Source organism: Lepisma saccharinum, chromosome 3 (assembly GCF_977018435.1).
Source record: "Lepisma saccharinum chromosome 3, izLepSacc3.1, whole genome shotgun sequence".
NCBI lineage: Eukaryota > Metazoa > Arthropoda > Insecta > Zygentoma > Lepismatidae > Lepisma > Lepisma saccharinum.
Genome location: NC_139231.1, coordinates 12994029 through 14147461, shown reverse-complemented (window position 1 = coordinate 14147461; position 1153433 = coordinate 12994029). Strand labels below are relative to the sequence as shown.

Genomic DNA, 1153433 nt, shown 5'->3' with positions numbered 1-1153433 from the left:
TCTCTATACACCTGCCAAATTTCATGGAAATAGGAGGGGGACACAGGGGTCAGATCCCCACGTCAATTTCTCCTCATCTTGACATTTGAGGTGGGTTTTGCCCCCTAAAACCGTTTTTTTTAGCCGAAACAAAAAACACGTATTTCTTCCTTTGGGCCCCTCTATACACCTGCCAATTTTCATGGAAATCGGAGGGGGTCACTTAGATAACCTCCCTTGTAAGTGATTCTAAAAATAAATGCAAATTTTTCATAGGATTTAATGACCTAGGTTAGAACCAATGTTCTAAGATATTAAACTGTTAGGCAATAGCTTAGTTACTGCCTAGTAACATATACAAAATTGCACACTAAGAAAGAAAAACTACCACCCGAAATCACAAATACGCCACTGAGTGGGCATCCCCCTTAAACAAAAGTCTTAATTCACACAGTGCATAATACTGAATACCTTTATAATTTTAAATACATATGTACCCAATATACTCGTATATCCTAAATGTTACTTTCTTCGCTGCGACACCAAGGGTCCCGGGTTCGAATCCCGCTCGGGCTTGGTTGTTTGTGAATGTCCATTTATCACTCTCATCATTTCATCACTCATCCCCATCTTCGAAAATTAGCCAAGAGGCACAAAACGTGAAGTAATATAAACTAAATAAAAAAAAATTAAATGTTACTTTCTAACAAAATCTTCCCTTCACCCATGTTATTATTTGGAATTGGCTCTAATTTTCAGTTAATATACGGAAATGTTGCCTCATTTGAATGTTGCGATTATTTTTATCTTTCTGACTTTGTACACCATTAGAAACGATCGCAAACCTTAGTTACGCCATATTGGGTTCACGTACCTTATGTAGTACAACAACATAGTAACAATTATTCCATGACAATGTTTATAAAGAACACGCCAAGAATCACTTGCTCCATGGCAATGATAAAAAGTATAATGCTTCGTGAAATAAACTCATTTCCATGTGCCTTAGAAGTCCAAGGTGTTAATGTTGAGGTAAGTTTTTATATATTTTCCCCATTTTTGTAGAATTTTATCATTTTTTTTTTCTAGAGAGACTGCTATTACGCTTCATTTGCCTCTCTTTGTATTCATACTTTGTGATTGAAGAACCAAAATAGATATGAATAATTCGTGAAGTTTTTCTACCTAAGATTAGTATATTATGGGGATTCTACGCATTGTTCAGCCATTTATTTTATTAAAAAACATAAACTAACGTAACGTTTCAACCTTCTAGCAAGGTCTTCTTCAGACTCTGTATCAAATACAAAAGTAACCAGATACAACAAGAAGGGTAATATATATATACAAACATTACTCCCTCCAGACTATTTAGAAAGTTGTTTGGAACTTTCTAGCAGATGACTTTCACTTTCCAACTTTACTTTCACCTAAAAGGCTAAACACTTCCATATAGAATGTGGTTGGACTTTTTAATCTCACGCTCTTTTCCCTTCATTTTTCTTCCTTCTCCTCTCCTCTTTTTCTCTTGTCCTTTCCACTCTTTCCAACATCTTCTTCCATTCTTTGTTTAACTTCAGTCCCCCATTCCAGTTCTTGTGTCTTCTTCGCCTTTCTTCTCTATTTCCTTGGCTTCCTTCCATTTTCTCACTAGCATTCTCTTCTCCCTTCCTATCTGCTTAGCCTCATCCCACTCTATGTCATGTCCTGTTTCTCTCGTGTGTTTAAATATTGCATTTCTCTCTCTCTTAAGTCGTACATGTCCTCCTCCGTAGTCGAGCGGGTTAAGGCGTTCACTCGTCTTGAGATCGTTCGCTGCGGGACGGCGTAGGTTCGAATCCGGCTCTGGTCGGAATTTATTCGGCCTACGTATAGGGCCGGTGGCAACCCACCATCGTGAGGAAATTGGGGAGCTCCGAGTGAGTGAGCGTAATCCGGTCGAGAAGACCTACTATAACGGCTGGGGATACGTCGGGCTGACCCCCCGACTATTCCAATACTGGTTGAAGATCTCCACGCTTAGAGGTGACGAAGGAAAGCGTGGGAGGGAGATCGGCAGTCGGTAGGTATGCCTAGGCCCTTCATGGGCTGTTGCGCAACGGATTATTATTATTAAGTCGTACATCATCCCTGTGTTGTTTCAACCTGTCTTTCAGCCTTTTTTTCGTTTCTCCTATGTACACACTCTGACGTTCTTTACATTTTACTTCGTAGATAATCCCTTCTTCTTCCTCTTCTCTGTTTTCCTTTTTCTTGTTAGCATTCCTCGCTATTCCTAAGATGCTTCTTCCTCCCTTCCTGTAAGTTTTAATTCCTGCTGTCCTAAGCACTTTGCATATCTTTTCTGTGGTCTTCCCCATACTCCTTATTCCAAACCTTCTCTCCTCTTTTTCTTTCTCTTCCAATTCTCCCCTGCCCGTTTTCTTACTTCTTCTGTTTATGTCCAGTCTATCCTGCTTCTCATAGCACCTGTTCAAGTGGCTCCGGCGCCCACCCAGCGTCGTATAAAGTGTGTACCTGTAGGAAACTCGGGGGGGGGGGGGGTAAAGGCGGACAGGGACGTGGTGCTGATCACATTATCCCCACCTTCGGCCGTAACAAGAAAGTGTAGGGTCCTAACTCCACACCCCCTACACGCCTTCATGGCTTGGTGCAAAGCACAAGGTAGAACTTCGCTTTTTCATTTACTATACGTCAGATTTTGTCGGAACAGAACTTTCTAATCAACGTGGACTTTCTTCCAAGTTCCATAGGGATATTAATAGGCTCCAGTTTTTCTTGACACAATTCATCCATGTTATATTTCGTTACAAAAACCACGGACGATATGCTGTGCGTGTGTGTGTGGGGGGGGGGGTTATAATTCAAACATGTGAGGTGATCCTTTCCTATTACTCCATTGTCCGATCCTTCGTATCGAAAATAACTCTTAATTCCACACACTGAAAATTGATTGATTGATTGATTGATATGTTGTTTTAAGTCCACTTTATGCACAGTAAGGCTAATCGGGACTGGACCTACAGTTTAAAGTGGGATCCGTACAACTTGTGCCTCCACCGGGTATCGAACCCGGGACCCCTTGATTACAAGGCGAAGACGCTACCACTGTGCCATCGGGGAGGCCTGACACATTGAAAATGTATCACTTCCTACATCTTAGCATGCAAATATCTAGTAGCAAAGTAATGTGTAGGCACATATTGGTTCGGATCCCACTTAAAACTGTAGGTGCATTCCCGATTAGTCTTACTGTGCATAAAGTGGACTCAAGACACAAAATCAATTAACCAACACAATCCCGTTATTGTCCAGATTATTTAATCCAGAACCTTCGTCGCGAATAACATAAGCAGGAATACAATGTGAAATTACCGAACAGAAACAGAACCTAAAAACTACAACGGATAGAAATCGACGATACAGCACGCGTTCTGAAATGAAGAAGAATACGAAAGTGGAAAGACCTCCATACACACACACACACGTTTCCTTCCCTCAATGGTAAGATATTCGTCTTGCAGAGAAGCCTTTACGCAGGCCTTCAAGGCCACGACGAGAAAGTGTTCTGCATGTAATGACGGGACCAAAACATACGACTAAAAATGTATAGTTTGATACGAAAGCTGTTTTCCTCCTTATTTCGTACGACATTGATAACAGGAACACGTGGCCTCGTCTGTAACCCTAGTTTCGCAGAGCAGACGCCTCTTTGCCACACTTTGGTTCAGTTCGCTCGTAGTTAGCAAGAGTGAATGACTCACCAGATACCTGTTGCCTGTGAACTTATACAAGAATATATATTAGTAATTAATATAAAATAATAAAAGTAGAGGCGTTTAGGGTTCGAACCAAGGTTACTGCTAATTTTTAGGCATGGATGTTCTAATGTAAGGAGAAATTAAAATGTACCATTAAAATTTGTCACGGTCCAAGATACGGCCGATGGAAAAAGACGATGAAGTTCCCTTTTCATCGGTCTTCGTTTACAAGCCAAATTTACCATGAATTTATCTTGAATTTAAAAATCAGGAATCGGAAATCAGAAATCAGAATACTGGACACTGAAGTAAGTTACGACATATTATTTAATACATTTCTGTAGAAATACTTACAATTCCGCTCTCCTACTGAGGCACCATAAGAAAAACACACGGATACCGACCCACAATGCGCCGGATCTAAACAAGTGAGCAACGCAGACCGCTGATGGTCGGCGTTATACGTACATAAACGCTATGTTTCTAGCACCATGGCCTATCCAGTTACGTTAAAGAAGTTTGAAATCACAAAGCTAGGACTCGATGCATGGTCCAGAGAAGAGAAAACAATTTCTCTCTGGCCTATAAAGGTGCTGAAAGTTTGACTGTGAATGTTCTAAAACTGTCTCTCTAAAAAATGAATGTCGAACTGTGTATTTCCACTCTCACTTTGCACTGCCCCTGCTAAGTCCTTACTTCGTCTTTTCTTTTCGTTCTCCCAAGAATTGTCCTTCACTCTATTGGTCGTTGAACTTTTTGCTCCGCCCACACGTGGTCACTTCTGTATGTAGGGGCGATAATCGTAACACACGGGGGAGTTAAGGGTGAGAATTGCTTACTGAGAGGCGATAATCGCATAGCATGAAAACACAATAGCACCTTGTTTGAGAGCTGATCTCGAGGAATGAAAAGCATCTGTTCTAATTAATTTTAATGGCTCTCAGCTCAAATTTTATCGCACACAACTCGGACACTTCAGTAAAGTTATTCCTTCCTTTGCTGTCGAAATTGCATCGAAGCGAGGATATACGAAAAGAAATGTTCTGGCAGGGTTGGAGTTCAAAATTCTGTACTTATCCTTCTTGTCACTGAGCTGTCTATGAGCCAGACTAGCGGGCGGTGGTCTTGGAATTTATGCGTCTCGTGGAGAGCACCATGTGTAGGGCGATTGTCTAGATTCCGAGCCTGGCCACCTGCAAAATCTCACGAGGACAGAGGATCTTTGTTCAAAACAAGGGAGAAAGTCTTCTTGGGGTTTTAAATTTTAAATGCCTGAAGTTCCAGGTGATTAGCTCCTTCTCTGCCGAAATTATCTCGATAGGCTCCATCTGAGCTGAAATTATCTTGACGTGAGCCAGAGTTTAGGTGAATTTGTACGGAACAGATATGGGAGTTTATTGCCGGACACACTGTTTCCTTCACATTGAAGTAGGGGTGGTGATATAAATTTAGGCTTCATGGGAACTAACGCTCGGCGAGGCAGCTGGGTTTCTTCTCAGAGAGCAGAAAATAAGATCTTGGGGGAAAGCGTAGAAAGACCGATGGGGATATGTAATTGGCACATGGAAATGGTAATTGGCACATCGGTTATACATCCCCCTGCTCCCGAATAAAATTTGCTGAAATGTAGGGAAGCAAATTTTTTCAGTTCGCTGTTGCGTTGCCTCCTGCAGGACTTCTGATGGGTCTTGCCTACCGATGTGAACTTAGGTCAGACTGTAACCCTAGCACCCGTAGACTTAAGTGTTCGGGTCACATCTGCCTTGTATTGGCAAGTTTGCCTGCCTCTCTCTTTCTCCCATAGCTGTAGTCCTCTTCTGCTGCTTCTCCTCCTGCCTAGATTGGCTCCGGGCAAGTGAGTTGTGCCCTCACTGCTTCATTTGGTGTCCATGGCATCTTCTTCTCTCTTCTGACTGCTAACTCCGGTGTTGAGTGGCTCAGGAGCATGGTTGGTAATAATGGTGTGCTGCCCTCATTGCCTAGTCGTCTTGGAATGGTAGCCTGTCCTGGCTTCTCCTTCTGTCATCTGGTCTGTCTGACTGGAGTTCCCGTATCAGCTGGAGAAATGTGTCCGGAGTCTCCTTGGTACCTCTTCTCCTGCCATCTCTTTGGCTGTAGTATCTTATTCTGTGAAAGTTTTAAAGGCATTAGAATATGCTTAGTTGAAAGTCTTAATTTATCTTCATGCACTTTCTTCACACGTCACAACTTCAAGTCTCTTTACCACTTTAAGTTCCTTGTCTTCTTGTACTTGACCACTATGTCTCTTGATTACATTTTTACGAGCGAAGAAAATTACACAAAAATTTTGTAGCTTCTACATAGACAGTATAATTATGAAAATCAATACATGATTTAATAAGATATTATATAAAAATTGTTGGCTAGTTTAAAAATTAAAATTGAAAAATTTACCGATACACATATTAAAATAAGAAAATTCCCTTTATTTTATATTCTTCATGCACCCTTCTCTTCAATTTATCTCATTGTTTCTAGCTTATTTGATTTTTCATTACTGGGCTCAAGGCTTTACCAACACAAGTCTATTCCACTAACACACTTCATAGGTTAGACAGTATTTGCTGCACGGGCATTCAGCCCCTTACATGTGCATACTTAAAACTATAATGGCCACTATGGGCAAATCTTCTGCTCTATGGCAGGAATTATGTGTGCATCATAGGCACATTCTTTATGCTATGTAAAGCATAGGCCTCCTTGGGCAAATTAAAATTAACGCAACCCTCTTATAACACCAAAATCCTTGTTGTGTGTTGTCGGCAAGTGTATGTGGTAGATGTATTTATTCTGTGTCTTATACCTTACATTAAGTAAAATTATGCAACTTGAGCCAGTTAAAATGCCAAAATTTAAATACTCTCCTTATCAACATAAAAACCAACAGTGAATAATCATTATGGAGATCTAGCCTCCATTTTCTCCTGATCAAAGCTAAATGGTGCATGAATCTAGTTGTTATACAAACTTAATCCTTATTTTACTATACAGACCCAACTTATTTTCTTCATCATACATCACTGGCCGTTCAATGCCTTGGTTGGTCTGGCGCGTCTAGCCTATCAAATATTAACTATAATAGATCAGAATACATGTTTAGATAAAACATAGAAATAGATTAATCAATAATCAATTGATATTAATATTTTCTGTAAATGTTGACAAACAAATGAAAAAGAAAACAAAGAAAACTACTTCTTCTTCTAAGTAAATAAAGGATTACATGGCACTATGACTGTGCTAGATAAACAAAATTATAAGTTTCACCACTAACTAGACATTAATAAAATGATAAGGTGACTTACTGAGTCACGTGTGTGCATTTATAGAGTTGCACCTGATTACACAAGTTTACAAAAATTAGGATTACAAAATGATAAAACATAAAATTTAAACACATCAAAAATATTAAGATAATATTATTGTTTAGATATAATGAAGAAGTTAATATGAGCAAATGTATGAGATTATTACAAACAGATGACTTAACACCACCTTCTGTTAGTTACATCATAAAATCAAAAGATTAAAATACAAATATATTGCAAGTGTATGCATGTGTATGAGATTTTTCCTTTTTGGTCGAGTGTAATTGTTGTCTTACTTATTCTTAAGCAATTGTTGCAATGTTTTAGCCGCAAAGGGCAATTTTATGAGGACTACGTAGTTAGGCCCTAACTTCTAGCAGCCAAATGTCGACCTTTCACGTGGCTGATAGAATCCAGGAACCGAACACGTCCAAACCCAACCCGCATGTATATATAAAAGAGTCCCCCCCTTTGAATCCGACAGCAAGATAATATGTTGATAAAAAAAAAATCCCTTAAAGCCTAAAGAAGGCAAAGTGTAAAATAAAATATGCTCCGCGCATGAAAACTGTCGAATTCCGCAATGATTAAGTCAAATCCATATTTAAATCATGTTTAGCTCACGCTGCCATAGCGTCTTATGAGCTGTTGGGAGGACAGGTGACACGCGGTGTGCTCCAATCTTCCTCTTCCTAACTCCTTAACTTCCACACCAAAAAAAATCTTTTCAAGTTACCCGGGGTATACCAAAAGTATTCCAAAATGGTGGCAAAATAAATTTTGGGTTCTAGTCTCCTGTGAGAATAGAAATTTTGATCTTTGAGTTTCTCTATAGCAAGAAATTAACCCTAGGGAGATATATAAAACGAAGAAGTTGGTCTCCCTTTTCATTTTAAATTCTTATCTATCATCAGGTCATCCGTCGCATTCAGCATGTATAGGTAAGCACGCATGCTGAGAAAAATATTAAAGTTGATGGTTGCAAAACCATTTCTAATGAATTGTTACTTAGTAACTATTATACTGTATGATTACACAAGTCACAGGTATGCTGGTTTAATCAGTACATCGAAGAAAGGTGATTTCGGAAAATAATTCCTCGGAACGTCAAAAATTTTCTAAAAAATTAGTTGGCAACACTGATTTTCACTAACTTTAAATGGTAGTTGGTTGCAAAACTTCTATAACACTTATATTAAATAATTAAACAAGTTCGAAGTAAATATCCTGAAATAAAAGTAAAATTTTTACATAAATTCGAAGTTTCTCGGTTTACGAGCCTCCGATACGACACCTTCGTATAAAAACTGGATAATTAAAAATAAAATTATTCAAGTCCTGGTTGATATTTTGTAATTTCCTTCAAGGGTAGTCTATTTATGACTTCATTAATTAGTTTTCATAAAGATCCAACTGTAATTTAGCATGTTATGGCTGATTTAAAATTAGAGTTCTCCGCAAAAGTACTAGTTCAGACAAAATGTGGATTTTTATGTCATAGTAGTTCAATTTTATGAAGCAATACAAGCTTAACTCTTTATATTTAAGTAATTTATAGTTTAATTGTTATTATTAAGTTCTAAATGTAAGATTTTGTTACAAAAATTGTAGCTTTTATGCTGAAAATTCATTTTAAGTGCCTTATTTAACAGCGTAACGCTTTTAAGTTTGGAAAACGAAAGATAAGCCAAATATTGTTTTTAAGAACCAATTTTTACGTTGAAGGAGAAATAAAGAACAAGATTCTATTTACGCCATCCTGAGAATCAAGTGTAAAAGAGTCTCCCAGCCTCCAGTCCTTTAAGAGGACTTCCCTTATCAAAGTATGTGTGTTATGTAACATGTGTATCATTAACATCTTGTGGAAAAAGATCTGGTCTCTTACCCTTCAACATCCTGAGGTACAATGTCCTTTTACCTTCTGTACAGTGCCACAGCTTCATGTTTTCCACATGCTGATTGGTTACCATCTGGCCGGTACAGCAGTCCAACAGTGTGAACACGTCAACTCGCTCTTCTTGATAGCAGTAATAAGGTCCGGAGAAGGTATTGCAGTACTTCCTGGTTATGGCATCCAATAAACTACTAAGAAAGTGTGTTTTCAAAAAGATTAAGTTACCTACAGAGACATTTTGCCTTTGGGACAATTGTGCATTTATCCTGGTATTTCTTTTGTTCCTTTCACCCGTTGTATTAATATTAGCCATGTACAGCTTGTGTTCCCAGTTCATTTCTTCGCCAGCTGGCAAATCAAAGTGTGTTTTTACTGCATTGTCAATGGGATAATTTAATTGAAGCTCTATGGGTGCAAAACCAGTGGAATGGTTGACACTTCCATTCAACAAGTTAACAACTTTGGTGACATGCTCTGGCCAAGCATTATGCGCGCCTTCACAGACCACTCGCATAAGCCGGTTCAAATCTTTGTGTATCCTCTCTACTAGGTTACTGCTCGGTTTGTATACCGGGGTGTAAGCAACCTTTATGCCTAGAGAGGCTAATGACTGTACATATTTATTTGCCTTGAACTGGACTCCATTGTCACTTACTATTAAATTTGGGATCCCGAAATGTAAAAAATAGACATCAATTAGCTTCCGTAGTATGCTGTCGGTAGTACTGTTACGTAATGTGTAAGCGGTTAGAAACCTAGTTTTTGCATTTTGAATAGTTAGTAAGAATCTTTCACCTCTCTTACCCCTTGGTAATGGGCCCTGAATATCTATGAACAAAACAATATCTCTACCTTCCATACTGTGCAATAACAGTGTTTGTCTAGGTGGGTGTGTGTTATCTTTAGTACTTTGACATGTAATGCAGTCTGTAACATAAGATCTGACATCTTTCCTCATATTTCTCCAATTATACAGTTTTAAAATCCTTCTCATCATTTTATCTACCCCAAAATGTCCTAAATTGTCATGGTAAGCTCTAAGAACTACTGGTACAAATGATTCTGGTATGCAGAGCTTCCATTCATTCAAAAAATGATAATCCCTGGTAACTAGCAAGTTATTTGGCAAAATTTTGTAAAATTTAAACCAATTTCTAGACCTGGTTGAATTTTCTGTGTGCGTACCATCCAAAAACTGTATGATAGGGAGAAGTATGGGGTCTTTTCGTTGCTCCGCAGCTACGAAGTCAACGGAAAAGTCAAGTATCTCGTTACGGAACGGTTCACTTGTGGCATTTATATGTAAGTTTTCGGTTTCTTTACTTTCAAAAGTCCTGCTTAACAGGTCTGCCAGACCATTTTCTTTGCCCTTGCAGTAATGTACTTGAAACTGGTAGGCTTGCAACTGTAAAGACCACCTGGTCAGCCTAGCATTCCAGTTTTTTGAGCTGTTTAGCCACTGCAAAGCATGGTGGTCACAAATGACTGTAAATTCAGTACCAGCTACATGTTGCCTAAATTTGGAAATGCAAAAGATTATACTCAAACACTCTAGTTCAGTAATGGTGTACTTCTCTTCATATGGTCTCAATGTTCTACTTACATAATAGATGACACGAGGCTCCCCGTTATCAATTTGAAATAGATATCCCGCTATGCCAATTCCACTCGCATCTGTCTGTATGAAAAATTCCTTTTGCATGTCAGGGTGGTGTAATGTAGCATCCCTGGCTATGGCATCTTTCATAGATAAGAAACTATTTTCTTCTTTTCTACCCCACTCCCACTTTTTGTCTTTCTTAAGCAAGTCTGTTAGTGGTTTACAGATTTCTGAATAACTGGGAATGAATTTTCTCAACCAACCAAAAGCACCTAAAATTTTCTGTAGTTGTTTCCTAGTTCTAGGTCTAGGAAGTTCAACTATTGACTGTATCCTATCCTGATTTATGTGAATCCCTTTCTGATCTATTGTATGGCCTAAATAGTTTATTTTCTCTTTGCAAAAGAAACTTTTCTTCAGTTTGATGGTCATGTTAGCAGCCCTAATCTTTGAAAATACTTCTTTTAAGAGCTCTATGTGTTCTTCGAAAGTCTCTGTCCTAATACACAAATCATCTACATAGATCATAACCTTATCTGAAAGTGTATCCCCCAGTGTTCTATTCATAGCTTCAGTAAAAGCTTGCACTCCGTTCGAAGAACCAAAAACTAACCTTTTATACTGGTATAGTTTACCATCGAAACTGAATGCTGTAAGTGGTTTAGACTTTTCGGTAATCAAAATCTGGTAAAAACCTGAAAACATATCTATGGTGGTTATGTATTTCTTGCCTTGAAAACCTTGCAAAGCCTCATCTATCCTAATAGGCTTTGTTTGAATTAATTTCTGGTGCAAGTTGACATTACGCATGTCGGTGCAAATGCGTAGTGACCCATCAGATTTCGGTATTACCACCAGGGGGTTGAGGTGACAAGATTCACTAAATTCTATTATATCCCACTCTAAAAGTTTCTGTAAGTGTTCCCTGACTTGAGATTTATAGTTATACGGTATAGGATAAGTCTTCGCTACCAAAGGTTCTGCGGTATCTACCTCTATTTTATGCACATACTTATTGCAACACCCAGGCTTGTCATCAAAAAGATCATTAAATTCTAATAAAGTATCTAAAAGTATATCCTTTTCAGTAGGATTTAGGATTTCTGCATCTTGTGCTTTTTGAAAAAGTTCCTGGGATGTGGCCTGTGTATTACAATTAGTATTCCCAACTGGTACTGTATACCTAGTTTGCTTGTGTACCTGGTTACAAGGATTATCTAAATCCTGAGTGCCTTCAGCAAGTGGTAGGGGTAACAATGGTACTACTTTACCTCCTTGTTCTGTGTTTAATAACAATTCTCTTTCTTTCAGGTCTAGCTTAGCCTCTAGTGCAAAAAGTAAATCCAACCCAATCAAAATTCTAGCTGGTAGTTCTTTGACTATTAAAAATTGCACGGTTACTATTTTACCTCCAATATTCACATCTGTAATGAATTTCCCTAGTGACTTTTGTCTCTTTTTCCCACTGTAATCTATCAGCATTATATTATCAGTATTAAGCAAGGTAGGCCTTGAAATTTCACTTGTTATTTCTCTCCAAACACTCTCAGCCATTACAGAAATTTCTGCTCCAGAGTCTACAAGTGCCTTATATTCTTTATTATTGAAACTTACATTAACAAATGAACTACATTTTACTTTGTTCCTGATATTTACTGGCAATGAAAGGTTTTTAGCACTATAATATTCCTCATTATCTTCAAAATCCTCATAAAAATTCAAATCAACCCTACAAATTTCATATTTATTTTCATCATTCACCAGTTGCTTTACTTGTGTTTCCCTGTCATCAGTATCAATGGAGCTTCCCCCTTGCCTACCTTCTGTAAGAGGGGAGCCTAAGCATTTAAAGATCTGGTAGGCTGGTTACCAGTTCTAAATGGAGGGCTGTTAGGATTTAAGGTGGGGCCTTGTTCTGGTGCTCGGGTTCGATCTGCAGCCACCACTTGTGCATAAGTGGGACCCCTACCCTGGCTAGCCTGGTTGTTGTTCCTACGTACCGGGGAGTTTCTTCTCCCGTTACGATAGCTGAAACTACTACCTCCCCCGTTACGATTATCGGAGTATGTGTTCGATCTGCCCCGGTATGAGTTGTTGCGTCGCGGGTTGTTATCCCAAGTGCTACCCCGACGGAAGTTATTTTCAGTTCTTCGTGGGGGACTGGGTTCGAACCTAGGTCTTCGTACCCTGACCTGCCTAGCCTGAAAGTTTTCTTGTCTATTTTGGGGGTACCGGGGTTGGAACCTCCTTTGGTCCTCCCTTTGGCTGGATTGGGACACTATGTCTAACCTAGCCACAATCTCTGCTGCCATTTCTAGGCTAATGTAGGGGTGGATTAATAGTGCCTCCTTAACCTTGTTGGGGAGCTGGTTGGCTATGATGACCGTCTTTTGCTGGTCCGTCATGCCAGTTTGTATGTTATTGAGTAAGTTGACCTGTTGCCAAAAATAGGAAAGCATGGAGCCCTTGCTATGGTCGGTGTACTTACTGTTCATTACCTTAGCTAGGTACGTTGATTTCCATGTATCTGATTGATATGTGGACAGAAACAATGCCTTGAACCCCGAATATGTATCGAAGTTCCCCTTTACTTGGAGGTACCAGTTTTTGGCCACCCCTGTCAGTAACTTTGGCAGGTAGGATAAAATATCCTCCTCCTGCACACCCAGCAAGCAAAACGACTCTTCAATGTCTGCCAAGAACTGAGAGGCTAGGTACTCAGGTCTTGCAGCACTGAATTTGGGGAGTTTTTCTAGGTCCCCAAACCTGATGGCAGTCCGTTTCCTTGGCTTTGGCTTATGCTCTACCCCGGAATCACTGTCCGAGTCCGAGGAAGCATAAGGGGTGCTTTGGGATGGAACCTTAGGCTTAACCGCCTGTTTTTCCCTTTTTATCTTTAGCTGGCTAATCTCCCCCTGGTTGCTCTCATATTTTTTCTCTAGGTCTTCAATAGCCCGTTCTAATTTGGCAATTTCCCCACTATTATCTTTCTTCCCTTTTACATTTTTAGACAGGTTCTCTACTCTATCTAATCTGCTCTGTAACTTATTCAGTATTTTGCTATTTCCCTTTTCTAACTCACTCAACCTAGCATTCACTTGATCATTCCCTTCCTTATTAAGGTCTTCAATACCAGCTACCCTGCGCTTGATCACTTCGAGCTCTTTTTTACTTTTCGCTTCAAAGCTAATCTTGTAAGCATTGAACTCATGTTCCCTGGCATCCCTTAATGAATTCATGTAGCTAACAGCCTCCCTGTTAAGCCTACCTTCTGCCTGCTGCACTTCCCTAACAATTAGCTCTCTATTTTCTCCCTCTGACTTCTCTACTCTTTTCTCTAACTGGTCTACTTTCCCTCTTGTTGCTTCACATTTCTTTATTTGTGCCTCTATCCTAGCATTAGTGTCCTCCCTGTATTGCTCTATCCTGTTTCCTAATTCCTCATTTAATGAGTCTATTCTTCGACTCAAACCTGCGTTACTTGCATCTATCTTTTCATTAGTGGATTCTATTCTTAGATTTAATTGCCCTATTGCTTTTAACACTTCATTCATGGAATCCCTGAGCTCTTCCATTGAGGTTGCCATTTTTCTAGTTATAGGCATTCAAGTTTACAAAAGAGAGGAAAAAATATCAAACATGTGTTTGTTGTTAGTTTTAGCGGAGGTTAGTGCACTCGCGTGGCATGCAAAAGGAAAATATTTAGTGTCCTGATTTCTTTATGAAATTTATAAAATTTAGAGAAAATTTAGAATTTTAGAAACGGTACATTGAACTTGGCTTATAAACAAGTCCCTGTTCGGGAAAAGCCATTTATATTAGTAATTAATATAAAATAATAAAAGTAGAGGCGTTTAGGGTTCGAACCAAGGTTACTGCTAATTTTTAGGCATGGATGTTCTAATGTAAGGAGAAATTAAAATGTACCATTAAAATTTGTCACGGTCCAAGATACGGCCGATGGAAAAAGACGATGAAGTTCCCTTTTCATCGGTCTTCGTTTACAAGCCAAATTTACCATGAATTTATCTTGAATTTAAAAATCAGGAATCGGAAATCAGAAATCAGAATACTGGACACTGAAGTAAGTTACGACATATTATTTAATACATTTCTGTAGAAATACTTACAATTCCGCTCTCCTACTGAGGCACCATAAGAAAAACACACGGATACCGACCCACAATGCGCCGGATCTAAACAAGTGAGCAACGCAGACCGCTGATGGTCGGCGTTATACGTACATAAACGCTATGTTTCTAGCACCATGGCCTATCCAGTTACGTTAAAGAAGTTTGAAATCACAAAGCTAGGACTCGATGCATGGTCCAGAGAAGAGAAAACAATTTCTCTCTGGCCTATAAAGGTGCTGAAAGTTTGACTGTGAATGTTCTAAAACTGTCTCTCTAAAAAATGAATGTCGAACTGTGTATTTCCACTCTCACTTTGCACTGCCCCTGCTAAGTCCTTACTTCGTCTTTTCTTTTCGTTCTCCCAAGAATTGTCCTTCACTCTATTGGTCGTTGAACTTTTTGCTCCGCCCACACGTGGTCACTTCTGTATGTAGGGGCGATAATCGTAACACACGGGGGAGTTAAGGGTGAGAATTGCTTACTGAGAGGCGATAATCGCATAGCATGAAAACACAATAGCACCTTGTTTGAGAGCTGATCTCGAGGAATGAAAAGCATCTGTTCTAATTAATTTTAATGGCTCTCAGCTCAAATTTTATCGCACACAACTCGGACACTTCAGTAAAGTTATTCCTTCCTTTGCTGTCGAAATTGCATCGAAGCGAGGATATACGAAAAGAAATGTTCTGGCAGGGTTGGAGTTCAAAATTCTGTACTTATCCTTCTTGTCACTGAGCTGTCTATGAGCCAGACTAGCGGGCGGTGGTCTTGGAATTTATGCGTCTCGTGGAGAGCACCATGTGTAGGGCGATTGTCTAGATTCCGAGCCTGGCCACCTGCAAAATCTCACGAGGACAGAGGATCTTTGTTCAAAACAAGGGAGAAAGTCTTCTTGGGGTTTTAAATTTTAAATGCCTGAAGTTCCAGGTGATTAGCTCCTTCTCTGCCGAAATTATCTCGATAGGCTCCATCTGAGCTGAAATTATCTTGACGTGAGCCAGAGTTTAGGTGAATTTGTACGGAACAGATATGGGAGTTTATTGCCGGACACACTGTTTCCTTCACATTGAAGTAGGGGTGGTGATATAAATTTAGGCTTCATGGGAACTAACGCTCGGCGAGGCAGCTGGGTTTCTTCTCAGAGAGCAGAAAATAAGATCTTGGGGGAAAGCGTAGAAAGACCGATGGGGATATGTAATTGGCACATGGAAATGGTAATTGGCACATCGGTTATAAATAGATATTACGTTAGCGCCTGTAAGTATTGTTTCATCTGCAGTTATACCAGTTAACGTTCGAATAGTTTCCTAATGGTTACGTTATTTACAAATTAGTTCTCGAGAGTGAGCTTTCTATCTATTTGCACGGGTGTTTTTTATACAGCCTGCATGTATTATTTTTCTTTTCCTGAAACAAGAAGAAATTCCAAGACGCAAAAAGAGCCGTTTAAGATTAGTTAACAAAAAGAAAGAAGAAAAAGAAAACGAAAATGTAAATGTTGAAATAAATTATTGTAGAGATCGAGTGAATAACAGTTTGTCACGGAGCATCCTCGATGGCGTAATGATAACGTCGTCACCTTATAATCAAGGGATCCCGGGTTCGATACAAGGTGGAGGGACGTAGTGGTTCGTATCCCATGTTAAACTGAAGGCCCAGTCCCGATTAGCTTATCTGTGCACAAAACAAAAACTAAAATAATAAATTGTCACAGTGTAAGAAAATTTCATGTTCAACCACATACGAAACAAAAAATAATAATTTATTCCATGTTGGAGTTCACATCTGTAGCATCTAGCCAGCACAATTATGGATCGCAACATATTTTCTCAGATCCATTTTAATTATGCGTGTATGATAAAATAACAGAAGTAGAAAAAGAGAAATTCAAGTGAAACAGGGATGCCTTCTCCAGAATTTCAAATCTCGTTACGTAAGGTTCTGGGTTGAAGTCCCGGACAGGCATGACTTTCGTGTTCTTGCCCTTTTATCTGCTCTATTTCATCATAAATCGTCGTTATGGTTTACTTACAGGGGAAGAATAATGACAATAATTGCCAATACAAAGCCAATAACAAACAGAACAACTCAATTAGGGAGATGTCAAGAAAGAAACAAGACCTGACAGTGTGTCCGTCTCTCGGTTTCTCGAATTGAAAATTGTTCTCCCGTTCTCGGTCTCGACTAGTTAAATATAGAAATCGAAAAAGTATGTGAAGATACATATATTTCATATATATCTCGGTTTTGTAGGAGATTTCGTGAGATGAAATAAGTACCCTTCGATCATGTATATTTTTATTATTTTTGTTACGTAACTTCACTTTTCTTCCTAGTCGCGGACGAGTGACCATTACATGAAATTAATGACGAAATACTCAAACACCCGTGACAAGGACGGTACTCAAACCCGGGAACTTTGGTGACGAGATCGAATGTGGACCACTTAACGAGCTTGCTCACAGAGTCTGCTTAATGTTGCTTGTGTCAGGTAATTCGTAATAACTGTCAATATCCCACATTCATTATCATTTGTTTCATAATTTATCTTATTGATGTTATTAACCTGAAGAATTAGTTGAAAGGCAAAAATGCAAAATTGAATGTGTCTGATGTTACTTCGTGCTAAATAATATGACGTGATATTATGATATGAATATATTAATAATATAATATTCCTAGTCATTCCATTGATTGATCCCAATTGCGCACACAAAATATGGTATAATGTCCACTCCTAACCAACCTCCGTGGCGGAGTGGTTAGCACAGTGCGCTACGACAGCATAGGCCACTGGGTTGAATCTCGGCTTGGCCATGGGTGTTCTTGTTGAGTGTCCCTTAATCAATGTCATCATATCATCACTCATTACTCATCTTCATCGTCGCTATTTGCCAAAAGTGAAAGAATAGTCCACTAAATAATAAACATCCAATCAAATCGAACATCTTCACCGATTTAATTCTATACCGTACCAAAATTCCACTTTATTACTGCATCTTGCTTCATTTTACAGCATCTCAATTGTTTTCCGATTCGAAAACAATTGGAATGTTGTTTTGTGCAGTTGATTGTGCATCGTTTCGTTGTTTGGATTGTTTAATTAACGTCGCATTAATTAGTTTAGACCAATCGTGACAAAGGGAATCGAGAGCACAAAGGAAGGGGAAAAGACAAGTTAGAGACCACGGCATTCCGTCAATACGACTGAAGTGACTGCAGAATATTATGCATCAAATTTGTTTCGCTTCTTCCTTTTATTTCTGTTTCAGTTATTTTACTTAGCTTTTCTTCTACCACTCCTGTTAATCGTGTCGGTGAGGAAGAATTATAAACTCGTGAAATGGACGATGTCAGAAAAATCTATGCCTCTCCAACGGTTCGAACCTGTGACCACAAAATATTGTCTTATTTTTAAAATTTACGCCAAATATAGTTTCAGTCTCTTTCTCAAGGCGTTTCATTGCCTCTCCGTTGGCGTAGTGGTAAAGTCTTCGACATGTAATCAAAGGCTTTTGAATTGAATACCAGATAGAGGGACATTTGGTTCGGTTCCCACTTTAATCTGTTGGTCCAGTGCATAAACTTGACTTAAACAATTAACGTGTGGCATGTGGTCTGTGATGAGAACCATCATTTCAGTGAACCTTATTGACAATGACTATAATAATACAGGAAAGAATATTTCCTTACGAGAAGCTCATGTTAAGAAACCAGTTCCTGAAATTTTCTACTGGAGGCCTCGTAGCACCCAGCTGTTTGTTGTGGCTGGGGCATGAGTCATGTGATTCATGCTATCAATGCTCAATCCTTCCCGAGAACTCAGGTCCACCAGACAAACTTAAGTGAATATTTTGTTATTTGGGTTGCATAATCAACAGGCTTTAAAACGTTACGAAATTCTAGGTCCCGTGGCCCAGGTAATTCTTTCTCTGACTGTACATACATTGCAAATACGAAAACAGTTACTTTATACTTCTCGTCGTCGATTCATTGGCTGCACACTGGCGAACATAAGACAGGCACTGGACGTTGCAACTGCCCCACCCTCCAGTTGTCAGGAGTTATGGAATTAGAGGAAACTTTCTGGATTATTCCAGTAACCTCTGGATCGGGAGGGGTGTTATTATGAGCCGAACCTTATATGGTGCATGTATCTTATTTAGAAGCATATTTTAAAACTGACTAACCTACGCCCTTCTGCCCATGTATATATAAGGACTCTTGTATACACCTAATATATGTTGACAAATAGGGATTTAATCTAATATATGTTGACAAATAGGGATTTAATTGCATATACGAGACAAGAACCATACCGAGCAAATACAAGAAATTCTAAACTGCAACCTAGAGCTTTGATTCTACCCACCTTTCCTTTCACGTATAGGTTCGTCTTCTCGATCTAGTCCAGTCGTCCGCGGTCGGATGATACACCCACCAAACTGGCTTACAGCTACGAGTGAAACCTCTAACGATACACCCCAGAGCTCATGCATAGCATGTACGTGCATAGACTAACATATTTCTTTTCTACTTTGTCTACATCATTCTCTTTATTAAAAAAAATCTGTATTGATGCTCTTTCTACACTGATATTCCACATTTTCTAAAATATGATGCAATACGAAAAAGTATTCTGCGCCTGTTTCTTCCTTCGCTTCCTTTTACAGGTATGTAAACTGTTCAAAGACAATGCATTAGAGTCAGTAACCTTAAAAATTAAACAATAGAGTAACGCATAAAGTTTGCCCTCTGATGCTGAAGGCAACTGCAACAATACGGTTTGTGATCATAACAGCGAGGAACATTCTTGTGAGGAGCTCCTAGCTTTCTTCCTAGGATCGAGTTACTTCCTTTGTGACAAGCTTGGTAATGTCGAGGATTAGAAGATTCACAAATTCGCCTGATACTTTTGTTATGTGTGTTCATCGTTTGTCCCTAAGTACAGAAAATGCCTGTTGGAAATACAATGAAAACAACGTACAAGCTGCTTTACTTTGGTTGAGCGGTTGGCGACAAGGACTGGGCATCCCATGATTGCTCTGGGACCTGTGAGGTATCTTTATGAATCTGGTAGAAAAGTTTAAAGCTGATTAACTTTTACAGAGAAAAGTTAAAATTTGTTGACTAGTGATATCACACCACGGAAGAATATACTGGAATTGAGACCCAGGTGCCAGAGCCTCTCTAGTCTGAAATATGCAGTTCAGACTGTACTACATGGAAGGGAGTTTGACATTTGGGTGTCTTAAAGGGTCACCCTCTCCTCCCCGGTTGAATTTGAGTGTCTTTGGAATAAGTAACTTCTTATACCTCGTAAGGTGAGATAAAGAAAATAGCTTTCTACGAATGACATCACCTGAGGCATCTAAAGTCATTGCTGTAGTTTTGGAGACATACTTATCCTTCACAACACTCACAATACAGACAACTTGCTGTTTGACCTTTAATACTTCCAAAGTGCTCCACCAAAAGATATTGATTTTCTAAACAAAAATAACTTTAAATGCGAATTGCACAAGGTTAAAAATAACAGAAAATATAATTATATTAATGCTTTTACATAAAATTTACACCGAAGTCAAAAAACGCAAAATCTGAATTAAAAATTGAAAAATATTCAAAGACAAATTTTCAGTAATTAATATAAAATATATTATCTTGTCACAGATCGATTGTCTCTTTGGCAGAAACGAACACATCAAATTGCACAAGAAACCTAAGACAGCCATTGTGGGATAAGAATTATTTAGGCTATGTGTGAACAATTATAGAAGAAAGAAAGACAGATTGCATGAAAACGCTCCAAGATGAAAAAAGGCACAATTTAATGGATAAACTAACTGCAAACAAGGACCGGGGAATTCAAGTCCGAAACGGAACGAAGCTGACTGTATTAAACGACGGAGGGATACACGCCGGAATACGTCATGAAACTGGTTGCAAGCGATGGCTAAGGGATACACGCCCGAAAATATAATGATGCTGGGTGCAAGCGAGGGTGGAGGTATACACACCCGATTACGTCATCATCCTGGCTGAAAGCGAGAAAGGAGGGATACACACCCGAATACATCATGAAGCTGGCTGCAAGCGATGGCGGAGGGATACACGCTCGAATACGTCATCAAGCTGGCTGCAAGCGAGGACGGAAGGATTTACACCCGAATACGTCATCAAGCTGGCTGCAAGCGTGGACGGAGGGATATACGCCCGAATACATCATGAAGCTGGCTGCAAGTGAGGGCGGAGGGATACACGCCCGAATACGTCATCAGGTTGGCTGCAAGTTAGAGCGGAGGATACTCACCCGAATACATCATGAAGCTGGCTGCAAGCGATGGCGGAGGGATACACGCTCGAATACGTCATCAAGCTGGCTGCAAGCGTATGTGGAGGGATATACGCTAGAATACATCATGAAGCTGGCTGCATACGATGGCGGAGGGATACATGCCCGAACACGTCATCAGGCTGGCTGCAAACGAGGGCGGAAGGATACATGCCCGAATACGTCATCAAGCTGGCTGCAAGTGAGGGCGGAGGGATATACGCCCGAATACAACATGAAGCTGCCTGGAAGCAGAGTGAAGGGACCACGCCTATAACTCGATGCAACGGATGAATGGGATGTCGTAACCCATCGGATTAGGTAGAAAGTCCAAAAGTTAAAATTTCCTTCGAATTTAAATTTTGTAGGAATCTGTATTTTCTGCAAGCGTTGAACAAATATAGTTGAAACTTTGGAATACTTTATTTTAAAAGTTTTGCGACGAAATATTAATTCTCTAATGATAGATATATGTCTATTATATTGGCACAGAAATTTTTCAGTGCTAAAAATGTTGTGTAATATGGAACTGTGTAATTGTTTAATATTATCGAAATTTGACAATAATTTTTCTTGAATATGTTATCAATCTGGCTGCATTTGCTTATGTATAGATGTTGTTTTGTATGATCTCTTGAAAGCGAATTTTTGTTTCATTAGTTCTTCAAGATCTTTTCATTTTTCTGTAGGTTTTTGAGTTTTTTGTTTCTAAATGCTCCATTTTTTAGAATGCAGTCTAGATACCAATTTTGTCTTAATTCCCCTTTTGGAAATATTTGTTTCTCTAAGTATTACCTTTTCCATAAATTAGTTGATTAGATTATGTGACTTTCTGCCATCTCTCGGCCTTATTTGTATGTATTTTAACAATGCATACTTAACGTTTGGAAGAGGAAAGCATTACTGCTATCTTTATAAGAATAGTTTTGGCGTTGTCACTGAATATAGTATATCTACGATATACATAAAGGGACCGAGTTGGTTAATTTTTGCCAGTATTATATTTTACCATATTTCAACACAGAGTACCCAATGATTTCAATGTTTCAGAGAAGATAGCATTTTCTTTGTGAAACAGCTGGATGCAGATTTTCGATTGCGTTCCTCTCCAGTCGTTTAATCATAAATTAGTGATGAAATTGTGGCTCGACACTGTACGCTGCAACAACTTATTCATGATTGATGGAATTTTTATACGCGTCGTATCTTCAAACAGACATGGTGACAAACAGTTTTCACTATATTTGATTTGGCTCATTTCGTTCATCTCCACTCGATGATGAGATAGGCTGATCGTGACTTGCCCTGCTGTTTAATGTAGGAATCGAATCCAGGACCCTAGATTACAAGGCAACCGCGGGAGGGCTGGACGTGATGCTTCGCGAAGAGGGTTATAATGGTGAACGGACCGACCGCTTGAATACTGTCCATCTAAAGATGAATTTCCATGAGCTGTTCCAGTAGACCCTACCATTACGGTGTTGGCATAATCAGATGGTACCCATGGAAAGCGCATTGATCTAGTGCAATGAACAAAAGATTCAAAGGTATCAAAAGTACCACCCGATAATGGTGGTATTTCCTTAATTCTAATCGATGTCAACTAATTGGTGATATATTTTCTACTGATACCAATCAAAATTTCATGTGTATTTGCAGGAAAAATCCAATACTGGAAACAGAACCTGAATAGTCCCTACAACACAACCTAACCATTATAATATTTAAAAATGGAATACAACCCAACCAAGCACTTCCAGTTCAATATCACTTTTAAAATGGCAATAGGATAGAGACATCATGAACTAAATGCTTGCAATTAATGCCGAAATATCTGACCTGTTGAATTAAAGGAAGTTCAGAAACCAAAATCATTAATTCACTGTCGAATACATACTCAAAACTTGACAAAAATTAATTACAGAAACCTGTTGTCAGTGCTGTCAGTGCTGTAGCCAAAGGTGGTACCACTGAGGAAAAAAACGTAAAATAGAATATAATCACCAGCCGACATAACTTGGACTAAAAGTTGTAACTGATATCGAGAGGGAAGGGGGGAGGCGGTTGGTCAACAACTATAAGTTAATCTGAGAACATCTGTTTCATACATACATACATACATGTATTTGTGTGCATATGCTTTCACTGGTTTCAATAGCATAAACTACGGGTATCGTGATTGTGAACGCTTCGGGGTCAGATGTCAGAGCAAGGTTACGTTTTATGGTCCCCATACAATCTCGCCGACAGGCTTCTGGCAGAGAGTGGAAAGATTGATACGTTCAATCCTGTATTATTTATTTATTAAACGTATTATTATATTTATGAATAATAACTTAATAATAATCAGCGGTGAACGATGAGACGGTGAAGTACACAGATTCCTCTCAGGTACAGGGATAGTGTTAGGCAAAGACAATATTCACAGCACAGAGAAATAAAACCACATTGCTGCAGTAGATAAACTAAAAGGTTTTATTCTTTATTTATGGCAATTATAATGCGAATATACTTGAGACGAAGGCGAGGATTTCGCTTTGTCGATGAATTGACAACTAAAAACGCATAAACTCAATGCGTGGCTATCGGCATGCTTATGATCACATAACCTAGCTTGCGCCCCGAACTACCACACCAAGAGATATGCAATAATAACCGAGCCAATATTTGCTCTTTAGCCTTTTATTCCAAATTAATCATTAGGCTAGCTTTATTTCTTAACGAATAATGGTTGCAGTATTGTTCATAGCATCAATGCATGGCCACCGGCATACCTATGACCACATAGGCTTAGCTTGCGCCCCGAACTACCATACCGAGATGTATGCACAACACCGAGGAGTTCTTTTTAAGTTTAAAATCTTTGTCGATCCGTGGCGAAAGTGTGATATTTCTTACGCGATATCCTCGCTTTTACACTATTTTCGAGAAAAACAGATTCAAGTAGAGATGAATCACTTCACTATCTACAAAAGGATACTATCAACAAAACTGACATCTATACATGTTTAGAAATACAAATTCACATAGTGCACTCTCGCAAACATGAAGATGCATTAAACTACTCATAATAGAGCATAAAATACCATAAACATTAAACAAAAGATGTACATTACAAACAAGGTGCACTATTACATATAATAACACGGAAATTAAGCTTATATTAGTGACATGTTTAAAGTTGTGACGTCACATAAAAATATGGATCATATCAGGATTTCAAGGGATATCGACGATGTACAGTGGGATCCATGAGTATTACCGTGCAAATTGTCCATCACCATGTTCGTGCACTTTATTTGACCCAATAAGAGCTTCAAGAATTAAAAGAAAATTCAAAACATGCTGTTGACAGCTTCTGCACCAGCATACTTAAAAATCCATCCCTTAAAAACCTATAGGATGCAAGAGAAAAGTTAATGAAAATAGTCATGGACAATTTGCACGGTAATACTCATGGATCCCACTGTACATCTTACCTCTCGGCCAAGCGGTTGAGTGTAGACGTCAGGTGACAGAGCACGGAGTCCTGAGTTCGACGGCCCACGTCTTCTTGCCGTGGCTGGCGACGAAGCACAAGCTGGTCTCGGGGAGATAGCCCTTGAGAAGGCTATTCGAGCGGCGGCTGATCTACGGCTGTGACTTACAAGCCGTGGTACAGAAGATGGTCAACTTGCATATGAACTGTGCGGTTGCCTTTGGCGAAAGCTACGTCTCGGTTTCCCGAGCCAAGCTTGAGACCTGAAAAGTGCAGAAGGTCTTCGCCTGGTAGCTGATATTCTCTTAGAGCTTCTACTGAATACTTAGGTGTAACTAACTAACGAATTCTAGTGCCTAGCTATTTTAAGCTGCTGGCAAATACTTCCTAGCTGCATGCTCAGCTCTTCCGTATTTGCCAGCCGATGACGGGTTTGAACCAGGGTTTTGGAGCGGAGCGGATCAACGCTCCGGCTGTTGCCCACGCTCCGGAGCGAGGAGCGAGATTCTAAGAAATGGTTCGCTCCGCTCCGGAGCGGAGCAGCGGGAATCGGAAACTTTCTCGCTCCGTTCCGGAGCGAGGAGCGAAATTTTGGAAAATGGTTCACTCCGCTCCGGAGCGGAGCGCTACCTTGTTACGAAACCAAGTGATAGCAGCCGGGTGGATATGAAGGTACGACACAGGCAATGTAAAAGGAAAAACGATTGGAAAATGGCAACATGGAATGTGAGAACACTTAATAAAGCAGGAGGATTGAATAACCTCAAACAAATAATGGAGCAATATAAGATCGAAGTTATTGCACTACAAGAAATGAGATGGAAAGCAAGAGGTATCATTGATACGGGAGACTACACAATATTCTATAGTGGACATGATCAAAATACCTTTGGAACTGGTTTTTTAGTGACAAAAATAATTAAACAGATTGTCATTGATTTTGAACCAATCAGTGAACATATATGCAAATTAAGAATAAAAGCAAAACTCTTCAATATCACACTTATCACTGTACATGCACCAACTGAGGAAGCAGAAGAAAAAGACAAAGACCACTTTTATGAGCAGGTGGAAAGCGTATATAATAAACAGCCAAAACATGATGTTATAATACTTCTTGGAGACTTCAACGCCAAGATAGGAAGAGAGGATGTATATAAGCCAACTATTGGGAAGCATAGCTTACACGTAAACTGTAATGAAAATAGAGAAAAACTAGTAGATTTTGCTACCAGTAAAAATATGATTGTGAGTAGCACGACATTCCCACACAAAAACATACACAAAGCTACCTGGCAGTCTCCAGATGGTATGACAAACAATCAGATAGACCATATATTAATAGACAGAAGACATGGCAGTGATATATTAGACGTACGAAACTACAGAGGAGCAGATGTGGACTCCGATCATTACCTAGTAACCATCAGATATAGACAGCGGATCTCAAACACAAAGAAAGAACAAGGGATTAGACAGACTAAATATAATGTGAAACTGTTGATAAAAAATCCAGAAAAATGAAGAGAATATAGAGCCAGATTGAAAGAAAATTTTGAAAATATACAAAATCCCGTAACGATAGAAGAAAAATGGAAATGAATAAAGGAAAACATTCAGAAAACAGCAGAAGAGACAATAGGATGGGAAGAGAAAACTAAAAGAAAGGAATGTTTTGACGAGAGTTGCCAGAAAGCATTAGATGAAAGAAACATAGCTAGAAATAAAGTTCTCCAAAGAAAGACCAAAGCAAGTGTAGAGATTTGGATAGTGAAAAGAAGAGAAGCCAAAGGAGAATGTAGAAGAAAGAAACGGCAGTGGGAGAAAGAAAACCTAATAAACTAAATGAACTACATAATAAGAAAGAAATAAGGAATATGTATCAAATAATAGCAAACTATAAGAAAGGATTTCAACCGCGAACAAATTTGTGCAGAGATAAAGAAGGAAATCTTATTGGAAATAAAAATAAAATAATAAGTAGATTGGCAGAATATTTTAAAAAATTATTAGTCTTCGATGAAAATGAAAATAGGATATTAGAAGTAAGAAATGACCAACAATGGGATGAAGAACAAGACTTGCCTGAACTAATGGATGTCACAAGAGCCATACAAAGCTTTAATAATAACAAAGCACCAGGAGAAGATCAAATTACTGCTGAAATGCTCAAATATGGAGGAGCAGAACTAAAGAAACAAATCTTTGAGCTGATCAAACAGATCTGGAAGAAAGCTGAAATGCCAAAGGAGTGGACGGTAGCAATAATATGTCCGATACACAAAAAGAATGACAAGACATGTTGTGAGAATTATAGGGGCATTTCTCTCCTTAACGTGACATACAAAATATTTACAAAAATTCTGGCAAAGAGACTAGAACCATACGTAGAAACACTGACAGGGGACTACCAGTGCGGATTCAGAAGTAATAGATCAACAATAGACCAAATCTTTGTATTAAGAATGATATTAGAGAAAAGTTTTGAACACAATATTAACATACATCAATTATATGTTGCCTTTCAACAAGCATTTGACTGTATACAAAGAGACAAACTCTATAAAGATAATGAGAGATATGGATATCCCAGAAAAATTAGTAAAATTGACAGAAATGAACTTAAGAAATTCAAAATGCAAAATTAGAATCCAAAACCAACTATCCGAAGAAATTCAAATTGGAAAAGGACTACGACAAGGGGATAGCCTCTCCACACTGCTGTTTAACATAAGTTTGGAACATGTAATTAGAAAGATTGAAATAAATCCTGGAGGAACCCTCTTAAATAGGACAATACAATACCTTGCATTTGCTGATGACGTTGCCTTACTAAGCAGATCATCAAAAGCACTAGAAGATGCCCTGAAACAATTACAACAAGGTGGACATGAGATTGGACTGGAAATAAATCAAGATAAGACAAAATACATGATAACAACAAGAAACAAGATCAGATATCAAACTATAAATGAGTTCGAAACACACAGCAAAAAGTTTGAACGAGTTGGAAATTTCAAATATCTAGGTTCAACAATAACAGACGATAATAACATTGCCGAAGAGGTAAAAACAAGAATAACAGCAGGGAACAGATGCTACTATGCATTTCGAAATGTTTTAAAATCATCACAAGTGAACCGAAAGCTGAAACTAAGACTGTATAGAACCATAATGAGACCAATAGTGATGTATGGGTCGGAAACCTAGTGTCTGACAAGAAAGGAAGAAGAAAGGCTAGATATATGGGAGAGGAAGGTTTTACGTAAGATATTTGGACCAATCAATGAACATGGCATCTGGAGTATTAGGACAAACGAAGAACTAGCAACACTTTACCAGAACCCAAGTATAACAAGTGAAATAAGATCCAAACACCTTAGCTGGCTGGGACACGTAGAAAGGATGCAACCAGACAGAGCGGTACATAAGATCTACCAAGGGAAACAGGAAGGCAAGAGAAGTGTTGGCAGACCCAGGAAGAGATGGCTCGACCAGGCAGAAGAAGTAGAGAAGTAGAGCGAAGAACCGAGATGAGTGGGCAGCTATCACCAAGGAGGCCAAGGTCCTGCATGGGCTGTAGAGCCGCGGAGTAAGTAAGTAGTACAGTTAGGGAAGAACTCGAAAATTTCAAATGGCAAGGGGGGGTCGAGTAATACCTCGTTTTAAAGGTCACAGAAAACGTGAAATAGGTGCGAACATGATTTTGTAATCCACTGACCGGTTTCAAAATGGCGACATCACTTCTTTTGTGGCAGAATACCCCTGCTGCACACTTCTTCTGATGCCAAGCAGTTTCAATTTCTTGTCCTCTCTTCCTTTTCATCAATATATCTAGGTAGCTTAACTTGTCTTCTTAAGTTAAATGAGATGAAGACGACAATGTTTTGCTTAGACGTGAAAATTATGTTCTCGAGCATCAAGAGGGGACACGTTTTGGACATTATTAAAAAGAGAATGATGAAAAGGAAGAAGGACAGGAAATTGAAACCGCTTGGCATCAGAAGAAGTGTGCAGCAGGGTATTCTGCCACAAAAGAAGTGGTGTAAGTGAGGTGACAAAAATAAATTTTATAAAGAATATGGACGACAGAATAAAGAAAATATGCATGAAAGAATGTGAAAAAGAAGGCAAAATAAATAGCCTATGGAAACAGCTGGAAAAGAATGGCTATGAGAAGCAGGATAGCTAACTAACTCCCTAGCCTTCTTAAACCCGAAGGTTCGCAGTAGCGTACGCAGGATTTCATCAAGGGGGGGTTATATCTAAAACTTTCTCCAAATTCACATTACCATTGTTTTATTATACTTTAATTAAATAATAATACTCATAATTAATTAATAATACTTATAATTAATTAATTAGTTGCATTACTGCGAATAATACTACTAATACCGCTACTACTACTAAGTAGTAGAGATCTACATAAATATAGTATTTATGAAAGTAATAAAACGAAATTAATTTCTAGTAATTCGATTTTTAACAAATTCTAGAGCATTTTTTCTTTCTTACGAAATAATTATCTACTTAACGAGATGAGACATTTTAAGTGTGAAGAAAATCCATAAAAACAAGAAAATATATTAAAATAAATTGAAATAATCAAAGTACGGAACTTATCCAAGAAGCTGCGGGGGTCTGGTCAGTAGGGCATCTGACAACCATGCGGGAGATCCGGATTCGATTCCCGAAATTGGTTGGATTTTTTCCGGCTTTGTCGCCGCATAAATATCCCCGATAATTCACATCTGGATTGTCTCACTGTTATTACCAACAAAACATTTTACAATAATTAAGCTTATTGTCGTTTGAATTCAGAAATTCAAACGTGCCGAGGGAAGACGGACTGGTGACCAGTGATGTGCGTCTACGCGTAAACAACGATAGTCTACATTCTACACGTAGACAATTTTATATACCTAGATGACGTAATCGATGTAAACAACATGGCGAAAGGTGATACCTTAGCAAAGGGCGCCGTGGAAGTAAAAGAAAATTATACTGCGTATCAGTTGCTGTTGTGTGAGAACTTTTCATACACTCCCTTCCAAATTCGAACAATTTCTCACCTAGGAAGAAACCTAAGATAGGAAATATTCTAGTGTTTTATGGGAAAAAGACCACTCTTGCCTCACGACTGCCATCTGTTGTTTTTCTTGCATACTATTTATCTTCTTCCTTAGTTGATAATACTAGAAGAGAAGAGAAATTTTGTTGTAAATAGGATTCTTTTCAGTTCGTTAGGAACCAATATAGTTGAAAATGTCGCTTTCTTTTCATGAAACCCTTGAAAATTAATTTTAATGCACTTTAGATTGTCTACGTAGTCTATGTAAACTACAACCCAATGTAATCTACGCGTAGATTACGTGTAGACAACGCATGTAGACGTAAACTTATAGTCTACGGTACATCACTGCTGCGTATAGACAACGCATGTAGACGTAAACTTATAGTCTACGGTACATCACTGCTGGTGACTGAGTTATTCTTGTCGGCCTAGCCTTTGTCTATACATTAGCCGCTTTCAACGAACCAAGAACTTTCTTTAGTTAATGCTCATTGTTCACACAAAAAAAAAAAAAAATTATCATTGAACATTGTTGCAGCAGAGATACAAAACAACTTTTTTGCTCTTTAAAATCATAGTTGCCCTTACATATTATTTTCAAGGCATTCACTCTTAAAGACGCGTGTTTGGAATGCTGTGCTTTTCTTCGTGCTGCATGGGAATAATAATTCAAATTATATTATTATTATTATTATTATTAGTAGTAGTAGTAGTAGTAGTAGTCGTAGTACTGTCGCAGGTCCTTGACAGTGATAAATTGGTCATTTTTATTTTTTCCACAGCATTTTTCATAATACTTCAAAAGCTCAAGGGGGGGGTTTAAACCCCGTAACCCCCCCCCCCTTGCGTACGCCACTGGGTTCATGGCTGCAGCAACACAGGCCTTCCATCTGTCCCTATCTTGAGCAAGTTCTATATACTCTTTTCCATCCCTACCGATTTCCCTTAGGTCCATCTCAACGTTGTCCCTCCATCTTCGTCTTGGCCTTCCTACAGGTCTCTTACCATCAGGTTTCCCAACAAGAATTCAAAGTAGTCCCCACCCGGAGATCCGAACGGCTCTACGACTATTTTATTTTAACCTCCGGAATATTTTACCTTGGGAACATCCATGGCCTTATATTGCTGTTTCTTGACATTATTTTCTTACAGTGCAGAGTTGTCAGCTCTACGCCTAACCCCAAATATGAATGCAGGAACTACTACACAAGACAAACACAAACACATTAGACAGCACAATTACTACACAAGACGAACACAAACACATTAGACAGCACAACTACTACACAAGACACACACAAACACATCACAACTATAACACAATATAAACACAAACACACCACAACTACTACACAATATAAACATAAATAAACTACACACCACAACTACTACACAAGACAAACACAAACAAATTAGTCAGGACAACTACTACGCAAGATAAAACAAACATACTATACAGCACAACTACTACACAAACAGAACTTATAATTTGACCGCTAGATGGCAGAGTTTAAAATTCATGTACTTGTAAACGAAAAAGTTACAGAATATTTACTTCAAGTAGAGACTATATGTTTTTTAAATACTTTCTTTATAATAATGTTTAATGTATAAAACCAAAAGGCTGTGTGAACTTTTATAAGTACGTAATAATGTATATCAAATAATTTCTACATTCTCACTTGTGATTAATTTAGAAGATATAGATAAATATAATTTTTTTGTTTAGAAAATCAAGGTATAGGTAATCGTAAGTCGGTCTCTCTTGTGTCACGCATCGTGGGCCAATTATTCCAGGTGGAAGCCGTAAGTCTGGAACGGACAAACGGTGGTTAGGTGATTGCGAGGAACCTTTTTGGTTGAACACGTTGAGTGGAGCAGACATACGACTTGCACTATTTTTTTGAAACTCTTTTCCCTTACTACCTTCATCCTTCCTCTTCTTTTGTCTTGGGCTCTACAATTAGTTTGGAATTTGGATTCGCTTCTTTGGATTGAGTTGTCAGTTGGTTTGAGTTTGTGCCTCTTTTCCCATAGGATTTGTGTTTGTTCTATTGGATCATATAAACAACTCACGGTTGTGGTCTTCTGATATGCATCATGGTCTTCCTGCAACGCTGCTACGACAGCGAGAAGGGGTGAAAACCTTCACCGGAGGTACTAAACGGACGGACGGTCCAAACTCCGAGACGATGCTCGATTCACGAAGTACCAATGATCCAATGCAAACGTCCAGCTATTCCACAAAACACCGACGTCGCAATTCCTATGAAGGATTACCTCTACCTCAACGTCAACGATCTAGATCACCAATTAAACGAGATACAGGAAATACAGCTCATGCAACCCAACTAAAATCCAAACAACAGGATAACAGCTTATACAACTTCCTGCTCACCAATTACGACACCAAATTCAATACAGCAAAACATGTGTTCCAACAAACATCTAAGTAAGTACCAAGGGCACAAATTGCACAAATACTGTTCACCCGTAATGGCATCATATTGAAATCACCAGTTCCAGACTTTGCAAAACTAATTAGAAACAAAGCTTCTTTTGAAATTTATGGAGCCAAAGCAAACATCCAAACACTGAATGCTTCCACTCAAAAACAACCACCACCACCACATAAATCCCCACTACTATCAGTAGTCATCAGGGGTGTAGAACCTGTCTTAACAGACGAGGAGATCTTTGAGGAACTGCAATGCGAAGGTGTACAAATCCGCAAATGTATCCGTATTCGCAATAACAACGGACCCACATACATGGTGCGGGTCCTAACAGACTCACAAAATGCTGTAGACACACTACTACACAGTGGAGCATACATATACAGACGCAGGTACAAAGTTGAACCATCCCGTTCTCAACAACCTCTTCCATTGCGGTGCGAAAAATGCCAACAGTATAACAAGCACACTACCGCTGCATGTCCAAACCGAGATAAATGCGGATACTGTTCAGGACCCCATTCAACCAAAGAATGTCAAAACCAAACTGCTCCACCAAAATGTGTCACATGTACGGAAAACCATCCTACATACAGCTACAAATGCAAAGCCAAGCCAGAAGCAATACCTGAACACCCCGACCTAACAGTCCCCCTGCGCACCAATGACACTGCTACGGAACCTGACAACTCACTACGACATCCTGTAACAGTGAAAGATCTAATACGTTTCTTCACACTGACTCTCCAAAATGTGCACCCATTTTTAAGAACGCACATATTAACCCAAGTAACGGCATCGGCAAAAACCATTTTCAACTTGCAACTCCATGCAACATACTCTGGTCCTCACGTGCATTTCCACATATCCCACTTGGAAACTGCGGTTTAAGGTTTTGAATATGGCAGTACGAAATATGTATAATTTTCTATTTTTAAATATCCGATCCGTTTCTAAACGAAAAGCTTTATTGCAACACCTGCTCTTGGAAGAATCTGTTCACTGCTTTGCGCTAAACGAAACCTATCTTGCTCCAAAAATGATCTGTCATATTCCACCATACAACATCTTACGCCACGATGGCCCGCCGGGCTTAAGAGTAAACGGCGGCACAGCAATTGGAGTAGATAGAAAATTACCATATCGAACAGTTACCTTCCCACCACACTTCCACTTGCCAGAACATACTGCTAGTACAATCTACTTTCCATCCCGGGTCGTTACATTTGCTACCATCTATGTAAGACCAGGGGAGACTATTCCATACCAATTCTTTCAACATATCCAAACCCTTAGCAAACATTATATCATAGCAGCGGACATCAATTATCATAGTCGAACCATGCAAGACAAAACAAACTTTTTACAATTTCTGGACCAAAACACTACAGCAGAATTCCATGTACTGCCCAGAGCCACACGTCCCATAAGTAACACTACCCCTGACGTTGTTATAACATCAACATCTCTAAGTGCCTGCTTGAACATATCTGTGCTGGATTCCATCGGCAGTGACCATGACCCAGTGAAAATTACCTTAAATCTTGGTAACCGCAATACGAGCAGTACAATACAACCTCGAAAAATCTGGTGTTACAACAAAGCGAACTGGGAGGCATATAGTGAAAAGCTACAGAATGCTTTTTCTCACCCGCATCCAGAACCAAACAATTCAGAGGAACTCGATACGGCGGTGGAACATCTTACTGCTCAGATTACCAGTGCGGCAACCACTAACATACCTACGACCACTCTCAATAGTTACAAACCAAAGCTACCTCCGCAATATCTTCACCTAGTCACAGCATCACGACGAGCATACAGGGACTATCTCCAGACCAGAAATCCTGAATCCCTTAACTTACACCGTCAATGGCTGCGTACAGTTCATAACTATATAAAAGCTTATAAACAACGTCGATGGATTGAAACGTGCAACCAATTGAGTGACGAAAGCCATCCCACAAAATACTGGAAACGTTTCAAGGTGCTCACTGGACAATCCAGTAGTACTCCTTATCCGATAACAATCAAGGACGCAGCTCTAAACACAGACACTGAAAAAGCTTATGCCTTCGCAAATGCCTTGCAAGACACTTTCACTCCGACACCGCAACTAGCTCCAAATCTCCGCCTCCAGACCAAAATTGACAGAGTGTCAAACCCCAATAACAGGCAACTGCAACCCAGTAATACGCACACTATTGATCCTACAAATGCTCTAACTGTTCCTATCACAACAGACGATATTATCAATACTGTGCGTAGGAAGAGAAACACTGCTCCCGGATTGGACAATATCACATACGTATTGATTAAACAGGCCCCGCTTGCATTGCTGTCCTTTCTGGCCATTATCTACAATTTTATCCTCCGCACAGGACACTACCCGACAGACTGGAAGATTTCAAAGGTTCTAATGTTCCCAAAACCAAACAAAGATAGTACCAACCCAACAAACTATCGACCTATTCAGCTCACATCAACCTTTAGCAAAATATTCGAACGCATCATTGTTCGACGCATACACATGCACTTACAAGCACACAGTTTACTTCCGTCGCACCAAGCAGGCTTTAGACCTCAACACAGTGTCCTTGATAATTTATTAAAACTAACGACTCGCATCACAAATCATTTCAACACATCCAAACCATCCTGCCTAGTACTATTCGACCTGGAGAAAGCATTTGACAAAGTATGGCATACTGGGCTCATCTACAAGCTCCATAAATTCCACCTACCGCTTTCCTATGTCAGATTAGTACACAGCTTCCTAACAAATAGGGTCGCCTATGTCACTGTAAATGGAGCAATGTCATACCCCATTTTCCCTTACTCTGGCGTTCCACAGGGTGCTGCTTTATCACCATTACTCTACATACTATACGTTGCCGATATGCCAAAACCCCCACAAGTTTCTATCTACCAATTCGCTGACGACACCGCATTTCTCGCCTGTTGTTCAACCATCCAAGCTATAAACAAAACTCTCCAACCAGCTATAAACTCCTTCCAAAGATGGTGTGACACATGGCGTCTCACAATTAATGCTCTCAAAACACAAGCATTGGTGTTTCTGCAGACAGGCTGTCGCTCGAAGATCCAAAGGAACCCAACATTATTAAACATCAAAATACGGGGAACTCCAATTCTGCCTGCCACCACTGCAAAATACCTGGGAGTCATATTTGACTCCAAGCTAACCTGGAAACCTCAATTGCTCAACATCGTCCAAAAAGCTACAAATCGTCTGAGCTTGCTCAAACGGCTAATTGGAACATCCTGGGGACTCAACTCCCAGGTTGTCCTACATACCTACAAGGCTTTCCTTCGACCAGCAATTACTTACGGCCACACTGCATGGATAGCAGCCCCAGACTCATTCTATCACAAACTACAAGTTCTGGAAAGACATGCTCTTCGTTTGGCCTTCAGAGTAGTCCTACCAAGTCCTACACGACTACTGTACGAGCGAATAACCTTTCCCGAAATCACAACCCACATCGAAGCCATCCGTCACAAATATATAACTGGTCGAATGAACTCGCACCATCCACAACTTCTTAGCACAATGTACGAAGATGCTCTACACGACTGCCTTCCCACATACCACTGCACACCATTACAGCATCTCTTAACCATGTACACCTTCCTGATAGATCCACAGCATCCTGACTACCAGCTGTATAATATCCATCATCCTCCGGAACTACGGCACGTGATATATCCAACACATGCCGCACCATAGCAAATTATTACTTTCCTAACTGAAGTAATTTTCCCACTACTGCATAAATAAGATCTAAGTGAACTACCCTCAGAATAAGTAAATATGTACCACTTCATTACTGAAAACACTTAGACCATCACCTTGCAAGGGAAAACATTTATGGAAACAATTCACTTACCAAAGGGAAGGTGTACCCTTCTAAATGGAAAACGAGGACAAAAAAAAAAAAAAAAAAAAATATTAGAAAATCACATCAAGGTATAGGTAATCGTAAGTCGGTCTCTCTTGTGTCACGCATCGTGGGCCAATTATTCCAGGTGGAACGGACAAACGGTACCAATTGTGCCTATACGGTGGTTAGGTGATTGCGAGGAACCTTTTTGGTTGAACACGTTGAGTGGAGCAGACATACGACTTGCACTATTTTTTGAAACTGTTTTCCCTTACTACCTTCATCCTTCCTCTTCTTTTGTCTTGGGCTCTACAATTAGTTTGGAATTTGGATTCGCTTCTTTGGATTGAGTTGTCAGTTGGTTTGAGTTTGTGCCTCTTTTCCCATAGGATTTGCGTTTGTTCTATTGGATCATATAAACAACTCACGGTTGTGGTCTTCTGATATGCATCATGGTCTTCCTGCAACGCTGCTACGACAGCGAGAAGGGGTGAAAACCTTCACCGGAGGTACTAAACGGACGGACGGTCCAAACTCCGAGACGATGCTCGATTCACGAAGTACCAATGATCCAATGCAAACGTCCAGCTATTCCACAAAACACCGACGTCGCAATTCCTATGAAGGATTACCTCTACCTCAACGTCAACGATCTAGATCACCAATTAAACGAGATACAGGAAATACAGCTCATGCAACCCAACTAAAATCCAAACAACAGGATAACAGCTTATACAACTTCCTGCTCACCAATTACGACACCAAATTCAATACAGCAAAACATGTGTTCCAACAAACATCTAAGTATGTACCAAGGGCACAAATTGCACAAATACTGTTCACCCGTAATGGCATCATATTGAAATCACCAGATCCAGACTTTGCAAAACTAATTAGAAACAAAGCTTCTTTTGAAATCTATGGAGCCAAAGCAAACATCCAAACACTGAATGCTTCCACTCAAAAACAACCACCACCACCACATAAATCCCCACTACTATCGGTAGTCATCAGGGGTGTAGAACCTGTCTTAACAGACGAGGAGATCTTTGAGGAACTGCAATGCGAAGGTGTACAAATCCGCAAATGTATCCGTATTCGCAATAACAACGGACCCACATACATGGTGCGGGTCCTAACAGACTCACAAAATGCTGTAGACACACTACTACACAGTGGAGCATACATATACAGACGCAGGTACAAAGTTGAACCATCCCGTTCTCAACAACCTCTTCCATTGCGGTGCGAAAAATGCCAACAGTATAACAAGCACACTACTGCTGCATGTCCAAACCGAGATAAATGCGGATACTGTTCAGGACCCCATTCAACCAAAGAATGTCAAAACCAAACTGCTCCACCAAAATGTGTCACATGTACGGAAAACCATCCTACATACAGCTACAAATGCAAAGCCAAGCCTGAAGCAATACCTGAACACCCCGACCTAACAGTCCCCCTGCGCACCAATGACACTGCTACGGAACCTGACAACTCACTACGACATCCTGTAACAGTGGAAGATCTAATACGTTTCTTCACACTGACTCTCCAAAATGTGCACCCATTTTTAAGAACGCACATATTAACCCAAGTAACGGCATCGGCAAAAACCATTTTCAACTTGCAACTCCATGCAACATACTCTGGTCCTCACGTGCATTTCCACATATCCCACTTGGAAACTGCGGTTTAAGGTTTTGAATATGGCAGTACGGAATATGTATAATTTTCTATTTTTAAATATCCGATCCGTTTCTAAACGAAAAGCTTTATTGCAACACCTGCTCTTGGAAGAATCTGTTCACTGCTTTGCGCTAAACGAAACCTATCTTGCTCCAAAAATGATCTGTCATATTCCACCATACAACATCTTACGCCACGATGGCCCGCCGGGCTTAAGAGTAAACGGCGGCACAGCAATTGGAGTAGATAGAAAATTACCATATCGAACAGTTACCTTCCCACCACACTTCCACTTGCCAGAACATACTGCTAGTACAATCTACTTTCCATCCCGGGTCGTTACATTTGCTACCATCTATGTAAGACCAGGGGAAACTATTCCATACCAATTCTTTCAACATATCCAAACCCTTAGCAAACATTATATCATAGCAGCGGACATCAATTATCATAGTCGAACCATGCAAGACAAAACAAACTTTTTACAATTTCTGGACCAAAACACTACAGCAGAATTCCATGTACTGCCTAGAGCCACACGTCCCATAAGTAACACTACCCCTGACGTTGTTATAACATCAACATCTCTAAGTGCCTGCTTGAACATATCTGTGCTGGATTCCATCGGCAGTGACCATGACCCAGTGAAAATTACCTTAAATCTTGGTAACCGCAATACGAGCAGTACAATACAACCTCGAAAAATCTGGTGTTACAACAAAGCGAACTGGGAGGCATATAGTGAAAAGCTACAGAATGCTTTTTCTCACCCGCATCCAGAACCAAACAATTCAGAGGAACTCGATACGGCGGTGGAACATCTTACTGCTCAGATTACCAGTGCGGCAACCACTAACATACCTACGACCACTCTCAATAGTTACAAACCAAAGCTACCTCCGCAATATCTTCACCTAATCACAGCATCACGACGAGCATACAGGGACTATCTCCAGACCAGAAATCCTGAATCCCTTAACTTACACCGTCAATGGCTGCGTACAGTTCATAACTATATAAAAGCTTATAAACAACGTCGATGGATTGAAACGTGCAACCAATTGAGTGACGAAAGCCATCCCACAAAATACTGGAAACGTTTCAAGGTGCTCACTGGACAATCCAGTAGTACTCCTTATCCCATAACAATCAAGGACGCAGCTCTAAACACAGACACTGAAAAAGCTTATGCCTTCGCAAATGCCTTGCAAGACACTTTCACTCCGACACCGCAACTAGCTCCAAATCTCCGCCTCCAGACCAAAATTGACAGAGTCACAAACCCCAATAACAGGCAACTGCAACCCAGTAATACTCACACTATTGATCCTACAAATGCTCTAACTGTTCCTATCACAACAGACGATATTATCAATACTGTGCGTAGGAAGAGAAACACTGCTCCCGGATTGGACAATATCACATACGTATTGATTAAACAGGCCCCGCTTGCATTGCTGTCCTTTCTGGCCATTATCTACAATTTTATCCTCCGCACAGGACACTACCCGACAGACTGGAAGATTTCAAAGGTTCTAATGTTCCCAAAACCAAACAAAGATAGTACCAACCCAACAAACTATCGACCTATTCAGCTCACATCAACCTTTAGCAAAATATTCGAACGCATCATTGTTCGACGCATACACATGCACTTACAAGCACACAGTTTACTTCCGTCGCACCAAGCAGGCTTTAGACCTCAACACAGTGTCCTTGATAATTTATTAAAACTAACGACTCGCATCACAAATCATTTCAACACATCCAAACCATCCTGCCTAGTACTATTCGACCTGGAGAAAGCATTTGACAAAGTATGGCATAATGGGCTCATCTACAAGCTCCATAAATTCCACCTACCGCTTTCCTATGTCAGATTAGTACACAGCTTCCGAACAAATAGGGTCGCCTATGTCACTGTAAATGGAGCAATGTCATACCCCATTTTCCCTTACTCTGGCGTTCCACAGGGTGCTGCTTTATCACCATTACTCTACATACTATACGTTGCCGATATGCCAAAACCCCCACAAGTTTCTATCTACCAATTCGCTGACGACACCGCATTTCTCGCCTGTTGTTCAACCATCCAAGCTATAAACAAAACTCTCCAACCAGCTATAAACTCCTTCCAAAGATGGTGTGACACATGGCGTCTCACAATTAATGCTCTCAAAACACAAGCATTGGTGTTTCTGCAGACAGGCTGTCGCTCGAAGATCCAAAGGAACCCAACATTATTAAACATCAAAATACGGGGAACTCCAATTCTGCCTGCCACCACTGCAAAATACCTGGGAGTCATATTTGACTCCAAGCTAACCTGGAAACCTCAATTGCTCAACATCGTCCAAAAAGCTACAAATCGTCTGAGCTTGCTCAAACGGCTAATTGGAACATCCTGGGGACTCAACTCCCAGGTTGTCCTACATACCTACAAGGCTTTCCTTCGACCAGCAATTACTTACGGCCACACTGCATGGATAGCAGCCCCAGACTCATTCTATCACAAACTACAAGTTCTGGAAAGACATGCTCTTCGTTTGGCCTTCAGAGTAGTCCTACCAAGTCCTACACGACTACTGTACGAGCGAATAACCTTTCCCGAAATCACAACCCACATCGAAGCCATCCGTCACAAATATATAACTGGTCGAATGAACTCGCACCATCCACAACTTCTTAGCACAATGTACGAAGATGCTCTACACGACTGCCTTCCCACATACCACTGCACACCATTACAGCATCTCTTAACCATGTACACCTTCCTGATAGATCCACAGCATCCTGACTACCAGCTGTATAATATCCATCATCCTCCGGAACTACGGCACGTGATATATCCAACACATGCCGCACCATAGCAAATTATTACTTTCCTAACTGAAGTAATTTTCCCACTACTGCATAAATAAGATCTAAGTGAACTACCCTCAGAATAAGTAAATATGTACCACTTCATTACTGAAAACACTTAGACCATCACCTTGCAAGGGAAAACATTTATGGAAACAATTCACTTACCAAAGAGAAGGTGTACCCTTCTAAATGGAAAACGAGGACAAAAAAAAAAAAAAAAAAATATTAGAAAATCACATCAAGGTATAGGTAATCGTAAGTCGGTCTCTCTTGTGTCACGCATCGTGGGCCAATTATTCCAGGTGGAACGGACAAACGGTACCAATTGTGCCTATACGGTGGTTAGGTGATTGCGAGGAACCTTTTTGGTTGAACACGTTGAGTGGAGCAGACATACGACTTGCACTATTTTTTGAAACTGTTTTCCCTTACTACCTTCATCCTTCCTCTTCTTTTGTCTTGGGCTCTACAATTAGTTTGGAATTTGGATTCGCTTCTTTGGATTGAGTTGTCAGTTGGTTTGAGTTTGTGCCTCTTTTCCCATAGGATTTGTGTTTGTTCTATTGGATCATATAAACAACTCACGGTTGTGGTCTTCTGATATGCATCATGGTCTTCCTGCAACGCTGCTACGACAGCGAGAAGGGGTGAAAACCTTCACCGGAGGTACTAAACGGACGGACGGTCCAAACTCCGAGACGATGCTCGATTCACGAAGTACCAATGATCCAATGCAAACGTCCAGCTATTCCACAAAACACCGACGTCGCAATTCCTATGAAGGATTACCTCTACCTCAACGTCAACGATCTAGATCACCAATTAAACGAGATACAGGAAATACAGCTCATGCAACCCAACTAAAATCCAAACAACAGGATAACAGCTTATACAACTTCCTGCTCACCAATTACGACACCAAATTCAATACAGCAAAACATGTGTTCCAACAAACATCTAAGTATGTACCAAGGGCACAAATTGCACAAATACTGTTCACCCGTAATGGCATCATATTGAAATCACCAGATCCAGACTTTGCAAAACTAATTAGAAACAAAGCTTCTTTTGAAATCTATGGAGCCAAAGCAAACATCCAAACACTGAATGCTTCCACTCAAAAACAACCACCACCACCACATAAATCCCCACTACTATCAGTAGTCATCAGGGGTGTAGAACCTGTCTTAACAGACGAGGAGATCTTTGAGGAACTGCAATGCGAAGGTGTACAAATCCGCAAATGTATCCGTATTCGCAATAACAACGGACCCACATACATGGTGCGGGTCCTAACAGACTCACAAAATGCTGTAGACACACTACTACACAGTGGAGCATACATATACAGACGCAGGTACAAAGTTGAACCATCCCGTTCTCAACAACCTCTTCCATTGCGGTGCGAAAAATGCCAACAGTATAACAAGCACACTACTGCTGCATGTCCAAACCGAGATAAATGCGGATACTGTTCAGGACCCCATTCAACCAAAGAATGTCAAAACCAAACTGCTCCACCAAAATGTGTCACATGTACGGAAAACCATCCTACATACAGCTACAAATGCAAAGCCAAGCCTGAAGCAATACCTGAACACCCCGACCTAACAGTCCCCCTGCGCACCAATGACACTGCTACGGAACCTGACAACTCACTACGACATCCTGTAACAGTGGAAGATCTAATACGTTTCTTCACACTGACTCTCCAAAATGTGCACCCATTTTTAAGAACGCACATATTAACCCAAGTAACGGCATCGGCAAAAACCATTTTCAACTTGCAACTCCATGCAACATACTCTGGTCCTCACGTGCATTTCCACATATCCCACTTGGAAACTGCGGTTTAAGGTTTTGAATATGGCAGTACGGAATATGTATAATTTTCTATTTTTAAATATCCGATCCGTTTCTAAACGAAAAGCTTTATTGCAACACCTGCTCTTGGAAGAATCTGTTCACTGCTTTGCGCTAAACGAAACCTATTTTGCTCCAAAAATGATCTGTCATATTCCACCATACAACATCTTACGCCACGATGGCCCGCCGGGCTTAAGAGTAAACGGCGGCACAGCAATTGGAGTAGATAGAAAATTACCATATCGAACAGTTACCTTCCCACCACACTTCCACTTGCCAGAACATACTGCTAGTACAATCTACTTTCCATCCCGGGTCGTTACATTTGCTACCATCTATGTAAGACCAGGGGAAACTATTCCATACCAATTCTTTCAACATATCCAAACCCTTAGCAAACATTATATCATAGCAGCGGACATCAATTATCATAGTCGAACCATGCAAGACAAAACAAACTTTTTACAATTTCTGGACCAAAACACTACAGCAGAATTCCATGTACTGCCTAGAGCCACACGTCCCATAAGTAACACTACCCCTGACGTTGTTATAACATCAACATCTCTAAGTGCCTGCTTGAACATATCTGTGCTGGATTCCATCGGCAGTGACCATGACCCAGTGAAAATTACCTTAAATCTTGGTAACCGCAATACGAGCAGTACAATACAACCTCGAAAAATCTGGTGTTACAACAAAGCGAACTGGGAGGCATATAGTGAAAAGCTACAGAATGCTTTTTCTCACCCGCATCCAGAACCAAACAATTCAGAGGAACTCGATACGGCGGTGGAACATCTTACTGCTCAGATTACCAGTGCGGCAACCACTAACATACCTACGACCACTCTCAATAGTTACAAACCAAAGCTACCTCCGCAATATCTTCACCTAATCATAGCATCACGACGAGCATACAGGGACTATCTCCAGACCAGAAATCCTGAATCCCTTAACTTACACCGTCAATGGCTGCGTACAGTTCATAACTATATAAAAGCTTATAAACAACGTCGATGGATTGAAACGTGCAACCAATTGAGTGACGAAAGCCATCCCACAAAATACTGGAAACGTTTCAAGGTGCTCACTGGACAATCCAGTAGTACTCCTTATCCCATAACAATCAAGGACGCAGCTCTAAACACAGACACTGAAAAAGCTTATGCCTTCGCAAATGCCTTGCAAGACACTTTCACTCCGACACCGCAACTAGCTCCAAATCTCCGCCTCCAGACCAAAATTGACAGAGTCACAAACCCCAATAACAGGCAACTGCAACCCAGTAATACTCACACTATTGATCCTACAAATGCTCTAACTGTTCCTATCACAACAGACGATATTATCAATACTGTGCGTAGGAAGAGAAACACTGCTCCCGGATTGGACAATATCACATACGTATTGATTAAACAGGCCCCGCTTGCATTGCTGTCCTTTCTGGCCATTATCTACAATTTTATCCTCCGCACAGGACACTACCCGACAGACTGGAAGATTTCAAAGGTTCTAATGTTCCCAAAACCAAACAAAGATAGTACCAACCCAACAAACTATCGACCTATTCAGCTCACATCAACCTTTAGCAAAATATTCGAACGCATCATTGTTCGACGCATACACATGCACTTACAAGCACACAGTTTACTTCCGTCGCACCAAGCAGGCTTTAGACCTCAACACAGTGTCCTTGATAATTTATTAAAACTAACGACTCGCATCACAAATCATTTCAACACATCCAAACCATCCTGCCTAGTACTATTCGACCTGGAGAAAGCATTTGACAAAGTATGGCATACTGGGCTCATCTACAAGCTCCATAAATTTCACCTACCGCTTTCCTATGTCAGATTAGTACACAGCTTCCTAACAAATAGGGTCGCCTATGTCACTGTAAATGGAGCAATGTCATACCCCATTTTCCCTTACTCTGGCGTTCCACAGGGTGCTGCTTTATCACCATTACTCTACATACTATACGTTGCCGATATGCCAAAACCCCCACAAGTTTCTATCTACCAATTCGCTGACGACACCGCATTTCTCGCCTGTTGTTCAACCATCCAAGCTATAAACAAAACTCTCCAACCAGCTATAAACTCCTTCCAAAGATGGTGTGACACATGGCGTCTCACAATTAATGCTCTCAAAACACAAGCATTGGTGTTTCTGCAGACAGGCTGTCGCTCGAAGATCCAAAGGAACCCAACATTATTAAACATCAAAATACGGGGAACTCCAATTCTGCCTGCCACCACTGCAAAATACCTGGGAGTCATATTTGACTCCAAGCTAACCTGGAAACCTCAATTGCTCAACATCGTCCAAAAAGCTACAAATCGTCTGAGCTTGCTCAAACGGCTAATTGGAACATCCTGGGGACTCAACTCCCAGGTTGTCCTACATACCTACAAGGCTTTCCTTCGACCAGCAATTACTTACGGCCACACTGCATGGATAGCAGCCCCAGACTCATTCTATCACAAACTACAAGTTCTGGAAAGACATGCTCTTCGTTTGGCCTTCAGAGTAGTCCTACCAAGTCCTACACGACTACTGTACGAGCGAATAACCTTTCCCGAAATCACAACCCACATCGAAGCCATCCGTCACAAATATATAACTGGTCGAATGAACTCGCACCATCCACAACTTCTTAGCACAATGTACGAAGATGCTCTACACGACTGCCTTCCCACATACCACTGCACACCATTACAGCATCTCTTAACCAAGTACACCTTCCTGATAGATCCACAGCATCCTGACTACCAGCTGTATAATATCCATCATCCTCCGGAACTACGGCACGTGATATATCCAACACATGCCGCACCATAGCAAATTATTACTTTCCTAACTGAAGTAATTTTCCCACTACTGCATAAATAAGATCTAAGTGAACTACCCTCAGAATAAGTAAATATGTACCACTTCATTACTGAAAACACTTAGACCATCACCTTGCAAGGGAAAACATTTATGGAAACAATTCACTTACCAAAGAGAAGGTGTACCCTTCTAAATGGAAAACGAGGACAAAAAAAAAAAAAAAAAAAATATTAGAAAATCACATCAAGGTATAGGTAATCGTAAGTCGGTCTCTCTTGTGTCACGCATCGTGGGCCAATTATTCCAGGTGGAACGGACAAACGGTACCAATTGTGCCTATACGGTGGTTAGGTGATTGCGAGGAACCTTTTTGGTTGAACACGTTGAGTGGAGCAGACATACGACTTGCACTATTTTTTGAAACTGTTTTCCCTTACTACCTTCATCCTTCCTCTTCTTTTGTCTTGGGCTCTACAATTAGTTTGGAATTTGGATTCGCTTCTTTGGATTGAGTTGTCAGTTGGTTTGAGTTTGTGCCTCTTTTCCCATAGGATTTGTGTTTGTTCTATTGGATCATATAAACAACTCACGGTTGTGGTCTTCTGATATGCATCATGGTCTTCCTGCAACGCTGCTACGACAGCGAGAAGGGGTGAAAACCTTCACCGGAGGTACTAAACGGACGGACGGTCCAAACTCCGAGACGATGCTCGATTCACGAAGTACCAATGATCCAATGCAAACGTCCAGCTATTCCACAAAACACCGACGTCGCAATTCCTATGAAGGATTACCTCTACCTCAACGTCAACGATCTAGATCACCAATTAAACGAGATACAGGAAATACAGCTCATGCAACCCAACTAAAATCCAAACAACAGGATAACAGCTTATACAACTTCCTGCTCACCAATTACGACACCAAATTCAATACAGCAAAACATGTGTTCCAACAAACATCTAAGTATGTACCAAGGGCACAAATTGCACAAATACTGTTCACCCGTAATGGCATCATATTGAAATCACCAGATCCAGACTTTGCAAAACTAATTAGAAACAAAGCTTCTTTTGAAATCTATGGAGCCAAAGCAAACATCCAAACACTGAATGCTTCCACTCAAAAACAACCACCACCACCACATAAATCCCCACTACTATCAGTAGTCATCAGGGGTGTAGAACCTGTCTTAACAGACGAGGAGATCTTTGAGGAACTGCAATGCGGAGGTGTACAAATCCGCAAATGTATCCGTATTCGCAATAACAACGGACCCACATACATGGTGCGGGTCCTAACAGACTCACAAAATGCTGTAGACACACTACTACACAGTGGAGCATACATATACAGACGCAGGTACAAAGTTGAACCATCCCGTTCTCAACAACCTCTTCCATTGCGGTGCGAAAAATGCCAACAGTATAACAAGCACACTACTGCTGCATGTCCAAACCGAGATAAATGCGGATACTGTTCAGGACCCCATTCAACCAAAGAATGTCAAAACCAAACTGCTCCACCAAAATGTGTCACATGTACGGAAAACCATCCTACATACAGCTACAAATGCAAAGCCAAGCCTGAAGCAATACCTGAACACCCCGACCTAACAGTCCCCCTGCGCACCAATGACACTGCTACGGAACCTGACAACTCACTACGACATCCTGTAACAGTGGAAGATCTAATACGTTTCTTCACACTGACTCTCCAAAATGTGCACCCATTTTTAAGAACGCACATATTAACCCAAGTAACGGCATCGGCAAAAACCATTTTCAACTTGCAACTCCATGCAACATACTCTGGTCCTCACGTGCATTTCCACATATCCCACTTGGAAACTGCGGTTTAAGGTTTTGAATATGGCAGTACGGAATATGTATAATTTTCTATTTTTAAATATCCGATCCGTTTCTAAACGAAAAGCTTTATTGCAACACCTGCTCTTGGAAGAATCTGTTCACTGCTTTGCGCTAAACGAAACCTATCTTGCTCCAAAAATGATCTGTCATATTCCACCATACAACATCTTACGCCACGATGGCCCGCCGGGCTTAAGAGTAAACGGCGGCACAGCAATTGGAGTAGATAGAAAATTACCATATCGAACAGTTACCTTCCCACCACACTTCCACTTGCCAGAACATACTGCTAGTACAATCTACTTTCCATCCCGGGTCGTTACATTTGCTACCATCTATGTAAGACCAGGGGAAACTATTCCATACCAATTCTTTCAACATATCCAAACCCTTAGCAAACATTATATCATAGCAGCGGACATCAATTATCATAGTCGAACCATGCAAGACAAAACAAACTTTTTACAATTTCTGGACCAAAACACTACAGCAGAATTCCATGTACTGCCTAGAGCCACACGTCCCATAAGTAACACTACCCCTGACGTTGTTATAACATCAACATCTCTAAGTGCCTGCTTGAACATATCTGTGCTGGATTCCATCGGCAGTGACCATGACCCAGTGAAAATTACCTTAAATCTTGGTAACCGCAATACGAGCAGTACAATACAACCTCGAAAAATCTGGTGTTACAACAAAGCGAACTGGGAGGCATATAGTGAAAAGCTACAGAATGCTTTTTCTCACCCGCATCCAGAACCAAACAATTCAGAGGAACTCGATACGGCGGTGGAACATCTTACTGCTCAGATTACCAGTGCGGCAACCACTAACATACCTACGACCACTCTCAATAGTTACAAACCAAAGCTACCTCCGCAATATCTTCACCTAATCACAGCATCACGACGAGCATACAGGGACTATCTCCAGACCAGAAATCCTGAATCCCTTAACTTACACCGTCAATGGCTGCGTACAGTTCATAACTATATAAAAGCTTATAAACAACGTCGATGGATTGAAACGTGCAACCAATTGAGTGACGAAAGCCATCCCACAAAATACTGGAAACGTTTCAAGGTGCTCACTGGACAATCCAGTAGTACTCCTTATCCCATAACAATCAAGGACGCAGCTCTAAACACAGACACTGAAAAAGCTTATGCCTTCGCAAATGCCTTGCAAGACACTTTCACTCCGACACCGCAACTAGCTCCAAATCTCCGCCTCCAGACCAAAATTGACAGAGTCACAAACCCCAATAACAGGCAACTGCAACCCAGTAATACTCACACTATTGATCCTACAAATGCTCTAACTGTTCCTATCGCAACAGACGATATTATCAATACTGTGCGTAGGAAGAGAAACACTGCTCCCGGATTGGACAATATCACATACGTATTGATTAAACAGGCCCCGCTTGCATTGCTGTCCTTTCTGGCCATTATCTACAATTTTATCCTCCGCACAGGACACTACCCGACAGACTGGAAGATTTCAAAGGTTCTAATGTTCCCAAAACCAAACAAAGATAGTACCAACCCAACAAACTATCGACCTATTCAGCTCACATCAACCTTTAGCAAAATATTCGAACGCATCATTGTTCGACGCATACACATGCACTTACAAGCACACAGTTTACTTCCGTCGCACCAAGCAGGCTTTAGACCTCAACACAGTGTCCTTGATAATTTATTAAAACTAACGACTCGCATCACAAATCATTTCAACACATCCAAACCATCCTGCCTAGTACTATTCGACCTGGAGAAAGCATTTGACAAAGTATGGCATACTGGGCTCATCTACAAGCTCCATAAATTTCACCTACCGCTTTCCTATGTCAGATTAGTACACAGCTTCCTAACAAATAGGGTCGCCTATGTCACTGTAAATGGAGCAATGTCATACCCCATTTTCCCTTACTCTGGCGTTCCACAGGGTGCTGCTTTATCACCATTACTCTACATACTATACGTTGCCGATATGCCAAAACCCCCACAAGTTTCTATCTACCAATTCGCTGACGACACCGCATTTCTCGCCTGTTGTTCAACCATCCAAGCTATAAACAAAACTCTCCAACCAGCTATAAACTCCTTCCAAAGATGGTGTGACACATGGCGTCTCACAATTAATGCTCTCAAAACACAAGCATTGGTGTTTCTGCAGACAGGCTGTCGCTCGAAGATCCAAAGGAACCCAACATTATTAAACATCAAAATACGGGGAACTCCAATTCTGCCTGCCACCACTGCAAAATACCTGGGAGTCATATTTGACTCCAAGCTAACCTGGAAACCTCAATTGCTCAACATCGTCCAAAAAGCTACAAATCGTCTGAGCTTGCTCAAACGGCTAATTGGAACATCCTGGGGACTCAACTCCCAGGTTGTCCTACATACCTACAAGGCTTTCCTTCGACCAGCAATTACTTACGGCCACACTGCATGGATAGCAGCCCCAGACTCATTCTATCACAAACTACAAGTTCTGGAAAGACATGCTCTTCGTTTGGCCTTCAGAGTAGTCCTACCAAGTCCTACACGACTACTGTACGAGCGAATAACCTTTCCCGAAATCACAACCCACATCGAAGCCATCCGTCACAAATATATAACTGGTCGAATGAACTCGCACCATCCACAACTTCTTAGCACAATGTACGAAGATGCTCTACACGACTGCCTTCCCACATACCACTGCACACCATTACAGCATCTCTTAACCATGTACACCTTCCTGATAGATCCACAGCATCCTGACTACCAGCTGTATAATATCCATCATCCTCCGGAACTACGGCACGTGATATATCCAACACATGCCGCACCATAGCAAATTATTACTTTCCTAACTGAAGTAATTTTCCCACTACTGCATAAATAAGATCTAAGTGAACTACCCTCAGAATAAGTAAATATGTACCACTTCATTACTGAAAACACTTAGACCATCACCTTGCAAGGGAAAACATTTATGGAAACAATTCACTTACCAAAGAGAAGGTGTACCCTTCTAAATGGAAAACGAGGACAAAAAAAAAAAAAAAAAGAAATTAGAAAATCACCCCCTCAAGTTTCTATCTACCAATTCGCTGACGACACCGCATTTCTCGCCTGTTGTTCAACCATCCAAGCTATAAACAAAACTCTCCAACCAGCTATAAACTCCTTCCAAAGATGGTGTGACACATGGCGTCTCACAATTAATGCTCTCAAAACACAAGCATTGGTGTTTCTACAGACAGGCTGTCGCTCGAAGATCCAAAGGAACCCAACATTATTAAACATCAAAATACGGGGAACTCCAATTCTGCCTGCCACCACTGCAAAATACCTGGGAGTCATATTTGACTCCAAGCTAACCTGGAAACCTCAATTGCTCAACATCGTCCAAAAAGCTACAAATCGTCTGAGCTTGCTCAAACGGCTAATTGGAACATCCTGGGGACTCAACTCCCAGGTTGTCCTACATACCTGCAAGGCTTTCCTTCGACCAGCAATTACTTACGACCACACTGCATGGATATCAGCCACAGACTCATTCTATCACAAACTACAAGTTCTGGAAAGACATGCTCTTCGTTTGGCCTTCAGAGTAGTCCTACCAAGTCCTACACGACTACTGTACGAGCGAATAACCTTTCCCGAAATCACAACCCACATCGAAGCCATCCGTCACAAATATATAACTGGTCGAATGAACTCGCACCATCCACAACTTCTTAGCACAATGTACGAAGATGCTCTACACGACTGCCTTCCCACATACCACTGCACACCATTACAGCATCTCTTAACCATGTACACCTTCCTGATAGATCCACAGCATCCTGACTACCAGCTGTATAATATCCATCATCCTCCGGAACTACGGCACGTGATATATCCAACACATGCCGCACCATAGCAAATTATTACTTTCCTAACTGAAGTAATTTTCCCACTACTGCATAAATAAGATCTAAGTGAACTACCCTCAGAATAAGTAAATATGTACCACTTCATTACTGAAAACACTTAGACCATCACCTTGCAAGAGAAAACATTTATGGAAACAATTCACTTACCAAAGAGAAGGTGTACCCTTCTAAATGGAAAACGAGGACAAAAAAAAAATTAGAAAATCACGTCAGTGCGTCGAGAGAAAACCCCCTTGGAACATTCTCTGTGACTGCAATTTCAGTACGTTTGGAACGGACGACTGGAGGTAATTGCAGTCTACACAGTGGTTTGGTGTTCCCGAGGTACGTTGTTGAACGCCTTGCTGCGAAGGGATATCTGACTCGAACGACACTTTTCAGGTGGCCGCAACTAGGTTGTAGCCCCAAACATTCACCTGTGGAGCTCTGGTCACAGTACCAGTCCTTTCTTTCTTTCGTTGGCTCTGGTTTCTGTCCTCGTTTCTCATTGGCTGTTTGGTTCTAAAATCTTGTTTGGTAAGTGTCTGTTCCGAGACTTTGACTCTGACTCTCTCCATCACGTGCAAAGTGCAGCTTCCACACTCACTCGCCGATTGCAAAGTAGTGCAAGGGAAGCGATGCATAAAGGGCTCCCCCAACAAGTTGGGGGTACTGTCCCTAGAGATGTCAGAGCCAGAGACCGGAACAAGCTAGAAAACCCAAATTCCCGAAGCTCTTCCATGGATTCCCGCGATCGATCTAGGTCACCACTTGCCAACAAAAAGCAGAAACTTCCAGAGGGAACAGACTCCAGACAGAACAAGACCGAAGTAAACACACAGACACCAGTGCTGTACAATTTCCTTCTTTCGAACTACGACACCAAATACAAGACGCCAAAATATATCCTAAATCAAATCCTAAAATATGTGCCTAGAGCTTCAGTGAATGAAATAGTCTTCACCAGAAACGGAATACTTATAAAATCTACTGACCCACATTTCTCCACCATTATCAGAGACAAGGCCTCCTACCAAATTTTTGGTACAAATGCCAATATGAAGCCACTAACCTCTACACGTCCAAAGCAACCTCCTCCGCCTAAACGAGCACCAATGCTATCAGTGGTGATTCGGGGTGTTCCCCCTGAATACACCGACACAGAAATCGCTGAAGAAATTCAGGCAGAAGGTCACACCATCCACAAGTGCATGAGAATCCGAAATGACAACGGACCAACCTATATGGTTCGAATACTGACAGTAGATAAAGATACCGTGGACGAACTATTGCACAATGGAGCCTATATATATTGTCGAAAGCACAGAGTCGAACCTTCCAGGACGTCAACACCACTGCCAGTGCGTTGTGAACGTTGCCAAACATACAATCAGCACACTACAACCAACTGTCCAAATTCAGCCATCTGTGGATACTGTTCTGGGCCACATTCTACCAACACTTGTACAAACATCCAGAACCCGCCTAAATGCAACACATGCTCTGAAGGACATCCTACTTACAGCTATAAATGCCAAGCCAGACCTAACCCAGAACCAAATCACCCTGAGCTTGTTGTTCCCATTAGAACTATAGATAGCTCAACCAAACCGGCAAATTCACTAATGGACCCAATCACTGTGGAAGATCTGCTACGATTCTTTACTATTACAACTCAAAACATCCAGCCATTCCTACGCACACATATTCTGGACCAAGTCATACTCGCTGCAAAAACACTTTTCAAACTGCAGTTACACGCTACGTATACGGGTCCACATGTCCATTTCAATATCAACCCTCTTGAAAACACAAGTACATCCTAAAACAGTTTTCAGACTCTTCATAACAATCATGGGTTATTCTTTTCTCTTCTTAAATATTCGCTCTTTAACAAAACGCAAAAGCTTATTTGAGACTATCTTGCAGGAAAAGAATATATCAGCTTTTGCCCTCAACGAAACATTCCTAACGCCAAAATTCAAACCCAAGATCAGCGGATATAATATGATTCGACATGATGGGCCAACGGAAGCTCAACGTGCAAATGGAGGAACTGCAATTGGCTTTCGAAAATCATATCCGCACAGAGAACACACATTACCACCGCATTTCAACCTGCCGGAATACAGCATAGCAACAATATATCTGAGACACAGAAGCATTACACTAGCAACCATCTATGTTCGGCCTGGACATCCTATACCATACAACTTTATCAATTACATTGAAAACAGCTACAAGCATTACATAATCATGGCCGACATAAATCTCCATAGTCGACCACAAGCCGAAAAGCGACAATTTCACCAAACTATAGACAGCTGCCAAAATTGCCATTTCCACCAACTTCCGAAACCATCTAGACCAATCAGCAGTACTTCTCCAGATGTTGTACTTACATCGACTTCCCTCCTTACAAATAGCAACGTGGATGTACTTGAACCCATTGGTAGCGATCACGCACCTATAATCTTTACAGTTGACGCACCTGCACCAACTCCTCACAAACCCTTTCTCATAACAAGGTACTCCTACGATCAAGCAGACTGGGAACAATATCGTAATGCAATCGAAAACGCCGTGCAAAACACAGATACGCCAACAAACGATAGGGATCTGGATGATGTAGTCCCATTACTCACTTCCGCCTTAACTGAAGCTGCGAAAAGTACCATCCCACTTCAAACCATCAATCTATATAAACCAAAATTACCGCCGAACTATCTAAAACTGATTTCAGCCTCCAGGCGTGCCTTCCGAGAGTATGTTGTAACAAGAAATCCTGAAGCGTTACGGCATCATAGACAACTCCTCCGCACGGTACAAAACTATATTATTGCATATAAAAGAAGGAATTGGATAAAAACGTGCAATACACTGGCTGATACATCACATCCATCAAAATACTGGCAGCAATTTAACAAACTCACAGGGAAAAGGTCAAGAACTACATTTCCCATTTTAGTCGATGGGAAATCCATAGACGACGACCAAGAGAAAGCAAACGCCTTTGCACACCACTTTCAAGGTATCTTCACACCACAAACTGAACCATTACACAAAACAACCCTATCACGTACAGTACAACGTGTCTCAAACCCAAATAACCGAGCTCTCAAACCTAACAATGACCATAGCATGGATGAAAATGAACCTCTAACCTCACCTATAACACCAGAAGACATAGCATGCGCCATATCTCGGAAAAGAAACACTGCTCCAGGCTTCGACTCGGTAACCTACCGACTCGTCAAAGAGGCTCCACGAACCTTTCTGCTAATCCTAGCCACCATATATACCTATATACTACGAACAGGTTACTTCCCGACAGAATGGAAAGTTTCCAAAATGCTGCTGTTCGCCAAACCCGGGAAACCTGTTCGCGAAGTATCCTCTTACAGACCAATACAGCTCACATCGACCCTCAGCAAAATCTTTGAAAAAGTACTTGTACGCAGATTGCACCAACACCTTTCATCCAAGAAGCTCCTACCTGCACATCAAGCAGGCTTCCGACCATCCATCAGCCTCAACGACCAACATCTGAGATTGATAACAACTATAACAAACCACTATAACAAGTCCTTGCCATCGTGTCTTCTTTTATTCGATCTCGAAAAGGCGTTTGACAAAGTATGACATTCGGGATTAATATATAAACTCCACAAATTCCAACTTCCTCAATGCTACATTCGCCTTATCCATTCGTTCCTGGCAGGCCGCATGGCATACATCTCTCTGAACTCGGCAACATCCTATCCCATCTTCTTGCACACAGGAGTCCCGCAGGGGTCTGTTTTGTCACCGCTGTTATATTTAATGTATGTAACAGATATGCCGACCATGGATACCAGCACACACGTATTCCAATTTGCAGATGACACTGCTTTCCTAACTCTTGGGAAAACAGTTCAATCCATTAATAAAACACTCCAAAAGGCCGTAGACTCCTTTATTCGCTGGTGCAACCAATGGAAACTATCAATAAACTCTTCAAAAACTCAGGCAGTAGTTTTCCTACCTCCCCACTGTCGCTCCAAAGTACACCGAAACCCCAAACTCTTGGAGATTAAAATAGAGGGGAGACGCATCTTACCTTCAAATCACGTAACATACCTTGGGGTTACCATAGATGAAAAACTGACCTGGCGTCCACACTTAGAAAGGATAAAGAAGGTAAAGAACCGCCTAAACTTATTATGGAAACTGGTGGGTACATCTTGGGGATTACACCCGACAACAGTCCTAACCACCTACAAAATGTTCTTGCGCCCAGCCATCACTCACGGGCATATTGCTTGGATTGACGCTTCTGCCTCCTTCTACGACCAACTGGAAATCTTTGAACGGCACGCATTTAGATTAGCTTTCCGGATTAAATTACCTTATCCCACAGCACTACTGTATGACAGAATTTCCTTCCCGACCATTTTGTATCACGTCGAGAGCCTTCGCCAACGATACATAACCAAAGCCATGATATCCGAAAACCCAGTATTCTGGAATACCATTCATCTTGATATCCGACATGATGCAGCACCTACACATATTTATACGCCATTACAACACCTGCTCACCATGTATTCATGTTATCTAGATGATCTAGACCCACAGAAACACGAATACGATATATATCATCCATCGCAGTTATCACGCCATATTTATCCCACCACTACAGCCTAAAGAGTACCAACAATACTCCGACTCCAAATATCGAAATCCATATTTACAATCTTCTAAACCACGCCCAAAAGTAAGTTAACACATACGAATCACCAATCTTGATAAGAAAAAGATTCCGCAATATACAAAAGCACTTAGACCATCCAAAATGATGAAAGACACATAACTTACAATGAAATCACTTACCGAAGTGAGGGCATAACCCTCTCAACGGGTTAACACTAGCAAAAAAAAAAAAAAAAAAAAAAATTAGAAAATAATCAAGGTATAGGTAATCGTAAGTCGGTCTCTCTTGTGTCACGCATCGTGGGCCAATTATTCCAGGTGGAAGCCGTAAGTCTGGAACGGACAAACGGTACCAATTGTGCCTATACGGTGGTTAGGTGATTGCGAGGAACCCTTTTGGTTGAACACGTTGAGTGGAGCAGACATACGATTGCACTATTTTTTGAAACTGTTTTCCCTTACTACCTTCATCCTTCCTCTTCTTTTGTCTTGGGCTCTACAATTAGTTTGGAATTTGGATTCGCTTCTTTGGATTGAGTTGTCAGTTGGTTTGAGTTTGTGCCTCTTTTCCCATAGGATTTGCGTTTGTTCTATTGGATCATATAAACAACTCACGGTTGTGGTCTTCTGATATGCATCATGGTCTTCCTGCAACGCTGCTACGACAGCGAGAAGGGGTGAAAACCTTCACCGGAGGTACTAAACGGACGGACGGTCCAAACTCCGAGACGATGCTCGATTCACGAAGTACCAATGATCCAATGCAAACGTCCAGCTATTCCACAAAACACCGACGTCGCAATTCCTATGAAGGATTACCTCTACCTCAACGTCAACGATCTAGATCACCAATTAAACGAGATACAGGAAATACAGCTCATGCAACCCAACTAAAATCCAAACAACAGGATAACAGCTTATACAACTTCCTGCTCACCAATTACGACACCAAATTCAATACAGCAAAACATGTGTTCCAACAAACATCTAAGTATGTACCAAGGGCACAAATTGCACAAATACTGTTCACCCGTAATGGCATCATATTGAAATCACCAGATCCAGACTTTGCAAAACTAATTAGAAACAAAGCTTCTTTTGAAATCTATGGAGCCAAAGCAAACATCCAAACACTGAATGCTTCCACTCAAAAACAACCACCACCACCACATAAATCCCCACTACTATCAGTAGTCATCAGGGGTGTAGAACCTGTCTTAACAGACGAGGAGATCTTTGAGGAACTGCAATGCGAAGGTGTACAAATCCGCAAATGTATCCGTATTCGCAATAACAACGGACCCACATACATGGTGCGGGTCCTAACAGACTCACAAAATGCTGTAGACACACTACTACACAGTGGAGCATACATATACAGACGCAGGTACAAAGTTGAACCATCCCGTTCTCAACAACCTCTTCCATTGCGGTGCGAAAAATGCCAACAGTATAACAAGCACACTACCGCTGCATGTCCAAACCAAGATAAATGCGGATACTGTTCAGGACCCCATTCAACCAGAGAATGTCAAAACCAAACTGCTGCACCAAAATGTGTCACATGTACGGAAAACCATCCTACATACAGTTACAAATGCAAAGCCAAGCCAGATGCAATACCTGAACACCCTGATCTAACAGTTCCCCTGCGCACCAATGACACTGCTACGGAACCTGACAATTCACTACGACATCCAGTAACAGTGGAAGATCTAATACGTTTCTTCACCCTGACTCTCCAAAATGTGCACCCATTTTTAAGAACGCACATATTAACCCAAGTAACGGCATCTGCAAAAACAATTTTCAACTTGCAACTCCATGCAACATACTCTGGTCCTCATGTGCATTTCCACATATCCCACTTGGAAACTGCGGTTTAAGGTTTTGAATATGGCAGTACGGAATATGTATAATTTTCTATTTTTAAATATCCGATCTGTTTCTAAACGAAAAGCTTTATTGCAAGACCTGCTTTTGGAAGAATCTGTTCACTGCTTTGCGCTAAACGAAACCTATCTTGCTCCAAAAATGATCTGTCATATTCCACCATACAACATCTTACGCCACTATGGTCCGCCGGGCTTAAGAGTAAACGGCGGCACAGCAATTGGAGTAGATAGAAAATTACCATATCAAACAGTTACCTTCCCACCACACTTCCAGTTGCCAGAACATACTGCTAGTACCATCTACTTTCCATCCCGGGTCGTTACATTTGCTACCATCTATGTAAGACCAGGGGAAACTATTCCATACCAATTCTTTCAACATATCCAAACCCTTAGCAAACATTATATCATAGCAGCGGACATCAATTATCATAGTCGAACCATGCAAGACAAAACAAACTTTTTACAATTTCTGGACCAAAACACTACAGCAGAATTCCATGTACTGCCCAGAGCCACACGTCCCATAAGTAACACTACCCCTGACGTTGTTATAACATCAACATCTCTAAGTGCCTGCTTGAACATATCTGTGCTGGATTCCATCGGCAGTGACCATGACCCAGTGAAAATTACCTTAAATCTTGGTAACCGCAATACGAGCAGTACAATACAACCTCGAAAAATCTGGTGTTACAACAAAGCGAACTGGGAGGCATATAGTGAAAAGCTACAGAATGCTTTTTCTCACCCGCATCCAGAACCAAACAATTCAGAGGAACTCGATACGGCGGTGGAACATCTTACTGCTCAGATTACCAGTGCGGCAACCACTAACATACCTACGACCACTCTCAATAGTTACAAACCAAAGCTACCTCCGCAATATCTTCACCTAATCACAGCATCACGACGAGCATACAGGGACTATCTCCAGACCAGAAATCCTGAATCCCTTAACTTACACCGTCAATGGCTGCGTACAGTTCATAACTATATAAAAGCTTATAAACAACGTCGATGGATTGAAACGTGCAACCAATTGAGTGACGAAAGCCATCCCACAAAATACTGGAAACGTTTCAAGGTGCTCACTGGACAATCCAGTAGTACTCCTTATCCGATAACAATCAAGGACGCAGCTCTAAACACAGACACTGAAAAAGCTTATGCCTTCGCAAATGCCTTGCAAGACACTTTCACTCCGACACCGCAACTAGCTCCAAATCTCCGCCTCCAGACCAAAATTGACAGAGTCACAAACCCCAATTACAGGCAACTGCAACCCAGTAATACGCACACTATTGATCCTACAAATTCTCTAACTGTTCCTATCACAACAGACGATATTATCAATACTGTGCGTAGGAAGAGAAACACTGCTCCCGGATTGGACAATATCACATACGTATTGATTAAACAGGCCCCGCTTGCATTGCTGTCCTTTCTGGCCATTATCTACAATTTTATCCTCCGCACAGGACACTACCCGACAGACTGGAAGATTTCAAAGGTTCTAATGTTCCCAAAACCAAACAAAGATAGTACCAACCCAACAAACTATCGACCTATTCAGCTCACATCAACCTTTAGCAAAATATTCGAACGCATCATTGTTCGACGCATACACATGCACTTACAAGCACACAGTTTACTTCCGTCGCACCAAGCAGGCTTTAGACCTCAACACAGTGTCCTTGATAATTTATTAAAACTAACGACCCGCATCACAAATCATTTCAACACATCCAAACCATCCTGTCTAGTACTATTCGACCTGGAGAAAGCATTTGACAAAGTATGGCATACTGGGCTCATCTACAAGCTCCATAAATTCCACCTACCGCTTTCCTATGTCAGATTAGTACACAGCTTCCTAACAAATAGGGTCGCCTATGTCACTGTAAATGGAGCAATGTCATACCCCATTTTCCTTTACTCTGGCGTTCCACAGGGTGCTGCTTTATCACCATTACTCTACATACTATACGTTGCCGATATGCCAAAACCCCCACAAGTTTCTATCTACCAATTCGCTGACGACACCGCATTTCTCGCCTGTTGTTCAACCATCCAAGCTATAAACAAAACTCTCCAACCAGCTATAAACTCCTTCCAAAGATGGTGTGACACATGGCGTCTCACAATTAATGCTCTCAAAACACAAGCATTGGTGTTTCTGCAGACAGGCTGTCGCTCGAAGATCCAAAGGAACCCAACATTATTAAACATCAAAATACGGGGAACTCCAATTCTGCCTGCCACCACTGCAAAATACCTGGGAGTCATATTTGACTCCAAGCTAACCTGGAAACCTCAATTGCTCAACATCGTCCAAAAAGCTACAAATCGTCTGAGCTTGCTCAAACGGCTAATTGGAACATCCTGGGGACTCAACTCCCAGGTTGTCCTACATACCTACAAGGCTTTCCTTCGACCAGCAATTACTTACGGCCACACTGCATGGATAGCAGCCCCAGACTCATTCTATCACAAACTACAAGTTCTGGAAAGACATGCTCTTCGTTTGGCCTTCAGAGTAGTCCTACCAAGTCCTACACGACTACTGTACGAGCGAATAACCTTTCCCGAAATCACAACCCACATCGAAGCCATCCGTCACAAATATATAACTGGTCGAATGAACTCGCACCATCCACAACTTCTTAGCACAATGTACGAAGATGCTCTACACGACTGCCTTCCCACATACCACTGCACACCATTACAGCATCTCTTAACCATGTACACCTTCCTGATAGATCCACAGCATCCTGACTACCAGCTGTATAATATCCATCATCCTCCGGAACTACGGCACGTGATATATCCAACACATGCCGCACCATAGCAAATTATTACTTTCCTAACTGAAGTAATATTCCCACTACTGAATAAATAAGATCTAAGTGAACTACCCTCAGAATAAGTAAATATGTACCACTTCATTACTGAAAACACTTAGACCATCACCTTGGAAGGGAAAACATTTATGAAAACAATTCACTTACCAAAGAGAAGGTGTACCCTTCTAAATGGAAAACGAGGGGAAAAAAAAAAAAAAAAAAAAAAAATTAGAAAATCCAAGATCATACTTCACAGGATCATTTCTGTAGTATGATTCGTTTACGTTGATCCCGAAACACGGAATCGACTCAACCACGATGAAGAATCAAAGCGCCTTCCTTTGAGCGTGAAGCGGATGAGGAGGTTGCTTGTGCTTTTTCCTGATCATTGATGATCGCACCCGCCCTCTTCGGAGGGTGGGAGGAGGATGGTGCAATCTGAGTGGTTTTCTAAATAAATAAACAAAATTTTAACTCAAAATATCTGCAAGGGAATATCGTATTTGCTAAATAAAGTTGAATGAAAAGCAGGTGTACTTTACTCTAAAACATCGGAAAATAAAGCAACTACCAGCCGTCCCCCGCCCATAAAATTCACGGGCTTGTCTACACTTTTAGAGTGGGATTGGTGAATATTACCGGCCAAATTCCTTCCTGCTATTCAGCCCCGGCCCGAGGAATTTTGCCGCCCCCACCCCCAAAATACGTACAAAGAGAACGTAATGTATGAACAACTGAGCTCTCCTGTTTTGTTTCACTATTTCTTCATGACTATTTACACTGTACATAATCATGTACATTTTCCAGAACGTTGTACATGAAGTAACATATCTTCACTTCATCACTATTTACAATAAACTATGTATATACAATTATGTACGCCTAGTAAACCACGATTTCTTCATGATTACACTATTCACTTTGTACCTTTCCCTCCTTAAGTTGGAAAGCTTACAAATGAACTTTTCTAGCTTTTCTATTTGCAAAGTTGCGAAAAACAGAACCATAGTCTAAATTTTTAAGGTAGTGTATGCTGCCACGTTCTCTTTCTGCTGGAACCTCAAAAGAGATGCGCGTGGCAGCAGACTCGGTCTTTGTTTTGTCGAGATTTCAGCATGCTATGTATGCAATTACGTCTGTAACACATACTGTGAAATTGTAGCGATTACTTTGACAAAAATGTTTTAAGATTAGGTCCCTTAGCATTCTTCTAATAATAAACGTAAATGCTCTCGTAGTTAGATTAGGTTCTGTTAGCATTAAAATAATATCGCTAAATGCTTTCTAAAGAAAAAGGTTCTAAATTAGCTGTACATTCATTGCCACTAATCATAAACTTGCATTTTCCTCGTCTTCACCTGTTCTTAAGATTTGTAACATCCTTTTAGCAGACGAATTACGTGGCAGAAAATTTGACGCTCATTCTTACTGCTGACACGTGCGTGGCAGCAGACTCGGGCAATTTTTAAACGATCTCCACTCTTTCAGCGACACTCAAATGTGAATTCCAATCTGCTGGATCTGTATATTCTTCATACAGTTCCACTACATCCTGAGCACCGACAAAAGAAGATTCTATTTCGAAGCAGGATAGACTGGACATAAACAGAAGAAGGAAGAAAACGGGCAGGGGAGAATTGGAAGAGAAAGAAAAAGAGGAAGAGAAAGAAAAAGAGAGAAGGTTTGGAATAAGGAGTATGAGTAGTATAATTGATACTACTATAAACCCGAGAAAGTACGAACCCCCCTCAAGCAGCTTTGCTACACTTAAAACAGGCTCAACATGCCCATATGAGCTTTTTGTTCAAGTGTGGAACCCTTGCCTAATCCAAGATTTTTGTAAAAATGCCCTCGGGAATTTTTCAGAAAGTACGAGATCTTCAGATTGATTTGCACATACTTACAAAAGGCACTTCTGAGAGATTGTTGTCCATAAATTTGTTAAAAATATGCCCCTCTTGGGCCATACTTAAAACTAGGCTACACACCTACCCACACACACATACACACACATATTTACTTCTGGTTTAAGTTTAATTGGATACCAGCTTCACTAATATTAAAACAATGTATTGTGCAGAGCTCTTCTAGAATTGCTCCGTGACAACAGGGCCATCTATGTGCAAATGTCTGAACTCGGTGAACACTTGGGAACAAGTCAATTTTTTTTATTATGTCAATATTTTTAACTTTTTTTGCCAGTAATAGGGAAATGGTAGCAAGTGTTAAACAAAGTACTTTGGAGCTGAATATGCCTTTTCTTAAGACGTCGTATATTACTAAAATATCTTTAATTCACATATTTCTCATACCGCTGTATCTTGTTCTATTAGGCCTCTTCAAGAACATTGCCTATTAGGACTCTTCAAGAACATTGCCTATTAGTGAAATAATAGGGCAAGCATACAATGATATGGGGATATGTGAATTGTTGGTTTCTTCAATTCAGATAAATGGATTGAATTGAAACTGGGATATTTTGTATTTGTTATATTCAGTTTCTTTGTTGTAATCTGTTCATATATAAAATCAAGCACCGAGAGGGTATAAGATCAATACTTGAACAATATGTGCGCATGACGGCCCCAAAGCGGTGGGATCGATACTTTCCGCACGGTGCACAGTTCTATCGCACGGTGCATAGTTCTATTAACATCCGGCAATTCTTATTAGCAAAAGTTCCTGCAGTCTTATTGACATCGATTAGTTCCAGAGTTGTCCACCGCCGCGCCGGGAGGCATGGCGCTGCGGTATGGATTGCATGTACGCTCAGCAGAAAAACGGGATACACTCAGAAGAAAGTACTTCGGCAAAAATGTTAGAGAATAGCTCATGTTTCTGAATGCACCCCCAACATACCCCCATACCCACCCACCCACATCCATACATATTTACTTCCCGGTCCACTTCTATTGCATCATGTTGTACAATATTAATTGATTAAATGGTTATGACATAATGTGATTATGTGGTGTTTTCTGATTGGTTGCTTATGACATAATGTGATTATGTGTTACGTTTAAATAAGCAGTGTTTCTATTGGCTCTGTAAATCTATATAAGCCAGGGCACAGTGCAGATTCTTCACCATTGCTGGATCGGCAGTGGAACCCACATCGCGGGGGATAGAACCTGAACAGGCTCCACCAAAGTATAGGAGACTTGAAGCATATAATTTGGCGGAATAACCCAAGTAAGGTCATAGAGACAATATACACTGATGCAATAAAAGCCAATTTTTGGCAGGGGGGCCAAAGTGGTTCCTAAATACAAAACTCAAGAACTAATTGACATAGAGCTATGCAGTTTTTTTGTCTGCACTGAACTCAACTGATCCAGCATAGAGTTTTGATTTGAACCCCAAGAAATTGTATATAAATACCAAAGCCAAAAATATTAATACACACATACACACACACACAAAAAAATATACAAATCACACTGCTGAACCCAACTGATATTTTTTATTAAGCATAGAATTTTTGATTTGAACCCCAAGAAATTTTATATATTATTTCATGGCAATCACCTATCCATAATAGTTCTAAGCCCAGCAAAAATCTGTTTCTGTGTAGGATTTGAATCTTGTTCCCAATAACAGCATCACCGCACAGCTGTCAGGTATAGGGATATTGAGTATAGATTTATAGTTCTGTATGCATCTAGATATTATATCTGTGTCTGTGTAATTGAATTTTCTACCTAATAACAGCAGAAATATTGAGTATCTTCCATGACAATCACCTATTAAGCTCAGCAAGAATCTGTATCTGTGTAGGATTTGAATCCTGTTCCCAATAACAGCATTATTGCACAGGGATCTAGATATAATTTCATAGCAAAAATTAATTCTTCCATAAATCTGTGTAGGATTTGAATCCTGTTCCCAATAACAACATCACTGCACAGCTCTGTTAGGTTTAGGGACTAGATATTCATCATCACAACATGCAGCAGAGCTGTTCATAATTGATAAGATTCATAACAAACCTCTATACCAACAAATATTATAAACACATCACCTCTTGCTCAAATATATCATGCAGAAGCTGAGATAGACCAGCTTGTAGAATGGCTTCACTTTTATGAACTTCCAGACAGTTTGGATTCTGTTTCAAATTTAAGAAACCTGAAATACATAAGCTTTGGGAGTTTTGTTTGCAACCCGTACAATCCTACATTTGTAGACAATATATTGCACAGTCCCGAACTGCTGAAGCTCCAATTGCAGTATGTATGATGTGGAATCCATGCCATCGCTTGGAATTATGATTTTATGCGGTGCATGCCTTGTAATAGTACTTGTGATATTAATTGTATTAGAATAGGTGTGACAGAATCTTATAATCTGGTGGAGGTTCCATCTACAAAAAAAAATATTTTGTGTAATTATTTAAGTCCATCTTGTATTGAATGAGCCAGAATTGATATTGTTTTTAAGCAGGTACATAATCAACTCATTAAAATATAAACCAGAATTTACATCCAATTTTCCTGCCTCATCAAGTATGGAAATTGTTGTGTCCCATGATATGTCATCAACAGGCCACCTGCTGTTTGTATAAATTCTATGATCATGGAAAAATTTGTAAAACCTAAATTTTTCTAAACTTGAAGTACTTTTTGTAAAAAAAGCAACATATTTTCCCCAACAACAATGCAACAGGTATGCATCAATTCTATGCCAGTATGTATTGGATTCAAAATCATCATATTCAGAACCCAATTCTATGCTTACATACCCAAACCCAACATCACTGTCAAGTACCCATCTTGCCTCTGTTTCATTTTGCACTTTAAAAAAATCATACTCTGATAAATTTTCAAATTTTTTCCTAAAACAATCCAACAGGTGATCTGATTTTATATATCTTGCAATGTTTCTTCTTTCAAAATATGTTTGCATGTTCAGGTATCTATATTATATAAAATTTCTTGGGGTTCAAATCAAAAATTCTATGCTTAATAAAAAATATCAGTTGGGTTCAGCAGTGTGATTTGTATATTTTTTTGTGTGTGTGTGTATGTGTGTATTAATATTTTTGGCTTTGGTATTTATATACAATTTCTTGGGGTTCAAATCAAAACTCTATGCTGGATCAGTTGAGTTCAGTGCAGACAAAAAAACTGCATAGCTCTATGTCAATTAGTTCTTGAGTTTTGTATTTAGGAACCACTTTGGCCCCCCTGCCAAAAATTGGCTTTTATTGCATCAGTGTATATTGTCTCTATGACCTTACTTGGGTTATTCCGCCAAATTATATGCTTCAAGTCTCCTATACTTTGGTGGAGCCTGTTCAGGTTCTATCCCCCGCGATGTGGGTTCCACTGCCGATCCAGCAATGGTGAAGAATCTGCACTGTGCCCTGGCTTATATAGATTTACAGAGCCAATAGAAACACTGCTTATTTAAACGTAACACATAATCACATTATGTCATAAGCAACCAATCAGAAAACACCACATAATCACATTATGTCATAACCATTTAATCAATTAATATTGTACAACATGATGCAATAGAAGTGGACCGGGAAGTAAATATGTATGGATGTGGGTGGGTGGGTATGGGGGTATGTTGGGGGTGCATTCAGAAACATGAGCTATTCTCTAACATTTTTGCCGAAGTACTTTCTTCTGAGTGTATCCCGTTTTTCTGCTGAGCGTACATGCAATCCATACCGCAGCGCCATGCCTCCCGGCGCGGCGGTGGACAACTCTGGAACTAATCGATGTCAATAAGACTGCAGGAACTTTTGCTAATAAGAATTGCCGGATGTTAATAGAACTATGCACCGTGCGATAGAACTGTGCACCGTGCGGAAAGTATCGATCCCACCGCTTTGGGGCCGTCATGCGCACATATTGTTCAAGTATTGATCTTATACCCTCTCGGTGCTTGATTTTATATATGAACAGATTACAACAAAGAAACTGAATATAACAAATACAAAATATCCCAGTTTCAATTCAATCCATTTATCTGAATTGAAGAAACCAACAATTCACATATCCCCATATCATTGTATGCTTGCCCTATTATTTCACTAATAGGCAATGTTCTTGAAGAGTCCTAATAGGCAATGTTCTTGAAGAGGCCTAATAGAACAAGATACAGCGGTATGAGAAATATGTGAATTAAAGATATTTTAGTAATATACGACGTCTTAAGAAAAGGCATATTCAGCTCCAAAGTACTTTGTTTAACACTTGCTACCATTTCCCTATTACTGGCAAAAAAAGTTAAAAATATTGACATAATAAAAAAAATTGACTTGTTCCCAAGTGTTCACCGAGTTCAGACATTTGCACATAGATGGCCCTGTTGTCACGGAGCAATTCTAGAAGAGCTCTGCACAATACATTGTTTTAATATTAGTGAAGCTGGTATCCAATTAAACTTAAACCAGAAGTAAATATGTGTGTGTATGTGTGTGTGGGTAGGTGTGTAGCCTAGTTTTAAGTATGGCCCAAGAGGGGCATATTTTTAACAAATTTATGGACAACAATCTCTCAGAAGTGCCTTTTGTAAGTATGTGCAAATCAATCTGAAGAGCTCGTACTTTCTGAAAAATTCCCGAGGGCATTTTTTACAAAAATCTTGAATTAGACAAGATTCCACACTTGAGCAAAAAGCTCATATGGGCATGTTGAGCAAGTTTTAAGTGTAGCAAATCTGCTTGAGGGGGGCTCGTACTTTCTCGGGTTTATAGTAGTATCAATTATACTACTAGTATGGGGAAGACCACAGAAAAGATATGCAAAGTGCTTAGGAAAGCGGGAATTAAAACTTACAGGAAGGGAGGGAGAAGCATCTTAGGAATAGGGAAGAATGCAAACAAGAAAAAGGAAAACAGAGAAGAGGAAGGGATTATCTACGAAGTGAAATGTAAAGAATGTCAGAGTGTGTACATAGGAGAAACGAAAAAATGGCTGAAAGACAGGTTGAAACAACATAGGGATGATGTACGACTTGAGCGAGAGAAATGCAATATTTAAACACACGAGAGAAACAGGACATGACATAGAGTGGGATGAGGCTAAGCAGATAGGAATGGAGAAGAGAATGCTAGTGAGAAAATGGAAGGAAATAGAGAAGAAAGGTGAAGAAGACACAATGAACTGGAATGGGGGACTGAAGTTAAAGAAAGAATGGAAGAAGGTGTTAGAAAGAGTGGAAAGGACAAAAGAGAAAGAGGAGAGGAGAAGGGAGAAAAATTAAGGAAAAAGAGGGTGAGATAAAATGTCCAACCACATTCTATATGGAAGTAATTATGTTTAGCCTTTTAGGTGAAAGCACAGTTGGCAAGTGAAAGCCACCTGCTAGAAAGTTCCTAACAACTTTCTAATAGTCTGGAGGGAGTAATGTTTGTGTATATATAATGCCCTGTTTTTGTATCTTGTTATTTTTGTACTTGATACAGAGTCTGATGAAGACCTTGCTAGAAGGTTACGTTTTGTTTATGTTTTTAATAAAATAAATTACTACCTTGGTCAGCATATTTAGTTTTTCATAATCATGAAAACAAGGCTTAATGGTGTTATAACTGAGAATAAATATGTTGAAAACGTAACTTATCCATTGCCCAGGATAGACGAAGTATTTCCAAAAGTTAATGCTTGGATCTCAGAAGTGCTTACCTTCAAATAAAACTTGATGATCAAGCTAAACAGTTACTAGTAATGAATAACCCATGGGGATAAGTACAACATACTACGAGATTGCCATTTGGTGTACGGATCACAAATATTTTAAAGAACTATTGAAGGAATACTACAGGGATTAAATTTTCTCTTTCCATACCAAGATGACTTACTTATTGTTAGCAAGGGTTTAGAACAAGCAGTTACCAGAACACTTGAAGTTTTAAACCGTTTGAATGAGTACAATGTTAAGGTTATTTGGAGCAAGTGTTCATTCTTCAAAAACAAAATTGATTACACTGATAAACAATGAAATACTCCTTTAAATAAAACTAAGTGATCTTTATATATTCAGATGTGCTGATAACGAACATCGCATCCGTTTTCCTGTATCACCTAAATGTTTTGCAGAACACCCACATTTTATAGTCTTATGGTTTCAGGTCTCCGCACTCTGCTCCGCATTCGGCTTAACGTTTGGTTCCTAGCAAATGGCTAAGAACCATTTAGCGACCTTGTGTCTTTATGACTGGCACTTAATATTTCGTGGAGGAAACATCTGGCAGTAGAGTAATTTCCTGTTTCTCTGTTAAAATTTGTTCTTTTGTGGGCGCGAGTAGCCTTCGCGAGTAGCCGTATTTTATGTTTGTGTATGTTCGTGAAATTGTGAATGTAATATCGTGTATAGTGAAGTGAAGTGTAAGTTGTATTTTAACAAAACGATAAGAGCATTCATAATTGTTTTTTTAAAGAAATATATTATAACTCAATTAATGAGTTCGCCATGTCACGCAAATGTGTGAATAACCCGAACTTGTTTTGTTATGTTTGAGGGGAATTTACTCCGAAGTCACAGAGAAGTACTATCACTCCTATAGTGAAAAAAAGCATATGAGTTGTATTTTGGAGTAAAGTAGACGAGGGAAAAAGCTGGGCACCAGGTAAAATTTGTTGTAATTGTTCGCGAACTTTACGTGGTTGGCTTAATGGCACTCACAAATCAATGTCCTTCGGAAACCCTGTAATATGGACAGAACAGAAAGATCATACTACGGATTGCTACTTCTGTTTAACAAACATAGTGGGATATATTTCTAAATCAAAACATTCTATATTTTATCCTGATGTTCCTTCAGCTAAGAAACCTATGAGTCATGATTTTATACCAATTCCTAAACCTCCTAAAGACAGTGGATGAAACAGAACCAAGCAGTTTTTCTCCAGATGACGAACCTGGACCCTCATATTCAAACACCGATCTAAATTTTCCTGATCCAAATATACCTCACTTTATTTCCCAATCCGAACTAAATGATCTAGTCAGAGACCTCAACCTTTCTAAAGTTCAAGCGGAATTATCAGGTTCTCGTCTCCGAGGGTGGAATTTATTACAAGATGGTGTTAAGGTGTCATATCGGAAACGCCAACAATCACTGACACATTTTTTTTCTGTTAGTAATGAGTTAACTTACTGCAATGACGTAGAAGGCCTTCTGCAAGAACTTGGAAGGAGTCACAGCCAGTGGCGAAGCTAAGGCGTAAATACTGGGTAGGCTGAAAAATCTGCTTATATTTTTTTTATACAGCAGGTCCATGCGTCGATTCTTGTTGGTTGCAAAAGTATCAATTACTCTTCCTTGAAGCCTTGATCAATAGAAAGTTCTTTAACCAGTTTTTTTTCAATGGCTATTGTACTGAGAGAACTTAATCTTTCATTTCTCATTGAATTACGGAGATAATTTTTTACTCTCTTGAGGGTGCTCATACTTGTTTCGGAGGAAGCTGTTGTAACAGGGAATATCAAGTCCAGCTTGATAAGTTGTGTTACTTCTTTGTAGATTGTTTGAAGATCATTGCTAACTATGAATTTTAGATGGTCTGCAGGAGGTAAATGCTTTTCTTCATCAGCATAGATTTTTTAAAAATCATTTTCTAATCGTTCTTTGTTGAAAAATGGATATGTGGACAGAAGGTTATTTAATTTCATCACTGGAAAATGTAGTTTATTTCGCCCAAAGCTATTTTGGTCTAGCAATTCAACAAATTTTATCTTTTCAAGATCTCCAAAACGTATTTCCATTTGTACAGTCAGTGTGTCCAAGATTTCGTAGGTTAAGCATCTGAGAGCCACGAAGTCTTGTTCACTTGCATTTATTTCACTGCAAATCCTCTTAGAGTTTTCAACACATAATTTCACAGTATTATATTTTTATAACATAAATACACTATGTGACACACACACGCGCGCGCGCGCGCATGCACTTGAAGTAAATTAACATTCAACAATGCAGCGCGTGAACAACGCACTTTGCACAAGAAGACTAGAAGCACAACAGGTTGGTTCTGAGGCTAGCCGCTTTCACCCAGTGAATCGGCAGTCCCCTCCCCTCCCACCTACACAGAGCTCACGCTGTAGCTGCGTTTTAAACGCGAGGCTTTTCGTCAAAAGCCTCACAGTTCGGACCGAACCGAACGCGCTCTTCTCTTTCTGGCCTGACTGACGAGATATGTGGAAGGATCGGCGGAACCAAACGTTCGGATTACATAGTTTAATTCGTTTTAACGAACTTTGATTGTTACAGGGTACAAGAACATTTTAATTTCAACATTTTTGGGGTAGGCTAAGCCTCAAAAGCCTCATAGGAGCTTCGCCAGTGGTCTCAACCCAAACGAGTGGAGACTATTCTTAGATTCATCTAGGAATAGTTTAAAAGTAGTATTGTTGCATAATGGGAATACATACCCATCAGTACCCTTGCCTATTCTTCCACCATGATGGAAACATATGAAAATATGGATACAATATTAAAAGTGATAAATTATGAAAAATATGGTTGCCAGATATGCGGAGACCTCAAAATGATTGGTATAGTGTTAGGCATGCAGTCTGGTTTTACAAAATGTTGTTGCTTTCTTTGCGAATGGGACAGCCGGGCAAAAGATAAACATTACAACATTGTGGATTGGCCCATACGAAAAAACTGAATTCCTGGAGAGAAGAGTGTTTAGAATCACCCTCTACTTGAGAAAGACGAGATTTTGTTACCACCGTTGCATATAAAGTTAGGGCTGTTAAAAAAAATTCTTAAGGCTTTGGATAAACACAGTGAGGGTTTTGGGTACTTGAGAAAAACATTTCCTAAACTCAGTGATAGTAAGTTAAAAGAAGGCATATTTATTGGGCCGCAAATCCGTGAGATCATTCATGATGACAACTTTGTGGAATTGCTAACAGAACAAGAGAAATGCGCATTGTTAGTTTTCAGACAAGTATGCTGTAATTTTCTTGGAAATGTGAAAGCTGACAACTACAAGGAACTTGTTAAGAACTTGTTGAAGTGTTATCAGCGCATGGGGTGCAATATGTCCTTGAAAATTCACATTTGGACTTTTTCCCCCTTAACTTTGCCGCGGTTAGTGACGAATGCGGCGAGAGATTTCACCAGGATATTTCTGTCATGGAGAAACGATATGCAGGGAAATCGGTACAGAACATTTTAGCAGACTACTGTTGGAACCTCAAGGAAGAGGTTTCTGGTGGCAGTTACAAACGGCAGAGTTCAAGAAAGAAATTTTGAAAATGTGAGTAAAAATGTGTCTTTTTCCTTTTTTTGCATGGAATTTCTTCATTGAACAGTCAAAATTGGTCCTATATATTTTTTTATTTTTTTTATTTCATAGTTATTCACTTCAATATTTAAATCTTATTTCATGAGCAAACAAACAAAAATAATTTCAAATTTCGATATATTATTACAAAAGGAATTAATTTTTTATTAAAAACAAAAAATGAAAATCCAGGGAAAACGATAGGTGATACAGCATTTCTACTTTCAGATTTGGATTCAGCAGAGTCGAATTATAAATAATCACCTATTTGCGTTCAAAGGAGCAAAAAAAAGTTTGAATTTATTCATCAGTGTTATTTAGGATATACTTTAAGTAAAGAATGAATACATCCTTCTGAAAATAAGCTGTATGCATTGATACAATGTCCAAAGCCTTGCAACACCAAACAATTAAGGCTTTCCTTGGAGGTATTAATTTGTACAGAAGATGTGTGCCTGATCTGTCAGTTATCTTGTCAGATCTTTACAATTTATTGAAGAAAAATGTGCGGTGGCAATGGACAAATTATTGTCAGCGGCAATTCGAGGCAGCTAAACTGGCTTTGCAAAATACCAAGGTCCTTGTTCCATACGACCAGAATAAAGAAGTTATTATACAGTGTAACGCATCTCAAAATGGATTAGGTTTGCAATTATGCCATAAAGTACAAGGGTAATTGCGTACGATTGAATGTATTTCATGTACAGTCACGGACACTGCCGGCTTGTAACGATTCCATTGAAAGTCAATGTATTCATTACAAACCAGCAGTGTCCGTGACTGCACGTTAAATAAGCATGAGGTTAAGTATCCTATGCATGAAAAAGAAGCTTTTTGTATCATATATGCAGTGAGGAAATTCCAAAAATACGTACAAGGTAGATCGTTTGAAATTTGGACAGATTCAATACCATCTAAGCAATTGTTAGCTATGGAAAAACCAATTCATATTATGGCGTCGCCACGCATTCAAAAGTGGTGCTTATTTTTGGCTTCTTTCACATATAAACTAATATGTACTAAAAAGGTTGAACTTGCAGACATGTTATCAAGGTTGCCACTTCCTGACGTACATGATGATGATCCTAGGCAAGAAGAATTTGTGTACCAGGTTACGCTTACGCCGAATGCAAAGCAGGCGATTTTGACGTATTGTAAACGAGATGACATTCTTAAGCTAACGAAATCTTATTGCAAGAATGGATGGCTACAAGATGTGAAAGGGTTCAAAGGAGGTGAATTGAATGAACTGTTGGCGTACAAGAGAAGACAGGCAGAATTGAGCATTACGGATGAGTTACTGTATTGGGGTCGGAGACTGGTTGTTCCCAAAGGAGTGCGAAATTACGTTATTCAGAAAGCCCATGAAGATTATTGTGGTATTGTAAAAATGAAAGTATTGCTCAGAGAGAGATATTGGTGGCCAGGAATAGATAAGGCTATAGAAGAGTATGTAAATAAATGTGAAGTTTGTGCGGTAGTCAAGCCAAATACAAGTGCTAAGAACTATAGTGCATGGACTGAATGCATTTCATTTTCTTTTTTTCCTGTTTCCAGTATTTCCATGTCATAGACCATCACTAAACACACCTTTTGTTGCCTTCAAACATCAACAGTGTTGCCACTGTACCTCATATTTTTTTCTAAAACACCCATTTGGACCGGTACGCCTTTACGAGGCATTTCAGGATTGGCTATACGCGAAAACGATCGGTTTTCTTCTCTGAACTATAGATGGCGAAATAGTCCACCTACCCAAGGTGGAAATTGACGTCCAAATTTCCGTACGAATGTTTGACAAGCAATTTTCCATGCTTTGTGGAAAAATAAATTTACACTTTCACTTACATTTGGCAACACTGCATGAACAACACTGCACCCCGTTTGTTGTTTCTATGTTTAAAAATATCTACTTGGACAGGGCTAACATTTGGTGTATGACTTATGTATGTACAGGTTTCGGTTACAAAGTAACGCCACTCTTAATTCCCAGTTGCGCCGTTCGTGGGACACCCTGTAGTAGTGCAAAATCCCAAATGTCGCCGCCCCTCCTCGCGGTGCTTCCCCAAACATCAATTTCGCAGACTCTCGGCTACTGACGTATATCTCCGTAACCAATCGTCGTAGGCAGATAATCTTTTCTTAGTGTTAATCTTCATTAGATGGGCTACAAAAAAAGATTATGTTTAATGTTTCGATTACTTTCCATGCTACTTCTTTGTGTAATTGCAGTGTGTGTATGTGTGTGTGTTGTGTGTAAGTGAGGCAATTGAAATGCCAGCCGCAAAGTTCACGTTAGAACAAAGAATTTTTATGTATGACAGTTACATGAAAACAGACTCGCGTCGAGACGTGTGTAGGCAATTTGCACAGAAATTCCCTGGCATTTCACCTCCAGGTAGAGAGACGGTTAGACGCCTTGTCCTTACATTACGTGAAACTGGATTGTTAAATTTTAGAACCCCTAAGCAAAAACGAAGGATTCTAACCGAAGAAAAACTCGACGAAATTAGGGCAGCTTTAGAACGCTCTCTAAATAAACCTCTACGCCATGTTTCACTGGAGGTGGGCATGTCAAGATCATCAGCGCATACAGCCACTAAGCTACTAAAATTTAAAACGTACAGAGTCTCTATAGTGCAAGAATTACGGCCCCCTGACAACGTAAGTCGAGTAAATTTCTGTAATTGGGTTTTACAGAATATTGTTGATGGTATTTGTGGGGAACCTTAAAAAATAGAGTCTACCGCAATAACCCTCATAGTATCGATGAACTAAAAGACATAAGGGCAGAACTTGCAAGAATTACGGAAGAAGAACTTTTGCGTGTGAATCAAAATTTCATCAAACGATGCCAGGAATGAATGAATGTAGGTGGACATCACTTTGAACAACTCTTATTACACAGGTCAGTGCTCGTGTTGCAATATTGATATAAATATCTGCATGCTAAAGATATGTCCATAAAGATAAGCGAGAAGTTACTGGTCGAAAATGTCGGCATCCCCGCTAGCGCCGCTCGCCACACTTTTCCCGATCTATCGGCCTCGCAAGGAATTGGACGCACGGTATTTCGTTTGTTTCTTGTTTTAGTCGTAGCCGACCTTCGTGCCGTAGTGGTTATTACAGCGCTCTTCGACGCCAGGTGTCCTGCGCTCGAATCCAGGCTTGTGCACGAGCGTTCTTGTCGAGTGTCTCTTCATTAATTTCATCACATCAACGATCATCCTCATCGCTGCGAATAACCAAAAGTGGAAGAAAAGCGACCATAACAAAATAAATTTAAATTAAATTATTTAAGTCCCTTTGGTGCCTTCTTAATCTGATCAAGACCATGAGGATCTATGGTGTTCATTTGAAAATGAAGAAGGAATGCTCAAATACAAACACCCACGCAAGAAGCCAGAACTTTAGCTAGGGACCTTTGTTTGTGACTATATTTCTTGTTCTCACTATCAGGTATGTATGCTTACAGGAGCACCGCGAAATGTTCCAATATTTTCACTAAAATGGCACTTACTTGTTAGCCTGCACAGGGTTTTAGAATCGGACCATCCCATCAATTCAAATATGTGCTTATTTAGTACATTTGCATGTAAAATGTTTCTGAATTTGAAATATGTTTATTTTTTATCTTAAGGCAAGCAACCTAACCACATTAACTGAGCATTGCAAGTGTTAGATAGGCCTACATTGTGACGTGGACGTCGTAAAATCTTGAAACACCAAGGGCGCCGTGAAACGATGAAGTTTGGAAACCCCTGGGCTAAATCATCAAAGTTGATGTATGAACTCTCGTCCAGTGGCGAAGCATAGAGTTGCTAGCAGGGTAGGCACAAAAGTGCGATAATTTCCAATAGTTGCTTGAATCTGTAAAAAATTAAGGGGGCATATCATAGAGAGTGGTTCAATGTCTCTCCAGGCCGATTCTTGACTTGTCAGTGGGGGACATTTTCAAAAGCGTTGTTACCGGCCATCAGTATGATAATTATGTCTTAGACGTTCTCCTCATGCCCACCAGATGTCATCGATCTAGATTTTTATTTTTTTGTTTGTATTTTCTCAACCCCTGAGTAATTTATGCACACACCTCCAGAAAGAACTAGCAATTATGAGACATCTCGAAAATCCAACGAATAGTGGTCGAGCCCTGTTGTCAATTTTTCAAATGTATTTATTTATTTTGCAATTGAGGTGAAAAGGGGAAGAAGAACCCTATAATTTTCGGGTCAGTATGACGTTTGTACCTTCAGCAGACGACAGAATCCTACTCTTTCAGCGACTGTCAGTTTGGTACGAACTACTGTTGCCAATTTAATTTTTTCTTGAGCAAGACTTCCTCGCACCGAGGAAAACACTATTGTTATCTGTTGTCTAACCAAAGGAATGGTTGTAGTTAATTCCAGTCTTGGCTTTCCAGATAAATGAATTTCTGACACCTGTATGTGCAAGTAAATATACGTAATTTAAATTTTTAATATTTTCGTCTCATTTGTTCTGATCTGTTATTCGTGACGATGAGAATGTATGAAGAATGAATTAAAGATCAAGAAACATTGGCATGCCCACAATCATGTCAACAGGCTTCGTAACGTGTTAGGATGACCACTACAGGGCTGAAGCTTTAAAGAAAAAACAAAGGTAAAGGTGACCTCTCTCATTCAGTCTGAATACTTTGCATTGTAGTTTGTTCTGCCGCTCGTGTGAGTAGACACCTTTACGTGATAATAGGATACATAGGATAGGATCCTTGTTTGGGACCCTTCTATGATGGCAACACGACAGGTTACTTGTAACATATAAACAGGTTATATATATAATAAATGTAGTTGCTTGAGATAATAGAATCCCAATTTTAGGCGCGATTTAGCTCTTTTCTGCCAATCCAATGTGACATCACTGGCCTGTTCCGCCAGACTTGAACCGGAATAATTCCATAGCATTCTTTATCCTAAACCCCAAAAAAATCTTCCCTTGAATTGTACTCTCAAAGCCCCTCTCCTCTTGTTATCTCTTCAGGCTAAACGAAACGGCCTACCTCTTCGCTTGTGTCGGCTGCATAAAAAAATCTCTGCTTGCAATATCTATTCGACGACAGTGTTAACGCATTAAATAACGTTTCAACAACTTTCAATTTTTTCATATTTTGCTGTCATACTTGCAAAGAAAAATAGAGTTGAAAACATTTCAGAAATTATTGTTATAAGAAGGAAACATGATAGAACAAAAGTGGGTTTTACCTTACCAATAATTACATCTTCACTCAATTAAGAACTCAATTGTTCTTGCATTTTAGTCCAGCACTTTCTTGCATAAATCTGATCGCTGCACACGACACGACTCACAAACAAAGCTCTACCGCCACGAACTTCGCGCTCCGAGCCCCGCTGCCTTGTAGCGTTGTGAGCAGAGGCAAGTTTTCACAGGCAGGGAACAAGCGAGGGAATCCCCGTTCACGATAAAAATAAATAATTCTATTTCCAGTGAAAGTAAAACTACTTTGTAAATATAAGGCGTAACTAGAATTTTAATTTACATAATTTGGCATGAAGACTTACTTTACAAATATAAGTTTTTTACACTTTCTGTTTATGCTACGGTGTTGGGTGAATCGACAAGACCATCAGCACTCTGACCAGAAAACGAAGTCAGAACCACAGTACTCCGTAATTTTCAATTTCCCTTACTCTTGTCGATGAAAGGAAGGAAAACTTAAGTTTCGTACAAAATGTGGAGAATGTACAATTGAAATAGAAATTTCTCTGCACGAACACAGGCTAATGTTTATATAAAATGCTGGTACATCACAAATTTCCAACCCTGGCGGAAATGCAGTGTTGCTGATATTCTGTTCCTCCTAGTGGGTAACACCGCGAGGCCTGCCTCACGAGCACGTTATAAGCATACGTACAGTACTCGTAAGATTAGGCTTTCCACATATATAACCGTACGTCAGAATGTGAAGAGACGAGGCCCCAGCAAATTTGCCTCACTCCGTGGAAAGTTCTTATACTGGACAGGGTTAGAATTATTTTGTAATTATCATAAATTAAAATTCCAAACTCTTGCATTGCATTACATATGTTTTGAAGATATAAGTAAATACGCCTTTAAAAGCGTAATGGTGTGGGTAGGCCCGGCCTCCAGGCCTCATAGGACGCTTCGCCACTGCTCTCGTCAAAATGCTTGGAAATCACTGATAAAAAGGAAGAAAATTTGTGCCCTTGTTTGGGATCGAACCTAGGTCTCTACGCTAACTCTCACTCTATCAATACCACTACTTTCAAGTATGTCTATTTCCTTCATCAATAAATCTTCAATTACCTGAAGAACAAATATATTTTAATTTCCCTCATAAATATTTCACCTCATCGGCTACGCCTATTAACACACTTCACGTATATAAAAAACAGGTGTCTCCTTACTTTCAAAACTGTTTTACGTGTTGTGTTTTCCATTTCAAGGTTTTGGTAATTTTCTTTGTAAATTAGAACTATGTTTTGTGTTTATTTGAGTGTGGGTCAGGGTTGGCATGTTTAAAACAAAAGTGTTTAAAACAACTTGTTTTAAATGTTTAAAACACGCGTCTTTTTTTTACAAATATTTAGAACATTTAAAACAATGTGTCTAACATCTCTTTTTCAGGCTTGTTTAAAACACATTTTGATAGTAGTTATGGTACCTCCTTGAGTCCGATAAATCAATTGATTGGTTGGAGATCGATCAAAGATCAAGTGACGATGTAGGTGTGGGGGCATGCAAGGTTTTTTTGTGACGTCATAAAATGGGCGGGGTTGATATTGTAAGGAGGATTTTGATTGGTGTGACGTCATAAAATGAGCGTGGCTTATTTTGTAAGGAGGATTCTGATTCGTTATTTTGGAGGAGGAAAAGTAGGCGACGGTTTTTCGGCGACTGTTGGTTTTCTCGGAATTGGAGTACGTGTTTCCGGTTTCTGAAAACGGATGGCGTTGATGAGTCTGAAATTCTGGGAATTGGGGTACGTGTTTCCGTTGTTTGAGGAGAGATGGCGTTGATGAGTCATTCTGGGAAGGAGGTAACTGTTCTTCTAGGATGTTTCCGGTTTGAGCCTGTCAGATGGCGTTGATGAGTCCGAAATTCTGGGAATTGGGGTACGTGTTTCCGTTGTTTGAGGAGAGATGGCGTTGATGAGTCATTCTGGAGAGGAGGTAACTGTTTTTCTCGGACGTTTCCGGTTTGAGCCTGTTGATGAGTTTGAAATTCCAAAAATTGAGCGTGACTGTTCTCTGTTTGAAAGGAACATGCTCGAACATGTTTTAGGCTTGGTCTTCTAGGGTGACTTTTTGAAGTGTGTTTAACGGAATTCGTGACGTAGGAAAAAAAAGGTATACATAGAAGGGATACAAGATAATAGTATCATGCGAGGATGGATGTGTGCGGTACAAGACTGTCTGATAATCGTGTGAATTTCTACGAGGTTAGCTACGAGGAGTTCTGGGAACTTGTTCGATCTTGCGGCGACATGGACAACGATCGAACGGCCCTGCATCGGGTGCAGAGTTATTTTCCGTTTATGTATGTAGCGATACCTGAATCTCCCTGGTGTGGATGTTACCTGTTCAAGAGAGTAGGAAAAGGAGTTCACCATCACTGCGAGACGTTGAAGGAGATAGAAGAGAGAAAAAGAAGAGCGAACGAGAGAACAGGATTTCCTAATCACGGGTGTATGTGCGAACTGCGTCGCAGGAAGGAAGAGGATAAGATCGGCGACGCTTTAAAGGAGAGAGTGAAAGAGTGGCTTTCTTTGTTGGCAGACAGAAATTCCTTGTGGTGTTCTAGCTGTGATCGTCCTTTGTTACGTAAATTAGAAGGACATCCCTGTTTCCCTGTGGTTCCTCCAGAAGGTTTTGGTGTTCGCAGACGGCTGTTCCCCGACGACCTTGAGGATATTCTGGCTGCACCTTTATCGCCGATACCAGGGACGCCATCACCTACAGTATCCGGTTACTTTACCTTGTATGACTTATGAGAGTGTTTACTTACCACGATTGCTGGACTCGCGCTGAGCCGTATGGTATCAATTACGTATCAGTGAATTCGAGATACAGAACGTACAGAAAATGGCCTATAGGACTACGTCAGACTCCGGAAGAATTAGTGAGTGCAGGATTTTACTATTCAGGTTTTAGCGACAGGGTAATGTGTCTTCATTGTTCGTACTTACTTTGCGATTGGACATCCGAATATTGCCCGATTATAGGACATTACATGTTGATACCTGAGTGTCCTTTTATAAAGAGTGTTGCGGCGTTACATCGTAACTCCAAGAGCTGCAAGTATTGTGACAGTATAGAGACTCCTGAAAAACGTCTGATAAACCTAGTATCGATTCTATGTCACTTTGTATAATATGTTTTGAGAATCCAAGCAGTGTTGTAATTCTTCCGTGTCGACATTTTGTTTCCTGCGGATCCTGTGCTTCCCAATTGGACAAGTGTGCTGTATGCCGGGGTAGCATTGAAGATACATTGACTGTTTACACCTGTTGAACAAAATGGATGTCTGCTTTTTAGACGTCCAAGGTCTTCGAGGAGCAGGAGGAGAATTTGTGTGGAAAGAAGTTGGGATTTTAAAATTTCATTTCGACAGTGCATTCGACTGTTTAGTGAAATCTTCATATCGTTGACACTTTTTGAGTGAAAAGTATCGCCGAGTGAATTACTGGCTCTGTACCAACAATCACGGTCTCAACTGGGAAGATGGGTGGCTACCGTATGAGAAATTAGGAGATCTTTTATATTGTGTGCTTGTGAATCAGGAAGTGTACGTCAAAGATACGGAAAAAGTAAAATGGTTGGAGAAATTACTTGGAGAAAAACGTATGGGTAAAATATCTGTACGCAATATCGAAGAACTTGAATGTCCAAAATTGAATAGTGTGCAAAAGACTGCAGGCAGATGCAGAGAACATAGCAAATGTGAAAATGTAAAAAAAAAATGTGCAGTTGAAAATGTCTGGAAGATGTACAGTTTCTATTGTAATAAGTACAAGAAATAAAAGCGTTTTTTGAAAATTTACAAATGTTTTATTTACAATTGATAATCTGGATATAGGTTTACAATACATAATACAAATTTGTCATTTACAATACCTGAAGGGTTATAGTGATAATAAAAAGAACAATGGTTGATGTACATAAAATAACAAGAATTTCTTTACGATGGATAATTTACAACATCAAATACATAAAAGTAAAAGAACTTATTTACAATGCCACTATGTGTCCAAGATTGTTCTCAAGATATATTTCAATCATCAGTTCGTTGTACCAAAGTACATAAAAATAGTTCACTAAATTGGGCACTTCTTTTCTTTCTGAAACCATATTTTTTGATACAATATACAAAAGCCTCCATTTCTGGTTGCAATTTATGATAAAGTTCGTTCTTCAATTTCTGCAGAGACCAAAAAAAGGTTTCACAAAAATAACTGTAGTTCAGAGGCTGTGAAAATACAAGCATCTGGTGAATGATATTCATACATTGCGATACAACGTTTCCCGAGACAATTTACACCACTGACGGTGATATTTCCTGTAACCAAGTAATTGAATCGTCGACCTGTTTCGACGTAATTTAGTAAGTCAGATTTCAAAGCCCACAGTTCTCTAATCTGCTTAGAATCGATGCGTATGGGTGATCTCCCCTGTTGCGAAAACTCCCACACCAAATTGAAAGGGGATTGCTTTTCGAATCCTATTGCTGCGAACTTGCTTTTCGCCTTGTTGAGAAAATATATGTTTGCAAGATAGAGATCTAAACATGCCTCTACGTTGTGTAGTTCAGGACTTTCGGTTGTATCTGTGGAAAAGTCGATCTCCCTACGCCGTTTTATGAAATCAACGTCCGTAGTCACATCTATTACCTCGTCCATCGTTTCGTTCTTGATAGGGACAGTTTCGATTTTGAGGGGCTGCACACGTTTCCGAGATTTACGTTTGGAAGCATCATCCTGATGAGACATACGTTTCACCAGTTTATTGTGTTTTTCCATTGTAGAATCTCCAGTAGGTTCCATGATGTTTTCACTAGAGCTGTCTCGACGGCAATGAGAGAAAGATACAGCAGCACACATTTATAGACCTTTTTCATAACACGACACCTCATCGCGTGGATAGAGCAACAAGCTTGATCCCCTCTGGGGCACTTGGAATGTGGTAAACATTTGAAGATCTGACGAAAACGGTGTAGGATATATCCATCTTTACTGAGACCGGGTGGAAATGTTTGAATGAAATCCTTGGTCGTATCATCGTGTGCTCTGTAATAAGCATACACGCAACAGTAATGTCCGCAAGTCGTGGCCAATACTCCCTGTAAGGGAATGTTATTATAAGTCCAAACCAAGGAATGACGGTTCAGGAAAGTTACGAATTCTTGATAGAAAGGATGAAATTCGTATGAATCGAAATATTCAGCCACATTGTTTTCTCAAAATAGAAGGCCACCCAGTGTGTACCCTAGAAGTTGGAAGTGTCAGTGTTCGCGATTATCAAGGCGGGGGTAGGAAACGTCCGAGGTAAAAGATCTCTCGGGTAAACACAGTAGAAAATGTTTTTGGTGGAACAGTTTCGAGATAGAATCTGTCTGATCTGCGACGTGTTCATGTTGCATATGTTTCGCTAATGTATAATGATATGGCGATCTTTGGTCATTTCTATGGTCCCGGGGTCAAATCTGGAGTGTGGCAGTAGGGGAGACGATTGCGTGTTAACGGTTGAGATTTCTATAATCCCGTGGTAACATTCGGCGTCTAGCAGTAGGGGGTGCAATCGTGAGTCAACAGGTTTGGAAGTTTTCACTTTCGAAGAAACACTATTACAATTGATATCACAGGTTTTCCGTTCGCTAGGTTTGTCCATCACAGGTAGTATAATGTTTACATTATACGAGTCAGAAACACAAGTACACATATTTATAGTATCACTGATGGACGATAACACCTCTGTCTTTTGTTATATCTACTGCACATTCGAATTCAGCATACCAAAGGCATGTTATATTTTCCGACAACTGGGGAGAAAATTGCATCTCGGCTCCGATGATACCTTGTTCCTGGAGACTGGTGTGCGTGTCGTTTACTGAAGAGTCTGGCGTTATGTCGTAAATCAGGAAAAAGGATCCGTTTTCGAACATTTTCCGTGTGATTTGGTGTCCGTAATTGGCGTGGTGAATGCCTGTACCGGAAAATAGAGTTTGATAGGCACGTGTTATCAACCCACTGTTTCCTCCTGTGGTGATACGCAAGGGTTGAGAAAGTACTAGTACTCCATTTTTCACAAGATGGAAAGAAGATAGGTTATAACTTCTTAAGTCGAACGGATTTTTCTTACTGTCTCCGAGAAAGCTGGCGGTGGATACCATAGCAAAAAGAACAACATTCGGAAAAGGACCTTGAAAAGCATTATCGATCGAAATCTGCTGCGTTCCGGCAACGTAAGAATAAGCTTTGATGACGCTTCTGGTGAACGGATAATGAGCAGGAGCGTAAGAAAGTGCTCTGTCTATGGCCAAACTGGTGGTAGGAGTAGGAATAATGTGATTGATTTCGAGAACAGCATCTAAAATTTTTATTCTGGTCGTTGGTGAGGACTGATCTCCCCAGATGTAAAAAGCATCACGTCACCTAGCTAGATCGATACGTACTTCAACGCCGTTGATCAGGTATTTAGACTGGTGTAAAAAATCTATGTGGAGTTTTCCCATAAGTTCGACTACGGCTGACACTTCCGTAGGATTTCCGGTTGCCGGAACGTACTGGAAAAAGTCTTTTCTGGTGGTGAAACCTTTGTTGTCGGCAGTGATTTTATCTTTATGTTCAGGGGTGTCCAAGTACCACAAGGCGTTTGTGAGATGTGTGTTCGCAGCATCGCTACCGTAATTGATATTTGCTTCGAAGATTGATTTATATGCGTAATTATTATCGGCGACTGTTACGGCGATACCGTTGAGAGACACTGTACATTGAGAAAAAAGTGAATGGAGAAGATAATTTACGACCCCACAGTTTTTTGTGAGTGCGTTGGAGGGTTCGACAGCACTCATAGGACTCCCATCTTGATTGACCATCTGTGTCTGCAGACGGAGATAGGCAGATGAAAGATCGAGAAAATCTGTTCGTGCCGGTATGGCATACTGAAGTACGTTCTGATTATCGATGGAAGTGAGGTTTGTAGGCGACCATGTAAGTTTTTTCGACATTTTGCTGAATAGGTTTTTTCCGGAAAAGATCAAACTGGGAGATTATGCAACTGTTATCCTCCATCATTATCCGACAATATCTTTCCTGCGGCCTTCTGTTTTATTTTCCTTTTGCGCGTTTTCCTAGATTTTGCGGATGTTTTTCTTCGGTTTTTGGATGCGCGTTTTTTACGGATCGCAGATGTTCTAATACGTGTGGATGAACGTTTTAAAATCAACTGAGCAATTTTTGTTGCTGGTTTCGTTCTTATACCGGTCCCTACCAGAGAGTAGATTTTCCGTTGTGCTTTACTTTGAAGATTTTGACCCGCTTCACGTACATGTTGACGAACGATAGTTCTCGGAGTTTGTTGGCTTGTTGCAATGTCGGTGATAATGTTAGCACCTGTTTTCAAAGCTTCTTTTTCGATCGCTTTTGCACCACTCCAGAGTAGAGGTTTCACCATTCTAAAGAGTCCTGCGAAGAGAGAGCCAAATCCTCTCCCTTTTTGAATTCTAGTTGAACGGTAGATGGGTCCAATTCCCCCACGGATTTGATTACTGTTATATTCTGTCTGCGAATTCATGGTGATTCATCCGCTTTTCGACATAGACTGAGAAAAATAATGGCTTACTGTTTTTTAAAAGGACTTTGCTTTTCTACGAAAATGTAAAACAGCAATTGTGGGTACGGAGCCGTTTCTCAAAGGCAGGAAATTTCCTTTTCTATCGAACATCGCAATTTCTGTTGTTTCGAAAGAACCTTTATCCAGAGAAACGTAATGAATCGGGTTAAATGTATGATGGGTTACGGGTACTGTGCAAGATGAATCTGTTTCCGAAAACCGTTTTCGGGTAAGACGTAATAGACGTAGCATTTCTCCACCGACCAATTGCTGTTTCACGAGATCGGACTAAATGAATATATAGGGTTTTTTTATCCACGACGTTATTGGACATTGCGTGCGTAGAATAAATAGATTTCAATATGTCATATCGAAATTTAGCGAGTCATCAGTTTCATCTATGTGTGTAACAGTATTTGTTGGAACACCTTCAGATTCAGGCTCGGGTCAGTTTGTTGGGTCAGCGTGTTGTTCGGAAAATATTTCTCCGATGCAGATGACGGAAGGTAAACATAGAAATTATCGTCCATACTCGCCGAACACGAAGAACTCACTGGGTCGTAGTAACGATATATTTTGATATAAATATGTTTTGGAGATTATTTTTCTGATAACTGTTTTACGGAAGATGCCTTGATCCACGAATCGAAACTAGGTGGATATCAGAGCCAGCGAACCAGGGATTCCAAATTTTTACCTTTCCCCCGGCTGTTCAAAATCTTATCAATTTTATACTCTTCGTCAGGATCCGAATAAACTTTTTGCAGTTCATGTTTGTAAAATGTACCTTTTACAGGTTCTCCATTTAAATCGTCTAATATGTATACAGGTACAGGTGATCGCTGAACAAGGGAGTGGATTTTGAAAAGTTCTCGTGACCACGATTGTTCGTGTCCCTTCTAGAAACGTCCTTTGACGACAGAGATTCGTACGATATCACCGAATTTCAGATATGAAGACGTTTGTGAAATATGTTTGTCAGGTTTGTTGAGACGTTTCCACACAATTTAAACGTTTGTTTCGTTCACATCTCGAGGTGCCATTCCTATGGAACTGTGGATTGCTGTATTGTAACCTTCGAGAAGTTGCGGTAAAATGTCTACGTAACGTCTTGTTTGCTTCGATGCGAAATATTTCACACATTCGTTCTTTCAATGTTCTGTTGAAACGTTCCACTACACTCGCTTTCACAGGATAATTTGAAGCGATCGAAAAATGTACATTTCCATTTTTAAAAAACTTCTGGAATGTAGAATTTGTGAATTCCGTTCCTTGGTCGGTCTGTAGTGTAACAGGTTTTCTTCTGCTCTGTCCGAAAATAGTTTTGAAAGCTTCGGTTACCGAATTGCTTGTTATATTTCTTAGCGGCAATGCAAAGGCATATTTTGAGAATACATCGATTACTGTCAGAAGATACTGTATCCGTCGTTAAGTTTTTATATCGATGTCATGTCGTTGAGATCAGCTTCCCAAAGCATGTCTATGTTCCACACATTGTAGATTTCGAGGGAACCTTTTCCTCGCAGGTTTGTGGCGATTGTACGTTTCCTGGTGCATCAGCCAATTTTTCACCGTATTGCGGGATATAATTTTATCCCGTACTGCGTTCCATAAACGATCTACAGATGAGAATGAAGTATGGTCGGGGATCATAATATGTTTTGGTGAGAATTCTATCGTGTTTTAACTTAGGGACTACCATGAGCGATCTCTCTGTCTACGGCTTTTTCTCAGAGGAACCAGCTTGTATGCATCAGGTGTTCTCAGAATAGGTGTAGTTTTTCTAGGAACACGGTCAGCGACTTTCATCTTCTTTGTATTCTTGTTTCTGTCGATGAGACGGTCCAGGACTTCCCGTTGACGACGATGAGAAGATCAACGTCTTTGGATCCGGAAGTGTATTTTCCTGACGTCCGTTTATCAAATGTTGTGCCGTAGATTGGTACTCGTCGATGATACAGGGTAAGTCAAAATGATGGACCCGATTACAGAAATTTATTCTGTGAAATCTAATAAACATATGTTATTGTGAGACATGCGCTTCGAAAGATTAACTTTCAAAGTTTAGTTTCCATGCAGTGTTTCCACTTTCTACCGCTAGGAGTCAGCAGCAAGCAGCGAGCAGGAAAATGGCGTTGACCGGAGAACAGAGATCTTTCTGTGTGCTTGATTATCATGTGAACAAGTCTGTGATTAGTGTTCAACGGCATTTCCGTACCAAATATCGGAGAGAACCACCTACGGGGAAGGCCATTCGTAAGTGGTATGAACATTTTAAAGATTCGGGCTGCATCTGTAAAGAAAATCGACTGGCCGTCCGTCGACTGAGGAAGAGACAGTTGAACGAGTGCGCACATGTTTCGTGCGAAGTCCACGGAAGTCCACCTACCGGGCAGCGAGAGAACTTCAACTTCCACAGAAAACTGTCTGGCGGGTTCTGCGGAAACGTTTACAAATGAAACCCTGCCGCTTGCAACTAGTTCAAGCCTTAAAAGACACTGATTATGCTTTGCGCGCGTCCTTCTGTGCTGATTTCCTCACATTAATGAAAACGGATGGGTTCTCTGAGAGGTTAATTTACAGTGATGAAGCAACTTTTCACCTTTCAGGGAAAGTGAATAGACACAACGTAAGGATTTGGGGAACTGCTAACCCCCATGAATTTGTGGAACACGAATGCGATTCTCCCAAAGTGAATGCCTTTTGTGCCATTTCCCATGAAAAGATTTATGGGCCCTTTTTCTTCCATGAACGTACTGTGACAGAACTTGTTTTCCTTGATATGCTGCAACTATGGCTCCTTCCACAGCTTGCAGAGGATAGCGCAGATTTCATTCTCCAATTGGATGGTGCCCCTGCGCATTACCGTGGCAGCGTTCGGGACCATCTCAATGGGGCATTGGAACAACGTTGGATAGGCCATGCATCTCCGGAGGATCGACCTCTCCTTCATTGGCCACCTCGTTCCCCCGACTTGACCCCATGTGATTTCTTCATGTGAGGTTTTGTCAAGGATCTAGTTTACGTACCACAACTTCCAACAACATTGGATGACTTGTGTGCCCGCATCACAGCAGCCATTGCTGATATTGACCGCAACATGCTACACAAGGTTTGGCAGGAGATAGACTATCGGCTTGATGTGTGCCGTGTTACGCGAGGTGCTCACATAGAACACTTGTGATTTGTTTGAAAAAAAAACTTTGACAGTTTACCTTTCTTAGCACATGTCTCACATTAACATTTGTTTATTATATTTCACAGAATAAATGTCTGAAATCGGGTCCATCATTTTGACTTACCCTGTATTTTGTAACTGATGACGTGTATTACGGGGTAATGTCTCTGCCAGGTTCGGAGGAAAATAGGTCGATCATGGTGAAATAGTAGAAGAACCGTCGTTATTTTGAACAATAGGAATCTGTAATGGTTCTTTAGATTTTCGACTCAGCCATAAATACTCGTCCAGTTCTTTTCTGTCAAACCGCCATTTTTGATCGTCTGTTATATTTTTCATTTTTAGAATATCATTCATTTTCTTATCTAGAACGGATAATTTTTGAGTTACAGACGAGTCGGAACCGCGAATACGTCCTAGCTGTTCCAGTGAAAGGACGATCATCTTTTTGTAAGACGATGCCATTTTTCAATGAGGAATGAGAGTACCAAGAAGACCCGATAACAAAGAACCTAGAAGTAAGGGTAGAAATCCTCCTTTCTGCACAAGAAGTTTTCTTCGTTTTTCGATGTTCACTTTCGGTTTCACGAGATTGCGTAAGACCGTCTTGTAAGGTGTCAGACGACGTTTTGTGGACGGTTTAATTTTCACGTTTCCTTTTAAAACGTTCAGGCAGCATTCGCTGATGAAACGAATTGTCTTTTTCGGAGCACTTTTCAATAATGATTTACGGAGTTTGGTCGGTGAATTTTTCAACACGTGCAAGAAAGGAGAATGTTTCTTGAAAGAAGTCGAATGTCTATTCCTGTTAGAACGTGATTTGATACGTGTCTTTTTCGTTTTCCTCATCTCGATGTTTTAAACATTCCTGAGGAAGATATGCAGTTGAGTAATTCTGGTTAAAAATGTCTGTCTGATAACGTAAAGGATCTGGTGTTGACTGTGAAAGATCAATATACAAATAACTGAAAGGTTGCGTGGTAGCACATATATATACTTTTTCGAGTTCCTTCATGCGGTGAGGATGAAGTTGCCGTGCAAAGACGGTGAATTGGTTCATATCTCGAGGATTTTTAAAAATAACGAAATGCTTCACGTTCAGCGAAGTGTCTCTGCAATTTTTGTCTTGATCAAATAGATTCTGTGTTATGAACACCACCGAAATGTTTTTGGGATGACTGCCTTTCGTGAAAACGTTAGCGACTTTTTCTTCTTGAGCAACCATCATAAGATGATCCAAGATTATGAGAGTGGGTTTTTTTTCGTTCCACGACTGCTAATCGACGATACCTTTATGATATTGCACATCTCGAATATTTTGCGGAATACTGTTTTCCTGATCGTGACACCATATGATTTTCTTGACGGGTCCTTCGACAAGATGAACGATGGAGTCGACCATATTTGTCACAAAAGTAGTTTTCCCACTTCCTGATGCTCCGCAGACCATCATGGTGAAAGGATGGGAAAGTTTAGGAATCATGTTGAAGTAACGCCTTACAGATTCTGAAAAAAAATGACGATCTGTCAGTCTGCAGATACATTTTATATCCTATCAGCCCGCAGAAGGGTTAGAACTCTGGACCGTTACAGGCATACTTTAGTCTGCACAGTATCCGAAAGGAAACGATAAATGTTCATGATCGAATCGTCGTTTCAACAATACTGGCTGAAACATCTTTTTTTTCCATTCTTACTGATAACTTGGAACTGTTTTGTTCTTCTGATTCTGAAAATATTTTCGACCAAAACTTCAGGTTTTTCATTGTTTATCCTGTCGCACACAGTATCGAAATTGACCAATTCAGATGTGGAGGTGTTCAACGTGATCCCTTTCACTTTACAGATATATTGTGATTCGGAGAATGGCTTCGCTATTTTCATGCTGTAACTTTTCGGTCTCGTTGAGACAAACTGTTCACAGACTGCATCGGAACCGAAATCGGTTAATTCATCAGTGAGTTCTCCTAGTGCGTCACCTGTCTACGGATGATACTCCATTTCAGGACTATCTATGTAAATTACAGAATCTGTATCACAATAACATATCCTGTCACCCAACTTTTCGAGGAGTTCGTACAGTTTTAGACGAGCATGGCATGTTGTGAAGGGTGCGATAGGAACGTTTACTTTCCTGTTCAGACTGACGGCCTCTTCAACATATTTCCAGTTCACTAAAACAGTGTCCTGATTGATGAACACGACTCCTCCGATCACTATATTAGGGTCAGTCATTTTATCGAGAAAATCTTTCGATTACTTGATTATGGTTGTTTGGGAAAGCTTGTCCCTTTGGTAGAACTTGCCCATAGGGAATTAAGACAGATATTAGCCAGAGTACGATTACCAGGATTGACTTCGATACTGTTTTCTTCCAACAGAATACCCTCCTTATCGAAATATTCCTGTGTGTACTTCTTCTTATCCCCTTCGTTCTGACACCATGAAGGCCATCCGCTTGCTACCTGTTTTATTTTCAAGAAGGTGTTGACATATCCTGCAAAGAATCCTCCAGTTTTTGTGGCAGGGTCGTACATGGATGTTTCATATTTCCACACTTCCGACACCGCCAGTACTCTGTAGCCTAAACTGCAAGCTTTACGCACCTCGGCGATGGCCCAATTCCCTGAAAGTGCGCGTTGTTCATCGAAATGGCAACATGTACCTTTACATTTTAATCCGATAGAACATTCCTTACACAATACAAACATCAGTTTTTCATGCATTTTTGTAGGTAAAACAGGATGTAAAAGGGCTTTTGGTGGCAGAATAGTACATTTTATGAGTCCCTCCATGTTTAAAACCTCATTTACCGAAGGAATAGAAGTTCCTTGAAATATGGTAGGATGTCCGACAAGATAGGCGCAATATTTCTTCACATAAGGGTACAAACTTGTAAAATCGTTGTACTGTAATTTCTCATTTTCCTTGATCATGTAATAAGTCCTGACTGTTTCAACTCATCCTCCATATAAGGCGTCTCGTGGCTTTAAAGGAATGCAGCAAACGATAGGATGTGTCCATAGATATCTATCGAGTTCAGGATCAGCTTTCAATACTGTACGGCATGCTGTCTCGTATCTGAAGGTTGCAGAGTTCAACATATCACTATGTTTTTGATTGCTACTATCCTGATCGGTTTCATCTTCTTTGCCACCTTTCGGATACATATCCCTGTTAATTGATATGCAGCGTTGACAAAAATGCCAGTAGCATCCAAGCGCCTCGTACACCGTCTGCATCTCCTCGTGAGAGCCGTCCACTCTGTAACGCCCTCCTATGACATATTTTTCACGAGTACGTCCGCCGTGAAGAAGTATTACATCATTTTGTTCTTCCACATAGGTTAACCATTTCAATGCAAACTTGGACATCTGTTCTGCATGATGGTAACCTCCTTTAGGTATTATTCCTATAGTGTTAGCCGGCATAAATTTATGCCTGTAAATTAGTAAACAAGCAGATGCTATTGTGAGGCAATCCTAGAAAATGTCTACCTTGGATATGCCTAGGAAATTCTGTTTCAGCTTCAAACATCCTTGTCTCAACAGGGTAACATCCTTGATGCAGTATTGGAGAAGTTATTTTTTGTTGTTGAAAGGTATATTTTTGTTGCATTCAATGTCATACCAAGACATAAAACGGTACTGATCTGATCTTTAACTGTTTTCATATATTCATAGCCGTATGCAGAAGTAGGAGGCATCGCTCCTATGTAATTTCTGTTTTTGTAGGTGTTCCACAAATGCGGATAATATCCTTTCTGCACCGACAAACCGAAAGGTTTTGAAAATCCGGCAAGATTTGTCTGAACGTAGTTGAGACTGTCCACAAAATGAAGATTTTGGTATGTCATACTAATGATTTTGGTACCGTCTAAGATGACACGAGGTTTAATTTCTCTTTCCAACATTCTCCGTAGTAGAAATGTGCAATCGTAACCTGCTTGCATTGTGTGCACAGATGGTTATGTTCGAAAACTTGTGCTGCAATTCAAGATAGGATAGAAATGTGTCTACAGGGTCATCCCATAATATAAACTCTCTTGTTCCACAAACAGAACAGGGAACTGTTAAATCCTTCTACTTGTAACATGAGTGACAAGCTGTCTGTACTACAATAAGATTCGGAACATGAAAAAACGTTTTTTCTTTCTCAGAGTAAGGAATGTCTGTATAACATTCAAAATCGTAGAATATATATAGAAATTTTGAATTCAGTTTAGGTTTCGGTATAGCCATGTGACAGAAATTATTTATAGGTTTCACGCAGTTACATACAGTACAGTACTTCATATTACATTTATGCACTTTTTCATATGTATTGTTTGTTAGAATAATTCTGAAGCATCTGGGACACTGTTGGATTTCACTACAGACTGTACCGTTTCGGAATGGTGTAGAAACGTGATTCGTGAAGCAGTTTTCATTTTTGAAAATTCTGTGACATGTCTGACATATTCTGCGAACACCCTGTTCAGGCACAAACGGTGGAGTTGAACGACACATAAACACAATTGTTTACACAGATAATTATGAGGTCTATGAAAAATGAGTTTGTTACACCCGCGGCATTCTTGTTTTGCTGAAAATGCTCCAACACGGTTCACTATCACATCATAATGCTGTCGGGTGTTATCATAGAGAAGGTATATATATTTGGAAGCATTTTCAACCTGTCCTTCGAACAAAACATCTTTAACATCACGAAGATTGTTGTATACAATAACTTTGTATTCTGCAAGAACTTGCTGAAATTTTCTCAGTTCAGGAATTCCTCTTCCTGCACACGCATTGTCTGTCAGATCTACATTTGCTTTCCGCATAAGTTAGAAAACAGGTTTGAGAAGATTTCTATTTTTTCGATACTGTGAATAGGACGGATCCTTATCAGCATGGGATTTTCCTATGACCAAAGCTTCAGCTAGACAGAGTGTTTTTTTTTCTATTCGGCACACCGACGTTACTTCTTTTTTGCGTGCTTAACATATAATTAGGTAAACAATATGTTCGCTTACCTCCACCACCTCCGACAGGTATATTGACATGGTCGGCTCGCAAAATTAAACCGTCTGTAGCCGTGAATGTTTTTTGCACTCTGCAATATTTTATACATAATGTTCCACGCCATATCACTGTGTAACTGGTCACATCTGTGCCACCCGATGTAAATATATTTCACAGTCGGGTCAGATATGTTAGACAGAGTTAAACCGATATTGTCTTCATCTTTGGTGTTTTTCTTAATATAGGTGAGGAGATTTTCAACACCTTCACGGATCCAAGTGTGAGGATCGACATTTTCTGGAGGGTGGAAGAAACTGAATTCCACACGACGTCGTTTGGAACGGAATTTGGGGTATTCACGTTCTTGAATGTTATGTCATATTATATTCCCTATCTGTTAACGAGACACTGTAATACGTTTTATTTTCTTACCTCTTCCATCTGATACAGAAGCACTCTGGGATCACTGTTCTGCAGGGGGTAAGGGATCCGGTCTCCATGACGGTCCTGGTAAAGGTTTCGGGTCTGATCCGGATGTGACGTTTCTGGAGGTTCCTGGTGATGCGACGGCTATCTGCTTCTCCTCGGCAACTCTGGATACAGGATCGGGTGTCGATGACGGGCCTGGGGACTCCTCGGAAATATTTCTCCATCCTTCTCCTGTAAGATCGGGTACGAATGATGTCACGGTCCGTAGTAAACGGTCATACTCCTCTACTAAGGAGATACTTTCTCCCGCGATGATTTTTTGCGCGATGTATACCAACACTTCCCGTAACTGTCTATGTGTTGTGTAATACCCATCACGATAACGTGCTAACAGATCATCAGCGGATAACTGTGCATCCATGATCGTACGATGACTGTTTCACGAAGACTGTCTTGTGGAGAGAACACCATTCTTTATATACGCATGCATGACAAAGCAGTTATTTGGAAGCATTTTCAACCTGTCCTTCGAACAAAACATCTTTAACATCACGAAGATTGTTGTATACAATAACTTTGTATTCTGCAAGAACTTGCTGAAATTTTCTCAGTTCAGGAATTCCTCTTCCTGCACACGCATTGTCTGTCAGATCTACATTTGCTTTCCGCATAAGTTAGAAAACAGGTTTGAGAAGATTTCTATTTTTTCGATACTGTGAATAGGACGGATCCTTATCAGCATGGGATTTTCCTATGACCAAAGCTTCAGCTAGACAGAGTGTTTTTTTTTCTATTCGGCACACCGACGTTACTTCTTTTTTGCGTGCTTAACATATAATTAGGTAAACAATATGTTCGCTTACCTCCACCACCTCCGACAGGTATATTGACATGGTCGGCTCGCAAAATTAAACCGTCTGTAGCCGTGAATGTTTTTTGCACTCTGCAATATTTTATACATAATGTTCCACGCCATATCACTGTGTAACTGGTCACATCTGTGCCACCCGATGTAAATATATTTCACAGTCGGGTCAGATATGTTAGACAGAGTTAAACCGATATTGTCTTCATCTTTGGTGTTTTTCTTAATATAGGTGAGGAGATTTTCAACACCTTCACGGATCCAAGTGTGAGGATCGACATTTTCTGGAGGGTGGAAGAAACTGAATTCCACACGACGTCGTTTGGAACGGAATTTGGGGTATTCACGTTCTTGAATGTTATGTCATATTATATTCCCTATCTGTTAACGAGACACTGTAATACGTTTTATTTTCTTACATCTTCCATCTGATACAGAAGCACTCTGGGATCACTGTTCTGCAGGGGGTAAGGGATCCGGTCTCCATGACGGTCCTGGTAAAGGTTTCGGGTCTGATCCGGATGTGACGTTTCTGGAGGTTCCTGGTGATGCGACGGCTATCTGCTTCTCCTCGGCAACTCTGGATACAGGATCGGGTGTCGATGACGGGCCTGGGGACTCCTCGGAAATATTTCTCCATCCTTCTCCTGTAAGATCGGGTACGAATGATGTCACGGTCCGTAGTAAACGGTCATACTCCTCTACTAAGGAGATACTTTCTCCCGCGATGATTTTTTGCGCGATGTATACCAACACTTCCCGTAACTGTCTATGTGTTGTGTAATACCCATCACGATAACGTGCTAACAGATCATCAGCGGATAACTGTGCATCCATGATCGTACGATGACTGTTTCACGAAGACTGTCTTGTGGAGAGAACACCATTCTTTATATACGCATGCATGACAAAGCAGTTATTTCCGTTCCTAACGGTTCTACTGTGCCTATTTAATAGTTAACCGTCTTCACCAGATGTTTTCCTGACGGATATGGCAGCTCATATAAATTCTCAGAAATCGTCAACCGTCTTTAGCAGATGTTTTTCTGGCTGATATGATACCTTGTCAGATTCTCGGAACAGGTTGACTGTGTTTAACAGAAATTTTTAAATAGCTGTATCTCCTCTCCTAATTGACGTAGGGCGAATCTAATTATAGATTCGGAATCTGCGCGCTGGACCTAGAACAATGAAACCTACTTCATCGGAAAGAGGACTTCCTTCCGAGTCCAACAAATTATCAACCATCCTCCTAGCTCAATTAGGAGCGGAGATACGGCGATTTTAATTTTCAAAAAAACAAAAACGGACAGGAACCGGACCGGACCCTGACAGGAACCTGACTGGACCCGTGCCGGCCTGACATGGGTGTCGATACTCATTTAACACTGTAGGTCCTATCCCATTGCTAATATTGTACAACCGGATTTCTACCATGCCCTCGTATATTTCTGTACCGATCACCTTCGGTTCATAAACGGATTTCAAACATCATTTTAATCAGTCACTCCATCAATAGATCGGACAACTTATACCATGCCCTAGTATATTTCTGTATCGATCAGCCTCGGTGCATAACACAGATTACAAACATCAGTTCAACTCGTCATTCGATCATCGGACCCTAAGAAGTTTCCACATTTTCTACCATACCGTCGTATATTTCTGTACCAATTACCCTCGGTGCATAAACGGATTTCAAACATCAGTTCAATCCGTCGGACATTTCATATTTTACGTTATATTCATTTAAGAGGCATCACTTGCTCCTCGTTGAAGAACATGCACCGACACGGAACAAGCAACTCTTGTGAAAATCAGACAAGGAACTGTTGTGCCTCACACAAAAACGTCGTGATATCAATTGCAGACTTCTAAAGTACGTTGCAAAAAATGATTGCAGATGTGCGTCTCTATAAGGAAGTGGATAGAATCCTTTTGCAGCACCCTTCCCTCCAGTTCATCTTCTCTTCATCTGTGCACCAAAATGGATGGTCAAGAGTTCTTCCGTATTGTAAGTACCCTTTTGCATTTTACTCTGTATTCTATGTCCTTTGACTGATTTGCAAAGATGGAATAAGTGCTAAATAGACATTCACAACCAGGCCTCCCCGATGGCGCAGTGTTAGCGTAGTCCCCTTGTAATCAAGGGGTCCCGGGTTCGATACCCTGTGGAGACATAAGTTGTTCGGATCCCACTTTAAACTGTAGGTCCGGTCCCGATTAGCCTTACTGTGCATAGAGTGGACTTAAAACATCAAATCAATGGACAACAATGACATTCACAACCATACCTGAGTAGAATCAGGGATCTCTTTTAGGGAACATTGCTTAATTCCAGGATTCGAACCCAGGGTCACCGGCAGCATTCGCACCCATCCCTGAGTGAGATTCGAATCCGGGTTTTCTTTATGCAGACATAGGCAATTCCGGGATTCAAACCAGGGTAACAACCATGCCTGGGTGGGTTTCGAATCCGGTACCTTTTTCATCCTGACAGTTAATTTCAGGATTCGTGGTACTTTTTCATTAAAATTTTAGGATTTGTATCCTATGTCTTCGGCATTCTAATACAATACTATTTATATACAAAAACAACATTGTTCTGTACAAAATATTTTATTAACACACCGAAATTCTATAGAAACATTACAAACTGTTGTTTTTATTTCAACTCATACTACAGGTTATCAGATATTTTACACATTTTGTTACACTACTGGTATGTACAGTCACGGATCCGGGATTTGAACCAGAGGCCTCAGGCAGAAGTAGCAACCATACCTGGGCGGGTTTCGAATCCGGTACCTCTTCCATCACAACATAGTTCATTTCAGGATTTATGCCCTCTACAGAAACATCGCAGGTTATATTTTACAAAAATGGTTACATACAGATGTCTGTTTATCAACACAATGTACATCTATAGAATTATTACAAGATGCTTTTACAAAAATGTCCGCAATATGTCCTACATAAATTTCTATAGATATAACATATACAAATCTTTCTAGCATGGATTCCGTCCTCAGCTTCTTTACTGCCATTGTTCGTCATAGAATTCCTTCTTTGCGGCATCTTCAGAAACCTGACATCCTGACTACTTTGAACATTCAGTTACTGCAGACTCGACGCGATATGGCCGATATGATTTTTTTCTATAAAATTATCAATGGGAAATTAAGATCTGAATTTCTTCTTACAGAATTCAACTTCAGAGTTCCCTCTCGATCGACCCGAAACACTGAATTGTTCCACACTTCCACAGCTAGGCTCTCCCTTATACAGCGCGCTCTATTCCACAGGCTGCCCCAGTTCTACAATAAACTACTCACAAACATAGACATTTTTGCCCCTGAAAGCATTTTCCGATCTTCCCTAAAAATGAATATGTAAATCTTTGTTTGTTTCCTTGTTTATGCCTTATGTTTATATTTAACTTTTCTTGTTTTTACCTTAAACCATCTTGACTTGTTCTTGTTATTTGTTAGAGTTTTCAGTGTAAAATGGCCTTAAAAGTGCTGTATCTGAAACTTTGAATAAATAAATAAATAGTCAGTGTTAGATGTCAGTGTATTAGTATGTGTTAGTTACTCGTTCAGTTTTCTTTTCTTCAACATCTCCATCATTCGTTCATGCATATTTTTCTCTGTTTCTCCTGTCTTCTTATTTTCACCCTTCGCATTTCTCACACCTTTAAACACCTCCATCAATTCGAAACATATTCTTCAAGATAGATGGGAAGGTTCATATTGCGCTCTCTGTATATTTTCTATAAAATCGCCAAACACTGGCGCATCTCGTTTTTTTGTCAACAATATAAGTAAATATTTTAACCAAACAGTCCACCGATACCTCGATATCTTTACATGTCTCTTCTAATTTTGCCAATAACTCTTCCGCCAGTCCATTTTCTTCACAGAAATTCACATAATGTGTTTTTCAACCTGTCTTCCATGTGTTTTACTCCATAATTTCCTTAGTTCTGTCGGACCTGCTGTCGTCTCCTTAATATCGCCATACACCAAACTGAATCCTAGGGGAAGTGTCGACATCTGAAAATATATACAGATTATGTTAGATTTATATTGCACGCAAACCGTGATTACAGTTATACATTTTTGTTTCAGAACCGGAGCCTAGATCTTTATGAGGCATACGTCAACTATATGGGTAGTGCAGGAATGCGGGACGAATGTGAAAGGCTGCAGGCAGCACTCCGTCGTTTCCGCGAAATGGAGGGGGTTGACGCGGAGCACAGGGTCGCAAACAATCGCATGATGACTGAGGTTGCGGAACGCATGACTGAGGTATTCACCCGGATGTTCGCCGAACATAATGAATTCCTGACCCGGCAAAGTCAGGCGGAGCGGGATTTGGATGCGGAGGTTGTCGCAATCCTGGGAAGGTGATTATTTTTTTTCTCAATGTTATCTGTTCTGTACTAATTGTGTAGATTTTCAGATGAAAACCATTTGTACTAATTCCTTAATTTTCAGACCTATATATATATATATATACCTATACTATATTATTTTTTCTACATTGTTTTTGCAGTTTCCGTCATACCAATGATGCGCGACTGCGCAGTTTTTTAGGGTACTGCCGGAGCCCCTCCTGACTCTTGTCAGGGAGGGCAATGCTGCGCTGTTCCCTCCGGCCCCTGCTGCTGCACCTCCACCGGCCCCTGCTGCTGCACCTCCGCCGGGCCCTGTCGCTACACCTCCGCCGGCCCCTGCTGCCGCTGATCCACCGCCCCCTCAAGGTTCACCTCCCGTCATCGATATCGATGCGGAAGCCCCTGCTTTGGTTGCTGGTCTTTCACCGACTCCCGTCATCGATATCGCTGGCGAGGAGGTTGATGTAGATCAACAATAAACATCTAAATACAGGTAATATTTTCCTTTTCTCACCTTTTACTTTGCTTCTTCCATTTCCGAAGTATCTGTTTCGGCAAGTATTTCAGGAAACTCTCGATGGGGTCCGCGACTCTCAAATTGGTCCTCTAGCTTACCGATACTGGAAAGAAATAGATATTTCCGTCTGAGATCCAGTTGGCTTTAAGGATGGTCGGAAAATTCCGCCATCTGTTTAACATCTAATGCAGAACCTTTTATATCTAGCGTCTCACCAAATTTATCATCCAACCTTATATCGCACCTGAACCACTGCAAGACTTCGGTCATCTTCTGCACAGATTCCGTATATGTTTTACGAAATTCGTGCATCAGTGCCGCGACGTCATTGTTCTCAACAACCATATATTTCATATGACAACCTACCCGGTACAACTCGGGAATTTCCAAATCCAACAACTCGTCCAGATTCTCACATCTACATGTTCGGAATTTAATTCCGATTCCGTCTCCATACACAGACATTCTAGTGGGGCGATTCCCGACGCAACAATAAAAGGTCCTGCACGATATCCTTTTGCAGCTATATCACCTGCTACCCTGTTACTCCAGGCACGAAAAGGTACATTGCTGTAAACAGGTGTTCTCTCAAACCGGAAACGTGTCTCGCATAATCCGCTTTTCCGTTCGTTGATGCAATGATCGGAAACCCGTGATCATCGCACTGCATCGCACACTCATCAGGCAAATTTCTACTATAAAATGTGATCAAAAGCGATTCCCTGTATCTAACAGGGATATCGAAAATCAGCAATTTAGAATTTAGGTACTATTATCGTATGAGGGAAACACCTACGAATCATATATTTCGGACTTCTTTACATTGCTAACGTGTTATTTTCGAATGTGGAACATTTTCTAAAGTGAAATAATGCATATCAATGTCTATTTCTTAGATTTACGAGTACTTACTCTTACTAGTTGTTTCGAATCTGTAACACATTATGGCCGTGATAGCGTACTGGTTTAGGGGGCGTTCTGAGTGTGTTTTGTCGATTTATGCAGGGTTGCAACCTCGTTCACCGGAAAATATCTACTTTCGTGTCCGGATTTGAAATTATGCTAATACGTCGCAAACCATTGACGTTAGCCTCACAAACCATTCACGTTAGCCCCATAAATCATTCACGTTCGCCCCAAAAACCATTTTCCGTAAGGTTAGGTTAGGTTAAGTTAGGTTAGGCAAGCATAGTTAAAAAAAATTAAAAATACTCGACACGTCATGTTCTAGTGAAAACACGGTGAGGCTGAAACACTGGCTACGGGGTTGCATCATCTTAACACACGGAACATTGCACTCTCGTGCAGAAAGCAAATGGCGGGAGCAGAAACAGCGTGTCGGACAGAGATTCTTGCAGAAAACAACACGCATTCACATTAAAATGGATCAAATCTACATTCAGGAACTTCCACAACGCTAAAGAAAATGATTTCCGTAAGTACTTTCTCCTGTAAATTTGAAGGAATCCGTTTCCCTCATACGATAATGTTACCAGAATTTATACCAGCCGAAATTCTTTTTTTGTGACCTATTGGTTTTTTCAATGCGGAAACTGTTACCGGATATGCAAGACACGTTGTCGGGCCGGGAAAGCGCTCCGTATACTCGTACATAGGATTAAAGTTAACACTACGTTGCTCTTTCCTCGCACCGCCACCGATATTGTCTATCCCGCCATCTTTAATATCATCATACTGATGCTGTTCATCGTTTTTTGCTCCCCACCTTGCCCGAACTTGCTGTTCCGTCAGATATTCCGGAACGTCTACATTAGCTTTTTCTTCTCTTGTCTCCTCTCCCGTCGGCGATCCTGACATTATCGGTGATTGTGGAGGCGTCGGTAACGGGCCGGAACTATCTGCTGGGCCCATCTGCGGTGGCTGATCGGAGGACTTCCTACAGATCATCACACTCACAAGTTTCGCCAGCAACGATATTACACCCATACACACCTTTCAGTTGCTTCACCTCGATACCTGCTCGGACAATGGTGATGCTGACAGTCTTTTGCGTCGGCACGAATTGCTGCTAATCCTTGTGCAAGGTAAGTCAGCAAACAACAAAGATTCCGATATTCGCTGTTCCTGTTCCTGGTGATAGAAAGCTCTTCTGCTTCGACAACCGAGATGCTGATTCTGGTAACTTCGCAATCCGCTAATCCTTTATATACCTCCCTTCGGATCTACGTCATCGATACATATTGCTCGCATTCGTTCCCGCAAAGCGTCCAACGCCCACGTGCCTCTCCTATCTTCTTCCTGTCCTGGTACACTATACACAGTCACTTCTTCCGCGAAACCTACTCTTCTTGCTCTCTTTATTTTCTTTACATCTAGACTCTCCGACTCCTTTTTCTCCTTTTGCTGTTCTTCCTCCATCATATGCTAACTGGCACACATTTTTTATTCTCCTTTTCTTCAACAGTCTGAGAATTTCATAACCTCTTCTAATCACCAGGCACATTACCATTCCAGCCACTTTATCTCCATCCCAACAAACACGCCACACATATCACTCAACAGTTCCAAAAATTCCATAAAACACACACACACACACCATCTGCTCTCATCCATTAACAACCCGGAAAACCTATCACCATCCCGACAAAGACGCCACACACTTAACTGTTCCACTCATTTCGTAACAGACAAACACCATCCGTTATCATCCATTAGCAGTCTGCAAACTTTATCTCCGTTCCGACAGACACATCACACTCCCCGTTCCAAGAATTCGATAACAGTCACACCATCTGTTCTGACAATTCCGAGAAAAACATCACGCTCTCAACCGTCGCTACGGATACCGTCACCCTCTCTTCCTCCTCCTCAACCACCAATCAAAATGCTCCTCGCAAACTATAGCCCCGTCCATTTTATGACTTCACACCAATCAAAATCCTCCTTACAAATTCCCCCCACCACATTTCGTGACGTCATCACACCCTTGCTTGCCCCCACACCTACATCATCAATTGATCTTTGATCGATCTCCAACCAATTAATTGATTTATCGGACTCAAGGAGGTACCATAACTACTTTGATATTTGATGTTTGATACTTTGTGGTTATTTGCGTGTTTTGTAACTTTGTATTTTCATCCATTCGGAGTCATTTTGTTTATTCTGCACAAAAATCTGTTGAGTGGCTGAAAATGTATAATCATTAATCAGTTAACAAAGAAATATATCGTGATGAGTACCCGTGGACCTCTTTAAAATGCCAGGGTATGTCTTTTTACAAGTGTTTAAAAAAATTGAATACTGTATGGATGAAACAGTTTTGTGCCTCAATTAATACACTGCACACAGTTGTTAATATCAACATTTTGTTGCATTCACGAAAAAAGTGTTCTGAAAACCAGTGTGCTACCTCGTGGATAGAGTGTCGCCTGGCAACTGTGCATTAGTTGAAGCTTCTTGAACAGCCTACATGCAACATTTAAGATTAACAAAAATAAGTATATTAAGAAGTCAGTCAATCGTTTACTTTATAACTAGGCACATAGTCCTTCCTTGGATTATTAACAGAATCCTTATTAATCACTATTCTTAGAAAATAACTCTTCTTGGCATTATGTTTTAAACGTTTTATTTGTCTAAAACAAAAAAACGGTTGTTTTTTTCGAGAAAAAAACAACAAATTTTGCCAACCCTGGTGAGCGTGCGTGGGAAGAGCGGCTTTCTTGCGTATTGAAAATTGTTTTGGGGTTTATTTTCCTCCAATACGTGAATATAACTGAACAATATAGAGTTGGTCCTATTACACAGTGTGAAAGTAAAGTAAGTTCGTCAGGTTAGTTTCAAAGCAACGTAAACCGAGATTTATTCTATTTCGAAAAGATGAGACATTATGTTCGACAATCTTCATCTCTTATTTTTCTGGAATAACTGGACAAATGAATCAATATCGCAAATGGATCCTGAAAAGGGATGTTCGCCTGATGCTATGTTTACGAGAGTAATAATGAACTTTGGGTTTAAATCAGAGAGATATTTAATTATTTAAAACCGTAAATAATAAAAAAGTAACAATAACACCCAGTTTTTCCGAAATCCCCACGACACGGAAATAAAATTTGAGAGATAGAGAACAGTAGAATGTAAAAAAGAAAGCAATAGATGAGTTAAAAGAAAGAAGAGGAAAATATATAAAAGGATAAGAGAGAAAGTATTACATATCATAACAAGATATTTCCAATATGTTGTTACTATTATGTATGGTGCACTGGCAGCTATGGCGAATTGTAATAGTCTGTGCATAACATTTATTATGGACTTTGTTTATATTTGAGCGTATCACAATGTAAATCACATACTGCATTTAGCAAAAAATTGTACCACGGCAAGAACAGGCAAATGATATAAAATCTGTGATATAAATGTAAGAGCTATGCAAGGTTAGGTTGCATATGTAAAGAGAACTGTCGTGCATCCAATGCTATTTGCAGCTTATGTATGAGAAAAGTACTTTTCTCGTCTGCATGCTTCGAAATAAATAAACAACTAAAAGTGGCCTTCAGTTAATTTATCCAGTATGTATCGTATCAATCCCTAAGGAAATATTTATTATTTGGAATTTATTACTAACATCAGTATTAGGGTATTATATTTATAAGCACCGTCAACTTGCAAGACAGGTTCATTCAGAGCAGCACAGTAATAATTAATAAGTTAAGGCAACACATCAATCATGGACATTAATATTTTAATTACGGTTGTATATTTTATTTAAATTTTCCTTATTTATTTTTTTAAAGAGTTATGGCAATTATTTAATCAATTTATTTTAATTTTATTTTATCTTGATGAGGCAATTTAATTTAACTTAATTTTAAGAAAAGGCAATGGAATAAGTTTGGTTTTGAGTGCATAACCATGAATTAAATAAACCTCTCCTACGCAGTTTCCTTTCATTTTTATAATTTTCCTTTTATTCAACCTAATCTGTCTATACGGAACAACGTGGACAAGCAATGCCTACACCAATCATGGGCATTTTGTATGAAGGACCTCTGCAAAAGCTACCATGCAGAAAGACTCTTCACCTTACTACAAGGAAGCATGCAGGCATTTTTTTACTACAAGAGGACTACATTTTTCCCGGCAAGCCTGTATTCAACCAGGAATTTTCCAGTTTAGTGTTACAGACTATCAACGACACCTAGTAAAGGAACCAAACAAAATTTCCCTCCACACTGTTTCCAGTTGGAACAATTTTCCCCATCTCCCAAGTTTTACGGGTAATTTGTTACACATTTTACATTGCCCCAAATTAAGTCAAGACGAAAAGCAATACAAAGAAGAGGAGAAGTAGAGAGAACATATATTCTACAAGCAGCAGTTTCGGTCACAACATTAAGTACAGAATTATTGTTCAAATTGTGCTACAGTGTTTTCCCACACATACACATGCAAGCTTATATCATGTGTATTCATGTGGATATTTACCGTGCATTATGGAAACAATACTTTTCCATAGCCCTCCTACACATCTTCAGTTCCGTACCATGCATGCTAGCTAGTTTTTACATGCATTATAGTTTACGTTACACTACAAGGAGGCGACAAGCGCCAGTTGTGTCAATTATCCAGCGATAGTAAGAATTAGTGTAATTTTTTTTTTAAGAAGACATTTTTCGCAACGGATAATCAACCGTACATGCAAGCAATAACAAGCATAATTACAACACTTTCGAACATTTCCAGAAGTATACTTTAGTGCCAATGTTTTGTGCAAATGTTTCTTCTAAGCAGTTAATTTTGTTTCACCAATATGGAACATAGTAAGCAAGACATTTTGACACCGGACATTTTCTGATGTTTACAATCAGAGCAGACAGTTGGTGGATACTTGCAAGATTTGTGTGTGCAGTTATACACCAGTATGTACCAGGCTATATAAATACAAGGCTAGATATACACTGCAGTGTACATAACATAGGCAAGGAAATCGAACATTATATTTAGGTTTTTTGCCTGCGACAGTTATTCAGTGTTAATGCTTATGTGTATCGAACATTTCATACTCATATATAGGAATAACCAGGCTAGCCATTTAAAGTTCATATTTTAACGAGAATGGCAGATTTGCGATAAACAGTGCATACCAATATTTTTCTTTCATCTTGTTATAAGTGAAGTGGCTATACGTTTAGCAAACATATTACATTTTGGTTTACTCAGGCTTTTACAATGAGATGTGTCTACCCTACGAATTCAATGCTACGTATTATGTCCATTTCTTCATATATGTTTTACATGCCTATTTACGATTTCACTCATATATGGGACAATTTACGTTTTGTGTACTTACTTATAAACCTTTTTAGTTATTTGAAGGGTCCACGTAGGGCTCCAATATACAGAAACATTGTGAACTACGTTTCGAAAACACTTCAGCCATTTGCAGGTCTGGTTTTACATGGGAAGCCAAGCCTGGCACAGACTAACGATGAAGTGCTCATGACTCATAGAAAACGAGCAATTCTACATCAACAGACTTACGCACGCACATTTTTATTACATCACGAGTTATATCATTTAATGACATGAACTTTTGTAATTACTAGTCATATAATGATACATAATATTGTTTTTATATCATATCGACGTGCGTATTTGTTATTACCACTTGTAATGTTTTAGGGAATGGAATAGATTTTTTGGGGGGGTTAGGAAAACAAGAGAAAGCTATGTTTTGTTGGTTTTATATTTTTATGTTTGGTTTTTCTAAGAAAATACATGGAATTGGCGAACCTGGGTCATGTCAAGCTTTGCGCTTTGACTTTTAAATTTTCAACAGGGAATTTTTTTTCCGCCAAGGCAGAACGTATCAATCCCTAAGATTATATGTTTATTTTATTAAGTCTCTCTGAACGCTTCACGTTGACCAGGGCATTCACTTGTTTTTCTCAGTTGTCTCAGGCCTCTGAGGCATGTTTATAATGCACAGTGTTGCGCTATGCAAACCTCCTGAGCATTCAGGAAAACAGGTATTTCCTTCTGTTTATGGAGTCAGCGGTTTGCATAGTGGCAATTAATAACACGATTCGGCATAGAGGAAGAGCTCGATGGCCTAGTGATATAGAGGTGAGACAAGCTGAGAGGGGACTGACTTTTGGGATTGAGTTGAGAGAGAAGAGGTGGTCAGCAGAGCAGTAGGTCAGAAGTGGAACGACGCTTTGGTCGACGAATTGGAGAAGCTAACAGAGGACTTCGCATATTTTATTCAGCTTAATACTTCAGATAGACAGGTAATTATCCTAAAACCCAGCCATGATTCAGGTTCAACGGTTCACAAAACCCAACGAGTGACCATTGTCTTTTCTGTAGTTTAGTTCCTTAGTGTGATTTTGTACCTTTCGCATTGCCAAGCGTTAACTCGTCATGCCAATGACGAGTGGTCTCATCAGAGGATGAATGATGAGTAACTTACATCACCCATTGATTAATTGTTTAACATTCTAGGTACTCATAAGATCCCACGAACTTTAAGGTTCGTTACGGTATAAGGGAAATTGTGCAAGGAGGAACAGTAATTAAGATATCAATAGTATTGGTTATGAAAAATACAATTCTCTGTGGAACACGCAACAAATGTCGCGCAACAAAAATGCTAACTAATCTATACTTTGCAGCATCACGCACCTGACCAAGTTTCTTCGAAAATTTTCGAAATTACCTTTTACACTTGTACATTAATATTACAATACAAGACAAGTCTTTAGAAGCTATTTTCGATTCCTGTAGCTTTGCTAATTTCATTTCCAATTATTTGTTAACAAATATTATTGGCAACTTCACACTAAGTACGTTATTAAATTCATACATGTCAATTTCAAGTGAAAAGTGGTATTTATTGGGTCAATTAATCTTACAACTCTACTATCATGTCAATATGTATACATGAAGCAAAAAAAATACTGCTTTACCTTTTGAAAATCTAGTATCAGATCTCTTTACATGTAATTTTATGTTCAGTAAAATATATATTTGTATTCTGGCTTTCCAGTGCATCATGTATAATTTGGTTCAATGACCGCTAAACCTGGTCATGGAGCAACTAGTGATGCATTTTGGCTGCTTGGTGTAGTTGTTCTCAACCTTTGTGAGACCACAGCCCAGTAAATTTATTTCTTACAAGTCAGGTGCCTGACCCCAATTTTTTCACTCATAAATATATTTCTGATCTTTAAACTTTATATGGAAATTAATATTAACATATCAAGTATGGCATAATCATAGTTCAATTATATATAGACTTGCTGTCAAATAAAAAATTAGATTTTAAAAATTAGTCGGCAACCCCTGAGTGCAACGGACTTTTTGCGCCACTCCGGTTGAGAAACACTGACACTAATACTGAAATATATAGAAGCAGATGAGACTGGCCCCAAATCTGGACTGGGCCTACAGTTTGAAATGAGATCCAAAACACTATGCCTCCACTGAGGATTGAACCCCAGACCCCTTCTTATTACAAGGCAACAGCACTACTTTATACCACCCCAGAGGGTCATTCATGATTATGAAAGGAACCTTATTTAAAAAAAATCTGGCCTTTTTCCATCAACAGTACTTGCAAATTATTCTCTGTGATTTACAGGCTAAATCAAATCTTAATCTCTTATGAAGTAGCTAACAATCTTGTCAAGTATAGAGAACATTCAGACCGAAGCAACACATTACAGTTAGGGGGTCACATTGAAGTGACAGGTGACAAGGACCCCTTAAGTCTTTATGCAAGCATCCACCAAGCTCGCACAAAAACCGAGGCTACTTCATACGCACCAATGAAGGAGCTTTCAGACTGAAGTCACAGATGACAAGCGACAGTCTCCTTCAGTATAAAGCAAAACGTTCACCGTGCATGCAAGAACAACGGACCGAAGCGGCACGATGCACGCCATTCAGAAAACAGTGTAGTCCGAGCAACATACAAGTGACATGTTTAGCTCGTTGTCGCATTTCGATTCAATAGGTTGAATGAATTACTGAGGGTCACTTGTTGCTTCGGTCTGAAAGTTCCCTGAGAAAACGGTAAAGGCCAAGTGACAAGGTACACCTGCAGCTTATGTTGCTTCGGTTCGAAAGGTTGCATTTACTTCTAAGGGTTGGTTTCCAAGAGCCACGTGTCGCTTCCATCTCAAAGTTCTGTTAAACAGGATATATACACAAATTCACATACCTATACTTCTGCATATTAAATGTTGTGAACAGTAAAAAATTTTAATTGTCCCAAAACATCGAATACTTTGATATTAACATTTGTTTCATATTTTATGGCATCAACATTTAAATTGAGACACAAACATGTAAAAGCTTGTTTTAAGTCCATTTCATGGTCAGATGTGCTCATCAGGACTACATGTTTAGTTTTAACCCTAGCTTACCCATGTCATACGAGAAACATACATACCGGGAAGCGGTTCACAAGCCCATACCTTTTTTAATCACTAAAATTCAAGAAATCATTTTATTATTGAAGCACTGATTCTTTTTCTTATTATATATGTGCAGTTATTTATTAATTATAATAATTACAAAAATTAATATCTTTAAAAAATATATTAACCAATTATTGCATGAGTGTCTCAGATATATTTTTTCATTCACTAAAACTCACAAAATTCATAATATTTTATTAATGCTTTTTAGTTTGTAGAAGTGCGGTTGTTTATTAAATATAATAATTATAATAATTACCATCATTACCAACCAATTGTACGCTGTCACTGGCATGAGTGTCTCGAGTGAGATGCATTCAAAGATAGCGCCTGATATACCCATTAAGTGCATTTGCCTCCTAATTACATTACATTTATGTTTTTAAGAACAAAAGTAATAAAAAAATATTGGGAACACCCTAGGGAATAATGTAATTTATTTTCAAACAGTTGAAATATCTAAAAAATAGAGGTGGTGGACCTGCAAGCTACCCCACCTTCGGTAAGCTAGGGTTAAAATTGTATCTGAACCACTATGCAACATGTGTCCACTGGGATTGGCCAATATCTGTCTCTTGGCTGCTACATCATGTATTTTCTTTTCAGCTAGTTGTAAAATATGTCACTACAAACCTGTAAACTCATAACAGTAACTTCAAGTGAAATAGGTTAGCTGTAATTGGTAAGAAGCCAGAAAAGCCAAAATTTCTGTTTTTTTCCCTAAAAAGCAGGATTTTTATCAGAAAACAACCATCCATTCAAAAAAGCTCTATTCAGACATAAAATTCGTGTTTGAACGACTGAAAATTGAAAAATTCTAGACGATATTTTCTCTGAGATCAAAAAATATCCAGAGTCCAAACTCACTTGCTAGTTATACAGTTATGCAAAACGTGCCAGGACCACACGGAGCATGCGCTTCATCAGGGATGCGAAGGGACCTCGCAAAGTTACAAAAGGTTCTCTGCAGTTCTGACGGTTGGCCACGGATTCACGAGATATCTGCTTATCAGTCAAACATAACCTTGTGCATACAGACCAGCACACTGAAGCGAGCGAAGGTATTTCATGTGATTTGTAAGCTGGAACAAAAAATTCCACGAGTTACAACCGAGAGAGGTTTGTCTTCAGCTTACTATTTTGGGAGAGGCAAACCACACTAGGTCCTCCTCCGTAGCCGAGCGGGTTAAGGCGTTCACTCGTCTTGAGATCGATCGCTGCGGGACGGCGTAGGTTCGAATCCGGTCGGAATTTATTCGGCCTACGTATAGGGCCGGTGGCAGGAAATTGGGGAGCTCCGCGTGAGTGAGCGTATTCCGGTCGCGAAGTCCTACAACGGCTGGGGGTCGGTCGGGCTGACCACCCGTCCCCCTAGTCTGACTGCAGATCTCCACGCCCCCTTGGTGGCTCGCGTGGCAGGGAGGCCAGCAGTCGGTAGGAAAGCCTTGGTCCGATATTGGGCTGTTGAGCTATTGGATTATAAACCACACTAGACATACAGAGTATAAAGCATACGAGCACATACCAAAAATATGTAAGAGAAATATTTGTTAATTTGATAATTGTTTGCAATTGAATTTCTACCATGAACAGCTACAAAGAAACAAAGCCTTTCCTTTTTATAGATTACAATGAATCATTTTTATTTGATTAGGAAACTAAAAATGACATCAGTATTTTCATGCAGTACACACTCTCCAAAACATACTGCTGTTCGTTGCAACACATTATTTCCACAATCAAGAAACAAAATTAAGGGCATTCTCAAGTAAAATTATATTTCTGTAATTGTCAAGCGCTTTACGGACTCAACGTCAATTTTGGATTTGTCGGTTATCCAAATATTATTAAATTTGGAAATACTCTTTCAGTTGGTGGAATGTGCCTGAAATTGAATGCCATATTTTAAATCGTGAACGTGTCTTCTTTCTTTAATTGAAACTTTTAGTTTACAATTTAGTTCATGAAACCAACCTGCGTTCTTCTCCCTTGTTTACTTATAGTAATAACTAAAAGCCCATTGAAGCATAGAAAAACCTTTCACTGTCCATAAGTCAGTCATTGTTCTCTGCAGTTTTCAATTCAACACTTAGGCTTTCTTATCGTGCATCTTAGGCTTCACATCAGGATATGATCATTTTAAAGATGGTTTAAGCGAAATTATCCATTTTTTATTCTTTCAATATATGATATTAATATCACATTGCAAAAACAGTTATTAATGGTTTCAATGTCATTTGCTGGGGAAAAAATTGTATTACTTTGAATTCGAACATGCAAACACAAGTATCAAATACTTACTTTAGAGAGCACTCACGATTTTGAAACGTGGAAAGGTAATAATTTTACGGAGAACAGTAAAGTTGGTGCGTTGACAGTATGTAACTACTGCCATATTAGCACTGACAACTAGGAAGCGATCTCAATGATAACATGGCTGCATGCTTTTCGATAATAACTGCGATTTTTCAATTTATACACAAATACATCGGTGCTTCGGAACAATAAATGCTTCCATGTAAAGTACTGTCTGCAGCAAGTTTTTTGAGAGCATTTACATGACCATTTATGCTAGCAAAAATGTTAAAGAAAATTCTCCCATCTAAAGCGAGTCTAACGACGCACCCAGAAGCATGTAGGTACAGCGGTAATTCTCCGGGCTATTCACCTGACACACCGACAGCAGCGAGTAGCCACTTCCAGGACCAAACGAAGTGATATGTAAACAGTAGCAGAACTGAAAAGAAACTCCGATCAGCAACTCGCCATGCCAAGGAAAAGAGGAAATGAAATAGGAGTCAATGAAGCAATAGACGTCCGTAGGATTTTTTTCAGGGAGAGGCAAGCAAGGTGATTGTTTTCCATAATTGGGGGGGGCAAAAGAGGCATATTTTCTCCCATAATAGCGATAACTCCTCAAAAAAACTCAATCAGTAATGAGATATAACGTCATTTCTAGATTTGCACACATGAACATCCGAAATTTATCTATCAAAAATGAAATACGTGTTGCTAAAAACATAAAATATATTTGTTAAAAAAGTAGATAAAAAATTAAAAATATAATTTCTAAAGAGAAAAATCATCGTTCTCCTGCGGTGGACTCGAACTCGTAGACCCGACTTACCTTAAGTCCACCTGCTCTAACCAACTGAGCTACCCAGGAGAACTAACAAAGAAAGCTTAAATGTTATTGTTAAAGTGACACATGGTATTTGCACATGGAAAACATTGTGGGCCCATTCTGGCATTTCAATTCCCGTGTTATACAGCAGTTCCCCTTTGGAAATAACATGCGAAAAACTTTTATTTTCACTATATCAAGGAATAAATGCAAAGGTTCAGTTTCCAGTCCTAAGAAATCTTTCTCAAAATTGGTGCAATACCGAGACAACAGCAAGCAAGCATCTTAAACAATACACCTTAACATTAACAATGATTCAAGCTTTCTCGGATAGATGGCACTACATTAGCTCCTGCAAATAAGACATTAAAATATGTTGACAACCGAGCAATGGAATTACGTTAAGAAAACTTTAGAGCGACAAAATTGAAGTTATATAATGTACATTAAAGATAAGTTTATTACTACTGTACAAAATCAAGTGTTTTTACGAACTTTTAGAGAGCTTCAGGAAGTTACGGAATATTTTTGAGAAGAGACTTTGTACAACTATGACAATACTAAAATTGCAACACTTTAGAGTTTAACCAAGGAATAAAAGAGACGTCACTCTACAAGGAAAAATATGACAAGTCGAAAATCAAGTCAGTCAGTAGTTTGCAGTGTTCAGAAATTCTGAGTGCAAATTACTCTCATACTTTAAACGTGTATAATGTTATATAGAGCTACTACAACAAACACAGCGGAACTTTTGTAGTCATATAGTTCAAGGTCCGTTAACTTGTTTGCCGCCTGCTTTGGAAGGTCTGTTCATAACGGTCCTTTTGAGCAAGCCGAGGTGGTTGTGAAACTGTGACGTCATATTTTTGGCCATCCTTAGTGTGAAGCAGAGGCGAAGATATAGTACAAGCAATGCAAGCACTGCTTGCATAATTCGAATATCATTTAATGTACTTAATGTTCTAACCGTATTTAGTTTCCATCGCACTAGATTTCGCGAAAAAATGCGGCCGCAAACTCCCCCAGCAGCTCTGTAGCAAGCACCAACCTCAATGCTTGCAGCAGTTCTGCGGGAAAATAAGGCCTCCGAAGGAGTCACATGGCGAAGCGTGAAATTCTGGTGGAACCCGTCCACAAAGCTTCTACAAAAAGCTGTGCTTTCCGAGCTTGCGTGATTCCCGAAAATAGCCGAGTTCAACCGAAAGCAGAAGGATTCATCTATGGGTACGTTGCCAGCAAAAACTAGTAACGAATATTTGTCTTCATGAACACGTAAACAAGATCGCAAATATAATAATAATTGTTAGTCATAAAATAACTAAAAGAAGTTATTATCACTGTTCTAAATTCCATATATATCATATTATATTACAAATTATTTTAGATTTCGCGAAATGTAAAACGCGTAAAAAAAAGTTGACATTGGGAGTTGGGGCAGTGGAATTTCTGCACCCCCGTGAAGAGTTTTCTCAGGGAGGGAGGGAAGATTGGACGGACCTTGGTCCTGCACCCTGCTTCCTGGTCGGTCCAGCTCAAATTACGCCAGAAGTGTTGACCGCTACCAGTGTTTGCATCTGCCAAATTATTTACGCAGTAATTCAAGTGAGCTCTTTCACAAATTTTACAATCAATAAATTGACTGCTTTTGAATGAAACTTGGGGTGAAAATAAAGCTATCTGAGAAAGAACTATCTACTGATATTTGTACATGGCATAGAAGTAAATCGTATACATTCTGCATATTATGAGCACAAGAATATGGTTTAATGATTGATTTGTTGTTTTAAGTCCACTTTATGCACAGTAAGGCTAATCGGGACTGGACCTACAGTTTAAAATGGGATCTGAAACACTTGTGCCTCCACCGGGTATCGAACCCGGAACCCCTTGATTACAAGGCGACGACACTACCACTGCGCCATCGGGGAGGCCCGAATATGTTTTAAGTTCTATTATTATGACGCAAGTGGTGTTCCCAGGGTCTTTTTACGGTCCCCATTTTGTCATCTTTTCCTTCCTTTGACGTTTTTCTTAGATATACTGGGCCAAAAGGGGGTTATGTCTACCATCCACCCCCCCCCCTTCGCCCCGGGCACGCCATTGAATGACACTTTATTACTTAAATATTAATGTACATACTCGTTCTGCTGAAATGATTCTGATTCCTCCGCGTAATTTTTATCTCCAAACTGATATATCTTTCCTTTGTGACGGATAAAATTAAGGAAATAGGTTGTGTGACGGTTGATATACATTATATAAATATCATCCCGCCACAGTCACTCTCTTCTCTTGACATACGAGAGTGAAATATGCCACGCGCCAAATAAGTCACTGATGGTTACGTAATGTATCAAGTTGCGCAGCTTCTCGATAGAGGCCGTTCGCTGCCTCGGCACGTCACTCGCGCATGCGTAAAATAGACTCGTCTGAACAGCGGTGGGAACTGGGTGAACGAAACAGACACAGTACAGTTCCCATACACTCGATACCAAGGACAGACCAGGATTTAGACGCCAGCCGGAGCGGAGAGACTACAGGTATATCAAGTAGTTCGCGTAACAGGTGCCCGACCTTTTACCTCCCCTTCGTTGCGTATTTGGCATGGCACTATGTTTTATCTATAATCTAATTTTATCGACACAAACCTTTCCTGATCAATGGAAAATTAGTAAAATTACGCCTATTTTGAAGAAAGGAAATATTAATAACATTGAAAATTATAGACCTATTGCGCTAATCTCAACCCCAGCGAAGATATTTGAACAGATCCTGTATAGTAAAATTTTATTTCATGTTCAGCCTTATATCTCTGATGTTCAACATGGTTTTTTATCCAAAAAGATCCACTTTCACTAATTTAATGTATTTTACTCAATATATTTCGGATTCTTTTAATGAGATCATTCAGGTAGACGTTATATACACTGATTTTATTAAAGCGTTTGATAAGATTGATCATACGTTATTATTAAATAAACTTTCTTCATTTGGTTTATCTGATGTTTTATTAAAAATAATTATCTCTTATTTGAAAAACAGAAAATACAAAGTGGTTTATAACTATGCTACATCGACAGTATATACAGCATATTCAGGTGTCCCTCAGGGATCAAATCTTGGTCCCCTTCTTCTTTTTGCGTTATATATAAATGATCTTCCATCTGTTATAAAGTTTTCACGCTGCTTATTGTATGCAGATGATTTAAAGATTTTTAAAGGCATTATACTTCCAGAAGATGCTATCTTATTACAAAAAGATAGAGATGCTTGTTATCAATGGAGCGTTCAGAATAAATTATATTTTAATATTAGTGTGGCCGCGGTGGCTCAGTCGGTAACGCGTCTGACTACCATGCTAAAGGTCCCGGGTTCGATCCCCGGCCGGTTCAAATCCGGGAACTTTTCTAACGGTGGAAGCGGCCCCGGCGCCTACCCAGCGTCGAATAACATGGGTACCTGGGGGAAACCCTGGGGGGTAAAGGCGGTCAGGGGCGTGATGCTGATCACATCACCCCCACTCACGACCGGATCAAGAAAGTGTGGGGCGTTACCCCCACACCCCCTATACGCCTTCATGGCGTGGTGCTAAGCACAGGGGAACACTTTTTTATCTTTATTAGTAAATGCTCAACAATAACGTTTACAAATAAAACAAAAGTCGTACTTCCTAATTATATTCTTAATGGAAGTGTACTTACATCTACTTACGCGTAGATGTAATCAATGATTTAGGATTAATATTGGATAAGAATTTAAACTATAAACATCATTATTCTTACATCTGCTCGGATTCATATAAACGTCTTGGATTTATAATTAGGTCAACTAAAGATTTTAAGAATACGCAAGTTTTAATGAACCTATATAAAGCAATCGTTCGTTCAAGACTTGAATACTTAAGTGAAATTTGGGATCCATTTTATCAAGTACATTCAGATAATATTGAACGAATTCAGTTTTAATTTTTACGATATTTGTATTTTAAAAAGTATAATCGTTCAGCAGTATTAAATAGAATTTCTTATAATTTTTTACTTGTAGATTTTCAGGTGACACCTTTGCAATCTAGAAGATTAATAGCTCAATATTTTATACTTTATAAGATTATGAATTACTTAATAGATTCTCCTGAAGTGTTGCAATATTTTAAACTTAATTTTAAGCCAATAAATTTTAGGTGTTTGCTTCCTTTTTTTATTGATAAATCGAGAAACAATATACATAAATCTTCAGTTATTATCAGACTATGCACAAATTATAACAACCTTGTTCAAAAGGGAATTAAAGTAGACTTCGCGCTTCCTTTTATAACGTATAGCTCAATAATAAAAAGACATATATTGTCATTGCCTAATCATTTAAATTTACAGTAAATTTGATTGAAGCTGTGTTTATATTATATTATTTTTATTGATACTATGTATTTAAAGTCATACCTTATTTATTATTATATGGGTTTGATATTTGTACAAATTGTATAATTAATCTTAGTGTTCATCGTCTATTGTGCGATGCATAATATGTTTGTATCTGAAAGTATTTAGCAGTACTCTGTTGTGATTGTACTATATTGTGTTTGTATTTTGTTCTGTTATTTTGTGTAACATACCTACTGCCATTTTTATCCTTTTGTCTTTTTTTATCTTTTGCTTTGTATTTTGTAATATTGTAATTCTCTTGTTTTGTATTTTTGTAATTTTTAAAATGTATATTTAATCTTTATTGTAAATATTTTTAATAAGATTCTTTATAATTGGAACTATTGGTTCTGTTAAGGATCTTTTGCTAAATAAATAAATAAATTTTAGCTAACGTTATACGTTTGAGCTGCCATATCGTCCTAGCCATCTGGATTCTGCCATGTTGCGTAACGGGGAAGGAAAGAGGTCAGTATGGGGCTTTTGTCAAATTCATTTTTTGTAACTCGGGTACACGACTTGTTTAGTAACAGAGATTAATACTTCTAAATTGACGAGCAACTTGTATTGAATTCCTTATTACAAAAAAGAAATTAAGTAGTGTTAATTTTTTTTTTTTTGTCTCTCCACTCCGCAAACCGGCTGGATTTTTACGTGTACCTTTTTTTTAAAAAAAAAATTATTCTATCAGTGACTTGTTTCGGCACCACCTCAAATAGTGTATGCACGATTGTTGGGACGTGTTTCAAATGGATGTATCTATTTATATTCGATTGTTTTAATATTTGAATGAAGAATTGGGAAGGGGATTGAATGCGTGTATATATTAATTAAATTTGGGGAGAGTTCATTGTTTATTGTAGGTTGTTTAAATGGGATCTAAAAATAAGTAAAGGACAAAGTAAGGGATAAGTGAATGTAAAAGTAGTATTTGAGGTCCGCTTTACTTTAAATTGCGAACATTATCGACTCCGTATATTTTCATTGAATTGTTATATTCCGGGAAATTAAGATACTGAACGTATTGTACTGATCAAGTCCCTGTTCTTATATTTTTTTTTCACAAAGTTAAACTGTTCTTGAATAAAACCTTGTTAAAATCGAGTACAATTTTTGATCAATCCAAGAATAGACTAAGTTATTATTGTTTTGCAAATAGGAGTTGCCGTAGTATAATCTAGGGTGAAAGTGATAATTTATCTGGGTTGTTTTGGGGCGTACGTAATTTTCTTGGGAGGGGGAACTAGACGATTCCCCCACTTCTCAATAAGATTGCGTTAACCCGGATTGGTGCACTCGGCGATTTGAATTCTTTGTCTCCTGGAGCAAGCAAAAATTTGATCCACGTAGTTTCAGGGTAGTTCATTGGGCTGGGCGAAATAATAATACTATGGTTGCAGCTTCCAAAACTTCGTGCGCTTCAATATTGTATTTAGAGAATTTTGCTATCTGGTAGCAGTAGTATATGCAAAATTGAAGCGTAACAAATAATAAGATAGTATTCGCCACAAAAAGATGGTAGCAGGCATGGAGAACTTACATTGCGGAGTGTAATCTTTCTTTAGTTGTTTTTTTCAGCTCCTTTTGACACTTATAAAATTGATTGTTATTTGTAACCGTACTACGTCATGTCTCAGTTTAAGGGTTTTGTTCAATTAGATCCTACAACTACTCCTAAGCGGCCAGATTATGTTAAAATGCCAAAAGTACTTTTTACCCCACCCGCTGAAACAGGTGCAGATAAATCAGACAGTGAGGACCCCAAAGAATCGGGATTCAATTCATCATTGTCAAATAAAGTAATGTTACGCAATTTGGATGCCGATATTGATGCATTATCGTTATGTAACGGAGAAGATAGTAATAATTTATTCTTCTTCGTCTTATGAGTTCAGCTGATTGTCAGCGTAAATATGTACCCGGAATCATTAATTTTGACGAATGTCCTCAGGAAGACGGGGGGAAATCTCAAAATGTTGTGGCGTGAGGCTTTGGCTGCAAATGCATCGTGGTTTGCATTAAAATGTCAAATTTGGAAAATGTTAGTAACTTCTAATATCCTTACCCTTCTCATAAATTCTAATGTTTGTAGATTTCAAAAACCATCCGAAACGCTATATTCATTTGCTTCAGCTATAGTTGACTGTGCTAATGCATTAAATATTATATGGGAGGAGTCTGTTTTGATTCAGACCATTTTACAAAATCTACACCCCACCACTCGTGGATTTTTGTTGTTTAAACCAACACCAACTACCCTTTCTGAATTACTTGCATTATGATGAAAGGATGAATTATGAGAATCATAGGTTAATGGCGACAACTTTAAATCAGGTCACAGGCAATATACCTACTTCTAGTGTTTCTAGACTCAATAAGCAGTGCTATAGATGTTTAAAATGGGGCCATGTTAAGGCTAACTGCCATGTTAAATTACCGGCCAATGTACGGTCCGGAGGCAGATTTAATCAGACCATTAATAATGATCGCAGACAATCTAATTATAATGTAAACAACTAATAACTTTATGCATTAGACGTATAATGTCACCTCCTGGTAGCAATTTGCATCTGTATGTTATTCATATGGTATTATCCTTCTTCTTTCCTATAATTCTTGTTTTTTCCTTCTTTTCTCTTCTTATTAGTAATTTTTAGTTTGTATTTACTTTCATATTATCGTTTCATGGAGAATTGTACCGTGATGACCTACTTCACCTATTGAGCATATCGACATCTTCATTGAAGTGCCCTGCTATCAGATTCTGCTTTTGCCTGCAGTCATACGTCACCTTCGTTTATCTGGAGATCTTCGCTCATCAACTGCACTAGACAAAATGGATTTAAAATTCTTCTACAGAGATCGTCACCTCTGCATTTCTTTGACCCCTGATGGATAAGGATTCTAGTACGGATACTTGGGATTAGTACCGATTGACTCTGGTGTTCCTCAGGTATGTTTTGCAGATAGTGTTTTACGACGAAGAAGAAATTACGATACGTAATGTGCAGATTGTGACCAAAATTTAAGGAAATAGGCCGCATCGTGACCTTAGTGTACTGTTTGAAATGCCTCTAGTGATGATACTTCCCTTGATGAAAATGTATTGAGGTATGTCATTTGTTATAAAAAGAAATTACCTTGTTCTAGAAGATGGAATAGATTAAGGATTCCTTCGGATTGGATTATATACACGTCTTGCCTTGTAAATGCATGAACTGTATTGGATGTTCCCGATTACAGGATTAAGCATCCCCTTTTCTTCTATGGAAATTTTCGTCGAGTATTTCTCTTCTTTATGTACCTTGTGCAGGAAGCATAGGGATTCTTAGAAGATGATTGTAATTATACATGAACATTTATGAGGATTTTCTGTCACCAGGAACTTGTATTGTGTAAAATCATATGATATATTGGGTAAAATGTATTTCAACACCATGGAATTAATGGGATTTTATATACTTGAATAATATTCGTAGTGCAGAAACTTTGTTAAAAGCAGGACACCTTCTTTAATTTTTTTCAGTGATATATTGAAATTGTGTGGTGCTATATAGGTGTTCCTCATTGAAATATATATTTGGTATATATATGTATAAATATAGGCTCATAATCCCTCTTATTATTGCCAGTCTTTCATCATCAGTGTATTATAATATATTCATTGTCATTTATATCTTGAGATACATTCTCCTAATATTTATTCAGATTAACCATATGATATTATTTTTAATCTTGTCTTATAGACTTTTAGACATATTTATTAAAATGAGTTACTTGCTATATTTGCGGAGTGGATCTCCTCTAATGCATTGTTGACTGGTTGCCACAAGGTTGTGTATATTTCTGTATTATTAGTAGCTTGTATCTAATCATGATTTGGATCTCATTTGTATATATATAATTAATTCACTATTTATGGGTATCAAAAATTTTTTGGGTTTTGTAGTTTATTATAGGAGTAATTAGAGAAAATTTGCAAAAAAAACCAAACAAAACAAAAAAAAACAAAAAGAGTATATACATATATATAAAAATTTACTTCCTGCATTTTCAAGAATACGTATTTAGTGATTTTAGGGGTATAATTTTATGGTTGTCTATTGTTAAATTTATGCCTGTCTGACCTGGATTTTTCGGAGCAGAGGGAGGTTGTGACGGTTGATATACATTATATAAATATCATCCCGCCACAGTCACTCTCTTCTCTTGACATACGAGAGTGAAATATGCCACGCGCCAAATAAGTCACTGATGGTTACGTAATGTATCAAGTTGCGCAGCTTCTCGATAGAGGCCGTTCGCTGCCTCGGCACGTCACTCGCGCATGCGTAAAATAGACTCATCTGAACAGCGGTGGGAACTGGGTGAACGAAACAGACACAGTACAGTTCCCATACACTCGATACCAAGGACAGACCAGGATTTAGACGCCAGCCGGAGCGGAGAGACTACAGGTATATCAAGTAGTTCGCGTAACAGGTGCCCGACCTTTTACCTCCCCTTCGTTGCGTATTTGGCATGGCATTTTAGCTAACGTTATACGTTTGAGCTGCCATATCGTCCTAGCCATCTGGATTCTGCCATGTTGCGTAACGGGGAAGGAAGGAGGTCAGTATGGGGCTTTTGTCAAATTCATTTTTTGTAACTCGGGTACACGACTTGTTTAGTAACAGAGATTAATACTTCTAAATTGACGAGCAACTTGTATTGAATTCCTTATTACAAAAAAGAAATTAAGTAGTGTTAAATTATTTTTTTTTGTCTCTCCACTCCGCAAACCGGCTGGATTATTACGTGTACCTTTTTTTTTAAAAAAAATTATTCTATCAGTGACTTGTTTCGGCACCACCTCAAATAGTGTATGCACGATTGTTGGGACGTGTTTCAAATGGGTGTATCTATTTATATTCGATTGTTTTAATATTTGAATGAAGAATTGGGAAGGGGATTGAATGCGTGTATATATTAATTAAATTTGGGGAGAGTTCATTGTTTATTGTAGGTTGTTTAAATGGGATCTAAAAATAAGTAAAGGACAAAGTAAGGGATAAGTGAATGTAAAAGTAGTATTTGAGGTCCGCTTTACTTTAAATTGCGAACATTATCGACTCCGTATATTTTCATTGAATTGTTATATTCCGGGAAATTAAGATACTGAACGTATTGTACTGATCAAGTCCCTGTTCTTATATTTTTTTTTCACAAAGTTAAACTGTTCTTGAATGAAACCTTGTTAAAATCGAGTACAATTTTTGATCAATCCAAGAATATACTAAGTTATTATTGTTTTGCAAATAGGAGTTGACGTAGTATAATCTAGGGTGAAAGTGATAATTTATCTGGGTTGTTTTGGGGCGTACGTAATTTTCTTGGGAGGGGGAACTAGACGATTCCCCCACTTCTCAATAAGATTGCGTTAACCCGGATTGGTGCACTCGGCGATTTGAATTCTTTGTCTCCTGGAGCAAGCAAAAATTTGATCCACGTAGTTTCAGGGTAGTTCATTGGGCTGGGCGAAATAATAATACTATGGTTGCAGCTTCCAAAACTTCGTGCGCTTCAATATTGTATTTAGAGAATTTTGCTATCTGGTAGCAGTAGTATATGCAAAATTGAAGCGTAACAAATAATAAGATAGTATTCGCCACAAAAAGATGGTAGCAGGCATGGAGAACTTACATTGCGGAGTGTAATCTTTCTTTAGTTGTTTTTTTCAGCTCCTTTTGACACTTATAAAATTGATTGTTATTTGTAACCGTACTACGTCATGTCTCAGTTTAAGGGTTTTGTTCAATTAGATCCTACAACTACTCCTAAGCGGCCAGATTATGTTAAAATGCCAAAAGTACTTTTTACCCCACCCGCTGAAACAGGTGCAGATAAATCAGACAGTGAGGACCCCAAAGAATCGGGATTCAATTCATCATTGTCAAATAAAGTAATGTTACGCAATTTGGATGCCGATATTGATGCATTATCGTTATGTAACGGAGAAGATAGTAATAATTTATTCTTCTTCGTCTTATGAGTTCAGCTGATTGTCAGCGTAAATATGTACCCGGAATCATTAATTTTGACGAATGTCCTCAGGAAGACGGGGGGAAATCTCAAAATGTTGTGGCGTGAGGCTTTGGCTGCAAATGCATCGTGGTTTGCATTAAAATGTCAAATTTGGAAAATGTTAGTAACTTCTAATATCCTTACCCTTCTCATAAATTCTAATGTTTGTAGATTTCAAAAACCATCCGAAACGCTATATTCATTTGCTTCAGCTATAGTTGACTGTGCTAATGCATTAAATATTATATGGGAGGAGTCTGTTTTGATTCAGACCATTTTACAAAATCTACACCCCACCACTCGTGGATTTTTGTTGTTTAAACCAACACCAACTACCCTTTCTGAATTACTTGCATTATGATGAAAGGATGAATTATGAGAATCATAGGTTAATGGCGACAACTTTAAATCAGGTCACAGGCAATATACCTACTTCTAGTGTTTCTAGACTCAATAAGCAGTGCTATAGATGTTTAAAATGGGGCCATGTTAAGGCTAACTGCCATGTTAAATTACCGGCCAATGTACGGTCCGGAGGCAGATTTAATCAGACCATTAATAATGATCGCAGACAATCTAATTATAATGTAAACAACTAATAACTTTATGCATTAGACGTATAATGTCACCTCCTGGTAGCAATTTGCATCTGTATGTTATTCATATGGTATTATCCTTCTTCTTTCCTATAATTCTTGTTTTTTCCTTCTTTTCTCTTCTTATTAGTAATTTTTAGTTTGTATTTACTTTCATATTATCGTTTCATGGAGAATTGTACCGTGATGACCTACTTCACCTATTGAGCATATCGACATCTTCATTGAAGTGCCCTGCTATCAGATTCTGCTTTTGCCTGCAGTCATACGTCACCTTCGTTTATCTGGAGATCTTCGCTCATCAACTGCACTAGACAAAATGGATTTAAAATTCTTCTACAGAGATCGTCACCTCTGCATTTCTTTGACCCCTGATGGATAAGGATTCTAGTACGGATACTTGGGATTAGTACCGATTGACTCTGGTGTTCCTCAGGTATGTTTTGCAGATAGTGTTTTACGACGAAGAAGAAATTACGATACGTAATGTGCAGATTGTGACCAAAATTTAAGGAAATAGGCCGCATCGTGACCTTAGTGTACTGTTTGAAATGCCTCTAGTGATGATACTTCCCTTGATGAAAATGTATTGAGGTATGTCATTTGTTATAAAAAGAAATTACCTTGTTCTAGAAGATGGAATAGATTAAGGATTCCTTCGGATTGGATTATATACACGTCTTGCCTTGTAAATGCATGAACTGTATTGGATGTTCCCGATTACAGGATTAAGCATCCCCTTTTCTTCTATGGAAATTTTCGTCGAGTATTTCTCTTCTTTATGTACCTTGTGCAGGAAGCATAGGGATTCTTAGAAGATGATTGTAATTATACATGAACATTTATGAGGATTTTCTGTCACCAGGAACTTGTATTGTGTAAAATCATATGATATATTGGGTAAAATGTATTTCAACACCATGGAATTAATGGGATTTTATATACTTGAATAATATTCGTAGTGCAGAAACTTTGTTAAAAGCAGGACACCTTCTTTAATTTTTTTCAGTGATATATTGAAATTGTGTGGTGCTATATAGGTGTTCCTCATTGAAATATATATTTGGTATATATATGTATAAATATAGGCTCATAATCCCTCTTATTATTGCCAGTCTTTCATCATCAGTGTATTATAATATATTCATTGTCATTTATATCTTGAGATACATTCTCCTAATATTTATTCAGATTAACCATATGATATTATTTTTAATCTTGTCTTATAGACTTTTAGACATATTTATTAAAATGAGTTACTTGCTATATTTGCGGAGTGGATCTCCTCTAATGCATTGTTGACTGGTTGCCACAAGGTTGTGTATATTTCTGTATTATTAGTAGCTTGTATCTAATCATGATTTGGATCTCATTTGTATATATATAATTAATTCACTATTTATGGGTATCAAAAATTTTTTGGGTTTTGTAGTTCATTATAGGAGTAATTAGAGAAAATTTGCAAAAAAAACCAAACAAAACAAAAAAAACAAAAAGAGTATATACATATATATAAAAATTTACTTCCTGCATTTTCAAGAATACGTATTTAGTGATTTTAGGGGTATAATTTTATGGTTGTCTATTGTTAAATTTATACCTGTCTGACCTGGATTTTTCGGAGCAGAGGGAGGTTGTGACGGTTGATATACATTATATAAATATCATCCCGCCACAGTCACTCTCTTCTCTTGACATACGAGAGTGAAATATGCCACGCGCCAAATAAGTCACTGATGGTTACGTAATGTATCAAGTTGCGCAGCTTCTCGATAGAGGCCGTTCGCTGCCTCGGCACGTCACTCGCGCATGCGTAAAATAGACTCATCTGAACAGCGGTGGGAACTGGGTGAACGAAACAGACACAGTACAGTTCCCATACACTCGATACCAAGGACAGACCAGGATTTAGACGCCAGCCGGAGCGGAGAGACTACAGGTATATCAAGTAGTTCGCGTAACAGGTGCCCGACCTTTTACCTCCCCTTCGTTGCGTATTTGGCATGGCATTTTAGCTAACGTTATACGTTTGAGCTGCCATATCGTCCTAGCCATCTGGATTCTGCCATGTTGCGTAACGGGGAAGGAAGGAGGTCAGTATGGGGCTTTTGTCAAATTCATTTTTTGTAACTCGGGTACACGACTTGTTTAGTAACAGAGATTAATACTTCTAAATTGACGAGCAACTTGTATTGAATTCCTTATTACAAAAAAGAAATTAAGTAGTGTTAAATTATTTTTTTTTGTCTCTCCACTCCGCAAACCGGCTGGATTATTACGTGTACCTTTTTTTTTTTAAAAAAATTATTCTATCAGTGACTTGTTTCGGCACCACTTCAAATAGTGTATGCACGATTGTTGGGACGTGTTGGGAAGGGGATTGAATGCGTGTATATATTAATTAAATTTGGGGAGAGTTCATTGTTTATTGTAGGTTGTTTAAATGGGATCTAAAAATAAGTAAAGGACAAAGTAAGGGATAAGTGAATGTAAAAGTAGTATTTGAGGTCCGCTTTACTTTAAATTGCGAACATTATCGACTCCGTATATTTTCATTGAATTGTTATATTCCGGGAAATTAAGATACTGAACGTATTGTACTGATCAAGTCCCTGTTCTTATATTTTTTTTTCACAAAGTTAAACTGTTCTTGAATAAAACCTTGTTAAAATCGAGTACAATTTTTGATCAATCCAAGAATATACTAAGTTATTATTGTTTTGCAAATAGGAGTTGACGTAGTATAATCTAGGGTGAAAGTGATAATTTATCTGGGTTGTTTTGGGGCGTACGTAATTTTCTTGGGAGGGGGAACTAGACGATTCCCCCACTTCTCAATAAGATTGCGTTAACCCGGATTGGTGCACTCGGCGATTTGAGTTCTTTGTCTCCTGGAGCAAGCAAAAATTTGATACACGTAGTTTCAGGGTAGTTCATTGGGCTGGGCGAAATAATAATACTATGGTTGCAGCTTCCAAAACTTCGTGCGCTTCAATATTGTATTTAGAGAATTTTGCTATCTGGTAGCAGTAGTATATGCAAAATTGAAGCGTAACAAATAATAAGATAGTATTCGCCACAGTTGGTATCACTTTCTGTTGTTTCAGAGATTTTCAAAGTGATCTTGTGTGGATGCTTGCATTTGCAGTTGTGGAAAGCGCGTGGGATAGTGTGAGTGTTTGTTGCTTCGTGTTTTGTGCTGTGAATTTATCGGAATGAACGCGTATTTAGGAACGGTTGATGTGAAGTGCGGGTGTATTATTGAGCAATTGAAAATTGCTTCGTTTAGCTCGAGAGAGATAAGTGTTAAAATGAAAATCGTGGAAGGGGGTCGACCAACACCGCATTTACCGGACTTAAAACAAGTTAGCCCAAGGGGCTTTGTGCGACATTTCCAAAGCAATTTGTACCACAAGTTTATTTGGCTAGCAGGTTGTGAAGCACGCAGTAGGTTGTACTGTTGGCCATGCGTATTGTTCGCCGTGCACAAGACGAACTCCGTGTGGTCAAGTGAGGGATACTGTGATCTGAATAACGTGCACAATGCATTACAGAGACATGAAAAAGCAGAATCTCACATAAGGGCATTTTTAACTCTGAAGGAATTCGGAAAATCTCGTGTGGATTTTGCTCTGGATCACCACAGACTAGTAACAATAGAGCGCCATAACAAAGTTGTTTGTCAAAATCGCGATATTTTAAAGCGTCTTGCAAGTGTAACAACCTTTCTTGGTAGTCAAGAATTATCATTCTCGGGATTGTTTCCGCAATAAGAGTGTAAAGGACATCTTGAAGTACATTGTAAACAACGAATTACAACAAGTGATGCCCGAACTCCACAAACTGTGTCTTCTAGTACTGACTATACCAGCCACAACAGCGTCAGTTGAAAGATCGTTTTCAACGCTGAAACGTATCAAGACATTCGCCAGGAACAGCATGGGTCAGGAAAGGTTGTCAGCCCTTGCTCATTTGTCCATTGAGAAGGAACTATTAAAGGAACTCAAAATGGATGAAACTAAATTTTACGATTGTGTGCTTAAACATTTTCTAGAGAAGAAAAGAAGAATGGAGTATGAATATCGTCACTAAGGGTGGCATCCAATGGACCAAGAGTTTGAAATTTATTGTGGTGAGTACATCGTCTATGCATGTGTTTCTTTGATTTGAAATGAATTTTTTATTGTTTGTGTTTAACTTTTTATTTAGTGTTTAAGTTACTCCAATGCGGTTTTTAGGGTGCCCAAAAATACTAAATTACATCATGCAGCGTAAAATAAACAAATGATTCCCATTTTTTTTATCTAAATCGGTTTGGTCACCGTTTGACCATATTAAATAATAATGAACAAATAAAGGTACTAATAAGTAAGTAAGAAATTCCGTCTCCCTTTAGTCGTATGCTGAAAGTTCGCATATGCAAAACGTTTAATATCATATGAGTAACGTTACCTGGATTTTTTTAAAAAAGTAAATGTGACGTTTGCGGATCATATGGTTTCCTTTTAGTACAGTCACTTTATTACGATATTTTGACAAATCCAGCGACTGGGTAAATGAGGCTATAAACCTTGAATCTTTCCCCTCGGCATGTCGTTGTACTACATGTTTTGTTGTACTGAAACATTGCTTGCCTCCTTCGTAAGACTACGCATCGCTACTGGTGTGAAGGCAAGATGTGCTAGGAAAAATGTTCTGAGTAAGTGTGTGTGTAACCTCGAGAACAAAAATCTTGATCAATCTTATCATTTGTTTGTTCAATACAAAGCGAAGAATTGTAAAAGCAAAACAACAGAAAGTACTTCGTGTTTTGTCAATATTGTCGATATTTGAACCGCAGGATCCAAAAAAATTAAAGGGACAAATACCATAAAGCAAATGCAATGTATCCAGAGCTGCTCTTTTTTCAATTCTTTCCAGAACTAACCGTGGATAAATTTGTGTTTTTGCTTACTTATATTTTTTTCTATGGACCATTACATTCCTGTATTCTGTGTAAGTTGTGTTGCGATGCTATCAATATGAGCTTTTTCTATTAAAAACAAGACCGTTGTATGCTTTACAGTGCTGAAAATAGCAGACACTCGGAGAAGTCTCATCTTGATGACGTCACAGAAAGGCTGCCGGGTTGTAAACATCGGGGCTGGAAAAAAGGCGAGTTATGACCAGACCTTCAAGAGCGGGGGAAACTAGCGGTCTACGGACCTTGTAGTAGAACCACATGGAAAAGAGCCTGCAGTCCTGTTTCCACGTACTCTAGTTGTTTGTCTGTATGATCGCCCCGCTTGGAGGGGAGGGACAGAGTGGATCATGCTTCCTTATGCCCCTAGTCGAACGGGTGAATGGGGAGGTGTGTGGGGACTTTTGGCCGAAGCTTTTTTTGTTTGTGGTCGCTCTACAGCACAGCACCCTATGACGTCAGGGATCCGTGGGGTGGTTCAAATCCCGACATGGGCTTGTACAGGGTCAACGAAGTTAGTAAAAAGTTTGTTTTATTGAGCTTACATTGATACACTTGTGTGTTGAATTGTATCTTCTGCAAATATGCTGTATAAAGAAACAAACTGCCGGAGTACTAAGTGAGGCGAGTGTACAATCTTTGTGTGTATCGTTCATCAATTTAATCATAACATCGATCAACCCCATCTTCGCGATTAGCCAAAAGCGACGAAGAAGAGAAATAAAATGAACTAAATCAATCAATGAATCATGCACATTAAACATTGGTAAAACAATACAAGAATGTTGTTTTGGCTTAATAGAGAGAGAGAGAGAGGGGGAGAGAGCTATAGTACGTAAATTGTTCATTTGATGTAAGTTGAAATTTGAATTACGTAAATAGTATTTCTGTATTGAGATGTGCTATTTTTTATTGTGACTCTTAGATATAAGAGTTTGAATGTCATGTGTTGAATGGGTTACGAATAATTTCAAGCAATCAGATTTTCTGCTTTGCGGATTTGTCCGACCCACCTCCACCATACAGGAGACAGCTTCGTTTTCTGCCGTATTCCGTGTTCCTTGCAGGTGACTCAGTGCAATCGGCTAGCGCATTGGTCTTGTGCCCGTTTCAAGAGGGGAGGAGGGTGAAACTGGTACATAGCTTGTTTGTGTGTGCTTTCGGGGTTGAGAATTTCGTTCGACTTATCCGTACATGGTAGAGACATCGCCTTTGCCAGACAGATCCAGTGTTCCCAGTTGTATTAGAATTATGCTACACCAATTCTGGTTAGATTGTTCCTTTTTAAAAGTATTACTTGCTCGTGTTGTTCTTCTCTTCACTGTCATAAAAAGAAGCCTTAAAAAGCTGTGTTTTCTTGTATCATTACATGCATATTATAGGTGCTTGTCAACTGTGATATATGGACATTTAATGAAATTTTTAACACCGCTGATACATGGACGTTTCAAAGATTTTTTCCAGGAAGGGACAAGCAAGGTATTTTTCCAAGGGAGGAGGGACGACGACAATGAGGCAGAATTTCCCCAAAATAGTATTACTCCCTTTAAAAAAAACTGTTCAGTTTCAAGTTATCATGTTCCTGCAACGCCCTTGCAATTTTTCAATTTATACACAAATACATCGTCGCTTCGGAACAATAAATTTTCATCTTTGCTGCTTTCAGATTACCGATATACGAAGTGGCATGTAATTCAAAAAGGTTTTGAAGAAACCTCAGTTTCATAAATAAGGTTGGATGAAATTTGACAAAAAAAATTACCTTCCGCTGTGCTCGAACTCAGGTTACCCGCATGCTAGTCCGACACAATAGCCAACACTCCAAACGAGACAACACGAAACGTTTTTGCAAGTAGTCGACTAAACCGAAAATTTATTTTCCGATTGCTAATTCCCAAAGTATAACATCGCCTGGCAGGTGTGTCTTGCATTTTCTGTACTTTTGTTATTTGAGTAGCTTTGGTCTCTCCCTAAGTTAATCACGGGAATAGTGAGGATTTTTTTTAGACGAGGATGATGAATAGACACTCAGAAATAATCACCCTCGCAAAAATCCAGAACTCAAGCCTGAAACCTTCGATGAGAGGTGTGTATCTTGTTCTAACTATAACTGTGTATTTTCGTTAGATTCATGGTATTTCGTGAGTAGATATGAAGAATCGTAGCTACAGAACCATTGAGAAGATATCCTTCACTAAGATAGAGAATCTCTATATCCCTTGTGATAGAGAACCTATTAGAAGAATGAAAGGACAGATTAAAATATTAAATTTGATGTTTATCATTTCGTCAAAATGCCTAGAAAACAATATAATATACTTGTTCACTGCTAGAAAAAATAAAAAAAGTTGCCCATGGTGGTGATCGAACCCAGGCCTCGCTGATGAAAACTCTAAACGCTAACCAACACACTATCAATAACACTTCATTTTCTTTTCTCCAGTCAGTCTGTTTCTTCCTCAACACCTGAAAAAGCAAATCCATCTTAATTTTACTGATAATTGCTTCATTGTCTATTGATAGAAACCACGTATGTCAAAAATAGACGCATTCTTTCTGTGAAATAGCCCATGCTTCTCCGTTTATTGTTATTTGAACATTCACTTGGAAGTTAAAATTTACCTTTGTCTGTGTGTTTTCACGTGCATGTGTGTGACAAGAGTGGTGTGAACGTCTGGTTGATCTTGTTCTAGGTACTATTTTCGTACAAAGAATTAATATAATTGTAAAATATAGAACTTAGTGTAATGCAAGGAGCGATAATATAAACCCAGTCCGTCAGGTTCGTTCCCAAACAACATTAAATAAAGAAACGTAACGTAGACCGAGTATTATTCCATGTCGAGAACACGAGACATTAATTCCGACAATCTTCATCTCGTATATCTCTTTGGCATCACTGCTCAATTTCCCAAGATGTATACCCTTGACTGGTATACAAGCCGCAGAATTGCAATGCTGTTTGGGTTGTCTACCCACAAGGCGCTTGGTGGTCAGACACCGAGGGCTTGCTTCAGTGCTTCTTGAATAGGGTCGTTACAACCCAGCAGTGTCCAATACTGTACAATCCTAGTGCTGATTTTAGTAGTTGCCATATAGTTATTTATTTTAGTTAAAACTGCTAAAATTTCAGAAGAAAAAACATCTGAGTGCGTGTTTGTGCACATTAATGTACACTTACGCCAATCGCGACAGAACCTGTTGTTTAAAGTACGATCCAAACCACTTGTGCGTTTACCGGTATCAAACCCGTGGCGTCTTCCTTACTAGCCGACCACGTTATTATTACAACATCGAAGTGCTAATATTTTAAATTTAGTTTAAACATAGCTATGAAATGAATATAAGATTATTACTTTACATTTCCCGACTACTATTGACTATTAACAAATCAACCTTTTTCGGTTGCAGTAAAGAAAAATACATAATTCCTACACAATTTTGCTTACCATTAGTAAACATTACGTTCCTATAGTTTGAATTTTTTCATCTGGGACTTTTTCTTTTTTTCTAAATAAAATTGCCTGCGTGAATATTACAAATATAAAATCAGTTTCCTTTTACTTCGGCTTTATGCACATTTGGTTAATCGCGACCAAACGTACAGTTAAAAATTGGAATCCGAATCCCTGTGCAATATGCTTCCGCCGGGACTCAAACCCGGAACATTTTCATAAAATTCTATCCGAATCATATATAGAAAAATGTAATCAAAATCTAACCACTAGCAGTTTGAAACTCACTCGTAACATGTATACCGTATGTACATAAGTTTTTAGAAAAATTCCTCATAACATCTATGTTGAATAAAAGATACAACTATTTCTCTATCGGCTGGCTGCTACATTGCCTCTGGCATTTTATTCCCCCCATTTATTGAAGTATCAATTTGATTGTTAAATACATTTGATTCTTGCTTGCGTGGAAGGTTAATACAGCGCTGTCTATGGGTAGTTCATTCGACACCGAATCGTATAAGCCTAAATCCGAGCTCGGGGGTGAGACTTCGCTCGGGGATGACTGTACGATATAAATTCCCCCCCCTCTCTCTCTCTCTCTCTCTTCACCCAAATTATTGCCGAAAGTTACATTTTCGTAGACATGCAGCTGTTGGGTAGTTTTTCCGCCTTTGGATGTCTCGAGTTCTGATTGACATTGAAAACGCTTGCAACATTTACTAAGAAAAAGAAAGAAAAGTTCTTTAATATTACTATTATTATAGTTGTTGTTGGAATTAATGTCGGGTATTGAAATGCCTTTTTCCAATTTTCGAAGTGCGGTAGTGCATGTACTTTGGGATTATGTAACATAATTAGAACCAGACCACACTTACCATTTACTCGTAAAACTATTATTAAAATTATGTTAGAAAAATTTTCCATGCATTGGACTAAGAGTATGGGTAAAATAAGGTTGGAGACGGAAATAATTATTAGAAAGCTGATTCCTTTTGAAATACGTTCTTTAGGTGCCCCTGTACTTCCCCAGAAAAATCCCAAAGAATCCTGCATGGGGAACACCCTTAAATTTTGAATAAACGGCCGCCATCTTGGATTTTTCAAAAATGCAATAACTCAGTAATGGACAATCATAGGGACCGCTGTTGGTGCCAAACGTTTCAGTTTTGGAAGAAGGAACTTACTACTGCAAAACAAAGTGTAAAATAGAGAGTTGAAATAAATCTATTAACATATTATTGCATAAAACAGGTTTGAAAACATACAAAAACATCATTCTTTCAGTAAAGAATTGTAGAATTTGTTTGGAAACATTTCAAAATGAAAAATGAACATGTATACATAAACAGGTAGTGTTTAATATGTCTGACAAATTTCCGTCTTTCATTAAACTCGTCTTCGTTTTGCATAATCTTCTCTGGTGGAGGCGCTGGTACGTTTGGCTTCGACATGATTCTCGGTATCGCAGTTGCCTTCGATATCGTCTTCATCCTCGGAATCCAGAATATTCCGATTGAAGCAGGACTCTCTCGCACATTCGCTGCACATAGTGGTGCATGTCAGCCCACTTCGCTTGCACTCACAATTTCGGAAGCAATCTCCTTTGCACCCACAAAGCACGAGATGCAGCAGGTTGTCTGGCGCCGGGGGTAAAGTGGATGTGACAGGCTTATGGTGTCCCTGTTCGATGGTCCAGCCCCAATATTTAGCTGAAAAGACCTTACCTTTCCACGCGTGGACTTGGTTATATACACTCAGACTATGCTGGCGGGCGGCAGCTGAAGTAGGAGGAAGGCTCGCAAGATCCATAACGTAGTTTGGAGTTTTTTTTACCAACGGTCTGGACATATTTCTTGTATCTGGTTTTGTCAAGTCCCTCTGAACGTTTACCTCCGTACAAATGGACGAAGAATTGCTCTCCTGCAGCTTTAACACAATCCTGCGACTCGTTTGGGGTGTTAAATATTTCCACAACTTTCTGTAGTTCACGGTTATTTTGCAGCTTGTTGAAGCCTGAAATTGGACCTCTTCTGTACAAAGCAGAGGTGGTGTCGCATCCTATAAAAGCCTGTAGGAAAAGTAGATGTTTCGTCATGTTACCAAGGCCTTCGTGCAATTCTCTGCTGCAGTAAACTTTTCTAGCGGTTGTAGAATTTCCCGGAACTAACATGTACACGACACCTTGGGGTTGCGTCAAGGCAGCAATGAGTACAAGTAGATCTGAATCCGCGCCAACTACAACAGCTGATCGTCCTGACTCCGCTTTTTTTTTTCGCCGTTTCAACAACCAAAACATCTGCTTCACTAGGGGCCTGGAAAACTGGGAACTTTACGTTCTGAAATTCTGTTCTAAGGAGTTTAAAAAAAAACTTCTTTTATTCTCAACGTTTGACAAGAAATTTTCTTGTGCAATTGTCACGGGGTTGGATGGAGTTGCATCAACCCTCGCAGCTGATTTCCCTACAGCTCGTCGCATATGCACTGCATCTTTCGTACTTGGTTCATATCCGTCAAATAATACGATGACATTTGTTCCCTAATTTCGGTTGACGTAATCTAAGTAGGCATTGCACACATCGCCATAAGTTGCTGGACGGGGGCAATGTACTCTGTGCAAAAGATCCCCACCGTCGAGAACATAACTTCGGTTTTCCGGCAATTCATTGCTAATCGTACACATCTTGTCGATGATTTTAATAATGGTCGATTTTGTTCCCGCGCGAAGACCAACGTCGTCGAACAAAGACTGAGGGTAAGGTGACAATTCATACTGTAGACAGTCTTCAAGGTCGTCCGCACTTCTTACAACGCACGCGATGCGGTGGAACAGTTGGTTAGGGTTGACAACTACAGGATCCTTATCAATTGTTATAGTCTTTCCCATAGCAGCCAGTGTGAACACTTGCTCCTTCCTCTTCAAAGTCACATTTGCAAATATTTTTCACACGATTCCTTTGACAGCATTTTCGCCTAGCTCCTCGGCTGAGTCACAATTAACTCTATCATCGGTAACAATTCCTGAAGACAGGGAAATGAGCTCTTCGGATTTGTTGAAAGGCGAATGTTGATTCAGTCAAACTAAAAATTTCCTCAAATCACTGGTATCTCGATTCTGCCACGATCTTGATAAAGAAATGTGCTGGTCGGAGGATTCACCTGTCACTCCTGCGAAAGCTTCCACTGCTTCCATCACCTGGAGACTTCCTGGCATGGTGCAAATCCAATGCGCTACAACGCTATCAGACATATTTCGGCCTTGTGTCAAGCCACCGCTAATCTTCATAGATCGCATTACGACCTGCTCTATGGTCATGTCCGTCCAAATGCCGCACCAAAACTTATCCGATCGCCGAACTGTAAATAACCGTGACTGACAAAAGTAGAATTGGAATGAGATAAAAGCAATTAATCATCATTTTAGTTGACATTAATGGGGTTTTTATTCATTTTCGAGGGGTGACGCTATTGTTATTTAATCTAGCGCCACGTGTCGTGGGTGGAGGAGGAGATGAGTCATCGATGACTCATGCACACGTGTGAGTTTGAAATTAATGGTTTTCCATTAGTGCACAAAAGACACTATTATGTATTCCGTTTTCGGCCTAAGCTAACCTATTGTTGTATTTTATTAATGCGTTTCTGCCGGATATGAGTCATGGGTGCTTTATGCACACGTGGGAACTTGGAATTAATGGTTTTTCCATTAAGGTACAAAAGACACTATTATGGAGTTCGTTTTCGGACTATTCTAACACTATTGTTGTATTTTATTAATGCGTTTCTGCCGGATATGAGTCATGGGTGCTTTATACAGACGTGGGAACTTGGAATTAATGGTTTTTCCATTAATGTACAAAATACATTTTCGACCTATTCTAAGGCGTCACGTCCGGCCATTTTGGCGTCGGTGGTGAGTCATATTAGCTATAATTAACGATCTGGATTTACCCGAATTCAACCGGTGTCGACGCGTTCGATCGGAGGTAGAAGATATTATAACACATGTTCGCTTTAAAGGCGAAGAAATTGAACGATGTAGCCTATATGCAAACGAAGTATGCGGGCAGAAGATATGTTATTAATATTAACCTGTTACGGAAGAACCTGTTATGTGGTTGCATTCATCGGCACCCCCAATCCGCGCGCGTTCATGGACACGTGAGGGGGAAGAAAGGTTCTCTATTGTTACGGCCCCCATCGCTTGGTCTTCTTCCGAAGTTGAATGGAAGTCAAGTGTCGCCAAATTTTTACACACGAGTATTGATTTTCTTTGAGGTTCCAATTTTATTTGGTGGAAGTAATCTACGCGGTATTTCTGCCGCCTTTCGTAACATTGCAAAGACTATTTGACCAAAACCGTAAGGAATTTGGCTGAACTAGGAACATTCAGTTCCAGTATCTACAAGTTAAAGTGGATGGCATCCACTATTTGCCCTTATTTCGTGGTTGCGAACCACAGACCATTTGATTATTGCCTTATAAACATCAGGATTCACGTAAAATTGACCAGATGTTTTTACTGTTAGAGACAATATTTCGCATTTTTTGTGTATTTTTACTCAGAAAACGCTATTTGAACGATTCAAGCAAGAGTTCGCATGGGAATTTAGACACACAAACTGTGTTTCTTCAACTTTAGCTGAAATTTAGGTTTATTTTTTTACTCTAATATCACAATTTCTTCTATTCAGGCAACATTTTTTAATAAATTTTGGACTCACAAAGACATTTTTCAACTTTTAACTTGATATTTTAAAAGTTTATTTCCATTTTTACTCTAATATCACAATTTCTTCTATTCAGGCAACATTTTTTATTAAATTTTGGACTCACAAAGACATTTTTCAACTTTTAACTTGCTATTTTAAAAGTTTATTTCCATTTTTTACTCTAATATCACAATTTCATCTATTCTTGCAGAAGTGTTTATTGCAATTTTGACTTGCAAAGATAATTTTTTCAACTTCTTTTATTATTTTTTCTATTTATTGCCTTTTGTATCTTATATTTTTAATTCTTAACTTTGAGTTTTGTTCTTTATTTAAAAAAAATTCTCTAATCACTAAGGAAGAAGTACTTTTAAGTAAAACTGTACCCACAAACTTTATTATTACTATTATTATTAGTATTATTATTATTATTGTTGTTGTTTTTGTTTTGATGTAGTTGTTGAATCTTGTTGTTGTTGTTAGGGTTTATTGACTTCCACTACGCTATTTTTGGTTTGCTTCGTAGGAAAGTTTGTTTATTTTAGAGTTTCCTCGGTATTTTCTTACTGTTAGGGTAGGTAAAGTTTCTTAAATATATGAGTAGGGTTCCATATATTTTTGTTCTTGCATGTTTTTCATATGATGTGATCACAACAACTCTCCAAGTGCTTTTACTGCATGTTTCCATTTTTATTGAGGCTTAGTGATTCCTAGAGCCACTTTATGCATGAGAGAAAGCTTGAAAATTTCGATCTCAGATAGCCGTCAACCTTATGTCAGAGTATTTTCGAGTATATTTTAGACTTATTATGGGGCAGTAGAATATCACGGCTTGCTTATTTTTTAAGTATGTTGCGCAGTTATTGTATTTTTGCTTTTGCTTTCTAGATAAACTGTATGAAATGTTTAATATTTGTACTTTTTTTTGCACTTATAAGAGGCCAAACTTTTACTGTAACTAAAATTATTATGTCTCTAAGCACTGAAACCCCTTTACCAAGAGTACTATAACTGAATGTTTATTAATATTGTTTCTTTCATCCCTTAAATATAACTACTTAACAATATAATGACAAATCACAGGACAAGACGATGTTAGCAGATGACTACGTGGCTCTTAAGTCAACCTGCCAAACTTTTCTTACCATGCTATTTACCCTTATAGTCTTTTATTCGGGGTACGTTTCAAGTACTATTGAATTTTTGAGTGTTTGATTAACACCAGGGGTTATTTGTATCTGTTATGCTGTATTATTTGAGGCTTCTTTTTTTATTCTACAATCACTATATGTCCCTGAAAACTAAATTTCCACTGACTGAAGCTTAAAGCTTACGCTCTACAGCATGTTGAATGGTTAAGCACTGGTCAATATGAATTTTACAGAGGCTAGTAGGAGGCATAGGAACACACGCCAGAGCCTTATTAGCATGCAAGAAGCATTTTCAGGGAGTACTACGAGGAAACGAAGTTGATTTTTTGAGTGATTTACCAGTTACACAGCCAATATTTGCTATTTCAAGTAACTACAGGTACCAAAACATTTTACAGCCCAACACTAACTAGACTTCAATTTATATTTTATTAGGTGCTAAATGTAGCAAGAACACTGATTGTACATACTTTTGAGAATCCAACTATTTCAGGATTTTTTCTATGTAAGCATATTTTTATTGATTACTAACTTTAACAGACCAATCAGGAAGACGCCAAAATTCACTAAACTTAGTACTATAGTGTAGGTGATTGCATGAAAAGTAGAAATTATAACAACCACAAGATTTCGCTTTTTTGCTTTTGTGACTAATTGTGACGCTGAGGATGAATGGATGGCCAAAAATCTTAAGGACTGGATGTATTTTACCACTACAGACGCCTATGTAGAAACACTAGAGTACTGTTAGCTTTCAAAATTGAGGTTATACTGTACTGTTTTTTAAATATTTCGTATTTGGCACGCTTAACAAGTTACATTTATATCCATTTCAGGACAAATATTGCTAAAACTCTCAAATTAATGTGTACAACTTTATATTTCTGCTATCAAAGGAACTAACAACCCTATTTTACAAACAAAGGGTATTGTTTACACTTTATTTACTTCAATCTGAGACTAATATTTTACAGTAATTGAATTATTCAGCCCTAGTCAATATTTTACTGCATCAGAAAGTTTGTTATTAATCTAATAAGTATGCTATTTTGTGCTAGTCTAACGCAAACGTTGTTTAATTGACTGGTTATAATGCAAACTTTTGCACAAATTCGATATATTCACTACCTTCAAACCAAACAATTGTACTTATTTAGCGCATTTCATTTATATTTTATATAATTTAATATATAAATTCCTAAATATGTTAGTTGATATAAAATTACAGTAAATTTTCAGGAATTTATATATTAAATTTCAAAATAGTGTTACTTGCTAAAGATAGCGGACAAAATAAATTAAACTTTGACAAATACTGAACAAAAAATATACAAGTATGTTGATAAATATCAATTTTTAAAAATAATTTTGTTACTATAGTAAATAATATTACAAGACACAAAACAAATAGATTCAGTAAACAAATAAAAAAAAATAAGGAAATAAACAAAAAAGTAATCAACAATAAAGTTAAAAGGGATAGTCCTGAAGTCAAACAACCTAACTCAGATAACAAGCAGCAACAAGGATAAACAGAAACCAACATGGAATTCAGAAAGGGACATCAATAGCCACAGCCATAGCAAAAATAATAGATAGTCAAGCAAGCTAACTCAGATATGAACCAGCAACATACCTCAGATATCTAGCAGCAACAAGGCATAGAATAGAGTAAAACAGGACATGCTTATGGAGAAACTCAACAACATAGGAATAAAAGGGACAGCCAACACAAATACGCTACATCATACATAGCCCCTGCGAATAGAAAATTAACAACATCACCAGTAACTACTTATACCTGCTAGAACAACTAAGCGACTATAGTTAATCAGAAAAATACATATTTTCACCAACTAATTTACCTCTACGATAATAATGCTGTACTAGCAGAATGCCAAGGCTTCAAAAGATAGCTCCCAGAACAAAGTACAGCATGGAGTATAGGGTCACATGCAAATGATTATTCAAAGGAGCTTCGTAGATCAATAAAACAATAGCGAATATTCTAAGTACTGCAACTTGACCGAAAATAGGAAACCTACACAAGAACATCAACACAAAACGGAAAGATACTTACTACCATTACAGCACCCACTCAATATCACAAAAGACCATGCAAAATATTCTACAACAATCTGCTTCATAACATAAAAAACTGCTAAGTTCCCTACTGCAACTTGACCGAAAATAGGAAACCTACACGAGAACATCAACACAAGAAGGAAAGATACTTACTACCGTTACAGCAGCCACTCAATATCACAAAAGACCATGCAAAATATTCTACAACAATCTGCTTCATAACATAAAAAACTGCTAAGTTCCCAAAAAGTATCCAATCAATGAAAGAAAACTGGTTGAAAAGGGAGAACTCTCTACAGTCTCGCAGAATTATAGGAAAATAACAGCAAAACTTGGAAGCATACACACTCAATAATGCTCAATATGCATACACTTCACATGCAATCCCCTGCAAAAGGCACATAGCAGACTCTCATCTGAACTTGGACACCAAAAACACCACTTTTGGATTACTAATACTCATAAATACTACATTGCCTGCCCTTGTTTGAATAGCGTGGATGCAAACTTCATAGCAAAATATTGAAAAACGTCAGATGTATGTTCGTATAAATGTGTAAATGTGTGTGTGTGAGTGTGTGTGTGTAGCGTGCGTGCGTGTGTATAAAAAAGAATATATAGGCATTTACCAGAGTGTGGTCTTACATAAATTGATAAAAACAGCAATATAGAACCTGATAGAATAGGAAATAGTAAAAAATAAGGTTTTTAACATGCCAAAGTAATTAGTTTAGATTGTTAATTATAAGAAACATAAGTTAATTACAAGAAATATAAATGAAATGCGCTAAATAAGTACAATTGTTTGGTTTGAAGGTAGTGAATATATCGAATTTGTGCAAAAGTTTGCATTATAACCAGTCAATTAAACAACGTTTGCGTTAGAATAGCACAAAATAGCATACTTATTAGATTAATAACAAACTTTCTGATGCAGTAAAATATTGACTAGGGCTGAATAATTCAATTACTGTAAAATATTAGTCTCAGATTGAAGTAAATAAAGTGTAAACAATACCCTTTGTTTGTAAAATAGGGTTGTTAGTTCCTTTGATAGCAGAAATATAAAGTTGTACACATTAATTTGAGAGTTTTAGCAATATTTGTCCTGAAATGGATATAAATGTAACTTGTTAAGCGTGCCAAATACGAAATATTTAAAAAACAGTACAGTATAACCTCAATTTTGAAAGCTAACAGTACTCTAGTGTTTCTACATAGGCGTCTGTAGTGGTAAAATACATCCAGTTCTTAAGATTTTTGGCCATCCATTCATCCTCAGCGTCACAATTAGTCACAAAAGCAAAAAAGCGAAATCTTGTGGTTGTTATAATTTCTACTTTTCATGCAATCACCTACACTATAGTACTAAGTTTAGTGAATTTTGGCGTCTTCCTGATTGGTCTGTTAAAGTTAGTAATCAATAAAAATATGCTTACATAGAAAAAATCCTGAAATAGTTGGATTCTCAAAAGTATGTACAATCAGTGTTCTTGCTACATTTAGCACCTAATAAAATATAAATTGAAGTCTAGTTAGTGTTGGGCTGTAAAATGTTTTGGTACCTGTAGTTACTTGAAATAGCAAATATTGGCTGTGTAACTGGTAAATCACTCAAAAAATCAACTTCGTTTCCTCGTAGTACTCCCTGAAAATGCTTCTTGCATGCTAATAAGGCTCTGGCGTGTGTTCCTATGCCTCCTACTAGCCTCTGTAAAATTCATATTGACCAGTGCTTAACCATTCAACATGCTGTAGAGCGTAAGCTTTAAGCTTCAGTCAGTGGAAATTTAGTTTTCAGGGACATATAGTGATTGTAGAATAAAAAAAGAAGCCTCAAATAATACAGCATAACAGATACAAATAACCCCTGGTGTTAATCAAACACTCAAAAATTCAATAGTACTTGAAACGTACCCCGAATAAAAGACTATAAGGGTAAATAGCATGGTAAGAAAAGTTTGGCAGGTTGACTTAAGAGCCACGTAGTCATCTGCTAACATCGTCTTGTCCTGTGATTTGTCATTATATTGTTAAGTAGTTATATTTAAGGGATGAAAGAAACAATATTAATAAACATTCAGTTATAGTACTCTTGGTAAAGGGGTTTCAGTGCTTAGAGACATAATAATTTTAGTTACAGTAAAAGTTTGGCCTCTTATAAGTGCAAAAAAAAGTACAAATATTAAACATTTCATACAGTTTATCTAGAAAGCAAAAGCAAAAATACAATAACTGCGCAACATACTTAAAAAATAAGCAAGCCGTGATATTCTACTGCCCCATAATAAGTCTAAAATATACTCGAAAATACTCTGACATAAGGTTGACGGCTATCTGAGATCGAAATTTTCAAGCTTTCTCTCATGCATAAAGTGGCTCTAGGAATCACTAAGCCTCAATAAAAATGGAAACATGCAGTAAAAGCACTTGGAGAGTTGTTGTGATCACATCATATGAAAAACATGCAAGAACAAAAATATATGGAACCCTACTCATATATTTAAGAAACTTTACCTACCCTAACAGTAAGAAAATACCGAGGAAACTCTAAAATAAACAAACTTTCCTACGAAGCAAACCAAAAATAGCGTAGTGGAAGTCAATAAACCCTAACAACAACAACAAGATTCAACAACTACATCAAAACAAAAACAACAACAATAATAATAATAATACTAATAATAATAGTAATAATAAAGTTTGTGGGTACAGTTTTACTTAAAAGTACTTCTTCCTTAGTGATTAGAGAATTTTTTTTAAATAAAGAACAAAACTCAAAGTTAAGAATTAAAAATATAAGATACAAAAGGCAATAAATAGAAAAAATAATAAAAGAAGTTGAAAAAATTATCTTTGCAAGTCAAAATTGCAATAAACACTTCTGCAAGAATAGATGAAATTGTGATATTAGAGTAAAAAATGGAAATAAACTTTTAAAATAGCAAGTTAAAAGTTGAAAAATGTCTTTGTGAGTCCAAAATTTAATAAAAAATGTTGCCTGAATAGAAGAAATTGTGATATTAGAGTAAAAATGGAAATAAACTTTTAAAATATCAAGTTAAAAGTTGAAAAATGTCTTTGTGAGTCCAAAATTTAATAAAAAATGTTGCCTGAATAGAAGAAATTGTGATATTAGAGTAAAAAAATAAACCTAAATTTCAGCTAAAGTTGAAGAAACACAGTTTGTGTGTCTAAATTCCCATGCGAACTCTTGCTTGAATCGTTCAAATAGCGTTTTCTGAGTAAAAATACACAAAAAATGCGAAATATTGTCTCTAACAGTAAAAACATCTGGTCAATTTTACGTGAATCCTGATGTTTATAAGGCAATAATCAAATGGTCTGTGGTTCGCAACCACGAAATAAGGGCAAATAGTGGATGCCATCCACTTTAACTTGTAGATACTGGAACTGAATGTTCCTAGTTCAGCCAAATTCCTTACGGTTTTGGTCAAATAGTCTTTGCAATGTTACGAAAGGCGGCAGAAATACCGCGTAGATTACTTCCACCAAATAAAATTGGAACCTCAAAGAAAATCAATACTCGTGTGTAAAAATTTGGCGACACTTGACTTCCATTCAACTTCGGAAGAAGACCAAGCGATGGGGGCCGTAACAATAGAGAACCTTTCTTCCCCCTCACGTGTCCATGAACGCGCGCGGATTGGGGGTGCCGATGAATGCAACCACATAACAGGTTCTTCCGTAACAGGTTAATATTAATAACATATCTTCTGCCCGCATACTTCGTTTGCATATAGGCTACATCGTTCAATTTCTTCGCCTTTAAAGCGAACATGTGTTATAATATCTTCTACCTCCGATCGAACGCGTCGACACCGGTTGAATTCGGGTAAATCCAGATCGTTAATTATAGCTAATATGACTCACCACCGACGCCAAAATGGCCGGACGTGACGCCTTAGAATAGGTCGAAAATGTATTTTGTACATTAATGGAAAAACCATTAATTCCAAGTTCCCACGTCTGTATAAAGCACCCATGACTCATATCCGGCAGAAACGCATTAATAAAATACAACAATAGTGTTAGAATAGTCCGAAAACGAACTCCATAATAGTGTCTTTTGTACCTTAATGGAAAAACCATTAATTCCAAGTTCCCACGTGTGCATAAAGCACCCATGACTCATATCCGGCAGAAACGCATTAATAAAATACAACAATAGGTTAGCTTAGGCCGAAAACGGAATACATAATAGTGTCTTTTGTGCACTAATGGAAAACCATTAATTTCAAACTCACACGTGTGCATGAGTCATCGATGACTCATCTCCTCCTCCACCCACGACACGTGGCGCTAGATTAAATAACAATAGCGTCACCCCTCGAAAATGAATAAAAACCCCATTAATGTCAACTAAAATGATGATTAATTGCTTTTATCTCATTCCAATTCTACTTTTGTCAGTCACGGTTATTTACAGTTCGGCGATCGGATAAGTTTTGGTGCGGCATTTGGACGGACATGACCATAGAGCAGGTCGTAATGCGATCTATGAAGATTAGCGGTGGCTTGACACAAGGCCGAAATATGTCTGATAGCGTTGTAGCGCATTGGATTTGCACCATGCCAGGAAGTCTCCAGGTGATGGAAGCAGTGGAAGCTTTCGCAGGAGTGACAGGTGAATCCTCCGACCAGCACATTTCTTTATCAAGATCGTGGCAGAATCGAGATACCAGTGATTTGAGGAAATTTTTAGTTTGACTGAATCAACATTCGCCTTTCAACAAATCCGAAGAGCTCATTTCCCTGTCTTCAGGAATTGTTACCGATGATAGAGTTAATTGTGACTCAGCCGAGGAGCTAGGCGAAAATGCTGTCAAAGGAATCGTGTGAAAAATATTTGCAAATGTGACTTTGAAGAGGAAGGAGCAAGTGTTCACACTGGCTGCTATGGGAAAGACTATAACAATTGATAAGGATCCTGTAGTTGTCAACCCTAACCAACTGTTCCACCGCATCGCGTGCGTTGTAAGAAGTGCGGACGACCTTGAAGACTGTCTACAGTATGAATTGTCACCTTACCCTCAGTCTTTGTTCGACGACGTTGGTCTTCGCGCGGGAACAAAATCGACCATTATTAAAATCATCGACAAGATGTGTACGATTAGCAATGAATTGCCGGAAAACCGAAGTTATGTTCTCGACGGTGGGGATCTTTTGCACAGAGTACATTGCCCCCGTCCAGCAACTTATGGCGATGTGTGCAATGCCTACTTAGATTACGTCAACCGAAATTAGGGAACAAATGTCATCGTATTATTTGACGGATATGAACCAAGTACGAAAGATGCAGTGCATATGCGACGAGCTGTAGGGAAATCAGCTGCGAGGGTTGATGCAACTCCATCCAACCCCGTGACAATTGCACAAGAAAATTTCTTGTCAAACGTTGAGAATAAAAGAAGTTTTTTTTTAAACTCCTTAGAACAGAATTTCAGAACGTAAAGTTCCCAGTTTTCCAGGCCCCTAGTGAAGCAGATGTTTTGGTTGTTGAAACGGCGAAAAAAAAAAGCGGAGTCAGGACGATCAGCTGTTGTAGTTGGCGCGGATTCAGATCTACTTGTACTCATTGCTGCCTTGACGCAACCCCAAGGTGTCGTGTACATGTTAGTTCCGGGAAATTCTACAACCGCTAGAAAAGTTTACTGCAGCAGAGAATTGCACGAAGGCCTTGGTAACATGACGAAACATCTACTTTTCCTACAGGCTTTTATAGGATGCGACACCACCTCTGCTTTGTACAGAAGAGGTCCAATTTCAGGCTTCAACAAGCTGCAAAATAACCGTGAACTACAGAAAGTTGTGGAAATATTTAACACCCCAAACGAGTCGCAGGATTGTGTTAAAGCTGCAGGAGAGCAATTCTTCGTCCATTTGTACGGAGGTAAACGTTCAGAGGGACTTGACAAAACCAGATACAAGAAATATGTCCAGACCGTTGGTAAAAAAAACTCCAAACTACGTTATGGATCTTGCGAGCCTTCCTCCTACTTCAGCTGCCGCCCGCCAGCATAGTCTGAGTGTATATAACCAAGTCCACGCGTGGAAAGGTAAGGTCTTTTCAGCTAAATATTGGGGCTGGACCATCGAACAGGGACACCATAAGCCTGTCACATCCACTTTACCCCCGGCGCCAGACAACCTGCTGCATCTCGTGCTTTGTGGGTGCAAAGGAGATTGCTTCCGAAATTGTGAGTGCAAGCGAAGTGGGCTGACATGCACCACTATGTGCAGCGAATGTGCGAGAGAGTCCTGCTTCAATCGGAATATTCTGGATTCCGAGGATGAAGACGATATCGAAGGCAACTGCGATACCGAGAATCATGTCGAAGCCAAACGTACCAGCGCCTCCACCAGAGAAGATTATGCAAAACGAAGACGAGTTTAATGAAAGACGGAAATTTGTCAGACATATTAAACACTACCTGTTTATGTATACATGTTCATTTTTCATTTTGAAATGTTTCCAAACAAATTCTACAATTCTTTACTGAAAGAATGATGTTTTTGTATGTTTTCAAACCTGTTTTATGCAATAATATGTTAATAGATTTATTTCAACTCTCTATTTTACACTTTGTTTTGCAGTAGTAAGTTCCTTCTTCCAAAACTGAAACGTTTGGCACCAACAGCGGTCCCTATGATTGTCCATTACTGAGTTATTGCATTTTTGAAAAATCCAAGATGGCGGCCGTTTATTCAAAATTTAAGGGTGTTCCCCATGCAGGATTCTTTGGGATTTTTCTGGGGAAGTACAGGGGCACCTAAAGAACGTATTTCAAAAGGAATCAGCTTTCTAATAATTATTTCCGTCTCCAACCTTATTTTACCCATACTCTTAGTCCAATGCATGGAAAATTTTTCTAACATAATTTTAATAATAGTTTTACGAGTAAATGGTAAGTGTGGTCTGGTTCTAATTATGTTACATAATCCCAAAGTACATGCACTACCGCACTTCGAAAATTGGAAAAAGGCATTTCAATACCCGACATTAATTCCAACAACAACTATAATAATAGTAATATTAAAGAACTTTTCTTTCTTTTTCTTAGTAAATGTTGCAAGCGTTTTCAATGTCAATCAGAACTCGAGACATCCAAAGGCGGAAAAACTACCCAACAGCTGCATGTCTACGAAAATGTAACTTTCGGCAATAATTTGGGTGAAGAGAGAGAGAGAGAGAGGGGGGGGGGAATTTATATCGTACAGTCATCCCCGAGCGAAGTCTCACCCCCGAGCTCGGATTTAGGCTTATACGATTCGGTGTCGAATGAACTACCCATAGACAGCGCTGTATTAACCTTCCACGCAAGCAAGAATCAAATGTATTTAACAATCAAATTGATACTTCAATAAATGGGGGGAATAAAATGCCAGAGGCAATGTAGCAGCCAGCCGATAGAGAAATAGTTGTATCTTTTATTCAACATAGATGTTATGAGGAATTTTTCTAAAAACTTATGTACATACGGTATACATGTTACGAGTGAGTTTCAAACTGCTAGTGGTTAGATTTTGATTACATTTTTCTATATATGATTCGGATAGAATTTTATGAAAATGTTCCGGGTTTGAGTCCCGGCGGAAGCATATTGCACAGGGATTCGGATTCCAATTTTTAACTGTACGTTTGGTCGCGATTAACCAAATGTGCATAAAGCCGAAGTAAAAGGAAACTGATTTTATATTTGTAATATTCACGCAGGCAATTTTATTTAGAAAAAAAGGAAAAGTCCCAGATGAAAAAATTCAAACTATAGGAACGTAATGTTTACTAATGGTAAGCAAAATTGTGTAGGAATTATGTATTTTTCTTTACTGCAACCGAAAAAGGTTGATTTGTTAATAGTCAATAGTAGTCGGGAAATGTAAAGTAATAATCTTATATTCATTTCATAGCTATGTTTAAACTAAATTTAAAATATTAGCACTTCGATGTTGTAATAATAACGTGGTCGGCTAGTAAGGAAGACGCCACGGGTTTGATACCGGTAAACGCACAAGTGGTTTGGATCGCACTTTAAACAACAGGTTCTGTCGCGATTGGCGTAAGTGTACATTAATGTGCACAAACACGCACTCAGATGTTTTTTCTTCTGAAATTTTAGCAGTTTTAACTAAAATAAATAACTATATGGCAACTACTAAAATCAGCACTAGGATTGTACAGTATTGGACACTGCTGGGTTGTAACGACCCTATTCAAGAAGCACTGAAGCAAGCCCTCGGTGTCTGACCACCAAGCGCCTTGTGGGTAGACAACCCAAACAGCATTGCAATTCTGCGGCTTGTATACCAGTCAAGGGTATACATCTTGGGAAATTGAGCAGTGATGCCAAAGAGATATACGAGATGAAGATTGTCGGAATTAATGTCTCGTGTTCTCGACATGGAATAATACTCGGTCTACGTTACGTTTCTTTATTTAATGTTGTTTGGGAACGAACCTGACGGACTGGGTTTATATTATCGCTCCTTGCATTACACTAAGTTCTATATTTTACAATTATATTAATTCTTTGTACGAAAATAGTACCTAGAACAAGATCAACCAGACGTTCACACCACTCTTGTCACACACATGCACGTGAAAACACACAGACAAAGGTAAATTTTAACTTCCAAGTGAATGTTCAAATAACAATAAACGGAGAAGCATGGGCTATTTCACAGAAAGAATGCGTCTATTTTTGACATACGTGGTTTCTATCAATAGACAATGAAGCAATTATCAGTAAAATTAAGATGGATTTGCTTTTTCAGGTGTTGAGGAAGAAACAGACTGACTGGAGAAAAGAAAATGAAGTGTTATTGATAGTGTGTTGGTTAGCGTTTAGAGTTTTCATCAGCGAGGCCTGGGTTCGATCACCACCATGGGCAACTTTTTTTATTTTTTCTAGCAGTGAACAAGTATATTATATTGTTTTCTAGGCATTTTGACGAAAGGATAAACATCAAATTTAATATTTTAATCTGTCCTTTCATTCTTCTAATAGGTTCTCTATCACAAGGGATATAGAGATTCTCTATCTTGGTGAAGGATATCTTCTCAATGGTTCTGTAGCTACGATTCTTCATATCTACTCACGAAATACCATGAATCTAACGAAAATACACAGTTATAGTTAGAACAAGATACACACCTCTCATCGAAGGTTTCAGGCTTGAGTTCTGGATTTTTTGCGAGGGTGATTATTTCTGAGTGTCTATTCATCATCCTCGTCTAAAAAAAATCCTCACTATTCCCGTGATTAACTTAGGGAGAGACCAAAGCTACTCAAATAACAAAAGTACAGAAAATGCAAGACACACCTGCCAGGCGATGTTATACTTTGGGAATTAGCAATCGGAAAATAAATTTTCGGTTTAGTCGACTACTTGCAAAAACGTTTCGTGTTGTCTCGTTTGGAGTGTTGGCTATTGTGTCGGACTAGCATGCGGGTAACCTGAGTTCGAGCACAGCGGAAGGTAATTTTTTTTGTCAAATTTCATCCAACCTTATTTATAAAACTGAGGTTTCTTCAAAACCTTTTTGAATTACATGCCACTTCGTATATCGGTAATCTGAAAGCAGCAAAGATGAAAATTTATTGTTCCGAAGCGACGATGTATTTGTGTATAAATTGAAAAATTGCAAGGGCTTTGCAGGAACATGATAACTTGAAACTGAACAGTTTTTTTTAAAGGGAGTAATACTATTTTGGGGAAATTCTGCCTCATTGTCGTCGTCCCTCCTAAAATGAGCGATAGCTCCCCGAGACAGCAAATGAGCTCGTAATGCTCTTGCATAATCATGCCCATTAGCCATGTGGACAACAGCGTTCTTGGCAAATACCTCACCCCACATTTCTTCCATACCACTGCCACCTATGATTTTGCCCACCGCACCCATGTAACTCATGAGCAGACGAAATCCACCTAATCTCACGATTACCTTGGACAGCTCATCAGTTTCGTCTGCCTGATAGACTATATCCATGCCTTTAATGAAAAGTGGCAGATCAAATGTCACAATGCACCTTTGTTGCCGCTTCCTGCATTCTTCTACCGCGAAACGAAGACAGGTGTTAATTGAGGTGGAGTTAGAAGGTTGAAGATTGACGAAGGGCAAGGGTATCACTTCTGACTTTTCGCAGGATCTTTTTCCTGCGGCAATCTCCATGAAACCACTCCATCCCGTATGAGATTCTTCAGCTGACTTGGGACCCGCCATCCAAATCCATTGGTATGAGGTTCCGATTTCTGCATCCATCGGCCGCAATTCTAGGGAGAGGACGTCTTCCATTACCAGGCGATTCAATCTATGGTTCTTGGGCCGGTCGTGAGTGACGATTGGGATGAAGCCAAACTTTCCAACAACAGTTGCCGTTGGTATAATCTTCGGTCGTGGAACACGAAAACTCGTCTGAACAGCTGAAGAAGGCGTCACACACTGAACTCCTCCCATCACATGAAAGGTTCCATGTCCATCCACAGTTCGAGTGTTATGATCAGCATTATCTAAGACAAACGGCACAAATCCATGTTTCTGAAGTTCACTTGAAGTGTTCATTGTCACGGAAGTTTCATACTTACAGATTTCACTGTAGGAAACAGAGCAGCCTAAATTATGCAGAAGGTTAATTAGATGTTTTGATCGGAAACGCCTATGAAGGAACACTCCAATTCCAACCTGCACAGCTGACACAAATGAACGTGGACGCACCGAAGAAATGATAGAGTGCAGAGTGCGCAACACTCAACACCTTCTGGTTGCAAGGTGGACCTTTTACTGGTTTCATTAGACCAGAAAGCAGATGAGTGAGCATCTCACCTACTTGATTTTCTCCACCTTTCGATATTTCTTCGTAGGTTGAATATGTCGACCAATCATAAACTTTAGATCTTATCTCTTCTTGGAGGATGGTAATAGCCGCGTCTATAATCCTCTTCTTTTCTTCCACAGCGTCTTTTTTCTGTCTCTGTACCACTTCCCCGTTAAAATCCTCGATGCAACGGGCCTAAAAGAAACAACAGTCCCCCGAAACATTTTTTTGCTGGATGACGCAACAGTATTGCTGTAGCGTGCTGATAAAAGTTCCCGCAGACACTTTTCACTGTATAACTTGTCACTCTCGGTACTGAACTTTAAGAGCATCTCCATAAGGTCAGACAGCAGGTACTGGCAGTCATCGTTGTCATCCAGGAAGTTGCATAATTTATTGAAAGCCTCTAACTTGGGACTCGTCAACAGGTCTTCCGACCACACCTTCAGATGGCTCGCTTGGCATACTTGAACCAACGATTGAAAATTGGGCATCACAGTTTTTATGATATTGCGCTTCGGCCGCAATCAGGTCACATTCGCTATTAATGCGATTTAGAACTATTTTCCCCCGCTTGTCGCACCTATTTGCGCAGATACTCCGAATACTTGACATTTTTTGTAAAGTGTCCACTTGGCATATTTTTAGGCGGCGATGTGGGTGCTTGTTGCAAGCTTCCTTATCAACCGTCTCCCCGCAATAAAGACAGCACGTTTTAAAGTCGAAGGGATGTAGGTCACTTCTGAGGAGGGGTTTTGTTGCATTTGTTCCTACAGGTAGAGACACTGGAACGTAATTTCCATGTCTGGTATAACGTTTTCTGCACTGTAAATACACTCGCACATGACTAACGCCCTCAATTTTTTCCCCAATCCCATCTCTTCTCTTTATACTGAGATTCCTCAAAGTCTCTAACCCTCTTGTCACATTGACACTGTCACTGTCCACCATCCCGCCTTCACGGCAGAAAATGCACTTCTCCTCCATCTTCTGTTCAGCTTTCCAACAACCGCATACAATCACTAATACCTGAAAAGAAAAAAAACTATTAATAATAATGGTAATACCGTTTGTTTTTTAACATTCAGTTTTTTTGTCAAAATTCTTATTGATTTCATTAAATTTTTACCGTAAACTGGACTTTCTTTAGAAAAGACGTGTTTTAATCGATTATACTACACAAACCATGCATTTTAGCGCAATACAGCACCTCCCTATGATTGTCCATTACTGAGTTATCGCATTTTTCTAAAACTCCAAGATGGCGGCTTTTTATTCAAAATTTAAGGGTGTTCCCCCATGCAGGATTTTTCGGGATTTTTCTGGGGAAGTAAAGGTCCCCCCTTAAGAACGCATTTCAGAACGAATTAGCTTTCTAATAATTATTTCCGTTTCTAGCCAAATTTAGGTCTAAATGTACTATACTATAAAACTGACCAGTTAAAATCTAGAACAAAATCATTTGTCTGATCCATTTTTACGCTGCACATACCTGTTGTTCAAGTTTAGTCGCGTAAAGATACGCAGAAACAACATGTTTATGTCTAATTTCTTGGTCTGAAACCCCTTTCTTATTTTACGAGGAATAATGCTAATACCGGATGGAAGGTATGATTAGGAATGGGATAATTGCCAATTTCGCTAATCCTGCAAAAATAAAAGGTAATCCTATATGCAAAATTTCTCATTGTATGGACATGTTACGTTGCTCTTTCACTACATAAAATTATGTTCATTCACTTAAAAAAATTATGAACGTCATTTAAAGTTAAATTGACAAATGAATTTTCGTAAAAGTTCTAATAGATACATTAAATAACTGTTGAGTGTATAAACCTTCATTTTCACATGTTACTGATCCTGCCTTTTTCTGTACTTAAATGTACTACTCATTATTTCGATTGCTTACGCAACCCTTTGGTCTTTTTATATCTAACAAACTTCACGTTTGTGCATCTGGTAATTGACTTGATTTCAAGTCAATGCAATATTGATGCCTTCTACATTTCTTTATTATTCTTTATGACTTTATTAGTATGTATGCATGTATATTCCCTTGTTAACATTATAGTCACTCACTACTTTATCTTATACTTATATCTTCGTGGCTTCATGGCCATAAATCTTTTTTACGTTCTCTATTTCAGGGCATATTTGATCAACATTTTGCATTCCTCTTCTTCTATTATAGCATCATAAGGCGCAGATCAGTAAATGTGGCGTACTGCAATAATAACACACCCAAAAGGTCCAGGTAAAATTTTCATGCAACTAAAAATTTATCCTGAATGATTTTGTGCACAATTTTGAAAATTAATTTTAACGTTCGCTCGGAAAGTATGTATCAAATTTTGACAAATAGAGCCTAATGTCCTCGTCGTTATACAGACGAAGTATGACTCTTTAGATTTCAGTGTAAATTACCAGCATTTCTCGCGTCGTGTTTAATGCTACTTTACATGCTAAATGTCGCGGGAAGTTGAAGGCACCTGTACCAAGACATGGTATAGCTACCTCCACCAAACCGTTTTCATGCATTAACTCGTAGAATAGTTTCAGCATTTCGGGGTTCCTCTCTCGGAGCCGTTGCATGTATGACAAACAAACTCGCCAATTTGAAAGCTTTTGTGAGATATGCTGTTCCTACTTGACATTTTGGTAACTCCTGACATGCTTTGCTGAGTTGTGTACCAGCTTTGTCAAAAATTGCTTTCGCTACACCGCCTATTGGATCATAATTCTCGTTGGACGCGCTGACCACTGATTGCAAGGGGAGGGGGCTGTGAATTTTTTAAAAAAGGGGTCTCGCTTATCGCACAACCCTTGAGCAACCTTGTGTTCGGACGTCACGGGAGAAGGATTTCTAATTTTAGGCTAAATGCCTACGTTGTTAGGTTAGACTATCTAAGTCTACTTCTCTTAGCCTAAATAATAATTTTTCATTGTATTCATGCTAATGGAAACTAACCTAACCTCGTAGGCATTCCTCGTCTGTCAGAAGCCGGACCCTGTGACCGATTGCTTAGCACATCGCGCTGCGCTGTGAATGTCCATTCATAAATTTCATCATTTCATCACTCATCCCCATCTTCGCAAATTAGCCAAGAGTCACAATAAACTAAATCAATCAATCCATCAATCGTCTATCAGAAAACAAGGTAGCAAAACTGTTGTGCGAAGATAAAGACCAGTTAAAATAGAGCCCCTAGTAAATAAAATATAACATATTGCCTGAATCTCATCTACTGCTGTTTAAAAAAATTCGGGATAGGGATTGAAATGGATAATGTAGTGATTAACGCTCTCTCCTTATAATCAAGATGTAGAAGGTTCAATTATCCCCTGGAGGCATTGGTTCAGATTCTACTTTAATCTAGTCTCGATTAGATATCTGAGAATAAAGGCGCTTCTGTCTCGAAGGTCAGAAAACAGTGACGATGGGACTCGATGTTCTAACCATGCGTGACCAAATGAAAAGGTCGTGCTGTCAGGCCCTAGCCCTCTTACATTTGTTATATTAAAGCTCTTGTAAAAATAAGAATCGCTACTTCAATAACAGTCTCGTAAATGTTTCTCGCATTAAAGAAATGGATCACTTGATAGTCATTTAGTATTTGTTTCCTTTTATATAACAGCTTGCTACGACAAGGGCTTCAGGTTCGAATTCCCGCCTAGGCATAGGTGTTCTTTGTGAGTGTCCCTTCGTCAATGTCATCATATCATCGCTCATCCCAATTAGCCAAAAATGGTAGAAACCCAAGAAAAATAAACTAAATATATCAATCAATTATTTCTTTTTAACTCTTTTATGCAAATAATTCTTCTTCAACACGCGACCTTTATTTAAAATTATGATACAATTTAGAAAATGATGAAATGCTAAATGAGAACATGGACACCTTTCTGTGTAACACACCGACCAGATAATTTCAGAAGCATGGATTCTCTCAATCCATTTGCACTGTAGTTTGCCCTATTAAAAGTAGCGCGTTTTCAGTTATGTCATTAATCATGAAATAATATTTCGCTTCAATATCCCTTTCCTCAAAGTAATAATTTTAAAATAATTTCCCCCTCTGAATCGAGATTGGTGTGGGGTCCATCCAGCAGCTAATACTTCGCGAAAAGCGGTTCGTCAAGAAAGCTGAAAGCATCAAACTTAACAGTGGTAATCAACTTACATGCATAATTTGCAGTTAGAATTCTAATAATGCTTACGTTGATAGGTTAGGAGGCCAGGTTTAGAGGTGTTAGCAACACATTTTCGCGACGTGTTAGCAGCTGAGTGTGCCTTCTCCCGGCACACTTTGAATCTTCCATGGAAACGCTGTTTCAACGAGCTCTGTGCATCCACTGCCTGCTTCGTCACGCGCTCGTACACGATCGGCAGTATTCGGATATCACATGCCGGCCTCGCCGTTTACGTTACAAACGAACGCGCCTCTGAAATTATGTTTTCCCGCACGAATCACTTAGGTTGTTATGGGACCAGCTGAGGCACTCTCAGGCGAGCCTCGCTGAATACGTAGATCAAGTTCCAGCTTCCAGGCCGGGTGGAAAACCTGCGGTAATTATTGAAAGACCTAGAATTTCAGTTTTCTTTTATTAAGCGTCGTTTAATGAAATTATAACCAATAAAATAATCCGTGATAGACACTTATATTAGAGTAAGCTCGGCCTCCTGGCCTCTTAGGACGCTTCGCCACTGCTTGCACTGGCAGATCAGATATACCGCCGTCAACTAAACTTATTTTTTCGTTCATGCTACGATCAATTACTAGTCATTCCACATTACTTAACAAAACATTGTCAGTTTCATCGGTACTATCCGGACATTGCTGGTCAGAAGAATGATATGGCTTTAATCGTTGCACTGCCACCGAATCTTGGACTACCTGTCCTCTCTTATTCAGATATTCTACCTTGTACAATTTTTTTTCTTAATTACCGTTGCAGGTCCATTATATACTCCACTAAAGCATTTAGCGGTTCGAATTCCCTGCGTTGGGTCATATATTAAAATGAGAACCCCTTCCTTGAACTCTGTCGCCTTGTGGCGCCTGTCGTAGTTTTTGCTGCTTGAATCTTTTCTGCAAATTTTGTTTGCGTGATCTTTCCATAGTTTGCAGGCTCGACTCGTTACTTACATCTACGCAGGTACTTGTATTAATCATGGCTTCCCAAGGTAGTCGTGCCTCGAAGCCGTGCAGAAGATAGAACGGAGAAAAACGCATTGATTTGCTGGTTCCACTTGAAGATAGCTGGTTGCAAATAACTTGTCCAATTTGAATTAGAACTAATTACATAGTTTCTGATGATTTGTTGAATGACTCCATGTGATCGTTCTACGATTCGTATCGCGTTGTGATGGAAACAAGGAGCAAATTTTAATTTCACTCCTAAATTCTTCTTCAGTTCTTTGAACATCTTCTATGTCAAAGCAGCAACAAATATAAATTTCATCCGGAGTCCCAGAGCTCAGAATTATTCTCTCATAGACAAAATCCGCTGCTGTTCTAGCGGTCATGTCGGTCATGGACGTGGCTATCATATACCTTGTGACAAAGTCTATATTTGTGTCGAAACGTTCAACTCACTGGATATGATCCACTAAAATCCATGGATATCCTTTGGAAAGGACGGTATCCAGGGAAAGTTTGCAGCTCTCGAGGAAGAGACCTGTAGGTATTTTATTCCTTTGACATAAGAGACATTCCTTGCACTTATTTCTAATAAAGTTCTTCATCTGGGGAAAGTATATTCGTTTCAGGGGCGCTTGGTAAGTTTTTGTGAAACCGAAATGACCACATCCTATTGGATTACTATGAATACTGTCAAATTTAATTTCTCTAAGATACTTAGGGATACATAGTAATTTAGTAACACCAGATGTCATTTTGTGGTTTTTATATAAAATTCCATCTTCGAGAGTATAATAATAAGCTTGCCTTTGGTACTGAGAGTTAGCGGAGGAATACTGAGTAATTACCTTAATTTACTCAGAAAAGAAAGAATCGCCGCTCTGGTGTTTCTTAATGTCAATTAATTCATCCTCCAGGAGGAAAACCCTTGGAACCGGTATTTCATCATTTTCATCCTCGGGAGGAATAGTTCTCTCCCTGGACAATGCATCTGCGATGTTCTTATCAGTTCTACAGTGAACTACAGAGAAAGTATACTCTTCTAGTGCTACGGACCATCTTACCAATTTAGAAGTTAAATCCTCTGTTGTTTTAATGTAGGTTATTGCCTTATTATCAGTGTAGAGATCGAAATGCCTGCCTACTAAGTATTATCAGAAACTCCTGAACGTAGACAATACAGCGGTTAATTCTAATTCCATAATGCTTAATATCTCTTCTCCTTTTCTCAGCGTTCTACTGCAATATCCAACTGGCATGAAATCGCCATTCGCGTTAGTCTTCATCATCACTCCAACAATTCCAGAGGTACTTGCGTCTGTGTAGATGCGAAGTTCTTTCTATGGAACATACACCTGTAGCACAGGTGCATTCATGATTGCTGTCTTGAGATTCTCGAAAACCGAATTTTGTTCTCTCCACCATATGAATTTATTTCCTTTACGTAAAAGCTTGCTGTAAAGGTTGAGCAGTTTCGGCAAACTTTGCTATGTACATCCTGGCGTAAGAGCTTAAACCTAACAACCCTTTAATTTGTTTTGTGGTTTTTGGAACCTTGTAATGTCGAATGAGAAAACTATGGGTTCATTATTTTGTAACCACAACGACCAACACAGTGTCCTAAAGCCAAATTTTTACTGTAACCAATATAAAATTTTTGGGCTAAGTTTCAATCCAGAGTTTTCTAGACAATGGAATAGGCACTCTAAAGCTTGTAACATTTCGGTGAAAATGTATGTCACTGTACGTAAACAAATCGTCCACACAATATGAAAAATGTTGATAACTTAGTCCTGCTGATGCTAGCTGGATGGTTCTATTCATAGCTGCAAGAGAAGTCGCGTGTCCCTGTGGTAATACAGCATACTCGTAAGCCCCAACTCCATGAATATAAAATGTTGTGTATTGGTAGATTTCCTCACTTAGGGGTATTTGAAAAAAAACATGTTTCAAATCAGCTACTGAGTAATACTTTTTTCCGCCCATGTTATGTAATATATCATTAATATTGTCCATAACAAAACAATCGAACATGCTAATCGAGTTTAGAGCCCTATACTATTCTCCAACTTCGGTCCTTTTCCTAACCAGAATTACAGGAGAGTTGTACGGACTCTTACTCTCGCAAATAATACCTTGCTCTTTAAGATTTTTTATTTGCTTCTTGACTTCTGGCTTTCAATGGACGGGGATATTGGGGTTTGTGGAAAGGAATGTCGTCAGTGAGTTTAATTTGGTGTTCGCAATTAGTGGCTCTGCCCAAATCAGTATCCGACCAAACGAAAACAACTCTATATTTATTTAGCAGATCTACAAGCTGACGTTTATCGCTAGGTTCAAGTTCAGGGTTGATGTTAAACTCAGCGATATCACATTCCTTCTCACGTACTTCATACGCCTTCTTTGTAACATTTACTCTACAGTTATTCTTGATATTGTCATTTTCTAGAATTTCACAACTTTCAGCTGAACCTATTTTTGTACCCCTTGGATTAGAAACGCGATATTTAAACGGATTCGAGATCCATACCAAGTTTGTTTCTGTATTGGCTAGAATTCTGGGTACTAATAGACCGGTTTGTTGTTGGAATTTGCTATCTTGCTCTAAAAAATTGAAAGATTTGTCGGATGAATTGGCCACTTTCAAAGGTACACATACATGTGACCTGGGCTTTAGCCTTATCTTTTTTGATGTAATGAATTCTGCGTTTGCTGAGCTCTGTATTAAATTTGATAATCTAATGGAAACATCAAAGGTTTGATTGGATTGCTCTTTAATGTTGTTTCTAGATGGAGCTCCAAATCTGCGAATTATTAGTCTGTTTTCCTTGTAATCTAATTGTGCTTGTTCGGATTTTAAAAAATCATTTCTACGCAGGGTTTCATGAGTAAAATTTTGTATGACTCGAAAATGGTGCCTACGGGTATATCCATTTACTGTAAAGTCCAAAATTGCAATATCTTTAATAGAGGGTACATTGTCTGTAACTCCCCTCACAACAGTATTGACTCAAACCTTTTGGCATGTGCCCGTATGTTCTGTTCTGTTGTTACAGAGATCTACTAAAAACAGTTGAAGTTTATCATTAGCCTTAACATTTATATAAGTAAGGTCTTCAATAGGGAAAGTAGAGACTGTTACTTGTCTACATTCTACGGGTACATCTGTGTTACTCGCAGTTAACGTGAGTTTAAAGTCCGTTGTTTTTGTGAACACTGCTCGTTCGTGTGGTTCGGGTATCCAGAAAAGGAACAAATTACCTGAACTGTAACCCGAGTTACTCTGCTGCTGATAGTTTGAGGGGTTCTGATGTGAGTAATTTTCTCGGTAGTACCTCCTAAAATGACCTCTACCGTTTCCTTGAAATTTACCTCTACTATTTCCTGTGAAATTACCACCGCCATAACCTACATAACCTCGTTGTAATCTAACATTAAACCTCTGACCTCTAAAATTTCCTCTGTTGTTACCCCTTGAATAGAACTTGTAATTTGATCTGTTACTACCAATGTCCCTTAAGTGCACACAAAGAGCGTATAAAACAAGAGTCCTCATTTGTCGGAAAACCCATATATCAAAGCGTACCACATATCAGTCCTGCCACCTTCGGTAAAGTGCCAAACTACTTCCAGTAGTACGCGGAAGGCTGCTTCTGATTGGCTCTAAACTTTCAACTGTGATTGGCTGATTTCCTTTTCTTCAAAACGGCGCCTGCCGGAGTATCAGGTCACGATCAGCGGCGAATGGTGGTTCTGAATTAGGTGTAGGGCTAGTAGGTTAAAATTAGAACAATAGTTATACATAGTACTTCATAGAAAATGGTTATAGTGGTTTATTTTGTTAGAAAACCCAATTTTCTAATACAGGTGTATACCTATTGATTTAATTTTCTCTATTATCCCAATTTATTCCTACTAGCCCTTCATCTAATTCAAAACCACCAACCGCCGCTGGTCACAATCGTTGCTACTACAAAACGACAGCTACACTTGCGTCGTTTATGTAGCTGGCGCGGCAGATTAACAATTTACGTTTTTTGTGCACAAAACTTGTTTCACTACAGCTCGAAACATGTATCGTACTCGTATACCCGACGATAAAAGAAGCAGTAGACGAATTCAATCACTATTTTTATTCTCTTTGTCTTCCACACGAGGATAATTAATTGAAATCGAAACATCCATAAACACAGTTTACCACCTCCTTCGAATCAACACAGCAGAATTCCATTCCTTTAAACAACACACAACATTAGAAAATTCATAATCTACATTCACTTTTGAAATTAGGAATTGAAAAAAAAGGCGATACAGGTAAATTGTTATTCTACATTTAAAACTTACTCTAAATTCGTAAAGAATTATAATCTTTCGTATACTGGGTGATTTTTTTAACCTGAATCATTTGAATATCTTGAAAAAAATCATCCTACAAAAAAATGTTCCAAATAAAAAGTTGATAGTTTGGAGGGGGAAGTTTAGTGGTGCAACAAATGAACACCCCCTCCCCCTCTTATAGGTGGGGCGGGGGGCAACTTTGAAATTTCAAATAGAAATCCCTATTTTTTATTACAGATTCGGATTTTACGGGGAAAAAATACATGTTTTGTCTGAAACATTTTTTTCGATTCGACAAATTTTCATTTCTTGAATGTTTACACTTTAAAACCAATGTATATCATTTCGCAATTCATTTAAATTAAAAAAATAAAACATTCTCGTGCATGAACTTTGTACTAATTCTTGACAAATCTTTTGAGATTTCATTAAGCTGGTAATTCGCCTATTTACAACATTTAAAAGTTAGATTCGATATTTGTTTAATTTTTTTATTGTTGTGTCAAAGATGATTAACAAAGCTACAACAGAAAGAGAAAAAAAGAAAAAACAATGTCAAGAAACAGTTCCTTTTTAGACTTTTCCTGTTAAATCATTGTTTGTTTATCGTTGTTTGTTTTTCATTGTTTTTTAGATCACAAGAATGCTCCGAGCGATTAATTTGACTAAGCTGTTGATACTTTTTAATATCAATGGATGTATTAACTGTAGAAGAGAAAATTGAAATGGTTCTCGTGTATGGAGAATCTGGCAGGAATCTCAAGCTTTCGTTGTTTATGCTCAGCGTTTTCCAGACAGGGTGCTTTCTTTCGCTTCGTTTCAACGTACAGTCAATCAATTTACTACTGAAGGAAGTATTAAACCTAAACAAAGGACCCGTCGAAGAACAGTTACTGGAGAAGAAAATTAAATTAATGTGTTAGCTGCTGTGGTCCATGATCCTCATGTCAGCTCGCGAGAAGTAGCTCGAAATTCCGGATTGTCCCAGAGCAGTGTTTTCAAGATTTTACAGCGTCATAAATATCATCCATATCATGTGTCATTGCATCAAGAACTTCATGGCGATGATTTTGAAAATCGAGTGACGTTTTGTCAGTGGGCACGTGAACAAATACAAATAAACCCAAATTTCTTTCGTCTGTATTTTTCTCTGATGAATCATCTTTTACAAACCACGGAACGGTCAATCGGCATAATATGCATTACTAGAGTGTCGAAAATCCGCACTGACTGCGCGAAGTTGAGCATCAGCGTCCATGGACTGTAAACGTGTGGTGTGGAATTATTGATGACAAACTCATCGGTCCCTACTTCATTGATGTAAATTTGAATGGTCAACAGTACCGCGAGGGGTCTCCCTCATGGCGCAGTGGGAGCGTCGTCGCCTTGTAATCAAGAGGTCCCGGGTTCGATACCCGGTGGAGGCACAAGTGGTTCGGATTCCACTTTAAACTGTAGGTCTAGTCCCGATTAGCCTTACTGTGCATAAAGTGGATTTAAAACACCAAATCGATCGATCGAACAGTAACGCGACATTCTTCAAAATAAACTGCCAATATTACTTGAAGATCTTAACCTGGAACTGAGACAGAACATATGGTTTCAGCAGGATGGATGTCCAGCGCACTATTCGAGAGCAGCACGTGAAGTACTCGACCGTGACTTCAATGGCCGATGGATCGGCAGAGCTGGTCCTGTATATTGGCCTGCCAGATCACCAGATCTTACTTCACTAGATTTCGTTTTGTGGGGAGTAGTGTGATTGGTGCTATTACTGGCTCGATAAAGTATGAACCCCCCTCAGGCAGATTTGCCTACACTTAAAACTTGCTCAACATGCCCATATGAGCTTTTTGCTCAAGTGTGGAACTCAGTCTAATCCAAGATTTTTGTAAAAATGCCCTCGGGAATTTCCCGGGAAAGTATGACCCCCCTCAGATTGATTTGCCTACACTTATAAAAGGCACTTCTGTGAGATTGTTGTCCATAAATTTGTTAAAAATATGCCCCTCTTGATATTTTTTTTGGCTACACTTAAAACTAGGCCAAACGTATTAACACCCACACCCACCCCCACACACACCCACACCCACACATATTTACTTCCGGTCCACTTCCGGTTTGCCTACTTCCGGTCCACTTGTGGCCTATTTCTGGTTTATTTATATTGCATCATGTTTTGCAACAAATTATTACCCAATATTAAGCAATAAATTATTAGACATGTGTTGTTTTCTGATTGGCTTATTGTTTCAGATGCTTTCAATGCGGTCTGTGCTTAGGCTATATAAAGAGATTTTGCATTGCATATCAGCCAGTATTGTGAGAGTTGTTGAAGAGTAAGGGTGTGTTGTTGCAGTGCTGCTCATATTTTTTTAAACACAAAAATATTGCAAATTTATATAAATTGAATTACAAATCTATTTGATTTAATAGACAGAATTTTTGACAACCTGTCATAGGTTTATTAAGTATAGAGTTTTGATTTGAACCCCAAGAAATTTTATATAAATACCAAAGCCAAAAATATTAACACACATACACACATACACACACTAAATATACAAAACACACTGCTGAACCCAACTGATATTTTTTTATTAAGCATAGAATTTTGATTTGAACCCCAGGAAATCTTATATAATAAACAACAACAAAAATGCCTAATCAGAAATATTGTAATCAATGCAATAAGAATATATCCAGCCCCAATTGGGTTAAGCACCAAAAGAATTGTAATCCAGATAAAAGCAGAATTCTCACAAAAATATGCCCAAAATGCTATAAAAAATATAACATGAAATATTTCACTTATACTTGTTCTGCACAGTCATCAACATTTCCAAACAAAATTGATTGGAAATATTTGTGTGATTGCCCTGTATAACTTAGATTGCAAGGCCATATTTTGTAATTTTCTAGACCAGGAGCTAGACCCTGTGCACCAGAAACAGGCCATAAAATGCCTCTCCACAAATTATATGAACATCATGGAACACACAATACACTTTACAATTTTGAAAATCTCAATTTAAATTCAGGAACAAGAGATTTGGATTTGATATATCTGGAAATATCTCTTCTTTCAAAAAATGTTTGCATCTTGAATCAACCTGCAAACAATATTACATGTTAGGCTGGGCTATCTCAACAGCAGAGGCATGCAGCTTAGTGGTTTCCCGCACTCACACTCTGTAAATACATTCCATGATTTTATTATCCTATTAAAGCACCCAATGCTGCAATTTTTAAATTTTTGCTGAAGAAGATACATGATTATCTCAGTCATGTTCAACATCTGAGAATTGTTTGCATCAAAATATTGCAGGTGATGATTAAAATCTGCACCACTATACAACATTCCACTATCTGTTGTAACAAATTCTGCCTTTTGGAACCTATCCAGATGCATCATCAAAAATCTAAAATGTTTCCAGTTTGAGCTCTGATTGGGAAGAATCTCAAAATCATAGAATCTCCCCACACTTGCATGATTTGAAAACCATCCTCCATAATAGGAAAAATCAATATAATAATAAAAAAACAACAAACTGTCCCACAATTCTCCTTCAAGAATTATACTTGTGGCACTCAAAATCAGTGATGTATCTCAAGTTTAGATATTTGAAGCTTTGTGTGCTGTGCAGTGCCCAGTTGAACTCTGTTTCATTATTGATTGAAAATAAATCATACTCTGAGAGTGTTGAGAATCTAATTTTGAAATCAGGAAGAAGAGATTCAGATCTAATATATTTTGCAACATCTCTTCTGTCAAAAAATGACATGAGCATTGATCCTATTGTGCACCTACACAATTGTGGAGAGCAGTCATCTAGATATAAACAGAAATTGTACATGGCTCTGTGTACCTCCCGATCAGAATTTGAGGTTGAGATTTGAAGATTGCAAAAAATTGCAGTTTAAAGGTTCAAAATATCTCAAATCATGAAATTTTATCTTCAAACTCAGCAAATACAGAATAATCTCATTTGCATTTATGACCCCTGAGATATATTTTTCCCTTCTAACAAAATCCGCACCAGAAAACACCAAGCCTGTATCTGTGGTTACAAATTCAAAATCATCATAGGATTTCAAATAAGTATCATAATTTAAATGTTTCCAGTTCTCAGATATGTCAAATGGGATATGAAAACAATACATTGATTCAAAATATTTTGTTGTGAACCAATAATTTTTTTCTGTAACAATCATAAAAACCTACAAACAGCCCAACAATTCTCCTGTGCAACAGATATATGTATTTTTCCTTCTTGCCCAACAATCCCAGATGTATGCATCCAAATTCATGGTCACTGTCAAGCACCCACCTAAATTCTGTCCCATTTCTAACTGCAAACACATCATATTCACATAAATCGGAAAATGCAAGCTTGAACCTTTCCAACAGTGATTCCGATTGTATATATTGTGACAAATTCCTTCTCTCAAAAAACATTGCAACAAGTGCTGTGTGTTATCCTTCTAAAACAATGACACATTCAAAAATGCAATGCTGTAATTTTTTAAGAGCATGCCCAACACTATGCTTAATAATATTGTTCCTTTGTTGCTGATAATCCCGATTTATTTCCAAATCACACTGCCCGGGATACATGTTTGCTGAACAATATTGCAAAATTGGAACTGTAGCAACTATGTATGTATTATTGGGAGCTTAGATAATTGTTCCCCACACCTGCATGTTTCATTCCAAGAGGTTTTGTCTAGGCACAGTGCAAGGCACTTACTGCTGCAATTTCTGAATTTTTGCCTCAGAAAATACAGAACAAGCTCATTCAGGCATTTGTGCTTTATATACCCAACAAGATCCGGGTGGAAATCATCTGCACTGAACAAGTGCCCATCATCTGTGGTCACAAATCTCACTGAAATTTGTATATTTTGAAAATTTGTTCATGCCTGGCTTAAAATCTTCAAGTCGATACAAATTGCCCTCATCTGTGGTGACATATTCAATATGATTCAGGGGTAGAGGTACAGAAATTCTGTTGGTGATATTATAGTGGATCCAGTTTAGACTCTGTGGCATAATTATGTCCATTCTGTACACAAAACAATTCTCATTGCAATTGTTGTACCAGTAATCATCATACATTGCAAATCCACAATGCCAATAATAATACTCTACAGAATAATGCACAAAAAATCCAACAATTCTTTTGCATGTATTGAACATGGATATTTCAAATCTTATTAGGGATTTCAGGGACAGGTAGTGAAAGGCAAAATCACTTGAAAGCACCTATTGCATTTCAGTTTCATTCCCAACAGAGAACAGGTCATGCTCGGACAGATTCAAGAACCTAAGCCTGAAATCCCCAATAAGTGATTGTGATTTGATGTATTTTGAAATTGCTCTTCTGTCAAAAAAAATTCTGCATATTTAATAATTATACACTGGCATGAATATGCAAGGAACAGAATCATGAAAACCCATTACTCAATGCATTCCGATACAGCCTCATTGTTTATGATTGTTGCAAATTTTGAGATGAAACTGTTTTTATGTGATTCAAGGCCCATCAAAGATATTACACAGTGAACAATTACAGTGTCACTTGTTTCATCCAAAACAATATTGTATATGAGATGGGGTAACTTTTTCAATTTAATATATTCCAATCTGTCAAGTTGCATGAAGCACTCAACTGCAAGAACCCTCTCGGTGTTATTTTTTGCTGTTCTGAAAAGGAGGTAACATGAAACAATGGCATTTACAGATTCTGAATTGTATATAATTTTTGTAGAGAAACAATCAACATAGTTGATAGAGCTCATATAATTAGATTTTTCTGCTGAGGTCTTGGAATTTTTGATGAATGCATATCCTATATTCTCTATGTATTCATATGTGATGATATTATCAGGTGCTTTGTGCTGAAATTCTACAAAATATATTTTTGTTGTTCCTACAAGGGCCATAACATAAAAATCATCATAGTAACCAACCTCAGAGTATACATACCTGAGCAACTGATTGTATTTGTGGGTATTGAGCTTGAACAGATTGGTCTTATTTTCAGGGGGGCTCACAATGTTGTCACAGAACCTGAGGATCCCATCACTGCTCAGGGATGTGCTTAGCTCAGGTCTGAAAATCTTGTTGACATAACATTTTGTGCCTTTATTTGAAATTTTAACAACAATTTTGAAATCTACAAGCTTATCTCTGTGACATAATTCCCCAGGATGCTGACAAGTTGTTGATTTGTATTCAATGCATCTATGATGCTCACTTGCATAATTTGTGTGGGGACATATGGGTTCTCTTCAAAACAAACAGTTCTGTGATTAAAATTATCTGAAAAATCTCTTGCATTTGTTTCATATATATTGTAGACAAGATACTGATTGTTTATATATTTTACAATATAATCTTCAGACATCTTGCAAGTGGGGGCAACAGAATATCTATGGGTTATATTTATATCTAGGCTTTCACTATTCTGTACAGTCAATATGTTGGGAACAAAAAAATCATTCTATACCATCAATCCTGTTTCTGCTCTATTTCTGCACTCCCTGCTGTCCCTGCTGTGTCTGTTGTTTCTGCTGTGTCTGAAAATATTTTTAATTTAAATAATTGTTTCCCACAATTGTTTCCCACAATTGCATCTTCTGCAAAGATTATTTCCACCTAGAATTTTTGCAATACAATCAGAATCACAATCTTTGAATTTTTGTCTTATAAAATACATTATAATCTCATTCAGGTATATATGTTTAGAGTAATCTACAGTATATATGAAACAAATGCAAGAGATTTTTCAGATAATTTTAATCACAGAACTGTTTGTTTTGAAGAGAACCCATATGTCCCCACACAAATTATGCAAGTGAGCATCATAGATGCATTGAATACAAATCAACAACTTGTCAGCATCCTGGGGAATTATGTCACAGAGATAAGCTTGTAGATTTCAAAATTGTTGTTAAAATTTCAAATAAAGGCACAAAATGTTATGTCAACAAGATTTTCAGACCTGAGCTAAGCACATCCCTGAGCAGTGATGGGATCCTCAGATTCTGTGACAACATTGTGAGCCCCCCTGAAAATAAGACCAATCTGTTCAAGCTCAATACCCACAAATACAATCAGTTGCTCAGGTATGTATACTCTGAGGTTGGTTACTATGATGATTTTTATGTTATGGCCCTTGTAGGAACAACAAAAATATATTTTGTAGAATTTCAGCACAAAGCACCTGATAATATCATCACATATGAATACATAGAGAATATAGGATATGCATTCATCAAAAATTCCAAGACCTCAGCAGAAAAATCTAATTATATGAGCTCTATCAACTATGTTGATTGTTTCTCTACAAAAATTATATACAATTCAGAATCTGTAAATGCCATTGTTTCATGTTACCTCCTTTTCAGAACAGCAAAAAATAACACCGAGAGGGTTCTTGCAGTTGAGTGCTTCATGCAACTTGACAGATTGGAATATATTAAATTGAAAAAGTTACCCCATCTCATATACAATATTGTTTTGGATGAAACAAGTGACACTGTAATTGTTCACTGTGTAATATCTTTGATGGGCCTTGAATCACATAAAAACAGTTTCATCTCAAAATTTGCAACAATCATAAACAATGAGGCTGTATCGGAATGCATTGAGTAATGGGTTTTCATGATTCTGTTCCTTGCATATTCATGCCAGTGTGTAATTATTAAATATGCAGAATTTTTTTTGACAGAAGAGCAATTTCAAAATACATCAAATCACAATCACTTATTGGGGATTTCAGGCTTAGGTTCTTGAATCTGTCCGAGCATGACCTGTTCTCTGTTGGGAATGAAACTGAAATGCAATAGGTGCTTTCAAGTGATTTTGCCTTTCACTACCTGTCCCTGAAATCCCTAATAAGATTTGAAATATCCATGTTCAATACATGCAAAAGAATTGTTGGATTTTTTGTGCATTATTCTGTAGAGTATTATTATTGGCATTGTGGATTTGCAATGTATGATGATTACTGGTACAACAATTGCAATGAGAATTGTTTTGTGTACAGAATGGACATAATTATGCCACAGAGTCTAAACTGGATCCACTATAATATCACCAACAGAATTTCTGTACCTCTACCCCTGAATCATATTGAATATGTCACCACAGATGAGGGCAATTTGTATCGACTTGAAGATTTTAAGCCAGGCATGAACAAATTTTCAAAATATACAAATTTCAGTGAGATTTGTGACCACAGATGATGGGCACTTGTTCAGTGCAGATGATTTCCACCCGGATCTTGTTGGGTATATAAAGCACAAATGCCTGAATGAGCTTGTTCTGTATTTTCTGAGGCAAAAATTCAGAAATTGCAGCAGTAAGTGCCTTGCACTGTGCCTAGACAAAACCTCTTGGAATGAAACATGCAGGTGTGGGGAACAATTATCTAAGCTCCCAATAATACATACATAGTTGCTACAGTTCCAATTTTGCAATATTGTTCAGCAAACATGTATCCCGGGCAGTGTGATTTGGAAATAAATCGGGATTATCAGCAACAAAGGAACAATATTATTAAGCATAGTGTTGGGCATGCTCTTAAAAAATTACAGCATTGCATTTTTGAATGTGTCATTGTTTTAGAAGGATAACACACAGCACTTGTTGCAATGTTTTTTGAGAGAAGGAATTTGTCACAATATATACAATCGGAATCACTGTTGGAAAGGTTCAAGCTTGCATTTTCCGATTTATGTGAATATGATGTGTTTGCAGTTAGAAATGGGACAGAATTTAGGTGGGTGCTTGACAGTGACCATGAATTTGGATGCATACATCTGGGATTGTTGGGCAAGAAGGAAAAATACATATATCTGTTGCACAGGAGAATTGTTGGGCTGTTTGTAGGTTTTTATGATTGTTACAGAAAAAAATTATTGGTTCACAACAAAATATTTTGAATCAATGTATTGTTTTCATATCCCATTTGACATATCTGAGAACTGGAAACATTTAAATTATGATACTTATTTGAAATCCTATGATGATTTTGAATTTGTAACCACAGATACAGGCTTGGTGTTTTCTGGTGCGGATTTTGTTAGAAGGGAAAAATATATCTCAGGGGTCATAAATGCAAATGAGATTATTCTGTATTTGCTGAGTTTGAAGATAAAATTTCATGATTTGAGATATTTTGAACCTTTAAACTGCAATTTTTTGCAATCTTCAAATCTCAACCTCAAATTCTGATCGGGAGGTACACAGAGCCATGTACAATTTCTGTTTATATCTAGATGACTGCTCTCCACAATTGTGTAGGTGCACAATAGGATCAATGCTCATGTCATTTTTTGACAGAAGAGATGTTGCAAAATATATTAGATCTGAATCTCTTCTTCCTGATTTCAAAATTAGATTCTCAACACTCTCAGAGTATGATTTATTTTCAATCAATAATGAAACAGAGTTCAACTGGGCACTGCACAGCACACAAAGCTTCAAATATCTAAACTTGAGATACATCACTGATTTTGAGTGCCACAAGTATAATTCTTGAAGGAGAATTGTGGGACAGTTTGTTGTTTTTTTATTATTATATTGATTTTTCCTATTATGGAGGATGGTTTTCAAATCATGCAAGTGTGGGGAGATTCTATGATTTTGAGATTCTTCCCAATCAGAGCTCAAACTGGAAACATTTTAGATTTTTGATGATGCATCTGGATAGGTTCCAAAAGGCAGAATTTGTTACAACAGATAGTGGAATGTTGTATAGTGGTGCAGATTTTAATCATCACCTGCAATATTTTGATGCAAACAATTCTCAGATGTTGAACATGACTGAGATAATCATGTATCTTCTTCAGCAAAAATTTAAAAATTGCAGCATTGGGTGCTTTAATAGGATAATAAAATCATGGAATGTATTTACAGAGTGTGAGTGCGGGAAACCACTAAGCTGCATGCCTCTGCTGTTGAGATAGCCCAGCCTAACATGTAATATTGTTTGCAGGTTGATTCAAGATGCAAACATTTTTTGAAAGAAGAGATATTTCCAGATATATCAAATCCAAATCTCTTGTTCCTGAATTTAAATTGAGATTTTCAAAATTGTAAAGTGTATTGTGTGTTCCATGATGTTCATATAATTTGTGGAGAGGCATTTTATGGCCTGTTTCTGGTGCACAGGGTCTAGCTCCTGGTCTAGAAAATTACAAAATATGGCCTTGCAATCTAAGTTATACAGGGCAATCACACAAATATTTCCAATCAATTTTGTTTGGAAATGTTGATGACTGTGCAGAACAAGTATAAGTGAAATATTTCATGTTATATTTTTTATAGCATTTTGGGCATATTTTTGTGAGAATTCTGCTTTTATCTGGATTACAATTCTTTTGGTGCTTAACCCAATTGGGGCTGGATATATTCTTATTGCATTGATTACAATATTTCTGATTAGGCATTTTTGTTGTTGTTTATTATATAAGATTTCCTGGGGTTCAAATCAAAATTCTATGCTTAATAAAAAAATATCAGTTGGGTTCAGCAGTGTGTTTTGTATATTTAGTGTGTGTATGTGTGTATGTGTGTTAATATTTTTGGCTTTGGTATTTATATAAAATTTCTTGGGGTTCAAATCAAAACTCTATACTTAATAAACCTATGACAGGTTGTCAAAAATTCTGTCTATTAAATCAAATAGATTTGTAATTCAATTTATATAAATTTGCAATATTTTTGTGTTTAAAAAAATATGAGCAGCACTGCAACAACACACCCTTACTCTTCAACAACTCTCACAATACTGGCTGATATGCAATGCAAAATCTCTTTATATAGCCTAAGCACAGACCGCATTGAAAGCATCTGAAACAATAAGCCAATCAGAAAACAACACATGTCTAATAATTTATTGCTTAATATTGGGTAATAATTTGTTGCAAAACATGATGCAATATAAATAAACCAGAAATAGGCCACAAGTGGACCGGAAGTAGGCAAACCGGAAGTGGACCGGAAGTAAATATGTGTGGGTGTGGGTGTGTGTGGGGGTGGGTGTGGGTGTTAATACGTTTGGCCTAGTTTTAAGTGTAGCCAAAAAAAATATCAAGAGGGGCATATTTTTAACAAATTTATGGACAACAATCTCACAGAAGTGCCTTTTATAAGTGTAGGCAAATCAATCTGAGGGGGGTCATACTTTCCCGGGAAATTCCCGAGGGCATTTTTACAAAAATCTTGGATTAGACTGAGTTCCACACTTGAGCAAAAAGCTCATATGGGCATGTTGAGCAAGTTTTAAGTGTAGGCAAATCTGCCTGAGGGGGGTTCATACTTTATCGAGATATCTAGAGCTAAGAATTGTCGAGTAATTTTGTATTTTCTAAATAAATTTATTTGTTTTACAACAATTTCAAGTCCTGGAACAAAAATGTTTTATTTTTTTAATTTAAATGAATTGCGAAATGAAAAGTTGTTGGTTATAGCGCCATCTATCACGAATCGAAAAAAAATGTTTCAGACAAAACATGTATTTTTTCCGTAAAATCCGAATCTGTAATAAAAAATAGGGGTTTCTATTTGAAATTTCAAAGTTGCACCCCGCCCCACCTACAAGAGAGGGAGGGGGTGTTCTTTTGTTGCACCACTAAACTTCCCCCTCCAAACTATCAACTTTTTATTTGGAACACTTTTTTGTAGGATGATTTTCTTTCAAGATATTCAAATGATTCAGGTTAAAAAAAATCACCCGTTATAATTGGTATTTAATTGCTGCATAATAACAATTTACGGTCCGAGATCCATATGCATAGTAATTTTGTAAATGTTTACGTACAGGAGGATGAGGAAAGAACTTGTAGCATGGCCGCATATAAGGGAAGGGTTTAATAGGTCCAAATCCCTCCCATTGCTTTAATAAACATTTTGCGTTAATCGAATAATCGCATTCACAGTTGATCAAAGCAATTTAACATCTGAAATCATTTTGAAAATATAACTGTGAATGGTGTACAATAATTTTATTTTATTCATATCTTCAAAATAACTAGAACAGTATTCATTACGTTCAAAATAAACAGTAAAATAGCAAAAAAATTTCGAAAAACTATTGAAAACGCACGTAGATATTTTAATATTTTGAATTTGATTTTAAAATTTTGGGTGTGTCAGTACTTAGGCTATTTTTCACCCGTCACATTATAGGGGGGGCGTTTCCTTACCGTTACAAATAACAACTCTAACGTTGCATAATTAACTTAAAATATTTTGACTTCCGTTAAAACCTGAGGCTGTAAACGGGCACTCAGTACACATAGGAACAAAAAACAGGACAACATAGAGAATTTTGCTGACCATCGGGCGAGTCGCCAGAGCCTCGTTTGTGTGCAAAATACAGTCCAGGGTGTACTACGTGGAAGTGAGGTTGACAGTTGGGTGTACTACGTGGAAGATCACTCCTTACACCCCAGATATTATGATTTGAAAATTTTGTAAATAAAAATCTCAATGTACATAATGAAAAATATTGTAAACTTTAATATAATTAATGCACATCTATATTTACAGTGAAATGTTTAGAAATATTCATTGAAAACTGTTTAAATTCAATAATAATGTATTTATTAACCAGTTTACGATTAGTGAATAACATTCATGATCAATAGTTATTAGTTATACTTCAGGTATCCTCGAACTACTGAAAGCTGAACTCTTCCCATTATTTTCCCATAAATACGACCGTGCTTGTAAGATTGGACTTTCGTATTAAATTAACTTTTCAACTTTGGAAACGCAATACCCGTGTGTGCTTTGAATTAATTTCCAATTTTCGAGAAATTTGGTATACACACATGTTCGGACGAAGAGAGAAAGTATAGAACTCCTAGCTCATTCAATTGGTGTATTTTCCCAAAACATAGTACCAGTCGTTTGATGTTATCACTTATCAGCCTCTTTACCATGGCAAATTGATGCCCGTTTCGGAGGTCATGCTCAGCAAGGTTCTTTTGCCTAATAGAGAGACATGTGATGTGAAAATGCCAAACTACTAGGGATTTACGTACGATGCTTCTCGAGCAAGATTGAGGCTTCTTGTTATGTAAGCTCTTTGGGTGCCCACGAGCCCTGCCTGTGTCTTGTGGATATCTATCATTGAAATTTTGGGTTGTTGTTACCCCAAATTTTAACGTTAGCTGATCCATCTGTTGCTGTAGTGAAGAAATCGCATTTTCACTGGCAACCTGTGTTCTGTCTTTATCTTTATCTTTTAGCAATTTGAGATCCTCTTGAATGACTTCCAGCTTGCTTTGAAAGTCAGCTGACAAGCCATTCCGGAGGGTACACTTACCAGAATCCATGTAGACACCCACATGGCCCGAGGGTGAGGTTCAGAACTATTGAAGGTCTCTTTATGTGCGTTTCTCAAAGATTCTTGCATGGATCTCCTGCGCATTAGAATTTTTAGTTTTTCGTACTTTTTTAATTCCTTCCATAGATCGTGGACAGAAGTGTATTTATTGTTTGTTATACACCTCCTTCATGAAATCAGGCTGAAGGCCTGAACATATCAACTTAATTTCTTTTGCTATTGGCATGGTGGGGTCGAATTTTAGCATAAGGGTTTGTTTATCCCTAACGTAAGACGAAACTGGTTCGTCTTCATTCTGTAGTCTAAATCGTACCTTATCCTCAATTTGGAGGACATCCAATGAACCCGTAATTTCCTGCATAAAGACGAAACTGCTTCGTCCTCATTCTGTAGTCTAATTCGTACCTTATCCTCAATTTGGAGGACATCCAATGGACCCATGATTTCCTGCATAAATTCATCTTTCAAATGTGTGTATGTAACAGGGTTGTCTCCCCTGGTTTGTACAAACGCCTGGTACCATTTGAGGGCTGCTCCATACAACAGGACTGGTAACATTTGCCGTTTCTTATTTTCCTCCCAGCTGTTGATGATGGCTGCACTTTCAAACATTTCAATGAAAGTTTCGGGATCTTCGGAGGATGTCCCGTAGAACTGTATTGAATCAAACATTGACGGATGAATAAAATGTGGCTACGCCATTGTTTGCGATTCAGTTGCCCCCCCTTGCTGGCGTGCCTGGGCAAGTTTAGACTGTCTGCGTGTTACCACTGTGGACTGGAGTGGAAGTAGCTACAGGGGTTGGTATAAATTCCCCCTGTGGAATAGCCCTTACTGGTAAATTTCTAATTAAACTTAGGAACCTATCTAATTCATCGCTATCACTAGTCGACATGTAAGTATAAATGTACTACCCACAAAGCAAATCTGTCTATAAGGTATTCATACGTACGCTTTTATAAGTACACAAATCGAGGAAAGCCGGAAAATTCCACATCATCATTACTTGGGTTATGTATGGCTTGCATTTACTAATTAACTACTAAATCATTCGTTTCAGAATGAGGGGTCGTCGTTATTTTAGAATAAAAAGGTAGACACTTGTATTCTAACGGACGTGAAACCACATTGTATGTTGGGGAACGCAAAATTCGATTTTTATTTATTTATTACGTCTTGTTTATCATGGCGAAGTTAAGGCTTTGTAGCCTTTTCTACCACTTAACCATGTTTACATCAAAATTTGATCATATGGAAATTAGAAAACAACATTTAAACCATTACATAGAAAGGTAAATATTGACAATAAACAAAGAGGAATATAAAATTAGAAAGAAAAATTACAAAAAGAGGATAAGAAAAATACACACGGGAATAAAAATCTAAGCTATACTCACGAGCATACAACAAAACACACACACACACACACACAATCACATATTCATGGTAGTCAGGGATTTGAAATATTAAGGTGAATAAGGGTTTTCACTGTTCTTCTGCACTTAACTGTATTCAATTGATCACTAACATATAAGCTTGAACTAATGTGCTAACTATTTGTGCCCAATAAGAAATGTCTTAATTGTGTGTTAAAGACATATGCTGAAGATGAGTTTCGGATTTCGAGGGGCAGTGAGTTCCAAAGACGAGAAGTGGAAACAGTGAAAGATTTCGAATAAAAATATGAGTTATAAAGGGGGATGGGTAGTTGAGTTCTCCCTCGTGATCTGGTGTCAAGGCTGTGTGATTCGGAAAGCATTGAGAATCTACTTGAGAGATAAGCCGGTTCTTTTGAACTGATTACCCTATAGAGAAGGGTGAGGTTGTGTACCTTTCGCCGATCAATTAATTTGAGCCAATTTAGTTTTGTAAAGAAAACGGATAAATGGTCCCTATATTTCAGATCAAAAATAAAGCGGACGCAAGCGTTTTGTACTCCTTGAAGATGCTGAGCGAGATCATCTGGTAGGTCGGAATTGACAGAATCACAGTAATCGAAGTGTGGAAAAACAAGTGCTTACGCCAGTTTTATTTTAATGCTAACGGGTAGAAAATGTTTAAGCCGAACAAGAGCGAATTAAAAACATGCATTTTGACATCATTAATTTGCTGCAAAAGGTCTTGCTGGCCATGCGGAGTGAATGTAGTACAACGACGGTGTTGTATTACCAACCACAGTAATATGATATAATAAATCATGTGGGTTCGATTTTATACAAAATAATAATTTAATCCATAACTAAGAATAACACCATTAAGCCTTGATTCCATGATTATGAAAAAATAAATATGCTGACCAAGGCAGTAATTTACCTTATTAAAAACATAAACCAAACGCAACGTTTCAACCTTCTAGCAAGGTCTTCATCAGACTCTGTATCAAGTACAAAAGTAACAAGATACACAAAAAGGGCATTATATATACACAAACATTACTCCCTCCAGACTATTAGAAAGTTGTTAGGAACTTTCTAGCAGGTGGCTTTCACTTGCCAACTGTACTTTCACCTAAAAGGCTAAACATAATTATTTTCATATAGAATGTGGTTGGACTTTTTATGTCACACTCTTTTCCTTCATTTTTCTCCCTTCTCCTCTCCTCTTTCTCTCTTGTCCTTTCCACTCTTTCTAACACCTTCTCCCATTCTTTGTTTAACTTAAGTCCCCCATTAAAGTTCATTGTGTTTTCTTCACATTTCTTTTCTATTTCCTTGGCTTCCTTCCATTTTCTCACTAACATTCTCTTCGCCCTTCCTATCTGCTTAGCCTCATACGACTCTATGTCATGTCCTGTTTCTCTCGTGTGTTTAAATATTGCATTTCTCTCTCTCTCTTAAGTCGTACATCATCCCTATTTTGTTTTAACCTGTCTTTCGGCATTTTTTTCGTTTCTCCTATGTACAACTCTGACATTCTTTACATTTCACTTCATAGATAATCCCTTCCTCTTCCTCTTCTCTGTTTTCCTTTTTCTTGCTTGCATTCTTCGCTATTCCTAAGATGCTTCTCCCTCCCTTCCTGTAAGTTTTAATTCCCGCTTTCCTAAGCACTTTGCATATCTTTTCTGTGGTCTTCCCCATAGTTCTTATTCCAAACCTTCTCTCCTCTTTTTCTTTCTCTTCCAATTCTCCCCTGCCCATTTTCTTACTTCTTCTGTTTATGTCCAGTCTATCCTGCTTCTCATAGCCATTCTTTTCCAGCTGTTTCCATAGGCTATTTATTTTGCCTTCTTTTTTCACATTCTTTCATGCATATTTTCTTGATTCTGTCCTCCATATTCTTTATAAAATTTATTTTTGTCACCTCACTTACATCACTTCTTTTGTGGCAGAATACCGCTGCTGCACACTTCTTCTAATGCCAAGCGGTTTCGATTTCTTGTCCTCTCTTCCTTTTCATCAATATATCTAGGTAGCTTAATTTGTCCTCCTCTTCTATTTCAAATTCCAATAATATCCCTCTTTCTTCATCTGGTATTTCTTTGGCAAAAATGTTGAGCTGCCTCTTCGTTCCCTTCCATATACCAAAACAATCGTCCACATATCTGCAAAACAGAATTATTTTGTCACCTCCTTTTTCTATCACTTTCTTTTCCCATTCATTCATAACCAATTCAGCCAATGCTGGGCTTAGGCTAGAACCTATATTTAGTCCTTCACTCATTAACATTATTTTATCTCCCATTATACTGTAACCGTTATTCCAAATGGTTTCCAGTGCCTTCACTACCCTTTCACTATCCCATTCTCCTATAATTTCTTGTCTCATTCTCTTTGTAATAATGTCCAAAACGTGCCCCCTATTGATGCTCGGGAACATACTTTTCACATCTAAGCTAAACATTGTCGTCTTCGTCTCATTTAACTTAAGTCCTTTTATGAGGTGTACTACTTGTTCACTGTTCTTAACTGCTCTGCCTTCTTGCTGTGTTACTAACACTTCAATAACTTTCTTTAATTTCTTTTCCAAGGGTTCCAAAATATTGTTTCTGCAGTTCATTACTGGTCTTAACTTTATCTCCTCTTTGTGTATCTTTGGAAAGCATTTCAAACTTTTTTACATAACTAAGAATATACAACATCGCTAACTCCATGCTTGACAATCCAAATCAACACAACAATTGAACATCTATATTCAAAGATATAATAACATCATAGATGTTTCACAATCTAGCTACTGCAACTTTCCCCTTCTTCCAAATGACAGCTGCAGCCTGTCAGGTGCTTTTCTCCTTCTGAAAGGTCGTCGTGGACTGTTCACTGTCTGCGGTCTCTCCTCACACACCCTGTCCTGCGCTGACAGGGAACCATCAAAGATCCAAAAGTTATCTTCTCCACTGTCGGTATCCGACCTGTTAGATTTAAACTTCACTTCATGCAAGTGTACCATTCTCGTTGTTCCACCAGCATTGACCAATAACAAGCATCTTCCTAAATGACCCGTAACTGTGGCTCGTACATATTTCGGAAATCTGGATGTATAATTTCTTGTCCACACTGTACTTCCGATTTATGGTAATTCTTCGTTCTCATTGGTCTCATTTCTCACCACTTCCTTATTAGAACAACTCTGAACTCCTATCTGCTGTAACATGAAATTTTGCCTCCAATTGGGCCATAAAATATCCAGCCAAGTTCTTCCTACAATTGGTTGTGGCAGATTTTGTTTACAAACAAAAACATTCATATTATATTTGTTATCTCTCCACAATACATCCAACATAACCTGACCTTCTAATGCTAATGGTCTTCCATCAGCATTTTTCAGATTGATATTTGCAGGTTGAATCTTTAAATATGGAAAAGATTGATCGAGAAATCTTTTATCAAACACACTTACAGAAGCTCCAGTATCAATCTCAAAATTAACTAATTTACCACCACAATTCAGATCAATTGTGCATTTGCCAGTATTGTGCAAAGTTCCAACTACAGAGTTAAATTCAAATTGCCGTTCTTTAGTAGAACCTACTTGTACAACGGTAACTGGAAAGTGTGCAACAGCTTGCGTGAAATTAACAATTCTTCATGTTCCTTTTCTGCATTCAACTTAATAGAATCTTTACATTCTTTTGAAATTACATCAAGAGACACATTACTTAAGCAACTGTTAGATTCAGCGGATTTACTTCGTAAACTTGATAAGTTTTTTATCTGTCGGTTTATTACGAAATCTACAAAATTTCTGAATATGTCCAAAGAATCCACAATAATTACATCTAATTTGCTTTAAATAACATTTACCTTTTTTATGCGTCTTTCCACACTTATAACAAATCCATTGTCTTGAAGTTCCAGGTTTCTCATTAACTCTGCTCTTCTCAAACTGATTATTAAAGTTAGTTTTCCTATTGGAGAAAGCTTGGAAAGGTTTAGTCTTGCTTTCATGAAGCTTATGTACATTACAATCAGTAGCAAAACCTTCTTTTTGATGGAATAGTCGTACATCTTTCTCAACCATTTCCATATTCACGGCAATGTCGAAAGTTTTAAGAAAGGAAACGTCGCCTTCTGATAACAATTTATTTCTTGTAACTTCACTGCTAACTCCAAACACCAGCTGATCTCTTAGCATATCATTTAAGAATGCTCCAAAGTTACACTTAGTAGCTGCATGTTTAAGAGAAACTATATATTCAGACACAGGTTCAGAAGATGAAAACGTTGTCTTTCTGCAACAACATTATGCTTTGGTTCAAAATGATTCAACAATACATCTTTTATTACTTTGTATGTTTTACTAGCAACAGAATCTGAAGTAACTAAATCCCTTAAAACATCATATAAATTTCCTCCACAGAATGCAATAAAATGACTAATTTGCTTTTCCTTTGGAATGCCATTAGCAACACAAATCTGTTCAAACCGTTCCAAATACGAATCAATGTTACCTTTATCCACATCGAAAGGTTCCAGAATATGTCCTTGAATCCCATACATAGTCGCCAAATTGTTGTATTACCAACCACGGTAATATGATATAATAAATCATGTGGGTTCGTTTTTATACAAAATAATAATTTAATCCATAACTAAGAATATACATCATCGCTAACTCCATGCTTGACAATCCAAATCAACAAAACAATTGAACATCTATATTCAAAGATATAATAACATCATAGATGTTTCACAATCTAGCTACTGCAGATGGGTAAATCTCCGCAGCAAGTTATATTTTCGTATACGCCGGTAAATACATTTGATGTGAATATGGAGAAGATATCTAAAGAGGATTATGAACAGATGAAGGAAGCTCAGAAGAAGGACAATGATAATTTAGGAAGTAATGTAGTGTGGGTGAAATTACCATTCAAAGACAAAAGTAACGCAATGAGATATGTTCAGGGCAGAATACTGAGAAGAAACAGAGATGTCACTTGGATGGTAGAAGTGGACGGGAAGAGCCGAATGGTGCACGAATACCAGCTGAAGTGGCCGATAGAAGAAAAGGTACTGAGGTGTTTCCTGGAACTTCTACTGGATCAACGTTTCCAAGATTTTATGATGATGAACTTTTGATGGATTTCCCAGATCCAGGTTATATAAATGACACCCCAATTTTGGATAATGGGGCAGGTTGTAGTTCAGCGTCATCCTCGGAGAGACCAGAGCAACATCAGGGAAGCAAAGAAGACACCATTAGGAGATCAATCAGGGAGAGAAGACCTCCTGATAGACTTCAATATGTTAAGGACTGAAAATTTTAAAGGAAGATAGGGGAATGTTAGGTGTGAAATATCGTTAGACTTCTGTTTATGTTTTGTTAAAATATGGGGGTGTCCATTGTGGGAGTTGTATGTTAAGCTGTCTGTCAGTAAATCTATTGTTAAATGTTAATTAGTGGTCTGTTTATATCTCAAGTTTAAGTATGTATAAAACACGTGTGTATTAGCCTGTGTGCATACACGACAGTGGTCAACCTGATGGACAAAGTTTTCAATGAAGCCACTATCTCCACTCTCTTCAAGGGTACTTTGCTGCTGTACTGAGGAAAGACATCTTTAGCAGCATCGAGATCTCCAAGATGGACTTGCCCAAGACATGTGCAAATATAGCTTAATATAGCCATTCCACAAAATCCTAATATCACAGAACAGGATGTTATCATAATGACAGCAGATAAAGGAAATGCTTTGGTTATACTCCAATTCACCAACTGTGACAATTCTAACTGACTGCACACACCGGCCACCCTACAGTGGTAATAGGATGACAGGCCAGAGAATCACTGAAGAAACTTTCATTGCTGTTAGAATCTCAGGACAGATTAACATGAAATGGAAACAGTAGCACCAGAATTGTATGGCCTTCCCAAAATACTGAACCAGGCCGCCTGCCTGGCAATAGTTGATTGAATGTGTGGACATGGGACACACAACATGCGATTGGCCTATCACCTGTACCAGACTTCACCCACACCAAATACATAAAACTAGATCACATATACATATCTACACTGCAATCCCTACAAATCAGAGCTCTTGAAAGTCTGGAAGCCTATACCGTGTACCAGCTAACTGCAGACCAGGCAAATGAGAACAAATCTCTGATCAAGTAGTGATGCAAGATGGCTCCATCAATAAACAGTGAGAGAAATGGGATTGCATAATGCACGACTGGAGTTACCATATTTTTCTGCTTCGCTCTGGAAACGTTGCAAACTTTTGAAAGTGACAATACCGTACGCACATGGCAAATGGACCATATTTTTGTCTCCAGGTCCGTACTCTTGGTTTAAGAATTTCTTAGGGAAATATTAGGGATAAAACAGCAAGGGCAAATTTTGGTAAGCTGTACATTTAGCGTACGGACTAAGGTCTGAACTGTATGTCTGTACATGTACAGGCAGGACCTTATGGTTGGCAATGCTGCACTTTCACCACTCAATTTCCTTCCTCCTCCTCTGCTGCTATGTGCGGTCCTGCTCTATAGTTAGCTGGGACAGGGTATACATGGAACTGGCCTGACTGATATCCCAAGTAAATCTCTTCACAAATCACTGAAAATTTGAAAAGTGTATATTTGAAAACTTCCTACATCATGAAGCCTACAGACATGGTGATTCTCTCTGTTAAGGTGAATTACTAGATAATATATTATTCAATAAGAGCTAAAATGGCCATTGTTATATTAACCATGCAGGAGAACCAAATGAAAACCTTAAAGGTCAAACAAAATTTATATGACAGACCACATGCAGCTCATAGTTACATGAGGTGTCAACTGGTATTTGCAAAACGACCTCAAGGCAGCAACACTGATCCAGTGAGCTTCAAGATATTATTTCAAACATGTGTTTCTTCCTCCACACACTTGCACCAGTAAAGAGAAGTGGTGTCTTGCCCCGTGGAAGAAATTATATTATAGAAATTATCCGGCAAATGAAAATTCAATATCTCTATGCACAATAACCACACCAGCAAGTTTACAAATGGAGGATGAAGTTCAACAATGGTCTCAGATGGGTGAAAAGACCTTCACAGTGGCTCATAAGTGACTGCACATGCATCTCAAAGATTATTCTTTGTGAGGTATACTGGCACTAACTCAAACTCAAAAATATACGTAGATCAGCTATGGGATCTGTGCTAAAATACAGTAAACTTATGTAACCTTATGTGTAGAAATCTAAGAAACAAAAACAAATTAAGGTTTTCATTTAAGTCATTTAAGTCCCTCGGGTACTTTAATGTATATTAAACAAAACATATTAGTGAAAAATGTTTTATAAGAATACGAGTATTACTCAGTTGAACGTTACTGGATTCTTATCCCCTCAATGTAAACAATTAACTTGTTGTTATGTAGTGCATACCAGGAAAAGGCACTAAATTGGTATATATTTCACTAATATCAACATTAACTGATCCAGGAAATCTTGCTGAGCTGTGGAAACACAGAAAATTAACCTTGTTGAATCAACTTATGGAAAATAAATATAATGAACAGGCTACTTGAACATATATGATAAGAATGAAGTCAATTATAGCTACAAAGGCTTGCTTAACATGTCTCTTGCGTCAAAATTGGTGATTCGAATCAATTTTCATAAAAGTATATCAAAGTTAGTATTTGTATACAGTTCAACTTTTAATAAAATGTTCACTTCCTGTAATTGTTGTATCCTTGTGGATCAATGAACCTTCATATAACGTATCCATTAAAAAAAAACACACATACATAGATAAATGCTCTCATAGTGCTGTCAGTGTAAGAAAAAGGTAACTAAAAACAGTGTAATACAGTAAAACTCATATGAGTGGTAAAATCAGATGTGTCTTAGCTTTCTGCCAGGATGTGGGAATGTTTGAAGACACCAAGTTCAACATATGAAAAACAACATGTATTGCTGCATTCACTATATGGCAGGCAGTGGTAAAGTGTCATTTCTTAGGAAGGACAATGGATGGTGTTTTTACATTGGAATGGGCCCAGTATTGCAATTTGTACAATAAAAAATATTAATGAATAATGAAAATATGATGAAGGGGGGGGGAAATAAACTTGTTTAAAAAGGTATAGTAGTACCATTTTTATGAACATCATGAAAATTACGAATATGGCCTTTAGGGTGGAAATTTTACTTTGTGTGAAAAGCATGAAGTTAAAACAAATCGATTTTGAAATTTTATCCACTTAACATCAAAATGTAATTTTATGTAGCAAATTTGAATGTGAATTTCAGTCCACTTTTATGTAGAAATGTTGGTTTTATATTTACCACAATAATATCTCATGTAGATCATTCCACTTGAAAATCAGTTTAATATGTAGAACAGTATATTATCAGGAAGGATAAAAAGATGTGGGTCTCCATTAGCTAGCCGTTTCTTTTGTTTTTCTCCAACATGTCGTATCTCTACACTATAAATATGGAGTGGTATAAGAAGGCATAAAATACTTTAATATTATTGCATGAAATAATGGCTACCTTGTCGGTAACATATTGACTACAATGCAGTTCATGTCTTCATAAGGCTGATGTAAAGCAGGGGTTACCCCTGGAACCAAATTCTCGGCTGAATCCAATTTCTTCATCAGGAGGTGCTTGTACATCCATGTGCAGATATCCGAGAGAGCCTAGAAAGGATTGTTTAAGTTAGCAAACATGGAAAAGTTACAAAATATACATTTTATTTACTTTTCTAAAGATACAGATACCACTGTTGATTTATGAATATCTATTTTTGTCAAGCATATATTGTAAAACATTAAAATGCCACTATGCTAAATAGGAACACACAAAAATGCCATTGTTAGTTCAGAATTTCTTCATGGATTCATTCATTCACTTTTTGCTGACCTTAGCATTTCAACTTCTTTATCTACTTCTTTTTGTTCGATTTTTGCTTCATTTTAAAGTACATAACACATTCTCCTTTTCCTTTCGTTTATTTATAATTTATTTTCTCTTGCAAATATAAATAATTCACTTTACTTTCAGCTTAGGCTTTCATAAAATTATTAAAGATAAAATAAATGAATTCTTGATTGTTTGTTTTAAGTCTCTTTATGCACAGATAGGCTAATCTGAACTGGACTTACAGTTTAAAGTGGGATCAAAGCCACTGGATATCGAACCCCAGACTCCTTGATTACAAGGCAATGATGTTACAAATGAGATTTTTATTTTTTCAAAAGCAGGAAACGTTTTTCTGCTACTTGTGAAATTAGGGCATGTAAGGAATAAATATAAACAAGTCTCATCTTGTAATTCTGCTCTGAATTAACATTTACTTCAGTTAATGACTATTTTTATGTTTGAAATGTGGAAATTACTTTGTGTATAAAAATCAAGGTCTTTATTAAAATATTAATACTAGCCTGGGTAAATTATATTTAAAATAAGGTGGCCTATTTTTTCCTACTTTAGCATACTAACAATATGAATTTCCTTTTTTATTGTTAATGCATGTGTAAACCACTCATTTCCTTAAATATTTATTGTTTGGTTTCAACAATAAAGTTGGACATTATTTATTGCTAGGATATCTAATAAGTAATTTGTATCTCCAATGTATAAGTTAGTTACATCATAAGCAAGAAGAGAAAAAAATATACAGGTTTTTTTAAAAAAAATCTTAATTTTTGCTGCATGGTTACAGCATAATAGAACTTAATCAATAATGTTTATGTTTCAATGTTATCTCTAGTATGCATAAAATATATATTGTACTTGAGAGTTCTTTGTGCGGCATGAAACATGTTCCTGATGAGTGAGACTAATGCAGATGCATGCACAACCTAAGCAGGACCGGACCTACAGTTTGAAGTGGGTTATAAAGCAATGAAATATACCCCCTCTGTGATATGAACACAGAATCCCATTACTACAATGTCCTAGTATTAACTAGCCTGTCTACAATTTCTTGAAAAACTAAATTCCCTGATTATTCCATGTTTTCCAGTCCAAGAACCAAAATTTTTCAGACCACTTAATAGAGGCATGCATATTTTGTTTTTGACAGAAAAACGAAATGTGAAACAGCACACTATAATATGTATTCATTTTTCATGTTTTTGAGAGATGTGAGGTACATTTTCCCACCATATTTTGTCACGAAATTATGCAGAATGAATTGCAAAATGCGGAATACACTCATAAACATGAAATTTAGAAATTTATTTACTTACTCGATACTTTCTGAAGTCTGAATTTTCCTGCAATGTATGCAAATCATGGAAAATTGATTAATTCTGCTGTAAATATTTGAGAAGCAAAAATGGACTCCTTTACGATGGAATACATTTATTTCTCTTATAACTACATAAATGTACAATTAGAAGGGAAATTTTTAATTTGTGTAACAAAGGTAGATTTTAAAATTAAATTTAGGGTCATATTCACAAATGTAAAACCAAAATGCCATTTTGATCCAGAAATGTACGCACTTTTTGTACCAAATCTTGAACTTTTATTCACCATAAATTTGTGGTTCTAGCAGTGAATGTACATGAACTTACATTTACGATCACTAACATTTTGGTTATACACTCACCATCGGAATCTCACATCCTTCTATTTATAGTAATATAAGTTTTTCATCTTTCACAAACAAATGATTAACAAAAAAATATATTTTTTAAAAATACATAATTATAAAGGAAGAAGGGCCTAATTCTTAATATATTACTCCAGTTACTAATATATCAAAAGCCCTAAAAAATTTCGAATTTTCCCAGAAGAAATAAAATTTCCTTGTCTTTTCCAAGAGGCCTCGGTGCCCACCCAGCATCGAATAACATGGGTACCTGGGGGAAACCCTGGGGGGTAAAGGTGGTCAGGGGTGTGATGCTGATCACATCACCCCCACTCACGACCGGATCAAGAAAGTGTGAGGCGTTACCCCCACACCCCCTATATGCCTTCATGGCATGGTGCTATGCACAGGGGAACGCTTTACCTTTTTTTTTTACTTTTCCATGATTTTTCCAGAAAAATAAAATCCCTGAGTTTTCCAGGTTGGTCAACACCCTGGTAACTGAAATGCTATCGATGGTACCCACAAAATGTTCCAACTGGGCATTTAATGTACTACTATTTAGAAAACCGAGAACACTAAAGCAGATTATGCAAATTTCTATTTTGGGCTGACAACTTTGTAACTTCTGGAACCAAGTTTACATTTTTTTACACATGACAAGGTAGGGGGCCCATATTTCATCTCCGTGCCTAATTTCGTGCCCTAAGACTCAGCTCTAATGGTTGGTATGTGGAATACAACTGCTGGAGCATGCGCCCTAGTTGTGTATAAGTCACTGGGGAGAGATCAGTGTATGATGGCACACATCTGTGATTGCTGCGTCACGTTTTCGTTATTTCTGCATAGTGAGTTGTTGCAAAGGTCAGTGTAGTTGCCATTTATGTGTGGAATAAGCATGTGAAATGCAAATAACCAGCATTATGTTAGACAAATGTTGTAATTTGTGGTAAAACAGAAGTTTGAAGTTGTTTGTTACTGTAGCAGTACTCACGTTATTTTTACATGTGTTCCAAATTCCGTCCCCCAGCATGTTCCAAATTTCATCCAGGAGGACAAAATTGGGAACATACATTATTTTCTTATTATTCAGCAGACAAGGATGGCGAGAAGTGGATCAGGTGTACAACATGCTTAATGTGGTACCACGAACTATGCTGCTCCTCAACTGATGCAATAAAGTTCATTTGCAATATGTGCTTAGCAGGTTGAACTCAATTTGTTGTGTTGCAAATCTTCAAATGATCATTGCTATGTTTCTTGTCATTCAGAACTGTTGTATTCAGTAATACAATAAATAATTTCTTTCCATTTTTAATTAGAATAGGTATCCTTCCATTTATTTGTCAATTTTTGACTAATCTTATTTGGGGACGAAATTATGAACACTTTTTTTAGTTTTAAGAAGTTGTAAAGTTTCAGTGTTTCTTCAGTTTCACTCTTATTATAGCACGCTTGCATTTCACTGATATACTGCCAAGTACCACAATAATTTAACTATCCATTCTCCAGGTTCAAATATCTGACTGGGGGACGAAATTTGGGCCGTTTACCTTATACAAATACAGTGGAACCTCGATTATTCGTTTTCCAGGTGGACCAAGCTGAAAAACAACTTAAAATGCAGGATAATGTCAAATATAGGGAAATTTTATAACATTCTGCTCTGTTGGGATCATCAAGATAATATAATGCAGGAAAATGCCGGATTCCACTGTATCTCTACAGAAAGATGTCCATAAAGGTCTTGTCAAAAATAGTGGTTTGCAGATAAGATTGAATGCAGTTTTGAAGATTCATGTGGGACTAAAAAGGGAACAGAATTCTGGAAAGAATGCAAAATTGTTGGGAGAGCTTGTTCTAGAGAAATTACACAAATTTGATTGATTGATTGATTGATTGACTGATTTGGTTTATTTTACTTCACTTTTCTGCCAGTTTTGGCTAATCACAATGATGAAGATGAAACTGATTGACACTCATGAAAAACACACCCAAGAGACCTGGCATGGTAGCAAGCTGTGCTAACCACTCTGCCATGGAGGTTAGCTAGAACCGATATTAATCATAGAGTTTAGAGCTCATTTTAGGTATAAATTCCAGACGTCCAAATACATATGAAAACTTTATCTAGATTCAAGATATTTTGATAGTGGATATTTGGTTATCTATGTTATGTGCAGCATATATCGATTATGCATCTTCCAAATGCCTGAATATTTAGATAATGTGAGTAATCCAAATATCCAGATTATTTGTTGCCTTGAAAATGGATACTGGAAAATTTTATACCAGATACCTGTCATCTAGACTTTGGACCACCTGTAGTATTTCTATCCAAGGATCTGTGCATATTTTTACAATTCATGAATTGGATTTCTTCTTCCAATTCATAGTAATATGGTAGAACATTTATAATATAAGGATAATATGATAGAAATTTGCAAAAATACATGCTACAATTATCTCTTCTTTAAATATGCTTCTATATTTCAGGAGCAGAACATCCAGTATTCAAGCCATGTGTTGTCTGTTTGCGGAGTTTTTCCAGTTTTCAAGTTTGACTGACATTATGTTTATTACACATTTGCCTTACTAATATTATTTTAAGAAATGTTTACCTTTGTATTTAGTCTACAAAGGGATGATGCTATGAATGTGATAGGTCGTAACAAAGAAAAACATATCAGTTAAACTTGCAGGTGGATATGAAATTTTGCTTTCAAAGTAAAGAAAGTAAAAAAAAAAATGTAAAATGTTGTTGAATGTGATCTTCTCATATAATATTAATTTGGTGCTAAGTAAGGAAAAAGGTTAAAACTAGTTTAAATGTACAGTGCAAAATTTCCAACATTCATACCACCAAAATATTGTATTCTACCATTAAACTTGGTGTCTAAGAAGCTGTAAATTTTGCTTTTCACTTTCATGTCTTGTTAAGTATAAATATGCTCTAAAATTCATGGGAACTAAATATTTACTCTTACACAATATAAACTGCTTTATATAGTAACAAGAGCATTATTGAATTTATATGCCAGCTACACAGCACACATTGGAACATGCCATGTAATCATATTGGGGAAGGGGGTGCAGAGGTAAGGCACCACACATTCACAATCTTGATCAATTATGAAGGCAATGTGATCAGCAGTTCAGCACCATGCATCTTTCAATACAATCGTTACATGTAACTGTGAGAAAATAGAACACTTGATAATTCCATCTGTCTATTTATCTTAGATGGGTTTACATGCAGCCAAATGATTAGCACACTCAACCTTTGGTGCAAGCGGTCCTAGGTTTATATCCTGGTGAGAACCCAAAAGTTTTGATTTTACGCCAGCATTGAGAGGACAATGGGGGCAGCTCCCTGTAGCAGACTCGGGTTCAGATGACTGGGAATGAAACTCAACATGTTGGTCGTACGACACCCAATAAACAGTCACTTAGAATGTCTCGGTCAATTTAGATACTGTAGTTCCTCAAATGCCAATTCCTTCTCACAGTAGACATTGGCAAAGTGACAGAATCACAACTGATGATAAGGTAATATGAATATAAATACCACAGACAAAATAGTGAATATCTGTGAATCTAACAGCTTCAGAGATTGGCTTAGGGAGATATCTTGATATTACACTGTTCTAATACTTCATCAGTTTGGTTCTCTTCTGTGATTCCTAGAAACATATTAAGTACAAAATACTATACGAGGGGTGTTCAAGTCAAACCGGGACTTTAGTAAGTGGCTAGTGTGTCCTATTTCTGATAGGCGGTGCACATGTCATGGGCCAGTCCATAGACTGTTAATCAAGATGGCAGAAAACAATATTAGTGTGTGCATGAAACAGTGGGTCATGATGAAGTTTCTTGTGAACAAAAGCATAAAATCTGTGGAGATCTACAGAAGACTTCAAGCTCAGTAGGGTGATGAATAAATAAAATCAATATTAAAAAAAAAATTAAAAAATACTAAAAATACACAAATTAATATCACAACAAAAACACAACAACCCAACATCACTACACTTAACATTAATCCCAAACTACAACCTAAAAAAAAAACAATTATTACAATTACTACACAAATATAAACAATTTTTTCATAATCCAAAAATAATATAAATAAAACAACAAATTATATACACAAAATCAAACTAAAAAAATAATTCAATTTTTCATTTGCCACCTTATCAAATACTAATTCATCTTCATACACAACTTTATAATCAAATTAATACTTTATTACAACAAAACATAATTCATCCAAACACCTCACCCTTCAATTCTCCTATATTTTTAATTCATAAAAAAAATAATTACAAATTACTCCAAAATATAAAATTTCTCAACTCGCATACTATATTTAACACACTTTCAATAAATAATCTCCAAAAAACACTCTACAACATAAATAACAAACAATACTATACTTCATATAATCTCCACAGCAATTTTTCAAATACCATTATCAAAAAATTCAAAACAATACACAACATTCACAACTCCAAAAAAAAATCACTATAAAATACAATATACTATACAAAACCATATTACATCTCCAGCAGCGTTAACTCGCTGCCTTCAATTAGCTTGCTCTAACTTAAATAACAATCATTTTTCATCCTACATAAATAATCTCTTCTTCTATTTAAACAAATTTTCAAATATATTAACAACACTTAAACAACTATTTCAATACCTAATTGCTGCAAAATTACACCTAGCCCCACACAAATATCATTTTCCATATTTTCAAGTATATCGCAGTATGCCATTTCAATGGTGTAAACGATTTAAAGATAGGCGTACATTCATCAGTGACGATCCCAGTCATGGTGGTTCCCAGCTCACAGCTCTCCTTGGATGGTTCAGGTGTATTGACAAATCTTTCTATGTTGAATCTTTCCAGGCATTAGGTAAATGCTGAGATAAGTGTGTAAATGAAGCAGAGGAGTATGTAGAAAAATAAGTGCAATTTCCTTCCTCGATATTAGCTCTTTTATTTAATAAACGCAAAAGTCCCGCTTTGACTTTAACACCCCTCGTATTTTTTGCTGTACTTCATGAGTATAGTGAAGCATATTCACAGAAGAACATCACTCCATTCCAGGTTCTAAGAGGAGGGGAATTAAAGATGATTACGATGATTACAAGAAGGACCCAGCTGTGCCATTCTACTTTCAAGAAAGGATTTGTACAAAAGATAAGTAATGATGTTCTCTTTAATATTTTACGTTTAGTTTAATCCACTTTTTGTTGTTGTTATTTTAGGATGTCTGTCTGAAAAAAAAGACAGGGTGTTGGCCTGCGAGCTGTTAACGTCTCGGATCATCCAGCGCTCACCTTCAGAGCAGGTTCTACTCCAGGGATTGGTGGGTAGGGAGAGAGTAGCCGATCTCCAGATGAACACTAGAAGCGATTCTGGAGGTTGGCAGTGTTGCAGGAATATGCATTCTGTCTTTGTTTCAGGTAGACATATTAGCATATTTCGGTTTATATTGTTTACTACAAGTTTCTTCTCTTTTTCAGGCTAAATTCCATCACAGGATGTACCAGGAGAATTCTGGTGAGTTTTCTTTAATATTCCATTCTCCTTTTTTTGTTATTTTAGGATGTCTGTCTGAAAAAAAGACAGGGTGTTGGCCTGCGAGCTGTTAACGTCTCGGAACATCCAGCGCTCACCTTCAGAGCAGGTTCTACTCCAGGGATTGGTGGGTAGGGAGAGAGTAGCCGATCTCCAGATGAACACTAGAAGCGATTCTGGAGGTTGGCAGTGTTGCAGGAATATGCATTCTGTCTTTGTTTCAGGTAGACATATTAGCATATTTCGGTTTATATTGTTTACTACAAGTTTCTTCTCTTTTTCAGGCTAAATTCCATCACAGGATGTACCAGGAGAATTCTGGTGAGTTTTCTTTAATATTCCATTCTCCTTTTTTTGTTATTTTAGGATGTCTGTCTGAAAAAAAGACAGGGTGTTGGCCTGCGAGCTGTTAACGTCTCGGAACATCCAGCGCTCACCTTCAGAGCGGGTTCTACTCCAGGGATTGGTGGGTAGGGAGAGAGTAGCCGATCTCCAGATGAACACTAGAAGCGATTCTGGAGGTTGGCAGTGTTGCAGGAATATGCATTCTGTCTTTGTTTCAGGTAGACATATTAGCATATTTCGGTTTATATTGTTTACTACAAGTTTCTTCTCTTTTTCAGGCTAAATTCCATCACAGGATGTACCAGGAGAATTCTGGTGAGTTTTCTTTAATATTCCATTCTCCTTTTTTTGTTATTTTAGGATGTCTGTCTGAAAAAAAGACAGGGTGCTGGCCTGCGAGCTGTTAACGTCTCGGAACATCCAGCGCTCACCTTCAGAGCGGGTTCTACTCCAGGGATTGGTGGGTAGGGAGAGAGTAGCCGATCTCCAGATGAACACTAGAAGCGATTCTGGAGGTTGGCAGTGTTGCAGGAATATGCATTCTGTCTTTGTTTCAGGTAGACATATTAGCATATTTCGGTTTATATTGTTTACTACAAGTTTCTTCTCTTTTTCAGGCTAAATTCCATCACAGGATGTACCAGGAGAATTCTGGTGAGTTTTCTTTAATATTCCATTCTCCTTTTTTTGTTATTTTAGGATGTCTGTCTGAAAAAAAGACAGGGTGTTGGCCTGCGAGCTGTTAACGTCTCGGAACATCCAGCGCTCACCTTCAGAGCGGGTTCTACTCCAGGGATTGGTGGGTAGGGAGAGAGTAGCCGATCTCCAGATGAACACTAGAAGCGATTCTGGAGGTTGGCAGTGTTGCAGGAATATGCATTCTGTCTTTGTTTCAGGTAGACATATTAGCATATTTCGGTTTATATTGTTTACTACAAGTTTCTTCTCTTTTTCAGGCTAAATTCCATCACAGGATGTACCAGGAGAATTCTGGTGAGTTTTCTTTAATATTCCATTCTCCTTTTTTTGTTATTTTAGGATGTCTGTCTGAAAAAAAGACAGGGTGTTGGCCTGCGAGCTGTTAACGTCTCGGAACATCCAGCGCTCACCTTCAGAGCGGGTTCTACTCCAGGGATTGGTGGGTAGGGAGAGAGTAGCCGATCTCCAGATGAACACTAGAAGCGATTCTGGAGGTTGGCAGTGTTGCAGGAATATGCATTCTGTCTTTGTTTCAGGTAGACATATTAGCATATTTCGGTTTATATTGTTTACTACAAGTTTCTTCTCTTTTTCAGGCTAAATTCCATCACAGGATGTACCAGGAGAATTCTGGTGAGTTTTCTTTAATATTCCATTCTCCTTTTTTTGTTATTTTAGGATGTCTGTCTGAAAAAAAGACAGGGTGTTGGCCTGCGAGCTGTTAACGTCTCGGAACATCCAGCGCTCACCTTCAGAGCGGGTTCTACTCCAGGGATTGGTGGGTAGGGAGAGAGTAGCCGATCTCCAGATGAACACTAGAAGCGATTCTGGAGGTTGGCAGTGTTGCAGGAATATGCATTCTGTCTTTGTTTCAGGTAGACATATTAGCATATTTCGGTTTATATTGTTTACTACAAGTTTCTTCTCTTTTTCAGGCTAAATTCCATCACAGGATGTACCAGGAGAATTCTGGTGAGTTTTCTTTAATATTCCATTCTCCTTTTTTTGTTATTTTAGGATGTCTGTCTGAAAAAAAGACAGGGTGTTGGCCTGCGAGCTGTTAACGTCTCGGAACATCCAGCGCTCACCTTCAGAGCGGGTTCTACTCCAGGGATTGGTGGGTAGGGAGAGAGTAGCCGATCTCCAGATGAACACTAGAAGCGATTCTGGAGGTTGGCAGTGTTGCAGAATTATGCATTTTGTCTTTGTTTCAGGTAGACATATTAGCATATTTCGGTTTATTCTGTTTACTACAAGTATATCTCTTTTCAGGTCAATTCATATCCACTGGATTGAGTGCCCTGAAGAAAATTACAGGTAATAAATTATGAGGTGTTATGTACATTTATATAGATTGTTTTCTAGCAGGTTAAATATATATTTTAAGGAACCTTAAACACTATCTGCAAACAGACAACTCACAACCACCCTATTCTGAAAATGGAATTCAGGTAAATAAGATAGTCTTAGTTTTTTCTTTAGTGTCAGTTGCATAATGAAATATTCATGTAAGTTAGTTGTAAATATATAAATATTATAATACATTTGTGCATACTGTTTGTGTTAAGTTGAAATTTTACTGTTGTGTTCTAACATTTTTGTTTCTAATACAGGTTCTTTGTATTTTTGGGCAAATATAAAATTGCAATTGCAAATGCATACAATCATATTTCCATGATTATTTCTAACGTTTTTAAATTAAGTACATTTCTAATTAACTTTTTTACATTTTCATACACAGTAGTAAGTCTTGAAGCTTTCCTGGTGATGAAAATGAGAGTGACGTTAGCTTTCCAAAGATTGGAATATTTTCCACAACTCACTTGGTCGATAGCCCAAGAGAATCTTTTCATCATTTTCATAATCAGTTTTTAATTGAACTTCTAATGATATGGGATTTTTACAATTTTAACTTTTCTAATAAATTTTGTGATTTTTGAGTTTTTTTATACAATGAAATCATAATTTTTAACCACACCAGATGGTACTTGCAAGAAATATAACAAATTATATATATAAAGTATTGAAAAATATAGTTGTTGACAGAAAGCATTACAAGGGGCCTTCCTGATGGTGCAGTGGTAGCGTTGTTGCCTTGTAATCAAGGTATCCTGGGTTCGATACCCAGTGGAGGCACATAGTGATTCGGATCCCACTTTAAACTGTAGGTCCAGTCCCAATTAGCAATTAGCCTTACTGTGCATAAAGTGGACTTAAAACACCAACTCAAACATAAAAACAAACAAGAAAGCATTACACAGAAATTTGTGTACCTCTTCCACTTTTGGGCCTCTCTGATGGCGCAGTGGTTGCATCATTGCCTTGTAATCAAGGGGTCCTGGGTTCGATACTGGGTGGAGGCATATAGTGGTTCGGATCCCACTTTATCCTGGAGGTCCAGTCCCAATTAGCCTTACTGTGCATAAAGTGGACTTAAAACACCAACTCAAATGTTCCACTTTTGAGGTTGTTCACAAGTTATCAGGACTTGCAAGTACCATCTGGCAGTCCTAAGTCTGTTGAAGTGGGAAGGGAGATTATGATTTCAAATTCATTTCATCTGCCAAGACAGACACACTTCCATTCACTTACTGGCTTGCCAATGGCGAAACTAGCCTGTGACGAAGCTACTCCTGTATCCATGGCTGTGCTGTAGTTCGCAGAGTGCATTGGAATACCAAACCGAAGTGCCAATGAGGCTGGGCGACAGCCCCTAAAAGTATGGAGGAAAAAAAAAGAAAAAGAAAAAAAGAAGATACATGCAATTTGTTGGCAAGTACATTAATAACATAGACACCTTTCAATAACAAACACATTTGTTTAGAATCACTCATGCAGTTCAAAAGTTATGGTCAACTGGTTATAAAAAAATATCAAACAACAAAAATGTATTAGTGATAACAATTCGGAAGAGTGCTGTCTGTGAAATTTCTGAGAAAGGCAAGTAAAATAAATAAATAAAACAAACAAATTTCATCACCCCTGTTGGTTGATACTTTTCCAGAGTCCAGATTTTTCATATGTAGAGCAACACTTTTATTGGGTGTAAATTATCCTGTGAGTGAGGAAAAATTCAAAATTATAATGTATTTTTCACCAATATAATATTAAAAACGGATCTTATGTTTAAATGACAGTTATAATTAACGCTGAGGAGATACCACTTTGAACCAATAAACCAATACTGATGCTTGAATGCTGTATCAATTAAAAGATCTTCAAAATATTAATAATAATATGTAAGTATCCCACTCCAATTGTATCATTACAGGCACATATTATTGGTAAATAAAAAAGCAAAATTTCGGTACAAAAACAGTCAATTTCGGGTTCAAAAGTGATAAATAAAATAAAATTTCGGTGTTACGGCAGTGAAAAATCGGATCAAAAACAGTATGTAAAAATGAGATTTTGGTTTGAAAATTGTGAATATAATCCTAAATTTGATTTAATATTGCACTTATTACACAAAATAAACATATCCCTTTTAATAGTACATTTACGTAGTTAACAGAGTATTAAGTTTATTCCTGGATAAATGGTCCATTTTTGCTTCTCAAATATTTACAGCAAAATTAATCAACTTTCCATGAATTGCACATCTTGCAGAATAATTCAAACTCCAGAAAGTGTCGCATTGGTAAATAAACACTAACTTTCGTTTTTAAGTCTATTTCACATTTTGCAGTTCATTTCGCAGAATTTCATGACAAAACATGGTAACAAAATGCACCTCACACCTTTCTGAAATAATGAAAACTAAACATTACAATGTGTTATCCATATTTGGTTTTTTTGTCATAAACGAAATATGCATACCTATATGTATCATCAATTTACCAGAGTGTTTAAGGCGATCTCCTACCCCGGTGAAGGTTTGAGTATTTTCCATGTAAGGTTATGGGGTTTTGGGGGTAATTTGGTCACAATTATCTCGAGAATCAGTCAACAAAAAAAATAAAATTTTACCTGAACACTGAGAAATGTTGTTTCTTTCCCCAGTATTTCAGATGTTAAGAAGAGAGATGAATTACATAATGTCCATTTCAAAAATATTTCGGCAATGGAATAAAATATTGATATTTTGTGATGAAAAGAAAGTAAAATATTTGTCTCATCACTGGCGTACGCAGGGGGGGAGCTCAAGGGCTACAGACCCTCCAGAAATTTTGAGAAAGTCAAATAAACTGCAGCTTAAATAGTTCATTAGCCTGGATAATGAATTTCTAACAATTGTTCAGATCAGCCCCCCCCCTTACCCATGGCTAATAGCTCATCCCCCAGATCATGCCACAATTCTCGTAAAGTATTTTATTGCGACTGCCTGTCTATTACTATCCTATTAATGCAAGTCATCTTTTTAGCTTTACTGAACAATTTACTTGATCTGCCAAATTTTTCCTTTTCTTCATCTAGCGGAATAAATATGCTGCACCTAGTAGCAAAAGGGACTTGGAACCAATTAGAGTGAATTAATTACTAATCAATAGGAAGACAAATTTATGGTAAATGAAAACTGAGGAGAGTGGTAAATAAAATGTTTGATCAGCAGTATATACCAGCGGAGGAAAAAAAAATTGGGAGACACTATTTCATCATGAGAGGAAACAACATACAAAAGAGCTATAAATTGATAAACTACTTCATTTTTATATATTGTACACATACACAAGTACTTAGATTTCAACTGTAATTGCCAGTAGCAATGACTGGGTGGGGCAAGGATAGTTTACTTTTCTTGCTAGACAAGAAAAGTAAACTATCTTGCTAGTATTTAGAGGCCATAGTGCAGGGGCAAAGGAAGTGGGGAAATCCCAATTTGCAGCATCTTCCTGATGTGATCGAAGATAAAACGTTCTTCAGCTGCAAGTGGTAGCAAACTTTAGGCAAACATTTCATTACAAATTGACAGTTACGTGCGCACAACCTCGATTGCTGCTTTTGCATGTTTTCTACTTAATTTGATGATATTTCACGGTTATTTTGCGAAAAAGCGTTCATTTCGTGGAAAAGCACACATTTCGCATTACTTCGTGAATAAAACTCATGCATATTTCATCATTGGGGGTGTAGTTACGTGCAGAATGTTCAAAATTGCATCTTTTTTTCACATTTTGCGATTTCGTGCATCGCGAAAATTCAATGTCCCTACTAGTCAAATGTGTTTCTCTCTGCCTCATCGCACACATTGCAGAAGGATTTCATTTTTATACACATATTTTAGAAAAATATGTTGAATTTTATGATATTGAAAGGAAAAATACCCCTCCCCCAAGAATTTTGATGGTGTGGTCTGAGTCTGGCACCCCTGGTCCAGATTGATGCTCCATAAGATGCAAAAATCCGTACATCCTAGTTAATGTTACAGTGTGAAGTGAAATGAACAACTATTTTGAGTGATCCCTTTATGTCTGTTGTATGTGCCCGGTGTGTGCGTTTTGTGTAACTATATCATGGTGGCCTGTTCCGAACTCTTCTGCTGGACATGTCAAGTAATTTGTTTTACTTTCATTTTATATTGTGGCTGGTAGCAGCAGGGGTGGCGCCAGAAATTTTCGACCGGGTGGGCAGAAGCTCCGTAATGATAGATTAGGGAGGGCAGTATAAACTTAAGACCATATATATGTGCATGTAAGACGTATATGTATCCCCCTCTCTCTTAAACTCCCGATATTCTTCTTGCTTCTTTTCCCTTTCCTTTTCTTGTTTTCCTCTTTATTATTTTCTAATCTATTCTCGCAACTTGTTCCATTTCCTTTCACGTTGTCTCTGATGGACACAATTATTTCAACAAAGTGTTTATCCATGCGCAGCCATACATTCACAGTCACATTCTTTCATGCATGTTAATAAACTCCTCACAAAAAGTTTGGAATATCATGAAAATGATGAGGAAATACGTACCTACAACCTTTATTCTACCACACAATAATTCAGCCTGAGTACATACAGTGATAGAAACTGAAAACAGGTGCGGGCGTCCACTAGCAAACCGAAATAAGCACAAATAATGCAAACAAAAAAGTGTACATGTGTCCGGGTGGAAACGACTGATTATGTTTCCCAACAAAGGTGTGTTCCAACTCACTGGTTCACAGTGACTTAGTAACGTGTATGACCTCCACGTGCATTGTGAAGTACCCTGACACGTTGAGGCATCCCTGCTACAAGTACATCAATGGCATCCTGGGAAAGAAGGTACCATGCCATCTGGGCAATGTGAATGAGGTCCTGCAGTCTTTCGGGAGGCTGTGATGACGACAAATGGCAGTTTTCAACAACAATAAAGACGGGTGTATTTCATAAGTCACTGGCAGGTGATTTATATATAAACAGGAGATCTGAACATTCATGTAGAGTCAAATCTAACGTTTATCTCAATTTCTTTATTAGAGCCGAAAGATTGTGTAATGACAAGAATGAAAAGAAGAAAGACATAACATGGATTAGAGTGGGGTTGAAGAACGGGTATTCGATCTTGGAGATGAATAGAATTGCTAGGAAAGCTGAGAGGGTTGTTAGGAATGAACTAAATAACAATGCCAATGGGGGAATTGAAAAAGAAATACAGGGCAAAAGAATTTGCTATGTTTGTATTCCCTATCGTAAAGGAATTTCGGAAAAAGTGATGAAAGGGTACAGTGTTAAATGTGGAGCAAAAGCTCCCCGTAATATTGAAAAGCATTTTACGGGATATAAGAAGGGGGGGGGACAAAGAAGACCTTGAAGGACAAAAAGGTGTTTACAGGATTGTGTGTGAATGCGGGAGAGAATATGTTGGACAAACTGGTAGGAGCATGCGAATCCGATGGGGGTGAGCATGATAAAGATATTAAGGAAGAATTTCCTAAAACCAGTCTCACGGAACACATTAAAAAAGTAAAGTGCTCCCCTGTGCTTAGCACCATGCCATGAAGGCATATAGGGGGTGTGGGGGTAATGCCCCACACTTTCTTGATCCGGTCGTGAGTGGGGGTGATGTGATCAGCATCACGCCCCTGACTGCCTTTACCCCCCAAGGTTCCCCCCAGGTACCCATGTTATTCGACGCTGGGTGGGCGCCGGGGCCGCACGGAACACATTATTGAAAGTAAACATAGAATCGTAAAAAGGGAAGTTATTAAGAAAAGTAATAATAAATTGGACTGGAATGTATATGAAGCTGCACATATATGCACTGGAAATGATAATATGCTCAATAGAGACGACGGCAATTTGGAGGAGGGGTGGATCCATTTCCTGTAAAAATGGGATAAAGCCGGTAAAGATTATGCCGAGTTAGGTTTTCATCTCACCACCGAAGTTTCGGGAGCGGCAGGGGAAGAATGTGAGTTTTAATTGAATTGGTGACGTAAGAGTTGAGGGGAATCAGTCCAACAGAGGGGAGGTAACCTTCAACTCTGCCTTTGAAGACCGTTACCCACACGCTTTTCCTCAGTGCCGGATAGGGGTTCCTCGGCAGCTGCAGTGGACCTGTTTTTAACCTTTTAGTTTTTATATGGGCTATTTAGAAACACAGGAACTTTTACTTTGTTATAGCTGGAAACTTTTATAAGTGTTTTTTACCCTTGCCTTCAACCTATATTAATATATAACACTTTTTTACGTGACACCATGCTTGGTGTCTAGATATTCATGTGGACCTGAAGAAGGAGGAAGTATTGACCTCCGAAACATCGTTTGGATAAATTTATACTCACTCACGTAAGTTGTGAATTTCTGATAATACCTAGCGCATTTATATTTTTATCTTTGACGTCATATCTTCATTATGCATTATGCATTTTGCGTTTATGATATACGTAAATATCTGTATCATCAAAAGTTGTATGGAATGTGTAGTAAGGGACGATGTCAGTAGCAGTAAATTAACACTTCAAGAGATGTTTTAGAAGATGTAGATAAAAACGGTAGTATTTGTATGATATTTCTAAATGTTATATTTTATATTAACTTAACACCTCCCCCCCAAACACACACACATAATATACTTTACCTTCATTACTGTTAAACTTTTGAAAATGGTCTTGCTTTACAAAGCCTCTCTAATAACCCATCAGCCCCCCCCCCCCCCCCGCCAGGTCAATTCTAGCCTTGAGCCCTTATAAGTGGAAATAAATCGGCAGGTATGTTTTAGATAAGGGATTCTTGGCACACCCCTCGAAAAAAATCTGTCTACTACCTTGCCTTCCGAAGGTAAAAATGTCCAAATGTGAAGATAGAAAGCTGTGGCCTCCCCACCCCGTTGTAGCATATTTTCTCTCTCGTTTCCACTTTTCCTGTTTATTCGATAGATGGTTTACCTTACAATAACGCTCGTCATTAACACAGTAAACTATAAATTATGGTATATACATATATACCATATATACACCAGAATATTCATGATATTTTTAAAAGTTTTATTTGCCAAATGCAGAAGAAATGAGAATTTCTTTTCTGTGCCTGATTCTCGAGATGTCCCGTGGCAGTCACCCGTTGGTTTACAAATGGTTACGAATTTGTCCGAACGCCAGACCACCCCCTGAGACTTACAAACGTTTGGACAGCACTCTGCGAAACATGATATTTCGGGGATGATTCTTGGAATTTGACCACAGCTGCAGGCCCAACCCACTTCCTTTCTCCAATGCTGGAAACCGGCCTAGCAGTCCGGTGGCACGAGGGAAAATGTCTTTCAGAAATAAACAATAATAGCTGCAGAAAACTGATGGATGGTTGATACTGGATTTATAATTTTTTAGTGTTTGCAAGAGCCATGGTGATCTAGTTTGTCGACCACCGTGGCAAGTGGTGAGTGCAGCGTGCGAAGGTGCCAAGGATCTTGGGTTCGAATCCCGGTTTGGACATGGATTTTTGTGATTGTCTGTCCTCAGTAAACACGTCGAGATTTGAGATTAATTGAGATGAGTTTTTTGTGGGGAAAGATGCTGCTTAGGGGATTCCCTTTGAAAAAAATAGTCGATAGGGCATTTGACTGCTACGTGGGAGACCCAGGTTTGATTCCCGTGGTGGGTGCTCTAAGATCAGAATTTTCACGGTTTTGTCCCCACATAAAGTAGCTCTGGGGCTAACCCAGCCTCAAATCAATGGGCACCTGGGGGGTAAAGGCAGCCAGAGAGTGGTACTCATCATGTCACCTCCAAAAGGGGCCCAGAGATCAAAAATGTGTTGGGCCCTACCCTCAAATCCTCTAACTGTGACTTCATGGCATGGTGCTACATGGACGAGGAACTTTACCTTTTTATAGTGTTTGCAATGGAATTGAAATATTATATTGGCATAAATACTTGTATTTTGCAACTGAAATGTTTCATTGCATTAGTATAGAATATAACAGAATTGCCTTTATTGAGTGGGTATGTTTCGGCCTCGGGGGCCGCTCTTACTTCAAACCCTTGTTAAATACATATTGCAATTGATATTTTACACAACACTTTCTGAAAATCAGTCTCACAGTAGAAAAGTTAATATATTGAAAAATAATAGACACATACATATAAGAGCTGTCGAAATAATTGGTTCAATAGTTAATTCGTGTAAAATTCATATATCCACTACCTGAAATCCAGACACTTGGGCAGACCTGCGTGCGAAGTGGTTATCAAAGCGTGATAAAATGCCGAGTGCCATGGATTCGAAACCAGGCCAGGCATGCCCCAGGATTTTTTTGAAGGAGGGGCCAGATCCGAAAATATATGTGTGTGTGGGGGGGGGGAGGGGGGTGTTGCACGTGTGTGTGTGTGTATATATACAACCTGTGTTCAATACATACGGTGAAAGATTGAATGAATGATTTCATGATTTATTTGCAGGAAAGGTGGTACATGTATGCAGGAATACAGCTTATTATCCTTCAAAATAATCACCTCCAATGGTAATGCACTTCTGAGAACGCGTGTAGAGGTCTCGCATACTTTGGGCGAAGGCAGCCTGTGGGATGCTGTTGAGTTCAGCGTTCACATTGCGTTGGATGTCGGCAAATGTCCGAAACCCGTTGTTTTTTTTTAAGTGTTTCTTCAAGCGAGGGAAAAGGAAATAATCGGCAGGGGCCAGATATGATGAATAAGGGGGTGATAGAATACAACCTCCTTACGTGCCAGGAACTGCTGCATGGTATGGAGGCGTGCGCTATCGTGTAGCAGATACCAGGATCCATTTTCGGTATACTGAGGGCGCACACGTCTGATTATCTTCAGGAGGTGATCCAAAATGTTCACGTATGTGGCCGTATTCAATGTCGTGCCTTCTGGCAGGTATTGTTTATGAATCATCCCTCCAGCATCAAAAAGGTAATCCTAACCTGTTTGGATTTCGGTGACCCTGACAGAAGTGCTTGTACCACTCGTACACACACTTTTTCCATAAAGCACTGTTTCCATACACCTGGCGCAGCATTTCATGATATTCCCTTGGCATTTTCCCAAGTTTGATGCAGAATTTCACGTTCGTACGTTGCTTCATTTCACCCATAACAGCGTCGCTGCACTGCACCTTACTTCCACAACGCGTACACACAAACTACACGTCTGGACAACCACACAGCTTCGCGAATGATGACTGACAGACCTAGGGGTTCACTGACCTGACCGTCAACCAGTAGTACCAACTACACTTCATGCCAGCAATTCATTCACCGTATTTATTGAACAAAGGTTGTTTGTGTATAACTTACCACAATTGAAGAAAACTCTGATAATTCGAGGTTATAGCCTCATTGTCACATGTAGGTAGAAAGTATGGAAGTAAACAAAAGTGTAGAGGCATGTAGGTTTACATTCTGTGTTTACTTCCATACTTCTACCTACATGTGACAATGAGGCTATCACCTCGAAATATAAAACTTTTCTTCAATCGTGGTGAGTGTTTACTGTCTCCTATTGGCAGTTGAGAAGAAAGAGGCCTGTCCTGAAGGCCTATCCAACTCCACCATCTCCTCACTCATACCTGACAAACCCCGCACACCCACTTTCTACCTCCTCCCCAAAATTCACAAACCGAACAATCCCGGGAGACCCATTGTGTCCAGCTACAATTCGCATATCAGCCTTTCTAGACTGTTGACTAGAAGTATGTGAGTCTCAAACAAATGTATATAAGTTTAGTTCATGTTATTATTTCTCTTATTTTATACTATTATTTTTGTTGTTATTTTCTGCTGTTAGTACGTTCCAATGTAAAATGGCTAACACTATATTTGGAATATTTTATTAAACAAATAAAAATAAATAAAAACCCTCGACCAAGCCTTGCCCTCCTACCTCCGTGCCACCAACCACTTCCTTGACATCATCCATAACTTACCACCTCTAACTTCACACCATCCTCACCACACTTGATGTCACCTCCCTTTACACCAACATTCTCCCATGCCCATGGCCTCCGTGCCACGGAATTATTCCTTAACAGCCGACCCAAACCCCACACCGAACTTCCTGATACAACCAGCCAACCTGGCCCTTACCTGCAACAACTTCTGCTTTGGAGACCAGCATTACCTGCATATGTGGCACAGCTATGGGCACCCGAATGGCTCCCTCTTATGCAAACCTGTTCACAGGCAGGCTGGAACAGGAATTCCTTGACTCCCAACAACTGAAACCACTCCTCTGGCTGAGATTGACTGATGACACTTTCCTTCTCTGACACATGGCGAACCCTCCCTCACGACATTCCTAAACCAACTGAATGACTACACCACCCTCAAATTCACCTGGTTCCACTCTAAAGACCAAGTGACCTTCCTAGATGTGGACATCCACATTGTGGGAGACCACTTGGAAACATCCATACACATCAAACAGACCAACCACCTCCAGTATTTCCACTATTCCAGCTCACACCCCTACTACACCAAAAAAGCCATCCCATTTTCCCTAGCCCTCAGAGAGCCTTCTGAGGCCAGGGCATAGGAGTTATTTGTGAATGGCTGTTCAACAATTTCATCTAATCCCCATTCTTCATCATTGTTGCAATTATCCAAATGTAGCAGAAAGCGGCGAATAATAAGCAAATTAATCAGTCAATCAATGGGCACTCAGTTCTAGGCTCCAGGTCCAGGTACCCAGTTCTGGTAACCCCGAATTTTACATTGTTGGCCATCCCTAGTATACAGGGTGTCCCATATAACTTAGATTCAAATTCGACATCTGAAAATATGTAGGTTTTGTCCAACACATTTTGTTCCATTCATGATAGGATGGCGCCGTCCGTTCGCCTCTCACCATCGGGGTGCTTGTCTTGGGTGAGTTCCCGTGCCTCTCCCCATCGGGGTGCTAGATGCAATTATTCCATGCAATGCTCGAATTGATGTCCTCGAAATTCAATGCATTTGTTGATCTGTTGTTCAAATGATTGAACACAATGCAGAAGTGCATCTCCATCAATGTGTGCGCAAGCATTTCTTATTCGTTCGATCATGTTTGCATGGGTTGTAGGCACATCTTGATAAACACATTCTTTCAGATATCCCCAGAAAAAGAAATCTGGCGATATAAAGTCAGGCAATCTAGCAGGCCAATACGCTGGACTGCCTCTTCCCATCCAATGACCATTATACATGCAGTTTAATTCCTCCCATGCTACTATTCCATTATGTGCTGTACAACCGTCTTGTTGGAACCACATGTGCTGTCGCAGTGCAAGGTTTACATCGTCAAGCAATGTCAGTAATTCCTCACGCAAGAACGTTCGATATTTGTGCCCGTCCAAAGAACTGTCAATAACATGGGACCAATCAGTTTGTTGCCTATGATTCCACACCACACGTTAACCAACCAAGGATGTTGACATTCAACTTCACGCAACCAATGTGGGTTTCCCACGCTCCAATAATGCATATAGTGACGATTAAACTGACTGTGGTTTGTGAAGGTTGACTAGTCAGGAAAAAGTACTCTACGAAAGAACTGCTGGTCGACTAGTATATGTTCATGTGCCATTCACAAAACACCACTAGATTGTGAAAATCGTCGCCATGAAGTTCCTGATTCATGGACACATGATAGGGATGAAATTTGTGATGTTTCAATATTCTCCAAACACTATTGCGAGAATTTCTGACTGCAATGATATTACTCACGTACTCGCCTGGGGATTATGAGCCACCGCGGCTAGGACTGCAATTTGATTATGCTCTCCAGTGGAAGTTGCTCTACGAACTCTTTTTTAGGTTGTACACTTCCTTCGGCACAAAACTGTTTTGACAACTCAAACAAACAAAGAACGCGATAGTAGCCTGCCAGGAAAATGTTCCGCATAAAGGATCACAGCATCGTTGATGTTCCTTCTGCATTCACCATAAACAAGGATCATTTCAATTTTCTCTTCTACGGTGATGTTGAATACCTCACTTGACTGTGTCGTTCGACTCTTTGCGATCACACTGCACTACACTGACCATACAATCACAGACTACTGAGAGAGCACGAGCACAATACTTCTAGGCCACAATATCCCTCCTCATACACTTGCCAGTCATTGCATTTGCGAGACACAACCAACATGTTGCGTTTACGGTGCCATCTATCACGAATGGAACAAAATGTGTCTGACAAAACCTACATATTTTCGCACGTCGAATTCGAATCTGCAATAATAAATAGGGGTTCCCTTTTAACATTTCAAGGTTGCCCTCCTGCCCCAACCCCCCAGGGTGGGTACTTTGTAGCATAGGTGACTTGCCCCTACAAAACTATTATACTTTCATATGGAATTTTTTTCGTTCGATGCAAATTTCTCGCGATATTTCAATTTGTCAACTTACATGGGACACCCTGTATATGTATTAAGGAAACTTTGAATACGTACACAATTTAGTGTTAACATGTTGCATATGTATTTTCTTATTTTTTACGACACTCCATGTTGCATATGTGTAAAACATATGTTGTACATGAAAATTATACATGTCATATGTACAAAAAGAATTATACAGGGACCTGCAGAAAAAGCTGATGGTTTTGAGTCAGAATGCTTTGGGTCAAAACTTTTTGAGAGACAGGGTCAAGTCTGAAAAAGAAAAAAACAGGCCATCCGCGTACTGTTCTTACACCAGAAAATGTGGACGCTTTATCAGGAGTCCACGTAACCCTGCCTCACAACATGCCGCTGCTTTGGGCATGTCAGACTGTAGTGTTAGAAGGATGCTGCACTTGAATCTTCATTTCCACGCATACAAAATGGTAACAGTGCAAGAGTTGAGTTGAGTAAACTTGACTTCCAAACCCGAGGGGAGTGTGCACAGTTCATTTTGAACATCCTGAATGATGACACAATCATCCTAATGTCCATAATTTAATGGACACAATTTTCAAAACAAAGAAAAATTAATGTAAGCACTAAAAATGGGAATTATTTTTGTAGCAATGTTGATTATTAAAGCTTGCATTACATTGTTTCATTTATATACACACTAACTGATTGCCTAGCATTGCCCGGGAATTTATCTATCCCAATCTTCTATTAGACAGGAATATAATGAAAAATGAACTTGGGAGTTGAACGGCATTGGGAGTGGCACTATTCTTCTTAGTGGCTCCAAAAACTGGAATCCACACTAATATCGGTCATCTTACATGCACCCCCTTCCCACACCCAGGGGTGTCTTGGAGTTGAATGGCATTGGGAGTGTCACTATTCATCTTATCCACCCCGAAAACTATGGATTCCACACTAATTTTGGTCATTTTATACATGTCACCCCCTTCCCAACCCCAGCCTAGGGGTATCTTGGAGTTGAACGGCATTGAGAGAGTCACTATTCATCTTAACGACTCCGAAAACTATGGATTCCACACTAATATCTGTTGTTTTTGATTATTTTTGCATGTCACCCCCTTTCCACCCCCACCCCTAGGGGTGTCTTATCCTCCACAGTGTTTCTTTACAGACTGTAAGTCATATGTGTACCAAGTTTGGTCATCGTGATTGTCACCAATTAGCTTAGACACTCCGACAACTATGGATTCGACACTAACCTAGGTCATTTTTGACATTTTATTTTTCACACCCTCTCACTTTCCATCCCGATAGGTGGTGAACTTTGAGTTGAACGGCATTGGGAGTGTCACTATTCATCTTAGCGACCCCGAAAACTATGGATTCCACACTAATATCGGGTGTTTTCGATTATTTTTACATGTCACCCCCTCCCCTAGGAGTGCCAGGGGTGTCTTACCCCCACAGTATTTCTTTCGAGATTGCAAGTGATACGTGTACCAAGTTTGGTTGAAATCACCCCAGGTATTTGCGAGTTACGCTGGAACAAACACACACACACACACACATACATCCATTTTTATATATATAGAAGACTAGCTGATTGCCCGGGGTTGCCCGAGTATTTATTTATCCCAATCTTCTATTAGACAGGAATATAATGAATTCTAACTATAGTGTAAAATGAACTTGAGTTGAAGGGCATTGGGAGTGTCATTATTTTCCTATAGTTTATGGTTATTACAAGCTTAAGAAAACAGTTTTTCGTTGCGACTTTTCAGGAGAACACACGCTCTCTTCATCAGACATTTACTTTCATTTTGACTAAAGATACAGTTATAACAATGGTTAGCAATTTTTTAAACAAAAAGAATCCATTATATAATGGATGTTGTCAATGTTACATTGTTGTAATATAGCAACTTAACTATGAATTGTTTTTTATATAAAATTATGAATCCCAAATATCATCAGGTAATTTAAATTTATCATTGTTTCCACAAAGTCTCTTGATGTTTTCGGTTACATTAAATTTTAAAGATGGTGGCTTACTCCATTTGTGAAAAAGGAAACTCCATACTGGATCTATGTTACCATTTTCATTATTTAATTTATTCCAGTGTTCTTCTGCAATGAACGAAGCTTCCCAGACATTCAACTCTATGTTTCCAGTCAATCTTTTTAAAACCCTTCTTTTTTTTAATCAAATGCTTATCTTCGATGATGAGCTGACAAACATGTTCTTGGGTTTAGATTTATAATGTCTAAATCGTGTTCATGCCATCTTATTGCCATTTTCCTTGCTGTTTGTCCTACATAATCCTTTGAACATGAACAACTTATATTATATATTCCTGTGGTTTCCACATCTGGTAGTGTTTCTCATTTTGTACATTCCAAACTTTTTGGTGATCTAAAAACAATTTTGAAATTAAAACTTCTAAAAATGTTGGCAATTTTATGTGAGAATCTCTTGTGGAATGGAATGCACACAAATTTATTTTTAACAGAATTTTCATCTTTGTCTGTATTTCTCTTTTCCTTTAGTTTTCTTGCAACTTGTTTTTTTATTTGGTTTATTCTGTTTGTGTTAGAGCCATTTTCTTTTGCTATATTAAAAAGCCTTTCTTCTTCATTTTTGATACTTATTATTAGAACATAATTTTTGTGCTCTCAGGAAAAAAATTAAAAATATATTACCCATTGTTATATGCGAATGTTCTGAATTGGCATGGATGTATTTTTCCCCTGCTAATTTTTTCCTATGGACTGATGTTTGAATTGTTGAGTCAGTTGTCTTAATTTGCAGTTACATTGTAGTAATATAGCAACTTAACTGTGAATTCTTTTTTATATAAAATTATGAATCCCAACTATCATCAGGTAATTCAAATTCATCATTGTTTTCACAAAGACTTCACAAGGAAAATGGCAATAAGATGGCACAAACATGATTTAGACATTATAAATCTAAACCCAAGAACAGGTTTGTCAGCTCACATCATCGAAGAGAAGCATTTGATTAAAAAAAGAAGGGTTATAAAAAGATTGACGGGAAACAGAGTTGAATGTCTGGGAAGCTTCGTTCATTGCAGAAGAACACTGGAATAAATTAAATAATGAAAATGATAACATAGATCTAGTATGGAGTTTTCTTTTTCACAAATGGAGTAAGCCACCATCTTTAAAATTTAATGTAACCGAAAACATCAAGAGACTTTGTGAAAACAATGATGAATTTAAATTACCTGATGATATTTGGGATTCATAATTTTATATAAAAAACAATTCTCAGTTAAGTTGCTATATTACAACAATGTAACATTGACAACATCCATTATATAATGGATTCTTTTTGTTTAAAATATTGCTAACCATTGTTATAACTGTATCTTTAGTCAAAATGAAAATAAATGTCTGATGAAGGGAGCGAGTGTTCTCCTGAAAAGTCGCAACGAAAAACTGTTTTCTTATGCTTGTAATAACCGTAAACTATATGAAAATAATAATTCTACAATGCAATGCGTACATACAAGAAAAACTATTGGGAGTGTCACTATTCTCAGCAGCCACAAAAACTATGGATTCTACACTAATATCGGTCATTTTACATGTCACCCCTTCCCTTCCCGCCCCGACCCTAGGGGTGTCTTTGAGTTGAACGGCTTTGGGAGTGTCACTATTCATTTTAGCAACCCCAAAAACTATGGATTCCACACTAATATCGGTCGGTTTATTTTTACATCACCCCCTCCCACCCCTAGGGGTGCCAGGGTGTCTTACCCCCACAGTGTTTCTTTTCAGACTAAGTCATATGTGTACCAAGTTTGGTCATCGTGAAAGTCACCACTTAGCTTAGACACTCCGGAAACTATGGATTCGACACTAATCTAGGTCATTTTTTACATTTTTATTTTTCACCCCCCCCCCCCCCCCAAGTCTCCATCCCGATAGAAGAAGAACTTGGAGTTGAACAGCATTGGGAGTGTCACTATTCATCTTAGCAACCCCGAAAACTATGGATTCCACACTAATATCGGTCGTTTTCTATTATTTTTACATTATTCTGACCCCCACCCTTAGGGTTGCCAGGGTTGTCTTACCCCCAAAGTATTTCTTTCTGGTTGCAAGTGATACCTGCACCAAGTTTGGTTGAAATCGCTCCAGGCGTCCCGAGAGTTATGCCGGAACAAACACACACCCACACACACACTTATATACACCCATTTTTATATATTAAGATGATTTCAAAACAGTCAGCTTTTTCTGCCCATCCCTGTATTTCTCATGCATTTTCTCTTTTAAAAATACAGTTTGTGTGTTTGTTTTCAATTATTAGCTAATGTGAAACTGAACGTGTTGAAAAAATATTTCAAACAGTTTGTCCAACAAAATATTATTTTTATTATTATTATTGACACGTTCATCCTACAGCTCCCCCCCCCTTCCCCAGACATTTTTTTTTGTTTTGCCTGTGCTAAAATGCATGCTTTGTTTATTTTGTAAATCGCACCCCCTGATGATTAAACCTGGTGCCGCCACTGGTTTATCCAGTTCATCTGTTCATCGTTATCATCCACAAGGTAGAAGATGGACATAAAATAAACACATTAGAAAGACACATTAGATGAGACAAAATAATGATGCATCCATGCCTGAGCAAGGTTTGAATCTGGGACATTTAAGTTGTACTTGATTTAGAAAATACACTTTTCAATATTTTTTATTGTTTATTTCCACCTTTACAAAACAACAAACCTGATACAACAATTACATTTTACCAGTGTGTATTTGAATATAAAACTTCAATATGGAACAAGGTGAGTGACCCTTCTGACACAGAACACAACAAATTCTTCCCCCCTCACCACACAGTTCCTAGATACAGTCATATAACCAGCAGTCTTCATTAGAATTGTAATAATACTTGATACAAAAAGGTTCATTCAGTAACATTTCTTTCATAGCCAGAATGAATACCAAATGTATGAGTGCATAATGTGACACATGGACTTCATTCATAACTTTCTCTACAGAACGAATACAGGTGACTCCCAGCAGAATCTATGTGCAAGGTTGTTTTTTTTTTTAAAAAAAAATATATATTTTTAAATGGAATCACTTAGCACAGTGTTTTATTTTAATGCAAATGCTTCGAAATACATTTTCTCTCCACTTTTCACTTTGTCTTCTTTTCAGCCAGTAAGCTGTCATGCAATTTGCTTATTTCTGGCTCCAAGAGATTGAGTAATAAGTTTCCATTCTCGTCAAAGAAATTTGCAACTGATTTTGCCATTGTTGCATCTCTAATTTCACCTGTTTGTTCATCTTTAACATTTAAAATTAAATTATATTTGTCGTCATACCTGTAATTAGATAACAAAATAAACAAATGAGTATCTAGTATAGCATTTCTAAGACAGGGTGGCCACTCTCTAGGACCATGATAAAATTCAAGTGTAATTCCCGGTTTTCAAGATGAACTTTCCAAAAATTCAAGGGTACAAGCAGTTTGTCTTTTTCAACCTTATGAATTACCGCCTTTCACTAAGCAGCCTACCTTGCTCTCCAATTATTGAATTTTTATATATATAATGGATAAAAGCAAGGAGGGCCAAAAGGGCTAAGTAAAAATCAAATAAGGTAAAAGGAAACACTCACCGGACAGTAGGAAAATTCAAAATTTTCGCTAATTTATAGCATCATCGGTGTGAGAAGAAACAGAAGACGGAACCGGAACCGCTCCGGTTCCGTCTTCTGTTTCTTCTCACACCGATGATGCTATAAATTAGCGAAAATTTTGAATTTTCCTACTGTCCGGTGAGTGTTTCCTTTTACCTTATTTGATTTTTACTTAGCCCTTTTGGCCCTCCTTGCTTTTATCCATTATATATATATATATATATAGTTTAAGGTACGGAGTTACATTTGCCAATTTGCATGCTCACGACTCGAAATACGTCTACAAACACAAGTCAGAAATGTTACAGGAAATAACAATCTGAGAAAAATTGTTAAGTGTATAATAATTTCAAATTCAATTTACCTAAACAACTTCAAGACGTCTTGTTTGCAATACTCTTTCATTTGTCAGATAGACTACAAAGAACATTTAAGAATGTAAACGGATTGAGAGAAGTCTGTTTTATTTTCCACAAAGCTTTCATTTCCTTCCTTGATAAAAATAAAAGCGAAACTGTGAAAAATTTGCCTTAGGGCATTTATAAATACTAAGTATAAATTCAATGGGAATTGGATTCATAAAAGTTGCAATTTTTCACATCTACGGAGAGGAATTCACACAGAATTCCCGGAGCAAATAATTCACACAGAAAACCCAGAATTCCTGGTGAGTAGCCACCCTGTAAGACATGACACAACATATAGGAAAAACTTTTGATGCTGATAAACTACCAATCATCAGCTATTCATTGATTTAAAAAAAAAGGATATGATTCAGTCAAAAGAGATAAATTATATAATATATTAGTAGAGTTTGGAATACCTAAGAAGCTTGTTCATATGATAAAAGCATGAACCAGTGAAACAGAAAGTAAAATTCGTTTGGATATTAATATGTCTGACTAACTTACAATTCATGATGGGTTACAACAAGGAGATGCATTATCTTCATCTCTCTTTAATTTTGCCTTAGAATACGCTGTTAGGAAAGTAAAAGAAACTAACGAAGAACTAAAATTAAACTGTGTGACTCAGCTGTTAGCATATGCAGATGATGTAGACTTCGTGGGGGATGATGTAAATACAATTAACAAAAAAAGGTAAAAAAAAGATAAAGTGTTCCCCTGTGCATAGCACCACGCCATGAAGGCGTATAGGGGGTGTGAGGGTAACGCCCCACACTTTCTTGATCCGGTCGTGAATAACAATAATGTTAAAATATTTTTCAAAGCAGCTAAAGAGATAGGTTTGGAAGTTAGCAAAGAGAAAATTAAATATATGCTTACAGGCCGAAATCAAGTGTTAGGTAATAATAATCAAAATCTAATTATTGATAACAACTCATTTGAACCAGTTTCCAAATTCAAGTACTTAGGAGTAATACTAACAAATGAAAATGATATTAAAGAGGAAATAAAAAGCAGGCTTAATTCAGTATAATATCTAAGAAACTAAAAGTTAAAATATACAAAACAGTAATTTTGTCTGTAATATTGTATGGATGTGAAACTTGGTCCCTTACATTGAAAGAGAAACATAAATTGAGTGTGTTTGAAAATAAGATCCTTAGGAAAATATTTGGGCCTAAAAGGGGATGAGGAGACAGCTGAGTGGAGAAGGTTACATAATTTAGGAGTACATAATTTGTATTCATGTCCAGATATTATTCGAATGATTAAATCAAGATGACTTAGATGGGCAGACCATGTGGCATGAATGGGAGAGGAAAGAAGAGTTTACAGGATTCTTGTTGGGAAACCTGATGGTAAGAAACCAGTAGGAAGACCAAGACGAAGATGGAGGGATAACGTTGAGATGGACCTAAAGGAAATTGGTAGGGATGAAAAAGAGTATATTGATCTTGCTCAGGATAGGGACAGATGGAAGGCCTGTGTTGCTGCAACCATAAACCTTTGGATTTAAGAAGGCTAGAGATAGTTAGATAAACTACTAATATGAATTTTATTTTACCAATCCAATAAAATTTTCTAAATGTTCAAATCTTCATTGAAGAACATGAAATGTTCATCAACCTCCTTAATTGATGTCTGCGGCAAGGTCATTGCAACAGATTTGACTTTCAAAATCATAAAATACCTGCATGTTTAGATATTTTACAAACCCAGAGGATACATCAGGGTTAGACAGAACTAAAAATAATTCATGTGCCAGCCCCCCACCTTTTTTCCCCTTCAAATCCAGCATATTCAGTGGAACACAGATTTTACATTTTCCTGCATTATACATCCAATCTTCATTGTCCCAACATAGAAAATGTTATAAAATTTTCCTGCATTTACAATTTCCCTGCATTTAAAGTTTTCCTTTCATCTTGGTACCCTGAAAAATGTAAAATTGAAGTTCCACTATATGGGCTTAGCCATACATGAATCCAACTAAGATAAAGCTACACATTTTCAAGTGTGATCTTAAAACATGTAATTTATTAATTAATACAAGACTGCATTAACAGTAATTTAATTTTGCGCTGAAGTGGGCTTCCTAAAGGGTAACAGCATGAATAACTATCCAATACATTCTAATATATGGCTGACTCCACCATATTGTTGCAGATTTTAAAATTTGGCTAGCAACATGAAAAAAATTATAATGACATGTTTATTATTTTGATTTAATGACACACGTGATACAGAAAAACACACACTGGACTTGTTATGTTTTAAAGAAAGCAAACTCAAAATATTAATCTGGTGCCAGATAAAAATTTTCACGCTCCATGAAAAGAAAGAAAAAGAGAGAGAGAGGAAAACTCCTAATACATGAAATGACAAGGTAGATCCAGAAAGTCGTCCCCATTTGCTAATAAAAAAAAAAAGTTAACAAAATCATCTTACCCTGATGAAAGTACATTGCTTGAGCTATTTTTAAACACAGAAGACAAGTTTTGTCATACACATCTGTTGCCTCCTGCCATTGGCAGAAGGATACAGGCAGCATCGAAGGTCAGCTGGTAAAAGTGTTGTGTACGAGCTTTCATGCAAGTTGCATCAAAAAATACATTTAATGCATGGAAATGAATGTACAGAGTATGCATGATTGAAATGCATTAACTATGGCACTTACATGTCACTTCTTGAAGATGACATTGGAAAGATGTGTTCCATCTTGGCATACATATTCTGATGGTCTGCTGTGGAAACTCTGGAATGCTCGGTGTATCATGTCTCAAGGAATGCCAGTGATTTCTTCTTCAACTTTCTGTTTCAGTTCAGCAATGGTTGCAGGACATGTGCTGAACACTTTGCTTTCGAGATGTCCCCACAGAAAAAAATCGCAAACACTGAGATCAGGGGAATTCTGAGGCCATGGAATATCACTGTCTACGTGAAATGACTCGCCTTGCAAACAATTTGCGAATGGCCTCCATCGACTGCCGGGCAGTATGTGATGCAGCTCCATCCTGCTGAAATCACATGTTTTTGATGTCTAGATGTGTGTTGTGCAACTACGGTGCAAAGAATGTTTCAAGCATAGCAACATACCGAGCCGATTTCACTGTCGCTGCAATGCCCTCCTCACTTTCAAAAAAATAAGGTCAGATGACATGATAGGACACTGCACACCATACTGTAACCTTGGTGCTATGTAATGGATGCTCGTGATGCTGACAAGGATTTTTCTTTGCCCAGTAACGGAAATTCTGCTTGTTAACGTAGCCGCTAAGGTGGAAATGGGCTTTGTCTGACATCCACAAATTGTTAAGGAAAGTGGAACCTAGTTAATCTTAGCCAACACCAGTTCGCAAACACTCTTATGCAACACAGGGTTGTGAGGATGTAATTGCTGCACAATCTGTAACTTATAGGGGTGGAACTGTAATTCATGCATGATTCTTTGTACGCTTCTTCAACTCAACTGTAGCGCTAACATATGTTGTCGAATGGAGCGGCAAGGGCTCCTCCGAATGGTAACTCAAACTGATTCCATATTCTCTGGAGGATGTACTGTTCGAATGCCACCTGGGGGTTTCTTCTTCAAGGATGAACCAGTTTCCCAAAATACCCTTTGCGCTGTGGTCACACTATCACTGTTCTTATAAAACGCTTTCACAGTGAGGGCACGTTCCGTGCCACTCTAATGCACCATCATGCAAAGCCATATCAATGATGTCGCATAGGTCCCGAACAAATGCCGGCGCTACAGTGTTGCCAATCCTAGATTCAAAATTTCCTGTTTCCCTGCGCTGTGGACAGTCAAGATGAATCTTGCCAAGTGTAAAGTGAGAGCTGTCATTCGGTTGTTGCATGCTAGAAAAACTCAACCTTCTGAAATTCATCAACAAATCACGGAGATTTATGGTGATGCAGTGATGGACGAATCAACAGTGAGATGATGGTGTAGGAAGGGGACGAGCCAACATATATTTGGCCGCATGTCACTGCACAAACCCAACAACTGCTTCAGAAGTATTGGTGGAAGATTTGGAAGCACCCAGTCTACAGCCCTGATCTTCTTTTACAAATTTAAAGGAGTTTTGGGGAGGAAAGCACTTTGATGACAGCAAAGAGCTCCAGCTAAGGGTAACTGAATTTCTCACTGGACTGGTGGCAGAAGTGTGATGAGGGTATACAAAAATTTGACTCCTGGTACAGTGGGATTCACTAGTATTGCTTGGCAAATTGTCCATGACTATTTTCATTAATTTTTCTCTTACATCCTGTGTGTTTTTGTGATGGATTTTTATGTATGCTGGTGCAGAAGTTGTCAACAGCTTGTTTTGAGTTTTCTTTTAAATCTTGAAGCTCTTATTGGGTCAAATAAAGTGCACAAACACAGTGATAGACTATTTGCACGGTAATACTCACGGATCCCACTGTATAATAAGTACATATGCAGAAAAACAGCTCAAGCTATGTACTTTCAGAGTAAAAATGTTTTGTTCAACTAACTTCTTTCATTCCTTCTTTTAATTACCATACGAGTTACTACTTTCTGGGTATGCACGTTAAACTGGAATAGGCATTAACCTGTCAAAAGGACATTAATTTATCTGTACAATACAACTTCACCAGAGTAGTCCATACCAGGCAAAGTGAATCAATCTGTTGAAAGCATATGAATTCTCTCCAACAACAAAAACATGCCAATTAACAAAAATCCACTAATAATCATAAATGCTAATTACTAAAATAGGATAACCAATTAGAAAAGTAATTAAAACTAGATCAACAACTCACTTCTTTAAAAATGAACTTGCTTCCCAAGTGTTATCAGCATAATAGCCTGCTGGGTCTCTCTGCACAGCTACAACAAAAATCCCTTTCTCTTTGTACGTTGTATACAGCGTAAGAAGTCCCATCATCACAAAGTATGTTGATACACAACCAATTAAAACAGGCCTGTTAAGAAGAAAAAAAAAGTTTTACCAATCCGACTTCACTTTTAGTGTTTTATGATTGAGGTTTCGTATTGTACCTCAACTTCAACTTCATATGCATTGACATTTCACGAGCATGTACTTACTTTCTTAAGGATTTCTTGTGATTTGTCAATCCATACAGTTTAAATACAAAATACTTTTATAATGTACTATTAAAACACAAACAGAAAACAAAATCTGATCAGTTCGTCGGTGGCCAATAGATGGCGCGGCCATCTTCTTTTGCTGTTTCCAGCACAAATTGGGGGAAGAGCTCTTTCGGTGACAGTCACATGGGTTTCAAACGTCCTTGAAAGCTTGTTGATATTGTGACATTTTATACAGCAACAAGGTTGAGGGAATGCACATTTCAATTTCTGGGAAGCTATGTGGTGAAAACTGGTTAATGGGTGAAGATGACTGGCTCGTAGTGAAGTTCAGTTGATAGACCCTCAATCCCAGATTTCAGTAGTCCTCTTGTACAATCAATAGAGCTGTTGAGTAACGCATGCGCAGAAACACCATTAGACTTTTTTGAATTGGGCTTCGTTAAAGATGTTGTATACAAGAGAATAGTTCATGATTTGGGTGATTTGAAACAGCATATCATTGCACTAATAATGCCTCAAATGCTGGTCAACACTTGGCATGAGCTTGAGTATCATTTGGATATTTGTCGAGCCACAAATGGTCCCCACCAGAGTACATAAAATTTTTGCAAGTTACTTTCTACAAAACCTGGACAATAAAGTTAATAACCTTTAAAATGCTTAAATATATGTGTGTATTTTCATCTACCTCTAGCCTGGATACCCTCTATTTATTATCTAGCATATAATAATCATGACATTTATTTTTATTGAAAAAAATATCTTTCATTTCATACTAAAAAAAACAAAATAATGCATTGCAAACAAAGTTAACACAGTGAACAGCGTAACAGATAGCAGAGATGAAAACGTGGCACGAAAGTGTAATGCAATTTAATATTTTTAGTATTTATGAAAAGCCATTGCTCATAACTCAACTTCTATGTCAGTACATAGTACTATTTTTGGAAAATGATAAAAATAACATCTACATGTACCTGAATTGAAAAATTTTACATCCCACTGGAAAGTCATAATGTATCTCCCCAAATACAATAACTAAAAAAAAATCATAAATTACCATCATAAACACAAAAAAATACTGACCAATACCTCCAGACCAATTTCTTAAAAAACTGACTTTTATTGACTGACCATTTTCCACCGTATGTGATCCACTGCTGCATGCTGCATGAATTTCCCAAGGTTTGAGGAAAGTTGAGGAAAATATTTCAGTTTGTGGTTAGTGCAAATCAATGTCTGAAGTTCCAGGAAGTAGTAATTGTGCAGAAATTTCATTCATCTCATCACACTTTATCAATTAGCTACTATGTATATATTACAACATCTTACTCACCTGGAATTGGGAAATGGGTAAAGATAGTCCCACAACAAAGCAAACATGGCTACCCCAACAGCTATGCCACACATAATTAATCTCCCATCCATCAGGGCAAAATTTTCTGCATAGTTGAATTTCTTTGTTAATACCTGAAAAAAAAATCAATATGAAATACATAAATTTCATTTAAAATAATGAACAGACATCTCTCAACTAATTACACAATGAAACTACAACATGGAAAGCACCAATAACAAAATTAAAGTGTGTCTGACCTTCTTTGTCAGTTTCAAACTGACTGATGGAAAACACTAAAGAGGCTAAAATAATAATCATAATAATAATAATGCAGGAATTAAGTGTTTGAATGCATTTCCTGAACAATTCTAATGTAATGCTTTATTTTCTAAATATATGTGAAAAATTTCATAAAAAAGACACGGCTTCACTCACCCCAGTAGCAGTAAATAAAAAATTGGCACAACTACTGTCAGTATGTGACAAGACAAGCAGATAACTAATTTTCATTCACAGCAACATTAAAGCATAACATGGCAAAATTAAAAAATGAGTATCATTATTATAACAGAGAACAGTTAATCAACCTACCTCACCATGTTAATTTCTAGCAGATAACTTTTTAGACACACATGGAACTTAACTAACTTATCAAGCAGCACTAAACAACAAACAAAACAAATAAGAAAAAATGTCTGTTTTACACAATAAATTCCCACATAATGACAAATCATGACACAATATTCAATCTTTGCACTGATAAACTCCAGCTAAGCTGAGCTAGCTCTTCCCACTTCCGGCTCTGATGTATCCAGCTTATTTGACTTGTACGATTTGAAAGTCATTCTCAATGCGGCTGAGTTGGCTGACTGCATATGAAAACTGGCAGAAAACGTGATGCAACAACTTTCTTTCAATGAGCAGGCCAACAATAATTTATTTTATGCTTTCGTAAGGCAGGAGACAACTGAAGGAAAAGATGCAGCTAATATTTTTTTTTATAATTCTTTCATGGATGTATGTATGGAAAAGAATATGTAAAATATGAAAAAAAAGTATAAAACAATAAAAAGAAAAGAAGTTTTGATCTCAACTGCAATAGTGGTGTCACTGAATTATTTTTTAGGCTACTTCATTTACCTTAATTCAACGTTATTATTTGGTGTTAATACATAGTACTAAACTAAATTCACCATACAATAAAAGAACACAAAAATAATTAAAGTAAGACTTGAACCTTTCCTGGCGACGAATCCCCTGAATGATGAAAAGATGCTCTCAGGCTATCAACCAGGGATCTGTGGAAAAGATTCCAAGCTTTCAAGAGCTAACATCACTCTCAACTTCTACCCTGAAGATGAGAGTGACGTTAGCTCTCGAAAGTTTGGAATCCTTTCCACAACTTACCTGGTCGATAGCCCGAGAGAATCTATTCCAAGAAAAATAATTATTTTCGATATGTATTACGGATGGCATAAAGTTATTTGTTGATTGTTTCGGTTACTTTCTGCAGCAATTTCTAAAACTCATCAAAATTTTAATTTTCTATTAATTTCTATTAATGTAAGCCCTGCGACAAGCAACTTTTCACATATACAGACTGATACGTCACATATAACTCGAACCTTCCTGAAAGTAATTAGCACTGTTTGCATTTCTGGAAACAGGTATTTATTGTTGAAAAAGAAACTTTAAAATTACTTTACGCAAGCATACACGCTTCCCATGGACAAGGCATTCTACATTCATAGAAGAAAAAGTATTGTAGACTAGTAGGAATGTTTGTGGAAGTAAATTGGAAGCTTCCTGACAGTAATTGGAAGAGTTTGCTGTTCGAAAAAGTCAAATTTATAGGTGAAACGAAGATGTAAGAGGTACCTTGCGCAAATATCTCCATTTAGCACCAATGAGGCATTCCACAGACTACTACCCTTATTCACTTGTTCCTGGGGGAGGGGGTTTCTCACTTTATCACATGTAAGACAAACACCTTCTTAGTCAAGTGCCATATTTAGTCTTCTGACGTCAGGTTAAATGCTTTTGTTGTTAGGCTAGCTATAGTGTACATATGATAAGAGATTTAAACCTAACAAGCCTAACCTAAGCACAAAAGCATTTCGTCAAAAAATGAAATTGGAATTTGACCGAGAAGGTGTTTGACTTACGTGCGATGAATCATACCCATAAGTAAGACAACAGTAAACGAATAGCTGGTGGTAAGTAAAGAATTATATAGGAGTATATGGAAGTGAAAAACCATTCTCAAGGAAATACGCAGTAAGTAATCGCCAAAACTCTGCAGCAAGTGTTAACAGACAAATCAAAATCAAACCACGTAAAAAAGGCATGCATAGCATATTGGAATTAAACAAAAAAAACTTGGGCCAGATTTAGTGCCATTTACACCTAATACTATTTCCAAAAGCAGGTACACTGCTGTTTAACATGCATCAGCTCAGGAGTGAAGCAAACGCACAAACAACCATGCTGTTTGCAAACTACAGCTTGGAACAGCTTAGATAGTGCCGTCAACATGAAGTTTCTTGTAATGTATGCCTAAGTCACTTGGCTGAAGTTTGAGAACACACCAAATGCAACTACTTTTGCTCCAGATCCTTACCATACTGCTCCTGACAATATATGTATATCAAGGATGTATTTATGGTGGGGGGGCTCCAGGGGGTTCAGACCCCCTCCCCCCCAAAGACTTAGCAAGTACTAAAATTATGTAATCAAAATATACTTGTTTATCATTTGTTATATAATCGATGGCTATTTATCTCTGCCGAACGTATTGCAAGGCAAGGAATTGGGATCATAGGTTTTGAGGGACAGTTCCAAAGATTTATGCACATTTCTACTTAACTTATGATAATGTGCAAAAATATATTAATCACAAACTTTACTTTTCATCAATTGGATCCAACTCCTTTTGTTGTTATTCAATTAATATACAATTCTTAATCTATTTGACATTAATTTCCTAGCCAGGGCAGTTGTTTTTACACAAATTTTGGCAATCTTACCTACATGTAAGATAAACAATGAATATATGATGTTATATCTCTATTATTTTACCATCTTTTAACCTATTAATGTAATAATAACAATACAATATTAATTAATTTACATATTCAATTAATAATTTAATTATAATTATTCTAATTATAGTATTATTATTATTGAGACATTTGGTCCAACCTCCAAAATGTATTTCTAGATATGTGCCTGATGTACATGTATGATAAATTCATGGAGAACCAAAAAGTAGTATCCATGTATTAGAAATAAAACATACTATGTACATAAGTGTATTATAAAATATCACAAACCTCCTTTACTGCATCATCCAAAGCATTTTTTACAGCTGATCCATCCCATTTATTGATCTTGACAGGTTTTTCTGGCTGCAAGAAGAAAAAAAAATGGTATTAAATATACATTTGCTGCTAGAATAATTCAAAGCAAGGGCAGTGCCTGAAGTGGAAAATGTTAGTTGGATGAACCTTGCGGTTAGCTGGGGGAATGCCATCCCTCTTTACTTTGAGCACTGAGTAATGGAACATTCAATAAGGTTTTCAAATTAGATGTAAGGTAGACAATGAATATGTGCTGTCCAGTCCAGTAATGTTGATACAATTTCCCTTTTCTTATTATAATACATTTTAAATATGGGTATCAGTTAAATGCCATGTTTTCACTTTACGTGTGCTACAGATGGCATGCATGTAAAAAAAACAACACACATATTTATATTAGGGTGACCATGAAGGCATGTCCTGGCGATATTCTAAAAAAATACTATATGTCCCATTTTAGGAGTTAGTTTGAAAACCAAATATAAATTTAAGAGACATTTCACGCTAAAAAAAAATTTTTGCAATTTTTTAATGGTACCACTTTACTGTAGGGGTGACACCTATAAATAATTTATTTCACACTTTTTTACATTGCTAACGTACTATTCTGCATTGCGGAACATTTCTTTAGGTGAAATAATGAATTTCTAACGAAAATAATGTCTTATTTCTTACATTTAAGAGTACTTACTGTTACTCATTATTTCGATTCTGTAACAGACATTATGGTGATAGCATACTGGTTCATCGTGCGTTGTGAGAGTGCTTTGTCAATTTATGCAGTGTTGCAACCTTGTTCACCGGAAAATATCTACTCTCGTGCCTTGATTTGAAATCATGCTAATAACTCGCAAACCATTGATGTTAGCCCCACAAACCATTTTCCGTAAGGTTAGGTTAGGCAACGATTGTTAAAAAAAAAATTTAAAAAAATTAAAAATACTCGACACGTCATGTTATAGTGAAAACACTGAAAGTTTGAAATATTGACTACGGGGTTTACGTCAACTACCACACAGAACATTGTGCTCTCTTGCAGAAAGCAAATGGCGGCAGCAGAAACAGCGTGTCGGACAGAGATTTTCGCAGAAAACAACATGCATTCCCATTAAAATGGATCAAAACTACATTTACGAACTTCCACAACGCTACAGAAAATGATTTCCGTAAGTACTTTCTCCTGTAAAAAGTAAGAAATCAGTCACCCCTATATGAAAGTGTTACCGAAAAAAATAAGCATGGCTAAAAAATGTACTTGTAGATTCAATACGGACCTGCAACAAGAATTTAAATTCCTGCATCTTGACACAAACTCAAAAGACAAATCTCACGTTGTGTGTCAGTTTTTGAAGAATAAAATTGTTCTGAAGAAGGTTCGTTCTTGTTCTCATAAATACTTCTGGCACTCTTCAACTTCAGCGTAGGTCTAACATCTATGTAAGTCATATCTAGATTATAATTGACCTTTTTACATATTTCATTTATTGTTTATGATATATTACTTATGTGATCCATATTTTCGGTACTAATCTGATATTCCCCGGACAGATTTTTACAGAAGAAACTACTTATGGTAATAAGTTCCTGTAGCATTGTCTAACATCTGGAAGGTTTTTTTTTGTGTGATGTGGGAATGTTTCATAGCGGAAATTCATGTTCTTTGTTGAAAATCAATTCTCTGTTGAAAATCAATTCTCCGACAGATATCATCATGCGTCGTGATTGAGTTTTGTTCATGTTCATTGGGTATTCAGTGTTTTGAACTGTCTGTGTTTGCAATGAAAGTTAGAAACATGACGTGTCACGGTGAAATTCGTACCGGGTGTGGAAGATCCAGTGGATTTCTTTAATTTAATTGAACACGGGATCGTGAAGGAAAGGAATGTTGAAAATGTGGCAGTCAATGTAATCTACTCGTTAGAAGGAACGGGGTGTGGGTATATACCTAATATGATGTGTCGTGGATGCATGGTGAAATTCAGGTAAGTTTTCTGTATCCTGGAAACGGATTTCTTCAAATTTAAAAGTTTGGGGCTCATTTGGGGGCAGGTGACTCCAGCCAATTTCTAACATGCCTTTAACAGGGACTCTATAGAAAAAGCCGTGTACCCGGAGCGAAGGAGGAGCCGCAGTAGGGGGCGGCAGGTCAATTACCCCAGGGGCGGAGCCCAGAATATATGCACTCAAAAATTTCAAACAACAATAATTGGCATGAGTTTACAATACCGGACCACCCTCAAATTTCTATAAAATTTCGCCTACTTACTAATTTCGGTGTCCTGATGACATATCTGTAGTTCATATTTGGTGGTCACTTGTTAAAACTGTACATTTACGTGTAGAACTTGTAAAATAACCTTGCGATTTACCACGGTGATTGTGCATACACAGCAATTCGGAATCATCTTTCTTTCGCAATTCGGAACCATCTTTCTTTCGCAATTCGTTAATGGTCTTCCTTTAAGCACAACAATCTTGCTGACGTCAGACGAGGAATGCCTACGAGGTTAGGTTAGGTTCCATTAGCATAAATACAAAGAAAAATTTATATTTTAGCTAAGAGAACTAAGGTAAACGTCCCTAAGTTCGACAGGTTAAGGAAAATTTTTACAGTTAATTGCTTGTAGTGGCTTTCGTATTTCATAAATGCGAGTAATTTTTTTTTTGTCTGAAAGTTTAAAGATTCTACTTTAACCAAAAGTATTTTGCATTCCAACAGTTATGTTACATAATTATTAAAAAATCAAAAAGTGAATCCTACAATATGTCCCTAAGTTCGACACCCTGTCCTTAATGCTTAAAGATGCTATTAAAAGGCTAAAGAATAACAAAGCACCTGGCATTGATTTAATACCAGCTGAGTTAATTAAATATGGTGGAAATTCATTAATTTGCCAAATTCATAAATTAATTTGTTTAATATGGAATAAAGAAGAAATCCCTCAACAGTGGAAAGAATCCATAATTTTTCCTGTGTTTAAAAAAGGTGATAAAATGAACTGCAATAATTACCGTGGAATTTCTCTACTCTCAACAACATATAAAATATTATCTAACATTCTTTTAACAAGACTAACACCATATGCTAATGAAATTATAGGTGATTATCAATGTGGATTTAAACGCAACAGATCAACTACAGATCAAATTTTTCACATCAGACAGACACTTGAAAAAAAGTGGGAATATAATCAAAATGTCCATCAGCTATTCATTGATTTCAAAAAAGCATATGATTCGGTCAAAAGAGATAAATTATATAATATATTAGTAGAGTTTGGAATACCTAAGAAGCTTGTTAGTATGATAAAAATATGCACCAGTGAAACAGAAAGTAAAATTCGTGTGGGTATTAATATGTCTGACAAATTTACAATTCATGATGGGTTAAAACAAGGAGATGCATTATCTCCATTGCTCTTTAATTTTGCCTTAGAATATGCTGTTAGGAAGGTAAACGAAACTAAAGAAGGACTAAAATTAAATGGTGTGACTCAGTTGTTAGCATATGCAGATGATGTAGACTTACTGGGGGATGATGTGAATACAATTAAGAATAATGCTAAAATATTTTTCAAAACTGCTAAAGAGATAGGTTTGGAAGTTAACAAAGAGAAAACTAAATATATGCTTACAGGCCGAAACCAAGTGTTAGGTAATAATCAAAATCTAATTATTGATAACAACTCGTTTGAAACAGTTTCCAAATTCAAATACTTAGGAGTAATATTAACAAATGAAAATTATATTAAAGAGGAAATAAAAAGTAGGCTTAATTCAGGAAATGCATGTTACTTCTCTCTTCATAAACTTTTGTCTTCTCGTTTAATATCTAAGAATCTAAAAGTTAAAATATACAAAACCGTAATTTTGCCTGTAGTATTATATGGGTGCGAAACTTGGTCCCTTACATTGAAAGAGGAACATAAATTGAGAGTATTTGAAAATAGGATCCTTAGGAAAATATTTGGACCTAAAAGGGATGAGGAGACAGGAGAGTGGAGAAGGTTACATAATTTAGAACTACATAATTTGTATTCATGTCCAGACATTATTAGAATAATTAAATCAAGAAGACTTAGGTGGGCAGGCCATGTGGCACGAATGGGAGAGGAAAGAGGAGTTTTCAGGATTCTTGTTGGGAAACCTGATGGTAAGAGACCAGTAGGAAGGCCAAGACGAAGATGGAGGGACAACGTCGAGATGGACCTAAGGGAAATCGGTAGGGATGGAAAAGAGTATATAGATCTTGCTCAAGATAGGGACAGATGGAAGGCCTGTGTTGCTGCAGCCATGAACCTTCGGGTTTAAGAAGGCTAGAGAGTTAGTTAGTTAGTTAGTCCTTAATTTCGACAGTTTGTGTACCGAAATTCGACACCCCCTTATATCTCAACATCAGACACTAAATATGCAGATGTTAATAATACCAATAACTGCACATGTCCTCCTATTGGCATTTCATTATATTCAACTAAATTTACAGATTTATCAGGGCATGAACTGAACAAAAAAAGATTTGTTGTTAACCCCCCTCTTTTATGCTCAACAAAATTTAAAATATTAACATGAATTACTTACCATGCCAAAGGCTAGGTAGGCTACATCAAAGCAAATAAAACACTGAAAATGTTGATTGTGTTTATATTACAACTTTGAAACATAGTTTTACAGGGTGATTCCCAATGGTGTATCAAAATCAAGGAAAAAATTTTGAGGACTAACTATAACATTTACTTAGCCAAGCCTAGATGCTAAGGAACAATTGCTGTTGGTATCTGTGATATTGATAACATTATACCTAGTCTTACCATAAATACTGTCCCAACGTTTGAGGGTGGCTGTACTTCCACCCGTACAAGCGAGAGACGGCAAGAGCGGCTGCGTGAAGCGTGAGTCATTGCTTGTTGAGATGGTCAAGTGGAAAGGTGTCTGTTGTAAGTGTTGAAGATGGAATGGGGTGAGTACAAAAATCGTGTGACCGTGGTAGCGTTGCACAAGGTAGGCAAATTACCAGGGGAGATTTTCAAAACCCTCCAGAAGCTGAAAATCTCCAAGAAATTTGTGTACTGCACTATCCAGCGCTTTGTTGAGACTGTTACAGATCGCCCACGGCAAGGAAGACCACGCACAGTACGAACACCAGAACTTGTGATAGCAGTGGCAGCATGAGTGCGACAAAATCCTGTACGGAAACAGTCAGTGATGGCTCGTGAGCTAAAGATTTCAAGAATGTCGATGTCTCGTACGTTATGCAGTGACCTGGGACTCCATGCTTACAAACGACGCAAAGGACATCTCTTGACAAGTGAAGTCAAGCTCCAGAGGCTCCGGAAATCAAAGCGGTTACTTCAGCGTTACGCGGCAAATGGGCACCGTCAAACCCTTTTCACTGATGAAAAAATGTTCAGTGTTGAGGAGACTTTCAATGCCCAAAATGGCAGGGTGTATGCCACATACTCTCGGGAAGCTGCTGACAAGGACCCCAGGATCCAGAGGGGTCACCATCTTGCATCAGTCATGGTGTGGTGGAGTGTGAGCTACGTGGGCACAACGGATCTCCATTTTTGTGAAAAGGGGGGTCAAAACTTCAGCCAAAGTGTACCAGCAGACAGTGCTTGAGAAACTATGCAAGAGTCTTACCGACATCATCTTCCATGGAGAGAACTGGAGCTTCCAGCAGGACTCAGCCCCAGCACACAAAGCACGCACCACCCAGCAGTGGTTGGAGGCAAATGTTCCTAACTTCATTTTCACGTCAGATTGGCCCTCTGCCAGTCCAGACTTAAACCCTTTGGACTACAAATTGTGGCCCAAGCTTCAGGAGATGGCTTGCAAGAAGAGACATCCCAATATTGACAGTTTAAAGTGGTCTCTTTAGAAGGCAGCTGCGGAGTTTCCACTTGATGTGTTGCGTAATTCCATTGATGAGTGGCCACGAAGATTTCAGAAGTGTGTCAGTGCTAAAGGTGGCCATTTCGAATAATTATTTGTGATTTTGGTTCATAATGCATCCATGCACCTCATGTTATTCTGATATTAAAATATCTCTCACCATTTTGTGTCTATTTACTTACAACTTTGGGACAGTATTTATGGTAAGACTAGGTATATAACACTAATAAGTAATTAACATAAATTTTAAACAAATGCAAAACAACTTTCTGTCTGAAGTTAGGTGTGAGTCCTCAAAATCAAAGACCTAAATCTTAGACATTTACTTTTTTTCTTGAAAACATATCTGACCCTTTCCCCCCTTCATTACCAAATCTGGCAACTCAACAGGACCAATAATTTGAGGGTCTGATATGAATGAAACATTACTTTCATTGGTGACAAATTCCTTCTTGGTCACATCAACACTCTTAAGTCCAATCACTTTTATTACATCTTCCAGGATCTCCTGAACAACACAGAGGTAAGTAAATTTTGATGCATTTCTTTTCCCCCCTAAAAAATCCACAAAAATGAAATCACCTTTTACATCACTTTCATTGACAATCTCTAATGTCATTTCATCTGACTCCTCCTCTTGCCAGTGAGTATCACTTTTTTTCCAATGACAGTGCACTTTCATCTGAAGATTCTGAGTCACTCACATCAAGCCATTTCTCTCTCTTTTTGCCTAAACTCTTTGTCTTCTAGTTCTGTGCAGCAAGTTTTTTCAGCTCTCTAGTTCTTTTGTCTCATCTGCTTGATGCTCTTTCTCCTCCTTTGTTAGCAGTGGTAGCGTCATCGGCTTGTAATCAAAGGGTCCCGGGTTCGATCCCCGATGCAGGCACATAGTGGTTTGGATCCCACTTTAAGCTGTAGATCCAGTCCCGATTAGCCTTACTGTGCATAAAGTGGACTTAAAACACAAAATCAATCCTCCTCCTTTGTATAGTATTTGATCATTTAAGGAGATGTAATCACAGCAGGCAGTCTTTTTCTCTTTGCTTTCTTGGAAATTTTTTGGACTTGGCCAAATGAAGCTAAAGTAAGGAACAAATTAGGCTGAGTTTAATGTAAATTAATTATCAAGCGGCTCCGGTGTACATCCTTTGTTCCTCAATGTTTCTGCATTGTAAATGGCTAGAACTTATCGAAAATTGTTCATTTTTGTACCAGAAATGCAAAAACAATCACGTAAAGTGAAAATGACGTGTAGAATTTGAGATTTCCAGAACTTTGGGAAATTTTGAACGTTTCCCACCCCGACTCAAAAAATTCTGTCCCACACACTCCTACATTTTTCACAAAATCGTAGAACAAGGAAAATCGTGTACTGTAAGAGGCCAAATTTAAGTTCTGTGTAATATTTATCATTAATCAGGCAAATTTTGCAACATTTTCACAGAATTATTAAGAACATTAAAAAATCGTACACAAGACAAAATTTTCATCATTCGGCTATTTAATTTGCATGGAGTTTTAGTTCAGTTTATCACATTAAGCCAATATAAACACTTAATTATAACGTGACATTTTTTGGTATTATTATTGCAATTTTGTATAGTTCAGGTCCCTAACATTAAGTGACGCAGGAAGAACGAGTGATTTCATGGAAATAGCAATGACACAAGAGAGAAAAAGTGTGCAAAAAGCCCAGAAATGACGTTTCAGGGAATGTCCCAAAATTCGACATGCACGGCACCAAACTTCGACACCCCCCTGTCGGATTAATGTTGCAATTGCCGTAGGGCAATGAAACTGGTATTTTCATGAATGGTAAACAACATGCCTTTCAATGCACATCAAAACCCAACATTGTGTATTTTCGAATAAATTTCGACACTTGTCGAAATTTGGTGCACCATCCATTTTTGTGCTCATATGTTCGACACCCCCTTATTTTGTTACATGAACAACCTTTGTCTGCCACAACAGATTAGGAAGCTCAGAAAACAGCTCTAAAACAATAATAAAGTATTGAAATTTGTTTTGAAACAACACAAAACTGGTAAAAACCTTACGTAGAAAATTTACCTTCTTATGAAATCCACTAAAAATCAGTCGATTTTTCGCAGTTAGCAAATAGTGCCGTCATAATTTCTCCCGCGCTGCTGCTATGTCTCATCTGGTGCAACTGCCCTTTTCACGACTTGGGGTAAACCTGTACACTGTCGCATGATACATGCACGATTTTCTGCATTGCATAGTTTTCTTATCTTTTACGATTTTTCAAATACCCTGTCGAATTTAGGCACATTGTCGAAATTAGGGACATTTACCTTATACCTTGTCTTGCCTGTTGTTTTCTTCATGTTGGGAAAATGGCATCTTCTTTGGAGCTATTGTTCTTATGGTAGGGTTACGTTATGTTAAGAAAACATAGTTTATTTAGTTTTTTTCTCGATTTCCATACTTGACCGCCAATTATTACATGCAGATTCGTGATTAGGAGTTCACAATTAGTGAGTAGGTGAAATTTCATAGAAGTTGGAGAGTGGTCCAGTATTGTAAACTCGTTCCAAATAATTTTTTAGTTTAAATCTCGCACCGATTCCTGGATGGATAGTCCCAAAAACCATTCCCGGATAGCACGAAACATTACAATTTCTTCGTAAAAGAATGCGAAAAAGTTAAAACAAAAAAAATTAGACCTTGGGTTTCGAAGGTTGAAACACTGCATAACAAATGAAAATCGACAAAACACAAGCACGATGCGCGATTATGTAGGAAGGTGTACACACCATATTGTGTCTCAGGCAAGCGAGGAGACTACGAGAAAGAAGTACTCATAATGTGAAAAATTGCAATTACTTTGATAAAAAAAAACGTGAATACGCCTTAAAGAATGCTCCGCGAAGCAGATAGGTAAGTACAAATGTCAAAAATTGGCAAATAGTAGATTTTTACCATATTTCATTATTAATAATATTAGCCTTATAACAATGATTGGAGCAAATTGACAATATAGATAAAGTCTTCAATTTTGTTAATTTTCGGTATACTAACTAATTTTGGCCTCCTAATCACGAATCAGTTGTAAAAAAACAGGGGTCACATCTGGTCACCCTAATTTATGTGTGTGTGTGGGTGTATGTAAGTCTGAAAAAAGGAAAACGTTAGCCGAATTTGTTCAACATGGTTGTTAGGAGAATGTTTTTCCTGATATACAAAGGCTGATCAGTACAGGATCTACAGTTTGTAGTGCAATTCGATCGAACACGTCCTATCTGGGATTGAGCCGGAGACCATTCATAACAAGAACCACACTGATAAAATTTTGCGCTTGCTTTACCATGTTCTATAAAATAGGGGCATAGACCATAAGACTACGAGGAAGGGTGATAGAAATTTGCAAAATATATAATAATGTGGAAAATACGAAAATAAGGGAATTAGAGACGTTTGGTGGTTACTGAAATTTTAATGATATGGATAACAACATAGGCCTAAAAATAAACTTCAGTCTGCTGACGTCAGAACACAAGGTAGCAAGAGTGTTGTGCAATAAGTGATTGAAATAAAACAAAGCAACTGAAACCATTGGCACGTGGATAGGTTAGTAGGGCCACGCAAAGGTTTCAATAGTGAAAAAGATAGCCCCACGAACCATTGGCGCTAGCCCCACGAACCATTGGCGCGTGGATAGGTTAGTAGGGCCACGCAAAGGTTTCAATAGTTAAAAATTGGTTTCAAAAAAAATATTCGTAGCCCCACACACCATTCTCGGATAGCCCCACGAACCATTGGCGCTAGCCCCACGAGCGATTCACGGATAGCCCCACGAACCATTCATAAATAGCCCCACAAACCATTCACGGATAGCCCCACGAACCATTCATGGATAGCCCCACGAACCATTCACGGATAGCCCCATGAACCATTCCCAGATAGCCCCACGAACCATTCACGGATAGCCCCACGAACCATTCACGGATAGCCCCACGAACCATACATAAATAGCCCACGAACCATTCATAAATAGCCTTAGAGATACTGGGCGAAAGGGGGGGGTTATCACCCCCATCAACCTCACATTGAGCACGCCACTGATCCTGTGCACGTCATGTTGTCGCAAGTTCGTAATCAGAAATGATGAACAGTAACTCACATTTATTTACGTTCTAGAACTGTTACACAGTTACAAAACCGCGCATTTGGAAACACTGACCGGTTGTTACGTCATGAAACGCTCGCAAATATTTGGTTCACGTAGTAGACGGACATCAAGGGAACAGCTTTCATGCATCGGAACGACATTAATGTCGAAAATTACATGATTTATCGGCAAAAAAATTTCAACGAGTTGAAAGCAAACTTCCAAGACCTTCCTAAAGTATAAATAAACCCATTTCGGTAAGTACTTTCTCCTGTAAAATTGAAGAAATACGTTTTGGGGATACGAAAATTTTACCAAATATATTTTAAAAAAGTAATCACTTTACCATATTTATCAGAGATGACAGATGTAGAAAAAAAGTTGAAAAAAGTTCATCTACTGTACACGAATTCAGATAACTATTAATTCTTACTAATGCGTTTTAAGGTTTACTGCAATATATAACGTAATTTAGAAAGCAATATATTCCTACCAAGACCTTTTCTTTCAAAAATATTGTCATTACCTGAGCATTCTTTGCACTCTTTGACGCCATCGTTACACAGAGACAGATTGTCTACAACCAACATGCAACTACGTGGACAAATGATATCAACGGGGGTATCCCTTATTGCCCAACACTTCGGCTACCTTTTGTTCTGACGTCAAGCGAGAAATGTCTACGAGGTTAGGTTAGGTCTGTTACGTTAGGTTCCATTAGCATAAATACAATGAAAAATTACTATTTAGGCTAATAGAACTAAACCTAGCTAGCCTAACCTGACAACGTAGGCATCTAGCCTAAAATTAAAAAGCTAATTCCGTGACGTCAGAACACAAGGTTGCTCAAGTTTTGTACAATAAGTGAGACACTATAACGGAATGGAAAGAGAGAGTGAGAAACCCAGGTTGAACCGAAGTTACTTGATATTACTCTTAGTGATTAAGGAAACGCATCCTTTTGGCGTCTGCTGTTCTGTCTGTTTACATTCTTCTTTTCAATATTGCCGGAGAGTAGATATGTGTGAGATTTTCAAAAAATAGGATATTAATGCGACACATATTGATGCCATTTGGTAAATACAGGAGTCGAATGACAGGATAATTACAAATAACAATAATTCGTCCAATTAAATGTAGAAGAAGTGTTTTTTTCACTCATTTAACATGAGTAGTAGTTGTATGAAACGAACCATTTTTCTTCTATTATTATATTTTATTAGGCAATGCAACTTAAGGAGTACTTATTTGTGCTGTAATATTATATTCGTATTGTTATAAACCTATATTCAAAGTGCACAACTTAGAGATAGTTTTACACACACACGTATGTATGTATATGCAATAACGAGAAGACACTGTCGCCAGTGCTTTATTATTCCAGTTGATTACTGTGTCATAGAATTACTAGTTTTGCTATAGGCGGTGAAGTGTAGAAATTTTTCATTAGAAAAATAATTGGTAAAAATTTACTATCCTTCGGAAACCTCTAATTTTTTCGTTTCATCAATTTTTGACATTCGAACTTACGTATCTGCTTCGCGGAACATTCCTGAAGGTGTATCAACGTTGTTTTGATGAAATTTGAACTATGTTTCCTAACCTAACAGAACTAACCTAACCATGCGCCAATGGTTCGCAATTATTTCCAATTTCTAGATCCTGATACTAACATGACACCAAATTTTAACTATGTTTCCTAACCTAACAGAACTAACCTATCCACGCGCCAATGGTTCGTGGGGCTAGCTATTCTCCGTCGGAGAATTAATTTTCAAGAAACAACATGAATTTCAGCTATGAAACATTGCCACATCACACAAAACACTTTCCCGATGTTCGACAATGCTACAGGAACTTATTACGGTAAGTAGTTTCTTCTGTAAAAATAAATAAATGTGTCCGAAGGATAGTAAACTAGTACCATAGTAACAAATCAGACTGTATATTATATATAAATGTCGATAGTAGTTTCACATAGCTATAATATTCTTTCTTCATTTTACAGTAATTTATCCCGAATATACGCTATTCATATTGGAAATGAAATATTCAACATGCTAATCTTACGTAAGGTTGTTATAAGTGGTGCTGCTAATATATCACGTGACATAATTATGGAGAGGTATTCTGCTTCTTATTGCTTTCGTTGTTAGGTTAGGCAGGTTTAGGACTATTAGCAGTCAAAGTTCATTTTGTTTTATTGCGATTTCATCATGCTATAAAAGCAATTGGTACTTGTCTAGTAAAGCCCGAACGGTACTACTTTACTATACCGGAGACACCTATCAATGATTTATTTCAAAATTTTTTACATTGCTAATATACTATTCTGCATTGCGGAACATTTCTTTAGGTGAAATAATGGATTTCTAACGAAAATAATGTCTATTTCTTACATACAATATCCCCACGAACCATCACGGGGACGAGGTATGCCTACTAGGTTAGGTTCCATTAGCACTCCTTTCGTTCAATTTAGCATATACGGACAACATCGGAATTACAAATTCCATGGCATCTTCACACCCGGCAACAATTTCACGACGCATCCTCGACACGTCATCTTGTAGCAGCAGCAATAGCGCGTATTGTGCTCTCGTGCAGAAAGCAAATGGCGACAGCAGCAATAGCGCGTCAGAAATAGATTTTCGTAGAAAACCACGTGCATTCGCATTAAAATGGATCAAAACTACATTCCCGAACATCAACAACGCTACAGAAAATGATTTGCGTAAGTACTTTCTCCTGTAAATTTCAAGAAATCCGTCTCCGGTATAGTAAAGTGTTACCGCCCGAACATCTGTCACTCGTTTATTTCCTTACTTTTAGCATTGATTCTTACCTATTCTGCATCGCGGAAGATTCTTCAAGGTGAGGTTTTTCCATAAAATAGTGTCAACTTTTCATATTACAAGTCATTATTTGTCTTCCTTGTTATGCTTGGGTAACAGACAATATGGCATGCACTCGTCATGGATCATCGCATGTCATGCGATTTGGAGTGGGTATGCAGTGTTTCAAACTTCTTAACCGAAAAATACCTACTTTCGTGTTTATTATGTCATCATAAACCATTGACGGATAGCCCAAAAAACCATTCACTATAGCCCCAAAAAGTTAGGTAAGCATAGTTAAAAAAAAAAAATTGTAAAAAAAAAAAGGCACGTTTGTAAACACTGCCGAGACCGTGTGACTTTCGATGCTCGCTCCATCTGCACGTACATAATGGAAACAATGGCCTAATGTTACAGAAGATACAAGTTCCTTACGTAACAACTGATTATTTATTGTTCTGCAGCATTCTATGGTGAAGTTTTTAGTTTCCGTGAAAGAAAATACCTTCAAGATCGTCGACAATGATACAGAAGGTGATTTCACTTTCTCCTGTAAATTTGAAGAAATCCGTTTGGGCTATAATAGACAGTTACCAAGCAATTTTAACATGGTTCAATTTCGATTTACTTCTGTTAACACATACTGTCGAGTTTTATGGAGTACTTAAGATTTTGTTTAATATATGCTTTCGTGGTTAGGTTAGGCAGGCCAGATTTGGTTCCATTAGCATTAAAATAAAGTCCCTAAATGCATTTTACTAATGTTCCAATTTAATTCTACATTAATTCCCACTAGTCTACGATACTTACAGTAGCTTGTCAATGGAAAATACATTGTCTATTGGAAGCTTGCATGTTTGACACCTTCATCAGGTGGTTACAGCTATTTTGTCTTCTGAAAACATTTAATAATTTTTTTTCATGTTTAGCATTCACCTAAAGGTACAACATGGAACATTCATTTGTTCACATTTGTTGTTGTTGTTACGGTTGTGACGCGATTAACTAACTAACTAAATCTGTTGTGACGCGATTGGTGACACATTTATTTTATCTTGGTGATCACTTTACATTTTGTGCCCCTTAAAGAAAAATACCAAAATGAAAAAATGTAAAATGTCACAACAGATATACAGTTAATATTTAGAGTTGAATTCATAAATTTTTCTCTGTAGGTCCCTTAGAAAAATAAACATTCAGCATTTATCCTACAGTTTATGTAAACCTGCAAGTGAGACACTGTTAAGCAAGAAAAAAAACAATGAATTGGCATTATTTTTATTATATCCAAAATTATATATAGCTAATTACAATACTGTTATGATTACTATGCTATGAAAGCACTAAATTTAAAAACTCGTTATCTTTGAAATACAATTTCTCACGAACTTCTGTGGGGGTAGGCAAATAGTCTTAATGTCTTCACATTGAACTTTCTCTTGTTTGTCCTGTTCAGATTCCTTAATGGTGATCTCATTTTACTAAATACAGGGTGATTATAAAGTTTCGATAAATTTCTGTGAAAAACAGATATTGGAATCAAACCAATAATGAGAATGGAAAATTAACACTTAGTAACACATAATCTATCAAAACTTCTAGAGACAATGTAAACCCAACCTCAGAGTAACACATAATCCATCACAGGTTGCACTTAGCCTTATTTCATATCACCACCCTGCATGTCCACACAAACTTGCTGCACGAAAAACCTTTTCTATAATTGTAGAAGAATTATATTTATACAATTGAAGAAAAGGTTTTTCGTGCAGCGGTGCGTTGCTGGGAGTTTTGTGTGGACGTGCAGGGTGGTCATATGAAATAAGGCTAAGTACAACCTGTGATGGATTATGTGTTACTCTGAAGTTAGGTTTACATTATCTGTAGAAGTTTTGATAGATTATGTGTTACTAAGTGTTAAGTTTTCCATTCTCATTATTGGTTTGATTCTAATATCAGTTTTTCACAGAAATTTATCGAAACTTTATAATCACCCTGTATATTGTTGTTTTCGATGTGTACATTGTGTGTATTGTGTTGTGTACATTGTGTGTATGTTCTTTATAGTGTAAACTGTCTTTTACACTGTTTACGGTGTAAACAACAGCAACAAAAATATCATGTCACAACCGAAACACTTTGTGTCACAACTGTAACACTATGTGTGTCACAACCGTAACGCTAATTTTAAATAGTAACAACTGGACAAAATAGCATTTTTGTTTATATTATATTTGCATACATGGCCACTATTACTTTTGATTATATTACACATGTTGCAAAACAATACTGAGTACAGAATCTGTTCTATTCTAATTGAAAGGTTAATTTTTGTTACGGTTGTGACATGCTAATTAGTTTTTTCAAAATGAATGTTATTTACCGTGAAAGTTGAGGCTTTGCAATTCCTTTGATAAAAAACACACCACCTATGTCCCTACCAACTTGGAAGATCAAGTCGCCCATTTTGGATTTGCATTACTTGCAGAAAAAAACATGTTCCCAGATCTGCATCTAATATGACAATTTAAAAATGTCAAACAAGCTTTCACACATATGGCCATAGTATTAACATTTCTTGATTTAATTATTTTTTTTTTTGCTATATTATTGAAGTAGAGATGCCATGCTTTAATTTGATACATGACATGTGCATAGTGAAAATAATTTAATTTTTTGTTTGGTATCAAACACCAGTTCTCAGGATTTGCCCTTAAGGTAATTTTTAAGTTGTTCCTTTCAAAAAAAAATTTTTTTTTTCTGAAATCCAAACCATGCTCATTACTTTAAGGACGGTTCAAATTTCTTGTGACAATGATTGCCAAAATTCTACAATAATTAGTCTTCCTGGTAAGACAATTTTGAAAAAAAAAAAATCATAAAACAATCGGAACCGTTACCCTAATAGCATTAGAATTACTTTGGTAAATACTGATCACATAATCTTTGGTCTTCAGCACTTTCTGCTATTCTCACTACCTGGTAACAGTGGTAGTCACACCCATTTTTAATTTAAAATAATTTCTTAGCAGTAAGTTTAGCAACACTGCCAATGAATGAGACAATGTTATGGTATGATTTAGGTAATTATTTGCTGGTGAAAATAGCCCTACATGCTATTCTCACCACCTGGTGAAAATAGTTCTCTATGCTATTCTCACCACCTAGTGAAAATAGTCCGGGCCATAATTTAAAATGGTGTGAAATTGTTTCCTTTCCATGTGATTTAAGTGAATCCTACAGTCAATGAAGCATAAGGTGCAAGGTTGGAAAGCGTAGGTGTTACAGTAAAATAAAAACTTGCCTAATAAGACAGGGAATGCTGTATTTAGTATGATGAATGAATGAATGAAAACTATACAGTTTCAAGTAAATACATGCTTAGATGTAGATTGTAGGAAAAAAAAACACATTTAAAGTGGTAAGTTGATACAACTGAACATAGTTATAACCATATGACATGCATGCACCTAATGTTAATCTGTCAAAATAAGTTTTAATATTTTTTGCAAAGGGGAAGAAATGCAATATTTCCAAAATCTCTTCTTTAGGAGACTCATGATATGCTAATGATGTTTGTACTCTTAACAGGTTTTTCATCTAGAGAACAATGAGTGACCAGTTGAAATTTATCGTGGGTGAGCTAAGTAAGCCCCCATTCAAGAGGAAATACAATCTGATTTCATTTGATTCACTCAGTCCAGAAAATTTGCTGCAGGTAAGGGTTAAGTAGTGTACTACATGATTGTGTAGACATACATACAGTATATACAGTGGCGAAGCGTGACATTTTTACCTAGTCATTGCAAGACTTGTCAAACATCAGGGTCGATGTTTCACAATATTTCTCCTCATTAAACGACAAGAATATTCCAAGCTTTCGATAGCTAACGTCACTCTCACTTCTACCCTGAAGATGAGAGTGACATTAGCTCTCGAAAGCTTGGAATCTTCTCCACAACTCACCTGGTCGATAACCCGAGAGAAACTTTTCAGAGAAATGTTTTCAGTAAAAATATTGTTTGAAAGCATTGCAAAAAGTGCACAAATCCATATGCTGTGCACACCTGCCCGGTCCATTTTAGTTGTCATCAAATATTAGATAAAAAGTCAATTATTGGCTCCCTGTACTGTTCAACTGTGTTAATTAATTAACTAAACGTGATTTATAACACCACCTGGGTTGTGAAAAGGATGGTATGGTTTTCTTTTAATGTTTTTGTGTGGCAAAGTGGATGAGAATACGTGGTATTTCATTCATTCCCTGGGACAGCACTAAATCTATACTTGGGCTTCTCGTCCTGGACCTTCTTGTGCAAATCTGCTAAATGCCCCTACCCGTCATAAGTTTGGGCAATAATAAATTTATCCTCCAGTTTCTACTTTTTGACAATTTTTACATGAACAAATAACCTGTCGGTACAAACATCAGTAAAATCAATAAACCCTCCTCCTTATGCACAGATCTCAAGACAGTTGACAATTGAGACCTGCTGTTAACATTAGATGGTTCGTCTAACATAATTGAAAGAAAGTCTGATTTTGCAGTTTATTTAAAACATTTTTCACTCACGACATCACTAATTGCATGTATTAGATCATTGCATTGCATGCTTTACAATGATGGAAATAGCTCTCGGAAAAAATTTAATCGTGATGATGTCAGGGAACTGTAAAACATGGGAGCTGAAAAAAAGGCCTTTTACGACCAGACCTTCAAGTGGTCGTCGGGTGTCTTCCGAGCAGGTAGAGAGATTCGCACATTTTCTGCGATGACCTGGGCCAGCGAACACCGTTGCCTTCAATAGGAAACGTAGTGTGAGTGTTGGCCATGGGGAATAGTACTGGGCTCTCATTCCGATGCGCTAAACTTAGCAAATCCCTTGTGTATTTCTAGCCATTTCATGGTGTCGCTTGGCTTATTTCACACAAATATGAGAATATTCTGACTTATTTTTTACTTCTTCTCTAAAATATTTAAAATGCAGTATTTTTATTATTTTAAGTCATCGCCTCATCTGTCGGTGACCGGATGAGTATATAGTTGTCTCGCTGGCCACATATATAGAATGTATTCAAGTTATGTGGTATTTAAGGGGAACATTTTATGACACAAGTTAAAAAAAAAATTATCGAATAGTCACAAGAGTAATGGCTGAATATTTACAACCAAGCATGGGGATGTGATAACCAGTGGAAAATTCCCCATCATCCATCTTGAACTACCTCCCTGGACAGAGGTGTTTCTTTGTGAATGTCTGTTTTTCCATTTCATCATTCATTCTCATCATCATGCCTAAAGAGACAGAAAAGGATTGTAAAATATCAAAATTTAAATATATACCATGTACGTTATGGATGTATGCTAATGAGAATTTTTCTTAATATCTAAGGTTTTGAACATTGTATGACATTAAAGATGTGGAAATGAAAAACTTTTACATGAGATAGAAACTCATACATTGTCTATAACCAGAAACATAAAAAAATTAAACCTTGGTGGCTGATTGGTTATAACAGCATACTACAATGCCAGGGTTTCCATCCTGGGCATGGGTATCCTTTGTGAGTGTCCCTTCATCAATTTCATCAAGCGATGCTAAAAAAAATCAAACAAAAAATTCACACACATTCATTAGGAAAAAGTTGAAATTATCATTGTAATTATTATGTATTTGGCTATTGCATGTGTAAACCTATGTGCTAATGTGAAAAAATTGTTTGAAAATCAGAGAAGTAGTCACATGACAGAAAACCAGTAATGACTTGTCTATTACAGTTGTGAACTAACAGATATCAAATTTTTGCATAAAATCATCAATGGTAGAATTGAATTCGTAATCAATCATTTTAATATACGAGTATCCACATGACCATTCTGAACGTAAAGCTTTTTCACAATCCCATACAAGGCTCTCCCATCTACAGTGGTCTCTTTTCTATAGCCCTCCCTGTTTATACAGGGTGTCATTTGAATGGCACCCACACACCACAGAAACTTATAGATAACGTCAAAACAAACAAATTTTCTCAGTAACATTTTTATTGATGACGTGTCATTGTGACGTTGTTCATTTGGTGCCTGACTGCTGACAACCCAACACAACATTTTATTGCATCTGTGACATCATTTCTTGTCTTGAAGCGGTGCGTGCCAGGATTGCCAGTAACACACATATTCTGTGAAAAATGATATAGGTACAAACAGCCATATTATGTACTGTATAACAAAGCAAGGGAAGGCCTCCGGTACACCAACGAGAAGTGAACCAACTATGCGAAAAATGCTAGAAAAACCACGTATTTAAAAGGGATTTATCTCTTAGCATTACATGTCAAATCTCTTTGCCAAGTTGACATCTACAGCTTAGTTTATCCACTTCGTCCTTCTGATACATGTTGTTTGTGACACACTGAATACTTAACAAAATAAAAAAGGAAAGAACTCAAACATTCAATGAAAAGTAACACATAACTGTAATGTATAATCAGGGCATTATGCAGCAAGGGACAAAAATGGTTGAAAATACAGGGATATAAGTAGTAGTAAAACAAGCTCTCCGACGACTGTGTTTATCTACGCACCGGATGCACATGGAATAGTTTGGAACTGTGAACATGGCAGTATATTTGCTGCTGATTCATCATTGGGTTGTTACTGTGGTTGTATGCATTTTAGCCATAATGTGACAACATTAGGGATACCAGATGTCAGTTTTTTTCCAGACATGTCCTACATTTTAGCCTTATGTCTGGCTCTCGGGTGGAATTTGAAAAATATCATAAATGCCCTACATTTTGAGCATCATAATATTAATTGAAGGGCTCGGGTGTAAAATATGGTAAGTGACAAAATGCAGGTTTCGAGATATTGAAAGTTGATGTTTCAAAAAAATCTAATTTACAAATTGGAACAAATTTCTAAATTATTTACAGCAAATATGATTCACTTGTATGTTTACTATCATACAAACATGATATTTCATCAGAATTATTTCTTTCGGTGGTTCTACATGTGATTTGTTTGAGGGTTGTTCAAGGAATTGTTGTACATGCTTTACATGCAACGATATTATCAAAATGAGTGATCAGATACCGCTTTATTCAAGCTGATTTGTAATGCAAGTTCAATAATAATATTTTGACATTAGACTTTTTATAGTAACCATAACAAGTTGTAACACAAAAATGAAAGCCTTTAATAATAATAATTTTATTCAAAAAACAATGTGGCCACGGTGTCTCAGTCAGTAACACGTCTGACTACCATGCTCAAGGTCCCGGGTTCAATCCCTGGCCTGTTCAAATCTGGGAACTTTTCTAACGTTGGAAGCGACCCTGGCACCCACCCAGCGTCAAATGACATGGGTACCTGGGGGAAACCCTGGGGGGTAAAGGTGGTCAGGGGCGTGATGCTGATCACATCACCCCCACTCATAGCCGGAACAAGAAAGTGTGGGGCGTTACCCCCACACCCCTATATGCCTTCATGGCATGGTGCTATGCACAGGGGAGCACTTTACCTTTTTTTATTCAATAAACAATAACCTGAGCTAGTTTTTCGAAAAATTAAAAAAAAATATTTTTTTTTAAAAAAAAAACTATATTTTTTCTTCGAAAAACCGATAAACGAAAAATTTAATTTTCAAAAATCGAACAACAATTTTTTTCGAAAATGCCATCCCTAGTTTACATCTCTATCTTCAAGATAACAATTACCGGCCCTTGTGGCGGAGTGGTTAGGAAATCGCGGGTTCGAATCTCAGCCTGGGCATGTATGTTTTTGAGTGCTTATTCATCAATTTCTTCATATCATCACTCATCTCCATCTTCGCAAATAAGCCAAAAGTGACACAAGGCGTGAAGTAAAATAAAGCAAATCCATGAAGACACAATTGTGACCTTGTAACTTTCTGTTGTATTTTTCATTAACTTGACATGTTTGTAAACAGTGATTTTAAATGTTCACAGGGCTTAAGTTTTTAATAGTTTTCACTGATATTTAGCTCTGATGGATTAAAATAGTTATAATTTCGAACCAAGAAGAAGACATATTTGCAATATCAACAATAAAATAATTTGCTTTCATCAAAGTCACACATATCATAAATACAAAAGTTAATTAAATTACAAATACATTATTAGGTCCACCATAAAAAAAATATTATAACTTTTGAAATGCACATTACAGATTTATGAAAGAAATATTTTATAAAAAGAACTAAACTGTTCCAAATAATTGTTATGATTCAGATCAAATTACATATCCCCTAAGTGTAATACATTTTTTGACGTTGCTTGTAAGGCATGGTGTCTTAAAGCAGCCTTAAATGTGCATACCCAATTAAAAATCAAACAAATTTTTATGTGACTACAGTTATTTATATCTAGTAGAAGAAAAGTATCTGCTTCTCTACTAGATCGCTGTTCACATTCAGGTACGAGAGTAAAATTTAATTCGAAACTGCCATTATGAGCACTACTGCATGTAAACAATGATATCTATAGTAGATACCACGTTTTACATGAAATAGAATGTACGTGGCCATACACAGTTTTAGTCGCATTTTTGATAGGCAACCTCTTCATTCTCCTCATTCTTTGTCGGTGGTACATATTCCGGGTCATTATGGGAATCATATACACTTTCTAACTCTAGGTGGCCACGGTGGCTCAGTTGGTAATGCGTCTGACTACCATGCTAAAGGTCCCGGGTTCGATCCCCGGCCGGTTCAAATCCGGGAACTTTTCTAACGATGGAAGCGGCGCCGCGCCCATCCAGTGTCGAATAACATTTGTACCTGGGGGAAACCCTGGGGGGTAAAGGCGGTCAGGGGCGTGATGCTGATCACCACCCCCACTCACGACCGGATCAAGAAAGTGTGGGGCGTTACCCCACACCCCCTATATGCCTTCATGGCATGGTGCTATGCACAGGGAGGCACTTTACCTTTTTTTTTCTAACTCGTTCTCATCTTTGCTGTTGCCTCAATACTCGCGAACTTTCTAAGACACGTTGCAATTCAGTAACATCCGTTTCACTGCCATCTTTGCTACTTACCATACTTTACATGAAACAACTGGTAAATACCATAACTTTCAACATGTCTAGCTCCGTCATCTGTTGACGAAACGAAACACTTTGAGTATGATTCGACTATATTTACGATGGACTACACGATGCACATTGCAACTCCAAAATGACCAAAATGTCACTTTACATGTTTTACACCCGAGCCCTTCATTTAAGAAAATACATGTTTCAGTTCAAAAAAGAGAAATCAATACAAGTTACAAGTCTATGGACTGTGCTGCCAACTCAATGGTGAAATTTATTTTGGTTTAGTCGTTTCCCAAAAAGAAAACAAAAGTTTGTCTTGCTAGAAGGAAAGAACTGAAACAATTAATTAACAAGGTGTTGGGCTACATTCTAATGATGTCAGTGTTCAGTGCCTGAGTGGAATTTCTTGCCTGTGGTTTATACTGATGGAACAAGGTGTTTGACATTCTTATCAGGCCCGTAGCCAGAATTGATCTCCAAGGTGGGGTGGGGGTTGACAGCTTATTGGGGGGGGGGGGCTTTGTAAACAAAATCCATTTTTCAAAAGTTTAACAGTGTTAAATGAAGGTAAATTATGTGTGTGGTGGGAGGGGGTCATTAAGTTACATAAAGTTTAGAAATATCACACAAATTACTACTTTTTTCTATATCAATTAAAATATCACTTGAAGTGTTAATTGACTGCTACTGAAATCATCCCTTACTATACATTCCATACTATGTTTGATGATACAGATATTTATATTATACAAGAAAAGATGGACAATGTTCAATCATAGGGCCTACAGTACATTCCACTCCCCGGCCGAAACAATAAAACTCCTCTTCGTTCCCAAAACTTGGGACCTGTTAACCTTTGAGGCAGATGGGGAGGGAATTTGCTTAATAATATGAAAGTCACAGATATCTGTATAAATGGCAGATCCCAACAGGAGCAACGAAGGTAGATATAAAGAAGCTCCCCTGTGAAGAAACTTTCTTAAGTCTAGAGAAGAGAATCTCCTAAATGCGATACTTGCCGCTACTTAAGACTTCTTATTATAAATAAGATGAACGGATGTAATAGCTGCTGTTCATACCCCCTGAATTTATCCTTCATCAAAGTTGTGAGGAACATACGAGGGTCATTCGGAAAGTAACCGCTGTTTGGCTGTGAATAAAAAACCCGCATAGATACAACAAATTTTTACTTTACATGTGAATGGTACAACTGTCCTCCATTTTTTAACATTGTTGCCATGTAAATTCAAGCACATGTCATAGCGTTTCACCAACTTACAAATCCCTTCTGCATAAAACTTGGCCGCCTGGGAATTCAACCAAGCTGTCACAGCATTTTAAAGATCCTCATCGTCAGTGAAGTGCTGTGCCCCAAGCCACTTCTTCATGTGAGTGAACAGATGAAAATCAGAAGGAGCCAAGTCCGGGTTGTACAGGGGATGATCAAAAAACATCCCATTTGAATTGGTGCAAAGGGTCTTGTGTTCCCCGAGCAGTGTGAGGATGTGCATTGTCATGCACGAACACAACCCCAGATGTCAGCAGACCATGACGTTTTTTTTCTGGATGGCTCTTCTCAGTTTCTGCAAAGTGTTACAGTAAACTTCAGAAGTGATTGTCATAGCACATTCACAGTGAATGTCTGCCGCTTACAGATTTTGTGCCCAAAGAAATCTTATCACTCCGCGTACCTCGCATTTGGTGGGATTTTCGATGGCAACACACATTTTGTGACGTTATAACTAGCACACACGCGGCACTACTGTATTCTCACGAGCACAGCTAGAAGCTTACTGAATCACAAATTGTGTGATGTAAGAACGGTTGCGCTCTGCCAACTACTAGAGATGATAGACAGATGATAAGAGGAAGAAGAAGAATTTGTATTGTATAGCATGTTATTGATTGGTTGTCATAGTAACCGTGTGTAATATGGACGTGAATGGCTTCCATGCATTAAAGTTATATTGTTTAATTTGAACCTACGTATTTTGTATGTCTTGTGCATGTATAGATAAGAAATCACACACACAAACAACAAGGCTTACATCTATGGTGCAGTCGTACAGGATATTCTTTGTGTGTCTTCGTGAGAAGAAGTATGGATGAAGATGTCACGAAGAGTATGCGACGATCATCATTCCAGCATAGATTTATGCAAGGAGAAATTGTGTCGGCTTGATCAATTTCTACGGTAAGAACCAAGATTACACGGTTTGTGTATTGTTTGCAATAATTGTACAAGGGCAAATTCAATTCAGTGCGATCCAAATTGTGTCTACGGCATAGATTTCAATAATTGTACAAGAATAAAGTTCAAATCATGTGATACGCATTGTGTCTACGATATTGTGATATTGTGATATTTAGTTGTTCACAATTATAAATATGTTCAGTTTGAATTTATTCTCCGAGTTCTAGCCAGATTCGGAAGAAATAGAAGATTATTTAACGAGGTTTCAGTCTTGTTTGGCTCATGATGTTAATGAAGCCAGGAAGATACCCATACTGATTGCAGTTATAGGGTCTGAAACTTTCAATGTGCTGAAGACTATCCTAGCACCTGAACCAGTTGAACGGCAAACGTATTTGACCCTCAGGGATAATCTACTTAAGCATTATGGCCAGAGAATAAACAAATATGTTGAACGTTTTAGGTTCAGGCAATGCATACAAGAAAGTGGTGAGAATGGAACACGATTTATGGTACGTGTTAAGCAACAAGCACTTAAATGTAGTTTTGGCCAGTACTTACAGGAAGCCATTGTAGAGCAAATAATTGTAGGCATTCGGTCTGATGCCATTAGAAAGAAATTACTATCTGAACCTACATTGACTCCAGCAAAATGTCAAGATGATGTGCTTCCAATGGAATTAATTGAACGGGAAACACAAATATTCGTACATCGTGAAAAGGAATGTAGTCCTAATCTAGTTGCATTTGCTGGGACACAGAAATTTAAACCATGTTTCCAGTTCTCGCAAGCACACAAAAATAACTTTGTTACTCCTCAGGATAAGAGTAATAAAAGCTACATTAGAAGACCCACTGTTAAAACAAGGTAATTTTGTTTGCCAAGCATGGTTGGCCAAATAGATTATCTGTAGAAGATATTCAATCCGGATTGCGTGTTTTCTTTGAGCGACGACGTCTTCTATCTGTGGAGAATGATTACCTTAGCTGGATGGGAAAGATTGTTGTGCCACCCACCTTACGTCAAAAGGTAATGAAATTACTACATTCCAATCATGCAGCATCCCGTGTTATAAAAGATGCAGTTTCGTCCATATACTGGTGGCCAGAGATGCTCAAGGACATAGACAAATGTTGATAATTGCAATATTTGTCAATCGGAATGGAGGAAAGTAAGAAAAGGCCCTATAAATGAGTGGCCAGAAGCTTCACGCATAGCAGAGAGAATACACGTAGACCACTTTTTCTTCAGAGGAAAGAAATTTCTTATTCAAGTCGATGCATTCAGTAAATGGGTTGACATATGGCCAGTTCATTCTCTGGATTCTGCGGAAACCATACGTTGGATATTACAGTCTTGTTCTTACTTAGGTCTACCAGACAACATTGTGTCAGGTAATGGTCCTGCGTTCAGTAGCCTAACTTTCCAGAACTTCTGTTCACAATACGGATTAAAGCACTTAACCATACCTCCGTACCATAGTCCGAGTAACGGAATGCCCGAGAGAGATATTTGCACCGTTAAAGACCATTTGAGAAAATTTGTATTGGAACACCCCATTTTAAGTTCATTACAAAAGGACGCGAGGATCGCAGAAGTTCTTCTGTTTTTGAGAAATTCCAGATTAGAAGAAACTCAAAGTTTGCCTTCTGCTTCCGTTTTGGGATTTCAACCAAGACTCTGGTGGATGGTAACAGATATGACTGAGCAGGAAAGGCAAGTGGATCACTCACCATTTCTTGGATCACGGCGGGACCGAGTAGAGAGCAGGAGACTTGACAAAACTTTTCTTACATATCTTCTGAATGATCCAGTCTGGGTGCAGACCCCAAAGGTAAATTCGCCGAAGCATGTACCGGGAATGGTATTGTCTAGAGTTGGCAACAGTCTAATATATAAAGTGCAGTTGTTCGACGGATCGACACGAACGGTACACGTCAGGTGGCTACGAAAACGTGAGTGTGAACAAAATCCCTCATCAACAGATCTACCTGATCCAAACATCTCGACACCAGCAGGACAGCCTAAGGAAGCAGAGGGAAGAGATAACTAAAACCAACCAAATACAGATGCAGGGACAGACTTAGGAGACCTCCTGATAGATATGGTGAGACCAGCACTTGAAACAAAAAGAGACTCCAGGAGGAGATGATAGATGCATGATAAGAGGAATTGTATAGCATGTTATTGATTGGTTGTCATAGTAACCGTGTGTAATATGGACGTGAATGGCTTCCATGCATTAAAGTTATATTGTGTAATTTGAACCTACGTATTTTGTATGTCTTGTGCATGTATAGATAAGAAATCACACACACACACAAACAACAAGCTTACAAGCTCCACGCATCAACAGCGGTTACTTTCCGAATGACCCTCGTAATATGTGCCGTCTACATTTTCACTGCAAACAAATTTTACAAAATAGTTTTACCTAATGTCAAGGGGGCTGACCTCAGTGCCAGGGGGCTCAGCCCCCCTGGCCCCTGCTTGGCTACAGGCCTGAATTCTTATTCAATATTATTATTGTGAAGCAGGGGGTAAAGGGAACAAAGTTATTGAACCCAAGATGAAACTGTATGTTGAGAAAGTACTCTTATTACCATCTGCACAACTGACTCATGACAGAAATATTTTTTCATAAAGTTTGTAAAAATTTGGTACTGGTCCCTATAATTTCAAAGAGTTTGACTGTTTAGTCTCTCATAAATGCATTTTGACTAAATCTGAAATTTTGAAAAAAATTGGCTCCTGTGAGAAGTACCACGGGTTATATTATTATGTACGTTTCTGTGGTCTGTGACACCCTGTATAATAACCTGCCTCGAAATGTTGACATTTTCTTGCCAGTATAGAGTTTCTGACAATCATTAAAATGTATGTGTAATTTCTTAATTTTTTCTATGTCATCTTGTATTATTTTTGTTTTGTTTTTGGGCTGTTACAGTTACAGTACAAAATGGTCATTCAGTACTTTATCTGAAACTTTAAGTAATGAAATAAATGTAATGTACAGGCTGCTTCAAAATGATGTGAACGATTTCAACTTCTTATATTTTTTTATTTTTCGTCCAAATTGCATTAAATTTTACATGTAATTCCTAAAACTGTCCAAGTTTTTTTGATAAAATTTTGAACACAGTATCTCACAAATGTTCTATGTGAGCCCCCTTTGTTACCCTGCATACATCAATTCGGTAATCCAATTCTGCCCAGACCCGTTTCAACATGTCTGCATCAACAGTTTGCACTGCAGCAGTAATGCGCTCTTTCAGTTCATTGACATCTGCGTGTAGAGGAGGTTTGTACACAATGTCTTTTAGATGTCCCCAGAGAAAAAAAAAATCACAGGGGGTTATATCCGGGCATCTTGGTGGCCAACGTAGTAACTGTTGATCATTTTGAGTAGATCGCCCAATCCAGCGGTCTGGCAGTCTGTTATTAAGGTAATTTCGAACATGGCGATGAAAGTGGCATGGGGCTCCATCCAGTTGATAGATGAAATTTGCACTGGCACGTTCAAGCTACGGCATAAGCAATGTAGTAAGCATGTGTAGGAATGTTTGTCCAGTCACAGTTTCTTCGTGAAAGAAGTACGGACCGAACACTTTGGTTGATGAAATGGCGCAGAACACATTAGTCTTCGGTGAATCACGCACAACTTCAACGATTTGATGCGGATTCTCAGTCCCCCAGATGCGAACATTTTTCGTGTTCACTCTTCCTGTCACATGGAACGTAGCCTCATCACTGAAACAAAGTTTGTCAATAAAATCATCATCACCACTGTATAACTAGAAATGACTCACAATAATTTTTGCGGGACGTGTGATCATTAGGTGTTAAATGTTGTAACAACTGCACTCGATAGGGATACATCTTTAAACGCCTACGCACGTGCCAAACAGTTGCTCGAGGCATTGTTAGCTCTCGACTCACTTTCCTTGTAGACTTTTGGGGGCTACGTTGAAAACTAGCTCGAACACTCTCGACATCTGCCTCAGACGTGGACGGTCTACCGGACGATTTTCCTTTGCAAATGCATCCGTTGTCATGAATTTATCATACCACTTACGTATGGAGTTCTTGGATGGTGGTTCTTTACGAAATTTTGTATGAAACTCACGCTGAACACTAACAACAGACCGACAAACATGAAACTGTAGGACGCAAAAAGCTTTCTCTGCACCACAGGCAGCCATTTTGGAACTTATCACTCTGCCACCTAGTGGAGAAATTTGGAACTACTACGACCGTTGCAAACAAAACTCGAGGATATAGTTGAAAGTATTTTCATAGAACTTTAATTGTTGATAAAGTTTTATCGCTCCTGGAACGGTTTCTTATCGTTCAAACCATTTTGAAGCACGCTGTATTATACATGTACTGTGATGAAATGTCAAGATGCTTAATTGTAATAAACATGTGACATGAACAATATTTCCCATTTGCTCACAGTGGACATTTCCAGAAATATATATATTGATATAAATTTGAATTTTATGATATCAATTGATTTGTTATAAACTTGTTGTTCCATGGAGGCATGTAAGGGAAGTGTGAAGGCAGGGCTCAACACATTCTTGATCTTGTTCATACTGGAGGTGAAGTGATCAGCACCCTCCTTTGGCCAACTTTACACCCATGTACCCATTGAAGCTGGGTGAACTGCAAACCTGTTTTATGCACAGACATTGTTGGAAAAATGAATTATGGGATTGGAATGAATTGCATAGAACTCAATGGAACAGCATAACAGTACTACACAAAGAACCAAATTGGAAACAGAAAAATATAGCAGTAGCCCAAAATCCTATAAGCCATCCCGGTGTACAATTCAAGCAAATATCCCCATCTCCTCAGAAAATAGAAATAGTAATTTAAATGTATAGATTTTCAGGGTATAGTTAATTAATGCACAAGGTTTGCCGTAGGTTCTGTCCCCACCACCAGCAAAAAGACACTATACACCTGAAGATGAGAGAAGAGGTGCTCTCTTGAACCGTAGTGTAAAGGTGAAGTTCTCTGTGTATATAGCACCTTGCCATGAAGGCATATTTAGGGGATGTTGGTGTAAGTCCCCTCACATTCCCCATTTTGGAGGTGATGTGATAAACATTATTCTCTAACCACCTTTACCCCCCCCCTTTTTCAGGTACTTATTGATTTGAGGCTGGGTGAGCCCCAAAGCTGATTTTATGCAGGGGACAAGGCCAGAAAAATTCCGACCTTAGATCACCCACCTCAGGAATCGAACCTGGGTCTCCCATGTGGCAGTCAGACGTAGTGTTAGAATACACCATGTCCAATTAATTGCATGGTAATAAAGAACCATTTTCAGTAACATTCAGAGACTTTTGTACAATTGTAAGAGCTGTTTTCCTTGAAATTTTGTGATAATTATACAGGCTAACATATCTTCAAGGCTTTGCAGATCCCCACCCCCACCCCCACATCCAGGAGGTCACGATGGCAGTTAAGAACCAATGTTCTACACTTTTGCATGTTTCTAATTGTAAACTACAGTTCCAAACATTATGATGTTTATGATAATAAATATCAATGAAGTAAGTTGTTAGAAAATATTTTCAACATAAATCTGGAATTCTTACCACCACCCACTGTTTGTCGAGGATTTATGACCCTCTGGTTGGGAATTACTGGATTAATATACTGATATTTCATAAGCTGTATATTTCTTTGCAGGTTTTGACAGATGTCCTTGCTGAAATTGACACAAGGAACAAAGTGGATATACGGGAAGAGGAGCCTGAACAGACTGCTGTTAGGATTCTTGCAATGTTGAGGGTTTTGAAATATAAGCCACAACTGGAAACAGCGTAAGTAAACTGTTTGAATTTATTTGTAATTCTGTACATAATGGAGAAAGTGTTATTTACCGAACAAGAAGAATTTTTATTGTTTTCTCTATTTTTGTATTTTGAGATGTATGTCAGTTCTCTCTGATTTGCGACCCTGAGGACGAATAGTGAAATGAATGAGAACAAGCACAAGCAGAACACTCATGGCTTATCTAGGGCTCAAGATTCAGGACCCTTGTCTCAGCAGCAAGTCATGCTAACCACAACACCATGGAAGCTCTCAGTTATTTATAATGGTTCTTTATTCCACTCATTTATTTGTTCACTCAGCACAGTACTGAAGTTCCACTTATGTTGAACATATAATATGTTAAAATACATAGGACCGGAGTTCCACTTATGTTGAACATATATTGTGTTAAAATATATTTTAAAAAGTATTAGAGGTACGACATATAAATATAATTCAAACATAGTTTATAGTGTGATTAACTAACTAAGACTAAGAGTAACCCCATATGCTAATGAAATTATAGGTGATTATCAATGTGGATTTAAACGTAACAGATCGACTACAGATCAAATTTTTCACATCAGACAGACACTTGAAAAAAAGTGGGAATATAATCAAAATGTCCATCAGCTATTCATTGATTTCAAAAAAGCATATGATTCGGTCAAAAGAGATAAATTATATAATATATTAGTAGAGTTTGGAATACCTAAGAAGCTTGTTAGTATGATAAAAATATGCACCAGTGAAACAGAAAGTAAAATTCGTGTGGGTAATAATATGTCTGACAAATTTACAATTCATGATGGGTTAAAACAAGGAGATGCATTATCTCCATTGCTCTTTAATTTTGCCTTAGAATATGCTGTAAGGAAGGTAAAAGAAACTAAAGAAGGACTAAAATTAAATGGTGTGACTCAGTTGTGAGCATATGCAGATGATGTAGACTTACTGGGGGATGATGTGAATACAATTAAGAATAATGCTAAAATATTTTTCAAAACTGCTAAAGAGATAGGTTTGGAAGTTAACAAAGAGAAAACTAAATATATGCTTACAGGCCGAAACCAAGTGTTAGGTAATAATCAAAATCTAATTATTGATAACAACTCGTTTGAACCAGTTTCCAAATTCAAATACTTAGGAGTAATATTAACAAATGAAAATTATATTAAAGAGGAAATAAAAAGTAGGCTTAATTCAGGAAATGCATGTTACTTCTCTCTTCATAAACTTTTGTCTTCTCGTTTAATATCTAAGAAACTAAAGGTTAAAATATACAAAACAGTAATTTTGCCTGTAGTATTATATGGGTGGGAAACTTGGTCCCTTACATTGAAAGAGGAACATAAATTGAGAGTATTTGAAAATAAAATCCTTAGGAAAATCTTTGGACCTAAAAGGGATGAGGAGACAGGTGAGTGGAGAAGGTTACATAATTTAGAACTACATAATTTGTACTCATGTCCAGATATTATTAGAATAATTAAATCAAGAAGACTTAGGTGGGCAGGACATGTGGCACGAATGGGAGAGGAAAGAGGAGTTTACAGGATTCTTGTTGGGAAACCAGATGGTAAGAGACCTGTAGGAAGGCCAAGACGAAGATGGAGGGACAACGTTGAGATGGACCTAAAGGAAATCGGTAGGGATGGAAAAGAGTATATAGAACTTGCTCAAGATAGGAACAGATGGAAGGCCTGTGTTGCTGCAGCCATGAACCTTCGGGTTTAAGAAGGCTAGAGAGTTAGTTAGTTAGTTAGTTTATAGTGTGATTCAATATGAAATTTAAAAACTGTATTTACGCATGTACAATGCACATGCATTTACATTCTGTCAAATAAATACTGGGAATTGTTCAATAAAACTCAAAATATTGGTTTAATCATCCAAATTCATTTTGTCGCCTTCAAAATAGGCCCCATTTGATGCAACGAATAATCCAGTCATTAAACACTTCTCATAGACACTTTCTAGTATGGGCTTCAGGCGAATTTATTTTTGTACCTTCAATGGACTCAAAACGTTTCCACGAATTGGTAATTTGAGTTTGGGGAACAAAAAAAGTCACATGGGGCCATATCTCGCAAATATGGTGCTTGATTGATGACGTTTGTTGAGTTTTTGGTCAAAAATTCATGTACAAGGATCGGTGTGTAGGATGGTGCATTATCGTGGTGCACAACCAAGAGTTCTTCTTTCTTTTCCAGTGAACATTCTCTCTCAAGCACCTCATAATGTCTAGATAATAATGTTGTTGACTGTTTGCCCCTCCGGAAGGAATTCCAAGTGGATAACACCGTGATAGTCAAAGAAAACAGTCAACGTGACTTTGACATGTTTTTTTTCTGTTTTGGCTCATTATTGAAGCACCATTTCGAAGCTTGTTGGCTGGTTTGCATGTCAAACTCATAAACCCACGTCTCGTCACCTGTTATGATGCGTTTTATGTAGGGTCGATTCCTCCATGTAGGAAGTGAGGAACTTCCTACAGTTCATTTATACTTGCTTCCAGTTCTCTACTTTTTAGGAGTTAATGCATGTTATAAAATTATGAGCGCAATGTACGTACAATTGCTTAGGTTAGCTATTGTCAAGAGTTGACTGCTCTCACTCACTCCAGTAGCAGTCAAAAGACGATGGACACGGGCTTTTCTGTTGCTTGTTGAGGAATCTCGGCAGTCATCCTACAGACAGATGGGTGGGGGTGGAAGGGGTAGTGCAAGGGAGTGGGGAAAGGTTACGAAGATTGGCGAGGATCGAGGAACCAGCAAGACTTTCCTCAATCAGCGATGCCAACCCCAACAAAATGTTACTAAACCAAGCACAATTTGATCTTTGTTGGCACTTGGCACCATTTCTAGCATAATCTGCAAACCCCAATCCCTAGGAGAGGGAAATCAAATTCAAACGAATATGTTTTCAGGAAATAAAAATTAAAATTATGTCCAAATCTTATTTTTACTTCACCAGCGGACATGTTTCAAACGAAAGAGAGTATGCCGATCCACCGGAAAGCTTTTATACAACCATGTCACAATCCATCCTCTATCTTTTCTTCATCCTGCCCGATTTAGTTCGTCAGGAGATTTTATGGTAGGAAATCTGTAGAAAGTTGGGGGTAAAACAATTTTCTCAAACCATTTTATGTTCGATGTTGAACTCATGTCGTTTGTTGCACCATTTTAAACAATTTTGGGGGGAAAATTTACACTATTACATAACTGTTAAAAATAAGTAACGCAAGTTCAAAACTCTAGAAAGAAAGAAATAATTAATAATAAATCCAACCACAATTTAGAAGCATTTAGCACAGTTTCGAAGTTTAAGCAATATATTTTATTATCGTCAATCCACACGACAGGGAGGGGGAAGAATATATAAATTCTTGCAAAATCTCGTCAATGTTATTTTCATTAAATTTTATAGGTTCGCATTTAAATATTTTGTAGTTCAAAGTGAGGAGCAAGGACCCCTTGCCACACCTTGAGCAGGGCCTGCAGCTAACATTCTAAATGCAATGGGTAGTACAAGCAAGACGTGTGAATGTAATTGAACCCATTTTTCAAACCTTCCTCGGTTTACCATAACTTTTTCCTAAACTCCGAAAAAGCCACGATTCGCCACTGGTTGTATGAATGTAGGGTCCTAATTGGCTCGTTCAAGCATGCCTTCAGCAACCTATTTGCAGTGCTCTGTTTCAAGAAAATTGAGCTCCTTCGGAACAAGCCATGCCACGATGTGTCTCATGCCCAAAACATCAACTAAATGGTGCAAACGGTTTCGTGAGTTATATCCAGATCCTGAGCCTTCTCCCTTAAGCTTGAATGACGATTTTCCATCACCATTTCCTTCACTTCGTTGATGTTTTTGTCAGTCGAAGACGTTTGATGTTTTTGTCAGTCGAAGACGTTTGATGTTTTCATCAGTCGAAGACGTTGAAGGTTGATCAGATCGATGCAAGTCTTAACCACTTCTCGTCCTTCTTTGAATGCTTTGTTCCACTCGTATGCTCATGTTTTCAACAAAGTTGACTCAACGTAGACCTTCTGCAACATTTTCAATGATTCAGCACAAGATATTCCATTGGCAACACAAAATCTGAGGCAAACTCTTTGTTCGATATTTTTATTCATAGTGGAGCACACTTGAGGTCGACTAACTTAATCAACAGCTGTAGCCGTGTCACGTGCCAGTTTCGATGACACAATGAGAGTTGCAAGGAGGAATAGTTTCTCGGAATCGAAGAGAGGTAGCAGCACGCTATATACAGAGGAGTGAAGAAAATTATAAAAAACTTAAAGCGGAGAAGAGGGATGATATATATTATAGTAAATTGAGAAATATATAAAAGAAGAGTTCAAATACTATAATAGAAGTAAATAGAATGATGTATGTAGTAATTTAAAAGAATTAAGAATATGGCCGCATACGAAACGTTTAGGAAAGTCATTAAGCGAGCAAATGAATTCAGAAATGTATCTCAATTTCTTTTTGATTCTCTGACGAGGAGAACATCGTCAGCTTTTGCATTTGTCCGTTCCCCGGTGGCGCTGTGTCAAATTAGACGCCCCGAAGCACTTTTCGGTTGCGCTTTTTATTAGTCGCACTGGGCCATTGGCAGCGCTCGTTATTAGCGATCCTGGTTATTCCCCTTTGGTCGTCAAATAGGAGGTGGCGCTATTGTCAGTTTAGTCGACCCTACTCTTTCTACAAGTATAGCTTGTATTGTTTGACAAAGAAGCGGGGGGAAAGCGAGCACATAAATAAGATTATGCTTTAATAAAAGAAGAAGAAATTCAAAGAAAAAGAAGAAGAAGCCATTTCCATATTAAAAGAAGAAGAAGCTGTTTTCATAATAAAAGAAGAAGAAGCCTTTTAGAAGAAGAAGAAGCCTTTTAAAAGAAGAAGAAGCCTTTTAAAAGAAGAAGAAGCCATTTCCATAAGAAAAGAAGAAGCTTTTTCCATATTAAAAGAAGAAGAAGCCATTTAAAAGAAGAAGAAGCCTTTTCGATTATACATATACATATATTTTCTCTGTATGTTGTCAAGTTCTCAGAATATAGATCCGCATTTTACTATATCCTCTTGGCTATAAAACGCTTTCTTATTTGGAATTCTCAAACAAAGAACCTATCCCCCTGAGATTAAGATATCTGTAGCCGTGGTAAATAACATTTAAGTACGTACCCACAAGGGGCGTAGCATTGTGCTGGTGTGCTCGCCACTAATGCTACGCCCCTTGTGGGTACGTACTTAAATGTTATTTACCAATGTTAATGACCAATTTAGAAGCATTTAGCACAGTTTCGAAGTTTTAGCAATATATTTTATTATCATCAATCCACACGACAGGGAGGGGGAAGAATATATAAATTCTTGCAAAATCTCGTCAATGTTATTTTCATTAAATTTTATAGGTTCGCATTTAAATATTTTGTAGTTCAAAGTGAGGAGCAAGGACCCCTTGCCACACCTTGAGCAGGGCCTGCAGCTAACATTCTAAATGCAATGGGTAGTACAAGCAAGACGTGTGAATGTAATTGAACCCATTTTTCAAACCTTCCTCGGTTTACCATAACTTTTTCCTAAACTCCGAAAAAGCCACGATTCGCCACTGGTTGTATGAATGTAGGGTCCTAATTGGCTCGTTCAAGCATGCCTTCAGCAACCTATTTGCAGTGCTCTGTTTCAAGAAAATTGAGCTCCTTCGGAACAAGCCATGCCACGATGTGTCTCATGCCCAAAACATCAACTAAATGGTGCAAACGGTTTCGTGAGTTATATCCAGATCCTGAGCCTTCTCCCTTAAGCTTGAATGACGATTTTCCATCACCATTTCCTTCACTTCGTTGATGTTTTTGTCAGTCGAAGACGTTTGATGTTTTTGTCAGTCGAAGACGTTTGATGTTTTCATCAGTCGAAGACGTTGAAGGTTGATCAGATCGATGCAAGTCTTAACCACTTCTCGTCCTTCTTTGAATGCTTTGTTCCACTCGTATGCTCATGTTTTCAACAAAGTTGACTCAACGTAGACCTTCTGCAACATTTTCAATGATTCAGCACAAGATATTCCATTGGCAACACAAAATCTGAGGCAAACTCTTTGTTCGATATTTTTATTCATAGTGGAGCACACTTGAGGTCGACTAACTTAATCAACAGCTGTAGCCGCGTCACGTGCCAGTTTCGATGACACAATGAGAGTTGCAAGGAGGAATAGTTTCTCGGAATCGAAGAGAGGTAGCAGCACGCTATATACAGAGGAGTGAAGAAAATTATAAAAAACTTAAAGCGAAGAGGGATGATATATATTATAGTAAATTGAGAAATATATAAAAGAAGAGTTCAAATACTATAATAGAAGTAAATAGAATGATGTATGTAGTAATTTAAAAGAATTAAGAATATGGCCGCATACGAAACGTTTAGGAAAGTCATTAAGCGAGCAAATGAATTCAGAAATGTATCTCAATTTCTTTTTGATTCTCTGACGAGGAGAACATCGTCAGCTTTTGCATTTGTCCGTTCCCCGGTGGCGCTGTGTCAAATTAGACGCCCCGAAGCACTTTTCGGTTGCGCTTTTTATTAGTCGCACTGGGCCATTGGCAGCGCTCGTTATTAGCGATCCTGGTTATTCCCCTTTGGTTGTCAAATAGGAGGTGGCGCTATTGTCAGTTTAGTCGACCCTACTCTTTCTACAAGTATAGCTTGTATTGTTTGACAAAGAAGCGGGGGGAAAGCGAGCACATAAATAAGATTATGCTTTAATAAAAGAAGAAGAAATTCAAAGAAAAAGAAGAAGAAGCCATTTCCATATTAAAAGAAGAAGAAGCTGTTTTCATAATAAAAGAAGAAGAAGCCTTTTAGAAGAAGAAGAAGCCTTTTAAAAGAAGAAGAAGCCTTTTAAAAGAAGAAGAAGCCTTTTAAAAGAAGAAGAAGCCGTTTCCATAAGAAAAGAAGAAGCTTTTTCCATATTAAAAGAAGAAGAAGCCATTTAAAAGAAGAAGAAGCCTTTTCGATTATACATATACATATATTTTCTCTGTATTTTGTCAAGTTCTCAGAATATAGATCCGCATTTTACTATATCCTTTTATACATATGTATATGTATAATCGAAAAGGCTTCTTCTTCTTTTAAATGGCTTCTTCTTCTTTTAATATGGAAAAAGCTTCTTCTTTTCTTATGGAAACGGCTTCTTCTTCTTTTAAAAGGCTTCTTCTTCTTTTAAAAGGCTTCTTCTTCTTCTAAAAGGCTTCTTCTTCTTTTATTATGAAAACAGCTTCTTCTTCTTTTAATATGGAAATGGCTTCTTCTTCTTTTTCTTTGAATTTCTTCTTCTTTTATTAAAGCATAATCTTATTTATGTGCTCGCTTTCCCCCCGCTTCTTTGTCAAACAATACAAGCTATACTTGTAGAAAGAGTAGGGTCAACTAAACTGACAATAGCGCCACCTCCTATTTGACGACCAAAGGGGAATAACCAGGATCGCTAATAACGAGCGCTGCCAATGGCCCAGTGCGACTAATAAAAAGCGCAACCGAAAAGTGCTTCGGGGCGTCTTATTTGACACAGCGCCACCGGGGAACGGACAAATGCAAAAGCTGACGATGTTCTCCTCGTCAGAGAATCAAAAAGAAATTGAGATACATTTCTGAATTCATTTGCTCGCTTAATGACTTTCCTAAACGTTTCGTATGCGGCCATATTCTTAATTCTTTTAAATTACTACATACATCATTCTATTTACTTCTATTATAGTATTTGAACTCTTCTTTTATATATTTCTCAATTTACTATAATATATATCATCCCTCTTCTCCGCTTTAAGTTTTTTATAATTTTCTTCACTCCTCTGTATATAGCGTGCTGCTACCTCTCTTCGATTCCGAGAAACCATTCCTCCTTGCAACTCTCATTGTGTCATCGAAACTGGCACGTGACACAATATCCCCCTCCTTGAGGATGAAAAAATTCTCTATTCGAAGAAATATTTTGGAAATAGATAAATTTTTCCACTTTCACTACATCTTATTTGACTCTTCTCATTGGCTCTCATTTATACTGCTTACATTCCTTTTCACTTTCTCTGTGTAATTATATCTCCTGTCATACAGCATTTTTCCTTATCTCCCTATTTCAATCTCTTCTTTCTATTTTCGTTTCTAGATATCTTATCACCACGTTCCGGAATTATTCATGACCTCTCAAGTTATTTTAAATACCAAATATAATTCTTCAATAATTCATCTCCTGCAAGTCTACTCGTCTAATTTCTCCAATATAGTCTTTGCCTGACGATGTCATGCCAAAAAGTAATTTTCGTTTCACTTTTCTTCTTTCAGCAATCTCTCTACAGATTATCAGTTAGCTCAGATTTTTCCGTTTCAAAGAACTCTCTCTTTTCTCTAAGTTGACCATCTAAATTTTCCATCAGCTACAATAATTCTTCACATCAGCCTTAGTTTCATATCAGCATGTATCTAGATATATTTATTTTCTGGGATTACAACCCATTCTCGGAATACAACCGATTCTTCTTTAACTTCTGGGATTACAACCCATTTCTCGGAATACAACCGATTTTCATTATCTTCTGGGATTACAACCCATTTCTTTTGCACTTTTCTAAATACACGATGACTTTTAATCGTCTAAGCTTACATAGAATATATTTTACTGATATTGTTCGATCTTCTTTCATATCGTCTTCTCCTTTTTCCTGAGAGTTTTCTTCGTGATTAACTTCCTTCTGTGCCTAACTGTTCTCTTCTTCCTCTTCTGTTCGTACAATTGAAAAGTTTACATCCATTTTCCATATTACTTTCTTTGGCATCTTTCCTTTTACAGATTTGATCTTTCACTATCATATGGGGTGGTGATTTAGATTAGCACTCATTATTCTTTTTTAGATATAACTTGCAGAATAGATTTTCCTCCAACGATGACTATCATATCTATATATCTTCTTACAGGAACTAACATTAAAGAACTAAAATTTTCTTCCTTCAAATAGATCACTAATAAATCCACGAATTTTTCTTCTGGTAAACTGGAACTTTCTCAGACAACTTTAATTATTACAGAAACGTGCGCTTGCCAGTCTATAAATCATAACATCTCCTTCCTTTTCACTAGTCAGTCCTATTTGTTTCTTCCAATTCTTTCAAATACTCGATGCTTGTCACTATCTTGTTTTCTTTCTCTTCCTCTTTTTCTTCTCTTTCTTTTATTTTCTTTTCTATTCTTCTCAAGATTCTTCTTCCTCCTCTTCCAACTTTCTTCCCGTAAAGAAATTACTTTCATTTCTCTCTTCTTCCAATCTTGTTTCTGCCAAGACTTCTTCTGTTCTAAATCTTCATCAAATGCATGCTCTCCTTGTCTTTTCCGTCTCGTCTTCTTCTTCCTTCTCTTTGGCGAAGTAGCATCAAAATCCATTTCATCTATGTCGATCCTTTTTAGCATATTATTAACTTTCTTCAAGTTCTTTTCAATTTTTAATTTCTTTCTCTTCTTCTTCTTCCATGTCTGTACGTGAATATATCTAAATTTCATTTTACTTTTCTTTTTTCTTTGTTTACATCTTCTGCTCGGCTTATGCTTATTTTCTTCCTGTCAGAGACTCGTCACTAGAACTTTCTTCTATCATCTTCATTTCGACATTGATCTCTTCATCATTACGTTGACAACTAAATTTTTCATCTCTTTCTATTCCTCTTTCATCTTCTTCTATTTTCTCATCTTCCTCTTTTTTGACCTCTTTAAGTTCCTGCGTGGTTTCTTCTCTTAACTTTATAGCTTCTTCTATCTTGCTGTCATGCTCGTCATTGGCACTTTCTTCTTTTATCTTCATTTTGACATGGATTCCTTCATCGTTACATTGACAACTAAATTTTTTCTCACTTTCTATTCCTCTTTCATCTTCTTCTATTTTCTTATCTTCCTCTTCTTTGTTTACTTTGCTTAACTTTATAACTTCTTCTTCTATCTTGCTGTCATTCTCGTCATTGGAACTTTCCTTTTTCATCTTCCAACTTCTATCTTCTATAAGGACCTTCGCTTCCTCTATCTTGCTTTCGTTTTCTTTTATTCTTGAAACTGCTAATTCTATTTGAGATTTACTTTCAACCAGCTTTCTCTCCAAATTTTCATTTCTTTGTTTATTTTCCTCTCTGAGATTCGAAACCTCCTCTTCTATTCTTCTATTTATATCAAAACTTGTACTTTCGATTAACAACGTTGTTTCTTCTATCTTGCTTTCCAGCGACTTTCTATTTCCTTCACACGTTTCATTCAATTTCAAGAACATCTCGTGGGTTTCGGACCTCGAAGCTTCCAATTTCCTGCTATTTTCCTCGAGCCTTTCTTCCACCTTTTTATTACTTTCTTCTAACTTTCTACTATTCTCTTTTAATTCTCTACTATTTTCATCTATCTTTTCTTCGAACTTTCTTTCTAATCTTCTGCTATTTTCTTCCATCTGTGTTTTTAATTCTCTATTATTCTCTTTTGCTTCTCTGTTATTCTTTTTTGCTTCTCTGTTATTCTCTTCCACTTGCATCAATAACTTCTGGAGCATTTCTATTATGTTCACCTCTTCCATCTTCTTTGGTTTTTCCTTCATTTTCTCTTTTTCCTTTTCCCTTTTCTTCTCTTCTTTATCATTTATCCTTTCTTCCTTGTAATTTTTGCATACGTAATCTCCTCTTTCACTTATTCCTATGTACTTTTCTCTTCTTATCTTCTCACATAGCCAATGTTTCATTTCTTCGCATGAGCTGCATAGGATAGTTTCTTCCTTATTTCCCTCTTCTCCACAGCAGTTTAATATTTCCTTTCTGTCTTCCATTTCCTCCATTATAGTTTCTCTGTTCTCGCCTTCAATTTTATTTTCTTCCTCCATTTTGGCTTTCTCTCTCTTTGCTTTCTCAGTCACAATTCTGCTAGCCGCAACGTTGGTCGCCACTAATGCTACGCCCCTTGTGGGTACGTACTGAAATGTTATTTACCACGGCTACAGATATCTTAATCTCAGGGGGATAGGTTCTTTGTTTGAGAATTCCAAATAAGAAAGCATTTTATAGCCAAGAGGATATAGTAAAATGCGGATCTATATTCTGAGAACTTGACAAAATACAGAGAAAATATATGTATATGTATAATCGAAAAGGCTGCTTCTTCTTTTAAATGGCTTCTTCTTCTTTTAATATGGAAAAAGCTTCTTCTTTTCTTATGGAAACGGCTTCTTCTTCTTTTAAAAGGCTTCTTCTTCTTTTAAAAGGCTTCTTCTTCTTCTAAAAGGCTTCTTCTTCTTTTATTATGAAAACAGCTTCTTCTTTTAATATGGAAATGGCTTCTTCTTCTTTTTCTTTGAATTTCTTCTTCTTTTATTAAAGCATAATCTTATTTATGTGCTCGCTTTCCCCCCGCTTCTTTGTCAAACAATACAAGCTATACTTGTAGAAAGAGTAGGGTCGACTAAACTGACAATAGCGCCACCTCCTATTTGACGACCAAAGGGGAATAACCAGGATCGCTAATAACGAGCGCTGCCAATGGCCCAGTGCGACTAATAAAAAGCGCAACCGAAAAGTGCTTCGGGGCATCTAATTTGACACAGCGCCACCGGGGAACGGACAAATGCAAAAGCTGACGATGTTCTCCTCGTCAGAGAATCAAAAAGAAATTGAGATACATTTCTGAATTCATTTGCTCGCTTAATGACTTTCCTAAACGTTTCGTATGCGGCCATATTCTTAATTCTTTTAAATTACTACATACATCATTCTATTTACTTCTATTATAGTATTTGAACTCTTCTTTTATATATTTCTCAATTTACTATAATATATATCATCCCTCTTCTCCGCTTTAAGTTTTTTATAATTTTCTTCACTCCTCTGTATATAGCGTGCTGCTACCTCTCTTCGATTCCGAGAAACCATTCCTCCTTGCAACTCTCATTGTGTCATCGAAACTGGCACGTGACAGCTGGTCCCCGTAGCAGAGTGGTAAGCACATCTTGCTACGATGCCAGGGTTCCCGGGTTTGAATTCTGGCCTCGGCATGAATATTTTTGAGTGTCCATTCATCAATTTCATCATATCATTACTCATCCTCATCTTCGCAAATTAGTCAAAAGTTGCACAAGAAGTAAAATAAAGCAAGACATCCAATAGCTGTAAGCAAACTGGTCGACAGATTGCACCAAAACTCTACGTTACAATTAGGTACATTGGTAGCAACTTACAGCAAAAACATAATTTTCATACCTTTTACATGGGCTTTTTAAATGAACAATTCCTGGTATTTATTTGACATAATGTATATTGATGGGGAAAATTGACAAACAATTCTATCTGGTATATAATGCATAGTACAATTCAGGTTCAAGAAATGGCTTTCTTAGTTGTAGGTGGTAAAGCTGATGCAATGCCGATCTAGAGCAAATAACATCATACTTATTCAATACCGGTTGCTATGTGGACCAAGGGGACAATATTGTCTTGTGTATACAATGCGTCACCAACCTTCACCCCCTTCTCCCTCCACTGTGTTTAGTATTCAAAAGTTTTCACTTCTGGAACCACCTTGTTTATTCTGTAGTAGATGAAAGCAAGATTAATATTATGTTACGGACTTGCAGCTCGGGAAGTTATTTGCTATTGCTTCTCATCCAATAAATACCACTGATACACATCCTGTGTGATAGGAGGTGCATGCTTGAATTCTGCAGAACAGCATGGTGCCGTTTTTCTCGGTGTTGAAAACTGTTCCGTTACAAAGTTAAAAAATCATGGAAATGAGGATTACACTTTTATAGTGTTTCTTTTAAAAAAAATATTACTAAAGAAATCCAACCTGGTAATTTGTATTTGTGTCTGTTGATACATACATATTATATGCATGACATAGTGAAAACGTGTGGTTTTAATGTTGGCTGTCTGAATTATTCCGTGCATAATAAGCACCACAGTTTTTGGCATCAAAAATTTTGGAAAAAATTGAGCATTATACATGAGTAAATACGAAAAATATAAATATGCTGACCAAGGCAGTAATTTTTTTTATTAAAAACATAAACTAAGCGTAACGTTTCAACCTTCTAGCAAGGTCTTCATCAGACTCTGTATCAAGTACAAAAGTAACAAGATACAAAAACAGGGCATTATATATATACACAAAACATTACTCCCTCCAGACTATTAGAAAGTTGTTTTGGAACTTTCTAGCAGGTGGCTTTCACTTGTGAACTGAACTTTCACCTAAAATACTAAACATATATACTTCCATATAGAATGTGGTTGGGCTTTATATCTCACGCTCTTTTTCCTTCATTTTCTTCCTTCTCCTCTCCTCTTTCTCTCTTGTCCTTTCCACTCTTTCTAACACCATTTCTAACTTCCATTCTTTGTTTAACTTCAGTCCCCCATTCCAGTTCATTGTGTCTTCTTCACCTTTCTTCTCTATTTCCTTGGCTTCCTTCCATTTTCTCACTAGCATTCTCTTCTCCCTTCCTATCTGCTTAGCCTCATCCCACTCTATGTCATGTCCTGTTTCTCTCATGTGTTTAAATATCGCATTTCTCTCTCTCTTAAGTCGTACATCATCCCTATGTTGTTTCAATCTATCTTTCAGTCTCTTTTTCGTTTCTCCTATGTTCACACTCTGACATTCTTTACATTTTACTTCGTAGATAATCCCTTCCTCTTCCTCTTCTCTGTTTTCCTTTTTCTTGTTTGCTTTCTTCGCTATTCCTAAGATGCTTCTCCCTCCCTTCCTGTAAGTTTTAATGCCCGCTTTTCTAAGCACTTTGCATATCTTTTCTGTGGTCTTCCCCATACTCCTTATTCCAAACCTTCTCTCTTTCTCTTTCTCTTTTTCTTTCTCTTCCAATTCTCCCCTTCCTCTATTCTTCTTTCTTCTGTTTATGTCCAGTCTATCCTGCTTCTCATAGCCATTCTTTTCCAGCTATTTCCATAGGCTATTTATTTTGCCTTCTTTTTCACATTCCTTTGTGCATATTTTCGCTATTCTGTCCTCCATATTCTTTATGAAATTTCTTTTTGTCACCTCACTTACATCACTTCTTTTGTGGCAGAATACCCCTGCTGCACACTTCTTCTGATGCCAAGTGGTTTCAATTTCTTCTCCTCTCTTCCTTTTCATCAATATATCAAGGTATCTTAACTTGCCTTCGTCTTCTATTTCAAGTTCCAATAATATCCCTCTTTCTTCATCTTGTATTTCTTTGGCAAAAATGTCGAGCTGCCTCTTCGTTCCCTTCCATATGCCAAAACAATCGTCCACATATCTGCAAAACAGAATTATTTTGTCACCTCCTTTTTCTATCACTTTCTTTTCCCATTCATTCATAACCAATTCAGCCAATGCTGGGCTTAGGCTAGAACCAATATTAAGTCCTTCACTCATTAACATTATTTTATCTCCCATTATACTGTAACCGTTATTCCAAATGGTTTCCAGCGCCTTCACTACCCTTTCACTATCCCATTCTCCTATATTTTCCTGTCCCATTCTCTTTTTAATAATGTCCAAAACGTGTCCCCTCTTGATGCTTGGGAACATACTTTTTACATCTAAGCTAAACATTGTCGTCTTCATTTCATTTAACTTAAGTCCTTTCATGAGGTCTACTACTTGCTCACTGTTCTTAACTGTTCTGCTTTCTTGCTGTGTTACTAACACTTCAATAACTTTCTTTAATTTCTTTTCCAAGGGTTCCAAAATATTGTTTCTGCAATTCATTACTGGTCTTAACTTTATCTCCTCTTTGTGTATCTTTGGAAAGCCCTTCAAACTTGGTAGTCTTCCTGTCTCCTTTATGCATTTCTTGAATCCACTCCTCCTACAGTCTTGTATGGCCCTTTCTTTTAGAGTTTGTTCTTCTTCTGTTCCACAAATCTCCTTATATCCGTTTTCTTTTAGGTCTTCAAACTTCCTCTCGTACCATTCTCTTTCCATCACCACAATTGCTCCTCCTTTATCTGCCTGCTCTATCACCACATCATTTCTTGTTTTGATTTTCTTCATCCCTTCCCTTTCTTTTTGACTCAAATTATCTACTTTTCCTTTTTTTCCCATTTCTTACTTCAGTATGGCTGCTGTTCTTCTTCTAATCCTGTCTCTAGCTGGTTCTCCTCTTATATGGAGTACTGCTTCTTCAATGTCATATATAACTTCCTCATAATCTACATTTCTTTCTTTAACTTTGAAACCTCTTCCTAGTTTTAAAAAAGCTTCCTCTTCTTTTGATAGGTCTACATTCCCTATTACCACAACTCTTCTTCTGGTATCCTTTTCTCCCCTTTTTTCTTTCCATCCTAGTCCCTCTCCTTTCTTCTTCAACTTTATTTTTATTTTCTCTCTAAATTTCTCCTGCCAGCTTTTCATTTCGTAAAATGTATATTCTCTCGTAAAAATGGTACAGGAAGGGAGGGAGAAGCATCTTAGGAATAGCGAAGAATGCAAACAAGAAAAAGGAAAACAGAGAAGAGGAAGAGGAAGGGATTATCTACGAAGTAAAATGTAAAGAATGTCAGAGTGTGAACATAGGAGAAACGAAAAAGAGACTGAAAGATAGATTGAAACAACATAGGGATGATGTACGACTTAAGAGAGAGAGAAATGCGATATTTAAACACATGAGAGAAACAGGACATGACATAGAGTGGGATGAGGCTAAGCAGATAGGAAGGGAGAAGAGAATGCTAGTGAGAAAATGGAAGGAAGCCAAGGAAATAGAGAAGAAAGGTGAAGAAGACACAATGAACTGGAATGGGGGACTGAAGTTAAACAAAGAATGGAAGTTAGAAATGGTGTTAGAAAGAGTGGAAAGGACAAGAGAGAAAGAGGAGAGGAGAAGGAAGAAAATGAAGGAAAAAGAGCGTGAGATATAAAGCCCAACCACATTCTATATGGAAGTATATATGTTTAGTATTTTAGGTGAAAGTTCAGTTCACAAGTGAAAGCCACCTGCTAGAAAGTTCCAAAACAACTTTCTAATAGTCTGGAGAGAGTAATGTTTTGTGTATATATAATGCCCTGTTTTTGTATCTTGTTACTTTTGTACTTGATACAGAGTCTGATGAAGACCTTGCTAGAAGGTTGAAACGTTACGTTTAGTTTATGTTTTTAATAAAATAAATTACTGCCTTGGTCAGCATATTTATATTTTTCATAATCATGGAAACAAGGCTTAATGGTGCTATAATGAGTAAATACGGTAAAGAAATAGTCAGAGTATACTTAGATGTGATTTTACTTCCTCCTAACCATGCCTGTAATTTTTATTCAGGGTGATCAGGCTATTTGTATGAAAGAGGCTAAAGAAATGATAATTATTATAAACTAATGAATTGTTTTAGCCAATTTATTGTTATGATCAGGGCTCGAAAAATTCTGGTCGCCTGGTCGCCATGAAAATTTCAGCCTGGCGACTCTGGTGTTTTGCTGTACTTTCATTAGCCGTTGATATTTTTTCCCTGGAGCCTGATTTTCAGAGCTGGCACCTGGCTCTGAAGAAGATTTTTCGAGCACTGGTAATGATGTCCTTGAAGATACACTGAATGTCATGAAATTCTTTTCAAACTTATTAATATACTGAATGGATAGTCATACTATTTTGTTCAAGTTACTTTTTTTTTTTTTTTTTTTTTTTTTTTTTTTTTTTTTGAGTGGAACTTTAGTCATAAAGTTCACATTCTGTGACCTCACTCATGGAACCATTTGTTGGAGAATGTGGAACGTTAAGTTCTGACCTGGTCCTTACATTTTTCACTGAACTAAACATTAAACATTATTGCTGTTACTGACACTCAAAACAATAAGTTTTTTTTGCTAGGGGGGGGGGGCTAATTTGGAATGCAATGTTAACTTCCAGGTGGGGATTTGATAGGCCAGTTTAATCCCACTTTACAATGTCCATAGTCCTAAGGGAAACCATGGAATACATCTTCAGAACCTAAGCTTTAAAACTGTTCTTTATTTCTTGGTATGTCAGTACATGCATTAAGGTATATAAATATGGAGTGACAACTTTGCCTTTCCTTGCAGGTCAAACTTTCGACAAAATCTTGTTCAAGGACATAAGCAGGTGATCCACCCGATTCTTGAATGGATACTTCAGCGTATGCCGGAGCTGAAAAAGAGGGCTTACCTTGCCAAATATCTGGTCAAAATTGAAGTTCCACCTGAAATATTAGGAGACATGAATGTGTCTGATCTCTACGAACAGGTACTTATTCCAAGAATTGGGAGACATTTAACTTTTACAGTATTTTTCTTTTTATCCTATGCTTCATATTTATTTACAGTATTATTTGGAGATGGACCTTTTTTTATGGAAAGTTACGGAGTGGCCTTGTTCAGGCCAGTGGATGTGGCTGCACTCATAACTGATATATACACACTGTGCACCCCTCTTCCATCTTTTCTGAACTGAGGTGTTGGTGGATGGGGTTAGTGATTTCTACACAGGAGTTGTTGAAAGGGGAATTGTGGCTGTTGGTATGGATGGCGACAGTGAAGTCCAGATGGAGAAAAAAAACTTAATTATGCCGTGCTCTTCCCCAAAAATGGTACTTAAATCAGTGGTTGTTCAGTCATGAGGAGGGCTGTTGATGTTTCCTCAGGTTAAAAACATCAGGGTTGCTGCACATCTGAAAACCTGGAAATGTGAGGGAATTTTGCAGATCGTCTGGAATTTACGTGCATTTTGGAGTCTGCAAGAGAAAAAGTTGCAAAATGAACAAGCAATTCACTTCCACTTCTGGATTTGGTTCTTGTGATTTCACTCCCGAAAAAGATTCAGTTTAGAAACTTGTTTCTTTAGTTCTTATGATTCTAAGTTTTGTGCAAAATCAGTGTTCCTTCGAATTTCTGTAATAAATTTTCACTTTTATAGTACTAGATATTAGAAAGAATATCGAAGTAAAACTAGGAGTCCAGATATCTGATTGATAACTAAAGTACATTGACAATATGATCAGAATTATCGGAAGGGATTATCGTCTATTATTTTATAGATCTTAGTCTTGTTGGCATTTACTATATAATTCCTATATGCTACAAAATTTCTCCAGATGCTGTGTACTTATTAATGTACGACACTATAAATCCACCAGAAAATGAAAAATTGTGTATGGTTTATGAACTTTTTCTGTTGTTCTTTTATTGTGGAGATCTTTTGTGGTGAAATAATGTGCCTCTGTTACCTTAGCCTGAAGGCTAGATACACGTGATTGTAGCACCCAATACATTTGATGCTGATTGTAATTTTACAATTTACTTTTTGAATTTTCGCATGTTCTTGTGTGTGTAGAATGAGACTTGCTAAAAAAAATATTGTGAAAGTGAATATTCATAATAATTAATGGATTATATATTTAATTGAAAAACACGAGGTTCAAAAGCAAAAATCATGATGATAAACATGTCTGGAAAAAAAAATATTTTTGGACCGGAAAACCTGGAAATGTCAAAGAATTTCATAATCAAAAAATCGTAGCAACCCTGCATCACAGATGTTGCAGATGAGTAAGGTGAAGGGGTATTGTAAACCAGGATATTTAGGAGGTGGGGGTTGAAAACAACTCCGAACTTGTCTGGAAAGATGTTTGGTGTCGGATCACTATGGAGAATGGGGAGGAGGGAATGTAAGGTGTGTGTGATTTTGTTTAGGTAGGAATGGTATTGGCTGACAGCAGTGGCGGCTTGTGGTCTGACTTTATGGGTGTGCACTTCAGCATCGCGTCCAGAACAAGTGTTTTATAACCCTCTCAAATACTCGCTCTTTTTTTTTTTTTTTTTTTTTGCATCCATAATGATGCTAAATGTATTGGTAACGGAAGTTATGAACACGTTTTACTGAAAAATAAGGCTATAGTATAATTTTATTTCATAAAAAATATTAATTTTTACAAATTTGAAATACTGCTGCAAATTTTCCGTCGATCACGAAAAAAGTGATGCTATTGGATATATAGATAATTTAACATTCGATAACCTGACAAAATCACTATAAACATAGAAATGCCGATCTACAATATTCAATATTATTGTCGATTTGCAAAATATTTAGTAAAAACTTTCCCCCTCACTCCACTGATAAATGTGAACAAGAATAATTACATTTGCATACATGAAACAAGCAGGATCAGGCAACTACCCAGGGTGCAAAACCTGGGCATCCTCCTTGTTTAGAGCCAAATCCTAAGCGCGAGTTTATTTTTTAGTCCACTTTATGCACAGAAAAGCAAACAGAGACAGACGATCTACAATTTAGAGTGGTCCGAACCACTATGTGCCTCTACCGGCTGCGTGGCTATTTTTTAAAAAGAGTTGAATTCATTGTTGACAAGAATTAATTGTAGCTACTGCTGAATAACTTAATACAAGTATATTCAGTGTGGTATTTAAGAAATTTCCAGTGGCGGGGGAATTCTACTGACTGTCTAGGGACAGCATGAGATAATGACTTTATGCCATATAACATTTCCCCCCATGGATAAAATTTATCAAGGAGAGGGGGGACACAAGTACCCAGAAGGGGGAAAATCCCCCTCCCCCCTACAAATGCAACTCTGAGTATATTGCAAAATCATCTAAACTAGGAGATTATTGTTGTTTTGATGTCATTATGTAGGTATAAAATAAACACATACGTACAATACATGTGTTCTTTAACAGAATTATAGTATTTTTAAAATAAGGCTGTTATTCTTCGTCATTAAAACCATAAATATATAACATGGTTGTGATTTATATTGGAGAAATGTGGAAAGTAGGAGGAGCCAAAATTTCTCGCCCAGGTGAAAATTTTACCTTGAGCCACTCCTGCAAACAAGGTAGCCGATCCAACGACCAAATGCAGAAAATCAGTTGTAATCTATCTAGCAGTTGTTCATTTCTAGAACGACCGACTGACCAAACCAACAAACTCAAGCAAAATCAAGAGAATAAATATAAAAAAATATTTAAAAAATTACAGTTTGTCCACACTACCCTTCTTCGTACTTCATAATTTGTCTTTCCCTTCTGCCTTATCTGTCTTATTACTGCAGTCGCTGGCGCGATTTGTACGAATATAGCTAACTTCCCTCCAAATATTCAACAATGTTAAATATTACATATCTGCTTTCGCTATGTACAGTTTCCCCTCTCATCATGCTCACTTTGCAATGAAAGGGGAACGATCTGTTGATAGCATAACAATTTTGCCACACAAAGGAAAGCGCTGACTGATCCACGTCTCCCCTCTCCCCACTGCCTGAGCGGGTGGATAATTCTACTGCAGCGCCACAAGGACAGTTTATTTTGGCCAAGCAAAGGCAATGCAAGACATTGTTTAAAGCACGCGTTTCACTTTCAGTTGTCCTCCCCTTCCTCCTGTCTTCTTCCTTGCCTTTGTCATGCTCGGAACAGGGTGGGCGAAGATACCATAGAAATGACCCTTTTTTTAAAAAAACAACCTCAATTTACGGTGATGTGTGTGCTGCCTCTACTCCACCATACAATCTCGAATGGAATGGGATTGCAACACTGCTCTATCGTGAACACAGCACTAGCAGTGCGAGTTTAGTCCATAATACCGCGATGTAGAAGAGCAAATCCCTTCTTTTCTTGCGTTCTGCAAACAGCGGCAGGCACTGGTAATGGGAAGCCGATGGGGCGATTGGGCTTCGAAACACTTGATGTTTTGAAGGAGATAGTGTTCAGTGAATAAGTTTAATAGTTTCTGGGTGTGCACGTACAAATGTGCGAATAGGCTGAAGCTGCTAGTGGCTGACAGGTATTTTGGGTTGGTGTCAGGTTTATAGGTTGGGGTGTATGAGGCAGCTCAGGATATTTATTTTGTAAGCAGAGTTGCCCAGGGCTTAGTGTAGGTGGGGGTTATAGTTTTGCTGGGAGCATAGATCATGACTGAAATTCATTTCAGTTTGAATTCTGGTTCGGGTCTGACTGAAATCACTCCTTGCATTATTAGTTCTAGTTCAGCACTGTGGATAGGTAATTCAGAGTTGAACTCGAATTGATACTGGAAGTCTCTACTCCAGTTCAGACGAACCAAAACTTGAAGCTCCTCATGCAAAAACATTCTACTTCGCTCCACTTCAGAAACCAGTTTTGGTAAAAGCAGTTCAACATTCCTGTCCAAGATTACAGTCCACACCATGGCGGAGGTGAGTTTTGGTCCGGAATGTTAGTTCGAGCATACTGAAATTTGCCCAACTACTGCAGAGAATCAGTTTGATCTTAATGCTAGAAATGTGTGGTGTGCTGTGTGCAAAGGAAAATCGATGCAATGTGCACAGAGGACAAAAGATGAAACGGGCTCACTTATGCAAGACAGAAACATCCCTCTGCAGTTTTAGTTCAGGTTCAGGAAGACTGAAAGTATGTCGGAATCAATTTTTTTCATTTCGGTTCCTCTTATCCCTGCTCGGGAGATGAGTGAAGTTTTGAGACAATGTCCTCTAAAAGGCCAAGGACAATGGGATTGCTTTTTTGGTGTGAAATGAGTGAGAACATACAGTGTTCTTTTTTTTTCCCCGAATAAAATATTATTTCATTTGTCACACTGTTTAGTTCTTTTAGGATGTCTGGGCTTTAGGTTAGGACTGAAGATTGAATCTCTCAGTGTCTCAGCAAGTTATCCTGCCTGCTGGTGTGGCATGGAATTTTTACAAAGTACAACTTTTTGAAAGGAGAAAAAACTTCAAATTGAAATTAAGTATTTTATTATCTTATCTTCTTCCTTGGTGCAGATTCTAATACTTTGGACCTCCCTGATTAGACTATGCCAGAGCGTAACAGCTTAACTAGGAATTATGAGCAAATTAGTGGGCTCAGAGAAACAGGCCCATTAAGGTAATAGGAAGGTCTTCTCAGGTTAATGTCCTTTGACAACTGAGAAATATCTGTGCACATGAAGGACATTTTATATCATCTGAGTTGTTTACTAAAACTATGAAATGGCCTTGCTGTTGGGTGTTACCATGTTACTATGGATTTTTTCATATATTCAGGGTGGCTGCTCACCGGGGATTCCTTGAATTCTGGGAATTCTACGTGAATTTTTCTCTGTAGACTTGAAAAATTGCAACTTTTATTAATCCAAGTGCCATTGCATTTATATATGTATTTATAAATGCTCTGAGGCAAGTATTTCACAGTTTAGCTTTTATTTTTATCGAGGAAGGAAAAGAAAGCTGCGTGGAAAATAAAACAGAATTCTCTTTGTTAGTGTTCTTTGCAGAACAATTATCTGGTAGACGGAAGATTATTGCAAGATAAGATATCCTAAAGTTGAATAGACAAATTTTAGTTTGAAGTTCTTGTACAATTAACAAATGTTCGTAGATTAGTATATCCCATAACATCCGTCACTTATGTTTGAAGATGTTTTTCGAGTATGAATATGTGGAATTGCAAATGTAAACTCGGTATCTTAAATTAAATATTTTAAATATGTGTAATTGAATTTGAAAATAAGATCCATAGGATAATATGTGGACCTAAAAGGGATGAGGAGACAGGTTACATATTTTAGAACTACATAATTTGTATTCATGTCCAGATATTATTAGAATAATTAAATCAAGAAGACTTAGGTGGGCAGGCCATGTGGCACGAATGGGAGAGGAAAGAGGAGTTTACAGGATTCTTGTTGGGAAACCTGATTGTAAGAGACCTGTAGGAAGGCCAAGACGAAGATGGAGGGACAACGTTGAGATGGACCTAAAGGAAATCGCTAGGGATGGAAAAGAGTATATAGATCTTTGCTCAGGATAGGGACAGATGTTAGGCCTGTGTTGCTGCAGCTATGAACCTTCGGGTTTAAGAAGGCTAGAGAGTTAGTTAGTTAGTTATGTGTAATTGAATTGATTTAGAATTATTGGATACATTGGAATCACACACACAGACCCTTTATATTGTTAATATATTTGTGTGTGCATATGTGTTAATAGTGAGATTCGTAATACGTTGATGTAGAGAAAACATTCTGCTTATATGCCCTTTAATTTTGGAAAGTTCACCTTGAAAACCGGGAATTATACTTGGATTTTATCATTGTCCTAGAGTGGCCACCCTGTATATTACAACTTGTGCACAAAGCACACAAATACAAATATCTTATTTAAAATTTAAAATTATAGAACTGATAAAAGAATACCCTTTTATTATAACATAGAACATCATTGCTTTCACACAGAACGTACATATGTTTTTATTTTGTCAACTCTTCCTTTGAGTGATAAAATGACATGGAAATGATCAAGCTCAGACCATGTAAACTGGAGTCCTGGCAACAGTCTCAAATTTTTCTCAGCAAGTAGTGTACGCTAACAATCAAGACGTGCGTTTTGGAAGACATAAGTCTTGATGTGACCACAAGATCAGCCAAAGTGTTTGCGTTTCCAATGAAGAATACTTAGATTGGGATAACCCCTGGTATTTTACATCTGTGTTGTTTAAGGCTTGTTGGTCCTTTACAAGGGAACAAAGTTGCCCTTTAACATGTTTACATATTACATAATTTACATAAACTCTAAAAGTCAAATAACAATTATTAGACTTGAATTAGCATTGAATTCACTATAAAAAACTCTTTAACATAAAAAAATAGCCTTAATGTAGAATTTTGCTGTACAAGATAACAGATGATTATATAAATGTTTTGATTCGTAAAAAGAAACACATGGGGCAGTCATGACATGATGGAGCAATATGAAAGTTATTGAATGTATTTGAAAATCCTGAATACAGAATAAATTAATCTTATTTTTTAAGCTTACCAATTAAAATTTTCTGACCGTTCTGATATCCTACTGATTTAATATAAAATTGCAAATAATCCTTGTAAAACAAACATTGCATTAACTTCCTGCAAGAGTTTTGCCTTTAGAAAAGAAACAGCATATATAAATATTTGCTTTACAAATATAGTCCAAATGAATTATAATAACAAAATATTAAGAGTTTTGCAGTAAGTTGCACGCTGTTTACAGATACTGATACTTTGGTAATTTTACCAATATGGCAATAGTACTGATTAATTTGTTCCTAAGGTACTTGTGTTTAATTAAATGTATTAGCACGACAGAACCTTATAAATGTTTACTGGAGTTATTTATCAGATAAATGGAGCTATGAAAGATACTCGTCTTCCTGTTAGTTAGCTACACTAAACAACAAAGGCAGCTGATTGGCTTATTTCACTGTGGTGATATTTTCAATGATGACACCTTGCGGACTAAGCATGTGCTTTCCCTTCCGTGTCTGAACTGAGAGGACATGCATATTGCAGAGGAAAGAGCAGATGCAGCAACTACAGCCGGGAAGGAATAACCTGGCAGTAACGTCACTCCCTGCTACGTCAGCGTTGCCAACTACTATGAAAAGAACCATGGCACGAGTAAGAGTACGAGCAGTAAGGATCTCGGTGCAACTACCCATCTTCAATTTAAAGTTAGCACTGCTAGATGTTTATTTTATGTCTGTTTATTTTAATTATTTCATATAATTCGGCTTTCAGCAAACCTTCTGCATGCGGAGTATTGTGAGATGATAGCCACGACTTCATTTCAGCCTTCTGCTGTTTGATGTTGGAATTGTTTTCAGTAACTTGTTGTGGTATGGAGGATTGTCACACACAATAACAAGTTTGGGGGCAGATTGGGAATAAGCTGTTCTTCGAACCACAACATAAAATTGTTAGTGTTCATCTCCCCATGATAGTCACCTGAAGTTGTTTTTGAAAGGAACACTAACTACACCCCCTCCACAAATCCACTTTCACCACCGGCATGCACAATAATAAACTTGGGACCCTTTCCTGTTGGCACTTGTAACCCCCCACCCCCCCGAATCTTTGGAATCCAGCCAAACTTTGGGGACAGTGTGGTGTGTGTTCTTTCATCCATGTAAATGAAAGACCGCCGGTTTGCTCTCTACGCAGTTCTTTAACTTCACGCAAAAATGATCGCCGCCCGCAACGCAACGATGCTGTTTCGTTCAAGGAGCAGCTTCCTGCTGCCTACGCTGTGCTTTTTAAAGCTGAATCGTAATTTACTTATGATCATACGCAATGACCAACGCGAAACCTTAAAATTAACATTTTCTTGCAGTTCCTTCATCAGTTTATGTACGGTAACAAAAATGCCTTTCGTGTATAAATCATGGATTGTTCGGCGCACGACTGTTTCATCAAAAGAATCCAGATTTGTGACACGTTGCTGGGCGTTCGGTCGGTTTTTGCCCGCCGTTGAAAAAGGTTTCCCGCTCGCAATACTAACACTTTTGTCTTTCTCCTTCAAAATTCTCCACACAGATCTTTCACTGACACCTGTCGCCACGGGCGTTCTGTGAACAGCTGCGGTTTTGTTTTCATCGCAATCAAAGTACTTATACACATTGAAAACTATTTCTCTTGTATCGCTGTGCAGGGGCTTACCTTTCTTTACTCCACTGCTCATTGTACAACAATGACAAAACCAGCCAAAATAACCTTTCTAACAAAGAAACAAAATAGCCTGCAATCCCTCGCTCGTAGCTGCGGTTTGTTAGACCAATGTAGCAGTGTGGGGGTTTGCACGCCTGTATCACCCCTCTCGGAATGATTTCGATTGGTTTGCACGTCACCTTGTCGTCCGCTCTAGCGAATGAGCCTTCGCTTTTGGAAGGAGAGGTGAAGGTGGGAGATGACGTCACTGCCAAGCTATTTCTTCTGCGCTGTAGACACAAGACACAGGCCTGAACACAGTTTTACAATGCTGTTTTTTATGAACTCACACTAGTTATATCCGAGACCATCCCCATAGATTTTAATATTTGGTCTATCGAATAGTAAAAAAGTTCAAAACTATTTATAAAGCAGCTCCAACCTCTGATAAGTATAATTTACCAAGCAAAAATAATGAAGGTAAAGTTCCCGGTGCATATAGCTCCGTGCCATAAAGGCACATTTTCGGGGATGTGGGGGTAGGGCCCACACATTCTCGATCTTGGACATTTCAGCAGCACCATGCTCCGGCTGCCTTTACCCTGCCAGGTACCCATTGATTTGAGGCTGTGTGATCCCCAAAGCCACTTAATGCGGGGACAAGGATGGACGAATTCTGACCTTAGATCACCCACCCCAGTGAATCAAACCCGGGTCTCCCGCATGGCAGTCAAATGCCCTACCAACTAGACCACCGTGCCTCTAAAAGTAGACTGAAGAGCTAAATTTTTATTGTTTCCTTTATTTCTGTATTTTGAGGTATTTCCTTGATTTGTGACCTTGTGTATGAGTAGTGAAATGAATGAGAACAAGCACAAACAAAGCACTAATGCCTTGCACATAGGTGCCTTGATTTTTTTTGCAAATGTGAAAAATGTTAATTGTTGCAAAGAGTATTTATGTACGTGCAAATTAGTGGGATCAGAGAAACTTGTGAAATAATGGAAATGTATAATACATATTGTGGCCTTTTTTGCAAATTCGAACACATTTTGTGCTTAAAAAATGAAAAGTTCAATAAAATTAAACATTTCTTGTATTTCAGGGTTAAAAAATAAAAATGTACCATATTTATGTGTGTAAAACATTCACATTTTCCAAAATTTTATCCCCCAACAAAGATAAACTGTGGTGTATATTATTTGTGTAATAATAACCCCATATAAAAAGGTTATTTCCATGAATTTTCACCTTCTATCAGAATGTTTTGCATCACAGAGCAAAGCAGTGGTGGTGTGGTGGGAGATTGAGTGTGCATCTACCATTACACAGGAGCCATAACTTGATATTTGTCATGTGAGAAATGGAAAATAAATTCCTCAAATATCATTTCCAACATATGAATCCGGAACAGGTGTAGGCCATGTGACTTACAAATTAAAATACTAATTTAAAAAGGAAAATAACAAGTATAAATGTTAGTTATATTTAGCAGAAAAGTGTGCCAAAGTAAAACATGAATTTCAGACAGGATATATATAGTTTTGGGTGGAGGCTCTGTGGTTATTGATGCGGAGGTTCAGGGGGGTAGAAATTTCATCCAGATTTGATAGATGAGGGTGTATATTAGGTTGGAGAGTGGCAGGTGCACCTAAAACTCCGACTTCACCATCACCACCCACACCAACAGCCACAATACCACGTTCAACAGCTGTTTCCATGTAGCCATAATACATCTGAATGGCTTATTGCAGAAAGGGACCTAAGTCACTTTTGCACAATTCTGAGAAAAACAAGAAAAATCGTATAATATTGAGAGTGTAAGAAAGAAATGTGCTGTTGTTGCCTCAAATTTTTAGCACAATGAATAGTTAATTTTGCAACCCTAAATGCGCCCTCCTGCAGTATGCTGCTAGAGACAGAGGAGATGAAAAAGTTGTGACTCCGATACCTCAAAAATGTGACTCAGGTCCCTTTCTGCAATAAGCCATTCATCTATTACCCAAGCACACTGACACCTTCACCCGCAGGAGATGGAGGGCCTATATTTCAGGAATGCATGCCACCATACCCCCCGGACTTAACCTAGCCACCCAATAAGTATCTTCCCATTCCCCCCCTAACCACAACCCACCCACCATCCATCCCGCAGTAAACACTAGTGAAAGGATCTTCTCGTAAAACCCATGTTCTATCACTTGTTTCTGACACCACTGTGCAGATGGACGCTGGCATCAGTATTCTGTGCATCTACGCTTTTGTACTCCATACTTTCTACCTATTGTGACAATGAGGACATAAGCTCGAAATATCAAACTTTTCTTCAATCGTGGTGTTTACTGTCTCCTACGCAATATATGTGTAGTGTGTGTGTGTGTGTGTGAAATCCCAGGATCAATAATCACCATTCCTCCACCCAAAACTCGGATTTCACAGTTGCCATCCGTACCAACAGCCATAACACCACCTTTAATAACTGTTTCCTTGTTGCCATCATCCATTTTTACCCCCTCCCCCCACTCTGACACGTCTTTCCGCAGGCAATGGGAAAGGGCCTATATAGCAGGCATGCACACCACTATACCCCCGGACTCAACCTAGCCAACCAGTAACCCTTTCCTCTCCTCCCCGAAACTATCCACCCACCTTGCAGTAAACACTGGTGAAAGTACTTTTGTTTCCTATCGACTATTTCTGGCAACACTGACCATAGAAAATAACAGTGATTTTATAAAAAATTACATCGGGAAAATTGAGTTCCCTACTTATACAGGATGCTGATTCAGGCTCCCTGGGTCTGCAGTTAATCATGCTAACCACCACCACATCATGGAAGCTTTCATTTTTTGTAGTGCCTGGGTTTCCTCTGGAGGGTGGCAAAGGCAACTGGATAATGGTTCTGATCACATTCCCTCCAAAAAAAAAATGGCTGAGGTCATGATTGTGTGAAGCTCTACCTGCTGAAACACAGTGCAGTTTTCACAGGGAACTTTACCTTTACTGTAAGGAGTGCAAGACATTGAAGGAGAGTGCTTTCATAGATGCTTTTTTTTTATTTCAGTATGATCGGATGATAGAAGAGTTCAAAACTATTCATAAAGATTGCGAGACAATGAAGAAGAGTGGATTTTCGACTTCTGAACTTCGAGCGGATATTGAAGCCATGGAGAAAGAGAAGGATATCGTTACCAAGAGGATAGAGCAGATGCAAAGAAAGGTATATCTATGAGTGTGAAATGTTGTAAATTTAAGCATGCTCATGCAATAGGTGTTTTCACCAGGATAAGGGTGTAAAAAATAGTTTGTTTGGAGGTCTTCAGGCCCACTTTAGCCGGCCTCTATGGCGGAGTGGTTAGCACATTGTGCTACAATGCTATTGATCCTGGGTTTGAATCCCAGCCTGGGCATTGATGTTTGTGAGTGTCCGTTCATCATATCATCCCTCATCCCCATCTTTGCAAATTAACCAAAAGTGGCACAAGAAGCGAAGTAAAATAAAGCATATCGATCAATCAATTAGGCCCACTTTAGATGAAAGCCTTTCATTTAACATTTTTGCTAGCATAAATGCTTCCAAAAATTTCATAGCATGTTTTATAGCAGACAGTACTTTACAGGGAAGCATTTCACATAACAGTACAGTTAACATGCATTAGGATGCAAAGCATGCAGAGCATGTTACATAATATATATACACAACAGAAAAGGTATACGAGTTACATGGTTTTCATTTAATAACTAATAAATTTAAAGAGTAAGAGATGTAATTTAAAAGAGGAAATCATTTTTCAATTAACGAGATATCTTGTAAATTCAGCGGTTCCCAACCTGTGCTCCTTGGAGCCCTAAGGGCTCCACGTGCACTTCCCAGGGCCTCCATGGCTGCACCAGGAAAATAAATAAAAATTGAAAGAAATTGAAGATTAAAAAACAAATATTGAATCAAAATAAGAAAACTAGAAATTACATTCTGAATGGAAATTTGCCAAGTTGAATTTCACGCTTCCTGTAGCAGACGACGCTTAATTATTCTGCTGCCATTAGCTCAAAAATTGTTGTAGCTGGAGAGCGATATTGACAGACAACGAGAGTGAGCAGGCTGCTAGCCATTAGACACGCACTAGCCTCGAGGAAAATGTCGTCTGAGCTTATGATAGTGTTGAATGATGCCATAAAAATAATAAACTATATAAAATCACGACCTCTTAAAAGCAGGCTCTTCAAACTAATGTGTGAAGATATGGGAAGCCACCACCAGTCCCTCCTGCTGCACACTGAAGTAAGGTGGTTGTCTTGGGAAAAAGTGTTGACATGTTTGATGGAACTGCGTGCAGAGGTGGCAGCATTTTTGATCGACCTTAATGCTCTATTGGCGACAGTTTTAAATGATGAAGACTGGGTGTGCAAACTGGCGTATGTGGCCGTCATTTTTAGCAAAATGAACAAAATGAATCTATCATTCCAAGGAAAAATTGCCACAGTTTTTGATGCAAACCCCAAAGTGTCTTCTTTTAAGAGGAAACTTACATTGGTTGGAATGCGTGGAAAAAGAAAATATCGATTGTTTCACCCTTACAGAAAGCTTCTTGAATGAAAATAACATCAAGGTTCAAGGAAAAATACAGAAAAATATTCAGGCGCATCTCGAAGCTTTGAAAGACTCGTTAGGACATTATTTTCCAACAGCTCAAGAGAAGGTGCTTTATGACTTTAAATGGGTACTGAATGTGTTCAGCATGAACAAAAAAACACCCAGCTTAAACTCAGCGGAATACTAGGTCCTCATAGGTTTGACATCTCACTAAAAATTGTGTTTCAAAACCAAAGTCTACCGAAGTTTTGGCTGCATTTACAAGATGAATTTAAAATCTTGTCTGAGAAAGCAAAATTAGTACAGTAAAACCTCATTAATCTGGATCCTGATAAGCTGGACTCTGCTTAATCCAGACAGGCAAAAGGCGGAGAGAGAAAAAAACAAAACAGAATGCAAGGTTTTAAATGTGGCTAGAAGTCAACAATCGCATTCGTCATATTGCTCCGTAAGAATACGTACATCCAACGTCCATGGGAGAACTTCCCAAAAAAAAAAGGGCAGTCAACCACTGATGAAATTCTGTTTCCTGCAGACTTGTATTTAGGCCTATGTCCTTCAAATACACCATAATAAACATGTTTTGTTGCTATAAATGGAGTTTTATTGCACTTTGTACTGTTCTTTTGGGTAATTTCAGTTAATCCAGACTTTCGTTAAATCTGTTAACTTATCCCCCCCATTAGTCTGGATTTACGAGGTTTTACTGTATTGCTATCTTTCTCAACTACATGTCTCTGTGAAGCGGGACTCTCCGCTTATACAGCTACCAAAACAAAATACAGAAGCTGCTTAAAAGCTCAAATTTTTTAAAATATAATTTCATTGCATGGACATTGTGCAACTGTTTAGATATCTCCTTACATTGCATTCCCTTATTATCTACCCCCTCTTCCTCCACTTTGTAACATTACTAGGAAATAGGGTATGGTAGGCCTAAAGGGCTCCATCATAGAAATTGATTCTAAAAAGGGCTCCGCAAGTCAAAAAGGTTGGGAACCACTGCTGTAAACAAACCTAAAATCTATTTTTCTTGTATGTACTCATTGCTTGCATTGTAGAATTACTTCTCTTGTAGTCTACGGTTGTTACAAACGTAAAAACACAGATTTTTGTTGTGACGTTTCAGGAGAACACACGCTCCCTTCATCAGATATTTATTTTTAGTTTGATTGAAGATACAGTTACAACAATGGTTGAAAATGAAACTCTTGCACATTTTTTTGTAACGTTAAATCTCACCTACAATTGAAATAATTAATTTATACTTCCATACATGTATTGTATGTATTGTATGCACTATAAAGTATGTATTTAAGCAGCGCCATTGATTTGTACCTAACACATTTTTGTAGGAAATGTTATTCCTCTCGGTTGAATACTTGTCGGCTTTAAAAAATGTGATGTGATATATTGTTTACATCGCACTCAGCCGCCATTACATCTGCACTCGTGACCTAAATGCTCGCTTCTGATTGGTTATGCTACGAAAATAAGACCGATTCTATCCTTGAGAAATGCCATGAAATATGCCATAAGATTTTTTCACTTTACATGGTAGCATTTTGGTCATGGAGTAAATGTTAAGAAATATGCTATGGAAAATGCTTTCATCTAAATTGGGTCTTACAGTATCCATGTTGGGAGCAATATGCACATTTAGCCAATTTTACCACAATGGATGTTTGTACTTGTACCTGCTTTTGTCCTGAAATGTTCACTATTTTGGAGCAAATAGGATGGGAATAATTATCATATTTCAAGAAAGGGCATGTCTTAATAAGGAAGAAGGTTTCTTTCAAGGTGCGCTCTAGTTCATTGATGACTGCCCACTTTCAACCAATACCATTTTTATTACACTTATTAAAGAAAGAAATCCATTTTTGGCAGTTAATTTTAACCTAGAATTAATAAAAGTTTCCAGTTAGCATATGTCACTCATTATCTGGAACCCATAACACCCAGTAATATAATCGGGTTTTTAACGTGTTCTCTGCCACGTCATTCATAATGACCAAAACTGGCCCACACCATCTTGGTCATTATGACCAAAACATGTGGCTTACACTTTGTTGCTCCTAGCGTGCAGTCGGTCACGAGAATAACAATGATGCCCATAAGGCATGAGGAGTCGAGTGCACCTAAAAGTGTTGTGGCTGTTCTATTTTTTACAGGAAAAAAAGCAAAATTTGCGAATTTGCAAAATTCCAATCACCACATAGGCGCAGGAGGAAATAAATTGGTGAAACCACCCTGGCAGGAAAGTGACGAAGACAAATATGAATTTGATCGGCAGGTCAAGAGGGTAGGCTCCAATTTTTTCCTAAGACCATTTTATGCTTGGATAGGCTAATCACTACAACACCTACAGTTTAAAGTGTGATCTGATCCACTTCACGATGTGTCCCCACCCACCAGGAAACAATCTCAGGACCCCTTGATTACCAGGTAATGGCACAGCCACTGCACTATTGGGGAGGCCTCTGTATATCGGCCATGACAATGAGAAAGATTTTATGGCATAGTGAACACAATGAAAGCCTTGTACCCTGGCTGAGTCTTAACTCGGAACATTTAAAAAGTGATTTCAGGTTAAACATTCTCAATGTGCTCATCCACTGATATAGCTAGGGTTGCCAAGTATCCTGATTTATGTGCAATTCTCCCGATTTTCCTTGTGAAATTCTGACTCCTGATTAAATCCCTTTTTGATGTGGTAAAAGTCCTAATTTCTTTGTGGTTAGTGATGCTGATGAATTGACAATTGATTTAAATGAAAACTGAAGTGTGTTTACTTTTAATTTAAGTTGATTGACTTATTGTACTCATATTTATTCTTTACATAATAACCAACTAGGTACACCTTAGTACCCTTCTTGCATGGGCACCCAGCTGACTGCGAGATGGAAATGCTCCTCTGTATAGTACTTTCCCATCCAAATTCTGCTGTAGTTTTTATCCGTCTCATTAGTAGTTCCTCTCACGGTCAGCCTCAGCCTACTGGGTAGAGTGCATTGTAACAAAAATTGTAACATGTGTGATTTTGTACATTCAACTGTTAATTGGTATTGTGTATATTTGTTTTACAGTTTCATGAAGCCTTTTTAAAATTGGATTCATTATTAGGTAATGAAACTAGTAAAGTACCTGAGGTCCTCAAAAAGAACTAAGTTGAACACTAAATTTAATACTGAATGGGCAAGACTCATTCATGGCACAGACACTGCATGATAGATAGTTGATAATTAGTAGTAGTTAAAATCTATAGTTATAAATAAGGTATACTTACACTTCTGAAATCCCTATTTCATTCCAAAAGAGAAACTGACAACACTGGATATGGCTCATGTTGAGATGTGTATTATTAGAACCTTCTTTAAAGTAGTTTATTCCACTATGTTCTTAAAGGTTCGCATAACTACTTTTTGTATTTTCTTAAAGGTTCGCATAACTACTTTTTGTAGATACAAAATAATATTATACAGTTATTTTTAGTGGTTTATATTTTTTCCTGCAACGTTTCGTCCTGGTTTTCTCAGAAGTATGGAGTGACTAGCCATGCAAAGTTGTGTGTTGGGTGTGTTTATCTTGGTGTAAGCTTGAAAAAGTTCTGGAAAACCAAGACGAAACATCAAAGGAAAAATAAAAAACACTAAATATAACTATAATATTATTTTGTAATTATTCCACTATGCACGCTAAATCCCATAGAGCATGCAAAAGACAGATATGTTACAAATGTGTGTATGTAACACTGTAACGTAACAGAGACATTATAACACAGCTGAAATACAGATGAGACATTGTGTGCTGTATGGGATCCTAGCACCTCTTTCCATTCCGCCGGCTTCTGAGGAACCATCCGTTGCATTGTTTTGAGATGAATGATCTTTCAGGTGGAGAACCTTCCTAATAGAGAAGCCATGCTATCTGTGGCCCGGAACCTACGTTTGGAGCATGAGAAGGAAAAGGAGTTGGGCAACCAGAAGCAGGAGCAGAGATCCGCTCTGGCTCACACTGAGCAGCACCTTCAGCGGCTCCAGCAACAATTGAAGGAGCTAAGAACTGCAGCCATGGGAGCTACTCCAGAAGGTGAGTTCAAACTCTGATTTCTAGGCACAAAATGAGGAAAATGCAAATTTGGAAGGGCACTAAAAGAGAAGAAATTGCCACAGAAATACTTAAAACAGGGTAAATTCATGATGAAAGTTGTGCGAAATACTCACAATTATGATAAAAATATATTAATAACTTGCGTTTTGCGAGTATCTATTCCAACATAGATACTTGCAAAATGAAAGTTATTAACTCTTTCGCTGTGGAATTCTCTGGCACACAATATCCCTTGGCTGCGTAATTAAATTTGAAAATATATATTTTTTTATAAAAAAATAGTCTTCACAATTACATTGCATTATATATGAGAGAGAACTTACAAAAGTCATTCCTTGCACTGGAAAACCATTCTGTAGTCCCTGGTGGTATGATATTTTGAAAAATTTTGAAATTTTAAAATTTTGAAAAAAAACATTTTTTTAGAAACAATAATTTTACAAACATTTTTTTAGAAACAATAATTTTACAAACATTTTTTTAGAAACAATAATTTTACACAATTACATTGCAAAATATGTTATAGAGAACTTACAAAAGTCATTCCTTGCACTGGAAAACCATTCTGTAGTCCCTGGTGGTATGATATTTTGAAAAGTTTTGAAATTTTTTTTTAAAAAAAAACAATTTTTTAGAAAGAATAATTTTACAAAATTACATTGCAAAATATGTTATAGAGAACTTGCAAAAGTCATTCCTTGCACTGGCAAACCATTCTGTAGTCCCTGGTGGTATGATATTTTGAAAAAATTTGAAATTCCCGCACCTAGATCAATGCTGTTTTGGACTCTACTCCATCACGTTACGGATGGCGGTACAAATTCTTCATCAGATACTACACAATCACTGTCACCACTTGAAGTCTCATAAAAACTGTCGCTATTATCGTCACAACTTAATTCACCTTCTGATTCTGATTCGGCAAATAACAGTTGAGTAACATCATTATCAGACAAGTGTTGACGACTTGACGAAGCCATGTTGTTTACATTCGAACATGCATTTGAAACTGACATTTCAGAGCACTCAACGCTAAGAATGTCAAAGAATTCTAAACGGAGGCATAATTAGCGACATCATAGGGATAAAAACAAAACTACAAGTTCAAATAGTTCAAAATACTATCAACAGATGTCAGAAGGCTACTAAAAGAGACGTACTTCGGAAATGCGACACCCGCAGCGAGTGGAAGTATGAACTCCCAATAATGCGACTTCCGCGGAGCAAGGCACCTGGCATGCTGTGCATAAAAGTGACGACCGCAGCGAAAGAGTTAATATATTTTTATCAGGGTAAATTGCCATAGAAAATACTAAATGAGGGTAAATAATCTAGGAAAGAGCTAAAGCAGGGTAAATTACCTTACAAAGGTACACAATAAGGATAAATTGTCTTAGATAGGTGCTAAGAGAGGTTAAATTGTCTTACAAAAGTGCTACAAGAGGTTAAATTGCCTTACTGAGGTTTTAAATATGATTGATTGATTTGCTTTATTTTACTTCATTTTTTGTGCCACTTTGGCTAATTTGCAAAGATGGGGATGAGTGATGATATGATGAAATTGATGAATGGACACTCACAAATATCCATGCCCAGGCCGGGATTCGAACCCGGGACCCCTGGCATTGTAGCGTGATGTGCTAACCACTCTTCCACAGGGACCGGCTTTTAAATAAGAGTACATTGCATTAAAAAAGTATTAAAAGAAGGTAACATGCCTCAGTGACGTGCTAAATAAGTTTAAATATTCTTACAAAGCTGCTAAAAAAGGGTAAATTGCCTTACTGTGGTGCTAAATAAGGTTAAGTTGTCTTACTAAAGTGCTAGAAAAGGGTAAATTGCCTTACTGGGGTGCTAAATAAGGTTAAATTGCCTTTCAAATGTACTAAAAGAGTGCAAATTGACTTACTGAGGTGCTAAATAAGGGTGCATTGTCTTACAAAAGTACTGAAAGATGGTAAAATGTCTTACTGGGGTTCTGAATAAGGTTAAATTGTCTTACTATGGTGCTAAAAAAGGGTAAATTGATGTACTGAGGTGTTTATTAAGGGTACATTTTCTTTCAATAGTGCTTAAAGAGGAAAAATTGCATTACAAAAGGTACTAAATAAGGGTTAGTTGTTTTACAAATGTGCTTGAAGAGGGTAAATTGCCTTACTGAAGTGCTAAGTAAGGTTAAATTACAAAATTTCCTAAAAGCTGTCGAATTGTCTTAGAAAGGTGTTAAAAGAGGGTAAATTGCTTTATAAAGGTGCTAATTAAAGGTAGAATAGACCTAGAAGGAAGATGACATGGAAAGGTTCTAAACAGAGAGAAGGAGAGAGATTGCCTTGGCTGGCTTTTTCATTATTCCATATTTTACTGTCTGTAGACCCTCAGCTACCATTCTTGAAAGATTGGTATATAATATGACAGATTCCTAAACATTCTATTTTTAGATGTTCCAATGGGTTCTTATTTGGTTTGCAGGACTCTTGCAGCGCTTGGAAGAAGAGACAAATGTAAACACGTACATCGTTAAGCAGAAACTGCCGAAGGAAATTGAAGGACTCCAGAAAGAGATACAGATCTTTCGGACGGTACTTTCCGAGTCAGCAATGGGACGAAGCGAACTGGACAAGCTAAATAAGCAGGTACATTTGACTCAAGTGACAGCAGGTACATTTGACTCCTAACAAAATATGATGGTTTCGTAGTGAGAATTTGTTTCGAATTTGCTTACCAATGAGAATGATGATGTATTCACATCAGAGTGTCTACCAGTCTGGAAATCCTGGAAAAGTCGGGGAATTTATTTTTTCTGGACAAGTCATGGAAATGTCGGTGAAATTTACTGTGTTTCTGGAAAAATCAACATTTTTGTAGTAGTGCACTAAAAGTAGGTTTTTGAACAGGAAAATAGGACAGGTTGTGGACAAGGTATACTTCAATTTGATATACTGAGTATTGCCTGCAGCTACAGTAGAAATTGCATATTAAATACTCTAAGAAAAGGGGAAATGTTTTGAACTATTTTCAAGTAGAAATCTACTACAGTAAGTGGCTGTTTGGTATTTACCACTTTTGTGTTGCAATTTTTGCATTGTGTTTGGTTGTTATTAGGATTGATATACAGAGTGTTTCGTTCAAATCTCCCTAATTTCAATTAATTACTGTGAACGAAGTACGATGAATTGTGAAATAACTGCAACACCAAATGAAAGGCCAGCTCTTCAAGTTTTGTTTTCATGACTTGAAGTTGTCCGTTTGCTCACTACGCAGCTCCACGGTCGCATAAATAGAAATGGCGACAGTTGAACAACGCGCACAGGCAGTGGTGTGATATGCTGAGACAAATTCTGTGATTGCAATGCAACGAAATTTCAGACGAGTGTACGGAGGAGTTGCACCTGATGCTAAATCAATTAGGCTGCGGTTTAGTAAGTTTCTAATAACCGGCAGTGTGCTAAAACAATCTGGTGGAGCTCGCCGTCTTGTGTCAGAGGAAAAGGTGGAAGAAATTCGAGCGGAGTTTCCATACCAAATTCTTTGCGACGCGGCTTATCATCTGACTTCAATTGTTGCACAATCTGCACTTTATACGGATACAACCGAAGCCGCTTGTGCAGAACTCCATGCATTGTTGTTGGAGGCACATTGAATTGCCTAGATGCCTGGAGGGTGCATTTACTTGGGTTTCTCTAAAACCCCGCTCGAATTTCTTCCACTTTTTCCTCTGACACACGATGGCGAGCTCCACCAGATTGTTTTAGCACACTGCCGGTTATTAGAAACTTACTAAACTGCAGCCTAATTGATTTAGCATCAGGTGCAACTCCTCCGTACACTCGTCTGAAATTTCGTTGTGTTGCAATCACAGATTTTGTCTCAGCATACCACCCCACTGCCTGCGCGCGTTGTTCAACAGTCGCCATTTCTATTTATGCGACCGTGGCGCTGCGTAGTGAGCAAACGGACAACTTAGAGTCATGAAAACAAAACTTGAAGATCTGGCCTTTCATTTGGTGTTACAGCTATTTCACAATTCATCGTACTTCGTTCACAGTAATTTATTGAAATTAGGGAGATTTGAACGGAACACCCGGTACTATATATTACTAAATTTTACTATATGTGTGTATTATTTATGCTATAATTGCTATGTTTTTTTTACTAAAAAATAATTATTTCTTTACCATTAATCAGTATGTGACAAGTATTACATAAAAAGCTTGCCCCTAATAACCCTATCCAACAGTCAATTTCTGTTCAGTCTCTTCTTGTTTTTACTTTTAACATGTGAAGTGAATGTTCTGAAAACTTGGTTACATGAGATTCTGAGTGTTGTGATTAGTTAAAATATAATAACCTTCCTAGACACAGGTTTAAATACAGGAATTGCCTTAATGACTTCTTCTTCTTCCTCCTCTTTCCCCTTTTGCCTCATAGCTTCGGGGTTGCCTCTATCCACTCCTTCCATCTCTCTCGTTCCTTTGCCATCCTCTTCTATTCTCTTATTCCTTTTCCTTTCTTTTGTCCTATTTCTTCTATTCCTTTGTCGAATGTCTTCCGGGGTCTACCTCTTGTTCTCCTTCCCTCTGTTCTAACTTCCATAAATTGTTTTGCTTTTCTATCTTCGTCCATTCTTACCACATGCCCGAACCATTTTAATTGTCTTTGTGTCAGTTTTTCTTCTATTGGCTTCTGATTTAATTCTTCTCTGATTCTTTCATTACGTATTCTGTCTCTTCTTGCTTCACCAACTATTCTACGGAAGCATTTCATCTCAACTGTTGTTATTTGTCTTACTTCTTTTCCTCTTACTGGCCAGCTTTCACTTCCGTATAGAGAATTGGTTCCACTACTGACTTATACACTTGTAGTTTAGTTTTGGTGTTTATTTCCCTTTTTCCAAAAATGGTCTGGCTTAGTTGGTAGTATGCATTGTTAGATTTCCTTACCCTATTCATCATTTGCTCTTCTATTCTCCCTGTCTGGTTTATGATTGTTCCCAGGTACTCATATCTTTCTGTCTGCTCCAGTTCTATTCCATCGCATATTATGTGCATTCTTTCTATTACCTCTAACCCTGGAAATGTCACGGAATTTTGTTCTTGCAAATTTCTAGACACCCTGATGCACATACTTGTTTACAGCAGAAAATTCTGTTTTGTATTTTTAATAGGGCTGAACTAATACCCGTGTATCGGGATTGGAATTTAGTCGCCGATTGGTGTACCAGCCGATACTTTCAGGAGTCTACGGTTATTACAAGCATAAAAACACAGTTTTTCATTGTAGACTAACCATGGACCACAAGAGAAGTAATTCTACAATGCAAGGAATGCGTACATACAAGAAAAATTACTTTCAGGAGTCTGGATGTTTTGTAAATTCGAAAGAAATGATGGAGTCTTAAATATTCTGGAAATTATGCATATTTCCCATATTTTTTAAACAATATTGTGGGGAGGAATGCATTTTATGATTAAATAACTATCTCATGTGAACTTATGAATATTTTTGTGTTTGATTAATATGGTATAGATCCAACGGAAAACTCAAGTGTATTAAATTTATGAATACCGTGAATTGCTTAGAATTGTTATAATTTTCAGGCATTGGAATTAGTCCGAAACAATACAGTATTGGAACTGTTATCAGTGTCAGTTGTATTGGCTTGACCCTAATTATTAGTTATTTTATATATATTTTTCTACTTCGTTGGATTAATGAGGAATGATGTAAGAACTACTGCAAAGAAACATAAATGCCTTGTTTTTAATTCTAAACCTAGGCCTGGAAATTTACAGTTAGAGAATTGTTAGTGGTGTTTTATATTATCATCTGTCAAACACACTGGAACACACATTTCTGGCTGGAACTCCGTGCACAACCTTGACATGCAAGATCATGAACTAAACGTTAAATGCAAGGGTGAAATATTTGAATAATTGAAGAATGAATCTCAGGGCCACCATCAGGGTGTGGGACTCATGCCACCCCACAGGGCCTCACACTTTAAGGGGGCTTGCGCTTCCGAGAAATTTAATTAATATTATTGCATCGCTTATGCACATTCATTTCTTGTGCAAACGTGATCACGTTAGAACAGACGAAAGAAAAGAAAATGTATGTACATTGATGATACAATTCTAATTGTAATCAGCTTACGTAGTATAGAAAAAGGAAAGAGAAGTTTCAAACTGGAACTGCATACCTGCTGCGAAAAGATGTTGTGAAAGGAAAATTTCCGCCATCCATAGCACACTTGAATTACTTGTTTGTGGTCCACCCGAACCTTCTACCTATTTCTTCCTGTCGTAAACTTGATTGTTCGAGAGAGTATAACACTGTCATTATTCTTTGTGTGGAGGCCAAGGTACACCCAATTTGAGGGTGCGCCACCTCCCACTCTCTTGGCTAAACTGGAAAAAGATGACAAGAAGGTAGACCCAGGCAGCAAACACAAGTCAAGGGACCTTGGGGTAGACCATGGCAGAGACACTTGTCCCAGTCGGCATCTTCTTATTGGAGTGGAACAAAATTGAAACTTTTATTTTCATTTCCTCAAAACCCAGAGAAGGGACATTTGCAGATTTTGTTGGATTTTACCACTATGCCAGTGTGCCAACAATTTTCAAGTCATAATGGTTTGAACCAGTTGGGTTTGCAGCTTCCATCCAGTATTATATTTGCAGGTTATGTTAAAAAAATACAATAAAAAACTAATGGTCGAATGCCGAAATAAACATCTCTCATTTTAAATTATTCAAGACATATTTGAGAACTAACGTCTTTTTTTTCCTAGTAAAAATGCTCCCCCCCATGATGGTATTTAAAAGGGGGACTGATAAGGAATCCTCCTCTATTTTTTCACCCCCTCTCTGATTGCTAATTCTTATCTCAGGTAGTCGGAAGTAGCATGCTATTTCTAGTGTCACTACTGTAGCTAACAACAAAACTTGTAGCTGAAGCGAAGCTACAAAATTCCTGTAGTTGTAGCGAATATTTCGCTACAACTACATTTCTTCTCAGTATTTTGAGGTAAATTTTGAATGTCGTAAGAGCGTAAAAAATCGACAATAACACTTACTTTTGCAGGAGGTTCATAAAGACAAAGTCTATTACATGGAAATATGGATAATATAGATTATAAATATCTTGACATCGCAGATTATAGATATCCTCCAAGTAATTTATTTCATTTGCATTGAATAATTCTAATATCCAGATAACTAACTGACATATATGAATATATTCCAGCTAATAACTAAGTTTGTTTGAGCTACATCGCTATTTTGAGGATAAACATGCCTCGTCTGCGTCAACCTCGGACAAAATCCTGTGAATATCCAAGGTGTAAGACACAGCAAAATGTCATTAATTCGTAACGCAATGCTAATACTGCGTTGGGATCGAACTAGAGATCTTTAGATTGTATTGGGTGGTTTAGTTATTCATCATTCATCTTTCAGATGGTAATCACTCGCTTGGCCTAAATGTTATATATGAGAGAGGTTACATTCAAAGTTATGGCAAAAGAACTTACATGTACAATAATTGGATGTCAGTACTCTCCATGCCTGAACCGATATTACTTGCCTCACAATTAGATGAAGGTTATTTCCACACTTGTCCTCTCGATTATCACATGTCTGACCTCTCTGTCAGAATTCACTCTGTTCAATCACCATTGTCCAATAATCGTTCCACACTTCCATTCTCTCTTCCTTCCAACTCTCATGCCACATACGCCTCCCAAGTCAATAACCTAACCTTTGCCTGATTACTTATTCAGCATTACTTTCTCTGCTATGTGAAGACTTGACACTTCTACCCAATACCTTGAGTACGATACGAATTACTGTGTAAAACACAACTTGCAGTGCAAAAATGAACGATCCATTTTCCACTACAATGACAACGCAATAGTACCAGCAGTCAATGGCTCTGTATGTTAACAGCAATGATCATTGTCAGTGTATAGGATTCACCAGCAAGAAAGAACCATAGAATTACATTTATTTTCGTCATAATATTTGTACATAAATTTTAAAATTACAATAAGTTTAGAATACTCTTGTTTACATGTCAGTCTCCTCAATATATTTTAAGATATTGTAAAAAATATGTACAAGTTATTAACTTTCCTGCAAAAAACCATTTTCTTTAGCTAATATATAGTTTCCAAAGTTATGTATTTTTCCAAGTTTTACATTGCTTTTCTGTAACTTTCGCTAATTTTGACAATGAGGATGAATGGTTTACTTAGTAATTCTCTTATCTATAGTCCATTTCTGCCACTTTTGGCTAATTGTGAGAAAGATGATGAATGATGATGAGCAGTGTGGGGAATGGAGGAACAGGATGATCCCAACTAAGCATCTTCCTAGTTTTTGTTTTGAGTCCAATTTTTGCACAGATAAGCTAATCAAGACTGTATTCGAACCACTATGTGCCTCTGCTGGGTACCTTTGATTACAAGGTGACAAAGTTTTCGCTGTGTCATCCAGTTTAAAATGGGACTTGAACCGTTACTGGCATTGTTCCCGGAACCCTTGATTACAAGGCAACAACGTTACCACTACGCCATTGGAATGTACGAAAGGTAAGGGAGGTTGATTAAAATTTTGTTGGTTGTAGTGTAGAATTTTTACATATTTTTAATTTGCTTAATTTTATGGCCTCATGAGTATAGTTCACACAGAGCCTCGTGTTTGCTAACGGTGGGTCTGATGGATCTTACAATCTCCTGAAAAGTTTTAAAATCCATGGTTATGTTATGTGTAGGGACCTTAATTTTTCGCAAACATGATAACACTGAAAAATGTTAAATGTTGTATGTGCAGTGACATGCTCTAAACACAATGCAAATTGTGACTTTTTTCACGAATTTCAACACATTTTGTGAAAACCAACATTCTTATGTTATAGGTTCAAGAAATAAAATGTACCGTATTTTTGCATGTGTAATGCACACATTTTTCAAAATCTTGTCCCCCAAAAAGTATAGTGCATGCAATACACGGAATAATTCCAACAGCTACATGAAACTACATGTAAATGGATGTTTCCCATGATTTTTCACCTTAATCAGAATGTTTTGCATCACCGAGCAAAGTGGCGGAATTTTGCTGGTAGATCACCTACTGTCACACTGGAGCCCTACATCAATTTTTGTTGTGTGTGAACTAATGGAAAATAACTTCTCAAAAATTGCTTCCAATGTCTGTTCACGAACAGACATAGGCAATGTAATATACTAAAGTTCAAATCACAAACCCTGAGACCTTCTGTAAACAAAACCACCTGCATGCAGAAAGCATTGCAAACTCATAGAAGTAAAATAATCCACATGAAAATTTAGCGTTGTTACAGGATTCATTACGTAAGGTAAAACAATGGCCAATTTGTAGTATGGGATACGCTGCCGCAAATGACATCTCACTTTAAACCCAATGCTCTTTCTTTTTTTACTTATTGCTTCACCTTTATGGTTAACTCTTTGCACCAGTAATCATTTCCCATAAATTTGGCTTCTTTCTTTCATGTGAATTGAATATATTTTACTTGTATTTTTTTAGACAAAATGATATAACATGGTAATGTATATTTCTAAGGATGATATAGATAGGAGTGTATTTGAAATTTGTTTGTAGATTTTATGTAAATTGTATCATATGTAAATAAAATATATAATGGGCATAAACAACCATATGCATTGCTGTAAGTCCAATAAATATATTGATGATGATGATCAAAACAAGGCAAAGAAAGTTCGTAAATTTATTGCGGTTGGAAACTTTGACAAGCATCCTAATAACGATTTTTGTTCCGCCAAATATAGTGCACTTCGTAAAATAACTTGGTGACATGGCAAGGCAAGATAAGTGTGAACATTTTGTAGTAATATGCATTGTAACTTTCAATGAGCTTAGAGATTTGTGTACATAATTATATTTTATAACATTGGTTATTTTCTAAAAATAATCATGTGAACAGCAAGGAAGTAGTGCAACTTAGTAATATTGCCTGACTTATCCTTAGAAAAATAACATGCCGAGTTCTATGCGTGCGGGAAGGTCTCCGTGTTCTCCGAGCTTGTTTTCAAAACACCAGCAAGGACAGCCTTTGAAAAGGGAGTGAGAAACAGATTCTACTCAACATTCATGTAACGTTCTGTCAGTGGTATCCTGAGAAACCAGTAAATGAAGTGGTTAAGTTAGTATCCCAGTGCAATGGTGTGTCAGTGTCTGCAGTTTTAAGGGTTATGAAAGAGAGAATGACCGGGAGAGTAACAATGTATGCGGCTGCATATTCGTCTGATGTTTTGAGAGTGGGTTCTCACATTCAGAGGCTGGTATATAAAATGATTAGGTGCTGCGAACTATGGGTGTAACAGCAGATGATTGCAATCATGAATCAGCTGACGCAGAGTGATACATCGAATTGCTGAGACGTTTGTTTACAGAAGGTCTCAGGGTTGGTGATTTACACTTTAGTTTAAAAGGACAGTGAAGGTATAATTTTAGGTATATTTTTCAGAAAAGTGTGCTAAAATAATAACTCAAATTTTGGGTGAAAATAACACACAAAAAAAAAAGAAAATTGAAAAAAATATCGAAAAATCAAGGTCCCTAGATATGTAGTAACCACAAGTAGGTTAATAGAAGGTATATTAATGTTGTGTTATGCTACGTTATTTATTGAACAGCCCTTGTATAATGCAGGACAAACTCCACAAATAGCAGAAATACCTTACACAAAAACATACACAGTTGATTTTTAGTTCTGTTTTAATAGCTGATTTCTTAGTCTTTCAGTGCCATTCTTATTATGTTATAGATTCAAAGTTTAAATGCGGAAGTAAATCAGATCAGAGAGAGGCGATTGGCCAGCATGAATCCTGCCGAAGACAAACTGGAGCCCTTCCGGAAGCAAGCTGCCATTATTGCTGGCAGGAAGGAGACCACAGCTGAAAAGCTTTCAGATTTCAGGAGGGAACTTGCCAGCCTTGAAGAAGATTTGCAGGTGAGGATGGGATTACAGTAGATATGAACTCATTTCTTGTTTTTTCGTTACATTTTTCGTATACCAGGAAAATTGTAGTCATCTCTCAGCAATATCACACAAAATGTTGTTAGTTGAGTTGTTGTTTAAATTTCACTTTATGCACAGATAGGCTAATCGGGACTGAACCTACAGTTTTAGTGGAATCCAAACCACTATGTGCCTCCAACAAGCATCAAACCTCGGACCCCTTGATTTTGTCCACCTTCTGCCAGCTGGCGACCTGCAGAATGTGTTCCATTGTTTCCTTCTTGACATTCAGCAGGAAGGGTGGGATGCGGTGACTGGGAACAAACTCCAAGCTATTAAACCCACCATAGCTGCATGACATTCCTTATCCCGTCCCTCTTGTCGGGAAGAAGTTCTTCTCACTTGACTGCGAATTGGACACAGCCGTTTAACCCATGCTCACTTGATGCAAGGACTGGACCCTCCAATGTGCCGTGTTTGTAATGTCATTTTTAAGTATTCAACATATTCTTGTTGAATGTGCCGATTTAGCTTCCCTCAGGCGGACTTTTAACCTTTTCAGTCCCAAGCATCTCGATCGAGATACCCAAAAGTAAGCCTCACGGTCTCAAGCATCTCGATCGAGACACTGTGTCAAGGTCGTAGTTTTTACGTTATAACGTTTCTATTTTTGGCTATAATTTCGATTATTTTTTTTTATATATATTGTTCCTAACACATGTATTTAACAGAAATGTTTTTTTTTTTTCATTTTTTTTTTTGTCTTCATGAAAATGGAGGGGAAAAGGTGGGAAAAGGGACTTCTCTTTTGCGTCTCTTTTCAAGGGAAAATTTTTGCCGACAAAGGAAGACCGGCTTTGTTGTTCTAAAGCAATGCTTTTCACTCCCGCCTGTGAACTGCATTCGAAGGAAGCTTGTTTATCAGTATCCGATGTCAAAATGAAAGTTTTCCGTGAGGGCGCAAGCAGGGGGTGGAGGGTGGGGGGAGGGGGAAGACTGGTTGTTGAATCTGCGTTGTGAGAATGGAATTTCGAAGCGTGCTGAAGGAAACCTTTGTTTTTTTAGCACAAGTGTCCACAAGTTGCGACAGGGGTTACCCTGCATTGTCTAAAAATAGAATTTCAAGCAGCTGCAAGAATCGGCGCTCATTTTCCACTGCATTCTAGCTTTTCGTCCATGACTGTTGTGCGTAGATGTCGTTTTGTGCCCAAGTGTGAGGACATTTTTTGGGTGGTGAAAATTTTTTAAAATAATTTTTGGGGGTTTCCTCCCTTCCCCCTCCATATATACGGCAAATTTGCATAAATTTTGCATTTTGTGCATTTTGACTTTTTTTTCGGGGGGACACCATTTTTTTTTTTTAAGAAAAGTATTTTTGAGGGGATTTCCCCCTTTCCCCCTCCATATGTATGCCGAATGTGCATAAATTATATATCGTCTGAATCTGTGATTCATTCTGCATACAACGGTATATCTTTCATATCTCTAGGGCATTTAGTTTCTGAGGTATAGTCATTTCAAGGTACCGCTACATTTTGAAGCTTGAATCAGTGGCATGCAGACCATTCCTTTTGGGGATACAACTCAAGTTACATTGGTCATACGACAATGATGCAAATATTTTTCTGTTTCTTACATGCCAGCGATAATTTCTATGTGCATTTTGAACTTTTCATATCCTTTTTTTTCGGGGGGGGGGGGGGGCATTTTTTAAAAAAAAAGTATTTTCAGGGGATTTCCCCCCTTTCCCCCTCCATATATACGCCGAATGTGCATAAATTATATATCGTCTGAATCTGTGATTCATTCTGCGTACAACAGTATATCATTCATATCTCCAGGGCAAATAGTCTCTGAGCTAAAGTCATTTCAAGGTACCGCTGCATTTTGAAGCTTGAATCAGTGGCGTGTTACATTGGTCATATGATAATAATGCAAATTTTTTTGTGTTCCTTACATGTCAGCGATCATTTCCATGTGCATGTTGGCACTGTCATGTACTTTTTTCTTGGGGGGAGGGTGGGGGAACCAAATTTTTTTTCCGAAATTTTGGAATTTTGAGAATTGCCCCCTCCCCCCACCACATATACGCCGAATTTGCATAAATTTCATGTAGTCTGAATCTCTAGTTAATTCTGCATACAACGGTATATCACTCATCTCTCTAGGGCAATTAGTCTCCGATCTACACTCTTTTAATTGAAACTCTGCATTTTGCTCAAAATCGGCTCGGGACAGAGAGGCTTACATGTGAAAATGGCCTTGGGACTGAAAAGGTTAATGTTCCCAACGGTTTGTCATTGCTGTTGGGAGATGACAACAGTGTTTTATCAAATGTTTTTAGCTTTTTGCAAAGAACTGGACTCTTCCACTGTCTTTTAGTTTATTTTTACTTTTTAATGTGTTATGTTTGTCTTGTGCAGGTCCTTTTACAACTTTGCCCTTTTAACTTTTCTCAAGGACCTTCTTACAATCCTTCTTTTAACCTTTAAGTAAGAATTTTTAGTTAAGGGGATATATTGAAGGGTGCAAAATGGTCATATGTTCCGATGCACCCAACAATTTTAATTCAATGAATCACTACACCACTTGAGAGGCACAAGATGTTGTGAATGGTATATTATAAGACTTGGTGAGGTTCAAGGTAAGAGGGCATAAAAAGAGCCCAGCTGAGCAAATTGGTCAAATAATTTTGCTGTCAAACATTTATTATGGACAAATGTTCACAGTAACTAGTCAACAAGGCCTGACTGCCACATGGGGAACCTGGCATTTGTGGTTTCAGGTGGAAATTTTTCCAGTAATTTCACTGGATTCTCTGTGGGATTATCCCAGCCTGTAATAAATGGGTTCCTATAGGTAACACTGGGAAGTAAAGGCAGCAGGAGCATGGTGCTCATCATGTCATTCCTCAAACGACTGATATTGTGAATGTGTGGGATCTTATCTCCACATCGCTCCATATGTCATCACAGTATGCCGCAATGTGTAGGGCGTGGTTTAACCTTTTCTACCTGTAACAGGGGCATGTCAATTCAGAGTGTCACTGCAGATCCATTAAGGCTACAAGGGACAGTTTCGCACCAGGTGGACATTTCTTTCAATAATGTCGAAATGTGAACTTCTACTGAAAAAAGTTACGTAGCCAAAGAGAGCATGAATTTACCCCCATGTTGGAAATGGAAGCAGTTTTTTCAGTTGATATTAAGCCAGATCTGTGAAAAATATGACGAATAAGTATTTACAGAATCCCATATGTTCCTTATGGAGAGGCAACTTTTAGTTACGTCTAATCAATTGGACATTTCGAATTTTCCAACCGGTGACAACATTTTGAGCCTGCTCTCTTTCCATAAATATGTTTTTCTATGCAATCGGAAATTTGATATTCCCCAGAGAACAAATAAAATAATACTCCCATAAGCGTAATATATTTCTCCAATGCACGACTCCTCTCTGTAGCAGTGTTGCCAAACTTGATGCATATAAAAGAGCCAAATTTCACCTTAAATGGAGTTAAAACTGACTTAAGGAGCTAGATTTTTGAAGGCTCGATAAAGTGCCTCTTAGGATAATGTTAAGTATGGGGGGGGGGGTTGCTGCTGTTACCATTAACTTTAAAGTGATGCCAATTTATTCTTAGTTTTCACAGTCTAGATCTGGTGGCATCACTCATCTTAGTAATCCACTGATTGTCATATGAAATCAAAAGTAAAGTATTCTCGGATAACAATATTATGTCATCTTCATGTCAGCCATGGTGCTATAAAAAGTAGCTGGGGTGACGCAGCCAATATAACAATATCACATGCAAAATGTATATTTATGGCAAAAGTTGGTTTATGTGTGCCAGAGCCAACGAGTGCACGAAAGAGCTAGATCTGGTTCCAAAAGAGCTGAGTTGGCAACAGTGCTCACAGCACTATGAACCATTGTGCACGTGGAGCCATCATTTTGTTTATCTTGCTTTCATTTGTGGCAGTTTCATGGCATTATGTTTATTATTGCTACCAGAGGTCAATAAAATCAGTTATGCAATGATGTAAGAAGGAAGCCTCTGTGCAACCTTGGAGCCTTCAGGCAGCGCATTTTAAACTGTAACCCAGGGAGAGGAAGTGGTATTTCCTCCAGTTAGACACTTTGTTAAGACGTCCAAGCAACCACGATATGGAGGAGAAGGTTAAGTACATTCCATAATGATTTTAAGTTCCAAACTTGCACTCTTGCATTATTATATTTATTTTATGAACTTTCTCTTCCATACTACGTGGAGTAGTTTTGATTATCTTTAAAGAGGCAAGAGACCAATTTAGTTCATTTTTAGTTCAGTTGAATGAATATCCATCAAACTGACCAAAGTGATAAGAGACAATTTTTTTTCTTTCAACTAGTTTATCTAACAAACTATATTTATGTAGTCTTATGGTGCTTGCATGTTATGTAAATAAACTTGCTTCAACTGGACCAGTTTTATATCTGTGCATTTGTATAGCATAGCTGCTTCATAGCAAATAAGTAGACCTTTCAGGCATCAATCTTCCACTGCGCTCTCAATTCAAGGTTTGTATGCATTAAACGAACCAGTTTAACATGCATAGCCCGCAGATAGGAGAGCCTCATGGAAACCCTCCCTCATGCCCTTAATGATGGAGACTCGAGGGCACATCAGCGGCGTATACTCTGGGTCACCTAGGTAATCTGAGATGACCCGGCTATAATTTTTTAAAAAGTTGTTTTTTATTTCTTCGCAATATTCTTCCGAACCAATCTTTGAATCACATATTTCTTTGCTTCCAGCGCGCGAATGTTTTCAACCGTTTGCCGCGGAATGTCCGTGAGGCTTTTTCTCCAGCTGGTGGAATCTGGTGACGTCAGGGTGAGATTCCACCGGCTCCCTTTAAAACCCTTGACGGGAGGGGAAGGAAACACTGCTTCTCAGGCGCGGTTATTCCGTGGCAAGGGTAAGCTCCTTCTGGAAAGAGTCCATCGGTCGCACTCTCCACCCCAGAGCCTTTGCCGTTCCCTTGGCTGGCACCCTCTTCTGCCATTCTTCCCCGATGGCCTTTGTATCGTAGGAGCTGTGTTGTTTACGACAGGGAAATTTATCAGGAAACAGGTTTTGGGTTCACAAATTACGTACTGAAAAGGAAAGAAGAGAAAATACATCTGAAAATGCGCGAGAAACAGAGAAATCTGAACAACATTTGCGAACCAATTCTATGAAAATTCTCATTTTACGTTTGCTTCTGTCTTCCTGATCTCTGCTATTTCAACAGATATTGTCAAAGGAAAAAAAAAACTATTACACCGACCTCCATTGCGGAGTGTTAGCACAGCTCCCTACGACACCAGAGCTCCAGGGTTCGAATACCGGTCTAGGCATGGGTGTTCTTTGTAAATGTCCCTTCATCAATTTCATATCATCACTCGTAGTGATTAGCCAAAAGTGGCAGAAAAGCGACGTCAAATAACAGTTTAATCAATCGATTAATGAAGTAATTAAACTATTTATATGCTTACTTTTTCATTTTTGTATTTTAAAATGCGTGATTACTTTCTTTGTAGCCTTCAAAACCAGTGAGAGTACTTCTTTCACAGAAATGAATAATTTTTAAAAGGGAAAGCTAAAAAAAAAAAGGTAAAGTGTTCCCCTGTGCTTAGCACCACGCCATGAAGGCGTATAGGGGATGTGGGGGTAACGCCCCACACTTTCTTGATCCGGTCATGAGTGGGGGTGATGTGATCAGCATCACGCCCCTGACCGCCTTTACCCCCCAGGGTTTCCCCCAGGTACCCATGTTATTCGACGCTGGGTGGCTATCAGAAATAAATTATATATATATATGTACACATATATTAGGTAATTTAAGTTGCTTTCCCCCCCCTTTAGATTAACAATGATCATAATGATAAAAGATGTTTGAATGTAAAATATATAAACAAAAAACGCAATGATTCCAACTTATAGAACCTCGCGCATCGCAGGGAATATAAAGCTGGGAAAGGGAATTTTTCAACATCCATAGGGAATTTAATTCTGTGTCAAGCAGGAAGGAACCACAATAGAAGATTGGCGCAGGGAATTGAAAGCGTGTTGTAACGATTCGAGAATTTAATATTTGTTTAGCTGTTAGTGGTTTAGTATTTGTGCTAGTGCTGTGTTCACTGAAGTTAAAGGCAATGAATGGATATAATACAATATTTGCGTGCGAAAATATTTGGAACGGGATCTTTTCCGGAGAAATTTCAAATAGTTAATGTAGGTAGGTCAGTAGCATCTCTTGTACCATAGATCTTGAACTTAAACTTCCGTATATAGAAACAAAAATCGGGAATGCACGAGTGACTGGGTACTGGGGTAACTTGAATTTTACACTTAAATTAATATTGAGGGTTTTTATTTCACTACCGCATTCCTTTCATATTCTTTGTTACAGGTTTTTTCTTGTAGATTTATTATATTCTCTTGTTTTATCATTTGAAATTCTAAACGTAGATTAACTGCAAGTGCAATCACAACAATTATTCGACAGTGGTCGCAACAATAAGGTAAAATTTTTCACACATATATTCATAAATCCTGTATGGATGTTGAGGTAAATTTGCAGGGAGACTTCAGGAGTGGGTGGATGAATTAAGTGTCGGAGATTACCCACTAGTTAAAACCAGCATACGCCACTGGGGCACATCCTTGGGCAATATAAGATTCTAAGACACACTAGAAGTTAATACATGTAGTGTCAAGACATGAAACATAATGTGAATTGTATTTGTTTCACAACATGTCAGAAAAACAAACAACTTCACAAAATACTGCAAATGCAATATGGAAAAATTAACTTCTAAATAACTGTTATTTAAGCTAGGAAATTTGTTAACATGAAGAATAATAGTCTTATCAATTTTCCATTTAACCACACTTGCCATGTTTAATTAGCAGAAAAACAAAATACTTACCATGGGAAAGTACCATCAATCATGATTTAAAAAGTTGGAACATTGGTGTTTTATAACATTTAGCCATAGCAGATACATTCGTCTTGTGTTTATTCATAATAAATTAGCAGGAAAATATGGTTCAAGGATTTGAACCTTTGAGCATTTACAAAAACAAAGGAATGGCCAAATCTACAAAAAATTGTATTTTGTGGTCATCACCAATTCAGAGTAATAGTTATTATAAAAGTTTATTTCTGACATGTGATTAATTATTTTCAGGAAAAGCAGGCGCAGCTGAATGAATTTGCAGGCGAAACGGTCCTACGGGGAGAAGAATTCAAGAGATATGTGAACAAGCTCCGTGGAAGAAGCACATTGTACAAAAGGAAGAAGGCAGAGCTGTCGGCACTGAAAGCAGAAACAGGGGTTCTACAACGCACCATCGAGTTGCTGGAGAGCAGAAACGATGCTGTTAGCAACATGCTGGTAGGCATTCTTTTTGCAAATATGATAGCTGTGATGATGAAAGTGTTGAAATGTTAAGAGAAATTATTTGAGTAGTGTGACTGCTGCTACAATAGCTAGATCATTTCTGTTAGCTGAACTTCACTGGAACATCTTTTATCCTGTCATTTTATACCAATGGATGTTATGAAATGTTCAGTTTAGTTTTGATTTTTACTTTTGCATTGTATTTCGTACCACATGCTAGTAGCAAGTAAATTTGTGTCAAAAAAGTTAAAATTAAAGAATAATATGGAAAATACCTTCTACCTTCTAACTAAATTGTATATAATACTTGAATTTTTATGGAAATGGCAATGTAAACATATGTGGCATTCCATGTCAAAAGTGTCCCTGAATCTCAATTTTTAAAATTAAATGCAGTGCTGTAACTTGTGTGAACAATATAAATTGTCATTTGCATAAAATTTCAAGTATTATATACAATTTAGTTAGAAGGTAGAAGGCATTTTACATATTGTTTGTTTATTTTAACTTTTTGATTTACTTTTGTTTTCTGGGCAAAAAGAAACCTTCCTCCAGACAACAACCAATGAAACCCACCCAAGCCTCCTCCAATTTTGCCCTCCTACCTACCAACCACTCCCTGGAAAGGTGCACCACCTCTGACAGCTCATTCCGAGATGACTTTCACAACAAACCAAACCTCAGCCCCTCCCAAAAAAATGCTCTTTTAGACTATCACATCAAAATCCTCCCGGTCCACCACAGTGATCTTGATCTAGATTACCTGGCAGAAGCCACTCGCCAGATGGCTGACCTTTCTACCTACAAAACCACCATGGTTGACCTATCAACCACACACCTCAACAAAATCCAGGACTTCATCCATACCCGAGGCTGCCGTGAGGGCCTGACAGCCTCTACCACAGTCATGCTCATCCCAGACAAGTCCCACACTCCCATTTTTACCTGCTGCCGAAAATTCACAAACCTGGCAACCGTGACAGTCTCATCGTGTCCAGCTACAACTCACCCACTGAAAGAATTTCAGCCTTTGTCGACTTCCACCTCCAGCCTCTTGTAAAATCTCTGCCCTCCTACATCTGTGATACTAACAACTTCCTTCAGAAAAGCAACATCCTCCCACCATTGCCCTTAACACCATCCTTGCCACGTAACTTCCCTCTCCATCAACATACCTCACTCCCATGGCCCCCACTCCATGGAATCGTACCTCAACAATAGACCATAAGCCTACAACCCCAGTACTACTTTCCTGAGCCACCTAGCCCACCTTGTCCTCATATGCAACAACTTTACCTTCGAGGAAAAGCATTACCTTGAAATCCCATGCACAGCCTTGTGCACCAGAATGCCCCTATCCTGTGCCAACCTGTTCATGTGCAAATTCAAACAAGACACCCAACCCTGAAACCTCTCTGGCTCTGTTTCATCTATGGCATCTTCATGCTCTGGATACATGGAGAACCATCCCTGTCCACCTTGCTAGACCAACTAAACCATTTCTGCTCCGTCAAGTTCACCTTGACCCACTCCACCTACTAAATCACCTTCCTGGATGTAGATGTGCACATTAAGGAAGGCCATTTAGAAACTTCTATCCACATCAAACCCACCAACCGTATGTAATATTTACACTTCTCCATCTTCCATCCATTTCACACCAAGAAAGCCATCTCATTCTCGTTGGCCCTTGGGGGACAATGCCTCAACACTTCACCCACCTCCCTACAGAACTACAACCTTCACCTACACCAAGCCTTGGTCAACCATGGATACCCTTCCACCATGGTCACCAAACAAATATCCCAAGCTGCTTCATACACCTCCATCAAGAAACCTGCCACCAACCCTCCTGTACTTGTCACCCGATATCACCCCCACCTCAACAAAATCAGACACACTTTACGTTCCCTCCTTCCCATCCTCCACACTGTGATCCTGACACCACAAACATGTTCCCCGACAAGCCCAGAGTTGTTTTCAACTCCCCCCCCCCAACCTCCAAAACAACCTGATCCACCATAACCACCCAAGGTGCAAAACCTGTCCCATTTTTGTCACCCTCCAGATCCACACTGCCAGTGTGAAATTCACCCTAAGGAACCTGTCATACCTCTAATCTAATTTATATCCTCATCTGCAACATCTGTGGTGGCTTCTAACTGGGGAAACATCCACACCCCTCAACCTCCGAATCAACAATCACCCAAAACTCGGACTTCGCTGTTGCCATGCATACCAACTACCATAATATCCCCTTCAATGGCTGCTTCTAGATAGCATTCATCCACCCTTACTCTAATCCACAAACACCTCAGTTCGTAACAGAGGGGAGAGGAGGGCCTACATATTAGCCATGAGTGCAACCCCCCCCCCAGCCCTCATGCCCCATCCTCACTCGTCACCTCCATCACCACCCTTCGCCTCCTCCTACATTGCACCCTCTCCCACACCCACAAAACACACAGACAAATGACCCCTTCTGTCCGGCTATCTGCTCCCCTCTGAACTTGTTTCTGAGAGGGTGAAGGTCACGTTCCTACAAACAAAAGCTCTGGGGATTCCCGCTGCCCTCTCTAATCTGCCGTCGGCACATCTGTTAACCACAAAAACAATATTTTCAAGAAGAAAATGGGGACGAGTCATCTTTTGGAATTTCTTATGTAGCAACCACTTTGGTCTTTCTTGGAAAGATTTATGTTAAATTTTTGGAAACCTGACTTCGAATTATCCAAATTTAACCTTCAAAATTCAAACTAAGTAGTCATTTTTAACATTGTTTTAGATAGGGGTTTCAAGGGGAATGTGCTTTTGTTCGAATTATCCAAGTTTGAATTAAAGAGAGTGCACTGTATCTCATACCATAAACAAAAGCCATGCCAGAAAATGTAAGTACATAGAAAATTTAAGCACATATAGGTACATACACATACACAACACAGGTGCCTACCTCTCCCCCTTCTTGTACTCATCTATTTTTGTTTCCTCTAATCCCCTCTCTCTTTTACCCCCCCCCTCTCATTTGTTCTGCTTCTCCTCACTCATTTCTACTTAACTCAGGTTTTTTTTTACCAGATTCTCTTTATTTCTAAATAATTCCCATAACTCTTCCTTCCAATCTCCTTCTCTTCTACTTCCATATTCTTCTTATACTTTTCGTGTCACTATTTATTTATTAATACCAATGATTTTGGAATGAGGATGGGACAGCATTTACAGGAAGGAAACCCCATACAGTGCACAACAAAATATGGCATCAATCTTTCAAAAAGCATAAATATATATATTTTTTTTAAATTTCTGGGGTTTGGGCAAGTAATTTTTAGGTAGTTAATTGCTCACTTTTGATGCCACCATGGAAATTTGATATTGTATGCCACATTTGAATGTAGTCTTTATTGCTTATGCTCTGCAAAATAAGACTAAGGAACACCATTGGTTGTTTTCAGTCTGCTATGGAGGCTCAGCATGGGGTCTCAGGATTCCGGGACACAGAGGACCTCTTGGAGAAAATTTCAGGGGACAAGGCAAACATAGATCAGGAAAAGGGGAAGACTCTTGAAGAGATGTCCACGCTAGTTCTCCAATTGTCGCAGAACATTGCCAGCCGGAAAGCTCAGTTGGCACCTTTGATTAAAGGTTAGACATGTCTTTTAGTACCCCTGTACTCCTGCATTTTAGCTAAGGTTATTCATACAGCAGTAGTAGCATACTGCTGAAATTTTGCTATTGGTAATTAAATGTGGATTTTCTTTCCAAATGTTAGGGAGATTTCACCCTGAAACTACAAGCAACATGTGACACATGTCACTTGAGGATTTCACCAATTAAACTTGGTCTCGTGCCTCTACAGTCTGAAATGTTGCTGTTGATTGGCTTGTTCCCAAGGAACATGTATCGCTTGTTGCTAAACGTTGCTGTTGATTTGCTTGTTCCCAATGAACATGTGTCGCTTGTTACTTTAGATTTTGCAACAAGCAACACATGACATGAGAATTTCACGCTGAAGTGACATGTGGCAAGCGACACATGATTATCTGCTATTTCATGTGATGCTGTCATCAGGTGATGATACAGGTAAGAGTAACTCATGGCAGAACAGCCCTTGAGTGCCAGGACCTACCTACTGACTGCCGGCCTCAACCCCACCTGCCGAGGTGGTAGATCATCCAACCAGTTATGGGGTGACGTGTGGTCAGCATGACAAACCCCCAGTCGTTGTTGTAGGTTTTCAGGTTTCCGGGTTACGCTACTCATTCGTAGCTCCCCAATTTCCTCACAATGCCAGGTGGCCACCTGTCTCATACTCCGGCCGAAACTCTGGAGAAAAGTTATTACGCTCTTCCCAGGAGAGTCAAACCTGCGTGTGTCCCATAGCCAGAGCTCAAACACGATGCGTTAGATTGCACGGCCACGATCCGGGACCATGATACCGATATAATTACACTAATCAGTTTATTAGTCACCAGAAGAAAACGTAAGAAGAGGCATTGCTATTTGTAGAATTTGTGCAAGTTATTGGAAGTCGGGAGAGGCATGTTGTCCATGAGAAAAGGAAGAAATCATGTGCAGTAACCTCAAACTGTATACGCTACACTTTTTGCTTTCCTTTCCAGCCTGGATAAAGCAAAGACCTAAACACAAGTGCAGTGCTTCTCAACCTTCATGAGACCATGGCCTGTTAAATTATTTTTTCAAAAGTCGATGCCTCGATCCCAAGAATTTTCCTCGTAAATACATTTCCAGTATTTAAAATGAATTAACCCTTGAAATTAAAGAATGATAAATAAACTCTTCAGGATGGCTACTCACTGGGATTTCCTTGAATTCCGGAAATTATGCGTGAAAATTAGTTCCGGGAATTATTCTCTCTGTAGACGTGAAAAATTGCAACTTTTATTAATCCAAATCCCATTCAATTTATACATATTTATTAATGCCCTGAAGCAAGTTTTTCACAGTTTAGCTTATACTTTTATCGAGTAAGGAAAAGAAAGCTGCGTAAAAATAAATCAGAATTTTCTCAATGTTTATTTTGTAGAACAATATATCTGACAAGCGGAAGATTATCGCAAGATAAGATATCTTGAAGTTGATTAGGTAAATTTGAAATTCTTATACAATTAACATTTTTTCATAGATTACTATATCCTGTAACATTTTGTGACTTGTGTTTGTAGATGCATTTCGAGTCTGAGTGTGCAAAATGGCAAATGGGACTCCCCGACGGCGCAGTGGTTGCATCGTTGCCTTGTAATCAAGGGGTCCCAGGTTCAATACCTGGTGAAGGCACAAAGTGGTTCGGATCCCACTTTAAACTGTAGGTCCAGTCCCGATTAGCCTTACTGTGCATAAAGTGGACTTAAAACACTAACTCAATCAATCAAGCAAAATTGCAAATGTAAACTCCGCACCTTAAATTAAATATATATACTGCTCAATTGATTTGAATTAGAATTTTTGGATACATTGGAAACGCACAAACCTTTACATTGTTAATATGCTAGTTTTGTGTGTTTGGGAGGGGGGGAGGCTGGGGTGGTAATACATAAAGTTGAAATAGAGAAAGCATCTGCTTGTACCCTTGAATTTTTGGGAAGTTCGGCTTGAAAACTGGGAATTATACTTGAATTTTATCATGGTGCTAGAGTGGCCACCCTGTTCTTGCATAATCATAAGGAGTAATAGTTCGATTACTTGTTGACATATTAAAATATGGATGGCGTAACGGTAATGTCATCGCATTATAATCAATTGATCCAAGGTTTGGTACCCGCCGGATGCACATGGTAACGTGGGTTTCACTTTAAAACTATATGTCCAGTCTCGATTAGTCTATTTGTGCATAAAGTGGACTTTAAAAAAGAAAGACTCTCAACTCATATGAAATTTGGATAAAGTTATTTGTCAATCACTTTCAGCAGAACCTCTCGCAACCCAGTATAATTGATACCAGTACCAGGCTGCGGCCTGGCGGTTGAGAAACTGCACATGAATACCCTACCATATTGGCTGATCTACTTTGGACTGACTTGCCTCTAGGCATTGGCTGTTTCAAAGAAAAACGGTCATGTCCTAAATGGCCAAAACATGATGATGAAGGTAAATTACGTTCGATAACTGCACCAACAAACTTGACAAAGCCATAAGAACATTGTATTTAAATCTTGACATATTGTACGTATTGATACTTTTATTTTATCAAGGAACTAGAGGTTTAAAAATGTTGTAAGGCCTCCGGTTGGTTTCTCTTCTAGAGTTTAAATATATAGCTTGTTGGGGTGAAGCATTCATTGTGCATGTGCAAGTAACAAACTGAGGCTATATGATGTGCGGTATTGAGAAAACGGCCCAGTCCAAGTGACATGCGAGCGACACATGACATGTGCAGCTTGTTGTGTCACTTCAGTTCCAAAGCTTCAATTGATTACTGAGGGTTAGCTCCCAAGTGACATGTGTCGCTTGTCGTGTCAATGCGAAATCTCCCTTATGCCATTTCTGATGTATGAATGTCAGTCCAACCAGAACCAGTGAACCGGTAAGTAATCTGATGTTTAAAATCATTCCAATACTAATTGCATTCTATTATTGCTGAAATGAGTGACTGGAACTGTCTTACGTATCATTTATATTTAATACAGTAAAATCCTGTATTTCTCACATGTAAGGCAATAACATAGAAATTGAAAGTTTTACATTATATTTTCTTGTAATGTTCTGAAAACTCTCGCATTTTATTCTTATCTTGTGTGTATGAATAACAGCTTCTCTACCAATACAAAAATCTGTCAGAATATGTAAAACTATCTAGTAGATTTCTGTATTTACGGTTGCATAAGTTGGCTGCATTTTAGCACATACCTATTGCTGATCTACATATATTTTCAACTTTGGGTTAGTGCATGTATAACCTTAAGAAGAATGAGTCTTTGGGGTCCACGTGCAGTCACTTATGAGCCACTGCGAAGGCCTTTCCCCCATCTGCCTGCGAACTGAGGCCATTGTCAAACTTTCTCCTCCATTAGTAATCTTGCTTGTGTGGTAAGCATGCACAGAGATATTGAATTTTCATTTGCCGAGAAATTTCTGTAAGTTTTAGGCTGACAGAGGGCAGTAAACCGCTCCGCTTCACTGGTGCTAGTGTGTATAGGAGGCGCCATCTTTAAAATTAAACAAATGGCATTTTGAAGCTCACTTGATCAGGTTGCAACCTTGAGGTCGTTTTGTAAATAACAGTTGATACCTCATGTGAATTTGAGCTGTTTATAGTCTGTCCTGTAATTTTTGTCAGACTTCAAGGTTTTCATTTGATCCTCGCTCATAATTTTATAATTGGAATTCTAGAAGTGCAATTATTTGATGTGATTCGATTTTTTTGGCTTTTATGCCACTTTCGTGATGATGAGGGTGAATGATAATGTGATGAATGATGATTGGACACTCACTAAGAACACATATGCTAAGGCTAGGATTCAAACCCAGGATCCCTGTCATGGTAGCATGCTGTGCTAACCACTCTGCCACTGGAGTGCACTTCGGGTTCTATTAAATGATATATCAGAATCACTGGTTGGAAATATCGAATTACTTTTAACAAAGCATAACAGGTATTTTTGTTTTGAGGAACTGTAACTACAGAGAGGCCCCAAAAAATGTATACACACTTCAGTGATCAACAAGACTCAGACAAAATGGCAGAAGCATGATTGTGGCTACAGCACAAGATCATTTTGAAGTGATGTTTTAAATTTGAGAATGTGTACAAAGTATGATGACACAGGAGGCATGGGTTTGCAACAGAAAGATATGGTACGTGGCAGAAAACCAATTGCATTGGCAGTGCTTCTGGAAGTAATTGAAATCATGAGCAGCAATCATCAAATATTTTTTCCAAAGTTGCTTCAGCAGTAGTTTGTCAAAATCAGAAGTGTCTGGATGCTAATAGTGACCATTTTGAGCACCTGTTGTAATTGTAGAAGTCTATCTATCCCTTGATGTCTAAATAAATTTTAGTAGGGATGGAACAGATTAATCAGTACTCTATCAGTATTGGCCGGTATAGGCATATTTGTGTATCGGTTTATTGTTAAAATTACTGATTATTATACTGATCCGATATATCTATAAATATCTAAAAATTTAATGCAATATTGTGCCATTTTGTTATAACACTGGTCAACAAGATTTTGCTTACGAGGGTCACTATTTATATTTTGAGCCTTGGCAACACTGATTGAAGTTAGGCACGATTTGACGTTTGCACGGAATCGTCTGGCATTATTGACCATAACGTAATTCAAATGTTTTGTCAATAGCTTCATTTGTGTTGTTTATGTTGCCTTGAAGATTGCTCGACAACAATAAAATGGAATTAACTCGTGAACATTTTCGTGCGATGATTTTTTATGATTTTCGACGTGGATTATCAAGACAAGAGTGCATCGATCAACTTACTTCCACATTTGGCGATGAAGCCCCATCCTTTGCCACTGTGAAACGCTGGTATAACGAATTTAATCGTGGCCGCCATTCGCTCACCGACGAGGTTCGCGAAGGCCGTCCAAAATCAGTTGTTGTTCAAGAAAACATTGATGCTGTGCAAAACCTAATACTGCAAGATCGTCATGTGACATACTGTAAGATTGAGGCAACCATAGGCATTAGTTCCACAAGCATATATAAAATATTACATGATCATTTAGCTGTGAGAAAGGTATGTTCTCGTTGGATCCCACACAGTTTGACAAAAACTCAAAAAGACGCTCGCGTCAATTGGTGCAAACAAATGCTCAATAAATACAATCGTGGTGCTTCAAAAGACGTGTGAGTCATTCCATGCGAAATCAACACAGCCTAAAACCTGACCATCTCCGATCTTCATGAAATTTGGGGAGTTGAAACTATGCATAAAACTTAGTAACTATGAAAATTTTTAGTCTTGTGCGTCTTGTAATGGTTAAATTATTCAAGGTCAAAGTTAGCATAAATTGCCCTTTTTGAGCCCGCTTAGCTATACTAAATGTGCTGTAACTCCGCCACTATTTCGCCTAGAGGGCTCAAATAAAGCTTATTGTACAGGGAATTGAACACGCTTTCCAGTGATATATAACAAGCCCACCTTTCGATAAAAATATAATTTTGTCACGTGACCTTGACTTTGACCTTGAATATCTCAAAACTTGTCATCACCAAAAATCCTGAAAAAAATATATTTGGTCCCTCATGCCATACTCTAAAACATATCAAAAAATCATTCTGGGACTGCCATGGGATCAGAAGATACAAAATAATATGTTTAACTATGTGATTGATAAAAGCCTCATTACATGAACTATGACGAGTCAAAAGTCCTTTAACACCCCCTACAAAATGAATAGGAGTTATCCTGGTCATGAAAGAAATAGGTTAGGCACAGGGAGATCCCTAGCTGTGTGTGTCAAGCGCAGATCCAGCATATTGTTGACCGCCATATTGAATTCAACGCAAAAATTTCAAAGGAAATGGGGTGATGTGATATATCAAATTTAATCGTTGACGTCTCTCACACTCACATAGAACATTTGGCAATGTAGCAGGTGCAACATCATCGCAAGCAGCAACTATGCTATCTCTCAGATGGTCAATATCAGGGACTTTTAGTGCATGCACCATTCTCTCCAAATGTTTCTGAAGGTAAAAGTCCTCCTAAGATGTTAGATCTGGGGAATGTGCAGGCTTTTTAATAGATCTGCGTCTGCCCATCAATCTACCTAGAAATTTACTGTTACGAAATTGCCAAAATGTTCACATAGTGTGGTCACACACTGTCCTGGTTCAAAACTCTGGTGCCATATCCCGTAAGCAAGGATGAGAAACCTGTATACTTAACAAATCCAAGAAGCTCTCACCATTTATTGCTCCATTGTTGAATATGGACCAACCATTCCCGTTCTCCATACACTATAGCACATCATTAGCATACCAGCAACAACCATTCGGCTTAATACTTTGTTTTTAACACCTCGAAAAGGAGAAAATGGTTACAAGCATGCAGTAATAACTTTTTGCTGGTTAAAGATACTTTGGAAAAACCTTCACCGTTTCATTTCGCGAGAAGTTCTAGCCTGATTTGATATATCACATCATCCCGTTTCCTTTGAAATTTTTGCGTTGAATTCAATATGGCGGTCAACAATATGCCGGATCTGCGTTTGACACACACAGCTAGAGATCTCCCTGTGCCTAACTTATTTCTTTCATGACCAGGATAACTCGTTTTCATTTTGTAGGGGTGTTAAAGGACTTTTGACTTGTCATAGTTCATGTAATGAGGCTTTTATCAGTCACATTGTTACACATATTATTTTGTATCTCCTGAACCCATGGCAGTCCCAGAATGATTTTTTTTGATATGTTTTATAGTATGGCATGAGGGACCAAATATATTTTTTTCATGATTTTTAGTGATGACATGTTTTGAGATATTCAAGGTCAAATGCCAAGGTCACGTGACAAAATTATATTTTTATCGAAAAGTGGGCTTGCTATATACCACTGGAAAGCTTGTTCTATTCCCTGTACAATAAGTTTTATTTGAGCTTCCTAGGCTAAATAGGGGCGGAGTTATGGCACATTTAGTATAGCTAAGTGGGCTCAAAAAGGGCAATTTATGCGAACTTTGACCTTGAATAATTTAACAATTACAAGCTGCACAAGACTAAAAATGTTCACAGTTACTAAGTTCCATGTATAGTTTCAACTCCCCAAATTTTATGAAAATCGGAGATGGTCAGGTAAGAAATTGCACATACCTGTGTTGATTTGGCTGGAATGACTCGTATATAAGATTGTAACTGGTGACGAATCATGGATATATGCATATGAGCCGGAACGTAAACAGCAGTCGACTGTATGGGTGTTTCAAGATGAACCTAATCCAACAAAAGTTGTTCGCGCTCGAAGCACATCGAAACAAATGGTCACCTGTTTTTTCGGGAAAACTGGTCATGTGGCAACTGTGCCTTTAGAGGAACGTAGAACGGTCAACTCTGAATGGTACACAACAATTTGTTTGCCAGAGGTCTTCGGTCAAATACGGAAAACAAACAAACGCCGTCGGATCATTCTTCATCAAGACAATGCCAGCTGTTACACATCTCGTCTAACAACTGACTTTATGAACAGTCAAAAAATCGAATTGATGGGTCAGCCACCGTACAGTCCTGATTTGGCACCCAATGACTTCTTCTTGTTCCCGAATGTAAAGAATAAATTGCGTGGACAACGATTTTCGTCGGCGGAAGACTCCGTTGATGGGTTCAAAAACCATATTATGGAGGTGTCTCAAGAAGATTGGAAAAACTGCTTTGACAAATGGTTCGAACGAATGCAAAAGTGTATTGACCATAAAGGAGAATACTTCGAAAAACAATAAAGCAGTTTTCAATGCCAAATTCCTGTTTTTTCATTGTTAGGCTCAAAATATAAATAGTGACCCTCGTATCATTGTTTTGAGATGAATTCTTATAGATTTCGACCCACTAAACACGATTTTGTCAAAATATCAACATTTTGAAAGATATTAGCATGTTTTGTTCTCTCGCACTGCTGCCTTAGCCAGAGCAATATGGGTGTATTTACTCTTACAGTCGCTAGATGGAAGCACAGTTTCTGTTGATTTTAACTCGTGTAAAGGTTCGAAACTCTCCCTTCATGTCTACCCCTTCTGTGTGGTTTATCTATTTTTTGTGTGTGGGTTACCCCCACACCCCCTATATGCCTTCATGGCGTGGTGCTATGCACAGGGGAACACTTTACCTTTTTTTCTTTTGTTTTTATTGGTGCATAGTAAATTTGAAGAGTACAAGCGCTCACCTGAATTCCTACTTTGGCCTTGTGGTTGTGTGTTTCAAGGTTGTTTCTTCGCCACCATGTCTACTACTTCAGTCTGGGTGTGTGTTAATCTGCGTTAAGTTCATTTGCTTTGTTATGGAACAGCATGTCAGTGGGTCAGAAGTGCAAATTACATGCAGTCTCGTTCTGTTATGTATGTGGATACTATATTGGGCCCAAGCAAGTTAAACATGTCATTGTACCAGGGACAAAATTTTGTGAAGCCTATAAAGAGTACTTTGGAATGGCTGTTGGTGATGTGGACGAACCATGAGCTCCACATGTTACGTGTGGTAACTGCAGATCGACGACGATGGAACATTGGTTGCGTGATAGCAGGAAAGGCATGCCATTTGCGATTCTGCGAGTGTGGAGGGAACCTACAAATCACCCATGATGATTGTTACTTTTGCATTATCGACCTGCCACATTTCAAGAGAGGGAAGACCAGCCGTCAGCTACAGTATCTTGACAAACCATCCTCCCGAGCACCTGTTCCTGACAGTGAAGATCTTCCTATACCATCGCCTCCAATCCAAACCACGTTTGCGGAAGAAGGTAGTGATTTGGACAGTTCTGGTGACCATGTTACTGATGATGATTTTAGCTTCACGGCTGAAGGAATGCCCTTCCTGTAGAAAAACAAAATTCAGAAAATTCTTGTTTTCTCTGTTTCTAGGACAGTACGAGCAAACTGTGTGACCTGAAAGAACAGAGCTAATTCCAGGAAAACACAATGTGATAAGCGCAGCTTAAGTGCCCAGAGAGAAGATTCTCCTACCAACGCTACACATTAAACGGAGGTTGGCCAAACAATTTGTGACAGAAGTGGATAGTGAGTTAGCTGCTCTACAGTACATAAAAAAAATCATAATCTGTCAGAGGCAAAAATTGTGGGTGGCATTTTTACAGGACCACAGATTTGTTTCATGCTAAATAGTAATGAACTTAAACAAAATATGATTGAGCTGGAAAGAAATGCTTGGAAGGCCTTCCACAACTTCGTGATGGGAATTCTTGTCCACAACAGAAGTGAAGCTCTTGACGATGAAGTTAAGACACTAATTGATAGATATATACTGGGCTGTAGAATGTCTGTAAAATTAAACATGCTTCATTCGCATCTTGATTTCTTTTGGCAGAATTTGGGAGAGATAAGCAAAGAACACGGCTAACACTTTCAAAAGGACATTCATTTCATGGAAGATGGGACTGTGCCATGATGGGTGATTACATTTGGGGATTAGTTCGTGAAGAAGGGGAATTGAGTGTTTCCCAAAAAAGACAACAAACAACAAATATTCACTCTTGAGCATGTTGTCACATGAGATGAACTAAATTAAGGGACTGATGTGTAATATTATTGTATTCTGTTCATTTCATTGTATTGCTTTAGCTATTTTTCATTGTTATACTGTTCATTATATATGTAATTTATTGGGTACTGACTGTACTGTGTTTGTAATTTTATGTTTTTCTACATATGAGGCTTGTCCAGAAAGTAAAGATACAAACACATTTGCACGTTAGGGGAAAAATGTGTACCAAAGTTGGCAACACTGGCAGTAACCGTGATCCATACGACGAGGATTGGGAGACTTGTGCGAAGAACACGCGTTGGAAATGGCAGCGGCTATACAGAATCCCGCCAAGTGCGAAGAGCGCGCTGTGATCAGGTTTTTCCAGGCACAAGGAAAGCATCCATCGGAGATCCACCGAGGAATTGTGACTGTCTATGGGAATGTAATGAATCATCAAAATGTGGCGAAATGGTGCCGTGCCTTCGCAGAAGCTCAACGTGATGTTCATGATGAAGAGAGAAGTGGGAGGCCGTCCATGATCACTGACGACCTTCGCAATCGTATTGAAGCAGAGGTGCGTGCAAATAGGCAGGTGACAATTCGAGAATTGTGTGTGATGTTTCCTGACAGTTCGAAAACCACTATTCGTGAAGCTGTGAGTGGGTTAGGGTACAGAAAGTTGTGTGCATGTTGGGTCCCAAAACATTTGACTGACAAACACAAAACACTGACTTTCTTACTTGCTACACAGAAAAGGGAGATGCATTCCTTCACTCCATTGTGACAGGTGATGAAACATGGGTGTTCCACCATATGCCTGAATCCAAGTAGCAGTCACTGCAGTTGTGCCATACCCATTCTCCAAAAGCCAAAAAATTCAAAACGTCAATTTCAACCCTCAAGCTGATGGCAACAGTTTTCTGGGATCGCCACGGCATCCTGCTGTTGGAATTCATAGCGCCTGGAATAACGATTAATGTTGAAACCTACTGCCAGACTTTGAAACATCTTCGACGTGCAATTCAAAACAAACGGAGAGGCATGTTGTCAAGTGAAATCCGCTTTATTCATGACAATGCTGCGAATGTCACCAAGGATCTGCTTGCACAGTTTCAATGGGAGGTCCTTCACCATCCGCCATACAGCCCCGACCTTGCACCCAGCGAATACCACCTGTTCTTGTACCTCAAAACAAATCTTGGTGGAAAACACTTTGCCGACGACGATGAAGTCAGGGAAGAAGTCACAACTTGGTTCCAGATGCAGGCCGCAGATTTCTACGATTCAGGGATACAAAAACTTGTTCCACGTCTGAACAAATGTTTGGACAATGGTGGCACCTATTTGGAGAAATAGCCTCTGTATCAGTGTATCCAGTGTAACTTTAGTTGCGAACAATACATTTATTCTATATCTTATTTTTGGTTTGTATCTTTACTTTCCGGACAAGCCTCGTAATACATATGACATATAGGCTACATGTTGCACTTTCAATAAGAAATAATAAACGACCCATATTATCCGAAAAACTGACATTACAGCAAAACCAATGCCATATTAGGGTCCAAATTATGAAAATAAGACTGAAAAATATACATAAGCAGAAAGTTCATGAAAATTTGTAGACCAGTGTAATTTTTATGGATATAAACATATAATCTCTCTCCCATTTGTTATATTTTTAAGTAAATGTCTAAATGTACAGCTTCTTTTCCATTTCAAAAGTTTGGTTTATCTGGTAACATGCATTTATTAAGGAGGTCAGTGAACCATTTGGAATTTTATATTGGATCAGTAGAATATCAGTTATTGTATTGGTAAATTTTATGTTGGTACTTTATCGGTATGGGCCAAAATTTCATATCGCCCCATCCCTAAAATTTAGTATTACAGCTCTTTGCATAGTTTTTCTTGTTCTTGAAGTATGTATAATTATTTTTTTGGGATCCCCACTGCACTGTAGTATATTACTAAAGTGAGTAACTGAAACTATAACAGTTACTTTTTTTCAGGTTACAAGTAATGAAATTAATAGTTACTTTTACAATTACTTTTGTACCAAGAGCAAATTTTAAGCTTCATACATAGATACATTTGTTTTGAATAAATGTCCAGAATCATGTAATTTTTAATTAAGTTTAATTTGAATTTTCTTACTTCCATATTTTCATGTTTAAACATATTATAATTTAATGAAAATTAGTGTTAATTTCAGATGGTCATCAGTAAAAAAAGTTAGCCCATTTGCAGTTTGTAGATGCATCATGCTCTATGAGAATGGTAACTGAAATAATAAATAGGATTATTCCTCATCGTAGTCGATTAGTATTAATTGAATTTTAATATCAAGTGGTAGTTTAATTATAATATATTAGTGAGTTCAAATTTAAGAGGTGAGACTGTAGCTGAGTTTCTTTTGAAGCAAAATAACTTATTATAACCCAGTTACTCTTGAAAAATAACTTTGCAAATCTTGTTAAATATTGGAATTGTTTCAAAAATATTTTGTACTTTGTCACATCACTACATTTTTTGATTTGCATATTCTGAAATAGATTAAAGCAATCATCTTAAAACTATGTACTACACCATGGTTGTTACTGGAGTAAAAATTCGGCATGTACAATATAACATTTGTACTGATTCTAACATAAAATTTACCCAATGTTTATAACCAATAGTTTACCATTCTATATTTAGTTCCCAACCTAACCTACCAAACCAGGTGGTTCTCATAAATTTTGCTTTGCAAGTAGAAACTGTATGCTTAGAAATGTATTTGGAAAACAGTGTATATGGTGAATAAATGCTCCTTTTTTCATAAGCAACAATAGGAAAGTGTAAAACACAGTTTATTGCAATACAGTAATTAATAGTGGCAAATTTAGAGATTTGGTATGAAAATGAGTGAATGATTATAATGCTGCCTGCTACAAGACTAACATGATGAATGTCTTTTGCATGTTTAGAATAAATCCTCATCTTAATAGATATTTAACATAGAATGGTTCTCTGTTCCAGAGTTACGGCCATTACGAGAGGAGTGTCAGGAAATCACAACCGAGTATGAAGCAAGGAAACATACTTATGATTCAACAGCAGCTGGATTGGACAGTGTTACTGGAAAACTGGAACAGGTACAGAAGGGTTCTGAGTTTTGCTATTGGTGTGCCTGAAATAGGTCAAAGACATTGCCTATCTTAACTACAGAGCGATCCATTGAAGTATAGACCGCTGCATCAGTGTTTGCGCTATCATCAAGCAAGGCAATGGCCGTATGTTTGCGCTATAGACTGTCCGTGAATCAAGTGTGCAAGTTTCCATAACCAGTTTAAAGAGTGATTTATTTACGACATGGAACTTTTACACACGGTAATCTTGTTTCAAGTCACCTTTGAACTTCACATGCCGATTGAGTTAACACATATGAATCGTAAATAAATACATGCTGTGCAGTTGAAAACATTTGCTGAGCCCTAACACTTTGCTGTTATATACACTAGAGAAAACACAATACACAACAAGCACCCTATCACTACGGACATCACCAGACTAATAAACAGGTCATACAACACAAAACAAGGACCCTTATAACTTCACAGTCTTGTCTACTTTCAGAACCTCCGTAAAAATAACTGTTTCTAGCCCCCTCCCCAGCTTACGTTAGTAAAGATGTATCAAAAATGTGTGTGCATCAAAGATGTTTAGTTTGAACACCTCCTTTTATAAATCTTGTAAGTAAATCACTTTTTAAAATAATTAAGGAAACTGTTGTGTGATGCCGACAAACGACTGTGAGTGCCTCACTTGCGGCTAGCGCAAACACTGAAGCAGTGGTCTACACTTCAATGGATCGCTCTGTATTACACATTTAGTTATGGATATGTGTAAATCCTCGGTCAGTCCATTGTATTTGGTTGTAATTGGAGTGTGACATTTTAGTGGGGGGGGGACTTACAATTGTGTGTGTTTGCACAAATCCACCTTATGTTGAGGGTTGAAGTTTGTCTCAATAGAAAACAGTTTCAAGAGCAGAGCAACATGAGAATTTTGTAGTTCCCACTTGAGATGAAACTGGGACCATTCACACTAAAGGCAAAAGTGCTAACCATCTCCCTATATGGGAGACCCAACATGTAGCATCGCTACTGTAGCAGTGCTATATTTTGAAAATTCTAGCTGTAGCTGTAGCGAAGCTACAAAATTCTTGTAGTTGTAGCGGAAATTTTGCTACAGCTACATTTCTTCTCAGCAATTTTGAAATAAATTTTGAATATGACAATAGCATCAAAAATAATTCGACACTAACACTTACTTTTGCACGAGGTTCATAAAGACAAACCCTGTTACATGGAAATATGGATAATCTAGATTATAAATATCTTGAAATCGCAGATTTTAGTTATCTGTGTAATTTATTTCATTAGCATCTGAATAATTCTAATATTCACATAACTAACTGATGTACTCAGATATGATTTGGCTACTTTTTTTTAGCTGCATTGCTATTTGCGGCACCCCTGAAAAAAAAGCCTCAGTTGCACCACCCCCGGGACAAATCTTGTGTGCTATCCATAGTGTAAGAGACTGCCTGTGTAAAACGTAACTTGCTGTGCAAAAATGAGTGATCCATTTTTTTCTACAATAGTGCCAGCAATGAATGGCTCAGTATGTTAACAGCATTAATCATTGTCAGTGTATAGGATCTCACCAGCAAAAAAGTATTGTTACAAGAACAAAAGACATACACTTTCTGGAATTACAAGTGTTTTCGTCATAATATTTTTCACAAATTTTAAAATTACTGTACGTTTAGAACACTCAGATTCACACGTCACTTTCCTCAATATATTTTATGATATTGTAAAAAGTATCATACAAGTTGCTAACTTTTCTGCAGAATGAAAAAATAAAATTAAAAATGCACTTCAACATTTCAATAAAACAAATTAATTAAAATAATTTTCTTTGGTTAATATACAGTTCCAAATTTACATATTTTTATGTTGCTTTTTCGGAACTTTTGCTAATCATGACAATGAGGATGATTTATTTATTTAGTAATTCTCTTATCTAGAGTCGCTTTCTGCCACGTGTGGCTAATTGTGAGAATGTCAAAGAATGATTAGCAGTGTGGGGAATGGAAGAGCAGGAGGTTCCTCCCATTGTCCCAACTAGGTGCCTTTCCTAGTTTTTGTTTTGAGTCCACTTTATGCACAGATAAGGTAATCGAGACTGGAAACCTGGGTCCTTTTGATTACAAGGTGACAAATTTCCACCATGTCTTCAGGGAAGCATTCCCAACAGAAAAACTTAGGTAAAGCATCACTTCATCTGTTTCTCATTTATACTATAAGTATTCCTTAGCTATCCTCAAGGTTCGAGCAACCGACTAACATTCTGTTTAAGGGCTAAGAAGATAAAATTGATAAATATCACATTTTTACGTTATTTGCCTTTTGCACAAAACATTACAGTTAATTTCGGTACATGTGATAAATTCCAATTATTGTTTAAAAAGTAGTCGCTGACATAAATATTTTTCATATGAATACATGCACACATGTAAGACTTTGTTTCTTTAATCTTCCATGTGGGCAGATGGAATATTTAATAAGAAAATTATCTTTACAAAGCATAGCTTACCTTCCAATTATTGCTCCTTGTTCCGTTATTTAATTATTTAAATCTGCACAGATGGTTAAACTACCCCCACATTGTCTCTCTGTAGACATAGTAAAATAGACGCTCAAAGAGAAGGCGACAAAACAACCAGGGACCAGTGGATGGTGCATTGTGTTTTGAGTGCCCCGCAACTTTGGATGTTCGTTTTTACCTTAAATTGAATGGACAGAAATATGAGAACACACAGTGGTCATGTTTCTATGATGTAGTTTTAAAAATTGTTGTATGCAACCATTTAGTTATAGAAGAATTATTTTATCTTAATGATGGATAACAGTCATAATTATCTACATAGAGGGTTATAAATGATTCATCGGGTTTGAAAGGGTTTCATTAAAAAATATATAACACATACATTAAAGAATGATACATGAAAATGAACAGAAACTGTCCAAGTTTCAGACATACTTTCAGAAATGTTCAATGTGGCTTCTTTTTGTCACACGACACACATCTATGTGATAGTCTAGTTCACCCCACACGCGCTCTAGCAAATCCCTACTAATGGTGGTAAATGCAGCTGTAATGCGATCCTGCAGCTCTACCAAAGTTGTTGGTAGTGGTGGTACATACACTGTGTCTTTCACATGCCCCCAAAAGGAAAAAAAATCACAAACCGTTTGCTCGGGAGATCTAGGAGGCCATGGGAAAGTGCTAAGTCATCTTCAGCACATCGCCCAATCCAACATCATGGGAGTTCATTGTTCAGGTAGCAACGCACCTCAATGTGCCAGTGGGGTGGTGGGTGCCCCATTAAGTTGGAATACGAAGTTATTGGAATCCTCTTTCACTTGTGGAAACCACAACTGCAGTATATCGAGGAATGACAGTGTTCTCTGCGAAGAACCTTTGATTTAGACACTGCAGCAAACACATTCACTTTTGGGGAATCTCGTTCATGTTGCACTGTAGCATGTGGTTGTTCAGTACTCCAGATATGAACATTATGGCGATTAACCGTGCCACTCAAATGGAATGTCACCTCGTCACTAAACAGCAGAAGCTCAAGAAAACCATCGTCCCCCGTAGTGTCCTGCATGGAATTACAAAATTCATGTCGTTTGACGAGGTCGTCCGGTTGTAACATTTACAATAACTATATGCGGTACGGTTTCAGTCGCAATCTGGTATGCAAAATCTTCCAGACAGTTGGCTGCGGAATATCAAGTTCGCTACTGGTGCGGTATGTTGACTTCTGTGGGCTACGCACAAAACTCGCCCTAACTCGCTCCACTGTTTCATCAGAAACGCTTGGACATCCTGTGCTTTTACCTTTCCACAGGCAACCAGTTTCCTTAAACTATCGATGCCATCTAAGAATGCTTTGGTGACCTGGCGGTACAGTTGTAAACTGTCTCCAGAATGCATGCTGTACGGTAACAACAGAGAAACACTTCTCATATTCAAAGCCCAGAATGCTTTCTGCTGCATAGACCCCATTTTGGAAACTAGGTTTGTGCTGCCATCCACATACTGCTGCTCCGACTGTTCAAACCATTGAGGACTTATGTATGGAAGTTATAGCACATCTCCCTTATTCACTGGACTTAGCACCCAGCGATTATTGGCTCTTTGGACCTCTCAAGGAGGCTCTTTCCGGGAAACACTTTGCATCTGATCAAGAAGTTCATAGGGCGACACATTCCTGGGTGACAGGTCAACCAAAATATTTTTTTTAGAAGGGCATTAACTTGCTGGTGGGCCGTTGGTAGAAGTGCATTGATAGAGGAGGGGACTACTTCGAAAAATAACATGAATGTAGAAACTCTGTTCAACGGTGAGCGACACCTTGTATATAAGAAATTATCGAAGGGTCAAAGTTAGTTGTCTGGTGACTGATGGAATGTCAATCTGTCATTTTCAACCAAATGTGCAGCATTTGATGGATTTTTGACTGCCGTTTATATGGGTTAAGTGAAAAAGTGCCATTTTAGGGTCATGTCACATTAGCTGGCAACACTAGCAAGTCAAAACTTTGTCATGTGTCTAAATATTGGTCATACATGTATATGAAAAATCGTAAATCGAAATTTTGCACTGAAATTTGATTTTTGAGTGTATAATTGTATGCACCTGGCAACGCTATCGTTGCATGGCAGCTGTCTTGCACCATTTTGAAACTGCAAGAGTGAATCATAAATGTGGCTACTAGACGTCCTGATTTGCCAGAACAGTACATTCCTTTTGATCCCTGTGCTTTATTATTTTATAATTACAATTTGAGCGAATCATGTAGGCCAGCATTGAGTTAATAAATATGCATGATCCTACATACAATCACCAGCAATAAAAATGGGGCACGTAGATCCTGAAATACTAGTTTCCCTGCAAGGCATTATCTATGTTGCCTAACCCAAATTTTTGCAAACTGAAAACAATATTGATTTAATGGAGTGCAAAAAATTTTATGGGGTGCCATGGCATTCTCTTTTCCATATTTTTCATTTAGATCGTTCGGCGCATAGGGCCAATTCCCGATAAAATTTGAAATGGAGGAGGGCAATTCCCCCTCTGTGCCCGCCTTGCAGGTGCTCTTGCCTGCCTAAAGGAAATAATGCAAGAAAGACGTAAAAACCAATACCATCTTGAGTATCCTTTTGTCCTGCTCCTCTCAGATTTTACTAGTCTTGCTTTCTTTTACTTCAGTGTTTTCCCCTCTTGCCCCCTAGGAATGATTTCAATATAGGCTTTTGGGGTAAGACCCCTCTGACCCCCTGTGGTCGTGCCACTGCACCCCTTCCCCCGTAGTTACTTTGAACTTTCAGCGGATTGAAAATACTTCATTTTCTTTAAGAGTATAATATCGTTTAATAACACAAGGATGGCCACACCTCACCCTTAGGAATCAAATATCAACCTAAAAGTTTGTATTTCACACGTATAATTTGATTTCAATCATAGTAATTTACAATAATTATTATAATGTGGATGCAGGAATGTGATAATTTCAAATTCAAATGGTGTTCTTTTAGGGGGCAATGGTATTATCGGGATAATATGCCCCATGGAAAAAATACCTTGCTTCTCCCTCCGTGGAAAAAAACTACTGATGTCCATCATTTGGGGGGGCAACTGTCCCCCCTGTGCGCATGCCCATGTAGGATCCTCTCAGAGTCCAATTTCGGTGCAAAATTATGATTTATGATTTTTTGCATAAATGTATGTCCAGTATTTAGGGATATATTGCTTGCATCTGCTGACAATATTTTGATGCTAGTGTTGCCATCTAAGATGATATGCCCCTAAAATAGCACTTTTTACTTAACCCATATAATCGGCAGTAATAATTCCATCAAATGCTGCATATGACCAATATTAATTGCAAATGACAGATTGAAATGGCATCAATCATCAGACATCTAATTATGACCCTTCTTTAATTATTATTATTTACGCCCAAAACTTTTTACATACATGCATAAACTCAAAAAGTTTTTTTTTACAAGTGTATTACACCTCAACATGCGCACCATTGGTTGTGCGGGAAATGTCTAATTGATATTCCACCTCTGCCCATACGTTTTCTAGCATTTGTGGCATCACATTGTTGATTGCAGCGCGAATTCTTTCCTGTACGTCTCATAAATCTAGAACCTTTGTAGCATACACCTGGTCCTTCACAAAACCCCACAAGAAAAAGTCGAGCACAGTGGTCCGGTGACCTTGGTAGCCACGTTATGATCCACGATCCTCTACCAATCCATTGTGCATTAAAGTGCTCATCTAAGAAATGGCGAACTTCTTTGGCAAAATGGCATGGGGCTCCGTCTTGCTGGAAAATCGTTCCTTCTGGAAGTTGAGGCACAGCGTATTGCTGTAGCATGTTCATGTAAATTGCTGCATTACAGTGCGCTCCAAGGAAAAAAAAAAAGGACCGATGATTTTATCCTTCATGACTCCACACCACACATTTTGGAGTATCCCGTTCTACATTGTGCACAACATGTGGATTTTCCGACCCCCAGATCCTATAGTTATGTCTGCTTACACATACAGACACGTGAAATGTCGCCTCATCGAAAAACACACCTTGTCCATAAATACACCATCTTCATCAATTTTGTCTACCATTGTTACCGCGAATTCTTTTTTTGCTATCTTACCACTTGGCTTTAGATGCTGATGAATTTGGATTTTGTATGCATGCAAACGCAACCTTTTATGCAGTACCCTATGTACTGTAGTTTGTGCGATTTGAAGCTGCATACTTGCTTGCCGGATTGATTTTCTAGGGCTTCTAGTGAATGTCTCTCGAATCCTTTCAACATTTTCTTCAGAAACCTTCTGCTTTGCATGCTTCCCAGTCATCGGCAACAAAGATCCTCTTTCTCTCAGCTGCTTGTCCCATTTCATAATCGACACGTACGTTGGGACATCACTCGCTGCACCAACGTTATAATGCAAATTTAAATTCTGCAAGTGCCAAAATACAAAACACCTTCTGTTGTGGCGTTCACATGGCGAATGATGCCTTCGCAGCAGTTTGAACGAGCCTATAGCTTCTGCGCTTGCGCGATCTGCCACAGCAAGTTACATTTAAAACTTTTTCAGTTACTCTTCCAACTATCCATCATTCCAACTATTTGTTACAATTTTATGATTTTTTCTTTTATTATACTCCTAAGCAGAACATGCTGTATTTTTCTCACTGAAAAGTGGCATTCTGGAAAAAAATTTAAGCCTTCCTTCTGCCATTTATTAATTTATATAATTTTCTGCATGGGGTAAACTGATAATGTTAAGCATCCGAAAATATCTCAATGGATGAGTCTTTATAATGCAGTTATGATACAGTTTTCATGATATAAATTTTCAAATTTTGGGTTATTCAACTTTTGAAACACTCTGTATATTCATTTTTTTAGTGGTGGTAGCAATGCCAGAGGTCCCGGGTTTGTATCCCAACCTGAGCATTGAGTGTTATTTGTGAGTGTCCCTTTGTCAATTTCATCATATCATCACTCATCCTCATCTTCGTGATTAACCAAAAGTGGCAGAAATGTGAAGTAAAATAAACCAAATTGGTCAATCAATCTAGTAAGAGGGGACAGATTATTATCACTAGTGCTCGGAAGTTGATGGCCTAAAAAATCTTAAAAAAATAACCCATAGAATGACCTTAAAATTTTTTTAAGAAATGACCAAAAAATTTTAAAAAATGACATAAAAAATAATTTTGCTCTTGAAATGAAAGCTTGTTTTTTTTATAAATTACAAGAGAGTAGTTACATCGATAAATATCCATTGTTTGGTGGTTTAAAGTACTAAAGGAAAGGAAAAAATACAATTAAGTGCTAATGTACTTTTTTTATTTTTACTTCAACATACCGTTACACCATAAGTTTGTCTGTATAAATACGAGGGTAGATCATTAAGTATCACACAACATTTTTTTAAAAAAAGAAGTTTAATAGGTAAGACAACATAAATTATACACAATGAAACCACATCTTTTAGCTACTTTTCGACATAGGAGCCAAGTCTTTCAACACATTTTTCCCATCGTGGCACTAGTTTCAATATACCCTGTTCATAGAACTTTGTTTTGGGAATACAGCCATCTGCGCACAACCGATTGCACTTCTTTATTGGAATTGAAGCATTGGCCACCTAGGAATATCGCATACCGTACTGTAAGAAATGTTGAACCGCTCTGACAAGTTTCTCAGATGGATCCGCCGGTCGTTGAGAATAGCCTGCTCAATGGCTGTAACATTCAGTTCTGTTGCATCTGTTACCTGGTCGCCGGAACGCAATGAGTCAACAAGTTTCACATGGCCTCCTTGAAAGAATGTGCACCACCTGGAGATGTTACTACGGTCCAAACAGTCTTGCCCATACATGCCCAACATTTCCCTGTGAATTTCACTAGGGTTTAGTCCTTTCGCCCACAAAAAACCAACTACAGCTCTTTGCTCTTCACACGTTCACAACAATAACATGCTAAGTTATAAGTTTCTTTGCATAGTAGTTCACGCTTCTGCTTCAAGAGTTATATCTGATCGAACAAATGACGTCTCTAACATGAACTTCAAACTATAAGTCTGTAAAATTTCAACGTTCCAGCCACAATAACATCGCAGGGAAAAAAATGTTGTGCGATACTTAATGCTCCACCCTCGTAATTCACCTCCTTTCATAGTGAGCCTTGCACAATACAGTTGTCGGTGAAAATATAATTGTGTTTCACATGCACCAGACTATAATTTCCCAAATTTCCCATTGATAATATTTTCAATTATGGCATACATGTTAGGAAATTTAAATATGTAAGTTCTGCTAGCACATACATGAAACAACAGGGAAGGAGCAATAAGAAACCTCAAAAATGATAAAATATGCAACAAAATGACAAATAATACTTAAAAATGATCTAAAAAGCCAAAAATGGCTGGAGAATGCAAAAAAAACAATGTTTCCTGGTTCTTACTGAAGGGAAATGGACTACTATCAGGTTCTGCATTGTCTTCAAAGCCCAGAAAAAAATATGATTTTTCATCAATTTCCTAGCCCTGTTTATCACTGTCTTTTTATTTTCTGCAGGAAGTGAGAAGTCTGCAGGATGAGCTGGCTGCCTTGGAGTCCAAGTACCATGTGATTGAAGCCCAGACGAATGTCTTGAAAGTCAACCAAGAGAGACTCGCTGATGAGATCCGGATGTATGTGAACAGCAATCCTCAGGAGAAGAAGCTCAAATCTTTGAGGTTAGTTCAAGGATTACACAGTTTCTTTTTAATGTCATAACTAACTAACACTCTGGCATACCTAAACCCGAAGATTAATTCTCACAGCAATATTTGTCTTCCACCTGTTCCCATCCTGGCGGGGTTGCTATGCACATGGAAACCCTGGAAACAGGGAATTTTGCAGATCATCTGGAATTTTGCATGCATTTTGGAGTCTGCAAGTGAAAAAGTGGTTCATTTTCACTTCCGGATTCGGTTCTTGTGATTCCACTGCACAAAAAGATTCACTTAACCTCTTAAGTGTGGAATTTGTTGAACAAGTTACAATGCACAAGGAGTGGGAATACAGCCAAGGGGGAAACCAAGATGTCGGTGGAAAGAGCAGATAGTGGAGCATGTTAGGAGAAGAAGACAAGATTGGAACACCATGGAAAGAGAGGAGTGGTGGAAGACCAGGAAAAAGTGGAGAGGCTTGACTTCTATGGCGACCCAGCCAGAGGCAGGAACCGGTGAAAAATGTTGATGATGATGTAACAAGAAAAAATAAATGTTAGCAACATTATAACACTAGTCGAATTTTGTGTAATTAACGTTAGCCTGGGAGTTATCTGTTGATTCTGCATAATAGTAGTACATGAGTTGAGCAGAAAGCAAATGTGCATGTCAAGGAAAATGCTGCTTTCTTTTGTTTACATTTATAAGCGCACAACATCTCAAAAAGTTTTGTTGCACATAGGAACTGCATAGCAAATCTGATAGATAGTGAAAAATTTTGAGTGGTTTATGAAAATTATGTTGTTTATGAGTGTTTGCTGTTGTTTTGAGATCACGGAGATGTGTTATAATGAAATAATGCACCTTTGTTACCTTGCTAGATGCAAGTTACAGAACCTGACACAGTGGATGCTCATTGTAATTTTACATTATTCTTCGAATTTTCACATGTTTTTGTGCGTGTGGAATGAAATTTGCTTTATAAAGAAACTGGTGAAAGTGAATATTCATAATTAATGGACCTCTTTATTTAATCGAAAAACACAAGGTTCAAAAGCAAAAATCATGATAATAAAAAATGTCAGGAAAAAATCATTATTGGACTGGAAAACCTGGAAATGTCATTGGATTTCATTATCAAAAGATCGTAGCAACCCTACCTGGGCAAGATCAAGCAATTGTTGACCATCCTTAGCAATTTTGTTCATGTCCAGCTTAATTGTCATTCCATCTTCTTTTGGCCTTCCTACAGGCCTCTTACCACCAGGTTTCCCAACAAGTACCCTCAAAACTTTTGTGTCATCTCTCATACATAGTGCATCTTGTGCATATTTCATTTTGTAAACATTTGAGTGCATGTTTATGCCTTGGTGTGAAAATATAACTTTGTGAACACTGTATTAGGGAGAATTCACACCAAAGTGACACGTATCGCTTCAGGATTTCACTAATCGAATACAAGCTTGTGTGTCCTGTCATGCCGCTACTGTGTGAAACGTTACTGCTGATTGACTCGTTCCCAAGCAGCATGTGTTGGGTGTTGCTTGTCGCTTCGGTGTGAATTCTCCCCAAATAATGATATTTTTGAGATAAAATCAGGACAATGCAGCATTAAAGTAAAAGTCACAGAGGGCTGTCAAAGATTTCTGGATATCACATCTCTATCCCCAGAATTGAAGAAGGAAGGTAAAAAGGTGACTAAATCTTGGCATGAACTGGATGTTAATCTTTTCTCCTAACTTCTATGTACTATTCTGCATCTACAACTATTAGTATCATCATGATACTGAATTTTGATATTGAGAGGTCTATATCTCAGTTTATATTAAGTTAAAAAAAAAAGATAAAGCTATCTCCTGTGCATTGTACTGTGCAATGAAGGCATATAGGCAGTATACTGGAGTTAGGACATGACACTCAGCCACCCATTCATTAAACGCTGGGTGACCCCCGGAGCTGCTCCATGCAGGGGCATAGCTAGAAGATCCTACCTGAGATCACTCTCCCCTGAAATCGAACCCAGGACTCTTGAGGTACCCCCTACTGGTACAGTGAGTCAAAAAGGGTCCTGTTCCTCCAGGACAAAGAGCCTGCTCATCAACCATTACAAATGCACCTGAAACTGCATGACTTTGGTTTTCGATGTGTTGATGTTTCCCCCTATTCCCTTGATCTGGCTCCGTCAGACTACCTTCTCCTACCCCAACTCAAGAAACACTTGAAGGGGCGCCATTTTGCACCCAATCAGGAGGTGACCTCTGCCACAGAATGATGTGCATCGTGCCAGAAAGTGCATTGAGCTTTGTGAGGAGTATATTGAGTTGAAATTTCATCATTCCCACTGCATTCCTTCTGGGTCGGGCCATGAACTTTTCAGTTTTCAACACCCCTTAGTACCATGATGAAATCTTGATGATGGATAATTCTGAGTATCCATTGCCTTGCAAGCAGTTGTTGGAATGTCAGTCTTCTCAATCCTTGGTTTATATCGCACTCCTATAAATGAATCACAAGGCTTTCCTTGAAAGGGGTGCAAATTGCAGCATGTCACTCATGCCATGTATTCACTAGTCAAGGTCTTTCATGTGTTTTACAGGGACCAGCTGAGCCAGAGGATAACAGAGCAGGAGAAGCTTGGCCGCCAGTTGAAGGAGGATCAGAGGGCTGTGAAGGAGAACCACAGCCTGCGAACGCACCAGATGAAGCTTTGGCAGGATCTTGAGAAGTAAGTGCAACATCTGTTTTCTTTGTCGCTGTTCTCCTCTGCATGTTAGGGAGGGACAAGGGGATCAGAATTTGTTTGGCTAGAATAGGAGCTCTTAACCAAGAACTTAAGCATAGCTTAAACCAAATGTGTTAACATCATTAAGAATAAGTAATGGTAAGTGATTACTTTCCACTTACTTTCTGGCTCATAAATTTTATGGAGTGAAAGCTTATTATGCGGGGAGTCATGAGTATTTCATTGGAAAAATCATGGCTGCTATTATTATTATTATTATTATTACAGTGGAACCTTGATTTTATGTTTTTCAGGAGACCAAGCTGAAAAAAACTTAAAATACGGGAAAATATAAAATCAGGAAAATTTTTATAGCATTTTGCTCTATTAGAACCATGAATATTGAATATATAATGCAGAAAAATGTAAAATCCTGGAACATAAAAATGGGGTTCCACTGTATTATTATTATTGTTGTTGTTGTTGTTGTTATATGCTGCAGATCTGTTTTAGTGCTGTAAAATCATCATCAAATTATAAACATACATGTGCAGTTTTGTATTTGCATCTATTGCGACAAATACATAGCCCTACATCAATAAAACAGACTTCAGTGCTAACTTATTGAACATATTATTTTCTAAAATAACCAAATATAGAAAGAGTTAAAGTATTATTAAGTATCTACACACACACACACACACACACACACACACACACGTCTCTCTGAGATCTTGAAGTTTATCCATGCAATAGCAAAAAGCATCCAAGAGATGAAAGCATGCTAATGGCTAGGGAAATATAAAAGTTTGTTTCATGACAAATGCCATGGCTTAGTTTACTCTTTCTCTGCTGGGAGGCAGTAGTGTGCGAGGATGGAAGTTTCAGGTGAACAGTAAGCTTTTTGTGTCCTCCAAATGCTAAAACTGAGCCTATTGTTACAGTGCAACAAGGTTTTTGAACGAAATATCACACGGAACCACCAATGGACAAAACAGTAAGAGATTGTATAGAAAATTTGATTAAACTGGCTGTTTCTGTGTCGTTAAATAAGCAGGTAGGCTGGGGCCAACGCCCGAGACTGTGGACCATGTAAGAGAATCATTTACCAGGAGTCCTAAAAAATCAACATGCTGTGCAAGTCGAGAATTACAAATGTCTCACATGACTGTTTTGCATATCCTATGCAAAGGACTCGTCTGTAAATCATACAAGCTGATCCAGGCCCTCACTCCACAAGAGTTACCAATTCTGTTTGAAATTGCAAGGACATCTAGAGAAGGGCGTGTTTGCAGGAAGGCTTGTGTTGTTCAGTAACGTGGCATATTTAGGGCATGAAAAGTCCTCACACATCCGTGATTCTCCTAACGTTACTGTTTTGTGCAATGCCATAACAAAGTTTACGGACCATTTTTCTGTACTGAGAAAACTGTTACTGGTATTGTTTACTTCAACATGTTGCAGCAGTGGCTAATGCCTGTTACAGGACGGAGCTCATCTAATTTTCATGGGGAAGTTTTGGATTACCTGATTGTCATTTGGACAACAGTTAGACAAAGATTCAACACTTATTCTCTGGCCTCTGTCCATGTCACCTAACCTCACTCCATGTAACTTTTTTCTGTGAGGCATAGGCGCCAACTCCATGGGGCTTGGGGAGGCTCGAGCCCCCCCCCCCCCCCCCATGTTAACGATGTGAGGGCAGAGCCCCCCAAATAATTTTGCTTAAGAGGATCTAATGTATTATTTTGCTTCTCTTGTAAAGTTTACTCTCAATTGTGCCACATGAACGTAACTTTAAATACACATTTGAAATGTTCTAGACCATCAACTTTGGGGGGCTGAGACCGCTAAACCATCAACTTTGGGTGGGCTATGATCAGAGACAGCAAAACACATGACTTATTACTATATACTAAGTATATAATTACGAGTATTGTTAACATTTTTACTAAAGAGAGTTTCAAAAGAAGATGTGCATGAACTGGGAGAATGGATGGGATGTTCGGGCTACAAATGGCTCTCACATGACATTCAGAACGAGATCATTGATATATTAGGGAGATCTGTTTTGCGCTTTGTGGTAGCAGATATTAAAAGTCTGGAATTTTTTGCTATTATGATTGATGAAACTTGACATATCCATCCGTGAACAATTGACATTTTGCATTCGAACTGTAAATGAAAATTTTAATATTTTTGAGGAATTCATGGGCTTCTACGAGATTCCGAACACTGAGGCCAAAACTTAAAAAAGGGAGGGAGGGAGTCATTCATTAATTTATTTTAGTGATCAGAGGCCCCCTCCCCCAATAATTTTGACAAGTCGGTGAGTTATGTTAAAGATTGTGTTTGCGTGCCTCCTTTAACAGAGCTTCAACAAAGAATCATAAATGCAGCTGCTACCATCAATGTTGTCATGTTGAAACATGTATGACAGCAGCTAGATTACAGTATTGACATCTGTCAAGTCACCACGGAAAGACATTTGTAAGGTAGGTTAAAGACTTCGATATTCACTCTTTTCACTTGACATGCTCCCATCCCTGTGGGTGAGTTGGCCCCTGAACTACCAACTTTTGAAATCCTGGAGGGACTTATGAAATGCAATGCATATGTGTGTGTGTGTGTGTGTGTGTGTGAATAAGTGATTTTTGGAGGCCAAAAGGAATACAGAGGCTGTTCAGCGTATATTTGACCAAATGCGATTCCTCCCCCCTGCACTCAGAATGAACTCACCCAACCTTGGTCAGGCATGTTTGTCAGTGTAGTGTGTGAGCTGTAAAAGAGTGGTTGTGTTTTCTCACTGGGCCAAAAATCCCGCCCAAACTGAGCCGCTTTTTGGGAGGAGTGCGTTGTATAACTTTCCAAGTGTTTGCATTTTCTCGCTTGGCTGAAAATGCTGCCAAAACAGTTGCTTTTGGGAAGGTTATGTTGTAGCCTTTTATGACGCAAAGTTCAGTGTGTCAATGATCAGGGAGTAGTGTAAGAGCAAGAATTGTGACGTTAGTTTGACTTTATTCAAGAATGTGATCGGCAAGTATAAGGATTGCATGGCCCCAGCATTTGGTTCTCCCAACAAAGGGGACGAGAACACGTCCGTGCACACAAGCCACCACCATTATGCAGGTGCAAGGTGCAGTTAACAGTTTCCAAAGACATATTTAGATGATTTTCCGTCTGTCTTCGGGTCGGTGGATTCTCTTGCATGCCCATTCTGCGAAGTTTCGCCTGCATACTGTTGGTGGCTTGTGTGCACAGCCGTGTTCTCGTCCCCTTTGTTGGGAGAACCAAATGCTGGGGCCATGCAATCCTTATACTTGCCGATCACATTCTTGAATAAAGTCAAACTAACGTCACAATTCTTGCTCTTACACTACTCCCTGATCATTGACACACTGAACTTTGCGTCATAAAAGGCTACAACATAACCTTCCCAAAAGCAACTGTTTTGGCAGCATTTTCAGCCAAGCGAGAAAACCCAAACACTTGGAAAGTTATACAATGCACTCCTCCCAAAAAGCGGCTCAGTTTGGGCGGGATTTTTGGCCAAGTGAGAAAACACAACCACTCTTTTACAGCTAACACACTACACTGACAAACATGCCCGACCAAGGTTGGGTGAGTATTCTCAGTGCAGGGGGGAGGAATCACGTTTGGTCAAATATACGCTGAACAACCTCTGTATATAACAAATGAGAAGGAAAAAGGAAACATTCAAGAGATACTGGAAATAAGTGTTTTGCCTGCCAAGTTGCCATGTCCGGAATGAAGATATAGTTGGCATGGAAAACATGGTTCTCCCACCAGGTTGGTCAAAAATTGAGAGTGGTAGGAAGAGTGTGGTGTGCGTAGGGAGAGGGATGTGTGAAGAAGGGGGAGGGTTGAAAATGGGGATGAAGCGTGAAGATGGGATTTGGTTTGGGAAGTTGCTGTGTGGCCTCATGGAGGCCAGGGGTGTGGTTGCACTCATGGCTGATGTGTATCCTCCCATATTTTGCTTACTGACGTGTTGGTGGCTTGTAGTAAGGGGTGGATGATAATTTTCTAGAAGCAGTCGTTGCAAGGGATGTTGTGATTGTTGGTATAAATGGCAACAGTGAAGTCCAGGTTTTTATTAGAAGAGTGCTGGTTGTTGATCCTGGGATTGAGGGCTGTGGATGTTTCCCCAAGGTAAAGCCACCACAGATGTTGCAGGTAAGGATATAGTTTGAGTTGTGGCAGGTCCCTTTGGGGTGGAGGGTAAATTTGCCTGTAGCAGTGTGAATCTGGAGGGTGTGAGAAGTGATGAAAATGGAGCAGGTTTTGCACCTTGGTGGTTCCATCTGTGAACAGAGGGGTGAAGGGGTATTGTGGACCATGATGCTTTGGAGGTTGGGGGAGGGAGGTGATTGAAATAACTCTAGGCTTGTCTGGAAAGATGTTTCTGGTGTTAAGATCAGTATGGAGAAGGGAACGTAGGATGCATCTCATTTTGTTGAGGTGGTATTGTGTGACAAGTACAGGGAGGTTGGTGTCCGATTTTTTGGTGGGGACAGGGTGGAAGGATAATTCATGGTTTAGCAAGTCTTGGTGTATGTGGAGGTTGTAGTTCTGTCAGGAGGTGTTGAGGCATTGTCCTCCGAGAGTCAAGGAGAATGGGATAGTTTTCTTGGTATGGAATGGATGAGAATTAGAGAGTGTGAATACTGCATGTGGTTGGTGGGTTTCATGTGGATGGATATTTGCAAGTGACCTTCCTCAATGTGCACATCCACATTAATGAAGGCAGTTTGGTTTGGTAGTGGATCCACGTGAACGTGGAGTTAAAGAGGTTGAGTTGGTCTAGGAAAGTCTGCAGAGATGTGTCCAGATCATGAAAATATCATCGATAAAACAAGCTAGAGGAGTGGTTTCACTGTCTTCATCTGTCCCAAGAGTAACAACACCCCTTGCAACTAGTGCTTTCAGGTACCCTTTTCCCTGGTCCCAAATTCACCAACACCTCAGTGCAGAAATGCTAGGAGAAAGCCTACATATGTGAGTTGGAGAATAATAGTGCAACACTGTGAACATGTTAGATACCTAACCTACTTCCCATTAAATAGACTCTTCCTTCCTACACTAGGCACATGCGCAGCAACAAGAGGATTAGAGTATTGTTGGAGTTCTGTAGTCAGAACTCCACTAATTTGAAAATTATGGTGATTTTCGTGTACGACTGTGATGGTGTTATCTTAACGCATACCGAACCTCAAGGACAGACCGCCAATGCATATTATTACTGTTCATTTTTGGAACATAACCTGCAACCTGCTTTGCGAAAGAAGAAGCGACACTTTCTGCTGAATCCTCCCATCATTTTGCAGAACAATGCTAGAGTGCATGTAGCACAACCTGTGGCTGATTTATTAGCTCGATGCGGCTGCCAAGTGCTCTATCAGCCCCGGTGACTTTGATTTGATCCCTAAGATGAAGGAACCACTTCGTGGCATTTTCTTCCGAACTGTTCCAGAGATTCTTCAGGCAATAGACTGCTCCATTTGAACCATCAACAGTGCAGGCATTGCTACAGAAATACTACGATTTCCACATCGCTGGCAATGGGTTGTACACAATGCTGTAAAAGTTCCACAGAGGTATCTCTTTTGTAAAATAAATATTTGCCACTATTAAATCCCCAACCCACATATCAGCCATGAGTGCAACCACACCCTGTGGCCTGAATAAGACCACTCAGTACCTTTCCCAACTAACCCCATCCCCGTTCCCAATCCTTCCTTCCTTCTCCTCACACTGCCCTCACACATACCCACAACACACCCCACCACTCAATTTTTGCCAAGCCTGGCGAGAGAACTACATTTTTCTGTACCAACTATATCTTTGCTCTGGACCTGGCAACATTGCAGGTCGAACACTCACTTCCATTTCTGCCATATTACCTTTAACTGAAGATGCAGCCTGTTGCCACAAACATTTGAATTGGTGAGTGTTTCCTATTTCCTTCTCATTTGCTATTTACCCCTTCTGGCTCTCCTTCCTTTCATTTGATTACGGTAGTAAAAGAGCAGTATTGTATTACACAGATAACAGGGACTGAACCTACAGTTTCAAATAGATCCCCTTGCACTGCCTATGCCTTAAAGTATGCTATGAAATCACATGCACGCAAGTACAAGATTTAGGATATATTATTTATTCATGTTTAATATTTCTTGACATTTTCAAGGTTTTCAATGGGCTTACAAAATTTCCCACCTTTTTCCACTTAATTGATTGATTGATTGAATTGTTGCTTAAAGTCCACTTTATGCACAGAGAGGCTAGTCGGGACTGGACCTACAGTTTAAAGTGGGATCCGAACATTGTGCAATGTGCCTCCACCGGGTGAATCATGTCTTAAGTTTTTATTTTTATATTTCTATGTGTGTATTAAAGCGAGACTACTTGTTTTATAGGCTTTTGGAATGCAAGAAAATGTGTCTGGAGAAAGCGAAGCAGGGTCAAGGGACAGTGCACAGAGAGAGAGGAGCAGAAACACTGGTCTTGCAGTGAAGTTGTTTTTTTTCTTCTGGTGCTTCTGCCATAGTAGAATAGTTGTGTAATTCTTTCCTCATGGGAAAATGTGCACTGAGCACTTGACATTATCTGTACAGATAGATTTTCCGTCCAGCAATTTACAAATGCTCTAAGACTTTCATGAACATGTCATGTTCCTATTATTTATATTTGTATTCTTAGTTTGCTGCCATCACAAATATAATGTTGTGAGAGACAACTTGCCTTTTTTTTTTTTTTTTTTTTTGTAATAATTTAGCAAGGTGGTTATGGTGTACATGCTGAAGTTATGGAAGTTGTATATGTACAGGATGTCCGGGCTAGAGATATACACACATATATTTTAGCATCTGTAAAGAAGTTTATTAACTTTCTTGACCTGGTTATGTACAAAGTAACTCGGAAGGTTTTGATGTACGTTCGTACACATCAATGTTAGCACAATTTGTAGCTCGACACATATTCAAACGAATAGTCAAGCTCGTGCCAAGTGTTGACCAGCATTTGAGGCATTATTAGCGCAACGATACGCTGTCTCAAATCACCAAAATAGTGAACTTTCCATTGTGCACAACATCTTTAATGAAGCCCCATGCAAAAAAGTATAATGGTGTCAAACCTGGAGATCTCGGTGGCCAAGCAGTTTTTGCACATGCGTGACTCAACAGTGCGATTGATCGTCCAATTGGACTACTGAAATCTTGGATCGATGGTGAATCAACTGAGCTTCACTACGAGACAATACAAAGAGCAGTTATTGCATTATAAGCAGTTATTTTTGTATACCTCTAGCCCAGACACCCTGTATTTTATATAAATACAACTTTTATTTATTTTTATTTTATAGGTATCGCTATAGTCAGAAATAAATTGTGACTGGAAGTTTTTGATAAGTGGTCTACTTTTTTTGCATGCGGTGAAAAATGTGAGTGACAGTGAAATGAAAACCTTAATTTGTTTTTCTTTTTTATCTAATAGATTTCTGCATGTAAAGTCCCACAAGTTTACTGCATTTTAGCATAGACCCATTGCTGATCCATATATATTTTCAAGTCTTGCGTTAGTTAGTGCCTGTATACCTCAAGAAGAAGAATATTTGGAATCTATGTGCAGTCACTTATGAGCCACCACAAAGGTCTTTCCACCCATGTGAATGCGGACTGAGGGCATTGTTACACTTCCTCCTCTATTTGTAAACTTGCTGGCATTGTAAGAATGCATTGCATTTTTATTTGCCATAGTTTTAGGCTTCCAGAGGGCAAGAAAGTGCGGTTCTTCGCTGGTGCATGTGTATGCAGGAGGCGCCATCTTTAAAATGACAAAAAACGTGTTGTGAAGCTCACTTGATCAGTGTTTCAGCCCTGAGGTCGTTTTGTAAATAACAGTTGATACCTCATGTAAATTTGAGCTGTTAACAGTCTGTCCTATAATTTTTGTTCTACTTTTAAGGTTTTCAATTGACTCTCCCCTCATATAAATTATATATCAGTATTGGCCTAAAAGTGGTATCAATACTGAAAGTATTGGTTGGAATTTAACCACCAATAATGGCTGATAATTTCCGAGTCTGGGTGTTTTTGTGGGGTCCACAAAAATGCCATGTAATGCTTTTGAAGCCCAAATATCCTGGATTTTATGCACAAGGCAACAGCATTGTGGGGAAAACTGGATTTAGTGATGAAATTGGTACATTGCTATGGTATGGCAGAAGACAACTCATTTGAACAGTCAGGAACTATCGATTAATACTAATATCGATACTTAAGCTCAATACTCAAAAACTGAATTGGCTTTTTTTCTTCATACTCGTATTTAACACTTTCTGGTCTGACGGTTTTCATGCATCTTTTACCTGTGGACAGACTTTTTAGAACATCTTTTTAAAAATCCAGAAAAGCTTAGATTCTGTTCTAATAAATAATTCAATTAGATTTTACATTTTTATAATTTACACATTGCAATATTTATTGAAAAATTATGTATTTTTTGTATTTTTGAAAACTCAGCATAAACACGCACTGTGCACGTTGTCAAAAAAACAACGAAATAACAGTAAGCCTTTACCCAACCAGCATAAGATGCTCTCTGGTGGCGAAAAATAGAACTATCTCCAAGCGTGTGCAACGATAATCGAACAAGGTTCGGGCAAATACATTTAAACACAATGGATATACGGCGATCGTATCCTAGCCGATTGGTGACCGGAACGGGTGTTTTACTCTGCTCGCATCACATCCGATTCCCGACCGGAAGGTGTTAAAATAAATAAAGGCAATAATTAAGACGTTGCATCTTGAATTGTGCATTTGAAATATGAAGAAAATATCACTGTACACGGTGATTCAAAAAGGAAAGCATATAGAAATTTATTCAGATAACCTAGAGTTGGTTGAGGTGCCATTGCAAAGCAAAACACATCAAGTTTTGACTCACGTAGTCCATTAGTACCGAACTCACCCACCAGTAGCGCTGCCAGCATTGCTCTTGAAAATGGCTATTTTTACTGGTGCGGAATGTGCTCGCTGTGCGTTTTGGTTTCACGAGACGCAATCAGCAACTGCAATGCAACGTAAGTTTCGTACGGAGTATCCGTAAGGTGCCTCCTAGTAGGCCTACAATTTACTCGTGGCACCAAACTTTTGTTGAGACTGGTTGCATGGCCACCTCGCTCCCCAGATTTTACTCCGCTAGATGTTTTCTTGTGGGGTTTCATTAAAGATCGGGTTTTTGTATCACCTTTACCTGCTGTTCTTGCTGAGCTGAGACTCAGCCGCCGCTGCCTGACTTACTGGTGAAAGTCTGGAATGAAATCGACTTCAAGTGGGATGTATGCCACATCGACCCAACATGAATGTTGTATGACAAACTTGATGTGTTTTGCTTTGCAATGGCACCTCAACCAACTCTGTAAGTTATCTGAATAAATTTCTATATGCTTTCATAGTTGTAAAGTCCTTTTTGAATCACCCTGCATAGGGTGATGTTGGGTCGTCTTCCAGTTTTCATGCAATTCAAGACAACAAAAAACATTTTTGATTTTCAGGATTTTGGTCTTCATTGGAGTTTAATGATTATGCAAAATATAATGAGATTAACAATAATCGGCCATTCCATGTGAAATCAACCGATGAAGAGGCATGCCTAGGATTTTCAAAAGGGAGGGGTTATCTATACTTTTTCTTGGTGGTCAGCCCTCATTTTGTCATATTTTCCTACCTTTGATGTTCTTTTTTTAAGCAATACTAGGCCAAAAAGGGGGTTTATGCCACTAGGCATACTAATAGGGCCTCCTGAGGTTGGAACTATGCAAAGTTGAAGAAGACCTGTATCCTTTGTATTTGGGTCATTTCATGTGAAATCAACCAAGGTCTGAACCTTGACATCTCAGAAATTAATAATTTTTGATGCAGTGGTACTACCAGTAAAGTCGATGAAAACTACCAAATTTCAGTTTTTTTCGGATCTTAGTTTTTGAGTTATTACTTTCGAAAAAGCAAACATCTCAAAATTGGATGACATTTTAAAATCTTTAAACAGCTGTAGATCAAAAATTATTTGACCTAAAGAGCTCAGATTGGTGTCATTCTCTTCTGCTTTTAATGAGCTTTAATTTGAAATGCAACATGACTGTGGTATTTGAATTTTGTAATTTTTCAAATAATGGAAAAAAAATATATGTTTTGAAGACATCAATTGACTGTGTGTAAAATTTAATAAGGGGACGGCAATGTGTACCTATGGAAATTCAATTTTTGTATTGTAATGTGTGTGAAATTTGCTAAATTTTTTGACTTCCATGTTAAAACCATAACTTCACTTGAGTGGTTATGTTGAAGTCTTCATATTAGTCTATTTTATAATTTTTGGACTCCAAATAATATGAAAATTTGTAGTATTTATCACTTTTAATAACAATGTATTGGTACATATTTTATAAAAATTCTCATGGTATATAACAACCTTAATATATACATGTATAATATTAAAGTTTAAGGAGCTTTCAGACTTACATGCAACAAGCAACACATTTTGCTTGTCCCTTGCATGTTGCTCGTTGTTTGTCACTTTGGTGGGAATCCTTGCTGTCGCTTGCCACCTATCACTTGTTGTTTTGGTCTGAGATCCCTCTTAGAGGTATTTGAAGAATAAAAAGTATTTAAATCATGCTTCTTAACTCAACATAATGATTGATGAGTGTATGTGAAGTATTCCAGTCAGTTTTACGAGTCATAACAGAAAAGGAACAAGTCTCAAGAGGAACTAGCTGTACTTCTTGATTATTTACAGTGATATGTGGTGACCTTGGAACTTGGTAGCAACTGATAGTGGGTAATCTTTAATGCATCATCCATTTTCCCCCTCCTTTTCTGCATATGTGCAAACGAGCACACACACACAAATGAATAGATTGTATTGTTGTTTCAATAAAATTTGACTTGAATATTATTACAATTTGTTACAACCTTTCAACAATTGCAGCGGGCGATGGGTTGAAAATGGGGAGGTAGAAATAGTCTCTTTTCCTTTGGTGGCAATCCCTTCAGGTTGTCGAAAAGGCTGCCGAGTAGCTCCTTTCAGTCTGCCAGCTTATCATAGAGGAGGGTGAGAAGCACGTGAAAAACAATTGTTGCTTATGAAATGTGCCTTCGACAAGAAAATAATTATTGAAAGCAATTGATCTATCACAGCTAGATTCGGTATACCTAAGTGAACATCACCAATTGTCTTTTGTCAGTTTGTCAGTTGTCTTTTGTAAAATGCTCAGTGAAGTAGCTGTGTTTTATATTCTCAAAGTGAGGCTTTTAATATGATATAATTTAAATTAATTTTTATTAAACTAATGTGTGGTCTGTGTTTGATAAAAATGCTTGTTTTGTTTATTATGAATATTACGAATGTATATATATTTTTTTTATATTAAGACCTTGTGTTTGTATCCTATTCTAAAATGTAAACACAAATATATATATATTTTTCAATTTGATTACCAGATATTAAAAGTGATAAATATTACAAATTGTCATATTATTTGTAGTCCAATAATTATAAAATAGACTAATATGAAGACTTCAACATCAACCACTCAACTGAAGTTATGGTTTTAACATGAAAGTCGACAAATTTAGCAAATTTCGCACACATTACAATAGAAAAAAATAATTTCCATAGGAACCCATTGCTGTCCCATTATGAAATTTTGCACACAAATAGTCAATTCTTCTTGGAATCATTAGGGACTGAATGATTCACAGCAGATCAATGATTCATTGGCCGCCTTAAATAAACAGCAAGTGGAAATATGATGTTGCCAGGTCACAAAAAATATCATTAGCGATAATTGGTATCTGGGAACTATGGGCACCCATGTGTGTATTTATTGTGTTCATAACAAATGATAATACACAAGAACATTAAAAACAAATTACAAAATTCAAAAATAGCAGTCATGTTTCATTTCAAATTAAAGCTCATTAAAATCAGAAGAGAATGGCATCAATTTGAGCTCTCTAGGTCGAATAGTTTTGCATCTACATCTGTTTAAAGATTTCTAAATGTCATCAAATTTTGTGATTTTTGCTTTTTTGGAAGTCAATAACTCAAAAACTAAGAGCCGAAAAAATCTGAAATTTAGCATTTTTTGTGCTCTAGATAGGTACATTATATAAACAAAAAATCTACAAGATCTGAATCCTAAAGGTTCAAAATTATTTTTTATTGGTTGATTTGACATGTAATTTCTGAAATTACAGGAGTGTGAAATGTGAGATTTCAACCAATTTTATCACGTCTTGTTAATTTTAAATTGCAATATTTTGGCAATCACGATACCTATGGAAGGGATTCAGATGCTGTTGGAAAGGTCGTGAAGAGCTCTTCCAAGTGTCAATCTCACTTCCACGTAGTACACCGTGGACTTCATTTTGCAGACTAACGAGGCTCTGGCGTCTGGACCCATGGCCGGTCCATGGGACTTGTGTACTGTCCATATATACAGGGACCGGCAGAAAAAGCTGACAGTTTTGAAATGTGTATATAAATAAAACAATGTAATGCAAGGTTTAATAATCAAAATTGCTACAAAAATAATTGCCATTTACAGTGCTTACATTAATTTTTCTTTGTAGTAAAAATTGTGTCCGATAAATAATAAACCTCCATTCCTTATACATTCATGTAGCCTTGCCTTTAAGTTGGAAGTCGCCCTCACGAGCATTTCATTTGGAATTGCCGCTATTTCATTGCGAATAGTGAACTTTAGGTCACCAATTGTGCAAGGTCTTTCAACATAACACTTTTGATTTGAGGTAGCCCCAGAGGAAATAATCACACATCGTCAGATCTGGAGAGCGAGTAGGCCAGGGAACGTCACCATTTCTTGACACTACATGTCCAGGAAACATTTCCTAGACCATGCCAATTGAGATTCTTTTTCAGACTTGACCCTGTCTCTTGAAAAGTTCTGACCCAAAGCAGGATCGTATTCCGACTGGGTACACGACCGTGACGATCGGAATGGAACTCCCTTCGAGACCATCGTTGAGTTTGGATAACGGACTCACCATTTTTTAAAATATGCTTCTAACACAAAATTATGGTGTTGCCCAGTCGACTGCTTTGTCTTAACTGAAATGGCATTGAGCGACGAAGCCAATGAGCACTCCCCCCCCCCCCACTCTGCCGTTGAAAGATGTCACACAACAATCCAATTGTGTCAAAGGTAAACAACATTTTTGAACATTTGAACCATTTGAACAACAATTGGTGATCTCAAGTTAGCTATTTGCTATTTGCAATGAAATAGCGGTAATACCGAATGAGGACGACGTCCAACTTAAAGGCAAGGCTACATGAATGTGTAAGGAATGGTCATCATTTATCGGACACAATTTTCAAAACAGAAAAATTAATATAAGCACTGTAAATGGAAATTATTTTTGTAGCAATTTTGATTATTAAATCTTGAATTCCATTAATTGTTTTATTTATATACACATTTCAAAACCGTCAGCTTTTTCTGCCGGTCCCTGTACTTGTGATTGTCACATTCACCACATCACCATTTATCCATTCTTTCCCACGAGATATTACATGCATATGTCAGGGGGAAAAGTTTGGGATCCAAAGTTATGTTAGGCTGAGTTTTTATTTCCTACAGTATGTCTGAGAAGTATCCATACCCCAACTTCCTTGTAAGGGTTCCATACTTCTGGCAAAGAATTTTTTATATCACAGTGATTGAGTGATTGAGTTAGTTTATTTTACTTCACTTTTCTGCCCCTTTGGCTAATCGTGAAGATGAGGTTGAATGGTGGTAAGATAAGATGGATAAAGGGGCAATCACAAATATATAAATGACAACCAACACAAGCCTCGCATAAAATTATACTGACAGACACCAGAGCTTCGCTAGTCTGCTAAATGCAGTCCAGGATGAATTAATAGATACAACAAGCCTAATTCTCTTGTTAAATACAGCTTCAGTTTCCATCGTAACTGGACTTTTTGGTAGGGGTTTTTCATTAAATAAATATTTTATTTTCTTATTTGGTAATTTCCAACTTTTCCTAAGAAGGTGTCGTATAAATAAAGTATTAAGAAAGGTTAAGAAAAAGCAAAGAATTTAGGATTTGTTATTTTGATAGACACCCTGTTGATTGACTTTAAGGGAGAAAGCGAATGTCATTATTAGGGAACATATTTTAATGTGCACCACCTTACCAAAAATATAGCTGTTTTCATACCTATCGTTTGAGATATGTAAAATGAACACACTTTGTTGCACCTTTTCATGAGATTAGCACATTTATCCCTTTTTTACCCCCTCTTTGATACTTCAGAACCTTTTCCCTTCCTTTTCTTTCATGTTTTGTTAAAAAGGAAAGAAACATAAATCATTTTCACTCTTCTTGAGCAGCTACATAAAATCCTTTAGTCTCATTTTGTAGAGTTATAATATGGCGTAATATAATCATTGCAGCCCCAATAGTTCCCAAGATACTGTAGCAAAACCCGTGAGAGAAAACACAAACTTCAACAAGACCTATTCGGCAGAACCACCGTTCTCTATGCACATTATATACAGAAGGTGCAGAAAAAGAGAGCATTGAATAAAGGCATTTTTTTCAAAACATTTTCAGAACCTTTTTCCCTTTCTTGGCCATAAATTTGCACCTTAAAATCCTTTCCCTAGTTATTATGTATGTTTTAGTAGAGGGACATTTCCAAAGTCATTTGAAGGTCACTCAAATGTAAAAGGTAAAGTTCCACATGCATATAGCACATTTAGGTACATTTGGGGGGGGCACATTATCAATCTCCACCATTTTGGAGGTGATGTGATCATAGCACCAAGCTCCAGCCAGCTTTACCGCTCCCCCAGGTACCCATTAATTTGAGGCTGGGTAAGCCCCAGAGCTGCTTTACGCAGGGACAAGTCCATAAAAATTCCACCCACCTCAGGAATGAAACCCGGGTCTCACATGTGGCTCAAATTTGAAATTATATTTTTTTGTTTATTAGACAACTTTTGCAGAGACTGTTTTTCTATTAGACTCATAGTTTCACAGATACTTGACAAGTAATAACTGTTAAGAGAAATTTTTATTCCAAAAACGAAAGAAATTAAGTTCACAATATTATTATTATAATTATATTGTGAGGATCCACAGGACTGTTAATAACAGTAAACAAAAACTGGACTCAAAATCAGTGGGTGGTTGAAGCAAGCCATCCTGCTTCTCCATTAGATGCACTATTTGAGTTAATCTTCATACTAGTTGGGGTGTAAGGCACCCAAAAGTCAACTTCACTTCCACGCAGTACACCCTGGACTGCATTTTGCAGACAAACGAGGCTCTGGCGACTGGCACTGTGGCCAGTATAGTTTTGTGTGTATTGTCCAGTTTTTTTGTCCTTATGTGTGCTGAGTGCCCCTTTACAGCCTCAGCTTTTAACGAAAGTCAGATTATTTTAAGATTTTAGTTATTCAACGTTAGAGTTGTTATTTGTAATGGTAAGGGGCTGGACCCCGTATAATGTGACGGGTGCAAAATAGCCTAAGTGCTGACGCACCCAAAATTTTAAAATCAAATTCAAATTCTTCCTACTAGTTCTAAAACGGTGACATAACGTCATCAACCAATCACATGTATAGTGTAGCTTTGCATGTGCAGTCCCTCTCCAAGTGCTGCTGTCTTTCTATTGGCCACCTGTAAGTGAACCCTACGTGTTTGTTCAAATGTGTAAAACACTTTGGAATAAACTGTGTTTTACATCAACTTTTCGCTCATATAGGCTTATAGGAACTGTGCCTAGAGTTTAAAGTGTGATACAAACCACTGTGCCATGTGTCACCATCGATGATTGAACCTGGGGCCCTTAGCTTTCAAGGTGACTGTGTAAGGCACTACACTACCGAGGAGGACCTACTTGTAAGTGGTTGCATATACAATTTCTTTCCTTTTGAGAAATAATAATTCCAATGCTTATGAAATAATATGAATTTGTTACCACTTTTGTTGCCAATAACTGACAGGTACTGTATGTCATATGATGTGAAAAGACCAAAGGTATACATTAGCAGCATTTATCCTAATTGGATTTAGAGAAACTTAAAAAAATAGCAATAGATCATGCCTTATTTTTTCTAAGAGCTTAATACAGTATTTCTCAACAAATTTTGTGATATTTGAAATTTATAAAGAGGTGCAGAATAGGGATGGCCAGATCTGGATCCTGGAGGATCCGGATCCAAAAAATTTTCAGATCTGGATCAAGTACTTTCGGATCTGGATCCGGTACTTTCAGATTTGGATCCGTTTTGCCATCACACATGCGGTTCTTTGGAAAGTAAGAATGTGTTTATAACATATAACATATATATATATATAGTGTATGTGCGCGCGTGCGCGATTTGTAATTAATTAATACACTTACAAGCGAGGTCTAAGTCTCCCCCTCCAATTTCCATGAAACTTGGCAGGTGTATAGAGCCCCCCCTCAAATGTCAAGATGAGGAAAATTGAAGTGGGGATCTGACCCCGAAACCACGTAAATATGGCATAGGAAGAAACAGGGGGCATAGGGCCTCTCTATACACCTGCCAAATTTCATGGAAATTGGAGGGGGACACAGGGGTCATATAATCCCCACGTCAATTTGTCCTCATCTTGACATTGAGGCGAGTTTTGCCCCCTAAAACAGTTTTTTTACCCGAAACAAAAAAAAACACGTATTTCTTCCTTTGGGCCCCTCTATACACCTGCGAAGTTTCATGAAAATCTGAGGGGGACACAGGGGTCAGATAATCCCCACGTCAATTTGTCCTCATCTTGACATTTGAGGCAGGTTTTGCTCCCTAAAACAGTTTTTTAGCCGAAACAAAAAAAACACATATTTCTTCCTTTGGGCCCCTCTATACACCTGCGAAGTTTCATGAAAATCGGAGGGGGACACAGGGGTCAAATCCTTACTTCAATTTGTCCTCATCTTGACATTTGAGGGGATTTTGCCCCTAAAACAGTTTTTAGCTGAAACAAAAAAACACGTATTTCTTCCTTTGGGCCCCTCTATACACCTGCCATGTTTCATGGAAATCGGAGGGGAACACAGGGGTCAGATCCCCACTTCAATTTGTCCTCATCTTGACATTTGAGTGGGTTTTGCCCCGTAAAACCGTTTTTTAGCTGAAACAAAAAAAACACATATTTCTTCCATTGGGCCCCATTATACACCTGCCAAGTTTCAGGGAAATCGGAGGGGGACACTTAGATAACCTCCCTTGTTAGTCTTACACTTTGTAATTATACAACACTGCATTTATTATGTTTTATTTTAATTTGTAAAACTGTAACTGTAGAACAATTGTATAATTTTTGTATAACATTTCTATCTTGTTATATGTGTTAAAGGTTTCTTCCTGGAATGGAATGTCTCACATTTATGTGTGTTTTCATTTCCAATACATTCGAATGAATACATATTCGTTTCAATGGCATTTACAAAATCACCTCTGACATTTTATGTTAAACAAGTAAGATTATTTTTGTGCACGAGTGTGTTAGCCGATGGGTAGCAAAGTATTTTAGGAACAACACTTGAAACACTTTTCAACACTTGAAAAATATTCTTGTAGGACTAACTAATGAAAAATTTCTTTGTAATCAAAGATCATAATACCTTTTAAGGTGTGGTAATATTATAATGGGATTGAGATATGAAACTCTCGGATCCGAATCCGGATCGATATCCAAAACTTTTGGACCTGGATCCAGATCCGGAACTTTTGGATCCAGATCCGTTTGGCCATCCCTAGTGCAGAAGAAATATTTTTTAAAAAATTATGCACTTTCCAGTGAACTATAATAAAAATAACTACAAACAACGAATCCTTCAGTGGTGCTTCAGTGATATGTGGTGCAAGTGCCAATATTTGCAGAAAAAATTACGAACTTGTATGTTTCCACCCTGGTAGGAACATGAAGTATGTTGATATTGGGCAAAATTGGCACACTTTAATCAGTAAAAATTTAATACTTAAACACCAATTCTCGAAAATTTAATTAAAGTGCATTTATTGTTCTTTAACAAAATGTACGTTTTCAACTCTTTGTTACCTTGTAATGAATTCAAATAGTTTTTTGTGACAATATTTTGGGAGATATAACAATCCTCTTCCTTCTCACAGTACTAGTTTAGCCAGAAAACAATGCAAAAATATACTAAATGGCAGTTCAGTTATTGTGCATAAATAATTAATTGTCTTATCAATCGTGCTTTTGTTTGCGAGTATAAAGTGATTTGCTTTCAGCTTGTGATGTTTTCCGCAAAAAACAAAAACAAACGTTCACTTTTAAATATGGATTGTTACTATCCTTGAACACACTGTTTTGCAGCGTTTCTACAGTTAGCATTTCTATATGGTTACTTCCATGTTACATCCTCCTATACATAACGTTTTGTATGATGTACGTGTATTGTACTCGACATCTCTTCATCATCATACCAAACTACTAACGGTTAAATTGCTTTTGTATGCCAGTTTTGTGTTTGGGTATGTGGACGTAACTCATGTAATTAGGAATAGTACGTTGTCTCATCATTTTATTTGTATCAGAAAGTCCATAATTCCTTGTAACATGTTCAGTAGAAATAGTTCAATTAAACTGCAAGACTCTTCCATGGCTGGAAATAAATTCAAATAGTAAATGTTATGCAGTAAATGTAGCCTAACATAAATTGCATGTACCATCCGATTTGTTGACGCCACCGCAAACAGGCTAGCATATTCATAATCAGCAGGCCCAACTTAAGAAGAAACCACTGAAATATCAAAATAACCACGAAGTTGATTAAAATTTGTGTACCAGCGTTATTGTACAGGTGGCACACAAACAACCGCCGTGTATACAGACAGACAGATAAGCAAATGCAAAGATCTGTACTTACTGTTTATTGTTGACTGTATATTGTTTACAGAAGGTGCTGAATATGATGATCTTGTGTGTCATATATTACAGTAAAACCTCGTTAATCTGGACCCTAATAAGCCGAACTTTGCTTAATCCGAACAGGCAAAAGCCCCCCCCCCCCAAAAAAAATAATAATCAGAATGCAAGGTTTTAAGAGAACTTCCCAAAGAAAAGGTGGTCAACCACTGATGAAATTCTGTTTCCTGCAGACTTTGTACTGTACTGTATAGTGTGTCTAGGCCTATGCTCTTCAAATACACCATAATAAACGTGCTTTGTTGCTATAAACAGAGTTTTAATGCACTTTCTACTGTTCTTTTAGGTCATTTCAGTTAATCCGAACTTTCGTTATACCGGTCAACTTATCCCCCCATTAGTCCGGATTAACGAGGTTTTACTGTACTAGTATATTTAATGTATTAACGTTATATTTTAAGTGACCGTCAATGTGTTCACGAACAAGCTCCTGGCAGGTAGGCAGGCCAGTTTTTCGTGTGCCACCCGGTATTTCCCTATTTGCCAAATCGATACTAAAAAACAGTATATTGTGTATAATGTGACTGCATATTTAATGTACTGCACAAGGCTCGCCCAGTATTAATGACTACATTGAAACAGCTATTTTCCATTGCCAATCATCATTGGCAGTATTACTTCCAAGTTATAATTGGCAGTATTACTTCCAAGTTATAATTGGCAGTATTACTTCCAAGTTATAATTTTATCCAAAAATGTATGTTTTTTTTAGTTTAGCACAGTTTGGTGCTTGAAAAAAAATAAGGTAAGGTAAAGTTCCCTGTGCATATAGCCATGAAGGCACATTTAGGGGATGTATGGCCCCACATATTCTTGATCTCGGCCATTTTGGATGTGATCAGCACCATGCTCCAGCCACCTTTACCCCCCAGGGTTGCCTCCAGGTACCCACTGATTTGAGACTGAGTGAGCCCAAAGCCACTTTATGCAGGGACAAGGCCGGAAAAATTCCAATCTTAGATCACACACCCTGGGAATTGAACCCAGGTCTATAATAATAATAAAAGCTTACTAATAATAGGTTACCCAAAGTTAAAACAATAACACAAAACTCATTTCACAAGTTGATTTATTTTACTACTCAGAAAAAAAATATGGGGATATTATATCCCCCTCACTTCCAACATGTTCCTTGCATAAAACAGCTGAAAGTGAATACCATCATGCATCTGAAGGAGTAATATCTGACAAATGACAATCAACTTCGAACAGTGTTTCAGGGTGTAAGGGTCTGGTGCCATTACTAAAAAGTTCATTTTGTGAAGACACTTCATTCAACAGAATAGTGGCAATATATATAGATATTTATATATATTTTATATATATAGATAGATATATGTTATAATATAGTTACATATGTATATAGGAATTTCATACTAAAATAAATACAGAACAAAAGTAAACAATTTATACATACAATTCATTATTTAAAAACTGCATGGAATGTTACTTTGGCACTTAAATCACATTGATTTAGGAAATTTTGAAGTGTTGGTTTTTCTCCTTTTTTTTGAAAAATGAAGAAACTATATGATTTATATAATCAATAACCACAATCAGAAATGTCTTCACAAAGCACTTAAAACATTTTTCAGCAAATTCTTTCAAGATATTTTTCTTACATAACTATAACACAAATGACCCCATGCCATTGCACACAATTTAGAACTACCATTGTTCTTTTTATATTCTCATATCATACCAACTCGTTCTAGAACTCTTCATGTTTTTATATGCGCTATATGCATGATATTGGTGGAAAAAAATCACAGCTTATTTCTTCGAGGGAGATAGTTACATTTATGGCAAGGAAAAAAATATTTATATAAATACACATTTTCATTTAAGGTTTCAATTTAGATAGGACATGTTGACTTTCATTCGACTTTCTAATTTTTTTTACATATGCACACATATTTTCACACTTCACTTTCATATACATATACAAGTTGAATATAAAAAAGATGCTTTACCTTCATCTTTCTTTAAAACAACACAACAAAGAGAAAACCACTCAAAATAAATATATTTTGAGCAATTTTTTTTTTTCATTTAGATACTCGTTCTGCTTGCTTAAAATATCTTGAAAGACTTTTCTTCAATCCTTACACTGTTGCCATATTTGAAAATAAAGGCAATTTGGTTAACTTCAACCAAGATTTATAAAAAATTGCAGATATCATCTCTACAGATAGTAGTAGGTGGCTGTGTTTGACACATTTCCACGCTACAATAATTTTATTTAAAGACATTTTTATTCATCAACAAGGAGAAAACTGTGTTATTTCTTTTTAATACTTTCAATGTTTTTCTCAAGTTACACTTGACAATCCAAGACTGTTGGTCAAACTACTTCGAATATGTAGTACTTATTTCAAAAATAATATGTTCTCTCCTCATTCTTGAATAATGAATTGTAAAGTAACGTTTTCTAACAATATAACATAACAAGATACATGTATTGGTTATACATACTAGGACTTAAATAACAAATATCACAAACTTATTGACGAAATGAAAAAAAGAGCCACTGCCATTTCAGAGAAAATAATCCTCTACCGAGAGTGACTCACGTTCTGGGTTTGACCGCATCTCAAGATGTGGGTAACTGTTCTGAAGACAGATGGCCTTCCATTTTCCTTCTTTTTTTTTTTTTTTAGACAAATGTGTAGAAAAAAACAGGCCCTTTCTTTTCCTTTTACTTAATAAAATGTTAAAATTTCTTTAAATGTAGAACTAAAAACAAAAAAGTGTAATATATTAGAAGGAAGTTTTTGTGACTCATATTTTGCTGGAAATTTTTATTCCTCGAGCGATCACAAACAGCATCAACATTTAATAAGGTTATTCATTTTTCGCTAATTACTCTAAATTTAATTTATGTTCTTGAAGAGGTTTTGATCTGAACTACTGAAATGTTTTAGATGTGACCAACAAACATAGAACATCACAAATACTTCCATCCTAAATTCCAATATTTACAAATTATGGCATAAACTCTTCGTTCTACTTTTTTAAAATTAATCTACTTTTCAGTGATCTATGCTCTGACAGCCACGGTGAGGGTAACCGTCAGTGGCCGTAAACAATAATCATCACATATCAAACAGGTGGGATCTTTTCAAATTTTTCTTTTCGCAACTTCTCTGAATACTGCTCATATGGTTGAAAATAGGAGATTCATCAGCTCTTCTATGGCACCAACCACATCTACACACTCATCACACAATGACTACATTAATATGTATATATTATATATATGTATATGTATATAATCTCCCCCACCCAAAAAAAAAGAACAAATGGAAACTTAACTAGTTAAAGACATTTTGTAAGTTCACACAAAATGTTCCTATCAAATATTTTCTTCTCAATTGCTATCACTTACACTTGTATCAGGCTAACCGATAGTTCTTCTGATCTAGTAAGATTAACATGCTTTCATAATAAATGCATAAATTTAGGGAACATGGCATATTTCCAGGAACTTAAAATGATTTGCATAAAAAATAAACAAACAAGAATGTTGTTTTTGAAAAGATCCCCCCTTAAACCCCACTGGAAATTGAAAACAATGGGCACTATACAACTTTTATATATATTTATATATACAATATATTAAAGCCAAAAATAAAAAACATGTCACTGACATTTTTCTACATAGAGTACACATAATTCCATCGTTCATATTCCAGTGAAGTACCTAGTACGTTAAATATTGGTCTAAATGTACGGATTATACTGGGAGGAAGTGGAGACTGAACAAATAGCTAAGTTATCTATTAGAGACATTTCCAGAAGCTCTCTAAAGCATGCAAGCCAACTACTTGAACATTCGGCAAGGTTCTGCCATGGGAAAGAAACTATCTTACCAAAAAAATTGCATTCGTAATATTGAACTGGAGACCTAGTGCGGACCTTTAGAATTAATTGACCTTATCCTGACATGTACATACACAGAGCCTTGCCAAATCAAAGAAACCATTGGCTGGGTTTTTAATCTAAGCTTACTGAAGAGCTAACACTACATCATCATGTTACACATATTGGTACATGCAATGTATTATGCAAGGGATACAACAAAGCATGTCCATTCTTGAATAAATGCCTGTGTTTCATGATTACCTGTGAAGATACATGGGTTTATATGTTAAAACACACAGCGTGCTTTCTTTTTTTTTTTAAACTATATACTACAATTAAATCTAAGATTTCTGTGTTTAAGCACGTGAAGATGGAACCCTTCACTGCTCTACCTGCTATGGATGTGCTTTCAGAATCTACACAATTTCCACTCGGAGAGTAGTGTACTCACCGTCACTTATGTATGTGTCTGTATAGGGAGGGGAAAATGTGACTCTTGAGCAAGAATGGAATTGCTTTGTTTATTATATTTCTTTTTTTTTATTGTTTTTTTTAGTAAGCCATTAATCGGGGGCATTTTCTTCACCGTTTAAAGTGTCTCCTCCATAGTGTGACGACTTCGAAACCACGGTTACATATCCTTCACCTGTGATCCGCGGATGGTCCGACCGTAACCGGGAAGGGAGAAAAGTGCCCCCACAAAGCAGAGGTGGCAACAGATCATGCTGCTACTGCCATGGCTAGAACCCTTCGCAAATTACCTCGGCCCCTCTTCACCGAGGGAAGCCTCGCAATTCATGAAGCAAGGTTCCAGCTGAGTTATCTGGTGCCCAAAAACTAACGGTGACAAAGCTGCGATGCTTTTTTATTTACTTATATTTTTATATATATATATATATTTTTTGGCATTTCGTGTCTGCAAAAAAGCCCACTGAAGCCCCTATTACGTGGTAACACCTAGAAGCATGCAGCGATTCATCTAACCCTGCTCCACCGGAACTTTTCCATAAAACGTGTACAACCTTTGACTGTGTTCAACCTGGAAGCTCATTCTGCTATAGTTGGTATTAAAGGGAAAGATTACTTCAACAACATGGTCTAAATTTTCAATAGTCACTATTTCTAACCATGAATAAAAGTAACAGATATTTTTAAAAACTCCACTATAAGTCTTGATTCTTGCATTACCTTATTCTATGTACATAACAAACCTTGTGAATAACAACACCAATTTTTCATGCTGTCTAGTTGCAATAAAAAAACCAAACGAATAATAAAAACAGAAAAACCTTCATACTCAGGCTTGTTTACATTCAACCGGAAGCTTAGCTAATAAACAATAATGTCCAAACACAAAACTTTATGAATATTAAACAGGAATAATTAATATCATCTTAAATGCCTATTATCACATCAATAATACAACAACAGACAATTTCTTGATCCTCGTAATATCTGCACCCCTGGCAGCGTTTGTGTTTCACATTTCTTGCCCTTTAATACCAAATGCCAACTCAAGTATCTGCAAAAACTTGCTGTAACGCACAGAATCCAACTAAACTAACACATTCTTCTAGCCTGCGAATAAGGAAAAACCTTAGCCCTGACCTAACTTTGATTCAATGGTGAACAGGAACATTTTCTTAAAAAAATGTGGCACTTCTTCGTCTGAGATATATCACGGAAAACACAGTAGTGCAAAGAAGACCACAAGAATAGTTTTGTTCTTTCTTGCGAGGCTCTTCGGTCCTATTTGCACTAGCTTGTAAGGGAATACACTCAAATAGGTTTTGTCACAGCCTCTAAGGACAGGATGCTGGTTAGAGACTGAGTTTCATCACCCGCTTGACTAGAACCAATCAGTTTTTTTCTTTCTGTGCATGTGATTTGACAGATGTAGTTCATTTATACTTGCTACTGTTCCATGAGATTCCAACTAATGTTTCTTACAACTCTCGTTATGCACGAAAACAAAGAAAGAAAAAATATATCTTTGGCTTTCTTTTTCAAACATAGGCATCGAAAAATGAAATGTGATCACACTTGACAAGAAATTATAAACCATAAAGAAGTTCTACATCAGCCAAATCACAACACTATCTGCAATTACTTGGTAACTAACAATCATGACAGTACTTTTATTTATTTTTTTAATAATATTTTTGGTTTATGTAATTCACCTCTGGTCTACCTAGAGACCTATATATTTTGAAATATGTGAACTCAGTCTGTAACGACATAGTCCTGGTTTTCCCTGTCGGAAACTTACATGCTTTCCCCAAAACTGTGGTCTTTTTACCTATCAAAAAGAATCCACTATTCAACACCTCACTGAGTGGGGTTCTTCAGGATCGAGTTACTCACTAGATACTTCTTCATGACCTAACATATACTACATACATACTATGGTACATAGAAACAGTACCTTTACACCCTTTACAAGGGACTTTCTTTTGTTCAGAATACAAAAAAAATTGGGATTAATAGTATAAAAAATCTCTGTTTCATTATTTTACACACTCCTGCACATCGTGCAGAAACATAACTGTGAAATCAAGTTCGCAGCCCACCATCAATAGTCTTGTTTCCCACTTTGTCTCTTCACCCACTTTTTCATAGTTTATATTCTGTGCTCAATTATATATCTGAAATATTTTTATCTCAACACCTTACTCAAATAATTTTTCGCCATTATATGACTATATATAAATACAAACAGTTTATTTTTTTGTCACAAATAACATTTTTAGAGAGGGAGAGAAAGATCAAATGTTAACATATAAAGAAAAATACATTTTCATTAATAAAAAAAGACAAAAAACGAAAGGCGAGATCTGAAGTTTTTTTTTCTTTTTGATCTATCCACCCTCTCTCTTTCCCCCCGAACGTCTTCCTCCGCACTGGAAGTGGCAGCTTCGAGGATTTCTCCCTAAATGCCCACTTGAGACAGTGTGGCAGAATTTGAACCGAACATGGGGAGGAATGTTGCCGGGATTCCACCCACAAACTGGGATTCGAGGGGAGCTCTCGCTGGCCCTGGTGTTGTTGCTCTCCTTACCCCCTCTGCGGAACTGACTTGGCCGGAAACCATCTCGTTGGCAGGGGGTAAGGGGATAGGGATGTGGTAGTATTTACAGAGTGGGCGAATGCACTTTCCCTTCACAGCATCTCGGCAAACGGTCACCTGCATGTCAACAATTTCCACATGCCCTAAAAACAGGAATCCGAGAAATGTTTGTTTAGTCACTAACAAGATACATGACAAGTAACTTATCAATTTATTGCATTGGTAAAATCATAATAGTTTTACCAGCCTGACTTTTCTATGAATGAACTCTAACCAGATAATACAATTACATTTTGAATATTAAAGCAAGGGAAATGTTTATTTATATTATTTTTTTAGCAGAAACGTAAACATGTTCTCTTTTTAGAGAGAGCATAACTGGCGATCAACAAGTTGAGAAAAGCAAGCACAAGTGTGTACAGTACAGTATATATGTTTTGTTAAAGAGGCAGATTTTTTTATGTTGTGACCATTTAACATGAAAATTACAGGAAAAAAGTTGAAATACAAATGCACACTCTGAAAGACTTTCTTGTAATGAAAAGGCAAAAAACAACAATATTTGTGCTAAATAACAACGTATGTGTACAAACCGTCATTGAATATTAACAACAACTAACTGCGATATGTGGAAAACCATTAATCTTCAAACTGGGTAATGGAAACTGAATTACATAGCCAGCAAATTTTATTCTGTGATTGTATTGAGAGATGTATGATGTTAGTAACATTTAAGTGTGTGTGATGAAGTACTCAAAGATATTTATTTCTAATAGAGGTAATCCTAGAGTTATTACTTGTCTAAACACTACAACACTTTATTCAATGTCAAAGAGAGCTGTGGTGGTCTACCACACTGGAGACCCAGATTCGATTCTCAGGACGAGTGACCTCAGGTGCAAATTTTTCCAACTATGTCCCTACATGCAGCAGCTCTGAGGTTCACTCACCCTCTAATAAATAGGTACCCGATTGATATCAGCTGATGCTTTTCCAGAATCTTAAAAAAAACGCCAAATGGTAAATGTATACATTAAAAATTATAATCATTCTAAACTACAGGGTGATTCAAAAGCAAACTCACTGTTCTTTCTTTCAGGTAGTATGTATGATTGAATACACAAATTTGTTTTTCCTATGTAAGTTGAATGGATCAAAAGCATTGACATGTGCATTCGCAAAAATTGGGGGTCACATTGAACATGCTGTGTAACCGCAAAACTGCTTTGTATCCTACGTATAATGACTTTTGATTCACCCTGTATATACTTTGAATTGTTTTATAATGCTGAAGTATGCGTATTTGTGGGGGTCAGTACAAGTATTGGCAATGGTGTCGATTCAGTTGTAGTTACTTTTCCTGAACTAAGGCTGTCACCTGCGGACAGATTAATTACAGATGTGAATGAATCATTTATATTTGTCATGAAATATTTACAACTGTATATCAGATCAATAGTATATCTGTAAATTAAATAATAATAATACTTTATCTGCATTGGCAAATATTTCATATTGGTTGGAATTTATTGACTGACATTTTTCCAGGGATTGCATATTTCACAGTGTGTAAAAATGCTGTGCAACACTTTTATGGAGTCAAATTGTCATGGAAAGTATGCAAAATTTGAAATGTACATATATTTCGCACCAGTACTGTGTGGAAAAATGCATTTTGTGATTAAATGACAACTATTTAGATGTATCAAAGTATCTTTGAATATTTTAAAACTAGAGCTGAGCTCAATTTATTAACCAATACCAGCCGATACTTTTCTGACATTTTAGTCTTTCACGGGGCATGCAAAAAATGCCACGCAATATTTTCGCAGAGTACAATAATTCTGGAAACTGCAAAAATCTAAGTTTCTGAAAATTTTGCACCAATTTAGGTGAAAAGATGGACTTTGTGATCACTTAACATGTATTTTAATATTCTCATGTAATTCTTGAATATTTTAAAGCAAAATTCTTGGTAAATTGATTCATATAATTGGAGTGGAATAATCACACACACACTAATATTGATCAATATTTTGAACAACTTTGAAATATTAATTTTCAAATATCGGTACCAGTGGGAATCGGTAAGAGTATTGACATCAGTATCGGTTCAATGTGCTTTCGGCTAAGCCCTATTTAAAACATAAACTGGTGATTAGTGCATACAATTGCAATGGAATACTTACATATTAAAATTGAAGAACTTTTAATTTTTCAATTTTAAAACACCAGTGAGAATTAGTGATAGTTTCGACATTGACATCTGTTCATTCCTAATACCTGTCCACCCTTAGTTATCAGCGACATCATTATACTGGCGCGCTCATGCTATAAATATAAATTATAATTTGATTCCATTTTAACTCACCTTCTTGGACATGAACTAGCTTGCAGGAGGGGTTCTCACAGTTTCCGAAATTAAAATCTGGGCACACCGGGAGGGTGTCCAGTAACTGAAACAGCAAAAAGTTACAAATTAAACACACATCAGTGTAAGGAAAGATAATTGTTATATATTTATAAATATATTAATACAATTACTCATTAATTTCAGGAATCTTTGGGGAATAAAAGTAGAGGAATTGACGGGGAAGAATAGTATCTACAGCAAAACCATAAGCATGTGTCCAAATGATAAAAACAAAAGTCATTTTGAAAACATGCAGAAAATAGTCCAATCAACATGCTTGAATGCAATATCTGTCTTGTTGCATTCTTCAAATGGACAAATTTAAATTTAAACATCTAAGTGTTGCTAATGTAAATTACAATAAACACATGCAATATTATTGCTACAATTTTAGTAATTATAATGCAAACCTATTTACATTACAAAGCTTAGAGCTACAGACACCAACCAGAGTACTTTACTTATTTACGCTCAATCCTGGAACACACTTTCTTCAGCCTCCTCAATGAATCAAACATTCACTTGATAAGTGAATTTGCCACTCTTCTAGTGACACTGTATATAAATGATTAATAACTTTCAATGTAATTAGTAATACTTTTAAGAAATTATTTCTTAAATTCTAGCATTGAAATTTTTTTAAACATTCAATACAAAAAAAAATTTAAAAAAATTCAAATCTAGTGTTGAAATTCTCAAGAAGTTTGAGTTTTTAAGTCCACTATGCACAGAAGGTTAATCAGGACTGGCCCTACAGTTTAAAGTGGGATCCAAACCACCATGTGCCTCTACTAGGTATCAAACCTGGGGCCCCTTGTTTACAAGGCAATGATGTTATCATTATGCCATCGGGAAGACCCAAATATTGTGTAGGTAATAATTCGTATTTCCATGTTCCAAATTTAATTGTTTTTCCGATTAATTTCAAAATACCACTGTCTTAATTAATAAAGGTTACAGCATCTGAGTCAGAGATAGTTTTTGTTGGTCTGACATGTACTCTGATAATACTGTGGCTAGGGTTGACAGTAAGTGAAGCACAATGTTCATAGTTTTGTCTCTCCAAGCCCTTTCTTCTATGTGCACAGAGATTATCTTTACTTGCCAACTTTTTGTAATGAAGGACCAAACGTTTACTGCCCAAACACTTAACATCCATGTAAAAAAATATGAAGTTTTGAACCATATCAAATATTATACGAATAAAATAATACCTGACTTAACAATTGACAACAAAGTGCTACAATATTTTACAACTTGAAATGATTTCAATTAAGTGCAGTCAGTGTGTGGCAAATTCAAATATCAAGGCACACTATAAAGCTGAAATTTTACTCATTATGCATATCGGACCCTAATTTTTCACTGTGAATATATTTCAAGCCTTATTCATGGGAAGGAACTATGTGTCAGAAGCTGTTTCAAGATGCTAATTAGTCAATGAATAGAACTTTTTTTTTTTTGCCTATCGCTCGAATTTTTTTAAACTATGTCATGCTATGTAGATTTTGTACACACACTAAACTAATAATATAGTCCGACTTTTTTTTTATTTGCATATCTTGTAAATATTCAACTAGCTTGATGTGTAAATTCTATTCATCTTGATCAAATTGACATTTTGTTACATGGTACTGTAGTACACAAAAGGGGAAGAGATTTAGTTATGTTAGTATCCAAGTCTGCAATATCCAATCTAGGGAACAAATAAAATTTTTATTGCTTTGTTTAATAAAACAGCATTACGTTTTTAAAACGAACTAATATTTCAAAAATATTATTTACACATTAGCAGTTCAAAATTTTTCAATTAAAAGAACTTAGCGTTATCAGTATTTTCTAACTTACACTACATGCTCCAGGATTAAGGTGATATATTATTACATAAGAATTGCGTTACTAGGTGGCACATGCAATAGTTATTGATACAATTCTATAATGATTAAACAGAATTGTTCATCAAGCAAGGGTATTAGTTCAGTAAAGCCTACTGATTAAACGTTGCTTTAAGATACCTTATGCTTTGTGGCAACACAATTACGAATAAACAACATGAGCAATTTTTTACATTTATTCTTATTGGTTTTACTGGCACATGTTTGGTTCTAACACAAGAGTCTTGGTCAGGTGAGAGAAAACATTCTTTACCTTAAAACAAACACGTGCCAGAAATACCAATAAAAGTAACAGTACAAATTCTATATGTTTTTCTTTCATTAATTGTTCTCAAGTGCAACACCATTATAAGAGAGACATTACTTAGAAAACATCCTGTACATGGTGTCAATTTCACCTCAGGAATGTTTAAATACATTACAAGTACTTAGGCCTTAAGCATCATCAGAGCAATACTAGGCCCAATAGCAGAGCACTAGTGGCAGACTGGTTCCACTCGTGATTTCTAGTGGTGATTGATTTAGTTCACACTTTACATTCCATTCATTCATAACTAGTAGTAGAAACCAACACAAAGAGATGGTACAGTGCAATTCTGCATAAAATACATCTCTTCTGGCATATCTTCTTTTATCTTTTCAAAATTTCCCATATTTCAAGTTGGAAGAGTTTGTTTTAAGTACACTTTATCCTCAGACAGGCTAATCGAGACTGGACCTACAGTTTAAGTGGGATCTGAACCACTGTGCCTCCACTGAGGTATTGGATCTAGAATTCTTGATTGCAATGTGGCAGCATTATCACTACATCATTGGGGGCCCATATTCAAGTTGGGTTTCATTAGATTGTTACCTTCACGAGTTTCTTTGACACGATGTTGTAGGTTTGCAATTTTTACTCTAGTAATTACGAATACCAATTCCAAATAAAGTAAAGCTGTGAAAGAAAGCACTGATGCACACAGTTATCATTTACAGAGGTGAAACACGCTTCACTTCTGGGGGAAAATGCAAAACAAGCCAAACTATTACATATGCCACCAAGTTCTTAAATGAGTAAAATAAAAGTATGACAAGAGACAGACATATAAGAAAAAAAATCTAACTACAGCAGTGAACTAACTACGAAGCGAAATACCTGTCCTTGATCATCAGTGTAGACCACAGAATGTGCATTACGAGGGACCATCACAATTGCTATTCCATCATGCAGCAAAGAAGCTTTGGCATCAAGGATGAAAAATGCAGCACAGGTCAGGATTGGCATATTTTTTTAAACGATTTTGGTCCAATACGAAATGTATCCAATTTCCAATGTATCAAATACATCCAACAATTTGCATGCCAACATTTTTTTGTAGTGATTTGTTAATAATGAACACAAGGCAATCAACAAAGGTACAAAAATAACATGAAAAATTAATTTGTTTCACCAGCGCATCACAGCATAGTTACAAATTACACGGCACATTTAAAAAAAAAAAAAATTGCACAACGGTTGCGAGAGACGTAAGGATTAAGCAAGTTGGTTCGGCAGGTTGAGCGGATTGGTTCAGTATGGAAGTACAGGGTGTCGGTAGTGCAACACATCAGGCAACCATGTAGCAAAATTCAGCCAATTGGAAGGAAGCATGAAATAAGAAAGAAAAAAAATTAAAATAGATAACATATCCTGCATGCCTGTTGAATATAAGTATTATAGTAGTTCTAGTATACAGAAGTATCTAGACATAATACAAGTGAAACTTTAAAAAAAATGTATTGTCGCTTTTTTTTTTCTGAAAAATTCAAACCCCAAATCGAAACTGTATTCCATTGTGTCCTGGTATTACCACGAACAATACAGCTACATATAATTATGTCACAATGTAAGATTGTGCATTTTAGGAAGAGTTTTATCACAGAATTTACCGACAGACATTTACTTTTGAATTTCAGAACACGAGGATGCAAGGATCATGCAACAAGAACTCAATCTTGGTGTTAATTCAAACATTTACTTTGTCATACAAACTCAGTTTGATGAGTATGTGTGTGTGTGTGTGTGTGTGTAGCAATGTTAAAAAAGTATTAGAATACTGTACACACACAATTATCTCACAACAAATAAATCTCACTTGTTCAGACTTTCCTGATTGCCAAAACCCCTCTTGGTTATGGGCAGATGACGGCAGTTATGTAAACTGTGATCCACAACGAGGCTGTAACATTATTGTCCAAAATGTATATGAATAATGTAAAACAACAGTTGCAGAAATTGAGTTTGTTGAGCACAATTTATCTTCCTTTGCAAGAAAAACTTTCGATTGGCAAAAAGAACAGTGTTAGTGACAGAAATATGGCATCTGTGTGTGTATTAATCGTCAAAATCTTTCAGTCCTGAAATATTGGCCACGTGACTTCCCACGCTTTTCAAGTCAAATCCTTGAATACTATCTTCAACAGGAGGCCAAGGATACTTCGTCAGTCTTCGGTCTTAGTTAACTTAACGTTAAAATAACTAATGATACCCAAACCAACAAGAAAAGCAAATCTGCATACTAGTGAAGAATCAAAAACGAAACATTTTCTCTCATTTCCTACATTGTGACATACTCGTTATCATACACATAACATAAGCAGTTGTATTCATCCTGAGTATGCAAGTGCTTCACTACTAATAACATTTCTAGTCAACATAAAACCATCTACAGTTGCTACTATGACTTTTCATGCGTAGAATCAGCGAGTATACTTTCATGCCTGTAAATAAAATGTTTAATTTCTTGACTTTTAAATACAAAAACAAGCTGTAAGCTTCTTGCATTTGAATGAACATTGAAGGTAGAGTGTAGCTTGAATTGCCACAGATTTAGGAATAATGAGGGACAGCATGGCATTCTTCTTCTTACATCATTTTGGGAGGAGAGTGAACACCATAACATTCTACTCATGTCAAAAATGATGAAAAGAATACATCAGCACTTTCAATCTTTTGGGGCCATTCTCCATGAATATTAGGTCAGAAAATGTGTTCATAAATTGGATGGAGGAGGAGGGGGTACTACAGCTCTGCCACTGTCAAATATCTTCCATGAGTTTTTCTAAAAATAAAAAAAAGATAAAAAAGAAGAGTTCTACTTAAATAGATGACTTTGAATGAGTTCTGTCTTAGCATGCTGTTGCATATTTTTCGTCATTTTTAACGCAAATACTGTGTGTTCTTTAGAGATATTGTCTTGTTTACCCCACATTCTACAGTGAATGTTTTTCATAATTTCCTGTCCTGACTCTTTCGTCATTTTAGAAAGTTGAGAGTGCCAAATTTCCCAAATAGCCGCATGAGCAATGGAATTTTTTCCTTGGTTCCTTCTGTATCTACAGCTGTACACACCATCACTTTATTTCGCTGCACACTCAGATAACATTTCAACTAACTTCTTTCCACCATTAAAAAAAACCTGTTAATTCTACAATAAATGTAAATGTTAAAAAGAATGGTTCCAGTTTTGTAGAAATGATATAATTTCATGTAGCGATCTCAATTTATTATTATGCATTCCAATCTGCTCTTGGGGGAAAAAAATGAACTCTCACCAACCACTGCAATAAGGAACGTATCATCACCATACCATCTACCCTGTCATTAAATATAAAAATGTTTTGGGTCCTATCCATGCAGAATGCTACATTAGCATACCAGCATTAGTACATTCTCTTTATTTTTCTTTATATTCTTAACTCTGATCACTGTGCTCAAACAGCAATTAGTGAAGAATCAACTGTGAACATTATATTTCTAATGAATTGGCTATATATTTACTATGGCAGAGCAAAGGCATAAAATGCCAAATATGCATGTTCCATTCCTGGATGACCACAAGAGCCTCACATATCAAAATAAAACTGTGGCTACAACTGCAATATTATTAACGAATTAATGATACTGACAAATTTAAATAAAAAGTTTTTGGATTCCAATGAATGATACCATGGGTATCACAAGGGAGTGGGCAGTTTTGAACCCTCCCTCCCTCTGAAAATTGCATCCTTCATTTTCCAATTTCAAAAAAGCATAAGCATAAAATTTCATTATTTTGATAGTTGGTAAGAGAAATAACATTCAGCTAACTTGTATTCCATCAGAATAACTGGTGTTAGCTCAAAAAGTTGAGTGTAAAATGGAACCATGTCGAAAACAATTAATGCAAGAAATAACTGGTTTTGTGAGTTTTCAAAATTCTTGTTGGAAATCATGCAACGTACTAACATTTTTCCCTCTTACTTCCAATATTTTTCTTTGAAAGTACAATATTTAATAACAAAATATTTCAGTATATTAATGTTATGAAATGTGAAAAAAATAATAAAGAAAAATATTTGTTTCAGATATTCACTCATCTAGTGAAAGAATATCCACAAATATTATTATTATACACTAATACAGACCTTGAAGGCCAAGGCTGCCAGCCACACTCCCACATGCCTCAGCAGGACGAACCCCGTTTGCTGTAGGTTTCTATGACCGGGTTACGCTACTCATTCGTAGCTCATACGTTACACTACAAGTTTATAAAATTGGCAATCCATGTCTAAAAGGCTGTCAAATAAGAATAAAATGACATCATTTTATTCTGAGCTTAAAAAGTATCATGCAGTGAAGACTACATGGACTTTGTAATGATCCATCACAATATGATTTTGTAATATCAACAGCCAAAAAATTTTGGATCGAGGATACCTGGTTCTCGAAATATCTGGATCCAGTGAGAAGCAAGTACCCAAATCTGAAGTACCCAGTCATTGAACCAAAATTCAGGTACCTGGTTCTGGAACCAAAATTTGGGTACCTAGATCTGGAACTGAAAATTGGGCCAAGATAAGGAACCAAAAATCTGGTCACCTGACTGGGAACTAGAATTTGGGTACCTGGGTGTTTCAGGATCCAGATATTGCCATCCCTTTTTTATACTTCTTAATTTTATTTTGTCACTTGCAGCTAATTGTGACGATGAGGATGAGTGACAATATGATGAGATTAATGAAGACACATGCACAAAGACACCCACGCCCAGGGAGGGATTCGAACCTGTGCTAACCACTCTGCTGCGGAGGTCCGCCCCTATTTTGTAGACTTTGCGCTAGAGGTGCAACCAGATTGAAATGCATAAAAGTAAGCTCGCAAACATGACTTGAAACTTTTTATGCATGCCAGTATATTTTTTAAACTGTTATGCAAATTACTGTCAGTACTATGGAAAGACACAAAATACTGGGTGGCCCATAAGTCAGTTGGCAAAGTTGCAATGTATGTATAACTAGTAGTGCCAACCGACTTATGGGCCACCTGGTACATATATAACTGAAATGGGTCTCATCCATAATGGTCCCAATTCTTACCCACTTTCATTATGGAAGATTTTGCTTGCAACAATTCCCCTAAACCAGCATCACCCTGTAGTAGCCAAAACCCTTGCGAAGAAGCAGTACCAACAAAATGCATCCTACACATAGGCAAGATAACCAAATAAGTGTCTCTACAGATTGCTTCTATTAAGAAGAGCTTGTACAGAATAATGTGTTAGTTAATAATAGGTTCTTCTTACCTCTTATGCAGCATACAGAAAAGTAACAGAAAAACACTGGAAAAACTCAAAATATCTTTTCTTATTTTTTTTTTAACTAAAAGGCTGGGTTTTCTGAGGAGAAGATTGAAAAAAGAAGCATTAATAAAACAATAAAACATGCATTTCCAAGCATTATTATTACAAATACTGGCTGATATATATATATTTTTTTACATACAAAGATCAGCGGGATTAGACAGTACAATAAACACATCATTGATACAATCAGTGATGGCAATAAAGCGTGACCAGTCAGGCAGCCGTAACCCACATCCTTCAGTAAAGGACAGATGTAGAAGGCACTTTGTTGTGTCTGACCGAAAAAAAAAGTTCATCCCAGTGATGCAAATACTATAGAGCACTTCCACACAAGCCTGACCACATACTGGTGCAGCACATTGGTTAAAAGGGTTGTACACTTATATATCAGCATGTCATTTATGTAACTTCTACAACAATAACAACAACAAACAATTTATAATGGAACTATATATATATATATATTTCTTTTTTCTCAGTGTAACTACCATAAGTAACACTGCCACAGTGTGGTTTATGTATATATATAAAAAGAGAACACACTCCTATCGAGTGTACTGAAATATATATATTAAAATATTTACATACATAAATGTGTATAATAAAATGCATGCATAGCTTTCATTTTTTAAAAAAAATTACTTGTACACATTAACGATGAAAGAGTACGTCTGCAATGCTTTCTTTCATTACTGGTACTTTTAAAAAGTACTAAACAGAACTGTATGTATTCATTGCAGCTTGTGTATTTGCACTATTATTGCTTGCAGAACTGCACAAAGTTCTTTGAAAGAAAAGTGTGATTAAAACTAATTTTTACTACAATAATTCATTTTCTTTAAAACTGTGCTGCAGAATTTTATATCAGATCAAATGTGGAACTGCTCAAAGCAGGAAGACATACAGTTCTATATCATTTACACCTACAAATACAATTTTTTCCTATAGGGAATTTATAAGTGTTTTTCTTTAAAAGTAAAAGTAAAAAGAGGTACTTGGTCCCACTGGGGACTAGCCTAAAACAGTAGACATCTACAATAAAAGAATTAAATCAAAATTGCAACAATTATAGCAATTATCTGTAATCAACACAGGAAAATACTTTCGGAATTAAAAAAAAATATATCTACTCTGGCACTACTAGTAATATGTAAATACAATATATAGCTTACGAATCTACACATGCTCAATGCATCTACTCAAATTACACTGCAGGCTTTTCCTTTGAAGATCATGCATCTGTTTTCTGAACATTACAGGGTGATTTTTATACTGGTACTTCACGTAAAACTTTTCTTTTCAATACAATTATTTGACCATGGTATTAAAAGCAGTTAAAGTAAGAATTGGTACTAAGCACTGCATGACTGTTGATAGATTATTTGTTATCACTATAATCTACATATTTTAATGACAAAAAACCACAGTACAATCTTGTTTCAAAACTATGACTTACACACTATCACCTTCAAGAAAATATATGTTATTCTTTTCTCTCTTCCGCTCAACTCGATCATTGCTAACAGCTCTACACTACAAACAGGAATATAGACGACGTTTTACCACCGTAAAAAATACTGATCAAGTAATGAAAAATAAAATTTTGACTAGAAAAGAACTTGAATGTTAACAATGATGAAAGAACTTCTCATGACTCAGTAAAATGTAAATTTCTGGCTGACTTACTTTTAAATAGTTTTCATTTTCTTGTAAGGCTGTAAACTCATTGTTGTCAAGACATTATTGTTATTTAGAGGAGCGTACTGGGTAAGCATATTGTTATTAACCATGCCAGCAGGCTGTTGGGGTATGGCAAATGGGTTTGTCAAAGTGTGGATATACTGCGGACGAGGAGCAGGTATAAGGGAAAACTGCGGAAAGTAGCTTGTGGTAGGAATGGTAGCTGGCAGCGTAGGGGGTCGGCTGATGGTAGTCAAGCCCTGGGTAAAGATAGGGTATTGCTGCGGGGTAGGGTATCTAGGTTTGACAGCCTGTTTATTAAGAGCAACCCCGGTATAACTGAGCGCTGTTAATGGGTTGATACTAAGCGATGCTGTTGCAGAAACTGCTTTCATTGTATTCAATAAATTCTGTTGCGCTAAGTCTTTGTTAGCGAGCACCATGTTTGGTGCTGATGGTTTCGTGACATCGTTGCTCTGATGGTTTTCACTGCCCTCTGCAATGTTGTTAACCGTGGCAGCTTTTGTTATGCTATTGGTTGATTCGGTGTTGCCTCCTACACCAACAGGAAGAGATGGCGTAGTACTGCTCGGGGAGCTTGTGGGACTGACAGGTGTGGTAGTGGAAGCAGTGGAAGTGGCGTTGTACTCACATGATACGGGAACAAATGGTTGTTGCAACTGCATCAGTTGCTGGTAGGTGGTTGCATTGGGCTGGTATACAGGCACACCGGATTTGTCAGCCGCTGGGCGTTTGTATGGAACCATACCAGGGAAGGCCTGCAATGCAAAAATGGGTGATTATTTAAACCAAAAATGTCTTCTTCAACTACATTCAAAATACTTGACAAACTATGAAACTAGAGGAACAAAATAAAAGAAAAGGAAAATGCATACGCAAGTATTTTACACAAGAAAAAACAACTGGTGTCGTTACACTGTATCATCATGAAAAAATGCATTTTTGTTTTTAGATTTGCTGACAAGAAGTTCAAAACTCTATCTATCACATTACTATTTATTAATTTGTCCTCTATTGGTATCAGTCAAAATGGATGAAATTACCAATCTGATATATCTGTATGGTAAAGGTCTATGTGCAAATTGCACCGTGCCATGAAGGCACATAGATGATGTGGGGATACGACCCCACATGCATTCATGATATTGGCCACGTTTGGAGCCGATGTGATCAGCACCGTGCTCTGGCTGCCTTTATCCACCAGGTAATCAGCCTGGGTGAACCCCACAGCCTCTTTTATGCAGGGACACAACTGGAAATTTTCCAACCTTAGATCATCCATCCCAGGAATCAACCCTGGGTCTCCCACGTAGCAGTCAGATGCCCTGCCAACTCGACCAACATAGTTCCCATTTGGTACTATTTTTATGAATATAAATGGAAAATCATATGCTCTGGTCTTGTAAATTAAATGCCTAAGTGCACAGTTTCTTTTTCACTTGCTTACGTACATTAATTTAGGAAGTTAATGAACTGCTTATGTTCTTCAAGGAAAAACAGCAATTATATCAAATTGGTAAATTTTGGTCCTTTATCAGCAAAAATTTAATATCAGTCCAGCTTTATGAAATACTTGGGTCATACTACACCAAAACAATTAATTTTTCTTGTAATGAGATTACATAGGATTGCCAAATTGGCAGCTCTGGTTAGGATTAATGCTGCAAATATCTTACTCTTGTCAGCCATTATAATAATACAGTAGACTTGCGATTATCCGAGCTAATTTGGACCGAGATTACCTCGGTTACGGAAAAACTCTGATAATACGGCGATAATGTGGTAATAGGTCGTAAATGACGAAACAACACTTTAAACTGTATAGTAATTATTTATTACTAGTACAACATAAATGAGAAGATTACTTTTTCCACTTAGAATAGGCCTACACAGACTTAAACACCACCATAACAATCGGATACACCAACATGAACACGTGCAGCGCAGACGGTGACTTGAATCCATAAACAAACAGGGGGGTGCGTTATGAAGCACGATGTTTTCCAACCACTCCCTCGGTTAACCCGGAGCCTCGGTTAATTGGGACTCGATTAATCGCGAGTCTACTGTATATATGTATATTTCAAGATCAAATGGTATAACTACACCTTAAAACACATTTAGAAGATAAAGAATCACTAATAACTAACAAACATTAAATATGTGAATTATATTTTCTTATATCTAACTAAAACCTAATAAATAAAGGTATAACGTAATGTGATCTAAGGGGTGTGTTGTCAGAAAGAAGGCAGTTAGGAAATGATTTGTTAAGAAGGTTTGCTTATTTTTTGGGGGTGATGCAGGATAGAAAAAGCTTAGCCACAATGCATGTGATGTTGGAAGACTTCATAGGGCACATTTGTATTTGCCATCGCAACATTACTTACTCTTTTTTTTTTCAAAAGTATGAAGTGCCAAGGCTGAATTCTGTGTGCAACATGTATTATCTAATCTAGAGCTCCCACTTGGCCTAATGGGTAGCTCTCTCATCTCTCTCGCCTTTGTTGCAAGCAGTCCTGTGTTGGATCCCCGGTTGGAGTTCAAGGATTTTGTGTTGACCTAGAATCCTGAGGACATCCTACTTGAAAGCAATAGTAGTGAACTTCGAGTCTCGAAAGCAAGAAAATAGCGGTGATAGGACACAATGTGCACTGACCATACACTTGGTGGGACTTGACCCTCAATAGGCTGTTTACATCATGGGTTTTGTTTCCCCAAATGTTCCAAAATTTTCATGCTACATCCATGGCAGATGCTTAGGAGACCCTCTGATATATACATATATATATTTAAACCAGTGTTCAAAGTGAGGGAGCATGAAGGGTAGTGAGTGATAGGTAGGAAAATTTCTGCAAAGCATCCCTACAGCTGATCCCAGCACCGATTTAAACATTTAATATGACCTGGTAAAATCAATACGGCATTTCAGGGTGGGAATGTTTTCACCCCTAGCCTATCCTCATCTGGGAAGAGGGGAGGGAGTAGGTGGGCATAGCATGATGCTGATTGCACACCACCACTGTGGCCAAGATCAAGAATGCATGGAGCCCTATTTCCACACTCCTATGTGGGCACCACCATATTTTTTACATTACAATAGATTAACTGGTATTCTATCGGCACTGTCCAACAGGCATTTTGGTAAAATTTCAATGATATTCTAGAAATAACTTTTAATTTAGATAAAATTATGCCAGTTTGTTATAATTTTTATGAATTTCACAAGGTATAATTCACATACTCTGGATATGAAAAGTACATGTGTGAATAAAGTGTCCTTTTCGAAGCAAAACTCATTAGCTTCACCTGGAGGTGGATGAACAATTTAGAGTCTTCAAGGAACATTTGTAATTTTGAATCAATATTGGTCCTCAGTATCAGTGTTATACGTAAGTGCTTGATAGGTATTTGCAAAGATTGCATACATTTAATATGGCAAAGCAGAAATAATTTGCATCTATTTGTTTCACGAACACACAAGACTAAGGCTCATTGTTTCCAATGTACAGACATAGAGAGAGGATGGGTCAATCTACATTGTTGTAGTCTAGTCTACCTTTAAAATCATTCCACCCCATCATGTACATCATGTATTGAAAGATCCATCTGTTTCCTTGTACAACAACAAAAAAGGCAACCCATTTGGGAATGTTATATTTACATTTGATAAGAGGCTTCTAAATTTTAAAAAAATCCACAAAGAGCATTTAGAAGAATCTTTCTGTGAACACAATCGCATGAAAATTCCTATGAATGACCTAAGAGATCTACAATTTCAGAATTGAGAATATTAATGCAACATTTTTTAATAAGTCGAGCCTTGAAAACCAAAAATGTGTCCAAGCATTACAATTTCCTAGGAATGTACAAAATTGGGCCATGGGCCATTATTTCAGATTCAAATATTCTAAAGATCATTGCCCTTCTAAATAAGTACCTGTACAAATATTTTATTCTACGAACATGGACTAATTGCAGTAATACACAGGGAAGAGCGTGAAATTCTTGAAGCAACTATACAATACGTGGAAGATGTACTAGGTTATTTTCTTTGTTTGTTGTTGCTTTGTAATACATCACACCTAACCAGCCATGCTTTTTTTGGCAAAGCAGCAGAAGCAAGCTGTATGTTAGTGTTGGGAAAACAATTGTTCTTTTTTTTTGGTAAAGAAGCTGAGAAACACAGCAACACTATCTGTTAAAAATATAACAGCAGCACCATAAGTTGTTGCTGATGACATGCATCAGCCTAATGCCCATTTAGTTGTTATTCTTTAGTTTTTATGTCTACTGCATGATATTTGTCAGATTGTATAACATGTTAAATTCTGCACATTGTATCAGATCTAGAATGCCACCAACAGTAATTGTTATGGTTTGAAAGGGTAGCAATAATTGTGTGGACTGAAGAATTTTTAAAATATTGAAGTGCAAGGCAGACTTATGTTCAATTCCAAGTAAATATGAATGGAATGTGTGGTGCAAATTGTAACTTCCAATTTCTTCTAATATTGAACTTAGCTACTTCTAAACTATGGAACAAACTACTGTGATAGATATATATACAGGGTGTCCATAAAGTCTCACCCCACCCTGGGTATTGTGAAAACGGCTGTAAATAGGAAGAAATGGCAAAACATGTATTCTATGATGTTCAGGGAGAAACATTTTGAGGCCAACCATTCCCTACCCAGGCCCCCCACAAGGGGGTAGGCTGGGATCAACTCAATTTTTTCGAATAGCAAGGGGGGGGGGGTCGAAAAATATGTCCTTTGAAAGTTTGAAAGGTCCTATCATAACAATAATACAGCAAATCCAGGGTCTCTACGTAGCTTCAATTGACAATGGCGTGAAATCAAATGTGGAACATGACCATCATTATTATTATTATTATTACTGGTGAGCTGTGGCTTCACAATTTGTTGGAAAAGTAAGTGTATAAGCATATGTTATTTGATTCATAGTTTAATATGCACTTGTGAAAAATGTTTTCAACATTCCTAAAAGGGCTCAAATTTTCATCTTGACATCTTGATGAGAATTACAGAGAGAAGGGGGAGAAAGGAAGCAAGAAACTGAACTATGTTAAGGCTGAACGAAAATGCTCCCGGCAACATGCCCTCAATGGCCTGTCATAACACAAGAGTTAATTAAGTATTTGGGCAACTGAAATTTCCATATGGATTGGCATCAACCTTGCATTGTGCTATTAGCAGGATTCTTGGGGAGAATGATCGACAATCTTTACCTGCATATTTTTTAATTAAAGAAAAAGTCAGTTCTACCTCCACTAACTGTATCATAAACAATGAGCAACTAATTTCCCAACCATTCCTGTGCAAAATCCATTGCTTATTGTTAAAATTACAAAATACCATACGTAAGACAGTTGTGATAGAATGACTTCTTCCACACACACACAAAGTCAAGTTCTTTAGATATAACAGACCAGATCTGTGTTTCCTTAAAATTCTTCTTGCACGTACGTATTGCTTGCACTGCATGATTCTTCTAGTTTACTGTTGTTACAGACATTTAAACATAATTTTTGATGTAACATTTTGGGAGAACATTGATTTGTAGTTTGTCGGTTGTCTGATGAAGAAAGGACAACTTCTCTGGTAACATTGCATCAAAAACCATGTTTCGATTGCTTGCAACAACCATAAACTGGAAGAAGAACTATGTGTTCGCGACTAGTCAAATACATCTTTTTGAAGAAGAAGGAGGAAAAAAAAAAAGAAAAGAAAAAACACTATTACAGAAAAACTGCTATAAGAAAGTGGGTAAATGTTGATATCAATTATGCTTTTATTTGTGCAACAAAACTTCCAATGATACTGAGGAAAATCTCAAGATAGCACATTCAAGGTACAGGTTAAGTGTAAGTTAAAAATGTAAACCAGAGGCCATACAAATACATAGATTACAAAGCATGTTATTATATTTCCTTTGTAAGTTTGATCCTCTCTTCAGTTATTATATCTCACCATTTCATGGTAAAATTGGAATCTTAGCACATAACAGTACTGTATTTGCATTCAGAAACTATAGAATTGAGCTCAAAAGTAATGGAAATTAGTTGCATGTGCAAAACTTATTCTTTATACACTATGGTAAATGCTCTGTCCACGCACTTTACCCCTGGAATAGTTGGAAGCAATAAAAACTAGTAGAGAATATATTTATATGGCAGAGAAGGCAAAACTATACAGCTCTAAGATATTAGTTGTATATTCTATGAGGTACACAAGGCTGGGTTTAAGCTGAAGATCACCTTATACAAGAAAATGCAGGAAAACGGACACATACAGTGTTTCATGTATATCACACTAATATTTATAACATTAAAAGCCTATTTTAACCCATGAATCACAACATTGAACATATCTTATATATCATATATAAATTACACTTACAAAGTTGTCATAGTAGACAGAGCCAAGAGACTTCATGTCCATCTGAAATTGGAAATTATACATTTAGTTTGGTAACTATTTAAGAAAACTTGTTTTAAGAGATTGATGTTTCAATCGGTTTTCCCTAATACAACTGTTTTTGCAGTCAATCTTTCTGTAATATTATATGGTAACACACATCAAATTAAAACTTAACAAAAAAAAATGTATGGTGAAGTAGGTTCATGAAAAATCTCTCTCTCAAACTAACTACTTAATAAAAACATATTTTAAGGAATCATTTAACAGATACATCAATAAGTATATACATCATGAAAATCTACAGACTTTTGGAAAAAAAAATAGGTTTGCTTCCAACATGATAAATTAATACCAACGAGTATGAGATAAGTTACATATTTTTTTTTTAATTGAAGGGAATTTTATTTTAATTACTGGATAACAAGACCCTATTTTACCTGGCAGTCTGCAATTTTGACAGTCAAATGTCAACATGTATCCTGTTTTCAAGTAAGAACTTAATGTTGAAACAATATCCGACAGAACAGCATGAATGAAGTGCAACCAACAACAGAAGAATGTTTGTTCAATTTACTCAAAACCCTACACATTGTTAGTGCAAATGTTTGGCTATTTTTCCAACTGTTGATGGAAACAAATATTGTGTGAAACCATGTCTTTTGGAATTTTGTTTCTAAAATCGTCGTTGAGTCAATACAACATGGAATACAGGATTTTATGTTGCATGGAATTTTAGCTACCAGTTACATCATTCACCACAAATAAAAATGAACCAGTGGCAGAAAAATTAAGTGTGTTCCCTAGAGCTTCGTAAGTTGAGATTATTTTAAGATGGCCAAATTATACACTGTAGCCATCTATCACATTTGATTTATGTATAGTTACACAATGCTCTAGCTGTACATTATCAGAGGAATATATTACAAACTTCAGACTGAAATATATGTGTGAATAATTGCTACTTTCCCAGCAAAAGTTAAGCAAGAATTTGGCAAAGATTTATTTTGTGATATAAAATAACAATTAGCACTATTGATCAGAATGTTAACATCATTTGGAAATCTTTCTCATACACCTTAGAATAACAGTGAAAATTGACTCAAAAAAATACTTCAACACCACAAGCAACTCTAAAGAGATACATTTAAAGAAACGTATAAAATACTGTATCGAATTACACTGGTCTAACTACTGAAATGTATGTCTGGAAAAAAGTAGAAATATGTTCTTCCATTTAACTAGCCTAGGGAATAAAGATATTCTCCTTTTAATTTTTATTTAAAATTATGAATCCCAAACATCATCAGGTAATTCAAAGTCGTCATTGTTTTTAATTTTTAGCCTGTGATAGTGTCTCATTTGTAATTCTAGTCACAGTACATATCAGAAATGAAGTTATCCGTGAAACAGTTTACAGTGTTATCAGAGTTTTCAAGTTAAACTATTCACACAATTTGTAGAGACAAATTTTTGTTATACTAGCCGAGCGATATCTGCAAACCTCACCACAGTACTACTTTTAAAAAGTACCAAAGTTTCAGAAACAAATATGATTTTATGGCACAATCCCAAGATATAACTTCAATAACAATATCTGTACTTCCTGAACCAATGACCTGGTTACTAGACAATTTTTTCAGATCCTTGAAAAATACAACAATAAAGTTGTTTTTTTTTGGTAGAAGATCACAATAAAACAAATGCAAAAATCATGGTAGCAGAACAGCAAAAGTTTGAAATTCCTGACCCTGCAAGATGGATTCAAAATACATCACAAAATGGAATGAAATATCGCAACAGTAGTAAGTACGGGTCAACTACAAGTGTCAGCGATTGGTTACTTCCATGCTCTTAGTTTTATATTACACATTTTTACCACCCTCCACTAGCAACCATATTAATTTAATAGTTCAGAAGAGTCAACGTGTAAAATATGCAGGGATTCCATGTATTATAAGAATTGACACGTGTTAATAGTAGTAGTAAGTGCAAATATAATTACAAACCCTTCTGTGCCCATTAGAAAATTCTAAAGAATGATTTGGCAGCAGCGATAAACTACATTGAAAGCAAAATACATATGCTCCTATATAAAGAACACTGTGAAAATACTATGCAAGATCAGAGTTTCTTTATGAATTGAGTGCATTAAAATTCTTTGTATGCAACTATTCAGCAAAGTACAAAGTACGATATGTGTACTGTTCAAACAAAATACTCTGATGAATGTCTACGTGTGTGTAAGTGTGTGTGCATATGAGGGGGAGGATGTCCAATTAACATTAAATATTCAAAATGTTAAATACTTCTTGTACTACTACTCAGAATATGTCATATATATAATAAATATGATTGCAATATATATCCAATGAAGAATTGGAAGATAGTAACAGTGAAAGAAAGATGAAAAAACATTTGTAGATTTCAGATTGCCTAATAAAAATTGTAAGACAATTCTGTGAAAATCCTGTTAAAGCTTCATGTGTTAACTCTTCTAGGCTATCCCATTTTCAGGAAACATATACCAACAACTAAATCACATCAGCCTAATTGATGTCATCTGCTAAAAGTACCTCATCCAAGATGTTGGCTAGATTTGACAGAATGGAAAGAAACTGCCAGCAACACCAAGAGTGGAACAACCTAGTCAAGACATGACATGAAGCAAGATATTTTTAACAGGATTTTCAATATTGCATCACCATGGAAAGACATAATTTAGCATTTATGCACAAGATCTTTGTAATGATACATTTAACCAAGCCACATAGTGTATAAAATTTTATATTTTAGACACACGGTGCATTCATGACACTAATTTCAGTTTCATCACACCCAGCATTATGCCAATAACAATTGCCTTTGTACTTACCGCTGCAATAATTTGCACTATACCCAATCATAACGCAAGCATAATTCATTTCAGTAAGAGTAAATAATGTTTTAAAATTCAGAATCAGTATAAAATAACATTCAACATATATGGGAGCATTTTTCCTATTCTTCTTAGACGTTGTCCCTCCTCCGAGGGAAAATTGCTTATCACAAATCAAAAATCTACAGTGCATTCAACAGCAAAGCTCACTGACTTTCATAGGAATTAGAAGAAGACTACAAATTCAACTTCCATCACCAAAGTTTATGTATCCCAGCATTCTCTGCCTTAGTTAACAAGTGACTGTCAAAAAGCACGACATGCATTCTGGTAAACAGATGTCTCTTACCCCCAAAAAATTAACTCTCTCGAACAAGGGTCTATGTATATTTGCAAAGAGGTGAGGAGGAAAGGGGAGTCAAATTTATATGAAAAAGTTGCTAGAATGTTGTGATAACAGGTTTTTGTTATATGCAATTCAAAAAATTATTACATATTGTAAGTACCTTTTGTTTTACATGCACACAGACACACAAATTATGGGGGACATGAAGCATAATTATAGATTCTGTTTAGATGCTACTCATTTTCTCAAGTAAAAAAAAAAGTGAAGCAACTAGAATTTCAGCCTTTTCACAACATGCTAACAACTTATTTAATTCTACTCATCAGTTCAATGCTACTTGTTACAACCAAGTTTTTTCTCTGTTCTTTTAAACTATCTGTACTTTCAATACAAAGCTGAATAATAAGTATACTGTGCAAAATACATATTAAATGAGCACAAGCACGATCACATGACAGTATGTGTCCCCTCTTGTGGTTAACGAACATAAAAGCTTTAAAAAATTAGCAGCACTAATGTTGTTTTACTAGACCAACAAAACTGACAAGTTCAGAGAGGGGAAAGAACATAGGAATTTCATTCAAAAAAAAGCAAGCTTACAAAACTTTCATGATTTTCCAAAGTGCTCCAGTGAACGTACTCTAAGCTTTGATAGGCTCTATGCAATGTTGATGTTTCCAAACTACACTACAAAGGCACGAATGAAATTCTGCAGCACAGGGAAAGAGAGTGAGAGAATGCCAATGCCTCGACGAGAAAAAATATATTAAAATTTAGAGAAAGGGGGGGAGCTGACGCTAAGATAGCAAGGGCAACACGTAAAGCACAATTTAAAAAAAAACAGTGCAATGTAATGTTGCAAGTTTCTAAGTAATGTGACATACAATCAGCTCATGTTGTAAATAAGGGTCTGGTGTTGGAAAAAAAATACATCTGCAACAAGAATTAGCTAAAAACTGAAAGAAAAATTAATATGGTACAAGCTTGTAATTGTTGAGTAGCACATACAGACTATTTTTTTTTTTACAAGATTCCACTCCAATATTAATTTAGAGAAGGAACAGATGCTATTTCATCACAAGAAATGATGTCACATGGCATAACAATTAGAAGGGAAGGTGTGCAATAATGTGATAAAGAAAGACAGAGCAGGAAACAGCAACAAAGCAATTTTTGAGCCCAAATTTTAATGGACTTGGAGCTTTTCAAGGGCAAAATTTTGTGTATATTTATATTTTTCATTACAAACGTGTATCTGGCATTCTAATATTTGGAAGTGGCGCTTGAATACCGAAATGAAACTTGAGAAGCAGTTTGGCTCCTCGCATGAATGTTGGTCATGTGACCCTGCAATATACTCAAATTCTACAACTACTCAGGAAAAAAAAGGACATGCAAAGCATATTGTACCATTATCGCTAGGTCATCGCTAGGGTCACGGGCGCGTTTCTTCCCCACTTCCACGCTGCCAACTGTTGCCACGGCTACGGGCTATTAGTAGCAGGCAGACAAGCAGCCAAGCATCGGGTAGGCCCGAGTGGGAAGAAAATGAGCACAACAAATCAGAAAATAATAAAAAGATAGCAACCATTAATAAAGGTAATAATAAAAATATGGACCAATTATGGTATGCAACCATGTCACAAGAAAAATAAGGCACTGGCACGAAATGATAGTCACTGTACGAAACAGGAGAGCACATAAGTGTTGTGGAACCAACTGACGTTGGTAAAACTTTTCTTTTTTTTAACAAATACAGTAGAAGAAGTGTACAACATGCAGCGCTCTTTGATGTTACTGAAATAGAACTGGAACAGGTGCGTTGAGAAGAGGTGGGTACATACAACTTACTAATACTTTATAAAGAAAACTTATCTTTATTATTAGTGTGTCTTTTATTTTATGAATGGTAAACTATAAATCGGGCTCCAAGTTTTGGTACGTAAAAAGAATTTCAGTGTGTTTTTCCCGGTACAGTCTTTAAGGTGTGATTTTGTACATGCTTATGCATCCATGCATACACATACACCTCGTACATGCCACACATTTACGCAAAAAAAACCTCAATGCATCCAATCTACTCTCCATATTCTCAGTGTACATCCGCTCTCACACGAACTTCAGTCACGCATACATGACTCGTGCATTAGCATATTTTTTTTTAATAAATACAAACTGCATGTCCGATAATAGTAAAGTTGATTCAGTTTTTTAAATAATAGCCCGATTCATAGCACCAATAGCAAATTACTTGCAACTTTAAAAGAAGAAAATCTGTTAGAACTGGAAAACAGCATGTTCCTGTCCCACCTCCGCACAACTACCTTGCAGCAGTAGGGAATATAAGAATGGTGATTTGATGCCCATAACCTACAGTAACTGTAGCAGCATGCACACCTGTAAAGCAAGGAAACACAACAACAATGACAACAACAATCATCAACAAACAAAGCACCTTGGCAACTGTTCAGCACTCAAGCATACTTCAATTACAGCGTGAAAAAAAGAAAAAAAATCTAGCTATGTTGATGATGGGTAGGAAGGGAAGTGGCAAACTGATGAACGATGGGTTGGGGTAAATAAAAGTGAGGACAGTCAGTGATCTAAGTGAAATTAAAAAAAAATGATGATTGAAGCAACGATGTTACTCTCATTCAAGTTTGGTCCTCTTCACTGCACTATAATGATGTGTGGTGAAGGCATTACGTGACGCATTTCACAATTTATCATTATCTCCTGCACAATTGTGAAAAAAAAGTAAATTCTAAAAATGAAATGTCTGCAAACCCAAACAGGACTGAATTGGATTTCTGTCCATTGTCAAATAGGGCTCACTACTGTTGCTAGTTCAAATTACATAAATGTTGAGCATATTAAGGATTGGCAATTTATGTTAATCACATCTATTACACCCTAGAATACAACATTAATTGTGAATCAGTTTCTTTACAGTGATAAGAGTGAGATAAGCACTGATACACTGTGATCCCAAGCAATAAATTGGAGTGGAGACTGGTTACTCAATAAACACACATTTTTGTTGCATATTCATTATTATGCATTATTGTGCTACCTTTCTATACAAATTGAGATGACAAGTTGTTAATTGAATATGGTGAGAGAACAATAGCATTGTGGCACTACTCTAAATAATGACTGGACTGGTACATATGAAACCACAAAATATTTTATTACGCTTTCATGTATCTTATTTTACACTTGAAAGGAACCTAATTACTCATATATTTATGAGCGATATTATACTGGCAGTCTCCTTTTATAATTTCTTACTTGCATAGTGGTTGTAAAATTTAGACCCCCAGCAAGAAAATTTACTGTATTACTGAACATTTGTCAGATCTGTTTTACTGGCAAATCCAGTTTGTTTTAGTCCAATTTATGTGCATTTCGCTAATTGGTACTGGATCTACAGTTTAAAGTGGGATCCAAACCATTGTGCAATTTACCTCCACTGGGGACTGAACACGGGACACCTAGATTACAAGCATTACCACTATCATCAAGTTGGTCTGGTGATCTACTGAAAAATCAAATTGAGAACTAAACAATACTTATAAGACCTAAAAATATATGAAACTTCAATATCCTTTACTTTCCAAGAGCACGTTATCAGACGAACCAATTTCAACTTTAAAATATGTTCATCAAAGAAACATTTGAAATTTATCACGTAATGCCTCCACCCAATGTCCTGCAAAGGAAACAGAATTATTAAGTAAAATTAACATAGACAAATATAAATCTCTTACGCTACAACTGTAGAGCACTTACAAACCTGAGCACTTTATTTTACGATCTTACTTTACCAAACCTGCCAGGTCTCCTCAAAATTACACTAATGAAAAATTACAGTAGGCACATATGTTCCAGCAACATCCACTGCTAACAAGCCCTACGCTTGATTCTGACACCTTGATGTAGGGAAACCCAGTTTGAATTTTCATTGCGATAATAGTGTTGAACACGTTGGTCCTTTACGGAGAGCATGGTTACTTAATCTTATATAAGGCAACATTGTTTTTAAAAAATTATATATGCATGTGTGTTTTTCACTTTCTTTTCCTTTTTGGTAAAAGCACAACTTCCTTCAATTGTCAGTCCTGATGATAATTTACCTGTTAACACAAATTTTTAAAAAATTCCTACCTTTGTCAAATCGGTTGTAATTTTGGCAAACGCACAGATTTTCTTTTTCTTTTTTTGGCCAGAATCTGTAAGAGGGTGGCATTGATGCAGTGTACACGGGCAAAAAAGAGCAATTCTACAGTGACTAAAAGGGAGCTATAGAAAAATAGTGCCATTGTGGGCTAAAGCTAGGAAATGAGTGAGCTTAGCAGATTTTAAAAAGTCATAGCTGTGCAGTTGGCAAACAATTGAGCATCCCAAGATCCCTACAGGAAATGCAGCATAGTCAGACAGGATTTGGCCAACTGGGCCCAAAAAACTATGGCGGTTCTTAGCGCAGGGCTTGTCAGCGTAGGAAAGGAGACAAACACAGGATGTAGGACTGGGGAGATAATACATGTACTTAGCTTCTTATAGTACACTGACACTTTTGGGATAAGCATAACTATACAACCGACATTAAAACAAAAGCATTTTTATCATTATTATTATTATCAAAAATGTGAATGAAAAGGAACAGTCAGCTTTCTACTATAAAATAAAAAAGGGCCATGAAAGATTTTATACAAAACATATACTTTAAAAAAAAAAGACTGTGGATAAAGATAAGCCAGTATTCTAAGTGATGCCTTGTGCACAATATGATTTTTCTTAATGAAAGGCCAAAGTTTTTACATTTACTTAATAGCACCTAAGAAATTGTAGTGGAATATTTTTTTTTTTTTTTTCAGTGATAAATTATGCTCATCCCAAAAGCAGATAATCTAGGGTAGACAGGATGAAGTTTACAGAGGTGATGGCATTATAAATTTACAATGAAACAAAATACCCAGTTGCCAGCTAGACAGAGAAGAGACAGAAATAGAAAAGAGAAAATCTACAGTGTTCTACAAGAGCTACATAATAAAGGAAAGTAACAAATAATAAAAAAAGTATATCTATCTATCTATCTATCTAAGTAAAAAAAAAAAAAAAGAAGAAAAGAAACAAATGCTATGAGACAGACAGACACAGTGAAACACACAGCCCAGAGCAGATAGAGCACAAAGGGCTCTGTGGAATGCCTACCACGTGGGCAGCGCTGACTCGAGACTGTGCAGCCTTGATATGGGCTTGAAGGTGCAGAGGGGGGTGGAAATAGCGGCAAGGGTCGCGGTTGCATCGCCCCTTCACTGCGTCCATGCAGACCGTGACTGTGCCGTCTTCGTTGGCCGTCACGGTGTCGGGGGGATGGGCAAAGCGGCACTCACTTTCGGCACGTTTGCACGCCCCTCGTTGATACTCACGACAGACCTATAGCAGAGATGAATGAAGCAGGCTACATCTACAGCCATGGGTACAGGGATGTGTTTTGGTAAATGAGGTTTGAGATAGGGGGGAAACATGAGGTAGGTTGCTTTTCTTTTTTTTGGAGTGCTGCAAAAGAAAGCTTTTTCTACTCCAACAGGGATTAGAATTTATATAAATATATTTACCATTTTATAAATTCATTGTTTATATACACAGAAGAAAAAGATTTACATATACTGTACAAAGCAACAATCTAAAAAAAAAATCTATCAATGGGAAAAAGTTTAGCAGAAACTAATATAGCAATTTATATAGGTAAAAAAAATAATAAATAAAGGTGCTATAAGTGGGATACAAGATGAAATGAGAATTATGATATGGCAAGGGACATGTGCATAACAAAGCAGAGAATAGGGAGTAACCCAAAAGTATTCGAGTGAACTGCTCTTGAGTCAAATCTCTCACACCAAGCACTAACGATTTTTAAAGAGAATGCAGGAGAAATGCATCTACAATGGTCTAAAAAGCTGCTTTGGAATCTGAACGGATGGAAGTACATATTTCAGTTCGTCTTGCCGAGTTGTGTCTTTTGAAGAATGACGATGTTGACATACATTAGAAACTTTCGATACTGGTAAGCTTATATGCCAATGCTGGTTGTATGAAGACACATACGTTCAAGGCAATCAATAGTATCAACAGAAAACTTGAAATCTCTGTCCTATAAGCTGATTTACAGCTACGTAACAGCAAGCAGAAGCTCAAATGATGACCAAATCCTGCTTACAGATTCACACGAGTTTCCAAGGAAGAACTTGTAGACAAGTGTGAACTTCGAGACACACACGCACATGTTGAAACAACCTACACAGCAAGAAGTGAATTGATGAAATCCTTCCGGTTATCTTTTCTTTTTACCTTCAATGGATATATTTGGAGAAATCCAGTAGCCTCTAGCCTTCACCTTACATCTGTTGTGTTGTGAAGGTTTATGAAAGGACCAAGGTTAAAAGTGGCTGGAAAAGGAATGGAAAGTGGTAATATCTTGAATCTTTTCATACTCAATGGCCATATTCAGATCATAATTAATTTAAGGCTGTGAGAAATGTGACATTCTTGCAAGTAAGCTACAACTAAATGTAATCTCATAATTACAAAATATTGTTCATTCATAAGAGAAAGTAAAATATTAAATGTCATCAAATTTTCGTACTGCATCATGTACAAGAATATAATGTTGGTTAGATTACACTTTCAATATTGTGCGATGAACAATGAGCTTCTCATGTACATTCTTTTTCTTAATTGACTATTATCTAAATGTTAAGTGTGACAAGCATGACGACTGCCATAATTTCCTTCTTAAAAAGAATATTTTTTTAGTAATTTAGAATTTTGTTGCGATATAAGTCCAATGTAAATCAGTGATGTCATTTTACACTGTGTTGCATTTACATTGCTTTTTAGTCTCTTTGGGCTAGTTGCAACAATGAGGATAAATAGTGAATAGATGAATTTGATGAAGGGATTCTCACAAACACCTATTCCAAGCCAGGATGTGACCTTGCACTTTCAGTGACAAGATTGTGAAACGAGCACTCAACACTCGGCCCCCAAGGCAACATATAAAGTGCCTTCAAACAAAAACTCGAACTCTAAAAATATTAATTCTTATAAAAGTGTTTACTTCAAATATTAAACAAAGCATAAGTATCTACTTACATGTGGTTTATAAGTTCTTTTCTAATTCTGATTTCCGGACTAGGAAATCTCCTACAACAGCTGAGGGTTCGGCGTGCTGACCCCACATCACCCCATTACCAGTTGAAGCGCTCCACACCTCTAGGTAGGATTATGGGAGGGAGACTGGCAGCCGGGAGATAGGCTGAGGCCCTTTGAGGGCTGTCGAGCCATGGGTTATTATGCATAAATAAATCAGCAAATATAGGATTGCATATCAAAATAATGCATATTAGCAATGAAAATGTCAAGATAACTAACAAAATTGTTACTCATTATGCTTAGTTGCAGGTCTCAACTATCATAATGAGGTTAACAGTATGGACAGAAAATAAGCATATTTGACTTATCCACTCTTAAACATGGACATGGAGCCATAATCTTATTATTATCCTATTTTTACGAAGTTATTGATTAAAACAATGGGTTATTGTTATTGTTGAGAAATTGTTGAAAAAAAAACAAGTACCATAAGTGTACTTGCTAAGAACTCAATAAGTAAGAACAACTGTGGGTCATTTTACAATTGTTCATAATGCTTACAAGTGCTGGAATGTAAGTAAAGTAAAACATTGATTATATGTTTTTCAAGGCAGTATGGCTCAGGATTTTATAATGCAGGAAATCTGGTAAACGTTTACAACAATTTTCTTTATTGGGACCCTGCAGGGAGGTCAAATGTATAAAGAAATTACACTATCACAGTGAAATAGGTAACGGACACTTCAACTGCATTCGAGTTTGGATATACATTTATTAAGAAGTGGCAAATTTTGCACAATTTCTATCATATTCAGACTCTTCGAATACCATGTAGAGTTTGAACTAATGCTTTCCAATAAAAAAAAATGAAAAAAGTTAAAGTGCTCCCATGCTTAGCAGCATGCCATGAAGGTGTATAGGGGGTGAGGGGGTAACGCCCCACACTTTCTTGATCCGGTTGTGAGTGGGGGTGATGTGATCAACATCATGCCCCTGACTGCCTTTACCCCCCCCAAGTACCCATGTCCAAACATTACAAAAGTTCCCGGATTTGAACCGACTGGGGATCGAACCCGGGACCTTTAGCATGGTAGTCGGACGTGTTACCGACTGAGCCACCGTGGCCAATATACCTAATGCTTTCCAATACATCAGTAAAAGTGTTCCTCTTGATGTTCAGATAGGCTAATCGAGACTGGACCTACAGTATAAAGTGAGACCTGAATCAACGAATCGAGGACCCTTCAATACAAGGCATTAACCAAGGCAGCAGCATCCATCTCCCTTAATTATTTATCTTGCATGGGCTCACAATGTATAAATTCTGCTACAACATAAATCTACAATGCGTTCCGAATTAATTGCACAATTATTGCAAAGATTAGGGCTCGTACGTTGCTAAAAACAAGTCTTTTTTTCTGAGCCTTGAAAACAATGCTATCTGTCTGTTTCTCTTCAGTTAGAACCAGAAAACACTTTTTATTTTGGATTATTCGGCCTTTATTGGCTTTTAGGCCATTTTTCAGGGTTTTTTTGCCATTCTTCTTGCATTTTTCCTCATTTTTGAGATTTATTCTTCTCCTTCCTTGTTGTTTCATGAATTTTAAATGCATTTGCTAGCATAAATTGCATACTAAAATTTCCCGAGATGGTCCATTTAGCAAGGTTGCCATTAATCGAAAATATGGTCAATGGGAAAGCACAATATTATTTTTAATGGAAATGTTTGGCAATGGATTAAATAATTAATTGTGGTAAATTTTATTTTTCCTCCAGCATACTTAAAATACTTTATGCGGAGCCTACTTCGAGTGCCCCTAGCTGGCCACTATTATCGTTTAATCTGTGGTTTTAAAGTAAAATTAGTCACAATATTTTAAAAAAATATTACCTGATGTATGCGAAACACAACTGTATTTTCAGGTGCTAGCCAACCACTGGTATAATGGGAGGCCTACTCTGAAAGGAGGTGAATGACTTTACAGAAAAACCTTGTGGTGTATTTTATGTAAGCTTGAAGTAAAAATGTGCAAAACTGCAATAGCACTTAATTGCTTTTTCCCTTTGCTTCAATAGTTTAAACCACAAAACAATGGATTTTATCAAATAATTCAACTACTCTCTTCTAATTTATGAAACATTCAATCTTTCATTTTTATAACGAAAACAATTTTTATCATTTTTTACATATATTAGGTCATCAACTTCACAGCCCCAGCAATGACAAAAAGTGCACTTTGTTTTATACTTAAGTAACCTAAGTAAGAAACTGATTATTTTGTTCCAGAAAGTTGAATACATTTCACCATACATATTTAGCTCATTGTTCAAGGCACCTTGGAATTCTATATTCACCAGACACCAGTGAGAAACAAATTTCTGACAGCCTTTCACTATACATATACTACACTGAGAAAATGAATGAGAAGATTAATATACCTAAAAATTACTTTTAATAAATGCCATTTCAAAAAGGATTGCTTGCTGCTACATTACTCAATGAATATTTTTCTATATTCTCTATCTTATTTCTCAAAATATTTACATTTCAAAAATCTTACATTGAAATTTAAAATACGGAAAAAAATATTGTTTTTCTAGTTAAATTTACTAAAGACTTTGAAACTTTCTTTGTCTTTTGTTAGTTTTTTGATACAAGCAAAAGCACGATTAGTATTTTTTTTTTACATAATGCATAGCAGAGATTCTATGTAGGTTATGCTTTTAACATCCATTCTCGTACCACTCTACAAGAATAAAGCGTTACAACAATACTTCAATTTCTTCCTGTGTAAAATTAATAGTTATTTTCAGCAAGTACAATTTCTCTTCCTAAGCAGTTGAAAGGTATCAACAGACAGGGATGTTAAAATAATGGATGGAATCATAAAAATGAAAGTGCTGGATGGCCAGCTGGTGTGCACACATTAGGTATGAACAGAAGAACATGTACGTGTAAGTGTTAGGTACGTAATACCTCAGTGCTGCATGTGCAACAATAGCTTGATATTAGGAAGCTCCATCTAAAGCAGTTCAAAACCACCACATAAATTTCTCTTTCAACATAAGACACAAAAAAGTTAAGAAAAAAAAACTTCTGCTATATATATAGTACATATATATAACAGAAACTGGCTTAACTATGATTTCTCAGTCATTCACAGACACACACTCACAGAACTGTCTCTCCCAAACGATTTCCCATGCTTGTACGTATATTTCTGCTTCTCTGACAAAAAAAAAAAAAAATCACTTCGAGAAAGAAACACAACAAGCAACATGTAGGAAGTCAGCGGTAAAATGTGCAGATTGAACATGAAAGGAATTTGGGATTTGGCCAAGGTTCACGTAGGTAAAATGTACCACAAAAAAAGTAAGGATGAAAGGTATATTTTCTCACATGATTAACAAACAGAAACTATTTTCTACAGTGTGGCATTAAAAGACAGTATATAGTAAGATGAAATAGTTCATCTTAATACAGCAAGCTTTTAGTGCACATGGCAAAATAGAAGAAAATCTTTAACAGTGAAACAGAAAGATGACAGAGTGTGAAGAGTTAAAAAAAATTATGAAACTACAAACTGCCCATGTGTTGCCACCACCTTAACCTATCGGCCTGGCTTCATGCTGTAAAACACTTCTAATATGCTCTCTATGGTTTCAAATTAACTAATTCTTTCCTATGAAATTTCAACATTCTTGTTTTCTTTTTAATCTACTAATGTTAGTTTACAACAGATTAAAAATGTTAAAATTATTACATGTTACAAGAAGTGTTCTACAATATAAAAGTACTGCTTTGTTTCTTATTATTGGTCATTACACAAGTACCCTGCACTACAATTGTGAAGGCTTAGTAAAGGAAATTTCAAAGAGAAGCCAATTCTGAAAAAAGAAGATATTACTGCATCTGAAAGAAATAAATGTTCCTACTTCATTGCATATGTACAGAAAAGTGCAGTGCTAAATGAAAAACTGTTACCAACAAAATTAGCCAACACATGCAACTTAAAAGAAAGATTTTTCATGATTAACTGCAAACAAAGTCAGACATTAAAAAAGAAAACACATTATTCAATCTAAAATTAAACAAAGTGTGCTTTCTCTGCTACTAAGAACAATTACTCGTACATACAAAGACTTGATTGCTAAAAGAAAATAAATAAAATCAGAAGTGTGGAAATAACAACAACGTAATTCGAAAAAAAGGAAGAAAAATTAACAAAAGACTTCACACTACCTCTCACAAGCATACATACATATGCACGCACCCATAGAACATTCACTATGTCAACTAAAGCATAGCAAATATATAAAAAAATGTTGCACAAAGCACGCAGCTGCAAATCAAGGATTATTATTAATACTACAAAAAAGCAGTTGAAAATTAAATTTTAAAATTAAAAACCCATACAGTACAATTTACCTACAGAAAAACCTGAAAAAAAATATGTTACTATAATCTGAGAAAATTGATACAAACAATATTTGCAAATGTAATAGAATTAATTATTTGTTATGCTTGAAACAAATAAAAATGCATGCACTAATTTGAGAAACATTACTGTTCTATGAAATACTTGTTCAAATGACTAATACTCTCTATGTGTGAAAGAAATAAAATCCACAGATAAAGATGGTTAATATAAAGGAATATTACAACTGAATAGTCTGCTTTACAGAAACAAGGTAATTTCTTATATCACTTTAATGCAGTTGCCTTTCCTTCTCTTCCTTTCACTCTTTGTGAGCCATATTCTTGACGTCTTCCATTGCTGTCAAAATTCAGATTTGATAACATGTTCCTAACTTTAACAAACTATCATAATGTATCAATCAATTTTACCAAAACAGTGTAAGATATTTAAATAATTCTCTTTTGTAGTTTTGCTAAACCTTAGATCTGTTTCAGCAACATATTTATCAAAAATGTTTCTCCTTTCATTGAATCGCATTAAAATTTAAAAACTTGAAGAAGTATGCATCTGTTTATAGATTTCCTCTTAGAAAATAAGAAGATTATATTTGCTGCTGTACAGATATTTGTGAGAGAAAACAAATTATTACAGTTGTTTTGATAATTGTCAATAGTTTCTTCACAATAATTTTAAAGGAAAACTACAAAGATCAATTTGGGGGGTGGGGGGTCAGAATACCAAAGCATTTTCTGTCAAAAAAAGAATACTACTTCAAAACCAGTCACCAACAATATAAGCCAAAGACCAGCGGAGCCTGAAGGGTGAGATATCTTCAACTCACAAAACTTCTGTCATGCCCATTTCACAATGCTCTCTTCCCAAGCAGCTAGATACGCTACCGTAAACCACCCAGCTTCATTCCTTCAACACAATGTTACTCCAATAGGCACTAATTCAAGGTTAAAACTTTACTATAACCAATCTGACTTTGCACCTTTTTTCCCTCCTCCTCTCCAACAATTTCTCTTTGTAATCCTACTCCCACTCATCAATCCTGAAAAACAATCCAACGCACCTTTCCTCTGCATCACTCTTGCATCAGACCAGAACCTCCTTCCTTGCTGCAACCATGCACACGACCAAAATATATTATCTCAATACATTTATATGAACCAACTTTATCCATGATTTTTTTCCATGTAAGCTAGATCTCAATGTAACAGGAAAAATATAGTGCACACAATAATAAGCTGAGCCTACAATTAACGTACCTCTAGTCTGTCAGACCTTGGCATTTTCTGTGGAGTCACAACAGTCTGAGGAACAACACCCAAGGGTGAAGCCACAGCAGGGTCAGGAGGCAAAACTGGCATAATAGGGCCTGGTGTGAAGTACGGACTGAATGTACTGCCGACCTGCGGCATACCAGTCAGGTAAGGATTTGTGGCCTAGGCAAAAGAAAAATAATAATAATAGTAATGCTGTGAAATAAACCAACAACATCAAAATACTAAAGCACATCCAAACAATCTGAAACAATAATAAAAAAAAACACATTTAGCATGTCTAAGCATTAAAAAATATTTGTCATCGAAAATTGTTATCATGGTTAATCCAGATGGAGTTTACATTTATTATAATCTTCTTCTCATTTAATTCTTGACAATGTCTTTATTCAATTATTGAAATAATATATAGTTACGCAACTGTATAATTTCCCCTTTTTTTCTCTCATTTGACAGTGATTCACAGCCCATACCCACCAAGACCAATCATAAGTAAGTTGGGAACAATAATAATGAAACATATAATGCAGCATATGCTGTAAGTTTATGAATACATATTGCAGCTCACTGCTGTATATGTAGCTACAAGATTCTGGACATACAAAGCATTCACTAATTATATTTTTAAAAAAACACTGTAAGGAAAATGATTAAGAAGCTGAAATCGCTTGTCTTCTTTATATTACAAATAAGAGAATTACAATTGAGGCATGCTTATTTAAATTTAAAAAATATTAAAAAAAAGTACTAACAAAAATACACCAACTTAGAATGGGCGAAGTATGAGAGAACAAAACAGCACATAACATAATTTTAATAATGATGTCATGGGACCCATGCATTAAGCAGTTGATGTAATGCAAAATAATCACAAGTTATGTCCAAAAGTATAAGCAGCAATGACATCACTTCTATTGGAAAAAAAATAATAAAAGCATGATGGAAAAGGGAAGGATGTCTGTCTAGGAAGTAATTAACTTTAAAATCTCATTAATTTCACTGTGTGAATGTGAAAACATGCTGGAATTTAGTATCATATTGTTTGGAACTAGCAATAGATTGACAAGTTTTCAACAATACCGACAAAAGTACCAAGATGAAATTTACCAATACTAATAACCAATATTCTGTCAATGTTATAAAAAACCTTAATCCTTCATCCCTCATAGTTAATATTCATAAAGAAGAAGATCAAAGAAATTAAAGCTCGGTGTTCTTGTAACGATTTCAAATATATTTCAAATATATCAACTTTATCTTTTCTCAGCAGTATATGTGAACTATTTCTCTCTACGGCAATTAGTTCTCGAGCTACAATTTTTTGTACTTCATGGCAAATTTGAAAAGCACATGCTTGAAAATGTCCTGTCTGCAGAGGGTATCCAGGTCCGCTAAAGGTAAAATATATTTCGTTGTGACAGATCCGCAGGACAAATTTAGCATCGTCGCCTTGTAATCAAGGGGTCCCGGGTTCGATACCTGGTGGAGGCACATAGTGGTTCGGATCCCACTTTAAACTGTAGGTTCAGTCCCAATTAGCGTTAATGTGAATAAAGTGGACTTAAAACACCAAACCAATCAATCAATCACAGGACCAATTCTAAAGTTCTAAAGTGCATAAAACATTTAAAGTTGTTCATCAAGGGTATTTTTAGGCTAATTATACAATACAATATTAAGAGGTTTTGTATCATCAGACAATATAAATAATAAATTTTAAAAAGGATATTTACCTTGACTTGTCGAATGGTTATAAGGCACTATTTCAACAAGGTCACTTGGCTACTTCAGAGAAACAGGACTATTTACATATGTAGGTGACAAGAGTTTAAAAAAAGCATAAAAAACAGTAACCATACAAAGTTAAAAGTTGTAGTACTACATGCGAAAGTTGCTGTATAAAATGGGAGTCTTGCATTGTAGCCATTTGACGTGACAAGGTCTTTTTCAATATCACAATGTTGGCATGTGGCATGAGCAAACCTTTATCTAAATAATAAATACCTCAGTACATAGAAAGATGGCTGCACAGTAGCAAAAAAAAAAAAAAAAAAAAAAAAAAAAAAAAAAAAAAAAAACACCTTTGGAAGCAATTTAACATTGTATATATGTCATACCGCAATAATACAATATACATTGTACATCATGTACTTATATTAATATTATCACTACACAGTTGTGCTCATGCAATAACTATATAAGCTATGTTATGTGCTGTGCTTGATCTCGTTAGCGTTCTTACTTGTTATAATTTTGTTCATTGGTTTTAACAGTAAGAAACTTGGACAGGAAAAAGCAAGAGAGAAGAAGCCAGAAACGCTATGTGCACCAAATCAACACTAATGTAAGCTCCACAGTTATTTTGTGACCTCGAAATCTGAAAGTCAGGAGAGCTATCAATACCTCACATGCCTGTAAACTTTAACACAGCTACAGACTTTTATTTGACCCGCTCTAGTACATTTAAAACCTCCAATTTTTATTTTGAGGCACTAACATTACTGTACATGTAATATAATATGTCCGCAACGAATTGCTCAATTATGGCCCAGTGTAGAAAATTTTTTGGACACACCTGCTTTTCCCGTGCAGGATCTTCATGTTCGTTCTTCTCTTCTTTTCTTTCTTTCTCTCTCTCTCTCTCTCTCTCTCTCTCTCTCTCTCTCTCTCTCTCTCTCTCTCTCTCTCTCTCTCTCTTTCTCTCTCTCTGACAGCAGTGGCATATGCTGGGTGCAAGACCTGAACTATCTCACTGTGACGTTATCCTAGGCTATGGAGGAAGGGAGAAGACTAGGCTTACACAAACGCCATGTATAAGTGGTTAGGCACAAACATTTTGTTAATTCTTGGATCTTCAAGTAATGTTGCAATAGCAACCAGGTTGCAAACTCCAGAATCACCATCATCTTCTTATAGAAATTAGTAATTTCATTCACATTTTCTAATTGATATTTCTTCTGTATTTTACTCTGTAGGCTTCAGGCTTCACCGATAGCCTAGCTAGACTACAAAATATACTTATGGCTTGCGGCATAAGTAGATGATCTTAACGAATAAACTTAATCACGTGACAAAGTGTTAATATGCAGTTTTTAGACACCCTTCCCTGTCAAAGTTATTTGTTTTCTATGGTGGAAAAATCATGAATGCTGAATTTAGTTCTTTCGACACGAGAACCTTGCAGCAGGATAAATATAACTACTATTTTATGAAATATTTGTGAGATACAATTATAGGCCAACTGCCCATGTTGTTGAATATACTAACATGATCATTACACAAAAACGCTTTTCAAAAGTTGCACTGTAAGTACAAAGATAAACAATAAATTACAAATGTGTAAAACATCTTATGAATTGGTAATAGAAAGTTTGGTTGGAAGACAGAATCTCAGTTCACCATAAACTGTAGAAAAACAGATGTTATCCCTATCATTCATAGTCAATTGAATTAACAGCATTAGTGATAACAGATAATGTGCATCATCAAGAATTGCTCTCATAAATTCTGGGTCCTTTTCACTTAGCGTAAATGATAATTGATCTGCTATTATTTACTGGCTATCAACTACGAATTAATTAGTAACGATCAACATGTCTACATGGGAATTAGGAGAAAAAAGCTTAAACATATGCAGCCTGTGTGGCAGGAACAAGGTGTAATGTAATGAGTAAGTTCTGGGAAAGCATAACTTGCATAAAGTATTACTATGAGAAAAGCAAATGCCAAAATCCCATGGGAAGCAAACCCAATATTAAATTCCTACAATTATTTTCAAAAGTTCAACGTATCTTCCACAAGCTCTAAACATATGGTTCCATTTGTTCATGCAACAGAAAACTGAAACAGGAGTATTCTTACAGAGTTGAAAGTTTAATGAAAAAAGAAACATACGAGCAATAATGTTTAAGGTGTCTGTCTATACACACAATAATGAAACTATTATACATTTTGCTACTACTAATACTGCAATCATGTGAATAACAAATGCATATTTCCTGCAAATTAAGGTTGTACATGTTGTATTTAAATAATAAATATTTCTTTATTAAACTTTAAACATAAACATGCTAATCTCAAAGCATCTTCATAAACCTTTACATGAAAATTTTGTACTTTTCTCTTATATTATTTTAAGTTATTTCAAAAAATATCTACTCTGAATGGAATTTCATGCACCATTAAATGCTTCCTTCAACTCTTCCTGGAAGGTATACATGCAAAAAAAAATGAAGCTGCAATGTGAAAGTAATGAGGAAAGTGTATAGGAAATGTCGGACTGTGTAAAAATCAATTCCCATTCATAGCGTTACCAAATGCCCTCCTTTTACCCAGACATTCCCTATATTTACCTAGTCCTAAGTCCTACATCCATGAAGAATTTGAAGAAAAATGATTAAATGGCAGATTGGGGAAGTAATGAAAACCAAGTAAAGTGTTACCAAAATCACACAAGTAATTGTTTATCTTCATGAATTCAGATTTGAAGGATTTATTTGCTAGGATGAAACATGTTTTCTTATGTTGTTTTAAACTTGTGCTTGTGCTGGCTCATTGGCCAAGATGTTAGGTGGTCAACATTCAATTTCACCTCTAAAGTTCCGGGGTTCAAGAATCAGCTGAGGCATGAGTGTTCCGCGCGAGTGTCCCTTCATCAATTTCATCTAGTCATCACTCACCCAGAAAAGCAATGCAATATCAAAAATGCAAACTTGTGCATGTAAAGTTACACTAGGAAAACACGCATCACAGAGAACAGATGTTATGCTTGTGTAAACAGTTCAACATCTTTTTTGTATGACGGAGAAGTGACCAGAAAAAAATCAGGAGAACTTTTCACACTGACACTGTTATGTTGGTAAGGTGTTACTTTTGGGGGCAAATTAATGGCAACAGTAACATGTTACTTTTGGAAACAAAGTAACAGAAACATGTTACATTTTTTAGTAACTTTCTAAATTTTGTAAAATGCAATAACATTTCCCGCATCACACAATTTCCATTAAGAAAATATATCTATCAGTTGGAGAAACAGAAAATCATAGGGAAATTCTTTACTTTGAGAGGGAATGTATTAATCTACAATAGATTTAATAGAGTATAGTATCTAAAGCATATATTCTACTATACTTCTCATAGACTATGCCAAGCATTGATATTGGTTCAGACTTCTTGCACAGCCTAATGACAAGCACTTTCACCTTTGGTGCAAGAGGTCCCAGGTTCAATTCCCGGTAAGAGCTCCAAATATTTCAGTGTTGACCCAACATTTTGAGGGCAGTTGGGAGAGCCACTTTAAAGCAATAGTGATTGAGACTAATCTTTAAAGTTGAAACTTTGAGAACAATTGGCTCTTTGGAAAAGTATACTTGAAAGGATATGTGGTAAATGCTGTTGTTTAGGGAGTTTTATACTCAAGTTCTTTATTGCTGAACTGATAAACAAGTAAATGTAATGTACATGGGTTGTTGACCAGGACTTTCATTTCTAGGAAGGAAATGAAAAGTCCTACATGCACTAAATAGGCCAGTTTTTCAAAGTATTCTCCTGAGCATCCAGGCACCATTGCCATCGTTGTGTCAGTTCCCTGAATCCTTTGACATAGAAGGAAGTTGACTGGACATCTTCTTGTCAGTGTTTGATCTTTCTTCAATTTCTTCCCTCTCTTACGCTCTTTAAGGAGCTCAAACAAATCTGATAATCACTGAGGGCCAAGTCCAGAGTGTAAGGACATGGAACAAAATCTTCCGGTGCATTTTGTCGAGAGCTTGTTGCTGTCAAATTAACCATGTGGGGTCGGGCATTGTCTTGGTGAAAAATGACATTTTCAACGTTTCCGGTCTTTTCTTGTGAATGTCATTATGTGTATTTAATGTGAATGACTGTGGCCGGCATTTTTACTTAAAAGTCCTACATCTGGAGACACCATAACCTGCTTTTTTTTTTTTTTCCTTACAGTGATCTGGTCTACCTTTCTCTACTTGCCACAATACCAGGACATGGGGTGTATGCATAAAAGTGGCAGTAATTTTACTTGTGACTCTGGGTGTTAACTTAATATTAGTGGACAATAATGTGAATAAAATTACAGGAAACGTGTATCACTTTTCCACTTACACTCAATCAAGGCTACATATTATTTGTATTTAAGTTATTTAGGTTATTTATGTTGCACATTTGCCACTTTGGCCAATTGTGATGACGAGGGTGAGTGAGATAAAATTGATGAAGGGGCATTCACAAACAACACCCATTGTCAGGATTGGATTCAAACCTAGAAACTTTGGTTACGAGGTCGAAAGTGGACCAGTTACAGTGCTCAGAAACCAAACAGGCGATGTACACATTAGTTCATGTACATTTGGCAAAAAAAAAAAGTATCAGCAAAAAGAGGGAACCCTCAAAGAAACAAAAACTCAGTACACATATTAATGTAATTTGACTTTCACACTATTTAACTCTTTCACTGCAGCAAGTGACTTCAGTCGATTTGCTTCAATATGCGTAACTTATGGAATGCGACTGCAGTCAATTTTGAATATACTCGTCACTGCTGGTGTCGAGCGAAGTCGCTCCATGAGAAAAAGCATTACTAAATTACCCATACAAGACTCTAGTCTCTGACATTTGTACTATTTTCGAAGGAAATAACTCGCTTTGGTTCTGAACAAATGAAAGATGTGTACCGTCGTGTGTATGTAAATGACAATAGCAACAAGAATCATTTATCTGCTCAGTGGAATGCCCAAGATTTTTGAAAGGGGGCGAGGGTACATATACTTTTTTCTTAGTAGTGAGCTTTCATTTTGCTATATTTCGTTCTTTTAATATTATCTTTTTTTAGGAATGATGGACCAAAAGGAAGGGTTATGAGCCCTACCAACCCCCTCCACCCACTTCCCCCCCCCACCTGAGCATGCCACTATATAACAATGAAAATCTAACACCAAGGGTAACTCCCAGCTATGGCTAATTTTAACAGAATAGGGGAAGAATTCAGATCCGTACTTTAGAATTATTTTTTCCCCAAATGTATGCAATTCTGAAGATATCCCCCAAAAAACTACGCAGCTAACGCTATATCAGCGTGCCAAAATCCCGCAGCGAAAGATGATAAATTTGAATAGAACAAGAAATGACAGTTCTAGACCCATACAAGACTCAAAGTCTCATGGCAGACATGTTACAAAGTTACATAATGTATTCGAAACTGCAATGTATCTATGCTGTGTGTGCTGTATGAGGGCCACAACCCCTTCACAGGACTACTGTATGCATTTTGCATTTCATTCATTATACCCAGCACCTGTTGAAACACGGGTGTTAATGCAGTTGTTTTGAATGGAAGTGAAAACACGTTAATTGGAATATATTACACGTCATGTGAGGAGGATTTCAATATGCTCATTGAAAGCTCTCATTTCAGATTTCAGGTCAGCAAACAAGAGGAACTGGCAATGCAAATGTTAACTGTGGACTGAAAATAACGAAAGAATTATAGTGAATAGAATACAGAAGCCAAACCAGTTTTACCATCAAAGGCTGCCCAAGCGTCAGTGGGGTAGCAAACTGCAGCTTCCCGCCAACCTCAAAAAACAAAGAAAAAAACAAGAAAACGTAGCATAAAATTACTGTCAATTACAACAATGCTACAGCATTCCATGTCCCTATGCTTATAATTATATAAAAAAAAAGGTTCAAAATAATGTGGTGTTAAATGCTACTTAGTACTGTGCCATGCAAAAAAGGGAACTGCTGTACCACAAATAAGGCAAAAACAATAAACACTGTAATTTGTATTAAAGCTCGCATTTTAAATAAATTTCTATTAGTACAAAATGTAATACATACTGAAAACACAACCACAAACAATGATACAACACAGAGAAAGCTTACCACTTTTAAATGTTGGTTTCAAAGCTGCTGACTTTCTAATATCAATTAAATTGTGGCGCTTTTCAAAATAGAGCATGTTCTTATTTTTAAGTAAAACAACTATAAATAGTAAGGCTTTTACACAAAAATTTAAACTTTTATAATGAATTTCAGCAAGGTTATGAAGTGATAATATGAAAGCAATAAATTCTTGCAGTGTTTTCTGTTAAGTCAAATCATCCGAGTTGTGTAGATTTGTATCACTTGTAAAAAACTCTAAATTTTTATTGTGATGCCTATTTTCTAACAGATTAATTAATTTCCTTATTTATCCTGGTTTCCTGCAACATGCAGGTACATGAAATTGAAATGTCATATTGTTCAGTTAATAACATTCATTTGTTGACAACAGATTCTAACAGCATTATGAAAGTACAACATAAAGGTTTCTTCGTGTGATTTGTTTAAAGCTTAATTGTTTCTTCTCATTTGTTGAAACTTTCAAATTCAAAGTAAGTATTAACATAAAGTAAACTATTACATATATAAACTGTCCTTATTTGAAATCAAGCAAATTTTTCAAACTGAATTAAATAATGTTGTATTACGGGCTTATTTGCCATAGGAAGCACACAAATCATACTACTGCATTTGAAGCAAGACATACATATAGGCTATGTATTACCTAAAGAACGAAACAGAGGTATTCCACAACATCCCACTTACTTTTTTGTTTACTTCACGCACTACATCATATTTGAAAAGCAAATCCCATGTTATTACTTCTCTCAAATAACGTCCAGATGGGTCTTGTTATTATTTACTCTCATGTCCAACAGAAAATTCCCACACATAACTTTCACTGCTCAAAAAGCAATGGCAATAGTAAAAAAATCCAATTCCAACAAAAAGGATCAGACAATCCCATATCTGAAACTATTGTATCTACAATGCCACAACAATCATGCATCATTGGTTTAAAAGGAGGCTTGCTAGGTACCCACTACAGAAATAATTCCATAATCAAGAAGCCCAAGCAATATACAGTGAATGCAATGGTACTTACCACTGCTGGTACTTGACCTGGGACAAGGGGTTGTCCTGGTGTCAAACCCATTTGTTGCATGAGAGCATTTTTCAATGCGAGGTGATTTCGACCATTTATCAATAGTTGATCCTTCAGATGCTGAGGTGGGTGGAAATATTTGCATGGTGGTTTTTCTCTGTTGCATCGACCCTAGAATGAACAATTTGCCATGAGTAATCTAATAATAATGAATTCGCCATGAGTAATCTAATAATAATGGTCAAAAGTTTATCTATTACTTGAACAGCTAAAATGCCATAACAATGTTTTAAGACTGTGAAATATAATAAAACAGTAAGTAAGGGTGGCATTAAAGTTACAGTAGCACAAGAATGGCACAGCATAGTTTAATATTTAACATTTTAATTTTACCTATTGATAAACAAGTTTAAAATATAAGGTACTACTTTACTATACCGGAGACACCTATCAATGATTTATTTTGCAATTTTTTACATTGCTAACGTACTATTCTGCATTGCGGAACATTTCTTTAGCCGAAATAATGAATTTCTAACGAAAATAATGTATATTTCTTACATTAACGAGTATTTACTGTTGTCCCTTATTTCCCACAAACCATCCACGGGTAGCCCCAAAAACCATTGACGTTAGCCCAAAAATTCACGATAGCCCCACGAACCATCACGGGGACGAGGTATGCCTACTAGGTTAGGTTAGGCCTGTTAGGTTAGGTTCCATTAGCACTCCTTTCTTGTGATATAGCATGCATGATAATGTAAATAAGCGGTATATGGATGCCCAAACTGCCAACAGTTATGTATATTTACTGAAATTTTAAAAAAATACTATCCACTTAAAAATTAGGATATTACAAAACATATAATTTAGAATAAATGTCACAGATTAATACATAACAAGAGGATTGGGTTTTTAATCATAAAGTAGGAAAATAAAGGTTCCTCAATAAAGGATAAGATCATTTCGTTCTTCATTTAGACAACAGTTATCAATAAGTATGTTTACCTTCTCGTACAATGAATTATCCATGACCGTTAATTTTCACTTTGGTCAGGCTAATTTCTAATAATGTGCGGAAATTTGGTTTGTATTTCTGACTCTTTCGGGTCTCTCTCATTATTAGATTAGTGATGGGCATAATCGATTAAAATAATCGATTATTTCAATATTTCGAGATATTCGATCTCGATTCATTCAGTTGCCGAATCGAGTGATTTGAATGAGTGAAATCGTATGGTCCCCAAATCTATTAGGTACATAAGGTTCATTTTCCATACCTTCATAAGAAGAGAAATGAACCTCATGTCAAAATGGAATAAGGACCAGTTGAGGTTGAACTAAAGGTACGTGTGCGTTGCTACGCGGTGTTTTCTCCTCCGGTTCTTTTGTGCGCCTCGTCGCAATTTACGTGGGAAGAATAGATGTTGCTTTTTTGCATGCGTGGGTGGGATTGTAGACTAGAATTGACATTGCTCTGTGATTCTGTAATCTATATTCGGCTGGAGTAAGCCGGACTTTTTTTCTTTTAATGCTTTTGAACCGAAGAACATCAGTTAAGGGAGGGGGTAGTCGGCTAATAAAAATTTTAAAGAAAATTTTTTTTTTCACCTTTTTGTAGTCGGGTCGTAATTGTGTAACTCGTCAAGGCATAAACATGTAGAAGCAAGTCCCCAAGCTATGAACGAAGATCCTATTGACACACTACCAGAATTCAACGCCAATTTTCCCCCTTGCTCTTTTTTTTATTATTATTATTATTGTCGCGCTATCCCTGTCCTACACGGTCATATAAAAGAATCAAGACTATGGGTCTTGTCAGTAGTGGTGATTGGGTGCAAACACTGGGGAGGGGGGTCAATGACAGTTCACTTTCTCGTGTTCAAGGCTTGAGAAGTCATAATGCGGCGCCAAAGAAGTGGGGGAACTGCCTTAATCGCCGCCGCTGGGTCCAGTAATGTTATTTACTTTACGTCGTTTTGCTCCGAATTTAGGTCAATTTGTGACGACGAGGATGATTACATGGAACTGATTTACAGATTGTGGGGAACATCCACACGTGTGCCTGGGCTCGACCACTGGGGCGACACCTTTCAGTACGTAACAGCGCGGTACAGCTGTCACACTTGTAAGCGGCATGCTCTTCAAACCGTTCCTTATATAGACTGCGCATGCGCAAGCACAATCGATTCATTCAGTTCAAAATCACTCCCTTAATCACTCTTTTCCACAAAATCGTTCGATTATTCAATATTATTTTCTCCAACAATAGATTGTAATTCGATTATGCCCATCACTACTTAAGATTCGTCTTAACAGCTGTTTTAAAGATCAAAAGAACAATATGCTACTTTCACGTTAACTCGGCTACCTCCATGAGCCCATGTGCTACTTCCTATTTCCCCGTGAACTTCACACCAACAACAACGCTGTACGAAAGCGACTAACTGCAGTTAAAAGCGCTGAAAGAACATTTTCAACCTGAAACTGAACGGTGAACGTACGGCCCGACAAGAACGGAAAGTTCTCACTTTGCAGTTATATGACCCTCATTTCACATTCCGTGTATTTGTTCCTTTTGGTTCCAATGGTTAATTCATGAAGTTATTGCAGGGCCGTCCGGGCATGGACAGGCCCACAATTAAGTTTGGCAAAGCAGGAACGACTCCCCTGGGCAACACTATGTGCAGGCGAACAAAACTCCCTGCCACGGTCGCTCTGGCAGGGCGGTTACGAGAAAAAACCTAAGGCAAACACAGCTCCAAAGTTCATTTCCATTTATTTATTTAACCCAGGCTCTTTTGAAACAATGTTGTAAATTATTACGTCCCAGGTAAGGTAAGGAGGACCGTACAACTCCACATCGTAACGTTCCGTTTTTTTGTTCTCTGGGCAATTGATTTAGAAGAATTTCACTTTAGAAATCTCATAATTTTCAAACTACAAAATGAAATTTAGTAGCAGATGGTACAGCCAGAAGCTGTTTCTTTTTTCAATCTACATCCTGTGATGTTTTTAAGAAACGAAATTCTGTTGATGCAAAGCAGATGTCCTCTCCTTACTGACGTTTTTATTTGAATGCATGATCATCACACTGTGGAAAACAAACTGCAACTATGTAAAAGTCTCCCCGATGGCGTACTGAAAACTTCATCGCCTTGTAATGTGGTTCGGATTCCGCTTCTACATATGAGGGCTATCCACCTAATGTTCAAATTTCTGTGCTTCCTTGGCGCGGCCGCGAACTTCACTTGCGGTTTTGATATGAATAACATGGAGTAAAGGCAATGTCTTAAGAAAAGACGGCAATCATTGTGTGGCTTTTGGTTACAACACGAGGTTGGGAACAAATATTTTTTCTCGGATATCTGTGCAGTTTTCAGACAGATCCAATACGGAAAAATCAGAGGATTCAGGCAGTAGAGCGAAGAGACTGGACACAAACACGAGGGAATAGGCTCTACAGTCGGCACTACATCACCGGAATAAATCAAATTAAAATATTTTGCGTGTTTCGAAGGTTATGATTGTCTAACGCACATGTGTTGACTAAATTTAAAAATTGGAACTGTGTGTTTATAATCATTCAGAATTCCATAAATTATAATTTTATGTGAGGTCACACAATGTAAACTTTGTTAATAAAATTTTTACTAACATATTAAGTCATTTCTTGAACGACACTTTTAAAAGTTAATAATAAAACTGTGCATTTCAGTATTGCAACTATAAAATTTAAAAGAATTAATGGAAAATAGTTGTGCTGGATATTCACTCGGCTTCTGGATCTAATAGCATGAAAAATTAAAAAATAATAGTACATTCCAATAAAAGTCTAATGTGTTTATGTTTGTCTTGTGTAGTAGTTCCTCCATTCATATTGGGGGTTAGGCGTCGAGCTGACAACTCTGCACTGTAAAAAGCCATGTCAAGAATCAGCAATATAAGGCCATGGATGTTCCCAAGGTAAAATGTTCCGGAGGTAAAATAGTCCCCCGTTCGGATCTCCGGGTGGGGACTACTTTGGGAGGTCCCTGGACTAAGGATAAGATCTACATTAGGAATAAGGATATTAAATTAGGCACCTGGAATGTTCTGAGCCTTTACCGGCCTGGGGCATTTCAGTGTACAGTTAATGAGATAGTTAAGTATAAATTAGATGTAGTAGCTGTCCAGGAAGTTAGGTGGCCAGGAGAAGGGAATTGTAAAACTAAAAATTATACTTTTTTCTATGGTGGTACTGAAAATCATAATTTTGGAACAGGCTTTTTTATAAATAATAGAATTATCTCGGCTCTTAAAACAGTAGAATTTATTAATGATAGGATATCATATGCAGTTTTACAGGGTAGGTGGTGTAAAATTATTTTAATAAACATACATGCACCAACGGAAGATAAAGATGATAATACTAAAGATGATTTTTATACAGAGTTAGAACAGGTCTTTGATAAATTTTCTCAGTATGATATGAAAATTCTGTTAGGTGACTGTAATGCACAGATTGGCAAAGAAGAGACATTTAAACCCACGATTGGTAAAGAAAGTCTTCATGAATTAAGTAATGATAATGGTATAAGATTGATTACTTTTGCAACCTCAAAGAATTTAATTGTGAAAAGTACCACTTTTAAACATAAAGATATCCATAAATATACCTGGTCTTCTCCAGATGGTAAAACTCATAATCAGATAGATCATATTCTCATTGATAAGAGAAGACATACTAGCATAATTGACGTTCGTACACATAGAGGTGCGGACTGTGCCAGTGACCATTATTTAGTAATTGCTAAATTAAGAGAAAGACTCTCAGTGTTAAATCATAAGCAACAAAATCTAAAAGTTATAAAATTTGATACAGGAAAGTTTACTGATGAAAGAATTAAGAAAGATTACCAAATTAAACTGTCAAATAGATTTGATGTTTTGCAGGATTTAAATGATGATGAAAATATAAATGAAACAGACGTAAATAAGAATTGGGAGCACATACGTAATGCAATAGAATCAGCAGCTAAAGAAAGTATAGGATACCATAAACCGAGAAAAAGTAAGCCATGGTTTGATAATGAATGTCATAATCTAATAGAAATAAGAAATCAGGCTAGACTTAGGTGGTTAAATAACTCTGATGATACAAATCTAAGCAATTATAATAGAATAAAGCGAGAAGTTAACCGCACGTTTAGAAGTAAAAAAAGAGATTACTTGAAAAGCAAAATTAACGAAATTGAAACATACCTGAAAAGCAAAATTAACGAAATTGAAACAAACAGCAAAAATAAAAATATCAGAGATTTATATAAAGGTGTAAATGAGTTTAGAAAGGGGTGGCAACCTAAAGTAAACTTGATAAAAGATAAAGATGGTGATTTTCTAGCTGACCCAAGCGATATTCTAAATAGATGGAAGAACTACTTTAATGACCTTTTAAATGTCCATGTAGGAGATAAATCAGAAGTGAATGAAGTCCACACAGCAGAACCTTTAGTTCCAGAACCTAACTTGACTGAAGTTAAAGATGCTATTAAAAGGCTAAAGAATAACAAAGCACCTGGCATTGATTTAATACCAGCTGAGTTAATTAAATATGGTGGAAATTCATTAATATGTCAAATTCATAAATTAATTTGTTTAATATGGAATAAAGAAGAAATCCCTCAACAGTGGAAAGAATCCATAATTGTTCCTGTGTTTAAAAAAGGTGATAAAATGAACTGCATTAATTACCGTGGAATTTCTCTACTCTCAACAACATATAAAATATTATCTAACATTATTTTAACAAGACTAACCCCATATGCTAATGAAATTATAGGTGATTATCAATGTGGATTTAAACTTAACAGATCAACTACAGATCAAATTTTTCACATCAGACAGACACTTGAAAAAAAGTGGGAATATAATCAAAATGTCCATCAACTATTCATTGATTTCAAAAAAGCATATGATTCGGTCAAAACAGAGAAATTATATAATATATTAGTAGAGTTTGGAATACCTAAGAAGCTTGTTAGTATGATAAAAATATGCACCAGTGAAACAGAAAGTAAAATTCGTGTGGGTATTAATATGTCTGACAAATTTACAATTCATGATGGGTTAAAACAAGGAGATGCATTATCTCCATTGCTCTTTAATTTTGTCTTAGAATATGCTGTTAGGAAGGTAAAAGAAACTAACGAAGGACTAAAATTAAATGGTGTGACTCAGATGTTAGCACATGCAGATGATGTGGACTTACTGGGGGATGATGTGAATACAATTAAGAATAATGCTAAAATATTTTTCAAAACTGCTAAAGAGATAGGTTTGGAAGTTAACAAAGAGAAAACTAAATATATGCTTACAGGCCGAAACCAAGTGTTATGTAATAATCAAAATCTAATTATTGATAACAACTCGTTTGAACCAGTTTCCAAATTCAAATACTTAGGAGTAATATTAACAAATGAAAATTATATTAAAGAGGAAATAAAAAGTAGGCTTAATTCAGGAAATGCATGTTACTTCTCTCTTCATAAACTTTTGTCTTCTCGTTTAATATCTAAGAAACTAAAAGTTAAAATATACAAAACAGTAATTTTGCCTGTAGTATTATATGGATGTGAAACTTGGTCCCTTACATTGAAAGAGGAACATAAATTGAGGGTATTTGAAAATAAGATCCTTAGGAAAATCTTTGGACCTAAAAGGGATGAGGAGACAGGTGAGTGGAGAAGGTTACACAATTTAGAACTACATAATTTGTATTCATGTCCAGATATTATTAGAATAATTAAATCAAGAAGACTTAGGTGGGCAGGCCATGTGGCACGAATGGGAGAGGAAAGAGGAGTTTACAGGATTCTTGTTGGGAAACCTGATGGTAAGAGACCTGTAGGAAGGCCAAGACGAAGATGGAGGGACAATGTTGAGATGGACCTAAGGGAAATCGGTAGGGATGGAAAAGAGTATATAGAACTTGCTCAAGATAGGGAAAGATGGAAGGCCTGTGTTGCTGCAGCCATGAACCTTCGGGTTTAAGAAGGCTAGAGAGTTAGTTAGTTAGTTAGTTACATTCCAATAAAATTTGTATATATAATTACTTTAGTAATTATTGTACAATAACATTTATAACCGTCGTAATTATAATTACTACTATTTTACTTTTATTAAAGGCCTTTACCTCCTACAAAATTTCTGACGACGTTCTCTCTACGCCATATGATAAAATTAAAGGGGCTATGTTTGAATACAGAAGTCTTAGCACGAAACTGTTTGTAGAAGATCAACATTGTCTTGGAAAATATTAGTATTTTGTCCCTTATATCTGCATCTAAAGGATCCGGGAATTTCTCTTTTTTTCCCAGATACTTTCGTTTATCTCTATTCCTTTCAAATTTCAAGCGATCCAATCTGTATGCGATCTTTTGTAACAAAATAAGCTCGAAGATAATCTGTATCCCACTTGTTTACATTGGAAATTTGGTCAAACCGGAAGTTCTTTCGCCGCTATCGATAATCGAATTGCCTGATCCATTATTTTTTGTTTACTCAGGAATAACCCCCATAGGTCCAGTCCAGATTAGCCTATATGTGCATAAAGTGGTGTTAAAACAAAAAAAAATCAAATCAATCAATCAAGATTGGACAATTCGCCTACTATTACTCTTTTTTGCCGTTGAGTGTACAACGGCAAAAGAAAGAGTATGCGATTTGTCCACCACCATTTTCCTCCAGTTTGTTTCCCACAATGTTTTGATCATTCCATTTATGAGTATGCAAAAATTCTGCTCCTTAGATTGTAAATATTTTTTTACAAATTTAAAGCTGAGCCGATACCACTTTGAACTGATACCGGTACTTGAAAATTAAAAATTAAAAGTTGTTCAAAATACTGATTACTATTAGCTAGCGTGTAAGTATTGCCATACATCAATTTACCAAGATTTTTGCTTTAAAATATTCAATAATTACATCCACATATTAAACTACATGTTATGTTATCACAAAATTAAGTTTTTCACGCATAACTAGTGCAAACTTAAAAGAAACTACCAATTTGCGTAATTTCTAGGATAATTAGGCTCCGCGAAAGTGTCACGCGTCATTTTTCTGCAGCCCGTGAACGACCAAAATGCAGGAAAAGTATTAGCCGCAGTGGCGAAGCGTGACATATTCACGTAGATTTACTAAACGTCAGGGTTGATCTTTCAACGGAGGGGGAGGGAGGTACAATATTTCTCTGCATAAACGCCAAGGTCATTTACCATTCAACGTAAAAGCTCATACCACAGATCTTAGTCTACAAAATTCATATTTCTATCCCATATATTGCGTTGTCGCCTTGTAATCCAGGGGTTCCGGGTTCAGTTCCCGGTGGAAGCACATACTGGTTCGGATCCCACTTTAAACTGTAGTCCGATTAGCCTTCCTGTGCATAAAGTGGGCTTAAAACACCAACTCAATCAATTAATCTATACCATACGATAGAATTATTAAATATGACTATATCGTTCAATGTGTGTTTTTCCTTTTAACAAGTGGAAATAGCGGACATTCGCAGTGGCATGCCCAGGATTTTCGAAAGGTTGTTACGTGTACTTTTTTTTAGTAATCATTTCCTCTCTTCTGCCATCTTTTTCTATACCTTTGACGTTCTTATTTTTATATTGAGCCTAAACAGAGATTATGGCACCAATCCCTCCTAGAGCACGCCACTGGGGACTCGGAGGAATATTGATGACTCCAGAAAAACTCTGTCGTGTGATTGTAAACATGGGTATGGGGCTGAAAAAAGGCCTGTTATGACCCAGACCTTCAAGAGTGGGGGGGAAGTAGAGGTTGGTGGACCTTGTTGTAGGGTCGGAAGCGTTCGGCTGTTCTCGGCACCGGCAGAGACCAGACAGTCGCACCATTCCGCGATGAGCTGCGCAGTCGAACACCATTGCCTTCAATAGGACACTTCGCGGGAGGGTTCGGTGCGAGGGGTAGTACCTGGACCTCATTTCGATGCGCTAAACTTAGCGAATCTCTTTCGTATTTCGAGCTGTTTCATGCTGTCGATAGGCTTATTTCGCACAAATATGCGAATATCCTGACATTATTATTATTATTATTATTATTTTTAGTTCTTCTCTAAAATATTTAAAATGCAATATTTTTAGTATTTTGCTTGGTCATCGCCGCATCTCCTGATGACCGGACGCCGCCTCGCCTCTGATCGGCCGGTATCGGTACCGATACCAACTGGCATCGACCGATACAGATACATCGATATCGACTCATCCCTAAAAAAATCTTACGTAAGGATGTGCTGCGCTTCATATTTAATATCAGAATCTGTATCCAAAAACATTTCCATTCACACGAGAATAAAATTGTGCGAGTTTTTGATGGAACGGAAATTTGTCGAGCCTGCACAGAAGGAGGCTAAAATCCGAAAATCAGCTTAGTCCCAGGCAGTGCCGTTTCCATCCTCGGTCGTCAGTTATCAACGGCAAAGGAGCCAGATTTAAAGGGATATGAAGGCACTAAGAGGATTTCGAATGTGGATGAGGTTCGGATGCTTCCAAAATTATCTACATTGCATGCAACAAGCTTCAGCACATTCGGTGTAAAAATCAATTGGGATTGCAATTTCTCTTGCTTGTATTAAAACCAGATCCAACAAACAGAAAGGGGGGGAGGATAGAGAGAGATAGGAAGTAACTTGCGTAATTGTTATTATTCCGGTTTCCATTTTTCTAAAAAAAAAAAAAAATATTTCCAAAGCACAAGGGAGAGAAATTCAAAGGATATTGAAACAATTCCGCATTTCTTGAGCACGCCTAGGACTCGTCGTAGTTTTTTTTTCCTTCCACGTTAAGCATCTTGTGCATATATGTGATACACGATTTTAGTTTACCAGCAGGCCGCGTGCATCAAAATGATACAAGATGTAAGTCAGTCTTCCAAGATCTGTATCACTTGTATCGCCAAACAATACGGAAATCGATGTGCTTTTTGTGGTCCTGTAATTTTCCATACAGACGGCAGTTGTGCATGCTTAAACGTAGCGTTACTTTCGTTTGTTTAGTATCGATGTGATTTTTTCACTTAGCATCACTTTTCTGCCACTTTTAGCTAATCGCGACGATGAGGATGTTTAAATTGATGAAGAGAGACTCACAAAAAATTACAATGTCCAGTCTTGTAATCAAGGGGTCTCGGTTTCGAGATACACATAGTGGTTCGGATATTACTTTAAACTGTAGGTCCAGTCCCGATTAGCCTTACTGTGCATAAAGTGGACTTAAAACACCAATCAATCCGATGTCAAAGCCGGGATTCGAACCCGGGACCCCCTGGTTAGCGCACTGTCCTAACCACTCCGCCAAGGAGGTTGTTAAAGTTTCGGCAATAAATCTTCAGGTTTAGGGGTGCAAGAGAGTTGCCTAGTTTACACAAATATTCCGAACACGAAGGAACTTTAAGAACTTAAAATCAAAAGTGGCGGTATCGCAAGGAACCTCCAAAAAGCAAAAATATTCTCCCTATTTTTCATTCATTTCTCTGCCCCACATCATTCTGATCTGAGAGTCGGTTGGAGAAGTCGAGTCCGGATATAACCAGTTTCCCTTGTTAGTGCCTCAATGAGTTTGCTTCTCTTCTCTTCTCTCTCTCTCTCTCTCAGGCGAGAGACTCATGCATATCACGATTTTCCCGGCAAATGTGAATTGTTCCTCCGATTGTGACTGTGAGTCTCGGAAGTCGGTTTTCGCCGTGTTTACAAAGTGCAGGAAACACGTCAAAGACGGCAACAACAAGCTAGTGTAATGAATACCCAAACAGCTTTGCAAAAAGCCCTTCCACGGCAGGGTTGCCACTGTTCAAGGAGGAAGCTGAGCTAAACAGCGATGCAGAGGAACTCCCCCCAATAGCATACCTCAAGGTGGGAATGATATTTTTTCATGTTTCATGTGCCAAGTTCTATGTTTGGAGGATAAAAAACAATAAATAGGTCCCCAAGAGAGTAAATTAAGGGCATATTTAATCAAATAAAATATATACAAAATGCTGTTTCCCTGCAATTATTTTTCATAAATTTTATCGGCATTATTTATGATTGTTGGGTATTTAGCTTTGTCATCGCTGTAATCTATCCACAGTATGTTGTGGTCTCTCTCTCCTCTCACTCATCACACAGCGCCTGTGGATTAGTGGCGACGCTAAAGGAATCCAGGATGGGCATGGAGGTCCGGAAGGGGGGCAAGGGGGCACGCCACCTGGAAAATGAATGTTGACCTAAATATATATATATATTTATTTTTCACATCACACATAATTTCATTTCAGTTACAGAAACTTTCGTTAATTATTATAAGGGGCGTTGAAGGAACATGATAACTTCAGACTAAAGGGGGCATCACTATTATGGAAGAAAATATGCCTCCTGGCCCCCCTGGAAAACATCCTGTGTACATTCATGAGGGTGGGCCATGGCCCCTCAGAAAATCAGCTGGACACTGCATGGACTCCTTTATCCTTGCGGGCACCGTCAGATACATATAGAGCAGATGCTCGCGATTCATAGACAATTACACCTACTGGTAGTTCCGGCTCTTTATTAACAGTACAAATTAGAAGAACCAAAATTAACGAGTAAAATAAACTCACGAATTAAAAGTGTTGCTGAAACAGTGTATAGAATGTTCGTGACAAAAATATCTGTTTGAAACCATTAACACTGTTGTAAGAATAAAACTGATTTTGTACAGAGTGGTCCAAAAAAGATCACCAAAATAATGCTCAATACTTTTGGGATCCCGGGTCCGAATCCCTGGCTAGGCATGAGTTTTCTCTGTGAGTGTCCCTTCATCAATTTCTTCATATCATCACATCCTCATCTTCGCGAGTAGCCAAAAGTGGCAGAAAAGCGAAGTAAAATAAACCAAATCAATCGATCGATACTTTCGGTTACCTTTTTAGGGCAGCCGACCTCTGTAGTGCAAGTTGGTTAGCACAGCGCGCTATGACACCAGGGGTCTCAGGTTCGAATCGGGGCCTCGGCGTTCTTTTTGAGTTTCCCTTCACCAATTTCATATCATCACTCATCCCCATAGTCGCGATTAGCCGAAAGTGGGAGAAAAGCGACGCTAAATAACAAAAATCAAACCTATTTTTGGGCCACCCTGCCTACTTTCACACCGGTTCGTAAAACTTAGTTGAAGAGTTTGCTCCAGGCACTAGTTTCATGTTTTAGAGCGGCCCTGGGTAACTAACCTTAATTGTGTAAGAGCGCTCTGGTATGCACGGGCAAGAAGCGCGCGGTGCATGGAGTGGTCGCCAACCTCCACACGTGAACACAAGTTGACAAAACTTCCTTTAGAGACTGATTTGAAACATTAGAAGCCTATTTTTGAGTGACTGAAACTTAATTTTCCTAGCCTAAAATGCCTACTCTAATTTATTAGCTACTTACGCACGCCCTCTTTCTGTCAGAATTTAATTTTTCATATCGATAAAGCCGGCAGAATCCTAATCGGAAGCTCGACCTCATGGCGGCAAGCCGTGGAAGCTGGCTGACTGGGGTGAACGATGATGGGTTGCACACAAGAGGCGGGAATCTTGGGGTACAAGTGGCTGGTTGCCATGGAGACTTACGACTTCCAAGCGAAGGACATCGTCGGACAAGTTGAGACGGGGGACGGGGAATGGGCGCGAAGGAGGGAAGGGGGAATGATAATTAGCCATGCCCTTCAAAGACTTGTATACACAACGCAAGCTTGATCTCAAACGAATTAGGTTGTAAGGCCCATTTCGGAGGAGGGGGAAGAGGGGGTTAATGGGCGACAAGCAGAGGGGAGGTTATATTTGCAGAGTAAGCCTCCGGGCCCTCTCGCTGAAATACATAAATTTTCTCAGCATCTCTCTCTCTCTCTCTCTCGCTGCCTACGTTCCACAAAAGAAATGTCCAATTCTTTCCTTAGGACAGCTCTTGAGATTTACACATGATTTGCAAACATGCCTAGATGAACGCCCAAAGGGGATAATGGGGTTATGTACCTTTACAGGAAAAGGCTAGAACTCGAAAAAGGGGAAAGAAAAACCAAACCTACCAATACAATTATGTAGCATTAAGTAATGGATTCGGAAAACACACACACAAACGAGAGTAGCAGGGACAAGGAGCGAAGACTACGTTGGGGGTTCTAGACTAAAGACTAGCATCGCACATGTTCCAAAGTGTTTGGTGTTTACGTCTAAATTTTCCTCGCTTTCAATATTTCCCTTCCAACAGGTATAAGCGAAATGGGATTAGGCGAAACGGGATATTCTATTTCGCCTAAAATGGAGGACAGCTGTCAGATCTGAATGACAGGTGATGATAAGCTATTAGGCGATATGGGATGCAATCACGGTGACAATGTGTATACAAATAAACGCTATCAACACTAACATAAAAGAAGAAAAAAGAGGGGGAATAATGGGGTGTTTTGCCAAATAAAGCAATGTAAGTCCTCCCCATTTCAGATTTCTACGAGATTCCCTTTTAAGAGATTCCCTTTTTTATTGCGATACTGCCCTCGCCTAGTCAATCACACTTTACAAAAAAATCAAAACTTATCAATTGTACTCCTATGCATCATTTGTATTAAGGTCTTAAGGTCAGTCAATAATTATCCGCACTTGCTCTAATATTCTTTAGATTGGCCGTACCGCTTTCTGCTGAACAACATAGTGTAGTCGAGGAGAGTTGCCACACCTAACAATTAACTGGCCGAGAAAACTACATTTTTATATTTTTAATCCAACCCTAATTTAGTCTTGTTTGAATGGAACATGTTACAATTTCTGTAAATAAAATGTAATCTGAAATTTGAACCATTTCTTAAAACGATGAGTTTGGCCATGTCTCCTGAGAATCAAAGGTGAAATGTCCCATTGCAGAAAGATTAATTCCTCACTTAATAAAATTTTGTTAAAAGTAAACCGAAATAGTTTAGAAGTGCATGAGAACAACGAACAGCAAATAGTAGATACTCGCAGAAACTCCCTGAATTACATCTCACCTCGAATGGCCTTCATTAGTTGTCGTTGTTTAGTGTATACTTGACCTTCATCAGTGATTCTCATTCCTTGTTCCCGATGGCTCAGTGTTTCGGATTCCACTTTAAACTATAGGTCCAGTCCCGATTAGCATTACGGTGCAGTGCATAGAGTGGACTTAAAACACCAACGAAATCAATCAATCTTTCCTTGTTGTTGCAGGGTAAAGGTGACGACGCACCGTCTGAAGGTGTACCAGGTGTCAATAGGCTGAAATTCACCGATTCTCCAAGTGCCGAGTTCATCGCACGTCACTGAGAAAATTACAGAAAAATTCAAGTGAGCATTAACTTGACCCCTAGCATATTGATTTGGCCATTGTATCGTATAGTTGCAGTCAGTCGTGATACAAATAAACGAAGAGCAAGTAAATATTCACGGGTCTCTAGGAATTAACACAAGCTGGCTGGAATCACGAAAACTGCATAGGTGTTAGTCCATTCTTTTTACCCCAGGATCGTGACTGAGGCTGCAAAAACCAACGTAAAACAATAAAAACGCAAATATAAATACAAAATCTTCATCATCCATTCGGCTCGTAGCGCTATTAGATAATTTACCACATCGGTTCCAATGGCAAGCATAATGCAATTACGCAGTAAGTGTTTATTTTAAATTCATGCTCGCGGTAGTCAGGAAGCGAGCACCGAGTTGATTTCCCCATAAACGCGAACGCATATTGAAATTTAATGTGCTTCTGCTTTGGCAAACGTTGAAGGCACGGTCGCGAGAGCACAATGCTCTTTTTTTTCCCCCTTTGGTAGCCTCGGCCCCATTTTCCCGCCGGAAACCTGTCGATGGGAGAGGAGAGAGAAGCGCTCCTTTTCAACGACATCCATTTTTCCACACAAAAGCTCTCCTAGCGGCGGCATCTTGTACTCGCGCGCGTTACAAGATGGCCCGGAGTGGTGTGGGGGACTTCATGAAGCCAAAACTCAAACAGCAACCTGTCCTCTCTTCTCCTACGGGCCAGAAAATTGTGTCTCGATATGGCTGGCGACACGGCCGATAAGAAAATGTGGTGGTACTTCCCGCAAGGCTCCATTCACGAAGTCTTATCCCTTCTCCACGGACTTTTCACTTTTAGTGCCACCCCGACATATCAGTATAATGGGGTAGTTTTTCCACCCCATTGTTTCCTCCCCGACCCCCTCAAGTTCGAGATGTTGTCGTTCGAGAAAGACGATGGATCGTTATCGAAGGCGGGCACAAGAGAAAAAAAAATCACTTCACTTCATTACTACTTCAGGAACACCAAAAGCGCTTTGGGAAAATACAGAACGGTATCTCTTGGTGATGTATGTATTTTTAATGATCGGCATTATGGACCAAGGACATTTGACTTGACTTAGGATTTGCCTGTATCTTCGGTACGAGCCCTTGAGAAGAAACGAGTATAATTACACGCCTTCACAAAGTAGACGTTCATCTTGAACAATACCTCTGAGAATTTGTTTGCGGCTTATCTGTGCCACCCTTACATTTATCACTCTTGTCATTTAGATGCTGTGCAGGTGAGATACAACTCAGAAAGACTTCGTAATTACAATACACGGACGATAACGTCCATATTTAGAAGCTTACAACCGTCATATAATCTGCTGAGGAATCATTGTTACTAGCCTAAGAATAAATTCTTTGGAATTATTTTAGCACCGCACTGTATAATTGGAGAAACACGAGTTGCGACAGTCAATCGCTATATTCTATGGAATGCACTATCTTGTGTCGTATGTTCCCCAACTGCTCCTTCTAACATGTACAGTCATGATCAGTAGGTAGAAATATCCACGAGGCTACGCTGTGGGTTTCAGAACAGTATTCCACTTGCATGCGTTTGTTGTTTATTGTTGTTCTCGTTTTTCTATTTGTGGATGATCATTCCACTCGTAACGACCCTTTCGAAGTGGAATAAAGACGATTTCCCATCTGCGTTCCACTTGCATCAGTCACCCTACCTTGTCACTAGACTCGTCCAGTTAGCGCATGTGCACTTGCGTCGATACTTGCGTCTAAGGCCCGCTTTAAACGAAAACATTTTCCTTAGCATTTTTCTTAACATTTTATGCCACGACCAAAATGCTACCGTGTAAAAAGTAAAATCTTATGGCATTTCAGATGGCATGACATAGTTCATGGCGCTTCTCCAGGTCCTATTACCGTAGCATAACCAATCAAGAGCGACCTCTAGGTGACGAGTGCAGATGCAATGGAGGTCGAGTGAGATGCAGACAGTGAAGCACTTCACATTTTTAAAAGCCGTTATCTAAACAACGAGAGGAATAACGTTTCCTGTAAAAATGTATGAGGTACAAATCAATGGCGCTGCTTTAATACACAGTACACGTATGGAAGAACAAATTAGTTGTTTCAATTGTAAACATCAGACACTAGCTCATCTTGTATGCCTTTCGTGCTGTACATATTATCTAACGTTCTCTGCACGGTTCGGACAGCAATTGCAAATACTAACCGGAATGTTACAGGAAATGCTTCCGTGTCTACTGTAAAACGTGCTACAAGAATTTTGGAAGCATTTGTAACGCAGACACGCATACACAGGCTGGAAATCGAATCCGGGATCCCTGGCGCGTTAACCACTCCGCCACGGAGGTCGGTGTAGTCAAACTATCGAATCGGCGTTCGCGACACTGAAACATACGATAGTATGAAAAACTAAATATGCTGACCAAGGCAGTAATTTATTTTATTAAAAACATAAACTAACGTAACGTTTCAACCTTCTAGCAAGGTCTTCTTCAGACTCTGTATCAAGTACAAAAGACTTTTGTACTTGATACAGAGTCTGAAGAAGACCTTGCTAGAAGGTTGAAACGTTACGTTAGTTTATGTTTTTAATAAAATAAATTACTGCCTTGGTCAGCATATTTAGTTTTTCATAATCATGGAAACAAGGCTTAATGGAGTTATACGATAGTATACGTTTGGCGTACGCACAAAAAAAGGTACGCGGCTTAAACAAAAGTAGCTCAATTGTACTAATACTTCAATCTTTACTACTATAAATAAAAACATTAATTAGACCCACCTGCCGCAAATTTGACATGAACTCGACTCGCGAAACACACAAAACCCTCCTTCCCCCGGCTTATAATTAAAAGAGCAGCGTTATGATAAGGGGATTGGACGGGTAACAAGAAGTTGAGGGCCGCCACGCGCGCTGCTACAACTCTGCTCCCTTGTTAATTTAGTGGGGAAGATATGTTATAATGACCATAATGAGGTATTTACTAAAAGGAAACGGTCCTGTCGCTATTAAGGTATGGAAAAGAGCCGAGAGGACATTCATTAGGACACACGCATCGGCAAGAACCGGTTGCCTTCCACGCGCCCGCCTCGGGGAAGTTTTTCCGTGTCACGCCAGCCTTCAATTCAAAGCCGCGTGTGGAAATTTCAAGGATGGGCGCCTTCCGACAACCGAACATCATATTCTATTACAAAGAGTATTATTTAGGGATGAGCCGGTACCACTTTCAACCGATACCTATAATCTTAACGATTTCCGAGGATACCGATACTTGAAAATTGTTACAATTAAATTAAATTAATTAATTAGAAGTTGTTCAGAATAGTGATTAAATTAGTGGGCGAGTACTCCACTACACTTATAAGCATCCATTTACCAGAGTTTTGTTTTAACATATTTAACAATTATATCAGAATATAAATAATAAATATAATAAATAAAATTTATCAGAATAAAAATAGTCGCGGTAGCTCAGTCGTTATGGCGTCTAACTACCATCCGAGAGACCCCGCCGCTTGAACAGGTGGAAAAGTGGCCGTGATCAAGAAAGTGTGTGGCCCGAACTCCCCCCCCCCCCGATACATTTTTCGAGTTTTTTTATTTGTTAATTAAAAAGTATAAATTTTAAAAATTCCGCCAACAGTTACATACATAAATGTTGTTACATTAACATCTTTCTAATGTTTAATTGGTATTCATTCATTTACGTCATAATTTTTAGTACATCCGAACAATCAACTCGTTTCGTTTGGTCATGACAAATCTTTAAGTTTTCAAGTTTTAAACTTTGCACTTTACACATTTTTCCTTTTCAAATTTATCAAATAAAGCAAGGGCGTAACAAAGTACACTAATTAATAAGACATTTGTGATAAGTGTATGTACGACAGAACTGTTGCTCAGAAAATAGTATTTTCAAACTCTGAAAATGCCGGGATGATACTTATGGTGAGAGTAGAGAAAATGCAGCACAAGCGTGCAGGCTGTATGCACGACGTCATTTGCGCTCGGCTCTGCCGACAGGCATAGTGGAGAATGCGCCTTCACGCTCTCAACTTCACGTTACAATTACTTGAGAACTATTTGACGTATTACAATATAACAAACGCCATTTTTAATGAATTTTTCCGTACTTTCAAATGAGCTGAAAATAAAATAGGGTTTCTATTAAAAAAAAACAAAAAAAAAAACAAGTTTGTGTTGAAAACCATATTTCCTTACGTAGTTGAACGTATTGTGCCCACAAATTTCATGAGCCTCTCTCGTACCTACTATATATCTGCGAAAGCAGTTTCAATATTATTGTTGTTCACGAAATATTTCCGGTGGTAATTGTAGGTGACTCACCCGGTATAAAAATGGATGTATGTGTGCGTATTTGTTCGGGCATAACTTTCGAACGCCTGGAGCGATTTCCACCCCTAGGAGCGGGGATGGGAAGGGGATGACATGTAAAACAACCTATATTAGTGTGGAATCCATAGTTTTCGGGGTCGTTAAGATGAATAGTGACTCTCCCAATGCCGTTCAACTCCAAGACACACCTGGCACCCCTAGGGGTGGGGGTGGGAAGGGGGTGATATGTAAAAATAATAGAAAACGACCGATATTAGCGTGGAATCAAAAGTTGTCGGGGTCGCTAAGATGAATAGTGACACTCCAATGCCGTTCAACTATAAGACACTCCTGGCACTCCTATGGGTGGGGATGGGAAGGGGGTGAAATGTAAAACGACCGATATTAGTGTGGGATTCATAGTTTTCGGGGCCGCTGAAATGAATAATGACACTCCCAATGACGTTCTAACTCCAAGTTCATTTTACACTATAGTTAGAATTCATTATATTCCTGTCTAATAGAAAATTGGGATAAATAAATAATCGGGCAACGCCGGTGAATCAGATAGTGAAAAATAAAACTTTCAAGAAAATAAACTACTATATACCGGAAATCTTATTAACTTTCACTTTGTATTCCGTTTAAATTCTTTTATACACTGTATGTCTCCACAAAAGCCCTTTAATGCAGCACGCAATGCGAAAAACAATCTGTTGCCATTCAACGATTGGGGACGAAATGTCTTGAAATGGGTCATGGGCTTACGTTACAAACAAGGTTAAATGAATATCAATAGAGAACAGCGAACGCAGGTATGTAATGGAATCTTGAATGGAGCGAATGACCACGCGATAACATTGGAAATATCAATTAAATTACCCAGGCAGGCTGAAATTGTCGCTGTTCAAGTGAAACCCAGATACCGTGAAATGTTGCGCTCGCCAAACGGCAAAAAATGGAAAACAGAACGCTCTCTAATGAAAAAACAAGGTGATGCAGAACAATTGCCTCCCGGAAAGTGAGATGGTTTACATGGAAAGAATCGAATTTCACATTTGTGATTACAGAGTTTGAACGAGAGGCGGGTGTGGGGGGATTTAATAAGTTTTATGCTGTGAAACGCTAATTTTAGCAATGAAAAAACGCGATCACAGGTGCACATTATATAGCTTAGTAAAATGTATAAGAAGATAACGTGTCCACTTTTTCCAAGCCAGTAACTCAGTCGATACTTTTTGAAAGTTAAACCGATAAAGTTAAAATATAATATTTATATTCTAATATTTTAGGATCACTTTGATTTGAAAGAAGCGAACAATCCAAGCTTACTAACTTCAGCTGTATAATGTGACAAAAGGCAGCGACACGGTTTCTCCCAGCAACGCCATTTGCCACTTTTGTAGGCGGCAGAAAGAGGTTGTGCTAGCTAGAGCCAGACTGGGACTGCCAGGAGGCAATTTTCCTCAACAGAGCGACCGATTGTGAGCAGTTTGGGGTAAAAAGGACGCGGAAGGGTTCTGACTGAGAGGGTGTACCGGAATTTTGTCCGGTGTCCCGGTGAGCCAGTTCCGCCGTGCTAGCCTGTGAGCCAATCAAGGAAGGTACATTAACATGGAGACGATTTGCTTTGTTTTGGATTGCATGGTTTAGCAATAGGAGTTGGATAATTTTATGGAATGTATCTGGTCTTCCCTAACCGACAGCAGGTGTTGACTGACCGAAGTGTGGTTTAATTACTAACAGTTCGACTAATAAAACGCACAACTAATAAAATTAAACTGAATTTACTTTATTTCTGGCTGAGGTTCACCTGATGTAAGACGTACGTCTAACCCTAAAAAAGCACACGTTAATAATGATTAAAATTATATTTTTTTAAAAAAAATAAACTGTAAGACAATACGTACAACAGAGTATAATGATAAGGTAAGTTATATGAAAATATTTTTTGGCTGTTATATGAAAATATTTTATGCCAACTTACGGTTACTTTTTCCTTCACAGGAATTTTCAGTTTCCAATTCATCACACAACTTTCATTTTTGATTTCATCGAAATGGAAGAATACATTTTCCTAACTCACAATACGTAACGGTACTGTAACGAATGGGTGTAGGAACAAACCAAGGATTCGAACCTAGGATTCATGGCTACGTTATTACTAGGTAATGGTATTGCACTGTAACTTATTGTATCACATTCATTAATATGAGAGTTTGAGTAAACTGTATAAAAAAGAAGGGAGTCTCAGACTCTCTGAAATCGAAACAGTGCTTGTAAAACCGTAGTTATTAAACATATACTAAGTTTGCAAAGTAAATTAATAGACCCATAAATCTTTTTTAAAATTGCAAAATAGGCACACAATAGTAAGAACATTGACCAATGGGCTTTGAGGTTGAAATCGCTAACAAAGAACCGAACCTTCCTGTGTAGCACAACGTCAGGGACACATATTTTTCAGCGTGGGCATGTTTTTTTGTCTTATAGCGGTTGAGAAACAGGGGAAAAAAGGTGTCATGCAGGTCCTATACACTGCATTTCACAAACAAGTCCTCACTCGAAACAATGGAAATTCGCGATCACAATAACATGTCATCCCGTCCTCCATCGAGTTTGCAAAACCGTTGTACATGCAGATGAGTTGGAACGTGGAGAATATTACGCTGTCACTCTCTCGCGAGACAAGTTGTTCACAAAATGGGCACGCACCAGTTGTAATCAATGAAATGCAAACTTCCCGTCAGCGAGAAGGGGAGGAAGACGCGCCGTACACGAATGATGCTTAACACGATGACAAACAACTTCATCGGAAGAGAATGCTGCATGAGAATCACGTGGCACACTGTTACAAGGTACCGTGAAGTTTACAATACTCTACTGTTAAAATTTAACTGTCTGTCAGTTAATTTACAAAAAAGGGGCCCGACAGATTTTTTTTTTTTAAAATTTGAATATGTTATCATGCTTAAAGATAGATATGTTGTTGCAGCTGTGTCCACAATAAATGTATTTTTAAAACAATCATTAAAATTACATTTATGTAATTTCCGGTAATACTTCAAAACCGTCCATCGTTATTTTTTACGGCAATTAGATTGCACCCTACAGAGTAATTTTACGGTCTTAAGATGGTCATTTCTCCTGTCAAGTTCTTATAGCGTAGTTGGAAATGTTCACTGAGCGTCCTTTACTTTAAAATTCAAATTTAGACCCGTTAAGTTATAGCTAGCATACCTTTCCACTATCACAGATACAACACACAAGTCAAGCATTCATACAAATTACGCATACGTTAAGTATAGAGCCCGGATTTTTATGTAATGACATGTTGTTTTGCTTTGCATTTAGCCAAGCAAAAATTACAAATGTCGCCGTTAGGAACGATATACATGAATTTCGTGTTAGATATATTTGCATATTTTGAGGTATTTTACATAATTTCCGTTTAAAAGACTCTAAAAAGGATGTTACGAGCTAAACATGGTGATTCTTGTAGTGGTGAATTTCACTGGTATGAAGATATACATGAATGTAATGTTGCAAGTTTAGTTTCACATATTTTGAGGTACATTACACATGTTTTCGTTTAGTTCTCTAGTTATCATAGAGTAATGAAGCTAAGCTATATTAGTGGGGCAAACATACAAAGTACTTTTCGAAAAATTCTGTAATTTAAACCGATATTTAATGATATAATGTCCACTAAATTCACACATCCTGAAGAAGAGCACAGCAGTGTTGAAGTAAGAAAAGCATAGAAGGGGTCGGAGGGCGTAGCGGCAGACGAAGGAGTTGATAAAATTGTCACAAGGGCTCGCAGAAGAGAGGGGGAGGGAGGGGGAGGGAGGGAGGGAGGGAGGGAGAGAGAGAGAGAGAGAGAGAGAGAGAGAGAGAGAGAGAGAGAGAGAGAGAGAGAGAGAGAGAGAGAGAGAGAGAGAGAGAGAGAGAGAGTTGAGGCCACAAAACGCTCTTTAATCGCGACGATACGTAAGACTGTTCACTGTAAAAATTACACTTAGCTTACACTGACTGACAGATTCGAGGTTTTGTGTTCAGATCTGAGGGTAGATCAAGAAGTAATTTAATTCCGACGGTCATAAAAGCGCTTGAAGAATATACTGCAAATTTAGACAAACGTCGCACAGTGCGAAATCCGCATAAGTGCCGCTTTGTAGTGTGGGGTTACCGAATTTAGAAATGTTGTTTTTTCTTGCGTCCTTTTTTGCTACTTTTGGCTAATAGCAACGATTAGAATGAATTATGATGATGGTGGTGGATTTATTTTATTTTACATTGTTATTCTGCCTCTTCTGGCTAATTGCGACAATGTGGATGAATGGTGATGATATAGGCTACAGTAGATGAAGGGACAATCATATATGGATGACACAACACAGAGTCCAGACACCAGAGCCTCGATAGTCTGCAAAATGCAGTCCAGGGAGCACTACATGGAAGTGAGCATGACATTTGGGTGCCTTCCGTTGCACCCCAGGATGAGTAATGAATAGAGGAAGTTGATGAAAGGACACTCGTACCCATGGGGGAACTTGAACCTGGGGTCTTTGGTGGCGAGTCCGAAAGTCGAGCACTCAACGCGGTCGGCCACCGAGCCGGAGTTTCTAAACCGTACATTATAATCCTCCTGCCCGCAGGAAAGAAATAATCAACATATAAATATGAAAACAGGGCACATTTTCGGTTCGGAGGTTTACATTTGAGGAAATAAATCAGCAAGATTAGCCGAGGAAAACAGGGAGAGGGGGGCAATTAGCCCCCAAAAAGAGAAAAAAACGCAACCAGCAAAACGGAAAACTCCTACCTCTTCATGAATATGTGAATATGAGTAATTATCCTGGGGAGAGGGACGTGTGGAAAATGCAATCAGTTCCACGTCCTGTCCACATGAAAGATACAAATGAAGTGACAACCTAGAGTAGGATGCGTGCCCCCTTCCTACTTCCCCACGTGCATGATACATGCTTGCGTCAAATTGAGCGAAACCAGGGGACCGTGTTTTTTTTGTTCTTTTTTTTTTAAAAAAAATACAGCTTATTTCCGGGACCTTCCATTCTTCCTGCCCTGAATAGAATGTCATTTGCTATCTGGCTTTTTCCGGTGGGTTGATAATTTGTTATCCCTCTCTTTACGTGAGCAGATTTTATGAAATGTTCCGTGTTCGAGCACATAAAGTAGTAACTACGTTTACGAGGATGCATTTGATGTTTTTAACCCTCTCAATATCCAGGGTTCGATTTTGCATTCGCCCGTTTAAAATCCTAGCTCTTAGTAACCGTATTTTGTATATTACCAACAACGCAAAATGGTAACTAGGGAAACCTTTATCGGAAACTGAATTTTCCTAATCATATCAAACGAATAAGTGGCGTGACAGAAGAGGGTTGGTAGGGGGAGGCAATATTCTGGGAAGGCGTTCAAAAAAAGGTAACCTAACTTCCACGTAGTATCACCACGGGAACTGCATTCTTGCAGGCTAAGAAGGTTCTGGCGTCTGGGGAGTTTCACGTTCACGGAGTCTTGGCCATATATATACTCTATGTGATCAAAAGTATCCGGACACACCGCGAAACGTGTGTTTATCATAGAGGGCGACACAATACTGCCATCTACCGCGTAGAACACATAGTCAGCAACTCAGTAGTCTGCAGACAGTGTAATACAGCATTATGGGATGGTCTGAGGAACTCACAGACTTTCAACGTTGTCAGTTGGTTGGGTGCCACTTGTGTAGGAAGTCTGTGTGTGAGATTTCCACCCTCCTAAACATCCCTCTGCCCATTGTTTCCGATGTTATAGTGAAGGGATGTGTACAACCCAAAAGCATGCAGGCCAACCTCCCATGTTGACCTTCAGAGACCATCGAGTGTTGAAGAGGGTCGTACAGCATTATCGTCAATCATCCATCGCCACCATCACACAGGAATTCTTAACTGCATCAGGATCTACTTCAAGCACCATTACTGTTTGGCGCAAGGTGCGGCAACTTGGTTTCCATGGCAGAGCAGCTGCCCATAAGTCAAACTTCCCACAGACAAATGCCAAACGCCGCCTCGTGTGGTGCAAGGAGCGTCGAAACTGGACCATAGAACAGTGGAAAACCGTTGTATGGAGCAATGAATCACAGTACAGAATGTGGCGATCCGATGGTAGGGTGTGGATGTGGCGAATGCCTGGTGAACGACATCTACCAGCCTTTATAATGCCGACAGCGAAATTCGGAGGTGGCGGGGTTACAGTGTGGTCATGTTTCTCGTGGAGGGGGCTTGGCCCCCTTGTTGCTTTACATGGCAATGTCACGGCACAAGCTTACGTTCACATTTTATCAGCTTTCATGCTGCCTACCGTCGAAGACCAGTTCGGGGATGACCATTGTGTCTTTCAACACTACCGAGCACTCGTCCATACTGCAGGGCTTGTGGGGGAGTGGTTTGATAACAACATTCCACTAATGGACTGGCCTGCGCAGAGTCCTGATTTGAATACCATAAAATATCTCTGGGATGTTTTGGAATGCCGACTTCGTGCTAGACCACACCGATCCACATCAATACATACCTCTTCTCATTTTGGCGCTCTGCGAGGAATGGGCTGCCATTCCTCAGGAAACCTTCCGGCACCTGATTGAAAGTATGCCTGTGAGAGTGAACGCTGTCATCAAGGCTAAGGGTGGGCCAACACTGTATTGACTGCCAGTGTTCCCGATGGAGAGTTGCCCAAACTTGTAGCTTATTTTCAGGTGGGTGTCCGGATCCTTCTGATCACATAGAGTATATATAGGCCCTTTTTTAGCTTTTATATGTATTTTAGAATGTAATTCATAACGATTTGATCTGCACCAAATTAGTGTAAAGTTCAGGAGAAAAATTTCTGTCGCAAATTAGTTATTGTTAATTCTTATTGGGCTAATGCCCCCATCTCGTGATAAGTTGCAAATAGCCTCCGTGCTGATACATCCTCATTAATTTTAATAAAATTTCTCAATAAAGAACATTCCATGTAGAAAAAATTGAATTTGAATTAATTTTTTGGGGGGCGTAAGCACTGAGGCTATTTTGCACCCGTTACACTATACGGGGTTCAGCCCCTTATCATAACAAAAATAAAAGCGTGTCTGAAAACTAAAACTTCCTTACCTTGGTTAATAGCTGAGGCTAAAAAGGGCGCTCAGCACAAATAAGACAAATAAAACAAAACACAAGACGACACAGAATTATACTGGCCATTGGGCCAGTCACCAGAGCCTCGTTAGTCTGCAGTCCAGGGTGTACTACGTGCAAGTGAGGAGCACACCTTACACCCCAAAATGTAGAAAAGAGAAGTCATTGCCTTCACCTTATGATCTTACAGCCCCTTTGAAAGAAAATTCCTGGTTATGCCACTGCTATATATATATATATATATATATATATATATATATATATATATATATATATGCTGTAAGACTTTGCGACCAAACTTTCCGGGTTCGACATGGGTGTTGTTACTTGGTGTGTCCCTTCATTAATTTAATCTAACAATCATTCATCGTCATTGTTGCGATTGGGCTACAGAGGCAGAAAAAGCAAAATAAAATTAGGAAAATACGGTATCAACAATGCAGAGATCTCTATGGGAAAAGACTGTCCATAGCTCTGACACGAATTGTTTTGGGCCGGACTCCGTGGCGGAGCTGTTAGCACAGTGCGCTACGACGCAAGGGGTTCCGGGTTCGAAACTCGGCCTGGGCATGGGGTATTCTTTGTGAGTGTCCCTTCATCAATTTCATCATTCATCCCCATCCTTGGGATTAGCCAAAATGGCAGAAATGCGAAGTAAAATAAACCAAATGAATCAACGAATGATTATGTCATAGCACGTCTCCTTAACATTCAGCTTCTACCATTATGTTCCAAGATATTCTAAAATGACAGCCATACAGCACACAGATCGGGGATACATCACAATTGCACATCGTGTGAGGTATGGAGAGATCTGCAGCATTCTTCCTCTCCTATGCTGACGTAACTTGAAAGAGAAAAGCCATTGCTAATACCTTAAACCCTTGCAAGTTATGCAACGTGTCAAACTGCAGCGTGCTTCAGGTTGCTGGCCGTTAGGATAGGTAGTGGCTTCATTTTCACTTCACTTTTGGCCCTGACCGTACAATCGAATATGCAGAATTCTCGCCGAAGGTCGCAGCTCTTAAAACCCTCGCACCCTTCCGTAGGAAGTACAGATCCAATCGCAGGGACCATAATCTGTTTCGTATCCTCTGTCAGGGCGGGTCTACCACAGATCGAAAGGGCTAATATCGCTTCCTCGCCCTCGCCTAATCCTCCCCACACCCTCCTTCCGTTTAGTTCTCCTGCTTGTGAGGCTCCGGGAACACTGGAGAGACTTTTCTCCAAGTTTTCGACGTTCAATACACGAGATTCCAGGAACGGAAGTGGCGCTGTTCCCTTTTTCCTTCCCTCACATTTCCTGACGATCGTAGGTAGAGGGACGTTTCTCTTTACAAGTGTGAAAACTTCCCTCTATCGGGAAATTTTAGAAGCAGAATTTTCCTTAAAATAGACCAATCTCTCTTGGAGCATTTTTTTTCTTTCAATTACATTTCCCTCCAGTGTAGGGTTCGATCTCCGATCGAGGCGCACACAAGCACACACACCTTATAGCGTATAGTAACGTGGTCGCCTTGTAATCAAGGGGCTCTGGGTTCGATACCAGGTGGAAACACATACCGGTTCGGATCAGACTTTAAACTGTAGGCCCAGTCCTGATTAACCTATCTGTGCATAAAGTAAACTTGAAACGGCCTAAACACACATACACAGTTTCGTGAACAACATGACAGTATCAAACTGACAAAGCACTTTCCGAAATGACATATAATGGTTTGTATTCCACTACAAACTGTCCTTCCCCCACCAGCCTGACTGAATATAAAGTGGACTTGGAATTTTTTATGCCATGTTTTCCAGAAGTTTACCTAATAGAGGGAATTTTAAGGGAGTTTTTCCGCTCCGGAGGGGAAATTCGAGAGAAACGAATCTCGCAACCCTCCCCGTTCCCCTCCTTTTTTCGGTCCGCAACCAAACCAATGCGTCCTCGGGAAAACGGCGGGCGAGATAAACCACCCAGGAAATACAGGACCGTTGAGGCTTTTAAGGCCAAATTAGTTCTCTACAGGAACATCAATGCAGCGGGTACAAAAGGCTTGAGCCCCGAATGGAAATTCGAAGATATCCAACGGCCGTGGATATCTTCTAAGCGGGCAGGAGGCGGGGCTGCATCCAATATCGTGAACAGGAGACAGCCATCCTGCAGTTGAGACAGACAGAATAATTTCGCGTCGTTCATTTTGTTTCCAACATGTTAGTATTTTCATAGTTTCGCAATTTCGTGCATTCATTGATTTTGATTTCCAAGAACAAATGTTTCTTCCAATCAAGCCACGTGTACAGCTAAAAGCAAAGGGAATAGACGGCAAATTGTCTATAGCTATTTTGATTCTTCATTTTAGTCTACTTCCTGTGTTGCTTTAAGGAATGACCACTTTTGCCATTGGGTGTACGAATAGCATTTGAGGTTCAAACAGGTTCCCATTAAATTAAGCGGTTGACGGTTTTCATAAAATTAAAGCTCAATTTCATGGGCCACGTGTGCACTATTCTCTTTTAAGAAAATAAAATTGACTCGTAGATGACGGATTTCAAGATGGCTTCCGTGTTAGTTATATACCTCAACAAGTTCTCCTCCTTAGTGGTAACGTCGTGCCCTTGTAATCAAGGTGTACCGGGTTCGATACCTGGGGAGGTACACTGCACAGTGGTTCGGATCCCTCTTTAAACAGTAGGTCCAGTCCCGGTTAACCTATCTGTGCATAAAGTGGACTTAAAACAACAATTCAAGGAGTCCGAGGAGACGGAAAATTGCGCAGTGATTCGGATCCCACTTTAAACTGTAGGTCCCGTCACGCTTAGTTTGTTTGAACATAAAATGGACTCACACTTTTTGTTAATAAATATTCCTCCTGTTACATATGGTGTGGCCTAACAGGACAGTCAGAAACCCATAGACTCGTTTCAAAAAACGATTAACCTTCAAGAAGCCAAAGGGAAAAAAAAAGGACTTATCCTGACAAGTCCTGCAACCAGCCAAACGTAACAACTATACGGGTTGCATAGACCCAAGGATACTGTCCGTCTTTAAGGCTGGTGACATATCCTTCTGCACCACTTTTCACGCCTCCAAGCTTGCAAATCTGTCTTCCGGCGCAAAAACCCGCTCTGCATCCTTCCAATTTGCCAACCCGAACGGGGAAACCGACGCAGTTGGCAACCACCGACAGAGCAGCGCGGAGCGTTGGGAATGGGACATGCTGTCTGTCCCCCCTTCCCCCTTCCCTCGCCGTCTGTCATCCGAGAGGAGAGACAGAGAGACAGTGTAATTGACAGTCGGAAGGGGAAGAGTCGACAAGAACAGGTACTAAGAGAATGGAGGAAGATCTCTATCTATTGAGAGGCCTCTTGTATGGAGAAAGACGAATGGCGTTCTCGCAGAAGGAGACAAATTCCGACTGTAGCAGCTGGTTGGTATTTCTGACGGAATGTTCCTTTAAAACTATTAGCGAAATTGGATTTTCCAACATGAAACCTATAAAACGAAGGGTGACATTTTACGAACTTTGACACCTCCTAACACGCAGGTGAGCGGAGAATATTCGCGTTCTTTTCCTCTCCGACTTTCCCCCTTCTTTTCTCTTTCCTTTGGAAAGAAAAACGAGAAGGTCTCCAAGGGAAATTTTAAAGATACAGCAACGGGATGCTGCGACAGAAAAAAAAACTGTCCAAATTTCGAAACAGTCTGTATTGTACTTTAATTTTTGTATTTTTCCTACAGGTAAAACGGAATCCTCTCAAAACTAAGCCCAAGTACTACGACATCCATGTTTTTGCCATTTCGGTTACATTACGTCGGTCTTCTGCACCTCTGATTTTTACTTCATAATTACTAAGAAACATCGAGGTTACCAGGATTCGCACCTGGTAATGTAGTCTTCTTAGCGCGTTGAACCAAGCACATAATTACAGTCGAAAGACGTTAGGAATATTTCCGAAAAGGGTGTAAGGGAACCTTCTGGTAAGGCAGCCAAATGTCAACTTCACTTCCACATAGAACACTCCGGTAACTGATTTTTGCAGGCAAACGAGGCTCTGGCGTCTAGACCTACGGTCAGTATAATCCTCTGTGTATGTTGTCCTTTTTAAGTGTTGAGTTCCCTTTACAACCTCAGCTTTTAAGAATATTTTAATCCTCCGATAAGTTTTGATTTTAGTTACGGTAACGGGCTGGACTCCGTATAATGTTACGGGTGTAAAATAGCGTAAGTGCTGACGCACACAAAAATTCAACTCAATCAGTAGTTCGAAATAATTGTTCCCTTTTGAACAGCGTTTGATATTCCTTAACGAGATTCTAATTTCCATTTCGTCCAGAAAACAGTTCCTACTCTTAAGGGCATGTGTACCTACGTCTATTATTCATCAATTTATATTATCATAACTCAATCTTAGTAAAAAAAAATATAAAATTGTAATTCTGAATATAAAATTTGCAGCTGTCTGCAACAATAATTCTTCGATTTCTTATTTCTGTCTACCAGATACCTTGGACAAACCTGATCTCTCTCTTTTTTGAAGTTGAGGCGAAGTAAAGGATTGCTTTTCCGTTGTAGAATTTTGGAAAAAATGTGACTAAGAATGCATAAATGCCCGACCACACCAAAAAAAATGATGGGATGCATTACAAAGTATTTCTTTGGAAAGTTTGTTGCCAAGAATCTTCCTTGTAGCGCAAACAAGCTTCTCAACAAGAAATCATTCTGTTTTTCTACAAGAGGTTTTCTTGGTAATAATGTTTCCAAAATTCTCTTCTAATGTATTTCCGTTATTTTAGAGTATAGTTGATGAAACTTCATACTATTTTTTTACCGGGATGTGGAATATGATGCTGTCCATAATTTTAGATTCCCTAATTCGCTTCTGCTTCATCACACTAAAAGATAAAGTGAGTGCATTACAAAATATTACTTTCGAAACCTTGTTGAAAAGAAAATTTCTTGCAACAAAATAGAATGCTTTTTGTCGAGATGCTTGTTTAACAAGAAACTGTTTTCTTGTGCTACAAAGAATATACTTGACAAATTTCCAAATAAATATTTTGTAATCCACCCCGTTATTTTTTAATGTGTACCGAGGTCTGATGAATGCCTTTTTATTTTCAAGTTTAAGGGAGATTGTACTAGGTACACATTGTTGATGCAGTAACTTAGCTTTACAAAATACACTTAGCTCGGTACTCGAGATCAGAACGAGACGGCTCTGTAAAAAATAAGATGAGAACAAGCTAGACCTTTGTAAAAATCGAGACAAGATAGATTTGTATTATCCGAGACTGTCGTTCTTGTTAGAGACTGATATATTTGAAACATTACCGCATACAAATTTACTTTACTCGGCGACTTCATCAGAAAAACAAGTGAATATCTATCTGACTATTCAGATATAAGTAATATATTTTGTTTGCAGTAATTGTGTGGTTGCATATATTCAAGATAAAATTGCGTTCTTCAGAGTTCGTAGCATTGCAACAAGGCATACGACAGAAGAACTACGTTAAGAATTACATCTGTACGCTATCAATGTTTGTGCGTACATGCTGTATATGATGCTCGTGCTATATTTCGAGATCAAAGATAAGAACGAGTTGTTCCTTTCGATATCACAGCTCTGCATTTTGGGGAAAAAATTCCGATGATATCAAATCAATAGGTGATTCTGTATTTATTTTGAATGCTGATCACGGAAATGACATCCATTTTTCCCCATCACGTCAGGGAAAAGAGAAAGAAGAGGGCTTCTTCTTCTTAGAGAGAGAGATATAGTTTTTACAATTTCACAATCAAAATTTTCATATCCGCCATTACATTACACCTATTACAGAACACAACAAAATAAATTTAAGCAAGGAAAATTTTGGTTGTTCACAAACCAACAGGTGATTCTGGAAGTATTTGGAATGCTGATGACGGATATGACATAAATTTCTTCCCATCAAGTCACGATTACTTCCTAGATCAGGATTTATCTCCACGTCATTATTTTCAATCAACTTCCCATATTATAACATTGAGTTTTGGACATTTTGTGAAGGAATTTTTTATGAGGGATTTCGAAAATGGAACTTACGTAATCAAAGTTTATAATTTTCATGCCAATATGTCTTGTGAAGATAGATGATGGATTAAATGCTTACTCTTCTATGTGATTTACAGTTCAAAATTGGAGGATTTGTATTCTTAAAAAAAAAAAAAAAAAAACACAATATTTTACCACCATGTAAACAGAGTCATCTATTGGGGTAATAATAGAACTACACACATTGTGAAATTAAGGCAGTTAATATATTGCTGTTTTCTGAAAAAACAAGACGTGATGGGTAAAAATGGATGTCATTTTTGGAATCAGCATGCTGAAATTATTCAGACAAAAGTCATCTGTGAGTCATCCAAACCCATGCAGGCTGGTGACGAGAACAAGACGGATGTTTATACTTAAATCGAGACGAGACAGGACGGAGTAATACATAAAACAGCAAAACAAATTGAAGAAGTTGGCTTTAGAAAAGCATTTCTTGGCAGCAGAACCTGAGCCTTCGTTTTTGGCCACTTTTTCACTTACATCCCGTCGCACATTAAGACGGATAACATACGGGCACCGTCTTTTTTTCTAACGCTCACTTTTTGAAATACGATCTTGTAGAGATTTGTATCTGTCACGGTTCCCGCGTTGTCAACAAACGGGAGACAAAATCGATGCAAAACTGAAGTCAATTCCGCGATAAGTTTATTCATACAATGCAGCAGCCTTTTCCATTTGTAAGCCGACACTCGCGCTGGGGAAGGGGGCATGAGTTATCTCCGGGGGACTGAATGAAATATATCCCGTAATTTTCTGCTACGCTGCCGCCCTCCCGTTCCACGCTTCACGCGAACAGCGAAAGAGGCGGCCGCCGGAACGCTGCTGGATCTGCGAGGCAGAAGTTCTTTTGTGAGCGTTCTTTTGAAACCAGGAAAAGGCGAATAACGCGGCCCTGGAGAACTCTACGCCCGGACCCTTCCGAGTAATTCGAGGAAGAGAATTTCATAATGCAGCTCGTTTACACAGCGGCGGAGGAAGTTGACATTAGCTACATGTGGATTTGTGCGGTCCTCAACAGCGTATTCTACACGCCAAACTGTCTGTAAAATAATTTTGCAGGCAGAGACACGAAAAAAACTCATTCTTGTTACTTGTTTATGTCAAATTTTCCTTTTCGAATCTGACACCTCTGACACCAGACATTTGAAGCCCCCCCAAAAAAACAACAGGTGCGCATCCACGGGGAGGGAGACAGGGGCGATCGCCCCTCACAACGGCCAGGTTTTTGGATATATTGTTATGTGCAATACAAGGAAGAGTCAAACAAAAGCTTAATTTGATTCTGTTTCTTATCTAGTAGATTTCCGTATGTAGGGTTGCACAAGTTTGCTGAATTTTAGCACAGCCCTATTGCTGATCTACATATATTTTCAAGTTTGAGTTACTGAAGAAGAATAAGTCTTTGGGGTCCATGTGTAGTTACTTATGAGCCACTGCGAAGGGCTTTCCATCAATCTGCCTGCAAAATGAGTCCAATATCGAACTTTCTCCTCCATTAGTAAACTTGTTGGTGTGGTAAGCATGCACAGAGATATTGCATTTTTCATTTGCCGAGAAATTTCTGTAAGTTTCAGGCTGTCAGAGGGCAAGAAACCACTCTTCTTCACTGGGGCAAGTGGGTAGAGGAGGCGACATCTTTAAAATGATAAAAATGACGTTTCGAAGCTCACTTGAATAGTGTCGCAGCCTTGAGGTTGTTTTGTAAATAACAGCTGATACCTCGTGTAAATTTGAGCTGTAGGCTATACAGTCTGTCCTCCAATTTTTATTGGACTTTTAAGATTTCCATTTGACTCTCCTAGTATTTTTGAAGACTCAAATGTTCGGTGTTTTATCACCAGGTTTAACAGGCTGGAGAATATTTTTTAAAGTAAGTACACTTTATGCTTATAGTAAGCCAATTGCACTGGACCTACAGTTTCAATTTGGATCTGGACCACCGTACAATATGCCTCAAAAGGGGATTCGAACCCGTGATTATTTGAGAGAACAAGTTTTTGTTTTCTTTTTTAATTGACTTTACTTCTCACATCTGTTCTTTCAATTTACTGTGGTAATGGGGATAATTATGATCCGATATATAACGATAAGAATCTATTCCAGCACTGAAATACTTTCTTTGCAAAACAATAGGGTTCCCGTTTACAGTTTACACCCGACTGAAATTCGCCCCTCCCAGCAGTAACCTCTGGATCCGACCCTGCATAAAACTCAATCAGAGATGGAACCGCGACACATTGTTGTAAAAAATCGAGACAAGAACGAGACCCACACCGAGATGGACTTCCGTAAAATCAAAACTTGCCGACCAAGATTCTCAGTATCGTTTAGACTTCGGTATTACCAACCTCCTTGGCGGAGTGGTTAGGACAGCTCGCTACATTGCATGGATGAGTGCCCCTTCATCAATTTTCATTATATCATCACTCATCCTCATATTCGCGATTAGCCAAAAGTGCCAGGAAAGCGAAGTAAAATAAACCAAATCAATAAACTTGGGTATTATATTTGAACATTCACCTAAACTATACCAGGCGGATGTCTACGTGAATATTTATAGACAAGACACATATTTTATTTATAGAAATTACAAAGTAAATCCGTTAGTGGGAACTCTGAGGTTGTGCTGCGTGGTTGTATATATGTTATCCGAGGGCTCGTACCGTTGAGACAGAAGCGACACACACAAAACGTTATTAAGGAAAGTCGTTTCCTCAAGAAAATCAAGCAGATTTTGATTTAGGCGAAATTTTACATTCTAATTTACCGAACGAGTCGAGACTGACAAATTGGTCTCTAGTTTACAAATGTCTGTCTAGTTCCAAGTCTTGTTTCAACAATTCAGAATCTAGGCACCACACATAGTCGAGAAGTTGCGCATTGTCAAAATATCCCTCTCGAAGTTCGCCAGCTCGATTATCACTGCTCTCACCCATCAGACCGGATATATCAGTGTGCGGTAGGCAACACGCCAGTTTAAAGTGTGATTTGGGGTTGCATAACTTCACGGAATGTGATTTACAAGTTAATATGTTATTGTTCTTCCATATTCGAACCCCAACCTATTTCTGTTCGTCGCTGTACAACTGCTTTACCAAAAATGATTACCTATATAGGACATTATAGGATCATATGAAAAATAGCATTACTACTAGTGCGCATGAAATAATATCTTCTAATTTAATGTTATTGCTTTGTTACATGACGAGATTTAGATAACGTAATGTAAAATAATTCAATAACAATTGTACAACAATAGTGTTTCATGAAATCCGTAGAACTTGTACTTTGAAATTTTAATTAAGGATATGCACATAGTGTATTAAGATAAAAATAAGGGGGGTCCAAAATTCTATGTTTTCATTCAAAACAAATCCCAGAAAAGTCATTTACTAGCAGGAGCAACAAAGAACAATAACCGTACTTATCTCTTACAGTGACAGTTGACCTGGTCATCAATGGATCATTACCACTTACCTAGAAAGAAAGATAAAACTTTATAGAGACAATGCCTTAGGTTTTCATCACAACATATTAATGCATGAATAAAACATTCGCAACTTTCAATTTTACATATACCCTGTGTGCATCCATTGTATTTTGCGAAAATAACACGTATCGAAAGAATTGTATTTTTCACAGGGTTTTTCATGCCAATTAAGTGGAATGCCGTCTTGATAAATGGTACTGTTGCGATGGCACAACTAATTGGAATTCATTCGGTTCATTCTAGTATGTCAATTCATTCATTAAATGAATATTGCAGTGTGCGCACGCATACTCTCAAGATGTTACTGCAATAAACATTCACATACGTACTTCCAATGGCACATTTAATGTATTGTATGATTAAGAGTACGCAGGTTTCATTCTGGATTCAAGTTTTATCCAAACAGTAACTGAAGAACAGCCTCTCTTTGTACACACACACACATACACACACATGTACAAGTAATTATGTTATAGTGCCTGTTGCAACTAGAAATTAGTTACATTGTTTAATTACACCCCTTCATTCATTTGACACTATGCTAAGTATAATTTTGCGTATAATCCGTGTTTAGTACTGTAATGTGACCAAGGATTAAAAAATGCACATTTTAAAAAGTGTACACTGATATTTTCGTTTAATTTTAACACATAATGCTATGATTTTTTCAGCTCATCCTGAGTTGGTGCTCTACAGTTGGGCTCCTAAGTCGCCGGATCATCTTCTGGGGATACATTAAGGATGCTGTGTACCTGCACACAACTATGGATGAGGTGAAAAATCGCATTGCAACTGCTGTGGACGAGAATGGACATGGTGGAGGGAATATGGCACGAATTCCTCTATCACCTGGATACTGTCGTGCTAGCAAAAGAGGTCACATGCTCCCCTGTGCTCCCATACTTTAAAAGGTATGAAATGAATTGTGGTGAGGGTGAGTTTTCTCCAGATTGATATATCACTTACCACTCTGACCTTGTACACTACAAATATGCGACAATTTGAAATCCGATAAATCATTTTGAAATACCCTGTATATATATTGGATTTTACACTCTTTCCCGATTTAACAATGGTCCATTCTTTCAACGGAGCTCTTGCATTTTATTGTCTTTCGGTGACGTTTTAATTTTGTTGATGCATTCATCTCCACAGCTCACATAAGCAAAATCCTGCAAGATGGGGATCTGCGAATATCAAACAGGGAAACGGGGGGGAATTGGAATTAAACCAACACAAAGCAGCATTAATTATCGGCTGATGAACGGTAAATAAATCCTCTCCACACAATAAGAGCTGAGGGATATAATCTGGAGGGGGGGTCTCTCGAGGGATAGCAAAAATACAGCCGCCCCGCCGTAATACAGTCAAATGCACGTGCTTGCGTTATTTTCTCCACTTTTTTTTCTGTCTACAGGTTTGTTTTATTTTGTTAAAGATTTTTCACATAGAAAAAAACAATATAATGAGCTGTACACCACCTCAACATAAAAATCAAACATTTGAGAAAGAATCCGCGCGCTTTGCCAATGACGGGTGGAAAACATTAATTAAATATTGAGGTAATTAAAAACTGTGCTTTCAGGAGGGGGTGGGAAGGCGAATGGGACAAAATCAATACAGCTAGAAACATATCCCGGCCCAGCAATGGTCCGTGGAAAACAAGCAATCCTGTATTTGACTTGTTGATTATGAGTACACAGATAATTGTGTTAATTACAGATATTTCGAATGACTGATTTTGTTAACAATAGCCTATGGTTGTGGTCTACTTCAGTTAATTTGATTTTTTAACCTCCACAAAATGAAAAAAATCATACGTCATACATTTTGATGTTTGACGTACGTTTCCACGCGGAAATGCACATGCACACACAGAGATGAGATATATTGGACATTAATTCGCGGACCCACGGGGGCGATAGCCATTTTGACTTCCACTAATGTTCTCTGATATTAAGAAACGTATTTATTGCACTAAACGCACGGTCATGAAAATAGGCGTCTGGTGCCACATATGGGAAAAGCAAAGCGAGAGCGGGACAAAAGTCGCTGGTTCCCGCGCACTGTGTGGCATCGTCAACCGGGCTGTGTTGCCTAATTCGAGCGTCAGACAGACATCTCTCCGGGGTATTTTTGTGTCATCCCTGACCTTTCGAGCAAGTACTGTTAGATCTTTCAAACTTCCGCCACCCGCCTAATTGCATGGCCGTGAGTTTAGTGGTGTATTCATTCATTCAACCGTAAATGACTGCAATTGTGTCACTGAAGACTTGCTTGACTTGTACAATGCATATATATTACTCACCCCACCGTTATTAAAGCTCACCAAGAATTTATTCCGAGCCCAGAGCGAGAGATGCTGACGAGGGTTACGGCACTGTCCGCACGTTCAGCGCCCTCTTTGATTGCTACGTTGTACGCAACATTACATCACTTTACGTAATGGATTTGACGCAGCCATTATAATTCACGTGACACAACCGGGGCGCCATCTTCATTTACATGCTGCGTTCCCGAACGCCGACCGATAATAACGTGCATAATATGCAAGTCTCGGTTTACCTGCATTTTGACAGAGAGAGAGAGATCGAACTGGGCGTCAGAGTAACCTGACAGAAATACCAAACGCGCAATATGCCGGTCCGTAACATGTGGCACGGTGCTGCCACCTACCTTTTGCCGAAAACGCTGTTTGGAAAGCAGCCGGCGTTTCGGTGTTGACATGGCAAGTCACGACCTTTATATTTGCAACGTTATTCCGCCGTTGACGAGCGCAATCGATTTCATCAAATATAACTGACAGATGCCACATGGTTAAACTCCCTGCTCGCATGGAGGACACAGACAAAAGCCTCATCTGAATGCATCATTTCGCTGGTCGCACCGGAAACTAGCAGTAGCCAGTTTAACTCGAGTTTACTGTGTCCTAACTAAATGGTGGACGTTGCTAAGTGCGAAATCCACGGTTTTGCTGGTAGAGCAAGGTCAAACTGCTGTTGGTAGAAAGTTAGTACACTACTTCTATGGTAGGACATTATCATGTTTACTGTTGAAACAGTGATTGTGATTTCATTTCTCTGTATTTCGTTTTCATGACCATTAACATATTAAATCCAAAAAAATAATCAAATTTGAATTACGAACAAGAGATGCGAATGTATTGTGAACGTGCAGACGTATAACATATAGTATTGGAATAGCCAATGTATAACAAGGACAGAAATATACAAAACTCGACAGAAATTAAAGTTACGCTTTCCAATAAATTTGATAAGTCTCGGTCCTTAATTCGATACCCGATCAAGGTACACAGTGCTTCGAATCACTATGGATCCAGTCCTGATTGGCCTATCTGAGCATAAATTGGTCTTAAAAGCAACTTTGAGTAATCGGTTATTCGATGTTGCATTAAAATTTTCTACTGTTAATTTACCCAGGAATTATTTTAAAACTATCGTGAAATTGGTTAAAGTTGATTTTCTACGAGGGAAAGTAATAGAAAATAAGCCAAATGTCACTGTGTGATGTAAGATTGTGGTGTTGACAGTGTATCCTAAGAACATTATACTCAACTGCAAACATCTCTGAAGCTCTGACCTTGAAGGAGTGGCACTGAAAGGCATGAAGAAACCTGTAGTTTGCATATTTTCAGAGGACACAGATATCTTGGCGCTACAATAACAAATAATAATATGTTATTGCTCTGTCCCGGGAGCAAGCAAACGAAAAGTTCTCTGCGCAAGTAGGACTCGAGTAGTCTCGACAAATAAACGAATGAGAGGGGAAGGGAGTGCTTAGAACGGAAAACGTGGCTGCAGGTACCAGCCGTTTGCAGCAGGGCGCACTCCTCATACATACACACATATACTCATACACATACACTCATACGATACAGGCGCCAACACTAGTTTCACACCACTCTTCCCGAATTTCCCCATGAGAAGTTGCCTCCAATATTTACTCTAAAAAACATAAATAAACTTTCTTCGATGCATTTATTCGTCTAGTCGATAATTTCAGAAAGGTTCCCGTTCCAGGTTGAAAAGAGGTTGACTAGAATATCATACCTCAAGAGGCAGACGATTTCATCTCAAAATATGAGTAAATAAAGCGGATATTCTTTAAGAGAACTTAATTTTAAAGCAAGTTTTAATGGTGATTGTACTTAATACTGTTAGCAGATGAATATTTATCAGTCCACATAAAGTCCATAATGTTTTTAAAAATATATTTATGGTGATCTGTAATTTGTAATCATTTCAGGGTGTCTACCAAAATAACCTTCCCCCTTTTTCTTAACATTTCTTTAATCGCCTCCTACTCAGGTATAGTTCCAAAATTAAGAAAATAGAAATTTTTACTCAATGAAAAACCCATACCACAGGCCAGTTACGATGAAAACTGAAGTTGTACTTTAATAAGAGATTTAAACTTGCTTTAATTATTAATGCATGTAAAAATTAATGCTTCAGACTTCATCATAGATGGGGAATGGCCACATTACTTTCTGTAATATTTTTTTTTATATAAAACTATTTGACATAAGGACACTTATCAGCGCCCTAAAACAGTCCTAAATAGATCGAATCAAGGCCACTTTAGCTGCAGCCAAGCGCTCTTCCCAAGCATCTTAAACGCAAACAGGTAGAAAAGGACACGACCGGTGGAGACACCTATACGATCTCGTTACAAACGTCATTGAGGCAGAAATTACACATGAGTTTAAGTCTCCTGTATCTGCTAATAGCTTCCAGCGATCGCAATTCGTTCTCCTCTTTACGCCGCACTTAAAAGAGAGATTAGGAGGAGCAGAGAGCGCAATAAACGGGCCAAAGTGAGCAGCAAAAAGCATGGAAAGGCGAAACCAATTATTGAAACGGCTCGTAATCTGAGGTTCAACCGAATCGACGCCAGTCCATATACCCTCGCTGGCCCTTTGGAAGTACCTCCACGTGTATCCACATTATGTGTGCGGCCGCTGGTACTGCCACTGTATTGGGGACGCTAATTGTAGGTCCGCTACGAAATTAAGGTCAATTTACTGCCCGTCGAGGAACTCGCTTCGTCGGAGCTCTGAGAATTGGGGGTCGTTACATCTGCACGTAATGCAATATGCAATATAACACCTGCAGCTTTCCCAGTGTCGCAAAACGTCGAAATGTTTTTCCATCAAAATATATTAAGGCTCAAGTTTAGCGTTCAGGCCTGATCCGGATCCAAAACAACCGGGTCGTGGGTACCAGTTTATGGGTTCCGGATCCCATCACATTATTATTACTATTATTATAGTACTGATTTGATACTCCTGGAAATGTAGGGGAATTTTACAAATGCATCCAAAACGCTGGAGAAATCTGGAAAACATGCTTTTTTTATTTTGCACTTTCAAGAATTTAGGATTGAAAATAATTCAATATTATCTTCAAGCAACTTTTTGACTGGATTAGTATTTTCTTCATATATTTTCAACACTGCTGAATACACTATATCCTCTTGAATACAAAATACATTTTAACACTACAGAATTATTGGAAAATTTACGTTAAAATTGACTGGAAACCCTCGAAAACTCAGGAATTTTAGTTTGTCGAAATAATCGAACCCTGATATCTTTCAATATTTGTAAACTGATCCTTGTTCGTTTTCAAACATTGAAATTAAATTGAATCGAAATACTGCACACTGATTTTATTTATTTATACATTACAGTGGACTCTTGTTAATCCAGCCTCCGCCAGCACGGTTGCCATCTCTTTCTTCCACGCGAGTGCAGTGACGTCATGCCGGCCTCCGTGGCGGAGTGGTTAGCACGGCGTGCTAGGACGCCACGGGTCCTGGGTTCGAATCCCCGCCTGGGCATGGGTGTTTGTGAGTGTCCCTTCATTAATTTCATTGTATCACTTATTCTCACCTTCGCGATTAGCGAAAAGTGGCAGGAAAGCTAAGTAAAATAAGCCAAATCAATCATTTAATCACAGTGACGTCACGAGCGTGTGGCGGGGAAAAGGCGGAAGCCGCGAAAAATAAATGTTATTTTTACACCAGTTGGCACTATGACGGCCAAGTGAAAGGTTATACAGTTGATATTTAGCAACTCTGGAAAAGTAGTCGGCGCGGCGCAGTGGCCTTCAACTGTATAATTTCCAAAAGGAGACACCACACGTTAGAACTAGCGTATAAAATGGAATTCATAGTACAACGTGTCCAAGGAGTGTTCCCCCCCAAAAAGAAGCAAGATAGATGTGGCTGTTCTACGTACTCTTTTCCATCGACCCACTCCCGCTCAATTTTGCCGGTCTATTAATATATATATATATATATATATATATATATATATCCGTGACTGTAAGACTGTAAGCACATTCCAGTGCAAATTAAAATTGATCATATAATTATGAACATAGGACTCAGGATGAATACGGGAAGACTGATCCTAGAAGAATCACTAGTATGTTACTGGCAACACTGCAGCCAGGGCACTGTATTCAGAGGAGAAGTAGAAAGAAGGGGAGTATTGGTCGTGAGTGGGAGCTTACAAGTGATTGATTAATTTATTTTAGGTATTTGTTTCTGCCACTTTTGGATAATTGCGAAAACGAGGTTGAATGGTGATCAGATGAAATAGATTGAGGCAAAATCGCAAACACATATGTACAGCACACAAGTCCCATAGAGGATAATACTGGCCATGGGTTCAGACGCCACAGCCTCGTTAGTCTGCCAAATGAAGTACATGGTGTACTATGTAGAAGTGAGATTGATATTAGGGAGTCTTCTTCACACAGAAGACCCGGGTTCGATTCCCGGAGTGGGCTGATCTAAGGTCGGAATTTTTCCGGCCATGTCCCCACATAAAGCGGCTCTGGGGCACACCCAGCCTCAAATCGATGGGTATCTGGATGGTAAAGTCACCCGGAGCGTGGATCACCTCCAAAATGCTCGAGATCGACAAAAACAAATACTCTAAACGTACCTTCATAGCACGGTAGATTTAGTAAGAATCGCTACTATGTTAGTGGCAACATTGTCATCGGAGCAGGAGTAAAAAGAAGGGAGGGTGTTGATCGAGAGTTACATGTTTAACCTTGAGCCGCCTCTACTCGTGTAACACGGTATAGGGATAGAATTTTTACTGCGCATTTAAGGCACAACCTCCTCTCCTACATTTTGCTCTTTTCAATTGTTTCTTTCCAGTAACAATTACATTACTACTACCTATTCGAGCTCTTCCATTCATGCATTATGAGAAGCTGGAGACCGGGATATTATCATCGTCCCGTCTTGTTCTTTAAAACTGGAACGAGAGCTCTTCAATGGCAAAACTCTCAACGTCCATTGAGTTCGGCGTGAAAACGACCGCTCGGTAAAAAAGGCTATAAGGAAGCTATCTCGCATATCAACATGTGTCACCAATGTGGCGAGAGCAATCCAGAAGAGGTTTTACGGCTGCCCGGGTCACGGTATAGGAACTCCCCAGCTTGGGAGTGAATTGGACAAGAGAGGAAGGGGGAAAAAATCGCTTTTGATGCAGAAAGCTCAGGCGGTGCGGAAAAGACGTGACAGACAGCGAGAGAGAAAGAGAGAGAAACAGCTTGCACGATGTATAAATACTAATACTCGCAATGAACATCCACTCGTCCACGTTCAAAGCACTCGCTCTTGAAAGGAGAGAACGAAGTGGTATGGGTTATCGTATACATCGAAATAAAAAGAAAGAGAAGCCTCAGAGATTTCCTTTTCGGAAAAGGAGATTAGAATCCTTTACCTTTTAGGAGAATTAAGATTCGTACTTCCGGGTTAAAAGACAAAGATTAAATCGGCTCAACACTAAATCTACGGTATGTACGAGTAATAAACAAGGGTTTATGTACGTAGTTACTACGTCCATAATTGCACTACATACGGTATTTTCTTTTTGTTCTTATATCAACCAGCGTTCCCGGGTTTGAATCCTGGCCTCGGCATGGGTGTTCTTTGTGAGTATGCCTTCAATAATTTCATCATATAATCACTCATCTCCATCGTCGCGATTGGCCGAAAATGGAAGAAAAGCGACGCTAAATAACAAAAAATTAAAATTAAAAATCTTATTTCAACAATAAAAAGGGAGCATTTTTATGACGTTGCTGGGTTATGTTCGTGTATTCGTCTTTTCCAGAAGCAGTAATTCCTAAAAAAAACTCTTCTATCCTCTCTCTGCCCCCTTACAAACACAAACACACGGCCTACCGATTACGTAGTAGTAACGTCGTCGCCTTGTAATCAAGGGCTCCCGGGTTCGATACCCGGTTGAGATACATAGTACAGTGGTTCGGATCCCACTTTAAAATGTAGGTCCAGTCCTGATTAGCCTCCTTTCTGTGCATAAAGTTGACTTAGAACAACAATTCAAAATCAAACACACACACACACGTATAAAAGCTCTACAAGGTGTCATCGCGCAACACCGACAACCATTCACAGCGTGCAGAAGATATTCATGTGTTGGGGTTTCGTTTCGGCTACTCTCCCCATCTATTCCTGATAGAAAAACGGACTTTGTCCTCTACGTGTGCAACTATCCAGCGCTGATTAAGGGTTGCCACTGCCATTGATAAGTATATGAGAGGCGAGTAGATGAATCGTGGATTCCAGCCTTGCAATCACTGATACGTGGACATGCTCAGACGCGGTGCTTTATTTTTTTATTTTACTTCGCTTTCTTGTGCTACTTTTGGCAAATTTGCGAAGATGGGGATGTGATGATATGATGAAATTAATGAATCGACACTCACAAACAGCCAAGCCCAAACCGGGATTCGAATCCGGGATCCCTGGCGTCGCAGCGCGATGTGCTAACCACTCCGCCACGGGGTCGGCTCGTACGCGGTTCGAGCAGTGTATGATATGAGTATGCTACACTTTCCATATGCACTCTACAGATATAATCCCTTTACTGTTAACAGTAATATGTCTCTTGAAAGAGTCAGTAACTTGAAGATTCGTGACTCCACCTTAATGCTAAGTTTCGAAGTGGAGATGTCACTATTGACTCCAGAGCTCTCCAGAGGTGATACGGTAAAGAAAACCGAAAACAGCATTTTTGGAGTTAACGTTCCTCCGATTCTCATACGACGATTTGTAATGTGTACGTCAGGACTTGGGCTGGCTACATGTACCACCATACTGACACACACATCTGTCCCACACATGCTATCTAGTTCAGAACACAATGTTTCCATCAGTAAACGAAAGACGTGCAAAGAATTCCATGTTCGATAAACAATGCAAGAGCTGTTAACAGTTGATAGATACACAATACACTGAAGGTAAGGTCGCCTCGGTGGCAAGAGTGCATTGTGTGGTCGACTTATGCCCGTTCCAACGATCCCAGGTTGGAGTCCTGGTGTGGGTGAGTGTTATTTTGCAAGTGTACTTTCATCAGTTTTATTTAGTCCTCATCATTGCACCTAAAGAATACAAAAAGGGAAGGGAATGAATGCTATATTAAAAAAAGGCAAACTTTAGCACGTTCCAGAGACTCATCCTACTCCCAAAGACGAAGACGCATTGTCTTCGAACGTCGCCTAACAGCCTTCCGAGACATCAAGATTCGACGCGATCAAGCCAAGAAACTCTTGTTTTCCCCTTTTTTTGCTTCGAAAATAAACCGGGTTTGATGACGAAAACAGAGGATTCATTGAGAAAGAGCGAAAGAGAGGGGCGGGAAGGATTCTCCCTGACGAACAAGCACAGCCAAAGACTTACAGATGTCACCAATCAAATGCCCAATTAGTTTACACGACCTTCCGGAAGCCTCGGTGGCAAAAGGTGTCATTTATCGGCCACGGACGCGGACAAGAATGCTTGCCAGGAAGCCCCGGCGAGGAATTCGTTAAGAGTCTCCACAAACGACGCCAAAGAAGTTCTAATTAATCTAGATTGGCGACACGCATTCGCCAGTCGAGTTCCTTTCCACTGTTGGTAGAAACCAGGGAGGTTTCGGGAGGTTTCAATGACGAAAAACCGTGCACAAGAAAGTTTCGTCGCTTCATTGCATATTTATCACGATAATGATGATGCTTAGATTAAATTGATGGGATGACATTCACAAAGCGGCAACAAGACTACTCGGGCAAGAAGAGTGTCGAGACATTCAGCACTTTTCACCATTATTCTGCCAATATCCTAGTTTTTGAGTTTAAACTGCATTTATTATTCACGAGTATATACAGTTTCTTGTTTAACCTTGAGCCGCCTCTACTCGTGTAACACGGTATAGGGATAGAATTTTTACTGCGTATTTAAGGCACAACCTCCTCTCCTACATTTTGCTCTTTTCAATTGTTTCTTTCCAGTAACAATTACATTACTACTACCTATTCGAGCTCTTCCATTCATGCATTATGAGAAGCTGGGAGACCGGGATATTATCATCGTTCCGTCTTGTTCTTTAAAACTGGAACGAGAGCTGTTACAGAATATCTCCCATCAAGAAGTTAGCTCAAGAAATAAAATGGAATTTATTTTCATTTCCAATTCCTGGCAAGTAAAAATATATATATTTTCCTTACTTCTCTACGTTTTTGGATGTATTTTCAAAACTTCCATGATTTTTCCCTCATTGGTGTTAATTTCCCTGACCTCTAGGTTTTGGGACGAATTTTCAAAAATATCTTGTTTTTCCTCCTCTGATGATGTCTGACTTTTCCAGGGTTTTGGGATTGTCTTTAAAATTCCCTGATTTTTCCCTTATTGGCGTTGAATTTCGGGACTTTTCAACACTTTTGGATGTATTTTTAAAAATTCCCTGATTTTCCCCTTATTGGTGTTGAATTTCCTGACATTTCAAGAACTTTGGATTTGTTTTTAAAAAATTTCCTAATTTTTCAATGACTCCTCTTCTTTATTGTCGAGGATTTTAAGTCAATGAGAACAGTGTTATATGCAGAATAAATACAATTTACAGCTGGAGAGATTTTTTTCTAACTGTGCCCAATTTTCCCTAGTTTCAGCCTATAGAGTGAGCCTAACCATTAAACTCTTACGTCTTACCCCGTCCGGAAGTGGAGGAATAGAATATGAAAGACCCATTACATGAAGTTAATGACAAAGCAAATGCCTGCATATAATGTTCAACGTAGCATTCATCTACCCGCGCGCACACACTCATAAAAGAAAACGACAGTATCTCAAATCTCGGAAAACTGAAACTGCCACTTCTCACTTGCCTACGAGGTTCCTCTTATGAAGATCCACACTTTCTTCCCTCTCGTTGAGATTCACGGGCTTTGGGGCCCGTCAATAAAGTTCTACACTTAAAAACCGGGCTGATGCACCCGAGAGGAGGCGAAAAGTTTAACAGCCGAAACTTTTAACGGGCATCAATAAGACCAACAATTGGACACGGAACGCAACAATGCAGCAAAAGAGCAAGTTTAATTGGATCGCCCTGAAGAGTCTTCCGGCGTAATAACCATAAAAAACTGTTAAAATGAAAACCGCCCGACACTTCTAATAAGAAACATGTATGTACGAATTTATCAAAACCGGGAGGGGAAAGCGACATGTCATCCTTGTTCGCCGCGATGAAGGGCCGTAACTAGATATGAAGGGAAATAAAAGGGTCCCTTTTATCGCCCTATATGAGTGGTCGTAACTTGACGTAGCGCAAACAGAAAAAGGAGCCCGACTTTCATATCGAGTGATTATGATTTGTAGTTTTTATGGGACTATCAAGGGAATTTTAATGACGAAATGAATGAAAAGGGGAGGAGAGGGATGACAATGATCGCGAGGCAAACAACAACAGATCTTTCACCCAGTGAATATTTCACACGAATTGGCAAGTCGCAAGGGAAGTTCTTTGACATATTATTCTTCTTGTATTTCCTTATTTACGTCGCTTTTACTGTTATTTAAGGCAAATCGCGACTATGAGGATGAATGGCGATTGGATAAAACTGCTGACTTCGTTTTTAAGTCCACTTTATGCACAGATAGGCTAATATGGATCCTAATTATAGAGCAACCTATAAATACGCTTTATAAAGTAAATATTATACCGCTATTATATCTCCAAACCACGTAACGTATATTCTACAGTTCGAAATGGGATCCGAACTACTAAGTACCTCCGCCGGATATCCAAACCGGGACCCCTTGATTACACGGCTGATGTTACATCTATAGTGGAACCACAAGCAGCAGCAGCAGCAGCAGCAGAAAAAAAAAACGCAGACCCGCGACTCCTGTGCACCGTACTCCCGCGTGGAGGGGAGCGGCAGAGTGGACCATGCTTCATTATGGCCCGAGCTGAACGGAAGAAGGGAAAGCTGCACGGGGACTTTTCGTCCAAGGTTTCTTTCCTAGTGGTCACTCTATGCGACATCGGGGAGAGACAACTGCTGAAAGAACTCTTATAAATGCCCATAAAGAGGGCAGTACTCGAACCCGGAATACAGTAAGTTGACCACTTGACGTGTTAGACTACATTAGCTGTACTACTTCTACTCCTCGCTTTCTTTTTAACTCTACTGATGAAATATATACAAAGTCATATTTAAAAAGATGATGCAAACAATTCTGTTTAGATAAACAGCTTCTTACCTATTTCGGTCACTATTTACTTGGATTTCATTTCTTTTCTTCAGCATCGCTTTTCAGCCATTTTTGGCTAATCGCAACGATGATGATGAGTGCTGATATGATGAAACTGCTGAAGGGGCACTCACAAAGAAAACCCATGCCGAGGTCGGGATTCGAACCTGGGATTCCTGGTCTCATAGCGCGCTGTGCTAACCACTCCGCCAAGGGGGCGGAGGTCACTATTTAGTAAGCTAAGTAACTGAAGCTGGCAGCTGCACATTGCAATATGTTGATAAGGCATATGAAGGGATGTGAGGGCCGAATACAAACAAGCACCCATGATGGCTGCAGTTACTACTCATTAAACCCACTACAGTGATTCTTCCGTGTTTATTTTCCACTTCACCAGACATCTTTCATGGTTCCCCTCCGCGTTGTGTGTAGTTGCCAGCACTTCGAAGGTTTTGACTTGTAACTTTTGACTGGAGCATTTCCGGACCAGAGTTCCCTATCTCATTTTGTTGCGTTTGTTCCCATCCATCATCCCTGCAAGTCTGTAAAACGGTCACAGAAACACCCTGTATCTATGAAAAGAGCCGAGTGAAAAACTAACCAATAAGCACGCATACAGTTCACGTGCGTTTGTTTACAGTAACTTCGTTCTCACCCTGGACGAAGAGTAGGTTCAAAGGAAAGCAGAAGAGAGGCAGGCAGGGTTTCATATCGGACACACGACGCTGACCAGATAAGTTTCTGGTCCCTTGAACTCATCCAAATTTCCTCCTTCCCCTCCCCTCATTGTTCGTCCGGGAGACAATTTCCTGCCGCAAAGGAAGGTCATCATTAGCCGCCCTGAGCACTGATTTATTTAGCCCATGTCTGCAGCTGCCATACGCACACCCACTACGAATTAGCCCGACGGGATACTTGAACAAGTTCGCCCTCGGGATGGAAAAAAAGAACTCATCTCGCCTTCCGGCCCCTTTGTTTCCGCGATGACGTAACAACAACTGTATTCCCTTTTTTCCTCTCTTTGCTTTCGGGACGCAGGAGGGCGGGCCCAAGGTGTAATTACTCGCCATCAAGGATGGTAAATTGCGAAATGGATGATCCATTGCCCGGTCACGGTGATTTCGTGTTACGAGGAATCAATACAGGAAGTTTCTTAGTTGGAAGCTTACGGCCTGCGCCGGTTAATTTCCTGCAAGTAAAAACAATGACTTCAAGCGTGCTTCCATTTGCAGCGAACTGTACTACAGGGTGTTCGAAAAATATCGGCACAATGTTTGCCCTCCACTTTATGTTGAGACAGGCTAGTCGGTACTGGACCCACGGTTTGAGTTTGAATTTTTGTTTAAAGTCCACTTTATGCACAGAAAGGCTATTCGAGACTGGACCTACAGTTAAAAGTGGGATTCGAACCACTACGCGCCTCCAGCGGGTATCGAACCCGGGACCCTTTGATTACAGGGCGACAACGCTACCACTGCACCATCGGAGAGCCCCTCCCCCACTGTTTGAAATGGGATTAGCCAAAATTGGAAGAAAAGCAACGAAAAAGCCGTGCATAGCGGCAGAGATGGCGGGAAATTGAGTGGGCATAGCGAAACAGTACACATTGCTCGAAGGCTGGTAAGAGAAGTCGCTTTCCCCGCTCACTTCATTGGGGGAGACGCGTCACTACTTGCGCAGAGACTTGTTTTCGTTTGCTTACTACTCCAGAGATAGATGGGACAGACTATAATTCAATAGTTCTTTTCTCCATTTTTTGTGTTAAATGAAATAAAGACAAAGTCATTAGATTAACATTGTCCATTTTAATTAAAGACTACCGGTATTCCCTTCTCTCCCCCCTCCCCCATTCTCTCTCTCACACACGCACATCATTTCTTCAGCTGCAGCTGTGCATGCAAGCACACTATTTTTACCTCATCGATTCTTCAGCAACTCACGGTAAATGAACCGGGCCGCAGCAAGTGTTCCTGTGCTTTCTTTTGTCTGGAACCTCGGGCCGCCAGCTGTTAATTTGTCTTGTATTGAATTCGAGGCGACTCGCGAGGCCTCTCCGCTGCAGACCCGGACCCAATCACTGGACGGGGTTGGTTTATTCTGGATCGCTGAGTCGGCGGGCTGTGTATTGAATGTAAATGCCGCGAAACCGCGGTCGGGTTCCGGTGGCGCAATTAGGCGCCGCCTGACAGTCTCTCCTCGGAGACCTCCGAAGCAATTCCGCACTTTGTCCCCATTAACTTTACGCACCAACTTTCCCAATCAGAAAGGACAAGGAAATGCCCGTGCTTCGGAGGAATCTGGCAAGAAATATCAAATGGGGAAAACGATCTTCTCAAGACAACACCGTATTTCTTTGAATCTACGGTGCACTTTTTTCTTCTTCGGGTTTCTGCATGTTGAAAATTTAACTGCGCCTTGGATTCGTTGGCGTCTTGGGTCTGAGCATTAGTTCTTCAATTAAAAAAGAAACAACAGGACCTCCCCGGTGGCGCAGTGGTTGTCGACCTCCGTGGCGGAGTGGTTAGCACAGCGCGCTGCGACGAATCCCGGGTAAGGCATGGATATTTGTGTTTGTCCAAATGAGAAAAACTGAGAAATGTAAAAGTTTAGAAAAAGTACAAAAACGGGGGAGACAAACGCTTAGGAGTATGTATATAAAGTAGTAGCGTCGTCGCCTTGTAATCAAGAGGTCCCAGGTTCGATACCCTGTGGAGAGACATAGTGGTTCGGATCCCACTTTAAACTGTAGGTCCAGTCCCAATTATCCTTACTCTGCATACAGTTGACTTAAAACACAAACTTAATCAATCAAAAACCAAAAAAAAGTTCGTAACGTAATGGAAAAGAAAATCTGCTCTAGGAGGAACATAAAGGGGATCCTAGAGAAGATATGTTAATTTCAAGTACATGTTTTCCTTTTGATAATTACACACGCGCCCGCGCATAAATTCTAGCATGGTGTCTCAGAGGAGATTTACACTGACATGTAAAGATATTGAGGTTAGAAAATTGAAAATTTTGATCATCTTTGATTTACAATAAATGTTCAATTTGCTTTTTTGCATTATTGTTAGAGTAGAATTTAAGCTTTTAATTTGTTTGATCAGAGTTTCGATTCATTTTGTGCGAAGACAACTCGTGACTTCAAGCTTTACAGGTATTTGAAAATATGTTTCGAGAGAAAAGTTTCAAAATTACTTTTACTCTGTTAAAGTATATTTTATGCTGAAAATATGAAACCAAAGGGAACAATTGTAAGAAATATAATATTTTAAGCGGTTATTAAAAATATATGGACACATTTGTACATATCAATTTAGGGTTCACGAATACGTGAAAAATATAACCTGTCATATACAACAATTATACTTAGCATTTAGAAATATCATCGTGTCTCTCAAATTTTATTAATGCAATTCCCGGAAGTTCACTTCACCAGACACTTGAAGCATTTGCTATTATCTTGGCAGAGACTGAAACAGAATAATTTAATATACATTGTAGCCAGAATCACTGAAACTCTTCGTGCGTTCAGAAAATTCGAAACACTCTCGTCTTAGCCCAGCCTGCAATTACCCGTCCAGAGCCTCTGGTGATGTCATCTCTGACGTCATTCCAGTAGCAGCTGTGGCAGGAGGAACAGAAGGCCAATTGAGGAAGGGAAAAAAATGCCAGCAACTGCGCGTTATTTGTTCGCCATACAGCAGGAAGATCAGCGCTTTCCTGTGTGGGAGGGTTAACGCAAACAATACTCTACTCTCACTCTCACAGTTTGGGCCTGATTGTAAAAATAAGGTCAGACATTGTACAAGAAAAATAAACACTGCGAAAGCTGGCAGGAATTGTGGTCATATTTGAGCACCACGAGAGGCACCAGAAAATATGCATGTACTAGTGCGTGGCTTCTCTACCGAAGGTTCCTTGTTCGAGCCCTCGTCCTTGCGACTATCCGTCCATCAATTCCATCTGATCATCATTTGTGCGTCATTTGGTACAAAATGCAAATATTGTTTTGATGGCACTTCATGCACTCCTAGGCTAATCGGGACTGGACATACAGTAAAATGCAGGAACCAAGGAATGTTTTCATACCCTACCATTTAATCTAAAGAATAAATGATTCCGCATTTTCCAGAATTACTAAAATGGGATTTTTTGTGATATGTCACAACGTAAACTTTAAACTTTTAAATCTTTTTCTTCGTCCAGGTGTGTATAAGTTGATAAAATAGAATAAATGTAATAAAGTTGATTATTCATTCATCTGGTGGATCGAGTAGAAAAGTCTGCCATTCTTAAATTACAATAATATATTTGGGATAATATTAGTATATTTTTATTAGTTCACATTGGCTATTATCAGTGGCGGTGATTAAGAGGTGAAGAGGGACGTTTCCCCCACTTTTTGCCACCTCTTGCCCCCGGACTGTGGTCTCTTAATGCTAAGCATTGTTTACCAAGAGCAAGTAAACTGTCGTTGACCCCCACCCCCAGTTTTGGCACCCAATCGCCGCCATTGGTTAATATTGTTTACTAATAATAGCCATAGCCGTAATTATTATTATTCTTGATATTATTTCTGCTATTCAACTTTTATCAATAGTCTGACCCCACTACAGAGCCTTCCCGATGGCACTTTAAACTGTAGGTCCATCCGATTAGCCTTAATGTGCATAAGGTGGACTTAAAACACCAAATCAATCCAATCTGACCCCACTACAAAAGTTTCTGGTGAGGCCCATGGATCCGAAGCGCTGAGCTGTGTCCTCTCTGGGATCGAACCTGGATTACAAGATGAACGATTAACTATAAGTATTTATACCTCTGCTGTACACATAAGAGCTTCCCTTAGGCCAGACAGCAATATGATTTGGTACCGTTTTTGTATTTCCAGCTAATGTTTTGTGAAGTGGAACTGGCGATGTTCGTCCTCTACGATACGTGTTGCTCATGAAAGTTAGGGAAAGGCGAGGGAGGGAAGAAAAATTGGCATTTGAAAAAAAATAATAATAAAAAAACGACGCAACGATCAGAATCTTGTCCTTGTGGTTTGCTACGTGACCAATTATTGAAGAATCGTTTCAAAGGACAAAGAAGAAGGAACTAGATTCTTGCACGAAGCACCAAATTATACGTTTACAACTTTCAATTCTTCTGGACTGACTCCGCGATGGAGGCTTCCGATTTCAAGCTGTGGAAAAGATCCGCACGAATACCAGAAAAGGGATACTTCACATTCTGAGATGGACATTGAATCCTCAAGGCACTCTTCCGGTTTGGCAATAATTTGTCTTTGCACCTTCTGGACAAGCGACACTGGAATTGTATAGGGGATGTTTTATTTTAGCTGCTTCAGGGGAGGATATACAATAAAAGATTTCGTAATTAACATCTTTAACCTTCGTTTAAAAAGTTGTACGAAGACAAGATTAGTAATTAGTGTTCATTGCAAGGGGAGGAGGTTGTATTTTCCACTTTGGCTTTCCGCAGAGTTCTTTTAATGGCTTCATTTGAAAATATTATCAATTTCGAGAGGAGCTGTAGCCCCATCAGCTCCCTCCCTAGGTACACGTTTTCGAAAAGTCTGAATATCCACATCTTCATTCAATATTTCCTGACTGCTGGTATGATGTTGTTTTCCTGCCACTGTGAGTGGTTAAAGATAAGTATATTCGCATGATTAGTTAAGGAAATTACGCACAACTTCTTTCTTACCTAATATCCGAGGGTATTACTTAGGAAATGTTAAAATATTGATTGATTTGTATTATTTTACTTTACTTTTCTGCTACTTTTGGCTAATCGCGACGATGAGCATGAGTGATGATATGATGAAATTGACGAAGGGACGCTCATAGAAAACACACACGCCGGGCCAAGATTCGAACCCGTGACCCCCGATGTCGTAGAGCGTTGTGCTAACCACTCCGCCACGGAGGTCGGCGATGGACACAACTAACTACCACGTATTTTTAAGCAGAGTGGACTTTCTAGGGACCCTGGATATCCATCCATCAGACTACGGTACCCCATTGAAAAAAAAAAAAAGTGTAAGCACACAACTGCGTAGGTCTCCGAGACACCGAACCACGATGCAACAAAATGGGCGGACGCGTTCACGCACAACAACACGCATTGCGCGCACATATGCAATTGTTGGCAGCTTTACGTCAATCGTTTCCGTAAAAATCGCCGTGATAAATCGATTTATCGATTGTTCACGCTCGCTTAAGCGCCCTGTTAATTCTCATCCCTCATTTCGGCCCCTTGTTCATTCACGAAGCGTAGTTCGCGAACTCTGCATATTTATGAGGAGGTAAAAAAAAACATTTCATGTGGGAGACTACCCTCCCCCCGTCTCACTGGAGGAACTTTTTTTTAGATGGGGGGATGAGATTTTTCAGAGAGATGTAATGGCCTGTCTTCATGAGAAACAGGCTCACCTTCATTTGAATATGGGAAGCATAATAATTGGTTGAAAATGTCTTAAAACAGTTTATGTATGCATATTTTCAATCTACTAGCCAGTGACGCGGAAGCAGAGGCGCCAACTTAAGGTAATTTTTTTTCTAGTTGGGGCAAGATGGGCATAAACAATACTTTATATATGTAAATATACGTACATGTGTTCTTCTACGTGAATTTGGGGGAGAGGAGGGGGGGCAGAAAGTCCCTTGCCCCCAAAAGTCGGCACCTATGCGCGGAAGGATAAGCGGTTATTTTGACACAATATTACTCACTCTTAGATTTGAAACGTATTGAGAATTTGTAAAGTCGAGTATTTGGTGGAAGCGAGATAAGATGTCATGTTCTTCAACTAAAGCCACTTCATATTCCTTTATTTGGTCTCATCGCCCTATACTTCTAAAAATTCCAAACAAAAATATTAATTTTATAATGAAATTAAAGACCCACACATCGTATCAAATCGTGATATCATCTTTTAAAGTACAATCGGCGATATTCCCAACCTACATTAGGATAAGAACGCAGGCAGATTTCAAGAACATCGCGTCTGATTGGCTTTTACGAACGACTGCTGTGACACGCAAGAAAGGCAACTTCGCGAGTAGCCAATCACGTTGCCTATTTCCCCCAGTGACGCAACGGCTTATAAAAGAAAAGGTTTCACGCCGGAAACTACGACGACTCTGATATTATAGGTGCTTTAGAAATCTAAGCACAAGGAGGCCCAAAAAAAGGTAACCGAATACAAAAGGTAACGTTGCTACATTTCGGTTACCTTTTTTGGGCCACCCTGTATAAGATTAGTGAACAGAAGAACCGTCCATGACTTTCCACTGTGCCCTTCTTCAACAATAAAAGTATCCATTAAAAGTGTCGATATATTTTCCGACTGTTCAATTCTCTGAGTCCGAGAAGTTGTCGTTTAATTCTCAAGCAAACAGATGTCATCTGGTATGTACATGATAATAAAATGGAAGATTCTATCTATGTCTATGGTTGAAAAAAAAAAAGTCATTTCCTGACATTTCATACATATTTTTACAAAGAAAGGCAAGGAGGGGGTAATTATCCCGGACTGGGCGTGAGTGTTATTTTAAGCTTTTACGTGTATATACGCTATTTTATTAAAATAATTTTTTCAGTACAATGCTTCGTCTAAATTAATAAACTATGATAAGCAGCAGAAGTAGAGACGATAAAGTGAAAATATTTCACAAAAGTTTTCACTTCTCTGAAACAAGTTTATGAAAGCAATGCAATTCTTAAAACTTTCATGAATTTTAATTAAAAGTTTATAATGTATACTACCAGAGGCGGGCAAATTTGCTTAACATAATAACCATAATAAGATTAAAATGTTAGAAGACAGCAAGACAAAATCAAATATTTTCTCTCTCTGTCTCCCTCTCTCTCTCACACATACATACGCAAGCTCACGTTTACATTCTTACGAGCAGTTATTTTCACACAATATTACTCATTCTTAGATTTGCAACGTATTGAGAATTTGTTAAGTCGAGTACAATATTGCCACGTACATACTATGTTACTGATACTTTATATGAAGCATTTGTAATGCTTTATCAAAACAGCTGTTACTATTTTATACAAATATTAATAAACATAATTATGTAATGATATTTATTCAGGCCCTATCGTTTTAATCTGTTAATATGTATACGCTTTGAACATACACGGATTACATATATTCTGGCATATTAGTGATTTAACTTACTTATGTCTAATGCAGTGTTGAACTAAGGAAAGATATGATAAATTATATCTGGATTTCAGCACCATAAAATGGCTGCCATATAAAAATGAATTGGGTAAAAACATATTTCTAATTATGTTTATTTCTTTAACTCACTATATGGTCAAAACATTGACGCAAATAGGTAATATAATAATACAAACAGTCTTATTTGCATTTACATAAATTCTTAATGCAAAAAAGGAGTCCAGTCCAAATATTTCCGTGAGCAGGACACTGCACGTGAGAGGGCGGTGGTACTCTTACCCTTGATGTACGTAAGGTTACAACAAACAAAACGTGGGGTTTCGACGCATCAGTTTAACGACCATAAAAATGCTTTCAGGACCATCGGTGCAAAGCATTTCTGAAAATTCCCGACGTGACCACTCTCCCTCGCACGTTGGGAGATCGGCGGGGAGGATGCGACCAGCCATAAAGCGTAGTCGGCATATTTTAACCCTTTCACAACATCCGTTCTAATATCATTACATCATCAATAACGGCTGAATTTGCAATGGGAATAGGCAACAAAATTCGCAGCTACCGAAATGACAACGCCGCAATTACTGTCAATCAAAGAAGAAAACTGCCAATTACTGTTACGTCACCATGGAAAATTATTAAATTACCCTTTTCTTCACAAAAATTGAAAAGGGGGGAGGGAGTTAAGAACAGGGAATGCAAATTATTTCCTTCCCAATCTAATTTCTAATCCCCCACCCATCCACCCACTCAATATTGTCAGCTGCTCGACTGTTGTGAAGAGTGCATTTTGTCTCTGTGATGGACGTAAAGGCGAAAATAGACCGTGCAAATACAGAGAACAAACCTTATTGTGCATAACCAAAATATGTTCTGAAAGATTACAAACTTGCTTACAAGTTTCATAAAAATTGGAGATTCACATTTGGAATTTTATTTTTTGGTATACTTCGAAACACAGTTCGTCGCACAAGAGATGAAGACGGGTATAATAATTTCACGGGTATTTTCATAAAACTCACGATCTTGTCACAGGCATTCACGTGATGATGTAGAAAAATGAAGGTCACGGCACAAACCTTTGTTGGACAGCAGAAACTCTTTTAAATTAAATTCCACGACTCTTTTTCATTGTTCGATTTCTCCGACTTTTCTAGAATTTATATTTGTGGAAACTGTGAATACGTTTTTACTGTGTCCATACTGTGCTTACGAACCTCCCCGATGCTGTAGTGGTAAAGCTTTTGCTTTGTAATCAAATGGGTGGATGTTTGGATCCCAGTCTAAGCTGCATGTTCAGTTCCGATTAGCGTAGCCAATGTGAGCATAAAAAGGACTTTACAAACCTTATTGTCCTAACACGTGAATTCAACAATGCCTGCGCACAGAATTCTAAATGCATCGGATCAAGGTTGATGCATTTGGGTGCATAAATTGACACAAGGTTGAAGGTGTAATTTTTGGAGACATTATAAATACAAATCGAACCTGTAAATATGAATTGTCATAGATTACAATTTATGTCACGAAACAACGTCTGACAAAACCAAATTCTTATGCATTCCATATGTATTTCGATGCACTATTGAGTGATCCGCGATAGCTCAATCGTTATGGCGTCTGACTACCGTGCGAGAGACCCTGGTTCGATCCCAAGCGGTTCCAGCACCCACCCAGCGTCGTATAAAGTGGGTACCTGGAGGAAACTCTGGGGGGTAAAGGCGGCCAGGGGCGTGGTGCTGATCACATCGCCCCCACCTTCGGCCGTGATCAAGAAAGTGTGGAGCCCTAACTCCACACCTTCTATACGTGCAAGCACAGGGAAGCACTTTAATTTTACTTTTCGTGAGTAGTTTATGCACTTAATGTGTCACCGGAGTCAATATATTTGTGTCAATTCGCATATTTTGGTTTCAGTGCGTGGTCACTCCCCAACCCTCCTCCCCCGTCTCCTGAAAGCATGTTTAATTAGTGTGTACGAAAGCTGAAACGAACCGACGCTCCACTACCGCGCTTAGAACCCTTCGCCATAATTTCATAAAGGCGATAGGACAGTGCCACGACTTAAAAAAGAAGCCCCACCTCCCAATTCCCACAATCTGTTCAGAGATTTCCCCCGCTTTGAGTAGGAAACGCTGCCGGACAGTGCGAAGAACGCTGAGTGCAAAGACGAATCTCGCAACAGGTTACTATGACAACGAGTGTTGCCATGGGAATAGTGCGCCCCCTCTCCCCCTTTTAGTTCAATCCCGTCCGCGGCGGACGGCGAGGCGCACGTGAAAGCAGCGATCCTTCCTAACCAGAAATTACAGCACTCCGGGACGAAATATGAAAGCCCGCAGTCTTTATAGTCCCGGCACGGAACGATGCTATTTCCACAGTTCAAGGCTCCTCGATTACGTGATCATGATCTCACGAAATGTCGTCTTGCGTCGACCAATAAACTACGAAAAAGTCAGGATCGATAAATCGTAGGGCAAACACAACATTCCTCGGACGTTAATACTTCTCTCGTTTCGAAATTCAAAGCCAACACACAAAACCGCGTGATTCTTATATGAAAGGCACCATGCAGTTATAATGACAGACAATATTGAGACTGAATCAATTCCACACTCGTCATTTCATCATACTTCACCAGACTGTCAAGAAAGACCACGAAAAGTGGAAAAGTGAATGACAAGGTTCAAAACCAAATTGGAAAAGAAAACTGTATAAGAGATTTCGCACCAAAGCGACGAGCAAAACGTGTCGCTTATCAAAGTGAAACGTAAACGATGTTGATGATTGGTTCGTTTACTATACTTAGTGACATGAGTAGCTTGTCACTTTGGTGTGAAATTTCCCTCAATACACCAGAAATATTATGGTGCACATATTAATTTAAACTGCAATAATGCAGATGGATTAAGAACTATGTAACTATAGATGTGTTTGTAATTTATGATACTACCTTGTAATAAAATAAACTGCATGAACAATTCACTCACCAACGTATTTGGTTTTATGAACTAATAAATAAATATACGAGTACAACTCAAATTCAATCTTTCTCATTATTATTGTACAACCAGGACAAACTTACCATCGTTCACTTTGGCTAATCGTGACGATGGGGATGAATTTTGATACCATGGAATAGATGAATGGAAACGTAACAAAAGCTCCACACAGGAATGCCTGGATGTAAGTCCTGGCGCCACAGAATCGTTGGTCTGCAAGATTGCAGTCCATGGTGGAAGAGAGACTGACAACTGAGTGCTTCAGTGAAGAGCATCTCGTACACTACAACAAATAAAGAAACCACTAGCATGCAGTGGCGTGCCCAAAGGGGGGGTGGGGGTTATAACCACCCCCTTTGGCCCAGCATTCCTTAAAAAAATAACACCAAATGTAGGAAAAGATGGCAAAATGAGGGCAGACTACCAAAAAAAAGTGATCGTAACCTCACCCTTTAAAAAATCCTGGGCACGCCACTGCTAGCATGTTCTAGGAACTCCAATCAGATAAAATGTTTCAGAATTTGAATATCATAGACTTCTTTCCCTCGAAAGCATAGGATTTTTCGGAAACGACTTTGCTGGCCCAACCCCAGTGGCCTTAAAACTAGAAACTGCTTTTGGGTTCTCCAAAGAGCCCCCCCCCCCCCCATTTCCCAAATTTCTATTCATTACGTGCTGGGACGAAAGTAAAAATGGTGCATTGAGATTATTATTGCCGGTTATTTGTCACTCAATGAGCAAAGCGAGGTAATCAACTCAGAAAATAAGCGAGCGTCGAATGAATTAATAAGCAATCAATTGGAACCCGAAAAGCGACGGAAATTAACAGACGGCACAAGACAAACGAGGTTTTACAACAGCGTCGCATTAACAGCCGCGTGGGTCTCCCAAAATGACGACAATCTTGCGTCATTATGCGAATCCAATACCTGCCGTCCGGGCGAGATAAACAAATAATCAACGACCCTGTTTACACATGTACGTGCGCGGGGCCGGACATTTGCAAGAGCGCCCGTAATAACTGTTAGCGTAAACCGGTTACATGCGGCGTAAATATGAATTACGGCGTTCGGAACGGCCGACTTGGGGCCTGTTTTGTTGAGAATTGATGCGCCACCTTTTCTTCGGGACCAGCCGCCCCCGCATTCCGCATCCAATCCATCTCGTTTGCCAACAGTTACGAAGCGTCGGGCATTTTGGGTGATTTGTTGCGGCATTAACAGCTGCGGTGCGGGAGCTGGTGCTAATTATCTCTCAAATACAATGTCGTCATCCTTTGTCCCGACAAGCGATAATACGATTGATTTCGTCTGTTGCATGCCTAGGCGCAGAATTTAGGGGGGAGGGGTGGCACACAAAGGGGCAGCCCCTACAATAATCACCATCAGTTAAGAAATTTTTAATCGATAGAGAGAAATGCTTTAAGGCTTTGGACGCATTTCTGGTGATTTTACGTCCCTATTTTTCACTTTGGGCTAATCGCAACGATCTGATAACATTTCTCTCAATTACTTTCGTAGATAAAAGGTTAATAAAAATAAAATAGCACAGAAAGCAGGCAATACGAACTAACAAATACGTAAACAGAGCGTATTATTTTCAGAATACTTAGCTTAACAGCGTTATTTTCTTTGTTATAAATGCATTTATAACTTACTGTTAGTATATGACTGTTCTTGCGTCTCCAGTAATGTTCTCATTAATCTCTTTGCTAATTTACATATTCAATGGCTGAAGTAAGGGAATGCAGGGATGGTATCCCCTCCTGCTGTGAAAATTTACCCAAAGCATCCACCTAGTTATCCAACTCCAAGGGATGACCAAACTTCCCTGGACCTAATAATTTCTACCACAAATAATTTACGGAGAACATCAATGTGGATGTGTGTGTGTGTGTGTGTGTGTGTGTTATATGTATGAATATATTAGTTGGGCCATCATGCCGTTCAGAAGCTGTTGAATACATAAACTAAGGAATAGCCTCTCTTCACGAAGATGTATCCTGTACAATATGTAACCCACTTAACACTTACGTCTGGCAAGGTTGCGGATATATGCGGGGCACGAAGTCCTACGTATCACTCAGTGAGCTGCATTTTAGTGATTTTTACAGCACTTCTTTTCCGTTTTGTTTTAATCGCGACGATATAGACTGCTGAATAGTTTAGGAAAAGTAACGAAACGAGGAAAGCCTCGGTTTTCGGAGACTACAGTTTAGAAACAGAAGCGAGAACGAGACCAGAGGTGAAATAGAAACGAATGTAAAATCCGAGACGACATCGAGATTAATTCTAAGAGGTTCAGTGTCTGTCGAGCCAAATGTTTAACGCTCTCGAATCGGTGCTAAGCCAGCATCGTGAGGACAACTGGAGAGCAACTTGAAAAGAAGTAGCGAGATCCGGTCTAGAAAGACAGAAGAGATTCGATTTGCAGACCACGCGTCACCCAATGTACAGCCAGTTGACAGACCCTGGACTTCAGACGGCTGTTGCGGCATGCTGTTTCGTTTTAGTATTTAGATAAATTAGTATTTACAGGATCTGCATGTATGTGAACTTTCGAAAACAGTTCGTCAGATCCGGCATTTTGTGGAAGGATATAATGTTTAAAAAAATAAAGAAACGGGAAGTCTTGCTGCTGGTAATTGTTACATTCTGTGAACTTTTAATTTAATTTAATAATTTAAAATACTCTGTTGTTAATCAACAAAGTCAAATATTTGTATTTCTTGAGAATAAAGTGGTGTATCTTAATCATCCATTGATCTGATGATATTTGGAAGGGTGGAACTATCATATCTCTTTCTCCTTATCCTTCTATCTTTCTATCCTCACTCTGTCACTGCAATATTTGTATCATGAACAAGTTCACATTGAATAATGTAATGTAAATATTTTCATTAAATGTGACTAACATTGTCATGGAGAGATAAAAATCTTCCCTGACGAGAATGAAAATTTAATTTTGTTCCCCGGAATCCTTGTCTCTAATGGGAGGAATCCCCCCTTTTTTCGCACCTGCTTTGGATCCACCTTTAAAGCACTGTTCAACGAAACGAACGGAAGTATTTGACAACAAAACAAAAACAACGAAATCGAGATAAAGACCAACAGAATTTGGCCGCGTGTCGAAAAAAAAGTAAAAAAAAATTGAGGGGCGGAAAAGCAGGGGAGGGGAGAAGGAGGTGGAGCTCAGAGAGGCAAATGAATCACTCGAATTCACAAAGCCTTCGCTGCAACGTTATTACAGAAATTGGTTCTCTTCTTGTGTATCTACTCGAGTGGAGGCCTACTCGTATAATTTCTTTTGAAGAGTCGTCTCAATATATCCTTTTTGATTGCGCTCTTGTGAAGCCATTGAGGACCGCTCGAGTGACAAGACGCCTGGGTTCATCTTCTCCCCATCACACAATCACTACGCATGGACAAAATCTAGCGCGCCGTGGCAAACACAGAGAGAGGAGCTCTTTAAAAACGACTCCGGGCAATCCGTCGTCTTCCTTCCAGTCTAGGCAATTTCCAGATTCTTCCGTAACTCTTTCTCCAGCCGAAGGAGTTGCTTATTTTAGAGCCGAATCATCATATCAGCTTAAGTCTCAAAGAGGCAGAGGCAAGATGCCAGTGTTGCAGCCCTGCGATTTTTCCCACCGAAACTTGCCACTCTCCTCGACGAGTCGATGTGACACGTTCCCTTTTTCCCACGATATGTCCTACATTTTTAGGCTTATGTCCGACGTCCAGGAGGAATTTGGAGAAGAAAAATACAATTGTAAATATTCTACATTTTGAGCATCACTTACTTTACAGTGGAGAAATATATTTTTCATTTGAAAAAAAAATATTTTACGAAAAAAAATTAGGAAAATGAAATTTGGAGTTGAAAAGTATATTTTTCATTTAAAAAAACAATATCAGAAGAAAAAATAGGAAAATAGGTTATCTCGAAGAAGTGTGCTTAAAAATTGTTTTGCTATGCAACTACTGTACTTGGATATTCCGGGGAGGAAGGTTGCTGCTTGATTATTGATAGATTATGTGCATTGTTTATTATGCAAACAATTATATTTTTACTTTCATTTAATTAATACTTTGTAATTTTGTCACGGAGACTGAAAATGAGAATGAGAGCAAAACTCGACGTTTACGTAACGACACAAAACAGAACAAGCCGCCACGGAGTTGAGCAGTAACCCACTCGATTTCGTCAGGAAGGGTTCCTGGTCGAGCCCCTGGCCTATGCAGGGACGTTCCTATGTGAGTCTCTCATCAACGTCGCGATCAACCTAAATAGGAAGAAAAACGGTCTAAAATACGAGAACAAGACAGACATTTCCAATTCAAGACAAGATCGTCACGGCAGGTACAGAGAGGGAGGGTGAGGGATGGAGAGAGAGAGAGAAAGCAGAATCTGCGAGAGTGAAAAGATCACGGTGCAGCATCCACAGTGACTAATCGTTTGTCACTGGCCGTTGTAGTGAAAGAGGTTTTCCGTAGCTCGTGTAAAGGAACCGCTGACACGACTGGAACGATACTAAATCGAGAAAAAAGGGCGAAAAAAATTATCGTCACAGAACAGCAAGTAAGCGTGCCCGGAACAACTTCGGGTTGCAGAAAACTAACCACCACAGCTCGATGGGCATATTTAAGAGAAGGTCTGCTGCACGTCTCACATCTGTTTAGTAAGCAGTTTACATTTTAATAATAAATAAACAAAAGTCAAGAATTGGAGCAATGGGTGTGAATGTTTTGAGTGACTCAGTTCACATAATTCGTCCATAATCTGGGAAATAAACAATATATATGGCAACAACTATGTGCTCTACCTAAAATTTCCTAAATAAATAAACATCAACATTTTAAAAATCCTACATAAACATAACACACACACACACACACACACACACACACACACACACAAGTGGCACAGTGTTCTGTTTCCTTCTTGCTGACCTCCGAGGCGGAGTAGTTGGCGCAGCGACCTGTTTTTTTGGGTGTTCGTTTATCATCATATCATCACATATCCACATCGTCGCGATTAGCCAAGAGTGACAGAAAAGCTATGCTAAAAAAATCAAAATAAAAAATCATTGTTTTGACCTCATTGATGGTGTTTTAGTAACGTTGTGCCCTGTAATAAATGGGTTCCGGGTTCGATAACCGGTGTTAAAACTGCAAATCCAGTCTCGATTAGTCTATCTGAATATAAAGTGAACTTAAATACAAAATTAAAAATACAGTAAAACCTCGTCAATCCGGACTAATGAGGGGGATAAGTTGACCGGTTTAACGAAAGTCCGGATTAACTGAAATAACCTAAAAGAACAGTAGAAAGTGCATTAAAACTCCGTTTATAGCAACAAAACACGTTTATTATGGTGTATTTAAAGGGCATAGTCCTAAATACACTATACAGTACAGTACAAAGTCTGCGGGAAACAGAATTTCATGAGTGGTTGACTGCCTTTCTTTGGGAAGTTCTCTTGTTGACTTCACATTCAAAACCTTGCATTCTGCTTTTCTTTGGCCTTTTGACTGTCCGGATTAAGCGATGTCCGGCTTATCGGGGTCAGGATTAACGAGGTTTTACTGTATATAGTGTTTTATAGACAATGGTAGACTTTATATCATCGTATGTGAACCAGAGGAACGTAACTCCAAATATGCTGTTTTCAGTTTTGTTTAAGTAAACTCCTCTGAAGAGCTCCTCTATATATCTTCACTTCTAATCCTTAGGGGAATCAAGTAACTTCAATTTACGGACTCTCTTTAAGAGCCAGGCATAGTCCTAACAATACATTATTTCCTCTCTCCTGTAAAATTGATAAATTGGGGTTATGCCCCTCTTGTTCTCACACGACGATATCTTCCAAAGCAGAAAGCCAGTTTCAATTTCCAAATCTACAAGCCGTGTGCTGAGCGGACAGAGATTCCTCGTGAAGATGGCAACGCGATAAGGAACGTCGATACAGGCACCAGCAGAGAATGGAGTTGAAGAAAAGGGGTTAAAACTCTTAACAACTTGAAAGGTGAGGAAGAGGGCGGAAGAAGAGAAGAAACAAATACGTCACGATATTCGAGAGCATCGATTTGTCCCTTCTCGCAGCCTTTGACGACGACTCTCTTTTTAATCCCAAGACTTCTGAAAGAGAGAGAGCGCACTGAGTAAACCAAGCCCTTCTCTCCATGCACGCTTACAATGAGACTCTTCAAACGGCGAGCTCAACACTTATAACACTTAATATTGCCTTTTCTCCAACTTTCTCCTTCACCCTTTCCCCCCTCTCTTGACCTTTATAAACAGCGGAGGGAGAAGGGAAGCAACCACTCGCTTATGTGAGAAATTACCCCGGCATGAAAAGCAGTCAATTTAGTTTGGCATGTGAAGAGTTGAGCTCCTGAGGACGTAAGCAAAAAACAGCTCTCTAGAGAGGAATCCCTTTTCATGTTCTTCAGGCGGAAAAACCACGCTCTTCGTGGAAACTGTAATCAAATAAACACGAACATGTGGACGAATAAAAATATGAATAAGCACCGTAGAAAAGCAAAACATGACAGCAACAAAATATCTAAGAGTTGATACGAGTCATTCAGTACAGGTTAACGAGGCTCTGCCGCCTGGATCTAGTGTTCCGTTAAGTGTCCTTGTATGTCTATTTTCGTTATATTACGTCGCTTTTCTAACTCTTGGATTAATTGTGACGGTGAGGATAAAAGATGGGCCACTGCTAGTTTGATTGATTGAGTTGGTGTTTTAAGAAATAGGGACTGGACCTACAGTTTAACGTGGGATCCGAACCACTCCAGCGGGAATCGAACCCGGGACCCTTTGATTACAAGGAGACGACGCTACCGCTGCGTCATCGGGGAGGCCTGGGGGTCCACTACTAGGTTGACCAAGAAACGTAATAATTACGGAAAGGCTAATTACTGTAGTAAGAATAGACTGTGGTACAGCATGCCTGAATAACTTGTTAGTACAAAAGTGTCGGAAGTATCTGTTGCTAACACAGTGTGGCAAGTCTTATACTGACAAAGACTGAAGCAAGCACAGAACGAGTAACGACAGGTTCAGTTCATCCAATATGTGCGTGTGCTGTCTTTGTACACTTTCTACGAAAAAATCCGAAGTGTTAGATCTCGTGCTCGATGTGGCCAGAGTCCTTTCGAAATTACTCTGATTTTGAAGAACCATCTGATGGACTGCATGCAGTTGATAGAAGGTTGGTTTACGAAGTTTTCTTTATATTATATTTTTTAGGAGCCCCACAACTCTATTCTCTGCAGCAATAACACCCCTTTTTGAAAACATGTCTCACCTATATACAGGGTGGTCCACAATTGTGTAGAAACACCAGTTAAAAATATACGGATTTAGAAAGACGAATGTCGTGCTATGCTGGAGAAAACAACTGTTATGTAAGTAAAATTACGATTATCTTGAAGTCCGCCATCTTGAAGTCAACTTTATTTATTTAATAATAAGATTTAAGAAATAATAAGAATAAGATTTAGAAATTGTAAGAGGCAAAGAATGAAATTAGAAATTTAAACTATACCAACAAGGAGATTTAGAAATCGAAACGACCCTGAGAATGAGATTTAGAAATGGACACGAGGTCGGGAATAAGATTTAGAAATTGAAAGGAGAGACAGAATGCGCCTTAGAAGTTAGGACGAGATCGAGATGGTACCGAGAACGACCGATTGATTGTTTTAAGTCTACTTTATGCACAGATAGACTAATTGGGACTGGACATACAGTTTAAGGGGAATCCGAACCACTGTGCAATGTGCCTCCACCAGTTATCAAACCCAAGAACCCTTGATCACAAAACGACGACGTTACAGGGAGGAACTAGAGAACGACACTGGCATTCCCACTAACGAGAAGAGACTTAGTATCGCGTATGGCCTCGATATCGTCCCTACCCCAAATACTAAACTCATTTAATAACACATTCATTATACGGTACTTCGGCATAAAAAAGTAACTCTCCATCGCGAGGAATTATATTTCCTTAACAGCATTTTTGCAACCAACAGCACTGTCGCGATACGGGGCATTAACTTGACTAACTGACCACTGCAGAACTAAGTCAAAGCGAAAGCCTGTGGAACAGAGAACTTATCATTGCAGTTTTTGCGCCATGGTGCACGCAGCACTGCTCGCAAGATCGAGAGCAAGTTGGAGGCGTGCCAAACGGTTGCGCCTGCATTGTTGCAATAACAATTCTAAGACTTCTCAAGGACAATCTTCGGACATGCTGGAGTCATTCCAGCATGCATGCGTCGCGAATACTGGACAACCTGTTCTTGGTGCAAATGTCTAGGCAGAATACAAAGTAAAGGGCACAAACTGTGGCTCAGGATATATTCTTAAAGACATGCTATGTCTTGAGGAGGTTAAAATCGTATTATATGAAATATTTGCATGCGACTTCTTTAAGGTGTCCACCGTCGCTAGTGAGACATTTCTAATAGTGAATAACGCATTGATTTGGTTAACCCTAAATAACTGATTTTCTTGCTTTTTCTATTTTGGGCTAATCGCGAAGATGAAGATGAGTGATGATATGATCAACTTGATGAAGGTATACTCAAAGAACACCCACGCGCAGGAGGGATTCGAACACGGGATTTCTGGCGTTGTAACGCGCTGTGCTAACCACTCCGCCACCAAGGTCGGCTCGCTGCACAATGCTGTTTGTTTGAAATGTTGTTTTAAGTCCATTTTATGTACAGATAGGCTAATATGAACTGGACCTACAGTTTTAAGCGGGATCCGAACCACTATGTGCCTCCGCAGGTATCGAACCCGGGACCCCTTGATTACAAGGCGACAACGCGACCGGGGAGGCTCTATGCGTAATGCAACTTGCCGTGAAGGCACATGGGAGATGTGGAGATATTCACAACCTAGGTCATTTGTGGAGGTGTTTTGATAAAATGCACGCTCCGGTGTTGCCCCAAGCAGGCATTTATTAAGAGGCTGAATGAACCCCACATCCGCTTCGTGCAGGAACATCATTGGAAAAATTCTCACCTGAATTCACCCACCCGGGTCTCCAGCGTGGCAGTTAGACGTCTTACCCCCTACCGGATCATATATTCTTCAACAACGACAATATAATTAATACCAGGCTCTTTGAGGGTATAAGTTCAAAGTTAACAAATATTTCCATTTAGTGCTCGTTACTTAAATTGTTACCAGTGCAACGGCCTTCAGTACAATGAAAATAAATACGTCATGGTCTGTTAAAACAGATCTTAAGATGTAATGTAATTAAACATAGGGCTATATTCAACATGACTATGAATCAATTTCCTTAAATTTAGCCATTTATTTCGGCTGGTAGTTTGTCAAATCAAAGAAAAAATTTCCGGTAAATATAACATGTTTATATCAGATATTTGTTACATAAAACTTTTAAAAATATATATTATTTCACAACTCTTTTGATATACACGCTAAAGATTTCACGTTACCTCAACCTCTAGTAATAAAGATTGTCAAAAATTGTTTAAGGTTCACTTTATGCACAGAAAGACTACTTGGGACTTGACGTACAATGTAAGGTTCACTTTATACACAGAAAGACTACTTGGGACTTGACCTACAATTTAATGTGGGATCGCAATGCGAATTCATCGAAGATCAAGCCGGGATCCCTTGGTCACAATCGTTAACACTACGCCATTGGGAAGTCTCATATCTAGTACTATTAAAAGCTAGAACCCCGATATACAAGTCCACACTAGGATGAATGGGATTGCTTTTACAGATCGACAGTGGAACTATTAGGGGAGCAATACACAGACGTCGAATCTTATACGATCCATTGCTCTTGAAAGCGTACATAAGAAATGAATCGTGAATAGTTAGTTTTTGTTTACATCAAACATTGCATTATACGATGGAAGCAACATGACTACACACTCCGACCCGAGTTTTACCCTCACACCCCAACATCACCTTAAAACTGCTCCTGAGGATTCGCGACACCCCCACCTAAATTTTTTTACGAACTAAATTTGGTGCAGATTATACTTTTTATTTCAATTTGCCATCGTTTTTCTACCTCTTTGATGAAAATGGATGATTGACACCGACTTAAAACTGTGATCGAAACTGCGACCTTTGGTCACTCCGCCACGAAGGCCACTCAATACATACAAATGAAATTTCCAAAATTTATTTTAAATGAACAGGACTCCAAATTTACATCAAACAGTGCACTTAAAATATCCCTAAACTTAGGTCGAAATTTGCATCATATGTTCTTGGTTCAGAAATGACCACTTTGCATGACCGCGCCATTCTTTCTCGAAGACCCTGAATTTCCCCACAAAATATTGCCATCAAACGTGAGGACCGTACATCGGTTGCGACAAACATTCCAAAAGGTCAACGCACCGCCCTAGTTATACCAGTAAAAGATGTCAAATCCGAAATTTAGCAGTGTGTTTACAGGTCTGTATTGCTATTATATTTCGGCTGCAATGGGTGACAGGGTTATACTTGAAATGTTCACTGATCCTAAACATTCATGTATTCACTCCATCAAACCACGAATAATTGTAGGTAACGTAAACTAAGACACGTTGCTTAACTTACCACCTGTTGTAACCTTGGAATAGAACAACGGCTGATGAAGTACTTACCTAGAAAGAAAAGAAAACTTTTATTAGCTTCAGTACAAGAAAAGAAATGCATGATTAAAATCGTTACTAAGGTTACATGTATTCAAAAAGCAAAATTCAATGCAACGTCAAAAGTCAGCACAATGGAAACGATAACTGACAATTTTACATTTAACAAGAAATACCTTTTATGGGTCATACTTTGAAGTTTTAAAAATCGTACAAGATTACTGCGTGCAGGCTAGATTTTCTTCTGCGTTGCAATATTTTGAAATAATATGGGCAATTTACGCTTATACTGTGCGAAGTTATTAATATTATACTGCATCATCTTTGGAATTCCACAGCAAACCGTGTAGTGGTAACGTCGCCGCCATGTACTTAAGAGGTCACGGGTTCGATAGCCGGTGAAGGCACATAGTGGGTGGGGTCCACATTCAAACTGAGGTCTAGTTCCGATTAGCATATCTCTGCATAAAGTGGATAAACAAAAAATTGTTTAAGATAGTATAAGCTGACCAACCAGAGCAGAAGAAAAGTTTCATAATTTATAGTCAATTCAACCAATTCTTTATTCTAAAGTTAGGTGTTAAATTAGTTACTGTTAATAAATAAAACTATTAAGAAAGCCTAGCTTGGATGTGAAGTCTTAGATTACGTGGATATTGAAGGAAACATTCTGTGCTGTGAAATATAACCTGATCACGCCTGTCAATTGTTTGTGTACTGGGTGATCATTTCTGTCGTTACAAACAAAACTCTTTACATTTTCCTATGAAGCGTTTGTGCAATCTTCATGTAGGTTTAACGGAGATATAAAGATAGCTTTATACATGGACTTCTACGTCTTCGTCTCTCTTTTGAGCTCTTGAAATGAAGATAATGGATGTTCGATGAAGGATTCTGCAAGAACTAAATTCGACTAAAATGGAATAAACGGCCGCGGGGAAACAAAATGCAGTTCTTTTTTTTTTTTAAAAAAAAAAAACAACTCCAAATGTGATCAATACGTAATAAAAAAAACTGCAAAATATTGAAAAGACCAATAATCCAAGGAAGGGCATTTGTCTAAAACAATGCAAAATAAAACTGATGACTTCTTGTTCTAACTGAAGAGAAAAGGACTACTACTATGTTTAGTGTTCATAAGCTTCCGAATTCTGATATTAGTTTAAATAATAATAATAATAATAATAATAATATATATATATATATATATATATATATATATATATATATATACATACACACATACACATCAACTCTAAATGCATGCATGAACATGGAACTTCAGTAACAAATTCATCAGTGATACGGAAACGTCAATACAAACCGGAAAGCACAGAAAGTGCCTTAAAAATCTACTCCATGCACACATGTCATCCTCAACCAGTGCCTTCCAATGCCGTGCCTGGGAAAATCTTCAGCCAGCTCCCGGAATTAAATGACTTTGACATTCATTGCTCCTCTACGGCAATTACAGATTTATTAATCCGGTCCTCCTTCGAATTTACCTTCTCCATTAAGAAACGAATCGGCTGGTAGTTCGAACAGCGGAACGGTAAAATAAGCCGGGACGCGATTCCCTTTAAAATTTATAATCATTCACTGTCACGGGAGTTAAATTCGGTCCAGAGATGAATAATTCCGGAGTTGATAATCAGATTGCATCCCGCGTGATGGATAGGCGGAGCGATCCGCAGGAACCACGGATACAGAGCTGCGAGTCAAACCCATCTTCGAAGCAATTTTTTACCCGTCGCCCCTCGCGGATATCGCGCTTCAATCATCCCAGCGTCGCGCCGCCCGTAATTCGGATCTTCGGAAGTTTTTCCATCTGCGGAAACTTCGCTGATAAAGGAGCAGAGGTCAAGAGAACAGCATCGCCGCCTCGCGAAGAGGGCAAGAAGAGCTTAAACGACAATTCCTATAAGGATTGGCACCTATTAGTCTGTTCCCATGACGACGCGTATTGATTGGAAAGTGCGCGCGGAGTTTTGCAGTCACGCAGGCCCACTCGTCAGACAAATACTGTGGCGCCCTTGCGGCCACGGCCGGCCGAGATTAAAATATACACAAAACGCACTAACGCAATTCCAGCGAGCGCCCTGGAGCGGTGGGGCTGGAGGGGAACACTGGAGAAAAATGCGAAAATAAACTATCGCTTGGTCGAACGTTGTCCGAAAGTCGGTTATTTTCAACAAAGAGAATCGAATTAATATATTACATATTGTTTCAGTTCAGAAACTCCACACGCAAGCTCTTTCGATCTCTGCTACCTAGAATACCAGTCGAATAGGAAAGTGGTTAGCAGAAGGTTCGTGTGAACCCTCACGGAAAAGAAAGCACTGTTGCCAGTCCTTTGGGGGGGGGGGGGGCGTAAATAGATATCAAACCATATTTCTTCCGGTTAAGGCCTACGTCGCGAAGGTGCAAGGAAAATTGGCAATTATTAAATAGACAAATTTTAAAATTAAACATGTTCAGTAGCTTGTTAAAAGGAGGAACGTGACAATTCTTTTTGTTATTACTATTCGAGATTCTTCGTAATACAAAACATCTTATCATAAAATATCAGGTCATCTTTCACTCTTCAGCATTATTATTATCATTACTGCAATAAAATATGGTTGATTTGATTGATAGATTTAGTCAATTTAACGTTGGATTTCAGTAACTTTTGGCTAATCGCGACGATGGAAATGAATGATGAAATGGTTGAGGAGACGGTGACACTCACAAACACACATGGACGACAGAACACAAGCCTTATAGATGATTATACTTGCCGTGGGTGCAGGCGCCAGAGCCTCGCTGGCCTGCACGTCTGCACTTAACGGGGTGTACTACGTGGAAGTGAGGTTGACTTTTGCATGCCTTTTCAACGGTCACCCCTTACACCGTGCAATAAAATATGGGCATTGTAAGAACTTGTATAGGTTTGTAATCAAAGAGCCACGGGTTCGGTAGCAGGTGGAGGCACATACTGGTTCGGATCCCACTTTAAGCTGTAGGCCCAGTACCGATTAGCCTATCTGTGCATAAATTAATCTTTTAAAAAAAAAACAATCAAATTGTATAATTTTATTTTTTTAAAAAAATTATCAGCAGTTTCATAAACATTTCATGCATTTTTAGGACTTTAAATATTAAGCCCTGGGGGGCCGTAAACACAGAAGATAATTTTAAAGGGCCCGTTGTACACGAAAGCTTAAGAACAGCCGCAATAAATTATTACGAGACTGATGCACTTCGGACAGTCTATATTTTCACCTAAAAATTATCTCTTCCTCATGGTATTTCAGCTACCAATTCGCACCGGGGCGTGTCCAACCAGACGCGCGGACCTTAAGCTGCTCCTCCCCACCGACCTTACCCGACGGTGATTTCGGGAAAGAGAGGTCTGTGCGCTGGGTGGTCGTGGGAGGGGGAGAAAACTTAGCATTACGCTTATGAGAGTATTATTTAACTTGTTCTCTTGGGAACATCAAACTTCCGATGGCGTAGAAAAACATATGAACGGAAAGAGAACATGCTCAAGATTCCACATCCGGTTGGAAAAGTCAAAATGTCCGTTTGATTAGCCGTAACTTGAAGTTGAAGTTGTCCCTCCATAATGAATATATGGGATCCTGTAAATATTTTTCACAGAGCGTATCTGCCTTAATAATAAACTTTAAAAAACAGCTACCACTTCCAACATGGGGAGAAATTCATGATCTCTTTTGCCTCTGTAGTTTCTTTCAGTAGCAGTTCACATTTCGACGTTATTGAAACAAATGTCCACCTGGTGCGAAACTGTCCCTCGTAACCGTAATGCCTACAATTAGATACCATGATCGCGCGAACAGCAACACTCTTCTCTCGCACGTGGTGCGGTGTTGTTAATGGAAGAGCGTTGGAGAATGCCGGCGATGCCGGATTGGCAGCCGACTACACCAAACTAAAAATGCCCGAGGCAGTTGGAGGTTGCTAAATCTAAAGTCAAATGAATCGGCGAAAGGGAAGGCGCGCGTGGCCCCCTGCCAGGGGAAGCGTATTCGCATACATCTATGCCATGCAATCTGGTTTCGCATGCTGATAATTAACCAGGAGGCTCGGTTCGGCTTTACGGCACGTTGCGATTGAATCTTCTTTCTGCCGCTTAGCATTCTGGGAGGTATTTTCGTCCCAGGTGAGGCTCATATTTAGTCCTTGGCAGCTGATAGTGAAAGGGGGTCATCTCTTTGGATACATCGACCTGCTTATACAGGGTGACCCACCGTTCATCGTCCATTTTGATTCGCAAAGTGACCTCATAGTAGGGATGACGCGATGTGCGCAGAAGTGTTCAGCGAGATATATCATTTCAGTACACATGGAGCGTTTGGGAAGGCGGTTCCGTGCCTTAGATATATTTCGGAATAGACGATTATCCAAGTCTTTGCAAGTCTGAGTGTATGAGACCATCATTCAACTAACCATACTGCACAGTATTTTTTTTTACAATGTCTGTACTTGTATTGATTTATTTAAATCGCTTTTCTGCCACGTCTGCTAATTGCAACGATGAGAATGAATGGCGTTTGACAAATGAAGTAGGAGTCTCAGGCACTCGTGGACAAGACAGAACAGAAATCCCAGTAGGGTGTTCAACTTTAGGCATTGAATTTAAGGGAGATTTAGTCATGCCAAATTTTGCGCATTTTTTCGTGGCGCGGCATCAGTCCCATCAAATGTTTATGGAATTAAACAAACGAAATGATTTACATTTTGTCACAATAGAGAATAAAAATTTACAAATTTGCAAGTTTCTTAGTCCTAACCCATATGTATTTGTCCAACACTCCTGCAGAACTAAGTATCAATCAACTATTGCAAGATATGACGTCATTTCCGCCAAAAAGGTTAAACGTGCAAGATCTTGCAGTCGACTTGGTTTTGTATGGTTCGCCGAAATTGAAATTTCACGATCTTGGTTGTTACAGAAATATACGGAAGAAATAGAATGTCAATACTGGAGCTGGAAGAATATATATATATATATATATATATATATATATAATACGGGGCATCCCGGGAAATACGGGCGAGTTCGTCACTCTAAGGCCCAGGCGCCATAGCCTCTTCTGCCTGCAAGAATGCAGTTTCCAGGGTGCATTGCGTGGAAAAGATGTTGCCATTCGAACACCTTCCCAAAAGGTCACCCCTAGAATATCGGTATGGTTCTACGAAACGGAAGGTGTTGTTGAAAAAGTTATTTGTGAGAAGATGCAAGCATGCAGGTGAGTCTTGAGAACTCATTCTCACGTGCTTATAAGTTAACTCAGTCTCAAGGTAAGTCCATTACGTCATAATTCCTTCTGAATACCAATTCCCAAGGTTGCTGTGAAACCACGAGCTTCCTCTCCCACATGGCCGTGGGTACGCTTTGCGCCGTCACCACTTATTCCAATATTTAGCGCACGGGGATAAGCACCACAACAATTAGAAAAACATTGCACAGCAAGCTTGTATTTAGAACACTAATCCTAGCTAATGTTAAGTGCCAACACATTAAGTACACTTACATCATCCTTTGTTATTGGTGGAGTCGCACATACGTCCAATATGACGTAAGGTAATATTAAAATTGTACAGAATAGATGAAAATTGTACACCCAAGATGGAAGGAACTATATATTGACATGTCACATTCATAATTTTGATCACATCCTTTCTTTTTTCCAAAGTTTTGATCTGTCTCTAAGGAAACGTTTCTGTCTTTTCTCGAAAAAAAATACAATATGCAATAAATACTGATTAAAACAAAGCAAAAAACACTAGCTCCTGCCCCATGCACCGGCAGCCTTTACCACTCAAATACTAGAGGCTGGGTGAGCACCAGGGCCGCTTTATACAAAAACGAGGTCGGAAAAATTCCCATCTTAGATCATCCACCATAGGAATCGAACTTGGGTCCCCGTGTGGCAGTCAAACGCCCTGCCCACTGGACCACCGTGGCTCTTCTAAATAACTAAAATACAATAAAATCTTATAGAAATTACCTAACTACACAAAAATAAACGAAATTGGCAATTATATGAAATAAGTGAATAGCACCACGTTCTTCAATTTAAAATATGAAAATGCTCCATCATGAGTATGAGAATAGGCACTATCTTCCTATCACTTTGGTTAATGGGAACGAATGGTGATAATATGAGATTGGTGATTGGACAAAACATATGGACGACACAACACTAGCCCCACAGATTATCCTGTATCCACTGTAGATACAGGCGCCAGAGCCTCGCTAGACTATAAAAAAATAGTCCACGGCGGTCTTACGTGGAAGGGAGGTTGACATTTGGATGTCTTCGGGAGAAAAAAAATAATAATAACAATAATATATAGGCGACAAAGTATTTTACAGTCGCATTTTTGCGACCATTAGATTTCGAACACCGATGCATACAGTAGTAAAGAAAAGAGGACTGGACATTTGCCTAGAGTTTTGTTCCGGAACTCTCCCTATCTTATCACCGTGTTTCGGAATTTCCTCGCAATGCAACGAAGGCCTGCAACCACGGTGAAGCGCTAAGCCAAAAATTCACCTCACGAACGGAAGGCGTTATTGTCAGTTTTAGTCCCGCGACCCGGCCGCACAACAGACGCACTTTAAATGGACGTGATTACATTAGCAATGGCTACGGAAGTTAGTTGCCTGCAAAAGAGATTAGGGAGTGCTTTGTTTTCTACTCCTCCTAAGCGCGTATTAAAATTTATAGAATAAAAAAGTTCCTTCTCGCCAAAACGAAAAACATGATAGGAGTTCAAAATGGCTTTCGCTGGTTGGAGGGGGAAGAAAAAGGGGAAAAAAAGTAAAACGTGTGAACGTGGCTTTAATGAAGAAACTTGCACACTCCGAACCGACCTCCTCTCTCCTCGGAATTCATACATTTTTCACGCAAAGAGGTGGATCGCAGGAATATTCAACCAGAGATGAACCGGGGGCGCGTGGTCCACAACTTCCGCCAACTTATGGAAGTATGCAAATTTCAAAATCCATGCAGTTCGGCGGAACGAGTCGCGACCTCCCCCTTAATTACTTATTATTCAGGCAGTTGGTTGAACACGGATACGCCGCGTCGTCAACAACCGCGCGTTTTCCGACTAACCCTCGTTAACGGGAACACGGAAACACTGTCCCGAAATAAAACGTGTGCCGGCGCGTGTTCCCGGGCGCGATTGTTTGCCCAATTAGTGTCGCGACAAGCAATTAGTGTTGTTAACTGTACGTTACCTGAAAACGTCACAGTTCCGGCTGTCCTACGGTGGCTCTATTTGCGCCACGGTGGACGTACAGAACGAGTCTATTTGATTTCAAATGTACCCTGGACTATTGCCTCTATTGTGACCATTCCGTTTTCGATGTGCAAATAGTGTGCGCAAAGGTGTATTTGCGTTTTCCTTACGGAAGGCCCATTTCTGCCTATTTAGACTAATCGTGACGATGAAGATGATTAGGTGAAATCAGTAACACCGATAGGGTGCCAAATTGGAGAGAGGGGGCAAGGTCAATTTACTTATTCTTGGTAGACAAAGCTTATAGTTAAGAGGTAATAGTGAGGAGGTAATCGCCGCCAATGGGTGAAATTGGTAAAAGGACACAGCGTGATCATTAAGTTTTTCTCTGATAAAGAAAAATTATGCTGTGTAAACTGTAAGCGCTGGGAAGGTGCGGTTTGCGACAATGTGTAACGTGATGATTCATCTTTTTTCATTCCTGTACAGCGCTGCAATCTGTGAACCCTGCTGTCAGTAGCATCCACAATGGCTTTTGTGCACATGTTGTCAGTGATCCTTCCCACAGTCCCCGATCCTTGTCTTTAATGTTGTGATATCACCGACGAATGCATGTACATTATACACCAAACGTAACCTCACACGAAGAAGTCCTGTGGGTTATATCAGGTGATCTGGGTGGCCACGGTATTGGACGACCTCTGCCAATCAGTTTGGAAATTTGGTATCCACATGCTCACGAACAACTTTAGCCCAGTACGGCGGAGACCACCTATCCAATTGAAAAATCACTCATTGTATACCGGACTGTTATGCTCTAAACCTCAGGTGCTTCTCGTCGATACCATGTCTTACACAATCGCTGCATTGTAACCGGTGATTGGGCTTCGTGAATCCGCAGCACACAGCGTGCTTTCTCTTGCACCACTACGTTAGGTATTGTCGCAAACAGCATGTTCCTAGTTCTTACACGCTATAAATTATTTTTCTTCTCAGGGAAAGACTTTGACCACGATGTAGACCAATCCAGCGTTCCGGAAATGACACCGCCATTTAAAACACCCTGTATTCTGGATATTTTTGTACAAACCATAGTTAAATTCGAAATAACAGCTCACAAATAATAATAACAAACAGGAACATCTGGGATCATGTTGTAAAACTTCAAACCATTATTCATATCTGTTCTCAAGGAAACTATTTCTTCACATTTTTACGTCTTCCGAATATAATAATAAACTTTGAAGGTGGCAGACCAGAAACGAGAAAAAGTTATACGACTAACTGTTCCAATATTTCACGGGAAACCAAACCAGGTTGCGGTTCGAGGCAGCAAGTTATTTCCCAAACATTTTCCGAAAATAATTTTACGTAGAAAAAGCGTCGTAATCATCTAAAGTGCTGCATTTTCATTAAAGGTAACTCTTTCTTCCATATTTCTTTCTTAGGTAGCTCGTACCACCTCCAGCCGCAAAATTCAAATACGAAGTTTTTCAATTATCTTTAAAAATGAAGAACGCAAGCAAATGTGAGGGGGGGAAGAAAGGTATATTATAAAAGATAAAAGGCGAGAAACTTCTTAATGTAATTATTCTCGGAAGGTGCAAAGCGGGTGTAATCTTATTCTGTCATTTAGCGGACCTGCAATGAAAAAAAAATAAAAAAGGAAGTAAGTCGTTGGTCCCAGCTCCCTTTCACTTTAAGAGTAGCGATGCTTTTCATCAAACGCTCTCCTCTAGATCAGCTGAGTCAGGTCCGTACGAAAAATAATGAAACAGAGCAGAACAAGGACCTTTTTAATCGGATTATTGAGCGCTTTCCCCCGGAAAACACCGAACCTCCCCTTCTTTCGGAAGGGCTCTCATTCCACGCAACAAAAAAGAAGCGGTTGGGACATTTTAAAGCAAAGGCGGTTATCGAGCATAAGATAAAGGTTACACAACATGCTTCCTTTGCTATAAAAAACGAGAAGATTCTTCCAAGCCTATCGTCGTTATGAACTTGTGTGCTAGCCTAGACTGGACCTACAGTTTTAACGTGAGAACGGAACCGAAATCTGCCGCACCGGATATGGAACCCACAAAAGCTGTCGCGGAGGGCCTGAAGCGAAGCGTCACGAAGCACAATCTCGGTCTCGTTTAGCTGGTCTCCGTGGTCTAGTGGTTAACTATAGTGCTGTGTAGGCAGGGACGCTTGATTCGAATCCCGACCTGGGAATGAGTATTCTGTGTGTCACTTTGAATCAAAATATCATCACTCATCCTCATCGTCGCGATTAGTCAAAAGTTGCAGAAAAGCGACACTAAATAACTAAGTAACAAGGCATTTGGATAACCATGTATATATTCTGAACATCTTTAGCTAAGAATATCCACAAACTGCACCCCATTAATCTCTTCTGACTCGCACGTCTGAGTCCTCTGGTGGCAGTTTGATAAACTTCCCCTTCAAGCTCATATTTCGACCAAATTCCAACACTTTGGAGTTGCCGGTACAAAGCCAAATCTTAGGTGAAATTGTCTAATTGAATCCTCTGTGCTTAAAGGGAGGCACGAGGGACAAACGTTAACAAGATGAGCCGCACTTTGGGGCAACTTACAAGACTAATAAGGTGGATAAATCACGCTCTCCCCAGATGTTGATCACAAGAAGCCTTCGGAGATTGGGATTAGCCAAGCCAGGCATCCTGAATAATCTCTCCAGCGGGCAGCACGGCTCAATACGGGCGGCTCTTGAGTGATGTCTGTGGCCGCCGTTCGCCTGCTACTCGGGAGATAAGCGCGGCTGGGTCCGGTTGCCAACTGAAGGCCTTTGAGACCGACCGCGAAAGATGGTTTGATTTGAGATTTGAGTTATCTCTAGAAATGTTCCCCATTCAGGGTGAGGGAATCGAACCAGGGTTGGCCCGGGTGGGTCCAGCCCAGTTTCCCCACGCGTTTTTTTTTCCCAGAAAAACCCACCAAAAAACCAGTCAAAATGTGTTTTTGTTGTAAATTATTGCTTTAAATACTTGTGAGGTTCTACGATTGTCAAAAAATTTTGGAAAACTTGTAAAGAAAAGGCTTATCAGAGCTTATAATACTAAAAATAGTGAATGTAGACAATTTGTTTTCCTCAAATCATGCTAGAAATGAACATTTAACACAATAAAAAGATCATATATCCAAGAAACAAAAAAGAAAAAGTATCAGAAATTTTTAGATAAATCGTTTGCATTTATTGATCCAGCATACTTGAACAAATTGTGACATGATTAAATTGGAACACACTCTAAATGATTTTTGACATTTTTCATCCTAATGGGTTGCTTGCCTATGCAGTAAAATGTTATTTTATGTCTGGTTAGGAGCTCTGTAGCCATGCAAGTCGTGCATCTTCATAATTATTACATTGTCAGCTTTGTGCACAAAACTTACAGCAGCATTATGTACTTGCACTATAATTTGACAATAAAATTATCAAAATATAGTGCATGATTTAGGAGGAGCATGAGTTAGGGTGGATGGGCAGAGGGGGATAAGTCATCTAATTAATGATCATGATAACTGTTGTAAATTTAGAATCATTTAGGTAAAATTATTTCTGCAGCTAAAAAAAAGTGTGAACAAAATTGAACAATTTGTTTCAAGATGGTGGATGAAAACTAATTTTCCACATGTTGCAGGCAGGCTCTATGCTATGCACTACAATTTTTTTTTTAATGGTCTAGAATACATTTTCAGAGTATAAGGTTGAGTGATTCTAGAGATATAATTGGTTCGCAATTTTGCAGTAAAACTTATAAAATAATATTTCATAGCTTAGGAGAGGAGTGTAAAATCACACATGTTCTATTTTTGATAACCGCCATAAATGCAAAGCTTTTGATTTGCAAGATAACTTGAAGGATTGATCTCACATTGTATTTGAGAAATATTGGTCATCATGTTTAAAGATAGTACACGACAGACTGGTTTAACATGTCTTGCGAAAACTTTACATTATGCTTATATTTAACTAGGTTACATTTTCTTAGATTAAGAAACTCAAGTCTCAGCAATGTTACGGCATCACTTGAGTTTAAGTTTTTAGTAAAAACTCTGTAATGTAGTGTGTGTTTTAGGACGGTTAGGGTTAAGTCGCCAATTTTGAGACCACAATAACTGCAGCAAATTTAGAGGTTTTTAGTATAAATTAATCACATCTAGATACACCTCGGGAATGATTGTCTTTTTCATTTGCATTTGTTCAAAGTATACCAAGGTTGTAGAAAAAAAATATTTTTCTTATGCTGAGGTAGATTCCAAATTCTGATGACACTTTCAAATCTCTGCCTAAACTACATTTTTTGGAGATTAAGAAAAGAGAGACTAAAATTTTAGGGCTTCGCTTAAGCTATAATTGGACAATAAATGTTTTGAAATATAGTGCACGTTTGGGGATCGTTGTGGACCAAATTGGAGGTCATCAATGTTTTGACCATGGGAATTGAATTTTCAATTCAAGGAAATTTTTTTTTTTTCTTTTTATCTCCATAATTATCCATCACGAATTCACATGATTAAGTTCTAAAAATCTCAAAAGTTTAAATCTTTCAACTATAGAATAATAAGAACATGTTAGGTTTCATGTATATTTTACTCTAGCATGGTAATCCTTTTTCAGGCATTTTATTTATATATCAATTATAACAGTGGGCTAAAAAAATGTTTATTATATTCTTGTTGTTATATTTAATAAGTAGAATCTATTTATTAAATAATATAAAATATTTCAATATTATCTTTAATCTTATTTAATTTTGGAAGTGTTTGTATCAAACTTGCCTTACTTAATATGCAATTTTAATACTTATTGAGTGTAGAGAAAAAATAAACCATTGCAAATATATAAAGATACGTAGAATAAGAAATTAACATGAAAATCTTCATAATTCGTCCACATGTTAGGTTGCCTGCAGTAATATTATACACAAATTCGGGCTCTCAAAATAAAACAGATGAAAAAAAAAATGTTGATTTAATATTAGATGTTTCGTGAAGAGAAGGTAGGTGGAGTCATGTCGGGACATAAATCACAAGGGAACGTATTTGTTAAGGTCGCAAGAGGTGAAAATACTTCTCAGTCGGTATGGGAAAAGTTGCTGGGGAAAAGAACACGCTAACAAACAACTACTTCGTAAGAACTGGAGGAAAAACAAATAAGTGAATCACATACACTCCAGGCGTCTTGCCCTTTGTACATATCCTTCATTTTTCCATTAACCATCGTATTTCATGGCATCATTTTAATTATTCCACGTTACACTTCGTCCCGTAGTCGTTACACTAAAATACTGACTAGAGAAATGAAGGTCTAAAGACCGTCAATTTTCGTTACCGTACAAATACCGTAAAAACTGTCTTTAAAGTATTAACACGCATTACCTAATGTAATTACAATGACTCAGTTTTTAAAAACAATCATGATGCACGGAACAGTAATTTATAATCATTATCTATATCTTTATGCAATATTAATTGAAGGGCTCGGGTGTAAAACATGGTAAGTGACATTTTGGTAATTTTTCAGTTACCAGGTAAAATGTGCCATCGTTCAATTTTCGAGTGAAATTGCCATGGTACACAATTTGCATTCGACTTAGTGAAGCCTTGTGAAATTGTTAAATACAACACGAAAACAATTTATCTATAGTATAGCTTCTAATAACCTTTTTTCTTAATGAACTCAGAAATGACCAAAATGTCACTTACCACTTAACCGTGCCCTTCAATTATTCAAATTTAAATTTGAAAGTTTATGATTTGGTACACATAGATGTACTGTACTACGTTGATTGATTGATTTGCTTTATTTTACTTCGCTTCTTGTGTCACTTTTGGCTAATTTGGGAAGATGGGAATGATTGATGATATGATGAAATTGGTGGACACTCAGAAACATCAATGCCCAGGTCGGGATTCGAATCCGGGACCCCTGGCGTTGTAGCGCGATGAGCTAACCACTCCGCCACGGGGGTCGGCTGAGATGTACTACGTATTCCACACGTGAAACAGCGGATAAAGATGGCCGAAGTGTGGTGCTCATTCCACCACCTCCACAAATGCCCCCCCCCCTCCCATAGGCCTTCTCTGTATGTTGTAATATGCAGGGAGAGCTTTACATTTTCCTATAGTCGGTTAAGAAGAAATACAGTGATAAATTTACTGTAACAAGAACACACGATTGTGCAAAATATACATCATCGCAAGGTTCGGTGCTGAGTCCATTCTCAAAAATCCTTACACAAGATGGCTGAGCTGATGGACTCTTTCCTGAAGTTCATTATGAAACATGATACGAACCCTAATTTTGGGTTCCTTGTATTCTGGCAAATCAAATTTCGTTACTTTTCCAGCTTTTTGCAGATGAAATTTGAGACTTCCCGCATGGGACAGCCTATGTCCCATGACGTATGTCATGACGTAATGTCATGCAAGATGTCAGTTTTCTGATTACCCGCAGATCCAATAATGTTCTTCAATGCATGTTATTATTGTTACATGATCTTTGAGTGTCAGAAGTAATTTTATTTCCAGCAGTGCAGAATTGCTTTCTTACCGTATGTACGAGGCGCGTTGCATAATATTAGGGGAAAAATTCTCCAACTGTAAGGAAGACAAGCAATATTTTTTTTCCACCAGACTGCTACACATATGGTGTAACCCGCCTGGATTATTTTCAACCACCCAGTCACGACTTTGTCCTCCCCTCCCCTCCAAATTTCAAATATCGTGAAAAATTGCATTTTTTCGTTTTCTTCTTCCTCTTCTTCTAAACAATAATGAACAAATGCCACAAATTTCGCGCCGAAAATACGCTGGGAAGGAAGGCTTTTACAACCGAAATCGGCTTGGAAAGCTAAAGGTTAAATATTTTTGGATTAAATTCTCAAGACGTTTCCATGACTTTCCTCGATTTTTCAGGTCAATGGAAATATCGATGAGACTTGAGCAAAGTCTATGTTGGTTCCTTCAACAAATCTGGACCAAGCTTCATTCCGAAAGTTGGCACCCCTGAGGTTTCTGCAAGCAGTGTTTGTTGGTAAACGGAGATGCTTAGGGTAACGCAGATAAGCAAGAACTGTGTGTGTGTGTATGTGTGTGGATTCAGAGGAGGGAAATCCGAGAGAGGTACGGCTGGCTGGGGGAGAGCAGGGCGCTATTGATTTCAAACGATGGGGCCCGTGAACTCAAGTTTACGATGTATACCTCTGACATGTAATAACTGTGCCTTCAGCCCAAGGCCATTGATCCACAAAGAAACCCAAGCTGGAAACACGCCACCATGATTTCGGAGCAAATATGGGAGATATTGCAGTTGGGGTGCCGCTTGAAAGACGCCACAATTGTCGAATCGGTAAGGAAATTAAGACGGGTAAGCAAAGATAATATTTATCCTCATTAATATCACTTGATTAATTCCATACCCAATTGGCGGTGAACTTGAAGATTGTTTCCAAATGTTCCTGTAACATTTGAACAATTTGAACATTAATGTTGAAGTTGTTTCCTAAATAAAAAATTTAACACACGCATCCAATGTAAAATTCTTCTGCAATTTTACACGTAATTGTTTATAATTTTGAAAAGTAGTTATTCTGTGTGCAATCCATTTAAATAGCTTATTATATTATTTACATAACACGTATTAATTAATTGATTGATCGATTTGGTTTATTTTAATTCGCTTATCTGCCCCTTTTGGCTAACCGCGAAGATGAGGATGAGTCAGGATATGATGAAATTGATGAAGTCCAAAAAGAACGCCCATAACCAGACGGGAATTCGTAACCGGTACCCATGGCACCGTAGCGCGCTGTGCTAACCATTCCGCCACAGAGGTCGGCATAAAAAGTATTAAGAACTTAAAGTAAGCACAAATGGGGCATTCACGTTAAACAAATGGAGAAACAATAATTCTCTGAATGATAGGGACAATGGTTCTTCATTAGCATGCAATGTTGATTGAACCTCATCATTGTCTAGTGCTTTACCTACTAAACCTACTTGATTGATTGATTGTTTTGTTGTTTAAACCCACTTTATGCACAGGAAGGCTAATCGGGACTGGACCTACAGTTTAAAGTGGGATCCAAGCCACTATGTGCCTACACCGGGTATCGAATCCGGGACCCCTTGATTACAAGGCGACGACGTTACCACTGCGCCACCATGAAGGCCCTCTACTAAACCTATTAAAACACTAAGTTTCGAGAGAGCACTTCTCTCGTCTTCAGGTGAACAATATATTTTTGCTAGTGGGGATCGAGACTACAACGGATTTGTGCTTTTAATGCAAATCTGGTGCACTTCAACTTCTCCACAGCGCCCTCGGATTTCTATAATACTCTTTGCTAACAAAAGTGAAGCCGCAAAGCTGAACAATCACGCAGCAAGGAATAATAATTCACACTGCGGAAATTTTTTTACTCTCCCTCGTATATTTAGGGTCGCCACTTCTGCTCTCCTCTGAGGGTGGTCATGTCTCGGCCACTTGCTGTCCGTGCCGTTTCAAAGCTGGGTAACGTCCGCGCATCCATGGCTCGCTTGACGCGAAGAGGAGCTGCTATTACTCTACGTGGCTGAGAAGATAAGACTCAGCTTTGTCCGTATTTCCTTCGGCTAAAGAAAAGCGCCAGTGTTGCAATCTGTGCCTGTGCAATCTGTTCAAGCTTTCTTGGGACAGGACTTTCGTTACAGAAGATGTGTTTCTTTGCTCATCAACTTCGGACCGCCCAACTTCAGACTCATCAACAAAGTACCTACACTATAGGTCCAGATAGGTCAATCTTGAGTTTGACACTTTATGCACAGATAGACTAATCAGGGCTGGTGATATAGTCAGTATGTCCGGGTATGGAATACAGAATCCTTTAATTAGGGCCACGACGTTACCACTCCACCCAGATCTGTCTATCGTAATTAGATCTACAATTTAGAGTGAAATCGAACCCGTGACCATAGGCGTAACTTCTCGGAGGGAAGGGAGGCACTTGCTACCCCTTAAATTTTCAGGTTTATTAAAATTTTGGACGTTAATGGTACCTTTGTTAACCTCCTTTGACCTGAGGAGCAAAGTAATGAGCAATTTTTATGATTTCTAAAATGTAACAGAAAAATAGTCCTAGATGATATTTTTATGGGATAGAAAACATTTCGATTCTGCCCCCCCCCCCCCCCCCGGTTCGACTCGGCCCCCTCAGAGTTAGGTTCTAATTTACACTCGTGCCCGTGACAACATGATTAGGATGTCGCAAAGTCTCTGCAGAAAGGCACGCAAATTTTCTTCCAACATTTTACGTCGTTTCTCTGCTCCATTTGCATAAGTATGTACTATGTATAGAGCTTCAGCATTTTATTCCATTTGGTTTATTTTACTTCGCTTTTCTGCTAATCGCGACGATGATAATGAGTGATGATATGATGAAATTGACACTCCCAAATAACCTATAGCGGGATTCGAATCGAACCCGGGACCCCTGGCGTCGTAGTGAGCTACTCTAACCACTCCGTCACGGAGGTCGGCTCTTTCAACATCGGATTCAAACAATTCCAACAAGTGACATCGATACAACGACCAGCACAAGTATCGTATAACATATACAAACTGAACGAAAAACAAAACCTGCGTTATCGGAAGTTTCCTTGTGAAAACACCATGGAATGAAACTCAAATTTATCTTGCCCTTTTCCAAACCCGAGAAATCGAAGGGGAGAAAAAAGGCGTTGAAAGCGAAACGCAAGTTTGCTTTTGACATTTATTAAAAAAGAAGAAAGGAGAAAAAAATGAAATGTCGCTGAAACAAAGCGGACTAGATGATTAATGCCTTCCCTCCTCCTTCCTTTGTTTTCCGAAAGGAAGTGACTGGATTAGCAACCCAAGATGTAGAAAAAAAGAGGGAAAGAAGTTACGAAGGGAGGAAATGCCCATTATCGAAGGAATACTTTAAATTTTACAAGGGATATAGCTGGCTTCCTGATTTTTTCGATATGTGTAACTAGAGTTTTCACTCGTTTTCCTTGCTTTTCAAATAACTTGTTAAATACCTATTTTGCCCAAGAGAATAAAGTTTATTCAACAGTGTTCAAAATAAATCACGAAAAGTAAACTGTAAAAACATTTTACATAGAATATCTCTGTAGAAGCAGCTGGTTCAAGAAAAAGTTGAATATATTTTCATTTCCAAATCTTGGCAAGTACAAAAAAAAACACGTGATTTTCGTGACTTTTCCAACTTTCTGGCTGTATTTTCATAAATACCTGACTTTTCCATGACCTTTTTACTCCAGCGTTGATTTCCACGTATTCCAGGTGAGTGAGAACTTTGATTGATTGGTCATTTGATTGATTGAGTTGGTATTTTAAGACCATTTTTATGCACAGTAAGGCTAATCGGGACTGGACCTACAGTTTATATTGGGAATGTGCCTCAGCCGTGTATCGAAACCGGGACCCCTTGATTACAAGGCGACGACACTACCATTGCGCGATCTAGGTGGCCCTTAGTGAGAACTTTGATATTTATCCAACATTTTCGCTACTTAAAATCATCAATGTCGGGTTACAAAACAATATATGTATGTGTGTGTAACATTAACTGTTTTCTAAATACTATGCTGTCATTAAAAGTCTCTAGAGAAAATGTGTGTATTTACGAAACGGTAATTGGTGTGTGTTGAATTTTGTGTAATTGTTAAAATTTCCATTCCACTAATGATGAACGTGGAAGAAGTGCCGATTTCGTAACCAAAATTCTGTTGAGTGATGAAGCGACCTTCGACACATGTGGAGAGGTTGATCGACATGATTGTCACATGTGGGACAACGAGAAACCAACAAATTTTATTGAATGGGAATGAGACACACGGAGAGATAATATTTGGCTTATAGCTTTGAGATATGTAGTCACACAGTGGAGCAATATTATTATTCTTTGTTGCTGATCCATTGTAAGAAATTTATTTTGTATGTCTTATTCCTGTTACTTGACTTTTGAGACACCCTGTATAATTGGCTTATGGTTAACGTTATCACCTTGTAATCGGGAGTTACCGGGTTCCATCCTGGGTTCTGGCAGGTTTCATCCTTGTATCGTACAACTTTGTGACATGGTCAAAATTCCACGCTTGTTGCGACTGCTCTGTAGCGGACACCGAACCAACGTGCATTCTGAACGATCGTTTATCAAACAAGTCATTATATTTGTCTTCGTATGTAATTTCGAAGTTATCACGGTATTTAACATACAGTGATGTTTATATTTGTCTGTATGTACACTCCCTACTCGACTGCTTTGATTACTACAGACTGTGGAGATCTTTATTATCTTCACGATCGCAGCCATCTATTCCTCTACTGCGCCTTTCTTCTCCTTTCTTTCGTCTCTCATTGCTCTGTGATTCTCCTCTATTTCGTCCAGCCATCCATCTCTTCTTGCATCTATTCTCCTATACTTCATCAAGACATCTCTTCTTGCTCTGTGATTTCCTCTTTTCCTTTAGGGTGTTCTTCACCACCACTCTTCCTTCTTCCCTACCAAATAGTGTATATTTTCCTAGATAATGTTCTTTTCCATTCACATTTTCTAGATTAATAGATAAAACGTTTCGATTTCTTTCTCAACGGCTCACCTTTTCGTGTAAGTATCCATGTTTAAGGAGACACGTGCAAACTTCACGAGTAACTGAAATGCATAACAACATTGATTTTTAGCAGTGATATTGATGTTATTTCTCGGTTATTTCTTGCCCATCAGTCACATTCCTAGATATTGAAATTCCTGCACTATTTTACCCCCCCCCCCCCATGTACCAAACCGACACCTTGGTACCCTTTCCGTTACTTCATTAAAGTAATAACATATTGCGAAGCATACACACATTTCTCAATATAAAAATAATTGATTGGTTGATTTATTTTACTTTGTCTCTCTGTCACTTTGGCTAATTGCGAAGATGATGATGAATGGTGATGAAATGAAGTTGTTGAAAGGCCAATCGGGAACAAACATGGGCAGAGCACAATACAAGCCCCAAAGAGGATTACACTGGCTGTGAAATCCAGACGCCACGGCCTCCTTATGAAAATAATAGAATCTGTACCATATCTCCATATTCTGTTCCATCACTTGAGCATTGCTGAAAGAGTCTGCATCTATCCGGAAAGAATCTACAGCTTCAACCAAAAATCTCTCATCATTTCTCTCTTCCTGACAACTAACCTGCGCAGGGGGAAGGGAGAGAAAAAGACCACGAAAGTAGGAGATCTGCTACTAATGATGCTCAATAAAAGAAGACAAAGAACGGGAGAGAGAAGCCTCTTAAGAGGTGCCGCACAATCTCGGGCCCCACTGCTTTAAATTCTGCTGTTTTCGCGAGCGAACGGGGGAAGCTTTGATGAGGAGAGCGAAACCCTCGGCGACCGAAAGCGTAGAAGAAAGAAGATATTGGATGAAGTGGGCGTGGAGACGCGTTTCCTATCTAGCATAGGTAAAGCCCTGCCTTCTGTGTTGCGTGTCGGAAACTTGGCAAAACCACTTGCACCCTATCGGACCGCATTCCTGCCGCAGTCATAAAAGCCCCTTTCGCTCGATAGACTCAACCCTTTAGTCTCCTGTTCTGCTAAAGAGGACGTAAACGTGATCTTTTCTCTAATTACAGCCGAGCTACGCATCTTGGAGAGAGGGACTCCTCCTCCGCGTCCTCTTGTCTCGGGAGCGGTGATTATTGATTGCGAGAAGTGGTGATGACATGATTAATGAAGATCGCTTTCGGAGGCGTTTAATAACATGGTTTCTTGCCTGCCCTCGAGGACCCTCCTGAAATCTCTTCTTCGTCGATTTACAATGACACATTTACGCGGCCGAACCGTCCGAGGTGTTTTCACTTTTAACGTCCTAGCTTCGGTGGCGAAATTTGAAACTTTAGGAAGTCAAAATGACGTGGAAATATATCGGCTTCCAATTTCAGAGAAGACATCCCGATTCACCACCTAGACCACAGAGGTTTCTCGAAGGCTTGAAGACTGTAAATTCTAATCAGGCAAACTGTAAATGATTCAGGCGTCAGCTCCCATTTCTCATGGTCCAGTTTCTTTCTTCAAATACTCTCTAAGAAAGCCAGAGCTACAAATTTTAAAATGTGACCTTAAAACGTTAATTTATTAATTGGACTGGAAAGTAATTTAATCCTTGCGCTGGAGTAACCATCCAAAAGAAGACTCGACCGGTAACCATATGACCATACCATATCGCTACAGATTTTAAAATTCGGCTAACAACAGTGCAAAAATGTATTATGGGTTATGGGTATGTTCGTTGTTCTGATTTAATGATACACGTGATACAGAAAACACATACTGTACTCGTTTTAAGTTTCCATAAGCGAACTTGAAATATTACAAAAAAATAGTTTATTCATAACTGAAGTTGAAATTCAGGCGCCAGTTGAAAATTTTCAGGTGTGATAGCGACCGGGCGTCCTGTATTATTCTACTCCTGTTCCTAATATTTGCTTTTTCTATCTTACGAATGTAATATTTTCATTTTCAACCACAGTTCGTCATCGTTCATTGTAAAACTTTTGTACACTTTCATGTACATCAGTAACAATGTCTGATGATTACATGCTGGCGTAGTGGTAAAGTCGTCGCTTTCTAATTAAGGTGTTCCGGATTCGATACCCGGTGAAGGCGCCTAGTTCGGATTCCACTTTAAACTGTAGGCCCCGTTCCGATTAGTCTGTCCTGGCATAAAGCGGAATTAGAACAGAAAATAATAACAAAAGAATAATGAAGATGCAACTTGTTACTTTCCTCCCAGCACACATTGGCCACTTGAACTGCCTTTTTATTAGTCAAGCCGTAATCAAACGTAGCTGATCCACCAACGAAATATTCTTGCTACCTTTGCATCTCCTCATGTTTCGACAGTACGTCACTGACCTGTCATCTTAACAATACATCCAAATGTAGTTTCTGATAACCGCGGAAGATTTTCCATGCTCGGCTACAGCGTGGCCAACGTTTCGCTGTAATGGGTGTCACACCATTTCAATAGAATCAACCGCGTTTTCCAGCGTCTCAGTGAGCGATATGCTTTAACCCAACAAACACAATACACGGAACACTTGAAAAAGCTGAGCAAAATTTTGAAGGCGCTCGCGCAACCCACCCGGCTTCTCTCGGTGTGCAGAATTTCCAATTCCAATCCTCCTGCAGGAAAAGTATGATGTTTCGTATCTTGGAGCAAAGCGGATTTCCAGTCAAGCAGTGGTCTTGCACTCGGCTACCAATTCCCAGTCTCCAGAGGCGATGAAAAATTCATGATCCGGCCATGCACTTTCGGCAGCAGTGAGCAGCTAATCACGGGACAAAGCCAATCGGGAGGAAGAGAAAATTCCGCTCCTTCCCCCTTCTCTCTCCAGTGAATTCTTTCTTTTTGGGTTTCTTGGTGTGTAGTTGCTTCGCCAGACCCTTTATATTTCACGGCCGAGTGAGTCCATGTTCTCGGAATCGAGTGTATTCTAGAAGTGTTGCCAAAGTTTCAGAAACGCGGGCAAATTCAGGCACACCTGAGACCAGACACAACAGTCGTCTTTACAATCGTAGCAGGATGGTTATAAATATTAATTTGATAACGAAGGCAATCAAATTGCAGTACTTCATTTCCTTGCAGTGTATCATGTGGAGCAATAACAGTAGGATAATAATTTCGAGCCATTCGATTTTTCCTTCGCTATTTGAGATGAACAGGGGAATGGTAACGACTTCCCCCTTACAATTAGTGTTTTCTTAAGAGATACAAGTTTCAGGGTGGCCACTCTATATAGGATCAAGATGAAATTCAAGTATAATTCCCGGTTTTCAAGGCGAATTTTCAAAAGATTCAAGGATGGAAGCAGATGCTTTCAACATTTCATATTACTGCCTACCATTACCCGCACACATAATCACACAAATATAAAACAATATAAAGGGTATGTGTGATTCCAATGTATCAAAAAATTACATTTCAATTCAATTAAACGGCATATAAATTTTAAATATTTAAAGTGCAGAGTTTACATTTGCCTTTTCTCTTACTCAAGACTCGAAATATATCTACAAGCCCAAGTCACAAATGTTACGGGATATACTAATCTACAAAAATTATTAATTGTATAAGAATTTCAAACTCAAATTTAACTAATCAATTTCGAGATATCTAATCTTGGAATAATCTTCCGCCTGTCAGATAGATTGTTCTGCAAAGGACACTAACAAAGTACACGGATTGAGAGAATTGTTTTATTTTCCACGCAGCTTTCTTTTCCTTCCTCGATATAAATAAAACCTGAACTGTGAAAAACTTGATTTGATTTAATAAAACTTGCAATATATCACGTCTACGAAGACAAATCCACGCATAATTCCCGGAGCCAATAATTCACGCATAATTCCCGGAATTCAAGGAATTCCCGGAGTAGCCACCCTGGGTTTCTTAGATACTACAGGGTTCACATAAAGTCTGAAAAAAAAAACACTTCCTCAACCGTTTCAACATTTTCCCTTGAACTCCCTTCAATCTGTAAGGATCGACAGCAGCCGTTGTAGTACGGAGATATTCCAGATCCAGGATTTTCACAGCTTATAGCTCAGATTTCGAAATTTCCCATATGGCAAGATCCATGGTGTTCAGGCCAGGTGACAGTGGTGACCATTCCACAAGGCAACTTCTCTTAGCCCAGCGTTCCGGAAACTGGCGTGCATCTCCGTGGGGTATGATGTACCCCCTATTACCATTTGGATATGTCAACGTTCTAGCACACTACGTTTACCAGTTATCTCTTTAAGTCCTTTTCAGAATACACAAACTAGAATTCATGTAAAACATTTTTTTCGCAAGATATCACGTTACAGACTACAGCATAATTTCCTAGGAACATGTAGGCATCGGCAAACATAACGATGGGCAAATTGTCGGTTACCATATTTCAAATAAAAAAAAAAAAAAGACACCAAAGCAGAGGACAAAATTTGCTCCCTGAGATTTGATTTGATTTTATTTTGGTTATTTTGCATCGCTTTTCTTTCAGTTTTAAGCGCGAAGATGAAAATGAGGGATATGATCAAATTGATAAAGGGACAGTCATCATGCCAAGACCGGGATTCGAATCCGGGGTTGCTGGTATCGTTTAGGGCGCTGTGTTAACCACTTCGCCTCGGCGGTCCTCCGTCAGTAATATACAGGATGTGAAATAGAGAGTGCAGATATGAATGGACATTTTTCCTCTATCACATTTCCGCCAGCTGAATATGTTTCAGAACACTGAAAACACTGTAAGAATCTAAATGACACAACAGACTTTACAATAAGCACAATTCCTTGGCTTCTGCTTGTCCATGTTCGCTCCTCTCCCCATGATTTGATCCCTTCGCGAACGTATAAGAGCTACCGTTACCCGCTCCGAATCCAGAGAGAGAGAGAGACCTAAATCCCCACACGGAGGGAGGACGAACATAAAACAGGAGAAAACGAACGTTCTTCCAAGATGACGAGAAAATACGAGTAGACGGGGATAAAATTATTTCACTTTAACTCAAGTATGAAAAGTATCCGGCGGAACAGACCAAGGCCGAAATCGCAGGGGTCTCGGAAGTGGCTCGTAAATTCCCATTAGCTGGCAGCAGAGCTCCTAACGAAGCCCGGCCTCCCCTTCGGAACACCTGTCGGGGTTTAGCATTTCCGGCACCGGTTGAACCAAATAAACAGGAGCTCAGTTTTAAGACACTTCTTTCTGCCGGGGAAATGTAATGAAACTCCAGCGCGGAAAACGTAATCCGGCTCCTCGGGGTTATAACCTTCATGGGGTTGTTACCGCACTCTACTTGCTCCCTTCGCAGTTTTCCCCAAATCAAGATTGCCCATAATTTAATGGCTTCTTCAGTGAATTTCGCTCGTGCAAGATACGAGGTCGTGTTGGGTGATCTGGATGCATCTGGGTACGCCCGAACTTGCGTCCTAATTAAGAGGCCGAGATAAGAGTTTCACATTACGTGAACATTTATTTACGTTCCGTCAAAATTCTAGCGTGTATTAGAAACACATAACAAATTCATAATTAACCCTCAAAACAGGTACGTATCTAGAAATCTATTTCGGAGGGGAAATAGGTTAATAAAAGAACCCATAGATCAGAAACAACTGACAAACATTTTTTGTCAAATTCCTGTCCACAAAAAACGTAATACGAATATTGAGAAAACTCTCTGGAAAACGGGAGTAGAATTGTTCAGAAGCAGTTCTTTGCCAAAAAGTTTGTACAAGTGTACATTAGCAACAAACATGTGACTTTCTGGTGAAAGAAACTCAATACCTATATTGAATGTAAGATTTGTTAAATTCTATTATCAATATGTTGCAGCCTTATTTAATTTCAGCAAAATATGTAAGGCTTACAATTATAAATGTACTTAATCACGTAATCATTCAGTTATAAATAATACTATTGGAAGATGAAACGTTCCACTTGTGGATTATAGTAATTTCTGAATTGTCACTCACTAGACTCTTTTGTTTGTTAGTTTTAAACATGACCGAGGAGGGGACGTCCCCTTAATTTGGGACGTGAATGGGATGAGATTCGAGGTGTGTGGCCCGGAGAATTTTGGCACATCACAATACGGCCCCACCTACGACTTGAGTTTGATAAAGCTGTCCTAGAGTACTTAACAATTAATACTTCCGGAAGCACCTACGTAAATTTCTAGCGTCCGTCCAACATCAGACCTCATACATCTCCTTCTCGTTGGCTTAATCGCACTTCGTGTACCCTCCGAAGTCATCTCTCTAAGGCTACATGCATACTGTCCGAATCTTGAACTTCAAACCAAATGTCATTTGGATCCAAATCAGACTGCGCCTTCCGTGTGGAAGTCCCTGGTTGATACGATTCTAGTTCTTATCCGACGACGACGCGAACAGGGAACAAACGACAGGAAGGAAGGTGATAAAGATGACAAGAAAGATTAATAGGTGGACTTCAGTAATCTCGACACATGTTTGAGCACGAATTTCAGATTTAAAGCTTCACTGTGGGTAAACATCAAGGCTGCGAGTATTAAAAAAATCCAGGTTTCGCTCGAATGCAATTAAAGTTTCAATTGTAAAAATCTGAGTGTGTGTAGATTTTTTTTCATTCCGAGAAATGCTGTTGAAGAGAATATGGTAAAGTTAGTGACGTTCGCTTGTTAAATATTGATAAAAAGAGAAATCGTGTACAGCATTATTAATGTATATTCTTTATATTTTAGATTGTTTCTCGGTACACGTTCACATTGGTGCAAATAATTCAAGCTGCATCCATGTTTAATTATTAGAATACAAGAATTCTCGGTACAACCTTCAAGGCATTGAACCTTCACTCAGAGTGACACTACAGACTATGCCAACTGTTCTATCAACGCAATATGCTAACCCAACCTACCTATAGTAGCGCCAGCATTATTTCTAACCTCCAGTAACATAAAAGCGCGGAAATATTTCAAGGATATGTTCGTCTGATTGGCTATTCCATCCACCTGCTGTGACGTGTCACATTCGTAATGGTCAATCACGTCGCCTACACTGAAAAGAACGTTTGTGTTAAAACGACACAGTGTGTGTCCTTGGAGGTCTACACCACATTTTGGTCAACATATATCCTCAGTGGTGTCAAAAAGGTGTTGATTGCAACCATTTGTCTGTGTTATTTCAACACCAGTGAGGTTGAACGTTGAACAAAATGAGGTGTAGACCTCCAGGGACCACATTCAGTGTCATTTTAACACCAACATTTTTTATAGTGTACATCTTCCGTAAAATAAGGTTGCACAGCCTAGTCGGGAGCGGACAAAACTGTAAGAAAGGCTCCATTGCGACGGCACTGGTATGATTCTGCAATGCCTTGGTTAGTAATGTAGCAGCTTTTGTTTATCACTGAAGGATTCTAACGGGACATTTTGAAAAAAAAAAAAATGCAAGCAGCTCTTTCCTCGTTATAAGTCAATTCTGTGAAATTTTTCCTTATAAAAGAACAAGAACTTGTTTGCACAACTGGCTTCCTGCGACATGAGGTTTCTTCCTGTCAAGAGACCTGTACGTATACGATTTTTTCCTCCTCTTTGGGAAAGAGCCAACGAAACCTTATTACACAGAAATGAAATGGTCTTCATGAAATCCGAGGCAGCTGCATGTGTGAGTGAAGCAACTAGCTTCCACCGAGCAGAAGAACATGTGCAAATTTCTAATGTTACATTAAATTTAGAAAAATGATGCACACATATAGTCACACACGATTATATTCACCTGCCTTTACCGTGTATGCCTTAGTTGAGGTTAAAGACTCAAACAGTTCATTATTAAATAAGAGAATTGAGAACAGAGATCTTTTATGGAAATTTTATGTTAGTGTGTTGGATATAACTGCCAGAATATAACCACAAGAATAGATTATAATACGTGAAAGTTCTCATTAATTATACAGGAAAAAGAAGATGTTATGATGTCAGAGTTGTTATTTTTGTAAGCGACAATGACTAGGTTTAAATGTCTCTCTATGGGTAAAAATAATAGGTCCGTTAGAAGTAATACCTCCCTCGAATTTCCGGGAAAGTTCCGCCTTTTCTCTAGACACTGGCGAGTGAGACAACTATTTTTTTTTTTTTTATCGTAAATGTCGAAATAGTATGTACATGTACACCTAAGGGGAGGTGGATTGTTACCATACTAACTACTAGGTCACGAAGGCTAATACGAGTAATACCCACCTGAAATCACACATACCGGGAATCGAACTCTGTCTCCCACGTGGCAGAGAGACGCCCTATCGATAGGACCACCACAGCAATTTCCATATTTTAAAAACACAATGAATAAATAGGGCCTCCCGGATGGCGTTGTGGTTCGGATTCCTCTTTAAACTGTAGATCCAGTCCCGATTAGCCTATCTATGCATAAAGTGGACTTAAAACAACAATTCAAGAGCAAACAATGAATAAATAATGAGGCAAGGGTACAATGCAAAATTGGGCTATTCGTAGTATACGAAATACAGCACACACGACTTCACGAAATTGCAGATAAGAACTGCAACAACCGACGCTTGAATCCAGGCAAAAACATGCGTTCATACTAAAAATTCAACAGGCAATTCACACACACAACAACTTACTAAGCGGCAAAGTAATTATATTTTGTAACATGCATTATCCCAATCTGCGATATAATAACACCAATAGTATCCGAGTACCAAAATGTAACAAGGCAAGATACGGATCAAAATCCTTATCATCGCTGGCAAGTAAGGCGTGGAACCAACTACCTGCCTGTAGCCTGGAAAAAGGAGAGAAATTTGGCCAAATTTAAACAAATTAAGATGTTAATCTATGAATACTGACACCGTGCTTCATTGCCTCCTTCACATATACTTACTTCATTTCTATTTCTATTGTGTTTTTATTCCTTGTGTGTTTCAATTATATAGGCACACTTATATTTTTCCATATTTTATACATTTATAAACATTTAGCAGAATTGTATAGTTTAACAAAATAATCCATGTAGGGCAAAAAGCTGTGAGATAAACTGTGTAAAAATACTGTAAGCTTAAGTGTAACCCTACTTCAAATAATAAATAATAATAATAGCATCAGTTCTTCATGAATCAGAACTTCATACTTGACGAACGTGAACTTCAAAGATAAAAAATTTAGTTGCAGGAAAGTTAGTTAACAAAAGAGGAGCGAGAGAGAGAGAGAGAGAGAGAGAGAGCTCTGATCAAAGAATGTTGAAAGCATCAGGCTGACGGTTATGAAGGAGGAAAAGAGGGAGGGGGAAGAGGGAGAACTTTGCGGCTGTTGGCACTCGCCAAAAGCTCGTTAACTCTGACAGCTCTTACGAGATGCCAAAGTTCAATCAGATCGGTCGGAAACCATGGAGACAGCACGACGATGAGCTCGGCTTCATTTACCCAACGTTATGTGTACGCGTGCTTGATTAACTCGACCCCCGCTCGGTCAACACCGACCGCCCCAAGATGCACACATGACAACACACGACGGTGCGTGCGCTCCATCAGCTGCGACATCGGAGAGCTCATCTCGCGAGATGACTGATGCTCCGTTCTCCAGAGATGCTTGCGATCGCGTTGCTAATCAGTCCGGATGGGGCCAGCGCACGTTCGGTCGATATTCTGCCTAAAATTTAACGACATATTTATATATTTGTTGTACGAAATGACCTGGCTTTCGTAGTTATGGCCGACCGAGGTAGAGTCTAAATGAGACAAGCCTCGACAAAACGGGATCGGATTTTTCGAGACAAAAGTGAGTACGAGGTTGTTGTCTATTTTATGGTCCAAGAGCAGTTAGGATGTAACAGAGAGGAGAGGGAGAGGGAGAAGGAGGGAGAGGGAGAAGGAGGGAGGGAGAGCGAGAAGGACGGAGGGAGAGAGATAGAGAGGGAGGGGGAGAGGGTGGAGGGGGAGAGGAAGGAAGAGGGAGGGAGCGAGAGAGGGTGTTTGTGTGGGTGGTTGGTGGCCACAAAGTCAATGAAATAAGGCCTAAATTTAAATTTTTAAATTCAACACACATACACCATCCCATTCTCACATATCATGTCCATGATGAATGTGTTCATTCATAACTACTGCAATCAAGCACCTAATGCTTAATGAAACTCCGCATGACATTTACCCATATCTTTCTTTCTATTCCAGTATCTCATAGCCTAATCTACGCTATGTGGATAAATAATGAACTGATGACATGCATGTATGATGGGACAAACAACCTAGGGTTTGAACCTGGGACCTCTGGTTTCATAGCAGCCGACATTGACTACCCATCTCAAAACAACACTCCACCTCTCAGCACTGGCGCGAAACGTAGCCTCATGGACATGAGGTTTGCTGTTGTTGAGTGTGTGTGGTGGTGTGGCTGCTTAGGGCTTAGGGCATATACATGTGTGTATATATATATAGTTTTACATTTTTGAATTCATTATTTTGATACTCGAGAATAGATAGAAACCGACACCAGAACGAATACAGGAGAGTTGGAATATCGAAATAAATTTTCCCTGCGATGAAACTGTGCCTAGTTTCATCACGTTTCGGTGTATTCGTATTCGGGAGGTTCTGGATTCAACCCACACCCATTGACTGTCTATCTCACTGTTTGCCATTAGAATCGCTACAAACAAATGCAAGGGTTTCGCCTTTTAACAAAAATCACGGCCTTCAGTTATGCATTATTTAAGTACGCGTATAAGGCGAAAATAACAATTAAGTGAAATGCACTTCTTATTTGCAGCTGCCTGCAATGGCAATTCTTGGGATTTACTCCTCTGTCGATGACCAGGTGACAAGAAAGAAAAACCTTCTCTCTCTTTCTTGCAGTTGAGACGAAGTAAAAAACATAAATGACTAAAATTCACAAAAACGACCAGACAGGAGCAAACTGCAGTCAGATAACTTAATATAAAAATGAAATAAGAAACTGGAATCAGAAAACTATTACAAAAATTCAAAATAAAGCCCATGGTTTCTGGTTCTAACTCAAGTGAAATGGAATACTACTACGTATAACATCCGTCTTTCCCCGCCTCCAAAAAATATGACTTTCATCAACATCCGACACTGAATACAAGCCAGAAAAATACGTCGTGGCTGTTGGTGGATATGCAGAAATAGCTTTCCTATTTGGTTCCCTCGCACCACCAACTTGTCGATCGGCGCTGCAGAAGTGAAGGGATTATCTACACAGCGGGGGGCAACACCCTTCCCGCAATCCCGACGTGTTTATTCATCTGTAATCTCTCTCCCCTGAGGACCGCACTAATTCATGCGAGTCAAGAGGATAATAACATTGATATTTTTTTTTCAAACGCTCCCGCTGAAAAGTTTCTAGCGAGAGCACCTTACTCGTAAATCTGACGCAAAACGTTTTTCACGCTCCACGTTAAAAATCAGCCTTGTCTTCTCAAAAGACATTTTGCAAGTACTAAAGTTATTTGTAACACAAAGGTACCTGTAATAACATCAGAAAGTACATTGCGGTGTAAAGGGTGAACTTCTATCGAAAATGTCACCTCTCCTGTAAAATAACATTTGATACATTTCGAATGAGACCGCAATGTACAGAAAGAATTAACAAAAAATTACGTAAATATTAGTAAAATTGAGGTGAAACGCCGTGAAGCTGAATGTGCACAATATGGTGTTAAAACTGAAGACCCTAATCCAACATACGCTTTGAGCATGATTTGTGCAATCGGAAGATTAAATACAGATTCATTCATTTGGATTTTTTGCTACGCTTTTCTGCTATTTTAGGCCTAGATTCGAACCCGGGAACTCTGGAGTGAAAATCAAATACAACACTATGCTTCGACCTGCACCACCTCAGCAATTGTTGGTTGATTTGGTGTTTTAAGTCCACTTTATGCACAGTAAGGCTACTCGGGACTGGACATACAGTTTAAAGTGGGATCCGAACCACTATGTGCCTCCACCGGGTATCGATCCATTGATTACAAGGCGACGACACATCATCTCCAAACCAATAAATGTAACATTTTATTATGAAGTTATAATTAATGTTAACTGCGCCATCGGAAGACCATAGCAATCATTATAATAGTTTACAATTTCACTCAGCCTTTTTTGGGTGTAATTTATACCATATCATCTCCAAAAAGAGGATTTAATAACCGCAAAAGCAATTCTCCTTCCGGTAGAAACCAAGTGATGTTCTCGATTTGCAATTGGACACCTGCTTAGCATCCCGCGTCGTGGCGAATTGTGGGAGGAAAATGTTTGCGAGAGAGAGGGGGAGAAAAGTGAAAGTCGATAAACGAAACGGCAGATGATGCACAAGAAAAGATTTCTCGTCTCTTTGAATAAACAACGCAGTTAAATTTTTGCCGTCCCTCCCCCCGCTGGGGGGAACACAGAGCCGTCTTCCGGCTTCCTTCGGCATCAGAAGGCGCGCTCATTTGCGTGGTAATTGAGTGTTGGCCCCGGGGTTCCTACCGAATCATTACCATAGTTATGAGACGGAAGAGCACAACACGGGACAATGCCTTCCTCCCCCCGCGACGCGTGTTCTTTTGTCGCTCAACAACGGGGCGATACTTGTCCAGCTTGTCGCGATCAGGGAGAATATGGGGCTGTTGAAGTGAAGGCTTCAGATGACTGCATCACGAAGACGGCAGGGGAGGGGGGGGAGAAAAATTACAAAAGGGGAGCAAGTTTACTAGGGAAAGCACTTCAGAGGTAGACATAATCAGTGTTGTTAAAGGTCCAGGAATTTTAAATAAATTCAATTCCGGTCCAGGAGAGAAAATCAGTAAGCGTAAATGGGTTCTGGACCGTAAACAACCATTTCCTGTTTAAAGTATTGCAATTCGGTCCAGGGACCTTTTTTTCCGGATGAATTTAAATACGGTCCAGAAACCTTTTTTTTTCGGATCTATTTAAATCAGGTCCAAGTTCCGAATTCGTATACACTTCTCACCAACTAATTTATCCTACTTGAATTCAGAAGATCAAAAATTGATCTAATGTTACTAATAAGTTATTCTAGATACCGAACTGGCCATAAGCGATAACGCTTATACACTGACTTATATACTTTTCCACATCTTAAATACACATACATTATGTCGGGTAGTATATGTAATGAGCTACTTTACTTCTTGCTCGCTCGAGAAACCCCGTCGGAGTTCAGTCTTGACTCTATTTTCCTCCTAGCTGGCCATTAGCAATGTCCGCTCCATGCTGTCGTATACCGACTACGCCAGACCTCAAACATCCGATCAACAAACTTTCGGCATTTGTTCGTTTCCTTCAGTATTCACTCGCATCATGACTGTCTTTTAACGAACTTTCCCTCTCCGAACATAAAGGGGAGAAACGGCTTCCTAACAATCGCAGAAAAGCAACATGGTTTAACTATTTGAAATGCAAACAAGATAAAGAATACTCTAACCTATCTTGTTTCTACTTCAATGCACTTCCCGTAGTTTCAAAGTTCTTCACCAACATCCTGATTGTATTGGCTAATAGGATCATGTCTCCCGAGATTAAAACGTTTAAAATGACGTCGATGTTCTCGTCTCGCAGCAGCAGCAGGAGTGTCACCATTTTTATAAAACGCTGTCGCAGCTACAGCATGTCTCACCCTGTACATGTAATTGAAATATGTCGATAGTGTTCAACAGAGTAAGTTTTAACAACGTTTCAGATTCCTATGTACTGAATCCAAAGGGAAAGAGTGCCACTGATTTGCTCGCTTTCAAGAGCGTACGTGTGAAGACAGCTGCTGTCCCTACAGTTATTCAGCGCCACATACATTCTTACTCTGTATGTAATACACCAAACATGTGTGTAATTTGGGTTGCCTAGCTGTCAGGCATTCCACCATATCGTCTCCCGTTATTCCTTTATATCTCATCTGTACTCCCTTCTGCGCTAAATAAAAAAGTAATCTTCCGGGACTTAATGAAATTGTGGCGTCTGTGGGATCATCTAGCTAATAAATAAATACTACAAGGGGGAAAATTACCCCGACTACCAGATTTGTCTAGACAAACAGGAGCAGAGGCTACACAACGGAACTCCTGAAGAAGAAGAAATTAAGCTGGAAATTTCCGCCAGTTAGAGAGCTGCCTCTGTCGCTCTTTTCATATTCAGATGAGAATTTTTTCCTCATCCGCGGAGGGAGTTTCCTCCCTGCCATTTAGGGCGAAACCGCGAGTCGCCCAGCTGTTTGGAAGCTGGGAGCCGAGACAAGGAAGTGAATTATGGCGCTCTCTCCCCAGCATTTCGGACTTAAGAGAAAGAATAAACGGTAAAACACAGTGGGTTGAGCCGTAAAAAAAACTCCAGCTTGGCAAATAGATGACGAAGCGCCAGTGTCAAGACAAGTCTGCTTTATATACATATATATATCCTAACTCTGGTCTATTCTTTTCTGTTTTGGTATAAGGTAAAAAATACACCCTGCACATTGCAAAAAAAAACCGTAAACGCATATGGGTTGGGGGATGGGCCATTTGTGTAGATGATGTGATGAGCACCACGCTCCGCCGCCTCTAACCCTCCCTCCTTCCCAGGTATCTCCCAAGGTACCCACTTATTAAATACCCAAGGTGTCCCGTACGTCTGGACCCATAGGAGAAAAACACATAGAATTACAGAGTTTGTTCAAAATGTTCGACATTGAATCGCATACACAGTTGAAGACGAAAGCTCCACTTCTTTTAATACTTTATGGATCAGAGTCGCAGAAATTTGCTGACATGCCTGCACAGTGTGTTCTTTAAGGAGATGATCTAAATTTTAACCTTGTGCTTTTGGGTGGCCCCACAAAACCAAATTAAGCGGAATGAGATCTGGGTTCCGTGGAGGCCACTTCCTTGGCGTACAGTCCAATATGCAGAATGCGGAAAACTGTTTGTTAAGGTAATGTCGTACAGTAAGACACGTAATGAGAAGGAGCTCTAATATATTGAGACCTCCTGTGTGTCCAGACTTACGGGATACATATATATATTCGGGGTACCTTTACTGTCTATTTTTAGTTCATTATGCATTCCAATTCCCACCAGAGTCAACAGCTACCATTGTAAATTTTCCACTTGTAAACTTAGCGATGACTATTCGATCTATGATCAATCCCTCCACTTTCGCCTTCATGTGACCGAAACAAATTTATACTTGCCCACGACCCGTTCCACCCTTCCTCTAAACCAGAGCTTAGTCACTTACGAAGTCACTTAGTCAAAGCACCTGAATATACATCTTCGGATGAGCACATCCTCTGAGATTCTTTTTCCGGGCAAGATCTGCTCCATCCCTTCTCGCAGCTTCCCCAACCCCGCCGCTAAAGCATAACAGTTAAGAGACAGAAATTAATGGCGAATGCTGGAACTGCCTGCTCCCGGGGGCTTGATGAGATTCGCGTTTCGCTTACCGGTTCCAGGCAAGCCGGCAGCGCGCATTAAGTCAGCCATTAAGCTGATCCTTAACAATGGTCGCGCGTCTTACTCGCAGCTTCACCTCTTATCATCCGGAAACACGTCTCCAGAACGTACCACCCGCGCGACGGAGTTCATCTTGTATCCCAAAGCGTCTCCACGTCGTAAAATATTTGATTACTGCTCTGAGGAGTGTTTAGATTTCTCTTTCCAAACGATTAAAAGGAGGCCCGTCCTTCAACGGTACGGGGTGGATGTGCTTCGTGTTCTTCCAGAAAGATATTTCATCCCTCAACGATCCTTTTTTATGTGCTCATTAACGGAGAGCTTTTCTTTGCCCTTGGTGATGCATATAATTACACACCTCGGTGACAATTCCTCTGACGGGTGTAAAGTGTAGAAATTCTTTAGTAGAGATGGTATCGACGAAACAGACTTGGCAGAAATTCAGTCTCGTCTCAGGCTGTCTCGTTCTCGTCTCGACTTTTAAACATCGTGTCGTTCTCTTCTCAGAATGTATTCTGTAACGAATTTCTAGAGAATGTCACCGCACCATCTTTCATAAAGAGAGCAGGTTTCGTCAATAAAGTTTTTTCTATATGACGCCTTGTTTCGACGCTTCGAACGTTCGAAAAACTGAACTTACGGTTCCGAATAATGATATGACGACACATTAACCATTACAAGTCCAACGTTGATATAAAATTGTGGTTAAAAAGAAAACAGATTTAAAAAAAAATCTATGTAAATGTTCCCCAGCGGAAAGCTTTTTCCGATTTGTATAATTGAAATGTTGCACAGTGGAATGGTTCCTCCATTTGTATGATTGAAATGTTTCACAGCGAGACAGTTTTCTCGTTTGTTTTACATAGCATTCTACCTCTAGGTATACGCTAATGAAAGCGATGAGGGTGGATAATGTCGAGAAGGATACAGAGACGGAAAAATTCATGACTCGATATCGAGATTGTGGAGTTTGGTCTGAACGAAAAATGGGGTTATTGTCCAGGATGGCGACAAATAGAAGGCTTGTATTATGACTGCAATAAACCTATGTGTTTAGGAATGCTAGAGAGGTAACTAACGTCGGTAATATTACTTGCTCGCAGGCAGACAGACGAACATTTCGTACTGCAGATGGTACATTCTTCGATTCACGGAACGTTTGGAACAGAAGGCAACTCCATATCGAACCCCGCCAACTTTGCTCTTACAGATCTTGAGAAACTTACACAACTCCATTTTTCCAACTTCTGCTCTTGGGAGCATGAGATGTATTTTGGAGAAAGGAATACGAAGAAAAGAAACCGGAGAGCCCGGTACGTCCTATATGTAACTTACCTCGGTGGACCGTATGTGAAGAAATCCACCACCAAGAACAGAAGAAAACAATTTGAAGCTGTGCCGATCTGTTTTGAACAAGACATCAAGACGAGGTGCCATGTTTCTAGGCCTTAACGTCACTAAGATCTTGATCGATGAGCATGGAAATACAAAGTTCTTTAGTAACTCAAGACAACTTTACGTGTATTTGGATTAATACTAAAAATCCCTTCTTTCATCGTTCTTTATGCGTTTTCAGCTTCTGTGACTTCTCAACGCATCTTTTCCAGTTTTTACTGTTCCACATTCTGCGTCTGTGGAATGATTTAGTTTTCTTTCTATTTTGTCTGCCTCTCCTCAAGCATCTTCTTCATCCAGTGACCCTCTTATCCCGTTCTAACTCCAAAGCTTGATTTTCAACCCGTTTGATTTATTTACTTTATATTACTTCGATTCTCTGCGACGCTTGGCTAATCCCGAAGATGAGGAGGATGAGTGATGATAAGATTAAATGAGTGAAGGAACAATCACAAACATATAGGGACGACAGAACAAGAGCATCACAGAGGATTATACTGGCTGCGGGTCCAGGCGCCCGAGTCTCGCTAGTCTGCAAAATGCAGTCCAGGGTGTACTACGTGGAGGGAGGTTGACATTTGTGTGCCTCAAGAAAAGGGCCACCCTTTACACCTCTTCAATCCGTTTCAATATTTTAAATGTACATGCTCCTTCCTTGCAGTTTATTTTCGAAGCATCATTAGATGACCGACCAAGTTGAGCTGGCGAGCCTACGAACTGCGTAGCGCTTGAGCAACAGGACCAGCGAGCGATATGTGCTTCAGTTGAAATGACGTAAGCGGCTCACTTGTTGATTGGATGATTCGGAAGTTATGACTCGCTTCCAAGCTGCAAATGCTGAAGCGGGAAGCCCAGAGGTTTATGCCTAACGACAGGCGTAACTTGGCGGGGGCAAGGTGACCCTTATACCCTCTAATTTTTTTCAGATACATTTAAATTTACAATTTAATAGAACTTTTTGTTAACCCCCTGAGACCTGAGGAGCAAAGTAATGAGTAATTTTTAAGATTTCACAAATGTAACAGTTATTTATCAAAATAGTCCGGGACGCTATTTTTATGGGATATAAAACTTTTTGGCTCTGCCCACCAGCCCCCAAAGCTAAGCTCAAAGTTCGATCCCGACATGTGCCTAACGTCGTATCAAGCGAGGAGATTAAATGAACAAACAAGTTAGAAATCCGTTCAAAAACGCAAAAAAGATACATCAATAGTTTCCTCGCTTTTTAAAACGGAAAGTAACCTTACTTAGTTCGCATGACAAGAGATTAGATGCTCTTTCGAAAGTTCGTGTTAACAGAAAGAAATAGACAATGCAATTAATATTGCACCAACACTAATACTCGGGCAGCCAATAAGGAGCGTATCCATGGCGCTCGCTGTCGTTCCTTTTCCTTTCTTTTACTCTCTGCAGCAGAAAAAAGGAGAAACTTTCCAGTTTTGAGAAAACCGTGGGAGTGACGATTACCAACGTCGTGATGAAGCACGTCACGCTGGGGGAACCTCGATGGAACGTGATTTTTCTCAGTTTCACAAGCGGTTGATGTCGCAAGTAGCATTGCGGGAAGCAATGCAAGGAGCAACGTGATACACTGGACCTCTCTGCACCCACGGCCTTGGACCAATTTGTCGTACGAGAACGGCATTTCAAATTCCTGCACGAATTCAAATCGTTAATTTGCAGGTTCTGAATCTCTTTCAAAATTAATTTGATTGCTGCTTTGGAAAATCGAAATGAGCTCTAATTTGAATAGCTTCTCTGCTTTGCCATTACTGGAGAATAGCCATAAGTTCAAAATACAATGCAGTCAAAACTGGTTGTTATGTGCAACAAACAACAGTATGCAAAATTACAAATATTTGTTAATGTAATGAATTTATTTATTTATTTTACTTCGCGTTTCTACCAGTTTTGGCTAACTGATAATGATGAATGTTAAAAATATGAAAAAAGATTAATTGACAATCACAAACGTAATAGACAACACACAATATTGGCCATAGGTCAAGACGCCAGAGCCTCGCTAGTCTGCAAAATCCAGTGCAGGATGTACTACGTGGAGGTGAGGTTGACCCTTTGGGTGCCTCCGGAAAGGACCATCCCTTACAATACTTCTAACAATTAATATAAATCTCATAAAACTCCAGATGTATATAATATTTAAAAAATATATATATTCATGGGCGGTTACGGACTAAAGCAAAATTAGCTATTTTGATAATCATGAACTTTATAAACGTATTTTTGTTTTAGTATTATTAGAAAGGAAACCTCATTTTAAATATACTTTTAAGTTTCCCAACTGATGAAGGTATTGTAAATTACCCACGTTCTCTTTACATTAATCTAATTTTTAAACAAAAAAAAATACTTAACGTGCACATGTATTCACCAGTGAATATTACGTTGCCAGATATGTAAGAAAATCATCCTTGGAAGGGCTTAAAATGGTATTTTCTTCCTGACATCACTTTCGTTAATTCTTAACTTCTTTTCGTACTGGGTAGTGTTGCCCACGAGACGAGACGAGACGAGACATTATATTATATATATATATATATATATATATATATATATATATATATATATATAAAGTGAAAGAGGAGAGAGGAAACACTCACCGGACAAAGAAAAAATTCAAATTTTCGTGATGGTATGTCACATCTTCAAAAGTCTCTCTACTCCTGAAGATGTGACATACCATCACGAAAATTTGAATTTTTTCTTTGTCCGGTGAGTGTTTCCTCTCTCCTCTTTCACTTTTTATTTAGCCCTTGTGGCCCTCCTTCCTTTTATTCTATATATATATATATTAGCACAATAAAAAGAATATATTCTGTGACAAGAAAAATCCGTAACAGATAATTTCAAAACAATGAATCGCGAGAAAAATCCATTGTTAGTGTTCGGATAATATCTGAAAAAAAAATCATGAAATTTGTTTTATCCATAAACATGACCAAACTGTTTCCCATAAGCATTACACAAGTTTATGAACAACAGCACACTCATTCTCGAAAGTAGTGCATAAAAGAGGCTTAAATGCAAGCGACAAAATTAGAGTGAAAACCGAAATATCAGAGAACTGATTCACCCCGGACTTCAACAGTGACAGTAACAACATTCAACATTTAAAAGAGTTTCCCGAAAATTGCGACAGACGCGTTAATTATACGAGACTTGGTCCAGGCACCGACAAATTTTCCCCTGGCCGATTCCGCTGTCCGTGTTTTGAATGAAACGTGAACTCTTTTGAAAGTGAGTTGATGGCAGCAGGGTGTTTAATAACACCCTCACCCTCCCCTTCGGGGCCTGCGAGGTGTCGCGCGATAGCTGCGAAAGACCAAATAGTTGGCAGCTAATTTGTCCGCGCTAATTAATGGGGAGTGACTCAGTAATGGGATGAGGAAGCAGATTCTGCAGCATCCGGCTTCCCAGAGATTGACGGAGCCTCGCGTCGATAATATCGTATTCCAATCCACGGTCCTTCGGCTATTTGTCAGTGTGGTTAAATCTTTTATGTGCGGTGACGTGCGAAAAACGAGGCAAAAAAACTCCCTTTGTTTAATTTACAATCCCACTTCTACATATTTATACACTTATGGCTCGAAATCCTATTCCTCCGTGATGCATATTTACATCCTGGAAATGCAAAACCCCACTACGAGTACCCACATGTAATCCCAGGAAATAAAAATATTTACATAAAAGAACAACGAATAAATTAAGAGCACAATGTTTAGGATAGCTCATCAATGAATTCCCCGAAAATCCGAAGGTAGCTTTTGTCACCATGGTTGCCAATATTGCAATACAAATACGTTACATGTCATTGTTATTCGGAATAGTTTACAGATTATTTACTACGTTTATTCCCTTTCATGAAGAGTCTGTATTAGTCAGTAACTATAGTTTTATAATGTGTGTGTACATTATTATGATGCCAACAACTACTGTTCGCTTGATACATATCTAGTAACTACATGATGCCAACGGGAAAACCGTTCTGCATTAAATAACACCAAAACGGAATGCCCACTCTGCTCTTAAATATCATACAAATGGGGAAACCCGTTCCGATGTGGTAAATTTCCATCATTCAAACGGGAAAACTGTTCCGATGCGGAACATTTCCAATCCATCACACAAACGGGAAAACTGTTCTGATGTGGAACATTTCCATAACACAAACAGGAAAACCGTTCCAATGTGGAACATTTGCATCATACAAAATAACACAAACAGGAAAACCGTTCCAATGTGGAACATTTGCATCATACAAACAGTAAAACCGTTCCAATGTGGAATATTTCCATAACACAAACGGGAAAACCGTTCCAATGTGGAACATTTCTATCACACAAAGGGGAAACTGTTCCGATGTGGAACACTTTCATAACAAACTGGAAAACCGTTCCAATGTAGAACATTTACATCATACAAACGGGAAAACCGTTCCGATGTGGAAAATTTATATCATACAAACGGGAAAACCGTTCTGATGTGGAACATTTCCATCACACAAAAGAAAACCGTTCCGATGTGGAACATTTCCATCATACAATCACACAAACAGGAAAACCGTTTAGATGTGGAACATTTCCATACACATGTAAAAACCATGCAATGTTTCCATCATACATACGGGAAACACGCTCCGATGCCGGACACTTATATCAGATCACACATACAAGAAAATTGTTTCGCATGGAAGTATTAGCGCACTATCATCCAAAAAAATCGTTTCTGAATGCCATATATAGCCAGCCCGCTGTTCAACCCCAATAACCGTTAACTGGTATAAACCAGTCCACATCTCTAATGCCTCCTACGAGGAAACATGATTCTCTCTCTAGTTTACAACCACACGGGCGGATGACAAATGCTCATGACCTAGCAGGTGACCAGCTGTACACCGATTGAGTTATCATACATATGCTGACCAAATCTTACCGCAACAAGCGTTCATAATTAATATGTGTACTACGAGGGTATTTCAGCTGGGAACATTTACATCGTGGGGAATGGCATTGCAAAATACTGACCGTCACAAAACCTGATGCAAAAGAAATATTTAACTGGTCGCAATGTATTTTTTCATAGTTTGGTATGGATCTTCCAGATGAAGTAGTGGTAAGCTATCGTTTTGTGATAAAGGGGTTCCGGGTTCGATGGTCAGTGGAGGCACATTGCCCAGTGCATCGCATCTCTTTTTAAACTGGAGATCCAGCCTCCTCGATTATCCTAACGGAACATAAAGTGGACATATAACGAATATTATTAAACTTTACCCGTAGTTTCATGGAAAATAGTAAACAAATAATTGAGTACTTGTTATTCTTTTGCTTAGAAGCTACGTTTTACATATTCAACTTTATGGATCGCGACATACCAATAAATAATAATTCTGTTGTTACATTTAAATCTATTGCAGAAGAACATGAAGGAGGCAAGAGCTCCAACTGAATACAAAACATTCCATGACTATAGACCATTTCCAAAATAGGCGCGAAATAATTTAACTTCAAATGAGAAATTTCTAATAGCAAGAATTTTACCTGCATATTGCATCCTTACGTGTTTCATCTACATCGTCGCTTCTCTGCCTCTCTAAGATAATCGCCACGACGTTGATGGATGATGAATTGACAAACTAAATGAAGAAACGCAATTGAAGAAACGCAATGAAAAATCCATACGTTACCCAGGACCCGACCAAAAGCTCTTCTGAATTTGTTGCGCTATAGGGTAACTTCGGTGAATAACGCCAGGCGGGAAATAACGCCATTTCAAAGTTTCAACTCTGAAAACATGGACGCATGTAAAGTTAAGGTGTCACTCACCGTTGTGACATAAACAATGGTACCTGGCAGCATTGCTGATAAGAACGGTTGCCATTGTCGAGCCTTTATTTAAGAGAAACACTTTGAACAGTGTAGACGTTTGAGTTGAGTTTCGAGGAAAAAGAGTCCACATTTTTATCGCGCCGACAAAGGTGAGTGTTTTTCTATTGTAGGATTAGATTTTAAATGTTAACAATGCTGTACGTACACAATACGTTTATTACGTAAGTGAATGATGTGTGTACGGTTTTCATGGTCGGTGTCGTAAGTTTAGAACAGTTGGTTAAACTACAGTCTGTTGTTTCGGGAAATAACGCCATCATCGTGTCGGGGTATAACGCCACTCAATTTAAACTCAAATTTAAGGAAATGTTGATTTCGAAAATAGGTTTATCCTTGCTCAGTTACTTTCGAGGCGTACAGATATTTATTCTCGGCTAATTTCCTCTTTCAAATGGCGAGGAAATGTAGAAATATACGGGCCAAATGGTCAGTGGATGACTTGAGGCAAGCTATGGCGGCCATCAAACAAGGGATAGAAGATAGCATGTGCTGCACGTTCCTCGCAGAACTTTGAGGGACTGGGTATCGCGAAAAGACAAAAAAAGACTTTTTTTTCTAATAACTTACTACAGTAATTATTTTTCCTAGTACAGTTTAGTGAAGAAAATGTGAATGTTTTACTTGTAATTAGGATAATGTGAATGTTTTACTTGTAATTATGAACATGGCGTTATTACCCGACAGGTCTGGAAATAACGCCATTTTGCATTAACACAGAATTTAGTATTTTATTGCTTTCATTATAACAGTGCAATCAATATTTTATTATTACACAATAGAGGAAAGTTCATTCTCCTATACATGTAACTTTCATGTTCCTAACAATAAAAATGTATGAGTTCTAGAACGAAATGACCAATTGGTGGCGTTAATCAATGAAGTTACCCTACACTTTATTCCGGAGACCGTCACAATGGAAGCGCATTTCAGCATTCTAGATTTCATATAGTTACTGTAGTCGTCCATTTTATATTCACATGATGCGTTCGTTTAGGGTTTTCTCTCTTTTCATTTCGGTCATTGTGCTAGGTCAGAAATTAATGAAACATCCGCCCGAATCGTAAGTGTAATATTGTAGAGCATTACGATGACCACACCGATACTCAGGCTATTGTCTCGATTATGCAAGGCGAGAACATATGTATTTTTTTTTATATAGAAACATTTTGTAGTTTTGTGGATTAATTAATAAAACATGTCAGTGCCGCCTTTTTTAAGATGAGTAGTGTGTAGAATACTATTGTAGGAAAAAAATGTAGGCTTGAATCTTGCCCTAACTAACACGAAAGTGAATTCAAGCAATAATATGATCACAAGTATTATCTTCACCAGGAATATTCTCCGAAAACCATCTTATCAAAATTAAACTATATTCATAATAGGTACTGTGCTTCATATAGTTTCCAATATAAGCTTTCTTCCTTCTTTGGAAACATATATTGATATTATGTACGTTTCCATATTGATTTATATATATATATATATATATATAAAATTACACACACACACACACACGAGGGTTGTTCACAAATGAAAGTTTGGATTATCTGCTCTCAGACGATATTTTCTGTATCGTATATATCAATAAACACGTATACATAGGTAAAAAAAATATAGAAAAGTAAATGTTCAGTGAATGAAGAAAAGGTACAACCAGTGTTACAACACATGTTCCCAAAGAACATTACACCGTTAACTGGAAGGAGGAACTTTTCGTTTCTTACAGAATCTCCCGCAAAGTTCTTGAAGCGAGCATTGAGAGCAACAACAGAAAAGAGCTGATGATCCCACACAAACCAAAAAAAAAAAAGCTGCAGCACAGATAAATAAAAACAACCGGGGCGATGACGATTTTCAAACTCTGGAAATCAGCCTCGTTGAAGGCTGGGGAGGATTGCGACCGAGGCGGGTGGTGCGTTAAAAGAAGATTACCAGAGAGAAAAATGGTCAGTTTAGCGTCATTGGAAGGAGTTAAGGGGCTCCTCTTGTGTAGCTGAGATCCTACCGACGCAGGGCATGCAACAAGTGCGGGGAAGCAACTCTACACCCCCTCCCCTTCTCTCTCTCGCGCTGCAGGAAGTTTTGCTGCATCAAAAGATTCTAGAGACTCTGCATCGCTTCTCACACTGCTCAGTCTTACTTTCACAAATCTCATTATTCGACCCGCTTTTTTTGCTTTAATCTTCCTGGCATTTGGGGTTCATTATGCATAATTCTCTCAATTTCCTTCTCTTTCGGGGAAAAGAGATCATGCATATACAAAGCATCTGCAGTTGGGAAACAGAAGTGTAAAGAAACCAAAAATAAAATCCTTGGAGAAATGATATGATGCAAACAAGAGGGAAAAAGTTGTAAAGAATGAAGTGAAGGAGTAAAAAAAAATGGAAGAGAACATAAAGGATGCTGAGACTGCAAAGATGAGATAAAGAGAAGAAAAAGAAGGAAGGAGAAGTGTACAGAGAAAACAAAATAACTAAATAATAAAAGCTGGTGTGCCCAGTGCAAAGAGCCACGCCTCGTCTCGAACAGTAAATGCCTCTCTCGTTCTCGTCTTGAAATATACAGTATACAGAACATGTCAGCGTACTAAGGCAAACAATTTTTTTTTTTTTTTGATAACGTTTCATTGTTTGACGACTCCCTTTAACGCTACAATCACTCCAAAAACGTAATTGCACATGAAACCGCGCAGCACAGCCTCACAATTTAAATGTGAGGCAGATATCCGTTCGGTATATCTTAAGTAGTGGCATAGTAATTTTTATGTATGTAAAATTTTCAAATATCACACCAAATTCTCGAACGAATCCGAGGGTCTCGGACACAAAGTCTTGATGTCAATTCGATTTTTACAAAGCCCTGCTTTGTTCTCCTTTTCGACTCTCGAAAACCCAGGTCATATTCTCGTCTCGATTTTTACACTGTCGTCCCGGTACCGTTCCTTATATTATAAAGAAAAGACAAAAATACAGGAGATGAATGGTGCTTCAAAAAAACTGAACGAATGAAGTGAAGAGAAAAGGAATGAAGAAGAAATGTACAAAGAAGCAAAAAGGCAGAAAAATAAAGGCGTAGCGTAACGTACTGCGAAGCCAGAAGCCCCGGGCTCGATTCCTGGGTAAAGCCTGAGTATCACGTCCCCATCATATACTTCATAAGTTCCTCTTCGTCGTATCAAGTAATCCGAAAAAAAGACGACGTAAAAAAACCTTCATGCGAAGAAGAAACAACGAAGGCAAAAGACTGGAGTGGGGAATAAAACAATAATTAATGGGGAAGAGTAAAAAAATTAAAGGTTAAAAGAATAAACACAAGACAAACAATACTATTAGAGAAGTACTTGGCGCATGCCTTGCGACGACAGAACCATTTCTACATCTATAAATTAGTTTTCCTTTCCTTCCGTTAACTTACGATTACCTGGACAGTGCTGGAAGCTGATAGCAAGATGTAATCAGCACCATACTCCGATCAGCTTTTCTTTTCCTACTGCCCAAGCTTACGGTTCACATTTCATCCAGATTGAAATAACTCGTGAGGTCATTATGTAACTTGAGTAATCCCAAGGTCGATTGGCGAATCGAACCAGGACGTACGGTTTCCGGAAACGCCTTGTAGCGTTTTCAGAGTATAATGAGTTCATTCGCAGTGGTACCCTTGACAATGTTGCAGCGAGGAAATACCTTGGTTTTCATTTTGCAGTACGTAGTGCCACTTCCCTTAGAGATAAGGTATGTGCTAAATCGGCAGGCACCTTTATGACTGTGACGTCAAAAAAAAAGAAGAAGAAGAAGAATGGCAACGTGGCGTTAAGCCGAAGGGGCTACCGTTCCGTAACCTTGGTGACTTTTTATATGCAGTGAAAGTGAAGGCATATAGGTCGAGGTCTGGCCGCAGCCGTAGGCGCTCTCGGGGAAATTGCAAAACCAAAAAGCGTCCAAGAAGATACCGGCAAACGTGAAGCGTGCCTCGTTAGGATCCCCCCCCCCCCCACACACACACACACCCTTTCGCCGGCCAAGCATTTCGAAAAACGATGAGCCGGTAGACCTTTCCCGTCGTCAGCGTTGCCAACCTTCAGAGAAGAAAAACTGCTGTTTAATCTGTGAAATTATGCTAAATTGTGTTATGATCTATAATTATAATAATGAATTATTACTCTTATTGATAATAAGTAATACTAATTTATTATAATAATTCCTTTCGACCGAGATGTTTCCAACATTGAACTAGAGAAAGTTTGAGATGATATGTCCACTACAAAGCGGAACACTTGTTTTATTCGCGGATATAAATTTATTTTTAATTTCTCAAATTATCATCTTTTGAAGTGAAGCTTTCGCTCCCAGAGAAGCAAGTTCGCAAATTATGCTACATTTTTCCATTATGCAAACACAGGGTGAGTGCTAGGTGGCAACGAAGTTAAAATTGTGCTAAGTTTAGCATCATTATGCTAGGATTGGCATCACTGCCCGTAGTCCCCCGGGCGGAATTCAAGCAGGAGGGGGAGAGGGTGCAGAGAGACGAAGGAGCAGTTTTCTCTCCGCGATACCTAATCCGCCAAACAGGCATCAACCGACCTGAAGAGCTGCTGCATTCGGGGGATAATTCTACCGGCGCAAATCGCTTTCCCGTCCCGCCAAATCGCATCGAATTCCTGCATCGCATCAATATTCCTTCCGCGGCGCAAACAATCGAGAGTGAAATCTGACGGAAAATATAGTTTCCATCCGCGGATCAGTTTAAAAAAAGAGAGAAAGAAGAAAAGCGATGAGCTACGGTGCGTTTAAACAGATCCCAAATTTTCATTTCCTGACGACGATTTCCAATTTATATTCTGGCAAGGGAACGTGGAAGAAATGTAGAGCTGAATGATGCTTATATTTCCTCACAGCATTTATCACCCTCTCTATCTTATTACTTTATCATTATTATTATTATTACTATTTGCAGTAGGGTTACAGTTAAGCTTAGAATTTACAGAACGTAGCATTACCATTATATTTGTATTCATCTCAGCTTTGGATGTTTATGGACTACAAGCACCCATGTAGCTTAATATATTACACTCAGTCTTTCAACTTACACTTGTTTGCATTAATTTCATTATTTGAACCTCAATATTTTCTACGTTTACTTTATATTTGAAATATGTGTTATTTCATTCTTTATGACCCATGAACTGTTCTTGTTCTGATTTTGTGTCCACTTCCTTGGCGTAAACGGAATAAAATTAAAGTAATTCAAATCTAATTTTCAAAAATTGGCACTGACAGTGAAACGGCTGAGAGACCTTACTCGCTGTCTTCTGTTGAGCTTCAAAGTGAAATGACATTGAAAACTGGGCCGATCGAATAATGCCATGAGGGATGTGTCCTGTGAAGCGAGAAGCTGCGGAATAAGTGGGTTCCCACGGTGATTTGTGCAGCCTCAATAGGACATTCTTTGTACCTTCACCACTCTGTTTGAACAATCGCTTCGCGCAGGCCTTCAATACTTTCAATGGAAATCGTGTCACTAGCATTCTCCCTTTCTCTATCATCTCGCGAGCAACGTACAGATGAGAGAATGATGAGAAAGTCACTAGAAACCATTACAAAAAGTTGTTTTAGGTTTTTCTTGCACTTACTTATTTAGAAAATATAACTCAATGGCGTAGTGGTAACGCTGTCGCCTTCCAATCACGGGGTCCCGGGTTCGAGCTTCACATCTCCCGATTACCCTATCTGAGCATAGAAAGGACTAAAACAAGCCCTGCTGAACCGTTCCAGCGTTCATCCTGGAGCATATACCTTCGTGCGACGCAGAAGTAAGTTGGGTTACAGCCATGTCCAGGCGTTGAGATATTGTGGAAGCCTCGTGAATTATTATTCTCCACGCCATGCGCCTTGACAGGTAGGTATCCAAATATGCATCCGTGCGATGCACAATGGCATATGCAAACTCAGCAAACGTGGCTAATAAATTTGGCCGAGGACGCAGATGTTGACGTGGTGCTACAGAATGTATACATTATCTGAACAATTCGAATTATTTTCTTCAAGTCCAAGATAAAGAGTGATCAGGGGATTTTAAGTTACTAAAATCCAATCCATCCACACAGAAATAAGGGCACTGTGCAGACAATTTTAAGCTAGACCGAAGACTCTCGAGTTACTTCCGTTATCTGTGACATCTGTAACATTATGAGACACACACACTCGCACACAACACACACAGAGGGGTAGAGATGGTTGTGGTGCAGCACCTTGGCATCTGCGGAATTTGCAAGCTATTATTGGCTTGAATTATTAAAATTTTAGCATGCAATATTAATTGGCTATTATCCATTTTCTGCCCTTTAACCTACTATACACATATTCTATCACTATATTTAAAGAAATCACACCTCAAGTCTTCAGGTGAACAATATATGTTTTCCCGGTAGTGGGGATCGTACATAACATTCTTCGTGAGAATCACAATTCGAAGGCTTCATGTATTTTTGTTTCAGCTTCTGTCACTGTTTATTTTCTCAGATATATTGTGTTATGCTCCTGATAAATGCCTTTAGGATTGATTGATTGATTTAGTTTATTTTACTTCGAGTTTTGTGCCTCTTGGCTAATTTGCGAAGACAGGGATGAGTGATGAAATTGATGAATGGACATTCACAAACAACCAAGCCCGAGCGGGATTCGAACCCGGGACCCTTGACGTCGCAGCGCGATGTGCTAACCACTCGGCCACAGGGTCCGGCTAATGCCTTTAGGAACCTTTACTTTACTACTACCATCTCTTTCATTGCCAAAGTCTTCCAAATGGCTTTCCATTGGGTGACACGTGTCCAGCGCATCCAATCCCACCGCCACTATTATTATGGCTTTCTAGACAGACTTTAGGAAGCTTTAATGTCACGATTCAGTGCCACAAAAAAGTATATTGTCCTAAACGCCACTGTTCTATCTCCCTTTGAAAGTTATTGGCTGTAGGAATTACAACAGATGCGATTTCATAATCAACAATACATGCACTCGACGAGTTTCTGACGAGGAGTGATTTGATGACGTCAGCCTTTCCGTCACTGGATGGCTTTCAAAGATTTATTTTAGGTGGGCCACATTTCAAATACAAATGTATTCTGATATTTACGTGATTTTGGGCAGTCCTTGCCCTTGGAGCCACCCCTAAATGTCATCAAATGTTTCTAGAGCTAGAAAGGCATTGACGCTTGTCAGAATTTGGTGTTCAAAAATTTCCTCCGATGGATTATATTTGGAATTGAGTCACGTAACTCCATGCTATGGTGAGGGGAGATAAGAACTACAGTAATCGAAACACTGAGCTTTGGCTTCTTGAGCAGAACGGGTTCTCCCCTATCTGTGGTTCGCTCTGCTGAATACAACACAACTGGAGAACCAAAGAGCACCTGCTTATCTGCATGCAGGACAGAAGCAAGCTACGTCTGCATTTATTCTTGGATAGCCGTGATAAAAACCATGGCATTTGTTTACATTCCAGACAGCTAAACGAAGCCTTTCCGCGTCGTCGACCGTAAGCAAATAACTCGACGCTTTTTCGCCACTTCGACAGCAGAAATCAATCCAAGTTTAACTCGGGCAAGTCAAGTCATTTCGACTTAGCAGAGTTCCCGCTCCGGCAGACGCAAAAACGATAATTGCTCATGGCTGCACACTTGATGCAAAACAAACATAGATTTTTGTTATCTTTTTTCATCGGTATTTATCACCAGGCAGCAAAACAGCCTTTTCTCTGTACACAATGGATGAAATGCTAAGCGCAGAAATACACGTGATCGTGTTGTACCACTTTTACGTGAAAATTAGTGCAGTTATGAGAAGAAAACTCGTAACTGCACTGTGCAAACAAGTGTTCTCGGATTATCAGCCACGTCAAACTGGCACTTACTCCAAACGTTTCCAGTGCATATATTACTCACATCGTCACGGATTAAATAGTGATAGGAGACCAATTGTACGTTTAAATGTGAGTGGATATTTAGTAATGTAAAGGTCCATCACACGGAACTGATTTTCTACTGGAATACCCTTGTTGGTGCTGGACTTGCTTACCAGGCTAGAAATGATGGCTGCCAAGCTGGCTCAATTTGGCGACTAGACCGTGTTCTAATTGCAACTTGCTTCTCTGCTCGATGCTGCTGTAACAGCCAATCGGAGCGAACGTTTGGTCATACGAAGATAATAATCTTTGATTTTGGCAAGGAAAATCGTTTTTTGTCTGTGTTTTTGTTCGTTGCCCGATAAGAAAAAACTTGCTGAAATGAGGTGCATTCACGTTTATTAAGATTTATAAATTTATTCACAGATGATACTTGTACTCGACAAATGTGATTAGTCGACAATGATAATTTTTATCATGTACTAAATTTTTGACGTATTTAGTTGAACCTATTTTAAAATGAATCTTATGCATAAATACACACCCGAGTTCATCAAAAACCATATTGGATATGCCTTGAGAACTATTTCATCTTTCGAGCCAATTTCTAGCGCATACTTTTCTTTTTCTTTTAAACCTTTTATTTTGGCAATTATAAGGAAGATAGCAAGCAGTAGGTTCTACCACAAGTAGAAGGCCATATTCTTAGCTTGTCTGCTCTGCGCAATGCCTTCTGGGAACAAAAGTCTACCAACAAGTATTCGGTAACAAGTACTGTGTGAAGCAAAAACTAATAGCTGAGAAAGTACAACACCACTAGCCCAAGTCGAAGCAGCAAATCCAGCAGGAAATCTAGTCTCGTGTGATTCAGCCGCTGTAAAGTAAATGCTTACTTGACCTGGCTGGTAACGAGAAAACACTTGTTTGAAACACGGCGCTAGGAAAGCTACAATTTCTACTCTGTAAGTGCACTGTTGTTACAGCATTCGAAAACATCCCCCCCACCTCCATAATGGCAATGTTCGTACTCCTTTCACTAGAATGACTGACTAGTTTCATTTGGTTTAATGTGCTGAGAAATATTTTGTAGCGAATTTGCCACCCTGAAGATCACCCAACCCGAAATATAAGACTATCTCAAAACATAGAAATTACAGAAACTCATCATAGCAGCCAATAGGATTCAAGATCACGAATCAACACTTACCTACAAGAGAGAAAAATAAATATTAGTGTCAGAGTATACATAGTCGACAGTATCTTAGATTTACAACATGTTACGAAACAAACAAATATACATAATTGTGGAATGAATACACACAATAAGTTTAAGACAGATTTTTTTTATTATCAGAAAACAGGACATTCAGTGATCATTTGTCCGATTCTGGTTATCTTTACAGGGATTAATTCTACGACATTCGAGTAGATATTATGAGCTTGATGGTGATAAACCGGCTCCTACAGCATAGGTAGGAAATATTGTTTTTAGAGTAGAAACGCGCAGACTCCAGTTTCAGAAAGAAAAAAAAAAGTGTTGATGCAACACATATAGTAGTCCCAGGAGGTTCACGCGACATCTTAGTCAACATTTAACATCAGTGTTGTTAAAATAACACATAATTATTATAATGACCACATTTCAACGCCACCGAGGTTAAACGTTGATCAAAATGGGGTCATTAAAACCATCTTTGTTATTTTAACACTGAAGTTTAACGTAGACTGCAATGTGTTTGGATGTCCTGGGACCACTCTATGTCGCTTTAACTCAAGGTTTCTTCAGTGTGTGTTATATTGTTATCGAAAGAGAACCTTCTAATAATGCAGAAAGAGTTCCTGGTACAGAAAAAAACAATGCTATTAGGATTATTGGATTCCTTGTATACCCGTAGTTGGATCGATAATAAAGTCCACATTGCACAGTGGTAACTGAGATATATCATGCAACTTGCTATCGACAATGAATACATTAATATATAAAAAACCTTTATTCCCAGTAAAAGCAGCAAGTATCCTCGTGTGCAAGAAGTGGGATCTACACTGTGTATGCATAGATGCCATACTCCTCAGGATACCACTACACTTCTTATACAGCGGATAGGACAAATACAGTGCCGTCGTATGTTACAGTGAACAATATACGTAGATTGTAAATTTTAAAGTGGCAACACTGTCTAGAAGAGGTGATAGCATTGCGATCTGTTGGGGCCCATGTCAATGTGTGGAGTACCAAAATTGGTCGGTGCAGCGAGTACTGTTGTGCATGTACGTTGTTGATATGAACCCCATTTTGTGTACCGCCCTAAAACATGTTTACAAACGTAGAACAGCGATTGTGGATCAAAATCCAGGTGGGCCGTGGCATAAAAAATTGGTGCACAAGAATATCATCAATACTTGCATGAAGGCTGTAGCAACAATACCTAGCCATATCTGATAGTTGCACAATATGGGGGATCCCAGCACAGCTTTCATGCAAGTATTGATGACATTCTCATGCATTTTTACCACGGGCTACCTGGATTTTGATCCACAATCGCGGTTTTGCCTTTGTAAACATGTTTTAGGGCAGTACACAAATTGGTGTTATTTCGTACATGCACAACAGGACTCGCTGCACCGATCATTTTTGGTACTCCACACATCGACATGGTCCCCAACTGACAATACTCAATGCTATCTATCACCTCTTCCAGACAGTGTTGCCACTTTTCAATTTACAGCTCAAGTATATCCAAGACGTCACGTCTACAAGCTCCCCACAATAGACGGTCAATGAAGAAGGCAACTTCATACATGCTTCGTACAACCAGTGAAAAATTACACGAATCTTTCTACATACTAACCACCGAAAAGGACACTGAAAGGCTCCAATACGCGACAGTTGCGGGAAGGAATGAAGAAGTCATAAATAACAATCCAGACCTGCTATAATGATTAAGGCGAACAATTCGGAGTCAGGACTGAAACTCGTTTATAATAAAAGCCGCCAGGGTATTGTTTCACTGTCTGTCAACCAAATCAAAGTGTCTACTATAATTCCAGGTTTTCCGTCATAAATTTAAAGAGGACTTTTGTTGTCCATTTTAGAATCTTTCTCTCAAAAATACTTGTAGCATGCAATGTTAATTGTTTGGTGTAGTGCTTCTACTATCTTTGCCAGCTCGGTGGGCGAGCGCGATGTCGCCCTCCGTGGTGGAGTGGTTAGCACAGGGTGCTACGACGCCAGGGGTTCGAATCCCGGGTAAGACATGGATGTTTCCGTTTGTCTGTCTTGAGGTCTTGAGGGAAAAAGTAGAAACATTGAGTTAAATTGTTGTGATACTGAGATGGGGGAAAAGGCCGCTTAGGATTTTTCCCTTGACTTTCGAACATGCCACCGAAGTTCTCGTGTTCAAACTCAGCCACGTCATCGGTGTTGTTTCTAGAGTGCCCTTATATCAGTTTCATCATATCACCTCTCATTCTGGATCCCACTTTAAACTGTAGGTCCAGTCCCAATTAGCCTTACTGTGCATTGGACTTAAAACCCCAACTCAATCAGTCATTCAATCATCACTCATTCTCATCTTCGTGATTAGCATAGAGTCCTAGCCTGGTCATCGATTTTTCTGTCTGACTGCCCTTCATCAATTTCACGCAATCATCATCATGTAGCTGAAATTGCAACAAAAAAAAATCGAGTTTTTGATTGGTGGTTTCGGTCACTCCATCATGACTGCTGCAAACGCACGTACAAACTCGCAGTAGACCTACGTTCGGATGCCCGCAAGTTCCAAACACGACGAAATTAATCCGTTCGGGCCACAAGACATCGCCGTGTTACCCAGCGTAATGGAACGACCCCGTATTCAAAATGCGGAGGCTCTAGCCCCCAAGATTTAGTATTCCGTGCGCCTTCGTCCCGAAACAAATTCGCGAGATCTGTTTCGCTGCCTGCATACGTACGGAGACATTTCGCCGTCCCATCGAATATCAGGCCCTGTCTGCCTAATGTATTCCGGGCGTCGCACAACCCGAGAAACAGCCTTGCACTGGGAGACGCCTCTTGAGACGCCTTAAGCAAGCAGGCAAGCAACGCGAAGAGGGAAATGGGAAATGCAGAAGATTTTACCTGAATGCCAAGCAAGGCTGTGCAGGACATGGGGATGGTATCGAGAAGAGACGCTCGAATTGTAAATGTTCTTTCTCGGTCTTGTCTCGATTTATAAACGTCCGTCTGGTTCTCGTTTCGATAGATTGATTGAATTGGATTATTTTACGTCGCTTTTCTTCCATTTTTGGCTAATCGCGACGATGAGGATGAGCGATGATATGAAATTGATGAAGGGACACTCACAAAAAACACCCATGCCCAAGACTAGCGTCGTAGCGCGTTGTACTAACCACTCTGCCACAGAGGTCAATGTTCTCGTTTCGAGTATCGAAATACAGGATTACTATAAATGATTCATTCGATTTCAAAACACTGTATTTTCCAAATTATTGCACATACAGATATGAATGATACACGGAAATAACTGTAAACTCACCAAGTTTACATCGTGACACTCCCATTGGCAGCACGAGTGCAGTGTCTGTACAAAATCGCGACTAACTAACTCTCTAGCCTTCTTAAACCCGAAGGTTCATGGCTGCAGCAACACAGACCTTCCATCTGTCCCTATCTTGAGCAAGATCTATATACTCTTTTCCATCCCTACCGATTTCCTTTAGGTCCATCTCAACGTTGTCCCTCCATCTTCGTCTTGGCCTTCCTACAGGTCTCTTACCATCTGGTTTCCCAACAAGAATCCTGTAAACTCCTCTTTCCTCTCCCATTCGTGCCACATGGCCTGCCCACCTAAGTCTTCTTGATTTAATTATAATAATAATATCTGGACATGAATACAAATTATGTAGTTCTAAATTATGTAACCTTCTCCACTCACCTGTCTCCTCATCCCTTTTAGGTCCAAAGATTTTCCTAAGGATCTTATTTTCAAATACTCTCAATTTATGTTCCTCTTTCAATGTAAGGGACCAAGTTTCACATCCATATAATACTACAGGCAAAATTACTGTTTTGTATATTTTAACTTTTAGTTTCTTAGATATTAAACGAGAAGACAAAAGTTTATGAAGAGAGAAGTAACATGCATTTCCTGAATTAAGCCTACTTTTTATTTCCTCTTTAATATAATTTTCATTTGTTAATATTACTCCTAAGTATTTGAATTTGGAAACTGGTTCAAACGAGTTGTTATCAATAATTAGATTTTGATTATTACCTAACACTTGGTTTCGGCCTGTAAGCATATATTTAGTTTTCTCTTTGTTAACTTCCAAACCTATCTCTTTAGCAGTTTTGAAAAATATTTTAGCATTATTCTTAATTGTATTTATATCATCCCCCAGTAAGTCTACATCATCTGCATATGCTAACAACTGAGTCACACCATTTAATTTTAGTCCTTCTTTAGTTTCTTTTACCTTCCTTACAGCATATTCTAAGGCAAAATTAAAGAGCAATGGAGATAATGCATCTCCTTGTTTTAACCCATCGTGAATTATAAATTTGTCAGACATATTATTACCCACACGAATTTTACTTTCTGTTTCACTGGTGCATATTTTTATCATACTAACAAGCTTCTTAGGTATTCCAAACTCTACTAATATATTATATAATTTATCTCTTTTGACCGAATCATATGCTTTTTTGAAATCAATGAATACCTGATGGACATTTTGATTATATTCCCACTTTTTTTCAAGTGTCTGTCTGATGTGAAAAATTTGATCTGTAGTTGATCTGTTACGTTTAAATCCACATTGATAATCACCTATAATTTCATTAGCATATGGGGTTAGTCTTGTTAAAAGAATGTTAGACAATATTTTGTATGTTGTTGAGAGTAGAGAAATTCCACGGTAATTATTGCAGTTCATTTTATCACCTTTTTTAAACACAGGAACAATTATGGATTCTTTCCACTGTTGAGGGATTTCTTCTTTATTCCATATTAAACAAATTAATTTATGAATTTGACATATTAATGAATTTCCACCATATTTAATTAACTCAGCTGGTATTAAATCAATGCCAGGTGCTTTGTTATTCTTAAGCCTTTTAATAGCATCTTTAACTTCAGTCAAGTTAGGTTCTGGAACTAAAGGTTCTGCTGTGTGTACTTCATTTACTTCTGATTTATCTCCTACATGGACATTTAAAAGGTCATTAAAGTAGTTCTTCCATCTATTTAGAATATCGCTTGGGTCAGCTAGAAAATCACCGTCTTTATCTTTTATCAAGTTTACTTTAGGTTGCCACCCCTTTCTAAATTCATTTACACCTTTACATAAATCTCTGATATTTTTATTTTTGCTGTTTGTTTCAATTTCGTTAATTTTGCTTTTCAAGTAATCTCTTTTTTTACTTCTAAACGTGCGGTTAACGTCTCGCTTTATTGTATTATAATTGCTTAGATTTGTATCATCCGAGTTATTTAACCACCTAAGTCTAGCCTGATTTCTTATTTCTATTAGATTATGACATTCATTATCAAACCATGGCTTACTTTTTCTCGGTTTATGGTATCCTATACTTTCTTTAGCTGCTGATTCTATTGCATTACGTATGTGCTCCCAATTCTTATTTACGTCTGTTTCATTTATATTTTCATCATCATTTAAATCCTGCAAAACCTCAAATCTATTTGACAGTTTAATTTGGTAATCTTTCTTAAATCTTTCATTAGCAAACTTTCCTGTATCAAATACAAAATCGCGACAAACCAGAAAATAGTTTTTGTGTGTTCGAATATGCGAGATATGCATCCGTTATTGCAGTGCAGCGTGCATTCAGAAGAGAGTACACAAAAGAACACTGGTAGAGCTCGGGGAACGCATCACTGCTTCTCTGATGAGTGATGACCACTGACAGAGGATTGCTACAAATTGTATGGGTGGAACTCGACTATCGCTTGGATGTGTGTCGTGGCCAGAGTGGCACACATAGGACGTTTGTAGAATGTGAGAAAAACTTCGTGAGCTTACAGTTATTTTTATGTAGTATCATTCATATCTGTTTGTGCAATAGTTAGGAAAATAGTGTTTTGAAATCGAATCAATCATTTATCGTAGCCCTGTATATATAACATATGTAACATCTACAGTAACGCTACTAACGCTATAACGACGCTACGAACCCTCGAAAAGCTTCATATTATTCTCGATAACGCCGCACAAGCTCACTGGACTGACTTTGTAATTAAAATATACAAAATCTATGACACCTAATCAGGTAACCGATTGGTATGTAGGAAGAAATTGCAATATGAGATTGAAAGCCTCAAAAATCTCGGTCTCGGCCTCATCTCGACAATTTCTGACGGTCTGGTGTTCTCGTCTCAGTACCATTCCACAATAAGACGGGACTACGCATTTAGAGATCAACTGGTATTACCCGAATACTGCTGTTTCCATTACTTGTTACGTTATGTTATTCCGAGTAATTCTGCTCCTACGCTGAAACATTTGTTTCGTTCAAGTTAATATCACGAGTTAAAAGTCAAAAGTTAGTTTCAAGTCCACTTTAAGCTCGGATAAGGAGACAAAGGACTGGACCTTTAGTTTAAAATCGGTTGATTCGTTAGGTTCATTTTCCTTCGCATTTCTACCACTTTTGGCTAATGTCGAAGATGAGGATGGATGATGATACAGGGTGTTTACCAAAATAACAAGTCCAAAATTCTTGACTTTTTCTTGACCTTTTTCCCGTTTTTCTTGAAATTTATTTAATCGCTCCCTACTTAGTTACAATTGTAAAATTAAGGAACATATTTTTAATTCAATGAGAAACCCCTAGCACACGGCCAGTTAGGATGGGGAATGGCCACATTTCCTTAATATTTTTACAAAACTTCCCGCATACAAGAATGCAATTCTTAAGAAGCAAAGTAAAAAAAAAATTAACCACAGGTCAATATAATTTTAGATTTCCAAATATTAAATTTTATCAAATCTCAGTAGAGATATATAACAATATAAGTTATATATATATATATATATATATATATATATATATAAGATATATAACAATATATATAACAATGTAAGTTCACTAGACTGTAAATCCCATGCCCAGGCAGGGATTCGAACCCGGCCGCGCTGTGCTGTTTAAAATCCGACCTGGACGACTATGCTTTGAGCCTCGAGCGGGAATCGGACCCGGGACCCCTTTACTATCACTACGCATTCGGAAATACCCTAGCATAAAATGTCCCACACGTGTAAGCTGCTCATGTAAGAGAAAATGCCAGTACGTCGGAATCTTGGTGTCGCGTTAATAAAGAGAAATAAGAAAAACTTGACATGCAACTCCCGCCAGGAATTTCATTAACGATTCCTTTCCGTCTCGTCTTCTCGAATGCCACGAATAGCTCCGCTCAATTCGTGTTCCGTCTTAAGAGGTGCTCCGCTTACGTCACCTACGGTCTTCGAAGACAGTTGTGATTTAATCTCTTAAACTGAACAAGAACGAAAATTCCCCAGTTTAAAAACTGCACACCCACACTTAACAAACACGACGTACTACTTATTACAAAAGAAAATATTGGCATGAAAGTTGCCTGAAGAAGATGCATTTTGGAATAATGGAATTAAGGGTTTTAGTAGAAATAAATTATTTTTGTTTTGTTTCTTAAATTTGCGCACTGCTTGGCACATTCCCTGAGAATTTCAAAGGTTACTGTGAATTGTTTAGTGTGTGATGTGTACATTCTGTATATTAATTCCCCGCTCAGCCAATTAAATTAATATGATGGGTTTAGTATTGACATTTTGGTTTTAGAATATTCTGGGCATTCCGGACGATATTATATAAAGTAAAAATATTTTTATCTCACTCAATTATATGGCTAGATATGTATGTGTCAGATCTTTTCGACTCTACAGAAAGAAAATATTGATGAAACTGTGACTAAACAGGATTAGAAAAAAATTAACAATAAATTTAGTAATATAAAATAAAGAATCTTCTCTACATGCAGGGCCTCCCCGATGGCGTAGTGATATCGTCGTCGCCTTGTAACCAATGGGCCCCGTTCGATATCCGATGGAGGCACATAACGGTTCGGATCCCACTTTAAACTGTAAGAACAGTCCCGATTAGCCTCACTGTGCATAAAATGGACTTGAAACAATTCAACTCAATTCTCCACATGCCTTTATAAATACTTTGTACGTTAGTGTTACAATGTTATGGGCCATAGTTCGGTATTCAAAGTTCATATTTCTTGCAGCAAAAAAGGATAAACGATATCTCACACTGCTTTGTTATTCCCAGCAACTCCATTAGACAATAAACACGCGCGAAAAAAGTGGTACGCATAAATCCCATCGCATCCTCCCTCCCTTCAAATTCTGTTCGAACTCCGCCGTTTTGCAGTAAAGGTAAACCACCTCCACTACCCTCACCCCCCTTCTTTTCCTCCTGGAAAACCGCCTCGGCAACAAATTGTTATGAATAGCTTCGCGTTTGGAAGGAAATGGACCCGCGGCTTCGTTCGGCTGGCTGAGCCTTCTCCGAGAGGGAAGGGAGAAACGCGTGCCTACGCTGTGATGCGAATTGTGACAACTCCTTGGCGAGGAATGATGGATTAAATTCCTGCTTGGATTCTGCCTTCTTGGCTTCCGGTGTCGCCCGCTCCGACGAGAAACAAAGCGTCCAAGTAAGACTGGATTCAAGGTTTATTTTTCTGTTTCCTCGAGGCAATGCAAGCTGAAAAAAGGACGCCTTTCTTACAAACAAAACAATCCAGGCTGTTGGGCGAGTTTATCAGCAGCTCTGCTGAATTTTCTCATCTCCAGGTTTCGGATTATTCCTATTTCTCTCCACATTAAAATATACACTTTTATTTTCAAAATTCGTTTCATGTTGTTTCGAGGCAAATGACGCATATAGTGCCTAAAAATTTCAATTTTGAGGTTTAGTGGCTCTTTTGCACAACCTTGACTTGAAAATGTATTGGTGCTGCAGCAAGTAACGTCTTTTTGTTTGAGTGTCCTTTCAACAATTCCATCTAACCATCAAGCCAAGAGGAAGACAGGCGCACAAAAATAAGAAAAATACCATAGAATAAAAAAATTCGATTCAATAAATGTGCACCTAACTAAGAAAATTAGTAACGAGATCATGTTCACTATTTATTTTGGTTCCTTTTTATAATTCAGTTACTATTGTCACCATTTGGTGTCTATTTTCTTGCCTTCTACAAATTTTTAGTGCCATAACTCATTTATATTAGTTTGCCACTTTTATAAATTTCTGATATATAAATTATTAAGAAATGAATTCGTCTATATTCATTTCCAACATATATTTTTAAATATTTATGTATTCTTGTATAGGTAATAACAATTTGTGGGTCCCGGATTCGATACCCGGTTGAGTCATATGGTGGTTCGGATCCCACCTTGAACTGCAGGTCCTGTTTCGATTAGCCTTTCTGTGCATAAAGTGGGCATAAACATAATCTCAATCTCTCTCTCGATAGTACACAAACACGCGCACCCCCCACACATAATATATATATATATATATATATATATATATATATATATATATATATATATATATCTTGTCGTGTACTCTTGGGAGTTCGAATTTAAAATAATCTACTGTATAACTTCTATCGTCTTTAATGATTTCGCACCGTGCCCCTTATATACGGCCATGCCTATGGGAAACTCAACGAAGATGGCTGCTTCATCGAAAATCATCCAAGATCCAAACTGCCGGTAAGCAAATTCCCCCGCGCTAATAACTCTCCCGCGCACCCCGCAAGAGACCATCCAGCTCGCAAAGGAAGCGAATCAATTAAACTCCTCCGTCACGTCCTTTCGCGGCGACCAATTTGGTTTCCTTCCTGCGAGGTGAATCCGAAACTCGGTCCACACACGTTAAAGAAAGTTTCTAGGCTCAAAGTTCAAGCTGCGAGGAGATCTACTCGGAACAGGCTGCGAGACGATGGAACTCTGCACGTTGAGGTGCTCTCGTAAATGACACCCGAGAACAAGTGTTGCCGAATGCACGATGTTCGAACCAAGACTTTTCTTTTCTCAAAATATGCAAATTGCAGTTGCTTAACCCAAGCTGACAAAAATAATGAGGCGAGAAGACGCGCAAGATAAATCTAGACGGCACGAAGCCGAAAAAAATTTCAAGGAAAAACCACAACATCTGCCAAGAAACCAAAGACATGCATCACGCGTTCCAGATTTGGAATCAGCATCTGGCTCAAGGAAAGGGAAATGGAATCACGATACTTATGATGGAAAGCCTGCAGATGGTGGTGCTACATGTGTGTGTGTCAAATCTATTCATTTAGCAAATCCTGGCTTCGTGAATAATTCCACGATAGCACCAAAAATATAATAACAAGAAAACAAGATGGATGGATATAACGACAATCCTAATATCACAAAAAGAAAGTTTGAACTTCCACGGAACACTATGTGTCACAGCTTGTCTTATGCAAGAATGGTTCGTCTACGTTTAGATGCAAAAAATACCTATGCTTATCAATGACATGAGTTGGCGTTTAAAGTGTCGTACGAATGCCATGATGGCGTTTGTAGTGTCTTATCAATGACAGGAGTTGGCGCTCAAGTTGTCTTACGAATGATATGAGTTGGCATTTAAACTATCTTACGAATGCCATGAGTTGGCGTTCAAGTTGTTTTACGAATGATGAGTTGGCATTTAAAGTATCTTACGAATGCCATGAGTTGGTGTTTATAGTGTCTTATCACTGACAGGAGTTGGCTCTCTAAGTTGTCTTACGAAAGATATGAGTTGGCATTTAAAGTGTTTTAGCAATAGCACGAGTTGGCGTTTAAAGTGTATTACGAATGCCATGAGTTGGCGTTTATAGTATCTTATCACTGACAGGAGTTGGCGTTTATAGTATCTTATACTGACAGGAGTTGGCGTTCAATTTGTCTTACGAATGATATGAATTGGCATTTAAAGTATCTTACAAATGCCACGAGTTGGCGTTCAAGTTGTCTTACGAACGATATGAGTTGACGTTTAAAGTACCTTACGAATGCCAGGAGTTGGCGTTTATAGTGTCTTATCACTGACAGGAGTTGGCGTTCAAGTTGTCTTACGAATGCCATGAGTTGGCGTTTAAAGTATCTTACGAATGCCATGAGTTGGCGTTTAGTGTCTTATTAACTACAGGAGTTAGCGCTCAAGTTGTCTTACAAATACTAATATGAGTTGGCGTTTAAAGTGTCTTACCCATAGCATGAGTTAGTGTTTAAAGTGTATTTTCACTGACAGGAGTTGGCGTTCAAGTTGTCTTACGAATGATATGTGAAGTGTTTTATCAATAGCACGAGTTGGCGTTTACCTAGTCTTATCAATGGCAGGAGTAGCTTGAACACCGGAAAAGAAAAAAAGAAAAAAAAGAGCATACATGCCTAAGTTCATGAGTCAGGAGTCTTACCATTTGTGCTAATGCAAACAGCTAAATAGACGATGCATTCTGAGCAAATATTAACGAATAACTTCACACCTAAAAAATAGTACAAAATATAATTCGCGTGTGAACCCAACGGAATATGGTTTTAACTCTTTAGGATGCCAACGGAGGAAAGGAGATTAAATATCGGCAACACATCGAACAGGAATTGTGTAGTACGCACAAGTCTCCTATTCGAAAGCTGCCTCTCACGTAACGTGATAACGTCAATCACCAAGGCAAAGGTAGAATTCTGGCCGTAGTTGAACAACGATGACTTTCCATCATATCATCGCCAGATTCAGCGAAGGGGGGCATGAATACAGACGTTGATTCAATTCATAATGACGGCATTAATTCGTCCGGCAGGTGGCAGGCCAGGCGTGGCAGCAGGTAGGCGCCTTCTCAACACATGCTCAGTCCTTTCACATGTGGGCGACGTTGACACAACAACACACGCGCGGAACCAGAAAGCAAAGAGGCGTATTTTTGTTGGCTTGCAATGTCATCTCCTGTACATTGTGGACCGCAAGGCAAATAAGCACGATTCTAAATATACTTTAGCCATCCGTGATCAAAATAGATGGTCCGTTTCGCACTTGACAAGACCATTTCCTTCACGTCTTCAATTTGGAATCGCTTACTAATTTCAACCTACCTGTAAGGAAACAGTTGACCGATTTATTAAATGGGAAGCTCTCCCCTGGGTATTGCAAGTCGGTTCGGTAGTGTTGCTCCCAAACGAATATTTTCGAGACGAGAAATGAAAACGACATTTTCACGAGACGAGACAAACGAAACGACACACTATATGAGACAACAAAGTCTCCTCTCGTTTCGTGGGCAACATTACGGTTCGGTGGCTGAGCGCGTTATTTGGACGAGTTTCGAAGTTCCCAGGTTCGAATCCCAGCCTGGGAATGGATGTTCTTTGTAATGAGTCAATTTCATCTAATCACCACGGATCCTTATCGTCGCGACTAGCCCAAAGTGGCAGAATAACGATGTTAAATAACAAAAATACAAGTAAAATGAATATGTCAAATGCAAATTACAATCGCTTTCGGATACCACTTTAAACTGTATGTACAATCCCGATTACCCTATATGTGCATAAAGTGAGCCTAAAACAATAGGACAAACAAATAAAAATTACAAACACAAATGACTTATACACGCGCGCGTTTCCAATTAGACATTTTTTACGTTGCCAGTTGGAAACACTGGACTGAAGGAACCATCACAACCTTATGTTGGACGGTGGAACGTTCCACCATGCGGCTTCCCTGCCTTCAATTTACGACCGCCATGACGGCAATTTACGACAGAAACACACCACGCTCTCCTCTCAAACACCCAGCATCCCTTCCCCTGGCAACCTGAAGCTCGCAACCTCAACTGCCCACGTCTACATGCTCATACTCAAATGTTGTGCAAGTCATTACCGTGTTTAACACTCCTACAGCCGCGGAAGTGCAGGGAAAATTACCTAGTTTAGTTACCCAGGTAGTTCGATCTGTAGCCCACAAATCGAAAATCTGCTTTCGTATTTTAGTTGTGCAACGTGCTCTAAAGGAAAGTATGAAAACATAATGAAGTCTTCGTTTCCGTGAAGAGGTAGTCAAATTTCATGTCCCCCGGTTGCTACCTTCTAACACCTTTTTTATAATTGAAAATTGTTTGATTGAATTTGTAATTTTTGGTGTGTCAGCACATAGGCTATTTTGCACCTCGTCACATTATATGCGGCCCAGCACCTTACCATAACAAAAATTATAATTTAACTTAACTGTAATGTCCAACTATTCTTACTTGGGTTAAAAGCTGAGGCTGTAAAGGGGCACTCAGCACACGTAACGACAAAACACAAGACAACACAAACACACAGCCCTACTGGCCGTAGGTCCAGACGCCAGAGGCTCGTTAGTCTGCAAAATGTAGTGCAGGGTGTACTACGTGGAAGTGAGATTGACGATTGGGTGTACTGCGTGGGTGTACGTACACCCCTTTTAATTGAAAAACCTGACGATTTTAAATATAATTGTACCATCCTTTTGGACAGGATATATGCTTCTAAAATTCTTTCATCGCCATTACTAGTTTACGCAGGATTTTTTTTTTTCGAAGGAATTTTAAAGGTTGAGTGATTCAGTTTATTTTACTTCCCTTTTCTGCCACTTTTGGCTAATCGGGAAGATAAGGATGAAGATTGATACGATGAGGTGAATAAACGGTCACAAAAATAAGACGAACACACAAAACGACCCCTACAGAGGATTATACTGGACGTGAATTCAGACTCCAGGACCTCGTTACTCTGCAAAACACAGTCCAGTTTTGTACTAAGGAATTGTAAAGGTGGATCCAGAGGGGAGAAGGCAGGATACTCTATAAAATATTTCGTAATACCATTTTTAAGCTTCGTTCAAACAAAGACAAAAATGGTTCTCGGGGGTTATTTTAAGGGAAATCTGCATTTATCACTTTGGTCTTTCCGAGTTCTTTATGCTTTAATTTTAAAATTTTGATTTTTTTTAAAATTTCAGCTCCTTCGAGTTAGGCAACACGCATGCAATTGAGTATTTCAGTATCCACGTGTTTGATTTTTATTGAGTGTGACTGTACAGCATTAAATACGGCTACGATTTTATTGCTTGATTGATGTGATACATTCAGCCCATTTCACGTATTTTCTCTGATTCTGGGTTAACCGCCAACGACTAGCACGTACCCTGGTCGAATCTCGAACCCAATATCTTTTGAGGAACCATCGTGAACAGAACACCTAAGCAATCTACAAGTTAACTGAACTTGACGCGTTCAGATAAAACAAGTTACAGAACAAGAAAGGGGGTTGCTCAAAGGTGTCAACGTTTCTGGAAATTGTTGAAGATTACCATATAATTTTAGAACACAGCCACCCAACTACGGTCCGCGGGCTACGTCCGGCCCACCATAGATATTTACGTGGCTGCCTTTGTACTCAAAATCCCCTAATTTCATTTTGAGGCATTATCTTTAGTGTAAATATAATGCAATATGGACCGTGATCAACTGCTGAAGTTACTGCCCTGAATAGAAAAAAAAGTTTAGACATCCCTTGGAATAATATAATGACTATTTTTACATACTAGAGCTCTTGCCTAGCCCTATCAATCTCGAAGTTAAAAACTTCGAACTAATTTACCAAGCAGTGTTTTGCAATGACCGTATTTCACTGGAGCTGCAAATAATTCGAACCGGCAACGCTAGATGGCACACAGAATTGATAGTTCTTCCGCTCGAGCGAAAATCGACCGAACGAGCGAAATACATTCGAACTCTCAAACCTTATTAGTACACGTATTTCCGTAATTTATCTATGGTAGTGGGCCCTCAAATATGGATCGTCAAGTAAAATACGAAGTGAAATTAAAAAAATAAGTGAACATAATCTCCATGTTAAAATGCAGTTTTGTGTATCTCACCGATATATGTGAAAATGAAATAGATGATTATGGGCTGAAACTGCTTAGGCTGACATTTTATGTTTCTACGATTATTGTCACATTGAAATGATGTTTGATTGAATGTTATAACGGCATTTTATTATTTCGCAGAATATGATTATCCCTTTCGGTAAGTGAACAATGATGTACACGTATTTGTGGCTCTGTAATACGGTATTTGTAATTGCTTAGTAAGGTCTATCAGCATATGTATCCATTTTACGTTTCGGTCTGTAGATATTGCATACTTTCATATGTGCTGTATTTCAGTCTTACATAATAATATATGGAATTATGATTCAGAATTGTAATTGCGTAGAGTGGTTTGCTTCCATGTATGGGTTTTAGGTTGACAGTTCTACTCATTAGGTTCTGAAATACGGGACGTTGCCAATCATTCCACTACGAGTGCGGTACGATCGAGCGTAGCACGCTCGAGCCTGGGAGATTCGAACGAGTTTGAGCGAACGAAAGTGGTCGCTGCAGTACTCTAGTATCAAGTCTTCAATAATGTATTTTATTATTTTCTTTATACAGAACAGACTAGATTTTAGGCGTATTTCGGTCTCCTAGGTCGCACTTGCAACCAATCCATGTCACAAAAATAAAAATTAAAAAAGAAACTATAAATCATAACAATAATGCAATGTAAAATACAAGGAAAATATATAAGTGAAATAAGAACTAAAAAATACATGACAGAAAAATGAAAGTATATGTTGAATACACGAATTAATGCAGTCTCATTTTAACACTTCTCAGGTTCCAGGAATAACAGCTCACCGTCAGCTATTTCTAGCATCACAGTAATAGTGCTTGGGGTAACACGATTTCCGGTCATTAAGTGTATTTCATATAAAGCACGTGTTCCTGGAATTCAGTGCTACAGCATGGTCTTCCAAAGCTGAGCACACAGAACACAATGGGACAACACAAACAATGCTCGATTATATATTTCAAGGCACCTGCATTATAATGAATTCTGACTGCCGAGAGAAGAGCCTTGTTTGGATAAGTTTATGAAGGATGTGCGAGGTGTCCGGGGCAAGCAATACAGGAAGCTAGCTCACTTCAGCGCTAGCCATGAAAGGACTTCATGTGTCTAACATTAGTATGTGAGGGTAAACTGAAAGTTATTTCTTCTCACGTTTCGGCCATCAGATGCGTGCCAGAAACCATTTTCACTCGTATGACAAGGAATATTCGGTATGAATGATGAATATTGTGATGACACGATTTGGATTAAGGCAATGCTGATAATTACGAGAACAATAATACACTCAGTCCCTCTCCCAGCACTAACAGCAATGTAACACGCATATATATTTAAATAAAGAGAATATCCCGAGACGTATCTTACTTATACATTAGTGAGAGTCTATCATCAAAGAGTTCAGCTCATGCGTAGGTTTTGGCTGTTCTACGCAGGCGCAGAAGGCCACAGCGCATGTCACTGTGCATTCCTTCGTATGACGCGACTCTTGTGCGCACGTTCAGGAAAGCATAAAGCACGCCAATGCTCATCCTCCACGTGACGTTCCAGCGTAGCACAAAACACCCGTTGCAAGCGTGACAACAAAATCATCAGGTGCTACCAACATGAGTATGCTCCACAACCAGAATCTTATGAAACAAGTCTTTGATGCGAAACCTAAGATTACAGTCGACTTATTTTTTCCTATATACGTGCAGATGTTAACAAAATGTTAAAAATTGACAATCTTATCTAGAATGAGAACACATCTGTTACAAAAATTTCGCACGATAAACCTGCTGCTGATATTTTCAGACGTATATATCTTGATAATGATTCATCACATATATCACTTTGAGTGTTAATCTAAGAAATTATTTTGATGTACATGGGTCTAAAGTAACAAAATATCTATTCCGAGGGTCTCCCCGACGGCGCAGTGGTCCCGGGTTCGATACCCGGTGGAGGCACATAGTGGTTCGGATCTCACTTTAAGCTGTAGGCCCAGTCGCGATTAGCCTTCTGTGCATAAACTGATAGATCAATCAGATGTTTTTTTTAATAAAAAATGCGGTACATTGATATCTTTCTTTCTACACTCGTTTATTTATTTCCATATTTTCAATAAATGAGGTATAAGTAGGCATTTCCTTTCACTCATCCATTATACATTTCCATTGTAATTAGATATTTTAAAGAATAAGCCATTCATACTGGATCTACTGAATAATGTACGATGGACCAAAAATACTAAATATATTTTTACATCTTGATAATTTTCAATTGGTATTGTGGTTATTTAATTTTTAGAAGCTCATTTGGAAAGGCATAACTGTAAGGATGGATGACAAGATTACAGAACGACCCGAACACAAACACTTCATAATTATTAAAAGTGCCTAACACGTCGTTCTGAAGCGTTTTCTTGGTTATGATCATTATAAACTGAATCTCGTTTATGTGTTTGTGTAACGAAACGACAAGTTATTCGTGGCCGTGGACAATTCGTAGCCATCCTCCACGACAAGTAAAAATTGTGATCCCTGGGATGAAAAAAAGAAAAGCAGTCGGTCAGAAGCCAAGGGCATTATTTGTTTCCTTTTTGTGAGCGCACTTCGTACTCTCGATCTCCCGCAGGTTCCATCGTATCAACGAACTCGATGTTTGCTTCAATGGACCATTCTGCATTGTGCTCCGCCGGGGAAGATTGCTACAGACGAAGCAGCATCCCTTCTCCCGAGATCACGCTCGAACAACCGAGATGAAAGGCGACGGCTTCGGCAACAGAGAGAAACGAGAGAGATGGAGTAATCGCCCGGAGCTAAAAATACCTGCCGCCACCCCCGCATCTCGCGGGTCCAGGGGAGAGGGAGGCTGAAGTGGGTGATCGACACGTCCCAGATTTCGAACATGGCGTAGCTCTCAAGTCCTTCAAACCCCTTTCGGGGCAGAGACAGGTTTCCGTACCTCAGCAGGGATTACCGACATATTACCCAGCTTTTGCCGTTTGGCTCCCGATGCTGTTATAGGTTCCGACACGGTTTAGCATCTTGGATCCGTCCGCAAACCTGCCACGGTGGTAATCCCTCCCCCTTTCTCCACGACTGCAGCTTTTTTCGACGGAACGCGCAAACCAGCTCAACCCAGCGCCCCACCATTTTGGGACGAAACAATTACATTATTCTGTTTCGTATTGTATTCGCGGTTCCCGATTTTCGCAATTCCGTTCACCGTACTCCTCGAGAATACTAAAGAGCACACAATCGCTTCTATTAAAACTTCCGGAACTCCACGCCGCACGCTCGCTCTGATCCGAGCAGTTCGCAACTTGTAATTGGACGCACGGCTTCTCGAATTACCAGAGGCATGGACGGCAGAAAGCGCACGGTGTCAGTAAGAGCCAACGTACACTAAAATACAGATCAACAGGGCGAGGCGTTTGATGTCCTTGCATATTCTTCTGGTAATCCAGAAACGTGTCTGCTTTAGCATTTCCCTGTTTTGTGATACGTTAAGGCGTTTGTTTGAGCATTACTGTGAGTTTTTGTTAAAATAAGGCATTTTTCTTGGGTAATTTTCTTAGTTCTCAAGCTCAAAGAGAAAGTGAAGCTGGATTAGTACCTAGTAATACTTTGTTTCTTAAACATAACCATATTGTATTAGTTGATGTTGAACGCATTTATTTTCGAAAACTTGCAGAAAATATTTTTAAGACACTACAACTCAAAGTTAAAAAAAATGGCTAGTTGTAACTGATTGTATCTGGTGTGTTAATAAAATAATCATTTTGATTTGAGATTTTTGTTTTGCATTTTGAGTTATAAATTATGAGTTTGCTGTTTCCAAGTCTTTATTTCTCTCTCATATGAAGATAAAAATTATAGTTATTAGGTTGTCTTTTTTCAGCTTTTAGGTCATAGAAGCATTATTTTATGGGTATTTTTGTAATTTATTAGTCAACAAAATCCTACCCCATGGAGCAATCAGAACGGCGTTGCCTTCGCTCCTTTCACGATGCACATCTCTGAATCAACATATGTAATGAACTTTCGGAATTAGTATATAAGTTAATTATTCTTAGAGGGAGACACTTTGGATTCAAGTAGTTTCCACGAAGCAGGCTACCGAGGCTCTGGGAAGTTGGAACCACAATTACCGTCTTTGCTGTGTACGTAGATTATCTTCTGTCTGTCCACGATTCGAACTAAGAACTTTTGGAATCCTGACGATTCAATACGAAACGCATTAGGGATCGTATATAGACGACACTTGCCATATCTTTTAGGTATAGGGGAAATGTTCATATACTCACATTCTTAAGTTACTTACTATTTATAAACGCCTTTCCTACTGCGGGCGGACCTTCGGAAGGCTATTGCTTTCTGCTAATCGTCTTCGACGGTGTGAGCACCAGAGGTTGTCATTCTCGTTCAACCTCCCTCACCCTCATAGCTCGGCCTCGCCCTCAACCTCACCTTCACAAGCCTTCGGAGGTTGAGGGTGAGGTCTGCCCTCATGAGGGTCGCCCTCCGGAGAGTGACGACCTCTGGTGAACAGTGGAGCAGAAGTAATTTTTGAAGTAGAAATATTTAGGAATGATGCCTGTATAACTGTTTACGAGTCCTCCATTCGCTTTATAACAAATTAACACGTGGGTCAGCATTGTGAAACATTATATGCTAACTTGTTAAGAGAAATCACAAGGGTTTGACACTACTAGATTGCAGTTTCGATTTCCGAGGAGACATTTAATAAATTGCCCCCAACCCCCAGCACCATTTGACGTCTGGGAAGCACTGATATTGCACAAAGGAAATGCCGAATCGACGTAGCCTGAAATACGATGCAGAAGTTAATTAACACGCTATTACTTTGCTTAAATGACTACGCTACGTCGCAGGATTCTGAATAGCTAGAAATTTCGCTTCTACAACGATGAACACGTAACTTCCTGCTCGTCTATGTTCAATTCGGAGATTATGTGGTAAATATGCCTTCATATGACTGAAATTGTATGGAAGTCCTTGGTGCTTATGCTTCTTGTTTTAGAAACGAGCACACAGCTCCTCTCTCATTACATTGCACGTAATAAATGTAGGTATCTGAAAAACAATTTCGCGAGAAGATAAAATTATATATAAGTATATATATATATAAGGTTATTATATATCTAAGCGGATGTCTTACAAGTAAAACACGTGTTCGTGAATTCTGATTTATAGGCGAATTTAACCAGCTGGACTATTTCGCGAATTCTTATATTTCCCTTTCAAATGCGATTTTTTTTTTGCCAATTCATTTCAACATTTTTGAATTTGTTTCGTTTGGCACGATAATGATTCGGAAAATAAATTATAAAATTAATTTATCAACTAAATTTTTTAATTTTATTACTGTAGTCTGCTACCGATTCTTGTTGTCATGTTCAAACATAGTCGATTTTGAAAAACCCAAAAACTAATGGTTATGTATTGTATTCATCTTTAATTTCCAAACATTGAGATTTGAGACCAGGATGTGCAAGGCAACGTCACTAGCGAGAATTGGATGGAGAAACGGAGGGGGCAGTTATCCTTTGATCTAATTTGACTTCGAACATTACCCACCCTCTTACCCTCCTCTAGACTTCTCCGTTTCATGCATATTTATTTACACATTGGGTAAAAAAAATCACTGCATGATTTTTGTCTTATTGCCAGACGGGTTTTAATAAAAATTTCAAGTGTTTCAATCCGTCATTTTAATAGCGATGTCTGTGATTTTTCTTTAGGTCGCTAGTAATAGGTAACGTGTGCGCTCTTTTCAGGCAACTATAAAGTAGCATAATGTGATAAAGCAGAATCGTTAACGCGGTCGCGGTCTCGATCCCTAAAATTTTCTGTTTATCCAACATCGTAAGGGAGTAGCTGGGACAGGTTTTGAAAGCCACAAGCAGTGACGATGGGACTCGATGCGTTGACCATGCGGCATCCAATGAGAAGTCGCTGGGCAGGCCCTGGCCCACAAAGGGCTGTTTCTCATTGAGCTTGGCTTAGTTTAGTTATACGAAAGGCGTTCAGAGTTCCCAGTGACGGAAGTAACATTGGAGGAAAGGCGCATCCTGTACCATGTTGAAACCTTGCCCTCTCCAGAGATGGCAGTCTCTTGAAATGCAGTGTCAGAAATAGTGAAATTCGACAATGGATATCAATTACTAATACTGAATACTAATGACGAACTATTATTACAAACATTCAGATAAAATGTGTAAGATAAAATGTCTGTCGAAGTGAGCAAAATATTGAATTGTTCTTATTTTACGTCGCTTTTCTGCTTCAGTGGTCCAGTCAGTAGGGCGTCCGACTGCCACTCGGGGGATCCGGGTTCGATTTCCAAGATTGGGTGATTTCAATTGGTAATTTGCCAGCAAGGAGAGACTCTTGAGTTCATGCAACCTCCAATAAATAGGTTCTCTGCAGCAACCATGGGGGAAGGGGGGGTTAACGCCATGCGAGCGTGGTGCTGATCACACCACCTCCACAAATGTCCTACATTGTGTAGGGGGGGAGGTTTATAATTTACTTTCCTGCCTCATGGCGACCAGAACAAATGAGGATTCGATTAAATCAATGAAGGCGTACTCGGTTCTTCAGGATTCGAACCTGGGACTGTCGGTGGAGAGATAACGCAACTTCAGCAAGCAACGCGCTCGTCTAGGGAGGTCGCGATCAGACCAATGATAATTGCCGGGTTCGAATCCCTGTCTTGGCACGGTGTCCCTTCATCAACATCATTTAATCATCACTCATTGTCGCGATTAACCAAAACAGGCAGAAAATCGACATAAAACAACAAAAATACAAACACAGAACAATGACAAAATATTAATCTCCCACAAGAACATGAAGCTGCCTACAATGACAAAGGATACACTACAGAATCAGGCATTAAAACATCTACTCCAGGCACAACTCCTACATCCCTGCCAGTAAAAAATAACTCATTTGCTCGCTAATGAAGGTATAAACGATTTAAGCCATCGAAGTACTAAAAAACAATTAGGACTACGAGCTCATTATCTCCCAAGTCTATTAACAACAAATAGCTTCAAAATTTAATAAGAGGCTGCGAACTTCTTAAAGATAATGAGGAAGAATATTTTAGTCCCTCCTTCTTTGTAAAATCACAGGCACACATTGCATCCTCTTCATTAAAAGAGAACGCTGTATCATTTATATTATAATTAACAATTTTCTCTAATGGGAATAGACGTTGAAGATGACGAAAATAGGAAAGAAGACAAATTTAAAGCTGGCAACAAATGTTTAAATTTATAATCAAGATTGAATCGTGTGTTCAACATAACTACTATATTACGTTTTCCAAATTATTTTCAAACCAAGCATTATACTCTAGGTTAGACGTCATTATTAACATGAATACTCGGTATTCGCGTGCGCTATTATTTAAGCCATTGCATGACTACCATTCAACTTATTATTTTAAATGTTTTAAGTCCACTTTAGACACAGAATGGCTAATCGGGACTAGACCTACAATTTACAGTGGGATGCGAACAACCATGTGCATCCACCGGAATTCAGCCCGGGATCCCTTGATTAAAAGACGACGAAGTTATCACTACGTCATCGGGGAGGACCCTTTAATTTATTTTTGATATTCATTAGCGTCGCTTTTCTGCCACTTTTGATTAATCGCGACGATGATGATGAGTGATGATATGATGAAACTGATGAAGGGGAACTAAAAGAGAACAACTACGGCTTAGACTGGAATCCTAACCCGGGGAACCCAGCGTTGTAGCGCAATGTGCTAACCACTCCGCCACTGAGGTCGGTCGCTTTTAATATGCTGAACGGATCTATTAATATAATTCTAACATATGATCTTCCAATGGATGTCGATCGACATGACACCAGAGTCTCCGAGTTCGTGTCCTGGATAACACGTAGTTGTGTGTGTTTGTCTCTCCTGTTGAAAATTAAAGAAAAAGTGGGTAACATAAAACAAGGGAATGAAGATATTAAAATAATTTTTAAAAAACGGAGGGAATCTAACTGGGACGCGGGTTATCCGAGTTCGATTCTCGGAATGGGCGATGTTAGGTGGGGATTTTTTCGACATGTCCATGAAGGTTTGGGCCTCACCAAACTTTTATTCAACGTGTACCAGGTTAAGCGGCGGGAGCATGGTGCTGATCACCATCTCGGCTATGGCCGAGATTTAGAATGTGTGGACGCTCCTTGTGTAGCTCTACAGCACGGTGGAATGCACAGGAAGTTTTTTAACTGTAAATCTCCGTCGTTCCTGCAGGTTGTGGACCATCTTTCTGCAGCATCAGCAAAAAAAGGAAAAATGTGGGACAGATGAGCAGTGTGCATCAGCTCCGTGCCAGACGACGGATCCCAGTTTCCGGGAAACGCTCAATTAAGGTCAACAAAGTCATGCGTTCCCTCCCGCGCAGAGATAACAAATTGCGTAACTCCACGCAACGGCGTATCATTTTTTGCACGCGCGGACGTTACGAAAATATCGCCGTTCTTAATTCCGCTATTTCTGCCAGTCGTGTGTGGAGTTTCAACGACTGGCATGGAAGAGATATGCGCTTTTTCCTCTCTTAAGCGACTGCAGCGCCACCGTGGGAAACTGCGAAGACTTCTCTTAGGTCTTCATTTATTCCGGCATTCTGTGGTGTAGAAATGTTAAAATTTAAACTCAGCATAATGCGTGACATATTGACATAATACTACAGAGTGGCCCAAAAGTCACATCCAGCTATTGATATAATATTATCATTGTTAAAAAAAACAATGCACAAACTGTACTGAACTGAAAAAGAAACACTGAAGAGTAAATGGTCGAACCTCTATCGGAAAACCTGCCTCCTTAACCACGACTGATCCCTACCGGAAAGCAGAATTATTACGGCACATTATGAGGAGGATAAACATTTCTCCTAACCTACGACAACTTCATACGTCTATTCCTTTTGAGAATAATACATTTTGGCATTATAAAATAGTATTCAATCGTGACTTTTGCTTGCCGCAAGACCAAAATAAGAATCCAGATTGTCACGGACAAATTTTAAAATATTCAGACTAAAATAACATTATTTTTCATCCTTTTATATTGATGATGTTATGGTGAGGCTGTCAACTTGTAATCAAGAGATCCTGGTTCGATCGCCCGGTGGAGGCACACTGTGCACTGGTTTGAATCCCACTTCAAATTGGCAGTCTAGTCACACGAACATTTAATTTGCAAGCACCGTCGTGTATTTAGTTTTGATGAGGGGCTTGTCACCGTATAATGTGACGGAGCAAATTGCGGAAGAGCTGATATATATATATATATTACTTAAACAAAGTAAATGACACTAGCAGTGCTTTCTTATGCGAGAAGAAAGGTTCCAGTGCACTTCCAAGTTGGTTTGTTATTCTGCTCATTATAAGAACTACATAAATTATTGAAGTATGTTTGTAAATGATCGCGCATCGAAGTAGTTACACACACAAACACACACACGTACGCACGCACACACACATTTCCTTCGATCTCATAAAATATTATTTATTTTATTCTCACCTATAAAAAAAGGGAGAGAAAAATCAAAGTAGCAAGGTGCAAGAAACTTATATTATGTTGCCAGCAAACAATTCGTGCGAAAGCACTATAGCTTGAAATGGGCTAATCCCCCCCCCCATGAAAAGAAAGGGGGCGGAGGACACATACCATAATATATTTTGATAATCACCGCACTCCGGAAAACAACCTACACAAATAAAACAGAATTAAAGTACGTGTATTGTTTGTCCTGTATGATCTGCAAAAAAGGCACGAAAAACAAACAGTTGCCCTTGTAATTACATTTCTCATTTTTTCCCTAATGAAATAATTAAAGTGCAGAGGGAATGGGATTTTTTTTCTGGACGATCAAAAAGGGTGGAAGGGGACAAAGATGAAAGAAACGCTCGAAAACGCTCAAAAAGCAAATCATTATCCTGAAATTCCCACACTACTGTCCTTCATAATTGTATTCTGGTTGCATACAATCAAGGTTAACATACCACTGTTTTCAGACTTGGGGAGGAACATTTTAAAGCAAAACACGCTGGTGAGTAAAAGCATGAATGCATTATTTACATCTGCTGCCGTTATTTTATGTCGGCTTTTACCTGCTGGGTTAATCGCGACGATGAGGATGAATGATGAACTGCAAGATGTGACAAACACAATGACAAATCAATGCCTGACCAGGGTCCGACCCTCGGACCTTGTAGGCCGTTATGCTAACCACTCCCTCACGGAGGCCGGTTAGAAGAAAAAACAAAGGACTTATGGGGGTAAAATGTTGAGTGGGCCACTCAACTTACTTGGCCAGAGAGGTGGTAGGAGTTCTCTTATATCAAACATATAATTTTATCCTAAATGATAATAATGTTATGAAGAGAGAAGTGGGGGGGGGGGTTGAAGGAGAACCACCCCCACAATCACAGAGAGAGAAAGGAGGGAGAAGGAAAAGTTCGTTTTCAGTTGTTGAATTCTACGAATTCATAGACTCGACGAAACTGAGATACGATGTGCTGAAATTCGACACGGCCAACAAGTGAAAACGGGAGATTTCGAGTACAATACGATAGCATTAACCACTACTCAAGGATGTGACGGAAGCTAAATACCGCATCGATTGTGTATTTTTTGTGTGCCCCTCCCCGCCAAGACTACAGGGCAAGCGAGAACGTTTATTTATCTGCTCCCAGTTGTTTGAAATGTTCCAAACTATCTCCGAGAGCTGCGGAGGGGGGTTAGGGAAAAATCGCCCGCTCTAAAGATAGAGCGGGAACAAAAACAGCGTTCGCCTGACCCGTCCAGGCGGAAATGAAGCCTTCAGAAGGTAAAGTGTGCGTGGACAGCTTGGCTGGGAGCCCAGGCGAGTCGATTCATATTGGGCTCGCAGGTCACATTCAGCAGAAAGCGGTTAGTTAATTTCGTAGCAAAAGTAAAGAAAGAATTATATGGAGTAGGGTTGGGGTGGATCTGGGAAGAGGGAGTAGAGGGGAGAATTGATATGTAGATGTTAGGGGCCACACGTGACAGACTGGAAGACATTAACAAACAGAAAATTTTGGCGGAATGCGGCGAAAAAATATTGTTAACATCAGCAAAATTAGTGGATATGGATCGAGAAAGAGGGACTACGTGGATTTATGTGGGGCATAATAAAGGTCAGGGCTGGCCTGGTTCAGGCTTTGGTGATGGACACAAGTTAAACTCGCCGGGAGCGTGGAATGCCCGCTATGCAATGAAGAGGAGACAAAATTTCTCATTTTCCCCCAGTGCAAAAGAAACAAAGTCTGTTAAATTTTCCTGTTTAAATGTAATCAACTTGAAAAACAACTTTCAACAGGGGGGGGGGGGGAGAGAAATCCATACTTTTGTTCATTTTTTTCTTCAGTAGCATTGCCCGACCTGGTGTGAAACTCGCACTCTTCGCCTTAAGAGAGACAATATTGTTAGATCAGCTTGCGAATTGAGACAGAAAATTAATACATTTTTCCTACGGATTCGCTGCGGAGTGAAGCAGGCGAGGAGCCGAATTCTATTCTCACACCGGACTTAAAAATCTCCAGCTACAACCGACTCTGCCTACTACACTGCGGAGAATTTTGAGCTCGACCAACCACCACCAGCTCGCTCTGTTGGTGCGTTTTTAATTGTCCAACGCGCAGGCCACTGGCCCCTTAGGAATCAGAAAATGAGGAAGAAAAATTGCGCAGTGGGCAGACTATGCGAGCTTCCACTCCCCCGCCGTCGCGCAATACGTGTTCCCTGCTCGGTGTGGGATTAAGGTGCCACGTTGTGGAATAAGACCAGAGAAAAATAGAAGCGGCTGGAAAATTAAGAGAGACGGAGCTAAAATAAAACATAACCCAAAATTTAATTGAAAAAAAAAAGTGGGCGCAGGGCGCTTCCAGGTTGTTTTATTCAGGGCTTTGCAAGTACGTGCACCGGCATGCAGATATTTCGTTCAAGAGAAAAGGTTGATTGATTCGGTTTATTTTACTTTACATTTCTGCCACCCTTGACTATTGTTTGGCAATATATCGTCCAAGGCGATACCAACTAGACGATATATCGTCACGATATTTTGGCGATATATATCGTGTAGGCGATATATTGTCCCGATATTTGGCTATACATATCGTGTTGGCGCTATATCGTCACGATATGTACCGTGGAGACGATATATCGTCACGATATGTATCGTGGAGACGATATATCGTCCCGATATTTGGCGATATATCGTCATGATAGATACTTTAGCGATATATATCGTGTTGGCGATATATCGTAATGATAGATATTTTAGCGATATATATCGTGTCAGCGATATATCGTCCCGATATTTGGTGATATATATCGTGGAGACGATATCAAGATACGGTAAAAATACCGTATCGTATCGTCTGTGACGATATTTGCCTACTCTTCACTGATATCCACAAGTCCTACTCTTGACTGATATCCACAAGTTTTTATTCGAAATGCAATATGGCCGCATCTGGGGAGGAGAATGCATTCTGTGTCCTGCAATTCCACGAAACAAAGCCTATTGCGATGCTACGGCTACAATGTAGCACGGAATTTCCGGAAGAGCCATCGATGGAGAAAAGCATTCGTAAGCGGTACAAACAATTCGTGGCTACGGGTTGTCTGTGCAAAGGAAAATCCAGTGCCGATCGAGACTGGACCAGGTCGCATAGCTTTCCAACGAAGTCCACAGAAATCAACAAATCGGGCAAGTGGAGAGCTTCAACTGCCACAAACAACTGGACAATCGTCCGAAAGTGTATGAAATGTATGACTCCAGAAGATTACATCTAGCAGACTGCATTTTTCTGCAAATCGCACTGATATTTGTCATGTCACGCGATGAAGTCACATAGAGCATATCTATATGTCTATATAAATAATAATCAATAAACTTAAACTTACAGAGTTTCTCTACACATGTACCTTGCAATAAACAGAATCATTTTTCAAACCTGGGAGTTCTTTTTTAATAACCCTATATAAATCTTCTGGTATCATAGCAGAAAAAAATCAAGGCAAGGAGATTGAGCTGAGAAGGGCACCTTATTAGAATGAATGCCTACAGGGTAGTAAAGAAGAGTATTCTCGGTAAAAACCTGTCGAAGAAGAGGGAGACCCAGGGTGAGATGGCCAGATGATGTAGAGAGAAACATCAGAACATTGGGGATAAGAAGATGGAAACAAAAGATGACCCGCAATCTAAGGCTATTCTACGAGGACCGTAACGCCGAAGGGAGAAGATGAAGAAAGAACTCTTGTAGATACCGAGATATGAGGGTACTTTTGGAACTTTTATCCCGGACACCCTGTATATTTTCGTGGAAATTATATGGTAGCAAATAGACCTGCATCGGAATGACTGTGCGCTCAGAGACCATGGGAGACATCACCGGAATGGAAAAAGAAACACTAAAGCAATTTTATCAAGGTAAATGGTGCACTTGAAGTTTATTTCCGGCTTGAATCGCATGAAAAATCTTGGGTTTCTTCTCACAATGGCGGGTACAGAATGTCGTTTGTTCACCATAATTAGCCCCGTCCCCGCTCCCAGCGCTCTCATAAACCGACGAAGAACATCAGTTTCGGTAACATCAGTTTCGGTAACAAAGTGCCACGGAGCTCCTTCCGCTTTTCTTGCGACCCTATCCGTAGCTGTCGAGTAGTTAATTAATTAAGGGGAGGGAGCTTTTTTTTCTTTCTGGAGAATGTCGTGTTATGGAACAGGGATGCAGTACCACGTGCTACATTTCACTGTCGCGGCGATGTTGAGGACGCGTGAAGGTGAGCGCGAAAAAGTCTCTCGGGATGCTTCTACCTGGAGGCAAAGTAAAGAGGCAGAATTTCTCCAATTTCAATCGCCCCTCCCCCCCACCCCTACACATGCATTTTAGCTCTGAACAATATGAGAAAGAAAGTACTTTCTAGGTAAAGTGTAGGAATCTTTGAATACGCATAAAATAGTGTTACTTAACACACTGTAAAAAGTTGACTGTAGAAATGACGGCCTAAGACCGTCAATTTCAGTTAACATAAAAAAAAAAGGATCATGACCGTTCTTTAAAGTACGGCTAAGTAACCAGGTTTTTTTAAAAAATATATTTATGGATCACACAACTGCAATATTTAATCATTATTTTTTAATGCAATATTCAAATCTCTGTTCCAATACCTTTTCTTATTTATTTAGATGAAAGTTCTTTACAACTTTCCCTCGGGGCACTTGTCCGCTATCGGCTAATAGTGGTATTTAGCCTTAGGAGAATTCTGCCTCCCGCTTAGGGATGCATTCTCTCAATGTTGTAAAAAAAACACACCATAGGTGTGTGATGGTGTGATAGTGTCTGTGTGTGCGTGCGTGTGTGTGTGTTTAATATTCCAATTGGTTACCGACGCCATCTTTACTTCTCATTCTATAGATAGCATAGTCACGAATGCGCCTGCGCTCATTAAAAACACGGTTACGTCTCGTTCTTGTACTTTAATGATGCTGCAGAGTTTACACAGTACGTTATAACGCTGCCTTCATCTTCAGGTCAGGCTATATTTGTTGTAGGAGAAATGTTATTCAACAATTAAGGAGTTCTCCTGTGTTGGTATCAAAACAAACTAATTTCCAATAAATAAGTTGCAACTCCTGTCTTGTATTTAATACATATTTTCTGTAATGCAACAAACCTTTATGCTAAACTCAATATGCTGACCAAGGCAGAAATTATTTGATTTTAAAACATAAACTAAACGTAACGTTTCAATCTTCTAGCAAGGTCTTCTTCAGACTCTGTACTTGGTACTTGGTACAGAGTCTGAAGAAGACCTTGCTAGAAGGTTGAAAAGTTACGTTTAGTTTATGTTTTAAAATCAAATAATTTCTGCCTTGGTCAGCATATTGAGTTTTTCATTACATGGAAACAAGGCTTAATGGTGTTATACCTTTATGCTGTTTGCTGTTTTTAAAGATTCAGAATGCAACCCTAGCCTGTTACTACATCAGACTTCAAAATGATTTTACACATACGCCAGGGGTCCCCAGACCCTTTCGTTTCACGGTGCCTTTAGTGTTTCAAGATTTTTCGTCGGCGCCCAAGTCATGTAGGCCTATCAAACACTTGCAGCGCTCCGTTCAGGTAAATAATAAACACATGTTTCAAATTCAGAAACATTTTATGCGTAAAAAGTACTAAATAAGCACATATTTGGAACATTCATATCAGGAACATTCATATCATTGACTAACAAGTAAGCGTCATTTCAGTGAAAATATTGGAACATTTCGCGGCGCCCTGTAAGCTAGCCAGGCGCCGCGGCGCACACTTTGGGAACCACTGACACACGCAACAAATACGTGCATTATCTATTGCGCATGCGCGCAGAAATAATGACGCGTACAGAGCCAGGTAGACCCTGGTTTACAGACGGGTTAAATCAGAGAAAAGTGACGATTGTAGAAGGGGAATTAGTAGCGGTAATTGCGAACGGCCTCTCACGACGTTACGTCACCAATATCCATCATCATTGCCGAAATACCTTCTTGCTTGCAGGGGGACGCTCGTTAAAGGAAAAATTCACGGGCTACTGCGGACCAAACCAATAAAAAAAAAAAAAAAAAAAAAAAGGAAAAAAGAATGAGAACACGTGTACCAAATATCCCCCTACCTTCTTTAATTTTTTCTACAGGCGCTACAGCGGGGAGGGAAGGGTGCGAGAAAACCAGAAGAAACCCGACCCCGTTCCGGCCAGAGAGTCCAATCGGCGCATGAAATTTAGGGTTATGGGGGCTGTTTGCGGTGGCTTCCACGACGAGGGAGAGGTCTGCGGAAGATTCGTGTCCGTGTGCAGAGTATTGGCACCAGGTGGCAAGGATGACCGGCCATTCGTGCTGGGGAGCCAGAAAGCCTCTGGCGCTTGATACTTATTTTCCTGCTCCGGATGTGAAGTATACGAGCCCACTTTTTCGTCTGCATCGCACGAACAAGCGAAACAAACTAAAATTACAACACACCAAGGGCGTGCCGAAGAGATGGTTTGGGTTTGGGGGTTCAGCACGAAAAATTTTGGAAACAGCAGTAGTAGAAATAATGAACAGAAAATTAGTTTTCACTCAGGATTAATCCAGAAATTTGCATCTGAAGGGTGTAAATTCGTATTTAGTGGGTTTTGTAGGTGTAAATTTAGAGCAAAAATGACCATAAATTGGGTTTTTGTGAACAATATTACGGGGTGTTGTGGAAATTTTGGGGGTGTTGGGGTGTGTGGATAAATCACTGATTTCATTATCCACTTTATATCGATGTTCTCACTTTGTTGTCCACAGATGAAGTAGAATTTTTATCTAAACAACTGGCTGCACTACGTTGCAGAAAACTTCCACAAACTTTTAAGTTTAACTCAACACAAGTAACAAGAATTCAACTCGAAAAGTTAAGCAGCTCTCGAGCAAAGTAACTTTATCTTGCTCTGCAAGAGACGGATTTTATTTTATTTTTAGCGTTGCTTTTCTGCCACTTTTGGCTAATCGCGATGAAATTGATGAAGGGACACTCGCAAATAACACGCAGGCCAAGATTCGAACCTGGTACTCCTGGCGTCGTAGCGCTCTATGCTAACCACTCCGCCACGGAGGACGGCTGCGCTGCAAGTGACGGAGAAAGTGTCATCGCACAAATTTCAAGTGTTTGCATGTATCACTGAGAGTCTCAGAATTTCGGTACCAGAATCGTGAAAAAGAAGCCTGGCCAGTTTCCTATTTCGGGAAATCATTTATCATATTTTCGGAATTCCGAACAGTCGCGAAATTTCAACTAGACTTCGATGCTATCGTGAAGACCTTGACAAAACGTCAGGCATAGAGCGACCATAAACAAAATAACCTTCCGCCAAAATCCTCGCACATCTTCCCCTCCATCTGTTCAACTCGGCCATAAGGAAGCCTGCCTCACTCTGCCCCCGCGGAAGTAGGATGACAGGGGTCACAGGTCTGCGCAGGTTCTTTTGTGTGGTTCTACTATATAATGAATGTCATCATAATTACCAAAGTACTGATCCACCGAACTACAGTTTTAGATAGTAGATTTTTATTGAACAGAGGCGGGAAATAATGCAAAGTAACATTCATTTCATAATGTATCATAACAATCATAATGTAATTAGTATTCGTATTTTTGTTTACAGAGTTCTTGGAGGTGAAGAGCGGGTCAGAAATAAATATGTATGCTTTGTCCGTGATTCTAACCCGCAACCTCTTGTCTTCTTGGCACTGATCATCACGAAAGTTGGATCTTTGATAAAACTAGCTACATACCGCTGCATACCCTGATCTTTATTTCATATTAACATACGGGACTTGTCCTTGGGGGAAAAGGGTGGTAAGTAAGCAAAGATAAATTGATAATTAACTTAATGCTCTAGAGATATACCTGCAGATTAAAAGCAGCAAGACCAAAGAGCATTATGCAAAACGTCCTTTCGTCGCTCAATTTGCGGATGTAAACGAAGAAGAAGAAAAAAAGTAGGCAACGCGGAAAGCGGCCGCCAATGACCTGTCGTGTCAGGTGCGCGTGCTGCCTTATCGCGGGACGTCTGCAGCGTGTGGCGCCAGATGGTCTGGCAAGTCCATCATGGCCGTTCCCTGTTCAGTATGTCAACCTGACAGACGCACGCACGTCCACCAGAGAGGAGGAGCGCCGCCTACAGGACGCGACACGGAACAGGCACCATCGTCTTGAGACGCTGCTAAATCAGTCTCTTCCTTGATCTTATGACAATAATTTTCTTTCGACCAGAAAATAGGATACGATATAAATCTGCGGAGGAAGATATCATGGGGGTAGGGGGATTTCCCCTCAACTTTTGACTTCAAATATACTCTACTAACGATACTATCTCCCCCTCCACCTCTTTCAAGAAATCGTTAATACATCTACACCAATAATAATTTGTGCACAATAAAACAAGAATCAAAGCAAGTATGAAATCTGATTTATGTAAATAGAAAGCAAAAACTGAACAAAAAACTTATACATAATAATAATAAAATCATTTCAACCATTTTGTGCCCGACCCTGTGGCTGAGTGGTTAGCACATCGCGCTGCGACGCCAAGGGTCCCGGGTTCGAATCCCGGTCGGGCTTGGTTGTTTGTGAATGTCCATTCATCAATTTCATCACTCATCCCCATCTTCGCAAATTAGCCAAGAGGCACAAATCGCGAAGTAAAATAAAACTAAATCAAATCAAATCAACCATTTTGTAATGTATTGACATATTTATAAACATTGGGTAAAGGAATTAGTTTGCTACCTTATACATATGTAAAAATATTTTAAAAAAATTCTACCCCCACCAGACTCCAATGATTTCGCACCTTGACACATATTTCATTGATTGTATCTCCACAAACAAACAAAAAAACACAACAGTTTATTATGTAGTTTAGTGATTATAATATCTGGATGGGAATCCTATAGTTCCGTGTTCAGTTCCAAAATTACGTGTGTATCCGGAAAGTTGCAAAATCGACTAAAAATAACGAAGTAATACCAACATTTGAACGAAAAACACAGTACATAATTGACCAAATCTCTGTTCTTAATAATAGCAACAACTAATAAAACTTCATGTTACACATGCACACAACGCTTCGTCTACAAAAATGTGGATTTGAAAATGGTAGTCGCCATCAAATGATCACAAAGGAATATCAAATGAACCAACTCACTTCACTCCAAATTTACTGAAAAGATGAAGAAATTGAGAATGGAAGAAAAGTAATGGACTAACTCACAAGATTTACCGTTCATAAAAAAAAAATAAAAAAAATTAGTTCGTCCAAACCTTTGCAGTTATTCACATCACTATGGGCATAACTGTGATAATTCTACAGCTCATTTGACTCTTACCATCAACGCCGAAGACCTCTTAGAGAGGCGTGATATATTCCGCAGAAGGCCTATCTATTCGATGCAATTTGACACAAGTAGATTACAATGACTTTAGCTCTCGAAACAACTTTCTACGATCCGTTCCTTAAGATGACAGTAGCCTCAGCTCTCAAACAACTTATACAACCCGTTTCGTGCAGATGAGAGCTGCCTTAGCTCTCCGAAAACTTCTAGAGAGACTTCACCGAAAATAAAAAGTTACTTTAGATCTCCAACAACTTCTATACTGTCAGTTCCCTGAAGACAAGAATGACATTAGATCTCGAACAACCTCTACAATCAGTTCAGTGAAGATGAGAGTGACATTGACTCTCCCAACAACCTCTACAATCAGTTTAGTAATGGTGAGAGTGACAATGACTCTACCAACAACTTCTACAATCAATTCAGTGAAGATGGGAGTGATCTTAGGTCTGCCAACAACTTCTACAATCAGTTCTTCAACCATGAGTGTCACCTTACCTCCCCAAAGACCATTAGAAAATCTATAAATCGCATTTTAACCATTGTAAGCTTTTAGTTCTAATGTCGCGACTATACGGTTCCAGCCTGACAAGAGATGATGCGCGCATACTGATTCATGTGCTGGTTGTGCTTTTTCACGCACTTCATCTTCACTTCACTTCATCCACTGTACGTGAGCAGATTGTTCACCAGTCAAGCACTGCCAAGATGTTTAAAAAAAGTCCCTTTCTTGTCTCCCACTAGCTCAATTCAACAGCAAGAAAAGAACCATAAAAATAAACATTACAACTGCCAAACGACATTGGATATCGAGCCTTCGTCAAACTACGCATTACGGGCGGATGAGGGGCAAAGAGGAGGAGGGCATCGATCGCCCGGATCGTCAAACGCCTTCTTTCTTCTGTCAAGCTATCCAACGGCCGTGATGTTATTCACCGCGACTTCCTATTCTCGGTACGACAATGTTCCGCCACAGTCTTTCATTTATTGATCCAATGTTTTGACAGGACTCTGTCCCACGTCATTCCCTATCAGCGTTGTTACCAGAAGCATCCACTCATCGGAGGGAAAAAGGCTTTTACTGGAAGCATACGCAACACTTTTAGGAAAGATGCCCGGAAACAGGGTGACGATGGAAAAACCGAGAAGAAAAATGATAATGGAGGAAACAAGGACTGAACCATAATGTAATGTTTACCTCAAAAACAATCTTTTTGAAATTTAGAATAAATCAACTTGATCATTTTGTGTAGGAAAGATTCCGCGGAGGAGATTTTGGTCTCACTTATCGCATATGTTTGCACAACTTTTGGTCAAGCCTCGTCCTTCCCCTTCTAACGTCAAGCGAAATGCGTTAGGTTTAGTTCTCTAAGCATTAAGAATACTTTTTTTTTGTCAATCCCCTAATAATTGCAGTGTATTTATGCTGTGAGACCTCAACCTAACATGCCTAACCTAACAACCAAAAAAATCAGCGCTTATGTAAGAAGAAGGCGGGGCCGGATCTTTCTCTGGTTCTTTGATTGATTGCTTGAATTAGTGATTTTACGTCGTTTATCTCTCACTTTTGGCTAATGACAATTAGAATGAGTGATGATATGAAATTGATGTAGGATTACATACAAGGAACACCCATGCCCAATTCGAGATTCGAACCCGGTACCCCTGGCGTCGCAGCACGTTACACTAGCCACTCCTCTATGAATGTCAGCTCTGGTTTTTCGAGCCTCGTGATTTTCCTCAACTATTGTTTTCTGATTTTACGTCTATTTTCTGTCTCTTTGAGGGCTGAATTAGACAGAAATGATGATGGGACACTCACAAAGCTAAACCTATTCAGTGTATGCACAGTAGGCTAATCGGGACTGGACCTACAGTATAAAGTGGGACAGGGTATCGAACTCGGGACCCCTTGATTACAAGGTAACGACGTTACCGTTAAGCCATTGGGGAGGACCTACTGTTCTTGTTATTTCTCATCACTTTGAAGAACGCAACAAAGAAAACTCAATGGTTCTCGCCGAGCGTTTCTGAATTCGAGGATCAAGCGGCGGAACAGCGCAGCAACATACAACCCTCGAAATACATTAAAGGCAGGAAAACCGTCTATACCCTATCCGAGAAGGTTGAGTGCTTTTCATTTCCCAGCATGCATCTTGGGGTTCAAGTTACACAGCCCTTGCAATTAGACGATAAAAATATAATCACTTAAAGCTCAATGTAAAATACAAGAGCTTATAATTCCACTCGATAACAGGGTTGTAAAAATACACCGAGAACAATAATTAAAATGATACTGTACCAATTCTGCTTTCAATAACTGACAAGAAAGTTATGGATTTTCTGAGATCGCTCGTATGAAAAACTGCAAGGAGGCGAATAAGAAAGATTGAAATGTGATTTTAAAATTGCTTTGGGTTTCTGGTTACGGAAAGAGGTACGTTACCGCTTTTTCTTCCTTCACATTTCAATCATCGTGCTCTTTATGTTTCCCTTTAAGGAAGGAGAAAAATCGGACAAAAGAAGGAAGAAGGAAGCCATTCTTTTGTTCTGCTTGGCGCAAAAAAAGGGGGGGGGGGTTCACTGGCGTTAATACTACGGAAATTTGCATTCTTCACTGAACAAAAGTCCAACTTCCTTGGAAGAAATCATGGAAGAATAAGCTGCCTTGTATACAGGAGCTCATATATTTTAATTGTGTGATGCAAAAATTATTACGAAACACGACATTTAAGTTTCAGTTTGCGAATTTTGAAAATATATTACTTGGAAAAGATTTGAACTGGAAATTTAAATTCTGCTGAAGTGCGAATTCCGACGCGAACCCAAATATAGTTTTATCGGTTATTTCTATATTTTCTTGAAATACGAGTAGACCTATCCATTGTATTCTTCCGATACCATTATGCACACACATTTTCTGCACCTGCCTATAAGCACCTAGGCTTACTGCGTCTCTTGTGCAGACCAATTTTCCACAAATATACTTTTTGTATACACGTTTTCCCATGAAGTGGCCATAAGTGGATCGTTGTTTGGAATACAGGCCAGTGCTGCTATCTACAAACCCGCGCTGAAATGTGATTTGATTGTGTGATTAGCAAAATTTCATATTTCCGTCTAATTCGTATTTGCATTGTTCAGATTTATTTTGGATATCATGGGTAATTATAAAGTTGGTGAAATATTTTTATAAAATCGATCTAATTAAACGGTTCAGTTACATGTAATGAATCGTACACCAAGAGAAAGACCAACTATCCGAGATATTTGACAGTCGTCGAAAGGTCCACCCTTCGTGACGCACCACGCATCTACTCTGTAGTCCATTTCCGCCCACACACCGATCCAGCACATTGATAGTGACCGTGCTAATTGCAGCGGTGATTCGGCGTCGCCTTTCCCAGAGGCTCTTTGGTAAGGTTGGTCCTTGACGTAACCCCACAAGAAATAGCATGAAGTCAAGTCTGGTGACCTTGGTGGCCAGCGAAGTAGCGCAAAACGCTTTCTCCGCCTGGTTCACCGCCACGACTGCACCTGCGGCAGTGGCGTCTCCGTTGGCTGTTTTCACAGCTATAGCGGCGCGACGTCTATTTTTTTAAAATCCTTCAGATGTTGTCTTTCACTTGATGTATGATTCATTATATGTAACTGAACAGTTTAATTACACAGTTTTTAAAAATCTTTGGCGGACTTTATAATTACTGTGTACTTACGTCAATAGGTGCTCTGAACATTATTATAACGCTCCTGCAAGCTTATAACGTTTCTATTTAAACGTACGTACGTTAGAATTGTTAGGTTTACTTTACTTTCCTTCCTGTCTTGCACGTTTATACAACGTTTTCCATGTGGAAAGAAAGCTTCAGGTAGCGGTCACTTGCCCAACTTACTTTTCACATGATTTTTCACAAATTAATGCTCTCTGCGACTCTAAAAGCAGCAAAATTAGTTTTTCTAATCCCCAAACTCTTCCACAATAATTTCCATTTCCAGAATTACTAAAGCCTGCACATCTTGATTCAGCCAAAACTATGAAGCAAATCTTGCTTCACGACAACTCGTAATTACATCTGAACTCATTTAAGATATTTTTTAAAAAAAAATCTGCGTTGGCAACACTTCAACCACCGTCTAAAGGGATAAGCGCCGGCTATGAACTGTGCCGTAGGAAGATGACCCAGGGCACCAAAGATCCCATCGGTGCAGGGATTAAGGAAAATTGGACTGTCGGAAAGCAACGAACGAGCTTGCGGTCTCTGGCTTAACGTATCGCCGTATTGCATCCTCGTATTTCCCGCTTTGGTAAATCCCACCCTCTAACAAGACTTCACTTCCGCATATAAGAATATTATAAAAGGGTCCTTGGGGAAGGCGGAGGGGTTTTCTCCCTTATTTTCCCTTATATTTTGTCTCCTTCCTTATTTCTTCGTTGCGATATTTCACGTACACACCGCTCATTAAATATCATAATGAGAATGGAAATACTGTACTTCCTTAAGAAAAGCACAGAAAAATGTAGTGATGGTAAAGTCCATAAAAATATTGTCGTTATGTAACGATGCTTTCGTATCTCTCTATCTTCACCAGTAGCGTAGTGGTAACGTCGTTGCCTTGTAACCAAGGGGTCCCGAGTTCGATTCCCGGTGGAGGCACTTTGAACAGCATGTCAATGCCCCATCTGCATATGTAAGCATAAAGTGGACTTTCACCGCGACGATCGACAAGCATGATTGAAACGCAGGATGTGTCAGTCACCCGTGAAAAAATATCGACGGCTTGTACATACTATACAAAAACTAAATGTTTCCTTGAAAAATCAATAATAGGGTACTGTGACCAAACGTATGTTTAAACAGACAACGCAATCTACTTGTCCTACAGTTCAATTTTTGGCCGTGTACATTAAGCGGTCGTCTTTCGATCTCGCTACTCAAGTTTATGGGTTTCGAGTCCCGGTATTGGATTGGATGTTTTCTGTTGAGTGTCCCTTCATCAATTTAATCTCATCATCGCTCAACCTCAACGTCACGATTAGCCACAAAAGGCGAAAAAGCTATGCTAAATAATTAAAACAATCACATTCTTTTTGTCTAGATATTTAAAAAAGTAAGAACATTTATGACTTACCACATTGGCAATGAGATATAGATCATGGACCAACTTACCTGCAATAGAAGAAAAGATACATTAGTATTAATATATTTCGAGCAATGTAAAAATACACAAAAGATAATATACGTGATTTTATTATGCATGCATATGCTACATTTCCTTGCAATAAAATGTAGGAACGTGCACGCATATACATTTTGAATGAATAACTATATACACATACCTGTATACATAGAATAAGTTTAAGATATGCTCACTACCAAATAAAGTATCAATATAAAGTATAATACTGCAACCTTTACAGTGCTTAATTGTGCCATTAACAATGATGTTCTTCTGATAGCCTAATTTATTTATCAGGCAATTAAAATTTTTAAAAAAGCAGTTCCCTTCCTATCATAAAGATAACAATGGATCTATTATATCACATATTGCCTTCTGCAGGCAACATGAAGATAAAATCGCTTTTACATGAGATTAAATTGACTTCGTCAAATGAAACACTTACTCTATCTAATTTTTATGGTAAATAGGTTTAGAAGTTGCTATGCAGAAAACTAAATGATTATTTACTTATTTAAATTCTCAGTTAAAGAACTAAAACAGTCTTTCTAGGATAGGTTTACATCTTACACGCCCCTAGTTTTTACACTATTGCACGATGCGCCAGAATTCTGAAAATGGGGACAAAAATCGAAATTCGTACTAGTTCCCTGTAGAATAATGATGGAGGCTGCCTCAAAACGCAAAATACTTCCATCCACGTGTTGACCCAAATGAGGATTTACGTTGAATGAAATCCCCGACATTTGCCAAATGCCATTTCACAGAAGTTTCGCGCACAGTTTCACCCATTAAGACTGGTGTTGAATTATCAGAACATTAACTATGTTGGCTTCTGTGGCACATATTCTACATATCGTCAAGGTATGTACTTTCTGTGGGTAGAGTATGAATTGATTTACTGAATTGTGGGCGCTGTTATACAAGCACGTTCATACGCTGCTGTCTTGAGCTGATGTGTGTTTCTTTCCTTTCACATTCAAAATTTGTGGGATGAAGATGTTTATGCCGAATGATTCAATGGGTCTTATAAATACAACCAAGAGAAAACTGGCTGCCAACTCGTGCCAATGCGCAGTTACGAAATGTAAAAAGATTATTAGTTGCATGCGGCTTCACACTGACAAATACGTCTGAATTGAAATAGCATTTAATTAGAATATATTTTTAACGTAAATCGAGAAGATCAGAATATGTTGGAGAGCAGATACAGCAAATCAGTCATAGGCCTACATATCTCTCAGCTAGCATTCTGGAATATCTGACAGTTTTCCACACATTAGTTTGCAACAAAGTGAGCGGTACATCGTCTGCTCAGGTGTGTTACATTTGTGGCACTTATCCGACAGAGATGAACAATTTTGACGAGGTCACTCAAAGAGCGGCAAATACTCAGTTCTCACTTGTCAATCCTACGTGCATGGATTTGATTCTTGAGTTCTTCCTTCACATGTCGTATCAACTCGAATTTAGAGGGGGACAGGCTTGTGGAGAAATTCAAGCGCTCCAATCAACGATTGTTGACCAGCCTAAACAAGATGGATGTGGCACCTCTAATGATGGGCAAGACAACACACAAATTATTTCAGGGTTCTAAAAAAGTCAGTGGAAATCACAAGCATCAACGAGGCGTTAATCAAATGATGCTTGGATCTCACTTTAAACTGTAGGTCCAGTCCCGATTAGCCTTACTGTGCACAAAGTGGACTTAAAACACCAAATCAAACCAATCAAGTTATGCTTTTTGTAAACACTATCTTCAAGTCACCATACTAACGTCCACAGTTTTCGTCAATAGGGTTTGGAAACTGTGAAACTTCTTGTAGCAGAATATTTCTGGTACTATATGCTCCATCACCTACACAAGTTCTTGATTCACGGTCCAGATGCCATATCAGCAGCTGTTCTTCCAGTCGGCTGCTCTCTGAGGAGGCTCAAGAAGCAAGAATCAAGAATAATTAAGAGAGCGACTTTCCCGCGAGAGCTCCAGAATTTTTGCCAAAGAAGATCTTATACCCACCTACACCGTATACATCATCTGCTTATCTCGTTTGATCCACGAATGCCAAGCCTTTGGTCTTTGCCTGCTAAGAAATCATGTACTGTTATCAGAAGACGTCACTGGCTTGCTCGACATCACGGACTGTCATATGAACTCCAACAATCTGCCTGACCAATGAAAATCTATCTACTACTAACAGTCAAAATGAAGGTTAAGGTTGTTCATTTCAGTCAGTACGCGAACACAGTGCACTTTAATAAAATGTATTTCGTAGTGTATGGTAGGTGAAATTCAACTTCAACGTGCCATGAAGGAATACAGGGATGTGGAGGCTCCAAGCATTCACGATCTCGGCCATTTGTGGAGGTACTGCGATCAGCACCACGTTTCCAACCCTCTACCCCCCCGCCCCGGCCGAAATGCCTCCAAGTACCCATTTATTAATGCTGGGGAAAGCTTAGAGCCACTTTTATGCAGGAACAAGGCCGGGAAAAATCCCGACTGTTTATTACCCACCCCGAGAATGGAACCAGAGTCTCTGCTTGGCAGTCACACGCTCTACCGACTGGACCACCGTTTGGTAGTGTGTTCATGTGAAACAAGCACAGGCTTGAACGGATTTTATGTTATGTTGCAAACTGCAGTATTCCCTGTACCTGAGCACATATGACGTTACTTTATTCATTTGCACTGTCATCATGTGAATAACTACAGAATATAATTTATTCTTTTTTATATTATGTTATCAGAAATACTGACAGTGTAAAGTATATTACTCAGCAATTCAGATTCATGTCCCCATTTTTAGAATTCTGGCCCATTGTGCATTGCAAGCAACACAAAATTTGCTACTGATCTTGGGAGTGTTTGTTCTCCGTATAAAAACATTCCGTCTCGGGAATATATTGAGTAAGGTCTCGCATAACGGTAGAGAAGGGGAGAAAACGAGTGCGCGGAGCAACGCAGTGTGCGCTGCCGCAACCGACTGGTAGCTTCAGCCGCGTTTTCCCTTCCATGCACTTACTTCCCCTCCCACGCGTTCAAAGGTCGAGCTCTCTTGTTTTCGATCGCTTGTGGTGCCTCTAGCGTGATGTTTTCAAAATGTGACGGTAATTGATGATGGAGGCCAGTACCCCGTGAAGTTATGCAACCGGGATTACCAGTGGAGTTAAATGGGCGGTATAACCTTGAGGATATACGGGGCTAGATTTCACAAGCTTGCGACGTTCTCATTTAGCATCTTTTCTCGGCCATTCACTGCTCATCTAGAAACTCTCAATGCTAACTCTGCATACTGTCCTCGGTGGGCAGGGAGCCTGAGTGTCACGTGGATAACCCGGGTTCGATTCTCGGGGTGAATGATCTCGGGTGGAAACTCTAGGCTGTCCGGAAAACAGCACTCAAAGTAAAAAAAAATGCGATTTTACAGCAGGCAATTGTTAATGTTTATTCCTTTAATAGCAAATATTTCGGACATCATATACATGTTAGATGTTGAATCTTCGATTGTGCGAAGAAATAATTCCCGGATTTAATTTGTGAATAACAAAGCAACGATAGATGTTATGCAAAACTTTATTTCACAGTTGGAAAGAACAAGGTTTACCATTTTGTTTCCCATATTTACGGAGACCACTCCATGAGGACACTCTACTTTATTTTAGAAATACGGCCACGCAGTTACTGTAACGTCTGATCGTTATGTATGTGCCATAGCACACACAGCACGCGTATCGATGAACGTGCTACGTGAAATGTTTCCAGGGCGTCGATCTTACTTCGAGGTGACATTCCATGGCCAACTCGTTCCCCCGATCTCGCACCCTGGGACTTCTTTCTTTGGGGGTACCTGAAGGCTAAAATTTACCAAGGAACGCCGAGGCCAGCCAATGATCTTAAATATGATATCTAACAGAAAAGCGCGACAATACCGACCAGACATGACTAGGAGGGTAATGCAGAACTTCAGGGCGAAAGCGTACACTGTGTAGATCGGCATTTGGACGATATAATTTTCAAAACACTGTGTAGATCGGCATTTGGACGATATAATTTTCAAAACAAAGTCAACTATGTTACACAAAAAGGTGACTTGTGGCAATTTTGACAAAAAAATGGTACATGTTGTTCTTTGCAAATTTGCAACAAAATGGTAAACCTTGTTCTTTGCAACTGTGAAATAAAGTTTTACATAACTGTATATATAGTTGCCTTGTTATTCACAAATGAAATCAGGGAGTTTTTTCTGTCGAACCCTATACTTATAATATTTTCATTAATTGATTAAGCGTGACTTAAAAAGAAAGCAACAGAAAATCGCAGTTTGTGACTTAAGCGCTTTTTCCCTAATACCCTAATTCCAGCAATGTCTCTGCATAAAGAAACTGTGGGGCTCACCCAGCCTTTAATCAATGGCTACCTGAGAATAAATAAGGGGAAAGCGGCCGGACGGTGGAGCTTATCGCATCCAGCTTCACGGTAAATTAAGACGAGAATGTATGGAGCCTTACCTGCACGCTCACGTCATGGTGCGGTGCAATGCACGCACACACTAATATATTTACACAGTGGACTCTTTTTAATTCGAACTTGGAAAATTCGATTTACTCGGTAATTCGAACAGAAGCATATTCCCCTTGAAATCATCTTTAATGATTCACGTTTTTCTTAATTCGAATTTTGGTTAATTCGATTTTTTCGTGACCCCTTGGAGTTCGTTTGAATTAAAAAGAGTCCACTGTGTGTGGACTTCCGGCAAAATTAACCAAGGCAAGATTAGCTAAAGACTGCTTCTACTATTGAAAAAAGCTAATTTTAGACACGCGTTCCTGTGTATGCACGCGTATAGAATGATTCTCTGTGTGTGTGGTGTGTGTAGGTGTACTCGTATGCGCTGCGCATATGTCTTCATTTTACAGTGTTCGTCAGTCTCTATAGTCTAAGCCTCACAATGGGAGTAATGATGAATTGATGGAGTAAGTGATGAAACAAAAACATCCATGCCTTTTCCGAGATTCAAACCTGGGTCCGCTGTTGCCGACGCACGTTACGCTAACTGCCCCGTCTCTAGTTCCGCTGCTGTACCAATAAAACACAAGTTCAGATTAACATCGTCAACACTCGTGCAGCTAGCACGCTAAAACATATCCAAAGTTATTGTTCAAGGTTGAAAAATCCTATTGTGTTATGAAGGCCACGCCGACCACGTTGCTTGGATTCACTATGTAAATTGAAGCTTCTCGTATTTACATATCATTTTATCTTCGGCCTTGTAATAATATTTCATGTCAATAATACCGCATACCGCAGTTGCTTGTTATGGTTTGAACATCACACCGCAGCAACGTAACGTTATCGACCAATACATCGCTGTTAGCGTGTGGCCGTAATACATACGCATACAAGCCATACATGAGAATTATTATTATTACGTATTATTACAGACACAGATATGATGAAAATCGATACTATTGTCATTAAGATTATGAAAACATTTTAAGAGTATAAGTTCATATAACTTCCCAATTGGGTAAAAATAACTGGCTTCTGCGTAGTTTTGAACTGAAATCTTCTAAACGCAACGTAGTAATTTAAGAAACACGCTCCAAATATTTTAAAATCCTATATGATGCACTATTCAACATGATTTTGCTTAACGGTACGTTAAGGACTTTTGTACACAAGAATTCATGGAAAAAATATATTTTAATTCAAAATATATCAATTTTACATTACTTGCTGGCACTTCCCAGTAATATAGATGTTATTTACTGCGAATGATTGTGTCCTGTTTTTGGGGACAATCTACTCTGCTTTTTGACTTACAGTGATCTGGTCACCCTATGAAAAAGAAATTGCGAACAAGCAGGATAAACCCTTCTCTGAATCTGGTTGGTTTGGCGTATAATCATCAACAATTCGTAACTGGAAGTAACAAAATTGCAATTCACTGAACTTGAAAATAAGTTTCTTGCAAAAAAAAAAAAAATAACACCAGGCCTATCCCAATTCCCATTACTGCTTAAGTTTGAAGATGTTCGGCCTTCCCTGGTTTTTTGCCTCACTTAAATATCAACCAATAGAGTCGAATTGCCAAAATTTTGCTCTATTATGATTTATAGAGCTGTCCTGTCATGGCTCTATGAGCGTTCTACAATTGGCAGAGCTGGGGTAGGGTTGGTGAACTACTATGTGGTCCTGCCAGCTGGAAGGTTACATAATTTAGAACTGCATAATATGTATTCATGTCCAGATATTATTATAATAATTAAATCAAGAAGACTTAGGTGGGCAGGCCATGTGGCACGAATGGGAGAGGAAAGAATAATTTCCAGGATTCTTTATAGGAAACCTGATGGTAAAAGACCTGTAGGAAGGGTAAGACGAAGATGGAGGGACAAAGTTGAGATGGACCTAAAGGAAATCGGTAAAGATGGAAAAGATTGAAATGATCTTGTCCAGGATAGGGACAAATGGAAGGCTTGTGTTGCTGCAGCCATTAACCTTCGGGTTTAAGAATGTTGGAGTGTGAAGAAAACCGATAATGTATAAAGTTTAAATAGTAGAAAGGTTAAAGTTTAAATAGTAGAAAGGTATTTAGGAGGGAAATTGTTGAGATCGGAGAATGGGCTTAATAAAAAAAAAAAAGAAAAAAAGCGGGACCCAGTCTCATGAAGTTTGAGATCCACTGCCCCAGACTCGACAGAACAATGTACGAATGATGAACTTCCTAGTGCGCCATGCCTGCACTCATGGCGAATTTGTGTTTTCTGTGTAAATAATGCCCGAACCGCAGAAGCTGTTGCTGAAGAGGATCTGAACCGGTAGAGGAAGTTGCCGTAAGCCTTAGAGAGAAGAAGCCCCGAAGAAACATCCTCGTGATACGAGAAGAGGTATCATCACCTTCCAGATATTCCACGAGACTGACATTTGCTCACAGCTACTCGTGCACACATTAATTACCTTCCACGGGATATCTTACGCCGGTTACGCGGAGATCTCCTCAGGTTGGTCACACTTCAGGATGCGGTGTCGGCAGATTTTCTCGAAGATAAGTTTGACGTCATTATTTTTGGCTCTGCTTCCACATTCCACTTCACTCAACCCAGAGAAAACCATCATGCGTGGTGAATCAGCGCTCACCAACGAAAACCACATGAGAAGCTGCTCACAAATCCCACACTGCATTATCGTCAAAGCTCGTATTAAAATGTTTGTGCAGGTGATGCGTTTGACTAAATCGATGAAAGGACCAAAGACCACCAAGAATAAGTGGATCCAGCAGATAACGATTTCGACTTAAAAACGCATTTAGCACTGCAGTGCGATTCGAGAATCGCGATATGGTACGGTTTGGACTAAAACTTGAAATGTTGTCGGCCTTAAGAGAACAAAAACTAAAAAAACAAATGATAAAACAACCAAGCAACTTCATTTTCCTTGGATTCACTCTACTCTACACTTTACAAGGGAATCTGAATTGAGTAGCAGAAGAAAAAAGAACTATGAGGACGGCTCAATGCATACGGTAAGAAAATCTATCACTTCAACGAAAGGTATTTTTATCTTAGGCATAGGCGTAACTTTGCGGGAGCAAAGGGAGGGGTGGGCTTTCCATCCCCAAATTTGTAGGTTTATTAAAATTTACAAGTTAAAGGGACTCTAGAATCCAAGTTACTCCCGCGAATGTATTGAATAACTCTCGTAATAGACCATAGTGCTTACCGTATCTTTGAAATTTAGAACATACTTTGCATAATATGCAAACACAGTACCGTTCTTTCTTTCTTTCTTTGTTTTTATTTACTAGTGACGCAGAGTTTAAGACTTGCAGATACTGACATTCCGCGATTATAACAATGAAGAGAAGTCATGCTTACTCTTCACTTTCAATTTCTTATAGATAAGAACCTCTCTCCGTTGTGCAGTGGTTATCATAACCAAACGCGAAAGCAGGAATCTTGACTTCGAAATCCAGATAAAGTACTCATGTTACTCTGTAAATGTTATCCACTTCATCAATTCATTCTCACAACAATTTAACTTATTCAGATTTGTCAGAAAAGGTAGACAAGCAACACAACTAAAATTCTTCTACTTTGATTAAATTGTAAGAGGAAACCGTTACTATGCACTGTTTATTATTTCTATTTCTGGTTGAACCGTGTAGAGAGCATTAAAGTCACTTGTCCATGTGCACACACAAGTAATATTCACATGATTTTTTTAGAAACAAAACCCATTACGTATGGTTTGCAACCACTATACTAGTTTTCTTAGGATGATTAAAGTTTGTGAAGGTTAATAGTCTACAATTTCGACTTGCTGAAAGCGAAACTTATATGAATTTGGTTCCACGTTACCAGGAAAAGCGCATCTAAATCAGCTCAAACTGCTCGCTCGTGGAATTCACATCGGAGAGCCTATGAATAAGTTGGGACCGAACGAACCAAAATACCTCCAAGGACTAAGTATTTTTCCTGCTCCCCCGGCCACTGGGGTTGGAGGGGAGGAAACATCTGACCATTCAAGCTTGCCGAGCCCGAAAAACAGGGACTCGCCGATCGATACGGGCAGAAAACACGGAAACAAACAAGCATAAAAAGTCATCCCGTGTTATTCGAAGTCGCATCGGGAAGCTGATTCTCAATTTCCAACTTGGATAAACTTCTAATGACATTCGAAGGGTAGGAACATTTCCCCAGACACCTACCTGCCTCTCAAGACGAGATATTGACCAAACCGAACTGCGGTGGACGCTCCGTAAGATCAAGCAGTTGCAGTCCCCCCCCAGGCTACGTCCGAGAGAGGAACGAAATCTAGAAGCAATCATGTAATGCCGGGGCTTCCTCCCATCTCAATCAATGTCCAGGGTCTTCCTTTTTCCATTTCTTGCCGGCTTGGAAAACAGCAAAGCCTCCAAAACGAATAAAAGGGAGCACAAACACTCGAGAAACATGAGGAAAAAGCTTCCCTTTGATCGACTGGAGCTGATATTTAGACAGGTTTTCGAGGTTCTTTGGAGAAAGGAATCACGTCGGTGGATTTAACCCTTCTTGACATAAACATCGTTTACAAATACGTCGAGTAGGTCTCATTCCTCCAGCGTGGGAAGTCGCATTACAAATGCCTTCGTGTCTCATCCCGTTTTGCGTTACAACTAAACTATCAGTACATCAACTTGAAATATTTAAATTAAGAACAACAAGAATGTTAACAAACGCTGGCAACTCACCAAACACAAATACCCATGTTTTGTGATTTTAATTTAAACCGTTCCATGCATATAATTTAAATCAATATTTAATTTTAATTTATGAGCTTCGCCATGTCTCAATTTTAGGTTGAGTCTGTATTTCTTCATTAAACACATTTATCTAGGTAAATCTATTGACACAGTTAAATGCGCAATTATTTTTTTTTAAAATGGTTGTGTCTGATATTCTCAATTGATGCATTTAAAGTGCATCGCATGGAAAACCAGCTGATAAAAGTACACTATTATGCATTTCTGTGTAACAGTTTATGTACTACTAGAGACAACATATTTGTTTTTACTGATTAAATAGGAATACACACACTGATGATATCACTACAACACTACTGTCTAAGCTCCGTAAAAATGTGTTACACTTTTACAATGTCTTATAATTTATTTCTCATAATTATGCAACATGATAAAATGGTGTATAGCTCCAGATCATATATGCGCAACAAATCTAAACAATGCAGATATTTAAGAGAAAAATTCAGGCTCGACCAGGACCTCTGGCATACGGTGCTCATCTTTACCAACAACATTAAAACTCTGGTTTCGCTTTTTCGTTTCCGCTGTTTCACCTGAATGCAATTGCTTTTCTTATTGATACAGAGAAATGGCGGTAGATAATAGTGTACCACAAACCGGGTTCGAGCCTTGATCGAGCCTATATTTTTCGCTTATATTTCTACGTCGTATATTTCCTGCGTGTTCCCACATGCAACGAAGGTTACCCAAGTCTAAGGGATGCCAACTAGTGTGTCGAACTCTAAAAGAAATGCACAATCCCAGTGACGGATGCACAAAACGGTAAAGACGTGAGTTTGGAGATTGGCTTCACCCTCCTATACGTCACCGCCCGTTTCATTGGTCGTCAAAATAAGCCGCGTAGACTTTCTGACGGCACCTCGTACGCACCCAATTTGTCAATCTAAGTTAGGATCCATAGGCAACAAAGTTCTGGCGTTTAATGTAAGCTGCCAGAAAGCGAGACAAATTTAAAACCGTCAGTGTTTCGTGGCACGCTCGGCTGAATCTGCACAGTAGCAAGAGCGACCGCCTTGTCTTGGCCGCAGGGTTCTCACTTATCACACAAGCTTCAAACAACTTCCCCGCTCTTCACCTTCTGACGTTAGCGTGGAATGTCTTCGTTGTTATGTTTGGGTCTCCTAGCATGAATGCACTGCAATTTTTCGGGGTTTGACCAAAAAGGTATTAATTATGCTAAGAGAACTAAGCCTAACAAGCCTAACGAAAGAGGGCATTAAGCCTTAGGCCAGCATTAGACGAAAGCATTTTTCTTAACATTTGTGCCATGACCAAAATGCTACCATGTAAAGTGAAAAATCTTATGGAATTTCAGATGCCATGGCATATTTCATGGCATTTCTCAAGGATAGAATTGACTCTATTTCCTTATCATTTTTCGTAGCATAACCAATCAGGTTATGTGCAGGTCACGAGTGCAGATGTAATGGCGACCGCGTGAGATGTAAAGAATGTATCACTTCACACATTTTTAAAAGCCGACAACTATTCAACCAAGATGAATAACGGGATTAGGTACAAAACAATGGCGCTGCTTAAATACATACTTTACAACGTTTACTGTACACGTATAAAAATATTTTACTTGTTTCAATTGTAAACACCGTGAACTCAGCATAGATGGTGTAATTCGACGTGCCTTTCGTGCTGTATATATTATACATTGAAGTAACCGCAATGTTACATGAAATGCTTCCGTGTAAAGTACTTTCTGCTACAAGATTTTTGGAAGCATTTATGCTAGCAAAACTGTTAAAGGAAATGCTTCCATTTAAAGTGGGAGCGACAATGATGAAAAAAGCATTTCGGCTGACGACAGAAGCCGAAGGGTGGGGAAGTTGTTTAAGGCTTGTGTGATAAGTGACACACAAGAGAAGAGCAGAGAGGATGCTCTTCCGTTGCGCAGCTGACAACGTTAAGATTTGGAAACCAGCCTCAGATATGAAATTACCCTTCCAGAATTTGATGCTGGATCTACATATAGCAGGCCGTGTAATCGGGCGACACCATGTGTGAGAACGATATTTCGCTCGCTGGCACGCTTTTTGGTAGGAGGAATGCCTGCGTGGGACGCTCCGTGTATTCTAGACCGAGTCTCCATACATCAACAACCGTTGGAACGGCTCCAAGTTTATGGATTCCTCTTTCGCCTCTGTGACGTGCATCGAAAGCTGCTAGACGAAGGTTTCTTGTCCTTTAATACGCGGGGGTTTTCTGCGCAGCGAATACAGCTGTTTCCGATCAAGCAGCTACACGACACTCTGAAATGGATAAGTGGTTCGCATCTTTGACGGGGATCATATGGAAATGATAGAAGGAACACCTATCCCCAAGCTGGGATACCGGAAATCGAATCCAAAACCTTGGTGGAGATCGTTAATGGACATCTGAGCGCGACAGACTAAGGAGGGGGGGCTGAATTAAGGATGCGATAGTAATTTAGAATTAGAATTTATTTATTCATGGGCGAAGTTCCGCCTGTATTGAGTTGGTGTTTTAAGTCCATTTTATGCACAGTAAGCCTAATCGGGACTTGATCCAAACCACTATGTGCCTCCACTGGGTATCTAACCTGGGACCCCTTGATTACAAAGCAACGACGCTACCACTACGCCATCGGGGAGGCTAATACTACTATGATAGATACAAGTATAAGTAGCACTATAAAAACGGATAATAAGAATTTTACTCACTCACACAAATAAAAAAGTTATTCGTTTCTGGTTCAAATCTGCTCATGTATTTGGTTAAGATTTCAACGCAAGCGTGCTAAATCTAGTCATATGTACTGAGGCTCTGTCCCTGCTCATAATTAGGTACTTTTAAATCTGCTGTATGTAGCATACGAGGCAGCGTCTGGTGGTGGTACCATCCAACAATATGCAAAGGCAGCTTTGAAGATAGGGGAACAGGAACGTGCCGCTAAAGTAAAAAAACAGTACATCTTCCGAATCAGTTTGACCATTCGCCGAGAAGCGGAGACGGAAAGAAGATGCGACCGCTCACAACATCCGCAGAGGACCCGCATCTAGTGGCGCTTCCTGCTCGATAAAACCCAAATCAACAACCACCACAAGAACAGATACAGGCGAGAACATCTCCACTCCTCCGCAAATCCAGTGCATAAACCATCTCGACGCAGGATATATTACGGGGGAATATTAATTTTGTTCTTTTCTCGGAATGCTTCCGAGCCATTCTTTTCCACCCCTTCCCTCCCTCCACGCCTTGAGCCTAATACAAGTTTAACAGAGGAATACATCACCGACGCAACACCGTGAAACTGCTATCTCGCTCTGCGCTCAAGATACTAGCAGTTGATCTGTGGCCGCGGAGTTCAAGATGGGGGCCGTGCACAATTTCTCTTGGGACCTGAGCATCGCATAGGTTGGAGGGTTCTCTGCGTCTCCCCCTTCCCGAGCAAACATTACGCACATAGCCGAGTGACGCTAACCATAAATAAACCTCTGAATAATGTAAGCAAAGAGAATAGGGTTGCTAGCACTCTGACAACAAAGGCGAGGCTCAAATCCTTAGCAGTGTTGTCGGCTGGAGATTATAAGTCGGTATATCATGTCTCGCGGACGGAAAAAGCTTTATCAAAGAAGTCTTACCAAATTCGTTTCACTGTAATCTCCCAGCGTGCCATGCTAATACGAATATTGAATAACCTTTGTAGCAGTCTAATGCTGCGGAATGTTCTGTCATTAATCGGTCACGGCTCCGAGGTCGGAAAAAGTGAGGAAGTCTTGTGTCCCGTATTTCCAAGAATTTCTTAGCCGTCTTGGTGGTTGAGCTCACAATGTCGCCAATGGCAGTTCGGTGTCCGAACGCGTTCAGTGGTAGATTCGGGATCTTGCCACAGACGTTCCTAGGTTCGAAGATATTTGTGAGTGTCTCTTCATCAACTTCATCTAATCATCACTCATCATCACCGCCGCGAATATCCAAAGCAACTATTTTTTTTCTTCAATCCCTAACTAAACACTGCACTAACGCTACGAAAAAGTAAAAACCTGGTTTTGAAGCAATCAATTATATCCAAGTCAGGATTTAGTGTAGGAAATATTCGTATACTAGTACATAACATATTGAAATTAGAATGATTGATTTGGTTTAATTCACTTCGCTTCTCTTCCACTTTGGCTAATTGCAGATGAGTGATGATATGATGAAATTGATGAAGGGACACTCGCAAAAATTGTCCATGCCGGGATTCGAACCCAGGACCTCTAGCGTCGTAGCGCGGTATGCTTAACACTCCGCCACGGAGGTCGGCACATTGAAATTAAGAGTATTGACATTTTGAAACTAACTATGTAAGAGTAGCATTGAATTAAGTCCTTCATATTGGTATAATATGTAAATGTGTTCCGGTGTTAGAATTTGCGAAGAAAGTGAAGAAAAGTGTTCCCCTGTGCATAGCACCACGCCATGAAGGCGTATAGAATTTGCGAGGCTTGTGAAAATGTACCATCACTCATTTGCACTAAAATAAATAAAAAAGGTCAGGAAAACTATGTAGATCTGAGTTTGTGTGATATAAGAAATGATGGACTATGCTGATATTGACAACATAACATGACTGGTTTCGCAATGTAATTGTGAACATACGGTGTTATGCACCCTGCGTCTGTTCATTAATTTATTTAGTTATTTCATCCTGCATCTCCATTGAGATTAACGGAAGATAAATTATTAGTCAATAATATTCCATTGTGGAAAAATCCTATTCATTTCAATGGTCTGCAAATGTATATTAACAGGCGTCCACACAGGTTTGAAATCATTACGCCGAAGGTCAAGCTATGTCTAACGCAACAGCATCAAGACCACGAAGACAGTTCATAACGGTAGCAATGGGCTACGGTGCCATTCCCAAATACCCAGTCTTTAATCCCACATGTAGAGTACGGTAGGAAGCGAAACACCACTGCACCAAGCGGAACCGAGAAGCAGTATAAACAAACTGGAAGGAACTAACTCATTCTCGTACTTTTCCACTTATCTTGTATTTTTCCACGACTCACGTTCGCAGACAGAAATAGATGAACTGGGAGCTAAGCGTTACACGTTCCAGTCCAAAACTTCTGAAACGCAGGCACACACGATGGGCAGTATCCTTAATTGTCTTCAAGGGTCTTTCCCGCTAGTCTCCTCATTCCTCATTTAACCAGATCTGTCACGGTGGAAGTAAATGCTATCGAGCCTGCCTCGCTGGATGTGATTTGATTTTTTTCTATTTAGCGTGCTTTTCTCCCACTTTTAGCTAATCGGGACGATGAAGATGAGTGATGATATCATGACATTGATGTAGGGCCACTCGCAAAGAACACCCATGACAAGTCCGGGATTCGAACCTGGGACCCCTGCGTCGTAGCACGCTGTGATAACCACTTCACCATGGAGGTTAGTCCTACCTGGTTAATACAAGCAAATTCTCATCATATGATTTTGACCGTACGTATAACATTCTTTGCAAATGTGAAAATGTCTTCGATTTGCCGTTTTCGGTAGGTGTCAACGAAGAATAAATGGAAGGGATTCAGAGTGACAGATATTTGATATTTCGACTTAGAATGAGGAACAACCTGGTATCAAGAGAACTTGTTTATTTCTCAAATTAATAGACCTTTTACGAACATCAGTTATCATAATAGACCTTTTAGGAACATCAGTTATCTCTGTTCTTCGTAACATAACTAATTCCACGAATGAATTTACTTCTTTACAGCAAGGTATTGAGGAGGTTTCCAATTACGAACCAATTTAGTTGGAACATCAATAAAGTTATGAACTTTCTGGGTTATGTCTGACGACAAGCAAAGCAAAAGGTTTACTTGTTATCTAGAATTCCGATAAGTAAGCATTAACAGATTTCAAATTTGAATTTTCAATTCAGATCAATCATCCAAACTATCTGTGTCCGAATCTGCATCAAGATGCTGGTCTTCGATCGAGTGATTCATGAAGACATGAAATGAAGAGCTGAAATGTCAAACTTTTTCCCTTTCTACTTTAAGGTTTTAATAAGTTTATAGGGGAAAAGCCAGGAACAAGAACCATCCATGGTTACTGCCATAGCAACAACCAAAAGCAGAAGACCGGTTTGTACAGAAAGAATTGTAGGAGTGCTTCCTGAGTGTGAACTTATAACGGTTGTCCACTGGAGATAAGAAACTGGAAAGCAGTGGACCTGAAACCGGGAAGTAACGACAAAAAGCAGAGTCTTCCATTCATTGTTCGTAATAAGATCACGAGCATAAACAAATAAACAAAACAATTAGCATGCACGCAAGCAGAACTATGTATCCACAATAAGCCACTGCATGTTACAATCATGCCCTATCAGGCTAGAGTGCCACACACGTAAATTTGCCGTTGCGTAGAAACGAATTTTCGTTTCGTCTCCCTCTCTCTTAGCATCATGTGTTCTACCCTGCTCGAAAACCTTCGCTATTGTTGCCACATTGTCATTCCATTCCTGGACACACTCGCGCAAACATCATTGAAAACAATTGAATAGCGCTCCATCTCGCGGTTCCCACCGTTCGGTAGGGACGCTAATGTGGCAATATAGCACGGCGTAGTGCTTGCTTCTTTTATGCAGTGCATGTTCATTGGCTAGCTAGTAACTAGTGTTGCCAACTGTAATAATGAAGCACTATTTCTGTCACGAAAGGGGAAAAGGCAGGTAAAGTGGCGGTGAGTTTTGTTGGATTGGAAGCACCATATTTTATTTTATACTAAGTATTTGACCGGTTTGACGTTGTGTGCGTGTATTGCGTGTGTGTATGTAAAAGTGTGTGTTTGCTAATGAACGTTAAATTCCATAATGCCTCCAGTTCTGTCGAAGTTGAAATCAAAAACCTTGCATAGCCAAGCTCGGGAAATTCTAAGCAACGTGCACGAGTTCATGAAGGAGGAAGCCAGTCATGGTGTTAGCATCCCAATAAAGCATTTTGGCAAGAGAGCAGCGAACAGCAGCAACAAATTGTTCATATTTCATAATTTTGGAATTATTCAAAATAAATAAATTATGTGGCTCCAACATCATTTCAACTCTGGCTCCGGCACGTGTTCTTGTAGAAATTGCATAGAGGAGGCTGTCATTTTTGCTGCTTAATGCGATACATATTGTTTTCTGTGTTAAAATTGCCATGCTTTGATGGGTGACCAAGTTCATAGCAGGGCCGGCGGAAGGGGAGGGCGAACCGTCCCATCGCCCAGAGCGGCAAAATTTGAAGAGAAGAAAAAAATAAGCCTATTGAAAACTGTGATCGAGCGAGATATTCTTTTGCGCTGAATAGTATTGAAATAGCATAAGAAGTCTCATTATTTATTTTATATTTTGATGTTTTAGTTAGGAATATATTGATTTTCAATTTTCCGTTGCTGCGTAATGACCGGGGGAGGGGGGGTCGAAATAGAGCGGCATCTGCCGCCATCTCCCAGGGAGGCAAAATGACTAGCGCCGGCCCTGGTTCATAACAAAAGAAAAAGCCGCGCAGCTTATCGTCTAGTGGCAGTATATGTACTTGTTATTGTTGTGGAAGCCGGCATCCTTTGTAAATGTACAACAAAGGCAACCGACTGTCGCCGATCTCAGAGAGGAAATAATAATACTGCTTCAGGAGGAGTGTTATGGTGCAATTGTAGCGGTTTAACACGTTGGCATGTTATTATCTGCCGTTGCAGTTCCATACCAGTGTATACGGGTTTTGGGAGTGAAAAGTTAGAACGCCACCAGTGCATTAATGCAATGAAAAATAATATATATATTTTTTTATTTTGTTTGAAATCACTCAAATAAGGAATCGTATGAAGAAGTCTTCTTTGCAGCATTTTTGGTAATTTTACTTATGTGTTAGTTCATATTTTGCGAATTTTTAGTCCATATGTATGTAGCTACATACAAAGCCACTTGTTAGTACATATTAATCCTAGTCCTGGTATAATGCATGACGTTTAAAACTCAACGTTAGATAGACCTGAATTCTCTAATTTTATTGTTGTACGTAACAGCTGTGCATCGGCGCACTGCAGCGATTTTTCTATCTGCTCCATTAGCAACACTGCTTCTTTAGTTGTTTCGCGCATTGCACGGCAGAATTATCTGCGCTGGACTCTACTGCGCTGACATGGATGATGACGCATTGTACTGGAAGATATTGCACAGCATTGCATAACACAATTTCCCCTTTCTTTCCATTTTCAAATGTCTGGCTTCACCACATGACTTCTTCAAAAGTAGCGCTTGACACGTTACGAACTTCGTAAACTTATTCGCCCAAGCGGTGGATAACTTGCACGGGACTTTTCCCACCAAGAATGTCCTTGGGGAGCTTAATGCATGAGGAGAGAAAGCCATAGCCAAGACATAAAGTAAATATCGTTATGCAACCAGACTGCGTACATCAGCGAAAGACGTTTCGCATTAATTCCTCCAAACTGGCGCAAATATCACTCTTTGCTTTATAACAAGAACAACAAACTGGGAAAAGTGGTGGTGTCCTGTGAGGATCAGAGACCTTGAGGAAAAGCCATGACGAAAGACTTGAGCTTCTGAAATGTGGTTTGAATGAGGATGTTGAAAAAACAGGAAATATTAAAATGACGAAATACTATATTTTTCATGAGAGGAACAAGCCTATTACCAGTAACACTTAGCAAGAATGAATAACTTATATACCAAGAATATTATTAATGAAAGAAGCTTTGAAAGAAACAAAGGATATGTTTGTGATCAAGATAGCTGACCATGAAGACTACGTTGACATGTCTGAATCATTAGCATGCGAATTATGAAGACTGGATTAGTATCAGATTATCATGCAAACTTAACGATGAATCTACTCAATAGTGTCGCTAAGTAGTAAACTACGTAGTTCAGATGAAGAGAAAATACACGGAAACACTATGGTTCTCAAGTCTGTGCTTGAAACCTTAGTAGAACATTCGATCAGGAACTAACTCTACGCTCAATTCTATAGAGAAACAAAGATGATATTAGAAGATAGCCAGAATGCTCACTAGTTTGATTCCTGGCGCTCCTTTTTTCAAATGGCAAACGTGAAGGATTCCAGTATAGAAGTTAACAACACACCGAACTGACAAGCGTAAGTAGAGCTTCGATTCATTTTTCATCGCTGCGCATTCCTTGTTGTTCCAACGATTAACTAGACAACAGAAACTGCAATCCAAGATACAATGTGTACCTATCTTGGCATTAGACACTTATGGGAGTGTAGCTATTTTGGCATTAGACACTTATGGGAGTGTCTAATTCGTATCAGTAGCATTTAAGAGGATCAATTATTAGTTTAATGTTCTCCTATTCGTGAAGCTCCATCCGCTACAGCGGGCGAATATCTTAGTAAAGGTTCCTTCTAACTTCTCCTTGACTATTAGCACCTTCCAGTTTCCATAAAAGAATTCCATCGTTGTGGCTTACCAAGCGGCAGAAATACGTCACCACAACCAACGAACGGCTCTCCTCCAGTCACCAGAGGGCGGGATTATAGCAGGTAATAATAATATTTGCACTTGAGATCTTCATCTGTTACCTCTGTCTTGGTTCCGCCGCGGCTTGTTGGATGGAAACGTCAAGAGATGGTGACAGTAATCCGATTTGTGGGATTTCCAATACGCCACCGAAGGTCTGGCGTCTTCTTTTACGACAAAATGCGCGACCCGACCGACCGAGCTGACCACTGATTCGTGAGGGAAGGCAGGCAGGCAGGCGTCTGTGTGTTTGTGGGCGAATTCCTGTGCGACGCCACACGTGACGATGTAATGCGCCGTATCAAAGGATACACAGAGGGAAATGCTTTGTGGCCACTGCAAAGGCGACATTGGGGAACCTACAATAACGAACACTTCTAACTGGTAGACGCTCAATACACAATTTCGTTAGCGGAGAACTTCCGATATCGGCTCTCGAATCAAACCGCTGCACGATAATGCCAGCGGATATGGGCTTGACAAGACCGATATATGAAATTTCTACCTTGTTGTAGAGACAGGTTTTTCTTAACTAGCTCTTCGGGCAATGGTTCTTTTGAGGAACAGTATGTAATTTCACTTTGCAATCGGGTTATTCCATTGAATGTTTGTTGCTGAAATAAGTTTAAATAGTGTTAACAGTGTTTTGTAATAACGTTAAAATGTTAAGGGAGTAACATGTTTTGGAAACATGAGGAGAGCAATCGTCTAAGCTAAGTCAATGAATCTCTGTTCATGATTGGAATGAATGAATGAAGAGAGAATGAATCATGAATGAATCAATTGCAATTCTTGGGTGCGCTGTCACATTTACCCATTTTGAATTCTTCAAATTCTTCAAAGTGTACGAGGAAAAATCCTCTTATCTGAAATACTTACCATAAAGTTAAAAAAAGTGGTGTAAAGAGCCCCTTGAGAAAGGTTGTAAAAGGACATACACAACACATTAAAAAAGGTAAGAAGATATTTTAAACTTCTCAGTAAGAAACCTGCTCTTCTCAAAAAGCTAGACATGTGTTAAAACACTTGTCATCGTCTCTCAACATGGCTGATAAATAGTTGGGAACATTAAAATTTTGTCAGAGGAGAGAGAGAGAGAGAGAGAGAGAGAGAGAGAGAGAGAGAGAGAGAGAGAGAGAGAGAGAGAGACGATAGAAAAGAGGAGAAAGAAGAGAGAGGGGGAGGAGAGAAAAAGAAGAGGAGATTAAAACTGAGAGAAGAGAGAATGAGACTAAAGAAAGATATGAAAAAGAAGTGGAGGGGTGAGACAGAGAGAGAGAGAGAGAGAGAGAGAGAAGATAAGAAAGAGATAACTATAAGGAGAAGATTTAAAGACCTGAAGGATGCTAAAAGTACCGAAGATCTGGAGGCGTCTGGTTTCCATTCTCCAGGAGAAAGGTCTTCCTTGCTCTCTCGAAACCAGGGAGAAAATTGCGTCACGTTTGTACTGGTCTGGTCTCAACGGACCGTGCTGACTAAAGCAAGTTCCTTCAGTGTTCAGAGTAATTCGCTCAATACTTCTTTCCAGGCCTTGGGAAGATGGGGGCAGACGAAACGCGATCACATCTTTTAGGTGGGCCGCCTTCGCAGTTATGGGCCTTTGACCTTTCGGTTCTGCAGCAACCACTGACCTCCTCCCGACAGCCACCACGCCCTGCAATGACAGTCGTAAATTGCATCCATTCAGGTGGTTATGCATGGCCGTGTGTGGGCAGAGCAAACGAACAGCTTCCATGGATATGCAACGTCAAATAATAATGCGCGACAGTGAGTATAAACGGGGAGGCATTGGACGAAAATAAAAGTGGCGTGCGTGAAGTGATGTCACGTTAATTGTACTGACACTGATGTCCCGTTGTTGAGGTCAATACTAATAATTAGGGCACGGAAGTTCATGAAAAATAATATTTTTTTTCTGTACCTTTAAGACAATGCTAAACGTTGTTTTCCTTTAGTTACAAGAAAATATTGATTTTATTTTGCTTTTTTTATTTGAATTATCCGGCTTCTTTTTTTTATGCCATTTCAGCATACTCGATAGGACCATGATAAAATTCAAGAATACAAGCAGATGTTTTCTCCATTTCAACATTACGTATTATCGCCTCTTACCACCCACACACATACGACACACATATACAGTGCGTTCGTTTTGACTATGGGCCCAGATAGCGCGTGACATGGTGGGGAGTTTACATTTGCCACTCAGACTTCAAATACATCTACAGTAAACCCTCGTTAACACGAATTCCAAGGGACCGAAAAATCAAGAGTTCGTGTTAAAAAAAATCTTGCTAACAGGGGACTCAAATTTTATTGTTGCAATACAGTTCTTTCTACACCTTAACCATTTACAATACGTATTATGTATGTCATCATAGAAAACACTACTACAGTACCTACAGTAATGATTTTTTTTAAAAAAAAACTACTCACAGATCATTTTCTGATGAAAAACAGTTCAGTATGTGTTGTGATGACAGATTCCCAGGATGCGGTGATAGCTTTTATTGTATCAAGCACACACCTACTTGGGATTTCAGTCTTCTACGTTTTAAAGAATAGAAAAACACATCTGAACACACAACTGAATTTGTTGGTTAAATACTTATAAGCTCATTGTTGACGCGGTGATGGCGATTGTCGAGCAATTGCACCCAAGTTTTAATCTTTATGTTACTCGTACTGGCTATGTTTTAAAGAATAGAAAAACACCTTTGAACACATTGTGATCTGCATCTCTTGGTTACAATACTGTATAAGTTGATTGTTGACAAGATGATAAGAGATTGTTGAGCGATTTCTTACATACCTAGCAGAGGAAAGACAGAGGAACAACAGAAAAAAATTATGAAAAACTTTGAAAGTTCATGTTAAATGAGATCTAATGACACAACGGACTAAAAAACAGTTCGTAATTCGTGGTAACCGAAATTCTCGTTATCCGATAAAACTTTCTATAAGATATATAATACATCCCTGCGGGACCAACCTTTTCTTCACGTTAAACGAGTGTTCGTCTTAAGCGAGTTTGTGTTAACGAGGGTTTACTGTATAAACTCAAGTCACAAAAGTTACGGGATATACTAATCTAGGAAATAATGCTTATTAATTGTGTAAGAATTTCAAACTCAAATTTAACTAATCAACTTCAAGATGACTTATCTTGCAATAACCTTCCGTCTGTCGGATAGATTGTTCTGCAAAGGACACTAACAAAGCTAACGGGTTGAAAGAATTCTGTTATATTTTCCACGCAGCTTTCTTTTCCTTCCTCCATAAAAATAAAAGCTAAACTGTGAAAAACTTGCCTCAGGGCATTTATAAATACGTATAAATTCAATGAGATTTTTTATTAATAAAAGTTGCAATTTTTCACGTCTGCTTACGCAGAATTCACGTATAATTCCCGGAGCCAAATTCACGCACAATTCTAGGAATTTAAGGAATTTCCGGTGAGTAGCCACCCCGGCATATTTTGTCGTTTTTGTTTAATTTCATTTTTGAGGTTTCTTTTTGCTCTTTCCCTATTGTGCTGACATATCTTATATATTTAAATTTCCTAATGCAGTCTCTTTAGCAAATACACCTTTAATCGAATGGTCAATGCAAAAGCACAATATTATATTTAACTGAAATCTTTGGCAATTTATTTTTCCTCCAGCAACCTTAAAATTATTTGAGTGAAGCCTGATTTGCGGTTCCCTTGGTGGCCGCTATTATGGCTTTAATCTGTGGTTTTAAAAGTAAAATTATTCGCAGAAGAAAGAAATTATAATCTGAAGCTTGGGAAACACAACTGTATTTTCAGATGTTGATCGACTAATGTATCTATCGACTAATGTATCGTGCAAGGTTCACTCTGAAAGGAGGTGAATGACTTACACAAAATAATAAAGAAAATTACTTTTTCACAGGTTTTATCGAATTAATCAAATGCTGTCTTGTAATCTATGGGGAAAAAATCAAGCTTTCCTTTGAAGATCGGAAAATATTTTTAGGTCATTCTTTAATAATTTTAAGTTCATTCTATAGGTCATTTTTTTAGATTATTTAAGTCGTCAACTTCTGAGCCCTACTAATAATTTTCGCCTTCTCTTCTGATACGGGAGGAAGTAGGAGTTCAGTGGTAATGTTCTACCTTCTTGCCTTTACAGGAAGTGGTTCGTTAATTAGATGAACGATTCGCAAGATGGCAGAGGTATCGCTGTAAAGTTCTCAATTTCAGGAGTTGGGCCAGCAATTTTAGACAAGAAAATGGCCAAACCTTGTGAGAAAAGTTAGTGCAAAGCTGAAAAGTTGTGGGGGTTTATACGAATTACACCTTTATATACTCATAAACAAAAAAAAACATACAATAAAAATGGAAGATATTATATTAAATTACCTACACACGCGCGTCCAACAGGAGTTGAAAAGCACGTTTATTTAAATATTGTTGTCAGTTCAGCAATTTTTATTATTGTAATTATCGTTGTGTCTCTTTTCATATACTTTCATGTTACATATAGTACGCAATACGTTTGCGTTTTCTTGAGTCAAAGCCGATTTCCGTCACGGGCTGGTTAGTACAGAGAGCAACTACGCCAGAGGTGTGTTCGAATCCCGGCGTGGGTATGGGTGTTATTTGCGAGTATCATCAATTTCACCATATCATCAATCATCCTCATCGTTGCGGTAAGTCAAAAGTGGCAGAAAACGAAGTAAAATTAACCAAATCAATTAATCAATCTGTCAAAATTTAAATTATATGTATATCCCTACCTTTCGCTATCACATCTTTACAGGAAACTTCGATACAAAGAATTACGACATTTGCTATGATTTGATTTTTAATGTTTAGCATAGTTTTTCTGACAGTTTTGGCTAATCGCGACGATGAGGATGATGAAATTGTTAAAAGTGACTCGCAAAAACAACATCTATGACCAAGCCGGGGATTCGAATCGGCGACCCCTGGCGTCGTAGCGCGCTGTGTCTAACCACTCCGACACGGATGTCGGCAAAGAATTACAATAGATTAACTTTCTTTCTTTACATGAAATCTCTGCCACGATCACAATATTCAAATAATGCACGAACGCATGGCCAAAACCCTATCACTCATATTGATTGTTAATGTTGACGCGTAGCAAATCAACAATTCCGAAACTTATTCTAAAATACTTCCATGTCTAATCTACCCACGGAATCAATACAGTCCGGTTTACGTCACGGCAATGGAAATCCATAAGCATTCTTTCCTAGCTAAATGTCAAGTTCCGAATCAAGACGTATCGTATCATGCTGACGGGAAAACGGAACGAAATCTCGCTCAGAATCCCGGAATTATTAAACAACTTTACACGTAGATTTCAATAGCTTCGGATAAATCGTATGTGTATCTTGTTTTAATGCAACTTTATGCATTTCCTTTAATTTATTGATTTGTTTTACTTCGCTTTTGTGTCACCTTTGGCTAATCGCTAAGAGGAGGATGAATGATGATATGATAAAATTGATGAAGTGATACTAAGAAAGAAAACCCATGACCTTTCATGAACTGCAACAACATTTCTCACCGACATATCTTTTGTTTCTTCTTCTTTTTTTTTAATTCGGAAGATCTTACGTCTATTATTATTTCTGGAAATAGTTAGCTTGTTTTATCTAATTAATTTCATCATCTTCACTGTATTCGTAAAGGGCGGCAAACACACACATACATACACAATATAAGTGCGGTGGCCGAATGCGTTGAGCCAGTCTCCGTGGCGAAGTGGTTAGTACAGCGTGCTACGACGCCAGATGTCTTGGATTCTCACCCCAGTGCTCATTGCGATTATTACTAACCATAAGAGCATAAAATGTATCTTTCAAAAGGTACAAAATAATGTTTCAAGTGTGAAAAGCGTGCTTTGGTGCTTTTCTGTATAAGTTTTCCCACATGCTACTTACGGCGAAGTACGTGAAGGTGAAACATTGAAATATGACCCAATAACTTCTTACAAAGTTGTTTTCTTGAAATATGTATAAAATTATTTTTCTGAATTAACAAAAAAAAAAAAAAAAAACATGCGCCGTAGTAATATGGTGCAATTTTGGTATCGTATAACTCTCCTGTTGAGTTTGTTTTTATTCAGAATGACTAATCGGGAAAATCTGCAGTTTAATGCGGGCTCCGAACCACGATGTACCCCCAGCGGGTATCGAACCCGGGAGCCTTTGGTTACAGAGCGACGATGCTACCACTACACCATCGGGAGGTCCAATATAACTCATTAAGGTTGGAACACAAGACTTTGATTTTTATATTATTTGTGATATACACACACACACAATCACTCGCTAATATTTCAAAATATCGGTTGTTAAAGTTATGGAAACAATTAGGACTGAGTAGATACCACTTTGAACCGATGCCGATGCTTGAAAATTATAATAATTAAAAGTTTCTCAAAATATACGACGATTAATATTAGTAATATAAGTATTCCATTCTATTTTTATGTGTCGATTTACCACGATTTTTGCTATAAATATTTGAGAATTATATCAGAATATTAAATTACATGTTACGTTATCAAAAAAAAAATATTTTTTCACAAAACTGCTAAAACTGCTGCAAATAAAAAATCGAATTTTGCATAATTTCCAGGATAATTCTTTCTCGAAAGTGTCTCACGGCATTTTTGCATAGTCCGTGGAAGAAAAACCGAAAAGTATAGGCAGGTAACGTAAATAAATTTAATCGTTAACCTTAGAAACTATAGATTATCGGTTTTACGCTTTTCCTTTCTCTACTTTTATAAATTTTAGAGCCTTCTTGCCAGCCTATTTGTGCAGTTCTTACTGCGTAGAAATCCGGGCTCTTGCAAGTCAAAAAGAGTGCTTACTGTGCGTTTTCCGCTCCGTGGACAAGCCCGGGCGCAGTCTTGAATTCTTCTTGCAAGAATTTGGTTGCGTGCGCGAATTCTGCGTGGAGGAGCGAGCCTCTGCAGCCTCGATCGATGCGGGGCCGAGACCAGCCGACGGCGTCTAGACTCGGCGACGCGCTGGGCGGCACGAGGCCCGATCCAGTGGGCCACTGGGTCAGCGTCCCCCGGCGTCCCGACGCCTCTCGGAGTCCGGCGGTCCGTTGACGCACGTTGCAGCCCTGACTCATTTATGACTGGCGTCGAAGCGCTGGGAACATTGCGAAAAATAAGATTCAGTAACAACAAACCAGGTTTGAAAGCGATGTGAATAAATTTTAATCAAACAGAATTCTCAGAACTTCCCCACTCATTAATACATTGATTTCATTTGATTTATGTTATTTGGCGTTGCTTTTCCGCAACTTACGGCTAATCGCGACGACGAGGATCAACTGTCATATGGCGAAATTGATTAAGAGGAACTCGCAAAAGAACACCCGTGCCCAAGCCGGGATTTCAACCCGAGTGGCACGCTGTGATAACCACTCCGCTACGGTTATTAATGTATTGACGAGGGCATGAGGAATTAATTCATTACTTTTGCAGTTCGTCGTACGTCAATAATCTCAATTTCAACAAAATTCTTCAGCAAATCAACCTTCAATATTTCTAGTACAAATAAATTATTTCCTCTCCAATTTTCTCTTGGTTCTTTTTTGTTTCTTTTTAAAAAAATATTCAAGCACATCAATAAAGATATGCCCACAAATTGACATTTTCCACGTTGCCACACATGATATAAATTTTAGAAGTACCTTTAAAAATACAGCGTGTCCACAATGAGACTCCAACATTTTGAAAGTCTATAACTTTTTAATTTCAGATTGTACAGCTGTGATTCCGGAAGCAGCAGAAGCAGAAACTCAAAAAAGTTTATGTGGTAACGTTTAAGTGCGCTGAATAGCCGTAGTGGCGCTGCAACAATCGATTGTTTGAAAATGGAGATTCCAAACGAGCGTGCACAGGCTGTGTGGTGGTATGCAGAAACGAAATCACTTATTCAAGTGCAACGAAACTTTCGTCGTGTGTACAATAATGATCTTCTGACATTCAAGACTATAAAGAAGTGGTGTGATCAGTTTTTGGCGACCGGCAATGTTTTGAAAGGGCACGGTGGTGGTAAACCCAGAATCCAGGAACAGGTTGTAGAAAATGTGCGGAGGTCATTCTAAAGGAGTCTCTACAGACGTCAGTAAGACAAGCAGCAAGAGAACTTGGTATGAAACGGTCGACAGTTCACACAGTTCTTCACTGCTTGTCTTAGTGACTTCTGTGGACTCCTTTCGAATGAACCTGTGCACGCTCGTTTGGAATCTCCATATTCAAACAATCGATTGTTGCAGCGCCACTACGGCTATTCCGAGCACTAAAACGTTACCACATAAACTTTTTGAGTTTCTGCTTCTGCTGCTTCCGGAATCACAGCTGTACAATCTGAAATGAAAAAGTTATAGACTTTCAAAATGTTGGAGTCTCATTGTGGACACGCTGTATAATTACAGCGATAATTACAGCGATATTTAAACATTGTATTAGGGGTACATCAAATCCCAATAAGTTTGTACAATTTCACTTAGAAATGTATACAACTTTTCCCTGCAATAGCTGTGAGATTATGAGACACTTTTTTCTTGGTAATTTGTAAAGTATTTCTTTCACTTTTGGTTAACTTCAATGACAGAGACAAATGATGACAAATAAACTCTCTAGCCTTCTTAAACCCGAAGGTTTATGGCTGCAGCAACAAAGGCCTTGCGTCCCTATCCTGGACAACATCAATCCATCCTTACTTTACAGGGACAAATGATGACAAGATGAAATTGACGAAGTGACACAGAGAAAGAGACGTGACCTGGCCAGGACTCGAATCTGCAACCTTCGGTGACAAACAAGCACACATTACAATTACTTTCTTACTGAAGATGCAAACAAAATCCTTAACTATTGGAGATGATCTGAAATTGTTTTCTCTGTTATGCATAGAGACACAAAAACGCACTTACGCATATGACCAATTGTGGCTGATTCTTATTCGCATATTCACAAATTCTTACTTTAGAAATTGGAAACAGGAGGAAAACTTTATACTGTTTTCATTATTGGTTCAGTTTGAACAAACTCCTCATCTTACAGAACACTCATCGACTAATCGTGCATACGTTATTCGACCAACATATCGACAGGTTAATGAGATGCAGTAAACAGGAAATGTTAAAAAAGAACAGAAAGGATGAACACGAGGTAAATCAGCAAACATGAATAATGGTTCTGTTTTAATTGATGTGCAGAATTGTTAATTATTTATCAATGACATTTGTCAGTAAGCAAGTGATTGATGAGAATGTGCAGGACTTGCAGAAAAGAATAATCGCTGTTCATATCGGCGGAAGGTGCAAATGACTTTCAATGTACGCAGGTGAGAATTACTGTTATAGTATTTACCTATAATACTAACACGACGAGTGCAGTAAATGACCAGAGAGAATTTGTCGACGCGGAACTTCTTCCGCTTCGCCAGGAGTTTCAGTCTGTCGCCACTGCACAAAGGTGACGCAACGAGTAGACGATGAAGCCTGCTGATGAGTCACCATTTTTCAGGGCATTAAAATGGGCGACCAAAGAGATACGGCAGCTTTTCTTTTGAGCTTGGTGCACTGAGGATCGTTGAACAAGGGTACAGCATGTATTCAGAGGAATAGGACCTGTACGCCCCTCAGTCGTCAGCGCCAAAGGTACGTGTACAAAGTATGAGTGGGGGTGAACGTGGAGGATAACATCCCCTAGGTTAAAAAAATGCGTAAGGCATCATCCCAGCTAGGATAACTTGCGTAGGCATCGCCCCACTTGATCCACACATCCAAGTTTGATTGTTGTTTTAACTTAATGCACAAATAGGTTAATCGGGACTTGACCTACAGTATACAACCGGGATCCGAACCACTGTGAAATGTGCCTCCACCGGGTATCGAACCCGGGACTCCTTGATTACAAGGCGACGACGTTACCACTGCGCCATCGGGCAGGCCCTATTGATAGATACAAGCATCCCCCACCTGTTCCAAACTCCATCAAGCATCCCCCCGGCTAGGAAATTCCACTTCGAGCACTGGTTCACAAAATTATTTCTGCAGCAGGTATAATTTAGGAACAAACGCAAAGCTCGTTCAATACTGCTGTTCAAATTTAGTAGCGTCCCTTGAGCGTCTATGAACGGCTGGAATAGGGATAGAAATCATTAGTTAATTTTCTTTTAAAGTCCACTTTATGCTCACTTACATAGACGTGTCTTGACGGGGGCAAAGGGAGGGTACATTCCCCCCAAAATATGCATGTTTTTTAAAATTTACAAGTTAATGGTTAAACTCCTCAAACCTGAGAAGCAATTTTTACGATTTCGCAAATTTAACAATTATTTGGGAAAATAGTTCAGGATTTTTATGGGATAGAAAACTTTATGGTTCTGAGGAGGAGTCAACCCCCTTCCCCAAAGTTAAGCCACGAGTTCGATTCTGCCCAAAAGTTAAGCCCGAAGTTCGATTCTGACCCCCTCCATGATCACTTAACGTTAATCAAGACTGGATCTGTAGGTTAAGTGCAATTCGAACCACCGTGCGATGTGCTTCCACCGGGTATCAAACCCTGGACCTCTTGATTACAAGGCGAAAGCGTCATCACTAGTAGCTGCAGCTACTGCAGTTACGGATTCAATTTAGAAAAAGACAAGGAAACGAGATGACGTGAGCATTCCTCCAGAAAATAAGTAACACAAAAAAAATTGTAACGCTAATTACGAATCTACAAATCTAATCATGAACATCATCACCATTGTATTTCAAGTGACTAATGAACAAACATTAGTACCAATCACAATCGACGCTCACGTAAAAAGTAGAAAAGCAGCGGCATTTAACATTCCCCTTAAATTAGATAGTCTCAACAATATAAGCGCAGACGGTTATCAGGATTCCACGTCTTATAGAGAGAAAGGGCACCTTTTCACCATGTCACAAAGAATAAAAGATTTCCACTTGGTAAAACACAAACAATAAACACGATTTACCTGATTTTTCACACTTTAGATCACTCGCCATTTGCGATTCGTCGTGCACGCCGCATTAACGCATTGTTGCTTCTGCTCACGTGGTTTACGGATAATCACGGCTCATTATGTTAGAGCAGGTTCGTTAACAAAGGAATGGATGACGAAAAAAGCATAGGAAATGACTGCGAGGTAGGAGGTTGGGAGGCTTGTAATGCGCGTAAAAAGGAGGAAAATGGCTGACATGTTTTGGCGGGTAACAAACGTCAACATGTCATTTTAGAGGCTATAAACTCGCCACACGAAGATACATCTGAAATGTCATTTGTATATCTCCCTCCAAGCAGCGCTTCCGGAGTGAGTGTAACAATGTTTTCAATTTAACACACAAGGAAGAAAATGTATCAATTACTTAAATAAAAAGTCGATACTTCAAGCCTAAACCTGAATTTGCGAAAGAGCGGTCTCTTTTAAGTGGATGGATTGCTTCACAGCGTTGACTTTCCCGTGTTCTTTACTGCTATCTTTTGAAAATGTTGCATTCCTCAAAATTTCGGAGAGAGATGTTCTCCCTATGTGTACGCCAGTGTGAGATTTGAAAATTTCTTAGTTAAAAATCTTAAAATGAAATTTAAATTTTCTATTTTTTGTTTGTTTGTTTGTTCCATCTATTAACAAAAATATTTTTTACATCTTCAAGATTGTATAAACCAAGACATTGGTAATTTTTCCGGCCTTGTCTGCGCATAAAGCTAACCAAGCCTCAGAATCAATGAGTACTTATGGGCGGGCAACCCAGGGGTGTGATGGCGGCCGAGGCGTGGTGCTGATCACATCACCTCCAAAATGACCGAAATCGAGAAAATGCCCCTCCCCAGTCCCCTAAATGTGAATTCATGGCACTGTGCTTTTTTACGGGGAACTTTACCTTACCTAGTAATCAAGGGATCCGGGTTCGATACCCGGTGGAGGCACATCGTACAGTGGTTCGGATCCCACTTTAAACTGTAGGTCCAATCCCGATTAGCCTATCTGTGCATAAAGTGGACTTAAAACAACAAATAAAAAATTTCGAAGCTCACCCTGTATCTTCAAATGTGGGAAAGAGTTCCACCGGGGAGTTTGGTGACATCTGGTATAAACTAATTCCACAGCCCTTCTTCCGCAAGTACAGAGCTACGGAAGAAGAGCACTACGTTGTAAACAGGGAAGTAACAGAGGAGGGAGAGGAACTAAATTTCACAAATGGGGGTGAAGAGCTTGAGCAAACCAGCCTCGGGGTTGAGCACTTGAGAAGAAAAGCAGTGTCCCCTCCCCATGGTACATAAGATTGAAAGAAACGAAGGAATGTTTGTGTTAAATGGCGCATTCAAGGCATATTCTATACTTCTGATACATTTCGTTTTCTTTACAGGTTGCCTATACGTGAACATTTATAGAGGTCGCCGTAACAGCTGGAGAGGGGACAGTCTTTATGGCAGTGACCCTCTGTTGCCGCGTTTACCTACGAAGGAACTTGCGGTCAAACAGCCAATTAAGCCTACCGCTGCCCCCTGTTTGGGCAACTAGCGGCAACCTTAGAATCCTTCCTCCCCGAAGCAGCCAGCAGGGAAACAGGATCTTGTCAATATATCCGTTCTGCGCTGTGCATGGAGGCCTGTTCTTATGGCAGCACTACTATATAAGTGTTCGAAATTCTTGGCGAATTGTAGAAAAATCAATCTTACAAGTGACAACGGAATGTCATAAAAGAATTAGCTGGAATTACACTAACATAACGTTCAGTATAATGGCCTTCTATAATTAATTTACCGTGAATTTCACTAGATAATAATGTTTTCACAATAGGATAGGGAGTTGAAAGCCATTTGATAATTGGGTTCACTGTCAGGAGTATGGGTACTGGTGACATACATGTTCCAAACCGTAAGTAATTTCCCGCTTTCCGCATGGACCTTGGCGGGCGGCTCTGCGTTTGTGTAATTACATTTTGGAACGGACTATAAACAGTGAAGCATCTTTCAGGGAGCGTTGGTCGATCAGTATATAGCATATGACAATCACGACCACGTGTGGAAACTATGTAATTATAATTTGAAGCTTGCTGCCATACCCGAGGCAACTAGCGACGTTTCCTAAATAACGCCGCTATTTTTTGGGAACATTTCCGCGGTCTTATGGATTGTACCGGAACTCTGAATGTTCCTCAGGGCTTAAGTTCTGTCACCATCTCCCTAGAGGGCGAGAGCTTCTCCTTATTATTATTATTTTATTTTTGGACCTAACAGCTTTTAATCCCTTCTTTTCTCCATTATAATCCAGGTCTGTACTTTCCCGGCTGGAGTTTCCCTTCCATCTTTGTTCCGCGCCCAATTTACAAGGAGACACGTGACGTGATTGGACGTTACAGAAGCGTAATTCGTACACGTCACGGCAGATGGATGGAACAGCCAGTCAGACGAGCATATCTTGGTAGTGTGCCCGCGCTCTTACGGTATTAGAGACAAAAAATAACGCGGCCATACTATAGTATATATCAGGGTGCAAAATCACTGAAGAGTCGTGGGGGGAGGAAGATATTGACACACACACGTACACACTATTGCAGAAAGGGACCTGAGTCACTTTTGCACAATTCTGAGAAAAACAATGAAAAATCGTATAATATTAATAATGTAAGAAAGAAATGTGCCGTTGTTGGCTCAAATATTCAACATAATGAATAGTTAATTTTGCAACCCTCAATGCACCCCCCTGCAGTATGCTGCTAGACACAGTGGAGATGAAAAAATTAACTCCGATACCTCAAAAATGTGACTCAGGTCCCTTTCTGCAATAAGCCATTCATATATATATATGAAGGAATCCATTTGTTACTTTGACTTATTACATAATAACTAGCAAAGCAATTTGTTTACCAACTGGCTAAAATATATCAGTCATTTACAAAGTAGTTGAAATGGTTTCATTATATATTTGTACATACGTATATATAGGTATAATAGATAGTTTTTGCTCTCTATTAATAAAATCAATTAATTTCCTACTTATATTTGTCTTGCATTGTTGGTTTAATCTTATTGTTATTAGTTTAGATCGGTTAATGGTCTCTTGAAAGAGAGAGAGTATGAAACACTAAGAAACACACTACTTTGTAAGTATTTTCGATATTATCCTTAGTGAAGTGTATTTCAAGTCAAAACTAATTGCTTACCTTTGTTGTTATAACAAAAAGTCTCCCTCCCCCCGAAAATTTTTGTTCAGGATGCATTTTTTAGAACAAGATGATCGGTTGGGGGAAATCACCCTGTCCCTCTAGGAATTTCGCACCCATGGTGTGTATTTATGTATGTATTATGTATATATTACATTAAGTGGTAAGCCTAGGCTATGACTAGCAAGAGAGAATGGGATCAATTGATAGGTACCCTCGAAAGCAGGGAGGTCACACATTCGAGCAATTCCGCTCGTGCAACTGTGGTCAAACAGAAAAAGTCTGTCAACACGGAAGCTTGCGGGTGCGACTCGGCGACCTCCAGAACATGAACTCAATTTGTTCACGGCGGCGAGGGCACGCAGCAAGACCGCCAGCGCTGCAACTTCCCTCGCAGCGACCAAATCCTCCTCGAAGAGCACTTCGGAATCTTTGCCGTCCTTAAAGGCTTTGCCAGGGGTCCTCCTGGTTTGCATGCAGGCGCCGGCATCGGGGTTCATTCCGAGCCACGCTGGGGGACTCTGAATCTCGCGCAGTTCTTGGCTGTGACCGGAGACCAGATAGGATCAGATTGAGATGAGGTCGCCTCCTTCAGGCCAGTTTGTCCTTGTTTGGGGGAACTGCGCACCACGTAACGTGATCCTTGCAGCGAAATCCCCCGAATAACGAAGATTTATTGCGAGCTTTGCGTCGAGGCAAGATAGCTTCGTGCTTCGTGCCTGCCATTGCAACGACCGACGAGGCACGCCCTTCCCATCCATCGGCAAATTGAAGAAGTAACTCAAAGCACAGGAGAATTCTCTGAAACGAAATTCTACCGGAAAAAAATGACCATCCGACGCTCCCGTGTCGAAGTTCCCGTGATATATGACTCACTCCTATACAATTAATACATATGCTATTTTCCAGCCTTACGTTCCAATGCTCTGATTTATAAGAACCAACACACGGCATAAGCAACAATTTATCACACACTGGTTAGTGATTTGAGATTAGCTTCACCCGATTGACTAATTTGGTTTATTCTACTTCGCTTTTCTGCCACTTTTGGCTACCCGCGAAGATGATGATGATATGGTGAAACCCATGAAGGGACACTCACACAGTTACCCAGACCAGGATTCGAATCCGGAACGACTGGCGTCGTAACGCGCTGTGTTAAAAACTCCGTCACGGAGGTCGGTTAACTTCACCCGATTAACTATCAGAAAATAAAATTTCCAACATCATAATTGTCCTGGGAGTAGACTGTATTAGATATTTCAGTTGGCAAAAAAGCCATTAGGTATTTTTCGAAAAAAAAAAATCTCTCGTTTGGAAGATCTGATGTAGATCAATTTTAAATTCCTTCTAAATCTTACGTGGGCAGGAAAACAGATTTGAATCACCACAAAAGTATTCCATGTTCTACTTTGATTTAAGTTCACTTTATGCCTAGATAGACTAAGACTGTTCCGATGTACTGTGCATCCAGCGGGACTCTAACCCGGGATTGTCTGATTACACGCCGACAGTGTTAGGGCCACTGTGCTATCGAAGAGGCAGGCAAACATAGAAATGCAAATTTGGAAAAAAATATGCCCTAACTATGCCTCCAAGGCGGCTATAGCTATAAAGTCTGGAACCACCGGATGCCGGATTGGGAGAAGAGATGAGGTCCTGTGGAATGAGCAGTACTGTCACCAGACTTCAATCCCAAGGACTTTGCCATATTAAAATCTGAGCTGAGTGCTGTGAAAATCAGGAATCTGAGGGGGCTGGATCATCTCCGGTTGCAACAGTGGCACTGGATCCTTAGGTTTTGAATACTAGAATTCAAGGAAACGTATTGAGGGTGGTGTAGAACATGTGAAGCGAATGAATGTACTGTTCACCAGTTATTCCTTTACATCTATACTTTATGACCACTCGCTGGATGATATTAATAAAGACGAATGGAAGGTCTTTACCCTCTAATCTTCTTCACTTACCGGAGCCCTGATCCGAGTTCATCTACGCACTGAGGCAGAGCTTCCCGCCACGGATGGCGAGAGTGATCGACTAAACCGGGAAGCTGCGTCTTCGTCCGAAAGCCCTTTTCCGGCTGCGGCACGCCGCGAGCCGGATTCAGCAGATCCTGCATGGACGAGCTCCTAACGAGATGACCCCTCTCCCTTCACAAGAGAGATCCACTTCCAATGCGTGGGAATCTTTTAGCATGTTACACGAACTCTTCATTTTCAGATTCCATTCGACGGCCTGATACAAGACTTCACGCAGTGCCATAAACAAGTAATGAGTCGAGTGAAAAACAAATTCTTTTGTAGTAAGAACAATTACAGCAAAAGACAAACAAGGTTTATTACTTACTTGTAGGGCTATAGTAGAACCATGAGCAAAACAACCTGAGCAGAACCGCGACTCCTATTTACCGTACCCCCGCTAGTAGGGGAGGGGGAGATTGGACCATGCTTCCTTATGGCCCGAGGTGGAAGGAAGAAGGGAAAGCTGCGCGGGGACTTTTGTCCCAAGGTTTTTTTTCCTTGTGGTCGATCTATAGGATTTTCATGACTTAGCATTTTTTTTTGTGAGGATGATGTGTTCCATAAATATATAGAAATTCATATTATGAAGAAACCAATTAAATTAAGGTGCTTTTTAAGGGCATATTTTGGCATATTTGGCCATTTCTGCATGATAAGAGCATATTTTGATGGATTTTCGGTCATATTCAGCTTATTTTCGCTTTTTCAAGAAATACACAGTCATTTTCGAAGTGGATTCGTTCTTACTAACGAAGAATTAACGAAGAGTTTTCATAAACAAAAAATGCCTTTACTAAAATTGAAAATTTTGACCAAAGTATTTGGCAATGAATCATCATTTGCTTGTTGCCTACTTAAGGTATCTAGTATTTTCTTGCTGTTCTTCTTCCAAAAAAAACTTCTCTCCGTAAATTTACATTATTTCACATATCTTCAATTGGATCTTTTATAATTATAACTTACCTGTTTGTGTATTTTGAACTTTGCTTAGTGATGGTTTTGGTATCACGCTCTGTGCTCAGTATTTGTCAATCAAATCAAAGTTCGTCTTAACTCCACTTTATGTTCCGATAGGCTAATCGGGACTGGACCTATAACTTGAAGTGAGGTCCTCTGGATATAAAAGTAAACTATAATAATAAATATTACGGTACCACAAACAATTTTAGTTGCCCACGGGACGAGACGGAACAGGCTTTTAAAAATTCGAGACGAGACGAGATTGATCATGTGTCCCTTTGACAAACGAATATTTTCGAGACGAGACAGCATTTCACAGCATTTCCACGAGACGAGACAGGCCAAAGTCTCGTCTCGTGGGCAACACTAAATTTTATGTCGAGCCTAAGAGAAGTCTAATGTATAGATTGTTAAAAAAAAGACTTCGATAAGCGAAGGTTAATTATTGTATACCGAGTAAGTAGTAGGAGAGCGGGCATACGTTGCTCGATCTACTTAATATATGCATTTTAAATTCACAGAATAATTATAGATTTTAACTTTGTACACAGCTATCAAAATATTGCATATCTGAAAGCGTCCACGAAGTTCTCAGTTTTAAAACATTTTCTGGCAATTTTAAAATTAAAATTAATTTCCAGATCATCCTTCTTAAGTTTTAACTGCACTTGATACTGAAGAGTATAAAGTTTAATCACTTGCTATTCAAGAGTATAAAGTTCCATCAACACTTAAAAATAAATTAACAAAAATATACAAAAAAATTATATAAAATATCTCCCATTAAGAAACTAGTGGAAGAAAAAATAGAATTTACTTTCAGTCCAAAATTTTTTAAGGTAATCCTCGCTTTACCTTGAAAAAATAACTTCTTCCCTGGCCTATTCAGGTTTAAGGGGCTGTGTTGGAAACGCACTAAATTTTTCACTCAGAAGTTCATTCACTAACTTTTTCACTCAAACCTAAATTTCCTAACTTTTCCAAATTTTCCCGGATTCTCGGGTATTTTGGCCACATTTCATTGTGTGTGTATTGATTTCTTTGCGTCGCTTTTCCGCCATTTTTTGCTAATCGCGACGATGAGGATGAGTGGTGATCAAATGAAATTGATAAAGGCACATTTGGTCAAATTGGACCGCTCATATTATTATTATTATCGTCACTTATATGTGTGCGAACATTTGATGCGACCCTTTGTCTTCGGAATTCACCCTCCGGACGAAATGGAATTTACTGAGGTACAAGGAAAGAAACAGCAACGGGGGTTCCGTTATTTGCGGCATTGTTTGTTCCGCCCGGTGGACAGGTGAGTCTCGGTCGGAAGAAAAGAGAGAGAGGTTCTGGGGGAAGGGGAGGGTGAGTTATGGGCGGGATTACCCGAGGCGGGCGTGTCTGCCGGGGTAAAGCCCGCCCCGTGAAATGTGGGTCCCGACGGTGTTCCCCGTCTGCCGCTCCACGTTCATCACGACGCGACGACCCCGGGGACCCTGCCAGGTACCCGCTTCCACAACCTTGACAGGCAACCAACCAGGGTGGTTAGATACCTCGAGTCGACCCACACTGAGCAGAAGGGTGAATGGGGAGGGATTCAAAATAACAGACGCTAAACCACAAGGGAGGGAAAGGGGGGGAGCCAACTCTTGTTTTTAAGCAGAACATTTTTGTGCTCTCTTGTTTGTTTGAAAAAAAAATCGAAAAACTCAAACCATTACCGATTTTCAGTTATAGCTCAATTCTTCCTTTTTTAATCTTAGCTCAATAAAATGATGTGAGAGCTAAAGGTCAGTAAAATTTCAATAGTTATAAACCGTTAATAATAATATTAATAGCTATTGCATGATGTTACTCCATCATGTTAAAAAAAACGATGAAAAAAATAATAAAAAGTTTGAAATTTGAAAGTATGTAGGTAGATATCTGTTTCATTACAAACATTAATACCCTATACTGGGGTATTTTCACATATTTCTTATTTGTTCATTTGATGAGCCCTGAGTTGCTGTAGGTAATGCTAACTTTCTGCAAATTTTAAAATGTAAATGAGAAGATTATACTGTCAGCCAACAAACAAGCCTTGAACCTAGATACACTTCTAATTCCAACTGACGCAAGAGGAGGGAATTTAATTCACTTTGAAAATACTTAAGTGTAACAGATCTTTCTATTTTGAAAAAAGTTAATATGATCAAATATGCACATATATATGCCCTAAGAAGCACCTTCATTTAGAGTTTTTCGTAACATTAATTTGAGTTCTTACGAGTTTTTGTTTTAACTTCACTTTATGCACAGAGAAGCTAATCGGGACTGGATCTACAGTTTAAAGTGGGATCCGAACCACCATGTGCCTCCACCGGATATCTACCTGGGACCCCTTGATTACAGTGCGACGACGTAACCACTACGCATTCGGGGAGACCCGTAACATGAATTTCTGTATATTTCAGAAACATGTCGTCTTTACCACCAAAAAATGTGTTATGGAAATCTTAGCCCTAATTATTAATATAATTTAAAACTAAATTTTGAAATATTCGACACATGAAGCACAATATTACTAACGTCAGTTATCCAGGCAGTACTACTGGTTAACGTTCCCCAAATGCAGGTACAGCCTTCAGTGCAAGCCGAGAACCCAACCGCTTCCCCTTTAGTGGAACAATGGCTGATCTCGATCTCACCCCAATCTGATACGGGGCTGGGGTAAAGGTCAGTCGGAACATTTCTTCCCTCTCTCGGCCAGAGATGAGAGTCGCGACGGAAAGGGAGGGGGGCGGCCTTTTCCCTCCCGACCAACCTACCAGATCTGAAATAGCATCGCCGGAGGCTTTACTTACGGATTACGGACATACGTGAAGCTATCAGCGCCACACATAAATTTCCACTTTACTGCGCGGAAGATTGCTGACGAGGATTTTAAAGCCCGAGGGTTGGGGGGGGGGGGTTTGGAGGGAGGGGCTTGTGCCCTCTCACGCTTGCTGCTACCCTTGCGAACACACCGCCAATCGAAGATATATTCAAAAGTCATTTTCCTCTTTCTTCGCGTGAGCAGTTTCTCCACATTTGATAGAGGTGAAAAAATATGACTATTAAATCTCGGCACTATGTCCCTATTTATATTTCCCCACTCTTCTGGTGAAATACGAGCCGGTATCCAGTTGCTACTTTGATCTTGTGTTTTTATTGCCCTTTCTGTTCTTGGTATTGTGTGAATTTATATCAAATCAAAGAGCGAGAAAGGTATACGGCCGTTACAGAAGATACAAAAACACTCACATAAAGTACTTACATAAAAACAAATATATAAAATAGTATCCAACAGAAGTGTTAGTTACGGAGCAACATAATTCTCAAGTTTCTTTGTGTCCACATTATGCACAAACAAGCTAATCGAGGCTGGACCTACAGTTTAAAGTAGGACCTGGACCACTTTGTGCCTCCACCGGGTATCGAAACCGGAATCTCTTGATTACAAGGCGCCGGATAAGCGGTTCTGATTATTTTTTTTTAAATCGGGACCCATCTGGTTTCAAAAATTGCACAGCAACCCCCGCCCTTCCTATTTGTGCAACTGAGCCAGAGGTTTCGCCCGTCTTGGCTTTCAGATGATCTTTGCAAATATGAACACCGTTGTCTCAAAAATACATGGAAATCTGACGCTTCGGTAGAATAGTTCTAATTTTTCTTAAGTGCGAGACTAAGTCTGTGTTGGGGGGTTATGTGTATATGTTTAGGGTTGTGTGTGTATTGTTTTGAAGATGATAATACTAGCTCTCGAAATGTATCGTGGGCACACACTCCTGAAGAGTGAATAATTAATAAATAAATGACATTTCTTAATCTCTAGAAATACACAAGAATAATGGCATCAAACGCCATGCCCGAAAATACTGTTGGGACACTCAATAGTCTAGGAGGCTTCACATTTACATCAATCCTACAGGCAGATTATTTCCGCAACATCCCCAGCTGACTAGCGAGCCTAGTAACAGTTCAAACCGTGGGCAAAAGCGGGAGTGATAGGTGGTGAGTTGAGATGACGTCAGGGACGCGAAAAGTTCCACGCTATGCAGTGGCGAAGATATAGTACAAGCAATGCAAGCACTGCTTGCACAATTAAAATATTATTTAATGTACTTAACGTTGAGTGCATTATTTATTTTCTATCGCACTCGATTTCGCGAAATTTTACGGCCGCAAATTCTCTCCGCAGCCCGTTGGCAAGCAGCAACCTCTCTGCTTGCAACCACTGTGCGGGAAACCAACGCTTCTCAAGTATCATATGGCGAAGGGTAGATGCTGGTGAAGGTACGGTCCCCAAACCACTAATAAAAGCTCTGCTTTTCGGAGCTTTTCGGCTTCTCGAAAACACCCGAGCCCAGCAGAAAGCAGACACTACTATCAGAAAACATATAAGTGTTAACATGATCTCGAAGATGTATATTTGCTTTATTATAAACACAGAATTATTGAAATAAATTATTATAACTGTTCCAAATTCCATGTAGATAAACTTTAAAGTATTACTTTGAGTTTCAAGATTTGTAAAACGTGTCAATAATGTCGACGTTCAGGGATTAAGACAAACACGGTGTTCCGGCACTGGGGAGCGCCGGAATCTGCAGAACAGCTGGCTGTTGTCCGCTTCACACTTCTCTTGTCTCAAATTACAACGCACGCCAGTGTTGACAACTACCAAATAATTTACACTATATTTATCGTAAGTTTTCATACAAACAATGAACTGATGTTTTTTTTCGTTAAAACGTATGTAAAAAAAAAAGCAATGAAACTCTCTTCTGAGACCTGCAAATAGCAAAAACGTTAAGTCATAAATGCTATCCAACTCGAAATATTATTTTTATTAATATAATACATTATTAAAAAGAAGAAACAGCGCATGTCCTTCCTATTGTAATGGCCTATTATTCGAAAGCTTAATTAATTTTAAGCTTCAAGTCAGTTCTATTACTCCCCCGTAAACATTAATTTTTAGAACGAGGTTGACATCACTTTGCTGTTAGCTTCTGAGCTTTTCGGAATATTTTCCATTTATGTGGGAAGAACGAGTGGTTGAAGTGAGTGTTCTCTTTTGTGAAACAAACATGAATATTTCAAATTTCGTACGGGAAGCTGTAAGTAATAGCAAGTATTTTATTATCAATAACGTAACAAGAATTTTGAACTTAGCAGTATGGCCGTTGAGAGAGGAGTTCATGGATATATTATTATTATTTAAAATGTCCTTTCTTTCCTAGGAAAACTGGGGCAATGGACTGTATAATTTATATACCCCCCCCCATTTTTCGGAGTACTGCATTGCTTTCCTTCCTCTTAAGACCACGCTTCGCTACTGACGCTATGTGACTGGTGCTTTCGAGTGTGATAACTCGCTCTCAGGCTACATACGCGCAACAGGACACCCTCTCAGGCTAAATACACGCAACAGGCAGAGAAGTTACGAATATGACCGCACTATAGAAAGCCCTCACACAAAATTTATGTGAACCTTACGAGAAATTTCGACTGTATGAATATACCAATAATTGTATGGAGGGATGACCCGGTCCGATTTTACTGCTCGAGTTTTCTGATCCAATGCGTAGTACGGAAACCTCCGACAAACTGAATGTGCATTAAATCACACTAATGTCTATAGTTACAGCTATAAATAGCTAATAGTTTGCGAGGGAAGAAGTGGAACAATAAGTGATAAAAAAAGTATCTTAATGGCTCAGATGCATTCATCTTTATTCAACACTATGAACACACAGATAAAAATGATCACAAGGTAACTACATCAACCTCTGACCTATTAAGAAAAGGAAGATGTTTATTCTAAATGCCCCTACATTAAAATCGGCATTTTAAAATCGATGTATAATGACAGGGTGACAATATTTCTCCATTCTTTCAAGATTTTCTTGCACAAAAATAAATTCATGATTTTAATGACTGCATATGTAGTTTTTAAATTAAACATACATTAACAAAAAAGATCTCTAGAAAAAAATATACTTAAAAATTGACACTTGTACAAAGGAGAATTGAATATATTATCCCTTGAACTTTTATAGCAGAAGGCATGTCATTGATATAACCTTTATTCTCAAAACATGATTACTACTACAGCAGTCTACACTCGAAAACAATATGCAACAGGATTAGCACCAAAAGTATAGTCTAACACCCCAATTATTGTAACCCAACGCCGAATCGAGTGTTAAATGCCTGTATATTTGGTGTCGATTGGCAGACAATTTTGCAAGAAGAGCCAAAGATTGTGCTAAATAACGCCAATTTTGCATTAACTCCAAAAATAGTAGCTACTGTTACTATCCTGTTACTGCTATTTTTCATGGTAACTCACGTTGCATATTTTTAAGAGTACTGCTGAATGCACAAGATCAATGAACGAAACTTTTTATTCTTTACGTTTTCTCATATATTGGGAGATTCATTAACTAATAAAACAATTAATAATTCTAATTTTTGTTCCGAATTTTAACCATTCAAATCTTTGGAATTAGAAATCTTGTCTTCACATGCAATTTATTCCCCCCAGAATGTACTGAGCTTAATTATGTACAAATTCAATTATGGATAATTTTTATTTAATTTTATTTTTTAAATTTTGTTTCTAAATCCACTTTCCGAGCTAACTCAAGTTTTGCCTTGGTTGTTAACTTGTAGATGCCATTAGCATCCAATTTCTAATATTTTAACGACATAATAAATAAAAGGTTTCCGTATATATTTACAATTATGTACGATGTTTGTTTCCAGGAGGAGTATTTTGATTGACCAGTGCAACTGCAACCAGAGGAAAGTCTCCTAGCTCCATGTATCCGCAATATTCACACATAAAAAGAAAGTCTGGCGATTTACATATTGCTAATACATGCTTTATTGTTAGAATTATTATTTAGAGGGTATTCGAGGAAGATCGTAGTGGTATCGCTGTTGCCTTGTAATCAAGGGGTCCCGTTTTCAATCCCCGGTGGAGGCATATTATATTGTACAGTGAATCGGATCACACTTGAAAACTGTAGACACATTCCCGATTAGCCCAATTAAGCATAAAGTGGTACCTGAGGGGTTGACTTCCCCTAGACACCACTCCTTTCGACTCCCACTCGCTATGCTCATGCAATTCATCGTTTACGAATCCACTCATACAAAAGGACATATTTGAACACCACTGGTTCACAAATATTAGCCTGTTGCATCGGCAGGGCAAGAGAACGCTTTGTCTATTTCTCGGAGAAGTACAGACACACACACACACACACGTCTCGAAACACACTCGGCAGAGAATATCAAATAATGAGTCGCTAAACGCTAGCGTCTAGAATGGCTATGCCCTAGACAACACTCCCGCCACTCCTTTGTGTGCGATGCAAGTCTGGAGTGCAGCTAGCGTTCTTGAGGCACTCGAGTATTTACACTGCAACTTAGTCGAGATGCACGCCTCGTTCAGTCTTGCCCCCTCTCTTCTTTCCTTTTTTTTTCTTTTTTGTTTTCTGGGCAGACAACTTGTGATGCAGAACTGGAAATCCTGTTTGGCAGGTTAACTCCATGCGCACCCCTCGCCCATGTGTTTGAGGTACACGCTGGAAGCCACGGTGGAACAGAGCAAAACTGTTCAATGCAGAAACCTGTTCTTCTGTAGAAGTAAAATCCACATTTTTTAAAAGTAATCACTTGTATTCTGCACCATTCTCGCGCAAAGGCACACCAACCGTCTGCCGGAGACCACCAAAGCAGTAACACTACACATATTTTTCCCCAGCACAAAAATTTTCTAGGAGACTGGTTTCCTTCAGTTTTCAATCGCTATAGGTCCAAAAATTTGTACGAAAAAAGTTTGTTTGCACTAACCAAATATTAGATGATGTTACGAAACATAACTTCAAATGGACAATGAACAAATAATTGTTCAGAACCAATTTTTAGTAATTCTAACCAATGTATGCATGTTTTGTTTACGTTAGCGAAAGGTTTTGTGTACTGAAAAAATAATGTCTAACATAAAAAAAAGTCACACTGTGACGGATGTCTAAAACCTTCGAGGAACGAGTTAGCTAGTCTAACACCTCACGCCAGCAGCACGCAGAAAAACTCCATATCATAATATCTGTAAAATTTACTGTGACGTTTCGTGAATTACATTACTCGAGTTGTAGTGTCATATTTCTAAGCTATGCTTTCTTAATGTTCCTCTGCTAGTACGAATTTGCGAAAAATCCAAAACATCCTTAACTGCAATTAGATTTGAAACATAAGATTTTTATTGTAAAATCAGAAAATAATTTTTAAACAATAGTGTCACGTTCAAGCATAGACAATGGATCTTCTTTTGGGGATTTTATCTCTTACTGCAATATTTCCCAGTACGGAAAGTATTTTCTTCTTTCAAATCTTTGGGGCTTCCTGATGGCATAGAGGTAACGTTGTCGCCTTGAACTCAAGGGATCCCGGGTTCGATACCCGGTGAAGGCAGATGGCACAGTTGTTCGGATCACACTTTAAACTGTGGGTCTAGTTCCGATTAGCCTTTCTGTGCATAAAGTGGACTTAAAACAACCATTTAATCAACCAATCTTGCTAATCTTTTGAAGAAATTTGAAATTCTCATAGCTATTCAAAGTTGTCAAATGCATCAATTTGAATAAAGCTCAGATCCGGATTTGAACCCGGGGACTTTGGTGGCGACATGCAAAAGTCGACTACTGAACGGACGCTCTACGCCACCGAGGTCAATTCTAATTTGAACATCACTTCAATATGGTTTATAAATGTTGGGTGATATCCTGTACACTTTTAGAGCAGAATGCTCGGGCCTTTCGTGAAGAAAAGAGTGTTATTAAGCTCCACGCCAATATTTTCTGCACTCAGCCGAAGTCTTCCTGCATCTTACTCATGCTTTAACACGATTAACGCGTTCCTAAAAGTACAACCCTCTGAAAGCAAGAGAGTAATAATTTTGAAATTTCACCGTTACAAATGATGTTTCCTCCGATCACAGTAGATGACGTCACGACACGTTTGGCGAGGTTGACTTCGTGGCAGCTCGCAAAGATCGGAGTCGGGAGATACCGTTCAGGGCGTTCCAGAAAGGAACTGTACAGCTAAGTTTTAAAAATCTATTTGAAACTCGTGCATTATGCCCGTTATGCTCAGTACACGTCCGAGTTGACACCATTCTATATTTGTAGAGACTTGGAAAAGTTACCTTACATTTGAGCACACACACACACACAAGATATACTTCGTAGAAAATGAAGCGAAAAATATAGATGCAATGCAATCGGGACTATAGGTCAGGGTTAGAGTCCTGGTCGAACCTGCATTTTTAAAAAGTTAATTCGCCAAATTCAACTTAATTGAAGCCGACTCGGTGGTGGGGCGTGTCAAGTGGCCGAGCCACCGAAGTTCCTTGGTTTGATTTCCGGCATAGGTGCTACTTGCGAATGTCCCTTCGTTGATTTCGTCTCACGCTCACTCATCATTCATTCCTCATCGTCGCGATTGACCAATAAAATGGCAGAAAGGCTACGTAATTAACAATAACAAAAGCAAAACGAATGGATTAAATTCAAGTGGATTTCAATTGATGCTCAGATTGGTTACGCACGACTGGGCCTACAGTTTAAGGGTCGGCTGGGCCTTTGGCCAACGCCAGGGTCGATGTTTTCGAATTTTCCTCTCCTTTCAAAAAACCGCTATGATATTCCAAAATCTGAAAAAATTACATAGCCTATGCTAAGAATTCCCTCTAGAGCATTCACGTAAATATTTATGTGGTTCGCTTTCGCTGTTGTCCAGATATTATTAATAGTTTAATAGGATTACGTAGCAACGAAACTATTGAAAATATCTAGGCAACAGCGAAAGTTGAAGATTCACATGAATGCTCTAGAAGGAATTCTAAGCATATGTAATTTTTTCAGATTTTGGAATATCATAGCGTTTTTTTGAAAGGAGAGGAAAATTCGAAACCAGCAGCCCGGAGTTGGCAAAGGCCCAGCAGATCCTATATTCTATGTTAAAAATTTCCACAAGAATTCATTCCAAAAAAAGTTTGGAAATAAGCAACTTTGAGCAAGTTCTATAATAGGTTTAGGAACGTGATACGGTACTTAACAATTTGTAGCACTAGCGGAATGATGTTCGCAGCTAGTACAGTCAACGGCAAAGATGTTTCATTACTTTTTATATTCTACACCATGTGCTGTTTTAAGGAGTGAAATTATGTTGGTTCGAAGCAGGTATTGTCCTCTGATTGTTGACGTCTTTATTTCAATTCATTGTGTAATACAGACCGAATGAAAATTGTGATGGACAATTCGCCTACTGTTTCTTTTGCTGTTGGGTGTACAAACCATGGATCCTTTTGTATCTGGGCGACAAAACTTGTAATTAAATGCAGCGTTCCAATAGCACCCCCAACTTCGAGCATTTGTCTTCTTACAATCAACCACTTGCAACCCTGGAAGTGTAACCTCCTCACTAACAATCTACCGAAAAAAAGCGAGAATGGTTATTGGGTGGGATCAAAACTTTACTCTGCCCCCTTTGCGACGCATTCAGGGCTCGGACCAATCTTTTCTCCGAAGTTGTGCCAACATTCAATCGTCTGCAACCTTTTGAGATCTGTGGGCGAAGTCATAGAAGCCACGGTGTGACGCAGCTATTGCTGCTGACCGAATTGTCCTTCACACCTGACCATGGCATTGAGCACAGTGGAGGACACTCGCTCGCTCAACCGACCCCGCCAATGCAGCAGGAGCTCTCGAGTGAGACGCTTCGTACCTCTTTTTATTGTTTTTCTTCGTGTTCACCGCGGCCTCTTCTTTTGAAACAAAAACTAAATTGAAAATGCTGGTGTTGGTAGAAGGCCAGTGCGAAGTGACCATGGAAAGACTTCACTGGGCCTTTCTCGAAACGATTCCAAAAATGGTCCGTTTCGAAAAAGAAACCAAGTTGATATTTCGAAATCTCAGATATACCTTCCGCGCATTAAAGTATATTTCCAAAATTTTGTGGTTGTCCACAATCGAGTGCGTTGATCGATTTCGCTTAAATACACTACAAGATCAATCCTCCAAGCACTGGCGTACGCAGGAGATGAGCTTATGAGGCTACAGGCTCCTCCAAAATTTTGAGAAATAAAAATTTTCGAATGAAAGCAAAAAAGATCTCGGGAAAAACTAAAGAACAAAATGCAAACCGTCCATAAAGTGACACCTGATATCATTTCTGTCATTGAACAACTTTCAAATCGAAGGTTCAAATGGCAATTACGCTTCTGTACCCCGCTCCCCTAGAACTCAGGCCCCTCCGAAAAAATGTATGAGTACGCAGTGCCTCCAAGGCAGAGTAAGATTACTTTTGTAACAGCTCTGGCTTTTCTGCATTTGCAGCTTTGAAGCGAGTCCTCCCGAAGCCTCCAATCCAAGAGTGAACCGATGGTGTCATCTCAACCCAGCACTTACTGCTAGCACTCTTGCTCATGCTCGTTTGATGTTCGATATGTTCCGAACTTAGTCTGACTATGTGCCAATAAATTTCACGCAACAGCTCGCAATTCGCTGCAGTTATCGTAGTTACGATGTATGACACCCTGTCCCTGCAACGTCCTAAACTATGCACCATGAAAAAAATTCAATATGCTGACCAATGCAGAAATTTATTTTATTATAAAATATAAATTAAACGTAACGTTTCAACCTTCTAATATTTGTACTTGGTACATAGTCTGAAGAAGACCTTGCTAGAAGGATGAAACGTTACGTTTAATTTATATTTTATAATAAAATAAATTTCTGCCTTCGTCAACATATTGAATTTTTTTCATATCATAGAAACAAGGCTTAATGGTGAGATATATGCACCATATTTAAAGAGTTTTAGTGCCAATCCATATACGAGATAATGCTGTACAATTTCTGGGAGTTTAGTTTCTTGCGTTATAATAATAATATAATATAATAAAAATGCATATCACGGTACAGTATGTCGAGGAATTCGTATCTTGTGGGGCGCTGACCGATTTCGCTCAAATGTAATCCTTCGGGGTATCGAACTGATTAAAGAAATTCAGCTTAAAGGCTCTGAAGCTACAGCAGTTACACATTTGGTGACGTATCTCGATTTTTTCCCCTGCCTCTCCTAAACCATATATATTATAAGGTTTCATTTGCCTTGTGCCTCCACCGGGACTCCTTGATTACAAGGCGAGGACGTAACCACGACGCCATCGGGGAGGCTCCCAAATAAATGCAAGACGTGCATTTGAAGTGTTGGGACTTTGGCCACTTTCTTTAGCTTCCATGATATGCCTATGTTTCAGAGACTGGTTATGTCTCTGTTTCCATGGTAGTGCGTTTGCGCTACGCATATCGACGGCTTCCCCCAAAATATCCTGTGTTCGGGGACTGCTGACAGTGACACGATATAAACAAATACACCACCCTGAGGAAGGAGACAGAAGCAGTATCTGGAATGTCGGTGCATATAGAAACTAAAAACAGTGGTTAAAAAGTCCAACAATTCAATATGAATCAATCAGCACTGATCAGCTACAAAAAAATGTTCAGTGTGTTTGAACAGTAGCGACTTCATGTGTAAACCAATTCACCTAAAGTACCGTCCAACTATAGTATAGTTTACGAAATGGACACCACCCATGAACCACAACCCGATAGAACACAATGAGGCTGTAATGAAGCCCCCGTCCGGTGATTTGGCAACACCGCAAATATTTCCCCTGGGTTGCATCATCCCTCACTCCTTTATATAAATACATATAAAAAAAAAAGAAGGGCGCAGGGCCTCTTCACGACCATCTGCCTAGCTGCGGACACCAATGCAAAAATTGCACCTCATGATCACGTGAGATACGGACTGGCCAATGTCTTGACAACGTACGTGCTTCAACAGCCAATCAGGAAAGGGTAGTAAATTTATTTTTTACACGGGCATTCCTCCCTCCGAACCTGAGCCTAGAGAGGAAGGGGCGAAAGGAAAAATCACCATCCTTGGCAAAGATCCAACGAACACCTGCATAGAGGAAAAACAAAACCTTCTCTGTCATCTTATTGGCTGCATCAAGTGCATTCACTGCACGCAAGGTTCTTGAACCAAATTTCAAGGATCTCTACGGCGTACCTTGCACAAGAAGGCGAAGGAGGGGAGATCTATTGACACTGCATAATTCTGACTTCGACGTTCGACAAAGGGAGCCAGTATGCCCTTTCGTCCTGCCACGAAGAAACCGGTTTCTCTCTAAGTGTTGGGATTAAGACTAGGATGCGGATTTTTGCTATTTGCCACTTTTATACCTATGTATTAAAACACTGGTTTTAGTGTTCTAAATCTCCTTCATGTTGTTCGGAGACTGGTACCGAATTTTTGGAGTGCCCACAAATGCCTACTTTGAGGTTTAAGGCCTATTTGGAATAATCTCGCTTTAAAAAGTATTTTTGTGGGTACTTTTGCTTACTCCAGTTTTCTTTAGTTCCTTGAGCTGGATCCACAGTATACTGTAAAACGTGGTCTCTATTTCTGCGACTGCGTTTTCAGCGATTTCATCTTCATCGTCTCTATTAATCAAATGAAACACAAAAATAACAACAACAAAAAACAAAACGAAAAAAATATAGCAAGCTCAGGTTTACTGCCTACTTTTGTGTCATTTTGTTAGTGCCTTTGAAGTTATTTTCATAATTTCTGGTGACTAGTTGTCTGCCTATATTATATTTATTGGTGCACATGAACAATATAAATACTACACTAATTGTGACTAACGTGTACAATACACAGACCTAATACTTCTCACACCTAGGCTTACTCAACTCTGATATTCTAAAATCAGGGTGGTTGCTCCATCCTCCCTCGTTGCAAATTTTAGTCACACCAAAGCTTTGAAAGAATTGACTGGAACTCCCCCCCTCCTAATAACGCAGCACTGGAAAATTTTCAAATGCCACAATGTCTAAAATATTTCATCCTCGAGCTGTCCAAGTGAATAGGTAACTTAAATGTTACTCACAAGACGAGACGAGTAGGCATTTTCACGAGAAGAGACAGAAAAAAATCTCGTCTCGTCTCGTCTCGTGGGCAAAAAACACTATCAAGTCAAATTGATCCCTTCTCAAATACTTTAACCTTATTTTACTTCCGGAGAGACGAGTAATGCACCAGTTCGCTGTCCTTCACAAAATTCTTAGCAATTCTTCCTCTTCCAGGTCTGGGTAACCAAAGCTTGTTCTGTGACTGCAAGAATTGATCACTTCATCGGCGATAAGGGTTTCCTACATTTCTTTAATTTGGCCGGTAATTTAATAAGTTTCGAGACATCTAGCATCGTCAGAACATGTTGATTCTACTTTTGACTGATAATTTTGAATTTCTTCCACCATTGATTCAACATTCCATTTAGGCTACTTCGGATGGACTTGTTATTTCCGACAATAACATTAAAAGCTTAATATTGGGTATACCATAAATAAAATTTGTGACTATGGCATATTTGTACAATTGCGTGCGTATTTGGTGTATTGATATGCACTGTAGCGGTGTTCTTTTACTGCATGAATACACTCACTCCTAGGTGCTATATACCTGTCGCACCTAATCCTTCAATAAAAATACCAGTGAAAACTAAACCCGAATACTGACAAAACCAGGTGGGGTAGGTTCTCCAGTAAACGCATGGTTCAAGTTCTTACCTTTCACATAATTCAGTGTTAAAGGCATCTGGACTATAATAGCCAATAATGTTACAAGATACCAAAGATGGGGCTGAACAACGCCAATTTCCTCTTAACACCAGGAGGAGCGTTTTGTTGCGCCGAGTCCTTAGTATTTGTAAGACCATGCTTGATGTTCTTTTGCACCACACTCTTTACAGCGTTCTTACCAAAACGATTGCATGCAATAAATATGCAGAACATGCCAATTCAATGTAAAAATGCATAGAAACAATATTCGAATCTGTTTTGAAAAGGAACATAACAGGAGTACTTGAAAACTTCTCTCCTCAATTGATTAGGAACAATGGGTTTTTATTGAGCTCAGGTTGCCTGCGCTGACGGGGAGAGGGGAAGAACCTGTCTGGCAACACTTCCTGAGAGGCCATGCCTTCGTGGCAAGCTGTAGTTATATCAGAAGAGCTGAATTCCATGAAGAAGCAGACGCTGCCAATAACTGGCCGGTTCCCACGTGAAACCGGATACTCTGTTGGACGAAAAATTCTCCACGGATCACCAGGCGCTTCAGCACCAGAATGTTCAATTTGCACCGGCACCTTCTTCTGGCACATGCTGCACACCCCCGTGGTTTCCAAAGACCCCATGCGCGCGCGCGCGTGTGTGTGTGTGTGTGTATACGAAAGTATATAACCAGAAAAAAGGGTGGTGTAGGGAGGAGCAATTTAAGCACATTTCAATAAATAACAGTTCCCTTATTTTATTGGTCTTCAGCTTGTCTTTCGAATTTGAAGTCAATTTTAAGTAACCGTAAGCACTATGCATCTCATTGATTAGAAACTTTGACATCACATGAGATACAAATTCTTCATCATGTTTCAGAGATCGAAAACATAGGAAAAAAGATCAAGATAGGAAAAAAATTACCAAATATGTTGTTGTATGTAAAATAGAAACACAAAGTGGACATAAAACATCAACTCAAACCAAACCAAGAATATGTAATTACATACAATTCCGAGCTCTAATCAACACTCATCCTCATCTTCGCGATTAGTCAAAAGTGGCACAAAAGCGAAGTAAAATACATCAAATCAATCAATCAAAATGGTAACATTTGCAGCCTTACATCACGGATGATTCCAATTCAATTATATAGTGTTAGTTATAATATTTTCCTAGAAAGTAGGGATTAAGGGGATCTATGGAGGGTTACAAAGCTGGTCCTTTAGCGTCACCACTGCATCAAGCTCTGAAACTTCCGCTCAATGGAGTCGCTGACCCCTCGCAATACACAAACATAATTTAACCATCCAGGAATCAGCCCGATTTGTTTATTCATCTTGCAGCAGCAGAATGTGGGTTTTTCTCCTAAAGGCTGGGCATGCAGGAAAGTGGCTTCTGGCTCTGGGCCAATCATAACAGAATGTCCTAGGTGATATCCTGTGAAGGTGTTCTAATGCATTTCCCCAGACGATGTTTGTTTAAAACAGCCACCAATTAACGTGTCTGAAGCTTTGTCAGCAAACCTTCTCGCTTCGATATCATCAGCGACCTTTCGGCCTCCGATTCCACTCTGATGTGGACGTGTTTACCTTCCCTCCCCTGGTTGCAGGCTTAATTGCACTTGTCATTACCATCGGACAACACGTCATCAAACTTACGCACTCGCCATTTAGGAGCTATTTGGGAAAGCCTTACTATTTTCCAATGTGGCGGATTAAACTCCGATCGGATTCCCTACCTGTGCACCACAAATATATATTTTTAAACGGAATCATCAAACTTACATTAATGAAGGTTAACTATGAAAAATGTACAGTACTCTGTCGTTGAAAAAGAGGGACGCAATCGCTTTTACATTAATTTGGAATATTTTAGCATGCATTAACTTAAGTTGTTGTTTTAAGTTTACTTTGTACACAGATAATCGGGACTGGACCTACAGTTTAAAGTGGTATCCGAAACACGATGTGTCCCCACAGGGTATGACCCCAAGACAAGGCGATGACGTTAACACTACTACGCCATCGGGGAACATGCATTCTTCAACCAAGTATGATAGAAATGTATTTATAACGCACCTCCCACGGATTACTTTGTAGTGTTCCAGGTAGAGAATCAGCGAAAGAGTAGCTACAGGGTGTTTCAGAAGTCGTGCTAACCTTTTATGTCGCCTAAATATGTAAATAAATAGGCAGAATAAATCACCGAAATATGTAAAAATATGTTAGTATATTAAAGTATGTAATATTTTAATTAATCTTCGATCGTTCCCTTTGTTCCTGTGCACATTTTAGGTCAGAGTGAACTTCTCGGAAGTTTCATCAGGTCCTCTACTTGACTTGCAGTCACTGTTCCCAGAATCACCAGAGATTATTTTTAAAAATACGGCAATAATGCAATAAAAAGTACACACGAAGACTTAATTTCTGGTGTGTAATATTCATAGCTTGAAACAAGATGAAGTGAAGGTAAGGTGACTTGTCTGTCGCAATCAAATAAAAAATTAAAGATTTTTTAGGCAAGTCATTCATTGAACGTTTCACCCACATTATAGCATATGAATTACTGAGTAAAAATAGAGAAATAGCGCCAATATCGCAATTTATGTATAAATATGTACTCTAAATAGAAAATGTGTAATAATTACACATTAAACTCATATTATGAGACATGGGATCCATGTACATCGTTCCTAACGTTCTAATTAGCCGACATTTGTAATTTTTATGTGGTTACATGCAAAGGAAAAAATATGTAATTACATCCAAATACTGGCCCTACTCAAGACATACTTGCCCCAGTTTATTCAATACGGACAACTCTACAAATTAATTCATGGGACAAATCATGAGAGAGTGCATCGGTATTAGAAATATCGTACACCTAAATGTAATTACAACTTGCTCCAGTTTCCACATCTTTGCATGGGAATTTCCTAACGGAATCCGCTGCACCTGATGTCCTTTCGAAGAAAGCGCAAGGTCAAATTGTTGCGTGTGGCGCGCTCTCTCGGTTGCAATGCAAAATTCCCATACCGTAACAAAAGAATGGAAGAAAAGCGACTTGCATGGGTGGGAACGGTGTCGCTCCATTAGCACTCTCCCACCAATCGCAAGATTCACAAGCAGGTTACGCCACCCACCCAGTGAGATGCAAAAACGTCAGATTTGTTTTAAAAATCGAAAACAGATTATGGACTGAATTTCTGGAAAGAAAAGGATCATAATATTTGTATCATTTTACAGTCTTCACTTGGCATTTACAAACTTGCAATGCTTTCTCAACATGCTCTGTGAAATCCCGATCAACGAACCATATATTCCCGTGAGTTGCCAATACTTTAATCAATAAACTTTATTGTATTTGTTTAATTCTTTTTTACTTTGAAGCACTCATTGTTTCTATTTTGCATTTTTTTAGTTATTATTTAGAGTGAAAGCACTACATTTGACTGGAGAAAATGATCAATTTTCGCTGCTATGCAACTACAGTAACGGTTTGAAAGTATAACAGGTGTTTCGCAGTTAGTCGCAATGAATGTAACTTTAATTAATCAGTTCTTTAAAAGTGCAATTTATAGTTATTATCTATCTTTATGCAATATTCACATTTAAATTTGAAATAATTTTCTTATAATTTTACAAACAAAATAAATTAGAAACATTCGTGGCTCAAAAAAAATTTTTGAAAAATGGCCAAACATATTTATGTGCAAATTTTACAATTCAGGCAGCCAACTTGTCATCAAAAGTGGTGCGCCACCCTAATTGGTACGACAACCCCAAATCGAGTCTTAGAGACATGCATACTTGGGTGTTTTACAGAAAATTGTGTAACAAAACACCAAATTGGTGTTAACCAACGTCAATTCCGCATTAACACCAAATGGTGTTGCCACCACTTTTCGTGGAAACTCAGTTGCACATTTTTCAGACTGTATACACAACAGTTTACTCTTGACAAAGGAGTTTCTTCATGTGAACAAAAAAGCTCGTCAGTTTTAATAATCCTCACAGAGCAAAAAAAAATTCTCCGAAACTTGGAAGAAAGAGAAAGAAGCACTCCTCCCTCCCACTCCCCTCTTCTCTTGCATCCGTGCGCGGAGGATGATTTTCTGGGCGAAATGAAATTACTCCCAGAGAGAGATGCCCGAACGTCGGGTTGCTCGAGAAACCATGGCCCCCCCTACCCCACCGCTGCATCTTTGGAATGTTTGAGATGTTCTTCCGGAACTCTCCCACCGACACGTCCTGACTTTTCATAAAAGAACTGCCAGGGCCGGAAATTTGAGGGAGGCGGGCGGGCGGGCGGCAGAACTTGGTGCGTTTTATGAACTACTTCTCGGCCGAGGTATTCAATCAATATGCTTCGCCTGGTCGGCTTCCAATGGATGGGAGGAAGGGGGGGGACTTCGATCGGACCCTAAATCGTGCCATTACCATAGGGGCAGAAAGCACACGGTTTTCTCTATAACTGCGTGGTATCCGGGGTTAAGCTGCCGGATGATTGGGGCCACTAAATCACTTCGCAAATCAGCCGCTCCTCAAGTGGCCTTTACAGTCATACAAGGGTATTATTTGTGGTTTCCCCTATTTTTTCTTATTTCCTTGTTTTTATCCAACTATTATCTACTGTACTTGCAACACTGAGACGGAGTGATCATTAGCATTACCAGAATTTCATAAAAGGTTTCCGCTCTCTATAAGGAAGTTTTTTTACAATGGAGTCGCCGTTTCAGCCTGTTATTTTACACTGCTATTTTGCAGCTTTGGGGTAATCGCGACGATGAGGACGAATTGTGATAAGATGAATGTGATGAAGGGACAATCTTAAACACACACGGACATGTCACAGAACACAAACGGTACAAATCATTATGGCTCCCCTCCCCCGAAGCTCGTTTGCCCGCAAGAATTCAATTCCAAGGGTGTACCACGTAGGAGAGGTTGACACTCGAGTGCTTTTCGGGAAAGCCATCCTTTACATCACAGATTCCAGCATCTACTTGGATCTATCTAAAAAACGATCTATCTCTCTCGTCTCTCCGAACAAGGAAGACCAGGCTTCGATTCCCGGGATGGGAATCTAAAACAGGAATATTCCCCTTTGATGTCTCAAACAAAAATTAACTTTTATAACCGTGAAACGAAAAGAATATTAGATAGCTTTGTCTATAATCCAAAGTAAAGGCCTTCAGTAAACCTCTATATATAATCCTTTGCGCAACAGCCCTGAAGGGCCTAGGCTTACCTACCGACTGCCGGTCTCCCTCCCACGCTTAGACGTCACCTCTAAGCGTGGAGATCTGCAACCAGTATTAGAATAGTCGGGGGGTCAGCTCGACGTATCCCCAGCCGTTATAGTAGGTTTCCGGGACCGGATTACGCTTACTCATTCCAAGCTCCCCAATTTTCTAACGATGGTGGGTTGCCACCGGCCCTATACGTAGACCGAATAAATTCCGACCAGAGCCGGTTTCGAACCTACGCCGTCCCGCAGCGAAAGATCTCAAGACGAGTGAACGCCTTAACCCGCTCGGCTGCGGAGGACCAGTAAACCTCTATGATATTTCAAATTACAAAAAACTACTTCTTTTTAGAATTTCTTCTACGACATTCAAGTCCCATGGCGCAGTGGTAGCGTCATTGCCTTGTAATCAAGGGGTCCCGGGTTCGATACCCGGTGGAGGCACAAGTGGTTCGGATCCCACTTTAAACTGTAGGTCCAGTCCCGATTAGCCATACTGTGCATAAAGTGGACTTAAAAAACCTCAACTCAACAACTCAACGACATTCAAGTAAATCTTCGTGTCTTTTGCTTTCTCTGTTGTGTAGGTTTGTGTGACAGTGTCGTGGCATGATAACCTATGCTCTATCACAAATATCAAGACAACAGTGGTAGTAAAGCACACCAAGATTCGCTTCAATGCCCTAGAAGGAATTCCGAAAGGAAGTAATTTTTCAGATTTGGGAATATCATGGCGGTTTACGGAAAGGTGAGAAATTTTCAAACGGTACTGCCCCTGCAGGCCAAAAGACCAGAGCAACATTAACTATGCAGCTATGCTAAAAGTGTTATGTTTCGCAATATGCATCATCTCCAGGGTAACAGCTGGACAGTCTTTTTATACATGCTACAGAACGTACTCGCACACGTAAGCTGCTTCATACGTATAAAAAATTTCACGGATATATATAAATATGCACAAAGAAAAAGAAGAAAGCAAGCAAGCATCGGCTTCTGATTCATAAGCTCTCGCGACACAGTTCTGGCAAGAGAAGCCAAGTTATTCTGGTGTTATTAATTAGAAGCAGTGGCGGTGCATTTGGAAGCGTTCGGGTGACATATGGAGAAACCACACTTCGGACCGAAGCATCACCTGCTCGCCACTATATTTCCGGCGAGCGGGGAAAGAAAAAGAATTTTGACAAATTTTCTTCCCGGGTGCTTTACGTTAAGTGCGGCCCCTTATGAAAACAGGGGAGTCAGATAAATGACCCAGCAAGTGCAATCAAGTGGACTCACAAAGTGCATGCCCACGTCCAACCGGAGAGCTGGAGGGATTAACACAAGACCCACTGTTGCCTCTGACACACATTACTCCTTAGGCACGCAAAGGTAAATTGTGCAAATAAAAAAGAACAACAATACACTCTCTTCTTTTCCATTTATAATGTGATGCTAATGTTTAGTGTTTTTGTGTTGCTAGCGTCATGTCACCCGTGATGGCAAGAATGAAGATGCAGTGGCAAATGAGAAGCATGGCCCGGTTAACACAACGAGAATGCCTTTGCCCGCGAAGAGCTCCTATACTATGCCCCGTCTATCTCTGGAGTAAAGGAACGAAAACAAGTCACTGCGCAGGTAGTGACGCGAGACGGCTCCACCAATGAACACGTAAGAGGGAACGGAATTGCATGGAGGGGGAGCGACTGCAGTTACCAGCCATTTCAGCAGTGTGCACTGCTTCGCTCTGTCCACTCGATCCCCCTTCCCCCTCTCCTCTGCCTTGCTCCACAGTTTCCGGGGATAGAGTATAGTCGCTGGCTTCCTCGACTGTTCCTGAAGACGCCCACAGCTCACATATATGAGCTACTTATCGTCTTAGGTAAAATATTAATTGTACAGCAACTTCTCCTGTTGCTGCACAATAGTGAACATCGTTCAGTAACCACTTACTGGTAGAAACATCTGGATAAAGGAAGACCTTCTGGTAAGGCACCAAAATTCAATCTAACTTGTAGTACTGTGTAATTTATACAGCACAATTTTGATGCACTCGTAACGTTTTGTAAAATTAGAAAGGTTTTCAATGACACTAAGAAGAATTGAAGGGTAATTAAAGGAAGCAAAATAAAACTACTTAAAAACAATGAAACAATATCGATCGAACTGCAAAATGTTGTATAAAGAAGCGAATTGCGGCACTAGTAAGAGACGTGTACGTCCCGGTAACTCCTTCTTGCAGGTCAACGACGCTCCGGCGCCTGGACCCACGGCAAGCAGAATCCTGTATGAGGTCAAGTTATCTTTTGTTTGTGTGTGTCGAGAGCTCCTTTACAGCCTCAGATTTTTAACTAGGTATGGAGATTTTATCCTCGGAGACAGTATAGTTTCAGTTCTTGTTTACTAATGAATGTAGGCCTATTAGTTTTAACAATTGAGTTAGGAAGATTTTAATAGACATCTATCATTTTCTTCTCTCCGTTTTGTTTTAATAAGGGCCTGATGGGCAGAAATGGTATGTGGGTAACCCATCACATCTTGGTAACCCATATGTCACAACGTGCTGAACGATTTGTCATTCGGGTTTTTCTGGGTTCCATACTTTTGCGGGTTATAAAGTTTTAATCCCAAGCCGGTCGTTCGAGTTTACTGTAAGAAAGATTAATCCAGCTCATCTATAAAATACACATTTAACGTTAAACCCAATAAACAATCATATTCTTATCCGATTATTTCCACCGACGCGGCTCTCACAATTTTTTCTTTTAAAGGAAGGAACGCCCATACATTTCAAATGCGATTCCAAAACAATTTCGCCACCAGGTCGATATGGAAAGGAAAGCCATCTCAACTAAGAATATATATAGACCATTACGGAAATAGAAGAAGAAAAGAGGACAGAGAGAGTTGGAAAAATCAATTCGCTGGTCCATTAAGTTCTGGACAATAAGCTGAACTTATTGATAGCGATTTCTTTCCGACAAAAGAATCGAATTAACCATGACTGGAGAAATCGTAACCTCTTTCGGCGTCCCACCCTGAAACACGTTCCAACTCTAAATGAAGAACGTGATATTGAAATCAAAGAAATCCACCTATATTGAACTCTAGAGAAGAAATAATCATCTCCAAGAATGTGACTCATAAATGTAATGCACGATCACTAATCGAAAATCGATTCCAAGGGAAAAGATCTGATTCATTTCGACTACCAGAAGCAATTTCCAAGTTCCCATTTTTTTCTCCAGCGGATTTTCTCAAGCCATCATGGGAGTCGTGTACAGCGGTCGCGCATCAAAAGTACTAAATTTAAAAATAAATTCCTTGGAATCGCGCCAGCCGACAGGCCTGTTCCGGTGCTTTTTATACAGATTATGCCTGTAATAATATTCGCTTGGACAGTCTACCTTTTTCCCCAGAAACCACCCGCCATGGGGAGCAGAGGCTTCGCCGTTTGGCCTTTTCGCTGTGTACTGTCTCGCGGCATTTCTAATTTATTTAGCGGCTATAAAACGTAGACGCGTTTGACTTTATGAATTAATAAAGATTTCTTAACGATAAAGCCTGACTTTAATGTGTACGATGATACCTGGCTGAAAGACACGAGTATTTTCGCCACTAACATTGCTGATTTCGAGATGAACATTGAAAAAATGGGGAAAAATCGCAGAATTCTAGGTTTCCAACAAAAAAAAAATTGTTTTCATCTGTTTGTTCATGTGACATATTAAGCAGTATTCGGAAAGTCAATTTTTAAACCTGAGTTACGGTTATTTTGCTCAATAAAACAACAGGACCTCTAACTTATTTTACATGGTCCAAAAAATGATAATAAGTACATTTACTAAATCGTTTATTACACCCACCACAATGCAATACGCTGTTGGTTGATTATTTTATTCTACTTTGCTTTTCTGACACTTTTGCCTAATCGCGAAGAGAGGATGAGTGATGATAGATGAAATTCATGAAGGTGCACTCATAAAGAACACCCACCTCCAGGACGGAATTCGAACCTGGGACGCCTGGCGTCATAGCGAGATGTGCTAACCACGAACGTCAGCCACACTGTTAGAAGTTGTCGGAAAAAAATACGGTTAGAATTAATGCGAATTCGTGTCTCTGTTGTGGCGAGAAAGGGAGGTAAATATAGTGTCCACAGACAATCGGAATATTCAACTGAAACAGACACTCACATATAGGTCTATAATTAAGTATTGAGACATATAAGAAAAACTTCCAAATGTAAACGTGAATACTTATCTTAAATAGAGATAAATATTGCTCTTGTGCGTGCCAATATATGATTACAAACACGGCCATTACAGTTACATTAATTACTGTTACCTGTGCAATAGCTGTTGATACTTTAAAAACGGCCATGGTTATTTTTTACGGTAATTGGATGGCAACGGATAGTGACGGTCTTGGACCATTCCTTCAGTCAACTCTTTTCAGTATGTAAACCAACGATAGCAATTTCCACGAGCCTCCAGCGTTAACATTGCCGTGAAATCCGCAAATACTCCAACGGATGTGCAATAATTGCAGAGCAAACCTCAAATTGCATTCCGAGCTTCATATAACAAGACAGCTCGCAGCCAGGAGAGATGGTAAAATCCATAAGCCATGTAACTTGATAAGAAGCTATATATATTTTCTCCCTCGCGAAGCAAAGACGAGCAAGAATAAATTATAGCCGAGTTACGCTACACTACAATTTCCTTCTGAGGGGATCCAGCGTGTAATAGCGATAAATCTTCGCTCTTAAGCGTCTCCTTAGAGAAAATCAACAAGGAGAATGTGAAGCCCAATACCCCCCTCGCCTCTCTCGATTCGAACTCGGTACTTTCGTCGAGATAAGAGCCGGGTACAGAGAATCCTCTTGGGGTATCTCGGCGGGAAGATTGCATCCTGAATATTCATAAGACAGATTCGCGATTTCCACATCGCACTGCCGGGGAATTCGAACTCGCAGAATATCCCCGCCCAGCCAGTATTGCGGACAATGCAATCTTACATTTCTCCCCTCTTGAGTAAAGCAGAGCGAGCGAATGCACAACCGCTGCCAAGACTGATTCTGAGTATACATTTTGTTGTGCAGTGATTGCTAGAAGACCTCTCAAAGCTCCGTGTTTGATCCTCGCGCAATTACGGCTGGTTTCGGAAGTTGTCTCGATTTTGAGAGCATCTGACAGAGACCTGAAAACGAGATTTATCCGCCCTAACGAGATATTTCTTTGAACAGAGTTCTAAAATAAGACCAAATTTCTTCCCAAAACAACATTCAATACGACATATAACAAAATTAACCTCGAAATCAACGATGAGAATGAGTGGACGAAATGGATCATCAAAGGACGTAAACACAATGATAGATCACATGCTTTATCCTGGGTTTGAACCTGTGATATCTGACGTCATATCGCGTTTCGCTGACCGGCTGGTTCTTGAATTCGATTTCGGGTACAGCCATATTCCACAGTGGTTCAGATCTCACTTCAAATTGTAAAAGCAGTCCCGATTAGACGATCTGCGCATAAAGTGAACTTAAGCAATTTTTGTAAACTTTGGCAGATATCAAAAACATCGTGTAAGGTACCATAACGGTTTTAAATGTAATTTCGTTTAATCTAGTGTGTATGTGCATTATGCACAATTTTATATAGACTCGAGATGTTGATATGTAGCATGACCCGTTTGGACCATTCGCACGGAATATGATAGTTCTATACTGGAGGAGGTTATCTATCTATCGGTCTTAATTAGCGTCGCTTTTCTGCCACGTGTGGTTAATCGCGACGATGCAGATGAGAAATGATTAAATATGATGGATGAAGTTGAAGGGACACACACATGCAGGAAATCCATGCCCAGGCCGGGACTCGAACCCGGATAGTTTGATTGGAAGAACGGAATTCAACTATACTTACCGGGCTCGCCCACAGACATTTATTTTATATCGCTGCTGATCGTGAACTAAATTTCCTCAGCCCTTTAGATCGGCACTCTAAAAGTCATATGCAAATTTAGAAATATCCTGTTTATCAACTAAGGTGATAGCAACAGAACATAAATAAGCAGAAATAACCTTAAGAAGTTTGGTTGCATTCAAACACCAGGTCGTCCGTTCGACAGTGTCGTTTAACAGTCACGTAGGGTTTTTTTTTCTCCCAATCATATTTAGTTTTCGCGAAGATCTTCCGAATTCTCACAAATTAGATCTGGTTAGTAATTCTACAATCTTTGCGAGGACTGCTACAAGGTGCTGTCGCCCAGATTTTTTAAATACAATATATAAGCTCACATGCTATCGAACTATTAACGACAGTACCCAAACCATTGACACAAAAAAAATCTTGAATATCCCAAGGGGACTTCCGAAGATAGCTAAAGTTTCAAAATTTGGGCATCTACGTGGGGTTCACAAAAAGCAAGAAATGAATATTCCGACACCTCAAACAAGAAAGATGCATGTCTCCTTACTAGTTTTTAACTACGGCAAAAGATGTTCAACTTTTACCTTAAACCTTGAATTTCCTAGTGTCGTTGATCGCGAACAGTACCTTCCAGAAAGGTCAAAACAATGCTAGCTAATATGCTTTTATCTGGTCAAGTCGTGACCACACCCATGTAACTCGAGAGTTAATTCCCCCGGGATTCCAGGCAGACATCTGCCACACCCACTTGTTTGCCTTGTGCAAGTTTTTACCCCTCCTTTTATATATAAAATTCTATAATGGATGTAGCGTGACCATATTATGTGAACTCTTGTTACTCTTAACACACCAAAAGCTTCTTGGAAGTAGCGATTTTTAACACCAAGGCAAAGTTGGCATGGGTTTGGTCAATGTCCTCCCAAAATCTCTATTAAGCCATTATGCTCATTACATGCACACCATTGTATATACCAACACGAAGACCAGAAGAAGCGGATAAAAATAATTGAAAAATTGTTAATGGGTCATACAAGGGTTATCCAAAAAGTAAATTCCTATGGGTAGGGACGTCAAGTTTTAGATTTATTTCTTCCTAAATTTCCATGTTATTATTATTAGTTTTTTTTTTTTTTTTTCAATTCGGTGTTGGGGCAAAACTCGGTGTTATTAATTTGAAATCGGTGTTATATTTACATGGGTTTTTATCGTTCCATCTATGCTTAACATTTTCACATTGCTTTAGTCCTGGAAAACGAGAGACAAAGTTTAATCTTAGTGACAAAAAAATATAAACTTAAGGGTTACATTTGTGAAGACCAAATAAATTTCTTGCATTTGGAAAACTATTTCATCTCATCGATCACTAAAAATACAATAAACATAAACGCCAAACTGCACAGAGAAAAATGTTTGTTTCGATTAACCAAAAAAATGGTAGTGGTGAACAAATCGTTTGTTTAAATAGGCATCACCCAAACAATTGTACACCAGTACCAAAAGATTTGGTCAAGTTCTATTTGTTTGTCGTAAACAATTTTTTGGTTACCAAAACCAAATATTATTTTGGTAAATCTAACAAAATGTAGCCCATTTGTTTAGGAAAACTAAATAATTTATTCATAATTACTTATGTTATATTATTCCATAATTATTTATGTTATAATCTGGCTAATTATAGCTAGGGTGGATAGTTTGTAGAAACTAACTGATGTCAAAATACACATTCAGAATAGAAAGTTCACATGAACTAACAGTTTTTCGAGCGTGTTTGTTTATCTGCGCCACACTTAGCTTTTACTTATATAGTCCAGAATCAAAAAGGTTGTTCATGTGAGATTCATTTTTATTCACTGCAGTGCATTTTCTTCTTTAATTTGTAGCTTTAATGTTCACACATCTTTCGAAGAGTGTATACAATCAAATGTACCATTATTTGTTGTAAAAAAACTTATGTTTCTTATACACATTTTGACAGAACCAGCGGCCGGTATAGGAAACTCAGTATAAAGTAAGTATATTCTGAGCTTTTTTTTTTTTTTTTTTCAGAATAATAGATTACACAACAACATAAAGACTCGCTTCGAGTAATTATCTATCTACATGACTTTCAATTTTAGACAAAGGATTTTCATACTACACTCGACGGAACTGGACAATCGTTATTTAAAATTCGAAAGCTTAACCAAACGTTTTGTTTCTCTTTACTTACATATGTATCATTTTGTTTACGAGTACCATATTTCGTCTGACCAAATTTTTTGGTATTCATAAACAAAATACTTTAGTAATTACAAACAACGTTTCGTTATCGGAAACAAAAAGCATAACCAAACAGCTTAACCAAACTTTTTTGGTAATTCCAAACAAACCAGTTTTTTTCTGTACGCAGAAAATAAAGCGTGACCATTTCTCCTCAATCGAACTTTCACAGCTAGGCTATAGAAATAACAGAACACACAGCACTTTTGGTAACTCTATTTGAACAGAAGTGTTATCTATAGTTAATATTGCATATTTCGCGATGTTTTTCACGTTGAAATGCAAAATTCCGTATTATTCTGAAAAATAGCATAAATTGCGTTATTTCGCGACTCCGAAACACAGAAAAATTTGCCTCCTTAACCTACCCAAATGTATTTTAAACACTTTATTGAGCTTTCCTTACCTTTTGGATGTTATCGTTAAAACGAAAACTTCACGTCCCAATTATGGGTCATTAAGGAAAAACAAAACTAGAGTATATTTGCAAACACTTGATGTCCATACATCCCGTACAGTACTTCTCGATACTTGCCGTAGTGGGGAACTACTTTTTGTACCCTTTCATCACAGCGTGTTGCTATGGTAACGGTTTATTTGACCTGTTGTCATCTTCAAGGAAGGATGCAGGATCCTAAGTTATATTTTTAGCAGCATCTGTGAGACAATACAAGCGTAGATAAGCTGAATTCACGAATCTGAAACGGAGGAGTCCAAATAAATCCTAAATTTTCTTAATGGTGAGCTTCTTTTACAATCTTTTGCAATAGAATTCTATGAATTTTGAAGTATAAATAGTTACATAAGGTAACCCACTCTTTATTCACAATTTTGCATAGAAGTTATTTTGGTCGGTTTTTCTACCATTCTTCAACGAAAAGTGTCACATTGCTGTGATACGTAAAAGGTGTGGAAAATGTGAAAATACGCCATTGAAAATGCAATAGCAACATCTTTGTGTCCAACTCACTCATCAAGTTGTAGCTTTCATAGATGAATAATGACGCCAGAATTTGTGTTGGTAGCAGAAGCAGAGAGTTCCCGAAGAACCCAAGAATCTTAAAACTAAAGCAAACATTGGTTACAGCTTAAGCGTAAGACCCGGAATAATTAGAAAAGCGCTCATTTAGTCGCCAAGTTTCGTCCATAGTAGCTCTCTAAGCCATTTCAATTTAACATGCGGGTGGAACCTGTGTGCCAGCGCGGAGTTGGGAATCAGGGGACAAACGCAAATACCAGATAATTTCGAAGAACACGTGATCTAGACGACGGCGTCCCCGAGGATATTACATTACTCAACCTAATGGAGTCCAGTTGTTTGCCGATTCTGACTCGGTTTAACCCTTGATTGGCTACACGCAACCTAGGCCGAAATTGTGGTATCACTTTCTGGTCTTTTCTAGATGTCTTTTGTCACTTCTGGGCCAAACGATATCAGTTGCAGGTGGCGCTACTGTTCTCAATCTGAGCGGAGACGTTATTTTGAGCACCATGCTCAGATATACGAACGACGTAACCATTTTACTCAAAATAGTTTCTCCGTGTCCACTGTATTCGTGTTATTTCACTATTTTGTGGTTTTCGGCTTCTGTGGATTGTCTGCATTCACATGCAACTGCTAATACTTTCCGGCTAAGTGAAGTCTGTTGGTCACCACATCCAACTAAGTGATGAGTAGACCTCAGATTTTTAGGTTCCTAAACTAGACTCTAAAAATTCTAGAATAGGTTCTAAAAACCTTAAAATACGTTCTAAAAAGCCTAAAATAGCTCCTAAAAATCTAAAATTAGGCTAAAAAATTAAAAACTTACAATAGTTTAAATTCCTGAAAAATGCTGATTAGCTATAGTCACCGGCAATGAAAATGTAACACCTATATCCTGAAATACGCACTATGTTGCATAATGTTGTGTGTGTTGCCTAACCCTACGGCGATGGCAGAACTTACCATTGGAAATTTGCTATTAAAATCCACTCTTCGCCGTATAGTTAGGCAACAATCGTTTTTCATGTTATCCACAGTCAAACTCCGCAATTTTGTCTGTGAGGAAACCCTAAATTGCGAGGTCTAGCGAAAGGGGAAACGTGGGCAGAGTGATTCTCGGGGCTCAGAAGATAGCGATGAGAAGCTGTGTAGTGATTATGAATTATGATAGCAACTCGGACCAATCCACCGATGAAGATGAACCTATATTCTGTCCCGAGAAACTCTGAAGCAAGCGAACGAAGGTCTTTGCGCAAGTGGTGACTCGAGAGGGCTCCACCAATGAACGCGTGAGATTGAACGGGATTGCTTGGAGGGGGAACGACTGGAGCTACTAACCTTTAAAGGAGCGTGTACTGCTTCGCCCACTCGCTCCTCCCCTTCTTGTGCAGCCTTGCTTCAGAGATCTTCGGGATAGAGTATAAATTGCTCATACTTTCTCCTCAATATAGCGTAAAGAATGTATAAGGTATGCTCAAATGAAAAGGAGACTACCGTTATATCTAAACAATATTATATTACAGAATATTAGCATTACATAATATGTGACGTACAGTGTGGCCACAAAGTCCCTTTACTCCCGAACTAAATGCGTGTAACAATGTAAGATGGTAAGATATTTAAGATTTTTACCTCCCATCCTGATAACTGATCAGCAGTCGGAAGGTAGCTCTTGGTTCTGAAGGGTTGTTGCGCTATGGATTATTTTTATTATTGATACATATTATACAATAAATATTTATAAACTACTTAAACTACTTTTTATTTTGATGAAAGTAAAAATAATCGAAAAAATGGCCAAAACCACAAACTCATATGTGAGCGCCATAGTCACATGTGTATAAACCGTGTTACGGTGGAACACATGTACAAACGTAAAGTGCGCTGCACCTTTTTAGTGCTAAACCGCAATAGCAAAGAAACATGGTGTACCACATCGAAGGCCAAGGGGAAAAAGGTTCATTCGGAAAATCCTCACGGGACCTGGTGATCTCGCTGCCAGAGTTCAAGCATCTCTCTCGGATCCCACCAAATTATATCGCTACGGCCTTGTTCAGCAGCGACCATGTTTACAAAGCATTAAAATGCAAGCCGCGATATCGAGCTAGGTAAAATTGATGTTCTAGGGAAGCATAATCCGCCGTGATTGGTTTATCAGCCTGAATCGTTGCAGATAATCGAGATACCACCATGCTGTCATTTTTTCCACAAACACAGCACTATTATCCGAACTCTATCGTGCATAATGCATATAGATAGGGCGATATTTAGCCCGAAAATTTCCATCTCCTCTGCTGTACTGGTAAAATCTTTCGTCTGCATTAAATATGATTCTTACTAGAAAATATAACTCATTTAATGCGTCTCTTTATAACATCTGCACCATTCAAAATGTTAATCTCTCTCTTCATGTTATAACTATATATCTATAAGTTATTGCTTATTTGTTATTACATATTTTTGTTTTCTTTGTGTCTTCGACAGAGGGTGTTAAATCGCCGACTGTAGATCTCGCCACCGAAGTTTTCTGGTTCGAATCCTGGCCTGGGCATGGGTGAAGGCACCTTATATCTAATCATCGCTCATCCTTATCGCCGCGATTAGTCAAAAGTGATAGACTGGAAGCACATTGTACAGTGGTTCGTATCCCACTTTAAAACTGTCAATGTCACAATATACTCCTTTTTTTCACATTTTCTAACCATATAAAATAGTTCTCAAACCTACATACAACAAATTGTTATGCTATACAATTATACTATTAATTTATAAATAAACAAACTAAAGGAAATTATCCAATAAAGAAAATTAGAAATATTTATAATTAAAAAATACAAGAAAACTGTTCGCACCTAGCATGTGAGAAAGATACATTAGCTAAATGAGGCACGGTGTCAGTTTTCATAGGGTAGTTTCCTAGTTTGTCGTTTAAATGTGGACAAATGTGGCAAAACCTCTCCTCTCTGCAATGCATGTGTGTAACAGAAGCTATATTGTCTGTGTTAACTTAAGTCCTTAAAATCCAAGGGGAAATCATAATTCAACGTTTCGCTTAACAGGCCAAAAGTATTGAATGACTTCAAGAACTTGATGGCACTTTGGATCACTTTAGTTCATTTACCTCACAATGGTATTTCGAAATTGCATGAGGTCAACGATGTAAAAAATTTTATAAGTAAGTATATTTTCTTTTTCAACAGGAAGTTTGAAGGAAGATGAAAAATCTACTGCACTGTATACGGAGAGGGAATCGATAAATATAGCGTTTGCTATGAAGTCGTGACCTAAAACCATAGTGGATCACGAACAGTAAAGTTACTAAAAGTACGATATATCATTTATAGTTTTTCGGCTACGAACCCCAGGCATTTCTATTCACCATAAAATCGTAACAGCATGGAAAGCGCAGAACTGAGCAGCTCTTCAGGACCTCCCAGCCTCCGCATTCATTTTTAAGATGTTTCCTATTCTCTGTCCGAGCGCTAAGTGATGGCTATCTGCTCCGGGACATGGAGAACGGCTTTTGTTGCGAGAGGACAACGGGGAAACCATCCAGCCCCTTTTTTACAGCATAATATCGCATGTCCCTTCCCCATTTCGCGTTGCCATATTCTCTGGGTATCAAAAGAGGGGGCCACGAGCTGCACTGCAATAACTTCCGTATCGCGTAACAAAAAAGTGAAAATATCTCGCCACAATAACAGCGCAACAAAACATGCTATCAAGATATGCCCTCTGCCTGTTCCTGCATGATTTTGTTCCTTCTTTAAAGAATCCCCCTCCCCCCTCTCTCTCTCTATCTATCTATCTCGAAAGTAGAGGAAGACAGTCGCTCAGAGCAAGACAATTTTCAAATACATTCCAGGCTTTACAGGCAAACTTTTCCAAATTTTCATTGGTTATCTTTTAACGGTGATCCGTATTTGAGAAACTTATTTACAACACCGTGTCATGAAAGTTGCTTTCGATTCACTTAATGTTATTCTAAGGAATACTTATTAGCATTATTCTTCTTAAGTTATTGTTAAATATCTGCAAAAGGTCTCTCAAACAGCAAGTTGAAAATGATTAACATTCAATACCTTATGCCAGAGATAACATTATTTGTTGCACCCCCACCAAAAAAAGGGGGGAAGGGGGAGAAAGGAAGCAGTACTGTTATAAACATCAGGATTAAGTAGTTCTATTAAATTACAAAAAATAGCATGGTGTATTTTGGCAAATGAATAAAACTGAAACATGCAAACCTTCCTATCTTTTAAATCCATATACAATACCCGATAAAAAAGTAACTTTTACCAAAGTGCTGCTACCTACGAGGGACGTTCATTAAAGATTTCCCCTGAACCAGATCCCATGGACGGAGATAAACGAAAATTGGTAGAGACATTAGTCCTTCTCTACATAGGAACCACCAATGGCCACACACTTTTCCCATCGCTTTATGTACCCGTGGAGACCTTGTTTGTAGAAGTCTGCAGGTTGCTTTAGAAGCCATGACTTCACCTCAGAAATCAACGTCTCATCGTCGTGGAAGTGCGTTCCCTTCAGAAATGACTTCATGGTTGGGAAGGGTGAAAGTCTGATGGTGCGAGGTCTGGAGAGTACGGGGGATAAGGAAGGATTTCATTTCCACAGGACCGTGCTTTTGTCTGGGCAACATGCGAGTTGTGAACTGGAGCCTTGTCTTGCAGGATGCGCGGACGCCTTTGGTCAACATGACACGCCACTTGGTTTTGATGGCCTTCCGCCATTTCTGCAGCAGTGAATTGTAGTATGTCCTGGTAATAGTGGTACCCATCGCCAGGAAATCCATAACTACTCCATGCTGGACCCAAAAAACCATGAGCATCGCTTTGCCCGCTGAGGGTTGGACACGGGCCTTCTTTGTTGGTGGTGAGTCAGGATGTTTTCATTGCTTTGACTGGGCCTTGGTCTCTGGGTCATAGTGATGGACCCACGTTTAACCCTGGGTAATTAGTCTGTCAAAAAATTCCTCCTGGTTTTGCAGACACCTTCCCTGTGCACATGGTCATGGATGATTTTTTCCACAGACCCCACACTGATCTTGACATATTCAGCTAGTTGGCGAACGGTTATGCGGCGATCCTCCAAGATGGCGGATTTCATTTGCCCAATCGTGTCTTCGTCAATGGCTGACTGGGATCGCCCGAGGATGGGGGCTGTTTCTACTGAAGTCCGACCACACTTGAACTGACGATGCCAGTACTTCACTACGTCATACGATGGGGCATCCTATCCATAGGTCACTTTCATCTCACCAAAAGTTTTCTTTGGTGTGCGGCCTCTCAAGTAATGAAACTTGATGACTGCTTGGTATTCCACTGGATCCATCACTACACCTTGTCTCAATTTAGTACTTGTAAGACAAAAACTAAGAGGAGTACAGAATTGCAAATTACCTCATGACCTATGCACATATGTATCATTACACAAGTAAAATTTCAGTATTCTACGTTAACTAGAAGCGGGTCAGGGGGAATCTTTAATGAACGTCCCTCGTACCTACCAAAAAGCGACCATTTTACAGAGGCATCCAGTTATACAATACGTTACCAAATAGTTATAAAAATACTGATGCACGGTGTTTAACGTAAAATGAAGAGATTACTGTTGGAAAATACTTTATGTGCAACTAGAGAATTTCAGGGATTAAATAGTTTTATATAGGTCTAGCAAATTTAGGCTGCATACTTACATTTATAATTTTGTATTTCATATATTACTAATGCACCTAGAGATAAAATTACTTTTAGTACGAGCAAAAGTACATAAAATAAAGAATAAGAAAGATCAAAAAGATATTTTCAGGCAAGATTATGCAAAGTAGGGGCATAGTTCTGATCCCACTTTAAACTGTAGGTCTAGTCCCGATGAGCCTATCTGTGCATAAAGTGAACTAAAAACAAAACTCGCCCCAAACTTCAAAATTGGGATTTAAGAGATGCGTTACGAGACTCGGAGCAACATGAAACGAATGTGAAACATTAAAACCTATGTTTTAATACAAAGGGACAACAAAAGGGGAGCATATACAGCTTACATGTGATGCATTGAAGCGAATCAAATAAATTAGCTTTCTGCGTATACGAGACGTAAGAAAGCAACTAGTAAGATTTTCTCCATCTGCAAAGACAGCTTCCATTCGGCCTCCGCAGTCCTTTCGCTCCGGATGCAATTTCCGCTCACCGATTTCGAGAAAAATGCCACCATTTATCTCGAAAAGTAATCTTCCCTCTCGGCTTTAATTGCTCTCTTACTATTTTAATATTTCAAATGGTATTGCCGCGCCACAATAAAAGTTGGGAGATTTCTTTGGCTCGCGTAGATTATCCCCTCCCACGGAGAGCGAATACAATCAGCCTTCCTGCAGAGAACAAATTTTAAAACCCGAGGAAATGACTGCTTTATACGCTTTGAATTCAACGCTTCCGTACACCCTCGACTAACGATTTACCTTTTCAGAGGCAATTTCAAACGTTCTGCCGAGAAGTGTGGTAATTACGGACATCGAAATAACAAACATCCAATTTCCCTACGGAAAGATGAGTGGTGGAGAAAATGTCTGAAATTCACCAATAACCCATAAAACAAACACAGATCTTAATTGGTTAATGCAAAACACCCAGAAAACGTGATAATTTATGCAGAAAAACAGAAGGATGTTAAAATGTAATTGGAAAGCGTGTAACAGACGAGAAACAAATGGTTTTATATAATCTTCCAAAACGACACCAGTTTATTCAATAACGGTTTGCCAGTTGTGTACCCGCAACAGTAATACATGTTTAGGCACAGACATAACAAAAAGGTTTTCGGCAGTAATTTACAAGTAGCTCAGGGAGTTTGATGCAAAGCGACGTGAAAACATTTTTACATGTGCCTGTCCTATCATTGGAAAAAAAAAACCTTCGAAGTACACGATGTTCCATTCCATATTTATCAAATTGGAATCTGTTTAATTGATAATTAGGGAGAAAGCTCAGTTACTTTCTTCTTCCTTTCTCGTCTTTGAACTCAAGTTCTTCCAAATCGAAGCTACCAAGCATAACTTTTAAATCCGAACGTTGTTAACCCATTTCTCGCCATTACAGAAGTTTTTCGACATCTTGGGCCATTCTGAAACAACCCATCCTTGATAACAAAATGACATGAAATGTTATGTATGTATGTAGTATGTGTATATGTGTATGTATATATATATATAATATGACGTTAAAAATAAATGAAATTATACAAGGACGTGTAACATTATTGTTTCACTTTAATGTTTAACAATAAAATCTTATCAACTTTGATGAGAGATTTATAAACAGATGTATACCCAGAGGTGTAATTTTGTGGTTATGAAGATAATGAGAATAATAATCTACTACGACCGTTAGAGTAAATTCCTGCTGGAATAGAGATTTATTTGTCTCTGTCATTTTAAGCGTCTTTAAAGCGAGTAGCTGATATGTGAAAAACCATTAAAACCTTTATCCTCCCCCTTTAAGGCAATTTAGTAACCCTTTCAACCGTCTCATCCAATACAGCTATTAATGTGTTTTCATATTTGTAATGCTAGTCACTCCTCAATGCGATACAGGGAACTGGTTTATTATTGCGCACAGTGTTATGAAAGAAATATCCAAAGGGTTAAACTTACTTCTGAAGAGCTTGTCTCCTGGCTGCACTCCGAACATACATCTTTCGGATACATGTTTTGATGTGTCACTTAATTGCCAGCAATACGACGACATTCATCATCTGTATAATTCAAAGCACACAATGGCCAAGACGGCGTTTCTGTTAGGTATGACTGATTAAAATAGAAGTACCTAGGCTCCTCGCCGACAGTTTCTACTCTCGCAGAACGCACCGCTATCCGCTTTCCGACCGCAACTTCTTCAGCTGGAGACGTGTGCACTTGGGAGGACCGCCTGCATTGGCCACCGAAGCGTCGAGTCTTTCAAGGACATCCTGTCGCGACGAACGAAAGGTATAGCGCCGCCACATAAAAAATTAATCGGACAACTGTCCCGGCACATTCCTTCGCGCGACAGCCCATATCCATTTCACGCTGGCCACACAGAGTATATAAATTAATTCCACTGTACCTGGTTGCGACCACGTGTGGTCGTCGCTCCTTGCGACTATTCAAGAACTGAAGTTCGATCCATAGGCGCTAACTTTGGGGGAACAAGGCACTTTATATCACAGTAAGGTACCACCAACATTCACGCTCAAGTAAGATTTTTTATTTTAACCGAACAAAGAAAACAGCATATATTGAATGCGTTGGTAAGATTTCTATCTCTGAGGCATCTTATTCGTATACTGAATCATCTCAGTTATGCAATTCATACAAAACGTTGAATAGAACATACGTAATAGTCTAGTAAGGGATAACTATCAGAATCTCTTTGCTTATATCCAAAGGATAATAATATTATTCTCATGATATCATTAACCATTAGAGTAAGAAGAATGTTGTATTTTCATTTTCCTAATACTGTGTCACCCTCCTGATTCTTTTAACGTAATCGGGACGGTGAGGATGAATGATAGGTGAATCATGAAGAAAATGCGCAAAGGAGTATTGATGTCCTAGTCGAGATTCGAACGCGGAACCTTAGGTGAGAAATGGGTGTTACAGCTTAATTAATGTTTTCTACGCTGACTTGTTTAAGTAACTTTTGGGGCCCTGATGACTTAGTGGTAATGATGTTTCCTTGTAATCATGGGGGTCCCGCCGACCTCTGTGGCAGAGTGGTTAGAATCCAAGCATGGGTGTTCTTTCATCAATTTCATCATACGTATCATCACTAAACCTCATCTTCGCGATTAGCCAAAAGTGGCAGGAAAGGGAAGTAAAATAAACCAAATCAATCATGGAATCCCGCGTTCGGTAACAGGTGGGACACATTACACAGTAGTTCGCATTCCCAATTGAACTGTAGGTCCAATCATCTAGAGTGTAAAGTGGACTTGAAACAAACTTGAAGTAACTTATTTACTAACTTATAATTTATGACAAATTTCCAATGTTTTTAACTTATTTATCATACAGGGGACATACTTAGTTAGGATTCTTGTAAGCTACTTGAATGTAATATCCTGTTCGGCGATACCAAAAGAGAATATTTTGCTGAAGTCTCAAACGTTACTGAAGCACCTCATTCTTAAGGACACGCACAGAAAATGGTCCATCTCCGAGAAAAATAAGCTAGTGTATTGGCTGTAGCAGGTGCGAATGCTTTAGCTAAGAGCAGATAATGATGGCATATCCACAGTCAACTGAACAGTGGGGGCGGAACGTTGCAAGCAGTTCAAGCAGTGGGAGAACAACTACTCACATCGGAACGTTCAATATTTTCCAAAAGCATCGTTTCCATTCTCTTCAGCATCCACTTTGTACCATGTAAACTGATATACGAACATGTTATCCCCGTCGTTTCGGACCCGTTCTGCGTGGCCCACAAAATCCGCCTGCGAGTAATAGAGGGGAGGCGGTGAAGTGGGTGCCAGGAAGGTGGGTTCGCCGAGCCTCGGAACCATCTGTCAACCAGCTTGTCACTTGCACTGAGCTCCATTCAGCTGGGAGCAACTGGTGGCCGTCCCGGGAGTAACGCGGCCAATCCATACGTCTATAGAAAAATCACATTCGCATTTCGCCTTTCTGGGTCCAAAAAAGGACTGACCGAGAGAGGTTTGACAGGATTGAGTGAAGTTGCTGAATCGCAACACTCCTCGGACATTCCGATGGTAACGTGTACCAGAGCGTGGTTCGTCCCGAACAGATAATAGATTAGGGTTGTGAATTCTATCGTGAGAGGAATTCATTTCAGGTTATCATTTGAGGAACTGTGCGGTTTTATGTGACTCGTGGTCAAAGCCACGATGTTCATTGCCATTTCTTCTGCATTTTCCTACCATACATTTCGGAAAGGTCCTCCCTTGCTAACCATTAATAAAAATAAGCTAGGTCTAAACTTAACTAAATCTCCGACATTCCTAAAGCCGAAGGTATATCGCCGCAGCATCATCTGTTTTCCACATCTTCCCATCTGAGGTCCGCACACTGGACCGACCTTACCAATTTTCTTGTCCATCTTCGTCTTGGCCTTTCTACGGGTCTCATACCATCAGACTTCCCAACAAGAACCCTGTAAACTTTTATATTCTCTCCCATACGTACTACATGACCTGTCCATGTAGTCTTCTTGATTTAATTATTCCAATAATATCAGGGGATGAATATAGCTTATCCACTTCAGTATTATGGAACCGTCTCTAAGATTCGACTATGAAGACTACATACTTAAGTGAGCTTTCTACATATCTCATATGTTTTGACTTTAGTTGGGAGCAATTTGTTTGATTTTATCATAATGCACCCAACGGGATAGCGATCGTGTATTGCAAGTAACCAATTTAAGGTACCTCAAGTTCGGCACAATGAATCTCCGAAAAGAAGTGAGTAGTCAAGTTGTAATGTAAACTCGAAAAATTCCGTTTCTATTTTCCATATTTGTACATAAATTAGGTTTGGGTTCATATTTGTTATTTTTACATATTTCCATATTTCAGAAGATTTCTCAACATATACTCCATATTCGTGCAATAACGTACATGTCCCCGCGTGACCGAAAGAGTTGATGATTTTTTTGCGAATAACAAAGTCCTGTTTATTTACAATTGCCAACAATAGAGAATAAGGGCTCAGGCATCGGCCCCTGGTTGTTACAAACATTATTTTGGTAACATTGGAAGAGAGTCCCAAGTCGAGCCCATTGCTAACCCCTCCCGACAGCAGCGCCAGAAGCAACGATTTAGTGGCACACGTACGGGATTCGCTTCTGATTTCTCTTCAAGAGAATCACAGTAATAGTTACAATGCCGAGGCTGGATTTTATGTAGCTCATGTAGTGTCTTATATTATTAAGAAAGTAAATTTTTACAATTTTTAAGTCCATATTTAACTCCATATTTTGTGAAAATAACTAAATATCCATATTTTTGTGAAAATAACTAAATATGTGTATGTATTTACATATTAACACATTTTTACTACATATAAATCCGTTCACTGCTGATGACATTCTTCTTTCACTCGCCAAGCACCCTAAGACGACACGACTACCTGGACTCGCATTAAATATTATTAATTCCAATATCTACAGAAACTAAAGCCACGAGATGAATTACCACGTCTGAAAGACCTGTTTTAAAATTAACCCGAACTATATGTATTAACATAAGCGAGCCTCATAGCTGGGTCGCTTCCTCGTTCGAAGTGGTGAAATAAATATGAATGGCGACAACAGCAAGCCATACAACATTAACAAACCTCAAGATCCTGAAAGTTGGAAAACATTTGAAAGGATTCAGTAGTTCCATGTATGTTTACGTTGTTCACAAAGCTGTATGTCGTAAATATTACTAAACTGCAACTGCAAATTAACACATGATTCCTGTTTTCCTTGGTGTTCTGTGTGGAAAGGATAGTTCCTAACATCGCTTGGATCTATAAGGTGTTCAAGTTTGTGGCAATTCTGAAGCTTTCTTTGTTACCATTTGTATCTAATGTGAGTACCACAAAATAGATATCTAAAGTAGACACTACAAAGGTTGTCTTCCATAAAGCAGAAAGTTGTGTAAGAAGCTAAACTGTAAGAAAAGGAAAATCACATTCACTATGTTACGTACTTGTCATTGGCATTCTGGAACGTAGGTTGTGTGATATTGCTTGATTATCAAGAACTACTCATTGAAGGAGACAAAGTGTAAGTATAGTTTTCGTTTTCTTTTCTACTGCCTCGTGAATTTTGTTTTTCTTACTTTCTATATTTGAAGAAAATCGGGAAGTCTTCTTGGTTATGCGAAAGTGACTAAAAGTTGAAAACAATATGTGCACATATCTATATCTGGAGCAACGTCTCAGCGACCATTCAGTCGCATTTGAAAATGATGTATAATTCGAGACAACTAGGGCACTTCAAATTATATCATCTCTACTTAACTGACTTTACTAGTCATGGCTAAACTTCCAACCTACAAGCTTAGGCCTACATTATAAGATCCATCATGCAGTAACAACCTGTAAATAGCAACATAATGGATACAACTCTACAAAGGTACACTCAGTCTCGATAATCTGTGGAACAAGGGCGCATATGATGGTAGAGAAGGGGAAAAGCGATTGGCGGAGAAAAGCAGTGCGCGCTGCTGAAAACGGCTTAGCTGCACACTCATTTTCCACTCCACACACTCACGAATTCATTCGTCAAGCCCTCTTGGGTCCTACTTGAGCAGAGAACTTGTTTTCGTTCGCTTTATCCAGAGATTCCCCGGACAGAGTGAAATTAGGCATTTCTCTACCACAGGTACACTCTAAAAAATATGCAACCAAATTGGTAGCAACAGAACACTTCTTTTGGTGTTAATCTAGAATTGGCGTTCTTTATCACCAACTTTGGTGTCTTGTTACACCGTTTGCTATCAATCCATACCAAGTACGGAGGCATTTAACACTCGATTAGGTGTTGTGTTACATCAATTAGGGTGTTACACCACTTTTGGTGGAAACTCAGTTGCATATTTTTTTAGGGTGTACGTAAACCGTGCGTTTACGAGAGACTTTTGAAGTTGATGTTCTGGTAGAAACGATGCTGTACATGAAGATTGAGACTGTTTCCGCGCACAAGTCAGCCGATCTAAAGCATGCACATAATACAGAAATATGAATGAGAAGGAATCAGAAGAGAATGTACTTACTTTTATGCTGTCGTAGCAGGCGGTGACGCGACCATTCTGAACCTCCACGTTGGCGGGCGGATGTGCAAATTTGCATTCGGTGTCGGGCCTAGTGCATTTGTTTCTCTGGAATTCGCGGCAGACCTCCAACTGAAGCCACCGGGAGTCCTTTCCGTTCAGCAAGTTGTTCATGTTAACCATGGCCATAGTCCCGTAGAAAAAAACACTCACACACGCAGACGATGAATGTAGAAAAACACTATTATTTCGAGCACAGCAGTTCACTTAACAAGTCACTGCCAGTTAAAATCAATCACTCGGGGGGGACAAAGTCAACCGCCAAAATATGCTTCTAAATGCACTGAAATCAGTTATCTTCGCAAAAAAAGATCCACAGTAATAACGTTTATAGTTTCTCCTCTCTGCGAATTTCTGTCTGTGTTCTTAAAAAATCACTGTGAACATATTATGGCAAACGAAGACTAGTAACGGAAAATATTATTTAATTATCAATATCACTGGACCAAGAATATCACCGTGTCATCAGTCACTAATGCACAAGAGTCTGGAATTTCCAAATTCCAGGTCGAACTTATAAAACTACAACAACTACTATATATATATATATATATTTATATATTCTCTCTTCGCTTTTTTCTTCGAAATAGCTAACTAGTGTATTTCGACTAACCTACGTTGCTTGAGTTCTTGAGAAGACGATAATGTTCCTCGTAAATTCAATTAACACTTTTTACTTGACTTGTTGCAATACTAGATACATTAAAAGTGTATTCTGTGTGTGTTTCTCGTAGTTCCGAAATTGAATTCTTTACACTGGTTTCTCAAGACGAACGAACTACTTTGATGTTCTGTTCTCGTGGTGTTTGACTTGTAATACTCTGGGTTGCGATTGGCAAAAAGGATCCCAGATATAACTAAAGTTAAATATGGCTGGACGCAGTTTTTATTTGCCAAAAAAATTTAAACTAAATTCGTCGGATTAGAATGACTTTTACAATGTGCTTCTTTTAGAAGTGCACGGATTCTCTTTTTGATATCAGATTAAAGAATGCTGTGGTGTTAAGTGTAGGATTTCTAGCTTTTTCTCTCTTTTAGAAACATACAATTCATTTGTGATTTTTAGTGTCGAGGAAGTGGTGCAGGTTGTTTTAGTGACTGAAACAAGGAACCACGTATAGCACACAAGAAGGGTCGGAAAAAAAGCAAGCAACTGTGTCGGCTGCAGCCCAAGCTAAAAATGTAGTAACAAAGCAGCACGCCACTTGAACTGTAAGCCTTCCGGGAGGGGGGAACGGGCGGACGTAAGCTAGCGCATGATTGGCTGGCCGGATGTAACAAGCAAGCTGGTTGGCTGGCCGGTGTAGCACTCTCCAAGGGTAATAGGTCTGCAAAAAAAGTGAAAAAAACCAATGACACTGATTTGCTGCTTCAGAAACTAGCACGAATAATACGTATTATGCAGCAAAATTAGTTCTAGCTTTACACATATGCATAACATGCTTCTTAATGTTTTAAAAACAGAAACAGCATTAAACAGCTAAATCACCAAGAAATGGTACGAATATTTTAACACATTAGTAGGTACCAAGATAAAAGGATGAGAGCATTACGTAACAAAAACACAATTAGAAAAAAAGCTAGTGGCTTTGCTACATACATAAAGGAAAATCACTATACACAGCCCAAACCTTGTTAGCACACAAAAAAAGTACATCCACACCAGTGTAATTATATAGGCACTCTACAACAGCATGTTACACATTACAAGTATTATACAAGTACATATTTTGCATCAAGCAAGAAATTACAGAACACTACGATTAAACTGTATCTAACTTTTGTTACGTTTAAATGTTTTGGAACAGAAATGTATGTAATGTGACAAACAAGAAATGTGTGTGTATTATATTTAAGAGCAGCAGTTCGTTTGGAACAACAATGTCTTATTTAGACTGTTACCTCCTTTCAACAACATGGTAGGATTGTGACCAGGTTAATTAATTTTCAACACCGGAGATGCTATACTTTTAACTTTTAAATATAGATGATCGTGTGTAAAAATATTCAGTTACATTTGATGACAGATAAACATGTTTAGTCATACTACATAAGTTTCCAAAAACTGAGGGGAAAAAGTGGGAGAAGGCCCTCTACTCTGTACAAGTTATGCGGATCATCAGATGAAAGGTGTCCTGAACGTATGTAAATTTCAAATTATTAGCCAAGATGTTTGGTAGAACAGCCTAGATAATTCTCTGTGGAGCTCAGTCCGTCGAGTACCACATTCAGCTTATACAGTGCGTTCGTTTTGGCTCTGGGTCGAGATAGCGCGTGAACAACTCTTATAACACAGGTTATATAAATATAATTGTCTACATGTTAAAGATATGTGCGTAAATAAGCGAGCCGTTATGGGACGAAAATGCCGGCATCTGCGCCATGTCACGCGCTATCTCGGCCCAGAGCCAAAACGAACGCACTCTGTCATTGATAAGGGCACTTTTACTGTTTGGATAAGGAGTTCACATATAATTTTACGATTGTCGATATGAAATTGCAAATGTTTTTCAAAAACATGTATGGGTTTCATTACCTATTTAATTAATCTATGTACATAACAAGTAAACACAATGGGTTTCACTTGGGAAAAAACTTATTTACTTGGACGATCGGTAATTTTACCGATACACAGATATCGGCCGACACCGATTAATCTGGTCGATCATATTAAAGTTACAGCATTGCATTAAATTTTAAAAATTGAAATTAAGGGCTACTTTGACATGGAATATTCCATATATATATATATATATATATATATATATATATATATATATATATATATATATATGGAATATTCCATGTCAAAGTAGCCCTTAATTTCAATTTTTAAAATTTAATGCAATGCTGTAACTTTACTCTCATGACTAAACAATTTAAAATCATCATTTGTATAAAAATTCAAGTATTATACATAATGAAGTTGGAAGTGTTTTACATAGTGTTCATTTATTTTAACTTTTATATTTACTTTTGTTTCGTATTGTTTCCCACCCGTGACACCAAAAGCAATTAATTTCTCCTTTAAATGTTACATTTCCCCTTCAATTCCACTAGAATATTCAAAGGTCAATTACCTTCTCTCTTTGTCAAAATATTTTTTTTTCATCATTTGAAAATTCACAGAAATTAAAATAATATTTTTATTAACTAAAGAGGAAGTGTTTTATCTGGCCAACCCCTGACACAAAAATTGTTCAATTATAACTTTACATCTGGGAAAGTATTCTAAGGGTATTTATGCATAATCAACCATGTTTAGTCTCGTAATTCATTGCACACAAACTGCAAGAAAAATGTTGCTTAACTATCTGTAGAATAGTAATATATCAAAACTGTAGTCGGTGAGAGAGATTCCTGAAACTTGAAGAGAGCATCGGGCCGTATGTACTTACTTATGCCGTTCCCAATGTGTTGCCGCAATGAGGGTTGGCCACCAACTTAGGTAGGAATGAAAACCGCCTTGAATTGTGCTACGGCTCAAGCTACGAAACTCGATTCCACTTCGGAAACGAGTCAACCCGGTGGTGGTAGAGGCTTCTGACTTGTGCCTCGCGTCGGAAGACATCATAATACTCATTCTAATCCCCCTTCTCACACACACACGCACAAGGGTGTACGGGCTCGGGAGAATTTCTAAATGATCCCCGTCAACAGGAACCGTGGAGCTTATTCTTCGCCTCGAGTATTGAAAGGTCTGGAGGGGACAAAAACGGATCGGGAAACAAAAAAATCAAAAGGAGGATACCTTACCAGTCTTTCGCTTAGGACTTGTCCATTATATATCGGTTTTTACTTAGGTTTTTGCATATGAAAAGTTTGTGTTGACTAATCTGCACGTGCACCAGGGGCTGCAGGACATTTATTTAGGACTTGCGACTGTTCCGCCCATCCAAGTTCCCAGGCCGAGCCAAACAATACCTTCAACTTCTCTTTTGGACGTCTCATTACAAGAAGATTATGACCGCACATCCTATTGCCTTCTGTAACTTATATAGCTGGTTTGAAAAGCGGAGGCTGGCTTTGTTAGAATTTCATTTCTGAGTTCAGTGAATCGAATAACGACCAAACCTGTGTTCCCAACAACAAGCTCGCGAGATCATTATATCATATCGCGCAGAGTATCAAGCAGCCGTAAGAATACACATGCAAATTAAGATGCAGTAAGAAGGCATATATCCCATCACAATTTGACAGCTCTGCAACGCTATATGAAGGAACGTTATTGTTACGATCAAGGACTTCACCCATAGCAACAATATTTAAAAGGAAGAAAGGAGCGCAGTCAAATAGAAAAATCAAGAATGAACGTTCCTACAAGTCTTACGAAAATAAAATCCAGTAACGAAAAAAAATAAAACTTTTTCTTTCAATTATAAAGGCTTATTACAAATACCATTCTACATACGGCCACAACAGGTATTTTTATCCCCAGGCGCTCATTGGTTGTCAAGACGAGCAGGCACCAAAGTAATCAATCGGTAGGGAAAAGGGAAAATTTCTTGTTCCTTTACAGCTGATAATTTGATATGTATTCTACTTGTCTGCCATACATACATCAAAGTGTAGCATGTAAACTGTCATAGATAAAGTATTTCAATCTTCATTATAAGTATTTTTAAATGAGTGTTCAAAATTAGAATACTGACGAAAACTGAGAAGAGACTGGTTTTGTTTCTAAATTACTAAGAAGTTGTAAGTTAGGATACTATTAATAAATCCATCAAAAAATGAGGATGAATGATGATAAGATGAAATGGATAAAGGGTCATTCACAAACGCACATAGTACACAACACAAATCCCATACAGGATTGTACTCGCCGTGCTGTGAGTCCAGACGCCAGAGCTTCATTAGTCTGCAAAATGCACTCCAGGTTGTACTACTTGTATGCAACACATCATGTTTAAAATAAACATAGAAACGCTTTGATAAGAATTGCAGTCAGAACTCGTGATACAGGTATCAGTTAAGATAGATATAATAGGCTTTGCAAGTGAAATGCACGACCAGCCTTATTCACTGTAAAGTATTCACTATTATTACTACAATAAAAATTAGCATTTAATGTTAATTGGATATTTACCACACAGTACTTATAACACTACGTTTCTAGCGTCTAGAGTCTCTCACGTCTCCAGATGAACAAGGGATCGAACCTACACAAACCTATGATTTCACTACAATCTGGTGCGTTTACCAACTACTCCACAGCGCCCAGGGAACTCTATACTACTTTTGCTCCATTTAAAATAAATTAGAATAAATTGTTCACCAGAAGATGAGAGAGGAGATGCTGTCTGTAAACGTTGTGTTAAAATAGGTAGGTGAAAGTAGTATAAGAACTAGACAATGGGTGATTTTCTTCCATTTGAATTACAACCCTTTATGAGTCTTAACTTTATCAAATTCATTCCAGTCATCATGCATATTGTCTACCCATCTTAATTTTGGCCGTTTGGTCTTTTTCCTAACGAATTCCAGTTTAATACTCTTCGTGGTAACCGCAAGAAGGGCATGCTCTGTACATGTCCTACTTATTTTATTATCTGGGCTTTAATATATCTCACAATATCTGGTTAAAGTTACCCGTGTATATGAAGGCAAATTTAGGGAATGTGGGGGTAGGGCCCTGCACATTCTCGATCTCGGCCACTTTGGAGGTGATGTTATCAGCACCACGCTCAAACCGGCATTTCATATGATTTTCATTTCTGCTCCATTTATTTGATTTTCTGATATGTTATTTTGTATTCTCCAGATTCTATTTGCTTCCTGCACTGGTCCATAATTCCCTTAGAATTTGTCCTTCAAAAATTCTGAGTCGATTCTCATCGCTACATAATGGATAAATGTCTCAATTGAAGTTGCACGCTAATAAAAAAAACCGTTGTCACTAACATTCAGAGAATTATTAAAATCGTATTTTATAATTATAAAAGCCCTTGAAATATTTAATAAAAAATAGTTGATGAACTTTTGGACTGAAAATATTAAGTTCATGGGGATTGAGAAGGGACGGGGGCTGCAACGAGAGGTCAAGAACCACTGACTAGACCAAGGCAGCAGTTGCTTTCACTTAAGAAAACCGAAAACAACATGTGTTAAAATAAAGGTATGTCTTTGAAGAGTGTACGTCTTGGTTCAGGTTTCCCTCACCAACCACGCCGCCTTCTAGGAAGCAAAACGGTGAGATGGCTCGCCCTAAATAAGCCAGAGAGTCACACAAATATTTCGAGGCAGCCTGGTTTGGGAAACTCCCCCGCTCGAAGCACCAGTGCCAAAGCCAACGGTAGATCTCCTGGCATAAGTTCCCGCTTATATGGACGGTGTATTTATGGAATCTCTGGACCATTAGTCTGCACCGGGCTGCACCTGCTTCTCCAACGGGACGTTCTCGCGTTGCTTTTGCGAACGTGTTGCAAATTTTATTCGCCCGTCCCGAGGAATGCGATCACCGGAGATATAAGTGGAACGACTCCGCCAGGGACGGATATAATTAAAATGAACCTTAATTAGGCGAACTTTCCAGGGAAAACGCGTGGAGCGCATGAAAAATTTCGCACCGCCAAAGGATACTGACAATTCACGGGCGGTTTCAACATTATTATTGCTCGTATACTAAAGACAATCAAAATTCTTTCAAATATGTAAAACCAAAATATCAAATTCTGAGATGTATTTAAGTCTGTTACGTTATGACTGACTGAATGACTCATGACCGAGTAAGGTTTGTATGACACTAAATGATATTTGGTACACATTTTTATCTTACTGTAGTTAGGAAATAAGAGCAACCGATAATTTTTCCGCCTAATGTATAAAAATCTTGATATGTTATCACTGTTTGAATACAAGAAGTTTTTTTCTTTACCTGTTCATCGCACAGAAATATGACAGTCACTAAATGAATGTGTTTTATGTGTTAGATTTTCGATCTCACTTCCGAAATTCCATGATTGGGTCCTTGTGAATGTCCCTTCAACAATTTCATCTAATCATCACCCATCGCGATGGTCGAGATTAGCCAAAAATGGCAGAAATATGACTTTAAACAACACATATTACAATAGAAAATAATTTATTTTGTATTTCCTTGGTATGCACAGTAGATTTGTGGTTATCCATATTATTACTAATGCTTTTTCTTAATTTATGTCTCTTCCTGCCTATTTAGTCAAATTGCTACGATAAAGATGAACTGATGAGACGTCAACCAAGAAGATAAACCAACGCTAACGCTAGGGTTCTAATCCAGAACCTTTGGTGGCAAGCTTGTGGATCTACCACTAAACGCGCTTGGCCAACGTGCGCATGTACAGGCTAAGCATGTAACAAATAAGCATATGCTTGCACGTAACTTATATGTTACAATCGAATTGAATTTAGAATCTAAAGTACTTAGGTTGTGCATTCCCCCTCTGTAATCGGTGATATTTCCTTTGTTGAAGATCAACACATGTCACTACACTTACGCTGATGGAAAAGTCTTAGTTGGTTACGAAATTCTAAAATAGTTGTTTTGTGTACTGAATCTACATCACAAACTCCCCATTCCACCCGTGTCTTTACTCATACAGTAAAAATATACTCACATTTAAAGCCCTGGCTTGCTTCCAGAACCACCGCTGCATGGAATTCGCAAAGCTGCATAGGCAGCGTGACGTGATTTTATCAACAATTTGTACAGAAAAAAATGGTATCGAACCTGTTTGCTCTTATCAACTGGGAAGAAGTTGAGGGCTGGAGGAGTGGATATGTTCAAACAAGAATATTATTTGCTTTGTCTCCGTTATCGTGGGAGAAGGTAGATATGGGATACACATAACCGGCCACTGATAACAACATGCGATGCTTTTTTCGTACAATTGGCTGTATTAAAAAAACACCGAAAATTTGAAAACTTGCAAGCATTGTTCACATTAATCGTACCACACAATAATAACGATCTAGCGAAAAAATATTATTACTTCATAATATGTTCAAATAAACTTCTAACTCTTAATCTGGCGATTACAATAATATATTCTTAAAATTTTTAGCATAACTTGTAGTAGAAACACTATATTCCTAACGCAACAACATTAATTTCATTCTTCCCGGGTTCGATATCCGGTGGAGGCACATAGTGATTCGGATTCCACTTTAAACTGTAGGGCCAGTCCCGATTAGCCTTACTGTGCATAAAGTGGACTTAAAACCATAAATCAACCAACCAACCAAAATCATTCTTGTATTTAGCAATGTATTTGGCATTATCTTAAGTGCATTCTATATTTCATGTCAGAATACATACCTAAATAAATTTATATAAAAAATAATGAGCTCCCCTGTGCTTTACACCACGCCATAAAGGCATATAGAGGGTGTGGAGTTAGGGCCCCACACTTTCTTAATCTCGGCCGAATGTGGAGGTGATGTGATCAGCACCACGCCCCTGGCCGCCTTTACCTCCCAGAGTTTCCTCCAGGTACCCCCACTTTATACGACGCTGGGTGGGCGCCGGAGCCGCTTGAACAGGTGGAAAAAATCGCGGTTCTCCCCCGCCGGGGATCGAACCCGGGTCTCTCGCATGATAGTGAGACGACTGAGCTAGCGCGGCATGTTAAAGAAATTTATATAGTGAACAGAATTTAAGGTTAACATTAGAATACTTGGTTCACTTTCAACTTATTCTCAAATTATTTAAGTTGCTGCAAGATCTTAATTTATTTTCACGTGAATTGTGAATGGCAGTGAGGGTCAGTAGCACGCATACACCCGGAACACCTACGTTTTTTCTGATACTGCCAGACCTTTGCATCCGCCAAGTTTTTCTGCTGTTCCACTCTCGATGTTTCCGTTGAAAGGAATGATTATGTTGTTTTTTTCTGTCTTGTCTTTTTACAGGGAAAAGTCTCATATATTGCACCACCTTGTTTTTTTATCAGATTTTGATGGAATCTACAGCAGACAAGCAAAATGGATCTATTTTGTAGATCCCTCCTTAGATATGGGAATACGAATTTTACGAACTCAATATGTTTGTTACCATTAAGAAGCTATGGAGCAAAAAGCGTAAAGATGTAAGCAAATTGTCAGTCTCTTGTATTCTACATCCTGTGTTGTTGTTTTAAGGAATGGAATTCTGTTGATGCGAAGCCGTTATTGTCCTCCGCTTATTGACGTTTTAATTTCAATTCATGACCATCACATTGTGGAAAACACATTCTGTTAAAATGTCAAAGGAGAATTTGTCTACTATTTCCTTTGCCGTTGGGTGTACTTCAAATTGTACCACTACTTAGTAAATTGAACCATTAGTAAAATGCAGGTTTGTGACGCATTATGCTTGTTAAAGTAATTTACAGTGTTCACAATTTCTCACTAAATTCATGAGGCAGGCAGCATTTGTCCACTTAACAATTACCCCGTCCCTTGACTGAAATATTTCGTACCATTAAAAATGGCTCGTTATTTCTCATTCCAAAATTGCCATTTTTCGAAATATTAATAAACATTTAAAGCAAGAAAATATATGCAAGAACAACTGTATTTTCAGTCTTTGTGTTTCATTCAATAACCACTTTTTTAGTTGCACAGCTTGGAAAATATTGATCAGATAGGACGTGAACGAAAATGAAGGAAATTAAAAGGCCAGACGGGTTTTGCTTTATTTGGTACTGAATTATGAATCAGTCGCCAATCATAAATACTTTGTAGGAGAGAGTTACGCAGCATTAGATTCTACCCCAGTTGATTTAATCGACTTTCCTTTTATTGCCTGGTGACTAACGTGTTGATAGAACGGAATTTCCCAGTGTGTAACAACATTTGTTGTGTACTTGTCACCCCAACCTGTATGATTCGTCTGGGTAATTTGATATTGCGGTTGCAAGGACTCTTTTCTTTCAACAACATTTAATTGATGTTCCTCTTTTCACATCCATATATTGCTACAGAAGGAATCTGCAGTTTTGTATATTTTAACTTTCTTAAGATTCTGTTTGATATTAGAGAGAGCAAAAGTTCATGAATCGAAAAGTAGTATGCATTATCTGAAATAAGTAATGTACTTTATTACACCTCTTCCGTATTAATTACTTTAATTTCGAAACTTATTCAATTGCAACCTATTGCTTCCTTTCGGTCTGTACGAAAATATAGTTATTTTCTCCTCAATAACACAAAACGCACTCCTTTGCTGATTTCAACATTAATATAATTAGACAAAGTAATTTGAAATTGACTGCATAATTACCAAATGAACTTCCACATGACAGCCGTCTCACCCATGGTCATTTTCTGCAAGGACTGGAACCTCCGCCCGGTCTTGCATGTAATGTTATTTTACATGTTCGGCCCACAGACAGAGTTTTAACATTCCTGAGGGTGTATCACGCATGTTGGGAGATGGTGACAGGTGTTTTAAGAAATGTGTTTAGCTTTTTGGCCTCTTACACTGTTTCTGAGGAAGTTTGTAGTCTCTCCTTACCGGTTTGTTGTATGGTGTATGTCCCTTTACAAGCACGCACATTCTCCTTTCTCAAAGAGCTCTTTCTCTTTCTTAACTTAAAGGTAAGGGTTTTAAGTTAAGAGGATTTCCCTCGTATCCTTTGAAGGGTGCAAAATGGCCACACGTGGAGATACACCCAAAAAATTTAATTCATTCATTCATTGGAGTGTAGAAAATTAACAACGAGGATGTAGATGCAATGCAAACAGAGTAACGCTGTAGCTGGAAATGAGTGCTTATTAGCAACGGACATTCAGCAGTCGTCACCGCCTTGAAAATCCTCCCCTCAGACGTTCCACCCTTTCCGGCTGTGCAAATTCAGCCTCAACTTCTGGAACTCGGCACCGGAATTGTAATGATATTTTTGCCAAATGTGACCATCCTCCGCAGTTAAGCCAACATCAATATCATCATCATCCGCTCTACGACAACCCTCGTTTTCATTTCATTAGTTACGCTTCTCCATTTGTTTCTTCTTTCGCTCCTGCTAACGACATTATGCAGTGTAGTCAGGATGAGCGACTTGAGAAAATCCAGGCAGCAGTTGCGGGGCCGCCAAGGCACCCTTGAAACCTCCCCTGCCCCTCTGGTTCGTTGTTATTGAATGCATAAATGTTCCTACATTAGGGTCTGCCATTTTGGAGGTTTCCTCGACCGTGGGGGGACTGGGAAACGACGCCGTTTGCTTACATTTACCTCTGCAACAGAACGTCTTACCGCCTTCATCTTTTTCGTTTTCTTTTCTGGAGGACCCTTCCCGGCGTTAATGTTATTGTTGTAGTCGTGAATAGTCTAAGTGGAATGCAGTTAGTGGTGTCTCTGTCTAATGAAAATGCATGCAGTTGCTTCTTTGTCGAACATAAAAATAAATGAGGTTGGCAGAAGCATGATCACTTGAGAAAGACTGGGCAACTTTGGCCACGAATGTCCGGCGAGAATAAGAAGACAGGGTAAAGGGACGTAACTGTGCACCTCCTCCATAATTTCAACCCTGGGCGCCTTGTGTTTTTCCAAATCTAAACCAAGATTTGACTTTTATATATCACACACAAAATACTTTGAAAATAAAGTTATCTCGATTGCTGAAACATTTCACCCTTAACCAAGATTTATAAATTACTTGGGTGGTGAAGTGAAAAGAGCACAACAGCAATAAAAGCCGGGGGCGTTAATCAACATTGAGGCGGCTACAAGGGTGGGCTAGAGTGGACCCAACTGCTGGTTCATCCAGTCAAAATGTAACTGGTATATCATGATTCATCATTGTCTTTACACTTGTATTATTTATCACGAGATATGCCAGTTACATTTTGACTGGATTCAAATCCAGTGCCTCTGGTTTCGGAGCACTTTGCACTAACACCTGTATCATAACTTAAAAATTTAACACATTTTCAATATGAACTTTGAATTTGCATAATTCTTACTCCAATATTTAAACTTTTAAACTTCCTATTATTTTATAATAACACCTTGTTTGGATCACACAATAACTATGTGAATATTGAAATACACTTTTTTCATTTTATTTGAATATGTGACGACCAAATCTTTAAAAATAATGAAGTGGTCAACCCGCACCAGAAAGTCTGGAGATGATGGAGTAAAGTACAAAATATAACGAGTTTCATTTTAATTCCCTTTGGGCACCGAAGACAAGTGGCAGGTGACGGACGCATCTTGTGGAAAGTGATACTTCACCACAAATTACATGCATCCTTCCTTTCCTCGTCTGGGAAAAGCATTCACTGAACATGCGCGATAAGAAGAGCGGTACGACACGATGCGCTTTAGAAGGGAAAAAATCTGAGCGACACACAAGTGACACGCGACAAGTGCAGAGTGGCATGACACTCCTCCGGTATGAAGGCTTGAAAATACGCACCAAATGTAGGGCCTAAACCATACGCAAAGTTGCGCGCGTCTCTTCCATCCATCCCCAGGATTCCTGGCTATCGTATGGGATTGCTGTTCGCCATTCTCTCTTTGTCTTAGTCACAATGGGATGTAAACAACCATCTTCACACTCAATAACATGCGAAAAGCTCAGCATGTAAACAAACCTTCCATTCTTTTGACACAGGTGTATTAAAAAGACTAACATTCACGTTCTAATTAGTAAAGAAATACGTCGCAAATAAGAAGAAAGACTCATGTGTGTTGTTCGTTAGAGAACGACACCCACCACTCCAAATGGTGGGCCTCGCTCGTTAGAAGTAGCATTCCGAATGTCTTTGGATTATGGCCTACAAGCACTGAGCGAGATCTATATTAACGCAAACGTTATGGTTTCACAAAAAAAGAAAACTTGGGACGGCCGCCAAATCGCCAGGCAGCACGTGCACCCTTCTCCTTCTTCAACCAACTCATCTCTTTCATGCCCGCACCTGTAACATCAGAAGATTTCCTCAGACGAAAGGCTAAAAAGAGGCAGGCGGGGTGATGAGGGTTGCTTTTCGCCTAATGTGTCACTTTCATGTGTGTTTACGAAGGTGATTTTCTGCTTGACCACCGGGCGAATATTTGAATGTCATCCACGCGGGGTAATTATAGACTGAGGGCTGGAAATGTCAACATCTCAAAATAAATACAGCAAAACATTAGAACGAGGAGTAAATTTAAAAGAGAAATGTGTGTCGGAAATTATTTACAGAATGGCATCAAAGCCGAAAACTCGCATATTCCAATTTAGTCGTGGTAAATCGAGAATAACATTTCTGCTGGCGACTTCCACACGATTTTCTTTGAGCCAATCTTAACATCAAAGAGATGAAAGCACGAAATATATAGACCAATTAATTTCAATCGGAGGCTATCACTCTTGTCACAAACGAAATTCATAATGTCTTGCAAGAAACACATGTCGAAGTGATTTAAAAAGCGTCAGCTTGAAACTCGAAAAAATTTTAGTTACTACAGCTGAAATCGACATCAAAACTCGTTTACAAGGGGCAGTCGCCCCGGGCTCTGAGGGCATGAGCAAAAAGAGAAGCTAGGTGACCTTCTGAAAGTTTCAGTTTTTTTTTTAAATTTAAAAGTTCACTATAAGGCTAATCGGAACTGTACAGTTGAAAGTGGGAGCCGAACCACTATGTGCCTCCACCAGGCTCCTTGACGGGCCCTATCAAATTAATATTACTAGCAGCTTGAAATAAATGAGAGCTAGAACATTTGTTGGTACGATTCGTTCATGATGGTGTGATACGCATGGTGCAGAGTGATGACTAAATATAAGTGCAGGGATGTTTTGAAAATTAATTTGGATGAAGTGATTATGAAGAAATATAGGTACTAGAGATGCAATCAGACAAAAATATTTTCAGTATTGATTAATAACATTACTTGTTAATATACGAAGTATATTAAATATTACTGAGTCAACGATTTTCAATGTACTGCAGAGTGACGCATTGTAAATTATCCAATGAAACATGGCAATAAATATTGCTATCGCATTTCGAACTTTTTGCCGAAGGAGAATTTCGTCTAGAACACACAGTTAAGAAACAAAATAGCTGCGTTGTAGAGGAACGGACCCACCTGAGTTAAGAAGCCTGTCCCCGTATCTTGTAGCGGGTGCACCCTATAATTTGAAGATAACGATTACTTTAAAGAATTAAATTTCGAAGTTTTGTTCATTTTTTAGGATAAAATGTTGGTATTGGTAAGTTAGGTATCTTTAGAAAGCATACAACCTATTCCGTTTGCACCTACATCTTTCAACTACACATCGTGAAATAAAGTATAGTCGTGGTGTAAACAATAGTGGCATATTAGTAGTATTTCATCCTTGATTCAAGGGGTACCAGATTGGAATCCCGAAGGAGGCACATTGTACAGTGGTTCGGATCCAAATTTAAACAGTAGTTTAACTTCCGACTTTATATCTCAACAAAAAGTAGGTACAAAAAGTTTTCTACAAAATTTTACAAAGTAAAAGCAACTTCCCTTAAAACATGTTGTCATTTGACAAGAATAGACAGTCAAAGGATTGTTTCACAATGTCGTAACTTGCCGTTGAGTGCATTAAAAACAGATTAAGGGTCCGAAATCCACAATGCATCTGGTGGACCTTGGACTACAATTTACTTCCATTGTGCTGAATGAGGAGCCCTGTACTAGTGGCCATTTTTTCCAACTCATTTTAGCACGCCATTGTCACGTTACACTTTCCTCACCGGCAATTCTTTATCATCTTCTCAAGAACACTTTACGGGAACAGTAAGATAATGCTGAGGATCCCGCATGAACTTTCAAATGCATTGAAACAGACATTCTGGCCCAAGATACGGTTGACGAGTTATTGATGAGGGCAGAAGAAAAAAAAAACATTCGAATGCATCCAATGTGCAATGGTACCACTGTACCCTACCTTGTAAAAATGTACACGTCTTGTTCGTTCGACCAACCATCCATTAATTTATCATTCATCCTAATCTTCTTCAACTCAAGAAGAGACTTGACAGTCTCTCACTCTTGTCTTGAATTGCAAAGTACGATCTCGAAAGGTAAGTCTCGGTTTCGCGGCGAGACTCGAAATATACAGTGCAGTAAAACCTCGTTAATCCGGACCCCGATAAGCCGGACTTCGCTTAATCCGGACAGGCAAAAGGAAAAAAAACAACAGAATGCAAGGTTTTAAATGTGGCTACAAGTCAACAAGGGAACTTCCCAAAGAAAAGGCAGTCAAGCCCGACCCTGTGGCCGAGTGGTTAGCACATCGCGCTGCGACGCCAAGGGTCCCGGGTTCGAATCCCGGTCGGGCTTGGTTGTTTGTGAATGTCCATTCATCAATTTCATCATTTCATCACTCATCCCCATCTTCGCAAATTAGCCATTAGGCACAAAACGCGAAGTAAAATAAACTAAATCAATCAATCAATCAAGGCAGTCAACCATTGCTGAAATTCTGTTCCCGCAGACTTTGTACTGTACTGTAAAATATATTTAGGCCTATGCTCTTCAAATACACCATAATAAACGTGTTTTTTTGCTATAAACAGTTTTAATGCACTTTCTACTGTTCTTTTAGGTTATTTCAGTTAATCAGGACTTTCGTTAAATCCGTCAACTTATCCCCTCATTAGTCCGGATGAACGAGGTTTTACTGTATAAGCAACGTATACAGCTCATAACATAACTTTAAGCATATAGTATGGGAAAGTGAGAATAATTAAAATGGGGGGAAATTTTCGTGAAAAAATTTCTAATTACAGTTTAATTTAATATAATACATATTATATAATAACAAGAACCTCTCTTTATAACTTAAATTAAAGTTTTATTCTAGCTTAAATATTCTTAATTAAATTTCACATATGTATTTGTTGAAGAGAGGTTAAATTTCCGCCATTTTTTATGGATTGAGACGGTATGGCAGAGCGATTACAGCGCTAGGGGTTACGGGTTCGAATACAGGCCTCGACATCGGTTTTCTCTGCGAGTGTCCCTTCATCACTTTCATCATATCATCATCATCGTCGCGATTGCCCAAAAGTGGCAGAAAAGTGACGCTAAATAACAAAAATCAAATCAAATTTAATAGAGTATAGAGGTCATTAAAGGCAAGCTACTTTATTTAATACAGTTTCTCTGTTTGACGCCTCGATTAGACGCTATGCGTTCTTAAAAAAATCATCCTGAATATATACAACCACATAGCGCAAGCTCACAACTGTCCCTAAGGGACTGGATCTGGAGTTAATATTTCGGCTTGGAATGTCTGCTAAATTGAGTAAATTTCGTTTGGGTGACGTCCAACATCGTACCACACTCAAACAACGCTGAGAGACTCGAACATTAGGACTCGGTTTCGTCTAGAGTTTTGCACGGTCTCGATACCATTGGTTTGCAGTAATGTTAAAGGAAAAAATAAAAAGGAAAAATTAGCAGAAGTAACAGAAAAGTTACTAAGTTTATTCGTACGAAACACTGGAGGCGATAGCGTGTTGAAAGGTACGTTCTGCCTGAAATGAAACTTATATTTGCAATTTAGAGAAAAAAATAGAACCGAGAGATAACCAGTGTATTCTGAACAATCTGAATATGCTCCATTTTATCCAGTGCAGTTTTCCAGAAGTGAAACCACAAGAGTTTACGACGCACGAAATGTGCCAATCGCCGTCCTTGAAAGCTAATCATGTTTCATTATACGCAATGACAAATCGTTTTTGCAAAACTATTCTTGGTCGTGACCCTTGACGTCAGACAATCAAAGACAATCTACGCTGGTACGAGCAGGTCAAGAATTACAAACAAACTATGGATTTCGTTCGAGCACAGGTGTGATCGAAAACAGTGTTCACAATCAGAAACACAAATACAAGAAACGTTCTCGAACAAGTTTTTAAACCAAAAAAAGACAGGAAGTAAAATATACCAAACCTTTTAAAGATAACGGTAATTTGCAATAAACTTTGAGGAGTAAGGCTTGACATAAACGCTATACACAGAAAAATAGTGAAAACGTTACTTTGAATTGAAAAAAATATTAACATACTTACAGCATATGCAACAGTAGTACTTCCTTTAAAAATAAATTATCTAAGGAAATGGTGGCTTTGTTGACACTTATTGAGATAAAAAGCATCTGTCTCCTGTGCTATTTTAATTAACCTTAAAAACTTAGGAAGTGTAAACTTCTTTTCATTGTTGACAATCTCAGCGTAAAATGGCAATTTGGGCTGTATCTGAAATTTTCTCAACAAATAAACAAACTTGAGATTATCTACTAAATAATAAGACGCTTTAGGACTTTGGTTTCGTGTAACCCAGTCTAAAAGTTTTGAAACCCCTTAGGAAGAAATCTTACCTACGTTTATATTTTATATTTCTCTCAATCATTTCAAATAAAAATGGTTTTCTTTCCGAGAGTGGATATTGGGAGGGAATTAAATACTATCTGCCTTTTCGCATTTTATGGCTGCAATTATTTACAAACTGGAATACAACTAAATGCAATTGATACTTCAACAAAATTAACTTCGTAAAATATATACGTAATACAAATACAATGTTTGTAAAATGAAAATATAAAGTTTAGTGTGTATGAATAGGGACATTGTTCTGTCTTCCCAGGATTTCATCACTTCATCCTTTGAAGACATCTTACTCTCTAGTTCCACCAGATTCCAACAGTGGTATTCAATGCATTGTTACAAAATTCTTGACATTGTTTCGAAACTGTACAGCTGAGTCATTGGCAACCGAGGTATTGTTCTAGCTCGGCAGGTAGTACTTTTGATCTTTCCTCATCTCCAAGACAGGGCAGAAGGAAATCAAGTTCTGAATCCACTTTCCACTTCGACAGTTGCTTGGAAATCCTTCTGCTGCGAAGTGAAGAAGAAGAAGGTTACATGTCTTCCAGGAACACAGGCTCTCTTCACACGTTGCACAAATGCAAAAGCCGCCACGCCAGCTGACAGTTACCTGGGGAGCGATAGTTGTAGTAATTGGACCTCGCTCTGTCGCAACCCGAGTAATCTACGGCTGCGCTTCGTTCGACTCGAGTACTTCTTCTTGCAGAGTGGTGATGAATGTAACCACCGGCCATGGCCCGAGTGCACGCACAAGGACACAGGCAAACCAGACGTCTGGATTTTCCACCCACAGTCCTCTCGGAAGGAGAGCACCGACTTGGAAGGAAGCTATTGTGAGGTTTGCTCGAAACCCCTCTGCGGGGAATGACTCTGCGACAGAAACTATCCGCCAGGTCAGATGGAACTTGTATCATGCGAAGGCTGTAAACCACTTCTTATCTCGAATCGTTTCCTTCCTGTTCCAAAAGCACACCCACCACGCATCCCTTCTTATCGTCACTTCTTTATCATCCTCCAACCAGTGCTGCTGCTGCTGCTGCATATCTGCGAGCTGAACGCACTGATAATAACGCCCAAATGAAAAGCGCTGAGTGTGCAAGTATATGTAGTATAAATATGCACCTGACCTGAAAAAGCCAGCATTCAAATGTAGCAATGCAGTAGAATTTTATGATTCGAGCATAGTTGCCAACTTGAGAGATAAGTTGCTAAATCTGGTAACTTTTTTATGATGGTCTGTGGAGACATATTTAAATGTGTGGAACTTCTTACTTTTACATAATTTCTTTGATGTAAAGAAAATAACTCTAGACCACTTAAACTACACATAATTTTAATGATTTTTTTCATGAAAAATTGCTACACCCGCAACAGTGAGGACAACAGACTACTACACCCTGTCCCTGGAAACAAGTCTCTGCGTAAGTAGTGACTCGAGAGAGCTTGACCAATGGGCACCAGAGGGGAAGTGATTGCATGGAGGGTAACCGCGGCTCCAGTTGCCAGTTGTTTGAAGCAGCGAGCACTGCTTTGCTCCACCCACTCGCTTTCTTCCCTTCTCTACCGTTATGAGCGGTATTGCTTCACAGAGTTCCGAGACAGTGGAAACAAATCACACTCTATATTTATAAATCAATTAATTTCTTGCTCACGAGTCCCAGCTCAGGAATAAACATTTCAGATTCTCTGATTACAAAGTCAATAGAAAGATAGTACAAGACTGCACTAATTATCGAATGTGAATCGTATGAAAGCGCCTTCACCAGGTGTCCAGAGTTCGATATCTGGCGGAGCCACATCTCTATGATTCGAATCGCACTTTAAATAATAGGTCCGATTCTACGCGTAAAAAGTGGACTTACAACTTCAGCTTCGCAACTGACATTCGTTTTGTTCAACAATTACGGCAATCTTCGGACGACAGCTGCAGGCTATCTCGAACATCCGATCTTTCCTCCACTGCAAACGCGGAGGTGGTTTGACAGAACGGGTGAAATGCTTTCGGGAATTACGGAGAGAGATAGATAATCTCCTGCAGTGATAACGGCCAAGGATCAACTTCATATGCAGCAATAGAGTTCGAAAGGTGTCTTTTTTTGTTGCTCTGCTTGTTGAATCTCAAGGCTAACAAGCCCTAGAGCACACCAGCACCAAATTAATTTCCGTCTGGGCGACTGTCTGATCGCGCACATTCACCGTGACAACCACTAGCCGCGACGTTGCCACATGGGTCCACCTGAATGTATAGGCACGATGTGAAAACCAACAAGAAAAAAACGGAAAGAAGGGGGGAAAACTAAAGCCAGCCCGAGTGCTACCACCTAGCACTTGCGCTTTCAACTTGATGAGAGAGAAACTTGGAAAACGTTGCGGAACCGAGGAGCTGCGGGGGGAGGTCATGCATGAAAGCGCAATGGGTACAAAGGAAAGTAATCTCGCTGCAGTGCATTGAATACGATGGTGACTGCATAGGGAAAAGCTCCCAAGGTCATATTACAATGGACGAGGAGATCGAAGGGAGAGCGATACAATAAAGCTCCAAGATCCGGCTTTCCACCAACGTGGCAACAAAGTGAACACTTAATTGCGTGCCATCATCCACAACATCGTCCTTGCGCAAACGATAAGATTTTTACTGTTCATATCCTACGGCGCGCACCGTGCCGTTCTCTCCTGTCAATGGAGTTTCGGTGATGGCCGACCATCACAAACAACTTCGCGCCAAGGCCACGACGCGCGAAGAAACAAATGTTCTTCGCACCGTGCCATGAAAACGGAATGAGAATGGACTCCCACTCGTTCTTTAACGAGTTTGTCCTCGGGTATTACAAATCTGACCACAACGGTATGGTGTAAGCTACAGTCGATCAGCAAATGTGGTTTCCAATACTCTCTCAACTGAAACTCCAACATTACAAATAAGGCTTGGAAGCTGATGACCACAACCGGCGGGAGCGAGGGCGTGGGACCACTAGGAGGTCCAATCGGTTTTGCGTTCAACTGTCACGCGGGGGACCTGAGTTCGATTCCCGGTGTAGATGATTCTGGGTGGGAATTCCATCAGACCATATCTTCCCTTATAGAGCGGCTCTGGAGGTAAGTGTCTTCGTCTCCCCCCCCCCCCGTCTCTCTCTGCATATATATATAATATATACAAAAACACACACACCTACACAGGAGTGGCGTTGGTCTAGTCAGTAGGGCGTCTGACTACTATGCGGGAGGCTCGGGTTCGATTCCCGGGTTGGCTTATCTAAGGTTGGAATTTTTCCGGGCTTGTCACCGAGCGGCTCTGGTGCTGACACAGCCTCAAATCAATGGGTGCCTGGGGGCAGCCCTGGGAGGTAAAGGCGGCCGAAGCGCGGTGCATCACACGCGGTGCCAAGATCGAGAATGTGCCTTTATGGCTCTATGCACGAGGAACTTAATCTTTATTTATATATATATATATTGTACAGCATTGAAACAAGAAAAACTTGCAAATTTCAATTTGGATATTTTATTTTTGCACAAAGAAAGATAATGATTATAAATTGGAGTTGTATGCAACAAAAATAAATTTTTAGAAACGGTCATGGTTATTCATTACGGTACTTGGATGGCAGCGTTAGTTGATGGTCTTAAGACTGTTATTTTACAATTCAGCTTTTTATGCTGTATTAAAACATAACCTTGAAGTTGTATAAATAAGAAAGGAGTCGTGCACTTGATAAAATACTTGAAAATTTAGCCTGATGTTCGGTGGATTAAGCTACTGTGTTGCCTACGACGTTGTCTTCTATTATTTTCTACCGCTGCACGCTCAGTCTCTTTGCACTCGAGTCGATGTAAAATATTTATTTTCCATTGGTTATTTTAGAGGAAGCAAACATCAAATTCCATAAACGACAGACTACTTAATGGCGATAACTGTTAACAGCATGAAACTGGCCCACAGATGGGTCGGGTACCCTAAAATAAAAAATAAAAAAAAGAACTAATTTTCGTAACGATAATATGTGAAATGTGCGAAAAATCGAGGGTGTAGAAAAGGGTACCCGAGCCGAATTCCATAAACGACAGACTACTTAATGGCGATAACTGTTAACAGCATGAAACTGGCCCACAGATTACCTTGGATCATTCAAAAGCTTCTTCAGGGTAACCAGATCTAGCAACAAAACCACTTTCGAATCTATAGTATTGTTGGCATATGCGCACCGTGTACACAGCGTCTACTATTCTGCATAATCATTCACCAGAGCAATGAATAGGAAATGAACAATAATCGTTGTTTATCACCAAAGCGCATTCACACCAAGAACAGGTATTCTCATGGAAAAGACGCGCACAGGAAAACCATTTGGGTGGAACCTTACCACCACGTTATTACCGGCACCACTGTAAAACAACTGACGCACATTTATGGGAATTTTTACAACCTAATTCCGGCGGGAAACCGGCGAGTGTGCGGCGTTAGTTTCCAGTACACCGCTTACGCACACAAACACACTATTACTTTCGTTGTCGTAAAGCGACCATTACCTAATTCGCTGCTGAAACGGCCGATGTCCGACAGGTAGGCGGTGAATGGGAAAATCAAACCCGACAGATAGGTTCCCAGGCAGAGCACTGGGGGTTTCTGTAGACAAGGAAAACAGGGGGAAAATGTCGCAAATATACATTGCGGCACTCACCGTAGTCTTGTATCAAGCAGAAGTTGAGACATTCTTTTTCTACTGGCTTTGAAATCGCACGAGACCTCAAAATCCTAGACCAGTGGTTCTCAAACTGTGGAACGCTTAGCCCCAGGGATACATGAACGACTTGAAGGGGGTATTTGATCTGCTCGGGAGAGAAATGTCGAGAAATCCACACAACATTTTTGATGCAGGTGTGTATAGCAGACTTCGTTGTTTCAGACTTCATAGATTGAACATTCAACAGGAAAATAAGACTGATATTGTCAGTGACCTTCTTCAAATGTTTTAAAAAGAAAACACTCGTTCGAAATCTATAATAAGACTAAATTTGGAGGCGAATCTCCGCTTGAAAATTTCAAGTGCACAACTGTGTCAGGCACACTGAGGATTTACAATAAAAACTCGAAAATTGTGCTTGATACTTTGTTTACAGACTTATATTTGTTCTTTATTTTTTTGTTAATAACTCTGGAAAAATGTATGAAAATAAAAGCTTTAAATATACATCTCAGCAAACATGTGTTTCACATCTAAATTTTTGAAACTAATCATAAGATTATAAACATAGCAACTCCAATAAAATAATAAACGTAGGATTCTAATGTTTATATTTTTACCACCTTTCCACATACAGACCAAATGCAATTTTCCTCTATTGCAGATAGACGCTTCCAACATATCAAAAACGCCCCAGCAATCAGGCACGCAAAAAAAAATACAAAACCCACCATTCGGAGAAAACCTATGGTGGGGGTATATTAAACGTTTAGTTACGACTAAAGGGTACAACAAGAAAAAAGTGTGAGAACCTCTGTCCTACACGTTACTCAAAACTAGCACCTATGGTAGCGAATAGGACCGAATTCTGTGTGGCGGCTAGAGTCCTCTACAAAGGGACATTAACTGAAAATAATAAATGGCTTTGAAAATGGGCTGAAAAAACAGAAGATTATATACGTATAATTCTATAGAATTGAATATGACCAAACAACTACTAGAAACTGATATAAGTGAACGAAAGATATAAGTTGGAACTGAAGAGTTTACATTTAAAAACCTTGCAATTATCGTACATAAAAATCGCATCAATTCTTATCTGGATATTTCCATTTTCCATTCTCTTCAATGCCATTTCTGTGTTGTTGATAACCCGATCATTCCAATATATAGGCCTAAATCAGGGCCTAATTATGAATCTCTCACTCTATGCGCTCGGCTACAGAGTCGCCACGAAGAAAGATATTGCTTTATGGTAGTTACTTCTGTTAATGTACGTCTCTTGTGCAATAATAAAAAAGCTAAATCTGTCCCTTGTGCATATCACAGTGCCGTGAACTCGCATAGCGGGTTTGGATGCAAGACCCAAATATAGAGATGAAGTGGGCAACACCACCCTTCGGCTACCTTAACGCCGAAGTATCCACAAATCAGAGGCTGGGTGAGCCCCAGAGAAGCTTTATGCAGGGACCTGAGATCAGCCGCCACGAGAATTGAACCAAAGTTCAGTTGAGAATTGAACCCTGGCAGTCAGATGTCCTAATGACTGTTAAGTACAAGAGCGCATTGCGATTCGAAAGATTTTGCTCAGATAGAGGGTAAACGCAAACAGGTGTTATATTTTTCTGGGGGGGGTTACTTCGCTTTTCTGCCACTTTTGACTCATCGCTAAGATGAGACTGAGTGATGATATGATGAGATTCATAAAGGGACACTCACAAAAAACAACCAGGCCGGGATTTGAACTCGAGACCCCTAGCGGCGTAATGCGGTGTGCTAACCACTTCGCCACGGAGGACGGGAGTGTGTGTAGGAGAATATATGTGAGCCAGCAAGTAGTAGTAAAGTATCTTCTCAGATCTTGTTGTAACAACACCAGAACAAAAAGCCACACGTATACTCACACTACTCAGCTGAGGTGAACATGAGCTCTTTCAGCTCAGCCGTGAAAGCAATTTCATTGTAGCTGAGTAAGGAAGTGAAGGTGCAAAGTGGCACAGAAAAGGCGAAGAAGTTCCACGAAGTAAAAAAGAAACAAAAGCCCCTCAGTGGGGGCTTTGGCATCCGTAATTATAATCCCACGGTTATGAATGTATCATTAAATCCCTGGTGGGCGTTAAGAGGATTCTCCCATCTTAGGTCTGCATTTCCCTACACAATGTCCTCCTCCCTGGGACCAGGGGTCCCTAAATTCCGCTTTCTCCTCAAGAGCGCTCGAACTGCGCAGGAATCAGACTCGCAAGAGCACTCGTGGATAGCAAGCCTCCAGCATGAGAACGCATAGTTCAGTCCTGGATAGGGTTGGCACGGTAACTTACTCTTTACTTTTTTTACGTAATTTACCTCGCGTAGAAAATCAGATTTTTACGCAGATGTAAAAAAACGAAATTACTTTCGTAAATTTAGAAATATAAAAACTAATTATTATTACATTTTAAACTTTAATTTTCTTATATATTTCAGCACAAAATAACTATTTTCTGAAGATTGATTACACAGCCACCTCCCCCCCAATACCAGATTTTTAAAAATTGAACTGTTCTTTCACATATTATTAAAAATTTAGAAACCTGTTGATATATATATGACTAGCACTTGTATTTATAATATAACAATTAACAACAATTTATTTGGATTGGATTTCAAAGTTCTAGTAACACAATTTCAAATACCTTTTCTATAAGTATATATAATTTTTTTAAAAAAAAACGTTAATTGTTACACGCTATACTGAAAAGGAAACTGCTGATTGGAAACGGGAAAAAGTGTTTATGTTTTCATGTGACAATTACCAATGGACGCCTACAATTATAATACTGGTGGTGGTGAGTTGGTGTTTTAAGTCCACTTTATGCACAGTAAGGCTAATCGGGACTGGACGTACAGTTTAAAGTGGGATCCGAACCACTTGTGCCTCCACCGGGTATCGAACCCGGGACCCCTTGATTACAAGGCAATGACGCTACCACTGCGCCATGGGGGAGGCCCTACAATTATAATACTGAAATTAACTGCACATTTTTTGTTTGTAAGTACTTAGGAGTAATACTAACTAATAAAAATGATATTAAAGAGGAAACAAAAAGCAGGCTTAATTCAGGAAATGCATGTTACTTTTCTCTTCATAAACTTTTGTCTTTTCGTTTAATATCTACGAAACAAAGTTAAAATATGCGAAACACATGCATGTTTTGCCTGTACCTATTATATGGATGCGAAACCTGGTCCCATACATTGGAAGAGGAACATAAATTGAAAGTATTTTAAAATAAGATCCTTAGGAAAATATTTGGACCTAAAAGGGATAAAGAGACGAGACAGGTGAATGGAGAAGATTGCACAATTTAGAACTACATAATTTGTATTCATGGCCAGATATTATTATAATAATTAAATCAAGAAAACTTAGGCGGGCAGGCTATGTGGCACGAATGGGAGAGGAAAGAGTTCACAGGATTCTTGTTGGGAAACCTGATGGTAAGAGACCTGTAGGAAGGCCAAGACGAAGATGGAGGGACAACGTTGAGATGGACCTAAAATAAATCTGTAGGGATCGAAAAGAGTATGTGATCTTGCTCGGGATAGGGACAGATGGAAGGCCTGTGTTGTTGCGGCCATGAACCTTCGGGTTTAAAAAGGCTAGAGAGTAGTAGTAGAATGTTTTGTTTGTAAAATTCCAATACAAGAGCACATACAAATTCGGAAGGAAAGTCTTTTAAATACTTTTTTGTTTTTCGACACTACCAACTGGGACACACAACAATAACCATCGCAAAAAACATGTTTGATTCTAGTTTTTTACGAACTTTACGCGTAAAAACGCGTAATTTACGAGTCATATCGAAAAACTTTCTATTTACGCGTAATTGTACAACCCTGGTCCAGGGCAAATATAAGCACGAAGCGAGATGTGTAAGGTGGTAAACTGTTTCGTAGCGTTATTGTAAATACAGTACACTATAAATACAAATGAGAAATTGGACTCTGTATGGGTCTTTCAATCCCTGAAGGCCGTGTCCTAAAGCCATACTTGAACTGGGTCAATTCTTATATAATTGGAGAAAGCGTACCACTGATCGGTTTCATGCAGTAAAGTTAGGACGACACCAAATCTGAAATGTGGTGATGATGAACGTCACCTATACACTTACTGCCGACGCTTACAGTGGTTAACGCCATGGTGTTGTAACCACGGTCCCCACATTGTGTAGTGGTTCGGATCACATTACAAATTGTGGGTCCAATTCGGATTGATCTATCAGAGCATAGAGTGGATTTAAACTTGGCAGAACTTTCTACGATACTTTTCTTAACGTTTTGTGTATTGCACAAACATTTCATATATTTGTGTGAAATTTAGACGTTTTTCAGATAATTTTTGCCAGTAATTGTTTTATTAGTGTTGTCTGACCCCACGGCAACGTAATAGTACGTGTCCAATGTTCATCACGATTTTCATTCAGTCACGTTTTCCACAATTTGATGATGATTGAAATAAAAGCGCCAATAAACAAATGACATGGGTTCCGCATAGTCAGAATTCCATTTCTTAAAATGGCGTAGAATAAAAAATAACGAAGATAACGATAGGCAAGTTGAATACTATTTTTATGTCGTAGGCTATACTTATATGAGAGTTGAGGGATACATATTTATATTCTCTTAAATATCATGTAAGTAGGCACCCTGTCCTAATTTACATGGCTTTTACTTGTATTTGATTTTTCTATATATAATACTATTGGTATTCTTACATTTCAGATCAGCAGTAGCCTATATTATAACCATCTTCTGAATGGACTCTGCAATGTTTTATCGCCATTTAAATTCTGTACAAATGCAGTTCCTCGAATATTTGAATAATTAATTTCTGAAACATAAAGGTGTATTTTTTATGTGGCTGATAAAATGTTATCAAGACTGTAGAATAGCTTGAACACACGCGGTTGCAGAGAGAATGCGGACTAGACGCATCATTTTCCATTGACCATCAAAGTCTTTGGCTGGGTCCGGGGATATCTGGAACTACCGCGACTCGATTCCGGGTTTCCTTGTGGCGGTCGTATGCTTAACACCTAGACCACCGCGGTTCTAGGAGGATTAGTCTTCTCGGCGGGCCTACGCAGCCAGAAAAACCTTCAATTGAGTGATGTCAACAAAAAGGCGAGGTGGTTTTCATTCTGCAGAGGAAGCATCTCCGGATCGGCCGTGCCTCATTGCCCGGCGATGGGCGGGAGGCCAACTCTCGCCTCCAACCTGACTCACTCCTAAATCCAGCATGAAGGTGTGCGTTTGGCCCAATTCCACGAACGGCGACAGCTTATGGCCCCGAATGTACAACCAATCATCGGTCGACACCCGTCCGCGCAAAAAAAAACACAGATGCTTACACGATCTTCGTCAATGTCTCTCTTCGTTCCTGATGCAGTTGCTCTTCGATTATCACTTCCGGCGGTTGCCTTCAGTGTGTCGGTGCTCTCGGTAAGAAATTGTACGCCCTTAGAACCTGTCGAAGGCTCCAAAACTATAGTGCCGCCGCCGTAACAGCCGGCGCGGGGATCGTCTTTATGGCAGTGGCCCTATGTTGCCGCGTTTACCTACTAAGGAACTTGCGGTCAAACAGCCAATCAGGCCTACTGCTGCCCCCCTCCCCCTGTTTGGGCAACAAGCGGCAATCTTAGAATCCCCCCTCCCCGAAGCAGCCAGCAGGAAAAAGGATTTTGTCAAAATAACCGTTCTCCGCTGTGAATGGAGGCCGGTTCGTATGGCGGCACTAGTATAAAGGCATGTTGTCAAGTACAGAGCGTGCATAGGTTCGTGGTTAAAGGTGTGTTTATTAGTGCGGTTCTCGTCCTTTGTAGTGAAACAGTCCTTCATATGTTAGGTTTGTTTCATGAGCTATTTCGAGTCTGACAATGCATTTTTATAGTGTATGCCTATACTGAGGATGAGTGTCCATTGTGCATGTAAAGGTATGCTAAACAAATGTGCATATTAAGCAAAAAGTTTGAAAAGACCCGGAGAGGAACAGAAAATATCGTATGTGCACCTGTGTATGTCGCATAATGTGATTTTACATGAGAAATAAAATCTGATAGCATTACTCTAGTTACCATGTTCACAATCAATAAATTTAAGTTGCGAACTGATATCCAAATACAAAAAAATGTTTATTTAGCTTATCTACCAAACTCAAACCCTGTTGGTTAGCACAGCGCGCTACGACGCTAGGGGTTCCGGGTTCGAATCCCGACCTGGGCGTGTGTGTGTTCTTTGTGAGCGTCCCTTCATGAATTTCATATCATCACCAATCCTCATGTTCTCGATTAGCCCAAAGTGGCAGAAAAGCGAAGTAACATAAAACAAACCAAACCCTGTTGACATCAAACCAAACCCTGTTGACATCATACATTTTTTAAAACATAAGTTTTATCTTCAGTTTAATCACATGGAATTTTTCTTGTGTCTTTTCATAGTGAACATTCTCTTCCCTTGGTTCAGAGAATATGTCGGGAAGGAGATATAACCTCCTTAACTATAGACTTAATATTAGCGAATCTAAAAATATGAAAACTTTGATCAACATAACGTACACAATGAAGAAATTCAGGCGTACGTATTGCATCTTCATGACCTGCAATCGTGAAAAAAGTAGATAAAGAAAGACCCATATTTCGAACGTAAAATAACAATTCTATTTATCGAATTAGATACCGGTTACAAGAACACGATATCATCCTTTTCTGACCAGGATAGTCATTCCTTGGAATCTTCTGCAGGGGTTATTGGGTAGTAAAAACAAATTCCGCCATTGTAATTCAGACAGCATGATCAGTTTCGTTTCTCTAGTTTCTATGATGAAGTCACAGAGCACCGCCGAGTGAAACCAGAAGATTTCATCCCAAAGGAAGACCGAAACGAAAAAATCTTACATAGCATGCATTACAAATGAGGAGATGCCCAGGGAATATATGCATTTGTATGTGTGTGTTTTATGTTGCTTTTCTGCTTCTCTAATTAATCAAGAAGATGAAGATGAAGATGAATGACGAATTGACGAAATCGAAGGTAACAAGACGTCACAAGATAGGTGACACAGTGCATTCCTACACCACGAAAGTAGCAAAGCAACGACACACTATTTATCGAATATTCAATTGTATTCCATTGACGACATAAGCGTAAATTAAAATTCGTTAATTACATTTACCTAACGATGCAATGAAGTTAGAAATACATAACGTGTGCCTTCTAATAGACTTACATAGGAAGTCACTTAGCGCGTGTCGGTCTCTTACCCCCTTTGTACCACCGTCACTATCAAATTACTTTTTGTTACAAGTATCTAAGGCTTATTTCTATAGCTGATTATCCATTAAAGCCTGTTCTGAGTACGAGCGAGTGAAGTGCTGGAATTTCGATCTCACTACTGAAGTTACATGGATTGTCCCTTCATCAACATCATCACTCATTCTCATCGTTGCGATTAGCCAAAAGTTGAAGAAAAGTGACGTAAAATACATAAAACAATAACTACTTACGCTTACAACCTCACTTCTGATGTCGTATTAATGTCAACATAGAGGAGTTGAAAGTCCCGTTGCACTTTTCCAACAGTGGCAGAAAAGCGAAGTAAAATAAGCCAAAGCAACAACTCATGAGCTCTCCATTGACGAACTCAACTGACATTAATTTAACATTAAATAATTAATGGATAGAGAAATAATCTGCATCGCGAACTACTGAAATTGACCTTAAGGTCACACTAGGAACCCATTCCAACAAGGTAAGTTAGTTACTGAAGCGGAAACCATTACGACCAGACAACCACCTGTAAAATGAGGATAAATCCAAACGGAACAGTCTGCTTTGGAAAACCGGAGACGAATAACGGTCTGCGAAACTTGCAAGCGTTGAAAATGGATGTTACTTTCCACGAAGCGGGTTAACAAAAACATACTTTAAGCTAACCGGAAATGACATGTCCACTTCTTTTCGAGCATCCCATTGTTGCATATCTTCAAGATATCCTTCTGGGAGCCAAAGAGCCTCTCTTCAGCTTAAGGCCACTTTCCGCTCTCTTCGGTAACCAGAGGCGTAGCTTTTGGTATTAGATGATGGCAAAGAGGTCTGTTACACCCGGTTGTGTTACATAATCAACTCTGTCTGTGGGAGTCCAAGGAATATTTTTGATACGGGGCTCTACCTCGCACGTCTACTTACGCAACACTCCTGCGCAGATTGAAAGAGAAAAATCCTTTCGGAAAAGTCTTCCACGTGTGTCCTCGTTGTTGTCCACTTCACGGTTCTCCTCTTCTCAAGCCGCACAAAGCACCCAAAGTGTGTTACTCAACACAAAAATGAATAAAATGCTGGAGATGTAATAAAATGCATCAAGATGTACTAGACTAATACATCAACGGATGAGGTAAAAAATTACACCAAATGTGGAGATATATTTGAACTAAATCAAGGGTGTAAGGGTTGACCCATTGTAAATACACCCAAATGGCAACCTCTCTTCCACGTTGCACCCTGTACTGCATTTTGCAGACTAACGAGGCTCCGGCGTCTGGACTCACATCCAATATAATCCACTGTGGGAATTGTGTTGGATGCTGTTCATGCGTGTGTGCCGCCATCCCTTCACCTATTTTATCTTATAATCATTCATGATCATCTTCGTAATTAGCCAAAAGTGGCAGAAATGCGATACAAATTAAATCAAATCATTCAGTCATTCATGAAAGAAATCGAAATTATACATTGAACTATGTAACACAACATATATATCAAGATACCTTTCTTTCATTTCGAGTTCCTTGTGTAAATTTCTAGTTATATCTTACTATTTTTTATTTCATTATTTTTTTCATTCTATTAGTATAATTATTAGTCTCCTTTTTCGTATTTTTTTCTGACCACGGTTTGTTGTTAAGAATGAACCACGAGCCCGAACCACGCCTGCAGAATAACCACCTTTTTGTGTTTATTTTACTTGGCTTTTCAGCACTTTTGGATAATCGCAACGAGGAGGATGATGTGAAGAAATTTATGAAGAGAGACTCACAAACAACTACGCTCAAGCCGAGATTCGAATCCGAGACTGCTGGCGACATAGCGCGCTGTGCTAACAACTACTTCACTGAAGCAGGCTATTTAAAAGTAGGATTCTTCAAGACCTAAAAGGGTCTCCACGATGGCGTAGAGGTAACGTCATCGCCTTGTAATCAAGGGGCCCCGGGTTCGATACCCGGTGGTACGGATCCACTTTAAACTTTAGGTCCGGTTCCCATTAGCCTATCTCTGCATAAAGTGTACTTAAACAACAATTCAAGATCTAAAATTTCCATTAACAAACTACACGATTCAGAGTCGTATGTTTCGTCCAGTCTTCAGCGATAGGAAGAACGGAAAACTTGCAAAGAACGGACGACGAAGAAATAACAACAATAACATGCCAAACGCTACGCATTGTGTATGCAGAGATTCATACACAACCCGCTAAGATCTGAGGAAGTGCAATTAGCATGTATTCTTCGCGAGCGAACAGGAAGATTGTCATATAACGGATGACGTCATAGAGTGCACGCCGTCGGCCGATGCGAATAATCTGCACGCATGACCAATAATTGAGAGGGGGAAACGACATGCAAGAAGCATGAATGCAACGATTCTGCCCGAAAGGGTGACGCAGTGGGAACGTGCGAGTGCGACAACCAACCACAGGCGATGCGTGTTATTTCCCTCGCTGCACCGCACTGAAACAGCTGCGTGTTTACGCAGTATGCAAGATTCTGGATAAATATTCTATATACATCTCTGACATGTTTGTTTCAGTGAAAAGGTGAGTAGAAAATATTTTCCAATAATTTCTTCTCACGGATACCATTGGAGTTCAAAATGTTGACTTTCGTTTTGAGACCACTTTATGCGCAAAGGCTATTCGGGACGCCCTACACCTTACAAGTAGGATCCGAAGTGCTTAATAATAATAATGATGACGATGGCAGGACCCAAAACAAAGGATAGCAATACTGTTAATTGATCCTTATTATTCATGTAAATGTATAGCCAATACTTAGACACGTATTGTCTGCGCCTGTTGACCAAATACCGGCCTGCTGGTGTTGCAAACCACGATTACATGCAACTAAAACAGCACTTTTTTCACTTACATCTCAAACCCCAGATGAGCACGGCATCGGTCAAGTGACTTCTAATTTCGGGTTTGGATTGTCTGTTCATTATAGTATTTTTTCCGATCCAAACAATAGGAGAAAAATATTATTTAAATGCTATAACTGGCACAATGCGAGTGTGAATGGAGACAAGGAAATTCCCTACATGTGGTAACGAAAATTCAAACACAAATATCACGCACAGATACACTATAATGGAAAAGTAGTAGTTCCCGATTTAATAATTGGTTAAGATTTCCCCTACAATTACTATATATTTTGCTAGCTCAAATACAGGGGGTTTAAATGTTCAAAAAGTATGGTGAACAATTTGTTTCACACGGTATAATGAAAACCTAGGTGACAAAACTGAGACATAAGCTTCTGGGCACTTTTGTTAAAATTTGATAACAATAATTAATGTTTAACTAATTGTGAAATATAAAATATTACGTGCGTGCTATGCTAAGTATCTTGGTTTCTACAAATTAACGTCTGCAAGCACAGATTAAGATTCATCCCTGCTCAAAAGAAAACCTAAATATTGCTTGTATTTATGTAAGGCCAATGCATTGAACATAATGTATTTTTATCCCTGCAGTATGAGTGAGAGTGTGAATGCTTGAGTGATAGTGAGGGGTTGTGTAATGTGTTATACAATATACATTTACGTTATCCTACAAATGACTATGATTTGTGTACCTAATATACCTTCATTAATATTGGTATAAACTTTAGGGCTAACATCAATTATTGAAAACCGATCCGGTCACAAGAGCCCTGTAATCGAACTGTTTAGCTTTGCACCTAAAAAGGGGATTTCGGTCTCCTGACGAAGGTAAAGTTTCCGAGTGAGATTTGGCGCCGACGAACAGGTCTCCTCTGGAAATGGCGAGTGAGAATATATTTTATTTGATCACCGTTCTAAAACAAAAGCTTTCAGAAAAGGGCTATTTGTAGAGAGAAAATAATGTTACACTGAAAATAAGTGTACAGACCTTTTAGTCCTCCTCCCTAACTGTTCTTTGAACACATATAATGTTATTATTTGTCATTCGTATCTTGGACAAATCTATATTATATTTTGGTGTACGATGCACTACGGGGTTTGATACCATTGGACAAATTTTAATTCTGTCAACTTTAGCATAATAAGGACATGTTATGTTTCATGTAGTATATTTTACTCTATCATGGTAATCCCTTTTCAGTCATCTTATTTATATGTTAATTATAACAGTGGCTAAAAAAATGTTTATTACATTTTTCCACACTCGTGTAAAAGTGCAAAGGAACTAGTCACATCTGTTTTGCAGAATCCAGGACAATTGCGATGGTGGACAATTGTGATGAAGCCAAAATCACGGAGAACTGCGATGATTTTGACGATGAAGGTAATTTGACTAATTAATGGTAGGACATTTGCGACGATCAGGACCTAACCTAACCAAAGGCGCCACAGAACTAATAATGCTGTGGAAGGTTGGAACAAAATAAAAATAGGTGGCTTGGAAGACCGCAACCAAAAGTTCATGATGTTCTGGCCTGCCTCAAGAGCCAATCAGAAGACATCAACATCAAGTGCATGCGGATGGAACTTAATCTAGAAGATCAGAAAAGGAAGAAGCGAGACATTAAAGTCGGCTAGAGAATTAAAAAGTGTATTCACACATAATGAGGAAAGGGACGGGTGACAAGAAATGTGTCTGTTGGCTCTAGCTCTTGAACCAAATTCCTAGCCGAAAATATCAATATTTCACATAAATCTCTTGTAAGAGGTGTTAAGTCACTCTTCAATTTGATAGATTTAAAATGTCATTGCAATTGTCCACCCACCCTTTCACTTCTGTGTTCATCCCAATTGTCCGTCATCGCAATTGTCCGGCTACAGTTTTGCACTGGAAGAAATTCCCGAGGAGACTAGACAATATAATACCACAAAATTGCCTCAGAGCTTTTTAAGATTCTACCAACCCTCCATCCATTATTTACTAAATGTGTTCCAATATTACAAAATTTAAGAAGTAACACCAACTAAACATTTCAGCAAAGAACAGAAATCCACAGTCACACCGCAATATGAATTCATTAACTCAAGTTTAAAACTAAAACGTTTAAATTTGATTTCAACAAAATGTTGGATTAACTCGACTATACTTCACGTATACTATGTCTACGTTTATATTATTAATACACTAAAATTATCTGCGTACTCACGTACTCCGAATTATGAAAGGTGTAGTAGATAAACACAACACGAAGACTCACCTGCAATGAAAAAGGTTTCATTAATAATCTTGAAACTATAAAAAACATTAACTAATAAAGAATTTTACAAAATCCCTAGACAATATATTAGCATCAGATTCTTCTACTCTCATGACAATGTATGCAAGTAAAAGTTTAGGGAAACTATTATTTACAAGCGAATACAGTGGTTATTTAAGACATTAGATACATTCACACACACATAATATATGGAAATTTAAGTTCCCATCAAACAGGCGTCTAAATACTGTTACACTTCGACAATACAAATTTTGAAAAGCCTTTGGGGTGGGCGCCAAATAACTCAATGATAATTCTAGGTTTTCCAAGAATTATTTTTAAATATTCGTGTAAATAATTATCAAAAGTTTTAGTTAATCTCAATAGTGAAAACTCACTTGTCTAAAATGAAAAGAATGAAATGTAAATTCTAAGAGCACGATAAGGAATTATTACAAACAATAAGTATAATCATTTGAAGAGAAGCATATTTAAGCATAATTATTTGTGTATTATTAATATATTGTAAATATGTTATGTAAACATAACTCTATGTTAAGCTTGAGTTTTCAACATTAACTTCACCCAAGATAGCTGGAAATGCATCGAACGAAGACCAATGACGCAATTATAATGTTGTCTTTTTTAATGGTTATTTGATTTGATTTGATTTTAAAATTTTGGGTGCGTCAGCACTTAGGCTATTTTGCACCCGTCACATTATAAGGGGATCCAGCCCCTTACCATCACAAATAAGAACTCTAACGTTGCATAACTAAAATCTTAAAATATTCTGACTTTCGTTAAAAGCTGAGGCTGTAAAGGGGCACTCAGCCCACATAAGGACAAAAAACAGGACAACACAGAATTATACTGTCCATAGGGCCAGTCGCCAGAACCTCGTTTGTCTGCAAAATGCAGTCCAGGGTGTACTACGTGGAAGTGAGGTTGACAGTTGAATGTACTACGTGGAAGATCACCCCTTACACCCCTTTTAATGGTTATGTTTGATCTATGGCCATGATTCGTTTGTAGCTGGGACGAACTGATTTTGATGCATCTAAGGTCGTTACAGGCATTTTAAGCTTTTCTTGTAATCAAAACAATGTAGTTTTTCCCCCCAGATGGCAAGAGTTTTTATCCGCGTGCATCTTGCAGACATTTCTACATAATGTCGAGCGACACGGAGAATTCACACCGAAGCGGCATGGGACAAACGACACGAGCCCCTTCAGTCTAAACCAAAATATTCACCGTGCATGCGCGACGAACAGACCAAGGCGACAAGATTCGCAGTATTGAGAAAACTGCCCAGCCAGAGCAACACGAGAAACTTGTCTCTCTTCATATCGAAAGGTTGCACTGATTACTGAGGGTTCCCTTCCAAGCGACACGTGCCGCTTGTCGCCTGTCCCTTCGAGCTGAAAGCTTACTTACACGCCGGTTCACAGTGCAAGGTCACCAAGTGGCAACAAATTGTGTAATAGTCTTAAATAACGACAACGACAAACTGCACAGCTTTGAGGAACACAAATCTGAAGGTTTCCTTGTGATAACGAATTGGCTCTCGTGGACTTATTATCGCCAGCCGTGCTCTGAGCAGTGCAATATGTCACGAAAATTGACGATAAGGAAATGACGTAACTTCACTCTTCCAATAACAGAAATAAACGCCGGGGAAAAACTATGTAAACATAAATTTGCTGTACTGGATGTCAGGTAAAATCTATCATGAAGTAAAGTTCATAAAAAATTAGCAGAGGCGAAATCTCAGGGTAGACAAAGAATAGTTTGTCTCTTGTCAATTTTGTTTTGCACATAAACTGTTTTAAACAAAGTCTGGAAGCATGTGTAGGAACGTGTCATAATTTCATTGAAGAAGAAAACAACGTAGCTAACAACATGGTAAATTATAGGTAATTTTACTAACAAACAGAGAAGCTATTACTGACAATATAATGATAATTATTGTTATGTTGTTCTTACCCTACAAAAGTTTCTTTAAAAAAAACTGTTATCCGTTTTACTCAATTCTGTATTTTCGTATTCGGAAAAACCCAACATCAATGTCTCACCCAGGACCTCTGGCGTCTTAGCACGCCGAGACAAGCACTCCGCAAAAGAGGTCGGCCGATTGGACGAACGTGGCTGTACACACGCCACATTAGGGAGAGATTTTGAATATTTCGATTTGAAAATAATATATATTTTCGTGAAAGTGCAATGCGTTTTTATTTTATGAAATCACGAACATATACGTAGCTGCATCCAAAATACGCCGTATTAAACGCAAAGGTTGTAAGGATAATTAGAATGTTCTAAATGTGCGATTTTGGAGCTAAAATCATTGCACGTAAAACAGCATCTTTCTACTACGCTAAGTGCATAGCATTTCATGTCAATTGTATTCAGCTCTATAGTATTTGTTACATCCCTTACAGGAAAAACATTCACGTTAAGATGCCGTTATAGTGTTATGTTTCAATAACAATGAGATATGCTACTTTGAAAACTGAGTTTTCGTCAAAATTACGTTTATATTTTTGGTAATTATGATCAGAATTGCATTACACGGATGCAGTTAACCAAAGACGCCCAAGTGGTAGGCATTTCCATCAAGAAATTGTACTTGTAAAATTCCGTTTTACTTCTCATTACCTATCAGAGGAGTTGATAGCTTTGCAATATCCATCAATAAAAGGAGTCATATTCCAGCAATATGAGACTACTTTCGTGCCTTCTCTGGTGCTAACGTGAACACCACCATCTCGCCACCTACAAGCAGTTCCCGGGAAAACCGAAATTTGTGTGGTCTTCCGGGCGCAGAGGAAAGAGCAATTCTCGGAATGTTCACAACACATAATCTTAAAGGACGCAGTAAATCACACAAATTTATAACGGCGATAAATGTCGCAGGTTGTTCTGTGCATAAGCGCGCGCCTCACGTTGTTGAAATAGGCATTCCCATTTTACAAGCCCTTTTTTTATTATTATTATTACGGGCCTTCTTCCGCCATAACGAAACCGAAATAATAGCATCTTAGCTTCGTGCTTTGCTATATCTTAACGTTGCTAGAAATTAAACGGCGAAGGACCTTCAAGCACTGATGTTCTCGTTCGACTGCAGAAGAGTAGATGTCGCTCTCAAGGAGCTATTCGAACAACAAGTTTGTTTTCAAGTAACTATCAAGCTGCAAAGTTGAGTGGTCGATTCACAATCTGGGTCACTGTTGTTCTCTTGCGATTCATAGGCAAGTTTAGGAGCATTTAGGAAACAAAAGCAAGCCATCAGGATTTTAGCAGGTACAAAGACTAGAAAACAATTGAATTGAATTGTTGTTTTGCGTATACTTTATGCACAGATAGGGTAATCGAGACTGGACCAGTGCAATGTGCCTCCACAGGGGTTTTGAACCCGGGACCCCTTGATTACAAGGCAACGACTTTACCATTACGCCATATCGGAGGCCCTATAAGACTAGAGCATCGTGCAAATCTTTATTTAGGAAATACAAAATCCTTAACTTTGCCTGCATTACACACATATGAAATAGCGTTATATGTGTAAACAACTTCAAACACCATACTTCACCAGATTAGCGCAAGTTCAACTATCATCGCAGCAGGAATATTATAACGTAAACGAATACTTACATTGTAAATTTCAGAAATTTGTAATTAATTATATTTCTTGTCTTATAATAAAAAATGAAAACTGTACTGAACCCTTCAAATACCAGTGTATATGTTGTTATAAATCATACTATCCCTTTGTCAATTTCATCCAATCATTTTCGCGATTATTAATGATTTGGTTTCGAGCGATGGGGAAAATAGAATATGATGTGTGACGCATTAATAAGTAATCACGTATGGTATGTTTGAAAAAGTCCCACATTACAGGAAATTTAGTTTGCATAAATATTTCAATATCGTGCCAAAGAACAGTCTGGTCTCGTTCTCGTCTCGATTTTTACAAGCTCGTCTCGACCTAGTGCTATCCCTACTCTTATGTCCTACTTCTGCCAACATTACGAATATTTAAACACTAAAACCAGCGTGGAACAAGGAATCTGCAATTCGGATGCCTTTCACGGCCGACAATGTAAATCCTTACTGGTTATGCAATGTTGTACTCTAGTGCGTATCTGATTGCCTATTCAAAAGGATATCTGCTAGGTACAAACATCAAACTCAATTTGTTGTTCTGCTCATGACATTACGCTTCTCTTTCTTCAGGAAGCAAGCAAGCTAACGTATCTCTGGCAGCTGTGTATTTGGGAATAAATAACAGGAACGAGAGTGCAAGAGTTGAAACGAAAGGTATGAATATACTAATGCAATATCGTCGAAAGTTAATATTTTCTGCCGATATCTCCTCGAGATCCACTTCGCCACACCCTTTTCTGATTTAAGACCCACTCTAACAAATGCTCTCTTCTGAGAAACAATCTGGTTATCTCGACGGGATCTCACTTGTGCGTGATCTCAGAATGAAGAGCAGCTCGCACCCTAAATCAATGTCGAAAGGGGTTACAGAAAATGTGGAATGCATCAGAAAACCAAAAGCGCAAAGACACGTAAATAACAGACTACTGACTTTTGGTTATGTGTTTGGCATGACCCGGCTTTTCAGGTTTTAAAAAAGTTTGGATAACAAATAAAACCGAGATCTCAAGAACTCCTATACTTATGAGTTACGCTAACTATCAATGTAAGCTATCTGCAATATCATATTAAACTTAATTCTGAACGGGTTATCGCTCATACTGTAAAAACAAACCCTCTGATTTTTCCAGGTCCTCATTCTTCAACAAGTTTTAAATGTAAAGTACCTTTGCAATTCAAGAGAACAACGTTTATTTAACATCGTTGAAAATAAACGATCAAAAACTAAATAAATTAAAAAAAAACATTTTGTACAGAATATCTCTCACGAAAAATTTGGTTGTAAAAAAAACCTGGAATTTATTTTCATTTTCAAACACACACACAAGTGCAAAAATACTTCATTTTCCCAGACTTTTGTAGGTTCTTTTATGTATTTTCAAAATTCCCGATTATTCATGACTTTTTGCTCATAGGTTGATTTCCACGAATTTTCAAGGTTGTCCAAGTTATGTGGTAACCCTAAGCAACCTTGAAGTCTCTCTCTGTTCAACAGAAAAAACAATGGAGAATACATATAGCTTGCTGCTTCTATCTAATAAGTAGGGCTACGATTTTTATGACCTAAAAATAACCAAAATATGCAAAATAAAATGTGCTCTTATGTCCTAAAATTGTACAAAATATGCACTAATATTTGAAAAATACGCCCTTATAACTGGGCTGCTTCAAACATCAATATCTAACATATGCCGAAATATTTTCACATACGTACTATTTTTTGTTCAATTTATGGGCCCTGAGTTGCAATGGACAATGAATAGCTACTCTCTGTAAATTTTCAAATGAAAAAGAGTTTGCTGCAGTCCAAAAGAAAAAAGTAAAAACTCGAGTGAATATGGAAGTAAGAACGAATCACTTCGAAAGTGACTATATTTCTTGAAAAAGCGAAAATTTGCTGAATATGACCGAAAGTACATCAAAATATGCTCCATCACGCAGAAATGGCCAAATATGCCAAAATATGACCTTAAAAAGCGCCTTACATTAATTACTTTCTTCATAATATGAATTTCCATATGTTTATGGAACACATCACCCTTACCAAAAAAAAAAATGCTAAGTCATTAAAATCCTAGCCCTACTAATAAGGACCTTAATAAAGTATAGCTTGAGAACGCCATTAACTCGGTAAATAAGTTCACACACACATTCTGAGTTAAAACAAACTTCCTAATTCTCTACCCATAGTTAACTAACTAAGTTCACTTTTTCCCCCGCTAGATTATTCCCAAGCATTTATCATTCATGTTGGGAGATGATGACAGTGTTTTAGGAAGATTTTAGCTTTTTTGAAAAGAGCAGATTTCTTACACTGTTTCTGAGGAAGTTTTTAGTGTCCCTTACCTTTTAATGTGTTGTGTATGTCCTGTGCAGGTCGCTTTACAACCTCAAGGAGCTCTTTCCACGCCTTTCTTAACTTTGAGGTAAAGATTTTAGATATGAGAATTTTACCTCGTATACTTTAAAGGGTGCAAAATGGCCACATGTGGCGACGCACACAAAACTTTTATAACTCGCTCATTCGTTCGATAAAGACAGCCTACGAACTCAACAATGCAAATGGCAAATAGACGCATACCTAGTTGTTAACTATGTTGTAAGCCAACAATGAGCTAGCCACCCAAGTCGTGCCTGTACTTACTCGCGGTAATATATCACTTCTAACTCTCCCTGCTGTTTTCAAATTCCAATGCACTTTAACAATTGGATATCAATAATTTAAAAGTAACACAATCTAATAACAATGCATGACAACTATTCTGTCTCATCAGCCTACACAGCATGTTCACCAGCTTCAAGGCCAGTTTTAACAAGATAATTTCTCGATCAGTTACATGTAACAATACGCATGCATAAACGATAAGATAAAAAGACTGATACAAAAGCAAAGTGGTAAAAGGATAAATATTATAAAATAAGCGACAAAACCAAAATGACGAGAACCATGAAATACAAAATAAAATATAAATCTGGTATTTTATTCACCGTATTGAAGAACAAACACAGATAAACAGAATATAAACTGGGGACATTTACCATCACAACGCCATATTTTTTAATTCGAACATTAACGTTATAATAATAATCTTGCTGCAAGACTTAATAATTTGCGGTTATGAAATACATGCTCCTAAGCCCCGCAACAGGTTAAGTTTGCAGCAGGTTTTGTGTATTAATCCGCGCGAGAAAGGCGCTCAGAATCTCCCATGCCAGTCTCGCCTCAACCGCCGAGCTGTTGATATCACACAGACAGTGAGAAAATCGGCATTATTGCTGCGGAACTATGTTCTGCGAGCACGGTTGGGCCTACATATGCGAAAAGTTGCTGCAAACTTAACCTGTCGGCGGGCTTAAGTATATTGGCCTTTTAAAGGAAGTTCACGGTATTTGGACTTTGCAATTAAGACATCAAAGTCTCAAATTTTCTATGTATTATATAGTCATGGAGATTTTACTCAGAAATTTGTATTAGAATACAACATAACAATATATATTAATATAAATTAACTCGAATGGAATGCCCAGAGGGACTATTATAATTTATAATGAAATATCAATTACCAGTATCCATTTTCTTCCTGGCAACCTACACGGTTATGGAAAATGAAATGGGCGGGAAGGGCCGAGAGAAAGCTGAAAAAGGCAAGTGGCCTTTAAAGCTTTCTCTGAACTTTAGAAACACTTGGCATTCTCTTCCGCTCTATGGGTTACTTACAGCGAAGAGCACGGATGACTGGTAGAAGCATCGTTCTAGACTAGAGAATATCAATGTTATAGCAAACGCTATTATGATAGTAATAATAAAAATATTTTATTATTTCAGGTTTTTATTAGAGCTGAGCCGATACCGATGCATCGGTCAGATTTAATTTACCGATACTGCTCGATACTTTCCGGAGTTTTGATCGTTTACGGGGTCCGAAAAATTCTCCACGGCACTTAAGCAAAGTTAAAGTTATACAAAATTCGAAATGTCAAATTTCGACACCAATATTAGAAAAAAATATTTCGTGATTACATAACAGGTACTGGATCTCTAAATTCACAAACTCTTTATTTAAGGAGTAACATAGTGTATCTGTACAGAAAATGATCTCGCTGAAGATTGATTACTGAGAGTTATTGCTTTCCTAAATGTATGACCCAATAGAATTCAATGTTATAAATAAATTGTAACAACGGTGGAGGGTTGATAAAAACCAAGGATGTGTAGTGAACTAATTGTAGAATTATTTAACGTGTGACTGTATATGTCCATTGCCGCGCTCAGCACTGAGCAACAATAAACCATTATTATTATTCAGCAATAATAGAGTTTGTTCACGTTGTTTACATTTGGTTATTCAACGTCACTTTTCTATTTCAGTAAGTTAATACCAATAATGAAGATGAATGCAGACTACGAGAAATAGCGTACATGAAAAGATGAACACACTGTCAGGTGATCGACCTCAGAACTTTGACCACAAGACGGCTAGGCTCCACATGATGTGGAATAGCAGTAGAATAGATTGTAGCACAATGAGAGATGCAAATGCAGTGACTATAATACATACTGATTAGTAATTTGAAAATATCTCATGAGAAAAAAAGTAAAACAGGCTAATGACTGTTAGTTGAAAAAGTGACTAGAGCTCGACAAGCGATATGATTCATCGAATTCTGAGAAGTTCTCTAAATCGAGTTACTCCGTCACAAAACCTATGAATCACATGCTTCTTGAACTTACTTCGCGCCCAGTCAAATCCAAGAATTGCACAACTTCAAAGTGGAGAAAAAATAGAAGCTTTAATTAAACATACTTTACATATTTTTATGGAAGGAAAAAAATGTCGAAAACTTATGAGAGGTACAATAAAGTCATGTAAAGATTCTGTGTTGTGTATGAAATTGTACACAGTATTTACCGATTATATCAGTACTTCATTACAGAGTACTTGAAAATACTTAAATGTATTTCGAAACTTCTGGAAGTTACTCCTTATATTAGCGATGTATTTTTATCAATAGAAATTAGTTTAACTTGAAAGTCTGGTGCGTATGTGAGAAACTCGAATATTGTGTTGTCCTAACGCGAATCCATATTCGGTCGATATAAAAACTTACAGAGACAGTCTTTTACTCATATGAAAAGAGTTTACTATTTGAATTCTAAAACTTACATAAATTATATTTATTAATGTAAATACATAATTTATTCAAGCATATAAGTGAAAAACTCTCTCTCATGGTCACAAGAGTATCAAGTGCATGATACAAAATTTCTTCGTAATTCATAATTTATATCACATGAGGAACTGTCTCGTAAATGACCACCAATGCAACAGCTTTAAATTTCAACGAATGTACCTATCTGTAAAACCGCAGTGGGAGAACAGGGATACATGTAAACTCATTTGTATCAATGTGGTATTTGAAAAATTATAATTTCCTCTCCGAGAGCCAAAAGTTAGCAGAAACCAGGAGGAAATTCCTTCTCATCTCCCTTCAAATACAACCCTCGTATGTATGTACAACTCACACTTCAACCCCAACGCTCATGCGCTCAAGTACACGTACTATAAGTCTAAAACGCAGTTGCTTTTATTATATATAAAATACTTTTACGACAGGCAACTCGCACTCATCCTTTTCATGTTTGCTTATCACGTTTGTTAGATCCTCTTGTTTGCAACTCGGGACAAGGCAGAATTCACACTGCGAGCTAACGCTTGCCTCATCTTCATAAAGGTCGACAGAAAGTACACAGCGCAAACAAGGACACCGCGCTTGCAGATTAGTTATGTGGAAATGGAATGTTAACTGTGCCACCTACGTATTCTAATAATGTTGTTCCTGCTTGCGTCTTTCTCACAGCTTGGCTCGAAACACAAAATCGTTCCCAGGTTAGTACAATGTTCGGAGTTACACTTGGAAATGGAGGAACATGCTGCGAAATTAGAAACTCCATTTCCGGGTTAAATTTCAGTTTTCCGAGAGTGTGTTTAGAAAAACCTGTATGAAATATGTACCTGTCCGTAAAATATGGACATGGTGATTAGAAAACCATTTGGAATACCTTTTGGGAAAGCGAGAATTTAGAAACCAACGAAATTCATTTAGCCTACTATTCCAAATAATAGCATTAAATACATACGCAGGTATTATTGAGTCAATATAAGTAAAGGAGACACCTTGGAAAAGAACCTTTGTGGATCAGAAAATTCAACTGACAACATTGTCAAAGATGTTTATAAAATTCAACTTTCTCGAATGTTCACATTAGTGTTTCATTTTTTGCAACTGAATAATGGAAGTGTTAGTAGCCTTAGCTACCCGAATACGAGCATATCCTACGTATCTTGCTGCACATCATGTTTACCGAACATAAACGAATATAAGCTGATAGGAAATTCGTACACGTGATTGTAAATTTCGTACATAATTTCATTGCTTCTGAACATTCTATAAATTACAACACTCAAACGTAAAGAGATAAATTTGTCAATATCAATGTAGAAGCAATTAAGAAAGGACACCAGTGAACTACCTATCTGCCATAAAAGCGGATTCAGTACAATAAACTTCAACTGTGATTTTTGATCCTAGAAAAATATAACGGTTCGTTCTAGTGTGAGCTTAAAGAGTATATTACGTCTTCACGCGCACAAGAGCTATTTTTTTTATAAGCACCGACATCCACTATTGTCTATGTATGAACACGTCTTTTCTTGAGTACGAGAAACATACATTTTACAACAGTCAGTAAATCTACTAATATTAGCGAGGTGAAGTAACCGTGAACATTTTTTAAAGTGTCTTAGCGTCAATAGTTACAATATTTTGCGCGCGAACTATGCAGAATAAGTTACATCTTGATAAATTTATTTTATATTTTGAATCAGCATCGTTTAGTAATTTGAAATAATATTGGGGAGGTTACTGGTTATCCATCATCGTTCATCCTCACCGTTCCGGTTAATACAGAGAAATGGAAAAGCGAAGAATTTAACTAAAATAGTACAATACAGCAAAAATACCGAAAGATTTTTCGACAACCAAAAATTATTTACTCCTGGGTGATGCTGAATATATACGTATGCGCGTATAATTATCTTTAATTGTAGTGAGTTGGTACGTTGAAAGCTACTATTTTAGCGTTTACATCTCTACAGAGAGTGTTTTTAGTTTGACATCCTCCATTAAACAAAAAATAATAATTAGTGAATTTGAACAGATTGCTTAAATATTCCCTCATGATTACGATAATCTAGATCACAATATATGTTATGTAAGTACAAGAAACAAATTAATATTCATTTGAAAAAGCTTTACGGAAATAATCGAGATACAAACCTAAATTACGTAGTCAATGCAGGGAGATAGAAAATAGGAAATTAGTAGTACTTGATAAGGACAGAGGGAAATAAACAACATATACATACACAGAGAGAGAGAATGAGATAGATCATGTGATAGACTGAGAGAAGGGGAGGGGTTAAGAACGACTGACGCCTTGCGTACTATGCACAGAATGAAGAAATCTTGCCCGAATAAATTCATACAGAAAACATCTTGAGTTACTGTTTTAAAAAAAATACACGAAGTGCACCGTCTGCATTTCTGGGAATATAAAAGTTTTCTTCATGCACGAATGTGACAAGTTTTCCCTTTTACTGTCACTAAGTGGATTTTAAAAAAACGAGTTTCTTTTATGAAATTCTTCTTCAAGAGACACTCCAAAATGAAATGTATTTATACTGTTCGCGGAGGTATTTGTTGCGAGAAAAAGTGCATTAGAATTGCGTATATTTATATTTAAAAAAACACTGTGAATCGCACGACGATGCTTCGAACTGTCACAAAAGACAGTCAGCATTTTCTTAAAAGTCCACTGTAAGACTTCTTTGTTGCAAACATCGGTGAATTAACAATCTATCTAAAAGAAATATACCTTAGCAAAGGTAAATATTTAAATGTAATTCTTAACGTAATGATAAAGTAAATTTCATGTCAGAGGTACCACAGTAAAAACTGTATTTCACCAATATATTTGAAAATGTGTTAAATTTTACTCGGTTAAGTAATAAGTATGTAATTAATATAAACTAATAAAACTTTCTAGCGGAATATATATATTTCATAAACATTAGTACCACATTAATATTTTCTTTTTCAAATAGCCTTAGTGTTCTGTGTTTTAATCATTTTTCTCTAGCACTGCAGAGTTTATTAATGTTACAACATGTGCAAAAATAAATGTGGAAAAAAATATGAACAGTGTACCATCACCATGATCTAGAAGTAATATTTTGCATAAAACATTATTTTCGTGCTTCTAATTCCGTTGAGAAAAAAAACTTCCTGAATAGCACATTCGTTTCTAGCCTATAGTCTCAAATATATAAATCTTAAACAATTTTCTGGAGAATACAAACTTTTCTGTTACTTCAATTATATTTAAAGGTAAGAGAACAAATTATTTATGGCGTCACCAATTTGTATTAACATCATATATATTTCCAGCCGAAAGTATAGAACATCCATTTACCTATGAAAACCAGGAGAGATTGTCTGATCCTTCCTATCTAATGTCATTAATCTTTTATATCTAAAAAAGTGACAAGTTCCTTATCAGATTATAGAAATCATCAATATCCTTATTGTACAAAGAGCGAGACAGAGAGCACAGTCTTTATACTTTATGTTGCATAAAGGCATGTGCTTAAACTATAATTAGGTATTCTCAATGACGCAATATGGGAATGAGTGGAGCACATATCACTCATCTGAAGATTAGATGTGTACTTTATATTAAGTGTGTACTTTCCTATATATATTTTAGTTACACATGCGCGCGCACATTCATTATATATTTAAGTAAATGGCATTTTAATATAAAAGTTTCTTGCCGCATATGATGCTAAACCTGCTTATTGTTCAGAAATATGGCAAAAATTTCAAACTATTTAAGATTCAAATAGAATCTACAATTGTAAAATACTTTAAACATAATATCAAAATCTTCAAATATTTACACACAGAGTGAAAATAATTTTTGAACGTTCTCGCATATAATTTTCTGGAAATTTTATTCAGAAAATTCAATTCTTGCGCCCATTGTAAAAATACATATCGCCTAAAAAAAAGTTGTTACACTTGCTGGATGCTCAATAAAAAAAATGGTCTTCTCTTAGAGTATGAGGTTTTCGGGGGCAACATCTGCTGAAATATTGCTGCTAGAGCCAAGTAAGCCCGCCAATAAACGTGGCTGGGACGGTTTATAATAGTAATAGAGTAACTCGAACATTTTCACTATTTTTAAATGTAAACTTGTGCATGCTGTAAGTATGGTTTCATGGATGCAGTCGAAGTATTTGTCACTGACGGCTAAAAAGATAAATATAGCTATAATAAATTTCATAGGGAGGGAACATTTTATATCATTGCAAGGTTTCTTGTTTCATAAAACCCTCGCACCCTGTTTCTGAAAGTTCATATATGTAGATATTACAAATGTTAATTTATTTAAATACTGAGTACTAGAAAAAGAAGTTAAATTTTCGTCAGAAAGAGAAAATGACTAATATGTATGTTGCAAAATGCGATAACAGTTCTCGAAAACTTAAAATTTGGTGCATACCAAAGATATCAATAGTGAAAGATAACGTAATAAGATGCAAGCACGTAAGTAGAAGAGGACCGCGCCAAGGACTGTTTGTGCCCTCGGGCGTTTAATATTCGCAATTCATTTGCACGTACTTATAACTAATTTGCATAATATGAATAAATTAGCATGTACTTAGAATACTTTACATTTATGTATTTGCATGTTTATAACTTTTTATGAATATATATTTATTTATTTTATGAAAAATATGTATATAAAAGGTAATTAGAGGTACTAAACGCTATGCATATGGTTTTATATTCATTACTGCAAAGTATGTAATGTATGAAACTATAATAATTAATGTTTATAGTATTGAAAATAAGTTTTCTATGGTTTATGAACCGCTATGAACGGTGGTAATGGGTGTAGGTACAGGTCCAATTACGATTGGGGACGGTCCCGGTACTCGAACCCACGATATGTAATATTATTAATTAGTACTATGCAGTAATTTCATCATGTTATGAAACACGATGGTGCAACACGCTAGACAGAATACTGTCTCAGAATTTCGACTCCGCTCTGATGCCAGACAGAGAGAATGAATTAATATTCAGCGCAGGTAGAGAAGAAAGGAATTTTGGGGGAAGAGCGCTCAAGGTCAAATGACGTCAGAACATCAGAACAAAGAAGGAATCTGATTGACCAATCAGAGAACGCGTCGGTAGATTTTCAGAACCGGTTTTTCAAGGTTAACCAGTACGCAAGAACAGGGGAAAGCTATGCAATACTGTAGGGCAGGGGAGGGATTCAACCAGACAACAAAGAATGTCTGAGAATGCGCAGCAAGGGTCAAATCTCTGAAGCTATGCGTCGCTTGTAGAACCGGTTTCCGCCGCCAATTAATATTCCGCTCAGGTTTGCCTTCAAGGCACAGGACGCTTTAGCGCAGGGTTTTTTTTATCTGTACTATGAAGAAGGGAGAGCTATTAGGGACGGGGCCTACAGTTTTCACCATTTGCTTTTATCACGGGGTAACGAACCTAGGACCCTTTGATTATTGATTTAGGTAGTAAATGTATGTTACTGTGTGCTATTTAACATAATATTGAGTTTATTTTTTACCAAACTTTGACTTTATGTCAAACATTTTCACAGCTTATCCTTATTTTTACAAAAATAACACTATTTGTACTATTCAGGCAACATTTTTTATTAAATTTTGGACTCGCAAAGACATTTTTTCAACTTTTAACTTATTATTTTACAACTTTAAGTTAATTTTTTACCAAAATAACACTATTTGTACTATTCAGGCAACATTTTTTCATTAAATTTTGGATTCACAAAGACATTTTTTTCAACTTTTAACTTATTATTTTACAACTTTAAGTTAATTTTTTACCAAAATAACACTATTTGTACTATTCAGCCAACATTTTTTATTAAATTTTGGACTCGCAAAGACATTTTTTCAACTTTTAACTTATTATTTTACAACTTTAAGTTAATTTTTTACCAAAATAACACTATTTGTACTATTCAAGCAACATTTTTTATTAAATTTTGCTCACAAAAAACATTTTTTCAATTTTTAACTTATTATTTTACAACTTTAAGTTAATTTTTTACCAAAATAACACTATTTGTACTATTCAGCCAACATTTTTTATTAAATTTTGGACTCGCAAAGACATTTTTTCAACTTTTAATTTATTATTTTACAACTTTAAGTTAATTTTTTACCAAAATAACACTATTTGTACTATTCAAGCAACATTTTTTATTAAATTTTGCACTCACAAAAAACATTTTTTCAATTTTTAACTTATTATTTTACAATTTTATGTTAATTTTTTTACCAAAATAACACTATTTGTACTATTCAGCCAACATTTTTTATTAAATTTTGGACTCGCAAAGACATTTTTTCAACTTTTAATTTATTATTTTACAACTTTAAGTTAATTTTTTACCAAAATAACACTATTTGTACTATTCAGGCAACATTTTTTATTAAATTTTGGACTCACAAAAAACATTTTTTCAACTTTTAACTTATTATTTTACAACTTTAAGTTAATTTTTTACCAAAATAACACTATTTGTACTATTCAGCCAACATTTTTTATTAAATTTTGGACTCGCAGACATTTTTTCAACTTTTAACTTATTATTTTACAACTTTAAGTTAATTTTTTACCAAAATAACACTATTTGTACTATTCAAGCAACATTTTTTATTAAATTTTGGACTCACAAAGACATTTTTTACAACTTTTTAACTTATTATTTACAATTTTGTACCTATTTTTAACCTAAATAACACTATTTATACTATTAAGGAAAGACTTTTAGTTATATTTTCGACACACAAAGTGTGTGTTCTCAACTTCTATCTGTTTATTTCACAAGTTTAGGCTTATTATTATTCAAATAACACAATTCAATCTGTTCAGGAAAGACTTTTAGTTACATTTTCGACACACTAAGTGTGTGTTCTCAACTTCTATCTGTTTATTAGGGTTATTATTACTCAAATAACATTATTTATACTATTCAGGCATCATTTTTTATTAAATTTTGTACTCAGAAAGATATTTTTACAACTTTTTAACTTATTATTTTACAAGTTTATACCTATTTTTAACCTAAATAACACTATTTATACTATTAAGGAAAGACTTTTAGTTATATTTTCGACACACAAAGTGTGTGTTCTCAACTTCTATCTGTTTATTTCTCAAGTTTAGCCTAATATTTACTCAAATAGCACGATTTGATCGCGTCTTTTATTACATTTTGGACACACACACACATACACATACACACACACACACACACACACACACACACACACAGAGAGAGAGAGAGAGAGAGAGAGAGAGAGAGAGAGAGAGAGAGAGAGAGAGAGAGAGAGAGAGAGAGATTTCCAAGTTTACAGGATTATTCTCCAAGTTTACTCAAATAACACAATTTAAATGTGTTGTGAATTAGATTTTGTACACACGACGTGTGTTTTGTCAACTTTAACCCTTTCATTTTTAAGTTTATTTTACCAAAGTAAGACGGCTTAGTCTATTCAAGAAAGTTTTCAATTATATTTTGGATGCAAAAGTATATTTTGTCAAGTTATACCCTTTTATTTTACAAGTTTAGGCTTATTTTTACTCAAATAACACAATTTCATCTATTTAGGCAACATTTTGTTTTTTATATTTTACTCACAAAGACATTTTTTTCAATTTTTAAGGTATTATTTCACAAGTTTATGTAATTTTTTATTCTAATAACACAATTTTAACTATTCAGGCAACATTTTTTATTGCGATTTGGATTTACAAAGAGATTTTTTTTTAAATTTTTGTATTAAATTTTCTATTTATTGTATTTCACATTCACTAATTTTAAAGTTTTACTTTCTATTTTTATCTAAAAACTAAAGAAAAAAGTATTTTTAACTAAAATGTAAGCCACAGAATATATTATTATTATTATTATTAGTTTACTGATTTCCACAATGCTATTTTTGGTTCTGTATTTCTATATTAGGATATTACAGTTCTAAGGTGTGTATAATATTTCAAAGTATTTTCAGGGTGTATTTGTTAATGCATTTGGATGATAACTATTAGGTTTTTGGACGAACTAATGTTAAGAATATTTCAACCAATCAGAAAACGCGTCGGTTTTATTTCAACCAATCAGAAAACGCGTCGGTTTTATTTCAACCAATCAGAGAAGGCGTCAGTTTGCTTATGAGGTATAAAAACTGCGTAAAAGCAAGCAGAAGCTATTTTGAGAAGTATTTCTGAACCATTGCGTCAGAGAAGATATCAACTTGTGATTATTGTCTGAGATTTGAAGACAAAGAACTCAAAAGAAGCTATAATTAAGGTAAGTGAATTGTTACATATATGTATGGTGCTTTTAAATAATGCGTAAATGCAAATATTGAAACGAAGAAAACGTCAATGCAAACCAAAAAGAATATGCGTAATGTGAACAAGTACTACAACTATTTTTCTATTTTTCAGGTGCTTCTAATTTTGTATGTGTGACTGAAAGGGACCATTAGTAAAAGATGACGTCTTCAACCTCCACAAACAAGGCTAACCACACTGCGGTGTGTACCTCGCAAGAGATTTTACCACTGGAATGTATATTTCTCCACTAGTTTTTGAAATAATATATAAATCCAGAAAACAAAGAAACGAAAAAAGTAAATACAGAAATGAATATGCGTAATATAAACAAGTACTACAACTATGTTTCTATTTTTCAGGTGTTCTTATTTGTGTACCTGTGAGTGGAAGGATCTATTACTGGAAATAACCCCAACAAAGTAACCAACAAGGACATGAGTCAAATAATTGCATCATGTCCATGTTTTTCCAATTATATCTATAAGGACTGCGTGTTGGAGACTTTGAAGAGGTATACACCTGGCAAGTATATTATATGCTGGGGATGTTATTCTAATCAAGGCAACCAATTAGCCCACGATTGTGTAGTTAACCATTTCTACGAGTGTGAGTGCGTATGGTGTAAAGATGAAGATTTACTCTCTGAACGTTATTTTATTTGCCAAGGAGAACGCTGTTTGAATAAATGCCAACGATGTTTTAAGTGGATGTGCGAGAGAATCCAGTATTATTTACAGGACTTGGATAACACAAAACATATTTTTGATTTTTATATTACTAACCATGAGGATGTTGCGGATGCTTTGACGGCACACGAGGTACAGACAGAATACAAAGCTTTTTATAGTGTATTATGTGAAATTTCAAACAATATCGAACTAGTGAAAACTCTTATAGATCCTATACGCTCAGCAGAGCTTACTTATGGTAGCACAGGATTTTTGTGAGAGTTGAATAGAGACTGACTAATAACACCGAAAATGGTGCAATACATTATTGATGTACAAGGATTTATTTATAACAGAAAATTTATATTGCGTGAGATTTGTGTGAGTTCTACAAATTTGGACACTGTGTATTATACGCTTGTGAGTGTTCCCGATTATTTCAAAGAGAACAAAGAATCGCGCTGGGTTAAAGACAATCTCCATGCATTAATGTATGATATTCCTTGTGGATGTGAAATATACTATGTCCGGAGGGCAGTTAGGAACTTGAACTGTCAAGGTGGTACATTTTTCTGCAAAGGAAAATCCCAAATTATCAAAGATTTGTTTAATATTGATAACATTGTTGATTTACAAACTGTAAACTGTCCATCCCTTAAGAATTTGTATATGTTTCAAGGAGGATTGTGCAAGTATCATTCTGATACTTCCCCCCCAGCTGAACAAGGTTGCGCATTCAGAAATGTTCAAAGACTTGTATGTTGGTACAATAATAAAAATATTAATGTGTAATGTATTTAGTGCAAATAATAAAGATTTGTGAAAAAGAAATGTTTTCTATGTTGTTATTTAGTTTTAAAGCCTTTATTCAAGGTATTTTCAAGTATTACTGGTTTTTTGGCTGCATCAACACATGGGTTATTTCTATTTGGTTTATTATACGAGGCTACAATCACTATATGTCTATGAGGACTAAAATCCACTGATTGAACCTTAAAGCTTAGGTTTACTATGTATATTGATTAAACACAGGACAACACGAATCTTACAGAGGATTGTAGGAGGCATAGGCCCACACACCAGCGCCTTATTAGCCTGCAAGAACAACTTGTATGTTGAATTGTGACTGTTTAGCAATAATATTTATAAAGTTTAAATCATTTTCATTAGATTATATATATATATTTTGGATTCAAATAAAACACTCAAGTTAAGTTTTTTAAGTTTATTTTTATTTAATATACAAATATAGAATATATCAAATTTACATATATGAAAAGTACTCTACCAAAGAGCAAAAGTCATATAGGGATTACGATTTAGCCGATGCTGAAATTCTTCCATGAGGGATTTGTAGTAAGAGAGAAATTTTTGCCACTGTTTAAAGTTGAGGGTGACTCCACCAGAGATGCTGGTGATTTCCACTTTTATATTTTCTCCACTGCCCTCGAAGGTGAAGTAAGGTTCTCCTATAATGTCTATAGATCTGAATCTGTCTTTTTGTGTGGGGAATCTGTTTTTGTAAGTGTCGAAGATCACATCTGATTTGTAGACACATGATGGGTACTCTTCTTTATTTAGGACAATGTATTTTTTTTCATGTTTCAAAATCAATTCAGTGTCTGCGAAAGTACCTCGAATAATGATATCCATGTTGGCATCGATGATGAATCTGGTTTCTGGTTTTATGTTGTTCATTTGGTGTGTGCCTCTGATAGACTGCATTTTGGTTTGGTATCAATAAAAAGTTTTAAAAATATGCAACTAGTGCTACAAAAGGAACGGAAATTATCGACAATTTCTGGATTATAACTAAAATTCAGTTTGCCTTTTACATATCCAATATTTACATACCTACACTAACTAGACTTCGATTTATATAAATGTAGCAGGAACTATATTTCTGAGAATCAAACTATATTAGGATTATATGTTAAACTTATACAAAACCAGATTATTCTATGTAAGTATATTTATATTGACTGGATTATTTAACAGATCAAACAGAAAGAAGGCAAATTCCACTAAACGTAGGTGATTGCATGAAAATAACTAGGTCAAGGAGTGACCAACAGTGAGCTGAGGTTATATATAGAGGGTCGCTCTTCATAATTCTTACCTTCGCTGGATCGGCGAAGGAACGCACTTGTGGGCGGTAGAACCTGAATGGGCTCCACCAAGACATCGGAGACTCGAAGCAGATGTCTTGGTGGATGAACCCAAGTAGGGTCATAGGCGCTAGGGTCAATTTGGTTATTTCTTCTTGTATGAGGAACCAATTTGGCCAACTCCCCACATTAACTTACATTGCTTATAACTAATTAAATTTGAAGAAAAATTATAATCTCTTAGACTGTAAACATATTTTATATTTAGACTGCACAAGATCCAATGATAAAATTAAAAAATGGTAATCACCCAGACAGGGACTCGAACCCTGGACAGATAGGTTAAAACCCATCTGAGCACAAGGTATTCTTTTTTTTGAAAAGTTAGTTATGTTAAGAAATATCGTTTGAGAACTTTTTTGGTCTGGGTCGACAGAGAAGGAGACAGCATTTCCAAATTTTTACAGACTGGGTGTATTTTTCCACTATAGAGGCCTTCACTATATGTAATTCGAAAAGCTAGAGTTCAGTTAGCTTTCAAAATTGAAGTTACATAGTACAATATGTTGAAGTTTTTGTGTTTGGCACGCATAACAAGTTACACTTATATCCATTTCAGGACAAATAATGCTAAAACTCTCAAATTTACTGTCATCTCATCAACTACTAGCAAAGTTTTAGTATTATATGTCCGTAATTAGATATAGTGTAACTTGTTATGCGTGCCAAACACAAAAACTTCAACATATTGTACTATGTAACTTCAATTTTGAAAGCTAACTGAACTCTAGCTTTTCGAATTACATATAGTGAAGGCCTCTATAGTGGAAAAATACACCCAGTCTGTAAAAATTTGGAAATGCTGTCTCCTTCTCTGTCGACCCAGACCAAAAAAGTTCTCAAACGATATTTCTTAACATAACTAACTTTTCAAAAAAAAGAATACCTTGTGCTCAGATGGGTTTTAACCTATCTGTCCAGGGTTCGAGTCCCTGTCTGGGTGATTACCATTTTTTAATTTTATCATTGGATCTTGTGCAGTCTAAATATAAAATATGTTTACAGTCTAAGAGATTATAATTTTTCTTCAAATTTAATTAGTTATAAGCAATGTAAGTTAATGTGGGGAGTTGGCCAAATTGGTTCCTCATACAAGAAGAAATAACCAAATTGACCCTAGCGCCTATGACCCTACTTGGGTTCATCCACCAAGACATCTGCTTCGAGTCTCCGATGTCTTGGTGGAGCCCATTCAGGTTCTACCGCCCACAAGTGCGTTCCTTCGCCGATCCAGCGAAGGTAAGAATTATGAAGAGCGACCCTCTATATATAACCTCAGCTCACTGTTGGTCACTCCTTGACCTAGTTATTTTCATGCAATCACCTACGTTTAGTGGAATTTGCCTTCTTTCTGTTTGATCTGTTAAATAATCCAGTCAATATAAATATACTTACATAGAATAATCTGGTTTTGTATAAGTTTAACATATAATCCTAATATAGTTTGATTCTCAGAAATATAGTTCCTGCTACATTTATATAAATCGAAGTCTAGTTAGTGTAGGTATGTAAATATTGGATATGTAAAAGGCAAACTGAATTTTAGTTATAATCCAGAAATTGTCGATAATTTCCGTTCCTTTTGTAGCACTAGTTGCATATTTTTAAAACTTTTTATTGATACCAAACCAAAATGCAGTCTATCAGAGGCACACACCAAATGAACAACATAAAACCAGAAACCAGATTCATCATCGATGCCAACATGGATATCATTATTCGAGGTACTTTCGCAGACACTGAATTGATTTTGAAACATGAAAAAAAATACATTGTCCTAAATAAAGAAGAGTACCCATCATGTGTCTACAAATCAGATGTGATCTTCGACACTTACAAAAACAGATTCCCCACACAAAAAGACAGATTCAGATCTATAGACATTATAGGAGAACCTTACTTCACCTTCGAGGGCAGTGGAGAAAATATAAAAGTGGAAATCACCAGCATCTCTGGTGGAGTCACCCTCAACTTTAAACAGTGGCAAAAATTTCTCTCTTACTACAAATCCCTCATGGAAGAATTTCAGCATCGGCTAAATCGTAATCCCTATATGACTTTTGCTCTTTGGTAGAGTACTTTTCATATATGTAAATTTGATATATTCTATATTTGTATATTAAATAAAAATAAACTTAAAAAACTTAACTTGAGTGTTTTATTTGAATCCAAAATATATATATATAATCTAATGAAAATGATTTAAACTTTATAAATATTATTGCTAAACAGTCACAATTCAACATACAAGTTGTTCTTGCAGGCTAATAAGGCGCTGGTGTGTGGGCCTATGCCTCCTACAATCCTCTGTAAGATTCGTGTTGTCCTGTGTTTAATCAATATACATAGTAAACCTAAGCTTTAAGGTTCAATCAGTGGATTTTAGTCCTCATAGACATATAGTGATTGTAGCCTCGTATAATAAACCAAATAGAAATAACCCATGTGTTGATGCAGCCAAAAAACCAGTAATACTTGAAAATACCTTGAATAAAGGCTTTAAAACTAAATAACAACATAGAAAACATTTCTTTTTCACAAATCTTTATTATTTGCACTAAATACATTACACATTAATATTTTTATTATTGTACCAACATACAAGTCTTTGAACATTTCTGAATGCGCAACCTTGTTCAGCTGGGGGGGAAGTATCAGAATGATACTTGCACAATCCTCCTTGAAACATATACAAATTCTTAAGGGATGGACAGTTTACAGTTTGTAAATCAACAATGTTATCAATATTAAACAAATCTTTGATAATTTGGGATTTTCCTTTGCAGAAAAATGTACCACCTTGACAGTTCAAGTTCCTAACTGCCCTCCGGACATAGTATATTTCACATCCACAAGGAATATCATACATTAATGCATGGAGATTGTCTTTAACCCAGCGCGATTCTTTGTTCTCTTTGAAATAATCGGGAACACTCACAAGCGTATAATACACAGTGTCCAAATTTGTAGAACTCACACAAATCTCACGCAATATAAATTTTCTGTTATAAATAAATCCTTGTACATCAATAATGTATTGCACCATTTTCGGTGTTATTAGTCAGTCTCTATTCAACTCTCACAAAAATCCTGTGCTACCATAAGTAAGCTCTGCTGAGCGTATAGGATCTATAAGAGTTTTCACTAGTTCGATATTGTTTGAAATTTCACATAATACACTATAAAAAGCTTTGTATTCTGTCTGTACCTCGTGTGCCGTCAAAGCATCCGCAACATCCTCATGGTTAGTAATATAAAAATCAAAAATATGTTTTGTGTTATCCAAGTCCTGTAAATAATACTGGATTCTCTCGCACATCCACTTAAAACATCGTTGGCATTTATTCAAACAGCGTTCTCCTTGGCAAATAAAATAACGTTCAGAGAGTAAATCTTCATCTTTACACCATACGCACTCACACTCGTAGAAATGGTTAACTACACAATCGTGGGCTAATTGGTTGCCTTGATTAGAATAACATCCCCAGCATATAATATACTTGCCAGGTGTATACCTCTTCAAAGTCTCCAACACGCAGTCCTTATAGATATAATTGGAAAAACATGGACATGATGCAATTATTTGACTCATGTCCTTGTTGGTTACTTTGTTGGGGTTATTTCCAGTAATAGATCCTTCCACTCACAGGTACACAAATAAGAACACCTGAAAAATAGAAACATAGTTGTAGTACTTGTTTATATTACGCATATTCATTTCTGTATTTACTTTTTTCGTTTCTTTGTTTTCTGGATTTATATATTATTTCAAAAACTAGTGGAGAAATATACATTCCAGTGGTAAAATCTCTTGCGAGGTACACACCGCAGTGTGGTTAGCCTTGTTTGTGGAGGTTGAAGACGTCATCTTTTACTAATGGTCCCTTTCAGTCACACATACAAAATTAGAAGCACCTGAAAAATAGAAAAATAGTTGTAGTACTTGTTCACATTACGCATATTCTTTTTGGTTTGCATTGACGTTTTCTTCGTTTCAATATTTGCATTTACGCATTATTTAAAAGCACCATACATATATGTAACAATTCACTTACCTTAATTATAGCTTCTTTTGAGTTCTTTGTCTTCAAATCTCAGACAATAATCACAAGTTGATATCTTCTCTGACGCAATGGTTCAGAAATACTTCTCAAAATAGCTTCTGCTTGCTTTTACGCAGTTTTTATACCTCATAAGCAAACTGACGCCTTCTCTGATTGGTTGAAATAAAACCGACGCGTTTTCTGATTGGTTGAAATAAAACCGACGCGTTTTCTGATTGGTTGAAATATTCTTAACATTAGTTCGTCCAAAAACCTAATAGTTATCATCCAAATGCATTAACAAATACACCCTGAAAATACTTTGAAATATTATACACACCTTAGAACTGTAATATCCTAATATAGAAATACAGAACCAAAAATAGCATTGTGGAAATCAGTAAACCCTAATAATAATAATAATAATATATTCTGTGGCTTACATTTTAGTTAAAAATACTTTTTTCTTTAGTTTTTAGATAAAAATAGAAAGTAAAACTTTAAAATTAGTGAATGTGAAATACAATAAATAGAAAATTTAATACAAAAATTTAAAAAAAATCTCTTTGTAAATCCAAATCGCAATAAAAAATGTTGCCTGAATAGTTAAAATTGTGTTATTAGAATAAAAAATTACATAAACTTGTGAAATAATACCTTAAAAATTGAAAAAAATGTCTTTGTGAGTAAAATATAAAAAACAAAATGTTGCCTAAATAGATGAAATTGTGTTATTTGAGTAAAAATAAGCCTAAACTTGTAAAATAAAAGGGTATAACTTGACAAAATATACTTTTGCATCCAAAATATAATTGAAAACTTTCTTGAATAGACTAAGCCGTCTTACTTTGGTAAAATAAACTTAAAAATGAAAGGGTTAAAGTTGACAAAACACACGTCGTGTGTACAAAATCTAATTCACAACACATTTAAATTGTGTTATTTGAGTAAACTTGGAGAATAATCCTGTAAACTTGGAAATCTCTCTCTCTCTCTCTCTCTCTCTCTCTCTCTCTCTCTCTCTCTCTCTCTGTGTGTGTGTGTGTGTGTGTGTGTGTGTGTGTGTGTGTATGTGTATGTGTGTGTGTGTCCAAAATGTAATAAAAGACGCGATCAAATCGTGCTATTTGAGTAAATATTAGGCTAAACTTGAGAAATAAACAGATAGAAGTTGAGAACACACACTTTGTGTGTCGAAAATATAACTAAAAGTCTTTCCTTAATAGTATAAATAGTGTTATTTAGGTTAAAAATAGGTATAAACTTGTAAAATAATAAGTTAAAAAGTTGTAAAAATATCTTTCTGAGTACAAAATTTAATAAAAAATGATGCCTGAATAGTATAAATAATGTTATTTGAGTAATAATAACCCTAATAAACAGATAGAAGTTGAGAACACACACTTAGTGTGTCGAAAATGTAACTAAAAGTCTTTCCTGAACAGATTGAATTGTGTTATTTGAATAATAATAAGCCTAAACTTGTGAAATAAACAGATAGAAGTTGAGAACACACACTTTGTGTGTCGAAAATATAACTAAGTCTTTCCTTAATAGTATAAATAGTGTTATTTAGGTTAAAAATAGGTACAAAATTGTAAATAATAAGTTAAAAAGTTGTAAAAAATGTCTTTGTGAGTCCAAAATTTAATAAAAAATGTTGCTTGAATAGTACAAATAGTGTTATTTTGGTAAAAAATTAACTTAAAGTTGTAAAATAATAAGTTAAAAGTTGAAAAAATGTCTGCGAGTCCAAAATTTAATAAAAAATGTTGGCTGAATAGTACAAATAGTGTTATTTTGGTAAAAAATTAACTTAAAGTTGTAAAATAATAAGTTAAAAGTTGAAAAAATGTTTTTTGTGAGTCCAAAATTTAATAAAAAATGTTGCCTGAATAGTACAAATAGTGTTATTTTGGTAAAAAATTAACTTAAAGTTGTAAAATAATAAATTAAAAGTTGAAAAAATGTCTTTGCGAGTCCAAAATTTAATAAAAAATGTTGGCTGAATAGTACAAATAGTGTTATTTTGGTAAAAAAATTAACATAAAATTGGAAAATAATAAGTTAAAAATTGAAAAAATGTTTTTTGTGAGTGCAAAATTTAATAAAAAATGTTGCTTGAATAGTACAAATAGTGTTATTTTGGTAAAAAATTAACTTAAAGTTGTAAAATAATAAATTAAAAGTTGAAAAAATGTCTTTGCGAGTCCAAAATTTAATAAAAAATGTTGGCTGAATAGTACAAATAGTGTTATTTTGGTAAAAAATTAACTTAAAGTTGTAAAATAATAAGTTAAAAATTGAAAAAATGTTTTTTGTGAGTGCAAAATTTAATAAAAAATGTTGCTTGAATAGTACAAATAGTGTTATTTTGGTAAAAAATTAACTTAAAGTTGTAAAATAATAAGTTAAAAGTTGAAAAAATGTCTTTGCGAGTCCAAAATTTAATAAAAAATGTTGGCTGAATAGTACAAATAGTGTTATTTTGGTAAAAAATTAACTTAAAGTTGTAAAATAATAAGTTAAAAGTTGAAAAAAATGTCTTTGTGAATCCAAAATTTAATGAAAAAATGTTGCCTGAATAGTACAAATAGTGTTATTTTGGTAAAAAATTAACTTAAAGTTGTAAAATAATAAGTTAAAAGTTGAAAAAATGTCTTTGCGAGTCCAAAATTTAATAAAAAATGTTGCCTGAATAGTACAAATAGTGTTATTTTTGTAAAAATAAGGATAAGCTGTGAAAATGTTTGACATAAAGTCAAAGTTTGGTAAAAAATAAACTCAATATTATGTTAAATAGCACACAGTAACATACATTTACTACCTAAATCAATAATCAAAGGGTCCTAGGTTCGTTACCCCGTGATAAAAGCAAATGGTGAAAACTGTAGGCCCCGTCCCTAATAGCTCTCCCTTCTTCATAGTACAGATTAAAAAAACCCTGCGCTAAAGCGTCCTGTGCCTTGAAGGCAAACCTGAGCGGAATATTAATTGGCGGCGGAAACCGGTTCTACAAGCGACGCATAGCTTCAGAGATTTGACCCTTGCTGCGCATTCTCAGACATTCTTTGTTGTCTGGTTGAATCCCTCCCCTGCCCTACAGTATTGCATAGCTTTCCCCTGTTCTTGCGTACTGGTTAACCTTGAAAAACCGGTTCTGAAAATCTACCGACGCGTTCTCTGATTGGTCAATCAGATTCCTTCTTTGTTCTGATGTTCTGACGTCATTTGACCTTGAGCGCTCTTCCCCCAAAATTCCTTTCTTCTCTACCTGCGCTGAATATTAATTCATTCTCTCTGTCTGGCATCAGAGCGGAGTCGAAATTCTGAGACAGTATTCTGTCTAGCGTGTTGCACCATCGTGTTTCATAACATGATGAAATTACTGCATAGTACTAATTAATAATATTACATATCGTGGGTTCGAGTACCGGGACCGTCCCCAATCGTAATTGGACCTGTACCTACACCCATTACCACCGTTCATAGCGGTTCATAAACCATAGAAAACTTATTTTCAATACTATAAACATTAATTATTATAGTTTCATACATTACATACTTTGCAGTAATGAATATAAAACCATATGCATAGCGTTTAGTACCTCTAATTACCTTTTATATACATATTTTTCATAAAATAAATAAATATATATTCATAAAAAGTTATAAACATGCAAATACATAAATGTAAAGTATTCTAAGTACATGCTAATTTATTCATATTATGCAAATTAGTTATAAGTACGTGCAAATGAATTGCGAATATTAAACGCCCGAGGGCACAAACAGTCCTTGGCGCGGTCCTCTTCTACTCACGTAATAACGACAGCAAACCCATTTTATTAACCCTACAGCTGTTAGAAGTTACCGTGAAGTTTAGCTACAGCAAGAAGTAAAAAAGAAGAGTCGGTAACCGATTGCAATATCAAAGACATACATATAGTGTCATACATGTAAACGTAATACATAACTAAATACTTTATCTTGCATAAAGATATGAGATCATGATTATAAATTTTAATTATGTGCACCGGAAATTTATATACTTTTTACAACCGATACATTAATTATGGTTACATATGTAAAGGACGATAATGTTTCTCCTGTCAACTTTTTACAGTGTAAAGGATATGTAACCTATACAGAAGTGGCCCGATTATTATTGAAAATAACAATAAATATTATTATTCCTGATGTACGAATACCTAGGCACGGCAATGATAACATTTCCTGGCATCAACCATAAAATCAAAAGGTTAAATTCGGAGACTGGCCAATGTAGCAATCCACTCAAGAGTTTCTAGAATCGAATCTTCATGCTGCATAAGCTTAGTCTTGAATAGAAATGCTTCTGGTAGCATTATTCAGGGCGACATTGTGTTGTCTATTGATCCGATGGCGCATTTTTTTTTCTCCCGCAATCCTGGATGGATGAAGCTGCCTGTAGCAATCCAAAAGACATGAATAAGAAATCCTGGTCGATATCGTTATTAACTGTCGTTTGTCGACGGCTGCTTCACACCCCATCAGCAGGACAGGTAGCTTCGAGAGGACAATGAAGACACGGCGGAATTATATCTTACAATCCGTCAGGGTTTCATAAAAGAGCAGATCTGTTGCGAACTCAAGGCTATCAAGTAAAGCATGATGTATTTCCATTCCTCAAATTCTATCTACTCTGCAATAATCAACATAAATATGCTCAATTTTCAAGCTCATCATCTCAAACGTTTGGTCTGTCCCCTCTTCGGGTTAAGGTCAGATTTCTTTCTTTATGTTTCGGAATATTATTTATCCTTGAACAATACAATTTTTTTTCTTTTAAGCTAAATATCAAGGAACCTTTAAATAACTTTCTCGACTTCTCCATATTGATAACATAGTAATATAATACATAAGTGTGGTATCTTAATCTTTGCAAATTAATCAAATGGTGAGATGTAAAATAAAGGATCATTTTTATGCGAAATACCTCCACAAAAGAAATAAACCAGTTGGGAGGGAAATGGAAATACGATAATGTGTTTTTAGTTTCCATATCTGAAAAAAAAAAAAAATTCTCTTAACATTCAAGTTTTTCTTAACAATTTTACTATTTTCCCTGACTTTTCCAAGTTTTTCTCCAGGGAATCCAGGTCAGTAGGATTTCTCACAGCTCCAAAACGACATCTACTCTCCTTACTATAGCATGCGGCTCTTATCTCCATCAACTTACACCACACGTCTTATTTTTTTTCTTCATATTTCTAAATTGTCAAAAATAATCTCAATTATCTTCTGCCAAGGCTAACGCAGCTAGAGATTTCAATTATATTTTTGGTTCAACAAACAATTTTATTGATAATATTAATTAATTAATTAATTATACCTAGTTCATCAGATATCATGCGATCGACTTGTGTCGATACATGAAATTGGCACACAATGATGGAGATTTCGTTTATTACAATTAATTACTATTATCACTTTTAAATTAAGAGAAATATTGATGTGCAATATGCTCAAAATAAACAATGCAGTGTTCTCAACAATTGACAGGAGAAAAATTTTATTTTACTAAATGATTTCTAATTGAAAATGTCGCCTCTACGAAGATCTAAATTGAAAATCATTTCTTGTATGTTCATGTACACACACGTCTTAGGTGTAGATATTTCTTTTTTCAAAAAGGGAAATCCATAAGCGGTAGTTTCCACGTCTTTGTCTTTTTTTTATCACATATTTAACGTTTTCTCAATAAGGAAAAATCCAAACATCGATATTTTACCCGGAATTCAAACCAGAGACCGTTGGCGTCGAGCGCTGTGATAACCACTCCTCCGCAGAGGTTGGCACATTGAATTACCCTGTGCATTATTGATAGTTTGAAGCAGGGTTAGAAACGTGCAGGGAGCCCAGTCGCCATGGTATCTGAATTTTCAAATCCATTTATATATATTTTTTAAATAATTCGAGTTCACTTATGAAAATTTCCATTATTTTTTCAAATAGTGAGTAGTTTTTAATGTTTGTGTGTTTTCTGTATCACCTGTATCATTAAATAAAAATAATAAACATGCCATTATACATTTTCGCACTGTTGCTAGCCGAATTTTAAAATCTGAATCTAGTTACATGGTCGACTCGGGTAGAATGCATTGCATAGTAATTTATGCCGTTACCGGTAGAACCTTCTTTAGGCAAGCAACTCCGACGCAAGAATTCATTTATTTCAATCCAATCTTGTATGAATTAATAGATTAAATGTTTTAAGGTTACATTTCAAAATGTGTATATTCATCTTAGTTGGATATAGCTTTCTTACCCCTTATTCGAAAAAAAATGCTAGCTCCTGAAAAAAAGGGGCTGGCGCCTGAATTGTTTTGTTTTTCTTCCCTGAAGAAGAAGCACGTGGGACGGCTCAACGAATGCCGAGGGGTCCCTTCTTTCGTTACTGTTAATTTGGGATTAAGACTCAACTAATTCTTGAATATTTTAACTTTTCAAATTACATGGTCAAATAAATAAAATGCAAGACATGAGGTGCAAACATCGTGAATATGTTCTATCATATTTTACATTCACATGTAATTTAAATATTTACTACGCTGCTAGTAAGTGGTAACTTTTTAAATCTCACTTGAGACAGAAAAACACATTTTATGTCTAATTCCGAAGGGTAATACTAAAAATACGTTAAGAAGTTTTCCATGGAGAAAGAGTACATAGATAAAGTTGATGTCTTGACATACCAAACAGTCTCTTTTGTATCAATGTAATCACAATTTATCCGGCGGCCGATATTGAATTCTAAGTCACAGATCTCATCACTCCCGTTATTTTGATAAAAATCGTACATATAATATTCACTACATTTGTCCTAAACTTCTTGATAAGATTACAATATCAGATTTACCGTACATGAAACATACGTGTATTAAGTTATGTCAAAAATTACGATCATCAGTAAGCTGAATAAAGCAGGGGGTGCTTAAAATCAACGTGACAGTTTTTAACATCCGACAATCACTGGGTGCACAAAAACATAATTTCTCGATCTCAACATTATTTTACAATAAACCAATCACACAAATTCGAATACAGTACTCAGTGTATGCATGCATTACACTGTAATAAGTTGACTGGAAAGATCATGATACCGTCAAAATTTCAGTTAAAAATGGTCATAGATACCCTACCCTAACTTATGTAATTTTAATGATTCAGTTTCTGAAATTACATTTATGGCGCGCGGAACTGTACTTTGTAAATCTTATCTATCTTTATGCGGATAAAATATTAAAATTTAAAAATAAAAAACAGTTACGTCTGGTTTTTGTAAAATAACAGGAATGCTGAAAACTTTGAAGGGTATAGTACTGTAAATTTTACGCTAGCTTCTAATAGCGTACCCATAACCAGTGATGTACAGTATGCGAGATGCCAATGGCAAAGCTAATAGTAAGTTGTCCTTAGCTATTTTTATTATTTTTTATTCTACATCCTTTGTTGTTTACGGGAATGGAATTATGTTGATTCGAAGCAGGTGTTGGCCTCTACTTACTGACTGACGTCTTTATTTCAATTCATTATCATCACAGCGTGGAAAACAAAAGGAATGAGAATTATCAGTTACAATTCGCCTGTTTCTTTTGCCGTAGGCATAGGCGTGCGCACGGGGAGGGGGGAGCAAAGGTTGCTAATTTTTTCCACGGAGGAACAAGCAAGGTATATTTCCATGGGGTATATTACATCGACAATAGTATTGCCCCCTCAAAAAAACCACTTCAATTTGAAATTATCGCATAAATGTAAATTGCTATGACTGAAATCAAATTATATGTGTGTGAAATATATACTTCTAGGTTTCTAAGGGGGAGGTATGGCCATCCTTGCACTCCTCCTTCCACAGGTCCATGTCCCTACATTATTATACTTTCACCAAGAAATTTAGCGTAGAGAAATCTTATCACCCTTATTAAAAGATATTATACTCTTAAAGAGAATCAAGTATTTTCAAGCGGATTAAAAGAGTTCAAAGCAACCAATTCTAGGGGGGCAAACATTAAGGTAAAAGAAAACAAAACTAGTAGAATTTAAAAGTAGGAGGACAAAAGGATACTCAAGATGGAATTAGTTTTCACGCCTTTCATGCATTATTTCTTCCAGATGGCCACGAGCAACTTCAGGGGCACAAAGAGGCAATTGCCACCCTCGATATCAAACTTTATACAAATAAAAATACAATTCGTAAAATTTTCTTCCTCGCTTCGCTGCAATTTCTTTCTTTCTTGCAGTTCTGTCAAGTACAGAGCCGTAGCTAGGGAGCGGCGGGAGTTGGTCCTCCGCGCTGAACGATCTAAATTAAAGATAATGTGTCCCATGAAATTTTTTGTGCCATACTAAATCAATATTATTTTGAGTTTGCAAAAATTCGGATCTAAAAATTTTCTTGTCCGCTTCGCTCGCAGTTTTATTGTTTTCTGTAATGCATTGTAAATTACCAGAGAGAGAAGTTATAGCTACTAAGTACTTCACTCTTGTTGATAAGCTGTTTTGTTTCAAATGCATGAACACAAAACGAGCGTGCCACATTTCAGAGACAATTTATTAATTCGGTATGGTGCCTCTATGTTGCCGCATTATATAGTCCTATATAATATATACCCATCAATGCAACGAAACTAAAAACAGTGAGATAAAATTCGGTTTTTCTTTCCCGACCGAACTTTCATCAGGGCTTTTGCCCCCCTCAATCAGAGGGGCTGTGCATGCCTATGGCCTTAGGGTGTACAAATCATGAGTTGTCATTCTCATTGAAATACTGTCAGATTAACGGGGACAGTGACTTTTTTTGTGACAATGACTTACCGCCATAGAATTAGTGCAACAATACACATTAGCTACTATTACAATGAACTATGGCATTGTCAATGTCAACAATGCGCTATATTCTTAAGATATTAGTTTCTTCTATGTTTACTTGGATCTAATGCCCCAATGAACAAGTGTTTTCGTAAGTGAATGGATTGAGAACAAGTTACAAAAAAGTTCTTTCAGTACAGTTTTACAAAATATTATTTGAAAAGGGGTACTGAAGAAGATCTCCATTCATCGGCAAAATATGAATGAATAGCTTTTCTAATTATAAAGAACTGTTTGGTTGGAGTGCAGTAAACATCACCTATATTTATTGTTTTCAAACATAAGTATTTATGACGAAACGGTTTTATATTAAAATGTGCACATTTTGCCGTCCCAGTATTATTTAAAAAAATCTTTCCCGCGAATAATTTTGCGTCACTAATTATCATCAGCCTACGGTTTACGAAGATAGACATTTGCAATTATAATAAATGTAAAATTAGTACTTACAATTGTTACTAGCAACGCGTAAAATCATCGCCCGACACCTTACACTGACTTTACAAATTAAATTAAAATGCTACACTGAATCAGTAAGTACTGGCGCGTTGGGATGCGGTACTTGTATAATGTCTTGTTCCAAATCAATTCGCAAGCAATTAACACGTAATAATAACACTTCTTACAAGTAATGAATTTCTCAACTATGTTGATTCGCACGGATTGTCTTCCAATAAAAAACGTGTTATCTTCTTTACGAGTATATAATTTGCTTTTCACAGTAAACAATTATGCAAATGTCTTGAAATGTAACAGCATTTCTGCACTGAATGTATTATATTTTTAATTCACTTAACGCCAGTGTATAACGGCTAATAAAACACACATCTGACATAAAAAAATATGGCATAACGTGTGTTGCAAATTTGTCATGTTTGTGATAATGAACTGGCAATATTCGTATGTAAAAAAATATATACACTGAAAAATCAGGAAGGTAAAAAATTGTCACTTTCGTTGCTTTCTGTAAATGAACACGTCGAATATTTACATCGTAAATTTGAATGATGGAATGCGGTAGATATGGCATGTTCCAAACGTTTAGTATTTCGGCGGGCGTCTTGCCTCTACCGCTACTATTCCATCTTCCATGACTTGAGATCTCAACTGATCATTGACTGCGGCACACATACAACGAGAGAATTGTTCAAGCTATTATTGAACTTCCACTGCAATTTGAAATTAATAAAATTCCACGCTCCCGTTTCTTGGAGAATTGTTACTAAATTTGTACACAGAATGGAAGTACGTCCGTCCCATAATGCGCACTCTCAATATAAGAATAACAATCAAAACTCTTTCACGGATAGCAATTATAATTATTATCAGCGTAATAATCATGTAATCTTCAAAAAAAATAACGCTTTACGTCAAGTGTTAGATATGGCTGGATGCCAATAGATATGTTCTTAAATCGTAATGCTTTCGAGATTCGTGAAGGAGATTAAAGTTTGCATTGCAGTGAAATTGTGCGAGACAGGCCGTTCAAATAAAAAGGAACGAACATCGCTTCGACAAGCGGAAAACCACCAATCTCCGTCAAGCGCGTTTCAGAATCCACGCCAAAACCACGTACGACATACTCTGAAAACAAAACTAGATGCAAATACTGTGTAGTTATGTATGATAAGGTCTGAACGCGAAACTATATACAGACACCGTATTGTGCAATTAAAGATAGGCCTCTTTAAATTTCAAAACTTTCGTTCCCAGCAGAAACGAGAAACTACCGAAAATGAAACTAACTCCTAAATGGTTTGGTTCGATAAATCAAAATCGAAATTCCACTTGACCACGAGAAATTGAAATGACTAAACTTCATGGAAAGTATTACAAAATGGACGCGGCACCGCAGATAAGAAAAGGAGGTTCTCTATTATGCACCGCTGTTCCAAGAGTTCATTAGCGTTTATAACATAAAATTTCCTCGTGAGAAATTTTTAAAACACACAAGGGTCCCGGGTTCGAGCCCCGATGGAGATATATATGACACTCTTTTTAGGATCCAACTTAAAGCTGTAGACCCACTCCCGATTAGCCTATCTGACTTAAACGAAGGCATCACTGAACACACGGGATAAGAGGGTATTGGCGCGCACTAAAACATCTTCACTGCAGATGAGGACAATTGCGTGAAGTCCCCCCCCCCCCCAAAAAAAAAATATATGGTCAAATACCAGCTAGGATTCCGAGTGTAAAGATCGAAAAACTTATCATCACCCATACAATTTCATGCAAGAACATGAAGAAGCGAGTTCCACAACTTTCCCTTCAAGGTTAATACACAAATGCGCTCGCTATGGATATTGCGTCGCATTACGTCATCACAGCGGTGGCTGCACGTGCTTGGCGCATTCCTTCTTGTACGAGAACACAAAACTTTACACTGGCTCGATATTCCATATGACAAGAGATGCGATATCTGGCAAGCGCTACTCTTTAACAACAACTCGCTACCGGAATCTAGTGTTTCACACTGCGGCACAATATGGCTGCTGCATAATCTAACATACGTATGAACCACACCACACATACGCCAACACTTTCGCACCCACCCTACGTAATCATACTCCAAGTGTTGCGAGCGAGACAGCTGCATTTGTGCGTAAACTAAACGCATCTCTTCCCTTGCTCGCTACGCACTCCTCGCACTAACCTGTTCAATGTGGAAACGCGGTAATAATGCGTGGATCCATCGGCCTAGCAGAGCAGGGTTTCACTTCACACCAACCACTAACTCACAGCTACTAACATCGAGCTTCTGCCTCCGCCGGACGCTGTTCCGCTTCGAGGAAGATCGGCAATCCTCGGCCGCGCTCGGCCTTCGCTTCATGCGTCACGCTACGACCATCGTGGAGAATTAATTTAGAACTGCGACAAGCCGTCTTCACTGCGCATTAGAAAAAAAAGAGATGAGGAAATACAATAACAAGATGATGCCACACTAAAAAAAGGATTACAGGAGCGGAAAAAAGAAGACAAAGAGAAAATAAAGATAGATTTAGTGGGTTGGGTTCTTCGGAGCATATATGATTGAAGGTTGGGTCAAATTCTTAATAGGTGACGCACAGGGTCAACTTCGTGACCCTTCTGACCCGTCCTGATCCGTCCCATCCTGCTCATGTCACGCTTTCCACAAGAATCGATTAACCTAAATTCTACGGACTAAGTTCCTCACGAACGTGAAATTTTAGCTCTGTTGCTACTGGTACAACATAAAAAGTTCTGCCACACTTTTCCCCATTTCGGGTGTCAGCATCGACCAGTGGCAAATTAACAACCATATCTTGCAGGGACGTAACCCTCATTTCGCAGGCGAGTTTCAGGCGTTTGGATGATTCTCATAATCAGACTGGTATAGTTGAAATCCTGATTCGAACGCTAGTTCGGTATCTTTGACACAGCTCGAGAGGAAGCCGATCGAACGCGTATCTGGTTTCGAGCCAGCACCTGTTTTTCTGAAAGCTCTGTTCTTACTTTTACTTGCAGTGTTTAGACATGCATTCATTCACGGCAACGCTTTACTCCCAAGGTCTCCACATTGTATGAAAAAAATAACACAACCTAGAAAAAACAACGCAACCGCAACCTCACGTTAAGAAATCTCTAAAGAAACTGAATTGGCATCATCTCATTTACTTCACGTGGACTTGACAGGAGTGATCAGTTCCTAAAACGGACGCCATTGGTGGGAAAGGTTTGAGGTGAGGATATACTGGACCACGCAGACGTGGCGGATGGTTCTTTACTCCTGTAACGGAGAGAACTGATTTTTCAGAACTTTCAGGTAAAGTGACGTTTTTCAGAACTATCCTTGAAGTAAAGTGGTCCTCCTAGGCAACCATTTATGTGATCTATCAAACTACACGCTCCCCTGAAGACGGAGGCAGATTCAGTCTCCGAAACGTAGGTAAATATCTTTAAAAAATAACAGCGGTTAAAAGTCCAAAAACTAGAATAAAAATTAAACGTTCACAACAGTTCTGATTTTTAGGACTTCGTAATTTAGCTACTCTCAGATTTTAGAAGAAAACTACAAACTTTTAGTCTCCGTTCGTAAGATGTCTGCGTCATTTTGGTACGTTACAAAGGCAAGGAAAAGTACAATCAAATGATCTCACTGGAAAAATTCAACATCCGTACAAGAGAATGGGTAGCGGCTGGTGGCAATATAAACAATGACTCAACCAGCATCACATGAGTCGTACTGTAGCTGAAACAGCAAGAGGAGCTTATTCACTCTCCACAATCAATCATTCCTGCTTCTTAATAAACCATCACGTGCTACAAACACCTGATAAATTATACAGCCTTGCCTCATATGAGATTAGTAAGACAGTGCTTCTGGAAGCCTAATTTCGTTATTTTGCTCCGTGGCCCTTGTCTGCTGCTCTAACACCATTTCTGGCAGGCCTTTGGAGCGCCTTGCTTAGACAAAACCTTTCCAAGAACAAGTATAATAGTATATATAGCGTTAGCACTGCCTCTTGGATAGACAAGACCTTCTCACAAGACAAAATCACGGGCTAGAATTTCACAAAACTGTTTTGGCACGGCATGCTCGCAACTATTTTTGATGATTTGTTATTTTATTTCAGTTAGTCTTAGCGATGGACTGCTCACAGCAGGGTGCTATGAACGCAGACGTCTCAGGTTCGAATACTGAATAAGGCATGTACCTTTCGTTGTGTTTTCAACCATGTCACGCCTTCATCATTCATCCTTATAAACCTAGAGAGATATAAAATAATACAAACTGTTGTTGTTCGAATTGGATTATTTTCCCAGCCGGATCCTTAGCACAAGTGCTGCTTCAGTGCCAATGTTAAAGGCAATTAAATATTGACAATAATACTCCAGTCAAAGATTTAGAAGAAAATACGCTCAGTTTTGGGATGTTACAATGTTTACAAAATGTTTGTTAAGTCTATAACAAGCATTCTTTTTTATTATTAACAATTCAGGCTGTACACATTATATAAATTTGTTTACACGCACTCTAATGCGACAAAACTTTCATTTTACAGACGATTATTCCTCTTTCACACAGGATGTTTGTATTTGAATTACTGTTCTTATGTCGCCTCTCTGCCACTTTTGGCTAATCGCGACGATGAAGAAGAGTGATGATTAGATTAAATAAATGAAGAGACACTCACAAAGAATACACATGTCCAGACCAGGATTCAAAGCCGCGAATTTCCGTGGCGAGATCCACTTGACATACTCGGCCACTGAGACCGCTACATACATAGGCCCTTACATTTTTATTATTAAAAAAAACAACACACACGTACATTAGTAAATAATTAATTACACTACGATCTAGTAATATTTTCCTTGCAGTTGGCGACTAGGCTTTGCAGTATATGCTGTAATTTTAGTATGAAAAGTACTGGGAATTAGTTAATTCACAGCAATGAACTTCTATCCTTTAATTGTAAATAGAAAAGAAGCAAAGAATCCACTTTGCATCGAGAAAACCAAAGGAAACGAGCTTCGAACTCCTTTCCAAGTTCGGCAGACACAGTCAGGTTTCACTACCCAAACGTGGATGCACTTTTCTTCATTCGAGCAGAAACGGAATGCAGTGAAAAAACTTAGGGAGTTCTGTAGCAGATGTCTCAATGTCGTCAAGAGAGAAAAGGAGTGAAGGTAAAACTAAAGAAAGTTTTTTAAAAAAAATACCAAGAGGAAGGGCCTGAGGGAAATGTAGCTAAGTACGTAGTATGAAACGAAACTGGCTCGCCCAGGATATCGACTCACTGTTGTGCACGGTTATACTTTATATGGAAATGGTACTTTCAGCTTCATAATCTCGGTTCAATATACTAATAAGGACTGGACTTACAATTTAAAGTAGCATACGAACGATTGTGAAATGTGATTTTGCAAGAACCGAACCCGAGTCCATTTGATTCACAAACTCGCGTTCATATTGTAGCATGTTGTAATATACAGAGTGGTTAAAAATTATTAACCACATTTCAAGGATGAATAAATAAAAAGAACAAGGTAATGTACGCACATTATTTTTTTTGTCTTTAATAGACTATGTTGAACAGTTTTATTTACAACACGTACAGTGGGATGCACAAGTACTGCTTAGCAAATTGTCCGCAACTATTTTCATTATTATTTATTTTTATTATTTTTTGCACCCCACATGTTTTGAAGGAATGAACTTTCACGAATGCAGGTGCAGAGATTGTCTGCAGCTTATTTCTTTTCAATTCTTGAAACTGTCGTTGTGTAAAACAAAGAATAAAAATGTTGATGGATAATTTGCTTGGTAATACTTATACATCCCACTGTACAACATCCCACCACTCTAAATAACCTATTCTATGGCCATTTTCATCCTTCGACACCCCCCCTTCGGATTTCTTACTTTGGGGGTTTGTCAAAGACAGAGTAGAGTGTACGCGACGAAAATTAGTGACATTTTTTAAATAAAAAGACGAATCAGTGAAGTCATTGGAGGAATAATTGCTCAAATCACCTGGATATTTTACGTGTCACACTTGGAGCTCATGTGGGAGTTATTTAAAGTAGTGGGATGTTGTACATGTTGCAAATAGATCTGTTCAAAGTAGTTTATTAAAGACAAAAATGTAAATGTGGGTACCTTGTTATTTTTTTTTACCCATCCTTGAAATATGTTCAATAATTTATAACCGCTCTATATATACAAATGTATGCGTATTGTATGTATATGTACAAATACAAGAACCCAAGTTTGTTCGTAGCATCATTCCTTGCACATTTTCACTATTAACAACTCATGTTTAATAGTATAATTAAGAACTTACTACTATGCGGCTTGAAATTAATTCAATATCAGACAGAGAAAAGTGAAAATTGCATTTCAATCCTATCCTAACACGTAGGCAACCAAATATCCTCAACGATTGGGCACGTCGTATAGCTATCCTTGAAGGATTTTGGTAACGGTACAGATAAAATAATTGTTCTCTCTTGGTTGCTTCATTCATATTATCTACTACTACCGTATTTAGTCAAAGGTACGAGTTTTCACAAAACTGGTTTCCAGGTCTCAAAGCAGTCTTTAAGTTCGTCGGTTGAAAACTGATATTTTGTTGGGGTTTTATCCGGTATGTATTTTCCAAAAGGCTCTCGACACCTAAAAACTTCAATCACCTCCCCAGTTTGAGATGCATTCCCTGAAAATAGCTTCATAGTATGTGTCATATATTCACAACAGTATCATTGTGTTTTTGGACTTGAGTGCCTGATCTTCGCATCATGCTCTCTTGCCCTGGAGATTAGGTCACTAACTTATAGGCTACTAACATAGTCAATTAACACTAATATAGTTAATAACGAAAAGCCTAAAATGTAAAATCCCCGTAATTTAACACCTCCATGACATTAACGAGCTAATTTCGGAATTCAGAAGAAGGATTATATCATCTTTTGTATTAAGAAAAACATAATTATGGGTTTTACCTTAAACCAGAATATATTAAAATTCTGTTGTAACCTTCACAAAAATAAAATAGTTAAAGTGTATGTCGACAACTGAAAGATTGTATTTTTACATTAGGTAAATTAATAAATATTTATTTATTTTCAAAACTGGAAAATATACGAATTCTCTGTTTTAACTTTCACCAAAACAGAAAAGTTATAGCATATATGGACATTTGCTTCAAGTGCTGAGTCACACAATTGTTTTCTTTTATTTAAGAGGATGAATTTTATATTCAGAAGAACTCTCAACCTAATAAGATACTTTTTGGGGCATATTTTATTCCATGACAACAGAAGGGCATCAAAAGACACTTTTCACACTTGAAACTTTACTGCCCCCTTCCTTTTATACATTTTAGGCACTACCAGGCAATTTTAGGCACAATATAATTTGCACAAAATGATTGTGGTTCCCTGAAATACGCTTCTGTAAAATTCAAACTCTACTTTTCACATTATGTAATAAATGGAACTTTGAAGAAAGACACCCTCCCCCTAAAAAAAATTGAAGGAAGCATAATGAGCTCTTCTTCTCGAGGTGGTCCAATTAGTTCCGGACATGAAGAAATGTAGCTGCAACAACCCCACGCCATCCTCTGGACTATAAACAAATAACAACAAAATAATATAATCCTTACACGCGTCGGCACACTCGCATACATGTAGTGAAGCTCCATATATAGAATTCCAAAGTGTCAGACGTAACGTACATCCTGGTTGGTGGTCTCCTCTTGACGGACAATGCTCAACTTTGTATGTACGGGATGCCTGAATCGTGAAGACCTTCTTCACGCACATTAGTGAACTTAGTGCTGGTAATTAACGGTTATAATGGGTGGGTGGATCACAAGGTAGACAATTCACCTTCATCATGTACAAGTCCCCTCCCCCGTCTCCGTTCACGACAAGGCTCCAACTCAGCAATATTTCCCTTGATGAGAAGAGTTCTTAACGGTTTTCAACATATTCGAACTGAATTCAAGGTATAAGAACAAGTAGTCAGTAGAAGGAGACAAGGTCGCACTGATGAATTTCCTAGCTAATTTCAAAGCAAATATTGGTTGATCGAATGATTTGGTTTCTTACTTCGCCTGGCTGTTACTTTTGGCTAATTGCGACGACGAGGATGATATGAGGAATTTGATGAAGGGGCACTCACAAAGAACACCCATGCCCAGGCCGGGATTCGAACCCGGGACTCTAAAGCAGATATTAGCTATTGCAAGTAGAGAAATAGGGTATACATAAAAAACAATTCGAAGGCAGAACCTTCTTTTACGAAATGAAAGAAATACGTGATCACAAGAGAATATACTCTTAATGACAGTTAAGAGTACAATAAATTCCAAAAAATCATGTTTTGTCCTGAGATAAACAAAACTGGACACTCCAAAGTCTAGTTCACCGTTAAATAATCCTACTAGGCCCCGGTGCGTTGTGAAACAAGTTTCATCCCGTCGAAGGATCAGCTTAGGTTAGGTTAACGGTAGCAGAGTGGTTACCGGGCAGCCCCTCTACGACGAACTTGTCTAAATTAACCTAAACTATGGGCCAGAAGGTAGTACAGTTCCCGCCACTGTGTGATCTGTCGTCTACGGGCAGTTGTTGCCAAATGTATGTTGGTGCAAACATGGTGACTGATGGTGCTATTGTGCGAATTTTTCGAAAGGGCGAAAAAATAAATGAATTATCGAGGGTCAATTCACTTCTGCCCGCCATTTGAAATATATGACTCCTCTGTATCGGTTCCTCTCCTCTCGGTGTTCAAATTCCCCTCACTAAGGGACGGCGAGCTCTGGCTGGCAGAAAGCAAAGCACGTGATGTCCCCAGCGCTACTGACAGTGGATGGAAGCAGTCACGTGATGGCTGCCAATGTATTCCAGCAGACGTCAGACCACCGAGTGGCGGAAGCGGTACCAGGATAAATCTACCGATGTCTTCAACTGGACCATCGACAGGTTGCAAATTGCCTGCATCGCATGGTGGTCAATTTCTTTAGCAGCCACAACTTAGGCAATCACAATTACAATACGAGGAAGGAAATAACAATTCAGTTTCACAAAGTGCGACTAACTGCACACCAAAAAGGACGACCTTACACAGGCATCCAGTTATGTACTAATTCGTAATTCGTTAACATATACTTGCAAAACTATCGAGAGAACCACGATCTTCACAAGGAAAGTGAAAAATTACTGTTGAAATATACATAAGAATTTTAGGAATTAAATAATTTTATGAATAAATTGAATCGTATAGATACATTAATGTATTTTTAAAATACTAGTGTATTATTGAACAAGCGACTACAGATAAAATTGGCTTTGTATGCTTTTACATTTATTTATATCAATGTTGTATAGTGGCCAATTTATGTATATATAGGAATATATTATGTGCGCTGTCAACATATAATCTGTAATGTACATGCACCAACGAATCTGAGGGATATTTTCGGTGTCAAAATATCTCAATAAATCTCACGGATTTCGCATTACGCGTATGACACTTTTTAATGTGCCAAAATGGCTTATAGGCTCTTTGAGAGAAACTAGGGCACAAAATGGTTGTTTCTGGTAATTTTTTCTGTCACTGAATACATACATAATAGTCATACTCCTAAAGATGGAAATAGGAATAACACAATACCACAAACACCAATATAATTCAGACTTCTCATAAACTTATCGACCGTTCCTCAATCACAACGCCGAAAACAAAAAAGGGGGGATTGGAACATACAATACAATAAATTAGTGTTAAACGTTCATTTTTTCCCTCGCAGTTGTTAAATTAATTAATAGATCACTAGCACAGGAACAAACAGCAAAAAACACCCACACAATTTCCATCCTATTTAATTTCAACTGCCGGATCCCATTATTAGAACATCACACCTACCCACGCAACACAATGCATTTTATTTACATGGTTTAAAACTTCTGCTCGCGCGATCCGGGCGCGAAGAAACCGGATATCTGTAATCGTAGCCGTTCATTTACATGCTGTCCATTCAACGCCAGGATTGGTGAATTTACATAGCGTCGCGCTAATCTCCACGTATTTCGGATTAGCCGTCGGCACCAACAAAGAGCCCCCACAAGCACAGCAGCGGTGCGGAATATGCCACGCACCTCATTACCTCTCGAAAATAAATTAACGGAACAACTAGGCCGTGTTTACATTATTTCATTTTCAGATCAAAAATAACAATTTGTCAAACATTACTCTATTGCCCAGCATTAGAGCTCGGCATTATCTACTTATATATGCTGATAATTCAGTTTAGATGCTCGTTCTGCGATCCGAATACACAGATGAATTCTAGTTCGGGGCTTTCGAATTGTTACTTTTTCACCTCCAAACATTTCACACAAATACAAATATATGGTCTGTATGTAATTATATCGACGATCAATGCAGGGATGAGCATAATTAGCTGGCGGTTTTAAAATATAAGAACTAAAACTAACGCACGTAAATGTAATAAATTCTACACTTCTTGGAGATTAATTCAAGAGACAGAAACAATCAATCTGTACTTATTGAAAGATTAATTCACATAACACAAACACATACACAATCTGATACTAACCAAAAATAATGTCTTTCATCTGGACCTCCCCCGCCCCCCTTTGGCCCAGTATTTCTTAAAAAAAAAGAACCTCAAAGATAGGGAAAATGCCAAAATGAGAACCGACTAGTAAATAAAAATATGCTTACCCGTCAGCCTTTTCGAAAAACCTGGGCACGGCACTGACTGACATGTAGAATAAAAATAGCCATACTTCCCGGTTACGACATCGCCCTACACATCATTTACACAAAAGTACAAACAATAATGCACATTTCGCCCATTGTATTCTTATCTTTCCATGAGTCACTGAGTCACTATTGCTTACAGTCCACATTTCCATGTTCGCCAGACAATGGTCGTCTACCAGTCCAAGAAAATGAAATAACATTGTAGCTACATAGGCACAGTTCGCACATACAAACAATAGCCTTCTCAAACACGAAGGCATATGGCTGCAGCAACACAAGCCTTCCATGTATTCCTATCCTGGACAAGATCAATCCAATCTATTGCATCCTTACCCATAACCTTTAGGTCCATCTCAACTTTATCCCTCCATATTCGTCTTAGCCTCTTACCATCAGGTTTCCCAGCAAGAATCCTGTAAACTCTTCTTTCCTCTTCCATTCGTGCCACATAGCCTGTCCACATAAGTCTTCTTGATTTAATTATTTTAATAATATTTGGTCAGGCAATTAAGGAATGAACAATTAGAAAAATCTAGAACATCCACCTAGAGATATTTCATCTACAGCACTGTGCTATAAATACAACGGCGTACTTCAGCTTCCAATTAATGATACCGGGTTTAAAAACAGAATGTGGCACACAAGAAGCAAATAAAGCGGTATTAAAAATCATACTTAATTTTCAGACATGAAAACATTAAAAATATCACCAAACATTAGTCAATGATAGCATATCAAGGGCACTCCAAACTCAAGCCGATCTGGACATTCTTCCACATGAGGTGATTTCCATCACATATGCAACAACACGCACGGGCTAACAGAAAGGGAAAGAGATCTTAACTCGAGAATTCAGAAACTCCTGCATGGTCTGTTGGTCATGCACGGAGTGTGTTTCACTTGCTGAGTATAGGCTAATTATTTTCCTAAAAATTTAATTGTTGGTTGTCTACGGTATTGTGCCTCTGCGCAGAAAACACTCGTAACATCAAGCCATCACAGCCAAGTGTACGGTCGTCAAACAGGAAATTCAGAGTTAATCCTCGTCTGTATAACATCCGTCTTTGACTTCAACCTTCCCCTCCGCTTTAATGAATGAAAGGTGCGAGATTCCAATGTCTTGCTCGAAACGGAGCCTACTGCCGCCTTATCTTGTTAGGACTACCTCTAGGTGTGTGTGTGTGTGTGTGCGTGCATACGCTACGCATACACACTTGACTATTAGGACTGTATCAAGACATGGGTCTCTTGAACGAGCCACTTCGAGAAAGAGTTAACAATAACATTTTGGTTGAATAAAAAAGTATTGGAATATTTCCATTTATTTCATTGTTATATCTCAGCCACGATACATATCTCTCTCCCCTTTCACAGCGCAGTTATTTTTGTTATTTTGACAAAGTCCGGTGCTGTCCTGTGCCCGCTTCGATATATACAGTGGACTCTTTAATTCGAACTCCAAAGGGACACGAAAAATATTAGAATTATCCAAAATTCGAATTAAGAAAAGCATGTATCATTAAAGATGATTTCAAGGGGAATAAACTTCTGTTCGAATTACTGAGTAATTCGAATTATCCAACTTCGAATTAAAAAGAGCCCATTGTATATTAGGTTTACTGTGGATCATCCCTTCAAGTGGAAATTGTTTAAGTGGGGATGATGTTTACTCGAGCCTTAGGGATAGTTGAATGGCTACTGTAACATGCCGACAATAGAAAGGTGGGGGATGGTTTACGTAATTTTTCTAGCAGGGCGAGGGGGTATAACATCCTACGCATCCCTCTCACTGTGATCACTGATTAAAAAGTAATACTCCATTCTCATCTTTATCGTACAGTTCTTGGCTCTCACCTTGTTATAAAAGTGTTCATTTTTAGGAAAGGATCACCTAGGCGTAGCTAATTCTATTTTCTCACCAAATATTTTGTGTATGGAAACACATTGGCATTTTTTACAACAGGTCCCTAGCACTTGCATTGTCAATATAAATTGACCAACAGATTATCGCCATCCTCATTCATGTCATCGTTATAACGTGCTGCGAAACTAGAGGCCCTTGGGTTTGAACCTCATCCATTTCATCAATGCATCTTTCATCCTATACTGTGTAACTAAAGTGGCAGAAAAGCGTAGACATTTTTTTAGAAACACACACAAACAACCGAAAGTGTGTCAACTGACACGAAAATGTCTCATTTTCTCAACTCCAAAGTGCATAAACTTCTAATGATGCACCAAAAGCGCATCCAAATACACACACAAATGCATCAAAGAGTACTTTTATCAGCAGCTGTTCATTAAGATGCATTATAATGCATCCATTTTTTTAAAAAAAATAGATAAATTGTACGTTTAACTGTGTCAACTGATTCACCAAAAAGTGCAACAATATTGATTCGATGCATTTGGAAGTGCAATATAACAAGGTTGCAGTCGGATATTCAAAGAGCCCTTGTCTTTCGGTTATACATGAGCCTTCTGCCCAGATTACTTGAAACAACACTTGCCTGTAGACGTTATGCTACAGTTCCTCTCTCTAAGACGACAATGCGTGGCGTGACAAGATAATGCTGTTCATATCTGTTTGAATTTTTTTATTGCAGCCCGTGAACACTTTTACAGCTAGTGATAGCGCCCCGGATGTTAATTATCCTACGAACCCAACCAATTAGAACCTTATATATACACGTTGTGTTACATAGAAGCACCTTACGTAATGGCAGGAGATAGTGCGAGTTCATGAGAATATTTTCTCTCCATATTTAGATTTCTGCTCGATAGAACTTGGAATTCTCCATTATCTAGTAAATATTTTGCCCAACTATTTCCATTCGTATTAATTCAAAGTATTTGGAGAATTTGCATTTCTGTGCAGTCATTTTCGGTTCTCAGTTTTCAAGTGTTATTTTCTTGTTTACAAAGTAATGAGTTCAGTATTTTTAAGTCTACACTAAAAATCTTTGAACGGTTGTCTTAATGGGCAGTTACAATTCAAGCCGCACGGTGGCTGCGTTGAGAAAATATTTTCGTAATTTTATCATTCGTTCATATACATTCCACAGTGCTTTCTCTGATAGTGTTATATTTGACCTAACATTTTATATTCTGTAATTTTGTTGTCATGGATTGTGAAGAACATGCAGTTTAAAGCTTCCATATTAATCTTAATCTTTAATACTTAATCGTCGCCAATTGCTAAATTAAACTACATTTTCTAAAATAGACACTTTATTTATAAAATAAACATTTCTTACAACTGTACAACATGTACACCATTAACTTCACAATCCATAACAACAAAGTCACAGAATATAAAATGTAAGGTCAAATCCGGCCTAGAACATTTAGCCATCTTTATACTCTTAACAAATATAAATACGAGAGAGACACAGAAAATAATACTAAAACACATACACACACTCACACATGTTATGCAGACCTATAGTACAGCATTGAGACATGTAAGAAATGAAATTCAGATTTAAGTTTGAATATTTTGTCATGCAGAGCGATAATTATTGTAACTTGCACTTGTGTGTACTATAAACATATCTTTATAATAACCGAATCAATAAAAATACATTCCTTAGGTTAACTTTGTAGCAGGTGTTAATACTTAGAAAAGAGATATGGTAAATTTTCGGCGACAGTTTCACTGTTAAAAGTTAACCGTATAATTTCCGCTGCCATCAACTACCGTAAAAGAAGAACACGACCGTTTTAAAAATATTAACACCATATTACATTGTTAACCGTAATAAATGTAATTGTAATTATCCACTTTGAAATATATATTTATGGTGCACACAACTGTAATTTATAATTATTTTCTATCTTTGTGCAAATAAAGTATTGAGATTTAAATCTGGAAGATTTTTCCTTATACGAGTATATATATCTTTGTATATCTCAAAGCAGTATCATGGGTGTATGTGTGTGAGTAGGAGTGTATGTCTGTATTTAATATTCAAAGCGGATAACAACGCCGTTTTTTCCTCTCATTCTAGCCACATCAAGATGGAACGACATGAATGAGCGTGAGCCCACGAAAGAAAACGATAGCATCCTGTTTTTGCAAATAAACACGGACACTGTTAAATTTTAACGGTGGAATATAGTAAATTTTACGGTAAATCGTAAGTGTGTGGATGGCAGCTGACGGTCATCGACCCTCGTTTCTGCAGTCAAATTTATACAGTGTAATAATGACAGTGAAAGCTAAAATAATTATAGGTAACGACATTTTCAGTAGAAGCTTTTGTTTCATAGTAACATAAGAGATTAGAAAAGCATTAAGAGGTTTAATCTAATAAAGTGGCTGAAGGTTTTAGAATACAGAAAATATTCAAACGTAAAATAAACTTCCAACATCATCATGATATCTTGCTTCTTGGTTGTTCATAAGGATACCAAAGGCTAATATGTGTCCCAGATACGGGACGCAAGGGTTTTTATTTATGTAAATGAAAAAGGCAGTGGAAGCAATGACAATGCGGTAAATATTGCAGGGAAGGAGGGGGTGGAATTACCTCCATAAGAAGAGCCCGGTTAGAAAGGAGGAAATGGTATTAAAACGCTGCAGCCTTTTCTGATCTTTCTCTCTCTCCTGTTGGAACTTTTGTATATAGTCTCCGTGCTCTCGGGATTAGATTCCCCGTGTTGTTTTTTGGAGGAGCAGAGAGGCTGTTTGCCACAGCCGGATCTGCACGATTGCCAATCCCAATGCCATGGCATCTTATTAAATGAAGGCCGCGCTTGTAATATTGCCCGGTTCTTTCCTGCTCCGTGCCAATACTCGGTGGAAATATAGCCGGGGACTCAGCTTCGTTTCCCACACTAATAGTATCCCTAGGGAACATCTGTATGGCGGATCGGGAGGGGGAGAAACAAGGAAGCAGATATGAGGCTAGATGAAAGTGTGGGGCCAGGTATGGCGTCACTCTTAAGTTGAAATTTCCCCCTCGCTTGGTCGATACACTTGGATTTTTGTCGATTCGTAGGCTGTGCAAGATGGAGTGTAATTTGATAGGTTTTTTCTTCTCGGCCTTGCAGTTTCCAATATTCTACGTTTATTGATTGAAATCTTTTCGTGATATGGCCTCGAAGTGGTAAGTACTGGTACACGTGCGAAGTACCCTTCTACACTGCTAGCGGTTACCGTAAAATTTACAATATTCTGCCGTTAAAATTTAACAGTCAACCTGTTAATTTTTTAAAAAAGGAACGCAACCGTTTTTATCTAAATTTTAACATTTTTTCATGCACGATGATCGATAAAGAATGATTATAAATTATAGTTGCGTGAATCATAAATGTATTTTAAAAACTGAATCTGTAACATTGTATTAATTAGAGTAACCATGTTACAGCCGTTTACACTTTAAAAACGGCCATAGCAATTGTACGGTACATTAAAAAAACTTGAGTCGAGAAATACGGTTTAAGGCCGTCAATTTCGACTGCCATCTAACTACCGGAAAGAATGACCATGACCGTTTTTCAAATTTTAACGGCCATTACAAAGTTACCTTATTCATGGAATGTCAATTATTCCATTTTTAAAATATATTTATGATGAATGCAACTTTCATTTATAGTCGTTACCAATCTCTTGTATGATAAAATATTCAAATTTAATTTTTTAAAAAAATGGTTGTGTCTCGTTTTTGTGAATTAACAAGCAGTCTTTTAAATGTTAACGGTAAAATATTGTATATTTTACGGTCACATCTAACAGTGTAGTTGGATGGCAGCTGAAATTAACGGTTTTACACCGTCAATACTGTAGTAAACCCTTTACAGAGTGGAGGTGGTTCTTAGTTTGCAAGGAAGTGATACTGTAAAATATGTATACTGTAAAGTCTTTCAGGCTTTGTTGTAAATAAAAATATAATTGTAAGTTCAGTTGAAGCATTATGATCTTATTCAGCACCATGTATTGCTTCTACACTGTTAGAAGTTACCGTAAAATTCAATATTCTACAGTTAAAAATTTAACAGCCTGCTTGATAATTTGTAAAAACTGTACATACGGTGTTTAATTTCAATTCGAATATTTTATCATGCATAAAAATAAATAATAATTATAAATTACAGTTCCTTAAAACTGAAACATTCAAATGACATTAATTAGAGCAATTAAGTCATGGCCGTTACTACTTTAAAAACGGTCACGATCATTTTTATAACGGTAGTTGGATGGCAGCGAAAATTGACGGTCTTTCAACTTTTTACAGTGATATCTACAAGCACAGGCTGTGCTACATTTAAAGGAGTATATGTTTTCAAAATAATTAAAACATATCATCTTACATGTATTCACAGTACACTTACCATGACTCGAACAGAGTTCTGATCTGTAATAGTGATCTACGAACAGGCAAAGTCTCATGCTGGTATACCTGTACTACCCCATACAGTTCAAGTATGGTGTTATGGCTATACTAATGCGGAAGAAGTGTTGTCCACCATGAAGATTTGGGTGGCAGGACAACTGTGTACAGAGACAAATTTTCATCATTGTCGCCCATCTGCACAGATATTTTTACTCGCATTTGCGCATGAGCAGGAAATTTCAATCAAGTAATTGCAGCTTCTCTCCCAAATTTACGGCTCCAAAAAGTGACGTTTCTGGGATCGAACCAGAAAGCAGAGTAATGGAGATTTTCGTCTGGCGACACAGTGAGCAAACGAGTGAAGATAAAAACTGGATTATCCAATTAAGGAGAAAACAGGTCAGCCAGTTTTAATTGGAAGTAATTGTCGCCATTTGTCTGGAGAGTGCTTGTTTATATGCTACCATAACATCCTCTGGATGAGTCTCAAGGCTCCAGAAAGAGGATTTTAGGGGAGCCAAGAGACTTGCTGAGGAGCCAAGGAAAGTAGAGTAAAAATCCGGACTTGGATAGTTCTTTGGAAGATCATTCATTCCAAGATGGTGATACAAAGAAGGCGACTAACTCTTGATCATACCAACATGGCGTCACCCTCTTTAACGGTGAAAACAAGCTCCCCGGTGATACCAAATTGGTGAATGCCACTCTCCTCTATGGTGTAAACTAACACCCTGTTGATACCAAGATGGCACCACATTTTTATGGTGTAAACTAACACCTAGGCAATTTCAATATGGCGCTCTTTTATGGTGTAAACTAACACCCAGGAAATTCCAATATGGCGCCACTATCTTTGATGGTGTAAACTAACATCCTGGCGATTCTAAGATGGCGCCACTCTCTTTTATGGTTTAAACTGCCACTCTCTTTTATGGTGTAAACTATCCCAGGCAATTCTAATATGGCGCCACTATCTTTGATGGTGTAAACTAACATCCTGGTAATACCAAGATTACACCACTCTTTACTGTGGTGTAAATTAAACACGCAGGCAATTCCAATATGGCGCCCCTATCTTTGATGGTGTAAACTAACATCCTGGCGATTCTAAGATGGCGCAACTCTCTTTTATGGTGTAAACTAACACCCAGGCAATTCCAATATGGCGCCACTATCTTTGATGGTGTAAACTAACATCCTGGTAATACCAAGATGGCATCACTCTTTTTTATGATGTAAACTAACACCTAGGCAATTCCAATATCGCGCCACTATCTTTGATGGTGTATCTTTGATGGTGTAAACTAACACCCTGTTGATACCAAGATTGCGGCATTCTCTTTTATCTTGTACACAAATCTCTAGTGACATCAAGCTGGTGAGTGTCACTCTCTTTTATGGCGTAAATCACTGTGCGAATTAGCTTTCTGCATTGGGAGGGATGCCACTCAGTGGCGTATTTGTATTTTCACTTCGGAGGGTAGATTTTGTACATGTTAGCAGCCAGTAAAACAAAAACTAAGCGGGATAAAAACATCCCTGGCAGGGATAATATTCTTTGTGGGGGGAAAACCCCGTCACCCCACCTCCGTTAATTCTTCGCACACTGGTGTAAACTAACACACTGGTGTTATCAAGGTGGTGTCACTCTCTTTTACGGTGTAAACAAATTCCTAGTGATACCAAGCTCGTGAGTGCCACTCTCTTCTAACACCTTACGATACCAAAATACCGCTCTCTTTTACGGCATAACTTTCCCTGAAGATGGTACTGACTTGTGATATTATGAAATAAGTGCAGAAATAGTTGACATAGTACTGTATTTGGCCATCTCTCGGCTCACCAGTTGGTTGGTCATCCTGAAATTTGTTTCTAGATACACACCTGACTGACTGGAAAAAATGCAAGAATTGCATATAATGCAATAAAGCAAGCAATTTTGATAGTAATTTCTTCAATAGTTAGAAGAGGGTGCTTGAGGCAATCTGAAAGCCTCACTTCTGGTAACCATGTTTCGATTCACGTTATCTGTCTTGCTTTTCCAAAACGTTCTTCTCCAGACGACACGCACAATAATAACACAAACGTTTCACACCTAAAAGGAAAAAGATTTCTCCCATTTTTGCCACTTCTTCAATCGAAGCGGTTTTTTCCGCCCTCAAAAGGTCTTCCTCTTCACTTCCCACCCCTCTGCGACCCCGCGTCTCTTTCCAACGAACCGTGACGTCGTCCTTCCTCAACCACGCCCGCCAGCGCCACCTTCCGACGCGTTTAATTCCATATCAAACTCGCTGCCTCCAGGAGGGAAAAAAAGTACTCCTTGAAAATGGAAGGGTTTTATTCGCTCAAGATCAAAGCAAAAGCTATTGATCGCGCAAATTTTCCTCGCCGGTAACCGAAAGAATAGCCGGGACGGGGGCTTCTCCAGTCGGGACCTCCCCACCCTCCTCCTATCCCGAGTCGAAAAAGAAAGGAAAATAAAATAACCAGAAAGACGGGGAGGCAATTGTGGAGTAATTAACTATGCAGATTCTATTTCCTTCAGGAGTTCTCGACGGATTTGCGAGGAGTGAGGAACTTTTCTCCAATACAATTATATTCTCTATACAAGGAGATGGAGGGGTTGAAAAGCGGGCTCAGCAACAATCTGCGCACCCTCCCGCCCCCTTTAGTCTGTTTCTGAGAGGCAAATACCAAAGAGTGGCGTTCCTTGCTCGGGATGAAATTATTCCCTCTTAAAAGGACTCCTCTGCCCCCGTTTCCCCCTTGTCTCTCCGGCAAGTCAAAAAGTTTATTTCACTTTAAGAGTCGACTAATCCGGGTTCACTTCGTATAAATCACGACTGGAATGAATACGCAAGAAATCCACTACTTCCCCAGGGCATTGAGTTTTCATTAGTGTGACTTAGAATTATCGTGTGTGTTTATCTGCATGAACTTGTTCTTGTTCTATTTTTATTTTTTTCTGCTTACTCAAAAACATGTAATTTCATTAGTTTTACCGTATTTGCCAGGAAATAAGCCGCACTTTTATACTGTGAAAAGTTAAGGTGCGGCTTATAGTCGAACCTTGGCTTTTACGACATTCCGTCATATCGTATGCTGTTTGAAAATGGTGCCTATTTGTCATTTTTAAACAATGCAACACTACACCCAATGGAAATGTTTAAAGCCCTCAGGAATATATATTGACGGAAATACAATAATACAAATAGTATTATTTGCAGACGACCAGATACTGATTGCAGCAAGTGAAGATGATCTACAAAGGTCTGTTTTCAAACTTCAATCAATTCTTACAAATTATAACATGAAAATTTCAGAGGATAAAACAAAGTCAATGGCAATATCTGGTAAAAAAAAACAACAAAAAAAAACTTCCTAAACGTCTAAAGTGAAAATAGTGATAAATGATAAAATAATTAAACAGGTAACAAACTTTGTACATTTTGGAAGCCATATTTCACAGTTTGAGCACCAAAAAGATGTTGGAATTTTGAAAATAAATTTTGGAAAACAAACGAGGAAAAAAATTGAAATCAGATACCATAATTTCAAAACTGGCTGGTCTATATGGTAGGGAATGTTGGACTCTTTGTCAACATGATAAAACTAGAATCAATTGTTCACAAATGACATTTTTGCGGTCTTTAAGTGGAGTAACCTTACGAAACAAAATTACAAGTGAAGAAATCCGAAATATGGTGTAAGAAATTTAAAAAATATGTGTAATTTTGATTGAATAATGATGCACCAAAAGTACATCATTGGCAATTTATACACTTAAATGTCTTAGTGGAGTCAATATATGTGTGTGTATTGGAACATATTGGATTCTGTGCATGCATAAACCCTTGAAAGCTACATTTAGTTCAACCAACGCTAAACTGTGTGAATATTCACAACGTCATATATTATCAAGAACCTTTTGCAGACTTTGTTGAGATTTAAATGAAAAATTTCTTCGAACTTAGTTTTAGAATTAGAAATGAGAAATTAGAATGAGCGATGTTCAGCGTATAGCTACTCTACCATTTGACCTGAAAAACTTGTAGAAACAAAATAAATACAATAACAATATGAAACATACAAGTATTCATTTACATTGATCACTACTAAACTTGAAGTAACATCGGTAACCGCACTGCAGTCGACCGATCGATTCCCAATCGACCGATCGATTCCCAACCTCGGGAGTTTTTTCTTTCTTTTCGATTTTTCTTTTTACAACCATTCTGTCTCTATTTCGCTTTTGATCATAAAAAAATAAGTTGGGCAAATATTTTATTTGTATGTAAGTTGACATTTTAAAACGGGATTCACAGATCTAAACTACAGTCTGTTCTTTCAATAATAAACGCTATAAAATAGAAAATTACCCAATTGCACAAATCAAAAGTCATGGATTTAATTTCGATTTCAACGCAAGGATGCTGAATCTAGTCAGTTGTACTTCCCTTTTAATCTGCTGTATGTACAGTACATGTTCAATAACTGAGTCGTATAAAAAACTTAATATAATGGTCTCCAAAATCGCCTTATTCTTCAGCACTTGGTGACTTTCTTTGGGAGTTATTCAAAGGGACGAGTTTATACAAATATGCCCATCAGAGTTATGAATCAAAAAAACATATTGGTACCATAATTCCAGGGTTAGGTGCAGATACTGTCAAAAAGTTATGAAAAGTGTGTAAAATGAGACAAAGTTGTGAAGCTGGTAATGGCACTCGTTTAGAAATGTGTTTAATAAAACAAATAATGTTTTAAAGTTATTTTTAAAAAGTAAATGAAACAAGAAACGCTTAAGAGTTTAAAAAACTGTTTGCAACTTCTACACCATCCCGGTCTTAATCACAAAAAGCAACTGCAACCCACATATCAGTCAAATATACCTGATTGCATAACCTCTTAGGATATAGCTTCCTGTAGGCTATAAGGATCAATAAAAGAATCGTGAGGGGTTTATTCTTTAATGAACTACAATTCTTATTTTTCTCTTATTTTTCACATATAGCCAAGAAATTATTATTTTGACCACTACTATAGTCTTAATGTAGTTCTCAGTGGAAGAATGCCATTGAAAAATCACCCAATCTGCTTGGCAATCAAGGACAGAACACGTGAAAAGGGTAAATCTGATTAAAACATCAAATACAAATACGCAGCGACACTGAAATATGAAAACGTTCTAATACCGTTCTCGTCACGTCGCAACCATTAATATCTAAACCCTTTTTCCTTCCCCGTCGGATACCTCTTTCGCAACTGTTACACACTTTCTGCCTTCAGATCGTCATTACAATTCGCCCAGGTCATATATTTTTTTTTTACGTTCAAGACGGAAGCGAGAAGTTCGATATTTTCTGAAGAGAGAAGACAAAAAATGTTCATTTCCTTAGATTCGAAATTTATTCCATAATTGTTGTCTACCATCGGAAGATCTAAGAATGTTGTATTAATTTCTTTCTCACTTGAACCTTCTCCGTTACAGTACTTACTCAGTTTGTGCGCGTGGCTGTAAAAATAACAATACTTCTTGTATTATTTAATTATAGTTTTTTTTTCTTTCAGTCAGCCCCAACTTCTTATTGAGATGTTATTTTTGTGTAGTCATACATTTAGGAACCTTGGAACCAAAGGCTCTAAAAATAAAGTCGATATCAACCTCCGATGAGAGCATTTTCTGTACAAATACAATTATTTATTTACTCCTTCTTAAATGCGGAGTTTATAAATTAACAGATTCCAACCATTCCTCATATTTTCGTGTTACATAACAAGTTCGAATCTTCATACAGAGTATCCTGACAAACAGTTTCCATTTAGAAAACATAATATTTGGCCAAAAAGAAGTGAACATTTTAAAAGAAAACTACACATTATGATCAGATAAGTTCATCAGGACTGGACCTACAGTTTAATGTGGGATCAGAAATACTCGTGCAATGTACCTCCACCGCATATGGAACCCGCAACCTTTTGATTGCAAGGCTATCGTGTTACCTCCATTCCATGGAGGGAATTGCCCGAAGAACAAATTCTGTAAAATTTGCACTTAGCAAAATAAAACAAAATATGCATTTATGGCCATTATATGCAAGATACTTGCATTTTTGTCAAAATGCATTAGAAAATACGTCTTTTCAATTAAAAGGAAACATGCAATTACATACACATATTCTTAGCCTATGTCACATAGAAAACTAAACACATCAAATCTACTGGATGCACCAGAAACTCACAGATTCATGCACTGAAGTGTGTTTTTTGGTATATGTCAAGACTAAGGTTTGCAGTTTGATGCATTTTTGTATATCGTTTGTAAAGGTAACACCAAAGTGTATTATGTTGGAAGTTAGTATTTCTCTCTTGTGTTGATGCGTTTATTGATGCACCTTCGTGCATCTTTCTCTATGATGCGGTTCACAATTCGTCTGTGCTACATACTTGATGCATTAATTTTGTTTAAATTGATGCATTTAGTTTTGTGTGTGTACAATCTAAAGTGGGATCCCAACCACTCCTGCAATGAGCTTCCACCGTGTATGTAACCCGCGACCTTTTGATTACAAGGCAACTCAACGTCATAGGGAAAGCGGCGGTTGTCTGAAAAATTAACAAATTTTGCAAAATGTGGACTTTGCAAAATAAAACCAAATATGCATTTATGAGCAACATTTGCAACACTTACATTTTTGTCGAAACATATTGAAATGCATTTACAATACTTATATCGCCGACCTCCGTAACGGAGTGGATATCACAGCGTGCTACGACACCAGGGATCCGGGTTGTGAGCATCCCTTCATCAATTTCATCATATCATACTCATCCTCACACTCGATATTAGCAAATAGTGGCAGAAAAGCGAAGTAAAATAAACTAAATCAATCAATCAACAATCTCAGTCTACATACATGAAGCAAATTCTTGTGACTCGACGCAGCAAAAATGGTAGACCGTGACTTTCCAAGGTGCATGATCATGGTTAAAATGGATGAAAATCCACCGAACGCAGGACGCGATACGTCGCCCGCGGGACGGATCGGGAGGGGGGGAACCAAAATGGCGCCTCATTTTTCTCTTATAAATAAAACTCTATAATAGATGCCCTTCGTACTTTGTTTTGTGTCGGTGAAGCGTGTAGGCTTGTCACGGGTGGCTAAGCACCATGTCTGGCCACCTGGACCCAAAGCACTGCAATCGCCGACTGCAGGGGCGGTTGAATAATCCGCCGCGCGATGTTACCTCTGGAGCAGAGTTTAAACACGAAAATTTATCCAATAAGTTCATTATCCTTTGTAAGATAACTTCTTTTTTTTAGCCTCCAATGTTCAGTCCGGAGATGAATAGAAAAAAAACGCAGAATCAGTCCTGTTATTGAACTCCCAGCTTTTCTCTCGACTTGCGTTCTTTCCTGATTTTTTTTCTAATACTCGCTGTTGCCTATTTCGTCATTCAGTTCGTGCCACTCTGCAGATTAAAGTGAATTGTTTTGAGTGGTGACAAAGGTGCGTGGGCGTAACTAGCGCGAGATCAGGGATCCGTACACGTGAACTACATACATGAAAGAAAACACATCAAAATGTAAATTATGCATTTCCAAATGCATCAAAATATAATTTGTGTATTTCCAAATGCATGAACTAATACAACCATGGCCGTCATTGTTGCTTTCTTTCGTTCATTGTTCATTGAAATTTCCGATCCGATGTATTCTTAATGCATCAAGAGACATCGTGGAATACATTTGTTGGTACTTGATTCCAAAATCTAATGCATTTTTTTGAATTTATGAACGTCATTCCATCATTACTTCACATAACTGGTTTTGTGTAAAAAAAAATCTGAAAAAAAGTTTTCTTAAACAGCAACTTGAATCAGGATAACATTAAATTCGTTACGCAACATGCCAATTAACATTTTTTTTATGGCATTACAAAAAGAAACCTTACTCTAAACATTAGGAAGGACTAATTAAATGCATTTTAAGAATTCAAAGTAACTTAGTTCTTGTTGGAAGTAATTTCATAAAAATATCTGATACATTTTATTGAGACGAGTAATACAATATAAATAATATTTATGTAAAAAGGAAGCAATTAGTGCATAATTAGTATGTGATGCATTTACACCTTTGCTTGAGGAAACTGGAAACATGATAACAGAAAGGAAAGTGTTTAAGACCATTACTGATGATAATCATATTCTAGATGTGAAACTATTTTGAAAACTTTTTTTTAACATAATTTTTAAAGAAAATCCAGGTCTCAAAGCACCTCCAAAGTAACAATGAAAACAGTATGAGGAAATCGCTGTCTTCTTGTATAGCTTACAGATGCAAGATTTTCAAGCTTTCACAAAGATGTAATAAGCCAGGAGTATACTTACCGTTTTTTCACCCTAAAATTAGGTTCTAATACCGCGAATTCTTGATGAATAGTAAGAAAATAATGATATTGAAAATAGACGTCTAGAACCAATGAGAGAACTGATGAACAGCGCATTTCCTTAATGCAAAACGTGCACCTCATGTCCACTTCCGGTCTTAACAAACTTCCTCAAAGGTTTCAACATGTTTCCTTGTATTTCCTTCATAATGTGGGGATCCAGAGCTGCCGTTGCGTCCTGGAGATGATCTGGATTCCTGAGATTCGGAACATAAATCCAAGATTTCGAAATTCCCCATGGGGTTGAAGGCAGGTGACCGTGGTGTCCGAATTCAGAAAATAATATCACCATTGGTTCCAGACTTTATGGCTATCCTGCACACAGAAAAGTACAGTAAAAACTCTCTAGACTTCTTAAACCCGAACGTTTATGGCTGCAGCGACATACGCCTTCAATCTGTACCTATCCTGGGCAAGATCAATCCAAACTTTTCCATCCTTACCGATTACCTTAAGGTCCATCTTAACGTCTTGGCGATCCTACAGGTCTCTTACCATCAGGTTTCCCAATAAGAATCCTGTAAACTCTTCTATTCTCTCTTTCTTACACATAGAACGGATCAATTGAAACAAAAAAAAATGTATGAAGTCTGTAGCTCAGACCAAATGTTTAAGTGCATCATCGAAAAATATGAAGAAAGATACATTAAAAAATGCATTAAAGTTCAGCTCCACATAGAAAGAAATACTCACTTGCATAATGTGATGCACTTGTTACCTTAACAAAGGATATCCAAAAATGCATCAATCTGTAAATCTGATTCTTGGCAAAGGCCAAAAACCTTACTTTAGTTTAAAGTGCATCAATCTATACATTTCTGGTGTGATGTGAGTACTTTCTCAACGGAGAGGAAATAGCTTTTTCTGGTTGGGAAGATAATTCAGACAGATGAAACCCTAATCCCCTTTCAAATGCGAACACTGATGACAATTCACTCCTCCACGATCTGGTAACCTCAGATTAAACCAAGTTCAATACGAACCCATGAACCTATTGCGTATCGATAATTGTCCTCTCTCTTCCCCTTTCCGAATCGTAGCCTGGAAAACAACAATTCAAGCATCAGCTGTCGCTTGCCGAACGAAAATTATTGCATAATTGCTTGTCTTTACGGGGATTTTTGAAAACATCACCTGCACCCTCGCATGTAGACGACGCGAGATCTCGCGGATTATCCTGCATTGACGACACTCTTGTGGGACGCGGTGGCGCTCAGAGACGCAATAATCTGAACTAATGCGTACATTGTAATTCCAGTCCTGTAAACAGCCGATACACGCGGATTCAAATCCTGCAGAAGCAACAATTGCCATTGCTTTGTCCGGTTTCAAGTTCATTTGAACGGTTAATGCACCGAAGAAGTACGGAAATAAATAGGGTTCTCACTGCTCCATCCGATCGAGAGAATCATGTGTCACATAATACTGTATTGTGATGTTGATGTTTTAATGACCGAGTAATGTAACTGTACTCAACAATATGTTATACTTGGCAGTGGAGTAGGCCTCCCCAATGGCGTGGTAACCTCCTTGCCTTGCAATCAAGGGGTCCCGGGTTCGATACCCAGTGGAAGCACATAGGGTTCGGATCCCACTTTAAACTGTAGGTCCAGTCCCGATTAGCCTAACTGTGCATAAAATGAACTTAAAACGCGCTTCAAATTCAAATTGGCAGTGGAATTATAGCTCCGATTGAATTTGCAGTAATCCAACACACATAACTGATTCATTAGAATTGAAAAAATTCGTTTATGGTACCTACAAACAAAATTATTTTTTAAAAAAGGTTGGAGCTGGAACAATCATTTGTTTGCGGTCTATTTAAACAACTGTTTGGTCACCGACACCTATTTTGTGGTTAGTCCAAATATTTCTGAGTAGAGGCACATTCACTTAAAACGCGGATATTCCTCACAAGTTATTTATTTATTAAACATTTATTAAACAAATGATTCCACAGAGTATTGTTCCATTGAGGCATTCATACATTTTGTGCATAACATAAATTGTTTTACTAATTACTATACAGACGAACCCCTTTACAATTCTCAATAAAAAGCGAAGAATCAAAAAAGCCAAAATCTCTATATATAAAAATGGATGTATGTGTGTGGGTGTGTATATTTGTTTGTTCCGGCATAACTCTCGAACGCCTGGAGCAATTTCAACCAAACTTTGTACACGTATCACTTGCAATCTGGAAAGAATACTTTGGGGATACGACGTGGAATTAATGTTGACATTTGAGTGTCTTCAAAAAGAGTCCCCACTTACACCCCTTGACCAGAAGAAACTCACACAGGAACTTCATAGAATCTAATAGAATCTAATAGAATGGTGATGTTTATCTGTTACGTTCGTAACAGAAAGCTTGAATCTTGAAAGATGTCCCAGTTTTGATTATAAGTCCAGCTCCGGTTGGCCTCAGTGCACAAGTTGATTTGGAAAAATTCCACACAGTTCTCTCAAGATTGGAGGTACTTCAGTGGCCACGTCATTGTCAAGCCGCAACAATTTCAATTCCCAGGTATAATTGTTTTTCAAATACCGTTTATTAAATCCAAAGACACGTAATATTGACGCAACACTACACAGTACTTACGCAAAAGTCTCGAATAAATTGTTCTTGTAATTATGGCTTGCTGAGATGGCTAAGGGGGTTGAGGGACGTTTTGAGGAGCCACCGCAGCTCCTATATAGAGCTCCATCTATGTCAGAGGCAGACAAGCTTTACCCAGACTGTCAAGTTTCTATATCGCATCAAACAGAACTAATTAATTAATCCTGTCACTTGCCAAGGCCACTAATTCGTTGCAGCGTTCCAGCTTTTCCAAGTGAAACGCATCTTAAAGCGAGAAGTTAGTTTATCCAGGCACCGGAGGGCTTCCGTAATGTCCAAGCTGACGGCACAAGCTGCTTGTACAGCACAGAGGTATAGGGTCGGCGTCATTTCTATCTTCCAATACCAAGGGGAGCGCTAACTCAATTCAAGGAAACTGTACTCTGATTGGCTGTTCTACCCACCTGGTGTGACGTGTAGGAAGCACACTTCCGTAAGGGCCAATCACGGCACCCAAGGCCGATCCTAGGTGGGTGCGTGGCCTGGGGCATCCAACCTAAATTTTTAAGAGGACTGAAAAAATCAGATTTTTGTTCTTCAGTCTGAAGTACAGCTGCCCTATTCATGGGACGCTAATACAAGTTCCTACTTTTGTCTTTCTTTTAATTTCCGATGTGCCACTGGCTCGACGTAATTATGTTTGATACAAATATTTGAACATGATTTTACGTAGGTAGATAGATCTTTGTTTAGAATATGATTTCGGTAATTTTAGTTATTTTTAAGTATGCTCTGTCAAAACAATCCATGAAGTCAGGAAAAATCAGATTAGTTGCGTAATTGGAAGCGCCAGTGTCCTTTAAATCGCACTAATTCTCTAGCCTTCTTAAACCCAAAGGTTTATGGCTGCAGCAACACAAGCCTTCCATCTGTACCTATCCTGGGCAAGATCAACCAATCTTTTCCATCCTTGCCGATTTCCTTTAGGTCCATCTCAACGTTATCCCTCCTTACCATCAGGTTTCCCAACAAGAATCCTGCAAACTCTTCTTTCCTCTCCCATCCTCTAAATCGTACACAAACAATTATATTCATCTGGCGCGCGAGTGTCCGAGTTGCCCCTTCCTATGACGGCGCGTATCTCCTCCGTAGCTGGAAGGGAGGTCCTACAAAGGAAACTACAGTGACACGAGCATAGTTCTTTAACGTCAATAAACTTCCACTTTTCGCTTATCGCGACGATGAAGATATGTAAGGATTATATGGAAATTGATGGAAACGGTAGGGTACTTAGGGAAGTAGCGCTCATGACCAGGATTCGAAACAAGATCCGTTGAAGCAAAACCGGGACAGACATAGGTGTACACGGGGCCTATAAAACGAAACTAATTTGAAGAGCTCTTGGAAAATCTACTTGTCTTTTTCAGTCTGAAGTATACCGGAATCTATACAGTAACAATGCATTTTATGATAATTATTACATATAAAATTCAAAGCTCCATATTATTATGTAACGATTTTAACATTAAATCAATGAATGTTACATTTTAAATCATTTCGATTGAAATATACGCTGTTAACTCAATGCTTTCTAGGAGCACGATTTCAGTAAATTTCTGATATTTTTAAGTGGATCAAAATAGTTCGTAGAATGTTCGCTTCAACATAACTTTGTGTTAACATAGGTTAATCGGAACTGGATCTATGTATAGTCTGAAATAGGATCTGAACTGCTGTACTTCCAGCGGGATCGAACCTAATGGTTACAAGGTAACAGCGTTAGCCACCACTATCTTTATGAGTAAAGTGACAAAATTGCACTACTAATATTCCATGTATGTCTCCGGTCTTTCCTGAAATACGGGGCCTTGGTCCATTGTCGCTGCTGCACCTCCTTAAGGGGAAATTTGTTATTGTATAATGAGCAGCCAGACTTCTCTGAAACGAGTTTCAACTGCGAAGGTAAAAATGGAGAGAGGCATTTCCTGTTGGCAAACATCATGAGTCACCCAATCGAAGGTTGGGAAACCATGACACGAATTTATAGTTTCCTTTTTTTATAAACATTGTCTGTCGGGAGGGGGCTCTTGTGTATTCGGAGATAAGTGGGCGCGACAGCATACTGTCTCCAGCAAATTAATGATTTCCATTCGCCGGAATCATGCAGCAGTCCCAAGAACGCAACCTTATAAGGAGCACGCATCAATGTATATAAAACAAACAATTAGGTTATTGATTGATTTACAAATTAGCCTAAATGGATTGCATGTAACCTGATTCCATACAGTTTCCATTTTCTGAGGAAACATGCATACGGATGTGAACCAAAACTAATAACCGGGGAATTGTTGCAAGCACCAAAAATAACATGCTTCACTTACTGTTGGAGCATTCCTATATGAATTTCACGAGGTTCCACGCCCCCGGAACACAAAAATCTGATGACTAAATAACAGCCGGCATTATTCCATTTAGAGCGCCTGCAGTGACACGTAGAAAAGGTGACCAACCACATAGTCCATTTCTCCCCGTGACTTAACACCCTAGGTGAAAGGAGAGTGGTCACGCCAAAGTTACAACGGCTCTGGTATACTCACAGCTCCTCTACGGTACAAAGAACTGCCGGCGGCGCCATTTTGTATATGCTGCCATTCCGATTGAGATAGCCACGCCATGTCCGGGGTTCTCCTTCATGAAATACTGTCACTTGACATTACTTTTTGAAACACCCTCGTATTATCAGCCCTTTTTGAAAGTTTACTTCTGATGATGAACCAAAGCCAAACATGTTTAACAGGCAGCCTAAGCACAGTAATGAGTTTTCCTAAAGTAAATATTTCATATCGGTGCTCCATGTATGAATTTCTTTATCACGAAAGTTAAAAATACGTGATTTGGCTTTACAAAACTTTCTATCCAGTCTTAAAATTCACGAGGTGAACGTTTAGATTTCATATGTTTCCCTTTCCCTCTTTAGAAGCATGATTCATCAATTACTCATGAATGTTGTAACTTTTTCCCATCCGCGTCCCATGTTTTAACACCAAGTGTTGCAATTTCTGCTGCATGAAAGCTCTAAAATCCTACTCAACGTCACTTGTTAATACATAGATAATCTATTCTGAACAACTCGCTGATATATTCTTCTTGCTTCTACATTTACATATCCACCAAGAAGTTGAAGATTTCATAACCTGTTTTTTCTGTGATCATTTTTATTACATAAAAATTAGTGTGAACACGACAAAGGCAATGGTTATTACTAGGGTTCGGATAGTTATGCACTAAAAAATGCAAAATATGCATGCAAATATGCATTAAAAAGTAAAATTGCACTTAAATGTGAACTTTAAAAACTCGTTTAATTTATAAATGCTGTGTATTACAAACTATGAAAGATTACATACCAGGCAATGAATATGCATTATTCTGAATGCTCATTGGCTACACAATTTTTTAAATTAATATGGTTCTGCGTTAAATGAAACACAATACATTACAGATCAAGATCATGATTGAATTTGATAACAACACGATGTCTCAAATTTTCGAACTTGAAATTCCTTCTGTTTTCAGCTAGAATAGTTTTATATTCAGAAAAAACACGTTCCACTTCGCAAGTGGACTGATTGTATTTTAGGGCAACAAAGTCAGACACATCAAGTTCCAGATCATCCACACGTTGTCCATTTGTATGCAGAATTTGGCAAACTTTCACCATTGTTGCATACCCACTGTTCTTTTTCAATACTGCATCCAATTTCTGTACATACACAGGATCTTCAACCTGGGCGAGGGCCTCTTTAACGTCTTCTATAATTTTGATGCTTGTTTGAAGTTGTAACCCTTTGTTTTCTAATCGACGAATGGGATCTTTCAGGTAAGACGTACTTGCCACATTTCATACAATCCGGGAAAAAGGAAAGATGAAAGACAGAGAAAATATAAGGAAAATAGAAGAGAAGCGAGGAGAAGAAAAATAAATACAGTATATGCTCGGTGTTGGTTGTGGGTACAAAAATATGCACATCAACTTATTTTCATACAAATATGCATTTTTAGTTAAAAATCCTTAAATATGCATTTGCATATGCAATATGGAAAATGCATAATAATCCGAGCCCTAGTTATTACAAAGAAACCAAGGAAAATTAACGTCATAGTTGAAGGCCAATGTATTGAAGAAATTTACAGCTTCAGATATCAGTGACATGGTTTATAGTCAGAAAGCCAAAGTGAGAATAACAATAGCAAAATAAATCTTTAATTAAAGCAGTGTTTTCTGTGGACCTTTGAACATAAAACTAGTGTATTGCGTGGAATGCAGCGTTGTATGGGTGAAAAAGAAAAGGAGGTTTCATGTTAAACCTCTCCAGCGGCGGCGCCAGGATTGATCGTCAAGGGGTGCTGAGGGGGTGCGAAATGAAATTTAGGGGGCGCGATGTTGAAAATTAAGAAAACATGAAACATACATGTATGCTTGCTTTAGACACTACATCAAACAATAATCATCTTTTAGTAGGCTTCTATGAATATAAGCCAATAAAATTAAGACTACTAGTGACTTGCTTCAGATTTACTTCCTTTGACCACTGCAACTTCGGGTTTTATAATTTTAAACGAAAAATATTGTTCAAGGCAGGCCAATGACATATTGTGTCTGACAAAAGAAGAAACAATTCCTAAATAGTGGTGAAGTAAAATAAATAGTACCGGAACGCTATGAAAACTGCAACACAATGGCATAAAGAACCAGTAGTAAATACGTTAAGCTACACAAATAAATGATATCATAGTTGTTAACATGATGTTTAATACTATAATTATTGTTATTATTATTATTATTATTATGATATAGGTCTACAGTTACCGTATAATATCGGCCTCACCTCAGTGCCTAACATTTTACGCTCAATATGACATGGACTGAATAAGTCCTGATAACATAATAATATGACATTGCTAGATTTCGTTGAAAATAGTAAAATATCTAGATCTGCGATCGTCCGTTCATTTACTTCACAAAACCATCAACTATAATCACTTTTGTAGTTTAGCCTAGCGCTATAAAAATGCAACGTCAATACACAACTACAAAGGAAGGTAACAACTGAAGAATTTGTCATCAGAAGCTAGAATTTACAACTGATCCTTGCTTCCAAAATCATTTCCCTGGACATATACCAAACGGCCCTCTTTAAGTACTAGACGTCATTGTAACAAAATTAGAAATTTTGGGTGCCATTACGTACCATTTCCATATTCATTTCTTTCCTTGCGCGAGAGAGAAGCCTTGAAAAAATCTCCGATCCGAGAGTTCGTGCAGGATCTCCCGTACCAACGCTTCCTTCCTTGGGCCTCGCCTTGACGATCGAACGCAGTTGGCGAGGCGCGACCGGACCGTACGCTATCAAGGATCACGACGACGAAAATATCCTGGAATTTATGATCCACCGCGAATTAACAGTCTTGCTTTCTCCTGACTCCTGGATCAATAGTAAAAGTTAGTTGCCCGGGCAAAGAGCGCCTGAAGGGACAAGGGGACAACAGGGAAGGATGCTCCCGGCAGTTGAAAAGGTAGAGGTGAGCACCCAGCACCCGTAAACATGAACCATCTCTATATTGCCACTCTGTACTATGGATTATTAGCAGTGGTGTATTTAAGGGAGTGTTAAGGTCGAAACTCCTCTCCTTGGTTTAGTAAACATTTTGCATTCATTGAAAAATCAAATCGCAATAAGTCAAAACTTGTCTGAAAGGGTTTAGGTAAATGATTTGATACGTATGGTTTAGTAAGTGGTCAACGGGCACACATAGAAATAAATAAATACATATACGTAGCTACATATAATTTCAGCTTTGAATTCATCACACAGTTTCATAAAGTGTTATAGAAAAGTAAACTACCTTTGGTAATAATAATTAACCGTATTCATTTTCAAGAACAATGACATATCTGATATTTTGTCAATATGAAAAATAAAAATCTAACAATAACCTAAAATTAATGGTATGCGAAGAATATAGCGTTACTATGGATAATAAAAATAATATTTATATTCATATACATGAGAAAGAAATATATGTTTGATTGGTTAATTATGATAATACCAATATTTTAAAATACTATAACTTTAATCCCTCTAATTACACAGACATGAAAGCGAAAATTAGTTGTGAGATGCCCTGCACATTTTTGGTAATTTTTGTTAGTTTTCTATGCGCTGAAACGAAAATTAGTCTTCATTTTTCTCCATCACGTTAGGATTGCAGGAAAATCAATCCAAAATGCAAGTTAAACTGTGAACAAAAAGAGGACCAATGTCCAATTGCTCCGAGACGTTTCGAGGTAACTCGCGTCGAAAATTGAAGACTAAAATTGGTAAACGCTGTAAGTTCCACAATAATTCAAACACAGTTTTCCACGTTAAACTGTGAAATGTGCCATGCTTTATAATGTGAAAAGTGGCTGGTAGCCCTGTAAATAGTTCAAAGGGCGTGTAAAGAGGTCAATAGTGTGAACGTTCTTATACGGGCTGATGTGCGGAACGATGCGATTTCCCAACACTTTCGCCACTTACAACGTTTACCACTTTTTGTCCTCAATTAATGAAATGGACAAGGTAACAAACACGAAGGGACACGATTCTAGTCCAAACCTGAACTCTGATAAAAAAAAAAAAAAAAAAAAATCGTGCAGACGCATCCAGCTGTGTGTGTATATATATATATAATATACATGTATGCACAAAAATATAATACTGAATTTTCCGTAAAAGCGCAGCAATAAGCCCTATAAAGCGTAACATCATATTACTTCTTTTTAAAAAGTATTTGAGAAATACTAAGAAAAATATAAGTTCCTTAAAAGTTCAATACTCTGCAGGGGAGAATTCAGTTTGATTTTGGAGTATCTGCAATTGAAATACTATATATATATATATATATATATATATATATATATATATATATATATATATATATATATATATATATATATGTATGTATGTATGTACGAGGGTATGCTGAAAAGTTCGTAGCCCAACCTAGAAGGAGTGCTCGTGGAATGATGAATTGTTTCAGTTATTCTACATACTCCCCCCGAAGTGCAATACACTTCCTTGCATGGTGCTCCAATGTTTGCGGACCAGTGAAAAAAAATGCTGAAGGTTCTTCCACACACCACTGTCCCGTAGCGCTTATCACCTCCTTATCAGATCCAAAATGGCGTCCTTTGAAGTGTTGTTTGAGTTTGGGGAATAAGAAATAGTCTGACGGAGCTAGATCTGGGGAATAAGAAATAGTCTGACGGAGCTAGATCTGGGGAATAAGGGGGATGTTCTAGACATTGAAACCCTAGATCATGCAATGTCAGTTGTGTTTGCAGAGCTCGATGGACAGGTGCATTGTCCTGCAGGAACAGAATTCCTTTTTTCATTTTTCTGCGGCGTTGCACTTTCAATTTGTCTTTCAATTTTGTGAGTCTGACCCTTGGGCAGGTAGTCTATGAGTACGACTCCATCCTTATCCCAGAAGAATGTTGCAAACACTTTCCCAGGCGACTTCTGCATCATGAACTTTTTAGGGTAAGGGGAACCTTGGTGCCGCCACTCCATTGACTGTTATATCGTTTCAGGATCGTAGTGGTACAACAATGTTTCATCCATGGTTAATATTCGTGACAGGAATTGGTTGGCATTGCGTTCAAAATGGGCAATGACTTCCCTTGATGTCCTCACTCTTTCACGCTTTTGATCTGCTGACAGATTTTTGGGAACCCATATTGCCGAGAGCTTGCGCATGTCCAAGTCATTATGAATTATGGTACCAACGCGTTCCCGAGAAATGCCCATAATCTCTGCCACACGTCTTGCTGAGATTCTGCGATTTTCAAGAATAAGGTCATGAATTTCATCCACGATTTTGGAGACAGTAACTGTTTTTGATCTTCCTGCACGTGGAGCATCATCTGTTGAAATGTCGCCACGTTTAAAATGTGCCACCCACTTCTTCACAACTGCACATGATGGAGAAGAGTCCCGTAGTGTTCCACTGATTTCCTCATGAATTTGCTTTGACGACTTTCCTTGGTGGAACAAAAATTTGATGACGGCTCTGATCTCGATGTTTGTGAAAATCGCTGGCTGGGCACACATGATCACTTCCGGGTCCTGAAAACCACAATACCAATTCCGTTATTAATATGAAAATTTGCATGTGTACATACCAAGATATGTTATTTAAAACTGTAAAGTTTCATCATTCCACGTGCACTCCTTCTGGGTTGGGCTACGAACTTTTCAGCACCCCCTCGTACATACATACAGGGTGACTGGTAATTAGACGTATTCCCTGAAAGGGGTTAAAGTAGAGACAATTTGCAATAAATTTGACCATATGATACCCCGTCCGAAAATTAGTAGTTTTCGAGATAATCGAATTTCAATTGTTTTTTTAAAAAATGACAATTTTCCACATAAAAAGATGAATTGAGAAAAAACTGCTTATTGTATGGAACTTATTTCAGCGTTTTCTGATAGCTAACAAATAAGTGGTTCGTTTTTAAAAAAGTTTTTCCCAAATAACAATCACATGTAAGTAACGGGTGGGTCTAAACTTACAAGTGATGATAAAAAAATGCACTCTTAGTTTACTTGGCAACGTATTAATAACAAAAATGGTATGACACGAAGGGTACAAATTACTTAAATTACTTCCTTGTGACATCTGCTATCCAGCAAGGTACAAATGTTGCTAACATTCACTTGACAAGACACCGGTAAACTCGCAAGAAGAGCTCAGGGAGAGGATCTTAACAGCTAGTCAACACATCAAGGACACCATCACATCACGAGTTAAGAGACCAAATGTCCGTAAAAACCTGCGTACCTGCATTCGTAACGGAGGTGCCCACTTTGATCAAGACGTGTAATGTTCTTCAATTGTATTGTTCATTGATTCCATTCACATGAAGATGAATGAAGTATTATTTCTTGTACACAAATGTGAATGTTAGCAACATTTGTACCTTGCTGGATAGCAGATGTCACAAGGAAGTAATTTAAGTAATTTGTACGCTTCGTGTCATACCATTTTTGTTATTAATACGTTGCCAAGTAAACTAAGAGTGCATTTTTTTTATCATCACTTGTAAGTTTAGACCCACCCGTTACTTACCTGTGATTGTTATTTGGGAAAAAACTTTTTTTTAAAACGAACCACTTATTTGTTAGCTATCAGAAAACGCTGAAATAAGTTCCATACAATAAGCAGTTTTTTCTCAATTCATCTTTTTATGTGGAAAATTGTCATTTTTTAAAAAAACAATTGAAATTCGATTATCTCGAAAACTACTAATTTTCGGACGGGGTATCATATGGTCAAATTTATTGCAAATTGTCTCTACTTTAACACCTTTCAGGGAATACATCTAATTAGCAGTCGCCCTGTATATATATATATGAAGACAATTGAATAACGTGTCAATGGAAAGTGTCATTTCACTACTGTGCGATTGAAAACTCCAATACGCCTACTTTGTTTCGAATTCGAAGCTAAATCCAAATTCTTGTAGCTGTATAACGATAGCAAGTACTGCAAAAGGCTTTGAGTCTCTTTGAATCATTGATATGTGCATTGAAAGTAACACCCCAAAGGGCCAAAGATTGTATTTTCAAGGGGAATAGGTAAGGTGCGGACGATGGGGTGCTTGTGTGTGTAATGATAATTATACTTCAGAAGATTTATTCTGATACCTCTCCCCCCATTCGGTGGCGAGTGTGATCTGTTGGAAGACCTTCGCAGCTACCACGCGAGTGCTTCCATCCACTGACAGAAGCACTGGCAACATCACGTGCTTTGTTCTCTGCCAACCTGAGTCCGCCGTTCCCTTTGCGAGGGGAATTTGAACGTTTGGTTGCCATATTCGCAGCGGAGGGAATTGGGAAGGCAACCGACACACAGGGACACTTCAGATGGCAAGAGAAAATAAATTTGTCCTCTAAGGGCTTGATTAACTCACTGATATTATTTCTCGCCCTTTCGGAGGACTCGTGCAACAGCACCGTCAATAGCCATGTTTGCACTAAACGTACATTTGGCAAAACAGCCCACAGATGACTTAGTGGCGGGAACTGTACCGGGATATACCTTCTGGTCTATAATGTAGAACCTATAGGATACAATGCAAAGGAAGAGAGCAAATGTTAATCAGAAGCCTAGTTTCTTACTTGGACTGTTGAAGATGCCTACCATACTATGTAATAAAGAGCTGCAATACTTAACACCAATGAGTCCATATACATAAGACCCTAGTGATAGCACTCCATGTCCTAAAGACACCTATTAAATCTTTACGAGCGCATTGATTGCACAGCAGTGACCTCCAGTGTATTCATTACTGTTTTTCATTTCTGCAGACCCAAACCGTTGACACATCAACCAAAACCGGTGATTACCACCTAGCTAATTGAGCCATTAATTTATAGATTAATGGAGTGCGGTATTTGAGATCTTACTTGGTTTTATTCACGTTTAATTTCACCGTAAAATCGTTATGTTATTTATGGCCGAGTTGATGTAATATTCATCTTGATTGATCGTTCAGTGGCCTTTAGCACCATTTTAAGGGGAACAAATATCCAAATGCATGGCTATATTATGCACTAAAAAAATATTCCTAGGTATTGTGGCGTTCACTTTAATAGTAAATATTTTTCATTCATTGATCTTTTATATCAATGTTTAAGCCAGTGAATGCATTGTTTACGCCAATATCTCGACTTAAAAGAGTTAAAGGAACATTGAATCAAAGTCTGCAGAGGAATTACTTTCATTAGTCTTTTATTGGTAATATTATTATTTAACAAGAGGGACTATCACATTGAATATGTTTCTTACAAGATCACTATAACATCAGCATCTGCTCCCATTCACTTGAAGTGCTAAAATTACGCTCTGCCACCAAAAGTGGTGTTCACAAAACACTCCTTTTGGTGTCCTGTTACACCATTTGTTGTCACATAACACCAAGTATGGAGGTGTCTAACACCTGACTAGGTGTTGTGTTACACCAACTACGGTGTTGTGATACACAAATTATGGTTTTACACCTCTTTCGGTGGCAACTCATTACAATTTATAAATGAGTAATCTTGTTACCGCGTTAACAAGGTCAGGTTAACAAGTGTTATTTAATATAAAGTTAATTAATATGCTAATTAATTTAGATACTTTATATGTAAATATGTATGCGCGAATATGCACGTACGTGGTGGTTTCGGTGCCTTCGGCCGTACAAAAAAAAATAGTTTGAGAGCCAAATGTTAAGAGGAAAATAACGTTCAGATAGGCCTTTGTGTACATATAATATTTACGGTTAATTAAAATTTACAAAATTTCGAAAAATTAAGATTTCCAATTTAACAACAATTGCTGGACAACGTAAATTTATCCCCTATACAAGTTAAGGGCAATTTTGGTCACAAAGTTTATGTTGTATGAGCTGTCGCATCAAAATCTTATTTTTGAATTTCGAAAATTGTGGAACCATTATTCTTTGAATTAAATGGTCGAATATGAAAAATATGTTCCTTCATTTCAATATTCATTTTTTTCGAGCTAAAGCATATTTTTAATTTTGTTCGAAAATTAAACTTTATTTACATTAGTAAGAATAAAAATAACAATCATTCTGCTTTTTTTCTAACGTGGTGCCTCCTTGATGGCATAGTTGTAACGTCGTCGCCTTGTAATCAAGGGGTCCCGGGTTCGATACGGTGGAGGCACATTGCGCAGTGGTTCGGATCCCACTTTAAACTGCAGGCTCGGTCCCGATTAGCCTATCTGTGCATAAAGTGGACTTAAAAACACAATTCAATACAATTTCATCGTTTGTATAACATGAAACGAATTGTGCCAATTTTCAGAGAGGGTCAACAGACCGGTTACACACCCGCTCCCGACGCCCATGGATACAAATCTGTAAGTTGTGAAGTAGTCGAGTATTTACGTTTTAGGCTAGGACAACGAAACGAACATGGAAGTTCTTGGTTCACTGTAGCCAAGGCAGCAGAAAACCCAGTGCAACCGTGTCCGAGGGCGGACCTGTGTCAACATTGAATTCTCACCTCCTTCTAACCTACTCGCAGCAATTTCGTTACAGGTTAGTCCAGGATTAGTTTCCACAACAGTCCACTTCCGTGCCACCAACACCACACCCATCACAAATTAATCACAGTAGGAGAGACGTTCCTTGCTCAACTAATGGGGCAGGTACGGCAGCCCGCTGGCTCACAAGCTCTGTACTAACAGGAAAGTCGTGCGTCAACAACTGACACTCATTATTTAACCTCCATTCTGGTTAACGAGTTTCGTGAAACCTGAGTTTTCAACCAGACGCTTGGTACCACAGACGCCGACCGAAAGCGGAAGGGTGAAGTCAGTTTCTGCCACCCCAAACCCCATCAATGAGGTACAGAGTAATGTTGGGCGATATATCGCGATATTGCAAAAAATATCATCCAGACGATATCAAATAGACGATATAGCGTCACAATATTTTGGTGATATATATCGGGTCGTCGGTATATCGTCACGATATTTGGCGATATATATCGTGTCGTCGATACATCATCACGATATTTGGCGATATATATCGTGTCGTTGATATATCGTCACGATATTTGGCGATATATATTCACAATATTTGACGATATATATCGTGGAGACGATATATCGCAGATATCACGATACGAAAAAAAATATTGTATCGTATCGTCTGTGACGATATTTTCTTGACAATATATCGCGATATCAAATTTCCGATATCGAAGAGTATATATTTTTTAAAAAAAAAAACAGGAATATTCACTCCCAGCTGACATTTATTAAAATTTAAAAATATACATTCAAGACTTTGGTAAGTTGTCTTTCTATAATTCTTTTTTTTTTTATTAAGTGTATAGCCCAGTGAGGTTATATAAGTGGCAAAATATGAGTAAATGCGTATATAGCATTTCAGGAAATTTATTTCGGTATATATACAGTGTATTTTAATTTGTATACATCGTATTATTTCTCTTACGTCACTTTTCTTCCACTTTGACTAATCGCGAATGTGCGAATAAGTGATGTTATGTTGAAATTGATGAAAGGACACTCACAAAGAACACCCATGCTCTGGCCGGGATTCGAACCCGGGATCCCTGGTGTCATAACGCAATTTTATTTCGGGGGGGGGGGTCATCACTTGAGCAGCCGCCATCCAAAGGTGAAAGAGCGGGGGGGGGGGAAGAAGCCCTGAAAATGAATTTCACAGCGTATTACAGCATATTATACAAGATGTTCAATGCTGCTAAGGAAGTAAAATTAATTACTACTATACGTTCATTAAATTAGATATCTATCGGATTTCGGGGAGGGATGTCTCTGATGTGTACACTTACTTCCTACATCCTCCCTTGCTCAAACTGTCCATCGTTCTCTCGCCGATGATCCAACCTTTTCAACTACATTCTTCGCGAATTGTTAATAATTTACTTCCACTTAAGATGAGAGCTTCGCTCACTTGTATTCTTGGGGAGCGTCCATATTTCATTCCATTCGTCTCGCTTGGATGTTTAATGGTAAAGTTGCAAAAAACTGCTCCAAACTTCCCTACTTTAACTGTTCAGGTAAGAGTTTCCGCACTTTCTGACATTCGATCCCTCCCTCAACTCTGCTTCCATTACATTACTGCAGGAAGTGGCGAAATTTGATGGAAGCCTTCACAGGAAACAGACATCAGTTGCAATCAGACTGCGTATCCAAAACAGGACGTCAGAATTTTTTTTACTGCAGGCTACGTTTACCTGACAACTATAATTTTGTTTCATTATTACAAAACGTCTAGCTTAATATATTTAATTCACTATTCTTGGTAAGTTTTTAAGGTTTTTTAGTCTGATATGTAGTTTCGATGTGCTTCATCCGTGCTCAACTATACATGCAACTCCTTTCCTCTATAAGAAGTATTTTTTTGTGTACTGTATTTGGTTATTTGACGTCCTATTGCTACCTCTCTAGGTTGATCGGGACGATGAGTATGAAACATAATTAGTCGAAATAGAAGAAATAAATAAATGAAAAAAACCTGTACGGGATTCGAACCCAGATCTATCGGCGAAGAGATTACGAGTAAAGCACTCGACTTGCTCGTTCAAAGAAGTGGTTTCATATAGTGATTCATTACCGAATTGGAGAAACTGCTTCAAGGAACATGATTCTCGATGTTGAAATTGTCATTTTAATTAATTTGCTAAACTGTTATTCACCCACCTTATACTTTGACGTATAGTTTACATTCTTAATCTTAAAGATTTAAGTCTAAAGGGGGCCAAATAAAGACATACATTATTTTTTTTCTTTTTGTCAGAGGCGCATTTAAACAATGTTGATACTAACACAAAATTCGCACACACACACACACTCAAAAACAACTGAGGATAAACTTATTAACAGGACAAGGGAGCTGAAATGTTTATAATGTTAGAACTACATGAAACGTGTAACAAATGAGGCTTGCAGTACATCAACTATCGTAGGGTTGTGTGTCATGATGATGACAAACGAAATTCCCTGTTAAACATCTCGCATGTGCCATTTTAAAATGTCTCGCGTCTCTTCAGGTTAAGGCTCATGAACGTGATGTCAAGTTCATATTTTCTCGATGTCAATTGTTATTTTTTTTAGAAGCAATGTTCCAATTCTATCAGCAGTAATTGCTGCATAGCACAAAACCTTAGTGACTTGATGTACGAATGAGTAAAGCCTTATCGAGAGAGAATAGTGGTGTAAAAACGAGACGAAAACAAGACCAGACCCTTCGAGACAGACATTCCTAAAATCGAGATACTTATTGTTAGAGACTCTCTAAACATATCAAGCTGATTAAAACATGCGACCTTGTATGAATAAATTACCTCAACTAAATTCACTTCATCATGTGACTTCTCTAAACATACCAAGCTGATTATTTGTGGACCGGGAGTCTCGATATTACGACTGTCTACTTTTGTTCATATGATTTAATAATTGCTTGTTTGTCTGTATGAATGACCTGCATAAATTAAGAGACTTTGTGCAGTGGTACGCTGTTTAGATTATACATTTTCGAGATTAGACACGAGACCGAGACGAATATTTAAAAACCGAGACGAGACCGGAAACGAGATAGGCAATTACAACTCTAGACAAAACCGAGACTCTGCCAAGTCTCGTCTCGTGTCACTTTGCTACCATCTCCAAGGAAAAATGATGCAACTACGAGCACAGGAGTGTCCACGGAGCTTCAGCGATATCAACCCGAAGTTGATCACCAAAGGATATCTACTAATATTCTGTTAATTTCCAAATGGACTGACTGCCATGGCTGCTCGGACTGACGTTTGCCCCCGAATCAACTTCCTGACTCAGGTGATCAATCACCTCAGACCGCCCGCCATGCTCAAATTTTGAGCTCACCCTCAACGATCAAAAGCTTGCACTTCTCCTATACCTGGATCATCATCAGCTTCCTGCACCGCAATCGATGATCAATTACTGCGACAGCCAATTGCAAAATACCACTGTGGGCAGAGAAACCTGGCTTAAACAGCTGTGTGCATAACTAACCCTCCACTTGGCACGCAGACACGCATAATTGCATTCATCGCGAAGCAGGAAACGCACTCTCCCTGGTGCAAGGGGTGGTGAGGCGAACGGGGGAGGCGTTGCAGTTCTGCCGAATCGCATGCATATCGGCCATATAGACGGTGGGTGCAGTCTCGATGCGTGTTTGGGGGCAGCGGAAAAGAACGGAGGGGCTGATTGCAATTGGGAGGCAGACTGGCTGTCTCCACAAACACGATATATATTGCACCGAAGCGGCAGGTGACCCATACTACCGACGCTCGTACCGCCTAGCTGCATTGCAAAAATCAATAGAAGCCGCTCGCAGAACTACTTGCAAGTTCCGAACCTTTCGTTTTCATCCCCGCCCGACTTTTCTTTCGCCAAGATTTCAAACTAAACGAAAAGTAATCACTGAATGGGGAAACAAGATTTGGATATTTGTAATGTTAAGTCCCATTCCTCCACTTTCCTCCAACCCGTATAGAACAAGAGTGACACTCGGTTAAAATGTTTCAGTAGTCGAACATGATGACGGGTGAGAATCATGTCAAGAAATCACAAAGTTGGAATATGTATATTTACATGTATGCTGTGCAAATGGAAAACCTTTTAGATCAAAATTACTAAACAAAACATGAAAATGGAAATATATGAATCACTTACACGGCCTGCAGTGACACATCCATCTGAAACATGGACTCTTGGCGAGAGATATAAAAATCAGTTCCAAACATTTGAGAGATACATTCTTAGAAAAACATACTGACTAATAAATAATATTGGGAAGACAAATAGCTAGAGTTGATATTGTGGGATATGTTGAACCCTCAAGACTAAAGTGGATGCGACATGTACAAAGAATGCCCTCTACACGGGATTATGGATAAGACTGAGGGGAACACCAAAGTTGCAATGGATGTATAGACAACAGGTATGAAGAAAAGCAGACGGACAGAGAAAATCTGAGACAGCTAGATGTAAGTAATTGGAAAGAACTTGGGCACAACAAGAAGACATGGAATGAGTGTTGAGAAGGCTAAGACGTATAAAGGGTTGTAATGCCAATGGAGAAAGAAGGTCACATGCCGAGTTGTAAAACTAGCTCCATTGTATGAGAAGAAGTAACAACGAAGAGTGAAAATTTAGGGAAAAACCTTATCATAAAATGCTAAAGAATAAGCTGAAGACTTCGCAATTAAGAAGTTCGCAAACTCTACAGGTGTTTGTTTCATAAAGGACTTTACAACTTTGTAATGATATATAAATTTATTCACACAACTTACATACAGAGCTAGTTTTGGTGTCATTTTGTAGCAAAATACATCAAGTTTTTATCCTATATGTCAGTAAGGTTCAATGTGACTTCCATTGCTAATTTGGCAGACATCCCATCTGAAGTCGACTTCTTGCCAGAACCCGCTACAGCATGTTAGGCGTAACTTTCTCAACTGCAGCGTAGATTCTTGCTTTGAGATCAGCGAGTGTAGCAGGTAGGGGTGATCTGAAAACTTTATCCTTGATAAATCCCCAGAAGTAAAAATCAAGAGGTGTCAGGTCTGGTGAACGAGGTGGCCATGCAATCGGTCCACCTCGACCTATCCACTGATTTGGAAAGCGGTTTCTGAGGAAATCCCGGACGTTATTGAGGTAGTGCGGCGGTGCGTCATCTTGTTGGAAGTGAATTTTCAAACTCTGCAAACACTCACTGGAAACCAGTGAAGGCAGCAATTTTGGTACAACTGTCGCTAGCACTAGCGGTGGTGTGATTCGTAACTAAGCTACTACGTGAGTCAAAACGTGATGTATTTTGCTACAAAATGACACCAAAACCAGATCTGTGAGGCGTGTTAATAATTTTATATATAATTACAAAGTTGAAAAGTCCTTTATCATACACCCTGTATTTCATATATGATAGGCTAGTATGCGGAAGACTTGCACGTAAATGTCAGGTAACACCTACGACAGAAGAAATTACAAACTAAAAGTATCATAATGGGTGATTGTGATTAAAATACATCTTTTGGGGTCTTGAAGGCGATGGCGAATATCATGGTATTACGTTTCCTTGCCGTAAGAACCAGAAAATATTTTTGTTTTCATTTTGCACTATTTGACCTGTTTTGGGTTATTAGTCATTTTTCAGAATTTTTCACTTCTTTATTGTATTTCTTATCAGTTTCTCTAGGTTTGCCAACTCCATTACTTCCTTTATGGTTGTATTTGATTATCTCTCCAAAAACTCTACAACGGAAAATTCATATATTATTTCGGCCATGTGTAAAAGGAAGGCAGTAGGCAAAGATAGAGAAGAGTGGAAGATTTAACGTTGTTGGCAGCTGGAAATAAAAAGTCCAATAGCACTCTTCCCCTCATCTTCAACAGTTTAAACCACCAAACATCGAGCAGTGACCAATTATTTAAGTCCATTTACAGTAAGAAAATTCAAGCTTACATATTAATAGCTAAATAAACTTTATAAGTCTTTTTTTAAAAAACTGATTCTCTCTCTTATAATTTTGACAACATTTACGTCATCAATTTCTGAGCCCTGTTTATAACTAAACTGAATGCTCAAGAAAGTTTCAAGAAGCGAATGAGAAAGAGACAAACTAACAGAGTGAGAAATATTTGGAAAAAGTTATTTGTGTAAGTGAAGATATACTTGAACACGAAGAAGCAGTAGGATTAGTCTAAGAAGAAAGCGGTGATAGCAGTCGGTGTGATTCATCAGCCCTCGCAGAATGTATCGGTGAAGACACTGCACGAAACTCTTTGTCTTCTTGAAGCAGTTTGATTTGTGGCAGGCACATGGTTAGTTAAGAGTCTGAACCGTAGTACTGAATCCATATACTGTATGTTGGGCCGTTTGCAGCAAGAGGCACTTTCATATAGAGAAGGACCCACAGCTCTTAGACGAACAATCATACTCTCGTTTTGAAACTGTTGTTATTCCAGATTTTGTAAGAAACCTCGAGACCAGCAATTAGGAAACCAGAGCAAAGATTTAATCTCACTGGGGTATCTCGAAGAGACAACACATCAATCAGTTGATTCCCGATTTTCTTTATGAAAAGTGTCCTCCATGTCTTTCGTGGGTTTGACAAAGGGGGTTAATCGTATTGAGTCTGTGATCCATCTTTCGTAGTGCCATTCGATGGCGAGGATAACAATATTAGCGATTCATTAGAGAATGTTTCGACTTCACAGAAACAGAATCAGAGAATCCAAAATTAATGCCCAGAAAGACCGTTCGCTGTAAAGAATGTATAAATGAAACTGTAAACAAAGAGTATACATGTGTATATCCCATAACCAATAGTTTAAGTTACTTTATTGCTGACAAGGGTAGTTTAGAATTTGTTAGGGTAAGCTAGATAGCCCTAGATAAACCAGATTTCTGCATCTAACTTCGTAGATCTCTAGATACGGAAACATCAATACAAGTGAGTAAGAATGGAGAAAATCTCCTAAACCAGTTCTGAGTTCTAGCGCTTTCTGGGTAAATAATACAACATACGTACCGGTAGAAATGAATTTTTGGTTTTTGCAAGTCAAATATACTCTGAAAAGCATTTGGAATCCAACAATGTGAACTTCTTGCGACAAATCAATACGGGATCGAAACATTTTGTGTACATTTACCAGGTTAGGTAACGTGGTTAGGAGTAACCTTTATAATAGCATTATCTAGCTATTAGTACAGTGCCAGACGGCCAAAAAAGTCCCCTTAGAGAAAATGCAAGGGGTATACTACTTTTGGAAATGTTCCTAAGAGTGTGGAGTTACTGAAATGTGTTGGTGCTACTTTTAAAGTGGTGGTGGCCATTTTTATACTCAGTTAATTTTCATACAATTTCAATGAATTTTGTAAAGAAATAAATTTCTCGCTACGACCTTAATTTTTATGCTATAACATCCCTCTACGGACGCTAACGAAATCTTGAAGAAAATGGATAAATTAAAAAACATGTTAAGTTTTGTGACCATGGTTATATGCTGTAAATTTAGCAAACTGAAAATTTTACAGATGGCAAAACCTTTCGTTTGATATAGTGGCACCAGCGCATTTCGACCACCACACACGAATAAAAATAAATAGGTATCTTGCTTTCTTCTTCAAGGGGCACATGGTCCTTGACTTTATACACGTAGGTGGCTTTGGCTTTCCGGCTTCGAGTCACCGCATGAGCTATTTTCGTAAATTACAACCAATCATCATTCATCCGAAAATCGACATAGAAGTAACAAAAGATACAAAAAAGAAAGGGTAGGAAATTTCAAAGGCAGAAACAATCTCTTTCCATCATAGAATTTCCGTTTGCATTACAAGCGAGGTGTTGGAGCAGACATTAATAAAACTTTTGCGATGTTAAAACTTCAGAAATTACATGCCTCATTTATAACCCAGACTGGAGATCAAAAGAATACACACGGAATGGAAAGCAAGAACCGTGCCGACCACAATCTATAGCCTTTACGACTGCTTGCCTTGAAAAATATATAATGGAATTGTGGTACTTCCCACAGCAGAATCTGCTTTCTGATCATAATAAAACCCAACGTCGGTCTGTCGGAGCTTGCACTGATGAAAAGTTCATTACGCGATGTGCAATCGTGGTCCAGCCGGCGGGGAAAAAATGTTTACCTGCTGTCTGCATGGACGCGGAAGGTGCCTCAAAGTCTAACAAAGTTAATTTCTCGGAAACCACCGACACACACACACATGCAGAAAAAAAAACGACTTTTCGCATGACAATAGCAGGCTGGATGTTTCGGTTTACGGTTTGTCGCACAGGAAAGGTAACACGCAAACGTAGTTTTCAGAGTTAAACGAAATTGCGACTTCTATCCCCACCCCTTTCCCCCTGCATTCTTTCTGCTTTTTCACAGCGACAAGTACAAGAGCGGTGGGGGGGTTGGAAACCATGGCGTCATCTTTGGTAATTAAGGTGAGGGGGGGAAACAACATGCACTGGAGTTGCATTGTAAGCTGTCATTCTTTCCATAGCACGCAAACATTTCTTGTTATGGAAAGAGATAGAAAGTTAGTTAGTTATACATACGTATATAATTATACATGGGTTATTTTCTTCCGCGCCCCCTTCCGCACTCCCTTTTCAAAGCCTATTTTCAACCGAAAATACTATACTCTGTCCTGGGAGCAAGCGAACGAAAACAGGTCTCTGCGCAAGTAGTGACGCGAAACGGCTCCACCAATGAACACGTAAGAGAAACGGAATTGCGTGGAGTGGGGGAAAGCGACTGTAGTTACCAGCCTTCGTAGCAGGGTGTACTGCTTCGTTCTGTCCACTCGATTTCCTTCCCTTCTCTGCCGCTTTGCGCGGCCTTGCTCCCGAGATAGTCGGGACAGAGTATATTGCAGTTCCTGCCATATTGAGCGTCGAACGTTAGGTTTTGAAGTGAGACCGCTATTATTTATACAACAGGCAAGCATTGATCCTGCTCTGAAAGGTAAGCCGCATCGACTTTCCTGTAACTACAAAGATCAGCTTCGATTGTCTTTCTTTCGTTTGCATTGTTGTCAAAGAATTATTTTGTTTGTCTATTCAGGTGGTTTGTTTATGGTTTTCAATTATTGCCTACAATTCAGTGTGAATTGTATTGTTTCTTTATGTTTTTCACGTCTTTATTTTACGCGTACTTGATCTTCCTCTTTTCTACAAGTCGCAGTTCAACAAAAATGTCACTTGCTTTCAAGATATCATTAGGTTGTCTCGGGAAATTACTTACCGGTAAAGCGAGTTGTGTCGTCCTCTGTTCTTTCATATTTCCAAACGTTGTGGTCAAATCAAGTGAAAATGAAGCGTCACTAGTTTTCTTCAGTTTCATTGGCACATTATCATAGATGCATACTAAATATTTGTTGCTAATTAATGTTGTGGCTAAAGCACACGTGGAGTTTCATGTTTTCTTTATTTTCAACAACGCGACCCCCTAAATTTCATTCCGCACCCCTTAGATGATGATCCTGGCGCCGCTGACAATTTAAAGAGGGATCCGAATCACTACATGCATCCACCGGGCATCCAACTCGGAGCCCCTTGATTACAAGGTGACGAGGAGCTAGCTGCATTCAAATTAAAGCGCGCGTCGCATTTCTGTCGTGATACTTAAATTATATCGGTAATTGTAACGGCAACGTTAAAACAACGCTTGTTACTTCACGTTATCTAATGAAATTAACAATAGCCCATTTATTCACGAGAATAAAACCTAATTTCTTACTAATGAACGTGAATGACGGTTTCATCTTGCTCAAAAACTATTAGCTTCGTGGAGTACATTATGTAAATGCAGACGTGTATGTAGCGGGTGTGGCATAACATTCTCTCAGATAAAATTTCTCAGATTGTGACAAAGATAGTTATAAAAAGTTATATGTATTTATTTATATATCTGTGTGTGGGGGGTGTATTGTCTCCCTTTTTATATTTTTATCTTTAACATTTAATAGTATATGTACTAAAAGTACATGGCCAAGAAATACGTGTCTACTTTTTTTAGGGTTTCATGTTTTTATCAAAATTTTCAGACCAAGATACGAAACTTGCTAATCAAAAAAGTTTCATGTAAATTACGAACTTTCGTATATTATTAATTTCGAAGGCATAATAAAGACATGAAACAACTTCCTATCAATTCAAATTAATTTGAAAATTAAAGGAAGCAATCTAAACAAAATAAAAAATATGTGGTTCATGTGCGTTGAATACAATCTCCAGGAGCGTATTGGTGAACGCTCTTTCCTTGTAATCAATGGGGTGTGAATTCAAATCACCGTGGGGGCATATTTAGGTGGGTCTAAACTGTTGGGTAAAACCTTTTTATACTTATCGGCTGTTTCAGTTGTGCACTTGTCTGCATTCATACATAGTATCTTTGTACATACTGAATTTCCCACGAAAGAAAACATTCCAATAGAACAAGCATCCAATATATATTTTGGGATGAGCATTACAACGATAAGGATCCGCTCCATAAATCGACATTAGAGTAGCCAAGAAATCTATATTTACTACCAGGAAAATTTATTAAATTCTCCTCAAACGACATGTTACGCTATAATCGATACCAAAAAGCGCAAGAAAAAGAAAATACCTCTAATTACAGGAAAGGCCATCTCTCTATTTCTCTGTCTCTTAGGTCACACACACACACTCTTAGTTATGGCGAAAGCCGAAAGCACATCTTAACATCCCACAGGAGCCGTTACACCTAAAGAAGAAATATTGTGCTGTTTTCCTCTCACGGTTATCGCATTTGCAACAATTCCAACCAGCTCGTCCACGCCGTTGGCTTTTGTAATTGTGATTTGTTCGGAGGGTTCAGATGCAACCCCATCACCTGCATAGGTTGTAAGGTTCTTACAGACAGTGTAAAAAGTTGACTGGAGAAGTGACGTCAATTTCCGCCGCCATTTTAAAAGAATTAACAACTATTGCATACTTAATCTAATTAATGTAACTCAGATTTTAAATACATATTTGTGATGCACGAAACTGCAATTTATAATATTTGTCAATCTTCATCAATGATAAGATATTAAAATTTAATTTTAAGAAAGGACTGTGACTCGATTTCGTATCATACAAAAGGCGTGACTCGAACTCGGGACCCCTGGCGTCATAACTCGATAGACTAATCTCTTCACCAAGAGGTTCAGTTGGAGCGCTGGGAAGAGCTTCTAACAAGCACATAACACCGGCAATCTTCAGCGGATTGTGAAAAATCAGCTGACACGAATTCTACCGGAAATTATAGGAAAAATAAGTAAACTCAGCCTTATGCTAAAAGCACCGTTAACGGCAGACGCGGACTCGCCAACGGCTCTAACGATCGGAAATTCTAATCTCCCACAAATAGTTCGAGAAAACATTTCTCAGCCCAGTTCTAATCAGAAAGCTATCGAGCACACAGTTGTTGCCTCCGAGTTAGAGTCGGGTCACCAATTGATACGATAGGAGTTACAGCGAGGAGTAGTGCGTTATCTTAGTTTCATTTCAGAAGTGCTTTATCTACAAATCAACGAGACCATCAACTCTACAAGACACCAGAGGTACGAAAGTTCCTTTATCCCCATTCTATTATTCTCACGACCCTGCCAGACCGAAGTGTTAATATCGAATGTTTAAGTGCCCTCCTTACTTCACAGGGGTGAGCCCCAGTTGCTGGTATACGTGTTACCGTTGTTTCTCGGGGGTGTTACCCCAAACTATAAGAGTACCTCTCCCAAACCAAGCGAGTAGCTTTAGGCTGGCATAGCCTAGGTTCGTTCCCAAAACCTTAGGGTTTTTATCCGATTTTGTAAATGAACAGGCAGACTTACATTTTGACGGTGGAATATTGTAAATTTTACGGAAACTAATGTTATAGCTGCAAAATGTCCACCAACTTCACTTCAACTGTGTACTTTTGGTTATGTCCAATTTGTTCATTTCACTAGCTTGGCCATCACAGATAGTTTTGAATTATATCATAAAATTTTCTGCTTGAATGCTACAAATTCAGACGAATACGCAGATTGTATTTAAGTTTTGTAGCGTTCAAGTAGTAAATTTTGAGAGATACATAATTGAAAAACCATCCTTGCGATGATCAGGAGATTAACATGGAGATATGCACAAATATACAAAATGCCGTGGGAAAAGATTTGACAAAAGAGACAAGATAAAACATAAATTTTGGTGATTTATTAGAGTTTGTTTTGTCTTCACAAATGAGAGAATCCAAAATTAATGCCAAGAAAGATGGTTCAATGCAAACAATGTACAAAGGAAAGGTTCTGTACATGTACATCCCATACCCAGAGTTTTAAATTATCCTCTAGCTGAGAAGGGTAATTTAGAATCTGTTATGGATGCCTATTTAGCCTACTCCTAAACAGCATTAATATTGACTGACGGCTTGTCCAAGCTTTAAAAATAGTGTGAAGCTTCGAAAGCTGAACAATATATGAGAAATATTTTGCAATAAAAACATGACACAAACCTGCTGGTTTAAAAGTTATTGTTTAAAATCAATCAGAGCATAAATAGTCGAAAAGGTAAATACATCCTGACTTGTGATTTTACTATAACACATCAACGCGGACGCATATTACCAACCATTGTCTCCTAGCTCTCAACATCGCCACTGGAAGAGTTCGCCCGTAACCATAGGTACAAAAGGCCAGCTTCCTGAATTAAGGGGAAAACTATAACAATTACGTATTTGAGCAGACACTATTCACAACAATGTCACGTTGTTTCATTCGGAATGAACATCACGAGTGATTGTCTGCGGACAAAGCTTCTGTTGCGCTCCCCATTGAGGCCTTCCCCGTCATTGAGAGTGGCCCCGACAAAAGAACAATCGGAGGTAGAAAAACACACCCAGTAATGGCATCTTTGTGCATTAATTACAACGATGCTTCCGTCGAATCTGCATGCGAGATTACAATACCCTGGACCAGGCCCGTACCTAGGATTTGTTTGAGGGAGGGGTCAGATCAGAAAATGTGTTTCTTAGTTGTTTAGTTGTATGTGCGGCAAATTAACGATGTTTTCAAATTTCCTTATATTTCTTCTTATTGAAAAGTCATGATAATTCTACTGTATGTTTAGAAAATAATATATTTATATTAAATGTTAAATATTAAATTAGCCTATTATTACAATAAAGAACAAGCTTAAATGCAAGTTGCCAAAAAAGGGACATTTTCGGATCACGCCTGCAGTTCGAAAAAAAAGTCGGGACAGGGATTAAAAGTAATGGACTGTCCCGACTAAAAAGCTAAATCGGACGTCTGGTAGCCTTGCATCAATGATTACAAAACTAAAACTACCAGACTACAGTCTTCTACACAAGAAACACATTCATTTATGCAAGAACAAAATTGTAAAATTGTCGACGTTATTTTCATAGCTTTTTATAGGTTCGAATTTAAATGTTTCATGGTTCAAGGGGGGGGGGGCATGGCCCTTCCCCTGGGCACGGGCCTACCCTGGACCGTAGTGTTGACAGTAGGTTCAACTTTGGGAGACTGGACAGTGGAAGCGAATGAAAGAATTTGCCAACACCGCACCCGACATCACTTAAATAAAATCTCAGTAGTGAGTAAATTTCTTTATATGCAGAGGTTACGATGCATCTTTCTCAAGAGATAAGAGCACAATGAATTCTAATGTCAGTTACAAATTAATTCCAAACAACAATATAACAATTGAGTGGAAAACAGCTGGTTAGGTGGACAAGTTGTTTTAAGCCTGAAGTTATCGTCTAAATCTCTAGGGGGTTCGGGAAAAGGCACACAAGTCACAAACTGCGATTTTCTGTAGCTTTAATGTAAGCCACACAGAATCAATTTTAAAAATTATTATAAGTATAATTTATATTAGCCATGTGTAAAAATTCTAAACAGTGATGATCCAACATGTAGAGTGGCAGCGATTGGGTTCCAAAACTAGGGGGGCAAGGTGCTAAAACTAGGGGGGAGCAAGAACAGTTTACTTTTCCTTGGTAGATAAAGATTAGCACAGTGCAGGGGCAATAGTGGCAAAAAAGTGGGATGCAACTGATCGCCCCTTCCCCTAATCGCTGCCACTGAACATGTATATAATGTTTGCTACGTCTCCTGTAAAATTTCAATTTTTGACTTGAGTGCTTTTTCCCGAACAGCCTACAGATGTTACCGGCAATGAATGCCTTGAAATGATAGACACAAATCAACACAAAAGGCTATAACATGGAAAATTATAAATAATTTTAATAGTCTATAAGAGTTTATTTGAGTTTTTGTTTTAAGTTCACTTAATATACAGATAGGCTAATCGGGACTGAGCCTACAGTTTAAAGTTGGGTCCGAACCACCATGTGCCACCGGTTATCGAACCCGTGACCCCTTCATTATAAGGCTACAATGTTATCAGTATGCAATCGGGGAGGCTAATAGTCTATAAGATTCGATATAAATGGTTTCTACTACTCAAGAGCATACAAGCCCCGTTCTTCTCTGAAAATCAAATCAATTAGGAACTTAAATTATTTATTTAATATTTATTATTGACAGTGCCGATGGTATTCAATGGGCTGACCACGAGTCAAGGAACGAAAACGTCATTTGGCAGGTCTTGACCTTCAAAGAGTTGTGCCATGGGGTTTAGCCTGATAAATTTAAACAGAAATTCCACAGTAACTGTCCAAATGTTGTGTCGTCTGTCCTTTTCCAAAGGAGCGTCATCAAGATGTAACGTTGTTCACTGGAGGACGCTGGAGAAAATTCCAGGCGCGTATAATGTAGCGCTTAGCAATGAAGATGATGATAATGCAGTGAAAGACACGAGATAATCTACATACTCATTACGATGCAATACCCGGTCCGGGTCGTGCTACAATATTGGCAGAGCGCTGTTCATCATCTAAGAAGTGAGGTACTAATGTACTGGACCAATTCCTGCCTCCCCAAGGGGTAAAAAAAAAAAAAGTGTCGTCACGTTTAATCGAAAAACACGTCACGTAGGGGAAGATTGCCAGGCAATGCAACGTGCAGAAAAACAGGTTCTGAGAACACAAAGCAGCGCAGATAAGAGGGCTTTCACCGCACTGCAGCCTTCGAATAGAATGGCTTGCATTGGTCCATTTACAGCCTCCCTCCCGTCCCCCGCTTCTCTCTATGTCTGCTTCGGAGAGGCAATATCTACGTTGCAGGCATGTCCTCTGCGATCCGCCAAAAACCTACCTTCCCGAAAAATATCGAGATAACCGGGAAAGTCCGTCATTTTTTAACCGCCGCCGAAATACGGTTCCTTATCTGCCACGGCCCGCAAATGGGGGTCCTATCGTCGCGTCATAAAATTAGTTACACGGATGCAAATCGACTTTTCCTAGGTGGGGAGGGCCTGGTCATGTTGTTTCCTACCGTGGGTCCAGGTACCCATTGTGTTTGCTCTCAAGAGCGTATCACAATTATCTTATCATTGTCTTTTCTACTTCCTGACCACAGCATCGCAGCAGTCCATCATTAATACGTGTAGCAAATTTTTATAACATAGCCCTAAATATCCGGCCACTGTGACGGAGGGGTTAGCGTAGCACGGTACGAGCCCGAGGGCCCAACACTGGTAAAACGATATCCCAAGCACCGAATACAAATTAACCGGTTTTGGCTGTAGCGCCACCTACACTGAAATATTTTCTACAATTCGAAGATTATAACTAACATTTCCACAAATATAATTTCGATGAATTCCTTGACTTTCAGCAGTTCTGATCACACAACGGAGAATATCTCAGATGAAACGTTTGACTCGGAAGCATTTCGGCGACTGAATACTATGCTGTCATCCTCACCAACTCTTCAGAAGAGCTGATTGAAGTTCTACGTGTGTGGATTTCGAGTACACTACACGATTTGCGCAAACATCATATTATTGTTGAGAATTCACACCACTTAATCCACTAATAGATAGAACCGCCCTTTTTACCCTTGCTCTCTTAGAATATATTAATTTCATCAATATAAAAAATAACATCCAGATACGTCGCTTCTGAACATGACACGGAACACGATAATGTCATCAAATCAATTCCGACTAAAAGTGGAGTGGAAAATGTTAGCTAAGGGGATGCTCCTATGGTTTAATATGGTGACAATGAGACAACTGGCGGGATCCTTTGAGAAAATTTTGCTAGCTGGGGGGATACTAACCCCCCCCCCCCCCATTCTCCTTCACTTCGAGCACTGTATACGAAAAAGTAACATTTAGCAGGCAATATAGTTGGTCATTTTCTCCTTCAAGTAAAATTAACAAAATGTAATGTTTTCATGACAAATTACATTATCTAGGCTAGGCTTGATCAACTCGCAACCCTATACTGCCTATAGACTATATTCTGTTCTGCATTCAAATATAATTGAAGGGCTCGGGTTTAAAACATGGTCATAATTTTTTAGTAACAAAGTAAAATGTGTCATTTCAAGTGAAATTGCCATGTCACACAATTTGAATTGGACTCTGTGCAGCATTCTGAAATTGGTACACAGAACACGAAAACAATTTATCTACAGTATAGCTTCTAATAACTTCTTTCTTAATAAACTCAGAAATGACCAAAATGTCTTACCATGTTTTACACCCGAGCCCTTCAATTATTCAAATTTAAATTTGAAAGTTCTTTACATTATGATTTGGTACACATAGATGTACTACGTTGATTGATCGATTTGCTTTATTTTGCTTAGCTTTTTGTGCCACTTTTGGCTAATTTGGGAAGATGGGAATGAGAGATGATATGAGCCTTACCCTCACTTGTGCCTTACCCTACGCGGGCATAAAAAATGCATGTTACACTTCAATATAACGTGAAAGTAAACACTTTTTTTCTGGTAAACCAAAATAAATTACTTCTTAGCAATAAAAATATGTTTCTTCACCCAGTATCATCAATTGTATTTTGTTAGGCTAGCACAGGGATTCCCAACATTTTTACGTTGGGAATTTGATTAAAAACTTGGGGATTCCTCGTTATATATTTTCTTTCATTTTGAATCTTAAAAATTGAAGTGGAATATGGTGTTAGGATCAAGTCAAGAAAATACCTACTCCATTACTAATGTTTATTTATTGGAAGATAATATAAGGAACAAACATCAGAATAGAATAATTTACTACAATGGAAATCACTCAAAAGTGTTTTATTTTATGAATGTAAGACTTGTGATTGATGCTTAGAGCACAAATGTTTGATATCAGGCCTACTTGCTAATTATATATATATATATATATATATATATATATATATATATATATATATATATTGTTTATCCTTAAAATATCTCGCCCGTGGTTGGGAAAAGAAACACAGTGATGAAACAATCTAAGATTCAGTAGAAACACAGAGTTTATGATCCGGACGTTAGCTCTTACGCTAATGCATACACTATGAAGTTAGCACACACACAGAAAGTTTCCAACAAAATGCACCATGGGATAGTATAATTTAAAAGAAAAATAATAATTCAAATTTGAGTTGAAAAAGTGTTTCTCAAGAAACACAAATTTATAACATCAATTCCAAGTTCAGCGTGATATGTTTTACCCTAAGCATTGATTAGACTAGAGCTACGCTCACAGTCAGCCTAGAAAGTGCTGGAGCTGAAACAAGTGTCATTGAACCCTCATGCAATTCTGGGACGGCATTTATGAATACAGAATAAGAAAGTAAAAAATGGCACGAGTGTCAAGAAATATCGATATTCGTCATGCATTATCTTACCTCCTAGATATAATAGTACAGCATTCACTTTCTACTTTAGAGGTGCTGGGGACGGAGTATCTATCAACTTACCTGAAAATATAAAATTCGAAAAGAAATAAGTCATTATGCACAGAAAGCATGATTACCAAAGACATAAATTCCATGAAAATATGAAATATTTATACACACGAAGAACATATTGATTCCCTTGAATTATCCAAGATCATATTTTGGTAACCATAAAAAAAATGCATAATTTACTACATTTGGTGATTTTGACTAAATTACTTTATTCCTATGAGCAAAATCCCTGTGGAACAACTGACATCATTACTAACTAATAGAATTTCTCATGGGGAATTAAATTACTGTATTAGTCCTTTATTGCCAAAATGGTTAAATGTCCTTGAACTGGTATTGTGGGGTCGGACAAACGACAATCAAATATTTTTCCTTCCCATGAAAATGATGAATTACTTTCTTCAATATTTTTCTACCTTCACCTAACTGTTCGACAACTGATTATTGTTTATTTAATTTGGTCTATTTTACTTCGCTTCTTGTGCCACTCTTGGCTAATTAGCGAAGTTGGGGACGAGTGATGATATGATGAAATTGATGAATGGACACTCACAAACGTCCATGCCCAGGCCGTGATTCGAACCCAGGACCCCTGGTTTCGTAGCGCGATCTGATAACCACTCCACCACGGGGGCCGGCGTTAGACAACTAATGGAAGATGAGTATATTGATTTTATTTAAACAAAAATATGTACAATTTCTTGAATAAAGCAAGTCATATGTTTTGGACAAACGATATATACTTAGTAGGTATATGGACACACGCACACGCTCTCTCTCTCTCTCTCTCTCTCTCTCTGTCTATGTGTGTGTGTGTGTGTGTGTGTGTGTGTGTGTGTGTGTGTGTGTGTGTGTGTGTGTGTGTGTGTGTGTGTGTGTGTGTGTGTAAAAATCTATGTTGAGTGCATTAACTTAAAAATGTGTTTTTCATGAAGTAAATCGAAATTGCACCCAATCTTAAAATCACAAAATGTTCACACATTTTTATTTAAAATATTGAAGAGTATTAATAAAAATCTGAAGCTTCATTCTTTAATTTGCATTAGCTATACATAGCATAAGAAAATAACATAAAAATATACTTATTGAAGAAATTATTTATGTAATATACTTATTTAAGAAATTATTTATGTAATATACTTATTTAAGAAATTATTTATGTAATATACTTATTGAAGAAATTATTTAAATAAGTACTGAAACCATTTAAGTTGCACAGAACAAAACATGGAGTTCAGGCTAAACGAGTAGAATGAAAAATCATTAAAAGAGGAAAATAATTCATGCAAGTGAGTGCAGACTAACCTATCCACTTATCTCAACAAACTTTACAATATGGCCGATCAATGAAACTTCAATGGGGTGTCAAACTTCACGTTACCTTTTAAGAGTAGATAAAATTTTATATATTTAATTTGTAAGTTATATTGTGCCGCTTTTCTATTTATAAGTTAATCACGCAGATGATGATGATGGGACAAACACGATACACTCATACCTTAACCAGCGTTCAAAACTAGGACCCCTGGCTGCGTTGCGCATCAGGCTGATGGAAATTAGCTTCCAACAGAGTGAATTCTCCTTGCACCCTCGAAGAAAATATTTGAACCAGGAGGAGGAATTCACACTCATTCAGCAAGTACAAATAATGTCATTTGTACAAATAAGTACAAATTGCATTTAGAGATTTCAAGTCCGTTCATATGTCTAGGGAGTCGCATTAAACACACACACACACAAAAGATAAATAAAATTGAGAATTAATCGAACTCCAGGTAGTCTGAAACAAACACCTAAGTGCATCAGATAGTGAATATGTACTAAAATTATCAGATTTTTATGAATATTTATGTATGCCTTTTCGCTAAAATGAATAATAATATTTATAACTTTCTTCCAAGCAAAACTATGTTGTTTTGGGAGGGTGTATGGCTAAGATACTGATCTTTAGAATAGTGTCTCTCTCTCTTTTTAAGGGGGGGAAGGATACAGCAAATAATGTTAGATATTGTTTAACGAATTTAATATTAGCCATTTTAAGGTGCTGCTTGAAAAAACGTTTTTCAGATCTTTAGCAATAAATTAATAAATATAACGGAAAAATCTATAGAAAGTACACAAAATTGCATAAACGCATGATGTAATGAAATGCATACTTGCAACAAAATGCATTACATTTTATTCAAGTAGAAAAGAACATTGGAGTGTGTTTCTTGAGTCATTTAAACACTTCAATGTCTGTTGTATAAAAATGCATCGAATCAGAAGTTTTGACCAACGACGAAAACAATAAACCAATATTTACACCCAGCGATGTATCTAAGCTGTTCGGGAAAATGTCATAATTCAAAAAATGCAATTTTACAGCAGACAGTTTTCTATGTTTATTCTTTTAATAGCAAACATTATTAACACGATATACATGTTGGCCCAGCACTGTTTACAATATTTACGCGTGCCCAACATAAAATTATATTGATAATATTTTCCTTAATTGATTCAGTGAGATTTAAGATTAAAACAACAGAAAATCGCCTTTTCCGATAAGTCCGCCGGGACACGAATCGGCGCGGACACCACCTTTATGGCGGTGACCCTCTGTTGCCGCGTTTACCTGCGAAGGAACTCGAGGTCAAACGGCCAATTACGCTCACCGTAATTGAACAAGAACTGACGTTAAAATTCCCCCTCCCCAAAGCAGACATTAGGGAAACAGATTTTGTCAAAACAACCGTTCTGCGCTGTGATTGCACACCGGTTAGTACGGCGACGCCACTGTAGGTCATGGTTGTTGAAGGTCCAGGAACCCATAAAGGTTCCGCAACAGCACCGGAACCTTTTTCTCTCGCACAATTTAATTTCGGTCCAAGTTGCATATACGTAGTAGTTTCATTTCAAAACGGAACTTGGACCCTATTTAAACGGACCCGGAAGAAAGGTTCCCGGACCGTATTTAAATGCACCCGGAAAAAAGATTCCTGGACAGAATTGAAATACTTTACAGATAAAAAGGTTCTTTGCGGTCCAGAACCCATTTACGCTTGCTGATTTTCTCTCCTGGACCGGAATTCAATTTATTTAAAATTCCTGGATCATTAACAACTCTGCCCTAGGTACCTTCATGCATTTGCAGTGCGTGGTTGGTGCATTATTTTTCCGTGTGTAGAACTACTACTCATGTATGACCCGTGCAAGGAAGTCTCCACGAGACACAACCATCACATCCAACTATGACAATCCTCTCCCAACAACCAGGGAACCAGTCTTGTCGCGCAACACAACCGCGGTCGGTCCGGCTCCCCTTTGGCCGCGATATTTACGACGGACGCCGGCAAAGACTTCGAATCACTTCCCAAATACGCCGCGAACGGGACCAACGGAAGGTGAGGGGGAAAAGGGTCCCGTTCGACCCATCGAATCGAACGTGGCATTCAGATGGAAGCGGCCAGGTAGAATTTACGACTGGCTCTACTATGGAAGCGTAACCAATCGTTGGCCCCCTTCCCACCTGGCAAAAAACTCACGGAAATCTTGTCCCTCCGGGGTACGAAGGGGCGGAGTCGCAGAAAAACGCAACGGAAAGACTACCTGAGAGATCTTTTACCAACCAATCAGCTTAGTGCTCTTTACCGGTAAATATGTGAGGCTCCGCCTTCAAGCCCCTCCCAACCCACTTCCCCCCAGAAATTCATTTCATCAAGGACGTGGTGGGGTGAGTTCCAAGAAAAACGAAATTGAAAGTCCACCAACTGTGGCACAAACTAATAATTGACCTTTCTTAGATCACTTTTCAAGAGTGAGGTAGAAAAATTCTACGTGTCCAATGGGTTACAATAATAAGATAAAACGAGGTTAATGAGTAATCAAGGCAGAGGCGTACTGACTTTGGTATAGACGGGTCCTGCCAGATTAGTACATGGAGACCCAATATAAAACAAGCAGCTTAACTACAGTAATATCCAAACCTTAAAATGTTGCACATGGAGTTTTGTTTTAAGTTCATTTTATGAACAGATAGGCTGATCGGAATTGGATCTACAATTTAAAGTGGGATACGAACCACTATGTGTCTCGAACCCGGGAACCTTCGATTAAAAGATGACGACGATACCACTGCGCCATCGGGAACACAAATTATACATGTGGCTTTTCTACGTTATATGCTCTGAAATGGTTATTTTTTTAAAAGACGAACTGTTGCAGGCAACAAGTATTGTATATGTATTTTAAATAGCTTACAAAGGTCTGATAGTTTAGGACCACAAGTGTCGATATCTTTGAATTATTGGAAGTAATTACACTGATATCTTACATATACATAATTATACATTTTTCCAGATTATTGGGTACGCGTACCCCATTGCTCCCTTACTAACGACACCCGTATTTAGGATTCTGTTCCATGGATTTATGTACACACAATTTTTTTTTATAATAAGTATCCTTTGCAATCAACTTATGTAATTGAAGACTAAAAGTGGTAAATGATGTAAGTGCCACAATAATTCAAACACCGTTTTCCACGTTAAAGTGTGAAATGTGTCATGCTTTATAATGTGGTAAACGTGAAAAGTGGCGCTGGTAGCCCTCTAAGTAGTACAAAGGGCGTGTAAAGAGGTCACTAGTGTGAACGTTCTTACGGGCTGATGTGCGGAAAAATGCGATTTCCCAACACTTTCGCTTTTGGTACTTACAGCGTTTACCACTTTTAGTCCTCAATTGTAAATATAAGTAAGAACACTTGGACAACCAAAAGGCAAAAACAATAGTTTGTGGTTTTCTATATAACAAGCTTACAGTTAACAAGTTACCAAATGACAGAATCGTTCCGATTATTCCATGGATCGTACTGTTTCTGATTTCCTTTTAAGAGTGGCATAGTGAAGTATGTACAAGTTTCATTGGAGTGTTGCTTGATTTTAGAGCAGTAAATGTAACGTAATACCCTTTCCCTCAGTCTCATGCAACCTTTTCCGTGCATTCTGTGCGAGTTAGGTCGTCACAAAGAGACGGAGAATTCATCAAATGACGGAATGAAGCGTGCGTGCTTCCGTAACAGAAAGGGCATTATTTTGATACATATTTTATAAATGTTAATTAAAACAGCTTCGCTATCCCCTAAACGTCAAAAGGACATAATTGAGAGATGAGTTTTCAAGAGGAGAGCTTCAAACATAACGACATACCTTGTACAGAGGGAGAAAAAATATGTCTCTACCATGTATACTAAGGAATAATTTATTAGCACTTTTGAAACAAGTCATAGAGAATAATCATGAATATGTGGGTAAAATTCAAGGGCATTGGAATATACATTAGTTTCAGGACTGTCTCTACATACCTATTTGATACTAATAAATGACCGACGTTCGCACTTCTCAAAAGCGCATCTTTTCAATAAGTAGTTATTTTATTCAGAATGTGTTAAGGTTGCAGTGTTTCTATAGACAGCTTCAACTTTGTCTGTTTTCTCTTACGAAAAAGTTTATTTTGGCAATAAAAATAAACAAAGGGAAAAAGGGCATTATCCGATTTCATTATTATTTAATGCCATAAACAATAACGTTTCACAAACAAGTGCGTTCCATCAGATACAATGGACCGGCAACATACGATGCCCAAACAGATAACATTTACTGTTTTTTCATCTGTGCGGAAATAAAATATATTTTCCAGCACAAGAGTAAAACTGTAGGCTATCTTTTGTCAAATATTCTGATTTGTACGTGGATGTAATGGTTAAGACTTGAAAATGATCAGCGAACATGTGAAATCAGTATTAATGTGTTGAAGTGTGAATCAAAGAATATATGAAAATCGTGCCCAGTGAAAATCCCGCCCATACAAAAATCTGTGTGAATCGCGACCAGTATAAGTATTCATTCCTAGCGACTAATATTAGTTAAACCACTAATTCGACTAATTAGTCAAACGACTAATTCGACTAATATTAGTCAAACGACTAATTCGACTAATTTTAGTAGAAAAAGTAGTAGACTAACTTTTTCTACTAATCAGTCGATATTTTGTTTCGACTAACGACTAATTAGTCGATGCTGGAAAATAGTCGATGGTGCCCATCACTAGTTCGAATGCATTGGGATTTCCCCCCACTTTATCCTTTACAACTTTCTATTTATCACCCTTATTACTGCTCTAACTTTCCTAGTGTTCAGTTCAGTTTGTGCGCCTTGTGTGTTTATGTTGATATATGTTCGATATGGAAGTGACAACGACAAGTCACGGTAAGCCATGTGCCCTCTATGAAGGATACTCGTATATCGTAAAGAGAACCAAAGAAGACGGGACTGTGATTTGGCGTTGTTCAAAATAGAGATCAACCTAACCTAACTTACGAAGAGGACGGTGACATCAGAGCTTGTTTGAAAGCAATATCCTACATCCAAAAACTTGAGTAAATGGAGTAAAACTTGAGTTCATGGCCCTAAAGTTAGAAGTATAGAAATAAAAATGTACATAATGTAAATAGTAACTTATGAAAATCCAATATTGACGATGCTTATAAGCTGATTTTTAATACGCCAAAATGACAAAAAATTTACTTTTGCTATTTAGCCAGTCCAAAGCCTGGATAAAGTGTGAACCCTTTTCAAAGTTTATTTTAGGGAAAACACACTTGTGTTTTTTTTTTTCAATTTGGAGCATCCTACTCCATGTAAGTAACAAATGAATTAATCAGACACTTATTTGAGTCTTTAATTGCATTAGCATCTGTAGCCCATATGCTTCACAGACAAATGAAGTCAAATATTGCTCCATTTTTAAAGCGTCACACACGTTAATTTTCGTTAATGCTTGTCATGCATTTTCATAATCCACTCAAGTCTTTTTCATTCATTAGCAGACGCCTCAAAGAACTTCATAATTCTTGAAATCAATTCAATATGAATATTTTAATCCAATCGCACGTCTAGAACCTTATACTTCGTGTGTAAAATGTCACACGCAGGAACATTGTGCTTACATTTGAACATCCAAACGCAAATTAGAATGTCTTGTGAAGTGTTTAAAATGTCACCGCATTCCCTGCTCTTACAGGCTGTCCTCGAAAGTCTGTAATCCGTGAACGCTTCAAGTAACTTCAATGACACTGATGGTGAAAGTAAGCAACAGATCTTCGCCGCCGGCGAGAAAGTAAAAGTAATGCAACCACAGCTGTCTGGAAATCTCGTGGCGTTACTAAGGGCGAAGGGCGAAGGGAACAGGGAGATAGGACTGTCTCACTCTCTCTCTTGCACACACACGCACCCCCCCCCCCCACACATACATACATACAAGGATGGTACCGAGATCGAGTGCATTATTTCATTATCAAGACGATCACTTGTGTACGCAAGGGGGTTAGGCGCTGATGGAGCAACAGCTCCTCTCAAAATTTTGTGAAAATTAATGTTTTCAAATAAACACAGTGAAGAACTCTGGTAAAACAGAGTGGTAAATGCAAATCCCCCTTAAAATGACCTCTAATTGCCATTTTTGAGGGCAGAATGTTTTAAATATACTAAATATCTTCTTGTGTATACCGTCCCTCTAGAAAGAAGTCACGTATTGGATCAACGAATTTAATAATACGGTGTGTTTTATACAGTGTATATTGATACACTCATGTCGTAGCCTTGTAATGAAGGAGTCCCCGGGTTCGATATCCGGTGGAGGCACATAGTGGTTCGGATCCTAGTTTAAACTATAGGTCCAGTCCCAATTAGCATAAAAATGAACTTAGAACAAAACGCAAACTTATTTTTCACTCTGTTCACACAGTTAGAAGCTTTTTCATCTCCATTAATAAGAATTAAAACTATGTTACGGGAGGGTATAGAAAATATGGTTTCATTGCAACTCAATCATGTAGGTTGAATTGTATCTTTTCTGCAAATACGCTGTATAAAGAAAGAAATTGTGTGAGCGTTGTATAAAGAAAGAAATTGTGTGAGTACAAAGTGAGGCGACCTTTACAATTCCAGCCACTCCCGAAAAAAAATCCTGCGTACGCCAGTGAAGACGAGAGTATATTAAAAGGTGAAATATGTGAAAATTCCGACGGAATCATAATTGCTTACTGTGCGGCTTACGTAGACATAATACAGGGTTATATGTGCAAAAAATGTAAATTGTCAGTTTTAACAAGTAATTTTCTCCTATTATTTCGAAACTAGAGATAAGACCGAGAATGAGATAGGCTTTCTCGATAACGGGACGAGAGTCTCGTCTCGTCTTAGTCTTGACACTATCACTACATACACTAAGGGATCACCTTGTTAGAAACAATGAGGTTTAAGAATTGAGACTCATAGCTGATCTCCATGGCTGAGAGATCCCAGCAACGAGCTACAAAGCGAAAGGTTTCAGGTTCGAATCCAGGATTAAACATGGATGTATTATTATGTTTGTCCCTCATCTACTTTAACATTCACGGTCGCGATTAACCCAAGACCAAGATGTAGAAAGCGAGGCAAAATAACGGAAATAGAAACAAAGAGCAACTCTTTCACCTTAAGATGAGTTGGAATCAAAAGAAGCCTGAAAATTTCCCCATACATATATTAGGTCATTATGCAGATAATATGGATGTCTAAGCTTGGACGACTGCTTAGATTTCACCTGAAATATTATCTATAGGGTCGAGATCTGGCGAATGCGGAAGACTACTAGAGCCGTACGTACACACAACCCAAGATTTGTCAGTTGACACATGCACGTTGACTTCAGTAACGCAGTAAAGTGTATAAACTGCTAATGATGCATTTTTTATGCATCAATAGAGAAATGCATCAATTGAGATCAGACACGATCATTTAAGAGAAACTAGAATTACAAGGTTAACTGTATCACACGATGCACCAAAAATGCAACTTCGAGTTGTGTGTGAGGTTTTGAAACCACCTTGACTTTAAGGAAATGATTGTGGGATGAACAGGGCGTGGACGGATGTTCCCAGTAAGTTAAGGCCAAACAGAGTTCAGCTTGGGACCAAAGAAACAATTACATACCAAGAAAACACTTCCACTTCATTACACTGGCCACGCATGCCTCGCTCGTAGGGTTATTTTCGTTTGTGGCAAGGTGTTCCTAATGAACTGTAAAGTGGCTTCATGCACTGTTAAAAATGGTTTAGTCAATAGTGACTAAATCTATATATTCGCGGGGGTTTTACTCTAAAGTGAAGAAGCAGTTTTCTAAAGTGAGTAAGTTTCGGTATTCAGCTTTGAGAAGCAGTAATTATTCAATTTTGACTAAATTTTAGTCAAAAAATGAATTACTTGATTTCTCACTTTTGACTATATAACACACTGAAATGAAACGACTAAATGCATGTAATCACTTTTGACGCAAATCGGGTCGGTGCTAGTTTCAGTACTGGATTTAGTCAAAAGTGACTAAATTTTGCTCGATTTTGACTAAGTTGTTTTTACAGTGTGGGCATGTATGGCGGGAATAGGGCATAATCGTGTGTGTGATGGTGGTGCACTGTACACCATGTCCCCATGTTACAATATGTGACACAGTTAATTATTTCTCTCCCTGTAGTCACTTGTACACTTGAAGTAACCTAGAGTGAAGTCTTCCAACCCAGGTGATACGCTATGAAGGGTCAACTTTAAAGAAACGTACTCTGTTGTTTTCATTTATATTTATATAATATATACAGATAAGAATAAAACTAATAACATTTTCTTTTAACGAAAGGAATGAACGCACGCTCATTAATTAACATGACACAATATTTTGATAGTTCTTATGATGAACACATTAACCAAAACAAACCAACTTGAAGAGGATAGGAACCTTTTTCCCAGAAAAAAAGCACTGCATATAGCCTATGGCAGTGATAATACATTCAGTGCGTTTCATAAAATAGGAGAATAATTTATAAATGACAATGAATATAATAATGCACCTGCTACTTAAAATATTTGAGACTTGAACTGATTAATTCTGGAAATTATTAATGTTATCTCTCCTCAATTGACACAAATGTATTAACTCTATAATACTATTAATGCAATTTGGTGCATCAAAATACACACAGAAATGCATTAAACGGTAGGCTACTTAACACATGCTGTTCCTTGTTACGCACAATAAATGCATAAATTGAAATCAGACATGATAATTTGAATGAAAATAAAATTGCACGTTAAACTTCCTCAACTAATGCATCAAAAGTAGATCAAATTTGATGTTATGCATTTTGAGTTGTGTGTGCACTATAAAAAGCCAACTAATGAAATGACGGTCAAAGAAAGTGTACTTCCGTTGCCGTACTTCCGTAGAAAATAACCATGACCTTTTTTTTTTTAAGGATTAATGGCCATTGCATATTTAACATAACTTGTAAAAAGTTGATTGAAGAAATGACGGTCTCAGACTGTCAATTTTCGCTGCCATCCAACTACTGTTAAAAAAAATATATCGTGACCGTTTTTAAAGTAGTAACGGCCATGATATAGTTGTTGATATGCCACAAAGCACCGAAGTGACGCGAAAAGGAGCAAGACCACACAGATCAGAACATTTTGGATTGTACAGGTAACAGTGGCACCAGACATTTTGCTTTGTTTAGAACTTTGAAAAAATCACCATAGACTTGGAGGAACAGAAATCGACAGAGAGTACGTTTCAAACACGTTCGTCATTGAATTTGTTCGTGACAAAACAAAGCAAAGGTCTCTGTGTAACATAAACATCCTGTAAAACATTTAAAAATCTAAAAAAAGGCTTGATTTAGGCGCATAAACCTAAAATAGGTTCTAACAAGCAAAATAGTTTTTTTATAGGCACTATAAAACTTCATCAGGTGTTGCGTTTTTAAACGAAACGCTGACATAACTTATTATTTCTTACATACCTGTAAAGGATAAAATAGGTTAAAAACCTAAAATCAGAGGTATAGTCATAAGTAAGCTGAATGCCGTCGGAACGAAAAAAATCAAACAAGCAAAATCCTTTGCACCACGAATTTAGCGGTAACAGTGAGGCCAACTCTGCTGTTTCGCGACAAACGCAAATAATAATAAATTCCTGCTACCTAAATGCAGGCATGGCATTTAAACAGCCTGCAAGCAAAATAATCGCCGGTCTTCAATGGGCAGGTGCCATTAGCGCTTGTGATGCAACTCTGAGTCGGCGCTTTCGGTCCCCGGGCCATTTGCAACTGCATCACGTTGAAAACTCACGAGAATCGCCGAACATAGATCCGTTTTTCGACTCCCACAGCCCGCATACAAAGCTGTAGTTAGCTGGTCATTAGCATCAACCTTCAAATAGAGAGGAACTGGATGCATTCGCAAGCGGCAGATGCTTTTTAGTTGTTTGCCGGAAAAATTTTCGCAATACGCCGAGTGCGCTTCACGAGCGTGGAGGATCCCCTCTCGCATTTCGGCCTACAAATTAAAAACATGCTTGGCAAAACTTTCACATCATTTGTCGACAAACTGCCTGGAAGGCGCGTGGAATGCCAAAAGGAACTCGGGACAACAAAAGGTTCGGTAACATTCAGTGGCGCCAACTTATATGGACCGGTGGGGCTCGAGGCCACCCAATAATTTGCCTTGCAAAGAAGCTGCAGTTACAGAACGTCCCATCATTGGATGTGGCAATCTATCATTATAAAATCGTATTATTTTTCTAATGGTTCGAAAATTAATTTTAATATGTTACTGGCTGCTAAAACAATCTATAGACTGCAATTGGATGCACATAAATATATAATCATTATGTCTATCATTATGCAACACAAAATATTTAAATGTGAAAGGTTTTTCTTGCATGTTTCAATATTTTGTTTGCTATATTTTATTTTATTTTAGAAATGAAGTCCCTGCCCTTAAGAAAACAAAATGTTTCATCCTTATACATTTAATGAATTCTCACAACTTAATTACTTAGTGTTATCAAATAATCATAAAAATGTTTCATCTCCAATATGTTACAGGGCCTCCCGATGGCGCAGTGGTAACGTCGTCGCCTTGTAATCAAGGGGTCCCGGGTTCGATACCCGGTGAAGGCACAAGTGGTTCGGATCCCATTTAAAATTGTAGGTCCAGTCCCGATTAGCCTTATTGTGCATAAAGTGGACTTAAAACAATAAATCAATCATTCAATCAAATCCAATATGATACTTTTCAGTGTCGTATATTATTTACACTATACCCGTGGTCACATCGTTATTAGGAAAGTAAGGGTATAACAAGGAAGAGAAATGATATAGGCACTAAAAACTCTCAAAATAGGCAGAAAAAAGCACCGAAAAATGGAAAATAGGCATTCAAAATGATGAACATCGACAATTTTTTTCTCCATTTTTCCGGATTAGGCACTTATGATTAAATACGCAGGCAAAAACAGCCAATATAAAATCCCTGTATTCTTCTCAGAAGTGGCCTGAAAGGGTTTTTAAACGTAAAAGCATACATTTTCTGGCCACGGAACAAAAAGGGGTATTTTAGGGCAAATTCTCAGCCTACTTATGACATACATGATTGCATAAAATTGTAAAACATATCTCAGAGTTCACCCCATCCAAAACTTGGCGTTACTGGTAACATTTCCAAAGCGATTCTGTCAAAGGGTCTTTCTTCTATTGCTGTTCCGAAGTAACCAAGGGTGTAGCCTCCCTTGAGGGAGGGTGACGCTGTGATAAATTAACTGAGAAATGACGGTCTCAAACTGTCAATTTCCACTGCCATACAACTAAAAACTTTTGATTTGTTCGATTGAGTAATTTATATCTATTTTTTTAGTGAAACATTTCTAAATTATGCAATTACTGCTGCGACAAGGATTCTGCTTCTTCTCAGCACTCTCGTAAACATATGAAAATGAAACTGTGCAGAGCAATTGTAAAACCTTCGGAAGAGAAGAAGAATAAATTGCACAAACAGGCAATGTAAATATTCTAGGGAGCAGACCATAAATTACTGAGATTATTATCCAGACTTCGGTACCAGTCGCAGGAGCCTTGCCAACTTGCAATTCATGCTGTTTTGCCAAAGAGACGTTGACATTTAAGATGCCTTTACAAATGGAATGCTTCACACCAGTGGTTCACAAACTTACTGTTTCAAGATTTTTCTGCGGCGCCCAAGTCAGAATGTAGGCCTATCTAAGACTTGCAACGCTCAGTTAGTGTGGTTAGATTGCTTGCCTTAAGTTAAAAATTAACACATATTTCAAATTCAGAAACATTTTATGTGTAAAAAGTACTAAAACCATGAATAGACTAACAAGTAAGCGTCATTTCACTAAAAATATTGGAACATTTCGCGGCACCCCTGTAAGCCAGCTAGGGCGTCGCGGCACACACTTTGGGAAATTTCTTAAGCAACCTTTCAGAAGCAAGAACCACTGCTTTACACCAACGGTTACTAACATTCTCAGTCACCGTCCTCTATCCTAAGCTTTAAAAATACATTATTACAATATAATTCATAATAATAGCATTATGCTAATTTATTAAAAATACTAATCGATGTCTGTATTCTAATATATCAGTACAATAAGGTATCTGAAGTCTTTGCTTGGAGATAGGTCGGGTGTTGACAGTAAAAGATTTGTTAAACTGGCTGCTGAATAGCTGTCATAGAAGAGGGAGGAAGAATCGAGAATCTTTCAACTCCGCAAAGTTGAAACTTAAGCTAAGTTCAAACTTTGATTCTATTCTTGAAAGTGTTCCTTGGGCTTTGCTTCCGTTTAAGTCTGGGTAATCGCAAATAAGTGACTGGCTTTGAAGAAGGAACCTCTCTCTGTGTTGCTCATTCGCCCACTCAGCCTCTTAAAAGATCCATAGAAAGTTCCACCGCCTACGATTGGCTACTGTCGCCCACTTTGAAATCACCGAACAAAGAAGCGTACTGTTGAATAAGCACATTTTTCCTAAACAAATTACCCGTGTTTTGCAGGTATTTCCAAATAAATTTCGAAGCCATTCTGTAATGTACACTTTTCTGTGGTTTTAACTTAGTTCTTCATTGTTTAAAGTAGTATACTTTTAGACTGGAAGCAAAAAGTACCGACTCCAGTTGCAAGACATCGATATATTTTTACTCAGGAACGCCTACTATAGCAGTACAATCTTTACAAACATATTACGATTACTATTATAGACATTAACTACAATCATATAATATTCTCAGACTTTCCCCAAGGCTTTCGTAGTCATAGATCAATTTCACAGTTTCTTTTCTGGTTTTCCTAGGATTTTGAATCCTGATATCTGCATTGAAATTCTATAAAAAAAACATACCTAACATTAAACTTTCAATTAATGCATGTATGTTTCTGCCTGCCACGGAGGACTCTCGTGTGGTGATTTCAGGAGGGTATTCCCTGCACGAAACGGCTCTGGGGTTCACCAAGCCTCTAATAAATGGGTACCTGTGGACAACCCTGGGAAGGGGTAAAGACGGCCGAAACGTGGTGCTGATCACATCACCTCCACAAATGTCCAAGATTGGGAATGTGTGGGGCTCTACTTTCGCATCCCCCAACATGGCTTTATGACATGTTTGCAATATGCAGGGCGTGACTTCTCTCTCCCCCGACACACACACATTCATAGACGCATATATATAAGTATGTACGCGAGTGCATTTTGAGTTTTCGTTTTAAGTCCACTTTATGCACATGGCACTGGACCTACAGTTTAAAGTGTGATCTGAACCACCGTTAGCGATCCCGGGACCCCTTGATTACAAGTCGACTACGTTACCACTACGTCATCGAGGAGGCCCATATACACTAGTATATGCACTCACAATTCCGAGGTATCCGAATTTGAGTCCCGGTCCGAGCATGGATGTTCGTTCCGTTTAACGTAATCGTAATTTATTCTGAACGTTTCGGTTAGCCAAAAGCGTCTGAAAAGCAACGCAAAATAAGAAAGTTTAAAATATATATATATTATGTATGCGAACAGATCTAAAACTACGAAGTATGGGCAAAAAGGCAAGTCAGCATTACACCAGCCTTCAAGAAAAGGCGACACGTCTCGGCAGGCCGACTGGAGAGTCCAGCTCTTGGTAGGACCCTTCCATGTATACCAGATGACGCCAGAACTGATGTAAGCGCATCCCATGAACCGGCGAAACAAGTTTCCTTCCAGCATGCAGGCTTCGACTTAAAAGGATGCGATGACTCATCCAGCTGGAGATGGGTCTGTGTTGGATTTACTAGAAGGCAAGCAACTTTTATATCTCCTCACTACACGTTTATTTCTCTATTTGATGGCCACGAATATTCTCCCTCCTAACAAACTGCATTTTCTGATGGGTACCGATACTGAGTAAGCCATCTTTTATTGTTTTCGTCGATCATAAACGGTGCTTGCCGAAGCGTTCGATCACGATAAGGCCAAAGATCACACCGTTCTTTTCGATCGTTTCACATCTGACATTGACACACGCGCGTGCATATCTCTCTCTCTCTCTCTTTCACCTCCCACACACATACGGAAACTGTGTGTGTGTATGGGTCTCTCTCATACACACACATACCCACACAGTGAGAGAGGGGGGGACCCACACACAAAAAGATACGAAAGCTCAAATATCTTGATTGATTGATTTGGTTATTTAGCGTGCTTATTCTGCTACTTTTGGCTAATCGCGACGATGAGGATGAGTGATTATGATGAAATTGGTGATCAGCCATGCCCAGGCCGGGGATCGAACCCGGAACCCCTGGCGTCTTAGCGCGGTGTTCTAACCACTCCACCCTCAAATATATTATTTACAAGTCGAATCAAAGAATGGTTTAATTATTTATGGCAACTTCCAATAGTGGAATAGTGTGCACGTTTGTGAAATAACAATATCATTTGGCCCCGAATAGTATACCTAGGTGAAAACAGCATGTTTGTTCAGCATAGCACTATTACCCTTCACGATTACGATGCAGAGTCCTGAGTTTTTTTTCTAAATATCTTTTGTACGTATTTGTACCTATGTTATTTAGTCACGCTACTCTGCCACTTTTTGCTGATCGCTAACATGATTTGTTGATTGTTGTTGATTTGGTGTTTTAAGTCCACTTTATGCACAGTAAGGCTAATCGGGACTGGACCTACAGTTTAAAGTGGGATCGGAACCACTATGTACCTCCACCGGGTATCGAACCCGGGACCCCTTGATTACAAGGCGACGACGCTATCACTGCGCCATCGAGGAGGCCCTAATCGCTAACATGAGGATGAATAGTAATGAGATGAAACTTATCAAGAGACGCTCAAAATTAAACATCCATGTTCACATCAGGACTCGAGCCTAGAACCTTCGGTGGCGAGATCAAGAGTTGAAGACTCAATGCGCTCGACCAGCGAGGCGACTCTTTTGTGTGTGTGTATATGTGTGTATGTGTGCAATCATGAAATACCAAGGCCTACTGATCGCCATTAATGTCATAACTGCTATTGCTTCATTACTATATTTATGCCATATAAAATTCACGGTCCGAAAGTATTTTCAACAAATGTAAAGAAGCAAATATGTTGTGAAGATTAAAGGATATTTGATCGTTTAAAATCGGCATTACTACATGAAAAGTCACACAACAAGGTACAGGCAAGCTGCTAACCTTCATACACAAGGCATAGATAAGCTGCAAACCTTCATGCACAGGCAAGCTGCAAAACCTTCAAGAAGAAGGTAGAAGGCAGAGGCAAGCTGCAAACCTTCACATACAAGGCATAGATAAGATGCAAACTTTCATATACATGGCACACGCAAACTGCCAACCTTCATAAACAATGAACAGGCAAGCTGCAAACCTTCAAGAAGAAGGCAGAGGCAAGCTGCAAAACTTCACATACAAGGCATAGATAAAATGCAAACTTTCATATATATATGGCACACGCAAACTGCCAACCTTCATAAACAATGCACAGGCAAGCTGCAAACGTCCAAGAAGAAGGCAGAGGCAAGCTGCTAACCTTCACATACAAGGCATAGGATGCTAACTTTCATATACATGGCACACGCAAGCTGCAAACCTTCAAGAAGAAGGCAGAGGCAAGCTGCTAACCTTCACATACAAGGCATAGATAAGATGCAAACTTTCATATACATGGCACACGCAAACTGCCAACCTTCATAAACAATGCACAGGCAAGCTGCAAACCTTCAAGAAGAAGGCAGAGGCAAGCTGCAAACCTTCACATACAAGGCATAGGAGGCAAACTTTCAAATACATGGCACACGCAAAATGCCAACCTTCATAAACAATGCACAGGCAAGCTGCAAACCTTCAAGAAGAAGGCAGAGGCAAGCTGCTAACATTCACATACAAGGCATAGATAAGATGCAATCCTTCATATACAAGACACAGGCTAGCTGCAAACCTTCATATACGAGACACAGGCAAGCTGCAAACCTTCATAAAGAAAACACAGGCAAGCTTCAAATTTTTAAGAAGAAGGCATTGGCAAGCTACAAATCTTCATGAAGAAGGCACCGGTAAGCTACAAATCTCCATGCACAAGACACAGGCAAGCTGCAATCCTTCATAAAGAAGAGACAGGCCAGCTGCAAACCTTCATACACAAGGCACAGATAAGTTGAAAACCTTCAAACATAAGACACATACAAGCTGCAAACCATCATACACAAGGCACAGGCAAGTTGCAAACCTTGATACTGAACTGTCTCGGGAATTATACGGTCAGAAACAATTTTTATCAGTTAAATCGGGGAAAGTTTCTCGAATTGAAATTTCCGCGCCTTGCTCTCGGTTTTCAGATTATAAATAAGTTGAGTACATTATGGAATTAATTGGTTTATGAAGATAATACCGGCTTTTCCCATCGGAAATTTGTATCTGCGGAATGACTCACTCTGTACGCCATTCTCGCGTGAGCTGGCAGGTCTGGAAATGAGTAGCCGAAGCCAGGTTAATCCGCGAGGACGTTATCAAAATATTTCAGCACGATTTTCATGCGAAGTTTATGGGCTGATTTCTGAAACTGAAATGCGGGGGTAGATTGCTTTTACCCTCATTTAAATCGATCGGGAGCTTTTGTATCCGTGACAGGAGGCTGAAGCCCCTGCGTTTGCGTGAATTATTGGATTAAGTGCGTTCGTCCGCGCTTGGGTGCACTGTTTTAGAGTTTCGGGTGATATTCTTATATGCGTCTAATGGCCACACGTAGAATTCTTTTGTGAAAATTCCCATTCGGGGCGCAGGGTGCGAAATCATTGGGGGAAGAATATATTATTCTAAACATAGACATAGACACACACACACACATATATATAAATCATTATGATATGAATAGGCCTATTTATAATGTTACTAAATATAAAAGTAAATTCCCAAATACTTAAAAATACATTATTATTAAATACATATACAGGAATTAATGTGTTACTTTTATATATATCAGATATTTATAAAACTAATTCCTTTACTAACTGATTAAATATGTCTATAAGTCTATAAATTACAAAATAGTTGAAATGGCTTTATTATTAATGAGTTTTATTTTAGTTTCCCCTTTCTATTAATATAAATAAATTAGATTTTACAGTTATATTTTTACTGCACTCGTGTTTCACCTTTACTGTTCGCACATTCTTATTGGTGTAGATTTGTTAACGATCTCTTGAAGCAAAAAAGAGAGGGGGAGAGAGAGAGAGAGAGAGAGAGAGAGAGAGAGGGAGGGAGGGAGAGAGAGAGGGAGAGAGAGAGCGCATGCATGCAACACTGACTTATTTTCCTCAACAAAGTATATTTGAAATCAAAACTAATAGCTCGTCTTTTTTTTACAACAAAAACTCTTCCCCCGGAATTTTTTGGTGGGGCGAATTTTGACGAAAAGTTTCTTGGTGGGGTAAAAACCTCAGGGTTTCGCACACACATTCGGGGACATTTTATCATCGCTTTCTGAGTTCAGCTCTCGTCTCGAGTTTACACTACTACTCTCTCAACTTCCAATTTGCTGACTCAACCTCCTTGGGGGGTGTGTATAGCATAGCGCGCTACGACGCCAGGTATCCCGGGTTCGAATCCCGGCCCGAGCATGGGCGTGAGTGTCCCTTCATCAATTTCATCATATCATCACTCATCCTTATCTTCGCGATTAACCAAAGGTGGCAGAAAAGTGGTAAAATAAACCAAATCGATCCATCAAAATAAATTTCTGACTCAGTTGCGATCTCGAAAGAGTCAAGTGTCTGATACGGTCACGAGTCTCGGGGAAATTTTAGACGGAAGCCACAAGCGACACTGAGTCTACACACCAAAGTGGTAAGTCGAAGTTATCCATAAACTGCGAAACTTTCACCACTTAGCGTGCGCAACAAAGAGACCGACGCGACACGATGAGAAAATGCGCGCTCCTAGTGAGACGCAAGTCATGTCACTTCGATGTGAAGGATTATATTTATTTCTAAAAGTTTGTTTTCTAGTGACATTTCTACCCGGTGGAGACACATTGCATAGTGGTTCGGAACCCACTTTAAACTGTAGTTCCGATAAGCCTATATGTGCATAAAGTGGACTTAAAATACTCAAACTCTAGTGATATTTCGCTCCTTATCACTTCGTGTGACATCTCCCTCGGTGATTCAGATTCAACATAAAACTGTAGGGCCAGTTCCTATTAGCCTATCTTTCATAGATTGATTGATAAGATTTTACTTCGCTCTTCTGTCATTTTTCTCCATTCGCGACGATGAGTATTAGTGATGATATGATTAAATTGATGAAGGGACACTCACAAAGAACACCCATGCTCAGCTCGGGATTCGGACCCGGGAACTTTGGCGTTGGAGCACACTGTACCAACCACTCCGCTACAGAGGTCGGCGATAATTAAATCGTTTAGAAAATCTTCGAGAGTGGGAACTGTCCTCTGATACACTGTCCACAATAACCATTTATTGATTCCCAATCCCAAAAAAATACCAAACAATAGTGGTAACTGGACTAAACATATGCAATAATGCAGCTCCGTATAACCTGTTATCAATAAACAACCCATCGACCCCTTGAATAGGTAAACGGCAATCAATTTCTGGTTAATGGTGCCTGAATATTAATTAATAGCAAATATAGAATACTGGGGTCGTAGTCTGCACTCCTTACATACCACAAGGTAATTAGTTTGGGTCAGGAACATATTAACTGCACGCACGTTGTGAATTTCGACATTGTATGTTACTGGGCCAGAATTTGACGCAACGTTTTCACATGCATAGTTTAGTAGAATTTGCACAAAATGAACACATTTTGGATGGATAGCTATTATTTTTCGATAGAAGTAAATAAATACGTATAATAATAATAATAGTTACTACTATTATTATTATCAATTTAATAATTCGTGCCTTATCTATTCTGCAGGGTGTCCGAGAAAACACGTACCCCTAGATTATTTTAGTACATATTACCTCTTGATATATATATATATATATATATATATATATATATATATATATATATATATATATATATATATGAATGGCTTATTGCAGAAAGGGACCTGAGTCACATTTTTGAGGTATCGGAGTTAATTTTTTCATCTCCACTGTGTCTAGCAGCATACTGCAGGGGGGTGCATTGAGGGTTGCAAAATTAACTATTCATTATGTTGAATATTTGAGCCAACAACGGCACATTTCTTTCTTACACTATTAATATTATACGATTTTTCATTGTTTTTCTCAGAATTGTGCAAAAGTGACTCAGGTCCCTTTCTGCAATAAGCCATTCATATATATATATATATATATATATATATATATATATATATATATATATACACACACACACACACACACACATATATATATACAGAGTATTCCCCGACATTCGCTACGAGACTCGGTGGCAAGCGGCCCGGCATCAGCGCTTGTCTCTCCCGGTGAACGGGTCAGCGACAGTCGCTAGAGTCGGCTATTAAAATTACAGTTTTCATATTGTGTACTAACCTTGACTACAGAAGGTGTTGAAAATGATGTCCCTCTGCTGCAAAACAGTCCTGGCATCTCCGAAGGAAATTGGCATTTACACGTGCAACTTAATTTACTGTAATTCTCCAGATTTCTCGTACAATACTCTCTTTTTAAATCATGGATGGTGTGCGGATTGTCTTTGTATACTTTATTTTTTAGATTTCCTATTTTTCATTCGAGGTTTAATACCAGGAAATTTCGTTGCAAAACGTCGTCGCACTTCTCCACAATTTCTCTTTCCGAAGTAACACTCGACAAGATAAATCCTTTGTTGTAATGTAAACTTTTGTGGTGCCATATTAAGCCACAATCTTCAACACACGGACACGACACAACACAACCTCCGAGGGAGGATTATACTGCCGTCAGTCTGCAACGTCAACAGAAAGGGAAAGAGAGCGAAAAAAACACTGTAGCGTGCGACTGTCGCGGACCCGTTCACCGGGAAAGACAAGCTCTGATGCCGGGCCGCTTGCCGCCGAGTCTCGTAGCGAATGTCAAGGAATGCTCTGTATATGACATATTTATGTATTAAAACATATGTATTTGTCTATTTATATTATAACACACTTGCGAGCGACCAAAATCAACAGCACAAGTTACCATCACAACAACAATGTAAAACATTAAAAAAATTGAATTATGGCGATTCATCCCTGTCTGCATACTTTCTAACAATAAACACCTACAGTCATGAACGTCCTGGGGCTTGTAATCAACAAATTGAGTGAGTTCACTACCGATTGTCCTGTGAGTATAAAGCGAACGCAAGTTGAAGACTACAGTATACTGACCAAGTTTCAACACAGTAGCAACACAATACATGCAAGTAGGTACTTCTCTGTACTTTATTTATTTACCTGCTTCCAACAGAGAAAAAACAATCTCCAATTACAGGAAAGCTTACACATGTATACGTTTCTATTCAAATAATGAACATATAAAAATAGATATACAATATAAAGTCATACAACCCCCGCCCCCACACACAAACATATTTATATACATAAGATAATAAAGTAAAGTAAGTATAACATAACATACACAGTCACTATAGATATATAACAAGAGAAGAATAAGGAAAATACAAGGTAAAATAATTGTAGAATAATGCAAAATAATGTAGAGTAGAATGAACTCACATATGTTTCAAAAATTGATCTTAATGTTCTTACATACAAAGTATGTGTGTTGTCGAGAAATAATGAAAATAATATTTAACACCTTAGTCCGAAGCAAAGTAAAATGTGCAGCAGAAATATGGGCTCCTCAGGACAAAAAGCACGCATAAAATAGAAATGCTACAGTCTAAATTCGTAAACTTACAAGGAAACAGGCATATATCCCCGATACATGAATCATACACTTCCCTATGTAAATACCAAAGCCCTGCCTTCTCTCAGCAAAAGAAAGAAGATGCAATCATTCTGTTTCTTGTACAAAATCATGAACAATATCCAGGTACAACATCTACTAGAACAAATACACACACGTGTTCCTATCTCCAAGAAACGATTCAAAGGGGGCCTCTTTTCCTGTAGTAACAGATGATCGAACATCATAAATAAATCACCTATCAGGAGAATGTGTGAACTGTACAACAGATGTTTCGAAAGGGAACCAAAATTAAATATATTTCACATGCCTATTGAGACTTTCAAAAATGCTATTCAAAGAATGGAAGAATAAATGTCAACAATGTAAACATGAACGCAATTCTTGTAAACATGCATTTTTCTTTTGTAGTTTACACTCAATAGAGAACGTACTTTCTAGAGTATCAATTATTTTCAGGTACTTTATTACATACATAATTAATGTATTTCCTCATATATATTAAATTCTGTAAATGGGCTCACACTTGTTGCATTATGTTGGATATACAAATGAGTCACTGTAAAATTATCCTAATGTTAATTAATAATTTACCTAAGGGTTTTCTTTTAAATAATACTCAGGAAGAATGTGGGCTTCAGTCTCAAAAGTTTCAATTCACTGCAGTTTAGAAGGTAAATAAGACATGGCCCTAGATTACATCCTGAAGTTGTAACTTCTATCCTTGATTTTTACTGTGTTTATTTTATTTCCATATTTAATGTAATTTATAATGTATTATATTCGTATCTCATATTTTTTTGTACATAGTGGTAAAGATCTGAAATACTGGGTGTAAAGATAATACGTTCTGCATTGTAAGATTTGAAATATTGCATTCATGTAGGCTATTTTGTTACATAATAGTCTGATATTCCATTCCACTCTCTTGAATTAACATGTATTCTTATTATAACTCGCTTTGTTAACTATACTTTCTGTTGAATATATTTAATTTAGCGTTGACATGTTCTATGTTTATTTACATTCCTGCAACTTCAATAATATTTCTTCTCATGAAATCATGTAATGTTACAAACTCAAAGCAGAAAATATAGAACACTGTAATTGGGCATTCGCCTGTTGTGATCAATAAATAAATAAATAAATATTAGAACAGATTATGAATAAAGGCGAAGATTTGCATTTTTCTGTTCTCGGGATATCACAGAGTCAAAGGTGAAAGGTCTTATGTTGTAGTTATGCTTTCTATTTAATCGCAAAGAAGGGGATGAGTGATGTACTGATGAAATGGTTCATGGGACAATGACAGTGATACATTCATGCATGACCAGGGTTCGAACCTAGCATCTACAGCCTCGTAGCTCGGTACGCTAAGCACTCCGTTACGGTGGCCGGAGTATTATGATTTATCATAGCGTACAATTAAACAAGTATATTACCGAATCACGTGTTTCACCCGCTCCTTCACTATCAAAATTTTCGATTGCCGTTCATTCTTAAGTTTAAAGCCCACTAAGGCACAGGAACACAAAGCAACAGAACTTCTGTTGTCTGCTTCTATTGAAATCAAATGGTGTAACGCCCACTACAGGGAAAAGCGCGGAACTGAAGCGGGAATGTCCGTGCCAGAAGTCTGCAGGTTATCCTAAAGGTTACCGCCCACCGAGTGCCGCGTTTCTCCGCGCCTCAGTGGGCGTCAAGCTTTATTGCACTTCACAGTATTTCCACCCTCTTCATTATGCGCTGTAAGAGCAGATCCAACCGCGTCATGAATATAATGAATGAGGCTGGAGCTCTAGAACAGTGATCTTCCTTACACCATAAGCGGTTACTGCAGGCAATAAAAATCAAGGAACGCAGTTCTTAAGCCATGTTCATTCGTTATTATCTTCGACTTGCTTCGGATACATTGCCACCTCAAGATCAGATTTCACCGATTTCGACTCTGTTTTCAGTCTTCCCTGTGGTTTGCTCAGTGAATTCATCTTTCAATGACCTATTTGATGAATTGGATAACGAGTAATAAAAACTTCTTGCGGTTGGGGATGAATGTCGAAATGGCGCAGCTCGTACGAACAAACGAAACCACAAGAACGATGTCAAGGTCTCAATACTTTCGTCGTTAGCAGCTGTTTACAGCGCCATAACGGCCGTTATTTTACGTAACGGGACAACAAACGTTTCGGAAAGGAGGTTCCGCTTCCATGGTTGTCAAAAAAGGAGTAGCAAGGGAGTCAAGTGCTTAATAACGCAAGACAAGCCAGTGGCGGAAGGACAAAAAAAAAAAAAAAAAACAGTTGCCCGGATACCACCACTGCAAGAACATGAGGGATTGAAGGGGAATTCGAGAAGGTAGAAGTTCTCTGAATTGATTTTGATGTCTTTCCTCTCCGACAAACACACGGTTCCGTCGGAGAACTAAAGCCCAAGATGCACCTTGACGATTCAACATCTGAACATCAGCTCCGCATATCCCCTTTATCTCGGTCTCTCCTCACTCCAGCAGGTAATTATTTCAACCGTACCAGTTCGGGTTCGCAGAGGACCGTAATCTGTTTCGGCCCTATATCTCCGCTCTCGGCTGTCTTTCGCGATTACTTCTGGCTCTTCGAATGACAGTGAACCGTCACCTGAATGGAGGCCTTCAATCGCACGCACGCACGCACACGCATGGACGCAGGCCGGGGAGGAAAAAGAGACGAAGGGAACGACGTTCGCTGGTTATCAGCTTGGAATTCTACGTTAATCAAAACCGCAGTAGGTTTCAAACAAGAATTAAGCAGCAGTCTGCGGTGCTGCTGGTGCGGTTAAGGAAACGTAATCTCATCGCTTGCAGATGCCTCGGTCTACACAGCACTATACCTATATTCAGAATCTGGATTAACAATATACGGGTGAGGTTTTTAGACCTTTTTTGGATGTTTGATCTAAAATAAGTTAATCGAAATTCCGTCATTTCAATGACAACAGCAAGTACGTTTATCATTTAATTCATTAATTTCGTTTACTTCGCTTTCTGTCACTTTTGGCTAATCGCGAAGATAAGGATGAGTGATGATATGATGAAGGGACACTTACGAAGGAACACCCATGCCAAGGCCAGGATTCGAACCCTAGCATCGTAGAGCGCTGTGCTAACCACTCCGCCACAGAGGTCGGCAATTTATGTTTTAAGTCATTTCTACAGTGTGTCCCAAAGTGTTGTTTACACTCTTTGAACGGAGAAACTATTAAAGATAACTTGACTGGACTTGTTGTATTTGAAGCTGCAATATCTACATTGTGTGTGTGTGTGTGTGTGTGTGTGTGTGTGTGTAGACATTCTGTTGTTTTTAGTTCCATCACAGCCCACCAGGCGGCAGGCATTTGTGTAGCCGATGTGGCAGAGGTGAGCAATTTTTCTTTAGAACAATGTAAGAAGTGTCAAATAACCATCCAGATCTCAGAATTTAACGCCGGTAGATTTGTACCTCTGGAAAACTGAAGAACGATGTGTAACTCAGAAAGCCATGGTCACTGATGACATGAAACATGTGCTTCCCTTCCTGTAGAAACCATATCTGCTGTTTGTTGATTTGTCGATCTGTTCGATAGCAGTCAAAGTACTGCTATACCAATGTCAATGAACATCTATAACTTGAAGGTACTTGATGTTCCCATTATTAACGTTCAAAGAGTGTAAACACTATTTTGGGACACTCTGTATGGAGATTCCAGGTGATGTAGTGGTAACGCTGTCGCATTGTAATCAAGGGATCCGTGTTTGATCCACGCTTTCAAAAAAAACCCAGCAGAATGGTGTTAAAGCGAAACAGATTAATAGCTGCAATCAGCACCATTGATTGATTGACTGATTTGGAGTTTTAAGTCCACTTTATGCACAGTAAGGTTAATTGGGACTGGACCTACAGTTTAAAGTGGGATAAGAACCAGTATGTGCCTCCACCGGGTATCGAACCCGGGACCCCTTGATTACAAGGCGACGACGCTACCATTGCGCCATCGGGGAGGCCCTTCAATCAGCACCATTGTAAAACCTCTTAGGTTTAACGTGGTGGGGACCTACTGGAACGTATGTAATATTTTAGATTTTGGAAAAATCATCGCGGTTTTTCAAAAGGAGAGGAAATTTCGAAAACAGCTGTCCTGGCTACAAAGCTAAGGGAGCATCTAGACCGAAGCGACACGCACACACGCCACTTGGGAAAGAGCCATCAGAATTAAATGCAACTTCTCTGAAATGACATGAGCATATCCAGTGAATGCTTTTATACCGTCCGGAGGTGGCCGTGTCGCTCGTAACTTGTTACTTCGGTGTGAAACCGTCTTCTCGCTTAGGTTTAAAGCTCCCAAAGAAAACAAGAACGAGACAGACTTATTTATAACAACAACCGAGAGAAAGAATTATGGACGAACTGGGATAAAAAAAAATGATTGAGTTTATTTTACTTCGCTTTTCTGCCAATTGTAGATAAACGCGGAGATCATGATGAATTGTGATAAGATGAAAGAGATGAAGCGACAATGACAATGGTTTGTGTCATGTGAACATTCATATGGAAATATCGCGGATGAAACGCTGATACACTTCATATTACGTTGCCATTGTGATGCCAAATATGTTACAGATCATTTCGTCGAACTTCATTTATCCAGATGCATCAATACCAGATCCGACCGAATGTCCCTCGCTCATTGTTCCTCCCTATTTAAATCTGCATTGTGAAGTTTTCCCCGTGAATATGAATGTAAATATCGACATCAACAATGTTATTCAAATACTCCATCTATTTAATCCCGAAACGATTATGATTCCGCCGATGGTGGCAGGTATGCATTAGCGAATTTATCGCTCGGCTCGGCTAATACATGTACGATCTGTCTGTACGCATGGTATAATCACCCCAGTCCTGGATAATTTGAAATTTCGCTGCATAAAAGCTATTTTGGCACTGAAAAGAAATCCGCTCCTTGTCTGCCGATTGTAACCCTCGGATCATGCTCCGATAAGCTGAAATTCAAGATATTACGACGGCTGGCTTCCCTTTTCAATTACCTCCGCAAATTGCAGTTAAATGTGGCATGACAGCTGGGGGCCATTTAATCAATCAATATGTTGTGTTTTAAAGCTGCTATTTCAGCAGATTGGAGCCAGAGCTTTTTTCCCCCTTTTATTCAATACTCATATTATTCGTTCATTACTCACCTCAGCATGAAATATGTGTAATACATTTACTTTCGTGGATTGTTTGCCGTAGAGAATTAATTTTCCATTTTTTGGCCGCATAATTTTGTTTATATTTGAGGCAACTGTTTCCAGCGCGAGGATTGTAGATGTAGAAATGATCTGATTGAAAGCGTAAGTATCTAAAGACCACATAGGCGGATACAGATTGTTCCTAGTGCTCTTTGGAAATAAAATGTGTAAAATTTTCTACATATTTAGGGCTTCTCAAATCTCTCTCTCACATACACGGCGGAAAGTCTACTCGAAATAAAAATTCGACATGCTTTTCAGATTTACTGACTCCGAAAATCTCGATTTTGGTCCAAAATACGAACCAAAACATAAGACACACTTCTTTAAATCCGATATTTTCCTATTATATATTAAATAAAACGGTAGATATACGGTACTATTCAGAACAAAACTTAACTATGTTTTTAACTTTATCCCAAAAAACCATCCAGTTTCACTGTAAATTCGAGTACTTACGCCAGCTGTATCTTTATGTAGATATTAATATAAATACATAGATCCGCCATTTTAGAAAATGGCGGATTGAGTACTCCGATTGAAAAATGAGTGTCTTTCCCAGAAAGTCTAGATTTTGACTTTTTAAGGTAACTCGATCAAGAGAATGAATAAATCCGCCATATTAAAAAATGCGTCTATAGCTAAATGTCGCAACAAAATCAAAATGTCTGCCTAAGTTTTTCTGTAACAGTTATGGATCTGAAATACGAATCCCCTAAGAAACTCACGGAATTTTTTTTTCTTTTTATTTACAGGAGTGTAGGCTGGATCCACGACTGTAAAATTGACTTTGATTTTTCTTTGTATTTACATTTGCATATTTAAAGATATGTGGTTTATGAACATCAGTGAAATTTTAGATGGTCATCATAGTAAAACAAAAAACAACCATCTTTCTGTCCATGCACGCTGAACGCAACATATAGACTTGCAGCTTATGTAGAGTAAAGTAGCGGGCCCCGTGGCGGAGTGACACCAGGGGTCACAGGTTCGAATCTCGGCCTGGGCATGGATGTTTGTGAGTGTCCATTCATCATATCATCATTCATCCCCATCTTCGCAAATTAGCCAGAAGTTGCACAAAAGGGAAGTAAAATAAAGCAAATCAATAAATAAAATAAATAGAGTAAAGTAATGTAAAATTAACTCAGTTCTGTTTTGAATATCGCTATCTGAGGCGGACACAGTTCAAGAAGAGTAACTGTAACTCAAGAGTTACTTTTTCAGCAAAGTAAAGCTAGCTTCTGTTGGAATGTATCAAGCACTGCAAAAGCTGACAACAGAAAAACGAACTATACGTATAAGTGAAGAAAATAACACAAATGTTCTGTAATTCGTATGCGAAGCATCAACACGGTATTCAAATTTTAATCCAGAAGTCGATACTTCAGGGATATCTGGCATCAAAGGGTGCCAACTCTGCTCCATATCGAGCTGTGGCCTCGTGCAGAGATGAGACGTGAAATACAATCCCTTGGGCTCCGGTTTCTGCCCATTGTCTTCCAGTGTGTACATAAAAGAAAACGTCGGTTACCTTCATCAATACGTCATGTCCCCAGGAAAGTCAAATTCATTAACGTTGCTGAAATTCTAGGCGGTTGCAGCTTACAGTCAATGTATAAAGTCAAGAGCACGTAATGTATTCACTCTTTAATATCATAAGAATATCCGTATTATTCTTCCTCTTTCTAATTAAGTTTTTAATTCTACAATGCTATTATACCGTATAGGTATCCTCTAAATGCTGCGAACTTATTCTCTCTTCAAAACAAGAATGTAAGTGTTTTCTAAATGCTGCGAACCTGTTTTCTCTTCAAATCAGGAATGTAAGTGTCTTCTAAATGCTGTAATTCTGTCTTTTCTTGAAATCAGGAATTCCGCGAACCCATTTTTAATACAAAAATGTACGCATCTTCTAAATACTGCGAACCCGTTTTTTATTCAAAACAAGCCTCTATGTGACTTCTATGCTGGGAAGCTGTTTGTTAGAGTAAGAAGCTAAGCGTTTCCTCACCGCTAGGAACAGCCAGATTACAATAATCGATTCCATGTTCTCAATTAACTTCAGATCCTCTCCCTATCACTCACATGGTTGTCATTGACGCAATGATACGTTTCATTATTGCCAGGAATTAGGCGGTGGACAATTTGCGGCAGCCGAAAGTTACGTTACTTGTCGAATCATGTCACTACCAATTTTATATCCCCGCATTGAGTAAAAATCCTTAAATCATCATCTGCATTTCATCACGTGAAGTTGGATAACAGGATAGTATTGTTCGACACATGTTCATGAGAGTAACAACAAGTGAAAACAAATTTCTTTCGTCCTAAAATATATATTATAATAATATATAATGGAAAATATGTATTTGCAAATTTAGCCACATCGTTATTTTATTGTGAATTATAATTAGTGTTTCAGATAGGACTCCAGGCTCATAAAAGCCTCTCTGCAACTAACGTAAAATATTGATACGAGGATAAGTGTAATCCAATTTTTTATACATAGTATATATATCATGTAACCAAATTATACGAAAAGGGAGTAGATAGCACTGGCATTAGACAATTATGATTTATCAGTTACTAAAATGCATTTTCTTGCTTACAATAAAAATTGAGAGTGGAATTTCGTTAAGAGCTGACTTTGGAAAATTTAGTCCATGCATTGCATCAACAGTCATAATATTCTTAGGTAAAGACAACAGTTTATTTTCAGCCATTTTAAAGTTATATTTCATTAAAATGTACGACGAAAGTTTTTTTTTCTTAACTCCGCTATATGATCAGATAGGTTAATTGCAACTGGATCTACAACTCAAAGTGGGATCCGAACCCATGTGCAATATGCCTTCACCGGGGATCGAATCCGGGGGCCCTTTATTACACGCTGACAGCGTTCATGCTATGCCAACGGGGAGCCCAAGAATTAGTTATGCTCCTTCAATTTTTGCCTGTTGATCCGTGAGAAAGATAAGACAACTGTGAAGTTTAGTTGTCTTTCTTTATTATTGGTCGAATCATCCAATGTGAATATAAGACATGTTTTCAAAACATTTCAAATATGCACCATTTGGGCCGAAAATGCAATTTCAAGGTAACTAAGCGAAGAGGAAGTCGATAAACAGATTCTAAACGTCTGATGGGGAAAAGGTTATATTTTTCTATATTTCTATATTTTCCCGAGCTATAGGACTACTAGACCTATATTAGAGAGGGGTATCAAACTACACAATATTTTACTATTCCATAAAAATTAAAATCAGAATTGACAGTTATATTGTTAGCATTGGTACAAAGCATAAGCGAATTGCTGTCTCATATTGTGCTCAGTTCTAATGTTGCCTATTAAACATGCCTAGGTGTATGTTCAGTAATTATGCCTAAATTTTTTTAAAAAATGATTCACCTTCGGAACTATCAAAGTCCTTTTTCTGGATAAAAATTATAACAAGGAGAAACTATTTCTATTTTACTAAATTACTTTGGTAGGATGAAGTAATACAGTTCTAATGCCTATGAAACTAACTATACCCGATCAACAACAAAATTGACTGTTAGGTAGGTTTTAGACCGAAGCGTCGCGACGGTTTTACACAAAGTGACACGCGACGGGTACAAAATATTTCACTTATTTCCGAAGGGTTTTTTCAAGTGATACGTGTCGCCTGACGTGTATCTTTCTGGCCTGGGGTGTAGGGCGACCCTTTCAGAAGGAACCTCTCCTTCACATAGGCGGCATTTTGCAGGCTAACGAGGCTCTGGTGCCTGGACTCCAAGCTACTATAATCCTCTGTGGAGCTTGTGTTGTGTCATCCATACATGTTTGTGATTGTCCCTTCTCCAATTTCAACTTATCACCATTCATCTTCATCTTCCCGATTAGCCAAAAGTGGCAGAAAAGGGGAAGTAAAAAAAAAACAATTAATCGTTTTGGTCTGAAAGTTCACCATTCTCAATTATCACCTGACTGAACAGGTCTGCTGTCATCCTTCTGAGAAATGAGTTTTTTCTTTTTTGTAATTTATTGACATATATATTTTACCTTGGTCTTTCCATGTGCTAAACGGGAGGTGGGGGGAGGGGGTGTGGCCAGCGAAAAAGCTTTAATTTTTCCTCTCTTGATACTACTTCATCACAGTGCAGAAAAGATCCAAAAGAATTTCCCGCCTCGCCAACATTCACCGGTTTACTTGCATCTTGGTAAGGAATATGCTCTCAAAAGTGTTTCATCATTTGCGGTGTCTACGGGTGACGTCAGGGTTCTGGAATGTCCTTCGCTTGTAATTGCTTCGCACGGACGGGCACACCACCATTTTTTTATCCGCTTCCCTCTCCTCCCTTCCCTCTGCCGCACCAACCTACATGCAGCACCAATGGAGCGACGAACCAAAGTGGAACACAATGACCAAAGGCTCGTTGAGGAACAAAAGGGCGCGGACCGGGAAAAGTTGACAAAATTGAACCTCTTCCGTTTCCTAACGAGAAGATAAGAGAGGGGAAAAAATTGACTACTCACTTCCTTAATGTTTAAATTCCAAGAAGAGTGGCGTTTATTTATTTATAGCACGAGGGAGGAGAAGGGGGAAGTGAGTGACTCATGAATAAAGTTGCTGTGAAAATAACACCAAGATGGCCGCACAATTGAAATTTCTTTTAGAAATTAGAAATTCTTCATGGCTGAAGTTCAGTCTGTGGCTGCTCTACCACTTAACCCGCAAAACTTGTACAATTAATACCACTCTGATAAGATACAAGTATCCGGTTTGATTCGATTTCTTATTTAGCGTCGCTTTTCTATAATTTTTAGCAAATAGCGACGATGAGGATGAGTGATGTTATGACATTGATTAAGGGATACTCACGAAGAATACCCGGGACCCTGCGTCGTTGCGCGATGTGCTAACCACTCCGCCACGGAAGTCCGCGATACGAGTAATAAATTGCATTTTTATGCAATTGATTTCAATACAACCATGCTTAATCTAGCCAGACTAATTTTCATTTATATATCAGAAACTTTCTAATATGGAGCTTGAATCGGACTTGAACAGCGATCCGCGAATGTCAAGGAGGGCGCCATGCCTTCCCAAGGGATCGGCGAAGTTTTGAAATATTGAAAAGTTCTATATTTGGCTCGAATGTTCGATCAGAATATACTGCCAATTAATAAATGAAGAGATTAACGATGAAATATGTTCCACGGCTTGCAAGGGGGGAAAAAAACGATATTAGATTATTGATAGTGAAAACTCCGCGAGCTAATATTAAAGAACAATTACTAAAAAGAGTTCCCATGCTCTACACTACATAAAAGGCGCCTGGAGAAATAACTGTGATAAATTTTATGATAATCAGATTTTGAAAGTATATTTCTGGTGTACTCAACTTTATAATCATTATCTATCTTTATGCACGGTTGCGTCACGTTTTTGTAAACTGACAGGCAGACTTACATTTTAACTGTACCTGTAGAATATTGTAAAATTTAAGGTAACATATACGACTGTACAGGCTGATATAACAGAGAGAAAGACCTTGATATGTTTCATTAATTATGTGAACGAGAAAAGTACTCTTCACTGTTAAATATTATTTGTATTATCATTGTAATAAATTGTATTGAATATTTGCAATAAAAGACTCTTGATGAGCAACTTCAAATAAACATTTGATGCCCTTTAGGGCTTCAAATACTGAGTTAAGTCCTGCGAGTCCACAGTAACAAAATATATTTACAAGACTGCCAAAGTAAATATAAGCTTATGATACACAGTCCGCAGGTAAAAAATTTAAATTAATATGGTTTTTCACACGAAGATTACAACGGAATTACAGATTTATTAATTGTGACAAACTTTTATAATTGACCTTGAAAACACATTACTAAACGCAACACAATATAACAGACGATATATGACAGTTGATTCCCTGGACCTTCTGGTAACGTCGTCGCCTTGTAATCAGGGAGTCTCTGGTTCGATACCCGCCTGGAGAAACATAGTGGTTCGGATACCACTCTAAATTGTAGGTCCGTTCCCGATCAGTTTATCTGTGCATAAAGTTCACTTAAAAACTCAAACTCAATCTACATGTTTCTATTTGAGGACACACACGTGTATGAACAACCAATAAATGTACGTAATTATGAGTTAGTATTCTACATATAAATTACGAATGACAGGACAAGCACGAATGCAGAACTGCACAAAAGGAAGAAATAAAATGAATTTTTCTAGCCACTGCCAATACGGTAAAATAAGCACAGAATGGGCAAACGAGAAAGCGCGAGAGCAGGGCTGTTTTATCCGAAAACGGGTTGTTTTCCAAACAGTTTGTCCCGTCTTGGTAAGAAATCAAGATTAGAAGCAATTACAGAGAGTAAGCAATCGATCCCATTAATCGAAAAACAATTACAAAGACGATTCTTTATCTCCGGGACAACGTTTTCACGCGCAACTAAACCACTTTCCCCCAAACGGTTAACATTTTCAAAAACCGTCCAATCAATTCCAGTAATTTTCCTCTGCAGCTCGCATTTAATTTTTGGTTTGTTTTCCTTTTTTTTAGTGTGTGTGCGTGCTTTCACTTTCCATTGCAAATGTTTTGCAGTTTTATCCTACCATGTCACGTATTCAATATCGTAAAGTTGATATGCATTTGTTTTTAACCTCGCTTTGCAGTTCAAGCTATATCTATTACTTTCTCTCTCACTCACTCTCTCCCTCCCTCTCTCACTCTCTCTCTCTCTCAAGTTATAGTTTTATAATATTTATGAACAAAGTTGAAAATAGTGGTGGTTTTAGAGAATATACTTAGGTGTACCTTGATTGTTTTATTTTTAGTGATATATAGCCTACATAAGATAAAATAAATTATAAACGTGTCATTCCACTTCAAATCAGGCAGGAGTTGACCCTCATAGTCAACGATTTTGTTGCTCCAAAACCGATACCAGTGAAAGGATTTTGCTAAAATATGATTATTACGAATTATATGAGGGTTGTTCAAAATGTCATTTTTGAGCAACATGCTCTTTTCAATTAAGTATATCTCGGGAACGAATGAAGATACAGAAGCGTTCTTGAGTTCGTTGTAAAGAGGAAAGACAGTTGCATATTATGAGATGATCAAATGTTGAAACTTAGTAAAATTTGAACACTCTGTTCAAATTTCAAGTTTGAACAGCTCAAAACACCCACAATCGATTTTTCTCATCTTTGGGTACCATCCTGCCTCTTCATACTGAGAAAGTTTTATGGAGGTGTTTTTTGATATAAGGGAGAAAAATTAGATTGAAATTTGTCCTGCATCAGCAATGGACTGAGCTGCTGCGTCCCTATGATGAGACTTTTCATTTGTGTCGCGCTAAAGGATATATACTGTATATACACTTACTGCTCAGCGACAGATGATATTCCACTTGATAAATGGCTTCATTTTGTGCTGTTATTGCTAATTTATACGTTACTGTTTCCATATTTTTAGATGTGGGCGTGTTGTGAAAACTTCTGTGTTAGCCAAAAAATGAAGGGGGAAAAACGACGAATGTCGGGAATAATTCCATAAAATATGGAATTTGGTGAGTTGTTACACTACTACTAGAAGTACAAAATCTCAAAAGGTCACGCCCTGTGCTTCCCCTCAAGCATCGGATTCACAGACTCTTACTTACTGACCTATATCTAAGCAGTTATTTTCTATTAAAGTTTTGATCCTCATTACATGGACTGAAGAAAAGGCAATGTATCGTTGTTCAATAATGTAAATGGTTTTCACGTTAAGTAAGAAATCATCTTTAAAAAAGACAAGTATTCCTGTACTTTTAGAAGTTTCTCCACTGTAAATTTCGAATAAATTATGCGATAGAAAATTATGTGAAATAAAAATTATAGCCTAATTTATAAGCGTTAGCTGATAAGTTTTAATGTATTTAACCAAAGAATAGCCATAAGATGTGTCTCCAAATTGACGACTTCGTACCCACCATCTTGATTACTGTCCAGCGGCTAAGTCCCTAATGATTGACAAATTGTTGCACTTCTTGATAGAAGCGAGAGATTTCATAGCAATGGCTGCTCGTGGTCTGACTCGATTGATGTTCACTTTAGTCTCGCGTCCAGAAGTGTTATACCACCCCTGTCAAATACTCGCACCCGTCTTTGCGTACATAATGATGCTTAATATATATTGGCAACTCAAGTTTTGATCACCTTTCACTGAAAATGAGGCTATAACAGAGTTATATTTCATGATTTCTTGTTTTTCCTCCTTCATTTTTTGGCTAACACAGAAGTTTTCACAAAATGAAGCCATTTATCATGTGGAATATCATCTGTCCCTGAGCAGTAAGTATATATATATATATATATATATATATATATATATATATATATATATATATATCCTTTACCGCGACACAAATGAAAAGTCTCATCATCATTGCTGATGCAGGGCAAATTTCAACCTAATTTTTCTCCCTTATATCAAAAAACGCTTCGATAAAACTTTCCCAGTATGAAGAGGAAGGATGGTAGTTAAAAATATTCAAAAATGAGAAAAATCGATTGGGGGTGTTTTGAGCTGTCCAAACTTGAAATTTGAATATTTGAACAGAGTGTTTAAATTTTACTAAGTTTCAACATTTGATCATCTCATAATATGCAACCGTCTTTCCTCTTGACAACGAGCTCTAGAACGCTTCTGTATCTTCATTCGTTCCCGAGATATACTTAATTGAAAAGAGCATGTTGCTCAAAAATGACATTTTGAACAACCCTCATATAATTCGTAATAATCATATTTCAGCAAAATCCGTTCACAGGTACCGGCTTTGGGGCAAAGCAAAGCTGTGTACTAAATATGATCAAAATCGGTGACTATGAGGGTCAACTCCTACCTGATTTGACGTGGAATAACCCATACATATTACTTTGTCAGCGACCAACGCTGCAGAATTTGGATTCTAAAGATGTTATACTATAACAAGCTCTGAATAAGTAAAGTTCTGAGCATTTTACCAGCAATGGTTAATACACTCTCCATATTCTTGCTGATTTCTTGTCTCCGTGATTTCACATTTCACACAAGAAATATGCAGACTACAAATGCACGAGTTGAGATCAGACAAAGACATCAAAATTGCATGTTTAACTGCGTTAATTGATTTTGATGCATTTAAATTTTGTGTGTATGATTGTGTTCACGGACTTAGAATGTAGATTGTTATTTTCTTTGTTATTATTTCTTGTGTGAAAATTTTATTACGAAGGTACACACAGACAGATTATTGCAATTAAATGCAACAAAATTGTAACACGACAAGTGTTGCTGAATACGTATTAATGAAATATTCATGACAAATGATCGTGAGCGTAATTCGTACACTTGTAATGGTATTATGAATATATTACGTGCACGACGGTAAAGTAATCAAGAACAGGTGATAAGGGTTAGAACAGCACGAAGTAAACGGCATCATTTTTAGCTAAAGTTTTCATTAAATAAATAATAGTCAATTACAACTTTGGTGCTGAAAAATAAGAAAATAATAGGAAAAATGTACAGTACAGTGCCACGCTGCATGCGCATATAAAAGTGTTATGAAAGGAACGCGTATACTCTGTTAATGATTTTTATTAATTCGCGGGTTATTAATTTTAAAAATGCTTTCGAGGGAATCAGAACAGTCGACAAAGTGGTAAAAATAATGTGAGAACTAGCACAAAGTACCTTCGACACGATTTCGAACCAAGAACCATTGCATTCGGAAGCCATTACGCTACTTCTACGTCAAAGATGGTTGCTACTTCTGCTGTGCTTCACGCCCACATGTTCAATGTAAAACGTTAAGACCATGCTTTCGCAAGATCGTCTAAAGACTGTTACATATGTATAATTCACATTTCAGAACAATCGTACGTTAAGGATGAAGAACTTGTTAGTACAAATAATAAAACACATTGTGCACCAATTTCATGTCATTGTGGGTGTGAGCATGCTGATTATAGTTTATAGCATCATTCTTTATTACGGTCTTAATAATTTTGGAATCAGCAAAAGTATGCTCAACGAACTGAAACCCCATGCAATAAAATGTAGCCTTAACGAAGTACTCAAGCGTGTATCATGCTAATGATAATGATACATTATGTGTATAATTAATGTCGGAACAATTGAATATAACTACTGTCTGATACCATTGTTGCCGATTGTAAGAATAATTGCTTGGCAACATGTCAGTGGAACGTATAACATAACAAAATGTGTGTGTTTGTCACAGATTATAGTGTATGTATGATGAAATTGTTTTTTAGGAAACTGAGGTAAGCTAAACTTAACTTTCATTGTGTCCTTATGATACTGGCCACCCTTTTAGGACCTTTTGTGCTAAACTGAAATTTAACAAAATTTAGTCGCAATTAACATAGTGAGTAAAAAGGCGTAAACTATTCTGCCCCGTGGAATAGAATATAAACGTTGCACGCTTATTCCATACTGCGGGCTGTAACTCGTCTTAAAGAGCAAAAACTACTCTACTAGTGAATTTATCGTGAATTTAAAGATTGATTGATAAGATGTGGATAAAGTATATACTGTTACCATCTAATCCTTCTTTAGACTTTATTGAACCTTGAAAGTATGGAATATCAACTTTATTGCCCTTGCACAAAACGCAAGATATCAAAAAGAAATATCACTTTCATTAATTACTCTGACTGACAACCGAACCGAAGAATATAAACTAATCTCAAGTGTCAAAACTTGTAATTAGAATGATTCTATGTGCAATGTAATTACCACAGTATTAGAAAATGCCCTTATACAACGTCCTAACAATAAAATAAACGCTATTGTACTTTATATGAAAACATATTTTTAAAAGCAATGGGCAAAAATGAGCCGAGATAAACCTTAATGTTTACATTCAAACAAATTACGGAACATTACTTGAAAGGCACCCATTTTAGAAAAAGAAGATAGCAGACACAACGCTGAAGAGGACTTCAACTCATGCAGTTCCAAGAATCAAGTTGCACGATTTCACCTTCCGCAGGAAACCAAACGCAATTCTATTTTCCTTCGCGACATGCTTTGAAACCACTCCCGTTGTCCTTGTAGACAACTCGAAGCTTGTTACTCGTGAACTGTGAGGGAACTAAGTGATTATAGGCTTGCTTTGTCTTTACATTAACTTCCTCTGTCAGCTAATCGTGTTAAGGCTAACATTATATAACAACATCGCCGCTCTTAAGGTACAAATTAGCATGTTGTTACTACAAGCAAAAACAAGGCTTGCGACTTGTTCAAACCTTTTAGGCGAAGTGTTCACGAAGAACTCCTACTTACAACGTTATAACAGTAAGCTGTCACAAAAAAAGTACCCTGAACGCCTCTTACATTCAAGGAATTCAACCCGATATTAATTTACCATGTATTTATGAAAACCGAAATATTAAGAACATTGTAACACTTGGCATACAAGACAATGCTTGTTATCCTAATGCACAACGTTGAAATGGTTATTTGACCGAAATTGTCAACGAAAAAAGGACAATTACAAGCCGCCATATTGAATTGATACAACAGATATCGTCGTTCATGCTTGTCACAAGAATCATCACTAATATTTCAATAACAGTACTTAAAGTTAAATATATACCTACTTACCAAAACAGACCGCTTCTAATGGAACAAAACTTCGTGGCACCTATATTCACCACAAGTCTACATTTAAGCATGGAAAGAATCAAAACTCACTCGAAGTTAATATAATATGCTAGGCTACATGACGTAAAGACATCACGTGATCCAAAGTTATACAATAAAGATGGAAAATTAAACGGTGCACAACTGTCACAGTGGCGATTCAATGAACTATAATGAGATTACAACGTTCCTTCAGAGGTATTTATTTCTTTATCACGTTAGTGTAATATTTGTTCGATTACCTCTGTTTTATTTGAAAGGGAAATTAATAATTTTCGATTATTTCTGTTTTATTTGAAAGGGAAATTAATAATTTTAAGTTGAACATTATTATTGTTATTTTTGAACCACGTCTACATCCTCAAAACGAAGAATATGTTAAATAAAAACGAAATGTCAATGGTTTTCCAAGCTACTAATAATGAACACGTACAACCTGCATTTTTTGTAGCTTACATTAAAAGACATTGCAAAGCCGCTTGTCTTGAACGTTCGAATCAAGAAATTTTGAATTTAGAAATAACATTGATGAGCACAATACATATCAAATAAAAGTGAGGGAATCTTAACAATGTGCCCCAAGTATTTCGTTATTTCAAGGGGCACGGACGAAAGCATCTGTGTAAACATAAACTCTGCATTGGCATTTTCATTGTGGGAGTCTAGTATATAAAATATTATCATTTTTAATAGTAAAAATAAAATAATTATAGAGAAACAAAAGTACAGTAGTAATTTCAAATTTGCTTTCAACATTAGTACTTTCACATTTGCTTTCAACATTACAACACTTTTTGCGATTTACAGTTTAAAGCATTTAAATGTCAATTTACAATAAGCCACAATGATAGTACCAATAAAATAAATAATTTATAACGGATTCAAAAGCCATCTTTGAACTAGATACAAATTCTTAAATTTTCTGGTCGTTACAATTATGGCTATGTTAATCATAGTATATCAGCATTTGCATTTCAATAACCTTATTAAAATTCAATAAATCAATCATGAAAAATTACACTGGAAATTGTGTTTTGTTTAATAAAACCAATAATATTAATAAATACTCCTGCGTGCCCAAGGATGGGTAGATGGGGGGGATATATCCTAACCAATGACTCAGATTTTCAAAAAAAATGTGGATTTGCGAAAATATTAATTTAATTTAATTGTAAGTTCAGCAAAGGAGACAAGTAGAGCTTACAAGAAGATACAAGTTAAATGGTATTATAACAGAGTATAAATAGAGTTCAAACATAGTTTGCAGTCAAGGTCCGTACACCGCTAGTTTTCTCAAACAAGTCAACGGACCTTGGTTTGCAGTCTAATTCAATCAAATATGATAACTTTATGCACTTCTGAGTGTATGAATAAAATTATGTCCAAATCCTACGATATTGACAACTCGTTAAAATATTCCTCAATTTTTATAATTGGATAATTTTTGTGCACATCCAATCTAAAGAATCAGGTGAAGCAACTGATTGCAGAATGTGTTACATGAAAATTTTTCAGCAGCCCTGAACACAACCAATTTTTCTTTACTAACTTCCATAAAAATATATAAAAAATATATCACTAAAGACTCACTTATCCTTCAACTTATTAAGCCCAAAGTCAGTACATAAAGTGATATTTTATTTTAATTTTGCTTTGAAAAAGGTATGGTACATTTAAAGTTAAAAACGGAGGCAAATACCTTCTTAAAAATCATATAGGCATGCTGCTACGAATATTTATTTAGATATAAATGTTACGTCACCATAGGATCAAACATGTCTGCTACATGCGGTCTGGCCTCCGAATGTTTAACCTGGGTTTAAGAATCCAATTAAAACACCGACATCAAAGCTCGGATTGGGGTTTGTAGACTTCAAAGAGAACAACAGAAGAAAATTTTAAAAATGAGCGGCATTATCTAAAGGACTAAAGGAGTTCTCGTGATAATTTTATTGATCTCGCTAACGTATGCCCTTTGGTTCAGGACACGCAATGGCAGAGACAGTGCAAACTCTTCCCAGCGCCAGTCAGCATCGTGGCTCTAAAGACTGTGTGGGAGGAAGCAGACTGCCTTCGACTTGAGTCTTGACGCTTGTCTGCGCAATACCACATCGTGACTAACCTTGAGGTGCAATGATATCTTTTATCTTACGTCATATATATTTTTACGTCATATATATTTTTAAGAAACTGGAAAAAAATCTGCAGACGATGGCATTTGAGTTTGTCTACACTTTTTTCTGGAAAACAAATACTGAACACGAAAAGGTTGCGATAGTCTCGTTCCTCTATGCCCTTCGTTATATTCCAAAATATTGCATTGTTATCTCATTCTTTTACAGGCATACACTAAGAAGTGAGGAGGGGTATTGGTATAATTCTCTGTCATTTCTAAATCGAAGGTATATTGCTGCAGGAAGCAGCACACAAGAAAGATGAATCCACTCTTGTCCACCTCATTTCCTTCACGTCAATTTTAATATTGGCATTCCATCCTTCGTGATGAACTTCCTACAAATCTCTTACCATTAGGCCTTCCTGGTATTGGTGTAAAACATAATAAATTACGGTTTTTAATCGATGATCTTTAATCTCGTAGGGAGCAATTCCCACTCAACATGAAGGTATGTAAGGAAACTTTTCGGAAGGTGGTAAACTATAACAGTATAATTTTCTGGGCGTTGCGTATTGCCTTATGCCTTGCTCATATGTGTACTGAGTGGTCCCTATCTAGCAACTTTTTGTGAAAGGTGTACGAATTTCAGTTTTAAATTGTTCTTCAAGGGGTTCAACTCTATAATAGTCGTTATAGTTAAGACATTTATTCTTCTACTTCAGTGATTCTAATTAATTTTTCTGTCAAGAGGATAATCAAAATTCAATTCTTTCTGAGGTCAAAACGATAGAGTAATCTCAAAACCTTTGAATTTTGCACACATATGTGGATTTGTCGTGCGTTCAAAATCATATTCAGGTATGGAGACATTTGGACAAAATTCATTTTAATTTCTGTGTATTTTTGACGTATTGTTACGCAACGTGGAAAAGCTTTCACTTCTCATGAAAATGAATTTAGTTTACCACAAAATACAGATGTGTCCTATAATATGGTTACGTCTGCTTCTTCCTCTCACCGTACTAGTCATGGGCGTAATTCGGGGCCTAACATTGCGTGGGGGGGGGAGAATCTAACTTAGGGTTTGACTTGGGGGGGGGATAGAATCGAAAAGTTTCCCATCCCATAAAAATAGCGTACAGGATTATTTGATTAATCTGTTACATGTGCGAAATAACAAATACTGGTCCTTAACATTTTGCTCCTCAGATCTCAGGAGCAAATTTACCCTTAAATTGTAAAATTTAATAAAGCGGAAATTTGGGGGGGGGGAGGCAAGTGCCCCTTGCCCTCGCCAAGTTACGCTTATGGTGGGGGGGGGAGGCAAGTGCCCCTTGCCCTCGCCAAGTTACGCTTATGGTGCTAACTGCTTGATTGCAGGGATAATGAGTATGTTGCGAGTAATATTACACCTAGAAATATAATAAACTGTTTTTTTATTTATGCTGATATAGTACATCACTTTCTTAACAATGTCTGTTAGATTTTTAGTTTTGCTTTTAAACTGGATATATCAGAGCTAGAAATTTGTCAATATTATTTTACAGAAAATACAACTTGTGGCTGCTTAAGGCTTATGGTACAGTGGGATCCATGAGTATTACCGTGCAAATTGTCCATGACTATTTTTATTAATTTTTCTCTTACATCCTGTGTGTTTTTAAGCGATGGATTTTTATGTATACTGGTGCTGAAGTTTTTCAACAGCTTGTTTTGAGTTTTCTTTCAATTCTTGAAGCTCTAATTGGGTCAAATAAAGTACACGAACATGGTGATGGACAGAGTGGTGATGCCTCAGAGATGACGCATCCAAAGACATCACACAATCGATGAAGAAAGTAATGCGAGTCTTTGTGTGCCAAGCAAGAACAAATTGTGGAAATCCTGCCGTTCACATTGAAACATCTCTGATATTTCCAAAGGCACCTTCCCATCAACCCTTTACGAACTGCGCTTCTAAAAGTTGCGGCGAGTCCTGAAAAAATTTCCACTTCAACAAGAAGCCGAGGTCTTTGAGGCTCATGTAATTTCGGGATCAAATTTCTCAGGTCTCTGGAACAAGAAGTGGACTTACCCTCGGAAACCCTGACCCGTCTTAAACTCCTCCGTCGGACACGTCCCCCGAACAGACAGACTAAACAAAGGCGCTAATAGTTCTTCTTTGCAAGTCTGAAAGTGTCAAGGCGCATTCATGAATAGAACAAGGTTATATTCGCAGCTGCGTTTTCAGTGGGTCAACTCCCCGCTCTGTGAAATCAACATCGGAATTCAACAGTAGCCCTACATTATATATTATCTACTTCTCCGTCCTCCCCTTTCGTTCCAAAACCTGGAGAGGAGAAAAGGGGTTTCAACTTCTTCCTTCCAACTGGAGCCAATTCTACTTCTTAACTGCGACTATTGTCCAGATGCTCGCCTGGAAAAGTATTGGGAACAGCTGGAGGAAAAGGTTATTATATAAAGATGCACCCCTGGACCTCCAGACGGTGAAGAGACATTCGCATTCGTGAAAAAGTCTTTTCTCCGTTTGTATCTGTGCATTTGCGCGTAAGTTTGTGTGCGTACGCTAGTGTTGCCGCCGCATCCACGGGCAACAACATTACTTGTTCCCGGACCGGACCGTGTAGTTCATTTCGGTGCCCACCCAGTCTACCACTTAAAGTGATCTAGTTGCAGGGGGGATGGGGGGCAGTAGAGAAAACACTCACTTCGTTATGGATCTTCCTTACAACTGCCAACTGTTCTGAAATTTGAATCTCACAAGTTTCTTACACTCCGATACAAAGCATAGGATCAAACGTGTACGTATGCCTGCAGTATCCAGCAAACGAAGAAAAGTTAACATTGCAATAAAAAATGCATAAGAACTGTACCCTAAAGTAAACATCTAAATTCATCAGACACTGACTATGAACTAAAATGCATCTCATTTTTATAAATGTTACTTGCATCATATTACTCGACTCACTAAAATGTATAGCTTTTCTTGCAAACAAATCTAAAGTTACTTTGAATTCTACAAATACGTGTAAGTAGTCCATCCAGATGTTTATATTTTCCTTTGATTGATTGATTTGCTTTATTTTACTTCGCCTTTTGTGCCACTTTTGGCTAATTTGCTAAGATGGGGATGGGTTATGATGTGCTGAAATTGATGAATGGACACTCAGAAACATCCATGCCCAGGCCAGGATTCGAACCCGGGACCCCTTGCGTCGTAGCGCGATGTGGGCCGCTCTTTTCTTTTGGAATTCAACAAATAATGTTATGTACTGGCAATATTGCATAACAAATTTAATACTTGCATTTTCAAGTTGCTACCTGAGAAAACTTTTTCATATCTTTAACAACATACACCAAAAAGTGTAACAGTAATAAATTTAACAAATAAAAGTATGTAAAATAAACCAGTATGAACTAATGAAACGCGTAAATGCACGAAAATGCATTAAATTTTGGATTCAAGTACCAAAAAAGTACCAAATTACAGCGGCTCTTCGTTTATATTAACACTTCAGTTTCTTTTGATGCATTAATAATAAATCGATCAGAAATTTAGATCAACTGTGAAACAAGAAAACAACAATGACACGTATGGTGGGTCGTAATAATTGATGCATTTGTGGTGTATAAACCTAAATCACATTACTTGCTTTAGTCAGTTCATAAAATACCGCAAGAAAATCACAAGGCTTTCTTCATTAAAGATTTAACTTGTTATTTTCATTATTACAAGTACGATTACGACGAAAAGTTAATATTTCTGAGACTGTAATTGCTGAAAGAAGACACCAAAAAATAAAAGAATGAACACTGTTAAGACCAGATCAAATTTCAGGTATAAAATCAGGTTTTCAGGGAGAAAAATTTGAAACTTCAAGACTAAGAATCGGATAACGTACAAAGACGCTTTATCTATTTTGGTACTACTTTATACATAAATGTTACTAATAAGTTTTAGGCTGATTCAAGTGCATACAAAAACTACAGTGAAGCATTGTTATGTTTTATAATGAACACAATTATAGGCGCAGAAAATAATATGTTACAGATTTTTTATAATTAGGAGAAAGTTATAAACTCAGAATTATCCAGTTTTTTTTATAAAGAGTAAAGTGAATTGCATTAACGGTTAAATTACAACTGCGATTTAAAAATGCCTTTAAACTCATTATTTTTTAAAGTTATGTTGACAAACTAAATATTGTGGGAGTTCATCCCAACCAACACAAACAGTAATAAATGTTCGATACAACCTTGCTTCTTTCCGAAGCGTCCTAGAGGCTGGACATAGGCCTAAATCTGGCCCTATTTTGGTATTTTAATATCTCACACACCACCGTACACACCGTAAATTGCTTTGAATCTAGCACCCACTCAACTGTCAATTAACCTCCAATGTAGATCAGAAAAAATGAAGCAGACAAAAGTGATTTACAATCGTGAATTGTATTTTCCCAGTGAGTGTTAGAATTCCAAAAACCTGTTTGTCGAGCCTTTTTTTAGTGTCTCATCATGAATTTCAATCATCACTCATCCCCATCGTCGCGATTAGCCCACAAGTGGAAATAAAACGAGGTGCAACAACAAAATACATATATATTTATTTTCACTTACACTGTAAACTTTTTCTACCGTTTCTGCTTACCGCTTGGATGGTTTCCATCTGCAACAGATGACGGTCTTCCTGTGTCTGACACTGACTCTGGTCTTTAAATCGGCACGTTAACTTCAACTTTAGAAATAACCGCGTAATGGCCCAATATGAATAGAGATAGTGTGGGTGGAAAATTTTTGCTAAGGGTGTCGAGATCGTTGTAGCTTTTTTGACCGACAAGAGCAATCTTAACGGGCTCCATTAGTGGATGTTTATCTATATTTCAGAACGGGAGTTGTTAACAGTTGCCCGGGGTAACAGACGGCGTCCCAATTGACAGGAAATCTGCCTCGCCGGATATTCATCTGCATATTCAAACAGAGCTACGAACAACAGCTCCGCTTGCATATTGGCCAATTAACACATTCATCTATCAAAAGCATAGGAAGCCAAGCACGTTACCCAGAATTAAATGTATACCGAGACTGTGACACAAATGATGCTGCTTGGTTCCACTTCGTCCCTACTACATTGTCAAAAACAATGAAACACAGTTATTGTGACGTAACTATTTACGATAGAAAATCAAACAAGACATCAATATAAAGAAAAACTCTGGAAGCTTTGTTCCTACTTGGTGCGATTATGCTGCTTTACCATTGCTCCGCCAGGATCGCTAGTGTGGCAAAATGGCGAGACACCAGCAGAAGGCGTATTGAGTGTTCGGGCTAACGAAGACATTTGAAAGACATGTCTACATGCATTTTGATAGCGAACCACCATCACGGAAGAACATCTGCCATTGATACAACAAACAATTTGAAGACTAGGTCTGTGTAAAGGGGAGAGCACTTGTCCGCCGTGTGTACCCTTATGGGTCTGTGAAAAGAATTAGGGAAGTGTTCGCAAGAAGGCCACGAGAATCCAATCACCGTGCAAGTTGTGAGCAGCAGCTGCCCCAGAAAACCTCATGTTCTTCCGAGATGGTGAATTACTACAGAAACGTATGCACCATTGTGATCGAATCAGTCTTCACTAACTCAAACACAGAATACACCTTCTGCTGGTTACTCGCCATTTTGCCACACTAGCGCTTCTAGCGGAGGAGCGGCAAAGCGCCAAGTGGGTATAAAACGTCCAGGGTATTTCTTTATATTGATGTCTTGTTTGATTTTCTGTAAACAGTTACGTCATAATAACCGTGTATAGTTCGTTTCATTCTTTTTGAGTTACCCTGCATTTCTCTACGAATAGCATACTGACATGGTTATGCTTGTGCACCAAGTTACGAACTCTCATAAGACACCATACAACTCGACAGTAGAGTGAATAGACCAGCATTCCGAGAGTCTATAACCTTGTTCTTGCTCCAGAGACAATATTCAGCCCGAGGCTTTACCACTTAACCCACAAAATTTGTACATACAACAATTACAATGCTACTATCACAGATACATATATTCAATTACATTTTTGCTTACTAAAGTAACACATCATATAAATTGACGAAAATTACACAACCACTGAAATAAAATGTATATGTTTCTAATCCAAAACGGGTCATATATTTGGTGTTGGTTTCAACGGTAGGATGATGAATCTACACTGTTCAAAATGACAGTTAAAAGCAACTAAATCAATATTCACGTGTTCTTTACTCAGGTTCAAAGATTTGCTTCGGAAGACCAGCTGTGTTACTCTTAAATCAGATTAATCATTTTCTTCTGATTATAGTATGGCACACATATTTGTGAAACTTATATGGTCAGCAGTTTTGATGCGACCAACTGGGGAATCTTTTCTTACGGTAGTAATGATAGCGGAAGGATACAGACAACAATGCTCGTGAAAGAACTAAATGCTGGTTGTAACTTTCGACTTTTCGATTTAATCGAAAATGATTAATTATTATTCATTTTTGATGACGTCGTTTTAACAATGATAGTCAACTGTACTGTGTTTCTGTCCCTGCTCTTCAAGAAGTACTTTCGTTAGTGCCTTTTTGAAGCTGTTGTGTGAAGATATTATTCTCCGTATCGCAAACAGAATCCAACTCGTGTCTTCTACGTGGAAGCCACAACTGGCCTATGGTGTAGCAATTAACGTAACGACTTGAGAATCCAGATTAAGGCGTTGACTTCCACTCATTCCCTCATCCTATACAAGTGGTAGCGATAAAATTGAAGGCAGAACATTGAAATACAAGACATTTATAATACGGGAAAATATACCCCAGTCAACGAACTCAAAGGGGACTGCTATGCCCTACCAAGCAGACCACCAAGGCTTGAGTTACGAGCTTTTATTCCTTCAGTGATTTGATTGCTTGATTTTTATTCACGACAGGAATAAAAGCTCGGGTGCAAGGGGTGACCTCCTGGTGAGGCGCCCTGCACTTCCCCGTAGTACACCTAGGTAATTGCTTCTTGCACGCCAACGAGGCTCTGGTGCCTGGATTCACGGCCAGCAGATTTTAACTGGGTAAGGAGATTTTATCCTCGGAAACAGTATATACTTAGTTCTTGTGAAGTAATGAATACATGAAAAATTGAGTGAGGAAGTTTCTAATAGACATCTTTTATTTTCTTGTTAGCGTCCTGTCCTCAATTTTTATTGCCTACGTGCTGATATGCCTATAATATAAAAACATTTATTTTTTACGGCTCATTTCTTTGCTGTTGCATTTGAATGTTTGAAATTGAAGGCAAGGAAGTTATTTTGGCGGCCAATGCTTCTCGTGGAAGCCACAGAGGACTGGCGATACGCTCAATGGAAAAAGCATGTTGACCAGTAAGTGGTATGGTGATACCAGGTCATGCGCAGAAGAATGGATTGTAGTCAAACACAATGGTACAGGAAGTACACACACAAAGTTCAGCATTGTGGGCGTATGCAAAATGGTGCGGAACATTGCCCGCAAGACCAGTGGTGTGAAATGACACACCGCAAACATGTCAAAACCGTAGCCACAACAGAGGACACGATATGACTCGGCGAGACTTAATTGGGCTTAATGAACTGTTAAGGCAGACACAAAAGTTACCTGTGTAAAGTGAAAATAGCAACGTGAGAACTTTGTGTACCTCCGAACAAGCTTACCGTAGCTTGAAAATAAAGGGAGCTTATGGAATTAATCGACTGTAGTACCTTGAAGATGAATTCTTGTAGTAGTGTATCCAGCAATGGCAGTTGGAAAACATTTATTTCGGAACTGACAGCTTATACAACCATTTTATAGTGGAACCACAAGCAAACAAAGCCTGCGCAGACCCGCGACTCCTGTGCACCGTACTCCAGTGTGGAGGGGAGGATCAGAGTGGAGCATGCTTCTTATGGCCCGAGTTAAACAGAAGAAGGGGGAGGTGCGCGGAGACTTTTCGCCGAAAGTTCTTTTGTTTGTGGTCGATCTTTTATGCGAAAGACATTTGGACAGATGGTTATTTCAGTGAGAGAATATTTCACTCATTCATTCTTTATTAGATTTAACCGTTGTGTCCAAAAAAAAAATAAGTCATACATGTACACGATATTGTTAAATCAAATTACAAATGTTGAATATATATAGTTTTTATATGTCTCCATTAATATCAGAAAAAATCTAAAAATTATGAATACGATTGTTATATCTCGTACAGATATTAAAGAGGATAAAGAGGTTGGGAGAGGTATTCCTTTTTTTAATAGGTTCTTTAATAAGATCTCCCTTTCATTGATATAAAGTGGACATTGAAATATATCATGATGAACATCTTCCTGGTCCAGTTTGCATTTGCACATAGGTGAATTAACTAAATTAATTTTATATAAATGGTGATTTAATCTGATGTGACCTGATCTCAATCTTGTATTAAAAAAAAAAAAATTCTGGGTAGACTATTTCAAATAATGTGTCTAAAGCGAGCGCCACAGGCAACCGGAATTCAACACGTGCGCTAATTGTCCGCAATCATATTCCTTCACCTTACGCGATATGAAGGAGAGAATGTTCTTTGTACTAACTTCAGTTCAATCCTACCTGAGCAACCACATAGTACGTGGAGGACAATTGAATGAAAACAGTGATCAAGGGCGTATTTATGGGGAGTCCAGGGGGTCCAACCCCGCCCCAAAAGACTTACCAAGTAATAACAATTAAGTAATAAAAAATATTTGTTTAGCATTTCTTGTGCAATCACGGATTATTTATTTCCGCATAGATTAGATTGAGATCATTCGGCTTTGAATGATAATACTAGAGAAGATTATACACATTGCTACTTATAATAAATATTAATCAGAAACTTTAATTTCATCAACTGGACCTAACATCCATTTTGTTATTCAATAAATATTCAATTCTTTATCTATTTTGGGAGTTAGGGCAGTTGTTTTTATACACATTTTGGCGATTTTAACTACACCTAAGCTACATATTGAATACATGCTGTTATATCTCCATTCTAATACAGTTTCTTTACCTATTCATGCAATAAAAACAATGCAACATTAATTAATTTACATAATAATATCAATTAATTTAATACAATCATATTATTTTAAATATTAAAGCATTTGTATTATTATTACTATTAGCATTATTATTATTATTATTATTATTATTTATGAAACAATTAGTTCGGACTCCCCCCACAAAAATATATACGTGCCTTCTATTGACTGACAATTTGTATGTTGATACCATCGTGGCTTAATTCTGTTTATATGCCGATATGAAAAAAAAAACAAATAAAAACACCAGCCCTTGTTTACCCGCAAAATTCATTTTTGTTTCATAATACTGATTTCTGTCCAGCGTATACACTGCAAATATTCATGCATGTAATCCCTTTCATTTCTATGCATGAGTAAATTATTAAGTTATTGTATCGAACAGCTTGTCGGATGTTTGTTCGAGTAGCTGCTTACATTGTTCATTCGCGTCTAACGGCAATAACGGCCTACAATTAACTACATTTTGAATTTAACCACAGGCACTCTGGTATGTAATGCACTTGCGATTCAATTTCCCATCCTTTGCAAGATTAGCTATTGCATACCAAGTGGAAAAGGTTTTGTGATTAAGTTGTAATCTGAATGATAACACCGATAATAGCTCTATGACTTCCTGAAGATTGAAGACAGTTTTAAACAAATGAGCGCAGATCGGTGATCACTAGTGACATCTACTGGCAGTGAATGTTTTGATTCTAAGTTAATCAGCACTTAGCATGTTTACAAGTTACGCCTTGAACTTCCTGCCAGTGCGGAGAAGCTATGCAAACAATTAATTACTACTCCCTCCAATGACAATTACGACAAAAACATTGTGATACTCTGTATACAAATCTTCAACGTGTAGGAAACCCATATCCATATCAACGTATCTCTCAACCTCGTACTGCGGTCATGTAGATACTATAATATACACCCGAAACTTCGAACAAGACCTCGTAATATCATAGAAGCAGAAAGGATATAAGCAGCATTCAAAAAGTGATAGGCTAATGAAGGACATATCTTCTTGAAGAAAGCGAACGATATCAATGTGTTGAAACATCCTAGATCTCATCTTAGCTAGAAATCGATAAGAAATAGGCGGTGAGAGCCAATAAATGACGACGACGATTCTGAGCCCATACTTCCCACGTTAGTGTAATTACATTTTATCCCTTATAGTAGTTAAGAAATAACAAATAAATCCATTACTACCACCTAGTTTCTGTGGATCTGAAAACTTAAACAGGTTAGTATTTATTGAATAACTCTTCTAAATATGCTTTTCAGTGGCATGAAATTAACCTTTTTTCCACCGATATTTTCATTCAAGTTTATTTTATACTCTGTATTGGGAATGGAATAGTATTGATGCTGGTGGAGGGCATCGTTGATGTTTTTGTTTCAATTTCTGAACATAATATAACAGAGTATTCACCATCATGTTCAATCGCTTTGGTGTTGAGCGGGACGTGCTTTATAAGGAATGATATTGTATGTACTACTGTAATTGTGATGCAAAGTTGCCAACTGCTTTCTAGGTGTTTCATTTCAATCACTGAACCTCGTAATGCGTAAAATGAAGAGAATACACATGGTACTGGACAATTTGCCAGGTAATATATATTTATGGAGTATGGTGGATACAGTGATAATATTTTTTTTAACAGGTGTATACAGAACTATATTTCTGGTAAATTAACGTCCAAATAAACACTCAGAAACACATTTTCCTATCTATTGTTTTTGTTCCATTCTATTAACAAGATCCTAAAATATACATGGGTTATCTTTTGCAAATGTGACTAAGTATTGTTCCTTCTGGTAAGTCACCCAAAAGACAACGTCACTTCCACGTAGTACAGTGGAATCCATGAGTATTACCGTGCAAATTGTCTATGACTATTTTCATTAATTTTTCTCTTGCATCCTATGTGTTTTTAAGCGATGGATTTTTAAGTATGCTGGTGCAGAAGTTTTCAACAGCTTGTTTTGAGTTTTCATTCTTGAAGCTCTTATTGGGTCAAATAAAGTGCACGAACATGGTGATGGAAAATCTGCACGCCGGTAACTGCTTCTTGCCGGCCAACGAGGCTCTGGCGCCTAACAAACGGTCCGAATAATCCTTTATGATATTGTGTTGTTCTGTGCTTGTCCTGTGTGCCGAGCACCCCTTTAACCTAGGTAAGAATATTTTAGTTCTCAGAGACAGTATAGCTCTAGTTCTTGTCAAATAATGAATGAAAGAATTCGTTTTAAAAACAGAGTTAGAAGTTTCTACATATTTTATTCTGAAGTTAAGGGCTTATGCACATATTGCATGACGGCCAAAAATAGCTCATGTGCTGATGTGGCCCTCGTATAAAGATCAATCAGTCAATTATGTAGTATTGTTATAGGGGGGAGGGTGGGGGGGATAAATTATTCCTTATAGATTTGAAATCTTGACCTTTTTGAAGGGGATATTTGGATCTACTTGGGGGAGGGAGGGCATCCGTGACACCTCTCCCCTCCGTGATTGAAACAATTGAAACATTTTTTTTTTTTTTTTTTTTTTAAAAAAATAGACTTCCAGTACATCGGCTCTCAGATTGACTTCTGCAACTATACAGTTTGGATCTTAGCGTTGAAGACAAATCGTGGACAAACGTGTACAAGCAAAACGGTGGGGAATCTTGAGGGGGAAAAATCAAATCCACGATTTCCAAGACACAAAGGATGCAGCGGCGACCTGTCTCATTTTTCTCCGTCTCATTTCAAGTCCCATGCCACGAACTGACCAACTCCCATGGCCCCTGCTGGGATCAAAGTGCAGTCGCAGATAAAGCGGGGGTAAAGGTGGGGATGGGGGCTCTTTAACGCGGAGATGCACTTAGATGCAGTTGCAGGGCAACTTCATAAATCACCGTGGTCTGGTGGGGTCTTCTGAAGACGAGCGAACACCTCCTTTCTTCTCAAGGTTCTCCTGCTTTGTGTTTCCATCTTTCCATCCCTTCGCTTTCTTCAGTGTAACACGTCGTCACACAGGCTGACTGCATGCCGACGAGAAAACGGCAACATAAACAGGATTTCCTTCCATTCGGCACCAGGGCTGCATTTACATTTACAGAAAAGTTCCAGATAAGCCTCTGGTCTCAATGGTCCTACGGGTGGATGTTATGGTAAATCCAATCACAGCGTAAGGTTTCCATGTTGAAATCGAAACCCGCATCGGCTTGTTATTGAATTCTTGGCTCTCGCACGTTCCTTCGGCAGTCCTAAAATACAGTGACGATGGTCATGCCTGGAGCCCGGAAGTCCAAACAAGCAAAAATGCATTTTAAATGCGAGAAAAGCACCAAGAAGGAAACATGTGCAAAACCCAAACTGCATTAGCTGTGTGTTTAGGTCTTCGGGATGAAAACCGAGCCTTAGACAATGTTTTAGGCATTGCACTTGTTTCAGTAACAATGTATAGCCGACGCCCGTGGCGGAGTGGTTAGCACATCGCGCTTCGACGCCAGTGGTACCGGGTGCGAATCCTGGCCTGGGCATGGATGTTTGTGAGTGTCCATTCATCAATTTAAGCATATCATCACTCATCCCCATCTTCGCATATTAGTCAAAAATGGCACAAGAAGCGAAGTAAAATAAAGCAAATCAATAACAATAACGATATAAACCCCGTAATTTCAATTTTTAGGAGTAAATTCCATTCTCACAAGCTAACAACACTTTGGTCCATGGGCTGGATTGTATTCCTTATCGGTGTGTTCCTGATTAATTCTATTTTTGTTATGTTTACGTCGCATTTCCGTCACGGATGTCGCTAAACAAAAGTCAAGAAAACCCACTGAACGCCGATGGCAAGATCGAAAGTGGGTTGGTTGTTTGGAATGGGTTATTTTACGTCGCCTTTCTGCCACTTTTGACTAATCACGACGATGATGATGAAATTTATGAACGCACACTCTCTGAGAACACCCATGAATAGCTCGGGATTCGAACCCGGAAGCCTTGGCGTCGTGGCACGCTGTGTTAACAATTCCGCCATGTAGGTTGACAATCATTATTCATTCTCATCATGGCGTTTAACGAAAAACAAACAAGTTATATGAAATTTTCAAAACTCTATGTACACTATATCTTTAAGTGTTACAGTTGGGATACAATTTGCCAATAAAACCGTTTAAATGTAGTGAGTTGTTTAGTAGAAAACGTTTGCAAAATATGAAAGGTCATTAATTTCTTATCCGCGTTAACTGCCTTAAAATTGCAACTCTGGTGCAGAAATTAACACAGAACTTCGGAGATCTAGTCTAACATTACATTTTAACGCAATCGGCCCAACTGTCTGAAAGCACTGAATTTAAAACCTACCGTAATAAAAACTTTGGAAATGCCACTGAAACGGTTGACTTGCGGAAGAAACATTTCTATTCAAAATGATTCACTTATCATTCGAAACTGTTTCTTTTCTTTGATGTTTATTTTAATTTTAATAAGCGAGAGTTTTGTTGATCAAACATACCTTAGAGCAGTTTCAACCAAGTTCTCAGACAGAATTTGTTGCTAGCTAAAATTAACCAGAGAAAAGGACCGAACTTTGCTTTGCTGTGAAATCGCAACTGTGACCTCGTTTCAAATTTACTGCAGGTTTCATAGTGAGAATATGATAAACTTGTGATCTTTCCTTAAATGTGTTGGAATGCAAACAGTTCCGTGTAAGGCTGAATAAACTGCAACCTTCACACAGAAAAATAAACGCATTTATTAAAGCATAAAACCCATAGCCTACAGACTGTAGCCCAAGTAAATATTTAAATGCATCAGATATTCAATATGTTTTAAAACTCATAAATATTATTCATATCATATCTTACGTGGATGAGTCGTATACTAAACTCACAAAAGTGTATCAAATATTATACAAGGTTACTTCGAAACACAACTAAGTTTTTTGGAATGGAAACAAATTGGTAATAATGCACTATGAGTTAAATATTAGGCATTTTCAAGTTGCGGTTTGAGAAAATTTTGTCAGTTCTTTAGCAGATGTAAGATTACCATAAATATATGTAAAATAAACCAGTCATATGAAATAATGATGCAATGAAACATATAAATGTAAGAAAATGCATTAGATTTTGGACTCAAGTACCAAAAAACAAGTATTTATTTCATTGTTTCTCTTGTGACATTTTTAACACTCCACTTACTTTTTATGCATTAAGAATGCATCTAACTTTTTTTCTTAGTTAGAAATTTCGATCAAGGATGAACCAAGCAAGCAACAATGACACATTATGCATTTGAAAGTCACAAATTCCATTAGATGCATTTTCATCTCTATGTGTAGGGCGCAGGAGTTTTGTGGTGCGCAAAAATCGTGTCCAATGTTACATAAGTGGGCGAGAAATAAATGCGTAAAATTGCTACAATGCAGAAATTGTCTCTGCTACTGAATACCAGCAAAAGGTGTTTTTTTTTTTTTTGTGTGTGTGTGCAAGTCTTGGATGGGAGTGAATGTTATTATGATGCATCCACTTCCAAGAGTGGATTTAATTTGTCATCAACTATGATGATGAAGGTTTGTGTTTGCCTTTAAAAGCGAGAAAGCTTTTTCTCGTGTATCCCCTTGAAGTCACTTGCAAGATCTATATATATTCACAATAATTACCGAAAATGTATTTGCTCATCTTTTCTGTAAAAAGATATTACAAAATAAACTTTAAAAAAGCTATTAATGATTGACAAATGTTTGTTCAGAAAACTGAACTTCTTAAATTATATTATTTTATATTCCTGTCGCAGGAGTTATTTCGATTTTTGGATTACCACAGAACTCGCAATGCATAAAAGTAGACATTTTAGCATCGAGGAAATAGGTGCCTTTCACTTATTTGAAACTGTCAACTGATCTCGTTAAATTATGGAATTTTTGATGTGTGAATGTGTCAATCGACAAGCTTCATGTAGCTATCCTACTTTTATTTTAGGAAATACATAATTTCTCAGAACATTTAATTGTATGTTGTTGCAGGTTTTGATGGACTTTAAAATCACGAAAACTTTATTCAGAATAATATATATAAACGTTTCTACTGAGTCATAGTATTTGAATAGTAAAGTAATGTCTGTTAATCTCCGGTTACGAATTTCTGGTCAGTAGCTCTTATACATTGTACTTTTATTAAATATCGCAAATAACAATTAAATATATCCATTTTATGTTCGTGTGTGTGTATGTTTAGAATAGCACGGAATTGGAGTGTAAGTGCATAAAGACACCAAATGTCAACAACCTCTCTTCTACGTACGTATTGCACTATGGACTCCATTTTTCAGACTAGCTAGGTTCGGGCGTTTGGACTCATAGCCAGTATAATCCTCTGTGGGTCTCGTGTTGTATCGTCTATATATGTTTGTGATTGTCCCTTCTTCATTCATCTTATCATCATTCATCCTCATCTTCGAAATTAGATAGAAGTGACAGAAAAGTGCAGTAAAATAAATTAAATCAATCAACCAATAGCAAGGAATTAAAACTCGGACGCCAGGCACTGGATGGAAGCACAGAAACGGACGAATTTCCATTTGACTGTGAGTGTTTAAAGTTAATCTTAATAATACATTTAAAACTATTCAGTGCGGGCACACTTAACGATGACATCACACAAAACTTTTCGTCTAAATCGAACGCATGCTTTGTTCAAAGTAATTACGAACAGCACTTTTCGAATAATCGATAGCGTTGTTCAGTTTTCCCCCCGAGGTGGGTAACAAAAGACAAGCATATCGGTAAATTGAGGGGGGACTGTTTGTCTTTACACACTCCAACGACTCTCTTCCTCCCCCTATTTCATTGTCGGGGGTGGGGTGCTGGGGTTTGTACGAGATAAACATATGTGAAACAACGTTAAAATTCGTCAACCGCATGTGCCGTTGGTGGGAAGCTTTCAATTCCTAATGGCCTTATGGGTATGACTCATGGCACCAAACTGAAACACCTTCTTGGGCAAGCGGCGTATTTCATCTTCTGCCGTAAGCGCGGAATGCTCTCGTAGTTAAGTTAGGCTCGTTAAGTTTAACCCTAGCTTACCCGAGGGGGTTGGGGGAGGGGGACTGTCAGGCCCACCACCTCGAGTTTTTCGCTTTTTCAACTGTGAACATTTTTATAAAAAATTTAAAATAAATTACATTGTTCCATAGGATGTTCAAAATGTTTCTGTGTTACTTTTGTTCATAAAAAAAACATAAATGTAAAATACGTAGGAAGCAAAATTCACTTGGTGGGCCTATCAGGTATCCCCTGAAACACTCATGCTAGTGACAGTGTACAATTCGTTGGTAATGATGGTGATTTTTTAAATTATTATAATTAATATACAACTGCACGTACATAAAAAAATATTGATGATAATTTAATATGGTTTTTGTGAGTTTTAGTGAATGGTAAAATATGTGTGTCACTGATGCAACCATTGGTTATTATTTTTTATTAATGATGGTCATTTTTATAATTAATAAGTAATCAACAAAGGAAGCAGTGATACAATAACACAATGATTTCTTGAATTTTAGTGATAAGAAAAGGTGTGGTCCTGGGAGGCCCCCTTTCAGGCAAGTCAGATACGTTAGTTTCTGGTACGTCATGGGTTAAGCTAAGGTTAAATCTCTTTGCATAAATACACTACATTTAGCTTAACAATGAAAGCATTTATCCTGACGCCAGAAGACACAACACGGCGCTTGACCGAGGTGTTTGAGTTTGGTGCGATAAGTGAGATCGCCAATATAGTCGTCGGACAAGGAATCCGACAGCTTGCACTGTTTTCCCCGAAGCTTCGAAGGGCCAGATAGCTGGATGCGGCTGATAAGGGACAACGCCATGTTTAGATTGGATCCAGATTGAGTTTTGAGTAATTTTCCCTCCCTCCACCGATGCATGATATTTTATATGGCGGGTGCGTGCCAAATGGGAAGCAAAAATAACCATTTCCAGCGCAAACAATGGGACAAATACGCAAACAGTGAAACGAATGTATTCCGACGTGCAGATAACGGAATGTCCGAAAGGATGGGGGAGGGGGTAAGGGGGGGGATACAAGCTGTTAACAAATAAACTTGCAGAGGCAGATTTGCCGGGAAACAGAAATGTGCATCCAAATTAACAATCGGGAATATTTTTTCCACTTTATTGTCTGCCGTTTGTAATCTGTGAATCGTACCAACATATTTTCATAATCTGTCCCGATACAGTTCAATATCAACCAACATTAGGTATTTGCAAGTTACATTATGTACAGATGGTAATACGAACTGTACCTAAAGTTTTAACTGCTGCTTTTTAAGTCTACTTATGTTCAGATGTACTCTGTCCCGGGTACTAAAACAAGTCTACGCAAGTAGTGACGCGAGAAGGCTCCACCAATGAATACATGATAGGGAACGGGATTGTGTTGAGGAGGGAAGCGACTGCAGTTGCCAGCCATCGCAGCAGCGTGTACTGCTTCGATCAGCCCACTCGATTTCCCACCCTCCTATGCTGCCATGCGCGGCCTTGCTGCAGACATATCCTGGATAGAGTATAGTTTGATCGGGACTGGACTTTCAGTTTAATCCGAACCACTGTGAAATGTGCCTTCACTGGGGATTGAAAATGAACCCTTTCATTACAAGCGTAACCTAAGGGGACCTATATCAGAATTAGCCAGGACAGTCCCTTTTTTTGAGTCTCGATATTTTTTTAACGTAAACACAGGACGCCAAAATGTCCCCTTTTTTTGAGAATGACTTATCGGTGTAGAATTACTGCACCACACTACTATGAACTACTATGGGCAGAAATTATTTTCACATTTCAATGTCAACAATCCAATTTTCTTAAAATATTTTCTGTTTACCTGGAACTAATGCCTCACTGAACAAGTCTTTTCGTACATGAAGGCTTTGTGGACAAGTGACAAGAACGCTCTATCAGAACAAACTTCGAAAACTATGTTGATTAATAACGTGAACTTGAATCACACGTGTGTAAACGTTTACAAAAATGTTGTTTGTAAAGAAGAATGTACTGAAGAAGATCCATTCATCGGCAAAATATCAATGAATATCTTCTAATTCTAAAGGACTGTTTAGTTGGAGTGCAGTGAATATTGCCATACTATATATGTAAGTTATTTACACAGTATATATGTATTTATTTAATTAGTTTCCAAACATGTGTATTTATGACGAAACCTTTTTTTATGTAAAAATGTGTACAGCAGTTCCGTTTTTTCCTTCAGGAAAATATGAAAAATGTCCCGTTTTGTTGTTTTAAAAGTCTTGTCACATAAGCGTAACCACAACCGCATCAGGGAGGCCGCAAAAATGAGACAATAGCTTCACTAGATATTGGATATCGTCACGACTCACGAGACCGAGAACGGGACAGGCATTTGCAACTTCAGGCGAAACTGAAAACTAGTGTCACCCACGAGACGAGAATTTTGTGTCTAGTCTCATAAAAATGCCTGGTCTGGTATACCATGCGTTTTTTCCTAAATTTACTGTATGCTCAAAAGACGAAATACTGAAGTGGCGTAAACGTACTCTATAACGACTCGGCTAGGTGATACGACTCCACATTGTTGATATGCCCATTTCAGAAGAGAATCCTGCGTAATTTCCCGCTAGTGTTGGGCGATATATCATCCAGACGATATATCGCGATATTGAAAAAAATATCGTGCAGGTGACTAGACGATATTTTGGCGATATATATCGTGTCGGTAATATATGGTCCCTATATTTGGAGATATATAACGTGTTGGCGATTTTTCGTCAAAATATTTTAGCGATATATATCGTGTCAGCGATATACCGTCACGATACTTGGCGAGAAATATCGTGGAGATGATTTATCGCCGATATCACGATACCAAAAAAATATCGCATCGTCCTTGAGGATATATCACGATATCAAATGTCCGATATCATCCATCCCTCTTTTCCGCTTATTTGTATGCAAAAGTTTTATAAAAATAAATAGAAGAAATAATTCGAATTAGAAATCTGAGGAAATAAGGATCTGAAATGTCCTCACGTAGAATCCTCAATTTATGAATTTTTTATCCAAAATGTTGAAAATTATACATTGGGCCTCCTTAGTGAAATTTGGGGGAAGGGGCTTGGGACCCGGCCAACCCCGTTTTGGGGCCCCTATTTACAACTCGAGACGAGACCGAGAAAAGGACAGTCATTAGTAGATCTGGAATAGTGTTGTCCACGGGACGAGACGGGACAGGCTTTTAAAAATTCGAGACGAGACGAGATTGACCATGTGTCATGAGACAAACGAATATTTTCGAGACGAGACAGCATTTCCACGAGACTTCCACGAGACGAGACAGGCCAAAGTCTCGTCTCGTGGGCAACACTAATCTGGAACGAGAAAGACATTAGCAACTCAAGGCGATGCCAAGCGGGACAAGCATTTGTAATTCGAGACAAAACAAAAACGGGACAGGCATTTGTAACTCAAAACAAAACAACAAACGGGATAGCTATTTGTAACTCGAGAAAAAACAAAAAGCGGGACAGGCATTTGTAACTCGAGACAAAACAAGAAACGGGACAAGCATTTGTAACTCGAGACAAAACAAAAAGCGGGACAGGCATTTGTAACTCGAGACAAAACAAGAAACTGGATAGGAATTTGTAACTCGAGACAATACAAAATAGAATCTAGACAGGCATTTGTAACTCGAGACAAAACAAAATAAAAACTAGACAGGCATTTGTAACTCGAGACAAAACAAAATAAAAACTAGACAGGCATTTGTAACTCGAGACAAAACAAAAAACGGGATAGGTATTTGTAACTCGAGACAAAACAAAAAAAAAACGGGACAGGCATTTGTAACTCGAGACAAAACAAATAACAGGACAGGAAATTGTAACTCGACACAAAACAAATAACGGGACAGGCATTTGTAACTCGAGACAAAACAAGAAACGGGATAGGAATTTGTAACTCGAGACAAAACAAAATAAAATCTAGACAGGCATTTGTAACTCGAGACAAAACAAAATAAAAACTAGACAGGCATTTGTAACTCGAGACAAAACAAAATAAAAACTAGACAGGCATTCGTAACTCGAGACAAAACAAAAAACGGGATAGGTATTTGTAACTCGAGACGAAACAAAAAAAAAAAAAAAACGGGACAGGCATTTGTAACTCGAGACAAAACAAATAACAGGACAGGAAATTGTAACTCGAGACAAAACAAATAACGGGATAGGCATTTGTAACGCGAGACAAAACAAATAACGGGACAGGCATTTGTAACTCGAGACAAAACAAATAACGGGACAGGCATTTGTAACGCGAGACAAAACAAAAAACGGGACAGGCATTTGCAACTCGAGACTGAAGCGAGACCAAAACAGGCATTCGCAACTGGAAACGAGATCTAGAATAAGAAAGGAATTAGCAACTCAAGGCGACACCTAGACTCACTGCCAAGTGGAGTCGCGCCTGAGGCCCGTGTTCAGGTAAAAAAAAAAGGTAAAGTGCTCCCCTGTGCATAGCACTACGCCATGAAGGCGTATAGGGGGTGTGGGGGGTAACGCCCCACACTTTCTTGATCCGGTCGTGAGTGGGGGTGATGTGATCAGCATCACGCCCCTGACCGCCTTTACCCCCCAGGGTTTCCCCCAGGTACCCATGTTATTCGACGCTGGGTGGGCACCGGGGCCGCTTCCGACGTTAGGAAAGTTCCCGGATTTGAACCGGCCGGGGACCTTTACCAGTGTTCAAGGGTGGACGGAAATCACAAACTGTCTCTGGATGATGCCTCCCCCAGGTTCCGATGTCCAGGAGCGCAATTTGAGGAAGGGCGTCGGGAGTAAGAAGTTCATAATGGGGGAGTTGAGAACTCGTGACGTATCCATGGTATCCGCGGGGCCTCCTGGCGGTGGGATCAATGTGTTGATGCGTCGGGGCTTACTCCAATTTTCGAGAACAACACGTTGAACCCCTCTGCCTTTCCTTCCATGATCCCTGCAACAGAATGCAATTTTCTCGGGAAGCGTGTGTGTGTGTGTGTTTTCCTTTGGAAGAAACGCCGTTACATTGCAGTCCTCAACAATGGCAGAATAGAGCTAGGAAACAGGGATCAAAGGATTTTGGCCCTCTCACATATCAAGGACTGACGATTACATCAACAGTTTTCAAATCAGAAGCAGTGGAAAATTACAGTATTGACTAGGGCTGAGCCGATACCACCATTTACAGATACCGATACCTATACCCTGACCTACACCTACCGATACCCCCCGGTAGAGGCAGATAGTGGTTCGGATCCCACTTTAAACTGTAGTCCAGTTCCGATTAGCCTTTCTGTGCATAAATTGGACTTAAAACCCAAAATCAATCAATCAATAACGATACTTGTATAATTCCAGAATAAAATAACAAAGTCTAGTTACTAAGTCATACTAACGCATCACATTACCAGGCACGAAAATATATTTGGGTTAAGGCGGTCCAAAATAATAATAAAAATGTTTATAGCTAATTAATACGTTAATATAATAGGATAGATCTATTCATAATACATACAATAATTAATATTGTTATTGTTATTATTGCATGTATAGTAAAAAAACGCTACAAAATTAAAGCTATATCAGCAAATACTCATTTTTCGACAATGCCCCTACATAGAGCGCCTCTGGGGCTCATGGGGATCACATAGCCTCGAATAAATGGGTATCTAGGGAATATGGGTTTTGTTTTTAAGTCCAATTTATGCACAGAAACGCTAATCGGGACTAGACCTACAGTTTAAAGTGGGATCCGAACCACTACGTGCCTCCAACGGGTCTCCAACCCGGGAACCCTTGATTACAAGGAGTCGACGTTACCACTACGCCATCGGAGATCAGGTACCTGGGGGGCAACCATTGGGAAAGGGGCGATCGGAGCGTGGTGCTCATCACATCACCTTCATCATGGTCGAGATTGAGAACGTATGGGCCCCTCCCCCACACCTACTATTAGGGTTTTTCAGACCGAAGTGACAAGTAACATGCGACAGCCGAAAACCGACACATGTTACTTGGAAACGAACCTTCAGAAATAAATGCATCCTTTTGTACCGGAGAGACACGACAGTCTACACGTGTGACTCAGATTAGGTCGTTTTCTCAATACCGTGCACAGCGTCGCCTCGGTCTGTTTCTTGCGCATGTGCAGTGAATGCTTTTCCCCATAGACTGGAGAGGCCCTTGTCGCATGTCGTTTCGGTGTGAAAGCTGTCATACACATTACGCGTAAGGAGCGACAATTTAGAGGCGAATGTAATCAAGTAGTTCTGGAGAGAACAAACAACAAACATTTACATTTCTAAACCAGGATTGAAATCCAAAAATTTGGAGCTCTGACTTTGAATGAACTTTCATTGCTTCTGCAGCCTAGTAGAATTTGTTTAGAAATTTGCCCACCCTAAAAAATGTCTATATTTTTTATCATACTTACATTAATTATGATAAATTTAGGCACACGATTATTATTAGTTGTAAAACATCATGTTGATCCCTCAATTGACAATTTCTAGAAATTCTGCAACTAGAAGTAAACATGAACTCAGTCCTACAGCCATATTTTCATATTTTAAATGTATGGCCTGAAGGATGTGGAAAATATACGAGATCAAATAGCATAAAAAAACTAATACCATTGCAATGCAGCAATTTTCAAGAGCACACTTACTGTGATTTAACAGCTATTTTCCAAGAACTTCTAGACCTACACACAGAACTCGAAATGCATCAAAACAAGGTTGATGCATTATAATGCATCAATTAACACAGTTAAACATGCAGCTTTGATTTCCTTATAAATTATCCTGCCTGGTCATCTCAACTGATGCATTATTAGTGCATCACACGGAACAACAGCTGATAAAAGTACCCTTTGATGTGCACTTCGCTATGTATTTTGATGCACAAAAGTGTATCATTAGCGGTGCATGCACTTTATGCTCTGTGTGTAGCTCGTACTAACATAAATATGCTATATAGAGTCTATATTATCCCTAAAGCATATAATTAAGCCTGGACTAAAATTTAAGATGACGTCATTTGTGTCACGTCATGAAGTTCGCATTAAAATTCGACAATGAAAATTTTATTCAAAGGCACAATGAAAATAGCCTGCCATTAATAATATTCACAGAAAATTAACATGAACGTACTTACTAAATATATCTACGTAGATAAACTCTTCTTACTTTATAAAGTTCATCTTCTTACCTGCAAATAACAAAGAAAGATTATTAGATTTCTACGTATTTCGTCAGAATATGCATAATATAAATGTCATATCAAAGATTATCATGAATTAATTATGTAAACAACAACTAAACTTTAATTACATCCCAGATAGAAAAATTGGAAAAATCATATTTAAAAAAAACACGAGTTGGTACAGTTCAGTTTAATAGCTTAACTAGTCCATATTTAAAAGATTGTCCATAATTTAGATCACTGATCAAAAAATACAATTATTTTACAGCGAATAATATTATTAGTTATTATGATTCGATTAATGGCGACGATCCGAGGATATCCAAAGCTAACTTTTTTGCATGCAAGCATAAGGAATTTTCACTCATCTGACTACCTTATTGAATCAGTTGTTTGTGATTCAGGGCGGTAGAGGCGCCACCGAATGGACCTTTTAGTCTCATGGACAATATTGTACTTTATCAACGGGAGGTTTTGACCACTGTCAACATTTAATTGTTATTTAACACGAATTAATGGACTGCCACTTATAATTGTGTAACAGGCTAAATTTTGTAAAGAGAACTTGACGCCGAATGTTTGCGTGTTCGAGTCCGGCGCAGGCATGCGCGTTCCTTTGTGGGTGCTCTTCATCAATTCCATTTAATCATTATGCATCCTCTTCGTCGCGATTATAAATGGGCAGCAAAGCGAAGTAAATAAGAAAAATACAAGAAATAAATTTATTTGGTTTATATTACTTCGCTTTTCTGCTACTTTTGGCAAACTGCAAAGATGAGGATGAGTGATGATAATATGATGAAATTGATGAAGGGACACTCAGAGAGAACACCCATGTCCATGCTGGGATTCGAGCCCGGAGCCCTTCCGTCGTAGCGTCCTGCGCTAACCACTCCGCCAAAGGGAGTCTGGATAAGAAATAAAGAAGATACGTTTGTTCTATGACATAATATCAAATGTACTTCAAATGCTTGGCCAATCCAGTTATGGTTGTAAGTTATTTTTCTTTTCTTCTGCATTAATTAAAACAACAGAATGTTTAGTTCTAGTATAAGTTAATTTAGATGACAGACCACAGATTTAATTTAGGTTTTAATTAACGGACAACATAAAACCAGCAAAATTAATCCACAAGTCATAGTTAATAGAAGCACTAATTTGTTTTTGATCAATTTTTCAAGGAAAAACATAACACCAGGAACACATTACAAAAGCACACTATCTGGCTTTCTTTGATGTACTAAACGAAACAAGAGGTACCAGGTTCGAATCATTGACAAGGCACATGCCTGCTTATTGCATCATCTATTTCATCATTAACCCAAAGGCAGAAAAGAGAAAGACACACAAAATGAATGCCACTAGCAGCCTCCTTAGAACTAGTGGAGTTTACAACTTGTCTCCAAAGCTCCACAATATATCTGACGAAAGCGTACCGAACTAAACCACGCAATTTCTCAATCCAGCCTTTTCTTTGGACGGGAAAAAGGATATGACTTCACTGCCAACATCCTGCCGCACAAACCACTACCGGCAAACGCACGCCACTCGAAAATGCGTACGTGTTACGACAAAACAGAACAAAATATCGCTCTTCAATCCTGCACCGTTATATATCCGTGTAGGCCTGGCAGAAGCAAGATTTTGAGAGGAAATAAAGACCGCTACGGCCGGAAATTGTGTTTGCTTTATGCTGAAATTCAGCTTTAAACGCCCAAAAACGTTCTTAAACATCAGCGCCAAACATACATAAGGGTGGACTATTTAAATTGATAACTCGAAATATCTTCCAAACGAAGCGGTTTCGAAGGAAATGTTTAAAATGAAAGTTAATTGACTTTAAGGGGAAAAGAGAATGCCATTATGTATGTTTTAATAGGCGGCCATTTCGAAGGTCATTTGAAGGTCACTCAAATTTTTAAAATGAAAACCTAATTTTTTGGTTTAATATCTTTATTTCTCTTACAAAAATAAACAACTTTTGTAGAAACCATTTTCCATTTTCATTATTATTATTATTATTATTATTAAAGTAAGGTTACAATTTTCTTTACATTGATTCTGTAATACAAAAACAGCTTTTAGCTACATCGAGTAGTTTCACAGATATTTGACAAGTAAAAAGTGATAACAGAAATTCATACTATTTCATAAGCATCGACATTTTTATTCAGTATAAAATATACGTATAATAAGCCTTCCTCTGAATATTATAACAAGTTCATAAGGTTAGGGGTGGGGTTGGGACTCCACCCATTCACAGTCTCGGCCATTTGTGGAGTGATGTGACGTATATCACGAAAAAGCACCCCCGCTCCCGGCTACCAAGTGCCCATTTATGGAACCTCCTGGTACAATTTTAATAGTTATAGTGTCTATTTAATTATCATTAGTAAATACTTTTGAAAACACCTACTTTTGTGTGTGATATAAATATAACTTTCGTAACTTTCTCAACCAAAGTGGTGTTTTGATCAATTTTGAGATATTGTTTCATTTGAAATATAACCATTTCTTCTCTAAACAATTTGAATCTAAACATTGCCTTAATGCACATTAATTATATCGACCATAACAATATTATTTTTACATTGAACTTCAGTATTTTTAAAACTCCTACTTTGTGTGTGGATTTGTGTGTAAATATAACTTTCATACCTTTCTCAACCAATGGAGTGTTTTGATCAATTTCGAGATATTGTTTCTTTGATTATACAATTAGTGTAAACCATGTATATTATACCATGCCCCTATTCCTGCGCCACTGCATCAAGTTTGTTTTATTAGTAATTGCCTGTTCGTATTTATCTACTCGTGTCTGGATAGACAGGATTCAAATAGAATCATCATACCACTAATTACACCAGCACATCAATACACTACACATTACATGGGAAACAAAGTCAGACGTAATCACTGTATACAGAACAGTAAACCGTAAAAAAAAAACACAGCATAAAACATGTTGCAAGAAACTCACGACAACGCACAACCGCTGCGCCATCTGTCCGTAAAAACTGCAAGTAAAACGCAAGTCAAGCTCTTCCCGTAGTTTCGCCGACAGCTTGCTAGGCCGACTGACAAGACCATCGTGTTCAGATGGTTCATACAGATGTGACAGGTGTGTCTGCGTCTACCTTCGGGTTCCTTGCTTTACGACTGACTTCGCTTGGGATATAAAACAACGCTGAGGAATGGCGCGCACTCTGAGACGAGTTATGTCTTACTTTTTTTTTTTACTTTATGAGAACCCGCCTTCCAAAAACATAAAGAGGGAGGAAAAAGTGAGATGGGAAGCTTTGTCATAATGGCCGCCGTAACTGTTGCGTTTACGTTACAAGTGCTGCCATCTGCTGTTATCTACACGTCATACAACATACATGTCTGCAAATTAGTGCTGATAAGACGGTTTGTGTCGTGAGTGCGTACAAGATTAAGCAACTCATTGCCACACGGGCATTTATCCAGTGACGTCACTGGCGAATTTCGTTGAGGGAGGGCATTTAGAGGCGAGTCCAGATTCCCCCTGGACAGGATTACCCAGCACAAACATCAAATAAGCGAAATAGTGGTATGTACTTTCATAACATACGATGCTTATTAGTGTCTGTCATACTTATATCAAGACATAGATTCGAAATCAACAGATCACGGATTCCATACCCGGCGGAGACACATAGTGATTCGAATCCTACTTTAAACTGCAGGTCCAGTCCTGATCAGAATAAAACAAAATTAAAAACTCAGACTAGAATAGCCCGGATATTTATTTATCCCAATCTTCTATTATCGTTGACCGTGGGAGAAACATGGCGATCTTAAATCAACACCGCATTACTTAATAGACTGCCCCTATGACTTCTTGATCGCGATCGAGAAAGCAAGTCTCTCTCTCTCTCTTTCTCTCCCTCTCAAATGTCATCGTGAATGTCACGAATTAGCTTAGCGACTCCGAAAACTATGGATTCGACACAAATGAACGTCATTGTTGACATTTTATTTTTCACCCCCTCTCACCCCCATGCCGATAGGTGATGAACTTGGAGTTGAACGGCATTCGTAGTGTCACTTCATCTAAGCGACCCCGTAAACTATGGATTCCACACTAATTTGGTCGTTTTCGATTATTTTTACGTCACCCCCTCCCACCCCCTCACCTAGGGGTGCCAGGGGTTTGAACGACATTCGTAGTGTCACTATTCATCTTAGCGACCCCGAAAATTATGGATTCCACACTAATATCGGTCGTTTTCGATTATTTTTACGTTACCCCTTCCCACCACCTACCCGGGGGGCCAGGGGTAAAATGTAACTAATTTTAAATGTCATCGTGAATGTCATCAATTAGCATATCGACTCCGAAAAGTATGGATTCGACACTAATCTAGGTTATTTTTGACATTTTATTTTTCACCCCCTATCACCCCCATGCAAATAGGTGATGAACTTGGAGTTGAACGGCATTGGGAGTGTCACTATTCATCTTAGCGACCCCGAAAACTATGGACTCCACATTAATATCGGTCGTTTTCGATTATTTATAGATGCAGTGTTAACTTATATTTATATATTTACGCCATCTATTGTAACAATTGTAAAATCGTAAATTTATTATTATATTATGTTATGCTTTTGTTTGCTGGGGTGGATCAGTGCGCCTCCCCCCCTGTCCTTCTCAAGCGCCGAATTTTGTTAAATAGGCATAATATAGGATGGACTCTGTTCAGTTATCTGTGTCCTTATTTTTACCTTTATTTTTTTCTCTCTCTCTCTCTCTCTATCTCTCCTCTCTGGTCGGAATTTATTCGGCCTACGTATAGGGCCGGTGGCAAACCACCATCGTGAGGAAATTGGGGAGCTCCGAATGAGTGAGCGGTAACCCGGTCGAGAAGACCTACAAGGGCTGGGGGTTCGTCGGGCTGACCACCCGTCACCCCAATACTGGTCTAAGATCTCCACCCTCTAACAGGTGACGGAGGAACAGTGTGGGAGGGAGACCAGCAGTCGGTAGGTAAGCCAAGGCTCTCACGGGCTGTAGCGCTATGGGTTATTTTTTTATTATTATTATTAGTTGTTTGAAGCTGGTTATTTGGATAATTACCATTCATTCTCCCCTTCTCTTATCTAAATCTATTATACGAGAATAACTGTGTTAAGATACTTTTTGGTGTTGTCTGTAATTCCTCATGAGCAGGGAACGGATTTTTATGTAAATACATATTTATGTATGAAGCTGAAATCAGTTATGTTTTGTGTTGTCTTTCTTCATCATGGTATGTACACTCGAAAAACTCAGTTTTCATTTTCCATATTTGTAGATATCTAAGGTTTTGGCTCATATTTGACATATTTGTTATTTTTATATATATAAAAAAAAGGAAACTGCTCCCGTGTGCTTAGCACCACGCCATGAAGGCGTGGGGGTAACGCCCCCCACTTTCTTGATCCGATCGTGAGTGGGGGTGATGTGATATGCATCATGCCCCTGACCGCCTTTACCCCCCAGGGTTTCCCCCAGGTACCAATGTTATTCGACGCTGGGTGGGCCGGGGCCGCTTCCATCGTTAGAAAAGTTCCCGGATTTGAACCGGCCGGGGATCGAACCCGGGACCTTTAGCATGGTAGTCAGACGCGTTACCGATTGAGCCACCGCGGCCACCATATTTTACATATTATTTCCATATTTCAGAACATTCCTCAACATATACTCCATATTAGCGCAATAAATACATGTCCTCGTGTTACCGAAAGAGTTGAGTGAAATTCTTGCGAATAACTAACAAATTTGAAATGCACTTCATTACTTCTTGCGATATTGAACGCAGTTTTAGTCAATATAAATCCATGTTAAGAGACAACAGAAGGATTTTACATCCGGACACTTGCAACAAAATACTGTTATTCATTGTTTTGGAAACAGAAAATTTTGTGTTGTTTTACAATTAATGTCAATGTAAACGTACTGTATTTTATGTAGATACATTATTAAAAAGGTCAATTTTTACGATTTTAAGTCCATATTAAACTCCATATTTTGGTAAAAATAACTACATATGTATTTACGTATTTAGCACATTTTTATCACACATAAATCCGTTCCCTGCTCATGAGTGTATAGGACTGCTGGTGTGACGCTCCTGCACAAGGAGGGCTATGACAGCTTTTACGAGGGTTGCACCTATGTTCACATTCCCCTTATCACCCGTTGCTTATCTGTAACGTGAATCTTCCACAAAGTAAACCTCAAGATAGATAGCTAGTTCTCTTCAAAAACCATTATGTTTATGGCTAATAAAAACGATTTCTAGGAAATCAACGGGTTAGCGTACCGAAACTTATAAAAAAGAAATATTTCATACTACAAACCATAGAATTACCAGCCAGAAATGGGTATGGTACTATAGCAGCACTGATCAACTTGAAGGCAAAACTTCCCAACCTGGAAAGGCACTCAACTTTATGAAAGTGGTAGTTTTATACAGTTAATGATGCTATTGAGACATTGGATGCAATGTGTTACGATATAATATAGTTGGCGCGACTAGTTTATCAGGTTTCGGTGAAAAGTAACTACATCAATCTAACGCTATAGCATTCCTACTGTCCTGACACCACTCGTGGACAATAGAGATTCTACTTATAAGGATATAAACTTCTCATGTAGGACATTCTGCATAAAATGATATAAACTTCCCTACCAGGACTCTTTTCTACAGTGCGTTCAGTTTAGCTCGGGGCCGAGATCGCGCTTGACTGCAGACGGCGAGGCATGGCGCAGATGCCGGTATTTTCGATCTGTAACGTCTCGCTTAATTTTATGCACATATCTTTAGCATGCAGATATATTTATATTGCATAACGAGTATTAACATGTGTTTTATGAGTTGTTGAAAGTGGTACCAACTGCATTCACACATTCCCGGCATCTTTTGATGAAATTTTGATTAACATGGAAAAATTCTTCTTCTGTAATTCTTGTAAATTCTGTTTCTCAGAACAAGTTTCCTGTTATGGGAGAACACCGTCTCTTCCTTCTAATTTTTCTCAACTTTATCTTTGCGTAATGAAATAAAAATGTTCAAAATTAATAAAATTCGCTTAATCATTGAAGATATTATTATTTACATGCTTTGAAACAATTAAAACTCGGATTTACCAAGCAATTTTCTTCTGGGTCTTTTTTTACCCAGTTCGCGTCCTTACGTTCCAGCGGAGAGCGCGACGGCATAACAATGGCAAGAAAACAACTTGCCAACAGAAAAATATTTCAATCAAAATTTCATCAAAAGATGCCGGGAATGTGCGAATGTAGTTGATCAACACTTTAGAGCAGGACTCTTTCTACATAAAAGGACTCCTGCAGGGCTAATTTTACGTAATTGATATAAAACTCTAGAGGAGGACTTTCTGCTTAACACGAATCTTGTGAAGACACTAACATGTGTCTATGATTACGAACACAATCTTTTTCCAGATTCACATGGAATACATAACCTCTTTCGATTGCGTATTCATTCCGTTTCTCATTCTGTGTAATCTTTGCATACTCTGGCTGGCAAGTACGACAGGATACAAATTTATAAAAATAATCCGCCATATTTCTCGCAGCAAGTGTAAATAGAAATCGTTATCTCTGTGCAGGAAGCCAAGGAGAAGAACCATACAAGAAGCCCACGACATCTCGTAGATCTTAGATAAATTACAGGACGAAAATCCGCTATTGCACCACACTCGCAGTTTATGACGACGCGCTCAAAAGACGACCTTCACTTCATCCTCTAAGCAAACTAAATTCGGAAGCCGCAAAATAGTTCGCAAAAGAATTTCGCACCAAGATGTAGGCTGGCGATCACGATCACAGCGATGCCCTCTGGCTGGGACAAGAAGAACTAATTACATGGATGCGTCGGCGTGGGCGGATAAAATGGAATGCTCTTCGGGTGGCTGTCATCGGGAGACCTCGTTTAGTCTACCTACTAAAAAGTCCACGCCTGACCATAACTCTATAACTCTGGTGCAGAAGGAATGAAATAAATTTTTATGACCTCTTACCGGGAACCCGCGCTCTGTGGTATATACCAAGATGCACTTATTTACGGAACAGCTGCCCCCTGACTTCCAAATTGGCCGTGTTTTCGCGAAGGACAGATACGCCAAGATCCACGCAGATGTCGCCGATAGTGCTTGGACCGCGACGCCAACCATCCACGCGACGTGGGTTGCGATGGCTGTGCTCCGATCACGTAGGCGACCAGTTGGTTTCTTGTGGACTCTTTCTGGCATCGGAGGCGATAGGTTTGGGTTGTTGCGAAGAGGGCAGCTGAAAGTAGTCCGTTTTCTGAAAATAAAAAGGGGGCCCCAAGGATTCAACTTGAAATTATTTGGAAGTTCAGTTTCCAAGATTTCGGCGTAAATTTATTTTGGTAACTTATTTTTTATTGTCCCTCATTGGAGTTTTTGTTTTAAGTACAATTTTACGCACAGATAGGGCAATTGGGACTGGACCTACAGTTTAAAGTGGGATCGGAATCACACTGGGTATCGAACCCGGGACCCCTTGATTCAGTGGCGTATACTGAGTCCAAGGTCTGGGCTATCTCACTATGTCACGTGGTCCTAGGCTATGATTAGAAATAAATTTACCAACTCCTAAGAAATCAGATTGCCAACTCATAAGAAATCAGGTTGCCAACTCATAGGAAATCAGGTTGCCAACTCATAGGAAATCAGGTTGCCAACTCATAGGAAATCAGGTTGCCAACTCATAGGAAATCAGGTTACCAACTCATAAGAAATGACGTAGCCAACTCCAGAATCACCATCATCATCTCACTGATATGAGCCATCGGGAAGGCCTGTCCCTTATTGGAATAGCAGCTCCAGTTAGGCGTTATATTAAGCAGTTGACTCACGATCTTTCCACAGAAAGTGCCTAGGCCCGAATACTAGTATCCTCATCAGCTCAATTCCGCTCTAAGTGGGGGAGTGGTTAGTACAGCGCGCTACGACGACAGGGGTTTAAAGTTCGAATCCCGGTCTGAGCATGGGCGTTCTTTATGAGTGTTTTTTTAGCTACTTCATCATCATCATTCATTCTCATCTTCGCGATTAGTCAAAAGTGACGGAGGCGAAGTAAAATAAGCCACATCAAATCAATCATCATCTCAATTTGCTTAAAAAGAGAGAAGCGACATAGAACCAAAATAGTAATACCTATTGAACACATTTTGTAAATAAAATGCATAACTGTGATCCACTTCATGGGGAAGCAGTTGCTAACAACTAAAAAAATAGTTTGCAAAATTATGTCTATGCAATTTCACCTGTGTATCTATCCTCTCGTGACTCGAAAAACAATTGAAAGTATGCGATTTAAATTCACAGTGTCTGGGATACTTGGATAATTCACTGCACAGGTGATTAGAATCACAATCAGCTCTCACAGAAGATACAGAGAGGAGAAGGAGACGGAGGGAGGGAGATAGTCACAGAGAAGGCAGAGAGAAGAGACAGAGGAAGGAGTTGAAAGATACAGAGAAAGCAATTACATGGGAGAAGGGGAATAAAAAATGGTAAGAGAAGGAAAGACATAAATACGCAAGTAGAAGGAAAGAAGAAAGAAACAAGACACAACGAAAGGTGGAAAAAGAAAAGAACGAAGAATTAAGGAAAGTAGAAGGAAGCAGAGAAAGAAGACACAAAAGAAGGTGGGAAAAGGAAAGAAAGACGAAGTAAAGGAAGTAAATGGAAGGAGAGGAAGGCACAAAAGAATGTGGGGAAAGAAAACAAAGAAGAAATAAGGGAGGCAGAAGGAAGCGGAGAAAAAACACCAAAGAAGACACAAAGGAAGTTGGAAAAGAAAATCAACAAGAAATCAGGGAAGTAGAAGGAAGGAAGAAAGAATCAAGACGGAAGAAGGAAAATAAAAGAAAGAAGAAATAAGGGAAGTAGAAGGAAGGAGGAAAAGGAAACAAAAGAATGTGGAAAAAAGGAAAGGAAGAAAAATGATGAGAGGTAGAAGAAAGAAATGAAAGACGGAAGAAAAAGAAGTACAGAATAAAAGGAGAAGAAATATAGAAGATACTGGAAAAGCGAATTTGATGAGATGCCTCCTTATTGTCCAATGGAGAAATTTGTAGAAAAATATCTCTGCTCCGAGAAAAAATCAAAGCATTAAAGAAAAAAAATTGAGCCATCATACACCTGCTCTTCTTCCATATTATATGCACAAGAGGAGAAAATACCTCAAAACGTTCTACAGTCCGACCACAATCAGTCTAATCGATATGATTCTGTTTTCATGGTCTGTGTTTGTTATTTCAGGAAATTCCGTGACCTTATGGCGAAACAAATCTCCATGGATTTTACACCACTCAAGTCAGCTTTATAAATAGAACTCAGGTACTACAAAGGATTTTTAAAAATGAAGAAAAAGAGCCTGTCGTTCAGTGAAACGCTACATCTGCAGAATCAAATTGTAACAAGGCTTCTTTTCCTTCAGGGAAACGATGAGAAAGACATCTGCGAAAAAAACAGTCGAGCATCAGAGAATAGAAGCAAGCAGCCACTCAATACCTCCCACAATCACATAGGAATATAGGATTAGATTGCGTACACACTGTAATCGGATATTCTCGAGTAGTAGTCCTGATTTGTTTTTATTCTTCTCTGGAGAGAGACGGGAATAGTGGGATGCAATATTTATCGTCATGAAGGTATGGGTGGCATCGACAAATCTGCTCACTTCTTCTATCTCTAATTTCATCATAACCATGGCATTTTAGTTAATTTTCTGCCACGTTTAGATAATAGTGGCGATGAGAATTAGTGGTGATAAGCAGGCACGTAGCCTGCCCCTTCCCACCGACAACAGTCTGGGAACGCATATTATCCTGAATGTATGCAACCACGCATCATAGGTTCACATAGTCACGAATGAATTGACGCAGCAATTACTAGGCTTCGGATAGTTATGCAATTGGCATATAGCATATGCAAATGCATATTCTGCTGTTTCTGTCTGAAACTTTGTAGTTTCCTTTCCTTTGGATCAATTCAGAAACATGATTCAGCATGTGTTCGCGAAGAATTCTGGCTACAAGCTCCCTCTATTCATGAAGGGAAACAAAATGTGTACGGTATTCCAAGTGAACTGCAAGTTTCCGATTTGTTGAAATTACAACATGCGTCTATTGTTTCTTGTGATGTGGAGAGAGAATTTTCAGCGTATAAAAATATTCCCGTGGATAACAGACATAAGTTTATTTTTGAGCATCTGAAACAATACGTAGTTATTAAATGCAATAGTAACCTTTCATGCTGAGTAGAATGAGAGACAGCTGGTGAAATTCCACCTTCTGCTAATCGTGACGTTCAGTGAAGTCAGAAACAGTTAGTGGACTTATGATAAAGTACAAAAACCATATGTAAAATATGGTCAATTTTAAATAAGGTAAGCCAAACCATATTTTTTTTACTTATGTAAACAGTGGAATTAATTAATAGTTACAAGGTATGGCTAAAAATTCTGAGTTTGATGTAAATTTTTAAAATTTTAAATGCATATTTTGATCATTTAAAGAGCATATTTCGAACATTTTAAAAGCATATTTGCATGCATATTTAAAGGTTTTTTAGTGTATAACTATCCGAAGCCTAGTAATTACTAATAACAGGGTGTCTCAGAAATATTTTCGTTTTTGAATCTGCCCTCTGGGGAAATTCGCACATTACGGAGAAGTGAGATAGATCGCAAACGCTTGGCAACATTGTTAACATTTAATTGCCATGGAGCGCTTTACTGGGCAGCAACGTGCTTTTTGTGTTCGTGCGTTTTATAAAAATAATTATGCTTATGTTGTTGTGCGTCATTTGTACCGGCATCATTATAACCTGGCAGGAATGAGAGGCGTCCCAAGCGCAAATTTAATTAAATATTGTGTGAGAAAGTTTGAAAACACTGGAAGCACTATGACGAGTAAAGCGCCGGGACGTCCAAGATCATCAAGATCGAACAGAAACGTTGACCGTGTGCGCCGTTGGCCCTTATTTTCTTGAAGATGATCATGGTAATGCTCGAACTGTAACTTCTGAGGGCTATTGCCAAATGATTAGGACTTTTTTAACTCCTGCAATTCAGAACCATGATGGCTACAACAGAAACACGTTTTTCCAGCACCAATGATTCACTGAATCTTCTTCATCAGTTATTCCAAGAAAGGGACATCGGTCGCAGAGGGGCCATTAACTGGCCACCGCGAAGTCCCGATTTGAATCAGCAGATTTTTTCTTATGGGGTTATCTTAAGAGTATGGTATACACCCCAATGCAACAAAATATGAGAGAATTGAAGCAAAGAATTACAGATGAAATCAATGCTATTCCTCGTGCAATGCTTCGGCGAGTGATTGAAAACTTTAGTTCAAGATTAATTGAATGTGAAAACATGAACAGTCACCATTTGCCCAATACTCCTTCCCACAAATAAAAATTTAATGTTTAAGCTTTCGTTTGGTAAGAAATTTATCTTTATAAAAAAATTAAGTATTTATTTTAATAGTTTTAAAAACTAAAATATTTCTGAGACACCCCTTATATATAGGCCTATAGACTTATTTATACGTAAATAATCAAGTAGATATCCGATTTGTTTGTCTGAAGAAGTCGAATAGTAAAGTAACTTGACCTTTCAAATATGAAATCTAGTAAATCAAAGTCTCGAAAAAAATTTCGTCTCTTGCGCTGCGACGCCAAGGGTACCGGGTTCGAATCCTGGCTTGGGCATGGACGATTGTGATGTCTATTCATGAATTTCATCATATCATCATCATCCATATCTTCGCAAATTAGCCAAAAGTGGCACAAGAAGCGAAGTAAAATAAATCAAATCAAATAAAAAAAATTAAAAAAACAAGTTTGGTCTCTATTTTCAAAGGCGGTATTCTTCTCGTAACCATCCCTAGTACAGTGTATAACATAGGCGAACTCCTACCGTGTGTGGGGGGAGGGTTGGGGGCAGTAAGACGAACAACTTTTCTTCGTAACGTTTCTCCAGTCGAAGCCTTGTTTCAAAGCTACGAGCTATTAAAAGAACGACATTTTCTATCCTGTATCTATACAACCATGCGGAACACATTCGTGATCGTTTCAGCTCTGAAGTATCCGTGGCTGTACAAAGAAGTCAGAAAATCAAAATGGATGTGTACTGAGGAAGCGAAACAAAGGTCCCATAATGCAACGGGTGCTTTAATGGAAGTCTCCCGCGAAGACAATTGGACAAAGTGCTGCAGCATACGGTATTAAAGACGGTCCCCGCGCCTCAAATTGAATCTGGGTGGTGGAAAATATTGAACTATATACCTTCGCTTCAACCCCCCCCTCTTTTCCTTGTCCGGGTGAGATTGCGGGTGGGGGGTACGGGGCGAACGGATGAAGGTAACCTGGAGGAAAAGGGCCCCATTTTCTGGCTTCAGCCATCTCTCTCTGACACGTAGGAAGACCGTTTCGTCCCAGAGCAGAAGACTTCATGGAAACATATTACAGGGACACAGACTCTCGTCCTCTGAATGACATGGATAAGCTTTCGGGCAAGGAGAAAGACGAGAAGTCGCGTAAACCGAGGAAGAAAGGGGGGAACAGCGGGAGGAAGAACCTTTCCTTTCTCATTGCACATCCGGGACCATCTCGATCTCACGGTCAGTGTTGCCAGTGAAGCGTTAGGAAAATTATTAAAACTTATTTTTAGCCAAGAGCCGATCTTTTAAATATGCACTCCGACCTTTGAAGCGGAGTGGTTATAGCAATACGCTACGACGCAAGGGATACCGCGTTCTAATCCCGACGTGGGCATGGGTTTTGTTTGTGTGTGTCTCTTCATCACTCATCCTCATCTTCGCGATTAACCGAAAGTAAAATAAATCATTTTGGATATCCACGATGGAGATGAATGATGATCTGACGATTATATATAGCACTATCAGTGCTACGCATGCGACGTAAGCACCATGAGGATTATATACCGAACCCTAAGAAAGATTCACTTAATTTAAATCGGCCTTCAGAGTCAGAGTGTAGCAATACTCCGAAAGCCCTCAAAGCACAAATTATAGTGAACTGCGCAAACGGTCGAAATTCGTCATTCTGCGCAACTATCAGTGCTACGCATGCGCCGTAAGCACCATGAGGATTATATACCGAATCCTAAGAAAGATTCACTTAATTTAAATCGGCCTCAGAGTCAGAGTGTAGCAATACTCCGAAAGCCCTCAAAGCACAAATTATAGTCAACTGCGCAAACGCTCGAAACTCGCCATTCTGCGCAAATATCAGTGCTACGCATGCGCCGTAAGCACCATGAGGATTATATACCGAATCCTAAGAAAGATTCACTCAATTTAAATGGGCCTTCAGAGCCAGAGTGTAGGAATACTCCGAAAGCCCTCAAAGCACAAATTATAGTGAACTGCGCAAACGCTCGAAACTCGTCATTCTGCGCAACTATCAGTGCTACGCATGCGCCGTAAGCACCATGAGGATTATATACCGAATCCTAAGAAAGATTCACTCAATTTAAATGGGCCTTCAGAGTCAGAGTGTAGGAATACTCCGAAAGCCCTCAAAGCACAAATTATAGTGAACTGCGCAAACGCTCGAAACTCGTCATTCTGCGCTACTATCAGTGCTACGCATGCGCCGTAAGCACCATGAGGATTATATACCGAATCCTAAGGGAGATTCACTTCAGTTTAATGGGCCTCCTTATCCGTTTACGCATATCCCAAAAACAACCGAGTGCCTGTGCAATGGTGTTGCAGTAGAGATCCCTCTAGTAAACCTGCTCTTAAAGAGTTTCAGTGCTAATCATTTTGAAAAGACCGCGCGCAAGATGGATAGCCCCATTCTCATCCAAAGAGGGGGGAGAGGGGGAACGGACGATAAGGGACGTCGGAAAAGCGATTTCAAAGGCATCGGCCAGTAGGAAGCCACATAGATCTCCGTGACAATTACCGTTAAAAATTTATGCGGTGCTTTTTCACCTAATTGCAGCGAACGCTCACAGATGGCACTTCACGGCCCTCGCCTTGGGCAGATCCTGGAGGGAATGACGTAATAGCCAAGTACTCGCAATGCTCAAGTTCAAAGTACGAGTCCAACCCTCGCAAGAACACTAAGAGACGACGGCAATATGGACACATGCTTTGATGTTTATGAGAAGAGAGGAGATCTGACGTACGTGAATCAAAGGGAGGATGAAACAATTTCTTGAATCAGACTCCAGTCTCGAGTGACGAGTAAACAAACTTCGAGGGAGAGAGAAAATAAAGAAGGAAGGGGAGAAAGAGAAGCGGGAGAGACAGAGATAGAAAAGAGAGAGGGAGAAAAAGAGAAAGAGAGAGAGAGGGGGGGAGGAAAAGGGAAAGAGAGGGAGGAAAAGAGAAAGAGAGAGGATAGACGAGAGGGAAGGAAAGAGAGAAGGAAAAGAGAGAGAGGGAGGAAAAGGGAAAGAGAGAGAGAAGAGAAAGAGAGAGAGAAGGAAAAAGAGAGAAAAGGAAAAAGAGAGAAAAGGAAAAAGAGAGAGAAAAGGAAAAAGAGAGAGAAAAGGAAGAGAGAGAGAGAGAGAGAAAAGGAAAAAGAGAGAGAGAAGTAAAAAGAGAGAGAAGGAAAAGCGAGAGAGAGAGATAGAAGGAAAAAGATAGAGAACGAAAAGAGAGAGAGATAGAGAGAGGAGGGAAGATAGAGAGAGAAGGAAGGAAAATTAAAAAGAGGCTCCCTCTCTATTTTTCTTTCTTTCTTTCCTGCTGCCATTCCCTTCCCTTTCATACCTCGCTTCTTTCTTTCCCTCCTTTCTCCTTTCCTTCTCTCTCCCCTTATCATTCTCTTCCCTTTCCCCTCTTTTAAAAATAAAAGATATAAGGAGAGAGGGATCTCCTCTCTCTCTCTCTTCTCTGTTTGTTTCTCTATTCTCTTTCATTTTCCTTTAAGAGGAAAAAGAAAGAAAAATATATGAAACAAATAATGGATATCTTGTCTCCCAAATTCTCCGAAATGAGTTTAAATGCCTTATCATATTTATCTATTTCAATTAGGATACTTACAGTGAGTGACATGTATGCAGACTCTAAACTGTAAAAGTCAATTTCAATTACGGCTTGTTCCTCGATATTGCCACAATTAGATAATATTTATAGGTATCTCAAACATATTTCGATAACGTCACTATGACGCTGCAAAAAAAAGTGTCAACTTCCTGCATTTATTTGTGATGTTATTGGCATCACGTGGACACAAGTTGCAAATCAAACACTCTCTCTCTCTCTTCTCATAAACCTACCAATCATTACCAGTTATAACATACTGCGGTGCGGGCACTTTGACTATACTCTGTCCCGGTTATCTATGGAGCAAGGCTGCGCAAAGCGACAGAGAAGGGGGGAAATTTAGTGGGCAGAGCGAAGAAGTACACGTTGCTGCCAAGGCTGGTAACTGCAGTCGCTTTCCTCCTCCACGCAATTTTGTTTTCTCTCAAGTGTTCATTGGTGGGACCGTCTCGCGTCACTACTTCTGCAGAGACTTGCTCCAGAGATAAACGGAATAGAGTATAGTATTATTTGGTTCATGAAAGTTTACAGGATACACATTCCATCTGGTGATAAGATATCTGTGTATACGACAAACCAGAAAATGTACCAACAAACAATTAGCAATTACGAAGTACATCCTTGACACTTCGGGGCCTCAACCGATGGCGCAGTGGTAGCGTCGTCGCCTTGTAATGGAGTCACATAGTTTTACGGATCCCACTTTAAACTGTAGGTCCAGTCCCAATTAGCCTTTCTGTATATAAAGTGGACTTAAAACAGGAAATCAACCGTGGACACTTCGTACAAGTTTAAACTTAACTTCAAACTGAGTTAAAAGTTAGTGAGGTGTGAATTTAAAACAGTTTCGACGTTGCATAACCAGGGAAACTAACATATTGAAATCAGAAACATAAATAAATAAAAATTGCAATGAGCATAAAGATATCCGATGGGTTAAACATTAACAGGGATGGCCAAAAGCAAGGGAATTATTTACGATTTGAAAAAAAATACAATTACATAAGATTTACTTAAACGCTCGAAACAAATTCTTGCCATACCAGTTGACGTTTACAGAGTGATGCATATTTATGAACATATTCTGTATGATATTATCTATTTATGAGACCCCCCGAAGGTACTGCATAATCAGACCGGTACTGAAATGTAGATAAAAGTATAACATATTTTTCACATTGCCTAAAAGAATTCCAATTGTTTATATTAACATATTTAAAAATAAAAACTAATGTTTATGGAGAACATCCCCGATGCAGAAGTACTTTTATTGCTCATGCAATAAACGTAATTGGTTTTATTGCTGTAAGAAACAACTAATGCGAGAATGCTTGAACAAGAAAACGCGACGAGAAATGGAAAGTGGATTCACATGTGCTTGGGACTGCACACAAGGCTTTGCACGATAGGAAGAGTAAATTAGCTAAATGGGTTTGGGCTAGATTCGTGTTATAAAAACATGAACTCACGTAAAATTTTCTGTTTCATAAAAGCCACGGCTTGCAACTTCTTATTTCTGTAAGTGTTAAGGACCTCCATACTGTGTGTGGTCTGACAGCAAATGATGTAACAAGGCACCAAAGGTGGCGCTAAACAAAGCCAATTCTCTATTAGCACCAGGCGCTACCAACTAGACGCTATATCGTCACGATATTTTGGTGACATATAGGTGATATATCGGCACGATATAAGACGATATATATCGTATTGGCGATATATTGTCATGATATTTTTGCGATATATATCGTGTCAGCCATATATCGTCACGATATTATGCTACATATATCGTGGAGACAATATATCGCCGATATCACGATAAGGAAAAATATCTTATCGTCTCGTCTGTGACGATATTTTCTTGACGATATATCGCGATATCAAATTTCCGATATCGTCCATCCCTAGTGACAAATCAGTCAGAGCGTATAGTTAGGAATTGGAAGTAAGATAAAAGTGTTGCTTTGCATTTTTTTTTTTAAAAAAACACGGTTGCAGCAAACTTGCCTCTTAAATTCGTTCGAGAAAATTAAAAGCAGAACAGAAGTACAAATTCTCCTTTCCTTCCGGAGAAGAACTGAGTTTACAACTGAAGCCCTCTGTTAATGCGATTCACGTTTTAAAACAAAGACGAGAGATATTAAAAAGGGCAGGAAACGCGAAGACGTAAAAAGACCCCTCCCCCCACAGAGGGAATTTTATGCATTAGATGCCGCCTTGGAAGCGTCTGTTAACTTTCTCCGGTGACGTCACAAAAGAGTGGCGATCCACAAGGAACTCGACATCATACGCGGCAACTTTAGTACTAATTTGCTTGGGTGGAGGGGGAGGGGGAGTGGAACATCCCCAACCGCCGTGTCGTAAAACTACCCAGCTACAGCGTGTCGGGCATAAATAGGAAGTGAGGAGAGAAATATACACTTCTGAGATGAATTTGGAAATTTCCTTTTCAGAGTAATTACTAAGTTTTGACGAATTTGTTATTAAAGAGCCTTGACGGTCTTAGAAATTATTAAAACATAATTTACAAAATGACATTAAAATTACAAAAAAAAGCCCCAACTTTTCATGTAAAAATACCTATAACATTAAGAGTATCGGAGACCGAAGTCGGTAGAATGTTCGACTGCCAGGCGTGAGACCAGAGTTCGATTCCCGGGTGGAATTTTTCAAGAAATGTCCCAGCCGACCTCTGCGGCGGAGTGGTTAGCACAGCACGCTACGACGCCAGGTTCGATTCCCTGCCTGGGCTAGGATTATCACTCATCGTTGCGACTAGCCAAAGCTGGCAGAAAAGCGACGTAAGATAACCTAATCAATCAGCACGGAGGTGTCCTGGGGTTCACCCAGCTTCTAATAAGATGGCTACCCAGGAGCAACACTGGTTGAGGGGGTGCGGTCGGAGCCTGGTGCTGATCATATCACCTCCACAAAGTATAATCTTGACGTCGTCGCCTTGTAATCAAGGGGTACCGGGTTAGTAATAAACAACTTTAAACTGTACGTCTACTCCCGATTAATCCAGCTATGCACAAGGCATAGTTAAAAGTCAACTCAACAATCAACAAGCGGCCCGTAGCCAGAATTTTAATTTTTTGGGGGGAGGGGTCATCCCTTATCAGCACGACCGTCAGCAGAAATATTTATACAGGGGGTCAGGTCAAGCTATTGATAGAAAATGATTAGTAGAAATAATAATAACATTAATAATTATTACTACGGTGATAATTGTTATTTTGCAATAATAACAATTGTAAGTTATTAAAAAAAACAATTTCAATCCAAATTTATTATTATTATTATTAACAACTGTTGTCCATTATTATCTTACATTTTGCACTGAAATTCATAGTTATTGTACAAAGGCTGTCGCAGAGAAGGTGAGACAGATTTTTTCCTGGCTTGGCAACACTGCCTATGGTTTCGGCACTAGTCACGTCGTGTAGGATGACTCATTCTGTTTCCGTAGCAAGTTGTCACACGTTGCGAAACCACGTTAGTGAGCAGCTGTGTTGATTTACGTGGAACGTGTTTCGTTTACCCCTCCAGATTTTTGTGCATAACATTGCTTTTCGCGATGGGTATTCAAGATTAACAGCGACATGCCATAAAATTTTGTTGGCGTTTAGAGAAAAGTGCTGCGGAAACATATGCAATGTTCCAACAGGCATATAATAATATAATAATATAATAATAATGCACGCCCGCATACCGTGCGCGTTTTTCAGGATTACGCGACGTAGAGAAAACTTCCCACATTCAGCATACAGCCCAGACCTTGCACCCTGCGACTTTTGGCTATTTCCATTCTTAAAGGCCGCTTTACGTGATCACCGCAGCGCAAGTTTTCTTCAGTTCGCTACCTGACGACGAATTTTCAAAGACATTCACAAAGTGGCAGGAGCGTATGGACGCTTGCTTAGCTGTCAATGGTGCCTATTTTGAAAAAGATGTACGTCTACTCGATATGGCTGATTCTGAATAAAAATTTTGTGGTTTGTAATTTTTTTTGTTTTATTTTAATTATTCTTGGAGGGGTCCATGTACATGCTTGTCCTTTAACTGCTACGCAGTCACGACTTTTTTTACCTATTGCGCTCAGTTTGGTCTCAATCGACAGCTAATAAACCAAATTTTCACCCTAGTACATTTGCTAGCCAATGAAGGTCGCCGTTTTCCTATACAGGAATTACTCTCACCTTCTCTGCGACAGCCTTTGTATTTTGTTATTGACTTTTACACATTCCGTTCAAAAAAAGGCTTTACAAGTTAGGGGTAAATTGTACTCATAATGTTTATATTGTGCGACATCTCACGAAAAAAACTATAAATTTTGAAAACTGTGGTCCAATTATTGTTTGGATTAAATAGTAGAATCTAAAATTATAACCTGGTTTCTCTATTATGCACTAAACGTTTTTCGATCTAATGCAGGTTTGAATTTGGCTATAACTTCATTTCTGTTATTAACAATAAAGATAACAAATTTCCGCCTTTCTAAAACTTGAACTATGTTTCCGGGGGTCCGAATGACCCGTTCAACCCTCCTCCCGACGCCTATGCTTATCAGCATCTAAAGATGATAAAATGGGGGTAGAAGCCCTGAATATACATTTTTCAGTATATTACAACTTATTAAACAAGATGTTTAATCCTGATATAGAAGTATTAGATAGTTGTAGGAAGTCGGGGGGGCTTCAGTCCCCTTAGCCCTCCACCTGGCTACGTGCCTGAAGCTGCCTGCAATGGTTAGTCGTCGATTCCTTCCTATTCTTTGTAATCAGTTGCCAATAAGGAAACTCTGACCTCCTTGTTTGACCTTGAGTCGAATGCATTTTCCGATGAAGATTATGATGGAAGTAAATTCGAGTAAACTGCAATAAACGACAGTGGAAGAACAGAATGAAGGAAAAACAACTTAAAAATAATTTACAAAACCTGGAAAAGTATCGAAAAATGACCAACAACCCCAAAAAGACTAATAAATGTAAAATAAGTAAGGAGTGGCCTTCGTTGAAGGTACTTCACTGTGAACCTTTGTTCCACGTAGTACGCTCACGGTTGAACTTTTGCAGACTGACGAGACTCGGGCGCTTGGGCCCACAGTCAGGACAATCCGTCGTTTCTCCCATCATCATAATTCCATTTTATCACTATTTATCCTCATCGCCGCGATTAGCCGGAAGTGGCAGAAAAGAGGCGTAAAATAAACTAACGATTTACATCGATCAAAAACAATGCTTCCTATTTCTAGCATGGTGCTTAAGATTCGGAAAAAATGAATGTTTCGTATAATAAGAATCCACAAAACTATAATATTGTAATTATTATTGTTGTTGTTGTTTTGTATATTGAGATACTGTATGTCAATCTTTCTGTCCAGCCAACGCAAGTGTTGACAGTGGTGAAAATAGTGTGATTGTGAAAGGTTCTTGCGCCTGATTCGCAGTTCTCTGGAGAAAACAAGTAGAAAACCCTCTCTCCGACTAAATAACCTGCGAAGGTGGTGAAGCTGAAGATGCGGCGATCGATGTCGGACGCCGGAGCATCGGAGAGGCTGATCAAAGGACGGATCCCTCCACGGCAGGTTAACCGTCGACGCATTGATCGGGCTCCGTTCGAAGCTTGTGATGAGCGAGGTCGGCTCAACCTTACTTCCGCCGATTTCTAGCAAGGGGAAAGGGGAGTGGACGGGACGGGAAGGGACTTGTGCCATTATCCGCTCTAAACGCGAGAAAATGACATTCTCTCTATGGATAGGCGTCGAATCCGGATCTGGAATCGAATCCTGGACACGATATCCAAACCAGAATCCGGGAAGCGATATCAATGTCTACAATCCTGGACCGACATTCGAATCTCCAATCCTGAAAAAGATACTCGAATGTCCAATCTTGGACATGATACGCGAATCTCGAAATCTGAACGGATATCCGAACTCCGAATACTCTTCTCGATATCCGTACTCTTTGAATCCTCGACTCGATATCCGAACTCAATACTCTACTCGATATCCGTACTTCGAATACACGACCCGATATCGGAACTCCGAATACTCGGCTCGATATCCCAACTCCGAATACTCGATCCGATATCCGAATACTCGACTCGATAACCGAACTCTGATCCTCGACTCGATATCCGAACTCTGATCTTCGACTCGATATACGAACTCTGATCTTCGACTCGATATACGAACTCTGAATCCTCGACTCGATATACGAACTCTGAATCCTCGACTCGATATACGAACTCTGAATCCTCGACTCGATATCCGAACTCTGAATCCTCGACTCGATATCCGAACTCTGAATCCTCGACTCGATATCCGAACTCCGAATACTCGGCTCGATATCCGAACTCGGAATACTCAACCCGATATCGGAACTCACAATAGTCGACTCGATATCCGAACTCTGAATACTCGACCCGATATCGGAACTCCGAATAGTCGACTCGATATCCGAACTCCGAATAGTCGACTCGATATCCGAACTCCGAACAGTCGACTCGATATCTGAACTCTGAATCCTCGACTCGATATCCGAACTCTGAATCCTCGACTCGATATCCGAACTCTGAATCCTCGACTCGATATCCGAACTCTGAATACTCGACCCGATATCGAAACTCACAATAGTCGACTCGATATCCGAACTCTGAATACTCGACCCGATATCGGAACTCCGAATAGTCGACTCGATATCCGAACTCCGAACAGTCGACCCGATATCGGAACTCTGAATACTCGACCCGATATCGAAACTCCGAATAGTCGACTCGATATCCGAACTCTGAATACTCGACCCGATATCCGAACTCTGAATACTCGACCCGATATCTGAGTACTCGAACCGATATCCGAACTCCGAATAGTCGACTCGAAACACAAACGCTGAATCCTAGACCCGATATTCGAACCCCGAATCCTAGACCCGATATTCGAACCCCGAATCCTTGACCCGACATCTGTACTCAATACTCGACCCGATATCGAAACTCCGAATAGTCGACTCGATATCCGAACTCTGAATACTCGACCCGATATCCGAACTCTGAACAGTCGACCCGATATCGGAACTCTGAATACTCGACCCGATATCGAAACTCCGAATAGTCGACTCGATATCCGAACTCTGAATACTCGACCCGATATCCGAACTCTGAATACTCGACCCGATATCTGAGTACTCGAACCGATATCCGAACTCCGAATAGTCGACTCGAAACACAAACGCTGAATCCTAGACCCGATATTCGAACCCCGAATCCTAGACCCGATATTCGAACCCCGAATCCTTGACCCGACATCTGTACTCAATACTCGACCCGATATCGAAACTCCGAATAGTCGACTCGATATCCGAACTCTGAATACTCGACCCGATATCCGAACTCTGAATACTCGATCCGATATCTGAGTACTCGAACCGATATCCGAACTCCGAATACTCGACTCGAAACCCAAAAGCTGAATCCTAGACCCGATATTCGAACCCCGAATCCTTGACCCGACATCCGTACTACTCCAAACATGTTTGTTCTGGCTGGGGGTCCAGGCGTCAGAGCCTCGTTACCCTGTGCAGATGTTACCAGTGCGTATCGTATCGTACCCAAGGGATTGGATAGAAGGGACAAGTCTTCTGTCATTCTTAGCATAGCAGGAAACAGAGAAAGGAATGAGGAATAAGCAATTAGACAAACGTTAGGTTATTGACTTGAGAGACGGGTATGGAATGAGTGTTGGAATCGTGGGGGAGCGAGGACAGTTGGCGAGGATACCAGACAGAGTAAAGTACGCGGTTGGTGAGAGAGAATGGAAGTGGAGAACGATTATATTGGACACTGTTGCGTGAACAGGGTGAATTCTGACAGGGAGGTCAGACGTGATAATTGTGAGGACAATCTATGGAATAACCTTCATAAAGGTCTCTAGTTCGATCCCAACGCAGTATTAGCATTGCGTTACTGTATTACGTAGAGAAGAGGTTGACACTTGAATACCTTCCGAAAAATCATCCCTTCACAGCCCTACTGTGGCAGAATGTAGATGAAGTCATAAACATTTTGTTTGAATGGAAGTGCACTTCTATATTTGACATGTACAGTCACAGGCAATAAAAATGGGACACCTAGATCCTGAAATGTTGGCTTCCCTGCAAGGCGTTATGTATGTTACCTAACTCTACGGCCACAAGTGGATTTTAATAACAAATTTTCAATGGCAGCTTCTACCACCGCCTTAGAGTTATGCAGGGAAGCGAGTATTTCAGGATCTGCGTGTCCCATTTATATTACTGATGACTGTACATTTTTTGTGACTTATCACAACTTTTATATAAACGAACTAGGTTTTATTAATACTGCAGAAAGAGCAACGGAGTGTGCGAATCAAAATTTGGGGCAAAATAAACGAAACTTATCTAAACTTAGTTATATTTACTTTGGGTTGGCAACAGGTACTTGAAAATTAAACAAACTGCAATTCTGACGTATCATTTACATGAATCCTTGTTGACAAGACATCAGTTATCACCCTAAGCTTTAGGAATTTACCTTTCCCCCTCGAAACCAGAGCAAAACTCTCATGCTGCATACACTGACGTCACAGAAGGAAACATCCTCGGTATATTCTTAGGTTGCTCTCCCAGCCGGGCATGAACGTAGAAATTAACGCTTCAACCGCAGGGTCTAATTTTCTTGTTATTATTACTATTGCCGCAAAGCATCGTTTCTTCTGGGGTTTGGGGTGAGAGGAGGCGAGAACGTACGAGGGAGGAGGGATCCTCAGTTGCTCCGGCAAAGGAGGAACAGCAGTGGCGCTGGCTGGCAAACAATGGCTTCACGGTTGCCAAACGGGAGCATTAAAAAAGAGCTAAACTGAACCAAAAATTGAGCTAATACAGTTTCCGGGAGCTAAGTAATATAGGCAGAGCCGGCAAGTCGCACGTTGGCCCCAGCACTTTCTATCCCGGGAATATCTGGAGCAAGGCCGAGCATTACGGTAGTGAAAGGGAGAAAACGAGTGGGCGGAGCGAAGCAGAACACGATGCTGCAAAAGACTTGTATCTAACTACCTGTATGCTCCAGGCGCAGCCTGGATGCAACACGTCCCGTGGGTGATGACAAGACCGGACATGACACGTGACTTGATCTCGTCTCGCGCCTTTGGACTATAGTATAAACATGCACAGCGTGACACCACACAAACCTTTACAGCATATACTGAAGGGCACACAAGCCCGGAATCTGAATATATGCACAGTACCGGCTCACTATTCTCACTAATTGACTGACATAAACAAAATATATGACTTAACTATAAATAATCAGGTATATATCTGCTAGGTATATCTGAACATGCCCTAGAGGTAAAGTAAATTTTGTTTAGTTTATTTTCTCTTCAAAATAAGGGGCTACTTGAAAAGGGATGTATATCTCTCCGCAGCCAAAAGTGAGATAATGGTAATATCCGATACGCAACGCCATCTCTGATCACGGAAAAGAACTACCAGTGAGTTTAGTTGTCCTAAATGAGCATACAAAATATGGGTAGAAAACAATTCACCATTTTAGACGTGGAATAAAGGGATATCACATTCTGACCCTAACTGAAGTCTTACGCGTATTGTGATAGGTGGTTGTTTCGCGTCTCCACCAATAGAAGGAATCCTTCCAGTAGGCAGATGTCGTAGTCGAGGCATATGACTCACGCTGTTGTGGCGGATAAACGTAAAATAATGTAAAGCCTCGAGAAATATGTCAGCTGCCTGTCTGACAAAGTGCACTTTCCCGCCCGCCCTAGACATTTTGGCGCCCTAGGCAGGATTGTGGTTTGGAGCCCCCATCCCCCTATCAAGCACCGACAATTAAGTAGGTCCTCCGTTATGTTCTTCTCTTGCCATGGTATTTACATCAATTTCATACAAATTTTGATTGATTTGCATTATTTTACTTCGCTTTTTGTGCCACTTTTCGCTAATTTGCGAAGATGGGGATGAGTGATGATGATATGCTGAAATTGATGAATGGACACTCGCAAATATCCATGCCCAGGCTGGGATTCGAACCCGGGACCCCTGCGTAACCACTCCGCAACGGGGCCCAGCTTACATTTTTTTAAAATAAGGAAACAAATAATAAAAAACCCATTAAAAGTAATGTAGGCTTATACTTAAAGATTTGTAGTTTGCAAATACAAGAAACTTTATCATACTTAAGAATATATCAGTTGTGTCTTAGCTTCAGAAAAACATATTTAAAAATGTATTTGGGGGAAAACACATCGCTTTTTCGTTTGTACACCCTGCTGTGCAGTGTGAGCATCTTGGCACACTACTTGAGGCTACCGTCTAGGACAGGGGTGTACAAATTCATTAAACTTTTTTTTTTTATATCATGGAAACAAGGCTTAATGGTGTTATAAAATAAATAAAGCTCGAAATAAATGTACAGTTTTTTTTATCTTTAACCGCCGGCCCCCTGGCGGAGTGTTTAGCACATCGCGATAAAACGCCAGGGGTACCGGATTCGAATCCCGGCTTGGCATGGATATTTGTCAGTGTCCATTCATAAATTTCATATCATTCCTCATCCCCATCTTCGCAAATTAGCCTCCCCGATGGCGCGGTAGTAGCGTCGTCGCCTTGTAATCAAGGGGTCCCGGGTTCGATACCCGGTGGATGTACAAGTGGTTCGGATCCCACTTTAAACTGTAGGCCCAGTCCCGATTAGCCTTACTGTGCATAAAGTGGACTTAAAACACCAAATCAATCACTCAATCTTCGCAAATTAGCCAAAAGTGGCACAAAAGGCGAAGTAAAATAAATAAATCAATCAATTTTATCTTTAAATACTAATGTGGGTCACAAAAAAGCCATGTCAAGCAGGATGCGCCTTGCGTGACTTAGTTTGGACGACCTGGTTTACAACAAGTCCAAGGGTTGGAAACCCTTCGCGATTAGCCGGGATCATAAGGAAAGCGCCGAAAAATAGAAATAAACATTGTCCAATTTGTAAGAGGTATGTAGCCAATGGCAATGTGCATCCCTACTTTAATTCTTCTTTATTGTACATCATGCATTGCTGTATGGGGTGGATTCTGAATATGCGAAGCAGATGTATTCTTTGCTTATTGGCATTTTCAATCCAATTCTTGATCACCACATTGAAGGAAACAGGTTGCGTTAAATGGTGAATGACAATTCGCCTAATGTTACTTTCGCCGTTGGCTGTACGGCAGTATAAGAAGATCCGAACAAATTGTCTCAGAATTAATAATAATATAAATGTTTAAATTAAAAATAAATTAAATTAATATTAATTAAATTTTAAAAAATAAAGTTAATATTAATTAAATATGAAAATAAATAAAATTAATATTAATTAATTATGAAAATAAATAAAATTAATATTAATTAAAAATGAAAAGTAATTAAAATTGTATTATTGTTACATGAATAGGTAAAATAGACAGTATAAGAATAGAGATATAACAGCACATATTAATCATGTAGCTTACGTGTAGTTAATAGCGCCATAATTTGTATAAAAACAACTATCCTGACGAGGAAATTAATGTCAAATAGATAAAGAATTGAAAATCTATTGAATAACTAAAAATGATGTTAGATGCAATTGACGAAAACTAAACTTCCTGATTAATATTTTTTGCATAATAAGTAGACCTCGGATATTAGGTTCTAAAAGTGTCCTTTTAGGTTCTTAAAATAGGTTCTAAAAATCCTAAAATAGGTCCTAAAAATCTTAAGTTAGGCTCAAAGAACCTTGAAGTAGGTTCAGAAAAACTTCAAATAGTTCAAATTCCTGAAAAATGCTGATTAGGTATAGTCACAGGCAATGAAAATGGAACACCTATATCCTGAAATACGCACTAGGTTGCATAATGTTGTTCGTGTTGCCTAACCCTACGGCGATTGCAGAACTTACCATTGGAAATGTGCTATTAAAATCCACTCTTCGCCGTCTAGTTAGGCAACAATCGTTTTTCATGTTATCCACAGTCAAACTCTGCAATTTTGTCTGTGAGGACCGACCATCTTATATTATGAAAATAATCTTTCAACAAAATAGTCAGTGGTGCAAACTTCAATGCTGAAATGTTAGTTTGCAAGGCGCGAATGCCACAAAACACCGAAGTGAGCAAGACCACACAGATCAGACCACTTTGGATTGTACAGGTAACAGTGGCACCAGACATTTTGCTTTGTTTAGAGCTTTGAAAAATCACTTGGAAGAAGGGAAATCGACAGAGAGTACGTTTCAAACACGTTAGTCATTGAAATTTATGGTGACCAAACAAAGCAAATGCCTCTGTGTGATATAAAAATCCCGTAAAACCTTAAAACAATTATAAAAACCTACAAAAAGGCTTGATTTAGGCGGATAAACCTAAAATAGGTTCTAACAAGCAAGAAAAGTTACTTTAGGCACTATAAAACTTCACCAGTTGTTGAGTTTTTAACGAAACGCTGACATAACTATTATTTCTTACATACTTGTAAGGGAAAAAATAGGTGAAAACCCTAAATTCCGAGGTCTAATAATAACATAAGTAGTATTGTGCATAAATCTTCTTTGGTACCGTCAATCAAAGCCGTTTCAGGGGGTCCGGACCCCTTAGACCTCCCCCTAATGCGTACTTGATTGCAGAAATCGAAATGATGCCGTTTGTGGCATTTACTTGGGAGCCCAGACAGATAAAACTATTAAATTCTTCAAATTTGAATTTCCCAACCTCGATCCGGGGATTTCTTGACAATATTGAAATTAAACTGAAACTAAGGCTCAATGTGGAGCCAAATTTTGCGTCGTGCAGCTACGAACATCTGGTGATAAACGACCCGAGTTGGCAACACTGCTGAGACTGGAATTGCAGCTCTCTAGCGCGACTCTTCCGCCGTCTTTTGCTCAAGATTACATCAACTAGGACCTATTCTGGAGGCTTTTATTCGCCCATTAGTTAGTTCGCGTTTGCATACAGGCACATACGGGCTAAGTCAACGAAACTGTGGAGGCTGAGCAGGAGAGAGAGACATTAAATGCTTTTGCAGGAACCCACGCACTAGGATTGCCATCTGCTTTGGATTTACTCCCACGCACAAACACAAAAAACAATTTCTTGCTGAAGTTGTAATTAACTGAAATTCTGAGTAGAATTTCCACCATTCCTTTCTTCCTTCTATGCATTTCTTGTGCTTCACTTGAGGACATATTGGTAACCAAAATATCTTATACTCTGTCCCAGCTATCTTTGGAGCAGGCGAAAGAAAACAAGTCTCAGCGAAAGTAGTGACGCGAGACGGCTCCACCAATGAACACGTGAGGGAACTGTATTGCGTGGAGGGGGGAAAGCGAGTGCAGTTACCAGCCTTTTGCAGCAGCATGCACTGCTTCGCTCTGTCCACTCAATTTCCTTCTCTTCTCTGCCGCTATGCGCGACCATCCTGATTGATTGAATTGCTTTATTTTACTTCGCATTTTGTGCCACTTTTGGCTAATTTGCGAATATGGGATGAGTGGCGATATGATGAAATTGATGAATGGACACTTACAAACATCCATGCACAGGTCGAGATTCGAGCCAGGAACCCCTGGTATCGTAGCGCGATGTGCGTTACGTTGCCTAGTTTTAAGTTAATAACTTTTGTTTAATGCTCCATACCACTAACTGAACATTAATTTATTTCTAACAGCATGCGTAAATCGACTACTAATCTGAAAAAATGTACTTAGAACAATCGTTGTTTGATTAGTTTTATACGAAGAATGACTAGTACCAAATCGTCGGGTTTCGTTGCATCGACTTTGTCTGACAGACAGATAATGGGGGAGTGAACGTAACGGTGCGCCCAACTCTGTACAAGTAAAAAAAAACAGTCTGCGAACTTCATAGGCAAGCCTTTCCTCACCACCCACTTCGATTAACACAGAACAATACCACACCAGCCAGCCATGAATATTAACTGATCTCCGGCCAGCAATAACTGAATACCCGATCACGTATCCCATTCATTATTGTTAATTACGTTAAATTTCAGAGTGACGTACAATCGGAAAATAGCCTAACGCTTGACTACCAATTAAGCATCCTACGACCTCTATGCTTATGCTTGAATATGCATAGAGTTTAACATTCAGTACGTGTACAATTGAACTTTTCCATTAACAGACAACAGTTGTCTTCGAGAACGATTTTTTTAAAAAATTTCCGCCAGTTGTTTTATTAAGATTCATTAAGGGGACATCATACTTGCATCAGAGGTAAAATAATTCCAATGGGACATACTGGCTTACTTCGTAAATCATACACATATATGTATCAGTTTTCCACATTAACTAATATTTATTATCGTTATCTTTGTTTGTTGGTAAAAGTCGTAGTAAACAGACGCTAAACCACAAAAATACAAACTATTTTTTAAAACTTTCAAAGCAGCAGACAGGCATTTGTCGAATCTTCTGAACTTGAACACCGTCTATTTGGCTCAACGTAATTTCTTTGCACCAGCCTGCTGACATTGAGATTCATCTGCAGTACACCTAGTGTCAAAAAGTGATCACCAAGTCACGTTGCTCGCCAAGTGAAACAGCCTTCACGAACCGAACGTGACGATCGAAAGTAAACACGGTTTCAGAACGTAACCCATGTTCTTCCATGTGTGCCACGCATGACCGTACGCGCCGAGTGGCCTTCGCGTAATTCTGCATCACTTCAGTCGACCCCCCTCCCCCCGCCCCTCCTCGATTTCAACGCACGCCAGACACGTTTTGGAGCGAGGATGAGCATTCGTGTCACTTGCCGGTTTCTCGCAGTTATGTCCCGAATGCGAAGATGGAAGAGAAGCACATAATATAGCTCCAAAAAAGACGACTCACATTTTTCCCTGCAGAATATATCAGGTAGATTCAAAAAGTTCCCGGAACTGAACTTGAAAGGATGGCACATGGCAACCCTGCTTCAATGACGACTTGCTTTAGGCAATTGTTAATATGATCGCATCGCTCAATCTATCAAGTTTGCGAATTCAGTTCTCCACATCTGAAATCCTCCTACAACGATCTTTCTAGCTATGATTATTCGCGAGTGCTCCTATGTATGAAGTATAAAAGCTAATATTTCAACTTAAAGATGTGCATGGACGACTCTACCAAACGCTCTTTGCATATGTCTGACTAAAATAATATACATCAATGGCAACGATGAATCTGATCTGCACGGCTATGTATGTATACGCAAGATAAAACGCATTTCTCGAGAACTCGTAGCATTGAAACGGGTAAAACAGCAAATTAAGAGGATTTGAAAGAACAACCATTCAGGAGTAGTCGTAATGCACTATAGAAAAACGATCAGTAGTAGTTATGGTGTACCAACAGAGAATCGGAGTAGTGGTGGTTCACTACCACACGACATGCAAGAACACCCGCTCAGGAGTAATGGTAATGCACCAGCAGATAATCTAGAAGAACTACGTTCTCCGTAGTAGGTACACCAGCAGAGGATCTGAAAGAACGACCAACTCCGGAATAGTGGTGATGCACCAGCAGAGGATCTGAAAGAAGGAGTAGCTCCGAAGAAGAGGTGGTGCACTTGAAAAGGGTCTGAAAGATCAACAAGGCGAACGAATGAAGAAAAAAGGAGAGGCAAGTTGATAGAGAAAGCATTGGAGACCGAAACATTGAAAAATACCTCTTTGCGACGCTGGATTATTGCCCATACGTGATCGTAGTCCACATTGCCATGTTATAACTTCGGTACTGCCTGGAACGGAGAAATTGTTGCCATCACATCGGTTGTAAAAGAGACGACGCTGCAAGATCTGGAGTATCACTTACACTGGCATGTAGTCCGTACTTCGTCCTGCTTTTGATGCCTTCTGGGATGAGTTCTTTCTCTTCCAACGACCTTCTCTCTCTTGTTTTCAAGGGAGGGAGAAACATGCAGAAATCTCATTGTCTAGCATAGAGCACAGATCAATATATCGCCCGAAACCATGCCGGAGCATTGGAAACGACTTGGACAAAATTGGCTATCTGCAGCTTAACGAGCCGTGGGTGGAGATAGATAGGGCCTTCGTAAAAATGAATGCTATTTCCTGAAATATGTTTCCATGGATGTCGAGAAGGGAACTGTACCTTTTCCTCCCCCTTTTCTTGATCTTACGGAAATTGGAGTTGGACGCCGGAGCAACGGTCTATGCCGACCTTTTCAGACTCAACCTCTCAACTTACCTGCTTATGCAGAAGCTAGAAAATATATTTTGTATTCTTTAAAACGCAGCTGGGCTTTGTCTTCAAGTGGGATCCGAGCCACTGTGCAATGTGTCTTCACTCTGACATCAAACCCGGGATCCCTCGATTAAAATGCGACGGCGTTATTCGTGAATCTTCGTCAGATATACCTATTTCCTGAATGATCTGTAATCTGTTTCACCAGTGGGAGTGGCGTAATTTTTGGATACACGGACACACGCGCGCGTGCACAGAGAGAGAGAGGAGACAATCGCCTCAGGGCGTCTAACAAGGCCATCACCCCCCCCCCCCCCGACCTGGATTTTAAAATTAAGTCTTCTAAAACTGTTAATTAACGCAAGAGCAAATGGTGAACTCCCATTCCTCTTTCATGACTAAAAATACCATTGTTACCCGTTGACATCTAAATTTAAAAATTCACAATGGTAAATGTCGACTATCCCTAAAATTAAGGAATCACCCCAAGAAAGGAGACGAAGTCTAAACCACTCAACCTAGTTGGTTGAACCTAAAGAGAAAGTCATCCGTCCCCGCGAGAGTAGGTCGTCATTGGATGGACATCATACCAAAAACACCTTTTAAAGTTACACACATCACATTGTAAAAACTAAAACTTTGGGAATGCGCTACATAGAATTGAGATTCTCCCTCCCAGATGTGGGTCCACAAATGCCTACATACTGTAATACGTAGTAGGGACATTGAATTTTCGCGATGCGCGAAATCGCGAAATGTGAAAAAAAGATGCAATTTTGAACATTCTGCAAGTAACTACACCCCCAATGATGAAATATGCATGAGTTTTATTTGCGAAGTAATGCGAAATGTGTGCTTTTCCACGAAATCAACGCTTTTTCGCGAAATAACCGTGAAATATCATCAACTTAAGTAGAAAACACGCAAAAACCGGCAATCGAGGTTGTGCGCGCAAACTGTCGATTTCTAACGAAACGTTTGCCTAAAGTTTCCTACCACTTGCAGCTGAAGAACGTTTTATCTTCGATCACATCAGGAAGACGCTGCAAATTGGGATTTCCCATACACATAATCTCAGTTCGAAAACTTCGCTCCCTGTCAAGCTGCATTCCTTTCTTCCCCCGAATATGCAATTTAGAAATGAAGTGATTTTGTGTTGATGTTTTCTTTTTGATTGGACAGCTAAGTACTTGTGTATGTGTACAGTATATAAAAATGAAGTAGTTTATCAATTTATAGCTCTTTTGTATGTTGTTTCATCTCATGATGAAAAAGTGTGTGCCAATTTTCTTTTCCACTGCTGGTAAATACCGCTGATCTAACATTTTATTTACCGCTCTCCTCAGTTTTTATTAACCATAAATTTGTCTCCCTAGTAATACGTTACCAAAAAACTCCATTTGGTTGATATGCCTGTCTAGACTGCGGAGAAAACGGCAGACTAGACCCTCTGACTCCAAAAAAGTTTGGTTACAAATATTCTATTAAACAGAATCACTAGAACAGCTGAAGTTGACATCAATGAAGAACACCATTCTCTAAGGATTCATGGAACCGTATTTGTGAAAATCTTAGTTTGTTGGAAATACGCGGAAAAACTAGTATTTCAAGGACATTCATCGTAAAATGTATGTACGAGAATTTTGAACAAAGAAATCTCACAACAGAGTACACAGGGATTTTTAATTCTGCCCCCTCGCTCATCATTGGTCAAAAAAACCTAGTGTTTCATGGATATCTTCGTCTAAAAACGCATGCAGGAGAATTGGGAACAAAGAAATCCTCACAACATAGCGTAGGGGGATTTTTTATTTTGTCCCCTCGCTGACCAATGGACTCTGCCGGGAGCAAGAGGCAGAGAGTACACAAGTTAGCTGAGAGGAAGACAGGGCCAACCCGTAATCAGCACCAACAAGGCTTTGCTGGAGGAGAGAGCTAATGTGATCAAGACAAGAGGTTTGTCCTCTGACAGCGGAAGCGCTTGTGATTCTCCCCGAATCTGCTTCCGACTGACCTCCTGCGGATCGATAGCATCTCAAAGCACCGCCATCCAGGTGGGGAGGAGGGGGCGCTCACCTAAAGCAGGAAAAAATCGCAGTGGATGGCCAAGACAGCTGTCCAACAGAGCTCATGCAAACTTGAGATGCGCGGTAATTGGAAGCAAACTAGACACGGAGGAGTTAATACACAGAGCGTTATTTGCACAACGGCATCACGAATCTCCGAAAGGCATTCTAGGGAAGCTTAAGATCTATCTCGCAGACGCAAATTTTGCAAGACAAACACGGCGTTCGTGTTCCACGCCGTAATATGTTCACTGGATAAATGACGGTCTAAAACCATCAATTTCCAGCTACCGTAAAATAAATGACAATGACAGTTTTATGTCATTAACGGCTATTAGTTATGTAACATTTTAATTATTCATTTTGAATAATATATTTATGATTAACACAACTGCAATTTACAATCTAATGAAGATGAAATATTCAAATTTCAATGTGAAAGATTTTTCTTGCACGTATCGATCAATGTTATAGTGTACAGTCATAGAAAATAATTCTTCCCTCATAGAGCATTAACATAGTCTTATGGGGGAAGCATTTATTTCCATGACTGTACATATAACGTTTACGAATGTGTGTGTTCAATGTTCCAAACAGTTATCATGTTAACTTCTGATTCTAGCCTGGGAACAGAAAGGTGAGGACATCAATGAGTCTGCACACTCACATAAAAACAGAACAGTGGGGTCCCTTTTTGTACATTAACGGCCAGACTGCTAAATTTTTAGCGATAGAATATTGAAATTTTATGAACTTTTAACAGAGCATGCATGAAGCAATGGATAGTAAGTACTGTGACAAGGAACATAGAATCTACTGCTCGAGTCTCAACCATTTAACAATAAAAACTCACAAATAAGATTACTTTGCAAAGTCTTTTACTGGTTCTGACCGGAATGCAATCACATGATATGAGGAAATCTGATTCGTCAGGTATTTTAAAGAGAAGATTGAGGAAAAGATTTTGGATAGATGATACGAATCATTGTTCCTGGTTTCAGTTCATTCAAGAATGACTAAACCTTAATATTCAACAATAACGAATACTATTTGGTGTAGTCTTAAATGCTATATTTTATATGTGGGTGAATTTGTAGTTTCTTTACCGTGGTTTGTATATTGTGAAGGTTACATGCGCTTTTCTTTTTTCTTTAATTACTTATAACACGATTTCATGTGTTGTGATTGAGTGTAAAACAAGGCATGAGCCTTAATTTCCGCAATGTAAAATAATGATTATCATATAGAAGGCCCGAAGTATGACAAGAACCGAAATATTTTGCACAAAACTGTACATAACTTAAATAAAGAGTTTCAAAAAATTTGACAAGTTTGGTGATTAATCCAGATGTTCAAATCGGATAGAGATTGTTAAAATTTTTAAATGTATACGTAAATTACAATTATAAAGGATGCAGGTTTATATTTTTGTGTTACTCCTATAACTATTGTGAAATATGAGGAAAAAGATATGTAAATATATTTAAAAGAATAATGTATACATTATTCATGGACAAAAAAAGGCTAAAATGCTGTTGGGTTCAAAATAAGTTAATGAATGATGTTTATTGTCAGATTTCTAATTATCGTTTGGACTGCATTAACACATGCATTTTGAGTAATAAAGTATAAAGGAGGATCAGTGTGACTTTCCAGTCCATCAAAATCCAAACTCTTACTCACAAATAAAGGACTATATTTACTTCTGATATCTCTAGTCGGGACACCCTGTAACTTTCTCCACCGTGACGTAAATTAAAGAGGAGGGGTAGAGAAACCGAGGCTGAAAATTTCATGATCGAAGACGAAGGAACTCCTTCTGGTTAGAACCCATCTTTGTCGGGAGACCAGATGCCAGTTTTCCCAAAGAAAAATCTAATTTTAACTTCGCCGTCGGAGCCTGCGTGACGGGGTTATGCCTAACAGTTTGGAACATGTTCTTGGTGCGTGGGTGCGTTCTCTGGCTTCGCGGCTAATTCCAAATATTGCTTCTTTCGCCTCTCCCCCTTTCCCCCCCAGAGCGCACGCGGCGAATTCCCGAAGGTGCAAACAAAAGGATTAGCTTCCGCGACAATAGCTGTGTGTGGGCACATACGATATGAAAACTTTTCATCTAAACATTTCTTGCAATAAGGGAAGCTGCCGCGTGGTACTCAGCATCGAATAAATTGCCTTCAATAGACCCCTTCGCCATGGATGTACACATATCCATACACTCAGAGTGTCTAAAAACAGTATTTATATTCCTTGAACGTTAATAATGGGAACATTAATAACAGTAAGTATGGACTTATTTGCGTGTCACACACCTTAAAGTTATAGATGTTCATTGGCAGCAATATTTTGTCTGCAATGCTATAGAACAGATCGACAAATCAACAAACAGCAGATACGGTAGTGTCAAGGTATTGTCAATCGCATATTTTATGTCATCCAGTGACCATGGCTTTCTGAGGTCCACATCGTTCTTCAGTTTCCCAGAGGTAGAAATCTGGTTGGTTATTTGACACTTCTTACATTGCAACTCACCTCTGCCACTTTGGGTACACAAATGCTTACCGCCTGGTGGGCTGTGATGAAACTAAAAACAAGAGAATGCCTACACACCACTCTCAATCTAGATATTGCAGTTTCAAATACAAAAAGGTCCAGTCAAGTTATCTTTAATACTTTCTCTGTTACTAACATTCAAATACTGTAAACACTATTTTGGGACACTCTGTATATGCAAGGCCGCCCGCAGGATTTTTTCTCAGAGGGGGTAGCAGCGGTCAAAGTGTGAGGAACGTGGGGTAATACTATCCCTTCAGTTAAGAAAATTATCATAAAACATCCCCATTAGGATAAATGGTACGGCATCCGCCCCCCCAACCCACAGCATTTTCTCCATGTTGATCCATGCAAGCATCCTTCAACTTTTCCCAAACTGTTTTCTTCCAGAAATCTCTGGGAGGAGGGGGGAGGACCCTCTGAGGGTGCCCTTGCATATATATGTATGTATGAATACAGCATAAACTTTCATTTGATATTTGTTATTTATTGTCGCTTTTCTGCCACTTTTGACTAATAGCGACAATGAGGATTAGTTATGATGCGATAAAATTGATGAAGGAACTCTTACAAAGAACACCGGGATTCGAACCTGGGACCCTTGGGGTACGTTTTGTAGTGGGCTGTGCACACATACCACTTTTGGATACTACAAGCTCTCAAAAAACTGCATTTTCATCTTGTGCGTATACAACCACACAGCACAGATTCACTGTTGCAATTACTATTATGTTCATTTGACAGAAACACACGAAAAATATATTGTAGGTATTTGAATAATTAGTCTTCGTCAGATTGATTTGAAGGCTTAAGTTGCAGTGCTTACCTATATTAATTAAATATTAAATAAATAAATTAAATCAATATTAGAACGCTCTCTAGTAGAGGGTCCAGAACTGCCATTTCGTACAAATATGCTGTGTTCCAACTTACTCGAAAATTCCTTAAAGGGTCATACACTTCTACGGGCTTAACCAATGAGATTAAAACATTCAGAACATGCGTTCTCGCAAGCTTGAGATCCACAACGGGCCGTCTGTGTAAAGCTGCAGTGTCTCATGTCTATGGCACTTCTCTCGCTTGAACAACGTTTATTTTTAAACCCACATTGAAAGTTTGCTTTACACTGATGAACATTCGGTCTCTAAGGTCCCTTTGTTTGCTTTTCAATGGTCTTTTCTTCTAAGCTAAAGCAACGTAGATTGAACATTGTGTGGGTTAACTGTAACAAAAGCGCGCAATGAAATAAAACCAAGCAAACAGAGCCACGCGAAAACGCTGGACATTTTGTACAAAAATCAATGTTCTGCATTGTGAAGGCTTGAATATGGATCGTGTATAATAAACATAAAAAGGCCACTTCACATACGTGACGTTACGGCACAACAAATCGATTTCTCTTCAAAATTAAAAGTTGAATCTCGAGCACAAGTATATATTATTAACTTTCTCGATATGAATAGAGGGTTTATTTCACGGTTGAACAAATACGTAAACAATTTGCCACTGAATGTTCACTCTGTTTTGTTTCTCACAGAGAGATTCAGCAGGAATCAGGACGAGCATAGGTGGCGCCAGTATCTTGAATATGGTGTAAGGAACTTATAGAATCAGGTACTGGCGTAAGCAGCGGGGGAGTAGCTTTCGTGTTCAGCCCCTCACGAAATTTAGAAAATCACAATTTCATCAAATGAAAACAGTAAAGAACTATGCAAAACTATTTACGATGTCACTAGTACCTCTACCCTTACCCCTAGCACGCAGCTATGTGAAATTCAACTCTACCATTCCAGCCCACTCAGAAAAAAATCTTGCGTACGCTTGTGCTATCAGGGGTGGTTTAATCACGACGATTTGAATATATACTATATATATATATATATAACAAATCTTTGTTTGGATCACGCAATAACAATATGAATATCAAAATACATTGTTATGTGAAAATGTGGCGCACCCAAATCTTTAACACCCATCGTATTTAGGGGGTCCCGGGGGTTCGCCCCCCCCAACAAAAGACTTAACAAGAACCAAAATTAAATTAAAATAAGTATTTAACATGTGTTGTATCCCTCCGAACTTATTACTGAAAGCCAATGATTAAATTGGGTTCATAAAGCTTTGGAAGACAGTACCAAAGAAGATTTACGCACACTACTACAGAAGTAAATAATATGCAGGAACTTTACTTTTCGTCAACTAGATCCCTTTTTTTGTTGTTGAATAAATATTCAGTTCTTAATCTTTTCACAATAATTTCCTTGCCATGGGAATTGTTTTATACAAATTTTGGAGATTTTAACTACATCTAAGCTAGTTAATGAATACGTGTTGTTTTATCGCTATTCATAAAACTGTATTTTTCAAACTCGTGTAGTAATAACTAGGGCTCGGATTTTTAGGTGCTAAAAATCAGAAAAATATTTATTTTTTATGTGCTCAAAATATGGAAAATATTTACACTTTATGTACTTAAACATGGAAAATATGCATTTTTATGTGCTAAAAATGTTGAAAATTTCTGCTTAAAACAGCTCTACTCACCAGATGAAATTAGCATGTTTTGCTGAAAAATGGTGAATTACAATACACCACAACTGTCATCTTCAAATTGTCCATTACAAAGGACTGACGATTGTCTCGAAACAGTGCTTTATACTGCGAAAATGTTCGTTCTACATCACATGAAGTCAACCTCGCATACTTAAGGCATGATATTTCACTCACATTTAAATATCCAATATTGTCTTCCTGTTCACCGTCCAATACATTCGAAATGGTACACATCATTTTAAAGCCGGAATTTTTTGCCACGACATCTTGGAGTTTTCAGCGAAGCAATTGTGCCTTTGGTCCATTAAGTTTGTTGAGCTTGCTCTCCACTTCACGAACTTCTTTAACTGCTTCTGACAAAGGAATGTCCTTTGCTTCTAGTTTCTTGATCGTATTACATAGGAAACTCAAATTTGCAGAAATATAAGCCAGGTCATTTCTTAATGTAGAGTCACTCAACATACCTTGAAGAATTTCAATTGAAGAAGCATCATCTTTATTCAGTCCATTAACAACAGATGAAAATTCTTCAAAATTTTCTGCATAGTATGCAACAGCATTAAGCCATGTTCCCCATCGCGTAACTACAGGTGTGGGTGGCAACGGTGTTTGGGGATTTTCCTTTTTGAAGATTTCAATTCTTGTTGGCGATTTCACAAACACCTTTTTTCCATTCGAAATCAATTTATCTACATTAGGATATACATTTCTGATTTCTTCACATACCCTATGCAATCCACGAACAATGCACGTAACATGAGTTATTTTAGGGTAACTGACTGCAAGACCTTCTGCTGCTTTCTTCATATATGCTGCAGCATCTGTGAGCAAAAGTAAAACATTGTCGAACTTCACCCCACTTGGCCACAATATCTGCATGGCTTCATTGAACAATCTAGTAATTGTAACATGATTTGTGGCACACAGTTCTTGGCACGTTAAAAGAAAAGATTTACTTGAAATTGTTTCATCATTTTTCAATAACCCAACAACTACATTTCCCACTTTCCTACCACTTGAGTCCGTACTTTCATCTATGTTGACCCAGATTTTTTCATTCTCACAGATATCACGAATTTTCTGCATCGTTTCTGCGTAACACTTTGGGAGGTAATATTTCCTTAAAGTAGACTCATCTGGGGTGTCGATGTTTGTGTATTTGCCTAAAAAATTTCGCAGCGAGAATGATTCACCTTTTAAAGCGGTATGTCAGCAGAAACAAAAGCCATACACAAATCCGCACAATAACGAGAAAACTTGGATGGTTCTTGGGACGAACTTGGGATGGGGTCACCAATAAGGGATTGTTTGCTTTTCACACGCACAGCTGCAGCAATATGTTTACTGCCATTCACATGTTGGGTTACCTGAGATCGCTGTTCTGCTGTTATGGCTTTTCCACAGGGCTGACAAAAGAGTAGCTTTCCATCAGTGGTAAATGTGTTCTTGAATTAAGCAACATATTGCTGCAAACGATAGTTTGGTGCAGATTTCACTTTCGGCATTTTCAAACACGCACACACTTACAGAAAACTCGCACCTTTCGAACGAAACACACTAGTGCTTCTCCCACGCAATACCACGCCAAGCAAATACTGTGGAACAATCTGTCCACTACTGAAAGTTGAGCTTACGTTTTACCTTTCAGTATGGACAATTCGTTACATCCAGACTGGATACTGTTGCCAGGTCTTGCAGAAATGTTTCCCTCTCTAAGATGAGAAAATAAATACAGCGACTATAAAAAAAAAACCTTTTGATTTTTTTCTGGGAAATCTTAAAAAGATAAGAAAATTTAAGTAGATACGAAATTTTATGTGAAATTTTTGGGACAAAACATTCATTTTATGCATTTATGAGCGAATATTAAGAAATATGTATTTACATAAAAAAAATTGGAAAATATGTTTTTTTATGTGAAATAAAATTTGATATATAGACTCCTGTTAGTATGATCGGAATTTGTAACTCACTTACGAGGTCATATCTACTCGCAGAAAAAATATTTATTTACCTAAAAATCCGAGCCCTAGTAATAACAATGAAACATTAATGAATTTAAATATTTTAATTAATTTAATATAATTATTATTTCTGAGACACTTGGTTCGGACTCCTCCCCGAAATATACCTATATACCTGCCTGGCACAAATCCAGTGGCCCCCACACAATAACGTTTGAGGCCGCCACTGGTCACAGTACAACGCCTTTCAAGCAATGGACAGAGCATCGATGGCCGAACAAAGCTCTTTGTCGCGGTAGGACGGGGAAATCCATCGGACTACAAGCTGTGGCAGCAGCAGCAGCCGGCTGGAATTTACTACCAATAAAATACGTCACACTTACACGCAAATGAGCAGAGTGATATCTCACAATGGGAAGGCAATATCCATCTGTCACGGATCATTCGGTGCAGCCATTCCACTGCATCGTTCCTTGCTTCTTTCCATTGTTTCATGCTTATCTGAAGGCTTCTGTGTTTTATGGGTTCAAGGGCATGGCTTTTAGAAGGAAGCTATCGTATATATCAATGAGAGATTACTGAAAACTCCCGATTCTAAAAACTTTGTTTAATGAGTCAATATTTTAAACTTCACCACCGCCTATGCCAGTCATTCCTCTACACTGAATCCAAACCAACTTAGAAAAGATTGTACGTACATAAGTTACGTTATTGTGAAACAGCTGTTTATCTCGGTACTGTTTCGTTTTGTTTCGACACTAAAATTCTGTTTAACTATAGTTTCCTTTCGGTTTATAATGGCTTCTGCTGTACTGGAAATTTCAATATTCGTGATGAGGATGAATGGGAATATGATATGATGAAAAAAAAAACGCTCACAAAGAACAACCATGACCAGGCTAAGTCCCCTGGCGTCGTAGCAGACTGTGCTAACCACTGCACCACGGAAGCAGGCACTCGTCTCATACATTGTGTAAGATTTAATGTGATATAGAACACTATAAATGCGCATTTGGCTGTACTGTCATAACTATACAAATAAATATATATATATTGATTGTGCACAGTAAGCCTAATCGGGACTGGACCTACAGCTTAAACTCTATTTGTGTTTAGCTAAAAGACACGATTCTTCGAATGGCAATATTTTGCATCTGTCAGAGATAAATTCGGATCAAAGGATTTAAGTGGTACTGTACCCATAAGCGTAGGCCAGTGACGGCGATTGGGATCCAAAACTGATGGGAGGGGGCATAGGCGTCCGGAAGAAGGGGCAAGGGGACAAAGTCAACCAAAAATTATGTATTTCACACATAGGCTATAATTTCATTTTAGCCACAATAATATGTGTTCATAAAGTCAAATTTAAGAAATGTTTTTTTAGGGAATAACACTATTTTAGGGGAAAATTTGACTTTGTTTGCCCCCCTGGATAAAATACCTTCCTTGCCCCTCCCTGGCAAAATCCTGCGGACGTCCATGGGAGGGGGTATATAGTGCGGGGGCAAATGTGGTAAAAAGTGGGGCGAACTGCCCCTTCTAATCGACGCCACAGCTTGGGACCTAACTTTATGGTGGGAGGGTGCACAATCGAACTTGGAGCTTAACTTTGGGAGGGAGAGGTACAGAATCAAAAAGTTTATAAGTAAAAATAGTATTAAAATTAAAATTAAAATAGTGAAGTAAAAATATCATCCAGGACCATTTTGATAAATAACTGTCACGTTTGGAAAATCACAAAACGTACTCGTTACTTGGCTCCTCAGTTTCCAGGAGGTTAACAAAAGTACCATTAAGTTGTAAATTTTCATAAACCTTAAAACATTGGGGGCAAGTGCCCCGTTGCATCCGCCAAGTTTCGCCTATGGCCTCTCAAGAATTTACGGAGGCAGGATGTGCCTCTGCATTCACGGACGTATTTATGGGAAGGGTGTCCATGGGGTCCGGACCCCCCCCCCCGAAAGAAAGACTAACCATGTACTACAATTAAATAACGAAAATATACTTGTTTAGCATTTATTGCATAATCGATGGTTATAATTTGCTCTTAACTTATTGGAAGGCAAGGATTATATTAATTATTAAAATATTAATCAGGAACTTTACTTTTCGCAACTTGATCTAACATCCTTTTTTATTTCAATATATATTTTTCATTTGTTTGATATTAATTTATTTGCCACGGCGCTTTTATACAAATTATGCCGGTTTTAACTACAGGTAATGAATACATGCTGTTATATCTCTATTCTTATTCGGTTTTCGCCTATTCATGTCATAATAATATTAATTAATTTATACCTATTTAATTAGTATTATTTTAATTTAAAAATTATATTATCATTTTTCCTGAGACACTTGTTTCGGAATCCTTACCCCCCGAAATATATTTCTATAGATACGTGCCTGCCTGCACTAAGAAGTCCAAACGGAACTTTTCACTCCAGCATGTCTTGAAGATCTGATCGAGAATCCACAACTGAGAAATGAAGAAAGCGAGATTCATCGCTCGACGATAATAACTTCTTCGTCGCTTTACGACATCGTTTGCGTTGTTCAATAGGCACGCCGCCTCCAATGTGATTCCAGGTGCTAAGAGACCTTTCCTTGACGCAGCGGAACAAAACAAGCTCACGCAATTCCACTACGCGTGTCACGCACCTACATTCTCGTTACGACCAGAAGGCTTCACGGCTGGATAAAGAGACATGAACAAATGTCGTTGTGGAAGCTCGTTCGTCTCCTGATGTCTATATAAGTGCCTATAATTTACTGCTCGCACGATACTATCGATAAAGTAAATTAAGATATGAATATATATCATGAGTAAAGTACCATTATACCATAGATATGTTTTGAGTCATGATATTGATTACCCACCCGGGCATAACTGTACCGCCTTCCCGCCAAAACCAACCATGTCGACGAACCGGCCACCGCTGTTGCCAAACTTCGCCGCACCGCAGTTGAAAGGGTCAATGGTATCTGAGCCATGTACAGCATATTCATAAAGTCTTTTCCTGATAAAAACAATCGGCCTTTTCTCATTACTGGCGGTGCTTGGCTCAAAATAGAATACATGTGCGTTAAAGGAAGATTTGTTTCTAGTAATTTTGATGTGGTGGTTTCCAGCATGGAAGAACTTTACACGTGTTTATCCAGAATTTTCCATCTGGGAAGGTGAAGTTTATATTTAGAGGAGGAAGGTGTAACGTAGGCACTGAGTGGGGGTCAGGGCACCTTCTGCCGCCCCCAAATTCGCGTAAAGGGACAAATATTATATATATTTACATACATAAAGCATTGCTTAAGCAACCTTGCCAAGCAAAATTTATTTTAAATTGCAGCCTCTGGGTGTAAGAAAAATTGTTAGAGATCTCGCCTTTGGTGCAAGCGGTCCCGGGTTCGAATCCAGGAGCGAGCCCTCAAAATTTCGGCGCTGACCCAACGTCGCGAGGACAGTTGGAGAGCTACTTGGAAAGACGTCGCGAACTCCATTCTCGAAAGCCAGACAACAATAAATTTAGAGCCAAAATGATCATAAATTGAGAGCCTTTGTGAAAAATGTAGGAGGTGTTGGGTAAACTTTGAGGGTGCGTTACAGAGTGTAGGGATGTGTGGATAAGTCAATGGAACTTTATGCTTGGATGCAAGGAACATGGTGGTGAATGTGCAAAAGCAAATATGAAAAACACAATACGAAGGATTCTTCCACTGTGGAACGCTTTCTACTGTTGTGAAGCAGACGACGCGAGTGTATAGGCAACAGCGCTCACGTGACTGGTGGGGAGCCGGTACAGTTATACTGCCATTTCTATTGTGCATCGAAAAGTAGTGAACCAGCAACAATTAACAAGACGATAAAGTAAGAAATATACATTCCTTCCCTGTTCTCTAGTTAAATAACAAGAACAGGGCTTTTTGACGACCGGATGCCAGTATAGAAACGAAAATCACAGATCACTTGTACCGATTGAACTCTCTAGCCTTCTTATGGCTGCAGCAACTTAAGTCTTTCATCTGTCCCTATCCAGAGCAAGGCCAATCCAATCTTTTCCATCCTTACCGATTTCCTTTAGGTTCATCTCAACGTTATCCCTCCATCTTCGTCTTGGCTTCCCTACAGGTCTCAGATTTCCCAACAAGAATCCTGTAAACTCTTCTTTCCTCTCCCATTCGTGCCACATAGCCTGCCCACCTACGTTTCCTTGATTTAATTGTTCTAATAATATCTGGACATGTGTACCGAAAGTTGTCCTTAAATTTCCGTTTACAGTACGATGGACCAATCGGAAGTTACATAATCCTGATGGCAATTGAACTGTTCTCAAGGAGAAATCTAGCCACTAAAATCAGAGTTGGAAACCCCGAAACCACCTTTGCACGACATTACCGTCATCTCGCCAGAGGGCAGAAGAGGATGAGCTTACTTTCACCGCCAAACTATACACGTGTAACTGTTTCAAAATGAAGTGTGCCGTACGGGGAATAATTGACAAAACCCATTCGCTCTCTCCGGTTGCTACGCTCAGAGGAGGAGGACAAAAAACTGAAAGACAGACGACACGTCACCGCATCATCCCTGAAGTCCTTTCGGGCGATGATGCCAGATGGGGGAATGGGCTGAGAATGTGTTAAGGCCAACTTATACAATGAAGCACCAAAGGGGAAATGAGAAGTCATTCTTGCTTTCCATACGTTCCAGTGTCTGACACATGTATCTTAGGAACACTGGATTCTGACCAAATACAAGCTAAGTCATCCGTTCCTATTGCCGAATTTGAATATATTGCAACTCCGAACTATATTATATTTCATTCAGTGTAAACTTTATGAAACACACAGAGAACAATTTTTACAGGACTTGCACAAGAGTGGACATCAAGCGACACTGACACTGCGTCTACTGACTTCTCCTTCATCATCGAATCAAAAATCTTACAAAACATTTTAACAAGTCGAAAATAATGCTGTAAACTTGGAAAGAAATGGTTCAATTATATATTATGAAAGGAATAATTGTATGTAAATATTATATGCATGCATGTATAGATTATAAATTTATAAATTGTTAACTGGTGCATGGATTTTGTCCACACACAATAAATATTAAGAAAAAAATGCTGGGACGGTCTTGTCCTACCATCTCTCCCACTTGCCTTTCACACTTTTGCACGAGCAAAGTGCGAAGTACAAAACAGTTTTAATAAACCAAGAAACTGAATAACAGCAAAAGCTTTGACATTTCCTTCCACAAGTACATGTATTTTATATAAAGGGGGCCATTAGTAATACTTTGCGGGAGGGACCCAAAATTTGTAAATTTGCACTGACTTTTAGTGCCTCAATTGACTCATTTAAACGTGTAATTTTAGTTTCTTTCAAATGATCGTGTCTGATCTCAATGGGGCTTGTTAGGCAAAGCTAATTGTAGATGGCAGCACGATAGGCAGGCAGGCAACTGTCCTCCAATTTAAAATACATAGGTAACTGTTAAAAGTACCTTTTGATGCGTTCCTGTGTGTATTTTTCATTCACAAACAGTGCAAAGTTAGCTCTTTTTGTATTTTAATGTGTTACTGGAGTTAACATGTTTCTGTGTGTATTAATGTATAACTGTTTTAATAATTCAACATTACGTGTAAGAACTACAAGTAGAATATGTCCTAATGGTGTGTAAGCTTCTGAAGCGATAAAATATATATGAAAACATTAAACATACAGAATGAGACGGCCTCCTCGATGGCGCAGTTCGGGTTCGATTCCCAATTTAAACTGCAGGTCCAGTCCCGATTAGCCTTATATAATGAAACGTTTGTGATTTACCCAAGACTGGAACCTCGAACCTCTGTGTTTGAATTGTTGTTTTAAGCCCACCTTATGCACAGAGGCTAATTGGGAATAGACATACAGTTTAAAATGGGATCCGAATGTGCCTCCAGCCCGTGTTTGAAGTGTGGTAAATTAACCAATCAACGTCCTACACTTTGTCCAATTTTACAGCTAGAAATTAATCAGTATGATGCACAAGACGTAAGTTCTCAACACAGAGCAGAGGAAGTTTTTCGTTGTATCAATTCATCACGAGCCCTAACAGTAACCTCTTATAAAAACAAGGACAGATGGCAGCACCGACAAATTAAAGAATTTGAGCCCGAATATTAACTGTAGACGAGATATTTTCATTAGAATATAAAACAATTATTGAATTCTAATACAATACTTAAAATATATATAAAGGAGGCCAATAAGAAGAACAAATGAGAAATAATAACAAACCAACTAGAAGGTTAACACATACGAAAAAATATAGTTTGTACTAAAATTATGGAACTAATCCATGGACCAGGTCCTAAATGCCTTAACGATGAACACCTCACCAATTCCCAGAAACGTCAGATTGCAACCACGGAAACGATACTAATAACAAATAGCCAATATAACGAGTGAGTGGACTGCGTAAATACATCGTAGGAACTAACAGCTTGGAAAGCAATTCGGTGCCCTCTGTGATAATAACAGGACCTAACAACGTAGGCGTCTGACGTCAGAACGCAAGGTTGTCCTAGGGTTGTGCGACAAGGGAGATCCATAATGCAGTCGTGGAAGTGCGTTACGTGACTTCGATTTCCCAGTTTCGAATCCCGGCCTGGACATGGTTGTTCCTTGCGAGTACCCATTCGTCAATTTCATCTAATCATCACTCATCATCATCAGTCAAAAGTGTCACAGATGCAAATCCTGAATGTATAGAGATTCACCTTTCAATTGCCGGTTGGAACCACTGCCTCTCTTTCACCGAACCGAAGGATCCGTCGGCCTACTTTCACCTGTGAATTCTTGGCTATGAGCTTTACCATAATGGGTACAAAAAAAAACAAGAGGCAGGTAGGGAAGGAAAGGGCAGGCCACAAAAAACAAGCGCCTCGAGTAGGTCTTTCTGGGCGACCAGTTACCTGGCCAGGAGACATGCTGCCTTGCATGCGACACTTGTTCCTGTCGCCATTGAAAAGAAAGGATTGAAAGAGGAGACGTGTGCCTGTGATGGGACATCACTCTTATTCTGCGCTGCCAATGGGGGGTTTGTGCACAGTAGCGAGCCAGAAATATGCTAATCTTTACTCCCTTGGAATGCAAGACTGTTATCGACACCAAGCCAACGTTACTGTTTAAAAATCGAGAGGTTAATCACGCTTCGAAAAGATCGTGATGGAAGTAAGGCGATATTTGTCGAACCCAGGTCCTTTAAGCCGGGTTGTTAAAGGTCCAGAACCCATAAATTCTAATGGGTTCTATTGGGTCCCGCTGCAGGACCGAAACATCTTTTCTCCCACAATTTAAATCCGGTCCAAATTGCGTATTGTTACATTGAAAAAAGGTTCTTGCACCGTATTTTAATTGTTACTGACCGTATTTAAATAGATGCGGGAAAAAAGTTCCTGGACCGAATTTAAATTCATCCGGAAAAAAGGTTCCTGGACCGAACTGAAATATTTTAGATAAAAAGGTTATTTACGGTCCAGAAGCCATTTATGCTTGCTGATTTTCTCTTCTGGACCGGAATTGAATTTATTTAAAATTCCTGGACCGTTAACAACCCCGCCTTTAAGCCGACTTCCGTGACGGAGAGGTTAACACCGCGCTTCGACGCCAGGGGTCGCTTGTTCGAATCCAAGCTTGAGCATGGATGTTTTTGTGAGTGTCCCTTCATCAATTTAATCTAATCGTCGTCGCGATTAGCCAAAAGTGGTAGAAAAGCGACGCTAAATCAAATCAAACCAGAATTGTTGAAACTAGTATCGTGCTATACCAGTTGCGCTTGCATTTTGAAGTCGCTAATTTTCATATTTGGGTTAATTTGACCATTGGGATAAGTGTTGAAGGGTAATACGCCATCAGGGTCTCGAACACGGTACATAAGCGAGGTCCATATTGGAACAGTCGAAGACATTAGGAAAAAAAGTGAACTCTGTTGTTTCGGAGAATACATTACATATGAAGAAGTGCTGGGTTCGTGCCCTGGTTCGAGGCTAGGTATGCTATTGAGACAACACTTGGCAGTCTCTCGGATTGGTCTATACAGTAAAACCTCGTTACTCCGGACTAATGGGGGGGGGATAAGTTGACCGGTCTAACAAAAGTCCGGATTAAGTGAAATAACAGAACAGTAGAAAGTGCATTAAAACTCCGTTTATAGCTACAAAACACGTTTATTATGGTCTAGTTAAAGGGTATAGGCCTAAATACACTTTACAGTACAGTACAAAGTCTGCGGGAACAGAATTTCATCAGTGGTTGACTGTCTTTTCTTTGAAAAGTTCTCTTGTTGAATTTTAGCCACATTTAAAACCATGCCTTTTGCCTGTCCGGATTAAGCGAAGTCCGGCTTATCGGGGTCCGGATTAACGAGGTTTTACTGTAGTTGTAAATCGCTGTGGTGCTTTCGGTCTCGTCTCGATTGTGAATATCCGTCTCGCAAGTTTCCGTACCATTACGGCAAGAAAACAGCGTATCGATTGATTGCTTTGGTTGCTTTACTGATTGATTGCTTTGGTTGCTTCACATCGCTTTTCGGCCACTTCAGGCTAATCGCAAAGATGATGAGTACTGATATGATGAAATTAATGAAAGGACGCTCACAAGGAACACCCATGTCCAGACCGGAATTCGAACCCGGGACCTGTGGCGTCGCAGTGCGCTGTGCTAAACACTCTGCCACGGCAGGAAGCAGAATATGTTCCGTGGGCTGCTATAAATGTGACACCACAGCATTCGCTTGGAACGAATGAGCACAATACCCTCCGTTGTGTTGGCCGATACATCGCGATATAGAAAAAATATCGTTTAGGCGATGTCAACTAGACGATATATCGTGACGATATTTTGACGATATATATCGTGTCAGCGATATATCGTGACGACATTTTGACGATAAATACATATCGTCTAGGCGATATATCCTCACGATAATTGGCGATATATATCGTGTGAGCAATATATCGTCACGATATTTTGGCGATATATATCGTGTTAGCGATACATCGTCTCGATATTTGGCGATATATATCGTCACGATATTTGACGATATATATCGTGTTGGCGATATATCATCACGATATTTTAGCGATATATATCGTCAAGATTTTTGGAAATATACAGTGTTGGCGATATATCGTCACTATATTTTGGGCGATATATCGTCACGATATCGTATCGTATGGCGATATCAAATTTCCGATATCGTCCGTCCCTAGTTTTAACCCACACCTGCCTAATACTACTCTTTGATACGTAGGTCCGCTCTCTTCTTCGAACTGTCTGAATGACCTCACGTTGCTTTGCCTAACGCCGGTAATGAACCCAGGACATTAATAGTGAACGAGCGTGAATACCAAGAATAGGCACCGGCGGGTGAATGACTTATGAGCATAGCTAGGATCCAGGTCGATAGGAAGCACGGCTTGCATTCTGCCGGCCGGAAGAGGTCAAACACAACAGTTCGTCTTCCGTCTCCCCTCCTGCGCTGTTTGCATGGAGTCCACTGATCGATTCTCGTCCGATCGGAAGCTGAATTCCTTACCTACTCTCAGGCGCCAATGTTTAAGCTATAATAGCCTAGGGTCAGTATCATATCACCTTAAAACAGGTTGTCTCCTACTAACATTATCATCTCATACGTTTTATTGGTCAAACAGCGATCAATACAAAACTGGTTCGAATTTTAATTGATTTATTCCAGTGGCCACCTATACCCGTCGTACGCTTCTGCTGGACTCCGTGGTGTAGTGGTTAGCGTAAGCAAAGGTTCGAATGCAGGATAAGGAATCTTTGTGACGGTAGCTTCATTTATATCATCAATTATTATCAGTGATGTGCCGTACACTATAAGTTTACGTCTACATGCGTTTTCTACACGTAATCTACGCGTAGATTACATTGGGTTCTAGTTTACATAGACTACGTAGATAATCTAAAGTGCATTAAAATTAATTTTCAAGGGTTTCATGAAAGGAAAGTGACATTTTCAACTATACTGGTTCCTAACGAACTGAAAAGAATCCCATTTACAACAAAATTTCTCTTCTATTCTATCATCAACTATGTAAGATGGTAAATAGCAGTGGCGTATCGTCCCTTAGGGCTTCCGGGGCTTAGCCCCTAAAGAAAAACGGACGTATTTACGCAATTATCAATCACCATAACGCATAACTATCACACAGTCTTTTAAAAGGCGATTTTTACCCACGTAAATTCATCGTCTGTTGCAATGGATACGACAGCGCTCCTAGCGGCATTTGATGTCAATTATCGTTTTCCGGGGCACGTCGCAATGGAAGGCCTGGCCTACACCCACCTACGCTACAGTGAAGGTCACATGCTAGCAGAGAGAGGAGGGGAGAGTGCTGATTCGGGGCTAATTCCGTTGCGTCGCGATCGATCTCGCGTGATATTCTGTAGTGTTTTGGTGGCTTCATTCGCTATGTTTGAGTAAGTTTGGCAGGGTTGATGTTCGAACACAAATTGATGAAGGACATAGGCTGTCAATTACAAGACACAATGAATTTGTCCGGAAAAATAGGCATATATTAAATAGAATTATCGATTGCTTAAAATTATGTGGTCGACATGAACTTGCTCTACGAGGACATAATGAAAGAGAACAATCTTTAAACAGAGGCATCTTCCCAGATTTATTATCCCTTCATAGAAGAGGGAAAACTAAAGAGGGAACTTCGTGTTCTTTATTGTAGTGAAGAATTGAAAAACATAAACTCTATCAGTAGATTGCATTCATTTTTTATTTAAAATTATTTAGAGGGTACCTTTTCAGAAACAGTAAAAATGACAAACATAGTTTTAATAACTCCAGTGGCAACAGCTGAATCTAAACGATGTTTCAGCACATTGAAGCGTATTAAAACCTGCTTAAGAAATGCAATGGGACAAGACAGACCAAATGCCTTGGCACTTGCTTACAATAGAGATAGAATACATTTCAAACATAGAGGGCTTCAACGAAAAAGTAATAACAAAATTTGCTGAGCAGAAGAACAGGAGTCAACGTTCGTAGAAAGGTATGTTTCACAACAATACCTGTTTCTTCTGTAATCATGTGAATTGTCATTATATTTTAAATTCTTTAAAAAAATAAGTCCAGTTTTGTAGTTTAGAAGAAGATAAATACCCGTTTTTTTTGCAATTCATGTAATTTGTCATTACATTTTAAATTCTTTCAAAGAAGTAAGTCCAGTTTTGTAGTCTAGAAGAAAAAAATACGTATTTTTTGTAATTCATGTGAATTGTCATTATATTTTAAATTCTTTAAAAAATAAGCCCCGGCCAAATTTGAGGCCACGAGACGCCACTGATAAATAGTATGCAAAAAAAAAAAAAAAAAAAAACAACAGATGGCAGTCGTGAGGCAAAATTAGTATTTTCCCAATAAAACACTAGAATATTTCCTATGTTAGGTTCTTTTCCTAGGTGAGAAATTGTTCGAATTGGAAGAGAGCGTATGAAATGTTCTTCTCACACATCAGCAGCTGATACGCAGCATAATTTTGTTCTGCTTCCAAGGCGCCCTTTGCTAAGTTATCACCTTTAACCATGTTGTTTACATAGATTACGTCATCTACGTGTAGAATGTAGACTATCGTTGTTTACGCGTAGACGCACATCACTGATTATTATTCATGGGCAGGATTTCCTAGTGAAGTGGACGAGCGACACACCAAGGTATATGATAGAAATTATATCCTTAGTGTTACGTAAGTGCTGTTACATAAAGTGCCAGATGTTACCATATTGTCGGCTAATAGTATTTTATGCAGCACAAAATGAATACAATGTATGAGTCTTTCTCTTCGATGTCAGAACTAGAATGCGTCACGAGATTTGCTGTACTGTAAACGTGACTGGCAGGAGGCTTTCTGCTGCGTCAGATGAAAGTTGCATAGTGATAGACTCTTGCGCCTGCGCAGAAGAACGGTAAACATGAGTAGGAGGAACCTCTCTGCTACGTCAGATGGAAGTTGCGCAGCGAGATGCGTTGTAGACTCCTACGTCTGCGCAGAAGAACGGTAAACATGAGTGGGAGCAACCTCTCTGCTACGTCAGAAGGAAGTTGCGCAGTGACAGCGCTGCCACGCACATGTAACACACAAATATGATATAAAGGTGTGTTACGAATATATCAGCATGGTTAACTGACAAGTGTCTTCAATGCATTTGCTGATATGACAACTTTCTTCCCCAGTCCTTTGAAACTGCCAGGAAATGCGAGCAGCAAACAAGACGTATCACCATCAAGACACCCCGAAATTAACACATACGTGGGGCTTCTGGAGAGGGCGAGAGTGTTTGATAAAAAGAAGGAAAAGTAATCTAACGAGTGAATTACGATTTTTGCTTCCGCGAGAGAAAGGAGAGGTTCTTTCTTATCTTTGTCGCGGTGGGTTTGCACGTCTCTCATTACCAGAAGACGCCACCAAGATCCCAGAGATCGGCCCAATGTCCAATCTCACCCGATTACCACCGACTGCGGAACGCGGAGAGGGCGCAGTCTCCTCGGGAACGTGACCGGTCACTTTAATTTCCCAAGGAATCGCTCCCTCCCTCGCCATATCTGCCTCCCTCATCCCCCGTCCCTTGCTTATAATTCCGATCGACCTTCCTTCCTTCGCATCAGCACAGCGAAATGCTGAGCGAAGAAAGGCAATAGGGCGGGGAAAGGGGGGGGCGGGCTTCTCGCGTGCACGAAAATAAATTCCAAGAGAACCCCACCCTCCTTTTCCCCTTTTTTTCTTCTGGCCTGGTAGGTGGGGCAGAAAAATGGCAGGGGTGAAAAGAGAAAGCAAAAGCTTTAATGTGTTGCAGTCTCTCCCCCCCACCCCACCTCCCGAGGACGTCATTTTTAACACAGAAAGCATTGATTTTATTTACTCTTTTCAAATTTGCCATGGCTTTCTGGAAGAGTTTTTTTTCTAGAGACGAAACTTTCCGATTTGGGAAAGTTTTTCGAGTTCTGTGGAGCTAGGTCGCAATTGAGAAGATCGTGGATGGGTGGAGTTCTGCCCCCTCTTCCCCTCCGCACGCTTGGTGCGCCCAACAATGCGCTTTTAATTGGACACACGGAACACTTTTCCGCATTCTGACACTTCTTATTAGCAGTTAGCGTTGTCATTCTATACCCTCAAGTCAATCGCGACGATGAAAATAATTGCGAGCAGACGACAGAACAAACAAAGGAACACCAACATGGTAGACTCGAACCCGGAACCATCGAAAAAACAAAGTTCGACAGTTCTGATACCAGCGCCTCCTTTACAGCTTTGTCCGCGACCGGCTAAGCTGTGCAGCATTATTCCATAGAGGAGTTAGGCTACCTCGTTGGTCCTTACGGTAGTTTGCTTCGTACACGTCACAGCCGGTGGGTGAAACAGTCAATCAGACGAGCGTATCCCTCAAATATATCCAAGCTCATGCTGACTATCCTGACTTTTCAATTCATTTCAAACACTCCTCGAAGCAAGTGAAATGTCGGAACAATTATACAGGGTGAGGAAAAAGTAAGGTTGCACCTCAGGTCTGGCCACCATGGTCGCCAGACCTAACACTAATGCCTTTTTACTTGTGAGGATACATAAAGGCCATCGTGTACGCTAAGAAATTTAAGAAACAGCACCACCTCAAATAAAGGATCACATGCACCATGTCCCCACTTCACCCCACCACATTGCCACAGCCTTACGCAACTCGGAGCGTTGAATTGAAGCATGCATTCAAGAAGATGGTGCGCAAAACGAACAAGCACTGTAACTGTATCCACTGCGAAACTACCATGGGCATGTTTGTATGCAGTTGAGTGCCAAAGGGAGGGTTGGTGAGAGTTATAGCCCCTCTTTGGCCCAGTATTCCTAAAAAGAACGTGAAGGGAAGGAAAATATTGGAAAACGAAGGCTGACAAGTAAAAAAAAAAACTAGTTAACCTCCCTCCCTTTCCGAAAATCCTGGGCATGCCACTGTTTCTATGCACCGTGCCGTATTATTAGCTGCTTCCACTGAAATGTTAAATTGCATTCTTTTTAATCGACACTGTACTCGAGTCAACAGTACTGCAAATTCAAGTTCACCTACTTGTTAGTCGGAAGATTTAAAGAAGACGTTTACCGGGAAACCCCCTGAGAAAGAAAAATCTCACCTGTTTCACCTCCAAAGGAGAAGGGATAAAGCAAGCATTCATTCCCCACTTCCTCAATAAAAATTCTAAGTCGGGAGGATCACACGGGTCGCAGTCTACGGCCTCCTTGTTAGCTGCCACCGTCAGGGCCCAACCATCTGCGGCATCCAGCCTCATCAATTATTCCTCACCTGCGCGCCGTTTGATCGACTGAATCTGCTACGAAATTTCAACCCTCTCCCTCCCGCACCCCTTCTGGAGGCGACGAGATTACATGTGAGAGGGAACGGGGCTCAAGGTGGGTGCAGAAGGGAGGCCAGGGCGGAATAAATCCGGGGGGGGGGGGGGGGCGAGGACAAAAAAGAAGAGGCGTTCGCAGATATCTTCCCAACAAAAGTTTATCAAGTGTACGGAAGTCGTTGAGCGTGTAACGGCCCTGAATAGCTCTCGAAGACGGATTCGCTCGGAAAGAAAGGTAGGTCGAGGAAAAAGGAGCTGGCGGGAAATCTTCAAAGATGGCGGCTGGGTTTTGAGGTTTCATTTCAGGGCGACGGACGGCAAGGTATTTTGGAATAAGTTAAAGATTGCGGCGGTACCTAAGAGGAAGTCTCGGTCTCGTCTCGAATTGTGGTGATAACGAGAGGAAGTCTCGGTCTCGTCTTGAATTGGGGGTGATAATGAGAGGAAGTCTCGGTCTCGTCTTGAATTGGGGGTGATAATGAGAGGAAGTCGCGGTCTCGTCTTGAATTGGGGTGATAATGAGAAGAAGTATCGGTCTCGTCTTGAATTGGGGGTGATAATGAGAAGAAGTATCGGTCTCGTCTTGAATTGGGGTGATAACGAGAGGAAGTCTCGGTCTCTTCTTGAATTGGGGTGATAACGAGAGGAACTCTCGGTCTCGTCTTGAATTGGGGGTGATAATGAGAGGAAGTCTCGGTCTCGTCTTGAATTGAGGTAATAACGAGATGAAGTCTCGGTCTCGTCCTGAATTGGGGGTGATAATGAGAGGAAGTCTCGGTCTCGTCTTGAATTGGGGCGGCACCGAGAGGAAGTCTCGGTTCAGTCTCGAATTGGGTCGGTACCGAGAGAAAGTGTTATTTCGTCTAGAATTTGACGAGAACAAGTTTAAAAGGAACGGAGACTTACTGTCGTCGGAAATCGTTTGAGCCCACTATTGTACACAGAAGGGCTACTCAAGACAGGACCTACAGGTTAAAGTGGGATCCGCACTACGGCGTGTCTACCGGGATTCGAACTCGGGTCACTTTGATTACAAGGCCATCGCGGAGGCTCTTAGATTGCTCAGGCAATCTGTTCTAGACAGGGCCTACCGTTAGAATCGAACCACTGTGGAACATGTCTCCATCAGGGAGCGTATAAATCAACACCAGTGGTTGGAAGTAACGCAGTTACAAGTAACAGTTACTTTTTCGAATAACGGTAACTAGCTACTTTTTGAAATTATTAAGGATAACTAAGTTACTCTTTCAAGTATCTAGTAACCAAATTAAGAGTAACTTTTCTTAACTTTTCTCACAGAAGGAAATCTTTCACCACTTCTTGAATCAATTCTTCGGATGAAAGAATAGGGGGAGGGGGAGTTATGATTATTAAAATTCTGAGCAAAAAGTTCTACTTTTATCTCCAAAATAACCACTGCACGTGTCCAAAGTAAATTTCAAGGGGGGGAGGGGGATGGCATATCTAGCACCAAAATGATCTTAAACCAAGTATTTCTGAAAAAGATAGGGTATTTAACGAAAAGTTAAAGCGAGGTATTTGTGGTGGTAAATAAATCACTTGAATAAGCGTATTTCTTTCCTTGTTTGTTTCTGGTTCAGAACAGAAATCTTGCCATGGTCAGCTCGACTGGCGTATTATTTTCTTCTTAAAAACTTGCCCCCGCTCCCCGCATTAAAATATAGGTTCCGCGTGCTGGGTAGACATACTGTAAACAAAGTTTACAGAGCAGAAACGATACATTGCAAATGCAGAAAGGGAGGGAGGGACAGAACCCTCTGCGCACAAAAGAACTTCCGTTGTATCTGACAAAACGGCTCGAAAGAGATGGCCACGTAAGAAAATAAGCTTCAGAAAAAAAATAGGCGGGGAGGAAAGGTGTTGTTTCCGGTTTAGGGCGAACCAGCCAGAGCGAAATCACGCTGCATAGCTCCGTTGGCTGGACAGAGCCAAGGACGTCTGGCGGACTGACCTTGCATGACCTTTAGCTGTGTCTCTCAAGCGTGCAGGATTGGTTACTGGCACTTACCACTTCTCGAGCAAGAGCGGCAACTGCAAAACCACCCACTAGATGGCACTCACCTGCCAAAGAAGAAAAGCAATGTTAGAAGACAAAGAAATGCGTACATCAGTAATCTAACATCATAGTTACGACGAACATCAATAAAGCCCACCACTGACTCACTGACATAAACATGGATGTCTTCAGGATTTTTTCCAGGGAGGGGCAATCAAGGTATTTTTTTTTTCCAGTGGGGCAAAGGAGGCATATTTTCCCCCATAATAGTGATGGCCCCTCAAAAAACACTCAGTCTGAAATTATCATGTTTCTTCAACGCATAAATACATAAATTACCGCGACTGAAATGAAATTATGGGTGAAATATATAATTTTTAGGTGGACATTCATTTTCCAGGGGGAGCTGTGGAACTCCTTGACCTCCATTTCCGGAAGTCTATGGATTTTCTCCATGAAGGAAGCACCGGAGGCAAAAAAAAAAAATGCTCCATTACGACCCCCCACGAAATTGTCCCGAAATAACGAGAAAATTGAAAAATCACTCACCTATCCCCCTTTTTTAAGGGCAAAAATGCCTTTTCTTGACGTTCCTAGCAAGGTCCGTTGCCAGGGGTTAAATATCACACACTTTTGTCACACTTTATTCTGGAGATCAAAAATAGGCAGATGATTCAATCCCAAGTTAGAGAACAACAGTGACATCTATATAAGAAGTCCAGAGATACAACTTAGTACGAAAATAGCTACATCGTGGCTGTTTTAATTAAATGTTTATAGAGATGTAAGACTGTCATGATTGTAGTTGATCATTGAAACGAACGTTGGGAACTTAAAGAAAGGTTATTTTCACCCCGAAAACTACGGTGAGTGATACTTGAATTTTCGTATTTCAAAATATGAGCGTCAAGATTTATTATTGCAGAGGTAAGATAGGAATTTACTATTTTTCAATTATTTTTAAAAATGTAAAAATGGCAAAAGAAGTAAATATTGCTTCTACAATTTGGTGTCGCTATTTAATTAGTTTATATAAAATATCTTACTATTTAAAACGGACAGTACTAACTCAGTTTATTATTAACAAAATAGACAAACATATTTTGTGTATTTGTACAATATTAGAGCACGTACACACAACGTTACGTTATAAACATTTTAAATAACTTCACTTCTATTACCCTGACACTTAGCCCGTGAGATGCTATTCATCATTATTATTAGCAAGGAAAGCATCAAGGCTTATATCGTATTATGTTCTAACAATGCGAAACAACAAGAAGCATTAGTATTCAATGTTAATTTGACATTATTCATTGTCTAGTGCTTTAAAATATACTTATTCTCTCTTATTCTACGAGAAAGTATCTCTTCTCTCGTCTTCAGGTGAATAATTTATTTTGCCGATGGTGGGAATCGAACCTACGACAGCTCTGTGATTTTATTACAAATCCGCTGCTCTAACCAACTACTACACGGCGCCACCCAGAAATCTATTCTAATTTTTGTTCCATTTTATGAGGGAGCTTGAATTCTACACTGGGATGACTTATAGGGTTTTGGACCATTGCTATGGAGGCTGCTGCTCTGATTTTCCTTAGTTTGCAATTTGGTTCTTTCTGTAGTAATGTTAAATTGCTCCACTGAATTCTGTGCGATTAACTCCACCACCGGCAAAGGAAATGTGTTCAATTGAAGACGAGAGAAGAGGTGCCCTCTCGAAAGGTAGTGAGTGATACGACACCAGGTGCAGTGGTCCAAGAGACTGCAAAACCTGGCCAAAATCTCAAAATTGAAATTGCGAAAGTAGAGTAAAAGGTCCATTCTATTGAAAACTACCTGATGTTACACAATAAGTGTCGCCCCCAGTTAGCTAGCAACCCATGAATTGTGGCTATGAAGTGATCTTTCTTATTTTGTTGCAGAAAGGACTTTTCACTGTAGTTAGTCCTGTGTCTCTATAAACATTTATCGGATGCCAATTGCGATTTGAAACTTATTTTTTGTTAGTTTTAAGCTTTAATTATAAGGATATACTTTTGTCATCTGGTTCAATCAAGTATTAAATTGTTAATGTGCCGGAAATCAAGTTAGTGCAAAAAGCCACATATTTCTTCGTTCTCGATACTTCTCGTTGAGTTACAAAACGACTCAAACAAGCTCAAGTTAAGATTCAACCATCTTATGTTAGAATAATGTTTTTAGTTTCAGGATCCGAAACTAGTTTTTGCCCATTCTTGCCCCTTTTTCAAAAAAAGTCGTAAAGTACAATTGGATAGGCGAGATCTTCGTTCTTCTTAAATTGGGTTGCGATGGACATCTGGGCAATTTCAATGTAAGCAGAGGGCCAAGGAAGACGGATTTCAAGACACAGACATTTTCTTCACATCCCTTGTGCAGCTTAAGATACACTACGAATGTAAGAAACTAGGAAAAGTTGCTATTTGACAAAATCTTTGAATTTCAACGACAAGATTTTGCTGGCCGATCAGGCTTCAATCAAAAAAAAGAAACAACGGCTCTCACAGAAAAGTGTTATATGCGCTTAAGCACTATCCTATAGGTCTACATCCTATAGGCACTATATTATGCACTGGGCCTAGACGTGGTGAAATTTGAGATGGGAACCAAGCAGAAAACTGAGCTGCACTTCTCGCTCTATCAACATGCCAGCCCCATTCACAAGATACTTGTCCATGATCCAGCGATTATTTCGGCTGCTCAAGATGCCGGAAAAAAGCATATAAAGAAGTATTGTCCATAACACCATACTCAGACCAATTTTCTGGGGAAGGGGGCAAGATGATGCATGTAATCCTTCGACTCCTTCAGCAGTCTGAGGTAGACACTTCAAAACGATGTATCAGACTTCGTGCTCTCCAGTCACTGGCTGATGTTGAAACCGATCGAGATGGAAATTGTAAATACTTTGAACAACGCATAAGTCGTGGTTTACTGTATTGTGAGTACAATTGGCATTAAAATATTATAATACTGTCCAATATTCTGTTTCTTCCGCAAAATGATAGATAATATGTGTAAAAAATCTGCATTCTGAGGTCATAGGCCACAAAATGAATTTTGGCCAGGTTTTCCATGCATCTGGACCACTGTGCAGGGGTTCGAATGCTCGCCTGGGCATGGGTGTTTGTGGATGTCCATTCATCAATTTCATCACATCATCAATAATCCCCACTTTCGCGATTAGCCATAAGTGGCACAAAAAGTGAAGTAAAATAAACCAAATCAATCAATCAATCGAAACGTAATGTTAGAATAAGTATAGTTTAAAGTACTAGACAATGGATAATGTCCAATATGCTAATTAACCATTGTTACTGACATTCAGAGAAATACTAAGAAGAATCATCCTATAATTTACAGTGACGAGATATAACGAACTCTCTAGCCTTCTTACACCCGGAACGTTTATGACTGCAGCAACACAAGCCTTCCATTTGTCCCTATCCTGGGCAAGATCAATCCAATTTTTTCCATCCTTACCGATTTCCTTTCGGTCCATCTTCGTCTTGGCCTTCCTACAGGTCTCTTACCATCAGGTTTCCCAACAAGAATCCTGTAAACTCTTCTTTCCTCTCCCATTCGTGCCACATGGTCTGCCCACCTAAGTCTTCTTGATTTAATTATTCTATCTCTATCAGGAGATATTTTAAACTGAATAGAAATAACATAGGTTCTGCTAGAATCAGGGCGAAAGAGCGACGGAAATGCGAATTAGACAGAAATTTCCAACTTTTACTCGGGGAAAGTGTGATATCTATGGAAACCAAGGCCCAACGTACAGAAGTATTCCGTATGTGCAGATAATTCTCGGTTTGACCACGGGAAAAAAAACGTGACGACTAGCTTTTATGCTGGAACCGAAACTTTCGAGTTTGGGGCAGATTGAGCCTTTAGATACGTACCAACACCTACGAAAATTACTTAATGCATACTCTGTAGTTGAAGGCACGCCCTTCCTTGGCGTCAAAGAAAGGCGAAAGGAGTGTTCAGAGGTCTCTCGTGCACTTCTTCGAGAGACAATGCACAACTGGATGACACCAATGGCGTTCCAAAAGAGGGCTGATAGGAATAGCGCCCTCCAAATGCAAGGGTCAGAAATTAGGGAGTATTAAGAATATATGTGCTTTAGAAAGTAAGGATTTTCATGGAAGAAAAATTCTGTTCCACCTAATTATTCTCTGAAACCCTGCTTTCGCGTGGGAGTCACATGTCCTACAAACTCTTCTTTAAATATTTATATTCGTATCTCATTTTCCTTGTATTCTATTACACAAATATACTCTAATTTTTGAGCATGAAAGACAAAGATCCGATCCATGTCTTACTAGCTACTCAAACCCAAGACTCTTAGAACGTTCTGATACAGTAGTATGAGAAAATATAAGTGCGCAATGGCTGTAAGATGCTTACGATCCACATGATCATAAACAATTACGATTTTGTCAAACAAAACGCTGCTGTTGCTTCAAATCCATGTAGGGTGCTAGGAACACGTCCTAACTGAATGGCTGCCTCTCACCAACTGAATAGTTCCAGAACAATGCCGTTCTAACAGCGCCATTCAAGGTCACGCCTCTAGGTGACAATTGACGGACGCAAGCGTGCGCAATTATACCAAATACAATCAGTCCTTTTTCTTTTTTTTTTGACACACCCTTGTATGGGTATAATTTAATGACAATTATTGTAAACTTTAGATGTCGCTAGTAGAACAGAGAACAGTTTGCCTGTAGTTAAAGCTTGCCGCACGTTCTACGTTTCATAGCTCCAACTGTAAAAAGTAACTCTAAAAGTAACAGTATCTGCAATGAGGTTACTTTCTAAGCAAAGTAACTGTAAATCAGTTACTTAAAGAAAAGTTAACGTTCTAAACACTGAATATCTTAGATTTCAGGTTAAGTTGGATGACACCATATACACGTGTCTCATGGGCTTGCAAACCCTGGGTCACCACTCTGCGAAAGTTCTATTTGCACCTATCGGAGCATTTAAACTTCGTGTAGGGCGCGCTGTGTACAAAACAAAGGCGGTAATTAACCAGCAGAACACAAACTCAACAGCGAAACACTCGGTGTAAGTACGCTACACTGGCTAACGGTACAAAACGTATATTTCATATGAACCGGCTCTGCAGACGGAATTGTGTACTCGACGTTGATAATCACAGCTTGGATTGATAACATAAAATATCTTTAAAAATACCTTAAAATATAATAATTTATACTGCACATTAAAATACAACCTTGATTTTTTTCATGTAGGTATGGGTTGATAAGTCTCGGTCCCATAAAAATCGAGACAACGACGAGACCACACGCTTCAAGACGAGACCGAGACTCAGTGGTCGAGATCTCGATCCGATTCGATTGACTTGGTTTATTTAGCGTCGCATTTCTGCCACTTTTGGCTAATCGCGATGATAAGATGAAGAAATATTCACGAACAGACGAAGCAAAGGTCCCACAGAGGATTATACTGACTGCAAGTCCAGACGCCGGAGCCTCGTTAATCTGCAAAATGCAGTCCAGGGTGTACTACGTGGAGGTTGGCATTTTTGTGTCTTTAGAAAGGGTCCTCTTCAAGACTGGCGATGTGTGGAGGTACATAGTGCTTCGGACCACACTTTAAACCGAAGGTTAATGTAGACTTAAATACTCATTCAGTGCAGTTCTTGCAATTGATCTGTATTCCTGATTTTTTTGGAACATAAACGAGACGCCAAAACGTCCCTTTTTTGTGATAATGACTTATCGGAGTAGAATTACTGCAATAATACACCTTCTCTACTATTACTATGAACTATAGCATTGTTGGGTAGAATTGATTTCACATTTCAATGTCAACAATGTGGCATACTCTCATTTGCTTCAAATATTGGAGTTTCACTATTGAACTAATTTTTTCGTACATACATGACTTGTGGACAAACTTTGAAAGCTATGTTGATTAACAAGGTGAACTTCAATCATACGTGTGTAAACTTTTAAAGGTAAAAGGTAAAGTGTTCCCCTGTGCATAGCACTACGCCATGAAGGCGTATAGGGGGTGTGGGGGTAACGCCCCACACTTTCTTGATCCGGTCGTGAGTGGGGGTGATGTGATCAGCATCACGCCCCTGACCGCCTTTACCCCCCAGGGTTTCCCCCAGGTACCCATGTTATTCGACGCTGGGTAGGCGCCGGGGCCGCTTCCACCGTTAGAAAAGTTCCCGGATTTGAACCGGCCGGGGATCGAACCCGGGACCTTGAGCATGGTAGTCAGACGCGTTACCGACTGAGCCACCGCGGCCACCCATAAACTTTGTGGTAAACTTTTACAAAATGTTATTTGATAGGAAGAATGTACTAAAGAATGTCTATTTATTGGCTAAATATCAATGAATGACGTCTAATTCTAAAGGGCTACTTGGTTCGAGTGCAGTACATATAATCATATTTTGTAAATTATTTACATATTTAAATATTTAATTAGTTTTCAAACATAAGTATTTGTGACGAAACAGTTTTTATATTAAAATGTGTATATCTTGCCGTCCTGTTTTTCCTTCAGGAAAATAAAAAAATGTCCCTTGTGTTGTTTTAAAAATCTCGTCTCCTTAATTGGATTGGATTGATTTGTTGTTTTAAGTCCACTTTATGCACAGTAAGGCTAATCGGGACTGGACCTACAGTTTAAAGTGGGATCCGAACCACCATGTGCCTCCACCGGGAATCGAACCCGGGACCCCTTGATTACAAGGCGACGACGCTACCACTGTGCCATCGGGGAGGCCCTCTCGTCTCCTTAAGCTCCATATATTTTTCTAATGATGTATATTCATAAACTCTTGTATATCGTTTACTGCAAGTTTCTCCCACCTAGCAGCACAGGCAAAATCACTGTTCGAACACAGATAGATATATCTTTATCTGTGGTTTGCATAATATTTTAACTTTTAGATTAAAGACAAGTAACCTGCTCGAATATCTTCGCATACGAAGTGGGGGGTAATATCCATTTACCTTTTACAACAACGAACAAGTAAAGCAATATAGGACAATTTGCTTTTTCACTTGTGTTGACAGAGGTCGCCTCATAACCACCACTTAACGAGTTGCCAGGTCTTGTCGATTTTAATCACCATGTGAAAAGGAAGACAGATGTTGAGAGAGTTCGCATGGTTACAAATAATGCAAGGCAACACACGCACGATGGCACGTGCGATCTTGTACACACACGACAGAAAAAACGGCAACATACGTATATTTCTTCGTTTCAGTTACCAGTACTTGTCAAAAGACGATTCGCACCATGTTGTCATTGTTGATTTTAACAAACCATTTACGTAATCATAATACCGAAGATATATATATACTTATTTAAGCGTTTTATATTATGTTAATCTCACTGTAATATTGAATTTTACAATTGAATAGATCAAAGTGGTGATATGAATTCTCAAGTATGGGGGCAAAGGGTTAGCTAAAAGTTCATGAAACAGGAATGGGGGAAGAAAAATCGTTTAAGCTCTTGTCGGTTTTTCATTGTTGCAAGCCGCTTCAGTGGTGGAATGCAATGCGTGGTCGATTCACGATGTCGTCACACAAGGATATGAGTTTGAGTCCCGCGTTGGGCATGTCTGTTGCTTTGTGAGTGTTCCTTCATCAATTTCAATCAATCACTATTAATCCTCATCGTCGTCACTGGCCAAAAGGAGCAGAAAATTGCGCACACTTTAGATCCAGGATTCCGCACAAATCTCACTGACCTGTTTTGCGCACAGATTTTGATCGAACGTTGCCACTTCGATAGCTTTAAAGTCTGTGCGCAAAACTGTTTTTTTTTTTTTAGAAAAGAAGAGAGAGAGAAATTAGAAATAAAATAGTAAATCATACCAATTTACTCAAACTCAAAAGTTATATTAGGTTAGGTTAATGACTGCAAAAACCCGTGTAAGTTCCCCCCTCCCAAACACAAACAAACACAACAGAAGTGAGAACGGCTTGAGAACATTTTTACATCTGACAACATCGCCTCAATTTTTTGTGCGCAATCCTGTACATTGTGACAGCTTGTCAACGGCTTATCAGATACCACTGATAAGACCGGAAAAGTGTGCGCAATCCGGCTGTAGCCCAAAATTGACGTAAAATAACAAAAACATAAAAATGTTAAGGTCAAGCAATAATCATTCTGCTAGCTCTAAGTACTATTTTTGTTAGCTTTTAAAATCTTGAGTCATTTAATATTCGTCCCTTTTCATATCTATATTCGGGGTGTAAGGGATCACCTGGGAAAGCACTGAAAAAGTCAACATCTCTTCCACATAGCACACACTCGAGTAGTGGTAACGTAATCGCCTTTTAATCAAGGGATCCCGAGTTCGATACCTGGCGGAAGCACATTGTACAGTGGTTCGGATCCCACTGTAAACTGTAGATCTAGTCCCGATTAGCCTATCTGTGCATAAAGTTAACTTAAAACATCAATTCAATTCAAAAATACAATTTGTGCAGTCAGATGAGGCTCTGGCGTCTGAACCCACAGCTAGCACAATCCTCTGTTGTGCCGTGTCCACGTACGTAGAACAAATACAAACCAATCCGCATTCTTTGCATGGAGATGTTTCTGTTGGCCTTTTCCTTCGACACGACAATGCCTGTCCTCATCCTCAAAGGTGTTAGTCGGGTGAGCACGGGAATGGGAGGAATGCAGCGAGGTCAAGTTCCCTGCCCTCGTCACCTTTGCGAGCTTCAAAACCTTATCTTTTTGTTTTCGCTGAGGGGTATGAGGGTGCGTCGGTACACCGAGCGAGCGAAAGAGCGATGTCCCCGTTGACGGGCGCACGGGGAGGCCCCCTTTCCCGCCGGGCGCGCGGCCAAACTTGGAACGCAGGACAATGTGGAACCGCACACAATGCGTGGGCGACAATGCGGTGCGAAGTGAAGAGCAGGCTGCGAATTATTTCGGAAGGAATGCCGAGCTGCTAGAAGAGAAGGCAGACACAAACACCGTCCATTCTCACCTGTAATGCACCCCAAAGTTCGCCGGGACAACAGAGCTAGTTGCCAAAGAACATGCACAATCATGCCATATGTGCAGCATGCCGACACGTTCTCTAACAAAATACCGCTGCTTCAACTGAGGCAATAACAGTTCGTCTAAGTAAGATATTATTCGAGTTTCACTTCTCCCTTTTTCATTTTAACAGGTAGCTAGTTCTCCCCCCCCCCCCCAACAAATCACTAGATACATCTCTCCACCAGAGGCGTAGCAAGAATACTTTTAGGACGGGGCCCAACATTCAATAATAATAATACTGCGTTCGATAATTGTTAATAAAATAATAAAATAAACTTGCCAGAAAGTTAAGTTCATTAAGTTTAAATAGTAGAAAATTTTATTTTAGTGCCATTTTTCAGAGAATATGCGTAAAAATTCACGAGAAACACAAAAAATCAATTAAAATAATAAGTTTACATTATTTCACGACTTAATATGATTGAAAACTATGATCAATGTGATATTTTATCGACTAATAAGCAATTTTGGACAATGATTAATGATACTATTAAGGTCTTTACAAATAGGGAAAATTTGCATGTAGTTTCAGCTACACTTGCTGGTATCAAACAAGAACAACCAATATAACAACCCTTTCCTATTTACAAATTCGTCACCCTGATATCTATGAAGAAAAAGCCATTGTTTCTGTAAAAACATTAATTAAAGTATGGTGCAATACACCCGCTTAACAACATTTCTAACTTCTCAGTGTAATTATTTGCTCGCGTTAAATCTGAAACTTATCTTAATGTTTTTAACTTCAATTTTGTTCCACTTATGATTGCAAACTCTTAACTTTCAATTGAACATCTCGATGCTGACACCTAGAGTATAATTTTAAAGTAGTTCAATTGGAGGGGAATTTTAAGTGCTAAAAAAAAATTAAATATTTATTATATTTATTTTTATGTTCTAAAAACAGCGGAAACATATGGATAATAGTAAAAACTGTCATTCAAAAACTTTCCAACAAATAAACAGATACTCACAAGTGGCATCAAGACGTTTGAAGCTTGTTGCATTCAATTTATTACAATGAAGAACAAAGCACATTTCCAAATTGTCCATTGAAAATTCAAGCCGATTGAGAAAACGCAACTTTACACAGTTTTTGGTACCAGTGGATTTTCGAACAGATTTCGTAATTTGTCTAAGCACTTGCATACGTGTGGAAGTTTTCAGTTTTTCTATCACGCCACACAAAAAGCTTAGATTTGCAGGAGCCCCAAATGGCTTTGTAAACATCCATCTTTCAATAAAGCAGCTTGAAGTATCACTCAAAGTGGGTGACGCGTTAGTTTTGTCAAACTCAATCACAACACAGGTAAAAGCTTCAAAATTATTTGTTGTGGAGTCCCGAATAGGACAGTAATTTTCTAATTTGCCGTGTGTTTAGTCTATTTTATACATTAACTCCAAAATATGCGTTCACACAACGAATTCAGAAACATTATTTTGTCTGGAATGTCTAAAACATGTACATTTTATGTTCTTTGCCTAGAAATATTGTGCAGTTTTATGTATTCGCAGATTACATTGCAACTATATTGTCGTAATTCCTATCTAGTTTGACCGACTTCTGAAGCAACAGAAAAAATATGGTTTAAGACTTCAAAAATTACATTCCTATTTTTTCTATTATTAATCAAACCTAGAACAAATGTTCCTTTTTCTTTTCCTTCTATTCTCATGCACACTCCAATTTGAAGATACATATGAATAAATAGAACTTATATGAACTCACCTTTTTTATTTTTATCTTCCTACACGCTTATACGGATAACGTACGTTACAATCTCCCTCCCACTCTACAGCGTCAACCAGGTGAGTTTGAAAGCCTTGGCTTGAATCTCAAGACCTCTGCAAAAGACTGCCTCCAGGAATCGAACCTGGGAACATTCGCTTCGAGACACACAACTGGTTCCTTTCAACCAAGGATGCAATGCTCCTAAAAAATTTACAAGCCGGTTTCTGAACCCAAGAACAATATCCCGCGAAAGCACTCACAATTCCCGCCAAGCTAAACCTGAATAATGCATTCAAATTAGGAGAGACTATGCAAAGGGAAAGGAAAGTATAGCTTGCAACTGGCTCTGGGCAGGGATCTGCATTTTTGGCGTTATCTCCCCCCTCCCCCAAAAAAATTGGTTTAATTTTTCTTATTTGTTTCAAAATTACGTTTTCAAACTTGTTCTTTTCTAAAAATTCGGTTTTTTTTTTAAAAAAAAGGGGGGAATAAAAATAAACAGTATTAAGAGTTTTCAACACATACTTCATACTTATTCATATCCTGGGGCCTCTCCGATGGCGTAGTGGTAACGTCTTCGACTTGTAATCAAGGTGCCCGGGTTCGGAACCCCGTGGAGGAACATTGAACAGCGGTTCGGATTCCACTTTAAACTGTAGGTCCAGTACTGATTAGCCTATCTGTTCTGGACTTCGAACATAAATCCACTTCAATTATCTCGTCTTCGAAACAGAAAGAGATGGAAAAGAAAACACATAGCTATTTATTCTTGTCTTTTGTATACTTATTAGGAAACTTAATGATAGAATCCGCAAATAAATAACTGTTTGGGGCAGGTGACGATGCCACACTGCGGCATGAGGGCAGTCGCCCCCTCTGATCGACAAATCCTCCTCAAACAGATAATATAAACACAGAGAAATAAATTGTATTTTGACTCGTAACCAAACATGCAACTCCTCTGTGCTTCCTCACTCATTTTTTCCTGTCGCCTGGAATAAACTAATCTCTTACTATATTGCAATGTAAAATAGCTAGGCGTTGGATTTGTAGACTCCCTCGAAATAGACAAAAGATAAACAATGGATAATGCCCATCCTGGTTGAATATTAATAATAATAATAATTTAAAAGTACAACACTAAAAATTAGTTTTAAAATAATACTTCCATAAAATGTCCTGTCCGACTTCTTGTGGTGGAATGGTTAGCACAGCAAGCTACATCAGGGGTCCCGGGTTCGAGTCCCGGACTGGACATGGGTGTTCTTTGTTAGTCAATTTAATCTAATCATCAATCATCCTCATCGTCGCGAATGGCCACAAGTGGAAGAAAACGACGTAAGAACAAAAATTCAACATCTTATGGGCTGAATAACGCTAATTTGGCAACACTGCAGCTTCTTCTTCTTCTAAAATGCACTTACGTCCACGTTGGCTCGTTCCAAAGACTCATCGGAGGGGAGGGAATACGATTAGCAGTCTTGGCAGGTCGGGATGAACGTTGCACGCACGGAGACTGCACCGAAAGTGCATCGGTCCCTGCAGTTACTAGAAACCCGTCTACAAGTCTTCTCTGGTTTCTGTCGCGTCATGCTTCAGCTCTGTTGTGTTGGCAGCCCTGTGGCCCATCTGTATCCAAGAAATAGCAAGAAACAGCCATGGATGCGTGGTCTAATGAAACGCCCACGGTAAAGTATGAAGTCTCGACCTCAGAAGGGGACAAGTGTTTGTACACAGTGGTGCCAACGCATAAAAAACATTGGGTGGGTTGAACTGAAGAGATTTGTCTTATAAATCTATACAACAAATAACACGTCATAATTCCTTATCCATCCTCCAGTACTTTCATGATAACGGTATGACATCGGATACTGAAAATAATAAGAGTGCTGCAGCGAGAGGAATTTGCCGCCAAATAGTTAGCACGGACGACGCTAGATAGCGTACGGAATTGAGAGCTTCGTCGCTCGAACAGGCAAAACGAGCGGTATACGCTCGAAGCTCAGTAGTATAACCGTAATTTGTCTGTGTTAGTGGGACCTCAAATATGGACCGTGAAGAAAAAGATGCAGTAAAATTCAAACTTAAGTGAACATAGTCACAATCTTCACATTAAAATGTAGTTTAGTCTATCTTCATAGGCGTGCGCAGACACTCTGATTAGGGGGGAAGGGGGGGGGTCAAAAGCCTTCATGAAAGTTCGGTCGGGAAAGAAAAACCTCATTTTATCTCTCTGTTTAGTTTAAATGCATTAATATATATATATATATATATATATATATATATATATATATATATATATATATATATATATATATATATATATACAGGGTGTCATTTTAATTACGCCCACGGACCACGGAAACGTATAGAGGACATCAAAACAAACAAATTTTCTGAGTAACATTTTTCTCGTTGGAGCGTCGTTTCGGCGCTACATTCGTTCAAAAAAGCCCGTTTTGCCGCCTGAATGCTGGCAACCCATCACAACATTTGATAGCATTTCTGACGTCATATCCCATCGTGAAGCGATGCGGTACAGGGTTGCCAGGAACACATATATTCTATGAAAAATGACATAGCTAAAATCAGCCACATTATGTACCGTAAAACAAAACGGAAAATGCGTTTTGTAACTTAAATACGAAAAGTGGTAGAAAGAAAATATAATTCAAGTGGAAGTGGTCATATCGAATATTGTCTCAGCTTCTATGTCAAATATTTGCAAATCTAGTTACCAAATTGGCATCTACAATTTAGTCTATCCACTTCGCCCTTCTGATACTAGTTTTCTGTGACACATGAACATATGACAAAATAGAAATGAAAGAACTCAGGGCTATAAGTATAGTAATACAAGATCTCCGACGACTGTGTTTATCTATGCACCGGATACACATGTAATAGTTTACAACTGTGAACAGGACACTATATTCCTTACTGTATCATCTTTACGTTGTTACTGTGGTTGTTCGTGTTCTAGCCGTAATGTAACAACGTGAACCTCGGATACTTCCGTTATCACCACAAGGAATCTGGACACAAACCTGTAGATATCAACCTTGCAATGAGATTTGCAAATATAACTGACATGTAGCTGGGCGTAAACAGCCACATGTAAACTGTAGGCCCTATAACATTTATTGTTGTTGATATTTGACATGTAGGCTGAGACAAAATCCGATATTGTCACTTCATTTTGAATACATTGTTACCATTTCTCATATCGTTGATTCACTTCCTCCTTCCCCTGAGATGACTGCTGCTCTTCTGGCTGGTAGGCTATGATGTTCGGTCTTCTGGACGCGTTTCTCGCTTCGTTTTACAGCTAATAATGTTGTTTGTCATTTTTCATAAAATTTGTGTGTTCCTTGCAATCCTGTCGTGCGCTGTTTCGCCGCAGGAAATGACGTAACAGATACGATCAAATGTTGTGTTGGGTTGCCAGCATCCAGGCGGCAAAACGGTCATTTTTGAACCGCTGTAGCGTCGAATCGACGCACCAACGAGAAAAATGTTACTGAGAAAAGTTGTTTGTTTTGATGTCCTCTATACGAATCTGTGGTCCGTGGGCGCCATTAAAATGACACCCTGTATATATATATATATATATATATATATATATATATATATATATATATATATATATATATATATATATATATATATATATACACACATATATATACACAAATATATATATATATATATATATATGTGTGTATATATGTATATATATATATATAAATAATTCGACAATCGAACGATGTATTAAAAATTTGTTATATACAACTGAAAGAGTATCCATTATGGATATTTTGTTGGTAGGAATCACGAAAGAAAACCCAAGCAACCCTGTGACATACACATGTATTAATGTACAAGTTACAAAAACCTGTCTGACCCTGTGACATACACATGTGGCAAAAATTTGTCTGATTACGACAAACCTTCGAAATAATCTCCCGCATTGTCCATTGCATTATCGTGGATAATGATTGCATTATGCAGTAGAACTGGACGCTTCTCCCTAACGGCACGTCGTAGATCACAAACACTTCAGGCATGGTGAAGAGGATGCTGCTGCCGATGGTATTCGACGTGTTCCATGGCAGCGTGCTGTGAAATAATGCGAGAAAGACGTGAAAACTAATTCCATCACGAGTATCCTTTTGTCCTGTTAATCTTAGATTCTTCTGGTCTTGCTTTCTTTACCACAATGTTTGCCCTCTAGAAATGATTTCCATCCAAGGTTGGGGAGGGGCAATGGCAATTGCCCCCCTGCGATTGCGTCATTGCACCCCCTTCCCCCGTAGTTGCTTTGAACTTTAATCGGCTTGAAAATACTTGATTTTCTTTAAGAGTATAATATCGTTTAACTACGGCGATAACATTCCTCTAGATACTAAATGTCTAGGTGAAAGTACAAGGTGAGTCAAAAGTCCGGCACCAGCCTTTTAATTTGAAAACGACGGAGGGCGATAAAATTTCGGATATGGGTAATTGGGGTGGGGCACACCAGATGGGGCTAGTATGTATCATGGCGGCCAACGTCCAGATTTTCAAATGGGAAGGGGGTCATGTTGCATATCATTTTACATGTGCGTTTTCTCAGAAATAAGAATATGCAGTTATATCCCCCCTAACTTTATTTGGTGAGGATATTTTCACATTTGGTCCATTAATTTAAAGCGCGAAACTGTGCTGCGTGGTTGCAAACGTTAAGGAAATTCCCTTTTCGAGGATTGGTAGCGTCGATGTATTTCGAGATTTGAGACTAAACCGAGGCATACGAGACTGCCGTGTTGCCTCGGTACATTTAATCTTGCTGAAATAAAAATAAAGGGGAGGGGGGTTACCTTAAATAAAGAAAAAGTGGGTCGTCTAACATGGTGACAATACAGGGTGAGTCAAAAGTCAGGGTAGATAGGGATTTATAGTATATCTTCAATGTGTGCACCTTGAACATCAATGCATTTGTGCACGCGACGTTTCCAGTTCTGCAGAACCTTTTGCAGAATGTCCGGCATAATCAAGTCTGCTCATTACACAATGAGTTCCTTCAGATGCTGGATGTTCTGAATCCTTAATGAGTAGACGAGCGCCTTTAAATGACCCCATAGATAACAATCCATTGGTGTCAGATCTGGAGACCGCGTTGGCCATTCATCTCCACTCTTTCGTTTTTGTCACAAAATTCCTTCACTCGCAGTCAGAAACTTCCTATGTAACCTTACTTTGACTCACCCTGTAGAATGCCTTGTCCCAGAAGCAAAATGCCTGCGAATGCCTTGTCCCAGAAGCAAAATGCCTGCGGATTCAAGGTCTAGGTTCGCCCTGTAGACTCGCCGTTAAGAAACGTTGGGCCAATTCTTCGAGTGGAACAGAACTCGATTCTTGAACCTCTTCGACTCGAGAGCTGCGAGATCTCCTGGCGACCATTCAAGGGAGACTATCGGAAAGGTGCCCCCGACGTCTGGAGACCAGAAAATGCCCCCTCCCTCTCTAAATCTTCCAGTAGAACGAACTAAGGTTCTCCAGAAACTGCTGCCATAGCATGCCATACAGCCGCTTGTTATTTGCAATTAACTACGTCAAGATGGAGAGAATAAAGTCAACGAAACCGGCAATAAAAAAAAATCATTCCAATTAGTAAGAACGTATTCTAGATTGAAGGTAAATTACGTCATAGGGACATAATCCAGTGAATATATTTATTAGTTCCAGATCCTTTTTCCAGACAAGCAGCGAAATGAACAAAAACGGTAATAATATTATTGGTTTCCAGACGTGACTGAGAAATCTCCAAGAAGTTGTCATAAATATTAAATTACGATTATCCAATATCCTAAAACAGGAAAGGTATTCTAACAGCAAATGTATATCCCGAAATGTAACAATAAAGGGCAACAAAAATGGGGGAACTATTAAACCCTGGTTTAAAGTTTTTAGGTACCAGGGTAAAAGCGCATACCCCCGAAAGTATGCAGGTGGGGGCGGGATGTTTCCGGGGGGATTTCTCCCATTTTTTTTATCCAATATCCTATTTACGCCTTCCCGATGGCGTAGTCGTAACGTCATCGCCTTGTAATCAAGGGATCCCGGGTTCGATACCACGTGGAGGCACATCGCACAGTGTTTCGGGTCCCACTTCAAACTGTAGGCCCAGTCACGATTAGCCTTCCTGTGCATAAAGTGGACTTAAAGCAACAAATCGATCAATATCCTATCTTCACAGTGCAAGATTTTTTTAAAATTTATATTACTTCGCGTAATGCCACTTTTGACTAATTGCAAAGATGGGGATGAATGATGATGTGATGAAATTGATGAATGGAAACTCACAAACACCCATGGCCAGGCCTGGATTCGAACCCGGGGCCCCTGGTTTCAAACACGATTTAAAAATGACACTTTCTTTCAGAACAGCGTCATGTATTAATATTTTGTATATACCATGTAGTGTAGACTATAAGTCACTGGAATCTACGCGTAGATGACGTGTAGACAACGCACGTAAGACTTGATTAATTTTAGTGTAGTTTACATTGCCTACGTAGACTATGATAATAGCCACACGCGGACTACGAATGTAGATGAAGACATAGAGTTACGGACACCGAGTTATCGCAAAGGCGATAACAAACAAAAATGTTAATTGTTGTAAATAAATATGTATGTATGTGCAGTAACAAGTTTGAAACATATTTATCATACATTAGTAATCGCGAAATAACGTGAATGTATAAAACGTGAATTGTGGCCTTCTTCGCGAATTTCAACATATGTTGTGTTAAAATAACGAAACAATTCGCAAAATTACAACATTTCTGTGTTTTAAGCTTAAAGAATAAAATGTGTGTATTTACGTGTCTATAACTCGCACGCCTTGCAAAATTTCACCAAAACAAAACTACGGTGCGTGTTATACATGTAATAATCCAGACAGCTACATGAAACCACGTGTAAATGGACGTTTCCCACGATTGTTCAACTTCTTTCGGAATGTTTTGCATCACCGAGCAAACTAGGCGGAATTCTGACTGGAGGTCGAGTGCGCACCTACCGTTAAACTGGAGCCGTAACACCGGAATTAGCCGCGCGGGAAATGTTTTGTATTACCGAGAGAAGTGGTGCCATTTTGGCGGAAATCAAGTGCGCACCTTCCGTCACTCGGGAGCCGTAACATCGCTCGAGAAATAATGGAAAAATGACTTTCTCAAAACTCGATTCCAATCTATGAAACTGTCACGAACGTAGGCCATGACTTTAAAATACTAGTTTAAAAGCACAATGAAGGTATACATCTTGGGAACAATAACACCAATTTTTGGAAAACAAAAACCACCAATTTCGGACAAAATAACAGCGAAAATTCGAGATCTGATGCACATTACTGTGTAATATAATGCATTTGGAATGCACTATAATGAAAAGCAAAGAGAAATTATATGATAATTAGATTGCTGCTTGTAGTACCCCTGAGCAAAGGAAATTCACCCGACCTTACAAAAATCTACCAGTCAATCCTTCAGACTGCAACGCTGCAAAACGGGGGGAAATCCCAACCGTACCATGCTCAGCAAAAGAATACGGACACTCAAGACGCAACCACAGCCCCCCGACCCCCGGCCCCGTCTCGATTTACATGCACGAAGCATCAATCAAACGTTGTTAAGCACGATGCAGCGGCCTTTGTTGCAACGTCTAGCGGCGGGACAGCGGCTTGATGTATGATCCCTGCATCCACTCACTTCTGTCACTGCACGTACCGAGGGGGAAAAATTGGGAGGGGGCACTCCTTGCTTTCTTTGGTTGGTTCTCCTAGAAAGGAGACTTCTTAACATTTATCACTCGGTTACACCGGATGTGACCTGTTTGTATTCGGTCATGTGCAAAATTCCTGACTTTTGACTCTTTCGTCGTCTTCTTCTTTTTTTTTGGGGGGGGGTAGGGGTGCATTGCTCTCTCATGTAACCAAAAATAACTCTGCACTCGATATGCATTGAAGCAGGAACGTGACCAAGAAAAAATACAGGGCCATGATATCAATAGATATTATTATTTCATCGGTTGGTTGATTGATTTGGTGTATTTTATGATATGATGCTATTGATGGAGAGACAGACACAAGGGACGCCCAAGCCGGGATTCGAACCCAGGGGCCCCTAACGTCGTCGCACATTGTACTAACCACTCTGCCAAGGATGTCGACTTTGAGCACAGACAATTCCTAACATACACACTAGACCGGTATAGGAGTAGTAAGTCTCCACATTGGAAGAAGAAGAAAGACAATAAGTGTAGTATGTCTCCTCCACATTTGAATAGGTAGAAAGTTCATTTTTGTGTTTTCTTTATTTTACTTCACGTAGGTTAGGTTATTTTAGGAGTGTTCAGTGAACACTGCAAATCAGAAAACTGACATGACTTAGAAAAGTTATGACCAGTGAACACTCCTAACCTAACCTAACCTTACACTCAGAGAACTAAATGATCCTTTGTGTTTTCTTTATTTTATTTTCACGTAGGTACACACAGAAAACTAAATGCATCATATCGATTGATGCGCCAGAATGCATCGATTGATGCACTAAAGCGTGTCTTATGGCTTCCTCAAAGAATCAGATTCATATTTGATGCGGTTGGGTGCATTTCTGTATGTCGTGAAAGAAACACAAAAGTGCGTCATTTGATTCAAGTGAGGATTTATTTCAGTCGAGATGCACTTCAATGCATCAGTTGATGCGTTTTGATGCACCTTGATGCGTGGGCCTCCCCGATGGCGCAGTGGTAGCGTCCTCGCCTTGTAATCAAGGGGTCCCGGGTTCAATACCCGGTGGAGGCACGTAGTGGTTCGGATCCCACTTTAAACTGTAGGTCCAGTCCCGATTAGCCTTACTGTGCATAAAGTGGACTTAAAACACGAAATCAATCCAATCCAACCTTGATGCGTTTTGATACACCAGAATGCATCTTTTTTGATGATGCATTGAAGTGCATTTCGACTGAAAGAAATCCTCACTTGAATCAAATGATGCACTTTTGTGTTTCTTTCACGACATACAAAAATGCACCCAAATGCATCAATTGTGAATCTTATTCTTTGAAGAAGCCATAAGACACACTTTAGTGCATCAATCGATGCATTCTGGTGCATCAATCGATATGATGCATTTAGTTTTCTGTGTGTACCTACGTGAAAGTAAAATAAAGAAAACACAAAGGATCAGTCCTTCCGATTTTCGTATGTCGAGAATGTGGACACATACTGCCGTGATTAAATGTGGAGACATACTACACCTATATACCGACTAGACCTATGTATATGAACATTTCAAATTCTAAACATTATTTTCCCCTGAATTGATTGTTTCTTCAATTTTTCTCCAAGAAATTACAGTGAAGAAAAATCGAGAATTAAGTACCTTTAATACAGCACCATTCGAAATATCTCGACTATACGAGAAACCGAAAATTGGCAATTTCCCGAAATCGGGATCAGGGCAACATGTTTGGCAACCATATTTACGTTGGTTTTATTTTATTTAAACGTAATTTTCTGGCCTTTTCGTTTTGATAACTCCTAACTAGTAACATAAAATAAAATCCCATTTCTAAACTCAACAATGGACATGTGTAGAGCGGCGGGCTGGTGTAATGTGAACTTGTATTGTTGTCACGAATTTCAACGTCCCGTCTATTAGCTATTTTGACTGTTGGTCAACAATTTGCTGTGGAATGGTGGTAACGTGCTTACGCAGAACAACTCTCTAGCCTTCTTAAACCCGAAGGTTTATGGCTGCAGCAACACAAGCCTTCCATCTGTCCTCTCCTGGGCAAGATCAATCCAATCTTTCACATCCTTACCGATTTACTTTAGGTTCATCTCAACGTTATCCCTCCATCTTCGTCTTGGCCTTCCTACTGGTCTCCCAACAAGAAATCTGTAAACTCTTTCTTTCCGCTCCCATTCGTGCCACATGGTCATACTTAATTAAGGTAAGGGGCAATTTAAAATTACTAATATTGTTTTTATTAGGTATTTACTTGATGCCTATGACATTCCTCTCTGTGAAGTTTGGACATGCTCCCTGGAGGAAAGTATCTGGATTCAACAGCGTCTCAAAATGCAGGTTGGCAACACAGTCATTCGTCAAGCCTCAGACTGCCCTGAGAGACACGCAGTCATTAAAACATATATATTCCAAAGACATATGAAGAAGTCCCAGATGGCGGCAGTTTCAGCTGGCGCCATACGTGCGGGGAAATCCCCGGCGCTCCTCGGGACCTTCTGAAGGAATCAATCTTATCCGCACAATCCGAATCACAGCATGTGTTGCGTTCTCGTGACTCTTCCAGGGAAGTTACTAGAGATTTCCAGGCCGGGAAGATTCCATGGGAACCTTTACGTGTTTCCTCATTTCTTGCCCCTCCACTTTTTTTTTACCCCCTCCCCCACCTTGTTCTTGGAGTCAGGTTGCCAGAGGAATCCTCGCAAACTTGAATCGTTCCCGCCCTCCTCTAAGAAAAATTCATTGTTGACTTTGTTGTGTACACACTAGGCTCTCTCTTTCTCTCTCTAAGGATCGGATTCCACTCGAACATTCTGAGGGAAACAATTAAAAGACTCCTCTCAAAATCACCTTCCGAAGATGCGCCATCTAGAGGAACGAACGGAGACTGATACACGTGCTTTATCTGGGATTCGAATTCAACCCATTTGGCTCCACAGGTTTAATACAATTTTTAAGGACTTGTGCTTCATTTGAAACCAAAAACCGTTAAAATCGGCTCACTGGTTCCCAAAAAATTTAGCTTTGTAGGAATTGCCTCCAGTAATTGAAACTGGCGCCGTATTTCAAGAAGGTGGAACGTCAGGTCTGATGCAGAATAAGTATACATTTAGGGGTATGATGCAGAATAAGTATACATTTCGGGGTTTGGTGCAGAATAAGTTTACGGGTCTGATGCGGGATAAGTAGGTATACATTTAGGGGCCTTATGCAGAATAAGTATACATTTAGGGGTATAATGTAGAATTGCAGAATAAGTACCGGTATACACTTAGGGGTATAATGTAGAATTGCAGAATAAATACCGGTATACATTTAGGGGTCTGATGCAGAATAAGTATACATCTAGGGGTCTGATGCAGAGTAAGTATACATTAGGGGTCTGATGCAGAATAAGTATATATTTAGGGGTTTGGTGCAGAATAAGTTTACGGGTCTGATGCGGGATAAGTAGGTATACATTTAGGGGCCTGATGCAGAATAAGTATACATCTAGGGGTCTGATGCAGAGTAAGTATACATTCAGGGGTCTGATGCAGAATAAGTATATATTTGTGGTCTGATACAGAATAAGTATACACGTTTATGGGGTTCGATGCAGAATGAGTACATATTTGGGGGTCTGGTGCAGAATAAGTATCGTAACGAACCTTAAAGTTCGTGGGATCTTATGAATACCTAAACTGTTAACCAATTAATCAATGGGTGATGTAAATTACTCATCATTCATCCTCTGATGAGACCACTCGTCATTGGCATGACGAGTTAACGCTTGGCAATGCGAAAGGTACAAAATCACACTAAGGAAACTAAACTACAGAAAAGACAATGGTCACTCGTTGGGTTTTGTGAACCGTTGAACCTGAATCATGGCTGGGTGTTAGGATAATTATCTGTCTATCTGAAGTATTAAGCTGAATCAAATAAGCGAAGTCCTCTGTAAGCTTCTCCAATTCGTCGACCAAAGCGTCGTTCCACTTCTGACCTACTGCCTTGCTGACCACCTCTTCTCTCTCCACTCAATCCCAAAAGTCAGTCCCCTCTCAGCTTGTCTCACCTCTATATTACTAGGCCATCGAGCTCTTCCTCAATGCCGAATCGTGTTATCAATTGCCACCATGCAAACCGCTGATTCTATAACCAGAAGTATTACCTGTTTCCTGAATGCTCAGGAGGTTTGCATGGCACAACACAATGCATTGTAAACATGCCTCAGAGGTTGAGACAAGTGAGAAAAACAAGTGAATGCCCTGGTCAACGTGAAGCGTTCAGAGAGACTTAATAAAATAAACATATAATCTTAGGGATTGATACGGTATGCATTTAAGGATCTGATGCAGAATAAGTATGCATTTAAGCATCTGATGCAGAATAAGTATACATTTAGGTGTCTGATGCAGAATAAGTAGGGATCGGATGCAGAATAAGTATACATTTGGGGGTCTGATACAGATAAAGTCTACATTTAGGATTAGATACGTTTAAGCGCACACGGCTTGGAAATAACCACGTTATTTATGCCTGACCCACGCATCACAGTTAATAAACAACAGATTTGACCAAATTATTCCATTTACATGAAGAGCGAGAGGGGTGTCCGATTCTTGCTGAGAAACTTCGGTCGCCGTACTCAGATCAATGGTGGTGCTTCATTCGTATGCATTCGTATACAAACTTTCGTATGCATTATTCCCATACTCGAGAATAGACTGCGAATGAGACAACTAGTTGCAATCTGAGACGAGACAGAAAAAGAGCCGGCCCCCGTGGCGGAGTGGTTAGCACAGCGCGCACCGACGCCAGGAGTCCCGGGTTCGAATCCCGGCCTGGGCATTGGTGTTATTTGTGAATGTCTCGTCATCATATCATCAACCGCACTCATCTTCGCCATTAGCCCAAAGTGGCAAAAAAAAATTGGAGGAAGTAAAATACACCAAATCAATCAAATCAAAAAGACCGATAATGATTGATTGGTTTTGGTTTACTTTACTTCGCTCTTTTTCGTGTTGTGCTAACCACTACGCCACGGAGGTTTGCGGCAACGAGAGGGGGACATTCACTAGACAATACTGTGCCTAGTCTTGACATGTTTCTGTTGCTGAAGACGAAATGAATAGCACTTCCCTGAAGAACAGCGACGAGATAAGGTTTACGTCGTCCCTCAGAAAGTGTGTCGCGACACAACAAGGCGACAGGAGGCAGAAGAGGACCAATCCTCATTAGAAAAGGCGACGCCGAGAAAACCTCATAAAAGACGCGTTTAATTCGTAAACCAGCACTTTCTCGACAGTGAAGAGTTGCTAATTTGCATTACGGAGTGTTAAAATGCTAAAAAAGAGAGCTACGCTGGCTGAGGAGGTACGTCAGCGGTGAATTATGTGCATCCGGGGACCGTGTTGCTGTGGTGTGAGGGATGGTGCACTCGCATGGCGTTTTTGGACGACGGCGAAAAGGAGCTAGGCAGTCCATGAGTACACGCGCAGATAGAGAAACGTTAGAAAAGGAACGAGAGAGGAGAGAGAAACAAAAAGTGCAAGGGAAAAAAAGGAAAGAAACAAAATATGTATAGAGCAGGGATTACACCAGGGAAAGGTGCTATGGCAGAGGGGAGTCAAAGGAAAGAGATTAAGAGATGGAGAAATACAGCAAAGAGAAGAAGAAGGTTCAGAAAATAGATCTACAGGAAGAGAGACCAAAAGAGGACAAGTGAACGATAGCAAGGAGTAAAAAAATGCAATGAGGAGAGATGGAGGTACGGGGTAGAGGAGACAGAAAGAAACAAAGAGATATGGAGAATGTTAGTGAGCGAGAGAAGGAGTGTGCCAGGGAAAGGGCTGCATACAAAGGGGGTCAGATAAAGGGAAGGGAAGAAAGATATGGGAAAACAGAAATGAGGTGAATAAGGAGGCGAAGAAGAGAGATCAAGAGGAAGAGACCAAAAGAAGACAAGAGAACAAAAGCAAGGAGTAAAAAGAAAAACAGTGAAGAGAGAGTGAGAAAGAAATGTTGTAAGGATTTACAAGTCAGTCAACGGGAGATGGGGGTTTGCTAGGGAAAGGGCTATAGACAGAGGGGGAGTCAGATAAAGCGAAGGAGGAAAGATATGGGGAATAGAGCTAGGATGAAGAGATACCAAAAGAGGACAAGGCAACGAAAGCAATGAAGCGAAAAGAAAGAGAACGGTGAAGGAGAAAGGAAGTCTCTAACCGAAGAAAGAGGCATAGGAGAGAAGCAGAGATATCAGCTAGTAAGTGAAGAGACAGGGTGAAGATTAGATATTCGTTTGAAAGAGACATGAAGGGAAGAGAGATAGGGAAAGAGAAACTAAAAAGAAGGCTGAGAGAGGACAAGGGAAAGAGAGAGACAAAACAAGGGGCTAGGAATTTACAGAAAGAAAGATGAATACAGATGGGAGAGAAAGTTACAGAGAAAAATAGACAGTTGAAGAAAGGAAGGGAGAGAAGAACAGAGAGTTTGAAGTAACGACATGGGAGATAGGAAAACAGGGAGACAAGAAAAGAAGTAGTGAGATTTAGAGGAACGTGTGTGGGTGTGTGACGGAGGCAAAGATAGGATGGTAAGAGGGCAAGACAAATGAAGAAGATGAGGAAGAGAGATTACGAGAGGATAATGGAGAAATGGGGAAACAGGGAGGGTGAGTGAGCGAGGAAGAAATGCAAAGAGAGAGATAATGAGAGATACGCATAATTCTCGCGAAGTAAGAAAATGCTGCCAGCAAGACGCAACATAAGGCAAGCCAGGAGACCAGAAGAAGAACGCGAGAACGGACAAAGAAGATTTGTATTTTTGCATCACTTGCCACTTTGGGATGCGTGATTTAGATTAATTCGATGAAAGGGTCGCTCACAAAGAACAACACACTCAGATCGGGACTCGAACCCTGGGATAAAATTAATCTCGAAACCAATAAGAAAAAATCCACTCACGCAAGAAACCCATAAAAAACAACAACAAAAAACAAGGTTTCCAATAGAAGAAACTTGTATCCAGTCGGTTTGGACGGATAGACGGACAAAACTAATCCATTAAAGTGGTGGAACGGTAGGAAGAAGGGGTCGCATTTTTTTTATCTCGTCTCATGTGATGCAGATCACCGGCCGACACCCGTCCCTCCCGATGGAGTAGCACTTTACTCCGGCTGGACCTCATGAATAATATTGACCAGTGAAGCGCATCGAGAGGAATGGGGGGTTAGGGGGAGGGGGGCGGTTCCTGCCACAGAGGCCGGGCGCTCGGCTGAGGTAACAGACGAGGAATTCTGGGGCAACAGTGATTCTCCCAATTCTCCCTCTATCTATCAAATCTCTTGCTCTCGGCCCAAATTTTTTCTCACTCAAATGTGAATAACTAACATTTTTACCACAAAATAGATCCCGGATAGGATAGATACTTGTTAATACAAAAAGATACTTGATAAGAAGGAATAGAACACAGAATAGGGAGAAATGGATACTGATAGCAGAAAATATATATTTGAGATGGAAATAGGAAGTTGATAGGATGAAATACATATTTGTTAAGGGAGAGATACTTCCTAAGGGGAAATAGAACACATGATAGGGGAAAATAGATACTTCATACATGGAAATAGTTAGTTGAGAGGAGGAAATGGGTAGTTGATATGAGGAAAGATATACTTGATAAAAAAGAAATAGACGCAGGAAAGGGGAAACAGATCCTGACAGAGAAAATAGATACTTGATAGGAGGAAATAGGCATGTGATAGGGGAAAACGGATCCTGAAAGGAGGAAATTGATACTTGATAGATGGAAACAGGTAGCTTGATAGCAGGAAATAGATACTTATTAAGGAAAATAAATACTTGATAAGAGGAAATAGGACACAGGACAGGGGGAAATGGATCCTCTTTGGAGAAAATAGATACTTGATACGAGAAAATAAAAGGGAAGACACAGATAGGGGAAAATGGATCCTGATAGGGGAAAATATATACGTGATAGTGGGAAATAAGTGGTTGATCAGGGGGGATTTGTAGAAGTAGACACTGGAAGGGCATTAAAGAGGGAAAATTGGATGTGAAGGGAAAATTTCAATTAGAAAATCAAAGGTGGGATTATGGTTTTAAAAAACACGGCACACAAATAATATATAATTTAAATGGAAGAGATTACACCATCAATGCAAGAATTGAAACATTCCCGTCGCTGTACGGCATGGAAGGTCTTCAGGAGGCTCCAGGAAGACGCCTCGAAAATATCGGACACCCCTACATATATTTTACAGCCTGCATATACAAACAGAGCTAATACGTGGGGCAAAACACTTTTCCTCCCCTGGAAAACGCCACCCCATCACCACCTTCATCTTTCTTAATCTCCCCCCGCGAGACAAAATGCCGGAGACGCGGCTCTCCAAACAACGAGAGCATCCCTGCGTCAACAAACGACGGCGAACGCAAATAAAACTTCTCCTTGGGATTTGTGTGTTCCACCCGGAAAGGAACGGGACAGGCAGCAGCTGTGCTCCTCATGCAAAACATGGCGTGTGCATTTCTTTCCACGCTCCATCGAAGGTCTATGCGACTGCTCTCGGCTCTTCTCTCCTGCCTTGCCTCAAGAGCCAACTACTCTTCATCCCAAATTCTGAGCTGGTGTTACTTTTTGGAGTTATTCCTTATCGTTCACGTGACTTCGTGTTACACAAAAAAGGTGAAGAGATGCCACAATACACACACACTTGCCGTACAACACCAAAAAACTATCCGTAAAACATCGACAAACACTTGCCGTACAACATCGACAAACACTTGCCGTACAACATCGACAAACAATTGCTGTACAACACCGACAAACAATTGCCGTACAACACCAACAAACTATCCGTACAACACCGACGAACAATTGCAGTACAACATCGAAAAACAATTGCTGTACAACATCGAAAAACAATTGCTGTACAACATCGAAAAACAATTGCTGTACAACACCGACAAACAATTGCCGTACAACGCCAACAAACTATCCGTACAACACCGACGAACAATTGCCGTACAACATCGAAAAACGTTGAACACCAAGGACTAGCTGAACACCGAAAAACACTTGTCGTACAACTCCGACAAACACTTAACGTGCAACACCAACAAACGCTTGCCGTCCAACATCGACAAACACTTGTCGTTCAACAACAGAAACAACAGGCACTTACAGTTCAACACTGACAAATATTTACCGTACAACATCGACAAACATTTTTCGTACAACACCAACAAACTATTCGTACAACACAGACGAACACTTGCCATACAACATCGAAAAAAGCCGAACAACAAGGACTAGCAGTTCAACACCGAATAACATTTCTTGTACAACACCGACAAACACTTCATTTGAGTGCAACACCAACAAACGCTTGCCGTGCAACACCCACAAAAACTTAAAGAGTTCAACATCGACAAACACGTGCAGTTCAACAACAACAGGCAAAAGGCACTTTCAGTTCAACACTGAAAAATACTTTCCGTACAACATCGACAAACAATTGCCATACAAAACCGACAAATACTCGCCGTACAACATCGACAAACAATTGCCGTACAACACCGAGAAACATTTGCCGTACAACAACGACAAACACTTATCGTACAATACCGAGAAACGCTTGCCATACAACATCGACAGATACTTGCCATACAACACCGAGAAACACTTGCCGTACAACATCGACAAACACTTGCTGTTCAACACTGACAAACATTTAACGACAAACTGTCGTACATCACCGACTATCAGAGCAAAGAGACGACATCAAGGCGAACAATTTTTCCTGGTAACGGTTTACTCATTGAGATTTTGTCTCGACTCAACGAGCGCTTGAAAAACGGCCTATATATGAATCCACCCATTATTCACAGGTTCAGACTTCATATTAATGGATTAGCTCTGCAGGAACGATACACAAAATACGTGACCCATCCATCTGATTTTGAATATGTCCCACAGTAAAGTTGTTTTGGTGTACGTAAACCTTTTTTCATACATTCTGTTGAAAGCCTCGATCGCGCCCGAGGCGCTTGAACATTAAGTCTCGTATCGAGTTCACATAGTTCTGTCTCGTTCTCGTTTTGATTTATACGATACGATCTCTCTCGGTCGTACAGTGGGATGCACAAGTATTGCTCGGCGAATTCTCCATGACTGTTTTCATTAATTTTTCTCTTGCATCCTTCGTGTTTCTAGGAACAGATTTTTACATATGCTGGTGCAGAGGTTGTAAGCTGCATGTTTGGTGATTTGTTTCAATTCTCGAAGCTCTCGCTCCGAAAACAAAGAGCATAAATACGGTGATGGGCAATTTTCTTGGTATAATTCAATGTACCATCCCTGCGAGCTGGTTCCCTACAGTGCAAGTTCTTGCGCTTTGTACAAGAGGTAAATACAATGCCACTACACACACACACACAGAGACACGCAAACATATGCGCAATGTGGTTTTTTAAACTTTCCAAGGGGGAAGAGGTCAGTTGCTACTCTTGAATCATTGCAATGTTATATAAATTGCATAAATTATACATATAATGCATATTGGCAACCAAAAGGGGAATTACCCACATTTCTCGTCAAATATCTTCCCGTAAGTGTGTGTGTGCGTGTGTCTGTGAATAAGATGGAGACGCCTGGAAATCCTGTAAAAGTCAAGGATTTCTCAAAGGAAAAGTTAGGGACTTATGACTGGCCATCGCAACACGCTAAGAGACCAGAGATCACAGGCTGGAAGTCTGGTCAAGGCATTGTGTCTCTCTCATGACCATTTCATCCTTCATCCTCATCCTCGCGATCATCTCTAGAGGTAGAAAAGTGCCGTAAAATAACCAAATTAGAAATAGAAACGTGTGTGTACGAACTCTATACTCTTGTATCGAAAATCTGTGTAGCAAGGCCGCTCATAACGGTACACGAGGGGAGAAAGCGAAAGAGCAGAGCAAAGCCGCGCTCCTGGAAATGACTGGTAGCTGCAGCCGCGATTTCCCCTCCATGTTCATTGGTTGACCCTTCTCGAGTCACTACTTACGAAGATAACTTGTTTTCGTTCGCTGCTCCATATATACCCGGGACAGAGTATAGATATTGTCTCGGAAAGTGTCAATCTCACCCACCCCCACCAGGATGATTCAATGAAGTCTTGCCTCGGGAAAAAAGCCCCATTTTCTCATCGCCAAGTTGAGTGAAATTATATTGTATGCAGAGATTAGGTAACAGGAGAAACTCACTCATGAAGCTTAATGGAATTATATTCCAAGAACATCTCTTTAGGCGGGCAGCGTACGGGAAAGAAAACGGGGGGTGGGGGCAAAGCCCAACCCTCTCTCCGTGTAACTTCCATCCTTTCCTCTCTCTCGCACGGCTTTACTTTCTACCTGTTGCACTTGGCTCTTTTTGTGTCTCCTATTCTCGACGCCAATCCCGAAACCTGGCAAAAGGCATTAGTCACGGCTGTATTATCACATGTTAAACAAAACAAGCAACGGGGAGGGAAGCCACGTTGAAAAATTATAACCAGTGTTCCAGAGAGGTAACATATGTCTTGCAAACAAAAACCGAACAAAAAGGGGGGAAAGAGAGGGAGATATATTCTGCCCTACATAGATATGTTTTGCGAGGATGGCTTTTTTTCAGAGACAAAACTGTTTAACATCTCAGCACACGATTATTCTTAACAATGGCGGTCGATATCCGGGACAAAAGATTCCGTAGATTTATGGACGCAACGGGTTCATTTGAAACCTAACCATTTCACCAGGACATTGCGCTCTGGGCTAATTCGAATGGTATCGAATGAAACGCAATGGAGCAGAATGGAAATGCGTTCCCTGAGGGAGAAATAAGTCCGATCCGGGCATCGAAGAGAAACTACGGTTTGAAAGTTCGCCGACCTCCGTGGCGGAGTGGTTAGCACACCGCGCTACGTCAACAGTCACAGGTTCAAATCCTGGGTAAGACATGGATGTTTTGTATTGTCCTGAATGTGAAAATAAAGAATTGTATAGAACTGACAAATGAGTGTGTTTGAGGTTTAGGTCCACTATATACGGCTAATCGGGACTGGACCTTGGTATCCGGACCATTCGAACCCAGGATCTCTTCATTACCAGGCGAAGACGTTACTACTACGCCATCTGAGAGGTCCTGACGTATGAGATGGATTGAGTTTGCGTTTGAAGTCCACTTTATGAACAGGAAGGATAATCGGGACTGGACCTACAGTTTAAAGTGGGATCCGAACCACTATGTGGCTCCACCGGGTATCGAACCCGGGACCCCTTGATTACAAGGCCACGACGCTATTCCTGCGCCATCGGGGAGGCTCTCTGAAGTATGAGATACCTGAAAGATATGGACAAGGGAAACCACCGCTTAGCAGTTTCCCTTTATTTTATTTCTTTATAGAGTTGTTTGCACTGAGCGCTAATACGCCAGGGGTCCTGGTTTCGAATCCCGGCCAATCCTTATCGTCGCGATTAACCAAAACTGGCAGAAAAACAAAGTAAAATAATCCTATTCAATCAATCATTGTTTCAAAAGGTGAACGAAACCAGATTTATATTTTGTTTATACAATGTCTCTTTTAACGCGACGACGAGAATGAATGATTGATTGTCAGTATTGCTCAGCCTCGTCTCACAGCGCCTCTTTATGCTCAGGTTGGCTCCGAACCACTACCTGCCTCCATCGGGTATCGAAACCGGGAGTCATTGACGTTACCACTACGCCATCAGGGAGGCCCCAAGTGCACATTGTCTATTTATAAAGTAACGAGAGCTTTAATGTGTAAAGCACTGAATGTCGGAGATTGTGTTCCATGTCATTAATTAAGAGAAAATCAAATGCGTTACGCACTGTTACGCACCAAAGCTAGTCAAGCTGATTGCGCGTAATGATAGCTGGCTGCCAGCCTTTAAAGGAACAGTTTCCTGGTTCCCCCTCCCTCCTTTACAGATCTCAGCCCCTTTCTTTTTTTTAATGAATTCGCGTTCATGAAAAGCCACAAAACTCTCAGAAAACTATGGTCGCCCTCCATAAAACACTCCAACTCCCCGTTTTAATTTTGCCGCAGACACAATTTAATTAGTAGAATTTGCACAACAATTCCGGCCACCGTGCACCCCCTCCCCCCTTCACCTCCTCCAGGGCCGTTCCAACCCTTCTTTTAAAATGGAGGTAAGGCAATCGCATTTACGCAACCCCCCTTTCTTTTGAGCACTTCCTCCCCGCGCCCCCACCCGAAAGCAGACGGAGTTTATCGTCTGGACACACACTTCGCAATGTTTTTATTTTTTTCACGAAATTTCTCTTCCCCCGTTGGATGGGAAAAGATTTGGTCGCCACATTGCTTCTTTTCTTCGGCGATTCCCATTTTGAGAATTAAAAATTAGCATTCGGCGCCCTCTGTGACGGGAGGCCTTGCCGATTGGTCGAAAGGAGGCCCAATTAATGCAAAACAACTTGGAGCTTCATTTACTGTGGGTGGATATGAGTTCCTTGTATGCGTGCTACACATGAATGATATCACAGAGAGAGAGAGTGAGAAAGAAAGAGAGAGAGAGAGAGAGAGAAGGAGCGGTAGTGAGATTGAGACACAGAGAGACGAGGTAGAGCGAGTGAGAAACATTTCAGGGAGATTTCCGACCGAAGCGACACAATCGACGGCAACGTTTCACAACGTAGCGGTATGATAGGCCACACAAGCCTGAGATAGATTGGTGAAATTCTAAGGCGAAACGTGTCGCCTGTCGCTTCGGCAGTGAATTCTTCCTCAGACCGAAGCGACAAGAGAGCGTGTCGCTTGCAAACCAACCATCATCAATAAGGGCAAGCTTCCGAACCGAACCGTCACGACAAGCTGCGCGTGTCGTTCAGACTGGGTCGTTTTCTCGATGCAATGCCTCGTGTCGCCTAGGTCTGTTATGTTCTACTGTGAATATTTTACTTCAGGAAGCGACAGGCAACACGTGCAGCTTCATGATTTCACCAATCTAGCACAGACTTATGCGGCCTGCCCGTTGATTTCCTCGTTCCAAACCGTCATTTATAGCGCGTCGCTTAGGTCTGTTCTAACTGAAGAGGTCCATGACGCTTGTCGCTTCGGCGTGAAATCTCCGTGTCGCTTGTCGCCTGCAGCTTCAGTTTGAAAGCTCCCCACTTGAATGTATGTGTGACGTGTGTGTGAGAGTGTGGACATATTAGAAACGAGTATATGTAATTTGTGTCTAATTTTTGAACGTAGAATTTTATGTCTCAGGTTGAATGGAAGGAAAGGCTCTATACAGCCATAACTTCCTCCATTTAAAATAAATAAGGCATTAATAAATAAATAAGAAAGGGTAGGGGAAGTAAAGGAAGGAGAGAGAGGTAGTGAGTGTGAGACAGAGAGGAGAGGTACAGAGAGTGAGAAAAGAAGAGTGGGAGTGAACGAAAAGAAGAGGATTTTTCTTTCAGAAAGATAAATCTTATGCTTGCACAAAAGGCGGTAATCCCACATAAATAAGTTTGTACTGATGTTGTAAGCTAGTATACGAGAAATAAACCTTTTATTAAGGTTAAATCACGAGTTTCCTTTACTACGACTTGAGATTCTGAGTGTACTGCTCACGATGTTAGGAGCCAAGGGTAATTCCTAGTTGAGGTGTTGAGGTACAGTCGGCGGCAATAAAAATGGGACACCTAGATCCTGAAATACTAGCTTCCTTGCAAGACGTTATGTGTGTTGCATAACTCTACGGCTGTAGAAGTTGCAGCGAAGACGTCTTGCAGGGAAGCGAGTTTTTCAGGATCTATGTGTCCCCATTTTTATTGCCGGTGACTGTACGTGACAACAGACAGAAATGTTAACAAGGAGAGTAAGACATAGAGAAAGAAAGAAATACAGAAAGGAAACAGGATTCTTGTTGGGAAACCTGGTGGTAAGAGACCTGTAGGAAGGTCAAGACGAAGATGGAGGGTTAACGCTGAGATGGACCTAACGGAAATCGGTAAGAATGGAAAAGATTGGATTGCTCTTGCCAATGAGAGGGACAGATGGAAGGTTTGTGTTGCTGTGGGCTTAAAAACCTTCTGGTGTAAGAAGGCTAGAGAGTTAGTTAGGCCGGCTTTAGACGAAAGCATTTCCGTTAACATTTCTGCTAGCATAAATGCTATATAAATGCTTCCAAAAATATTATCGCAGATAGGACTTTACATGGAAGCATTTCATGTAACTTCTCGGTTAGCTTTCGCGATTACAATACACGTTGAGTTACACCATCTACGCTGAGTTCACGGTGGTTACAATTGAAACAACTAAAATATTATTTTATTCGTGTACAGTAAATGTTGTAAAGTATGTATTTAAGCAGCTTCATTGTTTTGTACCTAATACCGTTTCATACGTTATTCATCTCGGTTGAATAGTTGTCGGTTTTTAAAAATGTGATATGATACATTGTTTACATCTCACGCGGCCGCCATTACATCTGCACTCGTGACCTAGAGGTCGCTTCTGATTGGTTATGCTACGAAAATGCCATAAGCATTTTGGTCATGGCATAAATGTTAAGAAAAATGCTAAGGAAAATGTTTTCGTGTAAAGCGGGCCTTAGTTAGTTGGAAAGGAAAAAAAGAGTAATGTGAGAGTAAATGCGCGAGATAGAGAGAGATGAAAATATGTTATCGAAAGTTGGAGAGAAATAGAAAAGGCACAAAATAGATATGTAAATGAAGAGAGGGAAAAGATGGAAGATGAAAAGAGATGAAAAAAAGAAAGAGAAAAGGAGAGAAAATGTAGAGAGAGAGAGATAAAAAGGGATAAGGGAGAAAGAGAGAGATGGTCACAAAGACGTGGAAAAATAATCGAAGCAGGAACAGGAAAATATGCTACATGCAACTCTGGTACAGCACGGACCCGAACATTCAAAATACATTAAGATGTCCCTCCCACCCCCCGACCCCCACCTCCCTCGCCCCCACTGGAAGCTGCTACTCGTCCATATTCCATCCTGGACCACAGCCAAACTTTTGGCTCCTCTTCCTCCTTCATTGAGGCGATGGAGGAGACTTTACATTCCTTCCGAGATGCATCATGTGCCTAGAATGGCAGGGTTGCCAGTGAGCGAAAAGAGACGGAAGTTTAGGAAAAAGTACATCCTGGTCTTTTACAACATTAACATTTCGCTTATTTGAGATTCCTCGCTTTTAACAGCGTGTTCACTGCATCACTATAATGTTGTGAATGAATAAAGCGGAAAACAATCACCATACAACTCACTGGCGATGAATGATAATACTTTAGTCGTATTCGGAATGGCGAAAGAAAATTTACTGTGGGACTTAGGACACACAAGGATAGGTAGATATAGTGATTGATTTTCTTTATTTTACTTCGCTTTTCTGCCACTTTTTTCGCTGATCACGAAAATGAGGATGAGTGATGATATGATGCAATTGATGAAGGGACACTCACCAAGAACACCCATGCTCAGGCCGGGATTCAAACCTGGGACCCCTGGCACCGTATTAACCACTACGCTCTAAAACTTGAAAACACACACAGAATACACCTTATGAAATTTTAAAAGAGTACCACAAAAATATCAGTTTAAAAATATGAGGACAACAATACCCTCCCAAAATATACAAAACGGTCACAAACATTTCTTCAAGAATACGACAGGCAACAACAATCCTCTCTACAACAATAGAGTCCGAAAATTTGATAAAGAGCCCTGTAAAAATGAATGAAAAACGACAAATTCCCAGTGTTCTAGGCAAGTGATGTGACTACATCTTTTTTTGTCTTGCGCCTGTGTAAATCTTTAAGTCGCCACTTTGGCGAAGTCTCCATACTTTTGGCGACTACAAACGGTTCCCAAAGGCGTTCAATGACACCTTTCTCATTGCCATTGTTTTTTAGCCACTAGAAATAGACTTTTTTGTACCTTTATATTTCGAAATATGGATTGTAGTTTTGTTATTCAGCGTCGCTTTTCTGCCACTTTTGGCTAAACGTGCCGATTATGATGAAATTGGTGACGTATGCACTCACAAATATCACCTATGCCTTGACCGGGACTCGAACGCGGAAACATCGGTGGCGAGGTCGAAAATTGTCCACTTAACGAGCTCGGCTCTAGAATGATTGAATTATGTTATTTTACGTTGCTTTTCTGACATCCAGGCTAAATGTGACGATAAGGATGATCATATGATACAATTGATGAGGGAACAATCACAAACACCATCCATGCCCAGGAAAGGGACTCGGCCATTGTACGCAAATAAGCAGCGATTATAATATTTTATATTTAACAAATATCCACATTTTTTACAATGAAATATTTCATTAATATAAATATAGTGTAACTAGAGACAGCTATTGTGACAATATTGTTGACTTAACTGCTAGAAGTTTTGTAATAAATTGCCAATTCCAAAAACATTATATGTTTTGTAACTTTTATCCGTTACCAAAGTGAAAAATAGTGTTTATGTCTTTCACATAGTGATGTTTTTCGTTTTCAATGTAAGTATAATTAGGCGACTAAATTTTCAGTTATGCGACTAACGTTCAACTTTGGCTACTAGGTTTAAAGCATTAGGAGCCAAATGGCACCTAAGGGTCAAGGTTCGGTTTCAAACACTGTAACCTTCTCCTAAAAGCACATAACCCTCTTTAAAAATACAACCAACCACAGCTATCCTCTCCTACAATATGAATATAGCCACAAAATTCCCCTCTTAAAACACGAGAACCTAGGGTAGCAATACCCTCCACAAAAATCTCTCCGGAATTCTATAAAAAAATAAACAGAAATCGTCTCATCGGCATGTGCTTTCCAGAAAACGAACCCAAGAACAAAAAAGGGGGAAAAACGACAATTTAATTTCCATGCACTGGCAACCTTTTCCTTGAGCTAACTAAACACAGACTTCCTTGATGTTTGAAGCTTCCCTTTTTTTATGCCTACTTTTTTTGCTCCCCATACATTCCAAGCATTTAAACATCTTAGGCTTCCATCGTCCCTGTTATTAATCTGAAGTTGTTGACCTAATTCTGAGGAAAAGAAAAGGAAATTTAAATATTTATGTAGATTCATGAATGCGTCTCTGAAAAGAACACATGTGATTGATTAATTGCAGTGGATGTAGTTGGACGTTTTCAACCTTTGTATTGAGTGAATTGAAACATTTGAACTACGCATTAAAACTACCACAATCATCCACTCTTAAAACATTAAAAATGGCTTGAAAATGTACAATTAAAATATAAGAAGAAACGACAGCAATCCGCCACTACTAAATGAGAAATAGACAAAATAATCCTGTACTAAAAATCGTTAAAAAAACTTGCTTCTAAGAATGTCAAACAGCAAGGAAATTGTCATTTCTAGAAATTATGAGAAGTTGAGACTAACGTCCTGGTGGAATACAAGAGCAAATCGTAGATTAAAAAGCCAACGTTCATTTGTCAAATTACAAGAGTGCTTCTTTCAACATTAAGACATGAATTCATTTCTTCAACCCCTACTTTAAATCAAACAGAAAAACACTAGTAGTCAAGTGTACCACTGCATGAAACGATCTTGATATATAAATTATTGCAGTTAACTCATAGTAACTATGTACACAACTAATCTGTTTAGATCTTCAATGTTTTAACACTTCAAAAAGAGTTATGTAGCAAAAATGGAATCGATTTACAGTGACTTAAATGAAGTGCTCTCTCTACGATGCATATTACATTTCTGATTAAATATCAGTTTTAATCTTTGATTAAAAAACTGCACTGTTATCTTACTTTGATTCCAATTGTGTTACCTCTCTACTAGCGCCATCTATTGACAATAAGTGGCACAAAAGCTGCTGAAGTAAAATAAATCAATCATATCAAATAGGCCAGCACTGGTTGCTTGACCATTTTTATTTAAAAAATATTTTTTTGTTGTTCTAACTCTTAGGCTAGGGTAGATCAGAACAGGCATTACTTCTTTTTTATGACTTCATTTTGAAAGTGGCCGCCATTTTCGTTTCATGGCATCCGACATTTTTGGGCTTTGCAGACAGTTGCGATATATTTGATAACTGATCTAAGAGAAATGATAGAAAGCTGGAATAAAAAAAATATTTTCAGTAAATTTGGAGCTATCTTTTCTACCATATCTAATGCAAATTGCCGAAATTTGAATGTCTCCCTCTGCGCAAGATGCCCTGGGCTTTAGCCCCCCTAGCCTACCACTCGCTACGGGCCTGGCGGGAACCATTAAGAACTTCAAGTTCTCACATTCTACAACCTAATGCAAAGACTAAAAAACAGTTTCATGACATTTCGAAATTCTAAAAATGATACTTTTACGAAAATTTCACTTGTGAAGCTTAAATAATAATAAAAAAACAACAGATGTGAAAAATTTAATACCAAACTAGAACACTACGCACTTCAGTGTATAAACGGAATGAAATTGTGCTCATCTGGTGCAACCTGTAGAAGACTATATTAATAATAAGATAATAAGATTATAATAATAATAATTGGAACTCGTCATCTGAGCAGGGCCTCTCCGATAGATTAGTGGTAACGCGGTAATCAAATGGTCCTAGGTTCGATACCAGGTGGAGGCAAACACTTGGAACCCATTTCAAACCTAGGTCCAGTCTCGATTGGCCTGTACACCCTGGCCTTGCAGACTAACGAGGTTCTGGCGACTGGATTTAAAACCAGTATACGTGGTAATCCTCTGTGAGACCTGCGGTGTATACTGTGCATGCGTGTTTGCGATTGTCCTTTCATCAATTTCAACTTATCGCCGTTCATCTTCATCTTCGCGGTTAGCCAAAAGTAGTAGAAAAGCGACGCAATATAACAAAAAGTCTTTTGTTGATTGAATTAGGTTAATTTACGTCTCCGTTCTGCCGCTTTTGGCTAATCGCGACGATGAGAATTGTATGATGAAATTGATGAAGGAACACCGACAAAGAACAGCTATGCCCAGGCCGGGATTCGAACCCGGAACCCCTGGCGTCGTAGCGCGCTGTGCTAACCACCCCACTAAGGAAGTCGGCAAGTATTTTGCAACGGGAGTAGAACTTCACGACATGCAAAGACGAATACGTTCTTGATTATGTTGACCATAGTGGCGAATTTTCATTGTAAAATGAATGTTCCTCATCTGAACTGTAATTCATTATTTGGCGTTACTTTGTATGGTAAGACCAGAAGCATTTTCCACACTTACCACCCCATCTCCTTTATTCTTTTGTTTTATTTTTTTCGTTCGCGTCATAAGCAGGAAACAAAAATGATGTTTTTTTTACAAGCGGGGGCAAAGGGGAAGGAGTGAAACTGTAATGAAAGAAGGGGGAAGCATCTTACAGGCTTCTGACACTCAAGGCCACTTCACGAAGACATACTGGTGGAGTACGAATGCTTCATCATTGATGCTGCGTTGCCACATTTCTCCCACGGCCATTGTTGCCAACCTATCACTTTTGAGCCAGATCGTTACATGCCGCAAACAGTCCTATACAAGTAACGGAGACGGTTTTTTCGTATGACGGTAACATTGGCGTAACCAGGCACGGGCTTAGTGGGACGCGGACGTCTACGGAAATTTTGCCAAATTATTCTGCTCCACAATACACTTCCATTCCGAATTCGAATTATATCCGAGCCTTTTTTTGCCAAGCGAGATATCTGAAACTTTATTGAACGAATATATTATGATACTTGGTATTCGATATTCCGTATCTTGAAAGGCTTTAAATTATTTTTCTTTTTTAAATCAAGGCCATTTTGCACTTTTCAAGTCATCAGTAGGGGACGGAAATTGATGACGTTTAAAAAATGAATAGGGTTAAAAAAAAAAAAAATCGACAAAATACCATAATTCGTTTTGACGTTTTGAAATGCATTAGATATTAAGGTACAAAACTTGAGTTTTTCACAAATGACTACCTCTATTGACACTTGGGTTAGAGTAAAAGATGGATTATCAGATTTTGGGAGAATGAAATACGAATAAAATCCACGAAATGGACGTGTTCGAGGAATATGAAGTGACGAAACCTCAAATTATGATTGAAAATGCAATAGAAAATACAAAAAGAAGGCGGGTGAATGATGACTCATAAGACAAAAACGGTAAAAGAAATGCACAAAAATTCAAAATAAAACTCTGTTTTCTGTTTCTAACTGAAGTAAAATGGACTACGATTGTGTTAGAATGGCTTCTCGTCAACTCTCGAACCGTAGTTATATGTCTTGGTTAATATGCAATTCCTTTGTTTTAGCAAGTGCAGGGTACGTGGCAACATAGAACGGACATAGGGTGGTGGCCACACCTCTCGTCAAATTTATCTGACTCTCTTCAAGTTTCTCTGTAACTTTAGTCAGTATTTTGGTCACCTTTAAGGGGGTCACCCTGTATTATTTTTACATTCTTAGACCTACTTTTTTCGAGAATAGAGATTGTGTAAAGTCTCTACTAAGAGGTACGCACAACGACATTGGCGTGCCCAAGCGGGGGAGGTTTCTGTGGGCCATATACCCAGAATTTAAAAAAGAACGCCAATGTTACGAAAATATGGCAAAATGAGGACTGCCTACTAAAAAGGTAAACGTAAACCCCCTTTCAAAAATCCTGGGCACGCCACTACACAACGCTCACTAGAGACAAGAACTTAACGCAGACATCAAATCGCGAAACGTATTCCTGCGCTCTCAAATTGATTCCAAAGTCGTTCTTTTGCTAGAGCTAATAATGACGAGATCTCACGTTCCCACTTCATAAAGTGCGTCCATGCATTCGCCAGATTAGGCTACAGACCACGAGAGATGATCAAGTCATTTGTACGTCAGCCATAAACTAATAAGATCAAACGCAGCTTCGAACTCGGTATCTCGCTTGAATATCCAATGTCTCCGGTATCTTCCTCGGAGGGACACTGGCGCGGAATGCGCCAACAAAAGCTATCCAAGGCGGGTGGATGAAAGGTAAGTCAATAAAAGGTGGCGTATAGACATTCGATGACCAGGGATGACGCCATGCGGTTCTCGAATTGATCCTCTATTCCAAAATCTCTTTCTCTGCCTAGGTCATGCCAAACAAATTAATTTAAAAAAGATAAAAGATTGAATATTTATTGAATAATAAAAAAAATGATGTTAGATGCAGCTGACGAAACGTCAATTTCCTGATCAATATTTTATGCATATTATTTATAGGTAGTAGTGTGCATAGATATTTTTGGTAGTGTCATTCAAACCCGTGCCGTGCAATTTGATGCTCGCAGCGTTGGAAACTGTCGTGAAAATGCGCAAAAAGTACGGTAGGTTTTTCTGCTTACGTCATAAAATTTCATTTCTCTGTCACCCTACACATTGCAACCAAAAGAAATTAGCCTCTTTCGACATTTCTGTGTACGTAGAGACTAAAAGTTCAGAGAAAGTTGTCGTAAACCAGGAATTGAGAGAAGTTTTGGGGCAAAAATATGATTTTGTTCATTTTTTTTCCTCCACCCTGCACGATACCCCTCCCCCTCCTGCGTTTCTTCAGGTACGTGGTGCATTTCTTTCAACCGCAAAAACATGCCAAAGGAGCATGCTCTCTTGTGTTAAAGTCGTATTCACATCCGACGTTTCGTTACCAACTTACAGCTATTCGAAGTTCAAGGGACAGGACTTTGTGGACGCTCTGTATAATCCTTGCCTTCCAATAAGCTTGACGGGAAAAAAAATAAGCGTTGATATACAACAAGTATATATTCAATACAAGTTTAGTACTTGGTAAATCTTTCGGGGAAGGGAGGGGGGGAGCGGAACCCCTGGATCCCCGCAACGTTTTTGTTCGCGGCATCTTCCATTACAAGTCGACAAGAGCATTTGCTGCTTCTTGCAATCTGTTGACGATTTTCAATCTCGGTGACAAGAAATCTCTCGCTTTCAAAGATGAAGTTTTCTCTTCCCAAGCAACTTGAGCTTAGGCCGGGGAATGTCCGGCCGTATTATTCACGGGCTGGCATCGGTGCGTGTAATGAAACACGTGATACGGCCAATCCATCACGACGGGGCGAGTAATGGGTCATCGCCGACCAACCATCTGGTCATCCCGTCCGCCATTGATTGCGGCGCACCGTTCATCCGATGCAGGAATTCTCGATGTCTCCGGCGCCATTATGGATCCAATCTATTGCTCTCGGTGCTCGAGGAGGTGTCGTGTGGCGATTTGTTTCCCGGGAATTTTCAACGTTTTCCGGAAATCTTTTCTTTCTTTCCCGTCCTCATCGACATAATCCCTAAGCGAAATTTTCGATTTTTCGCTTCTGCGGAAATTCTTATGAGTTCGATTCCCTTTGAAATATCTTTGTACTTGGTTCGATTGATTTTCGATTTGGTGTTTTAAGGCCACTTTATGCACAGTAAGGCAAATCGAGACTGGACCAACAGTTCAAAGTGGAATCCGAACCGCTATGTGCCTCCACTGGGTATCGAACCCGTGTCCCCTTAATTACAAGGCGACGACGCTACCACTGCGCCGTCAGGGAGGGCCCAGAAAAGTACATCAGTTGAGTGGTGAAAGGGGCGAGCTTCTGGTAAGGTACTCAAAAGTCAAGATCACTTCGCAGTAGTACACCCCGTTAACCGCTTCTTTCGATTTATTCCCGAATCAGAACTTCCTAATTCAGGAAACAGAAAGAAACATGAAATAGGAGAGAAAGATGAAAACAAAGACTCGTTCAATAAATGAAAGGATAGGTAATAAGAGAAAGAATAATGTAGAGGAGAACGAGAGAGAAAATTAAATAATGAAGCGAGACGGAGAGAAGGAGAAATAACGAAGTGAGACAGATACACACAGAGAGAGAAAGAAAGAGAGAGACATAATGGAAAAATTACAGAAATAAGCAGACAACAATATATATATAGAAGAACATGAACATGTGACAGAAAACAGGAAGTAAAATAAAGAATAAGCAAGAAGAGAGGATAAAGAGATACTAAGACTGTTAAAAAAGAGAACAATAGAAATGTGAAACAAGAAAACAGACTGAAGATGCAAATAAAAGGAAGAATAGGGAATATGTAGGCAAGGTCTCCTTATTCCAAGGAAAGGGAGAGCGGCAAGTGGTCCCCGTGACTTGAACCCACCGTGAAATTGTCTTTGCCCCCCATTCTCACACTAGAGTACGAATCATACATACACACGGAGATAAAGAGATAAAAGATGGTTTAAGAGACTCAAATTATGAAAAACAGAGACAAGGAGACTGATCCTGGAACCTAATAGAGTAAGGCGACCAGATCAAAGCGAAAGAAAAAAGAAAGAGCAAACTGCAGAAGAAAGAAACCATAGAAGAAGAGAAAGAGAGATCGAATGAGATAGATAAAGAAACAAAGAAAAACGGAGAGAGGGAGAGAGAAAGAGAAAACCAGATGAAGAAACAGAAAAAGGGAGGGAAAGTAAGTAAGAAAGAAAAAGATAGAGAAACAAAGAAAGAAAAACGAAAGCAAAAGAGAAAACCGAAGGAAGAAACCGCGAGTGAGAATGAAAGAAAGGAGAGAAACTGTAAGGAAGAAATAGCGATCGAATGAAAGATGTAGAAACATATCGAAAAATTAAAGAAAGACAGAGAGAGAGCAAGAGAGAACCAGAGAAAAATTAAAGAAGAGAGAGAGAGAGAGAAACTAAGTAAAACAGAGATGGAAGATAGAAAGAATAAAAACAAAGGTCAAATAGAGAAAGAAAATCAGATTTATTTATTTATTTATTTATTTATTTACTCAGAGTTTCAGATACAGTCTTATTTGGCCATTTTACACTGAAACAACATAAAGTAGAAACAAAAAATAACAAAAGATAAAAACAATAAAAAGATGGGATAGATTTACATGTTCTTCGTCAGTAATATACAAAAATTACGTTCAGGAAGAAATATATCTACATTCAGGGGAAGTTTGTTGTAGATTTCTGGGAGCCTGTAAAACAAGGAGCGTTGTAGAAGGGATAGCCTAGTGGTTGGGTTGTGGAAGAGTTGCAGGTTGCGCGTTAGCTTTTGGGGTACCCTAAGTGAGAATTCACTGATTAGGAGATCTGTTCTGATTTTGCCATTTATTATTTTGTATAAACATTTCATGTCAGCTAGATCACGACGAAAGGATGGAGTGTGAATATTCAGAGCAGCCATGGTGTCTGATTTGGATACATGTCGAAAGGAAGGTATTCTATGGCGAACAATTGCAAGAAAGAAACTGAGAACAGAATCTATTCTGGTGAGATTAGTTTTTGAGGCCATTGCCCAAATTGGGGAACAGTATTCGAGGATGGGCGAGATGAAAGATTTAAAGAATAAAGCAAGAGATGATGGGTTTTGAATTTCGCTAAATCTGTATAGAAGACCGAGAAGGCGCATGGCTTTTTTAGTGGTAGCAATAATATGATAATTAAAAGTGAGTTTTTCATCCATGATAATACCTAGGTCCTTTTGGGTTGAAACGTTTTGGATTGGATTGTTTTCAATAGAATAAGTAGACACTACTTTGGTCTTTTTTAGGGAATAAGTAAGGAAAGAGCATTTCTGAGGGTTTAGTTCTAAATTCCACTGACGACACCACTTAACAAGTTCTGTGAGAGCATTTTGAAGAATCATCATGTCATGAATCGATGAGATCTCCTTAAAGAGTTTACAATCATCCGCAAACAAAAGTATATTGATAGGGAGGGAGGACAGTTTTTCAGGGAGGTCATCCATGTACAGAAGGAATAGGAGCGGCCCTAAGACACTCCCCTGGGGAACTCCAGACAAAACGGGAAGAAAGTTAGAAGAGGTACCTGAAAGAACAACACGTTGTTCACGCTCATGGAGGTAGTCCTGGAGTAAAGAGAGAAATTTGCCATGGATGTTAAATCTGGATGATAATTTATGAAGGAGAAATTTATGAGAAGTGAAAGAAAAAGTTAGAGAACAGTAAGAAAGATAAATAAAGATCGAATCAGAGAAACACAAATAAATCAAAATGAAAAGAGAGAGAGCATGAAAACCAGAGGGAAAGAAAGAAAGAGAGAGATAAATAGATAAATACTACGAAAAAGAGGGGAATGAGAGATATAGAAAAGAAAGAGGATGAAAACCAGAGGGAGAGGAAGAAAGAGATAGATAGATACATACTACGAAATAAAGAGGGGAATGAGAGATATCGAGAGGTAGGTGAAAGAAAGAGAAATAAATATCTGAGGCTGAGTCCACCGAAGCTGAACCCACTCCCAAAATTATTCCTCAGTAACCTTCAGCTGAAGTCTCTCTCTACCTAAGCCATCATGCTGGAGTTTATCTACCTGTGCACCTTGCCTACGCCTGTAAACTCGAGAGCTATTTTGCAACAAGCTCGGGCCCAATATCGAAGCTAGCAGGTCTCAAAAACAGCAGGAAAGTGATATGAACATCTGACCCACGAGGCGAAGGCCGCACACTGATGAACGTTGGCGTCGGGAGGGAAAAATAATGATAGACAGGCCATCCATCAAGCAGCGAGTCTCGCAACACACAATATGGACGACCGGTGTGATTAAGTATTCACACATCGCTGATCCCAGGATGAAAAAGTGGAAGGGGGAAACGGATGAAATGGAAGGGAGGGGAACGGAATCGGAGGAGTGCGATTGCAACAATGGAACGGAGAGAGGGGGGAGGCGGTGGAGGTGAAATCAGCTGCAATTTCTTTGTTGTCGAGAATCTTGATTCAAGATGCCGTTAGGGTACAGTTTCGATTCCCCTGAAACGGGAAGTGTGGAATTCAGAGTAGCTAGGTCATAGTTTTAAAGATTCACAGATAATGTGCGTTGCACCACACCTACTCGTACCTCCAGTGGCGCGGAAAAGGCTGAACCTGGAAGTCAAAATGAAAAATTCGTAAGATTTTTCAACTAGAAATTAATTTGTCCATATCATATTGACTGGTTTGTGTGTTGGTCTCACAATGTGTGCAATGCACATTATACAATAACAATCATCTTTATTTGGTGATAGCTCGTTACTATGGACGCCGGTTCATACATTCACTTGCCAACCGTGAATAAGCAAAAAGCATCTTCTTTCTCCTATTTGTATCCATTTTCTTCTTCCTATTTGTCTTTTCTTGTCTTCTTCTTTTTACAGTCTCAGCAACTCTATCTTTATACTTATTCCTTCACTACCTCTTCTTCATAATTTCATTTTCCATGGTTCCCCTGTTGCTTCTTGTAATTTACTTTCCCCATATAGTTTTTTTTTTTTATTTCGCTTAGTTCTTAGTTTCCCTCTCGCTTTCTGCTTGTCTCATTTTCTTGTTTCTTTGTTTCTTTCTCTCAACTTTTCCCTTTCATTTCTCCCCGATTCTTAATTTATCTTTTTATCCTTCGCCTCTTCCCTTTGTCTCATTTCTTTATTCTCTTCTCTCTCTTTTGCTTCCTATCATTCCTTTCTCTCCCGTTTCTTTATTTCCCTTTCTCCACTTTGCTTCTTTCCTCTCTTACTTCTTTATTCCCTTTTCACTCTTTTGCTTCTTTTCTTTCCTTTCCCTACAGATTCTTTATTTTTCATCCTTCACTTGTTCTCTTTCCTTTCCCTCCGGTTCCTTTATTTCCCTTTGTATTCTTCGCTTCTTATCTCTTTCGCTTACCTTTCCTTTCTCTCCTTCGCTTCTTTTCTCTCCTGTATCTATTCCCTTTTCTCTTCATCCATTCTTTCTTTTCATTTCTCTCCTTCGCTTCTTATCCTTCCTTTCTCTTATTTTATTTCCCTGTCTCCCCTCTTCTTTCATTGTCTGGTTTCTTCATTTTCCATCTTTCATAGATGCGTTTCTTCTGATGACACAAACATAACGTCCCATGAGGGGTGCAGAGGTGAAGAGAGGGAGGTGAGTGAATGAGAGAGAGAGATCAAAAATTAAAAATATGTTTAAATAAAAACGTTCAATATTGTGGGAGCAGGCAGAGGATATTTTTATAGACAGTACGACCTCTCAGTTTTCCCCCATGGTGTTGAGAAAAGTGGTGACGGCAGTACAGAGCGAGGAGCACACACACACCACAACAGTAGCTATCAGCACGTAAGCACTCCTGCTAGCAACTTTAGTCTGGCTTAAAGAGTTGACCGCACACCCAAGGTTTGCGTAATATTCATGGAAGCATGAACGGCTGTCGATAACGCCCCTCCCCAAAAAAGCAAGTGCTTAAAAAGGGATTAAAGAGACTGCTAAAAAAAAGCAGAAGAGGTAGAACAAGCACTCGAAATGGGGAACGGATCAGAGGCAGATTAAGTCCGCACTGGGAGAAGTGTGGAGAAGGGGGCGCCACCTGAACAGTTTCCCAATATCCGCTAATTGCTTTTTTCCCACCGCACCTCCTAGGCGTCTCCCCCCAACCCCCTCTAATCTTACAGCGTGCGTCCCCTCGGGTCGAACCCAATACCGGCCATCGGAATGGGCTGCGATAACCCAAGGGAAGAGGCGCTGACCAGATACCGGGCAAATCCACTGCATCTGTCCTCTCCCGCGTAAGCCGCCGTAACGCATGGGTATTATCGAAAGGGTTAAAGTCTGCGACATGGATTAACACCGCGAGACCGCCGTGGTTGCAATATTCGCCGATAGGGGGTTGGAAAAATAAGGTGGACAAGGATAAGATAGGCGCCAAAGTGCATTGGACTTGCATTTATGTCCTCTCCTCTTCTTTCTGGCTATCCACGCCTGCATTTGTTAAGTTGTCCACTAGCCGAAGACACAAAGTGGCAGAGTGGTTAGCACAGCGCGCTACGACGCCAGGGGTCCAGGGTGCGAATCCCAGCCTGGGTCTACATAAAATGACCTCATTTTAAAAGCTACAAAATTACTAAGAATTTATCTATGACTTGATTTAATTGGTGTGGTTTATTTGACTTAACTTTTCTGCCACCTATGGCAGAGGATGATGATGAGTGATGATACGAAATTGAGGAAGGGACAAAAAGAACAACCATTCCCAGGGAATCGAACTCGGGACCCATGACGTCGTAGCGCGCTGTGCTAACCACTCAGTCACTAAGTTTGGAAAAATGTAAACTTTGAATTTTCATAACAGACAAAATAACATGGTACTTGATAAGTAGATTAAGCCGAATGTCTGATAGTTTAAACTTCTGAATCTGAGATGAAACTTCAAAAGTTGTTGTACTTTCTAATTTGATTGATTGATTGATTTGGTGTTTAAAGTCCACTTTATGCACAGTAAGGTTAATTGGGACTGGACCTACAGCTTAAAGTGGGATGCGAACCACTATGTGCCTCCACCAGGTATCGAACCCGGGACTCCTTGATTACAAGGCGACGATGCTACTTGAATACAATCCACTTTAAGGTTTGTGTAGTTGTAGTCGCAAATACACATAAGGGGTTGGGGATTGCAGTTGAAGGAACCTCACCCGATCTCCGTGGGAAGTGGTTAGCACAGCGCACTACAACGTCTAGGGTCCCGAGTTAGCATCCCACCCTTGGCCTCCTTGTGAGTGTCCCTTCATCAACTTCGTCATATCATCATCACCCATCCTCATCGTTGCGATTATCCAAAAGTGGAAGAAAAGCGAAGTAAAATGAACCCAGACGTCCTGGGTTCGAATCCCAGACTGGGCATGAGTGTTCTTTGTCCCTTCATCAATTTCGTCATTTCATCATCCAATATCTTCATTTCGATTGGCCAGAAGTGGCAGAAAAGCGACGTTAAACAAGGATACAAATCGATACAACACGAGTTGATAATAATTCTGAAAAACAAGTCCAACAAAAGGTCAGAGAATACAAGCAAAAAGATTTTCACGGGGCTCTCCACCACAAAAAGATTACGTCCACGTCCGAGCCTGACTAAGATCAAAGGTAACAGATTTTCAAAGTTTTCAAAAATTGTGACTTTTCCCTGCTGACTTGGCACTCAACAAGTTACCAGTAGATACAGCAAGTATGAATCCAATCAGGTACACCGTGGTTCGGAAACCCGTGTTGGTTAATCCGAAGCGCAAGGCAAGAAGACCTAGAAATGTGTCAAGCTGCCGGAGAGCGTGTGGCGCCAAGCTGGTTCCATGCGCTCCCGGGATCAATAAAAAGCTCTGGTGTGGAGAGCACAGACGCGTGCACAGGATAATGTCACTTTTCCAAGCAGCGGATTCAGGCTTCGAAAGGGCATTTGCACACCCCCTCCCCTCCTCTCCCTCGGCATTCAAAACCAGCAGGGAAGGAGGCTTCCAGGCAGGCCAAAAACACGGACGAAATCGGTTCTGAAACTTCTTTTTTCTCCTAAGGTCACTACATGGAGCTGTGTACTGTACAGAAAAGCCTGTCCAATTCATGAGGTAAACCTACCAGAGTTTGTACAAGATTCGGGTATTTTGAACGGGAGTATGAAATACTCACTAATGGGCGGGTGTGCGAAATAGGCAGCATGAGCAGGTGTCTAAAGTAGACAAGAGTTGGTGTCTGAAGTAGACAAAAGTAGAGTAGGTGTCTGAAATGGAGATGAGCGGGTGTCTGAAATAGAGATTAGCAGGTGTCTGAAATACAAATGAGAGACAAGAGTGGGTGTCTGACGTAGACAACAGTAGAGTGGGTGTCTGAAATACAAATGAGCATACGTCTCAAATAGACAAGAGTGGGTGTCTAAAGTACACAACAGCAGAGTGGGTGTCTGAAATAGAAATGAGCGGGTGTCTAAAATTGGCAAGAGTGGATATGTGAAATAGACAAGAGTGGATATGTGAAATAGACAAGAGTGGGTGTGTGAAGTAGACAACATTGGAGTGAGTGTCTGAAATAGACGATAGTGGGTGTGTGAAATACGCATGAGTGAATGTGGGAAATAGAGAGGAGCTGCTGTCTGAAATAGACAAGAGGAGCTGTGTGAAAGACACGAGCGGGTATGTGTGTAGAAACAGAGAATAGCGGGTGAGAGAAATAGAGGCGGGTGTATAAAACAGATAAGAGTAAGCGTGTGAATGGAACATGTGTGTGCGTGAGATCATCCTGGTAGAATTCATGTGAACTTTCGGGTGAGAGAGATAGATAGAATGAACACCCACAGATACAGGACATGCAAGAAGGAACAGAGAGTCAGAAAGAACAGACGCTCACCTCTTCAGCTCCTTGAGTACCACGGGACAGCATTTCCATCAGAACATTAAATAAATACACACACACATCTCAAGGCAGATGGGTCTTTTGGTACGAAACACAAATGTAGAGTGCAGGGAGATATACATACTGGTTTAAAGATGGTAAACAGTATTAGTAGCTACCTACTTTCTGGATCCTGTCTGCCAACCGTTTGATTGATAGAAAGAAAGGGGGAATCTGTCACAGAGGGAGAAGCAAGTGTGTAAGCTGCACTCGCCACCCTTTTGGACAACTTGGCGCTGAAAAGCCTTTAGATCTTCTCATCCCTTAATTCTGGGTGCGAAAAATGAATGACTCTTGAGTCTCGAAAGGTAACAAAACGGACAGTTGCCACCGGCTCCATTGCACCACCGGCACCAACCGGTTCGCCCCAGAAGAGACAACCCAACCTGGCAGTCACTGCACACGTGGCTGATGCACGGATCCAACTGTAAGCTTTATGCACTGGCGATGTTGTGCAGCCGCATAGAAGAGAGAACAGACTTCGCAAAATGGTTGATAGGATGTTAGCAATAAGGACACACCTCCTGCGCTGCATGCTATTGTTGCTAGGCATCTAAGGTGGTGTGATACGAAGCCAAGCTCCCTAGCTTCGAACCTTGGGCAATCCATACAGGCCTAATCCAGTTCGCCCCATTGAGACTAGTTGTAGCGTAGGTGCGTACCAGTGTCAGGTTTGTGCAAGGAATTTGTGTTGAATCAAGTAAACGCAAGAATAGCGGTTGCAAGTTCAGAAGTTTCAGCAAATGCCTGCTTGCAACGTTCATTTGATTGGTGAGCACGCACCATGTGACAACACACCACAACACAGGACGTAGTACAAAGGTGCAGACACCAAATCAAGGAAGCAGACGACTTGGTGCTGCACTTTGTAACCAACCAGACACGTGAGTGCAAAGAGAGTCAAAAACTGCAGCGAATTAGAAGCACACAGTGCGTGTGCTTGTCCATCACCTACTCTTTCACTTGGATTAATCTCGAAAGACAAAAAGGCGACATACATACTCAAAAGGAAAATATAGGCTACAACCATGTTCTTTTGTTTTGCGGCGTGTCCAGAATGGGGGAGGGGGGGTTGTGCAGGCCAAGAAAATGACACAATAAAAGATGGCGAAATATAGTATTGACCCAAGGTCCGTTACCGTTAGGCTGCAAACAACGTCGACGGACCTTGGTACTGGCCCTTAAAAAAAAGCCTTCCCTTTTTTTCCTGTGACTTCACTCATTGAAAAATACCTGGGTACGTCCTGAATGGTTGTAATGTGGGATAGAAGGTAACCTTTTAACTTTAGTAGTTTAACGCATCGACGGTATCGATATCGACCATGTGCCTCCACCGGGTATCGAACCCGAGACCCCTTCATTACAAGGCGTCAAGGTTACCACTGTTCCATCGGGGAGGCACTACGTCCACGGTATCGTTGGCAGCAGAAAATCTACTTTAAAAAGCCACTGCTTCTACCCATTCGGCTATTTTCGTTCACTTTCGGAAATAACCGAACGGCGACGAAAATAGCCGAATAATTACGGAAATAGACGAAGAGTTACGGAAACAATCGAACAATAGCGTACATAGTCGAAGAGTAACCTAAGCCCTTGCCGGTCATTTCCTCAACATCCTATGCTGCAACCAGTCATTCTCAAAGTCAAAGTTTGTCCACTTGATGTATAGACTTGCGCACAACTCGTGCGCTCGCCAGCGTCGTTTGCTCATTTGAAAAGTTTTGAACGTAATGTTGTGTGTATAAGGGTTCTAATATGGTACAAATATTCAAAATATTATTGTCTATTTTCTTAACAATAAATAAAAATAAGTAAAAAAGCAGTATTTACGTCTTTTGTCATTTTCACATTTTTAAACGTAATTGAAAAATAATTGTTTTCCGTAATTCCCCTCAAATTCCCACCTTGCCTCTGTAATAAATTCTGACCTTCACATTTTGAAATACGAAAAGTCTAGTACAACTCAATTACCGTAGTTTTCGGTATGAAAATAAACTTTCTTTAAGTTCCCTAGCAATCCGTTTCCATGGACAACAAAATACATGGAAAGCTCTAAATAGTTTGTTATACCTCTAAACATTTAGTTAAAACAAACAAGCACGATGTAGATATGTTCGCGTTGAGTATACCAATATCTAATTGTATCTGGACTGAATCATCTCCTTATGTAGATGTCACACTTCTTTGAAGCACCTTTTCTAACCAGGAGTTGATTCATCTGTGTGTTGTTGATCTGTGATAAACATTGTAGGTGGACAATGAAGAACAAAGCAAACAATGTGAGGAAAAAAATGCGCAGTGGAAACGGGTTTCTAAGGACGTGAAAAAAAAGGGGTATATTCACCCTTAAAAAGGGCTCATTTTCTCGGTCTTTTGGGACAATTTCATGGGGGGTCGTAATCGAGCATTTTCAGCCTCCAAAGCTTCATGGAGAACATTTATGTCAGTGACATTGGGGCTTTATATATTTATTTATTTATTTGAGAAATCCTGAATACAGAGAGAATCCATTTTATATCAGGATATCAACAGAGAGAAAAATAGAAATTAACAATTGAGAAACGCGCACACATATCTATGTAACAATAAAAAAAGACAATAACTAGAGTATACTGATTAACATGCTAAAGGTCCCGGGTTCGATCCCCGGCTGGTTCAAATCCGGGAACTTTTCTAACGTTGGAAGCGGCCCCGGGCGCCCACTCAGCGCCGAACGACATGGGTACCTGGGGGAAACCCTGGGGGTAAAGGCGGTCAGGGGCGTGATGCTGTGATCACATCACCCCCACTCACGACCGGATCAAGAAAGTGTGGGGCGTTACCCCCCACACCCCCTATACGCCTTTATGGTGTGATGCTAAGCACAGGGGAGCACTTTACCTTTTACTAGAGTATAACAAGTATTAATTACTCTTCAGCTGCTTGGTGCACGCATTTCTGAAAGCCTGCTTAGATAGATGGAAGCCTGTAGGATCATTTAGTGTATTGTACCTTGTTTGTAGCCTATAGAGAAATGACCTTTGTTCTAGGGATAGTCTTTAGGCTTTTGTGTAAAAGAAGTTGTTGCATTTGCTGTTGGTACGTGGGATCCGGATGTGAAGATGTGGCAAGAGTTCGTTAGTGAAAAGTTGTCCATTCATGATTCTGAAAAGAAATGTTAGATCTGAAACTTGACGGCGAAAGGAAAGATCGTGAATTTGAAGAGTGGATAGAATTTCATGTTTGGAAAAGTTTGCAAGGGCTGGGCATCTATGTTTGACTATTCTGATAAAGAAATTTACCACTTTGTTTGTTCTCTTTATATTGCTATCACAGGCCATTGACCAAATATATATACGGTGTTCCTGAACAGCCGAATGAAAATACGACGGATGTAGTAAAAACTATTGGGCGAGCATTGGACATAGAAATCAAGGATGAGATGATAGACTGTTGTCACAGGTTGCGCAAACCCTCTAATCAATCTTCAAGTGGAATCATTGTGAAATTTGTCAGGCGAGTGGACAAGGATGCCTTTATACAGAAGAGGAAAGTGAAAAGGAACTTAAATGCTGTACATCTCGGTTATACCAAAAATGAAATCATTTATATTAACCAAAGTCTCACACCTTACCGAAAGCGCATTCTTAGTCAGGCTAGGAAGATGAAATACGAGAAAAACTATGCTTATTTATGGGTAGACCATGCGGGATTAATTAAGTTAAGGAAAAAAAGGGATGATACTAACATCATATTATTAAAATCACTTGAAGACGTCACCCAATTAATGTAACTTTCGAGGGTCGTATAAATGAAATATGTATTTATTATCAAAATGCCCGTGGTCTAAATACTAAGATTATGGAATTTTATATTAATGTTTTGAGTAATAATTTTGATATTATAATTGTTACTGAAACCTGGCTGCATGAGAGTGTAAATAGTAATGAATTATTTAATGGCAATTACAAAGTGTACCGTCGCGATAGACCTGGAAATAAGAGGGGAGGGGGAGTTATGATAGCAATAAAGGAATCACTGAAATCGGAAGTAATAAATTTGAATTGTGAGGTAGATACATTGGTTGTTAAAATAAGTACACGTAATAAGATTTATTACATTACCACAGTGTATTTTACGCCTGCATGCGGTATAGAAAAATATTTGTCATTTTATAATATGTTTGATTCTTTCGTGGAATTTCATGGCTCGAATATATTTATAATTGGAGATTTCAATTTACCCATGATTACCAGTTCAGGTTATGAGTTACAGAATGGTGGACCCTCTTGTAGAGCTTTGTTAAATTTTTTGAATTTTTATAACCTTCATTCTGTAAACAATATTAAAAATTGCCTCGATAGAACTTTGGATCTTATTCTTACTAACATTCCAAAGAATGTGAACATATGTAGGGAAGAAATGCCACTTGTAAAAGAAGATAACCATCATCCTGCATTGACTGTACACCTAACTATAAGGGAATCTACTGATGTAATAACAAATGAAGCTTATTATTCTTACAATTTTAAAAAAGCCAATTTCATGCAGATGTATCATTTGCTTGGAGTGGTAGATTGGTCTGCATTAGATAATATGACTGATGTAAATCAGGCGGTTAATTTTTTTTGTAATAGAGTTCATGAAGTATTTCTTGCCACAGTCCCAAAAAGAAGACGAAAGACAACAAATAAATACCCATGTTGGTTTAATAATGATATCATTAAATTGATAAAGTTAAAAGAGTATTACAGAAAAAATATAAAATTTAGAATAGGATATAAGTCATTGTTTCGGCAAACTAGAAAGCAGGTAAAAACAATGATAAGTAGTGCCTATTACAACTACATAAAGGAATTGGAAAGCAATTTGAAATCAAATACTAAAGAGTTTTGGAGTTTTATTAGAAATAAGAAAAGTAATAATGGTGCTTGTAACAGCACAATGAATTTTGAAGAAAATTCTCTCAAATCTGCAAAATATATTTCTGATGGTTTTGCTGAATATTTTAGGTCCGTATATGCTGAAACATCTGAACCATGTATAATAGACGAACGCACTGAGTCCATTATATCATACACATTAGCAATTTCGCCAGTTAGTCAGAAAGAATATGAAAGTGCTACAAAACAGTTAAAAGGCAAACGATCTAGCGGCCCAGATGAAATACCACCTTACATTTTGAAAGGATGCTCTGAGGTATTGATGTATCCTCTACTTAGAATTTACAACTTAATAATGAAAACACAAATGTTCCCTGATATCTGGAAGGAAACGCGTGTATGCCCCATCTTAAAATCTGGTGAAAGTTCAAAAATTGAAAATTACAGGCCCATATCGATTCTCTGTGCACCGGAGAAAGTATTCGAGTCTATCCTATACAATCGCATATTTAATCATGTAAAATGTTTCTTAAGTGACAATCAACATGGTTTCTTTCCAAGTAGATCAACACAAACAAATCTGATAAATTTTGTCCAAGATATACATGATGCGTTCCACGAGAGACTTAGTGTACATGCAATATATATAGATTTCGCAAAAGCTTTTGACAGAATTAATCATAATATTCTTTTAAGAAAACTTGCAAGTTTTGGGTTCTCAACACAATATGTAAATCTTTTCAAATCTTACATTATTAATCGAAAACAATATGTAACTTATAAACAAGCGAAGTCTTTTGTTTATGATGTTAAATCTGGGGTTCCACAAGGTTCAAATCTGGGTCCTCTATTCTTTGCAATTTATATTAATGATTTACCAGGTACAATCAAATTTTCAAAGTGTTTAGTGTACGCAGATGATGTTAAAATATATAGAGAAATTAGGGATATTACGGATACTAGGAAATTACAGACTGATATAAACATGGTTCATAGGTGGAGTGTAGAGAATGATATCAAGTTTAATATTAAGAAATGTTCATACATGATATTTACTAGAGCACGAAATAATGTGCGAAATGATAAGTATGTTATTAACGGCGAATTTGTAAAAAGAGTGTATTCAATTAAAGACCTAGGAGTAATTATTACCCATAATATGACTTTTACTGAGCATATTTCTTGCATTACCCAGAATGCCTACAGGAATCTTGGATTTCTAATAAGAAATGCTAAAAGTTTAAATGATATATGCTCTTTGTGTATGCTCTACAAATGTTTAGTTAGAAGCAAATTAGAATATGCTTGTTCCGTATGGGTGCCAAACTGTGAGTCCCAGAAAAATATGATTGAACGTATACAGAAGAAATTTCTCAGATTTTTATATTATAAGAAGTATCGAATATCGCCAATAATTCTTAAAATACCATACAATGATTTATTAAATGAATTTGATTTTGTAAGCCTGTCAAATAGACGTGAAATTTCTCAACAAATGTTTATGTATAAAATAATAAATGGACATATTGATAGTAGTTCTATACTAGAGAGAATATGGTTTAATGTAAGACAGGGTCATTTACGTAATAGACGTTTACTCTCATACAAAATCCCAAGAACAGAAATGTATAAAGGTTCGCCAATACAAAAAATGATACTTCAATATAACAAGATCTCAAATCATTTGGTGGACTTGGATTTCGGCATGACACGGACCAAATTTATGAATATGTTAAAGGGGTATCTCTCTTAATAATGCATTTATTATGAGAATTGGATTTGTCATATTGAAGTTTGTTGTAATGATATATTGTACCAGTGTTTGTGATACTTGTTTTGTGTAATTCAGATGAAATGTGTAAATATATGATAATTTCTGTTGTCACAGTTAAGCAGTAAACCTGATCTGTCACCAAGATGTCTATATATATATATATATATATTATGTATTATCTGTCTATGTTTGTGAATATGTGTGTGTGTGTGTAAAGGAGGAAGGAGGGAGAATGTGTACGTGTGTACATACAACTTGTAAATGAAAATGTAATATTTTATATTACCTTTCTGTAATTGGAGATTTGTCTCTGTTGAAGGGAAATAAATAAATAAATAAAATACAGGAACCATATTCAAGAATAGGTACAACGCACGTTGTAAAGTAGGTTTTGAGGGCAGAAACATGTCTGATATCTGTAAATCTGTAAATTAGCCCAAGGGTTTTCATGGCTCTAGAAGTTATGTATGGTGGCTGAAAGTGAGTTTGCTGTCGAAAATGACTCCAAGATTTGTGTGCTGTTGTACGAACGGGATAATTTTGTTGCATAATCTATAGGATGGTGCTGTAAAATTGGATTTGAGGGTAAACCTCAAAACAACAGATTTCTCGGGATTATATTTTCAGATTCCACTCTTGGCACTAGCGTTTAATGTGTTTGAGATTGTCTTGGATGGAACATGTGTCTTGAACTGAAGCGATGCTTATTGGATGGATGACCTAATAGGATTTGGATCTACAGTTTAGGACTACTAGCACATCCGTGATTACAAGGCGACATTATCACTCTGCCATCGGAAATGCCCTGTGAATCACTCTTACATCTGATCGAACACGGCATGGCAGAAACATGGTCGATTGTGTAGAAAATAAAAAAAAGCAATCCGTTACAATTACATATACTACATAAGTCATTTTCAGACAACACATGTTCTAAGAGTTATAGATGTTAGATTTAACTTACGTGTGGGGGGAGGGGTCTGTGCTTAAATTTGAAATTATAGTGCTCATACAACGAATTTACATTGCCGTACCCCCTTTCATACATTCAATAGGAGCTACAATATCCTCTTCTCCCTTTAAAAATCTCAATGCGAAACTCTTGTGGAGACAACGCGACGAGAACAAATCAAAAGTAGGTCAGAGAGGAAAAAAAAGAGGCTAATTAAAAAACACGACACGATAACTCCGAAAGACAATTAGGTAATGGCAAGAGGTTTGTAGACAGTCACAAATCCTCCCCCAAAATCACGAAAACAAGGAACGAGGCCACGACAAAAAGAAAACACTCGCTCATATCTGGATATTGCAACGTCTCCCAGAAAATTAAACGAGCCATTGTCTCAGATATGTTGGGACTGTTCTTTTCAACACCCCCCTCCCCCCCAGAATTTTATGACGTTTTCTTTCGAGACGCAGCTCTGACCGCCTTGGAATGCATCCAAATGAATTTCCGCTCCCTTTTCTTTCATTCTGGAAGCAAGCAGTAATATGAATAACGATTTGTTGTTGCAGAGCATGTGGTACGGGCAAAGGTTCGATATTTATACGTCAAATCCCGGCATCGTTTATTCAATTCGGCCTATGGGGGAGTTGGAAGAGGTGAATGAAAATTTAAAGAGCTTAGGGAAAGCCGGGGGAACGGGGGGAGTGAAGAGGCGGGACTGATATTTCAGTTTTGCAATGATTCTCGTTTTTATGCAAAATTACCAGCAATGCGGATACATCCACGGACCAAGTGCAAAGTGACTTCGAAGTCTCTTTGAGTCAAATGCGAGTCAACAACGACTCCAGTGGTATGTTGAAGGGAATTTTGTGAGTGCAGATGTAAAGGGTGAATCAAAAAGCACGCAGGTTTTAATACAGAGTTATTATAAATGATTGACCCGATTTCATAAATTCACTGTAGCTTTATTATTTGACATATTGTCAAAAAACTTTGCAGACGTATAGAAAAACTCAAGAAGTTTTTTTTTGTGTTGCATGTTCGCTTCTGATTTCTGCCACGAGAGCGCAGCAGTGAGCATTTATTCAATATGGTGACAGGCAGAGAGAAAGCTTATGTTGTGCTCGAGTTTCATTCACATCAATCTGTTGTAACAGTGTAACGACACTTCCGAACGAAGTTCAAAAAAGATCCACTAACTGCCAAGTCCATTCGGCGATGGTATGCACAATTTACAGCTTCAGGATGCCTCTGTAAGGGGAAATCAACTGGTCGGCCTACAGTGACTGAAGAAACGTTTGGGCGCGTGCGAGGGAGTTTTGCACGAAGCCCACAGAAGTCGACGAACAAAGCAAAGCAAGCAGAGAGCTGAGCATTCCACAGCCTACCGTTTGGAAGATCTTACGGAAACGATTGAAGCAGAAGCCTTACCGCTTGCAATTGCTACAAGCCCTGACGCCTGATGACAAAGTCATATGCTTTGAATTTTTGGCACAGTTTCAACAGCTTATGGAAGAAGAAGATGGGTTTTGTGAGAAACTCATCTTTAGTGATGAAGCAACATTTTTTGTAAATGGAGCAGTGAACAGACACAATACGCGAATCTGGGGGACAGAGAGTCCCCACACTGTCGTGCAGCACATTAGAAACTCACCAATGGTTAATGTGTTTTGTGCAGTCTCACGGTGTAAAGTTTATGGCCATTGTGACTGTCATCTTTTTATAACATTCACAATTAAGTTGCATTAAGGATAAAAATCTTTGATAAGAAGAAAGACATTTCATTATCACTGTTACTGTTCTAATTATGTATGTATTATGGGATATAGTGTAATATACATCAATTCGTAAGTAGATTTCAGTATTTTTTTTCTTAAAACAAATAATATATTTGTTTTAGTTGCTAATACAAAACTAACAGCAACAATTATGGCGACCTTCAGCCAGGATTCGTGTATATAGTGTGGAAGTTATCTTCTGATTACTTTAAATAATGGATCGGAAACAACATTCTTACAACTTAAGAACGGGAGTTTTCTTAAGATCCGATGTCGTCGATAGTTTCAGGGAAAATGAAACTATTGAAGAAAATGCTGACCCAACGAAGAATATTATTTGTTGCAGTAACATTGAAGCAGATTCTCGTCTTGTGAAGTGCAATAGCTGCAATAAATGGGAACATTTGGAGTGCAGAGGTTTGACCGTAATGCACTGGGTAATATTTAGTTCTTCTAATGAAAGCTATTTTTGTAAATCTTGTAAACCAGATTTTGATCCTTTTTTGTTAAAGTCTTATACAAGTACAGTGAATCCAAACTTGGACAAGATTATTGCTGCATTTCAAGTTACGGTTACCCAAAGTTTGCAGGAAAATAATGAAAATCTTCAAGAAAAGTTGCAACAGAACATTCGCTGTGAATTACAACAAAATAATGAAATGTTGCAAAAGGAGTTGCAAAAGGATATGCAACAAAATAATGAAATGTTGCAAAAGGAGTTGCAAAAGCATATGCAACAAAATAACGAAATGTTGCAAAAGGAGTTGCAACAAAATAATGAAATGTTACAAAGGGAATTGCAACAAAATAATGAAAATCTGGAAGAGAAGTTTCAAGCCATTCGAAATGAATTACAGCAGCATAATGTTAGGTTTAACGGCCGGCTTGATCATATTGAACATTCGTTACAAGATGTTGCCCAAACTTGTCAAAATGTTAGCAGTGAGTTGAGGTGTAAATTGGATGAAGGTATTAGTACAATGCATGTCGAAGTTTCAGATATTCAAGAACAAATGAAGAGTCATGACGGAAAGTTGGCAAGGTTGGAAGTCTGCAATGAGGAAATTATGGAGAAATTTACTCAACATGAGGTTAGGTTTGAAACATTAAATGCAGAATTAGATAGAATGAAGGTAGTTCAGACTGCTACATGTAGCTCTGAAACCTTGGTAAATGACCTTAGAGATAGGGTTATTTCTTTGGAGCAAGGCATCAGCAACAGTGTTGCTAACGAAACTTTGAATGGAAGACGAGAACTGAGCGAAGAGGATGGAAATAGTAAACAAACTGAGCATGTGGCTTGTCAAACAAATAACGCAAAACGTGAATCGAAGATCACGAAATGTTAAATTTCGGGATAGTGCTCGAAGTGACAAACGTGGTGTTGGTTCTTCCGGTTATGATTCATCTGATATTGATGTACCTGTAATTACTAAACGTAAATCAGGTCAGAACGCTTCTTTAGGAACTAATTTTAACTACAGGCTTTCCAATACATCTTATTTGTGGGATCCTCCATCACGTGACGAATCACCTGCTCATTTCACTACACATCCGATGGCCAATAGGGACTTCGCACTTTCGGAGAATGCATATAGAGTGCATTACAATGAACCTTGTTCTACTAACCATTATGGTTATGGAAGTCCTCTGAATGCCAGTTTTCATAATGAAACTCAGTGTTGTACAACGAAAGCTTATTCAAATAATCCAATTTCACAAATGTGTTTTCAGCATACACCTTCATGTGAGAAGCCATTATATACTGTGGCTCGTAATACAAATGCTACAACTTCAATGAGTCCGATGTTTTATAATCAAAATTACATTCCCAGAAATGACATTTTGAATGATCCAATTAACATTGCTTCTAAGAATTCTCAGTCTCCAAATTTTGAATCAAACCAGTTTTGTAAACCTGCGCGTGCAGAATGTAATACAAATATTTCTTCAAGAAACCAATTTGGAGAATGCCCGGGTAAAGTTATTCGTGTAAATGAGCTAAGCCAGTTACCACGTTTTGGAGGTGACGTCTCGAAACAATCAGCTAGGGAGTTTATAGACCAGCTGACAACAATGTTAAATTTGATTGGTGTATCTTCTCAATATCGCCTGCAAGTTATTCACAAATGTTTCTACAATACTGCAGCGTATTGGTTCAATAGTGAAAGACGGAATTTCTCATCATATGATGATTTTGTGTGCAAGTTTCTTGAACAATTTGCTTCGAATGATTTGTTAGAAAGCCAACTGACGGTTTTGCGTTCTCGTAAATACAACACATCTTCTGGTTTATCATTAGAAGCGTACGCATTGAAGGTATATTCATCATATTGCAACCTTGTAGAAAAGCCTAAACAAGCTGAGATAATAAGAGTAATTCTGAAGCAATTGCCAGAAACAGTTTCTAAGAATGTGGGTTGTCACGAAATTTCCAACCTTAAACAATTAACACAAAAACTCAGGGCAATAGACTTATATTCTAGTGATAAAACCAAATCTTTGTCACTACCTGGTGATTATATGTATAAGTGGGGAGTACAACTCGAATAGGTTCGAAAAATCTAGGCATTTTGTAAGGCAAGTGTCTATGGAAAATAAGTCATGCAGCGATTCATCTACCCAAACAGTAGCTTCAGAGAGACTTATGGGCCAACCAGCTGCTAGGAATCCCAGAAACAACTATAGGCAATCTGGAGCTAATCAAGAGAGCTATAGGCGACAAGGTAACGATCGAAGTTTGTACTTTCATAATAATAATCGAAGAACAAACACTCAAAGGAACGCTAGTAATAGCAATAATACAGATGCACCTAGATACAACAGGAATAGAAGATTTCAAAGTCCGACCAATACAGAATTGCGAGGTGACTCCATTAACACTAACTCAGAGATTTCAGCAAGGAACAATGGACATTTCCGAAATGGAATGAATTGCAATGACATTAGTTTAAATCAAGAATGTTCCTCAGTAACTAATGCTACTAGTGGGAGCCCTCCGAGAACATTAAACAACTAAGGAGGGGAAATGCGCTCCAATTCGCCCTGCCAAAGGATGACAACATGGAGCTTACTTGTAATTATGATCCTTACCTTTTGCATGTTAAGTCTTGTCTCGGTGACTTTAATAGAGTTAAATATTTAGGCGTTGATAAAGAAGATGTTTCACCTGTTGCATTTTTGCTGGAGTGGTTTGATTCAGAGCCTGAGTGAACTGTTACAGATAAAGGAACTCCTACACCTTTACTTGAAGCACCAGAAATACAGGGAAGAATTTGTGACCTGTTTCTTAATTGTTTAATTGACACTGGTAGTCAATGTAATTTGTTGGATTACAAAGTTTGGATCACTCTAAGTTCTTTATTACCAAGTATAAAGCTGGAACCAATAGAAGGAATTCAGTTGGCTTGTTTCGCTGGTGAGCAACGTATAAAAGTTGTGGGTTTTAAATATGTCATTATGCAGTTGGGAGATGAATTTTTCCACGTGGGTTTATATGTAGTTAAACAATTACATGCCGATTTGATCTTGGGAGCACCATTTTTGTGGCAGTATAAGGCTATAATTAATTATCGTATGTCTACTGTTGAACTAATTCATTCAAGTGGTAAAGAAGTATCAGCTCCTTTTGTTCCGAGTTCCACAAATAATACTTGCTCGCTAAATTCCGTAATTGAATCTTGTAAAACTTTGACATTTGAATCTTCTCATGTTAATGATTCTGCTTATCTAGCTTCTGAAGAAGATATCCATAAGAAAGTTTATGGCAACGAATATTGTGAAGCTGGAGTGGCTGATAAGTTATTTAATTTATTACTGAAGTATCAAGATGTGTTTGGATAAATTCAGCAAGATCGTTAAATCCAAGGCTTAATAGATGGGCTTTGAAATTGCAAAATTATGATTATACAATTCAGCATGTTAGTGGTTCTGCAAATACAGCCGCGGACGCGTTAAGTAGATATCCAATTAAGTCACAAAACAATTTGTTTCCTTCCACTTTACATGTAAACTGCACAGATATTGATTTACTTGAAGAAGAATACTTTTTGTATTGGATGAAAGTACAACAAAACGATGAATTATGGCAACGAATAATTTCTATGTTAGGCAAGGGTCATGACCATTTCGAAATTAAGGGAATATTTAAACTACATAAAAATATATTGTTTTATAGATCTACCAACTCGAATCATTGGAGAGTTTTTGTACCTGAAGCAGCTGTCAAGAAAGTTTTGTATGAACAACATGATTTGGCTGGCCATTTTGGGTTTTCTAAGCTTTATAAGAAGTGTTCTAAATTCTATTTCTGGCCTAAGATGAGAGGAAGTGTCAAGTCATATTTAAGTGATTGTGTGGAATGTGCAAGGACGAAACAAAAAACACAACATATTACCAAAGAGGAGCTTCACGTGATTTCTTACAAATTACATCAGTTCTTATCTTTAGACTTGATTGGTCCATTGCCATTATCTCAAGGATATCAACATATTCTGACTATTGTAGAATTAACCAGCAAATATGTTATGGCTTATCCTCTCAGGAAGGCTACAACTCGAGAAATTATCAACAGAATTAACTTAGGTTATTTCCATCATTATCCTATGTGTACAGTTATGTTAACGGATAATGGATCACAATTTAAATCCAATGAATGGGAAAAATTTTTGAAATCAATTGGTGTAAAGCATATTCTCACTTCACCATATTCGCCTCATGCGAATCCAATTGAGAGATATAATAAAGAGATCATTCGTTTGCTTAGACTCTTTTGTAAAACCAACCACAGATCTTGGTCCAAAGTTTTAACAAATGTTATAAAATTACTCATATAACGAGGTTGTTGGTTTCACTCCGGCTGAAATTTTTCTACACGAGGAAGTTCAAGATAAAATAACTTCTGTTATTGACTGGCCAGAAGAGATGAACGAATTGTCTTGGAAAGCTAAATATATTCAGTTAATTGAAACAACTAAACGTTCAAAATCTAGAAAGAAGATTCATACAAACGCAGAAACCCCTACAATTGTTCAAGGTGATTTGGTTATGGTTAGGAATCATGCAAGAAGTTCTGCCTTGAACAAAACTATCCATAAATTTTATGACTTATATGTGGGGCCAATTTTGGTGGAGGAAGTGAAGAACAATTTCATGAACTTGGTGTCTTTAGATGGACAACAGATAAAGTGTAGACACAATTTACAAAATATCAAACCCTTTCACTGTTCATTGGAGAAGAAACACAACTTGTTGTTGAATGTTAACAAATAGGTGCGCAAGGGTAACAACGTAGTTTTGAATTGATTGTCATTCTTTGAAAGATTTGTTATAGTATTAAATGTTGTTTTGAATGTTGAATATTTTAAAGTTATGTAACTGTTCGATGTGTATATTTAAAATCTTGTATCTTTTTAAGCCATCAAAGTATGATGTCTATATTTTCTTCACCCCAGGAGGGGAGATTATTGTGACTGTCATCTTTTTATAACATTCACAATTAAGTTGCATTAATGATAAAAATCTTTGATAAGAAGAAAGACATTTCATTATCACTGTTACTGTTCTAATTATGTATGTATTATGGGATACAGTGTAATATACATCAATTCGTAAGTAGATTTCAGTATTTTTTTTTCTTAAAACAAATAATATATTTGTTTTAGTTGCTAATACAAAACTAACAGCAACACCATCTGGACATGCTGGAAAATTGGCTCATGCCACAATTGGAAACAGACAGTGTGGACTTCATCTTCCAACAGAATGGTGCTCCACCCCACTTCCATTTCGATCTTCGTGAATTCCTAAACAGGAGATTGACAAACCGATGGATCGGTCGTGGTGGGGATGATGATCAGCAATTCCTGTCATGGCCTCCACGCTCTCCGGACCTAACCCCATGCTATTTTTTTGTGTGGGGTTATGTGAAGGATACGGTGTTTACGCCTCCGCTACCAACAAACCTAACAGAACTGAGAGCTCGCATCAACAGTGCATTCCAACGGATTGATAGGGACATGCTGCACCGAGTGTGGGAAGAACTTGATCATCGACTTGATATTTGCAGAATTGCTAGGGGGAACATATAGAGCACTTGTAATATGTCACAAAAAAACTTTTGAGTTTTTCTATACGTCTGAAAAGTTTTTTGACAATGTGTCAAATAATAAAGCTACAGTGAATTTATGAAATCGGGTCAATCATTTATAATAACCCTGTGTATATCAAAATAAGAACTTTATTTTGGAAAAATACATGTACCAAGGACAGAAACATGTTAATCAAAACTTTCCATTTCAGGTATGGAAAATGATATCGGGCATATGACCCCCTCTACTTTGCTGGCACGACAAAACTCTCTTCGTGAAATTGTTGAACACAGCCTCACAAAGTTGTATGTCCATCTCGGCGATAACTCGTCGAATTTCATCCTTCAACTCGCCGATGTTTCAGGGTTTATTGGCATACACCAGACTTAACATAACCCCAAAGGAAAATATCGCAAGGGGTTAAATCACATGACCTTGGGGTTCATTGCTGGTCACCACGAAGCGAGATGAGCTGATCCGGGAACTTCTCGTGAAGCAATGCAATTGTTTCGCCGGACGTGTACCCTTTGCTGAAACCATAACTGTTCAATGTCCATTGCATCAAAATGAGGCCACAAAAAATCCCTGATCATTGTACGGTATCGATCTCCATTAACTGTCACTGCTTGTCCTGCTTCATCTTCAAAAAAAATAAGTTCCGATGACACCACCCGCCCAAAAGCCACACCAAACCGTCGCTCGCTGTGGGTGCATTTCCCTTTCATGAACCGTGTACGGATTTTCTGATCCAAAGATACGGCAATTTTGCTTGTTGACAAAACCGATTAAGTGGAAGTGTGCTTCGTCGCTAAAAAAGATATTCCTCGCAAAGCTGTCGTCCTCCTGTTGTCTTTCCAGAAACCAGCCAACAAAATGTCGCCTCTTCTGGTGATCGGGCACTTTCAGTTCTTGGGTTAACTGAATTTTATAGGGAGACCATGAACAAGAATTCGCCGCAGTGAAGAATAGCCTCTGCCCAATTGTTAGGAACGGCAACGAACCGATTTCTTTGGACTAACAATCACACTGTCACGAAACAACGCAATGTTTTCAACATACCGACCGGAACGCGGACGCCCAGATGTTTTCAAGTTGACTGTTGAACCTATTTCATTGAAATTTTTCATGAGTCTGCGCACTGTTGATTCATTCGGTGCTTCATCACGCCCGAAATTCGCACGAAGTCGTCGTCGGACAGTTGAAGCACAACTTTCTCCGTTTTGATAAAACGTATTCACTATTAGCACACGTTGCTCCGTTGTGAAGCGTTCCATGTTCACACACAGACTGAATTCTGATGGTGCACGTGCACAGTTGACAACAATATGGCGAGCGAATCTCAACCAACGGTTTTTTAAATCGGAAGGTTCACAGAATACAACGTACTACACACCATTGTTGCCAACCACGTAACAACAACATGCCGAGCGATTTCAAACCGGGGCGCTTTTTGAATCACCCTTTATTTGGGGGGAGGAGCCTTTAAAGTCTTCAGCAGACTTCAATCCGCGGCTGTTGCTGTATTTAGCGGCCCGCTAAAGCCCGTAATGAAATAAAATAATACATTTGAAAAAAGCGAACCAGTGAGCTCAAAATATGTGAAAGAGTCAGAATTTCCTGTTTTGTTCAATCATGCCCTGTTCATTGTTCTCTATTAGGTACCACTTATATCTGCGAACAGCTCTTTTCCAAATTGAAGAATGTGGAATCAAAGTTGAAGAATCAACTGGTCGACACACGTCTTCAAAGCTGCCTGCGAGTATTGACATTCTAGGGAATGAAAATCAATTCGAGTCTTCTCATTGAAGGGGAAAATGACAATTCTTGTGTATGACAGGTCAATGTGCATTTTTCCCATCATGCAACATTGTTTCATTATGTTTATTTGTTGCGCAGCAGTGACAAACCTCAATTCAGGTGACAGGGTTCTTTGAATAGTTACCCATGATATATTATTCATGAGAAACGAGTAGCTACAGCAAGTGATTGTATTTGACAGTATGTTAACAGAAACCATTTATTTGTAAAGCTCATCTGTGCTAGTTCCTTATACAATGCGTTCGAAAAGTAATTATACACCCATATAAACACGATTATATGTTGAGGGATTGTATTCCGTGAGCTGGGAGTAATGTTTTCTGCAAAGGTGGTAATCCCGAGTTGAGTGCAGTTTCCTTCAGCGAGCCTGTCGGGCTGGTGTGTCTGGTTCATTGTGTGTTGGTCGCATGACCGGTGTATAGTTACTTTTCGAACGCATTATAGAATATCAATATGGCGCGCTTTAGGAAAAACGTTGAAGGCCACTGCTTCAAGGCCTATGGGAGATCCCACGTAGCCTGCTGGTTAGCGTTCTTGCCTTTGCTGCAACTTTGGATTGGTCCATTCGAGATATGCTGCCTTTTCGCGGTAAAACAGTAATAAACACTCTCGACACCACATATGCAGTCAGAGAGAGAGAGAGAGAGAGAGAGAGAGAGAGAGAGAGAGAGAGAGAGAGAAAGAGAGAGAGAGAGAGAGAGAGAGAGATTGAAAGAAGATATAGACCATGATGCAGCAATAACTACAAACGTAGCGAAGTACATATGTGGAAATGTGGTGTATACAAGAAACGTACTTCCGCAAGCCTTTTCTTAGTCATCTACAGTCACCTGCAATAAAAATGGGACAATTGTATCCTGAAATGTCCGCTTCCCTGCAAGGCGTTATGTTTGTTGCCCAACTCTACGGCGGTGGTAACAATTGTAATTGAAAAATTGCTATTAAAATCCACTCATCGCCGTAGAGATATTGCCTATACGTGCCAAATAATAAGAGACAACGTGTATACTAAATCTTTTGTGCAGTTTGTCCCGTACCTATGACGAATTTGGCCAGTGGGCAATTGTTGCATGAACGTAAACTTGCTCGACTATCCTAGAAATCTTAACCTAACCAATTGCTGAGTTGCATTGCGCTGAAAGCTCAACTTCTGCAGATAAATTAGTCATCTCGCTGATTTTAGCGGTCATGTTGAACGCCAGCCAGCAGATATGTGCAGCGGAAAATGTCACCTTCTCTCTCATCCAACGAAAATAATGCAGGAGGGAATAGCAGGGGGGGGGGTGTACCCCGGGGTGGGTAAGTTACACCAAAAGGTAACGTGTAACAATTACCATTGCTATTCCTCTATTCCGTTACAGTTACCTTGTCATATAAGAGGGATATTTACCTGCTTGTACAAGTATGACAACTGTATAGCGCTCTTTTCCCTTTATTTCGTCCTTCCGTTTTCTATTTTCTTTCTCTATTTTAATTTTCCTCCCTCTTTTTCTATTTTTCTTTCCTTTTATCTTTATTCTTCCGATATCTCTTTATTTCGCCCCCTCTCTTTTCTGTTCCCTGTTTGTATCACCCATCTTTATTTTCTGTACTTCATTTACCATGCATCTGTCTCTCTCTTCTTTATATCTCTCTCTCTTTACATTTCTGTCTTGTTCTTTTTCTCTTTTTATTCCTTTTTTACCTCCTCTTTTTTGTCTTGTTCATTAATCTCTATTTCTCTCTCGCTCACTTCATTTCTGTTCTCCCTCTTTCTATTTCTGTCATGTTCCTTTATCTCTTTCTATTTGTATTTTCTCTCACCATTTCTGGCTTGTTCTTTAACTCTTTCTCTTTCTCTCCCTCCCTCTACACCATATTTAGAAAAACCAACGCACTAACAGAAGCACAATTCGAGTTTAGGAAAAGCAAAACAATAAATGATGCATTATACTAATTTTTATAAAAAAAATTCAAAGCCAAAGAACAAAGATCTAACAAAGGCATTTGATATGGTTAATCATAAAATTCTAATTCAAAAACTGAACAATATGGGAATAAGAGGCACCGCAAATTCATGGTTCCAATTATGTTTAGAAAGAAAGGTTTCAATATGTACAGGTCACTTCAGAAAAGTCCAAATTAGAACTCATTACGCAGGGAGAACCCCAGGAATAGATATTGGGACAACCGATTCTCTTCCTCATTTATATCAATAGTCTACCACACTATCTAAAACCAACAGATACAGTTCTCTATGCAGATGACACAAACATTTTATTACATGGCTGCAATATGCATAACCTCCAGGTTACAACCCGAAACAATGAAAAGGTTGGCCGACTGGATGAAACAAAAACTCTCCAAGTATATTTTAATCCTAATAGAACTTCAGAAGAGAAACTACTTGTTCTTCACAATGGAAAACAAATAGAAGAAATTCCAGACAGATTTTTTTAGGTATATGGACTGATGCTAATATATCATGGAATAAACATTATTTATATATATATATATATATATATATATATATACATACACTACACACACACACACACACACACACACACACACACACACACATTATCCGAAAAGTTAAGCTCATATTGTTACATGTTCCTAATTCTGAGGAATATTCTAACAAAAGATATGATGAAAACTTTGTACCATGCAATAATTAATTCAAGAATATCATTCGGGATACCATTGTGGGGCCTATCATCAAAGGCAGAAACTATTTTCAAACTCCTGAAAAAAATTGTCAGAACAATAATGCAAGAAGCTCCTAGAGCACCTAGTAAAACAATCTTTAAACATCTTCGTATTTTACCAGTGCCTTGCTGGCTTGTTTCCTTACAAACAGTTTCATTCATGCACGAGCATGCACACTTATAACCAAAATTACAACTTCCATGAACACAACACAAGAACAGCAAACAACTTTCATTTAGAGACTATAAGATTACAGTTAACAAAAAATACTATTGACCACACAGGATTAAAACTATACAATAAATTACCCAACGTATTCAAGAAAATGAAGAAAAAAACATTTAGAAATCATGTCAAGGAATTGCTATTGGGGAATATGTATTACAAAGTGTATGCATTTTTTGATATGTAACAAATAAAAGTAGTGCTTATTGGGCGTTTCAAAGTAGTACTTAGTAGGTATGGTCTTTTTTTACCAATTGAATATCACTTTTTGACATACTTTGACAATTTTTTGTCGATGTTTTAGCGTTTAGCGATGTTTTAGTACAAATTTTTACCATACTCATTTTTTCCCCACTCGTACTTGGTAGGTATATCATGATGTTACGTGATACAACTTAACCTATCCTTTTTTTTACGATTATTTAATTTTTTTATGATCCTAAGTGATATAACTTAACCTATCATTTTTTTTATTTAGGTACTGTTTGAACGTCATTATTTGAGGATCATATTTTGTAGGTATCCTCTTTTTTTATCAATCGAATATCACTTTTTGACATATTTTGACAATTTTTTGTCGATGTTATAGCGTTTAGCGATGTTTTAGTACAAATTTTCACCGCACTCATTTTTTTCCCCATTTATACTTGGTAGGTATATCACGATCTTACGTGATACAACTTAACCTATCTTTTTTTTTACGATCCTAAGTGATATAACTTAACCTATCGTGGAACTCGCAAACACCCACTCTACAAAAATTCTACTGTATGATCTTTCACTGGCTAAGCTAACCTACAAATAGGAATTGGTAGCACTGACTTATAAACCCACTGGGTCTTCTTGGCATGTTTTTTCATGATGTGTTGCCAGGCTATTGGACATCTTGGCGTATACAATGTATATATTTTTGAGGGGGAGGGGTTATAGCTTTTTATGCTGTACGAATACTAAAAACTTGACAGTGACAACCAACAGAGTAGGTAAACCTACATGCAGAAACTGGCAACACTAGTTTCTGACAGTGAATTTGAAATAAAATATTAAACAAAATACATGAGTAAGCACTGTGATTACAAATAATACCAGTGTTATGCCCCCAACTCCAACTGGGCAACTGGGGGAAATAATTGTACAACAATTTGTACCTAATTGTACAATACTTGTACCTAATTGAGAGAGCCTTCTCGTAACTTACTTCATGCACAATTTATATGATTTTACAACTGTGAAAAGAAAGCATATGTGTTCTGTATGCACATATTCATTCTTATTTTTCGAAGTTGAATGGAAGCACGTGTTTTTTACGCTCTCGTAATACTGACCTTGCCCCAGTGATTTTAAATTGCGTCCATCCGGTTTTTTTTTCTGTGCTATTTCCGCGTGCACGCAACATTCGCTTTCAATAGTTTAATGAAATACAGAAGGAGTGTTAGTTTAGCAGGCTCCGAGTTTTACAATTTATTAAATTAAACAATAATTTATGTAAGAATATACTTGTACTTACCGAACACAAAATAATAAAAGCACATGTGAATCTTTGCGTGCGTTCATGTTATATGACGACTGAGTAAGAAATAATGTTGACTCCCCGAAAGATAAAAGTTCCTGGTTCGACATCAGATGCATGCAAATTTTATGTTTTGCTCTCCAAAATCTTGATTTCTATGTTTGTGCTATTTGCCATACAGCAGAGGAGAAGAGGGGAGAGGGGAGGGGAGGGGGTACTATTAGCGCCATCTATTAGCAAACAATAGAAATAAAAAAGTAGGGTCAAACTTTTTCAACACCCAAAAATTTTAAACGTCCTCGTTTAGTAATACGATCAGCAGAAGACGTTTGAAAGAGTACTCTTAGTCGAGAAAGCTAATTGCTAGGGCCCATATATTGCTAAAATGTTCTTTGATTTGCATATTTCTCATACCGCCATATGTTGTTCTAGTTGACTTCTTCCAAAAAAATGCTAATTAGCGAGAGTTAATTAAGCAAGGCAAGTAAAAGAAGCAAATAGGACAATATGTGGCGGCGTGGAAATATGTAAAAATTCGACTCGATTCGAATTAAAATTGGAGGATATTTTGCATTTTTTTCCTATAATGTACAAAACATTTACCGTACATAATCTTTTCTATTTACAACAGTATAAAATAAGAGGAGTGTGTGACAATATCCATATTAATTAGGAAGGTATGTTGTATGCTAGGTTAGCTAATTGTGTCTTCACTGTATAGAGGAAAGATGGAAAAAGAGAGCTCTACAAAAACTAACGCTCTTAACAATATTGAACGCCCCGAGAAAATTATATATAAATAAGGCATAAGCGTATTATCTGCTTTCATGTCAGATTTTCCCAACCTGTGAGCTGTAGTGTTTAGGCGACAAGCGACGTGCTCAAATATTATACCGTTGACAATATTGAACGCCCCGTGAAAATTATATATAAATAAGGCATAAACGCATTATCTGCTTTCATGTCAGATTTTCCCGACCTGTGAGCTGTAGTGTTTAGGCGACAAGCGACGTGCTCTAATATGATACCGTTGACAATATTGAACGCCCCGAGAAAATTATATATAAATAAGGCATAAACGCATTATCTGCTTTCATGTCAGATTTTACCGACCTGTGAGCTGTAGTGTTTAGGCGACAAGCGACGTGCTCAAATATTATACCGTTGACAATATTGAACGCCCCGAGAAAATTATATATAAATAAGGCATAAACGCATTATCTGCTTTCATGTCAGATTTTCCCGACCTGTGAGCTGTAGTGTTTAGGCGACAAGCGACGTGCTCAAATATGATACCGTTGACAATATTGAACGCCCCCGTGAAAATTATATATAAATAAGGCATAAACGCATTATCTGCTTTCATGTCAGATTTTCCCGACCTGTGAGCTGTAGTGTTTAGGCGACAAGCGACGTGCTCTAATATGATACCGTTGACAATATTGAACGCCCCGAGAAAATTATATATAAATAAGGCATAAACGCATTATCTGCTTTCATGTCAGATTTTACCGACCTGTGAGCTGTAGTGTTTAGGCGACAAGCGACGTGCTCAAATATTATACCGTTGACAATATTGAACGCCCCGAGAAAATTATATATAAATAAGGCATAAGCGTATTATCTGCTTTCATGTCAGATTTTCCCAACCTGTGAGCTGTAGTGTTTAGGCGACAAGCGACGTGCTCTAATATGATACCGTTGACAATATTGAACGCCCCGTGAAAATTATATATAAAATAACATACCTGAAAATTATATTCACAGTAGATTTATTTTTTGAGTTTTGTAATTACCCCAAGAAATTCTATATAAAATAACATACCTGAAATTTGTATTTACAGTAGATTGAATTCTTGAGTTTTTGTATTCGCACACAAGAAATTCTATATAAATAACATACCTGAAATTCTATTTACAGTAGATTGAATTTTTGAGTTTTGTAATCACTCCAAGAAATTCTATATAAAATAACATACCTGAAAATTGTGTCGCTATATACTAGACTTTTTGATTTCTGTGATTTTGGAGAAAGCAATGGCATCCACCACCAGTTTCAATCGTAAAAATGATAAAACTGAATGTGTTACTTGTGGGAAGCTAATCTCAAGGAACAATTTATCGGTACACAGGGCAAGATGTAGCGAAACAGGTTCGAGAATTAATCGTTCCTTGCCTTCTAAGCCTTGTGCTCGATGCGGAAAGATGATTAGCATTACAAATTTAAGTAAACATCTCAAAATTTGCAAACCATCGACCGAACAAGGAACATCGAAAAGGAAAATCGATAATTCAGAAACGGAAGCTTCCACTTCTAAACAAGTTAAATTATCTGATGAACGCAAACCAATTAGATCTGCATTCAACCGTCATATTCAGGATTTCTTTTTTACTTCGGAACCAGGCTGCGACATTCTTAGTTTCTTGCGTGAAACAAAAACATCCTTGATAAATATTCTAAAAAATAAATTGGAAAATAATTCCATAAAAGTATACGTTGATCTATTTTCCGAATACGAAAAAGTCGATGGTACAACAAGTATTTTTTATCATCGTACAAAAAACCAGGCTCTTCATTTGGCGGACGTCGAAAATTTGGACGAATTTTATTCTGATCTTTCCAACGAGCTGGTTAACAAACATGACGATTTCGAGGCTAAAGGGTCGGGATGGTCTCTGTGTGGAAGTCCTCACACGTTAAGCGTTTACGTGAACCGATTCTCGCCTCTTCGCGCTTCCAGCTACGTTCCTCTTCCACCGAACATTCAACACAAGAGGGCTGTGTTAAATATACAGAACAGCGATAACAAGTGTTTTCTCTGGTGTGTGTTGGCTGCACTGCATCCTGTTCATTGGTCAAATAATCCAGAACAGGTTTCTCATTACAAACAATACGAGACCGACTTTCAAAGTGTAATGTCTGGCATCGAATACCCGGTGACATTGTCGGATATAACAAAGTTCGAAAATCGTACAGGAAAACGCATCGCTATTAATGTGTATTCCTTCACGTCAGATAAATATCTCGTGCACCCTGTCAGGATAAGCAGTAGAGTATTTTTGTGACTCCCACCGCAACTTTGATTTCTTGACCAAACGACCACAAAAAGTTAAAAAACTCACTTTCTCTTCCTGTTCCGCGCCCCATTTATTGCGCTGACGACGTTTCGCGGGGGCAAAAAGGCAGTGATGAGTGAAAGATGAGCTCTCGTTCTCTCATCCTCCTCATCTTTCTCATCTTTCTCGTTGTTCTCTCATTCTCTTTTTATTCTCCTCTCATCCTCTTATATTTTTTTTTATTCTCTCATTTTTTTATTCTCTTATTTTCTTATTTTTTGAAAGATGAGTGCACCTTATCGTAATTTTCCAAGTCTGGGACCAAATGTTTATATATCGTGACCTACGTAAACCTCTCCTCTCATTCTCTCATTCTCTCATTCTCTTATTTTTTGAAAGATGAGTGCACTTTATCGTAATTTTCCAAGTTTGGGACCAAATGTTTATATATTGTGACCTACGTAAACCTCTTCTCTTATCCTCTTATTCTCTCAATCTCTCAATCTCTCAATCTCTCATTCTCTCATTCTCTCATTCTCTCTACCTTTAGAATATTGTCGTCAACATTTTAGAGAGATGAAGTTGGAGTGCTGGAATCAACGGGGCCAAATGTTTATATATATCGTGATCTTCGTAAACCTCTTCTCTCATCCTCTTATTCTCTCAATCTCTCAATCTCTCATTCTCTCATTCTCTCTACCTTTAGAATATTGTCGTCAACATTTTAGAGAGATGAAGTTGGAGTGCTGGAATGAACGGGGCCAAATGTTTATATATATCGTGATCTTCGTAAACCTCTTCTCTCGGGGAGGGAACGATGTACCACACACACACACACACACACACACACACACACACACACACACACACACACATATACACATATACACATATGCGCGTATGCCTCTTATTATTTTCCGTATTGTAACGCAAACAAACAAACAAAATAATAATTGTTGTTTTTTAGAATACCTGGCCCCTAACCCGCCAGGGTGCGTGGTGCCCAACCAAAAATGTAAAAGTTTTCTAATGGCTGCGGTTATAGATTACCGCACCTCTGTAGAGTTTCACGTGTTTTTTTTTTTCCCCCAAACTTCCATGAAACCCTACAGAGGACCTCCGTAATGCATGCAACGTGTACTAACGACTCTAGTGTTATTTGATGTTGTGATATTTTTGGATATAGAGTTTTATTGTGAGATATAGATAAAAATAATTATGTTTATTATAATATTTTCTTGATGAAGATGGAGAATGTATGTGTGCGTGTTACAAATAAAGTTGCATGCTTTTTTCTAGTGTGTGTGTATGTGTTTTTGACGTTTCGACAGCATCTGAAATGATAAAAAAGAAATTTTATTGTTAATTTTCATGTGTAAAAAAAAAAAAACAATTTTTTTTGTGCAAATTTTCTGATTGTCTCGTGCTATAGTGCAAAAAGACATTGTAACTAATCTGAACTAGTGAAATTCGTATTGTGCCATTGTAACTGATTGTGCTAGTGCAGAAAATTTCTTATTGTGCAAGAAAATAGATGTTAAAAACTTGTTAAAACTGCTCTGTGACCCTCTCATTCTTCACGTCGTAGGCGAAGGACTTCTCTGCAATCAGGATGACACTGCATAGGGTATCCTCGGGCAAGGCATCGTGGAACTCGCAGACGACCTTGATGTTGGTTCGATCGTTGACCACAACCTGCTTTCTCTTAGATGTGTTGATGACGGTCATGGGTCTCCGGGCTTTGAACTCGCTGGGCGTGTAGTACATGTCCACACTTCCCTCGGTCACGCGCTTGTAAGCCGAAAACGCTTCGTAAAGTTTGAGGTAATCGTTTTTGGTCACGTCGAGGTTGTAATTCTCGCGCGGGAACACTTCGTTGCGTCCATTTTTGAGATAAACATTCTTGATCTTGCAGTCGTCGAATTTGCTGGAATCTTTCTCCTGATTTTTGTCCCTCCCGGTCTGAAAGAGCACTACGACGAAATCTGGCATGTCGAACTGTATGTTGTTGAACTGCGTCGTCACGTCGAATTCCATGTGACTTCCCGATGCTACCTTCTGCACGCACTGGTAACCGTGAAAGTGAATCGGCACCTGCGGACTTTTCAAGATCTCCGCTTTGTACTTGAGGGCGTAGTTTGTTTCGTATTCCACCACCGGCATTCTCAATTCCATGCTCCGAATGATGCACTTGGCTGCTTCGGGTAGAGTGTTGGCTATCGGCGTGGTGCCGTCCGGACCCAAAGTAGCGTATCGCATCAGTGCATCGTTGTCGTTGGCTGCTCTTCGAAACGTGACTCTCAGTCCTCCCTTCCACATGATCTCCTTGTAGTCTGAGAAGAAACCAGGCAGCAGACGCATGGGAAAGAGCACCGTGTGACTTTTCGTCGATATTTTGGTCCCTGCTTCGAATCCTCCCGCCTGGTAGTACGCTGCGTCCGTTTTGGATAATTTTAACGTTCCCACTGCCGTCGACGTGATGCCTGGATAATCTATTCTGTCGATGACGGTGTTATGTTTCCTCACCTCCACCTGCGAGAACAGGTGAGGCACGAAGTTGTCCACGAGTATCAAGTTTGCTGCTGCGGGAAACGCGTCTTCGCTTTCTTTCTTCACCACGTCGAATTGAAGGTAGAGGTCTGCTCTGTGAGGATGAATAAACCCATCGCCTACGTCAACGTCGTATTCGACCTCCCTGTTCGCTTCGTTCAGATTGGCGAACGTGCGACGGTTGGGAGGGAAAGATTGCAATTCGTAACTTTCGATTTGCTCCATTTTTTTTTTTCACTATGTATGGTTATTTATTATACGTTGATCTCCACGATGGCAGTAGTTGTTGCACCTGCGAAATCCACCACGTCTCCTTTCTCGTTCGTCACCACCAACTCTATGTCGTCTATGCGGTTGCGACATACTGGAAAATAGATCGGCGAAGAGGGCGTGTAGATGATCGGTTCCATGAACTCGGAACTTGGTTTGAAAGTGGCTATGATTCCTGTCTGCTTGTGACTTCCTAACAATCCGTCCGAAGATTTCGTGATCATACCTTCCGCCACGTTACAGTGTACGTTCAGAGTCTCTATGGCCAAGAATTTAGGAATGTTTGTTGCCACGTGCTTGATGCCAGCTTCGAGTTTTGTGTTGTTCTCGAAACCTAAAAGTTCTCCTATGGTGCCCAGGTCCACAGTCTCCGTCGCGGATAGGATTTCCACTCTGTGCGTGACCGAATTTTGAGAAAGGTACGTGCCTTTGGGTAATTGAGCTTGCAAAGTGGAAAGATTGTATTGGCCTGGTGTGACGACGATGTGTTCGCTTCCGACGCTAATTTTGTTGTTGTGCTGCGTAACATTAGGTATGAGGTACATGCTGTAGAATGCACGCAGAGCCACGGATTTAGGATAGACAATGTCGTCGTGCAGTGTGAGTTTCAAGATTGAAGATTCACTCGTGAGATGGAACACGCCCATCCTAGTGATGCTGTTTGAGGTTCCACAATGCTTTCTGGAAATCCTCGATCGTAGGGTTATTTATTTTAGAGAGAAACGCGAGCACGGAGAGGCAGAGATGACCGCAGTTCACGTCTCCGAAATCTTGAATGCGTTCGTCGTTGTAGTATATAGAGGTTTTGTTTGTTTTCAGATAATGAACTAAATTTGTAGGTGGAACACCTCCGAAAGAATCGAAAACGAATGCTTTATCATTGTCGTTTTTGTGGTAACATATCCAATGCGTGCCTGGATTTTCTTGACCGTCCAAGTTGACTACTCCGCATTCTCTTCTTTTAACGCTTGAAGGTAACGAGTCGGACATGAAAACTCCTCTGAAGTATTTGATTCGTAGCGGTTCGATCAGAGATTCAATGTCTCGGTTGGTGAGTGCTTCTGTTTCTTTTTTTTAAACTTTCTCATCACGCCCTTCCCCTTCTTCTCCATGGCCAGGTTGTGACGTTTCTGTTCTTCCAATTCCGCTTTGTTCTTCTTCGAGTCGATGACGGTTTTCGCGATGGCGGCACTTCCGCCAGCCAAACTTCCAACGGCCCCCAATGCTGCTAGGATGGCCGGGATGCTGAATATGAAACCTCCGATCTTTTGCTGTTTCCGCGAACGCTGCAATCTTTTCAATTGAGGTGTGCTGAGCAGCAATTTCATTCCATGTCCTTTCGACAAGCAAGAACGTTTCTTCTCGCGTTGTTTCTTGGTGAGTAACCCATCGAGGGCACCTAGATTTTTAAGATTGGAGTATGGTATCTGGTACACGACACCCTTGGGCTTCATGTTGATGCTCTATGCGTTATTTTCGCAGTATGTTATTTATATATATTCTGAGATTTTTTCTTGTGTAGTTTTTTACGGTATGTTATTTATATATTTTCAAGGCCTCGCAGTCGCTACACAAATTCTATTACGTGCTTTGTTTTCTTGCCAAGAAGTTCCTTTGTCCCCTTGTACACGATTTTTGTTTTGTTCTCGATTAAAATAGATAGCTTCTCGTCCGATAACATGTTAGCGTATCGATCTGGTAAAAATAAACTGTATTGTGCGTTGAGCAACAGGCGTACCTTGGGACCATACTGGGTAGAAACGATTGAACCGGAAGTTATCGTGTAAGATTTGTCGACTTCCAATTCCCGAATTTTTACATACTCAAATGACAAATTTAGCATTTGTTTTAATGCTTGGAGCTCACTTATTTTTTCGGTCGTCATATCAAAGAAAAATTTCAAAGTGTTAGAGAGAAATTTAATTGTTTTTCACGATGTGTGTTATTTATATATACCGAAGATTATATTTTTCACGATGTGTGTTATTTATATATCAAGTTTTTTTTTTTGACACGTATATATTATTATTTTTTAACAGAGGAAGAAAGTTCGTGCTTCGGAAAACACGAGGATGTGCGTAGTGATATCTTTCCTCTCCTGCATAGACTTGTACCAATCATCAGTATACTGTCTTCTTCTCTGCATCGCCTCGTACAGTTCGTCCGACCTATCGTCCAATTTTTGCCCTGCAGCCAAAAGCAGAATGTCGAGATCACCGCACCTCAGGCCGCTGATCTCCCGAAGAAGGTCCTTGAGAACCATTTCACAAGGGATGCGAAATTCCGGCATTGTTCTTGCTATGTTTACAAGTTTATTAACATCTCCGTTAACTACCTTTTTGAATATTTTAGATAGTAGCTCGGGTGGCAAATTAGTTATGCAATCCATGTTGTTTTTTTACTGTATGTTATTTATATACCCCACCCCAATTTTTGTTTCGTGTTCATGGCGATGGTGGTGCCTAGTGCGGCGACCCGTTCACCCAACGATGCGTCTCTACTCACAAACCTTTCGAAAGCTGCGTGCTCTAACTTTCTGTCTGCTTCGTGACGTGCATCCAGATCCGTCTGCGTGGTGTTGTAGGCGATGTCGTGATCTTTGCATGCGGCGTCCAATAGATTCACACCCTTGTCTCCTCTGTCCAATCTTTTCTCGAGTTTGGTACCCGGTCCGCAGTACTGGTAGCCAGGTAGATGCATCTCGAAAGGTAACTTGTTGATGATGTCGTTTACGAGTCCCTTTCCTTCGGCCACGTTCCAGAATTTCGGAGGCAGCGTGTTGATGATTTTGATGAGGTAACCTATGCCCTTGTCGTCGTTCACGATGAAGTTGGAAAGTTTCGTGCTGATCATGTCCACGATGCCAACCTTCTCGTTGTAGAAATTACGGTTGCCTGCATTCTCTTCGCCGGCTATCACCAACAATCGGTCCACGAGTTTCCTCACATCGTCCACCCAAACGAATTCTTTGGGTAACGTGTTGTAGCGTTTGACCCCGCTGCCTGTTTTGACCTGGTTCCAAATCGGTTTGATGAGATTCCTGTACTTCTCGCCGCTGCTCGATTTCACCCTATTCTGCGAGGCGTCGTTGTTTTGGTACAAGGCATCCGTCATGATTAGAATTTCCTTGTAACTCTGGTAATCTTCGTCGGTGTAATCTTTCGGCTGCTTTTTGGCAACGAGTTCCCACAGTCCCACCGTACCCGGATACCTGTTCCAACTATCCTTGTCGCCTAAATTGACTTTAATGTCGTTGCCTTCGAAGGTCACCTTCGATTTCCCAATCTTCCACACCACACCGCCGCCTTCGCTGGTTTCCATACTGGGATACAATCCGAACACTTCATCCTTGTCGAATTTCCCCGTACTCAGGTAGTCTCGTGCCAAAGGCCCCAACTCAATTTTATCCGAAGACGAGGACGTGCTACCAATAGCTCGACGTCGTGCCGGTGCATCCTTCAGTTCGAACGGCGTCGAAGGAATGCTCGAAATGGGCGTGGGTACGGCGTAACTTTTAGCTGCGAGCGGTACGAGTTCATTAATCAAATTTTTATTTTGTTCCGTGACACTTTTAATTTCTTTACCTAGACCACTGATGGCATCGATCACAGGTTGATCCTGACGTTTCTTCTCTTCGTAGAATCCGCGATTTTCGGATTTCCAACCTTTGAAGCGTTTTGCGAGGTAATCGCGAAGCTTAAGATTTTCGTCTTCGATTTTTCGTTTCGTCATGACGTTATTTATATATGTCGTTTCTCACAACGTTGCAACGTTTAGAAAGTCGTTGATTTTGTTTCTGTATTTTCCGTCGTTGGGTTTCCTCGTCATGTCGATCGTAGCGAATCCGAAATCGTCACCGTTCCAGCAAGTAGAGCAGCAGCCTTCCGAAAATTGATTGTAGTTCATGTCTCCGCCTACGTAGTCATCGTACGCATGCTTGAGGTTGGTGTGATCTTGACGAAACAAACATATGAAATTAGCGTTGTCGCGTACTAACTGTTTTGGAATTTTGGAAAACGTTTGAGCTAGGTAGAAGCAATCCATTCCTTTGTGACGACCTTGCGTGAAAAAGTTGCGAATTTCATTTTGATTTTCCAGGATGGCATCGTCGAACACAACAACTGAATTTTCACGACAATCGTCGAGTGGTTTTATTTCCGAAGCAAACGTTGCAATGTCCAGACCATCGTACAGTTTCATCAGTTGCTGGTATTTGGATTGCTCTAAACTTTTCGAGAACACGTACAGGTGCCTGTTCTTCCAATCTAACCAATTTGGTGCGAGGAGAAAATTGTCCACGAGCAGTGTCGTTTTTCCACACCCCGAAGGTCCTACGATCAGACAGCGGATGCTGTCGGGGAGCAATTCACCGTTTTTTTTCTTCCTTCCACTTTCCGAATCAGGTAGACGCTTTACCACGTTCCACGTACTCATAGAATCACTTCGTTTGAATCGATCCAACTTGTTTCCGGAAGTCCCAGCCATTTCACCAAAAGTTTGTTGCCTCTCTTGCGCAAAACTTTTTCGATAAGGTACGTGTCAGGGTATTTAGTTTTAGAGAGTTCCTCCTCGTAGAAGCGCCCCAATAAAATTTCACCGCCACTGTCTTTTATTATATACGTGTGACGGTTCCCGGGTAGAACTCGAACCACGGTAAAAAGTTCAGTACTCCAGTTTCGTGTGAAACCCCTGTCAAACGTTCGCTTCAATTTACTAACCCTCACCTGTTCTCCAATTTTGTATTTAGCTTTTTTTGTCGTGGGCATGTACTTTGGACAGTAAACGCTAGAAATTAAACGTTGCTCGTCAGACCTGGTAACGTCAGCTGGCTTCATGCCTATCGTTGCGTGCCGTGTGTGATTATAGTCGTTAACAAGTTCCGGGAGAATAGTGACCCACTTGTAGCTTCCCTGAAGCGTGAAACGTGACCACATGCGCGATTTCAGAGTGCGATTGAATCTTTCCACGATGCTGGCCTTGACGTCACTGAAGGTCGAGTAATGATGAACGTTGTGTTTCCGAATAAACTTTTGGAATACGGCATTGTAAAATTCCTTCCCTTTGTCCGTGTGCAGAAACCGAGGTCGTCTGCCGCCGCTTTCGCGAAAAATTGTCTTGAATGCTTCCGTGACGCACGTTCCTGTTTTCGCCTTCAAAGGTAGAGCCCATGCGAATTTCGAAAATGTGTCTATGACGGTGAGGAGGTACTTGTTGCCATTGTTCAATTTATGCACGTTTTTTAACTTGCCGCTACTCATTTCGACGAGGTCGCTTTCCCAGAGGTCATCGATTCCCTTGGTTACCACAGCCAAACGTTCGTAGTTGCGGCGTGCAGGTTTATGCAATTCTTGGACGATGGCTTGCCTAGACATTTTTTATTATTTTTAGAGATTACGTTTCAAAAGAAGCACAAGCGTGATGGGATTCAAAGAGGGTGGCACTTCGCTCGTGTTTTGAATGATCAGCTTATCGCCGGCACTCACGTCGAAAACAGTAAGATCTTCGTCTTCGTGTATTTCATATATGTTGCGCGTTTCGTTCCAACGCGCCAGAGGAATGTTTCCTGCTTTCTGGACACCACGATTCGATATCAAAGTCATGGTGGGAACGCTAGCTTTTCTGCCGTGAGACCAGTACGAAAATTCGTTTATCTGAATCGTGCCATCGAGGAGGAACTTGTAGTACGGATGATAAGGATGTAGCATGTACAGTTTGTTACCTTCGACGAAGGTGGAGATTCTCTGTTGATTGGGAACGCTGTTGATTTCGATGGCTTGCAGAGAATGCAGTTTAGCGAATTTAGTATCGATGCTAACGAGGTTGCTGTGAAGCTGACCCAGTGTGTTTTGTACGGGCACCAAATGCTCGACTATGGTATCCGTTACGGTAGAAAATGACGGTTTGATTTTCACTTCCACGTTCAACTGCTTGTAGCTTTCGTTGAGTTCTTGCAACTTGGCACCGAAAGAGGCCAGCGTTGATTCCTGCGTTGATTCCAGCACTCCAACTTGATCTCTGATGTTGACGACAATGTTCTGAAGGTTCTCGATTTGATTCAATTTCGAGCTCTTCTCGGTAAGATCGTTCACGATGATTCGCATCTCTGTAAACTGCGTGTGAAGGTCGGCGACGCTCTGCGAAGTGGGCAGCGTCGACACCAGCGAAGCAAGTTCGTCTCGAATCTGTTCCACGTTCGCTGTTTCCGTTTCCAGTCGTTTCAGCATACGTGATATGTTCCTTTTCAAAGCGTGTAATTCTTTGGAGGTGGGGAGATTGGCCACTTTACTCTCGAGATCGCTCAATGAATTTTTGATGTCACTCGAATCGGATAGTGCCGTCACCGCCGTTTTCAATTTTTCCAAATCTTCACTTGAAGGCACGCTCGTTCGTAACGATTCCAAGTCACCCTGTATGTTGTCCAGTACGTGATGAAAATGAGCGAGATTCGTTTCGACGTTCAAATTTTCTAAATATTCGATCTTCTGCTGAACCGTGCTCAACGTGTCTTGAATGCTCGTCAACACACTTGCTTCAGCGTGAATATTTTTAATTTCTTCATTGATCAATTCCAAGGACGCCTGAAGCGTAGCGATGGTGGTTTGAATGTGTTCGAAATCTTGATAAGCCTCCAGTTGAATTTTTATGTTCGCGACGCTTTTACCGATGACCTGCAGTTCGCCCGACGATGGTAGGTTCGTCATTGTATCTTCCAAAGTCTGCAACTTGGATTTGATTTCTTCCAACGTGCCAGTGAATTCTTCTTGTAATTTAGAAACAACGACCTGCAAGCGTTCTATATCAATATCGTTCACGACGGTTTGAAGTTCAGAGAAATTTTTTTCTATTGCGGAAGTTCGCTCTTCGATTTCGAGTTTCAATTTTTCCAAATCTTCATTTTTCGATTGAAATTGCTGTAATTTGGCCAAATCATTTTGAAGCGAATCCATGCTCAACTGTATATTTTGAATGTTGTCGTAAGAAGGTACGTCAACATAATTTTTTATCAGTGTTTTCAGTTCGGAATCGATTTTCAGAATGGGATCGAGACATTGCGTTTGGAGCGTAGCGATCTCAGACTCTAAACTTTTGTTTAAGGTCTCCTGCAAAGCGATCAAATCGGTCCTCAACTTCTTAACTCGAACGTCCAGCATGAGAATCTCTTCTGCATGGTCTACACGCTTAGTGTTGCCGAAAATGTCGTTAGGCATTTTGGTTAACGGTTATTTATAATAGGATAGACGATTCGTAATTCTACGAAGAGAGGAATAAGTTTGTCGTAATCTCCTAGGAGTTCCACGTAAAGATAATCTCCTGCAGACACATCGTACGACATGTTAGAAAGTAGCTTGTCGTGCTTCATTCGAAAAATGTTCTTGCCGGTAGAAATTTTGATTTCGCCTGCGTTTTCCGGATTCACGGTGATTTGAAGTTTCCCGTCGATCGGAATTTCATAGAAATGTAAATTGTTATTAAAAACATAAAACATCTTGCCCACATCGTTATTTATTTCCGTCCAAATGCTGTTGAGGTGAATGATTAACAAACCGCTGAGTTTAGATAACACGGAAGGTAAGAGGTTATTGGAATTTGGCGCCGCAGTGTCCATGTTGCTTTGTTTGCGAAAACCAAAGAGATTCATTGTTCTTGTTAGTTATTTAACACATCGTGCTTTTTTGCTATTCTTCAAAACATACGCAGGAAGAGAATGAAAGAGGGAGCCCTCGGGCGATGAAAAGTTGCAACCTGTTATTATGTTGTTAAGCCCGCTCAAACCGAGGCTCATTAAATTCAACTCTTATTTTTCATCGCCCGAGGGCTCCCTCTTTCATTCTCTTCCTCCGTCTGCCATTCTTCTTCAAAAACACAGCGGACTTCATGACTATGGGGTTACGGTTAACACACGTCACATTTATCGCTTTTATTGTAGTGCCCCCACTCTCGCGTGTGGATTTGACAATCGAGAACGCGTAACTTGTTGTCTCTGCCATCCAATGCGACCTTGGTTACGCGCGTCGTGTACAAATCATGCAATTTACTTGCAATGCGATGATCGGTGCTAAGTTGCCTTTTACCATGAAAAAGGCATTCTTTGTAGTTTTGCATGCTAAATTTGCTGGTACTTATTTTTCCTACCCCCTTCGCCTTCTTGATCTCTTTTTCTTCTGTAATCTTTACACAGTACATTTTGGCACGAAGCCCCGCAAATTCCCTGCTGTAATTACCAGCCGCTTCATCTTTGAACTTTCCAATCGTCATTTTGTTTTCTGCCGAATGTAAGTGATGGCCTGATGGTAAGTTGCTAAAATCAAACAGATGCTTCATCTTAGTCAGATCATGTTCGAGGCTTGGTGTTTGGATTAGAAAAATGAAGCTATCCGTGTCAATGTAACATATTTGGATGTTATCTCCATAAAAAGGTTGAAACTGACCGTAGTACGATTGGTACATGTGCAATTTTGATAGTTCAAGGACGGTGGCACCTATGGCAATCGGCTTGTTGAGCATCACTTGCTTCTTGTTCCTCTCAACAAATACTAGATTCTCGTCGAAAATAGTGAAGTTTTTGAAGTAGGGTGACGCGACGATCTTCTCAAATTTCTTTTCGTCCGTGACCAACGTTGCGTCGATGTAATTACGCACGTTCTCCATCGTCTTGCCGTAGATGGCGTTATTGAACAGTTTGTACAGATCCTTGTCTGCAGGCGATGTCGATTGCGCTCTGCGGCGCGTGTTCTCGGCTATGTAGGGTTCCAGCCACTTGCTCTGTCGGAACTTCAATCCTCTATGAACTTTCTTCAACTGCAAGCCGTGACTCAGGTAAAATTGGAGGAGTCGGTAGTGCAGAACGTAATTCCGCTTGTTCTCCATGCTTAGTATGAGTTTTGGCTCCGATCCTCCAGGTGGCTTCTCCTTGGTGGGGGCCAGGGCCAATCCGTGATGTTTCTCGTGAAGCGTTTCGGGATAATCGAGATCCACTTCCAAGAAACAGCCCCATTCATTATCTTCCCTCCAGTTGAGAAAATCTTCGCAGGAGAGTTCCTCTTCGGTCATCCACGCGTAGTCGCTGATGGGAAGACACTGGGACATGGAGTGGCCGTACAGGTTGTTGACATCCCAGTAGACAATATAGGTGTTGGGCTTCGATGCATCGTAACCAGGCGTATGAGGATTGTTTGCTTGAGCATGGCGTCGGGGACATTGGACGATGCCACCCCGTATCGCACTCTCCATGAAAGCATACTGTTCCTTCTCTGCGATGAGGCCCAGTTCCACGTTGGTGTATTTCATCATCGATTCCCAAGTCAATCCCGGCGTGGTGAAGAAATACGCAGGATCCAACTTGTATATAGCGATGCATCTCTTACGAAACGATTCGAAAATATCCATCAGAAGTGTCACATCCAATTTCAGATAAAGATCGTGATAATCGCGAAAAGTTTGGCAATTGAATGCCGTCCACACACTACGAGCGTGTTCGTAGTCCTCTTCGGAACAGACGTCCTCCGTGAGAGAAGAATAAAATACCTCCCGGGGTGGAAGTTCCGTCTCGTCAAATTTGTCGAAATTGTTGACGTACTCGTAGGGGTAGACACCCTTGCGACGCAACAGATTCAAATTCTCATCTCTCCCCGAAAAACATTTTTGCTTGGTGGCCACAAGATCTTCGTCGCCAAGTTGAGATGCAAGGCTTGCGAGGCTGGAGGACAGGAAATTGTAAGAGTCCAGGATTCGCACTTCCACGCTTCCTCCTTCTTGGAGAGGGATCCACACTCTCACCACAATATATTTCTCGCTCGTTCTCGGGATGATGCTGATTCGAGAAGTTATGTTGTGGAGCTCTTTGACGAAGAGATGTGTGTCGTACTTCTCCGTGTAGTGCAGAAACACGGCAACAAAATGCGACTCCTTAATTTTGAGATTGCACGAATTACAGATGGTGCTTAGAAATAATCCATTCTGGTGGTTATGGTGGACGACCTTGTAATTTTCGGCGGTGAAAGCCTGGTTACACTCCTCGCATCTTGTCGCCGCGTCATGTCTCTGTTGTTGTTCTGTTGTGAGAGCAGGTGGAGAAACGTAAGAGCCTTTCAGGCTGGGTGCAAGTTCTCTCGCGCATTCCGCTATCTTCTCAACAAAATGTTTTGCCGCATCAGGTCCGCAATACAAGATGACATCATTCAATTTTTCTCCGTAGATGGAGAAACTGCAAGGCTCGTGGTGAAAAATTTGGGTCGTGCTTGAGGTAGAGGGATCAGGGTTGCAAGACGTCATGGGAACTTGGAAGCTTTCAAAGTCGGCATAAAGGACGACGGGATGGTGGAGAAGAGCCTGGTGTTTCTGAAATTTCATCTTGGTTCCGGGTTCCGGCATGACATCTTCGGGTTCTGCATTCACGGAGCCAAAACACTTGTGCTGTTCTCTCATCTTCTTACCCCCGCGAAAAATTCTCAAACACCGATCGCAAATTTCAATCTTATCGCGATTCTTGCTGATCTGTCTTCCTACTAATCCTGAGAAATTCCGTATCAAACTGTAACGGCCATCTACAAGCAAGAGTCGAATTACATTATTCTGGCTTCTCGCAGGTCTTAACACACGAATATTGTCGCAATCGTCAACCCCAAACACAGAAATATTGATATCTTTTCCTTTTTCCTCTCTATAGTTTTTTTCAAATTGATTGATCTTATTCAAGGGCACAGGATAGGAAATTCCTCTCATCATATTCTCGTATCTTCCCTCGTATCCTCTGTAATTGGACAGACGTTGGGGGTCATTATTATTTGCTGGGTGTAATGCAGCGATGACAGACCATAAGAAACTCTTCTGATCATTACTTTGTATGTTCAATACTGCATTTTGCTTTTTTTGTTTTTTTGTTTTTTTTTGAGCGCTGCGTAATGGTTTGAAATTGCAGACTCGAAGTTCTAACATGTGGCTGCGACCGCAAAGAGTCCACCCACTTCCTCTACCTTCAAACTCTTCTTGTTTTTGTGTCAAGTGCTCAAATAGTCGTGTCACTATCTCGTCAAGATCCTCGTTATTGTCATCGTGTAAGCTCTCACACCCTACGTAAAAGCTGAAAGTGCTTGACTCGGACGAGACAACTTTCTCATACAGCAGGGTCAAGACGAGATGAATTTTAATTGCAACATTGACGAGGCAATCACGTAATTTATCGACTACCAGAGATTTCACATTGTTGAGGAAGATGCTCGAGTCACATTTTTCATCGCTTCCAGATTTATAAGTCATGATGCGTGCACTTTTATTCAAAGCACCAACTTCATGCCCATCAGTGCGAGATTTCTTTGCCGGCGAGACTACGTCATCATGATCCGGTAAACGACATTTTTTCAAATGCCTAGCAATATTAGGTTTAGAAATCAACTTTCCACAGTTGCAACATGCCACTTTCTCGCCAAGACCGGAGGGACCTGGTTGCGGTTCCATTTTTTCTCTCTGTTATTTATATATATATATATATATACAGAGAAATTTTTTTGGGGGGGTTGTGGTGATGGTAGTGGAAAGCGCACTGAAACAGAAGGAAAAAAAAGTTGAAAAATGCTAGATATTTTTTCCTTCCACATATATATTAGACGCGAACAGTATGTATGTATGTATGTATGTGTGTGTGCACTGTTGTAGGAGGTTAAAAATATGGGACATGTAAGTGTGTGTCAATTTTTTATGGCTCCTCTGAATATGTGTATGTCAGACGCAAAACAAAAATATTAATATATCATGAAAATAAAAACTTACCTTTCAACAGAGATGGAGAGAAACTTCAAAATAAAAACTTGTAGCTCACTAAAACTTCCATGATGATATATATATATATATACTGCCAGACAAACAATTAAGAATACTGAACTGCCACGATTGACGTTCACCTTTCAAGAGAGATAGAGAGACTTCAAAATAAAACTTGTAGCTCACTAAAACTTCCACGATGATATATATGTATACTGCCAGATAAACAAATTAAAAAATACTGAACTGCCACGATTGACGTTCACTATGATAATGATGTACAAAAGAAGAAACTTGTACGTTATATAGGAACTCCTCTTTTTTTTCTCCTTCTCTCCTCCCTACTCCACGCGACTCTCTTTGGTGAAAACACAATAAGGGCTATGGTCAATATCCTAGCAAATAAAACCCTTGTTGACTGATTTATTCATGCTATATTTTTTCAACAAAAACTTTTGTGATATGCACAATATCCTGTGGGGGACAAATAACAATAAACGGGACGTTGATAGTTCTACCCATGTATGTATTGTCGATCATTTCCCCCTCGGCCTCTATTCCACGCCCCGTCAGGGTGTGGTGTGTGAAACAAACGATTCCCAGTATAAAACTCAAAAAGCGGAAGATGCTGCTGTGTTTGCTTCCGTCACATCCCCCTCTGATTCTATTGTTATCGGGGATGTGATGGATTCTTCATTCAGAACCGTGGGAAAGCTGAAAAAAATAGAATCTCTTCGGGCGAAAAAGGATGCAAGATGAATGGGTTCGGGGAGGGGTTGCTGTGGATAGTTTGGTTCGTGATGAAAATGTTACATTGAGCGACGAAACACAATTTCTCCACAGGGACAGGAAAAATTCTACCGGGCGTCGCTATCCACGCAAACATTAGAAATTGCCTGAATGCCTTGGGGGGGCTTGGCATAGGATTATCGATTTTCGTTTTTAGAGAATAATCTATGTAAGATTCTAGCATCAAGAATAAACAACATTGATTAAATTTTTGACAACATTCGCAGTACAAATCTAAACTCGTGATGATTTCGCCGTTACCATGTATCCCTGGCGAGGTTAGGGGCCAGGCATTCTAAAAAACAACAATTATTATTTTGTTTGTTTGTTTGCGTTACAATACGGAAAATAATAAGAGGCATACGCGCATATGTGTATATGTGTATATATGTGTGTGTGTGTGTGTGTGTGTGTGTGGTACATCGTTCCCTCCCCGAGAGAAGAGGTTTACGAAGATCACGATATATATAAACATTTGGCCCCGTTGATTCCAGCACTCCAACTTCATCTCTAATGTTGACGACAATATTCTAAAGGTAGAGAGAATGAGAGAATGAGAGATTGAGAGATTGAGAGAATAAGAGGATAAGAGAAGAAGTTTACGTAGGTCACAATATATAAACATTTGGTCCCAAACTTGGAAAATTACGATAAAGTGCACTCATCTTTCAAAAAATAAGAGAATGAGAGAATGAGAGAATGAGAGGAGAGGTTTACGTAGGTCACGATATATAAACATTTGGTCCCAGACTTGGAAAATTACGATAAGGTGCACTCATCTTTCAAAAAATAAGAAAATAAGAGAATAAAAAAATGAGAGAATAAAAAAAAATATAAGAGGATGAGAGGAGAATAAAAAGAGAATGAGAGAACAACGAGAAAGATGAGAAAGATGAGGAGGATGAGAGAACGAGAGCTCATCTTTCACTCATCACTGCCTTTTTGCCCCCGCGAAACGTCGTCAGCGCAATAAATGGGGCGCGGAACAGGAAGAGAAAGTGAGTTTTTTAACTTTTTGTGGTCGTTTGGTCAAGAAATCAAAGTTGCGGTGGGAGTCACAAAAATACTCTACTATAAGCGATATCGACGATGACGATGCCTGTGTAATAAATCTCCTTCTAATTTCCAACGAGGATGTTCATCACTATACGCTAATTCGTTCACTATCACGTTTGGTCAGAAGTCAATCAACCAAGCATGAACATTGCATCGAAGTTTGCCCGAGATGCCTAACCACGTTCGACGATCGAAAACAACTCGATTATCGAAATTACACCGGACGTCAAATTGCTCTGGAGAAACTTGCCGAACATAAAATTTATTGCGGCGACAACAGACCGGCTAGAATGTTGATGCCCGAAACGAACGAAGTCGAAGAATTCAAAATGCACAAGGCATTGTTGGAACATCCCGCAATCATCGTCGCAGATTTCGAGGCGTTCCTCAAACCACTCTCCTACTGCGAACCGGATCCTGAAATTTCCTCCACAACGCCGTACCAGCTTCATCAACCTAATAGTTTCGGCTATGTTGTTGTGCGACGTGATAAAATAAATGAAGCATATATATACCGCGGGCCAAATGTAATCGAACACTTCCTGGAAAAAATGGTGGAGGAGGTTGAGGTAATTGGTAGCGTACTGCTTACATCAAAACCGATGGCACCTTTAACTGAAAATGAACTTCAAAATTACAATTCCACTGAGGTGTGTCCGGTATGTGATCAAAGTTTCACTGATGAGAACAAAAAAATATTGCACCACGATCATTTCAGCGGAAACTACATAGGTGGAATTTGCAACACGTGCAATCTTAAAATCCAGAAACCTAAATTCATCCCCATATTCTTTCACAACGGAAGCGGATATGATTTTCACCACCTGGTGAGACATCTTGGCTACGATCCGAAACGTATAGGTGTCTTGGCCGAGAATGAAGAACGTTACATTAGTCTCAGCAAGCAAGTGTCGATTCCGGGAACGAAAAATACAATCGAGATGCGCTTCCTGGATTCGTATAGATTTCTCTCTGCAAGTCTGGATGCTTTAGCGAACAAACTCACCGACGATCAATTTAAAATAACTAGAGCTAGTTTTCCCAACGTAGACATAGAACTCGTTAGACGTAAAGGGGTTTATCCTTACGAATATGTTAGTGATGGTTCTAAATTTAACGACGACGCTCTTCCACTTCCAAGAGAATTTTACAGCAGACTCAGAGAGAAAGGAATCGCGGAAGAAGAATACCAACACGCGCAACTCATGTGGGAGAAATTAGAATGTAGGACACTCGGAGACTACCACGACGCATACTTAAAATTGGATGTGACGATACTCGCGGATGTTTTTCAAGCGTTCAGGAAAACGGCAACGAATATTTATAAATTAGATCCAGCATATTTCTACAGTCTACCGGGATTAGCGTGGTCGGCAATGTTATTCCAGACAAAGGTCAAGCTGGAACTGATATCGGACGTTGACATGTTGCTATTCATCGAAAGAGGGATACGAGGTGGAATGGTGCAATGCGTACAGAGACATGCAAAAGCTAATAACGTACACATGAAAGAAGATTACGATTCAAATCGAGCATCGAATTACATCTTCTACGCCGACGTTAATAATCTCTACGGACATGCCATGGTTCAGAAACTTCCTTACGGGGGATTCGAATGGTTAGATCCCACTTCGATAGACATTATTCATTTCGACGATAGCGAGTGTGGTTTCTTCGCAGAGGTAGATCTCCAATTCTCCGACCCCCTGCACGACACGTTTTCGGATTTGCCTCCGACTCCCGAAATCAAATGTCCACCCGACTCGGTTCAAGACAAGCTTTTGTTAACATTGGACCCTAAACAGAGATACGTCGTCCACTACAAGAATCTCCGGTTTTTGATTGGGAAGGGTGTTCAGATAGTAAATGTTAGAAGAATACTAAAGTTTAAACATTCCACGTGGTTAAGACCTTACATAGAAACTAACACACAACATAGAACAGCTGCCACTTCCGATTTAGACAAGGACTTCTTTAAATTAATGAACAATGCGGTGTACGGAAAGACCATGGAGAATGTTAGAAAGCACGTAGACGTGAAATTAATTTCCGATAAGAATAAATGTCGGAAGTGGATAGCCGATCCTAGATTCAAGTCGAGAAAAATTTACAACGAGAATTTGGCACTTTTCAATCTACATATAAAATTGATGAAATTCAGAAAACCAATTTACGTTGGCGCAACAGTTCTCGACTTGTCGAAACTTTACATGTTCGAATTTCATTACGACGTGATGAAACCCTTCTACAATGATAAAATATCACTTTTGTACACGGACACCGACAGCTTCATTTACAGCATACAAACACCTAACCTCTATGAAGACATAAAAAATCCTTCCATGCTTGAGTATTTCGATACTTCTGCGTACCCTCAACCCAACAGATTTGGAATTCCATCCCTCAACAAAAAAGTCCTAGGTAAACTGAAAGATGAATGTAACGGTGATATTATTGTCGAGTTCGCGGGTTTGCGTTCGAAGATGTATGCCATAAAAACAGAGAGTAGTGTCACGAAGAAAGCAAAAGGTGTGGGCAAAAATACGGTGGAGAACAAACTCACCTTCCACGATTACATCGATTGCCTTTACTCGCAATCGACGATACTAAGCATAGAACAAAGAATCCAGAGCGTCAACCATATCATCACAACAAACAAAATTAGAAAAATTGCGCTGGATCCCGATGACGACAAGAGGTGCGTTCTCGAGTGTGGTATTCACACATTGCCTTGGGGACATCGTCGTTTAGAAATAAATAAGAATTGCGCACAGTGCAAATAATTAGCACTCACCACCACACACAACAATTTTTACTAACTCAAAAAAAAAACCTTTTGTTACTCAGTAAAAAAAACACTGACTGTCATTACAAAATAAAACTATGCTCGTATCCTTAAATAACCAGCATGCCTATGAACTTGTTCGGTTTCAAAAAACAGATCATCATGGAAACCATACCAGATCATGAAGTCTTACCTTCCGTGTTACCTAAACTCAACGGTCTGTTGATCATTCACCTCAACAGCATTTGGACGAAACTGAATGACGATGTGGGCAAGATGTTTTATGTTTTTAATAACAATTTAGATTTCTACGAAATTCCGATCGACGGGAAACTTCAAATCACCGTGAATCCGGAAAACGCAGGCGAAACCAAAATTTCTACCGGCAAGAACATTTTTCGAATCAAGCACGACAAGATGCTTTCTAACATTACGTACGATGTGTCTGCAGGAGATTATTTTTACATAGAACTCCTCGGAGATTACGACAAACTTATTCCTCTCTTCGTAGAATTACGAATCGTCTATCCTATTATAAATAACCGTTAACAAAATGCCTAACGATATTTTCGGCAACACCAAGCGTGTGGACCACGCAGAAGAGATTCTCATGTTGGACATTCGAGTTAAGAAGTTGAGGACCGATTTGATCGCTTTGCAGGAAACCTTAAACAAAAGTTTAGAGTCGGAAATCGCTACGCTCCAAACGCAATGTCTCGACCCCATTCTGAAAATCGATTCCGAACTGAAAACGCTCATAAAAAATTATGTCGACGTACCTTCTTACGACAACGTTCAAAATATACAGTTGAGCGTGGATTCGCTTCAAAATGATTTGGCCAAATTACAGCAATTTCAATCGAAAAATGAAGATTTGGAAAAATTGAAACTCGAAATCGAAGAACGAACTTCCGCAATAGAAAAGAATTTCTCTGAACTTCAAACCGTCGTGAACGATATTGATGTAGAACGCTTGCATGTCGTTGTTTCCAAATTACAAGAAGAATTCACCAGCACGTTGGAAGAAATTAAATCCAAGTTGCAGACTTTGGAAGATACCATGACGAACCTACCATCGTCGGACGAACTGCAGGTCATCGGTAAAAGCGTCGCGAACATAAAAATTCAATTGGAGGCCTATCGAGATTTCGAACACATTCAAACCACCATCGCTACGCTTCAGGCGTCCTTGGAATTGATCAACGAAGAAATTAAAAATATTCACGCTGAAGCGAGAGCGTTGACGAGCATTCAAGACACGTTGAGCACGGTTCAGCAGAAGATCGAATATTTAGAAAATTTGAACGTCGAAACGAATCTCGCTCATTTTCATCACGTACTCGACAACATACAGGGTGACTTGGAATCGTTACGGACGAGCGTGCCTTCGAGCGAAGATTTGGAAAAATTGAAAACGCGGTGACGGCACTATCCGATTCGGGTGACATCAAAAGTTCATTGAGCGATCTCGAGAGTAAAGTGGCCAATCTCCCCACCTCCAAAGAATTGCACGTTTTGAAAAGAAACATATCTCGAATGCTGAAACGACTGGAAACGGAAACGGCGAACGTGGAACAGATTCGAGACGAAATTAGTTCGCTGGTGTCGACGCTGCCCACTTCGCAGAGCGTAGTCGACCTTCACACGCAGCTTACAGAGATGCGAAGCATCGTGAACGATCTTACCGAGAAGAGCTCGAAATTGAATCAAGTCGAGAACCTTCAGAGCATCGTCGTCAACATCAGAGATCAAGTTGGAGTGCTGGAATCCACGCAGGAATCGACGCAGGCCTCTTTCGGTGCCAAGTTGCAAGAACTCAACGAAAACTACAAGCAGTTGAACGTGGAAGTGAAAATCAAACCGTCGTTTTCTACCGTAACGGATACCATAGTCGAGCATTTGCTGCCCATCGAAAATAAACTCGGACAAGTTCACAGTAACCTCGTTAGCGTCGACACTAAATTCGCTAAACTGCATTCTCTGCAAGCCATCGAAATCAACAGCGTACCCAATCAACAAAGAATCTCCACGTTCGTCGAAGGTAACAAACTGTACATGTTGCATCCTTATCATCCGTACTACAAGTTTCTCCTCGATGGCACGATTCAGATAAACGAATTTTCGTACTGGTCTCACGGCAGAAAAGCTAGCGTTCCCACCATGACTTTGATATCGAATCGTGGTGTCCAGAAAGCAGGAAACATTCCTCTGGCACGTTGGAACGAAACGCGCAACATATATGAAATACACGAAGACGAAGATCTCACCGTTTTCGACGTGAGTGCCGGCGATAAGCTGATCATTCAAAACACGAGCGAAGTGCCACCTTCTTTGAATCCTATCACGCTTGTGCTTCTCTTGAAACGTAATCTCTAAACAAAAAATGTCTAGGCAAGCCATCGTCGAAGAATTGCATAAACCTGCACGCCGCAACTACGAACGTTTGGCTGTGGTAACCAAGGGCATCGACGACCTCTGGCAAAGTGACCTCGTGGAGATGAGTAGCGGCAATTTGAAAAACGTACATAAATTGAACAAGGGCAACAAGTACCTCCTCACCGTCATAGACACGTTTTCGAAATTCGCATGGGCTCTACCTTTGAAGGCGAAAACGGGAACGTGCATCACGGAAGCATTCAAATTAATTTTTCGCAAAAGCGGTGGCAGACGACCACGGTTTCTGCAAACGGACAATGGTAAAGAATTTTACAACGCCGTATTCCAAAAGTTTATTCAAAAACATGGCATTCGACATTATTCGACCTTCAGTCACATCAAAGCCAGCATCGTGGAAAGATTCAATCGAACCTTGAAAACACACATGTGGAAACGATTCACGCTTCGGGGAAATTACAAATGGGTCGACATCCTGCCGGAACTCGTCGACACCTATAATAATACGGTACACAGAACGATAGGTATGAAGCCAGCCGACGTTACCAAGTCCGACGAGCAGCGTTTAATTTCTACTGTTTACTGCCCAAAGTACACGCCCACGACAAAAAAAGCTAAATACAAAATTGGAGACCGGGTGAGGATCAGCAAATTCAAACGCACCTTCGAGAAGGGATTCACAAAAAATTGGAGCACGGAACTCTTTACGGTGGTTCGAGTTTTACCTGGAAACCGACACACGTATATAATAAAAGATAGTAGCGACGAGATTTTGAAAGGAAGATTTTACGAAGAGGAACTCTCTAAAACAAAACACCCCGACACGTACCTCATCGAGAAAGTATTGCGTAGGAAAGGTGACAAACTGTTTGTCAAATGGTTGGGACTTCCGGAAAAGAGTTGGATCGACGCGGACGAAGTGATCTTGTGAGTACGTGGAACGTGGTGAAGCGTCTACCGGATCCGGAAAGTCAAACGAGAAAGAAAAAAAACGGCGAGTTACTTCCCGACAGCATCCGCTGTCTGATCGTAGGTCCTTCGGGGTGTGGGAAAACGACACTGCTCGTGGACAATTTTCTCCTCGCACCGAATTGGTTAGATTGGAAGAACAGGCACCTGTACGTGTTCTCGAAAAGTTTGGAGCAATCCAAATACCAGCAACTGATGAAACTGTACGATGGTCTGGACATTGCAACGTTTGCCTCGGAAATAAAACCACTCGACGATTGTCGTGAAAATTCAGTTGTTGTGTTCGACGACGCCATCCTGGAAAATCAAAATGAAATTCGCAACTTTTTCACGCAAGGTCGTCACAAAGGAATGGATTGTTTTTACCTAGCTCAAACGTTTTCCAAAATTCCAAAACAGTTAGTGCGCGACAACGCCAATTTCATATGTTTGTTTCGTCAAGATCACACCAACCTCAAGCACGCGTACGATGACTACGTAGGCGGAGACATGAACTACAATCAATTTTCGGAAGGCTGCTCTACTTGCTGGAACGGTGACGATTTCGGATTTGTGACGATCGACATGACGAGGAAACCCAACGACGGAAAATACAGAAACAAAATCAACGACTTTCTAAACGTTGCAACGTTGTGAGAAACGACGTATATAAATAACGTCATGACGAAACGAAAAATCGAAGACGAAAATCTCAAGCTTCGCGATTACCTCGCGAAACGCTTCAAAGGTTGGAAATCCGAGAATCGAGGATTCTACGAAGAGAAGAAACGTCAGGATCAACCCGTGATCGATGCCATCAGCAGTCTAGGTAAAGAAATTAAAAGTGTCACGGAACAAAATAAAAATTTGATTAATGAACTCGTACCGCTCGCAGCTAAAAGTTACGCTGTACCCACACCCATTTCGAGCATTCCTTCGACGCCGTTCGAACTGAAGGATGCACCGGCACGACGTCGAGCTATTGGTAGCACGTCCTCGTCTTCGGATAAAATCGAGTTGGGACCTTTGGCACGAGACTACCTGAGCACGGGGAAATTCGACAAGGATGAAGTGTTCGGATTGTATCCCAGCATGGAAACCAGCGAGGGTGGTGGTGTGGTGTGGAAGATTGGGAAATCGAAGGTGACCTTCGAAGGCAACGACATTAAAGTCAATTTAGGCGACAAGGATAGTTGGAACAGGTATCCGGGTACGGTGGGACTGTGGGAACTCGTCGCCAAAAAGCAGCCGAAAGATTACACCGACGAAGATTACCAGAGTTACAAGGAAATTCTGATCATGACGGATGCCTTGTACCAGAACAACGATGCCTCGCAGAATAGGGTGAAATCGAGCAGCGGTGAGAAGTACAGGAATCTCATCAAACCGATTTGGAACCAGGTCAAAACAGGCAGCGGCGTCAAACGCTACAACGCATTACCCAAAGAATTCGTTTGGGTGGACGACGTTAGGAAACTCGTGGACCGATTGTTGGTGATAGCCGGCGAAGAGAATGCAGGCAACCGTAATTTTTACAACGAGAAGGTTGGCATCGTGGACATGATCAGCACGAAACTTTCCAACTTCATCGTGAACGACGACAAGGGCATAGGTTACCTGATCAAAATCATCAACACGCTGCCTCCGAAATTCTGGAACGTGGCCGAAGGAAAGGGACTCGTGAACGACATCATCAACAAGTTACCTTTCGAGATGCATTTACCTGGCTACCAGTACTGCGGACCGGGTACCAAACTCGAGAAAAGATTGGAGAGAGGAGACAAGGGTGTGAATCCGTTGGACGCCGCATGCAAAGATCACGACATCGCCTACAACACCACGCAGACGGATCTGGATGCACGTCACGAAGCAGACAGAAAGTTAGAGCACGCAGCTTTCGAAAGATTCGTGAGTAGAGACGCATCGTTGGGTGAACGGGTCGCCGCACTAGGCACCACCATCGCCATGAACACGAAACAAAAATTGGGGTGGGGTATATAAATAACATACAGTAAAAAAACAACATGGATTGCATAACTAATTTGCCACCCGAGCTACTATCTAAAATATTCAAAAAGGTAGTTAACGGAGATGTTAATAAACTTGTAAACATAGCAAGAACAATGCCGGAATTTCGCATCCCTTGTGAAATGGTTCTCAAGGACCTTCTTCGGGAGATCAGCGGCCTGAGGTGCGGTGATCTCAACATTCTGCTTTTGGCTGCAGGGCAAAAATTGGACGATAGGTCGGACGAACTGTACGAGGCGATGCAGGGAAGAAGACAGTATACTGATGATTGGTACAAGTCTATGCAGGAGAGGAAAGATATCACTACGCACATCCTCGCGTTTTCCGAAGCACGAACTTTCTTCCTCTGTTAAAAAATAATAATATATATACGTGTCAAAAAAAAACTTGATATATAAATAACACACATCGTGAAAAAAAAATAATCTTCGGTATATATAAATAACACACATCGTGAAAAACAATTAAATTTCTCTCTAACACTTTGAAATTTTTCTTGATATGACGACCGAAAAAATAAGTGATCTCCAAGCATTAAAACAAATGCTAAATTTGTCAGTCGAGTATGTAAAAATTCAGGAATTGGAAGTCGACAAACCTTACACGATAACTTCCGGTTCAATTGTTTCTACCCAGTATGGTCCCAAGGTACGCCTGTTGCTCAACGCACAATACAGTCTATTTTTACCAGATCGATACGCTAACATGTTATCCGACAAGAAGCTATCTATTTTAATCGAGAACAAAACTCGAATCGTGTACAAGGGGACAAAGGAACTTCTTGGCAAGAAAACGAAGCACGTAATAGAATTTGTGTAACGACAGCGAGGCCTTGAAAATATATAAATAACATACCGTAAAAAACTACACAAGAAAAAATCTCAGAATATATATATAAATAACATACCGTGAAAATAACACATAGAGCATCAACATGAAGCCCAAGGGTGTCGTGTACCAGATACCATACTCCAATCTAAAAAATCTAGGTGCTCTCGATGGGTTACTCACCAAGAAACAACGCGAGAAGAAACGTTCTTGCTTGTCGAAAGGACACGGAATGAAATTGCTGCTCAGCACACCTCAATTGAAAAGATTGCAGCGTTCGCGGAAACAGCAAAAGGTCGGAGGTTTCATATTCAGCATCCCGGCCATCCTGGCAGCATTGGGGGCCGTTGGAAGTTTAGCCGGCGGAAGTGCCGCCATCGCAAAAACCGTCATCGACTCGAAGAAGAACAAGGCGGAATTGGAAGAACAGAAACGTCACAATCTGGCCATGGAGAAGAAGGGGAAGGGCGTGATGAAAAAGTTTAAAAAAAAGAAACAGAAGCACTCACCAACCGAGACATTGAATCTCTGATCGAACCGTTACAAATCAAACACTTCAGAGGAGTTTTCATGTCCGACTCGTTACCTTCAACCGTGAAAAAAAAAGAATGCGGAGTAGTCAACTTGGACGGTCAAGAAAATCCAGGCACGCATTGGATATGTTACCACAAAAACGACAATGATAAAGCATTCGTTTTCGATTCTTTCGGAGGTGTTCCACCTGCAAATTTAATTCATTATCTGAAAACGAACAAAACCTCCATATACTACAACGACGAACGCATTCAAGATTTCGGAGACGTGAACTGCGGTCATCTCTGCCTCTCCGTGCTCGCGTTTCTCTCTAAAATAAATAACCCTACGATCGAGGATTTCCAGAAAGCATTGTGGAACCTCAAACAGCATCACTAGGATGGGCGTGTTCCATCTCACGAGCGAATCTTCAATCTTGAAACTCACGCTGCACGACGACATCGTCTATCCTAAATCCGTGGCTCTGCGTGCATTCTACAGCATGTACCTCATACCTAACGTCACCCAGCACAACAACAAAATTAGCGTCGGAAGCGAACACATCGTCGTCACGCCAGGACAATACAATCTTTCCACTTTGCAAGCTCAATTACCCAAAGGCACATATCTTTCTCAAAATTCGGTCACGCACAGAGTGGAAATCCTATCCGCGACGGAGACCGTGGACCTGGGCACCATGGGAGAACTTTTAGGTTTCGAGAACAACACCAAACTCGAAGCTGGCATCAAGCACGTAGCAACCAACATTCCTAAATTCTTGGCCATAGAGACTCTGAACGTACACTGTAACGTAGCCGAAGGTATGATCACGAAATCTTCGGACGGATTGTTAGGAAGTCACAAGCAGACGGGAATCATAGCCACGTTCAAACCAAGTTCCGAGTTCATGGAACCGATCATCTACACGCCCTCTTCGCCGATCTATTTTCCAGTATGTCGCAACCGCATAGACGACATAGAGTTGGTGGTGACGAACGAGAAAGGAGACGTGGTGGATTTCGCAGGTGCCACTACGACGGCCATCGTGGAGATCAACATATAATAAATAACCATACATGTAAAATGGAGCAAATCGAAAGTTACGAATTGCAATCTTTCCCTCCCAACCGTCGCACGTTCGCCAATCTCAACGAGGCGAACAGGGAGATCGAATACGACGTGGACGTAGGCGACGGGTTCGTTCATCCTCACAGAGCAGACCTCTACCTTCAATTCGACGTGGTGAAGAAGGAAAGCGGAGACGCGTTTCCTGCAGCAGCAAACTTGATACTCGTGGACAACTTCGTGCCTCACCTGTTCTCGCAGGTGGAGGTGAGGAAACACAACACCGTCATCGACAGAATAGATTATCCAGGCATCACGTCGACGGCGGTGGGAACTTTGAAATTATCCAAAACGGACGCAGCGTACTACCAGGCCGGGGGATTCGAAGCCGGAACCAAAATATCGACGAAAAGTCACACGGTGCTCTTTCCCATGCGTCTGCTGCCTGGTTTCTTCTCGGACTACAAGGAGATCATGTGGAAGGGAGGACTGCGCGTTACGTTTCGAAGAGCGGCCAACGACAACGACGCACTGATGCGATACGCTACTTTGGGTCCGGACGGCACCACGCCGATAGCCAATACTTTACCCGAAGCAGCAAAATGCATCATCCGGAGCATGGAATTGAGAATGCCGGTAGTGGAATACGAAACAAACTACGCCCTCAAGTACAAAGCGGAGATCTTAAAAAGTCCGCAGGTATTGATTCACTTTCACGGTTACCAGTGCGTGCAGAAGATGGCGTCGGGAAGTCACATGGAATTCGACGTGACGACGCAGTTCAACAACATACAGTTCGACATGCCAGATTTCGTCGTAGTGCTTTTTCAGACCGGGCGCGATAACAACCAGGAGAAAGATTCCAGCAAGTTCGACGACTGCAAGATCAAGAACGTTTATCTGAAGAATGGACGCAACGAAGTGTTCCCGCGCGAGAATTACAACCTCGACGTGACCAAAAACGATTACCTCAAACTTTACGAAGCGTTTTCGGCTTACAAACGCGTGACCGAGGGAAGCGTGGACATGTACTACACGCCCAGCGAGTTCAAAGCACGGAGACCCATGACCGTCATCAACACATCTAAGAGAAAGAAGGTTGTGGTCAACGATCGAACCAACATCAAGGTCGTCTGCGAGTTCCACGACGCGCTGCCCGAGGATACCCTATGCAGCGTCATCCTGATTGCAGAGAAGTCCTTCGCCTACGACGTGAAGAACGAGAGGGTCACAGAGCAGTTTTAAAATTCATAAAAAATTGCCACATACTAAAAATCAACATCCAACACATTTTAGGTTATATACAATTTGTGAAAACCTTATAATACTGAAATATTAAAACAAACAGAGTCCCCCTTGAAGGTTAGTTCGGTGCGTAAATAAAAAAATGATAGGTTAAGTTATATCACTTAGGATCGTAAGAAAATTAAAAAAATCGTAAAAAAAAAAGATAGGTTAAGTTATATCACGTAACATCGTGATATACCTACCAAGTACGAGTGGGGAAAAAAATGAGTGCAGTGAAAATTTGTACTAAAACATCGCTAAACGCTATAACACCGACAAAAAATTGTCAAAATATGTCAAAAACTTATATTCGATTGATAAAAAAAATACCTACAAAATATGATCCTCAAATAATGACGTTCAAACAGTACCTAAATAAAAAAAATGATAGGTTAAGTTATATCACTTAGGATCATAAAAAAATTAAATAATCGTAAAAAAAAGGATAGGTTAAGTTGTATCACGTAACATCATGATATACCTACCAAGTACGAGTGGGGAAAAAATGAGTATGGTAAAAATTTGTACTAAAACATCGCTAAACGCTAAAACATCGACAAAAAATTGTCAAAGTATGTCAAAAAGTGATATTCAATTGGTAAAAAAAGACCATACCTACTAAGTACTACTTTGAAACGCCCAATAAGCACTACTAATAAAAAAAGTCCATTGCCTACTTACAATGTGTATATACACATTTAAGTGTACACAACATTTCTATATTTACAAATGTGATATACAGTGTGTCCGGCCTAAAAGTATAATTAAAGAAAAATTAATAACTTGCAAGTTTATTTCGATATATGCGTACAGTTTTCTTCTACCTATAGAGTAACTCAAAAAAGTTTCTTTACATACCAAATACACTTCGATATGTGCACCATTAGTTGCATCACAGATGTCCAACCTATATTCAAGCTCTGACCATATGTTATACAGCATTACTTGAGACTTTAAAAAACCTCACAGAAAGAATCGAGCAGAGGAATGTCCGGGGATGTAGGAAGCTAAGCGATAGGAGCATCTTTTCCAATCCAGTGTCCAGCAAATCCCTCACTTCTTGCTCGTAATGGCACGGTGTATACCAAGTATACCAAGCAAAAGTGTGTGACCTTCCTGACCTGCGACGTCACATTTGTGCTGAAATCCGGAATGTGACGCCAGTAATGCTATATAACATATGGTCAGAGCTTCAATATAGGTTGGACTTCTGTGATGCAACTAATGGTGCACATATCGAAGTGTATTTGGTATGTAAAGAAACTTTTTGAGTTACTCTATAGGTAGAAGAAAACTGTACGCAAATATCTTAATAAACTTGCAAGTTATTTATTTTTCTTTTACTATACTTTTAAGTATATATCTGTGTTATAATATGTATTCTTCTGCATTCACTCAATATTTTCTGTACAATTTATCATTGTGTTGTATTATGTTTCATTCAATGTACTGTATGTAGGTATTGTATTGTATTATATATTGAATTGCAATTCATTCCATAAAATAGTATACTTTGTACATCATATAAATCCATAAGAAAAAATATCTAGTGAAATGTAATGAAACGTTATCCAATGACAAACATGACAAAACCATGAATGTACTCATTCTAAAGGTGAATAAAACTATATATCTATCTACTCCTGCGCTTATGTGATTCTTCCACTAGTGTCACATAAGCTACTCCGAAATCTCTCGCTTAGGTTGCTTTGGTGACGTCGTAGCAGAATAACAACTTGGTACCTAGTTCGGCATTCAGTATGATTCTAAGCAGCAAATCCAGTTCCGTCATTCAAGTGCAACTCAAGTTACTGAGTAAGAAGCACGATTCAGAGGAAACCATCCCGCAGGGCACGAAGTGACCACCTACGAAGGAACATCGGCGCATCTCAGCCTGCCAAGATGCCTGCATAATGTCTTTCCACGGTTCCTGCCAACCCAAACAATATCATCCCCGCATTCCGGAGCGATGTTTCCCCCTTGTGGACACACAGGAACTTCTGCAGCAATGACGCAAGTTATTCCACGTCCGCCATGCCTGAAGGAAGTTAAATTTAAAAGATCAACATGGCGTCCGTTAAGACGGGAGTGGGTTTGGAAGTTGACGCAACATTTCCTTTGGAACAGCTGACCATGTTGACGCTTCCTTGGTCGCTTTGGTCACGGCAGACTTACGATTCTTGCGAAGCTCATTGGTAAGCATAGTTTGGAAGGAACGGCAGTAAACTTCGGGTAAAACTTAAAAGAAATATATTTTTTTCGGAATAAATAAACTAATATGGGCGAGTTTTATGTGACGTGCACACAGTTGCCATGTTTGTGGCCAATTTTATTTGTCGTTTGCAAAAAAATATCCACCACGTAGTGTTCGTTGCATCTGCACCAACTGCACGTTTGTTTCAAATCACGAACGTCTGTCTCTGTTAGTATCTCCTGCCCGCCCGCTTGCATTCCGTATGCTTACAATAACTGGCCTCAATCATGGCTGCTCGAAGCCACAATGCAACAGTTTGTGGTGTAGGTAAAACACACTATTGAAAACAGAGGAATTTCCGAAAACGACTTTTCACGCGCAGACCAAACTTACCAGACCTGGCAAGTACAGGGTGCATCCTAATAGAGTAAACAACTTTAAGAATTTATTTCGATTAAACTATAATACAACAATGATATGTATCAATCAGTAACACTTCAAGTTTCTATGAATGTCTACAAATGTCTACAAATGATCAATGTGGTTTCCACCAGTTATGCAACACACATCCCATCGAAATTCGAGTTCTTGCCACACTTATCCCAAAAACTCCTCGTCGGGTATTTGTTTCTCTCTTCTTTAGCTGTTGCACATTCTGTGGCGTAGAGTTTGTCCTTTACAAAGCCCCAAGTGGAGAAGTCTAGGGGTGTAAGGTCTGGGGACCAGCGAAAGTCGCCATTTTCTTTAACACTATACCAGCGCCATAATGATTGTGTTTACAAAAGTCTTGCTCATGAAAACAAAACTTGAAGATTTTCTCATTGTTATACAACAAACCGCGGTAGCTAAGTCGTTAGGACGTCTGACTACCATGCGAGTGACCCGGCTTCGATCCCTGGCGGGGGAGAACCGGGATTTTTTCCCACCTGCTCCAGCGGCTCGGGCGCACCCAGCGCTGGAGGAAACTCTAGGGGGTCAAGGCGGCCAAGGGCGGAGTGCTGATCACATGACTCCCACGTTCGGCCGTGAACAAGAAAGTGTGGGGCTCCACACCCCCTATACGCTTTCATGGCGTGGTGCAAAGCACAGGGGAGCTCTTTACTTTTTACATCATACAACAAACCTCATTGTTGTGTTTCAGATATATTTTTAACAATAAACCTGATAAGTTGTTCACTTTATTATGATACACGCTCTATACAGTCGGTACTAAACTATGATATGAAATACGACTTCTGAACGATGAAGTGAAGATATTTGTACCAGTTTATATCACATCATTCAATATTACTGGTACGAATAGCATGAGAGTCTATCCGCCCCATTTGTTAAACGTGCACCTGAATAAGTGACAAACAACTCGAGTTGAATTTTTGTTTAATTCCACTTTATTCACAGAAAGTTTAATCGTGGCTAGACCTGCTACAGTTCATGGGCGTATTTAAGGGCGCCAACGGGTTCAACCCCCCCCCCTCTTATGGTTCAATAAAATTACCAGATTACCTGTTCTATCCGCTTGTTCATGAAAAAAATTCTTCGGACTTGGTTTATTCTTCTAAATTCGAGACGTATAGGACGGGATGCAGATGGGAAGGAAATTACGTAATTTCACACATTAGATGGGACTGCAACCGAATGTCTGCAATTTCCTGATAGCTTCGGAATTTGTGCGATAAGAAACTGCATTGGGATTGTCAAATCAGTTATATATGTTTTTCCTTCTAGTTCTCTTAAAGGAATTTGGTTTTTAAAAACGCAGTGCAAGAAAACCAGGGAAATACCGCTTTTGAAAGTGTCACAAATTTTCAGAAGTACTTGGTTAACAGCCTAAATTACCATAATAACGTTGCGGGTAAGATTACGCATAACTTTTAGAAAAAGTTATATATATATTAGAAAAAGTTATATATATATATATTACTAATATATGTAATTTTTAAGCTTATAAAATTTGTAATGACTTTTGTTTGAATATTTTTCACATATTTCTCTATAAGAATGAAACTAAAATTATTATTTTATCTCAAATACTGTATTTTTTTTTATTCAGAAAATATGAGAAAATAGAGGTAAAGTGCTAATAACCTTTTATATTGGGTGGTAGTGTAAAAAGGGTTCAAAAACTCAGATCAAGTCTTTATGTTGATTAGTATAAGGGATGTTGTCAAAAACTAAAGCGATGCATAATATCAAACACGGCTGACGTTTTTCAAGATGGTGGATTTTCCTGAAGTGAGAAATCTTAGGAAATCTCAGAATACATTTAGCGGAACTTGACTAACAACTCCAAAAAGGTTATGTCTTGTTAATGTTGTCCTGGTTAAGATCTAAATGCACCGGACTAGTGGCATCAAATGTATGTTCAATGCAGTGTAAAGAGTGTCAAAAATGACATCGTAAGAAAAATTGCTCAAGGGTGACCAGGTCATATTATAGCAGTTACCCCATTCTGTCATAAACTGCAAGCTACGTATTTATATACACAACGAAAATTACAACCAGGACTGTAAATGGAGACGAATATAATTTTTTTTTAAATATTTAAAAATAGAATGGGGTAACTGCTTTAATAAAACTGGTCACCCTTGAGCAATTTTTCTTATGATGTCATTTCTGAAAATACACTTACACTGCATCGAACACACATTTCACACCACTAATCCGATGCATTTAGATTTCAATCCGGACTAAGAGTGTTATCATAATATGATTGTAGTCAAGTCACACAATGCTTCTCTTTGTAACAACAAATGTGAATGTAAACAAGAGCTTGGCGCAACATCTATATGTAATTTTCTGCGCATATATATTGTCTCTATTTCCGCATGTGCTTCCAATAAGCCTGTTAATGTTTCTGTCTTAATTCAACCAATATGCTAGGTTTTTACAATACAGCGCATTCTAGCGAACATCGTTCAAATCAAATTGCCCTCCTTTTCTGTAGGTATGAAGAAACAAGAGACTTCAAAGACCGACGAATGTTTTGCAAAGTGTCATGATCTGTTTGTAATCTGGACGGGGAGAAGTCCTAGCGACACTCGCATCTACCCCCTTCTTTCCATTGATCGATTGAATTATTTATCATCATCAAACACTGGCCTACTTCCCACGACCATGCCAAGCGGGGACGAAGCAATCTGCAAAGTCAATGTTTAGATTGAAATCAAGATGGCGATGCAAGGACGAACAGCACAACTCTTCTCATCTTCATCCGGTTATAGGATTATATTTCTGTTCGACGGCGGCCTGGCCACAGCCTGGTCTAAGCGAATTAACGTTAGTAGACACTGCTCGTAAAGTATCTTCTTTTAAAAAAACTCTCTTACTTTTACACATACCCGGGTTAAGGGAGTTACCACGTGCGTATATTCTAGGCTAGCTAGGCTATGTGCGAAGCCTGAAATCTAGATAATAAATTACAGGAGGAAAATCGATCAGAAATTGTAATAAAATTATTCATATCAGTGAAATGATGATGGTGATTCTGGAGTTGGCAACCTGATTTGTTGTGAGTTGGCAACCTGATTTGTTGTGAGTTGGCAACCTGATTTGTTGTGAGTTGGCAACCTGATTTCCTATGAGTTGGCAACCTGATTTCTTAGGAGTTGGCAACCTGATTTCTTAGGAGTTGGCAACCTGATTTCTTAGGAGTTGTAAACTTATTTATATTCATAGCCTAAGATCACGTGACATAGTGAGATAGAACAGATCTTGGACTCAGTATACGTCACTGGGAGTTACTTAGTTACACATTTACCAAAACAAAAGTGATTCTTGTTGGTTGACAAATCGATAAGAGATCAGAGCAACTTATTGAGAAATAAGGAACGCTAAGTAAATCAACGGTCAGGGAAGGGAGGAAATTTACATTGTTAGCAAGGACCTATTTAGGGGACCGCCCGAAAAACTTACTAAGTACAAAAATTAAATAATGGAATAATAAAATAACTAAAATTAAGTAATGAAAACATACTTGCAGCATTCCATTGTCAAGGGTGGGACACACGGACTACATTTTTTATATTAAAGTCACTATTCCGTAGCATATCCTGTTAATAGTTAAGCAACATTATAGTTTCGCTAGAAAACATAGGTTTACTATTTAAACCACGATGATTCACACTACAATTTAAATTAATAACCTCACAAAACTGTTTTACCATAAGAACAGGAAGACATTAGTGTCTCGTAGAAAGTGAATGATATTCAACAACAGTTTGGAACATAGATATTAACAATAGAACCTGAACTCAGCAACTCTGGCTAGAAACTGCAAACGCGGTGTGAGCCAAAAAAAAAAAAAAAAAAAAAAGAAGTTAAGCAACATTTTTCTTAGAGTTTCTGTGGAATGAAATATGAAACTTAACGCTGTTGATTAAACATAACTACGCTTAAAGTACTTTCCCAGATTTTTAGCTATAAGTGAACAATTTTGTGTCACGGGTGGGACAGACGAAACACTGCCTCTTTACTTAATAAGAAATTTATTTAAATTTCTGTGAAATGTCAAATGATGAAAAATAAATTACTTAAGAAAAAGAGAGAAGGTATTGATTGACCTTTTAATATTCTAGTAGAGTTGAGGGGAAAATTTAACAGTTAAAGGAGAAATTGTTTGTTTTTTGGTGTCACAGGTGGGACAAGTAAATCAAAAAGTTAATATAGATAAAGATACAACATTGCATTTAATTTTAAAAATTGATGTTCAGGGACACTTTCGCCACTTGTTTAATTAAGGGTTATTTATTTCTGCCAACGTATTTGTTTGAATGACAGTACCAAAGAAGATTTATGCAAGATCTTTTACTACAACGTATCATTCATAAAATATCACCACAAACTTTACTTCTCGTCAACTGGATCTAACATTCTCTTCGTATATTCAATAAATATTCAATTCTTTATCTATTAGACAGGGCAGTTTTTTAACTAATTTTGCCGACCTTACTACACGTAAGCTACATAATGAATATGTGCTGTTATATCACTATTCTTATACCGTCCTTTTACCAATTCATGTAATAAAAATATGATATTTATTAATTTGAATATTTTAATTAATACTTAATTAAATATAATTATAATTAGTTTAGTTTAAAAATTATTATTGTTATTTTGATATACTTGGATCGGACCCCCCCCCCAGCCTGATTTGTTAGGGACATATTTAAAAATCAGGCTGGAAGTCCTGCAACTTACACCAGTCCTTCGGAAACAACATTGCATTGTATATTACGGGTGTTCTAAAATATTTTCTTAAAATCAGATTCCCAGATCCAGACTAATTTACTCGTACATACCTTTCTAATTTGTTAAAATTTTATACATTAATATAAATAAGAACACGTGGCGCAACAGCCCGTGAGGGTCAGGGCCTACCTACCGACTAAAGGCCTCACTCCCACATACCTCAGCAGAGGTGGCCGATCATCCAATCAGTTACGGGGTAACGTGTGGTTAGCACGACGAACCCACAGTCGTTGTTGTAGGTTTCCGTGATCGGGTTACGGTGCTCATTCCAAGCTCTCTAATTTCCTCACGATGGTTGGTAGCCACTAGTGTTAGCGATATATCCTCACGATATTTGGCGATATATATCGTGTTGGCGATATATCGTCACGATATTTGGCGATGTATATCGTGGAGACGATATATCGCCGATATCACGATACGGAAAAAATATAGTATCGTTTGTGACGATATAACACGATATCAAACTTCCGATATCGCCCATCCCTAGTATAGTTACCGGTCCCATACACTAGCCGAAATCTCAGGAGAGAAGTTATTACGATTCCCCCGAGTAGACTGGAGCCCAAAACCTGACGGCTTAGGCGGTACGGGACTTATACATTAATATAAACCCTACAAATTAATCAGATTATTAATAAATAAATTCTGGCATAATCACAAATAGTAATAGTTCGATTGTGTCTAAGCTTGTTGACAAATATAAACTTGGGTTTAAATTGGTTGTTAACCATTGGATGGATCTATTGAAATCTTGTAGTTTCCCCAAATTGTAAAAACACGACGTCTGGCAATCATACTAGTTTGAATTCGGCCGGCAGAAACAATTAAGTGTTAGACCTTGTTGCGCTTAGGCATTCCAATATAATTTTGGTTCCTTAAAAGTGCCTGACAGACCTTCGCGATTGATGTATTGCATTAAATAAAAACAATTACAAAGAATGCATTTTTTCTGGACGCTAATACATTTTGTTGCATATAAATGCATCATCAGCATTTTATGCACTTTAAATGCGTCAGAGTAAAATAATATATACTTTTTTGTGTAAATTCACATTTTGAGTTTTGTGTATGTTGTTAACGGTGGCTTTCAAAATAAAATGCAAATGAAATTAGGGTTCTGCGACTTTTGGAACACATTGTACATTTTAAAATATTAAATGCTTATGTTTGACGACAATGAATAAATATTTGTTGTCTGTCACACAGTAAAAGACCATGCACAAATATTTTATGAAACGCGTTACTTAATACAAATTTCGATACAAGTATAATTAGGTATAGATGATATTCACGTTATTTAGAAGTAAATATTCACAATCGTTTAAAGTTTAACTTTTCCATAACGTTGCTAGTAATTGTGTGGCACTTTCGATTAAAGCGTACTTTTTCCTTTCTGAATTTTAACGGTTTTTTCTTGGAATTTCGCAGGTTTTCTTTCAGAAAGCACGCCACTAAATTGTGGCGACATCTATTGTGTAAAAAAATAACTTTTCAGGTTTGCAATTTCCTATAGGTGCAGCTGTGCGCCGCCGACGGAAAAAGTTAACTTGGAGAATGAATGCACATGCAACTCCAATTCCCCGGACTGCAAACTGCTTCTCTCACAAGCCTCGACAACTCGTACCCAAACATTCTACAGACAAAGCAAATAAATACATAACACACCTCCCCCTCCTGGCCTTCTTTTTTTCCCCAACCCGAGAAAAGTCAACACAATCACTCTCAGCTGTAAATTTTGGAGCTCTCTCTCTCTCTCTCTCTCTCTCACACACACACACACACACACACATAGGGAAACGAAAACAAGTGAGTGTCGACACTCTCCAACGTGTTGCAGATGCAGCCGGAGTGAAACGAACCATCCCTCCGAGAGGGGAAGGGGATCTAAAAAAATGTCAACCATAGAAATGTAGAATTATTGTTGTCCTTTATGGCTACTTCCAATTTGTAAAAAGAGTTCTCAAGCGCTCTTATACGAAATCAAGCGAACAAATCACAAAAGCGGTTGGTGTTTACAGTCTGAAGAAATTTGAAATGCTAATCCTGGATTTGAGTGTAAACCAACCTAGCTTTAAGGCAAATTTCAAGCACAGATTCCTCTGTACAATGAAACTGAGATTGAGCATTTAATTGAGCTTTCTGAGTTTAGAAATTTAAACAAATTCATGTTTCAACAGAGATTTCCACGAAACTCTTGGGAACTTGCAGGGGAAGAAAGAAGTACTGGGTCCTACAGGCACGTAGCAAGGGGAGGGGGGAGGTAAGGGGGCTAAAGCCCCCGAAATCCTACAAATATCTAATTTAAATAGTGTATAGTGGTAATTAATTTTACTTCTTTAGCAAGAATAAACATTAGATCGAAAATAGTTTAGTATGCAAGGCGCATCCAGGAAGTAAGTTTCCCTGGGGTAGTGCACAAAAAAGAAACGTGGTTCATTTAATGATTTATTGCCACAGATACAGCACTTGTCCAGTTACTTGTCAACATAATTCCCGCCGGAATTCAGCCACTTGTCATAGCGTGGGATAAACTTCTGTATACCTGCGTCGTAGAAGTCCGCCGCCAAGACGCCGAACCACTGTGACAGCCGTCTGAACCTCTTCGTCGCTGTGAAAATGTTGACCGGACAGGAACTTTTTCAGGTGCAAAAACAGGTGGTAATCACTGGAGTGAGATCCGGCTGTAGGATGGATGATCGATAGCCTCCCAACCGAACCTGTCCAGAAGGGCTGCAGTGCGCCAAGCCATATGCGGCTTCGCATTGTCGTGCAGCAAGATCACCCCGGCACTGAGCTTACCGCGTCGCTTATTCTGAATGGCTATTCGCAAAGTCCCCAGTGTTTCACAGTAACGGTTAGCGTTCACAGTCTCACCTCTGGGCAGAAGAAAACCGTGCACATCACTTTTCGCGCCGACACAGTCTATTTGAACTTTGCCCTGCATGGAGATCACACTGTGACGCCAATGCATGGACTGCTGCTTGCTTTCTGGGGTGCTGTATGCAAACCACGTTTCATCCCCTGTGATGATCCGGTTGAGAAAATCGTCATTATCATGGTAACGCTGCAGAAATGTCAGGGACGTGCCCTGTGTGTTCGGGCGTCAGTTGTTTCGGCACCCACCGGGCACACAATTTCAGGAACAAGAGGCGTTTGGTAACAATGTCGTGCAACAACGACCGAGAAATCTGCGGGAAATGGCTGCTGAGTTCCGTGATCGTGACGCGACGATCCTCCAATATGCGCTGCTGCACCTGCTCCACAAGCTCGTCCATAACGGCCGATGGCCATCCACTGCGCTCGTCGTCATGCACATTTTGCCGGCCTTCAGTAAATGTCCTGCACCAAAGACGCACCGTCTGCTTCCTCATGACGTCTGGTCCACACACCTGCCACAGCTGACGATGAATTTCGATCGGCTGTATGTTTTGTTCAAGAACGTGATCACCGAACGAAACTCGCACGTGGCGGGAGATGGAATAAGAGCTGCCATGTTTCATCGCTGCCGGTTTCAATAAGCATGGCCTGCCATCTGTGGGCGAGTGGGAAACTTACTTTCTTGATGCGCCTAATATAACAGAGCAACCAGCTTATATTTTTATATTCCACAATTTAATCCCAAGAATAAATGGATAGACAGCTCCCAAAATTTATAGTTTTCTTTGCGAGAGGTCACACAATATAAACTTTATGAGTAAAAATTTCCCCCAACTGTTAGTCTCTTTATGAACGGAATGTGTAAAAGTTAATAACAAAATAAAATAACTATGAATTTCAGTACAGTAACTGTATAAAATGTAAGAAAAATAATGTCACTGATATGGTGGATCGAGAAGCATATTATAATCATATGATTATAATAATAATAACAACAATAAATCTAGATTAAATCTTGTTTATTTTTAATAACTATAATAGTTGTTATTGTAAAATTTCAATTCTAACCGTGGTCATTATTATTTCTACTAATGAAGTTTTATCAATGGCTTATTCCCCTAAAACCTAACGGTAAGAGACCAACAGGAACGAAAAGGCGAAGAAATAAGGTAAATTTTGAGGACTATACGACGCACGCTTTTAGAAGCGATATCGGGCGGGGCCACGCAGAGGGTGTGCGTGGCGATCAGCCAATGGCAGGAGTGCAACGTTGTACAGTTAGGAGACTACGGCGCGGAAGTTAAAAGCCGTGTTCTGTATTTTTCTTGCGCGCAAAAAGTTTTCATAAAACTCGCCATTTTAAGGTTCATCATAAGATGGAGAAAGACATTTTGAACCTGACTGTCCAAGTCCCATGAATTTCCGTCGCCTACAGCCGGAGTTATCGCTCCTTTAAGAAACAAGGGAAACATCACCTTTCATTTCCTTCCCCCCGTTTTTTTCGTTGCCACTGTGTTGACGCAGCTGAGTTATTGTGTCTGATAGAGAAAACTGTGGGTCTTAAATTAGTCTCGATATAAACAATGACCCTTCATTGTTCTGAGCGTTCTCGAACATTGAAAGCCTGGGTCAGTTTGAGTTCAGCGTTTTCGTAGCAAGGCCGGTGTAAAATTATTCGATTATCGTTCCCTCGTGCGCCACGAAGAACAGTCGTGAGAAGATTAAATACAGCCCTTTCGTGCAATAGTGGTGTTCCGTGTGTTCTTTTTATTTTAAATAATGTCACTCTCAAAACCTAGCACCAGTAGTACAGGCACCAAGGGTGCAAAATCTAATCATTAACCTCCAGGAGAGTGACTCGGAAATGAGTGAAATCAGTGACACGGAGACCGAGGAAGACGACGAGAGCGGTGATGAATAAATACCTTCAAGCTTCTTTCAGGTATGGGTTTCTCGTATATGCTACAGTGATGTGATATTATAATCCCGTGTAGAAATATTCACTATATTATTTCACTGTACTCATATATACTGTGCATGCATTATCAAAATAATGGACACATCGCGAATCTGTCCTTCCCTTGCGCTAGCAGTTAGTTTGGCAACAGCGCAGTAGCACTGGCTGGGTATTGGCCGAACTCATGTTCCTTCTAAAAGCGTACGCCGTATAGTCAAGCTCGGATTGACTTTGCCCAAGATAGGGACAGATGGCAGAGTTGTGTTGCGATGGCAATAAACCCTTCTGTTTAGGAATGCCAGAGAGTGACCTAGTTTACTGTTACCGTCTGGTTAACCTTAGTCATTAGCGTATACATTCTGCTACAATGCGTATACCTTTCGATTTGTTTATATTTATGTACTCCAGTATGCTTATTGCGGGTAAATACTTCTGATTTCAAGTGATACAATATTGAGAATATGAATACATGTGTATACAGTTAAAAATTCAGATATCTTCGTTGGTCTCTTTGTGCATGCTTTGAGTAATATGAGATTTGCCTTCTGCTATAAAACCCAATGTTGAAGTTTGACTTAAAATTACTTGAGGTTTCGAAGTATTGAGTAAGCCCCATGCGAAAGTCTCAACAATGTTCTTTTTCCTCTTTCCCACAACAATAGGCGGCTAACAATGAAGGCTCTTGTCATTAAACGCAACAATTGAGGTATGTTGTATTTCAGTTTTAAACACCGAGAGAACGAAAAAAGAGAACTGTTCAATTGTACGCTTCTTTATACAAGTATTTTAAAAAGTTTTAAATTTTAAGTGTAATTAGCAGTGATTAGCAGCATACAAACTGACAGTTCACAATAGCAATATTAACAAGAAAATAAAATACAATGACATGTTAAACGCAATCATTAAAATATGCTTTTCATATATTTTTTAAATGTCTTCTCTACTCTAACATGTCTCTTTTATGCTAATTATGGGCGGCATATCGTCACCAGTATTCAATGCCGGATCTACAAAACGCAAAACTCCGCAGTGCGGGGGGGGGGGGGGGGCGGAAGCAAATAATCATTTAAGGGGCCTCAGCACTTGACGAGGGTTCGAACATGCGCATGTAAAAAAAAATAAACGTAGTTATACTCAGAGCAGGGTACGAATACAATATATACAGGTAAAGTTAAAGTTCTCTGTGCATATAGCACAGTGCCATGAAGGCACATTTAGGGTATGTGGAGGTAGGGCCCCACATATTTTTGATGTCGGCCATCTTGGAGTTGATGTGATCAGCACTACGCTGCGGCCGCCTTTACCCTTCCCCAAATACCATTTGATTTGAGGCTGGGTGGGCCCTAGAGGCGCTTTATGAGGGGACAAAGCCGGAAAAATTCTGACCTTAGATCACTCACCCCGGATTTCCCGCGTGACGTACTAGAATCAAATCAGGCTAGAATTTCACGAGAAATGCAGTGATGAAGGCTTCTTCAACCCATCCTTAATCAGGAAAAAGTTATGACTGCATGATTCTAACAAATGTATCACTTTGCAGGTGTGAGAAAACATTGCCATATATATATATCACATCACACACCCTTCCCATTTAAAATTTTTGAGTTGATTTCAATATGGCGGACGTCCGCTTGGAACACACCAATGTGGTACACCCTAAGCCTAACCTGTTTCTATCATGACCAACTGTACCCAGCCTAACTCCTTTACTTTCTATAGAGGATGTTAGGGACTTTTGAATCAACCTCTAGGCCCTTATAGCTCGTGTGACTTTGTCAACGCGAGATCAAGAATCACACAAACACACACACGCACATACATACATATATATGTGTATATGTGTGTGTGTGTATATATATGTAATGTGTGTGTGTGTGTAAAGGTAGGTAGGTAGGTAGGTAGGTAGGTAGGTAGAGTACTCCCAAGAAAAGCTTGCCACAAAAATCTGCGCGGACTTTCGCCAACATTCGGGTCAACTCGGTAGCTCCGCCCTTCGTCCGAACGAAGGTTGACGCGTAGACGGATGTTTGCAAGGCGACAGCCGATCTAGGGGTCTCGACCTCTATCTACCTTGGCTCTTGCTGTGCGTGCACCGCGGGACGATACATACCGCTCGAGCCGATGTTGAAGACTGTGCCCTGTAACGAGCGTATTATCAAGCAGAGCAGCCCCGTGATGAGCATTGAGTCACACAGGCGAAATTGCGTTCTCTGCGCATCGGTGATTGTGGCAAGCTTTTCTTGAGACTACTCTAGAGGGGCCCTTCGGTACTATTTTGCGGGGGGTAAGATTTGTAGATGTAACACGAATGCCATTTCCTAGTTTTGATATGTCCATACATTTAATGGCAATATAATCCAAAGTTAATGGAAATATGGTCTCCACAGAACAACAGCTCAGTTTGAACTGTTCATTATGAAAAGTTAATGTGTAGCCTGCGCGAACCGCAGCGGGAGCAATATATATCGCAGACAGCCAGCATCAACGGAGATGAACCCCCAAATAAAACAACCCCTCTCGCTTCCATAGTTGTTTCAATCGGTTTACCCGGTGAGGCAGAAAAACACAATAAAAACAGGAGCAAGCAGAAAGACAATTCCAGAGCGAGTCTTCTTCCTCATTCGTTCCAGGAAAGGAGGCTAGTGCGGTCGGCCTCAGCAAAATGCACAGGGAAGGAAATGGGGTGGGATAAGGAAAAAAATGCCTCTGTAGGAGTTTCTCGCAGGAGATTTCAATAACAGGGTGAGCGCCGCCTATCCCATTTTCAACCCCCCCCCCCCTCCCTCTTCCTCCCCCGGGCGAAGACAAATGGAGCTCGTTTGTACAGTTTCTGCGGGGTTCCAGGGGAGGCACGTGGCATACTGATATTGCGTGGCTAATCACTCCCGACAGACGAATCTGGAGACCGTATAGAGCGGGTCTAATGTGGATGTTCTCAGCTCTTCTAAAGCTAGAGTAGGCACAAAGTCTCTCGGCAGGTTTGTCTCATCGCACTCAAACTGAACTCAAGCCCTTCCCTTCGAAGAATCATGTGTCATAGACAGGATGCTCAGAACAGCAAACCCGGAATGTTAATAGCTAGAGGCACATATTTTTGGTAAATAAAAATGTAAAATTTCCGTACAAAACGAGAGGCAATTTCGGGTTCAATAAAATGAAATTTCGCTCTTATAGCGGTGAAAAAGTGGCGGTGAAAAAGTGGCATATAAAATGACATTTTGGTTTTAAAAATGTGAATATAATCCCAAATTTGATTTAAAAATTGCACCATTACACAAAATAAACATATCTCTTCTAATAGCACATTAAAAATCATTACCAGAATATTAAGTTTACTCCTATATAAAGGGGTCCATTTTTGCTTCTCAAATGTTTGCAGCAGAATTTTCCGTAGATTGCATAACTCGCAGGATTCTTCCGACTTGAGAAAGTGTCGCGTCTGTATATAAACGGTAAATTTCGTGTTGAAGAGTCTATATTTCGCATTTTGCAGTTGATTTCTCATTATTTCGTGACAAAATAAGGTAGGAAAATGCACCTCACACCTTTCAGAAACATTAAAAATTGATATTAGTGTGTGTTATTACACATTCAGTGTTTTCGTCAAAAACGAAATATGGGTGCCTCTATTAATAGCTAATACGTAGCAGTTATTTTTCACCCACAAATTAAATGAGACAGTAGTGATGTGACGACGATGGAAATTCCTCTGATTCCAAAGTACTCGCAGATATGACGAAGCAGGAAATTCGCCTATTTCAACGTACTCGCCGATGCAGCTAAGGAGGAAACTCACCCATTCCGACATACTCGCCGATGCGACGAAGGAAATTCACCGATTCCTAGGTACTCGCCGATGCACGAAGGAAATTCAGCGATTTCACCGTAAATTTCACCCAGAAAATAAACGAGACAGTAGTGATGTGACGAAGAAGGAAATCGACTGATTCCGACGTACTCGCCGATGCTACGAAGGAAATTCACTGATTCCAAAGTACTCGCCGATGTGACGAAGCAGGAAATTTGCCTATTCCAACGTACTCGCCGATGCAGCAAAGCAGGAAACTCGCCCATTCCGACGTACTCGCCGATGCGACGAAGGAAATTCACCGATTCTGATTTACACTCAGACACGACGAAACTGGAAATTCACAGATTCGGATGTACCAACCAATGTGACGGTGGGGAGAATTTACCGATTTTAACCCCTTCAGACCTGATTCTTTTCAATAACGAAAAAAATATATTTTTTTTTGCTGAAATGTAGCTATAAGAGGTGCCCTGGTTACAAAAACAACAATATTTATATTTTCTGAAAACATATCCGTACATTTTTGGCATGTACATGATCTAATCTAAATCAATGTTAAAATGAAACAAAACGTAGGATATTTACTTTCAATGTCGTCAACTATTCCATTCATCATTGCTATTTGCTTTCTATTTTCTGTCGGTGATACAAGGTGGCAGTAGCTTAGCGATTTTTCAGTAGACGAAATGTACAAAATCATGCGGAAAAAAACAAATGCTGAAACATTCGCTTTCACGCATTAAAAAAAATATAATAAAACTGATGTACATGATCATGTACAATGGGTCTGAAGTGGTTAAAATGCAATTTAAATGTTGTTTGTATATTATAAATATCCTCGGAAGTTTTAACGTATTTATGAGAAGAAATAAATATATTAGATTTGAAATAATTACAATAAACCAGTTTTAAAAACACATTTGCTAGGATTTTCTTTACGGCACAACCTTATACTACAGTAAACTTACTGAAATTATATGAACACGGCCTCTGTCATTAAAATTACGAAAGTATGTAGCTAATTGAATATAAGGTTCGGCGTTTAAAATATCGAAATTTTACTGATTGCAATACCTGCTCAGATATGGTACTTTCGGCCATATTCTTCCATCGGAAATCGTCTTCGTCGCGCCCCTTTTAAGCAAATAAGTTATAGGAACTTTGTGGTGGTGTTGAGTGTGAAGAGAGACACACACCTTGCCATGGGGTGGACTGTAGCTCACCCTACAGCCGACATAAATAGCCTTCACAAGGAACGTTAAAACAACAGTCATTTCTATCGGAGCCTGAATGACAGATAAACGAATATAAAATACATAAAGAAACAATAAAAGAAATGGAGCAACAGAGTGAAAAAGAAATTGATATATGGATAAATTGAGAAGAGAAAAAGAAGAAGCACATAAATAATTTTATATCTTGTTTAAGTGTGTGTCCCAAGACGATATCCGCTCACAAAATTATGGTCTTTACAATTAACAAATGTAACATTGCGAACTCACCATATAGCTTGGAAGTTTAGAATATAGCTTCGTATGGTTACGTACCTGTAAGAAATAGAAAAATATTCAATTAATGTTGCATGACTGAACACTAGAAAACACCACTTGCTCAACATAGAAGTCTAGCGAAAAAGAGTACAAAAATGTACACTCACAACATTTGACAATAATTTTTTTCGACCATTTGGTAACTCTAGAGATTAAAGCACGAAAATCACTACCTTCCTTAAAATTTAAAACTATGACCATCAAGAATGACAATTACTTTTTAGGACTAAGGCAACTAAGCCCCGCGACAGGTTAATTTTGAAACAGGTTTCATGTATTAATCCACGCAAGAGCGACGCTCAGCATCTCCTGTGCCAGTCTTGCCTCAACCGCCGAGCTGTTCATATCATAGACAGTGAGAAAATCGGCAGTATTGCAGAGGAACTAAATTCTGCGCGCACGTTTGGGTCTATATATGAGAAAAGTTGCTGCAAAGTTAACCTGTCGCGGGGCTTAGTTGTAAGTTCTGTTCCGGTTCTACTGATCCACCATATTTGTAACTCTGGACAAGAAGCAACGGCGGTATTGTCTATCACGGTTACAAAGACGTATTCATTTTTTGTTATTTTCTTGGAAAAAGCGGATGGGGAGGGGCGAGACGGAGAATGTCCAGGCAAAAGTTCGTCAATAGGCCTCCATGGGTATCAGTTGGTTTTGCTTCTTTGGAATGACAATAGTAGTATTCTAAGTAGGGTAAATATTATTGTACAGTCACCGGCAATATAAATGGGACATCTAGAGCCTGAAGTAGTAGCTTCCGTGCAAAGTGTTGTGTATTTTCCACCGCCGTAGAGTTAGGCAACACACAACACAATGCAGGGAAGCAAGTATTTCAGGATCTAGGTGTCCTATTTTTATTGCCTGTGACTGTACTTTCGTGTTTCTTAGCGGCATTGATTTATCGTGGAATTTTCCCTCCCGTATTAACGCTGTAGCCATAAACCCCATACTGTACTCTTAACTAGAGAATGCCATAGTGTAGCCAGGAAAGACCCTAGCTCCACCGTACAATTGTCTAGCCCAACCGCTTACTCAACTAAAATAACCTATGCATGGTTAATTTTTAAACATCACCAAGAAAATTGTCAATACAACAATTTGTCACTTATGATGAGGCTGAATGTACACAGAGGAAAAAGGTAATGAGAAACAGCAGAGAAAACCAAGAGAATGAGAGGGAAAAGAAGAAAGGACGACCGAAGCAGGTTCGAGTCCCGACCTGACAATTGGTGTTCTTGCGAGTGTCCAATAAATTTCACACAATCACCACTCATCAGCATCGCAGCGATTAGCCAAAAGTAGCAGAAAATTGATACTCAATAGCAAAAATAAGAAATTATTTTCCGTTATCACGGTTTCTAGCCTGTCTGTAATGTGTCCTATCGTAGACGTAAATAGGGAAGTTTATTAGAAATGATGCCTCACTCTGTTGATTGCATACAATGCCTGAACCCAAAATTACAAGGTACATTCTTAATGCTTATTAACACCGATGCTTCTTTAAGACCCTTTACTTCGACATATAAAGTTGTAAGTATGGACGATGAAAATTATTCTGTGAGTTCCTATTTAATTTAGGCTCTCAATGAAAAAAGATCAGATACTTTAGTTTCCAGTTTCTGAAGAAGTAAGACGGTCACAGTCAGAGCTGGAAACTGACGAGCTATAAATTCTGAAATGACCTCAAATTATAAAAACAGACTTAAAGATATGAAAAATGGCCTATAGTTACTGTGTATATTAAATACGAGATAAAGAAGTTTGGCAATTTAAGCTATTGAAGCTAAGAGGTTTGGAGGTTTAAATTACTTAAGCTACGGGGGTTGGCGGTTGAAACAATTGAAGCTAAGGGGGTTAGTGGTTTGAACTATTGAAGCTAAGGAGCATTGGTGGTTAAATATTGAAGCTATGATGGTTTAAACTATGAGAGGTAAGCGATTTGATGGTTTAAACTATTGAATCTAAGCCGAGACATGTAGAGACAAGACGCCAATGCCTGGTATGATATCTTTCTTTGACCTTGAGCTGAAGCAAAGATTGGATTATCCAATGTAGGATTTTAGGAGAAATTAATACAAATAAACAAGCATGCAGTTGCGGAACCTAGAGAATTGTTTAAAATTCACTAAAAACATGCAAAAAAATACCGAAAAATGGACAATACCCCTAAAATAAAATGATTACGTGGGGGCAGGACCAGGATTTTTTTGAGGGGGGGGCCAGACCCATTGGCGAATTTTAAATAAATTTTCTCTCATATTATACACTGTATATGTATATACATACATACATACATACATATATATATATATATATATATATATATGTGTGTGTGTGTGTGGGGGGGGGGGTATATAGGAGAGGGTGGGTAGAGAAATTTGCTCATTTTGTTACGGAATGTTGAAGAACAGTATTCTCTAACCTATATGTATGTAACCACGTGACAAATATTTGCAGTTGACACTCACATATGTTTCTGTCAAGAGAGCGAAAAAAATTTGTATGATAGAGGTAGACTACATGTGTGCATAATGCAAACAATTCAAATAGCCTACGAATAGCAACATTATGTGCGTGGGATTTATACATGAAAATTCACACCAACTTTGCAAAGTCCCTGACTTTTTGAGTTATTTTACATAACTGTGTAATGATTTTAAACATGCTAAAAATAAGAGTTACACTTTATAAGTTAATCAAATGAATCACGTTTGTTCAACATTTTTGAAAAAAAAATAATTAGAAAATGAAAGATCCTTTTTATAAGCAATATTACCCAAAATGGAAGATCGTTGGGAAGATAAAGCGAAACGTGTTTCCCGTTACAAATTCCGCCAAGCAAAAAATATTTAATTCCCCTGACTTTTCCAGGTTTTGAAAGCTTTCTTCAAAAATCATTTGTTTCTAATGACCTCAGTCCTAGCCTTGTTTTCCTGACTCCTCCAGTTGTCCAGGACTTTGGAGTCAGTGCGAACCCTGTAAATAAATTATCTGAAGGGAACGGCTAAGTGACTTCATCCTAGCAGTGTGTCTGTTGGCGTAATATTGTTTCTATGGTGTATTTTCGCTTTTAGAATCTTATTCGACAGTAAAAACAAATGACATTGGCAACCAAGAAGCTATTAAATGGGGATGCATACATGCATTCGATGCTTCTAGCATCGAATTTTTTGGCCTTGATGTCCTCTGCACACTGTGGAAGTTGTCTGTTGTACGGTCACACCACTGTGTATTTATGTTCAAGACAATTGCAAGTAGAAAAGAAGAAAAGTTGCAGTAAAATTCCGATTGACAGAATTTCGTAAATAATAATGTACTTAATTTCTTGAGTGTGTTGGACAAATAAATTTAAATTAAAAAGAGAGGTACATATTAATACATAAGATGAATTATATTAAATTAAATTAAAAGCACTTCAGGCACTTTCTTACTCCGAAAATCTAGCAACGATTCTGCTGTGAGGTGGATTATCCTATTTAATAATATTAATTAACCCTAAGCCATTGAGTGGCAGAATGGACATCAGTTGCAGAAAAACCCTGATATCGGAGAAAGAAAACAAAGTTTTTTTTATCGTTTTGCTCAGTGGTGGCGTAAAGGGATCACAGACCGTTCGGTGCGGGTGGAGAGCTAAATGCTCCTTATATGGCTGGTTTTGTATTGCAGTCATTGAGGATCCTTTCTTCCATAATGTAAAGAGTATAAAAAATTCCCCTCTCTTCTAATTATGTGAAACATTTGTGACCGAGAAGAGGCGAAAATGTCTGGACATGGATAAAAAGGAATGGACTGTACCGACTAAATCGGAAAGTCTGATAGCGTTGCATCAATGGTTATAGAACTAAAATCGCCCAATATTGCAGATTGCAGACTTCTAGAGCCTGCTTCTGTCCAGAAACAACCTATTCATTTGTGCAAGGACAAAATCGAAATTTATGCAAAATTTGAAAAAAAACATCAACGTAATTTTTGTAAACCGTGGGTAAGGGTCTGCCTGGGGTTAAAGGTGGCCGGAGCGTGGTGCTAATCACATCATCTCCAAAAATTGATAAGATTGAGAATGTGTGGGGCCCTACATCCACATCCTCCCTATATGTGCCTCATGGCAAGGTGCAATATGCACGGAGAATATTACTTTACCTTACCCAGTAACACATTACACTGTAAATTACATAAATTGCTAAACTGCATTTCTGGTACTTTTATTAGCGGCTGTTCCGCGTGATGCGCTACAAATGCATGTACTTGAGATAAAACATGACGGTTTCAAAGAAACCACAAGTACATGTTTAACTGAAGTGCGTTAATCTTGTTTTGATGCATTCCGAGTTCTGTGTTTTCTGTTCCGAAAATATCCGGACCCGGATAGAATTGGTATATGGATCCGGAATGGGAAATCTGATATCTGGATCTGGCCATTACCGATAGCTTCATTTCTACTTATTTTTATTTATATTTTCCTCTTATGCATCAGTTCTCTTTCTTCGAGTTGAGGAAGGTCTTCCTTCAGTCCCAGCGACAGGAAAAGACGTATCAAATGACAACGAACTTGCGCCGTAAATATTTTCAAAGAAGTAGCGAATGGGTGGTCGTATGTTGAATAGCATTCCCAACCATGTCAATGGCACAATAAACTTTCATTGAAACCTCTCACAGGGCTCACCTCAGAGGGCACATCCGCTAATAAACCATTGGCAATTGCATCCGCTCTGATTACTTCAGGATGTTTGCCCTTTGCGGCGGTAAGAAGAGACGTACTGCCCTTCGACGTCACCCGTGAGGTCATGAACAAGCTTCCCCCATACACGTGCAGCGTCTTATACTTGTCGGGTCTTAAAAACAGAGGAAACGATTCCGCCGAAAACCGCCAATACGCGGATGACATTTGAATTTCGCAAATGTCAAACGTGCATAGTAGAGAAAGGAAAGCCGCACGGCACGGACCATCAGGGAGTGGGTGTGCCCTATGTCGAGGCAAACAACCATCTTGATAGAGCAGCCATGTACGCACTGGAATTTAGCTTATGCGAAGATCCTTCTCAAACCAGCAGCGTTGCTAACTATACGGATTTGTATCTAAACACAATCGCGACGCGGTATTCGTATTTTCTGATTGGGCGTGGCTTTTAATGGTCGCGACAATGAGAATGAATGATGATTCAGTGAAACTGGTAAAGGGTGACATTCGCAATGGAACACTTTGTCCATCCCAGGACTCGAACCTGTGACTGTTATGTAGTGACTTCGTGAGTCCATCGCTCAGCGCACTTGGCCATAGAGGTGAAGAAATTGCCACGGGGTGACGACGATGAAAAACCATGGGAAAACATTAGTTAGCACTCGTTTTCTGACCGTACCATTTCCAATAAGAAAAAGATCCACTGTACAAGAGTTCCCAAAGATAGCGGCAGGGAAGATTGTATACATGAAGGGAGTTTTTGCCGTCCACATGCAGTGGCGGCGGTTAGAGGGGGTAGTTGCCCCCCCCCCTACTTTTTGGTACTTTTGCTCACGTTAAACCTTATGTATCAAGGGAAAGTAAACTGTTCTTGCCCCCCAAATTTTCAAACCCAATCGACACCACTGTTCAAATGCCACCTACCACTTGTTCTGATCACTGAACCAAGTTTTTGTTTTGTGTCCACTTTCTGCACAGGAGTAGATCTACAATTTAAAGTGCGGTCCGAATCTCTATATGCCTCCACCAGCTTTCGAACCAGAGACTCCTTCTTTGCAAGGCGACGACGTTACCACTACGCCATGGGGTGGACCACAGGGGAACGGAATGGAGTCTATTCATTCGGATACACCCACAGAATAAGCATAGAATATCCAATAAAGTGTGTACTATCAAGTTCAGTTACTGCGAAAATTACTGTTCTTTGGCGTGATAAAGTAACCTCTCTTCTTCTAAGCAAGGCTTACCAAGGGCTAGAAATCCACAACGATACCAGCCAGCTAACAAAACAATCCCAAGTTTGGAAAGTAAGCAGAATGGTTAATTAGAGCCACCGCAATGAGCCATATGCAGCTATGCCATCTAGCGGGAGAAAACGACACTATTTCTGCTGCAGGACATTCATGGGCACCGTGCCACTCTGTAAAGCCATGTTGTAAATCAGAGTTATATGTTTTCACCAACAGGTCGTTCGTTTCATCAAGAGAGAGACTAGTGCCGCAAATATGGCGGACAACAGGAATTACGGCGAACAAAAGTGGTGTCATATTCCACGTGAGTGATTTAACGGCCTTGCTACACACTGGCATTTGTTCCGTTAAAAAAAATCTAGTATATTTACTGTTTTCTACCACCTATACCGTGTTCGTTATAATACTAGCAACACCTGCTAATAGCTTGCAATGCAATGTCTGCTTTCTTTATAAATCTGTTGTGCACGCAATTTCTCTCTCGCGAGCCCGCTGGGGTGGTTGCATTCTGCAAGCGCTGTGCAGTGCAAATTGCCCACGCAGTAGGTGAATCAAGCACAAAAAACTACAGAAGAAAAAAGGGGGCGGGGATAATTGTCCAGTGTTGCCAGCTGCGACATTTTTTTTCGAACCGGTAATGGTGGTAGCAGAAATAGCACAATGAAGACTTCGCCTAGCTAGTAGTTCAGTATGTTGCCTCGAGATGGCACTGCTGTACAAAGCAATCAGTTTGATGCATTGTAGACTGTGAAGCATGTGGATTCACATATTGCATTTTGGCCTTGTTATTCTTTATGTAGCCTATATATTTATGAAAAGGAAAGTGAACACTGTAGAAAATAATACCATTAGCAGTGAAATGTACGTTTTATGCTTCAGATTAAATAGAGGGTGTTCATAAGAATTCGTTACCATTTGAAAAAAATATTAAATTGCAATTGTTCATCAGGTTGTTTTGGATGCAAACTATATTAGATAGAATCTATACATAATGTCCCAATATGATTCAACAATTATTTTTGTTTGGACTCACGCCATTTTCGAAATGTCCATTTTTTAAAAAAAAAAATGAAAGGGGGTGTCGTAAGTTGACGTCATCCCCTACATGAATGGAATGGATTCTGTGTTGAAGGGACGGAACAGGGTCATATGATTGGACTACCACCCTTAATAATAAACTAAGGCATGTACAGTAAAACTATTTAATAAAAAAACAGAGCCTAATAAAACACAGTTCAGAAATAACGCTGGTCTACATATGATTTTTTTTTCTGCTGACAGATATTTTAACTGATTTTATATAATTTGAGGTCGCTAGTGTTGCCCACGGGACGAGACATGTCCCGTCTCGTCTCGGAAGTCTCGAAAAAATACAAACAAAATAATTAATCAGTTGCAAATAATTATTTACTCGGAATAAAGTATTTTGTTTGAAACCCAAATCAGCGTGTATTACATCCAAAAAAGGCTATCCTACTTATTTTTAACAATCCTTCGAAATCCAGCATTACTTCCATTTTTCAATGTATTCACGCTTAATATTTTTTTTTAAATAGTACTCCAGATTCGAAAAATACCGATATCTATTTGTAAAAATATTATGATAAGAGAACTGTTCTCGATAATTTCTTTGAGTGAGAAATTTATGAAAATATTGTAAACCTTACGAAGAAAATTGCAGGCTTTGTTTCCTTTTTCATATTAATGAAGTTATTTGTTTATCCTTAAAACAGACGGAATGTTTTTAACGCTTTCAAAGTAAAAATAAATAAACACTACTACTATAACGGGTAAGCTACAGTAAGGCAGGCATACAGTAATTGCTATCGTTACAACACGATATATTCTCACATAAGGAATTACAGAAATTCCACATAAAATCGTGTCATCTAAGGAACTGACCAAAAGCAAGGTCTGTAATCTGCCTTGCTGTTTGTAATCCCTCCCCCACAACTCGCGGTCAGGAACTAAAGATGAAGAAAAAGAACGCTTGAATCCAGTGAAGAGATATAATCAATTTAAAGTAAGGGACTAATTTGTGGCATAACTTCACTGGGTGATCGATATCCTCTCATGCTTGTCGCGCCGCTTCGGTTCCAAAGATTGCATTCATTACTGTAAGTTCCTTTCCAAGCGACACTTCTCGCTTTTCGCCTGTCGCATAGGTCAGACTGATGTAAGAAATGACCAGACCAAAGCAACAACCTATGTCGCTTAGAAACGAACACAATCATTCGGTGCCACAATCCGAACCGAAGAAAGACGACAAGCTGCACGTGTCGCTAGTCGCTTCCGTGTTGCAGGAAACAGTTCCTTTCTATGACTGTCCATATCAATATCTCACTTTCATGTAATTTCTTTCATCGGTTAAGCATTCTCTCATTTCTCTATATTTCTCGATGTTCCAACATCTGTAAGACTCCGCCTCGCAAATCCGAATTCGTCACACGTTGTCCGTAACGAATCTGCCCCAAATATCACACTATCTTTCTGCTGAAATTTTCTCCGAATACCTTAAATCTGCCAACCATCTGCTACCCCAGGCGCTTCCTTCCATTCATCCTTGCGCAAGACGATGTGCAGGCAGTCACTACCATTGTTTACTGTAGGTCTTCGTCCAGCCATGTTGGGGACAATCGTCATAAAATTCTTGCTCGTACAAACAGTTCTTTCATTGCGACCCCTCTTCTCAAAATCAACACACCCTCCCTTGCCCCTCTCAAGTATACTGATTGCAAACTCCGAAGATTTTGACTCTGATTGGTTGATTGAATTTGTGTTTTAAGTCCACTTTATGCACAGTAAGGCTAATCGGGACTGGACTACAGTTTATAGTGGGGTCCGAACCACTAGGTGCCTCCATCGAGTATTGAACCCGTGACACCTTGATTAAAAAGCAGCGACGCTACCTACCACCATGCCATCGGGGAGGACTTAGTAATAGACAAATAGTTAAGGCCGAATCACACCGAACTGGATTATTACAGATTGTCTGCTCTGCGCAATGAATCATGGGAACAAAAGTCTATCGACAAAACAAAACAACTGACAAGTATCGTGTGAGGCGAAAACAAGCATCGCCAACTAGGGAATTCCTACTGGTTCCGTGTGATTCGGGCTTTAGATACTGTGCGTTGACGTGAATAGTATATCTTGCCTGAGGTCAAGGGTGTGAGAAGAATCTTGAGACAGGCAGCAAGCGGCATCTGCGGCTTCGAAATGAACACTCAGTAATAAATGCAACCTTCGAAGCGACACGACGAGCGGCACGTGTCGCTTGTCGCTTGCATGTTGCTCAGACTTGGCCGTTTTCTAATAGCTATAGTGTATCGTGTCACCTCTGTCTATTGGTAGTGCATGCGCGGGAATGCCCGCTTATAGACTAAATGCGATTGCGTCGCTTCTCGCTTCGGTGCGATACTCTCGTGTCGCTTGGGGATTTCACCAATCGAACGCAGGCTTTTACAGCCTCTCGTGCCGCTACGGTGTGCTATGTTGCTGTTGATGGGCTCGTTCCCAAGAGGCATGTGTCGCCTGTCGCTTGTCGCTTCGGTGTCAAATATCCCTTGCATGAAATCTTTCGAACCGAAGCGACTCAACAAACTGCTCGTGTCGATTGTCGCTTGCGTGTTGTACGGATTAGGCAGTTTTATGAATACCGTGTGTCGTGTTCCCTCGGACTGTTGCTTGTGAGTGCGCGGTGAAAGTTGCTTATAAACTGAAGAGGCCCGTGTCGCTTGTCGCTTCAGTATGAAATTATCGTGTCGCTTGCAACCTCGCTCTAAACGCTCACTTTAAGGGAGCTTGCAGACCAAAGCAACAGGCTCTTGGAAACGAAAGTTCCGTAAATGTATCCTTCCGAACCGAAGCAATACGACAAGCTGCACGTGTAGCTGAAACTCTGTCATTTTCTTAAAGGCATGCGATACAATTTCCACGGGAGTCTTCCCAAGCCCTTCCGTCCATGGCAGTGTGCCAACTTAGCTCTCTTTGAGCCAGATCTGGCTCTTTCGTGCACTCTAGCCGGACCCTGTGGCCGAGTGGTTAGCACATCGCTGCGACGCCAAGGCTTCCGGGTTCGAATCCCGCTCGGACTTGGTTGTTTGCGAATGTCCATTCATCAATTTCATCACTCATCCCCATCTTCACAAATTAGCCAAGAGGCACAAAACGCGAAGTAAAATAAACTAAATCAATCAATCAATCTTTCGTGCACTCGTTCGGCTGTGAACTGGGACGACCACCTCCCGTGCCCACTATGATCCCATCTCTGGTTCCGACCCACATAGACCACCTTTCGTCATAATTATACATTTTGCACGTCACGTGATATTGTTATATTGGCTGCGTCGCCCCACTCTCTCCTATCTCCCCAGCTACTTCTTTATAGCGCAATGTTTGACGTGAAATTGACATAATATTGTCGTCAGGGATACTTTCGATTTTAAACCACCATCGGTGGATTATTGAGATGGGCGATGCCGCCGGATCTAGATGTTGAAAACTAAGAATAAATTGTCATAAATTTAGAGTTAACGATAATAGCAGTGCCCCACTCCTTTGACAACTAACATTACCCTAGAAGGCACTTTATCCAGCCATCGTAAATCTAGCTCCATGAGAGTCAGTTTTAACTCAATTTAAGGTGAAATTTAGTTCTTTTATGCCAATCACGTTTGGCAACACTGCCAGGAGGAAAGGGAAAAAGCATTGATCATATGGGAGTATGATTTGATTCATTCTCTTGTGAATATAAAACTTCCGATGGAATAGAAAAAGATGTCAACGGGAAGAGGGCAGTTTGAAGATGAATTTCACCAGCGGAAAAGTCGAAACTTCCATTTGATTAGCCGTAACTTGATGTTGAAGTTGATTCCCCATAAGGAATACATGGGATTCCGAAAATGATTAATCATCATATTTTTCAAACATCGTGTGCAGCTTAATAATCAACATAACAAAATGTTTGCACTTGCAACATGGAGAGAAATTCATACTCTTGGATACACCCAGGGTTTGTTTTAGTAGCAGTGCCCATTCGGGCGATACTGAAATAAATGCACAATTGGTGCGTAATTGTATCTCCTCGCCTTAACATCGTGCGGTGTGTCGCTTCGGTCTGTTGCTGGTGCATATGCGGTGAATACTTGCCTAAACTAGACGGAACGGGTCCGTTCGTGTCGCTTGTAACTTTGTAAGATTCCAACCCCACCATGCAAATTGTCTCCTGTCGCGTGTTTCTTCGGTGTGAAATCTCCCTTAGTGTACGATGGATAAAGAGTGGATGGACGTCAGAAATACAAGGCAGATTCCATAAACTATCTAGCTATTGGTAATCAACAAACTTTATATTAGACTAAATATTAATGTCCTTGTACTTAACTTAACAAACCTTATTTTTTCTGACTGTATGTATAGTGAACAAAATGTTATAAAGGTTTAACCCACATTAGGGAATAATGTTTTTCCCACTCTTAACTTTTGTTGGCATGATATCCTACACTAATTTTACGAGACGAGACAAAACGAGACGGGACGGGACGGGACGAGACAAACGAATATTTTCTAGACGAGACACGGGACGAGACAGCATTTCCACGAGACGAGACGAGACAGGCCAAAGTCTCGTCTCGTCTCGTGGGCAACACTAGAGGTCGCTGATTCCAAATATGTAGTGAGAAAAAGTGTGTCACGTCACAATTTTTCACAAATCACATTTGAAAATTTTCACAATATTATGTAATACTGGGCTAAACTCCAACAATTTTCCATATACGATATCTGCACATAATGAAATTATACGACTATACATAGGTGGCGTAGCTGATAACAGGTATTAAGTTGCATTGTTTCACAAGTCACATTTCAAAATTTTCAGAAAATTATATCCGGATACATTCCAACAGCACTTGCAAAGAGAATGCGACGTAGTCAGATGTCCATGCAGAGTATCACGTCACGTTGTTTAAGAAACATACGTTTCAATTTTCTCAATAGGGAGTTCTTAATGGACAAAAAGTTTAGGCAATTCCGGCAAATTGATCAATTTGTTTCACGAACACATACAGTCAACACCTGATGCCTGTATTAATGCTAAACTTAACATACACCACAGAAGAGCACAACATGCATACCTACTTAGGCAAAAAATTTCGTTTCTTTGATTTTGTGGAGTAGGTGGCCTCAGGAACGTCACGCTGCAAGCACCAGCAATAGTCGGCCATCATGTTTTCATTCCATCTCCCCTGATATCGGTGCTCCATGGTTTTTATGTCTTGGTGGAAGCATTCGCCCTGTTCTTCACTTACGGCACCAAGATTGGACGGAAATACATCTAAGTGGCTGTGCAGGAAGTGAAGGTTGACACTCATATTTACTCCTAACTTTTGAAACGTCACCAACAAATTTTCAACTAGAACCTCGTAATTGTGCGCCCTGAAGTTTCCAAGAAAGTTTGTAATGACATCAGAAAAAGCACACCATGCATCTTTCTCTGTGCGGTTCATTGTTTGTAATTATTCTTCATCTTTCATTAGCATCCTTATCTGAGGACCATCAAAAATACCTGCTTTTACTTTCTCATGCGTCAATGCAGGAAAGCAAGCCCCATTCTTATCCAGAGCTTTTACATACTGCTTCACTAATCCCAACTTAATGTGCAGTGGAGGAAGTAACACTTTCTTAGGATCAACAAGCGGCTTGTTCTGGATGTTTTTCGCTCCGACTTCAAAGCTTTTCCTGGCAGGCCACAGTCTTCGTACCCAATGTTCGTTCCTTGCTCGACTGTCCCATAAACACAAAAAGCATGGACATTTCGTGAAACCTGCTTGTTGACCAAGTAACATTGAAATGACCTTGAGATCTCCGCACACAAGCCAACTGTCATTTGCATACTTTATCTTTCGAAGCAGTTCTTTCATTGTTTCGTAGCTTTCCTTCAAATGTACGGAGTGTCCAACAGGAATGGATGCTAACTTATTGCCATTATGCAGCAACACACACTTCAAACTCCTCTTCGAGCTATCAATAAAAAGCCTCCATTCTTCTGCATTATACGTACATCCCATAGCTTCAATTAGTCCCTTCACATCTGTACAATAGACAAGTTCTTCGTCCCTTTGAAAATATCTTAATAGATGCCTCTCTCTGTCCCGATACATGAAGGTTGTTCCAGACGCTAACATATTTCTTTCCTTTAGTCTAGAACCTAGTAATTCTGCTGACGCTTTTGGTAGATCGACATCGCGAATAAGATCGTTTAACTCTGCTTCCGTATACAATACTCAGTTCTATTTGTAATTGAATAGAATTTTAAATGAATAATCTCTTTAGTTAATATACTCTTGTGTTTCTACATTTAACAATGTTCGAATAACTGATTGAAATAATATTCATTATAATATTCCATGTGCTGCCATCTTGTGACCTCTTTACGGACTACGTTCTTTCATTGCTCTAAATATACATCCCTAATATTGGATAATTTTCTATTTTCCTCCGAAACCTACGTGATAGAAAGAAACGGATTTCGGTTTTGGATTTACCACCCTCGAATTACTAAAGAACAACCATCAGCGTCCAGCCAGCAAAATGGACGTAGACCAGTGTAATCTTACATAACACATTAAAATACAGAAATTGTAACATATTCATTGCAGAGGTGGCCCAGTTGATAGGAAGTGGGACTGTCACGTGAGAGGCCTGGGTTCGAATTTCTGGGTGGTGATCTAAAAAAAAAAAAAACAAGGCTCACGTTGAGCTGTTGTTTGGTTGGCCTATCAACGCACCAAATTTTGTCTTTATAGCTCTCGTGGTTTTCGAGATATCGAAAGCTGACACGGACGGATGGACACGACCGGAATATAAAAGTACCAAAACTGAATAATAATAATAATAATAATGCCTATTGAAGGTCCGTCCTGGGCGCAGTCGGGATACGGGAGTGTTAAAACCGCAACCCTGTGTTAAAAGTTCCAGAAAACATTACAATATTCTACATTAAAATGTAACAGTCTATCTGTTAAAAAAAGGGACAACTAAGCGTATGCACATTCGTGACGTCACTTGCCGGCCCCTGTGGTGGAGTGGTTAGCACTACGACGCTAAGGGTCCCGGGTTCAAATCCTGGCATGGGCATGGATAATTGTGAGTGTCCATTCATCAATCTCATCATATCATCACTCATCCCCATCTTCGCAAATTAGCCAAAAGTGGCACAAAAAGCGAAGTAAAATAAAGCAAATCAAATCGTGACGTCACTTCTCTGTGCTGTGGCTGGAATAAGCAGTAAACATGACGTCGCAAACTGCTTGGAATATTGGAATAAGCAGTAAACATGACGTCGCAAACTGCTTGGAATACTGAAAACAAACACACACACACACACACGTACGTTGGGGGAAGCTGATGAGAGTACAGCCCCTTCCGAAATTTTGAGAAAAACAAAATTTTCAAACTAAAGCTGTGAAGCACTGGGGTTAAACCAAAGTGACAAATGCAAAGCGCTCTTAAAATGACACCCGATCACCATGTTTGTCTTTCAACAAATTTCAAAAAGAAAGTTTAAAATGGTAATTGTAAAATAATTAATTATGCCCCTCATAACGCAGTTATCCACCTTTACAATTACAACCCCTTCCGGAAAAAATCCTGCTGACGCTAGTGTGTGGGGGGCAGGGCCGAATTAAGGTGGGTGCTATTGATGCTGTAGCATTAGGCCCATTCCTGAAATAGGCCCAGATGAAAACAGACGAGAATTTTCCGAAAGCTATATTAACCTCAAAATAAATCTTAGAATGAAATTTCAAGCCCCAATTTCGGACGCCTAGACACAGCGTTACTTATTATACAGTTACTATTATTCTTTGCGCTGTGACGTAACTATAACGTCGTCGTGTTTATTGTTCACCGAAGATTACAAGTTAATGCTATCAGTTTTACGTTAAACAGTTTACTTAGTAATTTAGCTGTGTTTTTTGCTATATCTTGGTGATTGTTACCACTTTATTATTGTTCGGTAAGTGCGACGTAGTAAATTTTTCACCTTGAAAGTTAGCATCAGGCCCAATTTCGTCTTAATCCGGCCCTGTGTGGGGGTGTGTGTGTTTGTGTTTGTGTGTGGACGTAAAGTACCGTAAGAAAATGTATATTATAATATGGATTAAAATTGTGTGTGCCATAAATGTATTCTTAAGATCTGAATCCTCAAAATTACTTTAATTACGGTTAACTATGCAAAATACATTAATTGTTTAAGATTTCTATTTTATGTTGTTTCGTTATTTAGCGTCTCTTTTTTGCCACTTTTGGCTAATCTCATGGTGATGATATGATGCAACTAATGAAGGGGCACACGCAAGGAATGCCCATCATGGATTCGAACCACTACCCCTGCCGTCATAGCGCGCTGTGCTAACCACTCTGCCACAGAGGTCGGCTTAGGCAGTTGGATGTCATTGGAAATTCAGTGGCGGCGCCAGACTTCCTGCCGTGGGTGCTAAAGATTTTGGTGGGCCACATCTTCAAAGAAAAGTCCATTTTGAAAATCAAATTGCTCTTATGTGGAGTTTCCACTACGTGCAACATGATCTATTTCATTTTTTTTTTTAATTTTGACCTATTACAATTTGACAAGGTGGGCATGGCCCACTATTGCCGACGCCCTTCCTGAAATCGAGTCTCTTGGTCTGTAATTTATGCATTCAACTTTCAAAACTGCAGTCCTAGGGAATCAGGGACTGTTGGACACCATACTTTGTTCCTCCGTGCATCGTCATCGCCACGATTATCCTTGCGAGGTAGAAAAGCGACGAAAACAACCTGAGAAAACAATAGAAACACACGAACGCAATCAGTACGAACACTACAAGACCGATGCTCGCGAACAACCCTCCACCAGTATCGCATAAAACAAACGCAACGAAACTTCCGCCAAGGGAGGGAGGATGTTCTCTCGCTCCAGGGCGCAAAACCACCCTCTCCGACCCACCCCGTCGCCCCTGCTACTCGTAATTATCGCGCACTTTTAGCGCTCACTTAACACGCTCGAGTAATGGGACCATTCATTATTTTCAGATATTACCGTTAAGTGCAACAAATGACTGGAATAAATGCCTACAAAATGAAAACGGATTTCCAGAGCTGATTTACAATCAAAAGCATTACATTTTTCTGCGTGTGTTCTGTAAAGTAGTACAAGCACTCATATTGTACTCACGGCCCCCACAATTAAAAATAAAGCCACCCCCTTCGATAATCTCCAGCAACACTTGCGCAAATTAAAAATACGTTGTTTTTTTTTTACTTTCCTCTTCGAAGTTTGCTCGATATTAATTTCAATTGGTATCAACAGTTTTAAATTTCACAGCTCGAACGTTTAATTGTTTCGTCGAAAACGGGTTGTTGCAACATGGAGGGGGGTTGAATAAATAAAAGAAAAGTTCACCCTCTCTTCGCACTTCTGTAATGCGTACGACTCTGCAAACTCGCGAACTAAAGCAGTCATTTGTTTTCTCCTCTCGCTTCACCGGGTCTCACTTATCGCACAACGCGAGACCAACTTAGTGCTCTGACGTCAGACGTGGAATGACTACGTTGTTAGGTTAGGTCTGTTAGGTGTGGTTCTCTTAGCATTAGGTCTGTTAGGTGTGGTTCTCTTAGCATAAATACACTGAAAATGCATCATTTATGCTAAGAGAACTAAACCTAAAACGCCTAACCTCACAACGAGAACATTTATTGTGACGTCAGTAGATAAAGGTGCTCAATATGGTGTGCCATAAGAGAGACTCCTGGCGGGTACCCGATCTTGCCAAAGATGTACAACTTCAAGAACGTTAAATATTACGTCTCGGCTTTCGCTTTGTACAGTCACGGACACTTCTGGGTTGCAAAGATTCCATTGAAAGTCAATGCGATCATTGCAACTCAAAAGTGGCCGTGACTGTACAGCAGAGGCGTCTCCTGAACGCATGCAGTGCATGCTGCGCATGCGTTCGACAACGACGCCAAGGGTTTCTCTCTTCTTGGTCAAGTGATAAATTTAGGGTGTTCGGGGAAAAGACACATAAGTCACAAACTGCGATTTTCTGTTGATTTTATTTAGGACACTGAATCAATTAAAGAAAATATTAGTATAATGTTACATTGGGTATGCGTAAAGATTCTAAACAGTGATGATCCAACATGTATTTTATGTCTGTAATGTTTGATATTAAAAGAATAAACGTAAAAACTGTCTGCTGTGAAATTGCGTTTCTAGACTTAAGTGCTTTTTCCCCCGAACAGCCTAGAAATCAGGGTGGGCACTAAATGTTAAGACATTATATCAGTAGTACGGGTAAGTATTCCACCATTCCTCTCTTTTTCTGTTTCTCTCGATGCTTTTCTTTCATCTTTCCACATTTCCTCTCTTCCTTTTCTATGCACTCCTATTTGTATTTTTCTTCTCTCTCTCCCTCTCTCTTTTCCTTTCTCGTTTCATTATTCAAATCTTTATCTTCACATCCTTTCTCGTTCATATCACTATTGCCTATCACTTCCTCTTCTTCCCTAATCTATCTCGCATCTCCGTTTCGCTTCCTTTCTCTTTGCCTCCAGTGGACACTACTTGCAGGAAATTGTTTTGTATTTACAACGATGCATTCAAATTACGCATCTTCATGCACACGACATTGAACTAAATGTGAATAGGGTTTAAGCTTGTGTAGTATTATATTTTGTCTCTCAAGAGGAAAAAATACAGTAACAAGACACATACTATTGTAGATTAGGCACACACAGGAGATATACTACGTAGAAATTTTCAGCGAAAAATGCAGGCTCGACCAGGACTCGAACCCGGGTCTCTGGCATACCGTGCCATTGCTCTAACTACTGAGCCACCGAGCCGGCCTGGCCTCGCCTGATTTTTCGCTGCGTGGAATCGTCTCTGCCAGTGTTACCGGAACGGGATCTGTTGCCTTTGAAACACAGTAGACTTCGACATTGCCTGGTTCCTCCCAGCGTAGAGATGTTAATTATTGTAGATTAGGCACACACAGGAGATGTACTACGTAGCTCAGTGGTTAGAGCAATGGCACGGTATGCCAGAGACCCGGGTTCGAGTCCTAATCGAGCCTGTGGTTTGCGCTGAAAATTTCTACGTAAGACACATACTGTATAGGCTAATCCGAACCGCACCTACAGTTTAAAATGGGATTCGAACCACTATCTTTCGACCGGGTATTGAACCCGTGACACCTTTATTATAAGACGATGACGCTACCACTACGCAGTCGGGATGCCAGATTCTAAATAATACAACTTATTATTAATATAAAATTTTAAGTTCACTTTATGCACAGTAAGGTTAATCGGAACTGGGCCTACAGTTTAAAGGGGGATCCGAACCACCGGGTGGGTATCGAAAAGCGACGACGCTGCCACTGCGCCATCGGGAAGGGCCCCCCTAATACTAAGAACCTCTTACTAGAAGGAGTTCCCATTTTCTTTACAACTGGAAAAGAGCATGAAAGTTGCACTAAGCAGGTCCCTGTATCACATTACTTGATCACTCTTATTGCGATCCCCTTCACTGTAGATTGCTCTCAAGATGAAATTTTAGCATGAATAACTCAAGTTTCAAAATGAAGACTGTGTGATTTACAGTCTTTTGGTAACATCTCCAATACATTGATACATTTTTTTAAAATATTGACAAGTATTTCGGGTCGGGCCGCTGCCTCCACGCTGGCTACGCCTAAAGTTGTTTTAACAACAAACGCAAACAATTTTCAGATCTTCTGCCTCTCTTTGACATCTCACAACCTGAACAAGAAACGCAAGAGGAGCGACGGTCGCGCCACCAGCAAGGAGAGGCGGTCGATGCGGAAACACTTACGTGAGTGACGGACAAATAAGCTACTCAACGCCGATTCCTGCGGCCTCTTCCAGTGCGGCCAGACCGCAGGAATCCTGCCCAAGCTCGGATTTTTCAAACGTCAAGAGTTCTCTGCCATTACTCCCCCCTCCACTTCACCCTTTTGCAGCCGGATACAGCTTTCTCGTGCAGGGCAATTTCTTTCCTCGTCACCACTAAAACGCAATGGACAGGTGGTGGATACCTGCGACGATCACTCCTTCCCGAAGGAAAAAGAAATGTTTCCAACGCTTGTGTATTTCTGGATATATTGACAAATTTATTTTACGACACACAACACTCGAAATGAATCAGATCAGACTTGATACCTTCTCGTGCAGAGCTTTCAGACCGAAGCGACACGCTATATGCAGTTTGTGTCGCTTGGACTTGGCCGTTTTCTCAATAGCGTGCGTACGCCATTCTAGTTCATTTTCTGTTATTGTTTTCTTTCTCTTTCATTCTTATGTTCTTCCATCTCTTTTCCTGATTTTCCTCACCTATATCGTACTATATCTTTTTCACTATGTTCATCCTCGCTTATTTTGTCTTTCCCTTTTTTATTTTCTTCCATCCCTTTATCTTACTATCTCTATCTTTATTTCTTAATATCTCTTCTTCCTCTCTCGTTTATCTATTTCGTTCACTTTTTCTGTGTTTCTTTCTTTCACTTTTCTTCCTGTGTTCTTCCATTCCTTTTTCTCTTTCTTCCTCCTCTTGACTTTACTATCTCTTATCTTTTTTCTTCCCTCTCTATTTATCTAGTTTGTATTTTCTCTTTCAGTTTTTCATTCTTTCACTTGTCTTCTTATGTTCTTCCTTTCCTTGCTCTCTTTCTTCTTGTTCTTCATATATTTCTTTCTTTTTCTTGCTCCATTTCCTTTCCAATTACTATCCCCATCTCTCTGTTTTATTTCGCCCAATTCTCTCTCTTCATTCATCTCGGTGTGTTGCGATCTGTGTAGGCTATCAGGACTGAATCTACAGATTTAAAACTTGATACGATTTTTTTAAACACATCCTCACTGTAACTAAAACCTGAGAAACGCGATTAGAGAGAGACAGCGCTATCCACTAGTTAACGGAGACACCCTGTACAGTACAATTCTATGAAATTAAGTCATATGTATGCTGTTTGCAATTTCCGAGTTGTGCAATCTATTATTACTTATGTCTTGGATGAGGAACTAGTATAGCGACAACGAGTCGTATTGAAGTGAACAAATTCTCAGAAAGCAAGCACACAGATGCATAAAGGTGTTAGCGCATGTGCATTATGTATGTGAAACATAAAATATGTTGATATAGACAAGAATATGTGAAGTTGCTATGTAAACTATTAGGAATGACATTGAGAACTAGACTTTGGAATGAAATTGAGATTTACCTGCAGCAAATTTACTTTTACTGTGGGACACCCTCGGGCATGACAAGCAAGGAACACACTTTTCTGTTACACCCTGTATTTAACAAAAAATATTTCGAAGAAAAATTTACGGCAAAAGAACAGCCGTTTTTTTGTTGAACGCACGCACGACAGGAAATTCTCCCCCAACTGATCATCGAACCACGGAGTTCCAGGATGGCCGCTTCTACGAAATTGAACAAACAGGAACGCCCACCCAATCCAATCAAGCGACGCTGGACTCTCAGGACAAACAGGGAAGGGCACACGAGGTCGTCGAGGCTATCCTGCCTTTTATGAATTTCTATCGGAGCGTAGAGAACGAGAGACAGGGTGGAGAGAGAGAATGGTATGAGGGATGAGAAATACGGCGAGAGGGAGATGAGAAAGAAAAGAATGTTAGACAGAGAGGAGAGACAAAGTAAGAAAGGGAGTCATAGAGAATGGGATATAAATGGGTGAGAGATATATGTAGAGAGTGAAATAAATAAAATGAGTGACGAGAACGTCAAAGCAAAGGGGGAGAGAGAAATAAAGGGAGATAAAGAAAGAAAGAGAAAGAAGAGGGAAGAAAGGGAGTGACAGAGAAAGAGAGAAAAGAAAGAAAACAGAAATGGAGTAATCAGAGATAGGAGAGAAAAGGAGTGAGGTAAAGGGAGTCGGAAAGAAAAGAGAGTCATGGATAACAGGGAAAAGACAGAGAGAAGAAAGAAAGGAGAAAAGGGATTGACAGAGAATGAGATAAAAGAAAACAAGAGGGAGAAAGATGAAGAAATGTAGAGAGAATGAGAGACGTTGCAAGGTAGAGAGAGGAAGAAAGGAGAAACAGAGTAAAACAGAGAAAGAAATTGAGTGACAAAGAAAGAAAGGGGGTAAGAAAGAAAAACGAAAATGAAGATAAAGTGGAATAAGAGGGAGATAGAAAAGGGAAAAGAAATATAAAATGGAATAAGAGGAAGATAGAAAAAGGGAAAAGAAAGATAGGATAAGAGGGAGATAGAAAACGGAAAATATAGGTAAAATGAAATAAGAGGGATGAAGAAAAGGGAAAAGAAAGAAAAAATGGAAAAGAGGGATGAAGAAAAGGAAAAACAAAGATAAAATGGAATAAGAGGAATAAAGAAAAGGGAAACGAAAGATAATATGTAATAAGAGGGAGGAAGAAAGAAGAGACGGAAATAGGAGAGAGAGAGAGAGGGAGAGAAAAAAATAAAGATTGATACAAACAGAAAAGTAAAAGCAGCAAACACGCAGCAAGAAACGCGATAAGAACCAGAATCAACTAAAAAGAGAGAGAGAGATAGAGAAAGAGGAAGCAGGGAGAGAGAGGATTGCGAAACTTGCATGTTGACAGTGTCAGGCGAACCAGGTCGCCGGGATAGGGCGCGACCTGATGTCGTTCTTGGGCGCCGAGACGCCTGGCGCCGTCCCATGTGCAGCCGACGCGCTTTGCCTTTCAGGGTGGGGCGACGCGGGATTAATTACCGACCAAACATGGCCCACGCAATGCAGGGCAGCGATGATGGACTCGTATCACGACAAACCTCGATGGGCGACTTCCCTAGCGCCGCCCTTCTGTACCACTGCCCGCTCCCCCCACCGCCAACCCTTTTATTCCTTGCAATATGTTCTTTTCATAACTATTTTCGCCCAGATCAAACACATCCATGACATTTTATCGCGGATCGATAAAGATCACATCGAAAACCGAGGACACAAGCAAATTTTCTTGATAAATTGCTTTTTAATACAGAATCACAGACATCGCAAGTGGCCTAGCGGTTAGTGTCATGTTGTGGGGAAAAGGTGGGCACAGTGAATCCTTGGTGTGTTTCCCGTTTTTAGAATTTGCAACGTACACTCCTCTTTTGTTTTGCAATGGAGGAGAATTATTCGATATTCCCGAAGAAACGAAGTGGTTAGCACAGCGCGTTACGACGCCAAGGCTATCGGGTTCGAATCTTGGCCTGGGCATTGTTGTTCTTTGTGAGTGCCCCTCCATCAATTTCATCATATCATCACTCATCCTCATCTTTGCGAGAGAGAGATGGGAAAGAAAAGAATGTTAGACAGAGAGGAGAGACAAAGTAAGAAAGAGAGTGACAGAGAATGGGATACAGAAAAACAAAGTAAAATAAATCAAACTGATCAATTAACTAATTGTTCCCTATTCCCCTTATTTATTTTGCATGGGACAATGCTTTATCTTACGATATATATTTTGCGAGATAGCGTCTTTATTTGAGCTTTTAAATTACTAATTACATCATCATTGTATTGCTTCTTTGTTTAATTCTCAAAGGACAACAATAAAATTCCATTATATAATTTAGCTTGCAAGGGGTGATGATACTTTGAGCTCTTGCCTTATTTATTTTGCAAGACGCGATGAATATTTGAATCTTTTCCTGATTAATTTTGCAAGGGACGATATTTCTTTGTCTTTTCCATTTTATTATGCACAAGCGATGTTCTCTGCGCTTTATTCTGGACCTGTTTGCAAGGGAAGAATATTCTTTGTGATTTAACCTTACTTATTTTGCAAGGGATGATGACTGTGATTTTCCCTTATTAAATTTACAAGGAATGGTGATTTTGCGAATTGTCCTTAGTTATTTTGTAAGGAATGACGGTTCTTTATGGTTTACTCTTATCATTTTGCAAGGGATGATGATTCTGTGATTGGTATTTACTTATTTTGCAAGGAATGACGATCCTTTGCGATCTCTCCTCTCTTATTTTGCAAGGGACGATAAATCTATTGCAATTTCTTTTCATATCGCTTATGCTAAGCACGATAAAATACTAAAATAAAGTTAGAAATCGAAAGAAGCAATTACAGAAAGCTAAATGCAGGTTACTCTAAAACAATCGATACGTTGAGACAACTAATAAGGAAATCAGATAGTTTATCAAAGTTTTGGGAAAATTAATTTTCTCGAAAGCCTGAGGCATTCATAAGGAATGCTTGAAAATTTAAGGAATATTCATCGACAATTACTTACCAGTGCATGCCATGCAAATGGTATCACAGAGAAGAGTTTTGGGTACACTCCAGCCTCAGACTGAATGAATGTATCCAGTAGCTTCTCTGCAGTGATTGGTCAGCACCGCAGTGCGCGCCTTCCGAGTATTAATTGTCAGCTGGTCTCTGCGTTATCAGTAGCAATCGGATTTCAACATATGCAACGCACCGCGGCAACAGATGTCAGTGAAATCGGATGATCCAGTGGAGCTCAAGAATTCGGCAAAAGAGCGATGAAGGCAGATCAGTCTTTTTTGGAAAAAGAAAAAAAATCTCCGCATTGCAGTCTTATGCATCATATAAGCTCGGATATCAAAGTTAACTTGTTCGGAGTTGGCTATCAAAAGAAGAAAACTGCAAGCAGATGATGGATATTTAAAGCTATAAGGGGTGATCAACTGAAACCCGTTCGTTCCATGTATTATTGTTATAGTGTGTAGGAGGATATTGTTTGTCCAATAGTGTGTAATGGCTAATGTTCCTGTGTGTTGGGTGCAGGAATGTTGTTTATACGTGTTTCCGATTTGCAGGTATAACGAGTAAAAGATGGCGTTCAACATCCCCGATCCGTCCAAACAGGACCAGCATGCTGTCATCCAGTTTCTGAGTGCCGAAGGTTGTCAACCAGCTGAAGTGTACCGGCGTATGAAAGACGTGTATGGTGATGCATGCGTGTCCAAAACAACAATGGTGGACTGGGCAAGAATGTTTCGGAAGGGGCTTGAACAAACCACTGATTATCCCCGTCCTGGTCAAGCCCAAGTTGTTGCCACAGAAGACGTATGTGAAAAGGTGAATGTGGCAATATCTGCAGATAGACGCATGGGTATTCGATCCATAGCGAACGAGTTAAACATGGGTTATGGTACTGCTCACAAAATTGTGAAAGCTCTGGGTTATCATAAAGTGTGCGTGCAGTGGATACCCAGGGTATTGACGGAGGACCAAAAGTTGGAGCGTTGCGACACCCGCCCTACAGTCCTGACCTTTCACCTTGTGACTTTCACATCTTTGAGCCTCTAAAGAAGGCTTTGAAAGGTCAGAGATTTCAGTCTGACGCTGAAGTTCAGGATGCTGTGCGTAATTGGTTTGAGATTCAGCCTTCGCAATTTTACATGGACGGCATTTGTAAGTTAGTGACACAGTGGGACAAGTGTCTCAACGCTCATGGTGACTTCTTCTGAACAATATTTTTACTGAGCGCTAACCATAGACGCCTCTAGACAGTGTACCAGTTTCAGCTCGAAATAAAATTTATTTCACGAATTGTGACCACTGAACGGGTTTCAGTTGATCCCCCCTTATATATAGATGCTTGACCTGAGAATCCAAGGGCCATAGAATAATCACAGGACTTCTTAGGCCCTTATAGGGAACAAAGATTCAACATAAGACTGATTGGGCTCTTGTAAGGACCCAAAACTCAACACAAACACACCCTTCCAAACCACACTGGCTATAATCCCAGTCCCTACAGCCTCGGCATCTTGCGGGATGTAGCGTCTTCTGTATCAACATTAATATAGTAATAAATTCTTGATTACAGAGCACTCTTCAGTTTAATAACCTTCTAGGTTCTTGACACTGTAAGAGACGACACATAAATGAAACTGATGATCCTATTACGCAATCAATTAAAACATATTCCATTTCTGTTATCAATTACCTTTCCTTTTGAATATGAAACCTGTACTCACTAAACGCTGTGAACAATTGCATATCCTTTAAAGTATGCAACCAAACAGACACAAGTGCAAAGCTGGGTGCATGCCACTAGGCGATTTACATTTCTGAACCCGCAACTATGGACCTTCTTTTCCGGGAGTTATTTCAGAGAAATGGTGTAATTTCTTGCTGTTATTGAATTTACAATTCGCAATTCTTAAATTTGTGCTACATACAACAAAATATATGACTATAGTGTGTTTTGAAAACCTCCAATTGGGTGGAGGTGTACAGTATAACGGATCTCCGTAAAAAGATCAAGTGCACCCACAACCCCAACCGTCTCTCAGATGAGGACCGTAGAAGGGTAAATCTTGTCTGATATCATTTCGCCCTGTTCCTGAATACTTGCTTAGCGCGAGATTTTATGGAATTTCATCGAGACTTTGGACAAAGTCAAAAGTCAAAGTTTTTTTTTTAATCCACTCTATGTTGAGATAGGATAATCGGGACCGGACATAGAGTTTATATTGGGATTGACTGTCTCGAACCTGGGACCGCTTGATTTGAGACTTTAGAAAATTAGATGGGAAGAAGTATGGATATTTTGCCTCAATCAAAACTAATTTTTTTAAAAAAAATATTGTATCGAGATTTGAGACGAGATCGAGACCAAGCCGAGGACGAGACTGGATATAGATATCGACGCGAGTAGTGGCGTGTCCATGGGGGTTTGGTGGGGGTTCTCCCTTTGACTCATTTTTCCTAAAAAAAAAAATATATATATAAAAAGAACTTCAAAGTATGTATACTTCAGTTTGATAAAACTTTGTGTCCTTAGAGAGACTTCTTATGCAACTCTATATCGTTTTTGTGCATTCAGCAGCGCCTGGCCTAGTATTAAAAAAAAAGAACTTCGAGGCAGGAAAAGATGGCAAAATGAAGACTGACTGCTAAAAGAAAGTGTACGTAACTATCCTCCTTTTTAAAATACTGAGTACGTCACTGGAGACGAATCTTGCAGGGGGAAGAGAAGTATGTACAGTCACCGGCAGTATAAAATGGGACGCCTAGATCCTGAAATGCTCACTCCCCTGCAACGCGTTATGTGAGTCATCGCCGTAGAGATAGGCAACACACATGACGCGTTGGACGGGATCGAGCATTTCAGGATCTAGGCGTCCCACTTTTTATTGCCGCTGACTGTACAACTCGAGACAAGACTTTGACAAGTCTCCCCCATCTTATTTCGGGTCGCTTTTCTTTCACTGTCGGCTAATCGCGACGATGAGGATTAATGATAATTAGAAATAAGTAATCGATAAAGGGACATGCAGCAAGAGGCGAATCCACGTCTAGACGGATGACGAGATTTCGAATCGACCAGTCGAACGCCGTCACCATCCCCAACGCGAGGACCCGGACAAGAGGCACGTGGTTCGAATCCCACGCGTCAAATGCACCACAAACGCAGAGTGACAAGAAGGATGTACTTAACACGAAAGCTATTCTCCGGTAATGGACAATTCCGTCCACTCAATCACCGCGATCACGTAATTCCGACGCCTCCCAATCGCGCGTCACGCCGCAAATTGGACCGCCAATGCATCAGGGCCGAAAATAATTACACTTTTATCCAATTCCGATGGCAATCGTTGCTCGGATGAAGAGCAGGTGTTGCGAGACTCAGGATGCATTCCGAAATGCATCTCGATTGGGCAGCGTTGCTGTCAATTCCGAGGCCCTGGTTGGATTTGCAAATCCGTGTCATCAGATTGCATCATCGACGCTTGTAGGTTCCAGTAGAACAGTACCGCAAGGAAATGTCTGAAACGCGATATTCCTCAACATTCAGAATTCTCATTCATATATACCGGGTGGCCACAATTAAACTTCCCCTACTCAGAGCAATCTGGAGCCCGTTCGAAGCAACGGATTGCGCTGACACTTGATATAGATGCTATGGAGATTATGGGGAAGCGAATGCGGACGAAAAAAAATAGTTCAAATTTTCACCACCAGGTGGAAAAGTGGCGCTTTGAATTCCATTTCTCCTACTCAGAGCCCTCTGGAGCCCGGTCGAAGCAACGGGTTCCTGTGAAACTTGATGTAGAGGCTGTGAAGACAATGGGAACGCGAATGATGATTAAAAAGATAGTTCAAATTTTCACCACTAGGTTGAAATGTGGCGCTGAAGTAACAAGAACGAGAAATTTTAGTTTATGTCGGTACAGCAGTGTTCGATATGCACCCTATCAACGTTGATGACCCTTTGGAAGCGTAAGACAGTGTGATCAATTGTCGCACGAAGCGTTTCCCGGGATGTTGCTCACTGTGCACCAGTGAAGTTGACACTTGGGTGTCTTCAGAAGGGGTCATGCCTTACATTCCGGTTTGATATGCCCAAAATGGCACAGGTAATGCGACAAATTTACTGTCTAAGAAATCTAACGTCTAGATTAAAATCTTTTTGCAATTCAAAGTTCAAGATAACATTTAAAAAATACACGGAAATGTAATGTGGCATACCATATGAAAGCTTCATGAGCTCTATATTTGAAAATTAAGGGCAATATATGTGGCATGTCACAAGAAATATCCAATAACTTTATTTCAAGGGGTAATATATGTGGCATGACACAAGAAATATCCAATAACTTTATTTCAAGGGCAACGGAAATATAATTTGTGGCATGTGATATAAAGGCTCGATTAGCTTTATATTTTAAGGTGAATGGAAATATAATGTCATGTCATATGAAAGTTCCAAGAGCTTTACATCTCAAGGATTGAAATATAAAGTGGTATGTCAGATGAAACATCCAAGAACTTTACATCTCAAGGTGGACGGAAATATAAAGTGGCATGTTACATGAAAGCTATAAGAGTTTTACATCTCAAGGACTGAAATATAAAGTGGTATGTCACATGAAACATCCAAGAACTTTACATCTCAAGGTGGAAGGAAATATAAAGTGGTATGTCACATGAAAGCTCCAAGAGCTTTACATCTCAAGGACTGAAATATAAAGTGGTATGTCACATGAAACATCCAAGAACTTTACATCTCAAGGTGGAAGGAAATATAAAGTGGTATGTCAGATGAAACATCCAAGAACTTTACATCTCAAGGTGGACGGAAATATAAAGTGGCATGTTACATGAAAGCTATAAGAGTTTTACATCTCAAGGACTGAAATATAAAGTGGTATGTCACATGAAACATCCAAGAACTTTACATCTCAAGGTGGAAGGAAATATAAAGTGGTATGTCACATGAAAGCTCCAAGAGCTTTACATCTCAAGGACTGAAATATAAAGTGGTATGTCACATGAAACATCCAAGAACTTTACATCTCAAGGTGGAAGGAAATATAAAGTGGTATGTCACATGAAAGCTCCAAGAGCTTTACATCTCAAGGACTGAAATATAAAGTGGTATGTCACATGAAACATCCAAGAACTTTACATCTCAAGGTGGAAGGAAATATAAAGTGGTATGTCAGATGAAACATCCAAGAACTTTACATCTCAAGGTGGACGGAAATATAAAGTGGCATGTTACATGAAAGCTATAAGAGTTTTACATCTCAAGGACTGAAATATAAAGTGGTATGTCACATGAAACATCCAAGAACTTTACATCTCAAGGTGGAAGGAAATATAAAGTGGTATGTCACATGAAAGCTCCAAGAGCTTTACATCTCAAGGACTGAAATATAAAGTGGTATGTCACATGAAACATCCAAGAACTTTACATCTCAAGGTGGAAGGAAATATAAAGTGGTATGTCACATGAAAGCTCCAAGAGCTTTACATCTCAAGGACTGAAATATAAAGTGGTATGTCACATGAAACATCCAAGAACTTTACATCTCAAGGTGGAAGGAAATATAAAGTGGTATGTCACATGAAAGCTCCAAGAGCTTTACATCTCAAGGACTGAAATGTAAAGTGGTATGTCACATGAAACATCCAAGAACTTTACATCTCAAGGTGGACGGAAATATAAAGTGGCATGTTACATGAAAGCTATAAGAGTTTTACATCTCAAGGACTGAAATATAAAGTGGTATGTCACATGAAAGCTCCAAGAGATTTACATCTCAAGGACTGAAATATAAAGTGGTATGTCACATGAAAGCTCCAAGAGCTTTACATCTCAAGGACTGAAATATAAAGTGGTATGTCACATGAAACATCCAAGAACTTTACATCTCAAGGTGGACGGAAATATAAAGTGGCATGTTACATGAAAGCTATAAGAGTTTTACATCTCAAGGACTGAAATATAAAGTGGTATGTCACATGAAAGCTCCAAGAGATTTACATCTCAAGGACTGAAATATAAAGTGGTATGTCACATGAAAGCTCCAAGAGCTTTACATCTCAAGGACTGAAATATAAAGTGGTATGTCACATGAAACATCCAAGAACTTTACATCTCAAGGTGGAAGGAAATATAAAGTGGTATGTCACATGAAACATCCAAGAACTTTACATCTCAAGGTGGAAGGAAATATAAAGTGGTATGTCACATTGAAAATTCAAAAAAATTACATCTCGAGGTGGACAGAAATATGTTGTGGCATGCCACATAATGGCTAATGGGCTTTATATCTGAAGTTGAACGGAGGTGTAATGAATGTGAAGTGATAGCCCCAAGAGCTTTGCATTTCAAGATCGTTGTAAATAAAGAAATGTTGCATATCATATGGAAGCTTTATGAGCTTTTTAATGGCACCACTTCTGCTGGTACGTTCTAGAAAGTTAACAAGGAACTGAACACAGAGAGGAAAAAAAGAGCACAGTTTGATATCGGATCGGGAACGATGAACATTGAAGCTGCCAGAACCGGGGAAAGAATGGGTGAAACGGTTCCATCTGGTGAATTCCAGAGCAACTAACACGATGCGTAAACCGGTGGCGCAAAATGTTCAACGGCCGGCTTGGATTACAGCCACTCTTATCAGCATCAATAATGCACCGCCTACCAGGGCAATGCAGTTATCAGTGCAACGATATACGCGTAGCCTCTGTCCTACTGTGGGACAATTTGTTTCCACGCACTCTTTCGCCTTCACAACTGTTTCCCCCTCCCCAAAAGTCCTCATCCCCTCAAAAAAGGGGAAGAAAAAAACACCATCACGCCAAATCTGTGTCCGGACACCTCCCCTATCTGCAGGGTAGTCTCACGCTGGCGTGTTCGCATAGCGGATGGATAATGATTGTGGCCCGTTCGGATCTACGCTTCTTTTGAACGCTTACACATGGCGCAGAGCACATTTCGGCAATTTCAAACGACCCAATCGCAGGTACTCTATTGTTTCACTCACAGGTACAAATGCAGGGTGATTCAAAAGTATCCTGGCGTAACATTTTATTGGCAAAATTGACAGTAATGCTGAAAAGTGCTCTAGAAGACGAACTCAGTACATTTCAATGCTCATCACATGCTCCAACATAGCTGGCATGATCTCCTCTGTTCCTGCAGCTATTCGCTGTGTCAGTTGTTGTATGGTGTTGATCTTTATTTGGTACACTCTAGACTTAATGAAACCTCAGACAAAGTCTAAGGGGGTGAAGTCTGAGAGCGAGCCGCCCAAAGTCTTGGTGATCCACGGCCGATCCATCTATCGGGGAAGATGTCAGCGAGGTAGTCCCGAACGATGGTGGCGAAATGGGGGTGGTGCATCATCTTGATTGAAAACAACAGTGTATTTATCCCATCCCGAAAATCATTCCTTAACCACATAAGGAAAATGCCAACAGACTGTTGAATCACCCTGTATAAGAGGCTTACGGATTCTCAATCAGTTCGAAACAAACTACATACTTAGCTGAAGAAATTAGAAGTTGAAGTCCACTTTATGCACAGATAAGTTAACCGGGACTGGATACTGGGATGACAACATTTTCGTGTGTACAGCCTCAACGGTGCATCCTATATTGAAAATTCAAGCACATTGGGTTGAAAATCATACATTTGCAACAACTTTCCCCGCGTTCCATTTTTCGCTATGTGCAATAATAACGGAGTTGACAATGGGAACGGACTTTCGAATCACCCTGTATTTCTAAGAACTGGAAATGTAAATATCAGCTTCATGTACGTAAATTCAAACAATATTGTGTTTCTATTTAATTCTCATTTCTGTTATACTCTTACTTTTGAATAATAGTAATTTGTCTATCAAAATATGCTCTCATGCATTGCCTAACCTACCCTAAACTAACCCTAATATAACTCTGGAACCCAAATTTAAATTGTGTACAGTTATTGAATAATAGTGTATGTGTGACATACAATTTTTTGAAAAAAATAATAATTAAAATACCTGGTTTTGGGAATATTGGTACGAAATTTTTGATTACACCAACTTCAATTGTTTTTTGCCCTGACATGCGAGGTGTGGCTAGAAAAAATCCGGACTGTTGCTACAGAATTTTTTATTGATTATTTTGTACAATACGAACATTATCCCCTTCAAAGTACTCCCCTGCACTATCGATACACCGCTCCATACGAATCTTCCATTGCTGGAAATCATTTTCTGAGACCATGTTCATGACCTCCGTCGCTTTTGTTTTCACAGATTCTACGGTCGTAAATCTGGTTCCTTTCAGTGCTGATTTGATCCTTGCGAACAAAAAGAAAAAGGTCGCACGGAGTGATATCCGGCGATAACACTGGGATCCCATGCTTGGCCAAAAAAAAGCCTCGACTGACAATGCCGTGTGGACAGGAGCATTTTCCTGATGAAGAATCCATGACTTGCTTTTCTACAAATCAGGTCGACGTCTTCTTACTCGCTCACGAAGGGTCGTCAGCACCTTAATGTAATAATGTTGGTTGTTTTGCAATAGCTCGAATACTCAAGCGACAATCTTTTCGAATCAATTCACCGACATTTGCAACGTTTGATTCCGATTTTGACGTGCAAGGCTGTCCAGAACGCGAGTCGTCCGCGATCACTTCTCGTCACTCTTTAAACCTTTGAAACCACTCAAACACTTGCGTGCATGATAAACACTCATCTCCGTACACTTCCTTCAACAAATCATAAGTTTCTGTACCGGATTTTCCGAGTTTCATAAGAAACTTCAAATTGATTAGCTGTTCCACTTTGACACTTTAACATTTTTCCAACGGAGCACAGACATACGGTTCACTTCGTCGACAAGCTACAGCGGAACTGAGCGCCGCGCACCCTGGGCAATCACACAGTGGATACGCAGGATATCACGTTATACACTCATGCACCGCTTGACCTTGACGCTCTTGTCTTTTGTCCACAGCAACATCAATCCGGTTTTCTTCTAGCCACACCTCGTAGGTATGAAAGATATCGTGTGAAACAGTTCTTCAATATTTTTCCAATGAAATCTGAATCACTTACATAGGTACCCTGATTGCCGAAATATTGCAATTCTTAACAAGATGTTGAAAAAATTAGTGAAAATTGCGCATTTCTTGTAATTTTGGAAATACAAAAAAATTTGAATCTGTAACTTTTCATATTTTCCTACCCCTTTCAGTATACCAAATTTAAAATAAATGAAAATATGTGAGGTTAAAAGGTGCCTCTTCAATCCAAAGTCACATAGTAAAATAAATATGGTAGTTTTTCCAAACAAAACTAAACTTTCGATTGAAACCGAGAGTCACAAGCACTAAGTCTTGTTCTCGGTTTTTGATCGATTTTGATTTCGTTTTTACGTTGAGTGATGATATGATGAAACTTATGAAGGGACCCAAAGAACAGCCATGTCCAGGCCTGGGTTCGAAACCGGAACCGCTGGCATCGGAGCGCGTTGTGCTAACCACTCCGCCATCACTCTAGGTTACATTCAAAGATTCGTAGTTTTCATTTCTGATTTTAAATTTTTTTAGCATAGTTAGGGATATTTCAGTTATGACTTTGTGCCTGAAGAGCATCTTTATAAACGTAGTATTACTACTACTAGTACAGTAAAACCTCGTCAATCCGGACTAATGTGGGGGGATAAGTTGGCAGATTTAACGAAAGTCCCGATTAACTTAAATAATTTAAAGAACTGTAGAAGGTGCATTAAAACTCCGTTTATAGCAACAAAACACGTTTATTATGGTGTATTTAAAGGGCATAGGGAACAGAATTGACTGCCTTTTCTTTGGGAAGTTCTCTTGTTGACTTCTAGCCACATTTAAAACCTTGCATTCTGTTTTTTTTTTTTGGCCTGTCCGGATTAACGAGGTTTTACTGTACTTTAAGAAAACAGAAAATTCCAGCAGTGGTACCCAGAATATACCTCTACCAAGTGTAAATATATCCGTCACATATAGTATTTTTATTTCTTTTTTTCAAATCCAGAACTTTCAAAAGCATCCACTGTGTATGGCGCTCTAGGCTTGAGCCCCCTCCCCCCCCCCAGCCTACACCTCGCTATGGGCCTGCAACCGCACAAACTTTCACTTGATGTAGAGCATCAAGACAGACAACTTTTGCTAACAAACTTTTTTTTTGGTTTGACGCTTCGTTTCGACGCTACGAATCCTTGAAACATACAGTAGCACAGGAATGTTTTTGATCTAGGTGGATACAAAGTTCAACCTACACACACACACACAGACATATATATATATCAGTGGCGTATGCTTGGTTGAAAACCTGGGCTATCTCACTGTACTGTAGTGTTCGAATGGACAAATAATGTAATGAGGGCGGAGGGGTTTTGAAACAATGCCAAACAATTCCTTCTTTGACCTTAAAAGTCCCTGCTTTTCATGAATTTACTCAACTGTTCCAAAAGTTGGTCTCGTCCTATTCAATCTGGAAACAAACTATGGCAGCTGGAAACACTGTTGATGGGAGATGAACATTTTTTTTTATATATTTTTTTTCCCCTTTCATGCAATATTTTGGCTCCAAAAATTTCCCGTTCCTTGGAAAGGCAACACTGCTTTTAAGACGAAGTCTAGCCACGGTATAAAAGCATGTTCATCGGCCAGTATGGTGGGAGGACTTGCGGTATTTCGGAGATACTTGAAGAAACCCAGGCAGGTAGCCAACTCTTAAAGTATCAACAACTTCTTATTGAAATGAAGAACTTTACGCACGTTCTCTAATCGATTTTTCTTGAGCAATTTAATCTCTGGGCCTCGGACTTAGCATAGCAGTTAGCATAGCTAGCCTAGAATATACGCCCCTGATATATATGCAGGGTGTCTCATAAGTAATAGAGCAAATATTGACACAGCTGAAAGTACACGATAATAGAAGCAAAAAAGTCTCAGTAAATATGGGTCTGCAAACGATACGTTTTCGAGATAATCGCGAATATGTGGTTACAAGCGGCCATTGAATGCATTTTGTAAAAACCGAGTGCTTTACTCCTTGCGCGGTCCGAGATTTGCTATCAGAACATTTCCTAGAGGTGGCGTTGTAATCAAACAGAACATTTCCGAGAGGTGCCGTTGCAATCAAACAGAACATTCGCACACATTATTAGCATTTTACCAACTAGGACGACGTTTACAAACAATGAAGTCATAGGCGGCTTGTATCCACACATTTGCGATTATCTCGAAAACGGCTCGTTTGCAGACCCATGTTTACTGAGACTTTTTTGCTTCTATTATGGTGTACTTTCACCTGTGTCAGTTTGCGCTATTACTTTTGAGACACCCTGTATGTATATATATATATATATATATATATTCGGGGAAAAGGCGAGTACAGTACACGCTGCTTAAAAAAGGATGGTAGCAGCAGCCGCTTCCCCCTCTACGCAATCTTGTTCCCTCTCACGTATTCATTGGTCGAGCCCTCTCGAGTCACTACCTGCGCAAAGGATTGCTTTCGTTCACTCGCTCCAGAGATTGCCGGGACAGAGTATATATAATTAGTGTTTTGTGTGCGTGTCCGTATCCTCCACACAGGAAGAAGATTTAAAGATCGTGAAATGTGTGTTAAACAAACACCTCACGCAAACAGACAACGGCGAGAAGTAACTAAATATTTTCGAAAGTCTTTTAGATCAAACGAAGCGTGCAGGAGACTTGCATCACACAGTGCAACGGGTCCATTGTCCCCTTTTTTTTCATTGCATCTTGCTCTATTTTCTTCTTTTTTCACCGCCCCCCCTTTTACCCAAACTGACTGTCCGCAATTCTCTGCTTTCCCCCTTCGCAAACCTCAACAATCTCTCTCTCTCCAGCGGGAGGGAGGGGACGTAACAAATGCCCCCCGCTGATTTTATTGGATTTTCTCGCGAGAGACGTGTTCATTAGCTGTAGATTCGGCCAAGTTACCGCCTAACGCCGCTCGAGCCTTCAGGGTGTAAATATGGCCCCATTAGGCTGGCTGTAGGATGTGCGTAAGGTTAGAGTGATTGTGTGCGTGGGGAGGGGTTGATTTCGGCCGGATACGGACACGGAAAATGAAACAAAGGAGAGCGAAAAAAAAAACGATCCACTGCTACTGTTTCGACTCAGAGGTTGCCTGCCATCTAGTGGATTTTTTCCTAAATTTAGTGGGCTTGAGTTTTGTTTTTAAGTCCACTATACGCACAAACAAGTTCATTGGTACCAAGGAGAAAAAATATTCACTGCTACCGAGTGTTTCGTCTCCGAGGTTGCCATCTCCTCAACTTTATGCCTAAGTTTAGTGGGTTAGACTTTCGATAAGTGCACGTTATGCACAAATAGACTAATCGGGACTGGACCTACAGTTTAAAGAGCGTTCAGAAAAAAAAATTCACTGCTACCGAGTTTTCGTCTATCAGGTTGCCTTCTCCTCGACTTTCTCCCTAAGTTTAGTGAGTTTTGATTTTAAGTCAAATTTGTGCACAGCCACAGATAGGCTAATGAGGAATAGACCTACAGTTTAAAATGGGATCCAAGAAAAACTCCACTGCTACTAAGTGTTCGTCTCCGAGGTTGCCATCTCCTCGGCTTTCTGCCTAAGTTTAGTGGCTTTGACATTCCATAAGTGCACTTTATCCACAGATAGGCTAATCGGGACTGGACCTACAGTTTAACGTGCGTTCCGAGAAAAAAAATGTACTACTATTGAGTGTATCGTCACCGAGGTTGCCATCTTCTCGATTTTTTCGAAAGTTTAGGAGAAAGAACACTGGTATAGAAGGCACTTCGTCAGAGCCAGTTATAAAGGGGTGGGGGGACTCAAAGGCCAGTCGCATAATGAAAAAGGTAAGAAAATATTCACAAATTTATTTATTTTATTTCGGCCTTGTATACATGCAGTCCTCCATGGAAGAGTGGTTATCACAACACGCTGCGATGCCAGGGATCCCGGGTTCGAAGCCCGTGTTCTTTGTGCGTGTTCCTTTATCAATTGTATCACACCATCACTCTTCTTAATCTTCGCGATTAAAGAAAAGTGGCAAAAAAGGCGAAGTAAAATTTACCAAAGCAACCTTTGTACACATAGCAAAGGCTATAATAATAAAATAGAAAAAGGAAAATAATATAAAAAAGAATGCAGTAAATTTTATATGTGTATGTATTTACACACACACACACATTTCTAATCCACACACATTTCTAATCCCTATGTGTGTGTCTGTGTCAAAAGGCAGCACATTATACTTCCATTGTTCCATCTTGTCATATGCTTACATCATTATGCGCTCCAACAACAGCTTCAATCACAACAAAACTCAAATTCCAAAGTAGTTGCCTGGGGCCTACTTCCCCGCTATCCCCCTTTTCACTCTCTGGTATGGTCTGGTGCGAGGCACAACCAGCTTCCACCAAACGCTCTACACCTTACATCCTAACCTAACAATTTCTAATCTACATTTCCGCTTACGTCTAATAAAGCATATGTGGTTAGGTTAGGATGACACCCAATCAATACATTGTGTTCACAAATCACATAATACTTTACGTTACTTTTTATTCACAAACCTGTTGAGTTGAATTTGAATAAGTACGGTTAAAAGACGTACGCAGCTTTCTCAAAAAATTTCAGTTGCATATTAGCAATGATTTATTAACTGCAGTGAGGTGGCCACTGCTTACGTCATTGGAATTTTGATTGATTTGTTGTATAATTACGAGAATTGGAAACAGTAACATTCATCACGGGCCAAACCCCAGCTATCCGAGAGATCTGCTGCCATCTAGCGACAGGTTCAACTTTCATTAATTACGCGTTCTTGGATTGACTTGTGGCACAACTTGAAGCGGAAAAACTAGCTTACACCCCACTAAATTCTTTTATGTGGTGTGTATTCTTTAGGGTAATGTTCGGACCGCAGCGTTGAACCAGCCACTGGCGTACGTAGCCCCGCTGGCGGGAGCTGATGGGGCTATTTCCAAGTGAAAGAAATACAAGGCTAATCGGGACTGAACCTACAGTTTAAAGTGGGATCCAAACATGTGTCTCCACCGGGTATCGAACCCAGGACCCGTTCTTTACAAGGCGACGACGCTACCATTGCGCCATCGGGGAGGCCTCGGGAGAAAAAAAAGTCGTAAATGAAAATCCCCCTCAAATTAACTCCCGATTACCATTTTTGTCTTTGTACAACTTTCAAAACGGTTACAAATGATACTTACGAAATATTTTATAGTGTGTTCACCCCTATAATAGAAAATAGAGTATCTAACTAAACTATTGCATTGCGATTCTAAGCACCTTAAACCATTTAAGGTAATTAAATCTTGTGATAACATTTGCACGTAATTTAGAAGTGCTATGCATCTAAGAAACCCAAACTCCTAGATATAAAGAGCTATCGAACTTCTTCTTCTTCGTTATTTTATGGCTCACACCGCGTTCGCAGTTTCTAGCCAAAGTTGCCGAGTTCAGGGTCTATTGTTAATATCTATGTTCCAAACTGTTGTTTGCTATCGAACTATAATAACACCGAAAATTTGATCAAAATTCTATTGCCAAGTTGTCAATCAAGTTTCTTGTTAATACTTTAATACATGTAAAATATCAGCACTATGTCATGGAAACTTAAGTCTCGGCTGGGCGAGGCTGATCAGTTGCAGAATGGTGTCCTTTAATCCGCAAGGCCGCATACTTTTCGGCAAGTGAAATCTTTCATAATTAATGGACACGAATGATTTTTCAATTGTGTTTGTTACATAGTTAAACATCGGTACACTATATCCTTTCAATTCCATTTTCTTCGAGGAGGATAGAAACATCCCTGGCCATAGGTGTGCACACAGGGGGGGGGGAAGAGGGGGCAGTTGCCCTCCCTAATACTCTCACTTATTTTCATTCTTATCATTAAACAATATGTTGCCCTTAAAGAAAAATTTAGTATTTTCAAGCCGACGAAAGTTCCGAACAACTACAGGGATGCATTATTTCCTATATAATTGAACTATCTCACTCAATTTTCTAAAAAAATATTGTTATTGACACCTCTACATTTATTTGTTAGTTTCGTTACCTCTGTGTGTCTGCAGAATAAATTGACCTTACATTGCAAATTATGTGTAGTTGTTTTGAATATGCTGTACGAAACCATGTTTATATTTGATTTAAACCAGAGAGAGGGAAAATAAAGGAGGCAGAGAAAGTTCGTGGCATGTAAGTTGTAACTAATTTGAAATTGTGTAAAAGGTATAATCACTTCTGTGTGTGAGAAGAAAAGGAGGAAATATACGAGATTTATTTAGTGCAAATAATAAGTATACTCACTAGAGAAACGTGTTGTGATTTTGAACCATACACATTACTGTAATTTTTATAATTTGCTGTACAGTGGGATCTATGAGTATTACCGTGCAAATTGTCCATCACCATGTTAGTACACTTTATTTGATCCAATAAGAGCTTCAAGAATTGAAAGAAAACTCAAAACAAGCTGTTGACAACTAAAGCACCAGCATACATAACAATCCATCGCTTAAAAACACACAGGATGTAAGAGAAAAATTAATGAAAATAGTCATGGACAATTTGCACGGCAATACTCATGGATCCCACTGTACAGTAGAGCAGTGATAACTGAGCATAATTTAAATTGCCGCAAGCCTCTACGACACAAGCAAAGTGGATCCCACTTTAAACTGTAGGTCCAGTCCCGATTAGCCTTACTGTGCATAAAGTGGACTTAAAACACAAACTGAAACTCAAAGCAAAGTGTCAAAGCAAAGTGTTGGAATTCTACAAATACAGTGATTTTCGGCAGGTCGGACAAACTCCATATACGCCCCTGCTTCGTACAGTGGGATGCATGAGAATTACGTGCAAATTGTCCATGACTATTTTCATTATTTTTTCTCTTGCATCCTGTGTGTTCTTAAGCGATGGATTTTTATGTATGCTGGTGCAGAAGTTGTCAACAGCTTGTTTTGAGTTTTATTTTAATTTTTGAAGCTCTTATTGGGTCAAATAAAGTGCACGAACATGGTGATGGACAATTTGCAAGGTAATACTCATGGGTCCCACTGTACCAATCAATACAATAAAACAGTGCCCCCCCCCTAATCAAAGGGTCTACGAACGCCTATGTGACCCTTGCAGGGATAAAAATAATTGTATTTGTATTTTGCCGGGATATTAATTTTTGTGGGGGGAGGAGGAATCCTGGCACCTCCCACCCCCCGTTAATTCGTACACTGGCAGTCAGCATAACTGGGTATGAGGTCAGAGGTTCCAAGTTCGAATCCTGGCTAAGGCATGGACATGTCAGTATGTTAGTCCATCATCTATTTCATAAGTTCATTGATCAATCGTGTTGTTACGATTAACCAAAGGGATGTAAAAGCGACGTAAAACACCAGAAACGGCAAGAAATATCGGTTTCAGCTATAGAGATTGAAGGGAGTACTGAAGGTAAAATAAATATTTAACGTCGCTTTTATGCCACTTTTGGGTAACCTCGACGATGAGTGATGATGATGACACTTACAAAGAACACTCATGCGCAGGCCGGGATTCCAAACCAGTTTGCTGTGCAAACCACTGCACCAGGAAAGTCGGCAATATTGAAGAATCAGATGATCAAGGGGAATACAATGGAATGACAATGAACAGATATAGAAAGAAATTCTGAGAAGGCAAGGGATAAATATAGCAAACGGAAAAAATAGACAACATAAGTTCTGGGTTTGAATCACGAATAGCCATTGCCTAGAATACGATGTGGTTAATAAATAATTATTATCCAGATGAACTGACGCATTTTGCCCTCCCCCTAAAACAACAAACAAAATTTTTATCTAGTAATGTGCAGCAAATCAAGCCTCTTTCAAAAAGTAACGCAAAAGGGGTGACAATACTAAACCAGAGAAAAGTGGAAACAGAGAAGCAAGAAAAGGATTATAGAACATTTCAAGAGATAAATAAACAGGAATCGAGGAGAAGAGAGGAATTTAGGGGGAAAAGGGCTAGAAAAGAAGAAGGAATATATCCTAAGAAAGGCATGCAAACATGGAGAAAGAAGATACAGAAGAGGAGAACAAGAGGAGATAAAATATGAAGATGGAAATAAATGAAGTAGAGGCACTGAAATAACGAAAGTACGAATTTTCTTTTCTCCAAGAGAGAATGTTCCTGGGCTGGAAAATATAACTTAAAATAACGGGAAATAAAGATGGCTCGATAATGTAGAAAAAACCTACGGAAAGTACGGTTGTGAGAGTTACAGGAGAGACTTGTGTTTGTATTCTTGTTATTTAGCGTCGCTTTACTGTCACTTTCGGCAAATCGTGACGATGATTGATTGAGTTGGTGATTTAAGACCACTTTTTGCACAGTAAGGCAAATTGGGACTGGACCTACAGTTTAAAGTGTGATCCGAACCCCTTTATTACAAGGCGACGACGCTAACACTACGACCTCGGGGATGAGTGATGAAACTACTGACATTGACGAAGGGACAGTCACGAGGGACACCTATGCCCAGACTGGGATTCAAACACGGGAACTTCGGTGGTGACATCGAAAGTCGACCACCTTACGTGATCGGCCACCTAGAGATCACACAAGGGTCACAGAGACAAGCAGGAGTGATACTGGGTGCAATTGCAGAAAAATGTTTTGATGAAAGTAAGGTAAGAGGATTTTAAGCAGCCATAAGCAGAAAATTAATGCATGCATGCAAACAAAATGGAGTTAAAGAAACGGACGAGGCAGCCATTGCTAAATTTCCCTTGTCAGAAGTGTCACACCTCGCATGTAACGTGCCAGGCGGAGGGGCGATATGTGGAGGGGCATTTATCACGCGACCTTCCGGCTGTCGGCGTCGTGTCCGGTAGGGGCTCGGAACTTTCAGCGGTGGATACGAGAGGCCCTGTTCCCCCCTTGGCAAACGAACGACCCGATTCAAAAGACTGCAGGAGTGTAAGCCGTGATTTTCCCTTGAGCACACAAATGTCAACCTGTCTTCAACGTAGCATTCTTGCAGACTGGCGAGGCTCTGACGTATGGACTAACAGCCAGTGTGGGGTTTGTGTTCGGTTCTGTCCATGTATGTGTATGACTGTCGTTTCATCAATTTCATCTGGTCATTTTGCATCCCCATCTTCGCGATTAGCCAAAAGTGGCAGAAAATTGATTGATTGTCAGCACTTACCCGGCACATTATACGGGGTCCAGCCCCTTACCGTAACTAATATAACATAACCATCATGCCGAAGGACTAAAATATTCTCACTTGGGCTAAAAGCTGAGGCTGTAAATGGGAACTCAGCACACATAAGGACAACCAGCCCTGCAGAGGATTATACTGTCTGTGTGTCCAGACGCCAGAGCCTTGTTAGTCTGCAAAATGCAGTCCAGGGTATACTATGTGGCAGTGAGGTTAACATTTGGGTGTATTAAGTGGAAGAAAAGTGGCAGAAGAGCGGAAGTGAAATACGTAGAACAAACAAAGGGTTGAAGGTTCGATACTCCTTCAGCAGTGACATGTCCAAGAGTTTTGTTTGGAAGCATCTTTTCTTGGAAAGTTGAACTAAATGAAGGGAGCGTATACTCATCCCCAAATGAGCACGCCATTACCTTCAGCACAATATAGAAATCAATGCGGTTAACTCTAAACCTATTAGTATTGTGAATTAAGAATAGTACAGCTGACGTAATAAGTCCTTTCTTACTCTAAATAAAGGGGGAGACGCTGCAATTATACTGAATTGCATACCACATCAGCATACCAAATCTTACAGAGATTCGTTGTGTTAGGCTAATTCAGACTGAACCTACAGTTTAAAGTGAGAACCGAACCACTATGGGCCTCCACCGGGGATCGAACCCGGGACCCGTTTCTTACAAGACGACGAGGATACCATGGTGAGCAAACTAACTACATGTTTAGTTGCTGGGCTACAATTACATTTTACGCAGAGTGTACAAAAACAGGTGATAAGTTGAACACGAAAATCGAGGCAAGATTGACATTTCAAATTTTCATCATCACCAAATGTGCCTATTACAAATGGTCAATTTCAAGAAACACACTAAGGGTACCTTTCTTTTTTATTTGTATTATTTAGCGTCGCGTTTCCTGCCGCTATTGGTTAAACGCGACGATGAGGATGACTGATAACATGGGACTTGATAAAGGGATACTCACAAAAGTATACCCATGGCGTGCCGGTACTCGAACATAGGGACTTCTGTGGTGAGATCGAAGGTCTGCTACTTAACGCGCTCGACACTAAGAGAATGGCTACTGTATCTGCAGGATACATTTAAGCAAGTCCCACAATTCCAAGCGAATTAACCAAGGATTTCTCACCGTTCACCGTCTTTCTCAGGTCGATCTACGATTCCTCTCCAGCATATCTCTTCCTTCTCTAACCGGGCCTTCTCCTCTTTGTGTTCAAACATGCTGTATCTATCTTGGTCTGGTCCTCCCATATTTAAAGTTTCTCAAATATGTTAACGCCTTGTAATCAAGGGGTCCCGGGTTCGATACCTGGTGGAGGCACATAGTGGTTCGGATCCCACTTTAAACTGTAGGTCCAGTCCCGATTAGCCTTACTGTGCATAAAGTGGGCTTAAAACACCAAATCAATCCAATCCAATCAAATATGTTAACATCCTACACACACACAATTTCGCATCACACACTCCAATCCCCATCGTTACTCAAATTCGATACCCAAATAAGAACTCACTGTTAGCCTCCCTAAAAAAACAACTAAAATAGTTATTCAAATTCGATACTCAAATCTGAAATTTGTTACTTGGAGATGTTATCCAAATCTTGAATTTACCACTCGAAACCTATAGTCTCAATCTCGTATCACGAATTTGTTCCTCAAAATTGCCAGCCATGTCAGGAATTTGATCGTTACACAATTACCTATATATTTATTTTACTCACAATTGATACCCACGTCACGAATGAATTTGTTCCTTACCCAAATCTAGAATTCGTTTCTCAAAAATTTACACCCATGTCACGAATTTGTTCATTACTAAAATCTCGAATTTGTTGCTCAAAATTGACACCCATGTCAGGAATTTGTTCGTTAATAAAATCCAGAATTTGTTGCTCAAAATTGACACCCATGTCAGGAATTTGTTCCTTACTACAATCCAGAATTTGTTGCTCAAAATTGACACCCATGTCACGACTTTGTTCCTTACTAAAATCCCGAATTTGTTACTCAAAACTGACACCCATGTCAGGAATTTGTTCCTTACTACAATCCAGAATTCGTTGCTTAAAATTGATACCCATGTCACGAATTTGTTCCTTGCCAAAATCTAGAATTCGTTGTTCAAAATTTACACCCATGTCACGAATTTGTTCGTTACTAAAATCCCGAATTTGTTGCTCAAAATTGACACCCATGTCAGGATTTTCTTTCCTTGCCCAAATCCAGAATGTGTTAATCAAAACTGACACCGATGACACGAATTTGTTCCTTACTCAAATCCAGAATTTTTCCTCAAAATTGAGGTCAATGTCTCTTATTTGTTTCTCGTACTCGGTACCCAAATTCCAAATTGATTACTCAAAATCGTTAACCCAAATCTGATTCCGTTACTGGAGTGCGTTACCCAAATCCTGATTTCCTTACCCCAATCCAAATATTCGGATCTACCCGTCGCTACACCACACGTAGGCAGCCCCCAAAGATTTGCATTCTCCGCCGAAAGGAGCCGCGCAACGTGGTTTTCTGGCCCTTTGTGCTCCAATAACGCCGCCGAGGGTGTCGGAGGATCTTAGCGCCCGGAAGTCTCCCGAGCTCCTGATAAAGTCTTCCTGATCTCATTACGGTTCCTGCGCCTGGTCACGTGATCGGAAGCGGGAGGCCTCCCGGGGTAAATCTGTTTTCTAACTGCAGGAAGTTGCGACGGGGGCCCCTTGCAGCAGGAATATGGGATCGAGCTGTGGATTCGCCATCTTTTTTTTTTTTTTTTTTGTATGGATATGGAACCGCATAATACTGATATCGGAGGTTGCCACTTCTTGGTTTCGACGTGAGATGGCGTCCATATCGGTTTTGTGCATGGAATCTACAAATGTAGAAGGCGAGGCGTAGGCTTCATTCTGGAGATTGATTCATTTCGTTTATTTTACTTCGCTTTTCTGTCACTTTTGGCTAATCGCGAAGATAAAGATGAATGATGATGAGAAGAATAAACATGAATAGCCAACGCCGGTGTTGGAGTGGTTAGTACGACGCGCCACGACGCCAGTGGTCCCGGGTTCGAATCCAGGCCTTGCAGAATCCAGTTTCGCCGAATGACCCAGAATATTAAATTTCTCAACCTGAATTTTTGCCGAAAGGGGAATTCCAGCAGTTTTCGTAGCTACCCAGGCTTACGTGGGTAGAACTTTATCACGGTGTCCAACGGTAGGATTGGAACCTGCATCCCTCCCAATACGAGTCCTCAATCGCACCTGCTTCCGTAACCGTACTCTTATTCTTTGTCTTAGCTACTCTACAACGTTCTTTCTGCGGGAGGGATTTGGAAGAAAGACAGAAAAACACAAGAACAAACCCCCAACCCTTATAACGGCGCCCTTCAACAAAGCAAGTGGAATATTCTTCCGTCTCTCTTCTCCCACAGTTCTCTAAAAAAGTTTTCAATTAAACTTAATGCAGTGCTCTGCGGAAACGGGAGGAAAAACGGGGAGGGGTTAACCAAACAGAAGACAGAAGCTGTAATGGCGGGTCCGTAATGCCCTTTTCAATTCGGTTTGTCTTCAGCCTCCTGGTGATTGAATTCGGAACTCTGCGCTTTGTGCAGCAATTTTTATTCCCCATCCGCTCGGGCAGGAAAAACCGGCAGCATTAAGACAGGTGCGTCGAGCACCTGTTGCGACATGCACAAACCCCGTCATGTTAGGCCAGTCACCAGAAAAGTGTGTTGTGACTATGCATTGGAAGTTAGTCTCTTCTGGATATTGTCCTTTGTAATAAACAAAACAAAACAAAATTGGAACCCATCCAAATGGAACATTTTGCTCGGCAAATTCACAATTTTTTTTACAAAGTCTTTAACGCAGTTCCGGCCAATATCCAGCATTAAGTACAGGGAACCCTGGTTTAAATGGTCACGTTCTGTTTGCTGAATTCAAAATGCATAAAGTTATGTTTGAGCATAAATTTCTATTTGATGTATTTAAGTGCTTAACGTTCTGTTTGGTGCATCTACAATGAATAAAGCTATATTTGATGCTTCTGAAATGCATAAACCTTTATTTGATGAATTAAAAATGCATAACTTCTATTTGTGCATCCACAATAGATAAAGATATATTTGACGTTTCTAAAACGCATACACTTCTATTTGATGAATTTACTTCTATTTGGTGCATCCACAATACATAAAAATATATTTTGAAGCTTCTAAAACTCATAAAATTCTGTTTGATGAATCTAATGTGCATAAGTTCTATTTGGTGTATCTACAATGCACAGAGTTATATTTCTAAAACGCATAAGCTTCTATTTGGTGAATTTAAAGTGGACAGTTGTATTTGGTCCATAAGCATAAAGTTATATTTGATGATTCCAAAGGTTATAAACTTCTATTTGATGAATTTAAAGTACATACAGTTCTATTTGATGCCTGTATAATTGGGGCCCGAATTTTTTAGGTAACGACATGTTTTACTTCCTACGTAGCAAGCAAAAATAACAAACGTCGGTTTATTACGATGTTAGCAAAGATATTTGTGAATTTCCATTTAGAGAAGCGGTTCTCCAACTTTTTAAACCGCGGAGCCCTTTTTGCCCAAAAACGAGGCCGCGAAGCTCCAACATTTTTACAGCCAATCAGAATTCAGAAATTACGTTTCTGACACGTATTGGTTTTAGCCAAAACCATACGTACACTTGTGTTTCTTATGTTTTATCATGTAGTAAAAAAATAAACAATTATGTCATAATATGGTGTCGAACTGCATGGTAAATATTGGCAAGAAAATGTGTTTTACTGACCTCATTGTGACGAGATTGTTCTTCTCCTTATACAAAGAAATATGGAGAGAAACAAAAGATTGGGAGAGGTAGGTAGGTCTCTCTCTCTCTCTGAGAGTGAGAGAGAGAGAGAGAGAGAGAGAGAGAGAGAGAGAGAGAGAGAGAGAGAGGGAGAGAGGGAGAGAGGGAGAGAGGGAGAGAGGGAGGGAGGAAAGAAAGTATTTTTATCTCTTTCTGTTGTTCTTTCTCCGAGGGGCAGCGGGACGACGAGAGAAGAGCATGTAACCCCGCAGTGGCAGTGGGAAGGGGAGACAGTGAAGGGGGAGACGCCACTTCACCCCACCCCTGTGAGCCTCCACCGGGTATCGAACCAAAAAGAAAGAGAGAAGGTTCGAAACCCGGTGGAGGCGAGAGAAAGAGATATTTTGGCGCCCCTTTTCGTTGGTGGGTGGTGCCCATCCCAGAGAAAGAGAGAGAGAGAGAGAGAGAGGAGAAGGGAGAGAAGGAGAGAGCGAGAGCGAGGGATAGAGGGAGAGAGAGAGAGGGGGAGAGAGAGAGAGAGAGAGAGGGAGAGAGATAGAGGGGGAAAGGGAGAGAGAGCAAGAGCGAGGGAGAGGGAGGGATAGAAAGGGAGAGGGAGGGATAGAAAGGGAGAGAGAGAGAGAGAGAGGGAGGGAGAGAGAGAGAGAGAGGTGTCTGTATTTCTCTTCTCTCTTTCTTTCAAATCCAGCTGTATGGAGGTGGCCGCGGTGGCTCAGTCGGTAACGCGTCTGACTACCATGTTGAAGGTCCCGGGTTCGATCCCCGCCCGGTTCAAATCCGGGAACTTTTCTAACGTTGGAAGCGGCCCCGGCGCCCACCCAGCGTCGAATAACCTGGGGAAACCTGGGGGGGGAAAGGCGGTCAGGGGCGTGGTGCTGATCACATCACCGGATCAAGAAAGTGCGGGGCGTTACCCCCACACCCCCTATACGCCTTCATGGCGTAGTGCTAAGCTCAGGGGAACACTTTACTTTTTTTTTTTTTTACTTTTTACTCTATGGAGGAGAGTTACCACTGAACCAAAATTCACCCAACAGTAGTTTTATGAAACATTGTCTTTTTAGAAGATGTCAGATCAGTAAGATTTTCATATTCACGTGCAGTTAGGCTGCGAGGCTTGTCTTTAACTGCAAACGAATATTTTACCCATCCATAATTGTCGAGATTCTTGTGCATTGCATTTGGAATGTACCGTATTTGCAGGCGTATTAAGCGCACTTTTTTCCCTTTTAAAATAGGTCTGAAAAACAGGGTGCGTCTTATACGCCGATATACAGTTTTTGATTAGGTCCATTTCTGGAAATTTTCTCTGTTCTGAGTTAGACGATTTCCCTGCGGTGTGTGGGAAGAAGATCAAAATATATTCTCCTTCCTAGTTAGATTAGATAAGTTATTTTTTTAAAGTAGACTTACACATTACTTTATATTTGAAATACTGCACATTAATTATATAATATTAAATTATAAAATATTTTTCCTAAAAAAATGTGTCTAAAAAAAGGAGCGTGCATCTTTTTACGTCGGTGCGTCTTATACGCCGGCAAATAAGGTACTTCAAGAATGTATCGCTTATTTCTTGAAGGTGCAAAGTGAATTCTTAAGAAAATCTGGTCAGATTCGCGAAGCTCATGGTTTCGAAAATATTCAGCACAGAACTGCACCTTCAACTTGAAAGCACAAATTTCGTCAGATGGCGTGAAAACAGTAGCATACTTCTTGTGAATATGTCGGCAAATATGAAAGTTTGATTTTTCACGGAAAGCATCGTGGAGTATTGGTAATGTTACATAAAATGTGGCATTTGCGTCATTTTTCAATTTTTCATGGATTAATGCAGATAAACGTCTGGGGCAAACGTTCAAAATATAATAAATTTCTCCAAAACTTCGGCGATATTTTTTATCTCATTGTGAAAGACGCATCCTCTTAATTTCACTTGATCTTGTCTTACGCCATGAATACCCGCCGCAAAACTTATGGCACCGTGTGCACTCTACTTTCTGTTGCCAGATTTGGCAAATAACCCTTGCTGATTCTTGGAATAGCGGTTACAGTTGAGCAATCAGGGAGTAGTAATAAAAAAAGTTGCGAAAAATTTACTCCAACGTAAAAAAGCACAGCAATGAAGGAAATGACCGAAGAAAAAACAATTACATATTTTTAATATTCTTACATGTTTAAACATATTTCACTGACTTATTCTACATATTTATGTACATACTTCGCATGTTTCGGCTACAAAGAAAATCCTGTTTCATTTTTGTGCAGTTAAAGTGCACCAATTTCTATTTTGTCCCCTGAAATTTCTCTCTCCATCTCAGTGTTGTGTGTGTGTTTGTGCGTCCAATCCTTTGAACGTAATTACTTTCGCAAAAACAAATTTTACCCGGCATGTTTTGACTACATAAAGAATAATGGTCTTATTTATAATGTACCAAGTTTTATTTTCGTGCAGTTAAAGTGCATCAATTTTTTGCCTCAAAATCTCTCTCTCTCCTCTCTGGGTGTGTGCAATGGAAAAATAAGGGACTCCCCGATGGCGCAGTGGTAGCGTCTTCGCCTTGTAGTCAAGGGGTCCCAGGGTCGATACCCGTTGGAGGCACATCGTGGTTCGGATTCCACTTTAAGCTATAGGTTCAGTCCCGATTAGCCTTACTGTGCATAAAGTGGACTTAAAACATCAATTCAACCAACCAAGGGAAAAATTAGAGACACTCAACCAATCGTACTTGATCGCAAGAACTTTCGCAAAAACAAATTGGCCCCGGCATGTGTCGCACTGCTTGCCGACACGTAAGAACGCCGCATCCCCGTCCTTGGACGACTTGTGAATGGAGTAGTCAACCTGATCTCCGTCTCTCCTTATCAGCTTTCGGAACATTCCCTCTGCTGCTAATCCATGGGGAATTTATTTATCAGTGGAGCCTCCGTGATTGAAACCACTTGAGCGAAGCGGGATAAGGACTTTATCGCGTCTCCTTATGCGGAGTTGTTAATTAAGGCAGTTCCGGAGAATGAAGCCCGTGACGTCAGCTAGAGCCCCCCCCCTTTTGTAGCGGAACAGTCAAATCTTGTTTCCTCCTTTGAGGAGGAGGTGATCGAAACTGGGAATCCGTGCACCTCTTGACATTTGGTCGCACTAGGTGCTAGGATTAAGGACCTAATCCCCCCTCTTCTTCAGGCAAGTATATACAGGGTAATTCAAAAAAATTCACACGATTTTAAGCAGCCACAAATCCCGAGTATACAACATTAAAACAGCAAGCGATACTCACAGAGTGGCTACGCAAACACCAAAATAAAACTAAAATATAATTTCACCTTTCAAGGTGCATTTTCTAAAACTTCATGGCTAAGAAATGGAATGAAGTACTAAGATGTATTTCCTATTTCGATATTACTTGGTACATAAATATTAGCACTGCAAAGTTTAAACCTGTTTGAAGTGTACCCGAAACCGCTGCTTCTGAAGAGCATAACTAAAGATGCTGAAAATAAGATGTATCAGAGGCGGCTCCCGTGGCGGAGTGGTTAGCATATCGCGCTACTACGACAGGAGTCCCGGGTTCGATTCCCCGCGTGGGCATGGATGTTTGTGAGAGTGTCCATTCATCAATCTCATCATATCATCACTCATCCCCATCTTCGCAAACAGCCAAAAGTGGCTCAAAAACGAAGTAAAATAAAGCAAATCAATCAGTTATAGCAGAATCACACAAACTGACTCAAAATATGTAGCATAATCGAAACAGTTTAAAATTCAGAACTGTTTCCCTTCTTTACTGCAAACTGTACTGCATTTCCGTCTTGTAAACAAGGGGTCACGTGTTCGATACCCGGTGGAGGAACAAGTGGTTCAGATCCCACTTTAAACTGTAGGTCCAGTGCCGATTAGCCTTACTGTGCATAAAGTGGACTTAAAACAACAAATCAAGCATGTATTTATTGCATTTCCATTTAAATCACAATTGTGTTAAAGAGCAAGTAGTAACCCTTACAGGAGAAAGGGTATGTTTGAAACTGTTCCTAATCTAATTTTTAAATAGAAGTTGACAAAATAAAGCTTCCCTCGACCAACAATTGCAGCAACATATATTTAAATACAATATTGTTTGCGACCTTTGTCTCTTCACATTCACTAGAAAATTCACGAAGAATTCATGCATATTTTCAGAAATTTGAAATAATTCCCAATGAACAGACAGACACCATGCATCAGATTCAAGGATAAAGCCAATAAATCTTTGCATTACGCCGGTAGATGGCTCCACTGATGCTCTCCCAGAATGCAGTGTGAAGTAAAATGGCGACCGGCCAGTGAAATACTGTGTAATACACTTGACCCATATGTTGCCTGATTCGTGATTGCTTTTGGAACATAGCCTATTGTGATCCACTTGGCCCGCTTGTGATAGTCTAGTGTGATTTGTGACAGCCCCGTCCAGTTCGCTACACGTTATGACTCTCTCTGCACTCACCCGTCTGGTTGGTTACACGGTGCAACGCAGACTCGTCTACTTCGTTCATTTGGTGCCAAGTAGTGTGTTTGGTGTCTGCACCGTTTGCACCACGTTCTGGAGCGGTGTAATGTGTGTGTATGGAGGCCCATTCCTGAAATAGACCCAGATGAAAACAGACGAGAATTTTCCAAAAGCTGAACAGTTCTTTTGCTAAATAAATCTTAGAATTAAATTTGGATCCCTAATTTCGGACGCCTAGACACAGTGTTACCTATTATTAGACTTTGGATTTTAGGTTTTTAACCTATTTTTTCCTTTACAGGTATGTAAGAAATAATAAGTTATGTCAGCGTTTCGTTAAATACAACAACTGATGAAGTTTTATAGTGCCTAAAAAAACATATTTTGCTTGTTAGAACCTATTTTAGGTTTACGCGACTGTTACCGGTGCAATCCAAAGTGGTCTGATCTGTGTGGTCTTGTTCACTTTCGCGTCACTTCGGTGCTTTGTGGCATTCACGCCTTGCAAACTAACATTTCAGCATTGAAGTTTGCACCACTGACTATGTTTTTGTTGAAATATTATTTTCAGCATTCAAGATGATCCTTACAGACAACATTGCAGAGTTTGACTGTGGATAATATTAAAAAAACTGGTTGCCTAACTATACGGCGAAGAATGGTGATTTCTGCCATCGCCGTAGCGTTAGGCAACACACATAACGTTATGCAAGGTAGTGCGTATTTCTGGAAATAGGTTTTCCATTATCGTTGCCTGCGACTATACCTAATCAGCATTTTTCAGGAATTTTGAACTATTTTAAGTTTTTTTTAACCTACTTCAAGATTTTTTGAGCCTAACTTAAGATTTTTAGGACCTATTTTAGGATTTTTAGAGCCTATTTTAGAACCTAACAATCCGAGGTCTAGCGATTATAGGGTACAGCATCAGACACAATTTCGGCCCTGGTCACGTGGTCCGTGCTAACTAACCAAATGAACGTTTAAAACAGCAGACAGGCATTTGTTGAATCTTCTGAACTTGAACACCATTTGGTTGCACGTGGTTGAACATTTCCATGCACCAACTTGATACCGGGATATACCTGCACTACACCTAATGCCAGAAAGTGCAGCGAATTAGACGGGCCCAGTTTACTGGTGTTATCGCCTGCTTTCAATCAAGAGATATTCACTTCCATGCTTTAGAAGGAAATCTAAATAAACAGACATAATATTTCAGAATTCGGAATACCCAAGTGGTTTACGAAAGGAAATTTTGAATACGAGTTTGCTGGTGAATGCAAAATGTCCACACACAGAATTCAAAATATGTAAGTTAACACAAATGTGTTAACTTCTGTAACACATTAAAGTGCATAAACTGCTAATGATGCACTTTTTATGCATCTTAATACACGCAGAAATGGATAAAAATGGAACTTTTATTAGCAGCTGTTCCATGCGATGCGCTAAAATGCATCAGTTGAGAAACATGGTTTAACTGTATCAATCAACCTGGATTTGAAGCATTTGGAGTTCTGTGTGCGGCGTGGCCTTAAGAAGTAAAATCACGGACATTTTTAGGTGGATGACCCTGTATATAATACTCCCGCGGTCGGCCACGGAATCCAATTAAGCGACCGTGGCGCCATCTCCACTCTTCGGCGCACTCTATTAGTCATCGTCAAGAGGAGCGAAACCTGGATAAGTAAAGATCCCTGTCCGTCCGTGCCACGTGACCCTCTCAGGCATCGAGCACACTGAATTCGATCCTATTAACACTTAAGCAGGGGACGCTCGCAAATTGTGGGAAATTACCTTCGTCATCCGACGAGCACCGCAGCGCCACTTCCACCACCATTGTGCCAGCGCCACTTGTTTTAAACTCGACGCACTTCACATACCCCCCCCCCCTCTTTGTTTCTTCCTCCTTCGTCAAGGGGCGGACGTACGATTCGATTTTCTTGTTTGTTTTCGCTGAACGGGTTGCATTTTGTTACGCTAAGGACATAATAAGGTTGCGAATTCTTATAATTAAGGACTCTTAAAACAGCTGAGACACTCAAGCACGGTAAACACCACACGAGAATAAACAATAGCAGAGGAGTAAGTATAAATTCTTAAGGCTAGCCTGCACCTGTTTTTGAATTGTCCTCTCGAAAATCTGCTATCCAAAATCTGAAAAAATACACATTCTTAGAAATCCTTCTATACCTTATCCCGGGAATCTCTGGAGTATGGCCGCGCATAAAAGCATAGTTGGGGAGAAAGCGAGTGGGCGAAGCGAAGCAGTACACGCAGCTGCAAAGGCTGGTAACTGCAGTCGCTGTTCCCCCTCTACGCAATTTCCTTCTCACGCGTTCATTGGAGAGATAGGGGTAGACAGAAAAAGGTAGAGAGATGGAAAGATATATAGAAACAGAAGGGGAGTAGTGAAACAAGAGATGAAAGGAGAAAAGCAGAAAAACCACGGGAATAAAAAAAAATAAGAGAGAGGAGAAGAGAAGAAAGGAAAAATGGAGAAGCGAGGAAAAAAGAAAGCGAAAGGAGAAACGTGGAAGAAAGAGAAAGCGAAAATAAGGAGAGTAACAAGATTGGAAAAGAGAAAATTATTGAGGAAACAACGGAAGAAAGAAAGGGATAAACGAGGAAGAAACAAAGAAAAAGAGAGAGAAAAGGGAAAGAAAATAAGGAAAGAGAGGAAGAAAAAATGAAAGAAATGGGAAGAAAAACAGGATAAGAAAGAGAGAGACAAAGGTAGAAAATGATAAGAGTAACAGAGAAAGAAACAAGCAACAGAGTCAGCAAGAAAGTTAGAGAGAGAGAACAAGTAAGATATAGAGAAGCAGAGGGAGGGAGGGAGGGGGAGAGAGAGAAAGAGAGAAGAAGATAAACATAAAAAGAGACAGCGAGGTAAAGGAAGAAAGAAATCAACAATAGAAAAAGTAAGAGATAGTTAAACAGAGGAAGAAAAAGAGACATACGAAAGCAGAGGACGAGAGAAGAAAATAGGAAAGAGAACGAGTAATCCTAACCACAGGAGCAAAGCACGCACGTAAATATTTCACCCACCCTTGAGTCCACCCGGAGGAAATTCCTTGGCGGGGCCATTGGGAAGAGGGCACACGGGGTCAAAAGGAGAACATAAATAAGAGCAGATCTGCAGCAGGACAAGGGCGGGGGGAAGGGTCAGTCCCCCTTGGACCCTGGCCAATCCCCCAGTCCGGGCAATACATTTGTTTACACCTTCATAAATCTACTTACGTAGCATTTATTCACTTTCTCGTCACACGCCATGGAAAATATCATTCCCAAGAAGGATAAAGCGGGTGGACGGGTCAATCATTTCCCCAAAAGTTTTTTTTTCCCCGCGTGTTCCTTGATGCACCTTCCTGCATCTTTTTGGATGATGCACTTAAATGTTTGGTCTGATCTACAGAGTTTATGTAGCTCAGACGAAACGTTTAAGTGCATCATCAAAAACGATGCGTTCTGGTGCATCAAAACGCATCAACTGACGCATTGAAGGGCATCTCGACTGAAATAAATCCTCACTTGAATCAAATGATGCACTTTGGCGTTTCCTTCACGACATACAAAAATGCACCCAAATGCATCAAATGTTAATCTGATTCTTTGAAGAAGCCATAAAACACTTTACTGCATCAATCGATGCACTCTGGTGCATCAATTGATATGATGCATTTAGTTTTCTAGTCAACAGCGGTGGCGCTGAGAATTCTACTGGCTGCTGCGTTTCTTATCGTACTGGATTGGTCGCTTTCCCGCTCCCCACTTCCCTTGCCAGCATTAGGATCGTCCGCCGTAACAGTAGAAAATATATTTTATATAGAAACACAGTGTACGAACTGAAATGGAGCCGAAACCAAAAAGGCAGTGCAGTGGAGAAGTTGGTTAGTGCTCTGGATTTGTATTAAAATCACAGGTCGGTTGTAGGTTCCATCCCCACGACCGACAAAATTGTTTACCTGTTTGAGTTTTCGTTTTAAGTTCATGTTGTGCACAGTTAGGCTAATCGCGACTGGACATGCAGTTTACAGTGATATCCGAACCACTATGTGCCTCCATCGGGACGCTACCACTGCGCCATCGGTAGGCCGTCCCTAAATGTGATAGTTGGTTCATACAAGAAGCTCGACGTTACATGAACCCATAATAACGTATGGCTGATGGTAAAACAGATTATTTAATAGATTTTTATATAACTTAATCTTTTCGAAAAGGACTCAATCTCCGGAAAGCCTTCAACACTAGGCAAGCCTAGGCACCGGGCGCTAAAGCAAGAATGACAAAGGGATATATAACTTTATCATTTCCTGCTTTTCCCAAAATAGGCATTTGCTAGGCTGATGTTCAAGCAACACATGCTGGAACCTACTTCATAGTAAATAAAATTACAAAATGTACGCGACAAGATAATGAAATATCACTGAAAGGTTGAAGGAATGAAGATAATTTAAGTCGAAAATGAGGAGGCAAATTTTTAAAACAATTCGACAAAATTATTTTAGCTTTTTAAAATGAGTCAGACATTATAACAACGTATAGCCTGGATAGAATAATTACTCAGAAGGGCGACATCTTTTATTTTTCGTTTCAATTCGTAACCAAAACTATAACAATACAACTAAAATAATGGCAGTGTGTTAAGAGGAAATAGGTTACCTTACAGTGAGTCACTAAAAGTTAAAGCGAAGCATGAAACTAAAACAATTTCTCAGGAAAATATAATTCTAGACACACCCATGAAATTTTACTTGACTATGGCAACCAACAAAGATCACAGTCACAACTAGATGGCAAGTTACATGAACTTATTCATAAACCATAGTGTGACAAATTACTACATCTAAGTTTTAGCTAACTCCCACCTACAAGTTTAGATAAATTAGCTCTGGTAATAAGATAAATCAATTCTTGGTCTCGAGATAATCCAGGACTTACTATCACATACGTCTTTGTATTTTCTCTGCATCATTTGTTCGAGACTCTCTTGTAAGTTAGAATGTGGGTATCTACAATGAACATTCCTATATTGGTTTGTAGGTTATATCTGTAGTGTGTTGCTTAATGCTTTAGTTTCAATCAGTAATGTTTTTTATGTTTTTGTATCTAATTTGACATTGGAGACGTAAGCGAGAGTGAGACAGACAACTATAACTCAAGACGAGACAGAAAAACGAGGTACGCTTTCTCCTTCACGAGACGCAGAGTTGAAATCTACAATTCTTGTGCCTGACACACACGAGGCTACATTTCGTGATGGATTTTCCAGTTGGACTTGGACTAGTTGTGTGGTACTGGCTCATCTGCTAGTTTTTGCTTCACGCGATACTTATTACCGTACTTGTCGGTATACTTTTGTTCCCACAAGGCATTGCGCAGAGCAGACAAGCTAAGAATTTGGACGAGCCACTTGAGGAAGAACGTCGTGGGAGAATAGTTATATAAATTATATAATACATAGAATATATATAATATATATTGTTATTATTTAAAATTAAAATTAATAAAAAATCTTGAGCTAGAAATTGGCTCGAAAGAAAATATGGTATCTAAGGTACACTCAACACGCTTTTTAATAACTCGGATATGTATATTCATACAAAAGATTCACAGGATTCATTCATGAAATAAAATATTTTGAACTAAATATGCCAAACAGTTAATACATTCGTAATAGTAAGGATTTTCATTAACGACTAAAAACATCTGTCATGTATAATCTCATCGCTTTGGATAAATGACTAAATATCAATGAACACGAATGCATTATTATTTTTCTTTCATCGAGTAGCTAACAAAAACAATCAACACTCGGAAACCACAGAAAGAAACTCTTCTCTTTGCCAAAATCACAAATTATCTTCACCTGATCGGCTGTCCCACAGAATCTAGCAGAGAAAGCCAGATGCAATTAGAACAAGGTCGAATCGTCAAAGCCAGTTTAGCAGCCAGCCAGACAGCAAGTCCAACGCCAACTAGGGCATTCCTACTGGAATATCAGTTCCGTGTGATTCGACCTTTACTCTATCGCACTTTTACTATTTACAAAACGATACATTTTCCAGATATTTCCCACCACACCCCCTTCCAGACGGCAGTGTGTCAGTCCCTGGATGTGAAAATGCCTCAAGTTTCAACAGGATCATCTTACCCCGTTTTCGTCTTCCAGACAGCATTGACAGATATCATGTTTTCCTGTCCCACCATCTGACTCCACGTCTTCTTATTCTTATCACAATTTCTTATTGCCATCTTATCCGCGGTCCACTACACTGTTAAACTTTATCGCAAAATTACAATTTGAGTCTGTCTGTTAATTTTCAACAACGGAACGCATCTTTTTATTTCAAATTGAATATTTTATCGCGCATAAAGATATAGCCTACCGGTATTTTTAAAAACTGATTCATTAAAATTGTATTGATTAGGCTAAATGTTATGCCCATTAGTGCTTTAAAATCGGCTGAAAGTCATTTTTACAGTAATCGGATTGCAACGGAAATTGACGGTCCCAGACTGTAATTTCTCCAAGTATCTTTTTACAGTGCATATCTATCGTCTTTGCATGCAGCTTCCCTGGTAGTTTTTCTTCCACCCTAAAGTACAGTCATCGGCAATAAAAATGGGACACCTAGGTCCTGAAATATTCGCTTTCCTGCAAGGCGTTTATGTATGTATGTGAACTGTCTATGATTCTACTAAGATATTAAAAGCCCTATATCTCTGCCGCTTATCGCCTGGGGTTTCTGCCTCACAAGGATAATCGCGACGAAGTTCTTCATGTTCACTGAAGCTAATTATCCCATGTCGAGCTTATTTACAATCTTATCCGGTCATCGCTTAGCAAAGTTTGTTATAAATAATAATAACAATAATAATTTGCGCACTGAAATCAATAATAAATCAATAATAAAAAAATGACAGATTTTAAAAGTAAGGATGCATTGTTGGTGTGCATTAATACATGAACAAAGGATTTATGATAATTTCCTTGTGAACTCATTAAAGTGTTTGAGCCCACACAATGTTTTTAAGTTGGCACCCCTGTCCACGTCTACTAATAGCTCCATCTACTTCGCTGAACTTTTTGCACTCACGTGTTCAGTTCGTGCGACTGGAGTTAGAGCCCACACTTTCTTGATCACGGCCGAAGGTGTGGGTGATGTGATCAGCACCACGCCCCTGGCCACCTTTACTCCCATCACCCAAAGTATCCTCCAGGTACGCATTTTATGCGACACTGGGTGGGCGCCGGAGCCGTTTGAACAGGTGGAGAAAGTCCCGGGTCTCTCGCATGGTAGTCAGACGCCCCAACAACTTTTTTATTATTTTTTTTAAAAGGGATACCCCTATGCGGTAGTATCCCCCACGAACACAAACATCCATGTCCTAATCGGGATTCGAACCCGGGACCCTTGGCGTCGTAGCGTGCTGACCCAACCACTCCGGCACGGAGGCCACGGCTCATAGGCGTCTACTTCATTAGATTATTGTCAAGTAGTGTATTTGATGTATTTCACTACGTTCTGCTGCGATGTACAGTGTGGCATATGGTCACGTGGCACGTGCTCTGCTAACCAATCAATGAACTTGAACACAGCTATTTTTATACAGCGTCAAATTGATTGAGCACAATATCCTTGCGCCAGCCTGACACTGGGACTGCACTAGTGCCAAAAGATGCAGCAAACTAGACTAGACAGGTTAAGCGGTACGTACAGTTTAAAGTGGAATCCGAACCACTATGTAACACGTCTCCTTCAGGAATCGAACAAGGCACCCTATGATTACACTGTGATATAGTTTAGCACTAAATGAACTAAGTCCTATTACGTAATATGAAATAAGCTTTCACGAAGACTGACAATTGGTACAACAGCACAAAATAAATAGAAAATACCAACAGACACCAGTTTAAATTATCGGAGGGAAAGGGAGGGCCGACCTCCGTGGCGGAGTGGTTAGCACAGCGCGCTGCAATACCAGGGGTCCCAGGTTCGAAACCCGACTGGGCATAGGTCTTCATTGTGAGTGTCCCATCGTCGATTTAATCATATAATCACTCATCCTCATCGTCGCGATTAGCCAACAGTGACAGAAAAGGGACGCTAAATAAAAATAATAAAAATCAAATCACGAATCCCTCCCCCCCAAAAAAAACACTCGTTTTGGCTGAACAAAATTTCTTAATTTTTCCAGATCATTCTGTATTGATTCTAGCAAGTGATAAACTGTGCAGCCAGCCTACTCTACATTGTAAAATGTGACGTAATGTTCTTTAGAAGCAACTTTAAAGTCGCTAACACGAAAGCATATAAGTTATACTTTTTATGCCTGTGTTGGTCTACAATATTGTTTTCTAATATAGTGCTTCTTCTGAATAAGAATCGTATAGAAGACACGGGGAGCCATGTCTTCTCTTTTCCAGTACTTAGCTTATTTCCCCTCCATTTTTTTTTTTTAATGCTGAACCAAAGGGGATTTATGGCATCCACATATCCCTGGGCCCGCCACTGACAAGATATGCTTTCAATCACGAACCGTGTTTAGGAAGTTACATCCTTAATATTTCGCAAAATGGTAAATTAATGTCAGGGCGATTTTGGGCTGCCTATATACAAGGATGCATAAAGAGAATATGATTTCTATTCAGGCACAGCTGACACAGTATGCAAGTTATCAGATCGAGCTGTAAAACCAAACGCAGTGGATTCATCTAACAAATATCTAATTGTTACTTGAACAAACCAGCTAATACATCATTGTAACCGATGGTGCATTAACGTGTATATTTCGATGGTCGTAACATATAGTACACCAGAGTATGCCCCATGTTTCAGAACTGGCCACCGTGGTCTAACCGTTAATGTTCAAAGCGCTGATCTGAATCTTCTTCAGCAAAGACTGCGCGCCATCTTTCAGCTCAATAATTCACTCGTGGCTATCATCACGGTATAGAACCAGGGCCGGCTCTACCGTACGTGTATGTGCATTTGCACGGGGCGGCAAAATGTAAGTTTATATTAGTTGTCCTCTTACAAAAGCAGCTATCCTCCGAACCCGCCCCCTGTTATCGAGGTTTGAGTTAAACTGACGTGTCGCATTCGGTAGTCGGAAATAGAGCTGCATTGTTCTTTGACGTGTTGATCGCGAAGGTGGTGATGATAGGTGTCGCCGAATCGCGAAAGACGGAATAGTAAGTACGAATATCCGCTGTTTTTGTCGTTGCTGGTTGCACCTCATTTACGATCTTGAAGATGTAACGATAGTGTAGTTAGTGTACGTCGTGTGTGAGAACGCGCGCTGTGGTTCTGTTATTCGCGACATTGCAAATAGAAAAGCTAGAAAAGTTCATTTGTAAGTTTTCCAACTTAAAGGGGGGAAAAGGTACAAAGTGAATAGTGTAATCACGAAGAAATCGTGGTTTACTAGGCGTACATAATTGTACATAATTACATAGTTTATTGTAGCCGGCCCCTGTGGCGGAGTGGTTAGCACATCGCGCTACGACGCCAGGGGTCCCCGGGTTCGAATCCTGGCCTGGGCATGGATATTTGTGAGTGTCCATTCATCAATTTCATCATATCATCACTCATCCCCATCTTCGTAAATTAGTCAAAAGTGGCACAAAAGGCGAAGTAAAATAAAGCAAATCACAAATAGTTTATTGTAGTGATGAAGTGAAGATATGTTACTTCATGTACAACATTCTGGAAAATGTACATGATTATGTACAGTATAAATAGTCATGAAGAAATAGTGATGTTAAAAAATGGTTATACCATGTTAAATTGCTACGGATAACAAGTTTAGTTGTTCAAACATTGCGTTTTCTTTGTACGTATTTTGGGGTGGGGGCGGCAAGAAGTAAAATTGAAGGGGGGTGGCAAAATTCCTAGGGCCGGGGCGGTATAGAACCCTACTTGGAATTGCAGGGAGCAAAATTTTGAACGGGTCCTTCTATACACACATACCTTTAACTTCATAACGAAAAAAAAAAGTTCGATTTCGTCTCGACAAATCTACATAAAACCATGCTGTTTTCGGTCACATAGCGTCATATTCTGCGATATGAGTCCAAGAACAAAAGGTTCTCCAACCAAGAAACCCCTATGCTAATTCTGACCACAATTCAAATTATTATAATTCATTTTCGCTAGAATTGCTACTGGGCACGTAGCCAGGGGGAGGGCTAAGGGAGCTGAAGCCCTCCACAAATATCTAATTTAAACACAGTGTATAGTGGTAATTAATTTTTCTTCTTCGGCAGTATGAAACAGGTTTTATAATAATGAGAAATTCATCTTTAGGACTTCTACCCCCCACTTTTTCGCCTTTAGATGGCGCTGCTGATAAGGGATGAGCCCCTCCCGAAATAAAATCCTGGCTACTGGCCTGGGCATAAAGCTTCAGGCCAAAATCAACGTCAAACAAATCTTGGACCATCATGTTTCAAAGATACAGTATGTATGGTACGTACAACTGTGGTATCGTGACAGACACAACAGAAATAGGACATTGCACTAACGCAAAAGGGTTTTGAATTTCTAATTCCACTTTATGAACAGAAAGGCTTATCGGGACTGGACATACAGTTTAAAATAGAATCCGAACCACTATTACTCTTTACCGGCTATCGAAGACAAGTCTAACGCGACAGAACCTAAGAGATGTTTAGAAATTGACGAATTGGTGAAGAAATGACACCAGAAAAATTCTAAAGCAGGAAATTGAGTTAAAGTCCTGATTGCAAAACCGAACAAGTGACACTTATCGCGATTCAATATAGTTTTCTTATTTTACGTCGCTTTTCTGCTGATTTGGATACCTGCGACTATGAGAAGTACTAATGATTAATTTGATGAAGAGAAACACTCACGTACAAAAAACGTCCAGACCGGGAATCGAATCTGGACCCTTCCATGGCGAGTTGATCGTTCAACGTGTTCGTCTTTATGTGATTCGATCATAACACTGGTGTGCAGGTATTTTTTTCAACAACTCAAACAGTATATATTTTTAAAGAATATAAAAAGGCACCGAAAAATAGAATGTGCAATCCTTTTGCAAACAACAAAATACTTTCGTACAAAGGGGTTAGCGTTACGCCTGAAACCTAAGTAAACAATACCAAAAAAAATCGTACTGCTGATAAGATAAGTATCCTTTCATGTTAAAATTCTGTGTAGCGAGGACAGATAAGAGACGTTGTTATCGTGCTATACCTATTTGCGGCTTCAGTTATGGCGGGATACGATAGCACGTGACTGTTTTTACTTTAACGATATGTTACGTCAACGTGGGAGACAACTGTCAAATTCGTAAACACAACAATTTTGATCACAATATGGACATTTTATTTCTCACGGTTATGCTATTGTGTGCAAGGTAATATGTAAATATGAAATGAACTCAAGAGAGCGTGTAAATACAGTTCTAACTGTCACCTTTCAAGCAAACTTCCTTCCCCAATGCCCCGTTTCCCGCACTCTCACTTTTTAATTCCGTTTCCTTTCGAGCAACACAAGCAGGCGCTTTGAATCTAGCAAAAACATAATTGCGCGGCGCTTCCGTGACATATCATGCCATCTAGGAGTGATTTCATCGATTTCGACGGCCACGAAGGCTGGTCTAGGCCTACCAGCCAAGGCCATTTGTCACAATCAGGTCAGAAGGGTCGTTTGTGCTGTACACTTAATTGTGCGGGAAGGGTGAGGGGCAATCGCGCCGAAATCCCCCAATCCTGCCTTCGTCCCGGTTCGGTCGTCTGCTCTCATCTCGACGTACCAGCAGAAGACATCTTTACGCCCAAAACATCACTTCTCGATCCTAAACGATGACAATACGCCACTAAACAACTCCACAAGACATGCAATCGTAAGAAATGAACGTACATACCTGTTATGCTAGACCATGTAGGCTTTCAGTTCTCGGATGAATGTAAGGCTAATATTTAGCGGTAAGCTGTAAGCAGGAGTCCGCCATAACTGAACTCGAATCGCCAACAGGCTGGGAGCGAGTAGAGGGAAATGACGCAATTTTACCGCGCAGCTGTTGGGGCTCGTGAGCAAGGTGCCGCGGACGGGCTAGGCCTTGATTGACATGCGTAATTGGCGCAAGAGCGAGATGGGTGCCAGCGCGTCTGGTAGAGAAGACACCGAAAACACGCATGGACCGGGTTGATGTCAGTAAAAGCCAACCCAGGTCAAAACACTGCGGATAAACGTCCCATCGCATCGCATACAATGTTATTGGGACAGGCGATCTTGTGACCAATTAGCCACGTACAAAATTAACCAATCGCGAACAGGATAGAGATTTACAAATTTTATTTACCATGACGTAACACAAAACAACCTAGAAAATCACATACTAAGTGAGAAAAGACATTACGTCTCTACAATATTTATAAGAAAGTTATTTTCTTATAAATTCCTGCAAGCTTCAGCTCCTGCCGCAAAATATTTACAGCGAAGGCATAAAATTGTCTAAAAAGTCGCGCACTGCCATCTGTTATTCGTAATTTACACTTCATTGATCTAAACGCGCGGAGCACGTCTCGTAGTATATAAAGCGGAATGTAAGCATATAACACCATCATAAAGTTGCAAGCCCTCGGTTTCTCTGCAATGCGGTAGTTTACAAGAAACATCGTAGCAGATGTTTTGGTGAATACCCACCTTGAAAAATTTGCGCCATAACTTTCGCAGGGAATATATCATTCACGATGTTTGGAACGGTAGGGAACGAAAGAGGAATGAAAAATTCTTAACCTGAACTTTCATTTCAGTTGTCGCCACAGTGGACTGAAACAATGCTGAAATTCCAGCACCTTTAGCAGATAGAAGTTACACTGAGGCAGCGCAACGCATTTTTCTGTGCTTTGTTCTGAACATTCAGATTTGAGTACATTTTTTTGGGGTACTCTCTGCAACAATCAACACTGGCTTTAGCATGGCTGTTGACTCGAAATGAGTCATTCCATATCAAATTAGGCAGGAGCTGACCCTCTTAGGCACCGATTTTGTTGATACACAGCTTTTGCTTTGCTCCAAAATCGAAACCTGCGAAAGGATTTTACTGAAATATGATTTTTACATATTTATATGAGGGTTGATCAAAAACTCATTTGTTACAAACGTCAATTTTCAATTCCATATATCTCGGGAACGAATGAAGATGAAGAAGACTTATGCAGCTCATTGTAAAGAGAAAATACAATAGAATATCACGAGATGATTAATAGTTGAAGCTTAGTCCAATTTGAACACAATGTTCAAATGTTCGCATTTCAAGTTTGAACAGCTCAAAACACTCACAATCGATTTTTCTAATTTGTGGATGCTTTTAACGACAATCATTCCTCTTTCAACTGAGAAAGCCTTATGGTTGTGTTTTTCACATAAGAAAGAAAAATGGAGATTGAAATTTGTTCTGCACCAGCAATGAACTAAACCGGGTTATATTTAGACTTTTCATTATTGTGTCGCGTACAGGGACAAGATGATAAACCACTTGGTTATTGTCTTGTTTATATGTTATTGTTGCCGATCCCTTTAGCGGAGTGGTTAGCACATCGCGCTGCGACGCTAGGGGTCCCGGTTCGAATCCTGGCCTGGGCATGGATATTTGTGAGTGTCCATTCATCAATTTCATCATATCATCACTCATCCCCATCTTCGCAAATTAGCCAAAAGTGGCACAAGAAGCGAAGTAAAATGAAGCAAATCAAATCACAAATCACATGTTGTTATTACTAATTTGTTCATTGCTGTTTCCATATTTTTAGTCGCGCTCTTCTAAGTGGAGATGCGGACATGTCAAGACCTGCGACCGTTTGTTGTTTGTCCATACATTTTATGTAATTTGTATCAGTTGTGTGTTTTCAGTCTTTTATTTTCAAGTCAACTTTATGCGCAGATAGGCTAATCGGGACTGGACCTACAGTTTGAATCCGAGCCACTGTGAAAGTGCCTTCAGTTTTTTATACACACGTGCATTAGGAACGGACCTACAGTTTAAAGTAAGGTTGCGCCCCGAACACAGGCACCAACTTCTGCGGCCACTCAAATTCGCCATGAGGGACGCAGTGCCCCCACAATGTACAATGTAATTTAATAATTTTTATTTCAAAGTTATAGTGTGTGTGTGTGTGTGTGATAGAGAGGTGGAGAGAGTGAGTGTGGAAGGTAAATTTTTCTTTTTTTTTCTATATTTCCGTTACCTTAAGTATTTTCCATCTCTTGCGTTGATGGCGACATGGCGAACGCACGGAGCGGCCGATGGGGCTACAACCCCTCCAGAAACTTTGAGATTTTTTTAAAAAATTAAAGCGTTAAAGAACTCGGGGAAAAAGCAATGTGGCAAAAGCCAACCCCGTTTAAAATGACCCCCGTTTGCAGTTTTTTCTTTCAACAACTTTTAAAACGAGGGTTAGAACTGGTAATTACCAAATATTTTATTGCATATCCCCTTCCTCCGCTAGAAAGCAATTATGTTATGTACACCTTTAAATTACTGCTCCCTTCGAAAAATAATCCTGCGTACGCAAGTGGGTGGCGACGATGAATGAATGCTAAAGTTCAGGAAATAGTAAAAAAAAATGAAATTTCACAGCAGACAGTTTCTTTGCTTATTCTTTCAATAGTAAACATTACAGGCATGTTTGATTATCACTGTTTAGAATCGTTGGTTCAGTAGGACACAGAAGCAAGCAACAGAATATCGCCGTTTGTGATGTGAACACTCTTGAATTTTGAATTTTGTTTTAAGTCCACTTGATGTACAAATAGGCTTTTTGTCTGGGAGGGGGGGCAAGTACCATGAGGATGAATGTGCCAATAATAATAATAATAATAATAATAATAATAATAATAATAATAATAATAATAATGACATTATTATTATTATTATTATTATTATTATTATTATTATTAGCTATTACTATTATTATCATTGGCATTTTTTCTGGTAATTTTTCAAACGTTTCCAAACTGTATTTTTGAACGCCAAAATGATGAATAATTAATTCCTTTTGTACATATAACATGTGTAACTTTCATATAGAACATATGTTTTACACATATGCAACATGTTAAAACAAAATTGCGCACGTATTCAATGTTTCTTTAATACATATAAGTATATTATTTAAATAGCCTACATTACATAATCAATTCATCCACCTCATAACTAGACGTCGTATTTTAGGTTTTAAGCTATTTTTTCTCTTTGCAGGTAAATAAGAAATAACAAGTTATGTCAGCGTTTCATTACAAAATACTACAACTGACAAAGTTTTATTGTGTCTAAAATAACCTATTTTGCTTGTTAGAACCTATTTTACTTATATGTGCCTAAATTAAACCTTTTTTATATTTTTATATAATTCATTTAGGTTTTACAGGATTTTCATATATCTCAGAGGTATTTACTCAGTTTGATAATGAAACAATTCAATAACTGGCATGTTTGAAACATCAGAGGGTGCAGCTCCCGCCTACGTTTTGCCCCCTCACTATGTACCCTTAATTCTAAGCCTTGTCTACTAAGAGAAAGCAAAATGTCCTTGCCCCCCCCCCCTCCATGTTTTGGCACCCAATCCCCTCTACTGCCTGCACAGTCCAAAGTGCAAACTCCTAATCCATGTGTTCTGCTCAGTTTTCGTCAGTTCGGTCCTTTTGTGACACTCACGCATAATTCCCAGAGCCAATAATTCACACATAATTCTTGGAATGCAAAGAATTCCAACTGAGTCGCCACCCAGATATTGTGCAGCAATTCATTTCAATTCATTTTTTCATACCAACAAGTAACTTTTTCTAACAGCACAAGTATAGTAATACAATCATTTGTGGACAATTTTAAAAATGATGCATACTAATGAAAATTTGGTTAGAATGTTTACATTTGGTTGTCATATATACCTACTAAAATTTCTTACGGTTCTTGTGAATTTAGTTATGGATTCTACCTAATTAAGAATTTCAGGAATTTTGTACCATTTAAGTTTTTTGGAACTTACTTCAGGATTTTTAGAGCCTAATTTGATATTTTTAGAACCTATTTCAGAATTTTTAGAACCTATTTTAGGAATTTTAGATCCTATTTTAGGAATTTTAGAGCCTATTTTAGGAATTTTAGAGCCTATTTTAGGAACGTAAAAGCACACTTTTTAAAACCTAAAAATCCGAGGTCTACTCATAACAAACCAACAGCAAAAATGATATAAATTGTCTCTCTTAATGTGTGTACTCCTTTTCCTCAATACGATTGTTCATATATTTTAAACACAACAGTCTGAAGTACCCATTTAGACTTACTGCTCTCTCTAGTAATTTATAATGCATTATAGAAAAGAATCATATTTCGAGCCGAGATCGAAGATTTACAAACTTAAAACAATATTGATTTAATAGGGTGCAAATAATTTCACGGGGCGCCATGGCATTCTCTCATTTACAACTTCTTTTCATTTAGATCATTCGGTGCTCAGGTCGGACTACTGCAGGCTCCTAGCTATGGCTCTGAACTTGATGAGACTGTAAGAAAAGCAGATAATTCGAACAAAGCGAGCAAGAAAATTGTACGTATTTTTATTTGCAAAAAAATTCAAATCGAGGAGGCAATATTCCCTCTGTGCCCCCTGAAGGTGCCCTTTGCCGCCAATGTTTGCCCCCTTGCCCCCTACAAGGATTGATTTCCTTCCAAGGTTGGGGGCAATGCCCCCTGGCCCCTGTAGTTACGCCACTGCCTACAGCTTAAATTGGGATCCGAACCACTAGTCCACCGGGTATCGAACCCGGAACCCATTAATTACAAGGTGACCTATGGCCTATGGTACGATCGGAATCGGAAAGTACCGATTGGATTTTATTTACCGATACCAGCCGATACTTCTCCCGCGGGGTCCACAAAAATGTAGCGCGACGCTTTCGTGTACTTTAGTTATCCTGGAAGTTCAAATTTCAAAATTTCCTAAGATTCTGTCATAATATTATGTGAAAAAAGTATTTAGTGGTTACATTAACAGGTGCTTTTTTATATTCTGATGTAATTTTTTATTAACATTTAATTTTAAATTCACGAATAATAATAAGAAAAAGCTCAACGAGCCTAAATAATTTAAATGTCATTATGCTATTGTATAACAGTATGATAAGAAGCAAGCTCGAATATACGTCGGTTGTATGTTCTCCTGGGTATATCTTATAAAAATAGAATAGAGCAAATTCAAAAGAGATTTCTGCGGTAGGGGAGACCGGGGCACTTTGTCACAATTTTCACATTTTATTTTTTTGTGGCTCTCACGTAAGGCCGAAAATTATAATTTTTTACATGCAAATACTTAGTTATCTTGTGCACAACATATGTTCCTCTGTACAATGTAACTCATCCTGAACTGGACTTATTAACTCTTCTTTATGATCAATACATTTGTGACAATTTACCCCATATGCGGGGCAAGTCGTCACAATATCTGGGGCAAGTTGTCACATGCTATTCTAGTGGCAGTTTCATTAAATAGGTATATATCATTAATGCAACTCCTAGAAAAAGACTGGAAATGTTACTACCACTAAATACTTAGCATGTAAAAGAGACTTAAAAGCTAATTAAATTAAATGGTAAATTATGCTAGTTAAACAGGAAATGAAGTAGGTGGGCCTGTATATTTTCTTCATCCCAAAAGATACATATATTGTTACATCAATCTTTGTAGGTAAACCAGAACTTCATGAAAACAACACTAGCTTACAGAGTAGATAATGAATCAAAACTACAAACTTAAAGGTTACAGAAAACTGTTTCAGTAAGAACATTTGCAAAAGATAGGGCCTACACTTCCAACACACGAAATTTGCCAGTCGCATTCAACTTTCTTGTGATTTTAGAGTTAATAAATTGCAAAAATATTCCTATATATATGTCCGAAGCTTGTTTTTGGCATGATACTAGTAAGTCTTCCTCATGTTCCGCAAATACTCTGTTACATGTTGAGTAACCCAATGTGAATGAGCATTGCCCGGACTGTAGTTCACTATCTGTAACACATGCACAAAATCTCGCCAATGTTCTGTAGTGGACATGAAATTCTTTAGCAGCTTTACGTATTGATACAGTGACAACATGCACGTCTTATTTGTGACAACTTGCCCCACGCGTCGTAGTTCCTCTTTTTTAAAAATATCTGTACCAAACAATAAGATTAAGCGCATTCAGAGTACCACATTATGAAGCTCTATTTCTAACCTACATAACACACACGAAAATACTTACCGCTCACGCTTTCACGAAAACACAGTAGGAAAATTCCAGGACTCAAAAAATTTACACTGAAGCACTGAAAACAGACAAAGCTCCACTGACTCAGCCACGTGTTTCCCGCACACCTCTGAACGAGTACAGTTGGAAGTGATATGTAGTAGGTAAAAGAGAAAGCAGCACCAGCTCGCTGAAGTTTAGACTTTCTCAGAATTGCTACTGTGACAACGTGCCCCTTGTGACAATGTGCCCCGGTCTCCCCTACTTATACTACAGAAGATTCCCTGACATTCGCTACGAGACTCGGCGGCAAGCGGACCGGCGTCAGAGCTTGTCTTCCCCTGTGAACGGGGTCCTCGACAGTCGCACGCTACAGTCTGTTTTTTTCGCTCTCCCTGCCTTCGCTCTCTTTCCCTTTCTGTTGACGTTGCAGACTGACGCTAGTATAATCCTCCCTCGGAAGTGGTGTTGTGTCGTGTCCGTGTGTTGAAGATTGTGGCTTAATATGGCACCACAAAAGTTTACATTACAACAAAGGATTTATCTTGTCGAGTGTTACTTCGGAAAGAAAAATTATTGTGGAGAAGTGCGACGACGTTTTGCAACGAAATTTCCTGGTGTTCCCGTTCCATATAGGACCACTATATTAAACCTCAAAAGAAAATTGGGAAATCTAAAAAATAAAGTATACAAAGACAATCCGCACACCATCCGTGAGTTAAAAGAGAGTATTGTACGAGAAATCTGGAGAATTACAGTAGATGAACTTGCACGTGTAAATGCCAATTTCCTTCGGAGATGCCAGGAACGTGTTGCAGCAGAGGGACATAATTTTCAACACCTTCTGTAGTCAAGGTTAGTACACAATATGAAAATCTGTATAAGAAGAATTAGGTATCTGCTTACGAGATGAAATTATCTTATAAGTATTTATTGAGTTTTGTTATGTAAGCCTCAGTAATAGGAGGGAATTAGCATAACAAATATTTCTTTACAAAACAGTAAATGGAATTCTAGATAATATTAATTTTCTTCATCAGATTCAATTTAATGCTAGAAAATCTAATCTTCGGATGCGACACCTTTTCCTCTGTAATATCCTGAGAACAGAAAAATACAAATCACCACCTTTATTCAGACTTTGTTCTGCATATAATAATATTTCTACAACGCAGTCTGCCACTTTCCTTGTATCTAAAAACATTAAAACCAATTTTTGAAACAGACTAGGTATACATACCTAGATATGTGATATATGTGAATCCATTCTAGTGTGCATTATTTTTAATTATTCTGAAATGATTTTGCCTTATACTTTCCTTACTCTTGTCTTGTATCTATGGTGACTATGTATGTCATATATATGTTAAATATTTTTTTCTCGTTCAATACTATGTGAAGGCTATGTTCTGAACAATGAATATATGTGTATATGTATGGATGTATGTTCCTTTCCTGCAGTACTTCACTTATTATCTTGAGTGTATAAATGCGTTTGTGTGTGTCTATGTATATATGTACTCTACACTGTTATATGTTTATTATTTGAATATAATATATGTAAGCTTTCCTGTAATTGGAGATTCTCTTTGTAGGAAGCATACGAATAAATAAATAAATATTTTGAAAACTTTTAATTGTTACAGTTTTGAAGCAACGTTATCGGTATCGGTGGGAATAAATAAGAGTATCTGTATCGGAATGGGTATAGGTTCAAAGTGATATCGTCTCAGCCCTAGATGAAACTGGTGAAGTAACGCTTACAAAGGAATACCCAAACCGGGAGTGCCGGCCTGCGTGGCGGAGTGGTTAACCTAGCGCGCTGCTGTCCCGGGTTCGAATCCCGGTCTGGGCATGGGTGTTTGTGAGTGTCCCTTCATCAATTTAAATGCATCATCACTCATCCTCATCTTCGCAATTAGCCAAAAGTGGCAGAAAAGTGGCAATAGGGGCAATTATTTGTATTTTATTTAAGGTGGATGAATTGGGTATCATTTTACGTCCTTTTTGTTTGAAAATTATTCTTTCTTTAATTATAAAATAATATATTATGTACTAGGTGGAATATGATTCCTTCCTTATCTAAACCAAATCAATCAATCAACCAAACTGGGAATACTTCGGTGAGTGATGAGTCAAACTCCGACACAGACCCATGAAAGTAGCGGTGGTCCAATCGATATGGCTTCTGACTGCTACGCGGGGAACCCGAGTTCGATTCTGGGTTGAGTGATTTCAGGTGCAAATTTTTCCATCCATATCCCTGCGTGGAGCCACTCTGAGGTTCACCTTGGGTACCATGGCGGTCGGAACTTGGTGCTGATCACATCACTCCCACTAAATAGCCGAGCTTGTCTGTGGAGCCTTACCTCCATGTCTCCTAAAAGTGCTTCACGGAATCGGGCAATGCGCAGGGAGTACCATCATTATCCCCCCCCCTCCACCTCTCGCACACACAACTACAGGGTGTTTGTCAAGTCTCGATGCTTTTTGTGAAACACTTGAATATGTTCATTTCAATGTACAGTCACGGCAATAAAAATGGGACACTTGCAACCTGGAATACTCGCTTTAGGGAATGGGGTTATGTGTATTGCCTAAACGTACAGCGATAAGCGAATCTCAATAGCAAATATTCAGTGGGCGTTCGGCGTAGAGTAGGGCAACACACCATAAGCGTGCGCACGAAGGGTGTCACTGATACCCGAGCACCCTCTAATATACCTCTAAAAGTACAAAATGTAGAAACTACCATTAAAATAATAAATGTAATATCCGTTGTTTAAAAATGTAAGCTTTTTCGTTTCATTGGGCGTTCTCCCGCTTCTCTGCAAGATAATGTTATATTGTTGACTATACCCTGTCCCATCTAACTGTGGACCAAGGCCGAGCATAGCGTCAGAGAAGCGAGGGAAATAGAGTGGCCAGAACGAAGCAGTACACGCTGCTGGTAACTGCTGTTGCTTTCCCCCACTCCACGCAATTCCGTTCCTCTACGTGTTCATTGGTGGAGCCGTCTCCAGTCACTACTTGCGCAGAGACTTGTTTCGTTTGCCTGCTCCACAGTTAGCTTGGACAGAGTATAATCACGTGGGAAAGAAAATATTTTTCACTTCATAAATCTCACGGTGTATTAACAATTAGAAAAAGTGGAAAAACTGAACTTACAGATTTATTTAATGAGAGGTATTTAGCTGATATTACCTGTAAAGATATGGCTTTGGAGTGCAGTTGGTTATTCTGTAACAATATTGAGATTTCAATTATTTACTTTATTTAAATAATATAAATATCCTCACAAATATAGAAAACCCTTAGTGATAACTTAGGAGACTATAATGTCAAAATTTTATGTTCACATACCTAATGGTTTCTGTGAAAAAGGAACATGAAGATAGTGAGGCTAGCATTGTCCAGATAGGCAATTGAAACTTCCCTTTAAAGCACCCCCAAATCAATTAGCCTGCGCACGCCTATGCAACACACATAACGCCATGCAGGTAAGCGACCTATATCAGAATCTAGATGTCCCATTTATATTGCCACTGATTGTACATAGTTCTCTTCGATGTAACCATCCAACACTGCTCCACACATTTCTATATTGAGACATTCTACAGCATAGCTGTGATAATCATTGCAAGGGCATTCCTAAAGCGATTCTTGAAATTCTGACGATTGTTGACATTAGTTGTGTATACCTTGGATTTATTAACCCCCAGTAAACAAATCCAAGGGTGGACTATGGGCCCCACGTTCACCAGACCTAACACCATCTCCACCAATTCGGATGAGAAGATTATTCAAACACATTCTGGATCCACCCTTCATGACCCCCAAAACAAATCAGAGATAACAATGCTTATGACTGAAAGATTAGTGTGTACATACATTCACGTATTAGTGAAGTTTAGTGTCAGATGAGAAACACCGTGATGTTTCTGGACAAATACTACCTCTGTCTGTTGTATATCATTAATGAGAAACTTGTTAGCTTACCTAATGTGCTTTTATACTTAGATAATGATTAGAATAAGCTTATATCAGCCGCGTCGGCCATATTGCGGACTCTCTCGGTATGTAGTGTTGCCAGTTCCTGACTCTTTTAACCACAATGTGGTACACATATTTATTTATTTGCCTCCAACAGAGAAAAATCTCCAATTACAGGAAATCTTACATATTCTATTCAAATAATGAACATATAACAGCGTACAGTACATACATACACATACACACACAGACACATTTATACACACAAGATAATAAGTAAGGGAAGATATATATGCAACTGCAGGAATGTAACATCTATCCATGCATATACAAGTTCGAAATTTATTAATTATCCAGAACATAACCTTGACATAATATTGAACGGAAATAAATAATAAAAAAATATTTAGCGTATATATAACATACATAGTCACTATAGATGCATACCAAGAGAAGAATAAAGAAAATGAAAGTTAAATTAATTTTAGAATAATGGAAAATAATGCAGAGTAGAATGAACTCTCAGATATATAGTTTGCTTAAAAAAAAATCTTAATATTTTTACATAGAAAGTAACTGGTAGACTGAAATTTAAATTTTCATGTGTTGTCGAGTTATGTAGAACAGATTCTGAATAAAGGTGATGATTTGTATTTTTCTAGTCTCAGGATATCACAGTGCAAAAGGTGTCGCATTCGAAGATTAGATTTTCCAGCAATAAATTGAATCTGATGAAGAAAATTACTATTATCTACAATTCCATTTACTGTTTTGAAAATAAATATTTGTTGTGCTAATTCCCTCCCCGTAGAAATCTTTTTTGAATTTTCTGTATTCTATTTTTGTAAGATATATGAACGGAGAGTGGAAAGTTTTGAGCCTCACAGGGAAGGGGTGTTTGAGCTACAGTTTCTCATTATGATTTCTCTATATAATCTCTATAATCACCCCCCAGATCAACGCACTTACGCATTCTGTACTGCCATTTGTTTACAGTCATCTGGTAGAATGATTTGTCCTGAGTCTCACACCACTGAATGACCGCCTTCGTCCGTGTGGAAGTCACGTCCTCGAAGTGAATTCTTCATAGCAGGGAAAATATGAAAATCTGACGGTGCAGGTCGGAGGAATAAGGTGGATGGGGAATTGTAGTGAAGCCACACTCGACCAAAGCAATCTGTGCATTGAGGTTCAAAACTTTTCACTCTCCCCTCGTATATACCCAGGAGACCATACAACCGACGCATATTCAAGTTTACTTCTTATCATACTGTTATACAATAGCATAATGACATTTAAATCATTTAGTCTCTTTGAGCTTCTTATGAGAAATCCTAGCCGTCGATATGCATCCTTAACAATATTCGAGATATATTCCTCAAAGGATAAATTACAATCAACAACAATACCAAGATCTTTGAAAGAGTACACTTTTTCCAGCTCTTCATTACTAATTCTGTATGAATACTGATATGGGTGTTTATTGATCGAAAATACGTAACAAATAAAAGAGGAAAAAGTACTCTAGTATGTAGCATATGATACGCTGTCGTTTATGTTGCACTACAGCATTAAGTAAATGAAAGAAAACAACATGGTATAATTAACGAAAACTTTCCGTACATAAAATTGCAAACTAATTTCTTATAGTAAACCTGTGATGGAATGGAATAGCTAAACAAGAAAAATATAGATTCATAAATGTACAAATACCCATATATTTTTAATGAATCCCTAGACCCATTTAGTAAGTCGGGATGGAAACACTGACATTCGTTACATTATACTCGCTTTCAAGTTGCGGGATTTTCTAGTGCCCAAGCGAATGGCTGATCTTTGCCTCTGACGGGTAAAACCTAAGAGGTTGCTCATAATTAATCAAACAGATTTTTATATTAATAATTACACAGTTTGCTTACTTCTACAGCGGCTAAAAATAGCTCTTGGCTTTTCTATAACATCAGGTGTATTCATGTCCATTGATAACGGCTATTCAAGACAATTTGAATGGATGCGATAGATCATATTGTTCACAGTTAATGTTTCACAGTTTCAATGTTAATATGCACACCTTTGATTGATTGATTTACTTTATTTTACTTCGCGTTTTGTGCCTCTTCGCTAATTTGCGAAGATGGAGATGAGTTATGAAATGATGAAATTGATGAATGGACATTCACAAACAAGGAAGCCCGAGCGGGATTCGAACCCGGGACCCTTGGCGTCGCAGCGCGATGTGCTAACCACTCGGCCACAGGGTCCGGCGCACACCTTTGAGAACTTGAGCAACACACAACAGATGACGCTAGCTTAAGTTTTGGACCATTATAATTATAGCAGGACTGATTGTTGATTCGAATTATGAAAATTTCTCTCTCTTTCTCTCTCTCTCTCTGTCACTCTCTGTTGCCAGTTCGGTGCCAGAGTCGTTGACCGACTTTCGATCTCGCCAACGAAGTTCGAGTCCCGGCCTGGTGTTATTTGTGACTGTACCTTCATTTATTTCATGTAATAATCACTCACCTCACCTCGCGATTGGCCAGAAGTGCCAGAAATGCTATATGCTAAATAACAAAAATACAGGATGATTCAAAAGTCTCTTGACATTTTCCTTATATCGCTAATGAATGATTTTCAGGATGTGATAAAATACACTGTTCTTTTCCAGCAAGATGGTGCACCATCTCATTTTGCCAGAATCGTTCGGGATCGGGACTACCTCGCTGACAGCTTCCCCGATAGGTGGATTGGCCGTGGCTCGCCAAAACGGTTCGCTCTCAGACCTGACTCACCTAGACTTTTTGTCTGGGGTTTCATTACGTCTAGCGTATATCAAGTAAAGATCAACACCATAGAGCAACTGACACAGCGAATAGCTACAGGAACAGAGGAGATCACGCCAGCTATGTTGGAGCATGTGTTCCGGTCTACGCAAGAGAGGTGGGTGCTATGCCTAGACTTACAAGGCCACCACTCTATTCTAGAGTAATTTTCAGCAGTACTGTCAATTTTGTCAATGAACTGCTTTTTGATTAAAATGTCAAGATACTTTTGAATCACCCTGTACAAAAACAAATACTCTTTATCACTGATGCGGGGAGCTTGATTGTTAGCAGTGCTGACCTATGTGGAATCCCTGTGATCCTTGACTCCGTAAGTGGTGTGACTATTGAGGATCTCGATGAAAAAACGAAGATGAAGATGTGAATGTTCCTGTAGGTGCTCGGCATACCAGTGTTGTAGATCAGTGGTGCGGTAAACCGTCATTGTCCAATGTATTCTTTGTCTCCTTTACAAATGCTAATAAGCTGTCTCTAAAATGCTCTCTCTTCGAAAGCATCGCTTTAAAGCGGTCCGATTTCACATTACCACTTCACAGCATCGTGTTCGTCCGTCTGCACCCACCGAACAAGCGACAATGAGTGCGTTGAACAGCTGTGCCTTTCCTCTAGACATACTGGGAACAGCAACGCCGCTGTGTGACGACAGTCTTACTACTACTTTTTGTCCAACCCTCGTAGATGCGAAACTGCTAAACTCTTTTCAATGCTACCATCATGGCAGTTCATGTTTATGGATGGCGCTTCGAATGTGCCATACTGTAGGATTGTGGTGTACCAATGCTGACCTCACATGCCTAATACATATAATGGAGGATATGAGACTTCAACAACGGCCCTCCAATCATGCAAGCAGATTGCTGCATGGAGCCAACACGTTTGGCGGAGTGGTAGGCGTATTCATCATCATCGTCACTATTAACCAAGAATGCAGAAAAGTGACGTAAAATAACCTAATTCGATCAATTAACAATGTTGCTTAGAATCGGACATGATGGGATTCTGTTTTGCATATTGGTAGAGTGTCTTGATAGAAACAACGAAAGAGAAATAGAAAATAAAACTTCAAGAACTACCAAAGGATAAACCAAGCTAGTTTGTAAACCTGTGCTACGCCATTACATTAAATTCACTAAGAGAGCCAGAACACCAATTAACTCTTTCGGTTTCCTCGCATGGGTCCAATTATTTCTGCAGTTTTCTAATTATTCACTCTAAGGGATTGCTGCGATTGTATCTTCAACAAATGCCATATGTTACTCTCTCCTTTTTCTAGTCATAACTTACCTACATGCAAACAATATATAACTTTAGAAGGTAAAAAGTGAACCTAAGAATGAAATTTGAACGTGATATTTTGTGCACCAAAAATGCAACATACGTCGCACCATCTAGTGACAAACTTGGCAGTTACTTGTATCTTGCAACCAACAAAACAAATGCTTCGTGCCTTGAGTGAAGAAGGAGGATATTTAGCAGCAACACGGCGTGAAGAATATGCGTGTGGCAAGGCTGTAATACAAGCCTAAGCAAGCATGGCCCCCATAGACATTTTTAGTGGGAAGCACACTTCCATGTTTTTACAGCGTAGGCAACGGGCTAGAAAGAAACCTCGCCAGAGATGCGTCTTTGCGGTCTGAAAAAGCTTCAGAGGAAGGCGACAAAAAAGAGCAACTCGGCAGCGAAGGAGAGGGGGAGGGAGAGAGAGAGAGAGAATGATGACAAGCTGAGGAATAGCGTGAATGGGAGTGTGAGAGGAAAGGGGGCGCTGAACAGAAGAAAAACAAAAGCTGAAAAGAAGCATTAAAAAGTCCCCATTCTTGTCTGTCCTATTATGCATCGTCATTTCCCCTACAACTTTTAACACGTTTGCAGCGTTGCCAACTCTGCGATGCTAAATATAACCAAACGAGCACTAAAATGATTCAGTTCGGTTTAAGACGAGTTGTATCCAGTATGCAAACTGACTCTTAATGGGAGGAAATGTAAAGTATAAATGCACGATTCCATTAATTTAGTTTACGTCGCTCTTCTGCCATTTTTGGCTACTAGCGAAGATGGAGATGAATAGTGATAAAACGGACGAAGGGACAATCACATGCAGTACCACAGGGGACTGGATCCACAGCCTCGTCAGCCTGCTAAAGATGCAGTCCAGTGTGTACTACGGGGGAGAGAGGTTGATATTTGAGTGCCTTCACGAAAGGGCACCCCTTACACCCCATGAACACACGAGTGTAATGCAATCAGTGGCGGCGATGGATTCCAAAACAAGGGGGTAAGGTGTCAAAACTGGGGGGGGGGGCAAGGACGGTTTACTTTCCCTTGGTAGATAAGATTTATCATAGTGCGGGGCCAAAGGGGAAAAAGGGGGCAAATGCCTTGAGCGCCCACAGAATTTTTTCACAAGGTGGGCAGTCACAGAAACTTTTTTTTTAAAAAAAACATTATTATTAATATTTTTGCTGCTATTATTTTTGTTTTTATTTTGTTGATATTATTATTATTATTATTATTACATTACTACTACTACTACTTCTTGGAGGCATATAGTGGTTTAGATCCCACTTTAAACGTAGGTACAGTGGGATCCATGAGTATTACCGTTCAAATTGTCCATGACTATTTTCATTAATTTTTCTCTTGCATCCTATGTGTTTTTAAGCGATGGATTTTTATGTATGCTGGTGCAGAAGTTGTCAACAGCTTGTTTTGAGTTTTCTTTTAATTCTTGAAGCTCTTATTGGGCCAAATAAAGTGCACGAACATGGTGATGGACAATTTGCACGTAATACTCTTGGATCCCTCTGTACAGTCTACTTTACACTTATTATCTGACTATAAGCCTACAACATTACACACGATTAATCCTTTTAAAATTGCCTTATATAAAAACACAGTACTTGGAGGCAATTTCCAAAATTCCCGTTGTAGAAGGTACAGGCAAAGATTCACGAACTTGCCATACGATTATTCATCTTCAATTAACAAAGAAACAATAATGACAATAAATTTAGTTTTTGAGAATCTTTGGCCATATATATTTTTTGAGGTTGAACGTACCTAAAGGTGTGCAGAAGTTTCGTGTATAGCGTCTAACTTCCATGCGGGGGGGGGGTTAACTTAACCTCTAGGCCTAATAAATTAGTATAATTAACATCAGGGGGCGCTGAAGGGCCGGAGGATGGTGCTGATCATATCCCTTTCACAAATTATGAAGATTGAGAATGCAAGCAACGTGTAGTGGCTAGCTTTGCCTTTACCGTTCTTGCCAAATGTTTACTGTTACACACAGCCTTTATGCACTATGTTACTAATTCGGTAGAAGTTGAAGAATCTACAGTGCTGTGATGTTTTACTGCTTTTTATATTTTAAGAGGACGTTTTATAATTTTCAGTCTCACTCAATACTGTTTAACACATGTCGCCTAACTCAAAATGAATTAATTTGTAGAAATGTCTGTCTCTTTCTAAATTCTAACGTGTTTCCACACACGAATTCAAAACAAGGTTTCCACCCCGGACAAAACCGTGAAATATAGATAAAGTACTAGCAATGCTGACGTATAACTCAAAACAAGAATTGAAACAGCCTCATTTTCCGAAAATAGGAAATTAGTTCAGCCCTGGTGGAAAAAGTGATAGTTGGCAACACTGACCACTTGAGGAAGAAAGGATGTCTTGTGTACAGTTTCAAGAAGGAAGTCCTGCGGATGGGTAAAGCAACAACACCCTGCCATTTATCAGACAAGCAGCCCGTTTACCACATCTCGCCTCCCAGACAAGAGAAAAGAAAGGGCTGGGCTGGGAATTGTTCGCTCTGACACCACTCACGATTGCAGCGCGCTCTGTGGTGCGTGCGATTGCAATCATTTCTGCATTTCAAGATGGCGTCGCCTGTAACGAGCGAAGCAAAGGAAAGCAGCATTTTAAGCACGATACTTGTGACCAGTCTTTCTGGTAGCTTTCTTCATCTTTTCTTCTTTAATCGTCTGGCGCTGGCTAAACAATTTCTTAGCTTGAGCGTTTGTGGTATGGATACACTACACTGATTTATATCCTAAAAGCCAGCCTTAGTGCTATACTGGTTAGAGTAGTCATTGTTCGAACCCTGGAAGGACAGGGCAATTTAATTGTGTCGCTTATTCGATTGTATCAAGTCCCACAACCATCCTCATCGTCACGACAAACCTACAGGAAATAGATAATTGATGTAAAAATGAGAAAAATTGAATAATTCATTTGATTAAATGTAACAATTCAAACCCATCACACCTAGAAGTTATTTGAATGGCAGGTAGTTATGGACAAGGCACAGGCAGTCAAAGATAAACACATCATTGTTGGAATCTCTAACACTAGCAACTATTTTGGTGTGAAGCAGCCAAGGTTAAAGAAGAATTCATGCAAACTGTAACACCTACGAGTTATTTGATGTTAGATAGTCAAAGTTATAGATAAAATTGCTGCAAGCTGTAACACCTAGCATTTATTTGGGTGACAAGCAGTTAAGGTTATAAATGAAAATGCTGCAAGCTGTAACACCTAGCATTTATTTGGGTGACAGGCAGTCAAAGTTATAGATTAAATTGCTGCAAGCTGCAACACCTAGCATTTGTTTTGATGACAGGCAGTCAAGATTATATATGAAATTGCTGCAAGCTGTAACACCTAGCATTTATTTGAGTGACAGGCAGTCAAGGTTATAGATGAAATTGCTGGAAGCTGTAACACCTAGCATTTATTTGAGTGACAGGCAGTCAAGGTTATAGATGAAATTGCTGGAAGCTGTAACACCTAGCATTTATTTGAGTGACAGGCAGTCAAGGTTATAGATGAAATTGCTGGAAGCTGTAACACCTAGCATTTATTTGAGTGACAGGCAGTCAAGGTTATAGATGAAATTGCTGCAAGCTGTAACACCTAGCATTTATTTGAGTGACAGGCAGTCAAGGTTATAGATGAAATTGCTGGAAGCTGTAACACCTAGCATTTATTTGGGTGACAGGCAGTCAAGGTTATAGATGAAATTACTGGAAGCTGTAACACCATGCATTTATTTGGGTTACAGGCAGTCAAGGTTATAGATGAAATTGCTGCAAGATGTAACACCTAGCATTTATTTTGGTGACAGGCAGTCAAGGTTATAGATGAAATTACTGGAAGCTGTAACACCATGCATTTATTTGGGTGACAGGCAGTCAAGGTTATAGATGAAATTCCTGGAAGCTGTAACACCTAGCATTTATTTGGGTGACAAGCAGTTAAGGTTATAGATGAAAATGCTGCAAGCTGTAACACCTAGCATTTATTTGGGTGACAGGCAGTCAAAGTTATAGATTAAATTGCTGCAAGCTGCAACACCTAGCATTTGTTTTGATGACAGGCAGTCAAGATTATATATGAAATTGCTGCAAGCTGTAACACCTAGCATTTATTTGAGTGACAGGCAGTCAAGGTTATAGATGAAATTGCTGCAAGCTGTAACACCTAGCATTTATTTGAGTGACAGGCAGTCAAGGTTATAGATGAAATTGCTGCAAGCTGTAACACCTAGCATTTATTTGAGTGACAGGCAGTCAAGGTTATAGATGAAATTGCTGGAAGCTGTAACACCTAGCATTTATTTGGGTGACAGGCAGTCAAGGTTATAGATGAAATTACTGGAAGCTGTAACACCATGCATTTATTTGGGTGACAGGCAGTCAAGGTTATAGATGAAATTGCTGGAAGCTGTAACACCATGCATTTATTTGAGTGACAGGCAGTCAAGGTTATAGATGAAATTGCTGCAAGATGTAACACCTAGCATTTATTTGGGTGACAGGCAGTCAAGGTTATAGATGAAATTACTGGAAGCTGTAACACCTAGCATTTATTTGGGTGACAGGCAGTCAAGGTTATAGATGAAATTACTGGAAGCTGTAACACCATGCATTTATTTGAGTGACAGGCAGTCAAGGTTATAGATGAAATTGCTGCAAGATGTAACACCTAGCATTTATTTGGGTGACAGGCAGTCAAGGTTATAGATGAAATTACTGGAAGCTGTAACACCATGCATTTATTTGGGTTACAGGCAGTCAAGGTTATAGATGAAATTACTGGAAGCTGTAACACCATGCATTTATTTGAGTGACAGGCAGTCAAGGTTATAGATGAAATTGCTGGAAGCTGTAACACCTAGCATTTATTTGGGTGACAGGCAGTCAAGGTTATAGATGAAAATGCTGCAATCTGTAACACCTAGCATTTATTTTGGTGACAGGCAGTCAAGGTTATAGATGAAATTACTGGAAGCTGTAACACCATGCATTTATTTGGGTTACAGGCAGTCAAGGTTATAGATGAAATTGCTGCAAGATGTAACACCTAGCATTGATTTGGGTGACAGGCAGTCAAGGTTATAGATGAAATTGCTGGAAGCTGTAACACCTAGCATTTATTTGGGTGACAGGCAGTCAAGGTTATAGATGAAAATGCTGCAATCTGTAACACCTAGCATTTATTTGGGTGACAGTCAAGGTTATAGATGAAATTGCTGGAAGCTGTAACACCTAGCAGCAGCACAAGCGATTGGGTGCCAAAGCTAGGGGATCAAGGACAGTTTACTTTTTCTAGGTAGACAAGGCTTAGCATTAAGAGGTCATAGTGGGGGAGGGGGGGCAAAAGTGACAAAAAGTTGGGAGGAGGGGGAGTGTGGGAAACTGACCAGGAAATAGTGTGTAGAATTCAAGATTTTCACTGCGTCCGTAAATTTCGGAAGTTTCCCGTTTTGAAACTGGTCCTGAAATGCCGAATATCTCCGTCCCGAACGGCGCGTCCCGACCAAAAATGTTCGTCCTGCACACCCATAGTTAAGTCAGTCAGGCTGTAATTGCTTTAACTGGAAGTCTGAAAGTCACAGAAAAAAATATTGTTTGTAATAAAATATCATCACTTGAGATACACGGAATTTTCTCAGATATCCCAGGGGGCGAATGTGCCCCTCTGGTCTCCCTTCTGCGGGCGCCCATGCATAACACCCAGGAGTTGATTGGAAGCAAGGCAGAGAGATAAAGGAAGCAAGACACAGAGATGCACAAACAGAAAAGTGGGAGGGGAAGAGAATGAAGAGAAACGGTAAACAGTAAATAGACAGAAAAGGAGAGATTAAAGATATACGACGGAGAGTCAAATTTAAACCATGATTTGTTTTTGTTTTTTATCTAGTAGATTTCTGCATGTAGGGTTGCACAGGTTTGCTGCAATTTAGCATAGACCCTATTACTGATCTACATATATTTTCAATTCTGAGTTATTGTTTGTGTACCTCAAGATGAAGAATATTTGGGGTGTCCGTGAAATCACTCATAAGTAGATCTCGGATTTAGGTTTTTAACCTATTTTTTTCCTTTACAGTTATGTAAGAAGTAATAAGTTATGTTGTTAAAATACGCAACAACTGATGAAGTTTTATAGTGCCTAAAAAAACTATTTTGCTTGTTAGAACCTATTTTAGGTGTACGCGCCTAAATCAAGCCTTTTTTAGGTTTTTATATAGTTTTAAAGGTTTTACAGGATGTTTATGTTACACAGAGGCATTTGCTTTGTTTTGTCACGAACAAATTCAATGACGAACGTGTTTGAAATGTACTCTGTGTCGATTTCCCTTCCTCCAAGTCAATGGTGATGTTTCAAAGCTCTAAACAAAGCAAAATGTCTGGTGCCACTGTTACCTGTACAATCCAAACTGGACTGATCTGTGTGGTCTTGCTCACTTTCGCGTCACTTCGGTGCTTTGTGGCATTCACGCCTTGCAAACTAACATTTCAGCATTGAAATTTGCACCACTGACTATGTTTTTGTTGAAAAATTGATTATTTTCATCATATAACATGATCCTCACAGACAAAATTGCGAAGTTTGACTGTGGATAACATGAAAAAAGATTGTTGCCTAACTATACGGCGAAGGGTGGATTTTAATAGGAAATTCCCAATGGTAAGTTCTGCCATCGCCGTAGGGTTAGGCAACACACATACCGTTATGCAAGATAGTGCGTATTTCAGGATATAGGTGTCCCATTTTCATTGCCTGTGACTATACCTAATCAACATTTTTCAGGAATTTGAACTATTTGAAGTTTTTCTGAACCTACTTCAAGGTTCTTCGAGCCTAACTTAAGATTTTTAGGACCTATTTTAGGATTTTTAGAACCTATTTTAGGAACCTAAAAACACACTTTTTAGAACCTAAAAATCCGAGGTCTACTCGTAAGCCATTGGCCCACTGCGAAGTCTTTCCACCCATCTGTCTGTGAACTGAGGCTATTGTGGAACTTCCTCCTCTATTTGTAAACTTGTTGGTGCGGTAAGCATGCATAGAGTTATTGAATTTTCATTTGCCGTAGAATGTCTTAAGTTTTATACTTCCTGGGGGCAAGAAACCACTGCTTGTCACTGTGTGTGGGGAGGTACCATCTTTAAAATTACAAATATGACGTTTTGAAGCACACTACAATGCTTTCATTTCCAAACTGCGCTTCAAGGTCACGGCATCGTCTCCCTACGCAGTCGCCTGTTCCCCTCCAAACGATCACAAGTTGTTGCTTCTGCCTGTTCATTGGGTGCTGCACGGGGAATGCATAGGAGTGGGCGTGAGGAAGAGGGAAACGTGGAGGTGGGTGGATGTCCTTGAACCGGACATTCGAACTGCAAAAATATAATTGGTATTGAATTTTGCTAAAATGATTTTTGAAGAAAGAGATTGACCAACAACTCCATAATCTATTCTGACATAATCGCTTCATTCGGTTTGTCGTAATATTTTATTCTTCCGCTGGAAGCAAAAAACTTCTTTCATGGATCTGCAGCACAAATTCTGCTTTCTATTGCAGAACCGGTAAGTTTAATATCATTCTGACTGAACCTGCAGCAGATTTGAGGTCGTTCTGTAAATAACAGTTGCTACCTCATGTAACAATGAGCTATATACAGTCTGTTCTATAATTTTTGTAGCACTTTATAGGTTTTTATTTCACTCCTCCTCGTAAAAAGGGAGACTGAATATGGCTGACAGAGTAGATGAAACTGTGATTTACCTCTTAACCACAGTCGTGAACATTTCGGGCACTAACACAGTCGGGCTGTCCACAGAACCTCTATGAAAAAAAGGAATATAAATATATCAAGACATATTTTAAATGATGTGAATTTAATCATGTCTTATGCTTTGTTATTCACTGAACACAATTACGTAGTTTTGAGAGCGAAACATTATTTTCTAACTTCCCTCAAAAAAATATTTTGTTTATATTGTGAGTTTAAGCAAAACAAATACACCAATCCAAAATAAATCTTAACTGAGTATTTACACACAGCTGATCAACATGAATTTAGTCCTTAGTTATTGGTTAACATTCATTCTTCAAAACTACGGGTCCCTCTATTCAGTATATGCCACAAATAAAAAATCTGCAATTCTCTTGTCTATTGATCGTAATAAATCGTCGATGATTCTAACCCCCAAACACAGTCGTGACGTCCGCGGGACCGCAGTATATAAATAGAACACCACAGAAGCAGATAATTCAAACTTTCCCTTCACGCTTTCACAGCACACTGAAGTTGAGGTAGGTACTGAAAGAGAGGTAGAGTCCAGCGCAGATAATTCTGCCGTGCGATGCGCGAAACAACTAAAGAAGCAGTGTTGCTAATAGAGCAGATAGAAAAATCGCTGCAGTGCGCCGATGCACAGCTGTTACGTACAACAAGAAAATTAGAGAATTCAGGTCTATTTAACGTTGAGTTTTAAACGTCATGCATTATACCAGGACTAGGATTAATATGTACTAACAAGTGGCTTTGTATGTAGCTACATACATATGGACTAAAAATTCGCAAAATATGAACTAACACAAGTAAAATTACCAAAAATGCTGCAAAGAAGACTTCTTCATACGATTCCTTATTTGAGTGATTTCAAACAAAATAAATATAATATATATATTATTTTTCATTGCATTAATGCACTGGTGGCGTTCTAACTTTTCACTCCCAAAACCCGTATACACTTGTATGGAACTGCAACGGCAGATAATAACATGCCAACGTGTTAAACCGCTACAATTGCACCATAACACTCCTCCTCAAGCAGTATTATTATTTCCTCTCTGAGTCGGTTGCCTTTGTTGTACATTTACAAAGGATGCCGGCTTCCACAACAATAACAAGTACATATACTGCCACTAGACGATAAGCTGCGCGGCTTTTTCTTTTGTTATGAACCAGGGCCGGCGCTAGTCATTTTGCCTCCCTGGGAGATGGCGGCTCTATTCCACCCCCCCCCCGGTCATTACGCAGCAACGGAAAATTGAGAATCAATATATTCCTAACTAAAACATCAAAATATAAAATAAATAATGAGACTTCTTATGCAATTTCAATACTATTCAGCGCAAAAGAATATCTCGCTCGATCACAGTTTTCAATAGGCTTATTTTTTTCTTCTCTTCAAAGTTTGCCGCTCTTTCGATGGCACGGTACGCCCTCCCCTTCCGCCGGCCCTGCTATGAACTTGGTCACCCATCAAAGCATGGCAATTTTAACACAGAAAACAATATGTATCGCATTAAGCAGCAAAAATGACAGCCTCGTCTATGCAATTTCTACAAGAACACGTGCCGGAGCCAGAGTTGAAATGATGTTGGAGCCACATAATTTATTTATTTTGAATAATTCCAAAATTATGAAATATGAACAATTTGTTGCTGCTGTTCGCTGCTCTTTTGCCAAAATGCTTTATTAGGATGCTAACACCATGACTGGCTTCCTCCTTCATGAACTCGTGCACGTTGCTTAGAATTTCCCGAGCTTGGCTATGCAAGGTTTTTGATTTCAACTTCGACAGAACTGGAGGCATTATGGAATTTAACGTTCATTAGCAAACACACACTTTTACATACACACACGCAATACACGCACACAACGTCAAACCGGTCAAATACTTAGTATAAAATAAAAATATTGTGCTTCCAATCCAACAAAACTCACCGCCACTTTACCTGCCTTTTCCCCTTCCGTGACAGAAATAGTGCTTCATTATTACAGTTGGCAACACTAGTTACTAGCTAGCCAATGAACATGCACTGCATAAAAGAAGCAAGCACTACGCCGTGCTATATTGCCACATTAGCGTCCCTACCGAACGGTGGGAACCGCGAGCTGGAGCGCTATTCAATTGTTTTCAATGATGTTTGCGCGAGTGTGTCCAGGAATGGAATGACAATATGGCAACAATAGCGAAGGTTTTCGAGCAGGGTAGAACACATGATGCTAAGAGAGAGGGAGACGAAACGAAAATTCGTTTCTACGCAACGGCAAATTTACGTGTGTGGCACTCTAGCCTCAAGGTCAAAACTACTGGCGGGGTAATAAGCAAAAGGAATACTCCGGTCTGTGGGACGTCACAACTGTAGCTGAGGGTTAAAAAAAAAACAACTTGGGTGCAATTGACTCTGGGGTGGATTTACAGGTGTTTAAAGGAATTTAGGCGTGGAAGAATTTGAAAAGAGAACAACAACAACACACACAATACCTTACTAGAAAGAATAACGTCCTTGAAAGTTAAACGAATGAAAATAAGCAGGAATCCGTTGAAAATTCCAGTCTAACTAGTAACACGCCTCTCCAATGCTAAGAGATAATGGTTTTTGTTTACAGCACCACAAAGCTGGCGTGAATCCGTCAGATCAAAAGCAATAGTCAGTTGAATGTTTACAAGCCACGGGGCAAAGGATTAACAAGTGACGATTTGTTAAAGAAAAAGAATGTTCGGCTTGGCCCGAATGAACTTCTTGCCAAGTTACAGTTCGTTCATTCTTCAAATACGCAGCGAGTCTGGAAGAGTAGGGAGGGGAAAGGGGGCAATGGGCGGGGCCTGTGAAGGAACAAAGCCCAGAAACATCGCAGGACCTCCGCACCTGTTCTAGGCCTCAATTCCAACGACGAAGAAGAGAGAGAGAGAAAAAAAAAAGAAAAAGAGAAGCGAGAAGAAAAGGTGGGCGTATCGCTTCACACTCCACTACGCGGATGACATCTGTACGAGTGCAGAAACAAAAGAAGCTCTGAGTTTGAAGGAAAGATGCAGACGGTGTCTTTAACCGTCCAGAGTACTATTCAACCGCGTGTCCAAGTTCGTACCCTCGACTTGAAAAGTGAATGGGGTTCACCCTTACACATAGGCAACCGGTATAACACTGAAGCATACAGTGCTGCATGCCGTTCATGGGTGCAAATTAACATGCAACAGTGATTCTCACTTGGTGATTCATCAAGCTGTAGAAACAGGTACACCGCAACATAATCTATGTTGCTAATACTTCAACATACGAGCAGGACTCTTTCAAATGAGATCCATAAATAATGGGCATGCTCAGGCACCTGTCGGGACGACGAGACCGTCGTGCTCCTTCAGATACAGGAAAATAAGTGCAACGGTTCCGAATGTTTAATGATTGTTTCAAAGTTTCATAGGAGAAAGACAAATTATTACAGAATTGTAGAAATGATTGTTACACTAAATTTGAACCTTGGTGAAAGTAAGTGCAATTTATCGCCAAAAACAAGGCGTAAATAGCATGTTACGCAAGCATCCGCGCTTCCCATTGACAATGCATTTTTCGTTCATACAACACAGATAAATTATCGCAGAATAGTGTAAATGATTTTGAAAGTAAATTCGAAGCTTTCTGAAAGTAATTAGCATTGTTTGCAGTTCTGAAAAGTTCCATTTATTGGCAAAAATAGGATGTAAAAGGTACCTTACGCAAGTAGCCCCACTTCCCATTGACAATGCGTTCCACAGACTAGACTGTCGACACAATGTTCAAGGTGTGTAGTGTTTGAGACCATCACCAACATGATGATTGATGAGATTTTGAAAGCATGTAGAGAAATTATTGTAATGCTAATAGGCCTAAACCTGCTCCGCCTAACCTAATCACGAAAGCATTTAGAGACGTTATTTGAATTCTAAGAGCCCTAAATCTGACTCGCCTAACCTAACTACGAAACCCCTTAGAACCACACACGTGACCTAGATGGCAGCCAGGGGTGCCCATCCCCCCCCCCCCAGGCAAATGGCTCATCACCTCCAAAATCATGTCATGCGTCCCCCCAAAATCATATCATTCGCGCTCTCATACCATATCGTAATCCCCATAAAGGATTTTAATTACTACAGCGTGTCACCGAAAGTAACATTTTTCTTAGCTTTACTGAACACTATAGCTGCTTGATTTACCTCTCCACCATAATAAACATGGGTGCTGCCCATCACTCAAGACCGCCCCTAAAATCGTTCATCATAATTCCCCCAAAATAGTTTGGATCAATACGTAATAATTGATGTCTCTTTAAATGTAATGCCATGTTAAACTATCAATATTTTTTAATTGTTCGATTTTCGAAAATAATAAAAATAAAGCTAGCACATTGATTGGTTAAATGTAGTAAATTAAATTATGTAAATGAAATATGCATATAAATAGTGTGTATGATTGGGTTTATAAAAATCACAATTTGAGTATTTAAATCAAATCGTTACACAACTTAAGATAAAGATAGAAAATTCAACCGTGGCAAACCAAATAACATGCTCCAGTCGTATGACAGATTCAATTATTGTTTCACGAGACATTACAGAACTCTAGCTACAAATTCTTAAGCTGAGGATGATAAAATAATACGGTTCCTCTTTCAAAGAACTTACCCCCCTCCCCTTGGGGTAAATATAATTATTTTAGTAACCCATAACAATAATTACGTGGACTTTATCTTCAGTGCAAATTTAACTTAGAGGAAAATTTCCATGACAAGAAGTTAGAAATGCGGATTCGATATATTTTTGTTCTAAATAATGCACTTGCTTATAATTAAGCAATACACCAACACCATGCATTATATTTCAAGGAGTGATGTTATTAATGAATATCGAGAAAATCGTTTATGTCTTGTAATGCAACTATAGTATAAAACCTCCCATTCACCTCAGTAAAGCGCCAAACACATATTCTCGCAATACATCATTGCGAGCAAAGCGAGCAAGAAAAGTTTTTTACTTTCATATCTTTGTAGGCTTTCAAGAATATTAATTTTATGGGGTGTCAGTACTTTCTTACGATCCACAGATATTTAGTTTTTCCATCTTCGCTTTTGGCACGCTCGGGGTCGAAAACGTGTGGATACCATATCGCTAAATACAGTCTCCAAAATGTAATGTTCGAGCTCTCTTTCCACTACAGAAATTTCTTAACAATCTAAGATTTAACACTTTATCAAGAGCTTCCTATCTCCCCCTTTAAATTTAATACTCAATCCACCAACAAAATTTCCATGCCAATTTTAGACTTACTGTTGATATTGAAGAGTGCATATTGCCTCCTCCAAAAAATTAATTCTCAGTCTCCACACCAGAATTTCCGCAACAGTCTAAGACAATAGTAATACACAAGAACTTGATATCCCCCTCAATTAAATGCTCAATCCACCTCTAACTAAAATACCCGCCATAATATAATACCTAGAGTTGGATACTGCCCCCCCAACGTTTATTTCATAATCCCTCCCCCCCAGAACCCACGCGTCAATTCAGGCATAATATGTAGGAGTTGGATATCTCCTCCCCTCGTTAATACTATTAAACACTTTCTTTTCTTCATTTAATGGATTAAATATTGTGTAAGGTGTAAAATTTTAACATATATCTTGGAAAAATATATAAATGTTGAATTTTATATTATTTGAAGGGAAACACCCCCCCCCCCCAAATCTCGACGGTGCAGCCTGCGCCATAATCATCCCCTGATGGCAGCAGCATTCCGTAACCAAGACGACAGTAAACTAATAGTTGGAACAATCATATAAGAGGATGCGGAAATGAAATACCATTAACTTTTCGAGAATCCTTTGTATGACTTTTTATTATAATGCCCATAACAGGTATTATTGTGGAATAGTTAATTTATTTTACAATATATATTAATTAATAGCACAAGCTATTAAGGAACACATAATGTACTGAATCCAAATAAACAAAAGCAAAATAGATCACTTAATCAATCCAAATAGTTTCTAGTGCTTTGCAGAGCTGAAAATTTAAAATCGCAGAGGATGCTACCATCTGTGAGAGAATTCGGATATTAAATATTCTTAAAGAATAAATACACGACGCAGAGCGGACATAGAACTTCCCTTTTATTTTTCATGCGTAGATGTGTCACAGCCAAAATAACAAGATTCATTGTCCTTTACCCATTTTCAATTTGGTTCCAAGTTGCCAGAAATCCAGTCATGCAAAACTAATGAAAAATCATCAGCATGGAAAAAAAACAACAGAATGCAAGGGAGTGTGACGTCAGCACAATCACGAGAATTGCATTTTGGTTACTGTATTGCTTTGGTAGCTTTTCATCATGCCACCTCATCCAGGGGACTGTAACAGCTTGTTTCGGCTCCAATGGGAGTGTGGGAACAATGAAAACGCCCGCCAAATCAAAGTTTTTTTGCTGCTGTGGAATGCTTACTCTACATTCACGTGCATTCCCCATAACCATGGCTACAAGGGAAAAACTGGACGGTGGAGAGGGGTGGGGGTTAAAACGGCAATAGCAAAGCCACGGTCGCTTTGTGCTTTCAAAACGCTTCATTCGCAGTGTGAAGCTTTGATTGATACGTTGCCTGAAAACAGGTACATTTTTCCCCTCCCGCACGGATGTTAGCGTTTGCGAAATTTCTTATAAAATTAAGGATAGATGGCACTGCAATACACTTTACCATAGCAAGCAAGAATTGGAGCTCACCAAAGGATAAATACTTTACTGAACTTAGAACGTACGTTACTAATTTGTAATACTAAAACTGTAATTTTTTTCTTTTAAAAATATTATATCGTGAGACACGAACTCGGTCTATGGATTTTGGTTCTCGAGTAGGTACTGGTGCAATGACTCACAATCTTCAAAATAGTTGTTACGAGTGGAAATATGAAGGTATGCCATGATAGTCCTCGAAATTTTTTGGATTGAAGTTGACCTATGTAAAAAGGATCATGTTTCCGGTCTCGTACCTGGGGTCTGTGGTCCCAAAAACTTATTTCCTCATTATAGAGGCGCACTTTAGCACTCCCCAATCACACCGCTGAAGCAGTTTCCTCACTCAATTCGCATCATGGCACCTTGAGTTCTGGTGCAGCTCAATCGGATGTCTCGCCCATAGGCATAGCTAGAACATTATATTTGGGTGTGCACAAAGGAAAAAAATGAGGTCTTGTACCTTTTTAATAGCCTATTTTGCAACACAATCACTTAACTCTTTAACTGCACTGATGTTTGTAAAGGAATATAAATTCACTAAATGACGGTGTTGAAAATTTCTGAATATATGTAGTAGAAAAATCAAATTGCGTAGAAATTACACACACACACAAAATGTTCATAAATGTTACATACAAATACATCAAAATACACGTCATCTATAACAAGAGACGTCTGTCAAAAGGTACAATGTTCTTAAACTCATCAATAACGTCATTTATATCAATAGACTAAGCTTTTTCCTGTTCCACAAATAGCAAGAGCAGGGCTTCCTATCTATCCTGCTTCTGAGTTGCTCTTAAACAACTTGTTTAAGCTTGGAGAAAGCTCTCTCTCACACGTGCAGCTTGTGACAGGTATAGATGAAAAGCGCTGTAGTCCAGATTAGAATGCAGTAAATATCTTCTTTCTCCAACGACATCAAAAAATCGAAAATCTATAGACACTCGTTTCATCAGCGATAATGCACACGTTTGTGCCAAGTAATGACAATTTCAACTTCTTATAAACTGTCGCTTATTTTATCTCTTATTGAAATATCTGTATTTAATTCTCTTTGATATAGCAGCCCATCACACCCCGTAGCTACGCCTATGGTCTCACCCTAAGCGTTAGTCAATAATAAGTAGATGAAGGTGATTCTCTAGAAACTTACTGTAATACTAAGTGTTCACGGTAACTCCCTTCAGTAGATAGTAAATATGCCTTTGAGCACAGTTTTGATTTCTTGACCAAACGACCACAAAAAGTTGAAAAACTCACTTTCTCTCCCTGTTCCGCGCCTTATTTATTGCGCTGACGATGTTTCACGGGCGCAGAAAAGCAGCGATGAGTGAAAGATGAGCTCTCATCCTCTCATCCTCTCATCTTCTCATCTTCTCATCTTCTCATCTTCTCATCTTCTCATCTTCTCATCTTCTCATCCTCCAAAATGTTTGTAGATCGTGACCTTTGTAAACCTCTCTCTCGAGAACGATGTGCCACACACACACACACATACACACATACACACATACACACATACACACATACACACATACACTCATTTTCTCTCCACGTTCCGCGCCTCATTTATTGCGCTGGTGATGTTTCAGGGCGCAGAAAAGCAGTGATGAGTGAAAGATGAGCTCTCATCTTCTCATCTTCTTATTCTCTTATTTTTGAAGGACCAAATGTTTGTAGATCGTGACCTTTGTAAACCTCTCTCTCGGGAACGATGTGGCACACACATACACACGCGCGCGCGTGTATCATTTTCTCTCCCTGTTCCGCGCCTCATTTATTGCGCTGACGATGTTTCACGGGCGCAGAAAAGCAGTGATGAGTGAAAGATGAGCTCTCATCCTCTCATCCTCTCATCCTCTCATCCTCTCATCTTCTTATTCTCTCCACCTTCAGAATATTGTCGTCAACATTAGAGATGAAGTTGGAGTGCTGGAATCAACGGGAACAAATATTTGTATATCGTGACCTTCGTAAACCTCTCTCTTGGGGGAAGGATGTGGCATATACACACGCGCGCGCGTGCGCGTATGCCTTTTATTATTTCCGTATTGTAACACAAACAAACAAACAAAATAATAATTGTTGTTTTTTAGGATACCTGGCCCCTATAACCTCGCCAGGGTGCGTGGTGCCCAACCAAAAAGTAAAAAAAGGTTTTCTAATGGCTGCGGTTATAGATTACCGCACCTCTGTAGAGTTTCACGTGTTTTTTTTTTCCCCCAAACTTCCATGAAACCCTACAGAGGACCTCCGTAATGCATGCAACGTGTACTAACGACTCTAGTGTTATTTTGATGTTGTGATATTTTTGGATATAGAGTTTTATTGTGAGATATAGATAAAAATAATTATGTTTATTATTAATATTTTCTTGATGAAGATGGAGAATGTATGTGTGTGTGTTACAAATAAAGTTGCATGCTTTTTTCTAGTGTGTGTATGTGTTTTTGATGTTTCGACAGCATCTGAAACGATAAAAAAAGAAATTTTATTGTTAATTTTCTTGTGTAAAAACAACAACAAATATTTTTGTGCAAATTTTCTGATTTGTCTCGTGCTATAGTGCAAAAAAAGATATTGTAACTGATAACTAATGAAATTGACATTTGTAACTGATCTGAACTAGTAAAATTCGTATTGTGCCATTGTAACTGATTGTGCTAGTACAAAAAATTTCTTATTGTGCAAGAAAAGATGTTAAAAACTTGTTAAAACTGCTCTGTGACCCTCTCGTTCTTCAGGTCGTAGGCGAAGGACTTCTCTGCAATCAGGATGACGCTACACAGGGTGTCCTCGGGCAAGGCATCGTGGAACTCGCAGACGATCTTGATGTTGGTTCGATCGTTGACCACCACCTGCTTTCTTTTTGTGGTATTGATGACGGTCATGGGTCTCCGGGCTTTGAATTCGCTGGGCGTGTAGTACATGTCCACACTTCCCTCGGTCACGCGTTTGTAAGCCGAAAACGCTTCGTAAAGTTTGAGATAATCGTTTTTGGTCATGTCGAGGTTGTAATTCTCGCGCGGGAACACTTCGTTCCTGCCGTTCTTGAGATAAATGTTCTTGATCTTGCAGTCGTCGAATTTGCTGGAATCTTTTTCCTGATTCTTGTCCCTCCCGGTCTGAAAGAGCACTACAACGAAATCTGGCATATCGAACTGTATGTTGTTGAACTGCGTCGTCACGTCGAATTCCATGTGACTTCCGGACGCCATCTTCTGTACGCACTGGTAACCGTGAAAGTGAATCGGCACCTGCGGACTTTTCAAGATCTCCGCTTTGTACTTGAGGGCGTAATTCGTTTCGTATTCCACCACCGGCATTCTCAATTCCATGCTCCGGATGACGCATTTCGCTGCTTCGGGTAAAGTGTTGGCTATCGGCGTGGTGCCGTCCGGACCCAAAGTAGCGTATCGCATCAGTGCGTCGTTGTCGTTGGCCGCTCTTCGAAACGTGACTCTCAGTCCTCCCTTCCACATGATCTCCTTGTAATCGGAGAAGAAACCAGGCAGCAGACGCATGGGAAAGAGCACTGTGTGACTTCTCGTCGATATTTTGGTCCCCGCTTCGAATCCCCCGGCCTGGTAGTACGCTGCGTCTGTTTTGGATAATTTCAAAGTTCCCACTGCCGTCGACGTGATGCCTGGATAATCTATTCTGTCGATGACGGTGTTGTGTTTCCTCACCTCCACCTGCGAGAACAGGTGAGGCACGAAGTTGTCCACGAGTATCAAGTTTGCTGCTGCGGGAAACGCGTCTCCGCTTTCTTTCTTCACTACGTCGAATTGAAGGTAGAGGTCCGCTCTGTGAGGATGAATGAACCCGTCGCCTACGTCCACGTCGTATTCGATCTCCCTGTTCGCTTCGTTCAGATTGGCAAACGTGCGACGGTTGGGAGGGAAAGATTGCAATTCGTAACTTTCGATTTGCTCCATTTTACATGTATGGTTATTTATTATACGTTGATCTCCACGATGGCAGTAGTTGTTGCACCTGCGAAATCCACCACGTCTCCTTTCTCGTTCGTCACCACCAACTCTATGTCGTCTATGCGGTTGCGACATACTGGAAAATAGATCGGCGAAGAGGGCGTGTAGATGATCGGTTCCATGAATTCGGAACTTGGTTTGAAAGTGGCTATGATTCCCGTCTGCTTGTGACTTCCTAACAATCCGTCCGAAGATTTCGTGATCATACCTTCGGCCACGTTACAGTGTACGTTCAGAGTCTCTATGGCCAAGAATTTAGGAATGTTGGTTGCTACGTGCTTGATGCCAGCTTCGAGTTTGGTGTCGTTCTCGAAACCTAAAAGTTCTCCCATGGTGCCCAGGTCCACGGTCTCCGTCGCGGATAGGATTTCCACTCTGTGCGTGACCGAATTTTGAGAAAGGTATGTGCCTTTGGGTAACTGAGCTTGCAAAGTGGAAAGATTGTATTGTCCTGGCGTGACGACGATGTGTTCGCTTCCGACGCTAATTTTGTTGTTGTGCTGCGTGACGTTAGGTATGAGGTACATGCTGTAGAATGCACGCAGAGCCATGGATTTAGGATAGACGATGTCGTCGTGCAGCGTGAGTTTCAAGATTGAAGATTCGCTCGTGAGATGGAACACGCCCATCCTAGTGATGCTGTTTGAGGTTCCACAATGCTTTCTGGAAATCCTCGATCGTAGGGTTATTTATTTTAGACAGAAACGCGAGCACGGAGAGGCAGAGAGATGACCGCAGTTCACGTCTCCGAAATTTTGAATGCGTTCGTCGTTGTAGTATATAGAGGTTTTGTTTGTTTTCAGATAATGAACTAAATTTGTAGGTGGAACACCTCCGAAAGAATCGAAAACGAATGCTTTATCATTGTTGTTTTTGTGGTAACATATCCAATGCGTGCCTGGATTTTCTTGACCGTCCAAGTTGACTACTCCGCATTCTTTTTTTTTAGCGGTTGAAGGTAACGAGTCGGACATGAAAACTCCTCTGAAGTGTTTGATTCGTAACGGTTCGATCAGAGATTCAATGTCTCGGTTGGTGAGTGCTTCTGTTTCTTTTTTTTAAACTTTTTCATCACGCCCTTCCCTCCTTTCTTCTCCATGGCCAGGTTGTGACGTTTCTGTTCTTCCAACTCGGCCTTGTTCTTCTTCGAGTCGATGACGGTTTTCGCGATGGCGGCACTTCCGCCGGCCAAACTTCCAACGGCCCCCAATGCTGCCAGGATGGCCGGGATGCTGAATATGAAACCTCCGATCTTTTGCTGTTTCCGCGAACGCTGCAATCTTTTCAATTGAGGTGTGCTGAGCAGAAATTTCATTCCGTGTCCTTTCGACAAGCAAGAACGTTTCTTCTCGCGTTGTTTCTTGGTGAGTAACCCATCGAGGGCACCTAGATTTTTCAGATTGGAGTATGGTATCTGGTACACGACACCCTTGGGCTTCATGTTGATGCTCTATGTGTTATTTTCACGGTATGTTATTTATATATATATTCTGAGATTTTTTCTTGTGTAGTTTTTTACGGTATGTTATTTATATATTTTCAAGGCCTCGCAGTCGTTACACAAATTCTATTACGTGCTTCGTTTTCTTGCCAAGAAGTTCCTTTGTCCCCTTGTACACGATTCGAGTTTTGTTCTCGATTAAAATAGATAGCTTCTCGTCGGATAACATGTTAGCGTATCGATCTGGTAAAAATAGACTGTATTGTGCGTTGAGCAACAGGCGTACCTTGGGACCATACTGGGTAGAAACGATTGAACCGGAAGTTATCGTGTAAGGTTTGTCGACTTCCAATTCCTGAATTTTTACATACTCGACTGACAAATTTAGCATTTGTTTTAATGCTTGGAGATCACTTATTTTTTCAGTCGTCATATCAAAAAAAATTTCAAAGTGTTAGAGAGAAATTTAATTGTTTTTTCACGATGCATGTTATTTATATATACCGAAGATTATTTATTTATATATCAAGTTTTTTTGACACGTATATATATTATTATTTTTTTAACAGAGGAAGAAAGTCCGTGCTTCCGAAAACGCAATGATGAGCGTAATGATATCTTCCGTCTCCTGCTTAGACTTACACCAATCTACTGTGTACCATCTTCTTCCCTGCCTTGCCTCCTCCAGTTCGTCCAACCTTTCGTTCAATTTTTCCCCTGCGGCCAAAAGCAAAATGTTGAGATCACCGCACCTCAGGCCGCTGATCTCCCGAAGATGGTCCTTGAGAACCATTTCACAAGGGATGTGAAATTCCGGTGTTGTTCTTGCTATGATCACAAGTTTATTAACATCTCCGTTAACTACCTTTTTGAATATTTTAGATAGTAGTTCGTGCGGCAAATCAGTTATGCGAGACATGTTGTTATTATTATTATTTTTTACTCTATGTTATTTATATACCCCAGCCCAATTTTTGTTTCGTGTTCATGGCGATGGTGGTGCCTAGTGCGGCGACCCGTTCACCCAGCGATGCGTCTCTGCTCACGAACCTTTTGAAAGCTGCGTGCTCTAACTTTCTGTCTGCTTCGTGACGTGCGTCCAGATCCGTCTGCGTGGTGTTGTAGGCGATGTCGTGATCTTTGCATGCGGCGTCCAACGGATTCACACCCTTGTCTCCTCTCTCCAATCTTTTCTCGAGTTTGGTACCCGGTCCGCAGTACTGGTAGCCAGGTAGATGCATCTCGAAAGGTAACTTGTTGATGATGTCGTTCACGAGTCCCTTTCCTTCGGCCACGTTCCAAAATTTCGGAGGCAGCGTGTTGATGATTTTGATCAGGTAACCTATGCCCTTGTCGTCGTTCACGATGAAGTTGGAAAGTTTCGTGCTGATCATGTCCACGATGCCAACCTTCTCGTTGTAGAAATTACGATTGCCTGCATTCTCTTCGCCGGCTATCACCAACAATCGGTCCACGAGTTTCCTAACGTCGTCCACCCAAACGAATTCTTTGGGTAACGTGTTGTAGCGTTTGACGCCGCTGCCTGTTTTGACCTGGTTCCAAATCGGTTTGATGAGATTCCTGTACTTCTCGCCGCTGCTCGATTTCACCCTATTCTGCGAGGCGTCGTTGTTCTGGTACAAGGCATCCGTCATGATCAGAATTTCCTTGTAACTTTGGTAATCTTCGTCGGTGTAATCTTTCGGCTGCTTTTTGGCAACGAGTTCCCACAGTCCCACCGTACCCGGATACCTGTTCCAACTATCCTTGTCGCCTAAATTGACTTTAATGTCGTTGCCTTCGAAGGTCACCTTCGATTTCCCAATCTTCCACACCACACCGCCGCCTTCGCTGGTTTCCATGCTGGGATACAATCCGAACACTTCATCCTTGTCGAATTTCCCTGTACTCAGGTAGTCTCGTGCCAAAGGTCCCAACTCGATTTTATCCGAAGACGACGACGTGCTGCCTATGGCTCGACGTCGTGCCGGTGCATCCTTCAGTTCGAACGGCGTCGAAGGAATGCTTGAAATGGGCGTGGGTACGGCGTAACTTTTAGCTGCGAGCGGTACGAGTTCATTAATCAAATTTTTATTTTGTTCCGTGACACTTTTAATTTCTTTACCTAGACCGCTGATGGCATCGATCACAGGTTGATCCTGACGTTTCTTCTCTTCGTAGAATCCGCGATTCTCGGATTTCCAACCTTTGAAGCGTTTCGCGAGGTAATCGCGAAGCTTGAGATTTTCGTCTTCAATTTTTCGTTTCGTCATGACGTTATTTATACACGTCGTTTCTCACAACGTTGCAACGTTTAGAAAGTCGTTGATTTTGTTTCTGTATTTTCCATCGTTGGGTTTCCTCGTCATGTCGATCGTCGCGAATCCGAAATCGTCACCGTTCCAGCAAGTAGAGCAGCAGCATTCCAAAAATTGATTGTAGTTCATGTCTCCGCCTACGTAGTCATCGTACGCGTGCTTGAGGTTGGTGTGATCTTGACGAAACAAACATATGAAATTAGCGTTGTCGCGTACTAACTGTTTTGGAATTTTGGAAAACGTTTGAGCTAGGTAAAAGCAATCCATTCCTTTGTGACGACCTTGCGTGAAAAAGTTGCGAATTTCATTTTGATTTTCCAGGATGACATCGTCGAACACAACGACCGAATTTTCACGACAATCGTCGAGTGGTTTTATTTCCGAGGCGAACGTTGCAATGTCCAGACCATCGTACAGTTTCATCAGTTGCTGGTATTTGGATTGCTCCAAACTTTTCGAGAACACGTACAGGTGCCTGTTCTTCCAATCTAGCCAATTTGGTGCGAGGAGAAAATTGTCCACGAGCAGTGTCGTTTTCCCACACCCCGAAGGACCTACGATCAGACAGCGGATGTTGTCGGGGAGCAACTCGCCGTTCTTTTTTTTTCTCGTTTGACTTTCCGAATCAGGTAAACGTTTCACAACATTCCACGTACTCATAGAATCACTTCGTTTGAATCGATCCAACTTGTTTCCGGAAGTCCCAGCCATTTCACCAAAAGTTTGTTGCCTCTCTTGCGCAAAACTTTTTCGATAAGGTACGTGTCGGGGTATTTAGTTTTAGAGAGTTCCTCCTCGTAGAAGCGCCCCAATAAAATTTCACCGCCACTGTCCTTTATTATATACGTGTGACGGTTCCCGGGTAGAACTCGAACCACGGTAAAAAGTTCAGTGCTCCAGTTTCGTGTGAAACCCCTGTCGAACGTTCGCTTCAATTTACTAACCCTCACCTGTTCTCCAATTTTGTATTTAGCTTTTTTTGTCGTGGGCGTGTACTTTGGACAGTAAACGCTAGAAATTAAACGTTGCTCGTCAGACTTGGTAACGTCAGCTGGCTTCATGCCTATCGTTCCGTGCCGTGTGTGATTATAGTCGTTAACGAGTTCCGGAAGAATAGTGACCCACTTGTAGCTTCCCTGAAGCGTGAAGCGTGACCACATGCGCGATTTCAGAGTGCGATTGAATCTTTCCACAATGCTGGCCTTGACGTCACTGAAGGTCGAGTAATGTTGAACGTTGTGTTTCCGAATAAACTTTTGGAATACGGCGTTGTAAAATTCCTTCCCTTTGTCCGTGTGCAGAAACCGAGGTTGTCTGCCGCCGCTTTCGCGAAAAATTGTCTTGAATGCTTCCGTGACGCACGTTCCTGTTTTCGCCTTCAAAGGTAGAGCCCATGCGAATTTCGAAAATGTGTCTATGACGGTGAGGAGGTACTTGTTGCCCTTGTTCAATTTATGTACGTTTTTTAACTTGCCGCTACTCATTTCGACGAGGTCGCTTTCCCAGAGGTCGTCGATTCCCTTGGTTACCACAGCCAAACGTTCGTAGTTACGGCGTGCAGGTTTATGCAATTCTTGGACGATGGCTTGCCTTGACATTTTTTCTTAGAGATTACGTTTCAAGAGAAGCACAAGCGTGATGGGATTCAAAGAGGGTGGCACTTCGCTCGTGTTTTGAACGATCAGCTTATCGCCGGCACTCACGTCGAAAACGGTGAGATCTTCGTCTTCGTGTATTTCATATATGTTGCGCGTTTCGTTCCAACGCGCCAGAGGAATGTTTCCTGCTTTCTGGACACCACGATTCGATATCAAAGTCATGGTGGGAACGCTAGCTTTTCTGCCGTGAGACCAGTACGAAAATTCGTTTATCTGAATCGTGCCATCGAGGAGAAACTTGTAGTACGGATGATAAGGATGCAGCATGTACAGTTTGTTACCTTCGACGAAGGTGGAGATTCTCTGTTGATTGGGAACGCTGTTGATTTCGATGGCTTGCAGAGAATGCAGTTTAGCGAATTTAGTATCGACGCTAACAAGGTTGCTGTGAAGCTGACCCAGTGTGTTTTGTACGGGCACCAAATGCTCGACTATGGTATCCGTTACGGTAGAAAATGACGGTTTGATTTTCACTTCCACGTTCAACTGCTTGTAGCTTTCGTTGAGTTCTTGCAACTTGGCACCGAAAGAGGCCAGCGTCGATTCCTGCGTTGATTCCAGCACTCCAACTTGATCTCTGATGTTGACGACAATGTTCTGAAGGTTCTCGATTTGATTCAATTTCGAGCTCTTTTCGGTAAGATCGTTCACGATGATTCGCATCTCTGTAAACTGCGTGTGAAGGTCGGCAACGCTCTGCGAAGTGGGCAGCGTCGACACCAGCGAAGCAAGTTCGTCTCGAATCTGTTCCACGTTCGCTGTTTCCGTTTCTAGTCGTTTCAGCATACGTGATATGTTCCTTTTCAAAGCGTGTAATTCTTTGGAGGTGGGGAGATTGGCCACTTTACTCTCGAGATCGCTCAACGAACTTTTGATGTCACTCGAATCGGATAGTGCCGTCACCGCCGTTTTCAATTTTTCCAAATCTTCGCTTGAAGGCACGCTCGTTCGTAACGATTCCAAGTCACCCTGTATGTTGTCCAGTACGTGATGAAAATGAGTAAGATTGGATTCGACGTTCAAATTTTCCAAATATTGGATCTTCTGTTGAACCGTGCTTAACGTGTCCTGAATACTCGTCAACACACTTGCTTCAGCGTGAATATTTTTAATTTCTTCGTTAATCAACTCCAGAGACGCCTGAAGCGTAGCGATGGTGGTTTGAATGTGTTCGAAATCTTGATAAGCCTCCAGTTGAATTTTTATGTTCGCGACGCTTTTACCGATGACCTGCAGTTCGTCCGACGATGGTAGGTTCGTCATTGTATCTTCCAAAGTCTGCAACTTGGATTTGATTTCTTCCAACGTGCTGGTGAATTCTTCTTGTAATTTAGAAACAACGACCTGTAAGCGTTCTACATCAATATCATTCACGACGGTTTGAAGTTCAGAGAAATTCTTTTCTATTGCGGAAGTTCGCTCTTCGATTTCGAGTTTCAATTTTTCCAAATCTTCATTTTTCGATTGAAATTGCTGTAATTTGGCCAAATCATTTTGAAGCGAATCCACGCTCAACTGTATATTTTGAATGTTGTCGTAAGAAGGTACGTCGACATAATTTTTTATCAGCGTTTTCAGTTCGGAATCGATTTTCAGAATGGGGTCGAGACATTGCGTTTGGAGCGTAGCGATTTCCGACTCTAAACTTTTGTTTAAGGTTTCCTGCAAAGCGATCAAATCGGTCCTCAACTTCTTAACTCGAATGTCCAACATGAGAATCTCTTCTGCATGGTCCACACGCTTGGTGTTGCCGAAAATGTCGTTAGGCATTTTTGGTTAACGGTTATTTATAATAGGATAGACGATTCGTAATTCTACGAAGAGAGGAATAAGTTTGTCGTAATCTCCGAGGAGTTCCATGTAAAGATAATCTCCTGCGGACACATCGTACGTAATGTTAGAAAGCATCTTGTCGTGCTTGATTCGAAAAATGTTCTTGCCGGTAGAAATTTTGATTTCGCCTGCGTTTTCCGGATTCACGGTGATTTGAAGTTTCCCGTCGATCGGAATTTCATAGAAATGTAAATTGTTATTGAAGACGTAAAACATCTTGCCCACATCGTCATTCATTTTCGTCCATATACTATTAAGATGTACAATTAGTAGACCATTGAGTTTAGATAACACGGAAGGTAAGAGGTTATTGAAATTTGGTGATGCAGTGTCCATGTTGCTTTTTTTGCGAAAACCAAAGAGATTCATTGTCCTTGTTAGTTATTTAACACGTTGTGCATTTGCCATTCTTCAAAAAACAGATGGAGAAAAAGAGGAGCCCTTGGGCGATGAAAAATAAGAGTTGAATTTAATGAGCCTCGTTTTGGAGCGGGCTTAACAACATAATAACAGCTTGCAACTTTTCATCGCCCGAGGGCCCCTCTTTTCCTCCATCTGTTTTTTGAAGAATGGCAAAAAGACACAGCGGACTTCATGGCTATGGGGTTACAGTTAACACACGTCACATTTATCGCTTCCATTGCAGTGGCCCCACTCTCTCGTGTGGATTTTACAATCGAGAACACGTAACTTGTTGTCTGTTGCATCCAATGCTACTTTGGTTACGCGCGTCGTGTACAAATCATGCAATTTACTTGTAATGCGATGATCGGCGCTGAGTTGCCTTTTACTATGAAAAAGGCATTCCTTGTAGTCTTGCATGCTAAATTTGCTGGTACTTATTTTTCCCACACCCTTCGCTTTCTTGATCTCTTTTTCTTCTGCAATCTTTACACAATACATTTTGGCACGAAGCCCCGCAAATTCGCTGATGTACTTCCCACCAACTTCATCTTTGAACTTTCCTATGGTCATTTTGTTTTCTGCCGAATGTAAGTGATGGCCTGATGGTAAGTTGCTAAAATCAAACAGATACTTCATCTTAGTCAGATCACGTTCGAGGTTTGGTGTGTTTTGGATTAGAAAAATGAAGCTATCCGTGTCAATGTAACATATTTGGATGTTATCTCCATAAAAAGGTTGAAACTGATCGTAGTACGATTGGTACATGTGCAATTTTGATAGTTCAAGGACAGTGGCACCTATGGCAATCGGCTTGTTGAGCATCACTTGCTTCTTGTTCTTCTCGACGAATACTAGATTCTCGTCGAAAATGGTGAAGTTTTTGAAGTAGGGGGACGCGACGATCTTCTCAAATTTCTTTTCGCCCGTGACCAACGTTGCGTCGATGTAATTACGCACGTTCTCCATCGTCTTGCCGTAGATGGCGTTGTTAAACAGTTTGTACAGATCCTTGTCTGCAGGCGATGTCGATTGCGCTCTGCGGCGCGTGTTCTCGGCTATGTAGGGTTCCAGCCATTTGCTCTGTCGGAACTTCAATCCTCTATGAACTTTCTTCAACTGCAAGCCGTGACTTATGTAAAATTGGAGGAGTCGGTAGTGCAGAATGTAATTCCACTTGTTCCCCATACTTAGTATTAGTTTTGGCTCCGATGATCCTCCAGGTGGCTTCTCTTTGGTGGGGGCCAGGGCCAATCCGTGATGTTTCTCGTGAAGCCTTTCGGGATAATCGAGATCGACTTCCAAGAAACAGCCCCATTCATTATCTTCGCTCCAGTTGAGAAAATCTTCGCAGAAGAGTTCCTCTTCGGTCATCCACGCGTAGTCGCTGATGGGAAGACACTGGGACATGGAGTGGCCGTACAGGTTGTTGACATCCCAGTAGACAATATAGGTGTTGGGCTTCGATGCATCGTAACCAGGCGTATGAGGATTGTTTGCCCGAGCATGGCGTCGGGGGCATTGGACGATGCCACCGCGTATCGCACTCTCCATGAAAGCATACTGTTCCTTCTCTGCGATGAGTCCCAGTTCCACGTTGGTATATTTCATCATCGATTCCCAAGTCAACCCCGGCGTCGTGAAGAAATACGCAGGATCCAACTTGTATATTGCGATGCATCTCTTACGAAACGATTCGAAAATATCCATGAGGAGAGTCACGTCCAATTTCAGATAGAGATCGTGATAATCGCGAAAAGTTTGGCAATTGAATGCCGTCCATACACTACGAGCGTGTTCGTAGTCCTCTTCGGAACAGACGTCCTCCGTGAGATGAGAATAAAATGCCTCCCGGGGTGGGAGTTCCGTCTCGTCAAATTTCTCGAAATCGTTGACGTACTCGTAGGGGTAGACGCCCTTGCGACGCAACAGATTCAAATTCTCATCTCTCCCCGAAAAACATTTTTGCTTGGTGGCCACAAGATCTTCGTCGCCAAGTTGAGATGCAAGGCTTGCGAGGCTGGAGGACAGGAAATTGTAAGAGTCCAGGATTCGCACTTCCACACTTCCTCCTTCTTGGAGAGGGATCCACACTCTCACCGCGATGTACTTCTCACTCGTTCTCGGAATGATGCTGATTCGAGAAGTTATGTTGTAGAGCTCTTTAACGAAGAGATGCGTATCGTACTTCTCCGTGTAGTGCAGAAACACGGCAACAAAATGCGACTCCTTAATCTTGAGATTGCACAAATTACAGATGGTGCTCAGAAATAATCCATTCTGGTGGTCATGGTGGACGACCTTGTAATTTTCGGCGGTGAAAGCCTGGTTACACTCCGCGCATCTTGTTGCCGCGTCATGTCCCCGTTGTTGTTCCGTCGTGAGAGCAGGTGGAGAAACGTAAGAGCCTTTCAGGCTGGGTGCAAGTTCTCTCGCGCATTCCGCCATCTTCTTAACAAAATGTTTTGCCGCATCGGGTCCGCAATACAGGATGACATCATTCAATTTTTCTCCGTAGATGGAGAAACTGCAAGGCTCGTGGTGAAAAATTTGGATTGTGCTTGAGGTAGAGGGATCAGGGTCGCAAGACGTCATGGGAACTTGGAAGCTTTCAAAGTCGGCATAAAGGACAGCGGGATGGTGGAGAAGAGCCTGGTGTTTCTGAAATTTCATCTTGGTTCCGGGTTCCGGCATGACATCTTCGGGTTCTGCATTCACGGAGCCAAAACACTTGTGCTGTTTTTTTCATCTTCTTTCCCTCGCGAAAAATTCTCAAGCATCGATCGCAAATTTCGATCTTATCGTGATCCTTGGTGATCTGTCTTCCTACTAATCGTGAGAAATTCCGTATCAAACTGTAACGGTCATCTACAAGCAAGAGTCGAATTACATTATTCTGGCTTCTAGCAGGTCTTAACACACGAATGTTGTCGCAATCGTCAACCCCAAACACAGAAATATTGATATCTTCTCTTTTTTCCTCTCTATAGTTTTTTTCAAATTGATTGATCTTATTCAGAGGCACAGGATAGGAAATTCCTCTCATCATATTCTCGTATCTTCCCTCATATCCTCTGTAATTGGACAGGCGTTGGGGGTTATTATTTGCTGGGTGTAATGCGGCGATGACAGACCACAGGAAACTCTTCGCATCGTTACTTTGTATGTTCAACACTGCATTTTGCTTTTTTTTTTGCTTTTTTTTTTGAGCGCTGCGTAACGGTTTGAAATTGCAGACTCGAAGTTCTAACGCGTGATTCTCACCGCAAAGAGTCCACCCACTTCCTCTACCTTCAAAGTCTTCTTGTTTTTCTCCCAAGTGCTCGAATAGCCGTGTCACAATTTCCTCCAGATCCTCGTTATTGTCATCGTGTAAGCATTCGCACCCTACGTAAAAACTAAAAGTGCTTGACTCGGACGAGACAACTTTCTCATACAGCAGGGTCAAGACGAGATGAATTTTAATTGCAACATTGACGAGGCAATCACGTAATTGATCAACTACCCGCGATTTCACTTTGTCGAGGAAGATGCTCGAGTCACACTTTTCACTTCCAGATTTATAGGTCATGATGCGTGCACTTTTATTCAAAGCACCGCCTTCATGCCCATCAATGCGAGATTTCTTTGCCGGCGGGACTACGACATCATGATCCAGTAGACGACATTTTTTCAAATGCCTAGCAATGTTAGGTTTAGAAATTAATATTCCACAGTTGCGACATGCCACTTTCCCGCAAAGACCGGAGGGACCTGGTTGCGATTCCATTTTTTCCCTCTGTTATTTATATATATATATACAGAGAAATTTTTTGGGGGGTTGTGGTGATGGTGGTGGTGGTAGGGGAAAGCGCACTGAAACAGAAGGAAAAAAAAGTTGAAAAATGTTAAACATTTTTTTTTCCTTCCACAAGTACATATATATATTAGACGCGAACAGTGCACACACTGTTGTAGGAGGTGTGTGCGTCAATTTTTATGATTCCTCTGAATATGTGTGTGTGTGTGTCAGACGCAAAACAAAATAAATATATATATCATGAAAAAAAACTTACCTTTCAAGAGAGATAGAGAGACTTCAAAAACTTGTAGCTCACTAAAACTTCCACGATGATATATATGTATACTGCCAGACAAACAAATTAAGAAATACTGAACTGCCACAATTGACGTTCACCTTTCAAGAAAAATAGAGAGACTTCAAAATAAAACTTGTAGCTCACTAAAACTTCCACGATGATATATATGTATACTGCCAGACAAACAAATTAAGAAATACTGAACTGCCACAATTGACGTTCACTATGATAATGATGTACAAAAAGAGAAACTGGTGCGTTATATAGGAACCGCGACCCCCCCTTGGTGAAAACACAATGAGGGCTATAGTCAATGTCCTAGCAATGAACCCCGTTGACACTTCCACCTCATGCGTGTTTATCATGGTATTCGATCGGGGAGTTTGTTGCCGTTTGTGGTTGCCGAGGGTGGAGTCGTCCACTGCGGAAGGGGATGGCAATGAACCCCGTTGACACTTCCACCTCATGCGTGTTTATCATGGTATTCGATCATTTTTTTCCTCGCATCCTCTTACAGATTCGCTTCGGGCAGAAGCGGATGCGAGATAATTAGGTTCGGGGAGTTTGTTGCCGTTTGTGGTTGCCGAGGGTGGAGTCGTCCACTGCGGAAGCGGATGGCAATGAACCCGTTGACACTTCCACCTCATGCGTGTTATGTGTGTGCACCATATTGTTCCCGAAAAAGAGAGGTTTACGAAGGTCACGATATACAAATATTTTGACCGGGATTTGGAAAATTACAATAAGGTGCATTCATCCTTCAAGAATAAGAGGATGAGAGGATGAGAGCTCATCTTTCACTCATCACTGCTTTTCTGCGCCCGTGAAACATCGTCAGCGCAATAAATGAGGCGCGGAACAGGGAGAGAAAATGATACACGCGCGCGCGTGTGTATGTGTGTGCCACATCGTTCCCGAGAGAGAGGTTTACAAAGGTCACGATCTACAAACATTTGGTCCTTCAAAAATAAGAGAATAAGAAGATGAGAAGATGAGAGCTCATCTTTCACTCATCACTGCTTTTCTGCGCCCTGAAACATCACCAGCGCAATAAATGAGGCGCGGAACGTGGAGAGAAAATGAGTGTATGTGTGTATGTGTGTATGTGTGTATGTGTGTGTGTGTGTGGCACATCGTTCTCGAGAGAGAGGTTTACAAAGGTCACGATCTACAAACATTTTGGAGGATGAGAAGATGAGAAGATGAGAAGATGAGAAGATGAGAAGATGAGAGGATGAGAGGATGAGAGGATGAGAGCTCATCTTTCACTCATCACTGCTTTTCTGCGCCCGTGAAACATCGTCAGCGCAATAAATAAGGCGCGGAACAGGGAGAGAAAGTGAGTTTTTCAACTTTTTGTGGTCGTTTGGTCAAGAAATCAAAACTGTGCTCAAAGGCATATTTACTATCTACTCCCTTCGGTACTGTGTGACAAAGAAAAACAGCTTCATAGTCGTAGGCAACAAGGAGCATCACTTTAATGTTACTGGGTGCTCGCGGTCTCAGCGAACCAGTATGGCGAACCAATTAACCACCGTTGTATATTGGTGCCTCATCATCACAACCTTGCACAAGTTCTCTGCGATACTTAGCACCATTTCATTCACATCCAACTTAAATCATGATGGACACAATCTGTTCTTTTTGTGTGAATATTGGTTTAGAGCTCACTACACAATATGGCAACAGTCAGCATAGTGCTTCCTCCACACGTCAATCTGTGGAACTACGACATGTCACGTGAAGAAGTGGGAATAAGCAAACTATCTGAATCCACGGTTGATTGTTGCTTCCAATGACAAATGGTGAACATATTGTTGAGTTATCACTTTTTAAGAAATGATCCTTGTGCATACTTGGCCCTGAATGAAAGTGACGACGATGTGTAGGCACATTTTGGCAACGCAGGGGCAACTACACTCCCTTCGACGACAGAGATAGAGGGATTTTTCTCTTCTTGATAGAACAGTGGCGTTCGCAGGATATTTTCAGGGAGAGGGGCAAGCAAGACCACTACACTCGAGAAAAGAACTTCTTCAGTTTGAAGTAAATGTGTTCCTGCAAAGACCCCTGGTGATCAGTTTATTAAAACAACAAAACGGAACATTTTTCATATTTTTCTGAAGGGAAAATATGACAACAGGACGGCAAAATGTACACATTTTAAAATAAACACTGTTTCATCATTAATAATTATGTTTGAATATTAAATAAATAAATGCTGTGTAAATAACATACATAATATGATGATATGCACTGCATCTCAACCAAGCATTCCTTTAGAATTAGAAGTCATTCATTGATATTTTGATATTTCTTCAGCACATCTTTCTCTTCAAATAAGATTTTGTAAATGCTTACGCGCGTGTGATTCAAGTTCACCTTATTAATCAACATAGCTTTCAAAGTTTGTACTGAAAGAGCGTTTTTGTAACTTTTCCGCAAACCATTCACTTGCGAAACACTTGTTCATTGCAGGCATTAGTTCTAAGTAAACACAGAAGATACTCTAATATTTTAAGAGAATAGCACATTGTTGACACTGAAATGTGAAATAATTTCTACCCAACAATGCCATAGTTCATTGTAATAGTAGCTAAGGTGTATTGTTGCAGTAATTCTATGCCGATAAGTCATGGTTACAAAGAAAAGGGGGAAATGTTGGCCTCTCGTTTGAAGTTAATAAAATCGCGACAGAGACTAAACAAATGGGACTGTCTAGGCTATTAACTGGTCTGGTTTAGTCACCTAATCTCTACCAGTCTTACATCATATAATTATCAGTCCTTTATACTAATTAAAGCAACTTACTGTAACCGAAATGAAATTTACTTGAGAGAGAGAAGCACTGTTCTTCGTCCCCCTGTGGATGCACATGATTTAGATATGTAATAATTGTCGATACCTGTAATAAAGCAAACATTCAATTTCCTCTTCAGATCATTTTCAAATAACCGTTTTAAATCTTTTATTATTAATTACAGTGTGTGATTTTTACTACAGCTATGAAAACATTACTTTTGTAAATTAAATATACCGAATGTAAATAGGATTGTAACATAATTGAGGTCCTCTCACCGTTTAACACATATGGATATGATTTGATCTTCTGTAGCTATGAGTCTGCGTGTCGTTCGAAGCTGATTCGGGAAATGGCCGTAAGGATAGTGGCGACATTTCTAGCTGTCGCTCAGGGTTTAGTTCAATTATAGACGTTTCTAGGGGATGATCGCTTAATTTTAGACAACAAAAGTAGACGTTCGCTACAGGGACGTATTTAAGGGGGTATCCAGGGGGGAGTCCGGGCCCCTCCGAAAGTACCAAGTACTAAAATAAAATAACGATAATATACTTTTTAGTATCGACGGTTATTTATTTTCTCTGAACTTGGAAGGCAAGGGATAAATTGGAATCATATGGCTTTCAAGAACACTAACAAAGAAGATTTATGCACACTAATACTTATGGTATTATGCATAAAATATTAATCAGGAACTTTACTTTTTGTCAACTGGATCTAACATCCATTTTTATTATTCAATAATTATTCAATTCTTTATCTATTTGACATTAATTACCTTGTTTTTATACAAATTTTGGCAATCTTAAGTACACACAAGCTAGATAATAAATATGTGCTGTTGTATGTACTATATTCTTATACCATCTTTTTAAGTATTCATGTAATAGGTAATGAAAATGCAATAGGCCTATTAATAAATTTACATATATTAATTAATATTTCATTGAATTCTAATGTAATTATTTTAATTTAAACATTTATATTATTATTATTTCTGGGTTCAGAATTTATTCTTGGTTGATTGATTGATTGATTTTCTTTATTTTACTTCGCTTTTGTGCCACTTTTGGCTAATTTTGCGAAGATGGGGAAGAGTGATGATGTGATGAAATTGATGAATGGACACTCACAAATATTAAAGCCCAGGTCGGGATTCGAACCCGGGACCCCGGGCGTCATAGCGCGATGAGCTAACCACGGGGGCCGGCAGAAATTTTTCTTGGTTCAGACCCCACCGCCATATACTCTTAAGTTTGTTGTTACCTTTAGAGGTATTCACTCAGGGATCCACTAATAAGCGATAGCACTTCTGTACTTAACGGGGAGGGGGCGACCGCTTAATTTTAGACACCGAAAGGACAGCGGCAGTATTCTTGATTCTGACGCTTACTATAACAGAGTGTTTAATCTTCCCAGTGTGTTTCTCTGCATCCTGGCAATCGCAACGATGAAGATTAGGGAACTGATTTATATGTAGTAAAAATATGTAAATACATACTTAGTAATTTTCACCAAAATATGGACTTTAAATTGTAAAAATTTATCTTTTTAATAATATAAGACAGTACACGAGCTACATAAAATACAATACGCTTACATTGACATTAATTGTAAAACAACTCAAAATGTGGTTTCATTTTCTGTTTCCAAAACAATTAATAACAAAATCTTGTTGTAAGTGTTCGAACTTGAATTTCCTTCTGTCATCTCTTAAGATGGATTTATATTAGCTAAAACTGCATTCAATATCCCAAGAAGTAATGGGAGTGTATTTCAAATTTGTCGGTTATTCGCAAAAAATTCACTCAGCTCTTTCGGTCACACGGGGACTTGTATTTATTGCGCGAATATGGAGTGTATGTTGAGAAATATTTTAAAATAGGAAATAACAGGTAAAAATAATTAAAATATGTAAAATATGAGCCAAAACCTATTACGTATATGTACAAATATGGAAAATAATAACGGAATTTTTCGAGTCTACATGCCATGATGCGCAAAGACTATACAAAATATGCAGCTTCATACATGAATATGTATTTACGTATAAATCCGTGGCATGACGATGATGAAGAAATTTATGAAAGGAAATTGCAAACGCTTTCTCTGCAAGCAGCTGGCAACCTTGCATTTTCATCACTGGCAACCCTGCGTGTAAAATTAAAGAAATATAATGTCTTTCAAGTACGCCCAGACTGTTCACATTCCCTAGAATTCCCCCGTATGGAAAGAGCGTACCGGCTAAATGAAAACATTATATTCACTTACATTTAGGCCTTCAAACATAATTGAACATTAATGAAACAATTCCGAATGTGCTGAGTAGCGAAAGGGTCTACTTGTCGAAAGTCCATTGCAAGTAACTTAAGTCTAATTTGAGGTAGAAATGGCGTTCTTAATCCATACCGTTTGATTCTATAAGTCCTATTTTACATTCAATTAATTCAATGAGCGGAAAGCTTACCTCTATCGACCTTATCTTGCACTCCCCTCTGGTGGCGCTTGTAAAAATTGCTCACTTTTTCAGACGAAGAAAAGCGAATTTTAACGGAATTAAATTACTTATTCTGAATATTTGTGGACTGTTTGGAATTGTGTTTCGGTTTTCTTATTCATTCTCTTCAGTAGCAAAGGGATTTAAAAACAGTTGGGTCATCGTTGTAAAGAAATATATGCGTACATAGTGACGTGCTTATGTTTTCATTTCGGGATGGTAAGGTTCTTTTTTCAATGGGTATGGAGATATTAGACAAGTCATAAACGTTCTTCTTTTAGACTCTATCGTACTCAGCTTAGAGTTAGAATCTCGGACTTCGTAGCTACGTTAGGCCCGTTTTAGACGCAATTTTCTTAACATTTTTCTTAACATTTATGCCACAACCAAAATGCTCCCGTGTAAAGGAAAAATCGTATGTTATTTCATATGCCATGGCATATTTCGGGCATTTCTCAAGGAGAGACTCGTTCCTATTTTCTTAGCATTCTTCGCAGCATAACCAATCAGAAGCGAGCTCTAGGTCACGAGTGCAGAGCATGGGCGGAGTTGTAGCTTTTGCTTTGGGGAGGGGGGGAAGACTCTGGGAGAAGCATGATGTACCTGAGGGTTATTGAATATCCCCTATTTTATAAGGGGTCCGGAGGCGTCCCCCCGGAAATTAAAAAAAGAACAAAAACAACTGAGTTCTATGACTTTTAGATTTGAAATTGTTAAATTACCTCGCTTAGCCTAAGTAAACAAATATTATTTAGTATATTGGTTGTCAGTTTTAAAAGAAGCAAAACAGTACGATTATTGCATTTTGCATTTCATTAATTTTTTATTGATACAATACTCGTATTACTTTAAAAAAGTTAAGGTACAATAATAAGCTTCAGAAATTTTAGAAAAATTAAATTAAAAAGTTCTTTTGATGCCTCAGCAGTAACTGTTGAATCAACACAAAGTCATTTTACGTTTTTCTTCCTTCAAACTGTACACATCAATGAAATCGTCGAAGACCCGCTATTGCGGTGCAATTACCATGCTATCATCATCATGCGAAACGTCAAGAGTTGCGGTATGGCTTAATAACAAAAATGTAGTAATTAAACTTAATCATGTGTTATTTTTTTATCTTTTTTAAGTTGGGTGGGCAGGCCCCCCTGGGCCCTCCAGAACTCCGTCTATGGTGCAGAGGTAATGGCGTCCGAGTGAGATGTAAACAACGTGCCACTTCACATTTTTAAAAGACGATAACTATTCAACGAGAGGAATAACGTCCCTATAAAATGGTGTTAGGTACAAATCAATTGCGCTGCTTATATTAATACTTTATTGCGCATAAATTACCTTGAAGAATAGATTAGCTGAGCATGGACATAAATATATCACTGTATAGGTGAGATTTATGCAGTGGTCGGAAGTAGCGCGCTACTGTAGCTAGCTACAAAATTTGTAGCTGTCAGAGGCGTATGCGGTGCATGCTGCGCATGCGTCAATTGTGGGAAAAAGGACAGCTAGCTCTGCGACGACATTAATGAGCATTTCTACATTCTAATTTCTTCATATAGGAGAAGTATTTATTTTACACGAGAGCGCTGAACTAAGCTTATATTACATTTCTTGGATCTGAAGTGACGCATGCATCAATTGTGGGAAAATAATTATTACTTTATTTCACTTCAGATCCAAGAAATGTAATATAAGCTTAGTTCAGCGCTCTCGTGTAAAATAAATACTTCTCCTATATGAAGAAATTAGAATGTAGAAATGCTCATGAATGTCGTCGCAGAGCTAGCTGTCCTTTTTCCCACAATTGACGCATGCGCAGCATGCACCGCATGCGTTTACGAGACGCCTCTGTAGCTGTAGATGTAGCGGTGGCGAAGCTACAAAATTCCTGTAGTTGTAGCGAAAAGTCGCTACAGTTACATTCTTCTCAGCATTTTGACGTAAATTTTCAATGTGGCAACAGCGCAAAAAAGAATTAAACAATAACGCTTACTTTTGTAGGAGGTTTATAAGGACAAAGCCTATTATGTATATGGAAATACGGATAATACGATGAGCAGCGTGGGGATTGGAGGGGCAGGAGGATTCAATCCTCCAGGCGTCCTTCCCAGTTTTTATTTTGAGTCCACTTTATGCACAGATATGCTAATCGAGACTGGTTCCGATCCACTACATGACTCAATTCAATATTTATCCTGAAGGAAAATATGTTGATATATGAAAAACTAAATATGCTGACCAAGGCAGTAATTTATTTTATTAAAAACATAAACTAACGTAACGTTTCAACCTTCTAGCAAGGTCTTCTTCAGACTCTGTATCAAGTACAAAAGTAACCAGATACAACAAAAGGGCAATATATATACACAAACATTACTCCCTCCAGACTATTTAGAAAGTTGTTTGGAACTTTCTAGCAGATGACTTTCACTTCCCAACTTTACTTTCACCTAAAAGGCTAAACACAATTACTTACATAGAATGTGGTTGGACTTTTTAATCTCACGCTCTTTTCCCTTCATTTTTCTTCCTTCTCCTCTCCTCTTTTTCTCTTGTCCTTTCCACTCTTTCCAACATCTTCTTCCATTCTTTGTTTAACTTCAGTCCCCCATTCCAGTTCATTGTGTCTTCTTCACCTTTCTTCTCTATTTCCTTGGCTTCCTTCCATTTTCTAACTAGCATTCTCTTCTCCCTTCCTATCTGCTTAGCCTCATCCCACTCTATGTCATGTCCTGTTTCTCTCGTGTGTTTAAATATTGCATTTCTCTCTCTCTTAAGTCGTACATCATCCCTATGTTGTTTCAACCTGTCTTTCAGCCATTTTTTCGTTTCTCCTATGTACACACTCTGACATTCTTTACATTTTACTTCGTAGATAATCCCTTCCTCTTCTTCTTCTCTGTTTTCCTTTTTCTTGTTAGCATTCCTCGCTATTCCTAAGATGCTTCTCCCTCCCTTCCTGTAAGTTTTAATTCCCGCTTTCCTAAGCACTTTGCATATCTTTTCTGTGGTCTTCCCCATACTCCTTATTCCAAACCTTCTCTCCTCTTTTTCTTTCTCTTCCAATTCTCCCCTGCCCGTTTTCTTACTTTTTCTGTTTATGTCCAGTCTATCCTGCTTCTCATAGCCATTCTTTTCCAGCTGTTTCCATAGGCTATTTATTTTGCCTTCTTTTTCACATTATTTCATGCATATTTTCTTGATTCTGTCCTCCATATTCTTTATAAAATTTATTTTTGTCACCTCACTTACATCACTTCTTTTGTGGCAGAATACTCCTGCTGCACACTTCTTCTGATGCCAAGCGGTTTCAATTTCTTGTCCTCTCTTCCTTTTCATCAATATATCTAGATAGCTTAACTTGTCTTCTTCTATTTCAAGTTCCAATAATATCCCTCTTTCTTCATCTTGAATTTCTTTGGCAAAAATGTCAAGCTGCCTCTTCGTTCCCTTCCATATGCCAAAACAGTCGTCCACATATCTGCAAAACAGAATCATTTTGTCACCTCCCTTTTCTATCACTTTCTTTTCCCATTCATTCATAACCAATTCAGCCAATGCTGGGCTTAGACTGGAACCTATATTTAGTCCTTCACTCATTAACATTATTTTATCTCCCATTATACTGTAACCGTTATTCCAAATGGTTTCCAGCGCCTTCACTACCCTTTCACTATCCCATTCTCCTATAATTTCTTGTCCCATTCTCTTTTTAATAATGTCCAAAACGTGTCCCCTCTTGATGCTCGGGAACATACTTTTCACGTCTAAGCTAAACATTGTCGTCTTCATCTCATTTAACTTAAGTCCTTTTATGAGGTCTACTACTTGTTCACTGTTCTTAACTGCTCTGCTTTCTTGCTGTGTTACTAACACGTCAATAACTTTCTTTAATTTCTTTTCTAAGGGTTCCAAAATATTGTTTCTGCAGTTCATTACTGGTCTTAACTTTATCTCCTCTTTGTGTATCTTTGGAAAGCCTTTCAAACTTGGTAGTCTTCCTGTCTCCTTTAAAACTTACAGGAAGGGAGGGAGAAGCATCTTAGGAATAGCGAGGAATGCTAACAAGAAAAAGGAAAACAGAGAAGAAGAAGAGGAAGGGATTATCTACGAAGTAAAATGTAAAGAATGTCAGAGTGTGTACATAGGAGAAACGAAAAAAAGGCTGAAAGACAGGTTGAAACAACATAGGGATGATGTACAACTTAAGAGAGAAAGAAATGCAATATTTAAACACACGAGAGAAACAGGACATGACATAGAGTGGGATGAGGCTAAGCAGATAGGAAGGGAGAAGAGAATGCTAGTGAGAAAATGGAAGGAAGCGAAGGAAATAGAGAAGAAAGGTGAAGAAGACACAATGAACTGGAATGGGGGACTGAAGTTAAACAAAGAATGGAAGAAGATGTTGGAAAGAGTGGAAAGGACAAGAGAAAAAGAGGAGAGGAGAAGGAAGAAAAATGAAGGGAAAAGAGCGTGAGATTAAAAAGTCCAACCACATTCTATGTAAGTAATTGTGTTTAGCCTTTTAGGTGAAAGTAAAGTTGGGAAGTGAAAGTCATCTGCTAGAAAGTTCCAAACAACTTTCTAAATAGTCTGGAGGGAGTAATGTTTGTGTATATATATTGCCCTTTTGTTGTATCTGGTTACTTTTGTACTTGATACAGAGTCTGAAGAAGACCTTGCTAGAAGGTTGAAACGTTACGTTAGTTTATGTTTTTAATAAAATAAATTACTGCCTTGGTCAGCATATTTAGTTTTTCATAATCATGGAAACAAGGCTTAATGGTGTTATATGTTGATATATAAATGTAAATAATTCTATCAAATTTTATTTGTGTATGGTTGTAATCATTAATTTGGGTAACACTCTAATTGCAATACTCATACATCAAATTTTAATTATTTGCCGCTTACATAGGTACGTTATTCTCAAACACTAGAGAAAAAATAAGTAACTGAAGTAACACTGCTATCAAAATTACCGAATGACGGGACTCATGATAATAAATAACAGAATTTATTTTCCAGTAAGTACAACTATCATACTAGGGCCTTCTTTGGAATATCCATGTGGTTGCTTAATTTTTTTTATGCAAAAGTAGCGAAGTAGCGAGTAGCGAACATGAGTAGCGCAGCGAGCTACGTTTTGGAAAATGTAGCCGTTGCTGTAGCGAAGCTACTTTTAAAATGTAGCGTTCTGATCATTGGATTTATGGTTAGTTAACGATACGAGAAAAATGTGTACAGATTCAGTTTTTAACACTATATCTCGTAAATTAAATAACAATTTCCTCTTTTAAATTCTTCCACTTTAAATATATTAGTTTTTAAATGAAAACCGCGTAACTGGGTGTGACTTTCGTGTTGTACATATTATCTAACATGTTCTGCACGCTTCTCATCGCAATTGCAAACGCTAACCGTAATGTTACGTGAAATGCTTCCGCGGAAAGCACTGTTTGCTATAAAAATGCTAAGATTCTTGGATACATTTATGCTAGCAAAAATGTTAAAGAAAATGCTCACAGGCCATTTTTTTCCAAGGAGGCCGGCTGATGACCGTGATGATGACTTAATGAAATGTATATTTTTGTTTCAATTTCATGATTGGTTGTTTAATTGATTTTGTTTATTTTACTTCACTTTTCTGTCACTTTTGGCTAATCGCAAAGATGATTTTATGATGAAATTGATGAAGGGACACTCATAAATAACAGCCATGCCCAGGCCGGGATTCGAACCCGGGATCCCTGGCGTCGTAGCGCGCTGTGATAACCCCCCTCACACACAGAGGCCGGCTGTGTTTCAATTTGTGAGAACTGTTGTATGTCTTGTTGCGATGTGAGCTTTGCCCGTATAAAGTGACGAGAGCAATTACATAAGAGTTCACGTGCCAAGAATTTTTTCAGGGGCGTGCTTGGGAGAGCTTTTCGGTGGGTTACATTTGTCATAAACAGCGTATATATCTGCCTATACTCCCAAACGCTGTACGGAGCGGTCTGTGCCTACCAGACGGCTGTCAGCGCATCGTGTCCCATCAGACCCGTAGCCAGAATTTTATTTCGGAGGAGGGGGGAGGGATCATCCTTTATCAGCACGGGCGTAGATAAAACTTAATTAGTAGAAATAATATTGACATTAATAATTATTTTTATATTACAATAATAACAATTATAAGTTATTAAAAATTGACCAATTTCAACCCAAAATTATTGTTATTTTTACATAAACAGAGAGGTTGCTACTCGATCCACAGTATCAGTGAATACCTAACACAATTTTTGTCCATTATTTTTCTTATATTATGTACAGTTAATGTACTGAAAATCATAGTTATTGTATTTTGTTATTAACTTTTACACAATCGTTCAATAAAAGGCTTCAGAAGCTATTGGTAAATTTTACTCATAAAGTTTATATTCTGTGACCTCTCATAAATAAAACTATAAGTTTTGGAAGCTGTGGGATCCATTTATTCTTTGGATTAAATGGTGGAATATACAAATATAACCTGGTTCGATTCCTCTATTATACACTAAACTTTTTGTATGTAATGCAGTTTCTACTGTGTTTATAACAAAAAAAGGGATGTTAGACCGAGTTGACGAAAAGTAGAGTTCCTGGTAATATTTATGTAAGTAGTAACAGATTTAGCATAAATCTTCTTTGGTACTGCCATTCAAAGTCGTATGATCCCAATATAATCCATGCCTTCCAATAAGTTTGTCTGAAATAAATAACCCTGCATTAAACAAACAAGCATATTTTCATTATTTAATTTTAGTTATTTTATTATTTTCGTTATTTGATTTTTGTACTTAGTAAATCGAACCCCCTGGACCGCCCTAAATACGTACTTGCCGGGCCTGGATTTTGATAACCTAAAAACCTTTGAAAAATGACCTTTAAAATGACAACAAAAATCCTGTAAAATGACATAAAATCTTTGAAAAATGACACAAAAATTCGTACAAAACACAATCTGTTTATTTAAAATAGTATATATATTCCAAGACAAACAATTTAACAATTGCTTCTTCACCTTGGTGTGTTGTACGGACTGTGAATTTTGCATTTCGCGATTTTCAGACAGGCTTTGTTGCGCTGGTAGTTAAGCACAGATTAAGTACCGGAAGATAACATTCAGACAAAACAGAAATTGTTGAACTTCTTATGTTTCATCATGCAATGACATAAAATTTTAAAAAAACGTGATCTAAAAATGACGCAAAATTTTTAAATAAAAATTACCTAAAAATGACGGAAATTTTTTAAAAAATGACCTAAAAATGACGCAAAATTTAAAAAAATGACCTACAATGACGCAACATTTTAAAAAATTACCGAAAAATAAAATGACCCAAAACATTACATTTCTTCAACCTGAGGAGGGTTTTCAGGATTTCTGTACTAGTTAGCAACGTCTACGTTGCACCAGTTAAGAAATGAAATGTCATCAAAATCCTGGCTCTTGGGTTTGGTGAAGATTATGACACCTCGCTCCCTTTCTTAGTTTCCCTAAAAAATTAATTACGAGAAAATTATAAAACATGGCACTGAGTACTAAAAAAAAAAGAAGTTATAGCCCCATTAGGATAATATACCTTTTTACGAATGGTTTGAGCATTTCACTGTATCCCACAATTCACAAAGTCATATCGAAGTGTATATTACACGAGCATTGCATTTAGGCGCGACGTTATTTCTCCAAGATAGGCCTACGTAAACATCTCTTTTTATAACTCCCGGCGGTAAACACATGTAGCGACATAAAATAAATTGCCGTTACGTGTGCTTGATCACAGTGTTTAACGACCTCGTTGTGTAATCCTCAAGTACGCCTTTACTTACGAGAAGAGATAAATTATTCTGAATACAGGGTGACCATAATATCTGGATCAAATTGCGTGCGCGACTGGATGGCATGTTTCCGAACGCTGGATCGGGAGAGAAGGAGCCCTGTGGAATGGGCACCACGGTTACCCGAGCTCAACCCCATGCGGAATTTTGAAATCTGAGCTGTGTGCTGTGAAAATCCGGAATCTGGATCATATGCGGGTAAGGGAGTCACTGTAACGGTGGTTCTGGATCCTCACGTGTTGAACTGAATTCAAGGAAACGTATTGAGAGAGGTGGTGAACTTGTGCAGCGCGTTATTTATCAGTTCTTCTATTGGTTCCATACTTTATGATCACCCTGTATAAGAATTATGTGCACCTGGTCATATCTTTGGGGTAATTGCACATTATATTTTACATGAATGGAAATGACTGCTACAGTACACGTAAGTAAGGGTATCATAGAGCAATAAAATTACAATTTAATTTATCTCATCGCGACTCTCAAAAGCAAATAAGCATAGGCCAAACGCAATTTATTGAAGTCAAAGGTTATTGAGGGACATGTTATGGTTTGCTATGTTGACAGATTGGCGTCTACATGTATGCGCCATCTGTACAACAAATCTCAATGTAACACTGAAATTTATCGACCTGGAAAATATATTTCAACACGTAGGCGGCGTAACCACAAGACTGTCCAATGCATGCTCCATTGGACTGGGGCAATGTTATTCACCTTGTGTGATTCAACACCAATAGGTGTCGCTTTGTAATCAAGGGTTCCCGAGTTAGATTCCTGGTGGAGGCACATAGTAGTTCGGTTCCCACTTTATTCTGTAGGTCTAGACCCAATTAGCCTTTCTGTACATAAAGTGGACTTAAAACACCAATTCAATCAATCAATCAATCAATCAACGAATATGTGAATACTATATATAGATAACAATGTTCACCATCTTGGAAAATTGCGTTTGTTAGGAAAATAGCTCAAAATGCCTAACCTGACCTAATCTTCATCATATTCGCCATCTTGGAAAATGGCGTCTGAAAAGGAAGCAACTCAGAATGTCTCATCTGAGTTATCGTTGAATGATTGATTTGTTAGTTTACTTCGCTTTTCTGCCACTTTTGGCTAATCGCGAAGATGAGGATGAAAGATAATATGAAATTGATGAACGGACACTCACATGCCGAGATCTGACCTATCATAATGTAATCCTAACAATATTCGCCATCTCGGAAAATGGCGTCTGGAAGGAAAACAATTGAGAATTATAATGTCTACCCTAGCACCACCTGTACATGTCAAATTTTCAGGACGTATATATTTATTTGAACCAGCAGGAATATAACTGATTTCGATGCTTAAAGTCAAAGAATGGAAGCTTGCAAGTAACACACTCAGCCAACGCGCGATGCATTTTTTCCCCTCGCGAAAAAGAGAATATTCATCCTCTCCTCCCTGCCTAGGTCGAGGAAAAAATTGACATCCCGACTTCACTTTGATATTCTCGTGGCTACATCGACGGCGGTCTGTCTCCATGAATATTACACACCCCCGATCTGTCAGCCTCGTTCCCCTGTCATCCCTCGGGAATAGACGGCTGACCTCCTGGCTCAAAGAGGGGGAAGGGCGGTTGACCAGCGAGATGAGATAGAAAGTGAAGGAATCAAGAAAGAGGGTCATCTTAAATCACCGATGCGTATGCAAAATTCATGCTTCATTTCGCGGACGGGTAGGCCAGTGCCGGAGACACGTACGGAATGCTGCTCCGAATAGCTGTGAGGAAATTTTGCACACTCGTTGCTGAGTTGTCTGTCGCCAAATAGGGTTATTTCCATATTGGGAAGGAATATTTAAAAGTGGCGAGTAAGTATGGACAGAAATTCTACATCAACGGTTAAAGCGTGAAGTGGAGGAAAGAAGAGAAATTTAGAAAAAAATGAAGAAAGAAACATGGGATTGGAGTGGAGGAAGAATCGCAAAGAAAGAGAAAGCCCCCCCACACAAAGAGAGCAGGGGAGAGGGTGATAGAGAGGAGGGGGAATAGAGAGAAGAAGGGTCAAACAGAGATAGAAAACGACAAATAGCTCTCTGGTAAAATAGAGAAAAAGAGAAGGACAAACACAGAGAGAATAGAGGCAAACAGCGATAGAGAAGGATAAATAGCTCTCTAGAGAATAATGGAGAATAGAGAAGGCCAAATAAAGATAGAGAAACAGGCAAACAGTAATAGAGAACCAATGGGGAAAAAGACATAAACAGAGAGATAGAGGACAAATAAAGAGATACAGGGAAGAAAAAGAGCAGGCGCATCCTGGCTTCGTGGTTAACGTATTGATGCACTTTTCAGCCCCGAAATCTACAATATTTGGCTTCAACTTAAGCAGTAGGCGAAATGCAAGCAGCCGGGGACAAATGCAAGAGACAGGCAGAGATAGAGAATGATGAATTGAGGTAGAAAGAGAGACAAGCAGAGATAGAAAAAACAAGGAGAGAGAGAGAGAGAGAGAGAGAGAGAGAGAGAGAGAGAGAGAGAGAGAGAGAGAGAGAGAGAGAGAGAGATTGAGTTGGTGTTTTGAGTGCACTTAATGCACAGTAAGGCTAATCGAGACTGGACCTATAGCTTAAAGTGAAACCCGAAACACTTTGAATCTCCATCGGACATGTAGACACAGAGAAAGAGACAAACGGAGAGATAGAAAAGAACAAGTTTAGAGAGAAAAAGAGACAAACGAAGAGATAGAAAGAAAAAGTTGAGAAAGAAAAAGAGACAAACGAAGAGATAGAAAAGAACAAGTTGAGAAAGAAAAAGAGACAAACGGAGAGAGGAAAGAACAAGTAGAGAGAAAAGAACAATTAGAGAGAGAAAAAGATACAAACGAAGAGATAGAAAAGAACAAGTAGAGAGAGAAAAAGAGACAAACGAAGAGATAGAAAAGAACAAGTTGAGAAAGAAAAAGAGACAAACGGAGAGATAGAAGAGAACAAGTAGAGAGAGAAAAAGAGACAAACGAAGAAATAGAAGAGAACAAGTTGAGAAAGAAAAAGAGACAAACGGAGAGAGAAAAGAACAAGTAGAGAGAAAAAGAGACAAACGAAGAGATAGAAAAGAAAAAGTAGAGAGAGATAAAGAGACAAACGGAGAGAGAATAGATCAAGTTGAGAGAGATAAAGAGACAAACGGAGAGAGAAAAGAACAAGTAGAGAGAGATAAAGAGACAAACGAAGAGATAGATAAGAACAAGTAGAGAGAGATAAAGAGACAAACGGAGAGAGAAAAGAACAAGTAGAGAGAGAAAGAGACAAACAGAGAGATAGAAAAGAACAAGTATAGAGAGATAAAGAGACAAAGGAGGAGAGAAAAGAACAAGTAGAGAGAGAAAAAGAGAGACAAACGGAGAGATATAAAAGAATAAGTAGAGAGAGAGAGAAATAGAGAGAGAGAGAGAGAGACAGAGAAAAAGGAGGAGAGAAAAGAACAAATACAGAGATAAAAAGAGGCAAGCAGCGATAGAGAAATACAAATAGAGGGACACAGGGAACGAGAGAGAGAGAGAGAGAGGACAAATAGAGAGAAACACACACAAAGAGATGATATGCACAGAAAGGAACTCAGAGACATTGCATCCGAATGACATTCTACTTGGAAACGAACCAAAACTTTTTATTTTGGAGTTGGGGAGGGGGAAAGGAGGGGATGCCCACTCAGTGGCATATTTGTGATTTCATTTTGGGAGGTAGTTTTTTGTGGATATGCAAATTTGTGTATGTTATATGTTACCAGTCAGTACACTAAACTTGCGGTTCTAAATACCTAGAGCATTGGTTCTAACCTAGGCCATTAAAATTTTATGACAACATTTAAACATAATGTATGAACACAAAGTATATGTAATTAAATTCTAAGAAAACCCAAAGTCATACACAAAAAGAGTTATCGAGCTAGTAACACTGAAAACTTGACCAAATTTATATTCCCAAGTTTAAACGTAACGTCCATCTGACCCACCTACAAGTTTCTTGTGAACACTTTAATACATGTAAAATATCAGCACCATGCCAGGAAAACTTATGCTGAAAACAGCCATATGTTGTTTCGGCCCAGTGAGGTTGGTCAGTTGCAGAATGGTGTTCATCTTCATCACAAGGGTGCATACTTTTCGGCAAATAAGAATTTGATGACTGAAATTCAAATTTCTTCGAGGGGGAGCCCACTTCTTAAATATAACAGTAAAATTAGGTAGCAATTTTGATTTTGATTTTTGAGATTTATCGTTGCTTTTATGCCACTTTTGGCTAATCGCGACGAGGAGAATGAGGGATGATAATATGATAAAATTAATGAATGAACAATCACAAAGAACAACCATACACAGGCCTGGATTCGAACCCGGGGCCCTGGCGGGTAACATATTTGAGATGTCATCCGAATCACACTACATTCCATAAATTCCATTAAAATTTAATTGTGACTTGAAATAATTCGTACATCGTCAGGAAAAATTAGGTAATTTTCAAATGAAAAACGGGTAGCTTTCATTCTATAGCGTATATATTTCAAACCATGATTTACTTTGTGTTAATCTTATTTTCCAACATCTATGAATAGGTAAACCTTTTGTTATAGGGCAATCTGGGAATGATAAAAACAAAGGTGAAATGTTAAATCTATGAATGGCTTGAAACCGAAGATAAATTCCAAATGTTAACAAGAATTAAATATAAACGGAAAATTAAGCATTTATTTTCTTCATTTTATCGCAGTGGGGTTAAATAAACAAATACTCCATTACATAGCAGCAAAAGTGTGTTCTGAGGAGATTAAATTGTTTAATTAGTATAATTATAATTAAACTTAAGTAGGTGCTGCCCTCTGAATATCGTATACTTTATGTTATTACATCATGATTAGTTAAAATGAGCAGCTAGCGACATCTATAGCACTTTGGAAACACTAAGAGCGCCAAACCTAACTTGCCTAACCTACTGAAGAAAGCATGTGAGTATGTTAGGTTTGGTGTTATTGGCGCAGCGTGCACAGGTAGGCACTAAATACGCGACGTCACAAGCGGTACAATATGCCCCCGCGCTCTCTAACGGCTCCTCGCGCTAGGAAGTACATTTTCAAGAAGAGTCTATTCGTTCGTAGCAGACTTAGTTAGCGACAATGTACAATGCAAGCTTAAGCAGACAATATGTTCATTTCCATTGTTGCCTCATGCAAACATCGTTAAAGAAAAACTGAAGAGGGAAAAGTTAGTTCACCAACTTCACCGTTAGTGGCAACACTGTCTGCCTTATTTACATTCCACAATTGTATAATCGATAACTTTGTACGATATCTGTTTGAGCAGGGACCATTAAGGAGACGAAAAGGGACTCCGGCAGACAGAAAATTTTAAACGATTCTTCCCCGTGGCCGGAGAGAAAAACGGGAGACGTTTGTAAGAACAGAGTTGCCAACTCTATGCATGAAAAATTGCCGGTGATTCATCGGTGGACACAAGAATCCAGAAAATCATTTGGAATTAGGTAATTTGGAAGACATAAGACCCGCTTCAGGAAAATAATGTTTTCCTTTGCATTTTTCTTAACATTTCTAATGGAATTTTAATGGATACCGTAGCATATTCCATGGTATATTTCACAGATAGAACTGATCGTAATTTATAGAATTGGTCCTAATTTTCTTAGCATTGTGTAGCATAACCAATCAGAAGCGAGCTCTTTGTTACAAGTGCAGATGCAATGGCGGCCGAATGCAATGTAAATAATATTTATTTATTTATTTGTCTCTTATTTATTTGTGGCGGAAATTAGGCTCATGCCTTTTCTTACACTTAACCACATACAAAATTTCATAATATAGAACATATTCATAAATTGATTCATATATAAACATTGCAAATAACGATCACACATATACCTTTCATGTCAAACCAACAGCGGTAAAATATGTAATTCAAAGAAATACATAAAACATATATATAAATGTACACACACACTCATACATAGGTTTATATACGTAACAGGCCACTACAAATATTTATTAAACAAGTACTAATTTGACAAAAAAAATCACTCCATGAAACCTTCTCTTAATCTTTTTTTGAAGATACCTATGGAAATTGATTTTATCATTTCATGTGAAAGTGCTTTCTAGTCCATAACCACTGATACAGTAAAAGAGTTACTAAAGGGTTACTAATACAGGGTTGTTAAAGGTACGGGAATTTTAAATAAATTTAATTTCGGTCCAGGAGAGAAAATTAGCAAGCGTAAATGGTTTCTGGACCGTAAATAACCTTTTCATCTGTAAAGTATTTCAATTCGGTCCAGGAACCTTTTTTCCGGTTGAACTTAAATACGGTCCAATAACATTTTTTCCGGATGAATTTGAATACGGTCCAAGAACTTTTTCCAATGGTTCAACTTGTACGCAACTTGTACCGAAGTTAAATTGTGCGAGAAAAAAGATTCCGGTCCTGGACCTTTAACAACCATGATATAATGTACGAGTATCACTTCATATTTTTCAAACCTGTAAAGTTACTCCAGGGGGTTTACGAGTGGTTTTCATCATAGTGAGCTGACAATTACCGAATGATCCGTTCTGAATGTCCTCCTATCTGATTTCGCGAGATAGACTTTTAACACTTTAGTGCTGGCGCGAGGTGTTGTGAACATCCCACTTGTTAAAACCTAACTCTCCAAGCTGAGTAAATTTCACTAACTAGCTATAATTTTCGTTACCTTCCTATTTGAATCTTATCTTAACAACTAACCTAGAATCAATTTTATCACTATTGACACTGTTTAGTAATTACAGTATTTAAGACCTGGCTGTTTCTAACACCCCGCGCCTGTAATAACGTTACATAAGTATTTTGTGATACATTTTATAAATAACGTTCTTTCTGAAATGGCCTACTACGACAATGTGAATACACAACAATGGGTTAAAAGCATTATAAGCTAACAGGCGTGCCAACAATGAGCTGCGATAAAATAGAAAGATGTCAAAGCAAAGTGTTTCTGCACGCACTGCCTGAGAAACATCTGTCTTAGTCATATGGTTACGATTTGTGATGACTGCTATAACGCTAAAGACTCAGAAACAAAATAAAATGCCACAGTAACGTCAATGAATGTACTTTCCCAAATTATTGTTACGTGCATAGTACAGTAAAAATGGAAAAAAAGAATGAGTTTGTTTATGTTCTGTAATCATATAAGACTATAATGTTCTCTAAAGATATTTTTTCGGTGAAAGTATAGAGAATAATTTAGTAAAATTTGGTTCTAAATGTTAAAATAAATATTGTAAACATACTTTAATAAACCACTTTAGTAAAATTTCATTGTAATTGTGTGAAAGTGATGTTAAAATAAAATACATATTGTAAAAACATAATGCAAGTCAATTAAACTAACATTTCCATGGGGAGGGGGGTGTACAGAAAACCCCGCGCCAGTACTAATGTTATGAAATGGACCGCGAGTACTAAAGGGGTTAAGAAGCCATCCAAGTTAGTATTTGGTCAGCGACGACTTTACCGGACCAGTTCCTTCTGCTTGCAGTGCTTTATTGTTTCGATCTCGGTTTGTAAACATTAGTTCGTTAATCGAATCCCCAACTTGGTCACATTTCAGATGTTCGGAGCCAAGTTTAAACTGTATGCCCAGTCAGGATTATCCTAAAGTGCACTGAAAGAAGTGCAAATTCCGGTGTCGAGTACCTGAAAAATATCGAGTAACCTGTCAGGTGGGCAACCCGCCTCACAGGGAATCAGCATGGAAAGTATACCAGCTAAGGATAGCATATCGACCGTCTCATCTTAGTTCTGAGCTCGTCCTTTTCTGTCGCCCCCACCTTTCTAGTTCCTTTTTGTTTCTTTATGCCTCTTTTCACGTTCTTTAATACTCCAGAGCTGCGAAGTATGGCACTTACTCGGCTCCATGCGACCGTAATTAAGGAGCCAAGGCCCCCCAAAGCCTCCCTCCCCGTCTCCCACCTCATCGTTTTGCTCTTTAATGAGTCCCAAGTCAAATTAGCAGGATCAGACACACAAGCACCTGTTAATATTCTTTCGGCTCCCTCATCTCGTAAGCAGGAGGAGATCTGTACTAATAACCCACAAGAGGGGGCGGGGGGGCCCCGTGAAAGAAGCTTGTTAAGTTCGGAGCGATCCTTGTCAAAGACCATCTTCTTATTTTATTTCTCCGAAAAAAGACGCTAGTAATTTTGTATTGAGTAGGGTCTTTTCCTCTTGGTCCTTTGTATCCTCTTTGTGTTTTGGTGCAAGTTCGTATGCTGATCGGGTCCGCCACACCCCTCCCCCTCCTCCCCTTTCGTAATTCAAATTTGAGTGCGGTCTCATGCATCGGCATTGCCATCATCTTTTGCACTGTACGAAAGCCTTATGCGTCACTGAAGAGTATGACGTCAAGGACGGAGCGTCTGCCTTTCTCTCTTCTTTCCTTTACCCTACCTGATTCGTTTTGAATTCATGCTCCAATCTTTAAGATGAAGAGTATAAGATTGGGGTTAACGACTAGAAGCATTTATCGTCCTCGATTTTCCGTTATGAGAAGTCTCGCATATATTCAGACCTCACTCAACTCTTAGATTTATACACAATGCCGAAACAAGAGTGCGATATCGTAGTGGTTAACGCTATCAGGGCGGCTACTTGTCACAGTCAAAATTACTGACATAACTGTCTAAAACACCCAAAAAAACAAACCAAATTCCATTCACTGACCAATTTTGCTACAGCTTATACATAAATTATCATTTAAAAGTAAAACTGAGGTTTTGCCTGACATCTAACATCCTCATAGCCAATCACGACACAAACTATTTAAAGAGACATTGTTTTCATTATTGTACTATTTTAAACAAAACTAGAGGGCTCTGGCGTTACTTGTGAGTGTCCTTGCATCAGTTTCATAATATCATCACTCACCTACATCTTCGCGATTAGCCGAAATAGACATAAAAGCGAAGTAAAATAAATCAAATGAATAAATTATTCAATTAACAAAACAAGATACTATTCATTTTATTGCATTTTATGCTTTCACGACTGAGTGAGTGAGTTTTAAGCCACACATCGGGACGGGACCTACGTGCCTCCATCGGGTATCGAACCCGGGACCCCTTGATTAGAAGGCGAAGCAATCAGGGAGACCTATATACTTTCATGTTGTGCCAAAAATATCAAGAGCTATGTAATGTGTAGAAATGTTACGTGGAATAATATATGCTGAATAACATAGCAGGAAGCTAAGAAGAAAATAAAACATGTAACATGTAAAATAGTAATATTTAATTTCTTCAGCATTTATGGATAGTCAATACAATACAAAAGAAATGTTTTCACAACTAAGCAACTTTATCAGTAAAATAGCAGTAATTACTCTCTAAATGAACTGAAACTATCTTTCATACCACTGGGAAGTTATATATATATATATATATATATATATATATATATATATGTATGTATGTATGTATGTATGTATGTATGTATATATATATATATATATATATAAATATACAGGGTGTTCATAAAGTCCCGGTACCATTGCGACGAGCTAAAGGACATTCGCTCAATTTACTAATTTAGATCAGATATCCACGACTCAATAACTGAATTTCAACTTTGCCTGGTAACGCTGGTAACGAGTGCAGATCGCTGGAGATTAAAATTTTATATTTTCAGATTTTCAAATAGGATTTCAGATAATTTACAACTAACAATAACCCCTTTCCATAGCCACAGCAATAACCCAATTTACACATGCGAAATTCCCCCCTTCTGAAAGAGAAGAATTAATCATTTAAACATTTTCATAAACACCAAATACAAATGGAAAAAAAATATTTTAGCACGTAAATATGAACATCAGAAACAGTAAACTTATTTATTGTATTCAATTTAACACATATTTCCTGCGTATTAAAGCATCAACAATCTGTCCTTATTAATTAAGAGACGTAAAATAAAAACTGTCGATACGTGAACGAAAATTACCCATCAAAGTCATATAGCATGCACCTTTAATGCCATATAAGGAATTACAAAGTCCTAATTAGTTCCTATTTTGACATAGATCCAATCTGGGAACATGCTCCTCGTTTATTTTGATTAGTGCTATGCGTTTCTTGCACGAAAATAAATCGTTTTACGTGTGCACAGAGCCCTTTTCAAACATGGCGTCGATGGCCATTTTGTAAATAACGCATGGTCTGTGACGTGTACTAGTACCGTTTCCCGTAAAATTCAACACACGCGAGATAGCTATCTCATGAACAACTTTGCTTAAACGTTGTAAACACGATCTTCGAGAATTTTCTTCCTATTAAAGTCACTTAAGATAATTAATTTCCTCACCTGGTGTGTCGGGAACGACCAATCCAGCACGCCCGAGTCCACTCTTACCTCTCTCTTCCCGAGAGCTCCATTCCTTTCCAACACCTATTTTTGCGATGTGCTTTCACTTCTTGCTATTATCTGCCGTTTTGTCCTAACTGCAGATGTAAAATTCCTCCCTAAAGCACGGAAACAATTCTGATTTCCTCCACTGTAGTGACATTACTCTGTTCACTCCATGTTTTTTCTTCCGGAAGTCCTTCTCCACCACTGCACACCCCTATCGATCACTGTTAGTCATTTTTGCAGAGCACATTTGTCTTTTCCAAACAACAATTTTTCATGATTTAAATACCACACGTTAACAGATATGTATATGCGTTAAGGAACCCAGAGTAATGCTCAATAAGATAAACTTTTTGCTGATAATTAACCAAAGGCATCTCGATCAAAACGCTGTATATTTTATTATTTTGCGCCATAACTGCGAATTGCCCATGCGTGCAGTGACCGACACATCAAAATGTCCTTGTGCATAAGGAAGCCGCGAGAAAATCGGATCTTAAACAAAGGAATTTACAATTCAAATGCGCCCGACGGTCAGAGCCATCTAGCGATTCTTCGCGTAACTGTTAAAGCAACAAAGTTTTTATATTGCATAGGCATTCCACCTATCGTGAATTCTCTGCACTTGATGAGTTCATCGTCTTAGAACTTGAGTTGGGCTACTATACCCGAGCAAAACACACACGAAACTCAAGTTTCCAGAATACATTATGACAGTTCGTCATAAATGGCGCCCAACATAGGGATGAACCCTCACACAATACTTTTGTTACATTACTAAAGTTAGACTTTCATCAAATAAACATTCATATTATACATATTCACTAATATACATATTTGATATATACAGACATATTACTATATTGTTTACAATATGATACATCCCGGATCACCAACTCTGGTGACTCCATCATTCTCCAGAAAGAAGGAACCCCGCATGTGTTTTGGCGTCTTGCAGAACATAGTGGCTTGTGTTTTTGGTTGGAGCTGGAAACAAATGAATGCCTAGGCCCACCGCAACATTATACTTACTTGACTATTAGCCCGCCGCAAGCATAACCTAACTTGACCTCTACCGCATCATACCTGCCCCCACCCGCAAACTCAACAACACCCCCATGGAATTACCTAAACAACTCTTAATTCGATTCTGGAATCATTCTATCTGAGCTAATAACTATTGTAAACGTTTCACCTTATTTTGGAGCAATCTGGAAGATTTCAGGCTCATCTCGCATGCTAGTACGCCGCATAAATTTCACCTACTTGGTCAACTCGCTCGCCGCAGGCTCAATCTCACTTTACCCATACGAGAAATTTTAACCTTGAACTTCCCCTACCCCGCCTATATCTACACTGTCCTTAACTACCACGTCTGATTTACAGCTAAACCCCATCGTCTGTAGCATTTCATCCACACCTTCCAAATTCAAATCTAGTAATCTTTTCACCCACATTTTTACCTTGTCCCCTGAACAATTCCAAACTTTACAATTTTCTATCGACTGGTGATCCAATTTTTCTCCTGTCACACAATCTATCAATGAAAGCGTGGAATCTTTACTGTTCTTAACACAAAGATAAGGGCCGACAAAGAGGTCACAATATTTTCTTATCACCTTATCTCCTGTACCACTTAAGGTCTGATTCTTAACGAAGACTAGCTTACCCTCTCCCACTACAGGTTTAGCATCCATCTTTGCATTATGTTGCTTCAATTTATTTTGCCTTTTACTAAGACTAGACAGATTCGCCATGACTAGCTTGTCATTCCACGTGACATTGTTAGCATCGACCCCCAGCATCGGTATATCGGTCAAACTCTTTGTCATGTTTAATCTCAACTCCATTGGAGAATATCCTGTTTGTAACGAAATGGAACCATTCAGAAGGCGCAGAGCTTCAGGTACTTTTTCCGGCCATTTGTTGTGATTGGAATTACAGAGTATTCTCATCAAACGGTTCAATTCCGAATGATAGCGCTCTACCCAATTTGAGCTCGGATGGTACACCGGAGTGTAAACAAGTTGTACCCCCCATGTTTTCATTGCATTCTGAAAAATTTTCGATTTAAATTGTGGCCCATTATCCGAAACTAACCTCTGAGGAATCCCCAAATGAACAAAGTACACTTTTGACAATTTATTCACAATGGTATTGGCATTGCTATTAACCACCGGGTATGCCACCAAATACCTTGTTGCTGCATCTAGAACTGTAAACAAAAACCTTTCTCGCTTAGGCCCCATCGCAAACGGACCCTGCAGATCAATAAACAAAATCTCCCCCGGCATGTCTGTAAAATGAGACCTTGCAACAATTTTAGCCGGATGTTTATTCGGTTTTGTACGCTGACACAACTCACAGTTTTTTACATACGACTTAATATCAGATTTCATCCCTTGCCAGTAGAAAACCCGATATAAGTGAGATAAAGTTTTGGCAACTCCGAAGTGTCCCATGTCATCATGTCCAGCCACCAAAACTTTATTTATCAATTTGACAGGAATACATATCCTGTGACGCGAAACATCATGGAAGTCTTTAATATAAAGAACATCATCATTTAAGCAGTATGTTCGATTCCAAGATCTTGAGCGAGAATTGATCCTTTGACTTACCCCCTTAAGATGATCAATAATTTCTCTCAAACCCACGTCATCACTCTGCAAATCAATCAACTCCTCCTTGGTGAAAATCTTCTGATTTAAATGCGTAACTACAGAAATATTTACCAAAAATTGAGAATCAGGTGTATCTGGAAAGTTTCTACTAAGGGTATCTGCCAAGAGGTTGTCCGAACCCTTGCAATATTGCACCACGAAGGAATACTGTTGGATCTGTATAAACCATCTTGTCAGCCTGGCATTCCATGAATGTGCAGATTCTAACCACGTGAGTGATTTGTGGTCAGTGACAACAACAAATTGTCTACCCTTAAGAAATGTGGAAAATTTTTCGATCGTATATAGTATAGCCAAAACTTCGATCTCAGTTGACGTATACGACTTTTCGTATGTTCTAAGCAACCTGCTGACGAATCCTAAGGGTTTCATTTCCCCGTCAGTAATCTGGTAACAAAAGCCCCCTATTCCCACAAGAGATGCATCCGTTTGAATATAGAACGTTTTCTCAAAATCTGGAAAGTTAAGGGTCACTTCATGGACTACCAACGCCTTCAGGTGCATAAAAGCTTGTTCAGCTTGTGTGGTCCAATGCCACTTCGTCTTAAGTTTTAGTAGTTCATATAGCGGTTGTGCCACCATGGCATAATTAGGAATATACTTCGCTAACCAATTAAAACATCCCAGAACCCTTTGCAACTGTTTCAAGTTTTCAGGTTTGCGTAGATTAACAATGCTTTCGACGTAGGAAGGATCTTTCTGGAAACCCTGTGTCGTGATTATATGTCCTAAAAACTTAAACTCTTGCACTGCAAACCTACATTTTTCTAGCTTCAATGTAAAACCCGCGCATTTTAATCTTTCCAAGACCAGACTGACATGCCTTAGATGTGAATCAAAATCTTTAGATTTGATGATGATATCGTCTACGTACACCACAACAAAATCTAAAAATGATCCCAGTACCCTATTCATGACATCCACGAACACAGCCGTGCCGTTCACCGAACCAAACACTACTCTTTTAAATTGGTACAGAATACCCTCAAATGCAAATGCCGTGAATTTACGACTGTCAGTATGTAAAGATACTTGCCAATAAGCGTTTCCTAAGTTCAGCGAGGTGAAGAATTTACAGCCTAAAAATGAAGTCAACAGATCGTTAATCTTCATTGGCGTAAGTTGCATGAGTTTAACGTGTTGATTAACCTTTTTCAAATCTACACATAATCGTATTCCCCCATTTGGTTTGGGAACCACCAGTAGAGGCGAACGATATTCGGACTGTGAAAGCTCAATCACATCCCAAGCCAACATTTGGTTCAAATGATCCCTAACTTGATCCCTGTAAGCATAAGGAATGGGGTAATTCCTCGCCACGATTGGTTCAACAGTGTCCAATACCATCCGATGTTCGTACTCTTTACATAATCCCGGTGTGTCAGTAAACATCTGTTCAAAGGCGCTTAACATGTCTATGAATCGAGAATTTAAATTTTCTTCTAAGTTCAGCGAACCCTTCACTTTGGGCATGAAAGACGACTGTTCATTTGCTGAAAGATCTATATTCATTGAAACGTTCATCAAAGACAAGTCCGGTCCCAAAGAATCTACTTCTCTAAGAGGTGTGAACTTCAAAAGTGCTTTACCATTGGGAGTATGATAAAAGAAAGCATCTACGTCAAAGTTTAGTTCACCGTGAACCCCATATATCACATCTAAACCTAGCAAAACGGGTACATTTAGTTTTTTCACCACTAGAAACTGTACATAATAATCATGCCCCCCCAAATTGATCATCAACTTCGTGATACCTTCCACAGATTTAGACCTCGAACCAGTATAATCTACTAATTTAATATTGGATGCTGGTTCCAATCTGGGTCTCGAAATCAACGACGAAATCGATTTCCAAGTGTTAACTTCGAGGAGAGACACCTCGGCACCACTATCACAGAGAGCATTAAAAACTTTACCCAATATGGTAATTTTAATCATAGCAGACGTATGTCGTTGGTAACCCACATTAACAGGTACTGTTGAATTCATTGCATCAAGAAAATCACTCTCCTCTTCCCACGTATCATTTATATTTACAAACTGTATAGCAGGAAATTTTACCTCACCCTCACCCCCTGCCCGTTGGTAAGAGCTCCTCTCCCGTTTTCCGACCTGATTGGTTCATTGGAAGTCTCTTCGACAGCATGTATCTCTGCCTCGACTACAATCTGAGAACTAGGTTCAGGACTACCACGACCCGCCATGGTAAAAATGCCCCTTTTTCTCAGGAAATTCAACACCTGAACCATTCCTTCCCTATTCCAATGAATGAGATCAGTTCTTCCCCGCAAAGGATTACCCAGATACTCTTCATATAAATCAATGCGTAATCCACCTTGACTGTTAAAAAATATGGGCGAAATATCATGCACCTTGACGTTTCTACCGTTATGGAACGATACAATGTATTCGTTAATTCCTCGCCATTTCAACCATACGTTAGAACTCACACTTCGCATTATTCTTGCTAATGGAGGTAAGGTTAACCAATGAATTTCCTTTGTTTTTTCCGACAAAAGTTCCAATGTTTCCAGCAGGTTGCGTTTAATAGTTTCCTCCGACTGAAAGTTCAGAATATCATTTGTCCCTATCATTATGACTACAGAATCAGCTAATTTAGAGCTCAATCTAAGCCTATTACACAACTGTTCTGTGGTTTGTCCACTTACAGATAACCCTATTCTCCGATTACCTCGCTCGTCAATGCAAAGTTGGTAATTACCAAACCTTTGCGCAAGTCTGACAAACATGCTGTCACCTATTAATTGTTTCCCTTCCAATAAAGGATCAAGAGTATTAAACCAGCCTTTACCCCTTGGATGGTTATCAGGTAATGCGGAAGTGTCTTTATTTACGGGAGGATTATTGAAGGTCAAACCCACATCACCTCCTACGATGTGGGTAGAATCTCGTTTCCCAACGAGGAATTTTCTGTAGAATTTTTTCTATTTCGTAAGCGTCGCTTCGAATTTGGACTTACGTAAGCCTCTTTCCTTACGCTCGTCGGTGAAGTGATCATTTCCCGTGACCCTGGTCTAAGTTTCTCTTCAGAGACCTCAGATGTGACTGAGACTTTGCTCACCCCACCCTTAAACCCTTTGCCTTTAGGAAGTGGAGCGGCGTCTCGTTTAACATTTACATCCTGTAAAGATTCATAGTTTTCTATTATGTGTATCGCCTCCGCGAAGGACGAAACATCCTGCATCACGATGTGTTCCCTCAACTTATAAGGCAAGAGCGTGCCAATTTGAGCCACGATATGAGAGTCCTCCGCCTTAGGTTGAATGGAACGTAACAACTTAAAGTTCCTCGAGAAGAATTGTAATACACTCTCCTCCGAGGTCCTTTGATAGGGCGAGTTCAATACCTTTGCAAGACAGGAGCTACGCCACCTGGAACTCTCGTAATGGTTAATGAATTCAGTTTTGAATAATTCGTAAGTGACTAAGTGAGCTTTCCGCTCCGAAAACCAAAGTTTCGCACTATCCGTTAATAATTTCGGAACATACTTTATGTATTGCATCGGGTCTATACCATATAATTCTAACAGTTCCTCAACCTTTTCCAAAAATTCAGATGGAGTTACCGTGGTGATCAACCCATTGAATTTCGGAAATTTCAACAAGTCTTGAGGCTTTATGCTGTACACTTTGGTACGAACCGCGTCCTGATTCTGGTTACGATCAGACCGTTCTTTGACAACTTCTAACAACTTCCCCTCACTCTCGGCTTTTACTAGAGACCCCAAAACTTTAGCTCTTTTGTGCCTAGTCTTAATGTAGCTTTTCTTGCTGAAAGTGGAATTGACCTTCCATGGTTTTTCAGCATCAGATGTAGATTCGGTGCTCACCACATCATGACAAGGAAATGATTTAGTCCTGCTATTCTGCTTAACAGTAACGACGTCTGAGTCGTCCGTTGAGGTAGCTTTATCTACACAATCCACCCTTTCGAACCCAGACCCCAAACCCTTGAGACCCTTTTCATACAATTGTTTGCCGCCACTGATTCGAAGATGTTGAGTAATACTAGAACCATCTTGTTCCCAGTTGGTCAGAACTTTACTGAACCTATCCATGGAGCTTTCAAGAGATTTCAATGTCACCATGACCTCCGTAGGCAACGTGTTAAGAACAGTAGTTCCCGAATCTACGTTCTGAGAGAATGTCTGTCCTACTGTCTGAGATGAAGAAGAACATTCCTTTTTCATCGCAGCTAACTCACTTTCATTGACAACTTTTCCAATTTGTGAGCTCGATGATATTTGATCTAAATTCCTATCCCTACTCCCTATCTTGTCTAACACTTTCTCTACAATTTGCCCTTCCAGTGACTTAATATCATTTGCCTTCTCAATTTTCATCTGATCCAAGGACTCATGCATTCCCAGTACTTCTGAATCCAACCTCTTTGCTAGTGCTTCATACTTTGCTTCCAACCCTTCAGCCCTATTCATACATTCTACCCTATATTGAGAGACCGACAACGTGAGATCATTTAGACCTTCACTTGTCTTTATAACATCTTGCTGCAGCTCTAATATGCATTTACTGGTGCCCTCCAGATCAGACTGCAGTTTCCCCACTACCTTACTTGTATGAGCTGCAAGTTCTGATTTGAGCAACTGATTGCTTTCATTGAGTTCTGATTTGAGTGACTCAGTGCATTCCTTGTTCCTTTCCTCACTCTGTTTAATAAAGGCGAACAAGGAATCTAATGTAACCGGTTCCTGCTCCGTTGCCATTATTAATATTAGCTTTAACAAAAGCAATTAACCAACTAAATATTAACCTACTTGAAACCCAACAAAAAATTCAATAACGCAGCCCCTCTGCACTTGAGTCCTCGTAATCTTGCGACGAGCTAAAGGACATTCGCTCAATTTACTAATTTAGATCAGATATCCACGACTCAATAACTGAATTTCAACTTTGCCTGGTAACGCTGGTAACGAGTGCAGATCGCTGGAGATTAAAATTTTATATTTTCAGATTTTCAAATAGGATTTCAGATAATTTACAACTAACAATAACCCCTTTCCATAGCCACAGCAATAACCCAATTTACACATGCGAAATTCCCCCCTTCTGAAAGAGAAGAATTAATCATTTAAACATTTTCATAAACACCAAATACAAATGGAAAAAAAATATTTTAGCACGTAAATATGAACATCAGAAACAGTAAACTTATTTATTGTATTCAATTTAACACATATTTCCTGCGTATTAAAGCATCAACAATCTGTCCTTATTAATTAAGAGACGTAAAATAAAAACTGTCGATACGTGAACGAAAATTACCCATCAAAGTCATATAGCATGCACCTTTAATGCCATATAAGGAATTACAAAGTCCTAATTAGTTCCTATTTTGACATAGATCCAATCTGGGAACATGCTCCTCGTTTATTTTGATTAGTGCTATGCGTTTCTTGCACGAAAATAAATCGTTTTACGTGTGCACAGAGCCCTTTTCAAACATGGCGTCGATGGCCATTTTGTAAATAACGCATGGTCTGTGACGTGTACTAGTACCGTTTCCCGTAAAATTCAACACACGCGAGATAGCTATCTCATGAACAACTTTGCTTAAACGTTGTAAACACGATCTTCGAGAATTTTCTTCCTATTAAAGTCACTTAAGATAATTAATTTCCTCACCTGGTGTGTCGGGAACGACCAATCCAGCACGCCCGAGTCCACTCTTACCTCTCTCTTCCCGAGAGCTCCATTCCTTTCCAACACCTATTTTTGCGATGTGCTTTCACTTCTTGCTATTATCTGCCGTTTTGTCCTAACTGCAGATGTAAAATTCCTCCCTAAAGCACGGAAACAATTCTGATTTCCTCCACTGTAGTGACATTACTCTGTTCACTCCATGTTTTTTCTTCCGGAAGTCCTTCTCCACCACTGCACACCCCTATCGATCACTGTTAGTCATTTTTGCAGAGCACATTTGTCTTTTCCAAACAACAATTTTTCATGATTTAAATACCACACGTTAACAGATATGTATATGCGTTAAGGAACCCAGAGTAATGCTCAATAAGATAAACTTTTTGCTGATAATTAACCAAAGGCATCTCGATCAAAACGCTGTATATTTTATTATTTTGCGCCATAACTGCGAATTACCCATGCGTGCAGTGACCGACACATCAAAATGTCCTTGTGCATAAGGAAACCGCGAGAAAATCGGATCTTAAACAAAGGAATTTACAATTCAAATGCGCCCGACGGTCAGAGCCATCTAGCGATTCTTCGCGTAACTGTTAAAGCAACAAAGTTTTTATATTGCATAGGCATTCCACCTATCGTGAATTCTCTGCACTTGATGAGTTCATCGTCTTAGAACTTGAGTTGGGCTACTATACCCGAGCAAAACACACACGAAACTCAAGTTTCCAGAATACATTATGACAGTTCGTCATACCATTAAGAAAACTATTCTCTGGCCACCGCGCTCTCCTGATATCACACCCTTGGATTTCTACTTCTGGGGGCATGTCAAAGATTGTGCTTACCACACTCCTGTTCCAGATGTTGCTACTCTTCGAAGAAGAATAACGGAGAGCATCATGTTACTGGTGATATGCTGGGGCGTGTATGGGCAGAAGTGGATTACCGCCTTGATGTTCTGAAAGCAACTAGAGGGGCGCACATTGAGGTGTACGGCATATAAAAGTGGAGAGTTTTAGCTGATGTTGCAATCAACAGCATTGTTCTATTGCATGTAGTTTCCGAGCTATGTTTTTTTGTAATGGTACCGGGACTTTATGAACATATTGTATTACTCCAATATACAGTAATAAAAACACGAAATCAGTAATTTGAAGTCATGAGCACAAAATTACTCTCCTTACTGACTATTTCTTTTTGTAAAAGACTGCCAAAATTACACATTAGGATGTATAAACATACTTCCACGAACACTATTGACCATTTTCGACACCAGGTTTATGTTCTTGTAATCAAGAGGACACACAATCTATTCCAGGCGGAGTACAATTCATCTGTGTTCTACTCATGTACTGTCAGCGGCAATAAAAATGGGATATATCCTGAAATACTCGTTTCCCGGCAAGGTGTTATGTGTATTACCTTGCTCTGCGGCGGTTGTTGAAGTTGCAATTGAAAATTTGTTATTAAAATCCATTTATCGCAGTAAAGTTCTGCAACACACATAACGCCTTGTAGGGAAGCAAGTAGATCTAGGTATTCCATTTTTATTGCTGGTGACTGTACAAGCCCTGGTTTTGAGAGACAAGGTACTTCCTTCCATCCCTCCAAAGTACCTCGAAGAAGGGTGACATGTGCCTTTCTGCCGCGGCCCACACTCCCAGATTAGAATATTTACTGGAGAATTAGATAATCTGTCAACAACAATAATTCCCTAAGGCATGTATTCGTCTAGTAGACAATCTCAGTGAGGTCACTCGTGCAAAAGATTGATAGGAATAGCATAGAAGAATAGCACAGTAGCAAGATGAAGCCAAGTAAGGAAATTGTTATTTACAGAAAACGTATTCTATAAACGGACGGCCATGAAATTAGGCGGGTGGCAGAAGTTTGCGCTATTGCCACATCGGAGCATAACCCCATGTGGTTCAAGAGAATGAAAGATCTCCTTGTAGAGTCGGTCTTTGTAATCCATGTGATACAAACTGACAGTACTTGCTCGAAAGGTCAGGGATGACACAAAAGTTCCCCGGAGAGAGGTCGGTCTGACGCTCGAATTAGGCGACGCAGCCCGGTTGACGTTGATACACAGGCGCGGGAAACAGCGACTTTTGTCTCGCTTTTCTTTTCCCATATGTGGCAACAGCGCCATTCTGCCCAGCCGCCTATTTTCATGACCGTGCGTATAATCAGATATTGATGCACTTGCGTTTATACTGTTAGTGTTTGGATATTTTGAATATTTTATGTTAAACAATATTCAATACATATATATTAAGCTGGTAGATGGTTAGTGTGTGTGCTTGTAGGGGCTTGAGCTTGTGTTTTAAGTTCACTATATGCACAGATAGGCTAATCGGGACTGGACCTACAGTTAAAAGTGGGTTCCGAACGTTCCTCCACCGGGTATCGAACCCGTGACCCCTTGATTACAAGGACACCAGGTTACTAGTACGCCATCGGGGAGGGATGCTGTCGCCTTGTAATGAAGGAGTCTCGTGTTTGATCCTCTGTGTATGGACATTGGTTAATATTCCATTTTACTCAATAGCTTCAGTCTCGATTAGTCTCTCTGATCATAAAGTAGACTTAAAACAACAAAACGAAAACAATATGCGCGCGTTTGTGTAGCAAATCTTAAAAGTATAGGTGAAAATACCCCATGCATATTGTAACATGCCATGGAGGCATATGAGGGGATGGGGAAGTAAGGCCCCACACATCTCAATCACGTCCATTTGTGGAGGTGATGTTATCAGCATAACGATCCGGCCACCTTTAGAGTCTGAGTGAACCCCAGAGCTGATTCATGCATGGTTATTGCAGGAAGAATCCCTACTTTAAATCACACAGCGCGAAAATCGAACCCGGTTCTCTCGCGTGGGATACAAGGGGGTGGGTGTTATAAATATATTAATCTGTTTTGTTTTTTAAGTACTGAGCAAATTTAATACAACGGATCTCTTACCAAATACAACGAAACAGTACGTTAAGACGAAGACTGACGGTTTCTCACCAGGCATGCATTTATTTCAATATTCGTCGGAATGGGCACTGCTCTTAAGACACCCGACTGACTATAAAAGAGAGAATGAATTTCCCCCCTCCCCCATGTTGCAAGTGAACGCGATGTTTCAAGTTGATTACTAAGCTGGATACGTTGTTTGAAAAACATGACGAATTAGAATTTTCAGATTCCCAAGCATTCCTTATGGAGAATGAAATCTACACCTTCAAGTTACGGCTAATCAAGTGGGAGTTTTTGACATTTTCCTACGACAAATCAAATATTCAACGTGTCTTCTTTCCGTTCATGCGTTTTTCTACGCCATCAGAAGTTTGGTATTCACAAGAGAACAAGTAAAATAATGCTCCCATAAGCGTAATGCTAAGTTTTCTTCTCATCCAACGACCATCTAGCGCACATATATCTCTTTTCCAGCTCGCCGCGGGACATAAACTACCCTTGAGGAGCCATGGCCTTGTGAATATGTCAAGATCGTTTTGAATCACCCTGTGTGCGAGTGTGTAATTTTATGTTTTATTTTAAACATTCGACAGGATTTCGTGAGGTTTGAACCGCAAAATTCTTCTCATTTCTCGCGGGATCCAAGTCTGAACCCATATACGAGAGCAGACCAAGAAGGGGGTATGCAAAAGACGTCTCCATGGCAACCAAACGGATCAAGAAGGAAAGAGAGAAGGCGACAACTGCAAGGAACCCGTAAGAGCAGTCGGGAATAATTTCTGAACATGAATGCACGGCCACTATGCAAGGGTAGGAAAAGGGGGAAAAATAATGCCAAACTTTCCCACCTTAAAAGTCCGGGGTAGAACAAAAAGAGGAGAAAATCTTCAAGTTTCCACCAGAATTTCGTGTGAGATAACTACATGTGACGTCAGAGGGCACGTAAGATAAAGAGAGTCGGGTGAACAGCGAGAACTCAAAGGTAATCACCTACCTCTCGTCCTGAAACTTTATACGGGATAGAAGGAATAAAGAGAGTTGAACAACTCTTCCCATCTCGATTTTCTCCCTCCTTTTCCCCCCTCTTTCCCTCTCTCTCCTCCACTTTTTTCCTTCCCTTTTATTCCTTACTTCTCTCGTTTTAGCCGGAATCGCTGGGGTAAAAAAGTTTGCTACATTTTCTCCCATTTAGAAGAGATCGGATTGACAAAAGTAGATCTGGGCTCCATTGGGGTGGAGGATATTTCTATTGGTACTCTTAGAAGGAAGTTGGGGAAGGGGGGGCGAGAAGAAACTTGGTGAGAAAGAGCGAGAAGGGTAGGCTAGATCGGCATTAAGAAGATGAAACAGTTTGAGATAGAAATATGAAACGCCATGACCAACATCTTGTACAGAGATGACGACTTCATATGACTTTTGGGACGTCACATTGATAAACTTATACTACATACAGGGTGCACCCAAAACTCGAAGTGCATCAAATCAAGATTGTTGCACTTTTGCTGTATCATCACTAGTGCTCGGAAGTTGATGAGACATTACCTCACGTTAACAACAATGCAATCGGAAGAACCCAGTCCTTGCAGCAGATGGAGCTAATTTAAAAGATTTCATTTTCCATACTTAGTAAAATACCGGGTGTCCCAGAAGTCTTTCCCTGATTACAATCTTTATTCATATCCGCTATATGCAATGTAGGGATGTGAAAGTGGTGTCAAAATGTTGGAAAACTAACCAAGTTTATTTGTTGCAGGTTTCAGTAATGTGGCTGTAGTGTAGCAGTGTCAGTACCAAGGAATCCGGAATTAATGCTCTTGACATCGGGTGGCATCTTTACATACAATGTTTCTTGGGCTTGACAGGGTTTGGGAATGAAGATAAATTCAATTTTTTGAATGCCAACTTATTGATGGCAGATATTCTAGACGAAAGACTTCTGTACATTTGAAAGTTCCTCTGCACTGTTATTGGTGACCGGATCTCGTGATACCAGAGGACATGCTGAGCTTTTTCCTGATTTGTGAACATTTCCGGATTCCTTGGCACTGACACTGCTACACTACAGCCACGTTACTCAAACCTGCAACAAAAAAACTTGGTTAGTTTTCCAACATTTTGGCACCACTTTCACATCTCTACCTTGCATATAGCGAATATGATTGAAGTTTGTAATCAGGGAAAGACTTCTGGGACACCCGGTATATCTACATACGTTAAGTATAGAATGGTTGACTAATATAGTTATTCACATGTCAAAACCTGTTCACATATTTGACCCAACGTATACTCATCCTCTCATATGTGTAGTGGGTTTTGGAAATTTAATAGTGGCAACAACACTGCTGTAAATACGCCATGAAACGGAAGCGGTGCTTCTCAGTTATACCACATGTTAGTTTGATACCTAATCTACCTCTCAGTAAATGGACTCTTCCATCCAACACTAGGCGCATGCGCAGTGACGAGAGGAATAGAGTATCGTTGGAGTTTGCTGTCTAAAGTTGTGTAGTCAGAACCCCACTAATGTGAAAGTTCTGGTGATTCTCGCCGTGCCTCCAGGACAGACCGTCATCTTCATTTTTGGAACATAACCTACGACCTGCTTTGCGAAGGAAGAGGAGATCACTTTCTGCTGAATCCTCCCATCATTTTGCAGGACAATGCTCGGGCGTATGTAGCGCAACCTGTGGCTGATTTGTTAGCTCGATGGGGCTCGCAGGTACTCTACCAGTCCCCGTGACTTTGATCTCATCCATAAGATGAAGTTCCGAACTGTTCCAGCGATTCTTCAGGCAATAGACCGCTCCATTCAAACTATCAACAGAACAGGAGCTGCTACAGGACTTCCACATCGCTGGCAACGTTTGTACACAATGCTGGTGACTACATCGAGGGGCTGTAAACGTTTCACAGAGGTATCTCTTTCGTATCATTTGTAAATTAAAATATGCCAATATTATATATAAATATATATATATATATATATATATATATATATATATATATAGTGTTGTGTGTGTGTGTGTGTATGTGTACACAAACATATATTCCATCAATTGTATGCGCATATGTACACCGATAGTGATCCCCTGCCTATCTGTAATTACGGAGGATATTTAGAACATCCTGTATTCTCCACGATTGCGTAAAATGTGTACAGCCAGCAGCAATTAAAAAGGCGCACCTAGATCTTGAAATATTCACTTCTCTGCAAGCCGTTATGCGTGTTGCCTAAATCTATAAGTGGATTTTAATAGCAAATTTTCAATGGCAACTTCTACCAACGCCGTAGGGCTAGGCAACACGCAACGCCTTGCAGGAAAGCGAGTGTCTGAGGATCTAGGTATCCTATTTTTATTGCCGGTGACTGTACCTTCAGATATAAATAATAAAGTTCGTACAACCCATGGGAATAGGGGATACCTCATAGATTCCAAATCTATCACATATTCATAATCCAAAGTATGGATCCTAGCGAGACAAGCTTCAGTCTCGTCTGGAAATCTAGGCCATGGCAGACGGGCTTGTAAAAAACGAGAGAGACTTCTGCAAAATCGAGACGAAACCGAGACTTTATATATTTGAAAGGAACCTACATAAACGAAAGACGACTTATTCAGACATACTAAGTGGTTATCTACC

At 38.9% G+C, this 1153433-nt stretch overlaps 5 protein-coding genes and 1 non-coding gene across 18 annotated transcripts; 4 read left to right on the top strand and 2 right to left on the bottom strand.

The window, feature by feature from the left end:
- The first annotated feature begins 929 nt into the window (after positions 1-929).
- On the top strand, positions 930-21323 carry LOC145985705 (uncharacterized). 2 transcript variants are annotated; one of them, XM_083119769.1, is made up of 2 exons: positions 930-1011; positions 20370-21323. In XM_083119769.1, exon 2 carries the CDS (start codon positions 20777-20779, stop codon positions 21305-21307), a length of 531 nt encoding a protein of 176 aa, XP_082975895.1. In that variant the 5' UTR covers positions 930-1011; positions 20370-20776; the 3' UTR covers positions 21308-21323. The 2 variants fall into 2 exon arrangements, with proteins under 2 accessions (XP_082975895.1, XP_082975896.1); XM_083119770.1 differs by having other exon boundaries at positions 963-1011; positions 20390-21323.
- A 39340-nt stretch (positions 21324-60663) lies between these two features.
- Positions 60664-60871, top strand: LOC145986103 (small nucleolar RNA U3). Its single transcript, XR_014441539.1, has one exon. It is a non-coding gene; the product is annotated as a small nucleolar RNA U3 (small nucleolar RNA).
- Positions 60872-210050: 149179 nt separating this feature from the next.
- Spase25 (Signal peptidase complex subunit Spase25) lies at positions 210051-231460 on the bottom strand. The gene is made up of 5 exons (XM_083118318.1): positions 231378-231460; positions 220798-220872; positions 217463-217596; positions 215835-215996; positions 210051-210320 (listed from the first exon to the last, which is right to left on the bottom strand). Exons 1-5 carry the CDS (start codon positions 231405-231407, stop codon positions 210134-210136), a joined length of 588 nt encoding a protein of 195 aa, XP_082974444.1. The 5' UTR covers positions 231408-231460; the 3' UTR covers positions 210051-210133.
- A 361-nt stretch (positions 231461-231821) lies between these two features.
- LOC145984919 (intraflagellar transport protein 81 homolog) lies at positions 231822-338424 on the top strand. Its single transcript, XM_083118317.1, has 14 exons — positions 231822-231927; positions 237280-237406; positions 250651-250784; positions 267860-268040; positions 279310-279465; positions 284736-284931; positions 287422-287585; positions 295780-295965; positions 303193-303399; positions 306855-307044; positions 319599-319714; positions 328806-328966; positions 331539-331667; positions 338105-338424. The coding sequence occupies exons 2-14, from the start codon at positions 237299-237301 to the stop codon at positions 338199-338201; spliced, it is 2025 nt and encodes a 674-aa protein (XP_082974443.1). The 5' UTR covers positions 231822-231927; positions 237280-237298; the 3' UTR covers positions 338202-338424.
- A 13338-nt stretch (positions 338425-351762) lies between these two features.
- On the bottom strand, positions 351763-1070227 carry LOC145984918 (muscleblind-like protein 1). 12 transcript variants are annotated; one of them, XM_083118316.1, is made up of 10 exons: positions 708329-708452; positions 638193-639577; positions 400766-400936; positions 391810-391986; positions 384174-384398; positions 375718-375759; positions 369927-370053; positions 363088-363146; positions 360013-360097; positions 351763-357784 (listed from the first exon to the last, which is right to left on the bottom strand). In XM_083118316.1, the coding sequence occupies exons 2-10, from the start codon at positions 638376-638378 to the stop codon at positions 357504-357506; spliced, it is 1353 nt and encodes a 450-aa protein (XP_082974442.1). In that variant the 5' UTR covers positions 638379-639577; positions 708329-708452; the 3' UTR covers positions 351763-357503. The 12 variants fall into 12 exon arrangements, 9 of the variants coding, with proteins under 9 accessions (XP_082974442.1, XP_082974434.1, XP_082974433.1 ...); XR_014441375.1 differs by lacking the exon at positions 363088-363146 and adding an exon at positions 399358-399411 and having other exon boundaries at positions 357649-357784; XR_014441377.1 differs by lacking the exon at positions 363088-363146 and having other exon boundaries at positions 357649-357784.
- LOC145984894 (protein GVQW3-like) lies at positions 1031187-1031663 on the top strand. The gene has a single exon (XM_083118267.1). The coding sequence runs from the start codon at positions 1031187-1031189 to the stop codon at positions 1031661-1031663; it is 477 nt and encodes a 158-aa protein (XP_082974393.1).
- Positions 1070228-1153433: the final 83206 nt, after the last annotated feature.

Bases quoted from the DNA above. Each gene is read 5' to 3' on its own strand.
- LOC145985705 (XM_083119769.1), top strand. From the start codon at position 20,777: ATGAAGCTGGCTGCAAGCGATGGCGGAGGGATACACGCTCGAATACGT.
- Spase25 (XM_083118318.1), bottom strand. From the start codon at position 231,407: ATGGCGTCAAAGAGTGCAAAGAATGCTCAG. The intron at 215,997-217,462 runs GTGAGTAAGATG...TCTTCTTAACAG, and splicing joins TACCCATTTCCCAATTCCAG to GCCTGTTTTAATTGGTTGTG. The intron at 210,321-215,834 runs GTGAGTTGTTGA...ATCTAATTACAG, and splicing joins GCAAGTTCATTTTTAAAGAA to GTATGACGACAAATATAATT.
- LOC145984919 (XM_083118317.1), top strand. From the start codon at position 237,299: ATGAGTGACCAGTTGAAATTTATCGTGGGTGAGCTAAGTAAGCCCCCA. The intron at 268,041-279,309 runs GTACTTATTCCA...TTTTTATTTCAG, and splicing joins TGTCTGATCTCTACGAACAG to TATGATCGGATGATAGAAGA. The intron at 319,715-328,805 runs GTACAGAAGGGT...TATTTTCTGCAG, and splicing joins TTACTGGAAAACTGGAACAG to GAAGTGAGAAGTCTGCAGGA.
- LOC145984918 (XM_083118308.1), bottom strand. From the start codon at position 638,378: ATGGCCATGGTTAACATGAACAACTTGCTGAACGGAAAGGACTCCCGG. The intron at 391,987-399,357 runs GTAAAACTGGTT...TCTTTTGCCTAG, and splicing joins CGCTTGGGCAGCCTTTGATG to GCCACAAATCCTTACCTGAC. The intron at 375,760-384,173 runs GTAGGCATTCCA...TTCCAATTTCAG, and splicing joins GAGTCAGCGCTGCCCACGTG to ATGGACATGAAGTCTCTTGG.
- LOC145984894 (XM_083118267.1), top strand. From the start codon at position 1,031,187: ATGGCGTTCAACATCCCCGATCCGTCCAAACAGGACCAGCATGCTGTC.